Raw genomic sequence first — 1004914 nt, 5'->3', positions numbered from 1 at the left:
TGTGGCTCCTGGGGCTCAGAGCAGCCAGTTCCCGGGAATCGCTTCCCAGGCTCAGCGTTACATCAGCATTCGTCACAGCACGTTTCACGGGGGTTGTGGCAGGGAAGCCCTGGGCTTCAAGACTGTGTTTTGTGTTCAGGCTTTTAAAGAGAAAGAGAAGCGAAAGCACAGGAAGATTCAGGTCTCAGAGAAGCACCCGTTCCTTCAGCCCACGTGCCCTTTCTCTTCCTCTTCAAACCTGTCCCACGAGCACAGCTCCTTCACCCCCAGGCAGAACCAATCCGGCCCAGGTCTGAGCTCTGTGTACTTTCCTGTTTGCTCCACTTGTTTTCTCTCTGGCCACTTGGCACAGACCAGGTGCTCAATAAAAGCCTGTGGCACAAATGGGTGGCAAATGTGGAACGAAATGTGTGGAACAAAACAAATGGGTGTGAATCAGCCAGCACAGCCTAGGGTGTGCAACTGCAGGCACATTTATTCCTTCTTTCCTTCCTCCATTCCTCCCTTTCTTCCTTCCTCCCTCCATGGGACGCCATGGGAGCTCCAAGTCAATACTTTATTGAGACGTAATTTACATACAGTAAATTACAGACGTAATTTACAAATCTGAAGTGTACAGTTTGATGGTGGTGTAACCATCACCCAGATCAAGAGAGGAACATTTCTATTAGCCCAAATTCCCCTTGTGACCCTTCTGAATCACTTGCCCTCCACTTCTATCCCCAGAGGAAACTGATGGTCTGATGTTTATCACCATAGATTAGATTTCCCTGTTTTTGAACTTCATATACATGTCTTGCTTCTTTCACTCGACATAGGGTTTTTGAGATTCAGATGGCACCTTTCTTAATTTTCTTAAATATCAAATTACCTGACCTTGAGCCCCTGTGACATCGGCTGGTGGGCATTCATCTGAGTCAATGTTAGGGCCCCTGTTCCCAGCCTCAGCTACAAGGTCATGGCACATCTAGGGTAGGGAGGAGGGCAGGTCTCGGGCACAGAGACATTTGGTGCGGCCCCTCCCCTCCTCATTCCACACTGGTTGGCATTGTCTGAGCCTGCACAGTGCCTGGAAACTGAGAACCCTGGGCTCCCTGCAATTCTTAGACGAGGGTCCTCTGGTGAGGCCCAGGGCCGCAGTGCCTAGAGAATGCCTCCTGCATGTCCTTGCAGCTGCCCTCTGGAGGCCCTCTCCCTCCTCAAGGCTCCATCTTGGATCCTCAGAACTGGGGGCTTCCAGACCTCCGTCTTCTTCCCAGTCTAGGGGAATCTCCCCCCTCCTTCCCTCCTTCCCATTCTCGCACCTCCAGGAATCTGCCTCTGTGTCTTCATCCCTTCCTTTATAAAAGCCAGGAATAAGATTGTTTTCTTCCAGCAAGTTCTCTATAGCCTGGCCTGGGCCTGAGACACAAAGGCCATCTCTGATGGGTACTCCTGAGACTAGTACTCCAGGACTCCACGTCAGCTGCTCTTCGACCTCTCAAATCTCCAATCCACAACAAATTTTTCACTTAGGTGAATTATTAAAGTCACTCCCTTGCAAGCTATTTTAATTCTGGCTTCTTCATAGTCACCTGACAAAAAAAGGAAAAAGTAAATAATCCAACACAAAACCCCCCTTAGAGCTGAATACCTGCCCAATCCACACCAGTACCAGAACCACAGAAAGTTTGTGAGGAAGATGCACAATCATATTGACTAGTCTCACTTCAAATTTAAGGCCACAAACCTCAAATGGGCCTGGAATCCTTTAATACTTCCCAAGAATGTTCCATTTCCTCATTTCCAAAACAACTCCTCCATATCTTCTTCTCTGTCCTCAAACTTCCTACCCGCTTCCCTCCCCACCCCCAACACACATACATCTCCACCCCCTCAGCTGACGACTTGCTTCAGATTCCTGTGAGAAAAAGGAAGCAGCCAACCAGACTCCAACATCTCATTATTCCCACTTTCTCAGCCTCCCCTCCTGCTCTGGAGGAGATCCAGTGTCCTCTGGATCCTGTGTCCTCTCTCCTTTCTTAAGGTCTCGACTCCTGAAACTCCCCTCTGTTTCTCTCCTGCATCACTGATTTCTCCCTCTTTCCTGAATTATTCCCTTCAGCACGCAAACATCCTCTAGTTTATTTTATCTTAACAAATAAACAAGTTCTCCTGGAACCAATGTATTAGCTTCCCAGAGCTGCTGTAACAAATACCACAAACGAGGTGGCTTAAAACAACAGAAATTTATTCTCTCACAGCTCTAGAGGCCAGAAGTCTGAAATCAAAGTGTTGGCAAGGCTGTGCTCCCTCCAAAGCCTCTAAGGGAGCATCTTCCTTGCCTCTTCTAGCTTCTGGTGGCCCCAGGTATTTCTTGACTTGTGGCAGTGTAACTCCATCTCTGCCTCTTGTTGTCACATGGCATTATCCCCTTGTGCATCTCTCTCTTCCCGTCTTTTTTTTGTGTGAGGAAGATTTGCCCTGAGCTAACATCTGTTGCCAATCTTCCTCTTTTTTTTCTGGTGAGGAAGATTGGCCTTGAGCTAACATCTGTGCCAATCTTCCTCTATTTTGCATATGGGACGCTGCCATAGCATGGCTTGATGAGCGGTGCATCGATCCACACCCAGGATCTGAATCTGCTAACCCTGGGCTGCAGAAGCAGAGAGCACGAACTTAACCACTATGCCACCAGGCCGGCCCCCTTCCTTTTTTTTTTTTTGGCTTGAGGAAGATTAGCCTTGAACTAACATCTGTGCCAATCTTCCTCTATTTTGTATGTGGGATGCTGCCATAGCATGGCTTGTTGAGTGGTGCATCGGTCCACACACGGGATCCAAATCTGCTAACCCTGGGCCGCCGAAGCGGAGTGTGTGAACTAAACCACTACACCACCAGGCCAGCCCCAGAGTGATTTCTTTTTTTAAAGGTGAAAATGAGAGGAATTCCTGTGGCACTTGAATGAAAGCTAATCTCCTTGTTTGGCTTACCAAACCTCATGTGATTTGGCCCATCTCCCTCTCTGGTTTCATCTTGTGCTCCTCTTTCCCTCACTTCTCATACTCCAAGCTCAGTGGCCTTTTGTCTGTTTCTTGAACTCTCCAAGTTTATTCCCTCTTTACTAACTAGAAGGGCTAGTCCTTTGCACTAGCCCTTCTGCCCAGAATTCTATTTTCCCTGATCTTTGCCTGGGTGACTCTTTTCACTCAGATCTTAACCTAAATGTCACTGCCATAGCAAGGTCATCCCTCACCATCCAAAGTAAAGTGGCTGTGCAGGCCCTAACTAATCCTACATCCCCTCTCTCCTTTGCATAAAATTCTCTGATATCACTTACCACTAGCTATTTTTTTTTTAGTTCGTTTGTTTTTTCATTCATTCATTCATTCGTTGGCTCTTTCCCCCACCATAATATAAGCACAGGAGAGCAGAGACCTTATCTGTCATGTCCACTATGTGTATCGGTTATCTATTGCCACAATAAAGCTGTGTAACAAATAGCAAAAAAAAGCCCTCAGTGTCAAAAACAAGTAGCACTTATTTTTCATGCATTTGCATGTTAGAAATTTAGGCTACGCTTGTGGTACATTTCTCCTGAACTTGGTTGGGCTTGCACACCTGGCCATTGGCTGGGTCTCAGCTTGGGTGATGCAGATGCTTGGGCCAGCTTTGCTTGCTCACGAGGTGGTGGTAGGGATGCAACGGTGAGAATACTCCCCAATGAGCAAGCACTTTACAAGCCTCTGATTATGTCATGGTTACTAATATCCCACTAGCCAAAGCAAGTCACAATGATGAAGCCCAAGGACAGAGCAGGTGGGCACTAGAAAGTTAATTAGCAAAGGGCATGGACACAAGGGAGGGTATTGAGGCTACTAATGTAATCAGTCTATCCCAATATGGTATTCCTGAGCTCTTATTACAATGAAAGCACTAAATTCACGTCTTGATTAATGAATGAGTGGATAATTCTTTCACAAAGAACAAATGAAAAAAAACAATATATATATATATTTTTTTATATAGAAAGCTTTTTTTTTCAGGCTGGGAAAGATTTGCCCTGAGCTGACATCTGTTACAAATCTCCCTCTCTTTTTTTTTTTCCTTCCCAAAGCCCCAGTACATAGTTGTATACTCTAGTAGGAAGTCCTTCTAGTTCTTCTATGTGAGCCTCTGCCACAGCATGGCTGCTGACAGACAAGTGGTGTGGTTCTGTGTCTGAAGACTGAACCCAGGCTGCTGAAGTGGAGCATGCTGAACTTTAACCACTAGGCCATCAGGGCTGGCTCAATATTTTTTAAAAAAACTACCCTGGCACAAATAGTTGTAATACTATCATTCAGATGAAGGATTTTTAATCTGGGGATTTCTGAATGGGTTTCAGAGGGTTGGAGAATATCTGAAATAGTACATAAAATTAGGAGAAGGCTGTCCTTCTGGGCAGACAGCAGCCCACGTTACAGCCCAGGTCACACCCACTCCCTGGGCTGGCTGCCATTGTGCAGTACACAAATCACACAGCTGTATGCAGCAGCTCTGGGCACTCACATCTTAGGACAACTTTGAGCCTTTCTCTTCCGTCTTTAGTGTAGTTTGTTGGCTTGATTAGGGCTGTGTCTGGCTATTTGGATGCCCCCATCCTTCCACTGTCACTGTGGATTCTCACAAGCTGATTATTTCTTGCCATGTCTATTAGAGGAAGAGAGTGGAGATTCATTCTGTCTGGAAAACACTCAGCCTCCTGATGGGTCTCCTGGGGTGACTTCTTCTCAGCTTCTACCTGGAAATACACTTGCATCTTACAGTGGCCCTTGGGAGAAATTATTCTTTAAGCCCTGCACATGGATCAATTTGCCTCATCCTGAGGAGGCATCTTTAGATCAATGTCAATCCCAAATGAATCCCAAATGAATCACCAAGGCTGAGGTAACTGTAGGGTAACACCAACCAAACAAGATGGCACTTGTCCCTAACAACCCCATCTGTTTAAAACATTTTTTACAAATTCAGAAAGTCTCTAAAATGGCTAATCCTTGTTTGGCCCAAGGGATAGTCTCATTCCTAGGGAGGTGGTTTCTAACAGATTTTTGTGGACATCATAATAATGTAAAAGGATTGTCTTCTCATTTATAATAAATATGTTTTTGAAACCTACTATTATTGTAGTTCTTTTCAAGGCTTCAAAGGGAAGGAAATCCAAACTATGATAATAGTGTAAAAATTGATGTTTTAATGAATATGACTGTACATCTGTATTTTCATGAGGTTTTTAAAATTAAATTGTATCATAATATCCCTCCTTTAAAATATTTTCTTAATTTGCTTGGATATTCTAATTTCTTTTAATCACAAATAATCCATATCACAAGGAAGTGTAAATAAGTAAAAGACAAGAAAAAGTGATATCATTGATAAACATACCAGCTAGATCAACCATCTGATTTTCATAGTATTAAGTATAGAGTTCAACTTCAGAGAGGAACATTTTTCTAAACGGTTTTATTCCTCCTGATTTCCTCATGACCCTAGAATAATTATGGCTATTGATTATTCAGAACGAATCTATGAAGCTACAGAAAATAACTGTTTAAAATGCTAAATGAAGCAGGAAATGATGAACTGAGTTCTCCAGGGTCAAGTGGTAGGTAATGTGTTTATAGAGAACTTTCCATGAAGAAAGACTAGGGTGTTGTTAAGATGTGACTTCAAAGACGTGGCAACTCTATCAAAATTTCAAGTGCTAATCCTGGGATGATCAAGTTAAACCCCTTTAGATTATTGTAAGTGTCCAGTGGCCTTGCGTGCCTTGTCTGGAATTCTAATGCTGATAATTATTGTGATTTGTTAGAGAACTGACTCAGAGAGCGATCTGGAGTCAGGGAAGAAATGATCGGGTTTCTGCTTCGTGGTTCACTTTTGAAAATAGCCACAAATAGTGCAGAAAATATTGATAGACTTTGTTCCAGTAAAAGCTACATCTCTATTTCATTTCTCGAGAATTACAGGTCATTACCAGCAACAATCCGTGTAACTGAATCTTCAATGGAAACACATTGTCTGATAGCTATGCTATTTTATGAGACAATTTTTCCAAGTGACATAAAGAAATTAAAAGTTATCACGTAAAATCAATCTGCCCAGTTAATCTTACCTCTTCTAAACTCAGAACAGTCTTCATGACAACTTCTTCTAAACTCAGGACAATCTTCACAACTTGTTTCTAAACCGTACCATCAGCCATCAGAAGCAGATTCTTATAGATTTGGAGTTGGCAAAGTTTTTTTGTAAAGAGCTGGATAGTAAATATTTTTGGCTTTCTGGGCTGTACGGTCTCTGCCTTGACTAGTCAACACTACCTTTGTAGCCAAAAGCAGTAATGGAGAGGATGATGCTGTGCTCTGAAACAGCTTTATTTACAAAAACTGGGGTGGCCTGTAGGCCTTAACCATAGCTGCAAATTCTTCTTTTAGAGTCCTCCAAGCTAATGACAAGTCTTGGTGGATTCTTTGGGGGGGGGAGAGAGTGTTAAAGACTATCAAGGTTGGAAAAGACAAAGTTAAAATTTTGAAAAAAAAAGCCCCAAACCAAACCAAAACAAAAACAAAAACAAATACCAAAAGGTATGCTAATTTTACTTGAAAAACAGTGGTTTTGCAAACTTATTTTTTTACGTAAAGGGAATATATTTGTTTTCTCAAATGAACATTTATAGGAAATCTCAGTGTATAAAAGAGATTAAAAAGGAGTTGCAGTGTTTGAAAGGGGGGATTTGATTGTTCATCTTTTTTGCCCTCTCAACAACCTCCTAATGTATTTCTAGAAAGTTCCAGGGTTTCTCGAACAGAATTTAAAATCTATTGCTCTAGTATAATAGAAAAAATACCTTGCCTCTAATTAGGGTTACAAGATGAAGCAAATAAAAATACAGAACGCATAGTTAAATTTGAATTTCAGATCAACAACACACTTGTTTAGTATAAGTGTGTCACATGCAATATTTGGAACATACATGTGCTGAACAGTTACTTGTTGATCTGAAATTCAAGTTTAACTGGGCATCCTGCATTTAACTGGCAACCCTAACTCTACTTCTTCTCTTAGCCTCTCTGTGCCTCATCTGTAATGAGAAGAAAATTCTCACCTGTGAAGTGGGGGAAATGATAGTACCTATGTATCAGGATTGGTTTTTTAAAAGAAGTTAATATTTGAAAGCACATAGAAGAGTTCCTGGCACATAGTGAACCCTATATTACTACCTATTAACTGTTATTAGTTATATAGTTAGTTAGTTAACTATGATTACTAGTGGTATTGATTGTAAGTGGTTGTAATAATACTAACTGACTGATGTAACTGAGACTGAATTGTGTCCCCCCTAATTCACATGTTGAAGCGCTAGCCCTAATGTGACTGTATATGGAGAGAGGGCCTTTACAGAGGTAACTGAGGTAAAATGACATCATAAATATGAGATCCTAATGGAGTGTGACTGGTGTCTTTATAAAAAGAGGGAGAGACACGAGGGATCTGTGCATATAGAGAAAAGGCCATGTGAGGACACAGCAAGGAGGTGGCCATCTACAAACCAAGGAGAATGGCCTCAAGAGAAATGTAACCTGCTGACACCTTAATCTTGGACACCCAGCCTCCAGAATTGTGAGAAGATAAGCTTCTGTTATTTAAGCCACCCAACCTCTGGTATTTGCTGTGGCAGTCCTAGCAAACTAATACAGTAATCATGCACATGCACTTTAAAAACATATTTCCAGAGCCAGTCCTGATGGCCTAGTGGTTAAAGTTCGGCACTCTTACCACTTCGGTGGCCTGGGATCATTTCCCGGTTGCTGAACCACACCATTCATCTATCAGTTGCCATGCTGTGGCGGCAGCTCACATAGAAGAACTAGAAGGACTTATAACTAGGATATACAATAATGCACTGGAGGGCTTTGGTGAGGAAAAAGAAAAAAATATGTATAGGTATTTCCATTAGTCCCTTCAGAAACTGAGAGGTTATTTTAAATATGAGTTAAAAATGATAGCATTTTGATAAATTGATCTGATGATTCCTTTTATTAAACACACTCTGAAATATTTCTTTTTTTTGTACTTCTTAAAGTCTTCTTCTTCTTTGAAGTTTGTAGCTCATTTGAAGTATGGTTTTGTAATTGTCCTGTTTTATAAAATGTTCCAAAAGGTGAAAGCAACATATCTCGAGGAAGAGAAGATTTGGCCAAAAGCAATACAATTCTAGTCCACAGATAAAGCAACTTTGATTTGCGTCTTAAAATTCCGTTACTTCACATTTTCTTTTCTTCTTCTTTCTCCTCTTCTGTCATTAGGGTTAATGAACTAGATGAAGAGTAAGCATCTACTTTTAGTTTTTTGAGATATTTATATTCCAGATAGACCAGGCAGTTAAATATAAAACTCATCAATATTCAGTGTCAAATGCCCAGGACAGCATCTTGGAATTGACTCTCAATGTTGTTGAATATGTTCTTGGGCTTTATTTCAAATCGAGTTAACTTATTGGTAAATCCCTTTTATTGTTTTGTAAACTTTTTGAGGGCTAGATAATCTTGAATGTCTTGTAAAAATATAGATTCACTGTCTTTCCTTAAGAGATACTCATAATATACAGGTTTTGCTGCAAAATAATGAGGGAGTGAGGGGGAGTGAAAGAAGGTTTGTAATGAGATGATCATTGTGGCTGCATGATGGGTACACTGGGGATTATCATGACATTCTGCCTACTTTGGGACGTGCTTAAAATTTTCCATATTGTGGTAGATTTCCAATTCATCACTCCCTTTAAGTAATATAATTATGTGTGTGTACCCTTTGCTGTTTGACTGTGCAGTGCCTCCCACTCTACTAGGCATTGTATATGTCCCCTCTCCTCAGATATTGGACTAAGGCCAAGGACGTTCTTTGGCCAATGGAATGTGAGTAGCTTTGATGTGAAATGTCCAAGCGGGGCCTTTAAATGTGCTTGCACGGTTTGCCTTGGCCTCTTACATTCCTACCCTCTGCCATGAGAAGAGTATACCCTGGGTAGCTATTGTTCCTTCAACCATAAGTCCTGGAAAGAAGGATGTAGAGCAGCTCCAAACTTGACTCACAACTTGAGGTCCAGCCCAGCTGAAAATGACCAAGCCACAGCCAACTAGCAGACCTGTGATAGTAAAATAAACGTTTGTTGTTTAAGCCAATGAGATTTTGGGATTGTTTGTTATGGACCATTATCATTGGAGAAACCTGACTAATACACATAAATAATTTTTGTAAATAAAAGAAAGCACTATTAAAAATCTATTCTACGTTAAGTATTGTATGCTATGTAATTAGTTGGTGTAATTAAACTTGATCTAAGTGTTTTAGGTGGTTTCTTATCTAGAGTTCATCAATATCCATCTAATAAATTTTAAAGCTGGTAACTGATTCCACCATTGGCCCCTAGGGTCCTGTCCTATCCACAGTAATTGAGAGGGATTACTTAGAACTTTTTCTGTTGTTGCTTTAAAGGCCAGAGACCCACTTAAGTTCTGTTTAAGGGCAGAAAGAACACTGTGGGGATTCTTACCAGAATCCAAGGGCAGGAACCACAGCCTAGCTGATACTTAGGGGAACAAGAATTGAAATTGGAATCAAAGCAAAGACAGAGTCACCACATACAATTGTGAAAGTTGGGGGCTTAGGGCTAGCCTTTCACATCTTAGATATTGTACATTTTTATATATATTATGACAATTTTCTGGCAGATGACTATAATGTGGCTTGTCCTATATTACAAAATGCTTCAATATATGAAAGCAAAGTATCTTGATGAACTGAAACCTTTTTGAAATTTGCAAAAGGCACCATATAGGCTTGTAGTGATTGTGGCAACTTGGTTTCTCACCCGATCTCTCTATCAACTGGCTTTCTTGGGTTATTAAGAATTTTTGTTCCCTCCTAATTTTAACTTATACTTGGCACATCATCTTAAGTGAAAGTTAATGGAGTTTGAGAGAAGGGTCATATTTTTCCACTTAATCATAAGTGTCTTAGTTAATTAGTTAAATAGTTAATTAACTAACGATATAACTAATAATAGTTAATAGGTAGTAATATAGTGTTCACTATGTGCCAGGAACTCTTCTATGTGCTTTCAAATATTAACTTCTTTTAAAAAACCAATCCTGATATATAGGTACTGTCATTTCCCCCACTTCACAGATGAGAATTTTCTTCTCATTACAGAGGAGGCACAGAGAGGCTAAGAGAAGAAGTAGAGTTAGGGTTGCCAGTTAAATGCAGGATGCCCAGTTAAACTTGAATTTCAGATCAACAAGTAACTGTTCAGTATATGTATGTTCCAAATATTGCATGTGATATGCTTATACTAAAAAAGTTCAGATCCTGGGCGTGGACCTACGCACCGCTTATCAAGCCATGCTGTGGCAGCGTCCCATATAAAGTAGAGGAAGATGGGCTCTACTATGGGATGTTAGCCAAGGGCCAATCTTCCACAGTGAAAAAAAAAAGAGGAGGATTGGCAACGGATGTTAGCTCAGGGCTGATCTTTCTTACACACACCCACAAAATATATATATATATATAATAAAAGAAATGTTTAAAAAAAAAGAATTAAGTTAAAAGAAGAGAAAACAAACAGAAAAGTCCAAAGCACTGTAAAAATAGGAGATCGTATAGGATTTGCTGCCCAAAGGAGTCCTTTTGGGAAGGCAATATTTTCCCCCAAAGTGATTCGCTAATAGTAGAACCTGAAGAGACTGAAAAAGCGTGGCCTCGACAATTCTTCAGATTGTGCTCTGTGCCTGAATTTGCCTGTTCCACCTTTGCTTATGGATGAGGCTATTCTCATGGCTTAAAGGCCCACCAGGATACTGGTTATCTTAAGGCAAAGCAACAACTACATCAGCATGCACTGGTCTGCTCCACCACAAAAACTTGCAAGCTGACTTCATCTGAGTCTAGCAAACAGTTTTTAAGCACACGCTCTATGCCAGATATTATTCAGAGCTATTTGGGCTTGAAAGTCAGGGGTGGCTCTCAATGATCTTTCCTTTCTGGCTCAATGTAGGCTCCTACCAAGACTGTTGGAATGAAAATGAGTCTGATAATGTCTCATCAGACTGTAGGCGAGAGAAGAAGAGATGAAGCAGAACGCAAGTACCAGCCAAGGTGCAAGGGGTGTCCCTCTTTTCTGACCCCAGCTGACACTCCCTGCTATCAACCCCTTAGAGGTTGACATGTGCAGTGGTGCCCACCCAGTTCTTCATAGACTCTTCTTGGCATGAGTTTGATGGCAAATTTAGGTTAGCGCCTCTGACAACTAGAGAAATAAGAATTCATTTTCAGAGGTTTTGCTAAACCTTTCATAGCCATTACTGGAACACCCCAGAAAAGTCCATTCTCTTAGTAGATGCCCTATTTACAGTTACAGTTATAGATGAAATGAAAGCAGCTCTTTGTTCATCCTCTGACTTTCAATTTTGAAGCCTAAGCCACCATAAATCTTAGGACTAACCTGCCCCTACAAATCTTATTAACAAGAATAGATCAGATGTGCTCTTTGTTATGTGTAGCTGTCAGTTGTCCTTAGCCAGGGTGGCCAAGGGTGGGGGTGACTGGGAAAGCCTGGGTAAGTTCAGTCTAATGCTGATTCCTGCCTCTCATTTGTGTCATCAGTTTGAATTCTTTCCTCACCAGACCTCTCGCAATAGATGCTAATAAGTAGTCATATTGGACAGATCTTTCTTTTCACTGTCTTTCATTGTCTCTCCCTTTTTTCTTGTTCCATGGCAAAATGGGGCATGCAGAGGAGGGAAGCTGCAGCAGGGGATTTATAAATTCAGAGCCTTCGAGAAGAGTTGATGGAGTTACACAACTCTCTCCTAATTATTTCTCTCTTGGGCTCCAATTACATGTTAGGAACTTTCAGGCTCGCCCCAAATTTATCATCTTCAAATTCCCATGGATTATAAAAATCAAAGGGCCTGATCTCGAAGCTTAACCTTGTTTCCAGTGCCAGCAGAAGGCTTAAGGGATTAGATCACGAGGAGCCCAGAGAGGATAGTGTCTGTCTTAAGTGGGTAAATAACAGCCTCAAATTTGGCTGGGGCTCTCTTGCTGCAAAATCTCCCCTTTCTCATCATTGTCTAAGGGCCAACAGCATTATTATTTTTTATAATGACACTATGGCCTTTGGACACAAGGCCAAGGCTGTGAGTGATCAAAATTATGTGTGGCCACTTTATGTTAGTATTTTGCAGGGCCCTAACTTTCTTATCCTCTTTTGATGTGTCCCTAGAGAATTTGGGAAAAGTTGGGCTACTTCTTAGTAGGTTTTCAATGTGGGGGTCATAGACATCTTCTGTGAAATGGCACAAATCCAAAACAAAATCTTACTTGGATAATATTAGCTTCTGTGTATCGAGTGCTTATCTAGGGCCAGGTGTTGTATCAAGGTGCTCTGGTCAGGACACTAGTGTAAAGCACACGGTACACTCAAAGGGGTGGTTGAAGGGTGTGTAGTGAAGGGACTATTTTGGGAAACCAAGAGGTGGAGTCTCCCCGCTAGCACCAGGAGGGAGATTTTCTGCTTTACTATTCCCGGGCCTGAAGGAGATGGGGTTTTATAGCTAGCGAGGTTTCTAGGAGAGGGCCACCAGACAGGAGAACTTGGCAATTGCTGAACCTTTTGGCCCTCCCAGCTCCTGGATGTACTTGCCATTGGTCAAATCCAACCAGAAACCAGAGGGCAAGGGAGCCGGATGGTATAGTCATTAGAGATCACCTCTTGGGGCAGAGAGCAGGGCTGAGGCTGGAGCTCATATTTACTCCATTACTATCATTACGGAGAGAAACAGGTTAAATAACAGGCCCAGGGTCACTCAGCTAGGGAGTGGTAAAACTGGGATTTGAATCCAGGGCATCTCTTTCTAGAGCCTGAACTCCTTGTTACCATGCTTTCCGCCATTGAGAGGGCTCTGGGCACACAACTCTTAAAGAACCTCAGAGCCCCTCTAGATCAGTGCTGTTCTGCTTAACACACTTAGCAATTGCATGGTTATCTGCAGGACTGCCAGTCCTCCCAACAGGCTGTATGTTCCGGGAGGTCAAGGACCTTATGTCTGTTTCATTCAGGGCTGAATTTCCTAGCACAGAGAACATAGTAGGCACCCACTCAGCATTTTCTTGAAGGAATGAATGAATTTATGGAGAACCTCCCATAGGCCAGGTTCTGTGCTAGGTGCTGCCTTCCTCCTTTCTTTACAGTGGCTTTCAGTAACCCACTTCTGTTGGTTTCCCTCCAAGAATCATCTTTTCTTCAAGTAGAAGTTTCTCACCTCAAATCTCCAGCCTGAATGGGCAGGAGCTTGGTGGTTCAGGCTACAGCCGTGAGGTGCTGGAATAAAGGGATCCAAGAGGCACTGAGCTCTCTGCTCCCATCCTCTGCTTACCGTTCCTGCCGACTTTGTGCTGCCTCTCATCTCAGGAGTGGATGGAGCAGCTCCTCCTCCTGCCACCTCTAGAGAGGACAGCATGTGGGCCTTCGAGATGATTTCTGTGTTCAGTTTGCTGGCACCTTTGTTTTCTACCTGTTCCTTGCCATGTTTCCCTTTCTCGACCTCAAATCTGTAGCTGAAAATTAATACTCTCTGGCTTAGGCTAGGCCATAACCGGTCTCCCGTTTTCTTCAAACTGAAAAAGCCCCAGCTTGTTGAGCAATTGGACTTCGTTAACCAAGACTCACAGGCGGTTGGTTGTACTTGTGCAAGGAAGCCACCAGGGCAGCACAGAGTTTCCAGATTTATCTGCCACAGAACAGAACACTCGGAAACATAGATACCAAATCACTCGTTTCCATTGGCATCCTGTTCTGGAAAAAGAAGAAATCGGTAATGTGATTTCCTCTCCCACCTTGAGATCTAAGGAAATGCTGCAGTTCTTTGACACATTCTGGATTATTGATGGTTTTCTAAGTATTCTCAAGAAGGAGAATACCTTGCCCTTTGTTTGGGGACAAACACTTCAATTTCCAGTATAATGTAGTAGAACTGAAAAGAGAGTGTGTGTGTGTGTGTGTGTGTGTGTGTGTGTGTTGAGGGGGTGGATTTTAAAATGTCATTTGGTCCATTTCCCTGTCTCCAGGCCACTCCACATCACTCAAGATAGGTCTCTTTTATTTGGAAAGAGTAAAGTGTTCTAAAGCTTTCTCTACAATACACATGAAGAACTGGCTTTTTGAGCCTGTGTCTAAGAAACTTAATATGCTTAAAATCTAATTATTTTAACTCCAAAACATAATTTTAATATAATTTTTTCTTATGAAATTTTCTGATATACACAAAGTTGAGTGAATAGTACAATGAACTCCTATATACCCATCACCAAGATTCAACAATTACCAAGATTTTGCCAAACTTCCTTTATCTATTTCTTTTTTTCTATCTTTTTTTTTAAGTTTTATTGTGGAATTATTCTGAAGTAAATCCCAGAAATATCATTTCATACCTACCTAGTGCGGTATGCATCTATAAAAACTATGGCCATTGGCTTCCATAGCAATAATGCCAATTAATAATAAGTTTTAAAATAATAATAATAACTATTATATTGCTGAATGACAATTATGCACCAGGAACTATATATCTTTTTTCAGTCAGACCATGTTTTTGACAAGAGACTGAAGTCCATTAGAATGAGTTTTAAAAGCAGGATTTGTGCATAAATTCTCCCTGAACCAAGGGCAAAAAGGTAATTGTAGTCAGGTTGACCCAAGGGGATGACTACATAATGGAAAGCTGTTGGTGTTAGGGGCTTCTCCAAGCTGCCATGTGTTTCTCTGACAAATTACTCACAAGAGAAATCTCTACTCCCTTCACTTCAGTTCTATCTTATAAATTCCTGCATATATCCTACACAGCTGCTGGGGGGCTCAGACCTCTGAGGGTATGCAGCCCAGGAGTTGTTACATCAACTTCAATCCAAAACTTAATTTTTAACCATATGTTGCTAGCAACACCATTCTGAGACTTATTGGTCTTGACGCTCAAGTTCTAAAGTTCTGGTTTTATGGGATTTGTGTCGCCCATCTCTGTGTGTCATTGTTTTCTTTCCCAGTCTCATCCCTCTGATGCTGGAGGATTCCAAATAAAGGGGTCGGCAGCAAATGTTTAGCACAAATAGCCAAATACAAGGGACACTTGGTCTCTCCCTTTTCTGTGGCTTATCCATAGGCCATTGGATGCTTGAGGGACCGAGGTGTGTACGCAGCTTGGCGATGGAGGTGGGGATGGCTCCACGGGCAGGACTTAAATGACTTTAGAGAACTTCACGAGCAGAGACTGCCAGCTGCCACGCAGAATAGGTTCAGGAGGGCTCCACCCCAACGGGGAGGGGCTACTTCCATTCTCTCCGCATAAATATCTTGCTATGTGTTCATTATGCTCAGACTGCAAACCAGTTTCTCCTACCTTTGCTTGTGGTCCAAACAGGTGGCTCAAATCCAAGTGCCTGAAATGGACTAACCAGAGTTTGTATGTTTCATTTTCTTTATTTCAGGGGAAAAGATCCAGTTGGCTCAGGACAGATTTTGCATCAGGTGCCCCCACTTTGTCCAATCAATTGTGGTCAGAAGAGAGGAAATGGATAGAGCTGCCCAGGTTGCCCCTGGAGTTGGGGGAATAGTACTCAGAGAAATGATTTTTGGATGGGCAAGCACACCCAAAAGGTGTCTATCATATCTAATTTAATCACCATGTGTTCTACATGGAAGATAATTTTATTCCCATTTTACAGAAAGGTTATTTGAGGCTTAGGGAATTGTACTGCCTAAGATTACACATCTAGAGGATGTGAACCCAGCTCTACATGACTCCAAACTCAAAGGCTTGCCAGACCGTAGGCTATATGATTCTCATCCTAATATTAATTTATTCATTCAATAATTATTCTCTTAATTCTGGAGAGCTGAGCAGTTTATTTTTATAACATTCATTCTATTAGAAAATAGAGAGTGACTATTTCTATGTTTCAGTGTGGGAGGGTTCACTTTAACCATTAGGTTTCAGCCAAAAGCTTAGGAATATGTCCCCCCATGGATGGGACCTCAAGAAGGATAAAAGCCAGATTTTATCAGAAGGTCAGCAGAATTTTTCTATAAAGGGCCAGGTAGTAAATATTTTAGAGTTTGTGGGCCATATGTTTTCTGTTACAACTACTCAATGCTACCATTTTAGCATGAAATCACATAGACAATATGCAAGAGAATGAATGTGGTATGTTCCGAGAAAACTTTCTTTTTTTTTTTTTTGGTGAGAAGATCAGCCCTGTGCTAACATCCGCCAATCCTCCTCTTTTTGCTGAGGAAGACTGGCCCTGGGCTAACATCCGTGCCCATCTTCCTCCACTTTATATGGGATGCCGCCACAGCATGGCTTGCCAAGCAGTGCGTCGGTGCGTGCCGGGATCCGAACTGGCGAACCCCGGGCCGCCGTAGCAGAGCGCGCGCACTTAACCGCTTGCGCCACTGGGCCGGCCCCCCGAGAAAACTTTCTTTGTGGACACTGAAACTTGAATTTCATATAATCTTCATCTCACAAAATACTAGTCTTCTTTTAATTTTTTAAAACCATTTAAAAAATTAAAAACCATTCTTCGCTCACAAACCATATAAAAACAGGTGGCAGGCCACATTTGGTCAGTGGGCCATAGTTTGCTGAACTATGGTTTACATTATTCTCATCCTAATATTAATTTACTCATTCCATAAACATTGAGAAGACACCAGTTGTATATTAGGCATTATGGCAGACACTGCGTGTGTGATGGAAACAGATCCAGACCTTGCTTTCATGGAACTGACCATTAGTGGGAAGACAGTATTAATCAAATAATCACACCAAAATTTTAAAAATTACAATAGTGATAAAGGCCACTAAGGAAAAGATAAAGGAACTTTGAGTATGTATTACAAGGGAAGGCAATTTAATTTGGGGCAGAGGTCAGAGAAAGCCCCTACGTATTAAGATAATACTTTCTAGTCTTTCCCATGAGCTCCACAGCTGAAATTAACATTTCTGACTTCCACCCATCACATGGTGCTCGTTCGCTCTCATATGAGGGTCTATTGTGGTTGTGTCTGGCCAGTCTTACCACCTCTGCAGCTATGTGGATTTTCATTGAGATGAGCTATCCTACATTTATTCCCACTGTATTTTATCTCATTTCTAACAAGCTGTCTTTTTAATTTGCCCAGGATCATATTGAATTCTAGTCTGGTCCCCTGAGCCTGTAGGAACTCCATCCAGTTTCATTTTGCTTGCCGTTTTAATCCTTTATTAATCCTCAATTCCTTCAGCTGGGCAATTGATAAAGCTATTCTACACCCAGAATAAAATTTCCTTCCCTCCTGGGTGCATGGTTTTGCTGCAGTTTTAAGAATCTAAAGATTGTTTATTCCATTTTCTTTGCTCAGAAGAGCAGCAAATACTTCACTCAGTTGATGCTAGCACTATGCCCAGCTCAAACAAATGGGTCAGAATATCCCAGGATATAGTGCTGGGATGTAAGATACATTCATGTCCAAAGCATCCAGGTACTTGGTGCAGAATATGTCACTGAAATGACTGAAACTTGTTTAAACTCTAAACTCTCCGAGTCATAGTTGTAAATAGTGGTCTTAGAGCCAGAAAATATAAGTTCAAATTTTAGCTCTGTGACGTAACAGCTAGGTGACTGTCAGCCTTCTAAGTTTCAATTTTTTCAAATGGAACAGGGGGATAACAATGCTTCTCCTACAAAATTATAGGCTCAGGGTCTACAGAAATCTGTTTTCATTAAATGGGAGCATCTTGTAGCTTCTTTGATATTAAATCTAGTGGAGGAATTTGATTAGTTGATTTGCATTTCCATGACTACTTGTAACATTCTGGGTGAAGACCCCAGCGAACATCGGTATAAAGAAGGCAATCCATGAAATTTAACTCGGTTATTGCACTGGTCACATGGTGTGGCAGTTTTGAAATATGGTTGAAAACTCTTTGATATTTTGCCGCTTGAGAGGTAGGGTCTAATCCCCTCTCGTTGAATTTGGGTGGGCTTGTGTCTCACTAGTAACCAAAAGAATGCAAAGAAGCGATGCTGCCTGACTTCTGAGGCAACATCAGTTCCCGGGGTTCTCAGGGAACACTCACTGTGGGGAAGCCAGAAGTTAGGCCCCCTGTAAGAACACCGACCACTCTGAGGCCACCAGGCTGGGGAAGCACGTAGTGCTCCAGTCGTCAGCCCCAGCTGAGCCCAGCTGTCAGCCTGCTCTACCTGCCAGCAGCCATCTGAGTAAACCATCTCCCATGTCCTGTCCAGTCAAGCCTTCAGATGACTGCAGCCCAGCCAACATCTGATTGCAGCTACGTGAGAGACCTCAAGAGATAACTGTCCAGCTGGGCCGTTCCCGAATTCCTGACCCACAAAACCAAGAGCAAAATATTGAAGCTGCTATGTTTCTGGGTCATTTGTTATGTAGCAATACTGCCAGCAATAATAACCAGAACCTACAGTCACAATAGCAAGTGAATATTACTGTAACTGTCCCAGGGTGTTGGTAGAGATGCTGGTGGTCATGGTGAAACAACACAGCTTTAAAATGTTAGATTTACACATATTGATTGTGACTTATTTGTGTCACTAGGACAGAACCAAACAAGAAGCATAATGGAAGCAATGAGTTGAAGTCCAAGCCTTGGTTGCGCCCCATTCCCATTGAGGTGTTGGAGATAACATTTTAAGTGCAGCATTGACTCTTTTGAGCATATAATAACCATGACTGCTTAACACTGTCAGGAAAGGTCTGGTTTTACTTCTATACCTTATCTGTGCAGCACAGACCACATCTGAACCTTAGCCACCACTTTAAAATGTGTAGGTGTGCTTACGATCAAAACCTGAAAGAGATGAGATAGGAAGAAGAGGAGTCCAGTTATAAACACATTTGTCCAAACCCCACTTTTGTAAAACTAATTTTAACCTGATTGACTTTAACTGGCAACATATAACAAAATCCAAGATCGAACATTTTCAAAAGTATACGAGAAGTAAGGTAGTGATTCATTACCTGGGATCTCTAAACTTTGAAAGGTCTCCACAGGGGTCCTTAACTGTTTTGTTTGATTTTTAAGTAAGCATTTTATTGAAGTATAACATATACATAGAAAGGTGCACTAAGCACAGCTCGGTGATTTTTCTACAAGCTTAGCACACCTGGGGAACAAGAGCCCAGGTTTGAAAACAGAACATTACCAGTTCTCCAGAAGCCTCCTTGAACCCTCCTCCAGTCCTATGCAACCCTCAAAGGTAACCACTATTCTAACTTCTACCACAATAGACTAACTTGGTCTGTTTTTGAACTTTGTGTAAAGAGAATCATATATCGTGTATTTTGTTCTCGCTTCTTTTGCTCAATATTTGTTTGTGAAATTTTTACATGTGGTCAGATGTAATTGAGGTTTGTTCATTCTCATTGCAGTACACAGTATTCTATTGTGCCAATATACCATAATTTATTTATCTATTCTTCTATTGATGGTCTCAGTGGATTTACAGTATTTCATTCAGCCTTACGAAGAATTTGCAGCTCTAGTTGGAATCAGTCCCCTAAAGATCTGGAGCATCCAATGTGTGTGCTTTTTTGGAATATGGGCTCAGTGGGATCTTACTGTTGATCTCCCACTTTGGAGACTCTCTGAATGGCAACCACTGTCTTTGATGAATTTTTTAATGGCAAAAAAATGCAGAGTTGGCTTATCTTTACCATGTTAATGACCCTGAGTGAGTCACTGAAGTCCTCTGGGCTTCAGTATCCATTGGGATACAGCTCTAAAAATGTCAGTGGTTCTGGTTGAGGGTAAGTTTATGGCAGGGAAAACACTGAGCCAAGGAAATCATTGCACTCATGAAGTTTAACAGGAACAACCAAATCAAATTTCTGAGTTAGCTTGCACTTTTTGTGGGCTTGTGAAGGATAGGTTCACGTTAGCTTCAGAAGTCATGCCATGAGGCAACTTTCTTTATGTGAAAATATCAAGTGACACTAGAGTCATACTAGGAAATAGAATCCATGCAATTCACACCTGTTCGAAAAAAGCAAGCTTATTAACATTTTCCAACAGCCATGATGACTGTAATAAACAAAGGAGATCTTCCAGCATCCAGAAGGGTTTGGGGCAGGAACAGGCTGTGACATCTGGCTACAACCTGGACCTCCATCTGACTAGTTGACTCTTCTTTTGTATAAAACTTGGTGAGTTTGTGTTAAACCTACAGATTCTCTCCACATGATTCTTTACTTGGACTCCTTCACACACACCTTTATGCAGTAATATTTTAGGTTGAATTCTACTCTAGCAAACTCTAACTAATCCAGCATCAACTCTACGTGTTGCCATAAGGTGAATTCATTCTTTCAGGAGTTAGTTTCTTAAAACCTAGACATTGCTTCTTGCTTGGGTCATTTTGTGATTTGTGGGGGCAATTTTGTATTAGTTGGGGTAACATTAACTGCTGTAACATATGATCCCTCAAATATCATGGTTCAACATAAGAGATATTTATTTCTTGCTCGCATAACAGTCTAATGCTGGTGTTCCTGGTCAGAGGGTGGGCCTTCCAGACGACATGCAGTAGTTCAGTTTCCTTCCACTTTGTGTTTCTGCCTCCCCAGAGCCTTAGAGTTCTCTGCAATTTAGACAGCAAACAAAGAAATAGAAAATAGAGAAGATACTTTGGTTTGGAAAGGAAAGGACACACATCACTTCCACTCACTGGCGGGAACTAATCACACGACCCTGCCTAAATGCAAGGGGTTCTGGGAAATGTAGTCTCCTGCTGGACAGCTGCTTTCCAGTTAAGCACCATATCACAGAATAGGGCAGAAATTTTGGTGGAGAGCTAGCTGTCTCTTCCACAGCAAGTGTGGGATACTACATTTTACCTTATTTTACAAGAAACAATTATAATAACAGCTAACATTTGGGTATTAAAGTATGTGAATGTAAGACTTCAAAATTGAGTGTGCAAAAAAAAAATTTTATTTCCTATAACTCGAAATGATTTGCATTTTGAAGTTCTATCCCTCTAGTACAGCAGGATCATTTAATTGGGGGATCTCTAAGGTATTCCATTCCCAGAATTTATGCCAGCGTTCTGGAATGAATTCCTGATATGTTGGCAGATAAGGCAGGAATCTTGTCATTCATTCATCTGTCGACATAGGTCCTTTAGAGATGTCCACTATAGCAGAAGTTGTGTCCTTAGTTCTAATGATTTTGTCATGCTATTCTCAGGGTGTGGGAATTTTTCCACATCTCCCCACAAATAAATCCACTAGAAAAGAAGTTCTGAGGGAGTAGGGTGCTGTTCTCCTTTGCTCTGAGATTCCAGATCCCTCACAATCACCTCTCTCCTAATCCTAACCCCAAATGGAGTTTAACTAGAAATCTTAACAAGAGAAATCCTTCTTTCAAGTTTCCGGCCGAGATGTTTTGTCTAAACCCAAATCCTTCCCTTTTTCTGAAGTTTAGGCTGTTCCTCAAACATGCAAAATATATTACTGCCTCTGGACCTTTGCACTTTTCATCAGTAATGGATCCCCAGTACTTAAAAACTGTACTTGGGACATAGTCATCACTCAATAAATATTTGGGGAATGAATTACCTTTGAGACAGATGATATAATCCCCATTTTACAGAAATGAATACTGTGACTCAGAAAGCCTAAGAAATCTGCAAAATGTGCTAAAATTAGTAAATGGGAGGGCCAGAATTTTAACCCAGGCAGTCAGTCTGTATTCATATTTATTTAAAAAATAAATATGATATAAGTAGTCTGCCTTCTCCCAATTCATCTATAGTGCATTAGAGAGAGCCCTGGACTAGGAATACGAAAACTTCCTGTCTTACTATATTTGTGACTTTGGGCAAATCACTTAATCTCACTATGTCTTGGTTTCCTCATCTACAGAGTAGAAATAATGATACATCCCTCACAGATGACTGGGAGGTTTAGATGGTGATGAATTGAGCACTGAGAAGGTATGTAATTATGTCACTTATCGGTGGTTGCAACAATAGTCAACAGTGTAACAGACAACCACACAACTGTAGTGACATACAACAATGAATTGATTGCTCACACATCTGAGATTTAGATGGGCAGCTCTGCTGATCTTGACTGGACTCATTTATGTATCTGGGGTTAGGCTGGCTGTCAGCTGATCTAGGCTGCCCTTGGCTGGAATGACTGAGTGATTCACCTCTGTTCCATTTATGTCTCATCCTCTGGCAGATTAGCCTGAAAATGTTGTCATGGTGATAAGAGAGGCACATAATACATAAATTCTCTGAAGCCAAGGCTCAGAAGTAGCACACCATCACTTCCAATGCATTCTGTTAACTGAAGCAAGTCATACAGCCTAGCCCAGGTTGAAGGACTGGGGGAATTTACTCTGTCTCATTAGTAGAAGGAATCGAAAAGTCACATGGCAAGGAGCATGGATGTAGAGAGGAAAAATAATTGGGCCATTAACATGCTCAGTCTTCCACAGTAATCAGTAAACTTTAGTTCAATCTGAGGTGCATTTGGGCATATTAAAACCTGGAATCCACTCAACAATCCCTCTGGACTCAATTTCATCAACTTATTTTAGCCTTTTCCTGTTCTGTCCCATAGAATGAATCTCTAGCTACCCTCTGGAAAGGGGAAAGGTGGATGGACACCTCTCAGTGGAGAAAGGTCTGCTTTTTAACTGGAGACAGTCCCTTACTGCCCAAATGTCCACAATGGGTAGATTACCAATGTCTGTCTCACCTGTCCTTTTCCCCCAGTCAACGGAAAGTCACACTCTTGGCCCTAAGTAAGGTTTAAGCATTTCTATATTCAGAGAGACAGGCAAAAATTCATCATAGGGATCTAGGCCACCACCGAGCTCCTCCTTGTGTACACAAGCGGCACAGTCTCAGTGTAGAGGGCACACCCTGGGTGTTCTAATGGACCTTGCTCACTTCCTGACCTTTTTCCATTGTGCTGGCTCTGAAGATGAGGGGTTAGGTGAGCCCCAAAGTCATGCTATGATGGGAGAGGCGGTGAGGGACCTCTACTCTGGCCTCCTGTTTGTTCTATCCCAGAATATCTGAAATAAAACATACCCCACATTACAAGGCTGGTTTCCTTCTGAAATCCCCATCTGGTCTGCCTGTAGTTTTCGTAATCCTTCTAGTAATATAACTACAACTTTTTTCTAGTGAACAAATTGCTCTGGTCCTGTTTGCTGAAAGAGCATTTGCCTTCTACCTGTTCTGGGTTTCATTATGAAGTATTTCTTTCACTAACTCGATTTTCCTAGTAACCTTGAGGTTGGTAGGTGAATGGTCTTGGTTTATAGCCCCCCACTTTCACCCTCCCAGTCCCTTTCCATATGGCAAGACTTCAATAGGTGCATCTTCTTGTTTAAAACTTAACCACATCTTTTCTTCTTTACATACTCCACCATGTAATTTATAAAGATGTGTCTTTATGTGCATGCTTTATTGACTTAACACATAACGAGCAATTTCCCTTCCATTGTGTTGACATCTAAAACGTTATTTTTAGCCCTAATAAATCATCCCATTTTACATATGGACAGAAATTCATTTAACTCAGGCTTTTTGTTGAGCACCTAGCTGTTTTCTGGTTTACCTTGATTATAAACAAAGGAGAAAGTGCTAGGTGTCACATTTCCACAACAAACTCTTACAGATGCTACTATAACTGCTTTAGATATTTTCATCATGTAGGTGGCAGAATTTAAAAGCTATTATAACAGATACCTGGTTATTATCTCACAGCCTCGATTCATCCTACCCGTGCTGGGCTATAATCCTCTAGATAGGGAGTCTTGAAACATATATCCATGTGAACAGAGGGGTGGGAGCTCTCCAGCCCCTTTCTATTGATCAGGATTTTCAACAATTATACCTCATTTGACCCCCACAGTGGTGTTGTGAAGAAGGGGAGACAGATGTTGTTATCCCTGTCTTTGAGAAGGGGGTTCTGAAAAGAGAAGTGCTTGGTCCAGGTCACACTCCTATAAAGCGACGGGGTCTGTTCTCAAGCACAGGCTTTCTGACTCCCAGGCTGGAATTTTCCGCAGCAATATGTTACAGGAACTTATTTATACTAACAATCGTCATCAGAGGTAAGTTTTATTGAGCTTCTATTATATGTAGACTGTGTTTTCAGTGCTTTATGTGCATTAATTCCCTCAATGTTCAAAACAACAATATGTGGTGGATGTTGTTGTTGTTGTAATTATTATTATCATCATCCCCATTTTACTGAGGTGGCAACTGAGAGAGATTAAGTAATTTGCCAAAGTCATATGGCTGGTGAGTAAAAGAGCTACAATTTGAACTCAATTAAGAGCCTAAGCTCTTAACCCCTGTGATACATGGATCAATATTGACTGATTTACATAACTTAAGGTAACTACAAATTCAACCTGGAACCTCACCTCGCAATATTATCACCATGTTAAATCTTGGTAAATTCATCATCATCTTTCTCTTTTTTTTTTCATAATTATCCTGTGTGCACACACGCACACACACAATTGGATTATTCCTCCACCTACCTCCAGATTACAATCCAAAGAATGTTCTTATGATGAAAACACAATAATCCCTCTTGGTAATCTTTTTCTCCTCCTACAAATCCCTTCTGTGCCAAATCTCCTTCAGTCTTACTGTCTTCAGCTGTAAATGATAAATTAATTGCTCATCCAGATTTTATTTCCACTTCTTTAAAATAATATTTATTGTTTTCCTTTGATTGCAAGAGTAGCATACATTTACTGAAAAAAAAAATAGGGAAAACAGAAAAGTATGAGAAATAAAGTAAAACCACCCATAATTTCTCTGCTCTCCAGAGACAACCACTGCTAACATTTTTTCCTATCTCCTTCCACATATCCTTCACACAAGCTGATTGTACCACAGTACTATTTTGTCTAGCTTTCTTTACTTAACGTATCATGAACGTTCCTATGTTTTATTAGCTACAATGTGACTTCCAATTACACAATATCCCATTGTACTAGTTAATAACTTAATTAATGCACTTAAATGAGCATCCTTTTGCACACATGTGTGTCCCATTCCTGATCATTTTTTTAGGAATGATTCCTAGAAGTGGTATTGCTGGATCTAAAGTGTGTGTTTTTAGGCTCTTAGTAACAGCTATCAAATCCTTCTCTAGAAACATACCAGTTGGCACTTCCGTGAGGGTTTAAGGGGAATGAATGCCTGCGCCCTTTTTGAGCCTGCCTCTGCAAGGACCACAGCTGCTTGCTACTTTCCTGATCTACATCTGGCTGTTCCAAGCCCTGTGGATGACACATGTATTCGCTGTGGGACCACTTACAGCCAAGTCCCACAGGCAGATAGATTCATCTCTGTTCACTCGGAGGTTGTTGTTGATCATTTCGCAATGACAAAAGGAGACCTACCTATTAGGAAGTGATCTCCTTCCTACAGGCTCAGGGAGGCAGACCCTCTTTTCTTCCAGCCACCTGGCACATTATTTTGGAAGAGACCAGATGAGGCTACCCTCTCTGATTCTATCGGTGCCACACACACAGCCAGGCTTTGATTTTCCTAAGGACATATTTCTCCCGATTCAGCTTTTCAACAAATTCAGAAATACCTATATAATTAGTTCTTCTTAGAAACTATGCATCATAAAAATGATGCTAACATGAAAGCTGGCAGTAAAGATTTCAAGGTTAGTGAAGACTGAAGACCAGTTACCTGGTTACTGGTTAGTGAAGACTGGTTACCTCCCAATCTTAAATTGTGTCTGTCACTGAAATATTTACCGATATGCTAGATATTAGATGGTAAGACACAATGCCTGCCTTCAAGAGGTCACAGCCTGGAAGAAGAGGCAGATAACTAGACAAATACAGAGAGTAATTGGGCCATATGCAATTAGCAGAATGTTACATAGGAGTTTTTTTGAATGATGGACAGTAGGAGATAAATACTACATGGAAACTAAAGAGCTGTCAGACACGTCTCAGAGGCGACAGGACCAGCTTTGCTCCTCCAATCATCTCATCATCCTTCTCCTACTGTCAGCCTATATAAAAGGAGTTAGTGGAATTTGTTGGAGACTTTGGGATTGGATTTCCAAGTGGACAGTTATTCTCTCCTGTAGGGCATGGGAAGGGGGTGCTCTTCCTTCCCCCCAGCCAAGTGAGAAGGGCTCACAAGACTGGTTACCTCGAAGAAAGAGGGACTCACTTTCTGTGCCTGACTGCTCTGTGCTTTTGTTTTTCTGCTCAGTGGACATTTTGAGCAGGCTAAAGTAACTGGTGAGAGACGGCACGGGGAGCAGAGCAGTCTCATCTCAACTTCGGGGACGGGGAAGGTTCTTGAGTTTCTAGATGGGCCAGTGGCACAAATGGAGGCCTGATCCGAAGCTCTCTTTCCATTATCCCAAGACGTATAGAGACAGAGGGACAACAACAGGAGGAGGCTGTGAAGAATCTCCTGGGGAGCTGGAGAGGAAGAGAGGGAGAGGTATCTGATGAGGTCCCCTTGGAGCACAGAACTTCTTCCTTCCAGGGAACTGTGTCCTTGGAAATACCTTCACAAGCGTCCCACCAGGAAGTCAGCATTTGGACATCAGGGCAGGATCACAGCAGCACCAATTAAGATGCCCTCCCTGCTCCTACTTCCCTGGGTGTCTGCATCATTGGCTATATTCTCAGCCATTCTAAATGACCGAGCAAGAATGGCTCGTCTGAACTATACATTTCTATGTCTTGTCCAAAGCTGTGGCTGGAGACGTTGTCCGTTCTACAAATATCCAGACGATAGAAGAGTTTGATTCCTGGGAAGGGTTTGCCTGAAGAGACAAAACTGGTGTCAGGTCATAAATGCAACATGCTTTCCTTTTTGTCTTAACTGCCAGTAACCTCAGGACCAAGTCCTTGCCCAGTGGTGGCAATTAGCCCATCTCTTGCATCTAGATACGTTACCCTTTGCTCTCTTGAAGTGGCCTCTGCCCTTCTAATTGTGCTATTTGACAATTTGTTTCATTTTGAAAACAGTCTCAGGCCACTTTGTAAGTTTTGAGGCAAATTTTATTTGTGGTGTGTGTGTATCCCAGTGTGAGATGTGAGGAGTCGCACACTGACTGTGGCCCTTAAATCTAGACCAAAGGGGATCTGCTGTCCAAAAAAACACAAATGACTATGGCTGAGAGCAGAGTGTAAACGTGACTCTAATCAGTGGATTTGGGAAGCAAGCATAGTTCCTGTTTTTAAGAAATCAGCCATTGGGGCCGGCCGGGTGGCGCAAGCGGTTAAGTGCGCGCGCTCCGCTGCGGCGGCCCGGGGTTCGCTGGTTCGGATCCCGGGCGCGCACCGACACACTGCTTGGCAAGCCATGCTGTGGCGGCGTCCCATATAAAGTGGAGGAAGATGGGCACAGATGTTAGCCCAGGGCCGTCTTCCTCAGCAAAAAAAGAAGGGGATTGGCGGATGTTAGCACAGGGCTGATCTCCTCATAAAAAAAAAAAAAAAAAAAATCAGCCACAGTTCACTCTTACATACGTGTTTATGTTCTGAGGTCTCTGTAGTTAGAAAAAGCCCTAATCTGTGGTGTTTGTTTTTAGCTTTAACCAGAAAACATTACCACCTGAAGCTGGTCAGAGTATATTAGTAAAAATGTATTTATTTTTGTGATTTTTAAAAATAAAGCTAATATATTTGAAAGTACAAGAGCAATAAAATATTTTCCAAATTTCTTATGGGGCACTGTTTGCTTACTGACTCACTTGGCACATGCTATGAGCCTGACCCTGCAAACACGAGAGGGACCACAATGGATATGGGTTTGCTCTCGCAGAGCTTTTGGTCTGTTAAGGCTGTTTGCTAATAGTACAGATGGTTGTTCCTGTTACTATTAACTCATTAACCACAATAACTTTGTTTTGTCTCAGGAATTTTTGCTCACAATTTTGTGGATCAGAAATTTGAGAAGGGCTCTTTTGATGTCTCTCATACAGTTGAAGTCAAATATCAGTGGGACAAGAGTCATCTGATGGCTCTTGTCAGATGTTCACAGCTCATGTGGCTGAGTCTGTATGCTGACTGTTAGCTGGGAGCTCATCTAGACTGCTGATGGGAGCACCTTCACATGGCCTTTCCAACATGGTGGTCTCAGGGTAGTTGTATTTCTTGTGTGACAATTGGCTTCCCCAGAACAAGCACCTCAAGAGAAGCAGCAGGAACTGCATGGGCCTTCTGCATGGCCTTTTTCTTTTCTGACCTAGCTTTGGAAGCAGTGTCACTTCTACTGTGTTCTATTGATTACAATCAAGTCATCAAGACTAGCTCAGATTCCTGTGAAGGGGACATAGAACTTACCTTTTGATGGGAGGAATCCCAAGGAATTTGAGGTCATGTTTTAAAACCACCACAACCATTATCTGGAAGAGAGATTTTTCATGTGGTTTTTGGTCTCACAAGATTTATGCAACCCCTTAGGGAACCTATTACAGATAATGCTGAGGCCATACTTAAACACGACTGGGATTTGAATCTACACAAACAAAGCCGCCTCTGCTCTCCTTCCCCCTACAGCTTCTGTAAAGCTAATTGAGGCAGTGGTTTCCCCAATGATTCCATTTAATATCAGTCTTCTTAATAGCTATTTTGGGACAAAAACCTAGGCTGTCACAGCTAGGACTGGCACTAGAACTTGCAGCATATTGGAAAAGGGGAAATTTTGCTCTGCTGAACCAAGAGCTTTCTTCTTCCGATTTGCCAATACAGAAGCCCAAATGAGCATATTTACTCTTTGTCCCAGTATAGAGTTAAGAGCGGAGAACTTAGGGTTATGAAGAACAGCAGGTGTCACATACATGTCGTACCACAGAAACCGCCCCTGAGGTAGAGTCACTGAGTCATTAATCTATTTCTGCCTAGAACCTTTCTGGGTTTCTTAAGTGTAGACTTCCTCACTGCCACCTGGCTCCCTCCACTCTGGAAGGAATTTTATTGGGAACCAATATGTCCCTGACACTATTTTGAGGATGCTGATTTCTCTTTACAAAGATCTTTAAGAAAACCTTTTTAACTAACATAAACTTTTGAACTAGCTTGGGGTAGAGATATTATTATACCACTTTTGCCACAGCCTCACTGGCAACAAGCCACTTGAGACTTCTCTCTCCTCCTCAAATTGTCCAGAATTCCAGTGCAGAGGGGTCACTAGCTCAGGTCAAAGGGATCAGCCCTGTTTCCCATCACCAGGCAGAGAGGGGACTGGAGGTCTTGATCAGTCTAAGGCTTTTGCTTTGCTAGCACATGGTGTGGTGGCTGAACACAGGTCTCACACACCCTCCTGGACACCTACCCGTTGCTGTAGGATACTGGTCTGGATCTTTTAGGCGTTAGCACTGTGCACTAGATTAGTTGCCAAAAGTCACATTTGTTTGGTGTTTATAGCAGGTAGTTTTTTGTTGTTCTTGTTGAGGAAGATTCGCCCTGAACTACCATCTGTGCCCATCTTCCTCTATTTTGTATGTAGGTCACCGCCACAGCATGACTGACAAATTGTGTAGGTCCACACCTGGGCTCTGAACCCACAAACCTGGGCTGCTGAAGTGGAGTGTGAGAATTAACCACTATGCCACCAGGCTGGCCCTTATGGCAGGTGGTGTTTAACCCTTTGACCAAGATGCTCAGAAGAAATACATTTTACAACATGATCCAGGACACATATACTAACAAAAAATTCACAAAACAATGCCTAACTCTACTATGTGCAATGCATTCTGACATTTTAAAATCTATTCTTCCTTTTCTAAACGCTGATAGCCAGCTACTAAATTGATATCATGACCCACTGTACTAGTCTGCTCAGGCTGCCATGACAAAATACCATAGACTGGGTGCGTAAACAACAGAAATCGATTTTCTCACAGTTCAGGGGTCTGGAAGTCCAAGATCAAGGTGCTGGCCCGTTCAATTCCTCAGGGAGGGCTCTCTTCCTGGCTTGCAGATGGCTGCCTTCTCACTGTGTCCTCATGGCTTCCTTGATCTTTCGTGAATTTACAAACCATGCTGCAGCTTCCTCTTCACGTTTGCTGGAATCCTCTTCCCTGAACACATTTGTGTGGCTTGCTTGCTCGTGTCCCTTGGGTCTTGGCTTGAAAACCTGTGCAGCCTTCCTCAGCCATCTTATATAATACAGCCAGACGTCCCCCCAGCCCCAGCTTTCCTCTCCTTCTTATTCTGCTTATTTTTCCTCCATAGTACTTATCACCATCTGAATACCATACGCTCACATTTTTATTTGTTTATTATCTCTTAGCCACATTGGAATGTAAGGTCCATTCACTGCTGTGAAGGGTCCTACACATAGTAGCTGCCCAGTTACAACTTGTTGAATGAATGAGGAAATGAATGAATGAAGGGAGAGATACTCAAGTCTTGAGGTGAGAATTAAAGATAAGCTGGAAACAGCAGCTTCTCTTTCAAAAAAAAAATTTTTTTTTTAAGTTTTTCTTCCCTAGGTCCTCCACAGCACAAAATAAAACAGACTCCATTTTAGAGGATATTTTTGGTCCCTTACAAATAGCAGGCAATAACAAATAATGAAATGTTTTTCAAGACCAGATGAAGAAATAAAGCAATCAACCCTAAGATTCTGCCTCCTAAACAAGATGGCATAGATGGTGGTCCAGATGCATTGTTCTGCTTTTCTAATCCAATGGATCTAGTGAACGCTCTGATGGACTGTGGTTCAGTAGGTTCAGCGGCTGGTCACTTGCGACCATAGCGACTGGCCGTAAACTAGTCTTGGCTTCAGACTGGGCATAGTTTGGCCTGTGCCTCAGAACGTTTATGACCATGCTAAAATAGGGTGAGGCAGAGAACTCTTCTAAAACAACAGAAAGGGCAGAGCTCAGAAAATAACCTTGGCTAATAATTACTGAATACTTAGAATATGCCAGAGACCATGCTGTGGACTTCATATAGCTTTCTTCTTTAGTCCTCACCACAACTCTTTGAGGAACATGCCATCTCTATGTTAAGGAAGAGACAACTGAGAGGGTAGCATATCCTGAGTAATCTGGTAGAAGAATGAGAATTGTCCTTTTTGCAGAGCATTTCCTCTGTGTTCTTACTTGAGTCTTGTGATGCTCTGTGGGGTGCCAGGGGCGTGTGCCTTTATCCTTGATTAAAGATAGGGGAGTTAAAGATGGGAGACCAAGTGGTTCCCAAAGTTAGAGACTGGTCTGATTGAGCACCATATCACGTGAGTCCAAATATCTCCTTCTCTGTCCACATACTACACCAGAAGCACTACCTCACCAAGAATACAGACAAATACTACTGGCAATGCTATACAACCAGCAAACAGATAAAAACAGGCCACTCCCAAGAGGCCCCAATGTGAGGCATTCATTACTTTGGAGAATTTTAAATGCCCCTGGGCTTTGAAGCTCAAAAACTAGGGCGAAGGTTCCAATCACCCAACGGTGAGCTCACTTTAGCCAAGTTTGTTAATTTAAGAGGCACAGAGATCTGAACATTGTAAATTAGCATTTACATACTTCTGCTTTCTCTCTGTGCACAGCAAAGTCGGAGGCTGAGTGGCTGGAAGGATGGAGTGAGTCCCTGTGTCATCAAACACGTCTTATGGTACCCACAAACAGTTACCCAGAATGCAATGCAAGCAGCGGTTGGCAAATTACATCCAAAGGGCCAAATCCGGCCATACCCATTCATTTAGTCTATGGCTGTTCTCCACCACAAAGGCAGAGCTGAGTCATTGTGATGGAGAAAGTGTGGCCCACAAAACTAGAAATATTTGCTATTTTTAGAAAAAGTTTCTTGACCCCTACTTCAAACCTCCCAACACCAGTCATAGTAGGTAGGACGATGGCCACCTCGCTCCTTCTCCAAGGCCGTGTGTCCTCCCCAGTGTCTGCCCAGGGGTCATTACATACCTACAGCTGTGTTTGGGGGAAACTGTCCCTCTCCCCTTCATGTCCTCTCAGCACCCAGACTATGCTGAAGGGAATCCACCTGCTGATGAGAAGCAATTCCTGCAGGATGAATGAGTTCTTGTTCCCATATTAGCCCAAGTGCCAACGTGTTCCTCCAGCAGTAGCAACTCTGATAGTGGCCTGCCTCTTGGCAGGGGAAACCTAGTGCAGGGAGCTCACAGCCAAGCTGACTGAAGCTCCTTGGGTTCCATCGAGGGCTGGGGAGATAGGCAAGATTGCGGTGCTTACTGCCTCATAGGCCAGGATGGATGTATGCTGCATTGAGAGGACACTGATTTAGGAACAATGTTGGGGGTTGGGGGTGTGTGAGTTTCTCCAGAGAAGGCTGGCCCCATCCCTGCTGGCAAAGCTGTCCATAATTTTGGGTCAGGAGTGTTGGTGGTGGCACCTAAATTTCTGTTTCCCAGTGTCAAGTGAAAAAACTAAAACAATTTAGTAAGGAGTTTAATACCCTTTATTCAATGGAAAACAATCCATGGATTGGGGGAGTACCGTGCCTCACAAACAGAGGAGCACTCTTCCTGAGGGATTTGGGGCAAGAGCAAGTCTTATAGAGTGTTAGAAGGGGCGAAGTGGAAACAGGGCATGATTGGCTAGGAGGTGGGGGATTTCCTTAAAAGGCCAGTTGGGTCCTATTTTCTAGGGTCAGATAAGCTAACTAAAGCTGAGTTGGAGGATTGTGATTGGTGTATGTTAGGTTTCCTTGACAGGCATTTCTCATAAGTGCAGGCTTAGGTTTAGATTTGCAATGTGCACCAGGCCTCTGGGGAGGCCTCCGTTTTGTGGGTCCTGATATACAAATTAACTTTATCACCAGCTTTGAGGTGAAGCCTGGTGTTTCTCAGGCCGAGGGCCTTGACCCATTAGATCTGTTCCAGCCCCAAGGATTACAGCTCCCTTCACACTGAGGCAGGACCAGTGCCTCTTTGGGATCTCAACCATTGCCTTCCCTTCATCTCCTACTGAGAGCATACAGGAGTCTCCCCTCACATCCCTTTTAATCCCCCCACCCCCTTTTTTAACCCCCTTTCCTTGGACAATGATGCCAACAGACCTCCCTTTATGTAATTAAGGTCATCACTTATGTGATTTTTTGCTGGTAGAGGGAAATCTGCCTCATGATGCATTTTTTGGGTCTGTGCTCAGAGTAGCTAGAAACATCTCTCATTAGAGAGGAAAACAACTGAATTGTACTCTAATAGCCCAAGTCTCTGGTAAAGATTGCTGCAGCCTCAGACTCAGAAGGTTGCTGAGTAAGCAAGGAAACCAACAATAGTCAAACTCCAGGAGAGCTGGGTTCAGGTCTGTGATCTTCACCAGCACCAGCACTACTTGACATAGTAGGTGCTCAATAAAAATTTGTAATGTAAATATACGATCAAGAGGAATTAGAATTAATGGTTTAAGTCTGGAAGAGCCTGACGTCCCTGTCTCACATGAGGGAAGCTCCTGTCCCTGGGATGGGTTATCACCCCATCCACCATGTCCACCATCATTTGGATCCAGTGGTGCTAGGTGGGCACTGCTAAGTTTTATTCTTATGTGGCTATTTTTCTCCCATGTTTCCAGGGCTAAGCTACTTCTGTTCTGCTTTCCACATCCTATGTTTTGATATGTTAATACATTTAATCAAGTTCCAATGCTCTCGAGCTAGTGTTTATCTCAGGTAGTAAGAAGGAATTTCCTTTTGGGAGCTTTGCTCAGAAGTGCACAGGAGAAAGTGGAACTCAGGTTTAAAATCTGACATCTCAAATAGAACCTATGAATAACTTTTAGGGATTTAACAAAATTGTACACAGACCTCTGGATCTGTGTGTGTCTTTCTTTAGGGACAGAGTCCAGATTTAAGCAGATACTTAAAGGGGCCAATGACCACAAACCAGTTAAGTTTATAGGATTCTGTTTCTTTCCATATAGTCTCCAACCCTTTGGGAATATTGTGCTGTTTCCTACATAAAATTTCTTAAGAATTAGCTAAAATAAAAACCACAGAATCATATAGAACCTCTAAAAGTGATTTATTAGGAATTAATTGAGCACCTACTGGATGCCATTCACAGTATTAATGTTTTACTCAGCTTGGGCTGCTATAACAAAGTACCATAGACTGAGTGGTTTATAAACAACAGAAACGTATTTCTCATGGTTCTGGAGGCTGGAAGTCTGAGATCAAGATGCTAACATGGTCAGGTTCCAGTGAGAACCCTCTTCTGGGTTGCAGACTGCCTACTTCTCATTGTGTACTAACATGGTTGAGAGACAGTGTGGGAGATCAAAATTGGCCGCCCTGAAATATGTCTCTTCACCTTGATTATTTTCTCTGATGGACATTTGACCTCCCCCACTAAATGCCTAAAGGAATTTAACTCTGGGTATGGACAGACTGGCAGGGTCCTTGCTAAGCCCATTCTTATCAAAGTTCTGTTTACCAACCATTTACATTTGTAAAGGTATCTCCCTCTCTGCACTGGGAAGTGGGGGGATGGCCTTATCTCTGGAAACTCTTATCAGTACGGAAGGAAAGGACTTCAATCTACATACTCTTGATTACTGTGATTTCTGTCTCTCCGGCCACATTCTCTATAGGTGGCCCTGTAAAGAATTGTGTGACAAATATTTAAATTTCCCTCTCCATGTGAATTGTCTTCTTCCCCTCTGAAATTCCAAACCACTACCCCCCAACACCCTCCTCACCTTTAGCTGAAAATACTTAAGGGAGCAGGTTAATCAGAATGATGAGAAACTCAGTTTCCCTGGTTTCTCCCATGTATTCATGTTACTAAACTTGGCATTATTTTCTCCTGCTAACCTGTCTTTTAATTATTTTGCCAGCCATGAGAACCTTAAGGGAAAGGGTGGAGGGGGATTCTCCCTCTTCTCCAACAACAGCATGCTCGCTCTCTAGCCTCTTCATGTAAGGGCACTAATCCCATTCATGAGAGCTCTACCTTCATGATCTTATCTAACATGATGTCAATTTAAGGTGTTACGATATATTGATTTGATACATTTGTATATTACAACATGACTGCCATTGTATGGTTAGCTAGTATCTCTATCATATCCCATGATTATCATTTCTTTTTTGTGGTGGGAATAATTAAAATCTAGTCTCTTAGAAAGTTTGATGTTTATAATACAATATTGTTGTCTATAACCATTATACTCTGCATTAGATATCTATGACTTATTTATCTACTAGTTGCAACTTTTTACCCTTAAACAACAGCTGTCCCATTCACCCATCCCCCAGCCCTTGGTAACTACCATTTCACTCTCTGTTTTTATGAGTTTGGCTTTTTTAGATTTCACATATAAGCAATATCATACAGTATTTGTCTTTCTCTGTCTGACTTATCTCATTTAGTATAATGCCCTCAAGGTCCATCCATGTTATCACAAATGGCAGGATTTCCTTCTTTCTCATGGTTGAATAATATTCCATTGTATAAATATATATCACATATTTTTTATCCATTCATCCGTTGATGAGCACTTAGGTTGTTTCCACATCTTGGCTATTGTGAATAATGCTGCAATGAACATGGGAGTGCATATGTCTCTTTAATATCCTGTTTTTGTTTCCTTTGGGTATATACCCAAGGAGAATGTAAATTATACCAAGTACTCAAGGAAAGGCTTCCGAGAAGAGTAAACTCTTGGGAAAATCTTTTACAGAGTTACAGAACGTTATTTATCTGAGAAATGAGAGTGAGGCATGGAAGCTATTCTGGAAGACATTTAATAAGTATTTAAACGTGGAGTTGTGAAATGATATGACATATTCCAAATAGCGCAGTGGGAGGTAGTCATAGAGGTAGTTTGGACCTTATTTGCAAAGCTAAGAGTTTAAGCAGACAAAGATATAATAAGTTATATGCTTCAGAAAGCTCACTCCGCAAACACTATTAGAAGGCTTGGTTGGGGGTGGAGTGGGGCTGAGGTCTTGACCAGTGGTGATGTGGAGATGGGAAAGAGGAAAATGAGAACAAATGCAATGCTTGGGAGATGTTGATGGAGAAGGGAGAATGACTTGGAGATTAATTGTACGTGGGTGAAGAGAGCTTTGAGTCCATGGTGAGTTCCAATTTTTGTGTGAAATAGTTTGGATGTAGAACAAAGATCTCATTCACTTACATAGGTTTGGAAAAACACTGTAAGTTTAATTATAAACACATTTAACGAGGTTGAGGGACATATGAATATTCAGGTGGAGAGATATTCAGTAGGTATTTGTATATGGGTCTGGAACCCAGGAGACAATACAGGTCTAGAAGTATAGACTTGGGAATCCTTAACATATATATGATAGTTCAGTTTGGGTGAAGACCCAGTGAAAATCTACAGAGTGAGAATAGAAAAGAACCAAGTAGAGAGTTCTGAGGAGTGCTGGAATTTAGAGATAGGGGGAAATATGCAGATTCTGAACAAAAAAACTAGTGAGGAAGATAGCTGAAGAGATCTGGTGAAGGGAAGCAAGATGCCAATGGAAAAGGAAATATCAACAAAGGAGTGGTGAGCCACGTCAAACCTTACAGCAAGGTCAAGAAAGCCAAGGGCAGAAACATCATGCATTAGGTAACTAACCTGCTGGTACTTAGCAGGAGCATTTCCTTTGGTCTGGTGTGAGTAGAAGCCAGACTGGAAAAGGTTGTGGCATAATTGGGAGATAAGAAAGCAGAGAGAGTTAAGAAGCTTGGCTAGGAAGAGAAGGAGAGAGCAAGGACTAGTGGGAGAAGTTGTAAGATGGAAGGAAAGAGTTTTGTTGTAAAGATTAGGAGGGATTTAAAGACATTGACTCACAGAGAGGAAGCTATAGAGAAATAACGAAGCATGGGATCAACTCTGGGGCAAAGGGTCTGTGGAGTTAGGAGGGGCTGGTCCAAGAAAGGATACAAGAATTCACTTTGGCCATGAAAACCTTATGCTAGGTGAAAGAAGCCAGACCCAGAAGGTGATGTATTGTATGACTCTATTTATATGAAAGGTTTGGAATAGGCAAATCCATAGAGATAAAAAGTAGACTTGTGGTTATTGGGGGCTAGTTGGAGGGGAGATTGAGCAGGGATTGCTAATGATACAGGGTGATTGTTTTTAGTTTTCTGGAATTAGAGAGTGGTAGTGGTTGCACAGCGTTGTGAATATAATAAAACTTCCAGAATTGTACACTTTATCAAAAGGGTGAATTTTATGGTGTGTGAATTATATTTCAATTAAAAAAAAAACTTAAAAAGAAAAAAGGAATGCACCTTGAGTAGGAGGAGAGACTTCTTAATCTCTGAGGCAGAAACGCCAAGAGGAGTATAAACGACACGTTACCCCTTGGCAGGAGGGCAGTACTGGTTACATGATTTGCAGGGCCCCGTGCAAAATGAAAATGTGGGGCCCTGTGTTCACAAATTATTAAGAATTTTAAGACAGTGACAGCAGAGCATGAAACCAATCTTGGCACCCTGTGTGATTGCACAGATCACACACCCATGAAGCCGGCCCGCAGGAGGAAGATCTCAGCAGATGGATTTTCTCATGGAAATAAGAAGTAAGAGGAGGTACTGGAGTAGCTGAAATGAGAGAATGGGTGGAAATTTGGAATTTCCTTGAGGGGAATTGGAGAGAGAACTGACTATGGACTTGAAAGAGAATTACTGGGCAGAGATGAAAGCTCAACGTTGGTCAGAGACCATGAACTTGTAATAATATGATTGTGATTTGTCGCTATTGGATCTCAAAAGGCCAGTTATAGAGCTTAAAACAATTGGATGGTAGGGGTAAGGTTTTTCTAGGCATATGTTATTGAAGATCAAAAGAGCAACGGAATACAAGTTAATGATTAGACCAATTGGAATTACTGGATCCCTGAGAATGGGTTAGGAAATTACCATGTGTAGAAGGTTCTCTCATAAAGCCTGAGAGTAGAATGGTCTATGAATCAAGGTCTAAATGAAATACAAGTACAGAAAAATGAAGAGAGAGAAAGGAAAGTTGAGAAATTGTGGACTGACATGGGGTTGTTAGAATTTAAGCTATGAGGTGTGGAGTTCTGGGTTTTGATAAATCCAGGATCCAATTCTCTTTAGGCTGCTTGAAATTGTTAATGACTTAACTCACAGGGCATTGAGCTTCAAAACATTTTCATCTTAAGATCTAATTGGGGCAAGTTATTCTCCTACATGGAAGGAACATCCTCAATTACATACAGCAAATTGGGTGTTGATAGATGCTGCTGCATATGGTGTGACAGATGGGGAAAGTCGGGGAACATGTTTTTCCCTTGTGACAGAAGTGTTTTCTCTTGATGGCTTTGCTCCTTTATGGGGATAGCTGTGCTTCTCCCAGTCCTCACCTCCTCCCCTCTCTACTACAGAGAAAGGATGTGTCAGGCATAGCACTCAGAGGGAGACGAGGAATACAACTGTCCAAAGAACCACAAAGCCATTTCTACTCCAATTTCTTTACATAAACTTTTCCTAAAAGTTTATAAAAGTGCACAGACCATAAGTTTAAACACAATGGAACCAATACAGAAGGCCCCTGTGTCCCCTTCCTGTCACAACTCCCCACAAGGATAATGACTATCCTGATTCCTAACAGTGATAATTAGTTTCCCCTGTTTTGTATTTTACAAATAAAATCACACAATATGTACACTTCTGTCTTTGACTTCTTTTACGTGACATTATGTTTGTGAGGTTCATCTGTGTTGTTACACTAACTGACGTTTATTCATCCTCATTGCTGTATAATATTTCATTGTATGAATACACCACAACTTATTTATCCATCCTACTGTTGATGGACATCTGTGTTTCTTCTAGTTTGGGGCTACTATGGAAAGTGCTACGTATGTCTTTTGTTGAACATATATTTGCATTTCTGTTGTGTATATACCTAGAGTTGGAATTGCTGGGTCCTAGAGTATTCACATATCTTCAGTTTTACTTGATACTACCAGAGGTTTCCAAGGTTGTATTAATTTTCATTCAATGTTGTATGAGAACCCCAATGCTCCACATCTTTGTTAACATTAGTATTGTTTGTCTTTTAAAGATGTAGTCATTTTTGGGGTGTGTATTATCGCATCGTGTTGTTTTCTATTTGAATTTAACATGTATTTACTAAACGTCTTGTTGTGGGTCTAGCACTGCTGGATTCTGAAGGATAGTTCTAATGTATTTGCCAGGAATCTCTGCTTGCAAGTGAGAGAAACTCAACTTGAAGAGGTGTAAGTGAAAAAAGAGAGATTTGTTGTCCATATAGCTAAGCTGTGGAAGGGAGCTGAAGTAGAGACCTGAACACTGTCAGGACTCTCTGGGTCTTTCATCTCTGCTTTCCTCTGAGTTTCAGTTTCGTTCTTTCCTCCTGAAGGCAGGCTTCTTCACATGGCTAGGCACAACGGTCAATGGCAGGACTGGGCTTAATCTAAGAACAAGGAAGGAGAAAAGTAACTCTTTATCATCAGTTCCAATGATAAAAGCCCTGGAGAAGTATTCTTATTAGAGTAGCTTGGGTCGTGTACCCATCTCTGCACTGGTCTTGGAGGTCACTGATGGGGGTATCAGGAGGGAAGATGGCACATAAGTTACTGTGATTCACACATGTGGGTTGTGAAAAAGGTTGTGGAAAAGGAAAAAGGTCACAACCTTTTTCCAACTCTTTTGTTCAGAGAGGCATTGATTATGGAAGAAGAGATAACTCCTGTTCTAATGGCATAGCTCAAATTGAGGAAGGAGCAAATTCCTCATAATGAGAAGGATAAACAGATGTAGTCCCTAGAAGACTCTTTAGGAGCCAGGCCAGCACTGTTTGGTAGGTTATTTGTAAAAATGGCTGCAACTATTCTTTCTATATTTTCTCCCCTTTGCAATGTGACATTGTAATTCCTCCTGTTAATAAATAGAGTCTATATCTTCATTCCTTGAATCTAGGCTGGCCATGTGACTTCTTTTAATCAATAGAATGCAAAGAAGTAACAGTGTGCCAGTTCTGAGCCCAAGTTTAAGAAAACTTGGGAGGTTTCTCTCATTTTCATTTAACCTGTTAAATAATTAACAATATTATTATTAATTTATTATTATTATTAAATTACTTAATTTCAGGGTTGTTTATTGTGCTGCAGTAGCTAACTGATGATACGCATCCCAATTTGTGATTACTAAACAAGAAAATTGCAAGGTATGTTTCTTTACCCCAGAAACTTACAGTTTTGGTGGGAAAACAAGGCATTCACAAACAACAATGTTAAAGAACACTAGGAAAGAGCGTCAATCAAAGTATAAATAAATAAAAGTGCAAAAAACAAGTGCTAATGTGACAAGCGTGGTGAGAATAAGTACGGTGTACTCAAACAATGCTCCATGGAGTTACAGAGATTTGAGTAAGCCTTTGAGGAAATGAGAACGCGAAGTACAGAAGAGGTAATGAAAGCCATTCTAGATGGATGAGCAAAGGATTCACATTCAAATATGAACATGGGCAGGACATGTGTGGGGGACCAATAAAAGACCTGCACGGAACTGTGCGTGGAGCCAATGGGTTAAGAGCAAGGAGAAAGAGGAGGAATAGGAGGAAAGTGTGGCTCTAGGAGTGAGGGCAGAAAAGGGAAGCACAGGTGGCCAAATGGGGACATACAGTTTTGACCCATATTCTTTTTAGCATGAACAACAATTTAAAACTAAAAAAAAAAAAAAAATTATTTTGGCAGAATGCAGAAATGGCCCTAATCTTCTTCTCCTTCCTGTATCTATTCCCTTTACAATGTAACTTTGTATCTCCTCCCATCAATAGATGTAGTCAATTTCCTCACTTGGTGAATCAGAGCTAGCCTTGTGATTTGCTTTGGAAATGATTGTGTGCCAGTTTCAAGCTTGGGCTTCAACAGGCCTTGCATGGACTCACTTACTCTCGGAGCCCTGCCTCTGCTGTGTGAGCAAGCCCAGGCTAGCTGCCTAGAGATGAGAGACACACGGAGCAAAGACGAGTCCCACAGCTGATCCCATCCTAGAGCGACTGGTTTCCCATCCAACCTGGCAGCAGACCACAGATCCCAAAGGGAGACCAGCTAAGATCAGAAAAAGAACCCAGCCCAAATTGCTGATTTGCAGATTTGTCAACTAAGTAAAAGAATATTGCTTTAAAAGACTTAATTTAAATTAAGTGGTGATTTCTCATAGAAATCTGGAAAAATGTCTTCCCTTGAAAAAAATATGATGTGGAAATACTGAACCTGCATTCCTGCTTGGCAACAATTGGGACTTGAGTAGATCTACCTCTCTTAGATGAGAGCTGCAAAGTTCAATTTGCTGTAATTCCCGCCATTCCCTGTTGTCTTACAGCTGGTCTAATTAACTTATTTACATGACCTGACTGGCCTCTATCAGCATACTAGTTTGCAACTCTGGTTTACATAGTGGGAATATTTTGGGATGATTTGGGGGCAATAGAATGACATGATAAATGTAATTTTTAAAAAAGGCTATCTGGTGACAGTGTGTAGGACTGGGATTGTGGCAGCAGGAGGCTAATAGGCTGAAGGTTGTTAGACAAATTCTAGCACGAGGGACTTTAGAAGACAGGGCAAATATAAAGTATCAGAAGACCTTGATAACTGAATGGTTAGTCACGATGAAAATGGAGACATTAATCAAACTAGTTATGAGGGTAGAATGATGTGTTTGGTTTATAAACAAAGTCCAACTGCTCCCTTAGGAAATGAAAGCTATTACAGTATAGCCTAAAATTAATAGCATCCACTTCTAATGATGAATTATTATTCAAGGAAGAAAACTCAGTTGATCACTCAGGATCACAGGGTCTTCTGTCCTAGTTAACACAGGGTGTTGAGTATTTTATCTGTTGCTGTGTAATAAATAACCCTAACATTAGTGGCTTAAAACAACCATAAGCATGTTCTTATTATCGCTCATGGTTCTGATGGTTGGCTGGGCTCAGCTTGGCAGGGTGTCGCATAGGGCTGCAGTCAGACCGTGGCTGGGGCTAGAGTCATCTGAAGACTTCCTCAGGCATATCTGGTGTTTGATGCTGGTTGTTGCCCAGGAGTTCAGCTGGGGTTGTCAGCTAGAACACCTACATGTAGTCTCCCCATGTGGCGTGGACCTCCTCACAGCACGGCAGCTATGTTCCAAGAGCAAATGTCCCAAGAAGGCAAGGCAGAAGTAAATGCCATTTTTATGACCTAGTCTTGGAAGTCTTACAGTGTCACTTCCTCCATACTCTGTTGGTCAAGGCAGTCACAAAAGGTCTGTCTAGGTTCAGGGGAAAGGAACATAGCCTCACCACTTGATGGGGAGGAACGTCATGGTCACACTATAAGAAGAGCATGTGGAATGGGATTTGGTGGCCATGTTTGAAAAATATGATCTGCCACAACCCATAATAGGAACAATTCAAAAATAGATATATTCTGGGGCCAGCCTGGTGGCACAAGAGGTTAAACACCTGCTCTCTGCTGCGGCGGCCCAGAGTTCGCCAGTTTGGATCCCGGGAATGCACTGACTCACTGCCGGTAGAACCATACTGTGGCGGCGTCCCATATAAAGTAGAGGAAGATGGGCATGGATGTTAGTTCAGGGCCAATCTTCCTTAGCAAAAAGAGGAGGATTGGCATCAGATGTTAGCTCAGTGCTGATCTTCCTCACACACACACAAAAAAAGATATATTCCTATTTCCTCTTATTTCGATGTGTTTCTAAGAATTGAAAAGATTATGAACCTGAATAAGGGGAAAAGGAATGGACAATAGAAAGATCTGAAATTTGAGTTTATTACCAACACAATTTAACTTACCAGGTTTGTAATTCTGAATGGAAATGGCTTTCTACCTCATGAATAAAAAAGTAAAATCAGAATCATAGAATTACTGTACTGGATCAGGGAGTATCTAGCACACTCCTTTGACTCCAGACAAAACTGAATTTAACACATTTCAAGGAGATTTTTGTTTTAATCACTCTGCCCAGAATGTACCCATACAAGGAGAATCTTCTATGAAATTTCTTGGTTGTGTGTTCTAGGTTCTTCGAAGAATTTAGGACCTTTAAAAATTTTTGAATGTTATCAGTATTGGTATTTCCTTTGTCATAATATCTCATGGTATGCTGAAACCTGTCTGAATCTGAAATATGCAAACAAATTCTATCAACCTCCATGGACTGAAAAATATGCTTCAAACCAAAATATAGTTTTTCATTCTCTTACATGTTTCTCTTTCATTTTCAGAAATATCTTAATGCTAAATATTGCAGGATCTACTAAATTCAGGACCACAGCAATAATTTGGGCCAATGGCTGCTTTAGTAGGAGAATCTTATGCTCAAAGAAAATTTATGTTCAGAAAGGTCTTCATCAGTCTTTAATATGTAAAAGTGATCAAAGCCAACATGCTCATGTTTGTGTCATCCATCCTCTGGATATTAACCTCAACCTATATGGGTTTGCCAAGCCACTCAGCTGCCTCCCGCTCCTGCCCTCCTCTCCCTGTGCCTCACATCAGACCTAGGGCTCCACAGAACCTGGTTTGAAAATCACTGGTTACTTAGAATTCTGAGCAGATTGGTGAGAATGATTACGAGGAAGCATTTGAAGTGCTCTCAGTATACCATTACCATCACTGTCATTACCATTATTGTCATCATCTTCAGAAAACACTAAAAAGCTAACCGTTCACAAGCGCTCCGTGCAAGGTCGGGTCTAGAGTAAGCTAAATAGTTGTTTCATTCTAAGAAGGACAGCCTAGGCTGACAAAGCACAGAAAACAAAGCACAGGATGAAATCATTTCACAAATTCATGAAGAGTCAGTATTTTTTTACCCACTCTATCCAAAGTACTTACTTTGCCCCAGCCAACAGTTCTGAGAGAAGGGAATGGGTTTGGGAATGGGTGGCCTCCCATCTATTTCAAATCCAAGGAGAAAGATGCAGGAGCTGGGAGGAGACAAACCTCTTTGTGTCAGAAGTTGCACTTCCTTGTCTTGGGCACTGGCTAACTGTGTAGGTATAGTTGAACAGTCCATCATGGAGGCCTGTAAACTTTGGGTTCATGGTAAACATGGTCTTCTAGCCTAAAATCTTAAAATGCAGATTCTGTTCAGTAGGTCTGGGGTGGAGACAATATTCTACATTTCTAACAAGCCCCCAGATGATGTCCACAAACTATACTTGGGGAGAAAGTGTCTAGAGAAACATCTGAATGTGTGGATTTACCAGGTTGCATCTATCTGGACAGGAAAGGGGGATACTTGCGAACTTTGGGCTCATCAGTTGGAATCAGAAGCAATGACAAATTCTATCTACTTATCAATACTTAATGGTGGCTAGACAAGGCTATTTATTTGTTATGGATGCTGGTAAAAAAATGGAAGATATTCTTTATAATATATATGTATGTGGATTATATGTATATATAACATATATATACACATTATATATAATATATAATAAAATGTATATAATATATAATGTCTAATATACATAAAGCACACACACATGTGTATATATAAAACATTTTTCATCCAGCAAGAATATACTATTTATACTTTCCTGTTAGACTAATGTAGAACGAATTTTGTATTGAGTTTTGAAAAGAAAGACTATGTAACTACCTAACTTTACTTCATTCATTTATTAGACCATCAAGCATTTATTGGGTGTCCACTGTGTCTCAGGCATTGAAAGAGAAAAAAGATAATGTCCCTACCCTGGCGTGGGGGATGGTGATTCAGAGTCTAGTGCAAGAGACAAACATAAATTTCTAAGCACCGTGGCTACTTCTGTAATAGCTATCTTTACTAAAGTTCTCTTTCCATATTGAAGGAAGAGTCTTGACTCATTATCAAGCCTGAGAAGACATTTCTGTTTACAAACTCGTTATTGAAACTGTCAACAATGCAGGTGCAAAATGAGAAAGAATTCTTGTCCTGGCAAGCATATGACTCCAACAGATGGCTGTTTTCTTAACAGAGGAGTCTGTCTAACAGTGAGAAGAAGTGAGAATTTCTGTTATGTTAAATAGTTGAAGTGAATGAAATGAAACCTCCAATTCTGGACAATTTACCAGGTTGACTCTCCTATGAAAACTGACTTATGTTGTTTTTACACAGTGTATTTCTTTCTCAGGCCCTCTACTCAATATGTGAGTTTGGTCTGCGGCCATTAGCTAAGTTTTTTGTCTCCTGGGTAGGTAATGGCTTCTTTGAAAACTCTTGAAAGCCGTTACAGATCTTGTCCACATAATAGCATGTTTTCTCTAAGGAGGTCTGATAATATCGTTTCGGTCTCTCTATTATTCTCAGATCAACAACCAGAATGTTTATCAAACTCCCCTGGACTGTGGCCAGCACCTACGTACCTTTGTGAGAATTACTAAAAAAATGCACTTCCTCCAGGCAGTCGAATTATGAAGAGGACCATCCCTTCTGTTGAGTTGCAGCCCCATGTCATGACTCAGGGCTTAATTTCATCCTCCATTACCCCCTCAGTGGGGGCCACAGACTGCATAAGCCCACCCAGCAGTCTCAAATCTCAATTCAGGAGACCTCCCCTTGGATTTGACACCGACTTGGATAAATGGCAGTCTATTCTATACTCCAGACAGCTTGGTTAATGCTCTCAGGAGATCGGACATTTCAGACACTGTGTAGATAGTCACTACAAGTAGGCAGAGACAAACTGAAAGTCAGTTAAGTTTGTAACAGCCACCAACATAGCAGACCTCTGAATGGAACTGAGGGGTGAAGGGCATGTCTCAGGGAGCAGGTACCTAGTTCCTTGGAGTTTGTCACTCTTTGCTGAGAGAGGATGGTCTAGGGCAGTCCAACTCATCCTCCATCATCTTTTTAACTCTAACTTGTACTCATCGTACATGGGAAAGAAATCTCCAACACCAGATGTTCCGCCTACAGAAACTGTACCATTTCCCAAAGACCACTTCAGTGGACTGGCACTATATGAGTCAGGAAGCTTTAATATTTTCTAGAGGATAGGACACAAATGAGGAAACAAATTTGACAAAATGGCTTATCTGGGTGATCTTTCCAACCCTGACTATCTTTCAGAATTGGCACAGGCTTGTTGAGTACCCACTTGTCTTCAGCTTTCATTTTCATTGTATCATTTAATCCTGACAAAGGTACTGCAGGGTAGGAATTTTTATCCCTGTTTTATAGTTAAGGAAATAGTTTAATGAAAACAAAGTAGCTTGTCCAAATTCAAAGAGCTGGTTAAGTGATGGGGCTGAGTATTAAACCAAGGTCTTTAGGCCTCAGTTCTGTTTTCTTAATCACACAGTGTGACTTTGAATATAATGCCTGAGCAGAGGAGCTCTGGGCCCAGTTCACAGCCAACACCTGTCTGAGGTGTGGCAATTGACAAAGCAAGTGTGACCAGGACATAAATTCTACTTGCAGGGATCCACTGCCTTTCTACGTTCCAGGGCATCCCTTATTTGTCTGCTTAGGTTCCAGGTCTCTTTTGTAGAAACAGATGGAAAGAATTGGAAGAAACCAATTTGGTTAAAGAGTTGCTGTGATATGCAGGACTTCAAGGAGCTAGATGAAGAAGACGAGTGTGTCATGTTAAGCAATAAAATTCACCTCTACCTTTGACAGCTCTTTGAGTCTTCTTGGAAGATTTAAATTAATTTACTTTTTTTTTTAAATTAGAGACTTGTGTTTCTTTGGAATGTGATCATGTACCAAGACTGGACATGAGCTGGCCCAATTATCTCTGGGTTCTACAGTAAATAAGGAATCAGAGAACCTGGGGAGGTCTGTCCACCTGTCAATCCACTTCTCACTAATATTTACTTTCCAGGTTTTAATGCAGCTTGGTACCAGGGTCTGCTACAAAACATTAGGTAACGTGTGTGTGTGTGTGTGTGTGTGTGTGTGTGTGTGTGTGTATTTCCACTCAGGCTTGAATTGGCAGCAGGTTCACCTTGCTCCATGGTTTCTTCAGAAAAAGATATTTTAAAGGCATTTGTGCCCTATCCGTGGGTCCTCTGTGGCTCAGCCTTAAAGAATTAACTCACAATGACAGTGGTTGACTTTTCTCCTTAGAAGGAATCAAAACAGCGGAGTAAACAAGCAATATTCATAGCAAAGAAACACCCCAGTGCACCACCTGTTTGCAGATTTCTTACATTAGGTCTGCGTCTGTTATTGTGCCGGAGAAGTTTGCCTGCACAGGTTACATAGCAGAACTGGTCCAAGGAGCACGTTCTGTGCAGAACAGCCTACATGTGAACAGGGACCCCAGACAACAAGGCAAAGAGAGGCCTCAGAGGCAGGGCACAGAGGGGATGGAAAAACCTTATGGTGACTGTTCCCAAGTAATTACTTGAACATCTTAAATGAAGCATTTTGAATGTCTACACCAAGGTCATTAGCTGTGCATGGAGCAAAGGCTTATTTTTAAAGTTTGGCATAGCCCGAGGAATGCTTTGTTCCTAATTTAGAACACTGGTACTGAGAGGTTCCAAGTCATTGGCATCTGCTGCCACCCGCCATGTGTTTTGCAGCAGCCAAAGTCCACTGGTGGTGAAGTCCCAGAGTCCGTAGGCTCCACAGGCAGCTAGCAAGGCCTGGGAGAGAGGTTGTTTGGGGGATTATTTAGAAAGAAAACTAGCTCTTTAAAAAGATGTCTTGGGTATGAGAGTTGGGATTCTATTTCAGTAGGCATTCACTTCTCTGCCCTTTCTGTTGTTGGCAGAGTGTACTTGCTAGCCCTCTTGATTTTGGGGTTGGTCGTGTGACTTCCTTTGGCCAATAAAATATTAGCAGCTATGAGATGGACTGAGGCCTTAATTGAACTGGTGCAGTTCGGCTTGGCTCTTGCACTCTGGTGATCTGCCGTGAGAAGAGCTTCTTCTGGGTAGCTGCCGCTCCTAGGAAGAGCAAACCTGAATTCAATCCACAGTCTAGCTGACCCACAGTCTAAAGCAGAGCCATGCAGGTGAGCCCAGCCTAGATTAGCCAACCCCTAGATCTGTGATTGTGATATTAATGCCCATTGTTATAAGCTGTTTGGATATTTGTTATATAGCATTTTTATAACAATAGCTGACTAATACATAGAGTTAATGTTTGATTTGTATGTTTTTTCTGCACCTGAGTGGACATTTATGTAAACTGACGATAGGTTTAAAACTCCTTTTACATAGGGTATAGACAGGAAGCTTCAATCAGCTTCAATCTGGAATTCCGAAACAAGAGAAGAGTGGCTTGTGACACATTGGGCTACCCTTTAACAAAGATGACAGGTACCCCCAAAGTGAGCCTCTGGAGAGCCAGGATTAGCAGACACCTAAAGGTGGCAGTAGGGTATTTAAGTTAATTTTGGCCCATAAGCCTGAAGAGTTCATTGAAATCCTCTAGTTCATTGAGACTACCTTAAAAATTGTCTAAAAAGCTTTGAATTTAAGTTGAAAATTTTAACTTAAGCTGAAAAATTTAACTTAGACTTTCAGATTTCTAGCTTCTCTTGAAAAAAATCAGAATGTGAGGAAATGTTGAGCTTGCATTTTTTCCTAATAATAAATATGGGAGCTGAGTTGTTCCCTCCAGATTGGGGGTGCTTTACAGTTTGCTGAAGTGCATGCCATGTTCTGTTACTCATTTTGAGCTGTCTCATGTGCTCTTGTTACTTGCTTTATCTGCAAGCACTGGGATTTGTGATATCTACTAGCTCAACAACCCTACCTACATTTTAAGGAAATCCACGGAGGTAAGGAAAGGCCTACGTGCTTAGCTCAGAGTAGATTCTCAGCACGGTGACCATCAGTTTTGCCCAGGACAGTCCTGGTTGATGCCTATTGTCCTTGGCTAACTTGTCAATCTGCATGAAAAATTATGGGGTCTTGTCTGGCAGTTGACACCGGCTTTCAGTACCTCAGGAACCCCTCACATGGCCTCTCCATATGGTCTGGGTTTGCTTACAGCATGGTGGCCTCTGGTAGTTATACATCTTATATGGAGGCTCAGGGTGTCCCAGGTTACAAGGCAGAAACTGTATCACCTTCTGTGACCTGGCCCTGGAAGTCATGCTGTATCACTACTGTCTCATTCTATTGGTCACAATGCCACCCAGATTCAAGGCAGGGGACATAGATACCACCTAGTGCTGAATGACTAGGTAGGTAGTGGCAAAGCAAAGACTAGAACCACGTCTGCTTACTCCACCCAGTGTTTATTTTTCCCTTCCAAGAAGCCCTATCTGCTGTCATTCTCGGTTCCATTTTTTACCTCTCCACATGTATTATACTATTATATGTATTATATTATCAATATGTTAACACCATGCATTCTAAGAGAGCTAAGCCATGAGTGGCCTTCAGAAGGTCTTCCAAAATCTTGGAATTATGCGCAAAATCTGTTTTTCAATGTGTGTATCAATCAGAGTTCTCTGTTGCAGACATAGTTTGAGAATATATTAAAGAGACTTAGATGGATAGCTCACAGCAGCCCTGTGAGTGGCTACTCGGCTTGGAGAATCAGGCTTGGAAGCTACACGGCTAGGAATAACTCCAAAGTCATACTGTGGACTGCTCCAGGGAAGAACTGCTGTCTCTGCTCTTGGACAGACTCACTGCACCTCACCCAGCTGCCACAGAGCACAGTGTGCCAGAACCTCCATTCTCTACTGTTTCTACAATCTCAGTGTCTTGGCCTCTATCCTAGCCAGAATGGATCTATGCAGTGTCTGCTTCCAAATGTTTGTGCATTTGTATCTGAGTGGTTGATCCTAGGCCACATGTTTGTGCCATAGTTGCAAATATGGGAAGTAAATTTCTAGTGTCTACTCTGGGGATACGCAGATTAATAACTGGAAAAATCCTCAAGCATAGAACAGTGTTTATAAGGTGCTGAGAAAGCAAAAAGCGTGAAAAGGTCCACTATGTGAAAGTTTGCATATGTGTGCTTTTCTGAATCAGGGGTTCCTAGTTTTCATCAGCTCTTCAAAGAGGTCCCTAATCTTCAGATATTAAGAATCACTGTCACATGGACTCCCCTTGTATAAACACAAATCTGTGTGTTTGAGTCCATTTGTATATATGAGTCCACTACACTTTCCAGAATTGAGGACTGTGAGGTCCAATTATCTACATCTCTCTACTCCAGTAATATAATCAATTAGTAAAAGCTAGATGGATATTGGAGTGGTATTTTTGTTGCATTGTTTAATCTGTTTTGTGTCCCTCTTTGAGATGATGGTTAAGTAGAAAGTTCACTAAAGTCTTGATTATTTTAATAGATTTAGTTTGTTTGATTTCCACTTTGAGAATAGAATGGCAAAAACAAAAGAAAACAAAAATCAGAAAGCTCACAATAATGATTTGTTCTAAAAATATACTTTCAGAAGTGGTTTAGAGTAGGAACACATTCTGCTCAAATAATTTCCAATACTTGACATACAAGAAAATTCCCTGGAGACTCGATAAATGCTCAACTATTTAGAAAAATCAACTTTTCTATTATTTAGGGATGGCAAGAATGTAGAGTAAAGCATTTTGGGGGATCCCACAGAACACTTAAGATTAGAACTTAAGCCTCCTTTAAATCTCAAATCTGAGGCACAGAGAGGGTCAAGTGTTTTATGCAAGATTAGCAAGCTCATGGCAGAGACTGAACTGGAACTGAGGATTTCTTATTCCCAACTTGGCATCCTCTCTTCTAAAACACCCTCAGGAAGGCTAGTAACAAAGATTTTGTACCAGTTAGTTACTGCTGTGTAACAAACCACCTAAAAATTTAGTGGCTGAAAACAAAAACCATTTATTAATGCTTACAAGTTTGCAGGTTGGCTGGGTGTTCTGCTGCTTTGGGCCAGCTCTGCTACCTCAGCTGGGCTCACTCATGCATCTGTGATCAGCTGCTGGGTTGACTAGGTGGCTTAGCTAATCTTGGTTGGGCTCTATCACACATCTGGTGCTTCGTCTGGGAAAATGAGGTCAACTGCTTCATGCGATCTCTATCCTCCAGCAGGCTAGCACTGGCCTGTTCTCATGGTGGTGTCAGGGTTCCAAAAGATAGAGGTCTAGTCTGGGAACTGGAATAATGGAGTCATTTCACTCTCTTAGCCAAAGCCCATCATAAGGCCAACCCGTATTCAAGGGAAAAAGATATCGCCTCTTAGTGGCAGGATCTACAAAGTCACATTACAAAAATATAGAGAGTCTCTGAAGAATTAGTGTCATTTTTTTCAGTCAGTCTACCACAAGTTAATTAATTCAGTCAACCTTTACTGATTGTTATCCTGTCATCCTTTATGGATTGTGCCTGGCCCAGTGTTACAATAAGCTCTGGTGATACAACAAAGAATAAGAATTGATCTTGTACTTATTTCTTAGTGAAAAATGTCATGTATCCAAACCATCTAATTCCTTAGGCAATTTAGTGACTCAGGATCAGGTTTCATATTGCTGTCTTGAAAGCCATTAGTCCTTAAATTTGATGTTACACTTTCTATAAAAAAAAACACACAAGAAATTCAGGAGTAATTTAGCGTGCATAAATTAAAATTGGCTTCGGTAAGAATAATTGACTTCTCAGAGGTGTAACCAACAGGGAACTGTCAGGCTAGATGAGTTTTTACACATCTCAAAGAGAAATTAGAGCTCTAAATGCTAAATTTAGCTTACAAGGATATCATACATACATTTGAAAACTTGAAGGTCTTTAGATTATAGGGAGAATTTTTGCTGTGTCTATCTGATACTTCCCTATATAATTGCTATTTCAGCTGAGATATGTGAGTGAGGCTATAGAGTTTCCCCAAACAGCAAATGAGCCACTTAATTTTTAGACTTTGATTCACTACTTTCCTAGGTTATTGACAGTAACATTTTTATGTTATCTGGATGCAGGACCTGGTCTAGGCAACATCAAAGGTATGCTTCAGGAGTATAGTTTAAAAATTTCAAAATATACCTAATAGAAACTGAGTAACTCTTCTGCAGAGAACAACCAAAATGCTAGATAAAATAGAAACAAAAGTATTTTCTTAAAGGTAATGAAGAGATGACAAGATAACAAGTAGTTACTGGGCCAAAATCTAAGTGAAAGTTGGAATCCAGAGAAATAAGCAGAGCACTGAATCCAATTATCTGAGACTATTTATCTATTTAGGCAAATTTGAGCTTCAGTTTTGATGGCCTCACTGGATAAGACAGATAAAACTTAGTCTAAGAACCCATTCAAGTCAGAGAATCTAACAGTAGACCCTTTACCCATTAGGCTAGTGCCACTTGGGTTCAATGTTGGAATAAAGGAAAACCGGAATTAATCCTAACACTCTATCGATTATAGGGCCAGCAAAAAAATTTGATTCTTAGCTGCAGGAAAAATAGTCCTAAAGAGATTGTTCTATCTAGAAACTAGCCTCACAAGAATTTTCATTGTTAAAAAGGAACATCATAAACGTTAGTGGTTCAAAAACATTAAAAAAATAAAAACACTAAAGATATCTGGGTTGGATACTCCTGTAAGCACTATATAGAAACACGTACCAATTCTTTCTGTCAGAAGACATTTCCATTCTAGGTCTCACAGAATTCTCATAAATAATTTTTAAAGGAAAATAGTCATTATACAGTAAAAATTAATTAAGCACACAAGAAAATAGAACACCATAAGCAAGAACCAGTAGAAACCAAACTGTGAAACTGGTAGATATAAAAAGGAAAAAAGACAAGTAGAAATAATCTTAAGAGAACAGACAATATGAAAAATGACCTAATAGTTTAAAAAGAGTACCAAATAAAACATCTAGAAATAAAAAAATGCAAGAGCTGAAATAACAAACAAACAACTCATTAGAGAGGTTATCAACAGATTAGATACAGCTGAAGAGAGAATCAATGAATTGGAAGATAGGTCAGAAGAAACATGAGCTAGGATTATTAGTTGAAAATGATAGTTTTCTCCGACGCCATTGTAAAATCAATGGGCTGAATGAAACAGGAAGGAACTTGGGAAGAGCAGAGAGGATTTGGGAGGGCACGGACAGCTGGAATAACTAATTTAAACCATGTAATTATCTAATATCCCTTTGGATTAGGTGCAGTTTAGGGAGGTAGTAAAGAAGATAAACAACATAGAGAATGGTCTTATATCCCCCAAATTAGAATCCAGCACATGATAAGATAGAATAATTCAATATATTGAACTTCAGACCATCATGGGTCATTGGACTACAAAAGGCAGAGAGTGACATCAAGCACACTCAGGTGAAAATGCAGGCATGCCCAGAAGGTTTTTATGCCTTAAAAGCCAAGAAGTGTAAATTTTGGGATTAGATGAGACATGATCACCAAGGTTTCAAGCAGTGAGAACAGGGTGGATGGTCAATGTGGTAATCTCTAAGGGTGCTCTTTCTTCACTATGGTTAGCCAATTGAATAACTTTTTATCTTGCATATCATAAAAGTGTGCAGTCCTCCAGGTCTTAAAGGACACTTTGGATGAGCTCAGGCCTTTTAGGTATAAAGAATTATCTTCATGAATTTAGAAGCTTCTGGTGGAGTGTGCATTATTTTTATATAACTCAACGTAGTTCATTTTTTGAGCGCCCATCTGCTCAAAAATCTCAGTTAATTATTTTCAGTTGCAGCTATGTTCCAGAAGTGCCAATATATGCCAGAGGGAGGACCCAACTGATCTTCAATTCATCTTTCCAAGCAGGCCTCCACTGAATCATCTGTTGTCCTCTTTTGTTCCTGTCCTCCTAGTCCATTTCTATCCAGTGGTTTACTCTGCCTCATCTGCTCTATCCTTGGGAGTCCCAGAATTTTTCTGTTGTTCCTATGTCACTTTAGGATATAGAACTCTCTTGACGCTGTCTGAGTGCAATTTGATAAGGTTGACTGTGCTTCCTCTGGGGCCTTGTTATTTCTTTAGCGCTTTGCATAAGGAGGCAAAATTCCTCTCTTAGTAACCCCCTGAGACCTACACTCTTGCTACATCCCTTACATCTCTTTATTTCTCCCAGCTCAGGCAAAAACTACTTTGTGACATGATTTCTCCCAAACGTTTTGTCCATAACTAGAATCCTTCTCATTTTGCTGAGCCTACAGGCTTTTGAATGATAAAGCCCAGGAGAAGAGACTCATAGTTTCTAGCTTTCTACCTGCTGCTCCCCTTCTCTAAGACATGGAAGACAGAAAGGCTTAGGTTTTTGAATAAAGGGAAGATCAGATGGGGAAAATATTTTGGGAAACACACTATATTATTTGATATTTAAAAAATTAACTGCTTATGTTTGGAAGAAGCACTGCTCTAGATCCAGCCAAGAGGAGTCCCTGCCTTGGGCCCCATGCTTTAGAGGGCCTCACTCTGGCCTTTTCTGGCTGTGTCTCCCCCATAGAGAGACATTTGCTAGGCCTAGGGTGCCTGCCAATTGGAGGCAGGTATTTTATCCATGACAATTATATGCAGGGAAAAGTATTTTTAAGAGACTTTGTAGTGTGTTGTGAATCAAATTCTACCTTGGCATTATTAATAGAGATTTCAGTACAAATTTATCTCCCAAATAAACTACTTGGGCTCATAAACCTTTTCTCAGTGGGATATGGACTATATTCTAGGTTCAAAAAGTTGGGGTTGCCCTTTGCTGCAGGTAAAGTGGAGAGTGACTTAGGGAGCAATTCTTGGAGGATAAAAAGATGTTAACTGCCATTCGATGCTGAAGACCCTCTGTCTCAGTCTGGGTGTGTGTGCATGCATATGCATATGCATGTGTGTAGCATTAGCACTATCATGATAAAAAGGAAATAGACCTTTCCTTTTAAACTGTGTTGGAATACAGACACGTAATATGATTCATTTTGAGAGTGTAGCCTTAAAGATACACTTTCCTGGGGATGATTATGACCAAGAAACCTGGGCTTCTAACCTGATTGAGCCTGGGGCAGATTCCATGCCTGAAACATAGTAGGTGTTTATTAAATACGTGTTGACTGATGTCTTACTGGAAAAATATTGACATCGGAGTATTTATAGCTTCTCCCAAGGTGAGAATAATTCTATTTTTGCCTGTTGAGTTTGTGAGCCTTTTGGGGGCTGAATTAGGCAACACTAGAGCATTCAGGAAGGATAGGATGATTTACATTGCAAAAGTTAAAGGATGACTCAAAAGGTTAAAGACAGTTAAAGAAAATAGAATAAATCAGAGATGAAGGCGAGAGAGAGAGAAGGCAAGAGATTGGACACATTGAATTTTTTGACAGCATAAGTTTGACAACATGCTATGTAATTCATTTCAACTTTCAAAGGCTGTGTGGCAAATATTTGCATAGCAATATTCAAACTTTCACTTGTCCTTAATAAATTTCCTTCCAAATTTCCATGGGAAATTCACCAGATCCCAGTGAATTCAACCCACATTATCAGACTTATTTTGCACTCTGGTTTTAGGAAGAAGAGATAAATCTGGAAAAATAAACAAATATTTGACTTAAGTAAAATATAAATAGACAAACGACTTTTTGGATTCACATAGAAAATAAGAAGCACCGTTTTCCAAACAACCTCTAGCTATTCAGTGGTCCAGGGAAGAATGATAATTGACAGAGCCTTCCTAAGATAGAGTTTTGGGCTGGACAGATAGAAAAGGGACTGGAGGACAAAAATTAAGAAACAGGACCCAGATTTTAAAATAATTATCCACCCAATTAAAAAATGGGGAAGGGATTTGGGTAGACATTTCCCCAATGAAGATATATATATTGTCAAGATACACAACATCGTTAGTCATTAGGGAAATGCAAATCAAAACCACAATGAGATACTACTTCACAGCCATTAGAGTGGAAATAATCAAAAAGATAAAAAACAACAAGTGTTGAAAAGGATGTGGAGAGACCAGAACCTTCAGATGTTGCTAGGAATATAAAATGGTTCAGCTACTTTAGAAAACTATTTGGTAGTTCCTCAAAAAGTTAAACATAGAGTTACCATATGAACCAGCAATTGCCCTTCTAGGTATATACCCAAGAGAATTGAAAGCATATTTGCATGCCAAAACTTGTACACGAGTGTTTATAGCAGCATTACTCATAACAGCCAAAAAGTGGAAACAACCCAAATGTCCATTAAGTGGTGATTGAATAAATAAAATGAGTATACAATGTAATATTATTTAACCATTAAAAGTAATGAAGTACTGATATGTGCTACAACATGGATGAACCTTGAAATTTTTATGTTACATGAAAGAAGCCAGATACAAAAGGCCACATGTTGTATAAATCTAATCATATGAAATGTCCAAAATAGACAAATCCACAGGACAGAAAATAGTTTAATGGTTTCTAGGAGCTAGGGAGAGGAGGAGGAGGAAAGGGGAAATGGAAAGTGACTACTACTAAGTTAATGAGTACGGGGTTTCTTTTTGGGGAGCTGAAAATGTTCTGGAGTTACAGGGTAGTGATTGATTAGCAACTTATGACTATACTAAAAACCACTAAAATGTGTACTTTAAAAGGATAAACTTCATGGTATGTGAATTACAGCTCAATATAATTATTATTAAAAAAATAAATGCAGAGCCAGCCCTGATGGTCTAGTTCGGCACTCTCACCGCTTCAGCAGCCCGGGTTCATTTCCTGGTTGTGGAGCCACACCACCCATCTGTTGGTTGCCGTGCTGTGGCAGTAGGTCACACAGAAGGACTAGAAGGACTTACAACTAGGATATACAACCATGTCCTGAGGCTTTGGGGAGAAAAAAAACGGGAAGATTGGCAACAGATGTTAGCTCAGGGTGAATCTTTCTCTGCAAAAATAAATAAATGAATACAATAAATAAATGCAGAATGCTTAAAGAAACAACTGGACTGTGCATGGATTCCAGGGGCAAAAATGGCTCCTGAGTTCTCTATTGTGGGCAAAAAGAGGCTGTTGGTACCCAAGGTGAGCCTTGCTTTCTCCACCTGTATTCTAGAACCTAATATTTGGTGATTGATCTACTTTCATCCCTCACTAGATGTTTTGTGCTTTGAGGTTGGTGCCATAAGTGAAAGGCAAAGAACGTGGCTCCTGTGTGGTCTAGCTTCACTATTACAGTATTGCTGACTCATGAGGGGCCTAAACAATAGTGTAGTTTTGAGTTAATGACACTCACTATGTAGATATCCATTGTTTATTTTTCTCTATCTTAGCAATAAAGAGCTAGATGAGTAAATAAATTGACTCACCATAAATGCAATATTTACTTAGTGATTACATTATGGTGGGTTTGGGGATTCAATGGTGAATGACACATGACACCTGACATCAAAGATATCAGTGGAGGATGTATATACATAAGTAAGAGGCCATTACACTGGAGTTGGCATGTACTCTATATGTGAAAGAAAGTATATGGTGTTTGGTAGATTGATTGTGTTAGTGGCCACATTGATGACCACCCTGTGTCTACATGCTTTTCCCTGTAACACTGTAGTATCCTTTTATTCTTTATCAGGGTTTGTCTTGTGGCTTATTTTCGCCAACAGAATGTGGTAGAAGTAATAGTGTGCCAGTTCTGTTTAGACTTCAAGAGGCCTTGAACACTTCTGCTTGTTCTCTGGATACTGCCTCTAACATGTGAAAAAGCCATTGCTAACCCGCTAGAGGGTGAGAAATTATATGAAGCAGAGCCAAGTCAGTCCAGTTGTTCCAGCTAAGGCCCCAGACATGTCAAAGAGCCCAGTCAGGATCAGCCACCAGCCGACTCATAGCTGACTGCAGATGTGCAAATGAGCCCAGTTGAGATCAGCCAAGCCCAGCCTAGAGCCATTCACCTATCTGTAGACTCATTAACCAATAGAAAATGGTCGTTTATGACACTAAGAGTTGGTGGTGTTTGTTATGCAGCAATAGATAACTGATATAGAAGGCAATAGGAGCACAGATGAGGAAGTGACATTTATGCTATAAACCTAAAGATTTATAACCTAAACGATTATAAAGATTTATAACCTAAACGAGTTAGCCAGGAAAAGGAGAGAACTTGAGTGTCTGTGTGTGTGTGTGTGTGTGTGTGTGTGTGTGTGTGACTGTATATGTGTGTTTTGGGGAGAGGTTCAAGAGAAAGAGCAGCAGAAAGGAAGGGTCTGAGTGGTTGAGAGAATAGTATTTGAAAAGCCCAGGGGGTGAGATGGTCCATAAGGCTGGACTGTGATGTGTGAGAGGAGTACTAAGAGGTAAAGCTGGAGAGTTATGTAGGAACCAAATCATGTAGGATCTCAAACATTTATAAAGGAGTTTAGAATTTATCCAGACGACAGGTAGGGTCAATTAAAGGCTTAATTCTACTTTTGCTTTTGTACGATCAGTCTAGCTACAGTACGGGAAAGTGAGGTTTTGTGATTTAGGACTGGAGGCATGGAAATCATTTAGGAGAACCTTGGGAGGTGGGAAGGGTTGGTGGCCTTCACTTGGGTACTAGCAGAAGGGATAGAAAGTGAATGAATCTGAGGGCTATCACACGGTCAGAATTGACCCAACTTGGTGATTTATTGGAAAGAGGATGAGGGAGAGGGAGCTGTCAAGGATGATCCCAACCTTTTGGCTTGGGCACCTGAATTGATATTGGCTTTGTTCATTGATGTAGAGAAGAAAGGTGGTGGAGCAGGTTTGAGTGTACCTACAAATTCAGTTTGGTGCATACTGTATGTGGTAGATGATTATATTTTTCCAAAGATGGCCATGTCTATGTATTTATTCCATCCTTCATGTCCTGCAGGGTGACCCACACTATTCCCCAAGTGAGATGGGGTCTATGTTGTTTCCTCCCCTGAATCTGGGAAGGGGCTTGTGACAGCACCAATGAATGGAGTCCAGCATAAGTGATAGAATGTAACTTTGAGGCTTGGTCATAAAAATTTTGACAAAGCTTCTGACTGGCTCTCTCTCAGAAGGCTCACCCTTGGAATCCAGCCACCATATTGTAAGAAAGCCTCGGCCATGTGGATAGGGGATGTGTAGTGGTTCCAGCCCAGAGCCCCAGCCAGTCTCTCAGCTGACATATCATCAACCACCAGACATGTGAGTAAATTAATCTTCAGAGGATTCCAGCCTCTGGTCTTCTAATCTTCCAGCAAAGGCCCCAGACATCGCGGAGTAGAGACACGCCATCTCTGCTCTGCTCTGTCTGAATTCTTGACCCACAGAAACTGTGAGAGATAAGAGATAATTCTTATTGTTTTAAGCCGCTAGGTTTTGGAGTAATGTGTAACATAGCAATAGACAACTAATACACTGCATTTGGGGTGCCTATGGGACTTTCTCATAACTCACAAGTATATTTCTTTTTTAAATCAATGTTGCAGACTTTTTATCTAAGAAAACTTACATCAAGTACTCTATCAGTTCTTGTTGCTTCCACTATTTGTCAAAAAACCTTTGACTGTTTTGCCTCTGAGCTTTGGTCAAGGAAGGAAGAAAGGGAGGAAGGGAGAAAGGAAGGGAAGATCTTGAATATATGGAAGTAATGTGTAAGTGCAATGCCACTCCTGGATGAAGGTGGGGGAATGACAGAGTAATGACAACTGTGCCCTTTGGCACAAGCATTGCAACACCCTGACTTCCTGCACAGGGACAGATGTGCTCCGTTGGGGTGGGTATTACGTCCTTAAAGACTGGCGTTATGCCTGCTCCCACCATCTTGCCCATCAAAAGAACGTTGGCCCTGACACCAAGAAATAACAGCTGGGTTGTGTTAAGAAATTTTTATTGTTTCCTTTGGATTTGTGATGAAAGCACATAAAATTACAAGTGGAAGAAACATCATGCCACAAAATTGCATAGAATTATTACAAAAATGTGAACTATGCATTTTAAATAATTTGAGATAGAAGAACCAAAATATGTACATTTTAAGAGCTTCAAATACTTTGTCCTATCTTTTTTTTTTTCTGAAAAGGCAAAAGTCACAATGTCCAATCCATCACAAACAATATTTATACAGTGCACAAGCGCAACATTAACTTCAAAGTAATGCAAGCAATGGCCCTTTCTTTTGGAATTATTTGATGACTGCTTATCTATTACAGGAGTAGTAAGTAACAGATGGCAATATTGAAATGTTAAAATGAAATGTGAAAAACCAAAAACACATGGCATGTCATTAGAACTTTGGAAATTGGTTTACACGGCCAAAACCACGCAATTCTCAGTAGTGTATAGGTATCAGAGGGTCACAGTCTATGAATACACAGCTCTACTCTCTATTATAGGCAAAACCACAGTACAGAATTTCACACATTCAACAAAGAACAAGGCAAATACATAAAGGCACAAAACTGCACATCGTATAGACCCCTTTTCTTTATCTTAGTCTATTTCAAGTAATATTAATATTATTAAATGATAGTATCACTGTAGTAGTTTCAATGATGCAAGATGGACAGTGTTACACACTACCCCACAACTGCAAAAAGTGTCATTGTACAGATATAAAAATGTGATTACAGTAAATGGCCAAAATACAAACGTATTGTAAAATGACTAGAGTCACTAAGATAATGAAATTCAACTACCAAAACAGTTCTTCAAAAGTCAAGGTTATTCAACCTTAGTCTGTCTCTGGACTAAAATGTGATACATCGTTCTGTAATCATCACCATTGTGTTTGGTTATGAATGCTATTATTAGTTCATTCTTCTGCAATTTTAGACAGTTTCTAATTTTGTTTATAAAAATGCAGCATTCTATTTTGACCATTCTTGCTTCCTTATGATTAATGCCTTTCATTCAAAGTGCAAAAGTAGAATGATTTACAAAAGATTTCTCTTTCAGTGGAAGTTAAATTTTAAGTGTCTAATTAACACCCCAAATCCTTCAGATCAAAATATAATCATCTCCAAGAGGATGGGATTTTTCCCCTTGTGTCTCACTAGATGTGTTTTTTTAATCAAACATTCTTTCCTAAGGTTTGAACTAAGCCTTCATTTTGATTAAAACTTAATTGTGATCCCTAGTTATTGCTTAAAGTTAAATAATTTCCATAAAAATATTAAATTCTTGAAACACGATTTTCAGGACACAACTGGTTTTTGTGTTTTAAAATGTTTTGCTAAGCTACAATCAGACAGGTTTATTTTAAAATAAAATAAAGCTATGAGCATCTTGCTTTAGGCTTTAACTTCAATATTCTTTGTGTTACTTTCTAAATTATATTTTCCTCTATATAATTATTCTCTCTTACTTAACACTTTTCAATACTGTTTTTGATCAGTTTTACCATGATATAATTTGTGTCTCTTATGCCACTTGACATAGGAACTTAACCAAAAGACACAGTAAAGTGAATTAAATGTACATAGTGAATATAAAATGAAAGATTTTCTTATGTTAGAATAAAATTGATATCTTTCAGACTTAAAAATTATAGAGGATACTAATAAATTTCCATATTGCTGTCCTATACATTTTATATATTCTGACCATTAAAACAAGCTTAAAATCCGATACTTATAATCCAGTTTTTGATCCTGCAAAATATATATCAAATTCATATGCTAAGTTCTAAATCTACCTTAACTGCAATTACATCAATGGCTCCATCAACTGTTTCTTAGAATTTCAACATAATTTAATATCCACATAATCTAGATGTTTGACCATTTTCTTCTCTATCCATTTATTCCTGAATTTGGTTTTAAGTCTTGGTGGAAGAGATTTGGGTCACTGCCAATTAAAAAACACACATCTACACTTGTGTATGTGTGTGTATGTATGTGCTGCATGTGTATGCACTTATATGGTTGAGTGTGTACATATATACATGGAGATAATACATATATCATTTATAGGTGGGTCTGTGTATTCTCTAGATAAATATTCAATCTTTATCTCTATATTAAAAATAAATGAACCATAAAAAAAATGTCAGACAGCAAAATAAACACTGGAACCTGTTCACTCGGATTGAATCTCTGCTCAACATACATCAACTCAACTATTTTTATTCAACTGAACAGACTCTTTGTAGTTATTTAATCATTTCAGGTCAAGCCAATGAATACTCAGATTTGAGTGCAAATAGTCAACTCATATAGCACACTGCCTGGAAGTGTGCAGCCAACTTGCTCATGCAGCCAAATGTACAAGCCATATTGCCAAGTCTGGGGATAGCTTCACTGGGCAAGGATACAATCAAGTGATTTTTTTCAGGAAAGAGAACCAGCTTATTTGAATCTCTACGGTATCTAATAAAGCCATGTCAGCAACAAATACACTGATGCCTCTATGATAAATAAATTAGCAAACTGCAAGCCTCCAGTGCTTGCAAAGCAAAGGATGAAACAATTTAATATGCACGTTAACTTGAAGATGTGGTAGTTGAGGGGCAGTTAGGGAAAAAAATACTCAAAGTTGGCTGTTGAATAGTGTTAAATAGTGCTATGCATTTCTCAAACTATTTCTATTACTTTGAAATACTTTACACCAGAGCTTCAAATAAAAACATGAGCTTGATTCTCTTCAAAGAAGACACTGTCCTTCATTAAATGTTCCATGGAGCCTGGAAGTTGCCTGCTTTGAATTTACTATTGGAAAGAAAACAAAAATCCCACATACATGCACTCTCCACTAGTAGACCTGCAGTAGTTTCCACATAACACTTGGAGCCTGGGCATGGGGATGTCTGCATGGATCCTCTGGACCTCTCCCTTTGGTGTGGATTTTAGGCTAAGGGATGCTTCTCAGGAAGATGCTCCTGGGCAGTGATCTCTGAATAGGAGAGAGTCCAGTGCAGCTTGAGCGGCCGTGCATGTTCTGAAGGCCTGGAGGAGCCATCACAGCGGAGTATCAAACACTTTTCCTGGGTTGTCTCCTTCCAGCTCCTCACTGGAGGGAGGCCTGTGGTTCAGTTTTCCCGGGTCTGAAGCCAGGGAGGGAGGGGCAGAAGCGTGATTGCTGTCTTCGCTGATTTTCCCTTTCATGGCCTCCTGCACGAACTCCACAATCTCCAGGGGCAGTCTTCTGAACTTGTCTTGGTACTCTTGCTCCAGCTCCACCTGCAGCTGGGAGACATCAAGAGGAGGAGGAGTTTACGTCATTTAGGTTTCTATAACCACCTGTGTAGAAGCTCCCTGAAAGAGATGTACAGAGACAGGGGAGGAATAACTTCATTTTCATATCATCCACTGGTAACCTACAGAGAAGATGTAAAGTAGGGTTTAGTTGGACACATCATTTGTCCATAGCTGAAAGTCAAGTTCAGGTTACGTGGGGCATAATAGAGCCAACCACCTGCAATAATATAAATAAATACACACACACACACACACACACACACAGAGGTAGGTCTTTTGAACAAGTTCACAGAAGTAATATGCAATGATCTGAAGTTCTTCAACATAGGGATTGGAAGGTGCTGTAGCTGGGAGTGCCAACCAAGCTCAGCTGTGAATCGGGCTGGGGAGAACGAAGAAGCTGTCTGGGGCGGACAGAGGATCAAGGCGTGGGCTTCATGAAGTGGAGCCTCACCCAGCGGCTGGAAAGCAACGTGTCTAAAGAGGAGCTTGACGCATTTTTACAAACCGAACATACTCATGTAACCAACTTTAACTTCTATTTTGACTTCTTTTATCACTTCTTTATTTGGACTCCTTTTTCATTCTAATTTTTATTTGCCTCATAAACTGTTTTAGCTACCGTACACACTGTCTTTTAATTTATCTGTTTAATGCTCTGGAGAATTTTCAGACTTTAAAAAGTCACAGAACCCTTTCTTCAAATGCAGACTTACAGGGTGGCCCTAATTATAAAACAAGTGAAAACTGGAGTCTTCGGGAGAAGGGGGTGAGAGGTGGGGCCGGCAGTGGGTGCTGCCTGCTGGGAAGCTCGGCTGTGCAGAACCCCATCGAAACCTAGAATTTTAAATAAAATTCTCTCTGCTTATTGAATGGTAAGCAGGGAGCATAATCTTAGAAATAGTGTGTGAGACTAAATGCTTTTTCTCCTCTTAGTTGCCTTCAGGCAGCTTTTCTTAATCTATGTCCTTAAAACCCTTAAGGAATTTCTTTTCCTGCTTCTCAAACTTTAAAATGCACACAAATCATCTGGGATGTTGACTTTGATTCTGATTCAGGAGATCTGGGTGGGGCCCAACATCCTGCATTCCTCAGCGGCTCCCAGGTGATGCGGATGCAGCTGGTCTACTTTGGACACCCTGATTATCTTCTGTCCTGGTTCTACTCTGAGATCCCAATTCTACTTTTTGTCTTGATCCTGGCTGTATGTCCTCCACCTGCAGCTTCAGTGCAGTCTCTGATGCTTGCCCTGACCCCTGGACAGTCCTGGGTGAAGACAGTCCTCAGGGCATCTGCCCCTCGGTGTCTCGACCCCCCTTCCTTACCTACATTCTGGACAGTGCCAGTAGCTTGAGAACATCCTCTTTTCTTCAACTCGTTTTCACTGTTGCTTCTACACCAGAGAAATTTTGCCAAGGCTTAGTTATCTAATATAGATCCATAATCCCTTATCTGCAATTCTAAAATCCCCAAAGTTCTGAAATCCAGAAGTTTTTTGTAAATTTGTGGCAAACTCATTGACATTAACTGATATCAGGCTGTTCATCATCCTTATTTATCCTACTTCGTGTGAATACCCATGCATGGCACTGTAGACATATTAATTTGTTTGATTATGAGGGTGACCCAGGCCCCCCCGGGATATTATGCTCATGTATATGCATCATATTACCTTTCTAAAATCAGAAAAATTATGAATTCTGAAAAACAGCCCCCAAGAGTCTCAGATAATAGATTGTGGATCTGTTTTAATGACCTTTTTTTTCCCCCCTACATCACAAAGTGCCTGATAAAAATGGCTTGGCCTGAGTATTGAAAGTCATCTATTCTCCCGAAATATAAAATGTGGGATATTTATGAATACGTGTGCTGGCATATGAATTCTAATAAGCCAAGGAGGAAATGTGCTATGAGAGGAGCACCTTAGGGCCCTGAGATTCACATTGCTGCAATGGAGCAAAGGCACCTTCACACACAGCCCCACCCTCAGCGTCGGGACAGAAGAACCACCGGAGCATCAAAGACAAGAAGATAATGGCCAATTCTTTCCCATGTGTCTCAACAATTTAGAAGGAGGTGGGGCTTTTACACTGTCACACTCTTTTGCATGAATGAAGTCTCAGTCTGGTGTTTGACAGTTTCCATTTACTACCATCCAGGCCTCATCATCAATTCGCCTCAATTGTAATTCAGCAACACATGCAGTTAAAATTTCATTTCCAAGGAATGTAGGGAAAGGGAGAAAAGCAAGGTGTTTAGGAAAGAGCAGATTGCTGTTTTCATTTAGGTTAGACTGGGGGACCTTCAGCTACAGATATATTATATGTGACCTTCCAGTCAATTTCTCTTAGGTCATTGGTAGACAAGACCTCATGGTGCTTGATAACACTGTTTCTTTTTTTAATTTATATATAAAAAAAGAAGATGTGAAATGTGAGAAAATGCTAAATACTTATAGAACTCAAACATTTTACTTACTAAATTACTGGTTTATTATAAAAGTATATAACTCAGGAATAGCTAGATGGAAGAGATATACAGGGCAAGGTGTGGGGAAAGGGTACAGAGCTTCCATGCCCTCTCTGAGCATGTCGCTCTCCCCAAATCTCCACGTGTTCCCCAACCTGGCAGCTTTCCTGTCTCTGTCCTGTGGGGTTTTTATGGGGGCTTCATTACACTTCATTACAGGCGTGATTGACTAAATCATTAAATCATTGGCTATTGGCAATTGAACGCAACCTCCAGCGCCTCTCCCCTCTCAGGAGGTCAGCGGGGTAGGAGTGAAAATTCTAACCCTATAAGCACAAGGCTGGCTTCCCTGCAACCAGCCCCCATCCTTAGGTTACCTAGGGGCTTTCAAAAAGTCACCTCATTAACATAACAAAAGACACTTTTGTAGCTCTCAACACTTAGGAAATTCCAAGGGTTTTTAGGAGCTCTGCGCCAGGAACTGGAAGACCAAATATATATTCCTTATTATAAATCACAATATCAACAATACTAATAATTTAATTTTAATAATTATTTTGAATAATTTTAATAATTGATCCAGTTGTAGCTAAATTATCACTTTAGTGGACTCTTTATCATGGGTTAATGGTAGATTTTATAGTATTTTAAACTATTTTAATATATTAAAATTATTTAATTTATTAAATAAAATAAATTTAATTTATATTAAATGCTATATTTCAGGATTTTAAAAAAGTCATTCAGTTATTAATGAATTAATTACGAAATTGCTTTTATTACTAAATTTCAGTTTAGAGCTTTTCTTTTTTTTCCTTATATTTATTTATTTCTTCCTATAAATGGAATACTTATGCATTGTAAAAAAATATAAAAAGTATGCGGGGCAAAGTCTGGCTCTGTTCCCCGAAAGCCCCATCCATCAGGAGTCTAGAACTATTCCAGCCCAAGGGTCACAAACTCCCATGTTCAGGGGGTCCAGGCAAGTCATGAAAATAGGAGGAGGCGGTGTGCAAGGAGGTAGGAGCGGCGGGGAGGACACGCTCCGTCTAAAGGGGGTGCCAGGAACTCAGCTCTAGCTGATGCTTGCCAGGATCTTGTTTTTCAAAAGTCAGAAATTCAAATTTTCATGTAAAATCTCTTGATTTTTTTATTGTTGGCAATCAATTTGAAGCACACTCATGAGTCCTACTGGGCTTGTGGAGAGTTTCTAACTTCTCTCCTAGCAGATCTAAATCTGGCTTAGACCAGAGGACTGGAGAGATTGGGTCTAGCTGTGGAATTTCAGTTTGGATCCTCCCTAATTTTCTCTCCCCACAATCCTGAGCTTCAGATGGCCCTCCACTGAACTCTAAGGCTTGCTCTTCGTCATCCCTTTGCTGGGGTTCATTGTCATCCCATCTAACTGCCGCATTCTGGTTCATGTACTCAAACTTGTGTTGAGTTTCTATTCTGTGCAACTCAAGTGGCAGGTTCTGAGGGAATAGCAGATTGATGGCACAAGTGACAATTCCTTACCCTTCCTTGTGGTCATGGCCTCTTGCAGTTTGCAAGATCTATTTTTAGAAAATGGGCAAAAAAGAGGGAAGAACACGGTCAAATTTAGTTTCTAATTTTAAGGCCAATTGTTACATTACCTTCAGATTGAGCATTGCCAGAGTTTGTTTGTTTTATTATAGGCTGAGTTCTCCAATTTGACTAGCCAGACTCAATTTCTAAATTTCTTAGTTAACTTGATTTTCAAAAGCTGTTGCCCTCTCATTGCTTCTATGAATTCTGGATAGATAAGCAGGAAAAGGCAATACAGTGAAGTTCAAATGGCTACAGCCCTGCCTGACTATGTTGTTGAAGATTTTTGCATGTGGGATGCTATTCTGCCTCTGACATCTTTTCAATTGCCTTAAGAAATAAAGCAGGGATTTAACTTAGTTAAGCAAGGTTTTTAGATGCATAAATATAAGTGAAGACCAAAGAGAAAGCAAAATTACTCATGAAGGTTAGTCTACAAATAGGAAAAAAAAAAATACCTCAGTATAATGTAAATGCGGCAAAAATAGAAAATAAGCCAGGTTACTGAGTTACTAAAGAGATAGAATCAGAACCAATTTTCTAAGGAAACAAATTGAAATCAGAGAATACTAAGCTACAGTAGGATAATAAAGACAGAACTACTAAAACTTAAAAAAAAGTTGCTATAAAATATGCCAAGACAGATATTTAGGAAGATTTTCAAAATTTGACCTCAGGTCCAACTCAAGTCACCTTGCCCAATGAAGTGTATTAAAGACTTTAATATAAAACACAAAGCGATAAAAATCTTAGGAGAAAACCTAGGTGAATAATCGTATAATCAAGGGGTATAGAAACCTTATTAAGCAAGACAGAAAAACCATAAGCTACAAAGGAAAAATTATAAGCATATTTGTCTAAATAAAAATAATCTTTTTTTAGTGAAAAAAATGGACAAAAACCAAGCAGTTCATAAGAGAAAAAATGCAAATATCCAATATATATATGAGAAGATGCTCACTCTCATTAACAATTAGGAACACACAATAGCACACCACCTTTTTAAGGGACATTACATTGGTAAAAAAATTTTTTTAAGGAGGAGTAACATCTGGTGGGAAACTGGCATTTTCAAACATTAGGCAATAAGCTGATAATATCTATTAGAAAGAAAATGTACATAGGTTTTGACCCAACACTTCACATTTGGGAATCTGGCCCAGAGAAATAAAAGCACTAACATATGAGGATGGAAGCACTACCACACTTACTGAAGCATTGTTTGTGAGGCAAAAACAAAACAAAACAAAACAAAAATGAAACAACAGCAACGACAACAGCAACAAAAACCCTGAAAGCAACCTTAACTAATTTTAACCTTACGCCACATGTGCATTACCATTGTCTATCACTGTATTGTTTTGCTGAATCAACTTAAAATAAATTTCAGACACCACGTCACTTCACCACAGATACTGTACCACACATCTCCTAAAAACAAGGACGTTTTCCTACACAATGGCAATGCCTTAATCATTTTAAGGAAATTAATAATAATTCCTTTATGTTAGCTAACACCCATCCATGTTCAAATTTCCCCAATATTACCTCCCCCAAATTTTTCTAGCTTATCTTTTTTGACTAGAATTCAATCAAAGTTCATTGCATTTGATTGTTATGTCTTCCTCCTTTTTCCCACTTGAATTATTTGTTCTACTTTTTTTTATGACTTGGGTATTTTGAAGAGTTCGGTTCAATTTTCTTATAGAATACCCACATTCTGAATTTGGCTGATTATTTCCCTACGGTGTCATTTATGTTGGTCCTGGATGTCCTGAATTTCCTGTAAACTAGAAGTTAAGCCTGTAGTCTTGATTAGATGGAGATTAAACATTTGTTTGGGCAAGAATAGTCAATAATTATTTTTTTATATCTCATTATAACATATCAGTGGGCGCATAGTGTCAGGTGGTCATATTATTAGCGATTCTAAGTTTGATCACTTGGCTAAAAGTGGTAAATACTGGACCCCAATTTTGCCAAATGTTTTTCCTTTTGCAATTGGCAGTCATTCTGTGGGGTGAAACTCTGGATCCACACAAAGTTTCCTTAGCACCTTTCGTGAAACTGATGATTCTTGCCTATCTCATTGGGGGTAAAGGGTAATTTTCTAATTCTTTCTAATTTAACTGGTATGCTGCTGTAAGGAAGAGCTTTCCCTCATCATGTGGAGATGAACTAGAGTTCCTCCTTCATAAGCATTTAATTCTTTTTCTTTACTTACAAATATTCTGAGTAAGGAGTAGGGGCAATAATTATTTCACAAGACAGCAAATGAGTTTTCTTTTCCTTCTCTCTCTTTTTCTGAAAATAACTATGGAAAATACATTTTTATTTTTATTTATTCCTTTCGTTTAAATCAGTTGCAGCCGTTATTCCTTTTTGAGCTTACATTGCCCCATGTTTGGCCAGTGGGAGCCCTTTCAGGCAGGCCCCTGGTCCTTTTGACATGCTCCCATTAGTTTGCGAACACTTGCTTGCTTTTCAAGGTATGACAAGATACCTCAGACATCTCTTATACTTTCCCTGCTTCGGACCTGGAATCAGCCACTTTTCCAAGGAGCCTTTAGTGGAGAAGGCATTAATAAACCAAACTCTGGGTGCTAAAAGTGCTCACTGCTACCGGACTGTCATTGTGTTTAGGCCATTTCGGTGGACAGTTAGGACATGTATTATTTTTGTGTGTGTGAGGAAGATCAGCCCTGAGCTAACATCTGCCAATCCTCCTCTTTTTTTTTTTTGCTGAGGAAGACTGGCCATGGGCTAACATCCATGCTCATCTTCCTCTACTTTATATGGGACACCACCACAGCATGGCTTGACAAGTGGTGCGTCAGTGCGTGCCCGGGATCTGAACCGGCGGACCCCGGGCCGCAGCAGTGGAGCGTGCACACTTAACCGCTTGTGCCACCAGGCCAGCCCCAGGACATGTATTTTGAAAACTCGTTAGTACATATTGAGATATATATATATATATATATATATATATATATATATATATATGACAGTATAGAATTTTTTCTTAACTTCTTTGATTTTATATTTGTATATCTTTTTCATTTTGTAATTAATTTTGTATATTTTGCTTTCTGGTAATATTAACATATTTACTTATTTGCTTTACATTGCAATATATGCAAATAGTTTCAATATTATTACCTAATAACCATGGGAAGCTTAAGACTTTTTCGAGGCTCTTTTTTTCACAGAATATATCCCACTAACAATGCACAATTATATTACTCTGGTAAAATTCACTTGAAATAATTATATTCTCTGTATAGTTATGTTACCCTTGATATACACATAGGATCATTTGTTTCAGTTTGTTTTCTCATTAGACATTTCAGATTATTTCACTTTTGTTTTTCTTTCTCTGGGAGCATCTGGTGTGTATATTTAAAATTTAATTCCTCACAATCTTTTAACCATTTAAAAAATATCTCTAGCCTTTGAGAAGTAGGTATCTTACTCAAAATATTTTGAAATTTACTGCTAAAGATTAGGGAAAATAATAAAACTAACAGACAAGCAAGGAAACAACAAAAACATCAATAAAACTTGAGTTTTTAAAAAATAAAACATAAGGCTTCCACTTAAAGAGATGTAATGCAGCCCATAAATGTTAACCAATAAATGACTGTGAAAATAGGGAAAAATAATTATGTTTCTGTGATAAATGAAGTCTATATACAGTTGTATATGTACTGTGATTATAACTATGAGAATATTTTCTAAGAATACAGAATTACTTTGAAAGGAAATACTAAAATACAAACTGTGTTGGGATAATGATATTTTTATTTTTTTCTATTTCTCATTTTTATGGTAATGTGATTATCTTATTTTTAGCATGAAAATAGCATTCTAAAATAAAAAAATCTAATATATAAAAATACAAAACAGAAAAATACAAAACGCTGAATGAGAGACAGAGTAACTAGGAAAATTTTACGAATAATTACTGCAGAGACTATGGTGTTTTAACCTCAACGTCATCAATTAGCTAAGAAGTTACTAAAAACAATGGAAAAAGCATGACAAAGTACACACTTAGAATGGGTGGTTTCAAAATCAGCCTGAACAACCTTGCAAGCCTCATCTTATTTTTAGAATAATCTCACGAATTTTTACTTCAACCAAGAATAGAAATAACAGGATCATATAAAAATCACAGAGTGGGGTTGGTCAGGTTACCAGAGGATTGTTGGATAATGGCATGTGGGAAAATGGAACTACATTATATACTCCAACCACTCCAGGTTTTGTTTGTTTATTTGTTTTCCTTTAAATTTCCTTAGAATAAATTGCAATGGAACTTTGAGTCAAAATGGCTGACTGAGTGGGAAATTCCTTCTTCTACTCCAAGCACAGGGAATAAAAACTGAACAAAACAGAACATATACATTTATTCAAATTTATAATTGAGTTTTAATATGAGAAAAGGAAAACCCTAAATCACAGGAATAACAAAGGAACTCAAAGCCAAAAGGCCTATGGGGGACAGAGTAGATTCTCCACTTGAGGAGCTAGGCTTTTGGGTTCTAAAAGGATGGGAGAGGATGGCCTAAGAATTTTGGCTGTTGAAGTGCTGAAACTGAAGTCCCTGCATCAAGTCAGGAGTCTCCACATTTGCAATGGGGACTAGGAAATTCAATCCATAATCTCGGGGACAAGGCGAGGAAGCTAGTGATTCATGGGGTCCTTTGGAGGAAAAATGTCAGCAACAAGGAATCAGAAACCCAAACCAGCACCATGAGTGAGTGCAGTTTCCAAATTCACACGACCACTGTGAATTGGTACCCAGTACCAAGAGATCAAAGCAAAAAGTGTTCAAAAATGGATAAAACCATAGAGCCTCAGCAGAGGCACAGCACATTCAGACTGTTTGGATTCTCCACAACCCATGGTAGGAGTGATCCCTATAGATAAACAATTCCCACTGAACATGAACTCAAAGTTCAAAACTAACAATAACTCTAGTAAAATACAGCATTTGTTCAACCTTGTAATTCAAGGTTGTCATTGGTAAGTGAAATCTAAAGAAAATGAGTAAAATGGTGATCAGTGTAAATACTCCAGACCTAAACAGAAATAAATTGGATAGTTCACACCAACGTGGAAGAATACAGTTAATTCACACTGGGTGTAAGTTGCTGATGCTTTTAATCAAGTGCTGGATGATGGTGCATGCCTATATTTTTGGCAGATTTTTCCTAAATAATTATATTTGCCTGAAAATGATATTAAAATTAATTATCATCTTTTGAACAAATACCAACTAGCAATAGAGCCTGTTGCCAAGGGCTAAGAAGTTAACCACAAATTAAACTGCTGCCATAGATCTATACAAGTGGGTAACTCCTTGAGGGATAGATAAGATTCTCTCTCCACACAGGGTGCTTGCGTTTTACCAAATATGACCTTGGGCAATTTATGTAATCTCTTGGAATTTAAATTGTTTCATATATAAAATAGTGATAATAACCCCAGTGTCCACAGGTTGTTGTTAAAAGGTTTACACGAGATCATGCCTGTTAAGTAATTAGCATATTGTGCTTACTTTTAATTAATTTTGAATTAACTTTATTTCTAAAGAGAGAGAAAAAAAGAACTTGCAGCTGAAAACATCTGGAACTCTGTCTACTAAGCGGTCTTTGTTCTTTCCAGTTACATCATTTGAGTCATTATTTGGTCAATGCAACACAATTATGGTACTTAGATCTTTCTTTTTGAACCGTGTTCTGGGTTGTTGTTGATTTTGATGCATTTAACAACAAATAATATTTTTGAACACCCTGATTGGTGCAAGGCCTTGTGTTTGGTGCTGTGGAGAATGAAAAACTTAGAATCCTTCCAGAGTGACAAGCTATGTGTGTGGGGAAAATAAGTCAGGCCGAATGGGTGCTACAGACGTGAGGTGCTGTGGATGTTGAAAACAAGGAGCGGATTGTAGCCTTGAAGCGATATAGGAAATACTTTATGGAGGAGGTGGGACTTAAAAAGGTGAGTCTTTTAGAATCCGCCCATATCCTTGGTATATGGATCCTCTATCCTCATGCTGGGGCAGAAGCTTTCAACCTTCTCTCCACGGGACATATAATAGATGATAATTACTCGGGAGACAGAATTGTCTAGGTGTAACTTCCTGCTTCCTTGCTCTAGCTCAAGGTATATAGTACATACGTACAAGCCATTGAGAATGTTAGTTTGAAATATATATATATATCTTTGAATCTGCTCCAATATATAAAAATTAAATCATTACCAAAATTTCTTTCGTTTATAATTAGCCACAGATTACAATGGAGGGACCTCACCTTCAGTGGTTGAGAACACTTCTTTAAAAGATGGCTGCATGTTAAAAGTGACAAGATGGGCAAGCTTTAGACCACTGCTTCTCAAAAGTGAATGTACATACAAAGCACTTGGCAATTTTGTTAAAATGCAGATTCTGATTCAGTAGATCTGGGATGGGGCCTGAGATTTTGCATCGCTAACAAGCTCCCAGGTGATGCTGTTGTTGCTGGTCTAAGGACCATTTTCTGAATAGCACCACTTTAGACAAAGAGCTCCCAACAAAGTACTCCTTTTGTGTACCCCTCTTCAACATTATTTCAGGACCTACATTTACATACAAGGATTCTCTTTGTAAATTTCACCTCTTCAGACCTCTGGAGTTGGCTGATGTTTAGGTTTGGATTTAACGTGTTTGTTGGAGGCTATTGGGTGAAGGCAGAATGAGGGTTGCTAAGTCTGCAGAAAGGAAAGATGGAGGGATCAAGGACAAGGTAGGCAGTAGATTCAAATATGAAATGCTAAGTAAATCCAAGCACTGAATCAATAAAAGAGGAAAGACAAAAGCTAGAGATCGTGTGATTTACCAAGCATAGTTCCTAACATGCTTTTGCATTTTAAATTTTATTTCAAGTCAAAAGCCAAATGCATTCTGACATAACTGAGATGTGTAAACTCCTCTATACATCCATATATCCATGAAACCACCCGTAGAGGAAATTTGCGCTTAATACAACAAAGAACAAAATCAGATTCCTGTGACTTTTTTCCTAGCTCCATCCCCGTTCCTTCTTTGCTGTCCTTTCCTCAGTACATCTCTCTTGAAATGCTGCAATTTCCTAACTTAACCCGTACTTTACACTTCCTCTGATTCTTAAACTGTGTACTTCAAAATTTCTTTTGTAATCATCTTACAGACATCTAGAGATTACTGTAGAAACCTTTGAAAGGGATGCTAGCAATTATATAGTCAACCCCTCCAAGAGTTAGTAGAATTGGAAAGGGATTTTACAAATTATATAGTCAAACCTTTTCCTTTTACTTAGTATAAACCCGTGGCTGAAAGAAGTTAAGTGGCTTTCTCAAGGATACAGCTTGCTAATAGCAAAACTAGGACCAGAATCTAGTTGATTCTCCTTTGCAGTAGATTGACTGGATTAATGACTCCAATACTTCACCTCTTTCTGTATCCACAGCCTTTGCCTTAGGACTTTAAGTTCTTCTAACTAAAGAGGCAGAATCTCTCTCTCTAGCTCTTGAATATGAGGCGGTCATGTGACTTACTTTGGCCAATAGGATGTTAGCAGACATGACTCAAGCAGAGGCTTGAAAAAGCACTTGTGCATTTCAGCTTTCACTCCTGTTATTCTGCCATGGTCCTGGGAACATGCCTGGACTAGTCTGTCAGAGGATGAGGCACATGGAACAGAGCTGAGTCACCCTAATCATCCTAGTTACACATCCCAAGTCATCCAAGAACAACCAGAAGCTGGCTGGTACCCAGAGATGTAAGCAAGTCCAGCTGAGATCAGTAGAATCACCTACCTGACCCATAACTAACTACAGATGTATGAACAAGCCCAGCTAAGATCAGCTACTCTCAGCCCAGATCAGCTGAACCCTGCAAACTCATGAACTAAATAAATATTTATTATTGTATGCCAGTGAAGTTTTGTGTTTGTTATGCAGTGTTATTGTAGCATTTCCTCCATGACCCTTATAATTTGTCTCAAAAGCATGCATAAAATTCTGTCCCCTTGACATGGAATGAATTGTTCACCATGGCCCAGGAACCAGACTCTTGCTGCCTTATATACATACCCTCGCCATTCAGCATCTAAAAGTAAATTATATTAAACTGTAAGGTAATAATTATGCTACTTGGCAAGCTACTTCATCCTAGCTAATGTGTGCATTCCAGGCCTTGAAATTCTTGTGCCAGGACTGGGATATTCTCCCCTTATAGATGCTTGCTATTAAGGCCTAGGAGTTTTCTATTTGTGGTTAGGCACGTTCTGTAGAAGACTTAGCTGAGGCCTATCATAGCCGGGAATAAAAATGATGGTGAATGAAGAAAACAATTTTGATTTTAGGAAAATAATTAATCATAGTTCAAAGACACCTTGTCAAACTGAAAGTTACTACTGTACTTGAAGTACCAAAAGATGGTCTAAATCTTTGAAGACCTGTGGTCTGGGCTAAGGAAGCTAAGAGACTTATTTTATAACCTGGGTGAATATACAGTCAGCACATTATTAACCATCATTCTTTAAATGAGGAAACTGAAGCCTACCACTTAAGTGGTTTAGTGCAGAATAAGGTTCTGAACAGCAAACTCTTGCCTCCTAATCTAGGGCTCCATCCCCACCATTCCAGGCCAACCCCTCACTCTGTAAAAACAGGATTTGTGAAGATCTCAGTAATCCAATATTCTGTGTGTTGAGAGAAAAATAACAAATAACTCTAAAGTATCTTCCTTGCACATCTAGGACTTCAAAGCTGCTTTCACAAAATAATTAGTAAGTGTCTTTTACTGAAAAGTGATGCTGAGGAGGGGTTCCATGGCATAGGATCTTACTGACATGCTGCCCTCTTAATAACAGAGTACAGGATCATGAAAAACAAGAAGGACTCTCACTCAGCTGCAATTAGCCTGGTCTATTTCTCAGGCTTCACTGGGCTTTTCTATTTGCATGAGTCATGCTTGGAAGACACTGGCTTTTCACTCCTCCTACGTAATTCTTCAGTTTAGGATCTGTTTATTTGGTCAGCTGGCTGTTTTCCTGTTTGGCATTAAGTGCAGTCTAATTTAATCAGATTATTTCTATAAAGAGTCAGACACTACAAGAAAGGATAAGCAAATGGAAAATTGGAATAACGAAAAAATCCTAGTTTAAAAGGAAAAAGAAAAATCTCTTGGGGTAGAGTCAATCTAGTAAACATTGCTAGTAAATGCCAATGGAATACAGAACCATAAAAATAATGATGGTAATATGTATAATGATGGTAATAATTACAACTTACTGAGTGCTTTGGGTGTGGCAGGCACTGTTCTCAGGACTTTTCATGTATTAACCAATTTAATACATGTACATTAATTTGAGAATCTCTAAATTCAAATATCTATGAGGCCCAAGAAACAACATAAACCTGTGAGTTAGGTTTGGTGAAAGGCAATAGAGAAGGGCCAAGACCGTGGCCAACAGGAATTGTATTTCATGTTTAAAACACTCCTATTCAAAAATGTTAACGTGTACCAAGAGTCAAATAAAAGGCTCAACGTAGTCTGCAAGTCACCAGTGCGTGGCTCCTGATTTAGCTGCACTATAAGGAGCAGAAGCATGACGGTAAAGGGTGATTTATGTCCACGGCAGAGAGGATAAGAAAGACAACCCAGAAGAATCCCATTCTCTCAACCACATAAACTCTATAACAATCAATAAAAAGCCTCAAGTCAATTGAAATAAAAGGCCATTCAAAGGCTAATTATTTTTAGATCAAGTATGTATTTCTTTTCAACCTTGTGGAATGCCACCAGCAGGGAAGAACTGAACTTACATTATGATTCAATTCCCAGCTTGAGTCACATTAGAAACAAATGCCTATAGTGCAGATGGTGCGTGCAACCATCTCAGATAAGTGGGAGTCCCAGTGAAACCTCCTCCTCGGGAAGTCTTGGGCTGGGATTCTTTAAGACATCCAGAAGTGGTCTCCGAAGATTTATTCTCATGGAGGTCTTGATCTTGTATGGGGCCTTCCTTCAGTTCAGAGTCTCCTCATCTGCACACACCTTTGTCTTAACTCCTTTTAAGACTTACCAAGCACTAGTAATTACCCAACTTGAGCCCTAGCTAAAACCACACTCTCTTGACTTAGAGCCTGTGCATTTAAAAAACAGGAGACAGGCTGTGTCAGATGTCCTAGAATGAACTCAACCATGTCCCCGGAGAACGCCCTTCTCCTGATCACCTAAAATTAGTTTTGGTTTTCCTTTTTCTTTTTATAAATGTATATTTCAAGAGTTTTTAGCTGTACTAGGGTTTTATCAGGATAATTGACTTTGATGCTTAGGGAGCGAGTATTTCCTAATTATATAGTCACTCCTTCTAACATGATGTTTATGTCTTCTGCTTAAATTGCTGTGGTTTTAGGTTGGCCATTTACAACTTGATCTGAGAGGATACTAGACATTTGTTCTCTTGGCCTCATCAGGGTTTTGAGAAGTCTGATTGTCATTCCTGAATCCTCCTCCCAAGGTGAAATTGAAACTATGATGGAATTTTTCAGAGATAGCAAACTGAAACAGGGCCAGGTAAAAAGGTAAATAAATGAATGACTGGGGCCAGATGGGAACTGTGGTGATTGCAGAGGGCGTTCCTTGGTTACAAAGAGCAGCTACCCAATCTTGCCAACTAGATTGCTGCCACGTGTATGCCCAAGGTTGCCACATCTTCTAGATTGCTGCCACGTGTATGCCCAAGGTTGCCGCATCTTCTGATTTTTCAAAAGAAGCTAGCAATCTGGATTTTCATGTTAAATCTTCCGGTTTGTCAGTGTTGGCAGCTAAATTAGAAATTTAAAAAACACTGTGCAGGTCAATTTTCAACTTCTGGAATATCTGGGTAATGTATTCCATTGGCCTGTCTTTGGATTTAATAGATAACTACCCCACGGTCTGCCAAGGCCTCTCCACTCAGGGATTGGCCTCCATCCTCTTTGCTGACTGAGTGGACACATAACAACACTGAGCTGGTGTCCTGAATCTTTGACAACGCACTCACCCCTCGGAAGGAGAAAACACTTTACTTATACCTGGGATAAGATTTTAACCCTATCCTAGGCAGTTCCTCTAGAAGGTACTTGCTAAATAATTCAGGATGTCTCCTTATTTTCCCATTTATCCAAGTGTGGTGATCTGACTGTGCTAAACTCAGAGGGTTTGGAATGGAAAACTGATGATCTTAATTGCAAGGTGTTTTTACGGAAATGCTCTTTTTAAGTCTTCTAGACCAGATCCTTCTGCTGATAGATCCCTTTGTTCAAGACGTCTGCAGAGGTGATTTGCTACTGACTTTATCTTTGAGATCTTATATGAGTGGCAGTCCATTTAGAGCAATTCTAGGTATAGAAGATTTGAATTCCATTATCTTGGTCTACATTGCAGAAGTTGACTAGTTCTCTCCAAAATTTACATTCACCTTTCCACGGTATCTGCTGTGCCTGGGTGGCAGATGCCCAGACAGGGACGATGTTTGCAAGTCCTCCTCACTATCTTTGCACCCAAGCATGGCCATTTGACCAGTTCTTGCCAATGGAATGTCAGGGCAAGGCTTTTTAGAGGTGAATGGGGGCATCTCTACCATCTCTTTCCCTTTTCCAGCAAGGTCCTAGAGGGCTATGGAGCCACATTATGAAAAGAACTTGGTTCTCTGAGTTACCACATGGAAACATGCTGTCCACCAACCAGAAACACCCACACTGGACTGTTATATGAAAGAGAAATAAAATTGGGATAAAGCCAATGACATTTTGGTGCTGTTTGTTACAGCAGCTAGTGTTATGCTAGCCAATACATTCTTATGTATGTAATTTGTTTTGCATGATTTACATTAAGATTACAGGAACGCTCAATACACATGTAGATATTATGAGTATTTCTCCTATTTAAGATTCACCTTTATTAGGCAATTTTTATACCACAAAGATGGTCTCTTAACAGTTGCTTGGGACTTATTTAGTTATTCTGGATTTAAAGTAGCATTAGAGAATTATCCTAACAGTAAATCTTGAGTACTTTATAGCTATAAGAGAGAAAGAGCTAGTGATATGAAACCCAGGGGCATTATTACTTTCCATCAATCTTTATCTATTTCTCTTCTACAAAAACAATGCAGAGATGAAAAAAAGTCTCCCTTTTCTTCCATTGTTATCACTGGATTAAAGTGTATAAAGAACTTACAGTGTATGACTATAATGAAGTTACTTGTGTAAGGACAGGAATCGGTGATTTCAGTTAAGTATTACTGCAAATTGATTTTAAAACATTATTCCTTTTTCTCCTGCTTAGATAACAAGGCAGAGCTAGTCAGCTAAATCTTACTTTCTGCTTCCACCTTCCCATCAGCTAACCATCTCCTGGCATATATAACCCTACGGCTGCTTCCAAAAACTTGGGTGATTTCTTCAAATCACTCAATCTAGGGAATTAAAAGCTCTTCTGATGAATCATAGGCATCCTTACTTACACAAGGATAAACAACTTTAGGGAAAGCTACTGGTGACAGAAAAGTCTACTAGGTTCTACCAAGCCTGATCTGGTTCTCAGTTGGCCTTGCCAGCCAGAGAGCCATCCTAATCCCAAATCATGGAACATATCCTGATACTTGGAATCCTGGACTAGATGGCCAATGCCATTGATTCATGGTTCATTCTCTACATTTACTCACTTTTGTTGCCTTTACTCCCCCATACATTCATTGATTTCTTCATTCATTTACCCCAAATTTATTGCATGCCCTTCTATGTACCTGGCACTGTGACTAATGCTAGGTATAGAGACATGAATGAGACACAGCCCTGGTTTCAAGGAGTCCTCAGACCAGTGGGAGAATGTGAAACATAATAAAGTGATATGCTGAGATAAGCACCAGGGTACAGTTATAAGCAACATACAATAGTAGCACAAAGGAGGGAATGATCACCTCTCCCTGGTATCACAGAATAGGAATTCCCTAAGACCAGAAGTACTGCACATCATTAAACTCCAGTCCCTTTGCACACTTGTCCAGGTGACTGCCACTTAACTTTATCAAGGGCCCACCCACGTCATTTCCCTCTTACTTTCTGCAGCACATCCAATTATATTCCAAAATAACTAAAAAAGGAAAAATACAATAACTCTGAATTGTTTTTTAAAAACATGACTATTTTGTCTAATTGTATGCTAAGTAGAATAAAACATCCTAAAAGTTGGAGATATCTCTTGATACAGGAGAGATGAGTGACCTAGAAATTATGAAAAACATTATTATGGGCATAATTTTTCATAGTGCTATGTAAAATCCCACCCAGAAAACCTATCAATCTAATCCCTACCTGAATCCTTACATAAATGACCATCTTTCAGTACATGTCATTCAAATAAATACGATAGAATTTTCAACTGTGGATAAGAGATTCCAACCTTGAGTTGTCTGACTTCTTCAGAGGTGGAAAAAACTTCCTCTGCTTAACTCTTTCAATTAGAATTAGATTGAAAATGTTTCTCAAGGCCTCTTAACAACATTTTCTTTATATGAAGAATATAACATCTTTCTTTTGGTAATAATGGTAAAACACAAAGACAATTAGGGCAGGGGCAAGCAAAGTGTGTGAGGTTACAGAGAGACATCAGCATCCCCTGGGATCTTGTTAGAAATGCAAGTTCTCAGGCCCACAACAAACTTAATGAATCAGAAATTCTGGGGGTGGGGGCTCAGTTATCTGTGTATTATTAAACCCTCTGGCTGATTCTGATGAATCCCAAAGTTTGAGAACCACTGATTCAGAATTTAGAAGCTTTGCAGGTGATTCTTATATACCTGGATTGTTGAGAATCATTCATATATTTAATGATTAAGTCTTGCCAAGAAAGTAGTGTCAGATCTGGAAAATATTTTGTAAACCTAAATGTACTTGGCTATTGTCAAGTACATATATCAGATACAAGGTGCTGGGTTTAATGCCATCGAAAATTGAATTGGTGAGGCTGTAGCGTTCTAACCAATTTGAAAGCTGACTATAGCAGTGATTGTCATTGCCCAGCCTAGAACCCTTTGGACTAACCATTGCAATACAGACTGCCCTATTTCCAACTGCCTGCTTTCTTTGATGGAGAGCACAGCTGGCTGGAAGTGCCTCCCAGTACCTGACATATATTTACCCAGCTTCCTTACCCTTCGGATAGAATAACTCTGAGGTGCATATTCTTTATAGCCTCCCAGAGTTCCCTAGTAGGATTGAGCACCAGTTGCCCACGGTTGTAACTTGCTTGATAACAAATACACGTTTTATTGGCTGCTTTCTCTTTCCTGCCTCACTTCCCTACCCCCTACTAATTCCTGGGAGCACTTCTCAGAAACACTACCTCTACTCAAATCCTTGTCTCAAGGTTAGCTTCTGGGGGAACCCAAACTAAGACATTAATTTAGTTTGAGTTTATTAGCTGGTATGTATTAGGTGTAGAAATTGTAGGGGTTTTCCTACAGTTTTTGGATTAATGTGCCCTAGTGTCTAATGCACATTGATACTATTTGACTTGCTTATAAACTACTTGAGATGAAGAGCTATTATAAATCATGCAATGCCTATATTTAGATTGGAAAATATCAATGCCTTTCTGAATCGATACAGATCTAACTGGCCTCGAAGCAGATTAAATTCAAGCAGGAATCCAAGTAAATTTGAATTTGGATATCTTTTGATCCCTACTGTATCGACCATAACCGCAGTGGTCATATATAATGTAATAGGAGTCTAAACTGCTGTGAATTATTTCCACAGAGAAGAGAAATTGATGTTCAGGAGAAAAGATAGTCTGTGGCTGAGATGTGCCCAGCATAGTGATGGTGCACATTTATTTCTCTCTTCATCCAGCAGCATATGGAATAGACGGATAAACTCACATGCCAATTGGTTCTGGTGTTTTTGTTACACAACATTTCAAGTGAAAGAAAGGCTGTCAAGAAAAATTATACTGAACATTGAGATGAATAAATAACATATGATATCGTGAGCATATTCAAAAGCAGTTTATCCCATCAAAAGAAGATCAAATGTGTTCCACAAGAGGAAATATGTTACTGCACTGGGTTTAATAGCAGAAATATAATGAGATCTTTAAGAAAATGGCTTTTGCATTAAAATAATAATTGAATAACAATACCAGAGGTATAATGTATGTTTAAAGGAAAAGGCTTCTGCTTTAAAATAAATATCTAATATCTAACTGTCAAAATGTATATTTTCAATGTTTTTCTGAAGATCAAAAGTTAATTGACATTTTTTCTCTTTAGCCTGCCTTTTAACCAAATACTCTGTCTTAAAGAAAACGACCCACATCAGCACTTAATGCATTATCCTTCGTTTACATCTCAAACAAACATAGTAGGTACATGATTCTTTACTAACACTTCCTGTGCCTTGATCACACATCATTAATACAAACACACAAATTAAACTTGTTTGCTTTAAGTATGTTTGCATTTCATACTTGGGAGCCACATGCTACCAACATTTTCAAGTAGAAATGCCACTAATCAAGGCATGAAACTTGTTTTAAAATATAGTCTTTTGGATTAAAATATCAGAAAGAAAATTGGTGATTTGGCTTTCTTTCCCCTTTACTCATCCATAAATTTCTACTCACCTACTCCTCTAAAATGTTTATTTTTATGTCTAATATTTATTTAATAAATCAGTAACCAACTTCTTCGGAAAACACATAACAGAAGAAGATCGCAAATTTTGTCTGTCAAGTCAAACACCATGATGGTAGGGACTCTTCCAAGAAAGTCGTGTCTACCATGAGATCAAAACAAAGAGTTGAAAGTCAAGGAACTGGTTGGAATTATTTGGTTTCTAATTGAACTTGAAAATTTATTAATGGTTATCAGCATATGAACTCTTTCTGTGAGTTCTCTTAAGACGTGAGGAAAATCATGTTCAAGAAACAAATGGGAATGCACTGATAATATACTAATTTCTCAAAGAGAATAGGCCTTAAGACGCTTTTCCTGAATCACCGGCTTGAGTCCCTGTGGAGGTATGTGGATTACTTCAATTAATCATTGAATTGACTAATCAATATTTATTGAGCATCTACTAATGTAAATGATTGGCTCTGTGGTAGTTGGCTTGGGAAATCCTGAATACTATAGAACAATTGTTTCTTAAGGGTTAGAAATTTAAAATGTAATTGGTGAGCCAAGGCAAAGTTAGATAATAACATGAGCTGGTCATACAAGATGAATTGCCAAATCAGTAAGTTTTATTGATTCAGGAATTGTGAATCACTGCAGGGAGACTTGCCTCTGAGTTAATCCATGAAACCAAACTCTCCAGTTACCACATATGAAAACAAACTAATGGCCACTGTCTTAAGCACAAAGGTTTTCTTCCACTGGGCCCTTAGTAACTATTCTGTAATAGTTGTCAAATAGCAAGACTGTTACTATGAATATTTATTGAGCATGTATTATATGCTGGGCACTAGGGTAAGTGACTGGCATGGATTATCTGCATGGATTACTATTTTGAATTCTTACATTATTCTAAGAGGTAAACACTATCATCATTTAATGGCTAAGTGACACAGCTAGTCACAGAGCTGGTAAATAATGAAGTCAGAATTCAAACTCAGTTATTCTTACACCACAGTCTCCAATTATGTGTAATAATCTCCTTTCCTAGCAAGCATATTGAAAGAAGCCCACATATTTGTATTTGCTCAATGACTCCCTAGAAGAGAAAGTTGGTGGAAGCTTTTATATAGAATAAAGGAAGAACGAAGGCAAAATTGATATATATTATGGTAGGTGGAGTAGAGAACAGGAGATTACGTTCTTTTTTTCCTTCCCTCTCCTATTCCCACCATGTTATCCAGGTCTTACCACATTCAAGTAGATATTTATTCAGTTGAATAATCCATAACCTTTGAAAATATTTTACTTTGTCTAGTAGACTTCAACTTAGAGTCTACCCTGGATAAAAGACTTCAGCAAGAAATATCCAACCGACACTTCAGAACTAGGACGGGATTCTGAAAATGTCCAGAGAGATTTAAACAAAAACAAAACAGTGTTCTTGAATTAACAGAAGATTGAGGTAAAAATTCCAAAGGTTGTCAAAAGCCAGAATGCCATCTTTAGAAGGAAAAGTTCTCCAACTCAACTATGTGAGATAAAATCACCTTATAAGCCTTGCTACTCAAAGTGTGGTCCTAGGACCAGCAGTATCACCTCAGGCTCACCCCATACCCACTGAATCAGAATTTGCATTTTTAACAAGATCGCCAGGTAATTCATATGCACATTAAAGTTTGAGAAGCATGGGTTTAAAGATATTTGTTATGATTTTCTTAATGTGGATGTGAAGGGTTAAGCTGAAAAAATTTAGGCTGTGCTATTTTGAAATGTTTTCTATTTGCAGCAGATGTTATTTATAAGAAAGTTCCAGATTTGGTGTTTCTTTCAGATCAGTTAAAGTTATTGAGCCAATCAAAAATGAGCTCACTCTTCCTAAGTGTTGGCCTTAGAAGTGGATGAACCAATTAGGAATAGGAAGGGGTATCTTACCAGATACAGGTTGTGTTATGGAGTTATAGTAATCAAGACATTGATGCAGACACAAGGATAGACAAATTAACCAATGGAATAGAATAGGTAGCCCAGAAACTGGCTCTTGCACGTATGAAACTTTGATATATGAACATGGTGGCATGGCAGATCAGTGGGAAAAGAGGAATTATTTAACAGATCAAGCCTTACAAGATGGTTATCTGTATAAATAAACATCAAATTATATCCTCAAAGATAAACCCCAGATAGACTGAAGATTTAAATACCAAAACCCAAACTTTGAAACTTTTAGAAGACAATGTAAATAAATATATTTCAGACCTTGGGGTACTTAAGGATTGCTTAAACAAGCCCCAATAGCTAACAATAAATATTAAAACAGAAATTAAATACTTAAAATTAAGATATCTGTTAATCAAATGACCCCTTCAAAAAAGTGAGAAGCAAGTTATGAACTGGGCAAAGATGTTCACAACACACACATCTGACAAAAGCATAGTATCAAGAAAATATAAAGAATTGCTATAAGGCAAAAGACAAAAAAAAACACCTCAATTTAAAAAATGAGCAACAGATACAAATAGGCATTTTACTTAAGAAACACATGTGGCTAGCCAAAACCAAAGCAACAACAAACAAAAAAAAAATGAAAGGATGATCATTCTCTTCATTGCTCAGGGAAAGGCAAACAAAGACAATGCAATACCATTTTATACCTATCTTAATGGGAAATATTACAAAGTCTTACTTGAATATCAACTGTTAGCAAGTTTCTGGATCAACAAGATCTCTCATATACAGCTGGGGGAAGTGTGAAGTGTGACAGTTACTTTGGAAGACAATGTAGCATCATCTTATAAAACTGAAGATTCATATTCCCTATGACATAGCAGTTCCACACTTAGGTATACAACCAAGAAAAACTCTTGAACAGAGTTTGTATACTAGGGGATATGTGCAGGAATGTTCATAGCAGATCTTCTTATAACAGTAATAAATTGAAAATCACTAAAATGCCCATCAACAAGAGAGTGGATAAACTGTAGTATATTCATGGAATAGAATGTTAGAAGTCAAAGCAAACTAAAGCCACATCCAACAATATAGATAAATCATATATAGATATAATTAATTTTGTTTAATATATTTTTATTAGTATACATAGGGAAAAGCATATATATCATAAGTGTGATAGATTGATTTAAAAAAGGATCACACTTTTTCACTCCTTACTCGTGACTTTTTTTTTTTGTCAATAGAATGTGGCAAAAGTGAAAACATCCATCATGCTGTGTGCCACTGTGGAATGTCCATTCTCTTTGCTGTATAGTATTCAACTGTGTGAATATATTACATTCTATTTGTTGACATAACGTTTGATGGACATTGGGCTAGTTCTAGTTCAGGGCTGTTATAAATAGTGCAGCTATGAACATGCTAGTATGTGTCTTTTGATGAATGTATAGGCACATTTCTGTTGGGTTTAGCAATATATTTTTAAGTGAAAAACATAGGTTCCAAAAGATTATATAAAGTATAATACTTCATTATGATACTTTTACATATATTATCACACTTCAGTATGATACTTTTAACTTCATATGATGCTACTTTATGAAGTTAAAAACAACTAAAACCAAAACCAAAATATGTATTATGGGAATACATATACATATGATATAGATATACATGTGCACATATATGTACTTTTGCATATGTATGGATATATACATAGGTGTATATATATGTATAATGCACTTGTATGTCTACACCTCTGTAAATATAAAAGTAAAAGAATTATACATACAAGATACAGATTGATGACTACCTTGGAGAACAGAAGGGAGAGAGAGGCAGGGGTACCAGAGGGGGGAGAAATCAGTGTTCCAGTTTTTGTGTTGTGCAATTATTTCATGGGTATTTATTATATTATTAATAGATCAATATGGTCTTGCATGGACCAATGAGAATGGTGTGTCATGAACTATGGATTATTATTTATCCAATTCTGTACACCTAATGTCTATTAAAAAGTATATAGGGCTACCTAAATAAAGTAGGTGGTTAGAACTGAAGGGTCCTAGAAAGTCACCAATCCATGTGGCAATTTTGTATTTGACAAGACCAAAGACCACAAAGTTTAAGTGACTTGGCCAAAGTCATTCAGATATTTTCATGACATAAATCAGTGTGAAAAAGTACATTTTATTTTATTTATTTATTTTTTTTGTGAGGAAGATCAGCACTGGGCTAACATCTGATGTCAATCCTCCTCTTTTTGCTGAGGAAGATTGGCCCTGAGCTAACATCCGTGCCCATCTTCCTCTACTTTCTATGGGATGCCGCCACAGCACCGCTCTGCAAGCAGTGCGTTGGTGCGCGCCCAGGATCCCAACCGGCAGACCCCGGGCCGCCGCAGCGGAGCACGCGCACTGAACCGCTTGCGCCACCAGGCAGGCCCCAAAAAAGTACATTTTAAAGGCAGTTTTTTTTTTCTATGGTTTATGTTTGGTATGAATTCTGTTTCCTTACAAATGTCAGTTCTGATGTTGAAAACGTTGCCATCCATCATAGTCTAGGATCATAGGTCTCAATTGCTTCTTAAAATAAAATGATCCTACTTTCTCCCATTTCAAGAGTATTCTTTCTTCAGGTAAATTTTCTAAACTTTCCTATTGAACTTGCTGGAATGCGGAATGGGGAAATTAGAGAGGTGGGTTGTTTTGTTTTGTTCTGTTTTGCCAGTAATGTCACTGACTGCAGCACATTTCTTACAGTTCTTAGAAGTTGGAGGGAATCCTGGGCTGGGGAGCGCTGGTGATTTGGAATAAGTTCTGTTGCAGCTGGGTGAACTTGGCCTTCATAGACTTCCTTCTCAAGTGTAAAACAAGAGGGGGATTTGGCCACAGAGTGACAATGGAAATACTGGCATCGTTTTCCCATTTCGTATTGCTTCACTGAGAGCACAACTCAAAATATACTCTGGCCTTCATTTCTCCTATGAGACAATCCCCTGGAATTGGGGCGGGGGGGGGGGGGACCACTCCCATCCCTATTTCTAAATGTCTGAATGTTTCTCCCTTCCAATCACAGGCTCAAAATGTCAATAGGGAAAGATTTCCAGATCAAGTCTACATTTTGCTCACGTCCCCGTATTAATCAGACGTTTTTGCTACTTCCACAACAGAGAGAAATTCTAAATTCACTGTGCACACATCGTTTAAAATTTCCCCTCTCCCTGTTATTTAAACTTTTCCTACATATCAATTAGTTTGAAATAATAAGTCTTTAGGCTATCCATTAATTGCTGCACTGTAGACATGATCTGTATTTAAAACTACGCAGGGAAAATTAAGCTGCAGCACGAAGGAGTCTTGGCTAACACTGAAGGCTCCTTAGCCCTTCGGAGAAGAGAAGGGAGATAATGGGGACAGGAATACACAGGGGGCTCCTCTCGGAGTTTGTCATTCGCCAGCTTGAGATGTGAAAACACTGCTCCAGCTGTAGGCTCTTCTTCCTCGCTTTTCAGTTTTCATTTTGAATTCTTACTGTATTTGGTCATGCCGAGGCAGAAGAAAACGGTTGTCAGTCGAATGTCCTTTTCTAGTAGAAATTTATTATAAATAGTCTAAAGGCAACTCGGCTTCATAATGAATTTCCCTACCCCTCCTCCGCCCCGCAAAAAAAAAAAAAAGAAAGAAAAAAAAACCCCAACACAAAGTTTGCCGGTGGTGAAGGGATGGAGGGGCAGAGGGGAGACAGAGAGGAGAGGCATCCCAGCTGGCAGCCTTATCCACCAGTGCTTTGATTTTAGTAAATATCATTGTTTTGCTTAAGAAATATTACTCGTAAGGAAGACGAGGTGGCAGGACTCCCTGCTGCTTGCTCAGAACCCCTGGGGTGCTGGGGGTTCGTAAGCTTCCCTCCCTCCCTAATTAAGGCTTTAGGCTGTGCTGAGAAATCCTTCTAAGATCTGTCGGACCCAGTCCCACCCTCCTGAGTGGTAGTTTCAACAACTGAGGACAGTGGAATCGATTTTTAAAAACTGGAAGGAGAAAGGAAAGACGGAAAGTTAGACAGTGACTCATGGGTGACATTTTTCACACCTTCCCTACCCAGGAAAATTTTAGTTTATGGATGTTTATTTTGCTTTCGCGTGCTCTTCCCCTTTTCTCTCTGGCTTCTTGTTTTTGCCTCACCATGATGAATCATTCTGACTTCAGGTCCCGCAAAGCCAAGTATTGCGGAGGCGTGCTTGCCCCCTAGTGGTGAAACGGTCCGTTAACGTAATGGAAACACTTGATGACGAGTAAATGCTTTTAGAGCTTGGGGGAAGAATTTTCTTTGTAGAATAACGCTCTAGCCAAGCCCACACAGTCATACAAAATGTTTCAGCACAGGAGATGGCTGAAGGGGCAGAAAGCATCCCATTCTGGGTGTCATTGTTTAGGAGATTCCCACAGAAGTAAGAGACTCTTTCTAGGGAAAGTTTTCTTTTCCTTGCTTGTATTGAATTTATATTTTGGAGGCAGTTATCCTTAAGTTTCTACATTTTTCTTGGTGGTACAAGTGTTCATAGCAGCACTATGTATAATAGTCATAAGCTGGAAACAACTCAAGTATCCATCAACAGTGGAACAGAGAAATAAATAGTGATGTATTCAAAAACAGTACAACAATAAAAAAACTCAACTATGGGTCCATAGAACAAATAAAGGAAGCCAGGTGCAGAAATCTACAGACTGTACGATTCTGTTAACATAAAGTTCCAAAACTTCTAGAAAAACTAATCACTGTATTGACTGACGTTAGAATGGTGGTTACTTCAGGAATGGAGGTGGTTGATTGGACGGTTGAGGGAAGCTTCTGGGTTGCTAATAACGTTCTGTAACTTAATGTAAGTGGTACATACATAACCTTCATAACCTTTAAAAAAATTTGTCAAGCTGTGCACTTATGACTTAGGCATTTAATTTTTTCTCCCAGGCTTTTACCTATGGACTAATAATCTACTTTATTCCTTATATGCCCATCATTCCTTTGATAAATGCTTTTTTTTCTGGATAAGCCACTTTTCAGAAACTTCAATATATATACACGTTTTCGTATCGTCTTTAAGTTCATGCAGCTGGTAGAGGTTGTTACTGGGGATGCTTCCACTCACCAGCTGGGTGACGCTCACCTTCCGTCCCTGGCCTCGTCTCCCCATTGGTCATATGGACTGTTGCACTGTAAATGACACTGTAGCTTGTGGCTACCACCAGGGGCAGCGACAAGATCAGTGATCGCTTCCAATACACTGGGGGCTGGCCAAGGGCCCTTTGGATGTGATCATGTTGGTGTACTGAGCTTCCATTGCCTGTGGTATCTAGCACTGGAGGCGTAGAAGTGGCAGGTGAAGAGTGTAGAAAACAATAAGTGTTACATCGAGGGGAAAGAGTGAAGGAAATCAGAGAGCAAACAATGCTGTTGGAGGTCTGTGGTGACTTCTGGCACTTTCCAATCTTAGGCTGTAGAAGTGACCCTTCTCACACTTAACCAATCAATCTCAGAAAAAGGAAGTGCCTCTTTACTCACAGTTTGTTCTTTGCCTGGGACTGACCCTCTGCTGATATGACTTCTGAGGGCAAGGGAAAGGTGAGGAGAGCGGATTTCCGGGACCACAGGTCCATCCTGAGGACACTAAGAACACTAGGACACGGTCAGCCAGGGTCCTGCGTGTGTGAGGATCTCCTCCACTTCTGGGACAGGGCCCTGATGTCAGCTCCAGAGCAGAGGGAACGAGGTAACTGAACAAAGTGGGTGGAGCAGCTGTTCTCACTTCTCGGGAGAGAGCCCAAGGCCGGCATTAGACGCTCGCTTGGTTAGAGGGAGTTGGGTTTCCTCGGCTCTGTCCTGGAAGATGGCTTTGTTGCTGATGAAGAGGAACACTCTGTGATGGGGCGATTTGCTCAAGTTCTTCAATTAGGGGTTAGAAAAACAACCGACTATTCTTTGGAGCCCTAAGGAGAAGATATTCACTAATGTCAGTAGCTACAGTTTAGAAATGACACTTAGTAATCCCAGATGTGGCTGAAATGACAGAATAATTAAGAGGCAGAGAAGAAGCACAAACTGGGAAAAAGGGAAAAGGAAATGGAAGCACAGGGCTGATGGCTTCTGATGGATAGCAGCATCTGTGGTGACCATGGCAGACATCACTAATCAATCCTGGCAGTCTTTCTGGGTGAGCCCAGATAGCCTTGGAATCCTTATCAACACGAAGTCCCAGACATCTGCCACCACATGTTGGAGTTGGCATGCAAAAAGCAAACCATGCCATCAGAATAAGGCACTTGGGGACTCCAAGTGGGCACTCAGGGTTATTTTGCAAACCAGTATAGATCCCCAAGCAATGATTATCTCTGAGGCTAGTGTGGCTTGCTTTATATAAGCAAATACACACATTATAAATTACAAGGGGCCTTGAACAATAGGAAGTTTGCAGTTAAATGCAAATGCTAGAGGAGAAAGAGAGGTATTAAGAGTGAAAAGCAGTGGTGGTGGTCGTGATGGTATGTGGCTGTAAGGCAATAATGAGTGATGGTGATTGTGGTTAAAAGGAGTATATTTACCCATCTAAAGTGGGAACCCACTCCTCAGATCCAGCTAATTACTGTCAAGTGGGAACACTGACCCAATGCTGCTAGGTCAAAAACAGTCAGGAAACAATTTTAAATGGGAAATCTCCTGATTTTTAAACGTTGGAAACCAATTCAAAAAGGAAATAAAAGAATAGTGAGGAAAAAGCACTATAACAATGTGCGAGTCAAATAAATTGTGTCTGCTGCTTATTGCAGCCTGGTTGCCAGTTTGCAACCCCCAGCTTATGGATTTTGCTTGGAATAGGATTGTCAGAGATGGGCTCCTGGAATAGGCTGGGGAATTTATTCCTATATCTTCAGATATTTAGGATGAGTATCACCAATCAACTGCCCTGGGAAGTTTAGCCTTTTATCTTTTTCTGACCAAGTAAAGGGAGTCCAGTCTGGTTTCTCAGGAACGTTTGCCTCTGGAAGATTCTGTACATCCATGATTCGTGAGCACTATCGGTACAACTACAGCCCCTTAAATGCCGAGCACATTTCCTGGCTCTGTAAGCATAAGTAGAAAAGGTTGTGCCCATGGGTATTTTTGAGTGGCTTGCTAGAGGGTGTGCTCTGGCTGTGACAAATGTTAACATTCACAGTGTCATCTCCTTTAGACTCAAGGAAAAGAAACTCTGCTAGAAGTCACACAGCTCTCAATTGACAACTGAGGCATATTGACACACGTGTGTTTTAAAGAGGCAGTGCAGGATAGTGGTTTAGAGAATATGAGTTCTAGAGCCAGGTGCCTTGATTCACATCTCAACTCTGCCAGTGGAGAGTTGCATGAACTTGGGCCAGTGGCCAGTCTCTGTGACTCAGTTTCCTTGCATAACATGAGGATGGTGGAGTCAGCCTCACAAACACTGAGGGAGATTACAGGAGACAGCTCAGTGCTTGGGTACCTGGCAAGAACTCAATCAAATAAGCTCTCATCATCTCAAAATCCTGAAGCCAGGGAAGGATTTACTTTCTGGGGGAAAACCCAGAGGGAAGCAGTGCCCACTTGAGTTTTTGGCTTCTCTTTTATTTCTAAGACCACAGATGACAATAGCATTCCAGCAGAAAGAGCTCCCAGAAACAGAGGGTGCAGCCAGCCTAAATTTCTCTCTAATTTTCTCGAAGCCTGCCATCATTTTCTCCTGGGATGAACTGTTTGGAGATTCTAAGCATTTGGTTTCCAAGCCCCCAAAACATGATCCATCTGCAAAAGCATGACAAATTCCTGGGTTGACATTCCAAGTGTGGCTTCCAGGATCTGACTAGTACTGAGAACTGTTAGGCAGAAGAGAGAAAAAAGGGAAAGCTATTCTTCTTTAGCTCTGATTCTCTTGCAGAGTTTGTCTTTCCCAGTGTACCCTGTGGACCATCTGCTTCAGAATTACCTGAGGGGGACCACGTGAATGAGACTCTCAGGTGCATCCCAGACCCCCCACGAGACCACCCTTAGATCCGGGCAAAGGGGCCCTTTCCTTGGGCCTTTATGCCCCCTTCTGGCCCTCTTTCATGCATGCACTCCTCACAGGGCAAGCTTATCTGGAGACATGGCCTACTCAATGCTGGGTAGCCAGGCGGGGTATCACAAGAAACATATGGGTCTTTGTCTCCAGTTCTTGGTACAGAGCTTCTAAAACTTTTGGAATTTCCTAAGTGACAGAAGTGCCTTTACACCTGAGTTTATGCTAACAAGGTGACTTAGCTGGGGCCCCTAGATAGCCTCAGGATGGGGCTGATCACCAGAAGGACCAAGTGATTAGAGGGTTAGAGCTTTCAGCCCTCAGTACCAACCTCCAGGGAAGGGCGGGGGTAGCTGGAGATTGGGTTATAAAAACTCTTGAACAACAGTGTTCAGAGAGTTTCCAGGTTGGAGAACGCATCCATATGCTGGGAGGATGGCACACCCCAACTCTTGGGGATGGCCTGAGACTTTCGACCTGCATCTCAAGTGGAGGCAGACTTGTGGAACTGACCCCTTAAGCTGTGGGGTCTGTGCTAACTCTGGGTGATTAGTGTCAGAACTGAATTGAATTGTACGACACCCAGCTGATCTCAGAAAATTGGTTGGTGTCAGAAAACACCCTGCTGGGATACCAGAATTCCCCTCCCAGCTGGCCCCAAGCTCCCTTTCCAGGCCCTCACAGTCTGGTCAATTCCCCTGCAAGCAGACCTTGCAATCATTCTGCATACACCTAAATCTAAGGGGTCACCAAGGGGTGGACGTTTGAAGGGGAGTAAGGACAGATCTTGGACGTATGTGCTGGGGTGTCCACTCCTATGCACAGAAGATCCTTCACGGTACAAGAAAGAACAGGGGTGGGGTGGGGGGTGGAAAGAGAAGGGGGAAAGCTATGGGCTAGGGGTTTCCTTTTGCCTCTCAGGTCCTGTAAATATTAGGAAGTGGGTGGTCCTGACCTTCTGAATTAGAATCTCTGAGGATGGTGGCTGAGAATCTTGCTGGAGTGGTCACTAAATTGATTTAAATAAAATTGATCAACCTTGGCTGCACATTAGAATCACCTGAGAGCTCTTAAAATGCCCAGGCCTCACCCCAAATCAATGACATGAGGATCTTTGGAGGTAAGACCCAGGCTCAGTAGTTCTTAAAGGTCCCCAGGTCATTCCAATATTTAGCCAAGTTTGCGAGCCCTGGAGATTAGGAAGGCAGGTGAAGAAGTGCGATGGATTGTGGGCAAGGGGTCAGTGTGATGGAGGTGGGGCTTATAGCAGAGGGTAAATCATGGCCTTCCGAAAGTAACAGCCTCCACTCCTCTCCAGCTGACTATTACCATGCACGGAAGAAGGCCCGCTCTGGACAGCTCTTCTCAGTTTTCAAGGGAAACTTCTGATGTTTGTGTGGAATTTCACATTTTATAAATGTGAGTAGCTAATTCCACACTGTGTGGATCAACACCATCCAGCCAGGTAAACAGCTACTATCATGATTTGGTGTTTGGGCTGCTAGTTTAGGCTGCTAGGAATTAGAAGCGTCCTACTCAGTGTGGTCCATGGACCAGCAGCCTCAGCAGCACCTGAGAACTTGTTATAAAGTTGGACTATAAAGGTGTACTTGTTGGGCCAGCCCGGTGGCGTAGTGGTTAAGTTCGCGTGATCCGATTTGGCGGCCCAAGGTTCATGGATTTGAATCCTGGGTGCAGATGGACACACAGCTCATCAGGCTGTGCTGTGGCGGCATCTCACATACAAAATAGAGGAAGATTGGCACAGATGTTAGCTCAGAGCCAATGTTCCTGACCAAAAAAAACAATAATAGTAATAAAAAAAATACAGGTGGACTTGTTATAAAGTCCACCCAGACCTCTGCAATTAGAACCTGCATTTTAACAGGATCCCCACGTGATTTGCATGCACATTAAAGTTTGAGAATCACTGATTAGCACGTTATACCAGTATGGTGCTCTCAAAATCCAAAGCATAGGTGTGATTTCTTTGCGTGCTACCAGTTTTTGGAGTTGCATGATTATGGAGTTACATATCCCCTGATGTGTGTCTTCAATAATCAATGTGTCCCCCACAGGGAGAGCTGGCATCTAGCGTACCTACCACTCTGCTCTGTCCCCACCATTGAAACCAAGATTTGTGGCCTGTCGGTCATTTTCTCCTACCTTTCTGAAAGGTGAAATAGAAGTGAAGCTCTTTTTCATCTTCTTAAAAATTTAATATCTAATTTAATCATCCTTCCCTCTCCACACTGTCCACTGAGGCCCTGAGAAAGACTCATTTTAAATGTCACGTCCCCTGAGCGCAACATGTTCACAGCTTTGCTTTCTCTCAGTATTCTTCCTTCCCTCAGCACTTCTGTTACCTTGATTATGCTCTTATCATTATGATTCAACTTAACTGATGAAAAGCAGGCTTTTAAAAAGCCTGGCATAATGGAAAGAGAATTGACTTGGAGGTAAGTTTAGCAAATTACAGTTTCGAAGCAAACTTCTTTTTATCTGGGCAACAAATGCAATTAAGTTCATTAGAGAGAAATCAGTCTTGCAGGGGGTTTCAGCAATTTTAAAAAATCACTTTAGACTAATAAACCAAACTTTTAGCCTTCTGGATTGTCTCTCTATTATTGCCTGTTTTCTATTTTGCTGATTTCTGCTCTCATTTTTAGTATTTACTTCCTTCTACTTTCCCTGGGTTTAATATGCTGTTTCCTTTCTAGTTTCTTGAGATGTAAGCTTAGAGCACTGAGTTTCATCCTTTCTTTTTTCCTAATATATGTGTTTAAAACTATGCATTTGCCTCCAAACACTGCATAAGCTTCATCTCATAAATTTCAGTATGTTGTATTTTCATTATTGTTCAGTTCAAAATGTGTTCTCGTTTTAATTTTGATTTCCTCTTTGACCCCTGAGTTATTTAGAAATGTATTGATTATTTTCCAAATATTTGGGGATTTTCTAGTTATGTTTCTGTTATTGATTTCTAGCTTAATTCCACTATGGTCAAAGAATATACTCTACATGATTTCAATAATTTGAGGTTTTGAGACTTGCTTTAAGACCTAGCACACAGTCTATGTTGGTAAATTTTCAATGTGTGCTTAAAAGAATATATATTGTACCATTGTTGGATGTAATGTATTAAATGTGTGAATTAGATCACGCTGGTTAATTGTGTTACTCAAATCCTCTGCATCCTTATTGATTTTTTCCTGCTTGTTCTGTTAGTAATAGAGAGGAGTATGTTAAAATCTCCATCTATGATTTTGGATTTGTCTTATTTGTCTAATTCTCCATGCAATCATCAACCAAAAGAAACCTAGTGTAGTTGTTTTAATGTCAGATAAAGTAGCTTTAGGGCAGCTGTGTCCAATAGAACTTTCTGAGATAATGAAAATATTCTTTGTGTTATCCCATAGTGTAGCCACTAGCCACGTGGCTACTGAGCACTTGAAATGTGACTAGTGCAACTGAGGAACTGAATTTTTAAATTTGTTTATCTTTGATTAATTTAAATAGCCACACATGGCTAGTGGCTACTGTATTGGACAGCATTATTTTAAGGCAATAAAAATTAAAGGGGGACATTTCATATTGATAAAAGGATCAGTTTTTCAGGGAAACACAATACTAAATATGTTTACACCCAATAATTATACCTTCAAACTCCGTAAAGCAAAAAGTGACGGATCTAATGTGCTTAGATATGTGCAAAGAGATAATGCCTACAACACGGGCACTTCCATTATCTTTCCTACCTTCAAAATACTAGAACTTTCTAGTCAGTAAAAGAACTCATGATCTATTTTCTTTGGAAGAAAAAACTGATGTAGTGCCCCAAACCTGTAGCCTCCAAGGAGGCATGTATATGCTTGAGGATACCTAGAGAAATAATCCATTGCAATACGGGAAAAAAGTACTAGAACTTCCACTTGCAAGAAAATTTAGCTTCACTTATACTTATCATAAAATTTGACCCTGGTGCCATATCAGTGTTTGACAAACAGTTATGAGTGCCACATGGTGCTAAAGGCCTTCTGAGGAAAGAGAAGGATCCCACATCTTTGAGGTTGGAAAGCGGTGCCCTTGCTTATACATTCACTTTCGGCTTCCTGCAACGTGTTCAGGTCACATGTGGCCAGGTTAAGTGGATTTAACTAAACAAACTCTCACCAAATGGACTAAACCTCTGCAAAGAAATGGAGATGGACCATATTAGTGATGATGCAAGCCATAAAAAAAAAAGAAACGGGCAGAATTGGCATTTCCCCCTTTCCTATATTATGAGGTAAAAACGATCAGATATCACAGGAGAATCAGTTTAAAAAATAATATTATTAAGAAGACTCTTTGAAATATGGATTTACTTTCTCTGTAGCTAACAACAAACCTTGCCTTAGTGTATAGCATGTTAATGAAAGTGTGAAGCCATCATGATTAGCAGAGCACTTAAAAATTAAGCATCTATCGTAAAGTAAAATTAAGCATCCATCATAAAGTCAAACCTTTACAGTTGGGGATGGGATTGAATAAAAGCAATGTCATGATGCAATAACCACAGCAAATGGAGAGGGGTGAGTCAGTTTTCAGGGGCGTGAAATCAAAAAGTTTGGATGCAACTACCATACACGATTGACCTCAATCGTGTTCCAGTGGGAAAGTAAAAGTCACTAGGTTGCCAATGTCTAACTTTAGGGAATTTTCACAAAATCAAAATTTCCAAAGCCAGGAGGTCCTAACTTTGAAATACTGCCTTACAGAGGTTCGTATATTTATAGTGTAGAAGTTCCTCAAAATGTCTGTCTAGATGATGCTAATAGGTCATGATTTATTCACAACTTGGTAAAATACAAAAGGGAAAATACAAAATGAAATATTGTCATTCTCCAAGTTCAAATACTCATAGTTTCATCTCAGTAAATTTTCTCAGTAAACGTTTTCTGATATTTTAAAAAATTAATGTGCAAGTTAACATCAAATAAAGAACATATATCAGAATTTATGATTTCTTCCCTTTCATAGTTTGGCCTGTTGTTATTCTGAAATCATTTCACTCTCAAGTTCATGAATTAAACCTGTTAGGTTCTGAATCCACATAATCTTTTTAATTCAATATGAAATAATATAAAACACTGCAGTAGAAGATTTCGCATTGCCACAAAGCACTTTGTGTGATTCAAAACCACACTTCTGAATAAATTGTAAGGCTAAAAATGGTCAAAACCAGTAGTCATTAGCAAGAAATGATAACAATAAATAGCTCTGACTGTTTATTTGATGTAAGGTTGACAAAGAACACCACAATTTATCCAAGTATTAAAAATCTATTTAAAAAATATCATCATTCCCTTTCTGTGTAAGCATTTTTACTGGCTGTGCATGAGTAAGCTGGCCCTGACCATTCTCTCCAGGCCTTCAGAATATTGTAAAGAATGGCATTTGCAGTGGTCAAATTTCATTCTATTTTACATTGATGTCATCATTTCCTTGTTTTATTTCAATTTTATTACAGTTTGCAACAGCAGCCACATAAGCCAAGATGCTTTCAAAACTACAGACATGCGGTATTAATTCTAACCATGATAGAGGTTAGACAATGCTATTGTCTTATTTACATTTACTCCTTTGTTACTCCAAAACAGAGACCACATCAGATAACTAGCTCTTTGCACAAGGCTGAAGAATCAAATTAAAGCCTTTCCAAACAAGTTTAACATCCCTATAAAACGACTCCAAGGTGTTATACAAGTATGAAACACAGATTCAAGGACAAGAGATCAGAGTCCGTGGAGAACTTGAATTTGGAACTGCAGATCCTGATGGCCCCACGCACATAAATACAACCATCAGAAATCATGGCCTGCAAGGTTCAGAATTTAGTTCCTTTATTGACATTTACCCTGGAATTCTGATTTTAATATCAACTAGCATAAGCTTAAGAGCGGAGACTATAAATCAAGAGTTGCATGCACGTGTTTATCCATGTGCTCACTCTAGAGCCCCTGCCAACAAAAGAATTTGTTTTATGGAAAGATAGAGCTAGGAAGGCAGAAAAAACCCAGGATTCAACTGAACACAGAATTAAGAGAACTGTTGAACTCAATTACTATGATTGTGCTGAGTTCCTTTTAATAAAGATCTGTTTTAGAAGAAAAAGGCAAACACATTTGCCTCATGATTCCCACAAGGGAGAAAAAATTTGTCTGTATTTATAACAGTCATCATAAGGGGTTCTGTTCTTTAAAATACAGCCACAGCTAAAGGTAATTAAGGCAACATGACAAAATGTATTATTTTAGAAATGACTCCATAAAAGACTTAATGGCCATTACTCACACATTTTAAGGAAACTGCCTTGTGAGATAACACCAGGCTACTTCAGCATATAGATTGCAATCACAGAAAATGCTGATGGAAAGTGTTTTATTAGTTTTTTTTTTTTTAACTTATAATTGTTGTGGGATACTATGCCTGCATATAAAATAAAAACTGATTTCAAATTTAAAAAGAGTGGAAAGTCATTCAGTACAATGGGTGGCTCAGGTCACATTATTCTTGATTAGATTCAGTCTGAAGAGGTCTCCACCAAATTAAAAAAGAAAATGAAATCAATGGAGGGTCCTGTGTTGAATGTGCTTTTCAGCATTTGTGAATTTATTGCCTTCCCAAAAAAGCATTCTGATCAAAGTTATCGGTGAAGTTATGAAAGCTTGGAACTTTAAGAGAGGGAGTCCATGTTTTGCTCTGAGATAATTTGCTCAAGCCAGTCTCTTTGCAGACTTTCCACCTTCCCTAGGCTTCTTGCAATATCCTTTTCCACTCAACTCACAATGTCTCTTCCTCTGTGTAGCTTCCACAGACCATTCACTCTTTTTTTTGAGCTCCTGTCTACCTATGGTCCTGTCTACCTAAAGCCTAGCCCTTATCTCATCTCATCATCTCCCTTGGTTGTATCAACGTAATGAGGTTACCAGTGAACTGAAAGCAGGGACTATGTCATTTCATCTTTAGAAGCTCACACTATTTTTGGATTGGCTGATTGAGGTGCGGGACTGTGCTTGGGCTTCTATAAGTGGAGGGCCATTAATGCTGCTTCAATTCATTCTGTGAGGTTCTTATGGGGTCTGACAGCAGCACAGCAAATGCTGAGAATTCTCAGTGGTTTTATGAGATGTGAACAGAACACTGGGGAAAATATGTAAAAAAACAACACACAGATCAGCCCTGAATACTTTGGAGTCCACAACTCAAGCAGTTTTTTAGAAGATCTAAAAAAAAATATCAAAAGAAAGTAGGCTTTAGAGTCTGCCATAATCTTATGTTTGATTCCTAGTTTTATGACCTGTGTGTTGTGAAACTAATCTCTCAACTGTTTTGAGCTGTTTCTTCATTTATAGGCGTGTGTTTGTGTGTGTGTAGTGGTGGTAATGTCAATTTCCCAGGTTTATTGGGACATGACACATAATATTAAACCTAGATGCCATTGGATCTGCTGGATCAGATGGCCCAGTTGGCAGAGCAGCTAGCATTGCAGCCTGGACCTGTTGCAGAGCCTTCTCTTGTTCTGGGCCCCACTCAAAACTATCAGCTTTTTGGGTCACTCAGCAAATGGGCTGGAATAACATACTCAAATGAAGACTACATTGCCTCCAAAATCCACTGGCTGTTGTGCTGCTAGGCATTGAGCCTCTTTCTTGGTTATAGGAGAGGTCAGATGCAACAACTTTTCCTTCATCTTAGAAGGGATATCTCAACATGCCCCACACGACTGGACCCCTGGAAATTTCACTGAGGTAGAAGGCTTCTGAACTTTTGGTGGATTTATTTCCCACCCTCAGACACACAAACGTTTTACCAATAAGTCTAGAGTAGTTGCTACTTCTTGCTCACCAGGTCCAATCAGCATAATGTCATCAATGTAATGGACCAGTGTGATATCTTGTGGAAGGGAAAGGTGATTGAGATCTCTGTGAACTAAATGGCTGGAGAGTTAATATACCCCTGAGGTAGGAGAGTGAAGGCATATTGCTGGCCTTGCCAACTGACAGCAAAATACCTCTGGTGGACCTTTTTGGCAGGAATGGAGAAAAAGGCATTTTCCAGGTCAACAGCTGCATACCAGGTACCAGAGGATGTGTTAATTTGCTAAACAACGAAACCACATCTAGTATAGAAGCTGAAATGGGAGTCACCACCTGGCTAAACTTATGATAATCCACTGTCATTCTCCAAGATCCATCTGTCTTCTGCACAGGCCAAATAGGAGAATTGAATGGGGATGTGGTGGGAATCACCAACCCTGCATCTTTCAGGTCCTTATGGTGGCACTAATCTCTGCAATCTCTCTAGGAATACAGTATTGCTTTTGGTTTACTATTTTGCCAGGTAGAGGCAGTTCTAGTGGCTTCCACTTGGCTTTTCCCACCATAATATCCCCATTCCACAGGTTAGAGAATCAGTGCGGGGATTCTGCCAGCTGCTGAGTATGCCAATTCCAATTATGCATTCTGGAACTGGGGAAATAACCACTGGATGGGTTTGGGGATGCAGTGGGCCCACTGTGAAACTTACCTGAGCTAAAACTCCATTGATCACCTGACCTCCATAAGCCCCTACTCTGACTGGTGGACCACAGTGATGTTTTGGGTCTCTTGGAGTTAGTGTCAATTCAGAGCCAGTGTCCATTAGTATCCAAAAGGTCTGATTATTTCTTTTTCCCCAATGCACAGTCACCGTGGTTAAAAGCCATAGGTCCTTTGGGGAAGGCTGGGAAAAAGATTAACAGTACAAATTTTTGGCAGTGTACCAGGATCCTTCCTCAAGAGGGACTGTCCTTGCCTTCATTCAAGGGGTTCGGGTCTGTAAACAGGCTCAAGCCTGGGAATTGATTGAGGGGCTATGACTCTCTGTTCTTATAATTCAGGTTAGAATGTTGTTCACTCAGCCTAGAACTTTTCTGCTTATACAGATCAAGTAAGAATTTAGTAGGTTTCCTATTTATCTCACGTCTAGGAACACCATGATCAACTTGCCAAGACCATAGGTCTGCCTGAGTCAGACTACTCTGACTGCTGCTTTGACTCTATTGTCCTTTATGGTAACCAGTCCCACCTTGCCTTTGCCAGTTGAGTGCTGTCACTTGGCCCTTGCTACCCTGGGATCCAATTACTCCCATTGTATTTAGGTTTCTCAATTCAGTGACTGTAGTTTCCACTGAAATCTCTGGCCTACAGAGAAGAGCAATCACAGAACTCTTCAGGGATGCTGAGGCTCCCCTCACAAATTTATTTCTCATAGTTATGGTAAAAAGTAAACCAAGGTAGGTCTGGCATTTCCAACTTGCTCATTATGGGGCACCTTTTGGTCCATGTTTCTGTCAACCAACCAAACAAACTGTTAGAGCCCTTTCCAACTCCCCAGGCTCCAACATTAAATGCAGAATCTCTGCTTAGTGAGCCCATATCAATAAGTTTGACCTGATCCAATTTTATGTTCCTTCCACTATTATCTCACACTCTTAATATCCATTCCCACACATGTTCCCCAGATTTCTATCTATAAAAATTAGAAAACTCAAGTAGTTCTTTTGGATTATAGCTTGCCTCCTCATGGGTCACATGTTGTACCTTACCGTTAGGGACTCGCTTGGCCTTGAGTCTAGTTATAGGTCTAGAAGCAAAGAAGGTTGTGGGGATGGGTCTTATGGAAACAGCATTGTCTTGCATGGCAACTGCCTCAGAGGAGGCCAGTACAGTTTCCTCAAGCAATGCAGGATTAATCCCCTCAGATGGGGGTGGAGATGCTGCTCCCACTGGGGGTCAAGAGACTTCTTACACTGGCAAAGATAAGACTCATCCAAATTTAGGGGCTCAATGTCTCCAGCTTCATCAGGGTCTTCCCACACATCCCCATTCCAACTTTGAGGATCCCATTCCTTCCCAATGAATGCCCTCACTTTAACAGTAAACACCCTGGAAGGCTGGGGGTTCAACTTGCGTTTGAGGATGAGATTCTATGTTTGATTTTCAGCAGTCTCAGCTCTACAGCTACAGGAAATAAGGATCTCCTTGAGGACATACATAGAAGCTTTCAGGTCATTTATGTAGCACTTGAGCTGGAAATTTAAATCCCTGAGCTCATCCTTTTATTTCCCATTTTGTCCAGCAATAATAGGAGCTACTAGCCAATCCTATTATATTCATTATTTTGCCAAATACGTTCAAAACCATAATATACTCCATGACTCAGATCTTTGCTTCCTATAAGTGGTTGATTAGGAGTAGGCAATGGTGATACTTTGCATATCTCTATTGCCAGACCATGCCATGGACTACCAGTGCCCTCTTTACTACTGGAAATAGTCATGAATATCCTGAGAACCAGGAGAGCTGATGGGGTAAGTTTCAGTCTGAAAGCTTGCAGGTTCAAGATCCAAGAAAATCGAATGTTTCAGTCTGAGTCCAAAGGCCAAAAAAGACCGATGTCCAGCTCAAGCAGTCAGGCGGGAGGAGTTCTCTTTTATTCAGCCTTTTTGTTTTATTCAATTCTTCAATTGATTGGATGAGGGCTACCCACGTTAGAAAGGGCAATCTGCTTTACTCATTCTACAGATCCACCTGTTAAACTCAACCAGAAATACCCTCATAGACACATTCAGAATAATGTCTGACCAAATTTCTGGGTACCCCGTGGCCCGGTTAAGTTGATACATTAAATTAACCATCACACTATGTTAACATGGATGATGTATAGATTGAACAAATGGCCATAATTCTTTTGCTGCTCCTCTCATCAAGACTTAGGGTCTATTTCCTCACTTTTTGAATCTGGGTTGGCCTTGGGATTTGCTTTGGACAGTAGAATGGGGCAGAAGTGACAGTATGCCAGTTTTGAGCCCAGGCCTTAAAAGGTCTGTACGTTTCTGCTTTGGAGCAAGCCTGGACTAGTGTGTTGGAGGATGAGAGACATAGCCAGCTGCCAGATAAGTGGGTGAGGTCATCCTCAACCAGCCAGACTCCAGTTGACCAGCCGGCTGAACACAAACACCTGACCAAGGCCAGCTGTGATCAACTGAGCCCAACCCAGATCAGCAGGAAGGCCAAGCTGACCCACAGGCTTGCAAGCAATAACATATGGTTATTGGTTTAAGTCACTAAGTTTTGAGGTGGTTTGCTATGCAGCTATAGCTCACTGACCCAGATGGCTTTTCAGCCATTTTAAGTTAGAGACATGGTGCCTTGGTGCCTGTGCCTGCTCAGGTGAGCATCATTAGATACTTATGGAGAAGGTATTAAACCATTATGCAGTTTATGCAATACAAACACTTATAAGCTGGTCCCACAGCAAACCTGCATGCATGTGCATGGCCATCACAGACAGACCAGATCAGGAGTCCATGAATGAATTCAACTCACCAATACTCGGAACAGGCTGGTAACATGAGATATGCATGGAATCCCTGTTTCTGTGAGTGAGCAGATCTCCATAAATAAATCATAAAGGAATTTGATGAGGCACTTTATACACAGCATAGATCTCTAAAATCTGTGGTTAGAGACTTAAAATAAGGTTTTATTAACTGGAAAAAATACCACAAAAGGAAAAGAATGTGACAAAAGCAGAGACTTTGGAATAAGTCTTACAAAATAACCAAAATAGGCAAAAAGCCATTGCCATGGTCAGCCAGGTCTGCCACCAGCCCCACTCTGAGATTTCTTTGAATTCATCTCCTACCGACAGCTGGCTCTCTGTGCCCCCTGCACTCACTGCCTTATTGTTCTCTGAGCAAGCAAGCCCCTTAGCTCTTGAAACTTACACTGCCTAGCAAGCTCTTTCCACAGACATCACATGGCTCGCTCAACACTCCTCCTGTGATGGTTAATTTTATGTGTCAGCTTGACTGGGCCACAGGGTGCCCAGACATTTGGTGAAACATTATTCTGACTATGTCTGTGAGGTTTTATTTTTGTTTTTTTGGATGAGATTAACATGTAAATCAATACACTGAGTAAAGCAGATTGCCTGTCCTAATGTAGGTGGGTCTCATCCAATCAGTGGAAGACCTAAATAGAACAAAAGGCTGACTCTCTCCTGGGTAAGAGAGAATTCTCCTGCCTGACAGCCTTTGAACTGAAATGCCAGCTCTTCCTGGTTCTACAGCAGCTTCTGGCTTTTGGACTCAAACTGGGACATCTGCTATACAGATTTGGGACTTGCCAGCCTCCATAGTCACATGAACCAATTCTTTATAATAAATCTCTTTATATATGTATATATATCTCCTGTTAGTTCTGTTTCTCTGGAGAACCTTGACTAATACACTTCCTTAAGGTTACTCTCAGTAAGGTCTTCCCTGACCTACTAAGAATAGAGAACTTTCACTCCCTGTTCCTCCTTCTTCCTTTAATTTTCCCCATAGTTTTTGCTTCCACTCAACGTGCTATGTAATTTACTTCTCTATTTTACTTATTCCTTGCCTATGGAAACTCCATGGGAGTAGAGATTTTTGTCCATTTTCTTCCCCACTGTATCCTCAGCACTCGGAATGATGCCTGCCACATATGAGATGCTCAAAAAATATTTGTTGAATATATGAACTTGAGAAGAAAGCAATTCTCTAGTTTAAGAGTTGCTTTTGATCAAAATTTTTTTTGAGCTCTGCAGATTTCACACATACAACGTACATGAAATGTGGTTGTAATGGTCTGTACTACAGCCACAGAGAATATTCCAGAAGGATGTGCAGGAGCATGGAAGGGATAAAGGCCTTTAACATACCTCAGCCAGTAAAGAAGACATTAGGAAGAGTACTGATAAATGGAACAGAATCCATTGTTAGGGTACTAGTTTCTTGCGGCTGCAAATTACCACAAATTGAGTAGCTTAAAACAGCAGAAATTTATTCTCTCACACTTTTGGAGGCCAGAAGTCTGAAATGAAGGTGTTGGCAGGACCACACTCCCTCCAAAGCTGTAGGGGAGAATCGGTCCCTTGCCTCTTCCAAGCTCCTGGTGGCTGCCAGCATTCCTTGACTTGGGCCTGGACCACTCCAATCTCTGCCTCTGTGGTCACATTGCCTCTTCCTCTTCTGTCTGTATCCAATCTCTCACTGCCTCACTTTTATAAGGACACATGCCATTGAATTTAGGGCCCACTTGGATAATCCAGGATAATCTCCTCATCACAAGATCCTTAATTTAATAATATCTTCAAAGATCCTTTTTCCAAATAAGCTAACATTTACAGGTTCAGGGAATTAGAACATGGACATATCTTTTGCAGGACCACCACGCAACTCACTACAGTTTTGTTAAAGAATTGGAGTGATTTTCCACAATGACAATCCTTGATTTTGTTGTCCAGCTGCTGACATGGGGTGCTTTCTGAGGGATGTGGGCTTTTGTCATCAGGATAACTAAACCCTCTTGGGTTTCTGTAAGAACTCAGATTAATCCATGTGGTAAAGTTTTAAACAGTTACTTATTATAGTAAAGATCTCTGTGCGGGAAGTCATGCGCTGAAAGCAAGATCAAACATTTTCTTTAAACAAGGGAGTCATCTGTGGGTCAGGCTTTGAGTCCTGATGCTTTCCTCTCATTTCTTATAATCTTATGATAGGGATTCTTATAACCTGGCTCAAGAATTATCATGTGCCTTAATCCATGGAAAAGGAATACACTGCACTTTGCGCTCAAGTTTATAAAATGTCACTGGTCATCAACATCATCTTTTAAGGGATGATGCTGTGCAAGGAGATGCAGAGATCCAAGTTCAGAATTTCTGGCTGTTTTTTCTATGCTCATCTCTATATCTCATGACTGCATTTTCACCTTCCCCTGACATTCAGAAGCCCTGAAATTTTTAAATTAAATTTAATTTGTTTAAAGTATTATAATGGGTACTTTTCAGGACCAAAATTTCCATAATTTATTTAAATATCCTATATAACTCTCCATTTCCCTGAGTAAGTATAAACAACTATTCTATTTAAATTTTAAGACCACTCAATTTTATTACAGCCAGTAACAGTTTCTTTTGTGCTGTTGGAAATGGAACCACTTAAGTCTCAGTCCTTACCATCCCTAGGTCAATAAAACGTTTATTAAAAGTTCATATACAAATGGCAAGTAATATCCACTAGGTGAATTCATAAGTCCGAACCTGACTTTTAAAACCCCTTGAAAATTAAATTTTAACTGGAAGAATGGGGAAGTAATTGTGAAATTTATTTCAAAGAATTCATTGATCAAAAAATAAATTGCTATTTGAACTTTTTTGCTTTGGGGCTTAGCTTTCAAGAAAAAGAGGCACATTATAATAAAAAGAACTGGTAGGATTTATTCAACATCCCAATATCTAAGGTACGTCTTGAGGTCATTAGTGATGGACCCCACTCTTTTATAATGACCTGACCTTCATATTGATGATCCTAAGGCACTGGAAGCCAAGGCCAAGTTATCCAGACAGAAACAAAAGCAGGGAGATTTTAAACAAGTATTGAGAGAAAGAAAGGTCACTGGTTAACCTGTGGTCAACATTCTAATGAAACCTGATGTGACTGTCCATCACGTGGCAGACAGTTGTGTGGGCCAGTGAAAAAGCAGGACTGCATTCACTCCCCATCCAGGTTATTCTGACTGTGAGCAGATGCAATATACTCTGAAAGCAGTGGAGGTCTCTGCCTGTGAAGAACAGCATTGCTTCTAAAGGTTATGTCTGGGATTCCCAGTGTCACCCATGTGAAACAGAATATGCACCCTGCCTAGATACACTGATGCCAGACTTTGGACAGATTTTTTCACAATTAATACATGGAGACTCACATTCAGTAGGTTCTCATGAGACTCTCAAATTTTTTTTAAAAAACAACTATAAAGTTTAGTTTCATTTAGAAAGGGTACTTGATCTGATACACACGGGAAAAAGGAGGTAATGGGTTAGTGGTCCTAATTGTTTTCTTTATGTTCCTTAATCATTGGTTGGGGAACATTCTTATTCTACCAAACATGCATTGGGTGGTCCCTACCTATGCTTTCTTCTCAAGGATGTAAAAGCAGAATATCACATCTTTATGGATTATAGGAATAGTCTTCTAATTGGTTTCTTGGCTCCCCTTTCCAAGTCACTCCCCACGTCACAGAGAAATTCTACTAAAAGAGAAATTGTGCCATGCAACTTCAATGGCTGCTACTGTCCACTGGACAAAGCTCCAAGCCCTTATTGCTTCATGCAATGGTCTGCCTGTTCTGGTCCCATTCTCTTCCTCAGCCTCATCTCTTTCTATTGTAATGGGCTTCTCTCATTTCCTTCAACAGTCCCCTTGCTTCTGGGCAGGCACACCTGTTGTTCCCTCTGATTATAACCTCTTCCTACAACATCTAGAGTTCTCACTTCTACTCACACATCTGTTATTGCCTTAGACCTCACATCCTCTATAATGATGCAAGGTGAAGCTAAGATTCTGTTTTATTACTAATGGGTCATTTCTTGTTCCAGTGGTTATAAATCAAAAGCCACTGATAGTATAAGCATTTAAAAAGAGACTTAGGATTACAAATGTAGAAAATTATCAAAGACAGGTTGGCTTCATGATATTTTCTGACAAAACTATCTATTTGGCATTAGATACTCTATGTGGCGAAAAAATATCTAGCGCTTCCAAAACCACTGTTTTGTGCTTCACACGTCGCAATAATAATTTCAAAACTCATTCAGTAATGCAAATTTTTACTCTAAGTATTTTTTTTAATTTAAAAATCAAATAATTTTACGCATTCCCAGTTTGTTCTATCCTCCTATTCTTTAACATTAAATTGAATTAAATAAATCAGACACATGTGAGTGAGAAATCTAAATATCACAATGGCTGATTTTTAGCTCCCTGTTGCTATGGAAGTGTTAGTCCAATGACTCCTTCCAGATGTGCATCGACATGGCATTCGACACTGAAACAATTAGATGTCCTCAAATCCACCTAGAGAACACTCTGAAAACATCTGTTTGCCTGAGGATGTACAGAAAGACAGTACAAACTAAAGTAGGTGTGTAGGGATCAGGTTCAGAAATCTTAGGGACTAGAAGTATAAGTGCTCATCTTCTTTATATTGCACCACGGCGTTAACCTGAATTACCCTTTGTAGCCAATGAGTGGAACTGACGTGGAGAAGTCAGTGGGCACATTCAGCAGAGGTGGGGACTTGCATTTGGGCCTGAACCTGAGCCATGCCCAAGAAAATCTGGACAGCAATCCTTTTGGTCACAGACTTTTCCTGATGATTTACTCCTTTGAAATCAGTTAGGCTTAAGGCTAATGCTGAGGAATTAGAGGCTTACACAAGAAACGCATTTCCTGAGACTTTTTTTCCCCAGATACCATCTTGTCCATCAACATTATCAAATGAGTTGCCTGGGCTCCCTAGGGTGCTTTGTCATGGCACTGGTCAATTCACAGGTACAGAAGATACAATCCTAGTCCTGCAGAAACTCTCAATAGCCTTGGGGCATTTCTCATAGAAAATGACTTAATGAAGTTCTTGCATGTATTTAAACCTGGCCCACTAAGAGATGACATATTCTTATTAGTGAGCCCATTCTCAAGAGATGGGGAGAGATGATAGTAATGAGAGCAGATTGATGCTGAGTTGGCTCAGGTCCCACTGCAAAATAAGTTTTCATTGTTTCAGCCATTCGCCTAAGAGAAGGTTCAGAAGATAATTGGCATTGCTGTCAAGAGGGTAAGTGAATTTCCTTGTTTCATATTGTCAAACCTTTGAGAGAACTTAATTTGCCTTTTGACAATGGGGAGGATAGTGGATTATAGAGAAGTGAGCTTTAGACAGTATCTTAAAAAAATTACAAAAAGACACTGTGAAAGCTGAGGGTTCAATGAAGCCCTTTGGATTAATGTCAAAGGCTACCTCCAGAGCTTCTAGAGCCTTCACCTCAGTCCACCATCAAATCCTAAAATATAGGGTATCCTACAGCAATCACATCAGGGCATGAGATCTATATACACTTTCCCTTCCTCTGATTTCCTTTTCTAAAACCACACAGGCTAGTCTCTATTAAAGTGATTTGTGACACTGCCACCTTCCTCCTTTAGCTCAAGAGTTAGCAAACTTTTCTGTCACAGCTACTCAATTCAGCTGTTGCAGTGAGAAAACAGTTCTAGACAATACGTAAAAGAATGGGTGTAGCTGTGTTCAATAAAACTTTATTTAGGACACTAAAATTTGAATTTCAAATGATTTTCATGTGTTCTAAAATATTATTCTTCTTTTGATTGTTTTTCAATCATTTCAGAATGTAAAAATCATTCTTAGCTCATGGGCTATGCAAAAACTGGCAGCAGCCTAGATTTGATCCCTGCTCTAGTTCAGACCTGTTCAAAAGAACTTTCTGTGATGGTGGGAAAGCTTTCTACGGGCACTGTCCAATACTGTAGACACTAGCTACATGGGGCTATTGAAATGTGGCTAGTGTGACAGAAGAACTTAATTTTTAATTTTATTTAATTTTAGTTAATTTAAACTTGAATCGGCACTTGTGGCTAGTGGCTACCATGTTGGACGGTGCAGCTCCATAATCTTTTTTCATAATAACTTGGAAAGACATTCTTATCTCTTGCCTGCATTAAAACAAACAATAAAACAATCCTTCCACTTGCTGCTTAAATTATATAGCTAGTGTTCCTTCTGTGGAGATCGTAGTTGATATCTTGGTTTTAATTCCATAGTAAACATGGGCAAACACGCACAGCACATGCAAATACCCATAGTGTACAGATGCACATGCACACACAAACACAATGTAGCTCTTCACTGGAATGCCATCACTATCAAATTCAGAACAAATAATCATGGAAAGAAAACGATGCCTATCAATAAAGATCTTTCCCTCTTATTCAATGTTTACTATGAAAACACCATATTGGACAATGAAAACTATTGTATAATAATATGAACTTAAAATTTTCTGTTGGTTTCCTCAATTATCTGTTACAAAATTCTATACTTCCTTTAGACATAGCTTGCAATAATGAACTTGCAAAATTGACTCAAAGGATGTCATTTTCTAAAATATGCAAAGTGATCATTTCTAAGTCAATGACAGTACATCAACTCCAGGTCATCTCAAATCAAAGCTCAGGGCATCTATGGGCAGCACCCTATGCTGATCTCACAGGTCAAGGCCAGAGCAACTAATCAGTAAAAGACAAAACCATAAAATCACTAAACTTAAATAGTTTTGGTAACAAGCATCATTCAGCACACATGCAAAGTCTTATTCATTAAAAGCTAATTCAGTTATAAAGTATCCTTCATCTTGATTTAGCCCATTTATGGTGAAACTTCTCCTATCATTACTAGCAGGGGCAATTTAGGGTTAACGAAGGAAATTCTAGAAGGAGAGATGGGTGATAGTTGTCTATCCTTGGTAAAACAAAACAGAACAAAATAATAGGGAAGAAGTATAAAGTTAATGGTGGAAAAAAAAGACTTGTCCCTACAATCTTTGTGCTGTGTAAAGAATAACCACAGGCCAAGGAGCTCTTTTAAAGCTCTTTGAGGCTCCATTTGAGGCCTTTTCTTTCTCTTGCTATATTCTGTCCCTTGGGAATCTCATTCATGCTCATGCTTTCCTTCCATCTATATATATGTAGATGATTCACAAAACTTTTATCTCCAGCTAAGAGTTCTCTCAATTCCAAATTGGTATATTCACCATCTACATGAATTCTCTACTTAGATGCCTCAAAGACATCTCAATCATGCCATGTCCAACATTGCCCTCATAGCTCTCTCCCATCATTCCCAGTTTGGCTTTCTTCTGCAATCCCCTAAGCCAATGATAGGTGCCAACATCCGCCCAGTTGCACAAACTACAAATCCAGGTAACTCCTTGATCCCTCCCTTTCCCTACACCCTACAGCCAACCCAGCACCAAGTCCCACCTTTCACGCCCTTCTACCTCTCTCCATCTCCATTGTCACAAACCAAGCCCACACTGCCAATGTCTCTTGCCTACACTAATATAATAGCCTTAACTAATCTTTTGCATCCTGCTTGCTCCTTCCACTCTCCAATTTGTTCCCCACTTCAATCAATGGAAATCTTTCAAGACCTAAATCAGGTCATATCACTACCTCAACTCAGGGTTAAATCTTATTAGGATAAAAACCAAAATTGCTAATGTAGCAACCAAGGCTGTATGGGTTTCACTTCTGTCTACCTTTCTTTCCCCATTCTATATTTTCTTCCTTGCTCTCTGTGCCCTAGCTACCTTGGCCTTTCAGTTCCTTGAACACACTATGGTCCCTCCTACCACAGGGTCTTTGCATGTACTATTTTCTCTCTCTAGAAGGGTTTTCCTTCATTCACAGAATCCTCCTCCCTCCACTGGAACCCACATCATTTACTTACTTAATTCCTACTCAGCTTCAGCTCTCAGTTCAAACATTACTTGCTCCAAGAAGTCCTGTCTGATCTTTACCCTTCTATACCTACCCCATCCAGACCAGTCTGGGTTTTTCTGTAATAAGTTCTTCCTGAAACCGTGTTCCTCTCCTTCAGAGAAAGTGTCTCAGTGTGTAGTTACACATTCCTTTGTGTGATCATTTGTTTTTTGCCTACCTCTCTCACTTCTCTATAAATTCCACTAGAGCAAGGACCATGTCTACTTTTACAAACTATGGTTTCCCCAGAATCTGGCATGGTACTGGCACATTAAATACATTCAAGAAATGTTTGAATGAATAAATAAGTGCAACAATGAGGATCTAGCGATAGTTTGAATAAGTATATGGAGGTACTTGGGGATGGGAAAGTATATAATGCCAACCTTTTTTGCAAACCCAAGATATTTGTCTTCTAGCCAAGGATATTTGGCTAGTTTTGACCTATGGACTCTGTGGCCCAACATCAACTAATGTATAGGCTATTATGGGCTATGTGTCATGTGTGATTTACTACCTTACTCGTTCCTGCCTCCAAGTTACTTTTCTATTCTTATTTTCCTATTATCTCATTTTCCCCACTTACTTTCTATTGATTTTTATCTATTATGCATGCACTATTGTCATCTGTGTTCTATCTTCTTGGGAAGAAAGCTACCTTTAAATAAATAACATTTATAATTATAATTATTAATCCCAATCCTTATTGTACCACTAAAGCTCTGAAGTCCAAGTTGAGAACCAATTCCAGTGACTATGTGACAATCCAGTAGCCAGTTAGATACACAAGCCTCATTGTTTCAGTATTATTATTATTTTTTTGCCCTTGAAGCTACTTATAGTTTCTATCACACACTGTTTCTCATCTACTCCCTGCTGTCCCTGAATTTCCTTGAATTTCTGGGCATGAAATAAAATTAAGATTAATGAAGCAGAGACAGCGTCCATTCAGACTCTAGCATCCAATGAAAATAATAGACAGTGAAATCATATAGCCAGTGTGTAAACCTGTGCTGTGATGTCTTTGGATTTACCTTGAAAACATTATTCTGGGAGTAGGTAACTGTGCTGGGCTCTGTTCTTAGTGTATCAACACTGGTTCCCAAGGTCCCCTCTCAGAGATATATTTGCATCCATCTGACATTGATTCATGTAGCCAGATGGCAAAGGACGGAGCTGGATCACTCAACACAATGTGTGACCTATTTACAGGTCCAACAATCTGCGGTTTAATATTAAATAAAAGTATTAAGACTTTGAGTTAAAAAAATGCAATTTGGTTTGTTGGTTATCTTACATACGGTATGAACAGTCTGAATGCTGGATGTGTCAGTTCCAACAAGCAAGGAGATAAGGTGCTAAACAGGTTCCCCAAGGCCACGTTACAAGACGGGTGGTGGGTGTCATTGCCAACCCAGTGGGGTGCTGACAAAAGCCAGTAATGAACATGAGTCCACATTTAGGCGCCTAATGAACAAAATGTCACTAGCAGACAACTGTGATGGCCTTATGACATGGTCAGAAGTGTCCCACGGTATTTAGAATGTGCAAGAGCCTCAAGGGCCTTCTGAACTAAGAGAGAGAGTAGAAACTAAATGCATCCCTGTGTAAAAATTCTTCCTGCCTTAAGCCTGTTCTCTTTTGGAAACAGGGTATGAATCAAAAGGATATGAACTGAATCAGAGCGTCCCATAGAAGCAGAGATACAATTAGGGCATGTGCCCCCAATCAAGACACAATCAGTTCAAAATGGCCTTGCTCAAAACTGGCCATAAACATGTCAGATCAAATATTAATATTTCAGTATAATATAAAACCAGGTAAAGTTTAGATTAATTGATTAGGAAGCTAATACAATACTGTATCAGCGAATATGATAGCAAACATCTCTGCTCTCCCCAGTTCACTTCTTAATTTTATTGCAACAGATCAAAGATAGAAGTCTCATTTCATCAATCAGTCTTGGAATTCAGAAGGATTTTCCCAACCGAGATTTTCAATGCCATTTCTGAGGAAGCGTTTAGAGAGATGCAGGACCATTGTTTACGAAACTGATCCAGTGACATATGTTTTGCTGACTTTTAATTTGCTTTCTGGTGGAAACTCTGACATTGCTGCAATGATTGGTTTTGTGTCCTAAAGCTCTTCTTACCTGTGATATTCTCATCCTGTAATCCTCATGCTGCCTTTAGGCATCATTACAGAATTAGTGAAGAGAAATATACCCAGAATCCCACCCCTTGCTCTTCAGTAAATTGGCCTCCAAATCACTTGAGTGTTGATTTACTGATTTTTCAGGCCCCTGCTCCTAACAACTGGAGGCCAGTGCATTCCCAGTATGAGGTTCCTGGCTGCCTTCCTATTCACTCTGCACCCCTGGTATCTAGCACAATGCCTAACACATATTTGATACTCAATAAATACTTGTGGAATGAAATGAATGAAGTGAATGGCTCTTTGAACTTTATTGTTTCCCAAATTAAAAAAAAATAGATATATGTTAACTTTCTATTGCCCAAATATTTAGGCAAAAAATATTAAATCACTCTATAAATTTTAATTGAGTATCTATATGCCAGTTGCTTGGAACAAGAATAAACAAAAGGATGTGGCCTCTGTGTGGAGGTAAGACAGGCAATAAACAAGTAGCCACATGAATAGAATATTTTCAGAGTGAAAGGTGCCATAAATAAAATAGAAAAATGTGATAGAGCCTGTTCTGTAGTCTTAAGTTTTTTGGTTTACCATTCCCACAGTTAAAAAAAATTAGTTTAGGGGCCAGCCCGGTGGCGCAAGTGGTTGGGTGCGCAAGCTCTGCTGTGGCGGCCCGGGGTTCGCCGGTTCAGATCCCGGGCGCGCACCAATGCACCGCTTGTTAAGCCATGCTGTGGCGGTGTCCCAAGTAAAGCGGAGGAAGATGGGCACGGATGTTAGCCCAAGGCCAGTCTTCCTCAGCAAAAAAAAATAAAAGAGGAGGATTGGCATTGCATGTTAGCTCAGGGTTGGTCCTCCTCACAAAAAAAAAAAAAAAATTAGTTTACCATGTTTGTGACCCTAAACAACATACTGACGCACTTTGTAGGCTTTTAAGCTTATAGAATTAGAATCAAAATGTATGTATTCTCCTGCCACTGGTTTTGTCATGAAATATTGTGGTGGTGATATTTATCCAGGACATTGTGTGCAGCTATAACTCATATTTATTTCATTGCTGTGTAATTTATTTTGTTTAAGTATGTATTAAAATTTCTTCATTCTACTCTTGAAGTATAGCTGGGTTAGTTCCAATTTATTGCTAGTACAAAGAGTACTACATGAACATTCTCCCACAACTCTCCCGATGCATACACACAAGAATGTCTTCAGGGAGTTTCTACCTTGGTGAGAAGGTACCTGGTCCTGGGGAATGCACATCTTCAACTTGACTAGATAATCTCAAGTTGTTTTCCTGAGTGTTTGTACCAATTTATACTCCCACCAGCAGTTTACAATTGTCCCAGATGCACCGTATCCTTGCAAATCACTTGATATCATTAGACTTAAAAATTTTGCCAATCTGATGGTGTACAATAATATAATATTATGGTTTAAATGTGCATTTCCTTGATTACTAATGAAGTTTAGCCTGTTTATATGCATTGACCATTTGTACTTCTCCATTAAGAAGCACGTGTTTAAGTTCTTGCACATTTTTCTATTGTTTGTCTTTTTCTTAATCTATGAGAATTTCATTTATATTATGGATACTAATTTTTGGTAAGTTATATGTGTAGCAGTTATCTGTCTTTTCACTTTTTTTAAAGTGTCTTTTGATGAACAGAACATCTTACTTTTAATTTAGACCAAAGTATCAATATTTCCTTGTATGTTTTGCTCTTTCTTTACGTTTGTAAAGAAATCTTTCCCTTTCCCAAATTTACAAAGGTACTATACATTATCTTCTAAAGATTTATAGTGTTATACTTCACATTTAAGTCTTGAAACCACCTGGACTTGATTTTTGTGTATGGTGTGAGGTAGGAATCCAATTTCATCTTTTTCTGTACTGATAACCAATAGTCCTGACAGCATTGAACAAAAAGCCAAAGTTTATCCACTGATTTCCAGTAGTAACTCTATCATAAATCAAGTTTTCTCTCTCACACGCATACACCAGTAAAGTTTCTAACTGTGTCGTCTTATCCAAATATTCTATACCTTGGTGATTTTTTTAGGGGGGAGATCTGCTTGATATATCACTTACTGAAAGAAGTGTGTTGAATATTTTCTACTATAGAGGTAGATTCAGTATTATCAATATTTTTTCTTTACATGTTGTGAGAGTACATTTTTATGTGCACATAAGTTTAAAATTGTTATATTCTTTTCAAAAACTAAACATTTTACCATTACATAGCAACTCTTTGTTTTTGCCTTAAAATCAATTTTGTTTGATATGAACATATTAAAGCAGTCTTCCTTTGGTTAGTTTTTACCAGGTATATTTTTTCTTTTCTTTTTCTAAACCCTTCTGCTCCAGATATGTACTTATTAAGCAGCATATTGCTTAGTTAAAAAAATAAGCTGACAATCTTTGATATTTGTAAATGGAAGATTTTGACATATGTTGTAATTATTGATACTAATAGATTCATTTTTTCATCTTATTTTGTGATTCCTTTTTCCAATTTCATATTTTTTTCCCTTCTACAATTTATGAAGTTATATACTCTTTTTATTCTTTTAGTGGTCTAGACATTTCAATATTTATCAGTCTAGGGTTAATCAATATCTTTACCCTCTTGATGAACAACACAAGGATGTATAATACTTTAATACTAATTAAATTAGTTCTAATTTAACCCCATAAAGCATTATTATTATTTTATATAGTCAATGCTCATTTAGATTTATCTACCTATTTATAATTTTCTTTGGTCTTTGTTCAGAGTTTTCCTCTGAGATCATTTTTCCTCTGACTAGCATATAGATTTATGATTTCCTTTAGTGAAGGTCTGCTGGTGGCAAACACTCAGACCTCCCTGCTGCACCCTCCTCCCCACCACCTCCTGTCATCCCAGGCTGGACTGAAAATGTCTTTATTGCTTTCACTCTTAAGTGATACTTTCTCTGGCTATAAAACTCTAGATTAGCAAATGTTTTCTTTCAATCCATTGAAGATACGATCCCATTGTCTTCTTGCTTCCACTGTTACTGCTGAGAAATCAATCTTCTAATTGTCATTTCTCTAGAAGTAATTTCTCTTTAGCTGCTTTTAATATATTTGCTTTGTCCTTGCTCTTCTGAAATTTCAATGTGATATATCTAGCTATGAAATTGCTTAACATGTATCTTGCTTGGTACTCCTAAATCTATGAATTTGTGTCTTATATCAATTTTGAAACATAACTTCTTCAAATATTCTTCTGACCTCATTCTTACTCACTTGCTACTCTATCCTTCATGCCTCTTAATCTCGCTACCATATTTTCTATCTCTTTAACACTCTGCTATATGCTGGGTAATATTATAGATCTCTTTTTAAATTTACTAATTCTTTCTCTGTTGCTGGAATGATGCATTGAATTTTAAATGTAATTATATTTTCATTTATAGAAAATAAATTTGTTTTCAAATATGCTTCATCACTTTTTTCAGTCAGTTGCTCTGTACTTATATAGTTAATCTTAAAAGTACTTGTTTAACATTCTTTTTCACATAATTCCAAAATAATAAGTTTGCATAGGGCTCATTCTGCTGTCTTTTGTTTCTGCTAGTTCTCACTTATGACTTTCTTTATATTTATTGTAATTGCTTTGATGAGCTGCTAGTTCTTGGAACTTTTTCTGTAGTAATAGTTTAAGGCCTAGTTTGAACACCGGCTCTCGTATAGACAAAGTGATTAATTATGCCAGGATCCAAGAGGATTTCCAGGATGAAACTGATTTAAACTAAATCTTGAGTTTGTCAGGTGGTGTGAATTCAGGTTTCAAATCCATATGAGGCCAACTTGTAATCATGAATTCTGATGGAAAAGTTTTCCTCCTGTATGCAACAACAAATTTTGACACCAACAATTTTCTTGTAATTCCTTGAGATGATGTTTTTTGGATTTTTTCCCCCATGCATTCTCTGAGGTTGTGTGGCCTTTTGAGGTCCCAGGTTTATGTAGTGGGTGTCTTATTAGACTCCTCACCTGGGCTTCATTTTCTGTTCTCCCTGACCACACATTATGAAAAATCTAAGCTCAATATCAACTTGGCAGATACTTTCAAGCTGAAAGATTGACTCCTTTGCCTACCTCTCTGAGTACCTGCTTTCTCTTGGACCCTGTCTTCTGAGCATTCCTTAATTCCTTTTTCATTCATTGATGCATTTAAACATATGTTAAAAGTTATACAGAAGTTTTATTGGAAACTCAGGTCTCTCCAGTTTCCTTTTTTGATGCTTTCATCTCTTAGATCATGTCAGCAACAGATGTGGGATTTTAGGTGGCTGAAGGAAACAGGTGACTTCAGGATGGCTTCAGAATCGCTGTAATTCTACTAAAAACCAATCAAGTTTGAAGGGCTCATTAGCAGAAATGCAATGATATCAAGGAACCATAATGATTTATTTTAGCCTGAAGTGGATTTTTTAAAGCTAGAAATAGAAAGAAAAAGGGCACTGAAAAAAGTGGATTCAGATGAACATTTAGAGAAAAGCTTAAAATTTCAAACAATCTCCCATTTAAAGCTAACTATTAGCAGTAATGGAGACTTTTACATCAAAATTCAAAATATTTTTGATCACCTAGGTAATATATGGATACATTACACATGCAGACAAACAACATAGATAGCTGTACTGTAAAGCTTCCTTTGACCACCTCCCCAGTGCCAGCCTCTTCCCTCAAGTTAACCATGGTTTAAAAGCTTGGTGTGTAAATGTCCAGAACTTCTCTATTCATTCTTATTCACATTCATATCTATGCACACATACAGACAGAAACATAGAGTTTGTTTTGCATTTTAGAAAAATATCTAGGTGGTATGGTATTTTGCATGTCTGAGCATGTTTTTGTTCTACTCTCTTGCTGAATAATCTGGGTATACAATTATCCATTAAATCACTTTAGAATTTTGAAGACTTTGCTTCACTCCCTTCAAATTTCCAGATTTTCTGTAGAGAAGCCTGATACCATTCTGACTTTCCATTTGTGACGTGTAGTTTTCTTTCTGGAAATATTTAGAAATTTCTCTTTGTTTTTGGTGTCCACCCAGCTTTGAGCTTTAACGTGGATTTTTTTTTCTTGCTGCTGGGCATTCAGTTTGGCTCTTCAGTTTGCTAACTAATGTTCTTTAGTCGTGAAAATGTTTCTTCTTATATTTCTTTGATAATTTGTTCTCTTCAGTTTCCTCTTTCTGGTGCCTGTCTCAGTTGGAGTCCTGTGCTCCGGGCACTTAGCTTTCTCTCTTCTTTTTTCTGTATAATCAGTTACCTCCGTTCCATTTGCCTTCTGTCTACTAATTATTTATTAATCTCCTATACACTGTTATCTCCTCTTTTTTTGCTGAGGAAGATTAGCCCTGAGCCAACATCTGTGCCAATCTTCCTCTATTTTTCTGTAGGTGGGACACCACCACAGCATGGCTGGTGAGTAGAGTAGGTCTGCACCTGGGATCTGAACCCGTGAACCCGGGCCGCTGAAGCGGAGGATGCAGAACTTTAACCACTTGGCCATGGGGCTGGGCCTGTCTTTTATGTTCTTTGACTTTTCTTTTTTCTTCACTATCATTTTAGGAGAAACCATTTAAATATCACCTCTAAGAATCTGTCTCACAGAAATACACAAGACTCCTTAAGAACATGTATTCATAGGTTATACAAATATGTGTTCCATATTTTATGGTGTCTGTTGTTTTATATTATACATAATTATATGTATATATATTATACATATATATTTTATATATATATATATATGAGAGAGAGAGTGATTATTGCTGCTATAGAGGAAAATTGTTGACTTTAAAAATTTAAATTGTGAGCCAGCCCTGATGGCCTAGTGGTTAAAGTTTGGCACACTGCTTCAGTGGCCCGGGCTTGGTGCCTGGGTGTGGAACCACACCACTCGTCAGTCCATAGCCGTGCTGTGGTGGTGGCTCACAGATAAGAGTCAGAAGAACTTGCAACTATACACAACTATGTACTGGGGCTTTGGGGTGGGGAGGGGAGGAAGGAAGATAAAAGGAGGAAGATTGGCAACAGATGTTAGCTTAGGGCAAATCTTCCCCTGCAAAAAAAAAGAAATTGTTTAAAAAGGAAAAGGCTTTGGAGTATGTGTTGTTAAATAGATAAAGCTAATTTGGAAGAGAGACACTTTGAAAACTTAGGCCAAATGAGTCTGCAAAGGTATTGACAGTGTTTCCTTAAAAAAATATTTACAAAAAAAAAAAAAAGAATTTAAAATAATTCCCATATACAAAATAGAGGCGGATGGGCATGGATGTTAGCTCATGGCCAATCTCCTTCACCAAAAAAATAAATAAATAAATAAAAATTTAAATTGAATCCAGCACCTAATGAAATTCTTTTTTATTATATGTTTTCAACAGTCTTATGAACAGCAGATAACTTTTTAATATTCAAATATTTATAGGTCTTTTTTCTTTTCTTGTGTTACATTGTAACTCACTAAGGGAGTGAGTTGCTTGGGAGAAGAGATTGGGTGGCAGTGAGGTTGGGAGAACAAATAAGGAAGCTGGAGACTAGATTTCTGGCCTGGTCCTACCACTACCTGTAAGTGGACTTCTCTGGGCCTCTTTTCACATCTGCTAGATGAAGGTGCCACCCGGCTTATTTCAAAACCCTTTGCATCTCTTATTCTCTATGTAATTTCACAAAAATCTCTACTTTAGGTTTGCCAGGGTTAGCAGATGGCTCTTTTATTTCACCTTTGGATGATTATAAATTTAACTTGCCCATGGCTCATCAACACATTTTTGTGTGAATAATGAAAATAGCAGAGCATGGCATTATAGTCTGAACACAAGATGTTGCCAGAAGTCCAGTGGAAAGATCCTCTGTTAAGTAAGGGAGGATAAATCTGGGGAAATGCCATTCCTGGACACTAGAGGTAACGAAAGAAAGCCCTCAAGGTTATGCAACCAATTTTTCAATTAATATGCTTCCCTTGCCCTTTAACTGTATATAAATTAATAGCAGCTGAAAACGAATAAAGGAAGGAACACAGAGGAAAGAAGACCGGACCAAACAAGGCAATAGAGCAGAAATTACATTTATCTGACATCTGCACAATAGAGAAGGGAAGCTTGTGATCTGAAATCAAAGGGACAGGATTTTTAAAATAATGGACATCAGACCTGGATAGTTAGTGTGGAGAGAGCTGTGCAACAAGACACATTGAGGAGTGCTTGTCTGAGAATCTGTTTGCTGGTGTTACAGTAGAAGGATGTACATAATAATATTTACATGTGTTTTGAAACAAATTAATAGATTAACAAATTTAAGAGATAGGTAATGCACGTGGTGCAAAATTCAAAGAGGACAGGAGGCTATTCAGAGGCACCCATCCCCTCCCTGTATTGCATTATAATACAAGTTTACTGATAATAAGCTTCTAAGTACCAATACAGGCTTCTTTAGATTAGAGAAATGTACCAAAACAATGAGTAAATCTGCCTTTTAAATATGTTTACATGTATATACATATAATCTATATATATTTTTATGCAAGTACGCATCATGGATGGATGGATGGATGGATGGATGGACAGATGGAGGGATGGAGTGTTACTTTCAAATCCACTGCCCTCCAATTTCAAGAGATAAAAGATGTTAAAAAGAAAACCTATTTTCTGTTCTACTTTTCAATAAGTGAGTGACTACCATAATTTTGAGATTAGAAATCTAGGTGTTAAAGTAGTTCTCAATGTGCAGTCTCTAGATTTTCCAACTAAATTGACTTTAATTTTTAGATAGAATATTCCTAAAGGCCAGAACCCTGGTCAAAATAATGACAGGAGTGCAATGCAGTTGATCGCTGCCCTGATTGTCTTTATTCTTCTTCTTGGGCTGTTGTAAAATCTCATGTAATAGCTTTTTTCACATTTTTGTTTGCCAGTAGGACTTAAATACTGAGGAATTACAGAAATGTAAATGATCATGATAAAACTCTGACAAATACACCAAACAATGTACTTGGGCACAAAATTTTAAGAAAAATAAAAAAAATATTTCTAAAACCCCCAGCTGGGCCCCACTTCTGGCAGTCATCTCAGGACGGAGAGAAGACCTCCAGGTCACCTGGAAAGCTTTGCTGACTCTGTGCCCTTGCAGGGGCATGCATTCACCTATGGATACATGTCTAGGATAAATCTATTGAAATATCACCATAAAAATGGCTGTCAAGAGCCAGTCTAATTAATTTGTCTATGAGGAATATTTTATTTTACAGCTGATCATATTAGAAGGATATTCTCAGCTCCTTTGTATGAAGCAGACATTAAAAAAAAACAAATTTCTGGTTATAGCTCAAGAGAATTGAGCATAATTTTCAGGCATGAAACAGTAAATATTTCTTCTTCTAAAAATATGAATTTAAAGGCTTTGACTAAAAATCTTGCCAAAGCTTTTGATGAGAGTTCAATTTGGTAGAGAAAATTTTAAGACAAAACAGGAAAAGGCTGGCTCCACCTAGGCGAGTGTGCCTTTTGTTCCCGGGTGACCCAACCTTCATGAAACTGTTTGTTATTCACCTCATTACAAACATCTCTCTGTCAAAGCAGGTGTTGGGTCAGGAGAGGACATGGTGTCCAGGAAACCTGCAATCAGGTTAGAACATTCCCAGGTGACCCATTCTCTTTCAATTGACTCCGAGCAGCTGGCACTGACTACCTCAGCCCCTGAGCTGCCTGCTTATGAAATAGTTGTCATTTAAGTCACAGTGGAAACACTTTCCCAATCCACTCTCCCTGGAGGTGTAGGAGCTGCACTTCCAATGACAGAAAGGGAAGCTGTTTTAGCCTTTCTAACCATTAAAGGAAATAGATAATTTCCTTAAAGTTGCTTCAAAATTCCACTGCCTATGGTATTGGCTTTAAAAGTTTCTTGCATGAATCAGTCTCTTTGGGTAAAGTTCAAATTGTCCCTCCCATTTTCAGCTCACCAAAATGGTGGCTAAGTCTATCACTGAACTCAGCGTGTCTTCAAAGGGGAAGAAGAGAAGGCGGCAGGCTCAGACCCACAAGGCTTCCCTCTATATCCTCATAGGTCTCTGCTGTCAAGTGGCTGGTCTAGATTTCTCCATGGACTAATGACTGCTGGCCATGTGGGGTGTTTGATGCTTGGTAGCCACTGCTTGAGTCCATGGTCTGGGCCAATTGACCTGAGGGAGGCTCTTTGTCTTGTTCTTAGGCTTCCACTAGCCCCCCACCAATACAACCATTTCCCATCACTAGGGCACGCAGGAACTTTCCTGTCCCTTCTAAGACACACAGGATATGGGGAACCATAAGCCCTGTCCAAAATCTTCCAGATTTTGTCCCAGAGAGTAGAAGACAAAGAGGTATATACAAATCCCACTCCCTGCTCTATTCTCTCTCTCCTTCTTCTTCCCACAATTCCCAGGGTTGGAAGAGGCAGATTTTCTTCTTCCTCTATGTCACATCCTGAGTTCTGTCATCATGGGGTGTATAGTAAGACTCTAGCCCTTCAAGCCTGGCTTCTGTGTTAAAAGAAGCTAAAGGAATTCGGAGACAACCCTTCCTCTCTTGCAGTGTCTATTTTTCAAGATTTCTGCCCTGCTAATGAGGACCTTCTCCCTTAGGGGTCCCATCCTTTCCTTTCCTGGAGCTGTGACTCAGCCTTGAGGCAGGGGGACAAGGGGATGCTTAAGGAGAAAAGAAAATATATCATTTTATTATGTGCAAAATTATTTTCACTGCTACACAGGCAGTGAATTCCAATTACAGGATGGTAAATGTGGAAGTCTCTGGATCTGTAGATGCTTTAACATAGCAGCCACGCAGTCTTTGTGCCTTTCTGAAGATCACCTGAAGATCACCATGTAAGTTGTATAAGTGTTATTGTCAATGTACTAGACAGCAAGAGAAAACAACCTACCATCTAAACAGGTTCTGGGGAAACCTTTCATTGTTCTTGATAGTTCTTGATAGTTTATGCTGCATAATCATTAAGGTACTTTTCTTCCACTGAATATTGATTCATCAGAGGAAAAAACAACACTGTCAACTGTTAAGTAGAAATCTCTTTTTCCCTGGCAATCTCATGATATACTAGACCGGACCATAAGTTAGAAGTAATCATTAATCTCTTCTCAACTGTATTTCCTCTTATTTCCAACACCCCACCCCCACCCCCGCCACTACTATTCCAGATTTCTGCTTCCCTACAAGTCTGAATTTCTGGAATAATGTTAGACAAGCTGTCTCCTATTCCTTGCCTCCTGTTCATCCCACTCGTATCTGGCTCCCATTCCCCCCTTTCCCATTGACCCTTCACTAATACCAATGGCACCAATGACCTCCTGGTTACTAAAGTCAAAGGACACCTTTCTGTAGCACTCAGTCACCTTAGATACCATGGATCATTCCTTTCAGATTGATGCCTTTTTTCCTTCTTGGCTTCTCTGGCATTCTTGGTTTTCCTCCTACCTCACAGGTTGTACCTTTTCAGTCTCTTTCAGGCTTTTTCTCCTCTACCAGAGCTCTTAAGAATTATCTGGAACTAACTCCTGGGATCCTTTCTCTTTTCTCTCGATATGCCAAGGATTTTATCCATCCTATGCTTAAGTTCCATCTAGATTCATGATTCTGTTTTTGTGCATGTAAGTTTCACCTGGGGGAAAGGGTAAAAAATTCAAATCACTTAATCTTTTCTGCTTGAATTCCTTCTTCAATAATCACTCTCATAATAGCCTCATAAAAAGTTATGATGATAAAAAGAAATCATAAATGAACAGGGCTGTAATCAGAAAACAAGATGTGCTGTGGTGTCAATCCGAAGTGAAAGACCTGGGCAGGGAACCAAGGGCTGTCCTTTATTCACTGTCACCTTAGACAAGTCACTTTAACTTCCTGGGTTTCAGATTTTAGAGACCACAGGTGTGACTTAATTGTAGTTTTCATGAAAGGTTGACTGTGAATCCTTCCAAATGACATTTCATTTTCAAAGTCTGAGTGACTCCTTACTTGTTTGGAAGTGGTATAAAAGGGCAACGTTGGAGAGAGACGATTCCTACGGAAAATAAAACCGAATCCAAAACCGCTGTTTACCCCAGAGTCTATTCTATTTCACTTATTGTCACTTAAAACTTTTAGTAGGGAAAAAAGTGGTCCCTGTAAAACAGATGAGGCAAGTGTTAGTGTCGTATTAGCTGTGGGGAAGTATTAGCAGCAGGAGAGATGATGTTATAGCTGAGGCAATTTTTAGGTAGAAGACATTGCTGAGCTGGTTAGAAAAATACTGTCAATGCCAGGTTTATGTTATAGGGGACTTTTTGTTGCCCCTGCCCCGCCCAAGTAATTCACACCCAGGGCTGGAGAGTTCATAGGTCAGTAAGGCAGTATAGTCCCTTTCTGGTGGAGGAAATACAGGGAAAAAGGTTTAAAAAGCAACAAATTATATTTCAGAAGAAAGTTTTGTTTTGTTTATAAAGGATGGGTAATAACGTTTTTGACTATGGTAATTTGCAGTGGGAATTCTGCATAAATCTTGGGAAAACCCTACGCCATAAAACAGTAAGGTTTGTGCCAGTGGTGTGTGGGTAAATGTTTAATAGGTGGCTCTCCTAGAAAAAAAGAGCCAGATTCGTAGCATTTGCTGATTTCCATGGTATACATATTCCCACCACGGCCAGTTTCAGTCTACCAAAGTGATGATCTTGAACAAATTGTTAGGAAAAGGTGCACAGTAGGACCCTACCATAGCCATCACAAAGACACACTAGATGCAGATTACCTGGACAGCACAGACAATAGTGAAACGTCTTAAATAATTAACAAGTTGTGAGTTTTGGGTATAGGTTACCTTTGTTTTAATATAATGTGTTTAATTGTAAGTTTATATAATTTACTTTCTAATAATGGCTGTGTTTAACGATTGGCTCACAAAATCCCTGAAAAATTTTAATATGGGTTCTTGCAAGCTAGTAGGACCAGCTCCAGCTCACCATTGGTTTGTTCTCAAGGAATAAAGGAAAATTAATATTAATATTTGCTTAAGCACTATTTAATTACATTTGAGTTCTGCAAGGTGAACACTTTGCTCTAGGTGTTTTTTATGCCTGTTAATTTTCTAGAACTCTGTTATCTATCAATAGGTAAATCAAAAGCTGTGATTAAAATAATCAGATGCTAGATCAAGATATAAAAGTTTTCTGTAAATTTGTGTGACTGAATGTGAGATCTATATCTCCTTCTCTCAGGGAAAAAAACCCAGAGAAAAAGACATTTGCTTATTGACTGACATATTATGGACTGAATTTTGTCGCCCCAAAATTCTTATGTTGAAACCCTAACCCCCAATGTAATTGTATTTGAAGATCGGGCCTTTAAGGAGGTAATTAAGGTTAAAGGAGTTCAGCTCATTAGGCCCTAATTTGACAGAACTGGTATTTTAATAAGAAGCAGAAGAGACGCCTGAGCTCTCCATGCTGGAGTACAGGTCAGGGTCATGTGAGGACACAGCAGTAAGGCACCGTCTGCAAGTCTGCTACCCGAGGAGAGGGGCCTCACAGAAACCAACCCTGCTGGCACCTTGATCTTGGACTTCAGACTGCAGAACTGTGAGAAAATAAGTTTCTGTTGTATAGGCTACCTTGTCAGTGATATATTGTTATGGCAGCCCAAGCTGACTAATACAACATGTAAATAATGAAATAACACGGAATTCCCCAGCAGCAACATGATACTTACACCTCAGGCTGTGTCACGCTGTCATGAGGAATTCTTTCCTGTCTGCTCCTCTGCTTCATAAAGTTCTACTTAATCCTATAGGTCAAGAGTTACCACCTCTGGGAAGCTCTCCTTAGTGTCCTCAAACATGTGTCAGCCCTTCCTCCCTTGTAAACAGTTCTCTTATAATAATGATCATAGTGTTTTGTCCCAACTCAATCCTTTGCAGAAAGTTAGACTACACATTAGAAATTAAGAATCAGCATGCTATCTATCTTTCCTGTCCATGTGCTAGTCACTAGCCTCATGTGGCTGTTTACACTTAAATTTAAATAAAATTTAAATAAAATTAAAAATTCAGTTCTTCAGTTGCATTAGCCACATTTCAAATACTTACTAGCCACCTGTGGCTAGTGGCCACTGCATTGGACTCTCAGACATGGAACATTTCCATCACTGCAGTAAGTTCTGTTGGACAGAGCTGCACTAGACTGTAAGTAATTTGAGGTGGGGGGCAAAGTTGTATCTTTTTTGCATCATTTTATTTCCCCAGCACCTAGTCTAGTGCCTGCTATACAGTAGGCATTCAATAAGTGTTAGTTGAATTAACAAAAGAAAAAATTAACACTATTTACCTAGGTGTAGCTACTTAAAGCATTCACAGTTCCTAGAGACCACAGAAATAAACACACATATGTAAATTTATTTTTATTATTGACAAATAAAAAACTAAAAATGAGTAATTTTCATTTTCCCTGGGATGAAAACACTAACATGCACCATTAAGATATAATGATAGAATTCATCTTTCAGGGGTTAATATAGCAATCTACAGTTGTTAATTCGGAAGCACAATATTGATTCTAATTTATTTTTTTCTAGGTCATCTCTGCTCCATTGTTCTGTAAGTGACCTATGGACTCATTAAATCTTTCAGCATGATATTTATGCAACCCTATTTAACGAGTCCTCCAACACCTTGAATTCTCTGGATCTCATACCTATTATTTTAGTGGCAAACTTCTGGTTTAACTAATCATATTCTTCATGGACTCAAAGGAGATCATAAAAAGGTCACCCAGTCTTACACAACTCTCTGCTTTCAGACAGCCTCTTTGTCGCTACATTTAAAGATCTTCAAAGAGAGACATGATAACCCTTGGGAATCTATTAGGTATTTAGATATTCTTACTCTTGAAGACTTTTCTTTGTTTCTTGCTTAAATCTTTCATAATTTAGCCCAAAGCAGTTTCCCTCACTCTAACTCTGGAGCAAAAGGAGCCCAAGGTCATCTGTCATGTGCTCTGGAGAAGCCCCCACCAGTGCTATGATGGAGACTAAAATACAATCTAAAAGGAGAAGTTGCTCTTCCAAGATGTTCCTTTAGATTTCCCAGTAACCTCAGGGGTAAACACTAGGGCCGAGTAAATATTATTTGAATGAATAAATGAAAACCATAAAGATAATTGCTTAACAAATAAAAATAGGCCCTGATGCAAAGCCCAATGTGCACCCTAACTCCTTCCTCATATGCTTCAGGACACAACTTTTCAAGTGGGAGAAGTAGGTGTTAGTTAACAAGGATGCTGTTCTAGGGCCGGGGGAAGAGAAAGATTTAGGAAGGGAGAGTGCAGAGAGAAGAGAGAAAGAAGAAGATCTCATAGGAAGCAAGTCCGTGTAACCTTTGGTTTGAACTCAGCACTGACACATATAAGCTGGATGGCATGTGGGTAGAGAAGAAGAGAGGGAGGAAAAAAGTCGAGGTTGGGAGGAGGCAGGGCATTCATCCTCAATCCCGATGCTGCGAGCCTTCAGCAGGCATGGACAGAGAAGCTTGTGTCAAAATCCTTTTACCCCGCTCCTGCAGGCCACACCATGTCCCAGAGTCTCCCTCGCTGCTTGGCACTGCTTTCCCGCTGGATGTGATGGACACAGAGAACAGCTGCCTGCCTCTCCACGACAGAGGCTGCTGCCAACCATGGCTTACTGGAGGTGAGCCCTGTTTTCTCAGGGCTGGAAGTTTCCTAACATCTAGTCCTGGGAGATGTTCTTCTCCAAGACATTTGTTAAAAATGAGTGATTCTGAGAAACTGGAACATCCTACCTATGATGTTTAATTCCTCTTGCTGTTGGGACCAGTTTGGGGGCTAAATCCCTGGCAAGATTTGGAGGCTGGGGTATGACACCAGCAAATGAAGCAGCATTCAGTATAGGTGACTAGTGTCCATCCCTTCTAACCAGTCAGAGAGATCTGCTTCCTTCAGCTGCGAGGCTGGTAGTCTCTCCGTCTTACAGATGAGTACACTGAGGCTCCGATGATATACCTTTATTGCTTGCCTATCCATGAAATGCAAGAAAGGGAGATTACCCCCCTGACATCTAGATCATAAAATCATGGCTTCAGATATTTACTGAGAAAGCTGCAGGACACAATACACGGGGTCTCCAAGGTTTGGCACTTCTTATATGACTTTAGTAACGTTCATTATCCTTTTTGAACCTTAATTTATTTCCTCACCTGCACAATGGCGAGAATAAGAAGACGTGACGTGATTTGAAGGTGCTTGGCAACATAGTAAGTGCTCAATAAATGCTAGTTGTTATTGTTCTTATTATTTAAGTGTCAGGAAAAATATGTTAATGGCTTCGAATTGCTCTTTATTATTTCGAAGCATGTAAGAACTGCGTATTTTGCTCTTTTGTGCTCCCTGTTGAAATTGGCGTAGCCTAGAGTACGGCAGGCACTTGGCATAAATTTATAATTTTCCAGTGCAATACCCTGGGCATTTTTAGAAAGCGGTCATTCTGTAGCGCCTTATATAAAGGTTCATACATCCTCAAAATGAGCAAACATCCTGTTTTGTTTGTTTTTAATCTTGTTCTATAGGAATTTGTATTTATTAAAAAATAGAAGTTACCAGAGTTAAAAGTATGACTAACCTGTTCAGCTTCACCAATTAATCTCTAGCTGATAACAAGGAATATATTTTTCATCACTCAAAGTTTGAGTTCACAAATTTAAAAAGTGAAATTTCAAGTATGTATGTGATGAGTATTCTTGGGATCAATCTTATAGTAAAAAAATCCTTCTTTTCTGGCAAATGTGTGATGGCTTTATATTCTATTACTTTTTATTCATTTTGTTTTCAACCGTACTCTATTAGTGGAGACGTTTAAGGTAAGAAACAAATGTTTGGGGAAATATTAAACTTGGTATAAAAATGTACTTTTCATGTACTGCTATAAAAGAACTTTTTCAAATACAAAATAATGTAAATTTTTTTCTGTTTTAGCAATGAGACCTGTTTTTCCACGGAAAGCCTGAAATTGGTTTATTTTTATGTCACCTTTTATACATGGGATGCTAAAGGGACCAAACTAACTAAGTGATTAAAGATTTTTTTATGTTCAGGTATTGTGGGAATAGCTATCTCATTTTAAAATAAATATTTTTGCTAAGCAGGGAGCTCAGTTGACATTCTGAAGGGAATAGAAGCTGTGAACCAGCCATCACAAGCCTGACAGCACAGCCACCAAAATGGAGCATTTACGTCTCTATTGCATTTGTTTTGAAAACCCAAACCCAACTCATGTGATCTGAGCTCCACTGTCATTTACCTCCTCTGAGAGAATTCAGCATTCTACCTGCGGTATTAAATGTTTCACAATAACTCTCAACATTACCAGGACAGTAACAATAAGTGAAACACCAAAAAAGTCCAATGATGCTTATAATTATGATTTAAAAGACAGCCTAAATATTTATAGCCAAATGAAGAAGACATTTTTGAGGTCTCCCTGAAGCCTTCCTGGAGAAATCAATATGACTTGCCCCTCCTCTGCCCTGCCTTCTGATGTGGGCTTTATCACAAGGTCACCACAGGAACAAGATTATCACTGTTGGGAGGACGTGGACTGAATTCATAGCCAGGCTGTGGCTTTACTCTGAAATGGCATTCTCTTTTTAGCGTCACAGTCAGTAGGAGAAAACGCAATAAAACACCCTGAGGCAGCTTAGAGCATCTCCTTCCAGGTGCTACAGTCAAAAGATAGGAATGTATTGGATCCCTGTTAGTCAAATGTGGTCCATGGAAAAGTGGCAGCAAGGGCACCGACTGGGAGCTAGTCAGAAATGCAGTTCTCAGGTCCCACCCAGACCTCCAGAATCAAAATCTGCATTTTCATAGAATCTCCAGGTAATTTTAATGTACTCCTAAAGTTTGAAAAGCATTGAACTAGAGCATCATTGTATGTGGCAATTGATGTAGAGGAAGAAGAAGAATTTACACGCCTTTCTCAGTAAAGTTGTTTTCACTAATTCTTCAACATTTCTAAGCTATACCGCTTCACAGATCAATAAGTGCCTGAAGACAAAAACATCATAAGCCTCACTGTAGAATTCTACCTTTAATACATCAGAACAGAAGTTTTCTTTCTTTGGAATCATGGTAATGCCTCTTTTCTCCCTGAAATGCACACCCACTGGAATGGCTTAGGCCAGTTTTTTTATTAGCAAAAGGAATACAATAGATTTCATGATGCAGGATATTGAGTTGAAGTCCTCTCTAATTTTCAAGCTTCATTTTGCTCTAATCAGTAACCCCTGGCCCAAGCATCCCTATTAGTGAGGTATTTTCAAGTGCTCTTAATTCTAGAGTATCAGGAAATCTTGAGCTATCCCCTTAACTCAAAATACCATGTGAGAATACAATGAATTCTGCTGGATTTTTAAAAGGATGGGTGTGGTAAGTTGAGTGGAGTGGGTCCAGGAGACTCCCTGAGAGTTAATTTAATCCACTGGATTTTAAGATAATAAGATTGTAGGAAACCAGTGCTGTGAGAAGTAGGAACTTAAAAAAAGTTTTTAAAGTGAAAATAATAGTGTGAGTGTAAGAGAGACAGGTCAAGGTCAAAAAGGAAGCCAACTTTGCAAATAGAGAAACAAAAAGAAGGAGAAGAAGACAATACGGAAGAACGGAATTTATGTCAGGAAGAGAGAGAACAATGATGAAAAAATAAATACCAGAGGAAGACAGGTAAAGATGAGGAGCACATCATAGATGTGGCTGGGCATTATAGTAGGAAAAAGATGGGAATGTAGAGAAAGGGAGGATGAAGAACAAAGGAATAAGTCCATGATGCCTGCGAACCAGATGGCCACATGCCATCCCTCTCTCAAAAGCGACCCCTCCCATCCAGTCCTACCTGGCCGGAAGGACGGTGGTCACCACTTGAGAGCTTGAGGGTTGGGGGGAGTAAAGTTGGGGGACACAGAGGGATCCTCATGGCAAGTTTCCGACAAGAATGAGGAGGAACCGTCCCCCTGTGTGGAAAAAAAGGGAGGCTGTCATTTTTGTGGCATTGAAATTGATTTCTAAGTCATCTGTTCTTTCAAATTATTTGTCTGGGAGCTCTCTTGAAGTGCCTTCTAGAATGGAGATTTAAAACCTCTCACTCCTTTATCTATTCCAACACTTCCTACTACAAATGCAATGGAACTGGCAATTGAATTCTCCTTGATTCTTCCCTACCCTCTGTAGGAATTAGATGTTAAATATGATCATAACTATTACTTTTGAGAAATTCTCCACAAAGCCCCACTACTGTCAAGAAACCCAAGAAAAGATTGTATTGAATTACCGACAGCAGATGAATAAGACAGCCCAATGAGTCAGGGCTTAATGGCTACACTTTTCTCTCTCAAAGAGAGAGAAGTATTTTTTAATACATGAAGTTAACTTTGTTAGCCCTCTACTGAAGTCATTCATTCCAAAAATACATATTGAGCACCAACTATGTGCCAGACATTGTTCTTGGGTGCCTAGAACTCAAGAGCAACAGTGAGCAAAGTAGTCAAAGCCCCTGTCCTCATGGAACTTACATTCCTATGGAGAAGGACCAACAGTGAATGACACACTTAAGAAAGAAGTAAATGACCTAATGTGAGAAGGTGAGAAATGCTGTGAAAAACAGAAAGTAGAGCAGAATAAAAGGAAGAGGAGATGCCAGGGATGGGAGAGTGGTGGAGGAGGGTAGCAAATTTCAATAGCATGGCCATGGAAAGCCTCTTTGAGAAGACAGATTAGAGCAAAGACTTGAAAGACAGGAGGGAGTTGCCCAAGCAGACGCTTGAGAGATGAGCATTCTAGGCAGAGGAAATAGTCCTTGCAACTGCCCAACGTGGGATTGGCCTGGCTTATCGGGGCCCAGCAAAGAGCCCAGGATGGCCTGAGCAGAGAGTAGGTCAAAGAGGAAACGAAGAGAGGATCAGCCAAGTGGAGTCAGATCATGTCGGATCCTGTAGACTTTTATTCTGAGAGAGATGGGAGCCATGAAAAGGTTTTGAACAGAGGATTGACCTGATTTATGTTCTAAAAGCCTGCTGTGTTGGGAATAGATTGTGAGTGGGCACCCATGGAAGCAGGAAGACCAGTTAGGAGGCTACTTAGAAATCCAGGTGAGAGATGGTGGTAGCCTAGGCTAGGGTGGTTCTGCTGCAGTTGGCACCTTTACAAGTACAAAGATGTCCTAACTGCTTTATAATATTTTGCAAGTCCTACGGTGTTTTTGATTCTACCTAAAACAAAGATCCAATAATAAATTTAAGAATTGCAACAGCTCATTATATGTTTCCCCAAACCTAAGAACTACTTTTTTTCTAAAAATAATATATAAGATTCAAAGAAAAAGGAAAGAAATTCTTTTCAACCAAAGCTAGAAGACAACATATTTCTTATTCTCTATATATCATTGAGAATATGTACATGATGCTGGCTACTATCTTAGACCTGATCTTCCATATGCTAGCATAATTAGCCAAGGCAAAATCCATTTTGATGTCAAAATGGTTAAACATGCTAAGTTTCTCCCCAATTGTATGAAGTTGTTTGTGTATCAGAGTGTGTGTTTGTGTTTGTGTGTGTGATGGTCACAGAGGGTATGTAGTGGAGAATCTTTCCAAACTATCAGAAAATGATGAACTGTTTACTATTCTATCACAAACATCAACAAAAGTTAAAACCACCTACCTCTATTGATAAAACTCTTTGAAATGAAAATATTATTGGAGGCTTGGTTTCAGCTACAAATTCAAAGACCTCCTCATCAAATTCAAAGATTACCCTTAGCAAATGATTATAATAAATGCAGAAGACTTGTCTCAATTGATTTTTGTTGACAGAAAATGTATAAGCTGGATTCCAAGTGGTAGATTTGTTACCTTAATTTGGCCTTAGGCATAAGACATGGAAAAGAGAGAAAGTGACTCTTGCTCTTAGAAACCGGTTTCCTATTGTGAACTGAAACTTCCTTCAGCACTTTTTCAGCCCAGTGGCCATGCATTTGCCCTTTTGAGATAGCCTTTTCTCTTGTCTTTACATATTGCTTCATCTAACATTTCAAAGCACTAACACATTTCCTCTGTGGATAGTTTACAGGTAAATATTTCTCTTGGTTTGACTTTGGCCATTCTTCCCCTTAAAATGTTGAAGGCCAAGTAAAATCAGATAGTAGTTTCCTGAGATCAAATAAATTTTTACGTTCTTTGCTTTTAAAAGTGTTTAGGATGTGTGTGTTTGACTATTTTCATTATTCTAGTTATGGCAAAGCAGAACTTTAAAAACAAACTAGAGATACATTGGGAATAAAATGTCTACAGTCAGCCCTCCATATCCGTGGGTTCCACATCCACGGATTCAAACAACTGCAGATGGAAAGGCTTATGATAGTTGTGTCTGTACTGAATACGTACAGACTTTTTTTCTTGTCATTATTCCCTAAACAATACAGTCTAACAACTATTTACATAGCACTTACATTGTATTAGGTATTATAAGTAATCCAGAGATGATTTAAAGTATATGGCAGGATGTGCATAGGTTATATGCAAATACTACACCATTTTATACAAGGGACTTGAGCATCCGCAGATTTTGGTATCTGCAGGGGTCCTGGAACCAATCCCCTGCAGATATCAAGGGACAACTGTAATCAGCATTGGCAAAATTCACATAAATCATGCACAATGACGGGCATACAGAGTAGAAGTAGAAGTAAACCCAAAAGGTTTTGTGGGCCGTCCGTCGTTGTGTAGACTTTTTTGTTTATGGTAGGTGGGCAGATGAAAGTTGATGGGATTAAAGACCATCTCATCCCATTCCTGATGTTGAACTCAGTGCTTGCTGGGAAGACTCTGAACCCAACCAACACATACACTCTCTACTCTAGCAGGTGGTGAATATTCTCTTTGGATCCCCTCCCCTCCGTCCAATACAACCATCACCATACTCCCATAATTTCTCATCCTTAGGAAAGGAAAATAAGGACAAAGGAAGGGAAAATAAAGTTAATAGGGTAGAGAAAAAGGGGAGGAACCAATAGCATTTACGCGAATCTCAGTTCCAATTTTGTTTAAATCTCAAACTCAGTTGCCTTACAGGGGCCAATAGATAACAGAAATCCACGGAGCAGCCTGGGCAATGCTATACAGGCCTAAGGGGCAGCCTCTTCCCAGCTCTAGACATTTGTCTACATGTTGGCTCAGAGTAATCATATAATCTAATTTTTAAAGAGAAATTAATTTTTTTAAATAGGAACATTTCTGATTTTTAGGTAATCGTGTGATGGTTTTGTAATGCGCCAACTTGGCTAGGCTGAACTACATTTCCCAGAGTTCCCTTTCTGTCTGTTTCCAGTTAGAGTGGGTTACAAAGGAGACTCTCCCAAGAGTTGGAAGGCTCATGAAAGAGGCAGCAGCCATTTTGTAACACACACGCATTGTTGTTGATCTGTTGACTGGTAATGGTAATGGCTGGTTAGGTTATTTGGACTATCCTTCCCACTTAAAACAACTAAAAAAGCTGGATTTGATATTAAAACTGTCTTCTTTAAAGAACCTAAGAATCACAAAAATTTAAAGACTGATCAGGCCCAAACTGCAGGGACGTGAAAACTAGATGGGTAATAAGCAGGGAAGCCATATCTGTCCTACAGGGCTTTTGCTAACACGGGAAACTTTGAATTCATCTTTTGACAGCCTTGTAGGGTGAGGCCAAAACTCAAAGCCCGTGGTCTGCCAGGAATGAGGAATCTCACAGGAAACCTTCCCTACAATAAGCCAGGCATATAAATTGTAGATTTGAAAATAAACCAAATAGAACTTCTAGAATTAAATAAAATACAAAAGCTAAAAGTAAAAACTCAGTGGATGAGTGGTATAGCAGTGCAAACAAAGAATTAGTGAATTAGAAAAAGGGTCATAAAAAATTGTCCACAGGGTAGCACAAACAGAAAAGGATGGAAAATATGGAAAAGAGTTAACAGACAGAAGATAGAGTAAGAAGGTCCATTTTATTTTATATGTAAATTATGTGATGGAAGGAAACTTTTGGAAAATGTGTTGGAAGTCATTTTTGCTGACATGATAGCTGAGTTTTTACAGAACTGATGAAAACTATCCATCCAGCCACCTCAAACACATATTTAGATACAACATAGAAAAACTGCTTAAAACATAAGAAAAAAAATCCTAAAGCAAGCAAGGCAGGAAAATACAAGTTATCATCAAAAGAACTACACTCTAAGACTAACAGCTAAGTTCTCAACAAGAGAAGTCAGAGGACAGTGGAATTTTATCTTCAATGTGCCAAAAGAAAATAACTGACAACCTAAAATTCTGTACCTAGTGAAAATATCATTCCAGAAAGAAGGTAAAATAAAGACATTTTCAGACAAAAATGAAAACAAAAACCAAAGAGTTTACCATCAGTAGAACGTATAAGAGGAACTTCTAAAGGATATAGAAGATAATGATCCCAAATATATAGTCTGAGACACAAGAAAGAATGTTCAGCAAAGAAGGTTCTGAATACGTAGATAAATCTAAATGAACACTGACTATATAACATAGAATAATAATGTCTTATGGGTCTAGAAGTCTACAGAATAAATTTCAAAAATAAATCAAGAGGAGACAAATGGAGTTAAAATTGTTCTAATATTCTAGTACTGCCCGGAAGGAGAATAAACATGTCTAAGTTTTACGTTCAAGAGAATAATGAATAACTATATATTTTTTAAAAAGCTAATTCTTCACATTGATAAAAATGAAAAGGAAATTTCTTCCACAGAAAAAACAAACCAAAAAAACCCCACTAGGTGGGTCAACCAAGACTTGACAATGAGCAAAACATAGTCAATAGGCAGCCAATTTGGAGTCTGTGGTCTGGCTTCTATGAGAGGGCTCAGTGGGTACTAGCAGGGAACAAAAGATTAGAGGAGGCACAAATGAATCTTGTAAGAAAGAGGTTTTACTTTAAATCCCCAAGTTAGTCTCTGTCTCTCTGAACACTGGGAAGGCAGGATTGAAATATCAGCCACATTTAGGGTTCTGTCTCAGGGCCCAGTGGTAGGCCTGACAAGACTAACTTTACCCAGAGAGATGAGTCACTCATCCTGTTACATGGGTGTCAGAGGGGAAATGAGGAAAATCAGTCTATATTCCCCAGATGGAGGGGAAAAAAAGATCCAGTAGCTACATGATGAAATGTTCTTTGGCTATAAATTAAAATGCCCTAAAGGTTCCTGGAATTCTCTCTTGCTTATGAGCTAAATTAAAACAGAAAACCTGTGTTCTAAGAAGCATCAAAGACAAATTAAGTGTCAGAGAAAAAGTAAATTACACATTTATCGACTGTTTTATGAGGTTACAGAGATGGTTCATTAAAAAGTCCCCTCCAAAGATGATTCTTCTTGTCATGAGAGCCAGGAGCTGCAAAGTGATCAATATCCATTGGAATATTAGCAGCAGATAGGGCAACTCCTGATTAACGATGTTTCAACACTTGAAAATAAATCTCTTTGTTCAGGAAAAAGGGAGAAAGTCCTTTTTATACTGAATCAATTCAGAGTCGAGCATGACCACAAAAGTTGTGGTTTCTCTCCACTGGCAGCTGTTCTTGAGTTGCTTCCAACACCTTTTGTACAAATCAACTCTTTCCTATTGGTTTTGGCAAACCCAGGTATGGAAATCCCAAGGAAACCAATTATGTCACTGAGTTGAAAGACTGGCTAGGGTTTATCACATCCATCCAAGAACTCTCCAGCTATAGATTTCATAAAAAGACATACTTCAGCAAAGCTGAAAACAGCATACACTCAGGGACTGAATCAACAATTTCATGGCTAGAAACATGCAGCTGCTCATTTCTCCACAATTTAGAACTCTACTGAAAAGGAGCTGAGTATTCTCTTTTAAGAATGTCTACTGTTGTTTGTAACTTAATAAATTTCATAGGGACTTATGTACAGGAATGTACAATGTAATTTTATGTCAAACTGAGGGCCAAAATATTTATCTTTTGTATTATAAGTTGCCTCTAGGGATCACCTACTTCCATTTTCCCCAATGCCCCAAAAATTATATACAAAAGGAATAGACTCATGGAATCTCTGTTTTAATGGGGAAAAATGGACTCTTCACGGGAAAAAGGCCTTGGGGATGTCACAAAGTGGGGCATTCTAAAATAAACTTTCACATTGTGGCTAGCCAAATTTGGTCCCCTGCTAAATACAGACCAAGCAGGACAAAAGTTCTTGGTCCATCTGTGGAAAAGAAATGTTTTTTTTAACCTGTTTTGATTGAGGGACATTCTCTTATGACTGTTCTGTTGCAAGATAGTAAAAATTGAGTTGATCCTTCCAGATCATGAGCTTGTTGTTGAGTAAAAGGTTGGCAAAGTCACATTTTGAATTAATCTCCACATGTAGCTTGCTCTAAATCTAGCCAGAAGAATTCCTCCTTGCCACAGAAGAACTGTTGTCTTCCAGCAACTGGCTTTTCAAATTTCTTTTGTTAAAAATATTTTTAGTCCTGTTTGTTCACTTTTAAAGGAGTTTGGTTACCAAAGGCTTGGAAAATTACACAGATGGTAACTGGGGTTCAGAACGGCTCAAAATAGTAACACTAGGAGAAAATAGGAACGTAAAAAGAGCTTGCTCCCTGTTTAGGAGGAGGTTAGGAACACAGAACACATTATTACACTAGTTAGAATAAGTGGATGAAGAGGAAGAAATTATATTCGACAATATGGTGAAAGAAATTGATGAATGGGAAGAAATATGACGCCATGCAGTGTATATTTTTGCTGTAAGTGAAAGATTAGCCATTATTGGTTCCAGTTAGAAAACTGCTTATCCCACCTGCAAAATACTTGAAGGAGGAACTCTATTCCCCTCAGTAACCTCTGGCCAAGTCTAGCATGCTTTTCTCTTCATAAGAAGGTTGCAACTATCTTGAACATTACCTACTATAGCGTCAACACAATTTCCTTGTCCAACACTCAGTGATGGATGAGTTCATACATTTCTAGCTGTCATAAAGTCACTCTGCCTCTCAGCTTTCTGACTGAATGGAACTGACTCAGTTAACCTCCTTTATAGATATTGTTGGTCAGCTTCATTTCCTTGAGTTGCTCCTTTTTCTAATTTGTTTCTGCTGTTGTCAGTTTCCCTCATATCCGTGTTAAGCTTCAAAGGCCATTCCAATACTGGATGTGAGAGGGATTATTCCAAAGCCAGTGCCATTCTGTTTCTGGTCCACATCCAACAATTACAGGAGCACGGATGACTGCCACGCTGGGCCTGGCCTTTTGTTTCCTACATTTGCTGTCCTGTGCTGTGGTCTTTCTCCACATGACCTACACTTGATCTTATTGTTTTACTCCACTGTTTACTATTGCTCTTTCTTGTTATGGTCATTTCTCTTTATTAGCCACTGGGTCCTACAATATTAACAGTCATAATTTCCTATTTTATTAATCGAGTCATGGTTCCAAAGCACAACATTTTTAAGCCCTGAAGAACATCTCTCAATAAATGCTTTAGTTTGACATGGAACCAACAATCTTCAAGGGCAGCCTTCAAATCCAGACACAACAAAATGGTCATAAGAGCAACCTCATGGATGAAAAGCAAAGAGAAACCATAATGGTACCTATTTATAGTAACAAATGAAGGCAACAGAGCTACTAAAAATTCACAGAAACACTTCAGATCTCTTTCTAAGGGGCCAAAAAATAAGAAATGGAAAATTTGCTATAAATATGGTAGTGGCACACACTGTTAATTACCTACCCAATTGCTATCTCTCCTCTATTATTTTTTCTTCTTATCATGCCTGTGATTTGTTTAGGAATGGGTATATGACACAATTCTAGTTAATGAGGGGAAGCTTATTGGGGAGATTTAGGAAGGTTTTCCTCAATCTTATAAAGGTTACAAGATGAAGACATTTCCTTTTCTGCCTTTGAATGATTTTATGTAAGGTTGTGATGCATGGAGCAACCCATCTTGTGACTGTGGGTTTACAGCCTGGGGATGAAAGGCAACAAACTGAGAATGGCACAGTGGAAATTCTGAAAATACCTGGGTTCTTGATGAGGTTGTTGAGTCACTGAATTAACCATTCCTTGAACTGGGATACCTCTGAACTTCCAGTAATGTGACTTACTAAATTTTATCATTGTTTAAGCCAGTTTTAATTCGGTTTTCTGTAGTTAAGTTGCTGCTGAATGCACCTTGACTAATAAATTATCCAACAGTTATTAGTTCTTCTAATGTTTGGTTATATCCAATGAAGAAGTTTAAAGGTGCTTCAACACCTACTAAAGTTGGTTTTTATCTTGATGACTTAGAGCAGTAACATAAAATCTTTGTAGGGTTATTTATATTGAGAGTTATGTAATTTAAACACATTTGTGATTGCATTTTGTCTATGAGTAAAGTAGTTGACATATTTGGACCAAAAACAAAAACAAGGCAAAATAAAACTCTGTAGGAATAACAATATTTCCCAAAAGAGATATTTTAGAAATACAAAAACTGGCTAATGAGATATCAACCATAAGCTAAGTATATTATGTCAGTGTACAAAGTAATGACAAATCTGAATTTAGACAGCATGGACTAAAAAGGTACGTATTTGAATATATCACTGGGGACTGATTATTGTTAAGTTGTTTCTTAGATTTCAGTCAAATCTGGATCTTTTTCTCCCAACATTTGAACATTTTTAAAAGATCAATCCTAACTGAAAAGTATAGCAATTTCTGAAATTATGTTAAAATTTATTCCACTTTACTAATGCATAATCAACCTGAGAGGGAGGTTAAAAATATTTAAATTGTATATTTATAAAAAAATTAACAGCATATCTAAGTAATTATTAATCCTTATATTTTCATAATGCTTGAGAATCTATATTGCCAAGGCTTAAAACTTTAGGAGTCAAAATATTAAATAAATGTCCTATCCAATAAATAAGAAAGGCACGGAGCAGAAATAACCACAAAGATATATTTAGAATTAGCCACAAGAAATGTAAATTGATGAATGGACTATACAATGAAACTAAACTAACACTTTTGAGCTTTGCAAGTTCAAAAAGCACTTGTATGAAATAGCAGTACCTTTTAAATTAGGTATTTTACTCTGCAGATAGAAGGACAGAAAAATTGAAAAGCACATTTTTCCAAACAGAAAAATATTTGGTGATGAATCAAATGGTTAGAATGCTATAAAACCAAGATGATGTTTGCTAACCTGAAAGTCTTTGATTTAGAAATATTCAGTTTGTTTAAAGTTAATATTCATGAAACAATCGATTTTAACCAAACAACAAGCATAAGGTAATCTTAAAGTGGAATCCCTATAAACTATTATTACAAGGAAAAAAAAGTGTTATTTTTTTTTCTGTTTCTGGTTTATGAGAATATTTTCTTGGATAAAAACCAGGATGATTTGGGTACAGGACATCCTCTGCTGGACAGAGTCTGTCATTACAATAATTACATCAGATATTCAGAGGGGAAGAGGCTTGGCTAATTTCTCTAATTCTTTCTATCCTGGCAGGGATGGGTGGGTGGGGTGCTTTAAATATACCTACATCTGAACCATACGCAGACCAATTTAACCCAAATCTCCGGAGCTGGGTTCCAGGCATTTGCAGTGTTTAAAGCTCACCAGCTGATGATAAGTGCATACGGAATATTGCTATAAAGATTTTTACCATCATTGAGAAAGATACATGGTTTCACATCTGAGAACTGATCTGAGACTGTGTGACAGGTACATGAACTAGGGAGGTCTTATTCTAATTGAATGGAAAGAAAATGAAATTATTGTGTATCATTATTTGGTTCAGTTTACCTTGGGCTTTTCATCCAGGATCTGCTGACGGATCTCCTTGTGTTTCTCTACGAGCTTTTCTTGTCGTTTACTTTGAGCCTCTTCTAACTATAAGAAAGTTACAAGAAAGTCATTTTCATCTACACACTCAAGTGAATGTTTTCAGACAAAATTGAAAGCTTTTCAGATCTATGGTGTACATCTAATTATTTTATATTCTGGTCGAGAACTGCCCTTACAAGTGTACAGGACTGTTGTAAGTGTTGGAGCTGAGTGATGTACACAGGGGTGGCGATGGGGTGATCAATGTGATAATAAATTTTCACATATTGAGGTATATGGGGTAGCTATTCTGGTTTAAACCTGATTCAGCCTGAACTAAAGAAGCCTGACCTATGGCATATCAAACATACATTTTACATCTACTTTAACCATTAAAGATAAGGATGCATTAAACTTTATCTCAAGAACACACTCTTTGAAGATAAGGATGCATACTTTCTTTCCTATGATGCCAGTATGGGGAACACTAGTATCAGTAATGAAGACAAATTTCCTTTCCTGGACATTGGGGTCAATTTGACCTGTTAATCTGCAACTGAATATCTCTTTGAAAATTTGATGAGTATGTATCCTGGGCAAGTTTGATGTATGTTCTTTGTTCTAAAAAGGTATGAAACTGTACTGAAAACCATGCTTCTACAGAACACTTTCTTCCTTTGTGGAGACTGCCTTCCCAGGTTATAGTCCTCAGCTTGGCCCAAGTAAAGGTCACCTTCTTTTTCTCTTATCTGTACAATGGTTAGTGGTTATTTGTGTCAACAAATGAATTATACTATTCTTACATTTTTGTTAATGTTTGAAAATTTCCAAAATACCATTTAAAAAAAAATAAGAAGTGCCTTTGGAGGTTGCCATCTTCTCTACCATTGATGACAACTAAAGGTTCTTTGGGGGAATGCCCCATTGACATCATGTTTCTGGGCTCCTGACTTTGGAAATGATTCTTGACATCTATCTTTAGATGAGCTTTTTTATACGCAGGTCTGCAATTAAACTTGCAGAAACACTGATTACAGAACGCCTGCTCTGTGAAGCAGCTCTTCTGGGGGCTGGTGATACCTAGATACAACAAGGCCTGGCATTTCCCTCCAGAGGCTCACACAGTGCTTGTCAAAGGCTCAAACACAGTCTGCAGAGGAGAGAGGGATTAAGCGACATACCCTCTTGATGTACTGCACCACCTCCTGGATGTATGACCGGATCATCTCTGTCTTTTCCCTAAAAGCAAAGGACAAATAGATTGTTATAGGAACTCATCCGGCATGGACAAACATGGGGACCTCAGGCTTCCAGATGAAAGTTGACAGAACTCTCAACCTTCTTATTGCTGCTGCAAGGAAGGTACAACCCGCCAGCTCTGGACAAAGGTCAGGGTCCCCTCAAGGGCAAAGCTCAGCTTTCACTAAAGGCGGGCAAGGCTGTCTGACAATATGGGAGGTGAGGATTCAGCCTTTCTGGAAGGAAAGTTCTTTACTCAGTCTTTATCTAAAAGTCCCCGGGTGCGCCTCGGTCCCTTATTGAACTGCGCTTTGAGTTCCGTGTTAAAAACCTTACAAAAGGGATCTTTCGAGAGGTTAATTAGAAGAGAAATTTTGCAGATGGGTCTTTGCGTGGTTAAGAACCTGTTATTCTGATACAGAATAAAACGATCCCAGGTAAAAGGTGGGGAGAAGGGGCTCTTTCTCCTTACTCTTCCATCTGGCTTTTGTCTTTGGATTTAGCTTCTGTTATCTTCTCCTGCCTCTTTTTATCCATTTTCTTCTTTAATTCCTTCTTCTCTCTGAAGTCGAAATGGAAGTAAAAGGGAAAAAAGGCAAATCAAATGGCAATTTGCGTTTAATACATTTATAGACTCAAGCCCATTGTAATGAGAACGGAGGCTTACTTCTCACAGATTTCTTTGAGCTTCTTTAACTGATTGTTCTGACATTCTTCAGCAACATCCGTCAATTTTTGAATAAGCTGGGGAAACAAAATGCCAGTTTGCTGTTTTACATTATCACAAACAAAGCACCCTCTCCCCTCGCTCCCCCAAACAACAGTATATGTGGTTAGAAAATGTGCGACTGATGCTTAACAACAGTTAAAATCGCCAGATGTCTAACATAGGCGATGAGGACATAATTTAAAACTGACAAGAAATTTTCACATATTGAGGTATACGGGGTAGCTATTCTGGTTTATAACTGATGTGGCTTGAACTAAAGAAGCCTGACTTATGACCTATCAAATATACGCTGTACATCTGCTTTAACCATTAAAGTAAAAAATGCGTTAAATTTTATCTCAAAGTAAAAGAATGCACTCTTTGAAGATAAGAATGCATACTTCCCCTCCTACAACTACCAGTATTGGTAATACCCCTATCAGTGCTCCTGAAGATAAGTCTCCTTTCCTGGACATCAGGGTCACGTTGACCTGCTAATTTGCAACTGAATACTTCTTGGAAATTTTGATGAATGTGTATCCTGGGTGTGTTTAATGTATTTTCTTGGTTCTGAAAAGGTATAAAACTGTACTGAAAACCATGCTTCTTCAGAACACTTTCTTGCTTGGCAGAGACTGCCTTCCCAGATTATAGTCCTCAGCCTGGTTCAAGTAAAGGTCTTCTTATCTCTTGTTATCTATAGATTGATTATTGATTACTTGCATAGACAAACCATCATACTATTTAGGTTTAATATGAAATTCATCTCCGTATCTCTTTTTAATTAAACAGGATTCCTTAGGTTATTGTGCTGGTTACTGCAGCTTAGCTCAGTGTAAAGACAACTAACAGCGTGGACCCAGGTTCCAGTCTCCACTCTGTGACTTATTAAAAGTATGATTTTGGTCAGGGAGCCTACATTTTCTGAACCTACACTTTCTTGGTTGTAAATGAGATTATCAATGTCTTCATCTCTTGGAGGTACTGCGAAGCTTAAAATAAAATAAGTATGATACAAATGTAAGTTATAATCAACCGTGAATTTATAATTCTTGGTTTCCAGCTATCATTCATTGTTTAATTGCTTCAAGGATGACATGAGTTACCCATCTTAGAAATCGATGTTTGTGTCTTTGTGTGGGTAACTTCCAAAGAACATCAGAAATTCTCTTCTGTGCTACTACTGAGTTTTGAATACATGGTCATGAAAGCAATTATTTTATTATCTTGCATTTATTTTCTTATCAAACCAAGCTTCAAGATGGCAGCGACTGAGTTTTCATATCATTGGCCCTCCACACAATTCCTAGTGTTCAGTGGGTGCTCAATAAATACTTGTCAGTTACATGAGGATAATTTTGCTTTCCGATCCCATCTCTTTCTTTATTCTACACAAAGAACTTATGGAACCTTGTGCCATTGCTCAGGCAGTGGTAGCAACTGGACTCACTCCTTCTTACTGGAGCACCAAATAGATGGTGTGGGCTTCCTGTGTAAGGCCCCACTCTTGTTCCCCAGAGACAGAGATTCTCCGACACAGCAGGGTAAGTTGACCGGTCTTATATAAGTGGTAGCTTACAACAGTGACAAGGCAATGTAATCATAACACCACCAAGCTTTCATTGATAATTTATACATGCTGAGTACAGTTTGAAGAGTTTTAAATGTATTAACTTATTCAATTCCAATAGTTGCCCTGTGAGGTTGGTGCTATTATCTGTGTTTTACATATGACGACACTCACACATGGGGCTCGAGATCTGGGCTCTGGGACACAGAGGTGGTGAGTGGCAGAACTGGGTCCAAACCCAGACAAATCAGGCTCCATGGCTTGTGGTCTTCACCACTTTCCCATGCTTCTTTTTCATTATGATTTTAGAAATTGTTTTACAAAACCCTTCCTCTCTAAGAGAATAAAAGAAGTCGAGGGAGAAATTCTCTTACAGAAGTACAATAAAGAATCCACATTAACTTAACATTAACACGAAATTTGATGCATTCATCTGTGAAGTGGATTAAATCTGAACAAATATGAACTGGGGTTTAGGCCAGCAGAAAACCTATTTGATCATTCAGAAGAGATTGCCTGATCATGACTGTCACAATTAAAGAAATCATGAAATATTACAGCTTTGTAGTGCCATTTATCAAGCTGCCCAGATGTAAAATTCCAGTGTGCAAAGATTCTGGAAATTTCCTTGAGGATTCCTGCAACGCCTCTATTTTAGCTGAGGGTGTACACTCAGTGCCTTTCCTTCCCCAGAGGACCTTTCTCCTCTCACATTCACTCCATGGAGTTACAGAAGGTTATTCAGAGACCCCCCAACCTTGGCTGCAACATCAGAATCCTTGTGGGCAACTCCTTAAAAATACAGATCCCAGGGTCTGTTCCTAGGCCTATGAACTCCAAATGTCTAGGGGCAGGGTCTGGGAATCGGTATTTTCAAAACTCCCCCCCTTGATGATTTGGATACTTTGCCAGATTTGGGGAGTTTCCGTGGGCCTGTGCTCATTCTACAGATCATTGTTAAATCTCCCAGCAATGCTTTTGAACTCAATGGCATTCATACTTCTGTTTCCATGTTGTCATCTCTGTCATTCACCTGACTCCAGAATATTTTCTTGATTATGCCAGCACCTGCTCACATTTACCGCTTTCCTTCTACCTCCTGCCCTCATCCTCAGCAACAGTGACATCCAGTCGACAAAGCCACTGAGCTGCAGATCTCATAGCCCTTCTATCCACTCAATTCTGACTTTTATTTTGATTTGGTTTCAGACCCCACTCAATTGCCGCACCTTACTCCCTCAAGGTTCCACAGAAGAAGTTCCCTGTCTGCTGCATCCCCTGGCCTTCCTCTTGGCCCCTCTCTCAGATCATCCGCACTTGCTCTTTCCTCTTCTCAGAACTAGTTCCCATCTCTTTGCTCCTGGAACACACATCTTTATGTAAACTATTCAATTTAGCCACAATCCAACAAATATTTATCCAGGACCTACTAAACACCTGGCACTATTCTAGAAACTCTGAGCCGATGACCTGGCTTTCTAGATCTTCCCACTCAAAGTGTGGTCCATGGACCAGCAGCACTGGCATTGTCAGGGAACACATTAGAAATGCATATTCTCAGGCCCTACCCCAACCCAACGAAATCAAAATCTGCACTTAACAAGATTCCCAGGAGATTTGTGTGCACATTACAGTTTGAGAAGTGCTGTCTAGATTATTGAGGAAGATGGAGACAATATAGAGGAAGCCTTCTGTTATGGACTGAATGTTTTCGTCCTCCACCCCCACCCCAAATTCGTATATTGAAATCCTAACCCCTAATGTAATGGTGTTAGCAGTCAGGGACTTTGGGAGGTGATTAGGTCATGAGGGTGGAGCCCTCGTGAATGGGATTAGTGCCCTATAAAAGAGACCCCAGAGAGCTCCCTTGCCCCTTTAGCCATGTGAAGACACACTGAGAAGACAGCCATTTATGAATCATGAAGCGAGCTCTCTGAATTGTAGGTGTCTTAATCTTGGACTTCTCAGCCTTCAGAACCATGAGAAATAAATGTTTGTGGTTTAAGCTACCCAATCTATGGTAATTTGTTACAGCAGCCCAAACTGAGTAAGAAACTCTCTCAAATTCCCTCTCCTCTGTCTCAAAAGATCTTAGGAACTTTATCTGCATTTTCTTCATTACCCCAAATTCAGCTTCTTCACATCTGATGCAGGGATAATGTTTCCCTCCCGGGGAGATTATGAAAGCTGAAAGGGAAAACACACACGCAAGTCCTAATAGACCACATCGTAGGTTCTTAACTTGGTTTCCTTACCCTTCCTTCCAAGAGAAAGGTTCTTGCCTTTGCTTTCCATCCTGTCTTCTCCCACCTGGGGCAGGACCTGATCCACCATTTCATTTTCTCCTCTCAAACTTTCTTCTGCACTAGACACATTCCCTTTGTATAAAAACATATCTCTATTTTCCTTAATAGCCCAGAACCCTGAATTTTTGTTCCATTTTTGACCTTCCTTTCATTTCTATCCCTAAAATGGAAGACTAATGGCTGCTTCCAAAGCTTCAATGCCTCACCCCCATATTCTTCAAACCTACCATCTTATGTGCACTCCAACCACTGGAAGTCTCCTGATTTTGTTTTAAGATTACAAAAACATTTTTGTTACTAAACTTATTGGCCATTTCTCAGGATTTAACTTTTATTATTCCAGAGATCAAAAAATGTTCTTAGCTCACAGCACCCTTAGGATCTCAGTAATTTTTTCATGGCACTCTTAGGCTAAAAGAAATGAACGAACAGGTCTATTTATTTATTAAATAATTAGGTCCAAACAACTTAATAGTAGTACTTTGCATAGTGTCCAACAGATGTTTCTCTGTTTCCTTCAAAAATGTAAAATATCCCACAATGCCCCAGTGAGTTCAACTTGGTGCCTCAGGGTGCCTTTGGACACAGTTTTGGAATCATGACTTTATCCTCCGGACAGTGTGCCAGTTGCCAACCACTCTCGTACAAAACTCGCTTTCCTTAATTTATAGTATCTCCAGTAACTACCACCGTCACTCCTTCTCTGTTTAGGGGCTTCAATTCATTTCAGCGTCATCAACTGCCTTTGACCAACTCTGGCAGGGGATGGCTCACCAGCATCTCAACATTTCTACAAGTAAGCTCAGGATTTGTCCCTCACAGAAGACAAGTCATTGTATTTTCCCACCGTCTCATCATTCAGTTCAAAAGTGGACATTATCTTTGACTTCCCTCTTGGGTACTTGAGTCATGGAGATTTGTTAATTTCTCCTGTTACTATGTGTCACACGGCTTTGTGTTAACAGCACTTGGTGCAGATTTTCATTAACTCCAGTCTGGACTTGGCAAGAATTCCCTCCTTGCCCTCAGTCTCTCCCTAGTCCTTCCACTTCATCCCAAATAGTCTTCCTTTTTTGTGTGCAGCAAAGCCTTAACTGGCTCTCTATTCCCAAAATGTTATGTTCCAGCTCTAAATCTCCTTTTCTAATTAGCGTTCCAGGCAATATTTTGCTCTCAGAACTGTCCAGACACACACCTGCTTCTGTACTTTTTCTCTTGTTATTCCTCTACCTTGGTGATACTTTCATCTGAATAGGAGACCTCAGAGATATAGAACATTCCCATGACTGCAGAAAGTTCCATTGAACTGTGCTGCTTTAACTGCTTTGATAAAGGAATAGACACCAGCCAAGGTCTCCCCTTGTCGATGCCCCTTTCCCCTCTAAACCAGCCTGTGGTGATTCTCCTCTTTGATTGCCCAGATAACTCTAGGCCTTGGTTGGCTTTTTCTATAAGATACCATTCATAGATATTTATCTTTGTGTACATACTTTATTTTCGCTCTCTAAAAGGATGCCACTACTGCAATCTCCCTTTCTTAATGATTTTTTGGAACCTTATGCTCTATACAAAATATTAGGCACTTAAAAAATATTGTGAATGAAGTCGTTTAAGTTTTAAAACCACACAGACCCCAACTTTGGTGATAGCTATGGAGCATCGTGTCCAAGCAATGAGCTGTCTTATGGAAAATACTTTCAAAACTATATAATTTTGGTATTTAACAAGCTAAGTTTTGTTCCTTTAGGAATAAATGCCTTATTGTGAAATCCAGGTGTATTTTTTTAAATGCGGCTTTTGCATGCAACTAATGAAAATAGTATTTCCCTTGAATCCCAGAGAATATGTGTTTAAAAAAGGACAGCATCTCTGTGTTTAATGTGACAAATATGTAAATATCCTTCCACTGTGCTCAGTTCCCGTTGGTCTCCTCCACTCTCCCACAGTACAGACCCCTCCCTGTAACATTCTGCCCTTTCCAGCTATTTTCAAAAGACCATCACTCTTACTGTAATTCTGTCCTTACAGCATTTATTGTTTTCATTTAAACTTCTTCTACTTAAGGTCCAGGAGGCAGAATGATTAATATTATGACTTTGTTAATAATACGCCACTATTGTCAGATTCACATTTAAACTGGCAATGAGATTATATATATGCATCAAAAATTTATCTTTCCTACCCTAAAAAGAGACAGTATGGGGCTCACCTACAGTTTTCTCTACCCAACATTATTTGTCCAGGAAGAACTTCCTTTGCTTTCTGAAAACTGGCTCTGTGCCCAATGTAGTTCCCATGGGAGCTGCTGTATTCTTTACCCCCATCCCTTGGCCAAAGTAACAGGTCCAGGGGAGGCACTGATCCAAGGTGGACCAGTCATACCTTGACTTTGGCCACAGGTGATTGGTCTAAGGTTGCAAGCTTGGCCAATCATACGACCCTAATAAGGCTTTCCCCAAGATTTTTCTAATCTGCCATTGGAGAAAGAAATGTAACTTACAAGTGGTCAGTACCTATATTTTCTGACAAAGGGAAGCCTGTCTGCTGCTTTGGAAAAGAATAATACTAATGTGCAGAAAAAAGCAGTTGAGAGAGAGAGAGTGAGAGCGAAGGAGAACAAGAAAAACAGAGAGAAAAGGAGAGAGGGAGAGGAAGAGAGAGACAGACAAATAGACAGAGACAGATAGACAGGCAGACAGACATAGAAAGTGCTGTGAGTGGTCTCCAGCACCCATATCTCCATCCCTTCCCTTCCCCGGTGTGGCTGGTCGATCTTTCCTTATGTGATCTACCCTGTGTATTTTTCTACTACATACTCTTCTTGTCTAAATTAATCCAACGTGAGTTTCTGTTGCAACCAAGAGAATCCTGACAAAAAACAGAAATAAAAAATTTCACTCCTTAACACCCAAATAGGATGGAGGAAACTTTGTGTTTTGGACTCAGGGTTTTTATTGCATGAGAAGCAAAAATAGGACCCAGAAGAGGGACTTTTCTCACAGTAACTGAAGTGCTTTTTAACTAACCTAAGGGTACATTCACTTTGGTGTATTTATTAGCATACAAGCTCTACTCAAAGAACTATTCAATCATGTATTAGCTGCAAAACTCACTGAAGATCGAAAAGAAGAAAAGATAAGTTTAGAATTCCTAGGGAAAAAAACAAGAGAGTACATGCTAAACTGAAATTCAGTAAACAACATTTAATTTTAACTTTTAGTATGATTTTTTTTTCTGGCCCAAAGGAATAGACATATTTCAATTATTTTGCTTATTTGTTTACCACTCATTCTCCCAGTTAAATGTTCTAAACCTTTTAAGGAGTAAAAAAGAAAAGCCCTGGGGGGAATGTAATTTCATGCTTGTTCTCAACTCCGTGCTGAATTTCACGTGGTTTAGTCATTTAAGGGTGAGAGAATGGTTTCCATGGAAGAAGCTAATTCCTTGACTTTAACTCAAAAGGGATAAAAAATATGTGGACAAAAATTGGCATGTTTGGAGTCTCTTCTAAGAAGGACAATTTTGAAAAATGAGCAAAAAGCCAACTGTAGAATGTTCACTCTTCAGACACAACTCATCTTCTCTTCCCTTCCAATAATATCTAGAGAAGATAGTGCCTTCTTTTCTGCCAGTCAAAGCATCCACTCTGAGTTTTCTCTATAAACTGTTTTTCTTCTAGGAGGCATCAATTTATCAGGTTTCTAAACTAAGTAATGATCTACAAACTAAACACATTACTGACAATTTAAAAACAAGGTGGATGTTTATACTAGGGTGTATCCTGGCCATTCAAATTGAGAAATATTCATTCATTCATCAGCCAATATTTACTGAGCACCTCTGATGTGCTGGACACTGTGGTAGTGTGGACAGTCCAGCTGTGAGCCAACAGGCAGGCCCTGTCCACGCGGGGCTGACAGTTTCCACTAGCTCGCATCTCTTTCCAGGAGGAGAAATTTTTAGACTAAAAGGGCAACTATCTTGATCATTCTTTGAGATATTCCTTGATACTTATGAAATTTTTTAAAAATTTCTACAGCTAAATAGAATTTACAGCAGCTTACTTGAATCTAAACGTTTAAAGAATCCTTGGAATGTTTTTTTTCCTTGCTGGGCAAAGAAATAAAAGTGGAAATCTGACCAAGACTTCTAGTCAATGTCAATAACTTGGCTCAATGAATCTATAACATTTTAAATTATTTTCCACTTTTAAATTATGCCAAGGTAAATGTCAGCTTTTTAGTTTTTCTGGGAAATAGAAATGGGTCCATGTAACATATACTCCCTCAAATGCTATTTCTGGTATTCTTTAATGAGGCTATCAACTGAAAATATTTTCAAAGTTTGAAAAAAAAATCAAGAAATTTGATACAGTGAGCTTTATTTGAGGTGTTTTATCAGCCTAGATAATGCTTGTGATTTGCCATTTCAATTCTCTAGGCCTTGTTTCCTCATCAGTAAAACATAGCTTCTAAATTATCTCTAAAGTTCCTTTGATAAATTGTAAAAATTATATTATCCTATGGTTACAAGTGTGTTTTTAGAATTCAATAATGGTTAAAAAAATATCTTGAAAATAATAAAAAGTAGGGATTTATGGCCATGAAATATTTATTTTAATGAGAAAGGTAACTTTTATCATAAAAGAAGTTTCACTTAAAATGATTCATATAAACAGCTTTAAGTAAAAATTTACAATAGACCAACAATTATCCCTCTGTAATTATAAATGCTAATGAAGGTATTTGCAAGAGTTATTAAAAAGTTGGTGTAGTAACACCAATGATGCAATTATGGATTTCTTGATTAAAATAAAAGAAAATAAGAACATGTTTGCATCTGATCAAGTCAAATGAGATCATTATATCTCATTAAACCAACCAAAAAGAAAAAAAGCCAAACCACTAAAATTTTAGGATAAGGCTTCATAATTCTAAAAGATGTCAAGGCCATCTAATTTAGAATAAATGAAATAAATAAATATTTCTTACCACTCAGATGTGGGAAAGTAGCAAGAAGGTTCAAACCGGAGGTTTTCGAATAATTAGCAAAGGAGACCTAACTAAAGGAGACACGAGTTGTCCTGTGACTTGTAACTAAAATAGGGCAATAAATCATGGGCTTAATATTTCAACAGTGCATTTGGAAGATAGACCCAGAAGAGCTGTCTATGAAGATAAATACCACAGCATGTCAGCTACTTTTTTCTTAATGCAAAATATATCATCTCAGCATCCCTCACTTGCCAGATGGAGTGCAATGAGTCCTGTAATTCCAGAGGGCACGAACTAAATTATCAGACTGTGGATTCTATTTTGGAATCTTCCTTTCAGCAGAATCTCTTCTGTTCCCCAAGCTTCTTTAAGTTGACACAAGTCAAAACTATTATTTTCCTTGCCTTTGGGGATGGTTCTGTTTACCGACTTTTTCCCTTTAATTTCATCTAAATAGTTACCAATTAACATATAAAAATATATTAAGATATATTATGCACACACACAAAAGAAAAACCAAAGTTTAAAAGTTTATTGCTCTAAACTGAAATCCCTAATTATTATTTTAATAGATCTGAGAGCTGGATTGTCTCTGCATTCTATAATTTTTATTAAGTGAAACTAACATTACAGTCAGAGGGAGACTTTACAAGCATTCTTGTACAAACTTTTTGTTTTAGAAACGAGGATACAGACACTCAAAGAGATGAAATTATTTAGTTCAAGTTACATAACTAAAAATGGAAGTCATGTCTCCTCACTCTAAATCCTGTGCAACTTGTCCTTTGGTAAAGAATGACGACTATGTACTAGGCACTGTGTTAAGCTTCCATGGATTATTTTATTGACTCTCACATCCAAACTATCAGGGCTGTATGTAGAATTCTGCAAAAAATGGCCCTAATTGTTCACTTTTTCTCTGTATCCACACTCTTTTCAATGTGATCTGCAGCTCCTCTAAACAAGAGATAGAGTCTATTTCCCCATCCTTTGAATCTGGGCAGGTCCTATGACTTGCTTTGGCCAAAGAAGAAGGAAAAAGTTCAAGCCCTCTCAAGAGACCTTGCCTACTTCCACTTGCTCTTAATTGGAATCCTTTCCAACTTCCACATGAACAACCCCAGGCTAGCCTGCTGGATGATAAGAGATGTGGATCAGTCACCTGCCTTGACCCAGCTGACAGTCAGCCAACCTCAGAAGCAGAGCCCCTAGATGACTGGCAGCTGAACCAAAGGCACATGAAGGAGCCCAGTCAAGACTAGAAGAACCATCCAGCTGAGTGAAGCTCAAATTGCTACACACAGAATCATGAGCTAAATAAATGGCTATTGTTTTAAGGCAATAAGCTTTGAGATGTTTGTTATGTGACAAAGCTAACTGATAACATTGGGCACACTATTAGTAGGTCTGTCTGACTTCATAACCTATGCTCTTAACCAATTAAGCTCCTGAGGGCAGGGGTCACATTTAGGCTTGGTCCACACGGGAATCCCCCAACCAGTGTGAGGACCACAATAGGCCTTTAATAACTTTTGGTGAATGAATGATTATATAAGTGCACTTTATACTCTCTAACTTGCCCAACCTCCTAAAATAATACATGAAAGGATACAGCATGAACTCTGTGGATCAAAATAACAGGAGACAATCCAACGGAAAAGTAGGCAATGGATGTGAACGGGCAGTTTGTAGAAAAGAGGAATACAAATGGCCAATACATATATACAAATATGCTCATTTTTTGCTCATAATTAAAGCAATGGAATTTGAGATAAATACCATATATATGTGAAAAGAACAACATCAACTCAATTAGGGTTACCCAATGATGATCAGGAAAACCCACAAGAACACATTTAGATAATTACTTCATTCCTTATTTCACCACTAAAGTCTTCTATTTGTCATTTCTTTTTTGGTGGAGAATGTAAAGTTTTCAGGAAAGCTAAATCATTTATTTCTCAAGAAAAATGATCCCACATTAAAGTCAGAATATTGGAGGAAGACAGATAGCACTACCGCAACTACAGTGGAGATATACTTCCTGACACTGCAATTACTCCTGGCACATATACTTCAGCTGGGTCACCACAGAAGGGAGAAAATTCAAGGCTAGCTCTCAGACAGGCTGTGGCAGCAAATGATGCTAATAAAAATCACTAAAAGGTGGGGCCGGCCCTGTGGCACAGTAGTTAAGTGCACGTGCTCCGCTTCAGCAGCCCAGGGTTTGCAGGTTCGGATCCTGGGCACGCACCAACACACCGCTTGTCAAGCCATGCTGTGGTGGTGTCCCATATAAAGTAGAGAAAGATGGGCATGGATGTTAGCTCAGGGCCAATCTTCCTCAGCAAAAAAGAGTAGGATTGGCATCGGATGTTAGCTCAGGGCTGATGTTCCTCATAAAAAAAAAAAAATCACTGAAAGGAAGATGATGCACTCCCTCAGGCTGTAGCAGGATGTCAAAGCTGCAATACACATTTATATTTGAACTCAAGATCTCCTAAGCCAATCACATATTGTAAAAAAAAAAAAAAAAAAAAAAAAGGCTTCCATTAAAAACAGTGTTTTAGGTACATTGTCTCATTATTCCTTCCTATAGTTTAATGAAGTGATGATTATTCTAATCTCCAATGGACAGATGAGAAAACTGAAGTTCAGAGTGGTCACACACCTACTCAATGGGAAAGCACCGGCCTGAAATGAGGACTTTTGACTCTAGACCCTCACTCGTCACCACTCACATCCTGATGGGCCATTCCATTCATAGCTGATCCATCTTCACCCAGAGCTTTCACTGTGAAATCTAACTTTCAATCTCTGGGATCGGCAGGGAGTTGGGGAACTCAGGTCAACGGGTAGTAATGTTAGTTTGGGGCCCAGGAACGATTGCTGTTGGGACAGGCAGGAGGATGTATAAGAAGAATTCGAATCATTGAGGTCAATGTGAAGGAAGGGAGAAATGGATGGAATTAGAACATGTGGAAGACTGAAAATATGAGAAGGAGGAGAAAAGGTAGGAAGCAAAGCAAAGCAAAGGAAAACAAGCCTTTGTGGAGGATAAAGGGTATGGCGACTGTAAGAGAAAATGAGGAAATCTTTTCCTGAAGCCACTAAAAAAAGAGGAAGAAGAGAGAAGACAAAATGGCAGGCCAAGCACTGCTGCGACTGAGAAGCAACCCCATCGACATCACTACAAAATCCCCTCTCACCAGGCTGTGGGTGTTTAGTTTGAATGTGATGCTGGGGCTGATTACTGAGAGTCATCGAGAACCCTCAGAGGGACCCCCTAAAAATTTCCATCACTTACCAAAGTCACTTTTAAAATTAAAACCTAACCCTAATGGCATAGGCAAAACTCAGGGTCCACCCAATGCAGTCAATGAAAAACAGATAAACACGTTAGACTGATTCCCCAACGCCGTAGTTCTTCCCTGGAAGAGGAGGCCTTAGCTGGGGTCCACAGATCCTCAAGGTATCTATAGAAAGATTTTAGGGGGTGCAAAAACTTGAATGGGGTGGGAAAACTTACTTCTTTATTTTCCCTCCCCTCTAACTGAAAGCAACCATTTCCTTCTATTGTGAATATAGGAAAGCAACCATTTCCACAGGACCCATGCCTCTGTCACCAATAGATATGCATCCAGCTTGATGACCAAGCTGTCAAAAGTGGAGAGCATGCTGTATTTCTCATTTCAACTAAAAGGAACTTCAGGCTTATTCTAAAACGCATTTTGAGCACAGATAAGGATTCATAGGCTCTAAAATCGAGCTTCTTTAACTTGAACGTGTAACAAGTCACCTAGCACTCTTATTAAAATGCAAACTGTGATTTAGCAGGTCTGGGGGGGGCCTGAGACTCTGCATATCTAACAAACTCACAGGTGGTTTGGGGACCACACTTTAACTAGGCTGCAGAGCTATTTGGATGTAGGGCTTTCTGGAGGAAGATCCTTTTTAGGCAGGTATAAAAAATTCATTGAAGCTCTAGAGTTTATGAAGCTTGGTGTGCATTTACGCCTCCCATGATAGTATGAACAATTACCTCAAAAAATATTCTCTTGGTATTTATTAGTTTATACAGTTAGGCAAATTGTTCCCACATCTGTGTTTTCATATCAATATACTAATACCTTTATCATTTCACTCATCATGTGTTATTATAACCGTAATATATGCTCCCTGAGTTTGTGTGGTGACCGCATCTTCTTTATCTTTATCTCCAGTGTTTATCAGAATGTTTTGCAAATATTCAGTTTTTAATGAACATTTGGCAGGGAGTTTATTGATGCATAGTTTCTTTCTCAATCCTTGAACTGTGGGTACTGGCATTTGAAATATATGATCTTCAACCAAAACACGTTTGTATTTAATTCCCAAAGCAATTTTGGGAGATGAAATATCTTCTGCTTAATTTTCCTCATCACCCAAATATTCCTTTTAACCTGAGGCCTGCTTGCTTTTTAATTACACTTCTATTTGTCTAATTTATCCTGAGAGGCCTGTTCATAATTCAGAACCACAACCAAAGATAGAACTGAGGCTTCTGGGTGCCTTTCAGTCAAAAGATTTCTAGGCAGAACAATTTCTAGTTATTACAAATAGAGTTGTTAGAAAGTTCTGATACACATGTCAGCGAAAGGCATGTAGTATAAATTGTGGATGCCCCAAAATGGCCAGGAAATAAACTCCGTGTGGTTCTAAATCTAAGGTGTTTAGGCCTTAGCCTTCTTAACAAAGGGCCATACAAGTGTGTGCAAAGGCACTGGGGCTTTATCTGAAACCCAAATCCACAATCACAGTGGTGAAGGGGTGACCATTTTGAGTAGGTTGCTTATATTTGGCTTGAAAGGAACAGGCCGGCTTGGACATATATTTCTGTTTTTCTGAAAACACTTCAAAGTTTTTACTATGGACACACTCATTCCTTCTTAGGGAGAAGGGAGGGGAAGCATAGTTCTGGCATTGCCACCGCCAGTAGGAGCTCCACTGCCTCTCCTGCTCTCTGTCCCTTCAGGTGGGATTTTCCCACCTATGAGCTCAGCCTCGTCTTCCCTAGTTCCCAGCCAACCTTCTCCTCCAGGAGAAAATCTGTTGAGCAGCTTTCTACACCTCGCCTGGTGAGATTTAATGCGGTGCCTCATGCTCAGGTATCCTTCCTGGGACTCTGAGATTGTGCAGCTCTTTCCTGTGATTTCTGTACCCACTTCTGCAGCAAAAGTCCCCTTCTCCCCAAGAGGCCTTTGTGGGATGTGTGGGCATCTGTTCTCATCCACACTCTGAATTCTTGTTTCTCCTGTGAGTATTGGGCTTCCTTCTTATTCTGCCACGTCTCTTCTGAGTTGCCATGACTCTTTCCTTGGGGAATGGAGTCTTGCCATGGGTTGGGACTCTGAGGAAACTCCAGATGATTATGGCTGGATTGTCTAGTCTTCTAAGTAACATTCACCCTGTTAGTCAACTTCAGTCACCTGCTGGAGAATCCCAAGACTTCTAACCCATGGGGCCACCACTCATCTGAACTGTGCTTTGGTACTGCCCTTCCCTGGGGCCCACGCCTCACCACGTACTGGGCAGCTCAGCCCCAGAGTGGTCCTCAGGAAAGTTACTTCAGATCATGTCACTTCTCTGCTCAAAACCCTCCAGGGGCTCTGACTTCACTCTAAGTGAAACATAGAGGCCATATGGAGGCCTATAACACCCTAAGAGATCTGTCCCCAAATCTAAAAGTCCTATCTCTCTGATTTAAGACCCTATAGTTCTCGTCAGACAGAGTCACCCTGCTGTTCCTCCAACACATAGCTCAGTTCCAGCCCAGAGCCTTTGCAGCTGCTAATCCTCTGCCTAGTAAAAGCTCGCCCCATATGTTTGCCTGGGTCAGTCCTTCACCTCCTAACTCAAATGCTGCCTTCCCATTGAGTCCTTCCCTGGCTACTCTATTTAAAATATCAAAGCATGCTCCTCATCCTTCCCCCATCCTATTCCCTATTTCCCTATTTATGATTGATTTTCCTCTTAAGCCCTTATTAACATCTGACATACTATGTATTTTACCAACTTATTTTGTTTATGGTCTGACCCCCATCTAGAATGCAAGCTCCATAAAGAGTAGGATTGTTGTCATCCTACTCTTGACAACAAATATTGTTGTCAATATTTACTGAGTAGATGTCTAATAAGAATTTGTTGAATGAATGAATGAATGAATGAGTCAGTGGTTCTTTTTGAGGTGATGAAAATATTCTAAAATTGTTTGTGGTGATGGTTGTAGATATCTATGAATATACTGAAAACCACTGGATTATACACTTTAAATGAATGAATTGTGTGGCATGTGAAATAAAGCTGTTTAAAAAAAAGAGAGAGGTACAGTATCCCAGTCATGAAGGAGTTGGCTGTGTGTGCTCTGAATCACCAGCAGGTTTCAAGCCAAGGTTTATCATAATGACCTCATTATGAAAACCTTGGTCATTATGATAACCTTGGCTTGGAATCTGAATTAGAGAGGCATCTACACAATGGTTACAAAGCAAGGACTTTTGAATCAGAGGACCAAGGTTCAAACCCCAATTGCATCCACTTTCTAGTTGGGGAACCTTGGGAAAGTCACTAAATTTCTCTTAAGCTTTTTTATCTGCAAAATGGGCTGACAGTAGTATCAAACGCCAGTGGTTGACGGAGGATTAAACTGGACAATTTTTGTAAATGGCTTAGCAGAGTATATGGCTCCATTGTGAATAATCAATGCACAGTTACTGTTTTAGTTTTAATTTTTGTTATTATTTTCTGGAGTACTAGGGGTGGGGTACTGGAGAAGGTTAGATGGCAGTGGTTGCAACAGGGTAACCCAAAGCCATTATCTCCCATTAAAATTCACTTTGACTTTCTTGGATCAAACAAGGCAATCCCCTCCTTACACCAAACCTGACCCCTGCTCATTCTTTCACTGTTTAGATCTTACTTCAGTAGCTCACAAATAAGGCAGCCCACCAAAATCATATGGAGCTTGTTAAAAATAAATCCTTGAGCTTCACATTTAGGTATTGGACAGTGGTTCTCGAAGTTGAGGTCCTGGGACCAGGAGCATCAGAACCACCAGCCCTACAAGAGGCCTGTTGAATTGGACATTTGGGGTAGGGCCCAACAATCTGAGTTTTAATAAGCCTTCAGGCGATACTGATGCATGCTGAAGTTGACAATAACTGACCAAGTGGAATCTAATTTTTAACAAACTCCTCATGTGATTTTGACCTGCTCATTTGCATATGGTCACTGGGGAACCAATAACTAGGACAACATCATACACTGAATCACCTATTGTACAGTGATGGCTAAACCACCAACCCATTTCCAACCTATAAGCAGAAGCAGCCTCAGAATTCTCTTATGTGGACAGGCTTTCAGCAAAGAAATGGACAGGTCATACAAACACCTCTCAGAACCCATTTCCTCTAGGTACATTACTTTAATTTCCACTAAGGTGACTCATTTGTTTTGTTTTTGGCACAAGCTTGTTTTCAAACCTACTTTATTGTTTGATTCATTTAATCTACTTGTCACCAAATATTTATCATGACCCTACTGTGTGTCAAGGCATCAACAACAATGGAGAGAATGTCACAATCTGTGAAAAACACTTTGGAGGACAAAACTGATCATCAACAGAGATGATGGCATTTCCTTTCATAGGAAGCTTCAGGAATTGGGTAGACAATATTCCATATTGGCTATTGAGCTACTGATTTTTCTAAATGTTGGAGACTGGACTGTATAATTTTTTTTTTTTGAGGAAGATTAGCCGCGAGCTAACATCCATTGCCAATCCTCCTCTTTTTTGCTGAGGAAGACTGGCCCTGGGCTAACATTCCTGCCCATCTTCCTCTACTTTATATGGGACGTTGCCACAGCATGGCTTGATAAGCAGTGCGTAGGTCCGCGCCCAGGATCTGAACCTGTGAACCCCGGGCTGCCGAAGTGGAGCATGTGAACTTAACTGCTACACCACCAGGTCGGCTCCTGGACTGTATAATTTTTTAGTTCTTGAAGAGCCCAGTGATACCAAAAAAGTGCACATTTATTTGCAGCATGTTCTTAATTTTCTTGAACAAAGATAAGTGTTTTCTAATTCCTTGTGAGAGTTCGAAGATCCCCCAAAGCTATTATAACCCCCAAATAAGTTAGGAAAATAAAAACAATAAAACATAGCCTCATTGGGGAACAGAGAGGAGCTTGGTGAACATTATGTGGCCTGTGCAATTTCCAGTTCTAAGAAATGATGATTTTGTTGCTTTTTAAAACCCAAATACTGAGTTTTGATTGTGCTTTTTAAGTAAAGCACATGTGAAATCATAAGTCACAATATGGATCTGAAAAATGCATCTTACCTGGCATCAAAATAAGATTACTGGGTAAGGAAGCAAAGCGAAGATGCCAGCCAGACCTGCCTCTGCCTCCGTTTAAATTATCTAAGAACTTCAAAAGTTTTCTATAGAAAAGAGGTTCCAGCTATACAAACATAAATCACGTTTCTCAGACTTACCAATTTAATATGTTCTCGCTTCTGGTATTTTTCACTGTAATACTGTTCTTGACGAAGATTAAGCAGCTGCTGCTGCTGTTTGTCCTTTAAGTCTATTAACTTTTGGGTCATTTCAGCATCCAGGGCAGCAAGATCTTGCTCAATGGTTGAGGAACCATGGTCAGGGCTGCTGGGTTCCGACCTGCAGAGACACAGAGCTTACTCACAAAATATCAGGTCATGACAAGGTGGAGGAAGGCTGCTCACCAGAGTTCCTCTGAGAGAGAGTGCCGTGTTTGGAAATAAATATTCCAGCAAACCACTTGAGAAAGAGGCTGATACGCCAAGGACAAGCTTAGCAGCAGAGGGTCTCCAAACACAGAAAGTGGATGAAATTTGTGTTGTTCTAGAAAGAGGAAGGGGCAGAAAAGGGAAGCCAGGAAGCTGGGGACCCTGGCGGTGGTGATGGAGAGAATGTTACTCCTCTCCTTGGGAAAAACAATGTCTAATAAGAATTTTTTAAGGCTTTAATCTTTTTATTTTTTTAACATGGCATGTATGATGTAATTCCCAGCTACATTTCTCCCATAACAACTCCAGTATTCTCTACATTTATGGAGTCTGTCGGGGGAGTTGAAGAGGTGCCGAAGTTTGCATCTGGGTGATAAGGACTGAAAACAGAGAACATGTGCAGAGACCATGTGCCGGCAACCCTCCCAGCTGACTCGTTCTGTTTCTTGATATCTTTTAATAGCAAGGATCTGTTATTGAAATAAGTTTCTTTGGAGGCTGTACCAACTTCATTGATGTCTCTATCCAAAATGGCACTTTCCTCAAAAAGCTTAGGTTACAAGAGAAAGGAGAATGCTTTAGTTCATTCTAAAACAGTTATTGAGCGCTTACTCTGTGCAGGATAACTTTCTTTGAGTTATTCATAGTCAGAGAATTGTACGTACAGATATTTAGAAGTTTAGGACTAATGTTGAAATGAATCAAAGCACTTCTCACTAACTTATTAAAACATATGATGTGATTCCTTCAAATTTTGTGCTCTTACTTCCTGTTGGACACAATAGAAAAGGAGACAGTGTTGGGAATGGGGTACAAGAGCAGTTCTGATGTTTTCCTTTATACGGAAACCTCTGCAGAAAGAAAACTAAAACACCCAAGATATCCAGCGCATCAGATCCTGCCTCATTCTGCCTCTGTTTTTCACTTGCGGCCGACTGGAACAGGTAGAAGTTTCTTGAGAGCGTAAATTCCTGTTGCTCGCTCTTGGAAGTAGGCCGGCATCAACGGTGCCACGTGGAGAGGCGGTTGAAGCTGGTGTTAGGATCTTATTTTGTCAAATAAGGGATGCAGAATTCCCTCAGATGTTTCTATTTGCATTTTAATACGCACCGCCAAATGAGAATGAACACTCTACGAGGCTCGTGGATCCCGATACATCAGAATCACATGGCAGCATTGAGGTGGCCCTCCATCCTGGCATGGGAACGAGTACATCTATCATCTCTCATAGCAGGAAGTCAGTGTAGCCAGAACGTAAAGGTGTTTCTTTCATCAGCTGCAGCCACCGCAGCAGAGGCAGCAGGTCAACATTTGTTGACCACTCAGCAGGTGTCGGACACTCTCTACTTTACTTTTGGCTTTAACCGCAACCCAACAAGTAGGGATGAACATCTCCAGTTTACATCTGAGGAAACTGAGGTTCAGTGAGACAATCTGCCCAAGGACACAGTATGGGGAGCAGCAGTGCAGCTCACCCAAGGACAGACACTTAGGGGAAGGCACAGTCTGTGCTGTTAAGAACAACACAGCATCATTGCACACTAGTGTCTGGACAGAAACCATCTCGGAAAGATCTGCTCTTTACATAATGTGGAAAGCTCAGTGGAGACGATGGATATTTGATTAAGAAACTAATATAATGGACACTATGTCCATTTATTGCTCTGAGATATTTTCAGGATTTTAATATGTATCAAGGAGGATGGGAGATGGACAGACATAATCAGACCTCAGCAGCTTCGCCTCTTCAAGAAAAGTTTCTACTGATGTATCTTTCAATACTAGATGCTTTGGGACTTTTGTTTGTTTGTTTTTTGAGGGAAAGTATAAAAAAATAACCAGGCAAACCATGTTTCTGCATCTTCTGTAAAAACAGGATTGAAGACATTATCCCTTGTTGCCTAATGTTGCCTGTGTAAGATTCATGAGATGAATTCTCTTATAATTTAATACCGGGAAAATGTTTGTCTCTCTTGGAAAAGCAAGTAAGTTTCCTTTAATCAGATAAGAAGAATCATCTAACCCATATTTCCTTTTCTCAGAAGCTAAAAGCTGAAATCAGTGTTCAAGGACAGAAATTACATTAAATGGTTGGTGCTGTCCAGTAGAAATATAACATGAGCCACGTATTTGATTTTTTTCCCATATGTGATTTAAAATTTTTAGTAGCTATCTTAAAAAGTAAAAGGAAATGAGTGAAATTAATTTTAATAATGTATTTTATATAACATAATACATCCAAAATATTATCATTTCAAAATGTAATTAAAATAAAATCAATATAAGTCAATATAAAAATATGAGCTATTTTACATTCTCTTCTTTTCTTTTAATGAAGTCTTTGAAATCTGGTATGTATTTTACAGTTCTAGCACATATCAATATTGATGAGCCACTTTTCAAGGCTCAATAGCCACATGTAGCTAGTGACTCCATAGTGGACAGTAGGTCTAGGTAACTGTTAGCCACTCAGTCTGTGTGTATGTTTGTGTGTGCGTGGTTTTTCTATTTTCCTAGGATTTTTACACGTCTGCTATGACAAACTACGTCAATACTTTATTGAAAGTTTGCAGGATATGACTTATAACTAAATAAATGCGTGAAGTAACAAAAAACTACATACATATCACTAAAGTAGAAATTTAGGATAAGTTTTAGGCCAAGCTGTTTACCTGAACTGTTTGTGTAACTGTGGGTAGATGTGAATGCCTTTAGCTTTCAGCTTCCTCCTTGAAGAAGTGACAAGAATTCACCTAGATGGCTTCTAAGGCTGCTCCAGCTCTAAGAAATGATGATTTAATTGCTTTTTAAAACCCAACTAGTAGGTTTTGATTGTGTTTTTAAGTTAAGCACATGTTAAATTACATGTCACAACATGGATCTGAAAAATGCATCTTACCTGTCTCTATAACCTGGCATCAAGGTAAGATTATTCTGTAAGGAAGTGAAAGGAAGCATGTAGTACAACCTGACTCTTAGCTCACTGACAGGTAGCTTCCATGCTCACACAGTTCCCTGCATTACCATGTTAGCTACCTGCAGGGGATAATTGCGTAGGTCCTGTTCACTGCTGTGTCCCAGGACACACAGTAGGCACTCAATACATATTGGTTGAATGAATGTGTGAGAGGTGCTTCTCCCCATCAAGATCTGGGTACTTGGGGCTATGGGGACTCCTAGACCCAAACACAAGGGTTATCTGTGCAAGGCTTTGTGGGTTTTGGATGGGGCACCAAAGGATAGTTGAGACTTCTCTCTTCTATAAGACAAGTGACCTCTTCAACTAGGTTCTAGGTACATGGAAAAATTTCATATCTACCAGGTCGGCGGCTATAATATGGGAAGTCAGCCAACTGGTATTGGTCTCACAGGCTAGAACTCAAACGTAGGATTTCCTGCATATCTATTCTCAGAATTTGGTCAAATAAAGAAATTCAGTCCACAAGCAAAACTGAGCTGAGATGACACAAGAGCTGTAGAGAATGGAGGGAGTCGGGTGGCTTTCCTTCTTGCAGTGATGTAGGTCCAAAATACGGCATAAAACATCAAAAATCCATGTAAATGACTCTCTTTCTTCATACTATAAGACAAACAATCAAACAATACTCATTCAACTTACTTTTTCTTACTATCCTTTTTGGCTGTCTTTTCCAAAGCTGCCCTCCTTCTCAAGTAGTCATTCTGAATTTCATTATATTTTGTAGTGTGTTCTTTGATAAGGTCAGTGGTTTTCTTGTGGTGTCTCTTGACCAGGTCTTTCATTTCTTTGTAGTGCTTCTTTTGAAGTTTCACAAACGATTTCTGTTGCTTTAGCTCTTCAATAGTCTGTGCTTCCACTTCTGCAACAAAAGAGTATGAGAGCTAACAGACATGGAAGAACTCAAGGTACAGATGTAAAGAGGAGTGGCAACCTGCTTATTGAGCAATATTTGTCTGATCCTCGCCAACTGGAGCTTAAGAGCAGAGCTTTGACATCAAACATATCCGGGTTCTAGTTTGGCTCTATCACTTGCTCACTTGGAGACTACGTTGCCAAATTTCTTAAAGACCCAATTTCTTCACTTGTACATTTTTTTTTAAGTTTGGTTTCCCTAGAAGCAGAGCCCAAGAGGGGGATTCAGGTGCATGTGATTTATTGAGTGGGCTCTCAGGAGGAGGGGAGTGAGGACAGTGGATAGGGAAGGGGAAGAAGCTAAGCGAGAATGTGGTCTTAGCTGGAGCCTGGCTTCTGCCTGATCCCACAGGAAGCTCTGCAGTGTGAACTGTACCACAGAGTCGGTCTCACCTGGAGGCAAGAAGGTCAGCTTTTTGCAAATTTGGGACAGTCAGTGGGGTAAGGCATAGCCTACTAGAGAGGGAGCTTACTTTTGGCTGAAGGCAATTTTCAAGAGAAGAGGAAGCTATGAACCATTACTAGCCAACACTCACTACAGCTGGGAGGTGGGTGCACCAGATGGGAAAGGGAATCTGGAGGAAGCACCAACAGCATCCACCTTAAGGATCACAATACTTCTACTATTTTTAGGGTTGTTATGATGATGAAATAAAGAATTCACGCAAAGTATTGAACACAGCGTCTGAGAGCATGCTTGTAGAGTCTTAACAAATGATTGTACACGTTCTACAGTCCCATCTCTAACGGGCACTGTTCACGGCATAGACATTGTAGGTTTGTCCATTTATCACAGTGTTCCAGAATAAAGCAGTAAAGTGAGGGAAGGTGAGTAACGTGATTTTCCCAAAGGCACCATAAGGGCGGTGGCAGCTTACGTTACGACATATTTTTAATCCAGCACTGAGAAAACATTTAATGTGACAGAGCTTGACCTTAAAACATTCTGTATTTTATTGACATATTTCATGAATTCTAGAATATGCATTTTAAAAATATGTTAACATTTCTGAAATTAAGATGCATCTCATAGTCAATAGAGTGTACTAGTGTTTTTCTTTCTTAGCCATCCATGAATAGTGGGGTGCCTTAAAATTGAGAGTGTCTTAACTTCAATGAATTATCATCTATTTGGACCTAGATTACGTCATAGTTCACATGTTTCAATGCTTTGAACTTTCTGCTTCTGGGAACAAAAATATGTAATCATAAATATTTAGAACTGTCAAGAGATTCAGAAATAATATACACCATGAATAACAGACTTGAATAGAAAAGGAGATATCTAGTGGATAAACATGGAAATCAGAATAATAATTTATGTTCCTGAAGCTAAAGTCTTTAAGCAATTGAAATATGCTCCCCTTTTTTATAATGTGTCTATTCTCATGACATTCGATTCCTTTTGAGAAAGAGGCCAGGGAGAGAATCAGGTTCATTTATTTATTAAATCATTTATTTAACAGTTTCCCTCAGGCCCAAATGCACTCATTTTGGTTGCATAATAAATTATTACATTAAGAATTTATAATCGTAAGGAATTGCTGCATTTTTGGTGACAGATTTAATCCCATTTCTTTAAAAATGGTGTGTAGCACATCAGCTATGGCAAGTTGAGCAATAGGGTCCAAGATGTTCCAACCTAAGATTTAAAAAAGCAATTCCACAGAAAATACTATTTTTTAAAAAGTCTATGGATGAAAGGCTATTCTTTGAATATGCTTTTAAGCATACAGGTAATGTCCATTTATCTAAAGAAACAAATATCACTCATAAACAAGCCACGAGAGATAATCACTGCTAATATGTTGATACAGACCCATTCCCTTTTGTCTATGTATTTATTTATTTTTAAATAACATTGGAATCATGCTCTATTTATACTTCTGTCGCTTGTTTTGTGTGTTAACATTATATTATTTCCCATGGAACTAAATCTTTAACAACATGTTTTGTTTTCTTTTAATACATTCCTCAAGTAATTTTTCCACGCATATTTTATGTATTAATTTGGTGAAATATAAACACATGCACAAAAGTATATAAATCATAAATGCACAGTCCTATAAATTTTCACAAAATGAACATGTTTCAATAATCATCACTCAGGACAAAATCAGAATATTATCAGCACCCCAAAGGTCCTCTTTTTGGTGCCTACCCCCACTAAGTATAATCCAAATCCGTGTATCTAGCAGCATCAATTAGTTTTGCCTGGTTTTGGACTTTATGTAGATGGAATCATAAAGAAAGTGCTCTTTTGCATCTGGACTCTGTATTTCAACATTATGCTTGTAAATTTTTTCACGTGTGGGATTGTAGTTTATTTATTCCTACAGCTGTATCCTATCTTATTCTGTGAATATACCACAATTTATTTATCTACCCTACTGTTTATGGACATTTGGGTTGTTTGCAGTTTTGGTCTTTTACCAATAGCGCTGCTTTTGGTGAACGTGTGTGTACATTTCTGTTGTGTATTGGGCCAACTATTACAAAAATTTTTAAGACTCTACTATATACTGCTAATTGTATTAAAGAAAGCATATACCAGTTTTAGTCCCACCAGTTTATGTAACTAATCAAATTTTATATTTCCAAACTTTATCACATTTCTCTAACACTCTGTATTCTATGGTCAAAAATGGATCATATCCTGCATTTCTCATTAGTGTATTGCTGGCACCTTGGGAAGACATGCATTCCTGTTCACTGGGTCACATTTCCAGTATGAAACTATTCTTTGATTCTTAAATAGATATCTTGTGAAATTACATTATTTTTATACCAACAGAGTCCTATCTGCCAAGTATGGTTACTTCTCTGTGATTACATCATATAACGTGGCCTAAACTAGGATTTTATATCTGTAGATTTTTTAAATGATGTTGATTTTCAGAGATGAATGGAAATCTCCTCTCCTCTAAATACTTACACTCTGTAATATTCAGCTGCCTAATTCCACAGGGGAAAAGGGTGGTATTTACCTGTTAAAACACTCTGAATAAGATCTTCTGTTTTGGCAGGTGCCTTTACAGAACCTGAAATAAAAAGATAAAATAAATAGTCTCTTTTAACTTTTAAAATTTTATTCTTATTGTAAAACAACAAGGTTTGGCCCTTAGTCTAAATTTCTTTATGGAGAAATTACAAATTGTGGGAGAAAATAATTCTGAAAAATATTCTAAGAAATGTCTTCATTCTGTAACTTTGAGCAAACCTAATTAAATGTGAATCTATATGCTCCATTTATAGAGAGAAAGGATATCCCTCCACTTTGGATCAAAACTCCTGTCAACAAATTCAGTTTAGGCAATGCTATTGCCCACTTTTGGTAAAATCAGAAATAGTAGGTGGTCTTTTAGAAATCAACTGCTGACCAGTAGGCAGTAATAATTGTTGTGGGCAAGATCCACTGGTGGATGCCAAAATCAGTGGGCAAAAGTTTAGGGAGAAACAGAGTATTTGCATAAACTCAAAGTATCTCCCTCAAGATATCTATTAACTACAAAGGGAAAAATCGTAACTTTCCGTGGAGAAACCTGGCAGACACCGCCTGAACCAAGGGCTCCAACATCACCAGTGATGAGACATATTAACATCAGGTACCCCTGATATGATGAGCACAGCATCACCTCTGCGATGTTCTTGCCAAAAATGCATAACTTCAATCCAATCATGAGAAAACATCAGGCCAACCCAAATTAAGGGACAGTCTACAAAATAACTGACCAGTACTCTTCAAAAGTGTCAAGGTCACGACAGATGGAGCAGACTGAGGGACTGTCATAGATTAAAAGAGAATAAGGAGACATGACAACTAAATACAGTGTGGGATCCTGAGATGGAACCTGGAAAGCAGGTGAAGTTCACACAAGGTCTGTAGTTCAGTTCCGAGTATTGTGCCGATGTTAATTTCCTGCTCTGATAATTGCACCATGATTCTGACAGTTGTCAATATTAGGGAAGAGGAGACCATTTTTGCAATGTACTCTGTGCCATTTTAAAAATGAGTCCGTAAGTCAAATTATTTCGAAACATCAAGTTAAAAAAATCAAATGCTAACCTGCTAAATTCTCTTTTACATTCAAAAGCACCAGACTATGTTTAGTCACATATTTAAATGACTTCTTTACATTCCAGAAGCACTCAAAATGTTTATATTTGGTATATAAAAATCTTCATTTGAAAATATCACTTCTTGTTTATGATCAAGTCATCTTCTTACTATTATTGATCTCAACAACCTTCTTAAAAGCATAGGCCCCAGTCACATCAGATACAAATTTAATACGAATTGTTCTTTTCAAAATCTCACTCTGCCCCAAGAGAAATCTTTTTCCTTTTTATTTACTTTATTAACCAATTTAACAAAAAGTTATCAAGTCTATGCTATTCCCCAGCTCTGTGCAAAGGAAGCATCAAACTGAAGCCTCTCCCAGGAAGCGTACTATCTATTGGGGAAAGAAGACATGCATACAAGAGATAATTACCAAAAGCAGTCTTCGATTAAAGATCAAAGTTAGCTGCACAGAAATGAAAGGATTTTTCTGAAAAGTGAGACATTGGTGTAGCTTTGATAGGAGTAAAGAAGCTAAAAACAAGAATTTTAGGATCCTAGAGAACTATGTTGGTCCTGCCTTCACTGTTCACTAGCTATGTGGCCCTCAAGAAGTACATTATCATCTCAGAACTGCAGTTTATTCTTCTGCACGATGGGGACAATAATAGAATCAACTCTCATAGCCTTGGTATGAGGGTGAAATGAGATAATCCACATGAAGGGCTTAGCAGAGTGCTCAGCACATGGCAGACTTGCAAGGGTACTGAAAAGTAAGCTGGAGAGAGATGGAAAGGAATTTTTTGGCAGAGACTTAATTTAGTGAGATAGAATTAAGAATGTGCTTCTAAAGCATAGCTGTTTATAAGATACTTGAAGAACTCTTCACAAACCCTGCCAGTAGATGGATCATAATCCACATTAAAGACATGGGAAATCTGGGTGATGCTTTGTTGTGGCTTCAGAAGTTATTAACAGAGCCAGATGAGCACTTATGAGTCTCCCTTGGCATTCATTCATTCATTCATTCATTCACCACACATTTTGGGAGCTCCTCCTAAGTCCATGCATCTTTGCTCACTTGATGCCTCAGCTAACTGAATCATGCTACCTCCTTCAGGGGCCCGGATGAACTGCAGGCTCGTAGTCATGTGCAGTTCTCTCTTCAGAGGGTTTACCTGGAGCCGGTTGGCTGTGGTGAGCCTGGGAGGGTGGTTTAGGGGTCAGGGATGTAGTGTGATTCACTCCGTTTTCTGCTGGAGTCGTCCTGGCTTCACTCGGAGCCTCTGACGGTGTTTCCCCAGGATCAGCCTAAAATCATAAACACCCTTTCATTTTCCACATTTCTTGCCATTCTTTTATTACCTTGCTAAGCCAATAGGGCTACATGTGACAGCATTTTCCCAACTCATCTGGAGTCTGAAACACCAAATATGTAATTCTTTAGAAAGCAGGATAAAAATAGCATGGTGTTGAACCACAATGTGGTAGGTTAATTGTATTAAAGGCCTCAATTTTTACCCCTTCCTATGTCCATGTCCCTTGGCAGTGCCTCCCACACTTTGGAGCTGAACATGTGATTTGCTTTGGTCAAGTGAGAGAGTAGCAAACTCGATGCAAGCAGAGGATTGAAAATGCACTTGTGAATTTGTCCTCTTTCTCAGACCCCTGTTACAGCCATCGAGGCTGAGAGACCATGTGGAGGAGAGTTGAGTCATCATCTAGGCAAGCATGTCCTAGACCAGCCAGCCTTCACGCACATGAGTGTGCCCAGCTAGGATGAGCTGAGCATGGTCCACACCAGCAGAACTGGCCCCTTGACCAAATGACTCATGAAAAATAAGCAGTTGATGTTGGAAGCCACGAAATTTGGGGGCTGTTTGTTATGCAGCAGTAGCTAATTGATATGGTGGCTACAAGCACAGATTTTGGAGCCAGACTTGCCTGGGTTTAAATTCTGGCCCTGCCACTTATTAGCAGCGTGATGTTGGGCAAATCACTTAACTCTCTGTGTCTCAGTTTCCTCATCTTTATAGATGGGAATATGTATGTACTGGGGATCATAATATTATCTATATTGTAAGGTTGTTCAGAGGATCAAATTGGTAAATATTTTTAAAGTGCTTAGAATAGTGCCTGGCACAGAATAAATACGTGTGTGTCAAATAAATAAATAAAACATTTAAGCTTGTACAACACTACCAATGAATAATAATAATAAATGCATTCAAACTTAGGAAATCTCTACTCCATCCCCTCAAGCAGCTAGACCACTGTGCCCTGTACAGAGTAAATATTTAATAAATGCCTGTTAAATAAATGTTGATCTTTATAAAATAATTGCCTCTAATTATGTACGATTTCAATGATGCTTTTCAATGTTCTAAATGCTCTGCAACCCTTTTCTTAGAATAGCCTTTTGGGTCCATGGCAGATTTTACTGACAATGAGGCTATCCCAGTGTTCCACTTTGTAGTACATTAAAAAATATATATAAGGAAATAGTCAGTAGTCATTTGAAGCCCAATGCTGTGACATTTTGTCATGTAGTTACAGACAACAGAGTGTCCTATGATAACATTTTTATAAAAAGTAAGATGAGTGAAAATAATGACACTGATTGGCACAAGTAGCTTTCCATTTGTTCCCCAAAGCATCTTTAAAACATGAGTTCCAAAATTGCCTTAAGGGATGGCAGAATTTACAAATATAATAAAATACAAAATCAACAGAATTTAGGTGAATTCCACAAATAATCCCTGGTTGTCTCCCACGGCCTGCTCGGTGCTGGTGGTATCAAGGTGGAAGAGATGAACCCTGGGACCTGTGGCCGGAAATCAAGCTGGGTAGGCAGGAACCTAAACCAGTAACCTAGGTGCCTAGATAACTCACTATGAGAACTGTCTTTTGAAAAATGGCTACTTCGGATGGATAAGTACTGCTACGGTCGCGTTATTTAGTTACATCCATCGGGAAAATTCTCCCGAAAATCATGATATCAAGGGGAGGGATTGAGTGTGTTTTGTTCATCAAAAAATTGCAAACTGGAGGCTTAGGGCCCAAATTGAGTTTGTGCAAATGCTTTCTTTGGCTCACCCAATGTGGCCAAATTTTTAAATTAAGGAGATTTTACATTAATAAAATGGATTTGTTGCTTCTCTTGAAAAATTAGGTTGGGCACCACTGGGCCTGTATTCTCACTTTGGACTAGAATGGAATGGTTTCTGCCCCTTTTAGGACTGGTCCCCATCTACTCATTTAGGCTTTACCCGCCTCACTCCTGTAGGCATTAGGGTTTGTGGAGGCACTCGAGAAGACTGAAATAGCATAGATGTTGGGCCACAAAATTCATAAAGGAAATGCATTTACATTGCACAGCAAGGACGGAAGTAAAGGGAATGTTGGAAAGAGCACTGGGTCATTGCAAAGTCATCCATTGGGTCTGATCCTCTGGCTTAAATACAGTGGGGTAAAGCTTCCCAGTCTCCCGGGGGAAGGAGGTGCCTGTGGTCACCCAACTCAGCTGCTTTGGAAACAGGGAAGGAAGGAGCCCCTGTTCCATGGGCATCTGCTCTTCCCCATTTATAACCAGGCAGGTTTCTGGAACCATGTGGGGGATGAATAAGATTCTTCCCAATGTGACAGCTGGCTGAAGTTAGCCCTCTGGAGAAAGATAGAGAGAAAGAAAATTTTAATGGAGGAAAGAATGGAAGTGATGGAAAGCCAGCTTCTATGAAGGCAATAATGTGTGGCTTCTTTTTGGCAACTAGAATTAGCGTCTTGGGGGTATCAGGCTGGGAGTGTATTCAAAGTGAATCCGGCAAACTTAATTTTGCTGTGTATCAGATTTGCAGACGTTCCATGTAGCTGTATGCCCTTGGGAAACCAAGTTCAATCGTCAACTTGAGTCAAGATGAAGCAAAAATAAATCTCTGCTTATCAAGGATATGTAAGACAAAGTCCATACATTCCAGAAACTGACAAACGTATAAATTCAAAGATTTTTTTTAAAAGGAGATAAATGTTGAGTCAACATAAAGGCCGACACTTTCTAGTTACAACTGAGGATAAAGAGATCACCAAAGCTTGGCGCTGAATTTTAAGGTTAGCTTTGGAGAAATGCTTAGTCCAGGGGTCACACCCGGAGATGTCTCTAGGCAGGGTGGGCTGCATCGCAGAACCACAGGGGAGCGCCATTCGCACCGGACGTTAACAGGCAGATAACAGAAATGATGGAAAAACGAGCTAAGTGGATTAGATTTAACGCAACAGTAAAGAACTAGAAATGTCCGTTTTCTCAACTTAATGGAGACTCTTCGGATCCACTTAAACAATTTTCAAGGAAAGAAAGTTCAGAAGCTAGTACTTTAGTTTCACTACATTTTGCTTAGCGGGGTAAAGAAAAATGTGCGGAATGAACCACAACAGAAGGCGGTCTGTGCCCTCTAGTGGCCAGATGAAAGCATTACAATATTTTTTCCTTCAAAACATGGAAGTGGCTTTCAAAGCCAAGATTTTATAAAAAATAATATTTATACCCTTCCTATTGCCAAAATGAATAGAAGTTCCTTGAAAATATAATATATAATACAAATGTACCAGTAAGAGGATAACGGGAAAGGACATTTTCACAAGTTTTATAGAAGGAAGAGATGCCATTTGGTACCCTAATTGAAAAGATTTCCATACTGGGCATTGAAAATTTGGATCTGATGACTAAGCAATAGAGAACTAGGATTTGGGGAGTTTCTTTGAATGGTTAATATGGTAAGTAAAGGGTCTTCCAAACACCAAACGTGTGACTGAGTTATCAGAGGTGTTGGGTCATGCTGTCCCTGACTAAGACATCTAGAAAGGGCAGTCTCCTCCACATAGTTGTAGGATGACAGCAACTTGATTTGGATATCAGCTGGCCTGTGTCATTATTTTTGCAGAATATTTAAGGGCAAGACTCACAATTTTATCATGCAGAAATCCAGTCCACTCAGGACAAATGTGGGCAGTGGGTGTGGCTTTGTCAGAGCTAGCCTTTCCCTCAAGAAAGAGCTTCCTCACACTCGTGTACAACTGATACCTTAAATTTCTCTGATACCTTAAATTTCTCTTAGATGAATGAAATAAGATAATGTATCTGCCCCACATTTTTAAGAACTTCAGAATCATTTCTAAAAACTATATCCTGACGTATGTGTTCTCAAGCATTTACGGATGACGTATACTAGTATTTGCAACCTACTTTGAAATACATCAAAAAATAAGGTGGAATAATGAATGGATGGAGGGATGGATAGATGGATATATATGTGAGAAAGTAAATGCATCAAAGTTTCATTTGTGAGATCCAGGTGATTGATATCTGGGTGTTCACTGTACAATTCTTTCAATGTTTGTGTGTGTGAAACTTTTCATAATAAAATATGGGAAAACTCCTATATTTTGAAGAGTCTACCACGATGAGTCAGAAGCAAAAGACAGCCTTAAGGAGCTGAATAAATTCATCTGTTGACTTCCGTTTTTAAAGCTTCTTGATTAACACTTACCAAGTAAAGTGATTTGAGCTTTTATTACAATTAATACCCAGCGTGCTCTTCCAACATTAACTGGAACATGGATCCAATTGATCCTTGACACAGCACGGCTGTATCATACCGGAAAGAAATCATCAGTATTTACATATCTCATTGTCGAAACATTAATGACAGCCGCAAGTTTATGTGTGAATTTTTTATTAATGTCAGTCTCTTCCTCCCAACTGTAAAGCCTACGAGAGCATCTGATTTTTCTCATCATTATATATATAATATTCAGCATGGTGACTGACACAGTTGTGTTAAAAACCATTTATTGAATGAATGAATGAATAAATTCACATTTTGTTTCCATTTTGCTCAGGTATAATCAATAGATATACTATTAATGACAAAGTCCTGAAACTAAAGAACCACCTAATGTTTTGCTAAAATAAGAAAAATATTTTTTTGTGGGAGGAAGTTCAGCCCTGAGCTAACATCCGATGCCAATCCTCCTCTTTTTTGCTGAGGAAGATTGGCCCTGAGCTAACATCTGTGCCCATTTTCCTCCACTTTATATGGGACGCGACCACAGCATGGCTTGACAAGCGGTGCGTCAGTGCACGCTGAGGATCTGAACCTGTGAACCCCGGGCTGCCACAGTGGAGCGCACGCACTTAATCGCTACACCACTGGGCCCACCCCAAGAAAAATATTTTTTGAATGAATGAATCAATGAATGAAAAGAATGAAGATGCTGCTCTTTCTGTGGTCTGTAGTTAGAGAATCTGCATTTGATTCATAATTGCAGCCATTTATTTAGAAAGAGATTAAAGTATAAAAGGACATAGCTCTGCTGACTATTTTATATATGTGTTACATATGTTACCATTCCTACCAACTTTAATTTATTAGGAATATTTTGATACAGTCTGCAAAGAAATCAGCAGAAATAAACTCTTTGCAGGTAGGTAGAAATCATGGATTCATCGTTTAAAGAGAACATATACTGACCACTCTTTACATTCATCTTGTGGGAATGTATCTTTCAAATTAATTAAGCCAAATCTTTTGGCAAAGACTATGGCCAATCACTCACAGAACAGATTCTGGACAATTCCCAGAGAAGAGAGTTTCTCTTGGAGCCCTTCCCAGGTTTCTGTGATTAAGCTGACATTTTAGAGTGGATGGAATTAATGGCTTTCATCTGGGTAGAGTCATATCCTTGTGAGAGACAGATGTAGGGCTCCAAAGTAATGGTTCTCAATGTGTGGTCCCTGGACCAGCAGCGTCAGCATCACTACAAACTTGTTAGAAATGCAATTCTTGTGTCTGCCCCAGACCTTCTGAATCAGAAACTCTGGGGATGGGAGGGTGCAGCAATCTGTGCTTTAAGAAGCCATCTAGGTGATTCTGATACAGTAGAACCCCATTATCTCCTGGGCAATACATTTCAACATTCACAGTGGAAGCCTGTAACGACAGATAGTACCAAAACCTATATATACTATGTTTTTTCCTATACATACATACCTATGATAAAGTTTAATTTATAAATTAGGCACAGTAATTTATAACTGTTATTAACAACAATAACTAATAATAGAACAATTATAACAATATACAGTCATACATAGCATGATGATGTTTTAGTCAATGACGGACCACATATATGACAGTGGTCCCATAAGACTAGTACCATACAGCCTAGGTGTGTAGTAGGCTGTTTTGTCTGGGTTTGTGGAAGTACACTCTATGACGTTCGCACAATGATGAATTGCCTAACGACGCATTTCTCAGAACATATTCCCATCATTAAGCGATGTTGATGTTTGCATGTCAGGAGCAGATGATGTCCTCAATTGACCGCGGGTAACCGAAACCGCGGAAAGCAAAACCATGGATAAGGCGGGACTACTCTACATGCTAAAGTTTGGGAGCCTTGCTGCTCAAAATATAGTCAGTAGGCCGGCAGCATCAGCATCACCTGGAAGCTTGTCAGAAATGCAGAATTTCGTGCCCTGCTCCAGACCTGTTACATCTGAGTCTGCACTGTAACAAGATCCCTGGGTGATCTGTATGCACATTACCATTTGAGAAGCCCTGCTCTAAACCTGTCATTGAGAGTCACACTTTCATAATCCCTATGGTATTAGATATGGTGTGGATTATAATATTCAAGTTTCTGGATTCACTGCCGTTTTAGGCAAATGAACCCAAAGCCCCTCATTATAATCCATTGAAATTTTAAAAATTGTAATGGAGGAGGTTTGCAAAAGCAGTTGAATTGAACTCGTCATCGAGTAGTGTCAACTCAAGTGAATATATGGTCTTCTCTTGGGATCTCATTTAAGAAGATCCTAGTTCTTCCGTTTATCGACCATTGATATTAGGCAAGTCATTCTATCATTATAAGCACCTGTTCCTCTTTTGAAAATGAGGATGACTATGTTGGTCCTACTTAGCACCCAGTTTTATCCAGGGCATCCAATGAGAGTGCCTTGTGAACTCCAAAGCCATACAGAAATGAAAGTGACAGTGTCATTATCTAAAGGCTATCTCCTAAAAGGCAAACTTTCTCTTCCTACTTTATTGGATGTTCAGGGATTTTGAGAAACTATTGTTTCTATAAGTTGGTATTTTGCTAATTTATTATTTGAGGGGGAAGATTTTCATTCAAAGAGAATCCAAATTGACCAGTAAACCTCATCTTTGATTTTATCACCAAGTTCTTGAGCTGTGGATAACGTTTCAGGCTTCTGTCTTGGAAAAATTAAATGACACTCAAGGCCTTATTGAATTAAACACTGTAACCTCATGAGAGTACCACTTTGGATTTTTTTGCCATTGGGTTATTTTACTGGTGAAATTCACACCAGACCATAGGAACTTTTTCTTTTCAGATAAGTAAATCCCATTGAAGATGCCTATGGTGCCACATACTGAATTAGTAAATATTTGCAAACTATTTTAGATAAATTTCAGCTCATTTATAAGAACATGAGTCTGACAACTTGAAAAGTAGGCCTCCTGGAATAAATAAAATTTTAGTATTACCGAACAACTCTCCCTCTTCAACAGCAAAATGATGTGAAGGCCACTCACTCACCTGCGGTTACATACTCATACATAGATGATAGAGGGAACTCTTGAGAAAGAAATTTTGGCCTTGAATGAATGCAGCCTTTGTATCTTGGAAATTTTGGGTTGGGGGGATATGTATTTTGGCCAGTCAGTGTACAAACTAATCAAATAAAACCTACATATATAAACCTAACTTATTGGAGAACAAGTTCTGATAACATCCAAGTGATTTAAAGGGAGAAATCTTGACATTTGATTCAACAAAAAATTCAATTCAAAGGATGTTACTATTTAAGGTAAAAGTCTTATATTCTGTGCTCAGTCATCCAGGTAACCTGCCATAGAGGACAGAAAGATGAATGAAGGGCTAGTCCTAGTTAAATGTTACTAGAAAATTACAGTTTTGTTATTGAGGTAGTGCAATGTGGTGTAGCGTAGACCCTTGGTACTCAATGTGTGCTCCATGGAACAGCATTATCCCATCACCTGGGGCTCATTAGAGATGCTGAGCCTCAGGCCCCATCCCAGACCCACTGAATCAGGATCCGTATTTTATGATGCCCTGGTCTGCACATTAAACTTCTGTAAGTGCTGGTGTAGAACACGAGTACTGGAGCCGGATTGCATGGATTTCAATCCCAACTCTGCTCCTCATTAGTTGCATGGCAGAGGACGAGGGATTTAACCTCTCAGAGCCTCAGTTTCCTCATCTGTTAAATGGGAATAGTAATAGTAATTAAGACATACGGATGTTTTAAGACTTAAGTGTGTTAATACACTAAAGGGCTTAGAAAAGTGCCAGCTACATGGTAAGCCCTCAGTAGAATGTTTCTGCCCTCTTTGACATGCTAAAACAAGTCATGTTCAAATACTGCATTTGGATGCTGGTGATATCACATAATATTTTGTAATCAATACATTAGATATTTATTTTTTTCTCTTTACAGGTGTATTTTAAAAATAGAAAATAAAAAGTGTCCCTGATGTCTCATTGGGTATCTCTATAACCACATTAAAGTATTGGGGCTGTGAAATATTTTTAAAAATTAAGAATTTTTGCAAAGAAAAATATATCTATATAGAAAACATGCTAGAAGGACATAGGCCAAAATTGTTAACAGTATCTTCAAGATTGCTGAGGAGCTTTTTTGTTTCTTTTGTTTATTGTGTTTTAAAATTTTTTATATGAACTTTTATTTTAGACAAATACCTATAAATATTATAAAGCCTTTGTTACAATTCAGATTAGGCAACTTTACTAACCCACCACCCTAAACGATGACTTTAAAAAGACAAAATAAATCCAGCAACTCAAATCTCTGTTGTTCCTTAATTCCCAAATCTATCTATCTATCTATCTATCTATCTATCTATCTATCTATCTATCTATGAAGCTTATATAGTACCTTAGTACTATATATACAATGTGTGTATATGTACATATAGATATAGATATATGTTAGAAATATATATCTTTTCACATGATCTGAAACAAACATCTATTGTTCAAAGCATGGGGGAATTTTCAACTTTCCTACTTATTTGGTTTGAAAATTATTCTAAGAGGATAACTTATTAGACTATTACAAATCTGGGAATATTTTGCAGTCCAATGAAGTCTTTAATTTTCAAATAGGAATGACCTTTATAACTACCACATTAAAAGGATTATACTAAAAAAGTCTTTGCTGCTAAAATAGTGTCTCCAGTGCCTGCCATGTCCTAGATCGAATTTTCTTTTGAGAAAACCACAGCTACTTATTTTCAGTGGCCTCATTCAAACAAACTTACGTTATTGTAAGACAAGACAAAGGGCGCACTGGTGTTCAAAGGTGTGAAATGACTTTTCTTTCCTAGCATTACATGGGAAGGGCAAATTATTTTTTTCTCAAGTTTCAAAAATGAGGTCAGTTAAGGGTTTAGACATTTCAAAGGAAAAAAGTTGTATTTTCTCTGTTAGAACATATGGAATCTGTGTGATTCGATGCCTCTTAAATTATTTCTAAAACTGAAAACGTCCAAATATTCTCTAAGTTTATCCAACATTGTACATTTACTAAAAACCCTTTCTGATCACCATTTTTAGAGGAGAAACAAAAATAAAGTTGACCAAAAAGTCTACTTCAGTATTTTTATATCCATTGGTATTGCATTCCGCAAATAGCTTTTTGATATGTGATGTCTGGAGCAAAGAAAAGGCTATGAAATGACACAAACATTTGAAAGGACCCTGGCAATCTCAATGGCCCCAGGTCCCCCACTCCTTAGAATGACCTTTTTTTTGCAATCGTTAGAGAAATGGTCTCTCTAAGGCACCATCAGCAAAATGTTCCATGATGAGACTTTTAGCTCAGTTGCTGTACCACATAAGCTGAAACTGGTCATGTCTTAAAATGTTCTCTTCAAATGAGTGCTTACTCCTTGGAGAACCTGGCTAACAAATAGGTAGAAGTTGATGACATAAAAAATATTGTTTCTAAATATTGATAATACATGTAATTTTACTTGAAATCCTTTCTTTGACCTTCTGTTTCTTAGAAAATAAAATACATCCAGTTGAGTAAAGAGATTCCTATTTTCTAGTTAGAGAAGAATGCTATTAGCAATAATTTATTTATATCTACACAAATTACACTTCTAATATTTCTAGACCCTTCCTTAATTATTCTTTGCATTGTGACATCTAATTTAGAATAATATACCAATTATTTTGGGAATATATATTATAATATGTAAATATACAATGTAATAATAATAGTAAACAGTTTATAGCCCATACCACACACCAGGTATTGTGTTTAGTACTTTATGTATTGCAAGAAATCACAAAAGCACTTTTGAAAATCTTACACTTCAAATTAAAGACAAAGGAAAATACTAAATGACTTGATGATCATCTTCTTTTCCAAGTGCCTTAATCACCTTTAAACAACATGAAATCATCTAGAAACTTTCACCTCAAACAGCAAGCTCTGTACTGTTTAGTGGAGTCACAACATAAGACAGACGCTGGTGGTAGCCACAGAATGCCAGAGGAGAATGAAATATGAAAAATTCAATCATCCAGATGTTTTGTGAATGACGTTGAGCTCCATCAAAGTGTTTTTCCAATGTGCTGTTTTCTTCTCCTGAGGAGTGATGTTACATAGGCAAAGCCAGCAACTAGGTGTAGAAATCATGCTTAATTCCATGCATAAGATTAGAACACCCTCTCACCTCTTTCTTCACTTCTTCTTCATCTTCCAGTGTCAAAGCAGCCAGTTGCTTAGCTCTCTGCTCCATCAGATTCACATATCGGATTGGATTTGACAAAGCTTCGATCACGTCTAAATAGGGAAGAGACATTTTAGATCAAAGGTCCTGGGGGTATTGATTATCCACTATCCACCCTCCACCACCCACCCATCCATCCATCCATCCACTCAACCATCCATCCACCCATCTATCCATCCATCATCCATCTACTCACTTATCCATCCACCAATTCATCATCCATCTTCCATTCTTCCACCTACCCAAATAGCTATCCACTCATCCATCCAACATTTTGGAAATGGACAAGAGTCAGGACTCTTTGCTGAAATCTCAAGAAGAGAGAACTCAAATGAGGTCAGTTCTGAGAGACAAACTGGACAGGCTCCAGCTCAGGATGCCTCAACACTCCAGGGTCTTTAGTTTCTTTTTGAGGATCCCCTCCATTCTAGCAATGGCCCACACACTTGTCCTATTTGGCCCAAATGATGTTTCATAAGTGGAGACATTTCACATAAAAAGGCGAATCTCCAGACTGTTGGAACAACCCAAAGATTTGGCAATATGGGTTCCATTTGCACTTGGCACTAGCTAGCTGGAGTGATTTATAGCTACCATCTTTGGAGGGGGCATGTGCTTCAAGCTTGCCATAGTCTCCACCACTCCTCAGTATCTTACACCCAGGCCACTTAGCACTCTAAGCCTTTAAATTTATGATTCCTGGTTGACATCGTCATAAGTTAATTCCTCTAAACTTAGGGTTCCAATGATGAAAAGGATCAGGGTTCTAAAACTGGCTGAAGGCAAATTCATTGTAGAGTCCTAGATAGACTGTTGTGGTTCCAGGTAGCATGGGTTAGGAAGTGCTGGGCCCTTGAGAGTGAAAAAATATGCTTAAAACATTATTGGTACTTAAATTAAATTAAATTAAAATTTATCCACAAAGGCTTGAGCAATTTACCTCTAAACATACTACAAAAATAGAGGTGATTCTGAGACCAGAATCTCCTGCCTTTGTTTAGTCCAGTTTTCCTTTCACTGAGCCACAAAAATATGGATGACCCCAGATGGTAATATCCCTTTGAGTTATGTTGTTTACCTGCATACGTATCTGGGACATAGTCTTTCACCTCGATGTAGACAAAGACAGCTGGCAGCATCAGAGGCTGGTTCCTCTCATTCCTCAGAGAGATGTAGTGATAGCCTGGAGGGTGACAATAATACTGTGTATCACATTTTCTTCACAATGTTACTTATAACACAGGAACATCTATGTGATGCAAGTGTTTATTTTAGGTGACTTTGGATGACAAACAGGTCACTTCTTTCTCATTTTAATCACATGGTTTTGAGTGATAAGGTATTATTTTTCTTATCAGACAGGAAAACGTTGATTCTAATTTTTTTGATTTCCAACCATGTTTCTTTCCACAAAAGAGAATTCAAAACCATATGTCACAACAACTCAATTGAAGTATTTTTGACATACAAAAAAACAAACAATCTGATTAAAAAATGGGCAGAGGACCTGAATAGACATTTTTCCAAAGAAGACACACAGATGGCCAACAGACACATCAAAAGATGCTCAACATCACTAATCATCAAGGAAATGCAAATCAAAACCACAAAGAGATATCACCTCATACCTGTTAGAATGGGTATTATCAAAAACACAACAAATAACAAGCGTTGGCGAGGATGTGGAGAAAAGGGAACCCTTGTGCACTATTGGTTGGAATGTAAATTGGTGTAGCCACTATGGAAAACAGTATGGAGGTTCCTCAAAAAATTAAAAATAGAACTACCACATAATCCAGCAATTCCACTTCTGGATATTTATCCAAAGAAAATGAAAACACTAATTCTAAAAGATATTTGCACCTTCATGTTCATTGCAGCATTATTTATAATAGTCAAGATAATGGAAGCAAACTAAGTGTCCATCAATAGATGAATGGATAAAGAAGATGTGGTGTATATATATATATACATACATGTATATATATATATATATACATACACACACACAATGGAATATTACTAAGCCATAAAAAGGAATAAAATCTTGTAATTTGCAACAACATGTATGGACCTAGAGTGTATTGTGTTGAGTGAAATAAGTCAGACATAGGAAGACAAATATCGTACATTTCACTTATATGTGGAATCTAAAATACAAAACAAAGAAACAAAACAAAACAGATACAAACATACTTCTCCTCACAGATACAAAGAACAAACTGCTGGTCATCAGAGGGGAGGGGCGTGGGGGGATGGAGCAAATAAGTGAAGGGGATTAAGAGGTACAAACTTCCAGTGATAAAATAAATACGTCACAGGGACATAATGTACAGCATAGGCAATACAGTCAATAATATTATAATAACTTTGTATAGTGACAGATGGTTACTGGACTTGTGATCATTTCGTAATGTACGTAGATATCAAATCACTATGTTGTACACCTGAAATTAATATAAAATTGTATGTCAACTATACTTCAATAAAAAACAAAACAACAACAAAAAACCCCACAAAAACCATATGGCACAGATTGAATTATTGATTCAAATTTGTCCCCTAAACATGATTTCTTGACTTGGGGCTTAGCCATATACTTCTGCTTTGGCTAACAGGACGTAGTAATGTGGTGCAAGCAGAAGCTTAAAATGCACCCGCAGAGTCAGGCTTGCTCTTATGCATTCCAGTGGGCTGTCATGGGAAGTCCATACTGTGGGTGCCATTGCCCCTTCAGCCAGGGGCCCCTGAATGAGCATGAGAGGAACAGACCTAACCCCAGCCCACAGCCTGAAACACAGCTACATGGCTGAGCCCAGCCAAACTCTGCCAACCCACAGACCTGTGAGCATAAAGATAAAATACTTATAAGTCATTGAGTTTTCAGATAGTTTGTTACACTTAATTATCTTGGAAAGAGTTGATTAATATACCATAACATGTCACAAAAACATGAAACTGCCAGATTTAAAGGAATAATCTTATAGTCCTTGTTACATAAAAACATTACAAAGCAGCACATAGCTTCCTAAATCACTCTTTAATAATCACGTAAGGCAGTGATGGCTTTCTTTACAACTTGGATAAAAGGTTTCTCACCACACTATCCATACCTGGCCGAATTGCTTGTACTGGCAAGATCCGGTGACCGATAAATTTGCCTCCTTCTTCATAAACTGCTATCCTCAAACAGGCCAGAGAAGGAAGAACCACCTTATAGAGACGTTAAGGATACATGTAGTTACAAGAACGAGCAGCTCCAAGAAAGAATTAGAAAGCTATTAGTCAAACAGGTCTTGCTTTCCTAAATCCAAGTAGAAGTTTCTACTTAGCTAATTGATAAAAAGTTAAGTTGTTGCTCTATAATTTAGATTTCCAAAAGGAGAAGGATTACCAGAGAGACAGCTTCATCTATGTTTTCTCACCTTGTCCTAATGAGGAATTTGCTCAATACATAGACTATTTTCTTTTGATATGAACATTCTCAAAAGTTCTATGGTCAAACACAGTTAGTGGTCTCATCACTATTTGAGCATTTACTATTATATTTGCAAAGAAAATTGATTTTACACTTTCAAAACAAAAGCAAAAAAGAAAATAGCTTTCAGGATAGCTTTCAAAATGTGATTGCTTTATAAATATGCAAATTCCCAAGTTAGGCAACAAATAATCGCTCATTTTTTTCCCTCAGTGTAAAACATGTGGAGTAAATAGTTACATCCCATGTCAAGAACATGAGACCAACTGTATCCTTAAAAATTGATTTTTGATAACAACAGCAAACTAACATTTATTGACTATTTTCAATGTGCCAGAAATTTTCTAGATGTTTTCAATCTATTAGGGAATATTTATAATAACCCTCTAAAGTAGACCCTATTATTAAATCCAATTAACATATGAAAAAAAACTGGAGCACAGAGACCTTCATCACAGATATTCTCTTTGCAGAAGACTGCCTTTGTAGATATTTTGACCAGATAACAGCAAAGGGTGGGTAAGAAAGTCTACTCTATTTCTACGGGACTTGCCGTCTTTTTTTGTGTGATAACCATGTGTGAAGATTTGCTTTTTGGTGAAGGCAGAGACAAGGCCCAGTTGAATGTGAATGTTTTAACTCTATCAGAATCCGGACAAGATAGAATGACCAGCTGCCAGTGGCTAGTGATTCTAGGGAGTTTAATTAATATTCTTTTTAAAGGAAGTATGGACTTCCTTTCTCTCAGCTATCATATTATTCCTTACTTCCCACTCTACCTCATTTGAGTTACAACGCAAACGTATCATTTATCACTTGTATTTTGAGAGGATATGAGTTAAATTTATAGGTTTCCCTGATCTTCCAAGTATACTTGAATTAATTGATTTAGAATGCAATTCTAAAAAGCCAAACAAGTGATTCACAGAGATCTTGAATAGTTTTCAAGACAGCTTTGAAAATCCTACTACTTTATAAGTGGGTAAATTCCCAAATTAAGCAGCAAATAATTCCTCATTCCATTTTTTTCTCAATATAAAACACCTGGAATATGCAGTTACGTCTCATGTTAAGGACACAAGACCAACCTTTTTGAAGACAATGGGTTCTTCTTCCCAAACAGGATTGACAGCGTTTCCTTGTGATGTCTTGGTCTTGAATGCCTTCCTCCTTGTGTCCACGGGCAAACCAAACATATCCACTTCCACGTAAGTCCCGACTTTCTTATCAGAAAGAAACTGACCGGAAATAATCTAGAACATAATAAAAAAGGAATTCTTGATAAATGAATAACAATGATGTAGGAGAATACTTTAGAGAGGCACAAATGCTGAATATTGAACCATAGTCAAAATGACATACAAGCAAGAGTAGAAATATGATTTCTCTTTTGGTTAAAGAATTGGTAGAGGAATATTGAAAATGCTGAGGTTAGGGTCGGCCCCGTGGCTTAGCGGTTAAGTGCACGTGCTCCGCTACTGGCGGCCCAGGTTCGGATCCCGGGCGTGCACCGACACACCGCTTCTCTGGCCATGCTGAAGCTGTGTCCCACATACAGCAACTAGAAGGATGTGCAACTATGACATACAACTATCTACTGGGGCTTTGGGGAAAAAAAGGGAGGAGGATTGGCAATAGATGTTAGCTCAGAGCCGGTCTTCCTCAGCAAAAAGAGGAGAATTAGCATGGATGTTAGCTCAGGGCTGATCTTCCTCACAAAAAAAAAAAAAAGAAAAAGAAAAAAGAAAATGCTGAGGTTAGAAGGAGGCAATTAATAAGACAAAGTTGTATAGAAGGAAATATATGGACAAATATCGAGAGTTTGATGAGATCATGCCTTTTGTACTTGTGATACATCTACTAAATATTAAAGATGGATCTTTAGAGTCAATTGAGTATAAAGGTTTTTCTAATACTTAAAAATGTTACAAGATAAAAAGTTTCATTTTAGCATGATTGTAAATGAAATAAAAAGGTCATTTGAGAGAACAAATTTAAAACATAACATAGTAGAAACTCTAGCATTTAAAAAATTTCCTCTTGTTTCTAACATTCAACTTGAAGTAGTGGTTATAACACCATGCTATTCCAATTCTCAGAGTTGTTGCACTTGAGATAAAAAGCCACAATAATAAAAAAAAAAACCAGACAAATATTGACTTGAAGCTATCAAGCCCAGTTTATCATCACCCATGACTTCACCAAGTTAGCCATCCATACAATTGTGTGTATCCGTTCTCTAGCCATAAAACTAATGGACCGCATGTTCACAAAATGTCTCCCACATCTGCCTCTTTTTCTAACCAGTTTTCAAAATCTGAGGGATTCTGTAAAGCTTAATGGAGGCAAACAAGACGTCCTGCTTTAACACCAAGTTATGTGAGTCACACTGGGATGCACCAAAGATTTTTTGTGCTTAAGATGTTTGATTAAAGCCGAAGTCCTTGAACAAATTGAGGACACTAACATTGAATGTTATCATCAGTGAAATAGGATGGTGGAACACCATTTGACCTCACAGGTCCATTGTGGCCCTAGAAAGTCTATGTCAGAGGATCAAAACAGAGGTACCACTGGATGGCTATGAGCTGCATCTTAGCTCTAGCTGTAATGTTCAAGGCAGAACTCCACTGCAGCGTGGTCTGTCCATTCAGAGGATACTGACAACTCCAGAACAGTGTCTCCATTCTGGACTCAGGCAGCTGTTTACACTTGTTAGAACTCAACTGTTTCCCCTCAACTTACTTTCCTGTCTCTATGTCATTTTATAATCCCTTACACTGTCACAGTGGAATTTTCAGGAAAAAATAAATAAGCAAGCAAACATGTCCAAAACAGGATGAATTGGAAAACAAGGACAAAATATTATTAGTTTGACCCGACTATAACAACCATTGACAAGGCTTCTAAAAATAACATTTTATCAGTGTGTGATGCTTAGTTTATCTTAATCAAACCTGACAGGAATTAAACATCCTTTGCCGAAAACAATTTCCTAAAATAAATACAATCTTGAAGCTCTAATTCTGCCAACTCCACTCTTCAGATATATGGTGTGAAATAATTTCAAAAGATGTAATTGTGAGACACTTCACTGAAATTTTATTTTTAACCTTTGGTATAAAGTGACATAAATTTTAAAGTAAAAATGGGCTTAACAAGCTTAGGGTAGATATAAATTAGTGAAACTGTGACAGAGCATTTTTTTTACATAGTTTTTCATGTGCCTTTGGTTTAGGGTCAATCAGAAAATTGCATTTATGTCCAATAAAAAATGTTTCTTAGTTCTACAGTTATCTAGTTAAACAGAAAAGAAATGAAACTTTAAAAAAGTAAATGAAACTTAGCTACAACCCCCAAAAGCTTATAAAATTCATGTAAAAAGCTCTTTATAAAAATGATTTCCCATTCATAGTATTAAAAATATTTTATGAGGGCTAAAAAAAATTATATCTGCTTTAACATCAATTCAAAGACTGCAGAAATCCTTTGGAATTAGGGTCAGATGTATGTTTATTAAAGCAATTCCTTTATTTAATATCATCACTCTGTGTTTTAAATCCCTGAATACTCTGACAGATTTTCAAAAGCCATGCTATGGTAACTTGAGTTTTAATTCAATATTTAACAATCTATTGAGGGAATACTTTTTTCCTCTAATTTTGCTCAGTGTGGATATTTTTCTAGAACTAATGGGGAAAAAAAAGACCATGATTTCTCCAATATGGGTCACTAATTTTTGTGGTAAATTTCACTGGGGGATATTTACATCAAAAGAAAGGATTGGCCATGGTGAATCTCACCAACTTGTTTTATGGATTTAGGGTCTGATTTTTATCCTATTAAAGAGTGGGACTTGAAGTTCCTTTAGCTCATGCATGTGGCTTCTGAAAACTTCTAATTCGGATTCAGTCCTTAAAGAAAAAAGTATATGAAGGAAGTGAAGACTTTGCTTGCAACTAAATTTTTAATGACTCAACTACTTCTTTTCACAAAATAGGCAATGTTCAAGACTTTTGTTTGGGACAATTTTGTAATAGAGATGTACATACCTTAACAGATAAAGTGTTAGCCACTATCCCATCGACGATGCCTTCAGTGAATGGATCAAAATGCTTATCAGGTCTCCTCATGAACTCTGGCTTTAACCTGTAGCCACTCTTCCCGTTGTATTCATACATCCCCATATTTATTTGCATAGCCAGGTCTGAATATCAAAAACACAAACCTTATTGTGACTGTATTAATATTTGGAGCAACAAGTAAGATTGTATAATAGTCTACTTTTGTTCCCATTTTAAAAAGAAATATTTATTCATCGTAGAAACTTAGGGAACAGAGATAAGAAAAAATATTGAGGCGTAATCTCCAAATCCAGAGATAAACCACTGTTAACAGATTGGTATATATTCTGTTTTTCCACTTCAAATATAGGTCTATAGACATGCAGTATGTCCATTTCATTAAATATTTGTCTGCTTTAATTTTAACTGCTGTATAAAACTCTTTTGAATAGATATATTTGAATAAATGTTACACCAGGCCCCTCTTTGGGCTCATTTATGTCTCTTCTAATTTTTCACCATTACATATAACGTTTTGATGAACATTATTGTGGTGAAATCTTTGAAGCCATCATTAATGATATTCTTAGGAGTGAAATTTCTGGGTCAAGAGATGTGCACATTGGAAAAGTTTTTTAATAAGTCTCACTAAAATGCACATAGGAAAGTTTAAACGACTTTATACTCCTCTGATCCGTGTTTCTCAGGGTGGACTTCCCCACACCTGACCAGCAGTAGATGCTAATAATTCTTCTTTTTAAATTTATAGGAAAGAAAAGATTTCCTTTTCAAAATTTGCATTTCTTTGATTACTTACCACCAATATCTAATTATACATTGACTAATTTCTACTGGACTAAGATTATGGCTAAAGTTTTCCTAAGACTTAGTGTATGAAATGAATGTCCACACTAATTGCTATTGCTAAAGTTAAAAAACCCTAACATTTAAAAGTCATAAGGAATCTGGGAAGCTGTCATTTGTTCCAGATTATCTGAGCTATGACTCATCTCTGTTTAGGTGGATAATAAAGATGTAATGATAGAATTATTTCAAAGTTCCAGGTACAAATGGTTTTTAGAGCAGGGAAAATAAGTAAAATTTTACCTCTCATTTTATTAAGCTATTATAACTTTGATACCAAAATTGGACAAAGTACCAAAAAACCAAAACGATACTTACTATATTTGAAAAAATTAACTCCAAAAACCTAAAAAATTACATTAACAAATCATTTGTCCTAAAAAATAATACACAACAAGCAAGTAGAATTTATACCAGGAATAAAAGGATAATTACATATTAGGAGATCTAGTAATATAGTCATATATATATGTAATATATACATGTAATATATGTGATATAATGTGATATAGTAATATATATCACATTTACTCACAAAAGAAGAAATGAACATATGATCATCCAACAGATGTCAAAGAGACATTTAATAACATTCAACATAAATTCCTAAGAAAATGTTAGTCAGTTAGGACAAGTGTATACTCCTTTAATGTGTGAAAGAATATCTGTCTCAAAGTCGCAGCCAACATCTACTCAACGTATCACAATGATGACATTGCCATTAGTGTCAGAATGAAGAGAAAGGTGACCACCGTTAATACTATTATTTAATATTATTCTAGACTGGTCAGTGCAAAGCACTACGACAGGGAAAAAATTAGATGTGATTAAATTATTGTGATCGTATATCTGAAAAACCCAATAGAATCCACTGGCAAAACAGGGTATTATAAGAGCTTAGGAAGATGATCATTTATAAAATATATTTACTTGTAAAATAAATATACAAATATCAATATCTGGAAACAACCTGTTAAAAATATAATGTTACAAAAAATAATTTCATCTAAAGAAACTAGACCTCTAATGAAGGCAAGTGATTTTGCTGAGGGACTTAATATAAGAAGTTTTTAAGGGAAGAGAAAAATGTACTTTCTGTGATAAGAAAACTAAAGATTAAAAGGTGTCAGTTTTCTTCAGATGAATTTACAAATCTAATGTGATTTTAATCAAAATCTTATTTTTTTCCATGGGGGAGAGGGAAACATAATAACAAATAAACTAAATTCATTTGGAAAAGGAATCCCACTGGTAATGGCAAGAAAAGAACTGAAAATTAATAGCAATGAAGGAGAATTTCCACTTCCAGATATTAAACCATATTATAAAACATTATAATAAAAACAGTGAGCTGTTGGCTCCAGGAAGGCAGATAAATTTATTAATGAAAAATAATATGTCAAAAAAATTGACTCAAATTAACAACAACAACAAAGGCTACATCTATTAAGCTTTAATTCTAGTTCAGTGTAAAAAAGGATTGATCTCTTATTGAAACTATCTACCAAAATTAAACTTGGATGGATGAAAGGGTTAAATTACAAATAAAAAGGGAACCTCGAGAGAAATAGAAAGTAAGTACGGATCTGATACTGAGGTGGGGAGCCTGTAATCACAAAAGTAAACCAAGAGTCCAAAAAGTAAAACATTAATCAACCTGACCTCATAAAATAAAATTTTCTGTTTCACAAAATAAGACAACATGCCCTTGATGTAAAATGTGATGTTATAAATGAATAGGAAAATTGACAACAGTCCTGATTAGGCCATTCATAAAAGCAGAAATTCAAAAAGCAAAACACACATTTAACAAGTTCAACCTCAATAACAAAGAAATGAAATTAGAACAACAGTGAGATAACATATTTTGTCTTAAATTTTATTATTATTATTTAATGATAATACTTAACCAAGAACTCACAAGAGAGGGGACGCCTCATATCATGCATTGCTGATGGAGGAGAAATCTATTGCAACATGTTTGATGGACAATTTGGCTTTATGAACAAAGGTTCTTAATACTTTCACATCTTTTAACAGAGTAATTCTGTTTTAGGAACTTTTCCAAAAAGAACATTAGGAGATAGACTTCACAATTTATATTCAAGACAGTTTTCAGAGCCTTATTTATAGTAGAAAAAATTCCCTAATGTCCAGTGACAGGAAATGGTTTTAGTGAATTATAAAATATGCTTAATATATAGCTATTAAAATTCATGTTTCTGTATAGCATTTAAGTGTGTGTGTATATATATATATACATATATATATACATATATAGTTTTAAATAAGGAACTAAGTGAAAAAAGCGTGTATATGTATAGCCAAAAAAACTTACAGATTACAAAGCCAAAAGTTAACAGTGTTGAATCTCTGAGCGGTAGCATTCCTGGCAGTTTTATTTTTTCTTTACGCTTTTTTGAATTTTCCAAATTTTCTACAATAAATACATATTACTTTAAAAAGTGTAAAAACTTTGTTTTAAAATAATGTAAACCCAGTAGAAATAAAGACTTGTTTATAAACTATTGACAACAATTTCTCAATTTTCAAAATTCACTTTTTTTTGGCAGTGACATTTCCTTCATTGAAATTTGTTTTTATTTGTTTTTTTCAATGAGGTCTGGCAATTTTTTTCGCCTTGGGAATGGTTTCTGGACACTTGGAAATGTGGCTTTTTAGCAGAATGGAAACAAGCATTAACTGTGCTACTTACCCACTGTTTGGAAATTAAGTGCAACCATTTGGCAACCTGCATTCCAGAAGAGCTGAGGCATATAGTTGGACGAATCCACGCGTGTTCCTTTTGGATATATCCTGCTAAGCTGCATTTTGTTATATCTGGACCATCACGTTAAGTAGTGAATACAATTATAAAAATAATTAGCCAATGATATCAACTAGAGGCCACCTTCCATCTTTCTCCATTGGGGAAATGAGCTAAATATTGATGATCTCATGGGGCTAGTGGGTGAAATATATAAAAAGCTTCTGAACAAACAGAATAAATGTGCTTTTATCATATAAATGTAGCATCTCCTTTGCAGAGCCTGCTGGATGAAAAGTAATGAGGTAGCAAAAACGATAGAGACAAAGTCAATGTGATTTTGTGGAGATTAGTAAGGACAGGCTTAATGATTAAGGACACCTGAGGACAAGCGTGTCAAATCACGTGAGAGGATGATATTGTGTTTGGCAGAAGCAGATAATATGAACTGTGAGGCTATTTTTGAAATGCTCTCTGCTCATTTTCTTAACCTTCTCTGGGAATGCTATTTGCCAAGACTGTGGTACTCTTTATGATTGATAATGAGGTAAATATAGCACAGAGGGTTTTGACCTTGTTTTGTATTATGGTGCCCGTCGTCATCAGTCTTCTATCCTGAGAACCTTTTAGTTATTGAACAATGTTATGTCTTCAAAACATGGTTGACTATTCCTATGACCAAGTTCGGTAGAGGCTGGCCAAGGTTCTCAGCTCAGGCAAGGGAGTCAGGCCAAATAGAGTTTGAACCTTAATTCTGGAACTTGCTAGCTGTATGGCCTAGGGCAAGTTATTTCCCTTTTCTGTGCCTCAATTTCCTCATGTATAAAAGAGGTTGAACAATTTCTACATTATCGCGCTATTTTGAGTATTAAACAACATAAGCCACATGTCAAAAAGTCTATCATATAGTCAGTACTTAGTGAAACCTAATAAATATAATGATTTTATAGGGTGGCTTTGTTTATGAAGTTTACATTTGTTCCCTCTCCTATTGTTGATGAGTTTTAAAGGTGAATTTTTTATTCCAGGACTTGCTTCATGAAATCGGGCTGTTTGGGACATTAGTATTAATTTTATGAAAAAAATCTAAAGAACTGTTTCATTTTATTTTGATTCATAGATAAAAATGAAAAGTTTTTGTTGTCAGGAGTATCAACAAAGCCACTATTAGTAATATATATTTATATTCTCATCATCATCATCCCAACTATTTTTTGATTGGACATCAATTCCATGTAAGGATGGGAGATGCCAAGAAGGTTTGTATATATATGTGTATACACTTTACATATATTATATCTTACATCCGTGTTAAGTAGACACACACACTTTACATATGTTGGCCCTAACCCAAACAGCAAGTCATAAAGCTGGCATCATTATTTCTGTGTTACAGGTGATGAAAGTCAGAAGGAGTAAGCAAATTGCCAAATGGTAAAGAGAGTTGATGGTGTGAAGGTAACCTTGAAATCTGGGTTTCTTTTACTCCAAGACCAGTTCTCTTCTCCATATGCCAGGCTACCCCACTCAGCACTGCATATAAAACCTGAAACTATTTACCACTCCCAAGTGACAGACTGAAGCCATTTCATGCATCTTTCTCCTTATTAAAAACAAAAATTAAACAAATAGCACACGACTTCAGTTGTGTTAATTCAGCAGTCATTCGTCAAATCAAGGATACTCCACAAACTCCACTGGAGACTTTGTAAGTTGCTCAAGTCCTTTGGTTTCCACGAAGGAAGACATTTCAAAACTTCTATTTCTTTCTGAGTTAATGACAGCAAAAAAAGGTGAGAAATAAAATTCAATATTATAAATTATAACATTCATGAAGTAGGCAAATGTTCAGTGAAGTTGAGGGCAACGAAGCCTCAAATAACTTTTATATTCAATTTTTTTTTCAGTGAACTATTTACTTGTAACAAAAGTTTAGTCTTAGTTGTCTCTTCTAATATTTACCACCTTGGTCAGATATGCTTCTTGTTGTGAAAGTTAGAAACATGGTGGCATTAGGATGGGGAAATGAACTTTAGACGTGAATAGTGTGGCAATGCAAGTTGTTTTGTTAAAAGAGCAGGGGCCCTGCAGGAATCTTTTGTTCTAAATCCATTCAGATCGGTTTCTTGGGGCCATTGCTGGGGATTAATAAAGAGACCATGTGTACCTTAGTGCTAGATGCAGACTATCTCTTTTATACCCACACTGTCACCACCTCAGTCTGTATATATCCTTCTGGTTCAAACAAGTAATGTGACATTAGAATTACGGTATTTCAAGGCAGAAGGATCCTTGGACATTTTCCAGTCGGATGGCCTCATTTTCAGATTAGATAACAGGAGGGAGAGGTGACTGTGCTTGAGGTCTCACTATTCTTGAACACAAGAGAAACATTTTGAAAATGAAATCCAAGCTTCCAATTAGAGTGAGAGAAACAAAACAGAGTTATCTTAGTTTAGAAAGACTCAGAGTCAGACAGCTTCTCTGTTCTCTTCCCAACTAAAAATCAAACTGTTACGTACATACTAAGATGAGTGTCATCCAGAGTGTGTAGATAGCTCTCGGTTTTTAAAACTGAGTTACCTTTGAGGCATTTTTCCCTCTTTGATGCCCACTTTCCATAATTAAAGGCTCATTCTTCTTCCTAATCATTCCCAGACGCCTTTCTCCATCTCCTCACCTTCCCCAATTTAATCAACTGTAAGGTAAATTCCTGCTTCGGTTATTTTAGTACATCGAAAATCTATTTTCATATGACTATTTTAAGCATGACTGTTAATTAAAGTTACATCAATTTAATACGTGCTTTGTAAAATATGTGCAGTATTCTCTTTAAAAAAGTGATAAAATGATATAAAACATGAGGAGAAAAGTCCTTGTTTGTAAATCTTTGGCTGATGCTGTTGTTGCCAGGTTCTGAAGGACTTAAAATGCACCAGCTCCTTCTCAGCTTGGTTACTTGTTTAGGAAGTTTTGACTCATGAATTAGGAAAACTCATTTTACAGCCAATGAAAGTTAGAGTAATATAAAAATAGCTACTTTAGGACATTTCAAATTGAACAACTGGTGGTAAGAAGCATCAGTAATTAAACGTCAAGGAAAATGTTGAAATCTTTATATATAAACTGTTTTGGAAGTTACACTCTTTGTTGTAGAAAACTGGATACCATAGGCCTCTAAGTTAAGACTCTTTGGGAAAAATTATACAATTATACATAAATGGGTTATGTAGAAGCTTAGATTTCGATATATCTATAAAGCTATCCTTTATAAGAGGCTGCTGTGTTTAAGCAAAAATTCAGTTTTTAAGAGCACACGCTTATAAACAGCTAAAGAGTCCCAAGGATTTTCTTAACCTGACAGCATCTTACATTTCATGCAAATATAAAGGACAATTTCATAAAAGGGCTCTTTCCTGTAGGTGGAGGAAAGATGATATTTTTCTTTGCATCCAGTATGGATGTGTAGTTGGATGAAGGAAAAACACAAAATGATGTGAGGTAAATGATAGATTCCCCTAAATATATTAAAACAGGCTGGGCGAATGGGTGAACTGGTTGATTTGGTTCTATTTCTGGTTATCAGGGCTGACCAGGTCTCTGGCGGCTTCCTTCTGGGTGATGGGTAGTTTATTTCAACACTGTCAGTCATGTAATGGATGGAGCCCACTGTGTTGTTGCAAACCAAAAATAAATGTAAAACTCTCAGTTAGTTGTACTCTGGTCTAATGTCTTTCAGATAACCATGTACGCCTGCAGCCCTATTAAGTACTTTGGGGAAACATCATTGAATACTTTCTTATATGATTATTATTATATATATATTACATATGTAGATATAAAATACATATCTTTATATATATTATATATGTGTCATACATATTTATATCTATACATATACATATATATGTGTATATATATATAAAGCTGATAGCCAACTCACGCATATATTCAAGACTTCACAGAATAGTTCTATTAAGGGTAACATTCTTTGGTCTAATTACTCTGTGTTTAAAATACACTCACTATATGCTACATTAGGGGTTTTTCTCCAGGGAAAACTTACTTTTCGAAATTTCAAATGACTCAAACTTGACTGGCTGAATATAGTTCACCAGGTTAGACATCTCTTCTGTGGCCATGGCCTCGCTCCCAGCAGTCCCCTGGAAGCAGGAACAAAAATAATGTTCCCAGAGTTAGCATTAGCACCATATGATCAAGGGTTATTTTCCCAGGACATCATCAAGGGAGCCCTGAGAGCAGAAAATCATCCCTCCTCTTCTGAAAATGATTATTGCCAATAGAAAATTCATACAGGGGAAAGAAAAAGCAACACCTCACTTTACACAAGTGAGGAGTGGGAGGAGGGAGGTTAGGGAGGCTCCTAGCTGCTCTGGGACCAGCAGCATCAGCCTCCTCTGGGTGATCCTTAGAAATCCAGCAAATCAGAATCTGCATTTTATTAAGGTGATTTAAATGCACATGAAAGTTTGAGAAGCACTGAGCTACATCACATCTGCCACAGCAGGGAGTCCAGAGATGGTTTTAAGGTCAATAAATCAAAAATTCGCTTACGATAAGAAAATTAGTATGTAGAGCATCACCTAATGAATTGAAAATGGTTAAGAAAAAAAAAGAAAAGCTTGCCTTGTGGAAGTGGGCTGGGGTGGGCAACAACTATTGCTTTTCTTTATAAACGTTCCTCCCTCCCTCCCTCCTTGAGATTAGGCAAGCATCACAATACAGTGTAGAGATCAGTAACCAGGTCAATAGAGACAGGTTGCCTAATTGTAAATCCCAAGCCCACCACTTGGAAACTGTGCAATGTTGGGCAAGTTACTTAACTGCTCTGTGCCTCAGTTTACTCGCCTGTAACATTAGGATAAAATCAGTCCCCATAATATACAGAGTTTTTGCGGTTATTAAATGAGTTAATTTATGTGAAAGAGCTCAGAACAGTACCTGGCACATAGTAAAACCTCATGTTACTTTATATTAGCTATTACATGTTGTTAGTGCCATCGAGTCGACTCTGACTCCTAGCCACACTGTGTACAGCAGAGTGGAACCCTGCCCAGTCTTTTTGCACCATCCTCTCAACTTCTAGTGCCATATCAGACAATGCTCCGCTGCTATTAATGGGGTTTTCATGGCCAGTTTTTTTTTGGAAGAAGGTGACCAGGTCCTTCTTCCTAGTCTGTCTAGTCTGGAAGCTCTGCTCAAACCTGTCCACCATGGGTGACCCTGCTGGTATTTGAAATACCGGGGGCACAGCTTTCAGCATCACAGCACCATCTAACCGCCACAGTGTGACAACCGACAGACGGGTGGTGTGGCTCCCTGACCAGGAAATGAACCCGGGGCTGTGGCAGTGAGAGTCTTATCCACTAGACCACCAGAGCTGGCTAGCTATTACATATCACTTTGATAAAGTTTTTAATAAAGAAGAAAACCAATACTGCAGTATTGGCATGGACATACCCCTGTAGAATGATCTAATATTTTCTCTCATTTTTATAAGACAGAATACATGGAGTCAAGGTTTCTTTTGAAAGCTCCTGTAGCAATATTTAGGTTAAATGTTAACTGGGAAATATTTATTTGCAACTGGACCATCCAATTAGTAAAACCGTTTTAAATTATCAAGAATCACTGATAAAAAATTACACACAATTGAAACAATTCACAGGAAGAACTACTTCACCAGGCATCTTAGTTTTCCTTCTGAACATTAAAATTTAGGGGGGGAACATAATTAATCAAAAATTCAAACTACAGTAAAGGAAATAATTATAAGAGGAAGAACATCATGTAAGAACAACTTATTATTTATTTATCCTTACTAAGTTGTCAAGATACAAGTACTGAGACAGACACTTTCCAATATATTTGAAAGTAGATTCAGTATAAACTTTTAGACCAACACTCCTGCTAAAACAAAGTTTTAAAATTCCAAATGACCTATCCCTGATTTGCTTCTAGATTCTGTGCAATTCGTATTTCTGAGCTGATGAAGTTATTTGGGATGCTTGAGCTTATATCAATAGGTATCTCTAGTCTATAATTCCAAAATTATAACAACGGAATTAACACCATATTTTGGAACATTTCTCCAAACTTCATGTCTTCTCTGACTTTAGACCATTTAACTATCAATTTAATTGCCTCAAAAACTGAAGTGGGCATTTGGATGTCACAGATTTTGAATTCACTCTCTAGATACCCTATTTGATGGAAGGCAATGTCAGCAACACTTTTCATTATAGAGAACTTTCTTCAGTGCCATGCTTACTCCTTTAGAGACCCAAGTTTGCATCTTCATTTTCAAAGTGGGTAGAGAACAAGTTTTAGAGTGAATTGTGACTCTTTTCACCACTAGATGGCAGAAGATGACCATGGACTATATCCAGAGGGAGCAGCTTGGACTGGCAAGTCAGTGGAATGCCTCTGTGAGCAGAAGCCAGAGACACCTACCTCATCCATTGAAGATTTTTTACAGTCATCATCATCATCATCGTCATCACTCTCTGTGTCAGCTTCCCCTGTCAAATTTTAATAACAGATCATGAAGTAAACAAACATTTATGGGTTTGAAGAACATGTAATGCGCACTACCAAAAAGTTCCTTGGAAATTGGCCTTTCAAAGTTTTAAAACTATTCTTTTGGATATTTCAATTTTATTAATTATAGAGAATTATACTGACATCTTGAATATGGAATTTTGTCTAAATTTGATTTGTGAATACCATTTGAAATTTCCAAATTCTGTAAAAGACGGTTGTCTTAACATATTTATCAATATGTTTTTAAAAACATATGGCACCATATAGAGTTATCTTTCTATGGTACATATATCCTATCTTGATGTATACATTCTCTTTCGGGGTCTCTATGACCCTAAAACAGATAAGTTGTCACTTCTCCATCTTTCCCCCTTTTTCTCAGCCCTGATCTTCCATGCGATGCTTGGCCAGCGCTCAGTGACCTGGCGGCTACTCTCCCAGGGCCATAGAGGACCTCACAGAAGTCAAGGTAGAGGAGCTGGGGCAGGAACGGTGGCTATGGTAGTACACTTGACTGCACACAATCTGCAAGGTACCAACCGTATCCTATAATTCGCCTGCAGGCTTGTTTGATGGATGCATTGTCGCCACACAACGCACATATCTTAGAAAATGGTGAAGCTCTGTTGAAGAAGGCAGGATAAAATGCATGACCCTTAAAATCGTTATGCATGGAAATCTGCCTAGGTCAGCTTCATATTTAGCCAATATACAGTCATTTCAAGGCCTTGTTTTTCTCTCCGAAGATTTGGTGGATGATTCCACTAGCCTAAATATTCACACTAGTATGAGGCATTACATTCCTCTGCAGCTCGTGGCTTCAGTCAGATGCGGCAATATCAGTTATGGAAAAAGATTTTCAAGTAAAAAGTAAAGAAGGCATAGTTCTACATTGACAACTGTCCTTCAGGGTTCACACAGTGCAATAGCATTGCAATCCCAGTAGATGGCGATATTGGCTCAGCAATGAGGCAATTTGCATTGGCAAGTACCTCCCTCTCCCCGCCTTGTGCAAGTTAGCTGCCTTGTGCTCAATCTATATAAATGACACGGTGCCCACAGCACTGTCTTCCAGGAAGCTTATAAATGTTTTCATTTGGTTGACGAAGTTCAATCAATAACTGAATGATAGCAGTGAGCAAAGTATTCATAAAATATCTTTAGAGGGAAAAGATCTCTGGGACCAACAAGGCTTATTATGTATGCCTTGTTTATTAAAGAAAGCCACGTACAACCAATTTAGGATGCTGGTATTGTGTTAGTTCATAAGGTGAATCAATTATATTGTGGATAGAAAATGTATCTTATTATATAGAGACACATTCTTTTAGGAGGTTGGCACTTAAAATTTTTTTACAATCAAATTTGTTGCCCCCAGTTCTTGTAACTATTTTTGCTTTTTAATTAGAGAGGGGATTCCTTTTATCAAGTAATTTAAAAAGCTGTTTGGCAGAACCTTCTACACAATGCTTCATGGGACACAACAATATACCAGTCATTTCAAATACTCAATCAGGTCATTCTTTGGTTTATGTGGGAAAGAAAGAATTTGTCTTCCTTTCTTCTGTGAGCAGGGACCTGATTTCTTCCTTATAAGTCTTTGGAGGGACCTTGGAGGAAGGTTGTGGAACCACTAAAAAAAAGAATCTTACTTCCCCTTGTTCTTTAAGACAAGTGCACTGGCAAAAGGCTGAATCCTGGAAGAGGCACTTGGCCCACAGAGGCCACGATAAGTCAATTAGCTTTGAAATAAGAACCATTTCATATTTTTCCAGCTACTTGAGTTCCTAATACCGAGAACATCCACAAACCAAACGGTAAATTAGCAGTGTTCTTTATACAGGGGCCTACCTACATATTAAAACGTTCAAAAATTTCCATTGAAATAAATAAGGATTGCACAACAGATGATGGGGCTAGCTTAGGAAATCTACTGAATTGCTAACAGATTGCTGCTCTTGCTCTGTATTAAGCAATAATGTTCACTGCCTTTAAAAATCATTTTTTGTGTTACGCATCAAGTTAATAAGAGGGAGAGAACTGGTACTGAGAAAGGCAGATGGTTAAAAAAACAAGCTCCCACATGCAAAGGAAGACACTATTTCCTTGCTAGCATTCCAGGGGTAGAATTGTGCTAGGAAATAGGTGTCCTGCTAATGATATTCATTCCAAAACTTCAAAAAGAATCAGAATTGTGTAATAATGTGTGAAATAGACATTCAAAAACTACCAAAAAACCCCAAACTCTTTCAAAGAATTATATAATGTCTGTTGATAAGGATTTTAATCTAAACAATAAAATGAATTGTCCATTAAGATGGAAAAATAGAAGAAAAGTTAAATCAGAGTCTTGGTCAACTTTTTTTTTTTCCTGATTGCCCCAGAGTCTATATTTTAATCATTTTTAAATCTTGTAATTGACATGATAGGTATACAAAGAAGTACACATACCATATGTGTACAGTGCAATGAATTTTCACCAACTACACAGACCCTAGTAACCAGTACCAAGATCAAGAAACAAAATATAACCAACCAGTGTCCAGAAGCCCCCTTTGGGTTCCCTGCCAGTTACTGCTTCACCAAGGGTAACCATTTCCAGACTTCTAAAGGCATAGGTTAGTTCTGCCTGTTTTTTGTACTTTACATAAAGGGAATCACACAGGAGATATTTTTTTTGTATTTGACTTCTTTTGCTCAACATTATGTTTCTGAGACTCATCCATACTGTTGTGTGCAGTTGTAGATCATTATTGTTGCATATTATTCTGTGATGTGAATATACCACAATTTGTTTATCTGCTGATGGATATTTGGTTGGTTTCTAGTTTTTGGCTATTCTGAATAGTGCTGCTTAAAGCAATTCTTGTACATGTCTCTTGGTGAACATCTACATGCATTTCTGTTGAGTATATAGGAATGGAATTCCCTGGGGCATAGAGGGTACATATGTTCACCTTTTGTAGATACTACCAAACAGTTTTCCAAAGCAATTGTTCCCACGTTAGTTAAACTTTTCATTGAAGGACTTCCTAGATTCAAGCTTCAAGTCTCCTCCACTTGTTCACCCTCCAATCAGGAGATCTTCATAATGTACTTTTCAGATTGCCAAGATTCTGACTAAAGTTGGAAAGGAAATTTACTAAATAATTCAAAGGAAATGGGTGACGACTTTGAATTCTTTTTTCATCAACCACAAAAATCTATTTCAACCGAAACCTAAAAGAAAAATGAATGATATTAAACATCATCTAGTAGCTTTGATAGATAACTCAAGTAACTTCAGCGTTTCACACTTTAAAAGAGCTCCATAAAATACGGAAAAGTTGGATTGCCCAGACTTCTTCAGCATATTATCAATGAGAATGCATTCGGTGAACATATGGTGCACAGGTCTGTTTTTTGTACTTTGGTCGTTGCCCTTGGGAAGCTTAAAATCATGTGGTCACTCCAAAGATTATTTGGGTTACGTGGTAGCCAGAATGATGGCCTCTCCAAAATATCCATGTCCTGTGAGTATGTTACCTTGTACCATAAGAGGGACTTTGCAGATGAGATTAAATTAAGGACATTGAGATGCAAGATTACCCTGGATTATCTGGTTGGGGCCAATGTAACAATATGAATTCTCAAAAGCAGAGGACCTTTCTCAGCTGTGGTCAGAGGGAAACATGATGACAGAACAATTGAGATGGGACATTGCTGGCTTTGAAGCTGGAGGAAGGAGGCCACGAGCCAATAAGAGTGGGTAGTCTCTAGAAGCTTGTAAAAGCAAGAAATAGGATTCCCTAGAGCCTCCAGGAAGGAAAGCAGCATTGCTGACACCTGGAGTTTGGCCCAGTGAGACCCACACGGGCCTTTGGACCTGTAGAACTGGGGATGATACATTTGTGTAGTTTTAAGCCACCAAGTTTGTAGCAGAAACGGAAGACCAATACAGGTTAAAACTCTGCCCAAATAGGAATGTTAAAAGTCCTTCTAAACTAATTTCAGAGCAGCAGTTCTTAAACCCACACTTAAGAGAATGAGAGCCTGCCATCCCCTCACCAGCTCCTGGAGATGAGGGCTCGAACACACTGGAGGAGTCGCTATATGTGTTGGAGGCTTGTTCCGAGAGCTTCTTTTTGCCACTTCCTTCTGATGACTTGTGTGATTTCTTCTTATTTTTCACCAAAATTTTATACATTAAATCCATAGGGCTTGGAAGAGGAACTCCAGATTCCAGCTAATGAAAAAGAAAAGCACATTCATTAAAAATATTGCTCCTTCCTTTCAGAGTCCCTCCCCAAACCCCCGGGACAGCATTGGATACCAAGAGCTTCTAGATTATTTTTGACTACCTTCAACACATCTCATTAAACTGTTCCAAGTGTGTCTTGCATGAAGGCTGGTTCATAGCTCTTTCTTTTTTTACATGAAAGGTATATTTTAATTACTGTACTCTTATTTTTCCACAACTAAATTTGCATGAATAAGACCATAGAAATGTTCTGAGAGATTTGCAGTGCTAACCCAAAGTTTCATGAGTTTTCCAAGGGACCATATATATCCAACCATCTTGATTTAGGATGGATAAGAAGGCCCTGGCTTGGATTTTCAAAGGAGGGACGTCCATTGGAGTGTGGCACCTGCCAGGAAGAGCTGGTAAAGATGGGCAGGAGCTTCAAGGCAAGCTGGTAGGATCAACTTTTCAGATGCAGTTTAAAAACAGCAAAATCTCCCTCCTGGCATTAGGTAGCTAAGCTGCGGTCTCACTGGCATCAGCAGAAGTGGACTGGGTGGCTTCAGATTTCCTTGCAGCCCTGAGATTCAAGCTACCATTATTTGCAAGGCTTATTTCTAGTGTTTCACGCTTGCACATCTAATGGGAAAATCAATTTCCCGTGAGAGGGTTATTAGATATTGTATCAGAGAGCATGTGTGCAAGTCCCAAGATGGGTTATTTTTAGAAAGTCTTGTGAACTCCCATAAGCTGGTTCTCTATGCTTTGCTTCCAATGAGTCTGGGGACTGGTATGAAATCTTGGAAGGATGTGTGGAGACTGGGAGAAAGGGTCCAGGAGGGAAGAGGCTACTTTAGGATATTTCTGGTAAGCGGGGATGTTCTGCCGAGTTCTGCTGCACCAGAAGGGCACGTGCCAGGAAGTGAGAAGCAGCCAGCAGGGACAGGCTGGAATGTCATTGTGCCACCTGCAACGTCCCATTTTGCCGACCCATTTCTGTCAACGGGGTGTGATGAGGTTCCCTGGGAGGGGATCAGAGCCCCATCCCCTGGGACAGTCCCCGTGGGCTGACTGCGACTGTGGGAATCCTGCCGTCCTGACGGGGTCCTGTCTGGCAGGGACGGGGGGAGAAGACTGCGGGCAGAGGAAGAGAACAGATGCATGTCTCCCACCCTCAGCGGGGCACGCTGCCGGATCCTCCCGGTCCAAGGCTCATTATCAACTGCATTAATCTCACCGAGAAATATAAACATGGAAAGGATCTAAGGAAATCTCCCCTAACTCCAATCATAAATAATAAGTGCCTACTTCGGGGGTAAACATCCAAACTGCTTACTGGGTATTTTTCCAGTGGTTCCATGAGAAGGGCGTCCCCAAAGCTCAGTCTGCAATACTCCGCCATCTTGGCTTGCTGCTTCGGGCTGAGGGGAAATGAAAAAGAAAGGAAGGACGCCAGAAAGCTTAATCCAGGAGGCTGGACAGGATCACTTTGTGTTATTAATTATAGAAAGAGGTAATTCCCTCCTCCTACCCTTCAGGGTCAGTTTTTATCATTCTAAATCCCTTGTTTACTATCCTGACTTATGAATTTGAATACCACACACAGCTGGACGGTGGAGGCTATTCCTAAGGCTGACCTGCATAGACATGGATGGAGGGGACAGCAGGTCATTTGCCTGTCACTGGATTCTTGAATGTCCCAGAGTTAGAGACTCAGTTCTTTTTGTTTAATTTCTTGATTCTAAGTCAAATGCAAGACACTTGGGGGTGGAACTCGTTCATGACTCCATGTGAATTCTTGGATGAAATTTGTCTAACTGACAGAGAGCTGTGCTGCAAAGGAGTGTTTATAAGGAGGTGAGGGAGGAGAGGAGAGGGAGGAAGGGAGGGAGGTGAAAGGGAGGAAAGGAGGGAGGGAGGAGAGAGAGAGAGAATGAGAAAGGGCAGACAGGCAGCAGTGTGTCCACTTGGGAGAGGGTCCTGGAGGAAAGATAAAAGAAGCAGGCACCTTAACGAAAGGTGTCTGCAAGTCTTATGTGCATAAGAGAGAAGCAAAGGTGGTGTCAGCCTGACTACGTGCCAGTGGGAACCTGGTCTGATGGAAAAAGGCTGAAGCTGCAGGGTTCGCTGAGCCGAGCTCCAGGCTCTCAGCTGCTCTGGATCTATAAAATGAGGAGGATAACAACTGTTCTTGGAAAGGGACAGAGAAGGCTGAGAAGATGAAATGAAGTAATGGGTGCAAACACCTCTGATGTTAAAAGAGCAGGGCAGATGTAAGATGATCCTAGCGTTACAAGGCGGCATCCGCCAGCCAGACTAGAGGACTGGTGCCTGCTAACATATAAACATGGTGGATACGAGGGAGCATCCATACTCTTTCAATGCTCCTGCTTCCCTTGACCTTTTAAAAAGCAATGAAAATTTTTTCTCATTCTGTAGAATGTTAAAATATCATTTAAAAGGTCTCCAATTCCATCGGGTTTTGTGGACTGTGACTTTGATCTACAGGCTGTCGAACTTGATTTCCAAAAGTTGTCTCTACACGCTGCAATGTTAATACACTTTAGCAGAACTGGGACTGTAGTAAGAATAAGTGAGTGATAAAAGCCTTCTTTACTACAATCCAAATCGATTATGAAATGAGATCCTTATTTTCTTTCCCTCTTCCATGACTGTTAAGCCTGAATCAGGGACTGGTTTTTCCTGGGAAGAGAGGTGGTTTGGGGGTTCAAATCCTATTGCAATAGCCCACAGGGAAGAGCACTCTCTATAGCCCAGAAAAAAAGGCATATATTGTGGGGGCCAAGTAAGTTCTCTGGGATTTAAATATGAGGCCAAGGCCACTGCTTTCTTGGAACTGCCATGAGAGGCCAAGGAGTGACTCACAGAACTTGCAAAGCCCTACACAACAACCTCCCACTTTCTCATCATGTCTCTCTGACCTGTGTGAGATTTTACTGTGTGGCCTACGCACCCCTCAGAAGATATGGCGGCATTCCTTGGCACTATCAGGGAGAGAGGAAAACCTGCCAAGCAAGGAACTGATCCCGAAGAGCATTCAGGGTTTAAGGACAACTTGTTAGGAGTTGGGAAGCAAGCAGAGAAGTGGCTGACTTGGCAGAGCAGCCCTGGGCATCCTCAGTTCAGACACCCTTGCTCAAAGGATAACTGGTGCAGGGGCTCAACCAAGCCAGCAGCTCTGTGGCTGTAGTTGAGACACGTCCATTTGTGCTGGAGCGCACAGTCTAGGTTGCACAAAAGAAATTGTCCAAACCCTCCGTTTCACTTTCACAGAGTGATGCTATTATACGTCACAGAACTTTGCTACTCTATGGACCAGCAGCACCAACAGCACCCGGAGCTGGTTAGAAACGCAGATTCCCGGCCTCCAATGGAGATTCTGAGTCAGAACCTCCGGGGAAGCTGGGCCCAGGGTCTGTGTCCTCACAGGCCTCCCAGCTGATTCCGATGCACGCTCAAGTCTGAAAACTGCTGTGATCGGTTAAAACAAGTCAACAGGGGCTGAAGCAGATGACATTTTTCTTGAGTACTGGAACTTGGGAGCCCCACTGTCCTGTGGTCAGAGACCTAGAGTGAAAGGAAGGGTTTTATCCTAATGACCTGCTTTCAGGATTTTCAGGGAACCCTATTCTCACCAGCAGAGGGATTTCGGGGAGATGTTCCAGGTGTCCTAAAGCAGGTGACAGGCAGAGTCCTCTGCCCTCTGTCAGGCAGTCTCTAAATCAGGCCCTGAGAAGGATTTTGCTGGAGCAAATAATTCCATAATCCCTTACTCAACTCCACTAAAGAATCACCTGAGCTAATGCTGCAGGTGACAGGGCCTGGGCCCCAGTCTCCATTCATTGAGTTGGGAGTGGAGCCCTGCATTTGTAACAAGCTTGCAGGTAATTCTGATGCAGGTGGTTAGTGGACGACGGCCTTTAGAGTGGCGCTCTAACACTCCATTCCGATCACCTGGGTTCTTATGAAAATGACGATTCCCAGGCAGAGTCTAGGATGGGGCCCAAGACTCCATGTTTCTAACAAGCCCCCCAGTGATGCCAACGCTGCTGGCCAATGGATCAACCACACTTTGAAGAGCAAGGACCTATGTCTGCCCTAGACTTATTAGAACCTGTCTCAGAATCAACCGAGATGGAGAGAACAAGAGACGGATGTCCAAGCAAAAGTGAAATGTGCGATTTGGTAATCAGGCTATTTACGTTCTCCACAAACACACATGCCCACCTGACAGGGAACTGAAGTAGAGCAGAGATCAAACTGAACAGAAAAAGTCAGAGGGAAACAAAGCAACTTTAATTGTGGGTCGGAACTGCAGAAATAAAAGGCTTTAAAATTGCAATTAGAGAGAGAAAAAAATCCTGAAGCATTTAGAGCATCAACATCGGCTACCATGGGGATGAAGTGAGAGGAAAATATTCACAAATATATTTTGAGCTGCAGGCTATAACAGATACATCTGGACAGATTAAAATACCCCTATAGTGTAGGCACTTGGCAAAGTAGTTGGTTTTCTGACCAAGGAACATGTCCCATTTCTTGCCGCAAAGCCTCCAGGTTGCCCTAACCCAACTTCCTTCTCTATAGATAAGGGCTCTACGACCCATGGAAATCAAGGACTTTGTCCAAATTCTCATTTCGTCTGTGTCTGAACCAAGGCTAGGGGTTACTTCACTTGATTTCAGTGTAGAATTCTTTTTATGAAATCGCTAGTTCACAAATCAGGTGGAACATCAGAGTTAAGTAGGGCTTTTTATTTTTTAAAAATCTCGGTCTTATTTCTAGAAATTTGAATTCAGGTGTGGGGGTGGGCTCAGGAATCTGCATTTTATGGGATTCTGATGTAGCAGGTGGAGAAAGATAAGTTGCTAGCAGCTAATGGCAGATTTTTCTTTGTTGTCTGTGGATAGATGATATCAAATATTTGGAGAGAAAAACAGAAAATTCAGTGAATTTCTTTTGTCTAGTGTGAGTTTGTTTTGGAGGCACGGTTCAAATGAGCTGGGACCAGAGTTCTGAGTCTGGCATTTTGTATATGCAGCACATAGGAGAATAAAATGGTTCACTAGAGACGGCAAATAGATTTCACATATTTTTGGTGGGTGTGTTCCTGGGTCACCGTGTTGAGGATTCTGAGGTTATGTTTTGGTTTAGTAGAAAGAGTGCAGTAACTGACGAATGATGTCTGCCACCCGGTTCAGCAATGAGGTAAGGTAGCCCACATGTGAAGCATTGGGTTTACTAGCAAAGGGTGTGATAATCCTCCTAGGAAAGAATTGTGGCTGAGAGATTTTGATATGTGGAGCTCAAGGACAATGGAAATGTGAAGCAAACTACTTCCTCCCACAATATAATTCAGTATCTTAGGGTTTCGCTGCCATTAAATTATCTCAATGATTTGGGATAAAAATCATGGCATCCTGGGAAGGTTGCTTTCCTGTTTTCTTTTGTTACCTATGAATTATTAATGAACTTTTAATAGCTAAATCTCTCACTTTTAAACCAGAAGGCAGTATTATGGCACAATCTTCTTTGCTTTTGTGTACAAAGTAGGAATTAGTATTCTGCCCAGTTTTGGCTCTCTGAATGACTGGTATTGAAGACTGCAAAAAATATCCTGTGGTTAAGAGTACAAGCCACGGGCCGGCCCCGTGGCTTAGCGGTTAAGTGCGTGCGCTCCGCTACTGGCGGCCTGGGTTCGGATCCCGGGCGCGCACCAATGCACCGCTTCTCCGGCCATGCTGAGGCCACATCCCACATACAGCAACTAGAAGGATGTGCAGCTATGACATACAACTATCTACTGGGGCTTTGGGGAAAAAAAGGAGGAGGATTGGCAACAGATGTTAGCTCAGAGCCGGTCTTCCTCAGCAAAAAAAAAAGAGGAGGATTAGCATGGATATTAGCTCAGGGCTGATCTTCCTCACAAAAAAAAAAAAAGAGTACAAGCCACATAAATGTGAACATTCACAGGCCGTTGTCTTGTGGATGCTTGGGTGGTCTTAATTGGAAGTTTTGAAGTCTCATGTTGCTTCTGCTTAGGTGTAGGGGATGGTGTTGGTTAAATGCAGGAGTTTTAAGCCAGACTAGCTGGATTTGAATTGCAGCTCTGTCGTTTTAGCTGCATGGCCTTGGACATGTTACTCACCCTCTTTGGGACTCAGTTTCATCATCTGTAAAATAGGGATAATCACAATAAGATTTATTCTTAGGAGCACCTGAGTTTGTGGTGAGGGTTACATGACTGGAATGCTGCTTGACACATAATATACATTCAGTAAATATTTGCTGTTATTACGTCTGTGGTGGTGGTGGCTGCAGACACCTCTCTGGCTACCTCATGGGAGACTTCAGTGGATCAGGTGTGACAACAGAGAATGGAACCGTAGCTTTTCATTCCATCTAATTTATATAGAAACATTTCTTGAAGAAAACAAATGTGCTAGATTTGGAGTTATTTCTCCAAAAAAGAAATAACATATCAACAAGTCTGAGAACTAGAGTGCCTGAAGAAAAGTGCTAAGACACTGTTGAAGCCCAATTACAAATGGATGGGCAGAGATGGTCATGTGCAAATCAGAGCTGTCGCAGCAAATGGGGTATTAAATACAGTGACTAAAGAGGTGCTCCCTCAGTTAGAAGAGAAATAGCAATGAAACAAAATTAATTCTTTTCTCTTCAATTGACCCTCAGAAGTGTTAGAAAAACTGTGCCAAGTGATTACATCATTCATTGGATGATTGGGTCCTAATGAAGCAGAATCACGAGCTGGTAAATGTAATATGGCTTTCCTGAGGGCAAACTAGAAACACAGATAATTATAAAATTGGTTACTTCAACATAAGTTCTCTCCATGTCTATATTAACAAGTGATCACATTTAACTACTTCGAAATTCCTCAAGCTGAAATTTGGTCATGACCAACCTGCTTCTTTGAGATTTAGTGAATTCTTTAAGAATTAGTGAGTTGAAGCATGTGTTGCAAATTAGTTGGACAAAGGGAATCAGTGACCTGGGAAAGACTTTCGATAGGAAGAAGGGAAAAAAAGGAACTTGTGAGCCAAATTAGGACAGGTGCTCTTGGCTTTCAGTTGAGAAATCTGGCTTCGGTCATTGAAATGGAGGAGAGAGCTTCACACATGCTTTTTTGAGCAATGATGGTCACTACTACATAGTCTTCAGACATTAATTCCACGGACTAGAATTTTAGTTTCTTGAATTTTGATTCAACATACAGAAGAATCTTTCATTTTGAAGCTCTTTAAATTGAGTAACTATATGATAAACTAATAGCCACATTTTAGATATAAATGTGTTTTACTATGACACTTTGTGATACAATGAATATAAAAGAGTTAAATCAAAATTACCTTTTCTTTGTGTAGCTCAGCAATAAGTGTAGGCTATTTTGAGATAGGAAAATATTTACAAATATTAACAGGGGAAGCCAATGGAAAGAGGAAGAAGGGAGCATTTAGTGTCTGAGTTCTCAGTGCAAAGTGGCAGAATAGAATTTACAGCTCTCCTTCCACCAGCTCTTACTGGCCATTTCAGTTTGGCAAAACTGACTATAAATTTGCATGCAATAGAAGGAACTAAGGAAGGTGGATTATAAAAATGGCCCATTGAAATAGAGACATGTGTTATGTAAGGAAATGTATTCCACTGCATTATAAAAAGAGGAGTCCTTAATGTAAAATCCTACTACGGCATGAAAAGAGATTCCACAAGTCCAATGGATTATTCTAACATTAATGAGATTTAAATGAATTAATTCCATCATATACAGATGAAAACATGCCACATAATATATAACATAACCAAAGAACACCATTAATGAACAATTATTAAACATGCCCTATTTGGGAAAGACTTCTATTGAATGTATTGAATACTTACGAATCCACATGGTTCTCAAACGAAAGCAGAATTGGAAAAGGTGAAGTCTTAAATGCACACTCAGCAATTGCTTCTATCACTTCCTAAAAATGAGAACACGTGTATTCAATATACAGAATTTTAATGTGTATATATTTTTTCTTTGTGGTTACATGCATTGATATGATTGTCTTTTTCATTTACAGTATTCTATGCAATGGCCTGACATTGCTAGAAGGGGTTGTGCAGGCTCCTGGACTATAAATTTTCTGAGTCTTGTCTTAGCAAAGTGAAAAAACAGAAGACTGGATTTTGGTGGAGGGGGAGTGAAGGAGAATGGTTCTTCTATTTGCTATTTATATCTACTTTTTTTTATAATAAAAGAAATCTAATCATAGTATAAAAAATTTGGACAGCAACTGAAGGCAAAAATTCATCCATAAATTCATCCAAACCAAACCACTGTTGGCATTTGGTTATATTTACTTCTAGTTTGTTTTTCATGTATTTGTATAACTTGGTTTTAATTATAGTAAATACACTATTTGTATTTTTTTAACACTGTTATTGAGAGACAACGTTACTGAGTTATAATTCACCCATTTAAAGTGTACAGTTGAATGGTTTTTAGTGTATTCACAGAGTTGTGCAACCGTCATCCCAATCTAAGTTAGGACATTTTTATCACCCCAAAGAGAAACCATGTAACCATCAGCAATCACTCCCTATTTCCCCACCCCAACCCAACCCCACACACCCAGCCCTAGGCACCACTAATCTACTTTTCATCTACATAGAATTGTCTATTCCAAACATTTCGTATAAATGGAATTGTACAATATGTGGCCTCTTATGTCTGGCATCTTTCATTTAGCATGCTTTCAAGGTCATCCATGCTGTAACATGTATCAGTACTTCACCCTTCAATCTCTATTTTAAAAAAATGTGTATGTCATAAGCTTTAATATCTGTATAAAATTCTAGAGAATAGCAGTATTATAACTGATTTAACCATTACCCAATTGTTGGACAGACATATTCTAAGAGCTATCATTCAAATAATTCAAATAATTCACCTTCATTTTTTCCTAATATTTTGAATTATATTCTGGGAATGTATTCTCAGAGGGGAATTATTGAATTAATGAGTAAGAATACTTTCTAATGAATAGAAACACAGTCTCCTGTGTTTCTCCAAATTACTTTTCATCCTACATTGCCTAGAGTAATTTATGAAGGACCAGATTTCAATGCATATTCGCCAGTTTGGGGCATTATTTTTCAAGTGTTTTTCTTATTGAACTGGTATCAAAGCGCGATCTCCTTTATTTTTAACTATATCAATACTACTGTGGTTTCACACATCCATACATTTGTTTTTCAGTTGTATTTATTCTTTTCATATTCTCCTTTCAAGTAGGAGTTTCCACTCTCATTCCTTATGCCTGAGCCTTTTCCACTATCTTCTCTACCTTCTTAAACACTGCACAGCTTTCTTTATATCCATGCCAGAGAGCTATTTCCCTGGCCCCAGAGTATAAATAAGGCTTTCTAATTCTGTACTCCATTTGCATATATCTTCTAAGAAGGATCTGCTTGCATGGAGCAAAAGAATCCCTGTCACTGTTTCTTAGAAGGGAATTCACAGATTGCATTTCATACATTATTAGTTTAACTTTATGATAGTTGATGCCATCAAAAATAAGTGCACTATAAATAGCAAGCGGCAACAAGACTTTAAATTCTTTCTTTGATTTATTTGAGCACAGGTTTCAGATTCAAACAGGCTTGTGTTTGAATCCTACTTAGCCTTACAAGCTGTGTGACCTTGGGAAAAATCACTGAATGCCTCTGTGCTGACCTGTAAAGTGGGGGTGATAAGTCTCATTCCACAAGCCTGTTGTGAGGATGCCTCGAGAAAAGGTAAAGGACCCAGCTCAGGATATGGGCATATATTCTCAAATCAGCTGAGGCTTACCTCGCTGGTGCCTCCTTTTCCACTCACCTTAAACCTTTCCTCTTAGACTCTTACTAATACAAACAAGAGCTATCATTAAAGAGCATTTATTATGTCACAGACACATATCTTATCTCATGCTATAAACATTCCGTAAGGAAAATATGATCCACCGTTTTACAGATTATAAAATAGTGGCTCTGAGATATTAACCGATTTGCCCAAGGTCAAAGAGGAGAATCCAAGAAACCCCAGGCAAGTTTATCTGACTGTAAACTTTACGCTCTTTTTTTTTTTTTTTAATAATTTTATTTATTTATTTATTTTCCCCCAAAGCCCCAGTAGACAGTTGTATGTCATAGCTGCACGTCCTTCTAGTTGCTGTATGTGGGACGCAGCCTCAGCATGGCTGGAGAAGCAGTGCGTCGGTGCGCGCCCGGGATCCGAACCCCGGCTGCCAGCAGCGGAGCGCGCACACTTAACCGCTAAGCCATGGGGCGGGCCCTAGACTTTACGCTCTTAACCACTGCAGTAGCTCCCATGCAGCTAATGATCTTAACCACCTAGGATCAAAGCCCTCAAAAGAATTGAGAATTACTATCATAAAGGAAGTGGGTAGTAAGTGCAAAGAAAAAAGGGCTAGGGGGCCGGCCCCATGGATTAGTGGTTAAGTGTGCGCGCTCCACTACTGGCGGCCTGGGTTCCGATCCCGGTTCGGATCCCGGGCGTGCACCGACACACCGCTTCTCCCGCCATGCTGAGGCCGCGTCCCACATACAGCAACTAGAAGGATGTGCAACTATGACATACAACTATCTACTGGGGCTTTGGGGACAAAAGGGGAAAAAAAAAATGGAGGAGGATTAGCGATAGATGTTAGCTCAGGGCCGGTATTCCTCACAAAAACAAACAAACAAAAAAAGAGCTAAATTTTGTTTATTTCATAAATTTGGCCCTATCGTCTCAGCTAAAGGCATTCTTGACTCCTCTTTCTCTCATATCTTTCAATTCATCAGCAATCTTGTCTAAAATATACCCAGAATATAACTACACCTCAGCACCTCCACCTCTATCATCCTGATCCATAACCTCTGCAGCAATTATGGTAAATTTTATCATCACTCCCACACATTCACTACGCCTTCCTGTGAGACCCGCTGACAACTGGCATTGCCGTGTGTTTTGTTTAGGCCAGTGAAATCTATGTGAAAATGACGTGTGCTGCTGCTAAGCAGAGTCTTCCAGAGCCATCATGTGGTTCTGCCATGTCTCTTTCCTCTCTGCCATGAGCCCAGTGACATCACAGATTGGGGCTATTCTTTCTGTAGGGATTGTAGACATTTTCAATCAGAGCAACAGCCAACAACTAACCTGAGTGAGAAATAAACCTTCATGGTTCTAAACCACTGAGATTCTGGGGTTTCTTGTTGTTGCAGCAAAACCTAGCAGCGGCTGACTGATAGAACCTTTAACTGCTTTCCCAGCTTCTTGTTTGCCCCCTACAGTACATTCCACAGTCTGAGTGATTGCTCCTAAACATGAATCAGATGATTTCACTCCTTTGGAGTAAACCTGTCTTTGGCCTTCCATTTCACAGAGTGAAATCCAAATTCCTCGTCAGACCTGGCACCTGCTATCTCTCTAAACTCATCTCCTTTTCCTCTTCCCCACTGCTCACCCTAGTACAGTCCACTGACGTCTCACTTTTCCTCGAATACACCAAGCATGATTTCATCTCTTTGTTCATCTCTTTCATTTCTTTGTTCATCTTTGTTACTTCTGTCAGGAATACTCTTATCTGAAAGCAAGGCTTACTTCCTTAATTTTAGGGGGTGGTGATCTCTTCTCAAATGTCATGTAACCATCTTCTCCTGCCATCCTGCTGAAAATAGCATTTCACTAGCCCCTCTTTTCCTTCAGTGCTTACTTATGTTGCCTTAAAGGACATATCTCCATGTGCCATATTATGTGTTTCTTTTGGTTGATTTCTCCCCACTAGAATGTAAGTTTCTTGAGAGTAAGCACTCAGTTTTCTCCACTGCTCTGTCCCTAGAGCCTAGGAAGTGCTAAGGCACATTCTAGACGCCCACTAAATATTTTCAAATAAATAAATGAACTCTTAACATTCTTTTTTTTTTTTTTTTTTGTGAGGAGATCAGCCCTGTGCTAACATCCGCCAATCCTCCTCTTTTTTTGCTGAGGAAGATGGCCCTGGGCTAACACCTGTGCCTATCTTCCTCCACTTTATATGGGATGCCGCCACAGCATGGCTTGCCAAGCAGTGCGTCGGTGCGCGCCCGGGATCCGAACCAGCGAACCCCGGGCCGCCGCAGCGGAGCGCGCGCACTTAACCGCTTGCGCCACCGGGCCGGCCCCTGAACTCTTAACATTCTTAATAGAAAAGAAGCATCATTTATCTAGTTATGTTCCCATTTATTCTTCTGTTGACTATTTCAGAGGTCAGCACAATTTTTCCATAAAGGGCCACATAGTAAGTATTTGAAGCTTTGCTGGCCATATAATTTCTATGGCAAATATTCAACTCTGCCTTTGTAGCCCCAAAGCAGCCACAGATAATATGTAAACACGTGGATATGCCTATGTTTCAACAAAACTTAGTTTATAGAAACAGGTGGCAGGCTGAATGTGACCTGCAGGAGACTGTTTGCCAACCCTTGGAGTAGTCTGATCATTGACTTAAGCAAAGCTTAAAACTTGATTCTAACCAAAGGTAAATGTAATTTTGTATTAAAGAAGTTTGAATGTTGATTCCATACTCAGTAGCCCAGTTAATGTTAACACTTTCACGGCCAAAATTTTCAATCAAGGTTGAGTCTTACATTAAAAACAAAGTCTTTCACATATAAATGTAAATAAAAGTGTAATTAGTCTTTGATAACTTTTCTAAGGATGATTGTTGTCTTGGTTATTTGAGAACTTCTCCAGCTGCCTTTAATAATGAAGGTTGACTGTGGACCGGCCCCACCAGCATTTGGGCCAATGAGAGTCAGGCCTGAAGGTGAGTGAAAACCTCGCCCTCTCTCCCTTAGAAAGTGGGTGTTTTGTCTCAGGCCAAGTGCCTATCTCTCTTTATCTTTGGCCAGTGAAATGTGAGTGTTTTCTGGGCCTGCTCTCAGACTTGTAGGGAGTTCGTGCCCGCCTCCCTCTTCCTAGCTCCCTGGTCTGGTTCTCTCTCCCCACAGCGGGGATGCTGGTGTGGCCTGAACTGCACCTGGGCTCTGGGGATCCGAGACCTTCCTGTCTTGTGTCTCCGACGTCTCCTCTTCTCCTGCCACTGTCCTTGTGCACTTCTGGTCTTGTGCACTTGACTTAGGACACCCTTCTCAGCTCCCACGGGGTCTCTCATCAAGGCTGGGCTGTGTTTGAGCTTCTGGCTCTTCCTAGAGGTGAAGTGGATGCCAGGGCTTGTGTGTGGAGGGCACCCACAGCTCTAACACGGCAGCCTCACAAATGACTTAATTCAACCCCCAGCTCTCACCCTGGCTTAATAAAAACTCCTTGTGTATATAATACCACAACCATTATAAGTATGTAAAGAAAGCTAAAGTGTGGCTCTTAAAATTTCCATTATACCATCAAAAGCTAACATTTATAGAGTATTCATTGCCCGCCATGCATCGTTCTAAGCAATGTCTTCATATTAAGTACAGTCAATGAATGCCTACAACAACCCTAGGAGGTAAGCACATTATCATCTCCATTTTGCTCATAAGAAAGAGGCTCAGTCTGGTAAGGGAGCTTTTCCAAGGTCTTGCAGCCAGCCAAAGGGAGAGGTGGTGTTGGAACCCCTGCAGTCAGCTCCAGAGCTGCATTCTTAACTTCTATACTCTCCTTTCTCTCTTTTCCTCTCCTTCTCTCCCTCCTCCTTCTGTCCATCTCTCCCCATCTCTTCCGTAAAATTAGCCACCTGTTTAGGAAACCTTTTTGAACCTTTAAAACCAAAGAAAACATTTACTGAATTTCATCTAATAATTTTAGTTGGAAGCCCCTTAAAACTCCAGAAGTTCCATTGTTGGACTTCTGTTTGTTTATGCCTCTGGAATACTTGGCATGGTGCACACAATTACTAAGAATGAGAAAACTAGTTCCAGGTTAAGTTTCACTCTTTCATATAAGCCATCACCAGTGGACATTGGCTGTGAAAGTACCTTACTGCTCAACTGCTCCTTATTAAGCCAAAACCATTTTTCAGAGACTTCTAACACTGGATTCAATAATCTATAAACCATATGGCTCAATTACTAACCTCCAGCGGGAAAAACTGCCCTTGAAATCCTTTATCCTTGACAGACAACAGCAGGGTGTATTCGGATACCCATTGCATGTGAGCATTTATGTAGCAGTTAAATTGCATCCTAAATTATTATTATTTCTCTCAGAGAACAAAGCTTTATTTTCAGAAATGCTCCATTTAACCGCATACTCAAATTTAATATATTTCCATCATATATTTTATCACATTACCCAGTTTTCCATCTTGTACAATTGTTGATTACAAAGGAGCTGCCTGAGGGGAGAAAAAGGAGCAGCTTGGGGACGGGGTGGGCGGGTGGGTGTCCAGCGTGGGGAGGAAGGAGATTGAGCGGGAGCAGACAGAATGAAGACCAAGTGGCAAATTACTATGTCATAACCATCAGAATGGCTAAGGCAATGAGGCAAAGAAACAGAAGAGCAGATATATGGGATAAATAATAAATAAATCTAGAGTGCAAAATAAAAAGCCCTCCACAAAGAGCTGAATTACAGCATGTCCTCTTTCCCAGAACATAACCTTTTATTTTGGCCCATACAATAAATAAATGGTAAATGCCAATAGGAAATTTCGTTTTGGGGATATATCGCCCAGAAGCTTTCCAGATTACATCAACCGAGAGCAGATAAACTGTGTGACCTAAAAATGACAAACTTTTGCAATCAGTTTATTTTGCTGCTGCAATACACACTGTGGCTATAGATTATAGTCTAATTATAGCGATGGTCAGGCCAAATATACAGGATAGCCAAAACTGGCAAACATTGGGAGAATCTTTTCACTAACCACCAATATATTATAGATGGAATTTCACATGCGAAAATGGAGAAAGACAAAATTCATTGGTATGATGAACAGAGGCAAGAAAGACTAAAAATGAAGGCCGTGTTATAATTTGTCTATTTGCTTTGGGATGGGAACATCCATTAAAAAAACATTGAGAATCTACTGTAAGCCAGATTCTTTTCAAAGTGCTTGGGATAGTTCAGGGAACAAAACAAAGATGCAGACCTTACATGCTAGGAGAAGGAGACAGACAATAGACAAGGAACATAATCATTAAGTAAATTAAGCACAGTAGTAGAAGGTGGTTAAGTGCTTGGTAAACAGAAAAAATAAAGCGGTAGTGGGAGTGTATCATGAGTGTGGGAGTGGGCGTGGTGGCTGGTTACAGTGTTAAATAGAGCAGACCCCGTAGGCCTCATTGAGAAGGCGGCATTTGAGAAGGGCTTCAAGGAGGTAAGAGGTGACCATGCAGATACCTGGGGGAAGAGCATTCCAGGCAGAAGGAACAAGCTGTACAAGGCTGTGAGGTGGGACCTGCCTAGCACGGTCAAGGAACAGCAAGGAGACCAGTGGCATTGTAGTCCAGTGAGTGAGGGGGAAAGTGGTATTGGGGGGTGTAGATCACATAGGACCCTGTCCCCCATTTCGCTTACCTTTTCTTACAAAGTCACTGTACACAGTGGTTTCTGCAAAAGCAGAGCAGGGCTGGGACTAGGGTGAGACCAGTGAGGTGTCTAAGTGTCATTCTCAGGTGGCAGCTCTGCATTTACACAACACAGAGAGGAAGCACCTCCTTCGATTTTGCATGCGAGGTGCCTCACTTGCCTCACCCTAGTCGCAGTCGTGATGTCCTGATGCAGAGAATTCCTGCTCTGTATATTTGTCCACAAAATAGTTGGCTATTCTACTCCCCACACTCATCCCTGCCCACCACCACCATCACTACCCACCCACAGCCCTGCAAGAATTATCTATCCTGCACATGCACATTAGCAGGAAGCACAGCTGGACAGACCAACCACCAGGGAGATGAGTTTCCTGCTCTCTTTGGCCAACCCCCACCCCCAACTCTGGCAGGCCACTGGAGGAAGCAGTATTCTGGGCTAGATTTAGTCTTTTAGTCTCTAAATCCGTCAGCAAGTGTGTGGATGTGGTTGAGAAGTTGTGCCTCCGGAGCCCAGGAATAGATGTTTAATCAGCCTGTGACTCTGGGATCACAGACGTGATTGAAGAATCCCTTGTATGGTCAAGTGCACAGGGAGAGTCACTCTAAGCTGACTTTATGGCCAAGGCCAAGAAACCAATGCTTCACATAAAATAAATATGCCTTAGAATGTGCTTGGTGTCTATTCCCTGCCCCGGCAAAGGAGCTCAAAGAATCTAGAAGATTATAAATTTTTAAGAAAACTTAATTGTTTCTTACATAGACTCTGAGGGGACAGTGGGCAGGGGAGTGGGTGGGCTCTCCCGGCAGTGGGTCAGTGCACAAGACCATCAGTCCCTTAGCTCAGTAACGGTTCCATCAGGATGTGCTGTCTTCCTCTCCAGGATCATCTCCATCCATGAACAAACAGGGGAGCCCAAGTTGCACTCACCCCTCACCCCACACCAGGGTCCTCTGTCCTCTGCTTTTCCTTAAAGAGCCCAACCAGGCTAGGGTTTGTATTTTAGATAGCTGACAAAGGAGAATGGCAGGCGCTGGGGGTGGGGGAGAACAATGGAAATGAAACAAAAATCCATTGATTTTTCCATTACAGAAAACCAGAAGACCTTAAGAGTGTTCAATTTCAGGAGCAGATACAACTTTTAAAGATTTTGATTAAGGTCAATCCCATATTAAACTAGTGAAGTGTGCTATTTTTCTCTAATTATTGTATTGTAGCCTAAGTTTAAGAAATCATGAAAAGTCAAATTCCCTAGGCACAACATAGTAAACTTATTTTAAGGTGCTAATGATATTACTTCTGAACAAATCTTTATTACTGTCAAAAAGTGTACCTTTGATCAGGAAATCCATTTGTGTCAACTGAAACCTGGCTGTCCCTTGAAAATCTTGCTTCTCTTTTGTTGCTTTCTCAAGTGATAGCTGTTTATTTTCTCACCTCTGAAGTGCCCCTGGGCTAAAAGCAGAAGAGTGGGATTTTTCTGCCCTCAATGCTACTTCTGAAACATTACTTCTCAATCTTATTTTTAAAAAATCCCAGTTCTCATGAGCTTTTACCACTTCCTCACTTCTGCCATCTATTGAGCTCCCCTTCATTCAGCAAACACTTTGGCAAGTGGCTCACTGTCTTCTTCATCCAAAGCTTTGTCACCAATCTTGGTGATGTTAATGTCTAATTCATCCAATATTCTTGCCTCTCAGCACTCTGACCTCCCCATTTTCAATGGCCTTGTCCCCACTCCACTTTAGCTACCCACACACTTGGGCTCTGTTTTCTTGTTTTTTTAGGGCAAGAGTTAGTGACCTAGAGTCAGTTCTGCTCTGAGACTCAGGTAACCCAGGTAATGGGGCTCATGCCTTGGGACCCGTGCCCTAGAGGTTGTCCTCTGGCTCTTCTTCTCTGATTCCCTTCCAAAGAGGAGAAAAGCCTGAGTCAGTCAGCAGAACATGTCCTCTAAAGCCCACATATCCCCTTTCCAGATCACTTTCTAGGTGCCTAGAACCCCAGATTTCCCCCACCCAAATGGCCCCAAACTCCTAGGGATGGCTCTTTGCAGGGGATGTGAACAGAACTTGGATATTTGAGCTTGGGTGTCAACATGCATGAATGTTAGGCCCTTTATGATGTAGGATGGAGCCATGGGTGGGAAGAGAAAAGAGATGACCAAAGACACCCCCATTCCCAGCTAATAAGACTGGCTGGTGTTTCTTTATCAATTACAGCTTTAGTCTTGCCTCCTAGATAGGATTTATTAAGATACCCAATCATAGGATTATTTCTGCTTACTGACAGCACCCAATCCATAGCAAAACCCTGCTTCCTTGAACCCTCACCCAAATCACCTAATATAAGCCCAAATCCTGTAAGTCCTCTCTAATCCACTTTTATTGAGACACCACAGTTCCCCATGATATGTGTGCTCCCTTGTTGCATAAGCCAATAAACCTGAGTTTGACTACAGGTGTATTCCTAGCGGTCTTTGGCTGACAGGTATCAATGTGCCAAAAGCTGGCATATAATAGTCAATATTCCATTCTAGCATCATAGAACAGAATATTATATAATAATTAAATAGTAGTAATTAATATAATCATCATCATCATCATCAAGAAAGCAAACAAGCTAGAGATACAGACAATAATATTGATGAATCTCCCTAACAATGGGGAGTGAAAAAAGCAAGACACTAATGCATACCACAGTATGAATGCATTTATATTAAGTTAAAAAACTGGTGAAACTACTTAGGGCTATACATAAACTAGTACACTCTAAAGAAGAGCAAAGTTGTGACCACTGTAATAGTCAGGAAGGTGGTCATCTCTGGGGGTAATGAGGTCATTCTGATGGGAATGGGTACATGGGGTGTTTCTGGGATGTCAGTATGTTTCTATTTCTTGATTTAGGTGGTAGTTACATGGGTGTACATTTTTTATTCATTAGTTAAACTGTACAAATAAGTTGTATGATCTTTGTTATGTATGTTATACTTCCCAATGATAAAATGCAAGAAAAAAAGGATGAGTGTTAAATAGACAAATTCATTGACATTTCCTTTCAGAAGACAGTTTACTTAGATTTTGGTTAGCATGAACCAATTCACCTGATGCCAGTTATCCATGCATAAACTGCTAAATTTTAGCCTATGAAATTGCAAAGATGATTAATGGCCAATGGACTTAATTGTAATCCCTGGGTCTTTCTATCTTAGGAAGCTTTACCCAAATGGGGTCAGGTCTCCTCAGCTGCCTCTCTTAGCAATATTCATTCACTCTACCTTGAAGGATATTTCAGTCGTCATGGTGAATCCATGGGTGATGACTGGTTCCTCTTCTGCAGTCCGTCCCTTCCAGCAGTCCAACTCTACACAGCGACAACCAGACAGGAGCACTTGGCGGTACATCTCAACAGAGGAGTTTCCAGCCAGCTGGCCAGCTGTAAAACATCAACAAAATGAATCCCAGAATCTCAGGAAGCAAGGAAGACGTTGGTGGCTTCCTAGAAAAGCTCTTCCCCAATGGGAAAACAAAGAGTTTAAGAGTTTGAGTAGTTGTTTTCAGCCTTTCTTCTGCTTCAACATACCAGAAGGTAGTGGCACAATCCCAAATGAAATTGTGGCTCTCTAACAGTGGTTTGGGGGAAGAGAGAATAGAAGGAGGAAGGCATTGTAACAATAACAATAACTCATGTATCTTAAATGCTTACCATGTGCCAATTATAGTTCGTCAAACTTTACATGTGTTACTACATTTAATCTTCATAAAAATCTCTCTGGTACAATTAGCTTTCTTTAAAAAACAAAAAACTTACGTTCATAAAATGAAAATGGTATAGAGCAATTCAGTTACCCAAGTTTCCAAAGCTAGTAAGTGGAAGATACAGGATTATAACTTCACTCAGTTTTTAAATTCACTACCTCCCTCTGAGAGAGTATTGTTGACAGGCAATTCTATTATACAAGTCAACCCCTTTGTCATGTTTGTCCAAGGCACAAATGCTTAGAAAAGCTAAGCATTCTCTTTTCAAAAGTGCTTTTTTGTAGGAATAAATTTAAATTTAATAAAAGAAGTGCAAAACTTATACACTAATGATTAGAAAACATTGTTAAAAAAAATTAAAGAAGACCTAAATAAATGGAAAGATATCCCATATTCATGGAGCAGACTTAATATCGTTAAGATGACACTACTCCCCAAATTGTTCTACAAGCTCAATTTCTATCAAAATCCTAGCGGGCTGTTTTGCACAAATTGAAAAGCTGATTGTAAAATTCACATGGAAATGTAAAGGACCCAGAATGGCCAATCTTGAAAACTTAGAACAAAGTTGGAGGACTGACGCTTCCCAATTTCAAAACTTAACTACACAGCTAGAGTAGTAATCAAGACAGTGTGGTACTGGCACAAGGTTAGATACATAGATCAATGGAACGGAATTGAGAGTCCAGAAATAGACCCTCACATTCACAGTTAATCGACTTACAACAAGGGTGCCAGGATTGCAGAAAGAATTGTCTGTCTTTTCAACAAAAAGTAGTGGGACTGACGTGGTCGAAACCTTGTTTATGACTCGTTTTACAGTTTCTAATTCTTTCCATGAGACTTCATTCAGTCTTGCATTACTCAATCGCCTCTGGCTAGAAGCAAAAGAATTTACCTCAGGAGGTAATCAATGACTTTACTCTCCTGCCTACGTGTTCCTTGAGGCATATTGTACGTTGAAGTGCAAGGACACATCTCATTCATCTGTCTCCATGACCTAATCTTTGAGGCTAACCAGACCACCTAATACTTTCTCTTTTGACATTTCTATAGAATACTAAAAATAGCTAAACTGGTATATAATGGGCCCGGACAGGCACTGCCGTGCAGCATCTCTCTGCTGCCCATGGGTCCTGTCCCCAGGCAGCTCTTTACTGCCCATGGGTCCTGTCCCCATGCTGAACACAAAATAAAGGTGCATGAACCAACGAGCGGCTCATGTCTGAAAATTCTTTTTCGACTCGAGACTCAGCAGCCCCACATCAGGACAACTGGATAGTCACATCAAAATAATGAAGTTAGATCCCTACCTCATATCATATACAAAAAATTAACTCAAAATAGATCAAGCTTCTAAACGTAAGAGCTAAAACTATAAAACTCAGAAGAAAACATAAGAGTAAATCTTTGTGACCTGGATTAGGCAATGGTTTTGTAGATATGACACCAAAAGCACAAACAACAAAAGAAAAAAGAGATAAACTTCATCAAAAATTAAAAATCTTTGTGAACAGAACTGAAATATTCTAGTGAAGTGATAAGAATTGTAATAATCAAGGCACCTGAGACGTCTGAGGGCAGGAATTCAAGCCAACCCATTCCTATCTCACTTATGAAGTCAATGGACGGCATGAATTTCTTGATAAATTATTTTTAAAAGATTAATAACAAATAACTTTCAAGACAAGCCCACCATCAACACACACATGGAAGTCTGTTTTCCACATTAAACATTTTCTCTGCTTTATACTCTATTAGCCTCCATCATTTTTTTTTAAATAGTCAATTAAAAGATGATATATTGATGAAAACTGTCAAAACGACTTTGAAATGGACAAGATCTGCCCAGTGGAGACACACAGGACAAAGAAAATGGGATTAAGCCTATTGGCTTAATTTTATTTTTATATGCATGTCACAACACCCAAACATCAGCATAAAAAAAGGATGACATTCTTTAGTGCCACATAGCCCTAGTAAATGCACTGAAAGGCTGATTAAGTAGGTTTGCATAATCACTTTTCTCTACCGAAAAAATAGGGCATTTTAAACATACAAACGTGTTTGCAAAATCAGAAATGCTGACAAAAAATGTAGAAAGTTCCTGATGCTAGATAACCAATTTGCCATTTATGATTGACTCCAAGTTTATTGTAATAAAGGTCTTTTTTGCATAAAGGGCAAGGGGACAGTTGGAGTGAAGGGGAAAAGACAGTCATTTATATGTTATTCTTAAGCTTAAGGGAGGACTACTTTAGCTAGAGGAAGTGAAAAGTTCAAATAATTATCAGGTTAACTCACTAAAAATGCTAGCGCCTACAGAAAATTGCACTGCTGTTAATGGGTAGAGCAGATTTTCTTGTGTACTATCTAGGAAATTGTTTAAGTGTATTACTAACCATATCCAACATCACTACATAATGTGCAATTTTTTAGGTTATTTAATTAATACTTTGTTGAGTGCTACTAACTTCAGTAGGGAAGTTACCATGGATTTATAAACTAAATAAGGGTTATTGGTAGATTGAAGTAAATACTTAACCCACACTAGAGCATTCTGCAATAAAAGATTCAAAGACTTTCTAGAAACATTTCTTTAGATTTGTTTGCAAAATTGTTTTTATCACTCAAAGAACAAAACGAAGGAATTTGATGTACTTTTTGAATGTTGATCAGTTAATGTTTTGAAAAATGTGGTAAGGCATGGGGTTGAGTTTGTGAGATGCAAAGGAATCTGAAAAAAAAAAATCTGAAGAATGAGAAGGTAGGTGTGTGTGTGTCCGTGTGTGTGTGTGTGTGCGTGTGTGTGTGTGTCTGTTGTGTTCATTGTCCGACACCTAAGCCCAACAGATCCCTTCAAGGTAAACTTGTTCATTCTTAAAATGAATAATCTATATGAGAAATGGAAGTCTCCCAAAGAAAGCATATTTTGAGAACTCTCACATTTATCCATAATTGCCCTATTCCTTGGAATGCATGTTAGGTTCCCTCTGTGTTTTCTTTTATTTATGGAAATTTTTTCTAAATATGTGTATTAATATTCTCCATTATTCTTTCCATTTCTGCCTAAAGCCTCAAAGCTGGTTTATTTTTTTTCCCTAAAATCCTAAGTCCTCATTATTTTATCCCATTGACCTATCATATTTCCATTTGATGAGATCTAATAAATATAGCTTCTGGGGCCAGGGGATTGCCAGGGGTTGGAATTAATGATATGCCACGAGTCACTCAACCTTTGTTATTTCTGAAACTAGTATCTGACATCATCTTTGCCTAGCTGTGAACACCCTCTGGAGCACATTCCAAGCCCATGATTGAACTTGGGAGCCAAAGCTCCATCTTGGATTAATTCATAATACTGCCCCAAGTCATAGCTCCAAAACTTCTCACTTGACTGCATTCATTTTGGGCTGCTGGCTACATTCACTTGAGTTTTGTCTCAGATTACCCAAGGCATCCATGGTTGGAAGAGACTAGAAAATTGAAAATAACAATCCCTTTATTAACACAGGCTTCTGAGGAATTTCTCACCTTGCAGAGAGTAATGATTAATTGTCTATATTTATCATTATTTATTGTCTTCTCTTCAACTTCAGGCTAAGAAGTTTCCAGAATGTGATGCATTTAATTCAGTGGCCTTCTTCAATAAACACTGTCTCCTTAAATAAGTGGAGATGGGGACTATCTCTCCTTGCATTCAAAGCTGTAACAGCCATTCAGGTCACATAATTCCACTGTTACACTTGAGGGATACAAAATACAGAGGATGTGTTGTTTATCTTGACTGTCTCTAGGGGCATTGGTTTGATCTGATCTCTCTCTTCCATAGTATATGCCTGCTACCCCAGTGAGACCATGAAGCTCTCTTGAACATAGATCCAATTGCAATGAGATGGTTTAGGTGAGAGAGTGGGAAAACAACTTTAAGCATATGCCTTACTGATTATAGGAGCCTCAACATTAGGGTCTGTGCACATTCCCAAACACAGTCTCTGTGGGAGGCAAAATACTGGTTGCTGGGGATACAAAAATGAGGCAAGACATATTCCTTACTCTTACCATCCAGTTAGGGAGGCAAGTTCAAATAAAGCAGAAGGTACTTATGTGCCAGGGAGTTTAAATGCTCACCTCAATCTTATACTCCTGGTTGCTCTTTCTTTCTCTTCTTTCTCTGTCTTCTTGCCAACAGAATATTCTATTTAGGTTCTGATATGCCTCAGAGGCCCCTCCCCAGCCCTGGGGTAAATCTTAATTCTTCTCAGTCAGTCACAGTAGTTCTGTGGCCCATTTTAGTGATTAATGTGGGCATTGCTAAGTGGTGCAACTCTGGGCTATATCTAATAGGGCATAAAGGAAAGTCTACCGCGCGGGCTGGGGGGACCTCACTCTTACAAAGGACCACAAGACAAGGACTTTCCCTGTGCCACAGGCGGATATTATTTCATAGGGAGGCAATGCTCAGGGTGCACAGTCATATTGAAACCATGAGACGAGCAAAAAAGATGGAAAGCATCTGGGTCTCTGATGACATCAATGAATTCCTGATTTAATCAACCCACAACTACTCTGCTTCTGGACTTCTTGTCGTGTGAGGTAATAAATTCTTTAATATTTAAGCAATTAAGTAGTAGTATCCTATTACTTACAGTCCCAAATACCTTGATTGTTTCAATTTTACAAATGAGGAAACTAAGGCTTAGAAGAGTTAATTTACTTAAAGGCAAATTTAAACTTGGTCTATTTATTTGCTAAGCTCAACTTCTTTCCATTCTACCACCCAACTTTCATAGGTCTTTGTATGCTTTAAACCAAAAATAAGTTATCAAAGGTTGCATATGCTAAAGGCTAAATGAGTGGGAGAGATGTGAAAGAAGGGAGTGACACTCAGTCTGGGTTGGTAGTAGATGACTGACAAGCGTAAATTATGCCTTGAATCATTTTTAGAACTTTTCTGCAGCCAAGAACATATATGTGAGGAGAGGAGTTGAGTAATAATTTGATACATTCAATCAGATAATTTAATTCATCAGAGGATAACTAAAAGCCGAAATCTAATTTTTTTCTAAGCTGAATAAGGATGTTAATTATTCAGAGATATACCACTTTGTCTTGCCTGCATATAAGGAGCCGTTATCCCAAATGGTTTGGAGTATGGGAAGATTTATGAGCTGCTGAAAAAGTATAGGTTGAAATGAGTTCTGTCCTGAAAGAATTTTGTTTTGAGTGATAAGGGTAGATTCCTCGAGGAAAAACAATAATTTAAAACATAATCACTACTTGATGTACTGCCAAGATTATCCAAAACCTTAGAAAAAGACCATCATAATTAAAAATCAACTCATTCTATGCATATATTTCTCTCAATGGTCAGATTTATTTTTCCTTCTGGGGGTCTCAATGGTCAACAAACGGGCAATAATGAGTAGGGAAAAAGACGTAATGATAATAATGCATTGCTAAATTGCATTGGTTTTCACACTGTATATTTAATTTTTACAGTCCCTTTGAATGCTCAAAAGAAAACATTCCAAATATCGAAATTCTCCTTTGAATTTAGACTGGCATTTCTCAGGAATGCTAGTTCTTAAAATGCTCAAAGAAAATAAGTAGAGTGGCGACGGTGGCGGGGAGGAAAGCTGGTCATACCTTAATGATTGTGAATCTGTAAGCCTTTTTTCTTATATTCAAAACATACTGTGGTAGGTGCCAACTTTTGTTCATACCTAGCATTTTTTAAACTCATTCAAGTAGGAAAACTTTCCTTTTTCTACCAAACACCCCTTATATGAAATAATGTTTCTATAGAAAAAATTTTTACTTCTTCTGAAAATGCCTGTAAAATACAAAGTCTAACTCTTTTTCTAGGTATTGATTTTAACATTTAATTGGATTCTATCGGGTTATACATTGGTTATAATTTTACTTTACAGTATTCTTAATTGGCCTTGGGAAATTTGAATTTTTATGTCATTCATGTTTATATTTATGCAAAGGCCTCTGATAGATAGGAGTTCTACATTAGGTTTATCTATAATTAAAACAAGGATACTAATAATATTATATGAAGTAAAACCAAATTTTACCCATGAGCCAGAGAGGATTTCAGGCAAAACCTCAAGAGCCTGTATTAGAATTGATATGTAGATTTTCGGGTTAATTATATGGAATTCTCCTTAATTCCCCTGCAGGAAAATATAAAACTTTGCTACTAGGACAAGGTAATATTGTGAGAATGTGGATTTATATAGGGTACATAAAAACCTAGGTATAATAATACATGGCTTAGGAAAGTGAGCAAGATAAGTTAAAATAAACCTTGAAGATCAGAACATGATTTAACATACATAACATAGTTTTAAAAATTGATTATTTGAAAATATATGAATTCTAATACTACTAGAAATTAAATAATTGAAGAAAGAATTGGTTTACTTAGTCAGAAATCATGTATATCTGATGGTGGTGATATGAAACCATTGTACAGAAATTTGGAGACAACTATTTGAGTTCTTTCTTCATCAAAACATAGAGTAGACCCTTCTCTTTCCGAGTATGTGACAGCTCCACCTTTTGAGAACTGTTAGCCATTAATATGCTGACACTCAAAATCAAACTGACACAATGGAGCCAAATTCTCTACCCATCTGTGCGTACACAGTTATTCAGAGAGAGGGCAAATGAGTGACTCTGGAAGAAATTAATTGGACTAAAAATCCTTAGTGAAATGCAGTTAAAAAAAAAAAAGAACTGCAGAGAAAAACTGAACAGTATTCTGTAGTTTTATTGTTTGTATTAATATTGAACAGTTTTCTTAGGGCTATTATTGTGTTTTCAGTAAAGCAAATGAGTAATTATCTATAATTTGTTAGGTGTATCAAGATTGATAAAGAAAGCACAGCTGTAGAATCAAGAATTTAAATTGGAAGATAGAAGTGGAAATATTTCTGTGAATTTGTGCCTTAACAAGAGAAAAAAATCTTTTCTTGCTTTGTTCACTGAAATGGTCCAGAAACAATGCTCCATAGTGCAGGGTCCAAATTGCTGTTACCCATACAATATTTTTTCCCCAATAAAAGGAACCAGGGCTCATTGGGGGGAAAGCCTGATTCTATGTGTGGCACAGAAAAGAACAAGGTGAGTCTGGAAGATCTTTATGTGCCAGAAAGGAAGGACATTTTCAAAGATCAGTGGGTCATGTCAAGAAGATACAGAAGCCAGCCTAAAAACATTTCCACTGACCAAAGCTGAGATAATTTGAGTTTAAAAGGCAAATAGTGCCTGTGTTTGAGTGAACACACATAAAATCTGAAAACCTTAAGTCCATAATGATATGCAGAAAGAGAAAAACTAGTATATTCCGAAAGAAGGTAAAAAGAATAGAATGTATATCCGGTCAGTCTTGTAATTCAATCATTTTGGTATTATTGCCTCATTTATTATAGGACAAATAATATAGATACTAATGAATTTAAATATATCACTTGGAAGGTATATTTGGACTTAAAACTATTGGTAAAATTACTGCATATTGTGACTTCCAGGTAGATGAAATCACATACAACGTCCAAAATTTAACTGAATATACATTTAAGTATTTTTAAGAGTCTTGTAGTCCCAAGTGTATGATAAATGCAAGATTCCATCATGTGCTAAAGTCTTTAAAGTTATATTTCTTAGTTCTATTTCAAAGATCCTAGACTCTTATCTTGAGGTTCTGTAGAGCTCCTCAAACTCGGATGAGAAAAAAGATTACATCTTCAATTTAAACCTCTATGTGAAATTTAACATTCTCTTCAGCTATGAATGTAGGTCACAAATCACAGTAGTATTAGCAGGACCAAGGACTCTGTCACCAGTAGAAATCACAGATATTTTTATATCATATTCCAGTTGTTGCAAATATCACAACATATTATTTATACTAATTTTACATTGTGTTCATAAAAATACATATTATTTTACCACAAATTTGTTTTTTAATATTTGATAATATTTCAGTGGAACTGATTTCCTCTTTAATCCTATGTACTTTATTTTACGCATTTAACACTATTCTTAGATGGGTCCATCAGCTTCACCAGGCTGTCAAATAGGTCAATGGTAGCAAGTAAGATTAAGAACCCCTGAGAAGGAAAAAAATCCTTTGTAAAGGCTTATCCATTTGAGTAGCAGCTTCAAAACTTCTGTAGTAGGCCTAAGAATCTGAATCCAAGGAAGTGGGCTAAGTGGATATTGTTCTCTTGAAGTTATAAAACCTGTAGCAGTTTTAAAACAGGGCTAAAAATATTTTGACACTCCTCCCATCAAGAGCTGTGGTCTATGTCCCCTCCCTTTGAATCTGGGTAGGCTGTGACTGTTTTGACAAATAAAGAAACAAGTGACAGCATAGAACTTCAGAGGCTAAGTGCAAAAGGCAATTAAGCTTCCTCCTTTCTTTCAGACACTTGTTCTTGCAGCCCTGAGCTGCCATGTAAAAAGTCCACCTATCCTGGGGGCTGCCATGCTGTGAGGAAGCCCAAGCCACATAGTGAGGCTTCTTGTAGGCCATTAGGTCAGCAGTCGTAACTGAGCCCAGCTGTTGGGTCATCCTGCCCAAGTGCCAGACATGTTGATGGAGAAGCCTCCAGAGGCTTCCAGCACCCAAGATGTTTGCATCACCCCCAGCTAATGCCCTAGACACCAGAAAGCAGAGACAAGCCATCTCCTTTGTTCCCTGTCTGAATTCCTGACATACAGAATATGGATCAAAATAAAATGGTGGATATTTTATGCCGATGAGTTTTGAAGTGATTTGCTATGCAGCAAGAAATGATCAGAACAGGGTTTAGGATGAGCCAGACATGAATCTAGTTAGTTTTATGGCATGACTCTCTCTTAGTAGAAAATGTCAGTTGAAACAGAACAGGCCACCGGAAGCCTAAGAGCTATCTACTTTTCAGGAAAAACATGCAAGTTGTAGTTCAACTGACTGTAGAACTCAGACTATATGATTTTGACTAGGTGGTCTCAGATTATATCATCCTGAGACAGCCCATTCCAGCTCTTTGGAGGCAACATTACTCTCTCCAAGACTCACTTCTTTTCTTTTTTTTTTTTTTTGTGAGGAAGATCAGCCCTGAACTAACATCCATGCCAATCCTCCTCATTCTGCTGAGGAGGATTGGCCCTGAGCTAACATCTATTGCCAATACTCTTTTTTTTTTCCCTTTTTCTCCCCAAAGCCCCAGTAGCTAGTTGTATGCCATAGTTGCACATCTTTCTAGTTGCTGTATGTGGGATGCCGCCTCAGCACGGCTGGACAAGCGGTGCGTTGGTGCGCGCCCGGGATCTGAACCTGGGCCGCCAATAGCAGAGCGTGCGCACTTAACCGCTAAGCCACGTTGCTGGCCCCTCCAAGACTCATTTCTATTCTAAGCTATTTTTCATTGAGCGTAGGATGCCAGGCCAATGCTGGACTCCACACCAACACAACATGCATTTGAGTTAGGAGGAATGGATCTCTTTAAGGAATTCAGAAGTAAGAACTGCTTAGTTGCCAGATGGTTGAACCCTGTGAGATTCTCTTGGACACTGTCATGAAAATCTAGTGCCTGGATCTCCCTTGTCATTATACACATAGCATTGCTGGTCTACTCTGCAACACAAACCACATACCCCTAGACAATGAGCCACGAGTACATCAAACCTCCCCCAAGGCATGGTGAGCATCTACAATGCACAGATACCAAATGAGACCCCAGACTTTGGTTGTGTTGTGAGTCTTACAGACTGGCTAGCTTATATTCCTTTGGATGATGGACTGTGTGAAGCAGGAGAGTGACTTGGTTTTCAAAAAGCTTGGTTTTTTAACCAGTAGATTTTTTGCAAGGTCTTTTCAAGGCTGGTAATTAGACATCTGCCATACAGAAAGTATTCTGGAAGAAATGTATTTCGATTATAAAAACACTTTCAGCTTAAAAAATTTTTATTAAAAATTTTTATTCTAAACTATATTGAGATAATATATGTATATATGTGTATATATGCTTTAATATTTTTCTATTTAATGATCTACTAAAAACAATGGCAATGCTCGATTTAGTGTCAAATTAGGAAACACGTTTTTTCCTCATTAATTATAATGTTTACAATAAAGTATAGGTCAATTTGTTTATGTCTAAAGTCCTATTCCACCTTGAGCAAAATTAGCAATTTGCCTTGAGCAGAAGTTATTAAGGGCTTCAGAACCTTCCTGTAGATGAAAACAGTCCAGAGAACTAGACAGGATTGTAAATGGCTTGAAGTCCATAGAAGAATGAGTTCAGTGACACAAAAATTCCATTGGTCTGAAAATGGATACATTCTAGAAGACTTGAAAACTTAGAAAGTGATACACTGTGAAGAAATGACAATACTGCTTCACAAACATAAGGACATGATTTATGTGTGGAGCCCCTGGTCATGGAACCCTAGTTCTCAAAGGCATTTTGCAGGCAACAATGGAAAACACATCTTCACTTCTGAACAACAGAAAGTAGAAGTTGGTGAAATTTGGTGACACTGGCTAAAGTAATAGTCAAAGAACTATAAATTCATACCTGTGAGGTAGGTGTTGTGTGAGGAATTAATGAAATAGTGAGAAAGGGGCTGAGACATGTCTTCATTCAAATCCAGTTTCTCAGGTGAAACAACTCCGTTTTCTTCTCCACTCAGATAGCGCATAAATCCATCCACCGATATCTGTCCTAGAGGAAATGAAGAGTTAGGAAGAATGTGAATGTATTCTTTTTATGGGTTGCCGGTATCATGTTGCTTTAATTTTCTTTTTTTTCCAGAAAACTCTGGTAGCATTCAAGGCAGAAGACAGTAGCCACAATTGCATTTAATATGGAAAACCAGTGGTCTAGGATCATGCTATTTCACTACAATTATCTCCAAACACCACAGATAATATAGGAAAATGTAACTACACGAGCCTCACTGACTTTTAGAGGATTTAAATACTTAAACACCAATCTCCTGTTTTTATTTTATTTATTTATTTTTGTGAGGAAGATCAGCCCTGAGCTAACATCTGCCAATCCTCCTCTTTTTGACTGAGGAAGACTGGCCCTGGGCTAACATCCGTGCCCATCTTCCTCCACTCTACATGGGATGCCGCCACAGCATGGCTTGACAAGCAGTGCGTAGGTGAGCGCCCAGGATCCAAACTGGCGGACCCCAGGCTGTTGCAGCAGAGCGCGTGCATTTAACCGCTTGCGCCACCGGGCCGGCCCCTCCTGTTTTTAAATATAAGAATGGTTATCAACTTTATGGATGGACACCAAAATGTGTTTTAGTGCTCATCTCTGGATAATAGAATTAGCGGTGAATTTCCAAATTTTCTATTAGGAATTTATGTTACTTTTATAATCAAAAAAGTTACTTAAAATGAAGCAAAAGTGTTTTCAAAGAATGATCTTTTTCTCTGAAACAGAAAATAAAGATGACCACAAATGAATCTCTCCTAGGAATAAAAAATCAAATGCTCATAAAAAAGGTCTTTAAATTTCTTGTTTAGAATGAGTACTTCAAATGGAAGAAATATTATTTACCTTTTAGTTAGATTCTATTTAGAATTTTTTCTTTTGTTGTAACCTTTCTCAGGTGACTAATGCTACATAATGAGATAATTCTTTATCTTTATCATAGTCATCTTTATGGAATACATGGAGAGAGGCATCTTCACTATTCTGGTCCATCGCCACAGTTTGTTTCTTTAACCTTAACAATCAAAGCCTCACAATAAAAACCCAGCACATTTGTGGGTAGTAAAGACCTTGCCAGTAAATGTTTGAGGGTAGTATTTCTATTTTTCTTGTTGAAACAGTTTGCATTAATATAAAAGTGATATACGTTCATTGAAGAAAAATTAGGAAATGAGATAAGCAGAGAGGAAAAATAAAACTTTTTCTGGACATGCCTTTCTTTTTCAGAGGCAACTACTGTAAAAATTTTGGCAAGTATGCTTCCAGAAAAAAAAAGTGTGTTTAATTCTTTTATGAAATTCAATCATATATATACACACATGATTTAGTGACTTCCTTTATATTAACTGAACAATATACTATGAACATTATCATGTGAAAATAAATATTTAAGAGTGATGTCCGTGTCATGGTGGAGTGAGCTTTCCCATAAACTCTTCCCCTGATAAGATACAACAAAAGGAACAGTCACAGACCAACAACGGAATCCTAGACAGTGAAAAGCAAGATTGGAAAGATCCACGCTGCCACACATCTGACAGTGGAACGTGCTGGGCCCCCGGAGGAAGTGAGGAGAGGTAAGGAGAACTCCTCTCCCTCCCCATCAGATCAGCGATCCCGGTCTGCGTGGCTCCCAGAGAGGGGGGAGGGGCGGCCCGCTGCGGGGAAACCATAGCTCTCTGGGGTCTCTCAGCCAGTGGGAAACTCCCACACAAAGGGCTCAGAACTGCTACAGGGTACCATCAACATCTGAGCACCCCAGAGAGCGGATAACAAGGGGTGAATGAGAAGGCCCCCACACCAGGGACCCACCGGGCAAAAGAGAGAGCCTCCCCCTCCCCGCAAACCGGACCCTGCAGCTCAGCTGACCAGACCAGACCAAGCGACCGGCGGACCGCAGCGAGAAAACGCGGCAGAGCGCAAGGGGCTCAGATTACACAGCCCTTTACCCACACACCGTGGCAGCAGGTGAAAATTGCAACCAGAGTTTTCCAGGATGAGGAAAAACAAAGCCAATACAGGAACCACAATGCAAAGATACATGAAATCACCAGACCAGAAGGAAAATGACAAGCACCCAGAAACCAACCTTGAAGACACAGAAATCCATAACCTAAACGACAGAGATTTCAAAATAGCTATCATAAAAACACTCAATGAAATAAGAGACAACACAAACAATTCAATGAGATTAGGAGTTTCTTCACAAAAGAGATTGAAATCATAAAGAAAAACCAGTCAGTGCTGATGGAGATGAAGAACACAATGGAGGAGATAAAGGAGAATCTGGAATCTTTAAAGAACAGAGCTGACAATATGGAGGAAAGAATAGCATTTTAGAGGATAGGAGTACAGATATGCTCCAGATGGAAGAGGAGAGAGAAGACTAAAAAGAAATGAAGAAAGTCTCCGAGAAATATCTCACTCTATTAGGATATGTAACATAAGAATTATAGGTATTCCTGAGGGAGAAGAGAGGGAAAGAGGAATAGAGAGCCTATTCAAGGAAATAATAGCTGAGAATTTCCCAAATCTGGGGAAGGAGCAGGAAATACCAGCAAGTGAAGCCAATAGATCACCTAAATACATCAACAGGCAAAGGCCCACTCCATGACACCTAGTGGTAAGGCTAGCCAGAGTCAATGACAAAGAAACAATATTAAGGTCAGCTAGACAAAAACAAAAAATAACGTACAAAGGAACTCCCATCAGGCTCTCAGCGGATTTCTCAACAGAAACTTTACAGGCTAGAAGAAACTGGAATGATATATTCAAAATACTGAAAGACAAAAACTTTCAGCCAAGAATACTCTATCCAGCAAAAATACCCTTCAAATATGATGGAGAAATAGTAACTCTCCCAGATAAACAAAAGCTAAAGGAGTTCATGGCCACGAGACCCCCACTACAAGAAATACTCAAGAAGGCCCTCAGGCCTGAAAAAAAGAAGAGAAAGGGAATACAAAGCTTGGAGCAAGGAGAAAAAGAGGTAGACAAACTCAGAAAAATAGTAGATCTTTACCGGAATAGGTGAGCAACCACTTAAATACCAAAATCAAAGATCAAAGGAAGGACTTCACCAAAAATAAATATAACTGCATCACTGTAAACACACAGCCACAACACAAGATAGAATAAGGTATAACAAGAACAACTTAGAAGGGGAGGAGGAAAGTGATTGAATTGACTTAGTATAAGGAAATAGGAGGCCATCAGATAATGGACTATCTCACACACAAGATTTTTTACACAAATCTCAAGGTAACCACCAAACAAATAATCAAAACAAAATCACATATGATAAACAAAGAAAAAACTAGAAGAGTCATAAGACAGAACAACCAAACTGAATTGGCAGTCAGAAACAAATGGGACAAAAAACAAAGGAAACGGAAAAGAACCAGAAAATAAGTGACAAAACAGCAACATTAAGCCCTCATATATCAATAATTACCCTAAATGTAAATGGATTGAACTCTCCAATCAAAACATACAGAGTGGCAGGATGGATTAAAAAGCAAGACCCAACAATATGCTGCCTCCAGGAAACACATCTCAGCTCTAAAGACAAGCACAGGCTCAGAGTGAAAGGACTGAAGAAAATACTCCAAGCTAATGGCAAACAAAAGAAAGCAGGTGTTGCCATACTCATATCAGACAAAGTAGACTTCAAGATAAAACAGGTTAAGAAAGACAAAGAAGGGAAATATATAATGATAAAAGGGACACTCCACCAAGAATACATATCATTCTTAAATATATATACACCCAACATAGGAGCACCAATGTACATAAAGCAACTATTAACAAACCTAAAAGGAGACATTAACAACAACACAATAATAGTAGGGGATCTTATTACCCCACTTACATCAATGGATAGATCATCCAGACAAAAAGTCAATAAAGAAATAGTAGACTTAAATGAAAAATTGGATGAGATGGACCTAGTAGACATATACAGAGCACTCCATCCAAAATAGCTGACTACACATTCTTCTCAAGCATACATGGAACATTCTCAAGGATAGACCATGTGTTGGGAAACAAAGCAAGCCTCAATAAATTTAAGAAGATTGAAATCATAACAAGCATCTTTTCAGACCATAATGCTATGAAACTGGAAATGAACCATGAAAAAAAACTGGGAAAGTGACAAAAATGTGGAGATTAAACAACATGCTACTGAACAACCAATGGATCATTGATGAAATTAAAGGAGAAATCAAAAACTATCTGGAAACAAACGAAAATGAAAATATGCCATACCAAACCATATGGGATGCAGCAAAAGCGGTCCTGAGAGGGAAACTCCTAGCGATACAAGCCCACCTTAACAAACAAGAAAAAGCCCAAATAAGCAACCTTAAATTACACCTAACAGAACTAGAAAAAGAAGAACAAACAAAGCCCAAAGTCAGCAGAAGGAGAGAAATAATAAAAATCAGAGCAGAAATAAATGAAATTGAGACCAAAAAAAAAAAAAAAAACAGTTGAAAGGATTAATGAAACAAAGAGTTGGTTCTTTGAGAAGATAAACAAAATCGACAAACCCTTAGCCAGGCTTACTAAGAAAAAAAGAGAAAAGGCTCAAGTAAATAAAATTAGAAATGAAAGAGAAGAAATTACAACGGATACCACAGAAATACAGAGGATTATAAGAGAATACTTTGAGAAATTATATGCCAACAAATTGGACAATCTAGAAGAAATGGATAAATTCTTAGATTCATACAACCTCCCAAAACTGAACCAAGAAGAAATGGAGCATCTGAATAGACCAATCACAAGTAAAGAGATTGAAATAGTAATCAAAAACCTCCCAAAAAATAAAAGTCCAGGACCAGATGGCTTCTCCGGTGAATTTTACCAAACATTCAAAGAAGGTTTAATACCCATCCTTCTCAAACTATTCCAAAAATTAGAGGAGGATGGAACACTTCCTAAATCATTCTACGAGGCCAACATCACCCTGATACCAAAGCCAGACAAAGACAATACAAAGAAAGAAAATTACAGGCCAATATTGCTGATGAACATAGATGCAAAAATCCTCAACAAAATACTGGCAAACCGAATGCAGCAATACATTAAAAAGATCATACACTATGATCAAGTGGGACCAGGGATGCAGGGATGGTTCAACATCCGCAAATCAATCAATGTGATACATCACATCAACAAAACAAAGAATAAAAACCACACGGTCATCTCAATAGACGCAGAGAAGGCATTTGACAAGATACAAAATCTATTTATGATAAAAACTCTCAACAAAATGGGAACAGAAGGAAAGAACCTCAACATAATAAAGGCTATTTATGACAAACCCACAGCCAACATCATACTCAACGGGGAAAGACTGAAAGCCATTCCTCTGAGAACAGGGACAAGGCAGGGCTGCCCAGTCTCACCACTCCTGTTCAACATAGTACTGGAGAATTTGGCCAGAGCAATTAGGCAAGAAAAAGGAATAAAAGGAATCCAAATAGGTAATGAAGAAATGAAACTCTCACTATTTGAAGATGACATGATTTTATATATAGAAAACTCTAAAGAATCTCTTGAAAACTGTTAGAAATAATCAACTACAGCAAAGTTGCAGGGTACAAAATCAATCTACAAAAATCAGTTGCATTTCTGTATGCTAATAATGAACTAACAGAAAGAGAGCTCAAAAAGATAATACCATTTACAATTGCATCAAAAAGAATAAAATACCTAGGAATAAAACTTACCAAGGAGGTGAATGACCTATACAATGAGAACTACAAGATATTATTGAAAGAAATCGATGATGACATAAAGAAATGGAAAGATATCCCATGCACGTGGATTGGAAGAATAAACATAGTTAAAATGTCTATATTACCTAAAGCAATATACAGATTCAATGCAATCCCAATCAGAATCCCAATGACATTTTTCACAGAAATAGAAAAAAGAATACTAAAATTTATATGGGGCAACAAAAGACCCCAAATAGCTAAAGGAATCCTAAGAAAAAGAACAAAGCAAGAGTCATCACAATCCCTGACTTCAAAACATACTACAAAGCAATAGTAATCAAAACTGCATGGTACTGGTACAAAAACAGACACACAGATCAATGGAGCAGAAGTGAAAGCCCAGAAATAAAACCACACATATACGGACAGCTAATTTTTGACAAAGGAGCTAAGAACATACAACAGAGAAAGGAAAGTCTCTTCAATAAATGGTGTTGGGAAAACCAGACAGCCACATGCAAAAGAATGGAAGTGGACCATCTGCTATCGCCATTCACAAAAATTAACTCAAAATGGATCAAAGACCTGAAGGTGAGACCTGAAACTATAAAACTCATAGAAGAAAATATAGGCAACACACTATTTGACATTGGTCATAAAGGAATCTTTTCGGATGACATGTCTATCCAGACTAGGGAAACTAAAGAAAAAATAAACAAGTGGGACTTTATCAGATTAAAGAGCTTCTACAAGACAAACCAAACCAGAATCAAGATGAACAGACAACTCACCAGCTGGGAGAGAATATTTGCAAAACATACATCTGACAAGGGCTTGATCTCCTAATATATAAAGAACTCACACAACTGAACAACAAAAAAACAAACAACCCGATCAAAAAATGGACAGAGGAAATGAACAGACACTTCTCAAAAGAAGATATACAGATGGCCAATAGGCACATGAAAAGATGTTCAACATCATTAATCATCAGGGAAATGCAAATCAAAACAACACTAAGATATCATCTCACGCCCGTTAGAATGGCTATAATCACCAAGACAAAAACAAGAAGTGTTGGAGAGGATGTGGAGAAACAGGAACCCTCATACACAGCTGATGGGAATGCAAACTGGTGCAGCCTCTATGGAAAATGGTATGGAGATTCCTCAAAGAATTAAAAATAGAGATGCCCTATGATCCAGCTATCCCACTACTGGGAATCTATCCAATGAACCTGAAATCAACAATCCAAAGAGGCTTACGCACCCCTATGTTCATTGCAGCATTATTCACCATAGCCAAGAAGTGGAAGCAACCTAAGTGTCTCTTGACTGACGATTGGATCAAGAAAATGTGGTATATATATACAATGGAATACTACTAAGCCATAAAAAAGACAAAATCGTCCCATTTGCAACAACATGGATGGGCCTGGATGGTATTATGTTAAGTGAAGTAAGCCAGAAGGAGAAAGACAAACACTGTATGATCTCACTCATATGTGGAACATAAATCAACACATGGACAGAGAAAACCGTATTGTGGTTACCAGGGGCAATGGGGATGGGGGGTGGGCACAAGGGGTGAAGGGAGTCATATATATGGTGATAGACAAACAAAAATGTACAACCCAAAATTTCACAATGTTAAAAACTATTAAAACATCAATAAAAAAATAAATATTTAACCATAACATATAAAATATATAATATTTATATTTTGCACATTAAAAATATATAACCAGGGGCTGGCCTGGTGGTGCAGTGGTTAAGTTTGCGTGCTATGCTTCGGTGGCCCAGGGTTTGCGGGTTTGGATCCCAGGTGTGGAATGGCGCACCACTTATAAAGCTATGCTGTGACAGTGTCCCATATAAAGTAGAGGGAGGTGGGCACGGATGTTAGCCCAGGGCCAATCTCCCTCAGCAAAAAGAGGAGGACTGGCAACAGATGTTAGCTCAGGGCTAATCTTCCTTACACACACACACAAAATATATATATTATGTATTTATATATAACTATAACATGACTAAGTAACATTCCCTTGTCATTGAACATTAAAGTTGTTTCTAATTTTTCACTAGTATAAAGGACATTGTATTGAATACTCTGGCAGTTAATTTTCGTACAACTTTTTAATTATTTTCTTAGGATGAATGCTCAGAAATAGAATTGCTAGTTCCAAGACTATGCATGTTTTTAAGGCTTTTATAACCAGTTTGCTTTTGGTTAAAGTTGTAGCAATTTATTCTTTCCCCAATGGTTTTCCTTCTCTTCACCCCTATACCAAACTCACAGGTAAAAACATAGTATCTAATAATTCTAATTTTTATTAATTTGAGCATTATTTATTCTTGAATGGGGTAAGAGGTGTGTAATTTGTAAATGGTAAAGCTAGCATAGACTATTTACCACAGTGTAAATCTTTTCACATCCAATAAATTTCTCAAAATGACTGATGAATACTTTTCCCAATTCTGGAAACATTCTAGCTAAATTGCCTTTAATATTTTCCAGGAATAAATAAATAAAAAGAAAGAAACTTGGTTATTGACTTGGTTAATGAGAGGAGCTGAGTTTTATAAAAGAAAAATTTTCCTAAACAAACTTAAATAGGAACAATTACTTGCACTATAAACTCCTTAAAAATAAACTCTAATATATACCTTGATAATGTCAATAACGATAAAAGGGAAAAGTGCTAAGAAGGTCTCTTGTATTAAAAATGAGAAATACAACATAAAGGTCCTCAAACAGGGATATTTGTGACCAATTTTGAATAGATGCCGTAGTTTACACCTCCAAACAACCATCACATAACAACGTGATCATTCTGATCATGTTGCCATTGATGAGGTCACTTGGGTTACTGCCTTCAAGCCTTCTTTTTAAAATTCATTTACGGTGGAATGCATATATCATTTCAGATTGGTCTCGATTTTTGGAAACAAACCAAAGTCAATGCCACTTAGGGCCAAAGCTATTTCAATAGATGGCTTTTAAAAATATTTTGGCGTATAAAACTCATTTAGAGGTAATTTTTTAAAAAATCTAATTTCTTCGTAGTCTTTTTTTCGGTGACAAGTCCATCTTGTCAGCTTCTTCTCAAATGAGGCTCTATTCCTCCTTCCTTCCCTCTCTCTCTTCCTTCTTCTCTTTCTCTTTACCTTCCGCTCATTTAACAAAGATCTATTGAACATCTGCCATGTGATGAGAACACAGACAAATACAGCACAGTAAAGCACAGCCTCTCCCTCCAAAGAGCTCATAACCAAACAGCAAATAAGACCATTCACACCTGGAGACCAGGCAGGAGCTCCTCCAAAGCAGGTTGTGCATTTACATCTTTGTCATCCGTGGAATCTACCATGATGCTTTGTGCATACGATGCTAGGTGTTAAATCAGCACTTCTTTTCGATGATTAGTGATTCAAAATAGAAAATAAGTTGTTTTGAAACTGGAAGATCACCAAGGATGGCATAATTTTGATTCTTTTATCTGATTAGGTTGAATCATATGAAATTGCTAATATTTGGCATTTTTAACCTATGCAAATGACAATTTCATACAACTCAATCTCTAACTCATCTATTCCTCAGAGGACAGGGTAAATGTAAGTGTCTTTAGTGGCCAGCAAAGGAAAGTAATGTGACTGTGGAATAATGTGTGCCCTAGAGAGCAGTGGGTATGTGAACACTCCTTCTAAATGCATGCAAATAGCAATAAAATACTGCGTGACCAAACACACCACCTTACGGTGCTGGATTTGACCCTGAAGCTGTCAGTTTGTATCTGTTATCTTGAAGGAATAAATATCCTTTGGTCTGATCAGCAACTTTTTAAAAGCAATTAAAACAAAACATATGGCAAGTATGACTAATTTTAACTTTAGCATTGATTCCCATTTATGGCATCTAATGCCTTCTGGGCACTTGTGTTGAGAAAGATTCTGAATCATGTTTGTGATTAATTTTGATGTCTGTCATGGACACAGGACAGAAAAGTGGAGGTATACAAGCTGTATATTTGTTATTCTTAAATGAGGACATTATAATTAAGGTCAAGTTATACTTTGCAACATACCAAACAACATGTGTCAAAGTTTTATTTAATTCATTAATGAGGAAACCAGGAAGATGACAAGGCCATTTCACAGGAGGCTTGAGACACTGCAACATACATATGTGTGTGTGTCAGCAACCCCGCAAAACACAAAAACCCCAAAATCATAAAAATATTGCTAAATTGAATATAAGGCTAGTTAATGTCTATAGGTCAATTAAACATAACCTTTGGGTTATCTTCTCTACCTTTATGAGTTCACAGGAGTCAAAGATTTTAACATAATTTTTAGGATAGATTAAAATCAGTAGAGCCAGCCTGATAGCCCAGTGGTTAAAGTTTGGCACGCTCCACTTTGGCAGCCCAGGTTTGGTTCCTGGGCGTGGAACCACACCACTTGTCTATCAGTAGCTGTGGTGGCGGCTCATGTAGAAGAACCAGAAGGCCTTATAACCAAAGTATACAAGTACGTACTGCAGCTTTGGGGAGGAGAAAATAAAAGAAAAACCAGCAAAAAAAATCTAGAATTAGGTGAATCAGTTTTTGTGAGGATTATTTACAATTATATTAAATAATTTAAAAATCCCCAGTTAAAGAATTTACCTAACCTTGAACAAGAGCAATGAATGAGTTTGGAGGACAGTTCAGAATATGATTGCAGGCCACAGGTGAGCAGACACCAGGGAGCAACTTTTCAACTCCAGAGCTTTGCCTTGCTAACTAAAGGAGCAAATGCATAAGACTTTTGAGGTATCAAATGACTACGCAGAGATATGTCAAAGTCAAGAAAAGCTGATGAAAAAGTATGAATAAGGTGTAGTAGATTTGTAAGTTGCAAGGTGTCAGTTAAGGGGGTCAGGAGTTCATCTGCAAAAATGCAGATGTTTGGCAAATGAATTAGCCTAAAAAAATTAGCTTAAAAAACAGCTGGAATATTGCTGTTGCTGTTGACTTAAATGCATTAGTCTTGTTCCATCAAATTTGCACTCTTTTTGCAAAACTGCTTACAATTTTTTTTTGTTTTGGTCCACTGAGGAGCATAGAAGAATGAAAAACTTTGAGAACTAAGATAGGAAAAATATTGTTTTTCTAAACAAATGAGTAATGGCACAAGAAATCCAGCTTCTTTTCCTGCCAGTACTAACTGATCTGGAATAAATTCCTTAACCATAGGATGAATAAACTACACAGGCTCTTAAGTCTCTTCTAGCTGTAAAATTTTATCAATTCAATAGGTTTAATATATAAGGGATGATTACTAGCTAAATTAAAACAAAATGTCCCATATTAAAACATCAAACCACAATTAAAAGCAATGCTACAATGTTCTGGAATAAAATTAACAGGAAGAGAAGTTAAGTTCAGAAGGATAAGGCAAGCTGACAAAAGCTAAAAATAAAGCCCCTCACATATTTTCTTAATAAAAGATTGGTATGCTTCCAATTGGACACGTCATTCATATGATGGCACCTAAAGATCTTTATTAGCATATATACTGTTTGAACCACTTAGAGCAAAAGTGAAAAGATCTGATTTTAACCGGGAGGAACAATCTTCAAAGACATACAAGAGGAAAGTGGCATTAAAAAATGACATCCCCAGTGGCCATTTATATGTCTCATCATCCTTCAGCAACATTTTTGCTGCAAAGAAACTCTCAAATGCCTCACAGCTTTGCAAAAAGGCCATGGCCAGCAACTGTACCTCTGCCTCCTTTTGCCTCTCTCCCTCCCCTGGGGTAGATAATGACTGAGGCTCCACTGGTGGCCTCCTGAACATATCAGGAAGACAGATATTTGGAATTCTGCTGTGACAAAATGATACCTTCCAGGGATGTCTTAAAACTGTGCGATGTATCCAGTGACACTCAACTGGATGTATTTCATGCTTACAAGTGCATGCAAAGGCCCCTGAATAATTTACTGGGGTACGAGCTACTCCGATGCCTTCTCTAAACCTGAGGCCATCCCATGGGCCTTGGGAACAATTAAGAATGAGGAGGATCTGTGTCCAGTAAAGGGAGTTCTGGAGAATAGAACAGAAGAATGGTCTAAGGAGCTTTGTGGACTGGTTCTCCCATCTTTTCAGGTCCTGACCCGTTTATTGACTTCTAGAAACCTACTTCCCACAAGACTTTCTGGCTTGACCCTTCTGTTCCAGGCACCTGAGAAGAGATGCTTCAGCTCAAGTCTCTCCAGGAAGAACAAGTTATCTTAACTTACTCTGGAGCTAGGGAACTCCTTTTGGGTGGTTATTAATGACCATATTTTTAGTGAGGGCCCAACTTTACGTGCCAAGGATTGAGAATAACCAAGTCTATGTCCAGTAGAATCCTGACCATCAAGAACTTAAAAAATATACTGCATAAAATTCCTTCTTGATGGCTTTTGATGTGCAGTTCAGGTTTGTACTTATTTAGTGTAGTGTCTTAATGCACATGTAGCTGAAGGGTTTGGAATCAGAGCAAGGTGCCCAGTTAGCAGATAAACAAACTGTCTTCAAGTTGGCCACAAAGAAGCCTTCTGGAGAGGATCCACTCGTTTTGGTCCAATTCTGCTCCAGTTTCTTTTTCACCTTTCTGCTGCCCACATCTTGCAAAAGATGGAGGAAAATCAGCCCATTTTGATTGCTGATGGGCTGATGGGGAGGAGCTGAGTGTGGCCAGTGGATGGAGTAGCGAAGGTGCAGTTAAGAAGCTCCCATCTGATTTGCTCTTAATGCACAGATACTGCTGCAGGGGATGACTACGGGAAAACAGCCTGGTCCAGAAGTGACTGGCAAGGGTTGTTTTCTAAATTTAGATCTGTTTCTACAGATGTTATCCAGAACTACTTCTACTAGAATAGCTAGTAGAAAAAAGCCCCCTCACTTCCCTTGATTAGAAGCAAATGCTTCCAAATCTTTTAGTTGATGCTTTTGGTATTTACTTCTATATTTCAAAATAATATGGTTGTATTACTATTTTTTGACTTCCAACCAAGGGAGATGAAGATATTGCTCTTTTTTCTTTCTACTCCAAAGTACACATACACATCCTTCCCACCCTTCTGAGATAGTTATATTATAACTTAGTTAGATCAGTAATCAGTGCTTATATTATCATAACTATGTATTCTATTTAGGGCTGAGTCATATAGTAAACCAATGATTATTTTTCTTTTCATGCACAATTTTTAATTTTCCCTGTAGTTAATAATTGTCTTGCTTTGTCATTTGCTTCATTTCTTTGCACATATCTCTAATCCAGCTTCAAACTCTCCACCAGTTATCTAAACCTCTTTGCAATATGTTCAAACACAACAAAGGTTCTCCCAGTTTCATTTTCTTGAGGGTCTTTCCTGGAGCTTTATGACCAGCTCCAATCTAGATTGATCAATTTCCATTTCCTTCACTTCTCTTCTTTATTTAATCTCTTTTATTTTATTTTTTACCATGTCTTCCTCTTTCATGGTTAGCTTTTTCATTTTAGTGGGAGCACATTTGTCAGTAGGTTCCTGAGACAGCATTCAGGAGTGTTAAATTTTTTGAGCCTTGCGTGTGTAAAATTGGCTTCATGACACTTGCATACTCGATTGCTAGTTTAGCTGGCTATAATATTTTAGGTTGGAAAAATTTTTATTTTAGATTTTTGTGGGAAAATTTGCTTCCTTGTGTTTTAGCTTCTAGTGTGGTTGTTAAGAGATTTGAAGACTTACTGCTTTATCATCCTAAAGACAGATATGTGGCCTGGTTTTTTGTTTGTTTGTTTTGTCTTTTTGGAAATTTCTAGCATCTTATTCAGTCCCAGTTTCTTGAACTTTCACAATGATGTGCTATGGTACAGGCTTATCTTTATCCCCTGTGCTGGGTACTCTTTGAGCCCTTTTAGTCTGAAAGCTATGATCCTTCTATTTGGGAAAATTTTCATGAATTATCTCTATGATAATTTCCTCTGTTCTCTCTTTTTGGAATATTATTTGGCCAAATTTTAAATTTTTATACATCCTCTCTCCAATTTTTCATTTTATTTTTTTGCTCTACTTTCTGGGAGATTTCCTCAACTTTATTTCCAACTGTTCTTTGAGGCTTTTGTTTCTGCTACCTTCTTTTTAACATCTAAGAACCAGTTTTTGTTCTCTGACATTTCTTTTAAAAATAACATTGTGTTCTTTTTTCAGCAGTACAATATGTTCTGTTATCTTTCTAAGGAGATATTATTATATTAGTGATATTAATTTTAATAAAATTAATATTAATAATAATTATTGATGATGATATTACTATATTAATGATATATGTATGTTATAACTCTTGTTAACACTGCATAGTCATTGTTTTCCCCAAGGTTACTTTTGTTCCTTTTCTACTTTTTCAAGAAGTTTCCCTCATATGTCTAGTAATTTTTATTTTATTTTATTTATTTTTTTCCCCCAAAGCCCCAGTAGATAGTTGCATGTCATAGATGCACATCCTTCCAGTTGCTGCACGTGGGACATGGCCTCAGCATGGCCGGAGAAGCGGTGCGTTGGTGCGCGCTTGGGATCTGAACCCGGGCCGCCAGCAGCGGAGCGCGCACACCCAACTGCCAATCCACGGGGCTGGCCCTGTCTAGTAATTTTTAATTGTCTGTTTATATTTCAAATTGGTGGACTAAAGAGCTGATTGGATTTTTAAATGCATCTGGTAGTCTTGAAAAGTACGAGAGTTCATAAGGCATCATTGTAGAGGGAACAGTCTTGGTCTCTTTGGAGTAACCCGTAATACCAGTACTTTCAGTTCTTTCTTCTTGGGCTGATCAGAGTTCTGAGAGAAAATCTGTTTAATCACTTGCCAGGATAGTAAAACCCTGATGCCAGCATTCTACAGCTAAATGGGGGAAGAAGGCTGGAGGTCTCAGCAGTGTCAAAATCATGTAATTGCTATTTCTCATCCTATTATCCCCACCCTTGCCAGATTATGCCTTTAAAAAATATCTCTTTTAACGCAATTTTAGTGTGGTTTCAAGAAAGAGTTTAATTAGATGAATATGTTCAGTTCGCCCTATTTGTCCTGAAGTTCCATGATTTTTCTACTACACCATACTGCAGACATTTTTGCTGATTATGGTTTTTTCCTTTTTTTTTTGGTCAGGAAGATTAGCCCTGAGCTAACATCTGTGCCACTCTTCCTCTATTTTGTATGTGGGTCACCACCTCAGCATGGCTGATGAGAGATGTAGGTCTGCGCCCAGGATCCGAACCCGAGAACCGGGCCACCAAAGTGGAGTGCACCAAACTTAACCACTACACCACGGGCCTAGCCCCTGATTATGTTTTAAAAGTCAGATTTCATATGCTTTATCCTTTGATTCTAGTATTTTTAGGTAAAATTAAATCAGAAGGGAGGAGCTAAAGGTTTTCTGTCACAGATCTGCTTTGCCTGGTCAGGGACTTATCACTGGTTTTCTCTCATTTATATCTTTCTAAAGAAAAGTATGCAGTGACTAATATCTCACCACAGATGACACCATATAGATAACTGTCTGTCAGGTTTTCCTCGCTACATCTTTTCCCAGGTAGAGTGTAGTCAGTCTCATAGGCAGCCTGGGCTCTCAGGTACTTTTCAGGTGGGAAGTCACGTGAACCTCTTGGCTTCTCTTGCCAACTTCACAGGCTGCTTGTGTGGAACAGGTATGGTGGTGTGTACAAGGAGCTGTCAAGGCCCCGAGTTTCTAAGGGAGTCATGACTGAGTCAAGCCGACCTTTTATAAAGTGCTGGCGAGTTGTATAACTCTCCTCATGGCGGTCATGGGATGTGTCCCCCATGACCTCATTCAATCAGCAGAAAATATGTCCAGAATTGTAATTCTATTTCCCAAGTCTCTCATGTAAAGTTAAAATTCGAGTTCAAAGCACTGCTAGAGAAATTAAACCATTAAATCTAAAAAAAATTAAGGAGACTTCCGGAACTAAATTCTAAGGCAGCTGACATAAATTGCTATTGAATCCTGTCAAGGTTGGCAGTATTTAACAGATGAGATATTTTCTCCCTTACTCTTCGCAAGTCCCTCTCACTCTCCGCAAGTCCCTCTCACTCTCCTCTAATACAGGCAGCAACAAAGCATTCTAACTTTGCCTCAGGGAAGGGAGGGATGGCAGTTAACAAAGAACTAAAGGGTACATTTTCTGCATGGATTTGAGGGCACTTTTCTACCAAGGCTTCCTTGTCCCCAAGTCTAGGGGAAGTCTTAGACAAGTTTGATGTTCTGAAAAGAGAAGCCTGTGGCTCCTTTCCCAGGAGATGCTCCAGAAAGTTGCAAACCCTGGTGTTCCCCTGTGGCCAGAAACAGCAAGAGCAGAAGTGTCTGGAGGCTCTAAATAAATGGACCTGTGCCTGAGCCTTAGAGAGGTCCTTCTTGGTCCACCCATGACTAGCAAGCATGTGGCTGAACCCATTGTCCTGAAAAGGATGATCAATGCCCAAGACCAGAAAGGAATAAGCCTGCATCGGGGCTATCAGCTTGAACAGAGGACCAAACCCAGACTCCTCCTCTGATGCCCAGGCACTCAGTAAGGCTCTTAGCACTTAGACACCACCCTAGGTTATTTCACTATGGAAATTAAGATAGAAAAAAAAAACATTTATTTTGAGTGAACCAAGAGTGTCCTCAAATGTCACCATAACACGAAGCCTTCCCAAGCCTTCCCTGACCACCCTATACAAATAACAATTGCTCCTGTTGGCACTTCTATTTCATACACTACTTAATATTCTCCATGGCATTTATCACCATCTGTCATTCTATATATATACTGGCTTGTTAGTTGTGGTCTCCTCCTACAAGACTAAGTTTCATGAGGACAGAGTGTCTTAGTTTGGGTTTCCCTTGAACCAGATTCTGAGACCAGGATTTGGGCATTAGTTTATTTAGGAGGTGGTCTCTTGGAAACAATGGTGGGGGAGGAGGGAAGGAAGTCAATAATGGTGAATTATCAAACAAACCACCACTATAGGCAACTGGAATTTAATCCCATTGGGGAACCACTAGGAAATGAGGTACAACATGTACTTGCAATTATCCCCTCCAAGGGGAGAGGAAACTGGAGTATTTATACCCCAAGTCCCATCAGTCACTGGCTGATTGATTGCTTCCGGGAGCATTAATTCCCCAGTACTTCTGTCCACTACACTCTTAGGAAGAGAGGGCTCCGGGAGCCAAAGAAAGCTTTCAGCAAAGAGATGCAGGCACTCAGTGGGAAGTCCAGCCACTAGACAGGGCTTTTGTCAGTTTACTGCTGATCCTTAGAACCCAGAACAGTGACTGACACGCAAGTGCTCAATAAATATTAGTTGAAAGAATGAGTGTTAGGTTCCACAAATATTAACATTTACGTATTAAAACATAAGCCAGCCCCAGTGGTCTAGGGGTTAAGATTTGGTGCTTTCACCACCGTGCCTGGGTTCGTTTCCCGGTCAGGGAACCATACCACTGGTCTGTCGGTTGTCATACTGTGGCGGCTGTATGTTGCTGTGATGCTGAAAGCTATGACACCGGTATTTCAAATACCAGCAGGGTCACCAGTGGTGGATAGTTTTCAGTGGAGCTTCCAGACTAAGATAGACTAGGAAGAAGGACGTGGCCAACTACTTCCAAAAAAATTGGCCCTGAAAACCCTGTTAATAACAGCAGATCATTGTCTGAGACAATACCAGAAGGTGAGAGGGTGGTGCAGAAAGACTGGGCAGGATTCCGCTCTGCTGGACACAGGGTTGCTAGGAGTTGGAATCAACTGGATGGCACTAACAACAAATTAATACATATCATGAGTAGTTTTGTGTATCATCTTGGCAACTAAATCCCTCAAACTAATTTGTATCATAGAGAACTAAAAATGGCAATTCTGAGTTCGGATATAAATGACGCTGCAAAGGAGGATTGAGACAAAAACATCAAAGAAATGCAATGACAGCTTAGAGACCAGAACCAAGGGGCTTGGCCTGGCTTTGACTGATGGTCCCATGATGGTCAAGAAGTGTGCTTAAGAATCACAAGGAGGGCGTGGAGAGCTGAGTCCCAGTCAGGAGTCCTGGAGAGATTGTAAGTTTTATCTTTACTCCCTCCCTCTGCCTAGCCTCTGGCAGAAGTGCTAACCAGACAGCATGAAATGTGTAAGGCCATCAAAACAGACCAGGAGAAGCGGACGTAGGATAATTCAGAATAGGGCAAATCAATACTTAAACAATAGAAGAGTTGATAGTACTTCATTACATTGCACAGGGCAAGTTAACTGCCCTGTCATATCCTCTCCTCTGCTTTGCTCAGACCTGGTAGAATTTTTTTTCTAATTCACAGGCAAGAAGTTTATTTGAAATAAATGCATAGGCCCTCCCCTTCAACCCACAAACTTATGAAAATGACTTTTGATAAAGTCAGGTGACACAAGCTGATGCTCCTCATCGCCCTGAAACTTCTGAGCCTGGTGGTGAGTCCTCAGCACCACACTTTCTCACGATACTTTACAGGAGCTCCGTGACCATGGGAGGGAAAAAGTACTGTGGGGCATGGTCGAAAGGTAATCTCTAAATAGAATTCATGCCACATTACCAAGGTGGCCTGAAAGTCCCCCAGTAAGGCTCTCCTGTTCAGGATGTGTTTTTGACCAGGATGGTTACTGTGGAAATGACCCCATCCTGGCATCCAAGCACCGACGTGGAACTGCTCCTGAGCCAGCCCTAAGAGCAGATGTACGGCAGCAGCAGAGAAGTGCTAAAGGAAAAAAGTAATGCTGTGGAGGTTCAAGGAAAGAAAATGTGTCTGGCTGTGTTTACAAACACAGTACTTTTTAAAAAATAATGGATTCTGACTTGAAAGCAAATATGTAGCATAAGTGCAAGCAGGATAGGAAAGGAAGAAAGAGAGAGAGCCAGGCTTTGAAGAGCTCCATGAGTTTAATCTATTTCCAGTATATTATCTAACAAGCCTTTATATGCTGTTTACTCTGTGCAAATATTAACTCGTTTCATCCTCATAATAACTCTATCAAGTGAGCACTACTTTTATGCCTATTTTATAGATGAGAAACCCGAGGCAAGTAACTTGCTCAAGGTCACACAGCTCATAAGCAGATAAATTGTGATTTGAACCAAGGGTGTCAGGCTTTGTGTTCCATGCCATTAACCACTATGCTATGCTGCTGTAGAAGATGCCACACATAATCTAGTACCAGGAAAGGTAAATAATAATAATAATAATAGGAGGAGCTACCGTTACTTGAGCACTGACCATGTTGCAGGCACAGAAACCCTAGAACAGAGGTACTTTTTAATTCTCATTTCCAGTTGGGCAGAGACTTAGAGAGGTAAGCAACTTGTCTGAGGTCACAGGGGACCTAGTGTGAGAGCTGGATCTGGAGCCCATGCTGAAGCAATGGAAAGACAGATGGTGGTGAGTGCAATTGATGATATTTATCCACATAACTTTCCCAGCACTGGCCTGGATGAGGGACATGGATGAGATGAAAAGGAGAGAGTCTTGCCTCGTGGCAGTTGGCTTCAATCTGAGCACCCTGGATTAGTCCTAAAAATAGCCCTAGAATGTGACCAAGGAAGAGTTTTTTCCCATGATTTACTTATCTCTCTACAATGTGTTACTTTAATCTTTCTGTTAAAAAAAGCTGGGCTCAGGCAGGACAAATGACCCATCTGGCAGAGGCGTGAGGATTAGCTCTTTGATTTGAATTTTGTCTATCAAGGTCTAAAATTCTCTTCCAGACTTAATTTACATTCTAATCTCTGCAAGTAATTTAAAGGCATCCACTAGCATTTTTATTCTCCAACCCATGAATCTAACTTTTAGGAAGAAAAATACAACAGAAAACTTGTTATGCCAATGTGAGGACAAGAGAAACGCTAAACAGAAGATGTGACATTGTTTTGTGGGTTTTGCAAAAAAATGCAGGTTAGCTTAAAAAAATAAAAATAGACAAACACATGCAAATAACATCTTTCAAAGCCCGGAAACACAGAGAAATCTCTACAAATTCTGCCTTGCAAGACAGATGGCCTGTAAATCCACAGAGTCATCACGTAGTTGAGATGGACAAATTGGACAGCATGCCTGCCAGCTAGCATGGCCACCAGCCTCATTCTGTTGAGCCAAATGCCAATTAGGCAGGATCTGGCTACTCAAATATTTGGATGTCACTGGGATTAGGTGGTTGAGAAACCATTCATCATCATTCAATCTCCATTCTTACTGTTATGATACCAGAGCATGTTGGAGTGTTACTGGTCCAATGGCTTAGCACCTCCTTAAGTCACTTCCAAGCATAGCACTGAGAAGCTATTTCCTTGGCTCATGTTTATTCCTGGTACTGTGACCCTTCCGTGAGTTCTGCTAGACCAGCTCAGAGAAAGTAAGTGCAGATGGCTTTAATATCCTGTGGCTCACCAAAATCTATTTGCCTGCTTTCAGAAATAATCTATTAAATGATTCCTTTTCAATTATCTTTGCTTGGGCACAAACTTTCCTATTACATTTGCCAACTAACTGTTTTTGTATAGTATATGAACTTTGCTGGTATTTTCATCTGGTTTATCAATTTATCTTCCCAATCCTGGAGTCAGTATGTTCTATACATGTTTTCATGCATTATTATTTTATATTAGGTTGAAAAGTGTCAGACATTCTTATTTCATCTTGATTTCAAAAGCTGTTCTATTACCATACCTATGTACAAATACAAGTCCAAGATGTTGTGTGATAATGTCCACTAAATGGCTACGTGCTCTTCTCAAAAGCCTTTATAAATTAACCCCTCCCCCAGCTGTCATGGCTTTCTGTGTGCCTGCTGTTTTCCCTTTAGTAAGTTGAACTTGTTGTGGTGGTTTTTGTGAAAATTCTTAATAATAACACCTAATTTTTGATTTAGCACTTTCCCTTCTTCAAAATACTTGCACATCTGTGAGTTTATTTACTGCTAACTGTTCTGTTTGGTGGGTAAGACAAAGTCTTATTATTTAACATGACAGATAAACAAACTTCAACCCAGCAAGATTAAAGTCCTTTTGAGTTGACATGGCTAGATAACAACAGAATCAAGATTAAAACCTTGCTCTCTTGAACACAGGCTTGGAGTCTTTCCACTAGATTTGCGTTAAGTATTGATTTATCATTTAGAGTTAGAAGTTCTCAGAGGATAAAAAACAAGTAAGTTGCATTTTATTAGCGCACTGTCACATTGCTCTATCAGAAGAAACTCTTCACAATTGCTCCTGACCATAATGCAAAGGAGGCAAAAATCCTTAACCAGAATGTCATGTTCCTTGGTCAAGCTGGATACTGGCTTTCTAAGGGTAACGAGCATGACCTTCACTTCATTTACATCTCTTCCAGTGTCTAGCATAAAGGCAGGCCCAGAATATGTGCTCATGAAAGCTTTCTGATGAACTACTTAGAACATGCTATGTCTTAGTGCCTTAAATGCTGCCTGACTCTAGTCTGTCCTTCATCCAGCTCTCTATTCTGCAGCATTCTTGAAGTACAACTCGAATGTCACTTTCCTCTTCAAAAGCCTCTGACATCCTTCCTTACAGAGGAGGTTCTACTACATTGGGAGGCCCATGAGGGGAAGAGTGGCACCTTTCTATTGCCTAGTTCAAGGGTAGACATACACAGCCTCAAAAGACATTACACAGACATAAGGCGCAAAACATGTGTGCTGACTAAATAAATAAATGAATGAGCCAAGGGTAGCATCAAGGCTTTCGTGCCCTCTTAGCCTTACTTCTCACTAATTCTTTCCCAAACAAACTAATAAAATTACGTGACCATTCAAAGACTCAGTTTCCTCATTGTAAAATGGGGATAATAATAAAGATTTAAAGATTTGTTCTGAAGTTTATATAAGACAATTAGCAGGTAAAGAGTTCAGAGCAATCTCTGACACTCCCTAGAATCTCAATAAATAAAATCTCCCTTTTCCTCCAAGCTTCTCTAGCACATAAAGTATGCTTGATAGATATTTGCTGGATGAATGAATGGAGGTGTATCACATTCTATCGTGTATTATAGTTATTTGTATATACCATCTCCCCTCTGAATTACAGTCTCCTTGAGAGTGAAGACTTTATCTTGATTTCATTCCACTTCTTTGTAGTTCTTAAGTTAGGTGGGCAATACATGTTTGTTAGATTAAAATATCCATGCAATTGAATCAGGTATGTTAGAATAAAGAAGAGTTCAGTGAGCGTCAGGTACCTTGGAGGATCCCTCCTTTGAAAGGTTGGAGATTCTTGTTACAGCTGCAGAGCTGGATGGGAAAATTCCTTTTTTTTTTTTTTCGTGAGGAAGATCAGCCCTGAGCTAACATCCATGCCAATCCTCCTCTTTTTGCTGAGGAAGACTGGCCCTGGGCTAACATCTGTGCCCATCTTCCTCCACTTTATATGGGACGCTGCCACAGCATGGCCTGACAAGCTGGGAATCAGTGCACATCCGGGATCCAAACCCGGGCCACCAGCAGCGGAGCGTGCGCACTTAACCGCTACGCCACGGGGCCGGCCCCAGGAAAATCCCTTTTATACTGTTGTGATCATGGTGGATATTGTTTTGTTGATAATGACATTGTAGCTGACTGTATTGGTGCCCCAGGAGATGTGGTTGGGCTGGACTTCCATCTGCCTTTCTTCGTCTGATGGCTTACTTTACGTAGAGCAGGCAGGAAGTGCCTGGGGATTAACTTCCTAAGAGCCTCCGCAGTGACTGTGGTTGGGAAACTCAGGTGTATGTTCCACACTGGCTTCTAGAGTTTGCCCCAGGATGGAGATGCAGTTATGCACACTTAACTATCTCGATGATACAACCTTTATTGGTTGCCTTCCCTTCCTCGTTCTCACTTCCTAAATTGCCCTGCTAGTGCTGCCTGGGATCATCTCTCAAACTCTTTGTACTTGCATTCTTCTCCCAGAGTCAGCTTCTGGGGCAACCCAAACAAAGACAAATAGCAACATTAATAAGAAGCATTTTGGCTCATTCTCTATGTGTAAGGTAGAGTGTTAAGTGTGAAGGTCGATTTTTTCAATCATCCTCAGTTAAGGCTTCCTGTTAAAATAATGATATCCCTACTCTGTAGATAATCTTGCTTTCATAACTGGAGTCCTATAGACGAGAGTGGTTGAGAGTTAAGATAGAGCTCCTAGAATCTCTATAACGAATTAATGAAATTATTGGTCATTCTCAGCTTCTTGACATTATTTCACCCATTGCCATGGCACATTTTTCAGCTTTTCTGTTCAGTGTTAGGGTAGAGAGTCCACACCTCACCTCGTCTGGCTTCCTTGTGGTCATCGTTTGTTTTCCACGGAGTTGATTCTCTCTGCATTTGATCTGTTTCCCTTCCACTTATTTGGTGTAAAATCGACTATTAACAAAACTAGACTCTGGGTAATGCAAACGTTGGGGACCAAATGCCTGTGGCTTTGTGGCTTTTCTCCAGCACAGTGCAACCTGCCAAGCTGTTCCTTTTAACTGAGCCATAGCCCCACCTGACCCCCGCTGAGAAGGGGAAAAGTGTAATAGTCAGCAATTATTAATGCTATGTTCTGACAGGAGGTTGCATCTAGAGGGAAAAGACACTATCTGCTTTGTCCCAATAGTTCTCATACAAAATGGCAAGGCATCTCGAGAAGGTATGGTCTGATGAGAGAAAGTGGTTTTAACAAAACTCAGCAGACTAGGGAGGATTAGACTACCAAGGTCAGTCCCTACCTTTTGGGACTGACATTTGACTTCGTCTTTTACTATTTATATTTTTCCTGATTGGTTGTTTTCTGAACAAAGGCCATTTCAGCTGTGAATGGACATGGTCATGACTCTCTGGCTAGAACCATGCTTCTGAGCAGACATTGACGTCACTTAAGGAAAGACTGGAGGAGAAAAAACCAGGACTCCTGGGCCAGGCATTTGCCTCTCCTCAGGCACAATTTTTGCTTTCTGGGAAAGGAAGAAACGCAGTCAAGAAGGGAAGGCAGAAGGAATTTACCAAGTCAATACATGAACAATGGACTCAAACGGCTATCTCTAAAAAAATTTTTTTTTTATTTTAGCCAATCTCAAATACTTCAGAGAAGTCTATGAACATACGAAACAACACAGAGTTAAGAAGCTTGGAATATACTCACAGATGGTAATGTCATTCTTCTGTGACCTTCCACAGAGGCTAGAAAGTCAATAGGTGGAATTTGAATGAGATCTTAATCAATAAAATACTAGAGTGGCTTTCCGGCAGCTTTCTCAGTGCAGTAACTTAATTAAGGCATGAAAAGAACTGGCTGCGTCATATAGTTTTCATCTGTCTTTCTTTGTCTTTTGGGAAGAAATCTATCTCATTTGAGTTGATTTTGTTTGTTCATTTCAGTTCTTTTATTTCTTGTATTGCTACACAGGTAATCTATATGAAAATATTTAAATGGATGCCATCTTAATGGTGAGGCAGATCTTTGAACTAGTCAATATTTCCTCCAGATGAGTGGTTTTTAAATTGACCATCCTGAATCTCCCGAGATTTTGGGAGAAGTACCTGCAGAGAATGGGATGCGGCAGGAGAGGAAACAGGAGTAGGGCAGCCGTCACCAGCTCCACTCCAGGCTCACCTCTATTCAACCAAAATACTGTCATGCACAGCATGATGTTTTGGTCAACAATGGACCATATAATCGACAGTGGTCCCATAAGATTAGTACCATATAGCCCAGGTGTTTAGTAGGCTATACCATCTAGGTTTGTGTAAGTATACTCCATGATGTTCACACAACAACAAAATTGCCTAACAGTGCATTTCTCAGAACGTATCCCCATCATTAAGTGATCCACGACTGTAATGCTTTTAAAGGTTTTCCATATACATTGACCTTTCTTGTGAGACTTTGTTAGAAGAAACAAACACAAATGAAAGGATGTTATGTCAATGACAAGTCTGAAAACCACTGCTATGGATGCCAACTGCTAATGTCTAAATAGCTGGTGTTGTGTCTCTTTTCTTAGCAAGTCCTGATGGAGGGCCCCAACTGGGAGTCTGGAGTCATGGGGAGGACTCTGCACTGGGACACAGAAAATATGTCCTAGTCTCAACATTCTCACTTCCTTAGCTGCCTCTTCTATGACCTGAGAGTTTGGGCTAAACGACTAAGTCCCTTGTAGACAGGAGGTCACATGACTTGAGGCCACTGGCCAGGGCTTCATGAATGGTAACAACTAAGACAGTTATGTGACAGATTGGAAGGAATGAGCCATGGGCACAGGCCCTTTCCATTTTATTTTTCTCTCAGTGCTCAGCTACACTGACCTTACCCATCTTTCACTTTTGATTCTGTTAAGGCCATTTATAGAAAAGTGTTTGTCTCAATTTGGGTTGTTCCAAAAGCAGGTTTTGAGACAAAGATTTGAGTGCAAGGAGCTTATTCGGGAGGTAACCCCAGGAAATAATAGTAGGGCAGTGGAGAAATGAGAGGGGGTGGAAAGGAAAGTCAGCTAATAAAGGGAACGTTATCAAGCAGGTTACAGTTGCAGGCAACTAGGACTCAATCCCACTGGGGAACTCCAGGAGTAAGTGGAAAACATGCATCAAAACTGTCCCACATAAGTGGCAAAGACGACGAGGTATTTAGCCTCCAGCTACTCCTGGGGCCATGAGGTCCTGGACACTTGTGGGTTGGCTATAGTTCAACTGAGAGAAAGTCCTGGAGAGCTGCAGAGAGTGCTGTTAACTGTTTTGGAACAGTGCATGCCAAGGGATATGAGAAGAGCACCCATGTCTGCTAGCACCCATGTCATCCCATTTTACAGATGAGGAACTTGAAGTTCGAGCAAATCAAGTCACTTGCCTGAGGTTAACTGGCTTAACCATAACACAATGCCAGCCTTTTCCTTTAATTATGGCATGTTTGATCTCTCAAAGCTGCACAATAGACATTAACAAAAGTAATCATTATCTTTTATAACCTCTGCCTAGTAAAGAGAAATGCTACTGGGAAAAGAATGAGTTTTAAAAATCTACTACGAAAATTAAATGAAGAAGTAAATAATAAGATTCCAGTGTAAATCTTTACATTTTGAACTATAATTATAAATCCATTTTAATAAAAATATATATAAAAATGATTGAGTCAGAAATGAACATTTGTGCACAGACATGACTTGCCACATTTCTTCAGGTTTCATCATCAAATGATTCTAACTTATTCTTAACTACAGTAAATTAAATAAGCCCGTTAGCCGAGAGACAGCAACGTTCAGGAATGCCTATCCTCAATGTTCTGAATCTCACTTCCAGACCCATTAATGGTTTGAAATAATTTAGTGTAAATGCCAATTATCACTTTTCATTAGTTCAGGTCAACAAAGGGGTGGGGGCAACAATTAATATATGCCACCTTCTTACAATGAGAAACTTATTTAATTCTCCCAGCGATCCTTGCAGGGAATTTTTTCAAAGATGAGAAAACTACAGGGTGAGACTGGTCAAAGAGGTTAAATGGCTTCCTAAAGTAAGATAATCAGTAACAATGAATTATTGATTTCTGGCTGAGTTTCAGTGGGAACTGCTGTTTTTATCTGTCCAGTGACCATTCTGCCTTCCTCTAGTTAGCACACCCCAATTGAATTTCAGGGAATGACCTCTCTCCCACTGTCAATCCATGTGGTTTAGGTAATTGACTCCTCACTGCGTCTAGGAAGAGTCATGTGACCTAAGTCTGTCCAATTATTCCCTTCCATCCTCTGGCCTACAGTGATCCTACTTCAGGAGCAACCTTGGGTGACTCAAGCCAGGCTCAGGTTTCTGAGACTTTTGATGGAACTATCAGTAAAAAGAATTTCTGTATACTGAGACTGGTAGACCTGGAGTTGCTAGTGGCTTTCTTGTCACTTCAGAAGAGTCTGCCCAAGAATTACAGCCAGTAGAGAAAATGATAGGAGATGAAGAAACACAATTCTTTTTTTTTTGTGTGAGGAAGATCAGCCCTGAGCTAACATCCATGCCAATCCTCCTCTTTTTGCTGAGGAAGACTGGCCCTGAGCTAAAATCTGCGTGTATCTCCCTCCACTTTTTTTTTTTTTGTGAGGAAGATCAGCCCTGAGCTAACATCCATGCTAATACTCCTCTTTTTGCTGAGGAAGACCGGCTCTGAGCTAACATCTATTGCCAATCCTCCTCCTTTTTTTTTCCCCCAAAGCCCCAGTAGATAGTTGTATGTCATAGTTGCACATCCTTCCTCCACTTTATATGGGACGCCGCCACAGCACGGCCTGACAAGCGGTGCATCAGTGTGCACCCAGGATCCGAACCCGGGGGCCACTAGCGGAGTGCGTGCACTTAACCGCTACGCCATGGGGCCAGCCCCCAAGAAACACAATTCTTGATGACATCCTTTGAGCCCCTGGATGTAGTCATGCCTGAAGTCATTAACACCTTGAACTTTTGCTTATATGCACCAGTAAATTCCTTTCTGTGTTTCAGTTTGAGTTAAGTTTCTGTCATTTTTCAACTTAAGGAGTTCCACCTAATACTACAGATTGCAAGATTCCCAAGTCCAGTGCTGTCTCTAGCACACTCTGGGTGCTTCCTGCTGTTGACAATAATGATACAATATAGTTCAATTGTAGCAGCATTTTAAAATAAAACAATGGTGAAAATACAATCAGGTTATTTCTACTGATGCATAAGTATTAGCTTAGATCTATTTGAAGCAAAAATGCTTGCAATACACGAACTTCTATTTGCTTTGCTGAGAACCAAATTGCTTCGCTATTATGAATTTTGAGTTCATTTCAACTATTAAACTATTACCTCAGTAAGTACTGATCAAAGACTAAAGAGATTATATAGTTTCATTTTAATGATTTAATTGTGGGGAAGCTTTTGTAGAGTATACCTGAAAAAATTTAAGAGGAAGACCTGATGATTAAAAAAAGGAATATAGCTTGAAACACCTGCTAATATTAAAATCTACTGTATTAATTCAATTGTTTAACAAATACTCACAAACACCTGCTCTTCACAGAAGAATAAAATTATGAACAAACTCTACTGCTTTCATTTGGTTTGGCAGTTTATTTAAGCAAAATTTGGCCTTCATTTGTAGACATATCAGTTGAGTCTAGAGGTCTACATTCTGTTACCAAAGGCACCAATATAACTATTTTATTTTTCATGCTGCTTTTACTCACTGCCTTTCTTCTAAAGAGTTTAAATGATAAAAGATAACCCTGTTCAGGAGACATTAGTCTTCAAACTCTGACATTCATGACCCTTTTATTTGGAAGAGGCAGATGTCATTGTATATTCCTGTGTTAAGCAAATTTAGGTCTACAGTGCAAACAACATGGCAAGGGAAAAACATTTGCTGACCTGGGGTGATGACATTTTTCAATGCGTGGTTTTAAATTGTAAAAATAAACCAAACTCCCTCGAGAATAGTATCTTCTGCAACAAGATCCAAACTCTTTCTTTGTGGAAATCAAACATGTGAACATTTGTTATTATACTACACAGAAACCCTCTGATTATTTATAAGCAATACATCAACTCCAGAAACAGAAAGTTCATCTTGGAAATGTGGCCAACATGCTAATGACAGCAGGCCCACAGAGCACAAAGGCCATCATCTCTTCTGGATTTTCATTTCATATGTTCATGTGCTGTACTTTTAATCAGTTAACATATGATCAGCTTTAGCATTTAGGTTTTTGATCGTACTGAAAAATGTTCGTATAGTTTTAGATTACCTTTAATGTAAAAATTATATAAAATGCATATAAAACTAAATTAGCATATGTTAAATTTGTGGATTGTTTATTTGTTTAACACTTTAAAATACAAATTTCTTGATATCAGAGAGTAGACGTATATTTATATTATTATATATGTACATTATGTATCTTATTTCTAACATTTTACAACAAATATAGGCAATATGGAAGTGTCTTTCTCAGATAAATGAGATTGAGTTTGTGGGTCAATTTGACTAGTCCTTGGGGACATTTGAGGAACTAGTCAAAATGAAAGCAGCAGCAGAAAAATTTATAATGTTATATTAAACTTCTCTACTTATTTTCTCATATATTTATTGGTCAAAATATATGAATCAGTTGACTGAAAGTTTAAAACTCTGCTTTCTCAAAGAGTATCTTGGTATGAGATCTTAGTAAGTCATTTGACCTCAAAGTCTTGGTTTGCTTCTTTGCAAAATGATAATGCACATTTTGAAAGTCATATAAATGAGAGTTAATTTCCTTGTACATCAGTCACCATATTGAAGTCAAAGAACACTTTCTTAAAATTGTACTTTGTTGGATTTTACTTGTTATCTTATAAACAAAGAAGACAGAAAAAGGAGTTCCTGAAAAGATCTTAAAATTAAACATCAAATATTACGAACTGCAAAATCAAATAAAAAAATTGATTTTCATCTTTGCAAAAATATTTCAAACTCTTAGTTACTAAAGAATTGAGGTCTAACCCAACAATTTCTTAGTCCTACAAATAAAGATTTCAAAATTGTCATCCTTTTGACTATGAAATAACAGTTAACAATAAAACAATCTTCTCTAATCTTCTTTGTTCACATAAATAGAGCCAAAGCAGCAAACGATTTGGTATGAAACATCTCAAATTCATTTTCTTACTGGAGTTTTAAGTTAAGAAATGTATTCTGTGACTTAAAAAAAATCACATCAAGGCTGACACGGAAGCTTCACAATCAATATCATGTTAAGTTATAGAAAAATAAATAAAGTGGCTATTTTAAATAAACCTGAACTTTGTGTGGTTGTTGTGATTACGGAATTCATACCTAGTACATCTATAAGATGACACTGAATACTCTTGCCAACACTAAGAGACATCATCTTAATTTCCATTGGAATCAAAATTGGTTCTTCCAGGATTATAGAGTTATACAACAACCTATTGTTATTTTTCCCTTTGCATCCTCTACTTAGTTCAAGTCATCAGAGTATGGTGTGTGGGGGCATTATAGGCCAGCTGATGCATGGACCATCAGCAGTGCATGAAGGGAGGAGAAAAGGGCAAAGTTTAGGTTTTGAAGTACCTCATTGGTTTCACAAAAGCTTTTTCTTTTTCTAGTGTCATGGGCTAACTGTTTTTAGAAGTCTTGTTAGATTTTTTATAGCACTGTATTAGTTATCTTTGGTGAATTGGATTTCCGAAGGGAATTGTCAAGCTATCCAGTTGAAATCTCCAAGGAGTTGCTCCCTGCTTAGCAATAATGAGAAATCCCATCTCTTGCGGCACTAAGGAAGAAAGGGCATCCTATCTAAGTAGGTTTGAAGCAGCAGGCCTGGCAACACCAACACGTACTGCTGAGCTAATTGTTTCCTTTGACTGACCTCACCTCTACGGCAACAATAAGAATGATGACAACAAAAGCAAAGTACTTGACCAAGAAAATCAACAAGAACTAAAATATTTCATCTATAAATTCCCAACTAATAAAGTAGGATAAAATCAATTATAAGATTGTACTTCTATACTTAAGAAATACTTTCATTTTTCATTTACAGGACAAGTTTCAAAACAAATACAATGGGTTAAATAAATAAATAAATAAAATTTAAAAAAAAAGGGCCAGCCTCATGGCTTAGTGGTTAAGTGTGCGCGCTCAGCTGCTGGCGGCCCGGGTTCGGATCCTGGGCGCGCACCGACGCACCGCTTCTCCGGCCATGCTGAGGCTGCGTCCCACATACAGCAACTAGAAGGATGTGCAGCTATGACATACAACTATCTACTGGGGCTTTGGGGGAAAAATAAATAAATAAATAAAATTAAGACTTTTTAATCTGTTTTTATGATAATCATTCTTATTAATGACTCTAAATTTGTTAGAGCTGATTCTGTTACTTATAAATTGCCTGCATATTAAGACGCAATTTATTTCTTCTTAATAATTGGTTAACTGTACTTTATTTTCCTCCCTATGGAATATCTAGGCAATTCACAATAACATTGGTGATAACACACCAATTTTCTCAGTGAAGATATTTTAGTCCAGACGAGAGAGACTTGGTCTTAGCGGTCAAGAAACAGCTATAGATCCTGTTCAGGGACAACGATGCCACACATAATTGAAAACTCATGGCAATTAAAACATTATGAGCTTATTTTGGCAATTCATTTCTCCAGAATCAAAAATATAAACTTCTTAATAACTTCCAGGCAACTTAGAGCTGTCTTTCTGATATTGATTTTTAGACTAATTATTTTTTTCTATAGACACTAAGTTTTTTTTTGCATAAAAGGCCAAATTTTATAATATTTACCCAAGTGCAAAACTCATCAATAGTTTAAACTAGACTAAGATAAGGGTCTAATGAACTGAATATTCTCATCCGTTTTAGAGATTTAGGAAAATCTGTGGGTCATGTCACAGAACTAAAAACAGACTCAAAAGGGCAACCTTTAAGATAGTGAATTTCCTGCCTGAGAAAGATGCATTCAGTCACTGGGTAAATTTAAAACGAAACAAATGATTAGACATTTTTTAAAAAAAACTATGTTACATGCGTACACACATAACAAAAACACCACACACCGAAGTTTTAGAAAATCTGCTTCTGATTGAACCACCAGTGATTTAAGTCAGAAAGGAAAACAGGCATACAAATGTGGGAAACTGACCTAAACAATCCTTGATGTCCCTAACTACCGGGGGTGACCCATTCACAATCAGAAACAAGAGCTTCGCTCTAGTGTGGGACAAAGCCGACTCACCTTTTCTGGCGAGACTATTGTTGGGTTCATACTTCTCAATCAATACTTGGACTTGTTCTTGCTTTAAAGGTGGGTAAAGTATTTCATTTAGTCTAGGATCTCGCTGCTTAAGGTTGATAAAATCCATCATCTGATCAACAGTAAGGTATGGTTTGCTTTTGGCACCACTAAAAACAATGAAAAACCGAGAAATTAGAATATTTTTCCACCAAGTGTCATTCATATATTTGTATTTAGGAAACGAAAATCTGCCATAGCAGGTAAGAGCATGCTATATTGAAATTCCTATCTTGCCCTAAAATCATGTACTGTTCCATCCCAGTTGCTACATCTCTATGGGCTACAAATATCTTTTGCAATCACCACCAAATCCCAATGCCCTTGAACTACATCAAATGCATAAGAAAATCCACAGTAGGAAAGCACTGCATCTTGTGTGTAAAGATGCACCACTCTAAATTGAACACAGAGGTATGAGTTGTGTTTTTATTATGACACCAAAACTTCTGGTGTAGTCATCAAATTTCCATATCCTACTTAATCATTTAAAGATGTATTTATTAATCATTACTTAAAAGAAAGCAAACAATCTGTGTGGGCACATTTTTCTTTTTATTAAAGTCATACTTCAGCAAGAGCCTATAACTCTTCCACATAGGATGATTCAAACTTCTCATTTCTATCCTGTTGACAACCCAAAGACAAGTTCAGTGGGACAAATATTGCAGATGTTCAATAAATAGTTGATGGCAATGAACATCACAAAATGAGTATACACAATGTCATTCTCAGCACACTGTTGGCCTGACTTCAATATGAAGAAATCCTTATTTTGTTTATCAATTTTGGGTTGATTATCTGTCATCTTGTAGATTTCAGTATATCAAGAAAGATAAACTGCTATTTCCCCAAATTTGCCTTGGTGTTTTGGTTTGTTTCTTTTCTTTTTTTTTCATTCATTTTTTAAAAAGTAATGCCTATATAATTTCTAAGATAGAAGCAAATAATTTGCAGCTAAGAGGGTTCTTAGTAATCCAAACTTCTCAATTCACCGATGCAATTCAGAGAGGTAAAATGACCGGTTCCCAGTTTAGAGTTCTTTCTGCAACATGAGTCGATCCCCACTGAGCCAAGATGCCTCTCTGTTCTAGCCATAATCTTCAACCACACAGAGCCTCCTGAGGACACTAAAACAACTATACCCAGCAACAAATCACAGCAAACTTCCACTCATTAGAAGCAGTGGTTGCACCTCAGGGGCAGGAACGCATGACTGTCTCCAACAAATCACACAGAAGCGCTGCTATTATACATGGTGTATGAAGGGGTTCCTCCATCTCCCTCTATTGCTTAGAGTCCTGCCCCAGCCACCCTGAGTCCCACTGCAAGCCCAAAACTAGTGGGTTAAAATGTGTTCTCTTACAATTCGGAGAAGATGTTATCAATTTCAGGTCGAGGGCAAAGGTTGTTCAGGAAAACTCTGTACACTTCTGGAGTGAAATCTTCTTGAGGTATTGAATCATTCTGGGAAATAAAACAACAGGGTCAGTAAAATGGTCTCATTATTTCCCTGTCTTCTTTGTCTCCTATTTTCATCTCACACCCTTCCTTCCCTTCCTCCTTCTTTCCTCTTCCCTCTCTTCTAGGAGGTCAGGGTAAACATTCAGAAAACATCTATGACCCAGCTGTAGAGTTCATTTGGACACTGGCTTTGAGGTATCGAAAGCCTATATCCTGTTGCTTTTTTATTATAATTTAAGCTTAAGGATTTTTCCTTCTTCTAAAGGGATGTTAAGGCAATTTCCTAAGTACATTTACTAAAGTAAGTTACACCTAGTAAAAACAGGGTCTGTTTAGCAGATATTTTTTAGGTTGCTTTTTTTCCTTAGTCTTTTTTGTATTGTGATAAAATAGACATAACATAAAATTTACCATTTTAAGCATTTTTAAGTGTACAGATCAGTGGCATGAACATTTACATTTGTTCATGTGCTGTTTAGCAGACTTTTGAACGAATATTTTTTTAAAAAAGTAAAGAACCCGGAGACAGACATTTTCAAAATGAAAACATAAATTCCAAGTTGGCGTCTTTTTTTTTTTTCAAACAACGTTCCTTTTGGCTTAAATAATCAGTTTTTATAAGTAGGCCAGCACCAGTCATTATTTCTCATTCATTTGCCCTGGTACTGTTGTTTGGGAAGCAAGTCATTGATACGAAAAGTCACCTCTATGACTTATTTTTCTGTTTAGTGGGGCTGCCATGGAAACCGGAAGCACGTATTCAAGCCTTTGTTAACAGGAAGGACGTTCTTCATGCCGTTTTCCTATTTCAGGTATGTGTTTATATGATTATTTTTATTTTCAGGCCCTTCAACCAAAGAAAACACCCTTCCTTTTACCATATTCATATGTTTTGAAATATACCTTTATAGAAATGTCTAAAAATTATTGTCTGAAATTGTACACTGCTTGCTAACAGATAAGAAGTTCACCACTTGGCAAACAGCAGAAATCCCACATTTGTGGAATGAACGAATAAAATAATATTTCCTTTACTAAATCCATTTTTAGAGCAGGAAAAATGTTTATTTTGCAAAATAGAATTTTAAGACAACCAAACAACACATGTATCATTGTACATAGCAAGACGCATTACACCGTTAGGCTTGCTTACCTGGACACCAACTTTGAAATCATGGGCACAAGGGCCAAATCCAAGAACAATGGGAAACTCCCATGGATTATTTTATTTGTGTTTTGCCACTCATAAAATGGGGACAACCTGTAAACAGGTTTCCAAAGTTCCATTTGATTCACAAAAGGAAAGAAATCCCTTTGGCTAGAGGATACACATTTTTTGGTACCACCCTGTATCTGAGTTAGATACCCATGTCTCTTCAAGTAGTTTTGTAGATAGCTGGAAATGACCCTCTCTACTCTTTGGCTGACAGACACAGGGAAGAGAAAGATTTAAAAATCAAATGCAAGAAAATACTCAGTGGCTCTATTGGCCAACTCAGGCATCTGACATTAGTGGATTTTATGAACCCTAAGTGTGTTATCACATTCTCCCTACTAATTAGTTACTCTTTAGAGCTCACTCCACTCCCTACCTCCAACCTTGCCCAGCAGACACATAAACAGCTTTCATCTAAGGGTATCAGTGATTGTCTTCCTTCTCTTACTGACTTCTTTTTCTCTTCCTTCTTGTCTTAGTTTAAAATCTCTTCCTCTGCAAGGCTTTCCTTCCTCCTGGACTGGGTTTTATCTTCCATTCTGTGCTACCATCACACATAACTTGTCTCATATTTCAAGACTTATTTAACTGTATTGTGCTCCCAGCTGTACAATTCCCTCTATTCCTTTCTAGCCTACAGACCTACACAAGCTAGGACCTGCTTGCTGCTTGTTAACTGCTCCCTCTCTGGTGTGTAACTTATAGCAGGTGCAAAATAAATATTTACTAAATGAGTGAATGAATGTAGTTTATGAGAAAGGTGGAAGTCGATAGGGAGGATGCGTGTGTTGTATATTTTCCATAGAATATCAGATTCAGCTAAAGTAATTTACATAAGATTCCAGACACATAATTTCATGGAAAAATATGCTCTACTAAAACTCTAACCATTATTTATTTACCAGCTGTGAATTAGGACTTCCTATTAAAGGGGACAAATTAATGAGATAATCTGAAAAAATATAATATTATTTTCATTACCAGTTGGATGTTAGCACATAGAAAAAGGAAAATGTTTCAATACAGCCGATTTTCCTTGTTTCATTTTTCCCTTGCCCAACTTGACTGATGAGGATACCCCAAAGCCTTTGGGGTCAGTTGGTGAAAATGGGAGAAAAAATATTTTGGAGAAATGAATTAAAATGAGCATCACTGAAAGCTAGAGTGAAAGAGTATAGGGGAGATATTTAGGAAAAAGCTATGGACAATTCCTAATTCCTTACATTTTAAACAAGGCTGAAATTCACAAAGCTCATTAACATATTTTCTCTTCCTGGATCTCATGATTTGGTGAAGTGGGTGGAACAGATTCATTTTGTCCTGCTTGACCATGAGGAAGCTCAAGGTCCAATTCTCTAAAAATCACATTAAATGTACAAATACTCTTCTGTGAACCCTTTCTGACCACACTAGCTAGAGATGACACATTCTTTTTTCGTGTCCACAGTCCACCTTTGGATTGTGGATATATACCTTTAACATAGCCATAGCATCCACCACACAGTTTTTCTTTTATTTTTTATATTTCTAATTATCTACTAGACTGTGAGTTTTTGAGCAAAGCGACTATCTCCTTGAATTCCTTCGTGTCCTTGGCATGATGCCTGTCATATAATATATGCCTAATCAATGTTTGCTGGACAAACCCAGGAGATGGGACCAGACCTTAGGTCTTCTGTCTCATAGTCTAGGACTTGGTCCACCACATCTTGCATCCAATACAAAACAGATTGTTAGTGATTCTTTATTGCTATTGTTATTAGAAATCTTTGGAGGGAGAATTAAGAAGGCCACTAATTGAGATAGTCTGAATCAGGCTCACTTATTCCAGAAATTGCAAAGTACTGGCAAACTTTAAAAATGGAGTTGCTTCAATTCTATGCTTGTATACAAAAAATATCAAAAGGGAAAAGATTAAAAAAAAAAACCTGATAGTAGTACTGATGGCATTTGCATTTTCAGATTCCATAGAAATGGAATGGTCATGACACATCCACATGCCAAATTAAAAATAAGGAAAAAAACTCCATATATACGCATATGTAAAAATACACAGAAGATAACAAGAATTAATATTTATTGAGCACTTACTGTATGCCAAGCATATAGTTCTATGAGGTTTACTTGAATATTTTCCTTTAATCCCATGTCAACTCTATGAGGTTGGCATGGTTAGTGGTCCCCTCATTCAGATATGAACACTAGGGAGATGGGAAGTTACAAAACTTGTTTAACGTCCCAAATGTTGAGGGGGGGGGTGGTTCTATGTTTTGAACCCAAGTTGCTTGATTCCATAACTCATACTGTAATGCAGCAAATTAAATGTTCACATCAGTTTTTGGATGTGGTTTGTATTTTCTTGTTTATACATCTCTAGATTTAAAAGATAATTCTATAATTCTATAATAAACAGATATTTAACATTCAGAAAACTGTTATTTAAAAATATATGAATTTATTGCAGCAGACTCTAATGAATAAAGAGTCCACTTACAGATTTTATCTTGACAAATTGATGGATTATTTCCCAGTAAATTCAAGGTTTCAACCTATTCTCAATATTTTTGTTCTAAAGCTATAAATCAAAAGTTGAGTTAGCCATAGAGTACATGAAATAATTACAAGTCAACTAGTCATAATAAACCAAATACTTAATGTGGTTTTAAAATGGAATTTTGATAATGGTGATTTTAAGAATCACAGCTGCAGAAATGATTATATTTCTGATTTATATGCCAGGTGTATGGCATAGGAGAAAGGCAACATATTATAGTTATCCTAGGAGAAGAAGTTCTTCTATAAATTTTATTCATAGTATTCTTTAAATCCAAAATAATCACTGTTTTCCTTGGTGTGACATGTATGTTCATAACTATAGTAAATTTAAGTTTTTAAAACAAATACATGGATTTATTCCTTATCTACTTCATTAAAATGCAAATACATATGCCAATGCCATGCCAAGACTATAATACAATTCCAAATGTCTCTGAGCTCTTTTCAAGTTAATAAGTCTTAAATCAAAAGGAATTTGGTACAAGTAAACTATTTTCAGTTCTCAGAAATTTTGTGGGTAAAGTGGTAATTCTCTGAATATGGAAAGGTCTTCAAAGATCTTCAAAGGTCTCACTGGATAATATGTTTGGATTATTAATAGAAGAACAGTAATTGCTTTGTCTCTCTTTTTAGATACAGTACTACTTTTCAACAATTAAGGTAACTTTGGCAAGCAACTGTAATCTCTAAAGGAGTACTGTCTAAAGGAATGTGTTATTCCAATGTATCGTGTTGGCCAGGATACAAGTTCAAGTGCATTAATTATCCCTAACAATGTGCACAAAGATAATGTTTAAAAAATTTCAACAGGGGAGCTGGCCCGGTGGCGCAAGCGGTTAAGTGCGCGCGCTCCGCTGCGGTGGCCCGGGGTTCGCTGGTTCGGATCCCGGGCGCGCACCGACGCACTGCTTGGTAAGCCATGCTGTGGCGGCGTCCCATATAAAGTGGAGGAAGATAGGCACCGATGTTAGCCCAGGGCCGTCTTCCTCAGCAAAAAAAGGAGGAGGATTGGCGGATGTTAGCTCAGGGCTGATCTCCTCACAAAAAAAAAAAAAAAAAAAAAAAAAAAAAAAAAAAAAAATTTCAACAGGATATCCACTGTGTTTCTGGTAACATATCTTTTTTTTTAAGAATCTATTTACAGAACACAATTAAATTGAGTTTGAATGACTGTTGGCTATGAAATGAGGCTCCCAGATATGCTGTACTATCTACCATTTATGTAACCTTTTCTTCTGGGGAGTGTTTAAAACACCTCTTGTCAGAATATCCATAATCTTTTTGCTAATTAGCGGATATTTTCTGGAGCCACTCTTCTGTAGATATGACATTATAACAAGGATTTAAAATAAAGTCAGTTCACAGAAACATTTATTTCCTAGTTCCAAAACTGTCTTTGGTTTTCAGATCTTTTTAAAGCATTCTAATTCTACAAGTCCTCCAAGTAAAGTACACTTTACTACGAATAATGATCTTTCAAAACTTTTTGACGAAGGTTCATTATCTTTTTTAAAAAATCTCCTATTTTCAGAAAATTTTCATAACATTTAATTTACTAAATATAAATATTTTTTCAATTTAAACGTAACTCCTGTTATTTGAATCTCATTTTCCTTTTAAAATGTCTCCAGTTGACACTGGTTCGAAACTGTGAATCTATAATAGACATAGTGGATTGTAAAACCTCAATTTATATTTATTGATTGAATTGCCAGAATCCAATTGTTTAGAAAATTGCAATTTACAGAGAATTAGTTGATGGATTCGATTCTTTTTCAGCTTCATTTTTTATTCCTTCTTTCCCCTAGCTGGATTTATAATAAGTTAAAATTTTTGATATTGTATTCACAGGACATTATCCAGTAAAGGTAAAACCAGGAGCAATTGCAGAGGAAAACAAATTCTTTGCACGTCTTTCTGAATTCACCTCTCACGCTTTCTTTTTATGCTTAAATGCAGGGTTTTTTTTTCAGTTACTCAAACCAGTAAATTCTTTCCAGCCTCAGGGCTTTGCACACATTGTTTTCTTTTTCTAGAATAAGCTCCTATTCTCAATGGCAGCACTCCATTCCTTTTGCTCATAGCATTCCCTCCGATTTACAGGTCAGTCCACATGTTTTTCTAGCACGGCCAGAGACTCTATGCTCCTTGAATCCTGGGACTTCATTTGGTTCACCACCATATTCTCAGTGCTTGAGGGCATGCAGTAAGAGCTCAAGAAATATTTGTTGAGTCAACAACAGGACCTTAACTGTTATATCTTTCCTACTCCAAAGCATCTAACAAAGGAGTAATAGTAAGCAACCGCAGTCATTTCATTTTGCGTATTAAAATGAAAGTTAAAACATTTTGGGAGTCTTTCCTCAGCTCTGCCCTGTATTTGCAGCATCATCAGCTTTTTCCACCTATAGCAGGAAACTGAGAGTGGAGAGGCACTCTTTTCTTTTTTTTTTTCTGTTACCAACCAAAGTCGTTAATAAACTTCAGTTTTCTGAAAAGCATTCGCAACAAGAATTGGCTGATGAATTTAATAACAGCACTCAATACTTTTCATAATTTAATCATAAGTTTAAGAATGGCTTCTCAACTTCATTCAGTACAATCTGAACATTGCCAGCATGTTTCAAGAGGCTCAAAGTTTCTTCCTATAAGTGTTATCCTTGGGAAAGTGCTTACTTGTTGCTTAGATACTAGGATAAAAATAATTTGTAACAGAAAGCAGACTTCTACATATCGCACGAGAAAAAGGTTTTATGCAATAGACTCAGTTATTCTAGTAACAATGGTAAGAAATTGTTTTAGAGCCAGGTATGTAGAAATGCATTGAAATGAAGGCAAATTACTTTATTTTAGGTTGTTAATATGTATTGAGTGCCTCGAATGTGTTGGGCATAAAAAAAAGCCTGTTACATGCTTAGCCTCTCACCTACTTGACCACCATATGAACAAAGGAGGTGGTCTCCAAGCTGTTTCAATCCTGCATCCCTCTCAGCAAAAACTTTTTGAGCACAGCCCTGCAGAGTATATAAGTATATTTATTTACAAATATGTACTAGCATACTAATTGCTTATTAACTTATAAATCTTAAAACTAGACATTTAAAAAGGATGGTATAAGATGAAATTAATATTTCAAAATCTTCTTAATTATAATCCATAATCATTATCCAATATCTCAAGGGATGTCAAAAAAGAATTTATTATTAATGAGAAGTTTAAATTCTTGATGACATTAATACTTTTTGGCCAATACTTTTTTTATACTAGATGGTTACTGTTTTTTTATTTACAAAGATCAAGGGTCTTTCTAGATGAAAATATGGGGATATGGGAGTAAAAGAAAATATAATTACAGTGATTCCATATATTGTAAATATTAACAAATAAGTCCTATGGACTTCTTAATTTAAAAAAAATGTTTGGTGGGTGGCCCCGTGGCCTAGTGGTTAAGTTTGGCATGCTTTGCTTCCATAGCCAGGGTTCGGTTCCCGGGCACAGACCTACACTACTTGTTGGTAGCCATGCTGTGGTGGAGACCCATGTACAAAAGAGAGGAAGATTGGCACAGATGTTAGTGCAGGGCGAATCTTCCTCAGCACAAAAAAAAATTGGGGTAAATTTGGGGCAAGATATACTTGAGTATGATTATTCAGAGCTATTTAGCAGTGCTAAGTTTAGAAAGGCAACATGCTTACCCTTGAAGATGGAAGACTACAAGCCTCTAAAGCAGTTTCAACTCGCTTCCGGTCTGCTGAAAACAAGCGGTATATGCTGTGAAGTGAAAGCATAACACATCAGAGATGCTTAAAAGGCATATGGATCACAACACTTGTAGATGATGCCAACTGGAATATTCCATTGAATTAAACTCCTTTATCATTCATCTTTAAAGAATCAAAATATACACATTGCTCCATGCATCTGCATATGTGTTCTGAAAGATCTATGTATGTGCTTGTTAAACAATCAAAGTGCCTAATATAAAATCAATATTTTGAGACAATGGTGATGATCCAATTAAAAGACATTGCACTAAGTAGCCTCTAATACTAAGCACTAAAATAAAGATCCTTGACAACTCTGTTCCCTTGCTGCTATCCATTGCTCTAAAGGCATGCATTGTTAATATTATTAATAATAAACAAGTAATTAATAATAGTATAAATTATTATTGATAATTTAAAAATTATAATGAACAGGAGCCCACTGGTAGCTAGTAAGTCAAAGGTTAAAGACTTTTGGCTGAATGTGGTCTAGAGATGTGCTTTCTTTGGGAAGTAACTTAGTTTTAAAACATATAATTTAAGTACTGGACAATTTAATATAATAATTTGGATTTATAGGTTCTATTGAAACATTAGAAAATCTAGCATTCAGAGCCCACCAGTCCCATAGGGAAGGATGGTGGAGCTGAGTTGTCACTGTCTCCTTTAGATGGGGTTTCACTCTGGTCTTTCTTCCTGCTCCTGGCCTAATTCATCAGGTAAGTTCCCTGCCTGGCTTTTGTTGACATTTGAGTTTGCAACCCCTGCTTCAAGGCTGGTATCATCTTGGTAGAAACAGGCACCGAGGTCACCCAATTTCCATTCCTAGAAGAGATGTGAATCTCAGATGGTTTTTGGGGTTAGCAGCAAGGTTCCCCCTACCCCTTCTATGTGCTTCCTGCTTTGGTGTTTTCTGAGAATGATGCCACAGGAAAGCGGGAGCCAGGGAAATCTCTCCGAGAAAACCAGCTGCACTGACGTGCATATGGAGTGTGAGGGAGGCCGGGTTACCACGCATTGCCATGCCCCCACTTGGACCAGTGGAGAAACAAAACAGAGCCATGGCACGGATTCAAATCCTTGAGAAAAAGAAAATGAATAATGAGAAATGCTCACGCAGCTTACTTTTTGAGAGGTATGCGCCCTTCTGGAGTCACTTGCAGCTTAAGTTTAGTATAGCTGTTGGAGAAGCAGAAAAACAAGTATTTAATTTTAAAAAAGCTTTTTATCGATGAATAAAACACATAGAAAAGGGCTCATGCATATGTACAGTTTGCTGAATTTTCACAAATTGTCCAAGTCTATGCTGTCAGCACCCGAGTTAAGAAATAGAACATTATCACTTTAATAGCATTCCCAGAAGCCCCTCTCGTGCCCCCTTCCAGAGCCTATCCTCCAAAGGGAACCTTTATTCTGACTTTAAACAACATAGGCTTTTTGTTGCCTATTTTTGCACTTTATATAAATGGAATCACATTCTCTTGTGTCTGGGTTCTTTCACTCAGTATTATGTTTTTGAAATTATCCTTATTTTTGCTTATAGTTGTAAATCATTCACTCTTATTGCTGTATAGGACACCACTGTGTCAATATAACAACTGTATTTATCTCTCAACTGCTTATGGACCCGTGGATAGAGAAATGGAGCAACAAAACTTTCAAACACTGCTGATGGGTATGTAGATGGGGACCACCACTTTAGGAAACTGCACAGGCTGTGACCCATATCTAGATGTATATGCTTACAACATGTGCATCAAAAAGCATGTTCTAGAATGTCCAGAGCAGCTGTTTATAGGGAGATACCTATCAGGAATGGAAATTTGCAATAGATAATGATTAGCCAACTAGATGCTTTACTGGATGTAACATGCTAAATTTCAGGTAAAACATCTTTGTCTCTGGGTCCCCTTCCACAAACATCGCCTGGCACAACAGATGTTCTAGAAATGTCTGTTAGATGAAGGATGGTAAGACCAAAGACAGTAAAAAGAAGGATGAAGAAAGGAAGAAGCAAAGGGAGGCGCATTAGGAAGGGCCCTCAAGGTGACAAACTAAGGAGATGGGATGATCACATGACAAGCATTTTAAGTGAAGGTCTATGACGTACTGACTAACAAAGGAATTCATAGAAGAGTAAGAAAGAAATGTGGCCTGGCGTCTTAGATCTGGAATGATGGGTATGTCTTACAGAAGAAGTGGGAAGAGAGAAAGTTGTTAAATAAAATAGAGGACCACCTCGTAACATTTCCACTTGTGATTTTGATTTCCAGGCTTCCCAACCTCCTGGGCAGCCACAGTTTCCAAAGCGAACACAATCATCTCTCCTTGCTGCTCATCTGGCAGAAATCATTATTTTCCTTGGTCAAACAATTTTTAGAAAGACTGTGTAATTCCAGAGTGCTTGGGTAATACTGTTTGGCTTTTCTTTCCTTCTTTTCATTCTGCTCTTTCCTCTACATTCTTTGTCTTTCTCTTTTCTTACTAACACTTGCTGTGATTTTCTATAATGGCAGAAATCAGGACTTCGGCCTATTGATTTAAGTAAGCAGGGAAGTTATTGTAGCATCTATCAGAGATCTAAGACTAGAGAAATGAGTACCATATGTTGTTCATTCTCTTCCTCAGATTAATAATTGATACGACACAGGCAGACGTAGAAGCGGAGGACTCTCTGAAATTGATAAGTTTTGGTTCTGAGCACAGCTGCCTGGATTTGGAAGTGTCTCCTTATTGTGTGTCAAAGGCATTGACATTCAGGGAAGCTCCGCGTAACACAAATGTGTAGCTCAGAGGAAAGAGCGATCTCTCTTGGAAGTTTTCCAATTCGAAATTGTGGAGGTATGAGTTCTCTAACAAATCCTAAAGGGAAATTTATGTTTATCAATGCGAGAAGCCAGTGCAGCATAAACAAAAGACTCACAAAGGAGAAAGGAAACTGACTCAGATGAAGCAACACCCTTAGCAATAAAGTCAGAGCTACTTACGCTTTTTCCAGAAATGCATCCCTGGACATGTTTTGGGCCAGCAGGTTTGTTGCCAAACTGAAAACCTCATTTGTCCATTCCTGAAAAATGTAAATCACACTTGCATTAGCTTAAATACTGTACAGTCATTAGACACATGTTTTTAGCTAGGCTACCAGAAAGATAAATTAGCTCAATTTGTATGCCTAAGGGGATTTTTTTCTTTCTTTTTTTTTTTTTGTAAAAATGACATAATTAAATTCAAATCCCTGAGTGACTACTCCTTTCCTAAGGAAATGTTTTTATCTGCTTTTTAAAATCCCTACTGATAGGGAACTGGCATGTTGCCTTTCAATAACTGAGTACTTTTTATTATTTTCCTCGCACTATACACAGATAAAGAGGTATAGAAAAGTTTAAAATATGGTCAAATATATTTTCAACACACCTGCACATATAATCTTCTTACTTTACTACTCAAGCCAGAGCAGCTATACCAGGGAATCTTTAAAAGTTAATTACAGTTCTAGAAGTTCTCTAAACCAGTTGCAGTTACAATGTCATACAATATCCAGTACTCTCTCTCCCCACAGCTCTGTCAATCCCTCACTACTCTCCTAGTCTTAATCCATCCCTTACACCACTGACCAGTGATCTCATTTGGCTCCCAAGAAAATGGAGAAGAGCAAATCTACCAAAAAAAGCTGAAGTTCCATTCTGGGTGATGATTTTGAGCACACAATTAACACTCTGGGCAAAAAAAAGATTCTCTAAGAGAAGACCACATGAGAGCTAAGTAATCTAATCATCTGATGTTGTACTTGACTTGGCTCTCTCCTCAGTGAAATCATGTTTTTTAGTTCAACAGCTTTTCCACCTAGTTTTGGTATTTCTACTGTTGTTCTGTTGGTTTCCTGACTTAAGACACCGATAATACACCATCGTGTAGTACATTTGAGGTAGAACTTGAGGTATAGAGTGATGGGAGAGGGAAGAGGGCATTCTAGGCAGAGCAAACTGTCTAGGAAAAGAACCAGAAGAAAGCACACATGGCAGGACTTAGAGGGAATGGGGTGTAGTCTAATAAGAATTGGAAAAAAGAGGGGGAGTTGCAATAAAAAAAGTAGAGTTTGGGCCAGAGGATGGAGAGTATTTGATGTCTGTTAGGTATCTGGAGATAATTTAGCAAAAATTGATCTTGCTGAAGGCCTTTTTTTAGGGTGAGAGGTGAGGAGAGCCAGGGCTGGATTGAGTGTTAGGGAGATTATCTGGCAGCCACGTGGAGGATGGATTTGAGGCTGAGAAACCAAAGAAGCGGAACTCAGTTAGGAATCTGTCATAGTCCAGGTGAGAAGTATGGAGACCTTGAACTCTCTGCACTGTTGGGGAGGAGTTGGGAGACAGCATGGAAGAACTGTGAGTAAAGCAAAATAACTGACCACCAAACTTGATGTATACACAGAAAAGCATCGGAATAACTTTTTAACAGCTTTAAAATAAAATTTCCTCAAATTAGATCACTTTAAACTGAGTAATAACTACTGGCACTGGTTTTTAAAATATGTTTCTGGTATAATATTTTCTGGGCTAAGGGTCAAGTTTGAGACATTTCTAGCTCCATGGCAGATTTATGCATTGGTAAAAGTATTTATAATTGAGGGCAATGTGCCATTTTGTATGTTTACTGAGGGCCAATTCCACATCGGGAAAAGGCACAGTGAAAGCATTATGAAGAGTTGGGGAGATTTAACTGGGTCTGACCATTTAGGTTGAAAGCTGAAGCCTCTATTATACCCAGTCCAATAGAAATATAATGTGAGCTACATATATAATTTAAAATTTTCTAGTAGCCACATCGAAAAAAGTGGAAATAAAGTGTAAATTAAGGTAAAATAAAGTATAAATTAGCATAAAATTAGTGAAACTAATTTTAATAATATATTTTATTTAACCCAATATTTCAAAAATATTACTAATCATGTAATCAACATAAAAATTATTGAGATATTTTATATTCTTTTTATGTGCTTAGTCTCTGAAATGAGGTATGGATTCTACACTTATAGCCCATCTTAATTTGCATTGGCAACCTTTCCAGGGCTCAATAGCCACATGTAGTTGGTAGCTGTGGCTGCAGCATTGGTCAGGGCGGGTCTTCTAGATCCTTAGCTCTTTCTACGGGTCCTTTATACAGCTGGCTGAAGGACAGCATCATCACCACCTTCACTGCACAGACACAGTTAACTCATTCAGAAAGTAAAGCATAATTTATTTTCATCACGTTCTCAGAATGTGAGCATCTAAATTTCCAACTGTGGAATTCCTAGAATCCATTGGCCTCCTGCAGCCTTTTGAGATATTCAAAAGATCTGACTCAGGATGAATCAAAGATTCAGGGAATAAAGCAGTGACCAAGAGAACTTTAGAAATAACCCAACTCTTGGTTGGATACTGGTCTCAGTCTACATCACACTGGGCTAAAACAGCGTGTGACTTACTTTAGGTTTCCCAGAAGCAGACCCTGAGACAAGAACTTACGAAGAATGGGTTTATCACAAAGTGTTCCCTGACCACATTTAGGGGAGTGAGCAGGACTGGGAAGGGAAGAAGGTAGAAGGGTGAGATCCCAAGTAAGCTCCCGCAGATGGTAATTTTGGCTTAATCTCTCCCTGTCTAGACCACACCACAACACTGAGTTTTATGATGAGGAGCAAGGGAGCTGGAGGATGGGGATCCCTGTGCCCATTAGTCTAAGGGCTGCTGGAGGGGATGGAAATCCCCAGGTACATCCTGCTTTCCTTGACAGCAGGCAGAGGGGGTTCCAGGATCCAGAAGGAGCAGCCAACAAAGGGACATGGGTGCTGCTGTTGGAAGTGAAAGCCCAGCAAGGAGTTGCGTGTGAAAATGGCGAAACTGTGGGAGAAGATGTGGGCAGATCACTGCTACAGTCAGCTGTAGCCGGATAACATATTTCAGGACTTTTGGGTACCAGAAGTAGCTACCTTGTGTAAACAGGGGATGTGCAACCAAAGCCTTGGGGAATTGGTTCACCATGTTCTAGAGAAACAGTGCGCCTCAAACTTTCATGTGCATACAAATCATAGGGGGTCTTGTTGAAATACAGATGCTGATTCAGGAGGTCTGGGGAGGGGACAGAGAATCTGCATCCCAAGTGAGGTCTATGCTGGATCATGCTATGAGTAGCAAGGTTCTAGACTGGACTTGCAGCGTTGACTGAAAACTTGTTAGAAATGTAGAACTTTAAGCTCCACACCAGATCTTCTGACTCAGAATCTGCATTTTTTCAAAAAACCCTTACATATTTTATGCATATTAAAGTTTGAGCATCCCTGGGCCAAGGATGGCACTTTGAGTAGTAAGGGGTTCCACGACCTAGTTTAGGAAGCGTTATTCTAACTTTTGTCTACTTGCTTCCCAACCAAATAAAGAAATTATTTTGATTATTTGTTTTAGAATAATCAAAAAGCTCTTACAGTTGTATTAAGAACAACATGGCTAAAGAGATGTGGCCAGAGCAGCTTAAAGCAGCCTCGGCTTATCACGAGATTATGACATATGCTTTGCTGCAGGGTAGACCAGTCCTACCCTGGTGGTGTTCTCATAAATCCAGGGCTGGGCCCTAGTCAGTATGGAAATGGAAGGACAGCTTCTTATTTAATCTGGAGGATTTGTTTTACTACTTTCAGAGACAAGGTTCTGATGATTGCCACTAAGCTTGGTTCAGCTCCTGCTCGTAAAACCCTGAAGCTTCTTAAGTGACATTGTCTGTCTTATCATCAATCTCTTCTCATGAGGGGACGACAAAGACCCCAACTAGAGAAAATGGATCTGAAGATCAGCTTCCATGGAATTTCATCTGGAGTAATCTCTGCTCATAAGTGCGCATGCCTGTAGCTTACATCTGCAAGATTATTTCTGCAATTCCCTCCCCCGACAGGTTCTGGTGCTGTTACTGAAATACCAGTGCTGACAGAGACACCAAGTTTTCCTACCACGTCACAAAGTTAATGTACTTTTATTTCTAAAGCTATTCAAGTTCCATCATTCTTGGCACAGGATTTATGTGTTTGCATAATACTAACAATTGATTCACAATTATCAATTACTCTCATAGGTACTGTTTGACTGTTTATTATGTACTGAGCTAAGTTCTTTGCATCCAATAACAATTAATTCTTACAACAATTTTCCAGGAGATAGGTACTGTTATTAACCTCATTTTACAGATGAGGATTCAAAGTTTCAAAGCACTTATAAAACTTATTTATATCCTCAGAGCTAATAAAAGTCACAGTTTGGGATTAGCTCACTGGTTTCTTGGGCTCCAAAATCGGACTCTTAGATACTGTGCTCTCTGTCACATCGTCCTAGAAAATTTTAGGATGACTGATACATACAATTAAACAAGATAAAAAAGATAAATAAATCCATTTAATTGAATTCTGTATAAAGCACTAATTTAACACTTACTACAGGCTAGGCAGTGTCCTTAAGCATTTTGCAAATAATTAATTCATTTAATCCTCACAACCTCACAACCACCCTATGAGAGATATTCTGTTATTACCACCTCATTTTTACAAATGAGAAACTGAGGCACAGAAGTATTCAGTAATTGCCATAAGGTCACACAGCTAGTTACAGGCTCACCTGTAAGTCTCACTCAGGAAGTTTGCCTCTAGAGTCTGAACACCTTCCCACTGTGTGATGTTGATGAAGTAAACTATGAAGGTGATGAAGTAAACACCTTACCACTACGCTGCGATGATGATGGCAGAGGAGAAATAAGCTGGAGAGAGGGATGAGGCCTGTCACAAAATGCGGGTGTAAAGTCTCGGAACTTTGATAGAGGTAGGTCACAAATTCAATTTAAACTTGCTTTCACCAATGTAAAGAGAGAGATTCAATCATAACAGGCTTCACAGTTGCCTTAGATCCAAATACCTGTTGTGCAGCAGTTCAACAACTGTTCCTAGTTCTGAAAACAGAGAGAAATTTCTCCCATTGGCAATTCACATGTCTTAACTTTTTGGCCTAACTTATGAGTGCAAGGGGTACACAGACAAAGACAGAGTCTTCTGGAAGATATATCATTCTTGCAGATGCTTCTGTTTCCCACTGTTCTGATTCATGTTATCGTTAATATTTTAATATATTTATTCTGTCTTTCCTTTTTTTCAGTGTTAATATTTCTGTTGCACGTTAAAATACAGAGGATAGTATAACAACACAGATTCAAATTTAATAAACGTTAACATTTTGCCATATTTGCTTTAGTACTTTTTAAAAATATACACACGTAAGATGTTGCAGTGCAGATTAATTTTATGCTGTGCTTCTCCCTGATCCCATTCTTCTTCCTCTCCCCACAAGCAAGTTCTCTTTTGAAAGGTAGGCATCAATACCATATCTATTTTCATACGGATTCTGAGGTGAACGGTATAGATCAGGGTTCAGCAAACTAAGGCCTGAGGGCTAAATCCAGCCTGCCATCTCTTTTTATAAATAAAGTTTTCTTGGAATAAAGCCATGCTCATTGATTTACATATTGTCTATGGCTGCTTTCACGCTACGAAGGCAGAGTTGAGTAATTGCAACAGAGATTCTAAAAGTGCAAAGTATTTACTGTCTGGCCCTTTACAGAAAAAGTTTGCTGCTCCCTGGTATGGACCACTGTATGTTTAAAATATTACATAAATCATATCATATTGTATGTATCCTTTGGCCAATGGCTATTTGCAACCAATATTATGTCTTTAAAATGTGTCTTTGCTGCTGCATGTAGATCTAGTTTCTTAATTTTAACTACTATACTATTCCACTATGGAAATGTATAATCTATTGATCCATTCTTTTATTGATGGACATTCATGGTATTTTCCTTCAAAAATGTTTGTTTGCATAAACCTACTTCCTGTTGCCTTAGGCCACATCCAAGAGATTCTCTAGGGTGAACACCACGATGAATTCTTAGAATCCATACATCATCAGCACCAGATGCTGCTACCTGCTCACCAAAGTGGCAAGGGCACGCTACATTCCTATTGGCAGTGTAGGAGAGCTTTTATTTTCCACATTCTCAAAAACACTTGCTATTATCAGACTTTCAGAAAATTTTTATAAATCTGATGAATGCAATGTGGGACCTTGCAGTGGTCTTAATTGGCATCCCTGGTTTACCAGCATAGTTGACCATCATTTTATATATGTTAGGACTGTTCTACTTTTTCTTTTCTGCAAATTTCCTGTTCATAATCTTAATCCATTTTCTTTTAGGGTATTTGTGCTCATTGTCTTTAAAAAGGGGAGGGTTTTCGTTTGTTTGAAGTTTAACCTCAAACCCAGGCCAGTGGTCAATATCAGTCCTATTAGTAGAAACAAAGTGCCACACGGTGGCTGCATGTTGTAAATGGCACCCGTGGCATTGTGGCATGCAGCGTGTCCAGGCCATGGCTGCACCCTGATACCAAGCAGCTAGAGTCACAGAGAGAAGGCAGAATGTAACCTCGGCTCTCAAAAACATATATTCATTCAGAGAATTCTTTGGGGAAATGAAAATATTCTAAAAGGAATACTAAATCTCTCTCTCTGCATATATATATATATATATATAATTATAATACATAATTTTATAAATAATTATGAGTCAATGGTTACCCTCATGAAGTAAAAGAAGTGACAAAGGATAATAACCTAAATGTAGGTATTTCCAAAGTTCCTGATTTGGAAGCCTCAATTTATTGTATTTAATTAATTTTTTAAATGTTCCTGGAATAAATAATTTATAACAAGATATTATAATATTTGTGAAACATATAAAGGTCCTAACTATTTTTTTTTTTTTTTGTGAGGAGGACTAGCCCTGAGGTAACATCTGATGCCAATCCTCCCCTTTTTTCCTTGAGGAAGAGTGGCCCTGAGCTAACATCCGTGCCCATCTTCCTCTACTTTATATGGGACGCCGCCACAGCATGGCTTACCAAACGGTGTGACAGTGCGCGCCCATGATCTGAGCCTGCGGACCCTGGGCCGCCGCAGCGGAACACGCGCACTTAACCGCTTGTGCCACCAGGCCGGCCCCAAGGTCCTAACTATTTTTAATAGCTTTCTATTTATTTTTTATTTATTGGCAAACTCCTATTGCTGTCACTGATAATGGTGTCATTCCCATTACCTCTGCTCAGGTGGGGAGCAGTTTGGGATCTAAATAAGAAGAAACATTGTGTGGCTCATTCAGAATTGCATTGCCTGGCTAAGCACATTTCTCTCACCTACTAGCATGCATCAGAATTCATCCTGCTGAGCATTTGTCTTAATGGAGCAGTAAAGAATCTTTTCATGGTGAAAGATGGTATATGAGCTGTAAAGACTTACATTCAAATCAGAAAGGACTGTCTGAGAAGTCACTGCAATTATGATACTATACAGAGCATTTAGAATTTTGGTGAATTTTCTGGTGCAGTTTCCCTGTATTAGGTGGCAATGTGAGTCTTATATTTCTAGTCAAGATGTTCTCATCTTTATCTCATACTCAAAGAGAAATGGTCGTCAAACAAAATATAACTACCAAAACAAAACAAAAATCAGGAGTTATATTACATCCCAGTATCATCACTACTGGGACACTAGAAAATCATATTACTCAAATGATGTAACATCAAGGAAAGGTACATAATTATTTTCAGACCATGTGAATCAAATTTCTTTAGGCTACAGTTGACAACAATGTAACTCAAACTAGCCTAGGAAATAGGAGAATTTATCAAGGACACTGGGTTATTTCCTGTAATTGAAGGAAAAATTGGACAAACTGCAGGAAAAGTATGTATTTATAATACAAGATCATCAGGAACCTGGAGCCTGAATGCCAGGAGGACTTTCTTTCTTTTTTTGTGTGTGTAGAAGATTAGCCCTGAACTAACATCTGTTGCCAATCCTCCTCTTTTTTGCTAAGGAAGATTGGCCCTGGGCTAACATTCATGCCCATCTTCCTCTACTTATATGGGACGCCGCCACAGCATGGCTTGACGAGCGATGCGTATGTCCACACCTGGGATCCGAACCTGCCAACCCCGGGCTGCTGAAGCGGAGCACGCGAACTTAACCACTACGTCACCAGGCTTACCCCCAGGAGGACTTTCTTCATTGCTTTTTCACTGCTCTCTCTTCCTGATTGCATTATTTTTTTCCCTACTGACCAGCCTATTCCCCATGGCCACCAGCTGCACCAAGAGTTGTCACATATGGCGCCTCTCACCACCAGAGAGAGTCTGACTGATTTCCTCACTTCCAGTATGAAAAATCCTGGGAAGGTCTCTGATTCGTCGACCTCTAGAACAATCTATTCAGGTCAGAATGTAGCAGTGTCCATGAGAACCAAATCATTGGAACTGGGGAAGAAGCAGTGAGCAGAAGGATGGAAGAGTATAGAAAACACTACATATATCCCTTCATAGGAGTACTGTGGAAAGCAGATAGAAGAAAAGGATGTGTGTCATTCTGTAACTTGTGTGGAATCTCATAGTTCTGTGTCCCATCCTTTTTATAAAATAGCCAATAAATCCACACTTGTTGACTTTGAGTTGAGTGCATGAATGAATGGGTGTATAAATGAAAGAGAATTATATCCATGCTTCATAATTTATGCCTTTTGAAATTAATTTTTATGTCTTCTCCACTGTTTTAAGTATTCAATCACCATTCTTGCCTATGGGGTTTGTGATGCTGGCTTTATACATTTCCTATAGTAATTTGAACTATGCTGGAATAGGTTATAACAACTCAAAGTACTGTGTGTAACATGGGGCTGAGGGGACTCTCGAACTAACAAAGTACAGAAGCTTTAGTATTAGGGCTTGGGACATCTACGTTGACTTTTTAGACACATTTCATGTTTTGTTTTATGTTTTTGGCTATATTCAAAAGAACTGTTGCTCAATTATCTTTCCCCAGATAAGCGAAGCACTGCTGTACTAAATGGTACCCCGATGGTCTACGGAATAGTTCAAATGTCTGCAAATGCAGTGTCGAAGATGTGGATGTGCAAGGATCCACATTTTGGGCTACTTTTGAGAGGTGTCAGGTCTAGTATATCCTAGTCTTCTTCCAATATTTGTTGACATTCTCCTGCCCAGTGGAAAAGTTTAAAGTGGTGAAATCAAGTTACAATGAATGTTAAGAGAATTCTTCAAAGGAAAAAAAATAAAACCCCCCAAAAGAGAAACTTCCATGACACAGAGTGGAAGAAAAAAGAAATATGTTTGCTTTGGCTAAGTTTTCATGACGAGAAGGTTTCAACTATATCATTGTGGGTCTCAGACATATTTTGAGCGTCAGCTGAGAAAACACCCTCCTCTCCCTCCAGCTAGTTTCCTGAGTCATTGCTTATTTGTACAACAGAGAAAATGTTAATCTAGTGCCCCTATATCAAACCCCCAAAGCTTTGTTTCCATGGCTTCTTTGTAAATCCGCCATATTCTTGAAATGGTTCTTTCCAAAAGTCTCACGTCACTTTTATGAAAACACTTGTTATTATGTCTTCTAAGCCTAGCTGTATCAATGCTAATTACTACTTTGGTTGAATCTGCTAGAGTGCTGTGTACTATAGACAATAAATGTATGTAAGTAGGGTGTATAATTATAATTGACACCATTGTTTATTGTTAAAAAAGTAATTCTTTTTGAGGAAATCAAGTGAAAAAAGATTTTAAAAGAAAAAAACAGCTAATTTCTTTAATAAGATGTATGTCAAGAGGAATAAGAGGCACAATCACAATTTATTGGGTGTTAAGTGGTGCTGCTCACCCATTAAATGAAATCTGTTCGACAAAATTAAAACTGCATTCCTTGAAAAATGATTAGTAAGCTACACACAGGTTCCTCCTCATTAACATATGGAATTCTGCTAAAATATAATTTTCTCATTTGGAAATCAATTTATTTTAAATACTTTAATTATACCTCCCGTCTTTATTTTAAACGGTTTTGCAAGCTAGATTCTTCCCCTTTAAATGAAGGGGTATTCGGCCTTTAGTAAGTGACTCTATCCTGTTAGTGCTTCCTCTACTGTGAGAACTATTCTTTGCCTTTGGCTCCAATGGCCTCACTTTGGTCATTTCTCACTGCCTATGGAGGCTATCGAAGGGTGAATCTTAAACGCAATTTGTGCCTGTCTTCTAATTTAGAATTAAAATACTATTATCAGTTTATTTAATGGTTGTTACTGACTCATACTGTGGATGCTTTTGCTAGTTTATTTAAAAATATACTTTATTGGATTTCAGAGCCCTGCTCTGCCACTCTCTAGCTGTGGGGACCCACTGCTAGATGCTACCTAATATCCATTTTCTGCTTCTCTCCTAACTGAAATTTGACAGTATTCAGGCCAGCAATATATAATAACTGAAAAATCTACATTTTCTAACTTCTCCAGCAGCTAGGGTGGCAATGCGACACATGGCAAATCATGTTTGTGGAAGTCTGCTGCTGGGTTCTGGGAAAATGTGGTTTCCTGATGTAGGGGCTGTTTTCTTTTTGCTCCTGCGACAACAAATGGAATGGCTGCGACTGCAGAGGCATCTTGATCTATAAGGAAAAGGAAATGAGAATCACAGGGTCTCAGCCTTGTCATCCTTGAGCCATTGACTCAATGCCAGAAACCACCTACCTTCAGGCTTCCTGCTGCGTGAGAGAGAGAGGGAGAGAGAACAAGCAAAACCAAACAACATGCAAACAAATAAAAAATCCTTCATTTATCTAAGCTAAGCCGGTTTGGTTTTCTGTTACTCAAGGTCAAACATAACATTGCCTGATGGAATCATCTCGGATAAGTCTTTTTAACTTGCCCAACATTCATTTGCCTTATAAAATGGAGGTAATAATAAGACTTACTTCACAGGGCTGCTGTGACAATTAAGTGAGATAGTTCACATTAAATGCTTAGACCAGTGACAGCCATAACAAATGCTTAGTAAACGGTAGCAATCTAAAAATTTATTATTTATCAAAGAAACAGATACATAGTTTTTCAAAAATTGTCCAGAGGGGCTATAACAAAAGACAATGATTGCTTAAGGAACTCTTACCCTAGTTCTGCTTCTTGACAAATATTTCCAGTATTTCTGTTCTTACATTTCTGGGAGTTACTTTTGTATTTCTAAATACTATATTTGCACTGCTTTTTCTTTCTTTCTTTTTTTCTTCTGTGAGGAAGATCAGCCCTGAGGTAACATCCAATGCCAATCCTCCTCTTTTTGCTGAGGAAGATTGGCCCTGGGCTAACATCCATGCCCATCTTCCTCTACTTTATATGGGATGCCGCCACAACACGGCTTGAGAAGCGGTGCATCGGTGGGCGCCTGGGATCCAAACCTGCGAACCCCGGGCCGCTGGAGCGGAGCACACACACTTAACTGCTACACCACTAGGCCGGCCCCTGCACTACTTTTTCTTGATGACTGATTTTAGAATTTAATTATTGATATCCAGCTCTGATTTATGAGGCTTTAAATCTGTTATCCCATCTCCCATCTGCCTTTTCTCCTTCCTCCTGATAGAATTGTATCACTAGTGTTCTTCCCCCCTCACAGCGTCACTTCTACAACCTCAAGCAACATACTTAACCATCTCTTAATCCACTAATTAAAGACACCATCACTTGGCTTCTTTGTTTGTGAGAAGAGGACATTTACCTGCCAATCTCTTTACCTCCAACTCTCGTTAGCTTAAATTTACTTTTTAAATTGTCAGAGTTGAAATGTTTTTATCTTGTCTAGTATCCACAACTGACTTCAATTATTTGCATGTAAACTGATTCTAAAAGTTTAAAACGAGTAAAATAAAAATTTACATGATTATAAAAATGCAAATATAATTTTCTGCAGAGCCGTATATTAGACTCTGATTATCTTACTTGCTATAGTTCCACCACCATGAACCACATGGCTTTCAAAAGGGAACATTCCTAATACCCAGATAATATGGATCTTCTCTGGCTGCTCTACCAGTTGTTCAAAATCCTGCATCCTTTAGCATGGCTTATATTTGGATAATACATTTCTTATACACTTATCCCTTCTTCTATCTTAATTTTCTTCTGGGAAGAAGAAACTTAAGCCTTTTTCATTGATCTAGTATCTTCCAGCTTCCTACTTACATTGCCTGAACCTATTCCACTCCCAGACTTGCTATTTCAACTTCAAGACCTTTCTTTAGCTTTCATATATTTCCTTGTATTAGGTCTTTCTTATTTTCCTCTCTTGTGTTTTCCCCTTTCCATTGGCTACCGCACTGTCTAGACTGATTGGGCCTGTATCTCTTATTGCCATCTTTTTGTCTTTCACTTTTTGATTGTTTGCTTGCTGCCTTCATTGTTGTTGTTTTTTGTCAGTTACTGCTTTACATTTTATTGTTATTTAGTTATTTAATTTTTATTGCAGTAAGATTGGTTTATAACATTATATAAATTTCAGGTGTACATGATTATATTTAGATTTCTGTGTAGATTACATCGTGTGCACCATCTAAAGACTAATTATAATCCATCACCACACACATGTGCCTAATTACCCCTTTTGCCCTCCTCCCTCTCCTCTTCCCCTCTGGTAACCACCAATCCAATCTCTGTCTGTATGTTATTATTTATTGTTGTTTTTATCTTCTACTTATGTGTGAGATCATATGGTATTTTACTTTCTCCCTCTGACTTATTTTGCTTAGCTCGATACCCTCAAGGTCCATCCAGGTTGTCACAAGTGGCCGGATTTCATAGTTTCTTATGGCTGAGTAGTATTCCATTGTGTATATATACCACATCTTCTTTATTCATTTATTTTTGTTGTTGTTTGGTTCTACGTTCTGGGATAAAGATAAAGTTCTGTAGAATTTTGATTTTTATTCTCTTATTTTTGATTTCTAAGAAAACTTTCTTATTTTTGCTACCTATTTTTCATAGCACCTTGTTCTTATCTAATAGATATAATAAATTTAAAATTCTCTCTGAAAATACTTTCCATTTTTCTTTTTTAAAAACAATTATTTATTTCTTGAATTATCCCTGTGTTTTCCATTATCATTTCTCTTTTTATTCACCTTGGCCTCTTTTATCATTCAATATTGTAGTCTTTCTCAATAGCTTTTTATTTTGTTGTTAGTTCACATTTTAGACTGGGTCAATAGAGAGGCTGACTGGGAGCTCTGAGTATGGAGGGGATTTACCGGCGGCAGACTTCTCTTTTAGATAAGCATGTGAGTGGCAGCCACTATGGTGTGCTATCCATAAACGCTAGAATGAGAAGAGCTTTACTCTGGATCCTAAACTCCAATGATAGCCACTATAATTCTTTTCAAATAGTTTGTTCAATTCTATAAAAGACAAACCCTCAGCTTTTTGACCTGAGAAGTAATTGGTTATCAATTATTCTACTTGTGGAGCAGGAGGAGGAAGTGGAAGGGTGACAGTTTTGTCCATATTCCTTTAATTCCTTGCCCCTGTTTTCACCCCCAATTCTTACTCTATGTTCTGCTGGGATGGTAGTACACATATCTGGAGCATCTCTCATTGCTTCTGAGTAGATCAATGACTTCCTTGGCTGTAGCTGTCCATGTAACCTAGACTGTGCATTTCTCCACTCTGTCTCATCAGGCGCTGTCCTCTCTCCATTTCCTTCTTCTGCAAACTTACTTAAATGTGTCATCTCCTAGTAACCAATCTCATTTCATTCCTTTCATCCTTTGAGTATTTATGTTCCTTTACCATCATTTTCACAGTATCTCAAGAGAGATAAGAGGTCACACCTGTGCTCATTCTGCTGTTCTGTGCTAATACTATTTTAAATTTTATGTCCAAAACCAAATTTATGATAATCCTTTCCTAACTGGTTTTCCATATCAACAAAAGCAAATGCCAAAAGCCCTGACATCATCGTTAGCTCCCTCTTTCTCTCATGACATGTTATCTCATCATTAGCAAATCTTTCAGCTTTACATTCAAAATATATCCAGAATCCAACCATTTCTCACCACCTTTACCCCAGGCATCCAGGTATCCCTATTTCTGCTTCTGTATCCCTACTATTGCCTTTCAACAGAGCAGCCAGGGCAATCCTGTTAAAATACGTCACACCAAATCAACCCCTTGCTCAAAATAATGAACAAGGGATTCATTTGGTCACTGGGAGTAAAGCCAAATTCTTACAGTGGTCATCTACCACTATTTGGGTCAAACATCACCCCTCCTCCCAAACTCTCTGACTCATTTCTCACTAATCTCCTTCTTGATCATCACTCCCTTCCAGCCAAACTGGCCCCTTGCCATTCCACCAACATGCTGGGTACACACCTGTCTCAGAGCCTGCTTACCTCCATGATAACCACTTGACTCACTCCATCATCTTCAAAGTTTTCCTCAAATGTCATCATCTCAGTGTGACCTTATCTGACCAACTTATTCAAAATTGAAATATGCCCCCCACTTCCAGCATTTTCTATCCCCCTTCCCTGCTTTATTTCTCCCTAGCACCTATCACCACCTTATTTATCTTGTTTATTGTCAACTTATCCCCACCATTATGTAAGTGTCATGAAGACAATCATTTTTGTTTATTTAGTTTATCCCCAGCACTCAAAATTGTGCCTGGTACACAGTAGGCAGTTAAGTATTTGCTGAAAGAATAAATATTATTATATAGCTATTATGAAAATTATTGACAAAGTATTTACAAAATAGTTTTTTTTATTCTTAGGGGTAGCTTATTCACCGGGAGCATTTGATGCTCTGGGAGCATAAAAATGACAACTGATATTAGGACAGTGGATGAAACAGATCAACCTGCCACTCTCAAGGGATGTCAGGTATTTTTCCCAGTAATTAAACCAGGAAGCCAAATTTTTTAGAGCTCTTCTTCTTTCCAAAAAATTATGCTTTTTCGTTTATTTGTTCAAATCTGTGTGCCTGTTTCAAGGCAAGGCTCACAGATAATACAGTCAGGGCTTCCTCGGCTGCCAGGCTCAGAAGACAGGGAGGTAGAGGAACAAGGGGGGAGCAGCCCATCTCTGGGTTATGGGTGTTTGGAAAGAAAGGGGAGATGCTGCTGCCTACGCAGTTTTCTGTCTTCTCTTTCTGGGGAAAAGTGGGCTTGCACTAACAGTAGCCCACAGTCTGAAATCATGATCATTTCTGTGTCCTGGGGTATATATTTTCCTTTCGGTTTGGCATTAATTCCTGTATGTGGCATTCTTAAACACTGCCTGGCTCAAACAAAGCTCTTGTTTAATGAATGCAGAAAAGACACTCGGGAGACAGAGGCTGGGGGCGCTTTCCCCCCCAGTCACCAGAATAGCAATTGCTGGTTCTTGTCTGGGTGTGAGGAAGAGATTGAAGTCCAAATTGCCTTTTTTCCCTCTTTTTATTATGAATGTCTCTCATTTGACTTCTGAACTTTTAGACTTTTATATGAGTGTTCCAGATGGGTGACATTTTCACAATTTGAAAGTTTAAGATTTGTATCCTTTATCTGCCCCACACTCATCCAAAACTCAAGTACAGAACGTCGTATGAATCCCATTTTCCGACAAAGGACATCCACAACTATAAAACTCCAAGACCAGAATTGTGCAATGTATTGACATAGTAAGAACTTGGCCCTTATTTATGGTTGGTTGGAATATCCTAATCTGACATAGGCGTATTTTGTTAATGAGAAGGTCAGGAATAGCTGTGAATGAAGATCTCACAAAACACAATAACCAAGAGGGCTAACTTTTCACATCTGTAAATAGCAATCTTTTTGGCATATACATTCTACCCCCAAGGCAGTCATGCACAGTTTTCCATTATGTTCCAAAACACATTGCCGAAAACAATATATGGCACATTTTTCCTAATCATTTTTGTTTAAAGAAAAGGCAAACTTATAGCCATTGCTTGCTCACCATAAACTAGTCTTAAATTCAAAAAGGAAATGAGATAAATTGCACATTTTGTACAGAATACTGTTAGCGTTTAAAAATTCTTATCTCAATGTGTATGTTCCCAGAATAAAAAGAAATATAAGAACCTCCTGTCTTTTGAGGTCAGCTTTTAAATATCTATACTGTTAATTTAGAAGAATGTCTGAGAAAATTCCCAGAGTTTTTGATGAAGCAAGTTCCGTATCAGGAACGGCCAGAGGTGGCTGAGCAGGCCCCTTCCCATGTCCCTCCTTCTCTTCTCTTTCCTAACTTTGTTTTGTACACTATGATTTCTTTTTCTTAAAAAAAGCACCATTTCTGTGGCACTTTCTCTTATTTCCTTTGCCTAAAAGGCCTCAAGTATTTGGCCAATTGAAACTATTTTTCATTTTCTTGCGACAGCATGTGGCAACTGATGGGTACAACAGGGTGACAGTGACAATAACTCTTTGAGTGGGAACAAGGTTGGGTTTGGGAAAGATTAAGAGGACGGAAGCCATTGTAGTTAGCGCCACCACCGTTCTCATACTGAGAATCTTGGCAAACTGTGGAGAGAGATCTGTGCTGGGCAAAAGGGGCCTGGAGCAACCAGCTAAGGGGCCTGAATGTCTCCAACTCTAAAAAATGGGATGATTAGGGGACATGATGCCCAAAGTCGCCATGGCTCTACAATTTTTCATGATCTATCAAGGGCTCAAATGTCCCTCCTTCTCTTCCTCCCTCTTTCCTTTCTTCCTTTTTTTCTTTCTTCCTTTCTTTTTTCCCATACATTAACTGAGCACCTACTACAGACAAGGCAGTAAGCTAGATCTTGGGAACACAGAAAAGATTAACCTATTGTTTCTGACTTTAAGCAGCTCATAAAATCCAGGGTAGGGTCAGACACACTGACAGATGATTACAGTGTGATAAATGCAATAGAAAATATGCATGTTTTTCATCAAAGAACAGAGGAGGGAACAATCAGTTATTTACGGACATCATGAGATGGAGGGGAAGATGGATGAGTTGTATTTAAGCTGAGTCCCTAAAGAGGCTCAGAAATTCTCCTGGTGGACAAAATGGAGAAGAGCAGTCTAGGAAAACACATGATTCTGAAGGCATTAAAATTAAAATTATAAAGTCAGAAAGAATCACAAGAGTTAGGACCTGCTGGAGCAGAATGGTGCAAGGGTCCAAGCGGCGAGTGATCAGCACCTGAGGGCAGGGACTATGTGAGTTTTGGTCCCTGATGAATCTCCACTGTCCAGCAAGGTGCTTGGCACATACTAGACCCTCAATAAATATTTGCTCACTAAATGAATGAATGAATGAAATAGACAGAAAACTTCATTTTGTAAGTAATAGGAAATGAAAAGCATTTTAAGCACGATCAGGTTTGATTTTTATTTTAAGATCATTCCTATGCAGATGGACACGTAAAGTTGGAGAGGAAAGAGGATTCTAGAAAAGAAGGCAGAAGGTGACTACAGATGAGACCTGTCAAGAACTTGAACAAGATGGCAGAGGGAAGCAGGATGAGGAAAGAGATGTGAGAACTAGTTAGGAAATTCAGAGAGCTTGCAAGTTATTTGGATGGTGGGCAAGCAACTGATGTGGATGAAGTTAAGGAACACTTCCAGGAAATCCCATATCGTACTCTCATAATGAGTGAAACAGATTCTCTATGACATTCATAGCTGCAGAAGTGGCAGAGCTCCCTTAAAAAATCTAAAATAGTCACTCAAGGCTGATATTCAATTTATAGAACACATTTTTTTTTTTTTTTTTTTTTTTGTGAGGAGATCAGCCCTGAGCTAACATCCGCCAATCCTCCTTTTTTTTGCTGAGGAAGAAGGCCCTGGGCTAACATCTGTGCCTATCTTCCTCCACTTTATATGGGACGCCGCCACAGCATGGCTTACCAAGCAGTGCGTCGGTGCGCGCCCGGGATCCGAACCAGCGAACCCCGGGCCGCCGCAGCGGAGCGCGCGCACTTAACCACTTGCGCCACCGGGCCGGCCCTATAGAACACATTTTTGAAGAGCTTATTTATTCTGTGACAGCTACTTCCAAATGTAATAATTTAACATACAGAGATCCTCTATTAAACATTTCTTTGCATGTGTGAATTAACATTTAAAAACCTAACGGGCTCAACTAGTTTGGGAAATTGGCAGCATCTATCAAAGCTGGACATATGATGATCTATGACCAGCAATTACATATCTCACAGAAAGGCATATGTTCATAGCAACATGACTCATAATAGCCCTGAACTGCCTGACTGTCCTCCAACTGTGGAATAGATAAATAAATCTGGCATACTATTTAGCAAAGAGAATCAACAAACTACAACTACATGCAAAATATACAAGAGTCTCATAAACATAATCATAAGTAATAGAAGTCAGACCAAAAAGAAAACATATTGTATGATTCCACTTATAGAAATTTTAAAAGCAGGTAAAATTGTAACCTTTGGTTTTAATCAAAGTTAGAGGTCAAAATAGGATGTGTTAGTAGGGTAGACACCTGGGGTGTTGGTAATGCTGTTTCTTGATTTGGGGACTGTTTACACAGGTATGTTCTCTTTTCAAAAATCCACCAGTTGTACAGTTATGATCTGTGCACTTTTCTGTGTATATTATATTTCGATCAAAAGTTTAAAAAAATCTGGCTGAGTTCCTGCTAGCAGCATTGCTAAATAAGAAAAACGAATTTGTTTATTTTGTTTTCCTATTTATAAATGCTTAAGAGAATTTAGTGCACATAGAAGTAAGGGTTGAAAGCAATGCATCTGTCAGTCAATCATTATGCAGAGAAGTGAACACAAAATTTCCCCTGCATGACTCTGCCATTAGACATCTCAATCTCAACCCACCACATCCTTGCTGTTTCAATCCACTGCATCTTAATATACTGGAGAAAATCTGGACTGAAATTTGCCAAACTGGGTGATGGTTCAACAATGTGCCCACCCAGGGGGCCTATCAGAGAGCCAAACTAGTATGACAAACTGAATGTCAGCGCCTGAATCTCAAATCCTGTCTTTCAGGGTGATAGGCCACCGTTCTAATAAATTGCATTGAACAAAGAGCAGGGCTGGGAAGCTGTGGGTGTTGGTGAGGGGATGAGCTTCCAGGGGCCCAGCCAGGGAAGGCAGCAGAACCTAAAGGGAAGACATGATGAAAATCATTTTAGTTTTCTAAATTCAGACAGGGAAGGCTTCATCTTTGTTTCCTTTGCATCATGAGATTCCTCTTTGCTAATCATGAGAGATTATATTCCTTGCTGAGATTCTCTAGATGAAGAGTGCTCTCCCAACAGTTACACACTGGATCCCTGAGACCTGAAGGTAAACACCAGTATAAGGCACTCCTGTGAACCCCTGCCCCTGGCTCAGAGCAATCTGTTTTCCAACCTACGCAATGCTATTTAGACTGCATGACTGTAAGGAGTAGTATGCACAACTAGAAGTCTCTTTCCATGTAGCCCCCCACGTCAAAGAAAAACAGAATATTGGAAAGAGGAGCTAGAATTGGGCAGGAGAAAGAGAGTTATTTTACCTTCAGACTCCTTGACCAATGGAAAAATTTGCATTGATCTGATAAATTGGTTAGCCTGCTCAAAATGACACTATTTTTTGGGTTGCTGTAAATGATCTTTTGCAGTACATGTTAACCTTACCAGTCAGATCTTTAACAAAATTCACCAACTGGTACTGAAAAGGGCTTGGGGACTCAAATAGTCTTTACTACCAGCTACTGACTTTTGTCTCCTTTTTCACTGAGAAGATGGAGGCAATCAGAAACCTGGAACTCCCTTCACCACATGTACCACTTACCAGCATCTCTACTGATGTACTCCACTTTTCCTCCTCTTATACAAGAAATGCCCCTGCTCCTGTCTGAGCTCAGTCCCTCTATTTGTGAACTAGAACAGGGTCAACAAACTTTTTTTTATAAAGGACCAGATAGTAAATATTTTAGGCTTTGTGGTCCATATGATCTATGTCATAACTACTCAACTCTGTCTAGTGAAAGCAGCCATAGACAACATGTAAACAAATGGGTATGGCTGTGTTCCAATAAAACTTTGTTTATAAAAATAGGTGGTGGGCCAGATTTGGCCCCAAGGCTGTAGTTTACTGGGCCTTGCACTAGATCCTACTGCTCTCATCTACTCAAGGACATGCTCTAGCAATGCTCCTACTCTCCTACATCAGCACATTGTTTTCCCTCTACAGGATCATTCCCGTCAGCATACATATATATTGTTGTTTCTCCCATCTTAAAAACAATCTCTAATTTCACTTCACCATTCCAGCAGTCTTCTCATTTCTCTGCTGCCTTTCACATCAAAATTTCTCAAAAGAGCAATCTCTTTTGGCTTCTTAATTTGTCTCCAGCAATATTCCCCAGAGCCCACTCCAATACGCTTTTGACTCTACTACTCCACTGAAGTTGCTCTAATCAAGGTCCCTAATGACTTCTATATCATTAAATCCAGTGGTCAATTCTTGGTCTTCATCTTGACTATGAGCAGCATTTGACCCTGTTGATTACTCTCTTATCCATGAACCACTTTCTTCACCTGGCTTTCTATGGCACACACTTGCCTCATTGCCACCCCACTGGCTATTCCTTCTCAGCCTCCTTTTTCTGATTCTTTCTTATCTCCCCAATCTCTTCATGTTGAAATATCACTCAGGCCCTAGACATCTTCTCTATCTGTAGTCAATTCTTCGCTGATCTTATCCAGTCTCATTAAATACTATCTATAACCTGACTTCTAAATTAATGTATTATATTTGGCATTAAACTCCAGGATCATATATCCAACTGCCTACTCAACATATCCACTTGAGTGTCTAATAATAATATCAAACTGAACACAATCGAAACTGAACCCTCGCTATATACCCCCTAACATGCTCTACTTTAAATTTTCTCTATGAAGTAAGTGGTATTTCCATCCTTCCTGTCTCTTGGGTCAAAACTCTAACATCATTCTTGATTCTTCTCTTTCTTTCACATGCAATATACAATTCATAAGCATATGCTCTTGATTCTTCCTTTAATATATATATATTCAGACCCCCTCTCATCTCCTACACAGCTCCACCTTGATCCAAGTCACTGGCAACGCACTTAAAATATTTCAATAGTTTCCTAACTGGTCTTCCTGCTTCCATTATTGCTTCTCACCATGCAGTCCATTATTGACTCAAGGGTTAGTCAGATCATGTCCATCCTCTGCTCAAAATCCTTCAATGGCTTCCATCTCCTTCAAAAGCCAAGCTCCTTTAAAAGCCTACATCGCAATACAAGAAATCAACTTCTGTTGCCTTTGCTAGTTTCCTTTGCTGATACCTCCAACTTTGCCAGGAATCATGTAGCTTGTGAGTGCAAGACTGTTGGGAATTAAGGGTAGGACAGTAAAGAGTGGATGGTGATAGTCACCTCCTCCCTGTGGCTCCAAGGAGAAGTCAGGACACCCCACGGAGGGAGACTGAAGTTCACAAGTTCCAGGAGGTGGCAAACGTGGTTGTGTCCATGGTCCCCAGGGGAGCAGGAGATGCATGGGGGAGTGTGCAACTCAGAGGGCAAATGTGAAACAAACCACCTATTTCCAGGTACAGTAAAGGGAGGTGACCCTCGAGGGAGCAGGGAAAGCTATCTTTAGGGTAGAGAGGGGTTGGCGAATCATGCTGCATAACAAAAAGTATGATTATTGTTTAATTGCAAGAGTTATCATGTTTTCAGTCCAATTACAGAGGGAAAAATGGAAAGACACAGTTTTCTCCCCAATCCATTTTTAAAAGCAGTCACTTGTCTAAAAGAATAAATAAAAAATTCAATTTCAAGTGATTTATGTAAGAAAGAAAGCATGCAAATCTGGAATAATATATTTAGGAAAGTTTAAGTCCTGATAGTGATTAAAATTTTTTAATTGATCCAAGAGATTTCTCAGATATCTATGATATTGTTGCAATTGAGCAACTTTCTTCAGATTTTTGCTTTCTCTGAGTACCACATAAAGAAATAATCCCTTTCTCCCACTCTCACACTCTCTCCTCTGCTTTATTATTGTACACAGATCTCCATCTGACCTACATACTTTTACTTCATAATCATAATTTTTCTGTTTATTTCTTCCAGATCGCTGGCTCTCAGAATTCTATAATGCTGTATCTCTAACACTGGAATTGTGGCTGGCACAGAGAAAGCACCTGACAAATGTGTGTTGAATGAATGAATGAGCCAGAATCTCTTTGTAAACAACTTTTTCTGGAGACATTTGACTTTCAAAGAAGCTCAGGTTTTCTGCCGGGAGTTCTACATAATGAGAGAAGCTGTCTCCTTTGATGCTGGCACTACACAAGGTATCATGTACATTGGCCTTGGAGATTAAATAGAAAGTGTGATGTTATGAGACAATACTGAGAACTAGAAGAATGGAAAGTAAGTTTTCAGAGTGAAATAGTGTGTGCAAATCTTAACCTTCTGGCTGAGCAATTTCAGTGGGGGAACAATACCCTACAGAATATCACAGCCAGGGAAGGCAAAATATATTCTGTATCTTCACTAATTATACCAGAAAGATCAAGTAGCTGCTGGGAAAATATCTATGGATGCAGTCCCGATGGGGAATGTTACAGGGCTCAGAAATCAAAATCCTCAAAGAAAGTTAGCGGGTAGGAGCCCACAGAGAGGAGGAAATTGAACATATTTTAAACATAACTGTACAGGGGTGTAATGCTATATAAGATATGCAGACTGGTTCATAATATAAAATCTATACTCACTCTTAGCAAAAGCCTCCCTGAAAGTCATTGACATTTACTGAATATTTTTAATTGTCAGTTAATGAATCTCATGAATTGGTTATTTTTTAAATAGAGTATGGTTGCATTTGGGGAAAGAGATTTTAAAAATATTTTGCAAATATTTAGTAGCTGTTTATCCACATTTCATCCATCCATCCAACCATCCATCCATTTACTGAGAAATGAAGTATATAGAACTCAACAGATTACCAACAGGATACCAGAATAAGAACTATTGCAAGGCAAGTACAATGCTGTCACACAATGTTTCATTGAACTGAAGTCTCTCCAAGTGTAAATCATCCTATAGAAACAAATGGGTGACTTGGTTCTCAAAGAGATAAAAATAGATTAGGTTTGTAACACAGTCTTGAAGAGTAGTTTCTAAAGACCTCAGAATGCTAAAACTGGTTGGCATTTTATTTATTCTAAGAATTGAGGTCGATGTTATGTAAATGTTGGAAATAAACCTCTACCATAATCACTAGTGAATTAGAGGCCAGGTCAGTACATCTGGTGTAGCTCAGAAAACTGTCAGAGCACCGAGTGTTAAAAAATTATAGATCATAATGTCCAGACAACAAACACTGGCCTGACATGACCTCGTAGTTGTGATCCATGATGTGCGAAGTTCTATAAGGGCACAGATATGACATGCAACCTTCAAAGTATTTTTAGATTCATATTCTTAATTCTTGAAGGAAATTGTATGAAGGGTAAGTATTATCACTAGTATCCTAAAAACTATAAACATGGAAAAAAGCTCTTCTTTCCATATGTATATTTCAGTGTTCTTTTAATGGCAATTGGACATTTTTAGAGAAAGCATCAAACTCGAGCCCAAGATTCCCAGAAGTCCACAGCTTCTTGTTTGATGTATCTTGCCTGTATTCTAATTATTTCTGTATGCATCTGAAAGGCCCACTATCTTAGTAGATTAGCAACTCCTTAAAGAGATGCCATGTTTAATTCATTTTTCTAATCCATAGCTGAATATATATTATTTATTATTAGTTAAAATTTTTATTTTAAAAACTTATTTCTTCATTCTTTCTCAATTAATTGAGCAGCTGCTATGTGCATGGTCAGGAACTAAGTGATACACAGGTTAAGAGAAGTTAAAAAGGTACTGAAGATGTCTGCCCTCAAGGAGAGGTTGGAAAGGAGATGGGGTTGGAAGTGGCATGAGGTAACACTAGGAGAGAATGAGTTGGGATAAGATGTTTAGGTGAAATGGAATGTGGTTTTATGTATTTATTTTTTTTGCAAAGAAATTATACCAAATGCCTTACTCCTAATGAAAAATATCCATAATTCTAAGTAGATGCCATTATTTGGAAATGCTTGAATTACACTTCTTCTTGGTAGCTAAATTATTTTTAGATGAAATTTCAACACATGTTAAATACGACAAAAACTCAAAGTCTTTCACAGTCATGAGTTCAATATCATAAAGATTCAAATCAAGGTGACAAGCTTCAGAAGTTTCTATCTACCATACCTTGGCCACTTCTTCTTGGAAAGCCACGAGGTTCAGATGGGAGATGTTAACTAGGTCAGGCCCATACACCACTGTTATCATGCGATGTTCCAGGCGCCCGATGTTTCCCACATCCAAAAGTTCACGTAACTTGGGGTCCTGGATAATAAATGTTGAAAAAAGTTAGTTTTAACTAGAGATTCCAATGTGGTAGCATAATTTCAAAAGAATTAGAGTTAGAATGCCTTCAAAACAAAGGTGCCTTTTATTCTTACTAGAAAATGGTATGAGTTGAAGTCCCTCATGCCACGATGGCCCAGAGAGGTGAAATAACTTGCCCAAAGATTGTGGAGAGAGAATTTCTGACTCAAGACTTGGTCCTCATGGCATTATGCTAAGTGAAATAAGTCAGAGAGAGAAAGACAAATACTGCGATATCACTTATATGTGGAATCTTAAAAAGCTGAACTCATGGAAACAGAGAGTAGAGTGGTGGTTACCAGGGGCTGGAGAGTGGGGGAGATAGTGACACGTTGGTCAAAGAGTACAAACTTTGAGATACAAGATGAATAAGTTCTGGCGACCTAATGTATAGTATGGTGATTATAGTTAATAACACAGTATTATATACTTTAAAGATACTAAGAGTGTAGATCTTAAATATTATCACCACAAAAAAGAAATGGTAATCATGCAATATGATGAATGCGTTAGCTAACATTATGGTGATAACCATATTGAAATATATGGTGTATCAAATCAGTACAATGTACACCTAAACTTACACAATGTTATATGTCAATTATAGCTCAATAAAGCTGGACAAAAAGGACATACGGTCCTCAGTCTAGAGCTCTTTCTGTCATACTGTCATTCAGTAACACATTTTTATGTGCCACAATTTTCCCTTTGTTTCCTCCAATCATCCCATGAAGCACATATTGAAATGCAAAATCTCATCCCTCTCCTCAACGCATGGAGATGTTAAGATGAAGAAGGTGGTTCTGGTAGAATCAAACACAACAATGCCATCTAGGGCTGGGCAGAATCATAGCTGAAGGTCACAGCATAGACTTTCTCCAACACTGAGTACTGATGTAAAGAGAGAGGCCGGTAGAGTGAGCAAAATGGTGGCACCTGCCGTGATTATGTTGATTTCAATTCTGTCCTCAAAAAGTACCGGGATTTGGACATAAAGAACTTCTGTACTCTTTTCAGAGCAAGTTGCATTCTTTGGGACATCATAAGTGAGGATCCCTTGGCGATACAGTCCTGCTGGGAAAACCAGGTTTCCAAACCTTCTGAATTCAAAATAAAACCTACAATAGGGCTCGTTCTGCTTGGCTGAATTTATTTTCCTCTCATAGAACAGGCCTTGAAGGAAATGAGAGGTCCATGCAGAAAATTAGCATCAAATCAATCACTTAGCAAATTTTCAGCCAGCTTCTGAGCAAGGAATAAACTTGCATTCTTATTTATTTAGCTAAGTGCTGGGCCAATAGGGCTGATTACTTAGGCTGGTTATTCTGATCTCCCTTCTAAAGTTTTTATATACAGCATCCTTACAAAGAAAGAGCGGACTTATAAAAATCAAGAAAGAAAACAAACAAAACCTTTGCAGCTGAGTTATTTGATTTGGTGACATTAATTCTCTCTTTAGTTAATAAAACTTCCTCCTCTGTTTGGCTGCATGAAGAGGAACATTTTCAGGTAAGTTATGAAGAGAGAAAATCCCATTTCAAAGCTGTGCTCAATATAACTGAAACCTCAAGTTGACTAACAAGTTGAGAGCCTATCAAGTACATCATGCCTCCTAGAAAGATCAAATGTTATCAGAAAAACCTCAATTTGCATGACCTAGAAAAGGAGAACACAGTAAAAATTTTATTAAATAAACAGTAATAGTAAAAATGGGAAATTTTAGCATTTAGCATTAATGAAAGATTAAAGGAGAACGTTCAGGAAGAATGGACTTTTTGTGAAGGCTACTTAAAGAATAATACCAACCGTTCTGTAAAATGATTAATTGCATCACAGTTTTTGAACAGCCTTGAGGCAAGGTTAGGAGAGAAAATATATTTGATCAGTACTTAAAAATTTTTGTAAACTTAAAAGAGAAAAATAATTCTCAGAAACTACCTAAAACTTATTATAAATCACAAGCTTTAGATCAATGCTTACAGAGTCCATCAATATTCATATGTTTACAAAATTTTTTTTTTTGTGAGGAAGATCAGCCCTGAGCTAACATCCGTGCCAATTCTCTTTTTGCTGAGGAAGGACGGGCCCTGAGCTAACATCTATTGCCAATCCTCCTCCTTTTTTTCCCTTTTTCTCCCCAAAGCCCCAGTAGATAGCTGCATGTCACAGTTGCACATCCTTCTAGTTGCTGTATGTGGGATGCGGCCTCAGCATGGTCTGACAAGCGGTGCATCGGTGCGCGCCCGGGATCCGAACCCGGGCCGCCAGTAGTGGAACGCGCGCACTTAACCGCCAAGCCACGGGGCCGGCCCCTTTTTACAACATTTAATGGGGGAATATTTGGGGATGAATGGGCTCTATACTTTGGACCCTTTCTTTCCTTCCAATGAGAGCCACGTAACTCACCCCCTGGCTTTTTTCTCTCCCAAGCATCTTCTGTTCAGTCTACAGTACTTTACTGCCTAATTCTCATGTCCATTCAAAACACTTTTGCTCACTTATTAAATACTTGATTGATTAAAGAATGCCTCCTGGCAGAACTGCAGGAACTAAGTGTAGGGGTCAGGGAGTTCACTTGAGTTGTCCTTGAGATACAGGAACTCAAGCGAAGTAGAGAGCACTCAGAGGAAGTACCCAGAATAGAAAATAATTCTGGAAAATGCTTCTAGGATTCCCCACTGTTCCTAACAATATTGTTAGGGAGAGTCAACAGGAATTTCTAAGAAAGATGACCAACACTTTGTGACATCTATGTAAAAGTTTTCCCACTAATGGTTGTTTATATATATTTAAAAAAATTATTGGCTTTGATGTAACTAGAAATTTGTAATGAAGTATGTGGAGGTGACGGTTGGGCTGAGGAGGATAAAGCAGGCTGGCAAAACGATGGTGATGATGATTGCATCTGTGGGGTGGGTATTTGAGGATTCATTATGATATGTCTCTCCACATCCGAGATAGTTAACATTTGTACAATAAATAATTAAGAAAATATTATTGAGTGTGAACTGGAGGAGAAGTTAGATTTGAGAAATATTTTTTCAATAGAAACCACAATATTTCAAAATTATGTAGTTCTGGAAGTAAACACAGAAATCATTTCAAGTACATAACAAGCAAATCCTTTTTTGGTAATGGATCATACTAATTTTTAAACTATATTTTACTTTCTTTTCCCCCTTTAATCATTTTATTTATCTGTCAAATTAAACCTTTTGTTCATCTATTGCATTTTTATCAACACCAAACTTGGTCACGTCAGAATTCTCTCCCTTAAGACAAGACTTCACTTTTCTTTTTACCTATAAGTTTTCTCATTTTAAACACAACATCCCAAGCTGATGTGGTGGCTTCAAACCTCATTCTTCATGATCAAGCATATTGATATGGGAGGGGTATACTGAAAAATTGATTTGTCCTTTCAGTTACCAAAAGTTGCCTTCAGTTGCTTTCAGCAGAGGAGACCCTCAGCAAATAGGCAAAGCGGAGAATTACCCGGAAGGATAAACAGCAAAGACACGAAGTGTTTGGAGAACCTCCTAGGTGGAAGGAATTTAATGTAAACAGATGTCTAAAAAAATGGTTGTTGGGTCCGGCCCGGTGGCGCAAGCGGTTAAGTGCGCGCGCTCCGCTGCGGCGGCCCGGGGTTCGCTGGTTCGGATCCCGGGCGCGCACCGACGCACTGCTTGGCAAGCCATGCTATGGCGGAGTCCCATATAAAGTGGAGGAAGATAGGCACAGATGTTAGCCCAGGGCCGTCTTCCTCAGCAAAAAAAGAGGAGAATTGGCGGATGTTAGCTCAGGGCTGATCTCCTCACAAAAAAAAAAAAAAAAAAAAAAAAAAAAAAAAAAAATGGTTGTTTCTGGGGTACATGCCTCTCAGATCTGGGGATATGAGTGGCTGCATTTCAAAAACAAAAATAATCAAAATAGTAACAATAACAAAACCTACAGACAATTTGCATGAAAACCACCCCCACCCCCAAAACCTATTCTACTAAGGAATTTTACATCTGAGCGTTTCTCATCGATTGAACCTCCTGATCAGTTTTCACAGAAGGTTTTATCTATTCAGGTAACTACCAGACTCAAATACATTTCTTGGTCCCTGCAATTGATATACATTGCTTGAAAGTTTTACAAAGAAAACAAGTTGTCTCCACAACTCTGTAAAAATGTTCAATTTCTCTGCTAGAGAACACTAAAGTATATAGCTCAGAAAAAAATAAGAAGTGAAGTGAACTTGGAGTTTCATATTCTCACTAAGCTGTCACTCAAGGCCTGCTTTCCCCAGAGAATATCCTAGGTATGTCTCCACAGTTGGAATTAACCAGACCAACGAAGAATTCTGGCAGCTGTAATTTACTGCACTTTTAAAGTTAAGTCCTAGATCATCTCTATTCCCATAAGAGTTACAAAATAGAGATTGTCTGACTAAATAAGCTCACTTTCTCTCAATCATCAGGATTTGTGATTAAAGTCCATGTCTGTTGCAAAGACAGTCAAGTTGCTCAAATTAATGATTCCCATTTCCAGGTAATGGGTACTGAAGAAAGAAAAGACTGTTCTACACCTGAGACACAAGGACTCCATTACAGCACGTGTTACTGTAATTATAATACATTAGTCAAAATATGAGAGATTAATGGAAGGAATAAACACAAGCTAAACGATGATTTTTAAAAGAGTTAAATGCCAGTTTCAACCTTCATTCCTTAATATGACTTTTAAGGAAAGCTATTTTATTTATATGTCAGATAGCCACAAAATAAACTATCTTCTCAAGACCTTTACATTTCATTTTTGGTGCAGAAAATGTACTTTACTCATTTTTTCATCTCCATAAAATACATCTTTACTGTATTTTATGCTTATTGAACAATTTGTATATTAATTTTATTCCTAGCACTTAATGCAATATTCTCAATCTGAATTAAGGTTATATAAATGTAACTTTAATCCATTATTCTTATAAAGGATTAGGTAGATGAAAGTGTTTCCACTAATAGTCAGTACAACAGTCGGAAACAAAAGAGATGGATTCCTTGTTATACTTAAGTGACATTCCTAAGCTCCAGGTTTGTGGGGTTAAAGCCACCTCTTCTTTGAAGGCAGAGCAAATTCTTTTTGTGCTTTATTCAAATTTTGTTGTAAAGGAAAGATATAAACTTATATCCAGGATGGTTCTTCAACAATCCCTTGAATTTAACATTTGTCTCTCAAAAACTAAAAAACAGATTAACAAATCCCCTTGAAATCAATACTTATCTTCACACTTCTCACTTTAAAGGCGTATCTCTCTTTTTTATGAATGTGATGAGAAATGCCATTCTCTTCCTCAGGATGCACCAGTAGCTTAGGCAGCTAACACAGCAAGCAAGATTTTTTAGATAAAACACTATCCACTTGCATGGACAACAACTCTGAAATATGGTGTCATGAACATCTCCTACTCAGAGAGGAAGACTTGGAGGATGTTGTTTATGCATTTTTTCCTGTAAGTGGCCGATGGGGGGGCTTGAATATTTTTCAGCCGTTTCTTCACATGGAGAGAACAAAGGTAGAACAGTCTGACTATGGCAAAGAAAAGTGACTATGGGCCAACACTAGAAAGAAAAAGAACTGGGGGAGTATTGTCCTTCCTCTCTCGCAGTGCTATTATCATAACAAGGTCATTTATATTGTTTTGGATAGAGTGGTGATGACTTTATAGGGTCAGTGTCCACTCCATTCACAGGGAGCCTGAGTGTACAAGTAAAGGATTTGATGGAGAGGAGAAAATTTAGTTGGCCTGGCTACACATTTCCATTCAAAATAAAGTGCCCTGAAGATGCCAGGCATGAGTTGATTGAGCTAAAGCTGACACGCTATTCAAATCTAAAAGAAAATAATAGTTTGAAAGAACTGTAAAGGCAACTATCTTGAAAAATATTCCCCTTGGTCATGGGCATATCCATGCAGAGCTAAAAATCTGATTATCTTTGGGAAGGGCCACACAGAAGAGAAATAAAATTCAAGGAGAATCTTCAAACAGCATTCTAGTGGTTAATTAATAATTTAATGCTCCAGGTTTTCCTCCTCTCCATGAACAAGCTCAGGGTGTGGTTTAATGTAGTTCAAAAGCTAGAAAGAAAAGAAAGAGGAAAGGGGTGCTAGAGGCATTCAGGCAGGCTGACACTCAGAGGAAGCAGAAAAAGGTTGAAATTAAGTGCCCTAATTCCTGGGACAAGTAAATTAGTTCCAGAAAGTGAGATGTCCAAGGGAAAGGCACTTTCAGATCTGGACAAATGCTGTCCATTTCAAGAACTCACATTACCTGAGTAAGTTTCCTAGGTTGCAATACACATGCTTGGCTTATAGGATGCTGGTCTTGATGCTCCAGAAGCTGACCTGAGTCAAAGATCTGGCGGCAAGTCGGTTATTTTGGAGGTGATCACAGAAGCACAATGAGGGAGGAGGAAAGTGAGACAAGGAGCCTGGAAACTGAGTATTCATCTGTCAACTCCCACCCACTACTCGTGGAGAGTCTCTCCTGGGATGCCACTCCCTTGCATTTCCATGACCAGAATACATTCTCAGGACTATATGGAAACTCTCTGCAGGTAACCTCTAGGTGTGGGCCAGTGGAATATGAGTGCATTGAAAAGGACTGTTACAGGGTTGAGGAGTGACTATAAGTAATAAGAACATTTTGTCCTGATATTGTTTAATCTTCTTGTATTCTACAAGATCCACATTTGAAGAAATTTCATCAGGGTGGCAAATAGATTTAGATTCCCAACTGTTCAATTCTCTATAAAAATAATAAATATAACTACAATAAGCTCTTCTAATTAGTAAGTATGTGTCAAGCACCAACCAAGCTGTTCTATATTTTCCCTTCCATTTAATCTGCAAACAAACACAGAGAGGTAGCTATGTTTTTCCCCAGTTTGCAAATGAGAACTCAGGTTTAGGGAGGTAAAGTAATTTGCTCAGTTTTATAAAATGGGAAGAAGGGAGCTTTGACTCCAAGTACATCTGATTATAAAATCTAAGCCATCTCCATATCACATTGTGTTACAAAGCATATCCAATTTGATGGAGTTTATATAAAAATAGTGCAAATATTTCAATTGGCAGCATGAACTTAAATAAATCAGCAGCCATCCAAGTCATCTCCCACAGCAATATTTTAGGCAGTTCATTAAAATATAAAATAATCCAAATGTGAAATTAAAATAGGAAAGAAATATGGTCTAGTTCCACTTGCCTTCCAAGGAAAGAATAGAAGCTAAACGGTCAAATTTAATCATCATTTGTGCAATCATCCTTACTGAAAGTAAAACTGCATGAAATACACAGCAGTTAAAAAAAAAGTCAATGGAAAAAGTCATTAGCTTCCTTCTCATCATCTAGTGAGTATTTGTCAAACTTAAAAATTCTGAAGTATAGATAGCTTGTCACTCATGTTTCAAACCATACCCCCAGCCTTCTTTGACACATGCAACCACCTAACTGTCAGTAAAATTCATATGCACAGCCATTACTACTCCAGTGCATAAAAATCCACATGCCCGCAGGCGCAGGCATAGTGGTGTGTGCAAAACAGGCAATTAGACATCATATGTTCCTTCCTGTTTAAACCCCCCCACAGAGAGGGTGAAATGCACTACATTCCCCTTCAACTTTCTGGGGGGTTGGTGCTTCTGGGCATGTCTCAATATCTCTGTGCCCAAGTTTTAGAAGAATAATGAGGCCTTGTTTGTTAAAAGAATGCAGATACATTTATTAATTTCTTCCCGGTCGGTGAGTTCTTTATCGGTGAGATTTTTTTTTTCCAATTTTGTAGTGGTGTCTGCCTCCTTACAAGACACTTTAATAACAGTTAAATGGTAACAAAGAGGTTTCTGGAACCTCAGAACATAATTTAAAATCAAACATATCAAAAAATGAAGCCCAACATTCCTCAAAAATGACAAACACAAACAATGCTCCTTTTGCAGTTTCTGGAAAATCCACGCGTCTGCTAAGGGCTTTTGACACTTGGAAGGAGACAGTAGAAATTGTATCCTGTCTGTCTGACTGTGTTTTGGCTCTGCCAATTAAAAGTGACCTCGTTAAGTTTTCTTTCTTTTTTTTTTGGTGAGGAGATCAGCCCTGTGCTAACATCTGCCAATCCTCCTCTTTTTGCTGAGGAAGACTGGCCTGGGCTAACATCAGTGCCCATCTTCCTCCACTTTATATGGGATGCCATCACAGCATGGCTTGCCAAGCAGTGCGTCAATGCGCGGCCGGGATCCGAACCTGCGAACCCCGGGCTGCTGCAGCAGCGGAGTGCGAGCACTTAACCGCTTGCGCCCCTGGGCCGGCCCCTCGTTTTGTCTTAACCCTTCTATGCCTCAGTTTCTTCATCTGTGGGATGAGGATAATAGTAATGTCCTCTCAAAAGGGTCGTTATGAGAATAAACGGACAATGATACATTAAGCAGCACATATGTTGTGAGTACTTGAAAAATAAATCAGTATCTTGAAAATGAAAGGCAATATGGGGGCATCGACTGAGTAATTTAATCTCTTATAGGCACCAGAACATTTTACTATATATATTTATATATATTTACTTACTTTGTGACTTGTCAAGCGAGATATACATTTATATTTACATTTATGTATATACAGTTTGTGTATATTTGGCTGACTATATTCTCAACACATACATTTTAATTCTATATTTTCCTTAATTCCCTCTTCCATTGGAAGCATAATTTAAGGAGTGCTAAAGGACAAGTCATTTCTAGAACTTTTAGGTTTCCAGCTCCTGCATTTAACTAGCTTTGAGATTTAGGCAACTTGTTTTCTCTGAGTTTCAGCTTAGTTTCCACACAATGTAGAAGAAAACAATGCCTGCTTACCTTAAAGTATTAGAATGATGATCAAAATTAAATCTGCAAACTGTGCTGTGTCACATGTACAGAAGTACAGAAAGAATTAATATATTTTTGTGGTGACTAACAGAGTTAACTTATTTTAAGTATGACATGAAAAATAGTGAAATAATTGTTAGCTGTTATTTATCTTTTTCTTATTAAAATTATAGAGTTGTAGGAATTCAAAGGAGAGAAATTTTCTTGTCAATTCACTATAGCTAACTGAAGGAATTTGAAGTAAATAGATAACTTATCTGTAAATGTCTAAACAGAGAGTGAATATGTGTTTATGAAAGGCTCTAAAAATATTTCAAGATTAAATATTTTTTGATTTTCAGAGTTATCTCCTTGTTTTATTTATATGTTTTTTCTTTTCCATTGCTCTAGATAAACATGTGTCGACTATATTCCATAATACATAAAGATCAATAATGTATTAGACCTTCAGAAACCCAGGGATATAAAGCTCTTTACAATTCAAAGTCTGGAGGAGGTCTGATGTTTACTTTTATAAAGAATAACTAATAGCATCTAAATAAGCCCTGTCTTAAATATGCCTTTTTATGTGTGTGCTTCTCTTTGAAAGTAAAAAAATGTCTTCTAAAATTCCTTACTATCCATCCATCAAAATAATCTGACATTATACATGAAGACCAAAGTTGTCATCTCTAAGACCTCAACTTTCAATAATAAAAAATTATCTTGAAAGTTATATGAATATGGCTAATTAGTAAGATTAGGCAGGTTAATAATAGCTCCATGCCATAACACTGTCACCAAAATTGTTAGTACAGTTCTAAACAAGAATGAAAAGGGAATTCATTGAGTTTGAAGCTCTCTTAATTTTACAAAAATTGTACAAATAATAAGTATTTGCAGGGATTATTATTTATTTCTTTGTATTTCACTTGTTGGCTTGCACAAATTTATTTTTAGAAAATTGTTTTTACCTTTGTTCTCAAATATCATTCACCCTCTTTTCACCTTTTTCCCTCCTTCCCCCTCTTCTCAGTCATCTCTCCTCCCCTCTACCAAAGTTTTCCCTAGGAGATCTTGTAAATACTTTGAAACCTGGCAAATCAAATGTTTTTACAGCATCCTAAGAAGGTAACATCTAATGCATGAAACGTTTTAAGATGAATTGTAATGCCATCCAGTTTTGTATCAAGAGAACTCAAATCATCCTATTGTCAAGGACTAACACAATTTACCTCACTTCTTGAATTCTCTATTTAATTCATTCAAATATTTGCTTTATGATTAATTTATAGCACACACTGTCTTAGCTTTTCAAGAAACAGAGCAGTATATCAAATGAGAGTAAGAGGATGTACATACTTTCCTTTTTTTCTTTAATGATTCCCACTTAATACCTTTTCATGAAATATAGTTTAGAGGATATTGGAAGATTGGTTCACAGTTTCACTTCAACCTAGTGATTAAGTATAAAAAAAAGGATTGCATTGAACCATGAATAGGTTGCCTCTTGTGGTATGCTGGTACATTAGTTTAAGGCTGTCAAAGAAAAAAACTCACATAAACCAAAAACACAAACAAACACAACAAACAAACAAATAAGAACAAAAACCTCCACAGCCCTGAATTGTAGCATTCATTAATTTGCATGGTATAAATACTCCCACCATAGCCAATTTCAAGCTACTCAAATGACATCACTGAATTTAGAAGTGGAAAGAGATGTGCAGGAGCATGCTATTATATAGTATTTCACTATACAGATACAAGAGCTATGAATAGCCTCAAGATCACAGATAATTGTCAAATATAACACAATAATTAGAAGGTGATAAGTTTTGAGTATATATTACCTTTGTTTTTTAATATAATTTATTTAGTTGTAAATTCATATTATATTATAATATTATGATAATAGGTGAAGGAGGGGTAGTAAGAAGAACTTCAGGCTGCAGGAACAGCATATGCAAATACTCTCTGGTAGGAGGGAGAGAAGCAAGTAAGAGATAGTTCAAAGCTAGTGGAGGAGCTTGGGTGAAATGAACCCGAGAGATAGGTAGGGGGCTAGACCATACTAGGAGGTATGGTCTGTCCGGGGTTAGGGAGTTCTAAGCCCTTGAACAAGGGGGAGCCATTGAATGGTTTCAATGGAACGACAGGATGTGATTTGCTAGAATGTGGAGGACAGATTGGAGGGGAGGCATCTGAAGCATTGCAGGTGGGAGAGGCTAGTAGCTTGAACCAGCGGCATAGTGGTGCAGCCAGACAGATTTGAGAGAAACGGAAGAGGTAATATCAACTTGACCTGACGTTGGATTGGGTATTGGGGTTGAAGAGATGGAGGTGTCAGCAATAACTCCTAGGTTCTTAACAACTGAGACAATGTTGTAGCCATGAGAGACAGGGACATCTGGAGAAGGACCAGTTTTGAGCGGACTAGACAGCATATCACGAGTTTTGTTTTTAATATGCTAAGTGCCCTTGAGACTATTCCTACTTGCAGATCTTAAATCCTATTGCAAAGGTCTTACCTACTCAGGAATGGCTACGGAAAATGAAGCCCCTGATTTTAGTTTCATTCTGGATAGGATTCTAAATACAGCAAAAGCAGCCCGCAGAGCACGATGTCAAATAGATTTGTTACGCTTTTTCCTCTTCCATGGATTTCAGGTCAATGCTCTTTAATCCCTCAAATATTTTTTCCTTTGATTCCCATGTTAAAGTCATTTTATATTTATCAAAATGTAGCCCAAAAGAGCCAAGTGAAGTACGTACATTTAAAGAACATTTCTAAAGGGACTTAAAGAGAAGTGACACATTTTGGATAAGTCTCCACTGAAGGCAGACGTTAACAACGATTTCTGTGCATTGTTATATTTGGTAGTGGAAGGCAGCACATGAATTATAAAGGCACTTTACCAAAAATATTGATTTCTAAGGCTATTATGTTTTATGAGGGTGGTTTTGCATAGTGATTTAGAATGAAGAAAGCATCTTCTGTGTGATATATTAGATGTTTCTCTACATATAACAAAAGAACTGTGAATCACTGTCTTCCTTATGAATTTGATTTTCCCACATCCAAGTGATTTGCAATATCTTATTATTTTTGTTTATGTTTTAAAAAAAATTACTAGTGATGGTAAGTATCTCTTCTTGTTTATTGGCATACACACATCTTTTATAGTTTGAACTGTTTGTTCAGGCTCTTATCTCCTATTCTACCAGGATATTTCTCTTTTTCTTCTTGAAAGACTATAAAAAGACTTTTTTAATTGACTCTTTGCCTGGCAAATATGTTGTAATATTTTTTCCAAATGTATCCTTTGTCTTAATGCTTGTCATGATGTATTCTTCCCCTATAGAAATCGAAAATTTTTTGATATTCAAATCAATCTTTTAAATTATTTATTTCTGATTTATTGTCATGTGTGGAAAGACCTTCCTTATCTTGACATTGCAAAAATATTCAGTTTATAAGAATTTATTTTCTCTTCATCTTTTATGTGCTTTGCAAATGTTTACAAAGACCATGCACTCTTAATACATTTTTGTAATATTGAGAAAAATACAAAAAGGTAATCATTTTTAAAAAATAACTAAGAATCAAGTTTTCTTTTAAATGGGAACATGTGCTAATAGTTTCTTTTCAGTCTATAGATGAGGATTTACAAATGCTAGACTTGTTAAGAGAATCTTATGATATCAACTGAAGGTTTTATACCAGCATAGAAGGGAGCCAGCTACTAGCCCCTATTCTGAATTTCCCCTCGTGAGGTTATTACAGTACTCACAAGTATGCTTAATGGGCACAGCTAATGTCCCTGAAGTCAGTACCCAAATGTTCGTTGTTTAATTTATTACTCCTAGAAGACCTTGAAATGCAATAGTCATGCTCTAACACCTGAATAAAAATGCCATAATTAAGGTGGTCATTGGTGTCATTTTACATAATTGCTATTTGGGCTATGTGTGTGGCACGCAGTTCTATAACACATAGGAGAAATCATACATTCATCATATTGGACAGTATTGAGTATTCCTTGAAGAGTCTTGAAATGTCTTCTTTTTTCTTTTAGAGAAATAAAGAGATGCGTATTTACACATTTAATATTGCAGTAGACCCAACATTCACAATTCCAAGCTCTACTGCTTTATAGCTAAAAAGGAAGCAAACAGAATGGCCTTGCACTCATGCATCTCACATCCAGATCTGCTTCTGCTTGACTTGTGTGTTAAGCCCTAGCATGTCCGAGAGACACACCTGAATGTGGTCATCCATTTAGGACTCAAAATTCTTTCTGAAAAGTCATTAACAGGTGGTAACTTTCTCCAGATTGTTTCAGAAAATGCCCTGTGCACAGAAAGAAGTGTGGCTTTTTCATTAATTAGGTTGGTAGTTTCATTTTTGTGTGATGAAATTCTGCTAGGGGGCACAGGGAAGGCTATGGGGACCCAAATAACCAGGGACATGTGGCCCAGTCGGTAATTGGGGCAGAAGGGTCTGTGATAACCTACAGATCTTTGGGGTTTAGTGCGTCCATGATAACGCAATGCAACTAGAGAACACAGGACATATAATTCCTCTGGGATATGTAAACCAGAGGGTAATGAGGCCTCCTGGTGAAACCTCTGGAATTCCACTAGGGTCATGGTAGAGCAGGCAACCTTAGTGTGTAAGCAAATAAAGCCATGAGAAGACGGGACCTGAAATGTACAGGGCATCGGACTGAGGAGGGACAACTAGCTATCGTTTATAACCACTCTTTCCCTTCCTTGCCCATCCAAGGAATGGCGAAGATGAAGCTTTAAGGACTGCCCTTCTTCAAAACTGCTTTTTGGATCTTGATATCATAGAATCCCAGGAAAACTCTGAATGTTTCCTTAAATGACCCTTAGTACAAGAATTGATTCACCTATACACAAATGAATATTCCAGGAGCTCTACAAATCCCATAAAAATACTTCTTTCATGTGTTCTTTTGTTTGTACCTTTTTTTCATTCATTCAACAAACTTTACATTTTTATTGCCACTGTCTATGCTAGGGTGGTGTTTATAAATGAGGAATAAATGAGGAATAGTGAGGAATATAAATGAGGAATAGTGTTTGTCCTCAAGGTTCTAATCTGGTAGAGGAGAAAAAGATATAGACCCTTTGAGTGTAATGGGATAAGTGCTTTTGGAGCATAAAAGAAGGCCACCTAATTGTATTTAAGGAAGTTAAAAAGAGTGAGCTATAAAGCTGGTTGGTTTTTCAACAGAGAAAACTTGAGGTGACTATACCTCTTAAGAGTTGCAGACATATGAATAGTGCAAAGGAAATGTTTTGAAACCCCAGTAGAAACACTAGGAGAGTTGATCAAAGACTCAAGTATTTCCTGCACACTCAGCCAATAAAATTCCATAAACAGTATTTGGCCAATAAAATTTCTTCTAGTCCATTTTACTAGCTCTCCTGGTAATCCTCATGAAGAAGTTGTTTTTTACAGGTTCTAGAAGTGAAAAAACATATGGAAGTCATATTTTCAGGGATAAAAGAATTCATAATTTTTTATTATTAAAATAAAATCTTAATAGAGGCTTCCAACATTTTAAGATAGTCAACGCAGGCTGACAATTCCGTAACTTGATGTTAATGAACTGACTACAGTGGAAACCTTTCTTGATGATCCCTTTGTTAAAGATACTGATGTATTTTTAATTTTAACTTTTATAAGAATTTTTAACGCTAAGGCCTAACCTTATTAAAACCAAAGTATTTCCCTGTATTTCATAACTAAGAATTCAAAAAGATAGGGCCCAATGGGCCCCATCTTGCATACATGTTTTCTTAACCTTGAAAACACAAGGGTTTTTAATTTAAAATAAAATTTTACATTCACATAGGGCTTCGCACATATATGTATATGGATACCAACCTCTATCCCACTCCTGTATTCCATCCTTATTCTCTATAAACTGAAATAAAAATAAATGAAGGTAAAAATTTAAGTATAAATTTCTTCAGTAATATGGAACCTTGATTGATTTTTTTCTAGAAAGCCTGAAAAAATTATGGCACATTTGTTAGATGCTTATAGTTTAGCACTGATTTAAGATTTTCCTTTAAATTGGCAAATTTCTTAAACTAAAATACACTTAGTTAAAATGAAACCTCTTACCATTATCTTAATGAAGTTAGACCCAAATCTTATGCTATATTAAAAGAATTACCTCAAAATGAATCATAGACCTAAACATAAGAGCTAAAGCTACAAAGATCTTAGAAGAAAACAGGTGTAAATCTACGTGACCTTGGGTTAGGCAATGGTTTCTTAGACACGAAGAGTACAAGCAATAAGAGAAAAAATAGACAAATCGAACTTCATCAAAACTAAAAACTTTGTGCTTCAAAGGACACTATCAAGAAAGTAAAAAGGCAACCAACAGAATGAAAGAAAATATTTGTAAACTCTATCTGATAAGGGACTTATCAGATACAGTACTGGTGGGAATGTAAAATGGTGCAGCCACTTGGGAAAACAGTTCTGCAGTTCCTCGAGATGTTAAACATCGAGTTACCACATGACCCAGCAATCCCACTTCTAGGTATATACCCAAGAGAAACGAAAACACATCCCAACAAAATCTTGTACATGGAAGGTCATAGCAGCACCATTCAAAACAGCCAAAAAGTAGAAACAAGCCAAATGTTCATCAACTGATGAATGTGTAAACAAAATATAGTATAGCTCTACAATGGAATATTATACAGCAGTTAAAAGCAACAAGGTACTGTTACATGCTACAACATGGATGAATCTTGAAAACTTTATGCTAAGTGAAAGAAGCCAGTTACTAAAGATAATATAGTGTATGATTCCATTTACATGAAATGTTTAGAACAGTCAAATCTATAGTGACAGAAAGTAGATTAATGGTTACCAGCATCTGGGGGGAGGTAAGAAGGCGAGTAATTGTTAATCAGCATGGGATTTCTTTTTAGAGTGATGAAGATATTCTAAAATTATATAGTGGTGAAAGCTGTACAACTCTCAATATACTAAAAACCACTGAACTGTACACTTTAGAAGGGTTCATTTATCAGTGTGTGAATATAGATGTTCACCCATGTGCCCCCTAAAGTACCTGGGTATCCTCACCATGCCGTGAGGGAAGTTTCTCTATGTCTCAGACAGAAGACATGTGTGAATCACAGAATTCAGTATTTTTGGAGAAAACTTCAAAATATTTTCACTCTTGGTAGGTGATTGAGTTTTCTTGGCTTAATGATAGGTGATGAATTGAAGGGAAAGAAGATGCTTAAAACAGCAGCGGCTGATGAGATAGATGCGTTGGAGTCAGCATTTATAATATGCATGGCTTTCGAAGGATACATTTAGCCTGGCACAATGATTTTTAATCCTTAACTCTCTTTGGCTGAACCTCACCATTCCCACTTCTTCCAAATGCTGGGAAGTTTCCAAACTTTTAGTCTCCTCATTACTATGCTCTAAACCACAAATATAAATGCTTGAACCAGGTCTAGCTTCTTTGGGAAATGTATAGTTACAATATAAGTTTATCTAAAATCAGTAACTTAATCCCCAGTAGCCAACATCGTTTTTGCTCTACTGACCTGCCTGCTATATAAATGAGCGAAAGGGAGCAGGAAAAGGCTGAAGGAAAAGAACACTTTCAAATCAATAATGCTTTTCTTATCTTGGCAGGAAATAAGAGAAAGGTATTTAACTTCTCCTAAGCTCAAAAGTCCCAGGAATGCTGGGGCCAGGTTTTTGGGGGACACTTAAAAGACTAGGATGTCTATATTTATATGTCTCAAAACATTTTTGGAGCTAAGAGTCCCGAATTACACAGCCCATCCCTGTTCTACAATTAGTCGGTAATTGTTACAGTCTACTAATTATGATAAAGTAAAAACTGAATTCATTCAAATATTAGAATCTGTAAATAAAATAAAGCTTTGTCTGGAACCCTAAATAATTACCTCTACTATTTTTATTTTTCATCCTCATTCATTCATTTATTTATTCAGAAAATATTTGAGTTTCTACATTGTGCATGTCGTTATGCCAACTGACTCATATTTGTGTTTTTATAAAATGCGTTTATGAAACATTTTATGAAAGGCATTAGTGTCTTATGCAAGAAACTAGCCTATAAATCTAAGTATCATTTTCTAAATATCAGAAAATATTTTCTTATTCAGATATTTAACAAATGTCACATGGTAATGAAAAGCTTTCTATTTTAGGCAAGCATGATGAAGTGTTTTTTGAGCTGAAACAAGTTTGCCCTGTGGGCATATCCTTTTCTTTTAAGCCAGAGATGATTACCAGCTCAATTTGAGGTCCATTTAAATGGACCTTGAATAAAGAGAATAGTTTTGTTTACCAACCACATGGTAGAGCCCAAAATCTTTACAAAATCCCAATGTTCATTCTCCAAGAAATTTTTAATTTGCATGTGATATTAGGTCCTAGACTGTGTGAAAATGGAAGCTTTTGTGTTAGGTGTGTGATTTAAGCCTTGTGCTCTCTCTAGCTATTTGAAATATACATGTATAGATTTATTTTATTCAGTGTTAATATACATGCATTAAAGAGCAGAGAGTGCATTAATTTTTAAGTGTACAGCTTGATATACATATATTCTAGTCATTTTTAAATCTAACTTTTAAAAATTCTCATTGTTCAGTCTCTCAAATCCATCATGTTTTATCATCATAACTGCATCTATTCATTCACTGACTCATTTATTCAACATATATTTAATTAAGGCAAACACATGCCAGGCACATGTGAACAACACAGGTAATGTGTACATTGTAGAAGAGCAATAAACAAACAACTATAGTAAACAAGAAAGCTTCAGAAAGTCATAAGTTGATGAAGAAAACAAAATGGGAGAAGGTGAAATAGTGAGTGGACTGGGGATAGGGACAACTTTCATGGAGTGGTGAGGGAGGGACTCATATAACAAAATCCAGATAACAGAAGGAGGAACCACACAAAAGTTTGAGGAAGACTGTTCTAGGCAGTGCTAATGCCCTGAGGTGGGAATACATTGGCTTGTTCAAGGAACAGAAAGACCAGAAAGGCTGGAACACAGCAAGAGAGGCGACAGTAATCTGCGATGAGGTGGACAGGGGGCCAATACTGGGCCAAGTCATGGGACTCTTGTAGGGATGGAGTTTGTATTTCTATGTGAAACGCACAGGAAAGCTGTTAGGTTTAATGCAGGGGAGTGACATGATTTGATTTATAATTTTGAAAGTTCACTTTGTCTGCCATGTGTGAAACTGGAAACAAGGAGGCCCATTAGGAAGTTATGTCAAAATCTATTTCATGGTGGGTGGACTAATGTAGAATCAATGGGGACAGAAATGGATGCATTCTGGATGTAACCTGGACGTGGAGGCAACCGGTCTTTTTGAGAGATAGGATGTAGGGATGGTGGTAGTTGGTGCTGAAGGACAGGGAGGAATTAAGGAAGACTCCCAGGGAGTCTTCCAACAGGAAAGATGGTGTTGCCATTATTGAGCCTGAGATTACTGGGAAATGGATGGATTTAGGACTGGAAACTATCATCTCCTGCCCAGGGTGTTAGAACAACTTCCTTACTGGTGTCTACTTTCAGACATGTTCCTAACAATTCATTCTAGAAAAATCTCATTTACCAAAACTGATCCAAAAGAAAAGGAAATTTTTAACACATCAAAAATCAAGGAAAACCATGAAATGGTTTTAAAAGTCTTGTCTTAAAGAAAGGTTGAGGGCTCATAAGGGTCAAGGAGGAATTCTGTCAATTTATCATGGCAAAGATACATTTTACACTTAATAATATAGAAAGAAAAAGATATAGAATTTCTTTATTTTATGAAATTTTCAAGTCCCTCATTCAACGCCTGGCAAAGTTAACACAAGTCCAAGTAACATAGATCATCTCACATGAATGTAAATATGAATATAAATATACTAAAAAGAATACTAGTATATTGAGTTGGAGAGAGCAATAATAATTAAACAGTATGAATCCTAGTAGGCACAGTAGTAATCTAATGCTGATCAAGCGTTTACTTTGTGTCAGATACCTTTTAAATGCTTCCCACATATTAGATATTTGAGGAGGTGCTATATCTTTATTTTTTTGGAGGAGGAAATTAAGGTAAACAGAAGTTAAGTAACTTGCTCTATTTTGCACACCTAGTCTGATAAGCTTTTTTCCAAATCTGTGAAGAAAGCACTGTATTGTTCAATAAGTGGTAATGAAATAATTTTTTAGCTATTTGGAAAAATTATGTTCAAATAAAGAGTTAAATGTAAACAACAAAACCATGATGATGAAACTACAGGTACATTTTTATATAATATTGGGATAGGAAGACAATACCATGAAAGAAATTGTTGAACATAAAATAGATGTTAACACCAAAATTAAAATAAAATATGACAAACATGGAAAAATATTTGGCAGACAGAAAGGTTGAAGTTGTTAGTATAAACAGAGATCTTATAAACCAATATAATGGAAAAATAATCAGTAAAAGCACAAAAATATAGATGCGAGGATGGTGGTCACAGTGATGTATATCTCAATAAAAAACTAGAAGCAATCAGTATAGCATTCAATTATGGAGAATTAATCAATTAATCAACTAAATTAAGTTCAGAGGTTGGAATATTACGCAGCCCTTAAAATGGTACTGATGTTGTAGAAGGGCTCATCTTGCCAAGGGAAATACGATATGCTAAGGGGAAAATAGATTTCAAAATGAAATATGCTGCACGATTGACATGTAGGCACGCACGTGTGGTGTGTGTTCACATGTACAGACATCCACTCACAAGATACAACACATGTTATTTCTCAGTTGTGAGGATGCAGGAAAATTGTTTTCTTTTTTATATTTTTTGGTATTTTCCAATATTCTATATTGTAATGTATTATGTCTGTAGTTGGGCGGTGGAGTTATAAGGTTATATAATAAAATAAAATGTTATTTTAAGCCTTAATTGATTTTTGTTTTCCATATTTAGTGAATCTTCATAGAATCATTTTTTTCTGGTATATTTACTAAAAAACCCCCCAGTTCAATTTATAACAAATATGTTCAGTAGCTAACAAACCCTCTACCCACAAAAGACAATACCCAAGACATTTGTTTTGCACAACTCCAGGGGGCACCCTCAGATCATATTATAAAATTTATTCCATATAGAGAGCATACATTCTATAAAATATTCTATATTATATTCTATAAGGAATAAAACTCTACTTATGGAATACAATATGAATGCACCCTCCTGAGTTGTGCAACATGAGAGTGGGGGTGCTATATTTCCTGAAATTTAACTTTAATAGCCTGATTTTTATTCTTTCTGCCTCTTTTATAATCGTCACTCTAACAATAATAGGCAACAAATAATGATTTCTCTTGTTCTGTTTGTAGTCAAAAACTTCTGTTTGATTCATCAAGAAATTCATCAAGAAACTTGCCATGACTAGCACTCAAATCACAGTTTTATGGATACTCTATTTTCCATGTATACTTGGGAAACTTTAGTAATTGTGGAATTAAAATATATCATATCATCATAGGTGTCTAGAAAAAAATTAGAATAGACTCAAAATATGCATGATTAGGGGTTGGAGAATTTTTTAATCTGCAGGTTTATTGTCTAGATCGGCATGTCTAAAGCACTTGAGTTTCAAAGTGCTTTTATTTACACTATATCTTTTTTTTAAATTGTGGTAAAATTCACATAATATGAAATTAACCTTTTATTAAAGTGAAGAATCCAGTGGCATTTAGTACATTCACTAATAATAATATTTTGCAACTACCACCTCTATCTAGTTCCAAAACATTTTCAACACCCCAAAATAAAATCTGATGCCCATTAAGCAAGTGAGATAGCTTACTTTTATCTGTCCAACATAAATGGCCATAAAAATGAAAGCTGCTAACTCTAAATGGTGGGGTTATTGGCTAGTATCAGGTTGAAACAAGTATCTACAAAAGTGGTTCTCAGACTTCAGTGTGTATCAGAATCACCTGTAGGGCTTCTTAAAACACACATTGCTGGGCCCCATCTCAGAGGTCTTGATGCAGTAGAATGGGACCTGAGAATCTGTATTTCTCACAAGTTTCCAGAGGATGCTGATGTTGCTGGTTTAGAGACCACACTTTGATAACCACTGATCTATGAATTCAGAAACAGCTGAATTGACAAGCACTGCATCTGTGTTTAAGACCCCGTTCTCTTAGTAGAGAGAGCAAATGGCCCATTTGGAGCCAGCTGGTGATGCTGAAACCCACGAGCTGGGATTACCTAAAAGGTTGTTTGAATTGCATCTCAGAGTCCCACTTCAGGGAAAGTGCAAATGTTAAACCAAGCTTGGATTGGAGCCACTTTGAAAACCTTAAACACTGGGCTTAGCCATAGATTTAGAGGGATGTATACAAAAGAAGGGCACTTGATTCCTGAAATGTATTTTTAGAGACAGGTTCCGTTCATTGTGAGTTAAAGTCAATGAGCAAAAAAAGAAAAGAAAAGCATTCCAGAGCATTTCATTTCTCTAAATAAAAAGTGCACTAGGGGGTTAAACCTTGGGTGAAAATCAAATTTATTTTTGCTAGAGTATTTATCCTGTTTTTCACAGAAAATAAATCTTCAATTTTCTATAGTTTCAGAGTCCTTAATATAGTGCAAATGGTCCTGCTACACAAACAAGGTAATATTTTAACTATGAGTTTTACTTATCTGGGGCTTTTTGGAAGCAAGGTGTGCTGAGGACAAAAAAAACAAAACAGGGCCGGCCCTGTGGCTTAGAGGTTAAGTGCGCGCGCTCCACTGCTGGCGGCCCAGGTTCGGATCCCAGGCGCGCACCGACGCACCCGTTCTCCGGCCATGCTGAGGCCGAGTCCCACATACAGCAACTAGAAGGATGTGCAACTATGACATACAACTATCTACTGGGGCTTTGGGGGGGAAAATAAATAAATAAATAAAAGTTTAAAAAAAAAAAAAGCAAAACAAAAAAAAAACCCCAAAATGCTGGCTATTGGACCTCTAACAGAGGAGCTTCAACTGCCTTTGGACCCCAGCTCCCGAGCATTTAGAGAAATTCTGCTGCTTTAGTAGGACAGGAAAATTTCTCAACTAAGATACCAGCTTTAAATTGTGCTTTCAGTTTCTCTAACTTCCAAAAGCCACAGAAATTAAACTTTTTTTTAAAAAAGAAAGGCCTACATATTTGACACTGCTGTAACTAGTTTAACTTGCAGCACACAGGTTTTCGAAATCATCAAGAACAATAGATCAAGAAGAGAACAATTAAGCATAATTTTGAACACTACTTTAAAAACTCACTCTGCTTGCCCTTTCAGCGATGGAAGCTTTTCTGTTAATATTCTTTGACCTGAATGCATTCCTCTATTAGAATTCTGAAGAATTTGATTGGGTTTCAGCTAGAATCCATAACCTCTGGTTAATTGTCATGTATTACATATTTTGTGGATAAAATACATTTGGACAAGGATAGATAAGTCTATTCATGTTATCTCACCATTGACATTTAGTGTTTAATTCAATTTTCAGAAGTGATGATATCCCTGGCATTTCAGTAAGTCCATTTTAATTAATATCGCTACACCTCTTTAAATGCCATTTTGTATTTTATACACCTGCTTTAAATGCAGTTTAAAGTCTGTTATAAGAGTCCCTCTTCTGGGATTTCCAAGCGTTAACTTTGCCTTTGTTTGATTAAAAAAAAAAAAACAAAAACGATGTCAAACACTCTCCTTTATACAGAGTATCCTTACAGATATTAGAAAATTATACTTTGTCTTTTATGATTAGCTTTCAAACTAATCTCATCAAAAACCTTTAATTCTAATCTGATCTGAGGCTAGAAAAGGTGGTGCCTCATGTAAAAATGTGTTAGATGACATGAGGTATCCTTAAGCCTGGAACTCATACAGTCCTAGGAGATAAAATGGTGGTGGAGGTGGTGATGCAGGGAAGAGGGAAGCAGGATGGGAGAGAGAAACAGAACCGTGAAAGTAAACAGCTACCATGCTTCCAGAACAAGCCATGTCTCAAAGCAGGGGAGATCACACCAGTTAACATTAGGAGGTTTAGAAGAATCTGACGTTTCAAATTTGGCTCTCTATCAATGTCTAAAAGCTTTCCAATACATATTAATCCTTCCACTTTACTCAGGTACAAAGAAATCTTGCCCAGAAGGATTGCAGTTTAGGGACGAACAACCGGGTGAGTCTGGCTTTGCCACATACTAGCCATGTAAGTGGGGGTGGTTACTCAACTTCTCCATTTTTTCATCTGTACAAGAGGTCAGAGAGCACTTCCCTCAGAGCCTTATTGCTCAGCATGGTGATTAGTACATATTAGTACAAGGAAATGCTCAATAAATGTTAGTTTTTAACGCTGCTTTTGACAAGACGCCCTCCTTGACCTGACTCTAGTCAGGCTCCTCTGAGCCCTGTAGGCCTTGACATTGGACATTGCTGTTCTCTTACGTGGCCTGCATGGCGCAGTTGTAGCAAGGATCTCCTTAAGTCAGTTTAGAGAGAACTCCCCATCCTCCATATCTGGTTGCCCTCAATATAGGATCAAATTCCTCATCCCCCACCCTTGGTATCTGATCACCCTGGCCTGCCTGCAGTAGGAATGTTGTCAAATCACTTTAGCCAGCATTGCTCCTGACCCCCCGTGCTTCCTCCCATTATTTTCCATCCACTGACCACCACCCCGCCCCTGGGCTATAAACCCCCACTTGTCCTTGCCTTATTCAGAATTGAGCCCAGCTCCAGACAGAGGTCTCCTTTCCCTCCTGCAACAGCTCTGAATACAATCTGCTTTCACCACTTCAACTTCTGTCTCCATCAAGCAAGCATTTAGAAAAATTTTATTGCTTGGAAAGAACAGGAAAAGTTCTTTTCTTTAACATTGCTGTTACTAATATTACTATTTTAAAATCTGTGGTTATATGCATTTTTACATTGGGCATCACAACTCAGGGAAACGAATTAAAGACCAACTCAGTTTTCTCTATTTTCACCTTACTTGTTTAGTATGTTTAGTTTAGTTTTAGTCTCATTAAAAGTCTTCTTTTCTTCCTTGTATATTGTACAGGCTTATTTACTGCCTTTAAAAAAATCTGTTTTTATTTTGCACCTAAGAGGTTGATACATACTCTTGAATGAAAATTCACAGACACATCCTAAAAAAGGTACCTAGGTGCTAGAATATGGAATATAAAATGTAAGACCTACTTTTGAAACAAATCAAAGGTTAAGATAAAAATTTACTTGTTTAAGAAATGCCTTTTAAGAGTCAGGTCAATTTGGGTGAGGAACTCTGTTTTCTAAGAATGAATCAGACATGGGCTTAATATCTAATGGATACAAGACACACTGGGTTAAATGTTTCATTTATATATTTTATTATTATTTTTTTTGTAAGGAGACTAGCCCTGTGCTAACATCTGCCAATCTTCCTCTTTTTTTTTGCTGAGGAAGACTGGCCCTGGGTTAATATCCGTGCCCATCTTCCTCCACTTTATATGGGACACTGCCACAGCATGGCTTGACAAGCAGTGGGACGGTGCGCACCTGGGATTCGAACCGGCGAACCCCGGGCCGCCGCAGCGGAGCGCGTGCACTTAACCACTTGCGCCACTGGGCCGGCCCTAAATGTTTTATTTTTAAAAGAGGCAATTTATTTGCTGTTTCAGTTATAAAATTCATTTAAAGCACTGAGTTCTTACTGATGTCATTGTCTAAAAAGTACTATTTTTTTGTTTCCTCAAAGACACACTAGGGGATTCTTGCAAATTAACGTATGAAGAGGAAGCTACAATGAGTAGAGTCGACAGTGCTCTGAGAAAGCTTGTGCTCTCAGAAAGCTTAAGTGAGTTAGCAGGCACCAGCTTTTGACCCAGAGGGTGGTCTGTGGACCAGCAGCATTGCATCCCCTGGGAGCCAGGTAGGGATGCAGAATCTCAGGACCATCCCTGACCTACTCAATCAGGGTCTGCATTTTAACAAGATCCCCAGGTGACTTGTCTGCACAAGAACATCTGAGAGGCCCTGACCTAGGGCAATATATTGTAGTGTGTGGAGTATCCCTGGGACATCAGGGAGGGACCAAAGTTAAAATACAGATACCTGAGTCCCAGTCCAGACTATCTGATTCAAATCTTCAGGAAGTAAACAAGTTGCTCAAGAGAGGTTTCTTATCAGTCAGGTTTTGAAAACTAAATGGAGGGTACAAGCTGATGTTATGAAATAACACGGATCTGGGCTTGAATGTCAGAACAGCCCCTTGAAGGTGGTGTCACTTTGGGTTAGCATACATTTACTCATAATAATAGAACCTTCCCCAAAGTGTTGTTGCGAGGCCATGTAAAGTCCGTCAAAATTCCGGGTATATAAAATAACTTGATAAATTTAAGCTATTATAATTAATTTTGCAAAATTACTAGTACTATTAGTTATAAAGATAACTCCCCCCAGAAAAAAACCCCCACCAATAACAGTTAAGTTCATTTTAGATGAAAGCAATGTGAGATTGCCACTAGGATCATACTAAAGACTTCGAGAATTTTCTGTTTTCGTTTAGTGGGCAAGAATCTAACTGGGACTACAAGAATACACGGTAGAGATGGGAAAGAATGAGGGTGGGGATGTGGGGGCAGAAGGTGGGAGGGGCCTGGGTAGTACTGCTTACCTGCAAGATAAAACTATCTGGGCTTCGGATCAAATAGATTTAGGCTCAACCTTGGCTGCATGTTAGAATCTCCTGGAAGCTTTAAAAAGATAAGAGCTTGGAGCCCACCCTCAGAGATTGTGATTAATTAGCGTGGGTGCCGCCTGGGCTTGGGGAGTTTTACAAGCTGCTCAGGTGGCCCTAATGTGCAGCCAAGGTTGAGAATGGCTGACGCAGTGCCTTCCCTGAGGCATCGCTGTGGTGTTTAATTGAGATAATATATGTCGGGCACTTAGCACAGAGTCTTGGCCCTCAGTGAAGGCACAATAAAAAGTAGCAGTTATTGTTACCATAATATTTTGAGTGGCTAGCAAGTTGCATATAATAAAATGTGTTTCTTTGTCACCAACCAAAATATGAAGAACTGGGCACAATAACTAACCTTGCTCCTGCAGCATGCACAATCTGAGGCAACGACAGGAAGAAAAAGTGTATAACAACAAATGCTTCTCCGCTGGCAATTCTCACGTGGCCCCTACGGTGTAAAGCACGTTTATTGCAAGTGCTAAGGAGACAATGTCTCGTTATCACTCACATCCCCCCCATACACGCAGCTGGACATTACTTGAGGGAGCCCTGAATGTGAATTGTACCTTACAAAGTCTGTTTCCTTTACTTTACCTTCTAAATTATCTTGTCAAATGATTAAGATGAAAAATAAAGTTCTTTGGTTTTCTCTGTTCTGTAGTGTTGCAGGATAGACAAAACTTTTTTTCTTTTGTTTAGTTTCTTTAATGTTTATTATTTACTTTCCTTCCTGGTGATCAGAATATATTAAATAAACTAGTGTGGCAGGGGGAGTAATGGCTCCCCAAAGGTATCTATGTCTTAATCGCTGGAATCTGTGTATATGTTAGGTTACATGGCAAAGGGGTATTGAGGTTGCAGGTGGAATTAAGGATGCTAATCAGCTGATCTTAAAATAGGGCAATTATTCTGAATTATCCAAGTGAGCCCAATATAATCATGAGGGTCATTAAAAGTGGAAGAGGGAATCAGAAGAGAGAACCAGAGAGAAGTCAGAGTGAGAAAGACTCGGTCCAACGTTGTTGACTTTGAAAAGGGCAGATGGGGGCCATGATCCAAGGAATGCAGGTGGTCTCTAGAAGCTGGAAAAGGCAAGGGAGTAGATTTTCCCATAGGGCCTCCAGAAGGAACGTACCCTGCTGGCACCTTGATCTTAACCTAGTAAGACCTGTGTTAGACTTCTGACCTACAGAACTGTAAAATAATAAATATTTGTTGTTTGAAGGAACTAAATTTGTGGTGATTTGTTACAGCAGCCATAGCAATCTAATGATTTCTAGCTAACAATAAGAAAAAGAATACTAAAGAGCAAAGAAAAAGGCTATATCAATTTTACCTACTACTGGACTATATTTAGTTATTATATAAATAATTAAATTCCCACAAAAGGAGCCAAAAATAACTCACCTGATATTTCTTGTATATTTTACATTTATGTAATGAGTTGAACATTAAGAAGAATAGATTCAGGGCTGGCCCCGTGGCTTGGCGGTTAAGTGCGCACGCTCCGCTACTGGCGGCCCGGGTTCGGATCCCGGGCGTGCACCGACGCACTGCTTCTCCGGCCATGCTGAGGCCGTGTCCCACATACAGCAACTAGAAGGATGTGCAACTATGGCGTACAACTATCTACTGGGGGGCTTTGGGGGAAAAAAAAGGAGGAGGATTGGCAATGGATGTTAGCTCAGAGCCGGTCTTCCTCAGCAAAAAGAGGATTAGCATGGATGTTAGCTCAGGGCTGATCTTCCTCACAAAAAAAAAAAAGAAAAAAAGAAGAAGAATGGATTCAAAGGATACTATTTTGGAATTTGTGATAGGCATTTTGGGCTGGTGTTTTCCTTGGCATTCTCCAGACAGAAAAAAGAGAGCTCAGTCATCCCCAGGCTCCTTCTAGGCCCTCCTAAAGCTTCCTGTCCAGGCTTCCATTTGTCCACTTCTATTATTTTTTGAAATCATCAGTTTAAGTGGGACCATCTCTCCACAAGATGCTGAACTCCTCGAAAGCAGGGGCTGCCTTATTCTCCCCCACCCATCAGAGTATAAATTCCAGAAAGGCAGGATTTGGGTCTGTTTTGGTCACTAATGTAACTCAAGGACCTAAAACTGTGCTCAATTTTCAATCAATTATTTGTTGAGCAAATGAAGGAATGGTTTTCGAAACACGTCCATGCCTTAACCCATTCTGTCTCCTCTAATAAGTTGGAGAGGAGAGCACAACTAAGCCAAAGGCAAAAATGGTGATGGAAGTTAACCTGGTCCAGCTCAACTGTCCATAGAGCCTGCCTGAGCACTCAAGGTGCCCAGTGGTTTCCCCCTTGCTGACCTATCATGATGCCTGCCATCACTCACAAGACACATCAAATATAGGTTGTTTTGGTAGCTATTTGTATCAGAGTGTTTGTGCTGGGGGCAGGAGGTGGGGACAAGTGTCCTATCTCCAAACACATGTTCCACTTTCTTGATTGGAAAGGGGCGGGGAGATTATAAACATCAGAAACACAACAGTACAGAAAACGTGAAACTTCATGAAATCAGCTGTGTTAATTTGCTAGGGCTGCCATAACAAAATACCACCCTGGTATTTCGTTGGTGGCTTAAACAACAGAAATTTATTTTCCCGCAGTTCTAGAGACTGGAAGTCCAGAATCAAGGCATAGGCAGGTTTGGTTTCTCCTGAGGCCTCTCTCCTTGGCTTGCAGACAGCTGCCTTCTTGCTGTGTCCTCACACGGCCTTTGCTCTGTGGGTGTGCATCCTTGATGTCCCTTCCTCTTCTGAGAAGGACATCAGGCCCATTGGATTAGGCGCCCACCCTTATGGCCTCATTAATTACCCACCCTTAATTACCTTCGTAAAGGTTCTATCTCAAAAAACAGTCACATTGGGCTTTAGGGCTTCAACATATGGGTTTCTGGGGAACACAGTTCAGTGCATAGCATCAGCTATGTGAGTAATAAAACACGAGTCCTGGTTCCACACAAAATTTTAAAAAATAATCAAGTTAGAAACAAAAACCAAGGCAATTTACAAGCACCATCTGGTGGAGGGACAAATCACTACTACGGTGACCTATATTCACCATTCCCCAAAATAATTTTGATAACTATTTCATCGCCCTTTCTCCCCTGGAGGCCTCTTCAGATCAGGTACCATGCCAGAAGCTATGTTTTAAATATATTTGAGCTTCTCTTCAATTCTCAGTGCAGAGTCTTGCACAAAGTATGTACTCAACAATCAAGTACTGAATCATATTTTACATAAGTGTCAACTATTTTTTACAGTATCTGATAGTTATGGCTATTCACCCCAACACCAAAGGGACATTTCCAATACAGGATAGTCTGGGGTAAACTTGGTTTCAATTTTTTTTTTTTATTTTGGTGGGGGTTGGGAGAGATTATGTGAAATCTTACAATTTCAAAATTAGAAATGACCTGAGAGGTCACCACATTCAACATTTCTATTTTACAGTCATGGTGTGGAATGTGTAGAAATGTTTAATAACTAGTCCATGGCCATTCAGCTAGGAAAATCCCAGGACCTGTGACTTCATATGCTACTGTCTCTTGAGTGTTATTTATTATGGTATATACACAAATCTTAGTATGAGCAACTCTGTATTAATACTCCACTAATTCAAAAAATTTATAATCTCAGGTAAGAGAGGTATAAGCTGGGACACAACAGTGACAAATGTACAACTGTATTATTTCTTCCACATGCAACCTTGCAGGGAGAAATGTAAAATTCATCTTGAAAATAGAAAGAAAAAATAGAAAATAGAGAAACAAAAGACTCATGAGGTCTTCAATAAGGAATGGCTCTGCTCTCACATCTGCTTTCTTGTTTTTCCTTAACTGCTTGGAAGGCCATGGAGGCCTCTTTTGGATGGGCTGGTATGTATTTTTGTTGGAATTCCCCCTTGCTTGAGCCATTATGATATTATTATATAAGAAAGCAAAGAGTTATACTGCCACACTCTCTCCTAAGAGGGTCCCTAGGCAGGCTACATTAAGAACAGTACTGTACATGATCTGATAATTGTTTTAATTCCTACTAATTAATAATAACCCAACTCATTTAGCATAAGCCCTGAGAGAATTCTCTATCGGTACTCCTCAAAGCTAAGCAGATCCTACATCATCCCCCTTTTGGAGTTCTCAACAGTTTTTATATTTGATAGCTCTGGCATTAGGCGTCCACAACAGCAAAGATCATTTTTTGTTCTTAAAATTTTGGCACAATTTTACAAACTATATAACACTTCTGGTAGGTAAAAATATTTTCATCTACCAAAGGATATTTTTAGGCCTACAAATTTAATAAAAATATCATCATTATATAACATATACCAAAAGCTCACCCTCTACATTTTTACGGGCTCCTCAAGTAAAACATACCATCTGATGCCGGAGATCTATATCTCAAAGATTCCACACTGTGTTTATATGAGGCTCCCAGCTTTTGTAGCTCAGACTTTTGAGTTAATACCACAGTTCTGGACTCTGGAATTGAAATTTGTGAGCCCAGACAGAAAGGTGTGGAAGGAAAGGGTAGGACAGCATTTACAGACGATGGTGTACATTTATGGGAAACTTAAATTGTCCTTCATCTAATTTACATCAAAATGAATTTTCCAGAAAATGTGCAAAGGAGAGCCTTTGAATTTGCAAATTTCATATTCCAAGTTTTTCCTAGTTGAGTAACCACTAGGGTCTGTGGCACATTGGAATTTGTCACTGTAAATATCAGACTTTGCGAGGCCATAAGGGAGAGAGGCAATTAGCAAGCCTGGCCTAGTCACTGGCCCAGTACTGCTTTTAAACGCAAATTTGTTTCTCTCTACTCCTTATGATGTTGATAACAAATCTACCACCATCACTGAACAACTTTGTTTCTTTGTGAAAAATGTGCCTGGAATGAAAGCCAAAGGCTGGAGTTGGTGAAGTGATCCAGAAAGATGATTCTTCTGACACATGCTTTGTGATATGAAGGGCATGTCAACTCCGTATTGCCTTTTCAAAAGTCAGATGATGGAACCAATATAATAAAATGTCTTTGACCCAGTTTAATGGATGTGATTAATCACTGAGGCTTGCTTATTCACTCAGGTCTGCATGCATTCATTCAGCAACGATTAATTGAATCTGGGGTACTGACTGGGTGCTGGAGAGGATTGGAATCTAATGTTGAATAAGGCATGGTTATTCTTCTCAAGGAGTTTTTACAATTTAGCAGGAAAGATGACATGTGAAAAGCACAAAGAGGTATTAATAAACTGTCAAATCTGTGTAGAGGGGAAACAATAAGCTTCAGTAGAGAGGAGCTGGAAAGATTTCACGGAGATAATGTCCAAATTTGAATTTAAAAAATGAAGAATATTTGGACACTTGGAACTGGCAAGGAGCAGGGGCCACTTCAAATTTAGGAGACAGTGGAAGTAATGCTAAAGAAGCACACATCAGCATGGGGACTCCAAGGAGAGAAACTGAGCTGAACTTGGGATTCTGGGATGTGACAACTCAGCTGAGACTTGAGAGACAAAAACAAGGATCCAAGTCAAGAAAGGTAAAAACTTGATAGTTCTAAAAAGAAGTAATAATATGATCAAAGGCAGGAAGACATGAACCAACATGGTACACCAGAAACTAGAAACTGTTTGGTATTAACGGAGTAAAATGTATGTAGAGCATGATGCAAAGAGAAGAGGTTGTAGTTCCTCCCAACCCCATGTCATCTTGAACAATTCTGCAAGAGGCTGGTCTAAGATGAGCCAAACTGTGACATCCTTTGAGCTGTGTACACTTAAGAGTCAGTAAACTGGAGATTCGACAATGGAATCTGGCCCTCCCATATGACCCTAGCTCATCTGACAGCACGGCGACACTGACTTGCGGACATGCACAGATCTTACCTGTGGCATGTGAGAAATACCTGAAAGGATCTAGAGACAGGTCCTAGAACATGCATCTAGATGTGCAACTAGAAGAGCAGTGCTAAGAGCCTTGGAAGCACTTTGCCCCTAGAAAGTGGGCAAAAGGTCTGAGAATCACATTGAGAACATGGCCATAGCATGGGTAAGGGTACCCAGGGTGGGCAACGGGAGGGTGAGCTCTTCTGAGTATAAGTAGCAAAAGGCTAATGATTTCTTGGGATCAGGGTGGTCTAAAGGGATGTTTGAAATAGGCAGCAAGGGGCACTATGACTACATTACTTCTGCTTCTACGCAGGGAAACAATTCTTCCACAGAAAAAGGAAAATCTATAGTGTAAGGTCAGAATGGTGGTTACCTTTTTTTTTTTTTTTTGGTGAGGAAGATTGGCCCTGAGCTAACATCTGCCAATCCTCCTCCTTTTGCTGAGGAAGACTGGCCCTGAGCTAACATCTGCCAATCCTCCTCTTTTTTGCTGAGGAAGACTGGCCCTGGGCTAACATCCATGCCCATCTTCCTCCACTTTATATGGGACACCGCCACAGCATTGGCGGTGGCCAAGCAGTGCATTGGTGCACGCCCGGGATCCAAACCAGCGAACCCCGGGCTGCCCCAGCAGAGTGCTCGCACTTAACCGCTTGGGCCACCGGGCCAGCCCCGGTGGTTACCTTTTGAAGGGGAGTAATTGAGGAAACTTGCTGGGGTACTAGAAATACTCAGTTTCAATATGGGTGGTGATTCTGTGTGTGTGTGTGTGTGTGTGTGTGTGTGTCTATAAATTCATCATTCACCTAGGATTTACTTACTGTACTCAATGTGAGCTATATCTTAACAAAAAGTAAAATTTAAGAAAGAAGAAACTAAAGGTGAAGTGTTCTGAATCCCGTTGTTGACATGATTTACGTATTCACCACATATTTATAGAATTCCTACTTGGTGCAAGGGCATCACACTAGTTGCTATTCCTTCATATTTTGGATATCATCAAATTTTGCCACTTGATTATAATCCTTCTTATATGATCTTTCCTCATTTTAAAAAACACGTGAAGTAAAAAAGTTATTCAAAATGATTGTTGTTAATAAACTAATTCCAGAAGTGTTCTTCCTGCAGTCAATTTACAAATGCAGACGGAAACCAATATTGTTTTTCTCTGCTAGAGTGCTTCATTTCATTTCTCTAAGGTCCTTATATTTGTGCCCCGGAAACACTCATTTAAATGCAGGTGTGAGGATGCATAAGCTTCTTAGCAGTGACTCAGAGTGCTGACGGGCCCCTTTTTATGATTTTTCCAGACAGAGAGGAATGGTTCAGCATGTTAAGTAGGTACAAATGGTGTAATTCAGCCATAAATGGTTGCTCCACATGATTGCCTACTGCCACTAAATTTCTCTACCTTAAATGTCATGCTAACACACTGGAATTTCATTTCTCCTCTCAACTTAGTCAAATAAAGGAGGATCCAAAGTTCAAAATGTAAAACCGAAAACTCCCCTGAAAGCATTTAGGGGTTATTACTAGGTATGCAGAAGGAAATGGGGGAGAATTACATCATGATATTTCAGCAAGCCCAAGAATCAAAGAGATGCTGTTTGCTCAAAGGAAGAAGAAAGATCAAAAAGTTCTCAACAATTTGTTAGTTAGTACATGAGATATACTAGAGATCGTGTGTTCATTACATGGAAATTCTCCTGGGCTGGGTATGTTAGGTCACGTTCTCTAGAAGCAGAGCCTAAGATGAGGACTCTTAAGCCAGTGATTTATTAAGGGAGATTTGGAGGAAATATACAAGGAAATAAGGGAAGCAAGATAGGGAAGGGGAAGCAGGTGGACAAGGATGTGGTTTCATCTGGAGACCAGTCTCAGCCTGATCCTAAAGGGAGTTCTGGAGTATACATGGTTCCACAGTGTTGTCCCAACTTGAGATAAGGCTGTCCTTTGATACCCCTCTATGAGTCACTAGCTACAGGCCACCACTGGGAATACGGTATTACCTCCCAGGCATTTCCAGGCAAGGCAGCTCCTGTCAGCTGAAGACAATTCTCAGAAGAAGGGAGTGGCTACGAGCTGTCAGCAGCCAACACACATAGCATCTGGGGGACAGAAGCACTGACAGTAAAGGGATAGGGTGTGGTTCCAGCTGCATTGACATCGGGCTTGTACCACAGTGCAATGTCTGCAAACTTTTTCAACTCAGCTTTTGGCAGTGGTGTGCTGGTGAATTTGCAAAAAAACCAGCTTTGGGGTTAGAGGTGGGAGACAGAAGCCCTGATTTATAATATTTGCCAATTTCCATCACGTACATTCTCCCAGCACAGCCAATTTCAGTCTATCCATATGACTCACTAAATGTGTGGTTGGGAAGAAATGAGCAGAATCAGCTCTTGTGATCTGGTGTGAGTTGGTTGCAGCACAACACTGGCTTATAGCATCCACACTTTCTTTCCTATCCTGGCAAATCAGGATTCACTGTCAACATAACTGAATGACAGCTGAGATACAGAAGCTTGGAGCAGTCCAGATGTCTCTACTCCAAATTTCTGAGTTCAGAGGAGAAATACTCAATAGCTATTCTCCGCAAGTGGTATGGCATAGCAGAGCTAGGGTCACCAACCATTCTGGTTTGCCTGGGGATATCTCAGTTTTGTCACTGAAAGTCCCTCCTGCATCCTGGGAAACTCCTCAATTCTGGATGAGCAAACCTGGATGGTGGGTCAGTCTAGCAGTGCTACATGTTTTAACATTTTTTCTTCCTGACTGTCCAAAGTAATTGCTGTCTATATCATACATCATTTAACTCTATTGCAATTAAAACATCATAACATAGTCATCTTGAACTCAGGATATCCAAAATTGAACCAATTATCTTTCTTCCCAAACTTATTCCTTATAATCATTTCTGAACTACCCAAGCAGGATTTTGAGAGTCATCCTAGGTTCATCTCTCATCTTCACCTTCCATATCCAAATGGTCACCAAGTCACTTCTGCTTACAGCCATTGGTAAGAACTAGTCATATGGCTTTAATTTAACTTCAGAGAAAACTGGGAAATATAGGGAAGCATATGGAACATTTAATTAACACAATGATCTCAGCCATATGAATACCTACTATGGGCCAGGCCTTTCATTAGACACTGGGGTACAGATGTGAAAAAGATGAGATCCCTACTCTCAGAGAACATATGGTCCTCCACAGTAAAGCCTGAATAACCTTTTAAAAATGCAGGTTGTTCATATTATTTTTCTGCTTAAAAATCATAAATGGTTCCTCATTGTTAGTAGGGTAAAGCCCCAATCCTTAGTATAGCATTTAAGATCCTCCTTGATCATGACCTACTTCCTGCTTAGCCTAATTTCTCACCACTTTTCCATAGACATCCCAGGTTCTGGTCATATAGGAAGTGTTTGCAGTTCCTTATGACATGTTAATTTCTACCTCTGTGCCTTGGTACATACAATTCCCTCTGCCTAAGATGCTACCTATAGCCATGTGTGAAATTCTCCTGAAGTTCTACCTCTAACATCTCCTCTCTAAAGCTGTCTGTGACTCATTGCAACAGAGTTGACTTCTAACTGTAGCTCAATCATTTGTTTTCCTATAATTTGTGCTCACGAAACTATGAGCCCCTTGAGAGCATAAATGGCATTTGGTTAACATCCCCCAGCACCTATCATAGCACCAGTGGCACATAGTAGGTACCCAATAAGTCATTGTTAAAGTGCATTACAGTTGACACTGCTTTCTATTTATCTCAGATTGCTTTCCCTGAAAAAATTACATGGGTGGGCACTTAGCAGAATGCTGACATGGTCCTACATTAATGTCGAACACTGGAAAGAAAATCCTAGAAAGGGGACAGTATAGCAAGATGTCAATGCTATACACCTCAGATAGGACTGAGAAATCCTTTTAATAACATTTTGAGAATATTGTGGTCATTGTGTCATCAGCAAGGCCAATTTACATGATTTTATGAAGTAAAGTTCAAACTCCCCAAACTGCTCTTTCTTAGAACCATAATATATTATTGCCTTAGGAATACAATTTTGAAGTGGGAGTTGTATTAACCATGCCTTTTTATTTTCTGTTTTTCTGATGCTTTAACATCTGAGGCCTTGCTGACAGTGAAGGGACTGCCCCTCCCAGGGCTAGTTAATTCCTAGAACAGTAAACAACTCAAGCTGGAGGTTCATGTGCAAACTAACCAATCCAGAACCACCCCAACTTCCTCTGCCAGGCTCTTATACTCCCCTGCCCTAATCACCCAGGGCCAGGCCCTAACCCCAGAGTTCACTGAAATTATTCAAACCAGCCAGTCCTCAGCCTGCTTACCCTGCCGTGCCCATGCATTCCGGTGGAAACACAAAAAGGCTCTTGCCCACATTTCCCCCTCACTCCCTCTGCCTCCTGACTGACCCCGATACTTCTCCCTATGGCCCCCTGTGGTGTGGTGTGCCCCCTCCTCTTGGGAACTATGAGTAGTAACCTGTCTTTTCAATGGCAATCATCTCCTGATCTTTTGGCCTCACCATACCTGAATAATAATAAAACCTACATTGTGAAACAGGGATGGAATTGTCTTCCATGGGCCAGGGTGTAGGACTTATTGAATAGCTTGTGGAAATGAGCATGTAGGAGTTCTAGTCCCCCACCAAGAAGACATAGGCATGACATAAGGGGAAGACTGTTTTGCAAAATGGCTGCCATAATTCTGCTCTCTGTAACAATGCCCTTGCAAGGCTCCCTTCCCCTCTGCTCCTTCCTCCCCACACTGACTCTGGGTTTGGCCAATGAGACAATAGTAAATGTGATGCCAGCAGAGTTAAAAGTTTTTGCTCAATGGGGCCTACCTTCCCTTGCTGTTGGAAACCCTTCTGCTACCATGTGAACAAGCCTACTGAAGGATAAAAGGCTTCTTGGAGAAAGGTCTCAGCTACCCTAGCGAAGGCCTCAGATATGTGAGTGAGGACATCCTTGGCTGTCAAGCTGCTACTGAGCTACCCCAGACCAGATCTGCACAGTCAACCCATAAAATAACGAGAGATAATGAACATTTATTGTTCCATTCCATTCCACGCAGCTGAGGAAACTGCTTTCCAGAGCACGACTAAAGTCTATGGTCATATTATCTGTTGAAAAAACTTTATATAATTTGAGAGAACTGAAGATATAGGTCATCTGGATTTCTCTGTGGTTGCTCAATTCTTCGTTATGGGAAAAAAATGAAGAGATCATAGTTTGAACAGTCTCAGAATTTTGTAGGAAAAAATCCATTGTGTTTTTTATTTAACTCGATACCATATTCTTAGAATAGAATAATGGATATATTCAAGGAATTACTATTCATCGTCCATATGCTTCTATACTTACAATTACCAAGAAACAATTAATTATATATTTGAATATTGAGGAATCAAGGTGTATCAGTTAGGTATTGTCATATTAACGCCATGTAACAAACCACCTCAATACATAATAGCTTAAAACAATAAGTAGTGGGACAGCCCAGTGGCGCAGGTTAAGTGCGTGCTCTCCGCTTCGGCGGCCCTGGGTTTGCATGTTCAGATCCCAGCGCGCACTGACGCACCGCTTGTTAAGCCATGCTGTGGCTGCGTCCCATATAAAGTAGAGGAAGATGGGCACGGATGTTAGCCCCGGGCCAGCAAAAAGAGGAAGACTGACAACAGATGTTAGCTCAGGGCTGATCTTCCTCACCAAAAAAAAAAAAAACCCCACAATAAGTAGCTATTTAGTTTGTACTTCTGTGGATTGGTTGGTTGTGTGGTTCTGCTGGTCTTGACTGAAACTGCTCACACGCATGCAGGTAGATGTACTGTTGGCTAACCTAAGATGGCCTTGGCTGAGACAACCGTGGGTATTAGCTCTGCTCCATGTGTTTCCTCTTCTAGCAGGTTGGCCTGGGCATGTCCTTCTCATGGCAGTGCCAGAGGGCAACTCTAAGAGGAAGCCCAATTTCACTGTGAATTCATGTCTGTGAATGTCATGTTTGCCAACATCTCATTTGCCAATGTGAGTCACATTGTTGAGCCCAAAGTTAGAGTAGAAGGCAATTTAAAGTTAAATGTCTAAGTGCATAGTTACAGGGAGTGGTGGTAATGAAGCACTGGGACCAGTAATGCAATCAATCTTCCCACAAAGTAGATACCAGCAAGTTTACCTAAAGAAAAATAGGTGCTCTGAAAACAAACTAGATTAATATTCTATCATCTGTCATAATACTTGAGAATGCAGATGTACCTTTATTAAATTATTTCTATTGAAGTACATTTATTCCTATCAAGATGTTGTGACCCCTCAGGTCTATATATGAATACATATCCATCTTATTAAGGATCTACTCACTTGCGATTCTATAGGAGAGGCTTAAAGAAGTGTTTGAATTATTGCTTCAAGTTATACTGGAAGATGGTAAGAAACAGTGTGATTTATTTCTCAGGAATCCAGGTCATGGTTGAATTCTTTTTTGATGACCCTGAGTGGTAACGGACAAAGAAGAAAGTGTAGTGTTTAAAAAATTTAGAGAAATAACTGAGGAACAAGGAAGGGCTGTTACCTCTAAGGATTTAATCTATTTCCATACTCTGGATAGTCCTTTAAACAATATTGATTGGAACAATCTTTGCACAGAACTTTCTATCTGTAATTTATTTACTCCTCTTACAAATAACTTAGACATGTTCTCCATCATAACTTCTAATTATGGCCCTTGTGACCAATCAACACACCCTTTGCATTCCATTTCTTATTTAGGAGAGGTTATTATTTATTAATTAATTTTTATGGGTCAACAGCTTTGTTCCCTTCACTCACTGTGCTTCAACAGATCAAAGACTGTTCCGTTCTGATCTTTTATAATTTCAGACACTGAAATATTGCTTTAATCCCCCAGAGAGAAGAATGTATTATACAGAAGTGGCTATCTCATGCCCATCCGAAGGAAGTTGGTTCATTCAACAAAAATATTAATGGCAGATATTATTATACGTATCAAGCACTGGGTTGGTGTCTGGAAAATACACACACATGCACAAAGTTTTCATTGTCTTTGCCTAACTAAGCTATTAATCAGTGAAAACAAAGAAATGAGTATACCAAAAATAAATTACAAAGGTTTACAAAGGTTAAGATTATGAGTTAATTGTTAGTAAGTTTTATTAGAATAGAGAGATGAAAAAGATCCATATGGGCTGTAGGGGTCAGGTTTATTAGTTACTGGAGCAATTTTTTAAGACATGTTCACACAGGCAGAGGCCCCACAGCCCACACTGCATGAACCCAGTTGTAATGAGAATCTGGTATATATAAAAGCACAAGTAGTTTTCACAGGACAACCAAACACAGTAAGCAGTAATGAGCTATTTGGCATATTAACTTTGAAAACAAAATCAAACAAGGAAGATAGAGGGAGGAAAAAGCTAAAAGTAACTGATAATGTATGAATTAGCTAAGAGATGAGAATTAGCATGGTTTATTGTCCATGCATTTGATTCTAGTCTTTTAAATTTATTGTATTGGGTGCGCGCGCTCCGCTGCGGTGGCCCGGGGTTCGCTGGTTCAGATCCCAGGCGTGCACCAACGCACTGCTTTGGCAGCCATGCTGTGGCGGCGTCCCACGTGGAGTGGAGGAAGATGGGCACGGATGTTAGCCCAGGGCCGTCTTCCTCGGCAAAAAAAGAGGAGGATTGGCGGATGTTAGCTCAGGGCTGATCTCCTCACAAAAAAAAAAATAAAATAAAATAAAATAAAAATAAATTTATTGTAAAAAAACCTTTAATTTCAGTTCCCATCAGACCCCTTAGATACTAAGGCTTATAAACTAAACTAGGACATTCTATTGTGGGGGAATTTTTAATGTTTTTTTTTTTCTTTTGCCAGATTAAGACTGCTTACATTAGAAAGTCATCAAAGAATATGTGAAACTGTCTTATGCCTAAATGTGGTTGTTTTCAAGATTGTAAAATATTTATCTCTGATATATCTACAGACAAGACATGATTTAATTGTTGGTATTTCTTTAACAGTATTCACTATCAACCTTCATTCCTTCACTCCCAGCTCCTCTTGGAGTTCTCTACTCCCTTTCCATGACCTGGCTCTATAGAATCCAGGTCAGTTCTGCAATATGACTTCTTAACTTTCCATAGTAACATCTGTTTGCTCCTCATCTCACCTACAGGTCTCATTCACCATCACACGTAAATTTTAAAATCTCAGATAGAAATTTAGGGGGTATATGGATTATTATATAGTTATTCATTGACGACTACTGCTTAAAAATTTAAAACAAAAAAAAAGGCAGGAAACACAATCCCATATTTAACTTTTGTTCAGCTAGATAAAATAAAAAACAAATGAAAATGCTTAAAAGTACTACTAGGAGAGATGAGTAATGAATTATTTTCTGATTCTTCATAGATACATATTTCTCAAATATTTCTAAAATGAGCTTTCATTAAGTACACATATATGCATATATATGCACTTATTTAAAAAACTGGAAAATAATTGATTTAAATTCTTTCCTGGAAATATTGTCTGGAAGTATGTCAGTGTTAAGTGTCATCTCCAAACCTTTTTTTAAAACTGAAAGGAGATAGTCTTAAACTATATTTAGAATTAGGAATGTCTGGTCAGAGAGAGTTCTTTTATTCTCTTGGGTCTCTTATTTATTGCTTTATACTTTGTTCATCCCAGACTGGACGAATTTCATCAATAACACAGATGGGCTCATAGGAACGCCTCTGACAACATAGCATAGTCTCTGACCTCCTAAATAGCATTTTTTTTCATTAAGATATAAAATCAAGTTAAGTACTTCAGGAGGTCAGGCTAAACTACTTGCCTTTAACGAAAATTAAATAGAAATCTCTACCAATTATCAGATGTTTTTCAAATATTAATTTGATCAACTGTGAGGTGATTTATAAAATTAAAGAAGAAATTCTATTTTTGAAACAATTTTTAAAAAGCATACTGCACCTGAATATATGTATTTGTGATTTTAACTGGGATAATACTTTCGATTATATTGTATAAATTAGCCTGTTGTATTTATGACTTAGTTAATATGCAAATGTTTGAAGACTGGGTGTCCTCCATGAGGCAGGAGAGTTTGTTTCTTACTCAACTTCAACAATCAGTTTCAAATGGTGACTGACGACCATCTCTAAGCTTGTTATTGGTATAAAATAAAGAAATAAAACAAGTAGGATAGACCACAGCTTCTGGAGGTGGGGTGGATATCAACTCTTATGTGATGTGGGGCCAAAGGAAAATCAAATCAAGAAGATTACAGGTCAGAATTCCACCTGTAATCCACTCTTACTGTGTAAACGTCAGATCAACATGAATCCCTGTGTTAGCACTCTTGATTGAGTTGTGAAACAGCCAGGAGTTTCTCCACTTATGGTGAATCAAATCTGTCCACCAAAGGGATGATCAAAATCCCAGAGCAGGAGAATTTATCTCTAGATGAGTGCTAAGATGGAGTCACTGCATGATCCTGATCTAGTTCAAAGGACAAAAGGAATGTTCTGCCCACTTCCCATGACTCTCCTTTGCCAAATTCATGTCTGAATCAAGAAAGAAAGCATGGGAGTCACAGGGAATCTATCTATCCACAGACACATTCTGTGGGCACAACAGTCAGCTTCCACAGCAAGAGAAAAACTCCTGCTGGGATCCTGATGCTGTCTACTCTAGCGTTCTTGTCTGCTTCTGAGTCTGGTTGGGGATAAGCATAAGCTAAGCAGTTTCCATTTTGAAATGCTTCACTTGAATGTCCAAGATAGCTATTTTCTTCCTCTTTGTCTAAATATTCGAAGACACATAATTTACTGCTGTTCATCAAACTCATATATTAAACATCAAGATGTCTGATTTCTCTGTTGCATCTATGCATTTTTGATCAAGTCACTAAATGTCACTGAGCCTCCATGTCCTCATATGTCAATCAATGGGTTAGCCTCAATGGCTGATTTCCAAAGGGGTTGTGGGAGGCCCCCAATTGCAATAGTATCAGAAACAAGTACTGGAGGGGCTTTGTTTTAACTACCATCATGACTCCCCACACCAAGCCTCTGCTGGTGTCCTGCTCATGTCCCCTCTTACCACTTTTATTGCATTTGAACTTGACTTCCAATTGGCAGCCTTAGTATCTTTTTGGCAGTAGTGATTTTTCTGTGGCCAGAGCCTGCTCAGTGCCTAGCAGGCTGAAAGTGCCGTGGAAATAATGTCTCCTGGAAATAGCCCTTGACCAATGACTGAAAGAATTGGTGGATAAATACTCCAGCTCCCTTGCATCTCAGGTGGGAAAACTCTGGGATTCAGTGGGATTGACTCGTTGCCCACAGTGGTAACTGGCTTGATAACACATCCTTTGTTGACTACATCCCTTCCCTGTCTCACTACCCCTCACCTCTAAAGCTATTTCCTGGGAACACCTTCAGAATAAACTACTTTCATTCAAATCCTTGACTTAGGACCTGCATGTGGCCAACTCAAACTAAGATACCTCCCACCATTAAAGGTTTTATGGTGAAAAATGATTAAGAATCATAAATGTTTATTATTTCTATTTTTTCCAATGACTTTAAAATTCTGTGATCTTAAGATTCCCTAGTCTTAACCGTAGCATTTTAAACCAGAGTGCTCTCTGGCTCTTGATTCCTTCTCTTTTGCTGTGTAAACTGATTGCTGAAAACTTTTGAGACCTAATCTATATGCTTCATACATGAATCAGATTTTTAAAAAAAAGTCTTAGAGGAAATTCTAAAAAGATCTACATTTATCTCATTCCTCTTTTGCCCATAAAACGATGTTCATCAACTACAGACTGCAAAATGTAAATGCTCAATTACCCAAAAATAACAGGCTTAAAGAGGCATGGAATTCTTGGCTTTTTGTTTCCTTTTCACTTGATCATGGCCTGAAAGCCATGAAGGAAACCATTGCTGTAATCACTCATTGATACTCCAGAGTCCTGCTCAGAGAGAAACAACAAACAAAAATTTAAAAAGCTCTTTATGCCTTTGGGAGCTTAGAGTAAAACTTGATGGGCAGAGATCAAAGTGAAACTCAAAGTGAGGCCATTCAGACTGGGGCTTTTTATAGAGAAGTCAGAAGGATCATTTGGCCAGAGTTTCACACTCATGAATAGAATGTGAATAATTATGAACTCTCTTCTCTGTTGATGGGAGTATAAATTGGTACAACCACTTTGGAAAACAGACGTATATATGAACATTCATAAAAGTTCTGTTTTAAAATACAAAATATATTTAGAAACAGTCCAATGTCTAATAATTTAGAAAGGATATCTAAAACTTGCAGTAGGTTCATAGAATGGAATAATATACAGCATTAAATATACAGCATTATACAGCAATTAAAATGAACTGCAGCCATACCACTCCCTTGATATTCCATCCTTCTGCAAACATAGCCCCATTTGTCTGTTCCTTTTCCTAGCAAATTTCTTGAAAAAGCTGTCTACATTGCTGTCTCTTTTCTCATGGTACATCATCTCTGGAATGTTCAGTTGAACAGCTGTCCCCACTATGCCAAAGGGATTGCTTCCATCAAGATCACTGATGACCTCCATGTTGCCAAATCTGGTGATGACATTTCTGTTCGCATCTTGCTTAGCTGCTCAGCAGCTCTCAGTATAAGTGATCATGCCCTTCTACATTAAATATCGTCTTCTGAGGGTTTTTAGGATTTTTCACTCTCCTATTTTCCTCCTGCTTTAATGGATGTTCCTTCTCAATATACATTGCTGGTCCATCACCTCTTATCTTATTAGAGTGTCTAGGATTCTTTCCTGACTCATTTTTTCCAGTTGCACACTTACCCTAGATGATCTCATCCTATCTATCGCCTTAAATATTTAACACATAAATGCTAATGATTCCTAAGTCTACATCTCCCACAATGACCTTTCCTCACAACGCCAGACTCAAATATCTATCTCTTAGACCTTTCCACATGAATGCAGGACCAGCTTCATGAGTGTTGGGCCCTGTGCAACTGCATCCAGAAGGGTTCATGCTTGGTTTAATGTTCTACAGTCACCATGCTGAAATGCTTAATAATTTTATCTTTGAAGGTGTGTTTTGTAACTGAAGCCCGATGGGACAATGGAGAATGCACATGAGCAGAGAAGATACGTGTAATAGGTATGTCCACTGTTCCTTGTTGCCCCAATCACATATAGCATTTGCAATGCCCATGGACACAGAATTCCTTTGGATCCACAATGCATGAGATTTTGGTGGGACTCAGAGTGAGCACAGGTGTATTAAATCTAGAGGCACTGACAGCCATGAGAAGCCAGGTTTTCCATTAGAATCAGAACTTGCTTCAAATGCAGAATGAAGGCAATAGCATTCTAAGAAACATGAACGACCATGGAGCCCTATCTTATTTGTATCTTTTCCCTATATTAGCCAACCATTACACTGAAAATGATGACATGGAAAAAACGGGAAAGATAGGGCAACCAAAATACATATGCATATATGAACTATGAATTGTATAATTTTAGTGATTCTGCATATGAGTTAAATGCTCTTATATTTGCTTTTAAAAAGACATTGCATAATATAAAGATTAATGGTAAAATTAATGCTAATAATGTAAAATTTTAATTTTCCCTTACTTAGAATGACATTAAATAGCAAATTAAAACGTCCTATGACAAATCAAGAAAGAGACCATAGAAGAAAGAAAAAAGTTTGTATTTTAGTACCTTTAATAGCACTTTGCCTTTTGAACAAGGGGCCCTCATTTTCATTTTTGCACTGGGCCCCCAAATATGTAACTGGCTCTACATGAATGACTAACAGACATCTCAAACTTCACGTTTGTAAAGTATGCTTAATTCCCCTATTCCCTTTCTTTCCAAGTCTCCTTCCTTAGTCTTTCTCATCTTAGTAACAGCCCATAAATCCACCAGATGCTCAAGTAAAAAAATGTAGAGTTAGCCTCTCTGACTGTCACAGCTTCCCCTATTTTCTTCACCAGCATGACATATAGCATTACCTCCACAAAGTATATCCCTAGGCTGTCCCCTCCTCTCTGTCTACTATTACCCACTTAATTGACATCACCACCATCTCTCCCCTGGTCGAGGATAGCTGCTTCTTAACTGGATTCCCTGGTACCTCTCCACAATCCATTTCATAAAAAGCCTGTAAAAAGATCTTTTAAAGACATAAATAGATATTTGCCATTCCCTACTAAATATACTCCAATGTGTCTCATTGTTCTTTGTAGGAAACTCAAATTCCTACTATGGTTTCCGAAGTTCTACACGACCTTATATCTATGTACCACTTCAAACTCTTCTCAGCCCACTCCGTTTTTTAATACCCATATCTCTGCCTCATAAGACTTCTTGTGCTTTCTCCAGAATCCCAGGATTGCTTGCCCCTTTAGGTCTTTTGTACTAATGGGCTTTCTTGGTGTGCTCTATACCCCAATCTTTGCCTGGGTGGTGCTTCTTTTCATACAGATCTCAGCTAAAATGTTTCCTCCTCAAAGAGTCCTTTCCTACCCACTCCAGAAAAAAAAAAAAATCCATCTCCTTCCTCCAATAGGCATCTTGCTTTAATTCACATCATTTTATTTGTTTATTCATTTATTTGTTTATTGCCAATCTTCTCCCACTGAGATATCAGCTCCATGAGATCAGGGATCCTATTTAATGCTGTGTCTGCAGTGCTAGAATAATATCTGGAATAAGACAGGTACTTAGTAAATATGTGTTGACTGAATGAGTAAATGAACAAATGAAGCAACTTGGTAGTTTAATTGTGTTTCCTCTGTAGATGGTATGTATGTATGTATATATCTGTGCATATATGTACCCACATGTAAAAACACATACATACATATATATTTACATACCATAGTAGATATCGGCATTGCTTCCTCAGCACTCATGCTATGCCTCCCTCACTGTGTAGCAGCCACGGATTTAGAGTGGGTGGAATTTAGAGTGGAATTGACCCACCCACTGTTGCAGAAGGATGACCCAATTGGTTTAAAGCCAATCTTACCCTCAGGCCGTATTTTTTGTTTCAGTGTGGGCATATATAACCCAAAACTTTGGGATTTTGTTCAATATTTGAGGAAGAGAAGCCTTTATTCTGACCCTCAGACTGAACAATGCAGGATCTAGTTCTAGTTTCTGCTGGCATCAAAGGCACAACCAAGAGGAGAGCCTGCTTGAACATCAAGCAGACATTACAGAAGGCAGAGTGAAGAGAAGGAAACTAACTAGCCTCTTAATGAGCAGTTGGGCTGCTGGATCAAAACTGAAGCCTGACTGCTATGCTTTCCAGTTATAAGACGCAATAAATTCTTTCATTGCTCAAGCCAGTATGAACTGGATTTTCTGTTACTTACAAACAAAACATTGTAATTGACACTGATACTAAATTCTAATCACTGTCAGCATTTTGGGTGTATTTCCTTCCAGCAATTTTTAATGCTGTTAAAAAGATAAAATAGCTGTAACCAGAATGCATGTATACTTTTGTGTATTTTTTTTACTTATTGTTATAGTAAGCATTTATTTTCATGCTAATAATTATCTTTACAATCATAATCTTGTTGGATATATAAATATCCATTGATTGCATATACTATTACTTAACACATTTCCTCATTTTTTGGACACATAACGGTATTATCACTCTTCTCATGTTTTGATTAATTTCTTTAATACTTATTTCCTAGAAATTTAATTGTTAGGTCAAAGTGTATGGAAACTGTTTTACCTCTTGGGACACAATGCCAAATTGATTTTTTAAATGATTTTAATATTTTTAGTACCATCAGCACCCTGCCTGTATGAGACTTTATCACAATTGTAATTTTTAGAAAAATTTGACAAGTAAATACACCAATAATCGGTTTCATGTTATATTTTAATTTGCATTTCTCTGATTACTAAAGGGTTTGGATAATTTCTGATATGTATTTTACTATTGATATTTATTCTTTTGGGAAATATTTCTCACTTTGTAGTTGGAATTTATCGTCAGCTTTTTGGACTCACTGTGGCAGATGCTGTCAGAGTCCTAGCAATATCTTCTGGGTTCTCATCATTCCTATGTACTCAGACCAATGACTTTCATAGTCAACAACTGAAGTTCTCCACTCTAGGGCTTTGTTGCTGGTGCCCACTAGGTCCAAATATGGGATGAACAGGAAGTGGTTGAGTCAAATGCCCTCCCTCACAAACCAGAAGCCTCCATCAATCAAAGACTGATAGGAGTTGGTGTACAAATACCCCAGCTCCTTTGCCCTTCATGCAGGATAACAATAAGGTCTTTGTTTTACGTTCTTGCCCAGAGCACCCCAGGGGGATTAAGTTCCAGTTGTCCACAATGGTAATTTGCTTGATGGTTAACATCATATTGGCTGTCTTCCCTTCCCTGTATGACCCCTCACTCCTCTACTGGTGTTTATTGACATCACCTTCCAAATAAATTCTGCATCCAAAACCTTCTCTCAGGCTCTGTCTCTAGGGATTCCATCTTAAGACACCCATCATATGAGATTTACTATAGTGTAATGACTTAGACTTTAAAAAATACTTACTGAAATTTGAAATCTTCCCTACACTTTGTGAAAAAAAAAAAATCAAAATAAAGCAGTTAACTTTCCTTTGGAAATAAACAGAAGTACTTTGTACAATGTATACTGACCTTTTAAAATTCTTAAAACACTTTCAAGAAAAAGGAACAAAAATAACTAATGATTTGTTATGATTTTTAAGCTAAAAGGAGTATTTATTCATTATATATGTGGCTTTGGGACTTCGTTTTTTCCTGTGGGGTACTTCGTAGAGCTTTTGAAAAGTACGTATTTCTTTCTCCCTAGGCTTTAATCATCGTGCTTTAAGGAAATCTTTTGAAATGAAGGCAGCATATATTGCAATAACTAGGCCCTTTCATTAAATTTATCCCTTAAGAAAAGCCCACACAGTAACTGATTTTTGACCTCAGTTCAAATAGAACTTTGGCTAGAAAATTCTCAGAGGTAAAATACTAAGAGTAATAGGAACTTTTCATATTTTAAAGTTTTCCAACAACCACAATACGCTTTATCCAGCATATATTTGGTTTGGGCTGTTTGAAGTTCACTTGGAGTTTAGATGGTATCTTATAGATTGCATGAACAGCCTATTTTCCGAGTACATATGACCTCCTGTTTTAAGGATTGATAATGTAAGATGAAATTCTTCTTTTAAAAGAAAGTTTATTGCTAAGACAATATCACAGCTATACACATATATCCTTTCCAAACATTGTGTTTTAAAACTTCTAACTTCAGATTTCCAATTTGGGTATGAGATCTGAAATTCAACTGATCACAAATTCTCTTTAAAGTATAAATTTACTTCAAAGCCACAGCTTTGGTTGCTCAGTTACAACTCCTAAATAATGTCTTTCAAAAATTTTAACAACTTCAAATGGGCATTTCAACATGGGTCGCTTTTAAGCAGAGTAGAAGCATACACAACCTACTAATAATGATTATTGCTTATCCTATTTTAAAGTACCATAAAATAGTTTCTGATGTATGCCAGTGAAGTTACAGCTTTATGGGCATCATGATGTTCACTCAAAATATTTGGAATTTGGAAGGAAGATTTTGGCCATCATAACTTAGAGAGATCTTCCATTAAGATCTTGATGTTATTGTAGAACATGCAGTTTTTGAACATCATGTCCTCAGGAGTCAGGCTGTCTACAAGGGCAAAATGAAGTGAAGATTTGAATGTCTGGATAATTTAAGCTAAAACTGTTAATGTAATTGAGTGAAAAGGTTCAGGAGAGAGGGGGGATGGAATCAAATCGCCACAGACCTATATCAGTCATCATCTGAGCAGCCCTCCTCTTTTTACTTTAACTGCAATACCTTTTTAAAACTCTAACACTTGCTCTCAGACTTGGCCCATCCTCGCTGGAGCTCAAGGTTAACGCACAAATCAAGAGGCTAACCTGGAAGCCCATAGCATTTTAGCTGGCTGAAAGTGCTACTCCTTTCCAATGTTTATGAAGCCAATTCCCTGGTCAACATCACAAAACGGCCCAAAATGCCAATAGTACCCTCACTGAGAAACACTAAATGTGGTCTGATCAAATTATCCAGCTAACTGGCTCAGGACCAGAATTGCAAATTCTGTATTTTTTCCTCTCCACCCAGCAACTCTAAATTAATTGTCTATTACGTACCAATTTGAGGAATTCCCAAGTACAAATAACAATAGTAAAATTGTAGTATCAACATATTCTTATGCTGGTAGGATCACAGGAGGAGTCTTTTATACAGATGCCATATTTCCCAAATGTGTGGGTTTTAAAAATCAGGAGTGATTTATATTCTCAGGATAGCTCAAGCTAGGTAACTGAGGTCCAGAAAATCTAAAACAGGCTTCATCACCCTTAAGTACTATAGATAAATAGTCAGGATTCATAGCCAATTGTGCACTAAATTTATGTTACATCACCAGGAACATTCCAAAGAAATTCAATAATGTCTATTTATTAAATTTAGTGCTATGATTACAAACCAAGCAAAACAAAGCTAAAATATATTCCACGGAAAATCCAACTGCTTAAAAGCTGTCCTACAGAAATTTTAGGTTTATTTGGTGATATTTAAATAATGATCATCACCTCATTCATAGTCATGTGATTCCTAAGAAATGCTGTCTTTCACATTTCCAAGGATAAGTCACACATCATTTCCCAGACCTGTTTGACTTTGAAGGTGCTGGTGTACCTGTTATCATGTTTACTGGAAAAAAGCAACCTTTTCATGAAATGTGCACTTGGTTCATATGCTGAAAAACCAGTATAAGTTGGGGTGCTTTGTTCATCCACTCACTTGATACATTAAGCAAACATTTTTCTATTTAATGATTATCTCCATCTATTGATAAGGCACAAGCTTCATCTCAAATGAATACAGATCATAAGATGAGAGCAGCCTATTGTAAGGCAGGTAAATATACTCTATAAAATTACAAACAGGTTGGAGGCTTAAAACTAATTTAAAAAATAAAAAAGTAATGATTTAAAAATACCTACGTCATATTTTAACTGTATAATTGATAGCCAATAAATAATGAGATGAAACTTTAGAACTGTTAACTTTTTTTTAATACATAAGGATTAATGTTCCTTCTTATGGGATAAGCCCAGAGCGGGGGATTCCAGGGCTGATGTGGTGGCTTCAATCACTAGGAACCCAAGCCCCTTGTAAATCTCAGCTCTACCATCCTTAGCAATGACGTCCAACTGCATGGTTGCTTCATGGTCCAAAATGGCAGTTACAGCGTCAATCTTCCCCTTTGCATTATAGGCATCAGGAAGGAGAAACGGAGGGAGGACAAGAGGCAGCTGTCTATACTCCTTGGAAAAAAACCTTGTTTAAAGTTGTCCCTTACAACTTTTGCTTACATCACATTGGTCAGAAATTAGTCACATGGCCAAACCCAGTCTTTTAACTGATTACGTTGCTGTCGTGAATAAAAATGGGGAACGTTACTGAGGAAAAAGGAGAGAAAGAATATTGGTTGAGCAAATATACTGTGTATTTTCTGTTTGCCCATTCAGACCCAATTTCCAGACTTCTCCATCCTCTTCTGTGCCCCAGGGGACAGACCTCTATGAAGTGCATCAGCCAGCCTTCATCCTCTGGCTTCCCTTCGAGTTTGGACAATGAGACACACCAACAGGAGATTGAAAGGTGGAAGGAGAGAGATGATGGGGCCTTTGTTTCTCCTGCTCTAGCTAAGGCCGGAGCCCTTGTAGATGGTAACAAAATTATTGTTTCAAATAATATAACTTGATTTCTTTTTCCCCGTTGATAGAGCTACTATTCCCTCCACACCATTTTAAGAAAATCAATTATTTGCCTTCTAATTCTTAAGAAAACTTTTCAATTTGTTGTATGAATGTAAGTCTTTTTTGCCAACTTATGCGAAGACTGTTCCAATTGAGAATTATTACAAATTGACTACCTTCCTACCCTGTGATTTAACATAATATGTGCACTCTTTTTTTTTTTGGCTGTCAGTGTCATAGGTCTCTTTGGTTTATACCCTACAAGTCACCAAGAAGGTGCAGTTTCATGCAGGTGGTAGAGGTAGCGGCATTAATGGCCTACAGGTTGGTCAGCAACATTTATCTCATGAAGATGAGAGACTGTTTATTTCAAAAAACCAGACCTCAGTTATGTACTTTTCCTAGTTTAGAATTTATTCTAGTTAGTAAAAATAGTGTACCATCCAAAATATTACCAAAGGTAGTAATTTGAGATTAGAAATATTCTAGAAATTACTTCATTTCAGGTATTACTAATGTTAAGATTACCCCCATGTGAAGCCACATTGCCTAACTGCTTAGAATTTAGTTAGTTATATTTAAATTGGGGTTATGCTTATTAAAAATGCCACCCATTTTTTAAAGAGCAATTTCCAGTCCACAGAGAAGTCAGTGTGCTGTTTGGCTAAAAGACTGCACACCATTCTGTTAGGTGGGCTGGCTTCATACAAACATTATTAGCATGCGGCCGGAGCAAATGAGATTGCCTTGGCACAGTTACTATTTAAATATACAGCAAGAGGGAGAAATATTTCGAAGAGCAAGGGACACTTTTTCTCCTTTTTGGCTCTCTTTGAGACAACTGCCTTCCCTTTCCCAAAGTCCCCAGGCACATCCTTGCTTTACCTGGCCACAGGTAAAGCACTGCTTCTGGAAAGCAGTGGCCGTCAAACGTGGCCACCCACTTAGATCGCTGTGCAGCTTTTCAAATTCCCAGTGCCTGGATTGCACCCCAGTCAAAGTACATCAAAATCCTAGAGTGGGGCCTGGACATTAGAATTTTTATGGCACCTGAGTTGATTCCAATGGGCAACCAAGGTTGAGAACGACTGCTACAAAGCGATGAGGCTCAAGATGTGAGTAGGATGTGGGTAGGAGTGGGTTTTAATTTCTGCTTCCCATACAGGTAACTCTTCTGTACTTAGCTATGAAGGAATGTGGCTAAGCAGGCTAAGAGTGAACTTAGCCAAGACCTTTCACTCCCTGCTATCTTTCTTCACCCAAGGGAAGATCTGATAAAAGGAAAAAGGCAAGCAAGCTTAACCAGACATTGTTCCAACTCATGCCAGCCAGGGAGAATTTCTTGCTGCAAGAATATCAAATTGACCCAGCTCTATAACTTCAGGTGATGGAGTGGAGGGGCTAGACTTATTAGTTTGTATGTTGATTGTAGTAAATGGTAATTTTATGGAAAAAATTCTGTTAACTGTAGGCTTGACTTTCTTTAATGGATTTCTAGTCGATTGCATTGATGATTTTGACGTCAATTTGGTTAGGGTATAAAGCAGATTGTCTATAAACTGTACTCTCTAATTGCAATCTGTTAATCCTATGCAAATTGAGAAGTTGAAGCAAATTTACTAAACACAAATGAGGAAACGTAATGAGGGGAAAAATGAAAAAAGAAACTTTTACTTTTATTCATAGAATTAAACCATAGCAGTTATTTCAACGCGACAAATCTAGACAGAATAGAAAAGGGTCTTGGACTTCTGTTTGAAATGTCAAATCCGTTGGATTTCAAGTCTCCAGTGCTTGGGTCATGGCACCCACTTGAGTTAACTAAGAGAAGTATTTTCAAGCTACTCATGTACCAACTGTCTTAGAAGCATAGACTAAGAATGAGGGCTCTAGTATTATTATACATCATCCCGCTGCTCAAATTGCAAATCTTATTTACATGAGTAATAATCATATTATGTTCTAAGTTAAAGATACCAAATTTTACAATGGGAAATATAAATCTAATTCCATTCCTTTAGGCTAGAAAATATATCCATAAATAACAACAAGATGGTAAAGTATACACAAAAAGAGATCTAAGTGAAAGATATATGAATAGGCAAATAATTTCTACTAATAGTCTTCAGCATTCTACCTGAAACCACCCTTGACAAATTCCAGGTCATCTCTCCAAAGTTGTTTCCCCATCATCTGGCCTCTTAGACAGGAATCTGCTTACTTCTTCCATACTTTGATTTATCAACACATTCTCCCCTTGAACAGTTTAACTCTACTGACCAGGAAGCTCTTTCCAGTGACAAACCTAAATTACCTGCGGATATGAAAGTTTATTCTTATTGTCTTTCCTCCATGAACATGGAGAAAATCTCACAGTGCCACCTGTTGTATAGTTATTTCTCTTTGAGAAGATCATTCTATGGCTTACAGAATATTTTTTTGGTATAATCTCAAACTGCACATATATGATCTGGATAAAATATACACATATGGCCAAAGATTGGATGGGGAAAATATATGATTATAATAGACCTAGTATAGCGATAGGTTACGGTGGATCTGTCTTGTCATTTATATACTTGTATATATTTTTAAAAATAATTTAAAAGGGAAAAAGGAAAAAAAGATATTATAAAATATGCACCTCTCTCCTTCACTTTTTGTATGTTACTTTTGCTTAGGCCGTATTTTTCAACCATGATTAACCGTTCAAATCATTTGGGAAGCTTTTAAAAGCTAGTAATGCTCAGGCTTCATCCTCAGAGATTCTGATGGAGTTGGTCCATAATGCAGACACCAGTATTTTTTCAAACCTACCCAAATTGTTGTAATAGTCAGCCAGTGACTTACAACAACAGTCCTCAGCCTAATTTAGCTCAACATTAGAAATACTTGAGGAGCTTAAAAAAATCCTGATGCCTGGGCAACACCCAGGCAATTTAAATTAGGGAATGGGACCCAGGCATTAGTATCATTACAGCTCATAGGTGATGTCAATGTGCAGCCAAGGTAGAGAACCTGTGACTTAGACCAGTGGCTCTCAAAATGTGGTCCACAGACCAGCAGCAGCAGCATCACCTGGAAGTTTGTTAGAATTGCAGATTATAGGGCCACACCTCAGGCCTATTGAATCAGACACACTGGTGTGGGGTCCAGCAATCTATGTTTTTATCAACCTCCAGGGGATACTGACGTGCCCTAAAGTTTGAGAACCACTGACTTGGACCATCAACTCTAAGATTACAGGGGCTGTAATTATTACATGTGTATTTCCAGAACCTAGCACAGAGCCTGGCAAAAAGTAGGTACTCAAAACATGCCTGCTAAAGAAAAGAACGAAGGAAGGGAGAAGGGGAGAGAGGGAGGGAGGAAGGAATGGAAAAAAGAAGGAAGGAAGGAAGGAGAGGAAAGAAGGAAGGAAGGACGGAAGAAAGGAAGGAAGGAAGAAGGAAGGAAAGAAGGAAAGGATCCATGTTTTATAAAACAGGGCATTTGCGGAGTTATATACAAGGAAACCCAGAGAGGTAAAGTGAATTCCATTAGTACGGGACCTAGGTTCGTTCCCTTTTCTACATCAAACCTTATACTTTTAGGTGTATATATGTTTGCATTTGTTCTGTATTCTTAATGAATTGGCTCTTTTATCACCATATGTCCTTTTTTTGTCTCTTATAACAATTGTTGACCTAAAGACTATTTTGTCTGATATTAGCATAGTCACTCCAGCTCTCTTTTGGAATTTGCATGGAATATCTTTTTCTGTCCTTTCACTTTCAAACTATTTGTGTCTTTGGATCTAAAGTGAGTCTGTTGTAGATAGCATATAGTCAGATCTTGGTTTTTTTCTTTTTTTTTTCAATCCATTCTGCCAATCTCTGCCTTTTAATTGAAGAGTTTAATTCATTTACATTTAAAGTAATTATGGATGAGGAAGGATGAGCAAAATGTTTTCTATATGTCTTGTATCATTTTTTTGTTCCTCAATTCTTCCATTACTGTCTTTGGCTTTTAATTAATTTTGGAGTGTACCCTTTTGATTCCCTCACATTTCTTTTTCTGTATATTTTTTAGTTGTTATCTTAGTGATTACCCTGGGGATTGCAATTGACACCTCAAATGTATAATAATCTGGTTTGAATTAATATTAATTTAGCTTCAATAGTATACAAACACTCTGCTCCTATACTTCTCCATCTCTGCTCCTTTATATTATTATTATCTCAAATTACATCTTTATACATTGTGTGCCCATTAACATAGATTTATAATGACTGCTTTATACATTTGTCTTTTAAATAACATAGGAAAAAATAGGAGCTACAAACCGAAATTACAATAAAATTGGCTTTTACATTTACCTGTGTAGTTACCTTTACCATTGTTCTTTTTTTTCTGTATGGCTTCAAGTTAGTTATTGTCTAGTGTCCGTTCATCCTGAAGAAGTCCCTTCAGAATTTCTTGTAGGGCAGGTCTACTAGCAAAACTCTATCAGCTTTCAGTTACATAGGAATATCTTAATTTTTCCTTAAGTTTTGAAGGACAATTTTGCCAGGTATAGAATTCTTGTTTGACAGTTTTTTCTTTCAGCATATTAAATACATTATTCTACTGCCATCTTGCCGCCATGGTTTCTGATGAGAAACAAGCTGTTAATCTCAAAGAGGCTCTTTTGTAAGTGATGAATCACGTCTCTCTTGCTGCTTTCAAGATTCTTTCTTTGTCTTTGTCATTGTGTTTCAACAGTTTAATTATGATGTGTCTCGTGAATCTCTTTGTAATTATCCTACTTGGGATTCAACAAGCTTCTTAGATGTGTAAATTCATGTCTTTTATCAAATTTGGAACACTTTTCATTATTATTTCTTCAAATATTCTTTCTGCTCTTTCTCTCTCCTTTCTTTCTGAGACTCCCATTATGTTGGTATGCTTGATAGTATCCCACAGGTCTCTTGAGCTCTATTCATTTGTCTTCATCCTTTTTTTTTGTTTTTGATTTTCCTCAGACTGGATAATTTCAACTGACTTATCTTCAACTTTGCTACTTCTTTCTTCCGCTTGCTCAAATCTGCTGTTGAACCCCTCTAATAAATTTTCCATTTCAGTTGATGTACTTTTCAGATCTAGAATTTTTCTATTTGACTCTTTTCATAATTTCTCTCTCTTATTGATATTCCATATTTGTTGAGACATTGTTCTCCTGGTTTCCTTTAGTTTTTGACCATGGTTTTAAAAATATTTTTGAGCATATTTAAGAGTAAAGTCTTTGTCTAGTAAGTTCAATGTCTGTGCTTCCTCGAAGAGAGTTTCTGTTAATTTCTTTTTTCCTGTGAATGAGTCATACTTTCTTGTTTCTTTGCATGCCTCATAATTCTTTGTTGAAAACTGGACATTTTGAATATTATTACGTGGTAGCTCTAGAAATCAGATTCTTCCCCCTTGTCAGCATTTCTTGTTGCTGCTTACTATCAGTTAAAGTTGGTTCTTTGTTTAGTGGATTTTATAAACCATTTTTTTTTACTGTGGTAAAATATGTATAACATAAAATTTACTATTTTAACCATTTTAAGTGTACAGTTTAGTAGCATTAAGTAAACTCACAGTGTTGTGTTGTGCTATCATCACCACCATTCATCTCCAGAACTTTCTCATCTTCTCAAACTGAAACTGTACTCATTAAATATTAACTCCCCATTATCCCTTCCCACTAGCCAATGGCAACTGCCATTCTACTTTCTCTCTCTATGAATTTGACCACCCTACGTACCACATATAAGTGGAATCATATAAGTACTTGTCCCTTTGTGTTTGGCTTATTTCATTTAGGCTAATGTCTTCAAAGTTCATCCATGTTGTAGCAAGTCAGAATTTCCTTCCTTTTCATGGCTGCATAATATTTCATTGTATGTATATACCACATTTTGTTTATATATTCATTCATTAATGGAAAATTGGGTTGCTTCCACCTTTTGACTATTGCAAATAATGCTGCTATGAACATGAGTGTACAAATATCTGCCTCAGTCTCTCCTTTCAACACTTTGGAGTATATACCAAAACTTGAATTGCTGGATCATATGACAATTCTCTGTTTAACTTTTCAAGAAACTGCCATACTGTTTTCTACAGTGGCTGCAACATTTTACATTCCCACCAGCAATGTGCAATTGTTTCCATTTCTCCACATCCTCACCAACACTTGTTATTTTCTGCTTTTATTTATGTTTTTATAATAGTCAGCCTAATAAAGTATGAAGTAGCATCTCATTGTGGTTTTGAGTTGCATTTTGCTAATGAATAGCAATGCTGAGCATCTTTTTATGTGCTTACTAATCATTTGTACATTTTCTTTGGAAAACTTTCTATTCAAGTCCTTTGCCCATTTTTCTAAACTATTTTTAAGACTGTATTCTTTGTTGTATATGGTTTCTGAATCTCTTTTCCTTTAGCTTGTGGTTAGCTGATAGTTTGACAGAGATTTCTTCAAATACCTAGAGCAAAACAAAACCAAAAACAAAACAAGCAAGCAAACAAACAAAACTCTCTTAGAGTTTGTAGTTTGTAGTGTGTTGAGGCACTCTTTCAATGCTTAGATAGGCTGTTTGTAATTCTGTCTTAGCGGTCACTTCCTGTGGGCGTGGAGCCTAAAGACCAGGTGAAGGTGAAAGTTTTGGGTCTCTTCACATCTTTTCTGAGCATGCATCCTACCCTGGGCATGTGCGTGGCTTTTTAGATTCCTTGTTATATTGGGATATTTTCAAAACCATTATTCCCCAAAGTAACTCTCTCTCCAGCTTTTCCTCTTAGGCTTTAGGCATGTCTATTATTTGTCCCAACTGTAATCTTTTGTCCCTGGTGGCAGCAGCTTGTTCATTTCTCTTTCAATGTTTTTGAGGAATGCCCTCTGCATAGCTTCTTTTCTGCCTTTAGAGCACTCTAAGTTCGGCAAAAGAAAGGCAAGTAGCTTGTGCCATTCCTTCTGGAAATCTCCAGACATATCAAAACAGACAAACATAATTTCTTGATGACAAGATTCACTCTATTCCTTCTAGAACCAGGTATCCGTATTGGGAACATGGGCTGCCATCTTCATCACTGCTGCCATCCTGAGGAGGGGTGTATGGCAAGGCTAAGTTAAAATGCCACAAAGATCTCTTATAGAATTTAAGTGACCTTTTTCTTGATTCAGCATTTGCTTGGTTGTTTGAAACCTTCGGCTATTTTCCAGAGTTCTGATAGAGTTGATTATGACAGTTTTTGCTTATTTTATCGGTGTTTCTGTGGAGGGATGGACCCTTGGAGGTCCCAACTCTGCCATTTTTGATGACTTCACCACCAAACCTCACAGTCTTACCTTTATCTCTTTAATAGGGTTGAATGGGAATCAAAAGGCAGGGCAGGGCAGGCCAAGGATCATGATGCCAAGCCAATGGTGTGAACTTGGAAGTGAAAGAGGCAGTTCTGACACAATCTGGACACACATTCCCTGTCTCCTCTCCCTCCCTTCACGCTTATATCATATAATCCAGAAACATGAGGAAAATACCAACTCATAGAATAAGACCATCCACCACAACCTGGAATGCTGCACCTCACTCAACATGGGACCTTGGCTTGAGCTTCTAGAGGCATCTTCTATGATTTTAGCACCTCCAAAGGCATATTTTCTCCCTCCTTCTTGGTCTTAAGCCTTCTCTGGACAGGTCATACATTTGCATTTTCTATAAATCTCTGGCTTTCTCTCAATTCTTAAGTGTTTCTTTCAAATGTGACAAACAAAAAGTAAGTAGAAACATTTTGTTTTAATGATAAGGTAGGGCCCAATGTGTATGTCAAGGTAGAATATGGCATGTGCTCTTATCATAAATGTTACAGGAGCTATTTGGTTGTCAGGGCTTCATCAAAAGCAACAGAAAATTGCTTGAGTTGGAGGGGAATAGACTATAATTTCCATGTCTGCCCCAAATAATCAGTCAGTGACAACTTAGACAATTCTTACCAGTAAAGATGGAGCCAATTTTCTCTATTCCATCAAAATAAGCATATTATTTTCAGAAAGAATTTTTAAAATCATTTCTAGAGCTGACTAAAATTACATGAAAGAGACAGTGAGTTTTAGGAATGATTTTTAAATGAAGAGAAATTTAATAAATGACCATGAATGCCTGTTGATATGCTAGGCAGCCCATCTTTGCATGATCAAAGATCTATCTAGCAGTAACCAAAACATCTAGCTTATCGGCAGGATTAGAAAATTCTTTCAGAGTTAATGGGTCTGATCGCTTGGGTGTCCCTCAGCTTTCCTCAGCCTGACCCTGCGATCACATCCATCTCTTCCCCCCCAGTTTAATCATTTTGCTCTTCTCAGATCCCAAAGAATTCTACCTATTAGTTGATATTAAGCAACAGGACTAGAGAAAGACAAAAGTAAAGGAATTGTGGTGCATTCCACACAGTGAAGTCTTTCTAATATATGAAATGTCCTAGTGTATAGAAAATACTTAACTAGATACTCTGAAAGAATATTAAATATGTGGTAAAAAATTTTGTCAATGCCACATGAGAAGATGACCAATATGAGACCCTACCAAAAGAAAAAAGCAGTTACAGGAGACTTTGCCACAAAACTGGTTAACTTTTTTTTTTCAAGGCTTGGCACTGAAGGGGGAAGTTTCAATTTTCTGGAGAGTTTCTTCATGTGGAACAGTACCTGTCCCAGTAATTTCACATGAATTAGATGCTGCCATATGCTGAATTTGAATTTAGCTTCTGAGCTAATGTAGAAAAACAACAGATAACATAATTTGTCAAACAGAAACTCAGAAGTTGGGTGATAGCTTTCCTTGATGTTAACAGCACTTTACTGAGGTATAATTTATATACAGATAATGCAGATCTTAAGCATACAGATCAGTGAAATCTGGCAATCATTTATGACCATGTAATCATCACCCAGAGCAAGGTGTAAAACATTTCATCTCTCTAGAAAGTTCTCCTTATGCTCTTTTCTAATCAATTCCCCTGCACTCCAGAGTCAACCAGGCTCTTCTGGCTTCTATCACTATAGAGCACATTGCTTGTCTTTGAACTTAAGATAAATGGAATCATGGAATATGTTCTCTTTTGTATCTCTTCAACTCTCTTGAAAAACATGACTTTGAGATTCATCCATTTTGTTGAATATATCAGTAATTAATTCCTATCTATAGTTGAGGAGTATTCCATTATATGATATGCAACAACTTGTTCATTCATTCACCAGCTGATGGACATTTGGATTGTTTCCAGTTTGGGGCTATTATGAATAAAGGTGCTATGAACATTCTTTTTCAGGTCATTATGTGGATATATGTTTTATGTCTTTTGGGTAAATACCTAGGAGTGAAATCGCTGGATCATAGAGTAGGTAGATATATACTGAACTTTATTAGAAACTGCCAAAAAGTTTTCCAAAGTAGTTGTACCATTTTACATCACCACTGCATAAGAGTTCAGTTATTCTACACTCTTGTTAACACTTGGTCTTGTTAGTATTTTTCTTATTTTAGCCATTTTAGTGAGTAAGTAGTTGTAGTATAGCTTTTTTGAGGTTAATAAATGATTTTATTAAGGTTCCTATTTTTTTTTCTGGATTCATTTGTTTGAATTTTTCTTTATTTGATTTTCCAATTTTCAAAACTTTTCCACATCCCAAATGTTATCAGCAGTTATAGACAAGAATAAAAAATTAAAAAAAAATACTTCACTGTGTATGTGTATAAATATCAGAAACAGGCACTTAAGAGAAAAGTTGTTGCTTACATATACAAAAATCTGTTTTTTTAAAATAGAGAGTCTTCAAGGGCTAAGAAGTTTGTGGATATTAAAACAAGATTTCTAGGCACCATATTCTTGCTTTATTTTAAGAAATTATTTCACCTTAAACTTGAGGCTGTGTTGACATTATTTACTGACACTCGCTAACTGAAATTTTTGGCATTCCACTAAAACTTCAATAGCAAATCTAAATAGTGAAAAACTGTATCTAAATCCTGCTTTGCAACAGCAGAAAGCAAAAGTAACCCTGAAATTGCCCTTTTCACACTCGTAAGAGTGTGCCTTTTGAATTTTGTGATTACTGTGTCACAAGAAACTATAAAACGCACGCAGGTTATAAAGTCTCCCTGATTTTGGTATCTGATTTATCGGTGGCCTACACTTGGGCATTTGCAACAAAACTCAGCTTCTGAAGCTTCATTTCTGCTCCTTAGAATGCAGTTATGGATGTAAACCAGACTGTTTCCAGGGGTCATCAAATCTATGAAGGATGCAGCTCAGGGATAGCTGTCATTTGGACACATGCTCCCTGCTTGCCAACCCAGTTTATCCTGAATTCTTAATAACTCCCTGAGGTGATTAACAGGTAATCACCATGAAATATAGCTTGTCTAGCTATAAAACTTACAACCTGGATGCGGAGCTGGGAGTGTTCGACCAGATGCTAAATGTCTGCTGCCTGGGGGTGGCAACGTGGGGAGTGGCTCTGGAATCTGGCTCTGGGCCACACATATCTGGCCAAACAGCAAATATCCATTATGAAATTGCATGTGTATGTGCGTGTGTGTGTGTGTGCGTGAGATGCTTGAACTTACATTTCTTCCGTCACAAACTTTTTGAATCTAGAAAAAAGCAGAGGCAGGAATGTAAGTGTAATCTCAGGGAAGCCCAATCCATTGCACTGTAGCAGGCATCCCGTTGTTTGTAAGAGCAGTGGGGCTACCATATAGGAAATGCTCTGTTCCTAGGGCCAGCTCAAATGGAAATGCTGACAAAATTTCCCAGAAGTTCATCAGGTATTGATTGTTCTCTCCATTCTTCCTTCTCCTATCTCTTGCATCTATCCAATTCTCTAAAAATCTAGCATGTATCAGTCAGACACCAAGAGCCAAAGGATGTCTATGCAGGGAAGTGATAAAGGCTGAATTACGGGAATAGAACTTCAAAGTCTTCTCTACACAGTAATCAAAAGAAGAGCTCTACTTTAAATCTGGGTCTGGGGGCCAGCCTGGTGGTGTAGTGGTTAAGTTCGTGTATTCTGCTTTGGCGGCCCAAGGCTCATGGGTTCAGATCCCAGGCGCGGACCTACACACCGCTCATCAAACCATGCTGTGGCGGCCTCCCACATACAAAATAGAGGAAGACTGGCATGGATGTTAGCGCAGGGACAATCTTCCTCAAGCAAAAAGAGGAAGATTGGCAACAGATGTTGCCCAGGGCCAATCTTCCTCACACACACACACACAATAAAATAAATAAAATAATAAAATAAATAAAATAAAATAAACCTGGGTCTGGCAGGTGCCAAATTAACCACAAAGAATGTTAAAATATTTGATAACCCAAATGGCAGGCACACTAATCATTCAGGACAGTCGGAGTCTATCACACTAGATGAGGGTTTTGGAAGCTGCCCATTATGGCAAGTATTAACCCTTAGTTGCTGAATCATGGGAAGGAACTAGCCACCAGGGCAGTGGTCATGCCTTCTAGAGACTTTGGGGAAACAGCTCCTTACTAACTGGCATATAAGCATTTCAATATTTTAATAATTGTTTAGACATAACTGTCTTATAAGCCTGGCTTCCAGCCTCAAATCTCATTTTAATTACAGCCTTCCATGAATACAAAGCCCCTCTCTCTAAGTTTGGGTTCTCCCTCCAGAAGCAGACTCTTTCACAAATATCCAGTCATTCCCTTTTGAAGAAAAATCTAAAGCCTGAGACAAGGATTCTAGCATAAGTAGTTTATTTGGGAGCTGATTTCAGAAAATACTGGCAGAGATGTGGGGAAGTGAGAAAGGGAAGAGAATGGAAGAGAAGGGAGATGATGAAGGTTGTATTACCAAGTAGTTACCACTGTGGGCAACAGGGGTTTCATCACTCAGGGCCCTCTGAGGATGGTGTAGTTAGCCACCCAGGGGATGAGGAGCTGGGTATTTATCCACTAACTCCCATAGATCATTGTTTGAGGGCTGCTTCTGAGAGTGCTCACTCTCCAGCACCCAAAGGAGCAATCCACTAAAGAAAGCCCTCAGGCAAAAGGATCCAGTTACAGGGGCTGGAAGACAGCGGGTGTGCATAGGACGGGTCACTCTCTCCACATAAAGTACTTCTGCCATGCCTTTAGAAGAAATGATGACCATTAAGAAGGAAAGTTGAGTATACATTTTAGCTGAATAAGCAGAATAAGCACCCATAAACCATTTCTTTTAAATTAGAATAAAAGTCTGAGGATATTTACTCTCTTCAAACCAGTCCGTGCTGCTCTGATCTTCCAGTGGAAAGAGAGCTTACAGTAGATCTCTTCCAGAAGAAAGAGACTTTTCTTTTCATATTTTTGGTTACAGCCAACTTGAAGGCATAATCCCTACCCTTCAGTTTTACTAAATTAGAAACCCACAATTTAGCAAGAGAGAAATTTATGAGGGATTTGTGGTGAAATGTAGTCACTAATATTTTATGATATTACACTCAATTCAATTATTTCTGTTAATCAGTGGAAACAGAGGAAAATTAGCCCCAGACCTTATTCGATGCAATGTCTTAATGTCCTTTGCTCCACTTGAGATTCCCTGTTAGAGAATTTAAATTGCCAAACTGATGGGTATATCTTTTAATCTGCTCCTGGTAAAAATTTCATTATTCAGAGACAGAGAAAGAGAGAGAGAATGAGCCATCAGCTAGGATTCTCCAACCTCTTAACTGCAGGGAGTTGTTCTTTTAATTCATTATACATGGTGAGTTTCAAGTAAGGTGCACAAGAAACCATAGACAAACCTTAACAGCAAAGCACTGGTTTAAAGTTTGATTCTAAGAATATACTCAAGGCACTGTGTTAGCCCAGAGAATGAAGGGAGGTTTGGGGAAGTATATGAGGTGGGGCTTGTTTAGTAATCAAATCAAACCTTGTACAGTCCCTTGGCCATCTGCACTTTCCAATGGTTCCTGAACTGGTCCTCTGCTGATTAATTACAACCTGGCTATAAAAACAAGAATACTTAAAAGCAAGCACTAGCAACTTGGGCACAGACATTCCTCTTCAATTCCACTTTATGTGTCTCAAATGTAAGATAAGAGTAGCTGAGGGAAGGGATCCATTTAGGTGCTTCATTTGCCTCCTCATTCCTCTTTTAATATCTTTTGGTCTTCAAGAATTATGTCTTCTCTTTCCTCACTGCTTCACTGAAAACCATTTGCTGAGAAATGTTAAAATATCTCATTTTCTTGTAATCTAATATTTTGTCAGTGGTTACTTATTTTTGATCAACATTCAGAGCTCAGCAAAACACTTCAACTTATTCTACTAATATTTATTGAGAACCCACCAGTGGCAGACATTGAATTAGGTGTTGAGCATACAAACTTAAGTAATACCAGATATAACCACTGTTCTCATGGAAACTGTGGACACAAATAAATATAAATTTACAAATGGAAATAAGTGCTCTGAAGTACAGAGGTTGAGTCCTATTGAATATGTATAGATAGATAGATAGATATACATGATAGATAGATTGATAGATATAGATAGACAGATAGATAGATAGATAGATAGATATAGAAAGATAGATAGATAGAGATAAAGATTGATCCTGGAAGCAGGAGCGTGGGGTGATTAGGAAGGCTTCTCTGAGAAAATGGCACTTGGGTCGAGAAAGAAAGGTGGAGGAAAAGAATTAACCACGAGAAGAGATGGGAGAAAAGAAGCAGTCTCAATAGAGGGAATGTCTTCTTCCCAGTGAAGAGGAGAATGGTAACAAATGGTTTGGAGAAGAAAATGGGGTAGAACATCAGGGCCTTCAAAGTCATAAGGCTTTTGGTCTTGATACTCAAAGCAACAAAAGCTATTGAAGGGTTTTAAACCTTGGACTCACTTGATGTACCAGTTAATCTGAAAATATCACTTTCTTTATAGTGTGGAGAAAATACTGGAGAGGAGCACAAGTGAATGGTGGGCAGACCAGTCAGAAGGCTACCGAAAACACATCAAGGTAGACTGACTTAAGTGGGGGCAGTTAAAAAAGAGAAAAATTAATGCATCCAGGACATACTAGGATGGATTCCAGAAGTAATACTTCAGAACACGGAATGGGTTGGAAATGGGTTAGAAAAAGAAAGCATAAAGGATGACTCCTAAGTTCCCAGCTTATTGAAACCAAGGAGGTGATGCTTTCATAAATGCATTTGACATGTGTGCCCATGCAGGACTAATTTCTTGAGACTCATCCTTAGGTTTTATGAGGAATAACTTCCTGGTCCAAATCTACGATGGACAATTAGATCCTTCCTTTGGAAATATCCATATTCTAAGGTGTCATAATTGTTTATTTAAAAAAATGATCCTGGAGTCAGCTGTAGGGCTTCAGTGAACACAAAAGCAAGCCAGGAGGAGGCAGAATGAGCCCAGAAAACAAATTGCTTGATGCTTAGTAGCCTGGAGAAACAATGAGCTGGCTTTATTAAAAATTTGGGGAAATGAGAAAGTTCTGTAAAGTGACAGTGTGCCGCTTCAGATGTTTCGGAGAAGAATTGAAGTTATTATTCTAGAAATGTATGCATTTGTTTTATCAGTGGGCCATTTCACCAGTAACTGTTAATTAATGCCAACCATTGATTTCCAACTAGGAGGTGTAATTATAAATCTTCAGATACATATAGCAAAATATGTTATCTGGAAACAGCAGAGCAGAGATAAGGCAAAGCCATTGCCAGAAGATAATATTCAGAAAAGCACAGCTGAATTCAAAAGAAAAACTCATTTATTATGGCATAAAAAACCTCTTATTTGGAAAATAGAAATACGATTTTTGTCAGGAAGGTTTATGATACTAGTCATTTCCTATAAACACAACTTGAATAAGAAACAGCCAGAACACATAATGGTAATAGTGTTTATTATAATATCGTCAACTAATTTCAGCCACAGATTTGAGATTTGTCAGCCGTGTTCTGAATATACTTATTTCCGTCACAAAGTCTGTTTAGGGGTTGACTGAGCTTTGAAACACAGGTTGCGTTATACCACCTCTCCCCCAGATCTGAAGTGTATGTATGGTATGGGTTTCCATGCAGAATCAGAGTGCCATTCTTGGCAATATAAGAAAATTCTGAATCATGATGTACTCCCAAAACACAGCTTAGGAACTAATTTGTAAATATATCATATGTTAGCAAAATACTACTGACACAATCATTGCAATGATTCATTGGTATCCATTAGAAATAATCGCTGAATCAGGAGATCATCCCTACTTTCTAGAGTTTGTAAGACTATGCAGACATATTGAATAGATTTTATAGTGCTCTGCAATACGTCAGGGAAGGAAAGAAATTTCTTTCTCAATAACTTTAGGTAAAGCTATTATGTGGATTCCACGTCCAGCTGTCTGCTAGATTTTTTGCAATGGTGGTATAAAAAGAACACAATATTTAGATTTCTTCTTGAATGATAATTTTGCCACCTTAGGCAGTTTACTTTATCTCTTGAGCTTCAACCTCTCTATCTGTAAAGATATGATCTTACTCTTCTCACAATACCCTTTTGAAGATTAAACAGGATTAATACATGTAAACGTGTACAGTATAGAAGAAATACCTGATAATATTAGCTGTCCCACTAGCACCGCCAACTTGGTGTGTCTTAAAAGTAAGTCTACTATCTTTCACCCAATGCACTCTTCCAAAGTTTTTCATTTTGGTTGGAGATCTGAGAGTCTTCTTGATGCTTTCTTCTTCCTTACCTCCCACATCCATCAGGTTTTAATGTCCAGCCAATTTTTTAATACCACTGTTACTTGTATTTGTACTTACCTTCCTATCCCTGTATAGGAAGTTCAAATCCTCATTTTCTCTCCCCTTGACCATTTCTTGTTTTCTAATTGGTCTCCCTAGCACTGGTCTCTCCCAACATGAGTACATACACAACAGAGATGCCAAATTCATTTTCCATTGACATACTTCGAGTCTTACCACAGTTCTGCTCAGAAACCTCCAGTTGTTTTTAATTTCCAGCCACGAAAGGTTGGCACATAAAGCCTTCCACGGTCGTGTCCTCAATTCACCTTCTTCAGCTTGATCTCCCACACTAGTGCCCCAAACACAAGCTCACCCCCAGTCAAACTGGCTATTATTCCAGAAATGCCTTGTATTTTCATGATCCCATGACTTGGCTCAATCTATTCTTCCACCTTGGATGCCTTTCTTATTCTCAGCAGATTCCTACTCATCTCTTAATGCTCACTTCAAACATCACCTCTCTCGTGAAGGCTTCCAAGGACAAGTGTTTATCCCCTTTTTCAACTCCATCGTGCTAAATTTTTCCTTATAGTATTTTCCACATATTGTTTTTCATTCAAGTTGTTTTTGGACATATATTATTCATCCTTCCAAACTCATCTTCTTGACAATGAAGACTGTTTTATTTATCTTTGTAAGCCCTTCCATGCCTTGCTCAGTGCCAGATGCTCAAGAAAATGTTATACATGAATGTAAAAGCTTATATCAAATCTATTTTGTGACTTTCAGTTTTGTTACTATGCCCTCTCTTTACAAAATACGTTTTTGCCTTTCACCATTTTGTCTTTTATCGAGAGGAATGACTCTACCTAAGAGATGTATCTGAAGTGTGGGTGCTGGACCTGTTTTGGGAACATTTCAGCACAAGTCATAAACAGAATTTTGCATAAACATCAGTAAAAGTTGACCATGCCCTGAAATTGTGTCAATGTCAGTAAAGCCTGATAATTGGAGTCTTTCTTGGTCTCATCGATATAAATACAACACAGAAAAGGAAGTTTTTGCAACCACTTAACGTGTACAGAGTGCCTTCTAATTTTCAAAGCACTTTCCCAGCTCTTACATTGCACTTGACCCTTAAACAGCAAAGTGGGAACAGGTGCTCTGATCACTACTTGAAAGAGAAGAAACTGTCTTCCCAAGAAGAATAAGTGACTTGCCCAAGGTCACAAAGCTAGGAAGTCATAGAAGTGGAAGCAGAAATAGAATCTGTCTTCTAGATGCTGACCATGTGTTTCTTCACTTCAGTATCACTTTGGATTCTCGACTCTTATTCTGCCAACTTCCAAGCTTTTGGGGTGCTGGAATGATCTTTTGCAGTGCGCAATCCTGTACATGCCACACATCCCCATTTCTCCCCTAGTTTGGAGAGAAGTTTGGTTTCAGCTGTTACACTTTGTAATAGCTTTTCTCTCATGTACATTTTTCTTTCACATAGTTTAAGTTATATGCCGGTTATAAAGTGCCTAACATTTTTTTTCTTTTTAACTTTCTGAGATAATTTGCATATAATAGAATGTACTCATTCTAAGTGCACCATTAGATGGGTTTTGACAAATGGATACATTGGTGTATTCCCACCACAGTCAAGATACAGAAAATTTCTATCATCCTCAAAAGTTCCTTGTGCCCCTTTATAGCTCAGCCCCCATTGCCAGGCCACCACTGATATGCTCTCTGTCTGCCTAACATTTAAAGCTGTGCTACGTATAATTTGTGTTTAAGTCAGATCATGCCATGCTTCTGCTCAAATTCCTCTCCAGGCTTCCCTACCCACTCAGAAGAGAAGCCCACACCTTTCAAATGGCCCACAGAGCCCTGGGTACTCTGCCTCCACATGTCTCTCTTTCCTCATTTCCCACTGCTCTCCCAGAACACTTCCTATGTCCCTTATTTAATTTATTTTCTCTATGTCTTCTCAACTTGAATATGCATGGGAAACCCCAGGGGATATTGTTTAAGGAGAATTCTGATTCAGTAGGTCTGAAGTGGGGCCCAAGAGATTCTGCATTTCTAACAAACTTCTAGATAATGCTGATGCATTTTGACTAGCAAGGGGCTAGGGCATTTATCACCAACATAGCACAGAGACTTGGTCTGTTTTGTTTATCACAGTATTCTCAGTGCCTAGTGCCTGCCATGTAGTAGCTGCTCAACAAGCCAAATGATGGCCAAATGAATACATAAATGAATGAATTTTAAATATAAGGAAAGAAAGTATAACTCACTAGGAAATTTCTGTTTCACTCATTGACTTTGTAGCCATTACTGTGAGGCAAGTCAACAACTTTGGGTCTCAGTTTCCTGATCTTGCACAAAGGACACTGAACATCACCTCTAAGGTCCTTTCTGGCTCAAAGTATATTATTCTATGAAGTATGTGAGAAACAATAATTCCCTAGAATCTGAAAAATAATTTTCCAACCAAATCAGAAAGGCAATTTTGCAAATGTCACTGAAGCTCTTCTATTTTTTCTTAAGTGCTGTTCTTTCTCCTTGCTCTCAACAATTTCTAGTTAAGAGCTTCCAGCAGGTGATTTCAGAAGAGTTGTCGGCTGAAGATTACAAAAAGGAAAGAAAGGTCCCAGACCATATTCACAGCCATGGGGAATCTTAAGCAAATCGACGTAACACAGTGAGACTTTGACAAGAGTGAGCCGTCGATGTGGAGAATGTGGAGGGAACACACATATTGCTTAAAATCATCAAAAGTGGATGCCAGTTTACCAGCCCATTGCCAATCTTCTCACTAACTCCTGCTTTTGTGTTTCACTTCCTGAGGTTCAAGAAGTTCTGCCCTTTCCGCTTAAGCAAAGACTACGGAGTGCCTGAGGCACTAGTAGATTGTCAAAAGGCCAAGCTCATGTCTATGAAAGAACAGGTCTTGAAAACACAAGAGGGGGAAGGAGATGTGGGGGGCGAGGGGAACCATTCACTTCTGGATCATTTACCTGGTCATTCAGAGAGAGTGTAGCATTGCAGAGAGAAGAGGAAGGGTGTCCGTCTGAGACCACTATATGAGTTAAATAAATGAGCGCCTGTATTGACAGAACCTCCTAGGTGCAGTGCTCCTGCTACGGAACGTGCTTTTAGTCTATTCAAAATTCTACCTCCAATTGGGAGGAAAATTACTCACAGCTGGGTGATGAAGTCATATCTGTGTTCTGCAGCTAGCTGAAGCCACCTCATTCCTCTTTATCTGATCTAAATTGTACTGCTACTTCAAAATCTTATGTAAATGTGAAAGGGAGGGAAGTTTGAAAGGAAAGTTACATCTCAGAACTCTTTGTGGCTTCCGGATTTGAGACATTGCTTGAAGGTCAGTGTTAATTCAATACTTGGTTATTTAACCATTATGTGAGGCATGGAGCAAATTATGTATTTTACTCAGCCAGTACTCAAAAAATGAATATAAAGTATTCAGAAGAAAAATGAATTATGCACCCTGGCCTGAATTCTCATCAGTCAGTCAACATGTCCCCATTCCATCATCTTTCTTTCTTTAGCTGGGTTTGTCAGTCACTCATTCAGTGGTCTCAGTCATCTACAGCACCGTTTATGAGACTAGGAGACTCAACCATGTCAGACATGGAGCACTTCTGTTGTCCAGAAGGAAACTGGCGCTTAGTGACTCCTTATCATTGACATCTCCCCTGTGCCAGATATTGTAAAGCTTTTCTTCTACCATGTTACTCCTCTGCTCCACCACCTTCAAGGCTCTCTTCTGCCTGTGGAAGAAAGTCTAACTATCTTGGAATAGCATTCAAAACCTTCCTCAGTGTTTGAAGGGGGTTAGCGGTTTGCCAGCAGCCACAGCGCTACTAAATGGTGGAGCCCAAATATCAACCCAGGTGGGGTTGGCTCTACAGCCTTAATTCCTGATTTCTACACATATGGCCTCTCATACAATCTGTGCTTAGTCTAGAAATGCTTAACTCAGGCAAGATCTTTACTACTTAAAATAGAAGAGACAGTAGAAAACAGTTATAGTGTCTTTCCCTTCCCAACTTTAATGCAAGATCTGTATGCCTTTTCTTTCCATGTGTTTGCGCATATGACACGTGTGCACTGTGCAAAGCCAGGCAGTTGTAATAATAATAATATGCCTCATTGCGTGAGCAGTGGGAGAATTATTAAAAAAATAAATATAGGGAATTAGGGCTCTAAATCATTGGCTTAGAACAGCCTTGGAAAAACGTTGTATTTTCATGGGTCAAAAACAAGTCCTAACTTCAATAGATCAATTGTAGGTGTAACAATGTTGCCTTTATTTGCTGTCTGTCAACAACTTGGAGAAGGTGGGAATAATTCTAATCATTAGTTATATCTGACATAACCTCCATCCTACATTTCATCAATGCGGGTCTATGGTGAGGTGTGCTCCAGTGGTTTGGAAACATTTCAAAGGAAAAGTAAGACGTGTGGGGTAATTTGAAAGACTGGAGGGAGGGAGTTGTCTGGAGGCTCCAAATGAATTGGAAAAAGGTTTGTGTGAAAGGGCCCGTTCAGCCTGACAGGTACAAGAGGCAGGCTTTCTGAGATATAATGTGCCTCTGATTGCTGGCTGACAAGTTATTTTCTTTTCTGTCTTCTAAAATATGCAAGAATTTTTCCATGTTGTGATTTACAACTGGGTTCAGTTTCATCCACCTGTGGGCCTCTGCAAACAGAGTAGTGTCTTACCAGTGGGAGACCACGTTTTAATAGAAGCTTTGCCACATCGAGAAAGCTAGAGAAACAGGAAGTCCCACCCTGCGTTCTAGATGAGATGGTTATTGACAAAGCAAGAGAATATTAAGGAAGAGCTCGTTTATCACGCACCAAAGCTAAATGAAGACTTTTGTATAAATGAATTTTCCAGACAAATTAAAAAAGAATGTAAACCTTGTTTTCTTGACTAGAGTATAAAGAGCATCATTTAACATTTTCTTGACAAATTGATATCATTCTTTTTTTTTTTGTCGATGTCATTCTTATGAGCTTCAATGACTATGTTGTCCTATGTGGCAAATATACTGAATCATTCGTTTTGATATCAATTGTTAACTGTTTACTTCTTTTGTCAAGTCACTGGGCTAATGCTGGAGGTTCAGTGTGGAATAAGATTGACATAACTTCCAACCCCATGAGGGCTCCTAAGATACGGAAGACCATTTGCTCAAATCCCAGTCAGCTAAACTTTCTATGTTCTTACTTCTGTTTATTTCCATTGGTGTTTGTGTTTTAAAAATGTCAGTAATTTAAACAATAGAAGAAGAAAGAAGGACAGACAGATAGAAGGAAAGAAAGGAAGAGGGAATGGAAGGAAGGCAGGCAGGCAGGCAGGAAGGAAGGACGAAAGAACGATTCTGAGTATCTACTCTGTGCCAAGCATAATTTTAGGTACTGGAGCTATAACAGTATAACAGCAAAAAAGACAGGTAATTCTTTCCCTGTCCTCTAAGGGAGAGATTGTAACTTATTAAACATCTTTAATTCTATATTCCCAGTATCAGCATTACACCCAGAATAGTCACTAAATATGTGTCGATTGGGTGACTGATTAGGTCCTCGAACAAATGAATATGAATGGGTATTTTACAGGCTGGGAAAACGTATTATACAAGTTCATTTGAAATGCATCCAAAATCCGAGACAAATGGTTTTAAATGATTTTCCCCAGAGCATTTCTTTAGTTTAGAGTCTTTATGACATCAGGTCCTAGCAGCTTACAAATGGTTCCATTCGCCACATAAGTGACTGAAGAAACTGTTCTTTATTAACCCTAAATGGCATTTCTGCTACAGCTGTAATAAACTAAAAATGAGAATTAAGGGTATGGTGCAAATATTTGATGACATTTTTGTGGGGAGAAGTGGTTAAGAAGTTAACAATAAAAACGAATTGGGGACAGGAATGTATGAGATAGTCTTACTTTATTCTCTCATTTTCCAGTCACGGAAGTGAGGCATTGTACTTTGATACCAAGAAATAGGATTGTTTGATATCTTCGACATAAAGATGTAGCACGGAACATGTCAGAGACAAGTGAGACAAAGAAAGCAAAATAATGCTAAGTGCTGGTTACTTTGTGATATACTAGCATGCTTCTAATAAGTGGATTGAGTCTGTCTTTCTGTGTTGATGTTTGCAAATGTCTCTTTATTTCATAACATATGTACGTATTTTAAGTATCTTGACTATTTGCTCATTAATTACAGGAAGACTGACTGAATCCATGGAATATCAATCCTCCAATGCAAATAACAGTCCTGGTCATTTACTCATAACATTTAGAAACAGAATAAGAATTTTGTTACCCAGCAAAGAGGACACTAGTCAACAATTCTGATTAATTTAATGCTGACTCAGGTGGCTTTTAGTGAGTGCTCCTACATTCACTTCCTTACTTGCTCTACCAAGCCCTCCACCATCATGGAAAGGTCATCTTCTTAGCTTGAGACATCTTTCTTCAGTAGAAAGTAGTTTCTTTAAAAAAAAAAAAGAAAACTTTCCAATCCAAACATTAGTTACTATCCATTTAAAAAAATACATAAAAATGGTATTACTAGGAAATAGTTGAAAATTTCAGCTAGATGTCACAGCTCTATTCTGATTGATTTCCATAATAGAAAATTATACTGGAGGATTTTAGGAACGTTCTTTTTTTAGAGGACTCTAATTGGCAAGATGCTACTTAAGAGTTTTTACTTTCTATAGCTGCTTGTTGGAAATATTCATTTCTTATCCAGATGTTCTGCATGTCATAGGTATGGGTATGTCTTGGTACTGGTTTTTGCGAATGCAATTCAATTCCACATATCATTATTCACTGCACGCCCAGGTGACTCTGCAATATCCATCAGTCAAAAATTCTTCACACCATTTCATTACTAAACACATGGGGAAAAGGAGAATAGTGAATTCCTGCGTAAGATGCTCCCATTTTCCTATCTAATAGATCCACTAACTTTTAAAGATTTTCTCCTATGTGATGAAAATATAATACGAGCTTAGGAACAGAATCAATACGACTGGTATGAGTGGAAGGGTAAATTGTGACCAGCTGTGGAAGTAATTTATTAGTGATAAGGGCCTTACTTTGAGAAAGGAGAAATGGGCATGCTTAGGATTGCTAAGACAAGTGATATTTTGGAATGCAGCGCATCTAAACTTATTGAGAAATAAGAATGGAATTCTGATATGTGTTGAGTTTATTCCCAATCCCTACTCTTTTTCTTAAGAAAGGTCCCTGAACTTAAGGAAGAGAAGTTTTGAACTTCATACACTCATAGTTCATGGGCATATGGACATAACCATATGGTAGGCATTTTCATCACATCCCTATTTGCAGGAAAGGTATCTGCTCTATATCATAGACCCCTCCCTACCTTAAGGCAGTTCCAGAAACCAAATGCCCCTTGTTGTGGTAGCTTGTGTTCAAAGATGACTGCCACCAAGCCCTTCCCCAGTGATGCTCCCCCATGGAGAAAAGGTGTAAAGGTGTTTATTCTTCCACCTTCCACCCTCTACAGTCTAGGATGGCTTGTGACTGTTGATCACAGGATATGGTAAAAGTGAGGCTCTTCCAGTTCTGAATCTAGTTGTTAGGAGGACTGGCACTTTCTGCTTCTTGCCTCATGGAGTACTGAGTTGCCTTGTAGGGAGGCCAGGCTATTCTGCTGTTGAGAGAGGCTACAGGCAGGAGCACTGAGACACCAGACATGTGAGTCATGATCATCTGGGAGCCTTCACGTGACTTCATTTCCAACTACCATCTTACAGCAACTATGTGAGAAGTCCCAAATGAGAACCAGCCAGCAAAGCCCAGTCAACCCGTTAGGTTGTGGGGTGGTTTGTTATAAAGCAATAGGCAACTGGAACACATGCCCTCTTAGTGAAATAGTTGAACACTAGTACGAGTGAGGGAGAACTGTGAGACCAGGGTGAACCACAAAGCCAGAAAGGGCAGCATAAGATCAAGATTTAAGCCACAAAAAAACTCATCAGGGACTTAATATGGTGGTTTTTCTCCACATTTTTTCTTCTTGTAAATCTATAAACTTTATTTCTCTTAAGAATAATTTCTTTCATTATAAGCTAATATAATAGCTTTACAAAACATTTGGAAACTAGAGAAGAGAAAAACATTCCCCATGAGCCTACCATCCTTACGTTATTGCAGTTAGCTATTTGGCAATTTCCCATCAGATTTTGTTTTTCTTTGATCATGTGCATTATGTTTCACTTCATTAAAATTATAACCAAAGGTGAATCTAGTTTTCTGGTGCCTGAAACTGATATATATTATGGGGAAAAAAAGAAAAATTTTACTTCAAGGAAAAATTAGAATGATCTAACTTAAAAGTTTTTTTTACAAAAATCTATAATGCTATGAAACACATTATTACAGTTTCTCTAAAAGCCTTTGGAGGGCCTTGTGTAAGTGAGAGATCCTAGCTTCATAATAAATTACTGTTGACTGTAATGTATGTATATAAATTTGCATCCTGTTATTTTCTCTTATTATGTCAAAATAATTTTCCTTGTTGTAGCCTAGCCTTTATAAATGAGCTTTAAAGATTTCATATTTTTATATTGAGTCAATATACTTTAATTGTCCTAATGTAGGGTTTTTGAACCTTGGAACCATTGACAATTCAAGCTGGGTAATTCTTTGCTGTGGAGGTCTGTCTTATGCATTACCAAATGTTTCCTACAGGGCAAAATTCCCCTTCCCATTGAGAGCCACTGCCCTAAAAAGTCCCCTACTCTGGTCACTTGTATTATTTCCTTTTTCATCATTATAATTAAAAAATATTTTCATGAATATGAATGTATTCAATTTTTAACATTTTTCCTTAAGTTAAACTCTTAGAAATGGAATTACTGTGTTAAAGTGAATGGCATTGACATAGCTTTTGATGTATACTGCCAAATTTCATTCCCCAAAAGGCTTACAGTTATCCGAAATATAGGGCAACACATTCTACTATAGATATATATATAGTTAATATATTGTAATTAATTATAACAAAATATTATATTTAAATTATATAATATATTAGGATATTATAATTAAAGCCATTTATTTTGCTAATAAACTCTAATTATTGTCTAAGAATCTCTTATAGAACGGTCAGCAAAGAAATTCTGGATTGACTCTATCTTTTTTCTTTTTTACTTTAAAATTCTAAAAATTATATTTTGGAAAAGAATTGTTCTGTTTCCACCCACCATGAGAAGGAGCTTAAAGATACCATTCTAGTTTGTTGTTTTTCTTACTGTCTGCCTGGTTTAGTGAAAGTCTATATTTGAATTCAGAACGACATGGTAAAACTGTTTCAACATAATCAACGTGCTGATATAGGAAAACTGTAGGCTTCCTGCTCTGGTTGTGTTTCATGAAGAGGGAAGATAGACCAGGCTTCCCAGACTGTGTCTACACCTGTCAGGATGGCTAATTAACTGCAGCTCTCTTTTCCCCTTGTCATCACTACAAAAGCCCCATTATCCCCACCCCCAAAGATAAACAAAGATCTCAGTTGTTTCATGTCATGAATAGAATCTAGAAAAATGGCTTTTTGCCCTCTCTGATGCCTGCTGCAAACATCCCCTTTGAGGGAAAGCTCTCTACTCTGACCCTCTTTCCCAGATGGTTGAAAACATTGCCTCCTGGTGTTTGACTCCAGCTCTACAATGTTTAAGGCATAGGACAGATCTCTCTCTCTCAGCTGGCCACCCCATCAGGCTTTGCTTTTTAGGAGTCCACAAGCCTCTCCTACCGGACTGTCTCCTCCACTCCACATCTCCTCCAGGGTATGATGGCCAAAGCTCTAAACCACTAGAAGGGCAGGGTTTGTACCTGCTGGAGGAATTGACATAGTGCAGGTGGGCAAAGAGCTCAAAAAGTCTGTCACACAAGGGATATTTCATGACAGTTCACATTCACATATTACATTTCTCAAGGTGATATAAAAGGGCATTTTCTCCTTTCATCCATCCCTCTTTCCCTCCCTTCTTTCCTTCCCTCCCTGAGTCCCTCTCTTCATCTCTTTCTTCCCTCCCTCTCACAGTCCCACTTTTTCTTTTTCCTCGAAAGTGTTTTTACCAAATTTCCTGAAAATGGAAGTATAACAGGAATCATCTTTTAATCTTAATATATTCTCATCCACACTCTCAAATTCCACAAATGGCTATATGGCTGTGCTCTATTTCTGTTTAATGTGAATCTTCAGAATCAGTTAATATAAATCTACCATATTTAGCTCCCAGAAATGTCTCTGATAAAAGCTGATGCACAAATGGAGTGCTTATGACAGAGAAATGAAAAGCAGAAAGAAACACAAGAACTTCTCTAGCAACTCCCTGGGAAGTTTGGTGAGGTTGGTGTGAAATGCAGGCGGCATGAGCCACAGGTCTGGAAGGGATCGCTTCCCCAACAGCTGCCTAGCAACCAAAATATGTACCTGACCTGGCTTTTAATGGGCAAGATTATGTAGTGCCTGTGTACTTAGTAACTGATAAAACAGCTCTCTTGCTGAGGGATCTGCTAGTACCAATAGCTCAGAAGAATACAATAGGTTTTCAATTTAAATGCTTGTTTTGTTTTATTTAAACATAAATACTCTCAAAATGCAGGCCGTATTGAATTGGTTCATAAAACATATTAGATCGGCAAATAAAGCACTTTCTAGAATAAGGTAGGAAAAAAAATGCTAATGTCCCGAAGAAGGTAATAGGCCTCTCCATACCCCACATTACTTATTACTTGGGCTTTGGGTATTGGGTTAAGTAGAGCCCAGTAGATCAGATTTCACCATTAAACTCACTATTATTTTTACATTGCTGTATACATTATTTTTCATTTCTAGTTTTTCAAAATATAGTCAAGTGAAATTAAACTAAAAGTTATGAAACAAAATGGTTTATGCTTTAAAAGTTATAGGTTCTAAAATCTTGGATGAGTGGTAGCAGTTTTTTGATACAACATCATCACACCATTTTCAAGATACATATTTTTTAATTTGGAAGAATTTGTAAAATCTTGGTGAACTATTTTTTCTATCTTTCTTTCCCTTATACCCACAGCCTCCTGGGGTGGTCAGGATGTATTTTTTGAATACATAAGGACAGAAGATTTAGAGGTAGAAGAAGCATTGCTGAAATTTTATATGTGAGCATTAATTTGTATGAGCTCCACATACCCTGGAAAATAGACTATGAGTACAAACATAGAACATTGGCTTAATTTACTAGCAGGGAGTGTTTTAGGAATGAAGAATATATATATTAACTTGAACATCACATTCCAATTGCAACCACTACGTCTTGCCATTTTTGTTCAAAAAATAAATTTCTTTAATCTAGTTGGGTTAGACTAGAGTTAAAACACCATAAAACATGCATTAACTATATTCACCCACGTCTCTGGAGACATGAGTAACTACTGCAAATATAATTTAGTGTGATGTTTATTTCCATAATATGATGCCTTTTACAGAACAAAGAATTACAGAGTCCTTTGTTACATGGGTTTAAATAATTCCTAACAATGTGCATTTCCCTCTGTAGAAATCTATATTTTTAATCATTATTTGCACACTCTTCTTTAGGCAAAAAGACCATGATCCTATCCATCTTTCTAAAATCTGTGCTTTACTTTTCTGATTTGGGCCTTTCAGTATATCATTACATCAAGGCCCAGTTTTAATTTTCATTACGGATTGTCATCTAATCAAAAAGTCCCATCCTTATATGAATAGATAGATTAATGGAATAGGATGGAAATTCACAAGTAAAGCAAAAAAAAAAAAATACAATAATTTAGTATATAGTAAAACTGATACAACAAATAGGTAGTGAGAAAGATGAATTATTCAATAAAAGCTATTGTTACAACTGAGATCTGGAGAAAAAAAAAAGTTGGATCCTTTCTTCACACTTTACATCAAAATAAACCCAGAACAAACCTAATGTTTGAATATAAAAACTGAAAGTATCAGCTATGTTAATAACAGGCAAATAAGAGTCTTTTGTAATTGATGGGTTGAACAGTAAAGACGTAGAATAGTTGAAAAGTACAAGCTGTAATTTTGATTTAGTGGAGAATATAAATTATGTTCAAGCACATGTGGGCATTTATAAAACCTGACCACATCTTAGCAATAAAGTTAATGTTTTCAAATTTCAAAGTACTGGTAATCATACTGAACCCATTCTCTGACCACAATGCAATTTAATTTAAATAAATAATAAAAAATTACAAGAAATACTGCATCTTTTTTATAAATACAAAAATACACTTCTAAACAATTCATGGGTAAAAGCAGAAGTAATTTAGTGGAAATTAGACTATATTAAGAAATGAATTATAGCACATATACTATGCATCAATGTTTGGAAGATGAAGTTAAAATAATACTTTAAAAGATAATAAATAGTCTTAAATATTTATACTACAGAATAAGACAGGTTTGAAATTAGAGAGTGCTGCATCCAATTTAGGGATTTAAAAAACATAACTGACAAATACCTAGATTCAAAGTGTATAAGGGACATTTTATGAGTCAATAAGAAAAGTTACAAAAAACCCAATAAAAAAAAAAAAAAAGAATGGGCAGAATACTTGAAGAGAAAATTCACAGAAGTGAAAACCTTAATAAACATCTGAAAAGATGATGAATTTTATTAGTTTCCAGAAAACGCACATTCTGACCACAGTCAGATATGATTCCCACTCACTTGATTGAAAAGCTTGACCTTAGGTATTAGCAAGAATGTGGAGCAACAACTCTCCACCACTCCTGATGGTAACATAGATTAGACTATTTGTTTGGAAAAGTTAAGCCTTACATAGCTAGGTTGAAAATACCCATAGCACACAATGCAGAAATTCCCCGTCTAGTTATACTCCAAGAGTTACAGAACTTTGGAAAACATGTACATTAGGAGACACTGACAAGAATATTCAGCGCAACATTGTTTGAAAGAGTCAAAAATTTAATTGGCACCAAAACGTCTAGCACTAGAATGGATAAACGAATTGCAGTGTGCTCCCATAATGGCACATCACACAAATGCACATGAAAGAACTACTGTTGTACGCACCAAAATGATGATCTCAAAAATAGAATGTTCTGAGGAAGAGGCAAATTACAGAGGAACTTATACTGTACGGTTACATTTATATGTATTAAAAATAATATGCTATTTAGGAATCTATACATATATAACATGCTATTTAGGAATATACACATATATAGAAGTGGTAAAAGCATGAAGAGAACAGGGGAATCATAAATAAAAATTCAGTATAGTGCTTACCTCTGTTGGAGATGGGAAGACTGTCAGGGGTGGGTTTTTGAGGGGCCTGCAGGGAGTGTCTAGGGTTCTGGTGACATCATTTGTCAGCATAGAATCTCTCTACAGAGGGCAAGTTGACAATATCTACTAAAATTTCCAAAGCACATACTCTTACAAGAATGAATACTGCAAAAAATAACCCCACACATGAATAATAATGGACACCTAAGATTATTCACTGCAGCATTATTTGTAATAGTACAATACTGAAAACATTCTAAACCCTATCACTAAGGGATTGGTTGAATAAGTTACGGCTCATTCATGCAACGGAATACAATGGAGCTATACAAAAGACTGTGGAAGCTGTTCATGAATTGATACATATAGACCTCAAAGACACAGTTCAGTGAAAAAAAGGTTTAAAACATTGTGTGTAGTATGTCAACATTTGTATAAAAATAGAATGAAGAATATATATTTAAATATGTATGTAAGTGCAAAATAATATATTTTAAAGTATATGCAAAATTAAGATCATTGTTTGAAGGGAGGTAAACAGGGTAGATGGGAGACATAGATAAGAGGGGGATTTTCATTATTTATCATTTCATACATTTTCTGTGTTGAACCATATAAAAATATTACTTCTGGGGAAGGGAACAGGATGGCTGGAGAAGGGGGTGAGGAACACAGGTTTTTATCATTCATCATTTATTTGTTCCTTTTGAATTTTGTGACTACAATACAACGCTTGTATTAACTATTGATAAAATAAACAAAATAACCTTAAAACAATCAACAACACAACCATCAAGTTCTCCTTCACTAGGACTCGGTCAACACACTGAACCAAAAATCTGTCAATGACTTGTGGAATGCCATAGAAATGTCACTTCCTTAGAAGATGGAACTTTTCCATATTTATAAAAAACATATCACAAAAAGCGACAGGGCTATTTAAGCCCCCTACAAATGTTCCTTGGGCATATGTTGGAAATTGTGGGGGAAAAGACTGCTGTCCATACTCTCTTGGAGGAGGAGGAGTAAAATACATTTAACATAACATGGGAAAAAATTAAAATTATCTTTTTCTCATAGATATATGAAACTGCTAATAATGCCATAAAGAACACAGAGGGGCATTTTTGTGCATATTTTAATCTTGTGGAAAATGAAAAATGAATACATAATCAAGTACAATCATGAAATTACTACAGATTTTCATAAATTTCTTGATGAGAACACAATTCAAAATTTATCATCAACACTTCTTGAAATAGACCAAGAACAAACAAGTAAAAAAAATCAGTAAAAAGTAAAAACATCAAGGGTGTGAATTTGAGATACGATAAACATCTGATATTGAGGGACCAGAAGTGCACACCACGTATGCATCCACAATGAGAAATCATTTGGAGGCCCTTGTGTAGAACTGTATTTTACTGTCAAAGCATCATATCTTTCACAGCTTCCCCTCAAGCTTTCTTATCTCATATTTTGTGCTCTTTTAGCACTGTATAGAAAATACCCTTTCAGTTTCTCTAGGAATTGTCACAGCCCTTTTAACCTTTTTTTTTCTCAAGAAGAGTGAGAATTGGATGTCTATGATCTAATCTTGGCCATGTGTGTCCTTGAGCAAGACACACAACCTCTCTGAGTTTTAGTATCATTTTCTATAAATGTTAATGTCCTTTCCAAGCCTATCATTCTGTAATGCCAAAGTGAGTGAAAGCTTCTGGAATTCCTGCAGCCGTCATTAATGACTCCTATCTACACTGGCACAAATAAGAGAAGCACTTCTTTGAATCTTCTCTTATAGTGTGTTATCAGCTACAGTGGTTGAACAAACAGGATGTTATCTCCTTTTACATAAGAAGTATGGAAGTATATGGGTCCTGGCATTGGTTCACCAGCTCAACAATTTTAAGAGTGATATCCTAACAGTTCTACTGAGAAGACCCTCAAGGTTACAAGATGGTTTCTGCAGATCCTGCCAAACAAGATAAAGCCTATTTCTATCACCAGGCAATGCCCCACCTGCCTACTACAGGCAACCACTGTTCTAATATCTATCACCATAGACTAATTTTCCCTCTTCTGGAATCTCATATAAATGGATTCACATAGTATGTAATCTTTTGTGTCTGGCTTCTTTCATTCAACATGTTTTTTTGGAGATTCATTCATGTTGTAGTAATTGCTGAGTAGTATTGCATTGTATGAATAAACTGTCATTTCTTTACCCATTCTCCTATTGATGGATGTTTGGATTGTTTCCAGTTTTGGGCTATTATGAATAAGGCTGCTATGAACATTCATGTACAAGTCTTTGTGTGGACCCATATGTCTTCATTTGTGTTTGGTAAAAACCCAGAAGTGGAATTGCTGGGTCAGGGCCATTGTATGCTTAGCTTTATAAAACACTGCCAAGGAGTCCTCTAAAATGGCTGCACCATTTTGCATAGTTATTTTTGATGACTGCATAATTCTGGAATTGATGCATCATAAATTATGTAATTTTTTCCAGATTAGTGGACATTTAATTTATATTGCTATCAATGTTGCTTTTTTTTAAAATAGGAAATGCCACATTTGAACACCTTCATGTAGATAATTTTTATCTGTTACTGGAATGTTTCTGCTGCTGAAACATTTACTTGAGATGATAGGGATGAAATTACTGCATATTGTCACAACTTCTTAATTTTCCAAAAGTCTGTAGTAGTTTACACTTCCTCAATAAATTTGAGAAATATTATTGTTTATAAACCACTTTGTTCTTTTTTATTGAGTTTTAATGTGCATAGATCTTAAGTGTACAGCTCGATGAATTTTTATATATGTAGAATTCCATAGCTATGGCCTAGATCAAGAAATAGAACATTTTTAGCACCTTAGAAACCCTCCTGACTCTCTCAGACTGTACTATGCCTCACAGAGGGACATACTGTTCTGATATTGATCCCATAAAATGATTGTGCTTGTGTTTAAACTTCATGTATAAATTGAATCATACAGTTTATACTTATTTATTCTCATAAGTAAGGTTTAAAAGACAAAATAGAACTTTTATTCTAAGTCCAGTCTTAATTTCTGATATTGATGGAAATGAGCTGCAACATATTTAAAATAATGGTTACTATTTGTTGAGCTAAGGAATGCATGTCAGGTGCTACCTGAGGAATTTACATCCATAAATAATCTCATTAATCTTTTCAATAACCATATAAAAAAGATATAATTACAGCCATTTTCTGGATAATAAATCTGAGGCTAAGAGTTGAAATAAGCTTGCTCAGTCTCACAATGCTAGTATGTGACTCAGTAAGCATACATATGCAGGTGTGTCTGACATCATCCAGCTGTGTCTGACATCACAGCCCATGCTTTAACTGTTACTAGAGACTAGTCTTGTAGAATTGCAAATGATCAAGCACCAGATAAAAGATCTAAACAAGCATCAGAGGATGCTTTTCTCTACTCTTTAATAAAAGCTGAAGGCAAGCTGCTAGAGATGAAAGATCACAAGCCAACTTGATGATCGATGCAATTACCAGGCATGATTTTCTGAATCAATGTGTTCTTCAGTGATTATCAGCTTTACTAGAAAATTGAAACAGCAGGTGTATATTAACATTGCAGCTCACAGCTGGTCATATTACTGCTAATCAGGGCCATTTTTTCATTAAAATGCAATTATTACCCCCAAGACATCAGTATACAAAATTATATAGAATGTAATGAATGGAGTAGCCAATGCAAGAAAAACAGCGTGGATTCAAAAACTATTCTGTCAGTAAAGTCGACTCTTACACTGAACATTTTACCATACTGAAGGACAATAAGGATGTTCGCTGCCCAGGAGAGGATGACAGAAAAATAAGTCAAAGCCAAGGCTTATATCTGAAGGCAGCTGGAAGCACAGGGCATCATTTAATTCAAGTGATTTTCTAATCCCAACTGGGAAGAAGATATTAATTTGTATAATATATTGGAAATTGCAAATAGGTTTTTGCATTACAGAAACAAGGTCCCAGTAACAAAAAAGTTCAAAGAAAGACGTTAGGATACATTTGATAAAAAATGCATGCATCCAGGAAACGTGTCATCATCAAAGAAAATGATCGAGCCAATACTTAAATAAAATTTCAGGCCTATGTGACAACTTCATTTATAGGAAGGAATATGGGAACCCAACCGGTTTTTTATAAATTCCTTTAAAAAACTTTGGATTATAAAAGAGATAAAAATGTATGTGCATAAGTCATAAGTGCACAAGTCAATGAAGTTTCACAAAGTTAACACACCAGGCAACCTCCACTGAGATCACGATACAGAACATTTAATGTGTCCCAGGGGCCAACCACAGGTCCCTTCCTTGTTACTATCCCACTCCAAAAGTAGCCACTATTCTAACTTTTACCTTAAGGATAATCATTCATAGCAATGCAAGACTTGAAGTAAACATATTTTAGAAAAAAATAATGAAAATTGTTGTCCAATCCCAATTTGCATTTGAGGAGTTGAACAAGTGTCATAACAATTTAACAGGATAGAGCTACTGAAAGAAAACTTGACACTTCCCTCTGGCACCCCAGCAAAAAGAAAAGTTCATTTTCCCTCATTTTTTATTGATTTTTCTGAATTTCACTCCATTTAATTCAAGTGTTATTAATGGATAACACAGAGTTGATTTTTCTTTGAAGTTCTACTTTATCCATATGACGGCAACACAAGTGACTGTTGGTAAGACATGAAACTTGAGTTCGTTTTTCCAGTGTCTGTGTGGAGTGATTTCCCTGAGGTCTGCTTTTTAGGATCTCATGGTGCCCAAAGGCACAACATGGTCAGTTAGAGTTGGAGTGAATTGTGTCCCATCCGTGCAGTTTCTTAGTGTGAAACTAACCAGCCTCATTGAGGCTGATTACCTGAACTTGGCCTTATCAATATTACAATCAAATTACCTAGAATATTACCATGCAAATATTTATGACATTTTAACCCCAAATAAATGCAAACCTTGAAAATGCTTATGAATACATAATACTAATTATAAGTGAATAGCATGCATTTCTGCCAAGGTTAAGCTTTTTTCGTAATTGGTCTGCAGGTGGCTCCTTTTTTCCTATCTATATATGGTTTAAGAGGATATTTTATAATGATTTTATGTTCCCCTCTCCATCCACCAGCCTTCAATCTGAGATTGAAAATTTACTTTTTTTTCCTTTACATAAATGCAATTGTCAGTAGCTTCCTTCTGGACATTGGAAGGCTTTGTAAAAGCAACCAAAGGGATGTAGGTTGCTAATAATGATTTTCTTTTAAATGTTTTCTTTATTTCTTTCTGAAAGCAAGTGGTTGAACATTTAACCTCTGTTCACATCTCTCCAAATATTCTTGGAAGCCCCAAAGGAGCCTGTGATGGTGCTCTGGAAGGGGGTGCTGAAATGATCACAGCTGCGGGGGTAAAAGAGCACAGTCACCACCTCCCTCTCCTACATCCCACCCCTATCGGGGAAGAGAAAAACTATTTCTGGAGAAAATGGAGAGGGCCTGAATTACTCAGATAGTATTTTTAGATGACTTCTGAGCATCAATTAATAAATCTTAGAAAGCACTGCTCACTTATCATACCAAACAACCCAACTCTGGCTTACAAATAGTACCCAAAAAAAGTTTTACGATTCCAACGTTTGGTATCATTTAAGTAGACTCTGCAGTGTGACACTTGGTTTTACTTCTTAATTGCATCTTCTGCTCCATTTAACTTTACCCAACCGGACTTATAAATATTTAATCAGATCATTGCTGCCTGCTTAAAAAAGGAAAAGGAAACCCTGGCTGATCCTCTTGGCCAAACATGACCTTGAAAAGACAAAGACACACTTAGAATGTTAACTCGCATCCTGATTTGCACTTAAGAAGGGAAACAAGTGCCACAACTGATTAGCAAAATTGAGTTATTAAAAAAATTGACCCAGGCTGAAGTAGCCTGCGGAAACTTTAAAAAAAAAAGCAGTGTTCCCAGTCCCTCCAAAAAAAACTCAGAGATTAATTTTTCTCACGACTTATTGAATTTTCTGCATTGCCAAAGTCATAGAGTTGTATTTAAATATTTGTTTTTCTTGAAAAGTCTTCTCTCAATTTATAGAATATTATAGTTGTGACTGGTTATATGAATATAACAATGTTTCCACTTTTTGGATATGAAGGCTTTTTTAATACATGGCATTGAAATGAACTGAGTTTTGGTTTTGTTTTTTTTTTTTTGTATTTTATACTTTTGTTGCTGTTGTTTTCATTTTTATTTTTCAGCTTTTATACCAAACGTCAAAATGTATGTTGGAAGTTTTTTGGTATTTTAAATTTAATTAATTAAGCAACTAGTTAATTCACTGTTGTAAAATCTTGAGTACTAACACTGCCCTGCCGTATTCCATATAATATGTGCTCTGCACGCTGGCCTCTGGGCAGGAGAAGCCACAAGCGTAGGTTTCAGGTCTCTCTGAGTTCCTTTCTCTGTGTGTGTCACTGGGCGTCTCTCAGGCACTCAGAGTGTCTAGGTCTCACCACTAACTCTCATAAGGCACAAGCATCTCCTTCCCTCCCACTCCACATTGATCTGAAAGCCAACTTGATCTACTAGATGCTGAGTAAATTCCATTTGACCCCTTTCATTGGATCTAAAAGTAGTTTGCAGTCTAATAACTCAAATGATGCTCACTGATACCATCACTGTAGCCCAACATTTGCTCTATTTCACACCTTCCTGAGACTTGCAATTAAATCCTCATACTATTTTATTTGTTGATGATCATGTGCTTTTCCTTTGGGGATGGTATTCATATATATATTTCAGTAGGATTAGAACATTTAAAAAGCTTCTTCTTGAATCTAATTCTTGTTCCATGGACATGCTTATCTTTTTTCTGAATCCTCACAAAATCACAAGCTTCCTGGGCCTTATCCACCTTCTTCCCCACCATATTCCAATTGTCTAGATTAGTGCCCGGCACAGAGCAGGCACTCGATAAACACTGAGTGGAAGGCTGTTTGGATGGGTGGATGAATGAACACGAGCAAGACAGCCAGGCCTACCCTCTTTGTCCAGGGATTATATGACCCCTTCAACTATGTCAGTGTCAGTATATCACACTGGACCATTTTCTTCTGATAGATGATGGTGAGAACCTACAGTAATCCCATCCTGAACTGCCTATTCCATTGAGGACCATGAGCCATGCTCTGTGATCCACATTTCATTTGATAGCTTGGCCTGCACATTTCAGCCAGTTTGACTATAACGCAAGCTTGATAGAGCCTTGCTTCAATTTGAAGCTTCCTCATTTGAGACGCAGAGGTACCCCTCTATCTTTCTTGCCTCAGATTTGTCTCAAATAAATATAAGCCTTCATTTCACACTCTTATCTTAACTTTTCTCCTATGTTTAGAAGAATGTACAAGCAAGAATATTTTTGACCTTTTATGTGCTTTAGAACATTTATTTTTTAAATTTATTCTTAATCTTATATTTATTCTAAGATTTTTTTTTTTTTTTTTGGTGAGGAAGATCAGCCCTGTGCTAACATCTGCCAATCCTCCTCTTTTTTTGGTGAGGAAGACTGGCCCTGGGCTAACATCCATGCCTCATCTTCCTCCACTTTGTGTGGGACACCACCACAGCATGGCTTGCCAAGCAGTGCATCGGTGCACGTTCGGGATCCGAACCGGCGAACCAGGCCACCGCAGCGGAACGCACACACTTAACTGCTTGCGCCACTGGGCCGGCCTCAAGAATTTTTAATGCCTTGTTTTTCAATTACTTAAACTTAAAATGGCAGTATCTTCTTTCCATACACAGAAGACTGTTTCATCATTGCAAAATCATTTTCTTTAATTTGCCTTTTCCTGGTCCCAAGAAAAGGGACCATTCTGCTTGGACCACATGCATCCAGTAGAGGAAGAAGTATAGAGCATGGGATGGTGGAATAATAAAATGCTTTTTATTTTATTGGTCCATCGAGAATGGTTCAGTAGATTTATCTCAGTAGATATTATACACATAAGAGGTTATATAGACGATTCTAGAAAAGCAGTCTTTACTTATCTCTGTGTTTCAATGGTAAAATATTGATTTAGAGGTGAACTTTTAGAATGCAACCCATGCTTAAATATCAATGTATTTGAACTTGTACTCCACTGGATGTATTGCATTATGTGTATCACAATTTATTGGAAGGATTTAATTTTTAACATAAGAGAAAGTCCCTTGTACCATCAGCACATCATAGGCCTCAATACATTAACTTCTTCTCTTTCTCTTCCTTCCTTTTCTTAAGTCTTAAGATGAATCTCCAGAATTCCACATATAGATTGGCACTTTACTAATTTGTACAAATGAGAAAGAGAGCCTGACTGAGTTAACAAAAAATTCTGACTGAATTAACGAAAACTGGTGAAAAAATGAATTTTTAAAGTAACTGATACAAGGTTAATGAAGCATTGTCTAGAATTGGCCCTTATGGGAGCAGCCTTAATAAACGGATAAGAATAATTTATAATTAGACTTTTCTTTTTGTACTTGAAAAGTACTTAGGATGAGCTTATCTAAGGTTAGACATATTGTCTATTGTCTGCAATTTTATTCCTATTTTTAATTTGTTTCAGGATAGTTTTCTTCGCTAGTGTGTAGCTAACTTAACACAGTTCCTGCCTAGAGTAATATTTCATCATAATCAGAAACATTCTGGTTAAGAAGTATTAGCTCAATTCTCACAGGTTTAGATAGATGAAGTTGTGTATCCATTCAATGTTTACAGGAGCCCTAGGCTATGCTTAACACTTCAGAAATCCTCAAAATGCACAGATTTTGAATAAAAGCAGCCAGACCCAAAAGACTACATACTGTATGATTCTTTTGATATGAAGTTCAAGAACAGACAGAAGTAATTTATGGTCATACAAACTGGATAGTAGTGGACTTTGGAGGTGGGGGTGGTTAGCTGGAATAGGGCAAGATGGAACTTACAAGCATGATGTTCCCTATCTTGATCTAGGTGATTTTTAAGTGGGTTTGCCCATACGTCCAAGTTTTTTGAGCTGTACACTTAACATTTGTGCATTTTATTGAAGGTAAATTATACCTTAATGAAGTATTATTAGCAAAAAGATGAATAGGTTGTTACTTGGATCTTGGATCCGACTTTGGAGAGGAGGTTAACACAGAAAGAACCAATTGGGCATAGATAACTGAAAAAGTAGTTAGATAAAAGTATTGTACATTTAAATGATTTAGCCAAACTCCAGTCTTTGCTCCATCACCTAGTACAAACTTTAGATATTATGATGGAAATTGCAATAATAATCTGCTATCTTTACAAATTGGATGCTAACTTTAAATAAACCAATGGGTTATCCTGAAATTCCTAAAATGAGATTCCAAAATAAACTCCTTCACTAAGTCTTGGTTTCACCAAGAACTTTTCAATAGTGATGACTTTGTAAGTGAAAAAGTTGAGAAGATCCACCAACAGTTTTTCTTCAGGCAAAGTGCTAATGACCCCTACAGAGACTTTTCTTATCACTCTGTTACTTAAGTGTGATTTTCTAAGTAGCTTTTCTCTGTGCGTGCCAGGTTTGAGAAAATCTGAATTCTCTCTTGACTAACACAGGAACTCTAAAGCATTCACGATTTAAAAAGGAAACTATATATTAAGTAGCTGAGTCAGGCTGTCTTATGATACAGAGACATATAAAGTGGTTGCTCTGGCCGAATATCACATCCTTTTGCACATTATGGGTCAGGAAATAGCCCATGAGACATTTGAGAGCTAAATGTTCTTCAGGACTTAATGACTGATGTCTTAATAGTGCCTTAAAATTATTGAGCTAAATGAGAGTACAAATATAGGAAATTAATTTTCATATGGATTTTTTTTGGGGAAAAAAGCAAGACATCAACATAGTAATATTTGTATATCGTTTGGTAAGTTTCTGGGGTTGTAGAGTTCTATATTTGGCTCCTAGTGTGTCTTCTGCCTTCATTTTCTCTAGTAAAACTAGGAAATTATACAAAATGGAAGGAATTATACAAAAATATTCAGATCCCTAAGCACAACTCCCTTCCCCAAATCTTTAGTCATCATTGGGTGAGGAAGGGGTTACAAAGGATGAAGACGACTTTGCTGTTATTGATGATATTTTATGTCTTGCTTTGTTGTGCGTTTTGTACCTCCTACTCCCTCCTCCCTCCCTGGTTCACCTAGTTTAGTTTTACCCTTCTTTCAGATCTCAGCTCAAAGTCCCTTCATCAAAGAAGCTGTTCCTTATCCTCTCCTATAGGTTTCTCTCTCTTCCCTACTAAACACACTCACACATTGTCTATTTCTCCTTTCTAGTATTCACCACAGTTGTAATATCTTTCTTACTTTACAAACTATAAGCTCCTGAAAAGACTAGGACTGTGTATATTTTTGCTTACTTTCCAACTTCATCCCCAGGCGTATCGCCTGGCACGTTGTAGTGAATGCTCAATAAGTATTTACTGGATGATTGAATATATGAATAAATCAACGAATTAATGAAACCACTCTCTGAAACTGACAAGGTTCTGAACTTACACTGTGAGGAGAAAATTAACTGTTCCCTTAGCGAAGAGTGGAGATGCCTCCTCATGATGCCCAGTCTCCACTTGCCAATTTCTCCCCAGTTGGACTTTCTTTCTTCAGTCCTATCCTGCACCCCACCTCTTTGAGAGGATCCTTGTGAGCTACGAGAAAGTTCTTTATCCACAAAATACAGTGTTCCTGAAGCTGGAGAGAGGAGATATAGTCAAACTCCGCTTGCGAAACAACTCTCAAATCTAAGTGGCAGAATAAAAGTTAATCTCTAAGCTCCTACAACCCAAATGGGTTGAGAAAGGGGTGGTTCTCTTTTCCACACAGTCATTCAGGGACCCATACTCCTTCCATCTTGCCCCTTTGCTCTTCTCTAAGTCTTGGAATCTTCTGCAGTAGAAGAGCAGACAGGCTGGGACTGGAGGAGGGGTACACCACTTCGACTCACATTCCATTGACCAGAGCTTAGCCATATGCCCCCCAACTACAAGGTAGGCTGGGAAATGCAACGTACTGTGTGCCCAGGAAGAAGAGGAAAGAACATGAATGTTGCTGGAGCTGTTAGAGCTATTTCTACCACACAGGAATCACTGGATCTTCTTTCTTCATTTCCCTCCACCCTAAATCAGACGAATACCACTCATAGAAAGGCAAATTCCCTGGTTGTCAGGCCTGAGTGGCTCTGACTGATGACCCTCTTGTATCATAAACTTGGCATTGGTTCCAGTTTCAAATGTAGACAATGCCTCTCAGAGCATCTACTTCCATTCCATATCTTTCCATGTTCTGGTAAATTCTATCTTGTTCCTGTATCCTGACTAAGCGCTAGGCTCATGGCACACGTCCCTTCAGGGTCTAGCACCCAAGGTGCAGGATGTCAGGGAGAAGGCATTAGACACAAACACTCCTACCCACTACTTGCAGCTCCCTGAACGGAGCATGATATTATCTCTCTATGCAGAATGCCTAACTCCTCCACCCTCCTAGTGAATTTTTTCTCATTCTTCAAGATTCAGATCTAGCGCCCTCTCTTCTGTCAGGTGGTCAAACTCACTCCCTGTGAGAAGTGGCATACACCTAGTATACAGGACTTACCACCTTATATTAAACGTCCTATTCATTTGTCTGTAAACATTGTAAGAACTGAGAAGTGTGGAACTGTGTTGTTTTCGTCTCCACGGCCATAACAAAGGGCACATGGAAAATCTTTGATGAATGGTTTTTTGGTTGAATGAATGCCTTGTCACCATGACTCAACTACTACACCTATCTCACCCAACACTTTAGTCACCAGACTTGGAATTTAAAACTCTTATATATGACTAGTATTACATAGAACCAAACTGAAAAATAATGCATAAGTGGATGTTAGGACCATAATTTCTCACTTTCTAGAAAAACTTGAGATTCTTAAAGAAACAAAGCAATCCCAGTGTTCTAATTTGGATAAATATAGCTATGGCTATTTGACATGTTATGAAAATAACTGATTCACAGACTTTAGATATTTCTTGTACTTAACACGTATAAAAGGAAAACTGCCTCTGGTATATTAGATTGTTATCCTGAAAAGATCACTCGTTCCTCTTCACTTCCATGGGAGGATGACATTTCCCTGTTCCATATTAAGTTGGCTTTGGCCATGTGACTTGCTTTGGCCTCATCGTGAGCAAAGTGATCAGACATTGGGCTCAACTGTGACTGGCTTTGACTAATGTAATATTGGCAAATACGATGCAGCGGAGGCTTGAACGTGCTTCCACGTTGAATGTGCTCTCACATACATGGACCATCACTAGGATGACAGCATGGCTCAGAGGAGGCACATGAGATACACGTGGAGCAGAGCTGCCTCACCTAACCCACCCAGCTGAGCTGAGTCTAGATATGCACCTCTAACTCACCCAAAAGGAGTGATAATAAATGGCTTTTGGTTTAAGTCCCTGCACTTTAGGGTGTCTGTTATGCATCAATGTTTGATGTGTACATTTCTTATATGAACTTTTCTTTATATCATGCCTCCCTTAAAGCCACGCCCAACTACACAGAAAATTACTTCTGATTGAGGCACTAAACATTGAACTGACCCAGACTGGGAAGTAGAGATTAGGAAGGAAGTTCTAATTAACTACTCTTCGAGCTGGTAACACAAGTTTCTGGACAGACCATAGATCAATTTGAATAACTGTATGGGATACAGGAAAGCAGCTACATATGAAAGCTTGCATATACTGACACAAATTCACAGAATGTATGTGATAGGAAGGAAGCTGCAGGAGAGGTAAATGATTAGGGTAAAATTTCTAATAATTGTATACAACCTGAGTATATTTACTGTCATGATTACAAGTGTAATTTACAGTAATGGTGTCTGCATGCTAACAGCTATTAGTTTAATAAAACCACTGCTCTAATAAAGCAGATGCTATTACTGAAATAGCTCTCTAATTGAAGTTCTATTATTATATTCATTTTAAAACAGAAACAGTAAATAAGTGGTAGTACTGTTAAAAGTGTGGGGCTGTTCGTCCAGGGCTGAATATATTGAAACTTCTACCATTTTCTATATGGCAATACTTTGTGCCTTGACTAATGTTTTGCCTTCCACTCTCCTCCCCCAACCCCACCCCTGACTCTTATAAGCTAATTAATGCCAGTGAGTCTAAGTATCTTTTAATCAAGACATTATTACTCAAAGTGTGGTCTGTAGGCCAGCAGCAGAAGCACCCTTGAGAGTTTGTTAGAAATCTTGAATCTCAGGCCCCAACCCAGAATTGCAGAATCAGAAGCAGAATCTGATTTTACCAAGATCCACAGGTAATTCACATGCTCATTAAAATATGCAAAACACTGCTCTAAAAGACAGTTCCTTCATGTGATAAAGAAGATATATTACAATCTAATATCCAAAATTCTATGATAAAACCCTGGAGGCATTTCTATATAATTGAATTAAAGTCTTATTACTCATAATGTGGTCTATGGACCAGCTTTGGCATCACCTGAGCACTTGTTAGAAACCTAGGAGCTCAGCCCACCCCTGCACTACTGTAGAAAAATCTCAGTTTTAACGAGATCCTCAGATGATTTGTATGAATATTACAGTTTGAGAAGCACTGCGCTAAGGTATCCTTTCTAAGGAATTACTTTTGTGAGGGATCAGAATCAGCCACCCTGAAATGTGTCTCTTTGGCTTGATTATTTTTAAGGACAAAAGACTCTGAAAGAAACTTTGACCTTCCTCCTAAAAGAATTTAGAGGTCCTGTTCCAGGAAGGAGCTAATACCATTAGATAACTATAGTATAATATAAACTAGGTGTGGTAGACAGGAAGGCACTAGCAAGCCCATTTTTATCAAACTTCTCTCTTGGATCTCATTGTCTAGATGGCCCAGCAAACATTTGTTTACCAAACATTTGCTTTTCTATCTCTATATAAATTTCCTTCCTCCCCTTTGAAGTCCCAAACCACTACCCCCAACATCCTCCTTGGTCTTCAGCTGAAGATGGTATTTAAGGCGGTGGCTTCAGTTATTCAGTTTTCCTGGGTTTCTTCCATGTATACATGTTATTAAACTTTGTTTGATTTTCTCCTGTTAATCTGTCTCATGTCACTTTAATTTCTAGGCCAGCCAGAAGGACCTAGAGGGTAGAGGAATAGTTCTTCCTCCCCTACAGTTTACAAATGAAGCAAAAGATAACAATATTAGAATATTCATTCATACATACCATACGGGATATATCATTAAGTTAACCAAATATATTGTTTCAAATTTTAGCCATGATTTTCTTTGTTAACATCTTTCTTTGTTAACACTATAAAAGAATAGAAAGTGAATACAATATCGTTTAGGGATAGAACTCCTTGCTTTATTGGGATAGATAATCTTTCTTCTTAATGATAAAGTTAGAATGCCATTGTTTCTTCAGCTCTGGTAGTCCTTTACCATTTTATTTGAAAGAATTTTGGCCCTATACTCATCCAATAGGTTTAGGGAATGCTATCTTATTTTGGGGGATATGTAATGATAGCAGCCAGCAGAAAGGGAATAGAATTCTTACAGTACTTTAATGGGGATGTAACTCTTGGTTTCAGAGCTTGTTGTACATGTTGTATATGTCTTCACTTTGAATTGTCCAGTGCATTCCAACACACTTGGTGCATTTAAATGAAGATAACCACTTACACAGTAAGAAATGTAATTTGTCTTATTGCTACTTCCCATGAAAATAGTGTTCATTCTGTGCCTTGATGTCACTTAATAGATTACTTTTCCTGTGTGTAAATGAGTGAGTGTACGTGTGTACCCTTCATTATGGCTTAACACATATCCAACCAGGGGCTCTAATACTGAGTGCATAGCTAATTAGTTTGTTCACATCTCTATCCCTGTGTGACCTCCTCAGATAAGAGAATATGTCCACCACTCCTGAAGATTTCCTCTTGTCTCTTCTCTTTGATTAATTTTTCCTGTTCTTATACATCATATACATGGAAATATACAGTATGCATTTGTTTGGGTCTAGATTTATATATTGAATCCTTTTATTTAAACATTAAAAAAAGAAACCATGAAGTCAAAAAAAAAAAAAAGGAGAGAAAATTTGACATCACGTAAGTTCCCTAAGAATCTAAAACAGTTCATTTAAAAATTTGGAGAAGTTTTAGTAGGTTTATATTTACAAAGCTTCAATACTTCCCTCAAACATAACCAGCGAGAAAAAGGGAATTAAACTATTTACTAACACTAGTTTAAAAATATATTAAAAGAACTTAAGAATTATAAAAGCAGCACCTACATCTAAATTTGATTTTTGATATTAGAATATTGACTTATTTACATAGGTTTTTAAAAAAATAAATTCTCACAATATCTTGATGAATCAGAAATGTACTAAAAGTGATGATTATGCACTTGATAGATTTCTGATTAAAATTTCATCAAGTTCAAAAAAGCTGATCCTTTAACCCCAAATCCAATAAATATTTCAATCATATGGACTGAAATTCTGGAATACAAAACATTTTTTTGCTCCTATTTAAAATAACGCTTGTCCTGCGGCTGGCCTAGTGGCGTAGTGGTTAAGTTTGAGCACTCCACTTTGGTGGCCCAGGGTTCATGGGTTCAGAACCCGGGTGCGAACATATGAACGGCTCATCAAGCCATGCTGTGCCGGCATCCCATATATAAACTAGAGGAAGATGGGCACAGATGTTGGCTCAGGGACAATCTTCCTCAGCAAAAAAGAGGAAGATTGGCAATGGATGTTAGCTCATGGCCAATCTCCCTCACTAAATATAAATAAATAAAATAAAATAATGGTTGTCCTATTTGAAAAAGTTTAGGTGAATACATGGGAAAAACTCTCTCCTTTAGAAATAGTCCAGCTGAAGTTTAATTAGCTTCTGCAGAACAGTAATTAAAAATCAATTCACTTCTTCTGCGAGAACAGTAAATTTTTAAATTACAGTTTAAAAAAGATCAGTGTTATCCTAAAAAAATCACTCAGACAATTAATTTTGTTATGAATATAGAGGATTAGATTTGGCTAGTGGAAAACTCCTAAGGTGGAAGCAATCTGTCCCTAGCTCTGAAATCATTTGGTTGATAGAATAAACAAGCTCCTCACTACATCTGACACTTGATTCACTCTAAAATGATTAATACAATGATCTTTGGGTCTTATACATAGTAGACAAAATGATGACTTTTACATTTCTAGAAAATCCCGTCAAACTCTTTCCCCCTTGTTATCCACCAAGTCTACATTAATCAGTCAATCAAGGTATTATGCGATCCTCCACTGGGGGCCATAAATTACAATCATTGCCAGAAATGATGGTGAATAATGTAGTCCCTCCAAAGAAAGCAGAAATATAAGCAAGGCCACAAGCAACAAAGCACATGGCGATGTTTTTTCGTGCCGACACCAGTCCTTAAATGGTCTAATGGAGCAATATCATATCGAGCAGTCACTTGAAAAATGGTCAGTTATTCCTGAGTCTTCAGAAGGAAGCCTAGATTGAAGTCACTTTGACAGTCTTACTACTGCCAAAATATTTTTTTTTACTGACCTCTCACGTGTTTAATGGCTTTTTTCATGCCAACGTCTTTACTAGAGGATGCCATCGTTAAACACTAAAACAGTTTTAGGTTAATGAACTGACATATTGATTCTCTCTTTACTTTCTCTTCATTGTATTTTATAAGCATGAAGAATAATATAGTCTGATGAATAACATTATCTAGCTTTCTTTTAGCATACAAACAAAATGGCAAGCTTTGACTGCCTTTGCTTTCTACCTCAGATTGACTGGATCTCATTGAAGGATTTTTCTTTTGAATGTGTGTTTATTTCCAAAGGACATGGAAAACATGTTCAATAATCTCCTCTGCTTCAGCTCAGAATGATGACTTCATTTCCAAGTTGTCTTACAAGGATTAGTACTCTCTCCTGTGGAATGTGTTTTGGAAACCCTTTGAAGCAAGGCATCATTTCTATTGTTGAGCCAGACACAGGCGGGAGAGTGGGATTTCTCTCTGCAGCAGTACAGCAAAGAGACCCACAATACGACCGGATACCAGGGAAGTTTTAACACTGATGATGGTTGGGCTTTGACGGCCAATGGATTATAGTTTTTTATCGACATTAAAGGAAAAATATAATTAAAATATGAGACTGTTTAGGCAGTAATGTATATAAGGGTGGGGTGGAGGGAGTTATCTGCCCCAGCTTCAGATAACAGGTGAACGCATTATCTGAAAGAATTTCTAAAAAAATTGCAACTAAAAGTTGGTTGCTTTTTATTATTATCCTTCCCTGGCAATTCTTAATAATGCCAGTAATAAAATATTGCCTCTTCCCCCCTCCAAAATATTTTATTGGTTTTACTTTTAAACAATTGCTGGGGTTACTGTTGAGTTTTCATTATATATATAATATTTCATTATATATATGAAATACAACTCTCTCTATATATAATTTAAAGCATATATATGCTTTATATATAAATATATATTTTATGTATTTATATATAAGTATATATTTAAATTATATGTATATATAATTTATTTATATCTTTATATAGTATAATATATACTACATATAAATATCTATATATTATATATAAATTTATATATTTATTTAAAATTATATTTATTTATATATATTTTAAAACATTTATTTAAATTAAATATACAAATATATATATTTTATATGCATACTTATATACATATATGTCTTAAAAGAGCACACTATTATTACTTATTTATTTATTTAAAGTTACTCTTTTTTTTTTTTTCCAGGAAGATGGGCCCTGAGCTAACATCTGTTGCCAATCTTCCTCTTATTCTTTTGTTCTCCCCAAAGCCCTAGTACATAGTTGTGTATCACAGTTGTAGAGTTGTAGCTCTTCTATATGGGATGCCGCCTCAGCATGGCCTGACGAGCGGTGAGTAGGTCCACGCCCAGGATCTGAACCAGCGAACCCCGGGCCGCCAAAGTGGAATGCATGAACTTAACCACTATGCAACTGGGCTGGCCTCTATTACTTATTTTTTAATGACCATTGCATTCTATGTGGAAGTTGTTTTGGAGAACTCCTACTTATAGTCGACCCCTGACACACAGGTGGCATATACAGACTCAACCCCACATGCTTGTTTTCAGGACAAGAAGTAAGTAAGAGTTTGGTTTGAATTCATTTACTTTGGTCAAAGGCCATGTCTTCAGCCTCTGTGATATTACCTATACCAGAGTTTAAACAGTAGTTAGAAATAAGCTGGGATTTTTCAGTGATGGTAAAGATGAAGAAATAGAATTTGAGACACTTCAAGTCTGTCATTTGATGTGACCACTTGGTATTTTATCTGCATTTAAAATTTAAAGCAGTGAAAGAAAGTACGAGCTTCAAGGTGTTATATATTTGTTGTGAAAGCCAAACATTTAGTTCCTATAGGAATATGTTTGTTGTATTTTAAGTTGCTGTTTGAACTCAAGTCTACATACCATTTTCCTTCTTGACACACTCAACATTATCCTGTTATTTGGTAAGGTAGTCTCCACACGTCTACGCTAGCCCCACTGATAGGTGGGAATATTTCCTAAATGGGGTTGGGATGCAAGTCCCCAATCATTTGACTTTAAATTATGTACAGCTTTTTTGGTGTTAATTCTATAATTTCCTGAATTATTTCTCTTTTCTGGCATATTTTTAAGTTGAACTAAAAAACTTTTGGACACCGCAATACATAGCCATTGAAAGATATCTGGAATAACTGCAATCCTCTCTTTTGAAGTGAGTTTTTGATAAAATAATAGAGGCTAGAGTAGCAGCTATAGGGTGGAGGGTGTTCGATGCTGCAAGAGTCTACTTTGAATATGCAGAACTCAAAATTACAAATAAAAATGATCTGCAAAATCATGGCTTTAGAAGGGGGGACACATAGAATTCCAATACTCAATAAACAATACCTGATAAAAATGTATTTTTCTTATTTCATTCTTTTTGTATTGTATTTATCAGTGTATATTATTAAAACATTTATTTTCAAGAATTGAATTCTTAACCACTTTATAACTGCTGCATTAATTTCTCTACCCAACTTTCTGGCAACAATCTTTGTAATCCCTTGCTTGGTGGGAAATATGTAAATACCCCCATGCTGACCCCCATGCGACAACTCTAGCTTACCACTTACTTGTAGCAAATTCTTATCGCCCTGCATTACAAATCTGCTATTTCTCTCATATCCATCAAGTCCTGTTTCTTGTCTTGAATCTTAAGTGGATGAATTCTTGGCCTCTTGATGGACATTGACTTCTGTTATTTCCATTCTACCTTGACTTGGATCTTTGCTTACTGCTGGTCGTAGCACCCGGGAAAAACATATTCCTTAAAACTTGCACAGACCCTAAAGCGTCTGTAACTTATTACTTATTCTGATCTTTGACAATTGTTACTTCTCAGTTATTTTCTCAGTTTCTGTTACGTTCTCAGATCCTGACAGTCATGAAGTAACCTCCAATTTATTGAAATCAACCAATTTCTCCCCAGTGTGACCAATGTGACCTTACAATTTATTGTTCAAAACATGACACTTGTAAGACTAGGAGGTTTTTGACTAAGAAATTGGTTCTATTATATTAAGAGGCCTATATAATAGTCCTATTAAAACTATTTTTTAAAATAAAATTCCAATAATAATATCCTATTAAAAATGAAAAATCTGAGGCCAGTGATAAACTGGACAACAGATGTCATCAGAGATTAAATCAGATAAAATGGGATAAAGGGTCACTCTTCTCATAACTTCCCTGGGCTTACAGAAAGTATTTTTAGATTAGTTGTGATTAGTTAGATGGACTGATTATTTAAACTCTATCTTCTTTGGCAATTCACCCTATAAATAACCAGCCAACACGTGGAAATTTATTAACAATGGGCCTAGTGTCCTCTTAAACACATCTACAACTGTAGCTTCTTAAAGCTCTGATTTTTCCTGAGATGTGCTTTGGCTTATTAAAATGTATAATTTTCAAGTTCATTATTCATGGAGATGTGCTTTGCTAGTTGTTTCGCATGTTAAAATATGGAATTTCCATGTTCAATAAAGAGAACACCATCAAAAACAGTTGATATAGATAATTTCACATTGAGAAAGAGTGAGTTACTTAGAAAAACTGCTAGTATCTCAAAGACAATATTGGGGAGAGAAAAAGATTTATTATTAGAAAAGAAAGTTCAGCTGAGTTAGGTTCAAGTCCACAGAGCTAAAAATACTCGGTTAGAATTACTGGCCAGATGCTAACAAATAATTTTTTTACATCAAACTTTTAATTTTTTTAAAGGCAAATGATTGTTTCTAAAATTCTTGCAAACCAAGGAAGACAACCACAAACCAGCTAATACTGTGTTGGTTCCAGTGTTATGTTAAATCAAGTTATGAATGACTAGCACCTGAGTAAGAAAAGAAGAAGGAAAGAGAAACCAGGGAAACGTGGAGACCTAGTTCAATGATCTGTCCAAACACCAGAGTTAAAACTTAAACCAAAAATGCAAGTTAAATTCTCCAGCTGTGCCAAGAGTTATTCCCTCAAGAAAAATGGAAAACAGTGCTTTCCCAGTTGTCCATTTTGACAGACTCCTCCAATAATAATAGCAAGTAATTTGCATGTAATCTAACCCGTCTTTAATTAAATTGTTACTCCATTCACTCCCTTAAAGGCCAACTTGTTTCTCTAAACAGATGTGACATAATTACCAGCTCCAAGAGACTGCTTCTCAACTGAGCCAACTGTATTTTCCCTCCTCTCTCTTTTAGATGCTAATATTTCCAGTGGTCTCTCAGAGAAGAGTTAATCTCATTGAGCAATTTGACAATTTCAGAAAATTTTTCACATCACTTCTAGCCAAACAGGAAATATTTTATAGAGCATTTCACTTTATATCACAGTAACGAGAAATTTCTCACTGCAAAGATTTTAGGGGCTTTTAAACGTCTATTTGAAACAAACACCAAACAGACTAGTAGGCTATATTTCTCTATTCTTTCTACTCTTTTCCTTCCCTCATTGGAGAAGGACATAAACATTTGACTGCTGCTTTATTCACCAATTGCATTAATTCAAAATGTCTCTAGCAGGGTAACTAAAACCAACATCCATTTCCTACATCCCAGCCTGTTTCCCTATTAGTTACAGTGGGTTGACACGGAGCAAGCTGCGGAGTCTCAAGAGTGCTCTCTGCTCAATCAGAGAGGAGGCAACAGACTGAAGAAACTGACATGGCCCTGGTAGAACTGTTGCTGGAAGGATAGGGAAAAAGAACTGCCATTGGTCCTCCTGAGAAAAGGCTTATTGTTTCTTTGTCACAGTAAGAACTATTGAATGTCCTTCTTCTGAGAGAAAAGTTAACAAAAGAACACAATTGCCCATTTCTCAACACCACACCGGCAATGTTAGACACTTCAGTGGTACCCTGCTTTCAATATATTTTAGGAACCAAATATTTCAGAAGGCACCTAGCTGGTTTTGTTTTGTTTTTCTGGTGACCAATGGGTTAAACTGTGTTTTTAGGGTGAGGTCAGAGGAAAACATAAGAGAAAGAGGAAAGGAAGAAAACAAGAATAGAGAAAGAAGAGAAAGTCGGGGCAGGGGGCTGGGGCACAGTCACCTATCATTTCATAATCATGTCCATTTCACGTGTATCCTTAAAACGCCTTGTGGCCCAGATTACAACTAAATTAAAATTTAAAAGCAATGCCAGTCGTGACGTATTTCTCAGAAAACATTTACCAGTATTATTTACCATTATTTTTGGTATTTCTGGACACACAGGGGCATTGCATATCTCTGCCCACTTTGAAGTTACGCGTGGCCTTGTGGTTTGTTTTGACCAAGGAAATGTCAGCTGAAGTGGCCTGTCACTTTTCCGTAGATACTTTAAGAGCCAGAACATGATTTGTCACTTTCTCTTTCCTTCTGCCACAGCAATTGGCAATGCAACAAATGGTAGCTGCTCCATCACATGGGCCTCAGAGAGAAGGTGATACAGAGCACAGCCCTGCCAGTCTACAATGGAACTTGCCTACAATGGAGCTTGACTGAGAAGTCCTTTTTTTGTATTAAGCTCGTCTGTCAATACCCAATTAAAACTATGCCTGTCAAGTAATATCTTTATGTCCCTTGACTCGTCACTCTACCTCTGCTCCAACCCTAGAGATGTCAGAAGCCTCATACTGAGTAATGCAGGGAAGGCAGAAATAGCGACAGAGCTGGCCACATTCCTTTCTCCCCTGCAAGCTTATGAGTTAGGTAATTTACAAATTAGTTAAGTGAACGAAAATTTTACATTTGACTTTCCAAGACTTTAAAATTTTTATATTAAATATTTATTTAAAATATTTAATATTGAAATGAGAAATATAATCCCATGATTCAAAATTCAAAATTGTAAAACTAAAGTATACAATGAAAAGTATCCTTCCAACCCCTGAGCCTATCAGCCCAGATCCTCACCCTCAAGTCCTAAGCATTTGTTTATCACATTCACGTGCACTTCTAGAGATTTTTAGATAAATGTACAAGGACTACAAATATATATCTTTTATTTTGGGCCGGCCCCGTGGCTCAGCGGTTGGGTGCGTGCGCTCCGCTGCTGGAGGCCCGGGTTCGGATCCCGGGCATGCACTGATGCACCGCTTCTCCAGCCATGCTGAGGCCGTGTCCCGCATGCAGCGACTGGAAGGATGTGCAGCTATGACATACAACTATCTACTGGGGCTTTGGGGGGAAAAAATAAAAAATAAATAAAATCTTTAAAAAAAATAAAAATATATATATATATCTTTTATTTTAATGGTGGCATACTATATACACTGTTACACTTTCGAACATCTTTTTTAAAAGGAGACTGTGTGAATATGTGAGAATAATCTAAATCCTTGTGATTGATCAGGGAGAAGGGAAAATAAATCAATAGAACTTGATTAAAAGTTTGTGCGATAAGAAATAAAGTAACTTTCTTTTCTCCCCACATTCATTCTATAAATTGTCAATGTGACTGTATAGGGTTCAATGGGAAAGAAAGGAGAAGGGACAAAAGCTGATATTTTTGGAAGATTTACTCTGTGTAGTACAGTTCATGTACATTCATGTAGCAGGTAGGAGGGTGTCTGCTAACTCTTCAGGTAAGAGAGAGGTGGAAAGAGTTGGAGGGAAGAGGCAATGTCAGGGAGGAGATGATGTTGAATTGTGTGTAGGAGGAGGACAGAGGCGTCTTGCCAGGAATCCTGGGGAAAGGAAAAACCATATGAAACATCTCGAAGAAAGAGAAGAAATAGCTGGTCTAAGCAGCCGCCATAGTTAGATATCTGAATGTCATTCTAACGAGTTTGGACACATTGTATTGTTGGAGGTGTATTGGAAGAAACTCTTGATCAGATTGAAAGTTAGAAAGATTACTTCCTAGTATTCTATTGCTAGTGATGGCTTTTGTGGTTCACTATTCTAAGTGCCTTTCCTCTACTAACTAAGTGGATCTTCATATTAACCTCTAATGTGGGTCTCATTCTGTCATTGTCCAAATAGTGGTCAATTCAGGTACAAGATTTCACAGCAGAAGCTGGGCAGTGGAAGGATCACATACTCCCTCCTCTGCTCAGCCATGCCCACGATTGTTGAAGAGAGGTGATGAGCTGGAATAGAGTAGAATAGGTGATTAAATCTGCCCAAGGCTTATGGATTTTCTACGACTTGGGAAAAAGAGATGGGAAAACAGAGACACAGGAATAGAATAAAATTAAACTGATTTTGCAGTTATTCTCTCTAGGAATTATCTGCAAAATGACAAAAATATTGTCTGGGATTGGAGTTTTGTACAAGTATTGTACCAGCAAAAATTCTAAGAACTCTGCAAAGATATACACAGAACAAAAATATTTTCTCCAAGGGTTGGAGACTAGCACGTGGAAAACTACTTAGAACCAACAATGAAGTTACTATTAACCAATGAGCAAAACTTCTGAAATTTTCTTATCTATGAGAATGAATAGAATAACTAAAACCTGAAAATATTCAATGGATAAATGCACTTAGGCAGAAAAAAATGTACTTAATTAAGTGCAAATCAATATTTCAGAAAAAAAGTAAGCATTTTATTTACTCCAAACGACACATCTATATTAATATTTCTGTCAATAATACAATAAAAGATTTCAAACTTTAAACATGCCCACCAGCCTTATAAATTGAAATATGTTAGAAAATTAATTTTCAGAAAAATGTATGGCTATTAATATCACTTTTACCATTTACTGTGACACTGCTGACAAGACGAAGAAAAGATTTAAATGTCAGAATAGTTCATGTCAAGTATTTTTCCTTTCTGAGATGCTTTAAGAATATATATTTTTAATAGTTATACTATCTTTAGAGCCTACCCCTGAAACAGTGCTAAGTTTAAGGTTTATATAACAGCTTTTTTTATGCAACAGTCATTATATACACTAAAAATGGAAAATAAACTTAGTAATAAAAAAGATACATAAGTTAATTACATTTGACAAATGAAGCAAAGCCATTAACTCTAGATTTTATTTGTTTGGTCATTTATTTTTTGGAATTGCATTCGTCATGCCTCAGAAGAAAGTACCAACCTTAGAAGAAATGAAAGAAAGCACAGGCGTTAATAGAAGCAAGAAAAAACCCAAAACATGTGTGTATATATATATATTTTTTTTTTCCAAAAATGGTAGCATACAATATAGACTGCTGTACTTTTTAACAGCTTTTAAAAAGGAGACTATTTGTAAACACACATTAAGACCTTAAGACTGCACACTGCCAAGCAAAAGCCACTAATTTAGGAGAACTCAGAACTCCACAGAAGGGCTAAGCAGCAGGCCAGGATCATGGCATGGGTGTGTTTTCTATGGTCCACTGCATGGAATGTATCACTGATTGACATTTCACTTCACCCAGGCTGAAAATCCAGCAGGGCAGGGGTGCTGTCCAGTAGCTCAGGGTGGATTGTACAGCAAGCTGGCAAAGGCTTCTCTGCAGAGCAGCCTCAGGAGGTGGGACAGAGTCTAGCATGCCCTCATAGGAAGGCACAGCGGCAGGGACCAGACGAGAGCCCACTTCTTCCAATGCAAAGGGCATTTCTGTGTCTTTGTTTGTTCAACAAACCACACTGAGAACCCACCGTGCATCCAGCACTGTGCTAGGCACCTGGGAATGCCGGTGTGCAAGACTGTCCAACAGTCTTTCCCAGGCTGGCCTGACCGCTGAGGAGGGAGTTACTAAGCAAACAAGTGAAGAAATGAATTTGGAGGTAGAAATTGTACCAAGTGATTTGATTTGGCAGAGGTTGGTCTTTGTTGTGGAAAAGGCATTATCTGTCTCAGGTCATGAACGGAACATGGCTTCCGTCTGGTTGGTCCATGCTACCAAAGTAGGTTTCTCTGGTGCAGCTGGTAGTGTGAGGAGGAAGGAAGGTGACTGGGGATCAGCCTCAGGTGTACCAATGGGTGTGTCTGGATGTGAACTGTCAGGATATCTCAGAAATCATAAAAAGAGAACACGCATTGTGGGTGAGGTGCTGGGACCTGAACTAAGGGCAAGAAACAGAGAGGAAACCCTTCTTTTATGCTACTTGAGGAAACGATGGTACATTTTATGCATATTTAATAGAACCAATGCAAATACGAATACAAATATGAATAGGAATACCAATAGCCAAGATTTGGGGAACACGTGGTGCTGTTATAAACTGTTTCAGGCAGGACCTCATTTAAGCCTCATGATCACTCTACCAGCAAGTTAGGACCTACTTCATGAATTCCGTGTTATAGAGGAGGAAACTAAGTCTTAGGGAGGTTAAGTCACTTGCCCAAGGCCATAAAAAAAGTAAGAGTGACTCCAGGACTTGGATTCAGGCAAGATGATATCTGAACATGGGCTTCTAATCACTAATATGAGATGTATAAGAAAGGTGAGGAACAAATATTTGGTAAAGTTTACTTTCCTAAATTGCAGAAAAAACAATGCTTGAAGACAATGTGAACTATTTGTGCACATAGTGACCCCTCAGGGATGACTTCTGTGACCCCTGTCATTTTGTGATTCCTATGGTCATTGCTCATGTCACAGTGGATCATGCTAAGCTCCAATTGTCAGCAAAGATGGAGCATTTTAGGCACAACTGGTTTCTCACATCTTACATATCCTTACAATTCCAGAGACTAGAATGGTATACAGAACCTAAACCAAACATTTGTTGCATTGGCTGTAAAATACTTGCATTTTCAAGAGACCAATTTGTATGGGGGAAAAACAGAATTTAAAGGTATCTAAAATGTTCTGCATGCTTCCTTAGACTCTGATTCTGTTTCTTTAGCTGCTTTATACCTCATGGACTGATTTTATGGATGTTTCCAATCAAAATGATCTTTTCCTAAATTAATAAACTGCTGAAAAAAATCATTGGAATACTAGATCTGGCTCAATTGCATCATGTAATCTTTTCAGAATTCTTTTAGAAAATTTCTTACATTATGATTTTCATTAAAAATTTTAACAGCATGTTGTTTTTAAAAAGTAGAAACACTGAGTTGTCCACCTACTATCTAAAGCTCAAAGGGACAGGGACATTACCTGTCTCATTTATCAATATGTCCCCAGCACCTAAAACAGTGTCCAGCACATAACAAGCATTTAATATATATTTGTTGAATGAATTAACGAAAACTTTCAGTAAAGAGAAAAACTATGTGAATCACATAGAAATCTCCACGAATATTTATCTTTATGTGTGTTTCTATTTTTATTAAAATGTAGCAAATGAACATACCTATTCCTTTATTACAAATGTAGAAGAGTTGAGTACATCCTTTGAAATACTTTAACACAATAGACTTTGAAAGGGAGATATTGACACACACACACCAAGAATACAAGATTACATGAATTTAAATAACAACCAAAATATCCTAAATTTGGGGGACCAGAGCATAGAAATATGGTTCTCTGCTATATGACCTCTTTACCTTCTCTTCATTGAACACCTGATACAAAGTACTTGGCACTGATTCTATATATCTTTCTGGTTTCCTAATGACAACAAAGGAAAACCATACTTGTTTTACTCCCCCTAATGCAACTACTGCCCAATGTTTTGCTTTATTATTGTCTTAGTATTCATCAGGCCAGGTGAATAGATGAGAAGGCATCTCTCCACGACATGTACAAAAGAAGAAAGCAGAGAATACTATGAAAAAACAAAACTTGAATTTTTCTTAGAATTTTTTTTTCACCCTTACCTGAAATATTGCATAAGTTCCTAAGGTATTACAGTTCTTGCTTGTTAGGGAGGTCATAGTAAAATACTTATTTTTGGAATGAAAATCACATACTGGTTCAAAATTAGACAAACATACATCTCAGCATGTGGGTAGAATTCGAAAAGCTCACTAATATCACCCCAGCAGCAGAATGAGTTTTACTTTTCTCATAAGCTTTAAACTCTGACAAGTGATAAACGAAGATTTGTGGGTCATTTGATCAATTTTTCTTGAGTATACACTAAGAAGAATGAAACAAAGGCCAGAACGTTTGCTTTCCCAACAATCCCTGCTGTGCTTGGAAACCCTGCCCAAGTGACCACAGTGTGAAAAGTCTAGGCTCAGCTGCTAGAATATGAGAGACCATGGGAAGCAGACACAAGCTGTCTCAGTTGAGGACACCCTTGGCTAGCCTCCAACTGGTCTGGAAGCTGAGAGCACTCCTGTAAGTTGCTCCAACTAAGATCAGCTTAGCCTGACCTAAATCAGGAGAACCACCCAGCTGAGCCTAGCCCAAATTGTAATCAGCTGAAACATGAGACTACGTACAGGGTTAAGTCCCTAAATTTTGGGGTAGTTTGTGATGCAGCAAAAGCTAACCTACTGTCTATGGGTTAGTCACTCCTCAGCATATGTCATATGTCCTTATAATGCATCGCAAACTCGTACTGTCTTCTTTACTGGATGTTTCTTCTCCTTAAGAATGAAATCTCTATGAGGGCTGGGACCTTTGACAGCCTTAGAAGAGTTCTTAGCTCTTAGAAGAGTTTGTACTTATTACTTGCTCAATAAATATTTGTGGAGTGAATCAATGAATCTATTTCATAGAATTATTTTGAAGGGCAAAGAAAATAACCTCTAAAACGAATATTTCAATTCTTGGTATTTCGTTTACTATAGGAATAGATTTTTGTTGTAGACTTTATTATCTTCCTAAAAGATAAATAGTGACGAAGAAATAAAATATTCAGAAAGTCATTATCACATAAAAAAACAAATGCGGATCTTAAGTACTTGTGAAAAATATTATGCACTAGACAGACTAGCAAATGAATGCAGTGATTAAAAAGCAACAGTCCCTAATAAATAAGGCTAAATTTCTGTAGTTAATGAGCTTCTTGCCTGTTTATGATTTTAAAAATTCATGAGGAGTTCAGATCTTTTTCCGTACTCTATTTATTTATTCAAAACATAGTCTGTACCTTCACCAAGAAAAATATCTTATTAATCTTACTGGTTTTTTGTTTTTTGTTTTTTTGATCATTCACACAGATAATCATTGTAATCATCAGTAAGTCAAAGTAATGCTTGGATCTACATAAAATCATCTAAAACTATAATCCAGAAGCCACAATCAATCCATTTTATGGTCAAATGCATGGTTAAATCTTTTATAATTAATTGGCTTGTAACTGCCATGAGCAGCCTTCAAAAACTAAAAAAAATATTTGTCTTGTTTTTCAGAAAATGTGAAGAATAAGATGGGTAATTTGGATAGCAATTTTCTCCTCAAAACATATTTAATAATTGCTGGCAGAATTGTATTCAAAATATTGTCTTCTGAATTACTTTCCAAAATTACTTTTAGACAGATGATATTTACCTAAATCCTCATATATCATTTTAAAGTTCAGTAACAAATATCAGATGAATATTTCAAATATTCAACAATGGATTTAATAAATTAAAATTTTTAAACATTTTGCTGTTAATATATGGGCAGCAGTTATACACAAACTAAGATGCAGATTTGCTGTTTGCTTCCAAATTTCAATGTTTTTTCTATATAAAATGCATGAGCCTAAATAAAAATTTTGTAAATTTTTTTCCTTCATTTCCAAGCAATTAAATTCACTAGCACATCTAATGTAAGATTATTTATCAGATTCCTCAGACACACACATATTATGTAACATTCACTGTAATTATAATAGTCCTTTAAAATTTTATATCAAGTAAAATTCTAATATCTTCAACGTAGTTCAGACCTGGTACATGGAGACCCCATATAGGCTTGTTTTTTACTGATGCAAGTCTCTTACTTCTTTGACTCAGTTTTTCCACCTGTAAAACGAGGACATTATCTCTTGCCTAACCTTCAGCATTATTATAAAAATGATCATGAAGGCTAATTCTTAAAGTATCAATAGGAATATGAGGCTTGGTACTAGAGATACTACTGAACAAAAGACTATATTTTGTGGAATACAAGTTGACTTGATTTATTTTGTGGGATACAGGTCAACTTGATTCATGCATTGACTTAGGGTCCACTCTACCAGTCTTTCCCTGACTGATTTCCAAGTTACACAAATGGTAGATAGTATTTAAGAATGTTCTTAGCCAACTCTGTTCCAAAAAATACCCTGGGAGGAAAATCTACCTCCATAAACGGCTTTAAGGTGTGGTCTGTCGACCTTGTCCATCAGAATTTCCTTGAGAGGCCCATAAGAAAGAGTGTAGAGTCTGAAGCCAAAATACTGAGGTCTACATCTTGACCCTATTATATACCAACTGTGTGATCTTGCTTAATCTCTGTAAGACTTTGTATCCTTAGAAATAAAAGACATTATGATAGCACTTGTTTCATAGGATTGCAGTGAGATTAAATGAATTTATGCAAGTGAAGGGCTTAACATGGCAACTAGCCATGGTTAGTACTCAATAAATGTTGACATTATCAGCTCATTATTGATGTTGGTGTTATTCTCCTCCTGCTTGTGGATTCATCTCTCTTTTTCTTCTCCATAAGAATTTTTTTTTTTTTTGATACAGAAGATTGGCCATGAGCTAACATCTGTTGCCAAAATTCCTCTTTTTACTTGAGGAAGATTGTCTCTAAGCTAACATTTGTGCCAATCTTCCTCTATTTTGTATGTGGGATGCCACCACAGCATGGTACTGTTGTATGTAGGTCCACACCTGGGATCCAAACCCGTGAACCCTGGGCCGCTAAAGCAGAGTGCACGAACTTAACCCCTACACCACCCGGCTGGCTCCTCCATAAGATTTCCTTTTTAAAGATTTTAAACTAAATCTCAGAGTAGGAGGAAAAGACTCTCAGAGTAGGACAAAAAACAAGAAAGAAAAAGAACATTTATTATTAAGGTACTAGGCATGATGCTTGACTTTCTCACATATTGTGGCTCAATCATTATCATAATAAGCCTGTGAAATTGATAAGTATCACCAGCATTTTACAGATCAGGAGATTGAAAGTCAAAAGTTAAGTTACCACCCAAGGTCCAAAAGAATCCAGTGGTAGAGCTGGTATATAAACCACAGGTGGTAGAGAAGGAAGGAAGGGAGGAAGGAAGGAAGGAAGGAAGGAAGGAAGGAAGGAAGGAAGGAAGGAAAGAAGGAAGGAAGGAAGGGAGGGAATAGCAAAAGAGGGAGGGAGGGAACAACAGGAAGGGAGGGAGGAGTAAGTGACTTAATTGTGTTGGAAGGAAGACAATCATAGAACTTTCTGAGCAATAAGGAAAGAAGTAGAAATTGACACAGAAAACTGACAAGGGGAGCATATGACACATTTAAAGAGCATCCAGAATTACACACTGAGAAAAGCCTATTTTCTCTCCCTTTTTAGTTCCTTAAGTACTTCATTCACTCTGGCAGCTGGCTTTTGTTTTCTGACTTAAGAGCAAGTTAGCTTCTGAAATGAAAGAAAATGTTCAAGTATTTAAAATACGTTACTAATTTTAAAATATTGTGATGAATCATGGCATTTTCCCCACTACAACAATACAAGACCTATCTTGTCTAGAATACATTCTTATGTAATTTGAGTTAATTTCCTGGTAATTATTGTCTTAGAATTCCTTAAACACATAATAATTCAACCTAAATTACCTCTGAACATCTACAGAAAAATATAGAGAAAAAGAAATAGAAGCTTGTAAAAAGCAGAAGGAAAACAATATTCCAAAATGTTTTCTTACAATCTTCCAGTTTACCAAATGCTCAAGACATTACTTATTAATTCCTTTTCAGAATATTCTAAGGTGGAAATGCAGACTCCTATGCCACAGGAAGGACTATTTGAGGTTCACTTCTTAATCATGCTAAAGCATGCAGTAAGATCTCTGCAAACTTGATGAGGAATGAGGTATCATAATCTTCCTATTTGCTAGGTTCTTAAAATTATGTGGAGATTTAATAACTTTTCCAGAGATCCAAGCAAACCAGAGCCCTTCATCTCCCCTAAATAGTTACCCTCGGAACCTGCCATAAAATCAAACCATTAGTTAAAATCTAATGATGCATAATCACAATCTTGGAATTAGATTAAAATTAAATTCATTGTACCATCCAGACAAGAAAATTTAATCAATGATTTTGTTCTAAATTCAGAAACTGCTTTTGGAATAAAGATTTTTTAAAAAGTCAGTGTTCATTTTTTACCACTTTCTCATCCAAATGATAGAACAAGAAGTAGTGCCCTTGATGACCAGAAAGTTTGAGAAGTCAGTGAAAGATGGGTAACATAAAGGATTGACTGAAAAAGAAAATCATAGTGCAGGGGTAGAGGTTTACAAAAGGAGACAGCTGCCCATGAGTATTCAAACCTCAAAGGTGGCAGGGGTTGGGTACAGAAGGGGATCTTGAGGCCATCATTGGGACCTACTGACATCAAACTAATTTCAGTGATTACCTTCTGGGAGAGAAAGAGATTGGAGACAAGAAGGCGATACCAGGGGAATTTTATTTTATCGAATTGTTTGACTTCTTTACAATGAGAATGCTATTATTTCTCATAAACTTATATAATGAAAAATAATTCAAGAACTAAACAGAAGAAATGAACATATATAAAATACTCTTTGCATTACAGAAATTTAGGCATGAAAACAAATTTCCAAATTCAAGACTAAATCAATATATAAAAAATCTGCTTCTGGGAATATTGTGCTTAGGTTTAATCCTATTATATATTCCAAGGCAGATATTCTGAGTTCTTGACTTACGTCTACATTATCATTTGGGCACAGAGGAAATGCATCATTTTCTCTTATTTTATCACACTGAAACTGTAAGTCACAAAATTATTCTCCAACATAGGTACAGGAGGAAATCTGACTCAACAAAACCAAACATTAACTGCCTAAATTATTTAGCATGATGCCATGTTACTTTTCTAAAAGGCAAAAAGAGAAAAGACATTTAATTATGCCAAACATTTCCATAAAACTTTCTTTGATGCAAACTTACAAAAGACTTATTTGAACAGTTTATCAACATCACCAGAATTCCATTTGGAAGATGCAGTTAACTATTCAAACTACATAAAAGTGAATGACTCACACATACAGTCAAATAAGTTCTTTACGCGTCAGAAGGGCTATTTTCAGAAGCTTAAATAATGGAACTACGTAAGTCAATAGGAAGTAGGCAAAAAAATTTTTTTTAACCAACAGAGAGGGATTGGTGGCAAAAAAAATGGTTGGCAAAGCAACCATTTATTTAAAATGAGCAGGTTTGCTAGTAAATGATGTGGCCAAGATAAATAATATAACTTGGAGTAATAATACAACTTCTTTAGCCCACCACACCTAGAACCAAGAATATGGACTAATTTCTAAATCAATTTAGTTATTTCTGCTTCTAGTCAAAATGAGTAACAGGGATCAAAATTACCCCCCTACCTGAAAAAACAGCCAAAATATATGAAACAACTGTTTTCAAGAGATAGAACATCAAGTAAGGAAGGACAGTGACGTCTGGGTGATGGCAAACAAATGAAAGTAAGTCCTGTGTATAACCCAACTATTGTCTAGAGAGAGTTGGCGGTCCATGATGCGGGGAGAAGGAACTGAGGCAGATTCCAGGGATTCCCTGAATTGAGGAGATGGAGCTGCAAATTAGGCGGACTAAGGCAAGAGTACTGGAGAAGAGAGAGCTGCAGAGAGAAAGAACTCAGGAGATCTGTACAGAGCCCCTACTGAGTATTCATCTGAGTACTGATCAGGCCATGCATATAAGTAAACTACCCAAGGCTAAGGAAAGAACCACCCATGAGGATGAGAAGCAATGATGGCCAGCACTTACACAGGGCTGGAATAATACCTGTTCCCACTAGCCAGACTGGAAAAGCTCATTCATGAGGTGTTGGGTCGAGTAAACAAAAAGGATCTCTCTCAGTAATAGGAAATAATTAACAGTAGGCTGAACACTGCTATAGTGTAAAAAAATCTTAAAGGCAAGACTCTGATGGACTAAACAGTTTCTTAGTAACTTAATTGTGCCCAGAACAAAGATGAAAATTTTGGAGTGGAAAAATACACAGCACTCAACAATGGAAAATTCATAATGTCTGGTACCCAAACAAAAATATCAGATTTTCAAATAAGTAGGAAAATACAATACATAATGAGGAGAAAAATCAAGCAATTGAAACTGATCCAGAATTGATCCAGATGTTAGAATTAGCATACAAGGACATTAAAACAGTTTTTATGACTATATTATATATGTATAAAAAGTCAAATAGAGACATGGAGAATATGAAAACGACCCAAACTTCTAGAAATAAAAATTACAATATGTGAAATGAAAAATCTTCCCAAAAAGAACACCACTCCAAGCTCAGATGGCTTCAATTCTGAATGCCACCAAACATTCAAGGAAGAAATAATACCAATTATTTACAAACTCTTACAGAAAATTGAATGCCCCAACTTATTTTATGAGGCCAGCTTTATCCCAATGCCAAAATCATGAGAAAAGAAACCACAGATCAATGTCTTTCATCAATATAGATGCCAAATTGGAAACAAAATTTTAGCAAACTGAATCCAATAATACATGCAAGGAACAATATTTCATGACCAAATGAGGGTTTCATCCCAGGAATGCAAGTGTGGTTTTATCTTTTGAAAAGTAATCAGTGTAATTCACCATAATAATGAACTAAAAAGAAAAATCATATGGTCATCTCAATGAATGCAGAAAAAACATTTGACAAAATCCAACATATGTTCCTGGTAAAACTCAGGAAAGTAGGAACTTTCTTAATTAGATAAATGGCATCTATGAAAAGCCTCCAGCCAATATCATATTTAATCATGAAAATCTAAATGCTTTCCCTCTAAGATCAGGAACAAGACAAATGTACCCACTCTTGCCACCACTATTCAACATTGCCCCAGAAAATTAGAAAGGAAAAACGACATGACTGCCTTTTTAGAAAATCCAGTGGAATATATGAAAAGCTATTATAACAAATAAACAAGTTTAGCAAAATTGTAGGATTTAAGATCAATACACAAAAATCAATTTTATCTCTATATACTAGCAGCAAATAACTTGAAATTGAAATGAAAAAAGTAATAGCATAAAAATATGAAACATTTAGGGATAAATGTGAAAAAAAAGATGTGAAAGACTTGTACACCAAAAACTACAAAAAAATCACCACAAGAAATTAAAGAAGAATGAAATAAATGGAAAGATATATCATGTTCATGGGTCGAATAACTCAATATTTTTTAAACTGTAAATTTTCTCCAAATTCATCTATATATTTAACACGATTCCAATCAAAATCCCAAATTCTTTGTAGAAAGTGATACAATGATTCTAAAACTCCAGACTCACTGAATGACCCAGGACGTTACCTGGCTAAACCACTCAATGTCTCTTAAATTTTTTGCTGGGTAATGGATTACATTGCTTCTCTTAACATTTCATTGTTCAAATTCATATTCCAAAACATATTCCAAAAACATATTCCAGCCTTACAGCAACGGGGAAGGAAGGATAGTCCTTTAGAAGGGAGGGACTTGATAAGAAAGGACAGATGAGAAGGGCAGTGAATATTTTAACACAACCTACCACAGTACGAGAGCCCTCTCTTGCCTGATTCAAGGCATCTTATGCAGTGTTCTACTTGGATTCCTTCCATCTTGCCTGCAGAGATGACTAGATCACTGTGAATGAGCCCTCAGATGCCAACAAGGAGGAAGAACTCTTCATTAAATAGGCCAAAGATCTAACCCAACAGAACCACTGAGCCCCATGAACTTCCTAAAGAATCCCAAATCTGCAGAGAGGACGCAGCTCCCCTTTAGATGCATACATGGAAGGCTCCAGGGTGAACATGATCAGGCTAAAAAACTCGCTTTCAAACCAGTACTTCCAAAAAGTGAGAGCTTTCTAGAGCTATCTTGGTGCTATGATTGGCTGCATTGCATCTGTTCTCTGGCAGGGACTTCAGTTCACCATGACCCTACCAAGCCCTGTCTGCTGCTTCGAGGGCTTGGGCTCACCTGATTTCTGGAGGCAGTTACAATTTTCATCACCTACCTGCTTGACCCAAACCAGAACTTGCTACAACATAAACATTTAGAAAAAGCTACTAAATCAAAGATACCTTTCAGACTCCAAGAACTTGGTAGAGGAAGGGGAAAAAAGAAAAAGTGTGCAGCCAAGTTATGCTGTTTTACAAAATGAGCAGTTACATAAAGATATGAAGACATTTTCATTTCTTATGATTGCTTATCTCTCTAGGTCATTCATCTGAAATATTTTAGTTATGCAATACTCACCTTTAAGGAGAAAAATGATATTCAGCTCCCAGCAGAGCTTTCCTCCAAGTTCCCTCCCTACTTACACTCATTCCACAGCTAAAGTCGTATCCTGTGTTCTACTAGGCTCAGAGAGGTCTAGTGTACAGATATTTACTTATAGGTTATTTACAGGTCTGAGCTCTTCCTCAACCCCAGGGCCTCTCCCACAATAGATGGTGGTATCCTCTCAGGAGCAGGATCCATAATCTACTGCTCTGGGTTCCCAGCCCCTAGCAGAGTTGCACCTACTTTTAAGGTATTCAATAAATGTATGAGGACTAAATTATTTAATGTTGTAAACACTGCTTATCAGTACCACATAAAATAAGGTATTTTATTTAGGAAAATGTTTCCTAATCTCCACTTGTCTTCTTAACATGCCATTGCTGAGATTAAACAGGACTATGAGCCTTCGCCATGTTATAATTTTCATAATATAAGCTATCAATTAAATGTTGATCTCTATGACAACACTGTCCAGGAGAGTCATTAAATCTAGGAAATTTACATAGATTCACTGAATTCCTCTATTCGGAGTTTTACTGTGTTGAATAGCAAAAATATAGTCACCAAATGCACAATAAATTTTGATACTATGTTATGATGAGAAGACAAAAAAATTCTAAAAATGCCCATTTGTCACTTATGGAGCAACTGAGTTTTAAATGATGGGGGTGGGTCTAGGAATTCAACTGCTAATCATTGCTAAAATGAATTAAAGCTTCCTCAGAGAAATTTCAATTAGTCAAAAAGGTATTCTTCTACTTTCAGGTCATTTCAAGTCTGAGCCTTTAAGTTGAGAGGCAGCCCTGGCTGTATGCAGATGCCCGAAGCTTCCATATTAGTTATTTTATCTTGGCTGGGTTTCCTAGAATCAGAGGCTGAGATGGAGATTCTTGTGCCTGTGATTTATTGAGGGAGAGCTCTCAGGAGAAACCTGTGAGGGAGTGAGTGAAGCAGGATAGGGTAGGGGAAGAAGCCAGGCAAAGATGTGGAATCTTGATCAGCCTGATCCCTGAGGAGTGCTGGAGCAAAAGTCCCACCTCAAGGCAAGAGAGCTGCACATTTATACCCTCATGTAGGTCAGTCATTGACTGTGGTGCCACCCCTGGGTGTGATGTAACATGACCCACCAGGCATCTCAAGGGTGAATCCTGAGCAGCCCACACACAAAGCAGCTGAGTGCATGGTGCACCAGCCCAGTGAAGGGATGTGGGTCATGGACACACACATCCCAGAACACATCTGCTATTAAAAAACCTCCCCCTTCTGTTTATCACGGTGTCGTTTACAATATAAGGAACTGTCAACAGTCTAAATCTCTAATAAAGATCTAAACATCCAAATTAAAATACCATGTAACTACTAAAATTAAGGCTTTAAGTTGTTTTATTTAGGCTTAGAAAAGTTTTATTATAGAAAATATCAAACATATGAAAGTATATAGAAGAAACACATAAAGATCCCAAAAGTGCTCATCATTCAACTTGAACAAATATCAACTAAATGCCAGCTTGTTTTATCTATACCTCATTCACTGGCTTCACTCCCCAACCCTGATTATCTTGAAGTAAATCTCAAACATCCTATCATTTCATCATAAATATTAACATAAGGTTTTGGAAAAATTTATGATGAAAGGTTAAATTTTTCATATTATAATAAATGAAAACTCAAATTACAAAAATCTATGTAAAATATTACCCCAATTACTTTTAATGTATATATATAGATCCGTAGAGGAAAAAATTGGTGGCAACAGACCGAAATTTTAAGAGGAAACTATGTGAGAATTGTGAGTTTATATTTGTTTGTATTTTTCAAATTTTCTACAATGAATAGGTCCTTCATATTCAGCCTTCAAATGTTCTTACAAAAATAAATATGTATGTAAATTATACTTTAATAAAACTGTTAAAAAAAATGGTTATCCTTAAAAAAAATAGTCTGCCTTTTACAGGCCAGCCTCTGAAGTGGGTTATATTATAGATAATTTCATTGAAGCACCTCTTTATATAAACAGATACCTGAGGTCGCTATAGAAGTTCTCTGATGAGCTTAAGAGCAGATCAGACCTAGAATCTCCACATGTCCCCTTGTCCCCTCTCTATTCAATTCAAACCAATTAAGAAAGACATGGTGCCCTTCCTGTGTTGAAAAATTCTAGTCACCCCCAGAGAAGCAGAGGACAACCAATCCCATGTTACAAAACAGTTCTTGCAAACACTTCTAAACCTGGGTAACCGCCACATATGATTATAGCAGGGCAAGCACTGATCTCCTAGATGAAGTCCAGTACAAAAGTATTTGGGTCATTTCCCTGTCCTCTGGAAGCATTGATACAGATGTAGCTGGGAAACCTCCACTCCTTACTTCCAGAAATCCAACGAAGTATAGCCAAACCAGTACTCAAAGGAAAAAAAATGTTGTGCGTTACCTATTTTGCAAATTCTAGGATTTATTTACACAACATCTCTAACACATTTTGCAGAAGTATTTTTACTTAAATGTAAAAAAAAAAAGAACCAAGAAAAAATAACCTGAGAAGAGCAAGGACTCCCATCTTCTGATTCTATTTTGTAACTGGATAAGCCTTTGAACCACACACACACATGCACACAAAGTCACGTGGCTCATATTTTGTAACATGAAAAAGAGGGAAAGGTGAGGAATAATTTGTGAAATAAAGTGGTTGAAACGATCACATTTCTGTCAAGACCTCTATTGCTGCATATCCAACAAGGTTACTTTCCATGGTGGAGTATAAAGGGCTAGAACCTTGTGAAATAGCGAAACTTATGTCACTTGCATCCAGTCTTGATTAGGATTCACTGATATATTTCTATTGCTCACATCAGAAGTACAAAAGTCCCAGGAAGGCACTTTGATAGAGAATGTCAATAAACAAACACAATTTCTCTTTTATATACCTGTAGGAGTATCAGAAACTCAAGAAGATTTTAGAATAAAAGCAACTGAGAGAAAAAAATTAAAAATGCATTTAATACATGGCTATCTTACCTTTCCAAATTTCAATTTTTTTCCAACTTGAAAGTCTAAACTGGGAAAGTAACTTGTGGCATTTGACAAATATATATATCTGAACGGGTTAGAATCACAAATATCTGAAATACTCAATTAATTGGAGTTTGCCATTTTTCTGCTTTATCTGTCCTGAATAGATTAAGATTCTTTTTATTAGTGGGCCAGGACAGTTTGATCAACGTATCATGCTTCGTCATGTGGTGGCTAAATTATATACCAATGTCCAGATATTGTCACTGCTATGGCATTGACTTTCGTTCATTCATCCAACAGATATTGATCACTAATTATGTGCCAGGCATTAGTTTAGGTTCTGGAGATACAACAGTGAACAAAACAAAAATCTTGCTTTTGTGGAGCAGTTTGTTCAAAACAGGTTAGGGTATATTATTTAATTTCATAACAAGCCTTCTGTGTTCCTAGAAAACCATTCAGAATTCAAAATAATGGATATATAGACACCACCAACTATTTCTCTTTTATTCATTCCTACAGAGAATAGAGGTTTCACTTTCATTATTCATCCAAAGAAGGGGCCTTCTAAATATACCACTATTGACAAACTTCAGAACTAAAAGCCTGTAGTTTCTTTAATATTTCAGATAGAAGGTCTTTGATAGGACTGTAATAAACGTAATCTGATTGCCTCTCAAGTGCTCATGGCACTGGGTTTGATCAGCAAATTAGATGTGATCCCAGTCAGCTACCATGTGCTTGGGAGAGAATTGTACATCTATTTAGAACATGTTTAGTTTATGCTGCTACAGTGAATAACAAATTAGTTTACTCGATTATTACAAAGTAACTAATGGAGATGTAGATGATGTAAAAAGTTTTGGGTAATATGGGGAGACCAGTTAGAGAAGATGGATTTGTTATAGATAATAGGAATAATTAGAGCTTGAACAATCAAGACCTTACTGCATTTGGCACCTAATTCCATAGTGAGTCGGTTCATATTGATGCTTCTTAAATCAAGTCATATTTCCTCATTTAAAAAGCCATCTTCGTTACCAAATAGCACAATGTTATTTATTTCCAAATGGTAGACATTTATAAGTAGCACTTACAACAGCCACTTCTAAGAAATAAATAACAGTACACGGAAACTTCTTATAAAAGTCTACAACTAATTGCATTTCCAGTGGAAACAATGACTGTTTTGGTCCTACGCACATAAATAATCCACTTCAGTGCTTCCTATCTGGTTTTTAATCTCAGAACCACACAGTGAGCCTCTGCTAGTTACCAAACCATTCCTATTCAACATAGAAGGAAACAACAGTCCACCATATACGGCACCTAAAGTTAAAGACAGGAGAGTATAAAAGTGGTGAGTCAGGCACTTAATTGGGAATTCAGGAGTGCTCTAAGTTGTGCCCTTAATGAAAGAACTCAAATATCAACAACACAAATCAAAACAAAAACCTCTCCATTATAGATGACTAATCTGATAAGAGATTAAAGCGTGAGAAAGTGGACTAATTTTCAATTAGCTAAAATGTATTGGCATGGGGAAAACCATCCCTAATAGAACCCTTTGTTGAGTTAAAAGTATCTTGCAAGTTTACAACAATAGGTGATTATTCAAGCCTGTGAAAACTGAGAATGTAGGTTTAAGGTACAGTTAGGGAACTGGGTAAGACAGAAAACAAATGCCAGCAATGATGGCTTTCTCACTGGCCTGGAAATGCTTTAGGCATTTTATTTTCCATAGAAAATGCTCCAGAGATTTTTAAGTCTACTCTGAAATTAATTTTTCTAACTCCACCCAGTTTATTTTTCCACTTGACACTTATAATATAAACATTGAGTGTGTTGACATTTGCATTCATTTCAGTAAAGTTTAAATTCTATATTTTCTCATAACAATGTAACATTTTTTGGCTTTAACAACAAAAAACCTCCTAAAATAGTTACTTTAACAAAATTTCCATTTCCTAACACAACACTGAAACATCATTTTATCTGTCATTTAAATTTTTCTTTCCCTGTTACAAATTCAAATAAAAATAAATCTATAATAAATTAACATAGGACTAATTATCCTGCCAATTTTATATTACATACATTTATGAAAAAAATCTTTTTAAACAAACTTTGCTAAGGCTAATTTTAAAAGCATTTCCAAACCATACCACATATTTTAGTGTTTATGGCATAAGATCAGTATTTTGTATTGTTAGAAAACTTTTCAATTCTTGGGTGAGCTGGAGGAGGTGTTTATGTCTCCTTCCCCTCATCCTGGGTGGGCTCTGTGAGTGCTTTGACCAATAGAATGTGGCAGAAGTAATGCTGTGCTATTTTCTGAGCCCAGGCCTTGCCTTAGGAGATTGACAGCTTTCTCTTCCAGTCTCCCAGAATACCCTCAGCCACAGGAAGTCTGACTACCTGGAGGTCACCATGCCGGAAAGGTCACGTGAGACTTCTAGAGAGGTCTGAGACTCCAGGAAAATGTAGAGATGCTTGACCACCCACAGCTCTTCCTAGTCCCTGGCTCAGCGTGGAACAGATATTGTGGAGCCTAGACAAGTCTTCTCCGCCATTCTCTGTCTATGGTCATGGCAATAACAATAATAAAATGGTTGTTTTAAGCCTTTAAGTTTTGAAATGGTTTGTTAACGTGTAGTAGATAACCAGATCCCTCTGTCTTGGTTTCTCTACTTCCCCGAGATACCTCATGTATGCTCCTTGTATCTCAGTGTATCCCTCCAAGATCTAGGGAGGGTTTAGAGAACACCTCTGTAGATTCTGAATCTGTGAGTTTGGAGTAGAGTCCAGATATCTACATTTTTAATACTTTCCCTATGTGACTGAGATACACACTAACTTTGAAGAATTGCCGGTGTTAGGGGCCAGCCCAGTGGCATAGTGGTTAAGTTCCGGTGCTCAGCTTTGGTGGTCCAGGTTTTGCAGGTTCGGATCCCGGATGTGGATCTACGCACTGCTTATCAAGCCATGCTGTAGCAGGTGTCCCACATATAAAGCAGAGGAAGATGGGCACAGATGTTAGCCCAGGGCCAATCTTCCTCAGCAAAAAGAGGAGAATTGGTAACAGATGTTAGCTCAGGGCTAATCTTCCTCACCAAAAAAAGAAAAAAAAAAGAGTTGCTGGTATTAAATTACTTAAACAAGGAGTCCATTAGACTGAAGTGATTTCAATGCCTTAGCAGCCTCCCTAAGCAGACAGAAAACCTGAGCCTGTAATGCCTCAAGTTTAATAAATTGAAACCTAAGGACAACCACAAACAGCAAACCAGACTTTCTCAAATGAGGCAGCCTCAAGCTATAGCCAATGAAATAATTTCCTTGCTTTGCTTCCACATCTTCTCTATAAAAGTCTTCCCACAGCTCCTGTTGGTGGAGTGCTCCTAACCACTTCTAGTTTGGCAATGCTCGATTTGAATCAATTTTTGCTCAAGTAAACTCTTATTAAATTGTTTAATATGCCTCAGTTTATCTTTTAACACTGGTGTAGTGGAATGAGGCTCTGCTACTAATTAGTTGTTCTTCTTCAGGCCAAGGTTCACCAGATGAAGCCCTCTGTCTCTGAAGTTCTGTGCCCTACTCTGGCTAATGTTGCTTCTCAGAACTTACCTTGAAAGGGTTTGGGATAATAAAATTTGTTTATGCACATAATGGATTTCTGTGTGATAATGAATCCATATAATAGCATAAGCATCACCAAACCTTGATTCTTAGTCAATACCTGTCATATACAGGGGCCATCTTATGACTTAGGAATAAGAAGAAATATTTAAGTGTGCTGTAGTTTCTGCCCTTAAGTAGCTTACAATTTATTTGAGGAGTTAAAATTAATCATGAACATAAGAACAAAGGGAAACTTTTAAAAAATTAAATACTTTATCAATTAGCTCTGTTTTTTTATCCCCCAGCTCCCATTACAAACTCAAAGGACAGAAATGAAATTTGTGGAGGATTAAGGAATATGCAATTGTCTACTCTTTTAATCTAAGTTCTATCTTTGGAAGAATCCAGCCTGACAGAAAACTCCAGACGTGGATCATGCAAGTTTGTCTCCTACACAAAGCTCTGTTTGACAATTGTGCCTTTCACTTTTTTTTTTTTAATTGAAGAACTCTTAAGAAACAGAAGGCTTCTATTCTCAAGGTTTCTGTAGAAATACATGGGGCCTTCGTCACTGCGCCAGTCAGTACCCACTGAATGGGGTCCCAGGCGATTCAAGTCTGTTATAATTAAGCGCTACTTTTCGAAAGCTTTCTTCCCCGTGAAGCAGTGGTAAGCATCCTCCTCTCTCTTCATTTTGACTTCCAGAAAGCTTAGGGCCACACAACAACTTCATAAGAACATTTAGTCACTTAAAACTATTTATAAAGAGTCCTCTTGTACAGAGCATCATTTTCAAAACTGGGGGATGCAGTGGTAAGCAAGCTCAACCAGACCCTTGCTCTCCTGGAGTTGGTATTTGAATTAGGGAGAGAGAGAACAAAACATAAACACATAAGTGAATAAGAAACGACTTGATTTTGATAAACGCTCTGCAGAAAATAAAGCAAAGGGAGGTGGCAAAGGTAACTGGAAAGCTAGTTCAGACAACGTGGTCAGTGAGAGCATGTCTGAGAGAGTGACATCTCAGAAGAGACACAAGACGAGAAAAAGAAGCTATCAAGAGATCTGGGAAAGTGACTGGCCCAAGAATAGGGAAGAGCATGTGCTGAGGTCCTAATGACGCAGGCAGCGTGGCTGGTAGGTCTGTGCATTTGTGTTTCATTTTCCTTGCTCTTGATTTCCTAATTTATTTCTATTTTGGGGGTTCCAATTCTTATTTTACCATCATTTTATTATATACCCTTTGCCTCAGTTGTCTTTGATCCTTTATGGAATGAAGCAAGACAGTCAAAGAATTATATTTCTGTTAGACAGTATTGTTATCACCTGAACTCAAATCAAATGCCCCAAAGTTGCTTATAATTTTAAGGTATTAACTCAATTTTTTTTTTTTTGGTGAGGAAGATGGGCCCAGAATATCTGTGGCCAATCTTCCTTTTTTTTTTTCTTGAGGAAGATTGTCTCTGAGATAACATCCGTGCCCATCTTCCTCTATTTTACATGAGGGATGCCACCACAGCATGGCTTGATGAGCAGTGCGTAGTAGATCTGCACCCGGGCTGTGTGCACCCGGGCTGTGAACTCACAAACCCTACGCTGCCAAAGCAGTGTGCAAACTTAACCACTAAGCCACTGGGCTGGCCCCTTACCCAATATTTTTAATAAGAAAGATCCCAAAGTACTTTTTTTTTTGTCCAAGTACTTATGATGTGAGGTAGAGAAGGGCTAATCAGGCAAGTCACTCGGCTGACATTTAGGAGGATGTTCTTGAACAATAAGTCACTGTAAAAAAAAAAGTGTTTCATACATCGACTTTTGAGGACCAACTTCATATCACTAATGTTAACTGTAATGATTTGATGAAACAATTTGAAGCTGGTATGTTAACATGTGATTAATGAAATTATGAAAATATATGTGCATTTATAATATATATGTGAGTACCACCTTATGGGATATAAAAGACAAAACAGTGGGAAAGGATGGAACTGGGATAATCAGGAAAGTGTTTGCTGAAGATGAAGCGTCCATCATATGGAGCCCTGCTCTATGCCAGGTGCTTTGCACCCATTAGCTGCAATACTAACTACAGGTAGAATTATTCTCCTCATTGTATAGTTGAAGAGACTAAGGTACGAGGCTAGTTAAATGCCTAAGGTCATACAATTTGGAAGAGTTAGATCAGTAAACTCAGCAGAAAACGTTTATAGTGAGTCCTCTATGCATAGAATATTTTATCAGTTGTTAGTTTAGAGAACAAAATAGAAGACAGGTTTTGTCTCAAGGAAATTACAATAGAATTGGGGAGAGAATAAATATATTTTTATTTATTCGGTTTTAATATTTATTAGACAGAAAAAGAGGACTGGTGTAGAGAATTGTACTCTCAAAGAATACTGAGCTGGTTAATCAACTAAGCTTTGTTTAGCTCGTCTCATTTCTTATTGCTTCCATTGATAAAGAGAATAGTGTGAAAGGTTTCAGATAAGTGGAGAAAAGATTTCTCCTACACTTTTTCCCACCACAATTTTCTCACCCCCAAATAACTCCCCTCAGTTCAGTAGAGGACCTCTAGAAAAAGAAGTTAAAAAGAAAGTAGGGCTGTCTGCCCTGTTTACATCTGCCAAACATCTCTTTGCCATTAATAACAGTGACTCTGTGACTTTCTGATTATGTTTTGAGCATAAGTTTTCAAAACCCACTTTATTACACACAGTCCTACATGGCAAGCAGCCTGCATTTATTTTTTTCCAATATATAATATCGAGTCCTTTGTAATTAAATTGCTTTTTATTTTTCTGAGTGAAAATCAGAACTGCCAGCATTTTCTATATAATTTTCCTATAATTGAGACTGTATGGGGTTGACTGGACGGTTAAATAATTTTGAAAATATTGCCCTTATTACTTTCAATAAGGGGGATATTATAGGATGTTATATAAATATCTTTTTTGAGAAATATCTTTTTTATTCATTGCTGTATGTCAATAAGTATGCCACTCTGTGGACAAAAGACATAAATTTCGAGCTAGACAAAAGAAACAAATTTTATCCTGGGCTTACAGAATCACAGTTTTAAAAAAAATTTCCTTCAGGTACAAAATAAATTGAGCTGCAGAAAAAGACAGATTCTATTAAACTATGAATAAATGGTAATTTACTAAAATAATTCTTTAAGCTGTGGATGTTTGTGAAGTTTCACATCACTATTAAGTGTTTTTTTTTATTTTAAGACTGAAAGTTTTCCTGATGTTCAATTTTTCCTCTTTCATGACAGAGAGATGTTTAAGTAGATGCCACCTCCAACTTGGTAAAAAAACAAAGAAACCATTATTCACAGAAAACATTGACTTTCAGTTGCTTCCATTACCTGTGAATTTCAGATCAAAGAACTAATTCAAGGTATTTCTTTGTTTAGTGGCAACTACATGACATTCAGTGTGATATTATCAGGTGAGGGATAGGGAAGGCACACAGTCTAGTGGGCCAAAAACAACTAGTATGTAAAAATAGTCCCCTCTGAAATAGTAATGAAGGACATTACATAAGCTGGCCTATGATTAGTTTTGAGAAAATGAACTAAAATGAACTAAATTAAATACAGCCAAGAAAGAACAAATATGAAGTGTTTATTAAGCATTCAGTTGGGTAAAACTAAATGCAACCACCAACTAATAGCAAATGGACTTTCTAATGCCCTACCTTATAGATATAGCACAAATAGCACACAATAATCGTCCATAAAGAAAAGAGAAAACGGATATTGAATGTTATTATTCTTAGAGAAAAAAACAATATTTTCAAAATAAAGTATCTGTATCAGAAGTCATCCAAAAATTCACAATAATTAGTATTTTCAAATTAGTGCTATTTAACTAGGAACTTAGCGATTATATCAGAAGTATTCAAGTATTATGTATGGAGATTGTTGTTGTCTGCCAGGTGATAACACAGTATAAAAACTTATTACTAGGGGTTAACACACTGCAATTTAATTTTGGGGGTTTTTTTTGAGGAAGATTGGCCCTGAGCTAACATCTTTTGCCAATCTTCCTCCTTTTTTCCTTTTTTCTCCACAAAGCCCCAGTAGATAGTTGTATGTCATAGTTGCACATCCTTCTAGTTGCTCTATGTGGGACACCGCCTCAGCATGGCTTGATGAGTGGTGCGTAGGTCCGCACCCAGGATCCGAACCACCGACCCCCAGGCCACCAAAGCAGAGCACGTGAACTTAACCGCTATGCCACTGGGCCTGCCCCTTAATTTTTTAAATAATAAGTGCATTTAATATGTGTCTATATACTAAACTAAACTTTCACTTTCAGTTCCCCAAACTGAGAGGCAGTTTTATAAGTCTCCTATTTACTTTCGTCAAAGTCAACTTCAATGCTAGGTCTGTATGGTTCTCAACTGTGCACTACGAGTCTTCACCTTCAGCAACTGTCAGATTCCCTGGGGTCATTTGGTTAGAATTTGGAGGACTTAATAGAAAACTCACCCTTCTCTGGCAGTTATCATCAGATATGGAGCCCTCCCTCTTTGTGACACAGACCACACCCAAAGGCTGTAATCTGTCCACACCGAAACTACCTAAAAATTGCAGGCAGATCTGAGAGCACCTATTCAGGGATAAAGATCTCTCTCTTGGTGATCTCCTTTGGAACAGCTCCTTCTCCTACCCCCACCCCCAGTCTCAGGACTGATGTTTTCCCAGGGCTTCAAGTTTGTTTCCTATCCTTTTTTTCATTTCTTGAACTACCAATTGTCTTGGTGTCTTGGTGTTTCCCTGTTCCTTTTGTACTGCTGGATGTGAGCTTAATCACATCCCTAATTTTCTCTGCCCAGCCTGGGCATTGGACAGGACCCTGGCTCTCTACCCACTCAGACACCAAGTCAGCGTGGTGGAATCTTTTGGTAGCGCTTGACCCTGCTGGCCTGGGAAGCCACGTCATAATGCTGCACCTCTGTATCTCTGAACTACTTTGAACCACCACCTGGAGACTCCAGAGATGGGGAAGGCTGCTGGCCTAGCCAACTTCTCCTCTATTTCTTGGCTACTGTCCACTACTTGGAAAACCTCTAGATACCAATGTCTAGATATTTCACCACCACCATCATATGCTACAGCTCAGCTCAGGGGACACCTATACACAGAAGTTCCAGAACTAAGACGTGACAGCATGGAAGGTGCTTTGTGGATATAGACTGATGTCTGCAGGACCTGTACTATGGTTGGGTCTACTATTGTTTACTCCACTCACCTTCAACCATAGCAAAGCTGAGGAGCAAAAGAAGAACTGTGAACACCTCACTATACGGGTGGTAGAGAAATGAAAGTGAATAATATATGGCTCTGTTGTAAAGGAGTCTGCAGTCCAGTAAGAATTGTATATTCTGTAATGTTCTCCATTTGTGGAAGCCAAGATACAGCACACAATCATTTTCCTCCTACAACTTTCCAGCGTCAGTTAATAGCCATAAAGTTTACAATATCAAAGCTTATGTAGCATGGAAATTACTTCATGTAAGCTAGTGTTTTACAAGTTCTTGTGAGTTTTAGAAATATTGTATCTTCTGAAATATGTTTCAGCATTATCTTATTGTTGAGAATACATTGCATTTCTCTATACTCTAAATAAAAATGTTCACATACAAATGTATAATTTGATGGCTTACACTTATTCTATAATGATATAATTTGTTATCAATTAGCATTCTAAAGCAGATAAGAAAATAAATGAACATGCAGAGTTGATAATAAAAAGTAAACAAATGTGAATTTATTGGGCATATCATCTGCATTATTTTGAACACATGCACTTATTAACATTAATATTATTACCTAAAAATAGAGAATATTTATTTATATTGAAGTTATAAATCCCGTTTCTCACATTGAAGAGTTAATGACAATAGAAATTCCAAATAGCATTTATGAAAAGAATTAGGCATAACTGCCAGAATGCAAAATTGGCTCTATACCACATGGTGAAGATTTTATAAGTATAATAGAATGAAACTCACGAAACATCAGTACATAGCATCCAAGCAATTCTGAGCATTTTTAATTTATGCAAAGAAGCTGCTCAAATTAATACTTTGCAGTTTTTAGATTATTATTAGCAGGAAAACTTTTTTCAGAATAAATATTTCATAAAACCTTTATGCTTTACATTTTGAAGTTAGCAAAAATTACCAGGAGACACCACAATCCATACCCTTGAGGAAAAAATAATGAAAATTTAAAATATGTTTATTTCCAGAACTAACTACCTTCCTTAATAAGAATTAGAAAAACTGCTACAATTTCCCGAACATACGTAAAATTCTATGCCCAAAATTAAAAATGTAAGCTATAAAATAGCATTGCATGTTTAAGAGCAAGCTCTCATATTATTTGTTCCCTTTCATCTTTGTGCTGTTTAATTTTTTTGCCTTTGTTCGAGCTGTTGCCTCTAAATGGAATGTCCTGCATCTTACATCTACTAAACTCAAGTTCCATTGGCTCTAGGATGCTTCACCTCAAACTAACACCTCCTTTCTCAGGTTTTTTTTTTTGCTCAGACTATCTATGCCCCACTGTTAAGCCCTTACTTTAAGCTTTTTCACTACTTCAGAACTTAGCAATGCAGTATTTGTGAGTTAAATATACGCATCTTCAAGTTTCAAGCAACTAACCCTTTACATTTGTCCCTGTCATCTTTAGCATGATGCTAGACACAAAGCAATTCCTCAGTAAATGCTTGATCATTTTTTCCACAGTTTGAGTTTTCACCCAGTGATAAGGATGCATCACTGCAAAGTAACAAGAATATGAGCACAGCTGTCTCTATGGTCAAGCAATTCTAGACATGAATATTCGATTCAGTTTCCTTCAGATAAAATTTTACTCAATAGATTTAAAGCTGGTAGCAAGCAATGAGATTTTCTGGGAAAAAGCTGAAAAGCCATGATAAAAAAGAGCTAGAAATAGACGGAACTGCTGATGTAAAGCAGTAGTTACATGGAACTGGATACATTTTCTGTGTCTTCTCCCTGTTCTTTTACACCATCCCAGATGCCTCAGGTTCAGTCAATGTACCAGCCGTTGGATGGGCCCATATGTCTATCTGTCTTCTTTTGGTTCTAATATCAGACAGAGGCCCAAACCACTAGACAGGATAAGAGGCACGTAATACCTTACAATTACGTTGCTGTGGCAACTATCCAGGTTTGCCTCCCACTTATGAGTGTCTCTCGCAATTGAACATGCATTGGAATGCTTGGGATCTTTTTAAACTGTAGATTTGAATTCAGTAGATCTGGATGGGGCCTGAGAGTCTATATGTCTAATAAGCCTGCAGGTGCTGCTGATGCTGCTGGTCTAGAGATGACTCATTAGATCCGTCCCACAGGTTTAGTGGCTCTGGGGTGGACCCTGAACATCTGTGCTCTTAGAACCTGCTGAGTGATCTAAAATAGAGCCTAATTTTAGAAAGACTGGAACGGATCATCCTCTTACTAACAAAAATCCTTTTTTATACAACTGATGTTTGAATAGTCTTTCACGGTAAGGAAATAATGTGATTGTGGAATCTTTTGATGACTGGCCTATGTGATGAGGTGGATGCCTCCTTTCTATCATTTCAAGCTATTTGTCAATGTATAACTTCCTCACCACTTTGAACATCACACACACACACACACACATCCTGAGCGTCATCTTAATGCAAGACAAGATCAAACATTCTAAGACCTCTCTACTCAGAACAGCCCAAGGATCTTCTGTATCAGACTCACCTAGGAGCTTTGATTCAGACCCACTGAATCAAAATTTATATTTTTAATAAATTCTAAGGTGATTTGGGTGCTCATTAAAATTTCAGAAGCAATGCTCTAATGAAGAAATTCTCTTGTACGTTTTCAAAAGATTCACATTAAACCATTTTATAAAAGGGATAATTTTAATACAGTGCCCAAAGCACTTAAGAAAATTAACACAACCATCCGGCCAGAATGAATAATATGAGGAAGGGCATTACTGGATTCTTTTTGTTTTGTTTCAGCAAAATAAAAGTGAGGTTACACCAAAGAGCCAAATACTCATTCCTCAAGGTGATCAACATCTTTGCTGTGTGAGGGAGTGCATCTTCAGACCAGCTGTGCTGCATCATGCTGACCCACTTAACAAGGAGTAAATGATGGGTTTGTGGTTTCTTTAGGAATGAAGTACAGAATCCATTGTAACACTTTTATTTCTTCCCTTTTATCCCTTCTACCATCATTCTACACCTTCTTCAAATCCTGTAAGCTGCTCTACTGGCGGGTCTTCCCAGCTTTTGAAACTCTCTTTCAAAAGTAACCAATAGTAGGGATGGGGCCCAAGATATAGCTTCTGGTTGGTGCCAGAAACAGCCTTAAACTAAAAGTGTGGCCTACAGACCAGTAGCATGTGCATCACCTGGGAGTTTGTTAGAAATGCAGAATCTCAGGCCCTACCCCAGATCTGTGACTCAGAATCTGCAGTTTAACAAGATCCCCAAGAGATTCACGTGCATCTTAAAATTTGAGAAGCAGTGGTATATGACATTGTGTTAGATCCTGTTCCTGTAGAGGTGTGGAGAAGCAGCCAGGTGCATGACTGCAACTCATGGAATTATTAATATAAACTACCATGGGTGCAATGAAAACTTGTACTTAAAGAAAAGATCATATATTCTCCACCAATTATCCCAGTATTAATTAATTCTGTGTTACCAGATTCTGCATTGCATTGGATTATCTTAATGTTTTTTACTGCATACAAACTTTGCTCCTGAGCCAGATATTAATTATATCTTCTTAGATGCTATACCCTTATCCAAGTCAGTCTATGTGGATAGAAATACTTTACATATGCCAATTATCTCCAGAAAATTAAAAATTATGCAAGCATCTGAGCTTGTTTTTGTTTTTTCAAACAAGAAACAAGGTGTAGAAAAAATTGCATTTGAGTTTCAGCTCTGTGTTACCAGCTGTGTGACTCTGAGCATAATCTGAACTCCTGCATGCTTCAGTTTTCTTGTTTGTAAAATTGGAATAGTCATGCCACACTTTGTGGTTTCTTGCAAGCACATCTCTTTTGCTCTTCATTATATCTTCAGTTGCACAAAGTAAGTCCCATAAAATGGTCTTAAAACAAATGAATAAAATGTATGGAAAAAATCTTCCTGGCACATCATATGTAGGGAGTAATATTAGTTTCTCTACCTTAATAATTTAACATTTTCCATGTAGGATCTTTTGACTGCAAATATACCACTTTGTTTTATTATTTTTGTTTGTTTGTTTGCTGAGGAAGATTTGCCCTAAGCTAACATCTGTGGCCAAACTTCTTCTATTTTGTGAGTCGCCGCCAAGGCATGGCCACTGACAAGTGGTGTAGTTCCGCACCCAGGAACCAAACCCGGGCCGCCAAGGCAGAGCGTGCTGAACTTAACCACTAGGCCATGGGGCTGGTCTATACCACTCCATTTTAAATTCATAGACCACTCCATTTTAAATTCATATACTCATTGATTTATCCTTGCTAAATATGCTAAAGAATATGTATTTACGTATGCCTGTGTGTATCGTCTTCTTTTTTTAACAACTATATATTGTTACTAGATATCTGGAGGCTATTGTTTTAGTCAATGTTTGATTATGCCTGGCAAACTTCAGGAGAAAGCAGTCGTGTACCAAAGGATGCGGGAAGGGCCGCCCCGTGGCTTAGCAGTTAAGCGCGTGCGCTCCGCTACTAGCGGCCCGCGTTCGGATCCTGGGTGCGCACGGACGCACCGCTTCTCCAGCCATGCTGAGGCCACGTCCCACATACAGCAACTAGAAGGATATGCAACTATGTCATACAACTATCTACTGGGGCTTTGGGGAAAAAAAAAAGGAGGAGGATTGGCAATAGATGTTAGCTCAGAGCCGGTCTTCCTCAGCAAAAAGAGGAGGATTAGCATGGGATGTTAGCGCAGGGCTGATCTTCCTCACAAAAAAAAAAGGATGCAGGGAGACGAACGTTTTCTGGCCCTGTGGGGAAGACTATTTTATCACTGAAATTGCTTAAGCATTATGATAATTAAAAGTAGACCAACTTTGGTCACACTGACAATGGTTTTAAAATTCTTTATGGACAATGCACCTCCTTATTGCCTGCAACCTGGGACCTGCCAACCTTCACCAATCACCCAAAGCTCCGAAACGGCAAATCACAGTCCCCAGCCCAAATGCAGACAGAGCCCAAGGACTACAAAGCATCATCCATCCTGAGGTTCAAGCATGAGTGGGAAGCTCCAAACAGGGCAGCTTTATTGGTCTATAGATAACCCCTTATGATGGATAGCAGCGCTCCGCAGGTTTTGCTCCCACCCTTGACCATATTCCCTACCACTCTCCCTCTCGTTCACTTTTTGTTCATCTTTAAACTTGTCAAGCACACTCCCAACCCAAGGCCTTTGCCCCTGCTCTTCCCTTTACCTGGAATCTTCTTCCCCGAGATTTCCACATGATTTTCTCCCTTACTTCATTCAGGTCTCTACTCAAATGTCATATTCTCAAAACATACTTTCCATGACATGCCATGACCCCATCACTCTCTAGCACTTCACTCACTTTATCTTTCTTCATGATACTTAGCTCTACCTGGCATTAGATCATATTTTTATTTGCTTATTATCTATAAGAAGAAGATTTTTATTTTATTCATGACCCTATCTCCAGCACCTAGATCACTACCAGGCCCATAGCAGGTGGTCAGCATTTGCTAAATAAACAAATAAACAAAATCATCTCCAAGCCCTGCCTCTCGTTGCCACTTGGGATTGGGAATGAGCTGAAGGCCGTAACGATATTCCGTCTCATCTACAATATGTGCTCAGATGAGAGACCAATAAGACCACAGCAGACAATTCCTTAATTCAACAAGTTCTCTTAGAGCCATCAGTGGTGTTCTGGAGCACACGATCATTTCCTGTTTTTAAAAATAACCCACCATGTTTCCATTTGAGAAGACAGTCACTACATTGTACAAATGAGATTCAAGTTCTTCACCAGGTTTGTATACTGCCGCTGGCTCCAAGAATCAGGCGGCTGAGTGCCCAGCCTCCCTGAGAATCTGCTTCGGGAATAATGACATCATGCCTTAACTCCTCTGAATCACATTTTCGCCCACTGAGCAATTCAGAAAAAAACAATCACATGATGTCATTTTCTATTTCAAAAAGGAGGCCGGGGAGCTTGGATGGATATTTACTTCCTATTAATGTATATGGCAGGCAACTCAAGCTTCATGCTAATGGTACCTGTAGAAATGATAACTCACAAGGCTGGGCTGTCAAAATCCATTTTCTAGCTATGTGTGATGCTTAGCTACTCGGTCTGATGTTGCAAGGAGATTCAGGAGACACAAGTATGAGCTGGTTATTTGTTTTGTAACTTGAGAACAGATCCTTTGCTCAATAAGTTTGCCTTCCAGGAAGGCCAACAACATCTTTGAAATAATTTGAAAAGAACTTATTAAGGAAATTACTTAAAATGCTGATATATTAATTATTAAGCTGGGATTTAAATGTATAATTAATGTGCATGTGTAATTTTGTTTCCTTTGGAGATAACTAACTCCATTTCATTACTCAGATTAATTTTAACATCATAAACATAAAAAAACAAATACCCAGCTGTATATGACAGAGGTACCTACAAGTTCAAAACAATCCATTTCCTTTTTCAGGCATACGGCTGGACTACACGTTCCAGAGGTAAGATGTGGCCATGTGACTGACTCCTGCCCAGGGGAGAAAGAGCTAAAGTGTGGTTCACTAAGACCTTTGTGGGAGATCAGAATTGGCCACCCCAAAATGTGTCTCTTCGGCTTGGTTATTTTTAAGGACAAAAAACTCAGAAAGAAACTTTGAGCTCCCCCCTAACTGCCTAAAAGAATTTAAGATAGAAGGCCTGTTCCAGGAAGGAGCTAATACCATAAGATAACTATAGTATAATATAAACTAGGTGTGGTAGACAGGAGGATCCTTGCTAAGCCCATTTTTATTTCTCTCAGGTCACATTGTCTATAGATGGTCCAGCAAACATTTGTTTACCAAACATTAGCTTTTCCATCTCCATGTAAATTTCCTTCCTCCTCTTTGAAGCCCCAAACCACTACCTCCAACACCCTCCTTTGTCTTTAGCTGAAGATGATATTTAAGGTAGTGGCTTCTGCCATTTTGGCGAATTACTCAGTTTCCCTGGGTTTCTCACATATATACATGTTATTAAACTTTGATTTTCTGCTGTTATTTTGTCTCACGTCAATTGAATTCTTAGACCAGCTGGAAGGACCTAGAGGGTAGATGAATAGTTTTTCCTCCCCTACACCTTCCATTGGTGATCCTCCATGCTCTTTCCCATTCTGGCTTGATGCAGCCTAGCAGGGTCAATTGGAAGTTCCTATCTGAAGATGATGGGCCCACAACATTGAAAGATCCTGGGTCTGTAAATCACAGCTTAATGGGGAATAGGCCACCATAAGGAGGATTTTGTCAAAAACAAAACAAACTCATATGTAGTGTTAAGCTACTGAGATTTGGGGGTTTATTGTTTTACAGCATTTAACACCAGATAGGAAGATGGCCCCCCTCCTTGTCCCTCTCTTACCTCATGTCTTTATAATCTAGCACTTTGATCCTTTATTCTTCAATTCTCCAAGATACTTGAGTGATCACTATAAGATCTCAATGATGAAGAAAACCTTTGCATTCCAAAGAGAGTCATTCTCTAAAATGATGCTATATCTGGGGTCAGACTACATTTTATCACATCAGTTTAGCTGGTTGAGATGGCTTTATCTATTATATCAGGGGTTGGCTTGTGCATCCTCTGCCTTCCAATTAACAAAAAAACTAAGTAATCACCAGAGCCCCATCACAATACTATGGGCAAAAAAATAAAATGAATAACAAAATAAGTAAAATAAAATAACAATGAAAGAAAAGGACCATTCTTTTGAGTTATATGTAGTTGTTTAACTTGGCCCCAAATAAGTTCCACTAAGGTTTGCAAACAATAATATCTTTACAATCAAGTTATCTATGCTTAATTTGCCTTGAAACAAAAGTTCAACTACTTCGCCAAAAATAAAATAAAAAACAAGAGCTAAATTTCCTAGTAAAGACATTGCTAGTATCCTTAGGGGAAAATTTTTTTAAATGATCATTTTTGCATTTATTGTGAACATGGAATAATTTAAAAATCTTTTATATCTTCAACCTGAAGCAACGGGAACTGGCAAAAGCTATTTGTTTGTGGTTCTGGAGAGGGCAGTGAAGAGAGCCAGGAATAAACTCTCAATTTCTATTTCCAGAAATAGCTCCATTCTCTATGAATTTACGAGAAAACATCAAATTCATCAAAATATTACGTAAATGAGAAGATTCCGCAGAATTAAATTGGCTCCATTGAAGAAGTTATTATTCTAACTTAATATAGATAGAGAAACTTACCCAGCTAGAACATAGCCAATAAATGGAGGGCTGTTCAAAGCTTGCACCTTGAAGAGCAGCGTGTGTTAAATTTAGAGCTCTTTGAAATTCATAACAAAGTAAGCCTGCAAAATCCAATTCACCTAGCAGGGGGTCCATTATGAACTCTAGTGAAAAATAAACATGCCAGTTAAGAGGAATCAGTTAAGAAGAATCTGTCTCAAATCTTCCCAGGTTTTTTCTGCTTTCTGTTTAATTAATGTTAATTTTCATTTGATAAAATATCAGGCTCCTTCCAATATTAATTCTCACTTTATAACAGGCAACTTATCAATTGCTGCTTCTCCATCCCTTCATCTCTGTCCTGTTGTCACAATCAGAGCTCTCTATGGTAATACACTTTCTTTTAGGGAAATTAATGTCTTTGAAGCAATGCTCTTCGACTGTGTTCTGTAGAACACAACTCTCAGAAGATTATTGGGGAAAGAAAAAGGGTTTCATATTGATGCCTGGTCTCCCTCTGGAACACTTACAATGTTCATCTACATATTAAAGGCTCAAGGAAGCCCTTTAGTTAAGACACTGAGTTCCAATTATTGAGTCTAAGGTTCTCCAGACTTTAAGCCACAGAACCTCTTTTGGTATAACATCTACTAACATTCAGTGGAACAATTTGGGAAATGTTGATAATAAATATGGCAAAGAAGATATGAATTAACTACCATATTAAAACCAATATGTAGTTTGCACATAACATCTTTCTAGCTAATGAGGGGGTTCAGGACACACTACCCCAAAATAATACACCTTGGCATAATGAATATTTTAAACTGAAGAAGTTTGAGAAAACAGCAGGAATGGGAAGGTCACTCTGACATTTCCCCACTCACCAAACCCCAGCCCCACCCCTATTCCCAGCACTGCCACCCACCAGGCCCTTCTCCCCCAAAGCAGGTCATAAAACCCTTATGTGAGAGGTGCCTCTCTACACTCCAAAGAAAGGAGCATCCTTATCTCTGAAGGCAAAGGGATGCCCAAACATTCCGAACAAACAGGCCTTTCCAAATTTCCCCCAGTTTATTATACTTACCCTACTCTTTGACCTATCATATTTCTCCACGACTGTCTACTCTTAATCAAATTTAGCATAAAAATACTCAGGGTAATTGTTTCTTAAGGTCTTCATTTTCTTATGAATGCTCTTGTGTCATGTAAAACTTACATTAAATAAATTTGTATGTTTTTCTCCTGTTAATCTGTTAGTTTAATTTTCAGATCCAGGCAGGGGCCCTCAGAGGGTCAAAGAAAAGTTTTTCCTCTGCTGCACTAGTAAACTGAATACTAACCTGTTCATAATGGGTGAAACTTGGGCAACATGTTTGCAAGTATTCCACACTATTGCATTCTCTCTCTCCTCTCCCCTCATCCCTTCCTTTTTTTTTTCCATTGTGGTCATTTTAGTAATTATTCACTTTTAACCAATAGCAGAGGGTTAATAAAACAAAGTGCAAAACAAATAAAAACAAAGAGCAAAACAAACAAATGTACAAAAAATGTGACTCAATTATAAAAAGACAAATAACTCAATTTAAAAAAATGAGCAAAAGATCTGAATAAACATTTCTCCAAAGGCGATATACAAATGGCCAATAAGCACATGTAAAGATGCTCAACATCACTAGGTTAGGTAAATGCAAATCAAAACCACAGTGAGACACCTCTTCACACCCACTATAATGGTTACAAATAAAAAGATAAATATTGACAAGTGTTGGTGAGGACATGGAGAAATTGGAATCATCATACACTGCTGGTATGAATATAAAGGATGCCACTCTTTAGGAAAAGAATCTGGAGCTCCCTTAAAGTTTAAAAACAGTGTTATCACATGACCTGGGAACTCCACTCCTTGGTATATACCCTAGAGAAATGAAATGGGTAAGAGGCAATGAAGAAATGACAGCTGTAAAGGCTTGAGAACTGATTAACTCAGTCCTCAAATTTAGGAAGTCGAACAAATCCTGAGTGGGATACTTAAAAAGAAACCAACACCTAGAGACATTATAATGAAATTGCAGAACACCAAAGATAACATGAAAATATTAAAAGCAGCCAGAGGAAAAGATAGCTTCAAAGGAAGAATAATTGGACTGACAGTTGACTTGTCAACAGCAACAGTGGGCACCAGATGGTGGGATACTCTTGTCAATGTGCCAAGAAGGCACAAGTGTCAACCTGGAACTAACACCCAGTGAATCTAACTTTCACTATAAAGGATAAATGAAGGTCATTTTCATCCAAACAAAAATGGGAAATGTTTAACAACAGATCTTCACTAGAGGACTTCCTACAGAATGCACTCCAGGCAGAAGGAAAATAATCCCAAATGTAAAGTCAGAGATGCAAGGAGAGGTAAACCAAGAAACGGGGAAATATGAGAGTGCATTTAAATAAGCACTGATTATAAGATACAATTAAATACCGGACAACAATAGCTGAAGCTTAAATTCTTAACATGTTATATTTTTATTATTCAAGAGAAGCATAAAGATTTTGATTAAATAAAAATTAAGAAAACATTAAAATGTCTAGGGTAACCAAGAGATCAGAAAAAAAGAGTACAGTGTATAATTTCAAACTAGTTCAACAGAGGAAAGTTAAAAAAATAAACCTGGAAAAATTGAGACAAATATAGAGCAGTGAAACGTGAATGACTGTAGCTAATTGCATCAGTATAAATAAATTTCAAGTAGCATTATTGAATGAAAAATTAAATTTCAGAAGAATGTATACAATATGATTCCATTTATATTCAGTATGATTCTTTTTTAAAGGATTCTAAAACATGTAAAATTAAACAGTATATTTTTAGAGCTGTTTGGTATGTAGTATGACTCTAAAGAGAAGGATGGGAAAAATAAGCACGAGATTCAGGATAGTGGTTACTTCGGCAGGGAAGAAAAGGAAGGGATCAGAATGTGGTATGCAGAGGGTTTCTAAAGCAGGGCAAGCTGGTGGCAGTTATATGCACACTCACTTTATTGTTACTCTTTGTGTCTTCTATATATATTACAAACATTTTAGTACATGTTCGATATGCAATTAAAAGCATGTGCATTCACACACACACACATCCACACTCACATCCACACTAATATGCCGCTCTGTGCCAGCTCAGATTGCTCCGGGAAAAAATGCATTCATTCGTAGAAACCTTTCTTTAAAGAGACAAATGAACATGATCTGACAAAACAAATCAAGAGAGTGAGGTGCCTAGAAATCAGAGTGCATAAGAAATAAATGAACTAACTGCAGTTTTTCAGCAGAGAATGGAGAAGTCAAAGTGCTTCAGGATAATGGTCTTCCAATATGTGGGTGACTTTTATGCAGCCAAATGGTTAGATGGATCCAAGAGAAAAGTTATTATCAATCCATGGAAATTTATGGAGACAAACAGCTTCAGGGTTATTAAAGGGAAAATAGTTTTGCTCTCTTTCTCAGACACAGCCCAAAGATGAAATGTGGCAACTCAGAAGGCGGTGAAGTCTTTCCAGGAGGACACATTTAGGTTTATTATGAGGATTCTGGTATTAAGTAACTTTTGAAACATCTTATAATCCTCAGATATTATAAAAAATTCCATTTGAGTCACTTTATACCTCATGGAACCATCTCTTTTGCTTTAAGGAGATCAAATTTTCAGAAACCGCCCAGAACTATTTTTTACATTTTTCTGGTCATGTTTTACACCAATATCATCATTTTTTACACCATATTTCTACATTAGCCTCCAAGTCTCTGGTTTCTTCTTCGGTTGTGAAATTACTAGTTAACAGATGTTTGGCCTAATTAAAAAAAAAACCCAACTAACAGTACGTCCAAAGTTTTCTTTTCCTTACATAATAAGATGTCTACACGTATGTAGGATTGTTACGGCTGTTAGGCTGTTAGGGTTCTGGGCTCTTTAAGTCTTTCTGCTCTGATATTTTCACCCTGTAGATTTTGTCTCTGTGGTCACAAGATGGTTTCCACACCTTCAACTCTCATGTATTCAAGAAGTGAACAAAAGAAAGGTGTGTTCCTCACAATTCTTTGTCTTTTTGTTCATAAAAGAAGGTTCTCCCTAGTTGTTTTCTGCTTATTGGCCAGCTGTAGGTCACCTGGTCTGTCATAGCTGAGAAGTGAGTACAAAAATCAGGTGTTTTTCATCCAAGCTTTACAATCTAGGTATAGCCATTCCCCTATGAGCAGGTACAGCATGGAGGGAGGCGTGGGAGAAAGTATGGAGCAGAGGTGGCGAGAGAGTCAGTCTAAACTCTGATCTGTTTTCCTGCCACAGAAACTCAGAACTAACACAGCATTGATTCACACTTGAGAGACTGTTAGTGAACATATCATGTTCACTTTTACATTTATCAAGATTGGTTGATTTACTTTAAAATGTAATCTAGAATGAAGGAAAAATTCCACTAAGAAACACTGATGAACGCAAACAGAAAGTTGAATTCACTGCAGTATCAAATTTTAAACAAAACATTTAAATTATTTAATAAGGTCTATGCCACTTGTTTAAGAATACATAAAAGCAGACAGCTGCATTACAAGCTATAAACACTTTAACTAAGAAACATAAAATCAATCTGTCCTCTTTCAGAAATGCCTTGGTTTGTCTTAATCAATCACTCTTAAATCATTCTGGTGAAGCTCCCAGTTCAACCCATTTATAAATCATGATTGTACAAAGGTCAGCAGATGGCTGCTCCATGCCATCACTGGTAATAAGAAGACTATCAATATTTTCAGAACTCAACACATCAGCAAACAGTAAAAGAGTTTAAAGCTTTCTTCAGCCTCAACGACAACTCAATGAGTTTATATGTGAAAAGTGTTTAGAATAGTGCTTTGCACACTTGCTAAATGTTAGCTCTTGTGATTTTTCTTATGTCCATGAAGCAGGCAATGCTTATGATTAATATATTTTTATATTATATTAATATATATATTACATTATATATATTATATCTATTACATTATATATCTATATATATGGAGGATATAAAAAAACAAAACAGGCTATCTCAAAGCAAATCTGCTTAAGAAAAACATAAAACGAAAATATGTCATTTATTTGTTTTATCACTATAAACAAGGAAGGAATTAGGTATTTGGCAAGTCAGAATGGGGTATTTTTAAGATGAGATGGTTTTATACAACTCCAATCAGACTTAGCAAAACATTTATGATACAGTTTTATGAGGGAATTAAATGAAACAACGCAAAATCCCAAACCAAAATTATTATGTTTATTTCCACATAAAATAAAATGCAATGCAATGAAATAAAAGAAACTTGCTAAAGCTTTCCTCCTTGACCATCAGAACTGTTTTCTCCACGTAAGGAAAGATACAAAACTACACATAGTTTTGTGTTATTATTTAACCTCCAATTAGACTGCAATTGTGTCCACGTAAGGCATCTTTCTGTATTGTTTCACCAAAAATATAAATATTTAGGGGAGGGAAAGAACACACACTGACATAACAAAAACTAGCATTTGCAGAGCAAATACCACTTGACAAAATGATTTGGCAAAAATTTCATGTGAACAACACAGCAACCCTGTGCAGTAGGTATTACCATGATCATGATTGCTATTTTGAGATGAGGAAATTGATGCTTAGAGGGATTAAGTGACTTGTCAGAAATTATCCGGTAATTGGTGGAGGCAGAACTAACTACCCACCATGTCTTATAGCTTCCAAGTCAAATCTTATTATTATCTGATAGTTCTACGAATCTGCTCCAATAAACGTAGACTAGATCTCTTAATAAGAATGCCATTTACTATACACACATAATGCTCTTGGCCTTATGCAAGATTCTGGAAGATCAGAGATAAATAAGAAGCCCTTGACCTCGAGATCACCATTCTCAAGACTGGGGAAAGCCAATGAACTATAAAGACCTTATACTAAGTCCTCTAGCATAGTCAAAAAGCTATTTACATTTAAATTAGTTAAAAATCAATAAAGTTAAATTTCACTTTCTCATTTACACTAGCCACATTTCAAGTGCTCAATAGCCACATGTGATAAGTGGCTACTGCTCTGGATGATGCAGATGTGGAACATGTCCATCATCACAGAAAGTTCTATTAGAAAGCACTGCTCTAGAGCCTTGCTACTCAAAGTGGGCTTTCAGCATCATCGTCATCACCCCGGAGCTAGTTAGAAATGAAGAATCTCAGGCACCAACCTAGACCTATTGAATCAGAACAACAGCAAGAGCTCCCAGTGATCCACATGCATGTTACCATCTTAAATAGAGTGCTTTAGAAAAAATCTTCAAAAGCTTTCCCAAAACACTCACCATCAAGTAAAATCTATGGGCTGGTGGGTGGGTGAGGGCAGCAGTGAGGAACACTTGCCAGAATATAGAGAACTTCACATTCAGAAGAAATACTAAAAGGTCAATAATAAAGATAATGGTCTTCAAATATGGATGACCTACATGCCAGATATCACACAGAGACTTTGCGTATGTTAAAGTAAACACTTCTTTTAGACAGAGAATTCTGAATAGTGATTAGTGCTGATAATGCATTCACCTAGTATTTTGATAAATGTTTGGAAAGAGGGAGTGTTTCCAGTGAACCTTGAAGAGAAGGCAGAATAATCTACAAAAGGAGTTCACAAAACTCTGAGTGGGGTGCACCTAAGGCAGATGCACTGGGTGTCAGCAAGCATATGGTCATGTATCTAAAAATGATCTTCTGAGCCATGTGAAAGAGGACGATTTCCCAGCTCTTAGGCAAATGCCAGGAGAGTAGTCCTGAAGTCCTTTTGATTGATACTGGATGATGTCAATATGTGACTGTAGCCAAGAAGTCTAGAAAAATGCTATGAATTACTAAGAAGGATTCAAGGATACCAGAAAACAGAACTCACCTGTTAATATTTCTGTCACTGCCTCATTCCAATCTTGAGTTTAGTAGAATCATTTCTACCATTTTTCAATTAACAAAGAACAACAAGTCTTTAGATCTGCAAAAATAAGTCTTTTCCATATACAGAGACAAAACTGGTTCAGGAAGACAAAACATTAGTTCACAAACAATCTCTGAGCTAAAAATTGCCTCTGAAATTGGTGTAATGTGAGTACATTTTCAGTTGTCACATATTGACATTCATCTTTTGGGGGTAAGATATTACACAGTAACTTGATCACACCTCATGCATCACATCCAGGTAATTTCTAGAAACCCTGATGGTTGTGCCATGCAAAGTGGTGATTTGTGAAATGACCTTGGATACAGTGGGGAAATAAAGATGTCGTGACCTCCATGGCTGATCATGGCATGCCATGGTTTCAACGACCTCAGGTCATTTGAGGTTCCTGGGACAACCCCGTTAGATAATTTACACGGCCACATTTTTCATGAGCATCACAACAGCCACATTGAAAATGTTAGTTTAAGTAACATCACATGCCTACCTCTGAAGTATATTTAATTATCATTCTCTAATAATATTTGAAGCCCTATACTATATGAGGATATTCATTAGTACACCTAAACCAAGCCCATGCATAAAACTCAAGTAACTATTATCTGGTAACAACAATAAAGGCAGCAACAACACATTGCAGACTAGAGTCATAGGTATCAAGTTATAAAGAACCGAACCACAAAAGTAATTAAGCATTCGACATCAATAATTTATTATATAATCATTCTCCACAAACTATATTAATCTCTGTCCAAAGAATATGACTGAAAAAAAAATTTCCATGCAGATGCACAGTCAAACCCAATACAATTACTATGCAAATGCCTAAAGACAAAATTAACTTGCTTAGCCAAAACTCTTCCTCAGAGATGAGTAGACAGATTTCTGTAATTTAGCTGCATAAGTGTTTTTTGGTTCACATCGTAGCCCATTGCCTTTCTACAAAGACGGATATGAATGAACACCACCACCACCTCCTCCCCTCCAAACCAATCAGATTTTTCAGAAACTTTATTGGAACTCAGCTTTTAAATTATCTAATGGCATCAATGTAGCCTTATGCCTCCATGTAAAAGCATGACAAGCAATTTTATTCTACATTGGCTTTTAATTCTATTAAAAATAGAATCTAAACACTTCATAGAGTAGACATCATGTTATTAGAATATTTGGTAGAGTAGCTACCAAATATTTCATTTGGTACAATTTCATTCATACAAACATTTCATTCATCTGCATGGTATCTTTTCTAGAGTGGATGGCATGTGATTATTACTGTTTTTAAGAGGGAAAAGTTAGCTTTGAAGGCCAGCTTCTTTACGTGTAAAGGAAAAACTTATATAAGAGTCTGGAATTACAACCTCAAAAGTTTTTCCTCTCAGACATGTAATGTAAATAAGGTAAACAGGTGAAATTGGATATGCAATAGGAAAGGACTGTAAAAAATAAGAGAAAGCATGCTCCCAAGTTCCTGCTTCTTCTAAGGATGGTGGTAGACCATAGTGTTTAAGGGTACAGGCTTGGGAAATACCTTCGGGCAAGGAAATCTGCTTTCTCTTGAAATCAGCACTTAAGAGATGTGTGGAAGCTCCCTTTTCCATACATTAAGAAAGGGACATATAATTTATTGAGAGATAAAGAAGCTGGGACATTAGAATTTTATTATTAAGGTAGAAGGGGAGGGAATGAATACTTACTAAGATGAAATGTTCATTTACTCATTTAACAAATATTGATTGGCCATGAGAGACTGAATATACAAATGGACAATGGACCATATTTGACAACAGAACTGTGATCACGACCTCTGCAGTAATCAGCCAGAAAACAAACCACAACCTTTCAGCAACCAGACCAAGAAGCAAAACCATAACCTCTGCATCAATTGGCCCCAAACAGTCATGACTTCGTCAATGACTTATACTTCCCCTATTTTTGCCCTCCCACCCCGTTCCAACTCAGAACCAAAGAAAGCCAAACATGTTTCCCAAACCAACCGCCTCAGATGACCATTTCTAGTTATCCTCATCCCAGTATCCCCATGCCAACAATCTCCAATCAGAGAATACCTGAAGTTTTTCTTTTGTTTCACTATAAAGGTTTCTTACTCCCTGCCTGACTTTGAGTCTCTCCCAAATTCAAGTGATGGTGTCTGACTCCCTTGCAAGCTCTAAAGAAACAGACTCTGTTTATTCTCATTTGTGTGGTCTTCATTTATTTCCATGAGCACATATTAAAAACAATTTTATAAAGTGATCCAGTAAGAGGATGGAGAGGGTAATTTTACAAAGAGTAAAGGCACTGAGAGTTATGGACAGGGTGGCAAATGAGTGTGCAAGTGATGCATGTGAGTGTGCCTGGAGGGCAGGGTGTGTGTCCTCAGGAGCATAAGCATGAGTGGATTTGGAACAAAGAGGCCAAGAGGATTATAAAAAGCATTAAATAACAAACTCACAAATCTTTAAGTTTATCCTCTAGTTATGGGCAACAGTGAAAAAATTTAAATAGGAGACTAATAGGATTTAAGTTGGATTTTTTAAATCCAAGTAGCAAGATACAAGATAGATGGATGGTAAGAAATCCATGAGGTAAGTCTACTTAGGAAGTCATCACTGTGGTCCAGATGAAAGATGCTGAAGACATAAGCACTGGCAGTGGGGACAGAAATGAGGACACAATAAGAGAGATGATATCCATGTTAAGGACACACAACTGACACAATATTTATGTTACACACAACAGACAAGAGAAGAACTGAGAATCACTCCAGATTTCTGGGTGGCATGTTCATGGAGAAGAACAGGTTAGGAAGTAAATAACTACAACAACTAAGAACAGCTAGTAAGGGGTGGAGGTGAGACACAAGGTCAAGACGACTCCTTGGGGCCGGCCCCATGGCTTAGTGGTTAAGTGCGCGCACTCTGCTGCTGGTGGCCCGGGTTCGGATCCCAGGCACGCACCGACGCACCGCTTCTCCGGCCATGCTGAGGCCGCGTCCCACATACAGCAACTAGAAGGCTGTGCAACTATGACATACAACTATCTACTGGGGCTTTGGGGGAAAAAAATAAATTAAAAAAAAAAAAAAAAGACGACTCCTTGAAAGCTTAAGTTACTCCCATTGAACATGCCATGCCCCAGATAGACACAGACTCTGAATGACAGTGGACAGCTCCACACTTGAACTTTCTCTCGGCTTGAACTCTCTTAATACATTTGCAAAGAAGCATGACCTCACTAAGAGGCCCTTTTGCAGGTGGAGATTATGTATACATAAAAGTATGTTCTTGTAAACAAGAGTGGTAGGTTAAAAAATCTATCTCTACCAAAGTCCAAGGAGGATAATTTTGGATAAAATGTGCCTTAGGCAAAGAAAGTAAAAGGACTTTTTTTTCCTTTTACGCTTATTAAATCTTTTCTTTAATATTAAAATTTATTTACTTTTCTTCACATAACCTGTGTGCTTATTAAAAGCAGAAAATACATCCCTTAAAAGATAAACCTATTCCTTGACTGCTGCTATTAAGGATGGGGAGTGAGGTAAAAAATCAATTCTGTAATTTGTGCAGATTCAAAAAAAAACAATGCCACCAAACAAACAATTATTTCACTTCTCTGAGAGAAACAAAATAATCACCCCAAACCTTTCACTCACAATTCATAGCAAAGACAGGAATCTACTTAACCCTGTCAGGTATAAGCACATTAGCCATTTTTTCTCATGCCTACATCATCACACTTGCAAAGAATTTTTTGGAGGACAGATCATTCTGCAAGGCCCTATATAAAGACATAATGAAAGACGTTTTTTGGTGCTTTTTTTGGTCTTCATGTGCCAAAAGAGAACAGTAGTATGGTGAGACATATAGTAAAATCTTATTATTTAAAAAATAAGTCATAACATACTAAGTTTTATGAGATAAATTCATAATATGTTCCTCTTGACCACTTTTAAACCAAATCTTTGATTTCCTTTGCATCAATCATGTAAGCAAGATCAGAATCATTGATTAAACCATAACACGTATTCCTATAATTTACTGCGTGGTTTTGATTTTGATGTAAAAAGCTTTGATTTTGCTGTACACATCATTCTGATTACTGCCCCTGCTTGATTACGGTCCTTGAACACAGATGGGAATTAATTCTCAGCACAAAGATGAGAGCCTATGAAGGAAGTAGGAGATCTGCATAAGCCTCCATTTGTGTGACAGTGGTGAATGAGCGCCCATGAAAGGACAAAGTTGGGCTGCAGCCACCTCCCTCACCACCTTCTCCACAACCACATACCCAGAGAGCCACAGAACTAAGAATTACACGTCTTAGATAAATTCAACCAAAGTGTAGTAAGGGGTGGATGTAGTGGGCTTAGAAGTAGAATAATAAAACTTCGAATAAGAATCATTACGAAGTACTAGTCACTGCATATGCCTTATCTCATTTAATCCGATAGATAATGACCTACTAGATATTTCCACTTGGCTATTTAGTAGGCATCTTGATAAAATTTTTGATTCTCCTTCCCCAGGCTTCACCCATTCATTCATTCATTCATTCATCTATATATTCATCAAATATTTATTGGTCATCTGTTATGTGCCAGTGTTCTAGGCACAATGAACCAAAAAGCAGTGGACAAAACAAACATAAATACCTGCTCTCATGATGTGTACATTCTACAAGACAATAAACAAAATTGGTAAGTGAAATAGATAATATGTTAGATGGGAATACACCTATACAGGAAAGTAAAGCATGAGAGGAAAATGGAGAGGCAGTGCGATTTGAAGTAGGCTGGTCAGGGAAGGCCTGGGTGTGAAGGTGACATGTAAGCGCAGACATGGAGGAGGGGATAGGGAGCCACACTGGAGTCTGGAGAACAGTGTTACAGGCATGAGAATAGCAATCTCCACAAAAACACCATCACTCACCCAGTTGCTCAGTCCAATAACCTGTGAGTCATCCTGACTTGTTTCTTCCCACTTCATATCCAATCCATCACCAAATTCTGTCAGCTCCATCTCCAAAATTCATTCCAACAAATTCTCACCATCTCTACTGTAGGTTCACACCCTTGTCCACCTACCTGATCTCCCCAAGGCATGCCTTCCTTGGGCTCAGAGTCAATTTTCCACACAGCAGCCAGATTGATCTTTTCAAAACATGTGTCATATCCTTTCACTTCTTGAAGCATATCTTCCAAAAACATCCATAACCTTTGGCATAAAATCCTGACTCTTCATCGTGGCAAAGGTGTCCTGGATCCTGACTACTTCTCCACCTAATTTCCCAACACTCTCTCCCACCACTTACTCTGCTGCAGCCACTTTCCAAAGTAATTTCAGCCTCAGAGCCTGTATTAGTCAGCTTGGGCTGCCATAACAAAGTATCACAGTCTGAGTGGCTTAAACAACAGACATTTATTTTCTCACAGTTCTGGAGACTGGAAGCCCAAGGTCAAGGTGCCTCCGGGGTTGGTTTCTGGTGAGACCTCTCTTCCTTGCTTGTAGATGGCCACTTTCGCACTGCATCCTCACATGGCCTTTCCTTTGTGTGTGTGCAGAGAGATAGAGAGAGATCTCTGGTGTCTCTTCCTTTTCTTAAAAGGACACCAGTCCTTCAGATTGGAGTCCCACTCTTCTGACCTCATATAATATTAATTACCTCCTTAAAGGCCCTATCACTAAATACAGTCACATTGGAGGTTAGAGCTTCAACATATGAATTTGGTGGGGGGGAGGGGGCACAATTCACTCCACAACAGAGTCTTTGCTCTCCTTCCAGATTTCTGCATCGTTTATTCCTTCCCTTCACGCGGGTATGAGGTCTTCCCTGACCACCCCCTGCAATATTGCTACCCTCACTCTGTGTGTCTCTCTCTCTCCCTTTACCTTTTGTTATTCTTTTTCCAGCCTCCAATCTCTACCTGATATTACATTATGTAGTTAATTCCTTGTTTCCTGTCTGAATCCCAGCAGGCAGGGACTTTGTTCTCTGCTATATCTCCAGGCCCTAGAGCAGTAATCTGTACATAGCAAGTGTTCATATTTGTTGAATGAAAAATCTCAGAGCAAGTCTACCAAGTAGGTACTATTGGCCCCATCATACAAATGAGAAAACTGAGGCCCAGAGAAGTTAAATAATTTGCCTTGGCTCCCTCAGTCAGAACCGGGTTTTAAATCCAAGTTTGTTTACCTCCAAAGTGAACACTTGTTCCATATATCATCATCACTATTCTGCACAACAGCCCCGTCAGGTGGCTACAGGAGCTATGGCATTGTTCAGCTTCCATCAGAACCTACAGGGCTCTCTGTTGGCTTGGTGAGGGGAACACTGGGACTCAGAGGCAGGGGGCTTCCTGCTCAAGGACTGGAGTGGAAGGGTAGCTATAGGATGGAGCACCCTAGGAAGGATGCTGTGCCAGAAACAGAGGTACCACTCCAAGTTGGGTTTTCGCACTCACAAACAAGTAGATAAAAGAAACCAGGATGCAAAGTCTAGCAGGGTTCAAGGTGAGTGGATTTGTGCCCAGGTTTGAAATGAACAGAGGAAAATTCTCATGGCTGGGATTCTGGTGTCCATGACAGCTGGTGTACTCAGGGACATTTAATGGGGCAAGCAAACATGGTGTTGCCGATGACAGATGACCATTATGCCAACAAACTTTCCATCTCAGACACCACTCACAGGCCCTCCGTAAGTTCTACAGTTATTTAACTCATGCTGTACCTACCAGAACATCTTTCCTCCAACGTGTTCATCTGCTATAATCCTATTCATCCTTCAAAATCCAAATCAAATATCATTTTTCTCTTTGGCTTTTTCAGCCTCCAGTCTCTTTGGACAGAAACAAATGCTTCTTTTTCAGGGTTCACTGAGCAGTATTAATAAAGCCTCCCACTGTAAAACCTGGCTCTATTCTAGCACACAAACCATTATTCATTTTAGCTCACCCTCTCTTCTATATGTCTCAAAGACACCACTTATATGTTAGTCATCTTAAATCTCCAGCATGCCAACATGTTCTTAGCACTTTAGAGGAGCACAACAAATGTTTGGAAAGTGAACTTCAATTTCCAAATGAGGATACTGATGCTTGCCCAAGGCAATCAACTAAGGGCAGAGCTGGAACAGGAATCTAATTCTTCTCCCTAAAATCTCAGTGTTTTTCCAGTAGACCATGTTGCATTTCCTTAAGTCATTTTAGCATATGCTGTCACATGGCTAACAAACTCCCGGGAGTGCCCTGTTCACTTTCCTCTTGAACTTCTGACTTTGGTAAAAAGGCTAACAGATGAAGTAAAAATAAAAACAGAAGAGGAAAAAAAGAATAATCTCTCTCTACCAAAAAGTCTTTATTTCCTAGCAGAGGCATCAGGTCAGAGAGTTAAAAATTAAAAGAGAATGATGTTTTGCAAATTGAGAACCATCTGAAGCACAGTTGTTTCATGAATATTACCATTTAACGAATTACTCACATTTGAAATTATTTCACATTTTCCTAGTAGATCTCTTATTAGAGTTGGTAGCAATTTTAAAAATAGGACAGAATTCCAGGCCTGGAATTCCAGGAGAACCTTGCAGTGGATATCAAAACTAAAATAATTTCCTCAAACACCTATATTACAAGATTTTTAGATGAATGAAAGAAAGAAGGAAAGAAGGAAAGAAAAAAGAAAGGGAAGGAGGGAGGGGGAGAGAGAGGTTAAGAAGGAGCAAGGAAGATGAACGAAGGAAGGAGAGGAGGGAGGGAGGAAAGAAGCGAAGGAAGGAGGGGATGGAGGAAGGGAGGAAGGCAGGCAGGAAGGAAGACAGGAAAAAAGGAAGAAAGAAAGAAGACAGGAAGGAAGGAAGGGGAGGAGAAGGAAATGGAGGCAAATGAAAGGGAGGGAGAGTAAGAGGAGGAGAGCGGGAGGGAGGGAGAAAGGAAGGAAAGCAATTACTCATAAAAAATAATTTTAAAATGCTTTTTTAAAGAAGGCAAGCTGACAGGGGTTCACATGATGAGTCAGAAATAAACAAGTCCATTTAAAATCTTTATCCAAATACAAATTGCCAGGTTTTTTTTCTTTAAACTAATTCTTTTATTTCTTATCACAAGGATATAGTGAATTTTTAATAGGAAAATAATTTTATGACAGGGACATATATAAGCATAGCTGAATACAGAATCGATGAACGAACACCATGTGTTTCAAAAATGAAAAATGTATCACTGATGTTTTCATATAGAAACAAGAATATATATATAGAAACAAGCATACAGTTTCTATATTACTGTAAAGATTTAGCATTCATCCCACCACTGATATAGTTCTCGAGCACGGCAGCAGTGAGAATCTTATCTTTTCTTGACATTTGGTGCGTATCTGCCACTGGCATTGCATACAAATTTGCCAAATGTTTTCATCAGGTACAAGCCCACTCTTTACAACTTAGCAGCAAGGTGATGAGGTCTAGTGTGGAGACATCTACTAGTTGGTGTTTGTTCTAACACCACAGTCCTTTCACAAAATTTTTGTTAACTGTCCAAGGTAGCATTAGCTTCCAGGAACCAGGTCTTACTTTTAGCCCAATTTATTGAGTTGGTCATATGTCATGAATGCAGGATGGTACAATTCCTCAGATAAAATCCTCCAGGTAGGTTGGTTGTTGGTACAAAGTGTGGAAGCTCTGGTGGATGCTCCACTAAAAACAATCCTTAAGAAGAGATCTTGCTTTCTATAACGCTGAGGAAAAAAGGTATACATATTCCAGTACTGTGCTTGAGGCATGAAGCAAAGCCACCCAGATGTTTGAGAAGCAGAGACTGAAGAAAGCAGAGACAAAAAAGAAAACAGTAGTACATTGGTAGAATTCTGACATGACAACTCTGGGCAAGTCTGTTACTCCACCAAATGCACTGTTCTCACAAATAAAACACCACCTAAGAATGGTCCCAACTAATGGGTGCTTCTTCCTGTCCATTAATTTCAGAGATTGACAAGAAAGTGAAAGAAAAATGTATGTGATGACTTTGTTCACTGCATTCAATAAAACTCTTCCCCAAATTGATGTAGCTGTTTTAATCCATCAGAGATAAATATTAGGTTAGGAGTAGATGGAAGGAGATTTGGCGTGAAATTTTTCAAAAGGAATGAGAACACAATCATTTCATCTACAATCTCTGACTCATCTAAGACCACAAAGGAAATTAATAGCAGACACTTCCAGGAGTGGGCTGGGAGGAAGCCTAGGAAAAATGATCTTGAAATATTCATGCTAAATCATTAGGTTTTTTGAAGACTTCAAAGGAGTCAGGCTAATGTGTGGTGAAGATTCTATTTTATTTTGTTGAATAACTGAATTCCAAAGAAAAAAATTCAATATATTATCATTAACTTCCATTACACAATTAGAGATTTGATGCCACAGAAATATTCCCCAATAAACTTAGGTTTTGTGATAGTCAACCCCATAGAGCAATGGACATTGTAGTCCATTAGTGAGATTATGCCTGTAACAAATAGAATAGTTACATATTCTTAGGGACTGTCTTAGTTTGGCTTGCCCCCAAGACAGCACCTTAGACAAGGACATCAGTTCAAGAAGTGTATTTGGGAGGTGATCCCAGAAGCAGAAAAGAGAAGTGTGGAAAATGAGATAGGGAGGGAAGAGTCATTAATAAAGGATACAGGAATGAGTTTGTTACTACTTTGCATTGAGTGTGGGCTCAGTCCTGCTGGAGGCCCTCTGAGAAACTGTGCCTCAGAACTATTCTCCTGGGGGACAGAGAGGCTGTGCGTTTACTCAGAAACTACCCCCTATTATTCCATAGGTTGAGGGCTGTCCCTTGACGATGTTAACTCCCCTGTATTCCATGTTGCACTTGCTCACTGAGGGGTCTTCCAATTTCTCTCCCACATGCACTTGAAGTGAGGTGCTGGCAATATGCAATGAACCATCTATGACAGTTGCTCTGAAATCCAGTGGGCCAAGGGGATGCCCCACATGGTGAATCACTAGTGTCTGTTATAGAGAAGCAGCATGATATAGTAGCTGAGAGAGTGTTCGCCTGGCGTCAGCTTCATGACACTACTTTAGATTATCTATAACCCTCAGTTTCCTCATCCATAAAGTGGTGATAATAATAGAATCCCTATGCATATAAAATGCCTGATACAGGACCTGGCAATTAGTAAGGATTCAATCAAAATAAATTATTTTCATTTTTCTAAATAAATATTTCTAAATATCTTTTTCTTTGCCAGCAATGCTCACCAAACCAAAGAAATATATCCAATTTCTGTTAGTCTTTTCACTGAATTTTCATTAAGAATATTCTATTCCCATTCTCGCTTTAGCTGGCATTTGAAATAGCCAATTGATGAGTTATGAAATGTCACATTCACTGGTAGTTGCTGTGCTCATGGAATCAGAAAACATCAGGACTGGAAGGGACCTCCAAGTTCATCCCATTCAATTGCCTGTGCCATGCTTTTCAGCAGATGCAATTTCGTTTCTTAACTATAAGCCACCTGTTGACCTTAAAAAATTGAAACTGATTTGTGTGAGATCCATTTCTGTACTTCGTTGTCATCACCACTCATACAAACAGCTAAAATCCAGACAGGGGAGGAAAGCATAGTTGGAAAAGCCAAAAACATCCTGCCAAAAAGGAAATAGTCAGTAGAAAGGACACTCATTTTTCAAAAACGAATTATCCTTGAGATATGACATTGACATTTTCTCCAAATTTGCTAAGAAATGGTAGGCATTGCTATTTCTGTCCCTGCAGGAGCCCTGATGTTGAAACAAGTTTTATAAGACAGGGTTTTCACAGTCTTGGGCACACTATTTGTCTTCAGCGGCGCCCTAACACAGCAATTATTCTGCCATCTCAGGCTTCTTTCGCTGCCTTCTAAACATAACACATCTACAGATTTACTTAGAAATACATCAGCCACTTTTCCACACAACGGCTCTGCTTCCACCAAAAACGTGGCAGGTACTGAGTATCTTTGAAAAGCTATAATTATCAACTACTAGTGGTGCAAACAGAAATAGGAGCAAGACTGATGTGCGCTTAAGGTTTCCAGAGTCTGCTCAATTAGAGGAGAAACACCTGGCAGGGCCAAAAGGAAAACAAACACTGCGAGGTTTCTCCCCTGCTCAACAGATTTTTCATTTTGGTCGAGAAAAGGAATCCTTTTAAAAGGGATTTGGTCCAGTTAGGAAGCTTTTATCCCCAAAAAACAGTTTCTTAAAGAAGTCTGCAAAGCTGGCGACACAGAAGCCATTGTGTGCCACCCAAAGAGTCTCTGGCAGGCAAAACCATCTGAACAGGAAATATAGGGGGATTGTCAATACCAAGTTGGGACAACATGTCTCAGGGCTACTGCCAAGAGTTGATTTGAAAGAGGGCAACGTGAATACAAACAAAGGTTGCATGCATTTTCCTGATATTCTGTCCAACAAACACACAGAGTCCAAAACTGTAGAGTCCCAAAGGGAAATTAAAGGTCATTTTGTCACCTTTTCCCTCTGTCCCGGCCCTCCCCCACTCCAACCCGTATTGTGGGAGTTCCTGCTAAAATCATATTCCACATGGTGATTATTCAGCTTTTGTTGACTCAAAAAGACGTCGTTCATCACCCTGTTTCCTTGTTGGACAGATCTAGAGAATAGAAAGGTATTTCTGATATTGGGCCAAATTATATTTCCCTGTAATTTCCGCTGAATGTCTCCTTCTGACTTCCTAGGGCAATTCTCTTTCCTACTGGACAATCTTTCACATTTCTAAAGAAGCCTACCCTATTCCTCAGCATATCTTCTCTCACACGAACTAAATTGTTCCCAGTTCCCTGGATTGTTACTGATGTAACTTAGTTTCCAGACTAGTCACACCCTAATAATGATTAGTAGTATTCTAGGTATTGTTTGGAGAGTATTTGGAATGTACTGGGCACCACTTTATGTACATTCTCTCAATGAATACTTCCAAGGTCATAGGATCCCCACTTCAGAGATGAGGAACAAGAGATATGCAGCTGGCCCAAATTTCACAGCTAGTGAGTGAAGGAGCTAAGAGTAAAATCCAGGTCACTGAAATCCAGCACTCAGAACCTTGTGCTTGGACCCATTTGCCATATAGCTCTCCCATTTATTTACCTGTTCATGGTAGTGCCCCGAACAGAAAGCATGTCTCCAGATGTGGTCTGACTGGTGCAGAGTACAGTTGGCCTTTGACTTCTTTTAATGATATCTAAAATGTAATGAATATTTCTAAACAGCCAAATCACAATGTTGCCTCACACTGAATTTAGGATCAAAGCAAATCACTCAGTGTATGTACATTCATACATGCACATTGTGATTTGTGTGCGGTTTCAATAAAACTCCAATTCTATATAAAGGATTCCAGATCATTGAGACCTCTTGGAATCTTGATGCTATTATTCAATGAATTACCTATATCTCCAAATTGTGCATCAAATAAAATTTGAAAATAACATCTTCCATGATGGCTTCATAGAATTTCCTGATAAAAATAATTGATCAGAAGAAGAGGAAGGATATAACACTGAGATATAGTCTTTCATAAACACTCATTCATTGGGGATGACTGTACAAAGAGATACTAACTTGCTCGACTAAACAACCCACTCATGCCGACTCCTAATGCTCACCTTGTTCTTTCCTACGTGTTCCCAAATCAGAGACTTAAAAACCCTGTATCAGTCAAGACCCAAGCCCCACCCCCCCAAATATTTGAATCAGATAAATTAAGTGAAGAGACTTTAATGAAGGGCGTAGGTAGGTTAGGAGAACCAGCAAGGGAAGCTGGTACACCCAGGATTAGCCACTACAGGGGGCTATCATTATCCCAGGGCCTGAAGAGATGGAGTGAAGTGTGAGGTAGGGGTGTGATGGAAATAGAATTACTGTAACTGGTGAGAGCTGGAGCCATAACAGAGGGGCTGTCTGTTGTGAGCTGCAGTTGGGGAGATATTCAGCCACTGTCAGAAATGTGGTGCTGAAGGAGAGGGGAGTATGCAGGTAAACACCCCACATTTCTCTCTCCTTGCACTTCAATAGCCCGAATGTGCCTCCCATTCACCAAACTCAAACTGGCCATGAGAGTCACCTTCCTAGGGCAAAAAGTAGATAAGATGATGGTGGAGACAGTATGGCAGCTGGGGGTTGGGAGCAGTGACGTGGAAGTGGGGCAGCAAATAGAGAAAAATAAGGATACATCCCTTCTCCAGTTTGGCTAATGGTCAATAGGCTTTCTTGCCAATTTCTTTTCCACATTGGTTAAAGTTATTTTTAAATTGATATTGAACAATACACTCTTCCATTACCGTATAAAAGTCAGGGGTCTCATCCCATCAAGATGGAGGAACCTGCCTCTGACACACCAGCCAAAAATTTTGCTTTTGAGAAAAATGTAGTCCAAGGCCAGGACCCACAGTCAAGTGTTATTTGCATTAAACTTTACAATATACTTTCATAATCAAAATGTCAAATGCAATTTTTCCTATACTCCAGAATACTGGGCTTTACTGAGTCTTTCTGGGTTGTACTAGTGTTCAAGAGGATGAAGATGACTCAGTAGCTATTTCATAATTAAATAGTATTATCCCAGCATGCTTGGTTTTTATGTTTGGCTGTTTTACTGGTTTCTACAGCATGGAAAAGGTACTTTAATCTCCTGGGTTTCATCAATAAAACCAAGAAGAATTGAATAGATAGTACTGTAGATCTTGACAATTTATGTCAAGAAAGATCCATCTGAATTACCTGCAAAAGAAGATAATTTTGGCTTGGGGCTTTCACTAAATTTTTAATGTAGATCTTCATTGAACTGGGCTTTAAACTTTAAAAATCAGGAAAACTATGTATAAGATAAAGAGGTAAAATTAAGCACTTAAAACATATATAGATTTTTCTAGAAAATTCTCAAAATAAAAATTAAAAAAGACTACAGAATCATTAAACCATATCTTGTACACATACACAGAAATAAACTGAATATATTTGGTTATTTTATTTCTACAAATATTCTGGATTCAATTATATTCAGTGTGCTTTCTCATGTTTTCTTTTATGTGAAATCAGAACTAGAACAAAGTGTATTTCTTGAAAACCAAATCTTTATTTTCTATATTCATTTATCTTGATACAATGCTTCTTTATATTAATTATATAACAGTTCCATGGTAAAATGCCTTATTGTTTTTGCTCAGTTAAGCCTCCTGTACTGATATTTAAACTAGTTTAAGAAAGTTTTCCAATACAAAGAGCTTCATAGTTGGGCAAGCCAGGCTGGATAGTCATCCTTCCTAAAGACAATTTGAAGAGGATTCTATCCCTTCTCCTTCCTCCATCTCCCCATAGGAATTCCTACTTCTGCTGGAAGCATGAATAGTTTCAGAGATATCTTCTGTTGTCGTCAGTCATTGCCTATGTTTCATATCTGCCTGGTTCATTAGGAAGCAAAGAGTGTTTCATTTAGTCCCCAGTGTTCATGCAAAACCATCTGTATTTAGATAAACAGTAAGTCACTTAGCAAACCTTCAGAATAAAGAGTATTTATTATTTCCTATTGACATGAGTTGGAATTACAATGATCAAATTTCTTATTTTGTGATCAGATTATCTTGCAACTAGTACACTGCAAAAGCCTTGGCTAGAAAATGCATTCAAAGCAATTCTTGCTTGTAGCAAATCACTCTACCTTTCAGAAATTCATATAATATTCAGGAAGCCTTTGGTTGATGGTCTTTGTTATTAGGCTTTTCTGTGAGTATCCTTTTATAGGCTGTAAATTTGAAAATTGATACTTTCACATAGATGTCAACTATAACCATGTAATTCTTGATTTACTTTTTATTAAAGAGAATCACATGGGTAAAATTCTCACTCAAATTTTGCAGAGCTAACCATAAATGCTTGATGCCAATGAAGAAATGACGATATTGCTTTAATTGGAGTATCACCAGTTAGAAACAATGATTTAACTTCAGTTGTATACAACAATGATTAGAACATTGTCAAGAAATGTAGCTACTTATTTGCAAGGACATAACCAGATTTTCTGTTATGATACCTTTTGGAAAAGATTACTCCACTGAATGACAGCAGTAAAGTCTCTTGAATTTGTTCCACCTCAAGTTCCTCTACTGTAAAATAGGGAGGCTGAGTTAATTTCTTAGCTGTGGCTAGCTGTAATATACAAACTTTCCAGATATATGGAAACATGAGTAAGCCCCGAAGAGACAAGTATTTTCCTGGTTAAAAGGTGTGTGATGGAAAAACATATAGCAATCAATTCTCGCAGAAAATCCAGGAACCATAAGGAGTCACTGGGGACCTCTTTGCTCTGAGTTTCCCTTCTCCTTTCAATGTTCCAGCTATAACTGTTAAGCAGTTTTCTTAGACAATAAAAACATGAATAAAAGACTCCAAAGGTTTTTGAAGAATGAAAACAGAACAATAAAAAGAACATATCCTGATTTCCCACCACTCATATCAATATTAGCTATGGGACTCAGAAATCTTTAAACGTTTTTTTTGCCATCAGAATATTGGCTACATTAAAATGATTTTCCAGACTTAGAGATATGTTTTCCAGCCACTGATTCATTGCTGGCTTTCAAGCTACAAGGTATTTCTGTCCAAACGTAACTCATTTAAATCACCCCATTTCATGGTGATCTTGATATGATCAGTTTATATTTCAAATGCTCTTGTGAAAAAGGCTCTGATCATGTGAAATTCTATTATGTAAGATTCTTATCATTCCTTTAGTTCAACATTCTTTGAAACTAACATAATCTTTTATAAGACTCACTTCTGTACACCTAACAGGATAATAGATATGCACCCACCAATAAACTTTCAAATCTCTGGGATATTGTTAATTAAAATAGAAAGTAGAGGTGATCGTTTCAAAAGAGGACAGGGGATGATTTAGTCAAAGGAAGTTTTTAAAAGTTTAAAAACTTTAGTGCATGGTAAGAGGAGTTTTCTGTGTCTGTAAAAAGGTCAAAAATCTAGAAAAAGGAAAGAAAAAAATCAAACCAGTAAAAGGAAGAGAAAAAGGGGTTTTAATCAAACATAAGGCAGAATTTAGAAAATACAGTAGATGAAGCATAATATTAGAAAAGATCCAAGTTTTATTTACAGATCTGCCATCCACATATCATCCAAATATCATCTATCTAAATATCTAAATGTCATAAATCTAAATATCCAAATACCACACAACTTTAAAGAGCGATAAATGTCCGTTTGGGGTGTGGTCTGAATAGAATGAGCCATATAAGCCTTCAAAAGAATTTGACAGAAAATTCAGCTCCCTTGGTTAAGTACCTGAGTATCTCTGTAGCTCAGTTTTTCTTATGAAATAGTAACAGTTTATGCTACTTTTATTTGGAGATTATAGGAGAAAAATACACCCTGTCATCTTTTGAAGTCTTTAAAAGAAGAGGTTTCTTTTTTAGGTATTGTTTGTAAAGGGCCAATAAAAGAATTTCTTAGTCATAAGAAACACTTCAGTGTGTTAACGCCCACTAGATGCCTCAAAGCTTGGCATCTTTACTGCAACTACTTCAGTCACTGACCTAGAACCCTGTAACTTCTCTTTTACCCTTGTCTGTTGTGTCTTTTCCCAACCAGACATTTAATAGTGCTACGTAGACAATCTGTCTACGTTTTCTTTTCTGGTTTCTGGGTTTTATATCATGTCTAGAAATGTCTTCTCCCACTCCACAGTTGTAAAAATTATTTTTCACATATTCTAGTAATTTTGGATTTCCCTCAATGTTTTAGATATTTATTCCATCTGGAATTTATTTGTTTATACGGTGGGAGATAGGATGCCACAATTACTTACATTACACGTGGATATCCATTGTCTCAATACTCTTACAGAAGACACCATTTCCCGATTAATTGGAAATGCCACTTATAACTGATGCTTCATTACCACCAATAAACATATGAAATTATGTATATATATATAAAAACACATAAAACAAATATAAAAATATACAAAATAAAAATAAAACATAATATAAAGACACAAATATATGAAATAAAATAATTATATAAATATATAAAATAAATATGTGAAATAAAATATATTTATAAATATATAAAATGTATAAAATATATTCATGTAAATTTATTTATGTTTGAGGGAGTGACTTTCTCATCATGATATAGTCTGTAAGGAGATGTATTCTCAGTGTCATTTATTGGCGATTTCTTTTCTTCCAGCTGTCAGTCTTCTAAGGCTGCAGTGATGTGTATGTGACTCACTAAATTTTCAAAGATTTCCCCTAATACCTACTAACTACATAATTGGTAATTTTGCCTAATATTTCCTTGATCACTGTCTGGAGAGCTCCCAGAACCCCTGTAAAAGTGGCATTTTAACATCAAATAGGATATTTTTCTTTGCCACTCTGGTGGACAACGCCAGAGCTAACATATGCAAATTTTTGTCAGTCACCTTGGCTCAGAAATGTTCACGATAACACAAAACACTGGTAGCTATAGACACCACATCAGAGAGAACAAATTGATGGTGGAAACAATAGGGATGTCACTCTATTGTACTAGATGCCTGGCTATTCGAGAAATACATATTAACTGTATTGCTCAGTACTATAAGATTTATGTTCATGTGTTTGTGTATAGTTTAATGAAAACATTTCTAAAACAACAGCACTATAATGAAAGAGCATTTCATGCAGCCATTCTAAATGAGTTATGCCTATCTGAACAGTTTCTGATCTCTTCTATTCCAGGGATCTAGTCGTCTATTCCTGTACTAATAGGAGATATTTTAGTAAATAGGTGCTTTAGAGTGTTCTCTCTTCTAGGCCAAACTCCCTCTAATCTTGGGATGATTCTAAACTTGTTTCCCAACTTCCACCCCCAGGAAAACTTCCCTTTTCTGGAGGTCTTCTCAGTAAAGGAAATTTTTTATCCATTTCCCTCTTTTTGAAAATAGAACTCCAGTCCATGTGGTTCTGATAGACCGTCTTGGCTCCCGGTTATAGGAAAGGGCACACATTCCAGGCCTGGCCTACTAGATCATCAAAGCCCATGGCCACAGTGACTATATCAAGGGTTGGCCTATGATATAAGCTAGTGCACTGAAAGGTACACCAAGGATTTTGCTGGAGCAAATGGAACCAGGGCTATTTCTTGAATTTGGAGCTAGAAAGACATAAGCCTAGAGCAGGGGGGCGCATTACATGAAGGGGAGCTAACAGATACTAAGATCCAAGAACTGATTAAAAGGAAGGGAGAGAAGAGAAGGAGATAAGGAAGAAGAGCATTGTTAGGTGATAATATATTTCTTAAATTAAAAATCTCCTCCCATGTAGTAACAACGTAAGAGCATTACCTTGAAGTGTTTGTTTGCTTGTTTGTTTTTTCTGAACAGTGATATTTCTAGATTTAGTGAAGCAGAAATAGTTATTGCTCAAAAAAAATTAATGTATACACACACTTATTATATTCAATATTCTTAATGATAGAACTTTCAAAAGAAGTAGAGCACACACCATTATCTTCCTCACATGGAGAGGAAATTTAGCATATCTTATCTAGGAATCACCTAGCATTATTCTAATTATTCCTTAGAGATGCTTGAAATCTCATTATAGTTCATTTTTCCACCTGGAGTTAGTCAACCACCATAAGGGTATTTTGAAAAGTACTTAAATTAGTCACAGCTTCCTTAAAAAAACTCTTTGCCTTTTTAGTATATCTGATAAAGGGAAATGGGATATTAACTTTTAATTGAATCCAAAAGTTTACTTGTGAGAAATGGAGCCACAGGAATAAGAATGGTGACAAAATGGTGACACTGGCTAACCTGTTGGGATTACAGTTGATGTGTCACTAACGCACAGGTGTTAGATTTCCACTGCTATATAATAAATTACCACAAATCTAGCAGCTTACAACAACATACATTACTTTACTGTTTCCATGGGTTAGACATCCAAGCACAGCATTGCTGAGTCCTCTGTCAGCAGCTCACAAGGCTGCAATTAAGGTGTCAGCCAGGCTGTGTTATCATCTGGAGGCTTGATTGGGGACTAATACTCTTCTGAGATCATTTGGGTTATTGGCTAAGTTCAATTTTGTGAGCTGTATGACTGAAGGCCCTGGCTTTTTTCTGGCTGCCTTAGACACTAGAGGCTGCCTGCAGTTCCAGGAGCCTGCCATATTTCATTGCCATATGGGATCCCTCACCATGGCCACTAACTTCTTCAAGTCTGTAAGGACAGTCTACCTCCTCAGCAAGGGCCCAGTCTCTTTTTGAAGGACTTCTACCTAATAAGTCAGACACACCCAGGAAGATCTCACTTTTGATTCACTCAAAATCAACTGACTTGGGACTTTGTCTCTGCAAAATCCCTTCATCTGTGTCGTGTTCCATTGGCTAGAAGCCAGTCCTGGATTCTGCCCACACTCAAGGGGAGGGGATTATAGAGGGCATGAACCCCAGGGGGTGGAGATCATGGGGGTCATCTCACAATTCTGTCTACTACATCTATGTTCAATAATTTTGTGTGATAAGGATAAAAACCGCCTTAATGTTTAGTATATCTACACAAGAATTAATCAGTGAAGTGAAGAGTGACAAATTCAAATCCCTGGGTAGCTTTTAAGTATCGTGCCAAATTTCATCCCCAACGGGTTAACTTTGAATCTCAATTCATTTCAATAGGTATTCTAGTGCAGGCATGTTACATGCCATGGAATCATGGACTGTGGCTACATGACAAGGTCCCAGTACAATGCGTACAGACTTTCATTAGAACTTTTATATGCCTAATTGTCTATGTGCATGAGAAGCTGGGTGGTATAGTGAAAAGAGTGTGTGAACACTTTGGAGTCCTGAGAGTGTCAGTTTGAACATGCCTTCCACTACGCAGGTCCTGCTTTAGGAAATCTCAGTTTCATCACCTATAAAGTGGGGGAAACTATCCCTCTACCTCTGCAGTATTAGAGTAAAACAGTGCAATAGATGGAGGTATTGGTTAAGGGTATAGGCTCTTACTAGCTGTGTGACGATGGGTAAATTATATAACTTCTCTAGACCTCAATGTTCACTTCTGTTTCATAACATTAATAACCGTTTCCGGTTCATGGTTTTGTTGAAATGCTCAGTACAGTGCTTGGCATATAGTTATGAGCTACATTAGTTCTGATATATTTAGATATAACTAAAAATATTAGTTCTAAAATTTTTAATATGTGTAAATGCCTGGCATAGTAATTTATTGAAGAACTATTAATTTATTGAAGAAATATTAATTGAGCATCTAATCTGTTCCAGGAACTGTCTTAACAGCAGAGATAAATCAGTGAATAAGGAAGAAATTCCCATCCTCCTGATCTTAGATGTTCATATACATGGTAGATATTATTATTTTATAATTGTGTTTTTTGCTCTATGCTAACCCCATTAAAGATAGAGATCAGGTCTTATTTATCTGTGAAACTTTAGTGTCTATAGTATTGGACACATGTAGGCATTCAGTAAAGTTTTATATAAATGAAAAATAACAAGATAGAGACCATGCTTTCAAAAATGTTTAAATTCCAGAAGGAAGTGCAGACACAAACTGACTGGAATGAATATGAATTAAACAATTGTCAACGAACTTCCTGCCTCCTTCTAAGAAGTGGTACACACAAACACATCTATTGTGCTTTTTAGCTTAAGAACAGAAAATCAAATTCCTAAGAATGGGAAAGAAATAAACACGTTAGTCACAGAAACTAATAGTCACTGTGATTGAAAATCATCTTGTAATTTTCTGGTAGTAAGGGCAAAAACAAAAATATGATGGGTTGAATAATTCGTATTTTTCAACAGAAAGAAGTGTACCATTCTTCCACAGAAATAGCTTATCCTCTGGTTCTACCCACAACTATTCTAGATGTCATACTGTTAAAATTAAACACTTTCAGCATCTACGTACAAACAGATTTCATTCACATCACTCCTGGGGCAATTAGCAGTGGAGCATTTTCAGATGAATACAACCATTATCATCTGATAAAACCTATCGATGATGATGATGAGGAGGAGGAGGAGGAGGACAATGATACCCATCATTTACTGAACACTCACTTGGTGCCTACTCCTCTTTTATGTTCTTTATATATTTTCTCATTTAATCCTTGCAACAACCCCGTGAGGCTTCCATTTACAGCTCAGGAAACTGAGGCACAGGCAATTAGGGAACTTGCCAAAGGTCACACAGATGGAATATGACACCAGCAATTTCCCTCCACAGCCTGCACTTAACTTTGCAATTTATTGGTCCCCCTCTTTGTGGGAGACCTTCAGAAAGCATAGGCAAAAATGGCTTCTATGTTGCCAATCAAAATAACCATATTCTCCCCAAATTTAAAACTTTCAGCACTTCATTAACAATTTCCCAGAGATTTTTCTAGAATCCATTCTTCCTCTACAGTTATTAGAAAGTTCAGTTTTACTCTACATTTATTAGAAAGCTGACAGTTAAAATTTTACAGTTATTAGAAAGTTAAATTCCCAGATGTTTACAATTATACTCCTGATTCTGAGGTCTGAGGTTTTCCCTCTTGATCAACTAACGTGCAAAAAAAGAACAGGATGCTAGCAAGGAATTTGTTTCCTGTCGTAACTGTACTCCACAAAGCAAACTGTATTAATAAACCTTCCTGGGTCTAATTACAAGTTTGGTTAACCTCAGCTGATTGTGCCCATGACGCTGAATCTGTTCACTCTGGGAAATTGGCTCTAGTCAGGGCTGGTGAATGGATCCCACATGTGATGAGAAAACCTACAGACAGCAAAGGCAGAGTGGGTCACACTGTCCCGCCCCTATGGGTGCCACCGGGAGAAATCATCCAGAAGTGGTAGGCTCAGTGCTAAATTTAACTCAGGACAGGAAATGTTTTCCACGCCAACTGGATTTCTGCACCTCTGAGTTGTGAATTTAGATGGATGAGCGATACCTCTCCTCCTTGTTCTGCTGGTAACTAGGTTCAATAGATCAAAGGTTTAATGTTGGCAGCTTCAAATGCCACTTCTAGGTTCCTGTCTCTTTGATAATGCAGGAAAGACTTTCTTAGAAAAGAAATAAACATGGAATTGAAAGAAAATAGGGTTTAAAAAAACTGCCACAAACCACTGCACATAATCATCTGGTAAGGCAGTGAAGTTAGTTCTGAATTTTAGCATATGCTATGGACTGAATTGTGTCCCCCCCAGATTCATATGTTGAAGCTCTAACCACACTCCATCTCCCAGTATGACTGTATTTGGAGACAGGGCTTATAAGGAGGTAATTAAAATTAAATGAGGTCATGGGAGTGGAGTCCTGATACGATAGCATTAGTGGCCTTATAACAAGAGACACCAGAGAACTCTCTCTCTCTTTCTCTCCGCCTCTCTCTTTCTTTCCTGAAGCACACAAAGAAGAGGTCATGTGTGCACACAGGGAGATGGCAGCTGCCTACAAGCCAAGAGAAGAGGCCTCAAAATGAAATCTACCTTGCTGGCACCTTGACCTTGGACTTCCCAGCCTCCGTAACTGTGAGAAATAAATTTTTGTTGTTTAAGCTACCCATTCTGTGGTATTTTGTTATAGCAGCCTGAGCAGACTAATATAGCATCCAGGCGCTTTCCAATGAAATTTTTAAGTTAAATTTCAGCTAATATTTTGTTCTTTGCAAGACCCTCACATGAAAACTCAGACTCCAAAGTAATCTTTGTTGACGTTACATTATGTGGAGAACTTGACACTGTTGTGTAGAATGTGCCTACATACACAGAAACCCAGAGATGTGGACCATCAGAATGAATACTGAAGTCCCCCAACACTGTACATACCAAATACAGGTCTACAATCCCTCACTCGTAATGTGGAAATCCTAAAACCTCTAAAAACTACCAATCTGGCCATGAGTTTGCAGCAAACTCATTTGGGGGCAACATTTATTGAGAAGGGAGTGAAACAATTTAGAGTTTTTAAAAATCACATGTGGATTCATACAGTCATTGCATTTTGTTGGAAAGAATTCTTCTTCTTCTCCTCCCTCTCCTGCTCCTCTGTTTCTGTTTCTTTTTCAAAAAGCACAAAGGATGATGTTTCCATTCAGGTAACCATCCTTCACGCACAACTTAGCTCTTCAGACCATGACCATAATCCAGGCTTCATGGCTACCAGGTGACAGCGAAAACAGTCTCTTGGTATTAATCTTAGAGGTTTGATAATTCACATAGAAAACTTCAGCTTGATAATTCACATAGAAAACTTCAGCATTTGGAATAGTGCTTGAAGCTGAGTAGTTTTTTGGATTGTTTGGTTTTCTTTTCCACTTCATTTGAGCTTAGAATTAATTGAATAAGACAACAGTAGGTTTATTAATGTTTAATATAATATTTACACATAGTAAATCAATATAATTATATATTAATACATAATATATAATAATAATAATATAATAGAAACTCTTTTTATATTTCAAACCAATAAAGATAAACAATGGAGAAAGATTTTTTTTTTAAATTTCCACTCTCTTCTCTCTTTTGATGAAAAATAAAAATAGAAATTTCCATCATCAGCACTGCTGTAGTTCTGTTAGCTTGTTCTTTGAAAAGCAAACTCTCCCATCAGAACCAGTCTGAGTCCTAACATCCTTGGTGTCCTAATCCTCTCAGCTAGGTTCATTAAACGTGCACCTGCAACTTGCATTCGCAGCCCGGCTTTGGCCCATCCTGCTTCCAGGCAGAGCAATGCTGAGACCAGTAGGCCATGCATGCACCAGCTCAGCCTGCTGTTTCCATCCATGTCCTCAGTTTTCCCGAAGAGTAATCTCAGCCTCAAAAATGACCTGGGAGAACCTACTTCTTGTTCTCCTCTCTTCTAAACACGTCTGGATTTCACATCACCTGCAGCCTCTCTCCAGTCACCTAGGTCTTTGCTGATCACCTCCACCCTCTGTACTTAAGTAGAAATTCTTCCCTCATGGACTCAGCTTTGATCTTTTGCAAATGTAACTCAATCTCATGACACCCTTCCCTATTTCTCCCATTAACTTATCTTCTAGTTTCAGACCTATCTTCAGATTCACACTCTTATGTGCCCAACCACAAAGTAAATAACCCTTGGCTTTACTCCAGGGTTCAGACTCTCAGCCTTCATCATGCGTGTACCTGGAAGATGCTTCCAGCTTTCCCAGTCTGACCTGCCCTTCTGTTGCCGACTTTGAACTCTGACAAACACATGTGCTTAGTGTGGCTAATGCAGATCCATGTTCAAATTCAGGCTCTGACACTTACAAGCAATTGGGAAGACTCAAGTTAATTTATGTTTTTAAGCAACTGAAAGTTAATTCACCTTTTTAAGCCTTTAAGGGTTCAGCCATAATCATGGTGAAACATAACGCCTACTTCAATCGCAGGTTGAAAGGATTAAAATGGCCGTGCAGAGTAGACACTCAAAATTTTTAGTTTTCTTCCTTCCTTTTAACATAAAGAGCTTCATTTAAAAATCTTCCTGGGGCCCGCCCAGCAGCACAAGCGGTTAAGTGCACGCGCTCTGCTGTGGTGGCCGGGGTGGGGCGGCCCGGGGTTCGCCGGTTCGGATCCAGGGCGTGCACCAACGCGCCGCGCTTGTCAGGCCACGCTGTGGCGGCGTCCCATATAAAGTGGAGGAAGATGGGCACGGATGTTAGCCCGGGGCCAGTCTTCCTCAGCAAAAAGAGGAGGATTGGCAGATGTTAGCACAGGGCTGATCTCCTCACAAAAAAAAAAAAAAAAAGAAAAAAATCTTCCTGATGTGGGGCCAGCCCGGGTGGCCTAGTGGTTAAGCTCGTGCGCTCCACTTTGGCAGCCCGGGGGGGCTGCCGATTCGGATACTGGGCGCGGAGCTACACATCACTCATCTAGTCATGCTGAGGCAGCATCCCACAGAGAGCAACTAGAAGGATGTACAACTATGACATACAACTATCTACTGGGGCTGTGCAGAGAAAAAAGGAAGGAAAAAAAGGAGGAAGATTGGCAACAGTTGTTAGCTCAGGGCCATTCTTCCTCAAAATATAAATAAATAAAAATCTTCCTACTAGAAATAGATTGATGTTAATCAGTGGTTTTACACTTTTGTGATCATGCCTCTCAGTCAAAATGCACTTTACACCATCACTCAGTATACGCATACACATACATGTATATATGTTACTGAAACATACATTTCACAAGCAAGAACTAACTTTATTAGCTCTGATACACTCTGAAATTTTCTATTGCATTGTTCTTGACTCTATCATGTTCTATTTCATTTTCTTAAATTGTAGTTCCCAATCCACATAATCGAATTCACAACCCACAAATGGGTCATGACCTGAAAAGCAATGATAGATAACGTCATTATATCACCTTAGCCAGTGATGGCACTGAAATCTACGAGCTCTAGTTCAAAAGGTCTACTGAGAAATTCTCATTTTCCCACCATGAGTTATTTCATTTAGTTATTAAAGAGTTAAAGAAGTCAAAAAAAAAATCTGAGTCAGTTGTTCCAACTCTGGAAATCAAAATCAAATGAGTAGGTACTTGTGGCAACCACTTTGGTGTTCCCAACACATACCTAGAACGTCCAATACTGGCAGGAAGGTGTGGCCAGGTCTCTCCTACCTGGAGCACGTTCCCAGGGCAGAAGAAGATAAGATACAAGTGAATAAACGGATCCACAGACAACACTTGAGTAGGCACAGGGACCCTCTTCTTCTCTTTCTGGGCATAATATTGGTTTCTCAGAGACTTTTAAGAAGGCTTTCTCTTTCGGGAACCACCGATGGCACCCAAATCATAAAACTAATCCACAATCCACAAGGTCTCTCTTAACTGCCATAGGATAGAATGTAAACTTTCCCCCCCTTAATTCTAATGTTTCTGAGAAGTATTTGACAAAGATGCCAAGCAAAGTTCTAGATGGAAGCCACAGAAGCTCCTAACTTCTGATCACTTTTTTCTCCATCATTTCTCAAAGACAGTCTGAACTAACTGAGTCCATAGTCACTCGCTTCCCTGAGATTTCTGAATTCATCTTAAATAATGAGACACTTTCTTATTTAATCTGTCACACATCTTTCTTCTTGAAGCCTCGTATACCTTTGCAGTTTAATGGTGGTTTTTGAGGATGGAGAATACAAACCAGGAGTGAATAATCCCACCCATTCTATTGACACCACACATTTTTTCCTGGGCAATTTTCTTTTCTTTTATCTAGACATAGCCATAAAAACTCTTAGAACTGACCTCAGATTTATTTTTTGAGACTCAGGTCATGGAAGTTTTAGCCGAGGATATCCTGGATTGTCTGGGCCCACCTCTGGTTTCACCCTCCTTCCTCAGTTTTATTGAGTCTTTCTAGCTGTCTTCCTCACCAGACAGCTCTCTGTGCACCTCTATCCCCCATTCAAGCTCCATCTGACCCCTGTATTTCCTAATTCAACTAAGACCAATTGTGATTAGAGGATCAAACTTCAAGGTTTAAAACTTCAAATCCTCACAAGCCCAGATTTCCTTTTAGACTTTCTGGTTGGGAGAGCAAACGACTTTCATGCTCCATGAGTCCAAGTTACGAATCTGGGGATGCCTAGATTCCAATTCCTCATTATTATAAAATCATATTGTTATAATAATCTTCTTCTACTTTTTGGCACTTCCTCATCCTCATCCAGTTCATTTTTTACACTGTGTTTTTTTTTTTTTAATTTTTTTTTTTTAATTTATTTTTCCCCCAAAGCCCCAGTAGATAGTTGTATGTCATAGTTGCACATCCTTCTAGTTGCTGTATGTGGGACGCGGCCTCAGCATGGCCGGAGAAGCGGTGCGTCGGTGCGTGACCAGGATCCGAACCCGGGCCGCCAGCATCGGAGTGCGAGCACTTAACCGCTAAGCCACGGGGCCGGCCCATACACTGTGTTTTGAACATCTTAGTCTATATTTTTGAAGGTCTGGAGCTTAGATTGCAAAAGAAGGGCTTAAATTTAAATTCTATTTTGCTCATCAATTTTCTATTCTGAGCTTCAAATTTTTTGAGGGAGGGCTGTGTGCATGTGCATATGCATGCACATGTGTGTGCAAACAAACAAATAAAACTAGTTAACTTGTTTGGTTTTCCATGAATGGAGTGAAAATCAAATTGTAATCAAGTTCCTATTTTCTCAAATACCACCGGAGAAAAGTAGAACTTTTCTTCCCTTAGGATTATGATTTATTTTAGGCCTTGTCCAGAAACTACTGGGACTTAAAGTAGCACATTGCTCACAGACTTGGCCCTCAGTGAAGAACAATTGCTGTGCTATGTTTCATTTTTCACCAATCATCCTTTCACGTTTCAGGGAAAGAAATCACATTGTCAGCGAGTCCCTGGCTTTTCCAGACAGAAATGAAGCAGTTCTTCCCGTAGTACTTTCAACTCTGCATAAAAGCAGGATCTGCTGATGATGGTGCCAGAAAAGTGTCACCACAAAGCTCAAAGTGAAAAAGGGATGAGCTTAAGCAGGTTTCCCTACTGCCTGCTCTAAGATACCAGAAAAATGAGAAGGAAGTTTTAAAAACAGCACAGAAGTGCTCTCTCAGGAAGAAATTTCCAAAAACTTTTTTTTCTACGTTGAATGCAATGTGGACATAACACTCCAGCTCATTGCAAGAGAAAATCCAGAAATGAAGGCCTCAACTATAGCAGCCATTGCTACTGATGGTATGTAATACCAGTGTGTTTTGCTCTCGTTGCCTAGGAGGTTTATACCCACCCACTTCAGAGGCAAAGGATACGCAATTACATTTTAAGGGTGAAAACGAGATTTCTTAAAAAAAAAAAAAAGAAAGAAGAAAAAAAAAACAGGATTATTCTCCAGAAGAATGACAAATGTATTTCCTTCTAGACCTTTGCTACTCAGAGCTTGGTCCATAGCATCATCTGGGACCTTGTTAGAGATACAGAATCTTAGGCCCTGCCCACACCTGCTGAATCAGAATTGGCCTTTTAAAAGGTTCCCCAGGGGATCTGGATGCACACTGTCCTAGGTGACTTGAGTAGGTCTCTCTGAGCATAGGTAAGTGTTGAGGTAGAACCATTCTGCCAAATGCTAAACCATCTTTGCTCATTTAAGGCTATGGAAATGATGTTGGGGAAGGCAGAATGCAGCCCAGTGGCTAATGTATCCTGTATTAGAAAAAATTCAGAAGTACAGTCATAGGAGAGAGTTGAAAGAAAGAGATGCTCATTCGGTCTTGTATCAAATATTTTTCCACTAATACCTTTGTGAATGCTAAATGAGCCTTTCCACATGAAAACAGTGCTGCATGGTGGAGATCAGAGGAGTAAGTTAGTCTCCACAAAATAATAAATACTTAATGCGGTACTGAACAAATACTCTGTCATCTGTTGAATGTAAATGTGTGTTATCTGAGCCCCTTAAAAATAAACATTTGAATCCCTATCTTATGACTAAAACATGAATCTTCACCATGATATATTTTGTAGTGTTGTAAACTCTTGCCCAGGGCAGCTTATCTTATAACTCATGGTATGCAAAGCAAATCCATTGTTCATTATTACAATTTTGTGTGTGTATGGGGATAAACTGCAGGCATGGCAAGGTCATTAAGATATTGTGAACTATAAGGAGTGGGCCCAACTTCTGGATTGTGTGGGTGACCCTTCAGTTCTTCTTAGTAAAAAACTAGGCTTTACTTTAAAGCCAGGATCTCAAGCTCTTGTGCATATGTTCTACACTTTCAAATTCAATTCACTTAACTTGATTATATATTAATTATGCTTATTAAGCACCAGGTACCCAGGGAAGCTTCTAAGAGATACAGGGATGAACATGATTAGGACCCTACCTCATGGAGTTTGAAGCCAGGTGCTAGGGTTAATGGAAATATAGCATTTGCCGAATTTGAAGGTCAAAACTTTTATGTTGTTAATTTGGCCTTACTCCCAATCATAATATAAATTGCTTAATCTTAGTTGCTGTACTATCTTAAAGGGGAAAAAGGTAAATCCAGCATGATTAGATGGTATAATGAACATCTGGGCTGAGCTTTGAAGTATTCTTAAAAGCAGAAGTTTTTGTTTCTTTCTAGACAAATAAAATCTTAGTCTAAATATTGACACATGCACCTTCTTCAGACTCTGGGACATGCTACAACCATTCCGTTCTCAGGGCTTTGCACTGGCAGTTCCCTCTACCTGGAATGCTCACTTCTTGGTTTTTCCAATTATCAGCTCTCTCTCATTATTCAAGAAACTCCCTTGATTCTATCAAACCAGAACACCTCAGCTCCAGTAAGCTATTTACTTATCACTATGTATACATGTAAGTGCACAATAATTTAATCAGTATTTAAGGAAATGAGATTACATCACAGGACTTACTTCTTTAAGAATTGGTTTTGTTTAAACTATTCATCATTCAATGTATTGAATCTACACCCACTATGTGTCAGGTGCTATTCTAGTGCCTGAGGGGTACAGCGATGAGCAAAACAGATCAGTTCCTTATGTCTTGGGGCTCACGAAGTAGGTGGGTGGGTAACTGACAATAAGCATGCAAAGAAATAATTCACAATAGGATCATTTTAAACAGTGATAAGTGCTGTTAAGGAAACAAAACTGGCTAAGATGATAGTAATGGTGTTTGTAGCTACTTTATTGGAGCCATTTTGTTTATTTAATAAATGTATATATAGTGTTTGCTATGTGCTAGGACAATTCTAAGTTCTTTACAAATATTAAATCATTCAGTCTTCAAAACATCCCCAGGAAGGAAATAGTTTTATCATTGCCAGTTTACAGATAAGGAAACACACAGAAAGGTCAAGTCACACATCCCGGATTGCTGGGGATTAGAGCCATGTTTGAACCTAGACAGTCTATATCCAGAGCCCATGGGACAGCCCCCTAGAGTAGCTTCTCTGGAGAGCTGGCATCAGTGATTGGCCCACCTATGAGGTCAATGTAAACCAGCTTATGCAATGCACATGGCTATTCCTTCCAATAAAATACTCTCCATATACCAAGTGAAGGATGTTTTCAAATGCATGTTTTCATCCAAGTATCCTTGACAGTCCACATTGCTTCATCTAATATCAAGTGTACTCAAATTTCATAAGACAAAATATCTAACTTTTTTGAGGTATAATTAATATACAATAAAACATACAGATCTTAAGCAAATAATTCGCTGAATCTGACAAATGCATATATCATGTAACCTCTATCAAGATACAGAATATTTCCATCACCCTAGAAACGTCTCTTCTGCCCCTTCTCAGTCAACTGTATACATTTTAGTTGTTTCTGGTAGAGGTGATTCTGTGGGCAATTTGCATAATAAGCAGCATTTTGATTTCTCATAAATGTTTCACCTCTCAGAGCAAATCAATAATCATATTTGAAAGTTATGATACCAATTGCAATTTTCGACAGTAAGCTACAATTCTGTACTTCTCTGCCCTTTTTTTTTTTTTTTTTTGTGAGGAGATCAGCCCTGAGCTAACATCCGCCAATTCTCCTCTTTTTTTTTTTTTTTTTGCTGAGGAAGACGGCCCTGGGCTAACATCTGTGCCTATCTTCCTCCACTTTATATGGGACGCCGCCACAGCATGGCTTACCAAGCAGTGCGTCGGTGCGCGCCCGGGATCCGAACCCCGGGCCGCCGCAGCGGAGCGCGCGCACTTAACCACTTGCGCCACCGGGCCGGCCCCTCTGCCCTTTTTTGTGCATATGCAAATCTTCCTCTTGAAATGTTAGTCATGCTCTAATTTCTGTTAAATACATCCGTTTCTATAAACTCCACCAGCTGACACTGTGCCTGGGCAAAGGCGCAGGCTCGTTTGCCCGTCTGCTGCTTGCACTCTAGAGGTACGTCACTCATAACCCACTACTCAAATGGAGCAGGTTGTAGAGGCTCACTCAGGCCTCTGAAGGTATCTCCCAGCATCACAGAAACTAGAGAGGAGGCACATGCAGACGCTACTTGGGTTCAACGGCTTCCCTGCAGTTCCCAAATTATCTAAATTCTGTGCATGAGGTATGTTCTCAGCAGGTCTCTAACTTCACGGAAGTGAAGGTGGTAAATTAGAATGACTACTAGACCTGTGCTTCCCAAACTTGAACATGCCTATGAACCACCCAAGGATCTTGTTAAAATGCAGATTCTGATTCAGTAGGTCTGAGTCTCGGCCTGAGACTCTGCATTTCTAACAAGCACTGGGTGATGCTGATGCTGCTAGTCAAAGGACCACAGGTTGAGTACTCAAGACAAATTCAAGTTTGGATTAAATAAATGTATACCAGTGTGCAAAGGTTATAGGGCATAAAAGGGATCTCTGGTCAAATAAGTTTGGGAGTCACTGGGTTAAACTTAAAATGATTTCTTTAATACAGGCCTTATCAGAACCTTTAACATGCTAATGTAAATTGTTCCTCTCCAAGAGGGTAATATGGTATATGAGGTTTCCCAAGTTTGTTAGATCATGTAACACTTTTTTGCAGAGCGTTTGATGGGTCCAGTGCCCCTCAACAGGGCAAGAGAAGCTTGGAGATCTTTCCTGAACCTAAATTCTGTTATTTCCAAGGGAGCTTCCTCAAGGGTTTAATTATCTTGAAAAAGTAACATAAAACAAAAAACTTCCCATTGTTTTGTACTCCTTATTTTTGCTTCTGTCTTTCTGAAATGACAGGTTCCACAAACTTCAGAGCAAGAAGGGCAAGTTTGTACATTATTGGCAATTTATTGCCTAAGGACAAGGAGAAGTAGGTACATATAAACCTGTGTAACACACAAACTATGTAAGCAAATTCACTACATCAATAGATTTCACAAATAATAAGGTTATAGGATTCATTTTTTCCACATTGTAACAGTTATGTTCATTCCTCTCACTAGCTTAACTGGGAAAGCTGAGTCCTGTGTATTCTTTCTCTAAGTTACATCCTTCCCTCAGTATGCCTCTTGCTAGTGACATGATATTAGTCTGACAGTTGAGTTTTTAAATTTCTTTTTTCAGATTGTCAAACTGATCTATTCCATCCAGGTATTTAAAACAAAAACAGACTTTAAAAATATACACCACAAGCTTAAGAAATTCTGAACAATGATGGCAAGTTTTTCTTTCTGATTTGGATCTTTCAGCTACTCTCACAGATACACTTGGAATTTTTGAAGTACAGCCTTGCATCAAGCTATGATATTCTTATTTTAGCTACTTAAGTGCCTTGATCTAACGTACAGGGCTGAAGCTTTCAAAATTTTATTTACTGAAAAAGATAACACTAAAAATGCCACTACAGATATTCAGTAGCATCTGGTCAATCTTAGATTTAATATTTATGACTTCAGATAATCCCAAACAAACCTGGAGTTCACAGAATATTTAAAAACTAAAAATTTGACTCATTTCCTCTGCCAAGATCATAGGCAAGAGCGGGCTGCTCAGACGAGTGAAAGTGGTTTGCTGGCACCCAGCACCTGAGTCTCAGCTCTGCTTGCTGTTCTCATTTAGCTAATTCAGGAACTTCTCTCATATATTCATTACAATCCATAGGGCAGATATTATTACCCATACTTTACGGGTAAGGAAATTAAGGGCATTTTCTGTTACGAAAGTGTATATTTATAAATGTCTTAGAAGTACCCTCAGAGCTGTCAAGAATCAGCTCCATTAATCAGAATTACTGCTGTGACCTTATTTAATAATAGGACATTGACAGGCTCATTTCTAATATGCAAATCCATTTATAATAATTTCTAATACATACTGCTAGCTTATATAGATATTTGAGGCCTCCAAATTAAGAACAATGACAAACCTACCCCAATGTTGAGACAACTAATACAGTGACCTTAAAAATTTCAAGTATTATAAACAAATTGGGTACATAAACATCTGAGTTACAAATAAACTATACTTTCGAACAAATGGTCCCATTTCCTACTATTGCCTACACGTAAAATTATCTTAATAACATTTTTGGATGTTTTTTATAGGCCAAGGACTGTCCCAGGCCTGTGACTAAAGTCACATTTCTGAAGATATAAGCTGATTCAGTAAAAAGACCCCTCCCACGATGAATTCATAAGCCACATAAAAGTATTATAAAAGCTGTTAAGCATGTATGATGTCCCAAATAATTGTCACATGTTCAATTTTATATGCCAAAGACATGTTAACTTCAATTTTTCAAAGATTAAGTTAAAAAAGCTTCCAAAACACAGACATAAATGACCATTACTTACTAATAGCAGTGTCAAAATTTTAATTTAACATCTTTAATTTTCCACATGATCAAGGATGCTTACATAATCATTAGCTGCAATAATCATGTGAAATTACATTAATGAGCGAAAGGGAATATAACAAGAAGTATTTTATACAGAGTGAATTTAAAAAAAATTTCTCTTGGGACTCTGAGAAATCTCAGCATAGCCCCCTCACCTCTGTGTAGGCAGGGGGTTCCAGAGGCATTGGAGAAAGAGTATCATTTCATCCAGTCTCTCTCTCCAGGATGGTTGCGTTAAGATAAACAAAGTCGTCACTGTATTTGAGCCAAGCTGTGCATCTAGAGTACTTAGTAAGTGTATGAAAGTTAGACTATAATTACATAAGAAACACACAAAATAGTTATCCTTTTTCTAAAAATGTAGAGATTTTGATTTTTTCATTATAACATACTTTTGCACAACCCGAAGATCATCTTTGAAAAAATAAAGAAAAAGAGACAACAAAGAAAGCTTTTAGGAAGTGTTCCATTAATAGACAAGAGATTGCCATTCATTACCCACTGCAGATTTCAGTAAAATAAGAATTTACATATAATTGTGTGTTCATTTCTGAGGCCTTTTTAGGGCAGGTGAACAAAAAGCCGTGATGTGCATGTTCTGAAGACATTCAGTCACAGATACGTATCAGATAGTGCTTGATGCTTGGTGGCGGCCTGATGGTTGGGGCAGAGGGAACAGGCACTAATGTAGCTGGCACATGATCAGGGAGGCAGAGCCACTCAAAGTGGCATGGAATCAGGGGTTAGTAGGGCAACTCCACCTTGCAAAACTGTGGGAGCTGGTGAACAAGTCTGTGGAAGATTGGTGCCGTGGCACCTACTGTTGGGACCCAAGTGACCATAAGTCAGGGCTGGCAGTTGGGAAAGAAAGCTGGACATGAGGGGAGAGAGTGAGGGCAAACAGGAACCTAAGTCTGACTCACCACCTCCAACCTCGACAATTCAGTTGACATGCGAAAGACACTGGCACCCTTTACCAGGGAACTGTCCATGAGCCTCGGCCTTGCATCTGGTGGCAGAGATCAAGGACTGCAAGTTGATGCCCCGTTCCAGCCAGGTGACTGTAGATTAGTGACAGCCTTTGTGTAACGCTTGTGAGCAGCCGGGTTTTCCTGCGGATGGGTCTGCACCCATTTCAGCGTGCGTCAGAACATCCTGCTAGACTCAACTACCATTCACGAACGAAAAATGGGCTTCCGGTATTTGTCAAATTGGATTTTCTCTCATAAGATTTTCCGCTCAGACATTCTGTCTTCTTACCAAGTATATGAGACTCCACTGAAAATAGGAATTAAATAACAAATCGATTAGAGAATCTGATTAGACTGTATATAATTCCATGGGCACTTTTATTAAGATTTATTACTTTGAATTGTGACCATCTGTCTACCTGTAGGGTGAGTTCTAAAAGAGAGAACATGTCCTGTTCAATGTTGTAGTTCTAGCACAAGGCACTCAACAAAAAGCAAATAGATAAATTCATTAATGAATAAACCCAAAACACTGTTTTTATATGGAACTAAAAAGAAAATGAACTATTGGGGCAATTAAGTCCTATTGCCATGATCCACTCCACTTTGCAAAAAATGTATGTATAGCAAATCTGGTCTGTTAAGGTATAGAGACACACCAAGGATAATGCCCCTGAAGTTCTATGCCTGGCTTTCATGTTCCTCCTTGGCATTTCCAAATGTATCTTCTCTTACCTGCCAAATCTTCTTCAGTCAGGCTATCTACACATGGTGTCCTAAACCCAACACAGCCATGTCCAACTCTATTTGCATAACTTCCCTGGAAGTCTTTATACCTGTCTTTAATTCTTCAAAGCTTGGTTCAAATGCTCCCATCTCTGAAAAAGCCCTTGCTGACCATTCTAAATTATAGCATTGTGTCTCTTCTGCTCTTTCTCAGACATGCATTCTCCTAAATATCCACAGAATCTCCTTCCAGTCTTACTCACGTGACTGTACATAAAATGCTCTTCCTCATTGGGGCCAGCCCCACGGTCTAGTGGTTAAGTTCAGTGCGCTCCACTTAGGTGGCCTGGGTTCAGTTCCCAGGCACAGACCTACACCACTCATTGGCTGCCATGCTGTGGCAGTGACCTACATACAAAATAGTGGAAGATTGGCATGGCTGTTAGCCCAGGGCAAATCTTCCTCAAGCAAAAATAAATAAAAAAATGAGAAAGACTGGCAACAGATGTTAGCTCAGGGCAAATTTTCCTCAGCAAAAAAAAAAAAAAAAGTGCTTCCTTATAAGCTTATTTTACCTGTTCTTAGGGATATATCTTACCTCCCAAAGGGACACTAAGTTGCTTAAGGCAAGTGAACATCCTCCAGTTAGTGTGACCATGTGTCTTGGATTTTTTGTAGAGCCTTTAGAATTTTATTTTGTGTAGGAAAGTCAACTTGATAATATACAACTAAATCTGATTTAATGTAATATTTTTACATGTAAAAGACTTTTCCTATAAATAGTTGGCCTTATTTTCTCTCCACCCAGAACTTATTGTACTATGTACCTATGTAAGTTGTTTTAAACTATTTTTGAGATAAACATAAATAAATGCATACAAAGAACAAAAAATCTCCTTTGTCACGCTGTGCATTCTCATTCTCTTGGTTTTGAAAATACAATTCAAACGCTCACAATACCTTGAACTTACAAGTTGTGTTTAACACATGGGTCAAGTGGAATTTCAAACAAATCATGCCTGTGTTTTAGAGATTCATTAGCCTATGGGTTGTTTTTAGCGTTCTCTCAAAGAATAGGGAAAGAGAAGGAAATGGCAAGTTTCAGCAAAATAAAGACATAGATATTGGTGAGGAAGGGTGCAGAAGAATATTGACATTAGAGTAGGGAATAATCTCTCTGATTACAAAGTCCAATGCCTCCACTGTACTCTGTGGCCCAGAGCAATTTACCTAAGCCAAATAATTAAACAATAGAAGACCTAGGTGAGATTCAGATGTCTGGTTCTTAGTTCTCACTGCCTTTGATCTCTTTCAGCAGGGGATAGTACTGTCCTACTACATAAGCAGTTTCTACGATGCTGTAGAAGACGCTTCTGGTGCCCCACACCATATCCACCACTTAGGGGGTCACCTGCAGCTTAGGTGGACAGTTCCTGTACATGCTGACTTTCTCCTCCCTCAAACACCCACAGTTTCTTAGATGGCCCCCAAGAGGGATTGAGCCCCAGTTGTCCATATCTGTGACACATTCAGCGGTGTACCCTTTATTGACCTTCTTCTCATCCCAGCTTCCTTCTCCCCACTCCACTCACTGTGGTTCTTGGGGTCACTGCCAAATAGACTTCTTGCACCCAAGTTCTTGTCTCAAAGTCGGATTTTGGGGGAATCCAAATTAGGACATATGGTAAGGGGCCAAATGCAATCAACTGTTTTTATCAACATCATTCTCCAGTCCTAGCTCTTATGATGTTTCCTTGATTTAAAAATTTTTAATGATAATTTTTTAATCCCAGTCTCAAGACTGAACCCAGTAATCTGTTTCTTTCCTTCCCTTTCCCTTCACTAGAGAGAAATAAAGCAAATACTCAATTTAACTAGAGATGCTCAATAAACCTCAGACAGCACCTGTCATGTAATGACTTTGTGTTTCTTTCATGAATGGATGAATCAACGGATCAATCAATGCAGTATGTTTTGTTCATATTTGGAAAAGATTTAAAGTAGGCAGTTCAAGCACTATTACAACTCACTCCTACTTCATCAAATACTCTGCTTCGGATAAAAGGAATATGTTGCTAATGTTTGTTAGCCCGTGATAAAAATAGAGAATTCCCAGTTTTTATGAATGGGTGATTAATCAGCAAGTGAAAATTGTTCTAGGGCAGCGCCTCTCAAATTTTCATACCACATGCCTGGGGATGTTGTTAAAATGCATATTTTGAGTCAGTAGGTCTGGGTGGGAGCCAAGATTCTGCATTTCTAATAAATTTCCAGTTAACGCTGATGCTACTGGTGTAAGGACCACACTTTGAGTGGTAGAGCTGTGAACTGTGCTGTCCCATAAGGCAGCCAGTAGCCACATATGGCTATTTAATTTAAAATTAAATAAAATTACAAATTCAGTTTCCTCAGTCACACTCATCATGTTTCAAGTGCTCCATGGCCACAAGTGACTAGTGGCTACCATATTGGACAGCAAAGATACATAACATTCCTAGCAGTACAAAAAGTTTTATTGCTTTAAACATGGGAGAAATGTTCTCAGATATTTTACTTTTCTTTGATTTTTCACTCTTTTAATCTTTCCTTCCTATTTTCCTCACTCCCCACTCCTCTATAATGTCCCACACTATGTATGTGGAGTTTTTTCTTCTCTTATGCCTTCATAAGGATTCTAAAATGGGATGTTCTAAGACATCTTGTGGATACATTTCTTCTAAAAGAGTTGGTTGAGGGGCCGGCCCGGTGGCGCAAGCGGTTGGGTGCGCGCGCTCCGCTGCGGCGGCCCGGGGTTCGCTGGTTCGGATCCCGGGCGCGCACCGACGCACTGCTTTGGCAAGCCATGCTGTGGTGGCGTCCCATATAAAGTGGAGGAGGATGGGCACGGATGTTAGCCCAGGGCCGTCTTCCTCGGCAAAAAAAGAGGAGGATTGGCGGATGTTAGCACAGGGCTGATCTCCTCACCAAAAAAAAAAAAAAAAAGAGTTGGTTGAAACATCATAGGCCATCAAGACAATGTACCCTCCATAACTATCCTTATTTCTAGTCTGTTTTTTTGTAGATTTGGTGAATAACAAATATTCAATCTGACAGATAGTTTGATATGGTTTAAATGTCCTCTTAGAATACTAGCTATGCAAAAATCTTTCTCAATTTTATTAACCAAAACAAAAATATGTGTAGAAATCACTCATCTCTTAGTGTTAATATTGAGAAAACAAAGCACTTCTAAGAAAAAACAGACTTTTTTTCATCCTGATAGCACTCTCCCAATCTACCTTTGCATAAAAATGATACTTTTTATTGACTCACATAACAATTTATCTTTCTAGTATCTGCAAATGCTTCAGAAATATACTTGTTTCTCAGTTAATCTGTTAGAGTCTCAGGAAGTCAAGATTGGCTGTTTGATAACAGTCTTTCTGAAAAATAAAGATACACCCGAAGTTCAAATGCAGCATGAATTGCTTGATTATAATTAAATGCAATTTAGTTTAGAAAACTGCAGTTGATGACAGAGTACACTATAGGCAACACTTGTATGGAAGGCGCTAGAGATGGCACCACTTCAATCATTCTAGCCCTTGAGTTTTAAAATCTAATTTGAGATGGGGAAAGTTGCCAAAAATAAAAGATTCACATGTTAAAATGCTTCTGATATTGCAAATAGAGAAAGATCTAGAATTGGGCTGTCTTCAAGGTGTCCTTTACCTTCACGGTCAAACAGAGGTGACAGTAGCCTCTGATGTTAGTTCTTTTGTATCTAGCTAGAGTACTTTGAAAGAGTCTCTGAAAAGTAGCAATCAGTGATTGACTAAACTCTGATCTGTAACAAATTCAGCAGAATACTAGGCCTATATCGAATGTTTGATGAACCTTCTGCACATTAACTATCAAGACAGCTAGTGAAAGCAGAACTTCATATTTTAAAATGCCTTTACTTACTTACACTGACAACTTGAAAAAAGCCCAGATTGCTCACCATTCTATGTTCATGTCATCAAGTACAAGTTTTAACAATTAAAATAAATCTGGGAGACTCTCCACATAATGAGGGTTCATTATGGCAGTAAACCCTATCTTTGTCCACGAGAGGAAGTTAAATAATACTTGACAATTTTAAACAACAATAGGGAAAAGAAGGAAAGAAATGGATGATTTTATTAATTACAGTGTTTAAACCAATGTAATATTAAAATAAAATTTGTATCATTATTAGAAATCAAATTCATTAACGTATAAACAAAACATTTCTAGAAAATTCCACATATTTATGAAAACAAAATAAACTTTAATGTTTGCATAATTATCTACATAATCTGGTGAAAATCTTCAGCAAACAAAGGTTGGAGCTGGAATTTCCCAATTTGATCCAATATACTGGGTAAATTACCTTTCATAATGTATATTGATTTTTTTAAAGTCACAAATGATCATTGTAGAAATTTTAGAAATGACCAAAATGCATAAGAAAAAAAATCCTTCATTATGCTAAAACCCAGATATAGGCACCTTTAACATGCTAATGTGTTTCCTCCATGTTGTTTTTCTTTGTAAAGTATATTTAAATATAGATATATTTCATTTTTAAAAATGAAGGGCAAACTAAATAGCTAGATGGAAAACGATAGACAGATTCAGACAACAGCTATAATCTTTATCATCTGCGTGTCAGGCACTATGCCCCTCTTCATATGTGTTACCTCATAAATCTTCATGATAACCACACAAGGCAGGCAGTAGTGTTATCTCTGCTTTACAGATGAGGAAGCACACGGTGTTAAATAATGAGCCTGTATTCTCCATTAGACTAGAAAATCCTATATGGCAAGGCCTGGCTATTTACTCATCTCTGACTTCCCACTTCTACTGCAGGATTTGATCACATATTAGAAAGTCAATTAATGAATACCTAATATTGAAATGAAAGTCAGAAGAGGAACAGTGTTTTCTTGTGTGGTAGATGGGATTATTGTTCTCAATTCTTCACTCCCTCACTACTGGGACCCCACGACGGGGTCCAGTAAGTAGAGGGTACACCCCGTTCCCACTGACTTTGGGTTTGGCCATGTGACTGGTTTTCTCCAATAGAATGTGGTGGAAGTAGGCGTGGGCCAGACATGACTCAAGGCCTTAAGAGAAAAGGAGGGTTTTGCTCATCTTTTTGACTTCCTGGCACTGCAATGGAAGAACAACCTAAGGTAGGTGCTGCTTCAAGGAGAGAGATTATAGAGACCAGAACAGAAAATCTGAACTCAATTTGAGATCTGAGCCAAATTCAGCCATCACACAGCATAGCACAGCATAACATAGCTGACCATACATACCTGAACAAGAAAATAAATGCATATTCTGTAAACTATTGAGTTTGAGGGGTTTTTTTTTAATGCAATAACTGACTAATTTACTTTGTAATGTATTCATTAGCATGCAATAACTAGGGTAAGCTGACCCACAGTTTTCCTATTAAATTTGTCAGTTTTTTAACGAGGAAATTGTCGTTCTACTTGACAAGGTCATAAACGAAAATGCCTCTGTTTGTTAGGTAACAAATCCACATGCTCTTTTGTTAAAAGGACCTTCTGTATCGACTAGAGAAATGGAAAACAGGATGTCTTAATTTGTACCCCAAACAGTCTGTGCAACAGGACTTGAAAACAGCAACACAATAATAGTCTTCATTCTTTTAGAGTGATTAAAGATTAAAAGGATGACTCCATGATGAACTGGCAGTGGCTAGGTTATACTCCTTATAGACAGACCTCTAAATGTTTTCCCTTTTGTTTTAGAGTAGCTCTATCCTACAGAACCATAATGTGAGCCACATGTGTTCTCTTAAATTTTCTGGTAACTACATTTTTTAAAAAGGTAAAAATAAAAAGGTGAAATTAATTTTAATAATATATTTTATTTTAACCCAATATATCCAAAATATTATTTCAATGTATTATTAATATAAGAAGCTACTAATGAAAGACTTTACATTCCTGTTAATACTAATTCTTCAAAATTCATTGTGTATTTTACACTTATAGTACATCCAATTTGGGCCAGTCACATTTCAAATATGGCTAGTGGTTACCATATTGGATGGTGTGGTTTTAGATGATGTGATAAATTATCTATTCTAATGCATTAATTTCCTGTGGCTGCAGAAACAAATCACCACACACTCGGTTGCTTAAAACAACAGGAATTTATTCTGGAGGCTAAACATCCAAAATTAAGACATCAGAAGGGTCGTATTTCCCTTGAAGGCTCTAGGAGAGATTCTGTTCCTTGTCTCTTCCGCCTTCTGGTGGTTGCCAGCATTCCTTGGCTTATAGCTGCATCACTCTCATCTCTGCCTGTTTTCACATGGTCTCCTCCTCTTATATCTATATCAAATCTCCCCTGTGTGTCTCCTACAAGGATGCTTGTGATTGGACTTAGGACTCACCTGTATAATTCAGATCTTTTTATCTAATGATACATAGTGATACCTGCAAAGACCTTTTTTCCAAATAAGGTAACATGCACAGCTTCCGGGAATTAGGACACGGATAGATTTTTTTGGGGTTACTGTTCAACAAACTACAACAAAAAATAAACTATCAAAATAAAAGCAGACTGTGTATGGGTCAATGAGGAGTGTGGTTCATGAATCAAGACTTATAACTCATCATAATATGCACATCAAATTCAATAAAAATTAAAGAAAAAAATTATTTACATGTAATTAAATAAATAATAATAAAACGATAAACAGTTTATTTTGTGATACTGGATACACCCATCAGAAAGGCTTAAATGAAAAAATGAACATTATCAACTTTGGGGAGGGTGTGAAGTACGAGAGTCCTCTTACACTACTAGTGTGATTGTAAATTAGAACAACCACTTTGGAAAAATGTTTGTTCCTACTGAACACATCCAGACCCGCAACTCAGCAATTCCACTCCTGGTATTTGTGTACACCAAGAGGCACGCGCTAGGATGCTGAAAGCAGCAGTATTTGTCATAGCACCAAACTAGGAACTATACAAATGGCCATCAACTGTAGAATGGATAAATAAATTGTAGTATACTCATATGATGGAATATTCTACATGCAAAAGAGAATGAACAATCTACAGTTACACATAACAATGTGGTTGAATCTCAGAAACACAATGGTGGGGGAAAAAAGCCAGATACAAAAAAGCATACACAGTATGAATTTATTATATAAAACTGTAGTTTTTATTAATCAAAGTGTATTAAATCAGATTAAAGGGATAGACACCATATCCCATTCTCCCTGTCTCCTTCTCTGTTCTATTTTTCTTCATAGTTCATATCACTCTCTTAATCGATCTTATTCATTTGTTCACTTATCTATTGTCTCCTCTTGTCAAGCCCACTCTTAACAGAAATATCAGTTCCATATGAGCAGCATCCTTGTCTGTCTTTGCAGATGTCAAGTTTGGCTCAAGAATACAATATCTGTAGACCTCTCTGATTGCTAATGCAAAATTTAGATGGAATGGGGATGTAAGTTTCCCTTATAAAAGGCTTAAAGCATAGCGAGTTCCAGTTATGGTCTTTAATTCTGTCAGGATCCTACTCATGGAAAGAGTGCGATAGGCAGCTACATGCCATCATAGGAAAATTCTTTCCCTACCAGGGCAAAACTCCACCAATATGCACTGCCTCTCCCCCAGCTCTGACTTCACGTCCACTGGGTTCTTGCATCTCAGCTAATGTATTGGGACCACATGTGAGTGGATGGGGTTATGACTCTCCCCATCAATGTATAACCCACTAAAATGCTACTTGTTTCTGAAAAATTTTAATTTCAAAGCTCAACACTATATAAAATACTGAAAATTAATTTGATATAAAATCAACTGTACTTTAGATTCTAGAGCCTTCATTCACACAGAACATGAAGGATTAATGGTAGTAATGAAATTACATGGTTATTAGTAACAGAAAAATAATTATTATTACTATTATTAGACACACATGTCTCTCAAGTGTCCTGAACAGGGTGTGTGGCATGGGCAGAAAGGCTGATGAGTGTGAGATGAAATAACTTGTCTCAGTTGCCACACCAGGTAATGACACAAATAGAAATAGACCCTAACACAGTTGACTTGTTTTACAGTGTGATTTCAACTACTTGGATAGAAATGCTAATATGCTTAAAGGTGTGAAGCTTTCCAAAATTAAGAATCATTGTATTAAGCATGTGTTGCAATCTACTATCTACAGATTTACACTAGAGACACTTGACTTTGAAACCAAACACCAAGCATCTTCTTTAAACTACAAGAAAATTTGGTAAGGGAAGTTTAATATTTATGTCATTGCAATCTTTTTCCAAGAATAAATTTTCTTCACAAAATATAAAAATATAAAATCATTATGCTGTACACCTAAAAAAACTAACATACTTCAACAAAATTATACTTCAATAAAAATTTTATACTTCGATAAAAAAATTATACTTCAATAAAAATTCAAATTCAAAAAATTATACTTCAATAAAAATTCAAATTCAAAAAAATTATACTTCAATAAAAATTCAAATATATTTCAATAAAAAGTTACCTTTATTGAAGTCAATTATACCTCAATAAAAATTAAAAATAATAAATTTCCAATTTGAAATATTTTTACAGCAACTATACTAGATTTTTGTCAATAGATTTATAAAAATGTTTCAAAGATCGTAGAGAGACTTCTCCTACTTCCAATATCCAGTTTCCCCATTTGTTACGATCTTGCATTAGAATGATACCTTTGTTACAAATAAAGAACCAGCATTGATACATGGTTTTGAACTAACGTCCATACTTTACTAGTATTTCCTTAGTTTTTACCTAATATCCTTTTTCTGTTCTAGGATCCCACCCAGAATACTACATTCCCTTTAGTCTTTATATCTCCTTAGGGTACTCTATACTGTGAGTGTTTCTTAGACTTTCTTCGTTTTCAATGACCTTGACAGTTTGGAGAAGTACTTTTCAGGCATTTTGTAAAATATTCCTTAAGTTGGGTTTATGTGATGTTTTTCTCATGACTAGACTGGAATCAATGGCTTTGTGGGGGAAGACCACAATCTAAAATATCATCTTCACGACATCAAATGAAGGTTACATACCATCAACATGACTTAATATTGATATGTTGGCCTTGATCACCTGACTGAGGTAGTGGTTGTCAGGTTTCCCTGCTGTAAAGTTACTCTTTCTCCCCCTTTCCATATTGTTCTCTTTGGGAGGCAGTCACTATGTTGGCTTCACTTAAAATTGGAGATTCTTCTATAAGGAAGATTTGTCTATTCTCTCCCATTTTTAAAATTTATTCAATCATTTAATTATATCAGTATGGATTCATGGATATTTATTTTATACTTTGGGCTATAATCCAATATCACTTTATTTATTTTGTTGCTCAAATGGTCCCAGCATAGACATTGGGAACTCCTTCAGTTGGCTCCTGTGTCCCTTTGACATATCCTCTTTTTTTCTGTTTTTTCAGTACTTCTTTACTGTTGGGAACTACCAGGTGGTCCAGGCTCATCTCATCTCTGCCATGCCCTTAGAATCAGCCATTTCTCCAAGAAGGCCTGGTTCCTTTTATCGGAAATGGTGTTAGAAATCAAGACCTAGCCACTGCATGTGCTGATTGCTTCTGTGGGAAGTTGTTGCTTCCAGGTTCTGTTGGTGGACAGAGCTTGAGAATACATATGCATATACTATGTATGTACACATATCTATAATTATTTCTCTATAAATCCATCTGTATTCATATTAAGCTAAACATCGGTTCACACCGGTGTCTCATTCTAGTATCACATGATTCATTCTAGCTTTCACCCCTTGGTTATCGGTAACAATCAAAGTATCAGGAGGCTATGAACTGAAAGCTAGGAAAACGATTTTCTTAGAGCTGTTAGAGGCTTAGAAATGGAATCCTGATTCTTTACTTAGTTACCAGTCTAATTTTTCCCACTCTGAAAGATCACATCATTCATCCTAAGTTCCCACCATGCAATACCATATTCCGACTTCTAGTAAATGGATTTAAAAAATACAGAGCAGCCCAGCCAAGTGGATCCCTCACATGGAGCTGCTACCATTCTTGCTTGTTCTGGAAATTCATTGTGGAGTTGGTACAACTGAAGAATGTGGAGTTGGTACACCCAAAGAACAAAATTTGAGTAGCCTTATTCTTTGCATTTTATCCATTTTCTAGCGCTTCTTCAGTGGATTTTCTTTCTGAAAAGGCTTTCTGCTTGACAGGCTCTTGTGTAGATGGAATGACCTTTTGCTGCATTTGAATATGGAAGGCAAACGTCAAACCATTTGACTCAGGAAAATAAATAAGCCCTAGTCTCAAATAACAGGGAGATAAAACATGGTGACTCTATTGTCTTTTGTTGCTTCTCAAGACATAAAACTCATCCTGAAATTACTGTGTTGAAAACACTTAACATAAGGCAATTTTGTCCTGAATGTATGGACCCTATTTTATGACCGTGGCTATCATTTAAAATATTACCTGCCTTGTCTTCCCATATTTGCTTAAGGTTGGGCTTGTATCTTAACACTAGTAAGTTGAATGAATTTATGTTTTCATCTACAACCATTTGAGTTTACTAAAGAAAGAGAGAAGCAGCTTTTACCACCACAGTCCTCATTTGATTTAAATCTGCACGTTTAGGAAATTTAGGTTCTGCAATTACTCCACCCATATCTCTTCCTTCTTAAACCAAAACAAAAGAACATATAAGAATAAATAAGGTGAATTTGCGACAACATGGATGGGCCTTGAGAGCATTATGCTAAGTGAAGTCAGACAGAAAAAGACAAATACTGTATGCTCTCACTTATATGTGGAATCTAAAAAGAAAACAAAATCAAGCTCATAGTTACAGAGAACAGATTGTGGTTGCCAGAGGTGGGTGAAATGGGTGAAGGGAGTCAAAAAGTAGAAACTTCCATTTATAAAATAAATGTCATGGGGATATAATGTACAGCAAGGAGACTACAGTTAATCAACAGTACTGCATATTTGAAAGGTGCCAAGAGAGTAGATCTTAAAAGTTCTTACCACCAGAAAAAAAAAACCTCTAACTATGTACAGTGACAGATGTTAACTAGACTTATTGTGGTGATCATTTCGCAATAGATACAAATATCAAATCATTATGTTGTACACCTGAAACTAATATAACATATGTCAATTACACCTCAATAAGTAAATAAATAAATAAGGTGAATCTGTAACTCATGCTACAATGTACAGGAATGACTTGACTTGAGCCTCCTAACTCTCCATCACACTTTCAGGCAGTGATGTGTTGGTAAATGTTAACAAGCAGCTATCAAGAAAAGAAAAAGAGCCCTGATTAGTAGTGTTTGACGATTCAGTGGTGTAAATACTCTCATGGCCAATTTCAAGCTACCAACGTGATGTCACTGAGCAGATTGGCGCAGAGATATGCAGTAGTGCGTCACTATGTAGCATTTCCACCATTCAGATATAATAGTTGTAAATAACCTCGAGAGCATAGATAATAATAAAAATAACCAGAAAGTGATGGGTTTTAGTAATATTACCTTTTTTCATTGCAATGCCTTTACTTTTAAGTTTATGTAATTTAACAGCTGTGTTTAACAACTGACTCTGTAAGCTAGTAAAAGTTAACTCAAATACTAACATCTACAGAGAAGGTTTTTGGCTACTGGATTGTCCAGGTTTCAGTTGGCTTTGATATTGGTGGAAACAACCAGCTTCTGGGAAAGAAAGAGGGGGTACATTGATTGCAACAATGACCAAAATTCTCCACCTTCCCTGTTTCCACACCATTTTGCAATGTGACTTTGCAGTTCCTTCTATTAAGAGGTAGTCTATTTCCCCACCCTTAAATCTTGGCTGATCTTGAGACTTGCTTTAGGCTAAAGAATGTGCAATACTTGATGGAATGCCTGTTCGGAGTCTAGACCTCAAGAGACCTTTTGCGCTTACAATCTCTCTCTTACTCTTCTGCTTTCACCTTGAGAATACTCCCAGGCTAGACTGGCTTTGAGGGAGTGGTATGCAAGACACACGGAGAAGGGTAGAGGCCAGCCCAGACCAGCCTAGAGCCAGGTGACTCCAAAACATGTGAGAGCCCAGCCACAATCAGCAGAGCAACTTCAACAACCCACAGCTGACCACAGACACATCATGGAACCTAGCCTAAGCCAGAAGAACCACCACGCTGACCTGTAGACTCATTAGCAATACAAATATTTATTATTTCATGAGACTGAATACTGAGAGATTTGTTAGAGCTTGAGAGCAAGACTGATTTCTGCCTTCTGTATTGAGAACTAAGCATAAAAGAATCACCATTTGAACATTTACTAGAAGCAAGCAGAGGACTCTTGAAAATATCAGAGGAAATTAGGGTCGCAGGTAGGAATTAGGGGTTGAGAGAGAGATACTGCTCTTTTTGCTGATCTGGACACATGCGACGTCAAGCATTATGGTTTCGTATATTATTTAGATCCCAAACTCTAGTCATAATAAGAAAAAATTCTGATATTTTTAATGTTAGAATCATATTTCTAAGATATTCTCACTATGTTTTATGTTTTCAATACTAAATATATCTTGTGAAGAATTAAGATTTGCCTTTTTAAAAATACCGCTGGTAAATACTAATATTTCTGAGGAAGAATAATTTAAAAGATCTGTATATTTTTAAATTTAGAATTTTCAAATCACAGAATGCTACCCTAGCCACTATATCAGATTGCTGTTAAAGCATGGAATTGAATAGCTTCTTCACTGTCTCAAAATGCACCCTGTCCCTCATTAGTAGTAAAAATGACATAACAGCCAGGGAAATATTTCATCCATTCTTTTTCAATGCAACATGTACTTTGAAGAGTATAACTCATATGACCTTATTTACATAATACACATTTCATTATCCTGCAGAGTTATCAAAAGGAGATGAAATAAATGACAAGGAATTTTTTTTTTTTTTTTTTTTTTTTTTTTGTGAGGAGATCAGCCCTGAGCTAACATCCGCCAATCCTCCTCTTTTTTTGCTGAGGAAGACGGCCCTGGGCTAACATCTGTGCCCATCTTCCTCCACTTTATATGGGACGCCGCCACAGCATGGCTTACCAAGCAGTGCGTCTGTGCGCGCCCGGGATCCGAACCAGCGAACCCCGGGCCGCCGCAGCGGAGCGCGCGCACTTAACCGCTTGCGCCACCGGGCCGGCCCCAAATGACAAGGAATTTTAATTCATCACAAGGAAGATTAGATGGCTTAAGCTTTGAAATAAAGAGTTCAAAAATAATCAAGTGGGACTACAGCAGGCTAAAAAAGCTTCGGCAGAGGAAACTATCAACAAAATGAAAAGGCAACCTACCGAATGAGAGAAAATATTTGCAAATCATGTATCTGATAAAGGGTTAATTTCAAAATATATAAAGATCTCATACAACTCAATAGCAAAAACAATCCCAAACAATTCGATTAAAAAATGGGCAGAGGAACCGAATAGACGTTTTTTCCAAAGAAGACAAACAAATGACCAACAGGTATATGAGAAGGTTCTCAACATCAGTAATCATCAGGGAAATGCAAATCAAAACCACAATTAGATATTACCTCACACCTGTTAGAATGGGTATCAAGAAAAAAGACAAGAGACAAATGTGTTGGTGAGGATGTAGAGAAAAGGGAACCCTTGTGGACTGTTGGTGAGACTATAAATTGATTTAACTCAAAGTCTAGGGTAGATTCTGAAAAATAAAGGAAATTATAGACAACTCATCGTTCTCAATTAATGAGAAAAAACAGTCCTAATTTCCAATTGAATGGACACTCAAATTTCAAATTAAGATACGTATAAATGAGTTACTATTGACCCATTCTCACATATCCCATTAAAACATTCAAGTGATATTGAATGTCCCTAGGTAACTTATTGTAAGTGCTGAATAACATTAAGCTTCAAAAATGAGCCTAGATTGGCCCCTGGGGTCTGGAATGGCCATCTGCACAACCAGCAACATTTATCAAGATTCCATTTAAATGCTACCTTCACTGTGAAGCCTTGCCTACCTTCCCCGATTCCTGCCACCCCAGTTCCAGCCCACTGGGCAAAATTAAAATCTTGTTATACCAAAACACTTCCTTTGCATCCCAATTGTATCATTTACCACATTTGACTTCGTATTATAGTCATTTGCAAAATTCCTGTTGCTTTCCTGTTTCAAGAGATCAAGAGAGCAAGGACTTTGTTTTATGTCTCTTTTTATATCATTTGAGACCAAACACAGGGATTTTTCCTGTGGGAGATGTTCAATATTTTTAGTGAATTAAATAGTTTTAATTCACAAAGAATCCAATAAAATGACATCATATTCAACATTGATTAAGTTTTTCCCAACCATAAAGGGATAAGAATTTTAGCAAGTCGTCAAAATACGGAAACTTAAGTTCAAAAATAAGGAAAAAAATAGATAGAAAATTTAGAAATGAGGAGACAACAGTATCATTCATTACATAGGGTATGGCTGTATACTAGTTGGAATGAAGAAAATCAACAGAAAACATTACAAAGAGATTTAGTGAAGTTCCTGGATATACAATGACATACCAAAAATTAGTTCTCCTTTATTTAATAAAAGGCAATGAGAAATAGAAATGAAAGCCGTACTTAAAATGGCATCAAAGTGACGGAATGTGCAGGAAAAACAATTTTAAATGTATATGATGAAGACTCTAAGACATTACGAAGGAATACAAGACAATCCGAATAAAAATAAAAATATACTCTCTACTTTGTATCTTTAACACACTGAGTCCCTAAAAAAAGAATAATGTAGATATATGTGTACTAATATGGTATAATTTTGAGATATATTGTTAAGTTTAACTAGTTTGGTAATCACTGTCAAGAAAAATTCTGGCACAGAGTGGAGGATAGACAGGGAGCAGACAGTTGCTACTCCTGACATTCATTTTAAAGAAAACTTACTCAACTTGAAACATCTTTCTCACAGTTAGGAAGCAAAACTGCCTGCTCTCACCTTCCTTACATAAAAATCCAATTAGAAAACGTGACATTTTCACCCACATAATGCAGCTAAGGTACTTCCCTCCGCCACCACGAGCAGTAGAGAATGTAAGAAAGTTCTGACATTGTGCAAGATTTCTATCCCATAAAATTGTTAGAGTTAAAAAGCATAGGGCAGATGCAGCATTAATCTGCTCCCACGTGTTTTACAGCTATTTAAAGGGCCTGTCAACATGAATAATGCACAGGAGTTATTTTTACATAAAATGTGCTCGGAAATTATAGAATGAACAACTTGATGATGGCATAGGTTTCTAAAAGTCGAATTTATAAGACAGAGTAACCACAAGTGTTCTTCTCTTATTTTTATTTCCTGGACTTTGTGGGTGAAATTTACAAGATACAGTCAATTGCTTAATTGATAATGACTTCATTTTTCATTTCCTAGGGATTTAAAAAAATGAAATTAAAAAATTAATTTTTTTTAAAATTAGAAAATGACATGCTGTAGCTACATAAAATATTTGAAACAAATAAAAATTGCCTTAGGGAAAGATAATTTTTTTCCATGGGGGATGGCTGTTAAGAGGAAAGGAGAGAACAGTATTGAGAACAAAATTAGTAGATATAATGGGTTGATGAAAAACTACAACTTCTGGGGCCAGTGCCATGGTTAAAGTTCCCCACACTCTGCTTCCGGACGTAGGTTTGCGGGTTCCGATCTCGGGTGCAGACATACTCCGCTCATGAGCCATGTTGTGGAGGCATCCCACATACAAAATAGGGGAAGACTGGCACAGGTGTTAGCTCAGGGCTAATCTTCCTCAAGCAAAAAAAAAAAAAAAAAGAGCTTCGGAGATTGGCAATGGATGTTAGCTCAGGGTGACTCTTCCTCACCAAAAAAAAAATACATATAACTTCCAATTTTTTGTTATTCTGGAATAAGAATCCACTCTTCCCTTATGAAACTTGAATTTAAAGTATTCCAGTATGCATTAATAGCCAGACTGAACAATGAAATAGGGTAAATAGTCCAGAAATAGACCCAGGTACATATGGAAAAATTGCATATGAAAAAGGTGGTATCTCAACTCACTAGGACAAAAGTTAGACTTTTAAATAAATGGTGCAAAAGGCCAACATTTTAGTAAATGATATTGGCATAACTGGATAGCAAGTGGAGAAAGAGATACAAACGGATTTTTGAATAAATAATATTGGAACACCTAGATATCAGATTACGGCAAAAGATGCACTTAAAAAAAATAGTGTTGTGAATAAAGGATATCAAATTAGAAAAAGATAAAATTGGATCCATACTTCACAATATACAACAAAAATAACTCCTAGACAATCCAAGATCTAAATGTAAAAACATGAAACTATAACAGAAGAAAAACTATGGGTGAATTTCTTTATAAAACCAGATATGGAAAAAGATTTTCTGTGACTCAAAATCCAAAAGCAATAGAAGAAAATATTGATAAGTTGACTATATAAAAATACAAATGAAAACTTACATGGCAAAAAACACCATAAGCAAATTCAAAAGGAAAAAGACAAACCAGGAGAAGATTTTGCAGCTCTGTGATAGATAAAGAGCTAATTGTCCTTAAGAGTTCTAAAAAAATTAAAAGGAAAAAAAGACCAAACATCAGATAGAAAGATGTGCAAAATACATGAACAGAAATTCATAGAAAAATATATATACTAGCTCTTAAACCTATGAAAGGATGCTTAATTTCACACACAGTAAGAGAAATGCCAGTTAAAACTATATTAACAGCATTTCTTACCAAATTGACAAAAATAAAAAATTAGACAATACACTTTGTGGTAAGGCTGGAGATGAAGGGGCAAAGATCATCTTATACATTGCAGGGGGAATAGAAAATGATAAAAATAAAACAAAACAAAGCAAAAAACTTACGAAGGAGAAGTTAGCAAAATAAATAATCCTAGGAATTTATCCTGAAACTGGACTTCTGCACATGTAAGGCAAGGCATACATAAAGTCATTTGTTTTGTTTAATTGCAGCCTCATACACACTGCAAAGTATTGGAAACAACTTAAATAGTCATCCACAGGAGACTAGTTGAATAAACTCCAGTACACTGTGCAGTGGAATAATATGCCGCTGTATAAAAGAATGAAAAAGATCCCCAGGACCGATACGGAGTGTGGTTTTGAGATTATATTAAGTGACAAACGCAAGCTGTAAAAGCATATAGATAGAATGCTACATTTTGTGTGAGAAAGGGGAATTTTATATATATTTTGAAAAACTGTCATCTCAGATCACTATGAAAAGATGAGCTTTTTATTAAACGATATGAGGGGACTAGATAGCTGTGTGTGTGTGTTTCCTTATTTTTACAAACAGAAACACGGGAAGGAAAAACTAGAAGGTAGGTAGAAATGGCGTGAGACCGATATGGATGGGAGTGAGCCTTCTCTGAGTGTTCTTATACACATACTCTTGAATTTCAAACCATGTAAATATTTTCCACTTTCAAAATGTAAATTTAATAAATAGGATGAAACAGTAATCTTTAAAACGGAATATAATTATAAATAGATGAATCTAACTGTATATCAAATTAGTATACTTCTACAGAAAATAAGTAATTTTAATACATTTGGAACCTATATTCCTAGAGAGAAATATTCCAAGAAATAAAGATAACTGCAAAGAAAGGTTGACTTTTCTCTAGTTGATTTGTTATGGGTTGCACTAGTCTTTTTATCCTGGAATTATTTTGTATAGACTGTAACAAGGAAGTACATACATTGATGTGGTAAGGAACCAGAATTGCCACTATGAGGAAGAAGAAATATATACGTGGAAGGAGAGAACATAAGGAAGAACCCTATGATAATGGATTAAATCAGATCTACTTGGACCAGTAATCCCACTGCTAGGGCTACAATTTAAGGAAATAGTAACAAAGAAGAAAAATGCAAAATAAAGACAGATATTTGCATCAGGGTTACTTATAATAAAAGTAAAGTGGAAATTGTATAACTATTCAATAGTAAATGGATGGTAAATAGTATAATTTCACAGCAATGAATTATTTTCACCCATAAAACTGATAAATATGAAAAATATTTAGCACCATGACCATGCTTAAGATGTCATGTTAAATGAAAGGACTTTAATATGTCATGTATGCAAATGCACAGATGAACACAGTTTGATCTTTTGGGAGATAAAAACCCACGTGACTGGGTTTTTCTTTTGTATTTTTGGAATTATTCAAGCATTTATTTTGTTTCCATTTTTTTCAAAGAAAATTTTTGTAGTAGCTTCTGATGTTGCCAAAATTAAAGACAGAATCCCTTTCCATTGCTCTCTCCACCTTGTTCTTAAATTATTCTTTATGCAAGCTCCCATTTTTGGCGACTGAGCCTTCATTAAGGCAATAATTCAGGAATGGCCCCTAAAATAACTGTTTTTCTCTTCTCAGTCATATGGCCAAAAGGATTTATCCAGAGCCAAGGATGCCTAATTCTAGTGTTCCAATGTAGTGCTAGAATTAATAGTGCATGAAATTTTTGCCACATGCAACTAATACCAACTAATGCTATTAAAGCATTATGTTTTGTTAGGATTAAAAGAAATATTTTGAATGGACTTGAGTTCACCACAGCCTGAATTTCTGCCCTTGAGGTAACAACGCCACACCTTATTAATTGTGGCAAAGATGCCATCAACACAGTCAGATGACACTCCTGAATTCCTGCTCCCACTGCCTCTGCAACTATATGGTTTTAGAGACATGATTTATCGTCTAACATCTTGTTGCCAGAGAAACTAGCTCAACTTACAAAGGCAAGGCATGGTTCAGCTCAACATACTATTTTTCTTTTACAACTTCATAGTTTCTCAATTGACAATCTTGAATTGGGCATGAATATTGGTAAATTAAAAGCAAAACATTTAAGATCGTGATTAAAAGAAGCTTGATGAATTTCTAGTTACTTGGAGCACTTCTAAGAATTTACTTAAAGAATTTAGAATAATGTAGCACAGTTAAGTATCAGGGGAAAAATATTTACAGAGCAGAGAATTGATCTATTAAGACTTTTTGTATTTTACACACTAGAATAATAATTTACTTGGTTTTTTTTTAAATGGAAAAATAAGAGTTCTAGTCACACTTCCACAGTATTTCAAATGATCTATGGTATCCTTCAAATAAATTATTTGATTAAAGATTTATCAACTGGAACCATGAAATTTTGAGCAGCTAGCTATAAAATTAAACATCGAGTCTAGTCTGCTGTTCCTTACACAAGTTACTCTTTAACATACTTTCCACAAATTCCATCAACCACTACCTCATATGAAATTTCTCACTCATCTATTTTTATTTTAGACATTCTAAGAGCTATTATTTTTCAATATATGAATTGATAATTTATTTGAAAGCATTATTGATTTTAAAAATGTGAAAACATAAAATTTAATTTTCATTATTCAGCTATTCTATATTCTTGAATATATGTGTGAGACAGAACTAATATGAAATCTTAAATTAATTTTATTTAGATTTTCATCTGGTATCCATATTTGTAAGTAAAAATATGTAGATAATGTCTTCTAAATAATCTTTAGAACAAAAGATTATTGTTCAATGTTCAAGAACATCTTCAAACAAAATTGCATTCGTGGAAATTGATTAATACAGAAGCATGTTTTGAGTCCCCCAAAATAAAGTAAATCTTTCTCTTTAACTCCTATTTTTGACCATAAAGATTTACCGATGACAAAAATAATCAAGTCAATAGTTAACTTCCCAGATGATTTATATATGTCCCAACTCATGAAACTTCTTTATCAACTTATTAAATTCGCACTAAGGTACTGTTAAGGATGAAAGCAAATATAATTCATACACAGATACAAAATGACTTAATTTCAACTAAAAACAATGAAATTTAATTTTTAATAAATATTTGTAAAAATAAAAATTATGTTTGCAATTTTTAACCAGATATTACAAATCCTGAAATCTTCTACTAAAGCAATGTTTAATTTAAAAATTTAGATATTATCTCAGTATTTTTGAAATACAAATAATGAACAAAGCTTTTTAAAAAGAAGGTTGTTCAAGATATCAATAAAAGTGAAAAATTTGCTAGAGAGTGAGAAGCCTCCATAAAATAGATGGCAAATGTAAATATCTAAAGGAAAAAACTGAGACTATGGCTGATGCAGCAGAGTCTAATTTGTCAAATAATGACCCCAACTTCAAGTCTATTAAATGTATATGCAAATTACTTTTAGTTTTAGGGATAACAAAGCTACAACTCACGGAGCCCCGACTATGAAACATACATTATGGCCTTGAATACTCACAACAACTCTGAGAAATAGTATTATGAACTTCATTTTATGGGTGAGGAAAGCAAGATAAGGAGAAATTAGGTGACTCACGGTGGCTACACAGATAACACTGGTAGGGCGTCTTGACCGCTGCTGTCCCCTCAACATGAGGACACAGAGACGAAGTCTCATTTTCAGGGCATTAAAGTTATGTGAATCAGGGAATCATCAAACTTCTCTGTGTGCACACACACACACACACACGCCACACACATACACACAAACACACCTATAAAGGAACCAGGAAGAAGCTATGACTTTAAAAATTGTTGGTCCTTAAGTAATTTCTACTTACTTTTAATTTAACCTCAATTCAAGCTTTATCTTGACTTCAGATCCTTCCAAGAATCCAAGTGGTATCAATTTTACACAAATGACAAGATGTAAAGCCATAGGAAACTGATCTCCAGAAAGAATTATCAGTAGACCTGGGATCCCACCCTGTGGTGCACCATGCATAAAGTTTCCTAAATGACAAACTGCATTTCAGCTACTGTAGAAATAAACAAAATTCTTGTGTTTTGAATGATATATTAGCAATGCTGATGACTTTCTGTCATAAGCCACAGTCTATATTTGGAAAAAAAAAAAAAAGTGGGATAATGCTAATAAAGCTTAAAATTTAAACCAATCCATGCATAATACAAGATAAAAATTCAACTGTGTATTATTAAGGGATTTTTACCTAAAGAAAGACTTTTCTGGTTTAGATCAACAAAGAACTAGGTCTTTAAACTTCTTTAGGTATTTGCACTATTGTGGAAACAAGCCTCATTCTTAAATTGGTATTCCAGTCCCAATATGAAGTGTGATTAACTTCATAATAATGGACTATAGAAACATTTACCAAATGGAATTCAGCAGAACATTAGTCCTGTGAGATGCACTTGACAATGAGGCCATTGTCAAAAAAGAATGGAAAATGGCCCCAATCCATGTCCAACACATCAAAGGCTCTGAGAAGTCCTGTAATAAAGAAACCTAGCATCTCCCAACTTATTTGACAAGACAGCACTTTCATCTCATAACACCTGGCAGCATTCCAAGAAACTCATTTGGAGAAACACTAGGTTAATTGTTTTAAAAAAAGTATTCTCTGTTCCTGAGAGGAAAAAAAAAGTGAATCTTCACAGGGTTACATCCATTTATGGGTGACGGTGATCAGCAAATTCTTCTTCCAGCCCCACAAATCTCACCTGAAATCAGTAATACTTGGATACAAATTGAAATGTCAAGAAACATCTGGATGATGAAGTACCAAAAGACACAGAGAAAACGTGTTGGTTTGTGAGACTGAAAGGTGAATTTTCTGACTTGTTAGATCTAATGATCCTGTTTCACGAACACCAATAATTATTCTGCTTAATTAGTTAGGGTATTCCATCTCCTGGAAATCTCTATGGATATTAATTTCAGTAGTCTTAGAAAACTTTTTATTTCTGCCATTAACAAAGATCTGTCAAGTAGCAAATATTTCACTACATTATTTTGACTTTTAGATGCCACTTTTTAACATAAGATCAATGAGATTTCTTCGGGCACTTGAAATTTCACATTTTAGACAGCTAAGAATGTTAACTGTATTCTCATTCAAGAAAGAAAAAAAACTACAGTAAAAATATTCTTTCATTCCTGAAAATACTTACTGTGAGCCAGGTATAATCTCTAAAGTCTGCGATGTAGGATTTTAAGCTTTTGTGGTAAATGGAAAGAATTTTTAGCCATTTCCCACTTGAAGATGATAAAAATGAATTCCTAGTGCATACACTTAAGTTCCTTCCACTCTACCACGCTGTCTTGCAAATTAATACCACGCTATCACACGTTATGGCTGGCAAAGCCATTTCAGGTATGTATATCATTTAAGTCTCACAATAACTCCACGGTAGACATAAGTATTACTTTCACTCCCCAGACTTTTTTCTCCTGTTATATCATTTGTCAAATTACATTCCAATCTTTTTCCTATTGGACCACGTGTCAAATTAAATGCCAAATTAATCTAGAATCTAATCTCCAACAAGAAGGCAGTTCAAGTAATATATACTATGCTTAATTATCTATCAGACTCACTGAGTGCTAAGAAGAATAAACCAAAAAGTGAACTGAAGGCAAGTAGGGAGTTAAGTAACAACGAGCGAGCTCCTAATGTATGTCCAACATTACGATTTGAGTCTTGTTGCCAACCATAATCCAACTCAGCAGACAACCCTACCCAGCAGGTACTATCATTCCCACAGAGAAACTAAGAAACCTTAGATCTTAGAAACTTAGAAACCTGGAAACTAAGAAACCTGGGATCTCTCAGTTAATATGTGCACTGGAATTTGAATCTGGTTCTCTTTGACCCCAAACCTTGTTCTCCCATTTCAAAATAGTGCTCCAGATTTTGCTTCAATGGCTTCATAGTACAGAAAAAGATATCAACATGTTCTTAACTGAAAGTAAATTGCCCTAAAGTTATTTTGATTCTTGTGAACACTATTTAACTGTTTGCAAATTTAGACGTTTTCTAAATAAGAACTGTAAATCTTAGCACAATGGGTTGCGATGATGGTACTCTGCAGGCAGGTGTTTGGCTGCAAAGATAAATATTCTTCAAGTTCATTTTTCTACAATTTATATAAAAAAATAGATTTTCACAGGTAGGTGTAAGTTTAAGCTGCAGAGCTACAAAAGTATAAATCTCTCATGTAAAGCAATTCATGGTACTATATGGAATTCTACTGTAAATAGGTAAATTATGCAACTCTAACTTGCTTTTGCATACATCATATGAACATCAATTATACATTTTATTTACTTACTAAAATTCATTAATGATGATAGCTAAATGTATTTAACATACACAATGGACATGAGAGTTGTGTTAAGTGCTTTACATGCATTTTATCATTGAGTCCTGACAGCAATCAGATAAGATAAACATGGGGATTATTTCCATAACTCAGGTGGGGAAACTAAGTCTCAGAGATGTGGAATAATTTGTTGCATTATATAGCTAGTAGTTGGCTTTGAGGCTTGGCCATCTGACCTGAGAGCCTGTACACTTCATGACTATACTGTATTAGGCATTTAAAACATGTAAAGACACATGTTGGTGCTCTGGGGTATACAAGAATGAGTATGAATGTGCTGATGATACAAAAATGACATATTCTATATCAAAGGCCTTCTGCAAAAACAACAATGTCTATTTCTGAAATGACTCCAACTATATGTTTCTATCCACTTTGATAATCATATTGATTTTAAGAAAAAAATCTACTTATCTATATTAGATCAATTGTGAAATAATCCTCTGTAATGTAATGAGGAAATACTGTTATGGGCTGAATTGTGTTCCCCTAAAATTCATATGTTGAATTCCTAACCCCCTTCAGAGTGTGACTGTATTTGGGGACAAGGTCTTTAAACAGGTAATTAAATTAAAATGAGGTCATCAGAGTGGGCCCGAGTCCAATATGACTGGCGTCCTTATAACAAAAGAGGAAATTAGGACACAGATAGGTACAGGAGGACCATGTGAAGACAAAGGAAAAGATGGCCCTCTACAAGCCAAGGAGAGAGGCTTCAGAAGACAACAACCGTGCTGACACCTTGATTCAGACTACTAGCCTCCAGAATTGTGAGAAAATAAATTTCTGTTGTTTAAGACACCTGGTCTGTGGTACTTGGTTATGGCAGCTGGAGGACACTTATACAAGAACTACGGCACACCTTGCGTTATATTAAGTACGGCTAGTGAAGTTTAAGGAAGTCTAGACTAAAAAGTGGTCCTTTTGACAAATGAATATTGGAGGAAAATTCTCAATACCTTACTGCATAAAGTCTCTATTTTAAAGAGAAAAACCATCCATTTAAGCTGGTCCTCTTTTTACTTAGAGTAGTGGTTCTCAAACTTGGCGGAACACAGGAATCTCTGGGGAGCTTGAAAGAAACTATTGGCGCTTGAGCTCCACACCAGACATTTTGATTTACTTGACCCAGGTGTGGCCTAGACATGGCGATTTTAAAAGCTCCCCAAGTGCTTCTCATAGCTCTATATTAGCACCCAAGTTTGAGAACAATGGCTTACAGAGCGGTTCACTATGTAGAATTCAGTTAAGAAATTAATATCAGTTATCTCCACAAGATGGCGTATTATTGCATTTGAAGGAATTAAAATTGAGACATGTTTCCAAAATGCAACTCTGTACCATTGCATGCAGAACAAATTGGATCTAGATTGAAATTACACCAGGTAGAAGCAAAGACAAAATGAGTCACAACTTTCTGAAGACCTAAGGTTGAGTTAGCTCATGTTACTAATCCTGGCTTCAGCAAGGGGTCCACTCTGGCCCACAACGACAATGCTCCTGGCTGCCTGTCTTCCACTGCTATCACCCCTTGGCAGAACAGTGACCTCTCACGTCCCCCTCCACAACCTTCAGGGGCCCTTTGAATTCTTTGGCAGTAGCATACTAAGAGATGCTCGCTATTATAAAAAATACAGAATCTTTAATTCAACCATACACATGTTCAGTTCACTGTATTTTACAGAGGGACACACGTATATACTGACTAATGTAGGCATTGCTCAAACGCTCAGATTTACTTGTTGATAAGAAACATACCAACCTCTTCTCAAGTTTGGGAATTTACACCAACATCCCAGAAAAGACTTAGCCTACCTGCGATTGCTTTTAAAAAAGTAAAAAGCTTTTAACCGTTAGAGAAGACATTCTATACTTTAACAATAGCTTTAAAAATCTTCTCTTGTTCACTACTGAATGACCGTGAGGGTGAGGGGCAGGCAGAAAGGCAGAAGAGTTTCAAATGCAAATATCTACCAAGGGAACCATTCCTTATCCCCCTCAGCATCCTGATATTTCTGCTACCAAATCTCTGACTAGTTATATAAAGGTTTTTGTTTCCAAGGAAACCACTGACATCTATGGAATTTAATGAACATAAAAAAGGAACTATGCCATATAATTTACATCTGGAGATAAATGTGAATAGCTGTCAAAATCATTACATACACACAGATAATTCTGTGAATTTTTAGCCCCATTTTTCTCCATTTAGTAATGATGAAAATAAACACACATTTATGGAAACGAAATGACAAAAAAGCAACAACAACTATTGCCCCATGTCAGGTAAATTAAGAAACAGTTGGAACCAAGAATATGGGCCAAAGGTCAATCTCCTTAGCAATTGAGTGAAAAAGAGAGAAATCTTTATTTTGTTGCATAAAGGGTTTTCTTCTTCTTTCCTAAACCTCAAATATCTACATGAAATTTTATGACTGTGGCTTCACACAATGGTGAAATCTGTACAAAGTCAGGGAAATAGCTTATAATAAGCAAAGGGGGATAATAAATAAAGCACTAATTTCCACTCCAGGCCTCACAGATGATTCATTGAAACCACTGTTGTATAACATCCAAATAACAGCTCATTATGAGATTTCTATATTGGCATCCAGATTCTGTAACGAGCTATCTGATTCAACTACCCTTAAATAAATAGCCTATTTTGAATACTAGCAGGAAGTGCTGAAGATATAGCGGAAAAAAATTAAAGCATATATAAAGTATCTTCAGTAAAATTACAAATGTGCAAAAGTGGAAAAAAAAAAAAGCTAGAAGGAAATTCCACCATTTTACCCAAATGACTACTCCCTCCTTCTTGAAATACTTTTTTTAGGTGTCCAGAATACGCTCTCTTCTGGCTCTTCTCCCTCCTCACTGACTGCTCCTTCTCAGTCTCTTCCTTTTTTAAAAATTGTGGTAAGATATACATACCATGAAATTTACCATTTTAATGAGGTTTAAGTGTACAGTCTAATGACATTAAGTAAACTTACATTGCTGTGTTGTGCAACCATCACCACCATTCATCTCCAGAACTTTTTAATCTTATCAAACTGAAATTCCACACCCATTAAACCATAACTTCCTATTCCTCACTCCTGGCCCCTGGAAACTGCCACTCTACTTTCCGGCTCCATGAGTGTGACTACTCTAGATACCTCATATACGTGGAATCATACAATATGTGTCCTTTTGTGTCTGGTTTATTTCATTAGCATAATGTCTCCAAGGTTTATCCATGTTGTGGCCTGTGTCAAAATTTCATTCCTTTTTAAGGCTGAATAATATTCCATTGTGTATATATATATATATATATATATATATATGTCATATCTTGTATAGCCATTCATCTATCTATCGATGGACATTTGGGTTATTTCTACCTTTTGGATATTGTCAGTAATGCTACTATAAACATGGGTGTACAAGTATCTGTTTGAGGTCTCTGCTTTTCAACTCTTTTGGGTCTATATCATTCTCAGTCTCTTTTACTGGTTCCTTCTCATCTCCTCAAAGTTTAAATGCTGGAGGTCCCAGGGTTCAGACATCAGACCTCTTTCTTTTATACCTCCATTCCTTAGGAAACCTCACATGGCTTTGAGCTTTCAATAATTAAAGTCATAACTCCATGGCCAACATTTCTCCTGAACTCCAGATTTGTATATTCAAATACGACATCATCAGGTAGAAGTCTAATAGGCATCTTAAACTTCAAATATCCAAAAACCAAATTGAATTTTTTTGTTTAAACATGCTTCTTCTTTCCCATCTCAAGACATGGCAACTCAGTTCTCCCACTTTCCCAGGTCAAAACACTAAGAGCTGTTCTTGAATCCTTTCTTTTTCTCATGTCTCACAGCCAACGCATTAATAAATCCTATGGATCCACCTTTAAAACACATTCAGATTCTGAAATTTTTTCTATGCCTCTTGGTCAAAATCATCATGAACACTGCCTGGGGTATCTGCAACAGCCATTTCGTTGGTCTCCCTGATTCTTCCTTTATCCCCTATAGTCTACTCTTAACACTGTGGCCAGTGATGCTTTTAAAAGTTAAGTCAGATCTTGTCATTCCTCTGCTCAGAACTTTCAGATCCCTTTTCATTTCTCTCAGAAGAAAAGCCAAGATCATTAAGAAGTCCTATGAAGCCCAAAATCACATGGCCCCTCGCTACCTCTCTGATTTCAACATCCTTTCTTTCTTGCACTCCACGGTAGCCACACTGGCTTCCTTGCTATTCCTCAAATATGCCAAGCATCTTCCCACCTTAGGGCCTTTGCTCTTGCTGTGCCCTCTGCCTGGAATGCTCCTCCCTCCCTTAATTCATGTCTCTGTTTATATGACCTCATCTTATCAAGAGAACATACTCTGCTATGGCTCTGTAAAACAGCGAGCCTCTTTACCACTTGTGGTCTATGGCCTCCTGTCCTGCTTTATTTGTCTCAGTGAGACTTATCTGTTGTCTGTTTCCCCCATCCAGAAGGGTGCTGGAGCCTCCTCATAGGGCTAGAGGCTGGGGTATACATTGCTTTACAACTTTGCATTCAATGATGTCAGATTGTGGCTTGAAGCCCACCGGGTTGAGAACATTTACCCAAAGGAAATCAGAAAACACAACAAATCAGGGATTTCTTTTCTTTTTTTTTTTTTTGGAAGACTGTTTACCAGCACCACCAGTTCCCCACTCCTAAATAGAATGTCATATGAGAGCAGAGTTGTTTATCTCTTTTGTTCCTTGCTGTTTCCCAGTGCCTATAACAGTGCCTGGCAGAAACAGCACTCAACGACTATTTGCCAAATCAATAAAGAATGAAATTTGAAAGCTATCATTTTTATACAAGGATTAGGAAAACAGAACCGAATCAATTTTTAAAATTTAATTTTACTCTACTCTACCTTATGTGATTCTGGTGATATTATATACCACCCAGAATTTAATTGTGACTTGGATATTTACAAGGAATCTGTATTCAAATTAACATCACACATCTGAAATAAACTGCCTTTTGCCAGTAGAATGAACTGGTTAATTGTCAGCTAAGCTCCCGAAGCAGTTTTCTTTGCACAAAACGCAGTTTGAAAGTAAAACTATACAAATATTTTTCAATGATATTGCCAAAAGCATCATTGAGAGCTGAATGTCGGCAGCATGGAGTTTTCAGGTACTAAAACCTGGGAAAGCCTCTGTAACCATGGTGTCACTCCCTCTGGAGTGCAAAGCAAGCTTAGAACTGCTTTCGAGAAGCCATATGCAAAGTTTGACATAAGTCTTTCTTGCTTTTCTTTTTGTCTGCAGAGCAGCATCTTACCTTGGTTAAAATGTGACCTGATTTTTTTTTTAAGTTCACCTGATTTGCTCTGACCAAGGTAAGAAATTTTAGGTTGTATAAACTTTTAAAAGTTGGCATCAAGGATTAACAGAACTTACACGCCTAAAATCATGTTCCCCTCCCTACACTCCATTTTATAGATGAGGAAGTAGAGGCACAGACAGAAGGAACAACTTCCCTGAGCTCATCAACGGCAAAGCTGGGACCGGAACACACATCTCCACTTATCTAATCCCATCTACTTTTCAGTACACCTAAGGATGAAATTTTTGTTGTTGTTCGTACTGTCAAATTGATTCTGACTCCTAGTGGCCCTGTGGACAGCAGAGCAGCATCCTGCCTGGTCTTTTTCGCCATCCTCTCACCTTCCAGCGCCATATCAGACAATGCTCCGCTGCTATTCATAGGGTTGGAAATGGGTGCCCAGGTCCTTTTTGCTAGTCTGTCTTAGCCTGGAAGTGCCACTGAAACCTGTCCACCATGGGTGACCCTGCTGGTATTTGAAATACGAGGGGCAGAGCTTTCAGCATCACAGCAACATGCAGCTGCCACGGTATGATAACTGACAGCTGAGCAGTGTGGTCCCCGGACAGGGAACGAACCTGGGCCGCAGCAGTGAGAGCACCGAATCTCAATCACTAGACCACCAGGGCTGGCTAAGGATGAAATACTTCCTAAGAATTCTGAGGATAAAGAAACTTTTTCAGCAGCATTTTTGAAACCTTTCTGACATGGCTCATTGTAAAAAATACACTTTATGCTGCAACCCAGAAGATACACTCACATACATGGGAAAAGTTTCACAAAACAACTTTCTCTGCATAAGACATTGATATTTTTCATTCTAGACAGGCCTGTTTCATTTTATTAATGCTGTATGTGAGCCGCTAAACTGATCCGCTGGGTCAGAAACCACTAACAGATCAGAAACCACAGTGATCAACACACTTTTTTAAAAGCAAAGATCTTTTTAAATGAAGATCCAGAGAGGATGTATATACAACCTAGACAAGATGTATATATATAGCACCTTGCTCTTTACATGTGCTGCATAAACCTGGGATGGAGGGAAGAAAGGAGAAGGAAAAGAAACATAAGTATATTTTAGATTTCAAAGGATAAGATGTTTTTTTTTCTTTTAGTTTTACATTTGGATAAAAATCTCCCAATTTCTCTCCAGTGAGAAATTTCAAAACTGGTAACTCGAACAAAGGCTGTATACAGAAAAGCAGATTTGGAGTTGTATGCATTGTGCTGGGAGTCAACTTTTAAAATTCATTAACAGGGCGACACACAGAAGCTTTTCCATTTCCTATAAATGTTATTTCCAATCACAGCAGGCACAGAAAACAGTTCATCTTCAACTAGATCGCGAATTTTTATGTAATGAGATGCTGTGAAAAACAAAAATAATATCAACACACAGATAAATCTTCACGGGGCGCCTGGGTATTTTGATAAATAATATCTGCTCTACACATGTTCTTCCTTCCTTTATGGTCTATAAACCCCCAAAGTCTTCCACTCAATCCATCTTCATGTTACGTTGCCTTTCTGTCCTAAGTTTCCAAGCTTTTCTCACTCCATACTGATATATTTACACTTTCTAATCCTCTACTCTTAGTCATGGTGCTTTCCTTCTAGCCAGCTCAATGGTCTCCTCTTATTTAGTTTTCCTCCTCTGGGCCATACGCCTCCTTCTACGAGGTGGTTATACTGCAATCATTCTGAAATACCCTGGAGGAAGCTAGTCTCTCTCTGGTCCCCACCGCATAGAACTGCTGCCATTCGGGGAAGCCCAGAGCTGCCAGGGATGGCGTGCAGAGGATGGCCACCACGGGGATCCTGAGGATGCAAAAGGAATCCCTTCCAGCACCTTGGAAGCCAGATCAGTGAGAGAAAGAGGCACATGTTCCTTGATGACATTTTTTTGAGCAGCTGAATGAGACTCCACCTGAACCCAGCACTTCCATTGAAATTTTCAATACATTCCAATAATTTTTAATTAATTGTCGTTTTATTTATTCAGTTTGAGCTGGGGTTTTCTTTAGCAACTTAAAGATTTTTAAACTGACATTAATATCAACTTCTTTCTTGCCTGTCAATCCACAAAGCCCCTTTCAGCCAAGCCCCGCCTCCAATCGCTTTATAACATAAACTTTTCCAAATTAAGTGAAAATTAAATGAAAACTGACTTCCTGCAAATCTGACTTGAAATTTTTAATAATAATAAATATAAAAATAATGACAATAACACCAACAATAGTGGCTAATATTTAGAGAGTGCTTATTATATAGTAGTGGTAAGTTAAGGCAGTAGTGCTCAAATTTTGCTGCAAATTTGCTTTTCAAAACCCTGATGTCCATGCCACACTTACATCAATTAGATTTTTTGTGTCACTAGAATCTCTGAAAGTAGGGAACAGGCACCAGTAGTTTTTAAAGCTCTCCAGGTGATTCCACAAGCAGTTAAATTTGAGAACTCCTCTGCTAAACATTTGCTAATGAATTATTTCATTTAACCCTTATGACAATAATATGAAGTACTTACTATTTATTATTATCATTATCCTTTAGCTGATGAAGAAGAAGTCTGAGTCTCAGGAAGGTCACACAGGTAAAATGCAACAGAACCAGGCATTGAAAATATTAAGATGGGCTGAGGTTCTTGAACACCAGCAAGGAAAAGGAAGGGAAAAAAGAAAGCCAAGAACATATATAATCCATAGAGAAAACAATCTTTGATGGAGAAACCAGTAAAAGCCAGAGTATGCTGAGCATCGAAGTCTGTCCCCAAAAGAAGCATTTTAGCATCTAATAGTGGTTTATCAGCTGAGCACAGTACAGATCCTAGTTCTGTTCATTTACCAACATTCAATAGACATTTATCAAACCACATCCATAAATGAAACACTTAACTGATAAGCAGGCTGCATACTGCAATAAAAGAGAAAGATTCGAGCTTGAAAGAAACTCTGCATGTGGCAGAGGAATTGACTTGGACTCCTGATGCCTGGAGACTAAAGGGGTCTGAGGTAGTGTAGGCAACTGTCTGTAACCAATACTGATAATGAAATTTCAAGTGAGGCCAATAAACGCATTAAAAGACAAACTTTATAACTACATCATCAACATAGTTCTTGGAACTAAGAGGTTTACATGAAACTTGGCTGAAATGTTGTTGGAAGAAGAAGGAAAAAAAATTCTTTCCTAGACTGAAAACTGTGAACAGTTTTGAAACATCAACAAAGCATTAATGATGATAAGCCTGATATGAAAGTGAAAAACCAAACTATTGAAATTCCATTATATTACTAAGAGATGAATGTAAAGAACAGACTGTTTTCACATGAAATACGTAGATTAACATTCTTGAAAATAATTCCGATTTTTGTTTTTCATTTTCACATTTTCCTGCAAATCATTTTAACTCTTTCAGTAATAAAAGCAGTGTTGAGTGTTTGCTTTATGGCAGAACTTGCCAGCAACTACTGCACTGTTCTGTATCTGAAGAATCATCATTCCAGGTGATTTTTTTTTCTTCATGCATCTCCACAGCCACAGATAATTTTTGATGTCAAAGAAAGTATTTTGACTTTTAAAGAATGAAACAAAAGTTGCAGGCAGTTACTCAAATAGAAAATGGCTAGTTTTATATCCATTATGGAAAGAGGCAAGAGCTACTGAATGGCACCTGTTCATCCCAATTGCCAATATCATCGCTGCTAGAAAGGAATTATTTAAAGTACTAAAATTTAAATATAATAAAGAGTAATTTCCCACTTTGATGGTGAGTCAACACATCCTGCTACTATAATCTACTAAATATTTGAAATTAAAAAAAAGTATGTTCTTTACTCAATATTTTTAAACAATCTTCAAAAAATAAACATGTAAACTGCAAACACTGCTTTGAATATTTCTTCAGTAAGTTTTTAAATCCAAACAAATTGACATTCCACACAACCGATCCCAAAGTCGGCCGGTCTTCACTAGTAACACTTGGAGAAAGAAAACCTTACTTACACCCTTTGGCTTTATGGATGGAACAATTCCAATTGCAAAGCATTTGAGCTATAGGGTCTTGTTTATCACATGCAAAAAGTTAGTTCCCATATGCTTACGAGGCTCAAGGAATTTTTCAAGTAATGTCAAGCACATTTTAACTATTTAGAATTACCCAATAACTTTGGCATTGTTAATTTTTTTTCAAACAAAAATAAAATTAGAGGGCGTAAAGAAAGACCCTATGTCCAATGGCCTATATATTTGCTCATTGATTCCATCTTTTAACAAAAGTGGAAGTGTTTAGAGCGTACTGGCTTCTGGAAGGACTGGCTGTTTTATGGTGTTTTACAACATCTACAACAGAGAAACTTTGAATTGGGGCAATTAATTGATACCACGACACAGCTAAATAATCAAGGCAGCATCTGGTGCGTGCACAATGCTCGGTTTCCTACCTTGGGAGCTTTGGCATGCTTCCCACATCTGGCATCCTTGACAAGGCTGAGATCTAACAGCTCCGTCTCCTGGAAGGCAAAAATGTGAAATCATTAAGCATCCACATGGATCTCTTTGCTTTGTTTTCTATCAGTGGCATTCACTTTTAAAAAATATTATCTTGAGACCTGCCTGAAGATTTCTCTGCCATTGGGATATTTTTTTCCTCTTACATCACTTATCAATCGAATTGGAATGGGAACAAAAAGATAGCTAACTGCTAACTGCTCAGTTTAATATATATCCTAATACATTTTGAAAGCGTCATGTGCGTGGCTGGGTCCCCAGGCTACCCTACAAGCCATTCCTAAGTCATGATGAATCAGGCCTTCCTGTTCCTTTGCTGAAAAAATACACTGAGAGTCACTCTGAGTGTAAGTGAGGCTATGTGAGTGGGGTGAGGGATTAGGGAAGACAGGCGGAAGGAGATGCTCCCATCAGCTCACAGAATACCCAGCTCACCTGGCCAAGGTAAAGAGATGGCTCTGCCTCTCCTACCCCACCTTCCAGCCTTTTGCACACATACCTTACGCCCTGATCTTTTCATTTATTCATTATATATTATGGAACACCTACACTATGCAAGTTACTCTAGGATACAAGACATATAAGATATGATAGCTTCTCTGGATGGACCTGCCATCAAATAGGGGAGTAAAGAAATGTATAGGCAGAAGACAAGGGAGAGTGTGTTAATGCCAAATTTAAAGTTAACTGCTATTGGGGGGTCAACAGAGAAATGATAGTTTTTCCCCTAGGGGCTCAGAGAAAAGTCCATGGAGGAGTGGGGAGGAAGGGGGCTCATCCCAGTTGGAGGGTACAATGTGAGCAAAAATATCCAGACAAGAAAGACCAGAGGTTAGGGCAGAACTGTGAGGTGTTCAGGGCCTTTAGACACTTAGGGATGGAGAACATTGCAGCGGAAGGGGGTAGGGAGGAGAAAAGGGATAGAGAGAGACATCCAGGAGCAAGGAACAGCACAAGGGAAGGCATACTGGCAGTGCAGAAGGGATTCATGTAGACAACATTCAGTATTTCATTGCTGAGGCATAGAACATATGAAGAAAAGTCATGCACGATGACGCCAGAAAGGAACATGAGCGAAAGGATGGAAACTTTGAAAGTCTGGCTAAGGACACTGAGCCATGAGGTTTGGTTTGTGACACACATGACACCAAGTTATACAGCGGACTCTATCACCACCAGACGGACTGTGGTGCAACGAGCAGAGTCGTCTTAAAGTGACTCCAGCCATCCAACCTATGTTTTCTAGACAATGAGCCAGTTGAATGCAGGCATCGAATTCAGCTACTCATAAAGCCTCTGGACAGGAGTGGCTATAACTTCTCATAGGCCCCAATGTCCCCAATTACTGGCAGCTGGGGTTCCCAGACAATTCCTTCAAACAGCTGCCACCAATTCCTAATGTTTGGTGTAAAATGGCCTGATCATTTTCCTGCACCTACAGTTGATCTCATGATCACAGCATGATAAGGGTCAAAGAGGAGGCAGAGTCCCTCACTGGGATGCGAACCCATACAGCAGGTCCAACAGAACACCCAGCCCCAGCACAGCTCTCTGTGGGCTGAAGGGAGGACAGGAAACAGTGCCTTCTCTTCTTTTGCTCACCCTGGCCTTGTAAGTTTCCTTTTCCCCATTTTAGCAGATTCCTTAACCCATTCCCTGCTGTGAGTGAGTCTGTGAAAATCCACCCAAACCCTAGGGTGTGACAGGTAGCAACACAGCCAGGCCCTTGCAGGACAGAGTAACTGGAGCCACAGTTCCCCTAAGGCTGCACCATCCACAATCCTGAAGGTCACCTTATGAGTGTTAGAAAATAATGGTATCAATGACAGGACTCAGTGCTTCACTTAGGCAAATGCATAATGAAGTCCTCAGACATGAGGAGGGGGAGCATCTGGCCCAGGTTTCTTTATCTCCACAGCAACAACAACCAAAACATTTGTTGGAGGAGGAGAACCAGGAAGAGAACCAAGCTTAGTCTGGAAGACCAGAACTGAGCGGAGATTGGAGAGACAGGAGACCAAGTGAAGGTAGAGGTATTAGGAAGAAAGGTGAGTGTTATACTATGGAGGTAGAACTGACTAAAGGAAAGAGAGGAGTCATAAACAGCTCTAGGGTTTCCATCTTCCTCAGTTAGACTTGAAAGTTTGGGAAAAATGATAGCACAACTTGGAAATGTTGGTTTGAGAGGTTTATCGAAGTGAAAATGCCAGTCATTAATTCACTCCAGTATTAAATACTGAATGCTGCAATGTGTCAGGTATAGGCTAGATACTGAGGAATAACACCAAAAAATACAAAGATCAGATATCTGTTTCGAGGAGCTCATGTACAAAAGTGATTATTATACTCCAAAGGAGACATTTCAAAGTGCACTGCAGACGTGGGCTACAAAGGGCTAAGACATCATTTCAGCCAATACACAAGGATGAGAAAGAGTTTGCAGCCTTATAATTGTGTGTTGGGTGTGAGGGGGGTTGTTCCAGGGAGAGGAAACAGCAGGTACAAATGCACAGAGGCAGGAATTGTGTGCAGAAAATTACAAGTAACTTGGGATACACAGCAGGGTTGCATGGAGAGTTAGCATCATCACTTCCAGACTTACTAGTCATTACATGTGTGTCCTCATGATATTATTCATAAGATGCTGACACTTATGCTTGATGCACTTTTCTATATATGTTGCATGATATTTTACATACATGTAGCATAAAAATCACACACACATACACAATACATTTACCTAATTTTATAGCCATGTTTTTGATTCAAGGAAATTCCTCCCAGTTGAACAAACAATAGACTTAAACTTTACTTATTTGTTTATGCACACAGAGCCCAAATTGAGTTCACAAAGAACTAGATCTGAGCTGGCATCATTACACAGACTTTTATATTACAGATAATGAACACTGTTTTCTACTTTCCGCTCAAGAGGAAACATTCATTCCCCGAGTCACAGAGGGGCAGTTAACGCCAGCTGCCCTAGGGATTCATTCCGATACCGCAGCAACTAAGAAACTTCTCTCGCCATTGTGTAAAACTGTGTGTGCAGGAAAACCACCACAGGGTACTATCAACGTGGGTAATGTGGCGTGGGAAAGACCCACGTGGAAAAGCTGTCCATGGACTCTTTTGGCTAGAAAGCGATGATTAAAGTAGCATCTCCCACTTCTATTAACATGCAACAGCCACCCCTCTGGGGTTTAACTACATCCTATTCTCTCCTCCATTAAAAAGAAAATGAGTAACCCAATGCACAGGACCACAAAAATGTTACTTGTGTCATTAAAACTTTTTCTAGGTTAATTTTCTTGTGCTAATAGTTTTAACAACGCACTCTCATTATTAGAAAGCAGTGAAATGGTCCCTTTCTCAATACATTTAAGAATCTTTTTTCCAGCTTTATGGAATTCACTACTCCTTTCCTCTTTTCTTTAAGAGAGGGAGGTTACAAGATTTTTAAGCAGAAAACCTCAGTTTGAGTAAGGGCCCTAAAATTAACTAGTCATGTATTCAGCCAATCATTTTACCACACCACGCATTAATTTTATTATTTATAAAATGAATATGATAAAATACTTTTTATACCTCTGGCTCTCAAACCTTAGAATCACCTGGAAGGCTTGTTAAAACAGATTGGATAGTGCCATCCACCAGAGTTTCTGGTTCAGCGGGACGGGTGCAGGCCTGAGAATCTGCATCTCTAATAAGCTCTCAGGGGATACTGATGCTGCTGGTCCATGGACCACATTTTGACAAGCACTGATATATACTCACTCATAGGGTTGTTATTATAAGGCTTTTTAGGTGAACATAGATATTTACTGTCATTTCTTTTATAGGGAACTGTCAAATTAAAATATCATACCTACTGAATGCAAAAGTGTGCCTAATGGTGAATAATCTAGGCTTAAATTCTATTTAATTGAAGAAAAACTATTGCATGACAAATGCCATCAAATCTTATTCTAATGTGTCCTTAACATTAAATTTTACCCTATACAAGTGAGTGTCTCTGTTCAGAAATTCAAGTAAGCATTGAAATTGTTTTATGTTTGCTGAAAATACTGTACTATAAACCTTTGTGTTATACTTAGTAACATCAGAGATGTCTTTAGAAAAGCGAAAGAAGGAAATTTGTTCTTTCTCACCTCTAAGCCTATCCAACAATGGAAAGGGGGTTGGGGTGCCCAGAGGCCTGTGGGCTACCTGGACCAGGAAAGGAAGAATGAACTAACAGAACCTCTTTTATTTCTAAGGCACACAATGGCCCCCTGCAAAGCTTAGAGACCACACTCCTAGGATCCTCGATCCATCCACTGAAATGTTGAGCCTTCTCCTTTTGTCGGTATGGATAAAAGGGAATTAACAGTAATCAAGGATTTATTTTTGATATTTTGAATGAGTGATGAGAAAACTGAGACAGGCAAGCTAAAGGAAGACTAAATTGTCTCTGATGTTTACTATTCAGCAAAAAGATTTCAATCCCTCAGTCACAAGCACACTGTGAGGTAGATGAGCCATGAAATGCGATGCAAACTCAGGGAAGAAGACGATTTAAAACCAACTCTTTTCCAGAATACCAATTTCTGTGCATTGTCACCAAACTCCATTAGTCACCCAACATAATAACGTGCTTCAAGTTCACACGATATATAATCAGAGCAGCAATTATGGTCATAAACATTTCACAGGGAAGATATTAATGGCTGAGTGTGTGTGGAGGAGACTATGTATACCTCCACATGTGGTATATTCATTAAGTTGTTCAACCTCGATTTACCAAAAGTAGAAGACATTAATATGTTTTATTGACTGTCAAATCTCCCTAACGTGGCCAATGTTTAAAAGAAAAAAACTGTTTTAGAGTCCTTTAATGAAGAGCTTTAATTTAAAAAGAAGCAGATGAAATAGACTCAACTCTTTGTACCTTAACTTTATTCCACTTCTGAGGGAGTGAAAAAAATGTGTGTAGTGTACCTCTCAAAAAAAAAAAAAAAAAAAATCTCGGCACTCTCTCTCACCTGATCTCCTGTTCCCTTTGTTCCCTTGCCTTGATTTTTGTCTTTTTTCCCCACAGACTGCAATGAAGCCTCCGTGTCAGAAAAACCAAGGGAAATGAGATGCGTGGTCATCAATACCAACCACAGTAGAGAAAAGAGAAAGGCGATACATCTGATTTCTTTATTTAAACAAACCTAGGTTTAATATAGTGCAAATCTCATAGAACTAGGAGGCAGAAACATTAAGTTGTCTCTTAGAATTATGATTTGTAATCTCTGCATTATTAAACCAGTTACTACAGATGTCTATGCCTCATATCCTCGTCTGTCAAACACAGATGCAGAGATGCCAGCAACACCTTCCTCATTGGGCTGCTGTTGAATCAACTGAGATATTAAATTAAGATCTCCACTTAGTAAGCAGGGAGCACTGCACACATACAAACTCTTATGCTGGCAACATTTCCCATTTCATGTGAAAGGGAAAAGATCCTAGTAGAAAAGCCAAAAATGGATAGTTAAATCATCTAGAAGAAAGACACAGAATGCAAATAAAGAAAAAGGATCTGAAAATCTAGCACTCTAGAGACATTTTATAAAACCTTGAAACCAAAATAAGAGAGACAACTTCTAGAGGAAACTGATTTTCACTTTTGTGTCGCAGTTAAATGCAAAATAAGATTAACATTTGAAATGGAGAAAAAGCAATGAGATAGTTCCTGTGCTATGGGTTGTATTGTAACTGTTGACATAGTTTGAGCCAATAAAATAAAAACTGAAAAATTATTGTGATGAGATTAAAAATTCTTACCACCAAAGGAGGCAAAGTCAAGTAACGCAATTAATAACAATAGCAATAATAATCATAACTATTAACAATAGTGAACCAACAATGCGCCAAGAACTGTAAGAGATAATTTGCACATATTATCTCAGTAGTCCTTGCAACACCACTGTAACATGAGTATCATATTCCCCCATTCTGCAGATGAGAAAACTAACAGAGAATTTAAACAACTGTTGGTCAGTTGCACAACTGCATCACAAATCTCAACTTTTTGCCTACCAGTAGGAAGCAGAATTCAAGATGGCCACCATGATTCCCATCCTCTGATGGCCACGTCTTTGTGCAATCCCTTCCCTTTGAGCGTGGTCAGGACCTGCAACTTGCTTCCAACCAAGAGAATATGGCAAAGGTGATGGGCAATCACTCCAGTGATTATGTCACCTTATATGGCAAATGCGAAGGGATTTTTGCAGGTGTAATTGAAGTCACCAATCAGATGACTTAAATTTAACCAAAAAAGAGAGACCCTAGTGAGCTTTTCCAAAGAGGATGGAGAAGTGAGAGGGTTGAAGCAGCAGAGATGCTAACCTGCTGGCTATGTTGTACATTGCCTATGAAACAGGAAGGCCTCTAAGGGCTAAGAGCCTCCGTTCTACAATGACAAAGAACAGAACGGTGGCAACAACCTGAATGAGATTGGAAGAGGAACTCCAGATCCACATGAGAACACAGCCCAACAGACACCTTTAATGCAGGCTGTTAGACTCTAAGCAGGTGAGACCCTCCAACTGAAACTGTGAGATAAGATATGTTGTTTTAAGCTACTGAGGTTGTGGTAATTTGTTATGCAGCAATAGACAACTAATACATTGCTCTCTCTCTCTCTCTTTTTTTTTTTTTTGCTGAGGAAGATTCTCCCTGAACTAATATCTGCTGCTAATCTTCCTCTTTTTGTATGTGGGCACGGCCACTAACAGATGAGTAGTATAGGTCCACACCCGGGAACTGAACCCGGGCCACCAAAGCAGAGCGCACTGAACTTAACCACTAGGCCACCAAGGCCGGCCCTAATACACTACTCTCATAGTTTCCACGTTCTAATGTGTTTAATTAAAAAGGAATGTAAATAAATTTACATATTGTGGCCCTTTACCTAGCATAAAAATGACTGCAATGCTGTCATCTTTTCTGAATATATCCAACAGGAAAAAATTACTATAATGGAATCATGCACTTTTGGAGCTGGGAGAGATTGCTGATGAGGAAACTGAGTTCCAGAGAAAATATATCAATTTTCCAAGATCACTGAGACTGAGTACAGGATACAAAAAGAATCTATATACCCCCAGACCTATTTTTTTCCCCTAAAGAATTATGTTTCAGTATTGATAAAATAGCAGGAATATTAACTAAGTAATACAAATGGAAAAAAGAATACATCTTTGTTCATGTATAAGAAAAAATATCGGGGCAGGCCTGGCGGCATAGTGCTTAAGTTCGTACTCTCCACTTCAGCAGCCTGGGGTTCGTGGGTTCAGATCCCAGGCACAGATCTACACACCACTTATCAAGCCATGCTGTGGGGCCATCTCACATACAAAATAGAGGAAGATTGGCACAGATGTAAGCTCAGCGACAATCTTCCTCAAGCAAAAACAGGAAGATTGGCAACAGATATTAGCTCAGGGCCAATCTTCCTCACCAAAAAGAAAAGAAAAGAAAAGAAAAGCTATCATGATAAATAGAATATAATACCAGTTTTGAGAGGCTGTGTCCCTGCAAGGCAATGTGAAATGTATCAGCAAATATCTAGCTAATTTTTTCTTTGTAGATAACCAGAAAGATAGTTGAGCCCCTGGTTATGCAATAGCCAAATTTCCTCCTTCTTAATTCTTTCTTTGGCTCCCTAAGAAACTTTTATATATTCATCGAACAATAGAAAGTTGCTTAAGTTGAAAGTTAATGCAGCTAAACACAAAATTATATCCATAGCACCAAAGCTTTATTAAGACATAAAATTAATGAAACAATTCTAAGGGCATTTATGTTTATAATCTGATGAATTTATAACCTGATGCATCTATGACATATATGCATGGGAATATGCCATACATGATTCCAAGGTTCTAGAGTATATTATATGGGGAAATATCCTTTAGCAATTTTTTTACATGATGAATGAAAAACCGGCGAAATTTAAAATGATAGCGACTGGCTTTATTTTAACTTTATTTGGTTGACATTATTAAAAATTTGAGAAAAAAGCCTCCATAATCACCACGGAAAAATTACATACATTCTAAAGATGAATAAAATCAAGAACATATTGGATGTTTATGACCAATAAGTTTTATTTTCCTATTTCTTATTTATTAACAGGCATTTCATGGAGAGATTCACCCATTTTTACAGACAAATAACGATATTGCATTTGTTAGGGACTCAGAGTTTTAAAAAAAATTGTAACTACTATGATAAAGATTGCAGCGTCACAGTTTTCTATTATGTCTCTGATCAGCAAAAGTCCTCATTCCAGGCTAATCAGATTAACTAGAAACAGTGTCCATCATTTGGCAAATAGTTTCATAAATGCTGAAAACTATCTTTGTGGATATTTTGTGAGCATGAAATCCAATCTCCATAAAAGGTCTCTTGAAAAGAAATATGGAAATGATAAAGATTAATCAGGCAAACGAGCTGTTTCCACTTGAAAAGTCCAGATGATTTAAACGTCGCCAGATTTTCGCTTTAAATCATCTAAAATATTATCTCTGGTTTACACCTATTTCACTATGGCTGAACAGCCAGCCAAGCTTTTTCATCTGGTAGTGCAAGCTGCTTCTAGTCCCTTAATCTTACCTTAATGTAATATTTGAGCATACCACTTATCTCCTTATATAACTTAAATTCTTTCATTTCCCTAGACCAGTGGTCCTTAAAGTGTGGTCCCTGGACCAACAGTATCAGCATCAAGATCACCTTGGAATACGTGAAAAATGCGAATTCTCAGGTCCTATCCTAGACCTACTGAATCAGAACCTCTGGGGTGGGGCCCAGCCATCTGTATTTTAATTAAGGTTTGGGGTGATTCAGATGCAATCTGAAGTTTGAGAACCTCTGTCCTAGATATTAAATGGAGACAACAGATGCCCATAGAGAAGGCTAATTAACAACGGTCAGAATTTGTTGTAGGACGTTCTGTAGGACATTGGACAAGCTGCCTAGATCCATTTTAGAAATAACTCCATCAGAGTCCTAAAAGCAATGAGAGAACTGACTGAGAACAGTCTTCTTCAGACTACTGTGTTAATCAGTAGCATCAATATCACTATAGATTAAAGCAGTGATTTCCACATTGTGCCCTACAGGCTAGACAAAGTCAAGGAGACATTCTAAAGATGCTTGGCCTATTTCCAGATGTTCTGATTCAATCCTGTACATGAAACATTGGGGCTGGTAACTGATGTATTTCCATTTCTCTTTAATCACACAATCATGTCATGTCTGGTGACTTCCAAATTTTCTGAGGTACACAAAAATAGCCTTTATCCTTGCTTTCCTAGTAGCCACTTTGTAATATCCACCCAGATAGTCTCATTTTTCTCCTTCAGCTATTTATTCCAACATATCACAAATTCTTCTGCCCAAAGATTTGCATTTTATCCTGCCAAGCCTCTCTCTGTGTTCTGGCAACCGTAGGATTTTTTTTTTTTTTTTTTTAAGATTTAATAAAATTTTCATTACTTCATCAAGGACATTCTAAGGCTTTTTTTTTTAAACCTGTGATTCATGGGAATTAAACAACACACTCTTGAATAAATCAATGGATCAAAGAACAAATTAAAAGGGAAATTAGAAAATATCTTGAGACAAACAAAAATGAAAACACAATATACCAGAATTTATGGGATACAGCACAAGCAGCAACCACAAGATTTTGACAACTTTTGAATCTCACATGACATCCTGAATATGCAAGGAGTTAATCTATCTTCCAAAATGAGATATTTTAGGTTAACAAGTGTGCAATAATATGTCGTTTTTTTTTCTTTTCAAAGAAGACTTGCTTCTTAAGATCACTTTGGATTTTCTGGTAAGACAAAAGGAATCTAGCTAAGCTTTTCCCCGTGCTAATTCGTAGGGATGAAGACTGGATATGTCTAATGGAGAGTATCATCCTTAATGAATTGTGCTATAATTCACCCGCCTGTATGCTGTAAATTCAACAGAAGTAAACTCCTTTTAATTCAACTGTTGATCAACCTCAACACAAACGCAAGTAGTACACATAATGAGGCTAGCTGTTCATATCAAGAACTATAAATAACTGAAAAAATTAACTAAATCCAGGGCCACTTTCCAGTTACTCAGGAAATTTTCATAAAGCTCCTGTAGGAAACTCTGTTGACGCCCACCTGGATCCTTGCTGGTCCCCTTTACCAGCTCAACACTCACCCCCCAGTGTCTGCCTGCTTCTCTCCTAACAATTGACACCTGTGGCCTTTGGCTACCTTTGCCCTCCTGGAGCCACTTCACCCAAATGCACAGAGAGAAGGAAGTGTCTGGGAGGCTATTTCTCCTCAGAGAACTCATAGCTCATGACTGACAGCTGTAGGAGCATGAAAGCCCAGCAACCTTGCCTTGGGGCAGAGCGAACTCCCAGGTTGAGGCTGGGACTTCACCTGAAAGTACACCCTTGGTTGGCTTCTTCCCCTTCACATCCTGTTTCCCCCACTCTCTCACTGTTGTCTCCTGGAAGCCCTTCCTTAATAAATTTCTTGCATACAATCACTTGTATTTGGGTCTGTTTCAAGAACATGATCCAACACAGCTATCATGTGCAAATAATAAACTTAAAAATAATGTTCAACTTAAAACTATTCTGAATCACATACATACTATTTTTTAAAATCACATTTTTATATTATTTTCTTTGGCTTTTGATATATTCCTGTATATTTTCAGAATTCTTAAATTTTCTTTGAAAATCGTCTTAATCATTATGATGTATCCGCTAAATGAGCATTCTTTGAGACAGTGAGTTCTCAGTCACTGTACACTGTATTTTATCTTGTGTTATCCTTGATCAGGTTTTAAAATATTTTGACCATTTCCTGGGAGATAGACATATGAGTATTTATCATCCAATTCAATGTGCAAACAGTTTTCTTAAAAGCTGTGTCACATCATAATCTAAGAGGCTGTGCCTGATTTTAAAGGAGAAATATATTTCTTACTGAAAAAAAAAATTAAAAGCTATAAAAAGCATCAGCTTACCTAATTCCCAAACCAGAGTTCATTTTTGTCATAATCAGAGCTAAAAAAGAAATATGTTCATATCCACTATATTTTAGGTCACTTTCTTTTCGGTAAAGATTTATCTCATTTTCAACCACCTACTCTAGCTTCCCTTCTTTAAAAAAAAAAATCTATTCCTAAGGGAACATACAAACTTTACTCCAAAGATGAATGAAAAGGATTTATTTCATAATTTCATCAAAACTTTTCTTAAAAAGTGAATAAAGATGACTTTTTAAAAAGCTTTTATATAACTTCACTTTTCTAGGCATTTTCACAAACACTATGTATTAATTAGTATTACCACCTCTCTGTGAATAGAAAGGCAGTTAAGTAAAAACCTAGAGCGAGATGAGGACAGATTTGAAAGATAATGCATGGGAAGACTATGAAATTGAAGAGTTACAGTTCTAAAGAGAAGAACCCTGTAGAAAGAGGGAAAAGAAAAGACTTGACAATCATTAAGAGATCTGACTAATGTTTACTGCAAAGATAAAGTTCAAGAACAAGCCAAGTGACTACATAAGGGTCACCCACCAGGAATCTTGGGATAACTCACAGACGGCACAGATTTAGTAGAGAGAGATGAATTGGGACTTATAATTTTTTTATAGGAATAAGACTTCAGTAGCTAATGTGGAAAGGAGGGAGTTTTTATGACCTTTCTGTAAGCTCATTAAAAAGTGAAATGTTTTCAGGAGAGAGCGCAGGATGTTACGGTACTAGAGTAAGATGTAGACAGATTTGGGAGGTGGGCAGTGGGCTATTTGTCCAGAGGAAGCTTGAGTAAATGATGGTGTTGGAATTCTTTAGCTTGAAGCCAAAAAGGGAACAATGGAGCAACATACTTACATGATTCACATTTGTACTCCATAACAACAAGAAAGGAAATAATAGTGTGTATAAAACTCTTTTAAAGGCCTTATGTTTACTCCAATTACAGCTTCAGAACAGTAGGTAGAAAAAAAACAAGGAAGAACAACTAATAGAAGACATTTGTCTTCCAATACACCCTTGTCTTGACCTTCACGAGAAAGTCCCTGAGGAACTCGTACATCTACTACCTTCATTAAAAAGGTTGCAAAGTGGCAACACAGTGTAGTTTATTTCTATAAATTGGTAAGAAATACAGAATCTTTCAAAAAGCTACGGACAGGAATTGGAAATGAAAATAACAACAGGCAGAGTCAAGGAAAAAGAATGTTAGTGCAAATGACAGAGAGATCAAAGTAGAAATCGAATAAAATTGTACCCTGAAAACAAAGTACATGAACAAAGTAGGTTCTTGGGTAATGAAAAAAATTAAAGCAAAAACAGTTAAGAGATTTTTTCCTATTATGGCCTAAAACTTTTCTGTTATATATCAAAAGTTATTTCTGGAAAGAAAGCTGGGAAGGAAGGAATGAAAGGAAGAAAGGAGGAAGGGAGCAAGGTGGGTAAAGATGTACCATGGGGCGTGCCATCTGTGGTAGCTCTACAAGATTACAGCACTAGAGTACAAGGAAAGCAGATATGCTGGGATCAACTCATAGGCTGGCCATTCCTGGACAGAGTCAGGGCAGGAGGGATCAACACAAGACAGAGTAAAAGGGGAGAGAGAGAAAGAAACAGAGAGGACCCACGGCTACCTCCCTCCCTTCTCCCTCACAGAGGCTGCTGCTGGAGGATGATGGCGGTTGTGGCAACATGATTCCCTGAAAACTCACTCTGAGGATGCTGAGCTTGGGTTTCTGCACATGCTCAGGCATGAACTTCACCTTCTGAAAGCAGAACAACATTCTGAAAAGACAGAAGCCATAGAATGGTGCCAAGAAAGACAACACAAAAACCAGTCCTCGGATAACTTTTCTGAAATATTAAATTAGGTGATAAAATAAGGAGCAATTGAGAGAGAAAATGCTCCAAATAAAACTGTCATTGGCAAAATGCAGGGTAGAATTTCTTTGTATCCTCTCCTTCCTTCAAATCAAGACATTCTCATTTTTAATGCCTCCTTTGTAAATACAGTTGGGAAAAAATAACTGTATTAGGATTTTTCATTAAGGGCAAAAGGGTCAGAAGAAATAGTCATTGGCTTCTTTAGCCACTTAATTATTACCTCCCTGGTATATGAGATACCTTCTTCTTCCAGATCATTTCCACAAAGAATCACATTATTGATCAACATCATTGTTCACCTTTTGAAGTGAATACTGTACACCCATTCCAGGCAGGCCTCATGCTTTCAAATCGGACCCACTGTAACTTTTGTTCTTTCTTTCCACAATTTTTCATGTTATGACAAATTACTTTACAGTCTAGAACAACTGAATTTCATAATCTCTTCTGAAGTCTAAATTTTGACCAGGGTCACTATCCCTGGGTATATAATTTTTCTAAACAAATAACTCATGAATCCTTAATGTAAGCACTGAACACCAAAGGACAGATCATTTTTTCATTAATGCACAATATATTTCTTCTTGTTTAGATGAAAGTAAACTCTAAAAAGAAATCTTCCTCAGAATTACTTCCCCTGTATTATTAAGATAGTAAATACCCAGGACAGAATTCTTAAATCTGTAGAGCTCAGACCCAGACTCTTGTTTGGTGAAAATATTCTACCTTGCTTGTCCATAAAGTTTTCACGACTTTCTTGTTGTTTTCCGTAATGACTGAGCATTCCTCGTATACCTCTCATCTAATCACGCCTGTCACTCTAATAACCATTTTGTCTCCTTTTAGGCCCCATCATAAAACCTATTGTGTTTCACAACCTAGGTTATTTGGGTTTTCAATTTTAAGTCAGATAAATCACATTTGCTCTATGTGGGTCAGTCAAAATTAAGTACAGAAGTCTCCATGTACCAAAACTGGTACTATTCTGCCTTATGATTACGGAATTAAATTAACTTGAGTCTTAAGCACTGTATGTCTTTCGGCATTATTTTTCTATAGTACAAAAGCTGGGACACATCAAATAGTCCAACTTTCAAGAAATTGCATAGATCTGATAGCTTTACCCTTACCTCTTTGGTATTATTTGATAGAAAGATCAGTGGTTCTCACAGTATGGTCCCTGGACCAGCAGCATCAACATCACCTGGGAACTTGTTAGAGAAACAAATTCCTGGACCCATCCCAGACCTACTGAATTGGAAACTCTGGGGGTGGGATCCAGCAATCTGTGTTATAACAAACCCTCCAGGTGATTCTGATACACTCTCAAGTTTGAGAACCACTGGAAGGGATACTTATAGATTGGGAACAAATAGCATGTGGATATACCAGGCTTTCTTGTTCTTAATACTTCCCGTACTTATAAACACTCATATTTACATTAAAGCATAGAGAAAAAGTATGCCATCTCATTTAAAGAAAATACTTGATGTTTATGATGGTCAGATGCTATTTTTAAACAAAATATGTAACCGAAAATTGAGATGCAAGGGGAGAGAAGAAGGGACAGAGAGAGAGAGAGAATGAATATATCAGTGCAAATACAAAGAAAAATAAATTCCAGACATGATGGTTCTCACTTTATATCACATCCACTCTTCAAGTTTATTTTTAAAGTTAAGAAGAAAAGTACAGCATGAAGAGGCTCTTCGTTACATAAAAGATCATTTAACGTTGGGACTGTAACTAGTGATTTCTTAACATTATTTTATAAGCATTCCCAAATGCTTTAAAAACATTTTCTGATGGAATTATTATGAAACCATTTAAAGGGCATAGAAGCCTAAGGGGTTAACTGTCATTGTTACACTCGGTGATCACCGAAGGAGGACTGTATTATAATGGTACTACTCCTCTCTACACAGGTGAGTGGGTTTGTGCAGTTCAGCATTAATGGGCCATGCAGGCCTTAAGGCAGAGGTGGCTAACTCTCCACCAAAACTTGCACTTTGCCTTACATAGTGTAGAGAATTGCAGGAAAATCATTTCCTAATCATGAACCACATTTCACAGCACCTCTTTCATTTCTTTAAATGGGGTCATATGACTAGTTCTCACAAACGGAACATGACTGAGAGAGATGAGGGTCATTTCCGAGTCTTTTTCTTTCCTCTTCTTCCTTTACATGGTCGTCAGGGAGACCCTAAGAGAAACTGGAACCATTAGATTGGACAGAACCTAGGTCCCTGAATCACCAGGTAAAGAAAGCCATCTTCAGACCAGAAACACCCCCCATTGAACTCTTAAGTGAATGAGAAATACTAATGTTAAACCATTGAAATTCTAGAGTTTATCTTTTATAATAGTGAGGATATTCCAGCTAATATAGGGCTTATATGACCTTTTTTTTTAAAAGACAAATTCCACCGTCTCAGATGATAAAACATCACAGGCATACTGTGATGGTTAATTTTGTGTGGCAACTTGACTGGGCCACGGTGTACTCAGATATTTGGTCAAACATCATTTCTGGGTGTGTCTGTGAGGGTGCTTCTAGATGAGATTAGCATTTAAATCAGTAGGCTGAGAAAAGCAGATTGCCATTCCCAATGTGGGTGGGCATCATTCATCCATTGAGGGCCTCAATAGAACAAAAAGGCAAAGAAAGGAAGAATTTGCTCTGTGCCTGACTGTTGGAGCTGAGACATCAGTCTTCTCCTGCACTTACACTGTGACTTACACCATCCATTCCCTCTGGTTCTCAGGTCTTTGGATTTCGACAACAGTTTGTGGTACTTCTCAGCCTCCATAATCATGTTAGCTAATTCTTTATAATAAACCTTAAGAAAAATAGATGATAGATAGACAGACAGATAGATATAGAGACAGCTCTGTTTCTCTGGATAACCCTGAAAATACATATATGGCAAGTAAAAAAAGGAAAAAAATTGTAAGTGAAGAACTAATTTTATCCCCATTTTATAGATGGTGAAACTGAGACCCCTAGATGACTATGGACTCTAATATCTCAGATATCTCAACATACATGGCTGAACCCAAATCTCTGACTTGGTAGACAGGATCTCACTGAAGTTATAGCAAGCATTCTCTAATATAAGTGTCTTGATTACTGTAGCTTTATAGTAAGTCTTGAAATCAGATAGTGGGAGTTCTCCAAATTTGTTCTTCCTTTTTAGTATTGTGTTGACTATTTCCATATAAGTTCTTCGCATTTCCATATAAACTTTTTTAAGTGTGTTGATATCTAAAAAAAACGGTTTCTGGGATTTTAATTGGGACTGCACTGAATCTATAGTTCACTTGGGAAGAATTGACATCTTTACCATATTGAATCTTTCCATCTATGAGTATAGAATATCTCCCAATTTATTTAAATCTTTAACTTTGTTCCTCAGGGGGTTGTGTAGTTTTTCACATGCAAGATCCCTGACATATTTTGTTAGACTTTACCTTAAGTATTCCAATTTTTGGTGTGATTAAATTTTTTTTTAAGTTTCGAATTCCAATTTTTCATTGCTGAAATATAAAAAAGCAATTTACTTTTATACATTGCCTTTGTATCCCGCAATCTTCCTGGACTCACTTATGTTTATTCCAGATGGCGTTTTTTTGGTAGATGCTTTGGGGTTTCCTACATAAAACGTCATGTCATCTGTGAGTAAAGAGAGTTTTATTTCTTTGTTTCACTTCTTTCTTTTTAATTAACTGATTCTTTTCCTCCTCAACTGGACCATGTTTGGTACTTTTTCCACAGCCTAGTCCAACCCCCATATTTCTCCTCAGAGTATTGATCTTCTACCTGGTCCTATCAAACCTCCTTGTCACATTTCTCCATCTTACTTAGGTCCTCTCATTTCACTTTTTTAAATGCCCCAACTTTCCAATTTCCACCAGCAATGCTGCCAGCAACAACCAAAGTGTTCTGCTGTGTTTCTCTCCTTTCCAGACACAATCACTACACTGCAATCATTCACTCATCTCTTTGACCACAGAATTGCAAGTTGAAACACAAACAGTAAAGATTCTTCATAGAAAAAACTCAGACACCAGTTGCACAATGTTCCTGAAAATGCCACCAGTGGAACTATTGTGGTAGCTTTTGCATTCCATCAAGACCAGCTGAAAGAAATAAGCATTAGCAAAAGATCCTTTAACCAGAATTTTGACTGCAAATATGTCATATTAAGATAACAACCTAAAATTCTTCCATTTTCTTGACAATATATTCACTGTATCCCATTTCCCTTTCTTGTCACCTCTCTAATCTTTCCTTCTAATCTTCAAAACCTAGTGCTCTGCCAAAACTCCACAGTCTCCCTCAGACGTTTGCTCTGAACTGCTGGGGACTTTATTGTCTGTGCTAATCTTTTGCTCCTTGCTCCACTGATTCTATTGTATTGAACTGTTACAGAGTGGAATGTTTTATACTGTTTCGTATGTATGCATGTATGCGTGTATATGTGTGTGTGTGTATGCACATTTTTTTAATGCTTTGTTTTTTCACTTTAAAGAAAGTCACTTGAAGGCTAAAATTCCATTTCATACTTCACAATTCGTCTACAATCAAATACACTGGATTGCGTGATATCTGTTTAAAGCAAAGATTTGCCCTAGTTTTAGCATGAACTGGAGAAATAAGTTTCCAAATATGAATTAAATCTCTTTTAATCCTACTTATAATCATAGTGAATGTGTATCAGTTAAGTTTATGTTCCGCTACAGTTTTAAAAAAAGCCAAAGTAACAGTAGCAACTTATTTCTCTCTCAGATAAAAGCAGCCTGGAGTAGGAGTCCAGGCTGGGTAGGGCTGCATCACAAGGTTGTTCAGGTCCCAGCTTTTTCTCTCTGACAGTTTCTCAGTCCTCATGGTAGAAAGGGCTGCTCAAACACAATTCATATTGGCAACATTTCAGCCTGTAGCAAAGAGGGAGGGTTGAAGAAGCACATGCCCTTCCCTCTAAGAAAATATTCCAGAAGTCTCACAGGCTTCTGTTTACACCTCTTGGCTAGAATTTAGTCTCAGAGGCACACTTAGCTGCGAGGGATGCTGAGAAGCGTAAGGGGAGAATGGATACTAGGTCAATTGCTAGCAGGCTTCCTCTATCTAGAAGAACATTTCTTTCCGTATATGTGCATATCAACACAACTTCTATGTTGAATAGTAATGAGATAAGCATTTGCTGAAAGACAATAGAGTCACTGCATGAAGAATTCTCCCTCTCTTTGGAATTGCCCTATGACCTTATCCAGAATATTCTCTCAGTCAGTCGTGACTGAAAATACTTCTTCTTCAACAAAAACTTGCAATTGTCTACAGCCACATCTCTCCCAAAAATACTCCCAATCTTTCTCTCCTGTGGAATGATTTACCACCTGGCTTCTTAAAGAGCCAGGCTCTTTCTGTCTTCTAACCACTTGAATCTAAAGCAAGCTTGAGATTTCATAGATATCTCTTCACAGCATTAAATTGAAATTTAACTTTAAAAATTCATCATCCTTATGTTTTGTCTTAACTTTAAGGTCTAAGTCCATCCATTGTAATAGTAACACTGTAAGTAGCTCTGAAAGAAACAGTCGGCATAACAATATTTTGATGGACTGTTCCACTTATATTTTTTAACCATTCCAAGTCCCCTAATATAGCCACATTCTCAATTTAACAGCATATAAACTAAGTACCTCTGTCTATTATGTACCCAGTGTCACCCAATTAAAGGAAATTTCCATGAAAACCAATCCAAGGAAATGAAAAAGAAAATACACATGAAGTGTTCTTTAGACACGCCATCTAGCTCCATTTAGATTCTACCTTCATTCCTTCTTCTGCCTTCTGGTTTGGTTTCAGTCCTGTTCATCAGATCTCATGTCCATGGTTTCTCATGGTTTCTTTACTAGTTAGCAAGCATAATTAGAATAAGGCACTACCCTTTTAAAGCTCCGTTGCAACAAATTCTGTAATAGACATTTCAAGACAAGGGACTGTGTGTCTTTTTCCATCCATACACTCTAGAATTTTAATTATACAAAATCCTTGCTCTGACATTCTTGCTTTTTATTTCATAAATAGCAAAATCCAGAGGTAAAACATGTTTGTTTCTCTTAATTAGCATATTCTTAATCCTTCCTGTTTATAGCTTTACACAGGAACACTTTTGGAGCTGTTTTGCTGCTTAACATCAAAGCTAAGGCTATCCAGGCAGCATGGGCTATTATTTCCATAGTTTCTATATTTAGCACTTGGCTTTGTTTACAGTCATCTCTCCTCCACTCCACAAGTACTTTAAAATTCCCTTTTCTCTCGCAATTCTGTATCCTCCATCTATCTCCCTAGCTAGCTTTCTACCAAGCTGTGCATTTTCTTCTTGAGTTTTTTTCCAGATGATTCCTATCTTTCCTCTTTGGTTTCTTTCTGGAAAGGAAGGAAATTGCCTTTCGGAACTGAAGAAGTGTTTCGGGGATACAATTCCTACGTTGCTCCTCTCTTTGGGAGAAGGAACACACTCCTACTTGTGTTCCAAAGGCAACTGTTGAGTACAACTTGAACTCTTGGGACAGGGGAATGCTTTTCATCCCAAAAGTCAGTGGATTTATGTAACGCCTCATTTAAAAGTGAACATTGATTTTATTTTAAAGCAGGGTAAGATTTCTGGGACAAAATTTTGCTTGTCACTGTCTTGATTAATGTAACAACATAATATAAGATTAAGGAGGCATGTGTTTAATAGTTCAAATAATAACTAATGATTACTCTGAGGAAAAGTGCAATGGGGGCTGTGTAAACTAAGAAGAGAACATTAGGAAACATTATAAATTAAATCTTTATTACAACAAGGGCCTTGGTCTGATGCACATCTCTTGCATTTTATTCTCATCACTGAGCAAAGAACAAGGTCAACATAACATTCTTAAAATATCAAATCATAGTTATTAATTACTCAAACCTTGAAAATCAGATTGGCTTAATTATCTTTATCATGTGTAGGCCTTCTATCAGGGATAAATATGCAGGATTGAGTTCCAAGGTAGGCAAAACTGAGGAAGAACATGGAAAGGTGAGATTTGTCAGCAGGAAAAGGTTAAAATTAGTTTAGTCAGGCCTATGATTTTGGGGTGACATTTTGAATAGTTTTACTGTCTCCATCTTTATAATGTCAGGCAGCTATACTCAATAAGTTATTTTCTTCTTAAAAATGTAATAGAAGTCTAGGACACTATTAAACTTCTTTTAAAATTTTGTATCCTGCCACTATCTAATGTAAACATGAATACCCTTGGCCTCCCTCATTTACACCAGGACGATTCTTAACACCACTGAACCCTTCAAAGTAGAAACCATGGCATCGTCTTTCTCCTGCCATTTTAGATGTTTGAGGAAGACTTCTTTGTAGAAGTCTGGCTAAAATTGGAGGTAAGGGAAATGGTGATATCATGAAAAGAATGTAGTGTTTATTTTGTAGAATATCTCTACTCTCCTTTGTGCTTGGAAAAGTTTTAGGGAGAAACCTGGCTTTTGCTCAGGTCACTTCTGGATTCTCAATAGACCAATGGTTCTCCACAGGGAGCCATTTTGCTGCCTACTGCTCCCCCCTCCACCTTTGGGCATTTAGCAGAATCTGCAGACATTTTGGTTGTCATTCTGGTGGGGTGCTACTGGCATCTAGTGGGTAGAGGGCAGGGCTGCTGCTGAACATGCTCCAATGCCCAGGACAGCACTTGTAGCGGAGAGATGGGCGCACAGACCACAAACGTAGTCTGGTCAGGCGACTCACATCATCTGCTACTCAAGGCCTCCAATTTCACAGTCCTGAAGAGGGAAGCTGTCGCTCATTAACATGTTCATAATTAAAAATAAACTATTTTTAGACATCAGGCCTGATGAACTTTTAGCTCCCTTTTAGATGTACTGACATTCAGTAGAGTTCACCGAGAACATCAAAGACCTAAACCTGTGGTTTGTCCCCTGACATGAGCACTACATACTATTAATCAACGGTGAAAACACAAAAGCAAAGAAAGAGTAAAAGGAACTCAAGTTTCAACTGCAATCCATTTCAAATCCTTCACATGAGTCTGTGTCAACATATAAAAACCCAGAGCAAACAGCCCAGCTCTTTCCTTTTTCCTACTAAGGCCTAGTGAAGAGTGAAGGAAGAGCTGATTTTGACAGTTTTGAATCTTCTTTACTTTTCAAAAACTCTAAAAATATGGAGAGTGAGTATTCAGTGTGCCAAGTATACTCAAAAAATAAATGTCAGTTTGATTGGAGTACTTTTCTGCTTTTAATTGCCTTAGGTCTTACTTACAAAAAGAAAGCAGAGATCATGAAGGGGCAAAAATTCCTTTCAGCATGCCAAATCTGCATCAGCTCTGCCCACATTTACCAACACTTTCATCCTTTTCCCCCTAACTCTGCCTGAATGTTCAAACATTTGCCTGCAGCAAATACCTCCTTCCTCCTTCACACACATTCCTATGAAAACCAGACAAAAGGAAAACTGAGAGGAGTTTGAGTCAATTGCCTTTTGGGGACACACCACCTGATTTTCATTGGGCTTAACAAGATTTAGTTAAAGATCTGGGTAGGCCTCCATGTGTGGGCTTAACCAGGTTAGGCTGGGGACCAGGAGAGAACATGCTGCAGAGGACATTTTGGGAAGAGGGAACCAAGTATGCAGAGGCAGGGAAGTATAAGAGTTGAGGACTTCTTTGGGGGATGGCTAAAGCAGAGGTGCCACAGTGCCAGGAGCTGAAGCTACAAAGGAAGACCAAGGCCAAAAAGGACTGAAATGCTATCAGAAGCATAGAAGTACTTGGACGTGAATTGGCAAAACAGTAAAGGAGGTGGATTTACACAGATGAAGCCAGAGCATCATGCAATGAGGAAATCAAATTTTAGCTCATATCCCATAAATAAAGTAATTGTTCTCACCCAAGGGAGAGGAATAAAATGTTCCCTTTTGTACTTGTGTGCAAAGAAGAAGGTGGACTAGAGACAGGGTGCCCAGTTGGCGCACAGTGCAAGACCAAACAAACCCACAAAATCCATCTCTCGGGTTGGAAGCCAGCATCTGGCAGTGGATTCTGGAGGCAAGTCAAGCCTCTTTACGGACTACACTTGGAGTATTTACAGATTCGAAGAAAAAGAATTAGGACCAAGATCCCCACAACAAAACAAACAGCAGCAGCAACAAATAACCTTTGCATTCAGCAGCCTGTAAAAGAAATGGCACGGGTCTCACAGCAGAGAATTAGCAAAACCATGGCAGAGCAGAGAAGTTCAGGTCAGAACAGAGAAGTTCAGGTCAGCTTCTCTTGCTAACACTGGCCAGTTTCTCAAGACACTGGATGTCGGAGTTGACAGCAGAATTCCGACGCATGGTGTGATGAGTTCGTAGTCGGTATTATGTCTTAGTTATAGATTACTAAAGTTTGTAGATGTCATTCTATAGTATATGTTTATTCATTCTCAACAATTCTTTTGTTGTCTGCATAAGTCTCTGAAATAAAGAATCACTTAAGGCACTGATAAATACAGATATGTGAACTGGGTGGACTGTATCTCACAGTTGCCATTAGATAACCAGAGAGGCAGGCCTCTGACAAAATTCTGTCTTAGGAATGCTTATTTCTAACTATGTGTTACAGCATGCCAAAGAGTCTAGATGCGTATTAAATGGTCCATTGAGAATCAGTAGCAGTTTTATAAACAAGATGAGAAAGTGTACAAAATTATCATTTTTAGAATTTTAAGGATAATTCTGGTGGTAGAGAATTAACAAAGTAGAGGGGACAGAGAGGCAAGTCGGGGGCTGTTACAATAATCTAGGACAGTGGTTCTCGAAGGGTGGGTTCCGGTCCAGCAGCATCAGCATGACCTGAGAACTTGATAGAAATGCAAATTCCTGGGCCCCATCCAAGACCTACTGAATCAGAATGTCTAGCAGCGAGGCCCAGAAATCTGGGTTTTAACCTGCCCTGGGTGATTCTGATGCATGCTCTAGTTTGAGAAATGCTTACCTAGGATCTTGCTATGCAAAGAGTGATCTGGTCGACCAGCAGCATCAGAATCCCCCATGAGCTCGTTAGAAATGCAGAATCTCAAGGGGACGGCATGGTGGCGTAGCAGTTAAGTTAGTGAGCTCTGCTTCAGCGGCCTGGGGTTCGCAGGTTCAGATCCCGGGCGTGGACCGACGCACCGCTTGTCAAGCCATGCTGTGGTGGCGTCCCATATAAAGTAGAGGAAGATGGGCACGGATGTTAGCCCAGGGCCAATCTTCCTCAGCAAAAAGAGGAGGATTGGCAATGGATGTTAGCTCAGGGCTAACCTTCCTCACACACACACACACACACACACACACACACACACACACACAAAGAAATGCAGAATCTTGGGCCGCACCCTAGACCTGCTGATTCAGAATTTGTGTATTATCCAGAGCCCAGGTACTTGGTAGGTACATTAGAGTTTGAAAAGCTGGACTAGGAGACGAATAAGATCCTAAAACAGGGAGTCGCTGTGGGAATGGAGAAGAGGTGCAGACTGGAGGAATGCTTAGGGAGGTTAACGAACAGCTCCGACATTTCACTTGTAATCCAGTTGTATAAAACTACCCCTAGATACCCATGTGGATTGAGTTTACTGACCTGTTGGGATGTGAGGGTCCCCAGGGTCTACTGTAGCTGAATAACAAAAAATTTTCATCCTGTGGGGCTCCACATTGGCCTCTATAATTGTCCTCTTCCCTCAAAATGCAAACATTTTAGTGGAGGGCTATATAAGAAGTCATTAATATAATACTTCCAATGAGTTTTTGGTATCTTTTTTTGGGAAGCAGCAGGTGGGAGATGAGGGTGCCGTGGGGAGCCACCCAAGAGGTATAGATGGGAATTGCTAACCTATTAGAACAGGTTAGACCCAGTTCAGAGTTTCTGAGTGGGTTGGCTCTGGTTCAGGGCTAGGCCGTCTTGCCAGCAACAGATCAACAGTTTACAGGAGCGCTAACAAGCTGGAAGAGTGTTCTGTGGATTCGAGGAAAGAAGGCAAAGTTCAGCCTGGGAGACGGAATGGGACAGGTGGGAAACACCTGCCACTGTCAAGTGCATTACAACCTGCTGTCCCTTGCCAATAATCCATGAAGGCCTTGGCTTTAATGATTAAGTGGGAGAGTCAAATGAAAGAAAATATAGGCCAGCTCATCTTCCTTATTTTGTTTTAAATGGAAACTAGTTCTGGTTCATCCCAGATTTCTGATTCATTAACAAGTAGACTAACATATACTGTGTTATTTATAAACTGTAAGTTTCAGAAATTTATATTCTTACTCTAAGATTTTATACAACACTTACAATGCACTTTATCATTTAATGAATGCTTGCCACACTCAATGCAAAATGAGATGAATACTTCACTGTGTATGATCTACTACTACTTGAGTCACGACAAAGCCAAACCTTGAAATTCTCAGGGCTCCAGAGCAAACAGAAAATGTTAGTTTTCTCCACCTGCTGTCATTGAAGATGTTCTGTCCCACCCAATTTCTCAGTGTACTCTCAGAAAGCATGGGGAAGCAGCATAATCCAGTGGTTTTCACCTCAGTGATTTGTATCACAGATCCTGGAGTCAAAATGGCCAGGTCTGAATCCTTGCTCGGACACCTACAGCTTTGGGACCTGTGCAAGTTACTGAACTTCCCTGTACTTCAGTATCCATACATGTAAAGTGAAGATAATGGTTTCTACTTCATAAGATAATCATGAATACTAAATGAGCTAATGTGTGCAAAATGCTTAGTGCAGTAACTAGCATGAGGCAGGTCATCAATAAATGTCAGCCATCATTATTGTCAAATGTGTAATTTGATAGTTACAAACTACCCCATGAAATGTTAACATGTATATCAATAAATGAGAATGTCAGGTATGGATAAGTGCTGTTAATTTTTTTAAAAGGTAGTAAGTGAGGCGAAGGGGTAAGGAAGCTGCTTTGATTAGGATGGTTGGGGACTAGGAAGGCCTCCACAAGCAGGTGAAATCCGTGAGGAGAAGCGGCATCGCCATGAAGATCTGGGAGGAGAGAATTCAGGCAGAAAAGGAGCCCCCAGGGTGCTCCAGAAAGTACAAGCAGAGAGAATTTCAAGGAAGAAGTAGGCCCATCAGCCATGTCAAGTGATGCCAAGGGTCCAAGTGAGATGAAAACTGATGAGAAGATGTTGGACATTGGTCACTATGATAAGAACTTTCTCAGCAGTGTGTTGAGGTGAGAATGGGAGGGGAGCAAGTAGAGACTGTGAGTGAACAGCACTTTGCAAAGAGTTTTGCTGTCAAGGGGAGCAGCAAAATCAGGGAAGGAGTAGTTGATAGTGATTTCAAATTGGTGGAAAGCAAGTACTAACCAGAGACAGGGATAATGTGAGTAAAGACATAGAGAAGAGAAGCATCGGGATGTGCGTGCTGAGGGAGGGCTCACGGTGGGACGGGAAGGAGGGATGTCCACATGCAGACTTATGATACTCAAGCATAATGCTGGAGCAAGAGGCAGCAGGGAATACGTGTGAGGAGCTGGATTGGTCACGGCATCCTGCCTGAACACTGCAAGATGAAGAGCTTGGAAGAAAGTGAGCCGCTATCAGATGACATTGCTTAAGATAAAAACGACCTTTCTGTTCCCAGAACTCACTAAGTCCTCTCTGTTGTGAATGGGAAAGGCACCCTAGACATCCAAGAGATCACAGAAACATCAGGAACGAAGAATAATCGTGTTTGGGTACTCGGAATGTGCTAACAATTCATTTTTAAGAGGAGACACTCTACGTGTCAAAAGTAGTTTAACAATGTATTAAAATCCTTGAAAATGCATAATGGAGATCTATATTTAGCATATAATCCTTAAAATTTAATCCTCATCCTGGGAAATACGGAATAGGAAATCCAAAGGGCCCCAGATCAAGCTGGCAGGAACTTCAAAGTCTGCAGCAGAAATGGTTCCTGTGTCATCTTAACTATTTCTCAGAATGACAGTTTGTGGCTGAGCCTTGGAAAGGGAAGGGACCTGGGCAAGAATTCCTAGGGCAGTTCCAAGGAGGATCTTTTACCAGAATTATCAATTAAGGAGGCCCAGGGGAGTGAAGGGACAATCATTTGTAAGAAGTACAGCAGGAGGGGCCGTGCTGGGAATAGAACAGTCAGCATTTACTGAGCACAAGCTACCTGCACCAGACATCGTGTAGAGCCCTTTCTAGGCATTAAGAGCTGCATTAACTTTTTAACAGTCGCAGCATTCTTATGCCCATTTTACAGACAAGGAAACAGAAACTCGGAGATGTTAAGTAACTTGCCCAAAGTTATGCACCTGTTATTAAGCGAGAGAACTCACGACGACGAAGTTTTAGTGATAAGAGGACCAACAAAGTAAATCATCAAAAACAGAAGGACAGAGATTTTGTGACGCTAGATGAATGCAGTGTGGGTGTGGAAAGAGAACAAGCAGAGATGAGGTCAAGGTGCAGGTGGGCTGAAAGCCAGTCCTGGAATTAATTCTGTAACACAGCCAGTCTGCCGATGGTGTAATTCTTAATGGAAGGTTGGCAGGCATCACTGGACTGAGGAGGGGTTCTGGGAGCAAATGAGCTTGTCCTGCTGGCAGGGGGAGGATGAATTACCTCTCCAGTGCACTATCATTCCACTCCCATCCCCAGCCTATTACTCTCTCCTACTCCCTCCAGCTCAGTGATATATAAGATGGAGGAACCACCCACATAAGGAGCAGGTGACAGCTTATCACTGAGATCAGGACCATCCTCGTTGCCTTATACACTGCTGGTGAGAATGTAAAGTGACACAGACACCTCAGAAAACTGTTTGGGAGTTTCTAATAAAGTTAAATAGACACTCACCCTATGACTCAACAAGTCCACTCCTAGGTAATTACCCAAGAGAAATGACAACATATGTCCACAAAAAGACCTGTACAAGATTGTTCAGAGCAGCTCTATACATAATAACTCAAAACCGCAAACAACTCAAGCATCCATCAACTGGAGAGCGGGTAAACAAATTGCAGTAAAGTCACACAAAGGACTACTACACGGCAATAAACACACAACATAGATGAATCTCAAAAACATTATGTGGAGTGAAAGAAGCCAGACACACAAAAACGTGCCGTGTGATTCCACTTAAATGAAGGACAAGAATAGGTAAAACTAAGCTGGGTGATAGGATAGTCATTGTCTCTGGATATCTGTGTGTGTGTGTGTGTGTGTGTGTGTGTGTGTGTGTGTGTTGGTGTGTGTGTGCGGGGGTAGTGGGGAGAGGTTTTGCCCAGAAGAAGGCAAACGCGAACTTTCTGGGACCATAATAATGTTCTATCTCGATCTACTCTATGGTTACACTGGTGTATACGTTTGTCAAAATTTATTCAGTGATATACTTGAGATTTGTACATTTTACTGTATATAAATTATATTGAAGAAGAACTACTAGTATATAAAATAAAATTTTTAAAAATTGTTGTTGGGTAAAGAAAATCTCTTCAGCATCGACTTTTAAGTTTATCATCCTTGTCCCAGCTCTGCTAATGATGCTCTTGACCATCATCACACATCACAAAATACAAAGAGAATTGACACATCAGAGAACCGGCATCAGAGCCGCACTATCTACTCAACAATTATCCCAGTACCGGACCATTTTATTGCTTTCTCCCTGCAAAAGGGTATTGATACAAAGGCGTACATGCCATAACAAAATAATTATAGTGCTGGAGCTCCATTGGCAGGAGATACTTCCACAGAGAAACAGGACAGTACTTGAACTTTTCTTATGAATGTGCCATTCATAAGGAAGCTCCATGAATAATTAACATTCCTCTCATTGTTAAAATCCTGCCTTTTATATATTTTTGAATCATGTGAATGTATTATCTATTATTAAAATTTAATAAAATTAAGTATTTGGAAAATAGAAACAACCAGCCCCTGCTAATTCTTAGAACTATGAATCACTCCACAAGGATCACACCATCCCCCACACCACTGACACTCTGGTGTCTCTAGCTTCTTGAGCACCAGAATCTTGGTCACAGTCACCTTTTTGGGAATTGGCCCTCCTTTCATTGCTCACTTTCCTCTCCAAACTTGTAGCAATGGCCGCAACGTGCTGGAACGGGCAGATCTCCTGGCTATGGACAACTGTGTGGCTTGAGATGCCGGGAACTCGCCTTTATTCATTTAATTACTCTTTTTCATCTTGCTTACAGAATAAAATCTTAAAGAGTGAATACTAAGTCTTAAGCATAGTTTACTTACTAAGAAAATAAGCCTCTTTGGAAAAGAAATTGCATATCTGAATTAACTTCTCTCTTAAGGATGGTGAGGAATAATTCAGGCATTAGGTGTCATTTTACAAAAAATTGTTACGAAACTCAGGTTTCATTTAGTTTTAGCAAACGTCATAAAATTATAGTTATGAATTTACAAAAATCTCATATACATCTTACAAATGCTATTTTAAGTTTTATTTCATGAAACTGGTTTTTCCAACAGATTCCGTGTGTCTAAAGCAATTCCACAAATAAGCCAGAATTTACAAAATGAAGCATGGATCCTCTCAAAGACTAAGTAGTGTATATTTACAAGACTAAGCTATCACCAAAAAAAAAGGTACCATAAGATAAAAAAATAGAAATCCACATTTTGATATAAGTTTAAGCGACTGTCTTATTTTACATCATCTCAGTGAATTTTCCCCATGTGGCTATAATAGTTGAGATCACCAACTCAGGAGCCAGACTGCTTGGGTTCAAATCCCAATTTTGGCACTTACTAACTGGGTGACCTTGGTCAAATTACTTAATTTCCCTGTACCTCACTTTCTTTCTCTATAAAATGGGACAATAATAGTCTGTATTTTAGATTAAATCATTTAAGGCATATAAAAACCTTAAAGCAGTGCCTAGCATAAAAACTGTGCTTAATTGTTCTTAGCCATTATTATTTATTATTATTTTTATTCTGCTTCCTTCTATTAGAAGTACTAGTACATCATTTAAATATAATGCTTCTATTACTGTGGGAACTAATTTAGACACTTAGAAATGATCCCAAAATTTATAGATGCGTATTTTTCTAAATAAAGATATATAGAACCAGTGGGAGTTAAGGACAACAACGTTTCCTTTGAATGTTAAAATATGAAAGGTTATAATCATAGTTATCATCATAGTGTTGTAGACTGTACTACAGAAAAAAAGAAGAGAGAGAAAAGAAAGAACGGATAAGTAATATGGAGACAGTAAGTGAAAACACCTATATGTATTCAACATTCTTTTCCACAGATGTATATGCAATCAAGATAATATAAAACCTTCAAGTTATAAGGGAACTTAGAAATATTTTATCTCAACCCAAGACTGGCATCCATTCTAAGCATCCCTAGGAATTTCAGTTAGACCCTTGCTTCTGAAAGGGTGCTCTCAGGACTAACGTCACCTGGCAGCTTGTTAGAAATGCAGAACCTCATACCCCACCCCAGACCTACTGAATCAGAATCTGCATTTTAACAGGATCCCCAGGGGATTTGCATGCATGTTAAATTTAGAGACGCTATTATACTATTCCAATTACTTGTACCCATGGCAAGCTCACTACTCAGGAGGCAGCTGTTCCACCAATAGATACTCCCAATTCTTAGAATGTTGTTATTATATGGAGTCTAATTTGCCTCCCAGTTTCAGACAAATATATAGGTCATGATCTCACTTAAAAAAATATGCTTAAATACCTACGCATGATATAAAATATGTATATATGTATATAGGTTTAGGTTTAGGTTAACATAGAAAAACTTCTGGAAGGATAACACCCAAAGGTTGACACTAGTAAGCAATTTTTAAATGTGCTGCTTGAATTTCTTACTGTAACTACTTCTTTTTACCCTTTAGTCTTAGTCCTGTCAGCTGGAGGATTCAAGACCAATTTTATTAATTCTTCCTCAGAGAGCTGAAAATAGCTTCCTGCCTCCCCTTCGACTTCTTTTCTCTAGGCTAAAGGCTCCAAATGTTCCCACCGGCTCCTGTTGTTCTACCACCCTTCCCTCACCCTTCGAGATCCCTCCATGTGATCAACACGTCTCTTAGAAGCAGTGCCAGAACCCAGTTCTCCCTGACCAGCATTATTAAAAGCAATCACTTGATCTCCAGGAGTGATTTCTTCTTGGTTAATAACTTTTTCACCTTAAGATGTCATTTTAAAAGTCATGGAAGAAATTAGTTCTTAAGTCACATAAATTATTATAATGTTTTTTTCTTCTGCAATGTTCTGAATGTAATGAAGATGCTAGGAAGAGCCTTGTAATGGCATTAATTGCAGAGAACACAATAGTCCTTTCTGAAGCAAAAGAATACCTATCTTGTGTGTCGTGCTTGAAGGAAGACAATGCAGGGGCACCAAGCAATTCTCAAGACAGGAAGAGAACAAGCATTGCAGAGGGAAGATCTGCCCACATGCATGCAGAGACACTCAGGTGTAGCCAACAGGAACAATCAAGAACCATGAACTGAGCTCCTACAGATGAGGTGACAATTGACATAGTAACCCAGAAAATAAAAATAAAGGACAAGACTTTAATGGGAACTATTTAGGGGGCTGAGGGTTAGAAGTGGGTAGGTAGGGCCGGCCCCGTGGCTTAGCGGTTAAGTGCACGCGCTCCGCTGCTTGCGGCCCAGGTTCGGATCCCGGGCGCGCACCGACGCGCCGCTTCTCCGGCCATGCTGAGGCCGCGTCCACATATGCAACTAGAAGGATGTGCAACTATGACATACAGCTATCTACTGGGGCTTTGGGGGAAAAATAAATAAAATAAAATTATAAAAAAAAAAAAAAGAAGTGGGTAGGTAGAAATTTGTGTTAAAATTGTCTATTTTTATGGTTCAGTGCCAAGGCAGTCTAGAACAGAGCTCCCCAACAAGTCAACCTGTCATAAATGAGTTGTGACAGGTCTGCCTCTTGGCATAGCTGGGTAAGGGCTAGCCAGTACAAGACCCCAGCTGGTCACCTCCAGCACCAACGGGCCTATAAACTCATTATATTTTCCCTATGTATATTGTGCCACTCCCCCCAATTATATATATTTAGAAACACTAGTACAAAAGATATTCTTTTTCTGTCAACTTCCAGGGCTATTTTGAAAGCATATATCACTGCAGTGGAGCAAAGAAAACATCCCCCAGGCCACAGGAAAAGACACTTATAGTGTAAGCACTGATGGGTAGACCCCAGTTCATTAAGGCTTAGCATTGAATTAATCTGTGCTGACATCATTTGGTACAAAAATAGCTATGTTTATAGGAAAGTTGATGGAGACTCTGTAACTCAATATCTGAACTTTGAGTCATTGCAAAGAGCACCTGAGAATGTTCTGCAATGGCATATCAACCTTGATACAAGGACATAAGCAGCCATGTATGGAAAAGCATGGGGCAAAAGTAAGTGTGGGACATAGACTAGCTTAGGATGTGAAAGAGAAACAAAAGAAACAAGACCACATAGAACCAGAATGACCACAGAAGAAAGAACTTGGACCAGTGTCAGGATAGTAACGTTTCTCTAAGTCACCGCTGGCAGAGGGTTTAGCAATTCTTTGTCAAGAAGGGACTAGAACTAAAACTGGAACTACACGAGTTAGAGCTGAATATTAACTTTAATTTAGTTTTTTAAAACTATTTATTTATTCAACCAACAAACTGACAATATATAAATACATGGATCAGTACATGATGCCACTCAGTAAATTATTTCTGATTTATTCCACTGTATGGTTTCAGATCTTGTTAACAAGGTATTTTTGTCACATTTATGAAATCTTGGGAAGGAAAATAATATTTATATTGAGTGCTTGTTTTATGTCAGAAATTATGACAAATGTTTTAATATGTATCATTCTATTTAATGCTTATAAGCCTAAGAAGTAGATGATATCATTCCCATTTACAGATGAAAGAAGTGAAGCTTAAGGAGGTTTACTAACTTGCCCAAGATCATACAGCTATTAACAGAAAGCTCCAGCTTTAAAGCCAAAGTTTTCTACTGTACTCAATGTTTATTCCACCACAACATGCTACCTGAGAAAGAAGAGAGTCTTGTTGTCAAGAGCTTACACCCTGAGTGATGTACCTAGTAAACAGGACCCTAACAGAGTAGGGGCTGAACAGTATCTCTACATGTGATCTGCATGTAGTGACCTACACGTCCCAAGAGCACTGTAAAGGTGTTCATATCTGTGGCTCCAAATGGGCTTCTAAGGCAGGGTTTCTCAACCTAGGCACTATGGACATTTGGGACCAGATGATTTTTTTTATTGTAAGAGGTCACGTACATTGTAGGATGTTGAGAAGTATCCCTGTCTTCTTCCCACTAGATGCCAGCAGCACCCTCCCTCAAATTGTGACAACCAAAAATGTCTCCAGACATTGCCAAATGACACCTGCAGTGGGGGAGGACAAAATTGCTCCCATTTGAGAAACTGCTCTGAGGCCGTGAAATAAATATTTTCTTTATTGAAGAGTAACATAACGCATTGCTGAACTCAATGACTGCCTCAGCAATTTAAAGGCTGGACAATAATAGAATGCTCAGTTCTTTACTCTGGACCTAGATTGAAGCAACACCTTTGTACTGTGCTTTTAGTAGTTAGGCTAAGTAACTCTAGCCGCTACAACAGATAATCCTCAAAATCTCAGTGCAAGATTATTCCTTACTCATGATACAATCAAGTGTAGGTGTTCCCGTCAGATGGCTTTCCTCCAGGTGATCATTCAGAAACTCGGGCTCCTTATGTCTTTGGTGCCACTATCTTCAACACATGCCTGGAATTCCCTTGGAATTCAGCCAAGGGGTGGAGAAAAGATGGTGAGGAAGGCACATCCTCTCTATAACTACATCAGCCTGGAAGTGGCACACATCACTTCTCATATTTTATTGGTGAGAAATGGTCATGTAGTCCTTCACTGGGAAGAGCTTTTCCAGCAATAACCCTACACTATGGAAGAGGAGTATGTATTTTTAGTGTTTTTCTAGCCATCTATGTAACAATTCTGTTCCTTCAAAACAACTACATAAATATTCCAGCCTAATAAGAACTCCTTAAGTTAGGCAAATATGGTTCCAATCGTGTGTGAGTTATTTTCCCATTTTATGCATGGAGAACTTTGGGTACAAATAGTTCCTCTGACTTGGGGTTGATATCCTAGGGCCAGAACCTCAGATTGTGACTTTGAGTTGAGAGTTCCTACCTCAGAAGGCAGATGACACGTATTCCGTAGAGTATGGAGTGCCATTAGCCAAAGAGAAGGACAATGTTACAAGCACTGTCTCTCGAGTCTGACTGGGTCAAGTCTTGGCTTTGCCACTGAGTGGTTGTGTGTGACGTTAAACAAGTAATTTAGTCTCTCAGAGCCTCCATTTTCACATCTGGGAATAACCATAGTTACTCTACTACAGGGTGTTGATGAAGTTTAAATGACATGATACATGCAAAGTACTTAAAACAATGTCCAATAAATTTTGGCTATTGATAGTATGCCACAAGAGATAACTAACACATGATCTATAAATTTACAGAATTTTCTGGCTAATACATATCACACAAATTCTATCTATTTTGAGGTCTATTTAGGTTTTTCCATGTTAGCCTGTTTACAAAGAACAAATAAACTCTCATTGACTGGCAGATTTGCTCAATTCTGCAGTAGAAACTGGGAGAGGAGGCATCTGGGACAGCAGGTGTTGATGAATCAGCATAAATCCATCCCCATCACTAGAAAGCAGCCCAGAGTGCAAGTTCCACTGACAGCAAGTCAGTAGAATCATGTTTATTTAAATACCAAGGGCAGCATAGAGCGTTATGAAAGATGGAAGCAAAGTCAAATGCTTTGTGTGTTCTTCTGCCAGTTCAGTGGTCAGAAACTCTAGGGCCAAGAACAGAAACCCAACACTCAACCTCACCATCCAGTTCATGGTTTTGAATCATCTTGTTTTATAGATGAGGAGACAAAGACCAAGCAAGGTTGGTGGTTAAAGAGGGGACATGAGTCCCAAACCCATGTTTGTTCATTCTTGGGCCAATTGCCTTATCTGTGCTGCTTTCATACGTGTGTTACTTTATAGTCCATAATTCTACAGAGCGAAGTGATATTAAGTCACAGGAGGCCAACACAAATGTTTAGAGAGTATCTTTCTGGAAGCTGCCAATTTTTTCCATACACAAGCACCTCTTCATGTTTAAGAGATATTTCCCCCAAACTGAAGGTGGGTCCCACCTTCTGTGAGCACTTGGCCTTATTTTCTTAATAAAAAAGGAAAGAAAGAAAAACAAAGCAAAAAATGACCACTTTACTCCAACAACAAGCTCTTTGTTTAGGATCAAAATATCCCAAAGCCCCTGTTTCAGTTGGGTGCATAATAACTGAAGATGTAATGGTTTGGTGGATGTGGACACCACACTTCAGTAATTTCTGTCAAAAAGATGAAGCATGAAAAACTGCTCACATCACTGCAGCACAGACATGCCCCCAACCACAAAACCTTGTGAAAGGCCTCAGCCTGCCAAGAGAAGAGGCTTCGCCTTCAGCAGACTAGTGTAAAAAAAATCTCAAAATGTCAGCTTTGGGTAACACTCTTCTATTGACTTTAATTTGGAAAAAAAATCACATGGATCAAGTCTCATTCTTTCAGGGTAGAAATTTTGCCTTGAGAGTATGATGGCGGGCAAAATATTCCAAAAGCAAGTCTCTGTCTCGAAAACATTCTTTTCTGATAGAACCCTAAGAATGAGTTCTCAGAGCCACCTCCTAATTTCAGTCATACAAGATTTTAATATCATCTGGAAGTCAAGTAAAATTCCACTTGGTAATTTTGAGCTTTGTTTATTTGTTTTATTGATAGACTTGGCAGCATAAATACTTTTAGATACGTGTGTACATGTGAGTCTGTGTATATGTGTGCATATGTGTGAATGAAATTTCTGCTAGTTGACTATTATGACCTACAAAAATGGCTATTTCATAGGGTTCAACCTCATATATTCAAGAAGTGCCTAATTAAATATGCCACGTACACTGAAAACCTACTTTATGCCTTGAGAGATTATGACATCATACTTGCTACTTCTCTCCTTCATAGTTCATTCTATTTTAAATCCATCCTTTGTGACACAGCAAAGGACCTAGATGCTGTTATCCTAGATCGAGATAATATTCCTTCAACTCAACCAATAACAAATGCCAGCAAAATGCCCAGTCTTTCAGAATTGGTTACATGCCAACGAGTTTGTCCTCAAAATAGACTTGCAGAACACTCTGCTACCTTTGCAGGAAAGCTTGAACGCTATCAAGAAACTAGAAATCCCAAACCAGTCTCTTCTACAGAAACAAGAAAGCTCCATAGAGTGACATATGTTCATCAGATTTACAGAACTGAGAGCTGGTCGCTGCATATGAAATATGAGTGCAGGTCTGATGCAAATGAACCAATGAAAGGAGGATAGATAATCCAAACCAGTAAGCTAGAGGAACACTGGCGAGCCTTCTAAGGAACGCTTTTCATTAATCCAGTATGGCTCTTCTATGGCTATAAAATGTAGCTTCTTGAACATTTATATGCAACACTTGGAAGAAATGTGTCCTTGTTACAATAGTTAAGCATACCGGCTCTGGCATCAGACTGCCTGGGTTCACATCTCAGCTTTATAGTGACAGCTGTGAGACTGGGTACAAGTTACTTAACCTCTTTGTACTTCAGCTTCCCATCTAAAAAAGAAAATGAGAATAATATCTGCCCTTATAATTGCTGTAGTGATTGAGTTAATACAGTGTAAAGGCCTAGCACATGAGAAGCAATTAATAAATAATAGCTACTATTATCGATTCAATACCATTGTTTCCATTCATTCTAAGGCCCTATAGTTGTAGCCTACATTTTTTAGCAGAAGTAGGAAAGGGAGGTCTTTAAGTGGTTTTGCCCGAAGAAAGAATTATTCCTGAAGACCTACCTGTCACCTACCTATATTCCTATTTTCAAATGCAAAATATGTCAGCATTTAATGACAAGAGGGAAACCTGAAACGCAGCTCCTTTACAAACATTTAAGTAAGTAATGCTTATTTTAATGCACATTTCAGCTGTGTAGGAGATTTCATGAAATTCATAAGGCAGGGTCCTCATGAATTTGTTTGCACGTGGTGAGCCAGTCTAGAGTTGAAGAGCTCTAACCCTAATTGATGCTGGGGCACAGCTCTGAGCATTGCACAGGTGGACTGTGAAGCAGACTCTATAAGTGCATCACAGCCAAAATCAAACGAGGATTTTAACAAGGGAACAATGCTGAACAGTCTCATCATAAATCTAGCTTTGGGCTCCACTGGCAGAGGAAGATGTCATTGCCATCAGGGGCGTTATCATTGCTCCTGGGACAAAATATGGTAGCTTCAGAGAGGAACCTGGATCACTGACATTTCTGGCAGCTGAAAGAAGGAAATGTTCCAGTTGTCTGCATGCAGAGGTGAAAAGGAAACAATGGCCACAAATGTAGTGGATAAAAACAAGTCTTATTTTAGGCTGGTAGAACAAAACGCTGCCTGTACTCCAGGATCTAGCAGCTCTGGTTGAGAGACTTTGAACCATTACCAAACACATCCGGTAGAAAAGCAAGTAAGCATTTTAGAATTCTTCTCAGAAAAAGCCTGGGATTAGTAGGGACACATATAAAACCATTTCACCAAACTTCTCCCTTTATAGAATATTGGATATAAATACAAGATTACAGAATTAAATTTTGTTATTTAAGACCTCCCAAAGCTAACCAATTGAGAAACAGGAAGGAGTTAGAATCATCACTTGAATCTTGCATTCTTATTTGACACTGGATTTTGAAAATATTTGAAAATACTGTTCAAGGTTGACAGCTTTTCCTTGATTTTGTACCCAGCACTCTGTCTATGCATATCTAGTCAATCAATTGACTAGATGGCCATAACATAATATTATGCTTATGCTTCATTTTCCTTTCCGAGTAATCCCCGCCCCCCTCAACCCCCAGGGAGTCTTGTAGGAGCCCTGGAGCAGCAAGAACACTCTGATATATTTTATTTGAGGGCATCTGTCTCAGAGCATATCAAAAGTCAAAACAGCATCAACTTTACTATGCCCAAAGTAGCATGCAGAGTAGCAGTGAGCTATTGTTTTACATGCATATGTACTTAAAATTTAACTCATAAAATTATGTAATTCCTATATAATAATACCTTAAATATATAAGTCCTCAAAGAATAAAAAAGTAACAAATAAAACATGCCAAGAGAAATGATGCAGAAAAATGAAAATGAAAACTAAAATGGAATGGTTAGGATCACTATCAGGCTATGCACCAAAAAACCACTAGTCGTATGCTCAAAAATTCAGATGAGAAAAGCCAACACAGTGACAAGAGAAGCTGGATGCCGACACCAGCAACTCCTGCATCTGCCTCTTTCCATTTTGAGCACTCTGCAGAAGCAGCAGAATTCAAATTTAAGCTAGACAAAGGAGTTCGGCAAAAGAAATGAGAGAAAAATGATTTGGTGAACGACATAAGAAAAATAACTCCTAATCATGTTTTTGTATGTGTGTGTGCATGTGTATTATTGTGCATATATATATATACACGTATATATATAAAAAACACTATATACGTATATATAAAACTATATAGGTATATATACAACTATATTTGTGTATATATATAACTACATATGTATATGTTTACATATAATATATATTTGTAGTTAGTGAAATGAACTGAAAGATAATCAGTTTTATATGGTGATAACTAGAAGACAATATAATTTTTCAACAATGTGTGAAATAATTCACCAGCCAGAAAAGCCTCAGAAAAATATCTGGGTGCCTAAGTGAACAACAAGTTAATTAAAAGAGTACAGAATTGTGCATGAAGTAAAATTGAGAAGACCCTGATATCGAATGAACTACGATAAGCATGCCTCCTATGGCAGAGACTGCTAATAGTACTCCAATATCCAAGCTACCTTTCTTCCTTTTGGTAAGAGCAACCTCTAAGTGTTCATTGGTCTCCTGGCCACTGAGTTTGAGACTACATTTCTCATCTTCCCTTGCAGCTAAGCATGGTCATCTGACTCATTTCTAGTCAACAGGATGTGAGCATCAATGATCTATTAATGTTCTGCTTCATATTTTTAAAAGGAAACTGCTTACCCTATGCTTTCCTCTCCCTTCCTATAGCTGGAATGATGACAAGGTGCTGTGACTCATGTTCAGCCATACAAATACTCTAGCATATGGTGGAACAAGATAAAAGAAACTGGGATATGTGGAGAACCACCTGGAGTAGAGTTACCTTAAATTGCTCACTGGGTCAGATATTTATTTATTTATTTATTTATTTTATTTATTTATTTTTTTGTGAGGAAGATCAGCCCTGAGCTAACATCCATGCTAATCCTCCTCTTTTTGCTGAGGAAGACCGGCTCTGAGCTACCATCTATTGCCAATCCTCCTCCTTTTTTTTTTTTCCCCCAAAGCCCCAGTAGATAGTTGTATGTCACAGTTGCACATCCTTCTAGTTGCTGTATGTGGGACGCGGCCTCAGCATGGCCGGAGAAGCGGTGTGTCGGTGCGCCCCCGGGCTCCGAACGGGCCGCCAGTAGCAGAGCGAGCGCACTTAACCGCTAGGCCACGGGGCCGGCCCCTGGGTCAGATCTTAACATGAAAAAGAAATAAATCTTCCATCTTGTTTAGATCTTTTGTTTGGGCCCAGTGAAAGTAGCCATGTTAACATTCTGGTAAATATCCTCTTTTGTTTCAGTGTTGTGTTTCAGTCTTGATAACCAGGTATACTTTTGAGAAACTTCTGGAAGACCATACAACCAAAATAAAAATGAAGATACAACCTGGCTCTGATTTTTAAAAATGTTTTTAAAAAGGAAAAAACATTGGGGGTTACTTGGACAGAAGATATGATTAATAGGCACTTTGTGGCTTCAAAATTTCATGGGTTAACAGTTGAACTAAGTCACCAGCAAAAATATGAAGAAGTAGATAACCTACACCAAGAACAATTTTCTGAGTCATGAGAAAGAAATGTATTTTTTAAGACTGCTTAAATCACAGGCCATGGGAAATCATAACCTATCATTCCTAGAAAGCATTATAACAATTGAAAATTGCCTACTCTCTGGCCTTCAGCATTATTCTGCTATGCTGTAGGAATGCAAACCTTCCAGCTCCAGAATCTTATACTGAGGACATGGGTGAACACTTACAAGCTAGAGAGACAAGCAACAACACAAAATTAAAACCACATAAGTTACTTCGTATTAAAAATCTCTTCTGTAGGGGCTGGCCCGATGGCATAGCGGTTAAGTTTGTGCACTCCACTTCGGTGGCCTGGGGATCACAAGTTTGAATCCCAGGCACAGACCAATGCACCGCTCATCAAGCCATGTGTGGCAGCGTCTCACATACAAAGTAGAGGAAGATGGGCACAGATGTTAGCTCAGAGCCAATCTTCCTTAGCAAAAAGAGGAGGATTGGCAACAGATGTTAGCTCAGAGCCAATCTTCCTCACCAAAAAAAAAAAAAAATCTCTTTTGTAGAGGTCAATATATCACTCCATATATTTTCCAGAGAATTAATACTTAATATCAAGAGTTGGAAGCAAATAGGTTAGGAATCTTTCTGAAGTTAGAGAGATCCATGTAAACACATCAGCAGATATTTATACATCCAAGTAGGAACACTTAACAGAGCAAAATATTTACTTAGGCAGCCCTAAAGGGTAAATCTCCTTTAAAAGAATAAACTTAATTACTCTTAACTAGATTAGAAAAGTGGGTAGAAGTATTTGTAACTTCATACAGATTTTCAAATATTCTAAAATATTTTGTTCCCTGGAAACAACAGCTTTTCCAATGGGGTATGCCCTTTCCTATTCAGGTCAAGGGTGCTGTCCTTTGTGGTGCTTCCAAATCCCCCAGGCAAAGTCAAGCCTTTCATTCTCTGTGCTCTCTAGCACTTCCTGAACATTCTACTATACCACTTAATCCCATAATCACTTGTTTGCCCACTCCCTTTCCCACTTAACTAGGAACTTCTTGAGAACAGTGATAGAGGGAGCCTCACATACGTTCAAGAGCTTGGACTCCAAAGACAGGCAGGTTCAAATCCCAGCTCCACCAAATCATATGCACACAACCTTAGGCATATTACTTTACTTTTCTGAGCCTTATCTCTAAAATAGGTGAATTTTTTTTTTTTTTTTGGTAAGGAAGATTGGCCCTGAGCTAATGTCCATTGCCAATCTTCCTCTTTTTGCTGAGGAAGATTAGCCCTGAGCTAACATCTGTGACCATCTTCTTCTATTTTGTATGTGGGATGCCTCCACAGCTTGGCTTGATGAGCAGTGTGTAGGTCTATGCCTAGGATCCAAACCCACGAACCCCAGGCTGCTAAAGTGGAGCACATGAACTTAACCACTACCCCACTGGGCCAGCCCCTAAAATAGGTGAAACTATTAAATGGGCAACTCTGAGAATTAAATGAGTTAATATACAACAAATTTCTCAGGCCAGTGCCTGGCACATAGTAAGTGCCACCTAAGTGTTTTATCAAGTCAGTTCTTGACTCTATAGGTGCCTGATAAAAACTTATTTCAACAGCAAGGTGGATTAACACTATAACAGCCCAACTTCAAGGATGCTATGAATCTTACAAGCGAGTGCTGCTTGTTAAAATATTTAATACTTTTCCAAGGAAAACATAACTTCATGAAACTTTGGGATGATCATAACCCAACAAAATTATCTCAAGGGCTTATCAGAGAAGATTCCAGAATAATGGTCTATAATGCAACAATCTTAGCTCAGAATAGCAGTCCTTCCTTTGGAAACCTGGAACTTGAAATCTAAAACACAGCTTTTCAGAATATGCATTAATTCATCTAACCAAGAAAATTGACATTGTAGTTTTAAGTCATTTATCTATTACAGAGAATGTCTGATATGTCCCTTCTTTTCAGTCTCATCTGTTAACTCCCATGACTTCCACTCTTGTGAATAGTTGATGTTTACTAATTGCTTGTATCATGATTGTTACGAGAAGAAAATTTCCGTTTAAATGCAAAGTTTCACAAGAAAAGTACCTGAAAATGTTTGCATCTTTGTGTCAGTATCTAATGTCATCAAAAACTTTAATTTAGCATTTTCATTCTTTGGAAATTATTGAGAAATTCTTCCCAAGTGGAAAGTCCATATGAGCACCTGGCAATTCACAAAGTCATTGCTTGAGGACTATCCTGTGGTATAAATATTCTACGGCACATCTGGCTGTCACACACTCGAGCAGAGCAGCCTTCAAAGTTTTGAGAAAAAGGCAGAAGGAGCAGCATTCAGGCACACATTGCAGACACTGGCAGTTGGAAATGTGCTGGGGAACAGTGAAAGGTTTGAGGGTATGAATGGGGTACTGACAGCAACCACCACACCTCGCTAATCCTATGTCCATTTAGAAACTCAAGAGAGTAAAATAACTTAATGATTAGGAGAAAGATCCTAACAAATAAACATAACCTGTGTCCAAACACTGAGAAAGAGATTCTGGAAATAGGTTGGGATGCTAATGTTTACGCATTCATGAGACCAAAGTAACACTGATGGCCAATGAGAAAATGCCTCAGCATCAATTACACTTTTATAAAATAAAGTGAGAGGAAATTAATGTTTTTATTTTCTTTTAACACTTCTACCTCAAGACAGTTCAGGAAGTTGCCAGTCCCTAGATAGACCTGTCAACTGCAAGTTTTGCCCAATGATACTGCATAAAGTTTCATTCATTCAACAAATATTTGCATGATATTTATGAAACATAAATCCTAATTTATAGTACAGAAAAAATATCAACCAGGTAATTATTGCCTGATGTGATCAACTCCTTTCATACTCTCTCTATACAAAGCCTGTTACTTAAAATCTCCTTTGGATTGTGGGAGAATATCAGGAACTTTTAACTGATGCTTCAGCAGAATATCAAAACTGAGTACACATCTTTCAGTAATATTTCATTAACGCAACTTCTACAGGGTGGGTAAATAATCCTTGTCAATGAATTTTGCACACACACACATACACATATGCACACATGTACACACACCTAATGGACCCCCAGAACCATAATAGATAATAATAATAAATTATTGTTGCTGTTTTACACCACTAAGTTTGGAGTGGCATGTTACACCCTCTTTAGGGACTGTGAGCTCCTGAAAGACCTAGGACTAAGTTCTGTTCATAATTTTAAAATCTCCTCGACCTAGCTGTATTAATTACAGCAGCCCAGCACAGTGTTATGCTTAGAACAGTCACTGTAGATATCAGTTGAATTCAATGAAAAAAGCAATAGTACGTATTTTTTTCTTGCTTTAGAAGTCGTCATCTTACTTCTGAATCTCCAGTTCTCTCACTTAACCCTTCTCTCTAGATAAATATATTTAAAAGAATAGCTGGATGGCACATAAAAATTGGCAAAAGTATTGCTGTATTATAACTTAGATATATAGTTAAATTTTTTTTCAGCAATGATTGAGTATGGTATTAGGATAGATGCAGTGGGCTTACTAACATTGATAAGACCCTCAAATGACGAAAGGGAATCATTATTTAACGTGGTGGTTTGAGAAGGAAAAAATGTCTACACATTCCTTGATAATCCTTTCATCAAGAGGTGGAGTCTATGCCCCTTCCTTGAATATGAGCTGCCTGAGTGACCTGCTTCTAACTTACAGAAGCCTAAGTCATAAAGGACAACATAGTCATTGCCCGGTTCTCGCTGCTTGAGACATGATTTTTGGAGCCTTGAGCCACCAAGTGAGAGGCCCAGCTATCCTGAATCCACGCTGCTGGAGAGCACATGGAGATAGCAGATAGAGACAGAGACCAAAGATCAGGAGCCCCAGCTGTTCCAGGCCCCAGCTGTTTGAGTCTCCCCAGCCAGACAAATGTACGCGAGTGGAAAGCCTTTGAGATAACTCTAGTCCCAGACACCCTCTGAGTGGTGATTCCTGAGAAGCTCCAAGTGATTACTACCTAGCCGGACCTAATGGACCTCCAGAACCATATAGATAATAACAACAAATGATTGTTGCTGTCTTACACCACTAAGTTTGGGGTGGCACGTTACACAGCAATTGATAACTGGGACATTATGTACTTTGTAAATATGTTCCTACAGACTTTATATATAACTTAAAGTATTCATGACTATATTTTAGAAAGGATATAAAACATATCAGAAAGAAAGGAATGGCCAAATTCTGCAAGCATGTGTGTAACAAAGTTCATTCTGGCGTCAAATCCCTCTTGGGACTGTGTTTCCAAAGCAATCAGTGAACTGGGTTTGACTGGAAACCCTGTTCACTCTGTGGGATGGAGCTTTGACTGAGGCAGGTGGCTTTTTTGCAAAGCTTCGCCTGTCTAATGAACAGGAGCCATTCCTTTCAATTCTAACACAATGTGAGGTATATTTTTTATGTCAGTTCTGTCAAACCTTGACGTGTGGTACAACCCTAAACAATTCAACACGTCTGGTCAGTAACGGCTACTTCCTTTCCTCTGACAGCCCACTCTACCAAGTGAAAGAGAATTCTGAGGGAGCTTTTCCAAATTTAAGGCTTTGTCTGTCATTTTTAATTCAAAACTTTGGAAGTAAATTGTTGGGATCTTCTACTTTCTGAGAAATATCTTGTGTTGATTTGGATAAGTATTTTTCTACTTAATGTCCGATGATCTAAGGCTCTTCAAAAACAAATTTAAGAAATGCTTGTAGAATATTTCCTATCTTTTTATTCTATTTTTATAACCATCTTCTATTTCGGAATTTAATGAGTTTTTGTTTTTTTTCTTAAGGGCACCATTCACGAGAATTAAGATTCCAGCAGCGTATTCTACCTTCCTACTTTCTTACTTTATTCACTATTTTTTAGTTGGTGGTATTCATTATTGCAAAGAACTTTACCTTGTAAGATGGGGCTATATGACCTTGGAATGCAGTGGGGAAAAAGAGAAATGGAGAAGGACTGACAAAGGAAAGAAAAGGACAGAGAGAAAATTTTAACGAAATAATTAGGATGGCTTCAGTAATCTACTTTTTGGAATATATGGCTGATGTCTTTGGTAGGGGCCCCCCAAAACACATCTTGAGATAAGGGCTTGCGTGCAAGGAGTTTATCTGGGAAAAGTGACCGCAGGAAGCAATATAGGTGAGTGGGGATGCAAGGCAGGGAGATGAATCAAGCCCAAAGAAGGTATGTTAATAAACAGATAACTGTTGCTGGCAACTGGGCTCAGCCCTGCTGGGAGGGAAATACCTCAGATCTGTCCCAACTGAAAGCTGAGAGATGTGGGGTATTTTTCCACCAAATCCCATGGGCTGCTTCCAGGGGCTTTAATTCCCTGACGCTTCCAGCCTGCGTAGCACAAGGCTGAGAACATTCCAGAGTCCACAGAGATCTCTTAGACAGAAAGTCACAAGTACTTGTAACAAGAAGCTAGCAGCATAGACTGGATGCAGAGGGAGCATGGAAGGGGCACTGACACGTCCGCGACAGTGGTAGAAGTGCTCCCACATACCACGCTTGGGATAGAGTAAATGTATGGTGGCGGCCTTTAACTGGGGATGTTTTACTTATTTGGAGACATCTTGCTGACTCGATAACACAGTTTTAGACCATGTACTATTATCAAAGCCAGTCTAATTTTGTTGTTGATTCTCTATCAACAGAGTTTCCTATATGTGATTTTTGAGAACTACGGAGTACTGATAAAATAGTTAAAGGACCCTTTGCCCTTTTTGGCTTGTTATCAGAAGCCTACTGTTCCCATCCCAGGACCCATATCACCCCTCCAGTTTCTTCAGTCTCTCCTAACCTCCAGGGCTGCAAGAATGTTTATTTAAAAAGTTGATTTCTATTAACATACACCAAACACATAGGCAACAGAACATGAAAGTTTATATGAGGAAATAGAGGACTGAAAACAAATTTATGAAGTGCTTGGAGGAAGGCAATAAGGGTTTTAAGGAATAACAATTAGGAGCAGGCAAAGGGCCGCCTGGTTTAAAAGCTGTTTTGAATCAGAGTTTTTCTCACATGTGTCAACATTTGGCTATAAAAGGGAATAAGTACATATCCACACAAATAAAAAACACCAAGGAGAATACTTTTGTGAGTTGCTAGTATTGTGTACCATCTTCTTTTGAACACTGCAAAATTAGCTTACTACCTAAATAATTTATTTCAATGATGTGTGCTTACAGAGAAGTGCAGAGCGATGGGTGAATGAGCCAAAAAAATCGAGGATGATAGAAAAATATTGCAATCCATTATGCTTGCTTTCTTTTCTGTTTTCTTCTCTTTTCATTCTCCCTCCCTCTCTTCCTTTCCTTTTCTTCTTCCTTTCCTTCCTTTTTCTCCTTATTTCATTCTTTCTTCCTTTAAAATGGTGGTTACCAGAGGCTAGGAGATAGGAGAAAAGGAGAGATATTGATCGAAGGATACAAACTTTCAGTTATAAGATGAATAAGTTCTGGAGACCTAATGTGCAGCATGATGACTATAGTTAATGTATACTTGAAATTTGTTGAGAGTAGATTTCACATGTTTTCACTGTAAAGAAAAAAGGTAACTATGTGAAGTGATAGATTTGTTAATTAGCTTGATAGTAGTAACCATTTCACAATGTCTACGTATATCAAAACATCACGTTGTAGGCTGTAAATATATTCAATTTTTATTTATCAATCCTACCTCAATAAACCTGGGGAAAAAACTATTTTTCATTAAAACTGTTTTGCATTCTTTGCTAACATGTGAATGGATGGCAAAGGAAAGTCTTATTAGTTATGTATTGAGTGAGTGTCAGGACAAAGCCAGAGTTGGATGAAAAACACCCATGGAATGATTTGCAAGTCGTGGTTTGGTTTCCCTGAGAGTTGGCTTAAAGGAAAGCAGCCAGAAGAACAAGAGTGACCACATATGGAAGTCCTAACCAAAGCAGCAGCTGCAGAGCAATGGTGTAGGGCTCTGAGCCCGGTATGATCCTGCCTGAGGGCAGTTTCGCCATTGTCATTATTAGCTGTGTAACTTGGAGCAAGACAATGTCTACAAACCTCAATTTCCTCATCTGCAAAATGGGCAAGTTCATAATGCCTAATGCCTACCTCCTAAAAAATAAAATGTGTTAATAGAAGGGAGCTCCTAGAACAGAGTCTGGCATATAACACTCAGTGAGTATTAACTGCAGTTACATGGACTCTCAGATGTTTTGTAATGGATTCTCACAATCCTCAATTTCATATGTATATGTGTCCATGTTACTCTGAAAGATGCTAATGTGAAAATACACTTTATTAGTCACAACATAATAATGACATATAGAGAACATTCCTTCATGCTTCATATACTTATGGAAAAAGTTGGGGGCATTGTGCTAAATTCTGGTGTATACAGGCAGCCAAAATACTACGTCACACATCTCACCCTTGTTGCTGAAAACCTGGTGCTAATACTTTCAATGAGGCTTCTACTTCCTTCATACCACGGCATAGTGACCCTGTGCCTGCAGCTCACTCAGTGTCTTGGTGGTGAGTATTATTTCACCAGAGTAATGCACCATCCATGGGGTCACTAAGGAATAGGAAAAATGTAAACTCTTTTTCCTAACCTAGGTGAGATTTGAGGAAATTGCTCAAAGTAGACTTGTGAATAGCTGTGGTTTGTTGTCATTGTTTTGCTGTTAGTGCCCTCCAGAGGATTCTGACTCCTAGCTACCCTGTGTACAGCAGAGTGAACCCTGCCTGGTCTTTTACACCATCCTCTCACCTGGCGCTGTATCAGACAATGCTCTGCTGCTATTCATAGGGTTTTCATGGCCAATTTTTTCAGAAGTGGGTGGCCAGGTCCTTCTTCCTAGTCTGTCTTAGGCTGAAAGCTCTGCTGAAACCTGTCCACCAGGGGTGACCCTGCTGGTATTTGAAATACCTGGGGCATAGCTTGCAGCATCAGAGCAACACGCAGCCGCCACAGTATGACCACTGACAGACAAGTCGTGTGGTTCCCTGACCCGGAAACGAACCCAGGCCGCAGTGGTGAGAGCACTGAATCTCAACCACTAGACCACCAGGGCTGGCTGAACAGCTGTGGTAGACTTTATAAATGGCCCCAATTCACCATCCTTTCTATATCCATACCATTTGCCATTAAGAAGTGGAGTCTCTTTCCCCATGTCTTAAATCTGGCTGGCCTTGGGATTTTATTTGGCTACCAGGATGCACCAGAAGTGATAGGATGTCATGTGGAGCCTAGACCTGCACTTCCACTCTCTCTTGGAGCTCTGCCCAGCCATCATGTGAACCCACCTGGGATAGCCTGCTGGATGAGGAGAGACACATGACACAGTCCCCTGTCATTGCAGTCAGCTGACCACCAGATTTAGGAGTGAGCCAGAACAGGAGACACCAGAAGAAATGTCCAGCTGATCCCTGCCCATTTCCAACCCACAGAGACGTGAGCTAAATAAATGCTTATTGTTTTAAGCAACCGAGTTTTGGGGTAATTTGTTATGCAGCATTATTTGGCAATAGATAACTGATACAATAACAGAGGTAAGATTCCAACACCAGGTTTTGTGACTCCAAGATCTATGTTCTTGAAGCTATAAAAAGCAGTCACTGCATAATTAAAATACATGTGTATGTGTATCTATATAATATATATTTACATTATAAAAATATACATTGAGTAGATGTAGATGTAATAAGCTAAACAAAGGCTACTTTAAGTGGGAGAGATCAGCTGTGTGAAGGAGTGGTAAAAATATATCACTTTGGCCAAACAAAAGAGTGACAATTTTATAAAAACAAGGAGAGAGCAGTGCTCTCATTTTTAATACTTAATGGATTATAAATCATTATTTTTAAGGATTTTACTCTTTGACTCTCATACTACTTGGAAATCAGACCACAAAAATATACACAAAGATAAGCATCTTACTTGTTCACTGAAAACATCTATTCTCCCAACTTTTTTTATGTGCTTTTCAAGGAACATAATATTGTCATACAAACCCACAAAATAGACACACACAAGAAAATACAGTGCCCTTGGGTAAAGAAATAATAATAAAACTTTGTTAACGGCAATCATTCAACAAACATTTACTGCACGTCTACTATGTGGAAGGCACTGTGCTAACCTCTGGGAACCCAGGGATGAATAAAATAGCTTCTACCTTTTCCTGGTTTATCTGTGTAACTGAGTAGCTATATGGAGGATTATTGTTTGTTTTTTTTTTTTAAAAAAGGGCAGTTTCTATAAAATAACATTTAGCTTAGTATATTAAAAATGTTCTGAAATGAAAGGATCAGAAGACCTAAAAGATTGCATTTGACTAGTCACAGTGGTCTTAATTCAGGTGCATTATATTCATTAAAAGTTTTTTTCCCCAAGAAAATCAAACCAGGAGTTAATAATAAACTTGAAGTACTGTAAGGTCAGGAAAAAAAGACATAAGTACATATCTCTGATGTGGTTAAAGAACTGTTTTAACATCCTGGAGGTTATATAAACCGTATATAACTTTACAAAATGTGTTTTTGATTAAAGATCTGTGAATACTAGGGCATACTGAAGAGATAAGGCTTTAGAGAAATAATGTCTGGTTATAATTCCCATGTTATTTATGAATTCCAACCTTACTGTTGGTCTCTGCATTCTAATACAGAAGTTGAGATGTTAGACTTTAAAAATAGAAGAAGCCAAGAAAAGAAATAACTCAATGTACTCTCAATGGAAGGAAAATAATGCCAATAGTGCTCAAGAGGAAATAAGAAGAAATAATGAAGAAAACTAAAAAACTAAAAAAGATCAGATGAATGGGTTATTTAATAATTGCTTTTAAAAGTATGAAGTTTTATTGTTACAAGGTGAAGACTAACATTTTACTCTTTATTTCTACAATGAACAAAATAACCAAAAACCTTATTAAACTGAACAAGATGGGTAAATAATGAATAGTAAAAGCAGGTACCAAAGAGACTGACGATCCTCTCTCACTGAACAGCTTGTACAATAATCTGGTTTGGGTGTTCAGCTCATCTTTACTTACCAAATCTGGTCACAATCGGGGCAAAGGAATGCCTAATGATTTGCATTTTTATTGTATGACACTAAGGATTTGCAAGTTCCCTAATTTCACATATTTGCATGGGTTTTGGAGGGTAAAATTGCTCATTTAACAAATACAAGTACACACTTCTGCCAAGTGCTCCAGTAGGTGATGGGGGATGGCACATGCGGTAAGAGGGATGCAGTCCCTGCTTCCATGGAGCTCACAGTCTACAATGGGGGACATTCCTTAAAGAAATAATTACCCAAATGAGGCTCTGATTACACAATGCCTATGGTAGTGACTCACAGGGGGTCTTACTCTAGTCTGGGAAGCCCAGGAAGGCTTTCCTGAGGACTTGCCAAGAGATCTGAGATCTCAAAGATGTGAAGATCTCAAAGCCAGAGGAAGATAAGGAGAAACAACAGAGAGGACATTGATGAGTCTGAGGAACTGGAAGGAGACCTTTGTGAAGAGAGCAGGGTGGGCATGGGGCATAATGAGAGAGGATAAGGCTGAAAACCTGGGGGGAAGCCAGAGGTAGGTTCTGCTAAGCCAGAGTGAACCCCAGAGCAGCAAAGCAACGTCTCCTAGAAACGTGTTAGAAATACAAATCATCAGGCTCCAACCCAGACCTCCAGAATCAGACACTCTGGGGGTGGGGCCTAGGAATCTGTGTTTTAACAACCCCTCCAGGGGAGTCTGATGCACTCTCAAGTTTGAGAACTTTCTGGTTTTTTTTAAGCACTTCTGTGTAGTCTACTTCCCCCAAACCCTTAGAATCTATCCACCTCTCATTTGCGTTCTTTCATGTCATTCACCCTCTATCACTACTCACCTATGTTATTGTCACAGCCTCGCAACGGTTCTCCCTGCCTCTATTTATCTTTTCACTCATTCATTCATTTAGTATTTATTGACACTACTATGTGTTGTGTTTGTAATACATCAGTGAACAAAACAAAGATCTTTGTCCTTGTGGGGTTTACATTCTTTTTTGTGGTTGTGTGGGCAAGGGCAAGGGTGGACAGGAAGTAAACAAAAAACATAAGACATAATAAATGAGCAAATTGTATAGGATAGAAGGTGATAAATGCTGTAAGGGGATAAAAAGAGAGTGTTTATGTCCCCGACAGGGACTAGAGATCTGTACAAACTGAGCTGCCTGTACAAATCCATGCTATAAATGGGAAAAGAAACTCAACTTCCCAAGATCTAAGAGTTAGTAGGTAGCTCCCACCCCAGGTGTTTCTGCCTCCCAAACCTTGATCTCTCTCCATGTCACTGCAGTTGCAGCTTTGGTTCCTGGGAAAGTAGACACAGAAATATAAAGATTTTTATACAAGTATTTATTAGGGAATGTTTGTGGGATCAACACCTATAGAGGGGAAGGGAAGGAAGGGTAGGGAACAGTTGGGAGCAGAAAACAGAAGTTAGGCTGTGACACAGTTGCTAAAGAAGTCCCAGCAAACCCCACTGGAGCTCTGAATTAGGAAAGCCCTACAGAGTTGTCCCGAATTGGGGTGAGGGAGCTAGGTCTTATATACCAGAATCAACACTCATTGGATGTGTGCTGCAGGAAGGGGGCATGACTATAGGCAAGATAACTCTCTCCAAAGTCAATTCCCAGAGAGGGAATTGTCAATAAGGGATTGTGAACCTGTACTTAGTACCTTACCAGGACTGGTTAATTCACCAATTGTGTGTGTGTGTGTGGGGGGGGGAGATGTAGGTAAGAACACAAAAAACAATTCCCTTCAGCTTTCTTGGAATCTTCTGTTCCAGAGTATTCCATGATAACATCTTCCCTCAGAATGCCCAGCAACATTGATCTGCGGCTCAAGGACTTTGTAGAGTTAGGTTAGCATGAAAGGCATAAGCGAGTCTTTGCACGGAGGGAATCAGCCCTGCCGGATATCAATAAAGTGTACAAGTGCTTATTCAAGGAGAGTAAAACTGCCAAGATTATAATTGCTTGTAACTGGAAGTAGGCAAAGAAATTAATGTTGCTGAATAGTGTTTCGTCCCCTGAGAGCTGGCAAATTCAGTCAAGATTGCATATCATTAGAAAAAATTGAAGTGAAACATTTCAGTCAATATGGTCAGCTTTCTCTGAAATCCACAAGTGGTCATGGTTAACACGGTAAATATTTAATTCAATCATTTACGATTGCCCTTTGCCCCCAGCATTTGACTTCGGCAGCTCTGAGAGCTTAGGCAAACACTCTGGGCTCCATTTACTTGCCTAGCACTCATTCTGGCTTAGCTGACTGCCTTGGGACAAAATCACTGGAAATATGTAAGCAAGACTGGCAAACAGAAGAAACTTAATGGAAGTAGGAAGCAAGATGACAAAAGTAGAGACTTAGAGCTGGAACGGACCTTAAGGATGAAAAAATCTACCCCACACTCCCTTTTATACATGAGAATATTAAGACCTGAAACCCAGAGAGAAAGGTTAAGTGGCTTTGCCCAAGGTCACATGGCCAGATCTCCTGATTTGAAGGTCAGTTCTCTTTCTATTGTAGCATTTGGTCACTAGAGGTGTGTGGTGACTCTGTAATGTGTCAACTTAGCTGGGCTGAACAAAATTTCCCAGTTTTCTTCCTTGTATGTTTCTGATTAGGGTGGACCACAGGAGATGTTTTGTAGGAGCGTTGGAAGAAGGAAGTGAAGCAGAAGCCGTACTGTTCTTCACACTCAGAAGGTCACACAGTGCTTTGTAGTTCATGCCCATTGTCACTTATTTGATAGCTCGCTTATTTGGGCATGCAATTGCTCCACCTTTTCCTGTTCTCTCATGTTCTCCACCTCCTTGGTCAGTCATGTATTCAGCTCCATGATGAAGCTTCTCCTGCAGGACAGCTGCTTTGTCAAAGTCGTAGGAAGTGAGAACTAACATGAGTGCAGTCTGTATTAGTGGAGTCCAATTCACGTGCGTGAGTTCCAGCTTGTCTTTGCTCTCCCCTTACAGAGACTGTTTAATAGTTCCCACAATTGCGTAAGGTCAAATCCCTGTAACAAGTCCTAGTTAGTGGTTCTCCATCTCAGATTGAACTTGAATGAAACCAGGTGCCTGTGGCTGATAAGACTCATCGCTCAAAGTGGTTTCTGGTATCTTGGGAATGGCTTCCCCACTGTTAGACACAGGGTCACTAACCTTTCATTCTTCTTATCAACTACCATCATTTAAGATTTCCAATTCAGGAGTTCTACTTTATTTTCATTTTAAATTTGTCATTTTTATTACTTATTTATAATTTTTACTACTGCTTAGTAATAAAATAGTAGCTAGTATTTATTGAGTGCATACTATGGGCCAAGAACAATGCTAAGCATTTTGTGTCATATGGTACCATTTCTATCATAAGGGGAAACTCAGGCAAACAAAGGTTATATAGCTTTCCCAAAGACACAGAGTTAGAAATCAGCAGAACCAGAATTGAAAGTCAGGTTGGTTGACTGAAGGCCCCTCTCTTGGCACTATACTGCCTCTTATTAAGAGAATTTGCTTGAATGTATGGTTTCCCATATATCTTGTAGTATTTTGGCATCACCATAGATACCTTCGATGAATATCACTACTACTTTCCTCCAGAGCTTAGAAGACGTAATGCCACTCAAAGAAGAATTAAGAACTATTTTGGTACCAAATAAGAATGGCCTATCCCCTTCTTGCATCCACAGCAGACACTACTGCTCTATGGCGGTGCTCATTCCAACTCTTCCTAGTTATGGCTGGAGAGTTGTTCTCAATAGAGCACTCTGAGGCAGCTGTAACTAACTGACTGAAGACGACAGTCAAAATGCTAACTCTGATGTAGAGGGAAGATAACGTTGGTAGAGACAAGGAAGAGGAGATAAGCGCAGAACGTGGAAAACAGACCACCAGTCAATCAACATACTTATTAAGCTCTTACTATATAATAAGCCCACTTGGGGGATACAAATAATTATAAGACATGTACCTGACTTTAAGAGTCTTATATTATATTGGAGTAACAAGACATTTATACACATAAAAATAATCATTAATATAAGGTAATATAAAATTGGTGAACAATCACACAGGCATTAAGTTTCCAGAAACATGTGAATTTGAGCTGGGTCTTAGGAAATATTTAGGATTTGGATAAAGGAAAAAGATAAAAAGATATTCCAAGAAGGAGAAATGATGTGTGCAAAATTTCTGATGACAAATGAAAAAGGTCAAAATGAGCAGGGGCAGGGGTCTGGAGAAGACACATTTATGAAGTTACAATTGGAGCTTTAGGGTTCTAGCTAGTGAGGTTCATAATTCACTGGATAAAATTTAATTGTGTAAAGTAGATGCCCCAATCTCTCCAATTCCTTGTCCCTCCCAGCATTCACACCTTTGATCATTAATCTTGTAGAATTCTCCTACAGTGACCCTAGGCTTGCTGTATGACATGTTTTAGCCAATGGGATCTTAGTAAATGTGACACAAACAGAGGCTTGAAAAGTGTTTGGGTAAGTGAAGTTGCTTGCTCTCATCCTTGCTTTCCTGCCACCATCATGAGAATGTGTTCAGGCTAGGCTACTGGAGAATGACAGACAGATGGCTCCATTGTCCCCATTGCCCCAAACAATAGCCAGCCAACCACCAGGCACATAAGTGAGCCCAGCCAGGACCAGAAGAACTGCCAGGTGAGACTAGTCTCTATTGGTGAACCATAGACTCCTGAGCTAATTAAATTAATTTAATTTGAGGAGGTTTGCTACATAGCACTATTTTGCAAACAGATAATTGACATAGTTCTTTTTGCTGCTTCCCATTATTTAAAAAAAACAAACGGCTGATGTTTTCTGCTTTAAATACAATTCATGCTGCAGGCAGGCTGAGAAGACCTCTAGGGCACCCAAATTTTACTCTACAGAGAAAGAAATGATTTTCCTTCCTTTCACATTTCATTAAAATACAAGTATACATAAACATAATGTTCAATGAAAGTAAAAAAGCAGAGTAAATAGTTATACTTTTTTTTTGTGACTCTATAATCCCAGTTATTTTGAAGAGAACAGTCACTCTACAACAAATGGTGGCACTTTCAAACACAGGAAAGCCATCCAAAGGTTGAAGCCATTTTTAACTCTCCAGAGAGAAAACGCGGAGGCTCTTGGCTCCCAGGAGCTACAAAGTCTCTGGCATATTCTAATGACTTAAGGTTAGGGTTTATATTTCTTCTCTATGTGTCCCTCCTCTGGAAAGTTCTACGGATGGAATGAGTATAAATTATGCCCTTTCAGATGGGGTAAGGAAGCAAGAGGAGTAAAATGTTAAAAACATGCTTTTTGCTGTTTTTCTCTCCTATTAATACGTGGGAGGGTAATTACTCTTGGTTCTGTTTCATACAAGAAGAGTCGCACTCCTCAAGCACAACATGCAGCTGGTTTCAGAGCAGGAAAAACATGAAAATAGCCAATACCTAATTACATGTACCCAAATACCCACATGTAAGTTCATCTTAGAGGAAGTCATTGATCCTGTCTTAAGGTGGCCACCTTAGTCCCTTTGAAGTTCTGCTGAGGATCTTCACCATTTTCATGGGGAAGATAAACAGGAGGAGAAGAGTTGGAGTGCAGTCTTTGGCCTGATCCCACAGGGAGCTCTGGAGCATGAATCACACCAGAGTTGTCCCTACTGGTGGCAACAGTGGGCTGAGGGGAGAATTATGTATGTGTGTGTGTTGAGGGGTGGGTCATAACCTCCTTGACTAGACAGCTTCCATCAGCCAAGGGTAATTCTCTGAGAAGGGAGGCAGCTGTGAGCCTTAGAAACCATTCCTCACAGCCATTGGGATCTAGGTGCACAGCCGGGTGACGGGAATCTGGGTGGGCTGCCTACAATGTCTTCTACAGCTCACTGTGTCATATACACAGCAGCATGGACTCAGAGGTTGAGTGGTAAGAGGAGAGAGGGGGCATCAACAGACAAGAAAATCCACAAAGCAGGTGGAGATCAAGGACTCTTTCTCCTCTTGTATAGATGTTACTTAAGGTCTACTTCATTGCACACACTCTAAGCCTACATCTGTACATGGGTGTTTCTGCCAATTGTATAATATGAACCAACCAAACTTCAGGGAAAGTATTCAGAGCCACCTTCCACAAGATTCAGCTGCTTCAGCTACTATCTCCTCAACTTCCTCGCCAAGTTCAAGTGGCAACTTAGGAAAGTCAAAGCAGGGCCGGCCCCGTGGCTTAGCGGTTAAGTGCGTGCGTTCCGCTGCTGGCGGCCTGGGTTCGGATCCCAGGCACGCACTGACACACAGCTTCTCTGGCCATGCTGAGGCCGCGTCCCACGTATAGTAATTAGAAGGATGTGCATCTATGACATACAGCTATCTATTGAGGCTTTGGGGGACAAAAAAAAAAAAAAAAGTCAAAGCATTGGTAAGGGCAAAAGATCACTCCAGAGTTACAGCAGCATTTCAGAAAGCCAAGATTTTCTAAATCATCAGACATGCCAATGCCTGAGAACTAACGCATTTAACAGAGATAAAAACTAGCTCACCCTGGCAGAGGATATGAACAGACATTTTTTTCCAAAGAAGATATACAGATGGCCAACAGGCACATGAAAAGATGTTCAACATCACTAATTATTAGGGAAGTGCAAATCAAAACTACAATGAGATATCACCTTACACCCATCAGAATGGCTATAATTAACAAGACAAAAAATAACAAAAGTTGGAGAGGATGTGGAGAAAACGGAACCCTCACACACTGCTGGTGAGAATGCAAACTGGTGCAGCCACTATGGAAAACGGTATGGAGATTTCTCAAAAAATTAAAAAGAGAAATACTGGATGATTCAGCTATCCCACTACTGGGTATTTATCCAAAGAACATGAAATCAACAATTCAAAGAGATTTATGCACCCTTATGTTCATTGCAGCATTATTCACAATAGCCAAGATGTGGAAGCAACCCAAGAGCCCATCAACTGATGAATGGATAAAGAAGATGTGGTATCTATATACAATGGAATACTACTCAGCCGTAAAAAAGATAAAATCGTCCCATTTGCAACAATATGGATGGACCTTGAGGGTATTATGCTAAGTGAAGTAAGCCAGACAGAGAAAGACAAACACCATATGATTTCACTCAGACGTAGAAGATAAAGGAACACATGGATAAGGAGAAGAGATTGGTAGTTACCAGAGGGAAAGCAGGTGAGAGAAAGAGCAAAAGGGGTAAAGAGGCACATATTTTTGGTGATGGATAAAAACTAGACTATTGGGGGTGAGCAAGATGCAGTCTATATAGAAACTGATATATACTAATGTACACCTGAAATTACACAATGTTATAAGCCAATATGACTTCACTAAATTAAATAAATAAATAAATAAAAACTAGCTTGCCCTGAGAAACAGAATTATCAAACCACCCAATAAAAGGCACAATCACAGACACCTTTCCTCTCATTTCTAAAATGGAAGATGCATCAAAACGAAATCCAAATGATTCACTTTCAAACTCAATAAAATCATTGCTGACCACATAAAACTATAAATCGGGGCAGTGTTTTCTGGAAGCAAACACCCTTCCATAGGGATCTAGAGATTCAGGTAAATATGTAGAGTAACAGAATGGACATATCCATACAGAATTTCCATATATTGCTGATTGAACTGCCACTCATCACACCACTTTTTCTCAGCATCCAGTTTTTCTAAATATCTGAAACAATAACCCTATATTTTGCAATGCAGACCTTTATTTTTTTATTCTTTTGAGGTAAAATTTATATAAGATGACATGCACAAATCTTAAGTGCACATTCACAAGTTTTGAATGCATAGACATGTAACCCAAACTCCATCGAGATATGGAAGATTTTCATCACCCAAATCCTTGCCCCCCGCACCCAAAGGCAACCACTGTTCCTTTTTTCACAATAGATTAATTTCTTTTGTTCTAGAAATTCATCTAAATAGAATCAAACATTATATACTCTTTTGAAAAGTCTTCTTTCACTCAGCATCACATTTTTGAGATTTATCCACGGGGCTGTATCAGTGCTTCATTCCTTTGTGCTGCTAAGTAATATTCAAGGGAGAAATTTTAAAACCAAATATTTTCCAGCTTTTATTCTGATGATTAAAGCTGATTAAAAATTTAGATAATTTGGATAATTTCTAAAAAACATGACATCTTAAGAAAATATTTCTAAGTGAACGGCACAAAATTTTTCCACTAGAGACACCCATAGCAAAAAAAAACAAGCAAAATCTTCAAGCTAACCTCCCAGAAATCCATTCCTGCTCCACAATAAAAACCACAAAAAAACCTGTTTTAATCATTTGCAAACTATTTAAAAGACATAGTAAGAAAAAAAGAGGAAAAGAAAAACTACAGTTCTCAAGGTAGATATTTTATCTTTTAAGACTCAGTGCTGGCCTAAGAAACCAATCAACCATACTGTCAGTTCTTAGGCATTGCAGCAGCAAGATAACCTGAAGAATAATTCCATGGGTGTTTTATTTCTGGCAAACTCTCTTAATTGGCTAGCATGCTAATCCCTTTCTTAGAAGAACACTTAGCACTGGAAATGTGTGATGCAAACACAAAAATACAAGTCCTGGTTTGGTATGCAAATCAGCGCCATGGAAACTGGCATAGCATCACTGAGTTCAGGGCAATTGGCAGGGAGCAGATGAGCTATGAATCGAAGCCTGAAGAAAAGTGCTGTTAACACGATTATGGACACAGATTGCTTCTCACCCTATGGCTCCCTTTAATTCTGAACTAGGAGACTTAAACTTGACGCTTCAATGGACTAGATCCTCATGGAACCTCTATTTCTCATTCATAACTCCAACTAACAAAACTCAGCCATTTAGAAGACAGATGTCAAAGTGTGACAGTATTTTAGTTACTATTTCCAGTTAGAAGGAATATATTTGTAGAAATCTTCAAAATGTCATTTTTTTTGTTTAAACAGTAAAATAAATGCTTTTCTTGTGGACATAGGAATTCTCTTGTCCTTGGTTCTATTTGCACGACCCTTGTGGTCTAGAAATGTCTTGGGCATTCTTCGGGGGCAGAGAGAATTTCCCTCTTAATGCCTCATGGAGGGATATTTCCAAGGACTGATCAAAGCACTCTTAGAAAACCATACCCACTTGTTCACAGAAGTCATGCCTTATCCAAAGTGCCTTCTCTAGTCCGCTCAGAGAGAGAGCTACAGGCAACTGACAGTTGTACGAAAACAGAGACTTAAAAAGACCTTTTGGCTAAAAGCTCCCGTTCCACGTGCCGGAGAGGAGCTGAATGGAGGCACTTGTCTAGCCCCCAAAGACTGTATTATAGAATTCAAAGGCCAAAAAAGTGAGAAAGAAGCCAAAGAACCAGGCAGCCAGGAGAACTATCCCATGTAACAACCACATATTACTAGGCATCCAGAACATCAGGGAGTCCGTAAACTAGGATGGCAAAAATATCTTTATTTTTACTAGCCTCAGCTAAGAATTTTCTTTAATTAAGGATGTAGATAACAAACCACATTAATATTGGTAATATTGGTTATTTTGCCACCAAGAAAAAAATGACAGATGTTTTCATATGCCATTACAGATGTGGCAGAAGTCTATACATACTCACTGGTACTTGAAAATTATAGTAGCTGTTAGACTATTGGACCCACTGCTAGAGCTTGCTATTAATGCATTAATAAAGAGGCACATATACGAAACTCTATAATAAATGTTTTCTAAAAATATGCTGGTAACTGTATTTCAAAATAACTAGTTTCCTTTGTATTTGTATAATTATATACTTAAGAACTTTATTCAATTATGCAGTAATAAAAACAACAAACGACTGATATGCACAATAACATGATTAAACTCAAAAACATTCTAAGGAGGGAAAGAAGCTACACACAAAAGAGTATCTACAGTATGATTCCATTATATGTAGTGCAAAACTATCTATGGTGATAGAAACCAATAGTGGTTGCCTCTAGGGTAGGGAGGATTGATTGGGAAAAGAATGAGAAAACTTTCTAGGATGATAGACATGTTCTTATTTTGGTCTGGATGATGGTGACTATGCAAACTCTTGTCACAATTGAGCCGTACATAAAATTTGTTCATTTTACTATATGTAAATTTACCTCAGTAAAGTACTGAAAACAACAACAGGTATTATTCTGAGAGCTCCATAGCCTTCACCAGACAAAGGGGCCAATGACTCAAAACAGGTTAAGAACCTGTGATCTCCTAACAGTACCTTGGAGCTGCACGAGAGCCAAACCAGCATCAAACTAACCCTTGAGTTGCCACCCATCATCCATAGTCAACCTGGAACTCATAAACTGTCCAGTGTGAGTGACCACATCTATGCTCTGAGAATCTCTTCAGGCCCCCCATCCACTCAACCCATTCCATGTGGACAATCATCAATCACAGCCCAAGATACTCATAAGATTCACTGTGCCACCAACTCCCCAGCTCAAGATGGATGGAAGGAATGCTTAGAGACCTTGCAAGGCCATGGTGGCTTGAGAGAAAATCCCCCTCCAGCTAAGGCAAGGTGACATCCCACACAGCCAGGACAGCAGTAGAGCCCTCAACCTTGCAATGGCCTTTCCCACCTCTGTAAACTGGCAAGGGGCATAGGTTAATTCTGTTCTGTCGAGGGGTGTCCTCACTCTGGTTTTTCAAAATCAAGTACCAGACAGGCTCACTCTAGAAGTTCATACAACACCATTATTTACAGGTGAGGAAACTGAGACTGGACTACCTTAAAAAACGAATCATCAATTACACGTGACAAGTCCAGGTGACACTTATCAATCGTCCATCTTTTAAAAAGACAGCTGGCTCCTTACTGTCAAAGAGTCAGTCAGCTTGCTCCCACCTTGCTCTACATTCTATGGACAAACTCTTAAGCTGCCTGGGAAATACAGAAAAGACCAAGGGCATCTACTGGATTCAGACCTCAGCATGTCCTTGGCCTGTCTTCTGGGCTGTGACGTCTGAGGGGATTTCAGGAAAATAGTCCAGCTGGACTAGGAACTGGGAGTCATATGTCCAGGTGGAGCACTGTCACTCGTGGGACCAGTGACCCCAGTCCAGCTACTCTCCCTTCCCCACCTCAGGTTCTTCATCTCCAAAAATAAAGGGGTAAGAAAACGCTGAGCCTCCCAGCCCTAACTGTTGATGATCCGAAGGACCACACTACTTACTTGCTCACAACATTTCTCCCAACAATACTGCTTCTAGGTCCACAGTTTTGTAAATTTCTATTTGGATTTTAACTTTAAATCGTCAAATTTAAGATGATTTTTTTTTTTTTTTTTATTTGTGAGGAGATCAGCCCTGAGCTAACATCCGCCAATCCTCCTCCTTTTTTGCTGAGGAAGACGGCCCTGGGCTAACATCGGTGCCTATCTTCCTCCACTTTATATGGGATGCCGCCACAGCATGGCCCACCAAGCAGTGCGTCGGTGCGCGCCCGGGATCCGAACCAGCGAACCCCGGGCCGCCGCAGCGGAGCGCGCGCACTTAACCACTTGCGCCACCGGGCCGGCCCCTAAGATGATTTTTAATATTAAAAAGAGAGAGTCTACAAGAGTTCCTATCTGGGATTCAAAATGAACAGCACTATAAAGGCAAAAGAGGTACAATGCTAACGCCAGTAGGCTTTATTATTATCATTATTATATTTTTTATTACACTTAATTAAGAAGTATGAACAAAAGTACTGATAGAGTACTGATTAAGCTCATGGACACTGGAGCCAGCCCTGTGGCGTAGCAGTTAAGTGCTCGCGCTCGGCTGCTAGAGGCCCGGGTTCGGATCCCAGGCACACACCGACGCACCGCTTATCAGGCCATGCTGTGGCGGTGTCCCATATAAAGTGGAGGAAGAGGGGCACGGATGTTAGCCCAGGGCCAGTCTTCCTCAGCAAAAAAAGAGGAGGATTGGCATGGATGTTAGCTCAGGGCTAATCTTCCCCACAAAAAAAAAAAAAATAAAGCTCATGGACACTGACTGCCTGGGTTCAAATCCCACCTCTTCCACTTACTACCTATGCAATCTTGGGCAAGTTGCTTCCCAGTGTGCTTTAGTTGTCTCATCCATAAAATGGGGATGTTCATAGTACTTCACTCATAGAGTCATTATGAGGACTAAACAGTTAATGTCTGCAAAGAATACAGATCACCTGGCAGATGGTAAGTGCTATATATGCATGTATTGAATAATAAATTAAAAGCAAGTGTTTTGCTCAGAAAGAATTCGGATAGGTCTTTCTATCTCATGGTTTTTAATTGTTGGCTATGATAAATTGTCCCCGTACTGAAAGAAGGTCTTGTGCTTAAAGCAGTAGTGTATTTTGCTTGCTCAATGAAGGTAAAAAGTTTCTGGATTAACCACTTTCATATTTAAAGCTCCCTATAATAGAGACAATAAATAGCTTTACTGTATAATTTGTAGAAAAGAAATAAACCATCATGAGTCAAGTACACGTGTTCTTAACTAACAAGGTAATTAACGATTAAGAGGGTGGGGGGGACCTGCTGAACCAAAAAAAAACCCTCATTAACATTAAAATACTGTCTAAAGGCTAAAGGGGAGCAGTGAGGTCTCTGTAGTCAGGTCTTCCAGTGGACTCCTCCAACTGATAATCTGTAGTTAATCAATGGACTGTACAGTTCTTCAACTAGTTTTACCTCTGCAGATTCAGTCCATAATTCATTTGAAGATGACACCGAAGAGAGAAGGAAGGCCATTTTTACTTCATTTTTGTGAATCCAATTAAAGTTGAATCCAGAGACCGAGAAACTTTTAACTGACCCCTCAGAGTGCCCCTGCCTGCAAACAATTTCACCCACACCCACTGGCACCCACTCCCACCCTGAGGTCTCCAGGCACGCTGCATTTACAATAAATACTATTTTTAGCCACTGAAATGTGGATGCTTTTGTTAAGTCTATTTAGAGCCCATGCAGGATGCCAGCTAAATGTCCCATTTTACATCATCCCTCACCAGACCTGACAGTTGGAAACATTTAGTTCTGCTCTGCTTCCGTTGTGTTTCTGAAGTCATTTGAATGATTTAAATCAGAAATAAGTATTTGCAAATGAGCTGAAGAAAAAACGATGTGTCTGAAAACTCCAAACTGCCTTGTTAAGGATGCACTCAGTTCTAGGTTAATTCATGGGGATTTGGTTAATGCTTGTAAATTGCAGTGGCAGTTGTTCTCTGTCGGTATCATTTCACGGTAAAACTTTTAAAGATTCCCTGTTTCCAAATCAAGTATTTAAAAAATTCCCATAAAAAATTTGAAAAGAAAATTGTATGAGGAGAGCTCCTCATTCACTTTTCAACAAAGCCACAACCTAATATTAAAACAACAATAATTTTAATGGTATCATATTTTATTGAGCATCTTTTGTGTGTCAGCACTAGTCTGTTCCCTGATAATGTGAGACATTATCCCTGAGACAGTCTCAAAAAGTTAATATTGGCCTCAATTTCAGATGAAAACACTGTGGATTGCAGACATAAGAATTTGCCCAAAATGAGAAGCTGATCTAGGATTCAATCCAACACTTGAGTAAATTTGCCCAAAAAGCAACAAGTTTCTTTCTTGTACTTGACTTGTGTAGAAGATTCAGCAGTTTGTTTAACATGACCAGTGAACTGCAGGTGGTATTTCTGCGACATTCCTAAATGTTTCCAGGAAACCAACTGGGACCTCCTAGTCCTAATGATTCATAATTAAGATGAAGAGGAAAGACCTGGAGAAAGCCAAGAGAAGACATGTCTGAGACATTGAGCCTTTGATCTTTCGACCTTTGTTTGTTCCTCCTTTTTCAACAAATCACTTATTCCCTGCAGCAAGTCTCTGTAAACTGCAACCCAACGAAGCAATTCATCCTATGAGAATTGTCCACCGGCTTCACATCCTCTGAGAGTAGTCAAACTTCAAAAGAGGAATGCACTAATCTCAACAAATCCTTAAACATCCCATCCATGGTAGATGTAAAAGAATAGGCCCTCATTTGTGCTCACGGAGCTCATTGCAGGTAGCATCCTTGCCCACCCTCTGCTTCTGCCCACTGATCATTAGGGTGCCACATGCATGGACCCAATTGACTTTAGCATCCCACAAATCAAGTTTCCTCCTCTCAGACTCTCACCTTTTTGCATGCAGCTCTATAAAAATCAAAGCTAACCACCACATTGGCACAGAAATGAGCGTTTCAGTACATAGTCTAACAGTTGCTAAAGGCTGAATCCATACTGCAGCAGATGTGAGGTGAGGACCTTAGATTTGAGGAAGACATAAATAGCAAAGCTCATGAGGGTTCAGGGAACCAACTTTGTGGTGATTTTGCCCCTGAATGCCTCAAGTCAAATCATAAAGCAGAACTGGCCTTGCCCCGTCTCTCATGCCTCGAGAGGGCACTAATCGTAGACAGCAGGGCTCTGCTTTGTAGGAAGTTGGCTCTTCATTCATTCACTACAGGTGGCTGATGCCTACAGCAAGTCTCGACTGGTTACGGACCTTAAGGCAGGTTGATAGAATGGAAACTCCATGCTTTTGACCCAGAAGTGCCTGGGTTCAAATCCTGCTCTGCTGCTTTCTGTTATCTTTAACCACTCTGAGCCCATTTCTCACCAGGAAAACAGGGCTGGTAATGTTTGCTGAGTGTTGAGAAGCTTAATCAGGACAAGACATCTAAAGTTACTAGCATATATCCAGTGTGGAGTAAATATTAGAAATGTCAGATTCCCACAGGAAACTGGAAATGGCTCCTGTCTTCTGGACAGGTATGGTTGACATAGATAAGAACACAAGAAGTGTTAAAAGATCATGGTTAGGAGTGTGAACTCTGGATTCAAACCATGATAGGCAAGTTACTTAATCTCTCTATGCCTCACTTTTCCCCCTCTGTAAAACGGGATAATCCTAGTAACCAGTCCATATGGTTGTTGTGAGAATTATATGAGCACTGAGAACGTTGCCTGGCTCACTCTGTAAGTATTGGCTATTTATGCTTATAATCATTATCATTTGCACAAGACCAAGTGGATATACACATACAACGCAATCTTGCCTAATAAAGCATGTTTGGAAGATTCAGATACGTGTTGCCCATAGAAGAGGCCCCTCAGGGGGAGTGTGAGACCTCCCTTCCCTTTTTATTAGAGAGCTATCAAGCACAAGCAGGGTTTTGATTCATTGTGTTTGTCCCTCAGGGATAAATCAGCCTCAATGGATTAAAGCCGCAGGGGATTCTTTTTGGCTCAATTTTAAGAAAAAAATGGAAACTGTCTGAGCTGCTCAGAGATGAAACAGGCTGCTCCTGGAGGGAGGGAGTTTCTGGTCACAGGAGGAGTTCAAGCAGCACCTGGACACACCTTTGGCAGAAATGGCCCCTACAAGCATCGACTGAGTGATTGGAACTGCCAACCTTTACAACTCTCCCCAGACTAGGGTTTATGGCCACACGGGAAAGAATGGAGCCAGGTGAATAGACGCTCCATAATATCACAGCTATTAGTGTTGGGGACACTGACAAAATGCCTGAGTCCATCAGATTTGGTCCCCATTTTCTACTGGGCCAGAACTTACTTCCCTGGGTTTTCCCGTACTGTTCACCCCTTCCAGTCAGAGAGCTGGCGCGGGAGCCTGCTCACCTCTCAGTCTGAGATGATCTTTCAAGAAAACAGCAAGAAAGGCTATTCATTTGAGATGAGAACCTGGCCTTTGGTGCGCTGTTCCATTTTAATTCATGGCTTATTGGCAATCGCTCATCTCCTGCTGGAAATTAATTAAGGCTTGTGTTCGGCAGGAGCTGGTATTTGCTTTGAATCCTAGACCCTACTGTCGAAACTCTGAAATGACAAAAACACGTCTCCAATTTGGGGCTCGATGAGGCACATTTGAAGAGCCCCCTGTTGTTCTCAGCTATTCTGTTCCGAACAATGTGCTATAAATGTTCTCAGCAACAATGCACTGGGTGGATTTCAGCCACCTGGAAGTTCCTGCTGATTTTGCCAGAAAAAAAATGTCTACCTAGGACTGGACATAAAAGGCCAATTTGAAGGAAAAAAGAATTTAGGATTTTCACTGTTTGGAGATTTAAAAATTACCCTCTTCCTATTGTATCTCTCTAGTTCTTTCATGAAAGAAGTAATGTTCCAAGTATAAGAAGGATAGTAAAAAATTAATGATTTATCACCACGAATGTCCGTTGTTTCTCTCCCAAACCTCTTTTAAAATCTATATCTGTCTTTGTGGCATTCTTCTAGCTTCCATCTGCTCAGGAGGGTGAGTAAAGTTCCTCTGGTCGTGTCAAGAACTAGCATCTCCCCTTGCCATAAGGCAAATGAAATCAAGAAACAAAACAACTGAGATAAAATCATGACCTTTACTCTGAAACCCCAGATCTATATCAAGAGTAATGTAACAAAGAGGGAACAGGAAACCTTCTTTTAGCCCAGATGCTCGTATATTTTCAGGAGCTGCTCATGAGAGCAGACCTTCTATTTCAGGAACACACACCAGATATTAAGATGGAGTCCATCCTGCCTTTACAAGGAAAGGATATTCCTCACCTCGATTTGTTCTCCTAGTAGAGACCACCAACTCTCTCCAAGCTCATGAAGCTTTGCAATAGATTCCCTACCTCACAACCTAGCGGTGCAGCCAACGTAATTTGTTGTAATTCTATTTGTCTATTTACCTTTTTAATCTTATTATATCAAGACTGTCTCCCACCATCTTCAAGCCTCCATCCCAATGTCCAGATGCTGTCTTAATGACACAAAATGATATCTGATAAATGAAACAGTTCTTTAGAAAATAAAAAAGACCCTAGTTTTTACTCAAAAAAGAAGACACAAATAATTTGTCTTCTGACACAGATTGTACATGGATAAAGAAATGTGTTAAAAAATAAAATGAAAAAAGTTAAAAATTGAAAGGGGCATTAGTAATAGAAAGGGACAACTTGTAACTTCTACCAGCAGCAGTGATTAGAATGTTCTTTAATTGAAGGAGGAAAAAAGCTAGACGGTTACATTCTGAACATACAATGAGAAGATGCGATGCATTGCTACTACATTGCTAATTGAAAGCCTAAGTTTTAAATAGCTAAAGCACAACACTGACTCCCGATGTTAGATAAAGTATAATTAAAAGGCTAATTTTGACCCAGTCAAGCTGCTTAAATTGTACTCACACCTAATGTAAATTGGCCACATATCTGGACCATATTATCAAGTTGTCAAGGTCTTGAATAACTGTCATGTCATGTGCAGATGCTATCATGAAAGAGGAGTAGCTCCCCACATTAGAGAGCTGGCATGTGTTTCTCTAAAAGAAATTAGTTTAGTTTAAGAAACTTCATTATTTTTCTTTTTTCTTTTCTGGTGAGGAAGATTCACCCTGAGCTAACATCCATTGCCAATCATCCTTTTTTTTTCTCTTGAGGAAGGTTAGCCCTGAGCTAATATCTATGCCAATTCTCCTCTATTTTGTATGTAGGATGCCTCCATAGCATGGCTGATGAGTGGAGTAGGTCCATTCCCAGGATCCAAACCTGTGAACTCCGGCTGCTGAAGCAGAGCATGCAGAACTTTAACCACTATGCCATGGGGCCAGCCCCCAAGAAACTTCATTATGTTTCTTAACAAGTTAACAATTGTTCATGGAACATCTACGCTAGCTAAAGTACCAGGTAAAAGGTTGCAGAGAGCACAAAGAGAAGGGTCTAATTCCACTATTTTTGCAACTGCAGCAAGAAAAAATAAAATTCTACAAATAATGAAAACACATCTGAAAACAGTAAGTGCTCACATGTACTGAGTTCCTATAGGGTGCTAGGCACCGTTCAAAGTACATTGTTTACTGACACTTTTAATCTTCCCAACAACCCTAAGAGGTAGTTGCTAATATTAACGCAAACTTATGTATGAGACAACCAGAGCAAAAAGGTTAAGTGATTTGGCCAAGGTCATACAGCCAGTAAATGGTGGAACCAGGATTTGAATCCAGGCAATCTGATGTCAAAGCCACATTCTTGATGGCCAAACCCCAACTCCTGGAGATGACATAAATACTGCTGATGTTCTGGAGTATTGCCATGCAATCTCAAAGCACAGCTCCAATAATATCCTTAGAATAAATCCTTCAAAACAAATTTACTGGGTCAAAGCGTATGCACGTTTTAAATTTCGATAATACCTAGTGCCTAGATATCAAGTAGACCCTGGACGGGCAGGAAAGATGGAAGAGGGTATTCCAGATGGCGGAAACAGCATGAGCAGCAGGATGATGGGGATCATGATCCAGCAGCAGCGGGAGCTTCATTTGTCTAGTGTATGGATGACGGGAGGGGAATGCATAATAGCAGGTCTTGGTAGAGCAGTGGGTGGGGGCTCTCTTCCCAGCTTTCTGGCTGCCTTTTTTCTCAAAGGATTTAGATTCTTCTTGAATCCATGCAATTGCACTCAACTGTACTAACTACGCTTGCATTCGTTATTTGGTAGAAAAAAAAAAGAGTATCATGGATCTTTCAGTGCTTCCTAGTTCTTAGTTAATTCTCCTAAAAACCTTTTATAGACAGCGAATGACTTGACTATTAAATTTTGAGGTACCCAACTCAGCTCTTTGCAAGAGGCCTGTTTTCTTTGAACTGAAAGAAAGTTTTACTAACAATAATGCTGCCTTTTGAATTGAAGATGATACTGCCTAACATGCCTTTAGCAGGGTATACATTGCCTTAGGTTACATTCCTCGAAGGAGAGCTGAATTTCCAGGGAGCAGGTAGGGTTTCTCTAGCTCCTTTGATTGGTTCCTGTGATTCCAGGCAGGAGCCTAACAAGCAGAAACAGGCAGGGAATGCTCCCCAAACACAATGATGTACTGACTCCTGCTCCCAACTCTGGTCCAGGGAGAGAGGTACATCACAGCCACAGCCTCAGGAACTGGAGCATCTCTCACAAGGCTCATGATATCAGGGGCCTTGTGGTGGATGGGCCAATTCATTGACCTGAAGTCCTTATCTCTACCTGCAGGTGTAAACAACACCGTAGCCTGGGGCATCCGATACCTTCCACTGCTGAGTCTTTCCTGTTATATATTCCACATTTATCAAGCACTTACAGTGAAACATGCATTATGCTAGGCTCTGTGAATGAATAAACAAAAGAGAGCTCCTTTCTCTCTGCTCTCACAGGGATAATAAATTTGGGTAGTAAATAGGTATGAAAAAATAACCACTTCCAAACATATGGCTATGAAGTATAGAAAGGGTACTGTTGAAGCTGGGTACCTGAGGGTTACTGTAAATATTCAATAAGATTATGTTTCAACCTTGTTAGGAAAAGAAGTTAATCTTGTCAATTTGCTGTTTAACCTGAGGGGTGACTCAAGGGTCACAGGGATTTATGAACTTGTTTTACAGAAGAAAAAGAATGCCTTCAAGGATCACCAGATAACCAGCCCCCAGCTGCTGCAATGCCCAGAAGTCAGAGTGCCCAGGGGCTTATTGGGAGTCAAAGAAACATGGATTTCCCCTTTGTTTCTCCAAAACTCCTCCTGCCAAGCCCCTGAGCTCTATAAACTCCCTGCTTTCTTCTCTTGTTAAGGCGGATTTGAGAGAACCCATCCTCCTGCTTTCTCATTCTGGCCAATTAGAATAAACCTTTCTCCATCTCCAAGCACCAATGTCTCAGTGATTGGCCCACTGCGCATTGGGCACAGAATTTGAGATTAAGCAGTCTGGCATCACTGTGAGAGAGTATAAATGGGGTAGGTGAGACTCTCATTTGGGTGGAAGGGCCTCTCTGACCTAGTGTGGTAGATTGATTGTTTTAATGACCCAACTCATCATCTTCCCTCTATCCATGCCCCTCACGGTGGAATTTGCAGATCTCCACTCAGGAAGGAAAGTAGAATATGCTGCCCCTTGATCCTAAGTCCAGAAATGTGATTTGCTCCAGCCAGTAGGGTGTTAGGAGACGTGACATGCCAGAGCATTGAAAAAACACTTCTTGTCTCTACTTATGCTCTTGCGCCTCGGCCATCCACCATGAGAATATTCTCCAGCTGGCCTGCTGGAGGATGACATGGAACAGAACTGAGTCATCTCAGTCTTCCTAGCTGAAGCCATCCTAGATCAGCCAACAGATTGCTAAGCACTAGACATGAGAGTGAGCTCAGCTAAGACCTGCAGAGTTATCAAGGTGAACTCCATCCCCCAAATGTGTGAACAAAACCCCACCCCCAAATGTGTGAACAACAAATGCCTACTATTGTATTGTATGCCAGTGAGGTTTTGTGGTTTGTACACAGCATTACTGTGGCAAGAGATAACTGATACATAAGGTGACATTAAAGCAGAACCCTAAGGAAGAAGCATCCAAGTAAAGCAAGGGAAGTCCTTGAGCCTTGAGAGAAAGTGAAAATAGACAGAAGTGGGTAGCTTCTAGATGTATATTGCATATAAAAAAGCCAGCCCTGGTGGTCTAGCGGTTAAGGTTGAGCACTTTCCACCACAGCCCTGGTTCACTTCCCGGCCACGAAACCACACCACCTGTCTGTTGGTTGTCATACTGTGGTTGCTGGGTGTTGCTGTGATGCCAAAAGCTATGCCATTGGTATTTCAAATACCAGCAGGGGCACCCACGGTGGACAGGTTTCAGCAGAGCTTCCAGACTAAGACAGACTAGGAGGAAGGTCCTGGCCACTCAGTTCCAAAACATTGTCCATGAAAACCCTATGAATAGCAGCTGAGCATTGTCTGACATAGTGCTGGAAGTAAGAGGACGGCACAAAAGACTGGGCAGTGTTCCACTCTGCTGTCTACAGGGTCGCTAGGAGTTGGAATCATCTCAGTGGCACTAACAACAAATTGGATATAAAATCAACAGGATATTGTGATAGATCAGATACAGGGAGATGAGGGTCTAAGAGGTACCCAAGGATGACCCCCAGGTATGCAGTTTGGGCAACTCAGTAGATAGTTGTAGATACTATATAGATAGTAGATACTATCCATAGTAGATAGCTATGGAATTTATTACAAAGAAAGGATGAAGGAAGAGTGGTTTTGGGGTGTATAAAAACTGAGAGTTCAACTGCAGATGAGGAATCGGGCTGCATGAGATTCATGTAAGTGGCGATGTCAGACAGACAGCCTTGAAATCAAAAGGGGCATATGGAAGGAATGGCGACATGAATTTGGGAGCAAACAACGGGTATATTTCCATCTATGAGATTGAACGATATGACTTGGAGCAAGAATGTTGATTGCGAATGGAGAGGGCCTGGGACTAAAAGTACTATAGTGTGTAGTGTGTGCGTGTGTGTGTGTGTGTTGCAGGGAGGTGTTCATGTGTATGCTGAACTACATGATAAAACGTAAGTTTTATTGTGACTTCATCAGGTACAAAAACGAACAAAAAAACTCAAAAACATTGTCCTAAGGCATAGTTATTGGGTTGCTGGTCCTAAGCCTTTATGTGCTGATGAGGGTAATGGGTAGAATAGTCTAAAGGTCTAAATTAATTTCCATCAGAAAAGACATGGAGACACTCCTGAAAGAAAAGAGATCTAGAAAGCAGTGATGTGGGATGGAACATGTGAAGAACAGCTGCTGTAATGAGTGGGACTTTGCCTGAAGAGGATTTTAGGAAGTTTTGCAGTCTCCCTTATGCTAGTTCTTCAGTAAAAAATGAATAAATGAATAAATATAGTCTCTCTCTCTCATTCTCAATTTTAATGAAACGTGTTTATAGTTAGAGTGGTACTTTAGATATCTTTTCTATTAGCATAACACATGCCCTGTGCAGCTGTTTGGTTGTTTTGGGCCCTCCACTGAATTTAACTTCCCCTGTGTTGTGTAATACCATCGGAGATTTGCATACAAGAAGTGCTGAATAAATACTTCTGAAATTAAAGAATGAATGGTTTTTACATGCAATTATTTATTTTTCTGAGCAAAAAAAATAACACATACAAACAAAACACAAAAGTAAAACAAGATTCAAAAACTCAAACGAATAAAGAAGCAGTACTTCACACTGGCTCATTCCACGGCGAGGTGAAAAAAAAGCACCCAGATTCCACACTTCCAAACAGAACTCTCTGTTCAGTCAAAGAATAAAGCCTTTTTCAGTACATTTACTTCAAAGTATATCAGTTTAAAAGATAAATATTAGAAATGTGACCAAGGTGATAGTTCTTAAAATAATGAATAGTTTGAGGAACAGGAATACAAAATATATTGGTTTTTCTCTCAGCACCTGTGAGTCACAAGGGCTCTTAAAAGGAGAATATAAACTCCATCAGTAAGTTTTTTTTTTTCTAATAATTTTATTTATTTATTTTTTTATGAGGAGATTAGCCCTGTGCTAACATCTGCCACTCTTCCTTGTTTTTTGCCGAGGAAGACTGGCCCCGGGCTAATATCCGTGCCCATCCTCCTCCACTTTATACGGGACACTGCCACAGCATGGCTTGCCAAGCAGTGCATCGGTGCGCGCCCAGGATCCGAACAGGCGAACCCCGGGCCAACGCAGTGGAGCGCGCACACTTAACCGCCTGCGCCACAGGGCTGGCCCCACCATCACTGCGTTTTGAGCTTTATGATCTTGATTCAAATTCTTACTTCATCTTATTAGAGAGAACAGGCATTTGGTGAGACCACGATTTAACACGACAAACGAGAAGCAGGTGAGCCTGCAAAATGACGCAGGGAAGCTTTTGGTTAACAGAAGAATTACTAAGCTAGTGAGACAGCACGTGAATGTTGAGGCTGAGGACGGAAGGCGGCCCCTCTGGGGGGCTGCTCATACTATACAGGCTGAATGCACTGAAATGAATAGCTCTTGACTGATCAGCCTGCCCGAACCTTCCTGGAAAACGTCTTGCTTTTATTTCTAACAGCAGTGTCTATACCTCACCTTTTAAAATCTTTCACAGTGATTGTGAATTAGTGATACCAACACCCTCAGAATCCCAAGAAAGCTTTCTTTTGCCAATCAATAGCATCCATTCTCAGCTGTCCCTTAGTGGTTACAATTATTATTACTTGGCATTAAATTGTCCTGCTCCATTTTCTCCCATCCCCCTTTGGAATTTTTATCAATAAACAATTAAAGAGAGCAAGTTATTTAGTGGCTTTTTTCTATACTGCTTTGGTATTGACTATTTCAGACATCAATGTTCTCAGCTAATCTCTCGATATTGAACATTATTACCATGAACATGATTAATCACCTTTTCTGAGTTTAAATTTATCTTTCCTACAGATAAAGGAAAAGGCGGATAGTTTTCAATATAGGGGAAGAAAACCTCAAGTGATAAAATTCCATACAATCTAATCCTTAATTATACATATATATATGTATTAGTATATGTACACATAGATATACATACAGGTGCAAACATATGTATATATATTATAATGTTATAAACATAAACTCATTGTTACTCAAGTCCTTTCAAAACAAGAGAAATGATACACTAATGTACCACAGGCTGTATCTGAGTAGAAATTATTTTATATCAAAAAAATAAACTTAAACTAGCTCATTTTCTATATAAATGGTTACTCAAACATGATTATGCTTCCTACATAAATAATGTCTGGATGAAGCTACAACATGTGCAAAGCTATTGGGCATTTTTATAACCTTTCTCTGTACCTGCCCCACACTTTATGGAGAATCCTCAATTGCTCCAGAAATCTTCCAATTGTGCCATGATTTGCTGGTGGGAGAAAAGGATCAGTAAACGCTGGATACACCTTGGAGGACTTAACAAAACATCCAGAGGAAGGAATGCAAAACAAGGAGACATAACTCAGAAGAAAATGACTATGCACGTGTTCCCATCCCCTCCTCCCTTGTTTTCCTCAAATCATCTTTCCTCCTAACCTCAAGACAACTGTTTACAACTACAAAGCTAATGGGAAAAGAGACCTACAAAAAGTTTCCTAGGCCAATAAACTTGTGTTATTACCTCAGCTGGGCAAGATGTAGAGATGTGGAGAACTCCCAGTTCTTGGTGAGCACGTAATTGTTCCTGTTCCCCACTGTCGTGACCACATGAAGGTTTAAGGGGGGCAGGACACAATACGGAAATGAGGACAATGGTAATCTGTATGATTCCCTAACCAACACTGATGGGCTATGGGAAATGACTCCTGATAATCTTGCAGGATGGACTCTACACACACACATACATGATTTAAGATGCAACATTGCACTAAATAAACCTGTAATTTCTCACATCAAGCTACAGCAAGGCTCAACTGATGTAATTAAATTGACACATTCAATGGCTAGTTACTGAAAGAACACCACATATTTGTTTTTAAAATGTAGTATGGTTCTGACAGCTGGTCTTAACATGAAAATAATTGTAGTAACTATCTTAGTATAGATGTCAATTCCCTGGATTATTTGGTTGAGGCAAATTCACTCAATAAACTTAGTTAAAATCAGCTCATAATCTTTCTCCTATTAAAAAAAAGTAAAATTTATTCATTGTCTTATTAGGTGAATAACATATTAAACCAAATATAAAAAGACTTTCTTCCTCGTTTTGTGTGCATGTGGGTAAAATAAAATCCTCAGAATATTTACCTAAAAGCCTATATATGAAAAATTGAGGATTTTACGTACATTTTGACTAATAGCCAAATGATAACTAACGTCCTTAGGTCAAAAACATAATTGAAAAATCAGTGGAATCAGTAGATTGATTGATTTATTTATTTAGATTAATTCTTTTTGGTCAACAAACATATATTTGGTGCAAAATATGTTCCAGAAATTCTTTTGTTTTAGGGAGGATATAAACATGACTAAAATAAGGTCTTTACTTTGGAAGCTCTCATAATTATCAGGAAGCACACAGATAAACTCATATTTGCAATACAACGTAAAAAATTAAAAAATAACTGAATATTGAGGTAAAGACTTAACAAGGAAACGTTCCTTGTTATATTTTAATGTTATTTTCATTACAAATGTAATAATAGACTTTATATATCATACATTTGTGTATGGTCTAAATCACTATACTAAAATAAACACCCATTTACCCACCTCTCCAATTTAAAACACAGGTTACCAATATCATTGTATTGATCTATATAGCCCTCCCCATCACATCTTTCTGTCTACATACCTGCCAGAAGAAAACACTTCCTTAAAATTCTGAGTTGACTGGAGACCTGTTTTATTTCTTGTATATAATCAAATAGCCATATATCCATAAATAACATATCTTAAATTGTGTTTACTTTGAACTTTATAAAAAGTGCATCATATTGGATGTAGTCTTCTGGAGTTTCCTTTTTTCTTTCAAGCTTGTATTTCTAAGATTTCTAGATATCACTGTGTGTAGTGACAGTCCACTCATTTTCACCGTAGTATAGTATTCCAGTGTAGGAATAGACCACTATTTATTCTCCAATTGATGGTCATTTAGATTGCTCCCCCTGCCTTTTCTTTTTTTTTTTTTTCCCATTATGAACATGCTACTATCCATTTTCTTGCAGAGTTATCTTGGTGCACGTATGCTAGCCTTTTGGTAGGTTGCCTAAAAGTGGATTTTCTGGATTGTAGGGAATGTAATGTTCAATTTCACATAATAGTATGAAGTTGTTTTCCAAATGGCAGGACCAGTTTAATCTCCCAACAAGCAGAGACTACAAGCACTCTTGATAATGTACATCATCATCAACTCGCGGTACTGTCTGACTTTTTAATTGCCACCAATCTATTGAGTATACAACATTTCACTGTGATATTTGCATGTCCCTGATTAATAATGAAGGTTAGAATAACTGTGTATATTAGTCTGACCAGGAATCAAGGGTGGAAGAAAAACCGTACGTGATTGTGGGGAGGGAGGAAGGAGAATGTTGTCTTTGGTAACCTGGGATACCTTGCCATTGCCTTGCACTGTGATAGGTTCACAAAAATTTTTTTCTAAATATATAATTTAGGTCATTCTCTAAGGAAGCTTACAATTTCACTAAGAAAATGACTTCTGCATGAAAAAAGTTTGAAATGAAACACATTCTTAACGTCCCCGGCACACAGTGGGTGGGTGCTCTATAAATCTTTCTTGAATGAACAATTGCACAAGATGTCCTCAGATGAGCAGGATATCTTCCAGCTGCCTCATGCCCCAAAATGGAAATAATCTTTTCTACCCCAAACCTACTCCTCCTCTAGTCTCTTCTTTCTCTGCAGTGGCATCTATGTCCACCCACATTCTTAGAATGGAAAACTAAGTTATCCTTGACTCTGCTACACCTTTCATGCTTTCACTCACTAATAACCGAGTCCTGCCAGTTTTACATATTATAGATCATTGATTCTCAAAGTGTGGTCCATAGATGACTGGGTTTCCCTAAGACCCTTTCAGAGTGTGCCCGAGGTCAAAATTATTTCATAATAGTACTAAGAAGTTAGTCCTTTTTTCGCCATCTTGACATTTACACTTGTACAAAAGCAATGGTCGATAAAACTGCTGGTATTGTCACACAAATCAAGACAATGACACCAAACTTCTAGTGTACCTGAAGTTACTGGATTTTTCATCCTCACACACTCACTGTTAGAAAAAATACACTTAAGAATGTCCTTCTTGAATCAGTAAAATTTATCAATTTTATTAAATCTTGACTCTTAACAGCATGCTTTTTTAATATTCTGCATGGCAAAATGGGAAGATGCAGAAGTATTATTTCTGTAGTATACTGAAGCACTTATGGGATTGAGTTTTGAACTAAAGGAGTCATTCTTCCCACGTAATACCATTTTTACTTGAAAGAATGACTGATAGGCAAACTAGGGTTATTCAGACTTGGGCCTATGACAAACATTTTCTCAAAAATGAATGAAGTGAGTCTGTCACTTTGAAGCAAATAACTGACAGTATTTGTTGTCAATGATAAAATTCAAGCTTCCCAGCAAAAATCAGAATTTTGGAAAACTTGTATCCAGCACCATGCGTTTGACAGCTTCTCAATACTTACAGACTTTTCTGATGAGGTCAGGGGTAACATTAATGAATGTGACTACATATGAAAGCAATTTATGCTGTGATCAAATAATATGCCTTTGGAACTACAGTATCAACCAAAAAATGACACTTTAATGCGAAAAGTTCTTCCCTATTGTGGCTAGTGATAGTCCATTGACCCATTTCACCATCAAATACTTATTGAGCACCTACTCTGTGCTAGGTTCTGAGATAAAGCAGTGATAAAAAAACAGACAAATATTCCAGACCTTGTCCTAAAAATTTTGCATATATTAATTACTTTAATGTTCACAATAATATTGTAAGAAAAGTAGTATTAATAACCTCATTTTGCAATTGAGGAAATTGAGCCATAGGGAGGATGAATAACTTGATTAGGTCACAAGCTTGCAAATAATGGAACCAAGCCCTTATTAAGTCCATTCATCATGGTAGTATTATGCAAGACAATATGAAACAGTTGAATCTCATCACATATGCTTAAAATTCCCCTCTGACTCTAGAGTAACAAGAATATCGGACATTTAGAGCATCCTTACTAAGCGTTAGGCACCTTTCAAAGAGCTTCATGAGACTCAATCCTCACACTAATCCTATAAGGTACGTACAGATTATGCGCCCATTTTACAGATGAGGAAACTGAGGTTCAAACCTCAGTTATGTAATTTGTCAGTGTTAAATATCTAAGAAGAGGCTGGGAGTCAAACTCAGATCTTCGGCTTCTTGAGATCCTTTTCTTAACCATTAGGCTATACTTCCTCGCAAAGAATAACCATGCCTCAATTCACACTCTCAAAGTAACAAATCAACCAATTACCAGGGATTAAGGTTAGAGAAGCTTAATGTGAAAATAGAAAGGAATCAATTTTGCAGGCAAGCAAAAACTTTTTGATTCACTCACCCAATCCCCATTTATCCCTAGGGATTTGATGCCTGTCTTAAAAGCTGCTGATATGAAAACCCAAACATCTGTCTAGACTTTCTTTTGTTTCTTTCTCCAGTTGAGCTCTGTTGTTCTTGAACTTCAGTATCAGAATTACCACAGAGAGTTGTACACATAAAATCACGTAGCAGTACTTTGGGGGTGTTTGAAAGCATTTTCAAGAGTAATTTTGACTCTGTGGCATTTTTTTTCTTATGTGCTGACTTTACAACCTGTCCTTCACTATAACAAAGCCAGGGCAACATTTTTTTTTATAACAATCCAGAGAAAATACAGGTAAACCCTCGAATATGTATTGGAAAACATTCCTAAAGACCTCTGGGGTGGGAGCAGGGAGGAGCAGGATTAACCTAGGTGTCAAAATTAGTTAATATACACGTCATCAATCTTAATGCTATTTTCATAACATCACCATGATAACTTCTTAGTGCTTCAGTTTCCACATCTGTAAAATGGGGATAAAAACAGCACCAGCACCTACCTCGTGGTGAAGTTATGAAAACTAATTAAGGTTAATTTGCCAAGAGCTTAGGATATTGTGTGGCATATAGTGAACACTATGGATAATCAAAATAAAATGAACATGAAAATGTGTCACTGAGTTATGGAATGAAGCACACAAAGGTGGACGTACATTTCCAAATATCAAAGAGTAAATCAGAGATAGGTCTTGAAACTGTTCTCCTGGCCTGTAGTGTCTATAAAGTCACATTATTCCTAAGGAAATGGTGGAATAACTAGTCGCTCCCAAGCCTCCATGAGTAGCTTCACAGTGGGGACAACAGAACCAGAGGGGAAGCCTTTCTTGAACTTTGCGCCTGGTGTCAGTGACCACACTGGTTTGGTTTTGTTTTTCTTCCCACGGGCAAGAAGAAGGCACACAGGTGGGCAAACAGCAGCTGGGCCTGGAAGGTGGCAAGACGGCCTGTGTGGTGCCAATCAAAAGACCAAGGTAATGACACCATAGAGGCAGCAGACCCTGGGAAGGAGCTGAATTTACTTCTCGTTGGCCTGGAATGCACTTTGTTATTCCTCCTTCACTTCTGACAGTGCTAAACATAAATGCCGCATTTTCAAGATTAATTTTTAAACTCACTAAAAATTACTGCAACACAGAAGCTTCTATTCAATTTTCAATTTGGCTGGGCATTCTTTTTTTTTGGTCCAAAAAATTGTTACTGAGCATCCGGACACTTGAAGCCAAGTCACCATTGTGATAGGCATTCTGAATAAACTGATGAACAAAGTCCCAAAGCACTTTATAGTCTACATAATCTCATCAATAGTTTTAGTTTAATTTGTATTCTTCTAAATTGGGATATAGTATTGTAGTATAAAATATAAGATGGATAACTGCCTTAGTTAAATATCTCTGAGTCAGTGGCATAGAGAGTCTAGAATACGGGCTCCATGCAAGGTTAGCTGCAGGAGGCTGGGAACTGGGGGTAAGCTGCCAGCGCACAAAAGAAGATCAGAGCAACACAGTTTATATATGGACATTGTAACAGATGCTGTAGGTGTCCTGCCCACATCCCCTTGGCATTGACCATTCCCAATGTAGGCTCAACCCTACAGCTCCAAGGGCAAAAGCACTTCCCTCTCCTAGATTGAGGGTTTTCTCTGGCACCAGAGCCTGCCAGGACTATGCCCAGAAGCGCTGGGAGTTAATGCCCTTTCTCCACAAGGAACAGTCCTCAATGCGTGACTGACGGGAGTGGTGAATAAATACCACGGATGACTTGTTCCTTGGTGGGAACGACTCTGAAGTGTAAGATGTGCGCTGTCTCCCAGAGAACCCCGGAGTCTGAGCTCCCACTGGAGTAACTTGTTTGATAATGCACCCTTAGTGTCACTGACTCTTCTTTCCCTGTCTCACTTCCCACTCCTGGCAGTGCCTTCTAAAAAACTACTTGCAAAGAAATCCATGCCTTACAGTCTCCTCCTGAGGGAACTCAAACCAAGACAGGGTAATTCAGGGTGCTCCTGGATTACTCAGTTTTACTCACTTATGTCTGGACCTCAACAGCAAAATCAATGTCTATTTACCTACCAAATGAAAGCCAAGTCTCAATTTTTCATCAACTCTAATACAGCCGCCTTGTAACAGCTTTTAGGAAGCCTACTGCACCATTTTAGGGTACACAGAATAAGTTAATTAGACTCAAGGAAGCCAAGAAATCAATTAGAGTGAATCAGGTTATAAATCTCCAGCTGCCTGCTGTTTTACATTACATATGGAAATATCACAAAAGACAAATCAAATGATCTTTGAGAAATTATAACTGTTGTCATTCGCCTCTATTAGGCACTGGCACTCACTCAGTTACTTTTAAGCAGTTGGGAAACACTGTCAGAACACAGCAGCCTAATGGTTCGAAGTCCTGGAGGTTGGAAGAGAAACTGACGGTGGAACAGTCTCTCTTTGAGTCACACACACTCAAGGACTCTGAGCCCCCTGGGGCAGTATCAAGGCTTTATTCATCCTGAGATCAACCACAGTGATGCACTGTCTTCGTTTATCAGCCTGATCAACCCCATTTATAACTTCACCTTTCAGCAGAGACCTACTTTCATAGCATTTAATATGATATACTTAGGAGCCAGGCTGCCTGGGTTCAAATCCTGGTTCCACCTCTAACCAGCTGTGTAATTTTGAGCAAATTACTTAACCTCTCTATGCCTCACTTTCTTCACCCCTAAAGTGGAAATAATAATAGAACCTACATCACAGAGCTGTGATAAGGATTCATGAGTTATCCCTTTCTACTCACTAGAGCTGCACCGAGGACCAGCAGCATCGGCACCCCCGGCGGAGGGAGCTGGATGGAAATGCAGTTCCTCAGGTCCCAGGCCAGACCCACTGAACCAGAGTCTGCATTTTAACAAGATCCTCAGGGGATGTGTTACGGCCCAAGACTCACTGACTTCACACATGTCAAGTGCTTAAGGCAGACTCGACAGGCTGACAGTGCTCAATCAGTTTTAGCTATTACTATCTCAGCTAACGAGACACTTCCCCAGGAAAGTCTTTACTGATCTCCAAGAATGAGGTAAGTACTTCTATAATACCATTCTCGCGTGGCACAAGCCACAGTCATACTTCTACACGTTTTTTTTTTAGTTACTTGATACATGTCTTTCACATGGACTTATTTGATGGTGTCACAGATCCCATTTCCCAGAAGCAGACCCTTTGGGGGAAAGTACACTAGCACGCGATTTATTAACACAGTGCTCAAAGGAGAAGCAGATAGCGGAGGGGGGAGGCAAAATGGGACAGGGAAGAGAAAGAAGCCAAGCAAGTTACTATCTCAGGCAAAGCCCTGGTCTCAGCCTGATCCTAGAAGGAACTCCGGAGAGTAAATTATATTAGTGTTTGCAGCCTTGAGGCAAGGGAGCTAGACATCCATAATCACACTCCAGTCAATCACTGGCTGAAGACTTGCCCAGGAGGAAACTCCCAGGCACTCCTGGCACCTTGGAAGAGTAGCCCAAAGGCTGTGTTCTGAAGGAGGGAGCAGGAGTTAGGAGTGAAGCATGCGAAGATGGGGGATGGGAACCCAGGACTAAGAAGCGGGGATCTGAGGCCATCTGTGCAGGGCACTGACAGTGTCCACTACAGTTGGGCACTACACAGATGCCTGATGGTCCCAAACAGGCCTCTGTGCCATCCTATCACCCCACTCCCACTCATTCATTCACGCATTCGACAAATTATGTCCTGAGTACCTACTATGTGCCAGGCACTGTTTGAGAAGCTGGTGATACAGCGTGGATGGGAGATGGGGCTTACAAAGTCTAGTGGAGAATAAGATAATAAGTAGTAAACATATACATATCTCAGATATTTCCAGCTAGTGAAAAGTGCTATGACTACATAAAACAGAGTAATAGAGAGAATGACTGCCAGGGCAGGGAGAGGAAGGTAAAGTCGTTAACTGGAGTTGATGCTTCAGTGCCCCACTCAGGTCCCACTCACTGGGCTGGTGCCCCCGTTCCACAAATGCTGCAGGTGTGGCCAACAGCTCCTACCTGCCCTCTTCTCAGGAGACGTGCCCTTGGCTGAGGAGTACCACCTCGGCTGGAAGGTTATGCACCCACCCCTGGGAGGTAGAAGCTGCTGGTAGCCAATGAGGTGTTGGATACATGTGGTGCAATTCACACCCCAGAGCTTCCTGTGGGACCGGGCTGAGGCGAGACCTCTCCTGCTCCATCTTGACTTACCTTCTAGCGCTACCCTATTCTGATTCCGTCACTCTCTTTCTCCTGAGAGCATTCCCTCAATAAATCACTTGCATAGGACTCCCCATTTCTGGCTCTATTTCCAAGGAACCTGACATAAGATAATTTCTCTTTTCTCCAGAATTTTCTTTCCCTGCCAGCATCCCAGGGCCAGAGTTCCAGCTCTCTAGATGCACAGCCACTTCTCATTTCCTTGTAGCCTCCAGGCCCCTCCAGGAGAGGAAGCATGGTAGCAAAAGGTCCATTTCCATTTGCATTGGCCTCTTAATGGAAATGCAAGAGTGGAGAAGACCTAAAACACAGACTTCTTCGAGATCCGCCAAGAATTCCTGATGTACTAGTTGGGAGGGTCCCCTGCTGTCCAGCTTTCTGGCAACTAGTCTGAGTCATGGAGAGACAAACAATTGATAGTTACATCTCAAATAGAGAAATCCTCCAGTTTATAGTGCACTTAATAAGTTGCTGCCAACTACAAGCATGAAAATGGCTAAATCCAGCATATACCTTCATCCTCCTCTCAATGAAGACATCTCAAATCTTTCTTAGGGGAGACGTCAGTAAAAGCTACCTAAACTCTCAATGCTTAAGCTTCACTGGTTATAAATAGGTTTCTAACTGTTCACTGTACCTTAGGTTTCTGAGGCAGTAATGAAGCAAAGATCATTGTCACATGTAAATGCCATAAATTCCTTGAGCAATTACTAGTCTGTATAGGTGAGTTGAGGGGATGAACAAGCCAAGAGGGTCCATGTTGATTCTTTGTACATCCATCATGCAGATGCTATGATTCTGTTGGCTTAATTATTACACCTTGTAGAGGTGAATGCAGGGAATATGCTTGCCTTGTTGGCAGCTTCCCAGGGGACCAGTACTGAGTAATTGCTTTCCATCCCTGTAGGAATCATCGACATGGAACCACAGGCACCATCTGGCTCTCTGTCCCTCCCCCACATGCCCAGCAAGCCGCCTGAGGACAAAATGAAGTATTTTGGGTGGCAGTTCTCATCAATAAGCTGGTGACATCTTGTTTCCTTCTTTATTCTAATCACAAATTTTATATCATTAAATATCTCTTACACCTGAAACCACTATGCTAACTACGTATATACAAATATATTTCATATTATATCATAAATAATATTATATAGTAGTATTATCTAATATTATACAAATATATGCATATATGTAATATTGAATTGTGATCCTTTGGGGTTTGGGTAAAGAAAGTCACACACAAACAGGTAAAAAATATTTAATAAACAGCACTGTAAAAATTGGCTGGTGATTTCTGAGAAAAATACATTCATTTGAATCTCATCTATCACAAAATTCAAAGTAAATTCCTGTTGGATTAAAAAAAGGTAAATACTAAAATGAGAGATGAAAAACATGGATCTGAGTATCAGCTTTATGGATGACTTGGGTTTTTTTTTAATACATAAAACAAATGAAAGAAGTGTAAAAAAAATTCACTGATAATTTCAACAGTATAAGACTTTTAACTTCTTCAGGCCAAAACCATCACATTTAGTTACAAGGAAAATAGGAAATCAGGAACTATATTAAAAATATAATAGATAAAAGGATAACGGCCTTATTATAAAGAGATCCTCTGCTTAATATAAAGAGCTCTGGCAAATGAATTCTTGGGGTTTCATTGAAGGAAATCTCTTAGGAATATTCAAGAGCCCTAATATACAATAGGCACTAACTATTTGTTCAATAATTAACAATTAATTAACAATTGACAAAGAGGGAAATGGGTAAAGAGCACACACATACAATTTACGGAAATGTACAGGATTCATACACTGGATGCTGCGGGTGCCCCACCTCATCACCATCTTCCAGCTCCTGGGAGTGTTGGCTGCTGACAGCTCACAGTTGCCCTTTCTGAAAATTGCCTTCATCCAAATGGGAGGCATCTCACCTGGGAACCTACAGGTCTATCCTGGGGCCAATCTCAGCAAATCACTGACTCTCTTGGGTGAGAGAGGGCCAGACAACAAGAGGAACTAGTAAAATATGAATATGTTGTTGTTGTTAGTGCCTTCAAGTAGATTTTGACTGCTAGTGACGCTGTGTGCAACAGAGAGGAACCCTGCCCGGTCTATTTGCGCCATCCTCTCACCTTCCAGCGCTATATCAGACAATGCTCTGCTGCTATTCATAGAGTTTTCATGGCCAATTTTTTCGGAAAGGGTGGCTAGACCTTCTTCCTAGTCTGTCTTAGTCTGGAAGCTCTGCTAAAACCTGCTTGCTGGTATTTGAAATACCGGTGGCACAGCTTTCAGCATCACAGCAACACGCAGCCGCCACAGCATGACAACCAACAGATGGGTGGTGTGGTTCCCTGACCAGGAAACGAACTCGGGCCTTGCAGAGAGTGCCAAATCTTAACCAGGGCTGGCTTATATACTATGAGGATCATAAAAGTATATACAGTGGAAGTTAATGGCATTAATGTAAATTTGGCACATACACATAAGATGGCAGCCCAAGAAAACATATCTTACCTTCTTATGCTATGCCTCTCCGATCCACTCTAAAATGACCAATGGACAATAACAAGCAGAGAATAATATATCAGCCTCGAGACAATACCAATAATATTCAACATCAAACTTCTGCTACATATTAATGAGAAGGGAAATCAAAGGGAAACACCAAGGGCTACCCTGCATGCCTCCATCTTGAGAAATAAACACAACATGATTGGAAGCAATCCTTGCAGGATCCTAGGAACCCCACCCTCCATTTGGTGGGTACAGGACTAGCCAGCCCCCATGGAGAGGCCCCAGTCTCATGAAGCAGCTAACCACGCATACTTTTGATCATGTTCCTGACCTGGAGTGTATTTCCATGATGCAGCAGGTAGAAGAAGGCCATGCATGGTCACACTGTGTACCTGATAAGGAAGCCAGGCCAAGAAGAAAGTTACATACAGAAAACCACCATGCCCTTCAAGCAGCTAGGTCATTGAACTAGCGATATAATTATACTAATATAACACCCAGAGAAGGTTTCCTAAAAAAATATTTTTTTAATATAGAAACATGAAAGGATCCAAGAATTCAACCATCATTATTTTATGGTTAAGGGCAAATGTCAGGTCTACATTACAGATGATGCTTTGTTCAAGGATGAATAAATATTAAAAGGAATAAAAAAGTTTTAAAAGCTTAAGCCCTAACGATACTGCACTAAATATATATATAAAGGAAAACCAGAACAAGGAGAAGGAGCATATATTTGGGGAAATATTTACTAGAGCAAATATAAGTGAAACATCCGCTGTATAAGACCAATAAAATTCCTCGAAACAAGAAGTATATAAACAACGAGAAGATAAGGCCAGAGAATGAGATAAAATAGGAGCTAAGACACAGGCAGAAACAAAACAAGAGCTGGGTAGGCTAAGAAGACAACGCCGAAAAAAATACCGTAGCAAAATTAAAATTTTTATTAGAAATAGGACGCATAATTGTCAGAGCAGAAAAAAAATCAAACCACTGGTGCAGGAACATAGAGTGGAAAAAAAGAGATCAAAACAATGAGAAAGAAGATAATACATATGAAAAGTAATCCCAAATAGTGCCAACTGATACTCCAGAGGATGAGGCCAGACAGACCCATGAGAAATAAGAATTAAGAACAGAGTGGAAGGAAACATTTCCAAATCTGTCTATCTAAAATAATTCCCAAGATTCCAGGTGAAAGTTATAAAACAGTATTAATGTACACACATATTACGAGTTGATTTTTTTTTTTAAATATTTCAGAGAGAGAGAAAAAAATCCTTAGATCTTTCAGGAAGCTCTAAAACAAAAACAGCAACAATCTCTTACAAAGAAATAAAAATCAGGACACCCTCACCTCTCCTATCACATACCAGAAGATAAGGGGAGAGGGTCTATAGAGTTTTGAAGGAAAATGGCTGAAATGAAGGATTTTAGACAATCATCCAAGTACTTGGATAAAGTCAATAGAATGATATTTTGATATGCATGAGCACATCAAGCATAGTATATATGAAATCTTTCTCAAAAGTATCACTAAAATATATAGGTACTCTAGTCAAACAAGATACAAATCAAAATTAAAGCTTCAGAATGGAGGAATCCCGATTAAAAGAAAAAATCTAATAGTAAGTATTCAGTATAGTAAAATGTGATAATAAATCTAATTGTTTACTCTTTCATTCTCTCATTAAGTAAACATTTATTGATTGCTTATTAAATACAAATAAAATATTTGTCATAAATATGGTAACAGAACAAATTTCCAAGAAAATAAATACTTATAGAAACAGAAGGCTAGATCTCGAGTCAAGATGGCGGCGTAAGCAGACTCTGAACTCACCTCCTCCCGTGGACACAGCCAATTTACAACTATTCGTGGAAAAATTACCCGAGACAGAACTGAAAACTGGATAAGAGGAACTCCTGCAACAACGGACAATCCCAACTGGGGTAGAAGAGGCAGAGACTCCCTTCTGGAGAGGAAAAACGCCGCCTTCACAAGCCGCCAGCTTCACGGCCGCCGGGGAGCAGCCCACAGGTACGCAGCCTCCCTGGAGGCGCGGGGCCCTGAGCCGGGGAGCGCCCCCGCTGTGGGCATTTTGTGGACCCAGCACAATCGAGACCAGCGGCAGAATATCTGACTGTGCCTGCTACTAAAACATTGGGGAGCACCCCCAGAAAACCCGGTTCACAAAGAAACTAAAACTGGCTCTTACAGGGCCCGTGCGCAAACTCACCCGTTTCATAAAGCATCCTAAAATCACCAGAAAAAAAGGTGCACAGTGCTTTGGTGAAAAGAGACTCACCTAATAGGCCCTGAGTGCATCTCGGTGAGGGGTGAGACCTCTCCAGGGACCGGGACATTGGCAGCGGCCATTGTTGTGGCCTGGTGTGGGCGTGCTGACACAGACGCCATTGGAGTTCTCCCTGAGGCCTGCTAGCCCAGGGTCTGCCCCACCGGCTAGAGCACCGATTTAATCCAGCTCAGCCAGGGCAGGCAGCCCACCCTAGAGACTGGCCCCACCCAACAACAAGCCCTCAGGCAACTTGTGGGCCTGCATAGATTGGTGACTGGATTCTCTGCAGCCTGGCAACTGAGCCGACTTGAGCGGGGCAGGGTGTGAACAAGGAGCCGGTGGAGAGTGGGGCGGTGGCAGAGTGTGTGGGGCTCCCGCCGTGGAGAGACTGGGTCCGCTTGGGGAGGTCGGGGCACTCACAAGGGGCAGGACTGCGTTGACTGTGTGTGTGGACCTGTGGGTGGCAGGGCTTGTCAGCTGCAGAAGACTTGTGCTTCTCAAAGACCCACATAGGGGGTTTGCCCCACCTTCCAAAGCCTGAAACAATTGGGTGCTCCTGTGCCTGAGGCCAGCCCCACCCAGCTGCAATCCTCAGAGAGCTGACAAGAGACCTAATAGGCTAGAGGCTTACAGCAATTGTAAGGCCCTGAGCCTAACAACCTGCCACGCTGGGGGCCTACTCACTTAAAAGAAATACTGCAACACAAATGTGGTATTAGAACTTGCAGCCAACAGTGCTGGGGATCGCCACACCTGATAAAGAGACTGAAGGGCCCACAACAACTACAAGCAGCTGAGAATTACAACAGCTGGTCAGGAGCATAACTAGGCCTCCCTGGGCGCCTACAGGGAGAGCAAACAGGCCACAACAGAAGGACACACATAGCCCACATAGGGGTCACCCCTGGAACATTGAGAACTGAGGGAAGCACACTGGAAGCCTCCTAAGGCATCACTTACATAAGGTCACCTATCCAAGAGCAGGAGACGTAGCTGACCTACCTAATACATAGACACAAACACAGGGAAAGAGGCAAAATGAGGAGGCAAAGGAATACATTCCAAGTAAGGGAACAGGACAAAACCCCAGAAAAGGAACTAAGTGAAACAGAAATGAGCAACCTACCTGACAGAGAGTTCAAACTAAGAGTGTTAAGGATGCTCACTGATCTGGGGAGAAGAATAGATGAACTCAGTGAGAATGTCAACAAAGAAATGGAAGATATAAAAAAGAACCAATCAGAAATGAAGAATACAATACTGGAAATGAAAAATTCATTGGAGGGACTCAAAAGTAGAGTAGGGGATACAGAAGAACGGATCTGTGAGCTGGACAAAAGACTAGAAGAAATTACCCAAGGTGAACAGGTAAAAGAGAAAGAATTAAAAAGAGTGAGGACAGTCTAAGGGACCTCTGGGACAACATCAAGCGCACTAACATCCATGGTATAGGTGTCCCGGAAGGAGCAGAGCGAGACAAGGGGGCAGAGAATCTATTTCAAGAAATAATAGATGAAAACTTCCCTAACCTAAGGAAGGAAACAGACATCCAGGTACAGGAAGCACAGATACAAGATAAACCCAAACAAGATAAACCCAAAGAGGCCCACACCAAGACACTTCATAATCAAAATGTCCAGAATTAAAGATAAAGAGAGAATCCTAAAAGCTGCAAGAGAATGTCAAGCTACATACAAAGGAAACCCCATAAGGCTATCAGCTGACTTCTCAGCAGAAACCTTACAGGCTAGAAGAGAATGGCACGATATATTTAAAGTGCTAAAAGGAAAAAACTTACAGCCGAGAATACTCTACCCAGCAAGGTTATCATTCAAAATGGAAGGAGAGATCAAAATTTTCCCAGACAAGCAAAAATTAAAGGAGTTTGTCACCAAGAAACCAGTGCTGCAAGAAATGTTAAAGGGACTGATTTAAGGGGAAAAGAGAAGACCACAAATAGCAAAAATTATCTATTTCCATGATTAGAATGTAATGGATACAAATGCACAAAAAAGAGGTTAGATATGATATCAAAAACATAAAAGGAGGGAGGAGAGGAGTTAAAGAGTACAGCTTTCAGAGAGAGGTCAAACTAAAGTGACCATCAATTCTGTATAGAAGAAGAAAGGAACAGAGAAGGACTACTAAAACACTGAGAGACAAAAAAAAGTTAAAAAATGGCAGTAAGTACATACTTATCAATAGCTACTTTAAACGTCAATGGACTAAATGCTCCAATTAAAAGGCATAGGGTGGCTGACTGGATAAAAAAACAAGACCCATATATATGCTGCATACAAGAGACACACTTCAGACCTAAAGACACTCACAAACTGAAAGTGAAGGGATGCAAAAAGATACTCCACGCAAATGGCAATGAAAAGAAAGCTGGGGTAGCAGTACTCATATCAGACAAAATAGACTTTAAAACAAAAACTGTAAAAAGAGACAAAGAAGGGCATTACATAATGATCAAGGGAACAATCCAACAAGAGGATATAACACTTGTAAATATCTACGTACCCAATGTAGGTGCACCTAAATATATAAAGCAATTATTAACAGACATAAAAAGAGAAATAGACAGTAACACAATAATAGTAGGGGACTTTAACACTCCACTTACACCAACGGATAGATCATCCAAACAGAAGATCAATAAGGAAACATTGGCCTTAAATGACACACTAGAACAGATGGACCTAGTAGATATATACAGAGCATTCCATCCAAAAACCAAAGAATACACGTTCTTTTCAAATGCACATGGAACATTCTCCAGGATTGATCACATATTAGGCCACAAAACAAGTCTCCATAAATTTAAGAAGATTGAAATAATACCAAGCATCTTTTCTGACCACAAGGGTATGAAACTAGAAATCAACTATAGGAAGAAAATCAGAAAAGCCACAAATACGTGGAGATTAAACAAAATGCTACTGAACAACGACTGGGTTAACGAAGAAATCAAAAAATACCTGGAGACAAATGAAAATGAAAATACGACATGCCAGAATTTATGGGATACAGCAAAAGCGGTTCTAAGAGGGAAGTTTATAGCGATACAGGCCTATCTCAACAAACAAGAAAAATCTCAAATAAACAATATAACAATGCACCTAAAGGAACTGGAAAAAAAAGAACAAACAAAGCCCCAAATCAGTAGGAGGGAAATAATAAAAATCAGAGCAGAAATAAATGAAATAGAGACCAAAAAAACAATAGAAAAAATTAATAAAACCAAGAGCTGGTTCTTTGAAAAGATCAACAAAATTGACAAACCTTTAGCTAGACTCACCAAGAAAAAAAGAGAGAAGGTGCAAATAAGTAAAATCAGAAATGAAAGAGGAGAGGTTACAACAGACACCTCAGAAATACAAAAGATTATAAGAGAATACTATGAAAAGCTATATGCCAACCAATTCGACAATCTGGAAGAAATGGATAAATTCTTAGAATCATACAACCTTCCAAAACAGGATCAAGAAGAAGTAGAGAATTTGAATAGACCAATCACCAGTAAGGAGATTGAAACAGTAATCACAAACCTCCCCAAAAATAAAAGTCCAGGACCAGACGGCTTCCCTGCTGAATTCTACCAAACATTCAAAGAAGACTTAATACCTATCCTTCTCAAACTCGTCCAAAAAATTGAGGAGGGGGGGAAGCCCCCTAACTCATTCTACGAAGCTGACATTACCCTGATACCAAAACCAGACAAGGACAACACAAAAAAAAAAGAAAATTACAGGCCAATATCACTGATGAACATCGATGCAAAAATCCTCAACAAAATACTAGCAAATCACATACAAGAATACGTTAAAAAGATTATACACCATGATCAAGTGGGATTTATTCCAGGTATGCAGGGATGGTTCAACATTCACAAATCAATCAACATAATACACCACATTAATAAAATGAAGAACAAAAATCACATGATCATCTCAATAGATGCAGAGAAAGCATTTGACAAGATACAGCATCCATTTATGATAAAAACTCTGAACAAAATGGGTATAGAAGGAAAGTACCTCAACATAATAAAGACCATATATGACAAACCCACAGCTAATATCATCCTCAATGATGAAAAACTGAAAGCTATCCCTCTAAGAACAGGAACCAGACAAGGATGCCCACTCTCACCACTCCTATTTAACGTAGTACTGGAAGTCCTAGCCAGAGCAATCAGGCAAGAGAAAGAAAGAAAAGGGATCCAAATTGGAAAGGAAGAAGTGAAACTGTCACTATTTGCAGATGACATGATTTTATAGATAGAAAACTCTAAAGAATCCACCAGAAAACTTTTAGAAGTAATAAACGAATATGGTAAAGTTGCAGGATACAAAATCAACATACAAAAATCAGTTGCATTTCTGTACACTAACAACGAAGTAGCAAGAGAAATTAAGAATACCATCCCATTTACAATTGCAACAAAAAGAATAAAATACCTAGGAATAAACTTAACCAAAGAGGTGAAAGATCTGTACACCGAAAACTATAAAACATTTCTGAAAGAAATTGAAGAAGACACAAAGAAATGGAAAGATATTCCGTGCTCTTTGATTGGAATAATTAACAAAGTTAAGATGTCTGTACTTCCTAAAGCCATCTATAGATTCAATGCAATCCCTATCAAAGTTCCAACAACATTTTTCACAGAAATAGAACAAAGAATCCTAAAATTTATATGGAACAACAAAAGACCCCGAATAGCTAAAGGAATCCTGAGAGAAAAGAACAAAGCTGGAGGTATCACACTCCCTGATTTCAAAATATACTACAAAGCTATAGGAACCAAAACAGCATGGTACTGGCACAAAAACAGACACACAGATCAATGGAATAGAATCGAAAGCCCAGAAATAAACCCACACATCTATGGACAGCTAATCTTTGACAAAGGAGCCAAGAACATACAATGGGGAAAAGAAAGTCTCTTCAACAAATGGTGTTGGGAAAACTGGATAGCCACATGCAAAAAAATGAAAGTAGACCCTTACCTTACACCATACACAAAAATTAACTCCAAATGGATTAAAGACTTGAATGTAAGACCTGAAACTGTGAAACTTCTAGAAGAAAACATAGGCAGTACGCTCTTTGACATCGGTCTTAGCAATATCTTTTCAAACACCACGTCTGACCGGGAAGAGAAACAATAGAAAAAATAAACAAATGGGACTACATCAAACTAAAAAGCTTCTGCACAGCAAAGGAAACCATCAACAAAACGAAAAGACAACCTAACAATTGGGAGAAGATATTTGCAAACCATACATCTGATAAGGGCTTAATCTCCAAAATATATAAAGAACTCATGCATCTCAACAACAAAAAAACTACCAACCCAATTAAAAAATGGGCAAAAGACCTGAACAGACATTTCTCCAAAGAAGATATACAGATGGCCGACAGGCACATGAAAAGATGTTCAAAATCACTATCAGGGAAATGCAAATCAAAACTACAATGAGATATCACCTCACGCCCGTCAGAATGGCTATAATTAACAAGACAGGAAACAACACGTGTTGGAGAGGATGTGGAGAGAAGGGAATTCTCATAAACTGCTGGTGGGAGTGCAAACTGGTGCAGCCACTATGGAAAACAGTATGGAGATTCCTCAAAAAATCAAGGATAGGACTACCATATGATCCAGCTATTCCACTGTTGGGTATTTATCCAAAGAACTTGAAAACACCAATTTGTAAAGGTACATGCACCCCTGTGTTCATTGCAGCATTATTCACAATAGCCAAGACTTGGAAGCAACCTAAGTGCCCATCAAGGGACGAATGGATAAAGAAGATGTGGTATATATACACAATGGAATACTACTCAGCCATAAGAAACGATGAAATCCAGCCATTTGTGACAACATGGATGGACATTGAGGGTATTATGCAAAGTGAAATAAGTCAGACGGAGAAGGTCAAATACCGTATGATTTCCTTCATTAAGTAGTAGATAATAACAACAATAAACAAACACATAGGGACAGAGATTGGATTGGTGGTTACCAGAGGAGAAGGGGGGAGGGAGGATGGTGAAAGGAATAATTCGGTACATGTGTGTGGTGATGGGTTGTAATTAGTATTTCGGTGGTGAACATGATGTAATCTATGCAGAAATAGAAGTATAATGACGTACACCTGAAATTTTTACAATGTTATAAACCAATGTTACTGCAATAAACAAAAAATTAAAAAAAAAAAAACGGGAAAAAAAAAAGAAACAGAAGACTGACTGCAAACTAGGAAAATATTTGAACATATTTAAAGACAAATTATTAATACCCTTATCATACAAAGAAATTTCATAAATTAATAAGTAGGAAAAGAAATAAAGGTCATACAGACAAAAGTTAAACTAGATGCACAAATTATCAAGAAAAATTTTTTAAAGGCTCAATGTTGTTCACTATCAGGGAAATTGAAATTAAAACAAAAATAAGAGATCACTCAATGTTCAAATCTTAAAAATTATACTATTTAGTAGTGGGAAATGTTTAATGCAACAAGTACTCTTAGACATAACTGTGGGAGTATAACTTTGTATCACCTTTCTGAAATTATTAACAACCTTAAAATGTTCATTGTATGTCTACGTTAAGGATCTTAGAGAGCTACAAAAACATTTATTAACACTGATGTCTTTAGAAAAAATCTAAATATTCAAAAGTATGAATTCAGTTAAATATATTAAGATATAAATATATTAAGATATATATATAGTATGTAATACTGTGCAGCCATTAAAATCATGTTTTGAAGGTTGTTAAATGTTGGGGGAAATGTTTAGGGTATGTTATTGCATTAAAAAAAAACTCAGCATATTTTAACATAGTGTAATTCTGTTTTACAAGACTGAATGTATTAAAGTACTGAAAACAAATGTGCGAAAAGTTAAATGCGAGATCAACCTTAGTTGGTGAGTTTATGGGTGATGCTTATTTTCTTCTTGATACTTGTATGTATTGTGGCAAAGATTGCTATCTGTCCCCTAATATTGTCGTTTTTTCTTCCTATTGTAATTTTACCTGAGTACATGACTATGTGAAATTAAGACTAATTTTTCCAGTTTCCTTTGGGTGACTCAACACAGACTAATGGAATTTAAATGCAAGTGATGTATAAGCCTTCTGGAAATGTCCAGAATATTCTTTTCTCTTTTCTGCCTCTTGCTGGAAGGTGACTGTGAAGGCTGGAGCTGAAGCAGCCATTTCAGAGATGAAAGCAATGTTGGAGAAGGGCAGCATAACAACATGGAAGGAGTCCAGGTCCTGGACACCAGGGAGCACCACATCAGCTCTCGACTGCTTATCTCAGAGTAACGTGGTACAGAAATAAACTCGAATCATAAGACACTGTGATCTTTGTTACATTAGCCAGATGCATATTCTAATTCGCACATTTTCCAAAATTTCTACCATGATCTCTTATTAATTTTATGGAAGACAATAGTATTAAAAAAAAGAAATAGAGGTTTAATTGAAAGCAGTTGCAACAAGACCTAACTTGGACCCACATAGTCAAAACAAAACAAAGTGAACTACAACCCTTTTGATTAATTATTTTCCCTTATTTTGCTTGTTTATTTTTTAAACAAGTGGATTTGAGGCAACAAAATCTATTTACATCCTGCCTCCATATTGCTGCTGTCATTCTTTGCTGGATATCACACATAATGAAGATTGCTTCATTATTGACCAAAAATCTGAAGAAAGAGTTGACTTAGCTTGCTTTTGAAGATCTAGAGGAACAGAGAACATGGGTTATATTCCTTCATTGTCTCCCAATGAAAATTTAAAATATCAGATGACTTAAAAGCAGAGAGCAAAAGAGCTATCTTTTACTCAACATGGCCAGCTGACCTAACCTAGGTTTCATAGTGTGGGTGTATGTGAGCTTGTCCCCCAATGAGGCAATAAAAGTCAAGATTAGGATCATAAGGAGAGAAATCACGATTTACACACTTCAGATTGCTTCTGTTTCATCTTTGTGCTCTTCCCCTTGTTATTAAAAACTAAAACCAGCAGGCAGTAGAACATCAATGCTTGATGTACAGCTGATCCCCATAGTAGGTATTACCCATGCTGTTGGAGAATCTGCAGTACACAGAAATAGTATATTCTAATATGATATCACTGTGACCGTATTAGATGCAAACCAATGTATATAGCGGGTACAAGATACGAAATTTGAAATGTTAACAGGAGTATTTATATGTATAACATTATACATGTATATGTTTTTAAATTTAAAAAACAATTTTTTTTAATGTTCCAGGTCAGATTGTCCTATGATAGTTTATCCCAAGTTTTCCATTTAATGAAAATAATAAGTAGCTGCAAAATATCCTAGGAATGTACAAAAACAAAATGAAAAATTAAACATCCCTCGATTTCTGAATTACCAGGTAGACAATATTTAAAATAGTGCCTATTATTGTAGTAGACATGTTGTATCTTCCCACACTAGAACTTTAAAGGACAAAAGGAAGGTAGATGTCTAAAGGGAAACACATATTTGTTGAATAATAAACATATCAGTTACTATTTGCTAATTTTAAGAAAATTAGAAAAAAAGTTAAAGGCAATAATTAAAATACAACCACATCAAGCAAATAACACTAGGAAACATCTTCATATAAATTCTACCTACACTTTTGAGAATCTTTTCAGGCCAAAGTTACAAAGTCAATTTGGAAATGAATTAAGGAGCAGAGAGAAGGTTTAACTAAACTACTTGTGTAGATCTTTGTTCTTCGGTGTGTAAAGGTTTATTGGTAAAACGTGTCTGAAAGTTTAAAGGGATGTAGTAAACAAACATCTTCATTTTCTATGCAATTTTAAAAATCCAACCTTTGCTGCTGAATTATTTACTGAATAGAGTTTATATCGTCTACAATAAAAGGATTTGCTTGAAATAATTTAATCAAACAACTAGCACAGGAGGAAAAAAAGGAAAAATTGCTTTAAAAAGATCCTAGTCATGTAAGTAATTACATGACTTTTTTTTTTTTAACATGAAGTCCCAGTGATTCTTCTTGAAGAACGGCTGCCCAAATACAACCCACGAGCTTCCTGAAACATACCTTTTCCTAAGCTGACTATCCTTGATAAACTGTTTTATAAATTCCCAACATCACACTGCTTCGAGCGCTAAATGCAAAGTTTCAAAAGAAACATGCTGACGTTGTTTATCCCGATTCTCGTTCAATTTTCAATGCCATCTTACTCGAAAATAAGATTTTTACTTTAAAAAGGGTTACTACTTTTTCGTGCAGCCATGAAGGACATCTGAACGAGGCACCAGGGAAAGCAGCAGCCGCCCACCCAGCCAAGGATAACCGGTGATGGTCTCGAGGCAGAAGCTTAACCTTCTCGCACACCAATGCTTCCTGATTCGCTGTGGGGAAATGGCTTTATTCAAAAATTTAGTGCATGATCCAAACAAAGAAGTGAACTTGGATTGCTGCAAGGCCTCTCTGTGGGGAGAAATGCTACCCTGATTCAGGCCTTGGCCAAGCAGTGTTCAGCCTGAAAACAGAACAAATTCATCTTCCTTTATATTTTTCTTTTAATTTGTAATAATTAAATGCCTAATGTTTAATAACCTAGGTCAAAAAGCAGAGTTTCAAAGTGGAACTTAATACAGAATGCTGATTTTTAAGACAAATTAAATTTAATATTTATATTTAAGACGTGTGTTTTTAAATTTACGCAAAATAAGTCTTTATATTTTTTGGAAGGCTACATAAGTTGAATCCATAAAATCAAGATTTTTTGCAGTTATCTAAGCCAGGTCATTTAATATCTTACTGCTATCGTGTTTCAAATTTTAAAAATTAAGTATAATAACCTCATAGTTAAAAAATCAAATAGAAATAATATAAAATTAAGAGAATCATGTCCACTCCATCCAGTTCTCCCACTAACATCTTCACCATATTACCACTTTTATTAATTTTTAAAACATTTTACTATAAAATATAATTTATACAGAAAAATGAATTTAAAATGTAGTTAAACAAATCATTATAAAGTGAATACCTAGATAAATAGAACACTGTCCGCATCCCAGAAGACCCCTCATTCGCCTTCCTGATCCTCACCCTCCTCACTGAAGATAACCACCCACGTGCCTTCTATGGTAATTCCTTTAATGCTTTTCTTTTTATTCTAATCACTTCATTTTCATCCCTATATTCTATAGTTTAGTTTTGCCTGTTCTGTCATTTATATAAATGAACTTATATACATTATTGTTATGCATTATTTTGTACATAGCTTTCTTCACTCAACATAATATTTAAGAGATTCATCATGTTGAGTGTAACTGTAGTATGTTTATTTTCATCATTGTATAATATTTTTTCTCATGAATATACTATAATTTGTTTATTTTTTATTATAGCAAAACATACATAACATAAATTTACCATTTTAACCACTTTTAAGTATACAATTCAGTGGCATTAAATCTATTCACAGTGTTGTGCAACCATCACCGCTATTTCCAGAACTTTTTCATCATCCCAAACAGAAACTCTACACCCATTAAATAATAACTCCCCATTCTCCCCTCCCTCCTGGCCTTGGTAACCTCTACTCTACTTTCTATCTCTATGAATTTGGCTTTACTCTTGGTACTCCATGTAAGTGGAATCATACAGTATTTGTCCTTTTATGATTGGCTTATTTCACTTAGCATAATGTTTTCAAGGTTCATCCATGTTGTAGCATATGTCAGAACTTCATTATTTTTTAAGGCTGAATAATATTCCATTGTTTGGATATACCACATTTTGCTTATACATTTATCTGTGGAGGAACACTTGGGTTATTTCCATCTTTTGGCTAGTGTAAAGAATGCTGCTGTGAACAACGGCATACAAGTATCTGTTAGAGTCTCTGCTTTCAATTCTTTTGTGTGCATACCTAGCAGCAGAATTGAGGGATCATATGGTAATTTTATGTTTAACTTTTTTAGGAACTGCCACACTGTTTGCCACAGAGGCTGCACCATTTTACATTCCTACCAGCAAAGCACAAAGGTTCCAATTCTCCACATCCTCACCTATGTTTACTATTTTCTGTTTTGTGGGTTTGTTTGTTTTTTTATTATAGCCATGTTTATTTGACTGTTGCTGGGATTTGGGTTGTTTCCAGTCTGGAGCTATTGCAAATAATGCTGACAAGAGCATCCTTATGCCTGTTTCCTAGGGCATATGAGAATACATTTCCATTGGGTGTATACCTGGAATTGGGATTGCTCACAGGACACGTGCATGTTCAACTTTAGCAGAAAATGTCAGATAGTTTTCAAAGCCCTTACACCAATTTACACCCCACCAGCACATATGTGAGTCCCTGGTGCACTTACTATTATAAGGATTTTTCTTTTTGGCCATCTGGCAGGTGTAAAGTGATAGCTCCTCATGATATCTTCTTTTATGAACAACCTATTCAATGATGAATATCCTGTTCAATAAGCTTATCCATTTTTTCTCCAGCATCATCTGTCATTTTCTTATGGAACTTCAGGAGTTCCATAAATGTCCTGGCAAGCTCTTCATCATTACATGTATTGCAAATACCTAATGTGTTGCTTGTGTGTGCTGACAGAGTCGTTTCTTTAAACACCCATATGGGCTAATTAAAATATTTATTTTATTTTTGTTTCCTTGTTCACAAAAAAGACAATAAATATCACATATATTTTTCTGCACATTTCTCTTTTCCCTTACCAATATATTTTGAAGAGTTTCTCCCATCAGTACAAGGAGTGTTTCCTCATTCTTTCGTATAGCTGTAGAATATTCCATTGTATAATTATACCTTTGTTTACTGCACCAGTCCCATATTGATCAAGAGACTCCCTTATGTGACCTCTATTTACAATTAATGCTGCTATGAATATCCTTGTACATATATCATTTTGCAAGCAAGTCTGTAGGATAAATTCCCACAAAGAGAATTGCTGGGTTAAAGGGTAGATCTTTGATAGATACGCCAAAAACCTTTGGAGATTATTCCCATCCATCCCCCCAACTCGCAGCAATGCCAGTGCCTGTTTCTCCACAACCCACAAGCGTACTGTCACCCCTTTGCATTTTTACCAGTCTAATAGGAATATTTAGTTGGAGTTTTAAATTGCGATTTTTAAATGCTGAGTAGGGTGCTTCTGTTTCATATGTTTAAAGGCCTTTTGTAATCACTTGTCTTTTGAGTGTTATGGCTTCCCCTATCAAAGAAGGTCTTGGCTATATCAGTACTAAAACACTGAACATTAATGTCTATGTGAATTTCTGAGGAATCTTGGTAAAATGCAGATCCTGATTCCATAGGTCTGGGCTGGGGCCTGAGTTTCTGCATTTCTAACAAGCTCTCAGATGGTGCCCACGCTGCAGATCCAAGGAATACACTTGAGTAGCACGGATGGTATCACACTCACAGCAACTTAAAGAAGAAATTCAAAGCAAATCGCCATGTAAAATAATGATTTATTTAAAATGACCCAGATTTAGGATGCTATGCTCAAACTACCTTCTCCTTTGTAGGTGGCTCGGTATGATGGCATCTTCATATTACAATGACTCCACATATAATTTTCATGTGTGCAAAGGGAATAAAACTCTCAGAAAAATGCAATGTAATGAATGATGAGCTACACAGGAGTGAGGTCAAGATTGAAATCAAGGATACAGCAATTCAAATCCTCAATTCCAGTGGCATTTCTCATGGAAGGGCTACAGACGTGCTGTTGTATATGTGATTTCCTTACAGCCTGGGCCTCGTGACACAGGCTGAGAGGACGGTTGCTGGGGACAGTTATGAAGGGTGCATCTAAAGCCTGTCCCCAGGAAAGTCCAGTGACTTCACTTGCCTCATGTTTTAACCAATGAAACCAACCTGTTTCAGACAAAAGTTTAAATCAAAAACCAATAGAGTTTATACTTTAAATATTATGCAAAATCTCATTTAAGGCGTAAATGACCTCAAAGAGAATGTACAATAAGAACAGAGCTAAATGAGGAAATTCCCATTGGACGACACAACAGCAGCAGCAGATAATACTTATCAAGCACTTACCAAGTGCTTTCTATATATTTGCTCATCTAACCTTCACAACCACAGTATGAGGCAGGTTTCTGAAGCAGCAGTCTACACACAGTGAAGAATGCAGCAGGAAAATCTAATTAGACTTTGTTATTCTCACTTGTGAACAGGATGGATGCTCAGAAAAAAATTTTCAATATTATTCAATTACTAGCATTTGAAAGTAAAACACAGAAAGCTAGCTCTTCATCTGGAGATATTAATCTGATGTAATTCTACCTTTCGAATCAGTGAGAATTCCTGCAGAAACACATTTTGGAAAGGACAAGATCTTCAAATTTTAAGCATATTTTATTTTAGCTCCTGTTTTTTTAAGTTTTGCTTTCAAAACATTAAAGATGCTGGGGTTTTAAAACAATCGTGACAGCGTGTCTTATCTGAATGTTCCCCTCTCCCTTCAGTTTTGTACATCTCCTCAGATCAAGGAAAAATAAATCAAGAGCAAAAATAAGAATTTCTCAACAACAAGAAAGTCGATGAGGTGTGAATCTTTTTTCTTATTCAGCTTGTAAGTGGTAACAAAAAAAAACAATGGAAAAAATATGGGACCCTTGACACTGGCAAGAGCTAAAAGTAAAAAATAAAAGCCAGTGTGTTCAGTTAAATATCCTTCTCACAAGTTTAGCTCACGCAGACGGATCTTCTCTTCTAGACAGCTTCCCCACAGGGACAACACACCATCTTCAAAGGCCAGAGGAGCAACTTTGTGGGCTTAGGTCAAAATCCTGCACTGATTTTCAGGTTAAGATGGAGGATGAAAACTGCCTCAAAGAATACATTTTAAAAAGAGCAAAAACATTTAAAATACAAAATAAAAACAAACAAACAAGAAATGAAGCTTGACCCAATGCAATAACTCTGACAGCTAAGAAAATAAGAGAAGTTTCTGGGGCAGAGAGTTGCTGTGAGTCACTATTTGATTCAAAACACAGACCCCTTACCCAAGCCAATGGTTGAGTCCAAGCTGACTGAAAATTCTTGTCCATAACCACAAATTGAGAGAGAAAGAAGTTAAATAGCTGTCTTTACAGTTTCCCTTGTCTGAGAAATAGCAGAAATGCCAGTGAGCGAGGAAAATGGGAGAGAATGATTCTCTTTGAAGGAAGGGATGAATCCATACGTTGCTTCAGAATGAATTGAGAAAGCTAACTAAAGTTTGAGCACATCTCCCTATGGGATGGGAGACACTCCTCTCCCCTACACACACACATATGCACACACACACACATGCACACACACACACACACACACACACACGGTGATGTAAACCTGGTACAAGATATTTAACAAACCATCAGAAGAGAAAATAGACCCTAATGTTCTAAGAAAGCGCATATATGGCATAGGGACTCTCTGCAGCCTTCCTTCTAAAGAGAAACAGAAAGAACCTAGAACACTCAGCTCTCAAACCATAGCCTGTGAAGGGGAAACACCCTGGTCTCAGATAAAGGAAGAAAGTCAAGAAGTCACCAATACTTTATTAGAAAAATCAAAATGTTTGAAAAGAGCCATTCAAGCAAGATGAAAAAAGGGCAAAGTAACTATGCAAAATATCCCAATCCAGAGGAAAATAAAGAAAACAATCTTTTAAGTATCCAGGCGTATAAAACAAATAACCCATCTCAGGGAAAGATCAGGTTCTCCTTAGTCTTCTGCACAGCAACATTAAGTGCTAGAAGACCATGGAGCAATGGCTACAAAGGTGACCCAAGAATATATATTAAGCTAAAATATTATTCCTGTTTAAGGCAAAAGAGTGACATTGACAAGCGTGGAAGACTGCATGAAATACACGCACCTATGAGCCCTTCCTAAAAATATCTTTTACGTAGTCTTTAACAACGAAATAGAGCCAATTTAGAGAAGAAGCAAGATACACAATTTAGGAATGCAAAGCCATCGTAAATTGTGGATGGAGACCATCGACTTCATTGGAATATAGTGCTATTACTGATCAAATATGGAAATTATAGTTCTAGGACAATGTAAATGTTTGAAGCACGCATAATGTAAACATAATAACACAAATAACAAAAATCAAGACATGGACGCAGGTGGAGAGGGTAAGATATACTAGAGGGTGAATGTTCTCATGCTTCATAGAGAGGCAATCAATACAAAATCAAAATTTTAGGGGCTGGCCGGGTGGCATAAAGGTTAAGTTCGCATGCTCTGCTTTGGCAGCCCAGGGCTCCCAGGTTTGGATCCTGGGCACAGACCTACACAGTGCTCATCAAGCCATGCTGTGGTGGAGTCCCACATATGAAATAGAGGAAGATTGGCACAGACGTTGGCTCAGGGACAATCTTCCTCAAGCAAAAAGAAGAGGATTGGCAATGGATGTGAGCTCAGGGCCAATCTTCCTCACCAAAAAAAAAAAAATTTTAAGGCTTCCTGTTAAAACAGAATGATCCCATTTTTATATAACTATTTTTTAATCTTTCCATCTATATTTATAGCTGCATATATGCTTAGAAGTATATTTGGAATGACATTAATCCAATGTTAATGATGGTTATTCCTGGGTGGTACAATTTGAGGTGATTATTTTAAAAACCTGAGGTGATTATTTTAAAAACCTGGATTATCTGACATACAAACATACATACATACATAAGTGTGTGGGTATTACAAAAACAATGCGTGTTTAAAGAAAGACTGTAATCAAATATGGAAAGTTGCTAATACTGGTTATTCATCATTTAAAATAAGTTCTTATATTGAAAGTCCCAATCAGTTTCTCCTATCCTCACTCATCACCTCTACTAATATCATTCTGATGATTTTTCTCCTCTATCTCCCTTTCTATTGCTTTCAAAAGTGTTTATATATGGAGATACATTTGCATCTTCTATGTTTTCACCTCTATGAACTATTGTTATCTGAACATTACAGATCAGGAAACAGTCTTACCAAAGTACACCTCATACAGAAGAGGTGAGATCAGAACCCAGATCTGTCTCACACCAGTGCCCATGGTATTTACACCATACCATATTAAGAACAATTTATTTTCTTACTCTATTTTTTTAAACTAATTCATGTAGAAAAGTATACTGGGAATCAACTTCTTGAAATGAAGGAATACTGTTACTATCCCTAAAATCCAATATTTTGAAGGAGCTTTGAAAAATTCATATCTAAGGGAGCAGGTGGGAGGCAGTTCTTCACCTTGGTTCAGCCAATGGGGAAGTTGCCTATTTACAAACATTCTCAGGCAGGATGCTTTGAAGCAGTAAAGTGGTAGCATTTCACTGATTTAGTGCCTGCTTAGATTACCACCAAATTGGTGATTTATTTTCCACCATAAAAGTTTAGAAGCAAATTACTCTTGCCAAATGACATAGAGGTAAAATAAAGTCTTATAATTTCTATCTTAAAACAAGCAAAATTAACAATCAAAAATAAGTTTAAAAAGCAATTCACTCTTGCCAATTTCAATTTTTGAGACATTTAGATTTAAGTCTGTCAGAGCCAAAAGTAAGTAGTTGTTGGTTAATATTAATGAAATAAAAAGCCAAGTCATAAAATGAGAGATAAATACTATGAAATGATTAAATTACCTACCAAAGGTCTTTAAATATGGATTTGGTTATTTGCCAACCTCCCTTGTTAAAATTTAGTTCATCCAACATTAATGATGGTAATTTCTAAAGGGTGGAATTTGAGGCAATTTTTCTCATTGGTTTGACAATATTTGTTTTCCATTTATTGCTACCTCTTTAACAGGGATCAACCCATGTCTCGGGAACTGTTGTTACGTGTTTATTGTCACTGCTTAACTCTTAGTTGTTCTCCTTTGAGTTTCAAAATTCTGTCACTGAGTGAACGATTTTATTGAAAACAGGGAAGTTCCACATGCACTGTATCTTCCCCGCCAGATGTTCGGCATTCTGAGGGAGCACAAATGCAAAGGGTAGCAGAGTAGCTATGCATGGTTACAATGTTGACAGTCTCAGCAATTACATTTAACTTAGCAGGGACTTTAATTTATTTCTTTAAAAGTTGTCACCCCAAATTTGAGACAAGCAAAAGGCACTAAACTTCTGGTGTCTGATAAAACTTGTATGAGGACACATTCCTACCTGTTTCACCACTGTCAACAAACTCCAACATTGAAAACAATCTGGGAAATTGGTTCAGTTTCATTTTCTAATTTGAGTGTACTCAAGGACAGTTAGAAAAATACACTTCTTCATCAGGAATTACTGTTGTTTCAGATCTAACAGCGCAGGAATGAGAAAGGTCTTATTAAGACTGTTGTTGAATAAGAGAAATAGAAACAACTGTAAGCATGGTGGTTGGAATGATTCTGCTGTATTGATTGCCCCTACAACAGCCATTGATTACCATAATAAAGCCCCTTATTATCTTCCTTCTTTTTCTTTCTCTAGAACCTTCCCATGACACTCTTCAACTAACAAAACATACTGCGTTGCAATCAGAATAGTCTGACTTGTGCAGATCTGTGGTTTGCCTAGTTAATCATGGTGTTGCTAGAAGTGAAAGAAATAGGAAGCCCAGTAAGCCCAAATTCTTATTTGATCTGTATAAGCAGAAATGTTCGAGGTCAAGTGAACAACAGTCTAATCTGAATCATGAAAACAGAGAGTCATAGTCCCTTGATCAATTCCCAGACTTGAGCCATTAAAACTCTCAGAAGAAAACACAGGGGTAAAGTTTCATGACCTTGGATTTCAGAAATGGATTCTTAAATATGACACCAAAAGCATGAGTAACAAAATAAATAAGGACAAACAAAAGAGATGAACCTTGAAACATTATGCTAAGTGAAAAAAACAATCAGAAAAGACCCTATAGTGTATGATTCAGTTCACATGAAATGTCCAGAATAGGCAAACCCATAAAGAAAGAAAATGAGTGGTTGCCCAAGGCTGGGGTGGGGTGGGGAGAGGGGGATGGAGAATGCCTGTTAATGTATATGGGGTTTCTTTTTGATGTGATAAACATTTTCTAAAATTGATTGTGGTTATGCTTGTATGACTCTCCAAAAAGACTAAAAATGATTGACTTGTACACTTTAAATGGATGAATTGTATGTTATATGAATTATATATCAATAAACCTTTTTCAAACTATAAAAAAAAAAGACATAGAAAATTTGAATAGACCTATAAAAAGTAAAGATTTTAAGTTAGTAAGTAAAATTCTTTCCTCAAAGAAAAGCCTGTGCTCAGATGGCTCTACTGGTGAATTCTACCAAACATTTAAAGAACTATTAACACCAATCCTCAGAAACTCTTCTAAAATACTGAAGAGAGGAGAATACTTCCCAACTCATTCTATGAGGCCAGTATTATATACCCAAGCCAAATACAGTTATCACAAGGAAAGACAACCGCAGACCAATATGCTTCATGACAATAGGTGTAAAAATCCTCAACAACATACTAACCAACTGAATCCAGCACCATATAAAAAGGATTATACACCATGGCCAAGTTGGATTTATCCCAGGTATGCAAAGTTGTTTTAACATCTGAAAGTCAATTAATGTAATGTATTATATTTATAGAAAAAGGAAAAAAATCACATGATTACCTCAATAGACACAGAAAAGGCATTTGGCAAAATCCAACACCCTTTTATGATTAAAAAAAAAAAAAAAAATTCAACAAACTAGGAATAGAAGGAAACTTCCTCAACCTGGTGAGGGCATCTATGAAAAACTTACAACGAACATCATACTAATACTAAAATGTATTGAATTATACACTTAAAATGGGTGAAGAGCAAATTTGATAGTATATAAAATATATGTCAATAAAGCTGCTAAATAAATTATTTATCTTGGCAAAAAAAAAATGTTGCATTATCTGTAACAGTGATAATAATACAAGAATCCAATCTTCTGGCTTACACACCTCAAGACACGAAAGACATGCTCTCTATATACCTAATAACTCTACTCAGCAACACTGAAAACAATCTAGCCAAATAAACATGTTCTTAGTGGTTCTTGGCCTCTTTCCTTAGACTCTGTTCTTAAAGGGCAAGCATTGGCTGTTTCCCAAATCACTGTGCTCTTATTTTTGCCTCGAAGACTGGCTTGATCAAGGCCTTTAAAGAACAAAAGTGTAGATCATTAGGCACCTGATATTATGCATGACACTGAAAAAAAAAAATAGTTTGAAAGGATGATGCCAATGCACATACCAAACTCTTCTTAGTCATTATTCCTTAGAAATTCTTCCCTGCCCACGTCCTCCATCTTTCTTCAGAGCCAGTGTAGGTGGAATGTGCGAATTGATAAATGCAGTCTAATTATATAACTCCACTTCTTCTTTTATAAGATGTTATACCAGGGTTACCTTATTTTGTCCCTGTTATGTAACTGGGTTGTAGGATGCTTAAGCCCAAAACCTACATAAATATTAATTTTATTTCTGTCTTGTTTGATTCCAAGACATTCACACTCTAATTTTACACTTTTAAGGACAATTTTATCTTTGAATACAAGACACTCTGCCTTGCCTCTCTTCTCTCTTAATCAAACAATTTATAAGTCAAACTCTCTTATGCCCCAGCTAACACATATGCTATACTTCTTGGATGATCTTACTCAGAAACTTCTCTACGTTAGATCAAAAGAGAGTTAGAAAGTAACAACAATGTAGGGAACAAAGATTAGCCATAAATTTAAAGCAATATTAATTGTTTTCCTTAAAATAAATTTAATCTGATTTTAAGGTTTTGATTAATTTTAAAACATGGACTTTAATTCTATCAAGGGTGAAAATGAAACAATGGGATTTTGTGATCATACTGTGGAGAGGTGTGGACAAAAACTTCATGAAAGCACAGATTGAGTAGTCAGAAGGCCAGCAGTTTCAATCATGTAACCTACTATTGAATGTCTTAAATGTTAAAATTATAAAATCAACAAAAAAAGGTGAAGAGATTAAACTAAATCCCAGGAAGAGAAATGAGAAGAAGCTAGAGTGTAATCAGCCCCATCTTTTTTATTCTCACAATTCCTCTAGGCAAACCAAAAGGGTCAAACGGAATGATGCCTACCACTTTCAGTGAAACTTACTGTAAAGAAAAATTTAAAAATAGCAAACAAAACACAATGGTTTGGCAATTAACACACAGCCCCGGTTGAAGAATGTTCAGTATTTTCATCTTGAGTTTGGGGAGAACAATGCATTCCACTGTGTGGCACGGAGGTTGCTATCTGCTGTGGACAATTTCTTCCATATTTGTGTAGGTTTGTTTTGCTATATCAGCAGAAGGGGTACAAGACGGGATGGAGACCAATTATATAACAGCTGCTGTATAATTTTTAAATGCTGCTATATGACTGAGGCATTTAATCAAAAGACAGATCACTTATTGCAGACATTATTGACAGAAATAAACAAGAATTTTCCACCAGTTTTCACTTTCAAAAAGGAGAAGAGTAGAAGTTGGACTTTAATCACAAATATCAGGATTACACCAAGAGGGCAAATGTCAAGGAAACAAGAATTTAGGAATCTTAACCTTAAATATTCTCATCACTGGGTTTTCTTTGCAGAATTCCATTCTCTTTTATTTTTTCCCAGATAAATCAATCTGTTGCTTGACTAATCAATCTATCTAAACACATATTTTTTTCCTCTTTAAATGAAGGTGCAGTGAACATAAGTGAACATCTGTGTCCAAAGTTCTCCAAACATTGGCCAGTATCAACAATCTTGGAGATTTTCATTCCCATTTATTACACACCCACCATTACATTGTAATCAGCATCAACTTTCATTGGAATCTAAGTTGCTAACATTTTTCCCTTCTCTTGAATTTTTCAAAATCCTGAAGAAAATATTTTTGAACCAAAAAAAAATGCTTTAAGGAAGGAAACACAGTGTATATTTTAGCAAGTAGAGGGGTAGAAAAAGAAAGAAGTAAAGAAAATCAATGCAATGTCATTAGAAAAGTGATTACAAGGGGGGATCTGTTTGCACACACTGGCATTCTGAGCGTAAGTGTGTGAATCTGGTTCACAGTGCTCTGCAAAATCCCCAGCAGCATTTGATTTTCACTAAGAAAAAATATTGTTTGGGTGGATGTTGTTTAGTAATTATTCTGGCCACAACCCTAAAGAGTATTATTTTCAGTTTAAACCTGGACTCCCCCAAAATACAGGTAAATTTTACCACTGATGTGGTACCAAGAAAAGTGTCATTTGCAACTTGAATCTATAATCTGCCAATCCTAATATCCAAGAATTGCTATGGCTCAGCAGAATTAAATAAAATTAATTGGTGGTTTTTTAAAGAAAATTATCTAAATTTCACAAAGGAAAAATATTTAAATCATTATTTATTCCTCAATGCTTACTAATTTTGAAAATTTATTTTGCCATATGCCTGAAGTAGCGTTTAGAAAAGGAAGTCAAAATATAATGTTAAAATGAAAGGAACATTCCTTTATCTTACTGAGCTGATGCAATATAAGCCAAAAATCTGTCTTTATGTCCCCTGGATAGAGATACAAAACTTATGTTTCAATTTCAACTAAATGATAGAAATAATAAGGAACGAAATCAGCTTTTGAAAAAAATAGTAAGCAACAAAATTTGTTTTTGAAAAAAGTTGTAAGCAAAAAATTAGTTTTCTTTATTACTCCACTACTCTACTTGACTGGCATTCTACAAATAAAAATAACATCTCTGTAGCTCCTTAACAAAGCCCTTTGACATGCATTATTCCATTTAACATATTTCTCAACATAATCTCTTGAAACAGGAAGTATTATTCCCATTTTGCATATGAAGATATTGAGATTCGAGTTAAATGATCTACTTAAGTTCTCAGGACCAGTAAGTGACAGAGCCAAGCCTGAACATTTCTACTTCTTCTTTGGTGCTATGTGGTTGCCAGGAGAATATGACTGGGCAAGACTGAGAAAAAGCCTGCTGGCGGATGAGGTGCCATGTGGAGCAGAGCCCAGTCCTCTCAGGTGAGGCCCCAGCCATGTGAGAGCCCAACCAAGTTCAATGACACCACCTAGCTAACGCACAGCTGACTGCAGACACATGAATGAGACATGCTCAGATTAGCATGTCTCAGAACCTCCACAACTGTACTGTGAGCAAAAATAAATGGTTGTTGTTTTAAGCCATGAAGTTTTGGGGTGGCTTGTTACCCAGCACTATTGTGGCAATAGTTGAATGATACACAATTCAAAGTTGCCAACACACAAACCCTCAGTATTGGCATTGGCTGACCCAGAAGAATCCGGAGGCTCAGCAGTACATTAACATAGCATTTGATAAAGTCAGAAACTCAAGAAGTTGGATAATCTTACTGAGACTCCACATAAATATCCAGGTCAATATGGTTAATTTTACAATTAAAAAGTAATTCTCCATCCTACTCCAATGATTTATTTCTACCATGACACTTGTATGATTGCCTAACGGATTGTGGAAAAAATTAAAATAATAAAACAATGGTTCAAAAATCACAAACTACTGTTCTTGCTCTCATGGCACATGTGATTATTGTTAAGTTACTGTTGCCAGTGAAAAGATTATGATTTTGTTAATAATATTGTGATAACTTGGCAAACATGATTGAAAATGGAGACATATATTTATGCTCCACAATTATCTATTTTAGAAATGACTGAAGTGCATATAGTGCAGAATCGAAAGCAAGGTTAAGTACAGGATAACATCAAGATATAAACTTGGGATATACCTAGCTATCCATAACAGTAGGCATTCCAAAAACATTTTTGAAAGCATAAACGAAAGAGTGAAAATACTGGTTGCTATATTCCATCAAAGTTCCCTTCTACCTAAAAATATGCAATGACCTCGACTTAGTTAGAAATTATCAGTGATATCATTATTTGGATATTAAATACCTCCTCCACCCTTTGGCAAGTCTTAAATGGTACTTCATCATTCACTTGTAAAATGAAAAGGTTTTGAATCAGACAATTCCAACAATAATAATTACACTACTAATTATTATTATAATAATAGCACTAATAATTATAGTGCTACCATGTGCCAGATTCAGGACCAAGTGTTTTATATGCATTCACTCATTTAATCCTCATAGCCGTCCTATGGGATAGATGCTGCTATTCCCATTTCATGGATGAGAAAATTGAGACTGTCCAAAATCCCATAGCTAATGCCTGGTGTAATTGGTAGAGGTAGGATTGAACCCAAGTATGCCTGCCATCGAAGCCTATGCTCTTAAACATTTAGAATTAGGCACAATGTCACACAAATGACAAGTTATTCTTGACATGGCCAGGTCCTGGACTTTTGAGGAATTTCCTCTCTGAGATAAGAGCTGGAGAACGCAGAATCACTATATTTCCCCAGGGCAACACGAAGAAAGCACCAAAAATCTTTAGAATGAAACTTCATATCTGCCCCTTGCTAAGGTGAAAACATCCTTCGATAGCAATAAATAATGACCTCCTATATCACATTAATTAAGAACCCTAATGAAGCATGAGAGAGAGAAAAATAAATACATATATATAAAATGAGAGTTGAATTCTCAACTTTTGTGTCACATAGCGTAGGCATTCAATTTCTACTGAATTAAATTGAGTCAACTGATGTCATATTTGCGGAAATAACCTACACACTTGAAACTAAGGATTATTTAAGTCTAATTTGAAATCATATTAGATCAACTGAAAATTTTGTTGATGATATCATTCTCAGTATCTCCTTTTTAATGAAGTAATTGTGATTTTTCAATTAACTACTCCAGAGTTTAAGCTAAGGATTAACAGTTACTGAATATTTACTATGTGTCAGACACATTTTTAGGTGCTGTAGACATTAATTAATTTGTACCCATTTATCAGATAAGGAAATTGAGGCCTATGCTCTGTGAGATACCAAAGTAGAGGTAATGATTGTATGCCAAACCAGAGAAAGAGGGAAGAATGTGCCACTTTTCTAAGGCTTAACGTACTCTGTGTATGACAACGTCCTTTTAAAAAGCATGCTTACATAATGTTGGGAAATTTCTGTATAATAATTTAATATATTTAATAACATAATTTCTGAATATTTCTGAGAAATATAGAGGCTGAGTGTAAACTTGTATAAATCCAGCTAATTCAATACACTTTAGTTAACAGCTAAAAGCATGCGCCTTGGCTCAGAGAATTGTATACATGAAATCATTTAAAAAAAACAAGTCTCATGGACATTCTGAATGAACTTCAAGCCTGATATCTCCTTTATGGGTGGCATCCCCACGTGTGCATCTGTGCATGTGGTGGGGGGTTCTCATCCAGTACCTCTAGTTACTCAGGGGTAAAGCCTTTGTCTTTTGTCTCTGTCCCCCAGGGCCCTGTCACAGGTGCACAATATGAGTTCAAGTCTGGAATGAATCAGCAAAATGCACAAAGGTTGGAATAAAAACTAATCATAGTATTCACAGTGACAGTTAACATTTATTGAGTGTTTATCGTGCATGGTCACTGTCCTGTGTATTCCACACATACTGCCTTACTGAATCCTCACAACAACCTATGAAGTAGGTACCACTATTATCCCCATTCTACTGAGAGGTGTAAAAGGGGGTAAGTAAAGTGGGATGCACAGGTCACACATGATGGAGTCTAAATTCAAACCCAAGCAGTCTGTCCTTGGAGTCTACCATCCTAGCTGCTTAATAATATTATCTCACTCATTATATTAGACTACAACATTCACAGACAGGCGAGGTAGGTATACACAAATGCCATATTTTGCTCAATTTGTCCTTATAAAGTTATTACCATATAAGTAGATATTTAGCACTATCTTTTCTAATTTTCTTTCTAATTTCCTCTAATCTTCTTTCTAATTTGTTCAAAATGAAACAAATGATTATGTAAAAATCACTCGAGTGCCTGGTTATTTCTAGACTTAGTTGATGAAACTATTCTCAGCAGATTATATTCATTTTATCTCTAAGTTTTAAATGGCATGTTAGCCTTTCTGGCCCAAGTTTTGGGCTAAATATAGCAATTATGTTCTATAGGTGAAGGTCACTTTGGGGAATGCTTCATCTAAAAACTAGGACTTTTAGAGACATCTCTGGGAAAAGAACACACGTAAAAGGATGTCTTTAAATTTTAGGCTCAATATATAAAATCTGGTTTGATTTACAACTTTATTTACCCACACCCTTTTAGGAAAGCATTTATTCAGTAAGGCATGCTTTATAATGTTTTCAGAGAAAACACAATCCTTCTGTTAGGACTATTAGACTTTAAAAAGCATAGTATTTACTACAATCAAATGGAGAGAAAAATTGACCAGTTTAAGTAAATGTTCTACTTATTAATGCATGGATTAGATTAATTTCCACATTAATCTTCTTTCTACTAGAAGCTCAGACAGAAGCAGGAAAGAGGGTCGTTGTGGATATTTGTCTGGAGGATTCCTTTACACGGCTTCAAAAAGGACAGGGAGCAAAAGATCAACTGTTAGGTTCATCGCATTGATGGTCCCAATTAATGACCTCCTTGTATCTCTGTCCTCTCCCCTGTGATTTTGCCATTTCTCCTATACAGAGGTAAAGTCTATTTTCCCTCCCCTTAAACCTGGCTGATCTGCTTCAGCCAGCAGAATGTAGCCAAAGTGACACTGTGCCAATTCCAATTTAGGCTTCAACATGCCTTCCATACTTCCTCTCTCTCTCAGTCTCTCTCTCTCTCTCTCTCTCTCTCTCTCTGTCTCTCTGTGTCTCTCTGTCACTCAGAGCCCTGTCTCTGCCCTCTGAACAGGCTAGTCTGTTGAGGATAAGAGATGACTGGGGTAGGGAAGAGCTGAAGTACCCCAACATCCAACCAATCCTTAGAACCAGAGTGGCTTAGCACACTTTTGGCTGACCATACACACAAGGGAGCCAACACAGACCAGAAGAACAACCCAGGATAGCTCAGCTTAAATTACTGACCCACAGAATTGGCATTAAATAAACGACTACTGTTTAAGTCACTACATTTGGGGATAGTTTATTACACAGCAGTAGCTAACTAATACAGTCTCTGTTGTGGGAAATACATGTAAAAATAATTCAAATAATATTTTCAAATTTGTATCAGCCTTTAAAAAATTAACTATTTATGAAATATTTATATCCCACAGAAGAAACTAAATTGTCATTTAACATAAAGTATAATTATAGAATCTTAATTTATTTTCCTTGTTATATTTTTTTATATTCCTAATTCTCAATAAATATGTTGAATTGAACTGGATATCTGTCAATTGTTACCTTTAATAACTCAATGTTTTATGAGAAGAATATTAATAGAAAAACCTTTAGGCTCTCTCTGGATTCAGGAAGAACCAGCATATGATGCATAAAATCCGTAACATTTTTTGTCACAATTTAAATTTAATATAATAATTGGTAAGCCTAAGGACAACTATAATGTTCTTAACATTTTTAAACAAGGATTAGGGCAAAGGCATTCATTGTTATTGGATTTGTTTTGTTTTATTTTTGAGCAGTAATTCTCAATAAGAACATTTTATATTTCCGCCCAGTGTTTGTGTAAATTTACGTGTATTTATACATATGTATACCTGTAAAACCTTCTCAAAATAATATTTAGCCTTACTATCTCAAGTATGTTCTGTTATATTGTATTCTACTGTTCTTTTTTTTTTTTTTTAATGCTGGTCTCCAACCAATAAATGTATTTCACAACCTACTCATGGGTCAAGATCTGTAGTTTGAAAAACACTGGCTTAGGAGTTAGTTTTCATCTGCTATAAATCACAGTCATTGGAAAATGTTTTGATGATAAAGTACTTGCCTAAGGGTTGAGCTGTTCTTTGCTCACAGTTAAGACTTTTTCTCCATTCTGAGTGGCGACAGGTAGTTTTTCTAATATAGTAATGACAACGATTAACAACTGACTAGTGCTTTTGAGATTACAAAGCATTTTTCATATATATTACCTCAAACCGCCATTGGGTTAATTGGCAAAGGAAACACAATATTGTACAATTAAGTTCAATTCTAGGTAGCGCTGTAATTTTATTATTCAAGATAAAATGAACTTTCAGCAAGTAAGACACATCACACCATTTTCCCATGCCCTGAGAATTTAGTTAGTTTTGAATGTGTAATACGCAGGGATCTTCTGGAAAAGGAACACATTATTTGAAACAAAAACCTTCTTACAACCATATAAAATAAGTCAACCATGTTAGATTGCAGTTTTCAAATTCTTTAAAATTGACCACTTTGAACCATGGTCAAAAGAAGTTAACAAAGTCAAAGATTGTATGCAGAAAACAATTATAGAAACCAGTATATAAGTGGAGACTTTTTTTTCCTTGATAAGTATCCCTCAGAAAAGAGGGGCCTGGGCTGGCCCCGTGGCTCAGCGGTTAAGTGGGCGCACTCCGCTGCTGGCGGCCCGGGTTGGATCCTGGGTGCGCACCGACGCACCGCTTCTCCGGCCATGCTGAGGCCGCGTCCCACATACAGCAACTAGAAGGATGTGCAACTATGACATACAACTATCTACTGGGGCTCCGGGGGAAAAAAAAAAAGGAGGAGGATTGGCAATAGATGTTAGCTCAGAGCCGGTCTTCCTCAGCAAAAAGAGGAGGATTAGCATGGATGTTAGCTCAGGGCTGATCTCCCTCACCAAAGGAAAAAAAAAAAAAATTCTTAGAAAAAAGAAAAGAGGGGCCTAATTTATAGTCAGTCCTAACAAGGTGACTCATGTTATCAGTGTTTTCTTGATTACTTTATTTTGAACAACAGAACAATATTTAGAGAAGACACCTAAGTCTGAAATTACCTCTATTAATCCTAGCTTAGATACTTTTAGAGGTTTGCTTAAACAGAATTAGCATAACAGAAAGTAAAAATAATTAACACAGATATAGGAATTACTCCCAGATGGGCATGACCTCACAATTCCAAATACTGTATATAATTTAAACAGGCCTTTTAAGGAACACTTTAAAAATCAATACAATAAGTGGTTTCACAAATCCCCCCTAATATATGCAGGATTAATGGCAAAAAAAAAAACCCTATCCTAGTTTATGCAAATGGTACTTATGGCTTGGGCTAAAATTTCCAGTGGTTGCATCATACGGGATTCTAAAATTGCAGCATCTCAAACAATATAAGTAGAAGTGGATAAGAATTGTTCCGGAAAACTCTATTAGATGACTCCAGAAGATGCTCCAGTGGTAACAAAGGCAATGTGGCCAAAAGTCATGTGAAGATATTAGGGGAAAAAAAGTTCTTTGAAATGACTAGGATAAAAGCACTATTCATAAACATACGGCTCACATGTGATTTAAATATATGTGTAGCAAATACTGTTATCTGTGAACTCAATAGTCATCCCTCCTTTGTGAATAAAATCCCAATTTCATTTAGATCAGCAATACATTCAGCCGCAGGCAATGAATCATGATTTGTCTAAACCGGTCAGCTCAGCTCCGATGGCAAATTATAGTCACCAGGGGACAATTATGGCAGTCTGGTAGGGGTATAAGGGTAGATCAATGGATCAGAAGAGAGTCCATAAATAGACCCACACATATAAAGTCACTTAAACAGGACTGTTCCAGACAAACCTGGACATGTGGTCACCTAAATATAAGCAAGGCAAAACAAAACTACAATGTCTCCATAGATACTGTTTCATCTCAAGCCTACTGAATTGATACTAATTTTAGCCTTGAGGGGAAGACATGGTATAGATGAAGGTTGTTGCATCCATGTACTTCTCCATCAAACAGTAAGTGGACTGGCCAGTGAAGTTCTGCACTCAGCGCTTTATATTGCAGAGGTAAATGAGGGATAGTGGGAGGGTTAATCAAGTGAGGATTCAATTTGCCTTAGTGTGCTAACGAGGTATTATTAAAAGTAATCTTAGGAATAATGTGGTCCAGCTGCACTGCTTATGCACGAAACAGCTATTTAATAAAATTGAAATCTTCTTCAAAATGAAGCTCACATTTATTCTAATGTTATATGAGATCACTAGGTCAGAATTAGCCATAAGCCATTTGTAGGACCTGCTTTTCATCCTTTTTTTCCTCCATCCCAATGCTCTGCAGGCACAGCAGAAAGGAGGTGCCATATAAGGTGTTCTTGGTGTTAGTGACCCTGCACAGCTCCAACACAGGATTCACCAAAATTTAGACAGTTTTCCCAAGTGAAGCCAGCAGTTTCACACCATCTGAGAGACCTGAGTGACTATTCATTACAGACTGGAAGAGCTATGCTCCCACTGGGCACTGAGACCAGCAGCTGCCTGATGCCTAGCAATGCCCCTTAGGAGTCGAGCTTGGCCAAAGACAGTGTCTCCATGCTAATTTGGGCAGCTACATCTGGAGGCCTCAAACTTCCTTCAGCTTCTTTCTTTCCTTTCCAGTCTATGATGGATGCACCACTCTAACCTCGCTCCCTCAATGCCCATATTTTCTTACCATCTATTTTCCAGTCTTGAGCATCTGCAGCTCCCACTAAGCCCTCAAGTAGCATCGTCCAGGACCCTCAGAACTTTCTGCCTTCTCAAAGAGCTTGCTAAGGGCAATTGTCAGTGTTGACCCACCAATGACAAAATGTTCACACGTAGATCTCTAAGTCTAGGACAATAAATATCTTTCCATCCATGGCCATTCTCAATTCCAGTCCCCCTTACTGCAGCAAACAAATGACCTCAAAGTTTATCATCATAAAATCTGCTCCAACTCTGAAGGTTTGGGGGGCAGGAAGATCTGGGTTTGAGTCTCACTTACAAGTATGTGCTGTTGGAAAATTCTCTTTCCTGTTTTCTTAACCATAACAGATGCCTCCTAGAAGGATATATACCTTTCTAATAACTGGCAGGCAGGGAAAATATGAAGTACTTTGAACAGCATATACAGCACTTTATGATCTGACCTCTACCCAGCCATGCCTCTCAGCTGCAGCCACTCCTTGCCTTACACTTCACTCTCCAATAACACAGAGTCACTGGTAGATCCTAGGAGCTTTTGTGCTTTTGATCTTGTTGTTTCTCTTCCTTGAATGCCTCTCCATGCTCTTATTCCCCAGGCAAACTCCTCTTCATGCACCAAGCCTCAGCTCCAAGGCTGCCTTCCCTACTCTCCCCAGACAGATGTGAAGCCCTCCTTCCTGAGGATTTCACAGTACTTAGCCTAGTCCTTCATCAGAATACAGACCTTACCTCTACTACGTTGTTTTTCTTTGTGTCTCTTCTATAAATTCTGTGACTAAAAGAACTACGTCTTTCAAGCTCTGAACCCTCAGCAGCTAGCAAAGTCCCTGGCACATTGCTAGGGCTCAATAAATATTTGTGGACCAACAGCCTCAAAGTAAGATGAAATGCATTATTGCTCTTGCCTCCCTGACCCAGCAGCCAGCAACATCCCTGGTATATTGTTGGGCTCAATAAATATTTGTTGACCGACAGACAGAAAGGAAGATTAAATGCATCAGTTCACTAAAAGTTTAAAATGGAACTTCTGTAAGTTTACGTGATTAGTAGTTTTTCCTACTTTGCTTAGACTGTAGATCAAGGGATTAAAAAAAAAAAGGTCAAAAAGGACATTCAAAGACAGCAAAAGATACGATGACGAGTATCTAATTACCAACTACCTTACAGATGCAAATGCATTTGAAGCACAAGTTCATAAAAGCCAACAGATCGCAAATAATAAAGTAAAATAAATGAGATGTAACATAGAAGATGAGATATTTATAGTGGCAATCTATGCTACATGATTAGTAAATGATTTTCACTTTAATCAACTAACAAAAAATTGCAAAGTATTAAATGGGAAACACTAAAAGAATAAGACTGCCTTTGACACACACCTTGAAAGTATCCTTTTAAGCCTGCATTTCCCATCCCCAGAGTCAGATTTTTACAGATACAGGGTGAGGTCCATCAGATATGGAATGATAGGCTTAAGCCGAAATCTCAGTTTTTGACAACTCCCTGTGTTTGATTTTCCAGCTGTGTCGGAGAAAATGTAGTCATTCTCAGGTAATTCTACATTAAATGTACTAAGACAGGAACTGAAAGTGACTTGGCCTGCCTGTTAATACTTTGCACCTAAAACAATGACAGCAAATCTCTGGCAGCAGACTTAAACCTCAATTCCTCAGGCTTCTAATCCACCGTCCTTATGGTCATAAATTTTGAACGGGTAACACTGGAAGCATGGATAATTAGGAGAGGGCATAGCTAATACGCTCAGTCACATTAGAGAGAAGGCACAGACAGCAATCTTCCAATAATCAAAAGAAACAAATTGAAGCTTAAGGCCTTCTGGTTATGGGATGCAATGGAGTCACATACACAGGCTGTCTTGTCTTTGCTGCTTCAGACTGACATACATAAAGACATGGCTTCAACAGAGGCTCAGATGTCAGTGTGGATGTGACTAAACTCACAGTGAAGCACAGAGCAAACGAAAAGTGAGCTCTCCACTTATGATACTTTCTGTCAATCAAAATAGGTTAAAAGATGCCACATCATCTCGATAGCCTTCATAATTAGTTTTGGAATCTTGCCACCATTCACCATTTAAGATTCTGGTTCCAGTTCTCAAACAGCTTCAGGCAGTTTTCTTTCCAATTGTTTCCAATGATGGACAGGTCCTTAACCCCGACGAGAATAATGTAGGAAGAATAAAAAGCCATGGATCATAGATAAAGTGTTTTATTAACTTACCTCCAAAATATTCAAAATAATTTATCAGTAATTTCTAATTTCTCAAAAGACTCAAAATAAGGAACATTAGAAATAATCATATCTTGAAGTAGTTCATTTTTTCACAAATATAAATGCCATTTTTAATAAGTCAAACATCCTGAACAGCTTTTTGGAAATTTGTTATTTCTAATAACTCTATTTCTTATTTAAATCAAACCCTCAGATTATTTTTTGTTATTATATTTCCTCAACTAAAAGACTATAACTGAATATTTATGCAACCAGAATAGTTCATTTTTATTTTGACAAATATCCATGAAACTCTTAGTATTTCATTTCCCAAAAGAGGAATTGCAGAATTTCTTTTGAATTCTGAAAATTTCCTGAAACTTTCTTTCTAAGCTGCTCTTTCCTAAAAGGTCTAGTTAAATGAAAAGACGGTACCCCCTCAGAAGTAAATCTCTCAGTTTAACCATTCTTTTAGGAGGAATAGCCCTCTATGGCCTGAAAATTAATCACCAGTTGTTTCCTTTTACAAGGGATAATAATAAAGTTGATTCTGGAACACCATCCTCCTTCATCACTAACACTCTAATTAAATGTCCATAGCCACATTCAGATCATGTCTGGCAGAAGATTAACAGGGGAGACTGAAGCTTGACACAGATTTCCTGGGTGTTTGATCTTCAAAGATGGACTTATTTCTGTTGATTGATATTGCTTTAGTAGCAGCTCAGAAAAATAATACGCAACTTTGACCTAAGTGGTAGCCTTGCCCTTGCCACCAGAAGGCCACCATTTAACAAGAGATTTGTTTACCAAGTCCCTATAAACCCCGAGAGGGTGCAGCAGATACTGCTGTTGCCCACCAACTCGTCACCTCCATCCCTTTTGTAGGTTGCGTGTATTCACTCCCAGCTTTTACATGCTTTGTTCCCAAATGCTTGTACCCACAGGGGTTTTCCCTGGGCTATTGTAACTATGTGTGGAGAGCTGAAAGTGCTTGGGAAGTTACACCCTAATATAGTCAGCGATAGACTGGTGCAGAAGTGTGAAAGGAAAGCTCCCTTGCCTCAAGGCAGGACATATTCTGAGTTGCATTTATGCTCCAGAGCATAGGATCACGCTGAGGCTGGGATCCTACCTCAAGTAGAACCCTTATTTGGCTTCTTCCCCATCCCTGGCCTGCCCCCACCACTCCTTTGCCATTACCTCCTGAGATTCCTCCCTAATAATCATCAGCACACAATCCTCGTCTGAGGGGCTGCTTCTGGGGAACCCAACCTGAGACAGAGAGCTGGTGTAAGGGCTGTTCAGTCCCCATGGGGAGAGGGAGTGGAAATGGAAGAAATCTAATGTTTACAGAGCATTTACTCTTTCCAGACCCTGTACTAGGCACTTCACATGTATTACTTCACTGGACTTAGCCAAGGGTAATGCATGTATCATCTGGACACTTCAAAGAAAACTCAAAAGCTAAGGTGCAGAAACACAAGGAAGTCCGCACAAGTGGTCTTCTGTCCTGTAGTTGTCACTTCTGTTCTACTCTGCCCCTTGTTTTTAAGAGTAATAATAATAAACATTTATTGAGCATTTATCACAGAATGCCAGCCGTATATCTCACCGCTGTGCAATAGATTTGGCAGCAACAAGAGGTTGAATGTGTGTGTGTGTGTGTGAGTGTGTGTGTGTGTGTGTGGTGTATTAAATTGTCTAAGGTCATAAGTCTTATAAGTTGTGGAGCTGAAATATGAATCCCAGTCTGGCCAATCCCTGAATCCATGTTTTCATCTACTATGCCATGCGACTAAAAACAAAAAAAGGAACATTCACTAAACACCTAATTTAACATGGTTTTCTAAGACTCCTTATGCAAAGATACCAGCATTTATAGGTGGTTAGGCCTCCTCAAAGAAATGTCATGTTGAAAGGATAAGCTGACGAATATATCCTAGAAAAACCTGGAACCACCTAAAAATCGAATTAGATAACACATATGGCCGAAGGCCAAGAAATGAGGAACTCTTGCATCTCAGTCCATGAACCCTGTATGAAACTGTAGATATTTCCCTGTGCCTCAGTTTACTCATCTGCTAAATATAAGTCCTTCTTTAGCATAATGGGGCAAGTATGCTGGGAACTGGAGTATTAAGAGAGAATGCTGAAGGTATAGGAAGGGTACCCATCTTGGAAAGACAGTATGACAGTGCTCCTCAGGAAATGTACAACTTTCAAACATTATAAGCCATCTGAGTTAGAGAATTTGATTTTGATACATTGATTATGTAGCCAAACAGTCCTGCTCCTTTGAAAAGCTACAACATAATGTCACGTCCTCCAGCTGCCTGAAAAATAGAGATTAAAATCATTCAAGACAGATGGACTTCAAGAACGTGAGGATGTCTCTGAAGTGTGGCGAGATTTGACTCAGCTTAGGCATATATTCAGGGCGAATGAGCCACTGTCTCAGAAAGAAATGTCCCCAAAAAAGAAAAACAGCTGTTTGCAAACTAAAGGACAGATATATAGGAGGCATTCTCAGCAGAAAACAGGCACATACACATACATACACAGCACTAATAAGAAATCAGTGTCAGGGCTTTATGGGATGAAGTAAAGTAGTAAGAAAATTTATTTTCTTTGCTTCCCTTGCTGAATGAGATAGCTGCAATTATCCATCACTCTCTATCTTTGCGTCTCTGCCACGTGACTCGGCAGTAATTCCCATCAAGTGGCTGAATCTGGGTTAGCCTTGTGACTTGCTTTGATTTAGAGAATGTGGTGGAAACCACAATGTGCCAGTTCTAAGCCCAGGCCTCAAGAATTCTTGTATGTTTCCACTCTCCCTCTTGAAACCATACCACCAGTATTTGCATAAACCTGACAAAGTCTGCTGGAGGATGAGAGCTTCATGGTCCTATTGCCCCCTTATCCTAGTTAACAGTCAGGAAATCTCCAGATCTGCACAGCCTAGCTGATCTAGCAGCTAACCACAAATGCTTGAATGAGCCCAGAAGAACCATCCAGCTGAGCCCAGCCAAGACTGCTGACTCACAGAATCATGACCTAAATACATGGTTGTTGTTTTAAGCCACTACATTTTGGGATGGTTTCTTACACACAAATAGCCATCTGATACACATTTCTTTTTTATTTTTAAATTTTAATGTTGTTTATGATTGACAATGTAATTACATTGTTTTCTTGAGAACCATTCTATTTTATGTTATCTATGAATACTCACATATAAAATAAAATGTCCAGTGAATATCATATTTGAGTGTCAATACTACATAGTAGATAAAATCACAGGCTCTCAAGTGGGACATGCAGGATTTAAACCCGAGATCTCCTGCTGACTTTGTATAAGTCACCTCAAATATTCTCATCTGAAAAATGGGAAAAAACACACAGTATCTCATTTGGTTATTGTGAGGATTAAATGAATACACTAAAAGCCACTAGAACAGTGCCTCATACACAGCAAACACAGCAAAAAAATAAGCTGTGATGGTTAACAATAGCAAAGCTCTTCCCACCATAACAAACATATACACTCCTGTATACCACCTTTTTGATTCTTATAGCTTCTCTCTAATGTGGGTGGGCAGGTATAACTTTATCCTCCTTTGATGGATGCAGAGACACGGGCTTAGACAATTTAAATGACATAATCCTGGTTGCTGTTTCTGAGTTCAAAACTCTCTCCTGCAGTACACTAAAGACCCTGCCCAACACAAAGGATTCGTTGAGTAAACTACAGTATATCCACACCATGGACTATTAGGCCACCATGACATACCACCTGACTTTCAGGGATATTTATGGAGTTTTATTGAAAGAATAAAAGCAAGATGCAGGAAAGCATGTATGATATAATACTGTTTTGTAGCATAAAGACAAAGAAACATGTACTTATCTATGGACACGTGTGTGTGTACACAAACATGTATACTTATACACCCACATATCTATCTATGCATATATAATAATTGTGCCTTATTATGTGAGCTTAGAGAAAATTCTGTAAGACACACAGTAGGTTGTGACAATAAGAGGGGAAGTGAAATGAGTAGAAGAAACAAGGAAACAGCCCCCAAAAAACTGCCCTAAAAAACTTCACAAGTATGCATATGATGCTATTTACAGGAGTGGTTATACGGATAAATAGATATAAAAATTTTTAAAGTAAATAATATGCTTAAAATTCAAATTATTTTTCAATGTATCTGATATGATATAGTATAAAATATAAAAACATTATTACTTGTTTTACAGGCAAAAAAAAAAAATAGGACCTCTCCCAAGCCATACCATTTTACCACTGTCACAATAGAACAAATTTATATCTTTGTAGTAAAAACAGGAAAGTTAAAACCCCTTTATATTTGTTGTATTCGTCTCAATACTTAAATTGCATCATCTCCTCCCCAGTTTGGCCCAGGGTCAACCTTTTGCACTAAGTTAGCCTCTCCCTTCTCTGTGGAATTGGAAAGAAGAAAATAATTTGTTGTGAGTCACTTTGAGCCATCCAACACATATTTCATACATTTACTGAGGTATAAATACACGTGGTTAAGTACTCTCACCTTAAATGCACAGTTGGATAATGTTTACATATGTATGCACCCATGGAGCCACCATTTGGACCAAAATCTAGAACTTTTCCATATCACCCCAAAATTCTCAGGTGCCACTTTCCCACATTACCCTCCTCAGGAAGAAAGTGGATTACTATTCTAATCTCTATCACTATCAGTTAGTTTTTCCTGTTCTTGAATTTCATACAAAAAGAATTATATTTATCTTTTGTGTCTAGCTTCTTTCATTCAACATGACATTTATGGGATTTCATCCATATTGTAGCATGTATTAATAGTTCATTCTTACAATGTGTTTATCCATCCTCTTGTTGATAGACAATTGGGTTGTTTGCAGTTTGGGGTTATTCCAAATAAAAATTTTGCGAACATTCTCATAACTGTCTTCTGAAGAACATACATGCCCCTTTCTCTTAGGCTCATATGGTAGACATATGCACTGCTTTAACAAATACTAATAAACAGTTTTCTAAAGTGGTTGTAACCAATTTACATTCCCCCTAGCAATGCATGAGAGTTCAAGTTATGTACATCTTTGCCAAAACTTGGTATTATCAGTCTTTTCAATTTTCTTCATTCTTGTGGGTATGCAGCATATCTTTACACTGGTTTAAAGTATACATCATTATAAGTTTGCTATATTAATTTTTACCATAAAAATTCTCAGATACAAAAGAGTATAAATCTGCTCTTAATTAGTAAAAGCCAGTCTTTTAATTCTTCAAAAATTAGAGAACTAAAGCATTTGCAACATTCAATTTTGAGGTAATGCATAAAAACAATGAGGAAATTGAAATTATATTATACAAATATATTATTAACAATACACTATTTTTTGGGTACTGGATAACATTTGTTTTCAATTCTAAGAGAACAGCTAAAAACAATTATTATAAGCTTTTAGTTTTTGACCTTATTACAAGATTTAGGGAGGAAAGTTTTCTGGGTTTCTGATTCCACAGCCAAGTTACAAAGCATTCTTATGTGCAATGAATATTCTTAATGAATAAAGTAAAAGTGGTTTTTTAGGAATTAAAGTGACTGTAAATCAGATCTAGAGTTAAATAAAGTAACCACTACAAAGCATATGGCTTGTCTCCTTAAAGGTTCTATTTATAGCCATTGGATGACAACTATTAGGCAGTGCATAGTTCCCTTAGCCCGAGTTATAGAGGCCTAAAAATATATTTCCTGGCTTCCACCAGGAACTGGCAGACTCTCAAAAAGGAGTTCGTGGCTTGGCCAAAACACAACCATTCTTTCAGACCAATGATTAGGGAATGGCTTGGTCCCATTAGTACATGAGGAAGAAATATTTATCCCCGTGTTTGAAAATTTAACCTTTTCCCATTTGCATTTCTGGTCTGAGGCATGCTTTGGGAATCACTGGCCATTAGCCTAGTACAGGCTTTAAAGCAGGTTCCAGCATCAGCCTTATCCACAGTAAACACTGGACAGACTTCTTTAGTTTTTCCTACTAGAAGGAACTCATCTATTATCACTGTGCTTCATCACATTATTAAGTCATGATATTTTTCAGGTATTTCATTTGAATCACCACCTCATAACCTGACCTATCCATCTGGAACTTCAGTGAAATCCTGTCACAAACCCAGAGACAGCATCTCCCACAATGATGCAAATTCGGATAAAAGGCTATTGGCCATTGACTCCCCATTTTCCTCCACAGTCCATCCCCCATCTCATCTCCTTAACTTCAAATTAACATGGCTTCACATCTTACCCAATGCACTTTGCACCCTCATTTGTAGCCTTATGGCCAGTATTTACATACCACAGTTGAATCTGACACAAAATTCCCCCAAACAGATAGATTCTCTCTCTCCTGACAACCAGGTTCCTTCTTCCTCTCCATTCTTTATCTCCCGAAGGCACACAACCTTACCCCTATCGCTTTTCTTTATAAGCAGTCAATAAATCCTGTTTGTCCTTCTTTCAAAGTGTCTCCTGTCTTCTCTGCAATTGCCATTTCTCTCCCATCTCTCTAACTCTAGTTATTATGCCCTAAACCATTATCTCTTAGCTCACCTCTGTGCCTCAGTCTCTCTACCCTTTCAACTCACCCTGCACCAACCTCTTCACCTTGCAAGCTTTCCCTCTCAATTAGAGAATCAAGTGCCTCTGTTCCCACTGGCCTTCAAGATACTTTATAGTTAGTCTGACCATATTGACCTCCCATGTCTCTCGCTCCTTGTGGTTCAAATGCCTATCATTTCCTTCTTAGAGAAGCTGTTTGTCCCACAATATCAAAGACCCTGCTTCCAGACCAAGGTGAGTGAGCATTTGAAGCCATTCTCCCCATCACAGCTGACTGGACCAGGGATGGACATCTGGCTCTTGGAGTCTGGCATTGAGGCTCAGTGACACCAGTGCCTCTCTGCTGTAGTGAGGTGGCCACACACTGGGCAGAGCAAACAAGCCATTCTGCAGAGAGGCAAAAAAGTATGCAGCAGGAAGGTCAAGAGAAGTAGAGAAGAGACACTAAATTCTCTAGAGAGACACAGGGAGTCATCTTAGCTCCTGAAGCCTAATTTCTGGCTGCTGTTCTTCCTGAGGCCCCAGTGAGTTTCTTGCCAAAACCCTGTATCCTCCAAAATTATACTGCCCAAAGCCAGCTGGACAGGACTCTGTTCCTTGTAGACAAATCCGAGTAACTGCATTTGCACACCATGCCTGTCTTCATCTATGTGTCTCTGCACAGATTCCTCCTCCTCCTTAAATGCTAGCCCCCTCTCCTTCTTCATCTAAATCTTGGCCACTTTTTTGGACTTAGCTCAAACTCCACTTCTTCCAAGAGGCTCTCTTTGCTCCAGCTTTCACTGATTTCTGCCAAGGTGGGAGGCAGGGTGGGGGAAAGAAGGAGGGAAGGCTGGGAAACCTCTGTATTTACTAGTTGTGTGATCCTTTTCCCCTCTCAGCCTTCATTTCCTGATATGGTAATTAAGTAAAATAAAACTTACCACATGAGTTTCTTGTAAGTGTTCATTAGACAACATACATGAAAATGCCTAGCCCTGTCCCTTGCCTCTAATCTGTGTCCATTGAATATTTCATTGCATTTCCGTATTTTTTTTTTTTTTTTTTTGTGAGGAGATCAGCCCTGTGCTAACATCCGCCAATCCTCCTCTTTTTTTGCCGAGGAAGACGGCCCCGGGCTAACATCCGTGCCCATCCTCCTCCACTTTATATGGGACGCCGCCACAGCATGGCTTGCCAAAGCAGTGCGTCGGTGCGCGCCCAGGATCCGAACCAGCGAACCCCGGGCCGCCGCAGCGGAGCGCGCGCACCCAACCGCTTGCGCCACTGGGCCGGCCCCGCATTTCCGTATTTTTTTGATTCCTATAGAACTTTGCGTCAACATCAAGCTGACACCAGGTGGCTACAAAGACATATCAGTTATCCAGAAATACAATGATGTGGGCGCAATTATCTTCAAATATGGGAGCGTTCAAGTGATATGTTCTTCCAGATGAAGAGCGAAGAAAACCCAAATGAGGTTAACTGAATGCCTAGACTGTATCACCAGACATTTATGACCCAACTGACCCCAGGATACAGAAGGACTCATGGAGAGTGAACCCAAACTCCATTAAAATGATTTTTTCTAGAAAATAAAGGCTCAATTTTTCAAATATATTACTTGTGTCTTTTTTCATCGACTCACTCTGCATATTTTCTTACATTTGGAAATACATCAAGTGAAGAAATAAAGATGGTTCTGTTGATAAGTTTATGAAAATGAAATTTCTAAACCAAGAGAATGTCAATTATATTAGGAAATACCCCAACCATGAAAATTTTAGCAGATGTAAGATCACAGGATCACACAACCCGGAAAAATAACTTAAAACAGACAAGTAAAGAATCTTGTGTTTATTATAGTTTCCCATAACCCCTAAGTCGATAACAATATTTCTGTTATTCTTCAACTCATTAATTTAAATAACCAGTCAGAACTGGTTTTGCAAAGTTGGTAAAGGATAGGAAAAATATAAAGCAAAGTTCCAAAGGGGCTAGTTTAATATATATTCTTTTCTTCTTCTATAAACTTGGAAAAAATTTGGTTAGGCATTAGAAATCTCTCAGGGAGACAGGATAGCTGATTTCTATTCCTTAGATTTTTGTGCGTGTGTGTGAGGAAGATCGGCCTTGAGCTAACATCTGCCAATCCTCCTCTTTTTGCTGAGGAAGACTGGCCCTGGGCTAACATCCATGACCATCTTCCTCCACTTTACATGGGACGCTGCCACAGCATGGCTTGCCAAGCAATGCGTCCGGTGCACACCCGGGATCCGAACTGGCGAACCCCGGGCCGCGGCAGCAGAGCGCATGCACTTAACCGCTTGCGCCACCGGGCCAGCCCATATTCCTTAGATTTTTAGGATATTTTGCAAGCTATATAATCTGTGCCTCACTTTCTTCATTCCTAAAATTAAAAGATTGCTGGTGAGAGAGAAAATCAGTACAATCCTCTTGGAGGGTAATTTGGCAACGCCTATTAAAATGTAAAATGCATATAACTTCTGGCCCAGCATTTCTCTTCTCTGTGTATCCTAAAGAAAGCCAGCACAAGGAAGTGCATGCATCCCAGCATTATCTATAATAGGGAAAATTTTGAAATAAGCCAAATGTCCATCCGAAGGGAATAACATGAAGCAAACTGTGCGGTATCCATATGATGAAATTCTCTGCATCAGATAAAAACTGTAAAGTAGTTCTATGTCTACTAATATGCAAAAGTCTTTAAGACATCATTAAATACAAAAAAGCAAATTATATAAAACGTGGTGCTATTTATTGAACATACACTAAACACTAAACAATATCGCATATTTTCCACAAATACGTATATTTGCATGTCAATGTTCATGAAATGTTTGGAAGGTTGCACAGCAAACTGATAACACAGTTAACTTGTGTGCTTGTTTGGGAGACTGAGAAGTGTCGAAGAGGACATTGACCTCATTTGTATTGTTTTCAGATTTACAAGAAGAAGATATTCATAGATTACATTTGTTATTACAATTAATTTTTTAAAAATTAAACTCATAGTCTAGATAATCTCTAAGATCTTCCCCAGTTCTATGTTTATTGGGAAAGTAGGGATGATTTTTTATTTGGAAATCTTAACGCATATCTAATATCTTAATTTATATTTAAATTTAACTAATATCCCTTAGTCTATTATTTTGTAAAACCATATCTAATTTATAAGCAAATTACTGGGAACTACCTATCATCTCAAAACTAACATAAATGTGAAATAACTACAGATTTGTAGCCAAATCCTTAGAGCTATGGGCAGGATATTTAACATAGTCTCCAAGTCAGCATCAACAAAGAACTCATTTCACAGTGTATTAGCAGCTACAGTGCTGTGGCTCTTTCAAACTGAAAGAGCTCAAAGTCTACTGTTGTTGCCAATTCTATCACAAAATTCTAAGGCACAGAATAAAATGCTATTCTTTGTGTTTAATAAAAAGGATCTGCTATAAGGCATCATGTCTTTCTAAAGTGTTAACCAATAAACACAATATTCTGTTCAATATTCTTTTCTCAAGAGTTAGCTTATACTCAGACCGACTTTATAGATATATATTTGTTTACATATTAGAAAGAGTAAATAGAGTTAGAGAAAACAATGAAGCACTATTTGCTAAAACTAGATACAATTTACCAAAGACAAAACTCAACACTTGCAAACTGTATTTGGCACTTTCTCCAATTTGTCCAAGCCCATCATTGGTCTATTTGCAAAAATCTTTAAGTTGGTCCTCTTTCCTTACATCTGATGGTGACTTTATTAAAGCATATTATTAGTACTGCTGTGCATAAGATGGCTTAAAATTATTTCTATATCTACCATAAGAAAGTTAATGACTCTGAAAGCTCATGAGAGGGCTTGTTGATGACTTTTGGCCTCTCCCTTTCTTTCACATTCCAACCAGATTTTAAGTTGGATTTGACGTGTGAACCCATTTCTCTTCAGGAAGGAGTTAGTTCTTTGTCCACCTCAATCTCCTTCCTGAGCAATGAGCCTTGCTTCTCTTCTCTAGAGCCAATCCTAGCTGTGGTATATTGATCCAATCTCCTCGTGCTCTCCTCAGGTCTCTCTGTTTAATTAATCATCCCCTCTTTCTCTTGTACCTCCCATTCCCCCTCTCCCCTAATTCCTTTTGCTCTCCATAGAAACATGCTCAGGTTTCTCTAAATAGAAATAAAAGTCCTCTGATCAATAATACTACTCTATGAACACAGTCTTCCATTCTCCCCAGGCACTGGCTTCTGCTTCCAGGTGTCTTGATGTCATCTTCCTCCCCTTTACTCAGTGGACTCCACAATCTGCAAGAATTATCCATTTCTTTATTCTTTAAGGCCCAGTGGTCTGTCTCAGTTCTCATTATCTTAGGTCTGTCTATAACATCTCACACCGTGGTCCAAACACTTCCTGAAATTTTGCCCCACATCATTCTTTCTCTTTTTCATCAGTTTATCGACTCTTGTTTTCCCCTTTCACCTTGCACAAGTAAATAAGAGTCATGGTACCTCTTCCATCTTGCTTCTCACATTGCACATACAAATGTGAACCCTTTTACCTCTTCTGTCTTGCTCTCCTGAGAGAACTCATCTAGTATGTGCCACCTTGCATGATGGAGGGATGGAAGGGGCATTGTTCTTAATGTAGTTTATGTGAGTGATTTGACCTGGAGCATAACAGCAGAGTAGAATGAGAAGAGCGTTGCCTGGAGTTGGAGTCGTGCAACCAGGGGGCTCTGAATTCACTTGGAATTCATGCTTTCCCAGCTCTTCAGCTGTCACTTTTGGCAACTGACTCCCACATCAGTACCATCTCCACTGACAAGTCTGATTTGAGAACCAATTCCATATTCCCAAATGCCTGCTGGATATTTCCAGCTGGGTAACCTGCTAGCTCCTCAAATCATCTTTCCTAAAATCACAATCTTACCTTGCTCATTCCCACCAATACCCTCCAAGCCACCTTTCCTTCCAATAAGTTTCTGGAGAGTATAAATCATCACTTGTTCACCTCTCTAATTCCGAGAGGGGCCACCCTGAGTGAATAACGCATATAGAAGAGATTTTGTCAAGTCTTCAGACCATTCATTTTCTTCTTTGAGAATAAGTTTAAATCCTTAGAAAAGAGGTAAATATTGAATTTAAATCTTTCAAAGGTCATCTTTAACTTGTATATTCTAAATCTTTCCTCGGGACATTATACAAGCTTTTTACAAGTCAATAGAATTAATTTTAAAAGTTGGTACCTCACTGGTTTTGCAAAGAAAAGGACATTCTTTACATAAGCATGATTGTTGACACTGGGATCCAATTTATGTAAATAGTTAGCTAATTAGCCCATGGTTGGTGCCTAGATCATACTGTGGATTCTATCTATGTCTATGTTGGAGTCCATGAAAAAGCTAGATTATCTAAGTAATAATAGAGAAACAAGTGAATAGAGATTCCTCTTTAAAACTCTGAATAATAAATAGTTCTAATCATTCAATTTCTGATTTCTGTTTTTAATCAAAACACATCTCTTGCAAAGTAAAATATAATATCATTTTATTATAATAAATTATGAAAGTTACGTATGGTCACTGTAAAAAAAAATGCAAATGTGAGGCAAGTACAAATAAGTAAATTAAAATCATTAATAATCTCACCAGCCAGAGAAAACCACTGTTATTTTGGTGCTAATCCATACAGCTTCTAGGCATTTTCTCTTTTTTTAAAAAAATAGGATCTTTTTGTTCATTTTCCTTTGCAGTCTGCATATTTCTCTTGACAGGAGAACATGAAAATTTTTATGTATCATTTAATTTGGCCCCAACATCATTTTTAATGCCTGCATAACATTCCATCATAGACATAGATATCATAATTATTTAACTGATTTCCTATTGTTGAATATTTACAGTTTATTTTCCAATTTGTTATGCTATTGATCAGTACCACAATGAACTTCCCTGTAATTTCTGCCCACTTTCATGATCATTTCTTTAGAATAATGCATTAAAAGTGACACTTTTGGATCAAAGGACTTGAGGACTTTTATGCTTTTGATAAATACGTCAAAAGCTACCCAGAAAAGCTGAACCAATTAAAATTCTTTGCAAAATCACTTAGAGTGGTATTTACTCTCACCATTGCCAACCACTGGATCTCTTGGTTTTGGAAAAAAGGAGACTTTATGGGTGAAAATAATTATTGTTTTAATTTGTATTTCTTTGGCTAGTGGTGGCGTTAATAATTTTCTTATACTTATTTATGTTTATATTTCTTGTCTTTCTTTCTTTCTTTTTTTGTGTTAATTGCCCATTCATATTCTTTTCCCTTTTTTCTGTTTTTCTTCTATTCAAAGTTACAGAATAAGGATTTAAATCTTCTAAACGTCATCTAGTTTGCAAAAATTATTCCTAGTTTCCTTTTGTTTTGCCTTTGTATTTTGTCTTTTAATTTGTGAATTGTTTCATGTGGGAGTATTTTTTAATAATGCTGCCAAAATTATTTTTGTTTTTCTTTCGTAGATTCTGCCTCCTATCGAAAAATCCACTCTTATCCAACTAATTTAGTACCTTTATTATGTGTTAGCTGTTTTCTTTTTTTTATATACTAGTCAGGTGTGTTTATGAGCTTTCTGTTCTATTTTACTGATGTGTTGGTTTCCGAGTCAATAAATGCTTTATTACTTGTCTTATACTATGTTTGACGTTGTGATTGGCAAAATTCCTTCTTAGTGTTTCTCAAGTCGTTTCTTCAAAAAAATTTCATAACTTGAGTTACTTTACAAATTTAAAAATAACTTTCTGTGATGAGTTTGCATTAATTTAATTTGGAAAAATGTGCATCTTTAAACTATTATTATTCTATCCAGAAATATGGTATCTCTACTTATTTAAAACAATTTTTGATACTCTCGAGAACATTTCATTTTTAAAAATATATGGATTTTATACACTCTATAAGGATTTTAAAAAATGTAGGCATTTTATATTTTGATTTACTGTTTTGAATGTCATCTTTACAAACTTTTGATTACTAAACATAAGGAAACTTCTTATTTCATAAATTTATTTTGGAAATATTTTCCTTATTGAACTCTTCATTAAGATTAATTTTTGAGGGGGCTGGCCCGGTGGCATAGCAGTTAAGTTCGCGCGCTCCGCTCTGGCCGCCTGAAATTCACAGGTTCGGATCCTGGGCGCACACCAACGTAACACTTATCAAGCCATGCTGTGGCGGCATCTCATATAAAGTAGAGGACAATGGGCACAGATGTTAGCCCAGGGCCCATCTTCCTCAGCAAAAAAAGAGGAGGATTGGCATCGGATGTTAGCTCAGGGCATATCTTCTTCTTCAAAAAAAAAATTAATTTTTAGTTGACCTTGTGTTTTAAGGGTAGACAATCAGGTCATATGCAAATTATAAAATGGCTTCTTTTTTCTAATATTTATAGTGCTTATTTCATTTTATTAAACAGTGTTCAATAAACAAATGACAGTGAAAAACCTTGGCTCCTTCTCAATTTAATGGGAATGTCCCCAGAATGTTACCATCACGTATGATGTTGGTTGTCAGTTTGAGATAGTATCCTACTATTCTTAATTTGTAAAATCTCTTAAAAATTATTAGAAATAGATGTTGAATCTTATCACATGTTTTTGTCACTTTATCAGTATGATCATGTGGTTTTCCTCCTGTTATCTGCTGAGACAGTGATTATATGCATAAATTTTCTAATATTAGAATATTCTTACATTTCTGGATCACTCTCTACTTTATTATGTTGTATTTTTATTATACTGGTAGATTTTATCTATAGACATCTTCAATCTTATTCACCCAATGGAATAAATCTGCAGCATGGTTTATAAATGGAATACATTTTATGAAATAACAGGAAATAATGCTTGTAATATTTTCATTTTCTTAAAGCTCCACATATATTTCCATGTGATTAGAACAAAGATTATAAAATTATCTTAAGTAACGCTTTCCAAGAAAATCACATATAGAGCATATATTCAGAAATGTCCAATAATAAACCCCTTAACTCAAAAGGAAGTTACATGAATTGGGCTGGGCAAAATGGCACTCCTTTGCTACTTTCTAGGAGAAATGACATTTTTAACTGATTACCTGAAAAATCACTACTCATCAGGCACATTCACTATGTGATTCTGAAGCTCTCAAATATAGCTTCTAACAAAGGGAAAAGTGAATTCTCACCATAATATCATAAACAAAAAGGGGTTAAGCCAGTCAGCATTATGTTCTGGATGATACTTAACATCATGGCAAACAGAAACAGACACTCACTCACATTGTCTCTTGAGACACTGGTAATCAGCCAAGAGGTCTATTTTTAGTAAAATACTGTTTCTAATCTAGTAATCTTTGACTCCAAAACAATTTATCATTTGTTGCCAGATCCACAAAATGAAAGCCAAGACAACTAAGGGCAAAAAAAATCTGAATTTTCAAAAAAAATATTTCACGTTCACTAGATACTTCCATGACAATAAATATGTGTATGTCTCTGAACAGAAGTAGCATTTTAAAGTATTATATCCAGCTCTAGGAACAGTATTTAATAGGACATGGAAATTTTACAGTTGACCTTTAATGTGGTACTGTGCTGAGAAGGAAGAAGTTCAAGAAGGGTAAAGTGTTACATTCCATTAGTGGCTGGAAATTTCAGGAAAGAATAAGCAAGGCGAACCCATGGCAGGATTTCAAAATCATGCACATGGCTAAAGCAGTAACCACCAATTTTGACAATCAGACATTGCACATTTCTGGAACACTCTCTCCTGCTTTCTTTCTTTTTCTTTCTTTTTTTGTTTTTTAACCCTCTAGCTCACTCTCATTTGCTCCTTAAAATTCAGCACTGGGTAAAACCACTTTGGCAAACTGGCAGTATCTATTAAACTGGACATATGCACTACCTATAACCAGAGGTGTGCCAAGCTGGCTCCCACCAGCACATGAGCCAATTGTAGGCATCTCTTCCCCACTCTGCATTCAAGCACATGACTGCTTATAACTCAGTTTTTCCACTCCAAGGTACATGCTTAGCAGACATGCTTTCATATGTGCAACATAGATGTATACTAGAAAATCTGTAGCAACACCGTTACTAATAGCTCCAAACTAGAAACTACCCAAATGCCCGTCACAGTACAATGGATAAAGGAATGTTGGAACATTCACACAATGAAATATTATATAGCAATGAGAATTACAGTTGCATGTGACAAAATGGATGAGTCTTACAAACAGCATGTTGAGTGAGAGAACCCAGACGCAAAAGAGTATATGCTGTATGTTTCCATTGATATAAAGTACAAAATAGGCACAGCTAATCTACGCTGTTAAAGTCAGGAGATTATCCTTGGGCAAGGGGAGGGCAGTAACAGGGAGAAGAGGTAAGGTTGGGAGATGTGAGGACCTCTGGGAACCTGGCAATGTCCTGGTTCTTAATCTGGGTGTCAGAGTACTAGTTACATGATTGCGCTCAGGTTGTGAAAATTCACTGAGCTATGCACTCAGGAACTGTGTACTTTTCTAACTGTATTTTATATTTCAATAAAAAGTGGAAAAAAAAAAAAACGAAAAGAAAAGAAAGAAAGAAAAAAGCGCAGCCAGGCATCAATTTCTAAAAGCAGTTTCCCCTTTCTTTGAAACCGGTCCTCCTTACCAAATGGTTGTGAGACTTTAAATAGAAGTGTAAACTGTATAAAAAATGACGAGTATGGCGCCTGACATAAAGTACACCCTTACAAAAGAGTATTTATTCTTATCATCATTCTCTGACTCGCCCCTCATCTGTATTACCATATCACTTTGTATATTCATTCCCCACTGTCCTGTAATCATGTTTTTGCTTCATTTCCGTTCCCACTAGATGACCAGCAGCTTGAAGCACATGCCAACATCTTAATTGTATCCATGGGGGCTAGAACAGAGTGGGTACTTGATAAATATTTGATGGGATTGAATAAACGTCTGTAACAAGCTCCATGACTCTGTGATTAGCAGGGTCCCAGGTGACTTGGCGGTCATTCTCCCAGTTCATCTAACTGAGCATGTAGTTGAGTTATAAAGGAAGCTAAAAGCAGCTGCCCAGGCCTGAGAGTGTGCTAGGGCTGAGGCAAGCAACTCCTGGAGTGGGAGAGGGAGCTCGCCTTTTGTGGTGAAGAAATGTATACACATTTCCTCAAGACAGCGATGTTATTTCCTTTGGATCTAGAAGCAATATCTGCACTCCCATGTTCACTGCAGCATTCTTCACAATAACCAACATATGGAAACAACCTAAATGTCCATTGACAGATGCATAGATAAAGAAAAATATTTTATACACACCCACACACACACACAGGAACACACAGTCTTTAAAAAGAAGGAAATCTGCCATTTGCAACAACATGGATGAACCTGGAGGACATTATGCTAAATGAAATAAGCCAGATACCAAAAGACAAATATTGCATGATCTCACTTATATGTGGAATCTAAAAAAAAAAGGCCAAACTCATAGAAACAGGAGAGTAGAATGGTGGTTACCAGAGCCTGAGGGGGTGGAAGAAAAGTGGAGATTTAAATTTAAAAAAAGGAAGTAGAACCAGTTGCCAGGGGCTGGGTGGAGGGGGTCTTGGGGTAGTTACTGTTTAATGGGTACAGAGTTCCAGTTTTGCAAGATGAAAAGAGCTCTGGAGATGGATGGTGGTGATGGTTGCACAACAATACGAATGTACTTAATACTAACGAACTTATGGTAACGATAGTAAATTTGATGTTATGTTTATTTCACAACACACACACACACACAAGAGAAATGTATACACATTTCCTTTTAAGCCCAGACCATAGCATCGCAGCAGTGTCACAGTGAGATGCCAGCACAGGCTGCTGGAAGGATATAAGACCACACCTGCTGGGATCAAAGGTGGATCAAGCTCTAGAAGCCAGTGGCAAAGGTGCTGAACCGAGACAGAGGAGAGGACTTAAACACCTGTCAGCCCGAAATAAGAGAACAATGCCTTGACAGATAGAGCCTGGCATCAAGACACATGGAAACTTCTGGGTAGAAATGGTGCCCAGTGTGAAGGACAAACGTTATGAGGTCCAGGTTTTCAGATTATGGAGGGGGAGATAAGTCTTCTGAGAGGATTCTAGAAAAAAGAGCAAAGCAGAAAAACAGACCCTAACGCTGTTTCAGACCTGGTCCTTCTGGCTCCTTTATACTTGGCTGGAGGAGTAGGGCTAAGCTGAGTCACCAACCCATACATTGCTTTAGTGCCAGGGGACTGCCTGGTGGGCAGGAGAGCAGCAGACTACACGGCTTTCAGATCATGAGCTTCACTGTCCTGTAACTCTGCATTTGATTGGCTGTAAATGATGGAGCCTCAAATCTGTATGTTCATCCAGGATGGTAATGATGTCTGGAGTAGAACCTAACAGAAGCGTCCACATGTAGATAAAATGGGGAGGCTGGAATGCATAATCTTTTAGGCTTCCTACAAATTGTAAAATCCTGTGTTGATAGCTAGTTGAAAGCTAATAGGTTTGGCAAATCTGACTCATAGTTAAAATAATAAAACTGAGCATCACTGGGAGGTTGTCCCCTCCAATTCACTCCCAGCCCTGGTCTTCAGTTTAGGAGCTTGATGATTTTGTGCATCCATCTAATGTGGATCAGCCAACCAAACCAACTGGCTATGAGACACCCATCTGACCAGTGATTGCCCTTTCTGTGAGGCCTTCTGTTTTGGTCAGTGGGTTCACTCAGGAAATCAAATTAGACATGAGAACATATTGCTTACTGTGAAAGGAAGCACAATGAAAGAAAGAAGGAAGAAAGGAACAAAGGAAGGAAGCAAGGAAACATCTGATGATGACAGATATTCCAGACGCTCATTCATTCAACATTTTGTGCCAACACAGCGTCAATTGTGTGCAGAAACTGTTTGAAGTGCTATGGATTAAAGTGTCTCATAGACCTTGAAAGACTCTCTTATAGAATGTATAGGTCTAAAGTAGTGGTTCTCAACTACTGGTGATTTTGTCCCCCAGGGGACATTCGACAATGTCTGGGGACATTTCTGGTAGTCATAAGTAGGAGTGTTACTAGCATCCAGTAGGCAGAGGTCAGGAATGCTGCTAAATATCCTACAATGCATAGGACAGCTCCCTACTTTCCCAGCAAAGAATTATATGGCTCAAAATGTTAAGAGCGCTGAGGTTGAGAAATGCTGATCTAAAGGGAGAGAATAAACCAACAATAACAAAGAGTGTAATAAATGCATATATAGGCTTCTACCTAGGTAATGAAAGGGGTCAATCTAAATTGTGTGTGTGTGTGTATGTTGTATGGATGGCTTCTAGAAAAGCTTTTCGGAGCAGTGGACCCATGAGTTGAATTTTGATGTAGAGATTAGTTGAAGAATATGAGGAGATCAGTCGGGACAAGGGAAGGAAACAAACTGTGTTCAAGACAAAGGAACAGCAGGTGTGAAGGTACAAAAGAACTAAATTGCATGATCATTCATGCTGGAGAGAACTGTCAACCTGGGGCACCATGGGATTTGAAGTTAGAGAGATAGGCAGGGCTAGATAATGCTGCAATCTGGTTGCTAAACCAGAGTCTAGATCAGCACTGTGCAATCGAACTTCTTGCAATGAAGAAAATGTTCTATATGTGCACTGCCCAAAACAGTAGCCACTAGCCACACGTGACTATGAAGTCCTTGAAATGTGGCTAGTGGGACCAAGGATATCATTTTCTATTTTATTTAATTTTAATTAATTTAAATTTAAATAGCCATATGTAGTTACCATTTTGGACAGAGTTGGTCTAGACAGCTATGGAAAGATTAGAGAGGTGGCAGGTCAGATTTGGATTTTAGATGACCCTGGAAACATCCTGAAGTAGAGCTTCTAAGTCAAAAATACATTTGGATCATCTGGAAAACTTACTAAAATGCAAGTTCTGTTTCAGTAGGTTTGAGCCTAAGATTCTACATTTCTAACAAGTTCCCACGTGAAACCAGTGCTGCTAGTCCAGAGACCACACTTTGAGTAGCAAAGATCTACAGCAGCATTGTCAAATAGAACTTTCTATAATGTTCTATATCTGTGATGTCCATGCAGTGACCACTAGCCACAAGTGGCTATTGAGCACCTGAAATGTGGCTAATGCAACTGAGGAAGTGAATTTTTAACTAATTTAATTTCAATTAATTAAAATTTATATTTAAAAAGCCACATGGGCTAGTGGCTACAGAATTGGACTATGCAGATCCAGAGCACTGCTACCCAAAGTATGTGAAGTTGTTTTCACCAGTCCACAAGGAAGTAAGAACAGAAAGTGAGAGTAAACATTTAAAAACATTCATGAAAAGTTGCGAGAGCAATTTCAGGTCTATTTAACCTAATTATTTAAAAAATGAACTCATATTTTGCATGTCTGAGTTATTTAATTTAATTTTTCTAGTAATTCATTTGTAATATTTTTTAGAAAAATATAAGTCTATGATGGATTGAGGAAGAAACTGGTCTTCTCCACTGAGAGTTTGTGAAGCACTGCCTAGAGGACAAATGTGGAGGTAGGGAAGCAAATAGAAGGCAAAGACATGTGCTAGGACGCCATTCCAGCAATCCAGGTGTAAGTGGACAGAGAGGAATTAAAGGAGCATAATCCACAAGATTTGGTGACTGAGTGGATGTGTATGGATGGGGACACTGGGTTCTTGCACCAGAAATCAATGCTGGTCAGTAAACCCAATATCTTCTTGCTGGGGCAGAAATATGGGCCTATTGTTACTCACCTGCTCTCTTATTTTTCATATTTTTCAAAGCCTCCAATAGTTTGTCATTAGAATAACATCTCACTCATAAGGGATGTAGCAGATGTACTTAGATTTGTTCAACTTATTAGAATACATTTAATTAGAATGATCACTTTCATATATTATTAGACATTTTTAGATAAGATTTGGAGTCACTCTAGACTCATCCTTCCACTCATAAGTCATCCTTTTGAGTCAGCTATTCCAGGAAGTTTGCTAATATATAGGATTAGCAATTTTTGTGAGTATTAAAGTCAAAGTGACCATTTTTAACTCTCATTCCTAAATCTTTGGGGCATGTTCATTTGAATCCCATGGTTTCCACTTTTACTGCACAGCTTTCCATTTTCTTTCTTGACTCCCAAACCTGCATAACCAAATGATGTTCTTAAAGTGTGGCTATATTGACCTTAAACTAAAAAGCAATTTGAAATTGTATGTGTTGGGAAGGGGGGAAGACAGAATTGGAGATTTGCTGTTAGATGACTAAACCATACTCACTAAGAATAGAAGGTAAGTTAGGAACCCAAAACTGCACCATTCTAAGAGTTTAGCAATTTTTTATTTATTGTTTTGATTTTCTTTTAAAATGACCTGGAGGCCTTCTCATACAGAACCTTGGATTGCCTAGACCTGCACTGCCCAATATGGCAGCCACTAGTCCTGAAATGCGGCTGGTCCAAATAAAGATGTGTTGTAAGTGTAAAATACACACACTAGAATTCAAAGAATCTGTACTAAAAAATGCAAAATTTGTCAATAATTTTTATATTGATTACATGTTGAAATGATAATATTTTGGCTGTATTGAGTTAAACAAAAATATTTTTACAATTAGTTTCGTTTGTTTCTTTTTATTTTCCCATAATGTGGCAACTAGAATATTCAACATTAACTATGTAATTTAAAGGACGGCATTGAATCAACCCTGGAAGACTAAAAAGCACAGAGTTTTGCAATAAGCCATGGAGAAAGAAGTAGGAGGTTAGGATGTGAAGGAGATAGGGAGGAAAGAGCTCAAAGTGTCCTGGTAACTCCTCCAGGGAAAACCCAGAAGACAAGGGAAAAGCACTCAACCACAGTTCAAGGATTCCAAAACCATGCTACTGGTCCCCTACTTCTCTGCCTGTGTGTAGTCTAAGCTCAGCCATCATCATAAGTGTGCTCAGTATGCCCCAGGCAAAGGTGAGGGAGGTGATCAGGCATAAGGGTGGCCTCACAGAGCCCAGCACACTGCAGAGAGTGAAGAGAAAGCAGCCAGGAGTGCACAAGTTCCAAGAAAACCTACAGGATCAGTGGACAGAAGAAGGTCTGGGGTTGGGGCAAGGAGTTCATAGTCGGAGGTGGGTTTGTGACTAGTGGCAGTGGTGAAGGTCGTCAAAAGGTACTAGGATGGCCTCCAAAAGACACAGAATTCTCAGTGACCACAGCAAAAGATATGGCTTGACATCAAATAATACCAGAGCCCACAACCAACCAGTGACCACTGCAAGGACAACATGCCCTTCCTCGTGCACCCAGGTGCCACCTTGTGATGGAAGAGACAAAGAGCAGAACTTTTGCACAGATGTAACTAAAGAAGCAGAAACTTAAGAAGACCAATAGTCACCTGAAGCTTAAAGTGGAAAAGACTGAGAGATATTTAATTGAAACATCAAATGTTTTCTGCGGTAAGGAATATCAGCAGCTTGAAAATAAGATAAAATAGAAGAGAAAAATCATTTGAACAAACACTTGATTGTGTCAGCTTTAGTGTTATATTGTGAAAGTCACTCTCTCCAGCCCCACTGGCAGAAGTGACAACTGGAGGGTGAGAACACTCTGACTTTCTCTATATAGATCCTTTCAAGGACCGTTCTCAGGTCTCCATGATGAATTTCCTCAGACAAGCTGAGCTAAGATAGCCCATTGTTCTTGTCACTTTGCAGGCAAATCAAAGTAGTTAAACAGCAAAAAGATAGATCAGGCTAAAAGCTCACCTCCAAAGCGCAAAAGGGCTTTGAAGTATGCCAAGACACAAGATGTCAGGAAATTAAAAAACTACCTCAATTTTTAGGATTCTAAGGTATGGTAAACCCTAACAGCAGATCTAATTTGAAAGTATGCAGAACTCTTCTCTCTTCGTATGTGTCATAAACAATGGCTCTCCCACTCAAATATTCAGCATGTATAAATAGATAGAACACAGTTCCCAATCTTACAACTGGACATTTAAAAGAAGGTTTGTGCAGGGGCCGTCCTAGTGGCATAGTTCACGTGCTCCTGGTTAAGTTCACGTGCTCCACTTCAGCGGCCTGGGGTTTGCAGGTTTGGATCCCAGGCGTGAACCCACACACTGCTCATCAAGCAGTGCTGTGGCGATGTCACAAAATGGATGAAGATGGGCACAGATGTTAGCTCAAGGCCAACCTTCCTCACCAAAAAAAAAAAAAAACAAAGGTTTGTGCATACTTTATTCAGACTCTTTTGTGAACAATCCAATTGGAAAAAAACATTACTTCTGAGACAATGGGGAAATGTTGATTCCTGACAAGATATTGATATTATGTAATTACCATTAAATTTTTAGTTGTTACAAAAAGAATCCTTTTCTTGTCAAGACACATACTGAAATACTTATGGATGAAATGATAGGATGTTTGGAGAAAGTCGTCCAGTGTTTTGGGGGCGGGAGGGAATTAGGTGGGTATTTTGATGAAAGAATGTTTATGAGTTAGGATGGTTTTAAACAGGTGGCAGACACGTTAGGGTTCATTGTATTTTCTCTCCTTTTGTATACATTTGAAATTTTCCATAATATATACATTTTTTACAAACAAATATAAACATGATACTGAGCTGAACAAGCCAGACATAAGAAAGTACACAGTATATGATTCCATGCACATAAAGTTAAAAAAACAAAGCAGGCAAAACTAATCTAATGCATGAGAAGTCAGGAGAGTGGTTACCCTTGGTGAGGAGAGAGAATGAATGGAAGGAACATAAGGTGCTGGGAATGTCCTGTTCATTGATCTGGACAACGGTTATAAGGCTTTATTCAGTTGGTGAAAATTATTTTGAATTGTATACTTATTATCTTTGTATTCTTCTCTATGTATGTTACAACTCATAAAAAAGTATTAAAAATTTTTTTAAAAAGCTAATACATTGATGGTTACTATTAAATTCATTAACTCACACATTTATGGTTTATGCATTGTATATGTGGTGCATATTTAACAATAAAAAGATTTTAAAATATAGTCTCAATTGTCTCAACCAAGCAACACCCTATGAAAACAACATAGCCTAAAAATTATTCATCATAAACAAAATGCTTTCATTTTCTAATCTTGTCTATTCTCAATAATAATAGCATTTACTAAAGACACACTGGGTGCTGGTTGAATCTCTAAGCCTCTAACTCATCCTAGAAGATAGATATTATAATTTCTAATTTATAGAAAAGGAATTTGTGGCTCAAGGAGTTAAGTGTCTTGCCCAAAGTCACAGAGCTAATCAGCCAGGATTCAAACCCACATCTACCTGGCTCAGAAGCCTATGTGTCTATTTCCATTTCACCACAATGATTTCCAAAACAAGCAACTAACAAATGTGCAAATTAAGTTACATATTTATTTTACATTAAGCAGGCTGTTTGTTTAAATTTTGTTTTTGTTTTTAACCAAAATAACTCAAAATGAAAACAAGTTGAAATTGTAAGCAACAGTTTACTTTAAAAAATTCCATTAACCTCATATGTGCCCAATCTCAAAATAATTCACCTACTGATTCTATTCCTCTTGTACTTTCTGGAGCTTCATTGCCTCTCTCCAAGCAAGTACTTTAGGGGTGATGCTAATTCTCCCATCTGAACTTAAGGTATATTTTATTCCGAAGAATGGGAGTTCTTTGAATCGGGCTGGGAAAAGTCATTTTCAAAACTCTTAACACAAGATGCCTCCTTGAAGAAGGAGTTTAATCTACATGCATGTGTTTGAATTGAGTCTGTTAAGAATGTATGATCTCTCTGAATTCTACAAGTACTTGACTGGATGTTTATATACCCAGAAAATAATCTTTTCCCATGGAATTTAACCAAGATTTTATGCCCTGGGAAATGAAGAGACCTGGACTTAATTCAACAAAAGCAAATGTGCACAGTAAAACAAGTTCAATGCTCAACTGCTGAATTTCAAAAGTTGATACACATTACAATCAATAGTAAGCAGTTATTCTTCTATTTTCTTAAGAAAAAGAAAAGAAAGAGAAAAGACTGAAAAAAGGTCAGTGTTGGGACTCTACCAAGCCTTCAGGCTTAATTGTTCAATTTAGGTTCCTCCAAATGGCTGGCTTCCAGAGTATTTGCCAATGTGATGGTAAGAATGAGGTCTTTAAGTCTTGCTTAGGACAGAAAGGTCTTACAGCCTGTTCTAAATAGAGCTGTGAGACAATATAAATGTTCAAAGAAGGGCTGTGTTTTGGCAATTTATTTGAAGAACAAATTCCCTAAAAGGGCAAGACTCCTCAGAACTGCACTATAGTTTCTATAATAGAAATGCAACCAAGTCCTTATACGGGATGTAAACAAGAAAGCTTAACGATGCTGGAGCAGAGGAGAATTCCACTTAAAAGAGGCACAGCTCACAGCTACAGTAAGGTTGGAATAATTATCTATCAGTGGAAGCTTGATTACTGTAACTGTACAAAGCTGTTTGATTTGCAATAGTCAATAAATATTGAGGCACATATGCCACTCATGAGTAAAATGGTGATTTAGCTAATCAAACACAATAGCGATGGTGGATTTACATAAAGACCCAGTCACACATACTTGTTGGGTAGTTGAACAGAATTTTTTTTAACAAACAAATAATAACCTGTATGAAAAGAATATACCGAAAGGACTGTATTTCTTTCACAAAGAATGCTAAAGTAATCAAGGTTGAGAAAGCCAATTTATTTGTATCTGATTATAACAATGAAGATGTATGTTGAATAAAATTATTAAAAATAGTGTAAAGTGGGGCAATTTTAAAGTTCAACATACATGTAATTGGAGTTCCAGAAGGGGAGAAGAGAAAGAGTGAGACAGAAGATATTTAAAGAATAATGGCCAAATTTTTGTCAAATTTGATGAAAGACATGAATTTACAGACTGAAAAAGCTGAGCAAAACCCAAATAGAATAAATACGAAGAAAAACATATCCAGGCTCACCTTGTATAAGTGCTAAAAACCAAAAACAAACAAACAAACAAAAATTTGAGCAGTGCTAGAGTAAAACAAGATATTACCTACAGACGAACAAGGATGGGGATGACCACCATGGAGACAAGAAGTGGACAAACATCTTTCAAGTGTCGAAAGGAAACAAATACATCACCCTAGAACTCTATATCCAAAAAAAATATCATTCAAGAATGAAGGTAAAAGAGAGACATTTTCAAGCATAAAATTAAGAGAGTTTTTCTCCTGTAGATCTGTACTACAACAATCCTAAAGGAAACTCTTCAGGCTGAAGAGAAATGCTACAAAATGTAAACTTGAATCTTCAGAAATGAATAACAAACACTGGAAGTGATAAAAATGTGGGTGAATTTTTTAAAGATGGTTTTCCTCTTAATTTCTTTAAAATACATAATACCGTTTAAAGCAAAATTATACCACTATCTTGTGCAGTTCAGAATGTACGTAGATATAATTAACATACAACTACTATGGAACCAAGAGCCAGGTAAATGGGCCTCGAGGGCAACATGATTTCTATACGATGTGGTACAGCAGTAATACTGTTTTAAAAACTTTCATAATAAACTGTTGGAAAAATAATGGTAAGCTAAGCCTAAATTTCTAGACATTTGATCTTTTTGCTTCAATTCAACCTAATAAAACATGTAAGCAGATGTTTGGAAAGTATAGCCAAATACACAAGCCTATGGAATAAGAATTTTTAGGTCTTTTTTTTTTTTTTTTAAGGATTTTATTTATTTATTTTTTTACCCCCCAAAGCCCCAGTAGATAGTTGTATGTCATAGCTGCACATCCTTCTAGCTGCCATATGTGGGACGCGGCCTCAGCATGGCCGGAGAAGCGGTGCGTCGGTGCGTGCCCGGGGTTCCAAACCCGGGCCGCCAGCAGCGGAACACGCGCACTTAACCGCTAAGCCACGGGGCGGGCCCTAGGTCTTTTTAAATATTAAAACTCTTTGTGACTTTGAACTTTGAACTTCTCTGAAAGTTTCTCATAATATCTATTGTGTTAAGGCATTTGGGTTGCTATTTGAGAACTTAAACCTAATGAAGGACCCTTTATTGATAGGGGACAGGAGAGCACAGCCTGACTTCACAGAGGGTAGTGGTAGTATGTGAGGATGGTCGGCCTGCTCATCTCTCAATCAAAAGCACTGGCAAAAAGCCAGTCTGGAACCTTCCCATGATAACTGACATTTAAAACCTTGCCTTTATTCTGAAACATAAACCCAGTCTATAGAGCAATTGCAAGCCTCAAGAACTTTTTCAAATTCTTCATAACTTTCCAGTTCTCGATTCTTATTAAATGGTGGCAAAAAGTTGCAGTTACTTAAAAAAATATATGAAAAGATATCTACAATTGGACTAGAAATCACCCAAGTAAGGGTAATTGACCAGTTCTGGTTATTGTCGTCATGACAAAGGCAAATTCAGATGCTTTGAGGACGACGTGGTCAAGAATCCTGAATCAAAATGGAAAACATTATCTTTTTTTTTTTTAAGTTCTCCATTTATAGGCTGGTAAAGTAGAACTATCGGGAATTAGACTATGGTTGCCTCAAGTTACCTCTTCTATAGCAACCAGTAACCTTTAGAAGGTATTATTCCAAGTCACATGTACACAGATATTCCAAGTTTCATATATTACCTCGTTTAACCTTCAGATCAATTAACAAGATACAGCTATTATCACCTGGACTTTACAGCTGGGAGGCAGAGTGTGCCCAGCCTTCCAGAGCATTGCCAATGGTGGGACCAGGATCCCCTCTATGTCTGTCTCAACAGCCCATGCTTTTAAACCTTATGCTAGCTGCGTCTCTTTCCATGAAGGTCTGGCCAATGGTTATGATGCCAAGGACACCAGGCAAATTTCCAGAAGCATTATTTCACCTCTGATCCTGTCCTTTTCTTCATGAGAAGAAAAAATGATTAACCTTTGTATTAGTTTCCTACGGCTGCTATAACAAAGTACTACACATTGGGTGACTTGAAACAACAAAAGTTTATTCTCTCACAGTTCTGGTAGCTAGTAGTCCAAAATCAGGGTATCAGCAAGGCCACGCTCCTCTGAAGGCTCTAGGGAAGAATCCTTCCCTGCCTCTTCCTGGCTTCTGGTGGCCCCTGGCAATGCTTGGCGTTCTTTGGCTTGCAGCTGTATCACACCAATCTCTGCCTCTGTATTTACATGGGCTTCTTCTCTGTGTGTCCTCTCTTCCTTTTATAAGGACACGAGATATTGGATTTAGGGCTCATCCTAATCCAGCACGAATTCATCTTAACTAATTACATCTACAAAAACTATATTTCTAAATACTGAGGTTCCAGGGGAACATTAATTTTGGACACTATTCAGCCCACTACACCCCTCATGAATCACCATTCCTCTATGAACAAACACAAATCAGATTCCACACTTTTTGTGGGAATTATTAAAGCTTGCATTTGGTTAGGGCTTTGTGGCTTTCAAATGGTTTTATCTGACTTCCCTCTTTTGATCTTAAGGACAACATTATACATAATCTGCGTAAGAATTATTAATTTCACTTTTTGGATGATGAAGCCAAGATTTTAAGTCACTCATCCAAGTTCAAAACTCACTTCAGTGACAAATCTGGAAATGAAACCTAGAATGCATGACTTCAATTCAGTTTACTTTTCCAAACCCACCAGCCCCTACACAAGAGTTCATTCACTTATCAAAGATGTATTGCATTCTTATTCTATGTCAGGCACTGTTTTTTGTTGTTTCTTTTTGTGTGTATGTGTGTGGGAAGACTGTCCCTGAGTTAACATCTGTGGCCAGTCTTCCTCTATTTTGTATTTGGGACACCGCCACAGCATGGCTTGATGAGCTGTGTCTAGGTCTGCGTCCGCGATCCGAACCTGCAAACACTGAGCTGCCGGAGCACAGCACGCAAACTTAACCACTATGCCACCGGGGCAGGCCCCAGGCACTGTTTTAGTTACAAAGGACACAAAGATAGTCAAAAGTGACTCCCTGTCTGCAAACAGTTTGCAACCCAGAAGAAAAAAATCACTTGTGAAACCCTCAGATTTTTTAAGCTGGCCATATGTACTTATTAGGAATAACAATGTATCACACTTGTGAAAGAGTAAGTTTTTAATATATAACTTAACTGAAATTCCTTCTAACAATGTCCCTCCCGTGTGCAGAAGGAAGGGGTCAGGGAATAAATACTCTTGGGTTAGCCACTGAGCTTAACTCCAGAAGTGTGTATGTGAACGGGTTTGGACATAAATTCAATGCTTGTTTAGTTGTAGTGACTACTTTTCATCAGAAAGACATTAATTTCTAGCTTGTTTACAAAGGTTTAAAGAGAATTGTCACTATCTGACACAAGTAAACAGAGCTTGGCAAGCTAAGACTACACTAAATCCCTCACGTGACAGTTTGTGCCCATTAACAAATCCCTTCCTCAGGGATAGCAGCCACTGTCCAACCTCCAACAACTGCCCAGGCTCCACACCCCCGACTGACACTTGTCCCAGGGCATTTGCTTGTACCACTCATATCAGTCCCAGCTCTGCCACTGTCTAACAAATATTTGTAATAAAATAAAATTCATGGATAATTTAACCTATCCACCCACTGACATAATGTCTTAAAAACCAACATAATGCTCTAATTGTAACACAAAGAAGTAAAAGGAAAGTAAATTACCCTAAAAGCACATGCATTTCAATATATCAGTGCTTGGCCACAGCTTCACTAGAAGATATGGGAAGTCTCTGGATTCTTGTACAAATAAGGAGAACCACAGTGAGTGCCACAGGCTGACGGAGGCGCACTGCATCAGGACTCCTATGTTGAGACTGGTGTTGCATTATGACATTCTGAAATGGTGAATAATTCTTGGTAATGTTCTGTACAAAACAAAGTACAACCATCCCTCAATTTACAAGGGAAGTTCAGTGTATCATAAAACTCTGTAACACGTAACTCCTGCAATTACATGTAAAAGGGAGTTATATGTAGCTTCAGAACATTATAAATTGCTTTTTTCCCCTACATGAATGTCTGTTAGGCAATATGAAACTTGGGCAGGATGTGCTAACTCTTTCCTACCATATTGCCCAATCAATGGAACAACCAAACCCCCACAAAATTCTAAACATATTCTATGGAGTGGTACTATCCCCCTCGAGACCCACTAGTTCATGCTCTCTGTTCTCTATTATATTCTGGATTTTGTCTATCTGCCTATTTTTACTTATCATTACCTATATATTGTTTACTATGTGCCAAGATATTTTATAAATATTAACTCATTTAATCTTCAAAACAACTCTATGAAGTAGGTATTATTATTATTATTCCCAATTCACATAAGAGGAAACAAAGATTAAAAAACTTGTCCAAGACCATAGAGCTAGTAAGAGGTAGAAGGTGGGATATGAACCCAGGCAGTGTGTCTTTAGAATCAACACCCTACCCTGTACCAATGCTTCTGACTTTCTACGTACGTACAGATGCTCATCTCTAACATTCTCCCAGGGGATGCAGATGTTGCTCATCTATGCATTACACTTAGAATAGCATGGTACCACACTACATTTCCCACTGAAGAAAACAAGATTCACACCTGCCCTATTCATTGCACATGACCCTAACAGAGCCTTGGGTACATATGAACAGCAATCTAAATATTGTTGAATGGATGGATGAGTAAATGTGAATTAAAAATTCACTTCAGTAGTTAGCTCAACCCTTTTCAACGCTCCTTGGGGCCTTCAGCTCTATGCAGCATGCTGTTGGCAAATGACTTCATTTCTTAGTTTGGTAAGAAGTTTACAGCCATTGATATCAAATTCCCACAAATTCCTTCCTATCTCCTCCAGGTTGTTGCATAGCTCCACCCATCTCTCCAGCTGACAGTTCCTCTGGACTCTTCTCCTTCTATCCACCCTCCTTCTATCCTCAGGGAGAGACGGGGTGCTCCATCTTCTGTCTCTTTTCTTTCTTCTTGACTCAATCCCTTCATCTCCTCTGAGCTTTATTCCCTGTCAACTAATCAACAGCTTATCTTTTCTTCAATTGTATCATCTCCTAACACTCTGACCCTGTCTCTTCAGCACTACTTGCTGTGGAGACCCTATCCTAACACTAACCCTAGACCCCTCATATCTGACAGGGTCTTTATTTAGAATTACATAACACACTTTGGCTTCTGTGTCAAGGTTGTGGCTGCTTTACAAAGGAGATGTGGATCAGGAATACGTTCTGGGAATGACTGAGAATAATGTCACCTTCAGCAAAGTGGATTTAAAATGAAGTTTAGGAGAGGTGGACCAAGGCTTCACAGTAGCCACTCATCTTCTGGTAGACTAAAATTATATAGAGAAAGGGAGTGAGTCAACTACCTCAGCAGTGAGTCGTGTGCACAGGACACATCTGGGAGAATGTCCCTGGAGGGGCAGGAGGATGGGGGGCTCAGCTACTAATTGTGTCACATCAGCGAAACTGGTTGACATTACCATTTTGCTTTGTTCAGGCTTCTGAATGTCCCACTGGTAGACTCAGAGCTCTAAATACTTGGGTTTCTATACAGCCATGGCAGATGGTATGTATTTTTGTGTTCATGTATAGCAAGAGAAATAGTATGAATTTCTCTCTCATGTGCTACATCATTTTTTTATGTGGTTCTGTAATTTATGTTTAAATATGAGCATTTGTGAGACCCTTTCTTTGACCTCTCTGAGGAAAGGACTTTCTAATTTCCAGAAAACTACCTTGAGCTGAGTGAACACCATGAATATTGATCAGATTTCTATTTCTACTTAAATATACCCACTTTCTATGTTTACTCAGAATTGCATTTTGAAACAGATTCATCTCTGAGTTCTGCCTCTGTTTTACAAAAGTTCCTCTCAAACGGCGGAGACCAAAACAGAACACAACAAACTCTGCTTTGGCTCTTTGAAAGACAACGTCATAATTCCAGCGTTGTCCCAGATTCTTGTTTGTTTCAAGTTTCAGGAGCAAATCCTACAGCCTGGTGCTCAATCTGAGATCCACAATGCCCTTAGGTCTGCATTTGTGCTCTCTCTTCTTTCTCTAGTCCCAAATTCCATATTGCTCAACAGCTTTGCTCAATTCATTCTGTGACTAGAAGTCCACATACAGAAAGCACGGTGGGTGCTTTTAGTTCCATTATAAAGACTCCCTAAGTAAAAAACATACAGTTTACATAAAACTTTGCCAAGAACTCCCAAATATGGCAGTTCTTCAACTGTGAGAGCCTTCCAGTTTTTCTGAACTCATGTCCCCATGTCCTATAATCATGTAAAATGTCAAAGGAATCTTAAAATATCAGCTAATTTTAACAAACTCCTCAAAATCACATAAATAGCTTTTTTAAACAAAAAGAAGTAAAGAAAGCTCAACATTGAGTTATCGAGTCATCACGGCATCACCAAATTAATTCTGCATAAAGTAGATATCACTCTCATATTCACGGTGTGCGTACTGCCCCCTTCTGTGAATTAAAAATAATATATATATGTAAGTATATACAGACAAATAAAATTTAAAATATGGTAGATTATCTAATCTTTTGCCCTACTTAAGTACTTTTCAAAGATCTTCAGGCTGCCTTCCAGAGTTGATCATTTGCGCAAGTTTTGGATCCCAGCCCAGAGCACTTGGTCTATATAACCAAAACAATGCTGACGGTCACAGAGCATCCAACAAATTCAAGTTTGTCAAGACAGACCAAAAGCTCTCAATGTTCACTACCCAGCCTGAACCTCAAACTAGGGCTGTTGAGGGAGAATTCCAAACAGATTGCATAATCCAGGGCTGTCGTACTCCAAGGGGGGCAGGAGCAGCGACGTGTCAGCTATTTTAAGGGAAAAAACTGGACTTCACCACCTTACAAAAACAGACTATGGCTCTGATTGGTTGTAATTCAAAGCTATCCTATGTCCTGCTCTGCAACATGACTTTGTCATCTCTAATCCTTCAATAAACAACAAAGATGCTCCCCAAACATCCTAGCCTCAAAGTCATCAAAGTATTTGTTTAACTTTCTTTTCTCTGTTAGCTATTTAAGTTTTCAGGTTTCTGTGGCCTTTTGAGACTAACAAATTGATTCAGAAATGTAAGAAGCGGATACATCTGAGTAGGTGCCTATGGGTTGGCTTTTATTTATGATGTGGTGGTAGGTGGGAGGAGAAAGGGCTGATGGGAGCTCTCAGGGGGTCAAGAGATCAGAAAAAGAAAATAATCTTCTAAATGCCCTCAAACTCACATGGTACACACAGAGCTCCTGCATTAGGCCTAGCTACGTAAAGCAGTCTTAGACCTGAAGAAGCTGTTGTGGAGTTGGGAAGGAAGGAGACTTTCTCAGCCAGTAGCACACAAAGGAATTAGATATGGGAGACACATTCCAGGAATAACTGCACCGTTTTCAACTTAGCTTGGCTTTTTCTACAGTCTTAGCTGGCCCACAGACACAATCCTCAAGCAAGAAAGTGTGAACAGTTTCCCAAATAATTTGAAAGGGGTGCTAGGCCCTTTATATATCTGAGAGGACAAAAAGAGAGTTAAATAGCACATAACCCCCAAAACTACCATCCCAAACCCCATAATTTATTAATGGATAACTCAAAGGCCACATCAGAGAATATTATCACATGAAAAAGGAATGAGGCTACACTAGTCCTCGAAACAAAAGACATTAGTCCTAAGAGGGGGGACAGCAAGGCTGTAAATGTAGTATGAGGCATATTTCGGTAGCCTTTTAATGAATGAAGACATAGCTACTTTCATCAGCACATACTGGACTCATTTCTATTAAGTCATTATTTGTACATCATTCCTAAAGCTGAAACATTACATCTAAAACTGTTCTTTACTTCAACTGCCTGTAACTTTTGCTTTTTAGCAGTTTTAATCAGAGGATTTTTAAAACACATTTACTATGGTCCTTGCTTTGGTCGAGTAGTTAAGGATTAAATTATACAGAAACTGTTAGTTGTGGATGTTAAATTGGACTGGGACTCTCTGCCCAGTAGGAAAATGACTTTATTAGTATTTCCTTGCTGAATTCTGGAAAATAATTGCATTGTTGAAGAGAACTACCTCCAAAAGAATTATGAACTATCTGCTTACATGGGTAACTGGTACAAGGTAAGCAAGATCATAACTTTTTAAAATCTAAGCATTCTTTTCATATTTTATTACAATTTATGTTAATGCAAATCGAATCACTTTAGTTGCCTGTGGGCGCGTGCATGCGCACAAACACACACACACACACACACACACACACACACACACACACACACACACAGATCACTATCTCTACTTCTACCTTTGCTTACATTCTTCACTGGCTTCCTACTGCACTTAAGATGTCATCAAACCTGGCCAACAGGGTAGGCTTTTATTCCGACCCTCTTCTGACTTTACCTTTCACCAAACTTCACCTTGTGTTCTGGACTTCTTTTTGCTCCTCAAACTTGCTTTGCTGCCTCCTGCCACAGAGCCTTTGCATGTTTGGTGTCCTCTGATTACAAAGTTGTTTTCCCAGCCTAGTTACTACCCTCACCACACTGGGCATTAGCTCTTACTCATCTTCTGAGCTAAGATCACTTCCCAATGAGCCCTTTCCTGCCAGCCACCAGCATCAGACTGAGACAGGTCCTTCTGTACTCACAGGTCTCTCTCCTTGGGAAATGTACACGCATTCCTGTCATTATCTAAGTAATTTCTTTGTTCCTGACCACCCAGACTGTAAGCTCCATAAAAGCAGCTATGGAAGAAGATATTGCTTCCATAATGTAGCCTCAGCCTCCAGTGCAATACTGGGCCCAATAAATTACTGGGTGAATTAGTGAATATACTTGTTATCACCATCAAGCTTTGAGACAAAATAGAGTCCTCAAGTACCAGCAGGAAGCATGGCGTACCATCTAAAGGCACCTGGAGAGGCTTTAATGGGTGGAGGAAGGGACTCAAGAAGGGAGAGACCTTGTTTTCCAACTTTCAAATTTGCAAAGAAATTAAAAAATCCATAATGTCCATTTTTGGTATAGCTTTTATGGCAGCAAAATTAAAAACTTAAATTTTCACATACTTGAATGAAGTATTTTCACATAAGAACTCTAAAATATGCATGAGAAGGTTCTTTGGGAGTCTCTGAATGTGGGGTGTAACTGAAACTTGAAAGTGCTCCCCATGTCCTTGAACAGGTAAATAAACAATTGTATACTCACAAAGGGCATAGCATTCAGCCATCAGTGAACAGTGAACAGTGCCTTTAGCCAAGGTTGGAAATTGCAGAGATATTTTGCCTTTTGTGTTGTGTATATCTCTATGGTGTGTGTTTTCTATTTTACATTACTTTTATAATCCTAAAACACAATAACTAAAATTACTACTCCATGAGGTCATCAGTACAGAACTTGAAATAAGAATAATCACCATGATACGACCACTTCATTTTATAAACTGGAACAAAGAGACTCAGAGACATGTTTATTTGGCAATGATCACAGAGTGGAAAGGAAAAGTCTGTAACGAGACTCTTATTCCAGTGCTCTTTCTACCAATTATATTTCCCTGATGTGAATTTTATTTAGAATAAACTGTATGTAAAATGTTTATATATTCTTTTTAAAGAAGATATATATCAATTAATATAATAAACCAAAAATTCAGATGCTGTTCTGAATATTTTAAGTTGACTTCTCATTTATTTATGCACAAAAGGTTTTTATGTTCTTGAAAATAAAGCAGAATAAAATTCCAGCTTTTCCAAATGCACCAGTAAGTGAGTGTCCTCATGACAATTCTCGAATTTTGCTGCCATGCCAATTACAGAAAACAGGCACGTCGACCACCAGAAGTAAAGTAAAAATATAAATATCTTCAGTAAATATAGACCTGGTACCTGTGTGTACTAGAATGAAGGTTGTTGATATCAGCGCAAGAGAATTCAAACTAATACTCAAAGCAATGACATTCATATTTCAGCTGCTTGCAGTTGCTAATAAAGGAAATTAAGAAGTCTTATAAGATGAAAAGATATTAATAGCTTAATGAAGATTGACCTAAAAAGCAGATTTTTATTTTAACTCAAGATAGAATTATAGATAATGAACTGCTTTGAATAATTTATTTTAGGAAAATTGATACACCAAGAGATTTTGCAATCTTTTCCAGCCATAATTCATGGAAGCATTGCAATGAATTTCAACAGGAATTGGAATAAACACATCTTCCACTGTAAAATACAAAATTAAGAAAAACTTAAAGAATTTCAGCAACCAAACACAACATGGTTCATATTTTCCTATTTTATTTTGTCAGTAATACCCATATTTCTGCATCCTTTCCTTTTTTGAAGACTTTTACAGAACGATCCACAGTACCTAAAATTTCATTTGAATATAATTATGTCGGGAATCTTAAAATTCAAATTCACTAAAATTTGTTATTGCTCATCATTGGCATTTTTCTCATAGTAACCAACTCAATCTTCCATTTAAATGATCTAGAATGCTGAAATGGAGATAGGAGGGTACACCAACATTTTCCAAGAGAAACACGAGAATGGAGAGCTTTAAGGGAATGAGGTTCCATCAAGTTTTCAACTTTCCTAAGTCTGATCAGCCTGTAGTCATGCTGGCCACCCTTCTTTCTCACCCACCCTTTCATTGGACCCTTCTCACTCTAAAAAGCAAAGCCATGCCCCTCATCCAACCAGAATCTTACTAAGGGGCATTATGCTTTGACACCAAAGGAAGGGGTATAATAGCCTCCTTCATCCAAGGCATCCTAAGCTTGTAGTGGTGCTTTGAATCTTCCCTGCTTCTGTCATAAGTACATTCTGTGTTCAGATATATTGTAGAGTATGGCAATGGGAGGGCTAACAATTTCCATTTAACACACGTGCCGCTTCCAACCCCTCCTATTGAGAATGAAAGCATCCATCCTGAGGGAGAGTCCCACCAGAACAAATGGAAACCAAGTGGGAAAACATCTTGACAGCAGCAGAGTGTTACTTCACCAAGGCAAAAATGCAAGGCAAGCTTCATGACTCTTCTGTCTCACATTCAGAATTCAGAAATGAGATGAAGATCATGGTAGTACGTATTATAACATGTTTATTTGAACTGAAAAATGAAATCAGACATTTTCTGACAATGAGGGCTGGGTTTCCCAATTAGATTATATGATGAACATTTCCCATAAACTGAATGAGTTAAAACTGTAGCCCCAAGGTTTGGATAGACATAAAATTGTGATAAAAGCTTTTCTCAAAAGAAAATATTATATAGTCAAAGTGTACTGAAATTGCCAATGTTCTGATTTTCTGAAACCTTTCTAAGTTACACATGCTGCCTCTATGTGAAAGACTAACTGGTATAGAGAATGATCTTTTGATGTCTTTTCCAAAATTGAGAAAGTAAAAGACCTCAATACTGGTAAACAAATCCTTTTACAAGGATTATTGTTTCCAGTTCTTTAAAGTTAACAGAACTGAAAGAAAGACTAATTAAGTTGTCAGCCAATAGATCAATAAAATGACTTTTGGTGACAGATGAGTGATGACATTTTTTGGTATATAACTTAGGAGTTCAAACATTTGAGAGGCATTGCTATAAAAAAAAATACTTCCATTACCATCCATTTATTTATGTGAGCATACTTCTCAGCATGTACATTAATAAAGGGAATACTCAATGTTGCAACATTTCATTTTAGTAATCATAATTTTCACCCTAGACACATGATTTCTTAAAAAATAGCCTTGTTCGTCTCATTAAGAGATATATTTCCAATAAAGTTTTATTTTTATATTAAAAATTACTACAATATATAAATTACAGGATATTTAATAATTATTTATCAAGAAACAGTTGTTTTTGTCAATTGTAACTAATAATTGAAATATTCCATCCAGAATAATGTTTTCAACACTTAGAGACTATGGTCATAGAATTTTTTTTTAATTCACATATAAACACACACACGTACATACATACTTTTGTTGCAGAAATATATGATAAAATAATCAGTACGAGAATTTCAAGTACAGATATATTATGTTAGATTAAAATTCTATGGTAGAAATATTATAGAAGTTCAAGTAAAAGCAAAGTCAATTATAAATCTCTTGTTAAAAGAGAACTTATTTATGTATCTTCTAATTGGATAATGGCATGAAATAGCTACAGTGTTTGGATTCCATCGGATACATTAAGGGTGAGCAAATAGCTGTTTTTTTAATGTTCATATTTATAATATAGCCAGAATTTACATATTTTGTGGCTATCTTAACTTCAAATGAAAAAAATGTAGATGTTAAACATTTGTGAAGGGATACATAGATTTTCAAAATTTTTTGGAGGGGTACAGTAGCTAAAATACTTGGTCACCTTGGAACTAAAAGATCAGGCTAAATGAGGTTCAAGTCTCTGCTACCCATGATGTGTGACCCTAGGAGAAGTAGGTCAAAGTTAAGAGATCGTGAAACATCATTAACCACGGACTTGCTTTCCTGCAGAAATTGTCTGTGTCAGTTTGACTGTGTGTTTCTGGCCTACATAAATGAATCAGAAGCTTCCAGAGGGAAAGGATCACGCTTTGTTCTTCTTTGATCCTGAATGCTTGGCATATAATTCAATTACTTGTTAAATAAAGGATTACATTTCTCTTGGGTGGTCCTGTTTGATTATGAACTGCCCTTTTGATGGCAGTGTAAACTGGTAGAGTATTTAGCAGTACCTTTCTCAGTTTCAAATCAACATAGTTCTTGACCCAACAACTCTACTTCTAAGAATCAGTACTACAGCAATACCTTAACAGGAGCACAAACGTGTATGTAAAAGAACGCCCATCACTGTTTTCATTGGAATAAAAGGAAACGATCTAAATGCCCTCAGTAAAGAGAAGATCTCTCAAACAAAGGATGGTGTAAACAAACTATGGAGTTATTAAAAGTCATAAAACTTTTAGTAACAAGATAGAGCTATATACACAGACACAGAAAGATGGACTTGATTTATTGTTAAATAAAAAAGGAAGATGCATAGAATGACTCTTTTTGTGTGTGTGTGCACGAGGAAGATTGATCCTGAGCTCACATCTGTCCCCAGTCTTCCTCCTTTTGCTGAGGAAGATTGGCCTTGAGCTAACATCTGTGCCCATCTTCCTCTATCTTGTATGTGGGATGCCACCATAGCATGGCTTGACGAGCAGTGCCTTGGTCCGCACCTGAGATTTGAACCTGCAAACTCCAGGCCGCCAAAGCAGAGTGTGTGGACTTAACCACCATGCCACCAGGCCGGTCCCTACTTTTTTATAAATAAATAAAAATTATGCATCTGGACATACACAGATAGTCAGTTTATTTATTTGGGATTATGTGTGGTAATTAAGCATTTTGGCTTAGAGTACATAGTCCTGGGTTCAAATCCCAACTCAATCTTTTAGTAACTGTCTGAGCTCACACAAATTACTTTTGACTTCTCCCTGTCTTGTTTCTCATCTATAAAATGGGGGTGGATAATAGCACCTAGATTATAGAGGATTGTAAAATTTACACGGCGAATGTCTGCAAAAGCACATAGAGGCAGAGCTGGGGTATAAACACTCATGAATTTTAGATATTATGATTATATATATATGTATGTTTTCCTCTGACTTAGAATTAAATGCTATTTTTACTTAGAATAAAATCCGCTGTATAGCAACGCATCAAACAGATCCCAATGATGACTTCTGTGTAGGTCAGGAAATGAAGAGAATTATACATTTTATTTCACGTATTTCTAACACAGATACATTTGGTTTTTCTTTCCCAACAGGGATTATGACTCTGGAATTTGAATATTATCAACTACTTTCAATAAGCAAGTACTACTTTTGTAATTTAAAAAAATGACAGAAACATGTTTTTAAGTTTAGAGAAGTAAAACAATACAACAGTAAAATTACCATAAGATGACACATTCCTTTTCTTTTCCTAAATGACATTTTACATATACCCATTGTTTTAGGACAATAACTAACTCCTCTGAGAACAAATGCTACATTTGCCAAGGAAAGTTATTTCCTACTTTCACTTACAATGAGAAAGTCATTTGGTTGCTGAACTGGAAAACTATACATTGGTTGGTTCCTGTAAACTGTTCATTTTATTCTACAGCTGTTGACAAACCTCAAGGCTAAACACATTGTGTAACCTCAATACTTATTTCAAGAAGAGAAAAAAAATCCCTTCTCTTCTGCCCTCAAGTTTAATTAAAACAGCAATCAGAGTTCCTCGGTCAGGGAGGCCGCCCCTTGAAGACCATCTGTATAGTCTGTAGAACCAGTTTTTCTTTAACGTTATCTCTGCCACGATTAATCATCCTCTCCAAAGATAACTGCTAGCAAAGCATTTTTGGAAACAAACACATTAATTCAATCTTGACTACCTGATCATAATCTTCACTAAAAAAGCCAAGACAAAAACTGAGGAAAATTTTAATATCATGCAGGACCAAAATTTCTTCCATTCTCTATTTTACTTAATTGATCTGTGGCTTTGGTTAAACAAATTAAATTCATCAATAAAATGCTTATTTTGCACACTAGCTAATCTGAAACAGTATTCTCATTTTTTACTAAATTATTTTCAATAATCTCATGAAATAAATGAAAAACATTGTTTTAGTCCTCATTTCTAATTTGATTTGCAAATCTCCTTATATTGATATCTATACAACGTGTACATCAAAAGTACATATAAACTCCTTGGGACAGCGACCATATTTTTATATTCCAAGAGCAATTCACATGACATCTATAAAACAGATGTAATGATACTAAACATGAGTCTATGTTTTATTAAGTCTTCTGTGTGTTTAGTGAGATAATGCCTATTAAACCATTTAATTAATTTGAAAAAAAAAATGCACTACATAAACAAGAGACAGGGAACTATTTGCTTCCCGGCAGCAATATCCTAGCGGTGGAATGAACCAAGCATGTCTATGGTTTACTAATATACATAGAAAAATGACCATCAGCTCCCTTCCTCTTCCATTGCCAGCCATTATCAAAGTGTCCATCATCTCCTTTTAAAAAGCAGCCAGCTTTTCAGAGTTTCTAATTTTAACTTAGTTGTAGAGTAAAAAGGAATTAGCTAAAGAAACACTCCAAAACATGATTTTGCCTTCTAATCCCACATTCCAAGAATTTCTTTATGTCTATGGAACAGATCATTGGGACCTCAGAAGGGGACCTACAGTGTCTCAGGAAATAAAAGAGAAAAACAAAAAGAAAGTTAGTTTTCTACAGTTTGGTTCAAATATCTGTCTACTCTTTGAGATCCTGACAATAGGAAACTAACACCCAGGTGTTCTGAAATGCCTCCCAGTGCAATAACCTCTAACAAAAAGCCAATTCTCTCCCCAACCTCCTTGTCCCATCAGCATGCAAATACCTCCCAAAAATATACCAAGAGTAGGACTCAAGTCCTACTTTCAAGCTGGCACTTGAAAACATTTATCTACAATTCCAAAGTTGTAATACAGGTGGAAAAAGGAAGCAGTTATTGAAAAAGGAATACAGTATTAAAGAGAAATAAAATATGACACTGTCAAAGAAAATACTGCTTCTGGGAGGCACTGATTATGAGATAAGGGGACTCAACAACATCCCTTCAGTCACTCTGCTAGTTTTTTGTAAGTGCCCACCCAGGGCCAGGCACTGTACTGGACACTGAGTCATTGCTGATGGTAAAATGAATCAAGCTCATCTTCTTAGTGATGCAATGATTCATTAAGAGTATAGGATTTACAGCACATTTCCCCTTTCTGTTTAAGGAGGACAGAGCGTTGTCTCGTATAATACAAACTAGACTTTAAAATATGTGGCAGTTCATTGCAATTTATTCATTGTATTTCTTGGGGTTAACTTAAAGTTAGTCTTCCATTTTCTTCCCTTTAGGACTGTATTTCCAATATAATTAGAGCTTTCTATGGTAGAATTAATTCTTTTCTGCTCTTTTTTTTTTTTTTACGTTTTATAAATATCATTATAACAACAGAATGGAATTTTAAAGAAAAAATAAATCACCCTCAATACCAACAATTATAATGCAACAGCTGGCTTCATTTTTGAATATCCTCTTCCAATCTTTATCTATAAACTAACATATTTTACCTATTTATTATCAGAGTGAAAGCATAATTTTTTATTCTGCTTGTATTTTTCCCTAATTTTATATCTAAATATTTCCATATGCTTCATTTTTTAAATGTATTTCTCATGGTAGTTTAATAATTCATTTTGCTGAAATACCATGATTTACTTTTATTTTTTGCAACTTTGTATCCTTCAATTCACGTCTAATTTTTTTAGCCTTGAAAACACTATAGTGACTATCTTTGCGCATATTTACATTTTTTCTTCTTTTGAAATATTTTCTTAGGATATGCTTATATGATTCAGCATAGTAATTCTGATAATTCTTAATACTTACTATTCTTAGGAATAAAAATAATTAAAAACTCAGTGTGTTAGCTAAGACACAGTACAAGCTATTATTTATTTTGTATTTCACATTATTTTAGGCAGAAGCAAAATCTAGATGCAGCTCCAAAAATAAATTTTATTAATTTTACCAAATAACTATATTATACAAGAGCCTGTGATGAATTCCAAGTCAGACTGAGGATATTTCCTTTAAAAATGTAACAAAGATGACAATAACTTCATACTCCGTTATTAAATTACCCATCACTCCTGCATCATTTTATTGAATCCTGGGGTTCTGGAACTAAGCAAATTTAATGGAGGGGCAGTATATAAGACTTAGATATCTTATTCAAAATATTGGTAATATATATTAACGATTGAAGTATAAAGAAGTATAACAGGAAGATGGGAGAAGGGTGTAAAACACTGAAAGAATCTTTAGATTAAAAAAAAAACCACTATGCTAACATCTATACAAGTCATGAGTAAGAGAAAGAACATGCACAAATGTGTTCTTTTCATCTTCTCTTCATCTGTGAAGAAAAGTCAAAGATGGATTTGCAATGAAAGTTATTGTAGGATGATTTTAATTGATTCTTGAGCTTGCTTAACCTTACTTCTAATTTAAGAAACCATGGTATTATATAATAAAACCTTTAATAGAAACATAAAACATGTTCTGTTCATACATTGAAAGTGATCTATCTTTATATTATTAATCTAAATTTTCATGTTTTTATCATAGATAATTTTCAACAGACACAAAAGTAAACAGAATAGTATAATGAACACCCAAAGCCATAAATGACCCTCAAAAACCATCCAGCTGTGGCCCATCTGCCCCATCCACACACCATCCTCTTCCCCCACTCCCCTAGTCTATTTTAATTAAATCTCAGATACCATATAAATGTATCTGTAAATAATTCAGAATGCATTTCTAAAGGTGTGGGTTGTTTCTTTTAACATAACAAAAACATCTTAAAAATCAACAATAATGCCTAAATATCATCAAATACTCAATGTTCAAATTGTCTCATAAATGTCATAATTCTTTTTTTTAACTACAATCTAAATAAAGGCTATACATCTCAACTGGTTAAAATGACTGGTAAGTATTTTAAACTATAGTTTCTCCTTCTGCTTTTTTTTTCTTGCAATTTATTTGTTGACTAAACCAGATTGTCTTGAAGAGTTTCCTGTTTCCTATAGTTTGTATGGTGCCTATTGTATCCCCCATGGACTAGTTACATGTTTCTCTTCTCAGTTTTTCCAGTAAATCAGTAGTTGGACCTACAGGCTACATAAATGTCAGGTTCAATTTTTTTCTTTTGGGTAGACTACCTCAGAGGTAGTGTATCAACAAGACTTTTAATTATATAAATGTAATATGTGCGTGCTAACAAAATTAGAAGCCAGAGAAAAACCAGATAAGAGAGTCAGACAAGAAAAAACTCATTTTGCTCGATTTCAGCAAGTTTTAGAACATTAATTACCCTCTACAGTCCTGGTATATTTCATAGCAACATTATTAAATCGACTATTTCAAATAATTTAATTGTTTTACTTTGTCTTTCCTGATTATTATAATCAATGGATTTACCACAAAGAATTTAAGGCAATTTCAAGCTGGATATTCAATTTAAATTCAAAACATATTTCTAGGATAATAACTTATTATCACAGATGGCAAAAGCAGAGTAAGATTAACTGAGTTCAACGTCAGAAAAATAGAAGCAACCAGTGTTGTCAAATAAGTGGCAAGGAAGAAAAAAAAAAACGATGGAAGGGGCCCTATCTTTTAAGACAGAAAATTCCAAGTGTGACATATAGTACATGCTTTATAAATATTTGTTGAATGAATAGGGACAACAGCCTTAGGATGAACGGCCTGTCCCAGGAGTGTGCCCAATAAACAACTCTGTCTCCTGTGGGAAAAGATAGGATGAATGATCAAGAATGATCACAAATCAAACTTTATTCATTCTAATCTTTTCATTTATGGCTCAAGAGATGAAGAGCCCTTGATCCTCCTCTGGTTCTTCTATTCAATTGTTCCTCCACCCATCACATCCAAGTTCTCTTTTTCCACAGTTTTTCTTCCAACCCATTCCTGGCTCTCACTTTTAGGAATAAAAAGACAAACTTCCATTTTGTCTTAGGTTTGTTTCTCCCAGAAACAGACCATGATTCAAGGATTTGATTTCAAGTAGATTATCCCAAGGTGACCAGAGGAAGTGCTCAAACGAGAGTTGAGAAGCGAGACAGGAAAGGGAGGAAAGACAATGAAGCGTGTTCTAATGAACAAGTTACTCACTGTGGGGTAGAGGGGCTGCAATATTGTGATTTATAAGAAAAATATATATTTGGTCATTCAGATAACCAAAATATTTTTCTCATATATTTTTGGTCTTCGTCCATTGCTCCTGACTCACAGGTCCCAAGCCTTTGGAATTTCCTAAGTGTTGAAGAGTGACAAAGGTGTCTCTTGTTATGTTAATGAAGTGACTTTTGGACTTGGATGGGGGCTGGTTGCCAGGAGAACCAAATTAGAGGGTTAGAACTTTCAGTCCCATGCCCTGACCTCTAGGGAGGGGAAAGGGCCTGGAGGTTGAATCAATAGCCAATGGTCAATGATATATACAATCACGACTATGTAATGAGGCCTCCGTAAAAACCCAAGAGAACAGGGTTCGGAGAGCTTCCAGGTTGGTGAACACAGAGACCGGGGAGAGTGGCGCCCCTGCAGAGGACATGAAATCTCCGTACCCTCTCCCCATACCGTGCTCTATGCATCTCTTCCATTTGGCTGTTCCTGAGTTATATTCTTTTATAATAAACCGGTGATCTGGTATATAAATGTTTCTCTGAGTTCTATGAGCCTTCTAGTAAATTACTTGAACCCAAGGAGGAGGTCGTGGAAACTTCTGACTTATAGCCAGTCGGTCAGAAGTACAGGTAACAACCTGGACTTGCGACTGGTGTCTGAATTGAGTTGCCAAAAAGGGGGTCATTGGAACCTCCAATCTACAGCCAATTGGTCAAAAGCACAGGTGACAACCTGGGCTTGTGACTGGCATCTAAAGCAGGGAGGGTGAGAGGGAGGCAGTCTTGCAGGACTGAACCCTTAACCTATGGGATCTGATGCTATCTCCAGGTAGATAGTGTCAGAATTGAGATGAATTCTCAACATCCTGCTGCTGTCTGAGAGCTATCTGTGTTGTGGGGGAACCTCCTTCCCACACACAAATTTGAATGGGGATCTGGACACTTGGGCTGAATTCTTGAGGAGAATTCTTGAAAATTGTGTGAAACTTGCTTCAGGGTTGTACCAATGGAAGGGCAAAGAACTTAGGGGAGTTATTTTAAAACTCCCATCTATAATCTTGTAGGTTATTCCCTTTAGAAACACTTGTTCTTCAATTTTCAAGAAAATATTCTCCAACTCTTCTCCCACATCTCACTGATCATTCTTCAGCAAGAGGTTGGCTCCTTCTCATTACACTCCTTAAAAATTTCTATTGATCAGGAACCTGGTTTTTCTGTGCATCTCTCTGGACAAGCTCACCCTCTCCCTTTTTATCACCTATGCCCCAGTGATACGTACTTCTCACTCTTTTCAAAGCTCCAAACTCATTTTCCCCGTTGTATACTGACATCTCCACCTAAATAGTTAGGCAGGCTCCTGAACTCAGTAGGTTCAAAACTAAATTCACTGTCTTTTTCTCTTCATCACAACACTGAAAATCATTTAAAAAACAAAACAAAACAAAACAAAACAATTTCTCCTTCCTAATTCTCCATCCCATTTACAACATCACCATCCATCTGGTTACTCAAACTAGACCCCTCCACATCACCTTTGCTTCCTTCTCTTCCTTATTCTCCATGTTAAATTTGTCATCGATTCCATCTCTCTCTCGTGCCTCTCCCCCATTCCTGTTACTACTACCATGGTTCAGACTTGGAACTGCATTCTCAACTCTGTAGTGATCGTTAATTTCTCCAGCTTGCAAATGATACTCCATACAACTGCCAGATTAATCTATATAAAAAACACAATGGATAAGCCCATCCAGCCTAACCGTTTCTCCTCTATATTCACCATTCACTGTCCAGCACATACACCCTATATTATTTGCCATTCCCCAAAGAAGGAAAGTGTGCCTGTAACCACAGGCCCATTTAGAGCCAGTTGGAACAGATTCCATCTATCATCAACAAAGTGATTAAGAATTGTCTTTCAAAAAATCTGCAAAGTCATGTAGCCAGAGAATGTGCAGAAGAAGAAATCTTGGCCCAAAGTGACTGTGGAACCAAAGCTCCTCTTCCCCATGGAACACAAGGACTGGACACAACCAGAACTTGAAAATCAGACTCTTATCAGAAGAGAGGGGTCCCTCATTCAGGAAGATCCAGTGTTAAAATTCCTTCCCCACGTCATCAAAAATGTTTAGAACCCTATTATAAAAGTTTAGAACATCATCATAAATGTTTAGAACCCTGCCATAAATGTTTAAAACCTTACCATAAATATTTGAAGCCCACCAATCAAAACCTGTCCTGCCAGTGTTTCTGCATGCCAGCCTGTTCTCCCTAACCTCTTAAATTTCTCCCCAAATCCTAGATCAGGGAGACAAATCTGAGGGCACACATCCCCTGCCTCCCTGCAGATCGATCTCGCAGAATAAAGCTGATATCTTTTCCCAAAGGTTGATGCCATAATGAATTGGCTGTTTATGCTCCTTGGGCAAAAGAACCCCAATTTTATGTGGTAACACACCTGTGATTCAGTGCTTTGGCCCCCTTCTACCTGAAATACACCTCCCTTAAAGACCTAGACCAAATTCTACTTTCTCTGTATGTCCTTTCTCATCTCTGCTCCCCCATTCACCCCCAAAACCTCTGAAAAACAGATTGATTCCTCCCCTGTGCTCCCTCAACACATTATTCATGATTCTAGAATATCAATCATCATATTATCTGATGTGATCATTGTTGTAGATAATCTCCTTCTCTCTATTATGAAGTTTTTATCTGTGTGTGAAACCCCAGAACACAGTGCATTGCCTGACACACAATGTTCCCTTAACATATATTATTGAATTAAATAGACAAACTAGCAACCGCCTGTGTATGATATTAGAATTATCTAGTCCAACAAATGCTTGAATTTCTTCTGCAGTTGAATGTCTGCATATCTGTCATAAGTATCCAGAGACAGATATCATTGTAGAAATAGACTATGTAGTAAGTGGGAGTATTATGCATGCACACACACAATATATACAATGGCTGAAGTTCCAAATAGTATAATATTGACATTAACAAGAGTAAAAAAGTAATGCCAAGAAGAAAAGAACAACATCCCAAAATACTGCCTTCCTGAATATACTGGCAGAGGAATAAAATTAATATTGAGATTAACCATGCTGTAAACTTCCATTCTAACATACGTATTCAATAGGGGCAAGAATCAAGAAGGACTTACAAAACCCAACATGGGTAAAAACCCTATGCGTCTTCATTCATGTTGTAGGTAAACTGTATTCTTCATGTCTCTGCTCATTTTTAAAAAAGTTATCATTTTCCTTTAAGTTTATTCAACATTAATCTAAAATCATGACATTGATAACATCATTGATTGCAAATCTGAGAGGGAAAATTTTGCTCCAGAGGTGCAAAACATCACATTATTTCTTTGAGCTATAAACCTCACTTCTGTATGCTTGGGAATTCCAACTGCTTGCTAAAGTAAATCCTTAGCTCTGGTTGAGTAATAGTCTATATGAGTTGGGAAGATTCCTGAAGTAAATTTTTTCTCTAGTTACATTTCAAGATGAAGGATTACTTCTGCATTAAGTACACAATCATATTGTTGAATTAGGTAGAGACTTGGATTTATTTTAAGCCTGAAAACTATAGTTCTCTTGGGCACCCCAGCTGGGTGCCTCAAGAATATATTTGAGGCTTCTGCTAAAAACAGCTTTGGATTTTTTTTCTCTGGTTTTAAAATAAGAATTGCGTAACTCCATCTTGGTCATGTATATGGAGAAGTAAACCCTACAATAGATAAGGAGTAAACTTTAAGATTTAAAGGTTAACAAAATAAAATATAATACTGTAATATAAGAAAAAGAGAGGTGACTTTTTATAATGTTGGTGAGGGAGCCTTTTCTTAATAACACACGAAACAGGGACTAAAAGTAAGTAACCAAGAAGATTTGGAAACATAAAATACATTAAATAACTAACAGAGAAACAAATAAGAAAATTTCTCAGACTTATTTTATGAAGCTATATTATCTTGATATTGAAGAAGGAAAGTACAAGAAAGAGTAATTCTAGGTCTGTCTCACTTGTGAATATAGAAGCAAAATAAAATATTAGCAAGAAGATTTCAGCAATGAGCAAGTAGGGTTTATCCTAACATATGAGAAGCAAAAAGTTCACCTCACTATACATGCAGAGAAGTCATTTGACAAAACTTAACAACTACTTATGATTGTTCTAAAGCTCTTAGCAAATGAGGTCCAGAAAGTAACTTCCTTAACTTGTTAAGGAGTATCTTCTAAAAAATCTAAAGCAGACATCATGCTTAACAGTGAAACACGAGAAGCAGTTCCTCTGAATAAGGGAAAATACATAGATCCAGACAGTTCTGCCTTTACTCAGTCTTGTGCCAGAGGCCCTAGATGATTCATGAAAAACAAGAAAAAAATTAAATAGTAAAAAGATTTGGAAAGAAAAATGTGATTATGTATGAATTATACACTTATTTCTTTTCTACAGAGAAAATCCAAGAGAATCTTCAGGAAAACTATTAGAATTCAAAAGACAGTTCAGGAGGTTAATGGTTACAGGATCAATATTCTAGGATCCAATAGCATTCCTATACACTAGAATAACCAATTTGAAAAGGTAGTAAACAAAGTGATTTCATTGTCTGTAACAATAAAACTTATTTATAGGGACCTAGAAATAAATAAAATATGAGGTCCGAGACCTTTATAAAGAAAATTCTACTAATCAATATTGCTGAGACTATAAGCTTTCTATAACAAAATAGATATGATTAAGTCCTAGTCTCATACCAAACATAAAAATAAATTCCATGTGGATTAAAGCTCTGAATGTTAAAATTAAAAACTCAAGATATTTGGAAGAAAATATCGGAGCCCATCCTTATAAGAGTCAGAAGGGATTTCTTAAGCCTGTTACAAAAAAGCATAAACCAGGAAGGAAAAGATTGATAAAACTGACCTTATTATTATGGTTATATAACGGTTATGGCATACTTCTGCATGTCAAAAGACAGCATAAACATATTAAAAGAGAGACTTCCAAGTGGGAGAAGATATTCAAAATGCAAATTATTCAACAAAGAATTAGCATCCAGAATAAATAAAGATTTTTGTAATCAATAATAAAATACAGTGGTAAGAGCATGAGCTCTAAAACCAATTGTCTGAATGAATTCTAGTTTCTCCACTGAGTTGCTATGTGAGCTTAGGCAATTTATTTAACCTCTGTGTGCCTGAGTATGCTCATTTGTAGGATGGAGATAATATGAGGACATACCTTAAATAACTTTTACGAGGATCAAATAAGCTAATATATGTAAATTCTTAGAGCAGTATCCATCACAGTAATCACAAGTATTTGTTTTATTATTATACATTAAATATGAGTCATAGGTACAAAGATGTCCACTATGTTATTTACTTTTGTAATTATTTCATAAGTAATATTTAAGTAATTATGAATTTAAAAGATAAATTACAAAGTAGAAGAATTATTTTCAATATAACTGATAAATCAATATGCTTAATATATAAAATCAGCAAGAATAAGACATACAACACAATTGAAAAATAAGTAAACTACAACCAACAAGTTACCAAAAAATGATGAAACAAAAGACGGAATAATATATGCAAGGAGGTTCAACTTCAAAATAATCAAAGAAATAAAACCGAGACAACAATTACATGTTTTCATATTGTTGAAAATTTCTTATTTTGGCAAACATTCATGGAAATGGACATTTTCATACATTATTGGTGGGAGTTAAAATTAGAACAATCTTATTCTGGAAGTCAATTTAACTAAATGCAACCAACAACTCAAACACATGTATACTTGATTTAATAACTCCAATTCTAGGCTTTTATCCAAAGGGAAACATCTGGGAAAAATGCAAAATTGACATACAAGGATGTCCACTGCAACAATGTTGACGATGGTTAAATTTCCATCAATATGAGACCAATTATGGCCAATACAGATCATCCACAGAAAGGGACACTGTTTAGCCTGAAAAATGATAATATTGCTCGGTATTCATAGCCAAGGAAAACATTTCTATTATTAAAAGCAAGTAAGAACACTATATATATTACTACCCCACTTTTGTTAAATACAATTGTATATTTATAAATAATTACGTATAGGTACATAGGAAAAAAAAAGTCTCAAAATATACTCAAAAGTTAGCATGTTTCTTTCCAGATAGTGGGTCCTGGTGTGTCTGTCCATTTCTCTCTTCTCTCTCTCTCAGTTTCTCTCTCTCTCTCTCTCCTTCTCCCTCCCTCTCCCCTCTCTCTCTCCCTCTTTCACGTACCTCCACGTTTTGGGGAACTTTATGAAATCCTTACATATTACTCACATGATGATAAAATACATAGCTGTTGCCGTCGCTCAATGTAATCTGTGATTGTATTTGTAAAATTTATATAAAGATTATCATTCAGTTCTTTGGATGTGAAGGATAGGTGGATAAACCGAGGTACCAGCTGTTAGGAGTACTGTCAAATATCTAGATTCTTTTGAGGGAGCAACAGTTCCATGCATTCTCTGAGGTAATAAGTGGCAAAAAAAAAAAAAGAAGAAAAAAGAAAATAAACAGCATCTGTTCTGTGGTAATTAGAACATCTCCCCTAATGGCTGGAGTTTACATGGTTTGAGATTGGAAAAATCCCAAAAAGTGAGATAGTTCAGCCTACATACCTGCTCTCTCCTCTTAGCAGAAGGTGTTACCGGCTAAGTCTCTTCCTAAGCACAGGTAAGAGAACCCCATTGCCATTGCTTCCCCTTTGGTGTCACAGCCTTCTGCAACCTGGGAGGGGGGAAGAGTCTCCTCATAAATGGAGCAAGGATTTTGACCTATAGGAAGGTTCCAAGGAACAGCTTGGAGGCTGTTTGAAGGGAGTTGCACTTCAGGGTCACCCCCTCCCCAACCCCACCTCAGTGCAGTGGCCTTTAGCCAGCTTATAAGAACATTTGCAATATTCAGATGTGGAATTTTAATTTCCCATTTCTACATATGTAGGAAAAAACATCAGATTAAATTATAAAAGTAATTGCACCTTTCCCTCCTTCTTCTACTCGCTTGTGAGTAACATGGAGAATAGGCAGCTAAAATTCTAAGTCATCAAATGCTTGCTCAATAATGATGTGAGTTCAAATTAAAGACAAATTGGTCAACTAGCCAAATGCCAAATGATACTTCAAAATATCATTTTCTCCCTCATTAGTATGCACTGAGAAGGGCACAGGATCACTTCGGTGGTGTTCTTGCCAAAACTGCATAACCTCAATCTAATCATGAGAAAACATCCCAAATCTCCAAACCCAAAAGGAGTTACATTCTACAAAGTAACTGACCAATACTTTTCAAAAGTGCCAAAGATATAAAAGACAAGGAAAGACTGAGGAACTGTCACAGATTTCAGGAGACTAAATGCAACATGGGAAACATGACAACTAAATGCAACATGGGATGCTGGATTGGATTCTGGAACAAAAAAAGGCACCAGCTGAAAAACTAGTGATGTTCAAATTAGGTCTGTAGTTTAGTTAATAACATTGCACCAGTGTTAATTTCCGGGTTTTTAAAATTGTAATATGGTCATGTAAGATGTTAACATTAGGGGAAGTTGTACTGTTTTGCAACTTTTACATAGATCTAAAAATATTTCAAAATGAAAGGTTAAGAAATGTGTATGACTGCAGGATAAAGAAGGAAATCCTAAGGCCTTAAGTGGTCTTGCCCCGTCTCCCTCTCCCACTTTAGCCCACCTATTTCTTCCTCTTGCTCTCTAAGCTCCACCTACATTGGGCTCATATTGTCAAGTCCTACAGGTGGCAGAGCTAAAGCTCCCCCACATTGTAAAGCTCTATAGGATTCATCCACCTAGAACGTAAGGTGTACCCCACCTGTACCCACACTTTACCTAGACCTCAGCTCCCACTTGCTCAGGGCTCTCTGAGCCCACAGCTGGAGTCAGGTTCCTTTGCCAGGTGCTCTTGCAGCATGGCCTACTCTCTCTCCATAGCACCTATCTCTGTTTGTAATCACCTGCATTTATTGAGGAATTCATTCGTTGTAAGACTCCTTTACAAAGCTCTCTGACATCAGGGACTAACTCTATTATCTCGAGTTCCAAGCTTTTGGCACAAAGCGGATGATCAATAAATATCTTCGAAATGATGAATACAGAAATGAATGAAGAATAGATTTAGTGTAAAGGCCATATCACCTCTATCTGTGTAAATTATTGTGTTATGATGAGGAGAAAGAGTCTTATCTTGAATAACATAAAGACAAATTATTGCCACATTTTCTAAGCTTCTTTCAAAAAATTATTTTCTTCTTGCATAGTTTCTTCTTTACTTTCCTAAAAGACTTTCTACTTAAAAGCATGTGGGAAAGCCCATTTATGTAATGTAGAATAATAATGTAAAAATGTGGTTTAGAAAATTTTTTCTACTTAAAGCAAAGACAGAGGCTGCTAAATTGGGTATGCAAATTAGAATCAGTTTACGGGGTCCCAAAGAAGTCATCCTAGGTCTAAAAGAAATGAGATATTATGAAACACCAGTTTAATTTGTTTGCTTTTTCAGTCTATTAAGATTGGTCTTCACTGGAGTTACTACACCACTTTTCAGGGAGCAAAAGTTGGTTTAGATAGATGGTACTGTGCGATCACTGATGGAATTCCCTTCCTCTTCTAATATGAAAAAATGTGAGTGTTCTGGCAACGAGAAAACAACAAATCTTTTTGAAAAAAGGTTAATGTTTACTTAGTATATATAGTTTATTTATTATAGTCACATTAACAGGTGTCTTATCTTAAAATACGTTACCACCACCTCATCAAATATCCCATGAACCTAAAAAATAAATTTCATCTGTGTCTCCATGCCCTTTTTTTTTATTACTCATCATAGTGTTTGCCCGAATTATAGGTATGGCAATAACACAGACATGGATCTTTCCTAAAATCGATGTATTTCCGCATCCTTAAGCCCATGATGGAGAATTTGAACATTTATTTTGACATGGCAAGTATAGTTATTTTAACTGCATATTAAATATTAAAAATTCAGCTGTACATCTACATTAAAAAGAAAAATGACATGATGCACTTGTGGGAATTTTCCCAACATCAGCACTCTGGACTGCAAAACACAGTAACAGATATAGTCATATCTCATGATGCTGCGGAAACACTTATCACAAGCCATATTACATCAACCCAAAGAGGGACCAGATTTGAAGAAGCAAAGACAGGCTGAGTGTGCCCTAGCAAAGTCCACAAAAGAAAAGATCTTAAGGAAAATATGATTCTCCTACATTGGAAGTAAATAGTGGACTAAATTGCAATGTATAATCAACAACACAATGATCAAAATAAGAGGGGTGCACACAAGGTAGGAGCTGATTTTTTGTTCTGTTTTGTTATTTGCTTTTGTTTTTGTTTTTCTCACATAAAAGAAAACAGAAAGCAGCCAGTATGTTGGCTCCATAGTGCCATTAGGGACTCATGTTTCTATCTTTCTGCTCTGCTATCTTAGCCCACGGTTTCCAATATTAAGGTCATTTCATTGTCCAAGATGTCTCCTGGAGCTCCGGACATCAAATCCATATTTAGGAAGAAGAAGGCAAGGCAGAAAGGCCCTCATGGAAGAACACATCCATGTAAAAAGTACTAAGATGTCTCACACAACACTTCTCATGGGGTCTCACTGGTCTCAGAGCCACACCTAGCTGCAAGGGAAGCTGGGAAAATATTATTTTAAGTCTAGAGGACAATGTTCTGGTTTAAAATCGAAACAATTAGGAGAATAGACGTTGGGGTAGCAAAATTAGCAGTCTCTGCCATTCCTAAAAGAATAAGAATAGTCTTCTTTTTAATTTTTTTCATTAACTAGTACATGAACACAGTTCAAAAATTTTAAAGTATAAAAAGGTTTACACAGTGAAGACTTTCACACCCACCCCTATCTCCATCTGCCAGTTTCCACCCACCATACGACACTTTTATTCATTTTTTATATCCCCTTCTAGTTTCTTTATGCAAATACATGCAAACGAGATTATTCTTGCCTTCCCTCTAGGAGCTTTTTCCAAATCAGTGCATAGAGCACATCTTCATTCTTCTTCTTTTTCTTTTTTATTTTTCTTTCAGAGCTGTATAGTATTCCTTGGTTGGATCTATCAGGGTTTATTTGACCAGTTCCCATTTTCAAACATTTGGTTTCAGTTTCAATCATTTTCTCTAATAAACAATGCACATAAGTTCTTCTGCTTTGGGCATAAATGCATCTGTAAGAAAAATTATAGAAGCTAGACTGCCAGGGCAAAGGGCATATTTGTAATTTTGATAGGGATGGCCAAGTTGCTCTCCATGGGTGTTGTAATGATTTGCACTACCAGCAACATGCTAATGTGCCTGTTTTCCCTCAGCCTCTCCTACAAAATGTGTGTCAAGTTAACAGCCCTCTTTATTCTGGATGGTCTTTGTCAGCCTCTTAATGTATCCTATTATTTATGTCATACATTCTGTACGCACAGGCAGAAATTCCTAGGCTGGACTTCACTTTGGTAGGATGTGGATGAACAAATGTCTTAGCAGAGTTACAGACGTAATTGGATCTATGAAAGGCATCCATCCATTAGGGACAGCCTGTTCTACTAAGTGCACGTTAGAGACCATTTCCTTAGCATGCATCCTATTTTCATGAGAAGTGGCAATAAACCGGAGATCGCTGACACACATTGCTCCCAGCCCCCATCGTATTTGGCCACCACTCGGCAGCTACCTGCTTCTTTGTAGCTATATAATTTTATTTACACACCATTTCTTAGAATATTCTCTTCCCACCTTTCCATATATCCAATTCCTCCTAGGTCTTCTCTAATTGTCTCTAAGATACTCTCTTCATCCTCTGAATCTTTAGGTACTTACACCGGTGCCCCTCATGTGGCATTTACTCCCATAAATGATGACTGCTGTCCTGCCTCCATACTTAGCTTAGGACTGATACCTGTCCTACCTCCATAACTCACTTGACGGTATAGGTGATGCTGCATTCATTTTTTTTTTTTTTTTTTTTTTTTTTTGCAGGGAAGGATTAGCGCTGAGCTAACACCTGTTGCCAATCTTCCTATTTTTTTTTCCTCTCCTCAAAGCCCCAGTATATGGTTGCATATCCTAGTTGTTAGTTCTTCTATGTGAGCCACTGCCACAGCATGGCAACTGACAGATGGGTGGTGTGGTTCCGTGACCAGTAAACGAACCTGGGCTGCCGAGGTGGAGAGCACAGAATTTTAACCACTAAACCATCAGGGCCGGCTCATGCATTCATTTTTTAAAAACTCCCCATGGCAACCGAGAGGCTTAGACGTTAAGATACTCAGGAGGTATAGCTGAAAGAGGGACTCTCCTCTTGCACTTCTAACCCATCCTCACAGGTGGGTAATCCCTCTGGTTCCACCTACCCTTTACATGGTTCTTTAGTGTTCCTCTTAACCCCACCACTTAGCAGTCTACAGTTCAGCCATACGTTTTTTTGAATTGGCTTCTAAGGTTATCGAATTCCACCTGGCTTAATACCATTTCTTGAAACACAGACTGCAAAAATGAACATGAGATAGTCAGGTGGGGCGAGATGACCCCAATGGGCAGGCATCTCCCTAAAGTCTTCAAGAAGAAGGATTTAACCTTGTTAATTATTGCTACAATAGTGCTACACTAGAAAGTCTGAATAACTTGATATTTTTCAAGATCTGATTTCCAAAAGGTATGCTTCAGTTGTATTACTTATATTGTTACACTAACTCTCCTGCAAAGTGTGTTGTTAAATTAACAGTTCTCTTCATTTTAAATGGATTTTGTCACCCTATTATTGTATCTTAATGATATTTATACTAAATTCCATACTTAAAACCAGAAATCCAATATGATGGTGATCAAGTTCAAGGATGCCAGCAATGAAGTTCACCTAAACATTCAGCTCCAAAGTGGTACAGTTATGGCTGATAATTAAGGCCAAAGTCAACCTTCCTTGCATCTTTAATTCAAGCCTGCTTTAGAAATGCAGTGTGAAAACTGGGCTTGAGTAAGTGCCAATAATCTTCTTCTTGGTAAGACACTGGAGGAAAAAAAAACAAAAAACCTTTGATGTGACTAAAATATGCAATGGAGTTATTAAATACGCAACCTTCATCTAACTGGCTTTTGGATCATCTAGCAATTTTATAACTGAAATTTAGCCTAACACGTGACCATCAAATAATTAAGTCAGCTTTATTTCACAGTGACATGGCATAACAACCTGCCCCAATGCCATTAATGTGATGGTGTTTTGGAATTGAAGTCATTCACTTTCATTTTCTTGTTTCTCTCTATATAATATATCAAAAAAAAAACCCACCCACAATTAGGTAATAGTATATATCATTATTAAATTTTCTGACTTGGATAATTATGCACTGTGGTTATGTAAAAAATGTCCTGGTTCTTAGAACATATACATGGAATTATTTAGAGGTCAAAGGACATCATGTCTGCAACTTACCCCCAAATGGAAAAAAAAGGGAAAAAAATTTATGTAGATCAATAGCTTGATAAGTAGATTGAGGAAACAAATGGGAAAAATAAACAATTAGTGAATATGTGTGAAGGATGTATAGTTGTTCCTTATTTTAGTCCTGCAAATTTTCCGTAAGTTTGAAGTATATCAAAATAAAAAGTTACCAAAAAAATACCTCAAATGGTATTCAGCTCAAAGTCCTTATGCAAACATACACTCGTATCTAATGAGGTTGCTTTTATAACTCAGATTTATTTTTGCCTCTATGAACTCTTATTATATCTGTTGATCAGCTTTTCCTTGTCAGAATATAATAATTATGAACTTGATTAGCTTACTATGTACTGGCTGGCTACAAATAACAAATCAGCCAGACTGTCTACCAGACCTGGGTCACTCACTTGGGAAAGGACATTAAATATTTGAATCTGTGGCATGACCTTCAGTGAACTGCACAGTAAGAAAACCAGGGCATTTAGAGGAATACATGAACATCTCCAGGCCTCTAGTTACTTATTAAATGGTTCCCTGGTGACCCATGAGAGTTAATGCTCACCCTTAAATACCCAACTTACACCAGTGAGTGACTTGGGCACCGAGAATAGAAAGCAATTGGAGCATTATGTACTTAACAGGTAGACAGCCCAATGTCCAGCTTGCTTTGCCTATAAACACAGCAGCCAGCTGACCCAGAGGCCTGACTGTCAAGATAATTGTCTGAAATCTTCACTCTGCTGTGCCATCACAAACACAGAGCTGTATGCGGGTATTGAGCTCACTAACTACAAAACACAACTTGTCTATGACGGGGAAGGTTAAGGCATTTCAAACTTCAAAATCACAGTATTGGTACTTTAGTTTGAAAAGAAAGTGTAAAAGTGAACAATTTCACATAATCAAGCAAAAATAATCCTAACTTATTTTAAACAGCAAATACAAAAAGAGACATTAAAAAACTACTTATGTGAGAATTTCAGGTAGTACATACGCTCTAACCTGTTCAATGATTAACCAGGTTTCACAAAAAGGGGACTAGAAATGTATTCCATGAACAAAATGGGGAATGCAGACCATACTTCAATAACATACTGGTTTTGGTGTTATCTGCCATTTAGAATTTAGTTTTTCAAAGAATAACTTACATAAGAACTCTGACTTTAGTGCCTGGTATGGAATCTATATTTCTCACATATTTATATATCAGTATATGGGGAAAAGAAAATCAGTGAAGCCACAGGTTCACTGTTAATTTAGGACATACTAGAACATGCTCCCTAGTTTTCACATCATGACTTTTCTTGAATATTCTGAGAAAATTATATATTTTTTCTCTTCCACACTTGTACAAATGTTTTTTTCCTAGGAAAACATTCCCTTAACGCATGGGAAATGGTTAAATATTGAGGTTTCTAAGAGAATCTGAGGATGACAAATATCAAAGAGGTGGGAAGTTGTCAGTTCTGGAATCCTTCCAAGTTAAAACAGATAAATTTGTTGAATGAATTCCACCATGAATAATATGACTGAAGAAAATCTGAGTGACTGAAAATTTAAGACATTATCATATCCATATTTCTTAAGAAGATATGGATGATAATGTATTGCAGTTTTGACAAATCTTACAATTTAATAGAAAATTCTAGCGCATTCAACCACAAATTCATTGTGTTTCCTATGACTGGATAAAAGTACCTATGCCTGCCAACACTTCCAGTATAGAAGTAAGAGACTAAGAAGTAAGACACGTTTTCCTTGTGTAATACCTTTGCTTCTATACGAAATTCAAATGGAAATGTCTTGTGTATACATAGACAACTAAAATTCTTCCTAATACTAATAAAAGAAAACTTACATCATGTCCATTTGGGCAACACTGTTTTTAAATATTACAACTATTCACCTCTTGGGACACTTCTCATTTGATCTCTAAATCATTTGCTTTACAGAATTCTCCTCCTTTAAAACACTTACAAAATATTTTAATTACCAATCAAATCACAATAGCACCAATCATATTAATTGTAACACTCAACTACACAATACTTTAAGAATATAACTTCACCTTGTGGGAATACATTTCCTAATATACTCAATGCTTATGTGTTAATGTTTGACTATTTAGCTCATTTTATAAGACCCTAACATAGTTGGTTATGACTAGTTTTGAAAAGTGAAAAACATCACACTATACTTAGCTTTCTGAATGGGTCAAGGATTACAAATGTGAATGAAAATGGATAATTCCTAGGAAGCTTCCAAAAGAACTGTGGACATTGTTTATAAGTTGGGGGCTACTCTCATCAGAGGATTAGCGTGTAATAATGCCATAAATCTTCTTTTGTCTAGAAATCCACATTACCCTTCTTTTAGTTTCCAATTTAATTTTAGTGGGAAAATGCATCTCCCCTTCTAATGAGATTAAACATACAGCATGAAAGGCATATACACACAACGGGGCCCAGGTTTTTTATACTTGTTTTCTTTTTATGGAAAGCAGTCATTACAATTGTGTTAGATTGCATTATTGTTCCCAGTACTTCACCTTTCCCTGTTTACTTTTTTTGCAGTTCCCACTAGATTCTTTGATATTGGGTTTGTCTATGTAACCTGCTTTGGCTAAAGGAATATTAGTGGACATGACATAAGCAAAGACTTCCAATGTACTTGTGCAATTGGTCTTCCTGTCTAGCACTTCTGCCATCACCATGAGAAGAGCCTCCTCTAAATGGCTGTTAGCTTGGCTCTTGCAGCTGAGCCCCACAATGAACACAGGTAGGGAAGACCGGAGCCTAATCCACAGCTGAGCCTGGAGCAGACTAGGCCTAGCACGTAGTTTGAAGTCAAGTCTAGCTGAGTCAAGACTAGACAAGCCAAACCCCAGCCAACCCACAGACAAGAGGGCTAGGAATATTGATCATTGTTGTCTGCCATAGAGATCTTGTGGTTGCTGTTATGAAAGTAATTTATCGATGCAGTAATCAATTATATAAGGCTTTATCACATCTACATATTTATACACACACACTACCACCACTATAAAATGTGTCAGAGTTCTATATATTTACTGATTTAGTTATCTACTTTTGATACTTCCCATATGACTACATGGAGATTAGCCATTGCTGGCTCTGATACTGGAAACTTCCCATCACAAAAAAATTATCACTCATAGTACCAATGTGACAAGCATAGGTGGAAAAATTGCCACTACTCTCCCAGCATCCATCATTGCAGATTTTGGCCTATTCTACAAAGCATAAATGCTGAAGAACTGCGGAAAACGAGGAGATTAGCAATGAGAATTCTAGGAAGAGAAGAGCCTGCCAGTCACTAACATTAAGAAATGGACGGGCCGGTCCAGTGGCCTAGCAGTTAAGTGCGCATGTTCCACTTCAGCGGCCCGGGGTTCGCAGGTTCGGATCCTGGGCATGCACCGACACACCGCTTGTCAAGCCATGCTGTGGCGGCGTCCCATATAAAGTAAAGGAGGATGGGCATAGATGTTAGCCCAGGGCCAATCTTCCTCAAAAACAAAAAAAAATCTATAAGAAAAATAAAAAAGAAATGGACTGTCAGGCCCCATCTATTCCATTCTATTCACTCTTGCAGCAATTTGGGAAATGCAACACTCATGAACCCTCCTTTAAAATTAGCTAGATGTCAAAATCCAGCCAGCCAAAAAGTGCATCAAATTAAATTAAATCTATGTAGACCAAATTAGGACTGTTACAATAGAATGGAGGGAGGGACCAACGTCTAGAATTTTAGATACATGCAAAGGACATGGCAGCTGGTTGGATATTTGAGGTGAAGAGGAGGAAGAGGTACAGATGACTCCAAGGTTTTTAACTTGGGAAGGAAAAGGAAGATGATATGGTGAATTAAGACAAGGATAGGGGTGGGAGTGCAGGAGGGGTGAAGGATCATGAGTTCATTGTAGAGTGTTGAGTTTGGAGGGTCTGAGAGCAGCAAAGTGGAGATATAAAGAAGGCAACTGGAAAACAGGTTTAGTATGTCAAATAGGATAGTGATCAGGACTACAGACTAAGTCACAGCCCACATGCTAGGAGCGGATGAGGTCCTCCAAGAACAAATACAAACAGGCCCAGTGTAAGCCTTGGAAATAAGCATTGAGGGCTCAGCTTGAAAGCCATCACCACACTTATGCTGAGGCCATGGTCCCTATTGGTGCTCCCAGCCAATGACTAATCCCAACACAGAGATTGAGGCAGGCCCATTCCTAGGAGATATGGGACTCTTGACAGTTGACTTTGACTCAAGGATTCTCTTTCAGGTTTGCTGTACTTTCCTTAAAATGCACGCCAGTCTAGGACACTTCCAACCAACCTCTTCTCCCTTTCTCCTTCACTCAGGATCAAACTTATATCACAGCCAGAATGCTCTCCCCACCTCTCCCAGTTCCCTGCCTATTTTTCACTGAGAGATGTTTCCCCTAACAAAATATTTGCACATTTAGTCCCATCTTGGCATCTGCTTCTCAGATAATCTGGACTACCACAGGCACATAGAGGTAACTAGATGACCTTCCTCCCATTATTCTTTCAATCAGACTGTTTAGCATCATCGAGGCAGACTCATAGAGGTTTGCAAGACATTTCATACCTTCTGCACATAAATTTTATCTACAACATGTATACAATCAATAAAGAATAAAGCTATTAAGTAGCCTACCTCCCCATTAAAGAGCACTCATACAATTCAAAACCTAAACAATACAGTAAAGAGTTAAGAAAATTAACATCAGTTTCACGATACATGCAATTCAAACAAGTACAAAAGTTCAGATTATTCTTATATCTCATTCACATATTCATGGAGAATATACGAATAAGTTCACAAAGAAAACTTTGAATTAAGTCTCTCAACAGCTAAAATTTCTCCCTGAATATATTCTATAATATAAGTTAGAAATAAAGCTAACATCCACAAAATACAACATTAAGAGATAATCTAAAAAGGAATCCAAACTTTTGCGTAAGATTAAAGAGTGTAAGACATTTTTAGTGAACTCTTCCACCTTAAAAAAAAATCATCGAAACCACAACAACAAAAAAAGAAAAGTAGAGGGTGAAAAAAAACTCCACTTTGGTGAAAACGCCACAATCCCATACAGAAGAAAGTGGAATGATGCTGACAATGCTTCCAGGTAGAAACAAGTGAGGCCAAAGGATTTTAAAGGTTTTCAAGTGAGTATTCACAAACAAAATTGTGATAGACAGATATTTTCATTCATGCAGTAATTTAGGACATAGAATACTCATGAATCCTCCTTTTAAATTAGCTGGATGACAAAATCTAGCTAACCAAAAGTGAATCAAATTAAAGAGTCCGAGACAAAAGAAGTGCTGTTGAGAATTGAATTCATTTAATTAATGCTTTTTCTTTTTGTAATAAGTAAAGGTCACTGATTAATAAATCAAAATAATTCAAAGAGCTAGAGTGACCAGTCTACCCGTGCCCCCTTTTGTCCCAGACCCTCCCACACCAGGTAAACACTTTCATTAACGTCATATGTATCTGTCAGTCTGCAAATACAAACAAATATATTCTTACTAACTCCCTTTATTACACACTTTTTGGACATGAACATTTTCCTGATCAGAATATCTTAGAAATCTTTCTACATCAATACAAAGAGCTCTCCTTTCTCCCTTCTCCTCCTCTTCCCTTGCTCCTCCTTAACTGCAAAACATTTCATTGTGTGAATAATTTATTCAACCAGTCCCCTATTGATGGACACATAGGTTGTTTCTAAGATAGGCTTTTATAAGAAACTCTGAAATGAATAACCTTTTACATATGTCATTTTGTACATGTATCTTTTTATATACATAAAAAGATAAACACCTAGGAAACAAATTACGAGTCAAAAGATAAATGCATTTATAGTTCTGGTAGATATTACTGAATTACCCTTCATGAGAATGGTGCTTAGTTGCACTTTTCTCAGCAACGCATGGATAAGGCCTATTTCCCCACAGCCTCACTGTTAGAAGATGTCAGACTTTTAGACTGTTGATGATCTCATAGATAAGAAATGGAAATTCAGTGTGGTTATAATTTGCATTTCTATTATTATGAAGGAGTTTGGGTTTCCTTATTCCTATCTAAGTACTTTTTGCACTTTCCATTTTAATTAGATTGCTGGTTTTATGACAGAATTAATTTTAAACAATTTTAGGAATTATTGCCACAGAGTATCATGGCATAGTAGAAGTCTTAAAAATGTAAAAGTAATATTTTAACTAATACATTTGGGGGCTGGGAGAGAAAAGTGAAAAAGAAGCGTACATAATCTAATTTCATCTTTCATAGCAAGAATTAGATATGGTTAAAGGACAAAATTTTAGTTACATAAGTAATGACTAGAATTTCAAGTTCTTTATAACGATTTTGTTTTCTTATCTTTAGAGGGCTGCTTTAGAAACAACTTATTCTGTAATGAAATTGTTATCTGGAGTTCAGCCCTTTAGATTATATTCAGATTCCTTTTCTATGCTTAATTTCAAGTAAAATTAAATCTAAAATGTTAATTGAATTAGTATGCCTCATATGTTCCAGTTGTTCTAACCATATTCCTCTTTATGCATTATCTTTCTATATGTATAGATGCATAGGTCGATATCTGAAATTATATTCTCTAAAAGTTAACAGTGTGTGTTTCTGCATGAAAATATCTGGAGAAACTTTTATTTTATTCATTTATAATTTCTTTATTACTTCAAATTTTATAATCGTTATATATCATTAGTACAAAAAAGCTATTATTTTAAAACTAGGAGTGTTCAGAATCTTCAAGATGATATATGCAAAGAATGCAATTTACAGCCAAACTAAGAAAACCATTTTATTTTCTTGGAAAGATAAGGATAAACGAGTAATATTTTTGGTTATTCTAATAGTAAACTAGTTAAAGATATCAAGAGTCAACTTTTACCTCTGTGGCTGCAAAAAAACAACTCTGAATGTTGATGAGATTTAATTCGAGATATTCCTTCCTATATTTTAAAATCATACAGGGATCTGTGGACTTTGAAACAAAAAGGTGCGAATCTCTTTAAATAGATCCAATTTATAATTAATTTTCTCTTTGCACATACCATTACCAGATTAGAGCATGTAAATTTTACTTCAAGGGTGCATCGGTTTCACACCCTGATGTGCCTGGAGACTGATAGTCACATTTGACATTCTGAACTAAAAAGTTGCCTTGAAAAAGTCAAACCTTGTTTTGCTTTAAGACCCCTTCTGTAAGCCATATTTATAAAAACTAAAAAGTTTTCTCCTCTAGCTAATTTCAAATTTGACATTAGGATACCAAAACATGCCAGAATTAATTTAACACTGATTGGCATGGCCTTAAAATGCTCTTTCTCTTTGTTTTATTTAGTAGCTGAAAGATACTGCATCAAAGAAAACTTGAACATGGTATATTATTGTAGAGCGGAGAGTTTTAAATTAACCTAAACTTGAATTGTACTTCACAGCTACTAAATACTTTTACAAATATTTCATTTCACTCTAGCAATTTTGTAAATTAGACAGAAGATCAGTTTTTTTTCCCATTTTACATGTGCTGCTCAGAGAGGTTAAAATATTTGCCGAAAGTCACATCTCTAGTTAAATGAAGAACCGGCATAGGAATCCTGAAGGCTATATAGTCCATCATTTTCTCTACAATGGATGAAGCCAGATGTATCTACTATTACCACAACAATGCTACATAACAAACAACGACAAAACTTCAATGGCATATAATAAATATTTATCTCTGCTCATGAGTGTATGGGCCAGACCACTGGATCTGCTGATCTGGACCAGCCTCAGCTGAAATCAGCTTGTCTCCCTCACGCACATGTGATCAAATAGCAAGTCAAGTGGGAGCTGGATGGTCTAGCATGACTCATCTCTGCTCCAAATGGTCTTTCATCTTCTATCGGGCTAGCCTGAGCTTGTTCTCTTGACAGAGGATGAAGCAGAAGCACAAAAGACCTCTTCAGGTCTAGGCTCAGATATGACACACCAGCACTTCTATCACATTCTACTGGACAAAGAAAGTCACAACACCAGCCCAAATCCAAGGGGTGAGGAAATAGTTTCCATCTTTTGATGGGAGAATCTACAAAGTGAAATTACAAAGAAGTATGGATAGAGAGAAGGGAAAAATCAAGGCCACTAATTCTCCACACCAGACATTGTATAGCTGCTGCTCACCTGGTTCACAGGATTTATTTCTCCTAGAATTGCTAGTACTGAGTAGCTTTTGATCTATGTTTCAGAATGATATGAGACAAACCCTGTCAATGCTATTGCTTCTATGTCTTATGGAGATGTCACTGTGGTCATCACTCACTAAAAGAAGAGATGGCGTGGTCTTCTTTGCAGGGACACACTGGAGAAATCTTTCAGGTGTCAATATCAATGGTAGTTATATCATTAGCTATGGGAGCCACGAGACTTCTGAACAGCTGGTCTGTTTGCTCTAATTAACACTGAGAATCTCTGTATGTGCTGCTGGGAATCTCAGAGCCAAACTATAACTCTTTTTGAGTAATTTTCAGGCCCTTTGGGTGTACTAGCTCTACCTTTGGTTTCATTTTTTTTCTCATATCCTAGTTTTCTCTTTGCTCTGACTTCTTCCTTCTATAAAAAAAAATTTATTGTATTATTTTCTGGTTTCAAAAATAATATAAAGTCATCATAGGAAAGTTTGAATGTGAATAGCACAAGAAAGAAAATAAATTCCACCCAGATTTCTACCAGTACCCAGAGCAAAGCACTGCTAACATTCTGGCATACTGTTATAGACTGAATGCTTGTGTCTCCCCAAAATTCATATGCCCCAATATGATGGTATTTGGAGATGCGGACTTTGGGAGGTAATAAGGTCATGAGAGAGGAGCGTTATAAGAAGAGACAGGAGAGAGAGCTTGCTTCTTCTCTCTCTGCCGTGTGAGGATACAAGAAGACGCCATAAACCAGGAAGAGAGTCTTCATCAATAACCCAACTCTGCTAGCACCCTGATCTCGAATTTCTAGCCTCCAGAATGGTGAGAAATAAATGCCTGTGTTTAAACCACCCAGTCTATGATATTCTTGTTATAGCAGCTCAAACTAACTAGTTTCCTTTTGTTTTTTTTTTCCTTCATTTTATATGCACACACATACACACATTTATACATTATTGATATGTACAGAAAATGCAAAAAGGAAAGTCCCTTTCTAAAGTTTAATATATCATAAACATTTTTCCATTGCACTAATGATTCACCTATATCACGAGTTTTAGGGCTGCAATGTTTATTTACAAGTACCACGATTCAATCAATCCCATACAACCAGACAGAGACTTTTAGCCTCATATATTATTTTCCTGGATACTATATATTCTGTGTGGTGGTCCAGTGGTTAAGATTCAGCGCTCTCACCACCACAGCCCAAGGTCGTTTCCCAGACAGAGAACCATACCACCTGTCTATTGGTTGTCATACTGTGGCGGCTGTGTGCTGCTGTGATGCTGAAAGCTATGCCACCAGTATTTCAAATACCAGCAGGGTGACCCATGGTAGACAGGTTTCAATGGAGCTTCCAGACTAAGACAGACTAGGAAGAAGGACCTGGCCACCCACTTCCAAAAAAATTGGGCAGGAAAACCCTATGAACAGCAGTGGAGCCTCGTCTGATACAGCACCGGAAGGTGAGAGAATGGCGCAAAAAGACCAAGCAGGGTTCCACTCTGCTGTCCACAGAGTTGCTAGGAGTCGGAATTGACTGGATGGCACTAAGAACAAACACATTCTGTGAGCTACCTCAAATCCTAATTTGGAGTAAAAAAGAGAATTAACAGATAAACTTTTTTTTTAATGAGCTGGACTTTGGATTTCAGAAAGTATATCACATACCTCTGTATTTCTCACTTGGGCCCACTGCTTAACCTCTCTATTTCCAAATTCAACCAAACCACCTAGTTTCTGATACAGTCCTGGGAATATGTATTTATGCAGTGTTTTGTACTTGCCAAAATTTTTATCCTGAACTCATCTTCTTATTAGAGATAAAATATAATAATAATCATAATAAGGATAATCATAATAATACTTGGGCACCTCACGGCACTTTTCATAAGCAGAGGTTGGAGTAGCTAATTTCTGCCCTCATGTTTTAGAGAAGGGAGTAGAAGCCCAGAGTAGGAACACAGAGCATAAAGCCATATTGTTCAGAATCATCTCTCTCATAGCAGTCATATTTATCTGAATTAACATCATTCTTTGTCTAAAATGTAAACATCCTCCAAAGAGTTAAATCTGTCCATCAATTGCATATTAGTGTGAAATTATTTTAATTTGATTATAACAACAACTAACATTTACTGATACACCATGAGTTATTTTCCTATGAACATCATCCTGATTATTGAGAAGAGAGTAGTGATCACATCACATTATGAAAAACTCTTAGTAAAGGGAGACTCACTCTGTCTTTTTTGTCTAGAGATGTTCTGAGATCAAGGATATTACTGAGAATCCCCATGTGCTACTTTGGGCGGTCCTTTTTATTTCATTGAAATTTTTATTGAGATAATTATAAGTTCTATAATTAGAATAGAAATGTAAAAAAATACTCTGTAGTGAGATCTCAAGTACCCTTTACCCAGTTTCCCCTAAGGGTAATATCTTGCAAATTGTAGTACAATATCACAACCAGGATATTGACATTGACACCATCCATTGATCTCATTCAGATTTCCCCAGTTTTCCTTGTACTCATTTGCCTAGGTATGTGTGTATGTGTATTTAATTCTATACAATTTTATCATGTGTAGGTTCACGTATCCACCACCATAGTCAAGATACAGAAAACAGTATCATCCCCACAAGGTTATCCTTTTATAACCACACCAACCTCCCTCCCTCCCTCTGTCCACGACTAACACTTAGCAACTACAAATACATCCCCTATTTATAAAATTTTGTCATTTCAAAGCACTTATATAAATGAAATCATACAGTACGTAATTTTTTTGGATTGGCATTTTCTGTTCAGCATACTGGAGATTTATCAAGGTTGTTGTGTGTACCTGAGTATTACTCTGTGATATGGATGGAGCACCTTTTATTTAACCATTCACCTACTGAAATACATCTGGACTGTTTTCAGTTTTCGGCTATTGTGAATAAAGCTTCTATGAACATTTGTGTACAGGTTTTTGGTGTGAACAGACATTTTCATTTTTCTATAATAAATGTTCAAGACATTCTGTGTCATATGTGTAGTTACACAGTAAATTTTACAAGAAACTGCCAAACTGTTTTCCAGAGTTGTGTACCATTTTCCATTCCCACCAGCAACGCACGAGTGATTCAGACTCTACATCTTTGCCAGCATTCAGTAATGACTTATTATTATTTTACCCATTCAGATAGGTAGGTAGCAATATCTTACTGGGATTTTAATTTGCATTTTCCTAATGGCTAATGATGTCAAATATCTTTTCATATGCTTATGTGCCATCTGTATAGCCTCTTCGGTGGATTGTCTACATATGTCCTTTGTCCATTTTCTAATTTGATATTGTAGCTTAGTTTTTTTTTTAACTGTAGAGTTTAGGGTTCTTTACGTATTCTAGATACAAGTCCTTTGTCCTTTTTTGTGAGTTGTAAATACTTTCTCCCAGTCTGTAACTTGTCCTTTCATCCTCTTCTCAGTCTTCCACAGAGCAAAGTATTTCAATTCTAATGAGATCCAGTTTTTCTTTTTATGTATCATGCTTTTGGTGTCAAATCTAAGATCTCTGCCTAGTCCTAAATCCAAAGATTTTTCTATGATTTTTTCGAAAAGTTTTATAGTGTTATGTTTTACATTCATGTCCATAGTCCATTTAAGTTCATTCTCACAAAAAGTGTGAGGTTTAGGTTGAGGTTCATTTTTTTTTTAATTGATTAATTGATTGCATGGATGTCCAACATCCCCAGCATCATTTGTTAAAAGATTATCTTTTCACCCATTAAACTGATTTTTCACTTTTTTCAAAAATCAGTTGGGCATATTTGTGTGGCTCTGTTTCTGGGTTTTCTATGCTATTTATCTTTAAGGTAATTATTAGAACTTAACTCTGCCATTTTATTATTTGTTTTATATTTGTTTACTCTGGTTATTGCTCCTCTATTTTCCTTTTCTTGTATTCTTGGAGGTTACTTGAACACTTCTTTAGGATTCCACCTTGATTGTTTATACTCTCCTTTTTTTTAAGTGTCTGTCTTTGTATAGTTTTAGTAGTGGTTGCTCTGGCTATCACAATATACATATGTAGCTTATCAAAGCTACCTGTATCAACATTTTGCCACTTTAAGGGAAGTGTGGAAATAATCTTACTTCCACGTAGGTCCCTTTACCATCTCCACATTTAAATAGCATTGTTTTGAGTATGAGATCATGATACAATTTTGTTTCAACTATCAAATATGATTTATAAAATTGATGATGCAAAGGATGGGCTATGGCCTGTCCTCACATTTCTGCCCTTTGCATTGTTCTTTCTTCCTTCCTAATTCTTGCAGTATCTTTCTCTTATCATTCCCTTTCTGTTTCAAGAATTTCCTTTATCAATCTTTACAAGTAGGTCTGCGTAACAAATTCTTCTAGTTTTTCTTCATCAGCAAGTATCTTTATTTCCCCTTTATTCCAGAAGGATATTTTCACTAGAAGTCACTATTGACAGATCTTTTCTTTCAACACTTAAAAAATGTGCCACTGCCTTCTGGCCTCCATGGTTTCTGATAAGAAATCTGCTGTCATTCGAATTGTTGTTTCCCTATAATTAATGCATTATTTCTCTCTGGCCGCTTTCAAGATTTCTTTCTTTGCCTTTCAGAAGTTTAAATATGATGTATCTTGGTGAGAGTTTCCTTGGGTTTACCCTGTTTGAGCATTGCTTAGATTCTTGAATCTGTAGGTTGGTATCTTTCACCAAATTTGGAAGTTTTTAGTCATTATTTCTTCTAATACTCTTCAGCCCAACTCTACTGGGACTCCTCTGGAACTCAAATAATGCAAATGTTGGATGTTTTGTTGTCCCATAGGTTCCTGAGGCTCTGTTCATTTTTTTTTTCAACCTATTTTATTTCTGTTGTTCAGATTGGGTAAATTCTATCCATCTGTCCTCAAGTGAGTGACACTATCCTCTGTCATCTCCACTCTACTATTGATCCACTCTACTATTGATCCTATGCAATAAGTTGGGGGTGTTTTTTTTTTTGAACATTGCATTTTTCAGTCTTATCCTTTCCATTTGGTTTTGTTTTTTTTTAATTCTATTCCTTTGCTGAGGTTTTCTATTTTTGTATTTATTTCAAAAGAATTTTTAATTGATTGATTGATTATTTTATGATGGCTATTTTAAAATCCTTGTCAGATAATTCCGACATCTGATTCATCTTGGTGTTGGCATCAGCTAATCGTCTTTTCTCACTCAAGGGGTGATTTTCCCGGTTCTTGGTATGATGGGCAATTTTCAATTGTATTCTGGACATGTTGTCAATTATGTTAGAAGACTCTGAATCCTATTCAAATATTTTATTTTAGCAGGCAATCACCCTGTTTAGTTTATCATATGGGTCCTGAGGTACTTTTGTGGACTGTGGTTCTAATGATAGTTTAATTGTCAGAGGCTTTGCTGTGTTATTTTCACCTTCTTGGTTTATCCGATACTGCTGGGGCTCCCATAGATCCTTGTGCCTGAGGGGGCAGAAGAGGTTTCTTCAGTCCAGATCCCCAGTGTCTCTGGATGAGGGAAGGGAGGCTCAGGCCTGTGGGGACAAACAGACTTCCCAGGCCAAGTGTGTGCTGCAGTGGAATCTCACTGGTTCCACTCAGCAGTCCCAGTGTCTCTGAGCAGAGGAGGGAAGTCTCAGGCCCATGAGGACAAGAGATTTCCCAGGCCAGGCTACTTGTTGTGGCAGGCTCCCTTTGCCAGTGCCATCCAGCCACCCCCATGTTGTGTCTCTTAATAGAGAGAGAAGTTTCAGGTCTGGTGAGGAAGGAGAGCACTTTCCCTGGCCACTTATTTTCAGCTGAGCTCCCAAGTGATCCCCCTTGCCAGTGGTGCTGTGTTCTCCTGCAGACAGGGGATGCACTCCCATTAGATTCATGGAAGGAAGGAGCATCCTTGGGCCACCTTCTGTCTCTAGGTCTGTGGTCTTGAAATGCTGGACCTGGGTCACCTTATTCTATTGGTTGTGGGGGAATGTAAGATGCCTTGCGACTGTGCTGTTCCTCTAGTCCTGATCTCACAAACCAGTTTGCCTTCCTCTTAGCACCTTTCAGAGTTCTCCACTGGTTGCCTCTTGCATTATTTCCAGGATTTACAGCTGTACTTAGTGGAGAAGAGCAGAAAAAAATTAATCTATGCCTTCTTGTCCGGATGGCTCAAACCTGGGTAATCCTTTTGTGAAAGACAAGTCCACTCACATCATACCTTTGTTCAAAACCTTATAACCGCTTCAGATTTTGTTCCAAGAAAAGCCAAAGTCCTTACAATGGTCTGAAGAACCCAATATCGTTTGCCCCTGCCTTACAGTGGTCTCTCAGACCTTGCCTCCTGCTATTGCCCCACTCTGCCATTCACTCTGTTCCAGACAAATGGCTGCTTTTCTGTTCATCGAACTATCCCAGAAGTCACACACCTTCACATTTACTAATTCTTTTGCTGGAATAGTCTTCCTCCATATAGCCACATGGCTCATCCCCCAACTCCTTTAAATCTCTGCTCAAAAAACTAGCTTTTCAGAGATGCCTTCTCTGAGTATCTACATGATCACTACCACCCCTTCTCTCAGTTCTTCCCATCACTCTGTCACTTTGGATAGCACACCATCAAGTACTATGCATTTAGGTGGTTGTGTATTATCTAGAAGAGTGTCTGACACTTAGTGGGTGCTCAATAAAACTGAATAAATCAGTGAAGAGCAGGATGCACATTCATGGACATAGACCCCAACACCACTTACTGTGATTTATAATAGTTACACCAAACTGCCTTGCGGGAAACAACACACCCGAAACGAAATTGCTCTAAAACATACAAAAGGCAACAGCAGATGGGATAGTTCCCAGCCAAGAGAACACTCAGAGGCAGTTTATTCCCACCAACCAATCCTCACTGAAGGCAAACTGATTAAGGAAGCCCCACCCTGTAGGTTGACCTGGCTTGTGTGGATTTTATATTGACAAAGTGACACTCCTCATAGGTGAATTTCTAGTACTACAGGAGAATTAGTACAGCTTCTCACTTTGAAAGGCAAGTAGTCATTCTTCAGACAGCCCATGTACACAAGTTTCATAAAGAAGACTACAACAAAAAATAATAATAATAAACACACAGTGCTTCCAACATGACAAGCACTGACAAACATTTTTTATTAATTCATGTAATCCTCACAACAAGCTTTTGAGGAAGTTCTATTATTATTGTCTTTTTATGTGTGTGAAAACTGAGGTACAGAGAGGTTAAGTCACTTGCCCAGAGTCACACAGCTCACAAGTTATAGAGCTTGGGATTCAAATCCAGGTAGACAGGTTTCAGAGTTTGTACTTTTAACTATCACTCTATACTGCAAAAGAAGCAACCTAAATGAGTTCCTCCCCTACACAACAAAAAAAGAACATAACTCATGAGCAAATAAAATGATAAATACTTGGGAAATTAATTCCAAGTTTATTTTCCCAAACTCAAATTTGAAGGTGACCTCTAAACCAAAAGTTATACTTGCACTCAATTCAATGCATATTATTAAATATGAGAAGCCTACACAGACTCTTAAATGTAGCATATTCTCTCCTGTTACTTATGAAATGTTGCACCATATACTAAGGTATCCAAATAAAATCACATCCACTAACAATGGAGGAAGTTACCTCATATTTGCCACATCAATGTCAGGCTCTAGTATCATCATTAGATGGCCAATTTAGCAACACTTGCTCTTTCTGAATGACTATTGTTGAACTATGGAAAACTGCCCGTGTTTGACCATTTTTGAACTATGATTACAGCAATTTCATACGGCTCAGCCTAATAGATTCAGGGTTCCTTTTTTTCCTTCTTAGAATCAGTCTTTTCTGTTCATGGTTTTTACGTTTATATAAAGTCAGAGATTAAAGGTCACTTTGATTCTATGTACCTAGAATACCCTTTTAATATAATATGCTTCTTCCAGGTCAGAAAGCAGACACCAGAATAAAGCTCACTGCATAGCCTATTTCCTACTGATGTATTGATCTGTTTTCCTAAATAGTTCTAAGCAATTACACTCTTTTTTCCACTCAGACTTTGCAAGACTAAAAATTTAAATATGATTTAAAATAAATCTGCGAATGGCATTATTTCCTATTCCAATTTTCCCACTTACATTCGAATGAAACTGTGATTTACTCTGAAGTTATACTTTCAAATGCTTCCCCTTTCTTACTTCTGTTTCTAAATGGAGTTTATTACATATGTTCTGCAAATATCCAAGTGTATCTACTTTAGGCTTTGAGATCCTCTCTGAAAAAAAAGAAATACATATCATTTTTTCCCAGAGTCAGTAAGATTTTCTATTTGTTCTTAAGGCAGATAGAAAAATTTATTAATTTGAGCAGGCCTCCCCAGCTGGAGTTCTCAGCTACAACAAGGAAGAGCACATTATAGGCACTCAAAAGGGATGGGTGCATAGGGATTCCAGGGAACCCGGGTGGAACACTGATTGACATCTATCAGTAGAGGGACTACATCCCCTAACTGATGGCCTCAGGTCATCTTGATTGAAACCTTAATGCCATTCTTTTAATATAAGAAGCCTTGGGGCCGGCCCCGTGGCTTAGCGGTTAAGTGCGCGCGCTCCGCTGCAGGCGGCCCGGGTTCGGCTCCCGGGCCCGCACCGACGCACCGCTTCTCCAGCCATGCTGAGGCCACGTCCCACATACACCAACTAGGAGGATGTGCAACTATGACATACAACTATCTACTGGGGCTTTGGGGAGAAAAAGAGAAAAAAAAGGAGGAGGATGTACAATAGATGTTAGCTCAGAGCCGCTCTTCCTCAGCAAAAAAAAAAAGAGGAGGATTAGCATGGATGTTAGCTCAGGGCTGATCTTCCTCACAAAAAAAATAAATAAATAACATAAGAAGCCTTGTTGAAAGCTGCCAGAGACTAAGAGAAATCAGACACGGCTCCTGTTTTCAAAAAGGTAGAGAACTGAATCTCATTCTCTAAGGCCAACTAGGCAAGTGGGCCTGTCAGGCTTTTCCATACTTTGGTTTAGATGACAAAGTGTCTTCTCCCCCTCCACTTTATATTCCTAAGATCTACTGATGAAGGTCACACGTCCCAAGGCCTCTCTGAGTTCAGGCATCTGGATCTGTACTCCAGAGTTCTGGAGTCTAGTGGATATACGAATTCTTTCATAGTTCCCCAATCTACACTCACTCGTCAATATATCTGCATTCCTTGGGGACCCCAACATTTTAATCAAATTGGGTGTAAAAGGATTAAAATATTAACACCTGCCACAGTTCAAATTCACACTACATATATATATATATATATATATATATATATATATATCCAAATTTACTACAATTTCTACCAAAAATAGCTAACAGGTGTGGAGCATTTGCTCTGTGTGCTATGCCAAGTGTTTCAGATGCATTCTCATTTAATTCTCACAAGATTCCCATGAAGGAGATGCATTATTCCCATTTTGCAGAAGAGGAGACTGAAGCTCAGAGTTGTTAACTGGTTTCCTCAGAAACACATACAGTGTTTGAGTCAGGTTTCAAATCCAGGGAGTTAAGATTTCTGGGTCCATGATCTTACACAGGGTATCTTACAAAAGAACAATTATGGAGGTCACAAACTAATTCTATAAAGCACAGATAAAGAGATGACAAGAAACTGAATGTTTTAACCTCAGTGGCTCCCCACCCAATATACATTCACTAGATAACAGCCTTCCTTCCCTTTCATCGCATGCTCTGTTGGCTAGGTCGGATATAAATACGCTGATGCCTGCATCTTCCCAGAGCATGCTCAGCTTAAAATAGATGAGCTCAGAGTAAGGACTGATTCCTTCCCATGCTTCATTGACAAAACCTACCAAACTCTCCCTCTGTCAAACTCATGTGTTTCTTACCCCAGAAAAATGCATGTTGTAGCGCAGGCTAGAAGAAGAGATCCGGAATGATTTCCACCTCTCTACTATGGAAAATTCCCCATGATCATTTTCCAACAGTGAAGAATTCTGAGGTTTAATTTCTACTTTCCCAGTGTTCTTACAGATTTTGAATTATTTCCATGTTCTCAACACAGGAATATTTTTTAAAAAGAAAGAAAAAGGCTATATTGGGCACAGAAAAATTACTTCAAAATCATTTAGGAAGAGAAAAAAATAACACAAAAAAAGGAGAGACTGATAACAGCAAACTCTAGGCCTTGAAGATGAATTAAGAGTTCCTCTCTTGTTGCAATGACCCCAACCAGCCTCATTCCTCAATACATCTGAAAACATCTTCTAGTTTTAAGAGCTGTTGCTAGGAGGGTGCTGCCCAATGCATCCAGGGTTGGAATGTGGCTCTACTTCCTGAACACCTCACAGGGATCTTTTCCTCCCCAAACATCAATCAAGGACCCCAAAGTCTAGAGTATAGAGAAAGACCCCTACCTCACAGCAGTATACGGGCCCTAATGTTGGACGTACGCAATTAACACAATCGCCTGGCTGTCGTTTTATCATTGCCTTGATATTTCAGGAAGGTGAGGAAGCCATTGGTCAGTTTTGTTCCACTGAGACACTCCAGTATTGCAGAGAGAATCTACGATTTGAGAAAACAATTCCTTTTCTGTATTTGATTGCAAAAAAAGCCACAAATCATTCCCTGATGTGGATCCATGTCTCTTTGCAATGTGACTTTGCAGACCTTATTATCAAGAGTTGGCATCTATTTCTCCACCCTATGAATGACTTGATTTGGCACATAAAATGTGGCAGAAGTGCCAATATGGCAATTTTGATACTAGGATCTTGCAATTTCCATTCGCTCTCAGAACTCTGCCAATCCACCACAAGAACAAGCTGTACTAGCCTGTTGGAAGATGAGGGACCATTTGGGTCAGATCCAAGTCAGTCCAGCCATCCCAACGGCCACCTCAGACATGAGAGGCCAGCCATGATCAGCAGAGCTACATCCAACCCACAGCTAACGCAGATGCCAGAGGAACGCAGCTGAACCAGAAAAATGACCCAGCTGAGCCCACATCAGATTGTCAATCCATACAGGAGTGATCTAAATAAATGGTTGTTGTTTTAAGGCACTAAGTTTTGGGGTGGTTTGCTACACAGCACAAGCTGACTAATATATTTATTCTATAAATAAATACAGCAGATAATTATGGAGGAAAAATGATAAAGGGCAAATCCTCCTCAATAGACACCTTAAAATTTAATAAGGAACGATCAGACATTGTTTTTTTTGTAAAGCAGATTTATTTACAATATGTTCAACTACACCACTATATAATAACACAACCACTAATCACTAGTATTAAAATATTTCCTTTTTTTGGGAAATGACGATGTGAGTTAGTGGAAGGAGTGTTGGTTGGTGATTAAGAGATGTGCATTTTAACTTGGGCTCTTTTACCGGCGGGCTACGTGATTGCAGCAGATCCCACTCCGTGACTCTCAATTATAATAGAGAAAAATGAAGGGACTGGATGTGACAACATTTAAGGCCTGGTCCAATTCTAAAATGAAGGATTCTATGCCATTTTTCCTGAAACATTAGCATTTTTTTACCACTCTATTTCTATTATGGAATAAAAACACTGCATTTAATGCTCCAGCTAAGAGTTACTGTAGTCCACGTGCCCAGGACTGCCCCCAGCCACGAGGATGCAGCAGTGAAGAGGACAGACATGTCCTAGTCGTGCGCTAGAGCTTTCTTCTAAGCTTATGAGAGCCAACTGTGTTCTTCTCTTCCCAAATCTGTGTTTAGTGACGACGTGTTGGTAGCTTGAAATCAGAAACGGCAGGAGTATTTACGCTACGGGAATCAACAAATGCGACAAATAATTTTTCCCACAGGAAAGCTAGCTGTTAAACATTTACCTGGACAACACTGGACTCTGCTCTCACTGAGTCCACATTCTAGTAGGGGAGCTAGACATTACGTGACTATGTAGGAAATATTTGATTACAACTGTGAGAAGTGTGGCGAAGTAGGGGAGGGAGCAATGCATAGGGAGACAACATACATTCTAAGCAGAGGGAAGGTATTGTGAAGACTTCAAGCAGAAAGGAATACGTCCCATCTGAGGAAACGGAAGAAGACTAGCGTGGCTAGAGTGGCTGGAATACAAAAGGCAAGGGGCCAAGAGCTTTCGAAGGGAAGATGAAGGAGGTGTTAAGGAAGACTTCCAGGTTAAGACTTCAGACTGTGCAACTCTGTGAAAGGTGGTGCCTTTAATAAGGCAACAGGACCAGGTGTGCAGTGAAGGGAGGAAGAGAATGATGCCAATCTTAGAAATGCTGGCTTTCAGGTATCTCAGGGCAGGGTATTGGATGGTGATGTAAAATTTTCACTGTGTCTAGATGGTAAATGAAACCATAAGTGCAGATGAGATTCCAGTGAGTGGAGAAGGAATGCAAGTTAGAGCCAGCAAAGTAAACTGAGTGGTCGGGGAGGTAGGGAAAAGTATAAGAGCAAACAAGTCAACAAAATAAAAGGTTCTGAGGAAAATGGGGCAATTAACAATGTAAAATTCTAATAAAAGATCAAGCACAAAGAGAGCTAAAAATGGTCAATATGTTTTGCAATATAAAGGTCTTCGGTGGCATTAGAAAGAATAGTTTGGAGGAGAGACAGGTACAGAATCCAGGTTGAGATGGATCGAGGAGTTGGTAGAAGGTGGAAATGGAGGCAGAGAGTATAGGCAAGTCTTTAAAGATGTTGGTTGTGAATGACAAGGAGAAAGAAAGGAAAACAGCCAGTTAGGCTCAAGAGAGGGTCTAGAACTTTCTTTTAAGATGGGACAGGCTTGTCATGTTTAATATTGATTGTATGGATCTGGTTAAAGGGGAAATACTGATAACACAAGAAAGAGAAGGAATAAATATTAGTGTAAAATCATTGAGAAGTCAGGGTCCAGGGCCAAAGAGGTAGGATGGCCCTGGAAAGGAAGAGGGAAACAGAAGGAGAGAGGAGCTGAAGACAAAGGTGGGCTTCTGGGGCTGGTGGCAGGAAGGAGGTGGAGATGCCCTCCAGTGCTTTCTCTCTCCTCCAGGAAGTGAGAGGTCACATCAACAGCTGGGAGTGAGGCAGCAGGAGATTGAAACCAGGAGAATGTTTTAATGAATGAGTAATTGGAGGAAAAGTCATTGGCTTTGGATACTGACAGACCTGGCTTTCCACCACTTAGTAGCCTGTAACCTTAGACAAGTGGCACAGCCTTTCTCAATCTCATTCATTTGACCAACAATAATTGAGCAATTACTCTATACTAGCAGTGTACTAGAAATGTCAAACATATTGAATAAAGTCCTTGAATTCAAAGACATCATCAACTATTGGGCAAGTAAAATGAGTCAGAGCAAATTAGCATAGCACTAAAAGTGCTAAGGTGAAGGAAAGCATGAGGTATTCTAGGAGCACAGAAGGTCTTCCATTCTAGATTGGCAGGGTTAGAGATGGCCTTCCAGGGAAATAACCACCCTGGCTATAGCCTCAGTTTCCCCAATGCAAAATGGAGAAAATCAATCGATTAATTAATGAGATAGTCTACATAAGGTACCTTGGCATGATATCTACAACACAACATTTTATCAATAAGTTCCACTTTCCTTTCCTAGAAATCCTCCTGGTACGATTGAAACAATTAGGCTAATATACAAAGTTGTCATAAACTTCAATTTTCTGCACTTCCCCATGTTTCTCAAGACATTCCCTAATGGTGGCTAGAATTCATTAAAACTATTCCTGATAGCTAAACCCCAATTTAAAAAAATATACAAAACAATTAACAACAATGTCTTGCATAGGGAATTGTAGCCACTGCATATATAAAAATCTCACAAATTCTATCCCTTCTTTTACTTCTCTTTCATGTTTTTGAGCCAGATGTAGCTGGATCCTAGATATCTGAGTCCCTGCCGTAATTTAAATAAATGAATGTCCAATGTGTCAGTTAGTAATCTTGATTGCAAAAGGGTAACAGTCCATCTTAAACTGACTTACACAATGAAGGGGATTGATTAGCTCACAGAATAGAAATGGCCTGATCTGGCATTTGAAATGATATCAACAAGGATTTGGTTCTTCACTGGTTTGTCTTCTGCAGGGTTAGCTTACCCTTTAGACTCCCAAAATGGTATCTGAACTATCCCAGTATCTTCATTCATTGGAACAAAATAACAAATTCAGGTCCACATAACATCCGTGCAGCACATGACCCAGCAAAAGAGAGAAAGGTTCTTTCCCCATAAAGGAAAGGTTCCCCTCACTTTGCACTGGCTCTGAATAGACCATTCCTGATCCAGTCACTATGCAGTGACATCCACCAGAGCTTTCTGCAATGATGGAAGTGTTCTCTAACTGAATCTTCCAAAGGTGGCTATTGAGCACTTGAAATGCAGCTAGTGTGGCTAAGCAATTTCATTTAAAATTTTATTTTAATTAATTAAAACTTACATAGAAAAAGCACCATGTGCCTAGAGGCTACAGTATTGGACAGTGAGAGAAAGGTGGGTTACGCTGGGTGGCTAAACTAGTCAGGACCCACTGCATTGACCTGGGGATGAAGTTAATTTCATTTATTCCACAAAGGGAAGTCATTCTGCCTGGTGTCTCAGAGCCCACCATTTTTATTTCCTATAGATTAATGGCTCAATTCAATGTGAACTCTTTTGCCAAAGAGTCATATTTATAAATCTTACCCAGCACAATGCCACATGAAAGTCACTTTGGAATAATAGCCTTTTAAAGCTGAGAGCAACCTCAGGACTCACATATGTCAGATCCATATTTCACAGAGGAAAAAATGGGCTTAGAGCATCAATCGCTTTACTTATGGCAGTTATGAGCAGGCCTGGATATGCTGACCTTCAGCCATTTTTCCACTGTAAAATTCAGTCTGTATGCCACAGCATTCCAATAGGCCCACTGTGACAGAATTAACTTCATTCCATATGAAGCTTCATAATCATTAGCTTATTGAAGCTTTCAGTAAAGAATGTTACCACAGAGGCCTGATATTTCACACTCAAAAGTCTAAATGAGCCTAAAAGGTAATGTAAATGAGGTAGGCTGGCCTGGTGGGGACTGTGGCCAATTGGATACCACATGCCCTGGCTAAAGTAGGCAGCTGCTGCTCTGCTCCAGCCAAATGTGGCGGTGGGGGTATGTCAGCCAGTGTTACCATGCCTTCAGATGAGAAATCCAGATTTGTATATGAACTGTTCAGATTTTTTTTTTTTTTTTTTTTTTGCTGAGGAAGGTTTGCCCTGAGCTAACATCTGTTGCCAATCTTCCTCCTTTTGTATGTGAGCCACCACCACAGCATGGACGCTGACAGACAAGTGGTATAGGTCCACACCCAGGAACCGAAGCCAGGCCACCGAAGCAGAGTGCACCAAACTTAACCACTAGGCCACCGGGGCTGGCCCTGAACTCTTCAGATTCTTAAATGCTAGGCACTCATGTTTACATTTTTAATGCATTATGCAGGCTAAGCAAGATCTGTCTGCGAATGGGTTTAGCCTCCAGTTTGCACCCTGTGGTAGAAATTTATAAAGTCTGACCTACTGAAAATTAAAGCCCTCAGAGCAGTCATTGCTGGTGGTGCCCATGTGTTGTCATGCATGCCAAGTGACAGCAGCCAACTGCAACTATGTCTGAGGGTTTTCTCGAAGCCTGGGGCCCACTGGTCTGGAGCCCCTTTGGTCATGGAGAGGGGCTGGCAGAAGTGCTTAGGACGTAGCCCCTGGGAGAGCTGCCTTCAGTCATTGACAGGTAGGAACTGGTAGGTAATTACTACAGCTGCCTGGTCCTTCAGCTGGGATAATTCTGAGGTGTGTTCCACACTATCCCCTAGAGATCCCCAGTGAGATGGAGATTCAGTTCCCAGAATGTAAACTATTTGATAATTCACCCTTCCTTGGCTGCCTTCCCTTGCCTGTCTCATTTCCCCACTGCCCTGCTGTCTGAGGTCACCTTCCAAATAAACTACTTGAACTTGAATCCTTGTCTTGTGGTCAGCTGCTGGAAGAACTCAACCCACAAACAGCAGAAACTAAAATTGTTTTAGTATTTTGTTTGTTTGTTTTTGCTTTTAATTTTTTCCCTCTAGTAATGAAATACGTCGGAGCTAAAATGTATGGAAAATTCACAACACAGTCCAAAACGGCTTCTACTCTGGTATTCTGATATCTCAATAGTCAATAGAGTGATGAAATGGCTGACCTCTTGCATAATGAAGCCATGCTATAGGAACAAATGTTCACCTAAAAATAGAATCCATTATGTATACCAGCACAGTCATTAGTTTCTTAGCATAGCAACTAGTTCTGCCCCATAAAACTTTTCACTGCCGCATTCACTTCAAACAGGTGCATGGTTTGCCATGCTGCACTATAATTTCCAGACCACAGTGCCTAAGTAAGTGGGGAGTTCTGCACAATGCTGAAGAGAAATCTCATGCAAAATCGTTCTCATCACCATCCTCATTCCCTATAGAAGAGAGAATTGAAAACCAGAAATTCTAATGGGAGAAACATGGTTTACCACTCTCAAATGTATTATGTAGAGGTGATTAAATCACAAGCTTCCTGTCACACCTGCATATGATCTGGCACTTTCTGCTTTCCCTGGTGGGTTTATGTGTCAATAAAGGAAGATCCTACAAATTAATAAGAAATGACATGATGTTATAACTTAATAAGATGATATCTGCTTTTGTAGCCATAACACAAATTTAAGATACAAAAAATTAATTACATAAAATCATTTTTTAAACCACATTAGCTTATACAAGAGTGCAGCTAATTTAATTAAATATGGAATTCAAATAGCAAGTTGGTCTAATAGAAGATCTAGAAAAACATAAAACATAAAGGATAATAAACAAGGCTTGACTGTGGAGGACATGTCCAGTAAGGATAAAACAAATAGCTAATATCTGGAATATTCAGGGAATGAAAAATTAAAAGAATTTTAATCAAATGAATATAACAAAAATATCTATTTTGATTCAATCTTGGATATTGAGAATCTTTCTGAAAAATGCTAGTAATTTCCTGCCTTCCTAAGTACAGTTTAGGGAATATTATTCAATCATAGCCAAATATCTTCAGAATCTTGTAAGGCCTCTGGGTGCTCAAGCTGAGTATTACTTCTCATTGAAATTAGGCCATGGACAGGAAAGGTAGAGTGAGCACATCCTCTCAGGAAGTTTACTGAATAATTTGTGATGTCAGCTTGCTTTCTATCAGTGTTCACCTTGGCTGCACATTAGAATCAAATGAGGAGCTTTCAAAAAAAAAAAGTCCAACGTCCTGACCACATGCGATTGCAATTAAATCGTACTCTCTGTCAGTGGCGCCCAACCATGAGCTTTTCTGAAGCTCCCCAGGTGATTTCAAGGTGCGACCCAAGTTGAGAATCACTTAATACTGTTTGCTTCTTCCTCACAAGTGTAATATGCCTATTGAAGTTTCTTTTCAGACAAATCTAAGGAAAAAAATCTCGCAGGTAAACAAATTGACACATTAAACAGGTTCTTTAAAAAAGTTAAGAGACAGGACATACAGTCAGACTGCCTGGGTTCTACTCCTGCCTCGGCTACTAACTAACTCTATGACCAGGTACTTAACGTCTATACTCACCTGTAAATGGGATAATAACAGCCCTGTCCTCATAGGCTTTGGACATGATCAAATGAGTGTGTGTGTATACATATGTACTAGAACAGCGCCTGGCATACAGAAAACACCATATATGGGTTTGCTATTATTGGTGACGGTGACAACCATGATAATAATAACAGTAATTAAAAGGTATGCACAAATTGAATTAGTGCACACTAAAAAAACTTATAACACGTGAACACCAACTTCCTAATAAATTGGTAGTTCAACGTTTGTGGTTTTGCCTTTTTAAATTATTTAAGCAAAATAAATGATGATAAAATATGAAAAGTGGAAAAAAAAATTCATTACATTCTTTATTTTAGTCTATTTTTATTGTAGTAAATGCTTAAATGACTCAACTGTCCATCTAAATTTATTTTACCAGAAGGAAAAAAGAGGCTTATCTTGCTGATTAAATACAGAAAGAGCTTGACAAGGACCCTGTCAGTAGGATCAAACAGTCTTGGATTGGCAAGAAAATGGGCTGGAGAACAACCAAAAATGCTCCCACTATCTACAACATCTGTGATTCAAACGAAGGAGCATGACACAATGTCAATACCAAGTATCTGGCAATTCTACTCACAGCAAAGGCAAATGGGTTTTCCACCTAACAGAAAATAAAATTATGAACAATATACAAAATGTATTTCCTCCACACATTCCTCTAATCCAGTGTCTCAAACTAATTTTGGTATCAAAAGGTACAAATGTTCCATTATAATAGCTTTATAGCATGGAAAGTATCCAATTTAATTTCTCCTACAAGACTGGGAAGAGCTAAATATAAGCAACTCATAAAACTGAGGCATAATTTTGTAATTAAATTATATTAGGAGTAATGAATTTTAAATTAAAGCCAGGGTGTTTTATATTTCTAAACTCTGGTTACAAGGTACTTAAATGAGCATTGCTGTTGCTATTCACATAATGAAGTGCAGTGATGGTGACATGAAAATCATATTAATGCATATTAATTTTAACCCTAAAAATTATTCCAAAGAAACTGCAATGATGCCATTTCATAATAACCAACTGATTTTAAAATACATTTCAAAAGGTTACACTATTCTACCAGAAATCCATGAATCGCAGCCTCCAAGAACTTGCAAAAGAATCCATTCTAATAACATTTCTTTTTATGTTGCATCTACACAGACTAAGCAATCATAACATTTGGCTATCCTACACTAGCTAGAGTTCACTGAGGCAAAAACTTTGGAGCTCGTGGAAGTGAAAAGAAGCTAATGTTGAGAATAAATGGAGCTTAATCTGGAAGTGGATTTGATGAGGAGAGATTTGTTCCTCAGCAATCTGACAGACCCCTGACTATCTAAATTACACTCAAAAACACTAAAAGTTTAATCTCTAAGGATCCAGTCAGTATGGAGGAGGAGGGCGCATGATGCCAGTATAGCTGTGACAATCCTAAAGTGATTATCTTGGGAAAAGAGACACAGACAACCATGGTGGAATCCACTTCTTCTTGTGAATAATATCATATTCTCCTACTCAAGACTTTTAAATCATCTTCAAGCTTATTCCTTAAGATACTTCAGATTCCTAAGGGTCCAAGAAACTTTCACCTATGATGGAGTATTGATTAGCAAATTATCCTCAGAGGAAAAGTCTTCTAAACGATAAATCTCTTTTTCTGCCTTCCATGGCTCTGTTCCTAAAACATTATGAAATACATAAATAAACATCTTGTTTGCCCAAACAGACTTAAGCTTCAATGCTTCAGATCAAAAGACCACAGCAGAGTCTAAAACAAGTCGCTATTACCTTGAAGAAAAAGAAAAAAAAAGATTTAAAAATATACATAAATAGATGGTCACTTGGTTTTCAAAACAGCACATTTGTGGTCCCTAACAATTAGTTAGGGACTAATTGTTTAGTCAGAGACTAATTGTTTATTTTATAATAATAATAAAAGCCACCACAATGGCCCTTGAGAGCATTATGCTAAGCAAAATCAGCCACACAGAGAAAGACAAATACTGCATAGTATGGCTTATATGCGGAATTTAAAAAAAAAGGTCAAACGCATAGGAAGAGAGAGTAGAAAAGTAAAAAAGTGGTTGCCAGGGGCTGAGGGGTGGGGGAAATAGGGAGAGGTTGGTAAAAGGGTACAAACTTTCAGCTGTAAGATGAATAAGGGCTGAGCATCTAATGTAAAACAAGGTGACTATAGCTGATAACATTGTATTGTATAATTAAAATTTGCTAAGAAAGTGAAACGGAAATGTTCTCACACATACATAAAAATAAGATAAATAGGTGAGGTGACGGATATGCTAATTAACTAGACGGGGGAATCCTTTCACAATGTATAGGTATATCAAATCACCATGATGTACACTTTAGATAGCTTACAATTTTATTTGTCAATGATACCTCAATAAAGCTTAAATTAAAAAAATAAAATTTAATTTAAAATTTAGATTTAAAAAAAAGCCACCACAAAGGATTGCATTTACAAAGTGTTAGGCGTCATGCTAGGCATTTCATATATCATTCTTAACAACTTTAAATAATACCCCATCTTACAGATGAGGAAACTGAGGCTTAGACTGTTGAAGAGATTCACCTGAGGTGACTCACGTAATAGAGGTAGAGCTAGAACATAAAGTCACATCTGTCTGACTGCAAGCTTCTGGCCTCCCAAATTAGGACTGTTTTAAGAAAACCTCCCTGGTTTAAAACAAAGTATTCACCTAATAGGTTCCAGTGCTTCTTACTAAGGAATCCTTTAATACTCCTAATTAGGAGGCATCTATATGAAGTTGTTAAGCATTAAGCATCTATATTAAGCAGTTCATAGACAAGGATTCTAGTAAAATTAGTTTATTTTAGAGATGGTTGCAGGACATATTGGGTGTGGGGAATCAAGACAGGAAGGGAAGGAAGCCCATAAAGGGTGTGTTTTCAAGCCAGTTACCTCTGTGAGTAAATGGACTTAATCCCATTGGAGAGTGCTGGGAGAAAACATAAAGCTTGCACCTTTGAATTATCCCACCCAAGAGGCGAGGGAGCTGTGGTATTTACCCACCAAACGCCTTTGGTTGGGTGAGTGTCAATTCCCAGCCACTTCTGGGCAGTGACATAAGTGGCAAAGTGAGCTGTAGTGGCCAGAAAAAGCAAGAGAATGCAAGTGCTGGCCACTAGGGTCCAACTGGTGGCTTCTGGAGTAGTAAGGACTTGGGTACAGATTTCATGCCATGTCTGCTCTAGCTATTAATGTCTTAAATAACAGTGAAGGAAAATCAGGGAAGGAGAAAGAAAAGACTTAGTCCATAGGTGCTGCTCGTTAGCTGGCAATGAATGGCATACCACTCCAGACCAAGCAAGCACCCCATCCCGCAGAAAATAATCCTCACGTGCTTTTTGCTGTTTTCTAAGGTACTTTCAGTTATTGTATCAGTCTTCTGGGGAAGCTACCAAGTAAAAATGAATAGAGCTCATCTTAATTTATAACTCCATCATTGTATTCAATCGACTTTTGAGTGCCCTGCCCCACTTACCATACAAGAAATGTCAAAATTGATGTTTCTGGGATATACTAGAGAAGTGTACCTGAAAGAGGAAGAACCATTGCTAAACAATGATTAATGAAATGAGTAGTGCCTGGTGGTTCTTTATGGAGGCCAGACGATTTTTTTTTTTTTTTTTTTTTTTTTTTGTGAGGAGGTCAGCCCTGAGCTAACATCCGCCAATCCTCCTCTTTTTTTGCTGAGGAAGACGGCCCTGGGCTAACATCGGTGCCCATCCTCCTCCACTTTATATGGGACGCCGCCACAGCATGGCTTACCAAGCAGTACTTCGGTGCGCGCCCGGGATCCGAACCAGCGAACCCCGGGCCGCCGCAGCGGAGCGCGCGCACTTAACTGCTTGCGCCACCGGGCCGGCCCCCAGACGATTTTTTTAATAGGATATTCCTAGATTTTCTGATGGAGGTTTATGATGCATCATTCAAAACATTTTTGAGCTCTGGACTCATGCTGAAAAATGTCACTGTGGCTTATATAAATATTTAGTTTTTAAACTTTGCTTTTGAACTCTGTATAGAAATTTAAGGTTACTATAAGAGAAGGCAGTCTATAGTTGCCATTAATAGAAACTTAATCATCTCTCTGTACACGGATCCCAGATGGTATCTCATGCAAAAATCATAGGCTGAAACAAGATGGCAGCTGGAGCAGATGGTAGAGCCAATCCCTCCTGTCCTAAGTCCCTAGAAATGACTGAATACGCAGGTATAAATTTATGTCTATCACTCAGGATCATGGGTAAACAGAAAGGGTTGCACTTGTTGAATTAGAAAGTATGAAAGGTGGGGCCAGGCCGGTGGTGTAACGGTTAAGTTCACGCACTCCACTTCGGCGGCGTGCAGTTCGCAGGTTCAGATCCCGGGCGCAGACCGATGCACCATTTGTCAAGCCATGCTGTGGCGGCATCCCATATAAAGTAGAGGAAGATGGGCATGGATGTTAGCTTAGGGCTAAACTTCCTCACAGAAAAAAAAAAAAAAAAAGAAAGAAAGTATGAAAGGCAGAAGATAAATGGAATAAAAATGAGGTAGGAAATGACATCCCGGAAGCTCACAGGCATTAAAACACAGGAGAGGATCCATGGCCATCAAACCAGGTGGTGGAGGTGTCAGCACTAGGAGCGAAATGGGAGCATCAACTAGGTCAGCCTGCCCTGTTAGCTCCCACCTCCCACACCCTCCATACCCCAAGCCACAAGAGAGCCAGAGGAGAGAGGGTGCAATCATAGCTGGCTCCAATCAGAACGAACAGGGAGCCACCAACATACAGAACTACCCATCTGAAGAAATTAAATTTAGAACCCCACCTCACACCAGTCCTCAAAATATATTACACTGCTGGTATGGTCTGGATGTTTGTGTCCTCCCGGAATTCGAATGTTGAAAACCTAATGCCCAAGGACGGTATTAGGAGGTGGGGCCTTTGGGAGGTGATTAGGTCATGAGAGTGGAGCCCTCATGAATGGGATTAGTGCTCTTATAAAATAGGCTCCAGGGCCCTGTGGTGCAGTGGTTAAGTGCTCGCACTCTGTCCAGGTGGCCCAGTTGGGATCCCGGGCACTCACCGACGCACTGCTTATCAAGCCATGCTGTGGCGGCGTCCCATATAAAGTGGAGGAAGATGGGCATGGATGTTAGCCCAGGGCCAATCTTCCTCAGCAAAAAGAGGAGGATTGGCAGATATTAGCTCAGGGCTGATCTTCCTCACCAAAAAAAACAAAAAAAGAGGCTCCAGAGAGATCCCTAGCCCCTTCCACCACGTGTGGATTACAAGCAAAAGTGTACAAGCCGGACGTAGGCCCTCACCCGACTACACTAGCACCCTGATCTTAGACTTCCAGCCTCCAGTACTGTGAGAAATAAATTTGTTGTTAATAAGCTACCCGATCTGTGGCATTTTGTCATAGCAGCGCAAATGGACTAAAACAACTATACATGGATTAAAAACCTAAATTAGTAATAATGATGATGATGAGAATGATGAATAAGAAAGGCCTTAAATAAAGCAAAAAGAAAAAAAGAGGGTTGAAATGCGAATACATCAAAGTTGAAAACGTCAAGTCATCATTTGTCATGCATAAGTTAAAAGTTAAGAAATTCAAAGACAAGCCACAGACAGGAAGAAAGTATTTGCAACATCTATAACAGTTAAAGGATTAACACCTAGAATACACAGAGAACTCTCTACACAAGGGCAAGGGGTATAAGTCAGTAATTCATGTAAGAGAAAACAGAAATGGTCCACAAATGTATGAAAATATACACAGCTTACTAGCAAATCAGGCAATGGCAAATTAAAACAAAGAGATACAATGGTTGCATCAGATTGACAAAAATTTAAATGTTTCTTAATGCTGTTGATGGGGCTTGAGGAAATAGTTTCTCTCACACAAGACTGGCAGGGTTATAAAATGACACAACTATTAACTAAAATTTAGGATATGTATAGCCTTCAATCAGCAATTGTACTTCTGAAAATTTACCTCAGGGAACCCGTGACCCATATACCCAAAGAAGGTACACAAGGCTGACTATTACACAATGCTGATATTACAGCATTGTTTTCTGTAGCCCAAAATTAGAAACAGACAAACACAAATAATCCATCGATGAGAAATTTTTATTTTAAAATTTAGTAACCCATTCCACGGGACATGACAGAGCAATTTAGAACAGCGAGGTAGATACACATGTACTTACATGAAAAGTTCTCTAAGACATTCTGTAAAGTGAAAATCAAGTTTGTGGAACAGTAAAAATAATATAATGTTATTTGGGATACAAATGGATACAAACAAAACAAAATGAAATATTTCTATAGTTATGCATGCACAAAGTCATGAAAAAGAGACCCGGAAAGACACCACGAAGCTGTTACCAGTAGTTGACTCTGGAAAGAGGACTAGCATTGGAGTCCATGGCAGAGAGGGGGTAAGGACATTTATACTACTTTACTCTCTTACACAAAAAAAGTATTTGTATATTATCCACAAAATTAAAAATAAATAAAATCTCTAACAAAAAAAAAGATAAAGTAGTAGGAGTCCTTCATTTAAAATGTGTACTTTTCCTCCTATTCCTTTTTAATTTAATTATGTGTTCCTCTCCCCTCCTCCCACAAGCTCCTGTTTTAAAGATACAAGGAAGAGTTTACTGAAGTATATTGAACTTCTTGGATCAGAACAAGTAGTGACCAGTTTTATTTTTACACCAACCTTGGCACAGAAGCAGAGCATCGAGTTGCAAGGCTGTATACTTTGTTTCATATTCTAGCAGGTTAGGTTTTTGTTAGCTCTTTAATATTGACCCCTTTTTTCTTCTTTAGCTTTTCTTCCAAAATTGTGATGCAGATTCTTCTGGTAGTTCGCATGGTTTTCATGGCTAACAATTCCTGTGTTGGTTTCTGGTCCCAATGTGGCAGAGCTCCAAAGAAAAGTCATAGCCTAACGTGGGCAGCCTCGTAAATACCCAGTCTGTGCAGAAGCCCCTTCTCACTCAAGATTACAAATCAACTGATCCTCTTCACATAACACACACTGACATAAGAAAAACCACCATGCTTAAAATCGTCATATTTAGAGATTCGTTTTCACTCATTACAGTCAATAAGATCTATGGAACTAACAGTAAAGAGGAAAGAATGATTAAAATAAATCCAGAGCTGGTACAAAGTATGAACATTTATCCCTTAGGATGATGTTCATATTTATCTGCTTCCACCAACCCCAAACATTCATTCAATGTTTCACCAAAGCACATGTCTGCTTCCTAAAAATTACTTGCTAGCTCTGGTTTTTAATTCCTGCATCTATCATCTGTGCTGTCTTTTTTGTCACCTATCATTTCTACGGTGACAAATCAAAGGTGGGGTTAGGGAAGGGAGCACGTCATTGTCTACAGAGGGTGAAATCGGTGACTGGAAATTAGTGACTCTAGTCCACAGTATAATGTAGCCACGACAGGAGAGAGGACCTGGGTAATGCATTGTGTAAAATGTGAGGATTTTCCTCCAGTGCTACAAAAAGAAAGATCTTGTAACAATATCTTTACCAAGAGCTTCTTAAAGCCACTCAGCTCGCCTCTGAGCACACTAGGCATCAGCTGATTACTAGTCAAAGTGCTGTGGCACAGGCTTCATGGACAAAGGAGAAACATGTTGGGAAGAAGCCCAAAGGGGGAAGAGAGGCATATTACAATAAACACCAATCAATGCAAGCTTCCAAACCAATGGAAAACACAGCATGTAAAATCAAGCGATAAACTTAAAAGCACCATACTTTTTCTCTGGGACATGATCTCTATAATACACGTGACAGATTCACATCACTAAGAGTAACTGTCAGAAAACGATATTTTAAAGGAAGTGGGCCTCTAAGTAACAACATGAATGCACCATTTGCCCAGGTACCTTCAAATGATCTTACGCAAAAACATGGACTAAAAGGTTGGCGTGCCATCCCTCATCTGTGAGCACCATTGCTTCTAGCGTGCGTTTACTCGAACGCATCACTTCCAGGAGTCCATCAGCCTGAAGTGGGTGCATCACTCCTTCTGGTGCTAGGACCCGGCTTAAAGCCAGAAGAAAATGACAAACTTGGAAGCATGGAAAGTTTAATTTTTTTTTCTTAAATCCTCTCATCTTTTGGATACTGCTATATGACCACTGACTAAAAAATAAACCTCTCAACTCTGATATATGACTGAGGGATGCCTTAGGTATTTAAAAAGTGAAAAATGAAATTGACCATCTCTTAGCTAGAACTCTAAGATTAATACCCATGAAAAGAAAAGTAATAAAGAGATAAAAGGAATTGCTACCACACTATTTGTTTCAATTGGTCATAAGCAGCATTACAACCAAGAGAAAATGCTTGGTGTAAAAACTGAAAGTAATTTTCCAAAGTTTGAAAACAAGCATGAGTTAAAATGCTGGGTTCACGGAACAACAGAGACGCATCAAAGAGTCTTCAGTCCTAAACTCTTTCTCTTTTTTAAGCACAGAAATATTTATGATTGGTCTTAGAAGAGAGCTTAACTGAGTTGCCATGAATTATTTAAAAACCCCAAAATACCTTCTGTTGCTTTTATAGAAGCTTGATTTACAAGTTGAAAAATCAAACTGACAGTTTAGTCTCTTGTACAAATACCCAACCTTTAAAAATACTCTAGGCATTATAAATATATCTTTCATGAATATAGCTTCAACAGTTCTAAAAATAGCCTTTAGGAGAGAAAAAAAAAAAACCTCTTTCAAGCCATTGTTTTACACATAACAGCAGGAAACCAAACAGAATGTCAAAGCCAAAGTGATTAACACACCCAGTAATAAACATGAACATTAGGTATGAAATCTTACTCAAATACACTTTTTGACATTAGCTTGGGGGTCTACAGTTGAGCCCCACATCCATGGCCAGAAACGATTCCAGAGCCCCCATATTCAGAAAATAACTCCAGGGCCACAAAGCTAAAATTTGCCTTTTAGATGATGCGTCAACAGGGTCATTCAGGACTGGCCCTGGGGATGGGATATTACTTTCCAGTAACCCTAAGAGTTTCCCCTAGGCTCCACACGGACCCCATACATGCCACTGCACAGGGCCAGATCCAAACCACCGTTCACAGGCGAAATGGAGGTTGCCCCGAGGGCAGAAAGCAAGGCTGACAAACTCCAGTAACGTTGCATATAGGGACCTAACGTGGGGATGTGCAAAGACTAACAGCACCTCACAATTTGGTGTCAGGTATTTTATTGGTTTCAATATGTATTTAGCACTCTCAATAAAGCCTATCTTATCTCTTCAAATATCAGAACTTCAGGGCCAAAATATTCTGTGTTCTGTGGCCTTGTAGGTTCAAGTGCAGAATTGTGGCATTGTCTCTTGAAATAATAACCAGTTTCTATGAATATTCTTGTCTAACTGCCCATTAAACTCCAAATAAATCTTATGATCTGCAGACATTAGACTTTTTAATAATACAATATGGAATAATCTCAATTGGTTTCATAATAAATGAGATCCGAAATTCATGATACGGTCGACAGAAAGTTAACATGGGAAGAAATTCCTGAAAAATTGAAGGTACAGCCTTAAGGAATCTTATTCTTGATTTTCTAATGTAAAGAAATGATCAAGGCCAAATTTCTGCTGAGGCTGGGAGAATCCTTAATAAGCAGCCAAGGAGAGAAGGAAGAGAAAGGGAAAGACAAAGTTACAGTCATTAGGGTCAAAAGTGATTTTCTCATCATTTTTCTTCATTCTTTATGGGTAGAGTTAGAAGGGGGACTTAAATGAGTAATACTGACTAATGTTCTTCTACAACAAATGTAATTTACATTTCCATGTTCTTGTCTTAAAAAATACCAATTGTTCTAGGATTTAGCACATCTAATATTTCTAGGATTTAGCACATCTAATGTTTCAGCCTAGAGTTCTTGGAAAATCCTAACACATTTCTGCCTCAGATATTCTTTATAAGTAGAATCTTTAAATAAATCACAAAGGGTCATCTATGAAATGGATATACCTACGTAGATAAGATATCTTGCAAATCAACAACCAATTGGAAAATATAAGAAAGACATATATCACTTCTTACCTTGTTTTGATCTGTCCAGTAAAAGAAAAATCCCTGAGGGTCAGTCCTCAAAATAATTGGAGTGACAATAGCAGAGTCCTAGAAATGTAGGAAAACAACATGTATATCAACATATATCACTGCAGAAGTCCTATCCAGGAGTTCCTTAACAAGTAATAATTGTTAAGAGTTTCTCCAAGATCATCAATTATTAATAAAAATTTCAAAAAAATTAGACATGGCATCTTTAACTCCATAGCATTATTAATTATATAACAGAGGGATTTAATTAGAATAGTTGTGCATTACTTGAAAAGGAAAAGGCCAGAGATGCATATATTTATTGATTAAGACAAGTTTTTAAAGGCACTGACAAGTTTTCTATTAAAATACTATATCTAGGTTTTCCAAATAATTTTAAAACTAAACATCATTACATATTTTATATGACTAAAATTAACTAAAATCTATGCCTGAGGATAATACTTTAAATTACATTTGCTCTATAAAATGACTTTTAATTGTACTAAAGAGAGTGAACATAGCATTTGGACATTGCTGTTTCCAAGGTAACAGTAAATAAGGCCATCTTCTACATATTCAGAAAGATAGATACAAAATTGTTGCAAATTTAAATTTCACACAACAAAATAAAACGTCGTAAACAAATAGTCTTCTGAGTTTAAAGCATACATATTATAATGTAAAAACTGCATGCACTGGAATTACAATATCAAACATTTCTAAAATATGTGTTCTTTTCTTTTGGCAATTTTCAGGAAGACATATCATCCACACAAGAAAATGCATGTCACTAGATATGGATTTTTATACTGAAATACTTGGGCCTTTGCACAAATTGCATTTTTTAAAGAGAAATAAATTACCAGTTTATTTCAACTTTTTTTTTTTTTTTCTTCAAGGAAGATCAGTCCTGAGCTAACATCCATGCCAATCCTCCTCTTTTTGCTGAGGAAGACCGGCTCTGAGCTAACATCTATTGCCAATCCTCCTCTTTTTTTTTCCCCAAAGCCCCAGCAGATAGTTGTACGTCACAGTTGCACATCCTTCTAGTTGCTGTATGTGGGACGCGGCCTCAGCATGGCCAGAGAAGCGGTGCATCGGTGCTCGCCTGGGATCCCAACCCAGGCCACCAGCAGCGGAGCACGCGCACCCAACTGCTAAGCCACGGGGTCGGCCCCTATTTCAACTTTTTTATACACATTGTAACTACGGTGTGTCATATCCTCTAATGGATCAAAAAGACTTATAATAAAAATTTGAACTTGCAGAGATAATTTTGAAACTTGGGATTGTTTTCCTGATGGGCAAATGGAGATGGCTTTAATGTACGTGGTAAGTTTTACTATAGGAGCAGAGTTCTGGAAGCCATTCCATTGGGCTCAAATCTCTGCTTGTCCCCTCTTGGTGCCTCATTTTACACAATCACAACTGAAAAAAATGAGATAATAACAGTACTTACTTCAAAGGGTTTTTGTGAGAATGAAATAGGATAATTTAGGTAAAGCACCTGGAGTAATGCTTGGCACATAAAAATGTTTATTACTGTTATTATAGTGGATTATATTTAAAAACTGATTTATGAAAATATTAAATGAAAATTTATCATGGCATTCTTTTTTTTTATTGTGGTATATATATAACATAAAATTTACCATTTTTAAGTGTCAAGTTCACTGGCATTAAGTACTTCCACATTGTTGTGCAACCATTACTATCACCCATCTCCAGAAATTTTTCATCTTCCCAAACTGAAACTCCACACTCATTAAATGCTAACTCCCCACTCCCTCCTCCTCCCAGCCCCTGGCAATCACCATTCTACCTTCTGTCTCTATGAATTTGACTACTCTTGGTACCTCATATAGGTAGAATCAAACAATATTTGTCCTTTTGTATCTGGCTTATTTCACTTAGCATATTGCGTTCAAGGTTAATCCATGTTGTAGCACGTGCCAGAAGTTCTTTTTTAAGGTTGAATAATATTCTATTGTAAGTACATAACATTTTGTTTATCCATTCATCCATCTATGGACAGTTGGGTTGTTTCCACCTTTTGACTATTGTGAGTAATGCTGCTATGAACACGGGTCTACAAATATCTGTTTGAGTCCCTGCCTTCAATTCTTTTCAGTATATACCCAGAAGTGGAATAGCTGGATCATATGATAGTTCTATATTTAATTTTTTGAGGAATTGCCATTCTGTTTTATCCTGATATTCTTAAGATTCATTCTTAAGATTCAGTTTGAAAAATATTTTTTACAAGGATTTTGCTGTTGCATAGAACTTCAACTGGAATTTTAAAAATTTTAAATTACTTTTAAATGTCAAAAAAACACATTTGGAAACAAATTTGATAATATAATGAACGAATAATTTTAAAAATATTTTAAGCTTCTTCTATGAGATTACACACATAAAAGTTCAGAACAATGTTTCCAACAAATCATAACAATGTTTTCAGTTCTGTTTCTTCATCTGCTGTTCTAGAGTTGGGCAAAATAAAAGTTTCCAGCAGGCTGCACAAAGCACACATTCCTACTTCCGGGTAAATTTGGAATTAACCTGTAGGTGTAACTTACCATTCTCAGGTCAGTTCCTTTTCTTATCAGAGTGTCTGACAAGAGAGTCTGACAAGATTCTAATGGAAATCTTGGTGACAATTCACTACAGGGATCCCAGACAATCAAATATTTAAAGTTAGCAGAGTAAAACTGCTCAAATGTATATTTTGGAACACTGTACTAGGCTGCCGCATTGTTCCAAATGCTATTTCTAGCTGATTCCTTCTCCTCCTTCAAAATTAAAGCTTCTTTGTTCAATATTTCCTTGACCCCACTCTTCCGGCTACAGTTCCTCTATTAAACGATCATTTATCTCGGCTCCCTGCCTGCTTCCTCCATAATCACCTCTAACATTCCAAGATCAGCTGGAACTTGGCATTCTTGCCATGCAAGGTAGGATTTGACCCAGAAATACATGAATATCCATTTTCAATTGCACCTGCTTTTTTCCCACCTCCCACATAGCTGCAAGTGTCTAGATTCTCCCCATACCACAGTAGCCACTCCACCCAGATCCCAAGTATTCTTAATTGTCAGAAAATATGCTCTGGTTTGAAGTTTGAAGTATATGGTTATCCTTCATCTCCAGGAAACTGCAGATAGATTGTGACTATTGCAGTATTTTACTGCAGAATAATGGAGACAACTCTCAGATGATCTCTTTTTTATTCTTTATCTTTCCATCAATATCTACAAGATGTGTATCCCATAAGATGGTGGTTTTCAAACTTTTGGGTGCATCAGATTTACTGGGAGGGCTTGTTAAAACACAGATTGCTGGGTCCTTTTCCCAGAGTTTTTCATTGAACATATCTGAGATGGAGCCTGAGAATCAGCATGTCTAATAAGCTCTCAGTGATACTGCTGCTGGTCCAGGGACCACACTTTGAGATCCACTCACATAGGCCTACAATGGGTGAGGCTCTGGGTCAGCAATACAATGATGTAAAGGCTCAAGGAGCACCAGCAAGCTTAAGATGTAGACAAACCTGTGTCTTATAAGTACATTGCCTCTAACTAAGTATACTACTTCAATTTGTGTATTTAAAATTATAAGGTACTTTTTCCAATAAACATTTGCCTTGAAAAAGAGAACACTAGTAAACATACCTGTCTTAAGTTAGTAATAGTGGATGATGTACAGTAAATTTCCATTTACTCTTCTTTATTTGATAGAAATCATTTTACTCTCATTTTATCAATAGTGAAGACTAATATAATGACATAAGAGGCTACTGTTTTGCAATTTACATGAATCTCAAAAAGTCTTTAGGCTAAATAAAGGACAGTCAAGGAAGAAAGTGAAGGACTTTCACAAAACCTCAACATCCAAAAGAACGAGAAATACTTCAGCAAGAAAAAGAGCCACTGGAATCAACATTAACTTTACAAAGTCCTATAACTCTATTATAATGATTTGCTCATCCATGTGCTGATATAAATCAATAATATATCCTAATATAATGTTATATAACTAGAGTATCTCAACAAAAAGATGAAATGTGAAAAAACTAAATCACTATAAAAAAAGAAAAAATAATAATACAGCCTAAAGAAACAGGCAGGAAATGACAGAGGCACTAGTATTCCAAACTCCCTTCCAATACTAGAATATTCTTTACAAAAATCCCTGGCAGAACAGTAACTGACACATCCCAAACACTTGTTCTGAGTCAATCACTGTAATATGAACTTTAAATGGATTTTCCCCTTTCATATTATAATAATTTAAGAGGTAGACATTATTATTATCCCCATTTTACAGATAAATAGACTAAGGCGTGGGTTAAATAAATTGCCCAAGGAAACCCAGCTAAGCTAGTAAGGGAAGCACTGGAAATCAAACTTTCAAGGACATGCTCCACACCAGTGCTGCTCAACATTTTTCCATTATTGCCCCACTGAGGAGCCTTTTGAGACACTGATTTCCCTAATCATCCTCCATGAAATTTTACTATCACAGATATTCTGAATATCTATTTACAGGCTGTATGCATACTTGTGCTTTATACAAAATAAAAAATAAAGAGTAAGAAAATTTTTTTGTCCCTCAAGAACCATTTTTCATGTTTTTGGAGGTGATATGGCCCCAGCTGAGAAGGCATGCTCTGTACCTGTGCTGTCTATATGGGCTTGCTAGCCACCTGTGACTACTGAGCGCCTGAAACGCAGCTGCTTCAACTGAGATGTGCTGTAAGATTTCAAAGACTAAGAATGAAAACAAGAATGTAAAATAGCTCATTAGTAATTTTTTTTTTTTTTTTTTTTTTTGTGAGGAGATCAGCCCTGTGCTAACATCCGCCAATCCTCCTCTTTTTTTTGCTGAGGAAGACGGCCCTGGGCTAACATCTGTGCCCATCTTCCTCCACTTTATATGGGACGCCGCCACAGCATGGCTTGCCAAGCAGTGCGTCGGTGCACGCCCGGGATCCGAACCAGCGAACCCCGGGCCGCCGCAGCGGAGCGCGCGCACTTAACTGCTTGCGCCACCGGGCCGGCCCCTCATTAGTAATTTTTGATATTGATTACATATTGAAATCAATTGTTAAAATTAATTCCACCTGTTTCTTTTTACTTGCTTTAATGTGGCTACTAGAAGATGTTTAATTTCCTATATGGTTCACATTATATTTCTATTGGGCAGTGCAGCTCTAAACCTTTACGGGGAAATAAGGTTGCTCTTTAACAGGGAAATCTTTTTCACAAAGCAAACTTGGTCAGATAATTCCAGTTAGAAAGTTTGGGGTTTTTTCCACATATGCAGTTAGCATTTAGTTTTAACATCTAAGTAGTAAAAAATAAATGTAGTTGCCTCTCTAAGTCAGTTCTTCAAATATCCAAAGAGAGCCACCATGTTGCCACCCTCTGAGCTACATTTAACCAGGTCAAGGTATGCTATGGGCTGAATTGTGATCCCCACAAAATTCACATAATGAAGTCCTAACCCCAGTACATCAAAATGTGACCTTATTTGGAGATATGGTCTTTGCAGAGGTGATTAAGTTAAAAGGAGATCAAGGGGGGCCCTAATCCAATATGACTTGTGTCCTTATAAAAAGTGGAAATTTGGACACATACAGAGGGAATATGATGTGACTACATAGGGAGAGGCCGGCCAGCTACAAGCCAAGGAGGAAGGCCTGGAGCAGGTCCTTCCCTCTTGGTCCTGAGAAGGAATCAACTCTGCTGACACCTTGATCTTGGACTTCTAGCCTCCAAAACTGTGAGAAAATAAATTCCTGTTGTTTAAGCTACTCGGTCTGCGGCACTTTGTTATGGCAGCCCTGGCAAACGAATACGAGCTATAACCCTAACCCGTAAGGCCGATGTCAAGAACCAGTCCACAGACCACAGCACATTCCTCAGTACCACTGTCAAAAAGTCTAGTGGCCAAGGATGACCGCAATCCTGACTCCCCAGTGATTCTATGTTCTTATTACATGTCCTTATTCTATGTTCTCTATTACAAGAGAATGCACGTGGATCAAAACACGAACTTCTAAACTAATCAATATCACAGAGTCCACAAGGAAAAGTAACAAAAGATGTCCCACAGGGATTGCCCAAGACTTGCAACAGGAAGCAGCAGAGTCAATACGGCAAATATATACCTTGGAGGGAAACAGCTATGTAAGGGGAAAGAGTCCTAAGCGGCAGAGAAAATCAGATGCGATGTCCACTAAATGTCGACAATGCAGCCCTGACTCTGAAAAAAACTCAATAAACATCGTCTTGGATGCTAGAGTGTTAGATTAGGAGCAGTGCAGTAAACTTCTATGTGCATCAGCACTGATGAGAATTTTCTGCCAGGAGTGTGTCCAGTCTGCAATTTCCCCAAATAAACAAAAGCATAGGAGGTAAGAAGGTCCAGAATAGAGGATGCGAAACAGCGGAGAGAAGCACCATTAAGATATCTGCCTTTTACTGACAGGTATAAAAGTCCCTTTAAACACAATACAGGGAAAAGTTGGAAGCATGTTTCTTCAAATACCATGCAAGTTACTTCAGACACTGTACTAGGGATTCATGTATATGTACTCAGACTTTCAAACGAAAGCCCAGACCCCCAATCATGCAAGGTGCTCGTTGCTTAGTGGCGGCATCAGAGGAGTAAACGGATCATTTCGGTAAGATATACCTCTGGTGGGTGTAAGGTGGCATCTCACTGTGGTTTTAATTTGCATTTCCCTGATGATTAATGACTAACGATGTTGAACATCTTTTCATGTGCTTACTGGCCACATGTGCACGTGTGTTTGTGCGCGCGCGCACGTGCATGCAGTAGCCCAATACTTTTTAAGAATCAGTTAAGATTTAAATCAGTGGTTTAAATTTTAATCACTGGTTCTGAACTGGGGGCAATTTTATATCTCAGGGAAATTTTGGCAATCTCCGGAGACAATTTTGTTTGTCACACTAGGGGTTTTGCTACTAGCATCTGGAGGGTAGAAGCCAAGGACGCTGCTAAATATCCTACAATGCACAGGTCAGCCCCCACAATACACAATTATCTGGTCCCAAATGTCAATACTGCTGAGGTGGAGAAACACAGCTTTAATGGCTTCCCATTGACTTTTTGATAAAATCTTGCAGTGGCCTAAGCAGAATATACACAAGCCCTTGCCATCCTGCCAGCATTATCTGAGCCACCAAGCTCCCCACTTGCTTATTCTGCTCTGTCCTTCAAAGTCCCATGCCCTTCCCTGCTTGGAATGCCCACATGTGCTGTTCCCTTGGCCTGAGGCACTCCCCCTCCTCATGTTGGCCTGACTAATTCCTACTTATAACTCAGATCTTTCCATAAATAGAATTTCTCCAGGGAAACCTTTCACACTTCTTATACTCATTTGTACTTGTGTACTTTTACCCTGTAGCACTTACCATAGCTATAATGGAAGAACTATACCTCTATTTTTTTTAGCTTCTATCTCCCCCAGTATAATAACAAACTCCATGAGGGCTGGAACCGAATCATTTATCATCACAAATCCACAACACTAGCAAAATGTCTAGCTTTTAAGAGGCATCAGTACGTACTTAAAGTATGAATACGGAATGAGTGCATGGAAGGATACTGCAGGGAAAGAAGCAAGGTAGATTCTGAAAACTATCAGTTGGGGCTGGCACCTAGCAGGTTGCCAGTAGCCTTGGCAAGAGAAATTTCAAAGCAGTGGTAAAGGCAGAACAAGGCTTTGAGGGGCTGAAAAGGAGTGGATAGGATGTGTGGAAAGGGAGATGGTGAGGATAAGCTACACATTCATTGTAGGGAAGGAGATGAGGGAGAGAGCAGGAATTAAACCAGGAAGGAGGGTAGAGGACATTGTGCTGGATTTGATGTTGGGATTTTTATGGCTAAAAGGCATATGTATGATATACATGTTCTTAGAAGAGCTTCAGCAGAGGAGAGACTTTCACAGATACTGTCAAAGGGGAGGATAATAATGAAGCCAGGATCCAAAGAAACCAGGAAATATGGGCACCAGAACATAGAGAAAGTGTCTTGTTTTCCCAGGGACAAGAGAGCAGGTGGGAGAATGTAGGTGACCCACGTACATGAAACTAGGAGTGCAGAAGGGAGGAAGTCAATAATATCGTCCCAGTGACTTCCATTTCCTCTATACAGAAGGAATAATGTAGGTGGAAGTTTTATTATAAATAATATTTTTAAACTATATCCCTTTTATTTGATGTTTTTCTCATTTTGGCAATAAAGCTAGATATTCATTTTTCTCTTTGTGAATCGCTATTGTGATACAATGTTTTCACAACCACCAGTCTTTTGTTCTGTCACTCCCAACACATCTGAATTTCTTTAAGGGCAATTTTCATTGCAATATCTGGGTATATGTGTAAGCATCTTTTTAGATGCTTAAGCACAATTGAGTACACACTCAACCTTAAGCCATATTTAGACCTTACAGGAAATCAATGCTGTGACAGCAGTCAGCTCCACATTGACAATAAACGTTTAGCTTCTCGAACTCACATGGTGAAACACTATATAAGAATGCCACAGAGACCCTTGTACTCCAGGAGATTTCAGATGGAATGGAAGGATGTAGAGCAGGGCTTTCCAACAACCACCACACGCAGTGTGTCATGAAAGTCTTTTGGGAACATGACTGGCCTCCAGGTCTGCCTCAAGACCGTACACTCTGCTGTGTGAACCCACTGTGAGCCAGACACTTCCTTCATTCAACAAACATTCCCTGAGCACCTACTGAGTGCCAGGCCAATGCTCTGCGCTAGGGAGAAGAGATAATTAATATAAAGCTAACATCTTCCAGGAGCCCCAGTCCATTTGTAATATAGACAAGACACATCCACCTCCCTGTATGCACCTTCCTACATTAATAATCTAGATTTGGCCTCTCAATTGACACTACCTTGAATTCTACCAAGCCATTCTGCACCTTGCTTGGGGGCAGGTGACATCCTCTACACTTCCTTCATGCATACCATATCTTAAATTTTCCAAGATCTACAATTTCCATGAGAGGCTGTGGGACCAGTCTTAATGGGAACCCAACAAAACACAATATTTGCAAGTATCTTGGGAAGAGAAAAAGGTGGAGAAGCACATGTACTGAGTCTTGATAGATACAAAAGCATCACTTATTAGGCAATGAAGAAAAATGACATTTGTTTTAACATCATTCCTGAATATCTTTCCATTTCTATGTTTCTACACTGATTAACTGATGTAGACCATTTGTAGACTCTACACTGGCCTCTGTGCCTCAAAGCAGGAATGAAGTTTTCCTATGTTTCCACATCCTAAAGAGTGCAGACAAAAATGGAATTTGTAGATACATCATAAAAATAGCAGTTTTGGGGCTGCCCCAGTGGTGTAGTGGTTAAGTTCACACCCTCCACTTCGGTGGCCTGGGGTTCACAGGTTCAGATCCCGGGCGCAGACCTACACACCACTTATCAAGCCATGCTGTGGCAGGTGTCCCACATATAAAGTAGAGGAAGATGGGCATGGACGTTATCCCAGGGCCAATCTTCCTCAGGAGAAAGAGGAGGATTGGCAATAGATGTTAGCTCAGGGCTAATCTTCCTCACCAAAAAATAAAATAGTTGTTTTGAAGACTCTAGCCAAAAGGGATGAGCTTCTAAGAATCTAAGCCTCATTTGTATGAATCCTAAAATCAGGGAGATTCTTTGGAAAAGTCAATGAATCTCTTTAAACTTGTATTCACTTGGATTCTATTAAAAGCCTTTTATTACCAAAAGGATCCTGTTTGGGGATGCCATAGTAGACTGGAAAGGGCCCTGAATTTAACTAGAAGACCTAGTTTTAAATTGAGACTCCAGCTCTAACTAGTTGCACATCCTTGGTCAAGCCATGACTCACTAGTCTCAGCCTGCTTCTGTGTAAAATGGGAATAATAACACTTGCTCTTTCCCTACCACTCAAGGTGGTCTTGATGACTGAATGGAGGTGAATGTTTATATAAGTGCTTTACAATATAAGCATCTGTTATTAGGACTCACTCTTGATGTTGAACTCCAGAGGCAGCATTATAGCAAAACTCCATTCCACTCAAATGTAATATTGAAGGAGAAATTTACATAGGATGTCTAGATAGTTATTGCACATTGGGACTGAAAGACATGAAATTCTGGAACTATAAAAGGCTGATTCGGGCAGCGGTTAGTGAAGGGAAAAAAAAACCTCTCTGGAAATTTTGAACATAAAGGAATTTAATTACGAATAATTAAGCACTTAACAGAATCACTACCAGGACTGAAGAAGTAGGCTTCAGGATGGGCCTCCATGAATGACACCAGAACGCCATAGCACTGACCCTTGAGGACAGCCATTGCCTCCAACACATGCAGAAAGGGGAGAAATCAAGGAAAAATTCCTGGGGTCAAAAACATGCCAGCTTAATTGAAGACAAAGGGAGAGTAATCTGAGAATGGGGAGCAGCTACTGTTATCACTGCCTTTTTATACCCAGGGACCTGGAAACCAGATACTGGAGAACGAGTATAGAAGATAATACTTTCGTCTTTCAACATCTCAAATACCTGTAGAAACAACCTGAAGGATGCAGAAAGGTGGCCTCTTTCAGATTTCTGCCCTCCAACTCTCATATGAGTGCATGTCTCTGGTGGAGATTAATTTGCAGCCAGAATATTAGATGCCTCAAAGGAGTCTAGTAAATGTAGCTTTAGATTTCCAGACTCTGTATTATGAAAAGTCCCACTAAGAGGATGTGGGAATGGATGCTAAGTGGGATTCAACTTTATCCAAGACAGCACACCTGAGAAAGCATCACGGTTAGCATCCTTAATTTTTTTTCTTTTTTTTTTTTTTTAGTGAGGAAGATTGGCCCTCAGCTAACATCCATTGCCAATCTTCCTAGCCCTGAGCTAACATCTGCGCCCATCTTCCTCTATTTTGTACGTGGGATGCCACCACAGCATGGCTTGATGAGTGCTGCATAGGTCCGCGCCCGGGATCTGAACCCGTGAACCCCAGGCTGCCAAGTGGAGCCCGTGAACTTAACCACCATGCCACCAGGCCAGCCCTTTAATTTTTTTTTAATAAATCTACTAGACCACTTCCTGACTTACTCCATGGTCTTCCATCTTCTTTTTGAGCTCATATGACCTCTTTTATAAAATGAATCAAATTAACTTTCCTTTAGCTATTTCATAAATAAGTTCTGAAGAAAATTTGATTTTTTTAACAGTAAAATAATCTCTTAATATCCTATCAATGTTATACATTGATATCAATCATGACTAGTTCAGGTAAAAGTGTTTTCTTTGCTAACTAATCCATTTTCCCTGAATTTTCTCATAAAACTTTATTGCAATAAAAAGAAACAAACTATTAAGCAAATATTGTGAACTAAAAGAGTCTTTGAAATGAAAAACAGATGTAGGATGCTTTAATTCTGTTCTAATACTATTTATTTTTTCTTATTTTATATATCAGTCTGTTTCCCCATTTACAATAATTTAGTTTTTCGATAAATGTATAGATTTAGTCAACATCAATTAATACACACACCTAAGCATTTTTTCAGAATACAAATTAAAATAAAAATTTCCAAAAATTGAAATTAACATGTGAAGAAGATAATAAAATCAAATATCAGACCTTAAAGAGATCAGAGGGGAACCAGAAAGACTCTTAAAGAGTCTAGCCTTCTTTATATGCTATTTCAGTTAGCTTTTTACACAAATTGACGGCTTCCTTAGGCTCTCATGTGTAACTGATCTCAGAAATACGTCTCTAGTTCCTTTCCCTACTGATACACAGCGACACATGGCTCTGATTGGGGGATCAGACATGGCATAGATGGAGAAAGGGGAGCTTTGTGAAATCTGAGGAGATGGAATCTGTGATATGATCTGAGAAGGCTGCATGAACCTAATATTAGCTAGAGTAACAGGAAAACTAACGTTTTCAGTTACCAAGGCTTTGTTACTTAGGTGGGGACCCATAGCATTAGTCAACAATTCACAATCAATCCCATTCCATTTTCTGCTGGCACTCCTTGTTCATGATAACATGAAAGGATCCTGATAAAGAAACATTTAACTACAGATTACCAAGTTCGACATAAAAAAGCAAAAGGTTCTTGTCCCATTTAAACAGTCATTACAGGTAAATATAATTTGAAGCTATTTATTGATAGGCTAAGCTTTCAAGAGAAGTATTGGAGATATGCTAATAGCCAGAGCAAATTATCCTAATGCACCATAGGTGGGAATATCAAAGTCAGGCAAGATAAGAAAGAAAACCTATGAGAGATAAATATATTCCAGAAACAGCACTCTACTAGTCTGCTTTGCTATGCCAATAACAGCCTGTAGGCATTACATTTCCTTGCTAAATTACTAGAGCTTTGTTTAACTGCTTCCTCCTTCAGGGGCATTTACTGCACCTGCTTCACTTCCCAGGCTTCACCTTAGGACAGATAAGGACCTAATCAAGGGTCATCCAAACTGAAAATAAGTCACTTGTGCTATTGTTCAAAAGGGTCCATTCAGCAATAATAAAAATGCTTTAGGCTGAAGAGGTTTGCTTTTGTTTTGTTTTCATTGAAAATTAAAAAGAAAAAATAGCTTTATTACAGTAAAAACAGACAAAGCAACCTATGGAGTTATAAGTCAGGATAATGGTTACCCTTGGGAGGGGGTGGGGGACTGAACAGGAGCACTGGGGGACTGTGGGGCTGCCCATGCTGTTGCTCGATCTGGTGCTGCTAATGCGGGAGTGTTCATTTGGTGGAAACTGATCCAGTGGGATACAAAATTTGCGTGTTACACTGCATGCATGTTACACTCCGATAAAAAGCTTAAAACAGCTTTATGGACTCACTTGGAAAAAGTTATATTCTTACACTTGAATTACAGTAATTACCGTCAATGAGAAATTCACAAAAGCTCTTTGGACATGAAACAATAGACATAACTGGGCATATTTAAGTGGCATTTTAGAGGGCACCTGCCAGGCTTCCAGTCTGAAATCTGCCTCTCGCTCGGTGGGGGCCCCATAGGGATCCACCATCTACCAACCAGAGCTATTTCTTCCCTATTTCCAAAGTGAATGCTGCTGAATGCCCGCCTCATAGTCCCTTCCCCTCTGCTCCCTCTTAATCCCATCAGTGTCTTCTTATCATCATTCTCTTGTCATCATTTTGGAAACGGTTACTGCAGATTGTACATACTGCAAAAGTTCTAGCTAAGTCTTTCTATAGGATACCGGGAAACGTGCAATACACTAGCGTTTTTTTATTATTATTACCTGTTTCAGCTGTGGAGGATTTTAGGGAGAAGCAGGGAGTGATGGAGAGAGAGGAGGGAGTTGCCTGTTTCAAACCACAGTGCATTAATGCAAACCCAAACCTCTGGGCTTTCTCAGCCTTCTTCTCAAACAACTCAGCCAGTCTAGCAAATTCCGACTTTGAATGTTGGATTGTGCTTGCGAGACAGGATGTACAATGTGGGATTCTTTATATATATATGTATTACATATAGGTATATATGTGTATATATATATTCTTGCTAAATTACAAGAGTTTTGTTTAACTGTTTCCTCCTCCTTCTGGGTATCATACCTGTGCACCTACTGCATATATTTTTTTAAAGGATTTTAAGTAGAAATAAAACTTTTGGATGCCTTGTAAACTGACTTGCTTTAAAGAGAATGGGTCCCACTTTTTTTGTGTGTGTGTGAGGAAGATCAGCCCTGAGCTAACATCCTGCTAATCCTCCTCTTTCTGCTGAGGAAGACCGGCTCTGAGCTAACATCTATTGCCAATCCTCCTCCTTTTTTTTTTTTCTTCCCCAAAGCCCCAGTAGATAGTTGTATGTCATAGTTGCACATGGGTCCCACTTTTTATGTAGATTCATTTTCTCTGAAACATCTGTATTTTTTTAAAAGGTTAAAAACTTATTTTTTTTCCTTTTCAAATTATAAAATACGAAAATCAAAACACACATTGAAGGGAATGGAAGGAGATTCTGATCTTCCCACTTGGAGAATAAAAGAGTTGTCAGACACATACTGACCCACCTTGACAAAATTCATGGCCCTCTAACTACTGGGGGACAATAACTTTTATAAACATGTTTTATTGAGGGTTTCCTGTTGTGTCAGGCACCATATACAAAGCAATGCATGTGCCTTCAGTCATTTCACATTAACAGCTGTTCTGTGAGTAGGAAATAGTACAATCCTCACATTACAGATGAGGAAACTGAGGTTGAGATATATTAAGCAACTTACCCACAGATCTGAATTTGGAGGGTGAGAGCGAAGAAAAAGAAAGAACAAAGAAATGAAAAGCCTTCCATGCCCAGAGGTTGTGGGACAAACAGACAGGATCCCGGGATGTTCAACAGGGCAAATCAGAGGGTGGGGGCCTACTGTACAGTTTTTATCCTTCCTCTTTCCCTCCAAGTCCTGACCAATACAGAGCAAGGTCAAAGACCAGAAAGGAGAGACGGCAGACTCTCAATCTCCCAAGTCCCTAGGGGAGATGGAGAAAGTAATTCCCCTTCCACTGTCCACCTCACCAGAACTCTCCCATAACGCTCAGAGTCCTTACACCCACCTCCCACCACCAGAGCGTGATAATACACAAATGCGAAATAAAAGCAAGGATAAAGTAGCATCCTTCCGTATCAGGTAGCCAGGACAGGTCCGTCCTTTACCTGCTTGCCAAGTTCTGGAGGACAAGGTTTGGCCTTGATGTTCTGACTGTATACACCATTACTAGTTGTTAAAACATTGAAATACTTCCACATACCCCTGCAGAACCTGGAGACTCCCAGACCTCCCCATGATCAGGCAAAAGAAAGGTTAATGCCTGGCCCTGGTGCAACACAGTGTCTCCAGGACCCTGCTCCAGCTCCATTACTCACCAGCTGTCTGCTGTGATAGTTTAGTGCCTATGTAAAGCTTTTGACTAAGACCCTTAAAGCATCCGCAGCCTCGCCATGACATTGGTAGGTAGCCAACAGATTATGCAGGGCACTGCACCCTCTAGGTGACATCTTCCATTCCATACGGTAGGCAGGACAACAGGATTGGTGATTATGGTGCTTTTACCACTCAAGGAACAAGAGATAATCTCCTAACAATTCTAAATAGCCCCTAACTCATCATTTTCAAACGTCCCATATGCTTTCTAATGGGATATTGAGAATCTGTTTTATGAGTTTGCCCCACTTCCTCTGAAAGACCAGACAGCAGGGTTCTACAACTTTTAAGTAAGATCAGATATCTGAGAGATTTTTAAGTTGTTTCCAGTATTTACTTTTCCTCTAGACGAGCAGATGGGGATGCACTCTTGGGGCAGGGGCAGCAGGTATTTCCCAAAGTCAGAGCCAAAAGGAAAGATACAGCAGCCCCCTTTGCTCAAAGACATGACATCAGACGACACAGCTTCTCAAAAATCTTCTCTCTTTCCTTTCCCTTTCTAACAATCCCACCAGAAGCAGGTAAAAATGCTGAAAATTTTTCATTGTATAGAAGAAATTCAAAAGAAAGGTATGAATGTGAGCTAAGCCAGCCTGGGCATCAGAGATACTTCATAAAATATCCCAGAAGATCTAAAAAGATTGTCCAGGATTATGTCATTGAGGTCTTTCTGCCTCTTAAGTAGAAAGGCAATCTTTGGATGAATTTCTCAAGATGCAAACATAGAAATAAAATTAAATTTACAAACCAGGCCAACGAGATTGTGCAAACTATCTGTCATAATTTTCAAGTTCTTTCACAAACTTTATCTCAGTGGTTTCAAAGTGTGGTTGCCCAGACCAGCAGCATCAGCATAACTCAAGACCCTATGAGAAATGCAGATTTTCTGGCCCCACATCACACCTTCTGAATTAGAAACTGCAGGTGGGATCCAGCAAGCTGAGTGTTACCAAGCCCTCCAGATAGTTCTGATGCTTCTGAAGTGTGACAAGTACTGCTTTATCCTATTGGCTACTCCCAACTATTAGATGAAATAGGAACTATAGTGTTCTCACAGTCTTGCACAAAAGGCAGCAAAGATTCAGAGAGGTTACGTGATTAAACTAAAGTCACACAGCTGACTGCCAAAAGAGTAAGCACGCAAACCTAGGCCTTTGGACTCAAGATCTAGTTTTCTTTTTCTTCAAAACACTGTCTCACTAAGATGCAATATAATCAGCTTGATTCTAGAAGGGCAAATATGAACTAGGAAGAGTAGAGGTCTGACACTTGGGGAGGATAAAGGACTCTTAAGAAAGGTATCCTCCTAGTCCACAGATCACCATGGAAACCAACAGAGCCAGGGAACTTGCAGGATAGTTCATCATATTCCAGATAGCTTGACCCTTGGGTGCAGTGTGGGTGCTCCCCTATAAAAGATCTGAGATTCTACTGGCCCTCTCCTTAGTGCCTATGCCCTTCCTGTAGGGCTTCCCAGGAAACTCACTGTTGCAGTGCTCAGAGAAAGTTCTTCTCACCTTCTTCAGATGGTGTTTGACCAGTGGCCTCTCCATTACTCTCACTGCATCACTCATAATCTCTATCTCATTGGTGTTCTTGATAATTTTTTGTCTTCTCCACATAACATATAAGGTCAGTAACAGCAGGGAGTTTGTCTAATTTCTTCACCACCCCAGGATCTAGTCCAGGCCCTGGCTTTGGTAGGCAAGGAAAAAATCTATGTTACGTAAACGCACATAACAAAAATCATCTATCTGGATGTATCAAAATGTGTTTCCATAGAAGACTTTCATTTTCAAAGAGACACTGCATATTTTCTTCCAAACTAGACATTCTGGAGAATTATTTATAATACAGTTTAAAATCATCACTGTGAAGAAATCTGGAGCTTATGCCGAAACCCCCTTTTCTATTTCGTGAAGTCTCTTTCTCTCTCTCAATCCTTCTGCCCTTCACTCTCTTTCTCAGTAAATCCACCGCCACATTAGCTCTCTATTCGAGGATCTCAAGATGAGCAAGACTTTTTATTTGTTGTTGAATTGCATTTTCTGTTTTTTCCCTCGACACAAACAAAGCATTTAATCTGTGTCTGAATTTATTGTTTAGATTCTATTCCATTTACAAAAACATCCGGTCATTAGACTGGGACAGAAGGAGAAAAGTGTAACATCCACGGTGAAACAACCCGTGTTTACATCCTTGCCTACAGCATTTAATAATTGGCGTGAGCTTTCAAGGAAGCTGTGGCTCATACTCCAAGTTCTGTTTGCGCTTCCAACTGGACAAAATATAGACACAGACCCACTCAGCTAAGTAATTGGATTTGCTACCTGGAATATTTAAATTGTTTTCAGACACTGGAAAATGGCTTAAAAGAAGATTAAAGAAAAATACCTTGGAGGATAACAGGCTGTAATTTGCTAGATGGAAAATCTTTTCAGCAAGAACTCCTTATTCTCCTAAAAGTCCTCCTGTTTAAGAGATGTCTTAGTCACTTGGACCTAAATTTCCTTACATCCTGGCATCTCAGGTTTATTCAGTGGGTTGCTCTTATCAAACCTTTTGAATGACACGAAGGACATAAAGTAGATAGGATAATGTCCTCCATCTGAAGATTCCCATGTTTTCAGCAAGATTATTAATTTAAGTGTTTGAAGGCAGCTGGTTGCGGGGGTGGGGCAGTCACTTGAAGTCCTAGGGTCCAGGACTCAAGTGCAACACGGGGATCTGGAGCTAAGCTAAGCTCTGCCGTACCTGGCAAGACGTAGGTAAATTGTGGGGGAATGTCTTGAAGGGTGTGTTTCAAGCTGAAGACTCCAGCCAGGTCAGTTCTCAAAAACTAGACCTCCCCATTTGCCTGCCGGCCCACTGAGCCCTCCTTGACCCTCAACGCACACCCCCCCCCCCCCGGCTTTCAGCTCTCTAGCCCTCCCCAGGTGTGTCCTTCCCAGTCCTTCTCAGGGCCCCTCACTCTGTAGCCAAGGCGCTGAAGTTTGCCATCAACGACCACCTGTCGGCCCGACTGCTGTGTCCTCTGCCGCGTGGGCTCCCATAAAAGCGCTAAGATGGTTAGCAATCACTAAACAGTTTCGGACTTCGGGGCTGTTCCTTCTTGAAAAGGGGCAAAGGAGGTAATAAGGGGTGCGTCTGCGGGCGGAGAGGGACGCGTCTTGTTCACAACCCAGCGCTTTCCAGCTGGTCCCAACTTCTCACTCCCCACTTTCCAAACTCTCGGGACCCGTCACCCGGCAAAGCCTGCCCCTTCTGCTCCACTGGCCCAAAAGACTTAAGACCCTCAGGGGGCGCTTGCCAGACGCAGCCAGGATGTCAACCACTATACCCCGTGGACACAGGAGCGCGCGCAAAGCCCCTGCTGTTTGCCACCCACCTCGGCAGCTGCCAACCTGTGCGCCCCAAGGCCGCCCCTGCCCGCTGCCGGGGCGCCCATTGCATAACGCGCCCCTTGCCCCACCCCCACGCCGCCCGCCCCGCCGCCCTGCCCCGTGCCCCCGGCCAGCGCCCCGAGCCGGGCCGCCCCAATACTTACATCATCCCACTTGACGAATTTGGTGCCCTTCTTGAGGCTGTCGGACACGCACACAGGCTTGAGTTGCAAAGCGTGCACTCCGGGCTGAGCCCCGGCCATCTGGGCTCATTGGGGCTCCGGGCGGCCCGGGCGAGCGCGGCAGGGACGGGGCGCGGGCTCCTTCCTCTGCTCCGGAGGCGCTCGACTCTGCTCCCCCGCCGGCCTCCCCCGGCCTCCCGGCCTCCGCACCTCCTCCGGCGCGGCTCAGCAGGCGGGGCGCGCGGGGACGAGGCGCCCGGCCATGCCCCGGGCGGGACGCGGGGTCGGGCGCCCGCGGTGGATGCGGAGCCTCGGAGGGCGAAGAGAAGCCGAGCTGGGAAGCCGAGGCTGCCAGCCACCGCCGGATACTGCTCCTCAGCCGCCGCCGCCTCAAAGCGCACCATTCAGCACATCCTCTATACACAGAGGGAGAGAGCGAGTGACACACGCTCGGCGCCCCCCCCCCCGCCCTGCTCCTTCCCCTCCTCCCTCCTCCTCCTCCTCCTGCCCCCCTTCCCCGCCACCCTCGCTCGCTCGGTCCCTCCTTCCCCTGGCTGCTTCCAGCCCAACTTTGCGCGCTGGGTCAGGCGCCGGGAAGCGGGGACGCAGCGGCACCTCCCGGCTCCTGGGCCCCACTGCAGGCAACGCCTGCTCCTCCCGCACGGCCTCTGAGCATGCCCCGTGCCCTGGTTGCAGGGGTGCCAGGGGTGTCCGGGAGCCACTTTCCTTGGGGTTTTCTGGGGAAAGTGAGCGCCAGCCTGGAAGTGTCTTTGGATCCGAACTGGGTGGGAAAAGGGAGTCGTCAGGAGGCATCAGAGAGGCAACCCACAGCTTTCCCCTCTAGCTGGAGCTCTCCAGCGCCGGCCACAAACCAGCTTTTCGAAAAGTCAATTATTATTTATTAGTAGAGAAGAGAGCAGTTGAGAGGCTTGGAGTGAGAGCTCTTTGGGGAAACCTCGCCGCGCCTGAGAGTTGGCAGAGCGCTGGCCTGGAAGCCGGGGCGTGTGGTTAAGTTGTGCTTTTGATATAGAAAGCCCATCCTGAGAGAAGCAGCAGTTTTACTTCCCAGGGAAACAGAGGACCCCCTCTGCTGTGTGTGTGTGTGTGTGTGTGTGTGTGTGTGTGTGTGTGTGTGTGTGTGTGTGTGTGAGAGAGAGAGAGAGAAAGAGAGACAGAGACAGAGAGAGAGACAGAGAGACAGAGAGACGAGAGAGAGAGAGAGGGAGGGAGAGAGAGGGAGAGAAAGGTGTCTTACCGATAGAAACTTGCTCGTTTAGAAGATAGGTCTAAGAATGTTTGTCTTCACTCATTCAACAAACATTTCTCATTTCTTTTAAAAAAAGAAGATACCCTCACCAGAATGCATAAAATTTAAAAGACTGATAATACCAGTGTTTGAAAGGATATGGAGCAACTGGAACTCTCATCCATTGTTGGAAAGAGTATAAAATGGTAAAGCCACTTTGGAGAAAACTTTCGTATGATAAAAAACATTTATTTATCATAAAACCCAGAACTTCCTTTTCTAGGTACACTAGACCCCCTTAGCCATGTAGGGTGCATTCCAAGACCCCCAGTGGATGCCTGAAACTGTTGATAGTACCGAACACTATATATACTACGTTTTTTCCTGTACATACATACCTATGATAAAGGTTAATTTGTGTCAGGCGTAGTAATAGATTAACAATAACTAATACTAAAATCAAACAATTATAATGATATACTGTAACAAAAGTTACCATAGATCTTAACAACTTCAGCATACTATTTTTTTTCCTTTCCTTATTAAGTCCAGACTTTTCACCTTTTCACTTAAAGGAAGCACTTTACCACTTCTCTCTGGCATATCCGAATTGCCAGCGTCACTACTCTTGTGCTTTGAGGTCATTAGTAAGTAAAATAAGGGTTACTTGCACACAAGCACTGCAATACCACAATGGTCCATCTGATAACCCAGATTGCTACTAAGTGACCGAAAGGGGTAGCTTACACAGCCGGATAGAAGAACAAAGGGATGATTCACGTCCTGGGCGGGACTGAGCAGGATTGCACACGACTAGGGAGATTTCATTACCTATTCAAAACGGCCGGCAATTTAAAACTTATGAATTCTTTCTTTCCGGAATTTTTCATTTAATGTTTTTGGACTCCGGTTGACCATGGGTAACTGAACCGTGCAAAGCAAAACCATGGATAAGGGAGAATGACTGTATTTTCCTAAGAGACATGAAAACACATGTTCCCACAGACTTGTGCAGCAATGTTCATAGCTTTCTTCATGATAGTCCAAAACTGGAAACCAACAAATGTCAATCAACAGATGAATAGATAAACAAATTGAGGTATGCCCAAACAATGGAACACTATTCAGCAATAAAAAGGAATGGACGTGCAACCACAGGGAGGGAATGTACAGACTTTAAGCCTAGTAAAAGAAATTGGACACAATAGATTACATACTGCATGATTCCGTTTGTAGGAATTCTGGAATAAGCAAACTAGTCTATGTTGACAGAAAGCAGGTCCTTGGTTGCCCGTGGTCAGGAGTGGGCACAGATTGACAGGGAAGGGGCACCAGGGAACTTTTGAGGGTAATGGAAATGTTCTGTATCATGTGTATTTACATTTGTCAAAACTCACAGACCTATACACCTAAAATAGGTACACTTTATTGTAAGTAAACTATATCTCAATAAAGCTGATTTTAAAAAAGAATATGAACAAAGAAAGAATGAGAGAAACTTTCCTTTCTCTTAAGTGTTCACTCTCCCTGTCCTCTGCCCCCATGGCTTCCAAGGCCAAATGTTTATAAACTCAGTCAAAATATTACAGAAAATCCAATGGGGAAATTCGCTATTAAATATTTTGATGCATTCAAAAAATGTGTATTGATCACCAGCTGTATGCTAGGTGCTAGTGTAATCACCATAGATAACCTGGTGAACACAACCCCTGGATCTTGCTCTCTTTTGGGGGGGTCATGCCTTGCCCTTGGAAGCCATTTGCCACAAAGAACCTCTTTAAAGACTGACTCCTTTCATTTTGATCACATGCCCCTAAACTAAAACCTGAGTATACTGCCCATAGACCTTCTAACCAGCAGCCTTGGCGTGCTCGTCACCTCATAGAAGGCACCAGTCACATTCTCACACTGCTTTTCTTTATTTGCAGAGGACTGCAACAAACTCTACTTCCAGAGGTCCTGGCATTTTGTCCTTAGAATTGATCCTACCAGAGTTGTTCCTTTCTGTCTTTTCTTTCCCCCTACAATCTCTCAATTATCTACAGAAAAGATTATTGTTCAAATAGGTTTTACCTAGCAGAGTGGCTTAGGAAGGCAAGACAGACCTGAGGTATGCCCTCTAGAAGAGGAATTTGGAGGATTAGAAATGGGCTCTAGGCTAAATGAGAAACTAGACTGAGCCTCTTCATGGTGGCTTATTGCAGCATTGTTATCTGCTCCCTGTCCCTCTCTGTATCTACACATTTTGCCATGTGACCTTGTAGTTTTCAACTAGACGCCTGTGTCTTTATCCACCCCATTGATGTTGGGCAATGTGACTTGCTTCGGCCCATGGGATGTTAGAAGATGTGACCTGAGCAAAGGCTTGAAATATGCTGTGAGAGTGGGCTTGCCCTCCTGGGTTTCTTGTCATTGCCATGAGATAAACATATCTCATGGAACCATATGGGGCAGACCTAGGCCCAATCTGCAGCTTGGAGGCAAACCCAACAGAACCTATTCTAGATCTGCCAGGACCCAGACAACCTGCATACTTATGAGCATAACAATAAATGCTCATTGTTGAATGCCACTGAGCTGAGGAGTCATTTGTTACGTACCATTATTGTGGCAATAGCTGGTTGAGTCATTCATCTAGTATTCTTGATCCTTCCCAGCTGTTGCTGCTAATGTGAACATAAGAAGGAGAATAAAGCTGTAGAATTCTGAACAGTGTTTGTCTTCAAGACAAATATGGGCTGTAGGAGCTTCTTCTGCCAGCAAGGATGCAGTTTGATCCAGGGGGCTGCAAGATAAACCCCTTCAACATGTAGGAACTCTCTCATTTTCTACACCTCTGGTTAAGAAGGCAAGACAGAAACATTTTAAAGTGTGAAGATTTTTGCCATGCAAGGGGACCTGTAAAAACATCCAAAATGGTGTGAGCCAGGCCTGTGATCCATCAAGGTCAGTGCTCTGTTCTGTTTTTAAAACAATAGAAAGTTCTGTTTTTTGTAAGAGCATGGAATTGCCCTAAGGAATGTCAGCCTCAGGGATTTGGCAAAGCTAACCTTTAGTGAGTACTCACTATGGGCCAGAGGACTAAACTAAGCACTTCCCAGACACTCAATAACATAGCCCCTACTACTCTCTAAGCACGCATTGCCACCTGAACCGAATCACCGGTTTGCTTACAAGAAAAAGAGGGGCAAAATGTCTTCCCCCTCTTCCCAGGGAATGAACCATGATTGGTTTAAACCAATTATAGAATCCCATTCTCACTTTGTCTATGACTGGTTTAGGACGTGGTTATGGACCGAGATCTGGCCAATGGATTGAGGGAGGTGGGACTTCAAGAAAATGTTTCACTTTCTCTCTCTCTCTTTTTCCTTTTTTCTTTTGGTATGTTGTTGTGTAAAGAGTGTAGCCAAGTAGAAATATTCAAAGAGTTTTGGTCCACCTTCATGAAATTGTTAGCCCTTTGAACCATCTCTAAACTTCCTGATAAGTGAGAAGATAAATGTCTGTATTGTTTGTGCCTTATTATTACTCTCAGCTGATCAAGTGGACACTACTATTATACCCCATTTTACTGATTACAAAACTGAGACTTGGAAAGGTGAATTAACCTGCTCAAGGTCATACAACTTGAAACCAGATTGAGACCCAGGAACTCTGACCTTAGAACTTGACTCTTAACCACCATGCTAGGCACTTCTAGGACTTACAACTCAGATCTGAGTAGTTTCTCCCTACTTTTAACCACAGTATAATATAAACATTCCCAATTCTCTTAGAAAACTGATCGTGGTGTGTAGCCCAGTCTCTTGTCAGTTCATAATTCACTTAAGCCCACCACAGTGGGAAGGACAGGTGTTTTAATTTGAACAAACATATTTTCTAACAGACAATTCTATCTATTACTAGCTGTGTGACATTGGGAAAGTCTCTTATCCCTTTTGAAATACAATAGCATAACATGTTAATGAATAAATAATAATACGATGAAAGCTCATTATATACCAGACACTGTTCTGAGGGTTTTACAATTTTAATTCATCAATCCTCACATTAACGTCGTGAACTGGGTTATTATCATTATCTCCATTTTATAGTGGAGGGAACTGAGTCAGAGAAGGGTTAAATGCTGTCTAAGGCTTTCCAGCTAGTAAGTGGAAGAACCAGAGTTCAATGATTAGTCTCTGGCATTTTGGTCCCAGAGCCAGCACATTTAATTACCACTCTACACTCTCTTGAAGAGTTATTGTGTAGATCAAATGAAATCATATATGTAAGTCTCTGTAACATAGTTAGTGCTAATCAATAGTAGTTAATGCATTCATAATTATTCTAAACTTGTACTATATTGCCTTTGTGTGCTCTAGAATAACATTTTTTGTGCAGTTCAAAGACAGCATCCTAATTCTGTGGTCTGTGATTGTCAACTTCTTTTTGCCTGCATTGATTCTATAAACTTAATCATATCCATTTTCATCTCTAACCTTCTAGAATTCAAAAGCTCTTTTCTATTACAAGTAAATGAGCTCTAATTGCATTTGAAATAACAAAGAAATATGGAGAAAAACTGCCCAGAACCAGCTGTATAACAATCACATCTGGGTTACATTAAATAGTCTTTGGCACATAAAACCCTCCATGTGTGCTGCTCCGTACTCTTTCCCTGCCTGGCTGGCTGGAATGAAGATGATCCCCAAGGTGAGCTTGGGAGCCATGCATTGAAGAAGGCAGAGCAGAAGACTCTGTTAGCCTGGGTCCCTGAATGACAGCAGGGTAAAGGTCATCCTGATTACTCGTTCACCTGCCCAGTACAGTTATGTGAACAAGAAACACATCTTTAGAGTATTTAAGCTAAGAAATAAATGTCCATTAGCATCATCATCATCGTTACCTTTCACATCAATATAAGAGATAAGGTTTATACGTTGTAGTTGGTAAATAAGAACATGCACTGTGATGAAATTGCCAAGCTCTGATTCAGTGAGATCTGTTATCAAGTAAAACACTGAGATAGGCAGAGACTCAAAAGAAGATGACTTAAAATTATCTCCTGCACGTGGAAAAGAGCTATACTTTTTCTTTCCTGGAGGCTCTTATTTGAACCCTGTCTTAGTAGCACCATGCATTTTCTCTAAATTCTATCACACAAAAGAAAAAACCTTTCAGACTTCAGTTATGTTACAAAAATAGTGGGTTTTTTCCCATAAAAAACAAGAAAAATGACCTGATATTCATTTAAGCTCTATTTTACCCTCCATTTAAAGCAAAATCTTTCAGGGAAATCTGCCTAATCATCTGAAACACCATTTTGAAAAAAAGAATTTGGAAGTGCAGATCCAAAAATGTTTAAAAACAGACACTCTCAGCAGAATCCGGATTTCACAGAAAATACAGGTGCTATGGAATGAGGGCCACAGAAACAATAGCTCAGGACTAATAAGAAGCATTGAGGAAAGACCTCTTCGTCTCATCCTATTTTCCTCCTGCCATCTCTGGACCCTCTGACACAGTGATTGAGACACACAAGTGGCAAAATATAATCTTCAGGAGTCAGTTTATCTTCCAGACAGGTATCTTCTCTGTTCTATAAAAATAAATCTCAGCAAACCCCTAATCCTCTCTCACTTCAAATGTAACCACCAAGCTTTGGGTCTCTAGTGATGTCTCAACAGAATTTAAAGGAAATTTTTTTTAATTTTTGAGCTTGGAACACTATGAACGGTTTCACATTTTAAAAAAATCTTTTGGCCTATTGACTGGTTTCAGGTAATAATGCTTTTCCTAATCAGAGTAAAGTTAAATTCTACAATTTTGTACCTCTTCCTCTTACATGAAGATTTCAATCACCATTTACTGATACAGTAACAGCTATAAAACATGGATAACCAACTTTTCACATTTTCCAGGGCTTTTAACAAACAGCAACATGACTTTGTTTCAGATCAGAACTTCTCTTTCCTGGCATTCTCTCATTTCACTATAGTTGCCCCACCTTAGGGATCTAAGAGCAAACTCTTTGACTGGTTATAACTCTATTATTATGTAAAACATACAAAGGCAGTGGGGAAAAGTTCCTTTTAAAGAGGCTCTATTAGAGAGGCTCTGGTTGCCTATCCAGTATCAATTCTCCTAGAGTCCATTAGCAGTAGTACTCTGTTGGTTCAAACCTTGGCAGTTCCCTGGGGGAAAATTTGAAACTGGCCCCAGTACATGGAGGGCAGGGAGAGACTGAAGAAAGAGGCAGATCACTCCAGGTTGGTAGGGGTGGGTTTAATAAGCAAGGGAACTTTCATATGAGTTTCATAAGTGAGAAAATAAGTGTCTTTATTGCTTATGCCTTACTCTTGGGCAAGACGAGTAGATCTCCGCACCCACCCGCCAGAATCTTAAAAGTTTATATAGAGGCCTTAACTGGGTTCATTCATGTATCCACTGTGGATGGTCTCAAGAACACATTGCTCTCTCAAGGCCGCATCCTTGAAACAGCTCATAGTGGGGGAATGGTGGACAGAACATACATTCCGATGACAGGGGTAGGGGTGAGGAGCCTCCTATTGCCCAGGTCCAGCTAGTATGTAAATGAGCAGTCACATCCTCTCGATGACTTCCTCCAACAGAGTCCAATTTAATTTGGAGTAGCAATGTGCTTTGTTCACCTTCCCTCCCTCTTCCTTCTTGCTGCATGGAATGCCCACTTGATGGCTGAAGCTCCAGCCATATGGTCACCTTGAAAATGGAAGCTGGGAGCTGGGCTGATATAGCAGAAACATAGAAATCATTGAGTCTCCCAACCATCGCATCATCCTAGATCACCTAGATTTTAAATGAGAAAAAATATAAGTTTATATTTTGTTTAAACCCGTATAATTTGGGGGTTTTCAGTCTATGCAGCCACAACTTACCCTAACTGATGTAGAAGCAAACACTGAACACTCTGGTGGCTTCTAGTGCTGTTGTTTTGTTCCACATCACTTCTCTAATGCCTTTCAGTGCTCTGTGCCAGCAGGTTAGGAAAAATGTCTTTTGTTTTTTCCGTGTATTTCCCCAGGGTTTCTGTTCCTGAAGAAATTGCTGGTTCTCAGTCATTCTACCAATTCAGGATCATTATAGAAACACTGGTTTTCATGGGAAAAAATTGTACTCAAAGTATCTGTGAGAGTAAGTAATGAAGGAGCTGGCATAGTGATGCATTTTATTAAAAATAAGTCCCAATGCTACTGTAGCAGCTTCATAATTAGAGATAGATGCCGCCATATATGTCAATATATAGTGATATACAGAGACTGTGAAGTTTGCTTTTTCTCACTTGAATACCATCTTTTACGTTAAAGCTGACATTATAATATGCTAGGGAATTGACAGAACAAGGATTTGGACAATTTCATTCTTCATCTAACTAAATAGCATCACTCAAAGAAAAGAAATATATTCCAGTTTCCTTCAGATTTTAAAGACTGAAATAAATAAATAATCCCACATCATTGTTGACCCAGCTTTGTAATGCCAAACTGAATCGTATAGATAAAGAATAATGTTGAGCTGGGATTTTGCATTCACAGAAAGAGTGTCAGGTTAGCGCTTTAAGGCAGATCAAAACTTGAATCACTTTCTACATATATGTGTTGGGTAAATATAGATACTTTATAAACATATATGCGTTTCCCTACTATATATTATCTCCATTGGTACTGATATTAAATATCAGATTCCCATATACAAACATGTATAAAGAGCAGGGAAGAACAGCTAAGCCAAGCAACAGATGGCAGTGATTATGTTACAAATTAAAAAAGAAAAATAACTTGGAAAATGGTTTACTTAAAGTTGTAGTAAAAAAATTTCAAGTCATCAACATGAAGATGCAAAAACACTCCCTATTCTTGACTACAGACAAAAAAAAATGCCTTAAAAACGAGGAGTCACTTTTGTTTTGGGGAGTGGTTAAAAACGAAAAATTAAATTACAAATAAAGACAATAGAGAGAACGTCCCCCACTCCAACAAGTTATGTTCTGTTGTTTGAGCTATGTTGCCACTGCTTCTTGCAAAGAGTAAAACAAAGTAGATTTGCAATGATCCTGCATTCTAATTCTAATCTTACCACAATAATTAGCAAGATAATAACGCTATCTGCTGTTACCTATTCAAATAAATTTATTAGAGAAAACATAATCTTTAGTTGTGTGGCAGGGATGGGCAGACATTTTAAGTAAATGTCAGAGAGTAAATAATTTAGGCTTTCCCGCCGTATGGTCTCTGTCACAACTACTCAAGTCCATCACTTAAGATTGAAAACAGCCATCCAGAGTATGTAAATGAAAGAATGTGTCTGTGTTCCAATAAAACTTTATTTACAAAAACAGATAGCAGGCTGGATTTGGCTTATGGGCTATAGTTTGCAAACCCCTGTTCTATAGGAAGAAATAAGTTCAAGATTTCTTGAACCTTTCGCTGCCTGCCTTAAAGTGATTGAGCATTTATTGCCTCATAAGTGTATCATTTCTTTATTTCTCTGTGGCATGGAATACATAGCTTTAATTAACTCCACTAGCCTACTGTAAACAAGTAAGCCCACATAATACAGCAGTTCTAAAGCAGGAAGTGTTTTATATATGAAGACAGGCAACTGTCTGAACTAAGTGAATATAAGTAAACATAAAATTTTGGCCCATAACAAGCCACTAGCCACAAAACCAGCCTGGCAACAGCAAAAGTCACAATAAAGAAAAATCAAAGGAAATCCCCTTGCAAGATATATATGGTCCCCATAAAAGAATGTTAGGTATATCTAATTTATAACTATTCAAATTAATATTTCCTGCAAATATATGAGAAATGCAGTTATTAAAATGGCATTTCTCATCAGCATTATTTGTATAAGTGAAATATAAAACTGCCCAAGCATATACGGATAATAGCCTACCTCTCATTAAATATGGTAAGATATTTCTCCGGGGTTTCTCTTCAACTCCGTGCTTGTCTAAGTGTAGCACAGTCACTCAAAAGATGTTATTTGAGTTCCTACTGTGTGATAGGCAATCTATTGAACTCTGTAATTAGTTTTTTCTCTTTTATGCCAACATACAAAACCTAGTAATCTAGTAAATGTGAAGCTTATGATATCATTTAGCACCTTTCTACTCAATGTGTGGTCCACAGAGCAGCAGCAGCAGCATCACTTGGGGGCTTGTTAGAGATACAGAATCTTGCTCCCCATCTCAGACCTTCTATATCAGGGTGTGCATTTTAGTCAAAAGCCCAAGAGATTGGTGTGTACACTGGAGTTGAGAAGCACCTGTGGAGTGTATCAGTACCATAGTCAAGTAAGCGATTTTCCAATGTCCTGGAGTCCTGTTTCCCACTTCCTTAGGAACTAATTTCTTATCAAGGAATATCTTGGCATTGAGGAAAATCTGACTATCTTATTATATATAAAATAATCATAGTGACTTCTCGGCATATATCTTAAGCCTCAAATTCCTGATATGTATATTCTTTACAGAACAGCTGAGGCCAACTCTGTATAATGGAGTAACATGCTGAGCTTTGATGGAAGTTGGGCAAAAAAATGCATGTTGACTCCACATTCCATGAGTATGATATCAATCAGCTAGTTACCTTCGTTAGGATATGTTTTTATGTGCCATGGTGGAAAACTAAGATTAAACCACACAACAAAGCTAACATACTGTTTAATTTCTATACTCAGAGAATTCATTTGTCCTAATGCCTTCCTTCCTTTTCACCTGAGAATGTTGAGAGAATTGATTTTTGTTCTCATTGTACAATAACCAGTGCTACTCAGAAAAAGGGTACTTAATGATTCTAAGTTGCTAATGTTTGATGTTTGAATTTTTAAATATTGACATTATCTATTTGCATAATTGTTTGTCTACTTCGTATGTATTTAATATTTGATCCCTCATTTAGTCAAAGACATAAATTTTGATGAGACCAATCATTATCTCGGTCCATTTTTGGGAGTATTTCTTTTTGGTAATAAAGTACTGTATCTTATATTTGTATATTTGTTTTTTATTGCAGAGGAAGGAAGCAGAAGGAAAAGATTGGTTACTGCTTTCTTGTTGACTAGCCTTAGCTGTGAAGTTGCTTGACAGGTTTAGGTTGTCAAGAATGTGAGATTAAGTCTACAGATAAAAGTCAGACAAAGAACCGTGCTCCTCACATGGGGAAAAATATGTTTCCCATTTAGAAAATACTTACTTTGTGATAGTGATGACGTCAGTGTGTGTGTGTGAGTGTGTGTGCATGTGTGTGTATGTGAACGTATGTGTTCATGTTTAAAAGCCCTCCCAAACCTGTTTATTTTGGAAAATATTTGTCTTCATTTTTCAAAACATTGAATCAATAAGAGCAAAGTCATAGATACATTGTTTTTAACATTTAGATGTTATTTTCATCAAATTATACAAACACTTACTTTTTAAGTGCAAAATAAATCTATACACCTTCTCATAAATAGAAGCAGCCTCGTGTCCCAACCCCACCCGATTTCCCTCTCTTCAGATATAAGTATTTTCAATTATTTTACCTGATTCTTTTGGCATTTAGATCCATATCATTAAATAATATATTTGTATTACTACTTACTGATTCACTCTGTTCACTATCTGTTGATTTCTCAATATGGAAGATGAAGAATTTGCCTTTTTCTAACATTCTTTGCCTGTCTTTCCCCTGCCCCCGCTATCTCACCACAGATGTAGATTTACCTTAATTTTGGTTAGCTCTGTATTTCACATGAAATACATGTATTTCATATTTCACATTGTTATTGCTATATAGTATGACTATATAGTATGCTATATACACATGACTAGGTGTATATATACATATATAATGTATATATATAGCACATATATGTAGATATAATAATAACAATGTGTGTGTGTGTATATATATATGCTATTCATAGCTGAGGCATGCAACTGTCATAGCTACTTTTCATTTCCTGCACAATATTTTGTTCCCTATGCATTGTTTTATTACTTGATCAACTTGTTTTGTACTTATTGTACTATCTGTTTTGTACTAATTCAAGACAGATATAGCCTCAATTGTTGAAATCTCCTTGTGATATGTGAAAGCACGTTGCACATTCTTGAAGAGGTCTTCACACTTTCTCCAATCTGGATTCTCCGTCCTGCAGGTCTCTGCAGCACTGTCTCCGGGAGGTTTCCCTTCACCATCAAGCTGAGAACTGCCTTTGCCTTGTCGCTGTGTTGGAACTGCCAGTTCTTGCCTCCCTCACCTTTGCTTAACCCTTTGGTTTCAAGGATTTTATCTTTATGTGGCTTCCTGGGAAAAGATGCAAGGGAGTTAAATTATTTGAGAGCTGACATGTATGAAAATGTTTTTATTCTGCCCTTCACAATTAATTGATATTTTGGCCGAACAGAAAAGTTCTGGTTTAGAAATCATTTTCTCTCAAAATTTGGAAGGCTTTTTTCCATTGTCTTTTAACTTACAGTGTTGTTTTTGAGAAATCTGATTCTCTTTCTTCATCCTCCCTATAAAAAATTTTTTTTTGCCTTCCTGGAAATTTGATGGACCTTCTCTTGTCCCTAGTCTTCTGAATTTACATGAATTTTGGACTTTGGTTTGGTTTATTTTCATTCACTATGCTGGGCATTCATTGGGCACTTTTAATTTAGAAAATTGTGTCTTCTAATTCTGGGAAATGTTCTAGAGTTATTTCATTGATTACTTCCTCTCCTTAATTTTCTCTCTTCCGGGAACACTGCCTGTTTGGGGTATCAGACCTTCAAGATTGTTTTAATGTTCTTATCTTTTCTTTCCTTTGTGCCTGTCTTTGTTTTTGCTCTACTTTCTGTGGCATTCCCTAACTTTACCTTCCAACTCTCTGTTTCGGTTTTCCTCTCTGCTATCATGTTTTTAATATTGGTAAGCTCTTTTTTGTTCTCTGAACAATCATTTTTATAGCATCCTGGTCTCATTTTCCAATTCTCTCCATAATGTTAATTTATTTTGTTTATTTTTAAAGTCTCTTTCTAATGGCTAGTCTTTGTTCCCACCTGGTTGCTTTCTCCTGCTTGATTTGTCTCTATTTTTCATATCAGACTCTTCCCACAAATATCTGGTGATCTTTGGTTGCTGGTTTATTTTAAAGGGTGGAGCAAGAAAAAAAGCTAATTGAAAGCTCTAAGTGTGTGGGCAGTGTGTGGCTCATACTGTGGGGTAATCAGACTGGGCTATTTCCTTGGGTAACTTCAATATCAATATTTTTAGTCTTTTCTCTTAGGTTGGTCAGAGTTCTCAGCAAAGATTCTTCCTTGGGTTAACATGAGTATATTTTAAAGTAAGTGTGACTTCTAGCTATCATTATTTATAGACTCCTTACTAAATGTTTACTTTCTGCACATTACCTCTTGTATCATTATAATAATCATATGAGATAAGTAACATTGTTATCCCCAATTTAAAGGTGAGCAAATGAGGCTCAGGGAGATGAACAAACCTCTTACCAATGTCATATCATTCATAATGTAGGAGCTAAGATTTGAATCCAAAACTGAGCTTTCTCCAACGTAAGATTAAAAATGGTTCTTATTTTAAAATGTTATAAATACCCCACTTAAATAAATACATGAGTTCAGTGAACAAGAGGTTACAATAAACAATCAGCTTATGTTGGGTAAATAAAAACTGATTGTATTAACAATCAGTTAATGTTGGGTAAATAAAAGTCAAAATGAACTCCAAAACCAATGGCTGGCACAAAATCTTAATCTCTACACACAGCCTATAGGTTGGCACAGGGCTTGGGGCTCAAAAGCAGTTCAACAGGCTGAAGAGAATGAAAACGTAAGAGAAACCGGAATTCTAATTAGAACTTTGGACAATGAACCATTGGAGTAGCAGGAGTGTGCTCATGTAACTTCTACTCCACACATATTGTATACATTAACTGATGTTTTAAAGCCTGACTAGAGCTAGTAAAAACATTGCAAGTCACAGAACAACACGAAAGATTATTTTCCTACTTCATTACTACTTTGAAAGCTGTCAGCTCCTCTAAATGCATTGCTGCTGTGTTTTATAATGTCTAACTTTCTCCTAGGAGTGCCCATGGCCAGACAGTCACCTCTGCCATATTCTGAAAGAGCTAAAACCATCAATGAGGTTAGAGTCACTGTTTTCTTTCTTACCTAATTTTACATTTTCTGTAGTGATTTAAATGATTTCATTGTAATTATCTGGTTTTACTCTCCTAGTAAAATCCTTTAATTCTTTTTTCTCCATATTCAATATCTATACAAGCAAAAAAAATTGTTGTTAACAAAGGCCAAGCAAAAATTATGGTCCTTGATCTAAACTCCTCTTTGACGCTCCACGTTTAAATGAAGAAATAGTCTACAGCTGCTGAAGCAGAGAATTGTAAATACCCCAACGCCCTACTTCGTGCCACACATAGACTTCTTAGTGTTTAGAGATACAAGTAAATATGCTATATAACTGCCCTTTGTATTAAGGCATATTTCCAAATACGATTAAGATAACTTTCTTCCCTCTAAAAATACAAGCGAAATAGAGGTTTTCAGAAAATGACATACCTTTATTCCGTAAATTAAATCCAATATGTAAAATAAATAACAGCTTAAGAATTATTTTGTTGTAAGAGTAGCTGAAAAGGGTGTCCCACCACCAGTTACTGCATCTGATTTGATTGCTCATGTAGCACAAAAGGGATGTTTCAGATATTAGAAACTATGTGTCAGCCAAACTTGTATATTATGAAAACAGTTGGCAAGTTTTATAGATCTAAGTACAAATTTGTCTTGCTCTCTGCAGGCTGCTTGTTGTAAGGGCATGCTGGTGTAGAAATGTCCAAATTTTTGATGCTTCCCAGGTGTTTATAAGCCCTCGGCTATTGCTCATAAGAAAATTCAAGTAGAGTAGTGTGGTAGACTGAATGCAAAAATGACCTCAATTTTCTACCTCTCCCTGTATCCATACCCTTTGCAATGTGATTTTGCAGCTTTTCTTATCCAGCGGTAGGAACTTTGCCTACTACTCAAATCTGGGCTGGTGTTGTGGCTCAGTTTGCCCAGAAAGATGGTGCAGAAGTGGTAATATGCCACTTTTGAGCCTAAGCCTCAGCCACACCCAGCCACCATGAGGATAAGCCCAGGCTAGCCCCCTAGAGGGATGTGAGAAACCAATGAAGAAAAGCTTAGTCATTCCAGCTGAACCCACCCTACACCAGCTTAGAGCCAGTCCACCCCCAAACACGAGATAGAACCCAGCAAAGGTCAACAGAGTTGCCTCCCAACCCACAGCTGACTGCAGACATATGAGTGTGTCCAGCCAATATCAGAAGACCTGTCCAGCTGACTCACACACTCATAAGCAGTCATAAATGTCTGCTGTTTAAAACCAATGGGTTCTGGGGTGGTTTACGACACAGCATTGTAGCAGCAATAGATAAATGATATGAGTACAGATATCCCTAGCTAGTAAACCAAAATCTTACTAAACTTGCAAAAGACTTTTTTTTTGTGTGTGTGTGAGGAAGATCAGCCCTGAGCTAACATCTGATGCCAATCCTCCTCTTTTTGCTGAGAAGGACTGGCTCTGTGCTAACATCTGTGCCCATCTTCCTCTACTTTATACGGGACGCCGCCACAGCATGGCTCAACAAGCAGTGCGTCGGCACGCGCCCGGGATCGAACTGGGATCCGAACTGGCGAACCCCGGGCAGCCACAGCGGAGCGCGTGCACTTAACCGCTTGCGCCACCAGGGCAGCCCCACTTTTTTTTTTTTAAATCAGTTCTTTGATGTTCTTTCTCTTTGCAAATCCAGTGTTTCTTCCACTTGACCAAAGTCATTCAGGTCATGACTTTCATATTTTCTTTATAGAAATCCTAAAAAATTCCATTTTCACAGATTAGAATTCTGACTCTAATATTAGTCAGGAGTAACAAAAAACTGTTTACGTAACATGAAAATAAATTGACATATCAATGTTATGACTCATCATCTACTCTAACCTGAGGAGTAACTTTCATTTTTATGACACTTGGTTTTTTTTAAAGTACTTATTCTTTTAGTTCCAGAGAAAATTCAGGAAGTAAATATTCTTATCATCTGCGTTTCTCAGAAATCTGAATCTTAAAACCAATAAGCAATTTCTCCATTTTTATGCAACTTTTAGTGATAGGTTAAAATATAACACCTTTTTTCTAGCTTAATTAAGACATACTACTTCATGAGCCCCCATGAACTATTCTGGAGAAAACAAAGGCAAGTATAAACCCTTTCAAATATTTAATATTAATATTTCTGTTTGATAACTATATATTATGTGATTATCATACTTTGTAATTAGAGAGCACTTCAGAGATTTCAAAACCCTGAGGAGGTAGGAAGGGAAACTAAACATGTCTTTCCGTAGATGGAAATACTAATGTTTAGAGAGGTTAATGAGTTCATTAATAAGGGTCATACAATGGTGGAACCAGATGTGGTTTATCCCAGTTTTTAGACGCCAATACCAGAAGCCTGAGTCTCACCCTTTACTTGAAATAGATTTATTCAGGTCATTTCCTTAATACTCTGTGTGTACAAGTTGCACACCAACACAGCTGAGATCATCATGGCCCAAGAGGAAAAGCCAGGCCAAGTAAGCTACAGGGAGACTACTGCTGGCTTAGCCAGGGAGAGCAGTGTTGGGAATTTGCAAGTTAGGACTCACTCAGCACACCACACAGAAGAATCTATTCATGAAGAAATAGACCAGATTGATTCATTGGCTTCTGTTGTGTGTGCTGCTTGGAGTTCATAGTCAGAACAATCTTTGAATCAGTATTTTGTTCTCTAAAAAAGGAGGAGTAAATGCACTGTCACATTCAATTAATGAAGAATATCCTTTGATACTAGCAGTGTGGATTGATTGAGCCTGTACTTACTGTGAGAAGAATATGCCAGCTGTTCTCTGGAGGATCTTGGATACAAATTACAGCCCTCAACCCTCTGGAACCCAGGACTGTAGCCACAACTGACAGCTGCACACAGTGCAAATGGTGAGTTAAACCGTGGACCCCATCTGTTTATGCTTCTTCACAAGAACAAGTTACTCTTCCAAAGATTGGCAGCAGCCCTGTCAGCCCAGCAGCTCCTGCCAAGTATGTTAGCTTCCTCAGTCTCCAGTCAAGCGTAGGCTAAGTACTCAAGTGAGTTTTCATTTCTATCACTTAAGGCTTGGGGTAGCAAAATCTCATGTTGGATGTCTTCTGTTGATCCTCCCGATCCACTCTCAATCCTTCTCCATCCTGCTCTCTGCCCTAGCCCTGGGGATGCTAACCTGGATGGATTTATCAACAGGAGTATCTTGTTCTCTATCTTCCGGTTGGCTATGACCATGGGGAGTACCAGGATGAGATGGGAAGAAGGAAGGAGGGTACAGTCAGGGTATTAATTCTCTTGGCTCCTTGCATGCTGGATCTCTGTAAGTTGGCTGGTTCCATCTACTGAGGACCCCAGCTCCTATCAAGTTGCCCTTACAGCTCTCTCCATTGGTTCTGGGAACCACTTCTCCTTACCTCTTTAAGTCTAGGAGTGGTAGCAGCTCCCGGCTGTTATTACTAGCCCCAGAGTCCTGCATTATTCCTTGTTTTCTTCCCGAAGCTTTATAACAGCCCCTTTATTAACCTTCCTCAACTACCCAGCTTGAGTACGTCATCTGCTTCCTGCTGGGACCCCTGACTCATACTTTGTTGGATGGCATCTCACTAGACCCATTCAAGGTTATTGTGTTCATTTATTTAAAAACACCTGTGACACATTGATTGCATTTTAATGAGCCATCTACATGCTGTATTGAAAAGCACAAGAACTTGATTTTCATCCCAGCCATATGTGACTTAGCTTTGTGACCACTGGCAATTAAATTCTATTTTGAAAACTTTTATTTTTTTGTTTTGTCATCTGGTATATGCCAGGCACAGGCCAGGACATAGGAATACAAAAATAAATAATACAAGATATCCACTCTCATGTAGCTCATAATCCTAACAGGTGAGGTAGAGACATAAACAAAGATCTCCAATACAATATGATAAAAGCTATGTGGTGCTTTATATAGATGTTATATTTACCTACAGTGACCTTCAATTTTCTTGTTTGGTAAATGAGCACAATGATATCTGTCCTGCTAATTTCATGAAATGATAAAACAGGTGAAAGTATTTTGAAATACTTAAGAACAGTCAACAAAGCTATTAGTAGAAGTATTACTATCATGTTATTATCCTGTTATTATGTTACTTGCTTTACTCGTTACCCTTTTAAAATGAACTAATTATAGTGTTTGCTCCTCTCTGGCATTACCAGCAACTTAGGTATTACTTCTCTCCAGCAAAAATTTTGTCTAACTTGAGTTTAAAGAAATAAAAATAAGTATCTTGAACACTTAATCGTGTGAATTCAACCTCATATTCATCGTATTATTTACAACAGACTATAAAAATTAAGTCACAAAGTCAATGGAATCTTGACGATTCCATTGAGCCATAAATAACTCTGCCCAGATAGAGATTTGAAGATATTGCTTCAACTAGTTTAAAAAGCAATTAACAAAATAGTTTACTGATTGTACTCAGGTGGCTTTCCCTGAAGATAAATGATCTTCTATATCTTTATCTAACCTTCTAGCTGAAGCTATTTGATCAAAAAAGAAGAATCAATCGTTTTCCTCAAAATGCACACAGATTATGTCTGATGTACAATTTTTGTCTCCTCCTTCTTACAGCAATAAAAATCTCTCTTGTTTTGGGGAACTTTACCCATGTATTTTAGGTGAGGCTGCTCATCTTTTACTTCTTTCCTCTTTGGGAACGTGAGACTCAGGTCTGACAAATCAGAGAATCTCAAACACCTGGCCACAAGGTTTGGCTTAAGATTAGTCATGTGACCCAAACCAGGCCAACCAGAATCTTCACTGAAACTATTCTCCTGCAAGTATTTGGAAAGACTCCCATGTATCACTGGGGTTGGAAAACTGCCAGAATGGGCATCTTGCCCATCATGAGGAGAGAGCCTGTCCAAAAGATGGAGAGTGAGATAGATGATTCAGCCATAAATTAAGACCGATATACCCATGGACTTTTCAATTACATCAGCAGAAAAAGAAAAAAATCCTTTCTTTGCTTAAGCTAATTTGATTTAAGTATCTGGCACTGACAATCAAGTTCTAATTGTTGCATATTGCCACAACAACTTAAAATGAAACGACTGAATGAACTGGAAATTAGGATTCACCTTTTCTTTCAATAAAATTCGAGGAAAAAAGAACTTAGAAATGTTCTAATTACTATGTTCAGAGCAATATGAGATGATTTTGCAACTGCAAAACAAATACAGGAAGCTATGATCAAGGAACAATTTGAGAAAAAGAAAGGATTCAGATAAATTCGAAATAGAATTACTGCATAAAATGTTTAATTGAGGAGCTGGAAGAAAATAAGTCATTTAATTTTCCAGGACATAAAGTTATTCATTCAGCCAATGAATATTAATTAAATACCTACTATGTGCCTAATTCTGATACTATGTACTAGGTACTTGCTTAGTGGAAACAGACACAGACTCCTGTCCTTCAGAGCTGACCTTCTAGTTGCTGGAGCCAGACAATAAAAACATAATAAACAAGTGAACATCAGAATATTAGGCAACAAATAAGAGAACATGGAAACAGACATTGGGAGGAGGACTAGAGGAGGGGGCAGGTTTTGGAATTTACATGGGACCATCGGGGCCAACCATACTGTGAAATTAAGACATAAGCAAAGACTTGAGAGAGAGGAGGGAGGGGGTCAAGAGGGTATGGGGGGTGGGGAGGGAATTCCAGGGAGAGGGAGCAGCTTGTGCAAAGTCTCTGAGGCAGGAGTGAGCCTGGGGAGGTAGAGGTAGAGCAAAGAGGCTGTGTAGCTGGATTGGAAGGAGTGAGGGTGAGAGTAGTGGAAGATGAAGCCAGAGGGGTACCAGAGGCGGATCCTGTAGGGTTTTATTGGCTATTGCAAGACCTTGGGTTTGCTCTCAGAGGAATTGAGAGCCACTGCAGGGTTTGAGTAAAAATCTCACGCTCTGATTTACATTAAACCCTACTCACTCTGGCTACTGTGTTGGGAAGAGATTATGAAACACCAAGACTAAAAGCACAAATATAAAAAATAAAAGAGAAAAATTATTTTAAAGAACAGTTAAAATCATCAAGGGTCAGTTTAGGAGATATAACACCCGCATAATAGAAGTTGCAAAAAGAGAAAACAGAAATTGGGGGTGGAGGGTTGGAAACTGGTGGAAATAATTGCAGAAATCATAGCAACAAATTTCCCATTGCCAAATTAAAACATAAGTGTTCTGCCCAAAAGGCTCACTAAGATTTGGACAAATGGAAAAAGACTCATATCTGAAATCAATTTAAAAAAAGAGAACCCAAAAGTTTTCAAAGAGGAACAACAACAATAATGTGATTTCCCGAGAAATTAGAATAAGAATGACATCAGACTTCTCATCAATAGCAACAGATGCCAGAAGATGATGTAATAATGCCTTCCAAGTTTGGAGAGAAAATTATTTTGAACTAAGAATTCCAACTCAGTCCAACTATCAATCAAGTAAGTGTAAGGGAAAAATAAAGATGTTTTCTCACATGAAAAGATTCAAGTAGATTTTCTGAAAATTCTGCTTGAGAATGTACCTCAGCCAAATACAGAGGAAATTCAAGAACGTTAAGGACATTGGAAGTGAGAAAATAGTCAGAACCAGGAATAAATATATTATTTGAAATTATAAAGATAACCAATGAAATAACTAAAAATTAAAACAAAAGTAACAAAAGTTGAAAAGAGAAGGAAGTAAATAGGGCAGGGGTAGGAATGAGGTCATTTAATTTTTTAAATCAATGCCAAGAGACAGTTTAGAGTTTGCAAAGGGAAATAGAAAAATTAACATCATTACTCAGAATTAGGAAAATAACTAATAGAAGAGTTAAAAATGGTCAAAAATAGTTGCCTCAGAATTGCGGCTAGGGGTCAGAGGGAAGGAGACAATTATTTTTCATTTGTACTGTTCTGCTTTATTTGAACTTCTGTTTCTATATGTATATTCTTCTTTTATAAGAAATTAACAATATTTTAAAATTTTGGTTGTCTGTTTCTCATTTTCATTGAAACTTTTTAGAAAAAAGTCGAATGCCTTACAAAGCAATCTAAAAAACCATTCATGTGGAGCCGGCGAGGTGGCATAAGCAGTTAAGTGCACGGAATCTGCTGAAGCAGCCCGGGGTTCGCCAGTTCGGATCCCCGGCACGCACCGACGCACTGCTTGTTAGGCCATGCTGTGGCAGCATCCCATATAAAGTGGAGGAAGATGGGCACAGATGTTAGCCCAGGGCCAGTCTTCCTCAGCAAAAAAGAGGAAGATTGGCATCGAATGTTAGCACAGGGCTGGTCTTTCTCACAAAAAAAATTTTTTTTTTTAAATAATAATAAAATAAAAAACCATTCATGGGTGATGTGCAGTATCTAATGCATGACTGCAAAACCCATTGACGAACAGCAGAAATGTCATCTGTTATAATGGAATGGAAACATTTGAGTTATTGAAAAGGCTATCTGCTAAAAAGGCACGTCTTTTCTCCAAAGTTGCTGCCTAGAATACAGTAGGCAAGCAGGGCAGACATAACCAGCTATTCGAGCTAGTAACAAATTTTTAATTCTGTAATTAGTCATGAGGTTGCAACTAAAACACAGGTTTAAAAGATACACATAATACTCCATCAGAAATTATACTTGTCACAGCTAATTGTAGAGGATTACTTCAGAGAGAACAACTCAAAACATTATTGAGTATGTATGATAAGATCAGGAAGAGAGAAGATCTCTTGAAAGTTCTAACTTGCCATGCATCCGTCACTTTGATGGGGAATTTGTGCCTCTTTTCCACTTCCCCAATACTTTTATGTGGTAGGTATTTTACAGATGAGGAAAACTAGGCTTGGAAGTAAGTCCACTAAAATAGAAAAAAACAAGATATGAACACCACAGGAGTATCTGCAGTGTGAAGGTGGTAAAAACATTTTCTAATTTTCCCCACTGAATTCCACCCTAAAATTAGATTAGTTAAAGGTGAACACCTTCCCAATAGCTGGTGTGTACTGCTTAGTGAAGCAGCTTTAACATGATGGGCTAGTTCACCTGCCATTGCGAATTGTCTTCTACCAACAGTATCCTGAAGAATCTCCCTGAAATCTCATGTTTCCTTTGCAGCGCTTTTCTGACTGGCCATTCTCTTTGACTGAAAATAACCCCTCTTTTTCTTCTGTGTATAATCTCTGTCATTCAAGATCAGAAGGACTTTTGTTTTCCTCATGTGGTTAGCTATTGGGGGCTAAAATCTACCCCATTCTCCCCATGCCAAGCTCTGTGCCCAGTGGATTGCATCCTCAGAGGAAAAGTCCATTTTGTTCACATGAAACCTTGCACCTGTGAGGCTACTGTTTACCAACTACACACCTGCCTTATTGAAAGCTTGGTTCTTTGTTCCTCTTTTGCTTAATGGACTGCTCTGTAACAAAGCAACAGCATCATGTCTTCCTGATGCCATCGTGCTCAAATCCAGGCTGAAGTGCCCTGCAGTGCTTCAGTGGCAGATGTCAGTTCCACTTCTACCTATATTTTTTAAATTTAACTTTTTGTTTTGAAATAATTGTAGAATTCACACCCAGTTTTAGGAGATAATATAGGGAGATCCTGTGTATGCTTTACCCAATTTCCCCCAAAGGTAACATCTTGTAAAACAATAATGCAACATCACAACCAGGATATTGACACTGATATAGTGAAACTACAGAACAGTTCCATCACCACAAGAATCCTTGTCCTTTTGTAGCCACGCCCACTTACCTCCTGACTCCACCTCCTCCTTAATCCTGGCAACCACTAATCTGTTCTCCATTTCTTTAATTTTGTCATTTCAAGAATATTATATAAATGGAATCATATAGTATAAAACCTTTTAGAGCTGGCTTTTTCCACTCAGCATAATACTGTAGAGATCCATCCAGATTGTTGCGTGTATCAATAGTTTGTTTTTATTGCCAAGTAGTATTCCATAACATGGATATATAACAGAGTGTTTAACCTGTTATATATTGATACTTGGTGAAGAACATCTGATTTGTTTCCAGCTTTGAGCTATTATGAATAAAGCTGCTATAAACATTTGTGTACAGGTTTTTGTGTGCAAAGAAGTCTTTATTTCTCTGGGATTAATGCCCAGGAGTACAATTGCAGGGTTGTATGGTTGTTGTATAGTTTTTTAAGAAACTGCCAAACATTTTCCTAGTGTGGCTGTATCATTCTACATTCCATTCAGCAATGTATGAGTTAGAGCTTGAGTGATCTAATTTCTCTGCACCATTGCCAACATTTGGTATTATCAATATTTTTTATTTGAGCCATTAGGATAGGCATGTAGTGGTATCTTATTGGGGTTTTAATTCCCTAATGGCTAATAAAGTTGAACATCTTTTTATGTGGTTATTTGCCTTCTGTATATCTTTTTTGATGAAATGTCTGTTGGAGGAGGTCATTGAGAGGACATGACCACCAGTTGACCCATGAGCTGGACCCAGGCAATTGGAAGCTCCTTACTCCCTCCCCTGTCCTTGGAATGTACATTCCGCCCACGGTTTCTGCACTCACGGCCACTTCAAGGACACAACCCTGAGAGAGTAATATATTATTGAGACCATCTGGACTGGATATGTGACTGAACTCAGTTAAGGCCTCTATATAAATTCTTAAGATTCTGGTGGGCGGGTGTGGAGATCTACTTATCTTGCAACTGCCCAAGATAAGCCTCATATGTAAGTTCCCTTGCTCATTAAACTTGCCGTCTACCAGTCTGGCGTGTTCTGCCTCTTTCTTGGGTCTCTCCTTGCCATCCATGCATGGGGGCCAGCTTCAAATTTCACTGGGAGAACTCCCAAGGTTGTGAACCAACAATGTCTCTTTGTGTCTTTAGACCATTTTCTGATTGGAGGGCTTGGTCTTTTATTGTTGAGTTTTGACTGTTCTTTATATATTCTAGAAATTAACAAGTACTTTGTTTGATATGTCACCTCACCATACTGGCACCCTAATCTTGGACTTCCAGCTTCCAAAACTGTAAGCAACAAATTTCTGTTATCTGTAAGCCACCCAGTCTGTGATATTTTGTTACAGCAACCTAAACAGACTAAGACATGTGGTTTGCAAATATTTTCTCCCATTCTATAGCTTGTCTTTTCATCCTCTTAACAAGATTTTTCATAGAGCAAAAGTTTTTGAATTTGATCAAGTCTAATTTATTAATTTTTCCTTTTTTGGAACATGCTTTTGGTGTCAAAATACGAGCTCTTTGCCTAGCCCTAGATCTCAAAGATTTTCTCCTATGATTTTTTTTCTAAAATTTTATAGATTACATTTGATATTTAAGTCTATGACCAATTTCCATTTAATTTAGGATAAAGTGTGAAGTTTAGGTTGACGTTCTTATTTTTATTTTATTTTTTTTTTCGCCTATGGATATTTTGCCTATTGCTTCAGCACCATTTGTTGAAAAGGCTGTTTTTCCTCCATTGAACAGCTTTTGCAAATTTATCAGAAATCAGTTGGGCATAGTTGTGTGAATCTATTTCTTGGTTCTCTATTCTGATCTGTGTCTATTCCTCTGTCAACACCACTGGCTTGATTACTGTAGCTATATGGAAATTCTTGAAATCAAACAGTCCAATTCCTCTTTATTCTTTTTCAAAGGTTTCTTTTTGGCATGATGAAAATAGTCAGGAATTAGATAGTGGTGATAGTTGTGCAACCTTGTGAAAATACTGAAAACCACTGAATTGTACACTTTTTTTTTTTTTAAAGATTTTATTTATTTATTTTTTCCCCCCAAAGCCCCAGTAGATAGTTGTATGTCATAGCTGCACATCCTTCTAGTTGCTGTATGTGGGACTCGGCCTCAGGATGGACGGAGAAGTGGTGCCTCGGTGCGCGCCCGGGATCCGAACCCGGGCCACCAGCATCGGAGCACGCGCGCTTAACCACCAAGCCACGGGGCCGGCCTGAATTGTACACTTTTAATAGGTAAATTTTATGGTATGTGAATTATACCTCAATACATTGAAGGAAATGTGCAGAGTCCTATGAGAAAATAACAGGTCTCTCCTGGTTGAGAAAAGCCTAACTTGCCAGGATTCTCCCCAGTGCTACCCCCTCAGTCCTCCTTTCCAGTTTGGTGCATTTCCTCACCTGTTTTCACTGCCTCACTGGCCTGAAGTTTATTTCTACCCTAATAGAAAGTGCATGAGAGCTCTTGATGGGACTGAAATTTTGCTCTAGGTCTCTAGGTCACTTCAAAACACCTGAGGTCTTCTACCTACTTCAACTACGCAATTGGATTTGTTTTACCTAATCTCTATGGAGTCTTTGATTCTTGCATTTATCGATTTTGATATCTGAATACTTGCTTGGCCAATAAACTGTATTTTCTCTCTGCTGTTCAGCTCTGTACTTGGATCATACTAGCCCATCTGGTTATGCAATCTTCTTGTCTTTACCTTAAGTTTCTGTATGTCCTGTGATCATTATCTAACGTCTATCTCAGTAGTCTACAAATTTCTTGCCCTTGCACTCCATGAGTAAAAATTGTTTTTTAATACACCATTACAACGTAGATCTGTCTATAAATTACTTATATGTTGTTGTTAGTGCGGAGGTTGTGATTCTGACTCCTAGTGACCCTGTGTACAGCAGACCAAACCCTGCCAGGTCTTTTTCACCATCCTCTCACCTTCCAGTGCTGTCTCAGACAATGGTCTGCCGCTATTCATAAGATTTTCATGGCCCATTTTTTCCAAAGTGGGTGGCCAGGTCCTTCTTCCTAGTCTGTCTTAGTCTGGAAGCTCTACTCAAACCTGTCCACCATGGGTGACCCTGCTGGTATTTGAAATACCAGTGGCACAGCTTTCAGCATCACAGCAACACACAGCAACCATAGTATGATGACCGACAGATAGGTGATGTAGTTCCCTAACCAGAAAATGAAACCGACTGTGGCGATGAGAGCACCAAATCTTAAGCACTTTATCACTACACGTATACGTACTGATATATTAATATGTTAGATTGTTTAGATTATCTATGTTGCATTAAAATCCATCACAAAACTTAATAATATAAAACAACAGACACTTTCTTATGCTTATGTACTCTGTGGATCAGGAATTTGGACAACGAATGATTTGTCTTTGCTCCGTAACTCCTGGAGCTTCAAATGGGAAGTCTCGAATAGCTGGGAGTGACTCAAAATGCTGAGGTCTGGAATCATCAGAAGGCTTCCTTATTCACGTCTGGTGCCTATGCTGGGCTCTACTGGTACTTTTGAAGGATCAGGGTGTTTTGTATCTTGGGCTCCCTCATAGTATGGTGGTCTCAGGGTATTTGGACTTCTAACATGGTGGCTCAGGGTTGCAAGGGCAAGTGTTTCAGCAAACAAGATGAAGGCTACAGGGCCTTTTATGACCTAGCCTGGGAAGTCTCATGGTCTTCCTTCTGCCATACTCTATTGATGCAAGTAAATTCAAATTTAGTAGGAGGGGACAAGGACCTACCTCTTCGTGGGAGAAGTGTCAAAGAACTTATGGCTATGTTTTAAAATTTCAGCAGGTGCACATTACATACACTCAAAAGATAAATTTAAAAGCATGAGATAAAAATAAACATCAACATAAGTTGCAATATTTTCTCTTTGCCCCACTGAATCACCTTGCTCATTCCTTTGGGTGTGTACCCCACCTTGGAAATCCATTGGTCTAAATAAGAGAGACACAACATTTGCCTACTGAAGGCTTAATGATTCTTGACGTTCACATATGGGACACTCTCTCATGGATGTACCAATTTTATGCACACTTCCCAACACACTTGTTGCAACTCTATCCCTTTCTCTTCCACTCTAGAATTTATATTACAATTCAAAGAAGAATGACATTATTATGGGAGTAACCTCGAATCCATTCTCGTTTTGTAATAATAATTATTGATAGCATGATAGTAATAAATTATTTGTATCACATTTGCAATTGATTGTGGGACATCAATGTAGTGATACAAGGATCAACAATTGTTATATGAAGTACTGTCACATAGGTCTGGTGTTGGCCCCCCTTGTCCTGATATTCACCTCTGAAAAAATTTGTCCAAGATAATGGGTGGTGGTTGGATAATCTTGAGAGAGATTGACATATCACCATAGGGGAAGGCCAGGAACATCTAAGAGGAAATTCAGCACAGAGACAGATAAAGATTGGGGGAATCTAAGAAGAAAGATCACAGGATAGTCATATTTAATTGTAAATATCTGCTCTTCTGTGCTCTGATGTAACACCCCTCCTCAGTTGTTACAATGATCTCCCATACTGTGCCACATGTCCTTTCCTGGGTGGCACAAGGTGAGAGGAGAGAATCCCTGGTGGCAAGAGTCAACAAGATAGAGAATTTCACATTAATAAGAAAGTGGAGGCAGAGGTAACCATGAGGATATAAACCCTCCCTGGAACTTATGGAAATCTGAGAGAGGGCAAGAAAATTTGCACAGGACCAGAGCAGGGATTCAAGCCAATTTTGTAAATCTCAAAGGACACAATGTAATGTTTGGTTATAAAAGCATAAAGCTAGCAAAAGAGTTCACTGGCACTCAGCCAAGAGTCCAGTTTCCTTCAGTCTTCATTGGCAAAGTAAAGGAACCTGACTTGGCTGCCTGTAAAATGAGATCAGGAGAATCTGTCACACCACAAATATGGCCAACACAAAACAATGTTAGTCTCTAGCATCAACTGCTCTGCCTTATTCATTCTCCATCATCACAGAAGTTTCAACAGAAAAAACATCCAGTCTCAAAGGAAATGCATACCAAGGAATGTGCAAAACAAACTATTGGAACATGACAAGAAAATATTGGAACTCGTATTTCTATTTCTTTTTATCTCTGTTTTAAAATGTGTGAAATGCATTAGTATAGAAGTACATACATACCATTTATAAATAAGTGTGCTTTAAAGATGGTATGCACAAATTACTTTTATTAGTGAGCACTTGGGGATCAAAATGTTGAATATCACAGATTTAGAGGATAAGGTGTGGTTTTAGGGCATCCAGAAATTAAAAGTAGCTTTGATTCAGAGCACGCCTCTAGGGTAGACTAGCAGAGTCAAAGAATCTGTTAGACTCTGGGTAAACCATCAAGTTTTCCTCCAGCTTTTCTACATGTCCCATAGCAATTGGTTGCCTTTGGGATTGTGACGGGTTAAGAAATACTAACAAGAATTATGCAGGTTCCTTGGGAAAAAATCTACTGAGAGAGGACACAATACCTTATAATATTAAATTGGCCCACACGTCACTGCAACCCATAAATCCTGGCAGGTACATATTGATACTTGCCTGATTCTTCTACCTTTCACAGTTAACAAGATTTGAACTCACAGTACTGTGTTTTACCATAAAAGCAGAAGAAACTGATATTTATTGTCAGACACCTTACGTATTAGTTCATTATAGCTCTGTAAAAAATAGCTAATATTACTCCCACTTACAGGAAAGAAAACAGAGACTATGCAATTTGCCTAATATCCCACAGAAGGAAAAGGAGCTGCTGAGATTCAGGTCCAGTTTCTCTTGATCCCAAATGCCAATGTTCTTAGACTGTGGTTCTTCCCATCTAGGTAAAGATAAAGAAGTTCTTTGAAGCCTTCAGATTTCAAAAAGATATTTTTCCCCTGTGTTTTTGGAGCAAAAGGGAGACACTGTATACACGCCTAATATTTTGAAATGGTGGGAGGCACGTTAAAGGATTATCAAAATTCATTTTGAAAAGAGAAAGTGAGATCATTAAAACTCTGGCCACGGTGTTTCATTGTTGACCCCTGAATAATTTGTGGAGTTCTCTTTGACACTCTGCAACTGAATGTTGAATTAGAGAAATGATAATGGGAAAAAGTTAATTATCATCTCCATCTCATTAAACCAATTCTGTGAGACAATTCAAGAGAGTAGATGGCAATGCAATTTCCATGCATCATTTGTTTGCTAAGTCACTCAACCCTGGATACCATTTATTTTCAATTCAGAGCTAAATATATATATGACAAAAAAAAATTGTGTCTAGAAAAAGAGTCGATGTGGGTTTGATGAAAAGGGTCAGTGGGGGCCCTCTGTTAGCAGTAACTCCATTGGGCAGGGAGCATATCTCCCCTGAAGGTGTATGCTCTTCAAAGCATGCTATTAAATGATAAGAAGGAGGAGGAAAACGTAATTTCTCCAGAATAATTTTTGCAACCACAGAAATATCTTGCATAAGTGGACACTCAATTCTTTCCAGTTCATTCCTAAATGTACATTGCTGTGGCCTGTGATGAAATACTTAGAATACCTAAGTAACTGTGTCTTCTGGAGGTTGCAGATAACAAACCATCACCTGCAATAATCATATTTCTATTGTTTGAAATGGTGAGGAGAAAACATGAGGGGACTACAGATGTGAGTGAAAATCGACTCGGCACCAAGGGCTTGAATACAAAACTGCTAATAAATTGCAAAAGAAAAGAGCAAATCTCCACTGAAGAATTTCATGAGAGGTGGTGATATGAGACATTTGAAGGTAGTTTTTTTAGGGGAAAAAAAGGTCATGGGAGGTTTATATTCACTGTGTAAAATTGTCTGATAAAATATGTGAATATTCCATTAAATATTTTAGTATTTTATATACTTAATTCCAGTTTCAATGATACTAAATAGACAAAATATGGTTTAAATTTTGAAGCGTTAGTAAGTAAATTAGAATAAAGCCACTAGAGTCAGCAGGGAATTACCAAACATGGGGAAAGATTATAGTGGGGGAGGCATTTGTCGTCCAAGCCTGATTTATCATTTATCTTGAAATATCTACCTTTAAAATATAATTCCCCTCTCCTTCATCTCCCCAATCCTATTGAAACCTTCAGCTTTGCATTTCTTTTCTTGATTCAGTAGACTCAAAATCCCCTTGAAAATAAAGCTTGTCCCAACAGTCAATTGAGATGGTGGTTAACCATGCTTGTTGAGCATTTCATCCCTTTTAGGACCTTTGGATAAGCTGTTAACTTCACTTTGATCTGAAAGAAAAATTGATTGCTTGTGTTCTTCATTGTTTTATCTACACCTTCTACCATTTTCCTCTTTCTGAGTGGATGCAAAATTATTCCAAGTACCATGCCACACTGTCCACCCTTATTCTTTCTTTTCCTTTCTCTTGAATTCCACATTATTCTCTCCCCAATAATATTTGTATCCTTCAAAGATTTTCATTCATAGAAACATAGGGTGCCAGTTATTAGACACCTACTCTGTGCCAGGCACTACGCCAGCTTCTCTAGCTGTATGGAGGCAGATAGGGAGGAAAAAGGGGAACTATTTCAGTGTTTTTTCCCACTTCAAGGTTTGCAACAAGCATCACTTTCTCAGCTGCCAAATGCAGAGTATTAGCTGCCAGCTACCACAATCTAAGAGAACTGGTTAGAATTAATTAGAATCATAGGGCTGGAAGAGATTATAAGATGTCACTTCTAGGTTTATCAGCCTTTTGTGGATTGGGAAATAATATTGACACTAATTCAATACATACTTTTATATACGCATCAGAAACAAAATGATAAAGATGCTTCCTTGTTAAAAAAAAAAGTGACAATAGACTATTGGTTAAGTCTATCTTCATTTTTCCCCTAACATTGATAGATTATCATCTGGACTTCTCATTCACATATTTCCAGAAAGTGAGCTAATTAGAAATTTAGCCCATTTTCCATGAATCAGTGCTGACAAGGTGTAAGTCAGTGGCTTGCAGGCAAGCACTCATTTGAGAAAATCCTTACTGAGGCATGCGTGCATATCTGATTCACTACTTTTGGTAAGCCAGGAAAAGAGTTCTTAAATGTTCAGAAATAAGAACTTAAAGTTTAATCTGAATCCACTGTGTTAGGATTTACATCTATTTCTTCTTGGTCAACTTTAGCTATTTGAAAACAACTCTTTAATGTCTATACTTGAATTACTTTTGCCATGAATTTCATGCAATTAGTTGATAAGATCTAGAGTCCCTTACCTATGTGTAAGTAATCTGATCCTTAAAAAGATATTTCTGGTTCTATTTAAATTTTTTACTTCAGTTTAATAGTTTTCCTGTTATTATATTAAAATAAGTAATATTTGTTGAGTGCTAACTAGGTGGCAAGGACTGGAATATTATCTAGAAGAATAGTATTTTAGACTGAGTGAAAATTAAAACATTTCAACATTTGTGAGATGCCTCTAAAGCCTTACTTAGTAGTAATTTTATAGCACTTAAGTACTATTTTACAAAAGAAAAAAAGTCTCAAATCATGACCTTAACTTCCACCTTAAGAAACTAGAAAACACAGAAGAGATTAAACCCAATGTATGCAAAACAAAGAAAATAATAAAAATCATGGTGGAAATCAATAGATTAGAAGACAGAAAAAGAATAGAGAAAAATCAATGACACCAAAAGTTGGGTTTTTTTGAGACAATTATTAAAACTGATAAAATTTCTTGGCAGACAGACTAAGATAAAAAGAGAACAAAGACACAAATTACGGGTCTCAGGAGTGAGAGAGGTGACATCACTATAGATTCCACAGATATTAAAAGGAAGATAAGGAAATGTTATGAACAACTCTATGCCAATAAATTCAACAACTTAGATTAAATACACAAATAGTTTGAAAGAAGCAAACTACTAAAGCTCCTATAAGAAGAAATAGATAAGTTAAATATCTCCATATCCTTTAGAGAAATTGAATTTGTAGCTAAAAACTTGCCCACAAAGAAAACTCCAGCCCTAAGTGGCTTCATTGGTGAAGTCCACCAAACATTTAAGGAAGAAATAATACCAATTTTACACAAATTCATCCAGAAAATTGACGATCAGGGAATACTGCCCAACTCATTCTACAAGGTGGCATTACCCTGATACAAAGTCCAGGCAAAGACATTACAAGAAAGAAAACTACAAACCAACTCAGAAACACACATGTAAACATTTTATACAAAATTTTAGCAAATAAAATCCTTTGATAAATAAAAAAGATCATGACCGATTAGAATTTATTCCATGAATGCAGGGTTTAACATTCAAAAATCAATCAATATAATTCATCATATTAAGAGACCAAAAAGGAACCCAAGGTCTTCTCTATAGAAGCAGAAAAACCTTGATAAAATCTAACATCCATTCCTGATATAAATCCTCAGCAAACTAGGAATAAGAGGGAAGTTCCTTAACATGGTAAGGGACATTTATGATAAACCTATAGCTAACATCGTAATTAATGGTGAAAGACTGAATGTTTTCTCCTTTAGGTCAGGAGTAAGACAAGGATGTACACTCTCATCACTTTATTCAATGCCGTACTGGAGATTCCATCCATCGAATAAAGCAAGAAAAAGAAATATAAATCATCCAAATTGGACAGGAAGAAGTAAAATTGTCTTAATTCGAAGAACACCAGATAATCTATGTTGAAAATCTAAAGGATCCTACAAAAAAGCTTGTAGAACTAAGTGAGTTTAACAAGGTTGCAGAATAGAGGATCAATATACAAATATTAATCGTATTTCTGTATACTAGTAATGAATAACCAGAAATTGAAATTAACACCATTTACAACAGCATCAAAAATATGAAATACTTAGGAATAAGACTGAGAAAATTTGTGGAAGTCTTAATCACTGGAAACTATGATTTTAACTACAATATATTCCCGAGAGTAATTAAAGAAAATCTAGAGCCAGTCCTGATGGCCTAGTGGTTCAAGTTTGGCGCTCTCACTGCTTCAGCAGCCTGGGTTCATTTCCCAGTGAGAAAACCACACCACCCATCTGTCAGTTGCCATGCTGTGGTGGTGGCTCACAGAGAAGAACTAGAAGGACTAACAACTAGGATATACAACCATGCACTGGGGCTTTGGGGAGGAAAAAAAAAGAAAGAAAATCTAACTAAATGGAAAGATATCCCATGTTCATGGGTCAGAAGACTCAATATTGTTAAGATGGCAAGTCTTTCCAATTTGGTGAATAGATTCAATGTGGTCCCAATCAAAATCTCAGCAGGCTTTTTTGTAGAAATTGACAAAGTGATTATAAAATTCATTTGGAAATGCAAAGGACCTAGAACAGCCAAAATAACTTTGAAAAAGAAGAACAAACTTGGTGAACTAGCACTACTTTATTTTAATAGTTATAAAGCTATAATAATCAAGACAATGTCTTGCATTTGTGTTAAGACAGACAAATGGATGGATGGATCAGAATAGAAAATCCATAAATATATTGACACATATATATTGACAACCCACATATATGTATGTCAACTGGTTTTAGGAACAAGTGCAAAAACAAAGCAGTGGTGTCACAAAGGTGATAACCCAAGTCCAGTTTTGGCTCCTAAGTCAAGAAAACTTACTGCATTTTGTGTACTTTATGAAGAAAGGACAGTCTTTTTAACAAATAGTGCTGGTTCAAATGGATATCCAAATGAAAAAATAAACTTTGATCCATATCTCTTACCATATATAAAAATTAACACAAAATGAACCATGGACTTCAATGGTAAACTTAAAACTTTAAAACTTCTAGGAGAAAACACAGGAGAAAGTCTTCAGGATCTTAGGTTAGGCAAAGAGTTCTTCAATAAGATGTTTAAAGCATAATCCATAAGAGAGAATACTGATAAATTAGACTTTATCAAATTTAAAATTTTTTCTCTTCAAAAGACAGTGTTAAGAGAATGAAAAGTTGAACCACAGACTGTGAGAATATATTTGCCAATCATATATCTGATAAAGGATTTGTATCTAGACTAAGTAAATAACTCTCAAACCCAAATACCAAGAAAACACCCAACCAAATAAAAATGGGCAAATTATTTGAACAGATATTTCACCAAAGAAGATATACAGAGGGCAAATAAGCAGATGAAAAGATGCTCAACCTCATTAGCCATTAGAGAAATGCAAATTAAAACTAGGGGATAGTGCCACACACCTGTAAGAACTGCTAAAAATAAAAAGCTTAACCATACCAAGTGCTGGTGCGGATGTGGAAAAACTGGAATTCTCATACCTTGCTGGTGGAATATAAAATGACACAATGGCCATTTCTTAAAATATGACACAGACACTTACCGTACAATCCAGTCATTCTACACCTGAGTATTTACCCAAGAGAAATGAAAGCATATATCCATACAAGATATTGTACATGAATGTTCACATTTGTAGTAGTCAACAGCTGGAAAGAACCCAAGTATCTTTCAACAGGTGAATGGATAAACAAATTGTAGAATGTCCATACAATGGAATAAACTCAGCAATAGAAAAGAATGAATTATAGATATACAAAGCAACATGGTGGATCTCAAAAAAATTATGAAAGAAGCCAGATAATAAAAGAATATATTTTATTTCATTTATGTAAGATGCTAGGAAATGCAAACTAATCTATAGTGACAGTTGCCTGAGAAAGAAGAGAGAAGAGGTAAAGAATGAAGAAGGATTATAAAAAATCCTGAAAAAACTTCTAGGTTATGGATATGTTCACTATCTTGATTGTGGTAATGGTTTCACTGGTGTATACATATGTTTAGACTCATAAAACTGTACGCTGTAAATACATGCAGTTTTTATGTCAAACAATAAATCTGTTACAAAAAGACAAAAAAGTACAAGAACAATACCTAAAGTCTAAGGTTATATTGAACATAAAATGGATAAATACATATCCAGCACTTTGCACACTTCCTGACCCATAGTAAGCATCAGTAAATTATGGTTACTGTTGTATTGTGAACCTTTCTTTATGAATCTACAGTCTTCTTGGATTGAGGAATACTACATTTTACCCTCTATTTCATGAAGATTTGGAGACCATGTTGGAAATCTCTGTTTTAATAAAAGCAGATGGACTTCTGGCATCATCTCAAAATTAAAGATAGGAAAGAGAAAATGTAACAATCATTCAGAAGATGACTTCCCAAGTCCAGTTTTGGCTCCTAAATCAAGAAAACTTATGGGGCTGGCCCCATGGCGTAGCAGTTAAGTTCCTGCACTCCACTTTGGTGGCCCAGGGTTCATGGGCCTGGATCCCGGGCATGGACCAAGTCACTGCTTTTCAAGCCATGCTGTGGTGGCGTCCCACATAAAGTAGAGGAAGATGGGCACAGATGTTACCCCAGGGCCAATCTTCCTCAGCAAAAAGAGGAGGATTGGCATGGATGTTAGCTCAGGGCTAATCTTCCTCACGAAAAAAAAAAAAGAAAAAGAAAACTTACTGCATTTTGTGTCTCTACTGTTAAGCATTTCAGTGGGTATAAAACTCCCCCAAATTCTTTCAGAGTGTAATACTTGATTTAAATGTGCGACTGCCAAACAAATTGTCTTAGGTTGGGTTCCTGAGACATGATCTGAACTCAACTAGCAACTGAACCTGAGACATGAATTTTGAGTCCAAATATTTTATTGGGCTGACCCCAGGGACACTGATAGTTATTAGAAGTGATCTCAGGAAACACTGGTAATGGAGTAGGGAACTAATTTAGGGAAGGGAAGTTACGCAATAAAGGTTACATTATCAAGTAAGTTATCACTGTGGGCAAGTGCTGCTTAAATGCTGCTGGGGAACTCTGGGAGACATTGTGGAACATGCATTAGAGTTATGCGAACTGAGCAGCAAAGGAGATTATGTATCTGTCTTCCAACCTCTGCTCCAACATTGGTTGGAGCTTGCATCCAGAACATTATCCTCCCTTCAGCATTTCTGGTTTGCCAGGAGCCTGGGCCAGAATTGAAGCTCACAGGCAGAGAGCAGCAGGTGTTTGCAATAAGCAGCCTTGATAGTGTAGGGGTGAGCCCCAAGAGGATAAGAGCAGGCTCTCAATAGCCTCAGCTACGTAAATCATGCAGCAATGCAGACTTTTTTCAATTGTCCTTGCCAGTTCAATTATCTTTAGAGTCTATTTAAGCTGACCATCTTTCACAGCTGCTATTGCATGAATTGCTTCACCCCATTTCAGTGTATGACTTCAACTGGTTAGCAATGTAGTTGGGAAATACTGAGGGATTCCAAGATGCACTGCAGCTGTCCCATGCTAATGAAGAGAAGTTCATAAAGTAATTTTATAAGCTGGATTATCATTGTACAGGTTTTCTTCCTAAAGAACTCAAATAATTGACACATCTATGCAATTTGTCACGTGTTTTATCTTTTTAAAAAAATAGTTGTGGGTATTTATTACAGCTCTGGTGATCATTCATTTTTCACTCTTTATTATGGTTTCAAAGCACTATTATGTTGCCATTCTTCATTTCAATTTTCTGAGATGATATGTTTTCCACGGGAAACTTGGCTACAGAAAGACTCATTAGACCAAACATGCATGACCTTCTCCTACATAACAAGCTTTTTCTTTTCTATCAGTCTTAACCAATAATGTAATTTTCCTTATCCCAAATGAGAAACCAACATTAATGATAGTTGATCACAGAGACATGAAAGTTCATCATTATCAAGTGACTACTATAGGGGAAATTTCCAAACCCAACTGAAAATTATATTAAAATGTTCAGAACATGGGAGGTGTTCAAATGTAACTTGACCATCATTAGCAGGAATATTATGAGAGTCTCAAACATCTAATAGGGCACGGCGCTAGCTGATTTTACAGTCTCTTCCTATCCCAAGATTCTGTCATTCCTTACAATAACCACAGAATGTTCTGTTGTGAGGTAGTCTATATCAGTTATCTATGCTGCATAACAAATCGAGACAAGCAGGAAGCTAGATATGAGCTAGGAGCAAGGTTACTCCACCAGGTGCAGCGTCCTAATTACTGGGCAGCGGCTCTTTGGACGTGCAGCAGTTCCCCTGACCCTGACCGAGAGTAGCCCTAAGCCTCAGTATACTTTCATTTGCATTGTGGTTTTGACTCCCCTTGCGGGGGATCACCACCACAACAGTTCTGGAGATGCCTATGTAAGGAAAAAATCTCCCTCTCCCAATGTGGGGATGTAGACAATGCCCCGGTTGGTCCACCTTCCAAGACCCTCACCCGCCCCCGGGACCCAACCTTCCTTAGCCACCAACCACCACAACTTTGGCGCAGTTGCTCCCCTCGAGCCTGCCTACCCCTCCCCTTGTGGATGTACTTTCACTTTGCTAGTAAATCCTCCTCTGTTAAAACTTCTGCTGTGTGTCCGCTCTCAAATTCTTTTGTGTCTGTGGACCAAGAATCTGGGACCCCACCACATTGATCCGAGCGGTGCCAGTGAGAAAATTACCCAAAATTTAGTGCTTACAACAATAAATGTTTATTATCTCACAGATTCTGTGGGTCAGGAAACTGGGTGTGGCTTAACTGCGTCTTCTGTCTCAAAGTTTCTCATGAGGCTGCAATGACAGTATCAGTCGGCTCCACTGGAGGAGAATTTGCTCATGTGGTTGTTGACAGGATTCAGTTCCTCACAGGCTATTGGACTGAGTCTTCCGTGAGTTCTTTGTCACATGGGCGTCTCTCCAGGGCAGTATACAACAGGGCATTGGCTTGCATTAAAGTGAACAAGAGAGACAGAACAAGCAAGATAGCCAATCTTCTGTAACTTAGTCTCAATCCCTTTTGCCATATCCAGTTTGCTGGAAGCAAGTCATTAAGTCCAGCCCAGTCAAGAAAAGGAGGATTACATAATGGCATGAAAACCCAGAGGAGGAGATGATTGGGAGCTATTTTAGAGGCAACCACAGGACGTGAAACTTCCCAATTTCCCTAAACTGCCCTAGAATCTGAAATTTTCACATACTTTCTAGCAAAGGGTTTTCCATCACCTGATCTCCTTCAGTAAATTATGTTAAATGCAAATATATTTCACAGGAGAGTTATGTTCAGGAGCAGCCATGGTGATCCAGGAGTATAGCTCATCATTAGATTCATTATACGTGTGGCAGAGGCAATTGAACTTTTCTTTGGGGGCTGAAAAGTAGAGAAGAATAGTTAATATTTCTGCAGGGTCCAAAAAACAAAAGCGCACTACCACAGGAGAGAAGGTCAGCCCAATGACACTGAGTACCTTGGGGAGAAGAGGAGACTCTAAACGGAAAGTTGATTTTAAAGAAGACAGATTTTTGTCTAGGAATGTCCTGGCTTCAAGGTTTCTGGGAGTGTTGGTTCTTTGAAACCACATGGTGACTATGTCCTTCTTCCACTTAAAAGTTTTCTTTGATTTCCTTTGATGCATATAACATACAATCAAAACTTCTTAGTCATTTAAAGCCCTCCCAAAGTGGTCTCGATAACTACTTTTTCAGCCTATTATCTTATGATACATGCTCCTTTTTTCCATTTCAGTAAAATTGACGTAAGGAATTGAGGAATTACCCTGATCAAGAATGCCATCCCCTTTGTGTCCACCTATTTGCATTTCCATAGCTACATTCAGGGCTCAATCTTTTCCAGTCGCAATGATCTGGTCCCTCAAACTGGCATGGTTTTTATGGTTTACCATATTAATTTGAGAATTAATGCAGAACTATCTTGAAGCCTCTCATTTATTATTGCTTTTTACTATTTATAGCATATCTTTTTGATTATTTATGTCACATTTCTCCAAATAGATTTTAAATTTTTTGAGGGAAATGAACTCGCCATATGCTTTTTCTGTAGGTTCAGAGTTTTACATACTGATCGTCTCTGCTGTGAAGTTTAGAAATGAATCAGTTAAAACAAAAAAATAAATACCTTACATAGACTTTGGTATGCCTAAAATGGATCTATATTCTTCAACACTACATAAGAGAAACTGAAACATTTTTAAGCTTGGCATCTTATAGATCAGCTGTATCACACCCACTGGTTACATGGTGTTCTCCAGCACCCAGTATCCCCAGTACAGACGTAACAGCCATAAGTGGACTGCACATAATCAGGCACTCAATAAACATTGTTAAGTGAATGAAGATCACAACTAATTGTTGCCAATAATAGTTAAATTCCTGATATTTGTGTCTTATAATTTTAAAAATTTAGATGTGACAAACCAAAGAGACAAGAACACATGTGTATCTATGAGAATTTCATACATTAATTAGGTGGCATCTCCTGTGAGTGAGGAAATGAAATATTCACTAAATGATATTGAGACAACAAATTTTCCATCTGGAAAAATAAAGTTTGAACTCTATGTCCCACCTACCACTCACAAAAATTAATTTCAGGTGGATTAAAATCTAAATATATAAACAAAACCTTAACAAAAATGAGACAATATGTTTATGACTTTGGGAAAATCCTGAAAATGCTATGAAGAAGAAATTTGAGAAATTTTAATCATATAATTTTAAAGTTAATTATTAAAATAATTATGAAATATGTCAAAGTTAAAAGATAAGTCATAAAGTAGGAGAAATCATTTATAACATAAATTAAACAGATATCCAGGATATATAAATAACTTTATCAATTCAACAAGAAAATATTTTCACAAAATATAGCTCAAAGATAAACATAATGCTATAATGAACTTCAACAGAATCATTGTATTTCTTCTTTGAAAGGCATAATAAAAAATTCAGAGGGAGGAAAGGCAACTGACCAATAACTGTATGGAAAATATGTTCAACTGCATTTGTTACCCAGGGAACCGAAAATTCAAACAAATTTGATGCAATGATTTATAATCGGCTTGGCAAAAATTAAAACGTTTGTTAACGTCCTGTTGGCAAGGGTGAGAGATCCATTAACTTTCATGCATGACTGGTGAGAATAATTTGGCACAGTAATTTTGGAGGAGAATTGAGCAGAATTTCTTAAAAATTAAAATATGTATCCCCTTTGACTGAAAAATTCTGCTTCTGATTATGCTGGAAAAACCTGACACGTGTGCAGAGAGGCACATGGAAGGGAATGGTTAAATAAAACCTTTTAAATCTCTCCTATGGAGTAACTATACACACCAGTTAAAAATAAATTAGTGGTTCTCTGTGTTCCGACAAAGTGAGATCTCTGAAACATTTCTAAGCGACCTGTACAGTATTACAAGCATATGAAACCATTCATCTATCCAAACTACCTATGTGTTTGTATTTTTATATTTCTGTAGGTTCTTCATTTGAATTTCCTAGATAGAAAATGCATAGAGGAGGAAATGCAAATGGCCAATAACTATATGGAAAATACGTTCAACTGTCTTTGTTACCTATATTTTTATAAGTGTATGAATGTGTACACACACACCCTCACACACCCACATATACACATAGCAATAGGAATGAAAGGATACACTGTTGAGGGGTTGGGATTGGTGGCTATTCGAAGTCCTTTCATTTTACTTGCTTTTTTAAAAACAAAATTTGGCAGTAGAATCCAAGTATTAATCCATATAATAGAATAGAATTAATTTAAAAGCCATGGGGGAAATATAAATGAATAATTAATTGAAAGCACTACTTCTACCAAACAAATTTTTAAATCCCTGTTGCTCCTTTTCCTCCCAGCCATGCCCATAGGAGATCAGACAGGCATTTCCAGAAAGCAGGAAAGATATGGATGCTCATACATCAGAGTCTTTCTCCCTCAATGTTTAAGGTTCTTGATAACTGTCTGTTCATGATTCTAACTTCAGTCGTTGATTCTCTGGGGCGAAACAGACACAGGAATGCAGCCGCTTGACTTCTCTGCGAGTCAAAGGGAGTTCGTGATCAGAGTCCTCCAGCAGAGCACATCTTGCCCAGTAACTAACTAGCAAATTGGCCATTTCCAGAAATGGACTTAGAATGCCATTCTTTCAATTGAAGATCTATTTTTGAAATCTTTGTATAATAAAGGAATGTCTTTTCAATGACGAAAATTCATTCTGTGTAACGTCTTAATTCCCAATATTCCTCTTGCTTGCTAGAATAAACAAATAAAAACAGTCAGTGAATACCTTTATTGTCATCCTAGAAAATTACCATATTCATTTTTAGAGACTTTAAGTGAAATATCAAACTGTGTGTTCAAAGCCCATGTAAAAATGTAGGCCAGATCTACTATCAAGCATCCTAAAGGTTACCGCTCTTCCTGACCATGTAAAGTTGCCCATGGCTGGCTGACCTCAGCCTTTTTCTTCATTTTTGTTTTTTTAAAATCATTTTTGCCAAGTGCGTTATCAATTCTCGGGAACCAATTAATACCAGTTCTAAATTCCTTAAATGTTTGAAATCAATTCCTTAAATGTTGAAAAATGATTCTGCTTTATAACTTACATTCTTTTGTAACATCTCATGCTTTCTGAAAGTGCTAGGTATATGCTTTAAAATGTACTGCTGTGCTTCAGCCCTTTAAAATACTAATAATGGATTCTTTCCATGTATCAAGTCTCAATCTAGTGAATGGGAAGAAAAATTATTTCCTTCTAATATCATCAAAGAATTAAGCCCCTTTCTACATTTGGAATCTAGATAAGACGTTCACTCCTTCTCTCTCTCTCTTTCAATCTCTCTCTCTCTCTCTCTGTCTCTTACTCTCCCTCTGTCTCTTTTACTTCAGGTCTGAGTACGAATCACAGGAATTGGTACCACCCTAGGTTTCAGATTATTGAAAGTGAAATGATGTGCTAATGCCTAATTGTTTCTACAGTGGTCAAGTCTGGCTCAAAGTAAAATCATTAATGGGGAAAATCGGAGAAATTTTTTAATAATCCTTTTAGTTCTGAATGTAGACATCAGTCAAAGGGACACTACATCAATTAATAATTCTGCAATATGGAAATTTCCAGAAATGTAACTTATAAAAGACACAATCAATGAGGACGCAAAGAGGCAGGCATCTCTGCCAGACGTGGGTCCATGCCTTTTCTCCAAAATGGCTGCTCCTAGTTGGCATTTATAAAATTTACCAAAGTAGAAGATATAAAACCTACACTTCATGATAAGGAAAATGTGTTTCAAGGGCCTGTTGGCTATTTATAACTTTGGCAAAATCACAGTCATCTGAGTTATATCAAAAGAAAAAGCCAGGAGCTGACTAACCTTGGTTATCTCTTCCAAGTATGCGATAGGCCTGCTTCTGATAAATTCCAGCTTGAAACTTTTATTTAAAGAATCCCTGCAGATTTACAAACTGTGTTAGCTTTGTGAATTGCAGGCAAATTATCCATGTTCTTACTTTGAGCTCTGATAACGAACAATGTGTGCTTATATTTGTGTAAAATCAGAGACAATACACTCATGACAAAATTCTCATTCTTTTCTACAGCTTTTCCTGCTTAAAAATTGTACAGGAGCTCAAGAACAACACGCATGTCATGTTTGTTTTCCTGTCCTTGGTACTTAGCACTCTGCCCGGCACAAGGCGAGTACCAAGCACAGGGTTGTTCATGAATGCATTAATGCTGACTATGTATTATTCATGTGTATTCATGTATATGTACTATTATATGTCATGTCTAATTTTTTAGTTAATGTAGTATGAACTGAGATTTATGTGTGGAAATGTGGGACCACATCTACACCGGGGCTAACTTCGAATCCTGAATCATGCCCTTTCAGCCCTGCCACTTGGTTTTCTCTGGCAATCCAATGCCTGGGGTAATAAAAAAGACTTTTTAAAGTGTGTTTTAAATACTCATCATTTAGGAAAATTTGTAGTCCTCAGTGAATAGAAGGTGCTACAAGAACAGAATCACTTGGCTGTCAGCGCTAGTCGCAGATGGAGGAGGTAAACCCATTTGTATAAGAAGCCCTGGATCTCCTGGGAGGAAGGAATCCATACATTTCCTGCTAAGTGAGGTTCAAAATCAGAGAGATTTGTAAGGCTGAGCCATGGTAACAGCCACTAAGACCCAGTAGCAGAGAAGGGCTACAGATAAGTTGAAATAAAATTACAAGTCTGGAGAGAAATAGATTCAAAGTTGAGCTCCAACATTTGAGTTTAGTAGGAGATCAGTGGAGGAGTCCAGCAGTTCTGGGCTAAGAGTTATTTAGATAGCAGAATTAGGCCTTCCTCAAGCCAGAGAAATCACTATGCGTGAGCTGAAAGGGCTGAGAATTCTAACAGCCAGAATGTATGTCTCTTCTCAGTTGATCCTGCCAAGCCAAGAATGTTTTCAGCTACAGGTTTGATGGTAGCAGCAGAACAGGGATCTCTCCTCACCAGGTTTCTCCCCAGTCAGCAAGGATCCTTTCACTAGTGTGGATAGCATCTCACCTGCCTATGGGACATCCTTCTGCAGAAGAATATCAACCAAGGGCACAATGGCCCCTAGATGCTCTGGTCCACTGCAATGTCAATTTCCACCAAAAAGCAGCCAACTGCAAATCTATCTCTCTCCATCATTCTAGGGCTAATGGTACCTGGAAAAAGTGTTTTGGTAAGGTGCTAAAAGAACACCCACTCTCCCTCATGGGATTAGTTCAACCTTCAGAAAAATCTAGCAGTAGACAAAGTGTCAACCTACCACCCATTGTTGCTTCAAAATTAGGAGATAGCTGCTTCTACAGGCAGCCAGCACCCCTCCAACACTACAAGGCCCAAATCTACTGGACTGCTCTCTCTTTTATATTTCTGAGCACTCATGGATTCCTGGTCTCTAATGGAGTGGACTAGAACTGTGGAGGGGAGTAAACTGACCTTCAGAACTTCTATTATTGACAGGTGGGGAATAAAATATAACTGTCTGGGGACTGATTGAAGAATGTTATTTGTACCACAAATAATACAGAGTTACCAATTTAGTAGTGCAATGGTCCCCCCTTGTCTGTGGGAGATACATTCCAAGACCCCCAGTGGATGCCTGAAACCGCAGATAGTACTGAACCCTGTATATACCATGTTTTTCCTATATATACATACCTATGATAAAGTTTAATTTATAAATTAGGCACAGAAAGAGATTAACAACATAACTAATAGTAGAACAATTATAACAGTATACTGGAATAAAAGTCGTGCGAATGTGGCCTCTTTCTCTCTCTCAAAATATTTTAGTGTACTGTACTTACCCTTCTTCTTCTTGTGATGACGTGAGATGATAAAACGCCTATGTGATGAGATGAAGTGAGGTGAATGACATAGGCGTCATGAGGTAGCGTTAGGCTACTATTGACCTTCTGCTTCCAGACTGAAGTTGACTGCAGTAACTGAAACCACGGAAAGTGCAACTATAGGTAAGGGGAGTCTACCATAATATGACGGTTTTTTAAGTTGGCCAACTTGGTAAATTTTATTAGAAGAGCCACAAGAAAAACCATGACTGTTTATAAGCAGGTATGGTAGATGAATTGTGTTAATGTCCCCCATTTTTCACACTTCCTGACATCTACACACTTGGGTAGTGCCTTTCTGCACTGATTCTGGCTTTGGACAGGTGGTTTTTGACTCAAGCAGAGCTTTGAAAAAGCACTTGGATATTTCCCCTTTCTTTTTTGGACCTCTCCCACTACACAAGAACATGTTTGTATTGGCCTGTGGGAGGATGGGACATGTGGCCCAGATCTGAGTTGTCCCACTGAAGCCACGAGAGATCGTCCAATCCCCAGCCAACCCAAAACTTGACATCAGACACATGGATGAGCCCAGCCAAGAGCAGCAGAACCACTAAGCTGAGCCATCCTCCCATAAGAAATAAGTGGTTGTTTTAAACCGCTAAGATTTGGAGTGATTTGTTGCAGAGCAGTAAGTGATACAGCATGTGATCAGGTTATAGCAATGAACTATGAAGTTATGAGTTAAATAAGGAAAGCTGATAGTGAGGATTATTTGTCTTTGAGTCTGTTAGTATATTTATATGTGAAGAAAATGATTCTAGTAGCGTTAAAATAGCCAATACTCATTCCACCTTTCCAATCTGACATGCGATTTGAGAAGACTTTCAAGCATGGATATTTTCAGATAGGTATTTTTTTCTGACAGTAGTCAGAAATGTTGTCACATATTAATTTAGGCAATTTGCTGAAAATCTCTCAGTGACTCGCTTGGGCATCAGTCATACAATGAGGAAACAATTGTCATAAACAATCATTTTTATTTTTAATACTTTTTTTTTATTTTGAAAAATAATACCAAAAAAAGCAAGGATAACAAGCATCTTTGGACCCACCACCTACAATTTAAACATGCTTATATTTTGCATAAATAATTGTAATTTGTTTGAAGAAATAAAGTAACAAGAAGAGATATAAAAATAAAATTTGGTTTCTCCTGGGATCACTCTCCTCTCTCCTTTCCCAAGGTGATAGCTATCAAATATTCAGTGAATATTTGGTCAGTTTGTAAAATAATAACAATAAGTAACAATTATTATATATTATATTATTATTTAATCCATATTATTTTTTAATGGTATTTTAAAATTACATTATTAATAAATTATATAAATAATGTCATACTGTCTATTACGCTCTTCAACTTGTGTCTTCCCTTCAATGTTCTTTTTTGAGACCCATCTAAATATTATAGATCTAATTCATTCATTTTAACAGCTGTATATAATTTCAAAGCATGACTATAACATTTTACTACTGATGACATTTGGGCTGTTTCCTATTTTTCATTATTGCAAAAAAATACCAAATGTTTACTTTAGTTCATACCTACTTGAGAATATTTCTAGAAATGGAAATTCTGGTCATAGTTATGCATCTTTTAACTTTTACAAAATGGCACTAAATGGTGATTTTCAGAGCAGTTGTGACAATTTACACTTTTACCAGCAGAGTATCTGAATTTCCATTTCCATATACACAGGCCATACTTGACTTTATCAAACTTTTGAAGATTTTTGTCAATCAAATAAGTACAAAATATTATTTGTTTTTTAAGTTTTATTTTCCTGAATGCTAGTAAAAATAACCATTGTTTCATATGGTTATTTTTACTAGCATATCAATGGAAATTTCTGTTCTGTGAATTACCTAATTATTTCATTTGCCCATTTTTCTATTGAGTTTTTTTTTATGTTAATTTGTATGAGTTTCTTCTGTACTCCCTCTTCTGGGAGTATTTTAGTCTAATACTAAACCTTAGACCATTATATGTGTCGTAACGTCTTGTCCCACTCTGACTCATATGTATTTGTTCATGGTCTCCGTATTAGTTATCTTGCTATGAAAAAAATTACCACAAACATAGCAGATTAAAACAACACATTTATTATCTTAAGGTTTCTCTGAGTCAGGAATCTAGATATGGCTTAACCGAGCCCTCTGCTTCAGAGTCTCTTACAAAGCTGCAATCAAGGTGTCATCCCAGAGCAGGGTCTCATCTGAAGTATCAACTGAGGAAAGATCAGCTTCCAAGCTCATTTACATGGGTTTTGGCAGTATTTCAGTTCCTTCTGGGCTGGACTGAGGGATACTTCCCAGCTGACTGTTGCAAAGGCAACATGGCAACTTGCTTCTTCAAAGCTAGCAAGGGAGAGAGCATGCTTGCAGAACCTTTTGTAATCTAGTTGCAGAAATAACATGCCCTCCAAGTTGAGGCATTCTGTTGGTTAGAAGCAAGTTACTCCAAGGAAGGGGATTACCCAAAGTCATGAATAACAAGAGGAAAGGATAGTTGGGGACCATCTTAGAACCTGCATACCCCAGTGTCTTATTTGTATGGAAGCTTTTAATTATGATGCAATTCAATGTATTAATCTATTACTTATGATAATAACCTCTGTTTATGGTTTTACATTTTCCTTTATCTCTTTGTTCAAAAATCATTCCATATTCTGAGGTAGTAAAGATAACAGGCTATACTTTTATCTTATAGTTTTACTTTTTTTCAAACCTAGTCTTTACCTACTTTTGTTGTATCTTATGATGTGAATTATGGTTTACTTTTTTCCATATAGAAAACCAAATATCTTAATACTTTCCTGCCCCTACAAATTTCACATCCTTTTCTTTCATAGATCAATGTCCCATGCATGATTTTGTTTCCTTGTTTTATTCTATTGGTCTATTTATCTATTTAGGCACCATCACTACAATATTTTTTTTAAAAAACATTCTCTTAATTATTACAGCTTTATCATGAATCTTGGTAATTGATAGGCAAGTCGTCTTTCTTCTACTTTTTCTAAATGGTCTGGGTTATTCCTGTACTTTTCCTCTTCTATACAAGTTTTAGAATGACTTTGTCAAATTTTTTGATAAATTTTGTTTACTATTTTATTGGAATTGACTGTATTCCCTGTTATGGCTAGAACAGAGAGAACAGACATCATTTTATATTGAATTCTTTTACCCAGGATATGATATATCTCCCCATTTAATCTGGCCTTTCTTTGGTCCTTTAATCATTTTTTTAAACAACTTTTCTTCAAAAAGGGCTTGCACAGCTTTCTTCAGATTTATTCCTAGGTATCTGGTAGTTGTTTTTTCAGTTTTGTTACCACTCTGAATTATATATATATATATATATATATATATATTTTTTTTTTTTTGGTGAGGAAGTTTAGCCCTGAGCTAACATCCATTGCCAATCCTCCTCTTTTTGCTGAGGAAGATTGGCCCTGAGGTAACATTTGTGCCCATCTCCTCTATTTTTTGTATGTGGGACACCGCCACAGCATGGCTTGATGAGCAGTGTGTATGTCCGTGCCCGGGATCCGAACCTAGGAACCCCAGGCTGCCAGTGGAGCACACAAACTTAACGACTACACCACCGGGCCAGTCCAATATATAATATATATTTTTTTAAAGATATAATTCGGACCCAGGGTTCACGGGTTCAGACCCTGGGTGCGGACCTACCCACTGCTTATCAAGCCATGCTGTGGCAGGCATCCCACGTATAAAATAGAGGAAGATGGGCATGGATGTTAGCTCAGGGCCAATCTTCCTCAGCAAAAAGAGGAGGATTGGCAATGGATGTTAGCTCAGGGCAAATCTTCTTCATTCAAAAAAAATATATATATATAATATATATAAATATGTAAATATATAAGTATATAAAGATATATATATATATATATAATTGGTTTCAATCTTCTATTTGGGTAAGTCTGAGTTCCCACAATATTGAGTTACAAAAATGGAAGAGACATTGCCTGTGTAAGGTATTAGCTCTTCTCAGTTTGGCCCGATTTTCTGGTATGGAAAGACTGATTCGACATGACTTCTCCTATTAACTTGACAGAAACAGATAAGAATTGTTCCATGAAAATGTGAGTGCAAGGAGTATCATTTTAATTTATTGCTAAAATTAAATTAGAATTTGCGTTAGGCCCTCTCTAATGGAGATCCAGTATCAAATTCTTATGGTTTCATGCTGCCTCCCACGTCTGAGCATTCCAGAGCTGTGGATCTCAGACTTTCACTCCTGCATGGGTAGGAATCTTGGTGTCTTAAACTCTAATTTGGCTCTTGATGCTGTCTCTCCTTAATGTGAAATGCTGCCATTTGTGAGAGCTCTGCTATTGCTGATTCTGCTGAGCCACACTGTGCTGGGATTCTCTCCGCCCTGCAAAGACGAATACTCTTTCCATGCTCAGATTGACCACAGGGTCTCTTTGCTTAGGATTCAACCCATAGGAGCCAGCCCTTCCCCTCAAAGGCCCTATCACTGCAGAAGTGACTCACTGCATGCACTTGCTTCCTGGAAATTCCAGAACATTTTCTCCTATCTGTTCTGTGAGACATGGAAAATTGACACCACTCTCCTTTTTGGCCCTCTGAGAGTTTATTAGATTCTCATCAAACTTCAAAACATGATTTGACGGCCCAAAAGGACAAGCCTGACTTTAGATATGCTAAAGACTTGTCCACCTTTCCAGAAGGTGAACTCATTCCTGATAATTCACGTTTCCTCATCTCAGATCTTGACCCCCTACTCCCAGTGCCAAGTGTGAGAGCTTCCTGCTACAGCACACACACACATACACACACACACACACACACACACACACACACACACACATAACTTCACAAATTGAGTTCTCACTAGGTCTTCTGTCACAGTTTTATTTTTCCTCATTCTCACTGATGATAAACGACTTATAACATTTTATAAAGAGGACCTAAAAATAGTCAAAATTAGCTTTAAATTTTAGAGACAATTGACCAGAGTCTGAAGAAAGCTTATGCTTGTGGAAGATTGCTTTTGCTCTTACCCAGAGATACTCATTCATTCTCCTCTTCTATTTGGAAAACTTTTGTAATATATTTGGGAATCACTGGCATCAATGATCTCAGGCTCTTGTTTCAAAAACCTCAAACCTGCTTAAGGCAAATGTGTTGTTATCCTTTTTACAGATGAGGAAATTGAGGCTTTAAAACTGCTAACAAACTTGCACAGGGTTAGTTAGATTTAAGGGATGAAATCAAGATGCAAACAATGTCTCCCTGCCTCTGAAGTCTGTGTTCATAACCATTGTGTTTTAGTGTTTCCTTTGCTCGTATATTCTGAATTGTAAAGCATAAATATGTTAAAAATGATAATATATTTATTATTTTTTTTGTATTAGCACTTCAGTTGTACAGAATTGGATTAATCACAACCCTTGATTTGTGACTAATGTATAATGTGTCACTAATGTGACTAATGTATAGCTAATTTGTGGCTATATTATTTATTCAATTTGTTATTTAAAATAATATGCTATGTACACATCAGCCAACTAGACAAAACAAAAGCTAAAATTTTGATGATAACCTATCTAAATATGGTCCTTTCCCATCCTACCCTAATCTCTCATCACTGAAGATAACCATTCTCTTGAATCCTATGTTCATAATTTCCCTTGGTTTCCTCTCCCTGACCCACTATCTAAAAAGTATTTACCTATAGTTTTTAAACTTTTAGAACTTTTTAAAACTTTTAAGACCTTAATCCAGCAGGAGTTTATTTTTTAATATGGTGTGAGACAGAAATCCAACTTCATTATTTTCCAAATAACTAACCACTTTTCCCAGTTTTATTATTAAAAAGTCCATCCATTTCTCTTGTTTACAGACCAAAGTCCATCACTTACTGAGGTCTCTTTCTGTGGTTTTGTTAATTTCCTTTGTTTAATATTTCTTTTCCTATGTCATTACCTTCCTGTTTTAAATTGCATAACTTCATAATATATCTGGATTTCTGGTACAATAAGTCTGCTATCCTTGCTTCAAAACGGTCTTCAAAAGGGTCCTGATGATCCCTGTCCTATTATACTTTCATGTAAATTGTAGCATTATCTTGTAAGTTTCCAAGAAAAGCTCTGTCAGGATCTTAATTGGAATTGCATTGAATCTATAGGTCAATTGGGGAAAAATTAGAATATTTATAACATTAACTCTTCTTAATCATAAAAATCTCTCCATTGATTTGTATCTTCTTTGATATCTCAAGATAATTTTATAATTTTCCCCATGGAGGTCAAGCATATCTTCTACTAGATTTATTCTTAGGTCCTTGATAGTCTCTGATGTTATTATACATGCTATCTTTTTCTTTAATTATGTTTTCTAGGTGTTTGCAGTGTTGAATAAATATGCAAGTGACTTTTGATTATTAATCTTATAACTAACTACCTTAATAAACTCTATTACATCTAATAATGTGTTTGTGAATTCTTTTGTGTTTTCTATGTCAACAAATATCCCATGGAAATAATGCGTTTAATTCCTACTTTCAAATCCTTATGTCTCATTTCTTTTTCTTCTCTTACTGCACTAGCCAAGACCTCCAATATAATTAGTAAAAGTAAAGATAGCAGAGATCCTTAATAATTAATTCTAAAGAGGATATTTAAAATTTTTTTCCATTTAGAATGTTCAAACTAGTTTTTTTAAAAAAATTTTTGGCTGAACTTAAAAGTTCCTTCTACTCCTACTTTAATGAGTTGTTTTTTAAAAAATCATGAATTGGTATATATTTTGCAAGTGCTTATTCTACAACTATTAAAATGATTATATACTTTTTCTCTTAATGTGATGAAATATATTTATATATTGTTATAGCTTAAATTCATCTCAGTCACGGAATATTGTCATTTTTTATATACTGGTTCAATTCGTATACATTTTATTTAGGATATTTGCATTTATAATCACGAGGTAAATGGATCTATAAATTTTTTCTATTAATCGTTCATAACAGATTTTGCCAAAGTATGCCTATGGACATTAGCCTTAAAAGATGCCCCACACAATGAGGGTTACACAGTCATTTCACAGTATGACAATTTTGTACATAGTGTCATCCTTCTCGGGGATTTACAACATACATTAATAGTGCTAAAAAGTCCTACAGAAGAAACGTGTATTTAATTCTCGTTCCCTATCCAGTTTGACTTCCAAACTGTTTCTTTCTCCTGCAAAGTGTCCTCTTGGGAGTGCAGGGAAATGAGGAATTAATGGCAGCAGAAAACTTTAAAAAAATAAATAAAAGGATTCTTTTGCCTTTATAGAGTGAATTTCTATTTTTGGTGCTATGGGCAACATCTCAACAATAGGGGTAAAATACGAGATTTGCCTTGTTTTAGCTTAGGCAGAAAATCCTGGTGTTCAGTGTTACCAGCAGTATAATTGTGCAGAAAGTTTATTTTATGCCATTAATCTTGATCAAGCATCAGCAAACTATGGCCAGGAGCATGAGGCAAATACAGTCCTTCCTGAAATAAGATAGCGAAACTGGGTTTCTTATTTAACCAAGACCATGGGCTAACAGCAAAGACTAACCCCAAATATGAATGGACACTGTGGCAAGTGCTATCATGTCCAACATGCTAGAACTATACTCTAGTACGTGTAGTAGCAGTTGTTGCTGTCCCCACCTCCAACCCCCACAAGCCCTGGACTGGTTCTGTGTACCCATGCCCCATGCCCGTGATTTTATGTGCTTTGTTCCTAACAACTCATACCTGTAACTTTCCTCAAAGGACCACCATTAGGCTATTTCATCAGTTTCTTGGAGAGTCAGAAGTAATCGGGTTTTCATACTTCCCTAAAGACAATCTGTAAGGATTGATTGATTGGATTGCCAATGACTGACTGGCACAGGAGTATAACAGCCACTCCCTTTGCTGGAGCAAGGACCAATTCTAACACATGACTTAAGCTCTAGAGCTCCTTGTGGGATCAGGCCAAAGAAGAGACTTTACTTGAACTCATACTTTGCTTAGCTTTCTTCCCTTTCCTATTCTGTTTCTACCACCTTTTTGCTGGTTTCCCCTGGGAACACTCACTTAATAAATGATTTGCCTATGTACCCAGTCTTAGGGTTGCTTCTGGAAAAGACAATCTAAGACACCATGTAATATGTCAAGTGTTATTAACTAATAGGATTCAGTCCCAGTGCCCAGTTTTTTGGCCCTCTGCCATTTGTTGATCCTGTGGCTTAACCTGGAATGTGCTCTTGATCAGGGCAGAGATACAAAGATCTTTGTGACTAGTCTCCTGTCACTAGGGGAAAAAAAGGTATCAGGAGAGAAGGCATACGAACTTCATACTTTCATAACTTTAGTATTTTTCATTCTTTGATGAATGTGTAGTTAATGCTAGACAAAGTTACCTGAATTTATTAAAATTTTGATACAGCTTAATCAGTAAATTTGGCACAACTTGACTATAGTCTTTTGCTCTTTACAGGAACTAAGTAAAATCACTAAAAGATTTACAATGCATTCATAGCTTATGTTTCTTCCCAGTTACTTATCTTTCAAAGATATAGCCAAGTAAACAGTGAAATGAGAATAATAATGGAACTAAATAAAAATATGAGCTTCTGTCCCTTTGATGACTAGTTAGATACTATCATAGTCAGTTCATTAACATAGAAACTCCCCTATGATAAGACGATATTTTGTTTTCAAGATTGACCTTAAGTAAGGAACGGTTGAAAAATACCTGAGCAGAGAGTTTCTGGAATGAGATTTCTCTTACTGGTTTGAGTTTCTTACTAAATATATAAAACTGGCCACAGAACAAAGACACAACAAACAAAGTAAAAATACTTCTTATATTTTCAAAGGCTAATAACAATGTCTGTTTTGAATTTTTATTCTTATCATAAACTTGAGAACAGTACATAAATTATGAATAATCTAATAAAATTAAAACTGGTTCCTTCTCTGTTCAAAAGAGTTGCAGCAGCCTATGAGGGCAGTACCTCATGTTCCCAATCTCTACTTTTTCAAATTAGCAGATCTTATGTCACATTTGTTTTGAGTCCTATTTCTCCTTAACTATAGCATAATGGTAAAGGGCAGTTTCTAGATCCAGACCCACCAGCTTTGAGACTTTAGGAGAGTTTCTTAACTTCTCAATTTCATTTTCTGTAAAACGAAATTAGTTACAGCACCTTTAAAAATTGGACCTCTGACAGACACTGTTCACTTCCAGAGGTAATTTGTTTAATTAGTTTATGCTATACAAGAATGACTAATATTTGCAAATTGTTTCTTCACAATTTGATTTAATGTAGGCATCACATTTTACAGTTAAGGAGGACATCAATCCAATTTTTGACAGGAGTGCTCTTGATGTTCCAGGGATAGGAAGAAAGTCATTGCACTTTTTATGGATCATCCTCCTACTCCTTCCTTTGAGGACAGAAGTTATACTTTTTTATCAACTTGGTCATTTTAATGAGTGGTCTGTTTTCCAGCGCTTAGTGGGTCTGTTCATTACACATTACTCATGTTAAGGGAACTACAAAGTGCTGTTAATAAAGTGACTTGAAATGAATGGGAGCTTTATTTAGTAAGTAAATATAATTTGGGAATATAATTTGATGGATTACTTCCTTGGACTAAAAGTTTATCTTCTACGTGTAATCTGGAATCCACAGGTTATAACTGTGACCACTGAATATGTCTTCTGATATCTGCCCCTGTAATAGCTCTGTCTTTAATTCTATTTCCTTTCTCCTAATTTTAACATGAGATGAGAGAATTAGTATCATTTCACAGAAAAATATATAAAAATAATAGTGTTACTGAGTGGAATCTGAGATCCCTCATAAGATCAAATTTGTGATTCTCTGGAAATTCACAGGCTGAAAGAGAAAGACTACAAAACGAGTCAAATACATGGAAGATGGCCTTTCACTCATGCTAATGGCTCTCTTTCATTACCAATTATTGAATATATCTTTTTCAGTTATCATATCCCACCTTAAGCTTGGTAATGTCTGGACAACAAAAGCAATACAAAGTGAATTGTGTTTTTTTGAGAATACATCATTCTATATTTTAAAATAACTTTTAGGGGCTGGCCCGGTGGCGCAAGCTGTTAAGTGCACGCACTCTGCTGCAGCAGCCCGGGGTTCACCGGTTCGGATCCCGGGTGCGCACCGAGGCTCTGCCTGTTAAGCCATGCTGTGGTGGTGTCCCATATAAAGTAGAGGAAGATGGGCACAGATGTTAGCCCAGGGCCAGTCTTCTTCAGCAAAAAAGAAGAGGATTGGCATTGGATGTTAGCTCAGGGCTGGTCCTCCTCACACAAAAAAAATCACTTTTAGAAGTGATTTTATTTTATGAGAATGAGCTAAAACGAAGTATCATTGACCCTAAAATGTAATATTCTAAATTTATTGGTGACGATAAAGCAGAGCCCTAAGCATCTTATGAAAGAAAATTGATAAAAGTATGAATCAGTAGGGCTTTGCATTTCAGTAGGCTGTTCTCTAGTTGTTCCAAGACTTATATGTACACACATGGATAGTCTTCAGTGTTACTCAAACATAACTCCATTGGCTAATACTAAATCATTTAAACATATCCCATTTGTCTTCATTTGGGTTCCTGCATTAGCAGACTCTAAGATAAACATTGGAGTGCAGGAAATTTATTTGGGAGATGATTCAGGAAGTATCATAGGGGAGTGAGGAAGAGACAGGAAGAGAAAGAAACCAATAAAGCGTGTGTTAGCAAGATAGTACATCACCACTGTGAGTTTTTTGCAGCTCAGTCTTGCTGGGGAACTCTGGGAGATAGTGTAGAACACACACCTAAGGGTTTTTCCAATATATAGCAATTTCCTCAGTCATTGGTTGAGGGCTTCTCCCAAAGGGTGTTAATTCCTTGTCATTTCCAGTCTGCCATATGCATGAGCAGTGAATAGAAAGGACATCAGCAGCTTTGGAGAAAGCGCTCCAGCACATGATGATACTTGTAGTTGAAAGCAGGCCCGTAGGCAGAGAAGGCTGTAGACAGTGTACTGATAGCATCTACTCTACAATCCAGACGATCCTGTCTTATGATGTCCTAGATTATGTGCAAATGAGAAGTAATTGGTTCACTAAAAATTTAATCCTACAAGAAGTCTCTTATTAGCGATGCCAAAACTTGTATATGTACCTCCTCTATCACATAAGATTATCACAACATATTTTAATTATTTGTTTTCTCTAGAGTTCCTTCCTTCCCTATCTTCCCATAAAACCTTTTCTGACTGCCCAACCTCAAGAAATCTGTCTCCTTTAAATTTGCACAGTACTTATTGTCTGTACCAGTTATTTGGAATAACCATGTCCTACTTTGTAATGTTATTTATGTATTTATACACCCATTTTCTCACATCTTGAAATATACTTCTACACTCCAGTACTTAGCACTTACTGGACATCCAAAAACATTTTGCTTATTTTACTGTAAATAAAGGAAATAGTCAGTTCCTGAAGTTTAACATACAAGTATTACAAATTTACTTGCCCTTCATTTTTATAAAGAATTGGAGTCCTTAGCAAATAAGAAGGAAGCCAATATAAAATGAACAACGTGTAGCAGCATTATAAACTTTTCTATGAAAAATAAAAGAATTTTCAAAAATTAAGAATGTACAAATATATTTTTGAGCTATGCATTATTTATTTAAAGCTTCTAAAATAACGCATCTGCAACTACTCCCTGAATTTTACCTGTTTACGTAGCCAGTCAAAAACTAAAAATGTTGTCTTTATACTTAAATCTGATTATTTCCTCTGAAATTTTACATCCCAATGGAAGAAACTCTTTCACTCCAAGGTCATTCTCTTTAGTTACAATATCATTTTATGGCTCTCTTGCTTTGGTTTCCGCACTCTGGTAAAAAGCAAGACTGAAGGTTTCTGTCTATCGTGATGCAGTTGAAAAGGTGACATTATGGCTCTCAGAAGAAAAGTGACACAAGACTTCCCCCTCAGCTCCCACACCCAGCTGAAAGCCTGTGACTTCCAACCATGCGAGCTATGGAATCAAGTACCTGGATTGCTGCTGACTTAGGTCTTGCAGCCTCGAAATACGGTGGCCTCGCAGGAGCCATAAACTATGGAACACCTTCCCGGCAGCTTCAGTCAACCAATGGGACTGTTTACGTGACTAGGGTGGTTTTAGTCCACTCTTAAAATCCAAAACATGGTCAAAAGGTACATGCCTCAATATTCTTCAGATATTTTAAACAATACATGCAATCAGCTTGTTTTTAAAAACTATGGAAGCTCTAGTCACATGACTGACTTTCGCTCAAAGAAATACCACAGGGCTGCTCATCTCCACTGCACTCCGGCGGTTTATTTCTTGAAAAGATTTGTTTATATCTTGCAGTCTTTAGCAAAGTGAGAAATAAATTTAGAACTTCAGGAAAGTGAGAAATAAACTTTTAACTTCAGTAAGGTGAGAGAGAAATTCTACATGCCATTTCTTTAGACCATGCAATGTTTTTCATGCAACTATCACATATAGACATGGTGAGCTTATGAAGATACACACAGTGTGATGTTAAAAATAAAAGTGCATACAAACCATATTAATCATATGTTTTGAAAAATTAAGCCAATACTCCAAATAAAATCTTGGAGGTATACCGTATGAAAAGATTCAAGATCTAATCTGAAGCTTGTGAAATGCATAGGAAATGGAACAGATTATGTAGGGAATGTATGACTAACATTGAAAGATGAATATAAATTCCTTTCATCTCGAAACACTATAGAGGAAGTTTTTCGTGCATACTAATTTTAGCAAGCTATTTTACTTATAATTTTATTTTATGGTTTCCCCTACTGGAACATTTTCAAGAGAAACTAGTCAGTTTTAAGAAAAATAAAAATCTATTCATTCCTTTTCTTTTTTCTTTTTTTTCTCTTTGCATAGACAGTTTTATTTAAAAAGTACTTTTTCAGGAATTCCTGTAGATATTTAGCTTTTTTTATATTCTCTCAGAGGAGAAACACATATTTCAGGGCATCTGTAAGATCTATAAATACAATGGAACAGAACCTTATTGCACAAAAATTATGCTCATTCAAGGTGAGAATATCTTCCAAAATTCTGGATTTCTTCCAGATGGCTATTTTGAAACGTTTTGCTTTATTTCAGCGAAATTTTAGTATTTCAGGCAACTTGTACATCTGTGAGTCTTGAATTGTGTTAATCAAAGCAGCAAAAAATTAGAACAAAAACAACAAATTTTCAAAGCAAGTTTTATAATACACGGAGGCCGTAGTTCAAATAGGATAAAAACATGTTCGAATATGATTTTATAATAAGTATTTACTAACATGTCAGTAGTAAACATTTTGATTTTTAATAACCACTGAGGAAAAGTATGTATTTACTTTCAAATCCTGGAAAATTTTCTGGGACTAAGATAAAATATAAGTCCGTTTTAACAGTGTGAGCCAACATTACATGAGGGAGTTTCTCACAAAGACAAAGTGTCCCCAATGCCTTCTGTTTTATGATTTAACTATGTGGGATTCCAGAATCAAATTCTAAGGGGAAATAATAGTAAAAAGAAACAGTAGGGTTTATTTAAAATGTGCCTTTTATCTTTTCAAAATGTAAGAACACGATCTATTCTTAAAAGATGGAAGTTACAGAAGCAGAAATGAGCCAAAGCCTATTAATATAATGAGTACATCCAAATTTTCACAGTGACAGCAAAGCTGGTTCACTCAGAGGTTAGTTAAATAATTATTGTAAGGACTCAGTGTCCTTTCTGGGAAAATGAACTGTGTAATGTCAAAAGCTCTCATGATGTGAAAAATTCGAATAGTCATGAGCATGGATTAATATCTTTTCAGAAAATACTGGCTTCACTTACTGAATTACAGGAGGCATATTAAATGTTTGTTTAGCATTTTACAGTTAGCATAGTTGTGCTAAAATTGCAATACCCACTTATCTCCATTAGAGAGATGTCACTTGGCCCACTGCAATTGCCAAGTCTCATATAGGCTGTATATTACAATCACAGATATGGTTGGGTGTAGTCGCCTTTGATGAGGGGAGAAAGATAGTAAATAAATAGAAAAGCAGTTATTGTGAACTTTTTGGTGGGGAAATTACTTTCTGGATAACCATTAAAATGTTCTTGAGGAAGACTGAGATTTGAGGATGATTGCCTGCACTGCTATATCCCAGTGCTTCAAATAGCAGATAAATTTAAAAAAATGTTTTAAATGAATGAATTATAGTAATACAAAGCATTAATAAAAGAATAACTTAAAAAGACAACCCATTTGGAAGATCTCTTTTCTAATTTTAAAAGTGTTAAAAAATATGGAGTTTAATTACTATAATTTCTCTTAATTATTCTCTTATTATGGTGCTGATGACTCGCCATTCAGATTAGGTTGGAATGAAGATACCAAGAAGGAGAATCTATGTATTCATAGAAAAATCTATGTTATGTTTTAGACTTCTATCGTAAATCATGTCATCCATACAGAACCTCAATTTATTGTTTCATTGTCCAAACTTGTCTCATAAATTTATCCCACATTTCTTATTGTTTATATTTCTACTTCCTCCTCTAATTTATCTTTTCCCCCACAAATGTTTCCACCTTTGATTTTCCATTAGTTTTGCTTAGTATTTCCATTATGTTAACAAATGCAATGGAATTAAATTAACATCAAAAAAGTCTCAAACTAAACTCTTTATCTTCTTCCCAAATTTGGTCTCCATCTAGTCCTTTTAATACTTTCTAGAATTAGAAAGCACTAGTACTAACCTAGAATCCTCAATGTCATCTTAGATTACTCTTTAATTCTCTTCATACAACAGGTAGAGTTCAATAAAGTGTGTTTCAAAAATATTTTTCAAATTAACTACCTTTTTTGCCTTTTCTCTGTTATCACATATGGTCAGGCTCTCATCACATACCAACTTTCCTCTTGCAAAAGTCTTTAGGGTTTCGTTGCTCCCAAACCTAATGTCACTTCATCCATTCTTTTCAAGATTTCTAATCTTGAAGATTTCTATCTTCCCAGAATATAGGCACATCATTTCTTAATTCAGAATCATTTCACAAGTTCCTAAAGGCTACAGAACCAAATCTAGCATGACAGTTAAGATCCATCATAACTTTTGCAGCCTACGTCCCTCTACTTACCTACTGCATATTTGTGTTTCCAGACCTCATGATCCTCTGAACATTACATGTACAACATTTTGTCAGTTCTTCTGTTGCTATTATTTTAACGGCATGATATGTCCTTCTTGCCTTCAACTCCAATAAATCCTACTCATCCTTTAAGGTTGGAGGAGATGCTAATTCACTATTAACATTCCACCGTGTTGATTACTGTTTCTTCTGCCTATGCATTAGATTGGCCCTAATTCAGTTGAGACTCCACTTAATGCCTCAACTGATACCTAACAGTGACAGTTGTGAAAATAAAGCTTCAGATGAATTGTGCTGAATATAATGAAATGTATTTTAGAGATCTTCAAAAACATTAATTCACACGCCAAAGATGAAAATATCTAGCTCAATGAGATATATCAATAATCAAACCTAAAGTATGTGCAAGCTATTAAAGATGAAGCCTTTTAATGTCATGGTTTTGACCCTCACTTTGACTTTTAAGACTGTATTCATCATTGAAACGAAAATAGTGCAGCCTCTGAAGTTATTTTGATTAGTTTATTTCTGTTCCAGTGCCCTTTTATTTCTATTGGCTCCATGAAAGTGATTCATCTGTTCGTTTTCACTCAGCAGTGCCTCTGGATTTCATCTTCAAATGGAATATTTAGTAGCAAAGATCATCACATTTTTTAGGCTATTCTTTGTTTATCACATAAAATAATGATAATAATACATAATATTAATTGTGCTCTTACACTGACTTGAGTGTTTGTACATGGATCCTTTCATGCAATTATCTCCCACCCTGTGATGTGGTTATATTATTATCTTCATTTATAATTCCTATAACTACTTTTGAAATGACTTATAAGCTGCTTTTAAAATATAAACATTTAATTGCCAGCCAGCACAAATATAAAACATGCTAAACTTCATTAATCATCCAAACCAATGTTACTTCAATTAAAAAAAAAAAAACCAACAACAACCCTACCATCCAATACTTCTACATAGAATGACTAAAATGAAACAAACAGACAACAGCAGTTGTCTGGTATGGACCAGCTGAAATTATAATACACTGCTGAAGAGAGAAAAATATTGGTCAATCACGCTGGAACACTGGCAGAATCTACTAAAGCTAAAAAGATGCATATTTCTTAACCAAGCAATTCAACTCCTAGTCCAATATCCACAAAAATTGCACCGAAGATATGAACAAGGATATTCATAACAGCATTGTTTGTAGTAGCACAAATTGAAAAATACCAATGCTTACCAATATGAGAATGGATAAATAAATTGTAGTATATTCACCCAAAAATAATTCACACACAGCAGAGAATGAACGAAATACAACCACATGCAACAACATAGATGTATCTTACTATGTTGAGCAAAAGATGTCAGATGCTAAAGAGTACGTACCATTTGATCCATTTACATAAAGTTAAAAAAGAGGCCAACAATATGTGGCAGTAAAAGTTAGAATAGTGGTTACCTTTGGGAGGTTGAGTAGCGTTTTATTTCTTGACCTGGATGTTGGTTATGTGGATGTACTCAGTTTGTAAAAGTTCCTCAAGCTACATGCTTAACGATTTTTGCACTTTTCAATATGCATGTTATTCTTCAGTCAAAATGTATATATAAAAGTAAACAGTTACTGTTTTTTAACATTGCGGCCTGAGGCTGGAGGACAGCAGCCATCTTGCAACCATGAAGCAATTTCACGGTGTAGTAGCTCTTCAATTAATGTACGATTGTCAGATTAATTGATTTGAGGTCAAATAGAGATGATGTGGAAATAATGCAGAGTTTAAACTCCACACCAGAGCGTCTTTGCTATGTCTCTGGTCCCAGCCCCCACAATCTCTCCCTCACCCAGCTCAGCCTCAGAGCCTCCTTGCAGCTACTCAAACATGCCAAGTCCACTCCTGCCTCATAGCTTCTGCCCCGAGCTATTTCATCTGCTTCAAATGCTCTCCCTCCAGAGGTATCTGCAGAGCTTGCTTCCTCATTTCCTTTATGCCTCTGTTCAAATGTCGTTCATCAGAGAGATCTACCCTCACCTTCACGTATAAAATTGCATTTCTCTCCACTCCCTTACCCTACCTTATTTTCACCACTGATATTATTATTATTTTTGTGTGTGTGAGGAAGATCAGCCCTGAGCTAACATCTGTTCCCAATCTTCCTCTTTTTGCTGAGGAAGATCAGCTCTGGGCTAACATCCATGCCCATCTTCCTCTACTTTACATGGGATGCCGCCACAGCATGGCTTGACAAGCCGTGCATCAGTGTGCACCAGGGATCCGAAACTGCAAACCCCTGGCTGCGGAACCGGAGCCCATGCACTTAACCGTTTGCCACTGGGCTGGCCCCCACCACTGATATTATTATCTGTGCCATTTTAAAATTTACTCATTGACCTGCCTCTGTCCACTCAAACACAAGCTCTATCAGGGCAGGAGTTTTGTGCTGTTTGGTTCACAGTGATAACCTCAATGCGTAAAAGAGTTCTTGGAAATATATAATAGGTGTAGGATAGCTATGATTGACTAAATGATATTAACATATGACTTTATTAATGCTACTGACAATTTCTGGGAAATCTGCTTGTCCCTTTTTCTGCCAAGTTGAAACAGAGAAAGGTCGGTGGAGAAATACTGCTGGACGATTGAAGGGTAAGAAGTTCCCACCATCCTCAGTCTCTGCAATTGAATGCAGGACCTCTCTCACAAGGTGCATGTTCAAACAGCCTCTTCTCTCTCAAAAAATCCTCCTCTCAAAAATCAAATCCTCAACTTTCAGACACAGTTTTAAATATCAATTTAGAATCCCCGAAGTCCCAAGTTGTCTTTTCACTTCCTCCCTACGCTTTTGTGTCTTCTCTTTGATCGTTGGGCCCTAAGGCAATAAAGAGCTCTCCTATATTGGGAGATAGGCAGGTCTCAGGGGCAGAAGGAGGACCTCTTAAGATATCCAGATTATATCCTATCACGTATACATGCATACATATGTGATCGCTTACTCATTCAAGAAACATCTACCATGCGCCCAGCACTGGGGGGAAGGGCACTATAATGATGAATATGTCAGATGTTTCCTGTTTTTAGTGAAGCTTACATTTTGGTGGAGGGAATGTCTTCGGTAGGATTATCTCAGAAGCAGACCCTGAAACACGTATATGGGCACAAATGGTTTAGTCGGGTAGGGGAGAGGGGAAAGAAAGTAGGGAAGAGAAGGAAGATTATAAAAGTGTATTAAAGAGCTGTTGCTGCTATGGGCATTGGGGCTCAATGTTGCTCTGGATTTCTGGGATATTTGACAAAGTACATCTCAGAGACGTCCCACCCCAGGGTCCATCAACATTCAGCCCTCATTGGTTGAGGGCGGCTTCTGGGACATGAACTCACTGGTGCTTTGGCCTGCCCCCTTGTGCAGGCTGAGCATGCTCCTACAGCCAGAGGAAGCCCCGAGGCAGAGAGGATTGAATGCTTAGAGTGGGAGCCACAGGCCTAAGAGGGGACCGTGGGAAGGAGGGACGATTAGAGAGCCACCCACCCTCTGCTGCAGAGGGCAGACAGTACGCCAGTTAGGAACAAAGGAAAAGCCAAGAAAAACATAAGAGAATTGGAATGATGGGGTAGTGATGTTAAATTGGCCAACAAATGTCTTTCCGAGTGTGTGATGTTAAGCTGAAATATGCAAGATGAGAGGGACTTGGTCCTGCCCTCATCACGGGAATTGCTTTCTGGGGCCAAGAGAACATCCAAGCCAAAGATCAGGATGCAGGAATTAGTTTGGTAGTTTAACAAACTAAGAGGCCTGGGGGGTCAGAGTGAAGTAAGCAACGGAAGGAGGGTAATGGATGTGATCAGAGGAGTGTGGGAGCTGGGATAGGTATGGCTGTGGGCGGGAAGCCACTGGGGGTTCCCTCATGGGGATTCCATGAGCAAAAGTTATATATGCATTATATATACACATGTATGTGTGTCTCTATACGTGTGTATTTATTAGATATGCATTTCATAAATATAGATCTATATTTAAGGTATTATTTATATACATTTATTTATACACATCAGTTTAAAGGGTGATGAAAATAAAAGAATCTGTTTTCATTCCCAGTCATTGTGCACAAAGGAACGGTGTAGACAAATGTGTGTATTTTGTGATCCTGATTGAAGTATCTGTGAATAACTCTGTATCTAGTTTTGTATAACTAGGACACTGCTGATGAGAGTTACTAAGAAAGCAGCATTAGTGGAGAGCTAGTCGGGAGAGGGACAAGGAAAACAGATGGTCAGCATATAAATCTAAGTTGATACACATTTCATTTTTTGGTGGAAATTCCTGAAAGGAAAGGGCCATTGTAAAATGAAAGGGGGGGGCTGGCCCAGTGGCATAGCAGTTAAGTTTGTGCGTTCCACTTCGCTGGCCTGGGGTTCGCGGGTTCGGATCCTGGGCGCAGACATACTCACCGCTCATCAAGCTGTGCTGAGGCGGCGTCCCATATAGAAGAGCTACAACTCTACAACTATGATACACAGCTATGTGCTGGGGCTTTGGGGACAAAAAAGAAAAGAAAGAGGAAACTTGGCAACAGATGTTAGTGCACGGCCAATCTCCCTCAAAAAAAAAGAAAGAAAAAGAAAAGGACTGGAAATAAATAAATTAAAAAAATAGATAACTCGAAACTTAAAGCACAATGGAGAATTTTATTTTCCTTTCCTATTATTTTTCTTCTTTTTAGAAATATTGGCTGTCATAAAACCAGAGAAATTTAGTATTGAGTGACTCACTCCAGGATGCATCTCTAATTTTTCAGCTCTTGCTTTTTCAAGATTCAAAGTTAGCAGGACAGGCAAATGTATTATTTGCCTTAAATTCAGTATGCATTGGCATTACTTACAGTGATTTTGAGAGCCTTTTAACAAAGGAGAAAAGATTACTGCATTGACAGTGAAATTAGAGAATTGTGCGGGCGCATTATGTTGAGTTGGCAGTGAAACGTTTGGAGCACACCTGTTTTATGCAAATGCTACAATAGCATGAGAAAATCGGTGAGCAGCATTGTTCTCAGTTGTTTTAAAGGCAAGAGGTCATGGAGACAATGCTGATATGGGCTCGTTTTTAGTGGATTTAAAATTAGTTTCTAACCTATTGAAATCTTGACAGCATGTGAAATGACTCGCTCTGAGTTATTGCTGAGAGTGAGCTGGATAACAGAAAAAAGCAGAAATATCCATGTTCTTCCTCCATGGGGCCTCCCACTGCCCTTGCCTGTTCATTCTCCATCATGCAGAAAGCCTGTGATTGCCTAATCGACACCATTGTTGAGGACTTGAGCCTTAAAAGTCAGCCAAAGAGAGTGTTCCATCCTCTAACCGGGCTCCTGTCCCAATTTTTATAAGTTATACACTTGGATAATCCTTTTGTCATCCAATTGCTATGAAGCCAGCTGTTACCCATTGGAACATAATCCTCTTTCAACACTCTTCATAAACATACTGGTTGAGAAACGGGAGCAATTGCATCAAACCAGAAGGAATTCAGTGGGAAAGTGATTGATTAGAAAGAGACCATTGCTTCCCCTCAGACTTGCATGATTCCCGTCAGATTGATGATTTCTAACTTTTTCTAGAAAGAAACTCAAAATGACCTGAAAATATGAAGATAGTTAAGAAATTAAAGACTCTATGACAAGATTCAGTTTTACTCTTTTCTACTATTTTTTAAATGTTGTGTTGAAATTAACCCAAATTTCCCTCATTGGGTGAATGGATTAAAAAAAACATCGTGGTATATTCTTACAATGGACTATTACTCAGCAGTAAAAGGAAACGAGCTACCGACAAATGCTTCAACACGGACGACTCTAACATGCATTATAGCAAGTGAAAGAGCTGTACACTATATCATTCCACATTATATGACCTTCTGGAAAATTCTAAACTATAGGGAAAAAATGAAATCAGTAGTTGCCAAAGGCTGGGAATGGGTGAAGAGAATTGGCTATAAAGGCACAGTTAGGGATTATTTGAAGTAATGAAATTGTTCTATATCTTAATTGTGGTGGTGGTTACATGACTATGACTATATACTATATTTTGTCACAACTCATAGAATGGCATACCAAAAAAGGGTAAATTCTACTGTATGTAAATTATACATCAATAAACCTTATTCAAAAAATTTTTCTTGGTTGAAAACTACATTACCTTCTAATTTTTGTTGAAAGAACAGCACATCAGTCTTGTTTTTCTTCCTGCAATGTGCTGTGATGCATGCTTTGAGGTGCTGTGGCTCAATGTTCCTTCTGAGTTACAGGTATGACGTGTTACTCTGGTTTGGTGATGTGAATAAGAGGAAGCGAAAGTCATAGCCTTTTTCTGCAGCAATAAAGGGCAGTTTTTTTGAAGACCTGCCTGCTTGTTACCAACACAACATACTTAGGGCTCAATGTAATTAAAATTTTTGAAATACATTCCTTATTGTTTAGAGCTTTTTTAGTTTTTTTGTTTTGTTCTGTTTTGGAAATTGTTGACTCCTGGAAGTTGGGACTGTTTTTATTATTATATATTGTTGATGACAGCTTTTTTTTCCCCCCAAAGCCCCAGTAGATAATTGTATGTCATAGCTGCACATCCTTCTAGTTGCTGTATGTGGGACGCAGCCTCAGCATGGCCAGAGAAGCAGTGCGTCGGTGCGCGCCTGGGATCTGAACCCCGGGCTGCCAGTAGCGGAGCGCGCGCACTTAACTGCTAAGCCACGGGGCCGGCCCCAGAGCTTTTTCAGTTTTAACTAACAGAAATCTGCTTCAGATTTGAGTTAGAAAAGAAAAATTGATAAGCTAATAGGATAACTCGTGAAAACAACAATATGACATGATGGTTAGAAACCTATTTAACTGGCCTGGATTCTTCAGAGAGATCAATAATATTCTGGTGGTTTTAAAACATGGTGTAAATTCTTTGACTCTATTTCCATTAAAAGGTGGGAGGTCTGCATCCCCTTCTCTGTGACTGCTTTGATCAGTACAGTAGAGCAGAAGTGATACTGTGTGACTTCTGAGGCAAGGCCACTAAAGGCCTTGCAGCTTCTACAATGTAGTGCTAGAACACTTGCTCCTGGAGCCGTGAACCTAACTACCCTGAGGCTGCCATGTTGTGAAGAAGCTTAAGCCCCATGGAACGGCCATGTGTAGGTGTTCCAGTTGACAATCACAGCTGAATCCAGTCGTAGAGCCATCCCAGCTCAAGCAGCAGGTATGTGAGTGAAGAAACTTCAGATGATTCCAGCCCCTAGCCACTTAAGTGCTGAGGCGTCAGGTATCATGGAGCAAAGACAAGCCATCTTCACTGTGCCCTGTCCATTTTTTCTAACATACAGTATCTATGACCATAATAAAATGGTGGTTCTTTGATGGCATTAAGTCACTAAGTTGTGGGGTAATTTGTTATGCAACAGTAGAGAAACCTGAACAAGCATGGGACAAAGAGCCAAAAAACAAAACAAAACAAAAAAACTTAAACAAAACAAAATTCAGGAACTATTTTATATTAAAGGAGACTAAAGGAACCTGACAACTAAATGCAATACATGATCTTGGTTACATCCTTGGGGGCAAAAACAACTCTAAAGAAAATATTAGGGACAAAAAGGGACTTTTCAAAATAAAAACTTGTTGGGAAAAAAGAAGCAAAGTTAAAATAAAAGCTAAAAGAGGGAAAGAGAGAGCAAACTTAGTCTGGAGTCATTCAGCCTGGGTTCAAATTGTTGCTCTTCTCATGACTGGCTCTCAGACCACAGGTAGATAAACTCCCCCTCCATTTATAGGGTTGCTAAGAGTATTTAATCATTTGACTGTTGTAGGGATTGAAAGAGATAGTATATTATATGTAAAGTAGTTGGAATAGTTCCCAGCATACGGTAAATGCTCAATAAGTGTTATTACTAACAGTGATTATTTCCAACACAAGGAAATCCACTATGAACCCAGGCCACTGCTCCCTGTCTCCCTCTCAGCTTCTCTCTGTGTGTCTGCCTTAATCTTCCCCCTCTCTTTACAGAATAGTTTGCCCTCCTTCTGAATGCTACCTGTCTAAAATTTCTGCCCAGTTTCTCTTGAGTTTCTGTGTCCTCTGTTCAAGCAACCAGTCCAGACTCTTTAGTGTCTCTCAATCCCACTCCTAAATACCAAGAAGAGATGGTCTATTTATAGATCTTGTGTCATGTGAACACTCAGACCCAATCAGCTTTAAAAACAGGTTGATCTGAGTCCTAGAGTAGAAACATTGTTGTTGAGGCCCAAGATCTCTTAGAAAACAGCTCTAAGAGAGGGGAAATGGGCTCGGCAGATGTCTTCCTAATTAGAAGATAATTTTAACATAGATTGTCTGTGGAGATAAAATTGTTTTCATTTTAGGGCCATGGAAGCAATTTTAATTGCAAAAGTCCGAGTTGTATCTGGTGTTTATAATCTTAGAGAATGTAGGAGATGGCCTACTGAAATTGGGAAACCAGGACTTAAAGGAATGTTTTGCCCTTCTAACTCTGACATTTTTTAATCATTCCCCTGCAATAAAATGGTTGTTAAAAAAGTGTTGCTTACCCTCTCTGAAGCTGGTAGCCTGGAAAAGAACAAAAGAGAGTGTTTTGGTGACATCATTTTGTCTTACAAAACAAATGTATTTGTGGAACTAAGTTATTGCAAAATAATAATAAACTGGAATGATCTTTTAAAAATATTTTAAATGCACACGTATTACTGGAATATATTCTTGTAAAAACTCCAATAAGGCATATGCTGCAGATATAACTTTGATAATCACAAATCAGATGTGTACAAAAATAAATCTCTATCTTACAACGGTGCATGTTTTCCTGTTCTCTGATGATCCATTCATCATTGGAAAACTTAATATAGTCATTTCTGCTGGAATTGTTGGAATGAAGGGGGGTGAAATTTTAATTATATAGCCAAATTACCCTCCACCATTTTTTTTGTGTGTGTGAGGAAGATCAGCCCTGAGCTAACATCCATGCTAATCCTCCTCTTTTTGCTGAGGAAGACTGGCTCTGAGCTAACATCTATTGCCAATCCTCCTCCTTTTTTTTCCCCAAAGCCCCAGTGGATAGTTGTATGTTATAGTTGCACATCCTTCTAGTTGCTGTATGTGGGACGCAGCCTCAGCATGGCTGGAGAAGCAGTGCGTGGGTGCGCGCCTGGGATCCGCGGAGCACGTGCACTTAACCACTAAACCATGGGGCCGGCCCACCCTCCACCATTTTAATGGTCCTTGCCAAATTGCCAATTCACCATTGGAGTAAATGAGAATATCCACTTCCTCTCATCTTTACCAAACTAGATTCTTTGAATCTCTTTGTTTTTGATAATCTAAGTGCCAGTTGAGTTAAAGTATATTCTGGTGATTATCAATGAGTTTGAGAATCTTTTCTTTGTTTAATTGTCCTTTTGTGTTTGCCTTCTGTGGATTGACTGTATTGATTTGTAGATGCTCTGTATACGTTCTGTATATTAACCACTTTTCTGTTATATATTATGATATATTCTGCTATATATAAATGTAAAGAATACATCTGAACCTAAAACAAACAAATAAACAACCTTATCCACAAGGGAAGATGAGCAGGGATTTGTAAGGAATTTCTTAAGAGAGCCTCTGCCTGGTGTGAGTTCTATCCCTGCCCCAGCCCTTGTCCCATGTAAATGCTTCTCTCTTCTCACACCTAGTGAGCAGTGTTCTCCATGGGGTTGCAGAGAAGTGGACTGCTGCTTGTCTCTTGCTCAAGACATCTAGAAGGTGAGAGATGGACTAGTGAGAGAGAGTGTAAACGGCTGCATTTGGGAAGTAACTATCTTCCCAATCACAGGGCGTTCAGGAATGTAAGAGTCTTTCCCAACTCTCCCAAAGTCATCTGGGAGAGAGTCTGAGGAGTGGTCCACCAGTTACCAAAGGCATGAATGCTATGGTTGGAGTTGAGGGCAATCATCCAGGTCTCCAGAGACCCCACTAAATTTCCCATGAGAATCCCCTTTAAACATCATTCAGGCCCAGAGCATGAGAAGTCAGCTGTGACAGAGGCTGTCTCCAGCTAAGCAGGAACTGTCTTGCTCTATCCTTTTACCTCTCCTTCCTTCTTTCTCCCTTCCCTTTAGCCAGGCAGGGTCTAAAACCACAGCTAGCCAGAGGGTATGAGATGAGAAGAGATAAGAGCAAACGGAAGCCAACCACATCCCTTTCCCTAAAGGCTGGGGGCCCCACAAAATGCCACACAGAGCTGGAGATGAGGAGGAGAAATCTTATCTTAGAATGAAATTTGAAGTGTTGATTAATATCTTGGACTGAAACACGAATGTGTTTTTAACTTGACACGATTATAGTATAGAAAAGTCATGGAGTCTATTGAAGCTTCTCCTACTTAAATAACTTTTAGGATGTCTGTTGGGAGACAAAAATAAAGTTACTTGTTGTTACATCCTGTACATTACGCATTGGTTAAAACATATTACAAACGTTTTTTCCCAGTTCAGCCTTTAGCTTTCTTTATGTTATGTTTATAGACATTCTCAACAATAAGTCATCAAATTAATCTATCATTAGAGAGGCCTTCTTACCCTAAGATTATAAATATATTCTACTTTTCTTTAAAACTCATATCCCATATTTCACTTTCCTACAATTGGTTTTTAGATACATCTGGCATTCATTTTGTGAATATTGTTGTATTGTCAACCTTCTCTGGAAAATTGACCTCAACTGGGGAGAGCTGCCTCTCACAAGGTCACATCCCCTGCCTCGGGGCAGCCCATATCCAGTGACGGATCCATGTGGGACTATAACATGCCAGGCCCCCGACCCAGGGCTTCAGAGCTCCACTTAGGGTTGGCTGAGGCCACTGAGACTAAAATGCAGCCCAAGTTCTCACTCTGCCCATTGCTACTTATTCACATCCCCCTCAGGTATCGATCCAGGGAGCAAATCTCCAATAAACTTTCCACCAACAAATCTCCATCTCAAAAACTGTCTCCTGGGGGACCCAATCTGCAACAAATTTAGAACAGTTAACCGAGTTTATTTTTCTTCCAAATGCAGAATTCACAGTCTCAGTACCATTTACTGAACAATTAATCCTTTTGATTTAAAAATGTCACCTTTTGTATAGTGAATTTTCCATTGAAGATGGGTCTGTTTTTGGTCTGTTCAGTCTATCTGACTCCTTTACTTATATTTTCTAAAATTATTGCCACACTGTTTTAAATCTGTAGATTGAGAATAAGTTGCCTTATCAGACCAGTCAAGTTACTCTTTATTATTTTGTTTTCTTAGGAAAAGTATAGTGGCTATTATTTTGTTTGTATATTCATTTGTTTTTCCTCTTCCAGGTGAAATTTAAATATATTTTCTCAAGTTCATATAAAAATTCCAATGTGTATTTTATTTATTACTGCATTGAATTTGAGGAATAATATGTGGAGCAGTGAAATATTTACAATATTAAAATGTCTCATCTAAGATTTTTACATGTTTCTCTGTATACTCATGCATTTTTTCCCTTTTATAGAGTCTTCTTCTTAAATCTCACACTTACCTTTTGGTAGGTTTATTTCTAGACATGTGGGATATTTACTAGTTCTTATGAATGGTATCTAAGATTTGTACATTAATCTTACATCTGACCACTTTGATAAATTCTCTTATTAAGTCTAATAATATTTTGGTTTATACTCTTAGATTTTCTGGGCAGATGATATCATCTGTAAATAATGCCAGTTTTAGCATTTCCTTTCTAATTAATGTATTTAACTTCTCTCTTGTTTTATTACATTGGCTATGATACTAACACAGTGACCATGATAGCAGCTACCCTTGCCTTGTTTAAGACCTTAATAAGAATTAGTCTTATATTTCACCAATACATATAATTTTTGTTGGAAATTTCTGTTAGATACCACATATCTACTTAAGGCTGAGTCCTAAGGGTAAGTCATCCATGAGTAAGTGGCAAAATAACAATAAAGTGAAGTGAATCCAGAAGTCAGAGAGAGACCCAAAGATGGGTCTGATCACCCTGAACAGGTAGCTTCTATCCAAAAAGAACTACTGCAGGGAACAGATGGCAACTTCAACTAACTAACTAAAGGGATATAAAGGGATTCAATTATAAAAGATAAAGTTCTTTTGAGAACAAAAACAAATGATTGTCAAATTTTATGATTCAGGAGAGATATTGAAAGAGAAAGCAGACACTGCTGAGACCAGATACATCAGGAAGGAAGACTCTGGGTAATAAATATCTCTAAACACAAAATAAAATTACAAAGATTTGGAAATCATGAGGTAAACCAAAAGCCATTTGGACTATAACTCCAGGTACTCTAATATGCAATTAGTAAGAACTCCAAATAGAGATAAAGGAACAGATGGAAGAGAGGTAATAATTAAGTAGTGAAAGAAATTTACTCTGAGTGGAAGAAAGATAAATTCCTCATAGTCAAAGGACTGAATGAGGTCCTCACAGGGCTGATGAAATGAAACATGGCATATGCTAGTAAAATTCCTGAACTTCAAGTATAAATAGAAATTTAGACCAGACTTAAGAAAGGAAGAAAACATTCCTTTAAGAACAAGATAAAAATTCATACTGGCACTGTAGCTCAAAGGTGAACAAAAATAAAAAGAACATAGGTTCTGTAAAGAAGGAGAACTTAAGATTGAAAGCACTAACAGGTTAAAGGAACATTATATAAGATAAAAGGCACAATTACTGAAGAAGATATAAAGATTGTAAACCAATGAAGATGGCAGCTAAATATTAGAAATGCAGGGAGATCTTAATAAAAAATAGAATTATGATGAGATATTATAATTACCACTTTAAGAATCAGTAAGCTTTTGAACAGGAAATGAGTAACACAATCAAAAACTGATTTCATGATATAGCAAATATTTATATGTAGAGAATATGCAATTTTCTCATATGTATGGGACATTTTAAGAAATTAATCATATAAATGACCACCCAAAACTGAAAAAAATCAATTTTATAAGCCGCATCTTCCGATCATAATCTCTAAACATAATAAAAATATGTCCCAAAACGGAACAATTAAAATTGTTAAACATAATACCCAATGACCTTTGAGTTAATTAGGAAAACAAAGTTAACACGAAAATCTACACATAAAAGACTATAAAGAAGAACACTTCAAGTCAGTTGAGACATAGCTAAAGCATAATCAGAGGAAAACATATAGTCTGAAATGCCTATATTCTCAAAAGAGAAAGAGAAGAAAAAAATTCCAGTATTTCAGGATGCTTAGTATATGCTAGATAATGTTCTGTGTTCTTTATATATATTAAATTACTTAATTTTCACAAAAATGTTATGAGGTAGATATTATCCCTATTATTTAGATGAGGAAACTGAGGCACAGAAAGGTTAAACAGCTCAACGAATGTATGACAGTCAGCAAGTGGTGGCACCAGCCTTCAAACCCAGAGAGAAGCCTGGTTCCAATGTGTGCCCTCAACCACTCTGTTAAACCTCACCTTAAGAAGTTGAAAGAACATAGACATAAATGAAAATGGAAAGAGGGGATGAATAAAGATATAAAGTAAAATTTAAAAAGTAGAAAAGAAAAAAAGTAGCAGAATAAATAAACTAATCTTAGACCTAAAATAGATAAATATAATTAGTGAAAAAAAAGGGAGAATAAAAAATATTAACTAATAAGAAGGAAAAAGAGAGGATGTAGGTGAAGAGATGAAACAAGTGAAATGATGATATGTAATTCTGTGACACAAAATTTGAAAATTTAGAGAAAATGCATGCTTTTTCTGAAAGACGAAAATTTCCAAAATTGACCTCCAAATTTGTAAAAAACATGAAGAGACTACTTGCCTAAGAAGAGATTGAAAACATATTTATTCTTTAAAAACATGAAAATGATACTAAAATCAAATGAATGATTGCTGTGTTTTTCACGATAGGTAATTTTAATGTTAACTCCTTAGTAGGGAAAAAACTTGGAAAGCTGCCTCTCTTCATTATATGAAGTCATCATATCAAAAATAATACACTGTGAAAAAATAGGGTTGGTTTCAGGAATACTTGACAGTACAATATCAGAAAAAATCTCTCCATTTATTATATTAAGCAAATTAAAGAGACAGCATAGGTATTAAAAAGGGATTTGAGAAAATTCAGCAGCCATTGACAATAAAAATCTAAGTAAAAAAAGGAGAAAAAGAAACTAATATTTTCAAACTTCAAAAACAAATGGGTACCATTCTGAGCAATGAAGCACTAAATCCACATCCATTAAAATAAGCAAGATGATAGAGACACCTGCTATTGTCATTATTCACCTTGACTTTAGAAATTCTAGTGAATTCAAAAAAGCAAGAAAATTAAATGTTATTTTAAAAAGTATGTACAATTAATTCTTCTTGCGTAAGAAAAGAGATCTTCTTAAAAATTAACAAAATTACTAAGAAAATTAGGCAGCTAATTAAAAGATAAATTTATGATAATCAATAGAAATAGCCAGGTAGAAATAGAAAGTAGGAAAATACTACATTCATAGTAGCGGCAAAATCTATAAAATAGTTGTGAATAATTATGAAAAGAAAGATACAGGACTTATGCAAAAAAATGATAAAATCACATTGAAAGATATAAAATAAGTTCATATGACAGAGGAAATATTAAAACCAGACAGGAAACTATGAAAAAGAACAAGGATTCCAAACTTGATTTCTCAAATAATAACACCTACTCCAAAGCAACTACAATCAAAATAATATGTAGAATAGAATAGATGGGAGGTCTCCCAAATACTTGACTCTATACCTAGGAATTTGATAAGTGACAAAGATGGTACTGAAAATAACGCGGGAAACATGGTGCATTTAAAAAATGATCATATGATATTGATTTTTACATCTGAAAAATAACAGTCTGGAGTCCAACCTCACATCATGCAGCCAAATCAATTCCAGTTGGATTAAATGCAGAAATTTAAAAAGAAAACAAGAAACAATATGCATCATTGAAAGAAGTGTAGGAAACAATTTGGAAAAAAACATAATGGTTATGGAAAACTTTTTAACCAAGATAGGAAACCCAAGAAGCTGTAGAAAAGATAAACGTATTTGACTATACACAAATTTAAAATGTGTGTAGTTACACTGCACAAGATTCAAAGAGCTCTTAGAAATTAATAAGAAAAAATTCATAGGAAAAATAGACTGGGGATATGAAAAGGCAATCTATGGAAGAGCAAACACAAATGATGAGCAACACACTTACGGAAAAAAATGCTCAATTTCTCGTTAGAGAACAGGAATATAAGTAACAGTGGCATCACTTTATAACTCTCAGATTGGAAAAAAATATGAGTGTAATTACACCTGCTACTGGCAGGAATATGGGAGAAAGGGTATCCTCTCACTTGTCTGATGTGGATGTGTACTGTTTAGTGCCTTTTGGAATGCAATCTGCTAATATTTATTCAAATTCAAAATACAGGAACTCTCATACACTGCTGGTGGGAGTGCAAACTGGTGCAGCCACTATGGAAAACAGTATGGAGATTCCTCAAAAAATCAAAGATAGGACTGCCATATAATCCAGCTATTCCACTGCTGGGTATTTATCCAAAGAACTTGAAAACACCAATGCATAAAGATACATGCACCCCTTTGTTCACTGCAGCGTTCTTCACAATAGCCAAGACTTGGAAGCAACCTAAGTGCCCATCAAGGGACGAATGGATAAAGAAGATGTGGTATATATACACAATGGAATACTACTCAGCCATAAGAAACAATGAAATCCAGCCATTTGTGACAAGATGGATGGACATTGAGGGTATTATGCAAAGTGAAATAAGTCAGAGGGAGAAGGTCAAATATCGTATGATTTCCTTCATTAAGTAGTAGATAATAACAACAATAAACAAACACATAGAGACAGATTGGATTGGTGGTTACCAGAGAGGAAGGGGGGAGGGAGGAGGGTGAAAGGGATAATTCGGCACATGTGTGTGGTGATGGGTTGTAATTAGTATTTGGGTGGTGAACATGATGTAATCTATGCAGAAATAGAAGTATAATGATGTACACCTGAAATTTATACAATGTTATAAACCAATGTTACTGCAATAAACAAACAAAAAAAATTCAAAATACACTTATTCGTAGCTCCTGAGATTCTGCTTTTGAAAATCTATCTCACTGAAATAAAAAGTTTGGTACACAAGAGTATATACAAGTGTGTTTATTGCAGCATTGTTTGAAACGCAAAAATATTGGAGACAAAAATTCCCATCAGTGGGGAAACTGACAAACTGAAGGACATCGACGCCACCGAACATTATGCAGCCATTAAAATAATGCGTTAGATCTCTAAGGTGGACTTGAAGCCATAGCCATACTATCTTAAGCGACAAGGGCAAAATTAATAGAACTGTATGTGATTTTATCACAGTTCTGTAAAGTGAACAATGCTGTGTTCTGTAAAGTGTACAATTAGATCAATTGGAGAAAGCAGGTGTTTCAGTTGGGTCCTCTGGGAAGCAGAGGTTGAGATGCCCTTAAGAGTGCAAGAAGTTTTGGGGGTCTAGCACCTGTGAAAGGTAGAAGGAGGAGGAGGCAGGATAGGATAGAGTAAACCTTAGATTATAATTCAGCTCTGTCAAAGTTTTAGCCAACCCAGCGGGAAGCCCTGGAGCAAAGATTGCCCACTGGAGGAGTCCCACATCGGGCACAAATGGCCAAACATTAGCTGGGGTCTGCCCCAAGAAAAGTGTAGCATCAACTCAAAAGCTGAGGTGGAGCATGGAGGTCCTAATCACTGGAGGCTTTCAGCTAACTGCATTCCTTGCAGCTGAATGGTGAGTTCTTTCTTGAAGGGAGATCTGAGAAGTGCATTTCCATGGCTGCACGTATGCCAGGATTTGGCAGGGAGTGAAAATGTGAGACTGGAGGGTGAGAGGGAAGGTAGAAGACAGAAAGGGAAAAGATTATGGTGCTGTATCATTCCTTTGCTTTTGTTTATCGATTAACCACATAACCCTAAACGAAGTTGAGTTTCATTTGTTTATCATCTTCATAAAAATGGAATTATATTATATGTATTCTTTTGCCACTTGCTTTTTTTCTTCAAAAAACCCGCCAGCCCGTGGCTTGGCGGTTGAGTGCACGCACTCCGCTACTGGCGGCCTGGGTTGGGATCCCAGGCGCGCACCAATGTCCCGCTTGTCTGGCCATGCTGAGGCGGCGTCCCACATACAGCAACTAGAGGGATGTGCAACTATGACGTACAACTATCTACTGGGGCTTTGGGGAGAAAAGGGGGCAAAAAAAAGGAGGAGGATTGGTAATAGATGTTAGCTCAGGGCTGGTCTTCCTCAGCAAAAAGAGGAGGATTGGCATGGATGTTAGCTTTTTTTTTGTGATCTTTCTCACACACACACACAAAAAAATCATGTTCTAAGATTCAACCATGCTGATGGGCAGAGTAGTTTATTCATTTTCACTACTGTATAACCTGCTAGTTATGATTATACCACAGTTTATTACCTCCAGTCTTGTCAATGGACAAGAGGAAGTGTGTTGCTTCCTCTTCGGACTATAATGAACATCCCTGTATATGTCTCCTGAGGCACACGAGCAAGAGTTTCCCTGGTGTATCTACCTAGGGCTGGATGGCTGTGTTGCAGGCTACTCATATGGTTAGCTTTAAAAGATAATGCCAAATAGTTTTACAAAGTGGTATAAAAAAGTTTCTATCATAGATTTTACATAAAAGTATGCATATTAATGTGAATATAATGAGATAGGGTGGTGAGATTTCAAGTGATTTTTACTTTCCTCCATATGATTTGATGTATCTTCTGAAATTAAAAAAAAAAAGCAAGTATTATTTATGTAATCTGAAAAAAGAGCTCAATAAAAGTATGTTTATCATGAGAAAAAAATTGAATCTTCAAAACTGCAATAGCCATGGTAACATATGCTGTAATAAGAAAAACAAGCTAAGACATCTCATTAAACAAAACAAAACAAAATAAAACCAAGCCATCTATCCTCGTCCATTATCTGGGAAACGTTACAGATAAACAGAAGCTATCAAAATAGATAAGAAATCATAATCCTTACTCTTAATCCCAGCTAATTTAATTTTCCTCTGACAGAACTCCTTCCCAATTAAACTGTGGCTACTATTTGAGAAAGGCATGCTGTTCAACAAGAATGAAATGTCCAAATGGTTTCCTTCTTCTCTGAGAAGCAAGAAGTTACATAAAACACAATGTGTTGTTGCTAACTTTATGGACAATGTAATCGTCAGAATTCCTTAAACATATCCATTTTTCTTCCACTATTTTATGGGATACTGATGCTTCCAGCTTCAGGGTCAAAGTGTCTTCCCATTTTTGAAGTCATTGAACTGTATTTTTCCAGTCAGTGTCAGAAATAATGATTGTAGCGATATGTTGTCACTGTAGAATCAAGGTATATACTTTGCCAAATAACTGGCATGTTTGCTCAATCACCCTGCATGTTTTTCTATCCCGTCATTAGGCGTCTCTGTCATTTTAATTTCAAAAGAAAGATGAATGTTTACTAAGTATCGGTTCTGATTATCCTGGATGAGAAATTTACCAAGATTTCAACAGAGAAGATTCAAAGAGCACTTCAGGTCAGCAGAAGGGTATCAGTCAGTGTCTACTCAGAGGACAGAAACCACACCAGTTTTGTTGACAGTGAGGATTCAATATAAAGAAAAGTTAACCTAGCACGGAAAAAAAAAAAGTATGACTGAATTAGCAACTGCAGGAAGCAGCTAAGCAACCCAAAGGCTAAGGGAACAAAGTGTTGGACTAATTAAGAGAAGTTTAGAGAAGGGCCTCGGTGGAGCTGAACCTCAGACCTCTGCAGAGGATACTGGCCAGTTGGACTTGGGTGGGCTCCCAGAGGCTGGCACCCAGACCTCTGAGGGGGAGCATGGCAGCTGGTGCTGGTGTCTCTGGGCTCAGAGGAGGGGCCCCCTGGAGTGAGAATAACCTGGGCACATATTAAAATTCACTCCAAAATTCAATGGGTCAGAAATGGCCTGCTTTCTAGGGAGGAGAAGACAAAACAGGAAAAATATAGCCAGTGACTGAATATATCCTACACATCCCTTGTGTAATTAAGTGAGCCTCTTTTGTTACATGGTTTTATTAAGCCATGTTGAGTGATTTTTCCAAGTTACACAGGAAGTCACAAGAGCCAAGCAGATGTGAAATTCACTCTGTCTCTCATTTATAATCACATGATCCATTTCAGCTTCATCAGATTTTAGACACTTGAAAAAGTATAGTTTTTTCTTCTCCCTGTGCGTTTGATTACTATGACAGGGAAACTTTTAAAATAAGTATAAGAAAATATGATTCTTTTAGGAGATGCAACAAAGATTCGATTCAGTGTAATTGAATTTGATACTCTGTTACAAATGTCAAATTCAAAAGTCAATTAATTGCGATTTTTAAAAAATAGCATATTTTTGAAATGATGATTATTAGCTTAAGTAGAATGGAGGAGAAGATAAGAGCCAAGTGACTGCATTCATTTGTCAAATATTTATTAAGTTCTTGCTGTTTGTCAGACTCTACTAAACAAACGGGTGAATGAAAAATTTACTTCTTCAAGTGTGAAGCTCAGCAAGTCCTGGGATTAAACTTCATTTGTAAGACAGTGAACAAAGGTGCATATATTACTGTTTAACACTTACCTTATGTTATATTTCACATTTGTATATGATATATACAATTTATATATTAATATATATCATTTATATAATGTTTATATGAGGTATCACGGATTACACAAAAAAATAGAGATGAAGCTCTAGAAATTCATAGAAACTTGCAGTTGTCTGAGTAATAATTATATTCGTATAGTAAAGAATAATTTAAAACAAATACATCAGGGCCAGCCCGTGGCTTAGCGGTTAAGTGCACGTGCTCTGCTACTGGCGGCGGTCCGGATCCAGGCGCGCACCGACGCACCGCTTCTCCAGCCATGCTGAGGCCGCGTCCCACATACAGCAACTAGAAGGATGTGCAACTATGACATACAACTATCTACTGGGGGTTTGGGGGGAAAAAAAGGAGGAGGATTGGCAATAGATGTTAGCTCAGAGCTGGTTTTCCTCAGCAAAAAGAGGAGGATTAGCATGGATGTTAGCTCAGGGCTGATCTTCCTCACAAAAAATAAAAAATAAAAAAAAATAAAATAAATACATCAAATGCATGAATAGTGGAGCACTGAAAAGATCCCACAGCCTGCAAGAATTCAGAGTAGATATAAACTCTATTGCCATCTAGTGGCACAAATGTTAAAAACCAGCTAGAACCAATTAGAGAAACAGTTTGAGAACTCCACCTGCCTGGGGGCATTCGGCTTTATTCTCCGGAACCAAATGCCACAGAATGCGATTTTCTCTCTTTGGTCATGGCCAGTATTCAGTAGAGTGAGTGGTGTGGGGAGCTAATATATTATTTATAGACTCCCATATTTAGACTCTAAAAGAAGGGAGTAAAGGAAATCGTGTCGAAGGAATATATAGACTAAGTTATCATTTTAGGAACAATTTTGATTTTCTCTTAGCACGTGAAGGGTATTTTTTGCTTCAGAAATAGTGTCTACAATATTTTCTTTCTTTATTTTTTTTTTAAGGGTTTTATTTATTTTATTTTTTTTCCCCCCAAAGCCCCAGTAGATAGTTGTATGTCATAGCTGCACATCCTTCTAGTTGCTGTATGTGGGACTCGGCCTCAGCATGGCCAGAGAAGCGGTGCCTTGGTGTGCGCCCGGGATCCGAACCCCGGGCCGCCAGCAGCGGAGCACGCACACTTAACCGCTAAGCCACAGGGCCGGCCCTACAATATTTTCTTTAAAATGAATATACGAAAATTACCAAATGATTGTTGGAAGGTATAGGATTTTTTTTTCTAAGCTTTGTTTTCCTGAGTTTGATAGTAATTGAATGATCATCAGATTCAGTGAAAAAATCATCAACCAGAAAAAATAAAACAAAAGTAAACTCTTTTTTTAAGGTTATTTTGGCATCATATTAAGAAGACACACCAATTAAGCTTTGGAAGACCCATAACTCAACCTTGTGGGAAAGGCCATGTGCGTAAGTGAATAAGTCTGTTTCTATTTGGGTTTCCTAATTTGTGTTAAAATTACAAGTATGTGTGCTGATCATTATAATAAAAAATGATTTTTAAAATCTTTGCTGAGTATAAAAACAGGAGATGTATAGGGTATAAACTTGTTTTTGGCCTTGGCCTTAATGTTCGTCTATCATGTAGACAAAAGACTAAAGAATAGGTTAAATGAGACAGGTTGCGTATCTGCAGTAGAGAAAAGTGCAGAAATGTTTGGTTTGCTTTAGCTGGGTGCAGAGTTAAAAAATCATGCACCCCAATTCTTGGGACCCTATCACTGTTTCATACAAAGCCCTTGTCTTGCTTTATCCACCCCTCTCCCCCCACTGGGGGGGTGGATTTTTGTTCTAGATCTGATTCAGTTTCTTCGTTGTTTTCACCCCAAACTCTTTTTAGGATCCTCGCTTTGCTGTTTCTACTTCTAGTTCTTTGTGTCTAACTACTACACAGTATCACAGTATCCATCTCTTTTTTGCTTCCATTTTTTTCTGGTGATTGACAACCAGATTGCCTCTTACTCTTGGTACCACAAGTAATGCTTAGATAAGCATCCTTGCATATGACCCTCATGCAGGAATTTCTGTGGTTTATATTCTGAGGGGTAATTTATAGGGATTTTACCGATATAATTTCATAAAATAATGAATTATTTCTCTTCGGAATGCTGCACTGTCCAAACTTACACCTGGAGCACATGAGCACTTCCATTTTCCCATAGCCTTGCTAACACTTGGTGTAATATCACAGGGGTTTTTTTAGATTTTTCTGTTTTGTTTTGTTTTTGCCAAAAAGATAGGGTCGTTATTGCTGCATTCCATTAATCTGATTTCTAGCGTAGTAAAGTATCTCTTCACATCCTAGCTAGTTGCTTTTGTTTCTACTATGAATGCCTTATGCATAGATTTTACCTATTTTTCTATTGTGTGCCCATTCTTTTCTTTATGTCCTTGCATACTATTGATATTAATATCTTATAGGTTTTTGACAGAACATTTCACTTCTCCCAAACTTTGTCTATGATGTCTTACATTGAACAGGAACTCTTAATTATGTTATAAGGCAAATCCATCCATATTTTTACCTTATGATTTGTGGTTTTTTGAGCATTTCTTAAGAAGTCCTTACCCATCCCAGACTCATTGAAGATATAGTGTGAGGAAGGGATCCAACTTTATTTCCACATGTTTACCCAGTTTTCCTAACACCACACCTTCCGGCAAACAAGTCATCATTTCCCTACTAATCTGCAATACCACGTCTATCCTATATTAATCTTCCATATATACATGAATCTGTTTTTTGAGGTTTCTATATGGTTCCAGGACTTTGTTCTTATTACTATGGCTTTGTAGCATGTCCTTATTTCTGGTGAAATGGGATTTCATGTAGAGCCTAGGGTTATTGCTCTTGGGAGAACCCTTCTCTAGAACAGAGACCTTTTTGAAGTAGCAGACACATGGCTAGTCTGGTCTCCCTTTTACCTCTTCTTTTTCAAAATCAGCATAATCATTTGTGTGTGTCAATTCTTTCATGTAAATTTAAGAATATGTTTTCCAGTTTCTTGACATATCATGTGGGGATTTTGATTGGAATTGCTTTAAGATTTTAGAGTAAGTAAGGGAGGATGAACATTTAAAAATTAATAGAGCTTCTTTTTTAAAAAAATAGATGATCTCTTCACTCAAAATGTATACAACTCACCTTAAAGCCATGGAGTATGTTTAGTGTTTCTTAGTGGTTATTTTTCTAATCAAGTTTTCTATTTATTTGTACTGATTTTGGCACTTTGTATTTTTTCCAGAAATTTATCCATTTAGAAGCCTGCTGGACAATGAGAAGCATTTGGTCCAGTTACCCCACTGTCTCTGCTGACAGCCAATACCAGTGATCAGATATGTGATGAGGCAATGGTAGGCCAACCCCAAGTGACCAGCAAATGATTGCAGAACTTCCCAGTTGACCCACATACGCATGAGCAACAATAAGCAGTTGTTGTCTGTTACACAGCAAAAGACAACTGATACACTGTTTACTTCAGGGATTTCTGAGATTTGAGGCTAGTTTTTCAGATCTATTGGTCTTTCTCTGTGCCATGCCCTTGGTTGGATTGGGGGATGGGGTCAACAGGCCTTGCTAGTTTCATTCTTTTTCATATACGTATTCTCTCTGAGTAGAGAGGAACCCGTCCTTTTATATTCCAAGTGATGCAGAAGGAAGACGAAGTTGGATTTTTCCTAGAGCCCAGAGTTCCTACCCTAGGGAGAAGTCTAGTGGTTCTAGAACAGAGAGGCAGCAGGCATAAATCCAGGAGGGCAAAGCCAAGCCATGTGCCATCAGTTCCCAAAGACTGAAGGATCAACACCAGCTCTAGAGCCCAGAATTAGAACTTAAGATTACTACCCTCAGAGAGAGGACTTAAAGCAGAATGGATAGTGGCTAATCAATGCTTGGACTTGCAATTGATTAATAAAGAAGTGGCTTATGAAATCCTGTGATTATTTTGCTTCTTCCATCACATTTTTTTGAAAAAAAATTAAAAATAAAAAGGAATCAAAGTATGTCTTATCTCAAAGAAGAGTGTGGGACATCAAGATTTGGCCACCCTGAAATATATCTCTTTACCTTGATTGTTTTCTCTGAAGGACATTTGACCTCCCCCACTAACTGCCTAAAGAATTTGACATGGTGGCTCCTTCCTGGAACAGATCTTCTATCATGATGGCTGTAAAGATAATGTAGGATAGAGGTTACAATAGCAAAGGCACCAAGCCTCTTTTATCAAAAACTCTCTCTCCCTGACCACATTATCTATAGATGACCCTGAAAAGAATTGTCCTCCTGCCCTCTGAAGTCCCAGACCACTACCCACCCCCAACACGCTCCTCGCATTTAGCTGCAATACTTAAGCAAGCAGCTTAGACAGAGGGACGAGTTGCTCATTTCTGAGTTTCTCCCATGTATACATGTTATTAAACTTGGTATTATTTTCTCCTGCTAACCTGTCTTGTTAATTATTTGGCCAGCCATAAGAACCTTAAGGAAAAGGGCAGAGGGAGATTCTCCCTCTTCCCCCAACAAGAGTCATGCACAAATTTAACAAATTCTGTAACCAAAAGAACCTAGCAATAAAAGGGCCAACCTTGATGGCCTAGGAGTTAAGTTCAGTGTGCTCCACTTTGGCAGCCCAGGTTCCGTTCCCAGGCGCAGACCTACATTGCTCTGTTAGCGGCCATCCTGTGCTGGTGGCCCACATACTAAAAAAAATAGAGGAAGGTTGGCATGGATGTTAGTTCAGGATGAATCTTCCTCAGCAAAAAAGAAACAAAACAAAACCTTGCAATAAACGATTGGAATTTTTTATATTTTCCCAAATTTTCATAAATGTTATCATAGTGCAAATGGAGTATTTAATTTTAATATTATAAAGTGCCCAAATGTCAAATAAACTCTAATGTGAATTATTTTGTTTAAAATTTTCTTTGCATTTCTCTTTTTCGATTACTTTTCTTTTTTTCATTTTCTGTGTTTTAGAGTCATTTAAATTTTTAAAAAATGTCTTTCTCTCTGCTATCACTTACTTTGTTTCTCTTCTCAAGCTCACCTGTTTTCTTTATGTGACATTTGCCCTTCTCTTTTGTACGTTCATTTCATATTTTCCTCTCAAAATCTACCGTCTCCTCCTACTTTAGAGACTAAATCTTTTTTATTTTAGGACAATTAGTTGGCTTTTGTAAATTCTAGTCCATTTTTATTAGCTGCATGAAAAATCCTTTTCATCCTACATTTTAAAATGAGAAGAAAGAGAAGATTTAGTTTTAAAAATACAAAATGAGCCTACAATCTCTTATGGTGCCAAAAAGTAAGGAAATGCTCAGAAATGGATGTGGTCATGTCAAAAAGACACAGGTAGACCCATGAAAAGACCCTCAAAAGCCAAAGCTAGGCCAATTTGAGCAAATAAATAATGATAGTAGTATTGGATTATAACCCATAGAATAAAAGAAATATCCATGCATTCATGCTGATAGCACAAACAGTTGAATAAATAAACAACTGGGAGAGAATGGAAAGTTCTACCTAGAGAAGAGTTCTAATTAATAAATATAGAAGGAATGAATGAATAGAAGATCATGACAAGGCCAACGGTAGAGAAATAATTGTTGCACTAAGATCCAATGATAAATACTGAAAGTAGTAGGCAAAAGTTTGAGAAGTAGGATTTTTTCGTAGTCTCAATGTGTCTTCCCCAGGATATTAATTAATTATAAAAGGAAAAACAGTAACTCTATGGAGCAGACACCACCTTAACCAAGTGAACAAGGATAACCATCATTGATAACAAGACACACTTTCATCATGAACCCCCATAATAGGATGCTCTGAGAAGGGCACAGCATCACTCGAGTGGTGTTCTTGCCAAAAATGCAGAAGCTCAGTCTAACCATGAGAAAACATCACATCAACCCAAATTGAGGAATAGTCTACTTTCCAAGGTCATGAAAAACAAGGAAAGACTGAAGAGCTATTATGATTGGAGGAGACCAAGCAGATATGACAGCTAAATACAATCTAGGATCTTGAATTAGGTCTTAGAACAGAAAAAGGGACATTAGTGGAAAAACTGGTGAGCTTCAAAGAAGGCAGCTTGGCTGATAATATTGTACCAATGCTCATATCCTGGTTTTGATCATTGTAAAATGTTAACATTAGGGGAACCTGGGTGAGGGGGGAATGGGAACTATCCGTATCATTTTTTGCAATTTTTCTGTCTGAAATTATTGCAAAATAAAAAGATATATTTGTGTGTATGTACATATTTGTATGTATGTGTATGTAGTAAACATTAGTTTTCTCTTTCTTGGAATTACAGTCTATGCTGGTGTTTGTTCTTATCCTTTTTGCTTACCAATAAAGAAAAGGCTCCTCAGTTTTTCACGCACTTTAAGGTGAATTCCACATTTGTACTTAAGAAACAACAACGGCAACAGAACACTGAGACTTTCTAAATCTATATTATCCATAAATGTGTGGCATGTTTTCTTGCTCACACCAGAGAACTAGGAGGGAGGTTAGAGTTTAGCGTTTTCATGGCTGCCTTGATGATCTATCACTTTTTCAGAAACTGATAAAAACATAATGAAAAACATTATCCATCTCTCCCAAAGTGGAGCAAACACCATCCTTTCCCCAAAGTGATTTATTCTGTGATGGTGGTGCTGTTATGTCAGTGGCTGTGTTGAGAGAAGGATGGGGCTAAGAAAGTGAAACTGCAGATGCAGAGGAGACAGAGGCCTCCAGAGGGGTGAGAAAATCTTCACCCAATCACCTTATTTGGTAGCTCCACTTGGTTGCTCCAAATGCTCCCTGTGCTGTTGGGTGTTCTGGTATCTACTGTTGCACTTCGAATAACTCCCTTGCTCACCACTAGTTATGCATCTCTCACTTAGCCTCTCTCAAGGGCAATAGTCCAATTAGGTAACAATTAGAGCACTGTTCTTGAATACTATTTATCTTTGTTATAAATGAGTCAAGATATAAATACCTATATATACAGCAGTGGTTCTCAACCCAGGGAAATTTTGCCCCCAAGGGAACATTTGACAATGTTTGAGGATATTTTTGATTGTCAGAACTAAGGAGGTGGTACCAGCATCTACTGGGTAGAGGCCAGGAACGCTGATAAAATTCCTACAATGCACAGGACAACCTCCCACAAAAAGAATAATCTGGTGCAAAATGTCAATACTGTTGAATACACTAATGACACAGTTTTTTTAGGAACTAGTTAAAGAAATGTATCAGAGTTCCTAGTCCTAAAACCAGCTAGTATCACACACAAAAAATTATCATACTTCTAACTTCCCTTTTAACATGTTTGTGCTAATGATGCAAGCTGATCCACTGACTCAGTCTTACTTTATCATAACAATAATAATAACAACAAATAATGTTTATACAGAACTTTGAACTATATCAAGATATTTTCATGTATTATCCCATTTGAACCTTGACTCAGGATGCTATCATAGTGAGGTCATTCCAGGGTGGATCCCATTAATCTTTTCTGGTCATATTCAAATTCATGTACTTAGGGGTCTTAGCAACAATCCACGCTTCCACAGAGGGCAGGGGGGTACATAAGTAATTTGATTCTCAGAACCAGCCTTCAAAAGCCTATTGTCCCCTGGAGTAAATAGACAAACTATTAATGACCTTGGATTATGTATCTAATTAAATTTTTGGCAGTAACCAAAAGAAAATCAAATTAGGTTGTTGCTATGAAGTGGTGCAATGACATTCACTCTTTGATTTTTCCATTTTAAGAAAAGTCAAGAAAAGAATTATGACTACTATTAAGAAGGAAGCTATTTCCTGTTAGTTTTTCTTTTTAAGTATAATGTAGCCATATTTATTAGACTGGAAGAGGAGCTTAAATTTTCCTAAAGTTGTCTCTAGTTTTAATTATCATTATACCATTTTTTTTCCAGCTATCAGTAAATGCTAGTGATTTCCAAACATATTTCTCCACTGTTTGGAATCATATTACCAATACCCCATAACCATCTCAAATTCAACATCATCAAAACCCAAGGAACAACTGCTCATTCTCACAATCCATTCCTCTTCTTCTTGTGTGCTCTATTTTGACAGCATGAATAGCCTCAAAGCCCAGGAAATCTTAGAGTGCTCACCAATTCCTTCCCTTCATTCACTCCCTAAAACCAATCAAAAAACCTCAGTAATGGCACTTTTTTGTGTTTTTTTTTTTTTAATATTCATTTTTTAATTGTGGTAAAATAGATATAACAAAATTTTCCATTTTAATCATTTTAAAGTGAACAATTTAAGTGCCATTAATTACATCCACAATGTTGTACAACCATCACCATTATCTATTGCCGAAACTTTTCCATCAGAAACTCCACCAGTTAAACAATAACTCCCATTCCTCCCTCCCCAGCTCCTGGCAACCACCATCTACTTTTTGTCTAGAAGAGGCAAATTCAGGCTATTCTAGGTACCTGCTGTAGGTGGAATCACACAATATTTGTCCTTTTGTGATTGGCTTATTTTACTTAGCACAATGTTTTCAAGGTTCATCCATGTTGTAGCACGTGTCAGAACTTCACTCCTTTTATGGCCTAATAACATTCCGTTGTATGTACAAAGCACATTTTGTTTATCCATTCATCTGTTGATGGACAGTTGGGTTGTTTCCACCTTTTGGCTATTTCAATAATGTTTTTGTGAACATTCACATACCAGTATCTGTTTTAGTCCCTGTTTTTAAATCATTTGGGTATATACCTATGAATGTAATTGCTAGATCATGTGTTAATTCTATATTTAACTTATTGAGGAACCTCCAAACTGTTTCCCACAGCAGCTGTACCATTTTACATTCCCATCAGCAATGTACAAGTGTTCCAAATTCTTAGAAACTGCATTCGTATTTATTTCTTCTTATTATTTAAATTGTGGTAAAATACATATAACAAAATTTTCCATCTTAATCATTTTTAAGTGTGCATTTCAGTGGCGTTAAGTATAAAACTCTTTTCATCTTGCAAAACTGAAAGTCTGTACCCATTAAACAATAACCCGCCCCTTCTCCCCTCCCCCTAGCCCTGGCAATCACCATTCTACCTTCTGTCTCTATGAATTTTTCTACTCTAGGTATCTCATATAAGTGGAATCATACAATATTTGTGTTTTCGTGACTAGCTTATTTCACTTAGCATAATGTCCTCAAGCTTCATCTATGTTGTAGCACATATCAGAACTTCCTTTCTATTTAAGGCTGAATAATATTGCATTATATGTGTATACTATATTATATTTATCCATCTATCCAGTTGATGGACACCTGGATTGCTGTCACCTTTTGGCTATTGTGAATAACGCTGCTATGAACATGGGTGTAAAAATATGTTTTCAAGATCCTGCTTTCAATTATTTTGGATATATAACTATAAATAGAATTGCTAGATCATATGGTAATTCTATTTTTAATTTTTTGAGAGACTGCCATTCTTTTTTTCCACAGTGGCTTCACCATTTTACATTCCCAAAAATAGTGCCTAGGGTTCCAATTTTTCTACATCCTTGCCAACACTTCTTATTTTCTGGTTTTTTGATAGTAGCCATCCTAAAGGGTAAGAGGTGATATCTCCTGGTTTTGATTTGCATTTCCCTAATGATTAGTGGTGTTAAGCATCTTTTCTGTGTTTATTGGTCATTGGTATATCTTTGCTGGATGACTATCTATTCAAGTCCATTTTTCAATCGGGTTTTATTGTTGTTGTTGTTGAGTTGTAGGGATTATTTACATATTCTGGATATTAAATCCTTATCAGTCTGCAAATTGTAAATGTTTTCTCTCATTCCATGGGTTGCCTTTTCACTCTGTTGACTGTGTCCTTTGATGTACAGCAGTTTTAAATTTTGATGTTGTCCAATTTATCTATTTTTTCTTTTGTTGACTATGCTTTTGGTGTCATATTCAAGAAATCATTGCCAAATCTAATGTCATGAAGCTTTATCCCTCTTTCCTTTTAAGTGTTTTTGTAGTTTTAGCTTTTATGTTTAGGTTTTTGACCCATTTGGAATTAATTTTTGTATATGGTGTAAGGTAAGTATCTAACTTCATTCTTTTGCATATAGACATCCAGTTTTCTCAACACCTTGTGTTGAAAAAAGTGTCTTTTTCCCATTAAATGGGCTTAGCCTTAGTATTGCATTTTAACATGTTTTTTGAATCATTCCCTCCTCATATTTTTTTACTGTTCATATGCTGATTTAGGCTTGAAATATATCTGGTTGGCTTGGACTGCCTCATAGATTTAGAAAAAATGCAAAAAGTATATATATATAGAGAGAGAACATTTTTCAGCATTCCAATGGGATGAATATATTTTACAGAAACAAGAAAAATATGTACACATCAGCTATTTCAATGTTATTTGCAAATATATCAAAGCATTTATGAATTGCTGGGGTTTTTATTTTTAAATGATTTTAATATTTTAAAATAGTCCGTGGCAGACATTTATTATTCTTCAGAGATAACTAAGTTAATGGATAGAGGAATAATTGAAAGAATTACATCAAAGATCTATGGAAAAATCTGGAAGAGATTTTCATCATTAATTTGGTAGCTTATAGTTTTTATAGAACACAGTTGTGATGGGGAAATGTATAGATATTTGCCATAATTATAATGATAAAACTGTAGAGGGTTTTCTTGATACAATCAAATGCTATTTCACAAACAAAACATTGAATTCCATATCTTTTTTTTTAAGGAAGATTGGCCCTGAGCTAACCTCTGTTGCCAATCTTCCTCTTTATCTTTTTTCTCTCCAAAGCCCCAGTACACAGTTGTATGTCCTAGTTTTAGGTCCTTCTAGTTCCTCTATGTGGGACACCACTTCAGCATGGCTTGATGAGTGTTGAGTAGGTCCACCCCCAGGATGTGAACCTGCGAACCCGGGAGCACCGAAGCAGCAGCAGAGCGCGAACAGAGCACGCAAACTTAACCACTATGCCACCGGGCTGGCCCCCTGAATTTCGTATCTTATCTGACTTGATGCAACAGAATTGATCATAAATATCTCCAATAAAAATAATTTGTGATAAAAATACATAGCTCATATGGTAGTGACTCCATTCAGAGATCTTGATGGCCTAGTCACAAGGAAGTAGTGAGAAGTCAAGCTCAGATTCACAATACATAAAGTAGTTAAAAGTTGATGGATTGTTGCCAACATTTATTGGGTGTCTACCAAAGTATCAGGCACTGTTATAGGAGCTTTACATACATGAACTAATTTAGTGCTTATTAAACCATTTCACAGACCAGGGACTTGCTGCACCAAGAAGTTGGACAACTGTACCAGGGCCTCATAGTTCATAAGAGGCAGTATTGGGGTTTGAAGCCAGGAAGTCCGGCTGCAAAGCACATAATTTTGACCTTTACTCTCATAGAGATCATTTCATTATATTGCTCGTTGAGGAGAGAGTGCGTTCCCCAGCAAGGCTGCATTTTAATGAAGCTCCTTTGTTAATGATTTCTGGGATTGACTATAAAAAATTTATACAGCCAGCAGAGTTGGTCCAGGCATCCTTCCACTTCAATTCTGCACTCTATTCCCATCTATCAACTTTTCTGGGACGCATTCTTCCAGGGCTTGGTCTAGCCTGGTTTTCAACTTCTAAAGTATTCTTTGATGATGCCTTAAGGTATTTCACCATATAGGAGTATTTGAATTTTAATTTGAGAGCCCCAAAGACCAAAACCCCTTTAAGACCAAACAAATGAGTAACTAATATTAGAATTTCAGGCACTATGTTAGGTTAAAATGCCTTATTTAATGTCCCTAAGTTGTATCACGTAAGTCATTGTCTACTCTGCTTGTGGAGGAAAAAACCAGCCCTACTGTCAGTGCAAAACAATAGGGTGAAAATGAACTTCACCTCCAGGAACCTCAGCCACCTTCCATGTCATACCAACTCTGTTCCTGTTCATGCCCACCTCCAGGAGCTGACAGTCACTTGTCTCATGAATGCTGGAACCTTCCTCATGGCCACCACAAAGCAGCCAGGCAGGCCCATCCAGAGTTCTGACTCCTCCAGCCACTTGATGATTTTGATAACATTTCACACCACAGGGCTTGGGTTATGGCGCCCCAAGAGGTAGCTGAATGGGCCATGATGCCACTTGGCAGTGTGAGGGGTAAAATTCCACTGATGCAAACTTGGACCAGTGGGGAAGAGGAGATGTGTGAGGCCCAGCCAATATATTCCCTTGTTTTCCTCCCTCTAATGGAGTGGTCTGACACATGGATTCTCTTCTCAGCAACTCAGGATATCCCGTGCCAGGTGGGTACATCTGCTCATTACCATGGCTCTGTACCTCCTTGTGCCTCATTTCCCTTCCTTCCCTTATTCTTGCTGCTCCAAATTTTCACACACACCCCAAATTAAGTATCATTGCTTTCAATTTGGCCTCAGGCTCTGTTTTCTAGGGAATCTGGGCTGAAAAATTGGCACTGATATCCCCATTTTACAGATGGGGATGATATTAGTGAAACTCAGAGAAGTTGAGTAACTCTGATGTCACATAAATAGCAAGTGGCAGGCCAAATTCAGACCGAATTCTAGGTCTGTAACATACCATTATCTGCACTGAAGACAAAAAAGTTCTGTCTTGCTAGGTCAATAAAGTGACAAAGATAGGACTAACGATAATGTCTAGTAGTCTAGCCATTACTTCAGAAAGCACAATAAAATACGATGATCAAACTTAAAAATGGAACTGTCATTAATACATCCAGAAAGCACATAAAATCTACTAATATATTTAAGGAGGAAATAAATAGGCTATTATTAGGCAGAGCTCCAAAACCAAACTCAAGGATCTGTACTGTTCTTAGCCAAAGGATTTTAATCTTGTTATACTCTCTTCCTTGCTCCCAATCTTCTCTGTGCCAAATATTCCATTACCAAAATTAAATTGGCAATGTTTAAGTATAACATAGAAGCGTTGTCCATGAATGTGGACAAAATAGGAATCCAGAAATATCATGTTCTATTGGTTATAAAGTGCATGTTCTAATTTATCAGCTTTCCTATTTGTACTTATATAATCAATTCTAATAGTTAATACATTCACACGGATCAAAAGGATGTTCAGTTTAAAATCTTCATCTTACTTCATTCCCAGCTGTCCAACTTCACCAAGACACTTTAATGTGTCCTTCTGGGAGGGAGAAGTTAAATTAGCTGCCTGAGATCTACTCACTCCTTTACAGAGAACATGCCCCCCAAGGGAAAGGCAGGGGACCTGGTCCAACTTCTATCATCTGGACCTCGAGGTAAGTAGACTTACTGATATTTGTTAGGAGGAAGAGGTATTTCTCTGAAAGGCCCTTAGAAGGCAGTCCCTGGCTAAGGACTGCCTATAGTATAGGTGGGCTCTGGGGAGAATGTCAGGTAGGCTATTCCTGGGTATAAAACGGAGATGCTTCATAATTAAATGATCCCACTGTGGGAGGTGATCCTATGAACCTCACAGAGAGAGTACATCTCTAGATGATGGTACGGGGGAGCCGCCATGATGTCACAGACCTCTATCTGCTTCATCTGAGCATTTAATTGTATAGATCCTTGCCATTTTTAATAAAGCTTGATACTGGGAAACATCTCTCTGATTCACGGGAATCTGTGTGTTTCCTCAACTTCTAAAAACCTTCTGTGCATGTACATAAATACAGAGGTCTGTTCTTTTTCCATTTTTTACACCAATGGTAGTATATTATACATACTCTTCTGTAGCTTGATTTTTCCTGTTAATTTGAAAATCTAAAGAAAGCAAAGAAAAGAAAACAACAAAAGGGGTGGGAATCACTTATAATACCACCAAAATATTTGTTTCTTGAGTGGTTTTTACATTTTCTGCATTGAGCAAGATTTGGGGGAAAAATGGAGTCAATACAAGCTGTTGACAGAGGTGTGTGGAAACAGGTACTTTGATACATTGCTTGCGGGAGCATAAAGTGAGACAATCTCTGTGCAGGACCATTGCGCCATGGCTGTCAAAGTTACAAATTCATATTTCCTTTAAGTCAGCAATTCTACTTCTAGGAAACTATTCGACAAATGTATTTGTTTATATGGAATACATGATGTGTGTACAAGATTATTCATTGCACCACTATTTATTTAATTATTTATTTTTGTGAGGAAGATCAGCTCTGAGCTAACATCCATGCCAGTCCTCCTCTTTTTGCTGAGAAGGACTGGCCCTGAGATAACATCTGTGCTGATCTTCCTCCAGTTTATGCGGGATGCCGCCACAACATGGCCTAACAAGCAGTGCAGCAGTGCACGCCCGGAATCTGAACCTGGACCCCCAGCAGCGGAGCGCGCGCACTTAACCACTAAGCCATGGGGCCACTCCCATTGCGCCACTATTTTTGAGAGTAAAAGTTTAGAAATAAATTAGATGCCAGCAGCAGAAACTGACTAAATTATGCATAAATATTGAAGCTGTAAAAAAAATGAGGGAGCTCTTTATATACTGCTATAGCATTATCTATAAACTATATTAGTTACAGCTGCACACTACAACACTTTTTATTTACAGTTAAGAAATTGTTGATGTATATATTTCAAGTTTTTTTCTTTGTGCATGGGCACACATGTTTTTCCAAAATGATATCATACTAAATGTGCTATTTCATAACCTAATTTATTATGTTTTCCAATATGATCAACATTATCTCGTGTTAACAAACTTTAACAATATGAAATTTTCAAATGTTTTAAAGTAGCACAAAAACATAGAAAAATGCACAAACCACAAATACATAGCTCTATGATTTATTGCAAAATGAACAAACTCACTTCTGAACAACCATGGCATCTCTACCTACTCTCTTCTGACCTATTCACGAATTCATAATCAGGTCTCTTTGGAATAAATCCCATTTTAACAAATGGGAGTGTTCTATATATATTATAAATTTTGTGTTTTAAAGATTGCAAAATATTTTCCATTAGCAGTATAGGGCCCGTAATGACAATTTTTGACAATGAATCTACTGGAACTTATCGTACTGTGTCCTTCTTACTAAAACAACACTTGATCATTTACAAATCTGAGCTTGTGAAGTGTCTACGATGTGATATATATGAAACTGAAACTATTCATATAAACTTACATGGCCAAAAGTGAAGAAAGGCCTCTAAGGAACTAAGGCCACAAACCATTTCAGAGTATCTTTTATATGATTGACACCAGCCTATATGCTACACCTATCAATATTTTTTTTCTGAGGAAGATTCGCCTGAGCTAACATCTGTTGCCAATCTTCCTCTTTTTGCTTGGAAGATTCGCCCTGAGCTAACATCTGTACCAATCTTCCTCTATTTTGTGTGTGGGTCACCGCCACAGCATGGCCACTGACGAGTGGTTTAAGTCTGCACCCACGAACTGAACCAGGGCTGCCAAAGCGGAGCACGCCAAACTTAACCACTAGGCCACGAGGCCAGCGCCTACACCTACCAATTTTATTATGTAGTACACTTTCAACAAGGACATATGCCAGTCACCTTAAAGATGGTGATTTGAATGACGTTTAAATACTAGATGCTTTAAAAACCAGTAAATATTGTGAAAATTGTGCTTCTTGGAAACTAGTATTCCATAGAAAATACGTGTACTATTGGAAGAAAAGAAATCAAACACAGGAAGAATTTTTCTTAGATAATCTTCACAAATATAAGTAAAACTAACCAAATATGTACATACAATTGCTCTTGTTAGTGTATCATAATTGGCCTCTATGAATGGTGTGGTCTATCGGTGTTTATCAGGAAGCCCATGGAGCCTGCGGTTTATCAATAACTTTCCAGCCTTCTCCTTGCCTGCTGAAGTGAAGTCAGCCTTGTCTCCTCCAGCCTCATTTTCTCTCCCATCCTTGAGTGAGTCTGTAACTTGAGGGGCTCTTATTGAAGGAAGAGAAGAACAGGAGGCCGAGGTCTAAGAAAGGGGGACATGTTTCAGATATGTGTATCTCAGAGAGAGACTTGAGTGCAGCTTTGATGTGTGAGGAATTGAGTGGGAGGAGAAATCGAATTTTATTTTTAATTTTTGTTTTTGATTTTGTTTTTTTCAGAAGCACTACATGGCTTAAGTGTAGTGCTTAAGTCTTGCATAAGACTTGAGAAATACAAGTAGGGATATTTTGACATTACTTTTGGGTGTGGCATTATGTTCTTGCTCTATAACTGAACCACCTGGTTTATACCTTTATATGCATCATGAATTCAAAATCAGAGCTTTAATGTATAAGTAGCATTAACTATAATCTATGTCAATATAATATTTAAATTCAGCGTGTACATGTCATCTCATTCAGGATTTAGTGTATATGAAACACTATACTAAACAAATTCTTTCCCTTGGATCTTGATTGGAAGAAGAAAGTTTTAAATTAACAAAATACCTCTATTTGACAAATTAAGATTGAAGAAGTGTTCATTTGTCAAATAAGTTCAGGAAGCATTGATTAAGAATCTCATTCAATTTCTGCAGATATGTTTCTGCAACAGTGATCAACTGAGACAATAAGTTTAGCTTGCTATATTTGGGTGTTTCTAAGTGTTAGCATATTTAACATATTTATCCTGACAACATGAAGACACTATCCCCAATTCTTCAGTAGTCTTCCAGATATAGATACTTTACCACTCAGTTCTAAAACACAACCAGGGGAAAAAAAATTCCAATCTCCCACAACTCTTTCAGAGAACTTAGTGCATGAACTAGCATATTCTTGATATCAAAACACATGGAAGACAGAAAAATAAAGGAAAATTTAGGATCATTCTCACTCATTAACATAGATGCAAAAATCCTAGCCCAAATATTGGCAAACTGAATCCAAAAATTTATGAAAAGAATAGAGCACCATGACTAAACTGCTTTCCCCACTTGCCCTCCCCCAGAATAAAAGATTGCTTTAAATTAGAATGTCAGTTAATATAATTCAACACATTAACCATTTGAAGGAAAAAAATCATATGATATTTTTAAAAGGTACAGAAAGAGTTTGATAAAATTCAACATCCATTCCTTAAAAAAGTTCTTAGCAGGGGCCAGCCCCGTGGCTGAGTGGTTAAAGTTCTGTGAGCTCCACTTCAGTGGCCCAGGTTCGGAGGTTTGGATCCCTGGCACAGACCTACTCCCCTCGTTGGCCATGCTGTGGAGGCATCCCACATACAAAAAATAGAGGAAGATTGGCACAGATGTTAGCTCAGGGTGAATCTTCCTCACACACACACACAAACACAAATTCTTAGCAAGCTAGGGATAAATAGGAGTTACTTAATCTGATAAAGAGTGTCTACAAAAATCCTACAATATGATACTTAACACTGAAACATTGAAAACTTTCCCTCTGATATAAGGAACCGGACAATAATACCATTACTGTCATTTCTAGTCAACTTCATATTAGAGGTTTTAGAGCAATAGGGAAGAATAAGAAATAAATGGTGTAAAGACTGAAAAGGAAGATATAAAACTCTCATTATCAACTTACAATATAATTCCCTATGCAAAAAATCTAAAAGAAGCTTATGTAATAGATTACCAAAACCTAGTGGCTTAAAAACACACATTTATTATCTCATTGTTTCTGTGGCCATGAATCCAGGCATGACATAGCAGAGTTCTCTGCTCTCCTCTCACGCGGCTGAAATCAAAATGTTTACCCCAGTGTTCTCATCTGTAGGTCAGGGCCCTTTTCCAAACTCATTCGTGTTGTTGGTAGAATTTAGATTTTTGTAGCTGTGGGACTGAGGAGCTCAGCTGCTAGAGGTCACGCCTCTTCATAGGCAGTTCACAACATGGCTGCTTGCTTCTCCAAGGCCAGGAGGAGCATGCCTCTTTCCTTAGTAAGAGCCCAATCCCTCCTTTGAGAGCCTTCAAATGATTAGGTCAGGCCCACCCAGAATAAATTGTTTTGACTAGCTCAAAATCAACTGATAGAGACATTAATGACATCTGCAAAATCCCCTCACCTTTCCCATATAACTTGACGTAATCATGGGGTGATAGTCCATCATATTCACAGGTCCCACCCATACTCAAGAGGAGGGGCTTACCCAAGGTGTGTACACCAGAGGGCAGGAATCTCAGGGGCCACTTTAAAACTGTTTCTGCCACAAAACTTTAGACAATTGTTTTCAGAATTATTAACAGTTTAACAAGTTAAGTGTATACTAAATTTATATTCAAAATCATTTGTATTCATATGCACCAGAGAGTTAGAAAAAAAAAGAGAGACTATTTAAAATAGTACTCTAAAATAGAGTAATTAGTAGTATATACTTCAAAAAATTGTGTGATCTCTATGGAGAAAATCATAAAAGTTAATGAAAGACATTAGATAAGATGTATTTAAAAGAGTGCTATATTTTATTGATAGATTGGTAAACTCCATGCTGTTGAAATGTCAGTTCTTGTAACTTGATTTATAGATCCAGTGTAATCCCAATTAAAAAAATGGCAGCAATTTTTGTTTGTTTTTAGGCTTTGGCCCAAATCAAATGATTCTAAAATGTATATGGAAAAATAGAGAAACAAGAATATCCAAAGAACTTATGAAAAACATAGACAAAGGCCTACAATTTTCTCTACCAGATATCAAGGTGAGTTATCAGACATACTAATTAAACTGTATGGTATTAATGTGGGGAGGACAAACAGATGAAGGAAACAGAATAGACAACTCTGAAGTAGAACTACAGGTAAACAGATACTTGCTCTATGGCAGACAGAGTGGCACAGCAGATTACTATGGAAAGTTAAGAAGTTCCATAAGTGTTTCTGGGACAAGTGGGGACTCACATGAGAAAAAATTAAATCAGACCCCTACCTCACGCCATATACAAAAGTAATTTTCAGGTGTGTAAAGGCCCCAAAATTAAAGGCATAGCTGGAAAATATTTAGAGGATAATATAGGTAAAATAGCTGTGCTGCCTTACATTAGGAGGAAATCTCTTAAATAGGACATAAAAAGCACTAACAAAAAGGAAAATGTAGGTAAATACAATTCCTTTAAACTTTACAAAATTTTATTAATCAAAAAGACACAATAAAATTAGTGAAAAACAAGCTATACTTAACTAAGGACTAATTTCCAGAATGTACAAAGAACTTCTAAACATCAATAAGAAAATATTAGACAAACCAGTAGAAAAAAATTAAGCACAAGATCTGAATTAGCCCTTAATTAAAAAGGAAAAATTGGCCAACAAACGTTTGTGAAAGTTCTTAATTTTCTTAGTGGTTAGATAAATAGAAATTAAAATCTCAGTGAGATATCATTACATACCTACAAGATTGGTGGAATTAAAAGGTCTGACAATAGCAAATATTGGAGAAGGCATCATTCAACAGGAATCCTCATACACATCTGGTGAAAATACAAATTGAAACAACTATTTTGGAAAAGAAGGTACTATCTAGTAAAGTTGAAAATATATGCACCCTGGGATTTGGTATTTCAATCCTATGCTTGGAGCAACTGGTACACGTGTCCCAAGGTTTATGTACAAGATTGGTCATAGCAGCATTGTCTGTGATAGTCTCAAACTAGAAACAATGGAAACATCAATCTATATTATTTGGATAATTAAATCTTGTTTTGTTCATACAATGCAACAGTATGCAGCAATTTAAAGGAAGGGACCACAGTTACATTCAACAAAATGCATAAACTTCACCAACATAATGTTGGATGAGAGAAATATGATGCAAAAGAATACCCGATGAAGGCACAAAAATTCATATAAAAATCGTATTCATATAAAACTCAAAACAAATAAAATTCATCTCTCATGTTCAGTGATACATGCATAGATAGAAAAGTTATAAAGATAGGCAAGGAAATAATTGCCACATGAGTTGAGAAGAGGTCACCACAAGAGGGGCATGTTGGGGGCTTCAATGGTGCTAGTGATGTTCTATTTCTTCACCTGCATGCATTTATATGTGTGTAGATGTTTGAGTATAGTGAAAAGTTTCTATTGACATTTTAGGTCTTTATCGTGGGAGGCTGTCCCCTGCTCATTGTAGGATATTTAGCAGCACATCCAGTCTCTACCCACTACATGCCAATAATATTCTCCCCTCCCAAGTGGAGACAATAAAAATGTCTCCCGATATTGCCAAATGTCCCCTGGGGACAAAGTCACCCCCATCCTCCATTGAGAACCACTGATATAGTAATTTTCTAATGAAAGTCTCCATGAATACAAGAGTGGTTGTTACTCTTTCACAATAGCCAAGACAATTTTTATTTGAACCTGCCGTGTTTTAACATAAGTAAAAAAATGGTGGGGCATTTGTGTACCTTCTAGGAGAAATGTTTTCTGTTGCTCACTCAAATCCCAGGTTTGAGATTGCTTCCATTTCGTTGTTCCTTTATCCTGTGAGACTTTTAGGGGCCAGTAATTTATAGAAGAGGAGTTTTTAATCACCTTCAATGATGTGATGAAAATTGTCTCTTTTGTATGCCATTGAATAAGATCAATGGATACAGTGCTCATACTTTCAAATTAAACATGTGAAAATAAAACTAGTCTAGTATTTCTGGTCCTTTGGTATGGGAAAAACAAGTATTTTTAAGTGTTACTTAGATTTATTTTCCTTTTTATTGGTACAAAAAAAGACAGAAGCTAAAAACTTGACAACGCATTGCATGTTTTATATTCCAGGTGTTTTAAAGCACATGTTGTCTTTTATGTAAATGCATTTTGAGAAAAAAAACTAACGTCTTAATTCATTAGGGTTCGGGCAGTGTCGTAAATATGCCATGGAACATAGGAAAAGCGTCATTTAGTTATGTCGGAAAGAGGATCATTGCCACAGCCCAACCACCTGTACTAAATTGAGTCATTTAAAAAGTCAAGGGTGTGTGTATACACAGCAACAGACGCAAGCAGTAACTCAACACCTGTTACATTTATATGTAAGAATCCACTTAAAAGCATATGTGTTCTTTGGTTATGTTAAAAAAAACACTTTAAAAGACAGAAATTTAATAAATACCTAAAAGCACAGGATTGAATCAAGTGTAGTATCTTAACTTCATAAATATGCAAAACATACACACAAACCTATATCCATATTTTTTAAAGTATTTTAGAGTTTTTAAATCTGTATCTTTAGTATTTAGAATAATAAGTAAAGGGTAAGCATTTTATTAAGTGGAAGCATAGTATTACCAGTGTTTGCAGTAGGGTGCTGGAGTCATCTTGCACCAGACACCAGATTGTAAGAGCCAACTGATAAGTTTTCAGAAATTAGGTGGTGGACATCAAGTTGGTAGTTTGAAATTAGCCATGGTGGGAGTACTTAGAACACAGAAATTGGCAAAGTCAGCGAATCAGGGCTTCCTGGCCTCAGGGTTGTTAAACATTTACCAGCATGCCACTGGTGGTTGGGCTAAGTGGTGTTAATAGAATCTATTCTACTATATTTATAATTTTAAAGTATTATGTTTATGCTTTAGTAGTAAATTGTACTACTGATTTGTCTGAAATATGGACTTTTGTTTTAGTTACATTTTAGTTATGTTTTCTCTTACAGCATATACATTAACTGTTTTCCCAGCTTCTATCAGGAACATATAAATTACTGCCTAGCAATTATCCCAAAGTATTTTATAAGGTAAAATGCAAGATGTTGAATTCTTGGCCTGAATTACATAATATTTTTGTTGTTGCTGTTGTTGAGGAAGATTGGCGCTAGGCTAACATCCGTGCCCATCTTCCTCCATGTTATATGGGACGCCAACAACAGCATGGCTTGACAAGTGGCGCGTCAGTGCGCGCCCAGGGTTCCGAACCTGTGAACCCTGGGCCACCGAGGTGGAGCACACGCACTTAACCACTACGTCACCGGGCCAGCTCCATTATGTAATATTTTAATGCTTATCTGTGTCTAATTTTGGATTTCCAAATTTTATACGATGACAAACGGAGAGGAACTTGAAATAGGGACAAAGATTATACTTAGGAGTATAAAATTAAGTTTATTAAATGGTAAACAGTTGTTTTCTACCTTCACTGAAATGTAAACAAAACAAAAAAATTTTTTTAAATGCATGATTTAAGTACCTTGGGAAAAATCTGGTTCAAATATCAAGAAATATTTACTAAAATGAGATCTGTAGAGTGAATTCTTGTGTAGATACCAAGGACTGGTGGTTTAGTTAACATGTTTTATTGCCTTGAAGCAGAGCAATAAACTCAGTGGACATCTTTGTTCCTTTCCAGTTTGTTCTCTATGATAAAAGATAAATCTTGACGAAATGTGTTAAGTGCACAAATACAGTTCCTGATTTCCCAAACTTCAAATGACAAAAGACAATAGATATTTCTTCATAATAAACATGGTTTAGATTTTTTTTTCAGGTTGAGAGTTAAACTTTGAGGTGCTTATACTTTCTTATCAGGTCATTTTCTCCAGCTGGAATTTTCTCTGCCTCTCTTCTTCACCTGTTCTATTCCTATCTACATATCAGAGTAGCTCTAAAGTTGAACATCTTTCATGTCACGTTCTCAGCCTTCCTATTCTGAAATGCTCTAGGCCATCAAACACTTAGTATTTTTTGATTATTTATCTTTTATTATTTAATGCATTGTCAATTAATACCTTGCTCATTAAGAACAGAGACTCACGCCTCACTTGATCTCAGAGAATCTAGCACAAGGCCTGCGCAAACTATATACTCCATAAAATTTGTTAAATGAAATGAAGACAGCAGCTGGTATGTTCCAATATCCAGTGCCTGGTAATTATTTGAGATCACCAGACATTATAGGTAATTTTTATACTTGGATTCATCAAAATGTTTTTCCCTTTCATGGATAATTTGCCAGATTTACGGCATACAATTGCTATGGAAAAAATTTATGCCTCCCTCCTTTCCAGTTTCCATTTAATCCAACTGGAAAATTGACACACACATGCCAGGTTCCCAAACACCATGTAATTAGAAAGTATAATAAAAAAGTGAGGGAGACAAGTAGTTACAGAAGGGAGCCCACTGAGGATTTTATAATATTAGGGTGGCTGGTGCTAGTCACAGTTGGTTGCACCCAAAGGGGAATCAGAACATCAACTAAACTGTATTAGTAACTATAAAATAAATGTACTTCCCTGTCCAGCATTATGCACAAACAGCTTTTTGTATTCATCTGCCATTTCTATTTCTTCTTCCATAGGTATTTATAATCTTTTCTATCTTCCTATTGCGTTGTATGTCTTTTTCTAAATTTTTTTTTGTGTGTGAGGAAGATCAGCCCTGAGCTAACATCTGCCAATCCTTCTCTTTTTTTTGCTGAGGAAGACTGGCCCTGGGCTAACATCCGTGCCCATCTTCCTCCACATTATATAGGATGCTGCCACAGCATGGCTTGCCAAGCAGTGCGTTGGTGTGCGCACGGGGTCCGAACCGGCGAACCCCAGGCCGCCACAGCAGAGTGCATGCACTTAACCGCCTGCGCCACCAGGCTGGCCCCTCTTTTTCTAAATTATTGGTAAAACTTCTTGAATTTCAGGGACAATAAAACTTTGTGTACTGTGAATAATTCAGGTCATTTTGCCTGGTTTGGTTTTACTTTAAAATTTTATTTTTATTGTGTGACAAATTTACCAGAATCCTTTTACAGCCTCAGTGTTTCATGTGTTACTTAGGAAGGCTTTGCCCACCGGATAATTATGAAAATATTCTCCCCAAACTTTTCCAAGAGCATTTGTTATTTTGAGCTTTTTCACTAGTGGATCTGAAATTTATTTTGGTTTATAGATCGAGGTAGAAATATGCATATATTTTTTTCTTGATGAAGAGGAAATTGTTCTGACACTACTGTGCTTTAGTCCAATTTCCCCACTGATTTTAAATGCCATTTGTGGACATTATTAGTGTACATCAATATTCAATTTCCATGGATGGCCACCCTGCCTATAATTTAGGCAGTCTTATGATTAGTTCTGGCCAATGGACTATGAGCTGAACTGGTACTGTGCTACTTCTGAACTAAGGAAGCACAAAGCTCCTCGCAGCCTTTTATTTCTTCTTTCTCTGCTGTGATCATGGAGGAGGCCTCATGTTGAGATGGCAGAGTCATAAGATTGAAGCAGCCTCTGTTGTGTAGACCCCGCCCAGCATTCACCTTCCACAGAGAGTCTCAGATCCAAAGTGGATTTTGCATGACAGAGAAATGAGCTTTATGAGTCAAGCCTCTGAGATTTTGAGGAGTGTTTGTTACTGCAACCTAAGTCTACCTTATCCTGAGTAATACGACACCTTTAACATGTATAAATATCCATATACATACAGTTTTGCTTCTTGAGTCTTTACTCTGATCCATGTATCCATTTGCTTCTTCTATACCAATACCTCCCCATCTTATTGTAACATTATAGCAGATTTTAATACCTGAGAGGGCAAGACCTACGTTATTGTTCTTTTTCAAAATCCTGTTGGCTAGTCTTAAGCATTAACTTTTTTTTTTTTTTTTGGTGAGGAAGATTGGCCCTGAGCTAACACCTGTTGCCAATCTTCCTCCTTTTCTTGAGGAAGATTCGCACTGAGCTAACATCTGTGCCCCTCTTCCTCTATTTTGCATGTGGGTCGCCACCACAGCATGGCTTGATGAGTGGTGTAGGTCCACGCTGGGATCCGAACCTGCAAACCCTGGGCTGCTGAAGTGGAGTGCGCCAAACTTAACCACTGCACAACCAGGCTGGCCCCAGCATTACCTTTTTAAGATAGATTTTTAGAATTCTATATAAAAGACTTTGGTTGGATTTGGAATCATACTGCATTAGATTTATATATTAAATTGGGAAAATTGACATCTCCACCATGTAAAGTCCTCTAGCTTTTTTCATATGTCTTGCATGTTTCTTTAGTTTTTTCTTATTGTTTTTGTTGTGTTTGAATAAGATATTTGTCTATATTACATTTTAAAATTAATTCTTACTGGTGTATAGGAAGAGAATTGATTTGTCTATATTTCTCTTGTATGTAGCTTTTCCTGAGCTCAGTTATAAGTTTTTAAAAAAATTAGTTGATTCTCTTTCACCAAGAGGTAGCCCTGGGGTTGCTATTTCTTGTAGGCTTATCAAGTTTCCTTCTGAATTTGTTTCTAGTCACTAGCCTGGAACAATTCAGTGTATTTCCATCCTTTATGGTTTCTTCTACCATCTGTTCTAGGAAGTGTCCTATTTAAATTCTCCCTCCACCTCGTGTTCCTGTAAGGCATTTAGCAAATCTGTTTGTGTAATTAAATTCCTGTACTATTATTACTTTATGGACTAATTTTACAGCATTGCATAGCTTATTTAATATTTCCATACTGGTTTCACCATCCTCAACAGGAAAACTGTTGTATGTTACTTCCACACCCTATTATTATGGAGTTTGTAATCTGAATATAATCTCCTTATCTCTCATTGATTATCCTTGTAATATCAAGTCCGACATTGCCAATTTTATCAAGGTCTTTGCATGTTAGTATGTATTAAAAATTCCTACCATTGTATATAAGTTCTTATCTTGCTTGGTAAATTATTTTCTTACATCCATTGTTCAACATGTAAAGAGGACACAGAGTACAAAAGACAGATATCTGATCCTTATGAGTCTGTTTACAAAAATCTTACCATATTCTTTTGAGTCTTTTTGTGTGTGTGTGTGTGTGAGGAAGATCAGCCCTGAGCTAACATCTGCCAATCCTCCTCTTTTTGCTGAGGAAGACTGACCCTGGCTAACACCTGTGTCAATATTCCTCCACTTTATGTGGGACGCCGCCACAGCATGGCCTGACAAGTGGTGCGTCAGTGTGCCCCCGGGATCCGAACCCAGGCCGCCAGCAGCGGAGACGCGCACTTAACTGCTACGCCACGGGGCCAGCCCCCCTCTTTTGAGTCTTTTTTGAACAAGTTTAACAAAAATCCTGTGAAGTCCCATGAATACTTAAATACCATGGCATCAAATCATGTGGCTGTCCAAAGGCTTGAAAACCATTCTTTCCAATAGCTTTTGCCCAAACAGGCACCTCACAGGGTGAGCCTACCCAGAAAAGGTAAAAGGAGAGAGGTAGTTCTCACTCTGCTTTCTGGAAATATCACCCCCAAAATACCTCCCAAGCTACTCTTGACTAAGTCATCAAAGGAAGATAGTGGATTAGTCAGAATAGGCTAGACGATGCCTCAGGGAAAAACAATTCCACATTTTCAGAGTGGCTTTTTGATAGATGAAAGATGGCCACAATTACTTTGCTGCTTCTTGTTAAGGGATAAAGTCTAATTCCTGTTCTCTTAAATCTGGACTGGCCTTTAGTGACTTGTTTGACCAATAGAATGTGGTGGAAGTGATGTTCTCAGATTTCTGAAGCAAGGTCTTAAGAAGCAGTGCAGCCTCTACCCAGGCCTCTGGGAACTCTCACTCTAGAGAAAGTAAGTATGACAGCCCTCAAACGTCCATGCTGAAGGAAGCCCAAGTAGCCACATGGAGAGGCTGCTTGGAGAGGAGTGATGCCTCATCAGTCCCCAACTATTTCAGCCATCTGGTACCAGGCGCCAGACAGGCAAAAGACTTCAAATAACTGTAGCCTTAGTCCCCAGGTGTCTGCCAGCATATGAAGGAACCCAAGCAAAAACAGCCCAGCGGAGCATATCAACCCCCAGAACCATGAGACACGATATTGGGGTTGTTATTTATGCAGCAATAGCTAATGTGAATAGACTTATCATAATGAAACTTTATTTCTTGCCTATGCAGAGTCCATTAAGAATCCAGGAGACCATCCAGGGCAACTGTCCTCCATAACGCATCTCGGCAATTCCGGCTTCTCTGGTCCTGTAGATTCCTAGATCATGACCTTTTCTCTAAAGGTCCACAGCAGGAAAAGGGAACAGTGGAGCATCTCACACCAGTGATTATTGCTTCAAACTGCCAGTGATACATTCACAACCCTTCTGCTTGCAGACCAGTGGCCAGAACTTTTACACTAATATGCCTAACTTCAAAGAGGGTGTAGAAGCATCGTCCTCTGTGGACTGGGAAAGAGAAGGGGATTGGATATGCATCTATCACATTCTTCCTCTTTCTCCTGCTATTGTGTCACCTCATCAGAGTCCAAGGAATTCCTTTTCCCACTAAGAACCATGTATTTTTGTGTAATCCTGGTTGCCCCATAGTGCCACTATTGGTAACTATTGTAGGGACAAAAGCTCTTTCTCCCAGTATCAGGTACCAATCTTCCTAAAACTGTAATTCCATTCTTTAAACACGAAAAGGATTGAGGGCTAACCTAGTTACCTATTGCTGCATAACAAATTACCCCAAATCTTAATGGCTTAAAACAGCATTTATTATTTCACAGTTTCTGTTGGTGAGAGGACCCAGTTACATTGTTCCCTCTGGCTCTGGGTCACTCTTAAGGCTCAGTCACCTCAAGAGTAGGGGAAGGATCTGCTTCTAGGTCACTTACGTGATTGTTCACAGGATTCAGTTCTTCCAAGGCTGTTGGACTGAGGCCTCAGCTCCTCAAGAGAATTGGGCCTGAGGCCTCCCTTAGTTCCTTGTCACGTGGAGCTCTCCATACAGCATCTCAGAATAAGCAAGCAAGAGAGAAAGAGATGGAAGTCCCAGGTTTTTTTTAACCTTATCAGAGAAGTGATATCCCATTACTTCCATATTTTATTCATTAGAAGTAAGTTCCCCGGCCCAGCCCACACTCAAGGGGAGATGATTACACACGGGCTTGAATACCAGGAGTCAGGGATCTTGGGTACCATGTGGGAAGATGCCTACCCCAAATACTACTATGGGACAGGTATTCTGCTCTGCAGGGACACAAAGATAAATAAGGCAAAAGCCTTAATTTGAAGAGTTCCTAGTAGGCGTTGGAGGAGTGGGGAAAGAGTTATATATACATAGTATAAGACAGGTAATTACATACAATAGGAGAGGGGTGTGGTAGAGTTATATGGGGAAGAGCTATTAGATCCAAGAAGAGAGAGCAGCTACTTCTGCATAGCTATTGGAGGTATGGCGTGAGCTACATGGTAGAGGCTGGATAATGATTCACTAGGCAACTAGAGAAGAAGAGTGTTCTAAGCAGAATAAAAAGACAAGGAGGCATACCAGTACCTTGTATTTTTTTTTCTTTTTCTAGAGAACACAGATATAATGAGACAGCGGCTGCAGTGTCATTCAAGCTGAGTGTCCCTCATTCTTCTGTGAGGTGCTGGCCATGCAAACTGTTTCCTTGATGGGTTCTTATTACCATGCTGTGCACTCAGAAAGAGCCACACATGATTCCATTTAAAGACTGTCATCTAGAAGGGGTAGATGGAGAAGTGTTGGCGAGGAGGTTAGTGGGACGGAGCTAAAAAAAAAAAAAAAAAGGGAACCAACCATTTGTCCAACAAATTCCAGCAGGCTAACATTTTCTATGGACACAATGATTGTAACTGGAATAAAGTGATGTTCATTACACAGTAAATTCAGGAATAGCCAATATTCCTATGACAGAAATGTGAGGCGGCGTGGTGAGAAATGCGCAGATCTGGGCGTGTAAGGAAAGGGCATTTGGCCTTTAACTCCCTCTTGAACCCTAGAGAAGGAGAAGCAGTTCAGGGACCTATTGTCGACCCAACCTCACATCACACTCTAAAAGATTTCACCAGTGTTCGTTACGTGCTTGGGGAATGGGGAGTAGCTTTGTGTTACTGGAGCATAGGCGATTGTGGGAATGGTGGAACGTAAAGTGGGCAAAACCAAAGCTGGATTGTGAAGGACTTTGTGTCCATATAAGTGAATTTGACTTTAACCTAGGAAAAATAGAGAGCCTTAGAAGCATTATAGCATGTTGTTGCCTCCAAATAATAATACATAACCTTTATTGAATCATACCATTAACTGGACATTATATTTACCTCATTTAATCTTCACAGCCGTCTTCTGCGGTATGTTCTATTACTACCTGCATTTAAGCAGAGCCTTGGTGTTAACTAGTTTTAGCCCCAAGTCACAGAGGTAGCAAGTGTCAGGCCGAGAGGCCAATCATGGTCTGACAGCAACCGCTCCCTGACCCTGGTCTGTGCCACCGCACTGCACACTTGTTCTCACACATTCTTGCTATATTCCTTCCTACTGACCTTAGTCTGAAGATCAAGAAATGCAATTCTTGAACACACATTTTGTGTTAGGAAAAGCTAACATAATAGGAAAAATCTTCAACAATGAGTTTCTTTTGTGCCTCAGATACGCTCTCTCTTTTCAATTTTTCATTTTGCAAAATTTCCAACATACATAAAAGTAGATAGAAAAGCAAAAATGAACTTAGCTTCAACACTGATTGACATTGTCCCATTTTTGTTTCATCCATCCTTTCTCCACTCCCCAAATTTGATTTCTGGAGTTTTTTAAAGTGAATTCTAGAAATCATATTATTTCAACCATAAATATTTCACTGTCTGTAACCAATAAAGATCTTTAAAAATATAGTCAGAACACCATTATCACATCCAACAAAATTAATAGTAATCCTTAATATCAGATCCTATTTTTAGGAATCGTTTTTTATCAATCACATAGCATATACAAAAATTGCACTGAAAAGAATGGTAGAATTCCAATGCATGAGTCTTTTCTTTTTATAAGCACAATAAAATGTTTTCCATTGAGATTATAGGATTGATCTGTATACAGTAACAGTGACTCTTAGTAACATTTATTGCAAGGACATTTTCCAAACTTACAATAGTTTGTAAATTTGAGTGTTATATTTTGATGGTAAGAGCTGGCTCCACATAAAATGTAGCTAATACTAAGTAACACCTAATTCAGGCGAGATCTTCTCTGGAAGCAAAATTAATCTTTCTCTCCTAGAAGTACTGATTGGAGATTGATGTCATGTGCCCTCCAATACACTCTTAGCTGTATGGCTCTCTTTGTTTTAAGTCAAGGACAGAAATCACATATTTTTTTCATGATATATTGATATTACCCAGTTTTATGCTTTGCACACCTAATAAATTCTTACAAAGCACACTCTGAAAAAGCTCACCAACCTTCTAATTGTAATTCAGTCATACATATTACTGGTGTGGTGGTCTCAAGGTACAGATGCACCTAATGTGTATCCGGAAATAGATTTAGAAATCATTTAAGGATAGTCTCATTTTAAATCTGACAAAACTGTAGCCCAGAGAAGTGCGAGGTGCATTTTATTGCAACTGGCAATATTCTTATTAACTGACTCATTTTATCTGTGAGTACCTACGTTGTAAAAGTTTTTATGAAATTAAAGTTATTTTTGTCAAAAAATACAATTGCATAGTCTAGTTTCACTATTAACTCCAATTAGGCAGTGATACTTCAATACACACATGCAGAGAGTACTTAAATCTTCCTCTCCCTTTCAGCAAGAGGTGCCCACCACGTCCCCCCATTTTTCATTTAACAGGTTTACTTTGCAGTCCACTGTTGTTATTTTTGCTACCACTGAAGAGGGGATGCATGTTTACATTACTGGTCATATTTCTCTCTAGAAAAACCCACACGCGCCAACCCCCTTCCTGGGGAGCCTGGGCACACGCGGTGCATGTTCTAACTTGAGCAACGTTGGGTCATCTGTTTATCTTCAGCGTGGCGGTCAGGAAGAAAGGGCGGCCGTTGCCACGGCAACCGACACCCCGGGCAACTGCAAGTCGAGGCAGGAGGGGGCGTGGCCTCGGCGGGCCCGGGCCGATAAGAGGCGGCGCCGGCCGCCCGCGTCCGGAGCGGGCTTTGTGGTGCGGCCGGGCGGAGGTGGAGGCGGGGCGGCCCGGCGTCTCCTCCGACTACCTGGAAGGGCCCCGTCGGGCAGGCAAGCGAGGCCGCGGGCCCGCCGCCCGCTTTCCTCACAGCGCCTGCCGAGGAGCCTCGCTCTGCGCCCCAACATGGCGGCGGGGCGCTGCGGCCCGCTGCTGACGGCGCTCCTGGCCGCCTGGGTCGCGGCGGCGGCGTCGGAGGCCGGTCCCGAGCAGGCCGCGCTGCCGGAGGAGCGGAGCCGGGTGCGGCCCATGACCGCCGCCAACTGGACGCTGGTGATGGAGGGAGAGTGGATGCTGAAATTGTGAGTGTGCCCGCACGCCGCACTGCCCTCGCGGGCGCCGCCCTCCCACACCCGCGCGGGCCGGTCCCGGTCCCCCATTGCCCGCTGGGCTCGACCTCTGGCCGCGGACCCGCCCTGCCAGAGACCTGGGGCTAGGAGTTTTGGCCGCTAGTCCGCGTTGCGCATGCGCGCCCGGCCTTCCGCGGTGACAGCTGAGGGTGTAGAGCATACCCTCTTGCCTTCCTCGCCTGCTGCTTTGGGGGAGGAAGTTTTTAGAGATGGGGGTGGGTGGGCAACTTACCAAGGGGGTGATGGAGAACGGAGAAAATCTGCAAGAAAGTCGCATGCTTTTGATACAAGTGTGTATGTAGGGGAGAATAGGCAGTGCTTCAATGACATTCACGTAGAGTATGAATATATAGCGTGGGCAAGATATTTGTTGAATGAATAAAATTGCAGCACGGTGAAGAGCAGACCAGTTTGTACAAAGTATCTTAGCCTTCATTTTGAAGACCTCGAGATGTCATTGTGAAAAATAAAACAGAAAGATGAGAGCCTTTGAAGTCTTAAAAGAAGATTCCAAAAAAATGTTACTTGTAATTTTTAGAGGTAGGACTTTCTGGTTAGATAGCGTAACTTAATTGTGCTAGTGTCATAAAGAAAAGGACCTTAATGGATTGCCCCTTTTGAACAATAGAAGGTACATCGTGGATAGTGCCTTTGCTTGAAGGAGATGGGAAAATAAGAGTTTTGAGTTAAGAGCAGGCAAGGGATCTGTTCATCGTAGCTTAAAATTAACTTCTATTGAGCCAGCCCTGATGGCCTAGTGGTTCAAGTTCGGCGCTCTCACTGCTTCCATGGCCCGAGTTCATTTCCTGGTCACAGAACCAAACCATTGTCTGTCAGTTGCCATGCTGTGGCGGCAGCTCACGTAGAACTAGAAGGACTTTCAGCTAGCTTATACAACCATGCACTGGGGGGCTTTGGGGAGAAAAAAAAAATTAACTTCTATTAGGAAGGAATTTATCATTTGAAAGAAGACTTGAAGTACACGGTGGGCAGATGTGTGAATAGGCTTGAGACCATTGCGGTGGGCTTGCAGGGAAAATGAAGAATGTCTGGAGAAATGATTACTGAGGCCACATCTCCTTAGCCTGTAGTTTCAGGCAATATACATGATCACTACTATTTGATAACTAATTTTACACGGAGGGCATAGACATGCACAGAATTGGATCTTTCCTCTATTTGTCCAAGACTAAATTTTGAATCTTTCAATTCAGATTGTAAGCAGATGCCTATTGAGTGAAAACCTCAGTGTGAGATCAGGGCCAAAGCTATAAATCGCTTAGCAGATTGCATTGTTCAAAGAACATAATGCACATTACCCCTGATTGGAGGTGAGGGAATCAGTTTCCATTTAAGAGAGAAACTTTTCAAGTGGAGCTTTATTTAGGACTGTCATGTCTAAAAATTGTAAGAGTTTTAGAGAGACTTCATCTTTTCAGCTAGTACTACAGAAAGTTCTTTTTTTTTCGGTAGGTGCTTACACAATAGAGTTTTTCTAGATGTCGATTTCCTGATTAAAACTGAGTTTGTATATGTCCATGAAGAAGGTTAAAGCAGAAACGGCTGGTTATGTTTAATGGCCTCAACTCCTTTGTAGTTCCTTTTGAAATAGCTATGATTTTTTTTTTAAGTAAAAGAACTAAGAAGACTAAAGATCAGGTAAGTTTAAGCTACATTGAGCTTATAAGTGAGCAAACAGCCAACAACTCCTATGTTTGGCCGTGTTGAGAGTTCAAATTTTACTTCTTTGTAAATGTAAAAGCCCAGACATAGTCATCAGTTGCTCTAAGCTCCCAATGTGTCCATTGGGCTGTGTTTGGGCTGTGGTGCAAGGATAGATGAGACTTGTAACCGGAAGTAAGCTGTATAGATACTTAAGATCATTGTAGTAGAAGTTCTGTTTTCATCGAGTACACTTCAGAATAGGTCAATATGAAGTGAGGCTGGAAAGGAAGGAGGATATAAACTATTACATCCAACTTCTTTCTATACACCAGAACCTAAGTGCTCATACTGAAGAAGTACTGTGGCTCTTATTTGTGATCCTCTCTCTCCTCTCTATGACAAAATCCAACGCTTTAAAAGATATATAAAATTCATTATAGTCTCAGTACCACTATAGACCTACTATAAATTTCTAAGAATTCATTCAAACAGCCAATAAATGATCAGATTTTTTTCTGAAGTATATAACGGAGAAAAGGAGAATGTGTTAATACTAGCCCCCATGTTAACACTTTGGTCAGGTGAACTGGTCATAATAAATGGAGATTGTTAGGGCCACAGATGATGTGTTTAACGTCTCTAAAGAAGCAAGTTAGGCTTTCTGATAGTATTAAAAATTTGACATTACTTTGACTGGCAGTTTTTTATTTTTTCATTTGCTAATATGCCCCCTCTCTCTGGAAATTTTTTCTTTTATATTTCACTTCATACAAAGCTCCTATAATGCAATTCCTGGTTATATTGGTATTGATAGTTTAATTTATTTTAAGGGCCTAGCATTGTTTGTCTGCTCTGAGAATGAAAAGTTCCTATTATAAAATTTAATTTGTTATATTTTCTTTGTCTTTCAAACAGTGAACTATTTGGATCCATGCAATTGAATTTTCAGTTTTAAAAAAGCACTTCTCTGTTTAGGAGAAATATCAGTTAAAAATATATTTGTAGAGGCCAGCCCTGTGGCATAGTGGTTAAGTTTGCGTGCTCCACTTCAGTGGCCTGGGGTTTGTGGGTTTGGATCCCTGGCACAGACCTGTATACCACTTATGGAGCCATGCTGTGGCAGTGTCCCACATATGAGGTAGAGGAAGATGGGCATGGATGTTAGCTCAGGGCCAGTCTTCCTCAGCAAGAAGAGGAGGATTGGCAACAGATGTTAGCTCAGGGCTAATCTTCCTCACCAAAAAAAAAAAATATATATATATATATATATATATATTTGTGGTAATTTCACCATTTCAATTCTGAAAGCTTTTTTAAAATCTGAAAAATTCTCCCATTACTATTTATATTTTCTTGAATGCTATAGACTTATTGTATATTCAATTTTTCTCTTCTTGTTTGCTTTCATATATTGTTTTATAATTTTTACCCCTATTTCTGCCATGTCTGTATAATTGGCTTGCTGTGTTTTTTCCTCTTAACCTCTGATGAAAAGTTTGCCCTTTCTCTGGGTTAGGAAAGACTATCTAGTCTTTAAGCCTTCTGATATTTTCTTTTCTCTGTTTCCATTGTTTCATACTACCCTTCATTCAGTTTCTTTGTAACCTTTTGCTATCTTAAACACTTGCTTGGCTCCCATTATATCAGTTTTTGAAAAGACTACTTTGGTTCTTTTGAAACACAAAAGCATGCAATATAATATGTTCTGTATACTGTGCTGGTGGCTTTTTTTCCCCAAAAGAAATAAATAGATATTCAATCACTTAGTTTTGACCCGCTTATCTTTAAACTGGTATCCAGAGGAAAAGTGTCTTTGGGTTAAATTAATTTACATCTGTAAAGCATAGAGGTCTTTATAAAGCACTACTTCTTCTGATGTTGCTCTTGGGATGATCATATTTCAAAATTGAAATTAGTCATCTGGTGATGGGGGAAAGCCTCATTTATTTCCTTAGGACTTCTACGTTTTAGTATTGTTTTTTCAATATTCTTCTTATACCTGGAGAGAACATCTTCAACATCGTTGCCTTAACTTGCCCGTATCAAATAGTTATAATTTCTTGCAACTTCATGGATTGTCTTGATTTGTTGATTGAATGTTTAGGAGATAGTCATTAAATGCTTGTGGTGTGTCAGGGTCAGGGTTGGGACATAGGAAGATGAAAATGAATCAGCTACATTTCTTGATTTCAAAGGTCTATTGTGCTATGAAGGAAATAAATAGCATATGTAGCTTTCATTTATTTTGCAAGTGTTTACTGAATGCTGCTTCTCTGTCAAGGCAGTGGTTCTCACCAGGCTCTTGGCATTTTGTACTGGATAGTTGTTTGATATGTGGAGTTGGCCCACACATTGCAGAACCTTTGGCATCCCTGGCCCCTGCCCATTAAATACTAGTAGTCATGTGACATAAAAAATTTAACAACCGCCATCCCCTCCATCCTCGACATTTCCAAATGCCACTTACTGAAAACCACTGCCCTAGGTACTGGTACGGGTACTGAAAAACATGCAAAATTGTAGCTCATAAGCTAACATAGAAGTATTTGATTTCAGATTGTTTCCACAAAAGGTGTTCATCTACATCACCTTCATCATCATCATCATCATTTCAGTCACAGTAAACAGTTACATTGCTTACATCACATGTTCTGAATGCTGTCTTATTTGATCATCCCAACAATCTGGTGCAGAGTTATCATTCTCATTAACTAGAGGAGATGAAAACTTGAAAAGGTTACAGCTTTGGTCAAGGCCAGATCCTTAGTCACTGGTAAGCTAGGGCCAGAACTAGAATGCAGGCCTGAGCTTTGCAGTCCCAGAGGCAAGCTAGGGAGAGTGGGTGGATAGTGGGAGAACCTGGAAGGAGGCACAGAACCTGGCTGATTGGTGCTTAGGCTCTCAACTGGCCAGCACCCTGACTCACATGAGTGGAGGCCTTTTTCCTGTAGGATTCAGAGGTCCAGCCAGGGTTTTACCATATCTAATTTCTGCAGGTAAAGAGCGTTATTGCTGTATGCTCGTTCCTGACTCTTCTCACCGCGCAGCTGCCATACCTTCTGTATACTCCAACCCCCCAGGAAAATTCTTTCTTACTGTGCCTTTTTATCTAGCATGGCCCTTATCACAACTTGTAATTATAAATTAATATATATAATTTTATATTAGGTTTTTGTCTGACTTCTCTACTAGATGATAAGCTTTTAAGTAGAGGAACAAGATTTTTCTTTCTGTTCATCTCCGGAGCCTTAATAACTATCAGGTACTAGGTGTTCAATACTTTTTGACTAAGTGAATGAATGAATAATTGATTTTAATTGTTCTTTTAATCAAGAGCTTCTCCAAGTGTATCACTGAAGGACAGACACATCTGTATATATTTTCGTAGAGATATTAAGAATAATGACTGTCACCTCCCATTTGTTTGTTGATGTAATAAATATTTACCGTGGCCTAGGACCTACCAGGCTCTGTTTTAGGTACAAGCGATGCACCAGTCCCCACTTTCATGGAGTGTTCATTCTAGTGAAAGTATTGAATTCCATTTTCTTTAGCAGGTGTCATAGTGTTTGTAGAGCTGTCAATTTTCAGTTTTCCTCTACATTTTATGATAACAAGTCCTAGAAATGATCTTCTAAAGAAATAGAATTTAGCATAAGGCTTTCAACTCTTGTGTCATTAAGAGTTTTTCCAGATTTTCCTGAAAGAAGAACACTTGTATCTTTAAGGCATCGTTTGTTGACATTTGATTTAGTTTCATTTATTAAGTCACAGAAAGATGAACCTAGCTAGGATACCTCTTTTGTCTTCACTGTCACAGATTTTTCTGAGTGTTTTGGTCAAAATAAGTTCTAAGTGAAAATTGACTGTATCTTTCATTGTCCATCTCATTTTTGCAAGGATAAGAAAAGAGTGTACTGGGAAACACTGGTTAAATTTGAGCCAAGATGGAAGAAAATTGCCCATTTTTGGGGAATAAAAATGTATTTATGGTAAAATTTTATTTCTAGGAAATATATTTAAGTAACCCCTTCCCCTGAAGTGTTTTAGTATACTTCATGAAATCTCACACCAAATTCAGTGAGTCATGCAATTAAAGAATCAAGGACCTTCAACCACTTTACAAATAGCAGAACCTAAGTATAATTTGTACATAAATACTAACATGGATAACAAAAGCATGCTGTTGAATTTTGTTTCCGAGAAATGGATAAAAACATTGGACTGATATCCAAGTTGGTGTAATTTAACAGTGTTTTGGCTATATAGAATGTATTTCAAATACCACTAAGTCTTTATGAAGCTTACTAATTTTATATACCACTGTCACCTGCCAAAAGTTTAAATAGAAAAGATGCTGTTTTATAGTTTCCATGACTATAAAGGTTCTAATTCTTCTTGGAATTAGAGGCTCTTAAATCAAAGAAGGATTAATTTGAATGTAAAAGACAAAGTTATGGCAGGTGAACTCTTTTATAGTTCTTAGGAGAAGATTGCCACTATGGCCTAGTTTTAAATAATATAAATGAAGATTGTGTTCAGTCCTTTCTGATGAGTTTTATCATGCATATGTACATAAATAAATTACATTTATATATACATATGTATATACCAACACAGAGAGAGAGCACAGGAGAGAAGAGCATGAAGGTCACATGACTTTCCTTCTTTGTGTTCATTTGGCCCCTGGAGGTATTTTACTTATAGTAGGTTCTAAATTACTGTCTAAATTGCTATCCTTTGAATACAAAAGAATACTAATGATTTTAAAAGCTACAACAACGGTGGAACAATTCCCACACCTGAGACAGAGAGCTGGCTTATCTCCACCTCCAAAAGAACACACTAGGTTAATGAATGAACTTGGTGCAGTCCAACACAATAAGCTCTCATTATATCTTTAAATGCATTAACAGTGTGATAGACCAGCGGGTAGCAGCTACATAGAAGGAATATCTAAAATTACCTCAAGGGCGTTTGTTTATCTTTGTTTAATATTCAAATGGCAGAATATTTAGAAAATATATAGGAAATAATTATTTTGTCAGTGAGGAGTATAATTTTCTTTAAAGTTTGTTCATTTATTTATTCAGCAAATATTTAGTGAGCACTTACTGTATACGAGGAATATACTTTGCCCTGGAAATATAGAAATACAAGTGTTTCAAAAAAAAAATCCCCATTCAAAGATGTCAGCAGATTGTTCTTGGATCATGGTCTCTGGTCCATGTGTCCTGGATCTGAGAGACCAGACAGTGAGCTGTAATGGGAAGATTAATGACCTTTTAGAATGATCTTGGCATTGGCTATACTAGTCTTTTCTAGAGATGGAGTTGAGAGGATGAACAAATGTGCTTACTAAGTCTGGTTGCTTCTGGGGCCTACCTGGAAAGAGAAATACATGCCTTGCTTTGGGCAGCCCTGTCTCTTCTGGGCTTTTTCCAGTCTCAATACTTTTACTGAAATAAATGCATTCCCCCGAGTCTTGACTTTTTACCACCTACTCCATCATCTTTTTATAATGTGAAAGACCAATGTCTTTGCCCAATTTCAGGTGTTTGTTGTTGTTGTTATTCAGCAAAGTTGGTTTGTATGCATCACTGCATTGAGTTTTGAATGACACTTATATACATGCTTCTGCTCAGTTAAAGATAAAAGGATTTGTAAATAATGACCAGACAGTACCTTTTGTTACTGAACCAAAGTGAGTTTGCTTCTTGGTGAGTTGAAATCAAAGCCTTTATCAGAAGTAGTTGTCACAGAAAGTAAAATTTTTTTGCAGCAAATAAAGGAGACCATGGGGAATGACTTCCAAAGCCATGGCTCTCCAAGCAAGGGAAAGCAGGGGCCATTTATTTCTGATGGGGAATGAATATTCTAAAGGGAAGTTTCATCATCACGTGTAGAGGTGGGTGTAAGCTCGCACAGGTGTAGTGTGAAACATGCTTTCACATATATCACATGTTACGCTAGTAAGGCCTAAGCTCCTTCTGGGACAGAAATCTTAACATGAAAATGAAGCAAAGGTAACTTTTGGTCACTTCTCAGCCTGTCTGCGCAGGCATTGCTCTTGCAGTGGGCTTTGGACTGGTTCAGGGCAGTTGCTGATTGCATCTCTTTACCGTAACTAAAAAACAACTTTGAGAAATAGTTAAGTGCTTTTGCAACCTCCTTTGACTTACTTAGGGCAGTTAGTTGGTTGACACTTTGAGCCTAAATTTTGTTACAGAATTTGATCAGTTGTTTAGCACTTTTTCCCCTTTATTTCCTTCCCTAAGGCAGTTTTTCCCATCGGTATGTGTATGTGTGTGTTTTATTTTTTTAGCAGGCATTCTTTCCTACTTCTCTTTCACCCCTGCCGCTTTCTTCTCTTAATGCAAAAATAATAGATGCCACATTTTGTAAAAACAATTCAGGAATGGAAAAATTGGAAAATAAATTGGAGGGAATTGACATTTTTCAATGCTGAACCTGCCCATTCAGAACTTGGTAGATCTTTCCATTCAATCAAGTCTTTAAAAAAAACAAAACTATTTATTATGAAAAATTTCAAACATATACAAAAATAGAAGGAGTAGTATAGTGAATTTCCATCATCCAGGTTCAAGAATTATCAATATATTGCCAATTTGGGTTCATCTATATCTCCTGCCCTCTACTCCTTGGTGGCATAATTTACATACTACAACATTCACCCATTGTACATAAACAATTCAATGATATCAAATCTTTTTTTTTAGTATCTGTTGCATTTATTCCTTCAGTATTTTGACTTGAGTTAAAAATATTTTTGAAGTATAATTTAAGCAGATTTTTAAAATATCATATGTAGTTGGTGGCATCCTGAAATATTATTCAAAGTATCTGATGATTTTTTTTTTCCTGGAGTATCCTGCCTATTTTGTGAGCATTGGTTGATTTATTTAATTTACTGCTTTTGTCTTCTGGGTATTATTAAGCAAAACAAAATATCTCTTCAGTTGTACTAATGTATCTTTGTGACATTATCCTGTAAATGTTAATTTTCCTTTTAATTGTGTCATATGTTAGTATTTTAAAATGGATTTCCAGCATATGTTATTGTTTGTTCACAGTATTTTAAATTAAGTATAACCCTAGCAGGTCTTTAAGCCTCCATAAGGCATATCTGATCTCAATTCCATGTAATTTCAAGTGATATCTTCCTTTCTGTTTTATTTTCCTCCGGCTACTGCAAATGACCACAAACTTGGTGGCTTAAAACAACAGAAATTTATACTTTCATGATTTTGGAGACCAAAAATCCAAAATCAACATGTTAGCAGGATTAGTTCACTCTGCAGGCTCTATGAGAGAGTATTCCGTGTCTCTTCTAGCTTCTGGTGGCTGCTGGCAATCTTTGGTGTTCTTGGCTTGTAGCTGCATAACATATCTCTGCCTCCATCTTCACATAGCCTTCCCCCAGTGTCCCTGTGTCAAATCTCCCTTTTCTTTCTTTATAAAAGAACACTAGTCATTGGATTTAGGGTCTACGCTAAATCCAGGATGATCTCATCCCGAGATCCTTAATTTAATAATATGGGTAAAGACACTTATTCCAAATAAGGTCACATTCACGAGTACCAGGGTTAGGTCTTGGACATATTTTTTTAGGGCATACTATTCAATCCACTTTGCTTTCTAAACAGCACGCTTCTCCAGGTCCCATTTTAACATCTGCAGATGAAATCCTGGATCACTTTGGAGCTTTATGTTCTGAGTATTTTTGATGTGTTCCAGGACCAGCTCAGAGCAGAGTGAGGCCACGAGCGTCTTGCCAGGATGATGGCTCAGCCTTCCAGTTCTTCTCTTTGATTCCATCTCATCCTTCCCTGATCCATTATTTTTCCCTGATCCATTAAAATTACGAATGATTTTTCCAAAATGTAAATCAGATCATAATTCTCTTACCTCTCTAGGGCTTACCGTGGAGCTTCAAATAAAGTCCTAACTCCTTTTATAACTTTTTTAAAAGCTGTAGATGATGTCTTCACCATCCCCTCTCAGTACTCAGCCTTCACACATGCTATTCTCTCTGCTTAGATTAGAACTTTCCTTGACCCCTCTCTGGCTGTTGCCGCCTACTTTAAATCTCAGGACATATACTGCTTTCTCTGTGGACCCCTCTGAGATCACCCAGCTCCTGAGTGTCTCCATAGCATTGTTCCACACTTTCAGCCATGGCATTTGCCACCTGGATTGTAATTATGCCGGGTCTTACCTCTGTTCTTCTGTGGGCTGTACAATCCACAAGAAGAGGAGGCAACACGTCTGTCTTGTTCACAGTTGTTGTAGCTTCAGCTTGTAGCATAGTGCTCAGTTCATGTTTATTGAATGAAAAAATAAACGTAAAAACCAGGGTTCTGGTTGAAGGCCCAGGTATTTCTGACTCCTACTTAAGAAAGTGTCGGGTAAAACTGGTTTAGCCTATAGCTTTCTCAGAATGGTTGAAATGACTTCTGATCTTTGGAAATGACTCACTTTCTTGAGGACCCACTGGCAACAGATCTTCTGGTCTCTGTTCATCAGATCTGTAGCTTTGATGAATCTGAAACTGGTTTGGCTAGTTTAGGGACATCCTTGTGAAAATTATCTTCCTTTAGTGGGGCTCTCAAAACAGTGTTCATTCTCAAAAATCAAAAGCTATCTGGAAAGTGACAAAATTTGGATTGATTGTGAGAATAACAGTGAAATAAAATATTTTATGTATTATAATGATTTGTGAAAATCTTCGTAAACTTTGGCTAATTTTTTCCCCAGGGAATTGATATTCATCATTAAATTCTGGGGGGGAAGTATGCTTCTGTTTGTCTATATCAAATGACTTTGGAAAAGCTTGCTTTTGTGCTTCTCTTTACTCTATTTCTCTATTTTATTTTACAGATTTTTTCATATGTTTATATTGATTAGCCATTCTTCTTTTATAGTTATGCCCCTTGGTGTCCATCCTGCCAGCAGACTGATTCAGAATGGGAGACGTTTGCAAAGAATGGTGAAATACTTCAGATCAGTGTGGGGAAGGTAGATGTCATTCAAGAACCAGGTACTGTGAATGTTGAACATTAAATGCAAAAGTTTGTTACTTTTTATTTTTAAAATTCTCAAGCATATAGAAAAGTTGAAAAACTAGGATATTGGTTACCCATGAACTGACCATCTAGAATCAACAGACAACATTTTGGCATATCTGAGTCTGTTTACACATATATATGTGTATATGTTTATTTACATTTTTATTATTATTATTTTTTGCTGGGTCTTTTGAAGATAGGTTGCAGACAACCTGATACTTTACCCTTTAATATTTTGGCATATTAAAATCTCCCTAATTATTTTCCATGTGTCTTACAGTTTATTGAGCCAGGATCTAATCAAAGTTCACCATTTGCATTTGGTTGTTATGTTTTTTTAGTTGCCCTCAATCTAGAATAGTCCCCCATTTTTTTCATGATCTTGATATTCTGAAGAGAATAGACCAGGGATTTGCCTAAGTGTTTCCTTATAGTGACATTTAATGTCAGTCTAGAGGCATGATTCAGGCTAGACATTTATGGCAAGAGTACGTCATAGGTGATGCTGTGACTTTATATTGTATCCCATCAGAAAACATATACTGTCACCATTAGTGATATTGAGTTTGAGCACTTGGATTAAGGTGATGACACTAAACACCTCATTTATAAAGAAAAGACCCCACTTTGTGATTAGTAAGTAATCTGGGGGGTGATTCTTTGGGATTTTAAGATCCATGATGATTCTACCTGAGTCAAATATTTCATCGTGAGTTCCAGAATTGTTGAATTTCTAATTCTGTCATTCCATCTCCAGCTGTTAATGATGTAATTTTTCAGAAGAAAGGGGGAGATAAAGGAGACTTTTAAATTCTGGAAAGATACACACAATTTGTATTGGTAGTTTAAAAATAATGATGTGTGTGTGTATATATATATATATATATATATATATATATAAATTGAGAAGAAAAGTTGGGCTTTTATAGATTCAAATTTGACTATGTTCAAATTTTTATTAGTTATTTTTTCCTATCTACATTCAATTTCTACCTATTGCATCCCTTTACAAGGGAAAAAAAGAGGTAGGTATGGAAGTGTAGCTGTTACCTTTCTGTAATAACTGTGAGTTCAAAAAACACAAAGTAATGGATTACCAATTACTTGGACAACAAAATGGATGGTGTCTGTTAAGATGGATGTCTTGACAAACTCATGGAGAGGGGTTTCTGTTAAAAGCCATGAGTCTTCAAGCCTCCACCTTTTTAAGCATTTGAATGAAAGCCACTTCTGCCCATCTACTATTTAAAGATGGACGATTTTATTTATTAGTTCATGGTTTTGGCTATTAAAATAAGTTATTCTATTTGGAGGTCAAGTTATTGTAATTACCGTTTTGCTGTAAACTTGTTTTCATCTTTTAGTAGTTTGAGTCCAATGAAATCAGTTATAAACCTTGTTAATTAGTGGGCACCAGACACATTTTATGATGAATTTCTTAGAAATGCAACTGGCCTATTCACATTTCAGCCGTTTGGTATACCTGCTGTGATTTCACAGCGTGATTTGAATTAAAAGAATTAAACAGTTAGCTTTGTGATGGATTCACAAATCTAGTTTAATTGAATATAGTCTTTCCATCTAAAGTATAGACTTACAGTTATTTTTCCATTGTGAATGGATTAAGTGCTTTTTTGATAATAATGTAAGACAGAAATTGTGATAAAATATTTAAAAAACAAATTCATCATTGACTCATAATATTTAACAAACTATATATATTTGAAATCTTTATCAAAGAGGAGGGAAGAAAGTCTTTGGTCTGGTATTCTATAGGAATAGTGAAGAAAAAAAGTCCAAAAAAGGAAGTTATTGTTTTATATAGTAGAACAGTTTTTTAAAGTAGAGGCTCTCGAATTCTTTTAAATGATAAAAACGTAAAAACTCTATATAAATAATGTACATTCTGTAATTCTGAAATTACAGAATGTTATAAACTAATATGACCTCAAAAAAATAATTGGAAAAAAAAAACCCTGTAACTCATAAATACAATTTAGGAGACAAAATTCTACACACATGATTGAGTGGCCTAGAGAATATTTCACTTCAGATCATACTATTTTATATTTATAATTTTACTTTATTTATTTATTTAAATTATACACTGTATTTATTTATTTATTTTTGGGGAGGAAGATTGACCCTTAGCTAACATCTGTTGCCAATCCTCCTCTTTTTGCTGAGGAAGATTGGCTCTGAGCTAACCTCTGTGCCCATCCTCCTCTATTTTATACGTGGGACGCTGCCATAGCATGGCTTGATGAGGGTGCATAGGTCTGCACCCGGCATTCAAACCTGTAAACCCTGGGCCACCAAAGCAGAGTGCGCAAACTTAACCACTACGCCACCGGGCTGGCCCCAGTATAATTTTACTTTAAATTATAAAGTAATTTAAATTTAATGCTTTCAACTAATCTTCTAACAGAGTTTAGAAATAATGTGTTTATTCAAATATTTGAGTTCCTACCACGCACCAGGCCCTGATCTGGGTATCAGTGATACAGAGGTGAATAAGGAAGACAAAGAGCTGGCTCCTCATTGAGTTTACATTCCAGTGAAGGAGATAAACAGTAACAAAAGTAAAATGGAAAATATCGTCTGTTGGTGGTAAGGGCTGTGAAGAAAAATAAAGCAGGGTAAAAATGTAGAAAATGATGGGAGCCACTATTTTAAATAGGATGTCCAGGGAAGGACTGTTTGACCAGAGGTCTTGACAGATTGAGGGACTGAATTTCAACATCTTACGGGGAGGAACACCCCAGGCAGAGCAAACAGCCTGTGCAGGTGAGAGTGTAGTTGGCTTATTTGAGGAACAATATGACAGCCCGCAGGGTACTTGAGATAAATGAGGCTGGAGAGGTAGCTAGGGACCAGACCATGAAAGGTCTTCTTGGCCATGGCAAAGGAGTTTAGGTTTTGTATGAAGTATGATAGGAAGGAAGCTCCTGGAAGGTTTTGAGCAGAGGAGTGACGTGATATGATTTATGTTTTAAAATAATCTCTTTGGCTACTATGTGAACATTGATTTTAGGGAGTCAGAAGTGAAAGCAGGAAGAGCGGTTAGGAGGTTAATGCAGTAGTCCATGAGTTGAGATGATGGTGTCTTGGACTGGTAGCAGCAATGGTGAGTGATTGGATTTGAAATACTACATTTGGCTGGAATATCCAAAAGGATTTCCTGATAGACTGGTTGTAGCATTTGGTAGAAAGAGAAAAGATGAAGAGGCCTGAAGGAGGAACAGGTTTGGGACAGAGTTGAAGTTCGAGATGTTTAATAGAAGTCCAAATAGAGATGAGCTAGAGATGTACAACCGAGGGTCGTCAGTGTAGGCGGTATTTGAAATGAGGGGAAGAATTGGGATTACCTAAGGAGTGTGTGCCAGGGAACTGTTTTGAGGATTGAGAACCAGAGCACTCCAACATTTAGAAGAAAAGAAGTAGTTGCAGCAGAGGAAAAGGAGAAGCCAGGTAGGTAGGAGGGAGATGGAGAAGAAGGGGGGTCCTGGAGGCCAAATGAAGAGAGTGTCCTATGTGGTACTAAGTCACTGGCAAGCCTCCGGGCAGCTTGTCCCTATTCTTGGGAGCTGTTTGCGTATTTACTTCATTTTTACAAAGTCTAACGTCCTGAATGAGCAGTGGGAAACCATTGAAATGATATTATTTTTCCCTACAATTGAGCACTTTATTGGGTATTGCTGAATACAGATTTATATTTGGTTACAGATCTCCATTAGTATATTCTTTCCTCAGGGCTGCCTTGCCACAGGAGTGCTGGTAAGAGATAATTTCATTTCTTTTCCCTGCAAGTAAAATTTAAAAAGAAGAGAAAGCAAGAATTTTTGAAGTGTTCATGCATACTCTTTAGTAATTCTTTTATAATTCTTACTCAAGAATTTTATCATTCTTAGTCTTTAATAATTCTTCCTCAGTATGAATTTCATAGGTCATAACCCTTATAATTCTTTCATTGGTATATCAAATAGGAGATTTTCTTAGGTATTTTAAACAGAAAATAAGATTTCAGAATTATCAAGACTGGGAATTGCAATAAGCACATTGCATTTTTATAGCTGAGATGTAGATGTCAAGGAAAGGACAGGCCTTAGATTAGGTTACATTACATTGCCTGTTTAATAGTGCATAGACCAGGTGAGGTTTCAGTTGAGCTGAATTGGGGAAGTTAAATTTAATGAGTAAGTACTTGAACCTTCTGTTCTATGCAGATAAGCTTAGTTGTCAAGGACAGGAAAACAGCAGCTGCTCACAGAGCACGCATGAGTGATGGTCATTTCACTAGATTAGAGGTAAACCAGATCCCTACCATGGCCAAGAATAAGCATTGAGTTTAAAACCACGAATTTATTATTGAAGCCAATTTAGTTTACTGTACTTCAGTTACTGTTAATATTTTAATTTTGTAATTATAAAAATTAGTCTTTTGTATTCTATCGACAACTTTATTTCAATCTCGAAGGTATGGTTAGTTCTACTTTTTTTCATTGTTTTCCTTCTGCTACTTTCTTTAATGATAATAACTAACACTTTGTAAGCATTTACTTCAGCCTGTAATTGCGGTAAGCACTTACATACATTTTAGCTTCGTAACAACTGTAGGAAGAACAAACTATTTATCTCTATATGATTCAGAAAACTGAGGCTCAGAGAGGTTAAATAATATGCGCAAGGTAACACAGCTTGTTAGCTGTAGAACAAAAGCTAATAGCTATCCCCATTTTCTTAATATTGAACTTAAATAATTTCTATTGTGTTTTTGCATATCAATATAGTTCTCTGCCATAATTTTTCTCTAATCTTTTAATTCTTTGTTTTTTGCTATATGTGTTAAAGATAAGCTTGCTAATAAGAAATTAACTTTTTTCCTGCGTTCTGGATTAATGCCCCTTTTATGTTGTAATACAATCTTCATTTTTTTTTTTTTTTTAATTTTTTGTTTATTGCAGTAACATTGGTTTATAACATTGTAAAAATTTCAGGTGTACATCATTGTACTTCTATTTCTGCATAGATTACATCATGTTCACCACCAAAATACTAATTACAACCCATCACCACACACATGTACCGAATTATCCCTTTCACCCTCCTCCCTCCCCCCTTCCCCTCTGGTAACCACCAATCCAATCTCTGTCCCTATGTGTTTGTTTATTGTTGTTATTATCTACTACTTAATGAAGGAAATCATGCGGTATTTGACCTTCTCTCTCTGACTTATTTCACTTTGCATTATATCCTCAATGTCCATCCATGTTGTCACAAATGGCTGGATTTCATCGTTTCTTATGGCTGAGTAGTATTCCATTGTGTATATATACCACAGCTTCTTTATCCATTCATCCCTTGATGGGCACTTAGGTTGCTTCCAAGTCTTGGCTATTGTGAATAACGCTGCAATGAACACATGGGTGCATGTACCTTTACAAATTGGTGTTTTCAAGTTCTTTGGATAAATACCTAGCAGTGGGATGGCTGGATCATATGGTAGTTCTATCCTTGATTTTTTGAGGAATCTCCATACTGTTTTCCATAGTGGCTGCACCAGTTTGCACTCCCACCAGCAGTGTATGAGAGTTCCCTTCTCTCCACATCCTCTCCAACACATGTTGTTTCCTTCTTGTTAATTATAGCCAATCTGACGGGCGTCAGGTGATATCTCATTGTAGTTTTGATTTGCATTTCCCTGATAGTTAATGATTTTGAACATCTTTTCATGTGTCTGTTGGCCATCTGTATATCTTCTTTGGAGAAATGTTTGTTCAGGTCCTTTGCCCATTTTTTAATGGGGTTGGTAGTTTTTTTGTTGGTAAGATGCATGAGTTCTTTATATATTTTGGACAATCTTCATTTTAAAGTGGAAATTACCCCTATAGTAAAAAAGGCATGCAGAAATTTTTGGAGACTTTGTGGTCAAACTTTATGTCTTGTATTTAAAGGTTTAAGAGTGCACTTGTTTCTTTACAATCCACACTTGTTGTTTTTAAACCCTGAAGGCACAACCTCAGATGGTACTTCTCTATTCCAAGGTGTTAATGTTTTAACTTTTCAGGTAATGAAAGTCTCCCTTGACACTTCATAGCGTCAGTATTAAAGGTTAGAAGACATTTTTGGAGCAGGACATGAGATCCAGAGCTTTCTGATGTCTTTCACCCTCTCACAAGTGAAATTTATTTGAGATGAATTTCCTGTGGTGTCACATCTTCAAGGGCTTAATAGTGTGTCATAATCTAAGGACTACTTTGACTACTTGATTTTGTTGTAGATTTTACTGAATACATCCTCAGCGACAGTATATTATTCCAGACAACGAACCAAACTCATATCTGAGTTAGATGCTATAACCTTATTATTAATACTCCACATAAGTTGTCATTTGAAGAAATATTGATGAAGAAACATCAATGAAAACAGTCTTCAGGTGCTACAATTTATTAATAATGGTCTTTATTTTAAATGAACCTTAATTGATGATCTTGTAAATTGGTAAAATAGTTATGGAAAACAAAATAGCAATTCATATCAAGAACCATAAAATTCTTATACCGTTTAATCTAACAATTTTGGGAACAAGTGTCCTGTTATACCTTCTATCCTGAACCAGAAAGATGCAGAAAAATCGCAGAGACCATTTGCCACTGTGTTTCTTTTTTCTTATTTTCTCTGTACTCATTGATTTTCATGGGCACATTTATTTTTAAAGATATGTTATCCAAAATAATGTACAATTTCCAAAGCACTTAAGACTAAATTAGTTTATCTTTATTATATCCTCTTGTTTTATTCTAACTTTGAATCAGAGATTTAAATATAGAAAATAATAGCTAGCATTGGTTTAGTCCTTGTTATGTGTCAGATACTGTTCTGTATGTGCTTTATAAATATAAAATCATTTAATGCTGAAGTACTACAAGATAGAAATTATGATGCCCATCTATAATAAGAAAACTGAGGCCCAGAGAGTTTAAATTAGCTATCCCAGATTAAAAACATTTAATAAGAGGCAGAAGTGGGGTTTGACCCCACCTGGCCCTCGAATCTGGAAATATTGTTTTGCATATCATATAATTTAATGTGTTTTATGAAATATTTTTTATATTTACTTATTTTTTTATATATTTCCATGGCCAATGATGACTAAGAACATATGAAGGATTTTAAAGAACAAGTTAAAAATAGCACCTTCAGTGTACCTAACATTTATTAGAAATCCTATCTATTTATTGTGATAAAAATAAAATCTATATAGAAACTTGAACAAGTGATGGGATGCTCTTTGTTTGTTCCTTCCATTTTAAAAGTCATATAAGTAAAGCATAATTCTCTAACGCTGTGACTCTCTTTAGATAAAATTTTTGGGTGGTCATAAGACTCTGTAGCTAGGAAAGAAGTGAGATATGAAACTATTTGTAATATTTATTTTAAGCAAAAGCATATGATAATTTTTAAGCACTTAGAATTACCAAGACTTTGTCCTCTGGCGATTTAGAGTTGGAAATGTACTAAAAGATACCTTTGTTCCCTGCTAGGTTGGAATTCCAAGCAAAGTTAGAGGTGAAAATGCCCTGTAGACAGAGATGCTTGTTAACAATCCTCAGTTGACTTCTCAGGTCCCTTGTGTTTTTGTGATTGCCAGTACAATCTTTTTTTTTTTTCTTTAATGTACGATAATAAATGTATGTAATAAATGTTTCTTTTTGTAACAAACACTTTTACTACCTTCAGAATACTGTGTTTTCTTTTAAGTGCCATAGGGATGTTTTAAAGTCTATTTGATTTGATATGAGAAAAAATAAAGAATCTTTTGGGAAGACTCATCATTAATCAATAAATTATTATGCTGAATATAGATTTAATTTATAAAATGGGTATAAGAAAATTTCCCGTGTTATTAAAAGTAAAGCTTCAGTATTTCAAATTGCAAGTGACCACAGAGATGTAAAATTTGAGCCACTTTATTTGATTAGATATTTAATTTTGTCCAGATTGTTCTTGAGTGGGAAAGGCAGAAGTGATGAGAAATGTTAAAATAGTGTCTCTGTCATTTTTCCATACTGGCCAGGAGGATCCTTTACCTTTCTTTCTCTTTGCCAGCCCAGGCTTACTCACTCTTGGTGTCCATATAAATATTTGTTTGTAAACATTTAAAGAGCAGGGATCTATTCTTTACTCCTATTCTTATTTAGGTTTTTGTTGCATGCTCCTTTCTTGATATCATCTATCTCTGTTTATAGCCATGATTGTGATTATTAAGTTCTTTCCCTCTTCCACTAGGCTGTAAGCTGTGTGAGAACAAAGACTGTACGTGTTTTGCTTATCTGTGTCTTGAGCAGTTATCACAGTCCCTGGAACAGAGAAGTTGCCTCAGTAAATATTTCCTGGGTGACTAAGGGTTTTATTTGTCTTTGTCTTCACATGGATCCAGCATAGCATTTGATATATGGTTAGTGCTCAGTAAAGGTTTGCTAAGACAAATTGAAAACATCTGTTTAATGTACATAGAGTTCCTTGACAGAACTTGCAAATTTTATAAATGTGCAAAGATTATACATGATCTTATTATTTCATATTCTTTATTGTTCTTTTTAATCTTAAAACTGATGTAATAATAATTTATTGAGTCCTTTATTATGTGCTAAGCACTTAACATACTGATCTAATCTAACTTCAGAACAATTCGGGTAGTCTTTAATATACCCATTTTACAGATGAAGTAATTGAGACTCAGAAAGGTTAAGTAATTTATCTAAGGTCACAAAGCTAGTAAATGGAGAATTTAGTATTTAACCCGGATTGCATGACTCTAAAACCTATCCTTTCAGCCACTATACAATTCCAAGTGATTCACAGGCCAGAAAACTCCAGTGTAACATATAGAAGATAAGCAAGTTGTATGTCAGTGACTGGAAAGAGGTAAATAAAAACGGGGAAAAAAAAAATTTCTTTAAGTCAAAAATGAAATAGTAAATGTGATTCAATAATTGTAATGATTTTAATAATGTGGTTATGAAAGTAAGCTCAAGGCTGCTTGTTTTAGAACTTAAGTTAGGTGTTTAGGTCAGTCTGAGTTTGACTTGTAACTTTTCTGTTTATGCTTCTTGTAGGTTTGAGTGGCCGCTTCTTTGTCACCACTCTCCCAGCATTTTTTCAGTAAGTTTAAATAATTTTTTGGTCTTGCAAAAATTAGAAATCAGTAGATGTATACCGGGAATTCTAAGTTGTTTTCCAAAACCATCGCTCATTCAGGAGAAAGACTGGTCTGCACTGAATAATAGCTGTTAGAGGAGAGAAATACCCAAAGTGCTGCAGAGAAAGGAACCTGATTTCAGGCAGTGAATTGGTGGGGAAGTCAAAGATTTTTCTGATGATATAAAAGGTGGGGTGATTCTTAATAGTTAAATAGGAATTGGTTAAGCAGACAAGGCCTTTCCAGATAGAGGAGATATGATGGAAAAGCCCAGGAGAAAAGGAGAACTTCTGGGAACTGTAAGTGGTTCTTTATGGCTGGCCCATAGGGTGCGGTTGGATCATCCTGGGTGATGAGGCTCAGGTAGGGACAGGTGAAAGAGAAAGGAGGGGGTGGATTCCAGAGATACTTAGGAGGTGGGATCACTGGGACTTGGTGACTGATTAGCCATAGGAAAGGAAGAGCCAGTGATGACTACCAACAGGCCATGTATAACTCATAAAAGCTATTGAGGAACCATTAGAATAAGATGAAGTTTGGAAGATAGAGGCTGGAATGGAGAAAATAGTGTGCAGTGCCTATGCTAGTTCCAAATGGAGAAGTTTAATTGACAATTTGATGTCAAGATCTAGAGCTCAGAAGAAAGATCCAGACTAGAGATACATGTTGGGTCTTCCTCAGCGTCTAGGTAGGTATCAGTTAGAATATATCTAGAGAACACATACGCAATGGGAAGAGAAGCAGGTCAAGGATAGAACCTGGGGTTGACCAACGTTAGGACGTCTACAAAGGAAGACAGGGAGAAGGAATGGTCAGAATAGTAGGAAGAAGTCCAGAGAGCTAATGTCATAAAAGCCAAGAGAAAGGAGAAAGGAAGGGTCTTCAGTAGTGGACAGTGCCAATGACAGACAAAGGAAAAATGGCAGAAAAGTGTTCCATGGATATGGCACTTAGGAGTCATTGGAGACCCCCATTATGAGTAGTTTCAATGGAGTCGTGGAAGCAGAACCCTCAATCACACCAAGTAGTGAATGAGTAATATAAGAGGAGAGAATGGCAAGCGTAGACTCTTCCCTTAGGAAGCTTGACTGGTGAGAAAGCGAGAGGGAGGGAAGACTGAAGGGGCATGTGAAACTAAGAGATGTTTTGTTGACTTTGAGGGGAGGGACTTGAATGACATAAATTTGGAAATGTGGATACAGTTTTTTAAAACTTGATAACAATTGCTGCTTTGCTGTTGTAAGAAAAATCAAAATAATTGGTAGCAAAAATAATAAAAAGTAACTTGGCAGATTAAACACTGCCAAGAACTTTGCTTATAGTCACAAATTGTGCAGTGATAAAATAGTTTAATCCTTTCTCTTTTGGAATTTCTCATTTGTAACAGATTAATATTTATGTTTGCTTTCTGATTCATGCCTAACCATAATATTTTTTCTTCATTTGAGCCAAGTTAAAATTCAGAGTGGAGTTCACGTGTAAAACCAATAGTTATTTTGATTTTTATTATTTGTAACACTTGTTATTTTAACTGATTTATTTTCATAATTTATAGTGCAAAGGATGGCATATTCCGCCGTTATCGTGGCCCAGGAATCTACGAAGACCTGCAGAATTATATCTTAGAGAAGAAATGGCAATCAGTTGAGCCTCTGACTGGCTGGAAGTCCCCGGCTTCTCTAACGTAACTTGATTTTTTTTTAATGACAAGGTGTTTTGAATAGAACGGGAGGTATCAAATGAACAGGCCATGGGCCTTGAAAGCCTACATTTTTTCTTCATATTCACTTCTGATTACCCAGACTACACATGACCATGCTTGGCCTGTGTGGTGTTTCTGGTTTATGACCCCATATGTTTTAGCCAGTTGTTAGTATGCTGGGAATTAAGTAGCAGATTTGGTGGGTTACTGAAAACCTCCTCTCCAGTTTTTGCGCTGAGCCATGCTAACTGTTTTCTCTTTACAAAATATGATATTGAACATCATTTACCATTCTTTCTTCCTTTTAAATTATTGACAAGATAAAAGAGTAACTCTTTCTTGAATTATATATAGTTCATGAAAGAATTGCTATTGTATCTTGTGTGGAAAATAAAACCTAGGGTATCTTTGGCTACCTAGCAGAATACTTCTGGGAGTAACTTTTGGCCATGATAACAAACTGTATAATACTTGGTGAGGTAGATAAAGCCAAACAATAATGACTTTTTCCACAGTTAGTTTTAATTTTGAATGAATTATCATATTTGTAATTTTATGTTAGACAGGTTTCAGTGGAGCTTCCAGAGTATAAAAGAATGTAAAGTAAAAGTGTAAAAATTTTACATTTTTAACAAATGTGAAAAATATCCTGCTGAAATAGAAGCAAATCATGCAATAATTCAGAAATAACTCATCTAGTGGTATCTATATAATACATAGGAAATACATAGCTTAAAAAGCAGCTCACCTCGGGCCGGCCCCATGGCTTAGCGGTTAAGTGCGCGCGCCCCGCTGCTGGCGGCCTGGGTTCGGATCCCAGGCGCGCACCAACGCACCGCTTCTCTGGCCATGCTGAGGCCGCGTCCCACATACAGCCACTAGAAGGATGTGCAGCTATGACATACGACTATCTACTGGGGCTTTGGGGGAAAAATAAGTAAATAAAAAAATTAAAAAAAAAAAAGCAGCTCACCTCTGGCATTTCATTCTGCAAATATTTGAGCACTGATTTTATGCCAGATACTGTTCTTGGTGCTAGATATTCAACAGTGAACAAGACAGATGTGGTCCCTCTGCTCCTCAAGTAACTTAAAGTAAGACAGATTAAGAAAAAAAGTAAGGATACAAAGAATCATAGTCTGGATAGGGCTGTTTAAAAACAAACACAGCTTTACTGAAACAGGGAGTAACTGGGGGTTATGGACCTACATTAGATGGAGGGGCTAGGAGACGCCACTCTGACAGGAGGATTATGATAGAAGGACCGAGCCAGGTAAAAAGCAGGGGGAGAAATGTTCCCAGGAATGGTTATAGCATGTGCATCGGCCCCAGTTTGGAGAGAGCTTGATTTGCAGAGGAGCAGAAAGGTGGCCAGGGTCGAGCACAATGAAGGGGAGGGAGAATAGTGTGAGCCGAGTAAGAGAGGCCAGAGCCAGGTCATACAGGACCTGTGGCCACAGTGGGGAGCTTGGATGTTATCAGTGCACACAATGAGAAGGCAGCTCTTCGGAGAAGAAATTGGAGAGGACAGGAATGGGTGAGGTGAGACAAGTAGAAGGCTGTTGTAGTGTCCAGCCTAGGGATGGTGGTAGTGCGTATTAGGGTGGCAGCAGTGGGGACGGAGAGTAAGGGTGAATTTAAAATAATGTTTTGAAGGTAAACTTGGCTTTCTTCAAGGAGCCAAGGAGAAAGAAGGAGAGGGAAGATTCACAAATAAAAACTCCTTTGGTTTCTGGTTTGAGTACTTGGTGGATCCTGGTGGTGTAAGTACTCACTGATTTGTTGTTGTTAGTGCTGCCGACTCGATTCCAGCTCCTAGCGACCCTGTGTACAGCAGAGTGGAACCCTGCCCGTTCTTTTTGTGCCATCCTCTTCATCTTCCGGCGCTGTATCAGACAGTACTCTGTTGCTATTCATAGGGTTTTCATGGCCAATTTTTTTGAAAATGTGTGGCCAGGTCCTTCTTCCTAGTTTGTCGTACTGTGGAAGCTCCACTGAAACCTGTCCACCATGGGTGACACTGCTGGCATTTGAAATACCAGTGCCATAGATTTCAGCATTAAGACAACATGCAGCCACCACAGTATGACAACTGACAGATGGTGTGGTTTCCTGACCAGGAAACAAACCTGGTCCATGGTGGTGAGAGCACTGAATCTTAACCACTAGACCACCTACTGATTTGAGCAAGAGAAAATCAAGGGTTCAGCATTGAACATGTTATGTTTGAGATGCAGACTTCTTTGTAGAGCTGTCAGGTTGGATGCTTGGAGATGGGTCTCCATGGAGAACACAAATACAAAGGTTATAGATGGTGTTTAAAGCCTTAGAAGGGAGGGGATCACTTAGAGAGAAGGAAAAAGAGAAAGTACTTGGGACCAAGCCACGAGACACCCCAAAATCAAGAAGTCGTAGAGAAGGAGTCAGCAAAAGGAAATTGTAGATGAGCACCAGTGAGGTAGGAGGACAAACAGGAGTGTGCAGTTTCCTAGACACCAAGTAAAGGGTGCTCAAGAAGGAGGGAGCACTCATTGTGTCCCATGTTACCAAGAGGATGGAAGATCAAGCGTGAGACGTGGACGTTGAATGAAGCAATGTGAGGTCGCTGTGGCCTTGACGAATAGTGATGGTGCAGCAGTGAGGATGGAAGCCAGATTTGAATGGGTTAAAGATATGCTGAGGAAGAAGAAACAGCAAGTGTAGACTACTCTGGAGAAGTTTGTCTGGGCTATATGAGATCCAGAGATGCTCTTTTTAAAAGATGAGGGAGTGTAGCACAGGTTTTCATGCTGATGAAAATGATCCAGGGGCTGGCCCCTTGGCTTAGCGGTTAAGTGCACGTGCTCTGCTCCTGGTGGCCTGGGTTCGGATCCCGGGCGCGCACCGACCCACCGCTTGTTGGGCTATGCTGAGGCGGCGTCCCACATACAGCAACTAGAAGGATGTGCACCTATGACATTCAGCTATCTACTGGGGCTTTGGGGAAAAAAAGGAGGAGGATTGGCAATAGACGTTAGCTCAGGGCTGGTCTTCCTCAGCAAAAAGAGGAGGATTGGCATGGATGTTAGCTCAGGGCTGATCTTCCTCACAAAAAAAAAAGAGAAATGATCCAGCAGAGAGGGAGAAATTGCTAATGCAGGAAGAAGGGATGACAGAAAGAACCAAGTCATTAACAAGACAAAAGAGATCCAAGGCACAAGAGAAGAATTTGGGCTGGGTCAGGGCAGATAGACTTTCTCTGTCGTAACAGGAGAAGGTGGATGCAGGTGTACACCAGGCTCATGTGTTGGTGGGAAGATAAGAGAGATCACATAATCGCTTCTGATTCTGCAGTGACATAGAAGGAGTGTTAGCTGAGAATGCTTGGGGAGGGTGTTTTAGGTTTGAAGAGAGAGAAGAGGACGTGAGCTATCATCTCAGGTAGAACCTAAAAATTGCATTGGGATTGGGCAGTATTTACTGCTCGCTGAGGTTTGTGACTGTGAAGGGAGAACAATCAGCTGGTCATATGATTTTTTTCCCCAGAGACATTCAGCTGCTAGGGTTGGGGATTTTGCCGGGTATGTACAATGGAGGCAGAAAGAGCCAGGGGATTTGATGTAGTTACAGCAGAGTGATTGAAATGGCCATGGAGTCTAAGCTCTATAAGAACAGACGTGAATCATAGAGAGAGGACGATGTATTGCAAGAAGTGGAGGGACAGTCCTTGTGACTTGAGTTTTGTTTTGTTTTGTTTTTTCATAGTATACATCACCAGTGGTTCTCCTCTTTATTTTTTTTTAGGATGTCTGGAATGGCTGGTCTTTTTAGCATCTCTGGCAAGATATGGGTGAGTAATCTTAAATATGTCCTTGTTGAATCTTGGCAGAGGAGTTTTTTAAGAGTAAGAATGTAGCTTCTAATTAATAAGAAAATAATCACTTATAAATATATAATTTCGCTTTTATTCTTAAGCCACACAACTACTCTCAGGCAGGGTCCTAGTGGAAATATGTCTTTTGTGTAGAAGAGCGTACATTGAACAAGGACCTGTAATTATTGTGTCAAAGTCGTATTTTCTTAGATCAGTGATGAATCCCTTTATCAAAGCTGAAAGGGCTTATGTGGTTTTACTTCGTCTTATTTTCCCATTCTCATAAGTTCCCTACAGATCAAAGATTATCTAAGCTTGCAAGTGATTCCATATGTCGGGGATCAGCAAACTATAGCTGATCCCTGTGGGCTGGCCACCTATTTTTATAAATAAAGTTTTACTGGAACACAGCCATGTTCATTCATTATCTATTTTCTGTGACTGCTTTTACACTACAATGGTAGAGTTGAGTAGTTGTGACAGAGACCATATGGCCCACAAGCCTAAAATGTTTACTATCTGGCCCTTGAAGGAAAAGTTTGCATGCCCCTGCTGTATGGAATTGTATCATTTCACTGAGTCATTTCAGTGAGTTATTTAGGTTAAAATGTTGAACTATTATATAATCTTGAACGTGTCACATAACCGTTTGCTCCCTTTTATGTGTAGGGTGGGCTAAATACTACCAGATTTAACAAAATTGCTATGGAATTAAATATATACCCTTCAAGTATTTCAAAAAGTCTTTAGAAGTGAATCTCTATATGTGTGTTTTCCAAGCTATGATTGTAGGTGATAGTGTCATATTTGGAACTTAATATCAGGGAACTCATGAGGACTTTCTGTTTCTCATGCACACTGATACATGTTGAGGGAAATTTAAGAACAACTTTTTGTGTCCCAGTTTCTCAGTTGTATTATATTTTTTGCCTTGTGAGATAGAATACTTACTTCAGGGTTTTTTTTTTTTTTTATGACAGAGGCTAAATTGGTTGCTTGGATTCAGTCTTTTTTGGTTAAAATTTGGTAACTGCCTTTTTTTGGCATTTGTGTATTATATTAAACAACAACATTTTCCCTTTGTCCAGATAGTTTGAGTTTCATATGGTTTCCTTCTGCTGTTTTCTTAACATTGGTGAGAAGTTTATTCAAGGGCTGAGAATTATGAATTGCAAACTGGGAATTGAGAGTTAGGGATTCTGCCCTTTGTATTATGTTGACACTAGAATCATATATCTGATAGCCATCCGAGAGCCTTGTAGGTAGCCTTAGAATGTCTAATCCAACAGGATAATTGTAATAGATGGATGTCAGAAATCATTGAGATCAAGATCTTAGCACAGAACCTATAATAAGTGCAGGTCAAGAGATGAACTTGTTTTGTAAGTTAAGAAGAGCTTAGGTGGAAGTTGGTCATGGCCTTCACACATTGTTAAAGAGTAGTTTTACTTTCAAAGACGGTATCAGGGAAGATAAATAATTGCTCTGACTTCATATAGCTTGGCATTTAGTGCTTAGCTAAACAAGAGTTTAGATAAAGAGTTACAGTTTTTCATTATATCATGCAAATGATTACAATGTGTGGCATTTGGAGCACATCAGGGCCGGGAATGGATGTTTTATCTTTGTACACACAGTGCCCAGCCTTGGGCAACATGGATGGATTCCGTGTGGATGCATGGGACTGAAAACAAAGGGCCATTTGGAGAATAGAATATCATTCATCTCTGAATAACCTATTAAGATGTTCTTCTTAGTGATTGAGAAGTAAAGCATATATGATATTTATAGATATATATATATTTAGAATGTCTTTCCACATATCAAAAAAGGGAAGAAAAGGGCCGGCCCTGTGGCTTAGCGGTTAAGTGCACGCGCTCCACTACTGGTGGCCCGGGTTTGATCCTGGGCGCACACCAACACACCGCTTCTCCGGCTATGTTGAGGCCACGTCCCACATACAGCAACTAGAAGGATGTGCAGCTATGACATACAACTATCTACTGGGGCTTTGGGGAAAAAAATAAATAAATAAAATTATAAAAAAAAAAAGGAACAACAAAATAGAGTTTTATAAGATAGACTGTAGAATTTGACACACAAACAATTACATTTTACATTCTATAAGGTCATATTTGTCTAGTGTTAATACTATATTCTTTTTCTTTTGGTTAGCATTTTCCTGGAATTTTTTTTTTATCACTTGCAACCTTTCTGTGGTAGTTATCTTTTAAGTGAGTCTTGTAAAAAGCATATAGCAAGAAGAAATTCTTTTAACTGATAAATTTAGTCCATTTATATTTATTAGGATCACTAATACATTTGCTCTGAATATAGATTGTGTATGTGTAGAGGGGTCAGGTGGGAGGGGAGTGTACATGACCAAAAGAATATAAATGGTAGGTTTGTAGGTTGTTTTTATTATCTTCTCATGTGTGTGTATACATTACCTTAAAAATCTGTAATAGAAATATAATATCACCCTCTGTGTCAGCATCTAGCTTCCCCAAGCCTCTTGATAACTTTTGCACTTTCTTTTATTCTTAGAAATAGTGTTTTATTAAATCTCTGGGAAGGGCTCTCACCACCTACCTGTTTCTAGAATCTAACCCTTATCCTCTTGTTCACAGAGGGTATGATCCCTGGCTTGGTGGGATCCAATCTTTGACTACCTGTCAGGTCTCTGGTTGCCACTTCAACCTCTAGGTGCAGTCTTGCCTGTTGCTCTCACAGAACCACTTACTGAGCCAGTGCTCCTGGCCCACTCAGTTGGCTTATTTAGCTGGTTTTTCTCCCTTGCTCAAGATCCTCACATCAATGTTGAATGTATAATTGTGGGGAGCATACTCTGTTTTTAACTTATGTCTAGATAATATAAAACTGTACTGCAACCATATTAACAAGAACAGAAGAAGCACAGCATGTGGTGAGACAGAGAGCATGGCTAGAACTAAAAGAGTGTAGTCTTCAAGAAAGAAGATAAAAACAGGGAAGAAAGAAAGACATAGAGGAACTAATGCCAGTGAGGCAAGATTGTTGATGCCTATCCACAATCTCTTTTTGTGGATACATAGACAGATAGCAGTCAGTCTTTCCTCAGCAACAGTCTCCCCTGGGTGGGTAGCTAGTTAGATGTAAATACTTCCATAGGGAAAATTGCATGTTATTAAGTGGGGGAAAAGATAACAGTTTGTATAGTGTAATGTTTATACAGAGTTTTTGTGTATATTTAGGAAAATGCCTAGAGAGAGATTAATCAGATATCAACAATGGTTATCTTTGATACTGAAATTACAACTGATTTTTAAAAATCTCTTTTTCTGTATTTGTAATTTTTCTCTAATGAAAAAGAAAAAACAAAAACAAGAGCAACATCTAGAAGATCAGAACTAGTGATTCCTTAAAGTCCTTGTGTTTCTGCCTTAGCAGTGAAGCCAGCTTGCTGGGTCTGGCATTCCGGAGATAAAAGCTGGTCCTCAGGATGCCAGGGTCCCTGGGTGATGACACCCACACAGCTGAGTTCTAATGAACTAAGGGGTTTTGTTGGGTCTGCATTTGACTTTCTTAAATCTACATTAACCTTCCATATGTTCTTGCTTGAATAAACCATTGAGGTGAGGAAGCCCTTTGAATAGTCTTAAAAGCCAGACCCTGTGAGCTTCCTGCTCTCACCTGGAATCCTAGGGATCCTTGATAGGTAATTTCTACCACAGTGTGGGACAAGAGTAGGCAATCTGGCATGTTCTTTCCATCACCAAAATTCCAATTGTCTTTCCAATCTAGTCATGATGGCATCCCTTATATATTTTAATTTTTATATAAACTCCTAGAAGTCATTGCCACTTTAGCTGTAATACCTATCTTCATGTATAGTTTTTACATTCTGCCCACCTCACAGGAATCACTGAAGCCTGCAAGATGTACAACAACAAGAGAAGTTTCTCAAAGAGTAGACGTCTTCTAGATACAGAATTGATAGTGATTTTCTATTTATGGTAGCAATATAAAATTTCTTTAAAATTTTATTCAACTTAAAAAAAAGTGACTCAACTTAATGAAAAATGTTAATAATCTAAAGGATAGTACAAGGTGAGGCCGATGCCATGAAACTGGTGTGCAAAAGATTGAACTTGGGAAGCACCACTGTTGAGGCTGGCGCCATAGTCAGGGTTAGGAATCCTGGGGTTGAAATTTTTGTTTGTGACATATGTTTGGAGAGGCTTTCCAGGCTTTCTGTCTTTTCCTTTCTTTTCACAGTTGGCTACAATGTGGGCCTTGGCCTGGCTCCACTCCTTAAATCCATCTCACCACTCATTGGAATGTTCTTCTCATTTATTCTACTGCAATGATGTCTTTATTTAGTTCTCTCACTCAAATCTGTACGTAGCCAAAAATTAGCTCTAACTCAGTCATCTATTACAATAGTATAATAGTATAAGGTATCAGGCCCATTAAGCAACATTTTTGTGCATTTTAAGGAAACAGAGTAGGCTGCTTCCTCTAATGAGCACATATAATATTGAACAAGGATCAGTATTTTCTGCAAGTGAAAACTGTCACTGCGTGGCAATTAACAGAATTAGATCAATTTTAATCTGTTATTGTTTGGAAACATGTATACAGCAAAGCATCAGGTACCTAGTACCGTGAAGCCTAACGCTCTTAAGGCGCTCCAAAACCATTGTGGAATCAGGCAGAGTAAACAGATAAAGATTTATGTCTGAGGTTGTGAAAACACGACTTGATTAATGAGGCTTTAGTAATAGTCACCTAAAACACCACAAGATGGCAGGGCTTCTCTAAGAAGCGCAAATAAATCCTTTAAAGACTAAGTTAACACAAGAAAATTGAAGTGGAGCTTATTAAAATAAGAGGATGTTTTGAATGTGCTAAGAAGTGTGTGACTCAGAATGCAATGATACAAAGGCAAATAACCTACTGCATTCTAGAAAATAACTTAGAAAGTTTGTTGAGGGTTACTTGAATCATTTATTTTGCAGAAAGGGCATAAGACACTGTCCAGAAGGACTTAAAACTGCACATTGTTCATTCTAACCATATGAGTAAGGCAGAACGGCAGATATTATTTATAAAGCAAATTCCAGAGTACATACATCCATGGGTCAGCACAAATGCAGACTGGCTTTCCATATCTTCTAATTCTTTGGTACGTTTCAGAGTTTATTCCTGATGATGGCACTGAGTCATCAAGAAAAGCATAAACTGTGTTCAATACATAGAATTTTCTAAAGCAGGGCCCAGTGCAATACATTTTAGAATTCCATTGAAAAGAGTTTGAATGAAACAATGTTTTGATATCCCAGATACCTCTTTTGCCTGCTGAGTTGCAGAATGCTGGATTATTCTTAATAAACAATTGCCCTGGGTAAAGACAGAAGGATGACCAATGCCATCAATAGAGGACAGATGATAGTTTACAAATTAAGAGTTGTTTGCATTTCCTAAGAATAGTTTAAGGATTTGCTAGTATCTTTTTCTTATTCAACAAATATTTATTATTAACACTGATTATATGTGTTAGTGTTTAAAATACTTGCTGAGTCTTTAGATCTGTCTCTTCTGCTGAATAAGAAATTGGAGACAGGGGATCTCAGATTATTCTAGATCAGTTAACAAGCTTTTTTATTTGTTTATCATTCAGAATTAAGCCAGAATGAAATATGTTACTTAATTGTATTGACATTTATAAACCGAAAAACCAATGGGAAATACTTGAGTAATTCAGATTTTGAGGAATATTAAATTAAAATAGAAGCTTGAACTCATTTTCAGCCACCTCATCAGTTCTGGGCAAGTCATTCAGTCTTTATCTCTGCCTGCTGAGGCATTTAGCTTGGAGCCATTTCGTCATGTGCCCAATAATTGCTCGTATCATAGTGAATTACTGCTTTTGAAGCTCTAAAGGCCTAAAACAGATGGCTACTAAACCCTCATAAGGAAGCATGGCTCCTTCAAGTCCACATGTAAGTGGGCTTTGACTCCAGACTAGCAGGTTCATATCTGTAATTCTGTATTATTTAGCATGTAAATAATTTCTAGCCAAGATCGTATCTCTTCACTCATTTTTTGGTGTTTGGTATCAAACAGAGTCCCAGGGAACAGTTAAGCATGTGCACTCTACTCAAAGATGAAATCTTATAATGAATTGCTCATAATGAATTAACTGGAAACATTTTCTTCTAGTATTACATTTTAGGTTTTATGGTAATTTAGGGAAGTTGTTAATAATGGGTAAGGGTAGAGCAATGAGAATCTGATGAGAAAAAAGGAAGTATAGAGACATTTTAAATGGTTGATGTTCTTAAGTAGTAATTTAGTTCTACTTAAAAATTGGTAATGATTCAAGAAGTTTAATTTTTTATAGATGCCACATTATGAGTTAAAAGTGAGGTATATATAATTATTAGGCAAGAGTGACCAAAAAAATCTATCATGATGGAAGAAGGGACTAGAAAAACAATTCTACCAGAATTCTACTAGATCATGGACTTCAAGGAAGTGTAACAAAACTCTTACTAGAAAGGACCTTGATTATTACTCTCAGATTCTCAATGTTGTAAAATTTGACTTATTTTTGAAGAATCAGATAGATGCATAAACTACTGGATGAACTTTGTGGGAGCTCATATATGTAGAAACAATTTGCAGACTTGAGTTATAGCTAGAGAGGGAGATTCAAACACGTTTAATCCTCATTGTAAGTAATTTGTTTTTTTTTTTCTTCTGATTACAGCATCTTCACAACTATTTCACAGTGACCCTTGGAATTCCTGCTTGGTGTTCATATGTCTTTTTCGTCATAGCCACCTTGATTTTTGGCCTTTTCATGGGTCTGGTAAGAGATAAAGCCAATCTTTTTTCCTGTCTTTAAAGCCAACTAGTTTTCATGCAAAGTTAGAGAGCATTCAAGAAAGAAAAAGCACATAAACAGATAATATTTTGTGTGTAATCTAAACAGTTAAATAGCATTTGCTTGTTTGATACTGCTTTCAATGATAACTTGTGATATAATGGAAAATTCATTAAATTATTATCTCCTAAGCGTAGCCTTTAAATATTCTGCCCAAAATATAGACAGTGATGAAAGAAGAAATAGAGACTTACTTGAATTGGTAGTCAGTTTCCAAGACAACCGAGTCAGCTGTGATTTCACACATTGCCTGCTTGATTAGAATGCTGATGATAAGGCCAAAGCTGTGAATTTGTTCCTTGGGTGAACAAGATGATTTTTTCTTGTTCATATTCTCAAATTGAACATCTAATCCTGAACAGCTGCTTATACATACACTCTGGTTTTCCCAAGGTGGATTTTGTATGGTAATGTGAATGAAAACACAATCATTATGGAAAAAAATAAGATGCAAAGCACATCACTATATCTTCTTTGGGTATGAAAATCACTATCCAGTAGGTATCTGTACATTTTCTCCCTAGATATTTTAGGTAAGAGTTAGAATAATAAATTTATTTGGTTAACTATATAGGCAACTATAAATGTTTTGGCATGTTTTACTCTTTGATATAATTTTTTTATCTTTGTCTTTACTTACACTTGATCAATTTGGTTGAGCTTTAAACTCTAATTAAGATAAGAACTTCTTAAAAGTCATTATGCTCTATGTTAATTATAGCTCCTAAACACTGTATTATATGAATAACTGATGATAACTAAAAATTTATATAAAAAGACAGACTTTTAGGTAAGATTATCTTAAAGTCTGTCTTTACATTTTATAATGAATTTCTGCTCTTTAGAAATATCTTTTTAAAAATAAACTTAAAATGTTAGCAGTTGCCTTGAAAGCAAGTCATAACTTGATACAGGAGCCAAGGAGTCTTGATTTTATTTTGCCATGAACATGCTTACTGCATATTATGGTTTCTGTTTGAGATTTGACTACTGATGTTAATTGCAAAGGTGGGGATAAAACTTAGATAAGTCATTGATTAGATCCTGGGTATGTTCCGTTCTGTTGCATTAATCTTATTGCTAATTAACTTGTCCCTAATGCTCTGGCCTAAAAGGATTTGACTTTGGATGTAAATTTGACTTTGGATATAAACGTACTACTCCCGTCTACTGTCTAGTGCTAGATTTTTCTAGCAGTGTATTCTGGAGGCACATGAGTGTGAGGCTCTTGTAGTGCAAGCAGTATGAGTTCCTGGGCAATTCTAACGTCGTTATGGAGAATGTAGGTTGAGTATGAGCCTATTGGAAGACCATTAAAAACTCTTCCCAGCATAAAGTGTTTTAGAATTTTATCTTTGAGGTTGACTTTAAGTCCACAGAATCAAGTCAGGCCTGCCTCTGCCCTAAGTCATTTGGAAATTTAGATTTAAATAATCAGTGTAGGAAAGTTATTAGAGGCTTGCCCTGAAGAAAGAAGAGAGTTGATTCTAGAGACTGTTCAAGTGATTAAGTGATATAGAATATTGTTCCTTTATGGGAAGTTGGGAAGAGAACTTGAACAAAATAATAGTAATTTCAAAGCAGTGATAGACTCCTAATTTTCTGTTAATACATTTCCATAAAATAGCAAACACTTATCTCTCCTCAAAATGCCTTTTCTAAAACTGTAATATGTGTTAAAAGAAACACACACAGCTAGAATTTTTGCCTTCAATGAGATCTCCAGGTATGTAGTTCAGTGCTCTGTTTCGCCTTTACCATTAACTGGGGCCTGAAAGCAGAGCCTAGTCATGCAGTCATGTGAAGTTTGGTCCTGGTGACCTGGGAAGATTTCCTTCCCTCTGAGTCTTTATGGAGTTGAACTTACACAGTGGCCAGGAGGGGCAGGATGTTTTCCATAGAGAAGAGATTTCCTGATCAAGTCATTATTTCCCATAAGCCTGACTATTATGTTTCCTGTTTTTTCCTAATTTTAAAAAATGAGAAGTCAAAACAAGGCTGCTAGTTTGATTTTTGTTTGTTTTCTTGATTGAGCCTGGTGATGGTTGAAATATTTTACTAAATGTTATTTTTCACATGTAAACAAAGGGCTCAGTTTTAGAAATCAAGTATACATTTTGCATTTCAAACCAATATGGGAAAGATCATTAAGTGCATAGTCTATATATCAGATCACTCTGGCAGCATCATTTTCCGCCATCAGCAACTCTGCCATGAAGGATGGAAGTTAGCAGAGCTCTACACAAGCAGAAAAGCAATGGAAAACACAGGCAGCGATCTTTAGCCTGCATTATCTGGTCCTCATTTTGGTTGGTTTATATGGACACTATCTAAATTTTGGTGCTTGGGTAGATTATTTTTCTACATGCTGCTGACCAGTGCCTAGCACAGAGCCTCTCACAGATGAGGGTCTCCAGTATTAGGAGGCATAGATGTCACTGTCTATGAGAGATGGTAAATCCGTCTGCTCTCCTCATTTAGATGTGTGGCTGTCTGCTCCTACCTGGGTAAAACCTGAAACTTGAAAATATAACCCTGGAAAGAAAGATGAGGAGGAAGGCACCATCCCGCTGTAGACCCTGTTTTTTTTTTTTTAATGAGGAAGATTAGCCTTGAGCTAACATCCGTTGCCAATCCTCCTCTTTTTGCTGAGGAAGATTGGCCCTGGGCTAACATCCATGCCTACCTTCCTCTACTTTATATGGGACGCCGCCACAGCATGGCTTGACAAGCGGTGCATCGGTCCGTGCCCAGGATCCAAACCTGCGAACCCCAGGCCACCCAAGCGGAGCATGTGGACTTAACTGCTATGCCACTGGGCTGGCCCCTAGACCCTGTTTTTAAACATTGCCATGGCTCAGAAAGTGGCCTCTTCCAAGGGAGTAGTTCTCTAGACCAGAAAATAGATCTTGAACTGAGAGAATCAGGGAGATGAGAGGGTTTTCCTCCCAATTGCTGAAAAGGAAGACTATATATTGGAATTGTGTACTATTCGACATAAAACAGACCTTGGCGGTAGGCTAGCCGAAACATGTCCTTTCGAGAGAGAGTGCAAGAGAACAGTTAAGTGACTTGTCTAGGGTCACACAGCTAAGAGAGATAAGGTTGAGGCCAGTGTCCCATAAGTCTTTTCCAGGGCTCCTTACCTAGCCCTCTAGATGGCCCCGGTATATCACAGGTGGGACTTAACTGTTCCCAGGCTTTGTTGTAAATGCCAATATTTGTCACTGGCAGGTGTTTCTTCTTTCACTTGCAATATGTCTGGACCAAAAATTTCCCCTCCAGTTGGAATTAAGAAAGGCAAAAGAAAAAAAAAATCACAAAAAGTATTATGTCCCATGAATAGCTAATAAGCACATTACTATCACATTAAAAATGTAAGTTTTCAAGCTCAGTCTTTTCAGATGGAAATGTTTTCCTCTTTGTTGTTCAAATCAATTGAATGACTAGGAGCTTGTTCCTCTCCAACCCACAGAGCTTTGTGCAGGCCATTGCCCCACCACAGGGGTCTCCTCAGCTGGTGCTTGGGGCTTTCTCTGGATCTAGGAGCCCCCATTACGCAATTTGGTGTAGCTTAGAGGACCCAGACAGCTGGGGCTGCTCATCCTCTCCTGACTATGCCCTGGACCTTAAATGCCTCCTCCTTCAAGTGGTCCTTCTCAGTCCTTCCCCACCCTATTACTGGTTGTAATCTCTATCTCTCTTGAATATCTATCAAAGTGCTGTATTCATTTTTCTATTGAGACTCGTTCCATATTGTTTTATAATTAAACTGCCAGTTTTTTCTCTTTTTGAACCTCTCCCCCTAGATGTTAGCATGATTCCTTGAACCTAATGAACCAAATGTTGAGTGAAGTAGTAAATGAATACAGATGGTAATAATCAAAGCAGGTTACTCATTTGATGTTTGTGAAATTAAATCAAAAGGACTATGACTTTGGGTTCTTTAAAAGTTTAGAGCACCTTAAAACACTAAAGTATGAAGTACTATTCCTAAAGACCAGGCAATTATTCAAAGTGTGGGCTAAGTCTGGGAGTTAGCTAGATACAAGAATAAATGTATAGGCCTTCTAAACAGGCAGCTTCTTCCTGTGTTGGGTCTCTCTGTGCTGTGTGGTGCTGTAAGGTCAGTATGTAGGGGAAGGTGTAGAGAGTGGCCCCATGTTGTTCCAGCTCCAGCTAACTCTGCTCTGTTTGACACATCCCATCAGTTTCATCACCATGGCCCGTGCCAATCCAGGCATGGAACATGGACTAGGATGAACCTGCCCCTAAGGAGCTTGTAGTTTACGAAGGGAAAGGACATGTTAATAGTAAGTAGAAAGTGACTCATGCTGCAATCAAGGTCGGAGGTGAAGCCAGTCAATCACTGTCTAAAATAGGATTTAGTTCACATCGTTGATGAGTTTTCTCACAATTTATCCCTGTAGAAATTTCTTTTGATGCTCTTCAGAATTCTAGACCCTAAAATATTCTTCCACACAATCAGGGTTACCTATTGGTGAGGGGCAGCTCATATACAGACTAGTTTTATTTGTCTAGAATAGTGTTTTTTAAAAGACCATTTTAGACTTGGCTGATAGTATCTTTTTTCTTATACCTGCTTGATTCATCTAGTTTTATCTAGGGGTAGTGGCTCTCTGTAGACATTTGCCTTTGTGACCTCTGTTCTAAATTAATAGTATTTTCCTATATGATGTCACATTTGAAAAATAGGAAATTCTTAATTACATCCTTGTCTTTTTTGAGGACTTTTGACCAATTGCTAATTATTTGTCTATGAATATCTGTTTATAGAAGCAAGGCCTGATTTTGAGGTTCTTTGGTAATAAATGTCCTATCTACTCACTGTAAAATCACTTTTTTCCTTCCAGGTCTTGGTGGTAATATCAGAATGTTTCTATGTGCCACTTCCAAGGCATTTATCTGAACATTCCGGTAAGTATGATAAACTCATGCGATAGAGTATTTTTGGAATTCAGTGGTGTGCCCTTTTGTGCTCATATAGATAGTGGGTTTTCCCCCTGACTTGCTAGGTGATCAAACCATCGCCACTACCCAGTTCCCTGAAATGTGTTGTTTAGATAGATTTGAGCAAAAATTCTTTTTTTTCCTCTCGTAAATTAGGGAATAGTTCATTGTGGCAGTTGCTTTTTCCCTTTAAGTGTATGCCCTTCATTGATCATTTGACACCTTTTCTTTCATTCAGACTGCAATGAGAAGGGAGGGAAGGGAATTCACATTTATTCAATCTCCTATACAGGCATACCTCGAAAATGTTGTGGGTTCAGTTCCAGACCACCACAATAAGGCAATATCGCAATGAAGCGAGTCACATGAATTTTTTGGTTTCCCAGTGCATATAAAAGTTATGTTTACACTATACTATAGTCTATTAAGTGTGCAATAGCATTATGTCTAAAAAACAATGTACATGCCTTAATTTAAAAATACTTTATTGTGAAAAAATGCTACCCATCATCTGAGCTTTCAGCAAGTCATAATCTTTTTGCTGGTGGAGGGTCTCGCCTTAGTCTTGATGGCTGCTGACTCATCAGGGTGGTGGTTGCTGAAGGTTCAGGTGGTTGTGGTAATTTCTTAAAATAAGACAACAATAAAGTTTGCCACATTGACTGACTCTTAATTTCATGAACGATTTCTCTGTAGCATGCGGTGCTGTTTGATAGCATTTTACCCACTTCTTTCAAAGAAAGAACTTCTTTCAAAATTAAAGTCAGTCCTCTCAAACTCTGCTGCTGCTTTATCAACTAAGTTTATGTGATATTCTAAATCCTTTGTTGTCATTTCAACAATCTTCACCAGGAGTAGAGTCCATCACAAGTAACCACTTTCTTTGCTCATCCATAAGAAGCAGCTCCTCATGTGTTAAAGTTTTATCATGAGATTGCAGCAATTCAGTCACATCTTGAGGCCCTACTTCTAATTCTAGTTCTCTTGCTATTTCCACCATATCTCCAGTTACTTCCTCCACTGAAGTCCTGAACTGCTCAAAGTCATCCATCAGGGTTGGAACCAACTTCTTCCAAACTCCTGTTAATGTTGATATTTTGACCTCTTCCCGTGAATCACAAATATTCTTAATGGCATCTAGAATGGTGAATCCTTTCCAGAAGGTTTTCAATTGACTTTAACCAGGTCCATCAGAGGAATCACTATCTATGGCAGCTATAGCCTTAAAAAATGTATTTCTTAAATATTAAGACTTGAAAGTCAAAATTACTCCTTGATTCATGGGCTGCAGAGTGGATGTTGTATTAGCAGGCATGAAAACAACATTTATCTCATTGTACATCTCCATCAGAGCTCTTGAGTGACCAGGTGCGTTGTCAATGAGCAGTAATATTTTGAAAGGAATCTTTTTTCCTGAGCAGTAGGTCTCAACTGTAGGTTTAAAATATTTAATAAACCATGTTGTAATCAAATGTGCTGTCATCCAGGCTTTCTTGTTCTGTTTGTAGAGCACAGGCAGAGTAGGTTTAGCATAATTCTTAAGGGCCCTAGGATTTTCGGAATGGTAAATGAGCGTTGGCTTCAATTTAAAGTCACGGCTTGCATTAGCCCCTAACAGGAGAGTTGGCTTGTCCTTTGAAGCTTTGGAGCCAGGCATTGACTTCTCCTCTCTAGCTATGAAAGTCCTAGATGGCATCTTCTTCCAATATAAGGCTGTTTTGTCTGCATTGAAAATCTGTTGTTTAGTGTAGCCACCTTCATTAGTTATCTTAGCTAGATCTTCTGGATAACTTGCTGCAGCTTCTACATCAGTATTTGCTGCTTCACCTGGCACTTTCATGTTATGGCAATGGCTTCTTTCCTTAAACCTCCATGAACAGCCTCTGTTAGCTTCACACTTTTCTTCTGCAGTTTTCTTACCTCTCTCAGCCTTCATAGAATTGAAGAGAGTTAGGGCCTTGCTCTAGATTAGGCTTTGGCTTAAGGGAATGTTGTGGCTGGTTTGATCTTCTATCCAGACCACTAAAATTTTCTGCATATCAGCAATAAGGCTATTTCCCTTTCTTATCATTCATGTGTTCACTGGAGTAGCATTTTTTATTTCTTTCCAGAACTTTTCCTTTGCATTCACAACTTGGCTAACTATTTGGTGTAAGAGGCCTAGCTTTGGGCCTGTTTGCCCTTTTGACATGCCTTCCTCACTAAGCTTAATCATTTCTAGCTTTTGATTTAAAGTGAGAGATGTGTGACTCTTCATTTGAACACTTAGAGGCCATTGTAGAGTTATTAATTGGCCTAATTTCAATATTGTTGTGTCTTGGGGAATAGGGAGGCCTGAGGAGAGGGAGAGAGACGAGGGAATGGCAGGTAGGTGGAACAGTCGGAACACATACATTTATTAAGTTCACTGTCATATATGGGTGTGGTTCATGGCTCCCAAAAATAATTACAGTAGTAACATCAAAGATCACTGATCACAGATCACCATAACAAATATAATAATAATGAAAAACTTTGAAATATTGCGAGAATTACCAAAATGTAACACAAAGACACGAAGTGAGCAAATGCTGTTGGAAAAATGGTGCCTATAGACTTGCTTAATGCAGGGTTGCCACAGACCTTCAATATGTAAAAAACGCAATATATTCGAAGCACAAGAAAATGAGGTATGCCTGTATACCAGTAACCATCCTAAGTCCTTTAAAAGCAGTCTTCTCAATACTTGCACTGCTCCACCCTGTTTCTGGGACCCAATAGCCCTGGATTTGCATGTTTTTATTCCTACTTTTGAGCCTTTGCATGAAGACTTTTATGAGACTGTAATTGTTGAATTTTATGTGGGAATTTAAATAAGCTTATATTTATTTTTAGTGCTTGAAGTGTTCAAGGCTTTGAGACTTCCACAGATAATTAGAAAATATATTATGTTCCTTAGAATTCTTAAAAGTAAGAGAAACTCAGTTTAAAGCAACTTAGGAAAAAAAGGAAAATTTATTATCTCACATAACTGAAAAAGTCCAGGGATGTTCTGGTGTCAAGCACAGCCCAAGGGATATTTAGATTTCTGTTTCCACGTGGCTGATTCAGTAGCTGTCAACAGCCCTAACGCACATTTTATCAGCTTAGCAATCCCTGTAGAAAGAGAGAAAGTTTTTTCTTTCTCACTCTGGCCCACAACTCCTGGGAAGTACTCTGATTGGCTCTGACTTGAGTAAGTCACATTTCTAAACCAATCACCATGACCAGTGAGTGCATCACTGAGCAGTCTGCAAGGTACAAAGTACAAAGCATGAAGGAACCTTTGCCCTCCCTGGCCCTGTGCTCTGCCAAAGTGAACATGGTCAGTGAAATCTCCAGAGGGGGATGGAGAAGCCCTAGATGGGGCTAGGATGCCAGCCGGAGATCTGTCTTGTGTGATAACCTAGCTTCTAGATGGAGAAAACTGTCAGGTGCCCCATTGTTTAATTTCACAGCTAAACACACTCAGTTGATTGTTCAGTGACCGTTGTTTATTCAGAGGACACTGCCCTTTCTTCCCTCCACAGAGCAGAATCGGGAGTCAGAGGAGGCTCACAGGGCTGAACAGTTGCAGGATGCAGAGGAGGAAAAAGAAGATTCAAATGAAGAAGAAAACAAGGACAGCCTTGTAGATGATGAAGAGGAGAAAGAAGACCTTGGCGATGAGGATGAAGCAGAGGAGGAAGAGGAGGAAGACAACCTGGCTGCTGGTGTGAATGAGGAGAGGAATGACGCCCAGGACCAGGGTCCCCTGAGAGAGGCACAGGAAGACGTAGAAGCTGATGCGACTGAAGACGACGTCCCTCAGCAGCGCTCTTCAGCTGACACAGAGGTGGCGGAAGACACATTGAGGCAGCGCAAAAGTCAGCATGCTGATAAGGGACCATAGGTTTAATGACAGTATTTCCAAGAATACAGACCAAAGGAATATGTTAGCTTTCCTCTGGTCTGCGGTTTAAACCAAATCCTTATTTTGTCCTGAATGAGCAAGCTTCTCTTACAAAAAAACAATCTCTAGTCATGTAGTCTCATGGCATTAAGCCTCATGTATATTAATGAGAATTTCAGGCATGACAATCAGGATACAAAAAAACAAAGGTGGTGTTAGGATCTGTTTGGGGACTTGGGATGGGCACAAGTTTATTTACTTGGGGCTGGAGAGATTTGACCAGAGGAAACAACCCCCAGCCCTCATGAGCATTGTTCATAGACGAGGCTGCAGTCTCCATAAAATGAAAGCAGAGCAGCCTGCGCATCCTCAAAGGGTAGCAGAAGTCTTGCTTCCTCTTCTTGTGTTAAGTATTTATTTTTGTCAAACTGTACGAAATGCCGGGCACCACTGTACAGGGACACTGTTTTAGAGAGAGAAATTGAGAGGGCCCTGGATATTATTGTAGAAAAGAGCTTGGAATTCATCCCAACTCTCTAAATCTCGTTTTTTATGTTTTATTTCTTACCTTTCACATTTCCAGCGTTCTCACCATGGGCCTGCAGGCTCCCCGCAGTCTTCACAATACTTTCTCAGTGAGAGGACTCAGGCAGCAGCTGAGTTGACATCAGCTGCATTTATTCTGACTTTAGAGTTGACCTAATCAGGAACCACAGCTCATGAATCTATGATTGCCAACCATCTCGAGTGAAATGTTGTAACTTTTGGAGATTCAAAAGGAAGTAGGGATTTTACAGGAGAGACTTTTGTTGTTGTTTTTTGCCAAAATTTAGTAATTTTTTTTCAAAAAGTTCTTGGAGCAATATTCTTTTTGAAGCCAGAAGTCTCCTAAGTGTTGCCAGTACAAGGTAGTCTTGTGAAGAAAACTCAAATACTGTGTTGTTTTGTTTCCATCTCAAGGGGTTCCCTGGCTCTTGAACCATTTTAATAATAACTAAAAAACCATTTCTGGTTTTCCTTCAGTGATGTGCTTTTGGTGAAAGAATTAATGAAAGTGAATATCTAGAAATGAAAGATTTGGTTTCGTTTCCTTCTTCCTTAATCTTGTAAAGAATTTTATCCCTGTAAATCTCTCACTAGTCAATCTACTAAAAGTACCCCAGGGGCCCAATTTCTTTTAAAAAATCTGTCCATCTACTTCTGCCTTACCTGATTTATGTCTTAGAATGAATTCATAAAATTAGATTCCAAGCTTATGAAAGATGTCTGAAGTTGATCCCACACCCCTTGGGTCCAGACAGAATAATAAGTAGTACAGGTTTATGAAATTCAAAAAGTTTCTGTCATCTTTAAAAAGAAATATGCAATATACTCCTATCTGGCTGTTTAAATAACCCTTGCCTTGTATTAACTTTGAATACTGGCTCACTGGAAGAGGGGGAGGTTCTGAAACTCTCTACCCTGGTGTGGTTGAATGAGTCAGTTGCAAGCCTCACACAAAGGGAGTTTTTATTCTGACAGAATCTAGTTTTTAGAGATGGTTATTTTTCATCTTTCCAGCTCACTTACCTGACAGTCTCATCCCCCCAGTACGGTGAGGTTCATTAAGAGTCACCAATAGTTCTTGTCTTCAGATAGGAACATGACCTCAAGTTTGAAGCCATCACTGAACTGGCAGACTGGGAAAACCTTGACTTTTGCTCATTACTGTCCCTCCTGGCATGAGGTCTTTGACACATCCTCTCCCAAAGCACCACGATTCTGATGGCGGCAGCTCCATCTCCCTGATACCAGGAAGCCTTTCTGGACCAGAGCTGAGCTGGGTCTACCCTCTTGTCACTGGATTTCTTTCTCTTATAATCAGCTGGAACAGTTTTCAAAGATCATTAAGTTCAACTTTAGACGCATGGAATAAGAAAGGTTTCATAGTAGCTTTTCTGTATAATGCACCCCCCCCATATTGAAATATTTGGGTTTTTTTAAGTGGAGTATTTGACTAGAGGGGAAGGAATGAAGAAATACAATCTGCTTTGGCTTTTTATAAATGTAAGGCCAATTTCCACTTGGATCCCAAATAGTACCTAATTATGTAATAAGAAAAATGTAGTTTCTTTCTCAGCAACACTTTAAAAAATTGGCAGAAGAAGAGAAAACAGTTTGGAGAAGAGGATCCGTTAAAAATTGAAGTGTCTGGCTATGGGAACCATTTTTCCCTTTTTTTAACATCGTGGCAAAAGATAGGGTTTTTACTAAATGGCTTGATAAGTACACATCTAATTTAATTTCTTTCCATTTGAGGCCTTTAGGTTTGTTTTTAATACTTAATGAATATAAAACTAAAAGAGAAAAGTCAACCTAAAATAATTTAAAATTAGATTAACATTTCAATAGGATTTTATGGATTTTTCCTGTAGATAATATATTTAATCCAAAAGTCAAGTGCATGGAAACATGATTTTGATTTAAAAAATAAATAATCATGCTTCCCTCTATCGCAATATCAGTTATTTAAGTACAGAATAGAATTTTGTATAAATCAAAATTAGGTAAATAAAAGTAAATGGATTTTGGAATGGGGGTGCAGTGCTTTATGTGTGAGTAGTTGGAGCAGGATGCCTTTTCACTGATTAGAAGGAAAGTTTGAAACTTCAGCTACCTTTTTCCGAGTTACTTTTATTATTCTTGCAAGAATAATATTCTGCAATTGTTCATCTCTTGCAAGATCTACTAAACCACCCCAAGTTGCTGAGAAAGTTCAAATTGAAGCAACATATAGGTAGTCCCACTTCTTTCCTTCCCTGTGGAGGGTAAGCATTGAATGGGGTGAGAGGTGGGGCGCTTTGAGTTCACAGGGCCACGCACTTGCCCTGCGTGGGCGTGTACTTACAACTGATCTCGTGCCTGTGATCCCCGTTAGCCACCGGCCTCTGTAACTACACAAAGGAATCCAAAATCTCTACTGTAATAAAAAGTAAACAAGCTGTGGCTGGGTTGGCTGTTGACAATGGAGAAAGCAAAATTTTTACTTTTTTACGGCTAAAACCCTCGTTGATCACTATGGTGTTGCTACATGATTTCGGTATATATAAGCCTGCAGAGCCTGCATCCTGGAATACCTTTGGAGCAGGTGATAAAAATGTCTTTTAAGTAAGTACTTAGTATGTGACTTTTTATTACCAAGTCCTTTAAGAGTGGAGCCTGTATGCTGCTTTACAGAATGGGAAACATTAAAGACTCTATTAAAGGTAGAAACAATAGGGTACACCTGAGATTTCAGCATAAAACCTTAAATTGGCGTGAAGGGAGAGATTGGTGCTTTTGCTAATGTGTATTGATAGTTCATCTGTGTCCTTCACTTCAGTGTTGAAGTATTATTTTGCCAGTATTATAAATGTGTGATTGACCCATCCTGTCAAATATAACAACATTTTGGAAAGTATTCATGTAAATCTTTTGTGCCAACAGAAAAGTTCCTTCTTCTTTAGTATCTCTTCACCTCAGTCCTACATTTTGCTCCTCTTTAGAAGGTTATGGCTTGTCTTGAAAAACCAAATGTGGAGTCATCAAGTCTGAAGAACCCCGATGTGGTAGCTTTTTGAGCATCTTTCCTGAACCAGACGGGTGGGTTGAAAGGCCTTTGACAATTTCAGACCAGGATGTGGCCTTCAGATGGCTTCTTCTCAGTAAAGTTTCATGTGAACTGTAACACTGTATATATGTGAATCATACAACTTGAACGTTTCTGTGTAGTTTAATCATATTTGTTACTAAATAGCTTCTTCATGCAAATGTAATTTTTATACTAAAAATACTGTTTATTTGTATTGCAATACATTATAAATTTGTTATTCATATTCTTTGTAATAGTCTTAACTGTTTAGCCCAGTGATATTTAATTATTTTTCTTTTCATCCATGTGTTCTTTGCTTCCTCAAATAGCATCTGCAGCAACTGGGGTGGGAAATCAAGATATGTGTCTCAAGTAGTACATTGCCCAAATTACAAATCACCTTATCTCAAAATTGTACATAATCTTTGATCCCATGTGTTTTCATTTTATTGTAAATTTCCATTTGCATCAAATCCTAATGATAGTGATAACTAAGTAAAAACAAAACAGTGTATTCCTTTTCATATAAGTATTTTCATAAAAATCATTTGCCTAGGCAGTGAAAAATATTACTTGGTTAAAAAAAAATTTTTGTGTGTCCATCCTCTATCCAGTCTGTTCGTTTTCCCTCTTTCTCTCTCCTCCTTGACTTGGTGAGCTCAAACTGTGTGTCTTTCAGCTGCCCTGGAAAGTGCACAAAACCAAGGACAAGTCCAAAGATCCAAGGCTTTGTCCTTGTCACAGTCATTGTGTTGCCTATAGAAACTCACTGCAGTTACTTCTCAGGCCTCTCTCTGTCCTGAGATCTGGAGCAGACAGCAAGGGATGCTGCTAATCCTTCCAGACGCTGTGGACTGGTCTCCTGGGTCTCCTAGGGCATTGAGAAGACTCTGGTCTACGCCTAACCCTTCTTATCACTATAGCAACGGAAAAGCACAAAGGAGTTGAGGTGACTCTTTTAAACACCCTCAGGGACAGAAATACTGGATATTGGATTTTTCACATTTGAAAGATAGTAAGGGGATGTGTAGGAAGAAGAAAATGGTTAAACTTCCATGCCACCAATTCCTTCCCTCAGAAGAACTGGCTCAGAATGCTTACTTGTCTGTATCCAGAAAAATACCCATGATGTGGTGTCTCAGCCTACATGAACTTGGTCATACGTCCTTGGTGGGAGCAAAACCTGCAGCTTTTAAAGCCAGCAACACTGAATTGCAAAAATGCATCCCCTGCCTTGCCCCAATCTTAAAGGCTCTATGGACCATATTCTACAGTAATAGGAATTCTTTCTTAGAGCATGTGAACTTCTTGAGATGGATAACTGTCTTGGGCTAATCTGGGCTGCATTAATAGACTCCCGAATCACAGAGGCGTTAAGAACAGGAATTTTATTACTGTTTTCACTTAGTTCAGGTCAGGCGTCCCAGACAGTGGCTCTGCTTCATGCAGGTTTTTCTGGGACCCAAATCAAGGGAGGCTTTGCTTTGTAGCATGTGGCTTCTAAGGGGGTTGTGGTGATTTTCATCTGAACCAGTCAGAAGGGGAAAGAGCATGGAGGCACATTCCTGGGAGATTTTAAAGCCAAGAGGCACACATGCGTCACTACCGTTCCCATTTCTTCTGAGAGGACTTAGTCACAGGATCACACCTAACCAAGAGGGAGGGTAGGATATATAATCTTGCCGTATGCCTAAGAACGGTGATTTGAGAGCTAGCATCTCGGCCGCAATAACTTGATCCTACCTACCTTTGTAACCCAAGTGCCTCACAAAGATTAAGCTCCTGAGAAATGTTAGTTGTACGAATGAATGCACATGTGGTAGGAGAGGGAAGAATACATATGGGCCCAATGCTGGTTGCCTTCCTTCTGGACGTTACTGGTCTTCAAGATACGAGAGTTTTCAAATCGTTGAGTGGTATGTTCTCATAGAATATATTTTAGTTGGGAAGATGGACGTTAATAAGTGGGATAAGAATTACAAATGGAAAAGTTAAGAGATGCTAGGTAAGTTTATAAAAAAAGGAGCCTGATCTAGGTTGAGGGTTTAGATGGTACATGTGACCAGGAGGGTAAGATTAGGGGTTGCTGAGGCAGAGATGGATTTGGGACCCCTCTGATACACATAAGCAACCTTTTTTTTTTCCCCCAAGGAAAGAGTCACCATGAGCTAACAGCTGTTGCCAGTCTTTCTCTTTTGTGTTTCCTCTCCCAAAGTCCCACTGCATAGTTGTGTATCCTGGTTGTAAGTCCTTCTAGTTCTATGTGAGCTGCCACCACAGCATGGCAACTGACAGATGGGTGATGTGGTTCCACGCCTGGGAAATGAACCCGGGCTGCTGAAGCAGTGAGAGCGCCCAACTTTAACCACTAGGCTATCAGGGCTGGCTCATATGCAAGCAACCTTTAAGCTGCACATATGGAAAAATAAGACTAGCATTTATCTCAGTGGGAGGTTCTTTGCTGAGCCATCGGTATAGATTCTGGTCCTCATTTTCCTTTTGTATGAGGGAGTAATAGAGGGACAATTTCTTATTAATCTTTGTGTGAGCTTTTTCTCCCATTTCAATATCTTTAATATTTAATTACTAATTTATAAACTCTGTAAATCTCTAAGTGGGATTCTAGTTAATAGACATCTGATTAATCATATTAACCTAAAAATTACACTGGAAAGATTTATGCCATCAGAATTCTTTGTGTTCTGTTGTCACTGGTGGGGCATATAATTCCTAAAATTATTTACTATAATTAGTTACTTTGTTAGAGACCATAGGATAGACGCAGAGCACATGTGTGTCCCAAAGGGAGAATCTCTAGGTTCGGAGAATCACAGAGCTATCATTCTATGGGAATGTCCTTCAAACTCTAGCTGTCTGTGCAGTAAATTCTAAGCATGAGTCTCAATCTAATAAATAGCATTAAAAACCTGCAGGTTATGGGTTGACCATTGACCTTTAACTATTTTGACTAATAACGATATTCTACAGAGTATTCTAAGACTTTTCATATCCTTGAGTACTCCATAGATGTGAACCAGCTGTGAGCAAGGCCATAGGATTATACTATGGCATCAAGTCATTTGGCCCTCCTTCAGAGCCTTTATTCTACTGACTCTGGAAAAATAAAAATTACTTCCTAACAGAGCAAATTGTCCTATTAAATGGCATAACATAGGGCAGTTTCTTTTTCTTCTATGCTTTTTAACACATGAATAGTACTGGCATTTGTTTTAAAACTGCTGGTCTGCTCTCACGCTACAGCAGAAAGACAAGCCCCCTGTCCTGTGAATACAACGTAATCCTAGTGACAGGTTCAAGTAGTGGCCTCAAGAAACAGTTAAGCCCATGGCTATTGAGCAGGGAGAACTGACTCATTGATAATATGCAAACAAATGGTGATTTAGGGGCAAATCTGTCAGGAGAGATCTTAGTGTACACTGTTCCAAAAAGGGTTAAATTGTTGGCCTTTAACAAGCTAATGATGTGAATCTCCAAGGAAGAGTTTAGTCTAGCATTTCCAAAACTTATTTGACAAGCAGTATTGTGGAACAGAAAATTTGAAAACCCTCCCACTACAGAAACTAGAAATGTTGGCTAAAATATAATTGACATCTTTTTAAAGGCAGAGCTGACTGCAAAAGAAAAATTCACAGGGGCCAAAAACCATGAGGTAAATAAACATGACTTGGTACTGGGACTGCCCCAGTGGGGGTGATGGTGGTGGTGATGGTCGTGGTGGTGGTAATGGTGGTGGTGGAGAGGGGCTGCCCTAGGTAACCAGGGAGTGTGTGTTTTATTGGCCACATAGATATAGGATACAAGGTCTTGTTTATAGCAGGTTGGGAAGCTGGAACTGAAGTATATACTCAGTGACAGAAAAAAAATCTCACTAGCACGTGGAGACTACAAGAAAGTTTATCTGTCTTGGCCTGGTCTATGTGTTGAAAAACAGTAGACTTCCCTGAGAAATCATGACCACAGGCCTAACCTTTACAAATTGAAGTTTGAATTTACACTAGCTTCATAGTCTCAAAAGGCCCCAAACCAAGAAATTCTCATAAAAGGCTAATGGGGGAGAGGGGTATACAGTAGTCCCCCCTTATCCATGGGGGATACATTCCAAGACCCCAGTGGATGCCTGAAATCGTGGATAGTACTGACCCCTATGTGTACTATGTTTTTTCGTGTACATACTTATGATAAAGTTTAATTTATAAATTAGGCACTGTAAGAGATTAACAATAACTTCTCTTTGGCATATCTGAATTGCCAGCATCTCTACTCTTGCACTTTGGAGCCACTATTAAGTAAAATAAGAGTTACTTGAACACAAGCACTGCAGTATCACAACAGCTGAACTGATAACCATGATGGCTGCTAAATGACTAACAGGTGGGTAGCATCTACAGCATGGATATGCTGGACAAAGGGATGATTCATGTCCCAGGTGAGACATGAAGGCACAAGGTTTCATCACACTACTCAGAACAGCAAGCAATTTACAACTTCTGAATTGTTTATTTCTAGAATTTCCCATTTCATATTTTTGGATCACCGTTGACCACAGGTAACTAAAACCTTGGAAAGCAAAACCGTGGATAAAGGGGACTACTGTACTAGCAAAAGCAAGCACAAAACTAAGTGCTCTTGAAAACACCCTCAACCTGGCATAAAGATTCCCATAGATAAAGCCCCACTTAAGATGAACTCACGATCCAAAATTACAAATTATAGACGGAAACTATTCATCAGACAGCAAAATTAGATTTGCCCTAACCCTTGAGATAATAATATCAGATAAAAACTTTAAACTTTTAAAACTTATTAAAAACACAAAAGAATTACTTTTTTCCTCAGAAAAATGTATTTTAAGATCATCCATGCTGTATCAGTAGTTCAATACTTTTTATTGGTGCATTGTATTTTATTGTATGACTATACAATGCATTGTTTGTCCATTCCTCTGTTAACAGACATGTAGAGTGTTTCCAGTTCTTGGCTGGCCCTTTGAGTCTTCTGATTATGAGACATTCCCAGGACTACTTTACTAATAATGTTTGGTAGAAATACTGGAATGAATGTTAGAAATATATTCCTCAGGGTTTTCCAAGATTTGTTCTTATATCTCCTGAAAACAATGTATATCATCCTTTCAGGGAGCAGATGCTTGAGAACACAGATACTGGAGCAGGTCTTCCTGGAGTTGAATTCCACATCCACCATTTGCCAGTGGTGTGAACTTGAGCAAGTTATCTAACGTCTCAGTGCCTCATCTTTACAGTAGGGGTAGTAAGGGACTTCCACATCCACTAATGAAGTTCTGGACAATTTTAACCAACTGTCCTAATGAGGACAACTAGAACAGCTGCTTTAAATATATATATGTAGATGTTAAGATATTAATATATTATAAATTTTACACACACACACACACACACAGTGCCTGAAGGCCTCAGAGTTTACAAGATAATGAAAGATTACCAGGCCAGGATCTACGGGAGATGGAAGGGTCAGGAATGTAATCCTGGTGTTTGAGACTGCTTTTCTCCAGAGGGCATTTCCTGTTTCTAGGAGTCGGGGTGGAGAGTGTGTTGAGAGGCTGAACAATGCTTTTGAGAGCTTTGTCTGCTGAGGGGACAGGGATTGGCTAAGGATGGGAGGGCCTGTGAAACCCCCTTGTTTGGGTTGGGTCTCTAAAAGGACTCATGCTAGGAATGAAGATGAACCAAGAGGAGGCAGTCCCCCACAGCTCAGCCTTGATCTGTCCGGCTCCTGAAAGCAGGATGAGGCGATCCTAGAAGCAAGTGTAAAGGCTAGGAGGAAGGAAGTTGGTAATGACTGAGTTCTTAAATTGAGTGGTGAGTGCTCTTGTCTTTGTTACTTTGCTGTGAAGTAGGATTCCATGGTCTAAATAAATCCTGGAGCTCATATATCCCTGTCATTGTGGATTATTGCATTCAAAGACCCATAATCTAGCAATCGAAAGTAAACATTGACTTCCTTATATTCCTTTCATTCTCTGCCTCTCTTAGTCCCCAAAGCAATCCCTTCCCCAAGCCAACACTACCCTCTCCTTTTATTCTTAAGTCTATCCATGAAACATTTTCTCTATGGTGCCCCCAAAATGTGAGCATGAATCGCTCTCTTTCCCCCTCCATTTTCCTCTTACCTACTACATCTCCATTTTTACCATTTCTGGAGAAAGATCCTTTCTCCACAGATCCTTTTTGATACAGATAACATCTTGGCTTATAAGTTTCTTATTTATTTATTTATTAAACTAATTAACTTTTCTTTCTTTTTTTGTGAGGAACATTGGCCCTGCACTAACATTTGTTGCCAGTCTTCCTCTTTTTTTTTTTTTTTTTGGTCCCCAAAGCCCCAGTTCATAGTTGTGTATCATAGTTGTAGAGTTGTAGCTCTTCTGTGTGGGACGCCGCCTCAGCACAGCTTGATGAGCAGTGAGTAGGTCTGTGCCCAGGATCTGAACCAGCAAACCCTGGGCCACAGAAGCAGAGTGTGCAAACCTAACTATGCCACTGGGCCGGCCCCAGCTTATAAGTTTCTTTCACTGCACAACTAGGCCAAGAGCTCCAGGAAAGTAGTAAATACCAAAATGACATTGCCAGAATTCTCCTTGGTTGGGAGGGGCGGTAGGAGGGGGGCCATGAAGGCCCATGTATCAGGAGAAATTGTGCCTATGTGCCTATGACATTTGCCATCCACTCCCCCCCAGCTTCTCTACTTTATTCTGGGCAGATCAAAATTTCTGTCAGGTAGCTGACAGGAGGAACTGTCAGGCTCAGCCGCCTCTGCCAAAATTCATCATTGTCCTTTCCACAAACATTGGAGCCAGAGAATGGGAAAACTCCCCGATGGCCAGCATATCAGGTATAGTATTTAATCCCTCAACCACGCCCCCAACCCGAGACTCTACTCCTCTGCTCCAGTCCCCATTCCTCATATAACAAAAGATGATCCATCTGGTAAACACCCTCAAGGTGGAGGCTACCACTAGATGCTCCTCTTCTCCACAACAGAAGCAAACTTTGGCCACGTCCAGTCCTCCAATTTGACCAGGTAGGCCGAGGGTGATCCCTACGTGTACTCACCCATGCTGGGTTCTTTCAAATCTCTCCTCATCATAGGAAACCTACTTGCACTGGAAGCAAATTGGTGCCCAACCTGCAAGAAGAGCTATCTCTCAGGTCCCTGATTGGGATTTGAATCCTATTTATGCTCACCTGAGAAGACTTCAATAAGATGGAGTGTCCTTGCTATAACTTGCGGTTCCCTAAATCCTCCCAAGGCCTCTGGTGTGAGCCCATTAGGTGATCCTGAAGGCCTTGCAATCCATTATGTATCCTCCTCAGTCTAGGTCTGCTTCATCAATAGTGAGAATTCAGGAGGCTATTGTTCAGGATTAAAACCTAGCAAATCATGGCTCAGTCACCTACTTGCTCCAGCCAGCAGATTTGCCAAGCCTCATTCCATCACTCCCGGCAGACGGTCCACCTAGGAATTCTTCCAGCTAGTTACTTCTGATGGGCACACCTTCTCAAAGTCATCCATAACATCAAGGGCAGATTTTCCAGCTTTGACTTCGTAGGTCATCCCTGGTGTAGGATGTTAGATGCTAGCATCTCTTTATTTTTGTGTCTGTGCATCTTTGTATCATTTTGGTGGAATGGTCAAATCACAACTCAAGGTTTTTTATTTGGCCCTGTCTTGGCATGGTATTTCCCACAAATACCTGGGAGCTGTTATTCTGTTCCACTGCTTCCAAAGTCTGCCTGAAGTTGACTTCCATGGCCGCAGCCAGATTCCCCTGGAATGAATCTGTTTACCACCAGTGGAGTAGGGCAGCAGCTTTTGACTGCTCCAAGCAGGATTGACATAGGCTTTCCTTCTCTGTTGAGAAAGGAACATAATTTCTTAAGAAGTTAGGTGGCCATTGAAGCTGTCTGAAAACTAATGTCCAGTTGGCAATTTCACAAGAGAAGATTTTCTTTTAAAAACAATCTCAATTTAATTCATTATATTTGCTTCGTAAATCTGATTTCCAAATTGTGACATTCCTTCTCCCCCTTCCAGTTATAGTTTTCATGTCAGCAAAGCCTCAACCACATTACTCCAGTTTTCTGGAGTTATTTCAAGAACCTACTCTTCAGTTCCCACTTCTTTATTTCATTGTTCCAAGAGTCTGGCCTTCATACCAAAATGCACCATTGACTCAGGTGATAATTTAATTCAAGGTGCAGTTGGATGTCACATGACAAGTCTGAAGACTTGGAGATTCACTCCCAAAATGTAACCCATCTAAATTCAATGACTACATGACTCAGTCTTTCCAGCCTACACAATTCAGCCCAGGAACCAAAACATAAATAATTAATTCTGTCTCTGGAAAAATACTGAGAGTCCAATTCATTACCAAGAGTAACATTTTTAAAAATCTCCTTCTCATTTCTTTTATTCTTCTACCATCACATACATGGGTACGCAGGGCTCCCCTTCAGCATCCACTCCTTTTCTCATTCTCCATTCCCTTCCCCTCAAACTTTCCCCTGGACCCTTTTTGCATAAGCTCTTGCTTTTTTCCTGTTCCTTCCCTTTTCCTTCCATGTCTTATGTTTTTTTTCCTTTCACAAGTAAATCTCACACTTTTCCGCTACAAATCTTTTTATCATTTCTTTTGTCCCCCCTCTCCACCTGACTGTTCTGAATTTGTATAATAAGGTCTGGGGGAAAGGAGGAGGACAAAGGAAGAAACGGAATTTAGCTATGCTATTCATTGCTACGGGAGGAATCATCAAATACTCAGAATATATTGTCCCTGTCACATTACAGTGAAATAATAAATTATAGCTGATATAATTTGTTGCCTCTATGGACCACATTTTTTCCACCACCTCCCTCACTACTCTTCCCTTTTTTCTCCCTCTCTGAGTTTGACACTTTGAGTCTTCAATCTAAAACTAGAAATAAAACAGTTGTTCTTCCTACCTTCCCCAACATTTACTTAAAGCAAGTTTCACATTTGAGGGAAAGATGTATATAATGAGTTCCCAAGTTAGTGATATTAATTCCATTGAGTTCTTTCTGTTTTCCCAGAAGTAAATTAGCCTGGAGGATGTAGAAAAAGAAAATCTCACATTAGTTGCTTCAGCATGGAAAGAATTTTCCCCCTGCCTATCTTCTTCCCTCCATGTCACCACCATAAGTTCCCAACAAAGAACGTGCCATAGATAACGTTTGTTTGTTTTCCTGTATGCAATTTAATTTTGTATGTAAAAATCTCTCCAGAGGGCTACTTTCTTCTCAGCATTACACTATTGTCAACTCAAGGAAACAGTCTCTCCATCAAAGAAAGCGTGATTAATTAATTTTCTTTTAGAAAGACAGCTAACACTAACAGGAAATTAGACAGAATTTATTGTAAAAGCTTGCAAAAATATGGAGTGATTTTTCAGAGCAACAACTTTTCTAGTTTAGGTAAAATTCAACGAAGACTTCTATTCTTGACGTAACTCAGTGAACACAGAAAGATGGGGATTTCTTGTAAAAGTTTCTAAAACATACATTGCTGCATCATTTGAAAAAAATGAAAACACTTAGATTGAGATGTGTTTCAATTTACAAAATAGCCAAGAAGTAATAATTTGTGAAACCTTCTCAAATCTGATCCCTGAACCAACTCAGCATTCCCTGATACAAACTTAACTATAAGATTTACAGATATATTATTACATATGTGTCATAATTTTAAAATCCTCAAAATCATTCTCATAATTTATCTTTAGATTTGAAAATATTATCTTTCTAATGATAAAAAAATTAGTACTTTGAGCTTTTGTATTCTAAAACCCAATGGGAAGTTTCTATTTTACAATTTTCCTGGAAGTTTAATACCTTTTGCAGATACTGTCTTTGAAATGTTTCGTGAAAATTCTGAGTGTAACTTGAGAGGCTTTAATTAAGTGGTTGTACGACCCAGGTGTTCTATAGAAACAGCCTGTAAAGTGATATCAGCACTTTCTTCAAAATCAGAACCTTTAGGTTCTAGTTCAACTCACCCACTACTTGTGTGATGCTCTGCAAAACATTTACCCCTTCTGGGTGAGAATCCAGACTAGCGACACAGCTGGTTGTCTATATTAACATGACTTTATTATTCTACTATCTTCATCAATTTAACTTTACTATTCCTGGAAACACTTGCACAGGAAGTTAAAATGCATTATTTCCAGAAACTTTCTAAAAGGCCCATCAGACCCTTCAATAGAAGGCATCAAACAATAGTTTTCAAGTCTTTTTGGCTTCCCATGTTCACTGATCCTAAACTATCATATCTTGATTCTTACCCAATCCTAACCAAGCCTGCCCTCACTCGTGATAACAAAACACCTTAAAGGAGACTTCCAGATTTTAATCAATATCCCAATTTTGCCCTTTCCCCTTTGAGATGTTATTAAGAATCCATTGAGGTAGTGCTCTGCCTTACTATTGCAAGCATTAAATTCAACTTTGTCTTATCAACAGGTTGTTTTAGCGATGTTCTGGGGAGCCAGCATTGGACATTGGTCAGTGTTTTCGATTTTTTGAATGATATTGTTGGACTACATCAGTGGTTCTCAACTGTAGGCTTTATACTAGAATAACTTGACTTTTAAATATTCCAGATACCAGAACACTACCCTAGATAAATTCTCTCAGAACCTTTGCCCAAGGTGGGCTCCATGGGGACGCAACTTATCTAGATGTACAGGGCCCCATGCTTAGAAGGGCCCAAAGCTTAGTTTAAATGCTACAGTGTTGCTGTTTTGAAATTCTTAATAATTTATGAATAACAGACACTGCAAATTGTGTAGCTGGTGCTGCCTTTGAGAGAGAAAGCATGAGCATTTTAAACCTCTTCAGGTGATTTAAATGTGCAGCCAAGAGTTAAGGAATATAAGACTAGAGCTTTTCTTTGGACTAAAAACACAATAATAAGGGGCTGGCTGGGTGGGATAGTGGTTAAGTTCATGTGCTCCACTTCAGTGGCCCAGGGTGCGTGGGTTCGGATCCTGGGTGCGGACCTACACATTGCTCATCAAGCCATACTGTGGCGGTGTCCCACATACAAAAAATAGAGGAAGACTGGTACAGATGTTAGCTCAGGGCCAATCTTCCTCAACAAAAATAAAAAACCCACAATAATAATAATAATACAGCTGGCATTTATTGAGTGATTGTATAAAGTAATTTCCATGCATGATCTCATTAATCTAAGAGATTATATTTGAACCCAAGAAGTCTTAGTTTATAGCTTGTGCTCTCAATCATGATTATATTGCCTCTATAAGAAATTGATTTACTAAGCAAATATCTATTAAATGCATCTTTGTTAGTTTCCTAGTGCTCCTATTACAAATTTAGGGCTTAAAACAACAAAAATTCATTCTCTTACAGTTCTGGAGGTCAGAAGTTCGCAATGGGTCTCATGGGGCTAAAACCAAGGTGTCAGCAGTGCTGTTTCCTTCTAGAGGCTCCAGGAGACAATGTTTCCTTGCCTCTCCCACCTTTTAGAGGCTGCCAGCATTCTTTATCTCCTGGACACATCACTCGAATCTCTACTTTTGTCATCACATCACCACCTTCTCCCCTACTGACCTTGTTACATCTGTCTTAGAAAAGCCCTTATGATTATATTTAGGGCCCACCCAGATAATTTGGAATAATCTCCCCATTTTATGATCCTTAATTTAACCACATCTGTGAAGTCACTTTGCTGTTTAAGGTAACAGAGTCACAGACTCCAGGGATTAGAATGTCGACATCTTGAAGGGTGGCGGGGGTAGTTATTCACCCTACCATGGCATCCTGTATGACACACTCAGTTCTGGACACTGGAGATTCAACTGTGAAAAAGAGAGATGAACCTGTGACTTCAAGGAGTTTAGATTCTAGTAGGGGGCACCAATAATAATAAATAAACATAAATGGTAAAAGATTTCATTTCAGATTTTCGTAAGTGCAATGAAGAAAATAAAGCAGGATGAGGGGCGTGGCTAGGGAAGGAGGGTGTAATTTTAAATAGGGCTGTCAAGGAAGGCCTCTCTGAAGAGGTACCATCTGAACAGTTTTTTGAATCAGGAGAAGGAGCTAGCTATAGAAAAATCTAGAAGATAAGTGTTTCTTGGAGAAGAAAGAGAATTATAAAGGCTCTGGAGCTAGAATAAGTTTGAAATCTTCAAGCAGAAATAAACGGGGGGAGAATCGTTGGAGATGAAGCACTCAGCATGCATGTGATAGGAGGGGCAGGTTGTGTAACATCTTGAAGGCCGCCTGGTAAGAAGTATGGATTTTATTCCAAGTGCAATGAAAAGTCATTGAGGGGTTGGAAGCAGAGGAGTAACATGATTTGACTTAAGTTCTTACATTCCTCTTGTGGTCGTCAGTTCAAGTGAGAGAGGATGGTGGCTTAGACCACAGCAGTTGAAACACAGGTGTTGACTAGTGATGGGAATTGGGATATAATTTAATATTAAGCCAATAAGACTTGCTACTGGATTGGATGTGGAAGGTGTAAAACAGAAGAATTAGTAATGTTTCCTAGGTTTTTGGCCTGACCACCTGGGTGAATGATGCATGAAAGATGAAATTATTGGACTAAACTAGTGTTATGGACTGCATGTTTGTGTCTCCCCCCAAACTCATATGTTGAAGCCCTAAGCCCTAGTGTGAACGTATTTGGAGACAGGGCCTGTAAGGAAGGATAAGTTTATGATAAGGAAGTCATAAGTACGGGGCCCTGATCTGGTAGGGCTGGCGCCCTTATGAGAAGAGGAAGAAATGCCAGAGGAACTCTTTCTTTCTCTTGCTCTCTCTCTCTCTGCCATGTGAGGACACAGTGAAGAGGTGGCCATTTTCAAGCTAGAAAGAGAGCTCTCCCCAGGAACCAAAGCAGCCAACACCTTGATCTGAGAATCCCCAACTTCCAGAACTGTGAGAAAATAAATTTCTGTTGTTTACGCCACCAATCTGTGATATTTTGTTATAGCAGCCCAAGCTGACTAAGACAGCTCCCAACCATTAACAGTGAAGACAATTCCATCTGTCGATTCTAGAGTGATTCCTCCTGGCTTATATGTTAGAGCAAATCTAAAGATACAAAATGAACGCCTCTTATGTTCATGACCTTGTAGAGAAATTCAGAGCCCCTATTTTAGTAGTTCCTTGTGCTTTTGAAGTATAGTCATTTTATAAGGCTTCTTGAAGTAGATCAATAAGTGAAGGAGTGGCTCATGTTAGAAAGTTGACACCTAAAAATCTAGACACACAAACACATTAATGGGAGACGTTCATTCAAAATTATTTACCACTTGTTTCCTTTAGGCAGTAATTCATTGTGGCGCATTTGTTTTTTTTTTTTTTTTTGTGAGGAAGATCAGCCCTGAGCTAACAGCCATGCTAATCCTCCTCGTTTTGCTGAGGAAGACCAGCTCTGAGCTAACATCTATTGCCAATCCTCCTCCTTTTTTTCCCCAAAGCCCCAGTAGATAGTTGTATGTCATAGTTGCACATCCTTCTAGTTGCTGTATGTGGGACGCAGCCTCAGCATGGCTGGAGAAGTGGTGCGTCGGTGTGCGCCGGGATCCGAACCCAGGCCGCCAGTAGTGGAGCGTGCGCACTTAACCGCTAAGCAGCTGGGCCAGCCCCATTGCGGTGCTTTTGAACAAGAGTTTGATTTCTAAAATTTCAGACCAAGTTCAATATTTCAGAAGTGCAGCCACTGTATAAAAGCAAGATATCCCTGAAGATTCATCTTCAAATACTATAGCAGAAATGAACAGAGTCGTAGGTATTGTGCCTTCCTTTGTCAAAGAAGTGCTGTTCAGAGCCAGAAAATGACTTGTCAATAAGTTGCAATTTGAACAATCACTGAATATTTGATGATTTAAAGAAATTTTTGTTAAATTTTAGTTATAATAATGGTATTGTGGCTATATATATATATATATATATTTTGAAAAGAGCCCTTATCTTTTAGAGATACACAAAATAATATGATGTCTAGAATTTGCTTCAAAATACCCCCATGGGAAGCTGTAGGAAAGGATAGAAGAGATAAGCTTGGCCATGAGTTGGCAATTGTGAAAGCTGGCTTGTGGTTAAATGGAGGGAAGATCTTTATACTGTTCTATTTTTGAATGTGTTTGAAATTTTTCATAATAAAAAGTTAAAAGATAGCCCTCCTATTGTTAATGGCAGTATGGAAAAGGACTTGGGTCTCAGTGTCTCAGCTCAGTGCCCTGTCCTCTTTACCAGCCTTTCCTGAACTTGTATTATCTTTTCAAAAAAATATATACACGTGTTAAAAGATAATTTTCATAAAGGGGTAAAATAAGTCACATATAGACATAAAAATGAATCTATATTAATGATTTTATTTAACTCACAATCAATGACAGAACCAGACAGGAAAGATTGAAAAACAGACACATTTCTAGATCAGGAGCATTAAGATGAATGTGCGGATGGAAGCAATACTTGTGTTTCTACAAGAGGAGAAGGGAAGTCTATTGATCTTCTGTAGAACAAGACTGAATCTGCTTGTCCGTAGACAAGAATTATTTTGCATTTCTATCAGATGTCTATAGCTTACAGAGTTGTAAAATAGCTCAAAGACAATGAGAAACTAAAATCAGACAACCTGGAAGATTATCATCTAAATAATCATAGTTTTTCATTGAAGCACATATTTTTTCCTACATATATTTCTGTCAAGGAATATCTATTAGTGATCCATGGAACCCACTTTGCAAGATGACTTCAGAAGCTGCTGCCTGTCTGTAAGTGTGCTGATCATGGGAAATGAAAAAAGGCAGATACAAAGTAGAGTGTGTCTCATTAGTTGAACTTAAATTCCAAGTACTGCTCATTTTATATGCATCCAAATATTTTGAGAACTTACGTATCCTCTACGGGCAGGAATTACTTAATATTATCAAATATTGATTTTTGGAGCAGTAGGTAGTGATTCCAGACTTCAGAATAAGAAAAACATATTTTACTTCTTCTGAGAAATATTGGCCAAAAATAAATAACCTGCCCATATCGCCATAAGTCCATCGTTTTATACTTCCTGTGTTTTTTGAACTTAGCTATCCTTTGAGAAATTGTTTCCTGCACATTGAGAATGATGCTATCTCCTTTCTGGAAAATGTTGATGTCTATCAATATTGAAATCTCATTAACAGACACTTTCCCGCTACTGAGAGCTGAAGGGGCAGAATAATTGGTATGATCCATATCCACATGATTTCTGGAAAATCCTATTAAGATAAAAGGGCTGAGAATTATGGAGCTGGCCTGGTTCCCAAAGTTGTCTAACTGAGCTGAAGAGATGAATGTGGATACTGAGAGGAGGAAAATGTAGACCTGGGTGTGCTGAGGACTAGTGAGAAAACACCAGCGGCTAGTTTATTATTGTTTTCAGAAGTGACATAAGAACTCATAGGGGACAATTTCTGAAAGCTACTTGATGCAGAGAATGTTAAGATGTTTTTTTCCAATGGTCATTCTGCTACAAATTCACCATATTCTTTTCAATGATTCCTATCTTTTTTGTGATTTTTCTATCTCTTAGATGAGGCGTACAATAGGATTCTTAAACCTATGTGTATTTAACATTCAGGAGTTATTCCACAGTGGATAAAGCATGGCATAGAAAAGAGCTACAAGGTTTCATTATAACATTATCTCATTCTGGCTTGGAAAGAAAACCAATCATGAAAAAATTGTGATTTGTCTTTTCACTCAAGGGGGTGCCCATCACTAGGGCCTTACAGACATGTAAAGAATTGAACACCTGAAAAATTGTCTGCTTTTATTTGCTATAAGGAGCCGACTGGGAGGCTTCACTCAGGTGCTGCACAGAGGTTGAAAGCAGCCTTTGTCTCTCTGATTATAATAAGGCCATTGGCACGAGGTAAATTTATAATGACCTACAGAAATTTGGGGACATTCTGTTGTTGTTTATTATTGAGGAGAGTGCTGGGAGAGTACAGGTCTCATTCAATAGCTTGAAAGAGTCTTTCTTTGAGCTTGACAGCTGCTGGATGGGTTCATTGAGGAAAAAAGGGCCGTTACTCAGGACAAAATTGCATTAGCGCTAGCCTGCCTCAGCTGTGAGCATTAATGTCCACCTGGCGTGCTGGAGTTCAAGGTCAGAATATATGTCTTTTATCTACCTTCTCGTACAGAGCAGAACATTTCTTCTGTTGGGATTTCAAAAATCTGAGTGACCTGGCTTAGTGGTTGATTAGATATTTTATCTGTTTCCAATCTAAGAAACTATGAGGTCCTCCAGTTTTGGGGCATGGGGCTTTAAAATAGTAGTTTATAAGGTAACTGGAGAGGAATCAATCATTCTACTCTTGCAGCCTCAGAAGCTACAATTGGGCACTGTGAATATTCTCATAGTTTCTGTCCTGCCCTCCTTGATAGTGTTTGATTATATTGGAAAATTTCAGTTAATAAGTCCAAAAGAGAATCTTCAAATCGAGATTTTTTTCTTTTAATGTTGAGTGTCAAAATCACAGAACACACACACACATACACACATCAATGTTCACCCTCATAAATATGTAGAAAAGAAAACAAAACGATAAGAACTAACGTTTTAATGAGTGTTTCTGGGACTGTACTCAGGGAGACTAATTTCAACGACTTCTAATATCTCTAGTTCTATAGATACTGTATTAAGTTACATTTAATCCTCAGTTAACTATAAATCACAGCTAATATTATACATAAGGTAAACTGCAATTTCATATATTTGTATATATATAAAACTTTGTATATATATATATATATAGCATATGTGTATATATGTATATATAATATATTATATATCTTATTATTACCTTATTGCATCCTTTCCTGGGCATTCTGATGAACTGAGGTCTGGGTCACTAAGGAGCTGTGTTTAGATGCTAGCAAAAGACACCCCAGATATAAAGAATTAAATAAGATAAAGGGTTATGTTTTCTTAAATGGAGGAAGTCAGATAGTTTGCAGTTGGTATTGTGGCTTTGTGGGCCTCAGGATGCAGGCTGCTTGCCTTTTTTTCTTCCCTCCCCAAAGCCCCAGTGCATGGTTGTATAGCCTAGTCCTAAGTCCTTCTGGTTCTTCTTTGTGAGCCACCACCACAGCATATGGCAACTGACAGATAGGTGGGGTGGTTCTGCGACCAGGAAATGAACCTGGGCCGCTGGAGTGGTTAAAGCGCCAAACTTTAACCACTAGGCCATCAGGGCTGGCTCTCCTTATCTCTTTTTGCCCTGCCACCTTTAGCTCTGGCCTCCATCATTGGGACACTTCATTCTTCCAAGATGCCTGCTTGGCGCTTTCTTGATTCTAAGCAGAAAGAGGAAAAAAGGTGAGAAAGGCAAAAAGTGATCTTGCCAGCTGAGCCATCCTTCATAGAGGGGGTATTTAGAGGGGAGAGTTATGGGGAAGGTGAGAGATAGAAGGTAGGGTTTTTTATTTAAACACATAGAACACATATCAGTTGGGCAGTATAGTGTACTAATATGAAATTTACTTGTTGTTTCTGTCCTAGGACCTGACAAAGTAAAATTTGATAAGAAAGAGACAAATACTTGAAAGATCCCTGTGGTACCTATATTTAATATTAATTTTAAAAAATACTACTTTGTAATATACTAATATTGGAATTACTAGTGGAGAATTTGCTGAAGCACTCTCTACACAGACCAGGGCATTTTTGCACTTGTTTTGTTCTGGTTTTGCACTACTAAAGAAAGAGGACCACATTTATTATTTCCATCTCCCCTAATCACACTTGGACCTGATGTTTCTAAAGAAGTGACCACTAAAAGGAAGTTGTCTTTCATAAGCAATAATTAATGTTTTCCAACTTTGCCTTAGCTTAAGATCTATATAACTTTTGATCAATAAGCTTATCGTAATAATATATATTAAAATGATATCATGTTATGCATAATAATATAGCATATGATATATAATACATATCAATATAATATTATGTTGAGAAAATATATTTATACTGAAAAGCAAAGAGACTATAGTATTGCAGCTTGTAAAGCCTAATGTTGGGTAAATGCATGGTTTCCATTAGAGTTTTAAAAAACTGAGAATCAGTCCTTGCATAACTAACCTATGTTGGCCTGAAATCTCACACTGAACTGTTCACTACCACTAGCCCCAAAGCAGATGAAAGAAATGCCATTTCTGCCAAACTATTCCTCACAGGTAAAAAGTTAGAAGTAAAACATTGTTTCTTCCTATGCTATCCTTTGTGGATGGGCAGCTACCTTTGCTTGCCACAAGGGATATTTCCAGCAATATTTAGTTAAATATCATATTGAGTTGAAGTACCAGAACATTAAAAAAGCATTTTACAGTTCTTTAAAAAAAACTGAGTCATTATATAGGTTTTTAAGTTTATCACCTTTATCACTATCAACAAAATGAGAGAGGAGGGATGAAAATTCACTCAATCTGATCCTTTTCTCAAGTCCGTTTGCTTTTAATAAATTTGCATAGTTCCCACACACATTTCTCAGAAAAAATGTTCTGTTATTTTAGCAATTTCCAAAAGATGTTGGCCCCAACAATTTTCCCATTTTCAAACATGGTAACAGGAGTTTTTCATTTGACATGTACATGGATATGTGACTTTCAGCCTTTGGTGATTGGGAATGATTTACAAGGAACCTGCTATTAATATTCATCTATAACATTCATAAGAGTGTCAAATAGTTGAACACATGTAGGAAGACTACATGCATCTCTGTCTCACCCTCTAAGACAAAGTGCCTGCAGAATGAGAATCTGTTCCAGGATGTGCATCGAAGTGCAACAATTTTTTTAGCATCACCTTTTAGGTAGTGCTCTCATTCCCGTCTGGCTTCAAATTATCTGCTTCAAATTATCCAGAGCTTTCGCTCCTAGTACAAGGCTATAGTTTAAATAAAACTGCACTGTTTAAGGTCATTTCAATTCTGATTCTTAATCTCTAAAATCAGAGATTGTGACATCTCATTATTAGCGGGTCTGCTCTGGCTCACTGGTTCCAGGTGCAGCTGTGTTTTGAGAATAGCTCCCTCTGGAGGTTGCTGGCTTACCTTTCTGTACACCGCTTACAGAAAGCATAATTTCTAGCACCTATTATCCATTTTCTTTCATCAGTAACCTTGGGAATGTTTTTACATCTACATGGGAAATATTGTAGTGTAAAGTTAGTTTTCTATTAGTTAAAAGGACAAGTTTTAGGTTTTAGTGGTTATATGCATAGTATGAAATATTCTATCTTAAAGAATATTATTTAATGAACGAGGAAAGATGGGCTATTCAATAAGTGATGGTGAGACAACTGGTAAGTTATTTAACAAAATTAATTCATTCCTACCTTAGGCCATATATGTACGTATCAGTAAGACTGGGATGCAATATGGGAATTAAAGCAACAAAGGTATAAGTTACAATCACAATATGTTCCCATCATGTGTTGCCTGGGACTCTTCTCTTCATCAACTTCAGTCTGTGGCCCAGGCTGACAAAGCAGCCACCGTTAGGACACAGCTGGCTGCTGTGACAAGGAAAAGAGAGGTAGAAAGGATCTTACATTGGTGATTAAATGCCCCAACCCCAAATTGACATCATTTCTTCCACTAACAATTCATTGGCCGGGACTAGTCTCATGGCCCAAAACTAGCAGGGCCCCATCCACAAGGGAATCAGAACATGCAATATCACCATGTGCCTTGAAGGGGAGGAGCTGGATCTACCCTGTATTTGTTGAACCAAGTATTTGGCCCACTTTTCCTCCCAAAGCAAGATAAACTCTTTCCCTCCCCAAACGAGAGGAACAGAAAATCCCGCTTAATAATAGCATTCAGCTCCAAGTCCAGGATCTCCACTCTCTGATGTATGGGGGTTTTGACATCAGAGGTGATACGTGGCAATCTCTACCTCGGGTCGGAATGTGGCTTCTCTTTTTCTGGAGACCTATGAACTAAAAAAACAGGTTCCCTGTCCTCTATAGAGGAATTACTCAAATTGTGTACCAGCAACATCAAATATTTGAAATGTAAATTCTCAGACCCCACTCCAGACCTATTACATCAGAAATGCTGGAGGTGATCCTAGGAATCTGTGCTTAATCCCCAGGTGATTCTGATAAAAGTTTGCTAAGCACTGTCCTATACAGTCAGTGTACAGTGACAGAACAGGAACAGAATAATCACTATAAAGGGGACAAATGGGAGACCTTCAGTAGACACTTGTCTGTAGTAATTCTGAAGGCATCTCTTGTTTTTTAATAAAACACATTTTAGTTCTTAATTTTCACAATTAAAACATACATCTAATTTCAGTTGGTTATTTGGATAATGTTCATAAGAAAAATGCACACTTATATCCCCCAAATGCAATTGAACATTTAAAAAAAAATGTGACGTGGGGGGCCAGCCCAGGGACCTGGTGGTTAGGTTCGCGCGCTCTGCTTCAGTGGCCCAGGGTTCTCAGGTTCGGATCTTGGGCCAGGACCTACACGCTGCTTGTCGAGCCATGCTGTGGCAGGCGTCCCACACATAAAGTAGAGGAAGATGAGCATGGATGTCAGCCCAGGGCCAATCTTCCTCAGCAAAAAGAGGAGGATTGGCAATGGATATGGCAAAAGATGTGAGTGAAAAGTCTTGCTTTACATTCTGATTACAATTTGTAAAATGGCAGAAACATATGCAGATGTTTTGAAAAGTGTGCTGAGGGTCTGCAGGGATGTGTGGCTTCTTAGTATGTACAAAGTAATTGTTAACAACCTTTTAAATTGTTTGATCATCAGGAAGTGATGTTTTAAACATTTTACATCCTGACTCAATCATTTAGAACTTACATGTAGATGTTTTATTTTATTTTATTTTGGTTCTGTTTTTAGGAAATTAGTTGAGGATTGAGTGTTGGTATTTAATGTATTATAATTTTCCCCACTTAAATAATAGGAAGTAGGCTCCCAGTTTGCATTTTCATGTAGAATTTCTGATTTTCAAGAATAGACTTCTGGTAGTTAAGAGGAAGATGTTTGCATTTCTTTACTTCTTTGCTCCTACACTGTTCTTTCTCTCTCTCTTTTGACCTCATTGTATGTATATGTTAGTTTTAAAATGTGGCTACAGGGCCGGCCCCGTGGCTTAGCGGTTAAGTGCGCGTGCTCCGCTGCTGGAGGCCTGGGTTCGGATCCCGCGCGCGCACCGACGCACTGCTTCTCCGTCCATGCTGAGGCCGCATCCCACATGCAGCAACTAGAAGGATGTGCAATTATGACATACAACTATCTACTGGGGCTTTGGGGGGAAAAAAATAAATAAAATTATATAAAAAAAAAAAAAAAAAAAAGAAGTCTTTGCCTAATGCAAGGTCACAAATATTTAAAAGAAATAAAAACTAAAATGTGGCTACAAGTTCTTAGACACTTGTTTCATTAAGAATTGGAGTCTCTGTCTCCTTCCCTTTGAATCTAGGTGGACTTGAGATTGCTTTGATCATAAGCAGAAGTGACGCTACGTGACTTCTGTGGCCGGGTCGTAAAAGCCACATAGCTTATACATTGTTTGCTAGAACATTCACTCTTGGAGAGCTAAGCCATCATGTAAGAAGTCCAGTCACCTGGGGCTACCCTGCTGTGAGGAAGTCCTAGTAACATGAGGAAGCTGCATGTAGTAGAAGCTGTGGTTGACAGTCCCAGCTGGCCTTAGCCTTCGAGAAATCTCAGCTGAGGTGCTAGATATGTGAGTGATTAACCTCTAGATGATTCTAGACCCCATCCATCCATGTCATGCCATCTGAGACCCCACATCATGGAACAGAGTGAAGCCGTCCTTACTTGCCTTGTCCAAGTTCTTTATGTATAGAATCCATGAGCATAACAAAATGGATGTTGCTTTATGTTACTGAATTAGCTGTGTAGGGTTTGCTGTGTAGCACTGGATCACTGGAACAGCATACGTTGGGGATATCAGTCACATGTTTTAACTCTTTTCACCCAGCCATCTTGTCTAGTTAAAAAGATGTATTGAGTGTCATATTCTTATTTGGGTCTTGTTCTGAGACGGCTTATTTCATTCAGTTGTTGCAACAAGGAGTGTAAGGACTGTGCCTGAGATTTGATCCTTACACAGAACTGAGTTTGAAATGATCCTTATGATTCAAACACCTTTTAAAATTTATATTTTATCGACAGGGTTTAGGAACCAGTAGCTTCTAAAAGCCTTTCAAGTCCCCAGATTTCAGGACTCTCTCTTTTGGATTCTCCATTGGGGAATCTTTTTTTTCCTGTTTTTCACAAGTCTTTTGCGAGCTTATCTATTTTTCTTGTAATAATTAACCCAATGCAGCCAATAGTAGCCAACTCATGCTACATATTTTGCTTTACAACTCCTTCCCTTATGGGTACATGTTCATTAAGTGATCCGCTTTCCAAGTTGTTGCAAGTGACAAGAACAGTAATGGGTTTGCCACTGCATGACATGAATTTTTATCCTTCTTGCCTTTGACAACAATTTTCTTACCACCCACCCTCTCAGCAAATACCCAACTTTTTTTCTTTTTTTTTACTCCTTCTCTAATACTATTTTTTAAGTTAGTCAGGGTAGGTTGGGTTATATGCAGTAATAAACAACGTCAAAATTTCTGTATCTCAAAACAACAAAAGTTTATTCTTGCTCATGCTACGTAGCCATTTTGGTCTGTCTAGAGGCTATGCTCCATGATGCCCACATTTGGGAACTCAGGCTGATGGAGCAGTCACTATTTGGAATATTGCTAGTTATGGCAGAGGAAAAGAGAGTACCAGAGGGTCTCACTTGGCAATTAAATTCTCTGTCCCAGAAGTGACACAGTACACTTCCACCCATGATTCTTTGGCCAGAATGGGTCTCATGGTCCAACCGTACCATAAGCAAATCAGGACATGCAATCTTAAGATTGCCCGAGGGGAAGACCTATTTGCTGCAAAGCAATAATGACTACCACAGTGAACAAAGATCAGTTCCAGATGGAAGAAAATATGGGAGAATGCCTTTATGACCCCTGGAGGATTTTTCTAAATAAGGCTAAAAAGCCAAACCATCACTAAAACTATTGATAAATTTGACTGTAGTATAAAATTTAAATTTCTGTGCAACAAAAGACCCATAATTAAAGAAAAAGCTTAGACTTCAGTTTTGGAAAATACCGTGGGTTAGATTTACTAAGAAAGTCTTTCATAAAACACCTACAGATGGAAGATAAAATATTAAAAGCATATTTCACAATATGTTGCTGAAATGGCAAGAAAGTAATGGATAGTCTCAAGAAGCCACACAAGTAAAGAAACAAACACACCAAAAAAACAAAAACAAAAAACTCAACAGTAAGCAAAAGCCCAACAGGTAAATGACACTGAAGCTGAAGGTTGCACAAAGGACATCTATTAAGCCCTGACCACTGAGAGTGCTGGTGTTTGCAGCTGCACGGGGTGAGCAGACAAAGCCATGGAGACTCTCATATAAAGATGGGAACCTGAGGGACCACACCTCAGTGAAAGGATAGTTGGGAGGAAAAATCCCTTCCTGCAAGGAAAATGACCTGTTTCCACATACTGGGTCTGGGATAATAGGAAAAAAAAACTGAACTAATAATTCATGACCAGTTGCTAGTAATCAAATGATTCATTGCCCATATTCATACTCACTGAGTGATCTAAAATATGTCAATTAATCATCCTGCTGAAAATAATTCATACCTATTTTAAATATAACACACATATTTCTAAAGGCCTCAAAGTGTTCATTAAATAGTAAGGAATAAACAGACTAAAAACCAGGTGAGAGCAAGAGCCCAGAAAAGTAAGGGAGTCCGAAAGCTACTTTTCCTCCAATGCCATGTGCTGACCCAGTACTGGGGCTCTACTGTAGTAGCCTCATGGACCTCGGAGAACAGAAGACAAACCATATCACTTTAGAAGTGGACACTCAAAAGGATGGTAACTCAGGGTAGTGGAGAAGCACAAGTAAACACATCTCCTTCAACTCCAACTTCACACCACCTCCAGGAGACTGCCTGCAAAGTCGTGCCCTGTGGCATAGCATAGAGAGGGAACCTTTCCCACGACTTTGTAACCACTTGCATACTCTTTCATCCCAGCTCGAGGCCAGGAGCTCAAAGGGCAACACATTCATTGGGTGAGCCAGAAAAAAAAATCCACCTAGCTAGAAGCAACTTGCCTGCCTAGCACTTGGCTCTAATTAAAACAAGGAGGGAAAAAAAGAGGAAGAATAACAAGAGAATGAGGAGGAAGAGAAAGAAGAAAGGGAAGAAGTAAAAGGACACAAAGGAAACTAAGTTAAAGATGAAGACAGAGAAAGAAAGAAAGAGAGAAAGGGAGGGAGGGACAGAGGGAGAAAGGAAGGAAGAGAGAGAAAGAAAATGGAGGATATCTAACCACATGCTCTCCTTCACGCAGCTTTGAGGCTGACAATGGCATTATTCGTGTGTGTAAAAAAAAGGTCAAGAACTTAGTAAAACTTAGAACTTAGTAAAACTTAGTAAAAAAGAACTTACATTATACACGTATAACCACAAAGGATCTGTGTCCAAAATATATGAAGAAATTCTATGAGTCAATAACAACAAATCTAATATGAAAAATGGCCAAAGACATGAGCAAGCATTTCACAAAGTGGAAAAACTAACAGGCCAATAAATAAACATATAAAATATTATCAAAGTTGTTAGTAATGAGGGAAATGCAAAGTAAAACCACAATGAAATAGTTTTTACCCTTGTAAGAGCACCGTCCCTCCCTGGTGTCTCGCTAGGCATTGGTGCTTGTGATGTTGCAAACACAGCCCTTTCTAGTGCCTAGATGGTGGAGACGGCTAAGATTCCACCAGCTCTACACCTCATTGAAAAGGAAAAGCCTCTGAAAAGGATAAAGACAGGAAATAAGACATTTTCCTAGTGATAGTCTAAATCATATCTTGAGACAAATGAGAGTGAAGATCCAGCTGAGGATGTGGAGTTCTAGTTGCTTCCTTCTAGCTCATGCTTGAGTTGCCCTTGAGATTAAGGCAGGAGAAGAGCTCCCCATGGTTTGCAAAATATCCAAGGGTCGTGGAGATGGTGAGGCATTATTCTGCTGAACATTTTGTTGGGATACTAGGGAGGGTTGGAAGTGAATTAAAATTTTATTAAGTCCTGGCGCCAGCCCGGAGGTGTAGTCGTTAAGTTCATGCACTCTGCTTCAGTGGCCCAGGGTTCGCGGGTTCATATCCTGGGCATGGACCCACACACTGCTCATCAAGCCATGCTGTGGCAGCGTCCCACATATAAAATAGAGGAAGGTTGGCACAGGTGTTAGGTCAGGGACAATCTTCCTCATCAAAAAAAATTTCATTAAATCCAGTGTAAAAAAAAAAAATCTCCATTTTTTTTGGCCACTGTGAAGGAGAGTGCTCAAATCCAGCAGATGCCATCACGTTGGCATTTACTGTGCTGATTCCCAAACTGGAGAGTGGGGTGGGGCAAGTGCAGCCTTTAGCAGCTTGAACAAGGCCTGGTCTTGTTTTGTCATGTTGCACCCTCAGCATCTCCCTTCACAGAGGCCTAGAGGGGGGTTGCACAGAACTTAGTGTCTCTGAAAGAATGTGAGATATTTAAACAATGTAATTATGACAAATTAACACAAGCTGTTCTAAACTCCAACTACTACTTTTCATTCTCTCCCCTAAGAGATTAATTAAGCAATGTGGGGACTATACTTTAGTTTCTCCACTAAGATGGTACTCCAAAATCAGCTGTTGGGCTGCAATAGTACAGAATGACAGTGGAATTTTTTTTTTTTTTTTTTTAATTCAAGCCTCTTGAAAAAAAAACATTCTCACTCTCCATCTTGCCAAAGTAGTGATCTCATACAATAGTGTGCAGCAGAATCACCTGGAAGGCTTGTTACAGCACAAATGACTGCAGAGTTTGATTCAGCAGGACTGCGGTGGGACCTGATAATTTGCGTTTTTGACAAGTTCCCAGATGAGGCTGATGCTGCTGGTCCAGGGTCTCCCTTTGAGAAGCACTGGCCCTTATCTTTCTTAGTTTCACCAGAACTTGGCCTGCTTAAAGTTCATTCTAGATTATTAAATTGCCTCTGTATCAAAATAACATTAGTTGCAAGGTGTTAACAGTTCTAATAATTATTAAAGTTGCAAATGAATGAATATGTAAATAAAAGGTCATGCTTTAATCCGCAAATTTTGAATCAGTTCTTAGCAGCAGTTAAGATTCCTTAGATCAACTTTCAGAGTGATTTTGTTAACAATGAAATTGAGTTATTTCTTTTAAGACTCTCTTATCATATTAAGCGATTTTCACATTCCAATAGCAATTTTAATGTCATTTTACCTATCACCACACTGATGCAAAAAGTAAGCATTTGTGAACTTTAGGAATAAACCAATGTATGATCAGTGCCCATGCTAACAGCATAAAGCTTTTTGATTAAATTAAGGGGTAGGGAAGTGAGATTGATGCCGGCCCTGATCTCAGTTCCCCTATATTAAACCCAGCATATATGGGGTTAAAACCAAAAGCACTCATCCTCTTTCCCTGCTTCTCTAAGTTGCATTCATATGTAAATATCGGTTTTTTAAACCTTCCTATCCCGGAACTTCACAAGGCAATAGAAGTTACAAATTGTTAGAGCCCAGGTGGCCTCATGCTAACATTTTGGCTAGTTACAGATCCTTTGAAGTTTTGTTACAGGCAAACTGATATCCAGAGAATATCAAGAAGCTAAGGCTTCTCAGACCTCAACTTCTTGGCTTCCTGGTGCCAGAATCTACCATCCACCATGGAGACAGACAACCAAGGACACCCACCTTTGAGTCCCTTATCTCGCCATCCTCCTCCCTGCCGGCAGCCTCATAAGGCCAAAGGCAGGCTGGTGGGAAAGCGCCCACCAGGAAGGCCACAGGCTCCCCCTCCCTACAAGCAGCCACATTCCTCACAACCTTTAAAACCCCTTGCCTGCCATCTTTCGGGGGGATGGGACAAATTGGAGAGCTCTCATCTCCTGGTTGACGTCACTTGAAATAAAAACTCTTTCCTTGCCATAAGCCTGACGTTCCAGTTTTCATTGGCCTTGCTTGTGTGGCAGGTAAAGAACCTGGGTATGTATCCAGTAACAAGATTGGAAGGGAAGGCAGCCAACACAGGGTGGGTTATCAACCAGCTAACACTGTGGGCAACTGAAGCCTCAATGTGGAACACGCACCTTGGGGTTAACCACCAGAGGAGTGAGGGATTTGGGGTATTTATGCATCAACTCCCTGAAGTCTTTGGTCGAGGGCTGTTCCTGGGGGCATGATTCCACAGCACTGTAGTATGCCATGTGGATTGAAAAGCAGGCTCCAAGTTCAAGAGAACGTTCTTGTTCAGATGTAAGAAGTTGGAATTTAGCTGCTGAACAGCTCATGAGTGGCTTTAAGTGAAGGCTCCTAGGCTGAAACCCAGGTCCGATTGGTGTTAAAGCCATTGTTTTCTGAACCGTGTCTTACTAATATGAATATTCCCCAGACGTTCCACAATTGAGTGAAATTTTAGACTAAGACCACAAGGTCTTTTGGAATGGCACCTCCCTACATCCTCTCCAGAGTGAGATAAGACTCTGTAAGAATTAGCTGTAAATTTGGCCTTAATGTTCCTTGTTAAAGCCAAATGTTTATAATCAGCTGAATTTCATATTATGTAGACACCCTGTATTTGCTGGATGCCCCATTCATTTCATAAGCTCTTTTTCATGTGATATGTGCATGATCCAAATGTGGATGAAAAATGGTGGGCAGTCCATCCTGGGTACCAAGCAAAGAGCAAAGGTCCATACTGTGTGGAAGAAGCAGCCTTAGGCAGAACTGAATCAAGAGCAGTTTTATGCAGTTCCTCCTCCGACTCCTTAATTTTTGACCCATTCCTCTGCCTTTTTAATGTGACAGACAGCTAGTCCCCTCCTGCCTTCTCAACCCCAACTTCTTGTGGCTTAGGTGTAGCTGTTCTTTGGCAGATGGCTGTAAACGAAATTTCAAAGTCTATGTTTGCTCAATTAATGTAAGCAACAGAGAACTCAATCTGAACTTTGGAAAAAGTCTATTAATATTTGACAAATAACGGAATTGTCAGGATGTAGAAAGCAATGCAGGAAAAAAAAAACCCCAAAACACCTGGGGTTGCAATAACCTGTGAAAATGTTCACCCGGCTTCTTTGTATCAACGATTATGAACAACATGCTAAATCAGTACTGCAAAAGTCAATATACGACTATTACAGGTCTGGGGCAAATGACCAGGAAACCTTGGCTGATAATGTTGCAGCATTTTCCAGGTAAGAAAAAAAATTTTTAAATCATGTTTTAAAGTTATACAAAGACATTCTACCAAAATAAGATCTCGTAGATTTAATGTTGATGATGTGGAATTATTTGTCTAGATATATGCTTAAGAGAGAATTCTTGGGGTTGTGAGAAATCTTGGGCTTTTAAATTGTTTTCAAATATTCCAAGCCCGGGGATCTAGAACAATTGGAATTATGTAGATAATTAATTTAACTACATGCAAAATAGTGATAAATTCTGATGACTCCATTTTCTTTTTCTCTGAGTATGACAGAGAGGGTCTATGTTCATGTTGTAGGAAACAGCATGAAATGCAAGACAGCCATCTTATCTGGTTGAACCAGATTGGATCGTTGCCTCCAATGTTCCCATCCTGCTGGCTTTCTGTCATCATTCATTGTGATACTGTTGTCTCAACTTGCACTTTAGATTTCAATTTGTCTACCTAACATTAATCTCTCAACTTCACTGTCTCATCTCTCCTCCACAGTGCTTCATGTCTCTTCCCCGATTAGTTTTCCTTTGATTTTCATATTTCAAAGCATAAGATGGTGGGTGTCATGGTTTATGTTTTCTGTTTGTAATGAAAACAAGAAACAGAACTTTAAAGGAGTGTTTTTCTCTGAGCAGTTACAAAAATCGTTTATTTGCTGGGGTAGGGGAGGAGAGCCTTCAATACACTACACTCTTTTAGGCATATCCATCTTATGTTACAGCCTTTAGTGAAGCCAATGAATGTTGTAGGTGCTCATTGATAGCGATAAATTAAAGAAAAAAGGCAGAAAATATTCAAGGGAAAGAATCTGCTTTCCTTCTTGATTTCTTCTTTAGTATGGAGCAAACTCTCAAAATCACTTTTCTGTGTGTAAATTAGGGGGAATGAAATCATTTTAACCAAGGTGGTCAATGGCAAGCAGCGCCAGTTCACCTGCAGGAGCCTGCAAATGGGCTGCAGGGTGGGGCCTTCTCCAAATTTATTCAAGCCTTGACTTTGTCTCAATCTTCCCTGGAACCCAAATGAGCTCAAAAAATGCTGGAAGAGCATGGGAAGGGAAAAGTTGGCTAAGAGTGGAGGGGCTTAAAATTCTGTACAATCTTTTCCAATATTTAACATTTTGGGCCCCTTCAAAGTTTTCTGCTCCTGGAAGGTGCCCCTTTTTGGGCCCATACCAATTCTGTTCACCAGGTAATGTAGTTTGTCTATTAGTAATCTCCTGAAAACAACACTTTAACCCCAATGAGTCATTTTAACCAAGGAAATTTCAGGTCCTTGACAGGCTTATGGAGTTGGTGTCTCTCTGCATTCCTTAGGTCACAATGCTCAGGTGACCACCCATTCCATTTATATACAGCCTTCCTCACCCGCACTTTAACCCCCTTTACCCCACACTAGTTAATTAATTAACTCACACTTATTAGGACTCTCTCTGTACTACATGCTGAGGATAGAGTGGTGAGCCAGACAGAGAAAGTTCCTGTCCACAGGAGCTTATACTCCAATGGATGCATACTGACCTTTGGCCTCCACAATGCTGGCGGGTTGAACTGATGCAAAATGTACCCAAAACAATTGGCCCAGTGGAGGCCTCAAAGAGGGAGCAAATGGGTGCAGCAGAGCAGATGGATCACCTCGGCAACCCTAGAAATCCTAGAAACTTTGTGAGCCATGGAAGGCGGTGATGACTTCTAAGTGGTGAACTGGAAAACTGCCTCATGGCTGGTGTGAATTGTGTGATAGTCCAGTGAGTATTCCCAGCCTACATATGTACTGAGTAACTTCGGGATAGGACACAGATAGAGAATGAGTTTGCAATGCCGTCTTTTCCATGACCCTTGATCTTTCTCTTTCGTTCAGCTTTAAAGCCGAAAAAAATATGGATTAATCAACTTTCTCTGGAGAATGGCTGATGCTAATCTATTGTCAACCACTTGAGAAGTTTTTATTGCAACAAAAGTTAGGGGCTGTTGCTTATCTAACACCTCAATTCCTCTTTTGCTGTAAAACTTGCTGGGTGACCCTTCATTCCTCACTCTGTGTCATCCAGCTGATCACATGGAACTAAGAATAGATTTTCTGCCCTCGTTGTGGTGGCTTTGTGTTGATGGGATGGAGGAAATCAATCTGAAATCTCTCATTCAGATTCAAATGAAGACTGCAAAACAACCAAACCTCAGATAACCTGTTGTGACACAATGTCAGAGTATTTTAAAGACATTTAGGAAATTTATACACCTCCCCCTCCCACAGGTACAACCAAAGGTCACAGTGACAGCTTTTATCTCTCTGCACTCAGCTCTGACAGCCACATTTTGGAATTCTGGAGACATGGCTCACTTAGGTGACCCAGCAGTTGCTTGGAGACATTTCTGTGTAAGACTTGGGACTCTAATGTTATTGTGGCCAAAAAACAAAATAAAATAAAATACAAAAGGACAAATAAGGTAAAATAGATGAAACCACACCGAAGAACATAGTTTCCTATTGCAAACACGACAAGAATAGAGCAAATGTCAGCTAGCTACATTTTGCATGGCCTGACCTGATTGGAGTTCATTTAAAAAAGATTAGTACTTTGTTTCGCTTACACATTAACTCAGTGTATCCTTGACAACCACAGTCTGGGTGAAATTTGTGGCTTCTTGTGAAATTATCATTGGTGGAAGATAATTGTAGGATTTGGGCATTTAAAAGTCCTGATCATATTTGAAAATGATGCTTTTCTTATTCCTGTTACGTCACTTATTGACACTGAAAATTGTGTGGTTTTCTGTTAAATAACGGATCATAAAAGTGATATCATTCTCTCACTTTAATAATTGAGAAGCAATATAAACTCACCAGTGGCATTTCTGGTGTTCGTCTCATAGGCATAAACGTCGCAGAATCATTCAGCTAGTTTGCACAACAGGTAGGTAAGCTGCTTTTTGCTCTTGCATTTGGAAAAGCAGCTACTGAAATTGTCCCTTGTTTTTAAAGGTTCACATGGAAAGAGATTTCATATCCCAGCTCTATTCTCTCCTCCTTCTCCTTTTCTTCCTCTTCCTCCCCCTCCCCCTTCTCTTCATCTTGGACCTCAAAGCTGTGGCTTCTTTATCCAGACAACTGTTGACAAACCTACACACACACAAGCACACACACACAAGCACACACCATTTCAGGAGGTTCAGGGACCTTCTTGAAACGTATCTACACACCAAGGCATTCAAAAAATGGTTTGACTATTTAAATATGCTTACCATGCTGTGTTTTCGTCAGACTTAAATTCCTGCCCTCCTTATTCCTTTACCAGGGTGCCTCAGAGGTTGATAGTGATCCAGTTAAATGTTTTCAAGTTCTCACAGTCTTATAAATGAATGGTAAAAAATAAGATTACAAAATTTGTGGTACATTTTATATACATATATACATATTTTATATACATACATGTATATTTTAAATACTTAGAGTAAAAAAATTAATGTGGAGAAATTGGAATGCAATATGATCATATTGCAGGACTTATAACACATTAATTCACTGTTTTCAGTTGGTGGGATTCAGTACCAGCACACGGCTTTAACGCTGGATGATGTGTGAATGTCCTTCTTCAACAGAGTGGCCCCCTCTTGGGGTGTGTTTATATCACCTGATTTTTCTGATAAATTAAAGTTGAGGCCCTTGCGGATGTGAAGTGTGGATCAAAAGACTTGTTAAAGGACCTCCACCTTTACCCCACTCCCTTTACTTGGTTATCTTATTTTCCATCCTTTGAAAAAGGTTTATTATTCAATTGGTTCAATTGTTTTGTCAATCTCAATATCCTTTTTCCAAAGTGGAGATCCCATAAGAGCACAGTCCAAGGTTACAGTCAGCTATGATTTTACGTAAGATTGTGGAAATAATTACTCTAACTGAGCGTAGGGTCTACAGGGGCTTGGAAAGCTATTCGAACTATCCGACAAGGTGAGTTGTAACTGCTCTTCGGAAAATATCAAAATGTGGAGGACTTTTTAGAGAGCATACATTTCCCACTCCATTGATCTCACCTAATTTTGCCTAGGAATTGCATTTTGTGCCTTGGTTGACGAGTCTCTGCACTGTCATTCTCAGAACAGAAAATAATGTGTATGGGGAAGCCGGGACACACAGTTGTTAAAGTGACTGCGCCACCACGTGGACAGGCGTAAAGCTACTGCCCGGAGATAGATTGAGCCTTGCCTTACAAATGGGAATCGGACTTGAAAAATGTCCCTTCTGCCTCACAGACACACACACACACACACACACACACACGCACAGCTGATGCCCCGCAGCTCTGTGTGCGCTCTTCATAAAAGCTTTCATTGTTTCTCCAGCTCTAAGTAAATATTAATGCCTTCCAAGGCCAGCATGCCAACGGCTGCTATTAAAATCTTTTTCTCTCATTCTAATAACACACTTAGAGATGATTGGTAATAAAAACTCTTTTCAAGGTTTCTGCTTCTCCCCTTCAAAATGGAGATCAAAGAATCACGCTGTGAGGGTCAGTCGGGAAGAAAAGACTTCCCGCAGCAGAGCACGTGGTGTGACAGAAAATAATGACAATTATGATGTTCAAACGAATTGCAGAGAAATCGCACAGTAAAACTTCTTTGTTATTCTTTTCAGGAGCTGGATGTTTTTACTTTATTATGAGGAAGGGTTAGATTACAGACCCTTAGCTATTCCACAAAGCAACATGAGGCCAGAATTTCTTCTTCCGCTACAGGAAGTAGGCTTCCATTAAGTCTTTGGAGGTTCGATTTATTTTGGTTACTCCATCCCTAAATCACCCTTTACTGTCTTAACGGAAAATCGCGATCTCTCCGGAAGCGGAGTTAAATCTAGGTAATGAAAGGTGAGTGCTGGTTAGGTGTGCACGTGTGTCTACACACACGTGTATTGTCTTAGTGTTCATTAGAAATAGGACTGAGTTTCTCCAGTTTTAATCAATTACTAATGAGGAGAAAAATAATCCTGAACAAATAGAAGATATAAATTTTGCTGAGATGAAAGAGAACTAATCCTCTTGTAAATTTTACTAGTGAACTTTTGGTTCTTGGTTTATTGGTAATTTTCATTGCAATACGAAAGAATTGGAGAAAAAGTCTTCTAAAATAATGTTCAGGAGTCAAAACTTTTTAAAGCCAAAAGCTCCAGTCTCTGCCAAATAACATTTGTGAGGAAAATGCTCAATTAAACAACAAAAAAAGTTATCTTCCCTCATCGTTCTTCAATGGATACAGAATTCAGATTAAGGGTTTTGAAGAAATACGTTATAATTTTAAAAGTAATTGCCTGAAGCTACTGTCTGTTATATATAAAATAAAAAAAAAGACAAAGTAGACATAGCATATCTTCTTAAACTATAATCTAACATCTCTGCCTTGTATACCGTCTTCAAAATGGCTTGGAGGAAGTGAAATGAAAGCTATGTTCACACAAAAACCTTTAAGTGAATGTTTATAGTGGTTTTATTTATAATTGCCTCACACTGGAAACATTTCAAATGTCTGTTAGCTGGGAAATAGATAAACAAACTGTGGTACCTCCATACAGTGCAATACTATTCATCAACCAAAAGGAGCAAACTATTGATGCATGCAGCAACATGGAGGGATCTCAAATGATTACACTAAGTGAAAGAAGGCAGACTCAAAAGGTTACATACTGTACAATTCCATTCATATGATATTCTTGCAAAGTAAAGCTATCGGGGCAAAAAAATAATCAGTGGTTATAAGGGAATTGGCGGGGGAGAGTTTTACTACAAAAGGAGTATGGGGAAAAAGGAAATTGGGAAATTTTTCAGGATGGTTGAACTGTTCTAGATCTTGATTGTCTTGGCCGTTACAGGACTGCAGGCATTTTTCAAAGCTCACAAAACTGTACACTCAAATGGGTGAATTCTACTATATGTTAATTATACCTTACTAAGAACAATGGCTTGAGAAAATCATTACCTTACTGCTAACTTGCCATCTGAACAAACATTAAAATTCCCACCTTTCTTTTAGCCTTGTAAAGTAATTTGCTTGATGGGAAAAATACAAGACTATTCTCTCTCTTTTTTACTAAAGTCTAATGTCAAAGCTTTGATTATGCTTTTGAAATTCTAAAACCTTTTTTTTTAAAAACCAATTCTAGATGGAAGCTGTATCCACGGATGCTCCGGAATGTTGCTGAAGTAGACCTGTCGACTTCTGTTTTAGGGCAGAGGGTCAGCATGCCAATATGTGTTGGGGCTACCGCCATGCAGCGCATGGCTCACGTGGATGGGGAGCTTGCAACTGTGCGAGGTAGGAACAAGGTCCTCACCCAAAGGGATGGAAGAGGACTAACGTTTAGTGACTCCCTTCTCTGTATGCATCAAGCAAACACTTCCCTGGATGTTTTTACACTCACAAAAATTAAGCTCATTGACTCTGCCAACAAAACACCTGTCCTGGGCTGGCCGGGTGGCTTAGCCGTTAAGTGTGCACGCTCCGCTGCTGGCTGCCCGGGTTCGGATCCCGGGCGCGCGCCGACGCACCGCTTCTCTGGCCATGCTGAGGCCGCGTCCCACATACAGCAATTAGAAGGATGTGCAGCTATGACACACAACTATCTACTGGGGCTTTGGGGGAAAAAATAAACAAATAAAATTATTAAAAAAAACAAAAAACGCCTGTCCTTGCACATCCTGCTTCTCTACTTTCCAGCTGTTTGACTCTGGGCAAGATGCTCTTTGTGGCTCGGTTTTATTAGCTGTTAAATGGGGATAAAATTGGTACCTACCTTCTTGGGTTACTGTGAGGATTAAATGAGTTCACACATATAAAGTGCTTAAAACTGTGCCTGACACAGAGTAGTGGCTCAATAACTTTTAGTTATATTATGAGTATTAATATCAACATCTCAGAAAATGGAGGTCTGAGAAATTAACTCATCCAAGGCCATACAGCTGGGTAGTAGCAGAGACGGGATTCACCCTCATGGCTACCTTATTTCAAAGGCTTTCCTGATTCCCCAAATCCATGTGATTTTCACAGTGAAAGAGCAAATGCAGTGACCTGGTTGGTTGTGTTTTCTGCCATAGTTTTGGACCATGATTTGTTCTTACAAATGGATTATATTCCCAATAGAGCATTTCTAACTGCCTTAGGAGAGAGTGATGAGAAATTCAAATATGACGTAAAGAAATTCCTTATTAGAGCTAATTTATTAACTTCCCAGCCCCCTAGTAACTGTGAACATTTGAAAGGGTATGCACAATGATAAATCTCCCCACATTCTGTTTCAGAAACTCATATAAAAGTTGGTAATTAATTCTGTCTTTTTTTGATGTTTAGCAGGGCCAGAAATTCAGGCCCAAAGAGAAAAACTAAGTACTATTTTAAAGCATTTTAGTTCTAAGAATTAAGGATATTTTGTATTCACTTCCCTCCTTGAAATGTCTTCCACAGAATTCTGCCAGGGACATCAGCTTGATGCAGTAGGTTGTGCTGGACAGACTTAGGGCAGAGCCTGGGGCTTCTTTGGTTCAGGACCACACACAGATAAGTGGCCTGGGGGCCCAGCCATTTGTCTATAGTAATCCTGAAATATGGGCAGAGAGGAAAAAAAAAACAAAAAAGGAAATACTAAATGAGTCTCTGTCTATTTAACGTTGGGGTAAGAGCGGCCTTCCTAAGCAAGCCATAGACGACATCCACTAAAACAAAGCAAACAAATCCACATAAAAATCTGAAACTTCCATCCTCTCAAATTTCTATATAAAAATGAAAACCAAGGGCAACATAAATTGAAAAAATATGAGACTACAAACGGTTAATGTCCTCTCTGTATAAAGAGCCCTTATATTTGAATAATCAAATAACATGTACACAAAATAGATGAAAAGATGTAAGTGGAAAAAGATGTAAATAGGAAATTCACAAATGGAAACATAAAAATGGCCAATAAACATATGAAAAGTATTCACTTTCACTAATTATTAAATAAATGTGCATTATAGCTATATATTTTATTTTCTGAATATCAAATTATTATTTAAGATTATACAGTTTGTGATGAGGTTAGAAAGAAAATGTGCATGTTCAAATACTAATAGGAAGAGTGTAAAGTGGAATAATCTTTCTAGAAAATAATATAGCTCTGTGTATCAGAGCTTTAAAAATGTGAATTCTGTGTGATGCTGTAAATTCTTTTCCAGAAATTCCAAGGAAATAATTGTGATTTTGAGGAAGGACACTTCTGCAAGGATTTTCATGCTTTTGTTATTTTATTTATTTATTTTTTTGTGAGTAAGATCAGCCCTGAGCTAACATCCGTGCTAATCCTCCTCTTTTTGCTGAGGAAGACTGGCTCAGAGCTAACATCTATTGCCAATCCTCCTCCTTTTTTTTTTTTTCCCCAAAGCCCCAGTAGATAGTTGTATGTTATAGTTGCACATCCTTCTAGTTGCTGTATGTGGGATGCAGCCTCAGCATGGCCAGACAAGCTGTGCGTCGGTGCGCCCTCGGGATCCGAACCCGGGCCACCAGTAGCGGAGCGCGCGCACTTAACTGCTAAGCCACCCGGCCGGCCCTGTTATTTTTAATATGAGAAAAATTGGGGAAAAAACACCTAAATGTTCCATAATTGGAGATCGCTTGCAAAAGATAGGATAAATGGAATAAAATTTAAAAAAAAAATCATATCATAGAAAGAGTGTAGTGGTATGGAAAGATGTTACAACATATTAATTTTTAAAAAACAGTTATAAATAATAGTAAGGTCCCGAAATACATTTATTTTTAAGGACAAAGAATGCAGTCCTTAAAATATAAAATGTAGTCATTTTACAAGTGTTTATGAGTGATAGCATTACTCCTGACTTTATATCCTTCTTATTTTTAGTCTATACTTATAAAATTTCCTTCGAATTATTTTGTAAGAAGGGAACAATTAAAAGTAAATTTTAAAAAGGAGAGAAAAATGGAGAAGGGACCTTGAAGAGAATGGAAATGAAGGAGAGAAAGCAAAAGAAGGCAGCGAGCAGAGTTCGCTTAGTAAAACACCTGGGAGTGTGCAAATTATCTTTGTAAATATTACTTTATTTGATATCTGATGGGTGTCACTGTCCCCATTTTGTGGGCAAAGAGCTAGAGTTCCAGAGAAAGCAGGCTTTTGTAGGTAGTGAAGGACAGGACTTACTCTCCACCTCACTTCCAAGATCAGTGCTCCTTATTTTTGATGGAGGTGGGGTGGAAAGAAATATGAGAAGCAAATTTACTTCGAAACTGTAGTTCGATAGCCTAGGCAGGACTATTTTATCAAACATTATTTCCTCTCGGCACTAACCATGAGGTTTTATTAAATACCGATTGAAGTCTTATTCCTTTAGATTTATTTATCAAATACTTAGAATAGAATTCCAGGCACTTACAATTCTACTTACAAATGTGCTTACAAGTATCAAAGCATCGAATCCTCAGAGCAGCCCAAAGAAGCAGGTGCCACTATTAAGCCCATTTTACGCACGAGAAACTGAAGCACACAGAGGTGAGTGACTTGCCCAGGGTCACACAACTCACAAACGATACAGACGGGATTCAGACCCTGGCAGTCTGGCTTCGAGCCTTGGCTCTTAACCCCCTGTGCTGCTTTTAATTTCCAGAAAATCTCATAAAATGTCATAAGTGGAAGCCCATTTATCTGTCAATTACAATCCCCTAAAAGTAATTACTTTGTCACTTTAGGAGCATTCAAAACAGAACCCCCGGGAGAATGAAATACTTGGTAGACATTGGGATAAAGTGGAACAGGCAGAATGGACAGAGTGTGGTGACACTGAGGACACAGAGGAATTGGCAATGAGAGGTTGCACCACTGCCCTCAAGAATCTAAGATCCTGGGTCAGGTGCCTGTGAGGGCAGTGACATCACAGTTTATATGTCTGATTTGTAGTAGAAACCTCCCTCAAGGATTTCAACATTCTTAAGGTTTTCTTCTATGTTCCAAATACCATCGATGGATTGACAGTCTATTTAATACTTAGATTAATCCTCAAAGTTGATGGTGCTCAGCCCATACCCAAGAGCATTCCTTGGTTGGTATGTTTTGGTTGTAGGATGGATAGGTTACTTGGAAGGAAAGGATGTGTGCCTGGAGCAGATGCTGTTGGTGCTCAGGATATAATCCCTTGTTATTTACCATTTCTATCAGAACCTGCAACTTTTTGCTTGACGTTTTCTCTGGCAACAGGAGCTGACGGATGAGTGGGTTGGGAGTGGGTGAGTGAGAGGGACCCCTCAGCCAATGATACGGAGTTGGTGGATAAATACCTCCGCTCTCTTTGATCAGGGTAACTGAAGCATTTTCTAATACTGTCGCCCTATGTTCTCCAGTGGCATGGAGATGCTGTTGCCCTCAGAAGTTACCTGCGCATGAACGCTCCCTTTACTGACTGCCTTCCCATCCCTCTCTCACTTTCCCACTCCTTCAACTCACCTTGTGATCGTTCCCAAATAAAAGACTTGCACTCATATCTCAGTCTCATTGTTGGCTACTAGAAGAATGCAAACCAAGACAACAGCTAACTGGAGATTACAGATAGCCACAGGCAAATTTAAGTAAGAGTGTAAGAACATCCATAGTGGTAGAGATTGCTTTCTGTTCTAAAATCTCAGAAAATGGACGAGGAAATTACGCAGCTGATACTTGGTTTACTCTATCCTTTCAAAAGATGGAAATACTTTCAAGCCGACTTGATCCTTGGGGACACTGTGAAATCTATGGGAGTTGTTGCGGAGGAATTTTTTTCCCCATCTTCCTGATTTTCTGGCCCCTAATCAACGTTTCCTGTTTCCAGGGCCTTGGGCCCTAGCTAGAAGGAGAAGTTGGGGCCAAATTCAGAAGACAAGGGTTAGTTAGCAGTCCTCTCTGGAGAAAGTGTTGCAATCATCCTGGTCAGTAAGAGTAAGTGAGGGACATTCAAATCCCCAGGAAATGGGCTGGCCTGAATACTTAGAATGGGCATCCAGAAAGTTCTGGAAGTTGTCACAGTACGGCAGTCTCGCCTTCCCAGTTGGCTCTGCAGATTTCTTCACAGACCCCTGCTTCAAGCGTCCTTTAGCCTTTCTTCTCACCACTGTGGAACACATCCCCGGTATGAACTGGGCCCAACAACAGAGCTCTGCTTTTTCACATGGCTGTGTGTTTGTAGAGTGACCAATGGAGCTACTCTTTCTTCATTTTCAAAATGACGATGAGCGTAGGGTTCCCAAATAAAATACAGGGAGCCAGTTATATTTGAATTTCAGGTAAACAACAAACCATTTGTAACTGAGTATCCTGTATGTTTATTTACTGTACCTGGCAACTCCAGTTGAATAAGAGCTCTTACCTCTGGAGGTTCTTGTGAAAATCACATGAGATAAATGCTTGGAAAATCTTCCCAAAATGGGGCACACTTTTTATTTGCCCTTCAGAGTCCAAGTCCCTCAAATATTTCTCTTCCACACATTAAAAACTCACTTTCAGAAAAGTACACTCTGTTTACATCTTAGTAGGAATGAAAATTGCTCTTTTTGCTTGGCTATTTTTGTTTTAAGCTGTACGCGGGAACCTCAAAGAATGGCTTTAAGGGCCAGCTTGGTAACGTAAATATCCAAAGAGGGATGAAGTTAAGAAAACAACAATGCCAGCTCAGAGGCAGAGACTGTAGCAAACCTGAGATTGCAGGTTCCATGGAAAGGGGGCAGCCATGTCTTGCCGCTAGCTAGCTGTTGCCCCAAGAGATTGTGGACACCGGGTTGCCAAATCTTCAAAAATGTTAAGAGAAGCCAGAAGACTTGATTTTTATGTGCAATCTCCTGGTTTTTAAATGTTGAGAAATAAATCAAAATTCTTTAAAGCACTGTTTGGGGCAACAATGTGTAGGCCAAAGCAAATACTTTTGTGGGCTACACCTGTCCCCTGGGCTGTCCAGCTGGGACATCTGATTTATGTGGAAATTCACCACTAACTAGTTTCACTTCTTGTGGCAGGTCATTTTCAGTCTCTAGGATTACGTTTCCTCATTGATAAAGTGAGCTGCTTAAGCAAGACCAGTCGTTTGCTTACCACGTCCCAAGGAGGTTGGGGTTGTTCCCAAGGATCTCAGGGACGTTAGGTGGGTCATTGAGCATGCAGCTATGTGTGTTGCATGTTGAGGTTCCAAAGAACAGTTCTTTCAAGAAAGAGCTCTGCTACTAAGACAAAAACAAAGACAGTATCTTCACAATGAGAACACACAAAAACCAGAAACGAGAAAAACTCCCAACGGGAGTAGATGATCTTTACAACTTTTTTTCATTGTATAAATAAATGGTTTTATCCCTATTTAAAATTTTATCAGACACAAAAAGAGAGACCATTGAAAGTAGAGAACTGCCGTTCTTTATACTCCTGAAATCTCACCTCCTTCCTCTACTTTCTACCTTTTGTGCCAGCCCTGGAGAACATAGATGGTGGAGTGAGCATCTGTGTGCATTTGATGTTCGTTTCTCATAGCGGCATTCTTGGGATAGAGGAGAGCAAGAAGATATGCTTTGTCTCTGGATCTTGCTGAAAACACAAATAGGTGTTTAATTAATGCTATATAAAGTTAAAAAGCAATACTTCAAAGTCTAGTGAAAACTGATGATAGCCAATATTTATTTAGTAATTAATGTGTGCTAGGCAATTTGAATTTATTAACTCATCTATCCCTTACCACTGTCCTAAAATATGTGAGCCCAAAGCCCCCCAGGATCTTTCTACAACTCCTGTGGATGTGGAAACTGAGGCTTGGAGAGGTTAAGTACCTTGCTCAAGGTTATTAACCACTTACACAATGCTGTCTATAATATCCTGGTCAGTTACATATAATGATATTTCCAAATGTCATTAACTGCAGCGAGCACCCTTAGGCACACTCTATGCTATAGTCCTGGAATATTAACTGCAAATGTTCTATGTTTTTATAGTTTTATCCCTTTAGTTTTGAGAAGATGAAATAAGCCACAGAATATGAAACTCATCAGGAAATATGAGTTTTGTGCAAAATTCGGGAGCATAAATAAAGGGGCCTGAATTTTAAAAAAACAAAAATTAAAACTCCTAAAACCCTTCTCTTTTAAGATAGAAGGAGAATAACTGGGAAACACTGAGTAGAGGGCAGTTTGCCATGCATTGTGTTATGAATGAGAGATTTATTGAGGTAAATGATTTAGTCAACATTTTAATCATTGACAACTGTCATAATATAGAAGAAGTCATGTAACTGCCTCTACTTATAACACCACATCCATTTGAAACTCTCTTAGATTGGTTTTTGATTTTTTAAGTTTTTTCTTTCATATAAGCTTCAGGGATGAATACAGAATCATTCCCATAAATATTTAACATATTGAGCAAATAACAATAATAAACATAAATGCTAGCCACATTTAAAAGAGGTAGTCACGTGAGGTTAAATTTCCATCTGGCAAGATAAGTAGAGCATCTCTGACTTCTCAAAGAACCGATTAATAAAATGCTTACAATACCACTGAGGCTTTTAGGATATGATCATGGAAATCTCTCTGGTTTTATGCACAGTAGCTACAATAAATTTTTATTTCATCCTCATGGAGCTATATTAGTTCTTTTTGCTTCATGTAAACATGGGAAGTCAAAAAGAGAAAAAAAGAGGTTAAATATTCATTTATCCTTTTGCTTCTGACTTGTCATGTGGACAAGTACCACATGAGGGAGTGCTGGGACCTCAAATAGAGAAAAATTAAAACCTAATGCGTTCCAGGAATGCTCAGCATATTAGCAAACTCTTATTAAACTGTCAAAAAAAAAAAAAAGATTTTAAAAGAAATTTCTGTCCCTGGTTGCAATTAGAGGCTACCACACAGGATTTGATGGGCCATAAAACCATTAAATCTAAACACTTTCTTTTTGAGCCTAAAAGGCCAGAACATTCCAAAGTGAAGTTTTGGGACTCAGCTATGACTTGACCACCTATTAAGGTGCAGGTGGAACAGATTGCAGAGTAACACAAAGAGCCATACAGACTCCGAAGAACTGAGTTAGGGTGTAGGTGAGAGCTTTAGCTGTTGAATTTTCTGGATTTTCCAGGATTAAGTGATCAACCTGAACATTGAGTGAAAGACCATTCACCAAGAAAAATTGTCATTTCCTTTGCTCCAGACCCAAACGATGTATTTTTGAAAGCTTTATTGATTTCTATATTCATGTGTTGTACTAGGTGACCAAGTAGATATACATTTCAGCATACCTACGAGGAAAATATCCCCATTATTCTCAATTTTACCTAAATCCAGGAAAAGCACCAGATTTGCTTTAAATGAAACTTTTACTCTTTTTGAGGTAAGGGCCTTTTATGCACCAGCTGCTTGGCCTCTACATCTCCGTCATCAATCCTCACAATAGACCCGCGAGGTAGTTAACATTTATGGTTCTCCTCATCTGATGTGGAGGACGACACCCTTGACCAAGGTCTAGTGCTGGTCAGGGCTTAACACAGGGTTTGAACCTGGATGTCTTTCGCTCTAGAGTCTGACCCAGTTATTAGTCTTGGTCCATTATTCTATTCATTTTTACTAAGAAGAAACAAAAGTAGGAAGAATAAAAGAGAAAGGACAGTTCACTAAAACCTTGTCCAAATCACACCAGGTAAACATTTGGAAGAGAATTCCTCTTTACCTCATTGTAGTAAAACAAAAATCAATTCACACCTTTTCTCACCTTTAGTTTCAACCTATTTCAGTTCAGTTTTATGTTTTAGACCTTCTTTTCCAACAATCAAAAGTCAGTGGACCTGCTCTTTCTGCATACATACACACGTTGCATATACATATACATACACGTACACATACATATACATACACATGTATTAGAAGATTATGGACCCCCTTTATATATATATATACACACAGATGTATAATATATATAAAATGTGTAATTCATATCAAAAATTTTCAAAAAATGAGATTCGGTGTTGAAATCACTTCGTAATGAGACAAATTTCATTAATCAAAAACAGCTATTAAAAAATTAAACTCTAGCTATGTTAAAGACCAACGTTAAATAGTATGATTTGTAGGCGTTGCACCAGAATTTAAGCTATTGGGCAGCTTTCTTGAGAGCATGAGATTGCTTCTTCTCAAATTATTAGTATGCCTGATGATTTAAAATGTGACAGTGAAAAGTCAGAGGCTTGCATGTGTAACTTGACACTGAGGTTATTAAACTGAGGGATGTTGATTGAAGTCGTCACGTGGAAACTTCATATTCCTTGAAATCATCTTCAAAAGGCATCTCACTTGGGGCCGGCCCAGTGGTGTAGTGGTTAAGTTAGCGCACTCCGCTTCAGTGGCCTGGGTTTCTCAGGTTCGGATCCCGGGTGCAGACCTACGCACCACTCATCAAGCCATGCTGTGGCTGCGTCCCATATAAAGTAGAGGAAGATGGGCACGGATGTTAGCGCAGGGCCAATCTTCCTCAGCGAAAAGAGGAGGATTGGCAACGGATATTAGCTCAGGGCTAATTTTCCTCACACACGCACAAAAAAGGCATCTCACATGGGATCTGCCAGTTATACCAGGACCTGAAAACTCAGTAAAATGACAGAATAATAACCTGGGAATCATTACGGTAAAGCAAATGTTTTAGTCTATTGCAGAGCTTTGCCCCAGAGACAAAGTAGAACCAAGGAAGGGAGAGCTAAGATGTCATTAGGACTAATTGTTCCTTGAAAATATTTCCATAGAGTAAAAGAGCTCTAGACGTGTAGTGACAGTATGATCTCTCAAGATTATACTGCTCCAAATTCAGACAATGGACCATCATGATGGCACTGGAAAGATGAAGTCTAGTTTCCTGGTCTTTCTTGGCAGTGTTTAAATTGGTTAAGTTCCCTAAATCGTAAATTAAGATTTGTTTGACCACTTCTAAGTATTTCAAGCATAACTGTAGTGGAAGTTTTGTTCTTCTCTTAGACTACTAACTTCAGAACATTCGTTTTCTGAGTAGTCTCGATGGTAATTTTAGTCATTCATACAATAATGTTAATTGTGTTTTTAACAAAGCTGTATAATAATAGTTCCTGTGCGAAGAAAGGCTGACACGCTCAATGGATGTTAGGGTGCACATTTATGCATACACTTCAGTGTGTCAGACCCTGAGTTCAGAACCACACAACTGCTTGGTACTTTGTCACTGCATATTTTCCCCATTACATAATGACTTCCTGTGCAGATGACAAAATGCGTTTTCTCAACAAAATTTTCAGTGCAGCTGTTTTGATGACTAAGTTTTGCAGGAGCTTTTAAATCAAATGTACTTAAAAAACCTTTAGGCCCTTTGAACATATTACCCCTTACCCTTTAAACACAGATAATTTTGGAAACTTAACTCACCTTTCCCATAAAGGAGAGCTATTTTCAAAGAAATCATTCGGACCCAAAGTAGCACATTGCTCAATTGTTCTGCTCTAATCTGGGCATATGATTTGTCCCACATGAATTAATGTTCCAAATAATAGACATTGACTCCCAGTGGTAACTAATATTTTATATTTTCCTCTGTTTGTCGTGGTAGTGGTGGCTGTGAACAAACATTCTCAAATGTGTTATAATCCCCTCCATTGTCAATCCTAACGTGAGGAACTTTAGTTTTACTTGATGGTTCAGCATCTTATTTATATGTATAAGATTGTTGGATCTGACATTAAACATTTGGAAGCTATTTTATAACTGGTAAATTGTGCCTTCTCAGCTTTGAGGAACCTGTCTCTCTTCCTCATCTTCTGTGATTTTATTTTTATTTTGTAGTTTATTTTTATTTCTAATCTGAAATCTAGGAAACTGGGCAAATCTTGGACAAGCGAGCTTATAAAATACATCTGATAGTGGTTAAGTGTGCTGAGGAATGGTTACTGTAGTGCAATTTAATTCTTTGACTTTAAAACTAGTAAGAGATGAATTCATCAGAAAATGTGGCAAAGTACCTGTGCCCCTCTTCAGAGGAACACCAATGGCAAAGAGAGATTCATCAGCAGGATGTGACTGACAATTGGCAAGAAATGTGCCAGCCACTACCCACCCTACCACCACTGATAAGTTTCTTCCTCCCATTTTCTATAATGTCCTATTTTTACTAAGGCTGTCAGATATATCCCATTAACTTGGATGAGTCCTTGTGAAAGAAAATATCTACCTCATTGTTCTCAAAGTATAGTCCACAAAACAAAAGCGTCAATACCACTGGGGAGCTTGTTAGAAATGCAGAATCTCAGGTCCACTCCAGCCCTACTGGTTCAGAATCCGAATTTTATCAACATCCCCCACGTGATTCCTATGCACATCAAAGCTTGAGAAGCACCGGACGGAGCCTGGAAAGAAAGTTCCTGGTGGTTCCCAGCCAAAGGCATAGTTTAAATCCTCAAAGATGAAACAGTGTTAGATGTAGTATGAATATCATTCTCATCTGAAGACCCTCTAAGATCTTCCAAGAGCCTGCTGATTTCAGGACAACTGCTTGAAATGATCAGGAAGTAAGAAACAGACTCTAGATAAATGAGAGAGATGTGTACAAAGTAGTTTTCAATTAAAAATTGGGACTGGCAAGCTTAGTGTCTAATCCCTTAAAACTTAAGTCCACAATAGGTTTCCCATCTTCTCTCCTCTACAACCAGATTGGATAAGAAGTAAATGTTTTTGTTAAGGCTTAACGTCAAGCAAAACCCTGCCAAAATCTAGAAGCACAATGCATTTCTTAGCCAATAGAGAGGATTCTGCCAGCTCATGCTGTTTTACAAAGCTATTTACCTGTTCTATCCCTTTAACTGTTCTAGACAATCAGGCATTCTGTCGAGATCCCTGTACATTGGAGTTTAGGATCTATATCAACCCCAGAGATGGCTCCATTCGTATCTAATTTGAGTTGCTGTAAACCGCAGTAGTTGATTACAAGTTCCATAGTGTAGGAAATTGAGTTAACTTTCTATTGAATGGTGGTTTGGGGACACAGACCTACACTTGATTTTATGCCAGATTTATTGCAGACCCTGGTAGCATTTCCCCACCCTAAGGCATGCAATTTAACTCCAGTAAGAAACTTTATTGTAGGTGGTTTTGAGGACAACTTTTATTATGTTGGACAGAACGCGCCAACCTTTTCCTCTAGCCCACAGCCCATTTTGGCAGGGGAGGGTTAGGGGTGATAGTAGACAATGATATTGATCTCATTTGTTTCAATACTGTTGTATTTACAGTTGTATTGCAAATAAAAGAGAAACAAAGAATGTACTGAGAACTTAAAAAATTTTCTTCCAGGTATTATTGTTTGATGGCTGGACTAAGCAAATGCTGACAGCCCCTTAGTTCTACTATGAAGTACCCTCCATGGAAATCTGTAGACAGGTCAGGGTTAGGAGGGGAAAGCATATTTTTGCTGCATCTCTTGGATTATTTGCTGTTGTCTTGTCCCTAGATTTTCAATGGGATGTACACCCTGAGAACGTAGAAATTATCTCCTTTGATATTCTCTCCCTGTATAGGAATTAGCAGGGAGTTCCTTGGCCTAGAGGAGATTCCTCTCTCCTTTAAGAGCTTTCTTCCTTAAGGTAGTGAGCATTTGACACTATGTTTACAAGAGAAAGGTGAATCAATGTCTTGAGCATCAAAACCCTTGCAGAGGAAAGCTGAATGTGGAGAAGATTATGAATAATGATGTTACGAAATCCAGGTCCTTGGCAAAATTATGAAAATTTTAAAAGCTACCTGGGACTTCTTTTTCCAAATATTGTTAGGCATTGTCTCACTTCACCATTTACAATTGCGTGGCCTCAGAGTTTACACAGAAAACGTTCACGTGCATCGTCTCAGTGGACTATGAGTGGGCAGGGCAGCAGCTGTGGTTGTAGCTATTTTCCTGATGAAATGTGCCTTATGGATGTCAAGGCTGGGCCTGTAGCCCAGGCCTCTGACTCTCAATCCATTTTATCCTGTTGTCTTTCTGAGATATAGCTGTTATCTCCTAGGTTATATACATGGCTTTATCTTTGAGCTTCAATGCCTGATACCTTACTAGTGTCTCTTTTAGTGATAGTGTATGTGTGTGTGATATCTATTTTTCTTATAGCAATGGCATGTGTTACTGTTGCTTCTAAATAAAAAAGAGAAGGAATTGTCAAATATAAACAGTCTGAATATATCTAGAGCCAGCCCTGGTGGTCTACTAATTAAGATTCAGCAGTCTAATTGCCACAGCCCTGGTTTGTTTACTGGTAAGGGAACCACACCACCGGTCTGTTGCTTGTCATACTCTGGCAGCTGCGTGTTGCTGTGATGCTGAAAGCTATGGCACTGGTATTTCAAATACCAGCAGGGTCACCCATAGTGGACAGGTTTCAGCGGAGCTTCCAGACTAAGACAGACTAAGAAGAAGGACCTGGCCACCCACTCCTGAAAAAATTGGCCATGAAAACTCTATAAATAGCAGCAGAGCATTGTCTCATACAGCACCAGAAGGTGAGAGGATGGTGCAAGTAGACCGGGCAGGGTTCCTCTCTGCTGTACACAGGGGCGCTGGGAGTCGGAATTGACTCGACAGCACTGAGAACAAGAAGAATATATCTAGAGCGTTAAAAGTTTAGGTGTCTATCCTTGAAGATGTATCTTAGGGATGATAAAAGAGGGGGTGAGTAGAAGTAAGGAAAGTAAGGAAATGGAGTCCTTTCATAAGGGATCAATGTTTACTTGATGGTTAGCCTCCTGACTATGTTAGCCAAGCTTTTTAGACTTGGATCAACATTAGGGACCTTCATCACGGGCAAGAGCCAGGCCTTGCCTTTATAGTAATATCACCTCAGAGGTGATCTCCTTTTTGCCAGGAGTTACAAAAATGCAACGTAGATCAGAGTTTTCCATTACTGCACCATAAATTAAGAAAAGGACTCCATGCAAACTGAGCCTTGTCCTTTATAAAATGAAATCTGACAGTTGCTGCTTTTGAGAGCAGGAGGTCAGAGTTTCATCGTGAAAAATGAATGGGGAGAGAAAACAGACTTCAAAAACATTTGTGCTTTCAAGCACCTACAAGGGAAATTTTGATTAGAATTTTTTAACAGGGTCTGACTATGCTAGGTCCTTCATAAAATTTAAAAATTGTAAGTTTTCTCCCCAAAAGAGTGATGTGAGCTAGAAGAGTATATTTTTATCTCTAAGGAAAAGGTGATATTTGAAATATTTAGCAGCCAGTACAGCAAAGGACTTTGACCAATGAGAAAAGATGCTCGGATGCTGGTCTCTAATGCTCTAACAGCACACTGGGTGTCCCCAGCTCTGCCAGGTATTAACCTTTAAATTGCTGAATTGTTGGGGGAGAGGGTCTAGGGGTTCCTTCTGGGGAGAAGAGAGTGATGGCATATTGAAGGGACTCAGGAGGGTGACTTACTTCTGAACCATGGTTATTTACCAATTGGATTTCAGTATTTTAACAAGCAAAATTATCATACTAACTTAATCTCAGATCTGTCCTTAGTGGAACCAAGCAGATTTGTGATTGTCTCTGTGAATGGTCCTTGAAAAATCCCAGGCTCCCTTACTTCATTCTAACATAAAACTGTGTTGAAAACAATGGATGTAATTCGTCAATAATTTTCCTTTATCACGGCAAATAATCACAAGTGAATGGGGATCATAGTGATCAGTAATGTGTGTTCCAAAGAGCATGGAGCCTTCTAATTTTTGCACCTGCTCTCACCTGGGAGTAATATCTTAGCCTCAACTCATAATATGTCAGCACAGACCGTGATATTCCCCCTGTATCCAGGAGATTCTCTTGGAGTAAATTCATGAAATCACCAAATATTGAATTATTAAATGCCTACAGCTGGAAACAATGGTAATTTAGAATTTTGGGGGGCCCTGATTCAAAATTTCAGCCCTGTGTGATTTAATCATTGGAAAGTAAATATTGAGCACCAATAACATGAGGAACCATTAGTATCAGAGCTGGTAGACTCAGGACGTGGATGGCATGGACTCGCCTTGCTTCCCTCTGGACATGCATACTCAAGTGATTTGGACAAAATGTTTGTGGGGGCTGACACTTCCTGCAAGTTTGATGGTTTAGGTGAAGTAGATATTATTGGTGCGTTGGTTTGTAGCATTTCAACAATCTGTGTGGAAGGTCTGTAGGTATTTCTTATGAATTCAAGGAGATCTTTTTGAGGATTTTCATCCTTGTTGGCAGACCTGCTGCTCGCCCACATGATACCCTTGTGTGAACTACAACAAGGTGCCTTATCATCTGAGTGGTCCACCTGGCTGGATCCTTTTGAGCAGCCACACTCTGTGCTTATAGTATGCAGCAGGCCTTACCCACTGCTCTCCAAATTTCCACGCCTTCCTAGAGCTGTTGGCATGGTGGCATCCCTTAGGGATGTAGCAAACCTGCTCCCTTGGGAGTCATGGCCCTCAAGAACTGGAGAAGTACTTTTATTTATGCTTGGTACCAGGGCTTCTGGGAGCTCTAGAAAGATTATTGCCTTGGGGGAGTGGTCAGATATACTGGGTTCACATCCCATTCTGCTGCCCATCTCTGTGTGATCTTCATTAGGCCACATCTTTTTCAGGACATATTTTCTTTGTGGTAAATCGATGGTTAGGGGATTCTGACCCAAGCAATCAATGTCCACCGGTATTCCTTCCAATGAGCAATGAATGACCTGGAGCTATTTTCCATATTTACAAATCTTAATGAAAATCAGAAAATGGTCCAGATGTTAATATGTGTTATTACTTAATAAAGTGTGGTTTGTTGGACAATATTTTGCAAGTCATGAGTCCCTATGAGAGAAATTCTCAGAGGAACACTTGGAGGGAACAAATTAGTGACCCATTGACAAGACCATCTCCAGCTCAGATCTTCTTTGTCTGGCCTGTGACTTGAGACAGGGATAAAAAACACCTTCAAAGGCATAGGAAAAGTAACATTTATCCCAAACAAAATCTATTTTATTACCATCTGAATTTAGAGTTTTACTATCAAAAGATAATGCTACTTTTTAAATGTCAACATGTGGTCCAGGACCAGCAGTATCAGAATCACCTGGGAGCTGGATACAAAGGCAAATTCTTGGGCCCCATCTCAGACCCCTTGAGTCAGAAACTCTGGGGGCGTGTTTTCACAATCTGTGTTTTCACAAACGCTCCAGGGGATTTGGCTGTCTGCTAAAGTTTGTGAAGCATGGAAGCTTTTTAACCTCCCAAAGTAGTTTTTTAAGCAGGGTCTCATCATCACCCTATAAGGGTCACTTGGACAACTACTTTTACTCCCATTTGACATATGCTGGGCACGCAGATAAGTTGAATGGCCCTAGGTCGTATAGCCAGTTTTATATATTTATTATTTATCTCTTGGCATGTTTGGTATATGGCATATAAACATTGTATCAGTTTCTCCTCCACTGAAGCTGAACCCAATTTTACTACCTATTTTTGGAGGAAAGCCTACTACCCATGTTCTTTCAAGTTCTCTAAGATAATTGGTTAGATGAATCTATCTAATTTTTCATTTATTTGCTCATTCTCTGTTATCTTGGTCAAAAGGATGTAACTGCTGTCTACTTGGGATGACTAGCATATCTATTTCATAACATTTTAAAAGACAACATAAATGATAGAATACAGCTTTAACAAAAATTTAAAAGATAAAATTTAAAAAGTTAAAAAGAAATAAAAAATTAAACTCACCCATAATTCTCCCACGTATCATTAGCAATTCGTTTGTTTAAGTTCATATACCAACAATCACATTTGTATAAGTGTTGAATCACATTGTACGTGTCATTTTGCAGACTTTTTTGCTTCCTTAATATATCTTAAACATCTTTCTATGTTCATAAATATTCTTTTATAGCTATAATAGTAAGAATTCTCCCTCTCTAGATATATAGATACATATCTATACATCTAGATATATATCTATATGTACATAACTCTATATCTAGAGAGAAACAGAGAGGAACATATATCTATATCTACATTTATCTATTATCTGTCCATCCATAGACATATATATAGAGAGAGAGATTTAAGGAATTGGCTCATGCAATTGTGGAGGCTGGCAAGTCCAAAATCTGCAGGGTAAGCTGGCAGGATGGAGACAAGGAAGAGCTGATGTTGCTGTTTGAGTCTGAAGGCAGTCTGCTGACAGAATTCACTCTTCCTCAGGGAAAGTCAGTCTTTTTCTTAAGACCTTCAACTGATTGGGTGAGGCCCAGCCACATTATAGAGAATAACCTGGCTTTCTCAAAGCCTACTGATTTAAATGTTAATCTCCTCTAAAAAATACCTTCACATCAACATCCAGACCTATTTGAGCAAATATTGGGGTACCATGGCCTAGCCAAGTGACACATAAAATTAACTATCACAAAAATATTACCTTTAAGGGGTATGTACATTTCATTTTATATATAAACTACAGTTTATCCAATCCCCTAAGGTTGGACATTCAGGTTGTTCCCAATTTTTTCATCCTTATCTGTATCACATCTTTGGCTATTTGACTCATTTTTGTTTTCAGGATCAATTCACAGGGTGTAGGAAGGAATGCGTATTTCCAGCTTTTTAAAGACGTGACTTCTTATTGCCAAATTATCCTTGTAGATGTCTTTACCCCTTGAACCACAATCTGAAGGCTTTGCAGTGGGGAAAATGCAAGGCTTGCCTTGATCTTCCTCTTTCTTCCTCAGCCTGCAGGTCACTGGGAACTGGCATGATGCTGAGTACCTGGGCCACCTCCTCAATTGAAGAAGTGGCAGAGGCTGGTCGCGAGGCGCTTCGCTGGCTCCAACTGTACATTTACAAGGACCGTGAGGTCACCGAGCAGCTAGTGCGGCGGGCTGAGCGGATGGGCTATAAGGCCATATTCATAACAGTGGACACCCCTTACCTGGGCAACCGCTTCGATGATGTGCGTAACAGGTTCAAGCTGCCACCCCAACTCAGGTAACAATGGGTCTCTGATTACCTGGGCCCCTGAGATAGTTTTCTAATTCTCTTTGCTCTTAACATGAACCAGCTCCAAAGGCTTTCTCTAGTTTCCAAGTGAGTGCCCTGGGGAATTAGATCTTCATAAAACATTGGTCCCAAAATATGGTTGAACGGGATCTTGTCTAGGATAGATAGGGTCTGGGTTGTAGAGATGGCATCATTGCCGAATATCTACAGATATTTTCTCCAGCACATCACACCCGTTTTGTGGGTGTCACATACTTGAACTATAAAACAGAGACAAGAATTGCTCATATACTTGTGAAAGTCAAATAAATTCATGTACCAGAGTGCATTAAGGGCTTTGGGTAATATGAGTTGCCATATAGATGGGAGATATATAATATAGCCGAGGCAACATTTTTTTCTGATCCTGATACCCTAGCTCTTTGTCTGTTGAACTCAAAGAGCCACCTTTTAGTTTTATTTTTAATTGTATTTGGAATAACTATGGCTAGGAAGATCGAAGAAAGCTAAAAGAGTAGAGGCAAAAGAAGCCACATGTTTGATCCTTCATCTCCTACTTTTTCTTTCAGCAAAATTCCTCTTTCATTGTGGTTCATCCGTGGATCAAGACTCATTCATTCATTCACTGGTTCATTCATTCATTCACTCACTTACTCATCTTAGCAAAAACCATGTACTTACTCATCTTAGCAAAAACTGTGTATCTAGTAATCTAAAATTGAACTCTGATGCTTTTATCAGGTCATTCCGCCTGTCCATCAGCAGGGAGTTGTTGACCTTGTCCTTGTAATATTTTAGGATTAGAATCATCTTGAGTCAAAGCCAGGAACTCAGTGGAGTTTACTGAGAAAGACCCCAACGTCCCTAAGCTACAGACTTCTTTTCCCCTTTGTTTTTTCCTTTCCTCAGTTCCCATCAAAATCTGCTCTTAGATTTTTCATATCAATATGTGACTGATAGCCTTCAGAGCTATAAGTATTTGAAAGCAATCAAAATCTCAATTTTAATGGAGGACATTTTGATGATGGGATTTCAAAGCATCCATCAGAGTATGTGAAATGATGAGGGATGCCTTCCTTGGATCCTAGACCTCATTTCACATGTTGCTTACTCTGTCTATATATAAAGTCAACCCTTCTAAAAGATTCAAAATCTAAAAGATTCAAAATCGAATCAGCATTCCATAGAAGGACAAGGAGGTTGTGGAAAGCCAGGAATTCCATATGCATTACAGTCAGAGTGGGATATATCTCAAGCACCAGATAGGTCCATATAGAGTCTTGTATAAGCGTCACATAAGCTATAAGCGTCATATAGCTCTGCTGCATACGTGCCTATTTGAGTATAAATTATTGTGCATAAAATCTTGCCATTGAGCCTTATGTAAATTAGCTGTGTGATGTTATCTCTGTGATGGTTCCAGGTAGGTTTAGGATATTATTTCTGTATGTGGTCCCTTCAGTGGCCCAATGACAAAAAAAGAAAGTGCTTTCCCGGACAGACCTGCCAATAAACCTGCTCCATATATCCCAGACACAGGGTTCGCCAAACACCCTGTCTTTCTAAGAAAATAAAAACAAAAACAAAGTCCTTGACATAGGCCTACTTCTTGCCAAATTCATCAGAAAGTAGATGGCTTCAAATTTCCCTAATGTGAAATCTGTATTCACATTATTTCCTTATTATTCCTGATTTTTTAGACTTTCTAAAATAATTAGTCTCCCACTACTTATGCTTCTGACAGGAAACATTCCTCATTATTTCCCTTTGGCCATTTGAAAATGAATTTGCTATCTTTTCCTCCTCCTCCTCCTCCTCCTCCTGATACTGCTAGTGCTACAATAATAAATAATCCAGGAGGATTTTTTTGCAGCCTAAGAAGAACTTTTTTCTCTGGATAACAAAGCATGTTTCACAGTGGTATCTACTTAGATGGGGGAGATGACATGGTTAAGTCTGTCTGTCTCTCTCGCTCCTTTGGTGCCAGAGCCACTCAGTCAGGAGCAGGAAGGTTGATTCGCTTCTTCCCCCTTTTCCTTTGCTCCCGGACTCCTGCCCGGATGACGTGAAGGAGCATAAGACAAAGGCCCTTTTCAGCTGTCGACGTGCACAGGAGTGGCCATGGCTGCCCAGCTTGTCACATCTCCCGTCTGAAGATGATCGAATAATGAGCAACACATCCAGGTTACGGGGAACACAGGAAACACCCCATAGCTGGTGCCCCCGGCCCCCAGAGAGCACACTGGCCTTGTTTGTCCTAGTGGACGACAGGGCGGGCCAGCACCTTCTGGTCAGCTCCTCTGCGGCCCACATTCAGCCATCGAAGGCAGAGCACACTAACGGGAGGCCCAGGCTTCCGCTTGAGGCCGCATACAACCCAAAAGCTCATCTGTTACAGCCTGATAGGAAATCAGGTTTCTTTCCGCAACTGACCTGACTCATAGAAGGTGAAGCCTGGCTTTTCAGAAGTGAGGTTTGGCAGGCAAGGCAGGCAGGAAATCCAGAGGAGAATGAGTCTGTAAAGCAGTGGCTCCTTCCAGCCCCTGCTACTTCCTCTGCCTGGGTCGGGGTAGGGGAGGGTCTTGGCTCTTGGCATCTGGGACCAGCCAGAGTTCAGGAGTTTGGTATGCTTGGTCTATATGCAAAACACATCTATGTGTGCACATTATGAATGGCAGGGAGGTTCCTGAAACTGAGGGGGAGTAAGGAGAATTCTCATCTGCTCTTGGAAGAAGCAGGGCATGAAACCAGTTCACTAAACTGATTCCTGAGGCTTTGAAGCAGGGGTGTTTTTTTGTCTGCACCCCGTGGAGATGGTTCATTTACCTCCGGTAAAGATTTGGCTCTTGCATATAATGCCAGGGCAGTTGAAAGAGAGGAAAAGTAATTTCCAATCATTGACTAAGATCAGGGTAAATCAGGACACCTACTCTTTCAACAATTTGCCCAGGGACATGCTTCCTTAAGCCCTGAAATGATTTATTAATCACAAAAGCCAAAACAGATCACACTAACACGGATCAGACCACCATTGTCCTCCCAGGTCTCTCACGATAAAAGTGGCCTGTCAAGACCCCCATTACTTCTCTGACCTCAAAACCCTCATCATTCACTCTTCCCAGCTACACTGGCTTCCCTGCTGTTCTCAACATGCCAGACACACTCGCACCTTAGAGCCTCAGCATTGACTGTTCCCTCTGCTGAGAACATTCTTTCCCCAGATGAATGCATGTCTAACTTCCTCACTTCCTTTACATTTTGGCATCAGGGATGGATCTACATGTCTTTGTATTGGGAAACCAAAATAAACAGTAGAGATCAGAATAGACACAATATCTGTGCGAGTCTTTGAGGGGGAGAGAAAGATTTGCAAAGGAGGACTTGATACATGGCCCAATAGCCTCCAAATTCTTTGGTCAGGAAAACATTCACAATATAACTGTGTTAGACAGAATAATGGCCTCCCAAAGCTGTCCATGTCCTAATCCCTGCAACCTGCAAATATGTTACTTTACATGTCAAAATGGACTTTGCAGATGTGATTAAGTTAAGGACTTTAACTTAATGGGAAGATTATCCTGAATTACCCCAGTAGGCTTAATGTAATTAAAAGCGTCCTTAGAAGAGGAGAGCAGGAGTGTCAGAGTCAGAAAAATGTAGTCAGGGAATGTAGGTGGCCTCTAGAAGCTGGAAAAGGCAAGGAAAGGGATTCTCCCCTAGAGCCTCTGGAAGGACAACAGCCCTACTGACAACTCTAATTTAGTCCAGTGAGATACATTTTGGATTTTTGACTTCCAGAACTGTAATAGAATAAATTTGTGTCATTTTTAAGCCTCTAAGTTTGTAGTCATTTGTTATAGCAGCAACAGGAAACAAATACAATAACACTGCTCTGCTAATTTCCTCTTCAAGTTAGCTTCTCAATGAGGCGGACTTTGATGACCATATTTAAAATTTCAGGTTAAGCCTCTACCAGCTCACTCCCCTTATTTTGTTCTACTTTGTTTCCTTGTTTTGTATAGCACTTACATTCTAACATGTTCCATAAATCACTTATTGGTTATGTTTTCTCTTTATTTTCTGTCTCCCTTTGCTAGAAGCTCAGGTGGCCAGGTATTTTTGATTTTTTATTTACTGGTATGTCCTAGACATCTAAAACACTGACATATAGTGGGTGCTCAATAAAAAATGTTGAATCAGTCAATAAAAATGTACTCGATCATATGAGATTTACCCAATAAAACATGACTAGTAAGAAAGTGAATGAAGCTTTGAGCTCAAACTTAAAATCCGTGCCCTGAAGCTTTCTTCTACCTGCCCAGCCACATTGAGGAGGAAATTAGTAGGGCTGTATTGTCAGTGGAACCATTTTCCTAACCACAGAATTAAAGGCCAGTGGCCCACGCACCAATTCCTATACATGCAGGTGTACTTCTTTTTATCGTGCTTTACTTTATTGCATGTCGCAGATATTGCATTTTTTTGCAAGACCCTCCACTAGCAAAAAGATTATGACTCGCTGAAGGCTCAGATGATGGTTAACCTTTTTTAGCAATAAAATATTTTTTAATTAAAGGATGTATATTGTTTTTCAGACATAACGCTATTGCACACTTAATAGACTACAGTGTAGTGTACACATAACTTTTATATGCACTGGGAAACCAAAAAATTCATATGACTCACTTTATTGTGATATTTGCTTTATTGTGGTGGTCTGGAACCAAACCTGCAATATCTCCAAGGTATGCCTGTGTTATGAATCTCTCAATCTCTCTTTCTCTCTCTTATATGTGTTACTATCATGGGCTCTACTGGTTGTTGTTTTATATTTTGTTTCCTATTATGGAGACATGTAGCTTTATGTTTAATGTCACATTATCAATACTTATAATAAATAATATTATATATCTCAATATTATTCATTATTATTAGTGTTACTATTGGTAATTTAATAATGTTTAACTTTCTTTAATAGTTGTTACCATTTTTATGATGCTAACTTACTGAAAGCTAGAATAATTTCTATATTAGATTAAAAAGTATATTTGAGGGCCATTCAAGGCACAATGAATCCCTTACAAAGAAGAAATTCTACCCCTTGCCTTTGGGTTGTTAAATAGATCGAGATTCGGAGAATTCGGTTCTAAGTAATCATGTTATTATTTTGATGTTGCCCTTTTCCGTCCCTATGAAACGGAATACTTTGGTTATCAGAAGCTGCTTTAAGTGTTTTTTTGTGTGTATATGTCATAATTCGAATAAAAATAGCATTCATGGAGATTTCCTTCGGAGCCATTGGTAAAACACTCCATCGTGGGTCTCTGTCAAGATATCTGAAAACTTTTTCTTGGCTTCTGGCTTTGAACAACGTTTTAGAGTAACAACAAGGCTTCATTGTGCACTGAGATTTCTGTAAGGCAACATTCATTCAAGTGTTGATCTGCATTTCACCGTCCAAGAATAACAACAGTTATTTATATAATTTTATCCATGTTTCTGTTTTTTCCTATCCATTTCACCCTTTCACCCCACCCCTGCTGAAACATTGTAGCTTGTTTGGGATGGGGGTGGGGTGCTATGCAGAGTATATACACATCAGATATTTTTCTTTTTTTTTTCCCCTGGTTTTACTATGGGGTAGACAAACTGGACCTTTTTCTTATTAACAATATTGTTTAAAAGTTTGGAATTTAATGCCACTTAATATCATTTCTAAGTAATGGAATAGGTCTCCATAATAAGGATATGTTTATTAACCAGAAGGTTACCTTAATTCAAGTTAAGATGACCACAGAAGACCAGCATCTGTGACAAAATGTACAACCCTGCATGGTTTGATAAAAAGAGATACCAGAATATTTCAGCTAAAATCCCTATCAAAGCTCAACAAATAGATAGATACCAGTATGACTCTCATGGAGCTAGAATTTTCTATGATCTTTAATGGTCATCTGAGTCCATGAAACTGTAGGACTAACTGTTCAATCCTCACTGAGAAAACCTTGCCAATGACTTGAATAGAATTATGTGGGATGTGAATGTTCATGTCCTTATAAAATATACCACCCAAGTTGTTGAAAGTACACTAAAATGTAAAAAGCATTAAATTTAGTTTCATATTAAAGGAAGTCTTACGATTCTTTTAAAAAATAATTTTAAAATAGTGTGCTTATGTATTTCTAGATTTAAATAAAAATTGTTATAGTCATGGCTTCAAGCTCCTTTCTATGTTTAGTGACAGCGCAAATAGAAGGGAAGAAAGAGCTATGACTAAGCCAGAGATAAAGATACAGCTGTGCTTTTACCTAAAGAGGAGATTAGTTAGCAGAGTAATTTATAATGTGCAGAAGAGCAAGGTGAATCCAGGTCATTGTCATTCTTCAAAGACAACCTTTCAGAGAAATGAAGTTAACAATTGGATTTGGGGCTGTAGGCAACTAAGTCACATGGATGGTGCCATTGTGTATCCAGATGGCCACCCATCCCACTAGTGATCAGAGGAGCAGGCAGAAAAGACTTTGTCCCTAGTTTGTGGAACTGCCAAAATCTAGTCAGGATATTAGGATATTAGACCAAGAGAAAAGACTTCAGGTATAGAGTGAGCCAGTAGCAGAGCCAGTATACCCCATAAATACTGGGGTATTTATACACCAACATCCTTGACACTTCAAGTCTGTTGTGTGGGTGGTGACTCAGGCTCCACGTGAGTTAGAGAAATACTGGCCTGAGCTGGGTTAACAAGAGTAGACACTGGGGAAGGTAGCAACTCAGTGAGCTTTTGTCTCAGTTTAGGTTCCTCTAGGAGCAGACTGTGAGCCAATGATTTAAGTGCAAGCTGTACCTTTGGAAGGTGAAGGGAATGCTGGCACAGGAATGGGGAAGTGGTGGAAAGGAGGGAAAGCAGCAAAAAATGGGCATGTTATCAAGACAGCTACACCTGTGGGCAGCTGAAGCTTAATGCTTCTAGGAAATTCTAGGAGATCATGTAGAATATATCTCAGAGTTAGTCTGCCTAGGGGTGAGGGAGCTGGAGTATTTATACACCAACATCCTTGACACTTGAAGTCTGCTGTGTGGGTGGTGACTCATGCTCCAGAAGAAAGAGAAAACCACATGTATTAGGTTCTCCAGAGAATCAGATCTAATAGGAGAGAGAGTGAGAGAGAGATAGAAAGAGAGGGAGAGAGGGAGAGAAAGAAAATTATAGAGGCTGAAAAGTCCCACAATCTGCTGTCTACAAGCTAGAGGCCCAGGAAAGCCAGTGGTTTAGTTCCAGTCCAAACCCAAAGGCCTGAGAACCAGGGGAGCCAACGGTGTAAGTCCCAGTCTGAGTCTGAAGACCTGAACTGGGGGGCCAATAGTATAAGTCCTGGTAAAAATCTAAAGGCTTGAGGGGTCAGCCTGGTGGCATAGTGGTTAAGTTCGCACACTCTGCTTTGGCGGCCCCGGGTTTGCAGATTCGGACCCCGGGCGCGGACCTACACACCACTCATCAAGCCATGCTGTGGCAACATCCCATATACAAAATAGAGGAAGATTGTCACAGGTGTTAGCTCAGGGACAATTTTCCTCAGGTGAAAAAAGAAGATTGGCAACAGATGTTAGCTCAGGGCCAATCTTCCTCACCAAAACAAAATCTGAAGGCTTGACAACCAGGAGCTCCAGTGTCTGAGAACAAGAGATGATGAGTGTCCCAGCTCAAGCAGAGAGAACAAATTTGTCCTTCCTCCACGGTTTTGTTCTATTTGGGCCCTCAACAAATTGAATGATGCCCACCCACACTGGTGACAACAGTCATCTTTAATCAGTCTACTGATTCAAATGCTAATCTCATCCAGAAACACCCTCACAGACACACCGAGAAACAATGTTTCACCACCTATCTACACATCCCTTAGCCAGTCAAGTTGATGCATAAAATTAACCGTCACACCACAGGCAAAGAAATGAAGGTCTTGATAATTGGAAAGCTCATGCCCTGGTCGGGATTGTCTCAAAGACTGGGAAGTTTGAGTCAGCAGGCAGAGAGCCTCAGAGAAACAGCTAAACGGAGGAGGGAAGAGCAAGAGCTGTCAACTCATTTGCTGGGAGACACTTCCCACTTCTCCCTCAGCCCACCACCACCACTACCCCAGTAGTAGGACAGGAAAAAAGTCCACAGCGGCAGCAGACAGAAGATGTTAACACGTGTTAGTGCAGTTCCAACCCTCTCTAGAATTTTCCACAAGGACATTGGAAGGTTTCCTGAATTCAAATGCAATTGCCAGGATACAACTGAGATCTGAGCAAAGAGAAGGTAATTAGGAGTCAAGATACCCAGGTTGGAGCCCAGATGCTGCTTTAGCTAGTTTTATGCTTGGGGGCATCTTGTTCTGCACTTCTGTTTTTATTTCCTATGTAAAATAGGAATCATAGAGTATCAATTTTATTTTCTAAAAGTTTTTAAAAACATTTTGCTAATATTGGTATATAAAAGCCCTTTGTTAATTGTAGTATACCATGCAAATGTTTACGATTATGATTAATATTCATTGCTGGTTGAAAATAGCATTAAATCTATTGTCTATATTCATTAACTGGCTTAAAAAGGTAGAGATATTTGAACTAGGCCATGTATTTTTCCTTGAAATTGATTTATTTATACAAACACAGCCTAAGATGTAAAATAAACTTTAAGTGACCGATTAAGTCCACTAGATTGTCACATTTAGCCTGGAATCCTCCATCAAAACATGGAAAATATGCATGCAACCAACCTAGAGATGGTTGAGGAGTGAACAGCCAATTGATTTGAAAAGGGTAAGTTTTCTTTTTTCATTGAATGAGTCATTGGAGCAACATCTCTAACTTTGAGAAGTTTCTCATATTATGTATTTCTTTATTTCAGAATGAAAAATTTTGAAACCAATGATTTAGCATTTTCTCCTAAGGAAAATTTTGGAGACAACAGTGGACTTGCCACATATGTGGCTAAAGCAATAGACCCATCTATCAGCTGGGAGGACATTAAATGGCTGAGGGGACTGACATCACTGCCAATTGTCGCAAAAGGCATTTTGAGAGGTTTGTTTATTTCTCTACTAGGGCTCATACTTATTTTATGATCCTTTGTGGATATGATCATGATATTTTTAAGGGAAAATAATCAGGAAAAATTAATATGGAAATCAAAGGAGTTATTCTGTCTGTCAATTCTCCCTTTTGTTGTTAGTGAGTAAATATCTCTTCATTCTTAAGTAATATTCTGAAGGGGAGCAAAACTTTCATGAAGTAAAAAGTTACCGTTTTTAAAGTATTGGAATGTCATTGCCTTATTTTGCAGCTGTCACTGAATCATGAAGCTTAGCACGATCTAGGTAGAAGGTCTTGAGTTCATTGCTTTGGCTGAAAGCTACAACAGTTGCTCTCAGACCAACAAGAAGCCCCAAAGATGATATTACGACAGCCAGACTTGTTTTAAAAGCCTTTTCTATTTTTCTCCCATTCCCTCCAAGTACCAATGACTAGAACTAATTTTTGAGTGTGGCAAATTCCACATTACCTCACGGTAAAGAATGGTTGACTAGGACATGAAAATCCTCAAATATCAAGCTGTGAATCTTAAGGAACTTCTACGTCCCCAGTATCCACATGTATTCAAATCCCACAGGGAGGTACCAATGACTATAATAATCTGGAGTGTAAATGTGTTCACCCACAAAAATGTTTTCTTACCTTTGAAAACATTTTTTTTCAGTATGGTTATATAGATAACTGCCAAAAACATATTATTTTACATGGAAATGTTTAAACAAGTGTCTCTGGGTTGAGAGATTCTATTAACTTATCTCTGGGTCAACAATGATTTACAATCAAATTTTTTTCATTGGTTTTACTTGAATGTGCGTTAAGTCGTATGACCCCTATTTATAAAGCTCCAAGCATGTTGCTGACTTTATCTACTTAATCTTATGTCTGCAGAAATGAAGCTAATCAAAGTAGAAGAATGGGCCCAGTGAAGATTTTAAGTGGTGGAGATATTAAATTCAGATGTGTCTTATCTGTGCTTTTAAAAAATATTGTTATACTCGTTCCTGTTGATCATTGTCTTAGCTCATAATTTCTGTGGATTATACTTCAATGAGTACATCCTGGTGTTCCAGGAACCTTTAAACAATAGTTTCGCTTTCCTACTGGCATCCGTATTGTCATCCATGATTGTTAGTGCTACTTCCTGTAGCTACGTTCAACTGTGAGTACTGAAGAACATTAACCTGAAGATTCTGCCCCATTCATTCATTCATTCATCCATTCACTTATTCATTTCATAAACATTTATCATACTTACTGTGTGCTAAAATTAAAAGAATACTAATTTGAGGTCTTTGGCCAAAAGGAAAACCCATTCCCGTAGGAGGCAGACATAGAAACAAGAATTTGTGTGCAATAAGATGTTGCAGGTGCTGAGATAGAAATCTGTGCAGTATGAGGGTGGGGCTTAAAATAGAGTGTGGGCAGTTGTAAGAGTGGGTTAGGAAAGGTTTCATTTCAAAATGAAAGACGATGTTTGAGTTTTATTGTGCTAGCAGGTCAAATGACTCTTTCTCAGACTAAAATAATAGCAAAATAAAGCAATTATGAATAACGATTTATAAAACATACAAGCCATATTAGAGAATGTAGATTTTAAGATGTTTGAGAACCACTAAGGCTCTTGATCAGGGAAGCAATCTTATCAGATTAGCATTTTAGAAAAATCACACTTTGTGTAATAGATCTAATGGATGGAGGTGGCAAATTGGGGTCAGGGAGGACATTTAAGAAACCATTGATGCCCTGGCAAGAGATGACTGTGGCTGACCTGAGGGAACTGAGAGAGCGTAATTGAATTAGAAAATTAACGCAGTTTTACGTATTTAATTCATTCTCATCACAGAAGTGGCCCGGGGCAACGCCAAGGGAGATAAAATTTTAGTATAGTCCCATATTTGTCTGAGTTAAGTAGAGAACAAATATAAGAATGAGGTTATTTGATTTTTTAACCAACTTTTCAATTTAGGATTCCTAATATACATCATTTTCTATAACTTTGTCCTCTAGAATATTGATGGCAATCTGTTAAATTAGACTCTACTATCATGTGTTAGGTTGAAAAATACTTTGGTTTCTAGAAGTTCATTCTGTGGTCATCTTACCTAGGACCACCACCAGCACCATCACCTCTCTTTTCTTCTCATCCCTGTGAATCATGTGACTCGTGCGGCTACATATTTTCATAATGTTTTGCGCATTATGAAAGTAGATAGCCCAAGTGTTTACTGAGTAAAATCCTCAGTGAAAACTATATGAATATATATATTAGAGCTCAAAAGCAAGAGGAAGAGAGATGGGGCATTTGACATCTGAAAGGAAATAAGTTATTTACACATGTACAGTTTACACTGTCTAGTTTTTCTGTAACTATTTATTTCATTTATTTAACAAACAAGAATCATCTCCATGACAACAACTACATTAAGTAGTGCGTATGCTCAATCTGGAGGTGGGGGGAGGGATGGCGGGGCCAGTTCTGGGAAATCTAGTTCTCATTCTTTCACAGATATTCTAGAAGTCACATGGATTCACTGAGAGTCTCCCATCCTCTTTCATTTTCCTTTTACCAGAAAGATGCAGATTATGTTTGCAGGAACATGAAATCATGGGCAACTGGAAAGATCTCAGTGAAATAGCCCCTCTTGCCACGATTTTAAGAATTGCATTTTAATGAATGCAAATTGGAGTGCAAGATGTAATCTCTTGCTGTGGTTAAACTCTGCCCTTGGAAAACTTCAACACAAACTCCAAACATGTATTTGAGACAGGATTGCCAGAACTCACGCTAACAAACAAATGGCTTTATGAGCAAAGGCATAATGCTTTTTAGAGTTTTTTTTTTAAATTAAAAAAAAATTTTAACTAGGCTGTCTCACATCCATAGTGGCTTTTTGTTTCTCAGAAACTCTTCTTTAACTAGCTCTTTTCCTACATACATTTTTTTCAAGACACTCTCAAAGAATATTCAGTCAGTGTTTCTGGATTGTGTTCAAAACTGCTGCCACCTATCTAGGATTTAATTACTAAAGTCCTGTAAGATAGCACAGTCCTGGGTCAAAAGCTATAAGGGCTTGAGGGAAAATCTTAAGTACTTACATTTCACTTTGGTATTTCAGATGAAATATGGACATAATGTGTTAATAAAATTGATAGCAAACACTGCTATTCCCTATTGACTGTCATATTTGTCAATCAATTAATGTATTGACTGGCAAATTAACAAATGTGGAATGGTAGATCAGTAACTCTAAGGATTAATGAAAATATCAAAGATTCATGAACATTGTGCTAAGTCAGAACATTTTGACCCTCTCATTAATTCAACAATGTTTTTCTCTCTGAGTTAAAATAAAATGTAAAACTGTTGACAAGGCTTCATAAGCAGCTAATGAAAGAGGCTCATATCTGGTCATAAATTATTCTTACTTTCTTTGCTGCTCTGGGTACTCATGATCCTATCTTCTGAGCAAACCATTCTGTCACTTCCTCCTGCATTCCCAGCACTGCCTGGAAGAACATGGAAAACCACATGAAATGATAGAAGATATAAACTATTACTTAAGTAGCACTTACTTCAAATCAAAGGCTCTTTATAAGAGCAATCTTCACTAGGATGAGAATTTATTGTTAAAAACAAAACTCAAACAGACTTGCCAAAAGCGTCCAGCAAACAAATCTTCCTTCACCTACTCATCTTCTTAGCTTATATTCCCCACACCATCAGATGAAAATAATAATAATGGTTAATATTTACCTGAGTGTTCAACATGTGTCAGGCTCTTTTTAAACACTCATTCAACTCATTTCATCTACAAACCAATCTTATGTGGATTATTATCCCCATTTTATAGGTTAAGACTCCGATGCACGAAGTTAAGTTACTTGCCACTTACATAGCAAGAGAGTAGCAGATCAGGGATTCAAATCCAGGTGGTCTGACTACTAAGCAGTTAATCACTTTTTCATACTGTATAGGATTTGTTTATTGATAATATTCAATTTCTCAGAACACAGGTTGTAGCTACATGATGAGACATCTGAATATAAATCGAACTGCATACATCCTCAATCATGGGGTTCATAAAATATTATATTTGATTTTTTTTTATCTTTGATTTCATGTTTGGTATCACTCACACAGCTAGATAACCAGAGCAAACATATCAATTATAAATATATTTTACATTGTTTGTTAAGGTTATTTATGGATGCATCTAGACTTTTTAAAAAAATATCATACTACATCTCTTTATTAGAATAGATAAACTCATGCAAGCATTAAATCTGAGCTGTCCAATATGGCAGCCACTAGCCAAATGTGGCTAAGTTAGTTGAAATTAAATCAAAGTAAAGTTTCAGTTCCTCAGTCACACTGCCACATTTTTATTACTATGGCTACACGTGGCTAGTGGCTATTGTATGGAGCTGCCCAAGTCTAGAACATTTTCATCATCACAGAAATTTCTATTGGACAGCACTGTGTTAAGGCCGTATCTTTAGAGAATTATTTTCCAAACATGTTTTAAATGATAGTGTATTGGGCTTCTGGTTCAAAATGTTGCACTGAGTACATATGTTAGCGTCTTACCAAACCTAAGAATCCACTGAAATTAAAGTAGAGAAATCCAAAAATACATGAGACTTATGACAGCAGAGCAAAGGAAGATGAGGGGCACAAATAGCAGAGAAATTGCAAGAAATTTATGAAAGAAATAAAACATAAGGGGGTGAGTTGATAGGAGGAAGATGCAAAGAAAATTGCCTATCAACATAGGCTTCGTGAGAACCCTGGAGGAGACAGGGGCAAATTATATAATGGAATGCCTTAGAGGCTCTAGGTGTCCAGTCTGCAAGTGTGACAGGGATGGGGATGAGAAGTGGAGACTGAAAGCAAGGCCATTAATTGGAGTTCTGTTTGTGAAACTATTGCACCAGCCAACAATCCTGTCCCCCTCGCTCACCTCTTCTGCAGTGACAGGCAACTTAGCATAGTAGCTTGATCCTTTCTAAAGGAATAAATGCATGGCTGGGGCAACCTCTGGGTGGATAACATTTACAATGTGACATGATGTAATCCTCGTTCTGACACTCGAGGAGCTCACAGTCCACTAGCCACTTAGTTAACATTCCTGGCCTTGTCCCACATGGAGACCAGAAGGAATTTCTACTCCAAGCAAAGACTTGGCGGGAATGAAGTTGATTTCAAAACAGCCCAGGAAGCCTATAGCAGGTCCCCAATCTTTCTTCCTTAAGTATAAATGGAAAATTTAGCATCACAAGGCATATCAGAAACACCAAAACATAGAAGACTAAGATAAATCTACAGAAAAGCTGATACCAGAAGAAAGAGATAAAACAACAAAAAGAACTTTAAAAATTCCAAATGATAGACCCAGCGAAGTTGAAAATATACCTAAATAAGAAGAATCTGCCATGAAAAGAAAATAAGAGTATAAAAAAGAGCTACCAAAGATTAAAAATATGATTTCTGTAATTAAGAATGAAATTGTTGATTAGACAATAGAATCAATGGCGTTTCCCAAAAGTAAAACAATAATAAGATAAATAGAAGGAAAATATGAGTAAATGAAGGAAAGGATGGAAGATTGTTTAAAATGTTCAATATCCAACTGATAGGGGCTTCAGATAGAAAAATAAAAGAAAGAAGTAGGGAGGAAATTATTAAAGACAGACAATGTCTGGGGATCGCCCTGTGGAGTAATGGTTAAGTTCGACGCACTCTGATTTGGCAGCCCAGGTTGGTGGGTTTGAATCCCAGGTGCGGACCTCCACCATTCATCAGCCGTGCTATGGCGACAACCCATATACAAAATAGAGGAAGACTGGCACAGATGTCAGCTCAGGGTTAATTTTCCTCAAGCCAAATAAAGGGGAGATTAGCAACAGATGGTAGCTCAGGACAAATCTTCCTCAGCAAAAAATAAATAAATAAATAAAAAGACAATGTCTGGATGACATAAGGCATTAGATTGAGAAAAAAAAATCAGAGCTTATTACATCCCTGATGAAATTTCAGAAAAAAATGTGTATAAAGAGAGAAAACAAACATTAAAACAGATTACTTACAAAGGAATGGGAGTCAAACTGGCTTCAATCTTCTTGTCAACAACAGTGGGCACTGGAAGACAGTGGAGTAATGTCTTTAAGGTTCTAAGGAAAAGGATTTTTCAACCTAGAATATCATACTTAATCCAATTATCATTCAAACATAAGAGAAGTTAAGTGCTCTATAAGTTTTCCTTCAATGTATTCTTTTTTAGGAAGTTACAAAGGAATGTGCTATGAACAAATGAGAACATAGAACAAATGAAGCCATAAATTAGACCACAATAGATTCAACCCAGACTGAGTAGGAGCAAGCCTATAGGATGAAGGTCGGCCGTAGACCTTGAGAGTAACCTGAGCAGGATAGAGCAGGAAGATAGAGGGCTCAGGGGGTTGTCTCCAGGGGGAAAAGAAGATAATTTAAATAGGTTAGATAGAATAATTGAAAGTTTGAAGAACTTGAGGATACTCTAAAGTCTCATGATAAATGGAGGAAAAAAAAAAGAAAGGCAATTAGGAATCCAGGAAAAGGAAGCTGTGTAATAAAACATCTGTGGTCCAAATATGAAGCAACATTAAAATGTAAAATATGAATCAATCAATGAGGTGGGGAGAAACATCATCTTTCCACCTTGAGGCTACGGCCTCTTCCCTCTGAATGATTCAGAAGTTTCCAATGAGATCTCGCAAGATGTAGTGTGTGCTTGGATTAAAACAGATAGCTAAAAAAGTCTCACAGAAACGTTAGATTTTATATTTAATATGAAATAAATATAGAATATCAATCGTATATTGAGTATATAACAAAATGCATAACACAACACAGGCTTACAAGTGTATAGATAACATAGAACGTAGTTAGTTGGTAAGCACTGACAATTCATACATCGGAACACCTTTCATACCATTTCACTGCATTTTACGGTTTGTCATAGCATTTCGTAAAGGTGGATTCTAACAACAACATGATGACATGATGTCTTAGTCAGCTTGGGCTACCATAACAAAATAGCATAGTTTGGGTGGCTTAAACAGCAGACGTTTATTTTCTCACAATTCTGGAGGTTAAAAGTCTAAGATTCAGGTTCCAGCATGATCATTCTGGTGTGGGCTCCTCCCTTGGGTTGCAGAGGCCACCTTTTTGCTTTCTGCAAACATGGAGAGAGAGAGGGAGGGAGCAAGCTTTCTGGTGTCTTCTTATAAGGGCCCTAATACCATCATGAGAGCCCCACTCTCACAACCTCAGCTAACCCTAAATCCTTCTCAAAGACCTCATCTCCAAAGACTGTCACATTGGAGGTTAGGGCTTCAACATATGGATTTTGGGGGGACACATTCAGTCTATAAAACATGAGTTTAACATTTTCATGCCCCTATAATTTTAGAAGAAAAATAATACCAGCATCATTTTAAACTAAAGGAATATTTAAAAACTAGTATTCCATGAAACACAGTTTGGAAAATGGTGTTTTAGCATAAAATTTTAAAACAACCAGAATTACAGATTCTCCTATGAAACCTTTTTTTCTTACTCTTAGTGAGGTCTGCCCTTGATCTCCACTGCTGAATTTATAAATATATACAATGTTCTGTATCCATTTGGTTAAGTTTCCAAAATCTGATTTTCACTACAACCTTGGGCCAAACATTTTTGAGTGTTAAATTTGAGAACTAGTGTTGCTTTCATAATCCTCTTAGCTAATTGTTTATTATTGGGAGCATGCTGAAAACAATAGTTTAAAATATAAAAAATATGTTGGAAATTGATTTAAGAGAACATTAATCTACTTTAAAACTGTATTTTCAGAAATCAATACATTTTGATGCATAATTAGAGATGTGGCATATAATTTTAATACTACATTTTTGATATACTTCAATGAGCAAAATACGGTTAATTACAGAACAATATAACAAAATAATTACTGAAGTTGTAACTTTGTATTAAAAAATGTTTTTGGTATAGACTTGTTCATTACTTGTTACACTTACAGTGCTTACCACTTATATATTATTTTATGCTATCCAGTTTGTAGAGGAGTAATTCTGCTAAATGCTAACTGGTATGATCTTATAAGTAATAATAAAAAATACTTAGCAGGAGTACTTCCTTATGTGGATAAATAAATTTTAGCTGCCTGTCAATTTGCTATCTATTGATAATATTATTTCATAACTAAATTGTTGTTGAGTGCTAACTTTTTTTGGCCAAGCAAACTATCACTAACTATTCTAGATCTAACCCTTCGGTGTATTTCTATGCTAAAGGTTGCAAGCAAGGTATATATGTGTGAGGTCAGGCTCGCTTTGACTGGGATGCTTCCACTAAACCCAAGCCTTCTAAGTGGCCTTTTCCATACAATGGTTGTCTTGCTCTTTCTAGGTGATGATGCCAGGGAGGCAGTGAAACACGGTTTGGATGGGATCTTGGTGTCGAATCATGGGGCTCGACAACTCGATGGGGTGCCAGCCACCGTGAGTTTCAGCAAATGCCAGGATTTCTCTTTGGAGTTCTCATTTCTATCACAGCTTTGACTATCTCTGTGTCTGCCTCTTCTCCGTGTATATTTTTGTGTGAACACTCAAGGTAAAATATGTGTGAATATATGAGATCTCAGATTTTAAGTTTAATGGCATATAACTACCTAAATTAGATCATTAATTAGTCCAATACATTTATTTGTAAACTTTTATAAAAGTCCCTGTTAAACAATAAGTCCTTTGTGGGCAGGGGTTATTCTTGTATTTATAGGATCACTGATAGGTATAATGTGAACTGGAGTATGAAACAAATGATCTTGCCATGAGAATCCAAAGAAGAGGAGCTAACAGACAATTGCAATTACAAAAAGCTTAGGTGGAGTTTGAGAGCATTGGTACAACTGTGACAAGAAGTCAGGAGGAGGGAAAGGAATTTCCTGTGGATCTGGGGGTTGGAAAGCTGCAGAAAGAAGGTGGGTGGGTGGGAAAAGGAGATAGAAATCCTATGGCTCAGGTGAGGGAAAGTTGGCTGGAAACAGGCTACTCTGCTGGAGCTGTGACCTACCTTGGCTGCACATTAGAATCACCTGGGGAACTCTAAAGAATCCCAATGCCCAGGCTGTGCCCAAGATCAATTCATCAGAATCTCTGGGGTTGGGGGGCATAGGGACCAGTATTTTTTTTTTTTTTATTGATGTTTTAATGGTTTCTAACATTGTGAAATTTTGGGTTGTACATTTTTGTTTGTCCATCACCCCATATATGACTCCCTTCACCCCTTGTGCCCACCCCCCACCCCCACTGCCCTGGTAACCACAGTCCAGTTTTCTCTGTCCATGTGTTGGTTTATATTCCACATATGAGTGAGATCATACAGTGTTTGTCTTTCTCTTTCTGGCTTATTTCACTTAACATAATACGCTCCAGGCCCATCCATGTTGTTGCAAATGGGATGATTTTGTCTTTTTTTACGGCTGAGTAGTATTCCATTGTATATATATACCACATTTCTTAATCCAATCGTCAGTCGAGGGACACTTAGGTTGCTTCCACTTCTTGGCTATGGTGAATAATGCTGCAATGAACATAGGGGTGCATAAGCCTCTTTGGATTGTTGATTTCAGGTGCGTTGGATAGATTACCAGTAGTGGGATGGCTGGATCATAGGGCATCTCTATTTTTAATTCTTTGAGGAATCTCCATACCGTTTTCCATAGAGGCTGCACCAATTTGCATTCCCACCAGCTGTGTATGAGGGTTCCTGTTTCTCCACATCCTCTCCAACATTTGTTGTTTTTTGTCTTGGTGATTATAGCCATTCTAACGGGCGTGAGGTGGTATCTTAGTGTTGTTTTGATTTGCATTTCCCTGATGATTAGTGATGTTGAGCATCTTTTCATGTGCCTATTGGCCATCTGTATATCTTCCTTGGAGAAGTGTCTGTTCATTTCCTCTGCCCATTTTTTGATCGGGTTGTTTGTTTTTTTGTTGTTCAATTGTGCGAGTTCTTTATATATTATGGAGATCAACCCCTTGTCAGATGTATGTTTTGCAAATATTCTCTCCCAGCTGGTTGGTTGTTTGTTCATCTTGATTCTGGTTTCATTTGTCTTATAAAAGCTCTTTAATCTGATAAAGTCCCACTTGTTTATTTTTTCTTTAGTTTCCCTAGTCTGGGTAGGCATGTCATCCGAAAAGATTCCTTTAAAACCAATGTCAAATAGTGTGTTGCCTATATTTTCTTCTATGAGTTTTATAGTTTCAGGGGACCAGTATTTTTTAAAGCTACCCAGGAGATTCCAATGTGCATGTATGGTTTTTATACACTGTACACACTGAGGCAAATCAGAGTCCAGAATCTAGGTATAAAAGTAAACTAAACTGACTGGAAAGGTGTGGGACTGAGTAAGAACTGTAAAGGAGAGCAGTTAGCCCCAAGAGGGCCAAGAGTTAGGCAGACCAACAGAGGCAGTAGGGCAGATTTTAAGATCAAGGATTGTGGGCCCAGAAATGGAACAAAAGTCCTGGGGACAGACACGTATCCTGGAGTGGACTTCATGGATCCGTGATTCAGAATGGGGGCCAGGAGCTGTCAGTGGGGTAGGGTGAAATGTTAAAAAAGGAGTTCTCTTACATGCTGTCTACTTGTAGAGACTTGGCCAATGTTCTTTTAGATGAGGCAATTGTGTTGTAGGTGCCTTTCACCTCTGCTCTGTCCCTGGGTGGACCCCTGATTTTAGAAGTGTGAGCCTAAATGTGGAATGGGAAAGAGTAGCATGTGTTTGAGGATTACCAAGTAATCCATTTTGTTTGTAGTGTCTGGTGAGACTGAGGAAGTCCTGGGAAATATGCCAGCCTGGAGAGGTGCAGGAGGGGCTCCTTGAATATTAGGAGTCAGTGGCTATGCAATAGAAGAGCCTTGACTTAGCAGCACTAAGTCATATAAATTGGATTATGTCATCCCAGGAGGCAGGAAGATCAGTTAGTTGGCCTGGATAATTGTGATTGCCAAGGAAAAGAGAGAAGGGCCCAAATTGTGACCCTGCAGAGGGAATTAATTTCTGCTCCAAACCTTAGTTTCCTCACATTTTAAAGTTTAAACATAATTATATTATTTTTTTGGTGACTTTAAACTTCAATATTCAGTAATCTGATTTATTATAGGCAAAGTAAGCTAGCATCATGTAACAAAACTTGAAAAAATATATTTACAAAATAATGTGGGTGGGCTTTCCAGACCACCATCTCTGAACTGGATCATTTATATGCATTTCCCTTCTTTTATCAGAGTGGTTCAGTCAAAGTTATTATATGGATGGCTTTAATTCGGATGAGCAGTTGAATTTATTCAAACAACTGGAAGTAGAGTAGAACAAATAATTTAGTCAAGTAGCCGTGGATTATTATTTCATTGAACTAGCAGGTTGCTTTAGCTAAATCCATTGACCAGTTGTGTAGGTCGTAGGGTAGATTAAATGACTACAGAGGAATATTGGGTGGACATATTTGTACTTACAGTTTTTTCTGAAGCACTAATGGTAGGAACGAACCAAGTCTTTGCACACTGAATGATCACACAGTCAAGAATTTAAATCATAAAATTGGAAGTTTTTAGCCCTTTCCGAGTCAGCTTGACTTATAGAGACTCATCTTTTTAGATGATATTAAATGTTACCTGCAGGTAAACAGAGGTGGAGAGTGAAGACCTCTGGGCAGAGAGAAGAAGTTGGTCACAGCTCAAGGCTTTTTCGCAGATTTATGCTTCCCATGTATGAAGACATAGACTTAGTGTGCAGGCCAAATTAAGTTTGTTTTCTAAAAATAAAATCTAAATCTACTGAAATCAAATCTAACTAGATTTTAAGGGAAAAATATCTAAATAGTGTGGTTTATTTCCCTCTGGCTGAGGGGATATGGAAATTTATCTAAAAGGGCTTTTTGAGCTGTGGTCTCGAAGACTGTTTTTAAAAAAACAATAACCCTCCCCTTTGCATGCTGTGTGCAAGAGAGATGCTTACTTGAGTCTTGCTTCATACTTCAGAGCAAATTTAAGGCCCATGATGGTGAGAGAAATGTGAGAAAGGATTCAGTTTATGGTGAAGATGTTTTTCCCTCAGCCTGCGGGTTTTGAGGTGAGTGGCAAAAGGCTTGAAGGAGGCTGTTGTGTAAAATTTTTCAGTAGATGCACAGAAGGCTTTGCTGTCCTGCAGATTCTGTGACATCATAAGTCAGAGCCAAAAAGGCAGAGTGATGTCATGGGAAGAGCACTGAAATGGGAGTCCAGAGTCTTGGGTTCAAGTCCTTGTCTTGCTTTTTCTAAGGGGTGAGGGCTGAGTGAGCAAGTTGCTCAGACTTTTCAGCCTGAGCCTCTTCATAGTGTTGTGTTGGTTGCAAAAAGAGAGTAGCTGGACTACCTGATTTCTACATTTCTACAAATCACAGAGCTCCCGTGGATGGAGAAATATTTATCACTAGGAGTCCGAGAACAGGAGTTTAACTTCAGTTCGTCTTAATATCATACTACAGAGAACCACTGCGAGACCTCTGCTATACCCAAAAGGAGTTAAAAATTCACTTCATGTCAAGGTCCTTACCCTCAAGGTAGTAACGTGCCAAGACTGGTCTTGAAGTAATTAGAGAACAATGTGACAGAATCAAATTGATTTCCCAAAGCCATAGTACTGAAATATCTCAACCTGGGGTCTAATGACAGAATCTCTGGAGTCTTTGAACTCTAGGAGCATTTTTTTTCATTTTTACATTTTTATTTTAATGATAACTGGACCCAAACTACCTTAAGCTTGAAAATACTACATTCTTTTCCAGTGAAAATTCTCAACTGCGAAACATTGTCATAAAATAAGTGTTTGGGTTGTTAAGACAGGGGTTTCCAAAACTGGGGCCTTAACTGTGTTCTGTGAGATCTAAGAGATTTTACTTTTCCTTTTAAAAGGGATCTATGCAGTTCTACCTTTGAGAAACACTTGATGTACCAGTTAGCTTTTGCTGTGTTACAAAGCACTCTGAAACCAACTGGCCAAAACTCAATAGCCATTTATTCGTGTCACAATTTTGTGAGTTGGCAATTTGGGCTGAGATCTGCTGGGAGGTTTTTCTGGTATTAGCTGTGCACACTCATATGCGTCTGTGGTCAGCTGCTGGGTCTACCAAGACAGTCTGGTATAGGATGACCTCAGCAGGGACAGCTCTGCATTGTCACACACCTGGCACATTAGGTAGGCTGGTTCTCATGAGGTGGCAGATATCCTAGAGAGTAAGTGCAAGCATGCAAGGCCTCTTGAGATCTAAGCTTAGAATAGGCACACTGTCACTCCTCTCGTGTTCTGTTAGTGAAAGCAAGTCACAAGCCTGGTTCGGATTCAAGGGGTGGGGAAATAGACTCTTCTGGCCCCATTTCTCCCCCATGATGGGAGGAGCTGAAAGGTCACGTTGCAAGAAAATGAAGACAGGGAGGGAAATAATTGCAGCCATTTTTGCAACTGCAAACAATCAGCCCAGCCTAGATGGACCAGTGATTTTCTAAGAGCATTTAGTAGAAACACCCCCAGAGCTGCCTGGTGAAGTGTGGTGGGTGGGGAAGCGTAGAGAGAGTCAGGGGAGGATTTATGGGCAGTGGCTTGGACTCTGTCTCCTTTCGCTTTTAGGTAAAGCAGTTCTGGCTTTATCTGCTTTTGTTCGTGCGCTGCTGCTTTGGTTTGAAACCTTTAAAGTGTTCCACGCCTAAAATGCCAGAAATCAGGAGTGTCACAATGGATGTTAGAGGGAGAGAAAAGAAAGGTGAGAACTCCCTGTGAGTGAAAGTTTTGTGGGACAGGGAGCATCCTGGAAGAGTGTGACTTGAGCAGGAATGGGAAAGAGGAGTCTCTTTGTGAGTCGGATCCCTGTGGCATACTTCTTGAATCTCTGTTGGGTTCTTTTCGGATCCCTTAAACCACTTGGCATAATGCCTCGAATATACCAGGTCCTCAATAAAGTGTTTGATAAGTCAATGAATGGATGGATGAGTGAGCAACAGCATGTTGGGATCTTACCACATTTTCCTGTAGATTAACCCCACTGGAGTTAAGCCCACAATTAGTTGTCTAAAGAACCACTAAGGAAAGAAAAGCTGAAATGAATGGTCTCTTAGATGTGTAGCAAGCTGAAAAGAGGAAATATAACTCATAAAATAGTGGATATTTCTACTATGTTTATTTATTTAATCTCCTCTGATCAGAATTATTCTCTGAAATATATAACCAGTAAAACTGCAGCTACAGAAAGAAAGAGGAGGAGGCTAGAAATGCTCAGCAATGGACAGAACATCCTTGTCCACAGACACATGAAACACCAGTCTGGGCTCCGTTTTATAACCCAGGATTCACATTTTAAGTGTCCTTATTAGTTTCCTTTTAGGCCAGGTTGGGCGTTGGAAATAACCTAAACAGACTTGATTTACGTAACTTTGAAAATGTGTATTGACTCCAAGCTAGCTAGTGTTTTTCTTTGGTTCTGGTTCCAATGGGGAAATATGCTTAATTACAGCTCGCATCATCACTTGGAAATTGTAGCATTTATATGTTGATGTAACTTGCCTGACTGTAAAAGGAGGACTATGTATAGGTAAAGGGACGTATGTAAATGGATCCAATGCATGTTTGGCAAGGCAGAAAAGCCAAAAGGAAAAGGGGAAAATCACATTACCTGCCAAACATTTAGGGGCCGCACGCCAAGTATTGCCTTCACTTCCTCCAAATCTATAGCCAGCTTTGGTCGTCAGGCTGTTACATAAAACTTTCTTTAAGTTTAGCCTCTAAAATTTTAGGGGAGAAGAGGGAAAGCCTTGGAGTGATTTCAGCACCATTATTTCTAGAAAAACTGAACTTGAATGTGTGGTAGCTTCTTCAGCATGCATTTTAAATGGGAATTGGATTTAATTTTGTATCTAAATGTTTTGGGATGAATCTGGGTAATTTTTACAGATTTTGACCTTGGGAATTGTTTCCATTCCCAAATGCAAAGATTTACATCAAAGTAGCCAGCTGTATCAGCTATTAGCCATTACCAGTATTGGCTAGTAGCCAACTATATTAGCTGTTGCCACGTGATGCTATAAAACAAAAGATTCCAAACTCAGTGATTTAAATCAACAGTCATTTATTCCCATAAGCTTTGTGTCCACTGGGGGTCTGCTGATCTGGGCTTGGTACTGGTTAGGTGGCTCTGCTCCAAGTTTCATGTCCAGCTGGGCTTGGCTGGGCTAGCTCTGCTTCCTGAATATTTATCCTGGGGCCCCAGCTAAAGGGGAAACATTGCCCAGGGAGTGCTGCTATCATGGCAAATGGCACAGGGGCAAAAGAAAGTTGAAATGCATGAGATCACTTAAGGCCTATGCCCAGAAATGGCACTCTTACACCTCTGCTCACATGTTATTGGCCAAAGTAGTTTGCAAGGCCACGGCCAATGTCAAGTAGGGGGCAAATGCACTCTGTTTCTTTTAGCGGGAAACACTTCAAAGTTGCCTTGGAAAAGGAGTGGGTTCAGAGAGGTGTGAAGGCTCAGGAACAATAATGCAATCCACCAGATCAACCTCTATGAGGATCTTGTATTCTCTGGTGCTAATATGAGCCCATCATCAATTGCCAATCAAGACAAGGACCTTCAAGGTGCATATGGTCATATTCCTTTAAAAGCAAGAAAACTATTTTCATGGCGAGTTCTCTAATGTATAGCTGGATGTAAAGCATGTTGGATGGGGAAATCAGAGGACTAAGGTTTTCAATACTAGCTGTGTTCGCATTTTAATACACCACTTGTTCCACTATCCACTGAATATGAATTTTAACAATCAATTGTCAATGAGTAAGTAATGTTTAGAATAATTTATATGAGCAAGATACTTCGTTTACTTTTATGTATTTTATAAAAAATAGCTATAAAAGGTCATTACATGTTTTCAAATTGTGTTTATATTTTTTTAAATTGTGATCTTTAATTTTGAACATCAGGAACAGAAAAAAAAATTTGGGCTTTGAAAGAAAAATGAGCCAATTCCAAATTTAGTTGGCTTTTTAGTTACTAGTATTTGCACTTTGTTTTTGTCAGAAGGGAATAATTTTACTGCTGATTCCAAACCTTCTTAGCTTCTCTCACTCTAAACCTAGTCGGAAGGTGAGTGGCCTTTGGAGCTTGGGTTAGGTAACAATTCAACATGCGTAGTGTCACATCATTGACCTTTTCTCTCCACAGATTGATGCTCTACCAGAAATTGTGGAGGCTGTGGAAGGGAAGGTGGAAGTTTTCCTTGATGGGGGTGTGCGGAAAGGCACTGATGTTCTGAAAGCTCTGGCCCTAGGAGCCAAGGCTGTGTTTGTGGGGAGACCGATCATTTGGGGCTTGGCTTCCCAGGTAATTGGAGGACAAAGAAATAAATATATAAAGCAGGGCGATTTGACAGTGAAATAAATAAGTGAATCAAGTCAGACTGACTTACCCAAAAGATCTGTATCTTTTACTTGCTTAGGGAGAGAAAGGTGTTCAAGATGTCCTTGAGATACTAAAGGAAGAATTCCGATTGGCCATGGCTCTGAGTGGTAAGACTTGTCATTCTCATTTACAACTTTCTTTTCTTCTAGTGGTCTTTAAGCCAGGCTCCTTGGTGGAGAGAAGTCAATTTAAGGGGGAAGAGGATGGAATCATTTGGGGTGTAATTAAATTCAAAGTTGGCTTTATATTTATAGCTTTTGTGTAGAGCACGCTCTGAACTGAGGAACTCTACAGTGTGCTTAGTCTGTACCAGTCACTTAGCCTCTATCTTTGGCAGTCTTATCAGGGATATTTGGGTGAATATGACTACCTTAAGGGTAAATGCTATATCAGACTCTTCCTCATTTCATAACTAATGAGCAATTAAGCTAACTGGCTAGTCAACACCTCCACTTGAATGTCTAAGTGGCATCTCAAACTCTACCTGTCCAAAACTGAACTGCTAACTTTTCCTATTAAACCTCCTTCACCTGTAGACTCTCTAATCTCAGTTCATGTTAATATCATTGTTTCAGTTGCTCAGATCAAAAATCTCGAGTCATTCTTGACTCTTCTGTCATACTCTCACATCCACAGGGGCTCTATCTGCAAAATATAATCAAAATCTGACCTCACTCACCACCTCCACTGCACCACTCTGGCTAGAGCCATCACCATCTCTCTTCATCTTGGATATTGCAGTAGTCTCTCTGTGTATCCTTCCCATCATCATCTCTCTTCCCTTAGGTATTGCAGGTCTGTCTGTCTATCCTTGCCTCCTCCCCCTCCCAGCCTATTCTTCTCACGGCAGTCAGAATGATCTTCTTAAACATTAATTCAGGTCATGTCACTCTTCTGATCAGAACCCTCCAACTAGTTTAATCAGAGTAAATGCCAAGGTCCTTACAATGGTCTATGAGGCCTTAAGTGCTTTGACCTCTGTCACTTCTCTGACCTCAACTCCTACTACTATCACCGTTGCTTATTCTGCTCAGGCCACATTTGCCTCCCTGTTGTTCCTGGAGGCTCTTCCCCCGGATATCTACATGGCTAACTCCCTTGCGTCTTTCAAGTCTTTACTTAAATCATATCTCAAAGGGTGCCGTACTGACTGCCCTGTTAAAAATGGCAATTCACCCTCCACCCACCTACTCAACTTCTAGTTTTCTTTCCCTGTTATTTCATTCTTTTTCCATCACACCTATCATATCATCTATCATGTAATTTACTTTTTAAATTACATGTATTCTGTATTATCTGTTTCCTCTCTAGAATATAAGAAGCACAAGGCAGGGATTTTTGTTGTCTTCACTGCAGAATTTCCAGTGTCTAGAGCAGTGCCTGGCACATAAACAATATTTGCTGAAGGAAAGAATAAATAAATAAGCACCATTATTACTAGTAACTGATTTAAATTTGCCTCAGAACGGACCTCTAGATGCAAAGAATGACCTTGAGTTAATTATCAACTCCTCAATTGTGAAGGTAATGAGGGTTTCCTTTTTTATGATCCGTATCATCCAGCTTGTCCCCATAGATAGGATTCCTGAGATCAATGGTCTACTCACTACTGTTCTGAGTCTGTGGACACAGCCTCAGTGAGAAGAATGCCATTCTGTGAATCCTCACTGCGCATTTTAATTTGCTACAGACATATCCTAAAAGAGAGCTTTCAGCCGCTGACTCTCTATTAAATGTGGCAGAAAGAATATACTCTTTGTGTTAATAAAAATATGTGCCAGTCATTTTGTGTTAAGGACTGTTTAGGTAATAAAAATGGTCTCATGCCACATAAGATTTGGCAAGCTTACCTTGAATCATAAACCTTACATTTGTCAAGTTTTACATTCCTTGGGAAAACGATTACCTGCCTGATTATTATTGCATTCATTTCATATTAAATGTATGCATTATTTTTTCAGGGTGCCAGAATGTGAAAGTCATCGACAAGACATTGGTGAGGAAAAATCCTTTGGCCGTTTCCAAGATCTGACAGTGCACAATATTTTCCCATCTGTATTATTTTTTTTTTTGGCACGTGTTACTTGACAAAGAGACACTGTGCAGAGGGTGACCACAGTCTGTAATTCCCTACTTCGATACAAAGGGTGTCGTTCTTCTCCAACAAAATAGCAATCCTTTTTAGTTCATTGCTTTTGACTTTTCAATGAGTGTCCTAGGAACCTTTTAGAAAGAAATGGACTTGAATCCTGGAAATATATTAACTGTTAAAAAGAAAACATTGAAAATGTGTTTAGACAACGTCATCTTCTGGCAGGCTAGAGTGCTGAAAACCGAAAGATATCCTTTGGTAAAATTGGAGGTGGCTGATACTGAGGTAAAAAGATATTGATCTCACTGTTTATAACTGGCATTGCATTTAGATATCCTTGATACAGTGTTCTTAAATTGTAACCTCAGGTCCAAAAGGTTGCACATGCCTGGAGAAACAGGCGATTTGGATTCACAACACTGAGGGGTACCACTTGATCGAGTTGGGATGAGTTGGTGATAATTTGTGATTTTTTACATTCTTTTTAACACCCTGAGCTATGCCACTTCTTTGAATGTAGATTTCCATTTAAATCTTTAGTGTCTGAATATATCTGAATATTTTATGATATATATTGCTTCTTAATCACAAACAAATAAAGCATTTTTTGAAAATAATATATCTAGTGCGTTTGTAACAATATGGAATTCAACCACTTTAATCTTTGAACCTAATTACCTCCCTGTTCCCCTTATGCATACCCCATCTATTCTCTTACACCTCCTGGTTCCTCTTCTTTATTCTTCTGTTTCTTTTCTATTCACAGTCACATGCAGGGCCAGCTACATAATTTGTGAGGATCATGCCAAATGAAAATGTCGGCCCCTTGTTCCAAAAGCAGGGAAAGCCCTTTTCCTTTCTTCCGCAGTTTTTCTCTTAACCTGTTATGGTATCTTTTATCTGCTATTTAATGTCACATTTCCTTGGGCAGGGGGATACTCACAGGGCAAGTGTGGACCCTCACAGGTGCCTGGGACTCCACCCCGTGACCTGCCCCGACTCTTCTGTGCCTTTTCCCAGGACCCTGCAGGGGGTGGAGAGTGGAACTGTCACTGGGCAGGTGGATGAGCCAGCAGCCGAAGACTTGTTCACGGGAAATGGGGAGATGGCAGGAGATGGGACAATGTGTGATTCTAGGCTCCAAGCCACCAGCACATGTTCCATTGTCTTATCGGCCTTTACTTTTAAAACACAAACTCAAAGACAATAATTAAGAATTTTAAGCCAACAACCACAGAGCATTAAACCCAAGTGTAAGGCTCTCTTCTGAGTGTGGAGTCCTGGGACTGGTCGCACGCCCATGAAGCCCGGGTCACATGACTTTAGATTTATTCCCAACCAGGCATTTGACAGATTGGAGGTGAACTTGAGAGCCAAAGTAATTTTGAAATGGATTTTTCACCATTTCCATGGTTGTTCAGCCACTGTCAAGTATTGAGTAAAACAATTGAGAGAATTACTACCTTAAAACATGTTATGTTTTATTGTTTTATTATTATGTTATATTATTCTCAGGTCTCTCCCCCTGCCCTCTCTCTCTGTCTATCTGTCTTTCTCTCTCTCTCTCCCTCTCGCTCTTCCTTTAAATGCTAGAGCATTCCTAAATACTATGATGAACAAAAACATAGATCTTTCTTTCTGAAATTATATTTGTCTGATAAAGAATTATCTAATAATATTTAATTTTTAATAAATTAATGTAATTATTTAATAATAAAAAGGAATAGTTACCCCTTATTTTTTTCTCCAAATACCAAGAGGGAGTAGTATTGTCATATCATGTAACTGTTTTATGCTTTTCCAATGAATATTAATGAATTAATAGTATACAATAATTGCCTGTTTGATTCCCCCAATGATTCAGAAATGCCTTTGTTATTGGCAAAGAATGTCCACTTTGGTTACATCATAGTGTATGGTCGGGTGGTGACTTGCTAAAAAGTTGATAACTTCTCCAGCAAACAGAGATTCATACTTGGTGTTTTAAGTAGGTTTTATGCAAGTTAATTGAGAATGGGGTTGTAATTTGTGAATTTCTAGACGCTTTTACAACCCCCAGGGCCATGTTACTTCCTTGAATGTAGATTTCCACTTTTTCTTCAGAACTGTAATGTAACAAAATGCTTTATGATGTATATTGTTCCCGTAATCAGAAGACTATAAAGTTGTTTTTGCTTTTTTTTGAGAGTGTCTCCAGTCCAGTTGCACCAACATGAAAACCAAAGCTATCTGTTGACTAAAACAGGAATGGGGTGTTTGTTGCACATCCATTTCTGGGGATTTTTTTACTTGAAACAGATAGAAGTTTTTTGAGGAAGCAAGTTGACTTTTCTGTTTCCGAGTTTGTAGGGGAAGGGGGTAATAGGGGATGAATGGCTTAATAGAGGCCAAGTCTGTTTTTCTTATATGTTATTTAATGTAAATATTGCTCTGGAGTCATGCTTCTCAAACCGTATTGTGCATCATAATCATCTGGAGGGCTTGTTGGAATGCTGGGTCCTACTTCTATAGATTCTGATTCAGGTCTGGGGCGGGGCCTGGAAATCTGCATTTCTAACATGCTCCCAGGTGAGGCTGGTACTGCTTGTCTGGGCATCACGCTTTGAGAACCACTGGTCTAATCTAGAGCAAGGAGCATCAAGTCAGATTTGCCAAGCAGATTATGTAATGAGCCAGCTGCTGGATATGGGACATGCCCCATCTAAAAATATCAACTTCTTTTTGGCTGATTGATTCTTTTTGTTGAATTTTATTTCTTATTGAGGTATAAAATGCTTTCAGTGAAGTATGTAAAGTGCTCAAACCTAAATGCATAGGTGGATAAATTTTACATATACACTCATGTGACCACCACCCCTGATCAAGATATAGACATTTCCATCCTCCCCCGGAGTACCCCCTCTACCAGAAGTAAACTTAAGCTAACCTTCATCACCACTGATTAGTTTTGGCTGATGATGGAACCTCATATAAGTGGAACCATACAGTATGTACTGTTGTGTTTGGTTTCTTTTGCACAACATATGTGAAGTGCGTTCATGTCATTGAGTGTATCAGTAGTTAGTTCTGCTTATTGCTCTGTGATCCTCAGTGTAAACATACCACAATTTATCTATCCATTCTCCTATTGTTACATGTTTGGGATGTTGGCAGTTTTTCTCCTAGAAGCTGATTCCAACTTATTTTTGTGAAAATGCTAGTTTAGTGTTATTTTCTGATTTTTCAAAAAAAAGCTAGACATCTACATTGTTATGGAGAGATTTTAAATATTGGCAAATATTTAGCATTCTGAACATTGAAGGGTCATGTTAAACATGGTTGTGGCTCACGAGTCACAGGTTCTCAACGCCTGTAATATCTTGTCCTCACAGATGTTTCCCTCATGGCTAAAATCCCTCTTATGCTCCTACACAGAATCATGCCTGAGACATGTAGCAGTGATGAGCACTTGCCAATAGAAATCGGCAGAATCTCTTTTGTTTAAACTTGCTTGTATTCTGCTATCTGGAAGAATGTGGGTGTGAAATAAACTTCCTTCTCTCCACCAGGCTTGGGGAGCTCAGGTTCCCAGCCTTGTAGCAATGAATCAAATGGTATTGATGCTTCTTCGCGTGCAGTTTGCAAACTGCATCTGTGTCATTGCTGTGTTATTCACTCATCTGTTTATCTTGCCAAAACACTGGTGTTTGTGAAACAGCTTTAGAGGGCTGCGGTGGACTAGTATAGCATGAAAGGAAGTTGTGGCTTGTTCTCAAACAGGGAAAAGACTTTTCATTGTAAAATTCATAATTTATTTACAGCCTGATGGACTGTATTGCATGTCAGTTGCACAGCAACAAAATAAAGTTTGTCAGTTTAGGAAAGTCTGAAGGTTTCTTATAACATAAAGATAGAGGATGCTTTCTGAACTCCTTTTGCTTCAATGTGCATGCCAATTATAGAACGACATCAGGATGAGGGTTTATTTTAGGTAAATAAATGTTAACCCAAATGATGAAAGACTGTTATTATATGTTTATGCGATGGGAAAACTTATCTCTTTTAAAAGATGCAATTTCCTGTACTTATCCAAATCTGACTTGAGCAATAGGTATCTTCTTTTCTCCCTGATGTGGCTGCCCATAGTTGATTGGGGTAAATAAGAAATACTTATTTTTATCCAATTATCTCTTTGTTTCTCCACTGATATTTTTCTGAATATCATTTTAGATAATGAGCACAGCTTCCACTAAAAATTTTCGAGGATCTTCTGAAAACCAAGAATTGTGTTACTCTGAATAATGCCAAAACGAGGGCTGGAATTCAAATGAGCAATAAATTTGATTTTGTTTGTTCGATTCAGCATCATTGGGGAAAAGATTCTGGCTTGGCTTCTTACCTGTATTCTCTGGTTAGATCATCTACCTTTACAGTTGATCTGTTTTCCATTACAGTCAAACTCCTCAGTCTATTTCTAACAGTGGGATCTTACTATTGATAGAGTCATTTATGGTAATATGCTTCACAGTATATGTTAGAGCTTCATTAATAACTTCGCTAACTGAAGGTCAAGACCGATCCACTCGAACACACTGGATTAGGATCCTGCAGATCCGGGTGACTAGCCGTATGAAACATTGTTTAACCTCAGGACCCTCAGATTCTCAGCTGTGAAATGAGGATGCAGCATGGTGAACCATGTGAGGATGTAACATGAATTATAAATCAACATTCAAAGTCTTATTAAGAATAATTATCAGAAGAGATAATACGACAAGTTCCAATATATATTTTGTTTTTATGGTACTTATTTTTAAAAATTAACTTTTTTGCAAAAATGGTTAAGGATTTCCAGCAATTGAACAGAGTAAAAATAAAAATCACCACAGATTTTACTACATAGAGCTCATTGTTATCTGAATATCTGAATGTCTGAAATGATATTTGAGACATTGCTGTATGGATATAATAAATAATAGCTGGATAGACAGAAATTACTAAAATAGGACTATTAAATAAATGTTACATTTAAGTAAAGTTTTACTTGAACTTAGTAGAAAAGAAAGTGAAACTGAAAGAATTTTTTAAATTAAGGTAAATGCTTTCAAAAAGAAATATTATAGCTTAAAAGTGTGTACTCATTGTAGTTTTATAATTATGAACAACTTAAGTGGTTGGAGTAATATTTCTAGTATATATATCATGTTTCAATTTCAGATGGTGTCAGTTGATTCATTGCTATAAAAAATGAAGAATTTAGCTTCTTACATCTATTTTCCATTCAGCTTCCCCCACCCCTCCCAATTTTGTTAGTATATTATTTTTATATCATCAAAGTGTAAAACATCCTCTTCTGTAACAATAATTTCTGAAATTGTTTAACATTAGTGTTAATTGAAATGGGTTGAGTACTTATAATAATCTTCGTAGCTTCTCCATTCTCTGGTTCTTAACTTTGGTTCTCTTCTTGGGTCCCTAGATTTCATTGATAACTTGTATTTTCAAGAACAGAGGTATTCCTTGAGTTTGTGTGTATTTAAAAATTTGCCTGATGCTTTAAATTGGAGTGACAGCTTAGATGACTATAGTATTGTGGGATCACATTTTTCTTCTTGCAGACATTTTGGGTTGCTATGTGGCATTGAATTTGATGTGGAGAAATCAAGACCAGCTTTTGTCCCCTTGTTGTTAACTTAACCCCCCTCCCCACAAACCTGAGATCTGAACAATTATTTATTTATTTTTGTTGGGGAGGAAGATTGGCCCTGAGCTAACATCCATTGCCAATCTTCCTCTTTTTTTTTGTTTGCTCAAGGAATATTGTCCCTGAGCTAACATCTGTGCCAATCTTCCTCTATTTTGTATGTGGGATGCCGCCACAGCATGGCTTGATGAGTGGTGTGTATGTCCACACCTGGGATCTGAACCCATGAACCCTGGGCTGCAGAAGTGGAGCATGTGAACTTAACCACTACGCCACTACGCCACCAGGCTGGCCCCAAGAACAATTATTTTTTTATCTTTGAATTTCAATACCTTCAGCTGAGGTAATGCTAAATATCACATGACTCACAATTTAAAAACAGAACTATGCCTAGCACATTGTGTTTTAGTTTTAATTTAAATATGAAAAAAACCAACTTAACCAGCCTAGATCACATACCAATGATTAACATATATTTTTACAACATTGCCCTCTATTTTTCTATGTTAGCCTTACCAACAATGTTATAACAATAGTGATATCAGTGGTTATTATAAATTTTTGGACATTTGTTCCATTAAAACAAACATTTAAAGATTCTTGTTATTCAGACCAGTGCCACCCCATGAATATTTCGTGATGATAAAAATGTTTTATATCTGTGCTGTCCAGTATAGTAGCAGTTAACGACACATGACTTTTGGGCAATTGAAATGTGCCTAGTATTGAATGCTTCATTACATTTAATTTTAATTAATTTAAATTTAAGTAGTCACATGTGGCCAGTTGATACAGTATTGGATAGCACAGATCTAGATGTTCAGAACAATCTTAGGCACAGAAGAAACTATCTAATAGACTCAGGACCAACCTTGTTACATGGTTACCCTGCTCAAGTCACATAAAGTCTTTTCAACGTAGCTTTCCAATTAAAAAATAAAATATTATAGTAGCTCTTACCTGTATGGTAGGCACTTCAATTGCGATAATAAATGTAATAATGCTTTAAATTATTTGGAAGAAAAATACTATGTTGATCTAAAGCAGCTTTGTGTTTTGTTTGTTTTTCTTATTAATCTTTTCAGTTATAGTTTACTGGGAAGATCCAGTAAAGATGGTTTACTGGGAAGGATTTTGTCTAAAGTCTTGAGTTCATGGCCCAACCCAGCCACTGAGTGAACGCATTGTCTTGAGAAAATAATCTTGAATGTTAATTTTCATCCTTTGGGTAGAATAGGAATATCAGTAATCAATAGGACGTCATAATGATAATGATGCCCTTTCGAACTGTAGAAATGATGTATGTGTAAGCTATTATAAAAATAGCAGCAATAAGAATATATGGCATGTAGTGTAATGACTGACATCTTGGAAATCTGAAAAGAATAAGCGAAGTTTGTTACACATAGTGAAATATGTCCTGTAGAGTAGACAAAATCCTGTATCTTTACTAGCCAGCTGGCACCAATAAAGATGCTTTCTTTAAGGAACTTTGACATCTCGTTGATCCAGGAGCACAAATTTCTTTACCATACGAACAAGTAGCATCGCCCAAGTCAGAACACACTTTGATGCTGACTTTCCTTTATTGTTGATACCATGTTATCTGGTTTTAATATTAATGATCAGATTTTTTGAAAATTTCTGAATAATAGTAGATAATAGCTTTGCCCTCATCAAGAATATATTCTGGTTTGAATATTAGTTGTTCTTATAACCATGCTGTCTATTAAATATTAATGAGCAATATTACTCTGATTGTTTTGAGAATTTCTGAATAAAATTTAATATAATATGTGTCATGATGTGAACATCCCTGTTTTAAGTAGTGCTTCCCTTTAAAAAATGTAGTAAAAAAGCAGTCAGGGTGAAACCCTTTTCAAAATTCTTCAATAATCTGACTGAGTAAAGTTAGAATTCACTGTTTCCAACACTCCCACCCACATATATATATATATGACCAAAAAATACAACCTGAGAAACCAACAAAAATATTTGAAGATTCAGGCACTAGTAAACTGTTAATCTAGAAAAAAAGAAAAAAAAGATTCAATTTATGCAGCTATTAAATATTCATGATTACGGGTAGTGCAGTGTATATGAAAGCCAGGATCCATAGCCAGAATTGAAAATGCAATCATTGGATCAACTGGTGGTTTTGCCTACACTACTGCATAAACAATTTGCTTATTTTCCACTAAATTGACCAGATGCTTTGTTGTCATGTAAATACAATCTAAATGAAATCCACAGATTTCCCTCCAAACTTTATTTTAGCTAAATATTTTTTGGCTAATCTTATTCCAGGTCTGTTAACAATTTAACCAGAATGATTTGAATGGCTTTCAACTCTTTTGCCATCCCTTGTCCATCCTTTATTGGGCAGGCAAATGATGGAGAAACTGATGCAAGTGTAAGCAAATAAATGTAGAAAGAAAGACCTTTGGAAAGCAAGACACTCTCCACATTTGTTGGCCCTTTCTCAGGAGGGAGTGGTTCAAAGGGCATGGGAGGTAAATTCCCAAACTGCCTCACCATTTGAGATGCCTCCTCTCAGGAGTTCAGGAATGAGAATCTCTTCCCACTCTGCTAAATATCGTCTCTGTTAACACTCCCATTTCCAAAGTTCTTCAAGGTTTCAGGTAAGTAAAAAGTAGCAACATATATTTATTAAAGTTAATTAAAAATGGTATGTGATAAATTGATTAAAATTATTTGGTCTCTAATAATCTTCATAAATGTTCACATTCTTGTTGCTTATTCAAACCGTCCTGATGGTGAAGGTTCACATGGTCCTCCAATATTTTTTACCTTGCTCAATAGGGGGAAATGAGAGATGATTGAGCTGCAACAGCAGCAACAACAAAATAAGACTCATGTCGTGCAAGAATCCAACTCTTTATATCAATTTCAATTTATTTTATGTACTGCTGACCCTTCCGAGTTTTTGACTCTCATTCAGAAACAAAGCATAAATCAGGTATTCTCAATAGTCCAATCCAATATAAGAGCCAACATGATTTCCCAGTCTAGATTCATTTATATTTTTGCTTCCACCAAACTAAGGGTTAAGAATGAGATAGAAATATCAGACCCTGTGAGAAAATGCTCCTCATCAGACCTTGTCTATACTATTGAAGCAGTTCAGTAAAATGAATAATTATGTTTGTCACCAGCTGTCGTATGATAACATATCAGTTACTAAAGCAAAATACTATTAAAAAAAGACTTTTAACCAGTTTCATGCGGAGGGTGCAAAGAAGGATTAGGGGAGTAGAATTTTGTGGACATGACCTTTAATTTCCTGGAGGATGCCTAGATGCTGTTAGATATTTCTCTGAGCATCAAGGTCCTGCCATCATGAATACTGGAGTAAGAGCTGCCATCCAAATCTTTGGGCTCCTGACAGAGACTTTTTCTGTTAGGGCACACTACTTTCTGCACTGCTCTTTGGTGTTTTCAATATTTATCTCAGGGAGGGCAGAGTTCTATCACTAACTGTAGTACTTATTAATCCTTTAGTATATTATCAGAAATATAGAGTCAAGAACAATAGAAAGGATCTCCCTCAACTGTGTTCTGTCTGCTCCTGCAGCATTGTTTCCAGTTCTGGGCACACTGAGCGCATTTCAGAGAGAGCGAGCAACATGGTAAAGATACCTGGATATCAAGTTGTGCTTGTAGAATGTCCCACAGTCTTGGGGTTGATCTGTAATAATCTTTACTTTCTTATATGCTGTTAAGTAAATATATGGGTAAACTTTTGCCATGTGTCCTAAGAACAAAACAAACACCAATAAGGAAAAATTATGAGTAAATAGTGCTAGAAGCTGGATTGTCATGTCCATGAGAGCAGAGAATGTGTCTGTCTTGTTTCTTGCATTATCACCAACATTGTACAGAAAAATTGTAGTTGTTCAATAAATATTTGTTAAATTAATCAATGAACATTTGTCAAGGATATTGTAAAGATGTTTTTTTAGAACCAACTCTGAACTTCTATGCTTGGTATAAATTTAGCAAATACTTAAAGCATTCCATTAAGAAAATTTAAAATCACAATATTTAATTGCAAATTCTAAGAACATTAATTTTATACAGGAGTATTTTATGATTATAAATTGCTATTGTGAAATTGTGTTTGATATTCAAAACAGAAATAAAAAAGAGAATATTATATTAAGAAGTAAATGTTTTCAAGGATAGATTTCATCATTTAAAAATTTCTTTGATTATGTTTTTATAACAAATAACTACCAAATTTAGATTGCTAAACAGTTGAAATGTTGCAAAGTCATAGAATTTTAGAGTTGCTTAGAATATGTGAGATCACATGGCCAAATGTTACCCATATGTATCCAATGGGCAAGTCCTATGATCTGCTCTCTGAAAAATGGGTCTGTGACCACATAAGTTGGGTGTGTTATATCTTAATTATGCGATTGTTAGTTCCTAAAAAGTGGTGAGTAATTAATATTCCTTTAGTCCTTCTGAGAAAATTAGCTTTTGCTTAAGCACCCTAAATAATATCCAATTGAGATTTCATAACTTATCACATTTTGTTGAAAAGAACAAAATACAACTTGAATTAGGTCAACCAAAAGGAGGTTTTTTTTTAGTGTCTCACTAAATCACAGGAAGTGTTGAACCACCAAACCAAAGGAAAAACACTAATGCAGTGGGGCTTTGGGAAACTTGTGTCTAGGAATTTGAAAGCAACAAGGACTCTTTTTCCTTTTTTCCCCTCTGGTTTTCTCAGAATGATGGTTTTATTATTTTATCATTGCAGATCCACATTCTCAACTTGGTAGGTCACATGGCTACCTGCAGCTCCCTAGTTTCACATATCCTGCCACCAAGAAGAAGTCATTCTCTTGTTCCAGATCGAGTTCAAGGTTAGCTGAGAGAAGAACTCTAACTGGGTCACTTCCACATCCCTTGACCAATCCAAGAGGATCAGGAAGAAAACGTACAATAAGAACATGGAACAGCTGTGAATCCTAAGTATTGCCTTGTGGAGATGAGGGAAGAGAAGAGGTGCTGCTATTTCCAGAGTAAGGAAGTTGTATTGGGAACAAAATATTAAGTGCTCCCTGTAGAAACAACAAATTCTTTTTTTAGGATAAGTATGTCCCAAATATTGCATGGGACATACTTATCCTAAAAAAAGTATTTGTTGTCTATTTGATATTCATATTTAACTTGTATTTTGTGTGTGGGAGGGGGCTAAATTTTGGAGCCTCCTTACAAATTAACTAATGTTTTCTGGTCATATTTTCATAAAAAAATAAACTTAGGAAACACATGTGTTCTTTGACCTTAAACTCATAACACCTGAAGGGTACAGCATCACTTGACAACTGGGAAATTTGATGCTGGCCAGGGAATTGCCTCCAATCCCACTGTGAGTAGTGTCTTAGTTTGTTTGGCTGACCACCCATTACTGATCCAGAACCACACTGTCAGTTTAAGACCACAGAATGTTTGATGGAAGTTTAACATGTTATTCCAAAGCTAGTGTGTTCTTTCTTGGAAATTGAACTTCTTGATTGTTTTATTGTTGGAGAGTGTAAATTAATCACATAAATTTAAAGTTGAGTCTTGTGGTTTGACAAGACACATCTGCCTGTTAATGTATCTCAAATCTTACATTAAAGAAATCTAATTACTTTTGTTAAACCAAGTATTTTCCATAAATACTTTGTGTGTGTCTGCAATTAATATAATAAAGAATTAGGGTTCTGTGAAATGCAGTGTGAGAAATGCTCTAGCCCTTTCATCTTTAGTTTAGGAAACTGACTCAGAAGGATTATGACTTACCCAAAGTCAGTCAACTAATAGAAGCAGAGATGGAGAAAACTGATAAAGTTTTAATAACAAAATAAATCAAAGTTTAATGGTAAGAAATTTAAAAAAATGTTTATGCAAATCCTTGTCAGAATACTCCTAATCAGTTTAAATGGCATCTGTAGACTTCAGGTAATCATTACTTCAGAAAATTATGAACTTTGAAGAGATACAATTTTATTTTCCACGTTGCAATGCTGAAAGAACAGTGAAGCAAGAAAGCTACAGTAGCTTTTCAAGATTACCAAACAGTAAAAGGAATTTGCCACAGAGGAGATGGAAATCAGCTGGTATCGCTGAGTCCTCAAGTCAAAACCGATGTGTTGAAGTTACTATTCTATCAAGGTGCTCTTCTCTAACATCTGCAGCGTTCCACGGGGACACTGACCCTGTGGAAGTGGTTTGAGGCCACTTTGTACCTTGTTAATTATCTTGATTCTGCTATCAGGAGCTGAGCATACTTCAGTATAGAGCACGAACAGTTGTATATCCAGTATCCACAGAGTAGTCTCTCAGAAGTGATGGCAATAAACAATCTAATCTTCAATGTTTCTTGAGATAGCACTGGCTCTACATACAAGCAGAGCACACAGTTGTTTATGTGAGATACTTTAGAAATCATTACAATCATCAAAGGGAAGACAGAGGAAGATGATATCTCTCAGGCAACCTCAGGAGGATGTAGGATGAGTAAGGTATATCAATGATAATTTGGAATAGCAGTCAAATAAGTGGCATTTAAATCTCCTAATAGGAATCAATTCATTATCCAGAGGACTAAAGTGGAGATTGAAGATAAAACTAGAGAATCAGCTAGAAGACTCCATGTGTTGAGTGATCACATGCTCTGGTTTGCCCGCAACAGTCCTAGTTTTATATTCATTCTCCCAGTGTAATTATTAAAAATGTCCCATTTACTCTCAAAGTCTCTCAATTTGGATTATAAATTACATGGGCCTCTTTGATGGAACAATATGAACTATATTTGTGATACGCCTCAACTGATCTGAAGTTCTCTTGTACTGTTGAAAATTCTAGCTGTGTAGTTGAACAGATGAAGTATTGGTGGGGAAAATTCAGTATTTCTGGAGAAGCCAGAGGGATGAAAGAAAAACTAGAAGCCAGGAAGTGGTCTTTAAATGTAAACAGTTCTTTAAAAATAAATAAAAATAAGCAGACAAAAATCTTTGTTAATGCCAAAGATCGAAAGATAGAATCACTTGTACATTAAATTTTACAGGCTAATGTTGAATCAGGTTACTTTCTTCCCTGATAATACAAGAGTAATGAGTATTTAATTGGAATTCTTTTTGACATTGTGATCTGACATGCTTTGAAAAAAAGAGTTTCATAGAGAAGGAACAACGTCTAATTCTCTTCTCTGCTACTTCCAGATCAGAGTACTCAGTATTGAGGAAGGATCAGAGGGAAACGAAATGCTTTCCTGCCTGCTCTAACTCATCTGGCCTCCCAAGTGTCTCTAGGCATATGTGATGATCCATCATTTCTATCTACAGTATAGTTTTTCCTGCAGAAGTTCATTGCTTTTGACTCCTTCCAACAGCTTTTCATTGGATCTTATTCTAGTGCAGGCTGGAGCCAGAGAGAATAGAGTTGACTACTTGCCTCTGGCTCCCATTCTAGTCCTGGGAAGGCTGGACTCCAGGATGAAGATAGAGACAGGAATCCAGCCATGAGTATCTGTTCCAGTCAGGTTTCTCGCCAGGCTGGGATCTGGTCCTTATTTGAACACCTGAGATCCTGCTCTTCATTTCTACAGTTTGGTGATTTAGACAATTATTTCCCCTGTGAGGTATGGGTAAGATGGCTGAACCCAGAAAAATATAGAACAGTGATTATAGGAGATTTTTATCTGCAATTGTTGTTTAAAATTCAGAAATATGGAACATTCCCAACAACGTTTCTCCAAGTATGGCACTTGGAGTAACACTTCTTAAAAATGATCCTCATGTCCTAGAATTACCCAGTTAACTCATACTTGTAGGTAACACTTCTATGGAAACAAGGACAGACAAAATGTTGAGTTTTGAATAAAACACGCTGATGAGCAAAGTCAAAAAGAGAGTACAGTACATTGACAACATTTATCTTGTATCTATCTATACAAACGTGTTTTATTTATGTTTATTAACCACTGGGGATTGATTCATTGATTATTTGCTATGACACAGGGTCTTGTTTCCACTTACAATCCACCTTCTACCAAGGCTTTATGTGAGAGAGAGACCCTGGAAAATAAAAAGAATTCCAGATTCTCAAGGGCTGATTTGTGGAAAATCTGGATTACAGAAAGGACGGCTCCATTCCAGGCCCTACGGCAGGCACAATTTTTATTGTTTTATGTTTCAAAATTGAGGACCCGTTTGAAAAAAGTGTTTTCCAAGATCTCTTTCCAACACCTGCCCAGGTGATTAACAAACCAGCAGAAACAGATCAAACCTGTGGTTATTTTCCCTGTTCTTCACACAATGAATGCTTCAGGTATCTGTCTGGTATTCAGTATAATAAAGGAAACCTGCAAGCATTGTAACCATTGATACAGACTACCAATATTTTGAGCTAGGAACACATTTGCCTGTTACGTCAAGACATCTGAAAGTTTAAAGCTTGGCAAAGTCATGTTTTTCTTTTTCTTCTCCTATAATCCCAGGGTAAACATTAAGCAGACAGCATTTCTGCTTTGAGCATTAAAGAAAAAAAAAGACTGAATTTGAAAAGCCTACTAGTACACTTTGGGGATTTCAGAAAGTGTCATTTGGCTGGGAGCTGAGTGGAGAAGCTGCCATTCTGCAGATGGGAGAGGAGGGAAGCCGCATGGCCTCATTCATAAACTTCACAGCTACTGCAAATATCAGCTGATGAATATTTATGTTATCCCTGGCTTAGACCCGAAAGACAAACAGGGGAAAAAAAAACGAAAGTTAGGAAAAGGTCGTCTGAACTCTGTGGGATTTTTTACCAACACTTTCCATGCGCGAGCAGTAGGCCTGAATGAGGTCATTCTGTTCAGGGGCCCTGCACAGGAAAACAGTCTGTTCATTAGCGCCCCGCACTTTGTTTGAACTTTGTACCTTCATGGGGTCCTGAAAGGGAAATCATTTTCCTTAAATCAAACACACAGGATATAGGGCTACCTTATTAGTATTATATTTTTTTTGGTAAATTATTGCAAATCGCTCCTCATCGTATAGTAACTTCAATGGTTCAAAGGGAGAGCAAGTCAGTGAAGGAGAGCTTTTAAACATATATTGGAAAAGGACGGTTCCAGGCCAGGTGAACATTTTATTGAGCTACAGTTTCAGAAAAATATCTGTAAGTATCTATAAATAATACAATTACATAACTCTACTAGTATCGTAGCAGAGAAAACTATTTTCTTAATGTTTCAGTCTTATTTCAGGAAAAATATCCCTTGAGCCCCACTGTATAAGAAATAATCAAATCTTAATCATGTGGGGTTTATTATTTATATTCTTTACGCTCCTTTTAACTGTTTCTTTGTCCAGCAAATCCACCTTTATCCTCTGCTGCCAGTTCTGCCATCTTTACATTCTCCAAGTTGACCCGGGGCTATAGAAACAAGAAAAGGAAACTCACCAAGATGAGAGCATTTTTCCCTCTGCCAATATTTCTATTATCAGTTTTTGTTCAGGAGAGGAAGCTCAAAAATTTGGCTAAAATGAAATTGTGAACGCCTTGTGGATTTCAATGATGGACACGTCTTGTGATTTTCTAACACTCAGGAAGCGGTGACGTCTTCAGTGGGGATCCCCAGAAGTGTTTCACTGACGTGAGGATGGGGTGCAAGTACTTTATGAAGGACGTGGTTCCAGGAGACATGGGGAAGCGAAGGAGTGAAACCAGATACAGAAGGGAAAATACCACGGAAGGGAAATTCCAGCCTCAGCTGGATCCGGCAAGGAGCTCTGGAGCATAATTGTACCTGAACATTTGTCCCAACTTGAGGCAAAGGAGCTGGGCTTTCATACTCCCACGCTAGTCAGGTATTGGCTAAGGACTGCCCACTAATGGTGTTGGGGCGCACAATGGGTGACCAACCATCTCAGCTTGCCTGGGACTGTCCTGCTTTTAGCACTGAAAATCCCACATCCTGGCAAACCCTTCAGTCTCAAGCAAACTGGGCTGGTTCATCACTCTTGAAGGATGTAAACTCCCAGGCACTTCTGGCTCTCCGGGCAGCTCAGTGGTTCCAGTAGTCCAAGGTCAGCCTTCTGAAGGGAGTCATGGGTGCAGGCCACATGAAGCAAGGCCCATTGAAGCTTGTGGATGGGCACACAGACATGGCATGGGAATTCAAGGGCCTTTGGATGGCGCTCAGCTCTGTCCCCTACAGCAGTCATTTCCTATAACCAGTTCTCTAAGCAACAACTAGGTATTGGCAGAGATTATTTAAAAGGGGAATTGAGGGCAGAAATTTCAGGTAAGGTCTTTATTTCATCCTCCACGTAAAGTTTTTAGTCTTAGTGGGACTTAAGGGCTATGGCATGTAGGTTCAGCACTAGTCAAGACTTACAAGCAGATCTATGAAGAGAGTATTAACACTTGAATGAAATTGGGTACCAACTCATAAGTTAGAAATTGACAGAGTGGACTTGAACAAGATATCTATAGATACCATATGAGTAGGGTGTAATAAGCAATCGCTCTTCATCAGTGAGTCTGTTGTACCTAATTCTGAGGCGCATGGCATATATGTGGTGAAGACAGAGGGTGAGCATTCTCTAGCACTGCCCAAGATTGGTGGAATCCTATATGTCTTTTGATTTAACATCTAAGAGTTAACAATAACTGTTCAAAGTAAATAGTGAATAATCTGCAAAATTCACCTTTTTCTTGCATTCCTTTATTGGGTTATAAACATAAAAATGAGGTTTTTTTCTTGTGTTCCTCTCTTGGTTTATAAAATAAAAGAGGTGAGTGAGAAATAGGTCAATTTACAGCTTGGGCAGCTATACTTGGTAAATGGCATGAGTGGTTTTAACTTCGTGTATTGGCAATGACAACCGCCTCGTGTTTCGCACTTGGTTATTTTGTTGTTTTTCTCAGCTTTTCAAGACCCTCGTGGAGCAGGCCCACCCAGAAGATTTATTGTAGGCATGCTTCCTTCTGCCCGAAGCAATACATTATCTGCATCAGAGGATAGCTCAGTCAGCCCACCTTGTATCACTGCTTAGGAGACACAGGGACTTGAAGAGATGGTTTCCAGCTAAATCGCTGTAAAAGTATCTGGCAGAATATTAAAAGAACATGCAAAGAAGAGAAATCATCTTTGTACCATTGCTTAGTTCATTGAGAAAAAAATCAAGGTCCTGGCTTCTTGGTTATTCTTAAACACTTTCTAAATGTCAGCCAGGTTGCTCTTTGGTTGTGAGTTTAAACTATCAGGGCAGCCCTTCAAAAATGTTACCTCAGCCTGTTGCTAAGTTACCACCACAGTAAAACATCAGAACGCTCTTTGATAATGGGAGGAGAATGAGATCTGAAAAAAGGAGGTGAAAAAAATTTTGAAATGTTATCCAGGAAAAAAATAAGCAGATGCTATTTCTGAATTATTTATTATGAATATTTTGAAAGGGCAAAGACTGATGGTTGAGGATGGACAAATTCACTAAATTTGAGAACCATAAAACTATGACCAAGCTTTTGAAGCTATAGAGAAATGAATGCATGGCATGCTGAAAGAATAGTATTGAATGAAACTCTATTGTAAAAATGGTACAGATCAAAAATATGGCTAGGTTTGTGACACTGTAGCCATCATTTTATTATAGGTTTGAAGGAGAGCTTACCATAAGCATTTAAGCTACTAGTTAAGTAATTTTACGTGTATCTTCAGTCTTTTATACGACTGATGAGTGTGATGACTAGAGTGCGTAACACAAATGAGGATTCCGGGTTATGGCACATTATGGGAACTAGATAAAGATTTGTTGAATGGATGAATAGTTTTTTCTACGCATGATGAACTTTGTATGCAAAGAAATAGCAAGATTAAATGTGCAAAACATTTATGTCACAGAAAACTCATAAAAAATTATAGATTACTATCAATTTCTAAAATGACATCTATCAGAAATCAATCTGCTCAGATTGATTTCTACCTCCAAGCGCATAGAGTTTTAGAACTAGAAAGGGTTATGGTGACTATTTAATGCACTTTGCTTTTTACTCTACTGACAATGTCCTGTGAGAATTTAGTTGTCTAGCACGAGTCACTCTAATGCCAAAATATTTTCCCCAATTAAAGACAAATTAATGATATTATTTAGGGATACAATTTTCTCTAGATTAAGTTTGCTCCCTCTGTTTCTGCTTAGCGTCATTTGGATTATTGAAATTAGATATTTACGAATCAGAGATTTGAATTTTTAAAATTTTATTGTCTACATATTTTCTAAGCATAATTTTTTCATGTGATAAAGCTTTAATTATAAGATTATATAAAGCTACAGACTTCCAAGCCTTTAGGGCTTTGCTCCTATTTTCTTCTCTTACTGCCCATATTCCCCAGTCAACCTGGTTAATGGGTAGTTAATAGGCATCAAACAGGTTAATGCCCATGCCCTCATAATTTTTTTTTCCTTACTAACCATGGTCCCCGGTTTGGAGCCCTGCTTTGAGAAATCTGCCTTCCTTCGTGTACTCCTCTGATCCCATCACATCTCTGATCCTGTTGTGCCATCATCTCCGAGTTTATGTATCTACATCCTCCCAAGGGTGGTGAGCTATCTTAGGATCGTTCTTTTGTCTTTCTGTTTGCCACTATATCCTGCGTTTGTTTTTAGCACCACAGCTTACATAACAGACATACAAGAAATAATTGTTAAATAAATGAATTTTATATAGACCAAGAATCATATTAGTAAATGAAGATCTAAAGAGAAACAGTGATCAAACCACCAATTAAGTGACTGTTAGTGAGACAAAATGGCCTTCCATGTTGTGAGGGTTTTAATAGCCCTCCCCCGACTTTGGTTGACCCTTACTCCTGGCATCATAAATCCAATACAACAACTGTTCTACCTACAGATGGCTACCTTTGAAATCTTCTCTTTGGGGCTGAGAAGTCACCTGGGTTGTAAGAACAAATGTATGGCTCCAGGAAGGCCGATAAGACATAATTTGGAACTTAAAAAGGAAGGGACAGCCTTCAGAACTGTGTATTCCTTTATTTGTGTAATGTAAGCTACCAGAAAGAATTTCTGAAGGCATTTCATACTGATAAACATTCAGGTTAAAAGTGTGCTCAAAGATTGCATTAAATGCCAGTACAATCTACTGTCTATAATAATTTTTTTTTTTTTTTGCTTGAGGAAGATTAGCCCTGAGCTAACATCTGTGCCAATCTTCCTCTATTTTGTATGTTGGTCACTGCCACAGCATGGACTCACGAACCCTGGGCTGCCAAAGTGGAGCACGCTGGACTCAACCACTACGCCATGGGGCCAAACCCTCTATAGTAAATTTTGATCATTAAAATGTGGATGATGTAACTGTTCATATTACACCAAAAACTTACTAGTTCAGATTCTATTATTTTTAAATGTAGGGTATTTTAGACAGGAGCCAGAATTAGTTTTTATTTAGCAAGTACTTTCTTTTAAGAATAAATTGATTAGTTTTAACAAATAGTCTGATGGCAGAAAATAATTTTAATTCCAGTTTTTTTAACGTTTAAGTCATGTATTGGACTGCTGGTTAATTACTTTTTACATTTTTTATTAAGGTATAATTTACATACAGTAAAATCCACTTTTCCTATTGTATAGTTCTGAGAGTTTTTGACAAATGCATATGGTCATGTAATCACCACCTCAAGCAAGATATAGAACAGTTTCCTCACCCCCTAAATTACTCTATGCCCCTTCGTGGTCACCCTCTCCTCCCACCCCAGCAACTACTGATATATTTTCTGCCCCTATAGTTTTTATTCCAGAAAGTTATTAAATGCAATAATGCAGTATGTAGCCCTTTGAGACTCGCTTCTTGCACTTAACAATGCGTTTGAGACTCATTCACATCATTAGGTGAATCAATATTTCCTTTGCTTTTTGGTTTATGGGTTTTTTCCAGGCTATCCCATGTTTTGAATAATTCTATGGGATTTTTCTTCTAGTATTTATTTTTTAATGACTATTTGTTTTTAGAACAATTTTAGGGTCACAGCAAAATCGAGAGGAAGGTACAGAAATATCCCATATACCCCTTACCCCCACACACACATGCATAGCCTCCCCAACTAATAACATCCCCCACCAGAGTGGTACATTTGTTGTGATTGATGAACCTACTTTAACACTTCATAATCCCTCAAAGTCTACGTTATGGTTCACTCCTGGTGTTGTACATTCTATGGGTTTTGATAAATGTGTAATGACATGTACCAATCATTATAGTATCATACAGACTATTTTTACAGCCCTAAAAATCCTCTGTACTCCACCTATTCAGCTTCTCCACTCAATCTGTGGCAACCACTGATTTTTTTATTGTCTCCATAGTTTTTCCTTTTCCAGAATGTCATCTAGCTGGAATCATACAGTATGCAGCCTTTTCAGACTGGCTTCTTTCATCTAGTAATGTGCAATAACAGTGCTTCCATGTCTTTTCATGGCTTGTAGCTTATTTCTTTTTAGCACTAAATAATATTTCATTGACTGGATCTACCCCAGTTTTATTCATTCACTTTCTGAAGGACATTTTGGTAGCTATCAAGTTTTGGCACTTATGAATAAGGCTGCTGTAAACATCCATGTGCAAGTTTTTGAGTGGACATTAAGTTTTTAACTTCTTTGGGTAAACACCAAGGAACATGATGGGTGGATAGTATGGTAAGAATATGTTTAGTTTTGTAAGAAACCTCAAAAATATCTTCCAAAGTGGCTGTACCATTTTGCTTTCTTACCATCAAAAAATGAGAGTTTCTGTTGCTCCGCACCCTTGCCAGCATTTGGTGTTGTCAGTGTTCCATATTTTGGCATTCTAGAAGGTGTGTGGTGGTATCTTATTGTTGTTTTAATTTGCATTCCCCTGGTGACATATGATGTGGACCATCTTTTCATATACCTTTTGCCATGTGTATATCTTCTTTGGTGAGGTGTCTATCAAGGTCCTTGGCCCACTTTTTAATCTAGTTCTTCATTTTCTTCTTCTTCTTGTTTTTTTTTTGATTGTTTGTTTTCTTATTGTTGAGTTCTAAGAGTTCTTTGTATATTTTGTATGAGAGTCTTTTATCAGATGTGTCTTCTGCAAATATTTTTTATCAGTCTGTGACTTGGCTTCTCATTTTCTGGATATTGTCTTTTGCAGAGCAGATATTTTTAATTTTAATGAAGTCCAGCTTCTTAATTACTTCTTTCATGACATGTGCCTTTTGTATTTTATCTAAAAAGTCATCACCATTCCCAAAGTCATCTAGATTTTCTTCTATGCTATCTTTTCTGAGTTTTATAGTTTTGCTTTTTTTGTGTGTGAGAAAGATTAGCCTTGAGCTAACATCCATTGCCAATCCTCGTCTTTTTTTTTGCGAAGGAAGATTGGCCCTGGGCTAACTTCTGTGCCCATCTTCCTCTACTTTATATGTGGGATGCCTGCCACAGCATGGCTTGACAAATGGTGCATCAGTCCACGCCCAGGGTCCGAACCTGCGAACCCTGGACAGCCGAAGCAGAGAGCACCAACCTAATCGCTACGCCACCGGGCCAGCCCCTATAGTTCTGCTTTTTATGTTTAGATCTGTGATTCATTATGCATTAATTTTTGTGAAGGGTATAAGATCTGTGCCTACATGCATTTTTTTTTGCATGTGATGTCCAGTTGTTCCCACACCATTTGTTGAAGAGACTATCTTTGCTCCACTGTATTGTTAAAGATCAGTTGACTATATTTGTGTGAGTCTATTTCTGGGCTCTCTATTCTGTTCCTTTGATCTATTTCAATATCCTTTCCCCCCCACCACACTGTCTTGATTATTGTAGCTTTATAGTAAATCTTGAAGTCTGGTAGCATCAGTCACCCAAATTTGTTCTTTTCCTTCAGTATAGTGTTGGCAATTCTGGGTCTTTTGTCTCTCCATAAAAGCTCTAGAATAAGTTTGTCAATATCCACAAAATTAGCTTGCTGGGATTTTGATTGGGATTGCATTGACTCTATAAATTGTGTTTGGAAGAACTGACATCTTGACAATATTGAGTCTTCCTTTACATGAACATGGAGTGTTTCCCCATTTATTCAGTTATTTGATTTTGTTCATCAGAATTTTGTAATTTTCTTCATATGTACTTGTACATATTTTGTTAGATTTATACCTAAATATTTTACTTTTGGGATGCTAATGTAAATGGTATTGTGTTTTTAATTTCAACTTCCACTTCTTTATTGCTGCATATAGGAAAGCAGTTGACTTTTATATATTAACTTTGTATCCTGCAATCTGGCTATAATCACTTATTAGAACCAGGAATTTTTTGTCTATTCTTTCAGATTGTCTACATAGAGAATCATGTCATCGGCAAATAGCATTTTATTTCTTCCTTCTCAATCTGTATACCTTTTATTTCTTTTTCTTGTATTATTGCATTAGCTAGAAATTCCAGTGTAATGTTGAAAAGAAGTGGTGAGAGAGGACATCCTTGACTTGTTCCTGGTCTTCACAGGAAAGCTTCCAGTTTCTCTCCATTAAGTATGATGTTAGCTGTAGGTTTTTGTAGATATTCTTTACCAAGTTGAGGAAGTTCCCTTCTATTCCTAGTTTACTGAGAATTTTTTCATGAAAGAGTGTTGGATTTTGTCAAATGCTTTTTCTGCATCTATTGATATGATGGTGTGATTCTTCTTTTTTAGTTTGTTGATGTGATGGATTACATTAATTGATTTTTGAATGTTGAACCAGCTTTGCATATCTGGGATAAATTCCACTTGGTTATGGTGTATAATTCTTTTTATACATTGTTAGATTTGATTTGCTAGTATTTTGTTGAGGATATTTCCATCTATGTTCATGAAAGATATTGGTCTATAGTTTTCTTTTCTTGTAATATCTCTGTCTGATTTTAGTATTGGGATAGTGGTGGCCTCATAGAATGAGTTGGGAAGTATTCTTTCTGCTGCTATCCTCTGAAAGAGATTGGAGATCATTGGTATAATTTCTTCCTTAAATATTCGGTAGAATTCACCGGTGAATGCATCTGAGTCTGATGCTTTCCATTTTGGAAAGTTATTAATTATTGATTCAATATCTTTAATAGGTATGGGTCTATTGAGATTGTCTATCTCTTGTGTGAGTTTTGGGGGCAAATTGTGTCGTTCAAGAAATTGGTCCATTTCTTCTACGTTATCAAATTTGTGGGCATAGAGTTGTTCATAATACTCCTTTATTATCCTTTTAATGTCCATAGGATCTTTATAGATGTCACCTGTTTCATTTCTGAGTTCCTCCACCTTTATTGGTGAGTAGCATTCTGTTATATCACAGTTTCTTTATCCATTTACCTATTGAGTAACCTTTGTGTTTGTTCCAAGTTTTGGTGATTGTAAATAAAGATGCTATAAACATACTCACACAGTTTTTATTTTAAGCATAAATTTTTATTTCACTTGGATAAATACCTAGATGTAGGATTGCTGTATCATATGGCAAGTGTATATTTAGCTATATAAAGAACTCGCCAACCTGTTTTTCAAAAAGGTTACGCCATTTTTTATTTCCACCAGTAACATAAAAGATTTCCTATCGCTATTTGCATCCTTTGGTATTTTCAGTAATTTTAAAATCTGAGACATTCTCATAGGTACGTAGTGGTGTCTCATTGTGGTTTTAATCTCCCTTTTGAGTACTGATGTTGAGCATTTTGTCTATTTAAGGGTTTTGACTAGTGTTTTCAGTTGTTTGCTTTCGTATTACTGTGTTTTGAAAGTTCAGTATGTATTCTGAGTACAAGTTCTTTATGAGACATGTGATTTGCAAGTACTTTTTCCCAGTCTATGGTTTGTCTTTTCATTCTCTAAACAGTATCTGTCAAAAAGTTGAAATGCTTAATTTTTGATAGTGTCCATTTTTTAAATTATTTTTCTTTAATAATTGTGCTTTTAGTGTCATATCTAAGATCTCTTTGCCCAATGCAAGATCACAAAGATTTCCTGCTATGTTTTCTTCAGAAATTTTAGTTTTATCGTTTTTATTTAAATTTATGATCCATATTAGTTAACTTATATATAAGATGTGAGATATGGGTTGATGTTGCACATGTTTTGTATAATTGTTCCAGCACAATTTGTTGAAAAGACTATTGTTTCCCTATCGAATTGCCTTTGCACCTTTATAGAAAATAATAGACTCCACATGTGAATCTATTTCTGGATTCTATTCTGATCCTTGAATCTATATGTCTATTCATTCTCCAATACCACAGCAGGCTAATTATTTTTTAAACCTTGAAAATGTGAAAGCGATTTTTCTTATAAATAGATGACCTGAGAGTCTTTTTCACCTTTGGTAAATTCAACTAAATGTTTCGAGCTCAGTTTCTTTATCTATGGAATGAGGATTTGGATTAGTGGAAACCTAAAGTCCTTTTCTTTCTTCCTTTCCTTCTCTTTCTATTCTCTTTCTTTTCCTTTTTCTCTTCCCCTCTAGCTTTCTCATTCCTTCTCATCCTCTTTCTCTCCCCCATCTCTTCCTGTCTTTCTTCTTTCTCTCTCTCTTTCCCGCATTCTTTTCCTGTCTGGTCAGTAGATGGTGCTGTGCGGCAACACATATATTTACTGGTTTCTTAAAATTTTAAAATATCATATTATGTCATCTGTAAATTCTACGCCTTCTGCCTACACTTTGAGAAATGATTGTTAAATTGTTAATGGAACAATGATGTTCACACCCCTCCCCCTTTGAGAAGCCAAACCCTAGGCATGGATCTAGCCACTTAAACTGGTCACTGGAAAAGTTGTCAAGAGATAAAAGTTTTTGATTAAGAAGCAAATTTTTAAAAAAAGCAATGGTAGGTAGTGGCCCTGAAAACCCACAATATGGCTCAGGCTTGTGTGAGATTTGAGTTGGTGTTTGTTTATCCAAGAGTAAAAATATGGATGGCCGCTAAGAACATAGAATAGGAAGCCCCTTTGCTCAAAATAAAATCCCAAGGTTAATTTGTTTGTGAATCACAGAGCCAGCTGGCTGTCCTAGCCCAGCAATGACTTTTGTGGTGACAGCTGTTTCTACCAAGATTTGACGGTGGGAGTGAGGGCAGAGCTGGTGGTTGGGAGATGGGATGGAAGTGGGAGATGGACTGAAGGAATGGACTATGGTTTCTTTAAAAAGGAACTCCATGGGTTTCAGATAGTCTCAATTGAACTCATATTTCCTCTAGATGTACATAACGCTTTTACTTCCTGGGCAAGAAGAGGTGGGTGTGCGTGGTCAGTTGTTACTTCATGTCCCCTTAGGCTATGGTTTAATGGTGAGCGTTTAACTTTCCAAAAGTTTAGAAAACTGTGAAGGTTTCCAGAAAGGGCACTGTATTTGCTTGCAAATAGCCCAGCCTGTACTCCTCTGGCCCAAACACCCTGAGGGGCTATGGACTCTTGTATGTTTCCTATAGCCTGGCTTTCCAAAGGCCAAATAAAAGGCCCTTCTTGGAGTTGATGGCACCACCATGGGATTTCCATGTATAAACAGTAATAACATTCACCTTATAATCCTTTACGGTTTCACAAAGCAATTTTACAAACCTATGTAATTATCCTTTTCCTTAGAAAATGGACGTTCGAATTAGAGCATTGGAGGTCCAAGCCAGAGAATGCCAGTGAGGAAGAAATGCATAGGTTAATATGACCTCTATCCTTATTTAGATCTCCACTTCGGTGTTTCAGGTTTACAAATCCAAAATTGAGCTTCTGATATCCATCCACAGTCTGCTCAATCTCCTGTCTTCTCTGTCTCAGTAAATGACAATGTCGTCCTTTCTGATCTCAGCCTCCAAACTTGAGAGCTGCTCTTGACTCTCCTCTTTCTTATTCCACTCCTGATCTATAAGCAAAACCTGTTGGCTCTACCTTTAAAATATATTCAGAATCTGACCACTTCTCACCCCTCCTTTTGTACACCCCAGCCTGACCATTGTCTCTTGCATAAATGAGGACAATAATTTTCTAACAGATTCCTCTGTTTCAACCCTTGTCCCCACTTCAATCTAATCTCAGCATAGCAGCCATAGTGAGACTGTGGAAAGGTAAGTCAGACCTTGTCACTCCTTTGCCTGAAACCCTCCGATGGCTCTCTGCCTCATGCTGAGGAAGGGCACACACCTTACAATGGCCTGCAAAGCCCTGTATGATGTGCCCCCTTCTAACCTTGGGGCCCTGTTATTGTCACTCATCCTCTCACTCACTCATGGCCTTCTGCTTCTTCTCAAACTTTCCAGCAATGTTCTTGCCTTGGAGTCTTTTTGCTCTCTTTTTTCCTTGAATGTTCCTTGCCCAAATACCATTGTCATTCTCATTTCCTTCAGATCCTTACTCAATGTCACCTTCTCCCTGTGGCCTTCTCTGGCAGCCATATTTATAGAACTGGAAGCTTTCTTTATTTGAACTCCTCTCTAACCACTTCCTATTCCTCTCCTGGTTTAAT

General features: G+C 38.3%; 3 protein-coding genes across 4 annotated transcripts; 2 read left to right on the top strand and 1 right to left on the bottom strand.

Moving 5' to 3' along the window:
• Positions 1-61506: 61506 nt before the first annotated feature.
• PLCB1 (phospholipase C beta 1) lies at positions 61507-743295 on the bottom strand. Of its 2 annotated transcripts, XM_058563194.1 has the most exons (33): positions 742898-743295; positions 724331-724408; positions 512941-513009; positions 301786-301923; positions 277526-277605; positions 275664-275717; positions 274470-274545; positions 266905-267005; positions 265482-265648; positions 233794-233940; positions 222733-222890; positions 211796-211878; positions 205212-205296; positions 203701-203878; positions 199564-199631; positions 197156-197252; positions 194774-194858; positions 193039-193163; positions 189447-189601; positions 186483-186647; positions 185030-185129; positions 182995-183099; positions 181860-181969; positions 171228-171360; positions 168977-169030; positions 165717-165936; positions 161828-162008; positions 144380-144456; positions 144185-144274; positions 143655-143712; positions 142453-142539; positions 132454-132571; positions 63071-63132 (listed from the first exon to the last, which is right to left on the bottom strand). In XM_058563194.1, exons 1-32 carry the CDS (start codon positions 742994-742996, stop codon positions 132473-132475), a joined length of 3522 nt encoding a protein of 1173 aa, XP_058419177.1. In that variant the 5' UTR covers positions 742997-743295; the 3' UTR covers positions 63071-63132; positions 132454-132472. The 2 variants fall into 2 exon arrangements, with proteins under 2 accessions (XP_058419176.1, XP_058419177.1); XM_058563193.1 differs by lacking the exon at positions 132454-132571 and having other exon boundaries at positions 61507-63132.
• Positions 743296-853258: 109963 nt separating this feature from the next.
• TMX4 (thioredoxin related transmembrane protein 4) lies at positions 853259-898780 on the top strand. The gene is made up of 8 exons (XM_058563192.1): positions 853259-853557; positions 864216-864331; positions 873479-873524; positions 875117-875245; positions 879047-879092; positions 885871-885972; positions 890922-890985; positions 894567-898780. The coding sequence occupies exons 1-8, from the start codon at positions 853382-853384 to the stop codon at positions 894926-894928; spliced, it is 1041 nt and encodes a 346-aa protein (XP_058419175.1). The 5' UTR covers positions 853259-853381; the 3' UTR covers positions 894929-898780.
• A 28065-nt stretch (positions 898781-926845) lies between these two features.
• On the top strand, positions 926846-978659 carry HAO1 (hydroxyacid oxidase 1). Its single transcript, XM_058562153.1, has 8 exons — positions 926846-926982; positions 933138-933289; positions 950752-951007; positions 959910-960085; positions 968544-968635; positions 976391-976549; positions 976665-976734; positions 978589-978659. Exons 1-8 carry the CDS (start codon positions 926846-926848, stop codon positions 978657-978659), a joined length of 1113 nt encoding a protein of 370 aa, XP_058418136.1.
• The last annotated feature ends 26255 nt before the right edge of the window (positions 978660-1004914 follow it).

The sequence above is a fragment of the Diceros bicornis genome, chromosome 19 (assembly GCF_020826845.1).
Source record: "Diceros bicornis minor isolate mBicDic1 chromosome 19, mDicBic1.mat.cur, whole genome shotgun sequence".
Taxonomy (NCBI): Eukaryota; Metazoa; Chordata; class Mammalia; order Perissodactyla; family Rhinocerotidae; genus Diceros; species Diceros bicornis.
Note: the sequence above shows the minus strand (reverse complement) of the source record. Positions and strands in the feature narration are given on the sequence as shown.

Coding starts and splice junctions, on each gene's coding strand:
- PLCB1 (XM_058563193.1), bottom strand. CDS start 742,996: ATGGCCGGGGCTCAGCCCGGAGTGCACGCTTTGCAACTCAAGCCTGTG. Junction 205,297..211,795: donor TTTGAGAACCATGTGGATTC/GTAAGTATTCAA, acceptor ATTTCCCCTCAG/CCCGAAGCAGCAAGCCAAGA. Junction 199,632..203,700: donor GCCCTCATCTCCAGGAGCTG/GTGAGGGGATGG, acceptor AAAATTTGACAG/GGGAAGCTGACACAGAGAGT.
- TMX4 (XM_058563192.1), top strand. CDS start 853,382: ATGGCGGCGGGGCGCTGCGGCCCGCTGCTGACGGCGCTCCTGGCCGCC. Junction 853,558..864,215: donor GGAGAGTGGATGCTGAAATT/GTGAGTGTGCCC, acceptor CTTCTTTTATAG/TTATGCCCCTTGGTGTCCAT. Junction 879,093..885,870: donor GCATCTCTGGCAAGATATGG/GTGAGTAATCTT, acceptor TTCTGATTACAG/CATCTTCACAACTATTTCAC.
- HAO1 (XM_058562153.1), top strand. CDS start 926,846: ATGTTCACCCGGCTTCTTTGTATCAACGATTATGAACAACATGCTAAA. Junction 926,983..933,137: donor AATGTTGCAGCATTTTCCAG/GTAAGAAAAAAA, acceptor AACCAATTCTAG/ATGGAAGCTGTATCCACGGA. Junction 968,636..976,390: donor TCGATGGGGTGCCAGCCACC/GTGAGTTTCAGC, acceptor TTCTCTCCACAG/ATTGATGCTCTACCAGAAAT.